The sequence below is a fragment of the Triturus cristatus genome, chromosome 1_2, assembly GCF_964204655.1.
Source record: "Triturus cristatus chromosome 1_2, aTriCri1.1, whole genome shotgun sequence".
In the NCBI taxonomy this organism is placed as follows: domain Eukaryota; kingdom Metazoa; phylum Chordata; class Amphibia; order Caudata; family Salamandridae; genus Triturus; species Triturus cristatus.
The window spans coordinates 650,819,190-651,972,622 of record NC_140580.1 but is presented as its reverse complement, the minus strand read 5'-3'; the positions used below and the strand labels follow the sequence as shown (position 1 = coordinate 651,972,622).

The 1,153,433-nt window shown below is 44.2% G+C and overlaps 3 protein-coding genes across 3 annotated transcripts; 2 read left to right on the top strand and 1 right to left on the bottom strand.

Moving 5' to 3' along the window:
- Positions 1 to 137,747: 137,747 nt before the first annotated feature.
- Positions 137,748 to 238,900, top strand: SDHB (succinate dehydrogenase complex iron sulfur subunit B). The gene is made up of 8 exons (XM_085608143.1): positions 137,748 to 137,905; positions 177,086 to 177,231; positions 178,898 to 178,983; positions 179,627 to 179,763; positions 190,152 to 190,268; positions 219,699 to 219,800; positions 226,683 to 226,805; positions 238,648 to 238,900. Exons 1-8 carry the CDS (start codon positions 137,837 to 137,839, stop codon positions 238,726 to 238,728), a joined length of 861 nt encoding a protein of 286 aa, XP_085464269.1. The 5' UTR covers positions 137,748 to 137,836; the 3' UTR covers positions 238,729 to 238,900.
- Positions 238,901 to 493,341: 254,441 nt separating this feature from the next.
- Positions 493,342 to 1,111,966, top strand: LOC146867801 (rap1 GTPase-GDP dissociation stimulator 1-like). The gene is made up of 14 exons (XM_085608132.1): positions 493,342 to 493,568; positions 640,061 to 640,165; positions 803,825 to 803,947; positions 851,569 to 851,694; positions 852,762 to 852,890; positions 986,602 to 986,727; positions 994,582 to 994,725; positions 1,016,602 to 1,016,733; positions 1,075,626 to 1,075,760; positions 1,079,642 to 1,079,767; positions 1,081,890 to 1,082,029; positions 1,096,575 to 1,096,701; positions 1,101,281 to 1,101,409; positions 1,110,083 to 1,111,966. Exons 1-14 carry the CDS (start codon positions 493,565 to 493,567, stop codon positions 1,110,232 to 1,110,234), a joined length of 1,698 nt encoding a protein of 565 aa, XP_085464258.1. The 5' UTR covers positions 493,342 to 493,564; the 3' UTR covers positions 1,110,235 to 1,111,966.
- On the bottom strand, positions 500,662 to 508,870 carry LOC146867802 (uncharacterized). Its single transcript, XM_085614190.1, has 2 exons — positions 508,704 to 508,870; positions 500,662 to 502,811 (listed from the first exon to the last, which is right to left on the bottom strand). The coding sequence occupies exon 2, from the start codon at positions 502,693 to 502,695 to the stop codon at positions 500,662 to 500,664; it is 2,034 nt and encodes a 677-aa protein (XP_085470316.1). The 5' UTR covers positions 502,696 to 502,811; positions 508,704 to 508,870.
- Positions 1,111,967 to 1,153,433: the final 41,467 nt, after the last annotated feature.

Here is a 1,153,433-nt window from a genome sequence, read left to right as displayed (position 1 = left end):
ATTTGAACCAGTAATTTTCCTGTGCTTGGTACCAGCACTTCATTTTCAACACTGGCGCTTGTGACACTCTGCAGCATGGTGGCGCAGTCGGTCTAATTTAGAGATGAGCACTAAAAACTGTTGTTTAATAATTCAATATAGATTGAAAATGACTATTACCTGCTGCATAAGCCACTCTTATAGCTTTGGGGGCCTGGAATAATCTGAATTGTCACATTTGTAGAACTGTGACTGCTTGTAGTTGTGTTGGTACAATTACTGGCAGAGCTAGTAGAGAAAATGTGTGGTGCAAGCTGCAGTGGTCAGCTGATGAGGGCCCTGGTGGACAGATCAATTGGGTGCTGGAATGACTCAAGGGGGACAGAAAACAACTAAACCAGCCCTGAACCTTGTAGGCCACACAAGTGTCATCGGCAGCTATGTGACCAGCGGGGCCTTGCTATCTCAGCGCCACTGGCCCACTATCGCAGCTGAGCTTCCTGGCTGCCCGACTCAGCTGCCCAGCGACGCCTTGTCTGAGGTGAGGTGGTGTTATCCTCCATTATCAACTGCGGGACTAGGGAGTTCCCCAGCACCCACATGGGTGACTGTACCGGTCGCAGCCGGCCTGCGATCCTCCCATAGTACACTGCACTGACAGCACTGAATTATTTTGATGGAGGCCACCTGGCCTGGGCCTGGTAAGGGACCCTAACTATTGGTCCCCTTGCCCACCCCTTAGTGAACTGCCACCCAACCCCCTTGGTGTGCTGCCTCATATGGACCCTTACACTGGGATTTGCTGACCAGAATGGGTACCGCAGCTAAGGCCATTGCATTGCTTGTGGGTACTCTGGCATTATGTGCCCTGCTGTGGCTGCCCTCCCACATTGCCTGCTGAATATTTGCAGGACAGCGGGGTATTCTGGCTTCAATTGTCAGGCCACTTTTTGCTGCTGACACCCTCCTGTCTCCTCTGCCTAGCCTGTGAAGTACAGCGCCTGCCTGCTCCCCCTACCTCAGCCCACCACCTGCCACTCTCACTTAAAAACTCCTGATCGCTATAAACTACCACTTCAGAATGGAATATCACTCTTCCACACATGCCTAATAACCTCTCACCCTCCCGTGCTTGACGTAGTATGTGGTGCAGTGACCCAAAACAGAGAAAGCTGCCATTTGAACAAACAAAGATGGCAAAGCGGCTTGATAAACTGGAACATCTCGTCAAAACAATGACCATAAAAAATGAGGACATGGAAGCCAGATTGTGCCGCAATAATTTACGCATCGTGGCCATTGTGGAATCCACGGACACTGGCAGGATGGACCTCTTTTTGGAGCACCTACTGACAGAGATTTTTGGCAAGGAACACTGAATGTTTGCATTGTCCAGCATTCCGTCCATCAAATGGGAAGGGCCCAGACGTGGGCCCGTGCTCACTACACCACTGGATTCCCGCTAGTCTGGCTGATGAAGGGTGATGCCCTGAAACCGGTCTCAGGATTTTTGTTTATGGCCCAGGGAGGACCTGACTTGGCAGTTCGGGTTGGACTGTTCCCACAAGGAACAGGGTCAAGACTGATTTGCATATGGCTGGGTCCAAACTGGGGTGGTGTGGTGAGCAAAAGAATGATGGATTAAACCCAGATCCTTGTGACTGGGGGTGAATGTTTACATTGTCCAGTATTCCGTGTATCAATTGTTTGTTTTGAATATGGCGCCCTAATTGAGAAAGGTATGCCCAGACGTGGGTCCCCTGCTCACTACACCACTGGATTCAAGCTAGCCTGGCTGAAGAAGGGTGATGCCCTGAAACCGGTCCCAGGATGCTTGTTTCCGGTCCAGAGAGGACCTGCCTTGGTAGTTTGGGCTGGACTGTTCCCATGAGGCACAGGGTCAAGACTGATTTGCATATGGCTGGGTCTAAACTGGAGTGGTGTGGTGAGCAAAAGAATTATGGATTTAATCCAGATCCTTGTGACTGGGGGTGAATGTTTACATTGTCCAGCATTCCGTCCATCAATTGTTTCATTTGCACATGAACACTTTACCTCCACCTTTGGCCCGTGTCCGAACCCTGGGGCTTTGCACGTCCTATAATTGCCCATTTATTACATTTCAGGGATTGAGACACTCTGCTCCGTCCGGCGTACAAGCATGGACAGGTGTTGTGTTCTCGGCCGCGCCGTGGGTGCGTGGGGGCCGGTAACGAAGCGGAGAGGTAGCTCCGGAAAGGGGGGTTCAAATGATGAGACGGAGCCAGTGTTGGTGGTGTTGCTGTCGTAGCCCAAGAGAGCGTACACACGCGCACTACCCACATTTATTTACGTTGCGGGTCACATGACCCTTACGCTACGTTTAGCGCCTGTGGCGTCAAAGGCGCAACATTACATTCCTCCCCAACAACATCAAAGCAAAATATGGTTGCTAAAACTTAGAGTCTGCTTTCAGCCTAGTGCCACATTCCAGACCAAAAGTTTGGACCCCAAACTAGCACCCAATAAACAAAAATAAAACAGTCTTACGTTAGATAGTCTCTCAAACGGCAGGATGGTGCAGGATTCCCCCTCAGGCGGTATTGCGACAGGCTACGGCCTTGGGATTCCCCGCTCTCGCTGTCCTGCAAGTTGGCAGGGGCCACGACGCTTTGAGGGTGGCTGACATCGCCCACCGCCGATTCATTGGCTCGGGGGTGTGGAGTTGCCATCTGGGTCTCGGGCTCTCCGGCCTCTTCGAAGGCCAACCCCATCTCCGCTCCCCTTGATCTGAACTCTTCCCCTGACCGCGTGTTGGGACAGTTCTCCCCTTGGCTAGATGACTGTCCGGGTCTCTCCGGGTAGTATTTCTTGAAGTATGACACATTCCCTGTTAATCTCTCTCTCCCTCGAGTGGCCATGACACGTGTTCCCTTGACGTGCACCACTGTCCAGGGTTCTTTTTCGAAAGTCAGGCGAAATTTTCCACTGGTGACTCGGTTTTTGAGCAATACTACGTCCCCTCTTTGGATGCTGGGCACCGTGGATCTTCACCGGAGGCTGACGTGCGCGTGTGCCTTCCGGCGCTGGGCATCTATTAGGCTGTCCTTGGGGGTCTCTGGCTGACAATTCGGGTGATGAGGGATTGAGTCGGTGATTACTCGCCCCATTAACAGATGCGCTGGGGCTATGCCTGTTGTAGTGTGTGGCGTTTGACGATAGCTCCTGAGAAACGTGAATATGGCCATCTCCAATGACTGGGCCTTGTCATGCGCAATCCTGATCACTTTGTTGAGTATCCGCATAAATCTTTTAGCCTCCCCATTTGCCTGGGGCCACCGAGGGGTGATTTTCCGATGGTGAATACCGAGGGCCTGCAGGTATGATGCAAATTCTTGACTTTGAAACAGAGACCCATTGTCCGTTCTCAGTTCCTGCATGATGCCATGGGCCGCCATGATCTTCTCGATCTTTGATATGATTTCCGTGGCGCTTAACACTGACACTATCTCAACTTCTGGATATTTGGAGTGGTCATCAATGGCTACCAGAATGTGGCGACCATCCGGCAGGCTGCCAAAGTCAAGGCTCACTCGAGACCACGGGGTTCTCGGTCGGGGTTCTACGATGATCAGAGCGGGTCGGGGGGTCTCCCCAGTTACTTGACACGCCATGCAGGCTCGGACTGTGGCCTCCACAAGGTCGTTCATCAACGGGAACCACACCTTAGTGCGCAGCCGCGACTTTGTCTTGATCATTCCCTGATGCCCAATGTGTGCGAGGTCTACCACTCTTTGTGTTAAGGATGTCGGAATCACCAACCTATGTCCCCTCAACAAACACCCTGTGTTATATTCGGTGAGCTCGTCTCTAACATGATACAAACTGTCCATCACTTGCTGCGCCGTGGCTGTTAGACTTTTCCACTCCTCTTTGGCTCTGTGCCAGCTGCTGTTCTGGATGGCTGCCTTGGCGCGCTGTAGACATTCATCTTGGGTCATTGCCTCCCGCAGGCGTTCCATGGAAATGGGTATGGGGCATGATCGAGCGGTGACGCACCTGACGTATTCTTCGGTGTCTGCTGCATCTTCCATCTCCTGCACTGTGGCCTTCCGAGGATGGCGGGACAGATAGTCTGCCGGGTTTTTGGACCCAGGCTGATACACTACTTTACAGTTATAGTTCTGGAGCTGCAGCATCCACTTTTCAATCCGTGGCGGTGGTTTAGTCGATGTTCCTGAGAAGAGGGCCACCAGCGGCTTGTGATCTGTTGCAACTACAAATGGTTTCCCATATATGTACAAGTGGAAGTGGTGGCACCCCCAGTGAATATCGATGGCTTTTTTTTCTATTTGTGAGTATCTTTGTTCAGTCTCGGTGAGGGACCTGCTGGCGAATGCCACGGGGGTCCACTCTTCCTGAGGGTTCTTCCTTTGCAGAAGGACTGCTCCTAATCCCACAGGGCCAGCATCCACTGCAACTTGTGTCAACTTCGTGGGGTCAAAGAATGCCAGGGTCGTGGCTTCTGAGAGAGCCTCCTTAATTTTTTTGAAGGCCTGGGCTTGTTCAGGGCCCCATTTCCATGTGAAGGATTCTTTGGTCAGCTCCCTCAGTGGTGACGTCAGGTTGGCCAAGTCTTGGATAAATCTCCCGCAGTAATTAACCATCCCCAGGAAGCTGCGGACTTCCGTGACGTTGGTGGGAGCAGCGGCCTCTTTAATGTCCCGAACCTTCTCTGGGTCTGGGCTGACCCCTTCCGTGGAGAAAGTGTAACCAAATAATTGTAGCTTTTGGCATAGGAACACGCACTTTTCTCGGTGAAGAGTGAGGCCTGCTTCCCGCAACCTGCGCAGCACTTGAAGAAGACGTTCATTGTGTTCTTGGATGGTTTTAGCGTGTATCATGATGTCATCGCTGACATTGAGGACACCGGGAATATCCGCAATCAGCTCCTGTATCACATTTTGGAATACCTCCGCGGCGCTGGACACTCCAAAACTCAACCTTGTGTACCTCCGGAGTCCCACATGTGTTGAAAATGTGGTGATGTTGCGGGAGGCCTCGTCCAGTACCAGTTGATGATATCCGGACCTTAGATCCAGTTTTGAAAACCAGCGGGCTCCCGCCATTTCTCCGATGAGGTCGTCTATCGTGGGAGTGATGTGACGTTCCCGCTTGATCGCGACGTTGGGGAGTCTCATGTCGACGCAGATTCTCATCGCACCTGGTTGTTTGGGCTTGCGCGCGACGACAACCGGGGATACCCACGGGGTGGGACCTGACACCTTCTCGATTATTCCTGCTGCCTCTAGCTTCTTGAGCTCCTCCTCTACCAGGGGCAGCAGGTGGAACGCTATTCACCGGTGTCTTAGGGTGACAGGCTGGACTGTTGGGTCGATGTGAAGGTGGATTTCCTTCCCCCTGAATCTCCCGATTCCTTGAAATACTTCCGCGAATTCTGCAAGGAGATGTTGGAGTGACTCTTGGTGTACTCTGAAGGCAAATGTAACGACTCCCAGGTCCTCAGCTGCTCGGCACCCCAGGAGCATCCCCTGGCCGTCTTCGGTGACGTAGACATTAGACGTGATGGACTTTGAGCCATGTATTATGGTCGTCCGGAACCGTCCCCGTATCCTCAGAGGAGCATCTTGCCCGTATGCGAATACGGTGATGGTTGAGGGGGAGAGAGCTGGTCGCGGATCCATGGTGCTGTGTAGGGTGGAGGTCATGATGTTGATAGTGGCCCCTGTATCTACTACTGCGGTGACCTCCTGGGATCCTACCCGGACGCTACATTGGGGTAGGCGTCTTGATTTTCGGGTGTCGGTGCCGATCATCTGGACTTTGTGCACCCCTCTCTCTTCCTCCTCCTCATCGTCCATGTCACTGGGTTCTGGCACCTCTTCTTTGAGAGTGTTCTCTACCTGGCGAGGCTTGCGATATTTTTTTGACCGGCACACTTTTTTGAAGTGGTTGAATCGCCCACATCCCGAGCACCTCTTGCCTTTCGCGGGGCACTCAGCCGCCGTGTGTGTTGGTCCTCACAGTATCCTCATGACTTGGCTTGTCCCGGGGAGGATGGTCCTGGTCCTTTCCTGTTCCACCTCTGTGGGGGTTTGGCTGTCACTGCGTTTACTGGTTCCGATTTTACCGGTGTCTGGAGAGCCGCCTCCATGTGCACCGCCCACGCTCTTGACAGTTCTTTGGTCCGCCCCAGGGTTAGTATTTCTGCCAGGGGCTTGCCGGATTCTTCTAGTATGCGTTCTCGCAGCTTGGCCGACGCACATCCTTGGATTATCTGTCCCCTGATTTCTTCGGTTTCGTCGCAAAATCCACAGGTGGTCGCTAGGTTCTTTAGTCACGTGTGATACGTGTCTAACGATTCCTCCGGAAGTTGGCGCGCTTGCCGGAAGATGAACCTCTAATAGTCCTGATTGGCCATCGGTTCGAAGTGTTCGTTGAGGGCATTTATAAGCGTATGGTGGCTCTTTGGGGTGGCCTCAGCTAGCCTCTTGACAATGTTGTGAATGTCTTTGCCTCCTAGGTGGATTAACATTGCTCGCTTCTGGTCCTTATGGACCTTGGTGGCCTCAAAGAAGATACGCAGGCGGTCCACCCAGTCCTTCCATTTCGCTGCTAGCGACGATGGCGACCCCTCCACTGTGAATGACTCAATAGGTGGTATTGTGGCCATTGCCCTGTCGTGTCTTGTCGCCCGGGTGTTTCCTGACCCCTATGGCCTTATTGTGCTGGGCACGAGCGTGCAGTTCCGGTGCACGTAGACTGGCCTTCTCTTGGACAATACCGCTTTTCACCCACCAACGCGGGGACTCCTGCTTTGAATAATGTCCCCTGTCCCTCTAGTTGTTGGGCCTCTCCGTGGTGCTGGGTGCTGCTGCACTGAGGAGTGTGGACCTCTCTTGGGGCGTGTGAACCTACTTTTATGCTTCAATCTCCCTCCACTATGCCACAACAGAGGTACTCACAGGCAGCTGTAGGCAGGAGGCATGTCTTTCAGAGAAACTGGAGAGCTCCACACGTGTTCCCCCTCAGCAAGGACCGAGGTGATCAGCTGCACTGCAGATAGAGAGGCCTATACCACGTGGGTGAAGGTGCGGCGCTCTGTTTCTTTCCTGCCTCAGGTAGGGCATCCATCACCACTGGCACTCCCGCGGAGGACAGCGGGTGTGCCGCGCTGCACGCCGATGGGACCCGACGAATAAACGCGCACTGGGGCACGAGCGCCGCGAGCGGAGGACAGCGCTCGTGGCCGCCACACTAGCGCACGAATCAAAGGGGCGCGCCCACCCTCGTCGTCACATTGTTGTGTTCTTGGCCGCGCCGCGGGGGACGGTAACGAAGCGGAGAGGTAGCTCCGGACAGGGCGGTGCAAATGATGAGACGGAGCCAGTGTTGGTGGTGTTAAGGGTTCCGCTGTCATAGACCAAGAGAGCGTATGCACACGCGCTACCCACATTTATTTACGTTGCGGGTCACATGACCCTTACGCTACGTTTAGCGCCTTGGCGTCACAGGCGCAACATTACAGACAGGTGCAATATAAGGGCTTCAAACTTTCCTTCTTTACAGATTTCACCTTAGTAGTCCAGGAGGCATGCCGCAAATTCACTGATGCCAAAACTGCCCTCAGACGTCTGGGAGGGAAATATGGTATATTGTATCCGGCTTGTTTGCAATTTAACATCAAATGTAAGACACAAATCTTCAACACTCCTGTGGATGCCTAGGCCTTCTGAAAATGCAATGCCAAACATCATTTGTCGAGCCATCATGGCACTCTGGAGCGCTCACCACCAGATATACATGCTACGAACAATTCTGACTTATTCCCTCCTATTTTAGTCGCTCTGATTGTGCCGATGGTCATACATATTGAAAGTAAATTGTTGACCTTAATACTGATCTCATACTGACTTTCCCTTGCTCAGATTGGAGGCCAGTTGCCGCAGCGTTGCTCACCCCGTGATGTACGCCATGTTCCTTATATCTTTTTGCTTTGAATTATGGGGATTCTCTGGGCATTTTTGGGCCTGTGTGGGTGAGGGTGGGAGGGTGTTTTTGTGTAGAGAGTGTCTGTCTTTCATTTGGATGGAAGTACTTATTATACTGGCTGCGCAATGCTCTTTATTTCACAATCACTCTGCATGAACATGTCACGTAATGTTATCGACCCACGGGTCGAAATTCCACTCTTGACTTGGAACATCAGGGCCATTAACAACCCCCGTAAGGGTAAGCAGGTGCTGCAATATCTTACACGCAATAGCATGAAGATTGCGTTTTTGACTAGACACAACTCCCCAAGGGTGTCAGGTATGTTGCGGTCACGGCAGGCGCGCAACACCCATTGGACTCAAAGGGCTTCAGCCCCCCGCGTCGTGTGTGGCAGCCCGGGATGAGACAGCTTCCCGGGCACACACACAGCCGCACCCGAGCACTTCACAGGTCTTTAAAAGACCATTTGCATGTTAATGAGGCCTTGCTGTTTTTTCACCCCTTCTAAGAGCCCCTGCAGCTCCACTCTGCCTATTGCTTAAAGTTTCAGCCCCCCCCCCGAAATTTTTTCTTAGCCCCCTGCAAAATTTGGCTCTAGTTGCGCCTCTGGGTCATGGGGCTGTTGACAGGCCATAGTGTATTTCTGCTTAACGTCTATGCAACGCAAGTTCGCTACCTGGACTTTTGCAAGGAACTGCAGTCTGTCGTGGGCAAGCGGATGCTGACCATGTCACATTGAGAGGCGACCTCCATATATGCCTAAACCGTATACTTGATTTCACAGCTGCGGCACCATGGGGCAAACCAAGATCACTCCACATCCTGCATGATATCTGTGATACCCACTCCCTCCCGGATGCATGGTGTTTTCTTCATGCACAGACTCTAAGGCACATGTTCTATTCTGCACCACACAACACCTGGTCCCTCATAGACTACTGGTTGCTATCTGTGTCAGTCCTCCCCTGGCTAGGCAATGTGAACACTCTGTCGCATACTCTTTCGGACCATGCCCCGGTTCATGTTGTACAGGACGTGCCCATTGGGGGAGGTGATGAGATAGTTTGGCGATTCCCTTGCAATACCCTCCATGAGGATGTTTTTTGGGAGGAGCTTTGTGTGGCCATTGTTGAATTCTTTGATCTCAATGTCAGATCGGTGAAAACACAGGCCTCCCTCTGGGAGGCCTTCAAGGCCCACATCCAAGGCGTAAGGATTTCTAGGCATGCTGGTATATTGCGCAAACGCATTGAGAAATGCTGACAATGCAGATGCACAGCAGTGTGATGCTCCATAGCTTCTACGCCGCGCTTTCCTGATGTACGAATTCCAAGACCTTGCTGACCCCAAAGTGACCTACAAGGGGAAATATGCCAGGGCCGGCGTTACGGCGAGGGTGAATGTCCTGGTGGCACTGTGGAGTGATTGCTCCATCCGCAGAGGGATAGTACTTATATCCCCAAACTACTGCCTGATGATGTGTTACGTACTACCGGCAACAGCGCTGTGCTCGTGGAACTCCTCCGCCATGACACATGTTTGTATACCTCCCAATATTTGGGAGACGGTAGGGATGTGGTAAACTACGTTTCGGAGATAGCCATGGTCTGGCTCTCCACCCACAGCAGCAGTTCCTTAGTGAACCAATCTCTGGAGAAGAGGTGATTAACACTATTGATTCCCTAGATGGGTCCAAAGCCACTGGACGGCCTCCTGGGAGTCTTTTACCAGACCTACAAACACCCCCTTGTGCCCCATTTATTGGCTATATATTCCTAATCACTCAACACAGGAATCCTAACCCCTACTCTCCGTGAAGCTGTGATCATACTTGTTGTAAAACCCAGTAAGAAACCACTACATTGTCAATCGTATAGACCTCTTTCACTGCTAAACTTCCACAACAAAATCCTGGCCAAAATACTTGTGACTCGGCTTTCCCTCTTGTTGGAAACCATAATTTCACCCTTGCAATTAGGATTCATCCCTCATTGTTCTGCATCTCTCAATCTGCGAGCATTGTTTTCGTGCTCAATAGAATCTCCCCATGGACTCCAGCGGCGGTGGTACTTCTAGACGAGGAAAAAGACTTCAATACCCTCAAATGGTCTTTCTTGCTAGCAACGTTTCAATTGGGCGTGCCACAGGGGTTCACCACCCTTACTATGCCCCTTTAATTGCAGCCAATGGTCTGTATACGTGCCAATCGCATGATCACAGCACCCTTTATCGTCCCATGGGGGACGAGACAGTGCTGCCCACTGTCCCCATTGTTATTTATTATGGCCATGGACCCCTTGGTTCGGCATCCATAAGAAAAACACCTCCACTGCGGCTCAGAGCTTACAACTGGCCCCTTTCATCTTTCGTTATATGCGTATGATATTTTGATATTTGTGCACCAATCTGCAGGTAACCCAGTTTACAGCATCCGTGAGATTTTAAGATTTGGTCAGTTTTCTGATCTTCAAATAAACTGGGGGAAATCTGAACTGTTCCTACTTACTGATGCCACAATGCCTGTGGCGTGTGAATACCCCTTGCAATGGCGCGAAGATATGGTCAAATACTTGGCCATCCATGCTTTCCGCAGTAAGGAACAGGTCCTTCAACTGAACTATGGCACGGCGGTTGACCGTCTCACAACACAGGTGGAGCGGTGGATCCGTGTGCTGCTTTTCCTGGCTGGCTGCACAGCTATAATTAAAATGTTGGTTCTCCCCCGCTTTCTGTACTTATTCTTAAATATTCCTATCACCCTCACTAATGCTTTTTTTGCCACGCTGAGGAGCCTGCGATTGAGGCAGGTCCGGGCGTGTCGCAAGGCACGGGTAGGATGGGATATTTTGGTTCTCCCCCATGAGCGGGTGGGTTTGGGGTACCACCTCTTCAACTCTATTATCTAGTAGCACAATGCCAGTATGCACACTATTGGTACCTTAGGGAAGCATGCCTTCCATACGACAGACCTGAGTGCGATCAAGCTGGCAGTGTCTCATTGCGTTCCCTCCTTCCCCCGGGGATTTTCTTGGACCCTACAGACATTCAAATGCTCTCTACCACATGCTGGGCATGGCACAAACTTATCCAGCTACTTGAGGGAGATCTTTTAAACTCTCTTTCACTGCCTCTTGTGGATAACCAGTGGCTACCTCCTACATTTGAGCCATCGTCAAGAATACATTAATACAGCATGCCCTACTCATGTTTGGTGATCTATTTCCAGATGGACATATTCTTTCCCATGCCGAAGACTATGCTTTGCCTCTGCGACCCCACTGTATCTTTTAGTTTTGCGCTGCGTCCACACTGCATTATGCTCACAGATTTCATTACAAGACCGGAGGCTACCATTATGCAAATACTTTTATTTGCTGCCCAACATGCAGCCCTTTAAAGAATGTAAGTACATCACAATAAATGGGACATTAACAACATAATAAGGAGACAGTGCACACTCTCATCTTCCTCTTTTGTTCGCTGCTCCTGACACAGCTAAGTACTCTTTTCATTATGTGGCATTACTTTCTTTAACTGTTTCCTAATTTGATATTCTTTGTATTACCTTATTATACAATGATCCGTATTAGTTTCGTATAAGCTCAAGACTACTGTCCTACCGTGCCTTGATTCTGTAATTGACTTTTCCTTTACAGCAGAATGGGGTTCGATCTCTTCTTCCTTCTGATCGCGCTGTGATATTCGGAAGGAGCAGGTAAGTGCTTAACTACCACAAGTTCACATCCTGCCGCTCGGCGGCATGTAATTGAGTCTTGTACCCAAACGGGCGATTTTAAGCCTTGATCCCATTTGGCGGGCCAGAAATCAGAATTTTGAGCACTGTTTATGCTGATCGTTTACTGAAAAATAAAAATAAAAAAATGGGAGAGGAATTGAGCGACGTGAGCGGTGCTTGCGTGCTTTGACTCCTGCGTCTCCTAGCAACCTGCTGGGAGACGCAGGAGCGTACCTTTATTCCCTCGTGTGTCCTGGTAACACGTCACTCCCCACCGGCTTGGCGTCAGGTTACCTAGGTTACGGCCCTTCATCTCGAGCGCGTAACGGTGCCTGGTTGGGCCGGAGCCTCTTTCCGTCCCCTAAGGCTTAATTCAGCACAAATTCAGTACAAAATAGCATGATCGCCACCTAGTGGCCACACAATATACTGTATTCTAACTTCCGATGCATTTCTTTTTAATGTAAGGAATCGTATATTCTTTAAAAAAGGTCAGTGTTCTGATTTCAAGTCTGACAACTCCACAAACTGTAAGTAGTCCTTACTAAGGGCCCTTTATTTAATAATTGTCATACATCTCAGATATCTTGATATTAGAAATGGATCCTAACGTTATCAACCCACCACAGTCCCTTAAGGAACTACTAGGTGATAACCTAAAGAGACTAATTGGGGAAGAACTCAAGTCTTCCGTCAAGGAAGCGGTTGATGCCGCTTTAACTAAAAGAAAGAGGGCGTCCCCTGTCGAGGAGATTTATTTTTCTCTCTCGGATGGAGACTCTCCCTCTACATCAGGCCCTTTAAAAAGAGCAAAGTTCCTGAAAAAAGGAAACATATGAATGTGGCACTTACCCGTGCATTTGATGTTGGTAGCCCTCGCGCTACAATAGATGTCGGTGCTCATGGCAGCACAAAGGAGAGATCCTAATATCTTGGGACAGAGAGAAGAGTGGTCCAAATCAAGGTAACCTCTACGATACAAATACATTTTATGATGATTCCTTACACTTACATCGCACATCAACAAATTATGAGGATCTAACTATGGATGAGTTTGTTTTCGATCTTCAGGATACCTTGGAGGATCTTGATGAGGATCTTAATCAACCTTCCACCTCATCCTCCATTGTTAAAGTCCCCCTTGGTGGGGAAATGTTTAATCCAACTGCTATTCGCTACCCTCTCAGTTCCGAATGGTGGCCAATGGACCACGTCGGGAAATATTTCTCTCAGAGAGTGAGAAAACCCTTAGGTAGGGATACACGCAATCTTATGCGAAACGAGTGCCCTCGCCCTTCTTCGGAGGACAAGATCTGCAACACCCCTAATTTGGATCCCAAACTGATCACCTTTCTATTTAAATGTGGGAGGGATCCCATAAAACGGATCGAAAAATGTCTGAAGCAGTGCCAGGACAAACTACTTGACGTTCTCGGCCCATTGTCCAAGATTCTCGATATGACCGAAGAGGCAAGGACCAACGATACCCCGGTCGATATTGAACTTTTAAGAGGTTGGTCACAGTGAGCAATTTGCTTTTTTGGTAACACCAATGCCAACCTCATTACCTAGCGCAGAAAGGCGGTTCTTTTAAGAATGAACCCCAAGCTTGCTGATCTTTCCGCAAGAGAGGACATGTGCGACGCAAAGGGGATATTATTTGGGGACAATCTTGTCCAATCCCTGGGCAAGTATGTGTCCACCTTTAACGCTCTCAGTGGAGCTCAGTCAAGCATACGCAAAGTTTTTGGAGGCCGTGCAGTTTTTGAAGGGGCTAACAGAAGGGGACAGCCTGTCAACCGTACCTTCTACAGGTCCCAATTTTAACCACAAGATGAAAGAGGCTCACACCGTTTTAATAGAGGCTTCCGCTCTAACTCAAACTTCTACCCCCAAAGAGGGAGGGGTTCAAGATCTCGCGGAGGCAGATCCAGATCCACCAATCAAACATACCAAGGTAAGCCAGAATCCTTCCTCTCCCTTAAAGGTGGTAGGAAGACAAATGTTTTGCACACAATTGGTCAAAAATTACTCAAGACCCCTGGGTTTTGCAAACAGTAGTGGGGTTCGAGATAGATTTTTGGAAAAAACCATTCCAGAAGAAGATTCCAAGGGAGATGACTTTAGACACGGAAAATTCAAAACTGATAGAATTGGAGATTTCCCAAATGCTAGAAAAGGGAGCCATTATAAAGATCCCTATTTCAGAGATTTCGAAAGGCTTTCTAAGTACCATCTTTCTAGTCAAAAAGAAGACAAAGGTTGGCGTCCCGTCATAAATCTAAAATATTGGAACAATTTTCTTACGTACAGACACTTCAAGATGGAGGGTATCCATCTTTTGAGGGACATTTTGCAAGCCCTTTATCAGTTCCAGTGTCGCCCCTTCGGCCTTTCCTCAGCACCTTGGTGCTTCACCAAGGTCCTGCGACCAGTGGTCTCTTACCTCAGAGAAAGGGGGGTTCGTCTAATAATTTACCTAGACGATATCCTCATTATGTCTCAAGACAGCTCTGGTAATCCAGGAACATTTACATATGACCTTAGACCTTCTTCAGAACCTGGGCTTCATCATAAATATAGACAAATTTATCATGATCCCTACTCAGGAAATAGAATTCCTCGGTTTCCAGGTAAATACCATTCTTTCCAGCCTAATCCTTCCTCAGAAAAAGGTTACCAAGATAAAAAAACATGTCTCATTTATCCTTTCAAAAGATTAAATCCATCTGAAAGATCTAGCCAGGGTTCTAGGTCTCCTATCATCCTCCATCCAAGCTATTTCACCCGGTCCCCTTCATTACAGAGGCTTACAAAGACTAAAAGCACTAGGCTTGAGGAAAGGCCTGTGGTACGAAGACTCAGTTTCCCTCTCTGAGGACGCTCGAGAGGATCTAAACTGGTGGTTAAGAAACCTTCAAGCTTGGAATCGGAAAGCTATCTTCGGAATCCTTCCGGATTTTACCCTAGAATCTGATGCAAGCCACCATGGTTGGGGTGCTCGCCTAAACAACTTAGAGATCGGTGGGAGGTGGTCCCTAGAGGAACAATCCCTTCATATAACCTCACTGGAGATGTTAGCAGCTCTGAATGCTCTTATGAGCTTCAAAGAGCTTCTAAAGAACTCCAATACCTTAATCCGCGTAGACAATTTTTCAGCTGTTTCTTATATAAATCGCCTGGGGGCGCGAGATCCAAGAATCTCTCAGATATAGCCAAACGGATCTGGTATTTTTCTAAAGATTTTTCTCAGGGCGGAGTTCATTCCGGGAATCCAGAATTTGAGGGCAGACTGGAATTCTCGTTATCTCCACGATTTCAACAATTGAAAATTTTATCCCAAGTTTTTTTTCCTGATTCAGGACTTATGGGGTCCAGTTGAAATAGACCTGTTCGCCAGCAGACTAACTCACCAAGTTCAGAATTACTTCAGCTGGAGACCAGACCCGGGTGCTTCAGGAGTAGGTGCTTTTCTCCAACCTTGGGAGCAGATCAAGGGTTACGATTTTCCCCCCTTCTCAAGGATTCAGAGATTGTTGTGGAAAGTGAGACTCGAGTCTTGTTCCATCATCATCATAACACCCTTCTGGAGATCCCAGGTTTGGTTCCCCGGGGTAATGGAGTTAGCGGTGGACCTTCCGCAGTTAATCCCATAAATCCTTAGGCCTCCTCCAGGGTCCGGACCGAGAAGAACATCCTTTGGTTCTAGAAGGGAAGATGAACCTTCTTCTCTGGAGGATCTCAGGAGTTCAGGCAGATATTCTGAGCTTTCAGGAGAGGCTAAAAGCCTTTTGGAAGATTCATTGGCACCAGGAAGAGATACACTGGTGTTTGGAGAAAGTGGTCTTGTTGGTGCCTGGAAAGGGATCTGGATCCCGTACAGGCCTCTCTACAACAAGTAGTCAACTACCTTGCCTATCTTTTTGAGTCAGGCCTTTCTTATAGAACTATCAATTGCTATAGATCAGCAATTTCTTCTGGCCATGCTTCGATTAATAACCTTGCTATTGGTAGCAACCCTTTAATTAAAAGAGTTATGAAGGGTATTAGACTAAGGAGACCTCCCAAGGCTTGTTACGAATCCCTTTGGGATGTTAACCTTATCTTTAATCTCTTCCTTTCCTGGCCTGTCAACAATTTACTCTCCCTTAAAAGGATCTCCATGAAACTGGTGACTCTTTTGTGTCTGATTTCTTTTAGAAGGGTCTCAGACATTAAAGCTTTGGATCTTTCTAATAGGTTTTATTCTTCCATAGGTTTTCACTTTGATGTCTGAAGAAGAACTAAAACAATGTCTGAATCTGTCTCCTACCCCTTTTTTCATGAGTGTGAAAAATTGCGTGTTGTGAATTGTATGAAGTGCTATGAAAGCAAAATTTCTACTTTTAGGCCTGTTGACTCTGATCAACTTCTTTTGTCTTATGTTAGACCTTTTAGACCTGTCTCTTCAGCCACCTTAGCCAGATGGGTCCGCCTGATTATGCATGAAGTTGTGTAGATCTCTCTAGATTTGAAGCTCACTCTTCTAGGGGAGCAATGGCTAGCAAAGTATTTTGGGCCGGCAGTTCCCTGCCCGAAATACTTAAAGCCGCCGATTGGTCTAATACCGATACCTTCTCAAATTTCTATTTGAGACCAATAGAGCATGCTAGCAGAGTAGCTCTACATGGCTTTAAACATGCATAATGGTAGCCTCCGGTCTTGTAATGAAATGACGATTCTCCAATTTTATGCAGAGAGAATCTTGATTTCATTAAAGACAAACAGAGGCTAACATTCTCCCACCCTCCTCTCCCTGAGAGGTTTGGGTTCAATATTGTTTAGCTTCAATATAGTGATATTATACTTCTCTGAATTTTTTTGTATTATGCTTTGTTGTAATTATCTATTCAGTTTTAGCCTGTCCCCATTTCTTTCACTATACAATGTTTTTAGATTTTTTTCTCAGATAACAATGTTAAGAGTAACTGGAATACCACGTTGTGCGCCTGTGTCATCGCAGCCCAAGAGGAAGATGGGAGTGTGCACTGTCTCCTTATTATGTTGCTAATGTTCTATTTATTGTGATGTACTTACATTCTTCAAAGGGTTGCATGCATGTTGGGCAGCAAATAAAAGTATTTGCATAATTTTAGACTCCGTTTGTCTTTAATGAAATCAAGATTCTCGCTGCATAAAATTGGAGAATCGTGATTCCCTCCTACCCACTCGCCCCCGTGGACCACACTGATAAATGACACAGACTGAAGACACCTTGTTAACAAACTCTTTTGGCCAAGCCTGGCTTTGTTGCCGGGAAGAAACAGTCGTATTCGGAAGTTATGGGAACGAAAACTACAACAACCCCTCCCTACAAAGATGAAACTTGGTATTATTGCTGTTGCCAAACACAGCTTGTTTGCTTAATACAAATCATTACAGTGGTGAACATGCTGCCATAATAAAAAACGTATATCAAGAATGGTTATTAAGATATTTACATTTGTACCATCACAGCGAGTAAAAAGATAAGATTCATCAGAAAATAATTTAAGATCTTAGAAACCTATTTTTTGTAATAATAAAAAGTATTAACTCATCTAAACAGTACGACCCTTTTTAAAAAAATGTTTTTTAAACTAATTAAAAAACAGTTAAGAACCATAATTATCCATTCTAATTTTATCATCTGCTAGAGCCATACTTGTGTTCTTTCCCATTTCCAACCTTCACATCAGGAAATGGTGTAGGTAGAGGACAAAATACTGCAATGTTTGCATGTTTCTTAGTACCAATGGTGGAACATGAAAGGATTAATTTTGAACCAATAAAACTCAGGGCCATAGTTATGGGCTTTTGCCGTAGGGCAGCGCCGCAGGACTCCCTGCTGCGCTGCCCTATGGCAAAAAGAAAGGGCAGCAATGTGCTGTATCTATATGATACGGTGCATTCCTGTCCTTTTCCCCTGCTTCCGGCATACAATGGGCTGCCATGCGCCATTGCAAGCCCCTTTGCACCATGGCGCAAGTGTGCCTGCATTGTGGGGATGATTGATTTTGTGCAGGAAGGGACCCTTCCTGCACAAAATCAATCCATTCAGGCGCTTTCCTTTTTCTATGTGTGCTGCAGAATGAAGCACACATAGAAAAATGAAAGCATGAGGAGAAATGTTTTAATTTTTCTTGGTTGCGCCTCTCTAACGCCACCCGTAGTGTGGCGTTAGGTTCTGACACATTGCCAGGTTTACGATATGTGTCATGTTCCATGGGTGTTGCGTGGGAACACCCACATCAACGCCCCTTTCACACAGTTTTCTGTGTGAAAAGGGCACATATTTATAAGGCCATGAAAAGCCACGTAGAGTGGCTTCATGTGGCCTATAAATATGCGGTGGCACAGTCAATCAATCAATCAATCAAGGCATTTATATAGCGCTCTACTCACCCGGAGGGTCTCAAGGCGCTAGGGGAGGGGGGTCCGCTACTGCTCGAACAGCCAGGTCTTGAGCTGCTTCCTGAAGGCAAGGTGGTCCTGGGTCAGGCGGAGGTGGGTCGGGAGGGAGTTCCAGGTCTTGGCGGCCAGGTAGGAGAAGGACCTTCCTCCTGTGGTGGCTCTTTGGATGCGGGGGACGGCGGCGAAGGCGTGGCTGGTCGAACGAAGCTGGCGTGTGGGAGCGTAGAAGTTGAGGCGGCTGTTGAGGTATCCTGGGCCTTGGTTGTGTAGGGCTTTGTGTGCGTGGGCGAGGAGACGGAAGGTGATTCTCTTGTTGACCGGGAGCCAGTGCAGATCTCTCAGGTGTCCGGAGATGTGGCTGCGACGGGAGATGTCCAGGATGAGTCGTGCTGAGGCGTTCTGAATCCGCTGGAGTCTCTTCTGGAGTTTGGCGGTGGTTCCGGCGTAGAGGGAGTTGCCGTAGTCCAGACGGTGCACCACCAATACGTTAAAAAAGTGGCTTTCCGGGGGCGCAAAAGTGCTTTACTATGCACCATTGTACTGTAATGCAGCATTTATATAGCGATTACTACTCTAATGTGGGGCAGTGAAGTCCTTGCCTTCATGAGCAACAAGCTTCGCCGTGTAGCGTGTGTGATAGAAAGGCTTTTGTGACTGTTTTTTTTAATCCTATGTGGGAACTGTTTCCATGTTGTACATAATGAGCCCCAAAGTGTGTGTTAAAGGACACAGCTCTTAGCAGTGCGGTGGATGACAAGGTGTGAGAACGAGATGCTCAGTTCAGGGTTTTCAGCAGCCTGGCAGCTTTGAACAGCTCCGCAGGGCCCTTTATTGCATTCGGTATGGCCATAGGCTACTTAGCAGATATGTTTAAAGAAATCTACAAGCTGCGCTTTCTGTCCTTTGATGTCACTTCCTGCTTCAGTGTTTAAGGGCAGCTCATAAAATAGAGGACAGCCTAAGTAAGAATAAATCTTGTAAGAAAGTTAAAAATAGAATTGAAAGAGTTTTGATGTCAAAAAAGCAGAAGATGAAACATAATTTCACCGGATGATCTCCCCCAATACTTAGCTTATACTGTCACCTGGTGGCACTCTGGGATAACACACTCATCTGTACCGAAATGGGAGGAAGGTACTCTCAATAGATGCCAGCAAAGCCCGGTGCTTGCTCGGATAGCGTCATGGGCAGAAAGAAATTTGGCTCCCTACCTTCAGCTGGTGAATAAAATAAGGTACCAGCGGGTCCATTTTGTGTTTACAGGTCATTTTCACACATCAAAACAGAAACTGAGCACAAACTTCCCGGCACCTCCCCTAAATGTTCTGATTTACTCCCAGCATAGCTCGATCAAGCGCTAGTGTCAAGTTGTTGGTGTGCAAATGGCAGTGCTGGTGTGTGTCGGCAGGGGGTGAAAGCGAGATGGGAGGGTGAAGAAATGGGTTAATGGGGTGTACAATGGCACCTGTAGCACGAAAAAGTATTAATAGCAGTCCAGTCTGGAACATTGGAGTCAAGGAAGAGGGACACTGCTGCCTGCAGGACTTTATTGCAGAAAGCTCAGTGCGCCGCTCTAAAATTTGGTGACCTGGACCTGGGCCCAGCTCGCTCATGCCAAAACTCTGCCCTGGATGCCAGCACAACTACAAAAGAGCAGAGGGCCTACATGCGCGAAAGGATGCAAAATCTGTGACTTCAGGGGCCCGGGTGGAGTCCTTGCCAGGATGCAAGATAGCCATGGAATTGTGTTTTTTCAGCTTCAACAGTTGTATTAGTAACCTCTGCTTTTGGATGACATAGAAAGATTTGACCTGCAAAGCTCATAAACTTGATATCAATAGTGCCACAAGTTACTTGGGCATAACACAGTGCCTAATTTTAGCCTATTGTTTCCAGTGCTGGGCACTGGCACTTAATTGTCAGCACAGCACTTATGACAGTCTGCCACATGATGGCGCTGTCTATCTAATTTAGAGGTGAACACAACAACAGTTGTTTATTACTTCAATGTACCATAAAAATGACATACCTGCTGCCCAAGCCATTCTTATAGCTTTGGGCGCCCATAATAGTCTGAATTGTCACAGGAGTGGAATGGTTAGTAGCTGTATTGGTACTGTCATTGGCAACACTTGCAGTGGCAATGGGTAGCACACGCTGCAGTTGCCATCTGATGAGGGCCCTGGCGTAACAAGCTTTACGAGAATGGAGTCTATAAAGGGCAAAGTACGTGACAAGGGACACACTTGTTTGGGACCAAAACTTCTAATACAGAGTGTGACAACTGTTGAAGGATATTTTAGTACCAGATGGTTTACACAGGATTTTAAGGGGCAGACACGCCTATGTGGCTATCAGGCAGTGCCCACTGGGTTGGACTAACAGGTCAGTATGTGGGTCATTTTTTGGCTGTTTATGGGCCTGTTTTAAGGATTGCTGGGGCGGTTTTTACTTTTGGTTTCCCTGATGTTAAAACAAAAACAGCCTGCAGCAATCTCAGATCCATGCAGTCTTCCATACCATGCAAAACGCTTATACAGTGTGCCTATATAAGTTCAAAACTGATCCAATTTGCAAACATCATCCCTTTTTTAGCTATCAAATTCACTAAGAGGACCACTTTTAATTTGGTGCTCAGGTCTATTTTCGGTCCCAGTCTGACCCTTATTTTAACCTCCTTCGAAATTCGGCTAGAAACAGATCTTACTAAATCAGTTCCCAGAGATACAGGCAATCGTGGGCCCATAGCCAAAAGTATATTTTTAGGAGGGCATGGCCCTCAGCTATGAACAAACATTAAAGCTGTGCTCTTAGGTGCTTTCTTTTGCAAATACTGGTTGTGCTACTAAATATCAACCCCCAGAATAACATAGTGCAAGAATATTAAGGACAGAATATCGAAAGGTAAGTGCTTATATGATGGTACAGATTTACTATTCCTAGCTCCACATCTACATACCCTGAAGATATATATCGCATAGGTATGTAAATATGGAGTAAGGTATAGAAACTCTATACTTGGTCACCTGTCAATATTTTGAATTTAATATTCTGTCCTAGATATTCTATGCCATCAATATTCTCGTTTCGATATTGAGAGTCCACACCATCGTACTCTGTGTGAAGGAATAAGTGGATTTTCTTAAGCAGCATATTAAAGCACAGTCAATCAAGTTTCCACAATACAAGCTTAAATCCTTTCAATTAAATGGGATTTAGAGTAGAGGGGTGTACAATTGTAAAGAAGGATGACTGACAACTTTGTGTATTTTTTAAACTGTTCAAGCTTTTTGAAATGCAAAGCTTATAAAGTTAAAAAAAACACAAAAATAAAAAAGCTGGCTTCAGCTCAGAGCCCTTCCTCCCCTCCACATCTTAACTCAAGTGATAGATGTCGAGCCTCTACACATTTATTTTGCTGGAGGATGTCCAACCTGGAACATTCTGCATCAGAAATCATCACATCTGGCAGGCCCAAAGGAATATGCCTTACCACACGTAAAGTTAGGAAACCTCATTTGCTTCGTAAAGTGTGGAGTTTCCCCAATTCCATCCAACTTCATAAGTGAAGTTTTAATTTAACTCGCAACTAATATCAAATAACTTTAAGGAGAGCTTAGAGCATATCCTTCAAGAACATTTAAGGAAATTAGTGGAGAACAGTGTGTTTTAAACATTTTTGGGGAGCAACAATGGGAAGCTCCAATAATGAATTTCACTTTAAGGTTGTGACAAAAGATGGATAATTCAATTACATTTGATCAAAAGCACCTTTCAAAACTTCATGGGTTTGAAGCAGGCTCAGAAATGGTTACAGGCAGGTTGTGCCGAATGTGCTGTACAAAAGGAGACCTTCGTTAGACATCGACCAGCAAGACAAGTAAGCATTATATGTTAGGTCATTGTGTGAAACTGGGGATAGATCCATTTGAGGTCTGTGGCCTGGCTGAGGACACTAGTTCCATCTCCAGTTAGAGGAGTCATAGATGGGCATGAAACAGCAATGCCCCTAAGGGCCTCAGTGGTGGTTTCACAGTTTGCATCTAGAATCCTGGTATGTGCTAACATCTTTTTTTGATGCTGCTTGCATAGTATTTCCCATTTGGATGCTACAGAGTCCTCTTGGTCTGGAATTATGGTCATTCTCCACTCTTACACATACAGTAGACTCCTTAAATAGAATTCTCAATGTGGCACCATCTAACTTTGCTCGGACGAGCATACACTTTTCCGAGTGGTGAATGTAGAAAGCATGGAAGCCTGCCATGTGCACTTGAAATGAAAATGTTTTACTTGCAGGGAGATTGTTTGGCATTACTACAGGTGCAGATAAAAGTCAAGCGTCCTCTCATGAAACAGTTTAGAGACTGCCACATTAAAATGAACAATAGAAACCAAAACCTCTCCTTAAAAGAACTTTTCAGCAATTAGGCAACAGCACTTCTCATCAAGAGCATAATGTAACATATAAAATGGGGTTGCCATAGTTAGGAAATTTGCAAAACACAATGTAATCAAGAAACAATGGTTAGATCTTACTAGTACTTTGAAGATCACTTTATAGGGTGACTTTTGGATCTTATTTTATGATCCCTTTTAATAAATAAAGTGCAAAATTGTGCATTGAAATCACATTGGGCCAGGTGTATTAGCAAAACATGATAAGCTATAAATACCACTTAAAATAATTAATCACCTTTTCTCCATGTATATCTAGTTCTCATTATGCTCATTGAGGCTCTTTCCTACTTTCTATATTCCCTTCCCACCCCCTAATCTCTGTGTCCACTGTCCCTCGCAACCTTTTCCACACTGCACCTTTCTGTTTGCTGCGGCATCAATCTTCCCATTCATGACACTCCTGCTCTATCTCTTGCTTCTTCTATTTACTCTCCTTTCTTTTTCTATCTTCTCTCCTTTACTAGAATCTCTTCTCTCTATCTTCGCCTCTATTTTCTCTGACCTTCTCAATATTTGTTATTCTTGCTCTAGCCACTTTCTCCATAGACCATGTATGGCAACTAAAACTTTCTCTTGGCTGTGCATGGCCGTTAACAGTGCCTGCCACCTTTCTTCGACCACTGTGCTTTTCGATGTTCGCCAGTCCAGAAGCCTACCATCCTAGGGGTCTTCTGGAACTGGAGAAGTCTCCTACAATCAAGGAATAAAGACATTAGTGTAATGTGGCCATCCTATCCCTGTAGCTTGTTGTCAATTCTTTTGTTGGGTTTTAACTGCTGTAGGGCAGACAAGGAGTCATTGACGTTCACCACACTACTTTCCCAGTACGGTGGACTTCAAGGGGTTAACCACAGTACTGGAAAAGAAAATGTTTCAGGTAAAAACATCAGAAACATATTCTTTTCCAAAATCAATCTCGGTAAGCAAGGGAAATACTCCACACGAGTCCCGAGTTTGATATTTTGTTTTGCTTTATGGCACAGCACTGTGTGTGCACTGACATTACACATCAAAACAAAAGTGAAAGCAGACCACACTAATGGAATCTGAGAGAATTCAGAAGTGTCCTACCCCACAGCATTCCTACACTTCTTCCAGTAACAGTTGTACCCTACTTGTGTGACTAGACTATCCCCTGTGAAAGGAAAGGTTCTCTAAGCCCCCTGAAGTGATGCTTGTCCATCGTTGTTGTTGAAAACCTCAACATCTTATCGATTGGTTGACTGGACTCAGTGTATCCAAAGTAGACTGTTTAGTCCGATTCGGACATGGAACATCCAGTCACATGTCACGCAGACATGTAATGACCCTGTCGGTGATGTGCGGGAAGCTCTGAACTGGCACAACTCACGCTTTCTTTGAGCCTCAGCAGTACGTCTCACCTTGGAGGTTTGGTATCCTTTGTGAATGAGGCTGCGCTAATCTGGACATTTCATTGCGAGGGTTCCGCAGGTGGCAGTGTTGATCTCGAGGGGTTTCAGGGATGCATTCAGCATGCCCTTGAACAGTATTTTTGTCTTCCATGGGAGCACTGAGTGAGTTCTACTTAGAAGAGCTGTTTGGAGATGCGCTCACCTGTCATTCTGAAAACATGCCCAGCCCATCTGGTCTGGGCTTTCGCCAGCAGTGTATGTACTGAAGGATGACTGGCTCTGGAAAGGACTTCAGTATCTGGCACTTTGTCCTGTCATCTAATTTTCAAAAGCATACACAGACAGGACATGTGGAATTAATGAGCCATTGTGCATGACTCAGGTAGACACATGTATCACAGGCATAAAGCAGATAAGGAAGCACCACTGCTCCATAGACCTTCAGCTTCGTTGGTATGCCGATCCCTTGCATTCCCAAATATTGGACGTAATCTGCAGAAGGCAGAGCTGACTTTCACAATTCTGCAGTTTACTTTAGCATCAAATGACACTGCTCTGGAAAGGGTACTGCCTATGTTTGTGAAGTGATCTACTGCTTGCAGTCTCTGTCCATCTACAGTGATGTATGATACTGTGTACAGAGCGTGGGGAGCTGGATGGCGCATGACCTCAGTCTTCTTGATGTTGATGGCGAGACCAAAGTTGCTGCATGCAGATGAAAACTTGTCCATGCTGGATTGCATTTCTGGCTCTGCACTAGCATTCAGAGCAGAATCATTGGCAAAGAGAAAGTCTCGCTGTACAGTTTCCTTCACCTTGTTGACGGCAAGCAGTCACCTTAAATTGAAGAGTTTCCCTTCAGTCCTGTACTTCAGGCATACTCCTGCAGTGCAGTGCCAGTAGGCATCAGTCAGAGTGGCAGAGAATATCATAGTGAACAGTGTGGGTGATACAACACATCGTTGCTGGATGCCGTTGCTGATTGGGAAGGCCTCAGATGTTTCACTGTCATGAAGTTGCCGTACCATTAGTATGAATCTTTCAGGACAGTCGAATTTCAGCATGATCCTCCACAGTCCCTGGTGACAGAGTCAAACACTTTTGTGAGGTCCACAGAAGTTGTGTAGAGTTCACGATTCTGCACTTGAAACTCTTCCTGATACGCAGCAAAGATCATGTCAATATTTCCACGTCCCTTCCTGGAAGCCATACTGTATTTCTGGAAGTAAACCCTGCTCCAGGTGAGTGATCAGTCAGTTCAGCGGAACTCGGGCAAGAACTTTCCCTTCTGTTGAGAGCAGAGAGATTCCACAGTGATTGTTGCATACCTCAGGATTGCCCTTCCTCTTATAGAGGTGTACAATGGACACAACTCTCAGAATTGATCCTTGCTTCCAGAAGGACTGAAACTGCTCAGCAAGTTTCCATCGCAGCACAGGACCACTGACTTTGTAAACTGCTGCTGGTATGGCATCTGACCCTAGAGCTTTGCCACTTGACAGCTGATTGATGGCTTTCATTCCCATTAAAGCACAAGAAAACACCAGGATTTTGCCCTGCAAATTGACCCATTCTGGTGATGTGAGCAGCTACAGTATATAGGCCAGGGATCGGTCCATACCTAGGGAAACCTCCCAGGCCCAAATATTTCTGAAAACAAGGCACCTAGGATAATCTAGGGTAGTGTGGCTTGTATGGATCCGAATATCTTATCGTACACAGAAGGCCCTGTAAAGGCAAAACTTTGGCTAAATCACAGATATTCCTCATATTTCTGTGAAGAAAAATTCTGAAATCTATGAGGATCCATAACAATCCTACCACCCAGAGTAACCACACTTTTTCAATAAAAATGCTCCCCAAAATGTTCACCAAGTATTATGAATTAGTACATTAATAACATAGGACCTCATAATAGCAATGTATTTGCTATGATCATAAATTAGATAAAGATAAAGCTGAATTTCAAAGGAGCTGAAAAAATGTAAAAAGCAGATTCATACTACAAAGATCTTACTTTACAAAGTAAAAATCATAAAGCTGAGATGTCTAGAGAGGTCAATAATAAATCATTCAAAAGCGTTCAGCCTCAGATGCCTTGATTATTATTCCACAATATTTGGTTCAAGGAGATGAATTCTTAGTGTGTTGACCCTGGCACAGTTCATTAGATATTAAACCATTTCTGTTGTAGCAGCCCTTTGTGACATGCCAGGCTATATTGAGTTATTTCAGATTCACACCACTGCTAGTTGCGGTATTTGCATCCCTCTGTAGCAGGCACATGAACCTCACAAACTATCTGGCTTCTTCAAACAAAGTAAAGATCTCTAGACCGAATATCATTATCTCATCAGGCTATATAACCAAGCCAGTCAGTGTAGACTAGAGCAATGTCAGTCAAATGAAAGTCATACCTGACCTTTGGATGACTCTGCCCCAGCACAAAAGGCCAATCAAAGCACTATGCCATATCGGAATCTTGAGTTTCCTTATAGGGCATAGATTGTTAATGGCTGACAGGTTTAGGTAGTGACAACCACTTATGTATCAGGAATAGGAAAAGCCATATATGTTGCTGGCTTACAGTGGCGGTTTCTCGTACCGGGCGTCGGGGCTCCGCCCCCTTTACTTTTGTCCCCATCATCACCGTCCATCTCCACAATAAAAACAGTTTGCAGTTTATGTTATTAAAAATGCAGGCTGCTGCACTCACCTAAATTCGGTCGGTAAATAGTATACATGCCATCCTTGTTTTCTGTGAATGGGGCCATAAGTAATGCACAATGCCAGCCTGAGTCACTGACGCTGAGTGACGTTGGGCAAACTATTTGCCGGGCTGAAGAGCTCACCGACCTGAGGTCTGTGAGGTCATCAGCTCGGCAAACACATAGCTCAAAGGATCAGTCTCCACCCCCTGATGACGTGGGGGTAAAGTTAGCCCCGGGCGCTTCAGGCTTAAGCCCTGTAGTGCAGGGGCTTCACGTCAATCAGGGAGTGAAGAGCATGGCTACCCCACCCATTTCCAACTCGTCACGGTGGGTTGGTCCCACCCTGTGAGGAGGAGTTGGCAAGGGGTGGGGTAGAGGCTCCAGGCAGACAGGAAGCGTAGAAATTGATTCTGTGCAGTGTATCCACATGATTCCTGAAGACACACTGCGCAGACTCGAGTTTTCTGTTTCCGGTGTTGAATTGTAGGTGCATCACACGTCTACAGCACTACACAGTGATGGACTGTCTGGCAGCCAGCAGAAGACCCCTGGACACGATGGCAGCATGAAGGGAAGGTTGCTTAGGTGCCCACTTCAGTTGTCTGGGACTCGTGGCTGCGTCACTGCTTGCAGAGTCCAGATGGTGCTCTGCAGACTTTCAACCCTGTCTCACGAGGTGAGTGATTTGTATTTTATGGCTCCATCTGACTGGCTGTAGGATGGGATTTCCCTTAGGTTATGTTCAAAGTTTCTTTATTATAGTTATACTTAGAAACAACTAAAGAATGTATTTAATCACTACATGTTTATGACTGTAAATATTGGATTTTACACGAGTGTGATATATTTATATATAAGAAATACTGAATACATATACCGACAATTCTGTTATAGTATATTCATCAGCTTGTATATCACAGAAAAGTGGTAACATTCCTTTGGTTTAGAATAAAATTAAAGTATGTTTGTGGTTTTTTGGGGCAATCAGAGTGGCGTGAGATAGAGCGTGGAGCAGGGCAGGGACAGAGGAGCAGGGAAGAGACAAAGGGGCAGTCAAAGGACAGGCAGAGCGGGGAGAGTAAGAGGGGGAAGAGCCTCGAAGGCAGAGAGTGGCAGGAGGAGGGAGAGGGGCAGTTGGGCCAGAGACAGAGCTCTGAGTGTAAGAGGGCAGAGAAGGGCAGAGACAGAGGGGCAGTCAGAGCGGCGAGAGAAAGAGTGTGGAGCAGGGCAGGGACAGAGGAGCAGGGAAGAGACAAAGGGGCAGTCAAAGGACAGGCAGAGCGGGGAGAGTAGGAGGGCAGAGAAGGGCAGAGAAAGAGAGGCAGTGAGAGAACCGCAGGCAGAGAGGGGAGAGTAAGAGGGGGGAGAGCCTCGGAGGCAGAGAGTGGCAGGAGGCGGGAGAGGGGCAGTTGGGCCAGAGACAGAGCTCTGAGTGTAAGAGGGCAGAGAAGGGCAGAGACAGAGGGGCAGTCAGAGCGGCGAGAGAAAGAGTGTGGAGCAGGGCAGGGACAGAGGAGCAGGGAAGAGACAAAGGGGCAGTCAAAGGACAGGCAGAGCGGGGAGAGTAGGAGGGCAGAGAAGGGCAGAGAAAGAGAGGCAGTGAGAGAACCGCAGGCAGAGAGGGGAGAGTAAGAGGGGGGAGAGCCTCGGAGGCAGAGAGTGGCAGGAGGCGGGAGAGGGGCAGTTGGGCCAGAGACAGAGCTCTGAGTGTAAGAGGGCAGAGAAGGGCAGAGACAGAGGGGCAGTCAGAGCGGCGAGAGAAAGAGTGTGGAGCAGGGCAGGGACAGAGGAGCAGGGAAGAGACAAAGGGGCAGTCAAAGGACAGGCAGAGCGGGGAGAGTAGGAGGGCAGAGAAGGGCAGAGAAAGAGAGGCAGTGAGAGAACCGCAGGCAGAGAGGGGAGAGTAAGAGGGGGGAGAGCCTCGGAGGCAGAGAGTGGCAGGAGGCGGGAGAGGGGCAGTTGGGCCAGAGACAGAGCTCTGAGTGTAAGAGGGCAGAGAAGGGCAGAGACAGAGGGGCAGTCAGAGCGGCGAGAGAAAGAGTGTGGAGCAGGGCAGGGACAGAGGAGCAAGGCAGAGACAGAGGGGCAGTTAGAGGACAGGCAGAGCGGGGAGAGTAGGAGGGCAGAGAAAGAGAGGCAGTTCAAGAATCGCAGTCAGAGATGGGAGAGTGAGAGGGGGGAGAGCCTGGGAGGCAGAGAGAGCAGTGGGGCAGAGACAGAGAGTGGCAGGAGGTAGGAGAGAGGCAGTTGGGCCAGAGAGAGAGCTCTGACTGTAAGAGGGCAGAGACAGAGGGGCAGTCAGAGCGGCGAGAGAGAGCACGGAGCAGGGCAGAGTCAGAGAGGGGTAGAAGGAGGCAGATGGGTAATTAGAGAGCCACTGGCAGAGCAGGGAGAGTAAGAGGGCAGAAAGCACTCAGGGTTCTTCAAATTAAAGCAGGGTGCACTTTCACTCAGGGTTCTTAAAATTAAAGCTGGGTCCACTTTTGGATTCAGGTCCAAGTATCAGTGCTGCTCAATGGCAGGTTCCGCCACAACTTTTTGACATGGATACATGTGTGCCAAACTAAGCCGATCTGCTTCTATTTATAGATTGGTGTATGAGAGCACCCAAAGTATGTCAGAGAGCGCATGTTATTTCACTTTAGTGCTGTAAAGAGGTCTGCAAACCCAGAATACCTACATAGAGTTTCACATTGTTGCAAGTGTTAGAAACCACATCAAAGGCTCCTTGCCGCCTAAGCTAGGTGGCTGGCACGCCATTTGATGCCTTTAACTTAGTAGCGTAAAATGCAGTGCAATTTGCGCAACAGATTCTGCTGACAGAAGGCGAGAGTAGAGGTGAAGTGGGAACCCTTCTCTCAGCAGACTCCTGAGGCCGAGTGAAGTCATCACTAACACAGTGAGGTAACGTTTAATAATGGGAAAGAGTAGGCAGTTTTTTTTGTTATGTTTGTGCTCCTGTTTTATGGTCTGGAAGGCTGCTTTTACTGTTTATTTCTCTGGTACTACCACAAACATTGTCTGCAGCAAGTAAAGTGCATGCAATCTCCTATACCTTGCAAAACACCTATATGAACTTGGACTTTGATGTTTCTGGGGGTACAGAGCTGACCTCGGGTGACTGTCCAATTTACAGGCAAAACTACTGATTATGCAGCAGTAATGCACTGTTGTGCTTTGTTATGATTTTTAAATATTTTTTTCAGCAGTTTTTCAACTGTTGGCTTTTATATTTTATAGAGCAACAACAGTGTACACTGATGCATGTGATCGATGTTTCGCTGTGAGAAATAGTTACAGAATGTATTTGGGAGATTATGTATTCCATCTAGTGTCCTTTTTTCAATAAAAGCCACAATGCTGAGGCAGAATAGGACTGTCGCTGTGTATGTTTTAGTAATTACAGAAGGAAGTGTGTTTTCACATTAAAGCTTTCATGGTGGGTCTTGTGCCTTACACTGCCAACTTATGTTTTTATTTTTTGTTAGATTTGTGACAAAAATACAAGTCAGGTTTAGTCCAACACTATGTCCCTAGACTGCTTACTGAGGTGCAGGTGTACTTTACTAGAAGTGTTCAGCCTCCCTCCTTACAATAATGCCATTAACAAAGAGGCAGCTCAGTTGTCGTGCACCCTATGTGTGGTCTAGATTCTTATTGCTTTTTCATTTTTTTGTCTAAATTAGCTTAAAATGCACTATTTGCCCTTTTTTTCTTTCAAAAACTTCTTAGATGAAGAACCCCCTCCCCCTGATCTTGACTTATATCAGTTGGGCTCAGTTGGTTCTAACTTTTTTACACTTTGAAAAATCACCAGCTGCCACTGCTTTACTTATTTTACGAGCTCAAACAGTTAAGGTGAATGCTTCAAAAAAAGAACATTTTGATGGCAAATGTGCTATGTATGAATGGTACTCAGCATTGTTATCTCGAAGTCTGCTATGCAGTTCTGTGATTATACTGAATAAAGAACTACCTATGTTATTAATATGACATTGACATCTCTTTATTAATGTAATAACTGTACTTTCACAATTGCTTTTTTAACCATCTTGCTTTCTCAAATTTGCTTGAAAATGCACCATTTGCCCACTCTTTTTCCACATTTTCTCGGGGGGGGACCCCCCCGAACCCTCCTTATGCTGATCGGGCGCGCTCGCTCGCCGCGGTGCGTTCCACCACACGTTTGACGCCTCACCACTTTCAAATGTCACCAGCCGCCACTGCTGGCTTAAGAACAACATGACTCAACGTCCTGTACATTTGTGCAATCTCTTCAAACAGCAAATTCTTGATTGACATTCCATATGTGAAAGATGAGAAGGTAGTTCAGCTAATGTCCATTGAATTATTGGCCTCTCACCTGTGACTGTGAACTAGTGTTAGTACCACCTTTCACATCAGCTACTGCACAGCACTGTGATGTCACTAAGGGTTCAATCATATGCCCTCTAATATTCAAAATCTAACTAACTGCTTTACCAAACCTGATTAACTCAATCAACCCCACCTGTTACAACTATCGAGAAGACACCCACATTATTTAAAAACTGGATGGTCTTGAAGACCTCTACGATTTAAAACTTAATGAATGCCTTCATGCCATAAACACATGGATGATGAATACCCATCTCAAGCTAAATACCACAAAGACAGAGATTAAGACCTGCGCACAATGACATAAATACCATCCAACCACAATATGGCCTAAGGAACAAGAGTCCCCTCCAGAAATATTAAGAGGAGTCAGAAACCCAGGGGTATCCATGGATTCAGACCTATATTTATTACCACATGTTAGTAACATCAAACAGATTGCCTTTTACACAATGAAAACACTATGTTAAATCGTCCCATACCTTGGATACCAAGAGAAACTGCAAGCCATGCTCACACTCATAATCCACAAGCTTGACTATGCCAACCGCCTATACCCCTTGGTACACCCGCACTCCTCATACACAAAATACAACTCATCCAAAATGCTGACGTAAGAATTTCTTCTATGCCTTCACCCAAGAAAACATGACTCCAGTCTTGCAATGACTGCACTGATGAAGTAAAGCAAGAAGGGCAACATTCAAGGCACTTTCCATTGTGTACAGAGCCTCCAAAGAAAAGTGCTGCTATACATAGCTAAATGCAAGCTATACCTAGCTAAATCCAAGCATTACAAACCAAACAGGTCACTACACTACAGGCTTGCACCATTTATCTGTACACGCACGGCTTTCTATGTACAAGCCACCAAGTTCTGGAACTTGCTACCAGCCAGAATTCAAAGTATCCAGAAGCATATACAATTCAGAAGACAGTTGAAAACACAGCTATTTCCAAGGCAGCTACACCACCACACATTCCCGCAGCAGAACCCGGAAAGAGAGCCACATTCTCAAGCCTACTCTTCAGCTTAGAATACTCACACTGGAAACAAGCAACCAGCAAATTACTTTTGATAGACAGGTCTTACCTATGGTCTACAAACTATCTGATTGGACAGTCTATTGCAGTAACCAGGTAAGCAGAGTATGATCATAAGACATACCATGAAGGGGCCTGCAGACTTGACAAACCTGCCAGCATACTGAAAAACCACAAACTGTGCATCAGTCTCCCACACATCATCATCCAACTCTACTAGGAAAACATGATGACTGCACCTCAGTGGTCATAACGCACAACATTGAAAACACTTACTACATAGGATCACAAAACAAAGACAATACCATTCCAAACACACGTCTCCCTATACAGCATAGCTTGCTGCACATGTACTTAAGATCTTCAGTGTCCAACATAGTGGCTGTAAGTGCTATACAAATTCTCCAATACAATACAATGCAATATTTATCATTTGGGCATCACTAAGATTTATATTGATCCTATTCCAATTTGTTTCCATCATACCTCAGAATTACAAAACAAAATGTGCTTCAGGTGTGCTTTCATAATGGCTGATACATGTTGAAATATTTGTACAGTTAATTTCAGTTATTTAAATTTTTTGTGCATTAGAAACAAATTGGCATCCTACAGTCTTTTTTTGCACTCCCTATGTAAGGGCATTGGAACTGTGAGATGCTGCAGCCTTGTTTTTTTCTGCATATTTATGAATTTGCCGCATTTGCCACATAATCCCTAATTTGCAAAAAAATCTGCAAATCTAACAAAAAAAATTGATTTCTAGCTCAAACGGATCAAACATTACTAAAACAGCTTCAACAGGTACTGGCGCACAGTGGAAGGTCCTTTGCAAAATTTGACTGGTCTCCTTTCAGTTACTTATAGCTGTATTTGGTATGGAACTGGTACTAATGAAATCCAACCTTTGCCCAGACAGTGCTAACATGTAAAAATGACAAAATAATGAAGTAATACTATCACAAAATGAGCGGCATTAAGTTACATAATTTGTGTTTTCTTGCTGCATAATTGAGTCAACCTTGAAGCATAATTCCAGTGGCCCTGCCTGTACCCCAGTAAGATTGCCACTTAGACTACTTTACAAAATCCTCTCACTTTGCATTCAGAGACAGAAAAGTATTCTCAACATTAAAAGAATATGCAGTAATTTGTCAGAAGACATAGACTGAGGCCAAGGAGCGCCAGGAAGCCGCTTGGCCACAGTGCGCTTTATCAAATTCTTTCTTCATTCATTCATTCATTCACTTAACCTCTGTCTTTGAAAGCGCAGCAAATGTAACAAGATAAAAATGGCATTTTTGTTACTCATTCACCTTCTGAGCTCCAGCATGGTTTCTTCTGATTCGAATTTATGCATTCAAATGTGAATGCAGTTTACTTAGATAAATTACTTAGATAAACAGAGTTTGTGATAATTGCTGTGCCACCTGCCTTAGTCATTGGGGGGGATTAAAAAATATTTTGGGCTGACCCGCCCTCAAATGACCCTCCCCCTCACCCCACACGCGGTTATGGCCATGGCGAAGCGTCACGTCCCTGGTTGAAAGCTTTTTTAGTGCCTAATACAATTGTGGGTCCAGTTCGTCCTGAGCAAATTTAAAAGATGTAGGGTCATGTGGCATCTTTGGTTGTATTTCTCTCCAGACCAAAAGCTGTCCTCTGGAATACCCTCCTGCTTCTCTATTTAAGCTCCACTATGGCCCGAAGATGGACATTTTCTGACTTCATATTGTTAGCTTTACACCATTTTAAGTTGTTCATAGTTTTAGGAAAACAGGCCTTCTAACATCAGGCCAAGTCATGAACCAACCCATTTGGAATTGCATATCAACTGGCATAGCTGCCAAGTTGTGCCTGATTGATTGAAGTTTCCCAGGTACATGCTTGATGTGCTGCTCCAGTTCAGGTTTTTTACCTGAATTGTGGGACTTGTAGTCCTGTTTTATAATGCAATAAACAAGACAGCAAATCCCACAACTCAAAGAAAAAACCTGGACTGGAACAGCACATCATGCATGCACCTGAGAACCTTGGAGGCTTTATATTTTAACTCAGTGTCATTGTAAGGTTTTTTTAGACCTGGGAAAGACTTAATAAGGAGCCCCTTGTTCATAGCAACTTGCAATTGTATCACACAGTTTCTGCTAATTCAAGTCCACATTATGACACAAAGTACTGAATTATATTAAACTTTCAGAAATGAGATCACACAGAAACAGCTAATATATGCTTTGCCCAGTGACCCAAAACTCCTTAGGACGACACTAGGCAGAAAAAGAAAGAGTGAGAGGAGGTGGTAGGCAGAGAGTTCCAGGGAGACACTTGAAAGGAGGGGCTCTGGGCAATGGCCCACTTTGCCCATACCTTAAAACATATCCATTATAACTCCATACTCCCTGTGCTTTCAAGGAAGACTTGCTCCGAGCACTATGGGATTCTACTTGAACAAGTTAATCACCTGCACAAATCTCACACTTGACGCTTCCAGGGGATAATACCACAGAAACAGCACAGGCCATTCAGTGGTATATTCAGAATCACAGCACCCTCAGACATCAGTGCTGTCTCAGTTATATACTAGTATACATAACCCTGTTCCTACACAATGCATTCAGAGGTAGCCACAGGCTAAGCATAGCCCTTTCAATAAAATCAAAAAAATAAAGATAAATAAATAAAATAAGGAGTTCTCAATAGTGGCTGGATGTTACGGTATTAGCATGAGGGCATACGAATATTGAGGACTTCCTAAGTGACTGAGAAGGACAATTTACATCACTGACTGTAGGGATGAAAATTCCTCTGCATGGTAAAGATGTGCACCCCTGCCTTGATTGCCCAACTGTACTGTTTGCCTGTATCCCTCATGATGATTTTATTGTCGAAGGCGAAAATGGATTATGCTTGTGTGCCATGACATAGGCCTCTCTCATGGATTGCGGTCTTGTTGGGCCAGGAGGGAAGCCCAAAGCGCTACCCTCATAGTGGTTGAAGAGTCCCTCCTTCACCAGGAGTTAAGCAGCACGAGTGCAGTGGTGGCGGTATACCGTGTAGTAATCAGTAGGAGTGAACAGGTCCTTTTACCGGTGTCCCGGGAATGAGGCTTACAGGCTCACTCACCATTTTAAAAGTTCTTCTGCTGTGTGCTTAACTCACCATTGGCCTACATCATGTAGATGCATGGTATTGCCCAGCACATGGGTAGTGGCTGTGCTAGATATAAGTGTTTATGGGAAGGGTACAATACAGGGACAGAGCAATAGAGTGTATGTATGCCTGTGAGGAATACATGTAAAAAGAACAGTGAAGTGTTGTGCAGCGCACACAATGTGAGTGTGTGTGCTGGCAGTATGTGCATTTATAAATAGCACACCCTGGTTAAATGTAGGAAAGCTTCAGTACTGAACAGGGTGCACAGACTTTGTGTGCTGAATCTATGTGTCCATGTGATCACTCCCATGAATTGTGTTGTGGGTCAAACAACCTCAGAGTCATGGCTTTGACAGACACCTTTCATGAGTAGAGAAGTGTCCACTTCAAAAGAAGCAGAACCCCAACATAAAACTTCAAAGTCTTAGACCCCAAACCATATTTGGTGTCCGGAAAATACTATAAGAAGGAGAGGTTCAGTCCCCAAAATGTTATCATTTGCCAAGCAGCCAGATGGGTTGTGTGAGAAGGGGAAGCTCAGTATGACTTCTGCCTAAGACTATGACTGGGGTCCAAGGCCTGATAGTCTTCCTGCTGGGTGAGGGGACATCACCAAGGCAACCTGCCCTGGAGCACAAGCGGCTGCCTGCTTGCCAAGACCTGTGTCTCTTGTGAGGTGGAGGAGAGCATTGGAGTAAGCAAGGTCTAGTGGAGAACCCTACCATGAGAACTCCCTGTGTGAGGTGTGAGGATTCGGCTATGCACCGATTGAGTTGTAGCTCATATGCAGAACTGTATTTGATGACCCCAATATGCCAAGAGAGGGCTGCTGTAGGCTGTACCAAATATCGAGCATTGTGCGGAGGGCACCAAGCCCACACAAACTCATTGTGGTGACTCCATATGCCAGAGGGGGCTACCGTTGAAGTAGTTGTGCGACCAGTGAGCCAGGAGTCGTTAATGCCTGAGCAGCAACCACGTATGACAGGAAGGGCCACCATGGTGTTCTCGATTGCACCTGAGGAGTCTATGTTGTGTCCGGAAGGTACCTCGGCAACCTTGTGTACCAGTAGAGACTGCCAAGACCAAATCACCCTAGACTTTAGGCCATCACCCGGGATGGGAGTGAGGCTACTACCAGCGGGTCTAGCCGCACTGAGAGATCTGCCCTGACTGACCCCCGAAGACCAGGAGCATCCCACTCTCTCGCAGGACTCCAGTCAGGAGCCAAAGGACTGAATTCCCCCTACTGGATAAAACTTGACTTACAGCGTTACTGTGAGCAAGAAGCTACTCCGTTTGTAGAGGAGCTCTGGGCGCACCACTCCGGGGAGTGAGCCTGCGCCTTCCTAGAGCGGCTGTGTGTACCATGAGCAGCCCAACTTCTTGGAGCAGGATCTCATCTTGCGAGTGCCTTTGCTAAGGTCACCCGCTGTATATGCTTCCGTACTGCAGGAGTGGGTAAGACTTGAACTAGTGCCTGTGGGCCCCTGGGGATTTGCTGCTGAAGGTACTGCGGCATCACAGACACTTTTACTCTTAACTAAAATCCTGAAGATTAAAAAAAAAACACTCTTGAGTATGGCCCAATAGTGTACTCTCTGTATGCAGCCACCAGTGAATGGGGAAAAACTCCAAATATGTTACACGAAGAAAGGTAGTACAGGGATTTGTCTGACAACTACTAGAGCCCCGACCTCAAGGAGGATTGTGTTGTTGCATTTGAATGTTGTATGTCTGTATGTGTAGAGGCAGACATAAAATACAACTTTTTCTTATCAAAGCAAGTATTTGGCTGGACTTTTATTTATTGCTCGTACTGTTTGCACTTTGCGTTATGAGTTGTTACAACTGACCTTTATCTATATCTCTCCCAAGGGTACCTTGACTGCTTGACCCACCTACTACTGAGAATTAAGGGCTGAAGGGGTACTTGGACCAGTTTAGGGATGCATAGTAGGTTGGGCCCCAGGAAATTGCGGATAAAATGCCTCAGCCACCACGGTTGAGCCCAGTATCCCCTGCGTGCCACAAGGCCCTCTAAAGGGGTTCTGATACTGACAGTCATTGCTAGAGATGTGCACAGCTGCATATTCCAAAAGTGGCTGCATGAGGGAACTTATGTCCAGTTAGTGCTTCATATACTGTTAGAAATGGGGGTCTCTACTTGGCAGAGGTAGGTACCTTTGTCCAAATAGGGACCCTTGCTTCTAGTCAGGGTAAGGGGGATACACACTCTAGGTAAACCCTGCTAATTTCCTTGGTAGCTTGGCACGAGCAGACAGGCTTATCCCAAATGCAATGTGTAAAGTATTTGTACCAACACTCACAGTAACACAGTGAAAACACCACAAATAGACTCCACACCAGTTTAGAAAAATAAAATACCTTTATCTGAACTAAACAAGACCAAAACGACAAACATCCAACATACACAGTTAAAAATATGACTTTAAAAAGGTTTCAAGAACTTGTACTATAGAAAACTATGAATGCATGACTTTTCACCAAAGTACCTGTAGATGCGTCAAAGTTCATAAGCCAAACAGCCCCGTCGGAAAACAAAGAGATGCAACACTCCTGAGACCTTGGGGAACCGATGCGACAGTCCCGCTGCACACAACGGAAGGGTTGCGTCCAATCCCGTCTGTACAGGGAGTGATGCGTCGATTCTTCCTGATGGTTCCGGACCGCGGGTGATGCGTCGAAAGAACTTTCCGCACAGGTACGATACATGGAAATTCGGGATGCGTCGTCGATCAATTACGGGGAGCGGCGCTGTGTCCGTCCTCTTCAGCCTCAATCCCTCGATGCGCCGATTCTTACAGCGGCAACAGGCACTGCAACGGTTTTTGCAGCAGCATGGCGATGCGTGGAAATTCTTCACGCACCGTGGAGTTGCATCGAGAAAACAGCCGCAAGAAGAGTAATGCTTCGATCTTAGCAGTCCTTCATGTTTCTTCTTTCTAAACAGCAGCTACAACCTCCAGAGGCCCAAACCTGGCACAGGCAGCTCTTGGCAGGCTAGAACTCACAGCAGCAGAGCTCAGGGGAGCTGGGGGGGAAGTCTTTGTGTCCCTGAGACTTCAGAACAGGAGGCCAGCTCACTTCAGGCCCTTGGAGATCAACTTCAAGCAGGGGACACAGCACACAGCAAAGTCCTTCTACTTTCCTTGGAAGAAACAGCAACTGCAGGCCAACCCCAGACACACAGCAAGGGTCGTACTTCTCCTCAGTCTCTCCAGCTCTTCTCCTTGGCAAAGGTTCCTCTTGAATTCCAGGAATGATCTAAAGTTCAGGGGGTTTAGGTCTAATACTTATACCCCAAAATGTCTTTATTCTCTTTGTGCAAAGGGCTCCGAGCACAGTTCAAAGCAGTTCTGGGAGGCACTCTGCAAGTGCACAGCAACATCCATTGCCAGTGTGAGCCTTGGCTCCAGACACAACACAGAGGGACGGAGCCAGCATTGTGGAAGGCAGGCACAGCCCTATTCAGGTACAGGTGCTACTTCTCCCACTACTCCAAATGCAGATCAGGCATATTCAGCCTAGTGCTGACTCATCCAGACTCCTGGAGCCACTGCACCTCCCCAGCCCCTGTCACTCCAAAGCCAGACAGTCAATCCACAAACAGGCAGAGGCACACAGGATAGTTGAACAAGAAAATAGCCACTTTCTAAAAGTGGTATTTTCAAACACACAATTTAAAAAACATCTTTACTAAAAGATGTGTTATTAAATCCTGAGTTCAGGGATACCAAACTCCATTTTTTAATCTTATCCCTATGGGAAGATATGCTTGTAAAATGTTACAAAGCATTCCACATTCTCTCCTATGGGGCAGGATAGTGTTTCAATGGGGAAAAACTAAATTGGCAGTATTTCACTATCAGGACATGTTACTCACACCAGTACATGTTCTACCTTTCATATACATTGCATTCTGCCCCGGGGGGTACCTTGGGCCTAACATAGGGGTGCCCTATATGTAAGAAAAGGGAAGGTTAGGGCCTGGCAAGTGGGTGCACTTGCCAAGTCGACATGGCAGTTAAAAAACTGTGCGCAGGCACCGCAGTGGCAGGCCTGAGACATCTTTCCAGGGCTACTTATGTGGGTGGCACAATCAGTGCTGCAAGCCCACTAGTAGCATTTGATTTACCAGCCCTGGCACACTCAGAGCACTTTACTAGGGACCTACTGGTAAATCAAATACGCCAATCATGGATAACCAATCACAATAACAATTTACACAGAGAGCATCAGCAGCGGTAAAGTGCCCATAGTCCTATAGCCAACAAACACAGGTCAGGAAAAAATAGGAGGAAGAAGCAAAACGTTTGGGGATAACCCTGCAAAAAGGGCCATTTTCAACATATACATACAACCCAAAATAGAAGTAGTTCTGCACATGCACACAGGAGGGTAAAAATTGCAACTTGGGTGACCACAGTGGATTTTGCAAGAAGTCAGTACACCAAGATTTCTGTACTCCCAATGGCTATCCAACATTTCAGCAACCAGAAATTTTCCCTCCCAGAGTTTTCCAGAGGTGTTACCCTTTTATGATAAAAGGAAGAACACTTTGAATGATCCTCGGTAAGGCAGCACCTAACTCTGCCTGGGGCACAAAAGAACTGGATTGTTGATGGCCTCTAAAACTTGGCAACCACCACGTGAAAGATACCGGAAGCAGCACATTTTCATGGGGCACTGTCTGGGCTTGCTCAGGTACTTCTGGCTAAGCATCTTGATAGTGTGAACTGCCTCATTGAGATCATACTACTTTCAATAGAAATGTTATGTCTGTTACCAACGGGATACTTATGTAATTGGATATGATGGTTGCTATGTTATTATTGTTTTCTGGCTACATAGCGCAGATGCCCATCACGTTGTGTAACAGAAAAAAGATTTAAAACCATAAACAGAAGGCCCAACCAAAAACCATGAGTGAAGGGAGACTCCAGAGCACAGATAAACACTGAGGAACTTTAGAGGAGCCATGTGTGCTGAGATACCTTGAACATCTACCACACTATTGTTGTACACCTCACTGTCACATAAAAATTCTGTGTCTCCTTTCAATGTCTGTCGTATAGTAGTATTTACAATACTAACTGTGATACCCCAAGCCCATCTTGCGTGCTTGCGAAAATGGCCCCATTTCCAGGATTGTGTTTTCCACCATTGATCAACAGTGGATTGTGTTTAGAATCCAATCTCATGAACTTGAAGTGCAGCATGGTTCATTTCTTTTAACTTATCTACTAAATATCCATATATGAACACTGATCTCAATGGGGTGAGGTGTCTTCTGTGCTATATTGAATCTTACAGCAAGTTGCAAATCCCTTCCCTGAGTATGCCTTAAAAGTCAAGCCACATCTACAAGGAGAGAGCCAGAGGAACTCTGGCACAGGGTAACCCTTGCATTCAGCAGTACACAGAGCCCTTGGAGAGGATAGGAAAAGCCAGTACCAACAATGATACTACTCAGTACTACCCACCTGTCACAGAACCCGGATAAATGAACCAGTAGCTCAAGCAATTAATTCATCTGCATTTACACCCACAGCAAGCTCCCAAGGTTAACTCGAGGAGTCATAACCTTCCCAGTCACTAAAAATGATATAGGTGCCTAATTCTAACTTTGGATCCAAAATATACTGAATATCAATCTCATCACAGTCTCTATATCCCCAGGCGTACAAATTCTGCTTGCTTCATCGTGGGCTTAATTAATTCATCAGTGGCGTTTTTGTGGATATTCAAACAACTATGGTTGACAATCTTATTACAGGGAAGTGTAGCAATTCATCAATATGAAAAGTATCCCATATACAGAGCTAACACCTTTTTATAAGCAGCATGAACATGCACATTCTTAGTACTGAGAGATAGTTTAGCTCCAACTCGGTCATCAGATGTTAGTGATATTTTAACATCCTCATCTTTCATGCAGTGGGAAGTCATTGCATTCACCGTCTGCATGAACTAGAGGCACGTTGGAGGGTGTCGAGTGGTCCACACGGAGAAGCCGCACCTGGAACAAAGTTTGACTCTATGGCGACGTTACCACTATTGCCCCAGGTTTGGAATGGCAATAATTACGCTCGGGTACTCTTCAAGAGTGTGTCTACCATAGGCAAGTACTGCTGTATATCCATCCCTACCATTCAGTATAAAATTAGGAGGGAGTATAAGTGTTTCTTAAGGGATCTGGATCCTGAAGAAGGCCGGTGACCCATTAGGGAGGAAGAAACAGGTTGAAACATGTTGATACTAGCGGATAGGGTGATGGAGATATGTCTCTACGATATACCCACTCTATAACACTTTATGATCTTGCCAAGGTGGCCCTGGAATAGATAAGTAGAGGCGCACCCACTTAGACAGTTTTAATATTCTTTCTTTCTGCATTCGGGATCCCATTTCATGATACATTCTGTCTCAAAAAACATATATGCGCTCCACCTCGAGCTTTGGTTTGTGCTATGGTGTAGAAGGGGCCCTATGATGAAACATGCAACTATTTTGTGGGTGAGAGCAATTTTATTAACCCTAAGGGTTTTCAGGGTATTTCTCCTCCTAGACCTTCTGTATATTATAGATTCCAAGGTCTTGACTCGGGCAACTGGTAGTTGAGAACAAAATTCCTTTTTTCTCCAATTTTTCTCTTTTTACTGTCCTTCCCGGTTTGCAAGTTCAACGAACGAGAGACATACCTGACTGTACAGTTACGGTGTAACTACAAGTTGCAGACACTAGAAAACGCACGCTGAGAGTGGCCAACATGTCCAACTTTTTAAATATAGGTCACCCTGCTCTATGAGCCTTTAGGGCCTACCTTAGGGGTGACTTCTATGTATTAAAAAAAGAAGATTAGGTCTTGCAAAACGTATATTTTAGTAATGGACTGACATGCACACTCCTTGGTTATATATAAGTTAGTAATGTACTCTCTGTATTGAGATTGAGTGGAGGCAGCAGGGTATCGCCATCTGATCCTGGGCATAAATCAGAATAAACACATTCTGCAAAATGTTTATTTTGCCAGGTCGAAATGACAGTTAAAAACTACACTTCAGGCTGCAGTGGCATGCCTGAGAAATGTTATGAAAGGTGCCTTTAGTGGGTGACACTATAAGTGCTGCAGGCCCACTAATAGCATTTAATTTACTTGCCCTGGGTTCATGTAGAACAATTTACTAGGGGCTTAGAAGTACATTACGTATGCCAATTCAGTGTAAGCCAATTTTACTATGTTTTAGGGAGAAAGCACAAGCCCTTTAGCACTAGTTAGCAGTGGTAACGTGCGTAGAGTCCTAAAGTCAACAAAAACAAATTAAAAAAAACACAAGGAAGTGAAGGCAAAACGTTTGGGGGAATACCACACAAAGGAAGTCAGGTCTAACAGCACACTTTTCTGTATCACCCACCTTAGCAAAGGTTCCCTGTTTGCTGGTAATGCAACACCTCCTGTTTCCCAGAAATGAACAGTGCTGCCTCCTGCTAATACTGTCCTCTCTTCTCACAGATAACCTCTTGAATATATTTTTTGCATTCATTTGCCTTACCCTTCTGAAATATATAATTCTCAAACTTTTCCTTCTTACTCCCTGCCCTCCCTTTCTCTGCCCCATATACTGTCCTCTTTCAAACTTCGTACACTTTTCATTTGCACACCCATTTCTTTCCATTCCCCGAAACCTGGCTCTTTCAATCGTTTCACCTCCCTCAAAATGATCACACACAACTCTTCTGGACAGTAAACTCACTATTGTACCTCATACATTCCTCTAACGCATCTTCAATTCACATTTCTTCTATTGCCACATTCTTCTCACACTCATCTCCAAAGAGCCTGTTTTCTGCCCCACACACTCATTTTGCATCCCATTTTTACTCACACTCACTCTCACACCCATACGTTTCAATTAAATAGATTACAAGCAAACATTATCGTTCCTCTTTAAAAGTCTCCCTGCCCTCGCAAACTCCACTTAATGGCCTTTCTCACACACTTAACCTGCCTTACACTGTGCCTTCTTTTGGTTAAAGGACTCTCTTTCTCACCTCTTGTTTCTCACAAGCACTTTCACTCTTTCACTTGCACCCTTTCACGGATGTAGACACTGGAGGTTGGCTGTGTTTACAATGGTCCATAGACCTAATACATATTTCGAATTATCTTTTTTTTTTAAATGATGCTGCTGAAAACAAAGCTGTGTCCCACAATTCTACAATATTGACTTAGAGGCCCTGCTGATGAGGTCTGGGGTGGCGAGCGGGAGGTAATTTAAAAAAAAGGGGAAAAAACGTACCTTATCCCTGCTGCGTCTCTCCTCTGCCAGACCTTGGGAACAAGGAAGCACCCAGGCTCCCTTGACCAATCACAATACTGCAATGCAGCTTTGTGATTGGTAAGCACCCAGGCTCCCCTGATCAATCACAATGTTGTAATGCATCGTTGTAATTGGTCTGAGCGTCATGGTTCGACCCTCTACTAGGACAGGGATCCTGGGCATGTTCTCCACGCAGGCTGTAAAACAGCCTGCGTGTAGAACAGGGAATGTGTGCATGACTGTTTGGCTGACCAGCGAGGGTTCGACAAATAGTCATGTGCACTTAGAAGTGGACAAACCACTCCTCCTCTGCCCTGGTCTTTCATTGGAACAGCCTGGCCCACCCCAGCACAGGGTCAAGACTGATTTGCATTCCGTCCATCAATTGTGTGTCTTTTGCTTTCTCGCCCTAAGTGCGCCAGGTATGCCCAGACATGGGTCCTGGGCTCACTGTGCCACTGGAATCAAGCTATCCTGGCTGAAGAGGGGTGAAACCCCGAAACCAGTCCTAGGATGCTTGTTTCCGGTCCAGGGAGGACCTGGCTTGGCAGTTCGGGCTGGACTGTTCCCATGAGGCACAGGGTCAAGACTGATTTGCATATGGCCAGGTCTAAACTGGGGTGGCATGGTGAGGAAAAGAATGATGGATTTAACCCAGATCTCTTGACTGGGGGTGAATGCTTTTATTTGTTCTGAATTCCATCCATCAATTGTGTGTCTTTTGCTGGCCCACCACAGCTTCAGGAACAAATAAAATGATTGTTCAGTTATTATCTTTTTATTTTTCCTTTGCTACACTGCTTAAAAGCAGTGGGGCAATGAACCTCTGCCTTAGCAGAGGAGCCGCACTGGTGAAAGGGGAGGAAAATGAAAGCTTGCAGGGCATTTAAAAATGACTGTGAGGTTTGCGGATTCTTTCGTGTTTCACTTGTTGATAAGTAGCCGTTACCTACCGTTAAGCCACAGTTTTTTGGAGCAGTCCTGCACTATCCTAAGTGGCCATGCTCAAGACAGACACACCCAGGTACCAACCGGTTAAAAAAAAGGTTTTGAATGTTCATATTTGAGGTGCCAGTTCCAGCCTTACCGTTGCACCTTTTCGAACCGTTGAGGGCCTCTATTGTGTAGTAGATATATACCACTAACACTCAAAGTACGGTCCTGCTCACCTTTACAAGGGCCCCCCTGGTCAACAGCAGCACTGGACAGCTATTTACTGGACTCAGTACTACACGGTAAAAGATGCTAAATAAACATGCAAGCTTTAATTTAAAGTCTAACTGATGTTGAAAAGGACGTAACTAGAGAGTTCTGCACTGCTTAACTTTAGGAAATCCTTTATTATTCAAGATATTTTGCAGCAAAAGTGCGATTGCCTTTACAGAATTCAAAAAGTGCATTTCATAAAAATGCAGAACTGTTTCACCTTACAACATTAGATTACATCAGCACATTGAGAAGTATTCTTTAAAATTGATAGTTTTCAAAAATGAATTTAAGAAAAGGTTTCCCCCCACCTTGACAACAATGCCAGTAGTGAAATAAGTGCCAAGTCAGTTATTATGTGACTCTTTGGGTGGTCTGGGTTCTTATTATACATGAATAACACTATACTTTAGTAAATAAAACCAAGGAAAAGTTTTAAACAGCACTCATTCTGCAGTTAAGTATTTCGAGGTGCTCTTATATGTGATAATGAAGAGAGCAAGGAGGAAAAGTGAAAAAAAACCAATTGTCTAGTGTAACACAATTTAGTAAAGTGAGGAAGCCGAGATAAATCCAAGGTTTTCTGATTTCTTATTGTGCAAGTCAGCCACTAGACTTATACACTTAATTTACCGGCCTACACCCACCTTTCCGTCAAACACCCCCGCGCGACAGCCACTGCTGGCATCAATGTGGCACTCGGTCACATCCCATTCCCAGAACAAACATTTTGGCCACTGGGAACATTTTTGGGAGTACCCGTGATATATACAGTAACCACATAAGTAGAGTCGATGCCCCGCCACAGGAAGGGAGTGTTGTGAAATGCGAGGGGTGTATATAACATAGTTCCATTATGGGCACAAGATCCCCACCCACACCACGGCAGAATAAGTATGCATGAATAAATACACCACACGATTTTTTGTTCGGGAGAAAGATATTGCTGCAGGTTTATTACATACAAAGAATGCAACATACGGTAGGTTATCTTACGGGCGATCCAATGGCAGGCAGCCGTACTAACCTATGCTGCCCTGCCCGCCTGATGAGCCAAGCACTGTGGAAAAAAACCCCAACCAGCACTACCCTTATCGGGGTGATCCCCTTACTGGATCACGTGACACATTGGTCCCTTATTACTCACGCCCCTTTCAGGGCGGAGCGTAGCAAGGCAAGCCCCCAGTTGTTCAGGCCCACAACCGCCCTAGGGACAAACGGGGCGCCGACGTCATTGTTCCAGGACCCTCTCCTGAGGCTCCTGTGGGTTTGGCTCTGGCACCCCTTGCAGAGGTATTTTCTGTACCCAGCCTGCTTCCAGATCGCCCTGTAACTCCTCCTGCAACGACAAAGAAATTATTACAACGTCCTGCACCATTCCCCTGCCTGTCCCATGCCGGGTACGCGGTAGGGTGGGGAACGGCGTGAAAGGGCAGCAAAGAGGGTCCAAAATGGAGGGGAGAGGCCTAAATACCCCTCCCCGACACCCGGCGCGCCGGACATGACGTGTCTGACGCGCCCTGTAAGGGGACTCCTCCTGGAGTCCCGCAGGAAAGTGGGTGGGGGAGGAGCCCAAATGAAACTAAGGGTGGCCACCCTCTGAGGTGGCCCCCTGCGGGGGCCGAGGGCAGCCGCAGGTCCCCGAGCTCTGACGGGCTCTGCTCATTAGCACAACATCCATCACGTTACATGTATTGCTGCTGGCTGCTGTGTGTTTCTGCGTGCCCTACCCCAGCAAATAACGGATTATTAACTCAGAAACAAGAAAAACAATCACAAAAATGAAACCCCAAAAGGATTTTCCTATTGCAGGGTTTCTAATTGTACTGCTAATTGGAGTGCGGCAGCTGTAAAGGCCGAACCATTTGAATAATCCTCAGATATGTTTGAATAGAGGGAACAATGACATAGAAAACAAACTTTCAATTAGAGCGGGCAGCGGCTCATGAAGCTCCACTCTTTTCGGGCCGTTGGTCTTACAGGCCCTCAAACGTCCCATAACGAAACATATGTGCGCAGCTCAATAAAATATGCGCGGCTCCAGTTCCAGTACAAAGTGAGAGGAAGACGCGCTCGGAGTTCAGAGCGCCGGGCGTCCGTGGGAACAGAATAATGGTTTCATCAATACATGTTTTGCATGGTGTTGTCTTAAGTACGTGTTTGATTCCCTTCATGGTTCCAACCCTTCAGCTGTCTCCAGTTAAGGTCAATATCTGTGAGCAGGGCTTTTAAGTTGAATGAAAAAATTGAGGGGTGGGGGGGGTCTCTCAAATGGGCGTGGCAAATGTAATTAAGGGCGTGGCTTTCAAACAGGTAAGCTAAAAATCTGTTTTTAGCATAGTGTGCCGCCGGACTTGTATTTTGCTGTTTCTGTCATTGCATCCACATATATGATACAACACGTAATATCATACCTACAAAAAGTCACTACTTTTGGCGTTGTCAATGGTTGTTAGTTGCATAAGATAAATAAGCAGCAACTATGGCTTGTATATAATATTAAACAACTTCCACTTAAAGCCCTGGTGACACTGCTACAATGTTGCTGCTCCTTTAAAGAATTTCCCCTCCCCTACAACGTTCACCTTGCATGACGTCATTCTGTTATTTCTCCACTAGTGAGAAGTGTGAGCATGTGCACATCGATGTGCCTGCTGTCACTGCAGTCCGGGGAAAAAACGGGCCGCCTGTGCCAGGGCACAAAACAGAGCCCGATAGAGACCCGTTTCGAGGACTCCTCTAAAAAACTGCCGGTGCTCAGACCCGGTGAGACCCGGCCCACTTAAAGCCCTGTATGTGAGATTATGAAGACTTAGGGGCCCCTCATCACATTCTGCGGAGGGGGAGGGGCCGTTCATGTTGCCTTACGCCATTGGATAGAGTAGACCAGTGGGTTTGTAGTATTTGGAGACTTCCTTTGATGGTTAGTATGTTGTTTACGTAGTAACCAGGCACATGTGCAGTTAGCGGGTTCAACTTGTGTATGTTTAGGCACGTCTTGGACATTCTGTTGGTGCAGTCTGAGGCTGTTGTGTGACAATCTCAGACAGTCTCTGGAAGATGCCTTGTTCAATTTTTGTTGAACAGTTTTGCACAGCTGGATGTTTAGTTTGTTGGGTTCCATTGGTTCCTTGGTATGTCTTGTGGAGCTGTGCAGGATTCAACATACTGTTGTATAGTGTATGCCTGGCTGGGCACAGTGTTACATACAGAGCTGATTCGCCCTGGGTTTGTATTGCAGCAGAAAATAAAATTTCCTAGCCAGCCTTACAGTATGTTTTCAATTCTATTAAGGACCCGGAGGCAAAGATTATGCTTAACATCCTTCTCTTTAATTAAGATGATCAGCCTTCACTTTAATGAACAGTGTATTTCAAAACTACGTTTCCCAGAAACCCTAGGGGAAACAAACAACCAAAGTTCCTCCAATGGTCTTGCTGCAAATTCTTCACAGTCCTTGGTCTCCTTTAATCTCCCTCTTCCTTCAGTGACTCCAGCACGTCAGCCATAGAATCTAGTCCTGTTTCGATAAGTCATTTCCTCAATCAATCAATCAATCAATCAATCAAGACATTTAAAGAGCGCACTACTCACCCGTAGGGTCTCAAGGCGCTGGGGGGAGGGGGGGTGCCGTTACTGCTCGAACAGCCAGGTCTTCAGCTTCTTCCTGAAGGAGAGGTGGTCTTGGGTCAGGCGCAGGTCGGTCGGGAGGGAGTTCCAGGTCTTGGCGGCCAGGTAGGAGAAGGACCTTCCTCCTGTTGTTGCTCTTCGGATGCGGGGGACGGCGGCGAGGGCGTGGTTGGCTGATCGGAGGTGGCGTTTGGGAGCGTAGAAGTTGATTCGGTTGTTGAGGTAGCTCGGGCCTTGGTCGTGTAGGGCTTTGTGTGCGTGGGTGAGGAGGCGGAAGGTGATCCTTTTGTTGACGGGGAGCCAATGCAGGTCTCTCAGATGTCCGGAGATGTGGCTGGTTCGTGGGATGTCGAGGATGAGTCTGGCTGAGGCGTTCTGGATCCGCTGGAGTCTCTTCTGGAGCTTGGCGGTGGTACCGGCGTAGAGGGCGTTGCCGTAGTCCAGTCGACTGGTGACGAGGGCCTGGGTGACGGTCTTCCTGGTCTCGGTGGGGATCCACCAGAAGATCTTCCGTAGCATGCGTAGGATGTTGAAGCACGCCGAGGATACGGCGTTGACTTGCCTGGTCATGGAGAGGGAGGAGTCCAGGATGAAGTCCAGGTTGCGCGCGTGGTCTGTTGGTTTGGGTGCGGAACCCAGGGCGGGAGGCCAGGAGTCGTCCCAGGCGGAGGGCGAGGAGCCCAGGATGAGGACCTCCGTCTTGTCTGAGTTCAGCTTCAGGCGGCTGGTCGTCATCCACTCGGCTACATCTTTCATCCCTTCGTGCAGATTGGCTCTGGCGGCGGCGGGGTCGTTGGTCAGGGAGAGGATCAGCTGGGTGTCGTCGGCGTAGGATATTATGTTGAGGTTGTGTTTGCGTGCGATGGCCGCGAGGGGGCTCATGTAGACGTTGAAGAGGGTGGGGCTCAGGGAGGATCCTTGAGGGACGCCGCAGATGACTTCGGAGGCTTTTGACTTGTACGGTGGTAGGCGGACTCTCTGTGTTCTTCCGTCGAGGAAGGAGATGATCCATTCCAGTGCCTTCTCCTGGATTCCGACGTAGCTGAGGCGCTGTACTAGGGTGCGGTGGCAGACAGTGTCGAATGCCGCGGAGAGGTCTAGGAGGATGAGGGCCGCTGTGTCTCCGTTGTCCATCAGGGCTCGGATGTCGTCGGTGGCAGCGATGAGGGCGGTCTCGGTGCTGTGGTTGGCTCGGAAGCCAGACTGTGAGGGGTCGAGGGATCCATTCGTCTCAAGGAAGGCGGCCAGCTGCTTGTTGACGGTCTTCTCGATGACTTTGGCTGGAAACGGGAGGAGCGAGATGGGGCGGTAATTCTTGAGTTCGGTGGGGTCCGCTGTGGGTTTCTTGAGTAGAGCGCTGAGTTCGGCGTGCTTCCAGCTCTCAGGGAAGGTGGCGGTGTCGAAGGAGGTGTTGATAATGTCCCGTAGGTGGGGTGCGATGACAGCGTCGGCCTTGTTGAAGACGTGGTGAGGGCAAGGGTCGGTCGGAGATCCGGAGTGGACGGTGTTCATCATGCGGATGGTGTCTTCGGTGCTGATCGGGGTCCAGGTGCGGAGGGTGGTGGTGGGGGGCGGTGGTTCGGTCGTGGTGTGCGTTGGTTGGGTGCTGAAGCTGTTGTGTATGTCTGCGATCTTGTTGTGGAAGTATGAGGCGAGGGAGTTGCAGAGGTCTTGCGATGGGGTGATGTCGTTGTTTCCTGCGCTGGGGTTGGATAGCTCTTTCACGATGTTGAAGAGTTCCTTGCAGTTGTGTGCGTGGTTGTCTAGCCTGTCCTTGAATGCGGTTTTCTTGGCGGCGCGGATCAGCTGGTGGTGCTTCCGGGTGGCCAGCTTGAAGGTGGTCATGTTGTCCGGTGTTGGTTCCCTTCTCCAGACTTTCTCGAGGGTTCGGCAGTTCTTCTTGGAGCTCTTGAGTTCGTCGGTGAACCATGGGGCTTTCTTGCTGCCGGGTCTGCTGGGCGGGGTCCTCAGTGGGGCGAGTTCGTCCGCGCAGTTGCTGATCCACTTCGTGAGGTTGTCGGCGGCCTGGCTGGGGTTCGCTGAGCTGGCAGGAGGGTGTTGGCTCAGGGAGGTGACGAGCTGGTCGGCTGTGATCTTGTTCCAGCTTCTGCGGGCAACCTGTTGCTGGCGGTGGTGGGTCGTCGTTCTTTTGAAGGTGAAGTGGACACAGCTGTGGTCCGTCCACTGAAGCTCTGTGGCGTGGCTGAAGGCGATGTCTGTGCTGGATGAGAAGACTGCGTCGAGTGTGTGTCCGGCGAGGTGGGTGGGGGTGGATACCAGCTGCTTGAGTCCAAGATTGGCGAGGTTGTCGAGCAGGGTGCTGGTGTTGCGGTCGTTGTTGTTCTCCAGGTGGAAGTTGAGGTCCCCCAGGAGGATGTAGTCAGCGGAGGGGAGGGCGTGCGGGCTGACGAAGTCGGCGATGTCCTCGCTGAATTGGGTGCGTGGTCCTGGAGGTCGGTAGATCAGGGTGCCTCTGAGGGTGGTCTTCGGGTCTGTGTGGATCTGGAAATGCAGGTGTTCGGCGGTGGTAAGGGTGTTGTCGGTGTTGGTCGTGATGCGGATGGTGTTCCTGTGGATGATGGCGATGCCTCCTCCCATCTGGTTGGCAGTGCGGTCCCTCCGGGTGATCTTGTATCCCTCTGGGATGGCGATGGCGATGTCGGGCGCTGAAGAGGCGTTCATCCAGGTCTCCGTGAGGAAGGCCACGTCAGGGGCTGTGGTGTCGAGGAGGTTCCAGAGTTCGATGGCGTGTCTGTGGACGGAGCGGGTGTTGAGCAGGATGCACTTGAGGTGGCTGCTGCTGGTGTCCGGCTTCGGCTTGGCGCTGCAGGTCTGGATGCAGGTGAACTTGCAGGCGTGGCAGCTGAAGGGTCCGTGGGTGCGTCGTGGGGTGGCTTGGTAGCATCCTGGGAGTCGACCGGTGTTGAGTGCGCTGAGGGTGGCGGCGGTGTACGTCAGGCGGGTTGGCCGGGGTCCTCGTGGGCCAGGGGTCCTGGCACTGGGCGCGGTCCAGGCGCGGACGGGCGTAGACGGGCTTGCCTTTGGCGCGCCTTCGGCGCACAATCGGCGCGCCCGCTGCGCGTGACCGCTGCGCGTTCGCACGGTCGCCATATATGGCGAAGTGCGCGGGGGGGCGGAGCAGCTGGGAGGCGGGAGCGGGGAGGGAACAGAAGGAAAAAAAGGGGCGGGGTTAGCGGCGGTGGCGGGAATCGGGGAGGGAGGACGAAGGGCAGCGAAACGGCCAACAGGAAGGAAAAGCAATACTAATGGCAGACTATTACAAAAACAAAAAGGTGAAGATTAACAATATACACAGGCAAAACAGCAAAACACAGCAGGGGCAGGACAGGCAGGCACGGACCACGCTGCTCGAAGGCAGGGGGCGTGGTCACGCGGCGGCAACGAGGCAGTCAGGCAGGGGGGCACACGCAGCAGCTGGTGGCCGTGCGGCGCGGGGGTGTCCTAGAACTAGGTCACACTCACCTGCGTCGCACGGTCGCCATATATGGCCAAGTGCGCGGGGGGGCGGAGCAGCTGGGAGGCGGGAGGGAACAGAAGGAAAAAAAGGGGCGGGGTTAGCGGCGGTGGCGGGAATCGGGGAGGGAGGACGAAGGGCAGCGAAACGGCCAACAAGAAGGAAAAGCAATACTAATGGCAGACTATTACAAAAACAAAAAGGTGAAGATTAACAATATACACAGGCAAAACAGCAAAACACAGCAGGGGCAGGACAGGCAGGCACGGACCACGCTGCTCGAAGGCAGGGGGCGTGGTCACGCGGCGGTAACGAGGCAGTCAGGCAGGGGGGCACACGCAGCCGCTGGTGGCCGTGCGGCGCGGGGGTGTCCTAGAACTAGGTCACACTCACCTGCGTCGCACGGTCGCCATATATGGCCAAGTGCGCGGGGGGGCGGAGCAGCTGGGAGGCGGGAGCGGGGAGGGAACAGAAGGAAAAAAAGGGGCGGGGTTAGTGGCGGTGGTGGGAATCGGGGAGGGAGGACGAAGGGCAGCGAAACGGCCAACAGGAAGGAAAAGCAATACTAATGGCAGACTATTACAAAAACAAAAAGGTGAAGATTAACAATATACACAGGCAAAACAGCAAAACACAGCAGGGGCAGGACAGGCAGGCACGGACCACGCTGCTCGAAGGCAGGGGGCGTGGTCACGCGGCGGCAACGAGGCAGTCAGGCAGGGGGGCACACGCAGCAGCTGGTGGCCGTGCGGCGCGGGGGTGTCCTAGAACTAGGTCACACTCACCTGCGTCGCACGGTCGCCATATATGGCCAAGTGCGCGGGGGGGCGGAGCAGCTGGGAGGCGGGAGGGAACAGAAGGAAAAAAAGGGGCGGGGTTAGCGGCGGTGGCGGGAATCGGGGAGGGAGGACGAAGGGCAGCGAAACGGCCAACAGGAAGGAAAAGCAATACTAATGGCAGACTATTACAAAAACAAAAAGGTGAAGATTAACAATATACACAGGCAAAACAGCAAAACACAGCAGGGGCAGGACAGGCAGGCACGGACCACGCTGCTCGAAGGCAGGGGGCGTGGTCACGCGGCGGCAACGAGGCAGTCAGGCAGGGGGGCACACGCAGCAGCTGGTGGCCGTGCGGCGCGGGGGTGTCCTAGAACTAGGTCACCCCCTGTGGAAATACCAACACCAATTACCATAGTAAAAAAATAACCAGCTATTAATGTTACACATTTTCTTCCCATACACATTCCAACAGTAACCTGTATATTATAACAGTGAGAAATGTAACTTTACGAAAAACAAGAGAATGTTCTACTGAGATCTTATGGGAGGGTGTCCCAGTGAATGATCCCCCGGTGGGATAATCCTCACCTCGTAGTCCTTAGTAGAATTGAAATCTTTCCGTTACGCTAGCTAGGAAATGTCAAAATCTGTCTGGACTGGAGGCAAGGATTATGGTAATTTAAATCTTACTGATCACCAAGGAAGCCATATTGGTAACTGGCTTAAAATAGAGTTGTTTGAACACAGAGTCTGATGATCAGTCCGCTGTGGACAGGCTATCTTCCAATCCGTCCCCCAGAAATGCCATCTTAAACGCCATAGCGCCTCTTTCAGAGTGAGCTCCAAAAACACTAGTAATAATGCCAGGTTCCTGCATGACCCAGCGCACCCATATACCTATGGTCGGGGAGGAAACCTTGAAAGGTTTCTTCAGCAATATAAGAAGCTGACGGTCACCCGGAGGGCGTCACTCCACCATAATTTCCCCGAATGCTTTGATACAGCACACCATACACAATTTATGATTATCCTCAAAGGAAGGATAAAACATGACCCTGGAGTTTGTCTTGGTTCTCCTATTAACGTGGAATGTGACTCCATCGGAGTGAATGTCCTACCTGTAATATCCAAAGCCCTGACGTATGAGACTCCCTTACAAGAAATTAAACATAACAGTATTGCTAGATTACCTGATAACTCCTTCCTCGACAGATGTTGATTATCCTGCCATCTGTATTAACATCCCACAGAACTGAGTACCTGGGTTCCTGGAGATTTGGCCAAATGCACATCCTTAGCAATTTTCGTACCTTGGGTGTTCACTCACCAAGACCCCTTGTAATGGGTTGTGCCCTGCTGAAATAGCTGATCTAAAGGCATTTACTGATCTGCAATCAATTACTTTATTAGCCAGCTCAGAAAGGAAGTTCCTAATATGGCACCAGCAGCATGACCAAGCAGATCAATATTGCTTTCAGGTGGAGTCTGCCCAAGCTTTGGAGAAGAAAGACTTAGCCTGTCGTAAAAGGCCTGGGACCATCCATTGAAACCGGAAATCTGCCACACCATCAGACTCAGGGATCCTTCCAGAATCAGCTTGTGGGGATTTCCCAAAGGATTTTGCTGGAAATTCCGAAACAGGGACAAACGGATTGGAAAATCCCAATAAAATTTCATCAGAACTAGATACAATACTTGAGATCTCCAAAAGGGTGTCGCTAGTACCATGTTCGCTTGCTTTAGTCTCAGTTGTGCAGATATCTGCGTTATCATCGAGAAGGGGGAAGGCATAACCCGCTCCTTGCTCCAATCCTGACGGAATGCATCTGTGGCCTCTGCCAGAGAGTCTGGGCTCCAACTGAAGTACCAGCCAATCTGATGGTCCAGGTGAGAGGAAAACAAGTCCACAGAGAATGGGCCCCAGATCTTCGCTAGGGCTTGAAACACCCACAGTTGCAGTTTTCACATTCTGGTATCTGGAAGATGTCTGAAGTGTCAGTCCGTGATTTTTTTTCAGGCTCCTGGCAGGTATTTCGCCATCAATGAGATTCAGTTGTTGAGACAAAATTCCCAAAGGTTCCTGGCCAGAACTGAGACCATTCTGGATCTGGTTCAATCAAGATGATTGAAATAGCGGACCGCTAACATTTTGTCCATCATTCCAAGAACAGATGATTGAATTTTCCATTTGGTCTAACAGCGGATGGCGAAGGACCCCGCCAGTAGCTCCAAACAGTTGATGTGTAGCTTTTGTTCTTGAGAGGATTACACTCCGCCGGTGGATACCTTGCCACAGCGAGCTCCCCTGCCCGTGCTGCTGGAGTTGGATTCAATGACTATATCCGGATTGGATCCAAATATGTCTCTCTCATTCCAGGATTCCACATGGACCAACCACCAGCTCATTTCCTCATTAGCTTCCATCGAGAGTGGAATCACTTTTGAGTAGGTTAAACCTTTTTGGAGCCTTGAGTTGCTGAAGCACTTGATAGTGTAGCAGACCAGGGAAGATGACTTGTATGGTCAACGAGAGGAGGCCCACAATCTTCGCCAACTGTCATAGTGAGATCCTCTCCTTCTTGATGGTCTTCTGTAATGTCTGCTTGATCTGGAAGGAAGACTTAGGGTAGCTACCACAGAGTCTATCACAAAGCTCAGGATGTTCAACTCCTGGGACTGCACCAGCTGTCACTTGTCCTCGTTGATTACAAACCCTAATGACTCTTGGAGCAAAATCGCCAGTTGAAGATGGTCTGACAGTTTCAATGGGCACTGGCGCAATGTCCAAAATGTCATCCAGATAGATGATGAGATGGATTTTTCTGGCACTCATTTACTCTAACGTAGGTTTGAGAACTGCGGTAATTCACCAAGGTGCTGAGGAGAGGCCGAACGGTAGCATCATGAACTCGAAGACCTGTCCCTTCCAACTGCATTGAAGGAGTCGTCAAAGTAGGGGATATATGTGGATGACCAGGTAGGCGTTATTGAGGTCCAGCTACACCAACCTGTCGCTGTGGCGAAGCAAGTCGCTAAGGAGGTGAATATCCTCTATTTTGAAGTGGTGGAACACCAGCCACTCGTTAAAAGCCTTCAGATTGATGACTGGATGCTGGACGTTGGCCACCGCCCCTCTTCTCCACCAGGAAAATATTACTGAGGAAATCCTCTAGGTGAAGAAAACTGAGACCATTGGCCCCTTTGGCGAGAACAGTGCTGACCTCCAGATCAACCAATGCTGTATCACTCTGAGAACATTGAAAAGGTGTGGGGAGTTTGTATTGGCGTGCAAAGCCATTAAACTCTATGGAAACCCTGCACCTTTTGTAGCACCCATGGGCCTGTTGTGAGTGTGCCCCAGCTGTTCAAAAATAGAACCAGTCTGCCACCTACTTTTAAGAGGGAAGAATAGGCTAAGCTCACCATGGACAGATCCTTGAGTGCCTTGAGCGATGTTTCCTTTGAACTGGCCTATGGAGCCTCTCTGATGTGGACCTCCCTTGGGGGGGAAGAAGGTTCAAAACTTTGCGGAGTCTCATGCGATTGCCAGCATCTAGAGTCTTGTCCTCTGGAAGGGGCTTGGGCAGCAAAGGGAACAGTCAAGCACCCCCTGCCACGTCTGGACCTGGTAAAAATCCAAGGAGTAAATACCCATTTCATTGATGCCTATGCTTTGTCCAAGGGAGAGAACATAGCAACAAATTTGCGTAGCTCCTTTGTAAACGTATTGTGAAAAAGAAAGCCTTCCACCACCGCTGCTGCTTCTGAGGTGGCTAAATCCCTCAGTATGGGGTCCACTTTGAGGAGAGAGCATCGTCGTGGCCGCTAGGGCACAATTAGCATTCCCTAACAAGAGATTGTGATGCACTGAGCCTAGCCAGAGTGGATGTCAGGAGAAATTAGGGATTTGGAGGACTCAATCTTCTTCGCCAAGTCCAATATTTTCGTTAAGGGCCCCATGAAGTCCAAAAGTTTATCGTGGCAAGGGCGTCAGGACCAGTCAATGCCCTTTTCGGGGTGCAAATATGTTTGCCAAAAAAAGTGGCGATTTTGGGGTCTATTTCGGAAGTAAGATCAACCTTGCCCTCCAAGGAGGGATGACAGCACTCCACTCTAAAGCGGTTGTGCACATCCTGATCCAGGGGCATTCTAAGCCGACCTGCAACATAAGACAGCACCTTATCCCCGGCAACCGACACCAAAGATCTAGGGTGGAGCAGATCTTCAGGATCCAACATATCACTAGGGGTGGCAGGCGCATTATTAGTAGAGGCCGGGGGTGGGGTGGAAATTCCCCGAGGATGGCCTCCAAGGTCTTCAGTGAACTAGGTCACCATCTGAGTCGCCTTGTGAATCGTCTGCGCCCTCCATTCTAGAAAGGTGGCCATTGGCGGATAGAGGTCGCTTGTCTCAAAATCTATCCCACACACTGAAGCGGGTGCCATTAGGGTATCCGAGGGAGTAGCCTGGTGGAACAGGAATGCTCTCTTAAGCCTAACAAAGGCATCCACATCTACCCCTTGCAAATGTTTACACTTTGCAGTTGCCTTGTAAGGCTTCGCCCCTGGCAGTCCTAGAGGTAGGTGGACCCACAGTTCAGGAAAGACTTCACTTCTAAAGAGGGTTACATTACAGCTTCCCATGAACTGCTGCAATGTCTTTTTATAGCGCTGTGTAATACACAGGTGTTAGGCTGAAAACGGGCCACGTTTTTGCACATACAGACCCTATATTGGGGCGCCAAACCAAAGGCAAATGGGGCAAGTAAGGCAGGTCTCCATGATCAGTACGTCGCTCTTCTCTGTTTGAAGATTCGAGGAGTGCACAGAACACGGAGCCTGTCAATGCTGGCAAGAGTGGTCTGCAGCCGTAAGGCCGCACTGCGTTTTACAGCCCCCCAGGTTGAAAATGGCCAAAGCGGCACCACGTAGGAGCTCTTATAACGGACAGCATTGCCACCTGAGGAGGACAAAAGATAAATTAGGGACCAGTATTCCCAACAGCCCAATCCCACTCAAGATATAGAAATCAGCGGACCCCAATTCCCAGTACTTAACTGAGGGACTGAGCAGTGACGAAAGAGGGAGATTTAAGGAGACAAAGGACTATGAAGAATTTGCAGCATGATAATTGGATGAACTTTGGTTGTTTGTTTCTCCTAGGGGTTATGTGAAACGTAGTTTTGAAATATGTTTATTAAAATGACGGCTGTTGTTAAAATAAAGCAAAGGAAGTAAAGCATACCCCACCTACGGTCCTGACATAGAACTGGATTGCATAATCAGCCCATATCTGTTGTGTGAATAGCCTCACACAACTTATTTTTTGTGTATGTTTGTTGGTGTGTTTGGCCAGTCTTAGAAACTTGATGCCATTTTTCATGACAACACTTGGACCATGACATTCTTCATGCCCTTCACCCTGGGCACTGGATGTCATTTTTAAGATAGAGGAAGAACAGGAAATTGTGGGAACCAGGTCATTCTTGAGCAGAATAGAATAGGGCCAAGAGGTAAAGAGACAGCTTCCCCAGAACCTGGTAACATGTACAAGAGTGGTAGTCACTTTTTTAAAAGAGTTGTTGTTGGTGACTGTTTTGCAGGTGTTGAGTAGTTCCACACAGGCAACCTCTTGTTCAAACAGATTCTGAGAGCTGCAGTGCATTGACTATGCTACTGCCAGTAGAAAAAACAACAAGATCCTCCCACTCCAGATTGTAATACAAAAGAAGGTGATTGGATCATGTAAATGTTTTAGGCAAAAACCGGTTCAAACCATGGAAAAAATCACTAAGGTCATCTTAAACTAGGGTGGGATTTTGCTCTGCAATTATGCAGACACCAGCGGGCCACCAAAATCTCGCTCAAGGAAACCAAATCTATCCCAGAACTACTTGTAAGGTCATACCTCATTGTATCTATTCAGGCTCCTCAGAACACCACAACGTCAAGGAGCTTTGCTGACTGGACCATCCTGATTTTACATAACTGTTTATCTAACAAAGGTGCAGGTTAGCAACTGATCTTCCTGATTAGTTAAGGTGTCGAGAGTATGTCTCATTTGAGACTGCTTGTAATCTAGTGGCCTCAACACTATATAACTGGTACACCATCTGGTCAGAGTGCAAAGTTCAAACCTGAAAAGGGTGATGAGAGAATTGCTTGCAAATAGTTTAACCAATGGCAATAGTTTGGAGTAATATTCCAACCCATACTTTTTCACCCACTGTGCTTCTCTACAAAGAGGTCTGGCTTATGCAAATTAGTGTTGACCCAGCTCTTCATGGGAACAGCGCATCGCGCGCTGCCAGGCGAGGCGCCCTCCAAAACTGAACACAAGCAACTGCATACCGGTTTCGACCTTTTGAGGCTTCCTCCTCAGGTATTCTATGGCACAATGAGCAAGGGACCCACATCTAATCACACTTCTGACCACTTGGGGTGTTACATAAAACACACAGAAGGTACTGGGATGAATACTTGCAGATAGTCAGTGGCAATTGCTCAGGTAGCATTCCAACCCCATTGCTTTTTGCCTACTGTGTCACTCTAGACGCAGGCCTGCCATTTGTAAATCAGTACTGACCCTGAAACTAATGTCCATCCCAAACTGCCAGTGCAATGCTGCCACGGTCTACTTTTTACCTTCCATTAATATGCCATGCTTGGTATTGAGAGATAATAAGCCCATATGAACTCATAAGTGCCTAATTGCAGCTATTGCACCCGGCAGGGCACCCAGATGGAGACATATTCTATTATACCAAAGAATCAATTCTCACAAACAAAACAAGTAATATATCTGTCACACCTTTGGGATTTCTCAAAATCAAATAACTCAAACGACACATAGTGATTTTTCTCCGGGCATATTCACCCTCTGGCCGGAACTGCCACTGGCGTAAAGAAAGTTGAGGGGGCCCCCCTGCAAAGTACATGGAGGGGCCCCGCTCTGGAATGAATTCGGAGCTCTCAGGCCCGACTACTGTACTGAGGGGGCCCCCTGAAGCTCTGTGGCCCCCCCGCACAGCGGGGGATGTGGGGGCCTGTGTTACGCCCCTGGTAACTGCCTGTTATTATTACACCTCTTACCCCAGTTATCCAACTCCACGGAACTAGAACAGCTCTTGTGTAGCAAAAGAAATCAACTAGTGTCAGCAAAGCTAAGTGATAGATTTAGAATTGAGGTGAATCAATGTCAAACATTATGTATACGCAAAAACAACAGTTGATGGACAGAATGCAGAACAATGTCATACATTCACCCCAGTACAGAGATCTGGGCCTACATCCATCATTTTTTTGCTCACCATGCCATTCCAGTTTGAACCCAGCTATATGCAAATAAGTCTTGACCCTGTCCCTCATGGGAACAGTCCAGCCCGAACTGCCAAGCCAGGTCCTCTATGGACTGGAAACAAGCATCCTAGGACCGGTTTCGGGGTTTCGCCCCTCTTCGGCCAGTATAGCTTGATTCCAGTGGCATGGAGAGCACAGGACCCACGTCTGGGCATACCCGTCCCACTCGGGGTGACAAATGCAAAAATAACAGTTGATGGACAGAATGCAGAACAATGTCATACATTCACCCCAGTACAGAGATCTGGGCCTAAATCCATCGTTTTATTGCTCACCATGCCATTCCAGTTTGAACCCAGGCATATGCAAATCAGTCTTGACCCTGTCCCTCATGGGAACAGTCCAGCCCGAACTGCCAAGCCAGGTCCTCTCTGGACTGGAAACAAGCATCCTAGGACCGGTTTCGGGGTTTCAACCCTCTTCAGCCAGGATAGCTTGATTCCACATTATGTCACTGATGGGTGTCAGCTTCTGGAAGATGGTTTTCCCAGGTATTCGGAGGAGGAGATTGTAAATCTACAAGACCTCAATGGTCCACCAGTGCAAAAAAAAAAAGGATTAGAAGGATATTTGGAGAATGTATATATCGAACATTGGAGAATCACCCAGAGGTGGCAACATGTGGAAGAAGCAGTAAGATTCATATGGACTCTAAAGATAACTGTTAGCATTTTTTAGTTCCCTGCTACGATTCAGAACCACACTAAGTACGATAACACAATACTATAATCAAGATATAGTCAAAGAAAAATATTTTGTCATAAATATTGATAACAAAAATATTGCCATATTGGAATTCATAATAGAAATCTAGACCCAATATTTAGGGTGCAATCTTTCTGTCTGACAATATTTTTCCTAACAATGTTCTGACAGTCAACCACATCAAACTAATTGGTTGTAAGCCACAGGGTCATTGTTATTGGGTTGGACCATGTCCAGTATGGGTGCCTCTCACGAAGACAAACAACAATCGAATGAGCAAGAGAAAAAAGATTTTGTCACTACAACCTACAGGAAGGAGATCCGGTGTTGGGAAGGGAATCGCCATCAAAGGGGAAAAAACCACGCATGTTGGGTGAGGCCTGCCTCAAAGCGTGACATGTCACAAAGAGCTGACGGGCGTAATGTAAAATGATGGGGTACCCTGCAGAATGTGAAAAGGGACTCCTGAGTCTCCCATATCTCACAGATATTTAATGGCCCCTGAAGGACTGAGCAACACCTGTGCTGAAGAGGCTGTGGGGCCTGTGTAATGTCCAGTGCTTAATTTGTAAAATATTAAGTGCAGGTGCTCAATTTTATTTAGGAGGCCCCACCCACTTCCTCTTCTGGCCTTACCCACTTCCTCTATTGGTTCCACACATAGCCACAACTAGCGCTGCTGAAAGACAGATTTAATACCCAATCTGAATTTCGGAGAGCGACTGACTACAAGAAAAAAGATCTTTTCTTCCAACAGTGACTCAAATTGCCTGAAGGAGAGCTATTGGAGAACGCTGGGCAGAGTTCTGTGTGCTGCAGAATTTTCAGGATGGGGCGCTGATCTCATCAGACAAAGGCCCACTTCCACCACTACCATTCCCCATGGTTAATACCCAACCACCTTTGACAGCTTTCTATTGGCGCAGAAGCCCTACCTTCTCACTAGGAGTAGAGATAGAAGAGAATTCCTGATATCCACTAGATGGAGCCAGAGCCCCGGCACTATATGGAAACAGTATAAATTACTTATAACAGCTACTAGGCCACTGTGGTGTATAATTAACTCCTGCCAAGTGGCCTACATCATGTTTGACCCTCAAACAGTTCTGTATTTTAGCTAATTGCTGTTTTATTTTGTGTACCAGTTACAAACATCTGGATTGAAAATTATCATTTGAAGCTTCAGAGAACCCCCTAGAACATTCTATCTATACATCCAAACACCCACACTGTGTGCAAACACCATCCGCTGTCCCTTACACATACCATATGCATTCATATTTTGAAGTATCTGTGAGTGACAAGAAACAACTGTTCATGTGACATTTCGTTTATCATTTATGACATTTTTGAATGCGCATTCTAATTACCAGGACAACAACGACTATAGTCCCCAGTGTTAAGAACAGGTTAATTTAATGACTTTTGTGGTTCACCCTATCAAAGAGTGTGGCTGTTTCTTGAGCTCCTCAACCAACAACCCAATTTCTCAAATATGCTATATTGTAGACCAGGGACCCATCTCTGCGATTAAGTAGCAAACGAACCAAACTAGCATTTCAGCTGCATTATATTAAAATTGGTCCACTGCTCTGCTACGGTTTAGGGGCCAGATGTATTAACATTGTATTTTGCGAGTCCTTAATAGCGAATTTTACCGATTCGCTAATATGGACTCGCAAAATGCAATGTATGTAGGTTTTGCAAATAAAATTGCGATTCCTACATATTCCTCAATAGCGAATCACAAATTGCTATTCGCTATTAAGGCATGCCTTCCGATTCATTCCTATGGACCTAGAGGCCCAAAGGAATTAATAGGATTGTATTCGCAATTTGCGAGTAGCAAATAGGTACTCGTAAATTGGGCATGCAATTTCAAGGGTGCAAGGAGGCCAAAAGGCCACCCTGATGCACCCCCAATAAAAGTGAGTATGCACATGTCGCGTACAAACATGCCCTAAGGGCATGTGTGTGCACCACATGGCACTTAGAAAAATGCAAAAATGTGCATTTTTCTAGGAATTTGTAAATTACCACCATAATTTGCAATTCCTTTAAGCAAGGTCACAATTTGTTCTTGCTTCCTGAATTACATTTAAGGAAACGCAAATTGCGAATCCCTATATGCATTCACAAAATAGGTAATCACAAAAAATTGCGATTCCCTATTTTGCAAATCGCAAACGTGTTTTGGAACCCCCCTTTTTTCTCGGCCCCTGCTTGACAAATCGCCCCCAAACTTTCAAAACAAGAGCTGAACTGAGTGAACTACTAGTTTTGAACATTTTGCGAAGATTCGTGAAACAACGTCAAAGATATTGGCAAATCAAAAAATGCTTTTCCTATGGATAATGGGTCCTAACTATAACTGCCTACTGGCGACCATCAGTAGGTAATATATACCCCATCCCCCGGGGCCTGGCCACACTGTTGGGGACTGCGGGGGGAGCCCCAATGTCCCGCTGGCTCGCCGCCTCCTGCGGGAGCCGGCATTGCTTTTGAGCAAGGAGAGCTGCTGACATGCAGCTCCCGCCCTGCCATAGCAAACTCTGCTTTGCTTCATTGAAGCTAGAGCAGGAAAACCTGCTCTTGCTTCAATGAAGCAAAGCAGATTGCTTTTGAGCAAGGGGAGCTGCATGTCAGCAGCTCCCCTTGCTCAAAAGCAATGCTGGCTCCCGCAGGAGGCGGGGAGCCTGCGGGACCGTGGGGACATTGTGGCTCCCCCACGGTCCCCAACAGTGAGGCCAGGCCCCGGGGGATGGGGTCCCTGGGCCAAAAGTGGCCTGGGAGGGCCGCCACGCGGCCCCTCTCCTGCGAATAAAAAGAAAAAAGAAAAAAAGAATGCAGGCCGGCCCCTGGTGGTGACTCTCCATGCTGTTCCTTATGGTCATTGTAGTTATTGGTTTATTACCACATGAATAAGCGTTTGGTTCCAGCACACTCACCGTGGGCATTTTGGACATATATTATGGATTCATCTATTGGCTGGTGGGATTTAGGGGTGTGGACAGATGTTTTTAAGCATTGCTCTGGATTTTAATCCTTAGTGAAGTTTCCAAAGATTCTTTAACTTCACCTTCGCAGATGGGCAGATTTTGTTGTGCATTGCAAGCTAATTTTTACTGTACTGAGAGATAATTGTCACGCTAATCGAACCCATCCATGATGGAAAATATGTGGAGACTTTCTGCAGGTTTAACTTTTTCCTGAGGTTTTTTTTGCACAGTGACCAATGAATGCATGATTTCCATGCACATGCATAAAAAGATATAACGTTGCAACTATTAGACAGTTGCAAAATTCTTCCTAGAACCTCGTTAGATTGCAAATAAATAAATGAAGAAAACGTTCACCCCTCTTGTGTTACTGCACTGAGTAGAAGTTTCCTGCAGAGCAGGCCTTACTAGAATGTGAATACAATGATCCTAATGCTTTGGGTTCAGAATTTGGATTCTCAAGTCTCGGAATGAAACCACTTGAGATATAGCAGATGACATGCAGAATTTGACTTCACAGCCCACAGTGCAACAATGTAGCAGAAATAGTCCAAAAACACACCTGGCTGTCATTAATGCTGGTTTTTGTTTGGGGTGTGTATAATGCATTGCCAGAGTAGGCTTTGTGCTTTTTTCAAAATTGCTACTCTACTTTCCCCCTGCATTACTTCTTTGAGACATATAAAAAGTCTGTCGATGTTTTGCAACTGGATTTATATAGCACTTACTACCTGACGAGGTGTCAAAGTACTTTCCAGCAAGTAGCGTGCTGCTCTGTAACCCAAGGTTAGTGGTTAGTCCATGGATATTGTTGGTTATTATGATTAGTAATGTGCTCTCAAGAAAAACTGCAGCCATGTAGTCCAGTTTTGTCGTTAAATGTTAATATCAAGTAGCTGTGATGATCAGTGGGGGCTATGTTTGGGTTTCACAGCAATTTTCCTTTCTCTCCCATGTCTAGGAGTCTCTCTACCCTTGGTGTTTTAAGTGAAGTGAGTAGAAAAAAAGGTGGGGGTCGCTTGCTGTTGCAATCAGAAATGTAGAAAAAGCCATAGGCATAACACTGTTCAATGAGATGCTGCAGATAGGTGATAAAACTGTACAAATGTGAGTTCATTTGGAAATCAAAGGGTGTCTTTTCAACACTCCGGCTGGCCTCACCTTTTCATTAAATTGTATTTGAGATGCACAGCAGGAGGCGCATTTTGCGAACTCCTGGAAGAAGCAACACTAGTTTATTTGACAATTGATAGCTTTGCTGGGACATGATGGGCTAAAAATAACTAACCGTTGATTTTAAAAAGGAAGGCTCAGGACAACCCAGCAAAGGTGCCAGTATGCACCTGTAGGAAAGTGCCCTCTTTTTGCATGGTTGCCCCCACTGTTGGACTACTGCTAATGTACTTTGCCAACCAGGTACCCAAAGCCTATGTCCTTTCCCTAAAACTGTTCTGTTGCAAAACCCAATAGGCAACTCTCAGGCCACATGTAAGTCCCTTGTAAAATGTACCATAGGTACCAATGGCACTGTGACCAGGGAAGACCTCTAAGGGCTGCAGAACTTATTGTGCCACCCTTAGAGGCCCTGTACCTTTACACACATTCACTGCCATTGCAGGCTGCGTATCTTTGTGCAGAACAAAGTGAAGAGTTGACATGGTGCACATCCCTGTGTGCCATGCCTACAATCCACAGCCCTGGCATAGGTAAGCCACCCGTCTAGCTGGGTGCACTATACCAGTGGTGAGGGTACAGGTGCATGAGCACTGTACCCCTACTGTGTCTAAGCCAGTTCTTGGACATTGTAAGTGCAGTATTGCCATAAAGAGTATATGGTCTAGGAGTTTGTCATTACAAACTCCACAGCACTATAATGGCTTCACTGAAAACTCGGAAGGTTGATATCAAATGTCTCAGCACATTAAACCCACAATGATGCCAGTGTAGGATTCAATGAAAAATTCACTCAGAGGGCATCTTACAAATCCCCTTGAAAAACTACTTAATTCTAGTGTCCTGGGGCAGTGGCTTCTTGCCAGCTGCAAGCACCAGACACGTTTCTGGGCCCCTGGGTCGAGAGCCTGCCGCTCTAGGGGTCCCGAAACAAAGCACATCCTGAGATGAGGTGCCAAGCCTCCTCACAGAGTATGGGCAAGGTCCACGAAGGGGAAGCTTCAAAGGCCTGCCGCCTTTGTGAGCCTACCTCAGTCATATGTTGCATCACAGTAACTGGCCCCCTCCAGTTCCGACCCCCACTTTGGGTGGCAGAATCAGCGGGAAACCCAAGTAAGGAGGAGAGGTATCCCCACCTTTGCCAACCCCACCATTCAGGTGGGGGAGGGGAGGTGAAGCACAAATCTCAGTACTCGCCATCTTGCAGGTGGGGGGACCCACCCAACCAGAGGCTTATACCCTCCTCCCACTGGAGGGTGGCATTGTAGGGAGTGTACCCACCCCAAGGAATGGAACTATTGGTCCCGACCTGTACCTACCTGTAAACGCTACTAAATGTAGTATTTAGGGGCAAGCCTGAGCCTTGTCTCCTCAGACCAGAGCCGAAAAGAAGAAGCAAGAAGAAGGAGGACCGAAAAGCCGTGCAGAGAGAAGAGGAAGACACCAACTGACTTGGCCCCAGCCCTACCGGCCTGTCCCGACCTCAGACTCCTCCAACAGAACCTCAGTGTGTCCAGCAGTCAGCAGCCCTCGAAAACCTAGTGAACCTGCCCTGACTTTGCGACTAAAACAGACGTTTTCTCTTGTGAGCACTGGACTTGCTCAAAGGTACCCGACTCTGACTTCGGCCGACGTTTTTTATTTTTTTATTTAACCATATTTTATTGGCTTTTAGGCAACATCAATATACATGCATATTCTCAGTTTCGTATCTAGCGCTTATTATACATGCCATTCTACTTACATTCTCTGGCACATTTTCTTCAGCTTCCCATTTTAAACAAAACCATCCCCCCTCCCTCCTTGAGTTGCGCTTATGTGAACATGTGAGTGTTTCTACGTGCTGTCGGGTTCTTGTGCGTCAGTCTCCCAGTTTCTGTGCGTTGTAGTGCTATACCGTCAGATTTCTTTAGGCTGAATGTCCCTCCTGCCTATTCTCCCGTTCTGGCCCTGCCAACCTCTGGGTGCTTGCCCCACTATTGTTGTCCTGCCCGTTCGCCACCAACTCGCAGCCCAGGTTTTCTCATGCTCTAGCCCTCTCCATTTTGCCTTATCCCCGGCTGGCCTTCCTGAGCAAGTCTGCCTTCTGCTCCTGCCCACTTCTGAAGCTCTTTTAACTTCCTGAGACTTTGTAAGTCTCCACCACTCCGTTCCCAGCGCCCCAAGCCCGAGAGACTCAATACCCTAAGGGGGTCCCCCCAGTGATCCTAGCCTCGATCCCAGTGACCCCTGAACCTCCATAAGTTCCTAAATCAAAGCTGCAGCCAACAACTGGAAGGTCCCCCCAACCGCAACCGAAGGCGATCCCCTGACTGACTCCGTAACCGAGCGGGCTGATGGGTGAAGAGGGGGCAAGGCAAGCTGGGAAGGTTCAGGACGTGCCGCTGAGGCCTGTTAGATGTGGCATATAAATAAAGAAGCATATGCGTACATTTGTACTTTAGTTGTGTCCTTCCCATCACTTTGATTGCATACATTTTCTCATGAAAGTACAGAGGAGGCCTACTAGACGGCATACAGAAGTAAGTGTGACATTAGTTTGTATCTGGCAACTGACAGCTTTCTAATTGGCTATTAAAAACTTGTCATATTAACCCACTAATAACTACAGAGCAGTTTTTGCATGTCTTTTAGTAGGTCATGGACCATTGAACAACCTGGAGATAAAGTAGGATGAAGTTTGGGTGAAGGGTCAAACAGGCATTTAGATTCATACGGGTGGCTTCGGGTGCATAGTTATAATGCATAATATTACACAAACTCTGGCCCCGACAACAACCATTGGTCAAGTTCAGGGACTGTGGCCTTGATAGGTGTTATTTATTGCACCTGATAAACGCAACTCCCCAGGGTTCAGTATTTATCTGGTGTGTTAAATAGCACCTAGTTGAGTTTTGGGGGAATGTGTTATAGGGACTAGTTTTGCTGCCTTCAGAGATCAATATTCTGCTGCCGGCCTCTAATTAAAGAGGATGCTGTTCTATGTAAATCACTCCAGCTCACTGTACCTACCATTGTACGAATATGTGTAACATGTGTAACTTTTTAATGTAAATTAGTGCAATGGAAATGTAATGCTGCCTTCTCATTTGAATTGACTTGGTGAAAGAAGGTCTCAGGGATGCCACTTTGTGAATGGGAATAAGGGCCAGCCTGCAGCTTCCAAATGGCGCCACATCAATGACAGTGCACCCTGGACACCACAGCTAACATGTTGGGACAGTAGCTACAACTGCTGATAGAGGTCATTTCTTTCTTTTTTTTTTTTTTTTTTTAGTTTTATATAGCGCGAACCTGACCCGAAGGTATCAGAGCGCTTTACATGAACACCAGTTATGGTACAGACGGACACATTAATTTTTTAGGTCAAGCCTAGCAGCAGCACACATGCGCTGCTTGCTCTGCGAGGCATGCTGTAGTAAAGTATGCTGTTGAAGCCTCGCCCACTCTCCTCCCATAATTTTCATTGGCTGGTGCCATTGTCCTTGGTAAATGCAGGCTTCCGATTCTTGTTAGTCCCTCCTTGTTACAGCCTTGTCGCCATTTGTTACCGCCCATAACGACTGGACCTGTTACTTGGCACGTTACACGGTCGGCTTTATCTAGGGGGTCAGCACTATTTATTTTATGGGCACTTATGGGGACAATGGCGGATGCTATTTATTTGTATTTGTATCCTGAGCGTGGGACCCGCTTTAGGGCAACTGCGCTCAATTAATTAATTAATTTATTTATATTTAACTTTCATGTTGAGTGGGGCGTCCCCTTCTGGGACACTGCGCTCTGTTTATTTATTTTTTATTTTTTTACTTTCATAGTGAGCGCGGTGCCCGCTTCAGGTACACCGTGCGCTGTTTGTTTCTGTTTTGTTTTTTACTTTAAAACTGAGCATGGTGCTGCTTCAAGGACACCGCGCTCAGTGTTAAAGCAAAAAAAAGAAAAAGAAACCGAGCGCGGTGTCCTTGAAGCAGCGCTTCAGTTGCCCGCATGCTGTGGGCGGAGCCTTAATCAATCACCTGTGCGAATGTTGCCTTGAACACGCAAGTCTTCTCATTACTCAGAGAGCTGCGCAGGGTCTACTGTTACTGGTGTTTATTGCACACAGTTGTTTATTGTGAGTGGCGGACGGTGTGAGGCTGTGAGCAAGGGGGACTCTGATTGGTTTCGATGCTGAACACGGACGGCTGACAGTGGTTTTGATGCTAAACACGGACAGCTGCCATTGGTGGGAGTGAGCAGAGTGCAGGCGCAGCGGACAAGATGGAGGACACCATGGAGCTACACAAGCTGAAGGTGCGTAAGGTTAGTGGTAGTTGTCTCTTCTTAATGTGGGAGCTACCTGTACTTGAGCATATCTGCAGGGATCCCGTGAACGGGGGCTGCCATAGGAATCTTTTTATATTTCATGCTATTAAAGGGGCTGCCGGTACTGGGTACAATGGATGAGGCTCTCTTTGGGGTGTGAGCAGCATCATTGTAATGTGATGTGAAGTGGCAGCTCAGCCAGTTCTTGTAGTTTTATGAGGCTCTATTATGTTTGTTGTTGTGGGGGCGATTGGTATGCTTGGTTAGGGTGCAGGGGAATATGCTCTTTCTCACTGTTGTAGAGCGGACAGGTTGAGTTTTTTGGGGGGTAGGGGGAAGAAGCCACGGTTGTCTGTACTCGTTGACTTGGGGGTGATATACATATATTAAGATACGCAACCTCATTTGCCTTTACTTGATGGTGTCTGCCAAGTATGGCTGCACTCGATAGCGGAAAGGTGAGAGTGTATGTGAGAACGTGGGGCTTATTCACTGTAGGTAATACTGTCAGGGTGTTCTGCCTGTTCTTGGTATTGTGAGAGGGATTTGCCTGTGTCTATCTAAGAGGGGGTTTAGTGTGCTTTTAAGGGTCTGTTGCATGTACTTTGCTGCATGAGGGGCATCCTGCTTGCTTTTTCTTGAGTGAGATCCTTCATGGGATTAGGAAGACTAATTTTCAATTGGTGTTCTGCAGGAAACCCTTTGCTTATAGGGACGCTTCGCTTGGGTGGAGAGGCAAGGAGACATTTATACGAGGAGAGGAGGCTGGGGGTTGAGGCACATAGTGCATTTCAGGGGTTTCATTCCTGTTTGACTTGGACATTTTGCAGGGTCATCCCTGAGCTTTTTGCCTTCGTCCTAGTCATTTTTCTGACAAGGTGTTAGAGGTTTTAGGACTCTGGGCACTTTAGCACTGCTGTCCAGAGTAAAGTGCGTGTGCTCTCTATGGTAAACATGGTAAGATTGGTCTCCACCTGTTTGGCATATTTAATTTACCTGTCAGTCCCTTGTAATGCGGTATCTCAGATACCCAGGGCAGGTAAACTAAATGCTCCCCTTTGGTATCGCACTGGCGGGCTTGCTTGCACCACCCACCAAAGTAGCCCTTCAAACATGTCTCAGGCCTCTGCCATTGCAGGGCCTATGCGTGCAGTTTACTGCCACTTTGATGTGGCACAGAGAGTGGGTGCCACGTCTGTGACCCCCCTTTTACTACATATTAGTCACCCCTAAGGTAGGCCCTAGCTAGCCCTATGGGCAGGGAGCATTGTAGGTAAAAGGTAGGACATGTACCTTAATTGTGTGACATGTCCTGGTAGTGACAAACAGCCATTTTGGTTTCTCACTGCTGTGATGCTGCCCTCTCATAGGAATGCATTGGGGATTCCCTGATAAGTGTTTCAGGAGCAGCGTGGTCAAGTTTGGTATGTTTGGAATAGTGGTAATAAATGCTGCATAATGGTGTGCGCAGATTTATTACCACCATTTTAGGAATTTCACTTTTAGAAGCTGGCATTATTGTGTGCTATGTGTCTTTGTGTCTGCCTGATGTGTACTACATGTCTGGCTCTGGAGTGATAGGAAATGGGGAGGTGCCGTGGGTCCAGAGGGGCTGAGTGAGTCAGCGCTAGGTTGAATAAGCGGATATGCACTTGGAGTAGTGGGAGGAGTAGCCCCTGACCCTGAATAGGTCTGTGCCTGCCTAGGACAATGCTGGTTCCGCCCCCTGTGGTGTGTCTGGGGCCAGGACCTGCAATGTCAGAGAGGACTGTTTCGCACTGTAAATAAAATGTTGATTGCCCCTCAGAACTGTTTTTTACTGGATCCCCTGTTGTATTCCGCTTCAGGTGTCCGTATATAGGTTTTCCTGAAACATGTCCTTATATAGGCAAAATTCACATTGCCCTTATATAGACATAAGATCCCAGTCCTAATTTAAGCATTAGCCATGCTGTCCAAATACAGGCATGGTCAACTACATCCGTCCACCCCAACGTCACAACGAGTTCTTAGAAACCAGGCCCTTAAGCTCTTGGGAGTTCCCCTAGCACAGGAATATTGATTTCTCCAAGAACTCATTTATTATGCATGAACCGCTATTCCTTAAGGGTTCATTCCTGATGTCTTCCTCTGCCCGACTTTAAGTCAATTCTAACATTCCAAGGCACATACCAGGTATAAATATACCTTCCCATGCCCCAGCAAGTAGGAGGAGACCTCGACTTTAGAGGAGCACGTGTCCCGGCCTGACGGCCTGATAAGAGTCATCCCTGCTTGCAGAGAATCCAGCTTCCAGTGTTCGGACTCCCTTCGCGGGGTGTTAGAGTTCGAGACACGGAAAGAGATTCCCACCTCTCTCATTCTCAAGGTATGGAGCTGACTAGAACCTAGAGGGACTCTTTTCATACCAGACTTGGCATACCAGACTATAGCATACCATACTATAGCCTACCATACTATGGAATACATAACCTACTTCTTACATTGTACTACACTTAGGTTAGGTACACTGGGGTAGAACTAGTTAGAGAAGCATCTTATGAGTTCTCGCATTTTTAGCTTATGTTATTTATGTATATGAATATATGTGTCATAGCTAAAAGTTAATTCTAGCGCAGTATTATTTCTTTCTACTGCTCATGTTGTACATAATGTATCTTGCATATTGTGTTATGGTTGTAACAGCTCATATCTCTTACATGAGAAACAAGACTGTTCAATAAATCCTTTTATTGAAACGCCCGTCTATTCTTTCTGTGTAACTCTGAAGAAACTAAGCATGCACGATTAGCTGAGTGAAATTGTTAACTGTTGTTACCATGATTCTGAGAGTGTGCCGATTCTAAAGGGAAACAAAGTTGTCATGTTTATGCGGTTGCCAGAAACTACTCCTTTCTTGTTTACAAGGAGTTTCTAGTGGCCTCTGAATTAGCTGGCACAAAGTAATTAAGTTTAATGTACTCAATAGGGGCATACTGACCTCAGTCCTATGCCAAATCTGTAGGGTATATTATTCCAATGCGGAAATAGGAACTACACTACATGGCGCCCAACGTTTGGTAAGGCACTAATTTAATGCTAGATACTGAGTAACTCGGTCGTGCTTTTCTCAGAGACCCTTACTCACATACTCCATAAGATGTCTGGAGTGGGTAGGGTTAAGTATCCACCAAAGCTGAATAGGACAAAAATCCTATATATTAGCTGTTTGGTGTGTTCAACATTGAAGGATACAGTATTCCAAAATATTGTACACTTTATCTTTGTTTCCTTGAAACTTGTCCCACATTTTTCAAAAACAATGTCCCTGAACGGGGATACTAACACCGAGAACGGTGTAGCTACGGCTGAACCAGTCGTAACAGCTTTTAATTTTACAGGTTTAAATGAAACCGATGAGGGTGTTATAAACATACCTCCAAACTTAAGGAGAGCCATTACTCTAAAACCTATAAAACACGGCCTAACACCAAGAGGTGGTAGAGCATTTTTCGTGATAGAGGCACACAAATCCTTTCAGACAGAGGTATTCTATTTGTGGATTGTATTCCCAGAATCAAATCCAGTAACAAAAGTATTTCACTTCTTTAAAGAAGATGAACCACCTGAGGAATATATTCCTTTCGAGGATATTGAAATTCCACTCACATACCAGGAGCATAATCTCTGGTTTAAAGGCGCCCTAAAACATCACAAAAACATTACCAGGCTCGGTCCACTAGGTAGACCAGGAGCAACATGGCCGATTCTAGCCGGCTACACACCTTATCCTGACATTGAAGAGATGTCAGACGAGGAATTACTTACTCAACTACAAGAGTTAATAAAAATTTACAGACAATTAGTCCAATATGTCATGCAAACTTTCACAGTCCAACCACCAATAACCATTCCAAATCAAACCTCTCAACAAGGGTATACACTAAACATTACTCAAATCGAAATAGTATTTCCAAATGCTAGCACTTATGAGAAACACAGAATCCTAACAATCTGTTTGCCAATGGAGATCACACTACAACGGGAAGACTGCCCCACTTGGGGCACAGTCTTTGCTGCCATATATACTAAAACACATGGTGTTCCCTCAATTGCAGTAATACCAGATGTCCAGAAACAAATTCAAAACAAATACGGGGCAGAGCCGGCTCTGAATTTGGGTATGAAATTACTGAAAAACTTCGACCAGGTCTCAACAACAATATTATCTAATATTAAAGGGGAGGCAGCATCAGTGGCGATCCGCCAACGCTTAAGTGAATTTGATGTTACAGAACATCAACATGAACTACCCAGAATAATAGAAAAATATTATGCAGAATTAGGCAGAGACAGTTTGGGTGGAAAACCATTGAAGACAAAACTGTCTGAAGGTCCTGAGAAGGACTCTATTAAACAAAATCCTACATCTTCTAAAAAGAAGTGGGAAACTAATAAACACAAGCATTTGCAATGCATTAGGTCTCGCATTTACGCGAGTTTGAGTTATTGACATTGCAAATAACAATGCCTATTGGCATTGTCATTTACAATGCCAATAGCTTGAACTCGTGTAACTGCGAGGCCTATTGCATTGCAAATGCTTGTTAACTCTCCGCTGAAGCAGCAGACCTCTTGTGTTTATCTCTCACACAGACATTTGATGTAAAGCTACTTTACAACAGGCTATTTCAATTTGCCCCAACGGTGCTCGTTCAGTACTTTTCAAACTTTATTATCACTGCATATCAGAGCGGACCAGACAGCATGCGATGGCAACAGACAGCAGCAAGGCACGCCGCCATTGTTTGCGCCGAGATGGTGAAAAAAACATTGTGGAGGAACTTTACGGCTCTGCTTCTCACAAGCAAATAAGAAATGATAGCGCTTCATGCCCAAGCGCTTTGTGTCCCACCTTTGTTGCTGTATACCTGTTTGGCAGGTTCACAGTGTCATCTGCGTTGTCACTCACTGGCCTTCCATGCAATTCTTCTACTAACTGTGACATTTTGTATTCTAGGCTGGCGCCCCCTCTAGGCACTTTACGGGAGCCACGAAGTGGGGCGGGGGGGGGGGGGAGGAGTGGGGGGGGGAGAGGTTCGTCTTCATGTAGTACGTACGAGCGTGCAGATGTGTGAATACTTCATTCAAAAGGTGACGGGCCTTGTAAGTGATTTGAAGTGAGTAATATGTGTGGCGTGGGCTCAAAGCGAGAAATATCATAAGCTCTGGCAATAACTATGAGCAGCGCCGAAAACAACAGCTGTTATAATTATTCAACTCAGTGGCACTGCTTTTGTCGTCCTCACGAGGTTGAAAGGCTGAGATTAGTCTGACACTGCGCTGCCGTAGGCGGTCACCTCTTGTGCGCTCTCTTTGGGGCGGAGAGATGGGCGCCTGTTGCTTGTGCTACACCAGGGGGTCCTAGTAACAACTAGTCCACACACATGTTTATTTATCTATTGCACAATTTATAAAACGCAAATGCCGTCCAGGCAGCGCTTAGAGGCCCTTGCATGTATTGTTGTAGAGAAATGAAATAGGAATAATGTTTGTACCCGCGCATTTTGATCCTTGTGTATATGTACAGATATGTACTCTGAATATAGCATAAACCGCACCGAAACCGGAAGGTTAATATAGAAAGAGCGCGCCAAAATATTTAACAGCCTGCGACGCCAGACACAGTGACACAATTGCAAGTACAACAAGCTTTGGCAACGCCGCCGCGAAAGTGAAAGTGATCGCGATCGCTACGGAGTAAAGACACATGGCGCTGCGCGCGTGCACGTTCACGTGCACTGAAGCTTTAGGCCACGGCAGCACTTCGAAAAGCCTGTATACAAAATGTCTCGGCCAGATCAGCGCAAGCGCTGGATCAGACGAGACCTAAAAATCCAAAAGAGACACGTTCTCAATCACGAGGTAGGTCTCCTCAAAAGGAGCTCTCTGAAAGGAGGTATAACCTCAGGAATAGGGGAATAGGGATACTTTAAGAAAACCTGACAGGTATCAGTATACTGATACACGTTCCTCTCGTACCTTTCAGATATCGTCACAGACATCAGAAAGAAGAGGACGGTCAGATCACAGAGAAGAACGTGTGAAGTCCAAAGACGAACAGCACGTTCAGAAAAATAAATCAAAACCTCAATTCACAAAAAAGAAGGTAGCAGGTCTGAAGATCAAACATGCTGAGGATACTGAGAACACAGCTCAAGAACGGAGAATGGGCTCAGACAATGTTGGACAGTGCAGCAGAAGTAACAATAGCTCGCCAGAACCTGAAGGAACTTCTGGAGATAGTGGACTTGAATGAGTACATCACAGTAGAGACTGTAGACACCAGGGTTAGTACTCCACAAAAATTAGATGAAATTACACTCCGAATGGAGGGAGACATACAAAGAAAAGTAAAATCACTCTTTGGGAGAAACTCTCAAGGGGTTATGATATACTTCTAGCAGAACAGGACCGGCCACCAAAATTTGTTAGGGAGGACATAATTATGCCAGCTTTCTCCAACCATATTCCAATCCACCTAAAATATATTTTTGCCAGGAAATGGGCAGTAGCCCAGGCCCCAGCAGTATACAAAGATCATGTAGGATGGGATGAGGACTCACCTCACCACAAAATACAGCTAAAAAATCAACCTCCTGCACAAAAGCAGTACCCCATAAAACAAGAAACTAAGAAACAGGTCAGGGAGATCTTAGATCAACTTGAATACCAAGGGGTGATTGAAACATGCACCTCCTCAATGAACAATCCTTTGTTTCCTGTATCCAAACCAGACAATTCAAATAGTCTAGTTTTGGATTACAGACACTTGAACAATTGTTCCAAAACATTTGCGGTGCAAAATGCACATAGTACAGCATTAATGAATAACATTGTGCGTAAAAAATATAAAACCACTTTGGACATTTCAAATGGTTTCTTTTGTCAACACATAGCACCTGAAAGCAGGTACTTAACAGCTTTCTCAATAATGGGGACTCAGAGTCAATTCTGTCGGGTTCAAAAACGCCCGGGGTTATTCTCAGCAAGGGTAACAGAGTTACTACAAATGATAACAAGGTATTGTCATATATCGATGACATCTATCTGACAGGCGATGACCTAGATATGCACTTGAACAGGGTGAATACCATTATACTGGGCTTCACCTCTGAGGGCTATAAATTCAACTTTAAAAAATCCAGAATTGCTCATCTCAATGTCTTTTTCCTAGGATATGAGCTTTCAGGTGAAGGCAAGAGCCTGGCAGCTAACTTTTTAGAAAAGTGTGCGCTGCGCCTACCTCCAAAAACGCTGCAAAACTTACAATCCATCTTGGGTTTCCTAAATTTTGGAAGAACTTACATTCTAAATTATGCAGAAAGAGTTAAACCCCTCTACAAATTAATCAAACCTGATTTTTCAACAAAACATTGGACACCAGAACATCCTGCGTTCACTTCAAGGTAACATGTTAGCAACAAATCATTTACAAACACGCGTAAATAAACGCAATTTAGTGATCCGAATAATTTCGGGTCAATGCGGATTCACCTATTTAACATTTAATGAGGGTGAAAAAGTACCAATAGCATACAAATCACATTTGTATACACAAGCAGAAATGCACTTCACTTCAACAGAAAAGATACAGACAGCAGTTCAAACCACTGTAGCAATAGAAAAAGCTCTAGCTCAGGGGAAACAAATTATTGTCATGCCTCCAGTACCAGCCTTAGAGGCGGTTATGAAAGGGAGCATTCCAAATGCAAAAGCTTTACATCTTAGATGGATACAATGGGTTAATTATCTTGCTGCAACAGATGTTGAATATCTTTTTGATCCGGATTTAAAAACACAAGCGTTCCTGCAATATGAACATGAATGTCCTCTGCCCACTGACATTCTGCCTCTCGTTCAGTACGAATGTATAATTTATACTGCTACAGAGAGTAAGCATGCTTACAGTGCAGCGTGTGTAATTGTTAAAGGTCGCATGCGCGAGGGTAACTTCCGACCAATGGTCACTAAAACTCAATCTCTAGGAGATTGTACGGCTCAGCGAGCTGAACTACAAGCATTCAAACTGGAACTTGAGAATACAGATTGCGAATTCCCCACACTTATAGTGTGCGATTCCTTTTACTGTGTCCAGTCATATAGTGAATATTTACAGAACTGGCTTCAAAACGGATTCAAAGATGCAAAAGGTGGCACAATAAAACATAAAACGCTTTGGGAACAAGTAGTTCAGTTGAGAAACAAACTACCAAAAGCTCATCAACGTGATGGCGTTCACGTTGCAGGGAATTCATTGGCTGATGAAGCCGCAAAGTGGGCTGTTCAGACAGCTTCCGTAGCTGCGATCACTCGTTCAAAAACTAAAATAGACAGTGAGATATTGTTGTCTGTTAATACTTCAAGCAAAGACAGTGGTGCAGCTTACCAAAGAAAATTCCACTCAAGTACTCTTATATAATTGATGCGAACAACGTTCCTTTGGCTCGAATCCCTGGAGTGGGGATAGGGTTATTCCAAACATGGAACGTAGATTAGGACTGATCCTAGCAGCACATGAAGGGATAGCCTCTGCCCATACAGGTGTTTCTGCAACAGTATCTTTACTAAAGCAAAGATATTGGTGGCATGGCATTAGGAAACAGACCAAAAACTATGTTTTGGAATGTGAAATATGCCAACAGATGAAAGTCTCCACAGTGAAACATCCTGCGCAGACAGCCCTGTTGATTTCAGACAAACCATTGTGCTTGTGTTTACCTGGACCACTGCGGTCCCTTGCAAAGTGACGGTAACTATAAATATATAATGGTCGCAGTAGATTCGTGCTCAAGGTTCCTATGGATGTGGCCTCAGCACTCGGCTGACGCTCAAACTGTTATAAAAGATTTGCGAGTCTTTATCGGCACATAAGCAATTGGCACACTACATTCTGACCAGGGCCCTGCGTTTAGCTCTCAGGCTTACAAAGAAGCCATGGCCAGTTTAGGCGTAACATTGCGGTACTCCTCTCCGTTTCATCCTGAGGGAAATTCTGTTGTGGAAAGGAAAAACTGGAACAAAAAGCAGTCTATAACAGCTAGAATATTAGGTTTGGGTGATGGGTGGGTCAAACATCTTTATGGGGTCCAACACTCATTAAACAATTTGCCAAGAAGTTCTCTAGGAGGGGTCACTCCATATGAGGTCCTATTTGGGACAAGAATGTGGGTTCCTGATCTCGAATGTAATGGCACAGTGGTGGAAAATAAACCCTTTGATATCAAAGATTGTTTGGCTGTTTTACAGGTTCTAAATGAACTAAGATCGAAACAAAGCAACGTGTTCCTGAAGCCAACCACCACTGGGGAAAAACCGGCAGTCCCAGCGAGGCCTGTCTGGATCCCAAAAGTTGGGGATCTAGTCAGAGAGAAGATTGCGGACAAGAAGGAATTTGGACCTTCTTACAGAAAACCAGTACCTGTCCTATCCGTCCACGGAAAAAGAACAGTACTTCTGCCGCCCCTTGCTGGAAAAAAGGAGAAAAGATTTGTGTCAATAGACCTCATCAAACCACACTACGTGGCCGATACTAAATAGTAGGCCTCGTGGACTCCGACCTAGTAGCAGACGCCCTCCTCTCACTACTATCCAAGAGGTTCAGACTGAAAGACTCATAACCATCGAGAATTCAGCAGTAAGAGATGAAGGGCTAACCAACAATGCAATGGAACTCATCCCTCTTGAAACTCATGTAACAGTTCGTCCAGATACACCTGTCTACACCAACATAACATGTGATCAACTGGTTCCAGCGAATTCAACAAATACTGATGCAATTCCAACAATTGACCGAACTGCTTCTGACTACTTCATTCACTTTGATATGTTTTCTGAGGATCCAAGTGAGCCTGAAACGACGTCAGCCCTAAAAACTTTCAAACAACAAGTACAAGACTTTTTTCAATTTCTGAAAGAGACTTATCTGGTTTCACCATGAATTGAACGACGGATTATTTCTGGAATATTTTTCTTTCTGCTTTGGCTAGCTTTGATAATGACTCTTAGCGTGCTTATGAATGGCAGATACATTCGTTTGGACACAAAGTAAAAATGTGAACTTACTTTTAAAGCCACACAAATCTTCCCGTCGTGAAGCAAGAGACTTGTCAGCAGTTAACATCACAGCCGTTCCTATACAGGATGGTATAGTTTGGGACAACACTGATTTAGACATATTCGGCCCGAAAGAACTTCTGAAGATTCCACATTTATTTAAAATTTAATTAAGTGACTTTATTACCTCCAGTAACTATTCTGATGATTGGGACTTTGGGACTGTTAATAACATGATGTCTGATCTAGAAAGGTCTGCTGCGTTCTCTAACAATGAAAATTTAGAGGGTTAATCAGACTACAAACTGCTTTTTTGTTACAACCACTATGGTCATCATTTCTTGCATAAATCTGCTACACCTAGAAATGTATTTATGTTTAACCAATGTGAACATTGTCCTACACCACCAAAGGATAGTTCAAAAATGTTTACAAATGTGTTTCCATATTTTTCAGGGTACAATACATATGATCCAGAAACATTTTTCTATAGAAATGGGAACACAACAGGACAGAAAAATATGTTAACTAATACAAAACAGATTTATTCTGCAGCCTTTATCGCCCAACTGTCTAGACAAGGGTTTGACTTTTGGGAAGACACAATCAACACAAAATCTGGGGTTCTAAAGATTGGCAAGTGCAGGGGATAGAAGCTTGGTTTAGAGCCTGTATCATCCCTCAGCAAATAATGTTTTTGAATGGCACTGTGCAACAAACGTCTTGCCTTGGATTACCCAAGATCAAAGACATGAACACACCTTCTGTACCAACACCTGCAAGTAATGGCACTACACAGGGAGCGGTCACAGTAGACACAATACTACAAAACCACAGATCAGATCCTGATTGGGAAAAATGGTTGCTCTGGCCCACAGACACAAACATCTATCAAGAAAGATTCCTGAATAGAATTCAGAGCTTTACCATACATAGGCCAGACCCACGTTATGTTCAACAACAGCACCCGGGGTAGTAACAACATACAGTGTAGGGAAATTGTGCCTCGACTGGCTACAAAGATCTACACTCAAGGATGTGAAACAACACTTATCTTTACTTAAAGAAGACGCAGACCTTAGGGATTTCTTGCTAGGACCAAGAAAACCGCGTCAAAAACGTTTCATATATGCCGGCGCTTATGCTGCTTATAATGAAATATGGAAGGTTTCACAGCAGAGGCCGCAGAAAGAATACGTGAGCTTGATCTTATTAACTTAGAGAAATCTCTCACTGTGGTCGACAATCGGTTGACAACTTTGTCATCCAGAATATATTCACTGGACAACATTGTATCCTCTGCTATTGACATAATGGAATAAGATTTAGCTATGTTACAACAAGGCCAATCTCAGTTACGTTTTATTATGTTATTAGGCTGGACGCTACAATCCTTGCATGCAGGCTATGTGCCTTGGCGTTTTATCAAGACATCTTCCCTGTTTTCAGAATACAATCTCATGGATAAACAGATCGAACTGGCACAAAGGGGAGCAAAGTATACAGTGCTGAGCATTGAAAAACTGGAAAAATTACCTTTTACGGTAGCAGAAAAAATAGCTACAGAATGGCTTATCCATGGCAAAATAACTCTGCCTGTCACTACTTTTCATTTTCAGTATTGCCTCATACAAATGCAAGCAGGCAAATATGAAAGGTTGGGTAAAGAATACATTAAGACATCCTGGGATTTACCTTACGAATACAGATGTTGGAATGGGGGTCGTGAAGCGTTTCTAAGCGGGACACACTGAAAATAAGGAATGAGAGGATCACTCATATGTCAGGACATTTCTTTACTCGGGGCTTGTAATGGTTCTGTGGCAAACTTGTCCTGCCACCTGCAAGGTACACCAGCTGCTGTGATAAATCCAGCGTTTGGCCAACTTTCTAACAGGAGTTACCTAATGTTGAATGATCAAAGTTGCTGTGGCATGTTACCAGGAATCCCATATCTGGTAACGTTTAGCTCCAGGGTTACTTGTTGTATGCAAGTATTGTTCCCCCAAATAGACACAGTCAGGGAGTCGCCTCAATGGCCTTCATTGAATGTTTCTTTTATACATTTTGATACTTTAAGCAGAATGAAAGCCATGCTTTTGCAACAGACCGTGCCTTTGACCTCGGCCAAAGAAACCTATGATCTACAAATTGCAAGGACTTCGGCTGAGATACAGGCTCTAATTCGTACAAACTGCCCTATTTCGTAGAACTGATGGGACATATCTTAAACATGTCTGAAGCGAGCGGGGTTGTACATGTATTTAAGACTATATGTTCAGGACTGTTAACACCTTTTCGGGCAGTCCTCGGAATCATTCCAAACTTCGTGCATTCGGTGTTTGGTGGTCTGCCATTAGTTCTAGCACTTTTTGCAGGAATCCTGTTTCTATTCCTACTGCTACCGCTATGGCAAGCCTCTCCACTGGCGTCACTCCCAGCAACTTGGAGAAAGCTCTCCTAGAACGGAAGTGCCGTGAGCGCATAGTGCAACGTTTGGGCATACCTCGTCTACGGGAACTTAATACAACATGGTTTCTGTCATTTAGACCAATCTGGCAAGATTGCATCTTACCTGTTCTACGCTGCCTGCTTTGTGGTGAAGAATGAGTGCTAGACATCTGTCTAACACTCCCATCAGTCATGCCAATGGATATCGATACTCTGCAGGACCCGATAACGGCCCATGCTCTGTGTTGTCCCCTGAGGCTACCAATCCTGATGACGGCCTTTATTGAGAACTCACAGATGCTTCCTGCTGCTGCTGAGGTACGAGATGGATCAACAGGCACACAGGTAACAACGGACGCGAACATTGCTGCGGCATCCCATGCTGAAGGCGATGCTTCACATCTCTGTGCAGTTAACCTTCTAAACGATGTGTTCCAACTGTCACCGACATCGGTAGACGATCTTTTGTCTACAAGAGTAGATGATTTCATGTTTTCACCAGACCCATACACTGACTTTGATTCAGCTCACGGTGTACCGGGGAAGCAATGATTTTGGCCTCCATATTTTCAAAACAGAACAAAACTTGGAACTCTTCCTAAAATTTAATTTTTTTAATTTATTTTGGAAATACATGGAAATACATGAAATTTTAAACACAAACTACTCATCCAATACCCTGAAACACTCTTTGTTGATAACTACCTCAGCCTCACGTCCCCCATTAAAACCAACTACATCTTCTATAGCAAACGACCCTCCAAATGGAAAAGCATCTTCCTACGACATCTTCCAGTCAGCAACTCAACCAAAATTCCCTATGGATTCAAATTGACCACTTTCAAATCGGGCAACATCCTCATACAAGCTACTGAATCCCACCTCACGATCTTTGAGCACCACTTTCGGTCCTTGTATCTCCATCTATTCAATACTTTGCCTAACCTTCTGACCACACAGCCACACAACGCCCTCCTGCTCCCACCCTTACCATCGGCCCCACCCTCCCCTCCCCCTGCCATCGCTTTAACCAATACCATCTTCCTAACACCGACTCCCTCACATTCCCCCCTAAATGACCCTCACTTTTCCAGACTTCCCTACTGCTTCCCCCATCCCCCTTGTCCACTTGCACTCTACTGGCCAATCCCCCCAACCCCTGAACACCACTCTTTTTAACCCCACCCGTCCTCCAGCACCACCAACCTGAATCCCTACCCTCCAACCTGAACCCCCTACTCTGCCCCTTCCGGCCCTATCTTCTCCCCCTCCCAAACTGTTATCTCACTCCCTGAACCACACACCACCCCTTAGCCCGGTTGTTGATGTCCTCAACACTCCTCTCACCCAATTAACTTCTCTCACCACATCCCTTGTGATGTTAACTCACCTATCCCCCAGCATGCCTCCCAAGATGCCCCCTGCTGATGTTCCCCACACCCCCCATGCCCTCCTAACTCCTCTAACCACATCCCCCGAAATTTCAAATAGCCTGTCCCCAATAAGGCCTCCCATCTCACCCAACAGCTGTATCCCACCCTCTACCCCTCCCACTGTCCTCTCACACCCTCCTCACCAAAGTCCTCCTTCTGTGATTAACACTGAACATTCCCAGTCCCCCTCCTCCTCCCCAACTGAGTTCCCCCTCACTTTAATCACCCAGACCCTTCGCAACTTAGAACGCAATCTTTCTGCATTGACATCTGAACTCTCTCAACTTAGAGAAGATTTCAATTCCCTAAACACCAATATCCACCGTAATAGTGCTAACCCCCCAAACTCTGGTAAAAAAAAACCACAAATTACAATTACTGGAAAAATGCTCATAGGCCTCGATGCACCTCGAAAAATCCCTCCCCGTCCAACCTCACTGAACTCTGTTACTTGTACCATCCTAGTTCAGTAATCAACAAACACCCCTCCCCTACTCTAATATCCCCGTTATCCTAGGGATAAATAGAACCCCCTCCTCACCTGTCTCCCCCAGACCCCCACCTCAACGCACCACTATCCACTCTTGCCCACCCCCAAAACTATCACCAAACCTCTCTCCTTCTCTAATATCCCCGCTATCCTAGGGATGAATAGAGCCCCCTCTTCACCCATCTCTCCCAGACCCCCACCTCAACGCACCACTATCCACCCCTGCCCACCCCTTAAAAGTATCACCAAACCTCTCGCCTACTTTAATATCCCCGCTATCCTAGGGATGAATAGAGCACCCTCTTCACCCGTCTCCCCCAGACCCCAACCTCAACGCACCACTATCCACTCCTGCCCACCCCCAAAAGTATCACCAAACCTCTCGCATGCATGCTCGGTAACTGTTGATTCGCCGTCCGACATGCGACTGAAATCGCTGAAACTATCCTTAGCAAATCCATTGACATCGCTTCCCCCACGGAAACCTGGCTTCCCTCCTGGATACTCTATCCTCAGAAAAGACAGACCCATCAAAATAGGTGGTGGTTTAGCCATAATCTTCAAAAATGAACTTCAGCTCTCCCTTGTTAACAACTCCGACTACACTACCTTAGAATACCTTGTAGCTAAACTTAAATTGCAAGGTTCCCACTCTATTCGTCTACATAATATTTACCACCCGCCTGGAGATCCTCTTCCCTTCGTTGATGAACTATCTGACCTTCTAACTCAATCCTCAATTTCCAATTCCAATAAACTCTTCCTTGGAGACCTTAACCTCCACTGGAATGATACTGATGATCCCACTACCACCCTCCTCAACAATCTTCTTGAGATTAATGACCACAAACAACTCTGCCAGTCCCCAACCCACACCAAAGGAGCTACCCTAGGCGCCATAATCACCAAGAAGGATTTGGCCTCCCTGTCCAATATCATCCCCATAGACTGTTCCGACCACCACCTCATACTGTTCACCATAGCTAACACGGGCCCCCCAACACCCACTAAAATCACTAAACCTAGGAAATGGATCAGAAATCTAAAGCTTCTCCCCCATGGAGAATTGGAATCTAAAATCCAAGCCCAGCTTCTCCTCACTCTTCTCCCCCAAAATGCAAATGAGCTCACTGAACACTTTAAAAAATCAGTCACTGATGTCCTAGTCCTAATGTCCCCGCCCAAACTAAAAAATCAAAGCAATATCCCATCCAAATCATGGTATAACACAGAGCTCAACAGTGAAAGACGCTCACTAAGATTAATGGAAAGAACATGGAGACAGCATCCTTCGCCCTCACATCTGGCATGCCTCAGACTAGCTAGATCCACATACAAAAAACATATGTTCAACGAAAAGGCTTCCTTCTTCCGTTCTCAACTTGATTGGGCCAAAAACAAACCCAAAGAATTGTTCAACATCATTCGTAACCAAACTTCCTCTGCTTCCCCAAAGCCGATTCCCTCCATTGCTAGATGTGAAGAAATTGCCCACTTCTTCTCGGAAAAAATCGCCAAAATTGACGAAATCTTCCTTTCATCCCAGATCCCAACCAACTCCCTACACTCTCTTGACATTACCTCGAACATTCATTCTACAGTTCTCACATCCCCTGATCCCACCTCTCACTTGCCCACTTCGCCACCGCCTCCTAACTACCCCCCATTATTACCTACTACCACACCTCCCCCGAACCATTCTTCACACTTTCCCACTATGGCACCTCTTGAATCCAACACCCCCAACCCCCAACTCAAAAACACTTTCTACCCTGTAACTGAACTTGAAGTTTCCAACATCATTGCTAACCTAAAACCATCATCTCATACGAATGACCCCCTCCTTCCAAACTTGTCCAAGACCTCAAGCACATCATTGCCCCATTCTGGACTAAAATCATCAACACCTCCCTGGCCACGGGGGTTGTACCTTTCTCCCTTCAACTTTGTCAAATCAACCCCATCATAAAAAATCCAAAAGCCGACCCCAATGACCTTAACAACCTCCACCTTATCTCTAACCTCCCCCTACTTTCCAAAGCCCTTGAAAAATGTGTCCTGCTCCAATTAGACAAACACATTGAAAACTTCAACCTACTAGACCCGCTACAATCAGGCTTCAGGAAAGGCTGCAGCACAAAAACTGCCATGCTAAACATTTTTGATAACATCCACCACTCCCTTGACAACGGCGAGTCCTGCATACTTATCCTCCTTGACCTCTCCGCAGCGTTTGACACAGTCAACCACCTTGCCCTACTCAATGTGCTCAGAGATTGCTTCGGCCTCAATGATACAGTCCATTACTGGTTCGTCTCCTACCTCCAGCACCGAACACAGCAAATCAAAATTCATGACTGCCTATCTAACCCCAGTCCATTCTCCTTAGGAGTCCCTCCGGGATCCATTCTCTCTTCCTCACTCTTCAACCTCTTTATGGAATCCCTCACTCTCATTCTAAAACAAGACAGAATCCAATACCACCTCTATGCTGATGATACCCAACTCTACTACAAGATCAAAACCCGCTCGGATATTATTCATCTTAATAATACCCTCTCCAAGATTCAATCCTGGTTCCAATAAACTCAACCCTAAAAAAACTGAAATCATGCTCTTCTCCCCAAAAAAGAACCCTATCCCCATCCAATCCTGGATCTCCGACCTGAACGCCCTCAACTGTTCAATCACCCTGTCCAACTGCGTAAAATATCTTGGGATCTACATTGATAAGAGCCTAACTCTCAATGTCCACACCAAGAACTCGGATAAGGGAGCCCTCTTCACTCTCCGTCACCTTAAGAAAATTAAACCCTTTATCCCAACTGACGACTTTAAATTAGTTGCTCAATCTCTGGTCCTCTCGCAAATTGATTATGGCAACGCCATCCTCTCCAGAATCCCCAAGGTCCACCTTGCTCTTCTCACATCTGTTGTAAACCTTGCAGCCTGGCACATTACCGACGGCAAACGTTTCGACCATATCTCCCCAGCCCTCAAAACTCTTAAATGGCTCCCCATCGAAGGCAGATCCTCCTGCAAAACTGCATGTATAACACACAAAGCCCTCCATCAAAATTCACTGCTGTACCTCGCCAAGAAACTCTGCAAAGCGAGCAGCGCACGACCAATGAGAAGCACCAACACCCTCCTGCTAGTCCCACTCCTGCACAAAAAGAAATTCACACAATCCCGGTCCTTCTCAGGAAATGCCCCAAAAATCTGGAATGCCATTCCCAAAGACCTACGATGTAACCCTTCCTACATCAGCTTTAAAAAAGAGCTCAAAATTCACCTCCTCAACAAATATTGGGGATCTTACCCTACGCCCTTATTTCACCCGCCCACCGTCCACTACTCTGTTCCTCCCCTACTCTCCTACTGCGCCTTGAACTGCTCCAATTATCTGCTTTTCCAATATGTGTTAGCCCAAACTGTTTCTCTTCTATTAATTCTATTGTTATTCCTGGCTGCTTACATTTTGTTTGTACAGCTTATTAGCATCATTCTCCTGTCTCACATCTTTATACAATAGTTTGATCTCCCCTATCCATGCAATATATGGTCATGTCCCCTGCCCCTCTCATTTGTCTATTTGATATGTGTTAACTCTTGCTGTTTTTCACTTCTGTTCACCTGTTTTGATAATCTATACAGTTGAATTATTGTTGTTTGCCTTTACTATCCTCATTCTCATGTAAAGCGCTCTGATACCTCCCGGTCCAGCCAGCGCTATATAAAACTTCTAAAATAAATAAAAAAACATGGCAATTCGATCTGCTTACAGTAGAACTATTCATATAGAATAGACTTCTTTGAATACTTCCAGGGACACATTGTCACCGTATTTACCACAAATTCATTTACTACCATGTTATGAAATGGCTTTGGTTTTTGAATATATGTCAACCATTTCATCATATGTATATATTTCTATTCATTCATATTGCATTTATTTCCGATATATGCTTAGAATGAAAATCTGCTTTAAAATGTACAGTACCTTTGGATTACATGTTTAGCAAAAAGTTTTTAAACAAACTTCTTTTAGTATGCGTTTACAATTTTTTTTTAACAACATCTGGTACTCAGTTTAATGTTTAGCATTTCATGTTTAGCATTTAGTATTATCGTTCATTCGAAAGTGGAGTGGGTGTTGTATTCCGCTTTAGGTGTCCGTATACAGGTTTTCCTGAAACATGTCCTTCTATAGGCACAATTCGCATTGCCCTTATATAGGCATAAGATCTCAGTCCTTATTTAGGTATTAGCCATGCTATCCAAATACAGGCATGGTCACCTACATCCGTCCACCCCAACGCCACAACGAGTTCTTAGAAACCAGACCCTTAAGCTCTTGGGAATTCCCCTAGCACAGGATTATTGATTTCTCCAAGAACTCATTTATTATGCATGAACTGCTATTCCTTAAGGGTTCATTCCTGACGTCTTCCTCTGCCTGACTTTATGTCAATGCTAACATTCCAAGGCACCTACCAGGTATAAATATACCTTCCCGTGCCCAAGCAAGTAGGAGGAGACCTCGACTTTAGAGGAGCACGTGTCCCGGCCTGAGGCACTGATAAGAGATGCTGTCATCCCTGCTCGCAAAGAATCCAACTTCCAGTGTTCTGACTTCCTTCGCGGGGTGTTAGAGTTCGAGACCTGGAAAGAGATTCCCACCTCTCTCATTCTCAAGGTATGGAGCTGACTAGAACCTAGAGGAACTCTTGGCATACCAGACTTGACATACCAGACTATAGCATACCATACTATAGCCTACCATACTATGGAATACATAACCTACTTCTTATATTGTACTACACTTACGTTAGGTACACTGGGGTAGAACTAGTTAGAGAAGCATCTTATGAGTGCTCGCATTTTTAGATTATGTTATTTATGTATATAAATAAATGTGTCATAGCAAAAAGATAATGCTAGCGCAGTATTATTTCTTTCTACTGCTCACGCTGTAAATAATATATCGCACATATTCTCTTATGATTGTAACAGCTCATATCTCTTACACGAGAAACAAGACTGTTCAATAAATCCTTTTATTTTATTTTATTGAAACGCCCGTCTATTCTTTCTGTGTAACTCTGAAGAAACTAAGCATATACGATTAGCTGAGTGAAACTGTTATCTGTTGTTTCCACGATTCTGAGAGTGTTCCAATTCTAAAGGGAAACAAAGTTTCTATTTATGCGGTGGCCAGAAACTACTCCCTTCTTGTTTACAAGGAGTTTCTAGTGGCCTCTGAGTTAGCTGCCACAAAGTAATTAAGTTTAATGTACTCTATAGGGGCATACTGACCTCAGTCCTATGCAAAATCTACAGGGTATATTATTCCAATGCGCAGAGCCTATTAGGGAAATAGGAACTACACTACACCTCCAAGCCGTGTGCCAGGGCAGAACGAAGACCTGGCTGATATAAATATTCTGGCAGTGACCCCCTGTCTGTGTGCTGCGTGCTCACTTGGAACTGGTGGCCGGCAGGCTGCTGGACCACCAGGAGGAACCGCCACTGGGGATTGACCTGCTGAGAGGGGGAACTTCAAGGACTTCCCCTCTGCTGAGGGACCCGGTGTGCTGGCCTGTCTGTGCCCAGCGCTGTGCACTGTTTGGATCCAGGTCGTGGTGAGCACTGGAAATTCACCCTGCTCTTCCCCCTGCATTTTAATTCGGGAAAAGAGTGTGCAGAGCCTACTGGTGGCTGAACCAAAAGCGCAAGTTGAGCACTCTAACTGTTATGTGGCCAAGTGCCCGGAGCAGCGTGTGACTGGGCAGCACGTGAAAGGCTGCACCATCTGCCCGACAGTTGACGGAGACCTCGCTCTGTGATTACGTGAAGAATCGGAAGCCAGGCGAGGAGCGCCTGACCTGAGGCGTGGCCGGAAGTTAGAAGCAGGGCCAAAAAAGGAAGTCAGGAGAGACTCCTGCCTGGAGGTGGACGGGGCTTCCGTACCGGAGAGAGCCGTGTGTGTGCTCATAGGAGAAGAACGGGAATGGCGGCCCAAGTCTACCCGATCCAAAGGGCCGACCGGAGAACCGCCATTTGCAGCCTCCCGCCAAGGAATAAAGGAGCCAGGCCATCTGCACAGCGGATGTCTGTGACTTCACCTGCCCAGCCCCAAAGAGTGGTGAGTGGGACTGAAGTTGAGCACTGCTGGTGCCAGTGGGTGCCTGCGCGACTTCCCTGAAATAGGAGCCCCGGGGAGGAGGGGCTCCCAAGGCACTATTGGTGTCGGTGACCATTCTCACAGCTGCACGGCCAGAGTGCGGGCAGCTGCAACGACGGGGGCATTTTTTTATTTGATGAATAGTTAGTGGTGAGATGCACCCCCGCTCCCGGTGCAACACGCACATTGTCTTCGCTGCAGAGGCAACTAGAGGAGCACTAGCGGTGCCTACGCCATTTGGTCACACAGCTGCACCGTCTGATTGCGGGCAGCTGCAACGTTGAGGGGGCATTGTTTTGCGTCTCAAGAGAAACAGGGGTGAGTAGCACCGTCGCCCCCTATTTCTGGTGCCGGCCTGTTGGGCCTGCACCCTGCTGCAGTGGCAACCTAGAGTCCTGACTTTACGGACATAGGGCATTGAGGGGAAGCCCAAGACGGGCCCCGAGAAAGGCCAGTTGGCCTGTGAGCACCTGGTGTGCTGGTAGGGCGCAAGGCCCTAAGGTGATTTATGCACCTGGGGAGTGTTACTGAGGTGCATTGCGAATATGATTTATGCATACTGTGATTCATGCCTAATGCTTATGTGATTTATGCAAAGTGTCTTTACCAGTAGTTACTGGTTGTGTTATCTTTTACTACCGGTTCTAATGGTTCTGACAGTGGCCTGATTGACCCTGTCATGTATATAATCCCCCTGTAAAGTATTACCTAGTGCCAGGTGGCGCATTGTACATTTGTGATTATGCTCTGATGTGTTTATGGATAATACAAAGGCTATTTTTGATATAACCTTGTGTGAAGTTTCTTTTGTGGTGTGCCTAGTGTGTCGCTGCATGTGTGTGTTGCGCAAACGCTTTACACATTGCCTCTGGGATAAGCATGACTGCTCGTGCCAAGCTACCAAGGGAGTGAGCAGGGGTTATTTTCAGCGTGTAACTCCCTTGCGCTGACTAGAGTGGAGGTTTCTGCCTGGCTTAGGCGCTTGCCCTAGCCAACCAGAAATCCCATTTCTAACACTTCCATAGCCCCTTTCTTCCAAATCATACCATTCTAAAGGATGTATGCAAAAGAAACAATTGATGGACGGAATGCTGGACAATGCAAACATTCACCCCCAGTCACAAGGATCTGGGTTTAATCCATCATTCTTTTGCTCAACACACCACCAAACAGTTTGGGCTGGACTGTTACCATTGGGTGCAGGGTCAAGACTGATTTGCATATGGCTGGGTCCGAACTGGAATGGCATGGTGAGCAAAAAAACGATGGATTTAGGCCCAGATCCCTGTATTGGGGTGAATGTATGACATTGTTCTGCATTCTGTCCATCAATTGTTTTTTTTGCATTTGTCACCCCGGGTGGGACGGGTAAGCCCAGACGTGGGTCCCATGCTCTCCATGCCACTGGAGTAAAGCTATCCTGGCTGATGAGGGCTGAAAGCCTGAAACCGGTCCTAGGATGCTTGTCTGCAGTCCAGGGAGGACCTGGCCTGGCGGTTCGGGCTGGACTCTTCCCATTGGGTGCAGGGTCAGAACTGATTTGCATATGGCTGGGTCCAAACTGCAATGGCATGGGGAGCAAAAAAACGATGGATTTAGGCTCAGATCTCTGTACTGGGGTGAATGTATGACATTGTTCTGCATTCTGTCCATCAATTGTTCTTTTTGTATTCTAAAAGATGTGACACAGTGGTATTTTGAGCTTATCAACCATGATTACTGTGTGACACTGTATCAGCCTTGACTGCTCGCTATAGCCACCTTCAGAGAGCCAAGTTTACAAAATTGATAACTCTGTTATTCTAATGGAATGAAATATTGTTAAGACCAGTGGTTCTGCCCAGTAACCACCTACTGCCCCATCATCTAAAGAAAAGGTCTCAATTTAAGTGTGCCTATTTCTAGTGCAATGAAAATATTTAGGTGCCTTAAAAATGGCCTCCATACAGATAGCTCATGCTAGGAACCAAGAAACTTGATATCTAATCTCTTCCTTGTCGTTTTACCTGAATGAACTTTATCAAAGTCAATATTTTAATACATACTGGATTTTCTAGTAGGGGTTAAAATAATGTTTCTTTTGGCCATCCTGGAAATTTAAAAGTGTTTTTAATTTGAAAGTAGTTACTTAAGTTGCCATCAGATCTAGTGGGCGAATGAGCAGAGTTCATTCATGCTTTTTTGCCATCCAGTCGGTCTTATATATTAATGTTAACTTCCCCCGCTGAGCAATCCTGACATGATCTATAAATTGCTTCAAAATTGTGAAGAATATTTTTTGTGATGTAGAAGGGTGATGCAAAGCTCTATAAAAACAGCCTTGTTTCTATTTTGCATTATGTTGTTACCAAATTCTTGACTGGTCCGTAAAAGGTCTCCTAAGACTTCATTCCTGTATGCGACGACTTTGGGATGAATTCAGTCATAGACGACTAATTCCTCTCTTCATAAGCTATCAGGTGTGAAGTAATTCCAGTAGCAAAGGCTACATTTTTAAAGGGCAAGGCATCGACAAGGGCATGAATCCAGCTGCTCCGAAACTCTATATTTCTCTAGGAACAAGGCTTTCATCATGGACCCAATCCTGTCCTTACAGTGTATGCAATGTTTTCAATTCTAGGGGCCCGATGTAGGTGGCTAAATACCGGTCAGTAACCCCGAAATTCAATAAATTTCAGGGTTACCGACCAGCATTTAGCCATTCCTAATGTAGATGATGATTCGGTAAATACCGAAAAGGTATTTACTGAATCTGTATTTACCGAATCGGTAAATGCAATGTAGAAAGCACATAAAAGAGTGCTTATGTGCTTTAAGAATTAGTTAATTACCACCAACTTCAAGTTGGTGGTAATTAACGAATTCCTTTAAAAATTCACTTATGAATTTTTTTTAAGTGCCATGTGGCACATCCATGCCCTTAGGGCATGAATGTGCGCCACATGTGCACACAGGCACATTTCAGCGGTGCAACAGGGTGTCCTTTGGACACCTTGGCACCCTTGAAATACCTTCCGGTATTACCGATTCGGTAATAAGTAATATTAAGGAATCGGTATTTTTTACCTATTCATTAGCTACATAAGAAATACCGATTTCTTTATACCGAATCGGTAAAATTCGGTATTAAGAATTCGGTATTTATGAATTATCTACATTTGGCCCTAGGTGTTGAATTTGGGTAAGTTTCTTTGCTGGAGAAGGCAACTTTAGGAAACTATTACAGTAGTTTTCCACCTTTGGTATTCATTGTATAGAACCATGCGTGGGCCGCTAGACTGCCCCAGTTTTTAAAGGTTGCATTTGCACATAGTTGCTTTGGAAATGGCTCTCGTGTTGCTTAATGTTTTTAGAAGCACTTTCATAAGAGAGCACAAAAGTGATGCACGGATATGCAGCAGTTTATCTGAACCATTTGTAATTACTCTACTCATTCCGTCATTTTTTTCTGCCTTATTAGTTTGGTGCAACTTCAGCTCCCTGTTGTACAGTTACCTCTGGACTCATTTCTGGGCGTTCTACCATCATTAAGGATGTCTGACCGCAAATAGGGTCTACAGTTTGAACTGGACCTCACCTTTTAGTGGTCGATTGAAGGTAATTTGCATATGGCGAGCTCTCCTGTGGTTGTTCAAACATGTCCATCCATCTCTATTTTTACTAGTTAACTGTTTCTAACTAAGGCTGGCAATTAAAAGGGACAAAGCCCTTATAGATTGTTGCCCCCCCCCTATTTTTTTTTCTTTTAACATTTTTTATCCACTTCTTAGGATGCTCATATAGCATGGTATCGCAGCATTAAAATCCATGGAGGATACCAATGTTCTAGCAATATTGTTAAAGGTAAGTAACTCTTCCTTAGTGAATCATATTGTTAAAGGTAGATAGATGGGTTTGGGGGGGGGATATAACGCCACCATTTTTGAAGTCTCAACTTGCCTCTGCCACTAATTAGCAAAGCAACAGGTCTCGGATTTACGCGCGTTTGAGCTATTGGCATTGTAAATGACAATGCTTTTTATTTATGTTTTGGTTTTTGAAACATAAATAAAACGCATTGTCATTTACAATGACAATAGCTTTAAACTTGCGTAAATGCGAGACCTATTGCATTGCAAATGCTTGTTTTTTTCTTGAGATAGCTGCAGGCATTACAGACATAACCTCTCCTTTTTTATCCTGGTATATCGACATCTAACTCTTCTATTTCAATCACAATACTCTAGAGCTGCTTACCTCACTAAATATGTCACTACAAAATGCCTAATTTCTTCCCCCTTTTTCACGGTTCTAAATATAACAATGCCACAAAAGAAAGGGATAAAGCACTACCAAACCACTCCGAAAAAGTCGCTCCCCCTCCACGTGACAGCAGCAGCACGGCATGTTGAGTACCAAATGTTCATTCGAAGAATTCGTGCATGGTCCCTTTGCCAGGTGAGGTCCACTCATAGCTATACTATCCGCAAGGTTTGAAGTAATCTGGGACAATTCAATGCTTTGTAGTCTTAGGCAAAGAATTAGATATAGATATGTGCTCACTCAACTGGGTGAAACCTATATTCTGACTTCCTTGTTTGCCACTCTTTCACTAATACCAAAGCTCCGTTTTGATATAGTTGTCCTTGCAAATTCTTTTTCCAATCTGCATAATGTTTCATTCTTTTTTTAGCACCTTTGTCCCCCTTTACAACTTCATCATGTCCTTTAGTTCATGAGTTGTATTGTTGTAATAATGCAAGACGACTTCGTGACTTATTTATTGATATTTCGGGCAAGATTGTTCTCTATATGGCTTTTTTACCAGTGGCCATCATATGTCCACTAGTCCATTTATCTCTGGCCATATTCGCGTTATTTTCCTATGTGCTACTCACATATAGTTGAAACATTTCCTAAATTCACTTTCATTGAAAGGTGATCTATTGCCTTTTTAGTACATCTTTGTCAGAAACTGGATTATTTGTAGTCGGCGGCTGCCTACTTCAAGAAATAATCACAACCCTTGTCAGGGTGAACCCTCAAAGTCAATAAATTAACCTGAGCTCAACACCCTGGTAGCTGTTGCACAGAGCAGACAGGCTTAACTTAGACCAATGTGTAAAGTATTTATGCAGTACCAAAACAGAAATAGTGTCAAAATACCAAACAATACAAAAACCCAGAACAGATTTGAAAACTAGAGTGATATGAGATTTAAAAAATAACACTGAAATTACAAAACTCCAATAAGGAGAAATGACTATATGAGTTTTTAAAGTTTTAAGTAGAAATAGCACCAACAAAAAATGTGAGGTCCAATGATAGTCCCAGGAACTATGCACAATTTCAGACTGACCAAGCTGGAGAATCCATTGGTACAAAGGGCATCTTATGATTCTGCAATATATTGCAAGTATGACGCAACACAGCTATAACTTTAGTCAAAACACTAGAACAGAAAGAGATAACATCAGATTATGTACTTAGTATGAACTGGTTTATAACATATACCGGTGTTCATTTGTCAATTAGACATTGATAACATTTTAAGACATGAGCAAAATTCAGATGTTAAATAATCTCGAGCTGATTAATTTTGATCTAAAGCTGAAACCATTGTATTTGGATGTGAACCAATGTGAATATCTGGTAGTTAGTAGTTTCCATTAGAGGAGTGGGTAAGTCTTCTACACAATCCCTTGCACATAGAAGCTGACTCAGGGTGATCTGAGTGCTGAATAAAGCACTGTTGGAATGCTAGACCGAGGTCTGAAGAAGTTCACATCCTGTGCCTGAATCTATTGCCTTTATTTGAATGCCCAAAGCTGGTTCAGGAAAATTCAGCTGCATATTTCAGGGGAGAGAATCTGGTTCACTCCGGTAAAAGGTGTGAGAAGTTGCCCTGGTATATGCTGTCCACTAGTTATAGTGGGCACCTTGTACCAGTCCAAACAACCCCTTATTGATGAGGTTAAAGACAACCTTTATTGAAAGCTATCCTAGTGGTAGCTATGGAGAGCAGCCTTCAGGCTAAGTCTTGAAGGAATGTAAAGCAGCTTTTTTTACCAGTCTTTAATCTCTTGAATGGCTAAATGAAAGACAACCACACCAGGTATATATATAAAATATATGTATTTATTTCTAAACACACCCTCCTGGTCTCTTTATGAGGCTAGAGGTCAAAACACATAAGTTACACTTCAAATAGTACAGTAAAATAGCACAAATACACGTCAGGCCCTAAGGGCGAGCCAAATCATATACTAAAATAGTGGTATAAGAACCATGACTTAACTAGACACAAGGTCTAGAGCCTATAGAATCGCTGGGACCCCAAGGAACCACCCAAGGTAGTGACACAGGGGACCCACGGGGGCCGTGTGCAGTGTGAGAACACAGCCGCGATTTCCTGTTAGCTTCTATGGGGAAAGTTGCGGTTAGATTTTTAAAGATTAGGGACACTTAGAAATGAGTCATGACCAAACCCTTTGGGACTTAGGAAGTTCTAGGGTCAACACCCACGGGAGCACCAGAGTACTCGTGTTACCTCACCCAGGGAAGCCGAGTGGATAGGTGTCAAATGGTGTTGGGTCGCGTCGTCGTTTTCAATGGAAGCTGGCAAAGAAGTGCTGCTGCCGGGACGATGAGAAGTGCCCGAAGAGATTTAAGCCTGGATCGAAGTCGAGAAGAACCTGAAAGCAGAGGGGACAGAGTCTGGGTCACTTGCCAATGACCAGGGGCACGATAGACGAATGCCCACCGATGACGGGTGTTTCAGGTGAAGAAGGTGAAGCTTGACTCTTCAGCCACGAGGACCAGGAGGCGTCGAGGACGACCAGGAGCTGGATTCGAGCTGTGTCATGAAGAATGTCGAGTGCTGCAGTGTTGGTGCCCGGATTGGACACAACAAGCCTTGGCAACAGCAACCCATGCAGAAAGGATAAAGATGCTTCGGTGCAGACCAGCAAGGTCTGAGGGACTTACCACTTGGTAGGGAGTCAGGGCACAACTGGAGCAACCAGGGAAGCCCAAGGAAAATCAAAGTTGCCATCTCAGGGACCCACCAGTCGACGGACCAGGGATCGCGAAGGAGCCTCGAGAGGAAACACAAAATGGCGTCCCACGGGTCACTCGGGGTGACTAGGCCGACAATCTTCGGTGGATTCTCTGCTCGAGGTGGGGGCTACAAGTAACCCCAAGCATGACTTCAAGAGAAGTCGAGAAGTCAATGCACTTGCAAACGTGCACGGCGACCAGGAGTTCCAGTTCCACGCTACTCACGAGGGCTGCAGGTCTCAGCTTTGCTGGGGACTCGGGTTGGCCTCTGAGATGTCTGGAAATCCTCTTCCTGGGCTGCAAATACTTCGGAGTCCGGTGGGAGCTTCGGAGATGTAGACCAGCAAAATGCTTTGTTGGTGCCTGCCAAGCAGGGGAGTCACTCCTTGACCCCAAGGGAGATTTCTTCAGTCCTCTAGTTTTTAGTAGAGCGTAGAAGTTCCAGGATTCAGCTTCAGAGTTTCGTCCAGGGATATCTAAAGTTCTGGTTACAGAGGTTCCTTACTTATACCTAAGGAAGGGGTTAGACTAACTCTGGGGACCCACCTATGGGAGGGTTTGGAAAAAGGGGTGGCTACACCCATTTTCTTTGTCCAGTTTCGCGCCACAGCAGGGGATGGAAGCCCCTGAACTGCTTTGAGCTGGACTATGCACAGGGACACCAAATGTGCCCCCAGTGCAGGACTTCAAAGCACTCAGAGAGTGCTCCCACGGAGCCCCAATACACATCATCTTGTCTAGGGAGGTGGTTACATCTCCCTGTGACAGGAAGCAGGAGGCCAGACCCGTGTCTGTGGCTGCAGCATCCATTTTGTGATGCCAGGGCTCTGTTAAGTTTCTACCGGGTATACCAATACTGCCATGTCTCTCCCTCTAGAAGGGTGGGATCATATTCTCACATCAGGAATTGATGTGGGGGTATGATTCCAAGGTGTTTGACACCAAACACGACATGTTTCTGTGCAGCCAGTCCAAATTTAGCATTAACCGTTTTAGATATAATGCACTTAAGAGTATATGGTCAGGCTGCACCACTGACAACCCCGGAGAAGAGATTCCGAAGGCTGCAGAGGGGCTCAGCCCATGCCTGGGCACCCTCTCACATATAACCAAGCACCCTGCCTTCAGGATTGATAAGGCCTGCCATAGGGGTGACTGATAGGTTTGTATGTGCAGTGATAGGTGAGGTATAGTGAACCTATACCTCAGTAAGGGGTGCATGCACCACCTTACCCAGGCTGCAGTAGCAGACCTGTGGTGTCATTTTGTAGGGCTTTCCAGGGGTGGCATAATACATGCTTCAGCCCCTGGCAGGCCTCTGGTGTACCTATGCCCTGGGTACATAGTATACCATATACTAGGGAATCACAAGGGTACCTCAGGATCCAATCTGTGGTGTACTTAAAGTACATGCAATCAATTTAGAGAGGAAGCAGCTAGGCTGGGGCCCTGAATAGCAGGGTCCCAGTCAGACTAAAGTCGAAAAACAGTGAAACACCAGCAAAAAGTGGGGGTAACCATGTGAAGCAGATCCTACTCTCCTACACAAGGAATGTTCTGGAATGACGGACTCATATAGAACATACTTATTTTCACTTACGGGGAGTTGGGGGTGGAGGGAAGGGCTTGTCAAACTGCCATATATAGAGTGCCACAATGGCCAGCATCATCAAAGTTCACCACAGTAGGTCCAAATCTCACCCAATATGACCGATGCAAGGCGAGGTATTTCCACCCTCTACATCCTCCTGAGAAATCAGGGAGCTATTTGGCTTATCCGTGTGAACGTCTGAGGCCAAAAACCAATCCACACGGTGCTTCCATGCTCTAGCCCTTTCACTCATTCCCCGCCTCTCTTCAACTCCCGAAACAACACAGCACTCTCCAGACCTGCCCATTTAACCAGTTCATCTCGCCATCCAGTCATTCAAGGACCACACGCAGATTTCCAGTGCTTTGTCAATTCTCGTTTTTCCATAATCAATGCCAAGTTGGTAAATCTAGTAGTGGTTTTCCTCTTTTTGGGGCGAGGGTATCCCCCAAGGAGGCAGACCAAGGGTGACAATGAGAGGAGGGTCTCCCTATTTAAATTGAGGCCCTAGAGGAGGGAGCAAGTACAAAGATCTAGTATGAACCTCTAAACCGGCCTGTATGATTCTCCAACAGATCTCTACAGATTCTGTATTTCCCAATCTAGCTATTTAGAGATTAAATTATTTTATATTGCCACAATATTTCTAAAGAGTCCACTAGACTACAGTTTTTTAGACAAAATATATATATTTTTTTATTTGTTTTTACTCTTTTTTCATCTTATGAAAATTTATACATGATTTAGAAAATGAAGCTTATTGATTTTTACACTCATGATTTAGAATACAGACATTTTTACAAAGAAAATAATTGTGAGAGAAGACATCCTAGACATCTACAATATAAAAAAGCATTTACTATCCATTCATACTTCATGCTTGCATTCAAACAGAAAACAGTAAGGAAAATCAGTCTAAAGATAGAAGGCTAAAACTTTGAATTGGTCAGATTTTTCCAGTTGACTGAAAATGGGAAGATGTTGGCTTTCAATATCTTCGATATTGGCAATTTTGCGGTCAACGCGCGTTTCAGTGGATGAACCACCTTCTTCAGGACCAACTGCCGGAATTAGCAAGTGGGAATGTTAAAAAGGGATGTCAGGGTGTCTGTAAAATAAGCACAAGGAATTTATAATTGACAACTGATCGGGAAACACTTATTTTCATTTATTTACAACTTTAAAGAGGGGGTTGCTATCATGCACTTTAGATGTAGAGTTTGTTGGACGAGGGAACATGCATATAGGGGTGGGGTGTGAAACTTCAGAAACGACCCAGGGGTGATTTGTGCATAACAATAACGTAGCCTATATGCAGTGAAGTGAGTACTGAGATTGAGGTCCCAGAAAATAGATTTATAAAGGTCACAGGAGAAGTGCGCAGAAAATACCTATAGATTCATCTGGTGAAGTGTAGGTATTTGGCCTCGCAAGTCTATTTTATCTTGAGGCGAGCGGTGCTTGGTATTTCTATAGTAAACAAAGCATTAAGAATCTTAGACAAAAGATCGATCTATGGCGGCATTTAAAAGGCTATAATCAGAGTGTCTGTCTAGATACCTTGGAAGGTCTGGATGTGAGCATGTGTTCTCACTCACGAGTATATATGTACAGCTTCCGGTATTTGTCAGAGAAAACGATACCTGTGTATTTCTACAAAGAGGAAAGCTTTTATGACACACTGTCTCTTGGTGATTGATTACAATAGAGCTGTGTAGTTAGAAGGTCAATCATGTACCTCGTATTTGGTTTTCTATTCCCAAATGGTTTCCACGTTTAAGCAGCAATACAGGCGCTTCTTCTATCTATTGTTCCACAAGATGAACGTTTGTTTTAAAATGGTCCGTCCTGTTACGGCATAGTGCTGTGAGAGGAGAGAAACGTAATATAGCATTTTCAGTTATGAGTCAGCACAGCGCCTGTAAGATGTAGTGACGTGCAAAGTTAGCTGCGATAGACCAAGCAGGTGTGCTAAGAGCTGATATAAATCTCTAAAGTTACATGCCCGAAATGACCCGACCAGATCTATAGGGTCCCCGTGACTGTGCTATGCGAAAATCTGTAGCCCCCTGCATTGGTCATAAGGAAACTTCTTTTGCGTGGCTGTAGCTTTCTCACTAATGAGGCAGTGGGTTAAAACAGACAAAAAGCGATCTCTATAGGTTATTGTTATCAGAAAAACTTTAAGGCGACATTATCACTAATCTCTCTGTCTCACAAAGAGAAAACCTATTGGCATCGGGAAGGTTGTGAACGACACTCAGGAAAGGTCGAGTGCTACACAACAAAGTTTAAAGAACCTCGAGTTAACACAAAAAGTGTTACGGCCTGCAATGATCTCGACAAGAGCTTCCTGCTATCATTAAGGGGCATACCTGAGTTCGCCTTGACGTCGTGGAGCATCCATCGCCAGGAGTCGACATCTTGTGTTGTGGGATTGTCGAATTTTAAGCAAAAAGTTAGTCTCGCGAGATGACGTACCTTCGCTAAAAGAGTGGCTGGTATCTGAATCGATATGTAGGCGCCATCTTGGAGTGGGGTAAACATCTTACTGATTGTAAAGAAAGTTGCGTGAGTAGGAGGCAAAAATTCGTAGCTGTGTTGTATACAGAATGAATAAAAATTACCAGCCGTTTGTATACAAAGCGAATGGAAATGACATGTAAATAAGTTAGAAATTGGCATCCGGCCTTGATTTTCTAAATGCGAGTCAGTGCATCGCAACGAGAATCTCTCGTATGTGGTCCATATGCCGTGTTGGCTATCCGTCTCATGCTTTTATTTCTAAAAGGTGTGAATTGTGAGCGTGCGACGATATTATTGCGAGTCACGCCCTTCTATGGTTGTGGATAGCGTTTTGCAAAGTCAACGCCATGTTAGAGTAGGTGGTAGTTCTTACAAATTGTCCACTAGGGAGGCCTTAAGGATGTATCAGTTGGGAGGAACAGTCATACATTCAAGATTTGGTAGGGTCACCTGACAGCTACATGTAGGTCAATAGTAACAGGCGCAGGTTTCCAATTGGTTCTCTGAAGGGAATGCCTGCAAGGTGGGTACATAGGGTGACGTTAGGTTGCTGTCAAGCAGGATAGTGAGTTCAGACAGAACAGCCTATATATGTATGTTATTATGTGGTTATCCAAATAATCTCCTCATTAAGACCTTTTCGGACAGTATCACAATGGAAAATCCAAAAGGTCTCTCTGTTTTTACGCACTTTGTGCGTGTCTTGGCCCGATTTTGGAATTACCTTTTCTAAAATGAGCCATTTGAGGTCTTGTTCTCCATGGTTATGTTCCAAATAATGTTGAACCATCGGGGCATGTTCCTTTCGGGTTCTAATGGCCGATTTGTGCTCCGAGAGCCTAGTACGGAATTCGCGGCCAGTTTCTCCTATATAGCCTAGACCGCAAGGGCAGAGGATGAGGTAGATTATGTTGCTGCTCCTGCAGTTAGTGTGACTTTTAAGTCTACCTCCTCTGGTTCCATATGCCCATGTGTCTGTGATGATGGCTGTCGGGCAGGCGTGGCAGGTGCCACATCTGTGGTTGCCTAGAATTTCTGGTAATCCATTTATAGTGCTTTGGACCAATCGGATGTTAGTTTGTTGCATTCTGCTATGTACTAGCTTGTCCTTAAGGTTGGCATTTCTCCTAAAAGCTACTAAAGGTTTTTCAAGAGCTTTACTGCTTTCATTCGTGTTAAGAATTTTCCAATTCTTATTCAGTATTTGCTGGACTTTCTGATTATAGTTAGAATGGTTGATTACACAGACAAGTCGTTCTATGGGATTTTTTTCCCGGCCCTGGAAAAGGCTGTCACGGTTATAGTATTTAGCTCGTTTAAGAGATTGTTTGATGAGGCGTTTAGGATAGCCTCTAAGTAAGAGCCTTTTCTTAAGGTCTTCTGCATGTTTGTTGTATTCATGTAGATTAGTGCAGTTGCGTCTGATTCTAAGAAATTCCCCAAAGGGGATAGAATCTTTTTGGCAGGAAGGATGAAAACTAGTGTGTTGTAAAATAGTGTTCTTTGCTGTAGGTTTGCGATATAGGCTAACCTCTAGATTTCCTGTACCGCCGTTTATCCATATGTCCAAGAATTCCACTTTTTCTGGCGAGTAGTGTGCGGTAAATTTTAGATTGTATTCACTATGGTTGAGCCAGTCAATGAATTGATTGAGGTCCTCTACAGTTCCTGTCCAAATAAAGAAAATATCGTCTATGAACCTATGCCAGGTGGCAATGTTTTCGTAAAAAGGAGCAACTTCGTTGTAGATATGTTTCAGCTCGAATTCCCCCATATACGTGTTGGCTACACTCGGTGCACAGGAAGCCCCCATGCTAGTGCCTTGTACTTGCTTATACAGTTGATCTTTGAACTCAAAGTAGTTGTGATGGAGTACTGTGTCTAAGCATTCCAAGATAAAAGCATTGGGTCTCTCACCCTGTATTCTGTTCAATAGGGTTTCCACTGCCTGTAATGCTCGGTCTTGGGGTATATTAGTATAGAGAGACTCTATATCTAATGTTACCAAAAGTTGGCTTTCTTTGTTAAATGGCATGTGTTCCACAGTTGCAATCATGTGGCCTGTGTCCTTGATGTATGACCGATATTGTTTAGTGAGGGGGCAAAGAAACGAGTCTACGTATTGTGACAACGGTTCTGTAAGCGAGTTGATAGACGAAATGATAGGACGCAAAGGGGGATCCCGTGTGTCTTTATGGGTTTTAGGAACACCATATAGTGTCGAGGTTGTCGCGTTGTTTTTATTTAAGAAAGTCAATTCTTTTTGGCAAATGTAGCCATCTCTGAAAGCTTTTGACGTGCTGGTCTCTATTCTGGTTTGCAGTTCCTTCAAGGCTGATCTACGCGCTGGTTGGTAGTGCTCTGGTATTTTGAGCATTGCTTCCACTTTTTGTGAGTAGTTGTCACTGTCAAGGATGACAATGCCACCTGCTTTATCACTCGGTTTGATTATTATGGAATTGTTGCCAGCTAGTTCCTTGAGAGCTATAGTTTCAGATTTTGTCAAATTTGGAGTTGGTTTTCGAATGAATTTGGTGACTCTCTCCAATTCTTTAATTACCGTCTTTTCAAATATTGCAACTTCAGGTCCCACCATTTCCAACGTTGGTGTGAAGTTAGATGGTGGTTTGCAACCAGACTAATTTTCTTCCTCTTCTAGTGGGGTTAGATCTGACATAAACTTCTGTAAGCGGACTTTCCTAAAGAAGGAGAATAAGTCTTTATTTAAGGTAAAAATGTCAGGGGGAGTGCTTGGGACAAAGGAGAGACCTTTGCTCAGGAGCGTGCACTCAGCATTGGTTAATTGGTGTCTTGAGAGATTGAATATAGGTATGGTTTCTTTTTCTGCATCACTACCTATTGCGACTTCCAATATTGCTGATTCCTCGTTCTCATGTATGGCTGAGGATGTACTTGCTCTGTTGGATGGTAATTGCTCCTGCCTCGTCTTTGAAATCTTGCTCGTCCCCTGCCCCTGCCTTGCTCTAAAAAAGGGTAATGGCCATACTGTTGATGATTATGCATGGATCCCCTGCGATTTCTAGGGTTGAATTCATATTCATCATTTAGGTATGCATTCTCATGTTCAGAGTCAGAGGAGTTGGTATCTGAAAAGGTAACTATTTTCTGTCTTTTATTGGGGTACATGTTCGACTGTCCTGCTTCCGATTCCTCCTGTTGGAAGAAATTACTCTGTAGATAGGGGTACATTTTTTCTTGTGAAAACCACCTAATATCCTTTTTTAGTTTTTCTGTTTTTTTCTTTATAAGGTAGTCTTCAAATTCTTGAAGTTCTTGATTCATGTTTAGAAGCTTGTTTTTACCTTCTTCTACACTGGTGTTAGTTTTAAGCTTCTCCTCTAACTCTGTGATTTCCTGGTTAAGGACTGTTATCATTTCCTTGACCGTTTCGATAATAAGTATCATCCAGTCCCTGGAGCAACGGTTCGCAATGTGCGACCATCGCTCCAGGAACTGGCGTACTTGTACAAAGAGTGCAGGGATGTTTCTGACTCTAAGCCCTGATGGTATGACCCCTGCTTTCAGGTATTCCAGCATATAGTGTGCGTGGGACTCCATTCTTTTAGCTTTCTTCTTGAGGTTGGTAAGTTTATTCCATTCACTGCTGTCTTTTGCAGTACTGCCAGTGTTTTGCATGGTGTCTGTTAATTGTCCCACTAGAGCTGCAAAATCAGCATCTGTGAAGCCAAAAGTTTTAAGACCTTCCATGGTGGAATATGGAGGGATAGAGATAATCTATATTGACCTTAGATGCTGTTGAGGTGAAATCTGGCAGAATGAGCAATAGGAGAGGGTGTTGGATGACTTATAGTTGTGAGTTTTTACAGCGGGAGCAAAGAGAGCAGGATAGTCACCAATTGTGTAGAGGTCTTAGTAGTGATTAGTTCCGACAAAGGTACATCTAAGTGTGCAAAATGATAGCAGCAAAGGGGAAGAAATCAAAATAGCAGCCTTCGGTAAAAACCGAGAGAAAGACAATGAGAGGAGGGTCTCCCTATTTAAATTGAGGCCCTAGAGGAGGGAGCAAGTACAAAGATCTAGTATGAACCTCTAAACCGGCCTGTATGATTTTCCAACAGATCTCTACAGATTCTGTATTTCCCAAAATAGCTATTTAGAGATTAAATTATTTTATATTGCCACAATATTTCTAAAGAGTCCACTAGACTACAGTTTTTTAGACAAAATATATATATTTTTTTATTTGTTTTTACTCTTTTTTCATCTTGGCAGACCAAGGGTGTACAAGGGACCGCCTTTAAAGTTATTTCATTAATACAGTCCTTTACTGTTTTGCAGAAACCGCTATTGACGGGCAGGACTATACCATATGGGACATTTCTACCCCCAACTCCCCACATCTCAGACATTTTGCAGCAGCTGCATAAAGGCTATCAGACTGATACAGCAGGCTGGCACTGGCACACAATAACAGCCAGTGCCAATATTCAGTCGCCTCCAAGCCTTGTAGTGCTAGCCCAGGGTTGTATTGCGAAGTATACGAGTCACTGTGGTTTTTTTACTGTTAGAAATTGGATATTTGGCTTTAAGAGGTGAAAACCCTTCTCAAGCAACAACCACGATCCTTGTAAAGGTGAAGCACAAAGGTCACAAAATTGCCCTGTGCTTAAACCGTTGATAGCTTAACGCAGAACAGTCAGGCTTAACTTAAAGGCAATGTGTAAAGCATGCAGCACACAAACAGCAATACAGTGAAAACACAAATAAAGAAACATCCCAAACCAATTTAGAAAAATGGAGTACATTTTTTTTAAACTTGTTTTTATTAAAGTTTTTCTTGTTTTACAGGTTACAAATACTGACGGCATAAAACTTGTCAACAGTATAACTCTGCAGCAGTGTTACATTGGTAAGCCACGTCACTTTCCGAAATTCCATAGGTCTACACAGCAATCACAGGAAGAAAAGAAGGGCAGGGGAGCCAAATACAGTGCCCTACAATCCCAAATTTGCTTTATTAACACCCAATGTGCAGCAGGTTCAACCACTTCCTCCCCCGACATCAGCCCCGCTAACACACTGCTCTCTGCCGACATACGCTCTCTATGTTCCTCACTATTCTCTGACCCACTAGGTGTATCCACACTCCTTCCAAAGAATTTCGGATCTGCATCAACTCCCTGTTTAACCGCTGACAGACTCTCTAATATTTACACCCAGAGCTCCAGTTCATGCTCCGCATTTTCATCCACTCTCACCTTTTTCAGCCTGCATTCCTCAGTCACAGCCCACTCCCTGAGGTTCGCCAGCCATCGATTAGAGTAAGTGTTTGTAAATAAAATTAAACTAGAATGACAAAAATCCAATAAGTAGAACCCGAGATATGCATTTTCGAAGTTTTAAGTAGATATAGTGCCTAAACGCACAAAAATCCATTTGCTGTGATCTGGCCATACTAGACCGGGAGAAAGTCACAATTTCAGGATGGCCACGATGGAGCATGGGCCAGATACAGGGACCAGGTTAGTCCATCTGAAAAAGTTTCTGTGAGAGGGATGAGCAGAAACAGAAGAGAGGAGGCCGTATGTGTGTAATTGTGAAGGGAGTTTATTCTAAATTATAAAGCCAACATATACAAGTAGGAGCTCTTCTCCAAATAACTAGTCAAATTATAGCCATGGGGTTCTTCTCCCAAGGAAGGGCTGTCGACAAGAATAAGATCCTTCCCGTAAGTCCCCTTCTCTTGGTTCCTTCTAGGTGTTCTGATATTTTGGAGGGGGTCCTAAGAGGCTTGCAGAGGTAGCAGAACAACAGAAAGAATAGCACAGTAAGAATGACTCTGGCCTCACTTATTCATAGCGTAATATCCATCACCACACCACCGTGGAGGTACTTGAGCCAAAAGAAAGGAGGAAAACAGTCAATTGTTGTGATTTTTGTTTAGAAGCGAGAATTTTCTGTCTCCTGTGTGCTAAACGAGGTGGGAGGCGAGGGGGAATGAAAAGAACCCGAGGGCAATGAGGAGTGAAGAAACCAAAGTCCGGGCGGAAAAGAGAAGATAATTAGTACGAAAGGAAAGATGACCGAAAAGTCAGAATGATGAACTCCTTCCATCCTCCTCCCAATCTTCCAGAAATCGTAACGAGGTTTTACCCTGGATACAGTGCCCTGATACTTTTCCCCAACCTCCCCACTAGAAACACACTCTTTAGCTGCACGTACCACCCTTTGCCGCAACTCTCGAGAGTTGCGGCAGCTCCAGCGCGTCCTCTGGGAACCACCACTTCTCGCTCCACACGTCCGGAATCTCGTTGGCTTCGGTCTCTCCGGTATGGGCGTCCTCTTTATCGGCATCTTCTTTAATTGCGTCTTCCTGAGTGGAATCCGTATTCACGGTCGCTACTTGTGTGTCTCCCCTCTCGGCGTCCTTCTTCTCCTTTACTCCTCCGCATTGGGTAGGGATTGGTTGAATCTCAGCACACCCCGCCTCCTGATTGGTCCAGTTGCTGAGCCGTTTCGCTGTCCGCGTCACAGCAGAAACGAAGCGGGGACCATCCCATCGACTCCAACCGTAAGTCGAGGTTTTGAGTAGGGGTTGACTCCTTACAGTTACCTTCTCCAGTGCGAAGAATCCAGTTCGGGGTGTTGGAGGCCGTGAGAGCATCGCAGATGGTCGTCGCTGTTGCATGAAAGGCAGGCCTAGCATCGCAGATGATCATAGCTGTAGCACAATTATCCGGCCAGATGTCACAGTCATTGCTGGAGCTTCACATTGGCGGTCAATGCAGGCTGTCGTCCCTGTATCGCGAACTGCAGATTCTGTGTTGCCGGTTGTCGCTGGCAGTTGCTATAGCACAAAGAGTCGAGTTGACTGGAGCTTGCATTGGCAGTCATCATGGTCGGCAGAGTATTGGCGCAATTGGCCCGGTTCGCGGTCACGAAGAGCCCAAAACTTCAGGAGTTCACCTTTCTTTACAGAGAGGTGCACTTTGAGCCAGGCACCTCTTGGGGATTAGGGACTCACTCTAGCAGAGGCCAGCAGGGCTCAGTAAGGTCCAACAGCAGGTTTAGGCAGCTGGGCAGATGCAGAAAAAGTCTCCTGAGCTGGTTATGTCCCTTTAGTTAACACAGGAGGCCAGCCAGTTACTCGTTGGCTTCACTGTGATGGTCCTGGGTAAAGGAGAAGGCCCAGGCTTCCTTTTCCAGGCAGCTGGGTAGTCCTTCCAGCAGCAGGGCAGTGTAGGAAGCTGGCTCCATATATACCATACCAAAATGAGGTATAGTGTGTACAGAGACCAGTGGAACCCCAAAGGTAGGCAGAGGTAAAAGTAGATGGCACCTTACTCTCTTTTTGTGGTAGTATGGGCGAGCACTAAGGCTTTATCAGAGGTTAGTGTTAAGCATCTGTTGTACACACTCAATCAGGAAATTATGTCACACACTCAAAAACTGAACTCAGACCAATTTTGTTTGTATAAAAATATTATTAAGTTATTTTATTTCTAGAACCAAGCCAAGCCTGGCACAGGTAAGTGAAATAAATGCTTTGCAAAATATTATGCAGTGTTTACAATTGATTGCAAGTACAAATGCAGTTGTTTGAAATACAGGTAAGTCGAGGATTCAACATTACTCTACGGATTACTTTTCAGTTACTTTTTAAATTACTTTTTTTACTACGTGTGATATGCCTGAGATCTGTCAGTAAAGGACCCCCTGGAAGGTGGAGGTACTTTAGTAGTACCCAAGTGATTGTGGACCATACTGCAGCCGGTACCACTTTGACTGATGCCATTACATTAAAGTATGGTATTGTTCACATTTTAGAATTATAATTTTTGCACGAAAATAGCTGAGTGACGACAAGTGGGTCCTGAAGAATGCCATGAATCAGCAGGTCACACAGGCAGAAACATGTTGACCTTATATTAATAGGGTTATACACTTCTAAAGGACGGCACAGTAGTCACAGCACCAGAGAGATTTCTTGAGAGCCTATTATATATCACTGGCCAGCAGGGCTGGGGAAAGCAGTTGCTTTTGTGTGTTTGCTATAGTGCATAAGATAAATCCAGAAAAAGAAAAGTTACATACAAAGCTAATCTTATAAAACTGCAAATATAAATATGAGGAGTGGATGGAATTGAGCAGAGGTTTGTTGTGGGCAGAAAGGAAATAGCAGCAGGGGGCAGTGCTTTGTCAATTCTCGTTTTGCCATAATCAATGCCAAGTTGGTAAATCTAGTAGTGGTATTCCTCTTTTTGGGGCGAGGGTATCCCCCAAGGAGGCAGACCAAGGGTGTACAAGGGACCGCCTTTAAAGTTATTTCATTAATACAGTCCTTTACTGTTTTGCAGAAACCGCTATTGAGGGCAGGACTATACCATATGGGACATTTCTACCCCCAACTCCCCACATCTCAGACATTTTGCAGCAGCCGCATAAAGGCTATCAGACTGATGCAGCAGGCTGGCACTGGCACACAATAACAGCCAGTGCCAATATTCAGACGCCTCCAAGCCTTGTAGTGCTAGCCCAGGGTTGTATTGTGAAGTATACGAGTCACTGTGGTTTTTTTACTGTTAGAAATTGGATATTTGGCTTTAAGAGTTGAAAACCCTTCTCAAGCAACAACCACGATCCTTGTAAAGGTGAAGCACAAAGGTCACAAAATTGCCCTGTGCTTAAACCTTTGATAGCTTAACGCAGAGCAGTCAGGCTTAACTTAAAGGCAATGTGTAAAGCATGCAGCACACAAACAGCAATACAGTGAAAACACAAATAAAGAAACATCCCAAACCAATTTAGAAAAATGGAGTACACTTTTTTTTAAACTTGTTTTTATTAAAGTTTTTCTTGTTTTACAGGTTACAAATACTGACGGCATAAAACTTGTCAACAGTATAACTCTGCAGCAGTGTTACATTGGTAAGCCACGTCACTTTCCGAAATTCCATAGGTCTACACAGAAATCACAGGAAGAAAAGAAGGGCAGGGGAGCCAAATACAGTGCCCTACAATCCAAAATTTGCTTTATTAACACCCAATGTGCAGCAGGTTCAACCACTTCCTCCCCCGACATCAGCCCCGCTAACACACTGCTCTCTGCCGACATACGCTCTCTATGTTCCTCACTATTCTCTGACCCACTAGGTGTATCCACACTCCTTCCAAAGAATTTCGGATCTGCATCAACTCCCTGTTTAACCGCTGACAGACTCTCTAATATTTACACCCAGAGCTCCAGTTCATGCTCTGCATTTTCATCCACTCTCACCTTTTTCAGCCTGCATTCCTCAGTCACAGCCCACTCCCTGAGGTTCGCCAGCCATCGATTAGAGTAAGTGTTTGTGAATAAAATTAAACTAGAATGACAAAAATCCAATAAGTAGAACCCGAGATATGCATTTTCGAAGTTTTAAGTAGATATAGTGCCTAACCGCACAAAAATCCATTTGCTGTGATCTGGCCATACTAGACCGGGAGAAAGTCACAAGTTCAGGATGGCCACGATGGAGCATGGGCCAGATACAGGGACCAGGTTAGTCCATCTGAAAAAGTTTCTGTGAGAGGAATGAGCGGAAACAGAAGAGAGGAGGCCGTATGTGTGTAATTGTGAAGGGAGTTTATTCTAAATTATAAAGCCAACATATACAAGTAGGAGCTCTTCTCCAAATAACTAGTCAAATTATAGCCATGGGGTTCTTCTCCCAAGGAAGGGCTGTCGACAAGAATAAGATCCTTCCCGTAAGTGCCCTTCTCTTGGTTCCTTCTAGGTGTTCTGATATTTTGGAGGGGGTCCTAAGAGGCTTGCAGAGGGAGCAGAACAACAGAAAGAATATCACAGTAAGAATGACTGTGGCCTCACTTATTCATAGCGTAATATCCATCACCACACCACCGTGGAGGTACTTGAGCCAAAAGAAAGGAGGAAAACGGTCAATTGTTGTGATTTTTGTTTAGAAGCGAGAATTTTCTGTCTCCTGTGTGCTAAACGAGGTGGGAGGCGAGGGGGAATGAAAAGAACCCGAGGGCAATGAGGAGTGAAGAAACCAAAGACCGGGCGGAAAAGAGAAGATAATTAGTACGAAAGGAAAGATGACCGAAAAGTCAGAATGATGAACTCCTTCCATCCTCCTCCCAATCTTCCAGAAATCGTAACGAGGTTTTACCCTGGATACAGTGCCCTGATACTTTTCCCCAACCTCCCCACTAGAAACACACTCTTTAGCTGCACGTACCACCCTTTGCCGCAACTCTCGAGAGTTGCGGCAGCTCCAGCGCGTCCTCTGGGAACCACCACTTCTCGCTCCAAACGTCCGGAATCTCGTTGGCTTCAGTCTCTCCGGTATGGGCGTCCTCTTTATCGGCATCTTCTTTCATGGCGTCTTCCTGAGTGGAATCCGTATTCACGGTCGCTACTTGTGTGTCTCCCCTCTCGGCGTCCTTCTTCTCCTTTACTCCTCCGCATTGGGTAGGGATTGGTTGAATCTCAGCACACCCCGCCTCCTGATTGGTCCAGTTGCTGAGCCATTTCGCTGTCCGCGTCACAGCAGAAACGAAGCGGGGACCATCCCACCGACTCCAACCGTAAGTCGAGGTTTTGAGTAGGGGTTGACTCCTTACAGTTACCTTCTCCAGTGCGAAGAATCCAGTTCGGGGTGTTGGAGGCCGTGAGAGCATCGCAGATGGTCGTCGCTGTTGCATGAAAGGCAGGCCTAGCATCGCAGATGATCATAGCTGTAGCACAATTATCCGGCCAGATGTCACAGTCATTGCTGGAGCTTCACATTGGCGGTCAATGCAGGCTGTCGTCCCTGTATCGCGAACTGCAGATCCTGTGTTGCCGGTTGTCGCTGGCAGTTGCTATAGCACAAAGAGTCGAGTTGACTGGAGCTTGCATTGGCAGTCATCATGGTCGGCAGAGTATTGGCGCAATTGGCCCGGTTCGCTGTCACGAAGAGCCTAAAACTTCAGGAGTTCACCTTTCTTTACAGAGAGGTGCACTTTGAGCCAGGCACCTCTTGGGGATTAGGGACTCACTCTAGCAGAGGCCAGCAGGGCTCAGTAAGGTCCAACAGCAGGTTTAGGCAGCTGGGCAGATGCAGAAAAAGTCTCCTGAGCTGGTTATGTCCCTTTAGTTAACACAGGAGGCCAGCCAGTTACTCGTTGGCTTCACTGTGATGGTCCTGGGTAAAGGAGAAGGCCCAGGCTTCCTTTTCCAGGCAGCTGGGTAATCCTTCCAGCAGCAGGGCAGTGTAGGAAGCTGGCTCCATATATACCATACCAAAATGAGGTATAGTGTGTACAGAGACCAGTGGAACCCCAAAGGTAGGCAGAGGTAAAAGTAGATGGCACCTTACTCTCTTTTTGTGGTAGTATGGGCGAGCACTAAGGCTTTATCAGAGGCTAGTGTTAAGCATCTGTTGTACACAATCAGGAAATTATGTCACACACTCAAAAACTGAACTCAGACCAATTTTGTTTGTATAAAAATATTATTAAGTTATTTTATTTCTAGAACCAAGCCAAGCCTGGCACAGGTAAGTGAAATAAATGCTTTGCAAAATATTATGCAGTGTTTACAATTGATTGCAAGTACAAATGCAGTTGTTTGAAATACAGGTAAGTCGAGGATTCAACATTACTCTACGGATTACTTTTCAGTTACTTTTTAAATTACTTTTTTTACTACGTGTGATATGCCTGAGATCTGTCAGTAAAGGACCCCTGGAAGGTGGAGGTACTTTAGTAGTACCCAAGTGATTGTGGACCGTACTGCAGCCGGTACCACTTTGACTGATGCCATTACATTAAAGTATGGTATTGTTCACATTTTAGAATTATAATTTTTGCACGAAAATAGCAGAGTGACGACAAGTGGGTCCTGAAGAATGCCATGAATCAGCAGGTCACACAGACAGAAACATGTTGACCTTACATTAATAGGGAATATCTATACCCCTATTTCTCACTTAGCTCTTTTAGCTCTAACCATTGGGGACACCGATTGAAGTTAATTTTGTCTCCCATGGGTTAGTTTTAAATCACTTTTACACTTAATTTGCACTCTGCCCCTCACTCCGACTTCCATTGGAAGACTTAAAAACACCTCACGCTCCTCTCCTGCGGGAGAATTGTAGCCCACAATGTGTACCTTGCGGTCATAGTGTGCAACAGGGAACCCAATGATGAAGCATGTCACCTTTGAGTGAGTGAGGTTCTCGTCTTTATAATGCCCCCCCTTTTCCCCTACACTTCCTCCCTACACTTACACCGCAGAACGTTATTTGTTATATATATGTCCCGATACTTTTTTGTGAGTATAGTGTCCATGGAGTGGTATCATGGATGATAATTACTCCCAAGAAAACCCCTTTAGTGTGATTGAATATATGCCTAGATATCACACTGGGACATTTCCTAAATAAAAGGTAAGTAAAATCAATTTTGCACAGTTGTAGTTGTTCACGTTTTCATACAATTCAACTCCACACCTAGAAAATTTTTCAAGGTAAAACAGTCAATGTATTCCTATGGAGAGAAATTAAGTTATCGGTTAACAGGTAAGTACTCGGTCTTTGGGATTGAGATACTGGGGTTAGAACAAGGGTTCCTCAAGGGTCAAGGATGCACTCTCAAAACACCCTCAGCTGCACTAGGGCGGCCGGGTGCAGAGGGCTGAGGCACAATGTTATCCAATTGGGGATATGGGGCCTTCGGTTGGTGGCTGTTTACGAGCAGACCACTGGGCTGTGGAGCAAAGCTCCTGGTGTTAGGCTCAGGGCAAAGGTGGATCTGGTTTAGCACACAAAGTGCACCCGCAGTGGCGCAGGGGCAGCTGGGTGCAGGGTGCTGTTTTGGCACCAGGAGCCCTGTTGTTTTCAATGGGGATATTCGTTTTTCGTTTTTAGCTGCAGGCTCGGTCCAGGAAGACTTCCGGGAGGAACCAACAGCTGGGCAGGCACGTTGGAGGGCTTGGGGACATAGGTGCACCTCGGGTTCCTTTCACCAGTGCACAGGGTGGCTGGATGCAGGGGTGTCTTTTGAGGTCGGATTTCACCTTACCGGACAAATAGGGGTAAGGGGGGTCTCCGTGCAGAGGCTGCAGGCGACGTCGGGGAGTCCTGGAGGGGTCAACCCAAGGTGGACTCAGACTCTGAAGCGCTAGTGGACTTGGTTGGGACCGGTGGGCCGCTCAAACTCGGACCGTAAGTGACAGGTGCGGTGGTGGTTCCAGGGGTCGGGCTTCTTTGTCCTCAGCAAGCTCAGAGTCTGTCTTGGGAGTTTCTTTTGAACAGAGCTGCTGTTCACAGGAGAGCCAGTCTTTGTTGAAGGCAGTCAGTCTTCCCAGGGTTCTGGAGGTCACTGGCTGCAGGACAAGGCGACTTTTGGCATATGATCTCTGGATACTGCAGGCGGGCAGGTAGGGCAAGGGCCAAGTCAGTGTTACTCTGCAGTCTCCTCTGTTGGGTCTTCTTTCGTCCTTCTTCTTCGTAGTTTGCGGGAATCTGTTTTCCTGGCTCAGAGCTGCCCCTAAATACTGTATTTAGGGGTCTCAAGGTCAGTAGCCAATGGGGTACTGACCTTAGGGTGACTACACCCTTGGTGTGCTCACCACATGTGGGGGAGTGAGCACAATCCCTAATCCTGATTGGAGAGTGCCTGCCATCTGCAAGATGGTGGGCACTAAAGAGTGGGCTTCACCTCGCCTCCCCCACCTGAGGAGTAGGGTTTGCAAGGGTGGGCACACCTTCTGGGCTGGCTAAATTTCCCCGCCTGTCTTCCCGCCAAAAAGGAGAGGAGACAGGAAGGGGGCCTGCTCCTGACAGCAGGAGAGGCTGGTTGGGGTCGCATTACAAAGGCTGCTAGGCCTTTGAATCTCCCCTGCCACAGATGGCTCTTCCTGGCCTGGGGGAGGTGTGAGCACCTCCGCCCAGGAAAAGCTTTGTTTCTGGGCTCAGGGAGCCAAGGCTCCTACCCCAGGGGTCCAGAAACAAGTCTTGTGGTGGCAATCTGGTGTGTACCAGTCAGGGAACCCACCAGAGGCTGGTCTATTTTTAGGGGGCATCTGTAAGATGCCCTCTGAGAACATTTTTTAATTAAACTCACACTGGCATCAGAGTGTTTTTAATGTGCTGAGAAGTTGGATACCAAACTTCCCAGTTTTCAGTAAAGCCATTATGGTGCTGTGGATTTCGTAATGACAAACTCCCAGCACCATATACTCTTAGTGGCAGTACTGCTCGTACAATGTCTAAGAATTGGCTTAGACACTGTAGGGGTACAGGGCTCATGCACTTGTACCCTCACCACTGGTTTAGTGCACCCAGCTAGAGGGGTGGCTGACCTATGCCAGGGCAGTGGGTTGTAGGTATGGCACACAGGGATGTGTGCCATGTCAACTCTTCACTTTGTTCTGCACCAAAACATGCAGCCTGCAATGGCAGTGTGTGTAAAGGTACAGGGCCTCTTAGAGTGGCACAATAAGTGCTGCAGCCCTTAGAGGCCTTCCCTGGCCACAGTTCCCTTGGTACCTTTTACATGGGACCGACATATGGCCAGAGAGGTGCCAATTGGGGGTACAAGGTACAGTTTTTGGGAAAGGACACAGGCCCTGGGAATCTGATTGGCAGGGACCCAGGGCACATCAAGTCAAGGTGCATCAGTAGTTTGGCAAAACGTTTTGGTGGGGGGTACTGCTACAGAAACCCAGCTTCCTACAGGCAGTCTTTCTTCTGAGTTTTCCACAGGTCCAGAAGTGATCTGATGAGTGGCTCAGAAGGTCCAATATTTATACCTGGTGCCAGCCTTTGAAGTTGGGGGCCTGGACTCCCAATACTACCCCTAAATCTTATTTTGGAAAGTTCTCCCCTTCCCTTGCCAAGTCTTCAAGTAGTCTGGGGTCAATAAAGACTGGTGTCAGATTCCTATGTATGCAATGGAAGCAGCCCTTTGAAAGGTAAGTGAGGCAGGCAACTGCGCCGCCCCACCATCCTGGCAGGATGGCGCAGCCTGCCAACACTTAGACCCCCTTGCCATGGGAGGTTGTGACATTTTACTCCTGCTATCCTGGGGTCCGACCTACTTTGGGTCCAGAGTAACTGGGCCAAGTACTACCCCTTCAACACTTCACTGTCAGCAGTAGTGTGGGTTGTGCAATCCAAGGCTCTATAGGGGGAGTCAGGTTCAAGGGAAACAAAGGCTGAAGACTCCAAATATCCACAGTGACCCCAATAATCATGTTCAGTCCGTTACTTGCTTTTGGTAAGGAAAGCAGCATTTAGTACCCATGCAAAGTATAACACAAAACACTAAACAATTAACATTAAAGTCTCTCAGGGTTAGTGCACTGGCCCTGGCATACACAGTGTTCCCACACAGGTCCTCTCGCTCCCTCCACCATGCTATCTAACGTGACCCTGGTGGTTCACTGGAGTTGACCCTACAGGTGCTGCCTGCACTTGCAATGTACAACAAAGACTGGCTTCGGCTCTGAAAGTTTACCTTACTATGGCACTAATCTACCAAGCTTGTACAAGTCTCAGAAGGGCCTGAAGGCCCTGCTCCAGTCGTACCCAACTGTGGCCCTGAGAAGTGTCAGGGAACTGTGACGTGTTGTGTCTTCCAGTGTTTCGGTGACCAGCAAGCTGCACCGTGTCTTCCTGCAGTCAGCATGCTGCAATAACAGGTCACATTTGGGTAAAGCAGGCTCTTTTCCTCTGAGGCTCCTGCCAGTAAGGTAATGAAGAAGGGGCAAAGCTGCAGGGTGACTTGTAATCTTAACCGCAAGTACCTACCGCTGGTCAAAGAGTCTTCGCCGACACAAGTGAAGTCCCCAATGGTTTAGTGGCCACCTGCTGGCATACAGGGATCACAGGCAAAGATGACCACAACAAAGTCAGTGGTACCGGGTAACAGCCCCAAAATTCCTAATGGCCCCCTCCCGGCATAAAGGGGTCATGGATGCGGGTAATGCCCCAAACAATGACAGTTGTAGCAGTGATGGCCCATAACTTCACAGCAGCCCGCAAGCGGGATACCGACTTCTGCAAGAGAGCAGCTGACTCTTTCGCAACACCGGAACTGACTTGACCAGGCGCCTCACACTCTGCTAACTGAAGACTACTTGGCAGGATGCCCGCTGGGCCTCGCTCTCTCTAGGCAAACTCCTCCTCCTCACAGTGCACAGTCATCTTGGCATGCAGGCAGAAGGCTGGTGCTCCAGGCACAGGACAAGTGTTCTTGGCTTTTTGGGTGATGTCCCCTAACCCAGTAGGGAGACTGACAGACCTTGGCCCCCAGTCCTGGTTGTACCAGCTCAAAGTCTTGGCGATCTAATTTCCCTGATGAACAGGGTGGTTGAACAACGTGTGGGACTCATGCTTCAATCTTTGTAGTCCAAATTCAGAGACATGACTTAGTGCCTGGTCCTTTGAAATTCAGGTTATGGGTGTTGATTCCTTTGATGTGGACTCCCCTCTGCCCTGTCTTTTGTCAAAGGGACACTCACCACAGCAGTAGTCTCAGTGTCTCTAATTCTGACTATCCTGCAACAGAGGCGAAGGGAGTAACCTGGTTGTCAGCCTCTACTTAAATATGCCTCACAGAGACTCAAAGGCCTAAACCTGGTCCTCAAGGTTCCCTGGGCCAACAGTACCAACTTTAACAAACCCCCCATCTCCCTGACAATGAGCCCAGGCCCCAATGAACAGTAACCCCTCCTGAAATCAAAGAGATGTTTGATGTGCACAGAGGATGCTCTGGTCTCCTTCTTCCAGTGCGTGTGGTCCCACCCCAGCCCTCAGGAATGTCAGCAAGCCACATCTCCAGTCTGGAGGCTGCAGTACTCATATTAACTAGTTTTTCCAGACCCTGGTTTTCCAAAATGCAACCCTTATGTACCATACACAGGCACACATACATCCTTGCATGCACACACACAACTGTCATGCACTGCTCGGAAATACACACATTTCCTATGTAGGCCAAGGGTGAGTTAAGCACACAGCAGCAGAACTTTAAATGAGTGGGCAGGTATTTGATATTCGAGTGGGCAGGTAGGTAGCCCTTGACAGATAAAAAGGCCTGTTCACACTACTGACCCCTACTAAACACTAAGCATGTATGATGCCACCACAGTGCTCACGTCACTTAAATCCAGGTAAGGGCAGTAGCCCGTTACCACAATGAGGGTGCTCCTCACGGTCTAATAAGACTTGCAATTCCATAAGAGAGGCCTAGGTCACAACGCGTATGCATGATCCATGTTCGCCTATGACCAAAAATCAGTATGAGGGATCCAGATATCCATACTGCAGAGTCACACAGGGCAGGGGTGCACATCAGTCACCATGCAAGGGGCTTTTTAGTCCCAAGAGTGGGTGAAAGGTCGAGGTCCAGTTTTCTGTTGAGGCTATTCTGTGAATCTCTGAGGACAGGCCTTGCTGTGCTGCACTTTTTTCCTCCAGCAACATGTGGACAGGAGCAATGGTGTTGTGGCAGCTGTGATTAGCCCTCAAGATGGCCAGGGCTTCAGAGACAGGCAGAGCCCCGTGCACCTCATCAGCAAAGATGCTGTGGGCCATTGGCCTGTGATCCAGCATGAAGCGTGCCAAAAATCTTCTTTCTCATAACATGCCAAATATTTCACTGAGACTAGGACCATAAACAACACTTACATCTCATTACTATATCAGTTATACAAGGTCCTCGGATGAATATTTGGTAGAGCTAATAGGGACCAGAACTGGAGAGAATCTGGGGAAATCTTATTATGAGGACCTGGAATATGAAATTGCCAAAAACAATACTATCTACTTCAAATATTCCTCCCGTAAATGACGAAATATATAACGTGAGACAAGAAATATGACTAAAAGAATAAGACAAAATCAATAAATATAGTTCATCAAAAACATTTATCTAATCTACTTAGAATGGACAGAAAAACAGAAATAAATGCACTTGCGGTTAATTTAAAACATCAAATAAGCATATGAAGTCCCACACATATTACAGTAAATCATATACATCAGAGACTCGCCTGCGATAAAGAGGGAGAGAGAGAAAGAGAAAGAAAATTCAAAATAATACAATTCAAATTACAAGCCTCGAACCATTCAAACCAAGTTTGCTAATTTGATTCAGTCCATCAAAGCCTGTAGCATAAAATGCCTCAGATGGAGTCTGTAACCCTTCAACCGAAAGGTAATATCTTCTAACTTTGTAGCTGATAAAGTGCAGATTTTGAGTTCATATTCAGGAAAGTTCAGTTCAGTAGTTTGGCATAAAAGAAAATTGATTGACACCTTCAGCATGCCATGCAGGGAATAAGAAATTCAGCAAGCGCCAGGCTCCTCCAAATGTTCTCTGTATACAACCATAAATATTTCTTTTAGCCAAATTGTTGAATGCTCATTGGTCCTTTCAATGGTCTGCTCATGGTGTGACCAATACATCATCTAAGAAATCCGAAAGGTTAGGTAATCCAATTTAAATATCGTCCGATTTGTTAAACTTGTAATACACTTTCACCCTTCCCAAAGAAGTTTTTCAAATAAACCTTTAGATACTTTCTGTCATAAAGTCGAGTACTCTTCCTGGGTTTGCTATCTATTGCTATAAAGTCTCTGTATACAATGTCCGATAGGAATAAACATCTTTTGCTAAAAAGCAACTTCACAAAACGTTCTCACAGAGTTCTAAATGACTGCTCAGTATAACTTTTTCTATAATCTTGAACAGGCCAGCAGAATGAATCATTTTTTAGGCCTACATGAAATTTTGCTGAATCACTGGGACGGGGTGGGGTTCACGGGTGCCTCATAGGCACTTCTCATCACACGACACTGAGAGATTGGTCAAGTTGGCAGGTATGCTTTTATTAACAGGTTTAACTGACTGGTGCCACCTGTGTTCGATGGTTGTGAGTGTAGGGACACTGTCATGTGTCCTAAGGAGACTACATGAGTACCCTCAAAGCAGAGCTCCCTCTGAATACAGTAGGACCAATGTTACCATGCCAAATGGAAGCTTGTCAATAGGCTGTGCATATATTAAGACAAGTATTTGCAATGAAACAGGTCTCACATTTGTGAGAGTTAGAGCTATTGGCGTCGTAAATGAAATTGTCTTCAACCCATGTGTTTTGGTTTGAAGTGGAGTGGATGTATATGGTGCAGAGTAATATTGTGTGTGTTGCATTGGAAGTGTTCCTTTTGGAATTGTGTGGTGTGGTTTGGGTTTGTGTAGGGGAATTATGTGGCATAGTGTGCAGTGGGATTATGTGGATAGTAATTATGGGGTAAAGAGTGTACTGGAATTATGTGGAGTGTGATTGTGGGTGATGGAGTGTAATCATGTGGATTGGTATTTTGTGTTGTGCAGTGCTATGAACTGGATTTTCATTATGAGGTGTGCTGTTGAATTTAGGGGCATGGTGTGGAAATCTGTGGTGTAGATTGGATGTATGTGGTGTGTTGTGTAATTGTGTTATTGTGTTGAATTATGTGGTTTATTGTTGAATTATGTGGTGTGGAATGGAAACGTGTAGAGTTGAGCTGCAGCACTGCCTAGAGTACTTATAATGAGTAATTACGAATTGGAACAGAAAAGCAGCTGTAGAACTGCCTAGAGGACTTAGAATGAGGAATTACCAATGGGACCAGAGAAGCAGCTACAGCACTGTTTAGAGGACTTAGAATAAAGAATTACCAATGGAACCAGAGAAGCAGCTGAATGGAACCAGAGAAGCAGCTTGCAGCACTGTCTAGAGGCTTTAGAATAAGGAATTACCAACAGGACTAGAGAAGCAGTCAGCAGCACTGTCTAGAGGACTTTGAATGAGGAATTACTGACGGGACCAGAGAAGCAGCTGCAGTACTGTTTAGAGGACTTAGAATAAGGAATTACCAATGGAACCAGAGAAGCAGCTAGCAGCACTGTCTCGAGGCTTTAGAATAAGGAATTACCACTGGGACCAGGGACGCACCTGCAGCACTGTCTAGAGGACTTTGAATGAGGAATTACTAACAGGATCAAAGCAGCAGCAGCACTGGCTAGAGGAATTAAAATGTAGGAGTAACCGACGGGGCCAGAACATCAGCTGCAGCACTGTGTAGAGGATTTAGAATAAGGAATTACCTATTGACTCAATTTAAATGCCTGCACTCTATCTGTTTTACATAGAATAGATATGAAAGATGGACTTGAGTACATGCTTGAGGAGAGAGACTAATTCGGAGCTGTACAACCCTATGATTTCCTTGGATACCAAGGAGAAGTAGGAGGGCTGAGAAGGGTGGGAGAGAGAGATGCAGGAAGTGGGAAGCAGGTGCTGCAAAGCGGCTTGTTCTTTAAGCAGCTGGCAAGCCACAAAAAAAGAAATAATGCTCTTGCCGCTAATCTGGACCTGGGTAACTGGGTTAAAGTTTCAGAGTTCTCCCCCTGTGGCAACCCCCAATCCAAAAATAGTCCAGACACATGCCGATATCTAAAATGAAAATGCCGTACGGTTTGCACAGCACAGGTAGGTGCAATAGGCCCTGCATTTGTGAGAGTAAGAGCTATTAGCATTGTAAATGTGAATGTTTTTTTACATTTTTTTGTTTTGGAAATGAGTGGATATATGTGGTGTGGAGTGGAAATTTACGGCTTGCATTGGAATTGTTAGTTGTGGAAGTGTGTGGTAGAACTGTGAGGTGTGCAGTAGATTTGTGGAGTGGAATACTGGTGCATGGTGGATGGATGGGGATGAGAGCTGCTCAGAATAAATATTCCATATTAGGATTTGTAGACACCAATTTATAGTGATGGCAAAATATGCTGACGTAAGATACCCTAACATTAAGTAAGGTATACCAATATCAAGATAGATGAGTCAAAATGTGATGATGTCAACATATGCCATCATTAATACATGTTGATTTTATTAGACAGCAACATTAGAATATGCTGTTGTTAAAGCTTGAACATGTTGTGGTGCTGGCTCACGAATGCACTACACACAACTAGATGCCTGTTTGTGTGTGCTTGCTCGTGTGTGAGTGTGTTTTGTTACACTGTTGATTTGTTATTTAAATGTATATTATCTTGCAAATCTAGTGTATTCATGTTACCTTTTTTAATATGTATTAGGTACGTATCTATATTTGCATATTATACATGACGGACAGATGTAGATGGCTGTTGTAAGGATAGTACGTGGGTGGCCCAATGCAGGATGTTCGATGTTTGGAGAACAGTGGGAGGTGGATGGACAGAGGTGTTTGTTGGATAGTTAATGAGTGGGTGGACGGGTATGTTCTGAAAGGATAGAGGGTAGGTGGATGGATGGATGAGTGGGTGGTTGGTTGGATACCAAAGACTGCAAATTGCAACATAAAGCGGGTGTGTGTGCGTGTCTCAATATATAATACATCATTGGCAAAGTGAGATCCAATTTGACAATGTTTTGTTGCTAGTTCCGACACGTCCTTGAAAACTTGTTTGCCCCAAACACCATAAGTGAATGTATTAATTCGACAATTTATTTGCTGCTTCTTTGAGCAGGCGATACCGGTCTTGGGCCTTTACCACATGTTTTGCTTCCTACCATCTAATGTCCTTCTTAGTTCAAATACTACTGGTGCATTTACACACAAGTTGCTTGTCAGCGTGTTTTTTAATGGCAAGAATCTATCTGGGATTTGAAGCTATGGAAAGTGGTTATTGTTGGCACCAGACACTGGACTTAAATGCAAGTTTTTTTTATGGCTGGGAGAATAAGGGGTTTGTAATATGGGGGGCAGTTACTGGACATAGGGGATGGGGTTACACACTTCCAAAGGACGGCACAGTAGTCACAGCACCAGAGAGATTTCTTGAGAGCCTAATATATATCACTGGCCAGCAGGGCTGGGGAAAGCAGTTGCTTTTGTGTGTTTGCTATAGTGCATAAGATAAATCCGGAAAAAGAAAAGTTACATACAAAGCTAATCTTATAAAACTGCAAATATAAATATGAGGAGTGGATGGAATTGAGCAGAGGTTTGTTGTGGGCAGAAAGGAAATAGCAGCAAGAGGCCGGGGGAAGGAGGCAGCACAGGGAAGAGTAAAAAAAACATAAGGCACCTGGGATATTGGTGGAATGTGTTTTAATGAAAAAAGACATTTCATATTATTGCCAGAACTGCTGACTTTGGAACTGGGGAACTAGGTAAAAGTTTTGGCGTTGGTTCAACACCCTGTGATTGTTAGAAAATTACAATCTCTCTGTGCCTTAAAAAAACAAGCATTTTCAATGCAATAGGTCTCGCATTTGTGAGAGTTTGAGCTATTGGCATTGTAAATGACAAGGCCTTTTATTTGTGTGTTTTGAAAGCCTGCAAGTGCGTGTAAATGTGCACTTTGTACTTATAGTCCTTGCTTACGAAATGCACAGCTGGCAGTAAAACAGGCACAGTTACTGACAGCCTTGCTTCTCGTAAGCAACTACTATAAGTATAAAGTGTGTGTTTATGCACTGATTGCGGGTTTTCAAAACACATAAATAAAAGGCATTGTCATTTACAATGCCAATAGCTCAAACTCTTGCAAATGCGAGATCTATTGGTTGTTTTGTTTCTATTTGAAATGTTTCACCAAATAAAATATGCGGGCCTTCGCTAATTTATTTGAAACTCAGAGACTGAATTGTTCTACTTATTTATGCTGAGCTTGATGAGCTCAGGTACTACAGTTCGGGAGACTGCACCATGTAAAACCGAGGTGCTGGACCCTGCAACTCAAGAGACATGGGATGTGGCTCCAAAATTACAGAAAACTGGCTCATAAAATTGCCGCTCAAAAGACCAGAGATTATTATTTAAGAGAATGTCGCTCAAGAGATTGCAACATAAGAGGCAAGAGACTATGGCTTAAAAGATGCAAGCCTGGCTCGTGAGACTACAGCTCAAGAACCCAGAGACGGTTTGTTCAAGAGACTATGGCTCAAAAGATAAGATACTGTGGTTCAAGGTACATGATTGACTGTCTCTCAAGAGACGTAAGGTTGCTGCTGGACAGACAAGAAAATTTGGCCCAATACACTGTCGCACAAAAATCAGTTGAAGAGGAGGTAGCTCGATAGACTGCATCTCACGAGACCAAAGCTTGAGGCAAGACTCCGTCTGCACCTTGGTACACTACAGAACTGCATGATGTTAAGCATCACCGCAAAGTAATAAAATGCATAAGGAGGAAATCATACTGAGCCGAGACCAAGGAAACATACAGAGCAGCTACTCAAAATTGCAATTTGGAAACATGCTTCAGTCATATAATTGCTCCTTAAAAATACCACCGCTGACCTGAATGTTTTAAGTAATGACTGTCTGATTCCTCATTGCATTTTCCCACAAAAATCCTTGACAGGGAGGTTAACAAACAGCTTTCCGGTTATTTAGAATTCAAACTTTTGCTCGATTAGGCTCAATCTGGCTTCTGTCCATTACACAGTACAGAAACTACTGTACTGTCTGTGACTGACTATCTAAGGATGATCATATTGAATCTTGCTGCTACTTTCGATACGGTATCACATTCCACTCATAATACTAGTCTCTTCAAGCTAGATATTTGTAAGCTGTGTTCTTTTCTGTCCTACAGGACTCAATCTGGCTCATTTCCACCTTTCCACCCGGCAGGACTCAATCTGTTTCATTTCCACCATTCCACTCGGCAAATGCCCCACTCTTATGTGGGGTACCACAGGGTTTGCCATTCGGCCCTTTGTTGTTCATTATTTGCATCACTCCCTGGACATCTCGTGGCTCCTTAGGTACTGAGATTATATCATATGTTGGTGCTACTGAGATCATCATTTCCTTCTCCGACTTCTCCTTTATTCAAGAAAAGTTTTGCTCCTGTATGTTCGCAATGACTACCTGAATGAAAATGAACTGCCTTAAGTTAAAGAGTGACACAACCGAAGTCCTTATCATTGAGGAGCAGTTTCTTATCTGGTTGGACTTTTGAGCTGGGACCTACTCCTGTCCCAGTAGAATCTACCAAGAATATAGGCTTTTTTAAGAACTGCAAACTGACATCTTTCAACTAAGTCAGTCAGTCTGCAAGCACCTGTTTTTCAATACTTATAATGCAGAGAAAAGTGATTCCTTCCCTTCCGCTAGATGCTTGCAAGGCGGTAGTGCAATAGCTTATCTCTTGGCTCGATCATGGTAACTGCCTATATCTGGACGTTGCTCTGTGCCTTTCCCACAACCTCCAGATTGTCCGAAATGCTGCAGCTCATATGATCTTATATCCATCCATTTATGCGTCTGTTTCCCCTCACCCTAAAGAGTTTCACTGGCTCCCTACTGAGAAATGCCCAATCCTTAAATCGCTCAGGTTAGTCCACAAAGAGTTAACAAACTTGTCCCCCTCTTTCACGGGTGCAAATTTCTTAACTATCGTCCCACCCTTACATTTCCTTCGCTCAGCTTTCCATAACCTAGTGGCCACAGCACGATTTGGAGGGGAGTGGAGAAGGGAGAGGCGAGGAGCCTGGAGTAGCCGCCAGAGGAATGTGTCTTACAGGCTGGGTCCTCGGGCTGCCAATGACAGGAGTCAGAGGGTGGAAACTGTGGGCTTGCCTGAGAGCTGGGAAGACTGAGGGAGGAACGGAGAGGCATTGGAAGGAACACGCACTGCTCGCAGCCCTAACTCACAGCACAGAGCCCTCGAGGGAAGCACACACACGCCACTGACTGTATAGGAGGACAGGGTGCCACCCCCAGACTGTGCGTAGACACAGACTTCCTGCAGCTTTCGCGCACTCTACAGAGACCTTGCGGTAGCAAACACCCCTCAGTGAGTGTACAGGGGGTGTGCATAGGGCCCTCACTGACTGCTATCTGTGAGCCAGTACTCACTGACCATGCATGGAAGTGCAGTCTGCCTGCACTCTCTTTAAAGAGCCCAGCAGATAGGACAGCAAACACCTGGCAATGAGTGCACAGCAGCGCAGTGTGTTAACAGTGCCCTCACTGTCTGTGCAAAGAAACAGACGGTCGGCGCATAGAAACAGACTATCCGCAGCCCTCACCTACTCAGTCCTCGTCTAACCCTGCCCCAACCCAAACTGAGTGCATAGCAGGGCCCACACAGTCTGTACAAAATAACAGCCCTCACTGACAGTAAAAAAAATCCAAATTGAGCGAACAGCATAGTGCACGTGCCCACCGCTGATTGCACAGATCAGTAAATGTGAGGAGTAAAATAGTATAAACTGTGGGCAGGGCCGAGGGCTGGGACACTGTGGAAGGCGAGATAAACAGGGCACATTATTAGCATGTAGGCTTGGTCCTTATACCCCCCCTTCGGCCCACGCTGTCCCTACAAAGACACACGCAGTGGATCAGCTGGTACATTCAACAGCATGCAAGAAACACCACCCCTACTACAACACAGAAGAAAGCACAACAGCGCACGTCCACCTCTGCACCCATCACATGCAGTGAATCTGTGTGGGACACTCCCATTGTTTTAGCAAGGTGGGGGGATTCACTGGCGTCACAGACATTAGTCACAAAAGACTAGATAGGGCAGCCACATTTCACTTACTTCTAAAATTCGCGGACATACGTCATACACTCAGTTAACCATCCTTAAATTACAAGAGTCATTCGAGCATTTAGAATGAACATAACTTGCTGCTTTGTGCAGAAACAGCCACCTCGGGTTAGGCGTAAAATGCACGCACTGCGAAGGATAGAAGGAAACACCTTCCAGTCCAATCGTAGGCTGAAAGCAGAGCACGTGCATTAAAACTGTGGGCCGTCACTTCACCACACGTTCATAACACAGTTCCCCGCACCCCCTCCACATTTTTACCTCACGCCTCGCATGTGTAGGCCTTCAATGTAGTCAAGGAAATCAGGGAAAGTGCTAACTTATTCAATCTGCTTTCCAAACGTTCTCTGCACTTTTGCAGGCTCTAAACGAGGCCGTGAGTCAAATGTGACAAGGGAGGAGTGTAATGAGAGGCACCTATTACACGCACTCAGTGAACAGAGGAATACAGATTGTACACAGTCAATCACGGACCCAGTAATTGAAGGATCGGTCAACAGAGCCACCAGAGCTGGCTATTGACTGCCTTTCTCGCCCTGCTTGCACCGGGTTATGTGGTCGCAGCTCTGCGGGTCTCCTGAGGGAGGAGGAAAGCTCAGGGAAAAAAATACGAACACATGTAGTAATTTCAAATGTAGTGCCTGCGGTCCCGAAAATGAAAACGGACAGCGCATGTAACTTACAAAAAACCAAAAAACAAATATAGTGCTTACCAAGTAAGTGAAGGAGGCCGTGTCCCTCTGCAAGTAAACGATCCAATCCCGGTGGGCGGGGCCAAAAGTTGACAGGGTGGCAACCCTCAGTGTAATGATTGCCTCCGGTGCAATCATTACACTGTGTTTTGCATAATCCATGACGCAAAATGACGCGCACCAATCAAAGTTACAGGTGGAGCAGCGACACGACTTCTGGAACCGTATCGATTCCAAGAAGCCCTCGCATGGTGAGAGCACCGCATGTGCGCTGCTAACGCCAGGCGTGACCTAAAAAGAACAGACTGTGTCCCTGCATAATGTAGCTGGTTGGTGCTCATGTAAAGCACTTCAATACCTTTAGGATGAGTTTGCGCTATGTAAAACTGCAAAAAAACGAATCTTTCTGATAAACCCATCAAATTGAGTTAAAACTTGTTGGACCAGAATGGAGAAGGTTCTTTTCAGGGAGACTTGTTGCACGGACAAGCAGAGAGAGACGCATGGCATAGGAGCGGAAAGGTTTATATTGGATAGAGGGTGTGAATATGTGAAAAGATGCGTGGGTGGACACTTGGACTGGAGGGTCCGGTGGAAGGATGGATTTACTCACTGATTAAATGGTAAAACCAATGACCAGATGGGCATAGGAATAGATAGGTGCGGGTGGGTGAATGATGGTTTGAGTGATAAATGAGTGAATAAGGCTCTGTGAGTGAATGGATTTTTAGATGGGCGTGTAGGTTGACAGGCAAGTGGAGCGATTAAACATTGGGGTGGATGGGTGAGTAGCTGATAGATTTATTCACAAATTAATTGGTGGACAAGTGAATGATTGGATTCATAGATTAATGAATAGGTGGCAAGTCAGATGGAGAAGTGAAAAAATAGGTGGTAGGATGAATAGAAGACACATTGATTTTTTAAAAGCAGGATGAACAGACGGACGGGTGAATGGATCGATTCATACAGGGATACGCTTGCGGATAGATGAAAACAGGTGAGCAAGTCAGAAGATTGAATGGTTGAATAGTTAGATAGAAATACATCTCGGCCAGATTCCACCTTGGAAGTTCTGTATACGTGCTTGTGCACTGGTTACATCTAAAGCACAATGCTTTAGACCTTCTCAGGTGGGAAGCGGGCATCCAAGATTTTACACTGATGAATTCTCCTAGGAAAATGAGATTGCAAAACAACTTCACCCTTAAAATGCATACATACATGATTTAAATAAAAAAAAAAAAAAAATCGCACAGTGGATTCCGATGCATGGCTCTCCCTTCCCCACAAGCGCTCAAGCGACATATGAGAAAGGGCAGAGAGGGGGGTTTGTAGCAGCCCCCTTTGTAGCGGAAACGAAGGGAGCTGTGTTTAGGCTGGAAGCTAAGGCAGCTGTCTTCATACACACTTCTCCGGGGCGGCTGAGATGCTCTCTCAGGTTCAGACCTTCCCTGGAGGTCTTCAATGTCATCGCGAATATATTTAGACACAGGTGTGTCTCGTTTGTGCTGTCTTGAGTAAAGGTATGTCACTCAGTATTTTCTCACCTCTAGGATTCTTTGAATTGCGAGCCACTTACAAACTCATATTTCGGCACTTCTACTATTGCACTTGAGAAGTGCCACAAAGGCTGAATGTTAGAATGGTCCCACGGGCCGGCAAAGGGGCTTAGCCGTAGTTAAAAAATGTGTGTTTACAAATATATGACTTTCGGAAGCATCACTAAGGTACTGCTGTATTCTTTACGTTTGTTTTGGAATTGCACTTTAAAAGCCAAATACGTTATGCCTATTCAAAATAAATTCAGAGGACTGTTTTTACTAGGGATCAGTATAATCACTGCTGCGTCCATTTTTCTCTCATACAAATTTTAATTGTTTTCTCCCTCCTCTACAAGTAACAGGTCGTCGTATGTTTGTTCTCGATTTAACAACAGATTTAACTGCTGTTCAAACAAAAGCTGGATGTTAAAAGGGTCCTATGGAGCCGCAAAAGCGCTTGGTAATAGTTAAAAAATGTGTCTTTACAAATATCTCGTTTTCGGAAGCTACAAATAAACACGTGTAGTGTTTAAATGTGAAACGTCTCACGAAGTGATGATTACCTGGGCTACAAATATCCCGTGGGAGCAGCAAAAAAAAATAGGTTACTATAAATACGTTCTTCAAGCCTAAATAACCAAACTATAAAGAAAATATTGTGTTCCTCTTGCGTGCTGCGTTTGATAGTGACCACACCGTCATCCGCTCCACTCAACACGCATGCACAGACGTCACCCATAGATTACACTGACACTTTATTGTGGGTGAAGAACTGCTGCAGGTTTATTTCATACAACATAAGTATGACGATAAGTGGGTTATCTTACAGGCGATCCAGGGCAAGCAGCCCCTTGCTGCTCCGCCCGCCTGGCGAGCCAGCACGCACGGTGGGTCGATGCCCTGCAGTGCGGCACATATTTTCAGATCATCCTTTGGATCACGTGATCTGTCACATACTCCCGCCCCTTTTGACGGGGGCGGAGCGTGTTGTGGCACACCCCCGGTTGGTCAGGCCCCCCAACCGCCCGAAGGACTAACGGGGCGCCGTCGCCGTCTTCGCAGAACCTCCTTAGGCTCCCGGACCTTGGCTCAGGCACCCTTACTGTGCCGGACAGGGGTACCCTTACAGTACCGCCTGTCGCAGAGGTACCCTTACTGTACCCTTCTGCCTCCAGATCGCCCTGTAACTCCGTCACAGCTCTGGGGAGGCTTCCGTCGCTGCCAGAGCCCCCCTTTCCCTACCATGCTGCTACTGATGCCCAGCCCTGGCGAGCGCCTCTTGCACGTCCAGCAAGAACATGTCCATCCCTACTCTGGACAGGTGTCCCCCATCTGGCTCATAGAACCCCTCCACCTTCTCTTGGATCAATGCATGTCTGATGAAGCCCATGCCCCTGCGCTCCATGACTTTTGCATGCTGACATCACGGGTGTCTAATGATGGGATGGGCACTAAAAGCTGTGAACATCAGACGGTATGGGGGCAACAGCCTCTGTCTTTGAACTCTCACCCAGCACACGGGAAACATACGCTCACTGTCCCTGGCTGCTTCAAGTCACTGCCCCTGACTGGTTAATGCCACAAACTTAGCTAGTGACAGCATATTGGCAAGTGATTCGTTGAGACAATCTCGCCTGCCTACAGCATGCTAATACACATCAATTAAACAGCAAAAAACTGCTAACTCTGCCGTATTACTTTTTTTTTTTTTTGGCCATTAATCCTTACTTTTCCTTCCTTTCACGTTGTATTATTATCCTATTGTTTACTTTCAATGACCAATCTCAGCAACATCTCCTTGGATTGGCCTCCCCACTGCCAGTAATGACCCAGCATTCTGGGGATCATCTTAACTACCAAATAATACAGGTTTTATTAAATCTTCTTGCAAGTTAAGTTACATTAACTTAGAAGGAGGAGTCTTATTCTAGCCTTGTTCTTCAATGGTTCATATGCACACCTCAGCTAGGGCCAGCATTATTGGCAATGATTCATTGAGACAATCTCGCCTTCCTACAGCCTGCTAAGACAAATAAATGAACATCGATAAAGCTGCAAACTCCGCCGTATTTACCTTTACGGCCATTGACTCCCTACTTTTGCTTACTTTCCCCTAGTATTACTATCCTATTGTTTACTTCAAATTGACCAATATCTCAGCAACATCTCCTTGTATTAGCCTTTCTACTGCCAATAATGACCAGGCCTTCTGGTGATCTATCTCAAGCTGAGGTAACTGTTATTGAAATATATCGGTTCATTCCCACATTTAATTTTACTTAAATTAAAGTCTATTCCTGGAGACGGCATGAAATTTGCACTAATATTTATGGGCATCAAATCAGTTTCAATAATAACTTGGCTCAGCACCTCCTTCCCTAATTCCGGACCTAATGCTAACCACCACATTGTTTGTGTAATATTTGTTATTTAATGTTGTTAGTTAATGTTATTGACTGATACAACTTGAACTGCACTGTCTTAGATTAATTTGGTAAACGGGTTATCCTTATCTCACCTTTAACCATAACTATTGGTCCAAAACATCGTCAAACTTGTAGACTTCAATGTATTTAATTTCAAAATAGTGGTTTTTTTTTTTTGGTTTTTTTTTTAATTGTTTATTCCCACAGTATGGCTTGCTGTCACCTTGTGAAACCGCCTGTGTGGTACCACAAGCTCTGTTTTCGAATCTCTCAGCTTATGCATCAACACATTATGTTCTGCTCCTAAAAGAATATGAAATCCAAACCAACCTTAGATAGGTTATGTTATACTAAATTTGCAGGGCACACGTACCATATTGGTTTCCTGGGGCCACTCTGACACCTGTTGGAGTGGTATGTTACTAATCTACCTGTCTAACTAGCCATGTTTTTTAGGAGTTCGCGGGAAGTCATGAGGTCTGTGCAGGACCTAATCTCTGGAGGTAGGGGGGTTCCAATATCTGGGACCTGGTGTGCTAAACCTTGTTCCACCAAAGTTTTTCCATCTAGAGGATCCCAGGGGAACACCACATGTAGTTTTAAATCCCGGGGGTCGTGACGTGGCCAAGGAGAACATTTCACGTCAACACCTTCATAACGTAGACTGGATAAAAGAGAGCAGTATTGACTTTTTTTTTTAAACAAAAGTACTTTCGAGATTTTCACCATAACCACTTGGTGTGCCATGGCTCAACTATTTTGGCAATGTCCTTTTAGAAGGAGTACAGCTCGCAGATATCATTCACCCAACACAGGGCATCTATGAGCAACACCGAGTATTTACAGCTCCTTGTGCTTACTAAAATGGACCCGCTCATTAGTTTCCAGCACACAATGCACTTTAGTGTCACCTGGGCCAGGTGCCTATCAAACCACTGTGACAGCCTCTGTCACCTTCATACAATAAATATACGAGCTTCAAAAGGGTCGCAGAAGAGGCAAGCCAGGCTAATACTCGGTAGACCATGTCACTCTGGGCTTTCCCTTGCCTCCCTGTGGAACAGGGAGAATAACCTTAAAGATGTTAAGTATGACACACAAACCCAGGCCTTCCACGTATCTCAAGACAGCTCAGGCTGCTGACTTCCTGTATAGACTAAGCTGCCACTATGACTGAGTTGCAGAAACATTACACCAGCTGTTTCCGAATCGCAAGGCTAAAGATGAAAGGCAGCAGCATCTCTTGACTTAAGCGTGGAACTCACAATAATAAATACCTTTACGATGTTATGTATGACACCCAAACCCAGGCCTCCAGCTCGTCAAAAACAGCTCAGATTGCTGACTTTTCTGTATAGACTAAGCTGCCACTATGACTGTGATTTGAGAGAAACATTACACCAGCTGTTTTCGGATAGCAATGCAGAGATGAGACAGCAGCATCTCTTGACTCAAGCGTAGAACTCACAATAATAACATTGGTAGACCAATTTCCATGTTCCACCTTTCTACAAGCTGACCATTGCATTATGGTTGAGACTGGGTTTTGGGCTGAACCTTTGACATATTTGCACTCCTGCTACCAAGATAACATATATATATACCCACCCTTATTCTGATGCACCACTTGGGACACATAACTTCGCCAGAGATTCCCCCCTAGTACCGGATAATCCTAATAAATGATGGATTTTGGGACAAAGATACCAGAGAACCTATGTAAAGGGACTTCCAGTGCGTGTGAACCCATGTCATTGCGGTTAGCAATAGTTGCTCTGTTTGAGCTAAAACACGCAACTTTATTCATTTAATCATTTAATCAGCAAAGCATGCTGGAGAGGAAGGAATATGTGGCCGGCCCAAGATCATACAAATTGAGCAACGGCATTGCATGGTTCCAGAGACATGGCAGAGTGAAGCGGCCTCACGACTTTTGTGACCGTGCAGTGCAGGTACGACTACCCCGCAAAATTTAATTTATCTGACAACACAAAGATGAAGCCCTACATGTGTACACATGGAAAGCTGATTTATTGCCGGTGACGCAGGAGTCTCATGTAGGTATTAGACTGGTTGCTGCGTTTTGCATAAAAAGGGGGGGGGGGTTGCCCAGAAAATTCTCTAAAATTATCATTATCATGACTTGGAATTGTATAACAAACCACTAGCCCTCAAACAACACTGCATAAGGACATAAGAATGTGTGTGTATATTCCTATTAAGTGCGTGCCTATGCCTGATGATGCTGGGCCGATACCGAAGGCAATTGGCACTGGTGCACCACAATGCCAACTTGCCTGTATCACAAGAAAACCTTCCCCAACTTGGACATACACACAACCGCCTCTCTAGTGTCCTGCCATATCAGCACTTACTGCCAGGCACTGTATAATTATGCTAGAGCCCCACCACATTGTCTGAATTTTCCTGACCGCCCCACAAGGAAGATTACGTTACAACTGATGTCTTCTTCTGTTTGCTGGTAGAAATGGTATTTCACAGGAGAAAAAGGCAGACCTTAGCTCAGTTTCCCAGTTTTGTACCCGCCGATGCATCGCAATACACGCCTAAAGCTAAAATACTGGAATGGGGTAAGCCTGCCCTTAATTGTAGAAATTGCTCGCACCTGCACCCAAACGTGACGAGAAGGGAACGAAATATTTTTTTTTTTTTTTTTTTTTAAAACAGAAAATTTGCAGAGGAGAAGCTGACTACCAAAGGTGAGATGCATGCTTCTCACGGCTTCGAACACACTTTCTGAATGGGGTACTAATAATGTCTGCTTGGCATTCCTGCGGCCGGTAAAGCGGTGTAACTGTTCCCCAACCGAAACCCTCCCCTTACGGGATACATTAAAATAAACAATGACTGGCTGCGACATAACTCACACTCGCAGGAAGCAGATTGTGCTGCGCAGAAGGTGGTGCCCCTGCAAGGCCGCCCGGGAGGGGGGGTTGCATTTTCACAGATTTGGAGCGCAAACCTGGGAAACCCAGGCCCTCCAAGGCCAAAGCCCGGTCTGCCCACCCACCCGCGCACCCAACTGGAGCCAGCACAATAAAACCATCAAACCACGATGACTCCCCCCACACTGCACCCGACCGGCGCGACATGCGGGACAGGAGTCGGCACCATCATATCTATAGCGCAAATTCGCCCCGAAGATATTGAAGCTCTGAGCCGGCGCACCTATTAACCGACACCTTCAGGGACGGGGGGAATAAGTGATTAACCCAAATCACAGGAGGAGGACGCGACCCCCAGGCACGAACCCTGGTTCCATACCCCAAAGTCAGCAGTTAAGTAGCAATGTTGCGTAGCATTATATGGCGCGAACACGACCAGCATATTGGAGCGCTTGTGTAGCGCCTGGTTACATTACACATTCAGGTGCGAGGGGGTCAAATGAACTGCCCAGCAGAGCAGAGGTAGGAAATTATACCGTTGGGTCTCGTGCACGCGCAGCACAAGCTCTGCCACTGCGCTCCAGCCCTGCATATGGCTGCCTGCTAGCCGGCCTCGACCGCAGCCAAGCGGGGCAGTGTGCCTGATCGGCAATCGGTGTGTGCGACGCAGCGGAGGGGGGGAAAGCACCCGGGCCTCTCCACCACACACACCCACACGCAAGCCAGGGCCAGGGCCCGGCCCCGCGACCCACACGCCCCACCAGCTGGAGTCCCGTGGAGTCGAAGCGCCACGGTGACCGCCCCGATCCCGAACAAGTGACAGAACGCAACTCCTGAGCACCGCACAAACAATCTTGCACAGGAGGACTATAGGTTTGCCCAGACTCAAGAGACAGAGCCCCCGCGTTTACCCCGCGCAAACCGACTCACCGGATGGGAACGCGCCCCCGAGGCTCAAACACTAGGTTTCCCGCCCGACGTCGGCAGGCCAAGCTGACGTGCCACATCCACGAGTGCAGCCCGGCCCCACAGCGCAGCGCCGGAGCCTGTCCGCCAGGCGCTCGTCGTGGTAGAGTTCAAACCAACCTCGCTGTCCCCAACGCAGACTTAGCTCACCGTTGACTATTAGGGCTTCAAGATATACATTGGAAGTAACAAAAGGATGCCTCTTTCGAACACAGTAACCTGCTGACCTATTTACATCATACGCTCTCTGAAATCTACTTGGCACACGTTCTTTGCAGCGGGCATATTAACCCTCTGCACTAACTACACCTCAGTCAAAAACCTCCACTATACAAATCCCTGATCTCTCTATATGCCTAAATAACAAATTGCAGGCGATTCACATAGACTTGTGACAACGTCACACGCTGCTGGCAATCGCGTTCAAAACAATTACAATTATAAGGGCGGCCCTGTATCATTTCCCACCTGCCGTATGCAAACCAATTTGTAGAGCCCCCCGAATATGTAGGACACATGCATATTCCACCTTAAGATAAGGGACGATGTCGATACGGAACACTTCTACAAGAATAGTGGACGCTCTCACTTCAACAAGAATAGTGGACGCTCTCGTTCACAAACACCACCTACGATGGAGATCGGCGTCCATCACATGAGCTTGTAACCGCCGTGCGCACTACCAGCAAGCAAAGTAGTCTGCTGGACAGCCCCAGTGCGGATCAAAAGGATAATGACGACCCAGAGACAAACTAAAGAACACAGGGCGGTACGAGGCCTACTCTTTGACTGCCACAGACCTGCCCCTCCTCTCCGATAGTCCTCCGATCGTTGCTTCCGCGCTCAAACTTGACCCCCGATCACTCCCATAACGTGCAAGGCCCAGGAGCCCTTCTGGCGCCATCTCGGTAAACTCCCGGCTCACGCGGTTAATCATAGTCATGTTTGCGTATACACCGCCGCTGCTAGCAACGGCGCCAGGGCAGCGCGGTCGATAATTCAGGTAAGGGCTTAACAATTAATCATATAAGAAACTCTGGCATGACCTAAGGAACTTTCCGAATCGAGACACCAATACGATTCACAGGTCGTAGGCGGCGCGTCGGCTGCTTGCTTAACATATGGTCAGGGTTCAGATGTGCCCTCGCAGACAAGGATCCCGCATGGGCAACCAGGGAAGCACTCACTGCCAAAACCCGACCCCTACTCCTCCTGGGGGGCTGGGGACAACTGCCACGGCGCCCGACTGTCCCCCGCACAGCCCTATACTGCCGGTGCAAGACTAAGTGGGAGGGGGGGTTAACAATCCCCTGCACTCACCGGAAAATGCTGACGCTAGGACCCGACAGCGGAAGAACCGACGCCAGACAATGGACCCATCAGACCACTAAGTAAACGGCGTCCAGGCAGAAGAGAAACGCGTGGCCAGGAGGAGCGGCGCAGGAAGCAGAGGAAGATCAGAGGGGGTGAGGCGCCTAAAAAGGGGGGCTAGCCTTGCCCACCCTAGTGGCACGCCTCCCCCAGACAATCCCATTGGGGGCCTCCCCTCCCCGAGGTGCGGCCTCACGCGAGGCGGAGCAGGGGAGGGGAGGCTCCGACGGGCGGCCACTAGAAGGCTGCCCTGCTGATGTCCCCCTCCGTGGGACGCGGGCAGCGGCATTCTGTGTCCTGCTATTTTTGTACGTTCTATTTTGTAACATTTCTCTCATGTAACGTAACTAGTTCTATTGTACAGTGCTCTGACACCTTCGGGTAAAGTCCGCGCTTTATAAAAATGCATAAATAAATAAATAAATAAAAGAAGTTTGGCAGTTCAATGCTATACCACTACTGGAGGAAGAAGACTGAAATTGGCCAGTGATCTCGGGGATGGTCAATAGTAAAAGAGGCAAGACGAATTCATGCCTTAAACCAATAAAAACACAAGAATGATCAAATGACAATGCGGCCAGCAAATAGCTAGAAAGGAGGTAAAAAAACAAAAAATAACAAGCCCACAGACTGTTTACAGTAGGTCTCGAAGAGACAGCTTGCAGCTGTCTTGCTCGACCTAAAAAAACATAACGAGCACATCAGAATACCAAGATGTTGCGAGCCAACCTCATGGGTTCTTGAAGTAATTAATCAGCAACAGGTAAATTGTCAAAAGGTACTTTATAAGTGCATAGAGTACAGGACCGGTGCCAGCTTGCTCCCAGCACATGAACTGCTCACGGCCAACTAAGAAGCCCCACAACGTTCCGGTTCCCGACAATTCTTCCACCGTTCTAAAGCTTCCCCAACCTTTCACACAACCATATCGTGATGTATCGGTGCTTTGTGTATTTCAGGGACATGGCCCCCACCCACTCAAAACACCATTTGCATAAGAAACCGCTTACTGGACGCGTTCGATAAATAAGCACAATGCCGTGATCGCTGAGAACACGCCATGTTTCCCAGGCAGTCGGTAAATGCTAGGAGCCTGTCAATTCACCGTTCCAGCTGCATCGTCTACAAATTTTCGCTTTACATAATACGAAATCTGCATTCTAGTTCTTTGATAGAAAGCTATATTCTGACTAACCCAATATGGCCGACTCACTCGCTTTCCATCCTTTAGCAGTGTAGCTCATGGTGCATGTCGGGAATATAGGCGGAGCTCTAGCAGCCAGGGTCACTCACAAGACAGAAGATGGCAGCCCTCGGTGTCTCCTTGAAACGTTCGGAATTGTTGTTGCGGACGGTATCTAGCGGACTTCAGGTGAGGAGGAGCAGGAAGAGGTGGTTTTGCAACCATCGATCTAATTACCTTGTGGCACATCTCTCTTTTCATTGTTAACAGCTATAGGCGCAGTTGTCAATACTTATGTAACTTCAAATGGGCCTCGCTCACTGGCACTTCTGGATTTTATTCCCTTGGCTGTCGGAACTTCTCCTTGGACAAGGGAAGTAACCGTACTCCTAGAGGCAGCTGGGCATGCTTTAGTGGATATGGTATGCGCTGCCACGGAAGTGCTGCGAAACTGCTACCGATGAGGCTGTCGGAGTGGAGTGGTAATGTGCGGTACTCTGACAGCCATGCACCAGCTAGTATATAGAGGTGTGCAAGCCAGATAATTGAAGAGAAGAGATTGGTTTGGCAATAAGAGGAAAACAGTAGCATATTCCGGAAAATTTGTAATGTGCACAGTCTCTCTTCCTAACTGCTCCATATTTCTCTCTCTTGCTATCTTTCTTGTCTTTTTTTCTCACACTCGCCTATGGTTCTTTCTGGCTCTGCCATCTCCGTTCGCTCCATCATTCTCCCTTCGGCCTTATCCATCTCTGTTTTATATTTTTTTCTTCCACTATCCCTCTCTTTCATGGTATGCCCTACTACCAAACATCTGATCTATTTTAACTTCTGTCTTTTTTGCTCTCGGGTTTACCAGTCCCGCTTCCAAGTCCTTTCTTTATGTCTCTCGGGTTTACGAACCCGATTATGAAACCCTCTTCCACGAAGTGTTTTCTTTTTGTCTCTCAGACTTATCAACCCGATAATCAAACCCTCTTCCATCAAGTGCTTTCTTTCTGTCTCTCAGACAGACTTATCAACCCGATAATCAAACCCTCTTCCATCAAGTGCTTTCTTTCTGTCTCTCAGACAGACTTATCAACCCGATAATCAAACCCTCTTCCATCAAGTGCTTTCTTTCTGTCTCTCAGACAGACTTATCAACCCAATAATCAAACCCTCTTCCATCAAGTGCTTTCTTTCTGTCTCTCAGACAGACTTACCCACCCGATAATCAAACCCTCTTCCATCAAGTGCTTTCTTTCTGTCTCTCAGACAGACTTACCAACCCGATTATCAAACCCTCTTCCATCAAGTGCCTTCTTTCTGTCGCTCAGATTTACCAACCCGATTATAACCCCCTCTTCCACCAAATGCTTTCGTTCTGTCTCAGACTTACCAACCCGATTATCACACCCTCTTCCACCAAGTGCTTTCGTTCTGTCTCAGACTTACCGACCCGATTATCACACCCTCTGCCACCAAGTGCTTTCTTTGTGCCTCTCCTCCTTCTGTGCACTATCACATCATTCTCTAAGACCCCTTGGTGCAGCAGAAGAGGTACTGATAAGTGTTACCGGATGTTTGCGACTTTATTGTAGAAATGCAAATACCCCCTAATACTGAGCTAATTCACATGTGGTGCACGCTGGAGAATGACATGATAATGCAGAGAAGAGCAGAATCTACAGCTTCTCAGCTTTCTTTTGACTAGAGACTCCAAGGCAACTTGGGACCGAGCCAGAGCTGGACATCTATTTCGAGTCGGGCTCAAACCACCAATGTTAGTTCGCCTTAACTAGGTGGACGCAGGGCCACTGCAAAATATCAGCAGAGACTAATTTTAATTAAATTGTCGACTTTGGGGGGGGAGGTTGGTTTTGAAGTAGTGGAAAGTGCCCTGAGTTATTTTATGAGTGATAGTGCAAGGTCCAACAAAACCCTGCGCAGTCAGTCACTGTGTAGGTGGGTGATGGAGGACTTGGAACTTGAATTTCCTTTCTTCTGCAATAATTTGAGTAGTGACGATGTGATGTTAGTGTCTTTCTGTAACCAGGTCAATGCAGAAGGAGGTTACCATGACCGTTGGACTGCTGGGCATCTGGGAGTCAAGTTAAACCAGCATTTGGAAGAAAAGCATTTTTTAAAACATGTATCAAATGCTGTGTTTGAGTGCTGTCCTTTTTGTGTTACTGTGTGTGTGTGTGTGTGTGCTTATGTGTGTGAATGTGCTTATATGTCCTGTGCAGTTCTTCCTTTAACTACTGGTTGGCTGGACTGTCTTCTTGCACTGTACATTGGTGTAAGCAGGCCATTCTCTAATATCTTCAGCCAGTGTAATGGCCTTAGATGACGGCCTGTCCTACCATGCCAGCCCAGAAGCACCTGATAAAATTAAGTGTCTCCTACCTGATCAGCCTCCCTGCCTAGCCTATTTTGAATTTCTGATCTAGCCTGTCGTGGACACACTCTCCTTCAGTCTCCATCTGACCCTCTGCTCTCAACACACCACACTCGAGTGTCTGGATTCCGTTCTCTAAATAGCTCCACCTATTGGACCACACCATACACTTCTACAGCCCTCCCAGGTCCATGCATGACTAGCCACTCTAGTCCAGGTTCTTTCTTTTCATTCTTGGACTTATAGTTTTGAAACAGGACTGTAAGTCCTAGAATGCAAAATAAAAACCTTGGCTGGACCTGCTCGTCGCAGATGGACCTTATAATAGGGTGATCGAATTTTGAAAACTAAAAAGAAAGACATTTAGGAAACATAAAAGGACTAAACTTTTAGAAAGACATTTAGGAAACATAAAAGGACTAAACTTTTAGATCGGTCAAGGAGCACAGGATAACAAATGGCTGTGCGCATCAACATAGAAGCACAAGGGACTAAATTAAATGTAACCTTTAAACCCTGCCTCCTGGGCATTAATTAAACTGCTTTTTGATAAGAGATGCTAACTCGTTTTGCCTGGAACACGCAAAAATGTTCCTTAACTCTGTTTCAGTCGCCCCTCTCTAATAAATAGGACATGGGTTACAAATGTTGAAGCTTGCCGGACAACTGGTGAAAAACAGAGACTAGTCTGGCAAACCCTGGTCACCCTTATCTTCTAAACCTGTTAGGACTACTTATTGATGCAGCCTCATGGTTTTTCTCTGATCCCTCCCATCTGAATAATATCTTCCTGTCACTGGTGCCTTCTTCCCTTCTCACCGCTAGTGTTTCTTTCCTCCCTCTGTCTGCTTTCTTTGTAGTGCCTCAAACTCATTCTACACTCCTGACCACATACCTACCCCCGAACCCTCCTTGCACCCTCTGTTTGTTCCAGTGGCACCATACCATTGCTGGCACCTACATTGGTAAAGCAGGTGCCCAATTCGCGCAACTACTGCAATCCTGTTCTATCCCCATTTTCCCGATTTGTACATTGCACCCTATTTCCTCTGTCGCCCCTGTCTCATTCCTGCATACTCATCCAGCTGATTCTCTGCCACAAGAAAGGGCTCCAGTTTCTCCCTTTAAGCTCTTGTCCAGTCACCTGCTTTCCCCCGTTGAAATCCAGATTTCCAGCAATTCTTCTAATTCCTGTACTCTCTGATTTGCTTGCATTTAAAAAAAAAAAAAAAAAAATCCCACAACCTTGGGTATTTCTGTTCATGTCCTTGGTACTACTCTTAAAATCTCACCATAGTTTCCTATGTCATCCCTGCCTCTATGCCATTGGCGTCTGCTACATAAATCCATCTCTCCATGTAGCCCCTGAATCTACCAGTGGGTTTCACCAAATGTCCCTTTGGGTCTCCAACGAGTAGCTCTGAAGCGATTGGTAGCTCGCCACTACCTTCAAACTAGTTCTCTGAGGGGAAGTCAAGCCCAGTATCAATTTCAGAGTAGGTGCCTATTAATGAAGGCAGCACTGATCATCTCAAGACCCTAAGAGTAACAGCCTGCCAAACATATCACAGTAACTCATACTAACACTCACACACACTGTGCCAGCTTATAGGACCTGCTACATGACAGTCTGTATCCAATCTCAATATAATTAAGCCACAAGGAGATTGACCATGTTGCTGTCCCTCCTTTATCAGTCACAGCATGTGTGTGAACAGTGTGCCATCAAAAAAGTATGGCAGCAGTAGCCTGAGCTGTAATCAGTGCTGACCCACCAAAGTGCGGGACTGCAGGAGTCAGAGTGAAAATGTGTCGGATGCGTGATCAGCTCAAGACCTGAGGAGAACAGGGTATGATCCAGACCAAAGAAAATTAAGACATTCATCAACATTTATGTGTGTGCCCATAATAAACACTATTGCTTCCTGAAACTATGCCTGGTGCCAACAACCGCCAAATATATATGCTAGCCCTATCAAGAGTGTTACATTTGGCATAATTGTGTCCATTCCTGGCATAATAGTGCCAATGGCATAATTATGGTCATCCTTGACTATTTTAGTATTTTTGGTCTAGTTTTGGTATGCTGGCAGCCATCATAGACCTACTCTGAGCATGACTGGCCTATATGTACCTATTCCTAGCATATTAATGGTCATGACTGATATGTGGTCTTATCCCTGATCCTTCTGGTTTCCAGCCTTGGCACAACTGTAGCCCTGGTATAATGGTGGGCATTACTGGCATAATCCAGGCATCCGTGATGCTATGGTGAGCATCCATTATGATATAATGAGGTAACCCACAATTGTCCACGGGTAACGATTGGTATAGGAAACAACGGTCCTAGACTTTTTTAAAGCTACAATTCAGTTATGAAAAACATTCATTAGTCCAAGGGCATCCGGTACATCTAGAATTAGCATTGTATCATTAATGTACCACCATTTTCTTTACAATGCAAACAAGTATATCCTCCAAAGGCACAAAATATCGCTCCAATAGTTACTGTTTATTATTTAGTTACTTTTATAACAGATCACCATATTCAATGCTCCAAATAGAGAAAGAGGTTGCTAGACAGGCAGGGGAATCCAGGATGGGGTGACTTGACTGACTCTCACCAGGTTGGATACACCACATTTTCACAGTGAAAACGGACCCTTTTTTTGCAAAGTGCCTAGCACAAGTGAGGTACCATTTTTCTCGGAAGACTTTGAGAAATACGGGCTGGGTGGAATCTTGTGGATCCACACAGATTCCAGAGCTTTCCAGCACCGAAATGTGAGGAAAATGTTTATTTTTTATTTTTTTGACAAATGTTTAGGTTTACAAGGGATTCTGGGTAACAGAACTTGGTGAGAGCCAGACAAGTCACCCCCATCCTAGATTCCCCTGGGTGTCTAGTTTTCAAAAAAGTATAGGTTTGCTAGGTTTCCCTAGGTGCCAGCAGAGCTAGGGTTCAAAATCTACAGCTAGGCACTTTGCAAAAAAAAGGGTCCATTTTCACTGTGAAAATGGAATGAGCCCACGTAGCGTTTTGAGCTGTTTCCTATCGCGGGCACTAATCTACGCACACAAGTGAGGTACCATTTTTCTCGGAAGACTTTGGGGAATGCGGGGTGCGTGGATTTTTGTGGATCCACGCAGATTCCAGAACTTTCCACCACAGAAATGTGAGGAAAATGTGTTTTTAAAAAAACCTAAGTTTTAGGTTTGCAAAGGATTCTGGCTAACGGAACCCGGTGAGAGGCACACAAGTCACCCCATCCTGGATCCCCTTTTGTGTCTAGTTTAAAAAAAAGAAATGTACAGGTTTGCTAGGTTTCCCTATCTGCCGGCTGCGCTAGGGCCCAAAATCCACAGGTAGGCACATTGCTAAAAACAAGTCTGTGCCTAGTGGGCTTTCTGCCACCCTGAGGGGGTTTGGGGGTTGCCCCGATATGCCCCCAAGGTGGGCAGAAAGACTGTGGCTATGTTTTTGGGAGTTGGGGTCATTGGCATGCCCATTCTGGGCAGCCCCCAACCCCACGCATAATAAAAAATAAAAATAAAAAGCCAGCGTAATCGCTGGCGCCTAGTGGGCTTTCTGCCCCCCCCCCGGGGGCAGATCAGGGGCCACTGTCCCATCCGCCCCTCTGGAGGTTGGGGGAAGGGCAGAAAGACTGTGGCATTTTTTTGGGGAGGTGTGGGCATTGGCATGCCCATTCTGTGCTGACCTGATCCCTGAAAATTTTTTTTTTTTAAAAACCCTGAGGCCTAGTGGGCTTTCTACCCCCCGGGGGGCAGATAAGGGGCTATTGCCCTAATATGCCTCCGGGGAGGGGCATATTAGGTTCCCCCATCCCTACATTATATATTAAAAAAAAAAAAAAAATCCCTGCTGCCTCTTGTGGGCTTTCTGCCCCCCCCCCCCCGTGGCTGATCAGGGGCTATTGCCCCCATCTTCCCATGAGGGGACCAGAAAGACTGTTGCATTTTGTTTTTTTGGGGGGGGGGGGAGCATTGGCCTGCCTATCTTGGGCCGCCCTCACCCCTACATGGGGGCAGAAAGACTGACATTTCTCCGGGGGGCGGGGGCATTGCCATGCCCTTTTTGGGGAAGCCCCCACCCCAACGTCAATAAAAAATAAATAATAATCCCTGGTTTCTAGTGGGCTTTCTCCCCCCAGCTGGGCATATTGGGGGCTGCTGCCACCCCCCCCCCCCCCCATGGGGGCGGCATAAAGACTGTTGTGCCCAAACAAATATGGGGGTGGAGCAAAGGCCCTTGCCCAATGGGCTGCTCCTTGCTTGGGGTTCGCTTTCCTGGGGTGATCCCAAGCAGGGATCCACTAGGGAAGGGTACCATTGGAAAGGGGATCTTCTCCCCTTTCCATCGATACCTGTTCCTAACTTTTTCGATGCTCGGGGGGCTGAGATAGCCCCGAAACAGAGAAACAAACTAATTTTCAGTTTCGTTCTCGTTGCAATGACGATAGCGCGCCATGCACGCGATCGTCATTACAATGAAATTCAAAAATAGGCCTGGGGAGGTTGGGGAAGCTCTTCTCTCCCCCCCCCCCCCCCCCCCCCCCCACCCACCTCACCAGGCAAAAAAAAAAAAGGGAAATCCTTCTGCCGTCTGCAGCAGAGGGATTTTCTGAGCATGTGCTTATGACGGAATGGTTCCGTCATGAGCACACTTGAACTTGTACTAATGACTGAACCATTCCGTCTTGAACATGGAAGGGGTTAAAGAGGTTTTATCATTACCGTTCCATAGGTACTAAACATAATTACCCAACCGCCTCTCAATTAGGCATTACAGCTTATTAAATGTAATAAGGAATTTGCAAGGTTAGCCTATGAGAGGGTATGCCTCTCAATAGTGAAAAGACAATTTGGGAGATTTTTTTACTACAGGGACATGTATTACTCAAAAGTACAAGTCCTACGTTTTGTTTACACCACACCCTGCCCTGTGGGCTACCTAGGGCCTACCTTAGGGGTGAGGTATATGTAATAGGCTTGGCATGGGGTGTTAAATGCCAAGCCGACGTGGCAGTGTAAACTGCACACACTGGCTCTTCAGTGGCAGGCATAAGACCTGTTTAAGAGGTACTTGAGTGGGCTGTACAAGCAGTGCTGCAGTCTCACCAGTAGCATAAGCAGTACTACAGTCCCACTAGTTAAGAGGTAAAGGTGCCAACAAGGGAATTCATTAAAAAAATTTAGTTAGTACAATAACTTTATCTTAAATCTAGTGACACTTGTTGCAATACCTTAACGTAATTTAAAAAGAAATCTAATCAGAAAATCAATCTCAACAAACGGGTGTTAAAAAGAGATAATTTTATATCCTTAAGAAAAAGGGGGTAAAGCAATAACAATCAAACCTTGACAACAGGGAACATGTATATTAAACATACAAAAATATCCTGTTTCTCAATGTATAAAAAACATCTTCTAAATGATTGTCCTATATAAAGGATTTAAGATTAAAGCCAAATCAATTAGCGAAAGTTAAAGACAGAGGAATGGTTTAAGAGTCGATGTTTTGGTCTCTGTTGTATCAAATCGGGGAGACCATCTTCAGGACAATGGTTCATGTGGAATTTCTTGACCCGCTAAAGACAATAACAAGAATTGTATTTATTTAGAAAGTTTTACATAGCGCGAACATGACCACCGAGGGTATCGGAGCGCTTTACAGATTATGCCCCATGAAGGGTACAAGCAAACAACACAGAGTCCGACATTCTCGTGAGGGTACAAGCAAACACAACAGCATCAACAAAGCGACAAATTAACAGTCTAAAATTGTCCGACATTCTCGTGAGCCAGGCAGCTGGGCCACAGTCAACGGCTATGGACCCAGCATCTAATGGAGGGATCAAGCTGAGGCAGACATTTCTTCATCAGGAGCCCTTTGACTTCTTTTTTGAAGAAGACTGTGGAAGGGTTCACCCTGACTTCAGGGGGATGGGAATTCCAGATCCTCGCAGCCATCACAGAGATGGCTCGGTTATAGGTCTTTTATTTATTTTTTTTCTTGAATTTTTGTGGTTTGAGCAAAAGGGTGTTGGTGCTTTTGGAGGCTCTAGAACCACAAGAGAGCTCCAGTTTCTGAGCGAGGTACAACGGGGTCTTGAAGTGGATGGCTTTGTGAGCTATGCATGCAATTTTTAACTGTATCCAAGCTTCATATGGAAGCCAATTCAGGTCCCGCAAGTCCGGAAAGATGTGGAGGTATTTTTTTAGTGCCAGTTAAAAGCCTAGCGGCGGAGTTGGGGGCAGCCCTAAGAGGAGCCGTCTTCACTCTAGGCAAGCCTCAAAGTGTTGCGCTACCATAGACCAGCTTTGAGAGCACTAGTGCTTGTACTGCAACCTTTAAGTCATGAGCAGGGAGAAAGGGTTTGAGTTTACTAAGAATGCTGAGTTGGAAGTTCACTTCTTAGGTGAAGGAACTGATGTGCTTTTGCATGTTCAGGCTTTTGTCTAGTATAATAACCAGAGAGGATGCCACATCTATGAGGTGAGGTCTACAGTTAAGAGCAGTCAGCTGATTCAACCATTGTTCCATGATATTTGTAAGAATACATATAACTCGTTGCCATCTAATTATGATACTCCATTAAAAGATCACCCGGTGAAGGTGAAACAAATTTTTATCTTCGTGCCATTTAAAAGTATAAACTTTATATCCAGAATTGAAGACCGATAAGACATAAAAAATGATAGTGTCTTGTATCTTTAAAGAATAAAGTACACCATTCAGTCCCAGTGTGAGAAGTTATATACGTGACTCACTAAATTGAGAGAGGAGCGCAAATCGTCTGAAGAGAAGTTTTTTTTATTTTGATGATTGAAGCCTTCATATAATGAATTACATATCATTTATCAAGAGCGTCTCTACGAAAGATAATGAAGGTACAAAAAATATCCTCTCAACGCAAGGAAGAAAAATTAACTTCCTAAACATGTAAATGATATGTAAATTATTACCAAAAATCTAAAAGGAAGACTAATCAAAGTGCAGATTTTAATAATTTTTATGGCTGCATTACACATGAAGAATATATTAAAACAAGAGACATAATGATGAATGAAATGTACATTGTCAGACAGAATAAAGAGACTGTGGAAGATTTCGTATCGTCTAATATCTGTCGGACTCCAATGTATGTTAATGTACTGGAGACAAAGATGATCCTCTGAATCATAAAATTGATTATTGTTGTCGTGGGTAACAGTTCGTGAGACAGAAAATACATAATTTCAGCCCCTAAACGCTCTGAATACAACTCGATCTAGAGAATCGTATACTACATAAGCTTTTTATACTCGCTGGGGGTGGGGGGGGGGGTGTGTGTGTGTGTGTGTGTGTATATATATATATATATATATATATATATATACTGCTGCAATAGTCCTATATTGAGGCAACAACATTACTCAAGTGTGTGTGTATATATGTATATATATATATATATATATATATATATATATCTATATATATGCCTGTAAGATCAATAATCTTTTCTTATTTATTGCTCACTAGTAGCATTTAATTTACTGACCCTGGGCATATGTAGTGCACTGCTCAAGGGACTTGCAGGTAAACTTTATGTGCCAAGTCAATCAAACCATGATTAGTGGATGGAGCACAGGCACTTTAGCACTGGTTAGCAGTGGTGAAGTGCTCAGAGTCCCAAGGCCAACAAAAATGCACAGGGCTCGAAAGATCTAAAATGTGTTACTAAACCTGCAGAGCTAGAAACCTAAAAAAATGTACTCGACCTAACTGTAATGCGCTTGACCTCTGTGATCAAATGTGACCCGTTAATACGTTGTTCATGCATTTTTATTGCTCATTCACTCTGTGAGCAATAAAGATGCCTTTAAATCTTGCTATCTTGTCACATTCGCTCTGCTTTCCAGGATAGAGGTCAAAAGTCATTTTGTCTTCCTACTCACCAGAAAGGGCGAGTAGGACCTAAAAAGAGCTCACCCCAATTATGTATGGCTCGCAAATGTCAGTGGATTTTTCGAGCCCTGATGCATCAGCAAAAATATGAGACAAGCAGGCAAAATGTTAGGGGAACACCACCCTAAGGCTGTCGGGTGTGACCTTTATCTTGACTTCTGGTCTCTCGTTTTACTATTGCACAGCCAGAGCATCCATTCTTACTGCCTATATCTTGTATGACACTAATCAGGTCTGCTTTCGATCCCGTAATGTCCTCTAGCCTTTGTTTCACAGATGCATCCAATACCCTGCTTCAATAACTGTTCTTATCTCTCTCCTGTACTGTCTCATGTGACCCAGTGTTGACTCTGCTGTGCAGTTGGCCAGTCCATTATATTGCTTTCTTCATCTGTGCTTTTCAGCCACAAACGTATGCCATGCAGCAGTTACGCTTGTCTTGTTAATGCTGATTGCGTACCACTTGCCCCAGCTTTGTACTATTTCTACTAATATATTTATGGCCATGAAAATAGGATTTTAAGGATGTGACCATTTTAAAGTGTTTTTTCTTAATTGAAATAGGTGTTTCCCTAATTTATGCTGTCTCAGCTCCAGTTGCCTTATTAAGCGTCTTTGTGTACCTGCCTAGACCAGTGCAGGTATTTACAATATTTATTTAGGACTTTGAGTTAGTGGCGAAGCTGTTTTCCAGACTTGTTGCTAGTGAACAGGAAGCAAAGGACCAGGGTGAAGGAAGGAGTGTATGGCTGTAGATTAGTGCTCTACAGTTTACTCCGGCCTTTTGATCAATTTTGTTTTACTAGTGGTCTAAATCTTCCCCATGAGGTGTGGCTCCTATTTCTCAGTGAACAAAATAGGGGTTTTCTATAGTTTGTGCCTCCAGAGGGTGGGCTCTTATTGCTCCTAGGCACACTCCGTAAAGTGGTTTAATCGTAGCCTAACTGTGCCTCCAGAGCTTGTACTCCTGTTGTGAGATAGTTACATGTTTAATAGTGCCTTCTTGGTTAGTACCGCCTATTTGTCTAGGGTGCACTCCATAACGTGATTTGCTGAGGATTTAAGAGTACCTTCATATTTCGAGCCTTCTATTGCTCCTGGGTGGAAGTTATAATGGATTTTCTGTGTTTTTACATTGTAGATATGGTATGGGTTTCCTATTGTTCCTGGGTTGACTCTGTAAAGAGGTTAATGGTGGTCTAACTGTACCTCTTGATTTCAGACTCCAATCCTGGGTGGACTCTGCATAGTGATTTACTAAGGTCTGACTGTTCCTCCATAGGTTGGGCTCCTTTCTCTCTTGGGAGGACTCGTATAGTGCCTTACTTGTGGGTCAACAATATGTCCAGACATTGGACATTAAGCATAGCCACTCAGGGAGCACTTTCTCTTGTATTTCCCCGCAGATCTTGGAAATCACTGCCCTAAAGAATTGAGATGGTCACAGCCATCCAGATCATCAACAGAGACTTGGCCTCTTTTAAAATGATTCCTATAAACAAGACTGGGTCTAGGAAGGTATATTGGTATATTCACACTAACTGTGGTTCAAATCCCTATATCTTAGGGTATTTTATTCTCCTCTCCTTTCTCACTCTGAAGTAGCCACCAACAGCTGTTCACCTTCAATTTTTAATTTTGTAAACCAGTTAACTAAAAAGGTTTTTACTTAAGGCAATCCCCACTAATGACCTTCTTGGTGTAAAAACCCCACGTCAATCACACCAAATATTTTTACAATCCTTTGAAAAAAATGTGAGATAACAAGATGACACCTCACGTGCGCAACACCAATTGAGCTTGCTGATTGGTACTCACCAGCTCTGCCCACTTTTATCATCATCGGTTGTCATCTTGCCCCAAAAAAATAATATATATACAGTGTCCACTAAGTTAAACCCAAAATGTGAAGGTAAACAGTGCAAATATCACATACCAAAATGCGACTGAAAAGTGAAGTTAAAAAATGAAAGGGATGCACTTTCTATAGGACCAACTTTATTCCTCCTTATATGTGCACCCAATTCAAAACTTAAAAGGTTGCTTACTGTGCATACCATAGTATTATGCCAACATGTTTCATCGCCAAAATACTTGTAGCGATTTCTTCAGGGCAAATACAGTCGCTTGGCACCGATAGGGGACACCTCTTAGCCTTTCAATCGGGGACCTTATTGAGCCATAGATCCATATACCAGCTCACTTGTATAGGTCACACCACGAGCTCCATTTGTGATTCCTCGCAGTTGATCCGCATTCAGCTGTAATGCAAATCACCCCAGGCCTCACGGAGCTCTTTTTCTCCACCGTGAAGAAATCGCTACAAGTATTTTGGCGATGAAACCTGTTGGCATAATACTATGGTATGCACAGTAAGCAACCTTTTAAGTTTTGAATTGGGTGCACATATAAGGAGGAATAAAGTTGGTCCTATAGAAAGTGCATCCCTTTCATTTTTTAACTTCACTTTTCAGTCGCATTTTGGTATGTGATGTTTGCACTGTTTACCTTCACATTTTGCGTTTAACTTAGTGGACACTGTGTATGTGTATATATATGTGTATATATATATGTGTGTGTATATATATATATATATATATATATATATATTCACTGAAAAAACCATAGGTTTCACACATGTTATAGTTAGCTGGACATTTTACTGATAAAAAACCAATGAAATTCCCCCGTTCTAGTTACTGTAGGCAACTATAACTCACGCGACCGCAATCCTCTGCTGATGCTAATACTGTATTTAGACACTTATTTGCCCATATCTTCTTCCATTAAATTTTAGCTATACATATATTACAAATATTTTTTTTTCATAAAGACACATATGTCATCAGCAGAGGATTACGGTCGCGTGAGTTATAGTTGCCTACAGTAACTATAACGGGGGAATTTCATTGGTTTTTTATCAGTAAAATGTCCAGCTAACTATAACATGTGTGAAACCTATGGTTTTTTCAGTGAATTAGCAAGGTTTTTTAAATGCTAAGTTACTTTACGCCATTTGTGGCGTGTGCGCCCACTTAACGCAGTTCGTTCCGTGCACGGTTTTTATCAACTTTAATAAGCCCTGTACATTTGGTGGCCTTCGGCCACCAAAAGCACAGGGGGTGAGGTCAATGTGGATAGTGTTTTTTTTATTTCGATTTTATAATTTCATGTTGCCAAAATTACGTTTTTTTTCTCTATTAATAAGCCCTGCACATTTGGTGGCCTGCGGCCACCAAAAGCACAGGGGGTGGGGTAAGTGTGGATAGTGTTTTTTTTATTTTTATTTTTTTACCGTAAGCGTACGGTAAGCTTACGGTAAGCGTACGGTAAGCGTACGGTAAGCGTACCCCGCGAAATTGCCGAAAAAAAAATAAAACCGTTTTTGCTCTTGGGGGATGTTTGGGGACTCCCTCAACATGACTATGTGGGAGGGAGTTGTCAAAACAGCCCCGTAACATGTTTTTGGCCATCATGTTTGATAAACAACACTCAGTGCGAGAGACAAAATGGCGGACGCCGCTTCCTGGTTTCGGCCGATTCGAATGTTTACTAAGATCTAAGAGCCAATCAGAATCGCGCTCGCCACCGTAAGCTTACGGTAAGCGTACCGTAAGCGTACCGTAAGCGGGCTCAGATATATATATTGATTTAAAGGCTATTTTCTCAGAATCTACTGAACAGATTTACACCAAACCTACAAAAGGCACTTCCTTGACCTAGGGACTACCTCTCTGCCAAATTTCTAGTAATTCTGTTCAGCCGTTCGGGCTGTAGCTCGTTCTAAAGGTCCTATGGAAAAATGCATGGGAAAAACGCGTTTTGGGACCCCCCTTTTATCTCAGCCCCCGCTTGACGAATCCCCCCGAGACTTTCAGGGTAGGAGCGGAGCGTAGCGCCCCACCTATTTTGAGAAATTCGCGAGGATTCGTCGACCGGCGCCAAAGTTATTCAAAATAGAATGTTGAGGTTTTCCTATGGAAACGTGGTCCTAACTATAACTACCTACTGGCGACCGCCAGTAGGTAATATATATATATATATATATATATATATATATATATATATATATATATATATATATATATATTCACTGAAAAAACCATAGGTTTCACACATGTTGTAGTTAGCTGGAAATTTTACTGATAAAAAAACCAATGAAATTCCCCCGTTATAGTTACTGTAGGCAACTATAACTCACGCGACCGTAATCCTCTGCTGATGCTAATACTGTATTTAGACACTTATTTGCCCATGTCTTCTTCCATTAAATTTTAGCTATACATATATTACAATTTTTTTTTTTTCATAAAGACACATATGTCATCAGCAGAGGATTACGGTCGCGTGAGTTATAGTTGCCTACAGTAACTATAACGGGGGAATTTCATTGGTTTTTTATCAGTAAAATTTCCAGCTAACTATAACATGTGTGAAACCTATGGTTTTTTTCAGTGAATTAGCAAGGTTTTTTAAATGCTAATTCCTAACTATAACGTGTGTGAAACCTATGGTTTTTTCAAGGAATTTGTACGGTTTTTTAAATGCTAAGTTACTTTACGCCATTCGTGGCGTGCGCGCCCACTTAACGCAGTTCGTTCCGTGCGCGCACGATGTGCTTCGCGCACCGTGCGCGCACAGTGAGCACGCGGTGCGCTTTGCGCACCGCGCGCCCACTTTACGCAGTTAGTGCCGTACACGCAAGGTGGGCACGTTACGCACCGTGCGCACATGGAGGACATATTATGCGCTTCCTTGTGATAGGTAATCTGTTAAATTTAATTTGTAAGTGATGACAATAATATGCCATGCACAGTGTTTTTTTTTTTTTTTTTTTTTTTTTTTAAATATTTTTTAGCGTAAGCGAACGGTACGCGTACGGTAAGCGTAATCGGCGAAATTTTCAAAAAATAAAAATTTACCGTTTTTGGCCTTGGGGGATCTTTGAGGACTCAACTAACATGGCTATGTGCATGGGCGCTGTCTAAACAGCCCCTTTATATGTTTTTTGCCTTTGTTTACAGCCCCTCCCTCACAGTGTGAGAGAGAAAATGGCGGCCGCCGCTTCCTGGTTTCGACCGATTCGAATGTATACTTAGATGTAACAGCCAATCAGAATCGCGCACGTCACCGTACGCGTACGGTAAGCGTACCGTAAGCGCACCGTAAGCTGGCTCAGATATATATATATATATTGATTTAAAGGCTATTTTCTCAGAATCTACTGAACAGATTTACACCAAACCAACAAAAGGCACTTCCTTGACCTGAGGACTACCTCTCTGCCAAATTTCAAGTAATTCTGTTCAGCCGTTCGGGCTGTAGCTGTGTCTAAAGGTCCTATGGAAAAATGCATGGGAAAAACGCGTTTTGGGACCCCCCTTTTATCTCAGCCCCCGCTTGACGAATCCCCCCGAGACTTTCAGGGTAGGAGCGGAGCGTAGCGCCCCACCTATTTTGAAAAATTTGCGAGGATTCGTCAACCGGCGCCAAAGTTATTCAAAATAGAATGTTGAGGATTTCCTATGGAAACGTGGTCCTAACTATAACTACCTACTGGCGACTGCCAGTAGGATATATATATATATATATATATATATATATATATATATATATATATATATATATATATATATATATATATATATATATATATATATATATATATATATATATATATATATATATATATATATATATATATATATATATATATATATATTTTTTTTTTTGGGGGGGGCAAGATGACAACCGATGATGATAAAAGTGGGCAGAGCTGGTGAGTACCAATCAGCAAGCTCAATTGGTGTTGCGCACGTGAGGTGTCCTCTTGTTCTCTCACATTTTTTTCAAAGGATTGTAAAAATATTTGGTGTGATTGACGTGGGGTTTTTACACCAAGAAGGTCATTAGTGGGGATTGCCTTAAGTAAAAACCTTTTTAGTTAACTGGTTTCAAAATTAAAAATTGAAGGTGAACAGCTGTGGTGGCTACCTCAGAGTGAGAAAGGAGAGGAGTATAAAATACCCTAAGATATAGGGATTTGAACCACAGTTAGTGTGAATATACCAATATACCTTCCTAGACCCAGTCTTGTTTATAGGAATACTGATTGAGAGGAGGGCGACTTGGGTTTATTTCCCTCTGTAGCTCCTTATTGTTTGCTTTTTTTAAATGAGACAGATTACCTCAAATGACACTGCTTTGTACACGCTACAAGTCAATCTATCCCTCGCACGTTCTCTTCATGTGATGAGCACTGACACACTGTTGTGATAAGTTTTAGCACACACTCTGGGCATCACCCATGACATAAACTCATTACTTCTGTTGAAACCACAACCAGTCCTCATCCATGCACTGGATGATTTTATTTTTCTCTACCTGGTGGCTCACTCGGAGAGTGCTTTGAAGCTGGGAGAAGAGGTTCAGAAATTGCTATAGAAATTCTGCAAAACAATATTAATTATTCCTATATTATCTTTTTAATGTATGTAATGTAACATACACAAGATTTGCCCCCATCACTCCCCATCAGCAGTGCTGCTCAGTTCCCTAGCCATCAAATTGCCTATTATGCGCTTGTGAAATGTTGTGCTGTGTACAGGTTTCTCATGGAAATGCTTTCAATATTGTTATTTAAATAAAGTATAAGGGATCACTTTGGAGAGAGGCCTATCCAGGGTAAGATGAAGTATTGACAAAGTGCACTGTTGATTAACCGTAAGTAATGGTGCCTAGTTACAATACCTTTTTGATGCAAAGAACCAAATGGCGAATATAAATTATTTGAAGGAGTTTATGAAAAGCAATTTCAAGGCACCTAGCGACTCATTGAATATTGGTGCAAAACTAACGTCCCTCTTTTGTGGTGATACACTACTGATAAACCGTTTGTGAATAACATGGATCACCAAACTCAAGAACAGCACAGCCCGTTATAGCAAATTCTGAATAATCCTATAGGATTTGTGTTTTTAAAGCTAATGGTGTTTTCAATCAGGGTGATTAGAGTGAGGGTAAAAAAACAAAAGTGAGCCAGTACTAGGCATAGGCAATATTCATGTGACAGTACTTCTGTTACGAAGGGTAATACAGCTGCTAAAGGATGAGGTCCCTGGTGACAAGCCTGCAGAACATGGTGGCTATGAATAGCTTTCACAAAAAGAATTGAAAGAGGAGCTGTTTAAAAGCCTTGTTACTGGTGAAGGAGAGAGTGTGCAGTATTCCAGCTGAGGGACTGACCTCAGGTGAAAATATACTGTCTGCCCATGGGGGGGGGCTCCAACCAACCTGCCGTAGAGCCAGTTTGGCGCAAGGGGTCTGGGTCTCAAGGTTGAGTGCTGGATTCCTTCATGGGGCTCAAATCATCCTGAAAATGGAGATTCGCTGGTAGCATTGACTGGCAACATGGGGTCCTTTCGGGACAGTGATTTCCCAAGGGGGGATTGGGGGGGGTGGAGTGTGAGAGCAGCATGCTGGTTTATATAGTTGATAGAGAGCAAGGACCAAGAACCGAAATAAAGAAGCCCAAGGACAGAAAAGGGATGAGTAGTAGGTGCCATTTTGGAATGGTTTAAAGGACCTTGACAAACCTAAAATAAAAAAAACTTAAATACACTTGCTCCCAAATACTTAGAGCAGCACAATTTAAAAAAAAAAAAAAAAAAAAGTGACGCAACTCAATGAAAACATATGTACATTGTGAAAAGAACCAAAAAGGCAAGAGCAATAAGATTTGTAGTTTCTGTATGAGGAGAGCTCATTTAAAATCATGAATGTCTTGTCTTCCTCACGATGCACACCTGTGTGTGTGTGTGTAGCTTCCAAATGAAGAATCCAGTGAAATTCCTCATTGTTTAATAGGGATTTAGTGTTGCCTCCTCTTAGAGGTGAAAATGATGCTCATCACTTTCCACCACAAGCCATTCTCCAATGCCCAAACACTCTTTTTTTTTAAATTTATTTTTTTAACAAAAAAACTTGCACCCTGGTGCGACTACTGTGCTGACGCATGCAAATCCTTATTTTTTTGTATGGTTTGCCCAATGTACAGTAGGTTACAAAGACATAGAATGGCATATATTAGATTGAGACTCGTTAGAAATACAATCAGTGGGGCCCCCTCCAGAGTACAATCAGTGGGGCCCCCTCCAGAGTAGACACTATGTGAACGATACCTATCCTAGTTATCATCTTACACTCTGTCAAGTGCAGAAATCACCTTACTGACAAAAGGTTTGTCATTTGTCCCTACAGAACACGCCAATTTATTTGTAATGCCACAGTGAACTTTTAAGACTTTTTAGAAAAATCTGTTTGCACGCTTTTTTTGGCGATAGCTTCTATTATAGTTCAGATATAACAGGCTTAAGACTGGTCTCAAAATCTTCTCCACCTACAGCAAGCCTGCCTGTGGGGATTCTCACTTTTGAAAAACTGTTACACAGAGACCCCAAGGTAATGCAAGCAAAAAAGGCCTTTTCCCATATGACCTCATTACAAGAACGTGAAGCTCTCATGTTTAAAAACTCTATTTTGACAAATATGGGATCATATGTAGGGGATTTAGGGATTGCGATTTCCTAATTAAGATTCTTTATGATTCACGATTAGGAAATCACATGTCCTTATGTACAAAGACCTAGAAGTTGGAAATAGTGATTCCTAATGGGGTCGCAATAGACCTACTTCATGAATATTAATGAGGTAGGTCTCTGTTTTCGACCCATTAGAAATTGCAGACGTCACAGGAATTGTGGCCTGCTGGGGTCAGCAGACCACCATGTCTGCAATTGCTTTTTAATAAAGCAATCTTTATTTTTTTTGTTTTGTTAAAATGCATCCCGTTTTCCTTAAAGGAAAACGGGATGTGTTTAAAAAGAAATAAATGAAGCGTTTTGTTTTCATTTTTTAAGAGCAGGCAGTAGTCCGTGGCACTACTGACTGTTCTTGATAAATATTTGCAACAACATTCGCAAAGGGGAAGGAGTCTCATGGAGACCAATTCCAATTGGCAAATGGTTACCACCACCTTTGAGGTGTCGGTAAAAGATGAATTTTTACGACAATAATTTGGTTGCAAAACATTCACACATACCGCTGCAAATAGATAGTAGGAAAGGATGCCCTAAACACGCCCCTTCCAAATACTGATTTGCAAACCCAAATTGCAATTCCATAACAGGTTCTCAAATCTCAATTCAGCTTTTTTACATTTTAAAAAACATTTTTGCGGTCGTAAACAACCCGATTCTGCGAATTGGGACGATTACGACCTCAAAAAACGTTTAGTGCATATGGCCCAATATTACTAAAGCATGATGTGGTAGCGCACTGTCATTTACAGACAGTACATTACCCATTGAAATGACCACAGACTTTCCCAGTAACATTCGGTTTTACTGATAAAAATATATAGTGTATCAATTATCAGTGAAAGTTGGGTTTCAGCAAACCTATTTATCATTTCCACATCAAGAATAGCACTCTGATTTATTTTCATTCTATTAAAATATTTTTACATCACACCATTACAAAAAAAATCATTCGTAACTACTAAAATATATATTTTGAAAATGTTTGTACAGTTCACTTATTAGCTATATAAACGTGTTAAAAAAAAAAAATCCGACACTCTAAAGCCTTTCATTTTTAACATCTTTGTACAGGGTGCCAGACAGTTCATTTTACAAAATACTGGAACTCTGCAGTCGGAGAAAGACAAATAATGTGAGGAGACGTTAACTGACTTATGACCTCTGTCTCTGAACACAGAGCAAATGTGACAAGATTACCAATGTGAAGAGATAACAACAATATTTAAAGGCATCTTTAGTACTCCTTCAGTTTCTGAGTGAACAGAACTCCTTTTCTTTATCAGCCCGCCACAACAGTTGAGTAGGCCCTAAATATAGCTTGCCCTGATAAAATCTGACTGAAGTTAGCAAGTGGGTGAGTAGATTGCTTGAGGCCTGTATTGGGCCTCAGTGCACAACATTGTCAGCCATAGACCCAGACCACAACAGGTTCCACTATCATTCATTGTATCATAGCTCAAACTGGCTCTCACACGCAGTTTCTTTAAATTTAATAATAATTTCTGTTTACAGCTAAAAGGGACTTCTGTGGGGGTCGTTTCTGCATCTGAGTTTGCAATATTGTATGTACATGGATGACCTGCAACAGAGAGTCATTCTCTGTGACTCCAATCCTTTCACATGACCATTTTCTCTCTGAAAGATGTACAGATGACATGATTTTGGAGCGTGACTCGCAGAGACTGCAATTATTTCAGTCTGGTTAAATTGAAACTGTGATGCCCTTGGATTTGCTATGCAATCCCATCAACCTCTTTCTCTGATCTGTCAGTGCTTCTTGAAAATGAGCATCTCTACACCATACTTTTATAGGAAGCCCATGGAGATGAACGCTCTCTTCACATACAACAGTCCCCATCCACGCTCACTAAGTGACTCACTTCCATATAGTCAGTTCTTTAAGATTGACGTAATTTGCAAACTCAAGTGATTTGTTCAGGAAGGTAGGGATCTTAACCAACACTTTACTTGAACGTGGTAATCCCAAACGCTTGTTTGGATGCTCTGCTAAGAGCATGATACTGCCCACGTGAGAGACTACTAACTCCTCATGCAAAACAGGACTCCAACAAACTTGTTCGAGTCACTGCTTTCCCTACAAGTTTGAGTTTAGTCTCCAAGTACTACAAAACACTGGCATATTTTTTCAGCGGGGGACCTTGTGTTTGAGCCACCAGTGTTTGCTTACAAGTGGGCAAGGAACTTCAAAGACCATCTTGTCCACGCAACCATAATCTCCCAGATCAGTTTACTCCATTACTGAGTGTTGGGGCCTCCTCCTTCATGGCAGGGCACTAAAAATGCGAACAATGTAGTGTGTGCCCTTTTTTTTTATTGAGACAAAGGAGTGTACACATCAGCATTTTACTGTAACTTTGAGATTTTTCTCAAATTCCAAAACTGCAGATCTATGTCCTTGTAACCTACTGTGCTTTGGCCAAACCACACACAAAATAAGTATTTGCATATGCAACAATAGGAGTCGCATCGGATACAATGTCTTACTAACCCTCTAGTATCACATTATTTTAGAGTTTGAATATTGCAAGGATGACTTAAGGTGGCAAGTGATTAGCACCATTTCCACTCCTGAGAGGAGGCTACATTGAATCCCTATTAAACAAGAAGGAATTGTGTTGGGTTCTTCGTTTGGACCTATTTGCACAGGTCAAAATCGCGAGCAAGATTGGACATCCTTCATTTTAAAATAAACTCTTCTCATACAGAAATTACTTGGACTCTCAAATGTTCTCGATCCTGCCTTTTTTTTTCACTATGTACATATGTTTTTATTGTATTGTCGCATTTATTATAGTAGTGTTTCGAGTATTTTGGTATAAATGTACTTATGCTGTTTTATTTTAGGTATGCCTTGTACTGGGTCACTTTTTTTTCCTATGCTCACTCTGATCACTCTTTCTCTATTATTGTTTCAGCTCTCTCATGGGCTTGTATCTCCTCCCGAGTCCTGATGATGAGCCTGCTATTTTTATTGGGATCGTAACGCTGTCAACTTTTTAAAACACAGATCGTAAATGATTGTTGAGAACTTGCTGTAAAAATCCATGCTGTTCTTGTCTGTTGATCACGATTTATCACTTGAGTGTATGTCTCACCTCAAAAGAGAGCACCAAGCACATCCATAGTCACTGCGCTGTTCTGTGTTTTTTAAATCGTTTTTCATAAACTCCTTCAAATTAATTATATTTACCATTTGGTTTTGTGCCTCAGAAGTATTGTTACTAGGGACCAGTGTGTTTTTTGCTTTAGTTATTACCCCAGGTCCCCAGTAATCATTGAGTCTCCCTTGTTGGAAATATTAATATTAAACAGTAAGTAATTGCACATTAGCCTCCCAACTCTCCTTCTCTTCCTTATTACAGTACTTGTAAAAAAAAAAAAGTGTGCATACTAAAACACTAGGGGCCTAATTACGATGTTGGTCATACTTGAGGTCCACCCAACATAGTTTCTGTACTGGAACAGACCGACCGATCTCCTGATGGCGGTTCCGACCAACCAATTAGGATGCGACCTAACACTGTTCGGTCGCACTCCTATTCTTTACAATCGGAATGCATGCTCTCATTGTAAAACAGCGAGGTTCAGTTCATCCCTGCACCCCGTGGCTGGCACCTCAAGGTGCCTGCCACGGGGTGCTGGGATCAACAGGGGGGGGAACCATAGATGACCCCTCGGGCTCCAACCGGACATTGTGCACCCATGGGGGACTTCCTATGGCCTGTCCTGTGTCGGAAAGGCAGGCACAGAAAGGCTATAGGAATCCAACATTGTAATCCCTCGGGCGGAAAGAGCCGCCCTTGGGATTACTGAAGTCATCCGAGCCCGTCGGAAGCCAATCGTAATGACTGGTAAGATTCCTTTCCGACCAACACCATCCTAATTGGTCGGTCGGAAAGGAATCCAACCAGCTGATTACGATGCGTTAGGAATGGCTCCGACCAACAGTCGGAGCCGTATCCTTTCCGACCAACACCATCCTAATTGGTCGGTCGGAAAGGAATCCAACCAGCTGATTACGATGCGTTAGGAATGGCTCCGACCAACAGTCGGAGCCGTATCCTACCCCATCGCATTCAGACCCTAAATGTGACAGTACCCCAAAAGAAAACTACAGACAAGGAATTGTATCCGGAGTGCTTCCGAAAAGTTTGTTTACCTTTGACTACCTGATCGAGTTGTCTTTCCCCCCCGCCCCTACCACGTGTACCCAATGACACAAAAGGTATATGGAGATTACCAATTTGTTTTGCAGTTGATGTCTAGTGTCATGTCCACCAAGGCTTTCACACCGGATTCTACCTTTACCCTAGTGGAGTATCCCGGCAACCTTGGAGTCTGAGCAAGCTTTGCAGATGTATAGCCATGGGGCTCTATCATCTCAAGGTCGATACCTGTGGCTTGATACTCCTCTGGGTTGCTTAGAGAGATGCATCCTAAAACGAAAAACTAAATGGAAACGCACAAGGCAGGTGGATTTCCTTTATTTAAGAGATTCCAGGTGTACATTCTGATCCATTTACCCCATTAAATGGTACATGAGCGAGTCACATTTAAAATGCCCACTATCAGCACATTAATTGCTCTAATAATCAAAAATGTATGTGTAGTCAAACCTCCAGTTATAGTATTTTCAGCCTGTCTGATCAGAAATTTTTTAATGTTTACATTTGTTGGTATTTTTTTTTTTTTTGTGTGCTCCAAGTTACAGTGCGCCAGATTTGGTTTTTTTTGCCTGAGAGCATTTGAAATTGTATGAGTATGCTCTTCAAGCATAGGCGCCAATAGAAAGCCCAAGCCCGTACGTGTCCTAATTTGAAAAAAGCTAAATGTCAAAAATCAAAGGCTCTTCTTTTCACAATGGCGTCCCACTTGTATATTTCATTAGTGTGGGGAATGAGTCCTAGCCTCTCAGTGGGGGAAAGGGGCCAGTGGACCGGTAAATATGCAAGATATTTTACCTCCAAAAACAATACTCTTCTTTTCCCTGAATGCTTGTTAAGCCACTTAAACTCAAATTGTACCGCAACTGTCAGTTACGCCTACATTCCAGAGGCCCTGCATAATGTATTTCTGGTCTTACCAGTTGTCTCGATGTGTTGTATAATAGAGGGACTGAACAGAAGTGCTATTTTAATCTCTCACCAAAAGACACCAACCCCATTTCCCTTCGGGCCTTTTTTCTATCTATTTAAGAATGCAGTTTACTACCAGCTTCTTCTGGGTTCTTTAGGGTGTGGAACACTATATATAGTCACATATGGGTTGACCTGTGCCCCTAAAGTGCTTCTATGAAAGGGCAGGGGATGGGGACCGAATAAAAAATCTCACATTTGACTAGAAAGCTCAAGATTAAGAGAAGTGTTCAAGTCCTACTAGTCAGGACCCCCCCCCCCCCCACACACACACACACTTCATTAATAAATATAGGGGCATTTGTTTTGTATTTTTTCTGCTGTAAATGAAATCTTGTATTATTTGTGTTGATACAATGCAAGTCAAAAATAATTTGTTAGAACATGTTCACAACCTAATTGCAAAAATAAGCAAGCATTGAATGAATAAAGGAATGATGGAGGTTTATAATGCGCATGGCTACTCGGAGAAGTGTTCTGGATGTTACTTGTCCGTAATTATAAGACTTCTGGAGATTGGCAGAGCCGATAGCTCAGCCTATTGGAGCCAAGACCTATTTGCTTAGACAAAACATCTACGTGTAGCGGTAAACCTGCCAGTGTTTGCTGCAGAGTGAGCGAAACTTGGCCAGAGGTGAGCCTTGAGATCCTCTGACATATATATTATCCCATTATTTGAGTGTGTGGGTGGTTGGTTGTTAAACTTAGTGGTGAGTAACTGCTGGGTAAGTGTGACACAATATATGTATTTTGTACTGCACAATAGTGTTCAGGCCTTGAAAGATCTACTCGCCCACAGCCCACATGCAATTGCGAGTAGAATTTTATCAGGTCGAGCTATTTTGAGCACCTACTAGTCCCATCTGGTGAGTAAACTCAGGCTGGAAAGGAACAGGTTTTTTGTTCATTCAGAAAGTGAATGAGCAATAAAGATGCCATTAAATCGGGGCTTTATCTTGATACATTTGCTTTCGGTTCAAGGAAAGAGGTCAAATGTCAGTTTGTCTTTGAACTAATTGCTGTTTGGAAAATAAAGTTTATTTTTCTCTTACTAGATAGAAGATTTTGTCAACTGAGCTGTCTAAAGATGTCAGTTCTTTTTCTTTAACACATAACATTTAAATAGCCTGTTAATATTACAAATATTTAAAAATATATCGGCAATTACAAAAGCACTTTTATTTGTAATTAAGACGTGTGATGCAAACAGTTTAATATAAGCAAAATAAGCCAGAACACTTCACTTGATGTGCAAGTGACACATTTGCAGAAAATATATTTCCAAACCTTGTTTGTACACAATATAGTGTTATCAGAAAAGCCGCATGTCAGTGGGAAAGTTTGTGGCCATTTCAATGTAAAATCTGCTTATTACAAATGACAGTGTGCTACCACTTCATGCTTTAGTTCTGTATTTTTTAAAACTTATAGTTTTTAAGCATCATTTGAGAAACATTCCTACCCGGCTGATAAAAATGTTGTTAATGAGCTAAGAGGCAAGTCAGGGGTCGTGTATCCTATATGTGGATAGATTTGTATTCTATATGGAAAGTTGAGTCTTTTGAATCAAACAAGTCTTTTTGTACAGCTGAACTCGCACATTTGAAGATGCTCTCATGTGATATTGAAGAAAATGGCGGCTCAATGAATTAAATCATTTGCCCATAATCACATAATTTGAAACCAGTTTATGGGTTAAGAACATTAAAAATATGTAGAGTAGATTATTTAAGTCACTGGACCTGCAGGTCTAGTAACATTTTTAAGGTTGTGAGGCCTGGTGTTGGAAACTGTATATTTGCCAGTGGCATTATAGAAGCTCTTGATGTAATAAATTGTATAGTGCTTAATGCTACTTACTAGAACAGAGTTTTCCGATTTGCATTTGGTTCTTTCGGTCAACTTTTGAAGTATATGGTTAGAAGGATATTGACTGTGGAAGGTCCTATATACGAGGCATTGGGTGTGGTTCAAAGACCTTTTACGAACATAGTGTGTCAGGAGAAGTGTGTCAGGAGAAGTGTAGTCTTGTGAACTCCAGAACCATAAATAAAATTCATAGTTCAAAGTTCTTTGAGAGCAAAGTTTTAGTCATTTGAATGCCAGGGGGGCTCTTGGAGCTTCGGCAGAATGTCTGACACAAAATTCTAAACACAAATAGTTATACCCTCCTCCAGCAAAGGAAATTTAGTCAGCAGTTCAGTTCTCAGGCATAGCAAACAGATGAGCATTCATTATTCGTGTAACAATTTGTTCCTGGCACATTCATAACATTTTATTAAAGAATACTCTCTTCAAACTGCAGTTGCAACTTTAAGTTGCATGCAAATGTCCAAATAAGAACAATATATCTTATCCCTGGGACTTCCCTTGCCATCTGGAGAAAGAAGGAACTGCAGTGAACCAGCTCCTGCCGGCTTGGTGCCTTCTAACTGGGGCACAGTGCGAGTGCCTCACTGTGCCTGCCCCGGGAAATGGGTAGATGGCACAGCAGGGTGCATTTGAACGCGTTGAGGCCAACAACCAAAATTAAAGTAAAATTAAGTAGCCCGCCATGTTCGTCCTATTTGTAGTCATTGGGTCTTAATAGGGGCTAGTGTGGATAATCAGGAGCTCGATTTGAGACCTGAGCTATCAAACTCCCTTGGTAGCACTACTGTGGACTCTTGGGGCCTTGGAGTAGCTGGCTTTGATATTAGTATACACTTGTCGGTCTGTGTTGGCCTCCTGTAATAAACTTGGAAACAGGACACAGGCAGTGGGGAGATTGAGGCCAAAAGATGCACAACTGTGTTTGGCCAAGTCCGATACTCCTATGATAGCTCTGTGCCTCTATTAAAAGTATGGTAAGTCTTGAGTTGGGGAGGCGAGTGCACATAAAGTTGTCTGTGCCCTCTGCATAAAGCCTTAATCTGAAAAAAGGAGTTTAGAAGCTGTCCTACCTGTCAGGAACATTGCCCGGGGATTGATCTTGTGGAACATGGTGCCCAGTCACTAAATTGCAAGAAGATGGACAAACCAGAAGTGGGTAGCGGTGGCACGCGCCCACACTTAACAGAATCTCAGATGAGACCACTACAATGTGTCTAAAACATGGAAGTAGTAAGTACATCAGAAGTTGAAAACCATGTCAGACTGGATTCCATTATGAAGGCCAAAGTTGAATCCAGAATAGTCTTGTAGCCCTAGACCTTACCATGATTAAAGAAGATAGTGTACCAGTGACCAGCATTGAGAACTGCAGGGCTGAACTCACTTCAGAAGTCCCTGAACTGAAAGAGAACCTGGCGTTAGAAAGGTCTGCTTTCCAGAATGCAGAGCAGAGGATGTGGAAGGCAGATCATGCTGGAGCAATCTGTCTGAGGCTCGTGGAATTTCCGGAGGCGACAGTAGGTAGGGATACAGAAGCTTTCCTGAAACATTACTTTAGAGAAACTCTGAACCCTGACTTCTTTCAGTGGAGGAAAGGCATGGAGTCCAGACCAGGCCTCCTAAACTAGGTGACCGCCCAAGACACTGATTGAAAAACGAATACATTATCAGGACAGTGATGTACTCCTACCAAGGTCATCTCAATGGGACCCATACCAATGTGGGACCCACATTAATGTGTCAATGTGCCAGCTCAATCGGAACCATCATAAGTGTTTATTTTTTCCCAGACTACATTACTGCAGTGCCTCAACTAAGTTCCTCTTTCAGTACAGTGAAAGGAAAACTGTGGCAAGTGGGAATACAGCACATGCTGTTGTTCTCCTGCCTGGGCAGAACAAAGACACAGAACAGCAGTTAGAAGACCCAGAACCAAACCCACATTGAAATGGAGTGAAGTGGAGAGGTGTGGTGCAGCGGCCTGGGCAGCTGACTTCGGAGCACAGGGTTCATGGTTTGAACCCCGGCTCCGGTGGCAGCTCAGCACCATGTGACTCTGGGCAATAGTCACTTAATTTCCACGCCGGCCCCCAGCACCTTGAGACCCGTAAGGGTGAGTAGTTCGCGATTCACAAATCCGGATTTACATTTACATTGAAATGGAGCAGACAAACGTGTAGAGCCAGAACTGGCCATGCCCCCATTTAGACAGCCACTGAACAGAAGAAGACTGCTGCAGCTGCCTTGAGAAAATAATCTGGGTCGTCCAGACATGAGTCAGACTATGAAGAGGGCAGTGGGAAAGCTTCTGCATCAGAGGGTAATACAAGAGAAACTGATGCCAACCTTCCGAAGATACCACCTAGAGTGGCGGATGACTTACTGTAACCAGTTCCTGAGGTACATTGAGCTGAGAGTCTGCATGGTCTGTTGCTGAACCACTTAGTCTGATGGCACTAGTCCTGTCCTGCCTGGCTATCCAGTGTGGGATGGTGTCCACATGCAGGATGGAATATTAGAGGTGGCTAGTTGTAGGGCATTATTGAGCGATGCGCCACCCCCCGTACATCCATCCCCCAATATGTCAGCTAGCCACTTCAATACACTTTTATGTTGATGATTGAACATGCTGACTTTGGCTTAGATCACAGCTCGGTTGATCCTGTGATGTCGGTAGCAAACTGCAACTGAAGACAGCATAATTCTAAACCTGGCCACTGGATGGGGAGCCACTGTTGGGAAATGTAATGGCTTTTACTTCCTCTGTACTTGCCAGTTCAGGGAATTTGCCTGTTGATGTTTGTGGGAAGCTGGAGGCTTGTCATGACTGTCTGGACTCCTGGCTAGACAAACCTGGTCTAGCCACGGAGGCTGTTGTTCCACTGGGGTCCTTTGATTCTAGACATGTGAGACTGTAATATTAGTTGCAGCCTTAAGGCTCATAAGACACCTGCGTAATTCTCACATGGTATATTAGAGTGATAGTTAACCCCACTAAACGGTACCAAATGCACTCCTACCAAAAACCTAGGTGAGTGGGAGGACTACAGATCCCAGGGGGCCTGCTGCCATCGCCCGCACCTGGTCACACTTTGCCTTCCTGCCGGCGCCGATAAAGCGCCTCGCCGCTCCCGCTGTCGCGGGAGCCGCTTCGCCTGCCAGAAAGTTGAGGAATTGGGAGGACTACAGATCCCAGGGGGCCTGCTGCCATCGCCCGCACCTGGTCACACTTTGCCTTCCTGCCGGCGCCGATAAAGCGCCACGCCGCCTACGCGCAGCGGACGCGCGCGGACGCTGCCGGACGAAGCCCGGACAAAGGGCGGACAGTCTGTGACAGTCCGGGACTGTCCGAGGCTGGGCTGGGCCCTACCCATTTCATCGAACCTAGGAGCCCCAGGACGTTGAAGACATCTAAGCTGGTAACTCGTCAAAGGGTTGACTGCATAGTCGAACTACCAATTAAGTTTAAAACCTATGGTTATTGACATTTGTTATCCTTTCTTGCCTTGACCATGCCTATAAGTCAAAAAGAACCAGGTTTATCGGGGTTAGGCCCTCTTGACAATTACTTGGTAAAAAAGGTCAATAAAATTAACAGTGACCGAAGGGCTTCCTTGGGGATGGATAGCCTTCAGGAGAATCCCCTAAACCCTTCAAATGCTGAGAGAGCCCCATTGGACAAAGGTATTTGTGTCACCCCTTCTCATATACAAGCCAATGCTACTGTTACGGCCACAGCTCAGGTTTATATGGTCCCTCTAGATGCGGATCTAAATTCTGCAAGTGATGTGATAGACGAGGTTACACCTGTTCCTAGACCGGTTAGAAACTGCAGAAAGCAACAAAGTAAAAAGGGGGGGGCTCCCACTAAAGGAAATAGAAGTGGCGACACTGCGGAAAAAGCTCACATCGATCCAGACGAGCCTTTAAACAACAGTTTTGGTGCAATAACCCCTTTATTCCCTGACCATTTTTCTCAATTACTTAGCTCCTTTGAGGTTTTACTTGATACAAAATTAGATCTACTCATGCAACCTCTGGTATTGAAACTTGATATGGTCGCTGATGAGGTTAAAAGGTTGGGAGGATTATTAACAAAACATTTAAACGGGGTAGACCGCAACAAAAAGAAGGGGCAGTGTGCAGCTGGGCATGATAGCCTAGTTAGAGTTGAACACCTACAGATTCCATCTCAGCCCGTTAGTAATAACGCTATGGTCACGCCAACTCCTCCCGTGATTACTTTAGCCTCAAACTTAGCTAGCCCAGTAGTAAAGGAGCCGGTCCCCGCGCAGAAAGTAGAGGTGGTAACGAAAGCTAGATTTATTAACTTACCCCCGGCATGCTCCCCTTACGTTGTGATTTTAACCAACGTCCCACCCCAGGACAGGCACGCAGTCCCCTTGCACACAGAATCGCACGACTCCCTCAAGCAAAAGACAGTCTCGTGGTTACATAGGAAGTGTGGGTTCCCTCTTGATATGGCTAATGACATTTTAAGTACTCGTAGAGTAAACTGGATCGGGCCCTCCAAAAAATCATCTATTGGAGATTGTGTCATAGCCAATTTTAGACACACACAACATGTGGCTACTGTCTTACTGAGGGCAGCATCCTTGGCACAAGATGCTAATAGTATCCAGGCGCGTCCCCTTGGTTTTTTTTACACCCACCTCCCACCTAGAGATTGTTTCCACCTGACTAGACAGAGAAACCTTATTCCAGCAACGGATTTGATGCCTTTTTTCCACCAGAGTGTAGGTGCTGTCCATCAGTTTACGGGTGGGCCAAATATACCCACATCTAATCGTTTTGAGGCACTTTCTCTGTTGGATGCGTGCGATTGACGGGAGGCTGGTTTTCATGGGGGGGGACGAGTCATCTCTGGTTCAGGCCCTTCATGAAGGAATTCAGCCTCCCGTATCACCCGCATGTATCGATGTTAGTCACCTGACTGCCGATAACTGTAAGGGGGGTTCACCTAAAAAGTTAATCAAAATGTTAACGTGGAATATTGCGGGCTTACGTGCCAAGAGAGATAATACATCCTGGTTAAGTTTCTTGAAGGATTATGACATTCTGGCACTTCAAGAGACCTGGGAATCTGAATGTAATTTTTGGTTAGATGGTTATACATCTCATTTTGTTCCAGCATCTAAATCAGTTTCTGGAAGGGCCTCAGGTGGTTTAGTGGTTCTGCTTTCGGTGAAATTAAAAGGTACCGTTAGCAGGATAACTTGTTCATGTAGTAATTTTCTTATAGTGGAATTTAAACTCTCCAATAATATAAAATTATTATTGGTAAATTGCTATAATTCCCAGCAGGAGGACTCGCCGAACGCTCACTTGTTATGGTTGGCGAATTTTTTAAATACTTATTCTTTGAAGCAAACCACTTTCTGTTATTATATTTTGTTAGGTGATTTTAATGTACACTTATGTAGTCAAAATTGTTGCTTATATGATATTGACGGACCAGATCTGACATCCCCTCAGCATTTTGAGCACTCAAGTAAGGGGGAAGCTCTGGAAAAACTTCTTACTGAAAATCAGTTGTATGATCCAGGCTTTCATGAACAAAATTCACGGGTGCCCACCTTTATTGGAAGGGATAGTAACACCATTATCGACTACATATTTCTTTCTTCTGGACTTTTAAAATATGTATGTTTTTATAATGCGATTCCTTCTATTTTTAGTGACCATAACCCTGTGGTAATTGAAATGTTAGATGGTCTTTCCCTTTTAAATACCTTAACCTCACATATGATGGACACTGAAGTTAGGGTAAAGGATCAGGGAAGAAGGCTAAACTGGTCTAAGGTAGTCCCGGAGGAATTTTTTAACTCAATCAAGTTAGAGGCGGCCCTGGACCTGGAAATCTGTGGAGACCAACATTTCACGGGGAAGGAAGTAATTTCCTCGTTTGAAGCCATATGCTTCCTAGTGTCAAAGGACCTAACTAGTAAAAGTAGACCAGCTCCTAAGAATGTAGTTTCCGGCTGGTTTGATCACAACTGCACCAAAGCTCATATTAACCTTAAAAATGCGCTTCAGGCCAGTCCGAGGAATAAAATCCTGGTGTCGCAGTTAAGAAGCGACTATAAAAAAGCATTGATGGTCCGGGAAAAAAGAAATTAAATACAATGCCTGGGCTAATCTTATGGATAAGGCAACCTTAAAAGACAGTGCGAAATTTTGGTCTATTATCAACACTCCTCTATTTTCCGACGTTAAAAATGGAGTGTTGGAAACTAATATAGCAGAGGAGGACTGGTTGAGTCATTTTAAAAACATATATGGTAGTCACTTAGATTTAGATTCCCTAAACGGGCAAGTCTCGGCTTCTACTCTAACACCAGTTAGATTTCATATAGGAGAAATCACAAAAGCAATTGAAGACTCTGCAGGAAAGAAGGCTCCTGATCAATGTCTGAACCTCCTTTTAATAATAGATAAATACACCAAGGCGGCCGGGGGCTCCATTTATCTGGGATTTATGGATTTGTCCACGGCCTTTGATCTCGTAAATAGGTCAAAGCTGTGGAAAATGCTCCTGGAGATGGGGCTTGACCCACCCCTTGTGTACTTCCTCTCAGAGCTCCATCAAGATCTGAATGCCTCGATAAGGATGACGACTGAGGGGAAGTGTACGGCCAGCTTTAAGTCTAGCAGAGGGGTACGACAGGGTTGCATTCTAGCGCCCATGTTGTTCACCCTATACATAAATTCCCTGGAGCAAACAAAACCTGCTGGCTGCTACGCAGGACATCCCGCGTATGGGAGGTACCCCGATTCCGGTCCTCCTATACGCGGATGACGCTGTCCTGCTGGCCAGGACCCCCCGGGCGCTGCAAAGATTGCTGGACTCGTTCGGGGACTTCATGCATAGCCTGGACTTGGTGGTTAATAACAGCAAATCTCATGCTATGTCGTTAGGTCATGCGAAAAATAAGGTAAAGCCTTTTTTCTGCAGGGGAGCAGAAATCTCAAGAGTGAAGATTTTCACTTACTTGGGAGTAGTCTTTGATGACAAAGGCTCTTGGTCCCCTCAGCTTTCTTTAAAGGTAAACTCCACAAGAAGCTCATCTGCGGCCGTACTTGGTTTTGCAAAAAGGTTGGGAGGAAAACCAACAGAGGCAATATTAACAATCTACAAAGCCAAAACAGTTTCCATTGTAAGGTATGGGGCGTCAATCTGGGGTTACATTAAACATGACGCGATCCAAACGGAGGAAAACAAATTTTTGCGCTCCCTCCTTGGCCTCCCACAATCAACCGCTTCTTTCTCAGTCCATTTGGAACTCGGGATAGGTTACATAGCAGATATGATTAAATTAGCCCCTCTACTGCTATGGATCAAAATATGGCTAAACCCGAATCTTACTTTAAATCATAAAATCCTAAAGGACTGTACTCTACTTGACAACATGAATAAAATTCAATGGTTGTCAAATATCGAAGTTAGCTGCCTACATTGGAAGACCAGAAATCTTTTTTTAACCCTGAAATTCTTTGTAAGGCAGATCTTGAGTGGGTAAAATCTAATTTTATGAGGCTAAGGGAGGTCGAGCGGGAAGAAGACGAACTTCGTAAACCCTCTGTGAGGGGACATGTCCTGGTATCCCAGCTCTCAGGGTTGTCTTTATATCTCACAGTGGTAACCAACCCTTTTCACAAATGGCTGTTGACTAAATTCCGGTTTAACCAAGTACACATAGTTCTTTGGGATGTAGCTGGCTGGAAAAGGCTAGAAGATGTTGCCCCTTGCAAGTGCGATGATATTTCTCCACAAGACACCACGCACTTTATGCTATTCTGCACTTTTTTCAAACATGCCAGGAAGAAGTTTATTATTCCTTTGTTAAAAAGTAGGAACTTTACACAGTACAAGCCAGCTCTATTGTTCCTAAGCATGCTTGAATGTCCATTAATTATGTTCTGTGTTGCTAGCTTTTTGGTGGCAGCTGTCAGAGAAAGGAGGGTCAGACTAAAACTAACACAGGATGTGGATCCTATCTGATATATGGAATTCGATCCTGTACCAAGAATTTACGCTGATTATGGTCTATTATGAAATTTTAATAGGAATTGTTTTTTAATTGTAGATTTGTGAATTGCAAGATTTTATATATTTAATTGTGTAGTATACTTTTATGATTTTAATTAATCGAATAAAGTGGTTTTGACTTGACTTGACCTAGGCGAGTGCATATTGAAATATTTTAAGAAATGCTTCTTGCACATCATGAGTGCATAAACTACAGGGTAGATGGTGTGAGCAGCTTTATATCACAACCTACTTAGCATATGCATGCAGTGTCCTAATTCGGATTTGCCCAGGGATGCCATATCAAATGCATGTCTGAAAGGGACCTGGGTGAACACGACTGCTACAGAACTCTGCACTACTGAGTTTGTTTCAAACACAAAAGTTTTATTAAAGCAAGATGATTATTTTGGGTTTTATTCGCATTTTGATTAGCAGAGGTGGCTTTTTATTTAACTGGTGTGTTTCACTGAAATTATTCATTTTGTTTATATTCGGGGGTTTTGGTAATATTTTATGCACCGAGAGCTGGTAATAAGAGGGGAGAAACTGTGTTAGAGTGACAACTATAATGGGGTTTTCTTGAATATTTGTTAGTTACCCCTGAAGAAGAGAGTAAATCTGGAAATGCATTGAGTTTTTATAAAGAAGAATGAAAGATGCACTGTTACACCAAAATTGCAACATCAAGGAATTATCTTTTATGGATTGTCAGAGTTGGAAACCGCATATTGCTAATAAAATCGTTGAAATGTGAGTTAAACTGGTAAAAAATGGGACAAGATAGTTAAAAGAATTGTTTAAACAATGAGGGTTTGCATCGCATCTGGTATAAAATGGGCCTACGGGCCCCTCCTTTATAGGCTGTGTAGCTCGGATTGTTGAACCAAGTGGGTCACAGTTAAACTTGAATCGTTTTCGTGTACACAGGCAGATTACGCATTGAGGTTTTCAGGCCAACATTTTCAGACTTCGAGCCCTTGTTGGAATAAAGTTTAAAGATGAAAAAATGGGTCTGATTCTCCCTTTTAGAATGGGTTTACACAGGTAGTTGTGCCATGTCGACTCTTAAGTTTTGTCTGCACTAATCTACACAGTCTGCAATGGTAGTGTGTATGTGTTTGGTGAGGAGTCGGAGTGTGGCACAATACATGCTGCAGCTCTTAGATATCCTCTCTGGTCACAAGGCCCATGGTACCACTGGAACCTTTTTCAAGGGACTTTACATGTGAGCCAAAGGAGTGCCAATTGTGGAAACAAAGAAACCGTTTTGGGAAAGAACACAGGCCATGGGAACCCGATTGAGTGATTGTGCCCTGAGTCCCTTTCTAAGTGCATCAGAAATCTGGCAAAAAGTGGGGTGTTACTGCTACAGAAACCCTCTTTCCTACAGTATGCTTTGTTAGCACATTTATTTGATCATGTTTGTATGTTTTAGGGCTTTTAAATAACATTTGCTAGCTTGTAATACCTCGGACGGCATGACGACGCTTTTTATTCCAATTTTGCTGGATTATGTTTTTATTGGCCTTTTGCTGGACCTTGCCCTTGTGCCTTAGGGTGTCTAGCGATAAAACAAACAGTGAGCATATAAAAACATTGGTGATTAACAAGTTTTGTTTATATTTGTACTGTGCACTTTTGTGGCTCTATTGAGCTGCATAAAGTTGTGACTTGAAAAATGTGGATGCCAAGAAGAAAGAAGTCCATTCTAGGGCCACTGAGGCTGAATCATAAATTGGTTGGAAATCAAGGCGGATTTCCCACACAAATTCCTTGAAACACATTAAGTGTGGAAAGAGTTTAAATACAGGGTATTCATGTTACCTGAAATTAGGCCAGAAAATCTACATGCAACAAAAGAACAATAGATCCTAGAGAAATATGAGTTAGTCATGGAGGTGTAAGCTGTTTGGGAACCTGCTGCATTACGATTTGTAGTGAAAATCCACAGGTTGATGCTACAAAGTTTGAGATAGCTAAAATTGATGTATAACACTACATACATATTGTTATGCGTTTCCTAAAAAGTGTCTTATGTATATTTGAGCCCCAACTCCATCATGCCAGCTGTATTTTTCTAATCCCTTAAATATTAGTATAACACAGATGTGCAAGAGGGCTATATCCATTACAGCGTTTCATGGTAACCTCAGATTATACAAATTAATTACGATTAGATTAATCGTTTTCAACATTCGCATGATGCACCTCGACATTTTGTACAGGGACTTGTTCTCAGTAGCCTGGGTGTGCCTTTCTGCAGACTTAATGTCTTGTGAGAGAGAAACATGAATGTTTGATTAATCTGTTCAGTGATGAGTCCTGATTTGTTTGAAGACCTGACCACTTCTATTTAAATTTGAGTTGCAGGGTTTTGAGTTTTGCCTGGCTCAATGATTGTTGTGCGTTCATTGTTCTGCTGCTTGTGTTTTTTTGCCAAGAAGTTGACTTTCATGCTTTCTTGTACACGATTAGGTGATTAGGCTATCAAATGTGTTTTGATATTATGTTTGCTGCAATTTGTGAATTGTAAGCTGTGTAGTTTTGGTGGCATGTCTTTGCCAGCTAGATGGGTGTGGGGGTGGTGTGGGTGGTAGGGTGTGTGGTTTTGTGTTGTGTTGCTTTGCGCACACACAGACCGAGGGACAAATACTCAAAGCAAAAACTATTCCATTAAATAAACTCTTTTTTTATTTTTATTTTAAATATTTATTTTTTTGTCCTCATCTCACCAGTAAACACTTGTGGGTCTTATGAAGCCGCTTAAACGATCTATGGGGGAGGAGGCCCACGGCTTACCACATATGTTTCCGTTGGTTGACCAGTCCCTTGTTTTGTATGGGTAACTGGTGTAATCATTGGACAAAGGTGTTTAGTCGTAGATTATGACCCCAGTTCATAAAGGGATGCCAAAGATTAGTAGACTCATCCCCTATTCCATCATATTCCAGATGGGCCATGGCTAAGGAAACCTTAAGCCAGTCTTCTCTGTTAGGTGGTTGATGGTCCTTCCATCTCTTACATATTTCCCTTCGTGCAAGCAGAACCAAGTATAACAATAGACCTCGTTGCTGTTGTGATGCCTTAATGCAAAATAGGCCATCGTCCCCAAAGTAAATCAGTGACATATTGACCTCGATGATAAGAGTTAAACACATCTTTAAGAGTGTCTCCGATTTTCTTTCCAGAAGGTCTTAATTTCTGGGCACTCAAAGAATATATGTAGATCATTTGCTAGGGGAAGCTTGCACCTATAGCATTTCGGAGTTGTGCTGGAGCAAATTTAGCAATTCTAGCTGGTGTGTAGTAAAGTCTATTGACAACAAAAAAGTGGTTCTTTTTTAGAGCTGCAGGTTTGATAAATTTATACAGCAGCTTCAGTGATGGCTCAAACAGTGCTTCTATTGTTGGCTCAAAGGGGGACTGCTCCCATATTTTAATCGATGAGGGTGTTTCCGGGTCTACGGCTTCAAGGGCTAAGTTGTACCACACTGATACCTCTTTTTTTAAGGCCTGGGCAGAGTGGCACAGCCTTTCTACCTCCCAGTTTCCTTTCATCCGCTCTTTCTCTGCTTCATACCACGAGGCAAGCTGTAAGTATTTAAACCTGGAGAAATCTGTTCCAATCCTGGCCCTCAACCTCCCACGGAAGGACCCCCTCAGTGTCCACCAATTCTGACCAGATTGTAATTTCAGCCCTCTTTATGGGTAAGGCCAGCCCGTCCTTTAGACAGTGAGGTGTCCCCGGGGAGTCCCAAATGGGGGCATGATATGAATAATACCCTATCCCCCATATAGTTCTTACTTTAAGCCAAAGAACTAAAGCTGCCCTTGGAACCTTCAAGCGTACTTTTTTGAAGTACTTTGTAGCGCCAAACTTATGCAGTTCTTGTCATTTCATAGAGCAGTTTCCCCCACGCCGAGTCTTCAGGCCTCATCAGTAGCGAACGGATAGCTTTAAACTGGAAGGCCACTGCGTACCAGCTTGTATCCGGGAGTGCCATTAAATAAACTTTTAAAGTGTTCTTACTGCATGATGTCCTATTGACAAGTTGTCTGGTCACGGACTTCCTATTTTGAGGATACTGTTAGTTACCGGGAGTCAAGGGAGCAATAAGGTCCCAACTGGTCCCTTAACATTTAGATGGGGACAGCCTAAACTATTGTGCCAGCTGCCACGGATGTGACCTAATGAACTCTTAAACTTTTGGGGCCTATGTATCTTAGGGTCTACCAGTCTGTGTCAAGATTTTGCTTTGGTGGTGCACACACAGATATGAACATTCACTGTGATTACTGGTGATACCAGCCCCACTAAACTTGATCACCACTTCAATTTGGATACCTCTGCAACACTGTGGGCTTTCAGTGTTTCAGACAGTTCCTAGATCAGAATGACTTCATCCCACCAGCAGAACCATACACCATGCAGAGGGTCTGAAGACAGACTAACTCTTGAGGCTCACGAATTGGTCATATAAGCAACTTATAGAGAAGGGACAGGACTTCGACATTCCTCTAAAGATATCCTGAAAAACAGGATGGCTTCCTGCTTGAGCACCTAAGTTTGGCCACTTAAAACTGTTAAAACTTGTAGTTCAGGCAAGCCCGGTGACTTGTCAACATATGTGAAATGGAGGTTCACCCCCCCCCCCTTCCCCCCCCCCCCCCCATGCAGTCTTCAATAATGCTTTTTGCTTGTGTATTTAAGTACATGGACTTGAGAAGCGATGCACTTTCTTCTTTGATACCCTGGCTAAGGTTATGTAATGTGTACATTGATGTTTGTATTACTAAAATATTAATAATGATTGAGATAATGTTGGTATTTCCGGGGCGGTAGGGGTCGGCGTACTTGCCTTCCTGTGCTTGTAAAATTGTGGTCTGTATCTTTATTTTATTAGTAGGTGAGGGAGTAGAACAGTTGGTGGTTTTTAATGACCATTTTAACTTTCCTCTGTTATACCAGGAGCGCATTGGGTCATGAGATGTATTTTGGAGGTTGAACTTTAGAATGCTCCTTGCTCATCATCCTACCTTGCTGTAGGCCTAGTCTGATTTCCTTGTTTTACAATGTGTGCTGTGTCTTTGGGATAGGGGGATTGGGGTCAGTGGGTGGGTAATGTATCTATTTGCATTTTATGTAGCGCTTAGTAGACTTAGTATGGACCGGTGATAGGACACTTAATATTATGCATGGCTTAGGAAGTATCCCACCCTATGCTGACTGGGGCACACACGTGGTAGATTACTGAACAGTAAAGGTACTTGTCAAGAACTGTTGGCTGTCAGACCCTGAAGAAAAGTCTCCTTAGCATTGTTTTGTATTCTCATAGGCTTGCCGTGGAGCACAAACTGCTGCCGCCCCTGCCCCAGACACTCTGAAAACTCAGCGCATTAAGAAGTTTGCAGTCTACAGATGGGACCCGGACAAGCCTGGTGATAAGCCTCGTATGCAGACCTTTGAGGTGGACCTAAACACGTGAGTGAAAGGCAGAAGGTGGGAATCAAAGTAGAGCGGAACAGAGGCCTCTTGTCATAAACCTGTCCACTCCATTTGTTCATAACCTTTGGTGCTACATTACGAGCTATAGATCCACTTCTCTATCATTGGCATTTGTGTTTTTGTACATTGGGCTTTGAAATATAATACTCCTGTCTGGCAACTGATCCGAGTATTTGCTATATGGTTAATATGATTGAAACTGCAGTAAAATAGCTAGTGCCATCGTTTTTTTTATATAAATAAAAGAAGGGTTTATCTGTAGCTGCTTTCCTATACCTGCAAGTTTATTTTAACCTGCAATACTAATTTATTTCCTTCTACTGAGATGTTTTCCAGTAAAGCGCAAATTATACAAAGTACTCACAATGTAGTAATAGCAGGGGGTATATAATGTAAAATAGAACCCTGGAACAATTACTGGTTCCCTGGTTCCCTAGAGCCATGAGCTACAGCATCCCCCCCCCCCCCCCCCCCCCCACCCAACACACTTTTCCAGGGCTGGAGCCCGTACACATCTGCCAATGGACCTCTAACCGAACACTCAGCATAATCTACTTTTCCAGCACAATATGCTACACACAGCTCTGCTACAGCACTTAAATCCTGACTTTCAACTCTCATCATTGATTTATATAGAATCTTTTAAAGGTTTGATGTGTCACTTTGGAGCTACAAATGGGTGAAATGCAACTGCGGGTCGTTGGGGCGAGTCAAGCTGGATTTATGGGAAGGATCTTATTCTGTACCCCTTCAATCACTTCCCAATGTGTAGGTTTTTCTAGTTTTATGATGCACAGAAAAGTGTGATTTTGCCGTTTGCTTAGTGTTTAAGGCAAACTGAAATAAACAATTGCATGCCCTGAACTCCTGTGGTTCTTTTGGTTTCTGAATTTGCACTCCTTGATTAGCTCTGAGGAAGACAAACCTATGTTCCTGACTGGTACTTACTGGTGTGCAAATCTTTGGAGTAGGCTTTGTGCATGACACACCATGCTGTAGATTTAATTGTAGATTCCACCAGGAGGTAGTGGAGAGCTTTTGTTGCTAGCTATTTCAATAATCGGACCCACACACAATTCTGGCAGAGCACCACTTTGCTGCCCTGCAACAATCCATTCTATTCCAGTACCAGCATTCATACCAAATGTTGGCAGTGCACCACAACATGCACCACTACTCTTCAAACATATCGAACTCCATGCAGCTGCAACTACACCTTCAGCATGACCGACAGATCATCTGCTATCCCAGTATTCCACAGTGTCCTGGAGCTGCGAATCATAGCTGTTGAAGCACTGGTGTACCGTAAATAAGAGCTAAATGAACACAATTGTTCCTATACAAGACAGGTGAAATTTTAGGAATACCTCACTTCTACTTCTCCGTAACAGAATATTTGAAATCATCTTAGGTGTCTGATAGTAACTTGTTTTTGTATAGTGCTTTCAGATTTTGCTGCATTGTAGCACAACCAATAGCAGGTGCTAAAATTGCCTAATTCTGTGGTACTTATGTTGTCAATAGAAGGAAAGACTTAATGACCGAGGGAATTAAAATCTAGCCTGTTTGATACATGCAGGTCCCGGCAGCAAATCTTTCTTCGGTGAACAATCTTTTCATGAAGGTCTGTTTCTCTTTGTAGATGTGGCCCAATGGTGCTTGATGCTCTGATCAAAATCAAAAATGAGATGGATCCTACCCTTACTTTCCGCAGATCCTGTAGAGAAGGTAACAGACTTCCTGTTCTATTAACTGCCACAATCTGTGAATGATCTTACGTGAACTGTACCGTTTAATTAGTTCCAGGAATACCGGCTATGTACAAGGCTGCTTTTTTGGTCTGGTTATAGACCAGCCTCAATAGAGTCATTAGGGACTTTTTTTTTCTTTTGTTTTTTTTTTTTTCTCTCCTTCTAACCACAAGTGATGTGCTTTTAGTAAGTATGTTATGATGACTGATGTTCCCCACTGACTACAATGGGGTGCTTTTATCTTGCCCTTTGTGTGTGGGAGGGGATGGCTTGGAGAAAGGGAGGGCACAAGATAGGGTATGTGGGCCTGTGCCTGAAACTAAGTCTGCCTTGAAATTCTGTGTTTTGGTAGAAACTGGAGCTCTGCGTGTGGTGTTCGGTGGCTTGTGAGTGAGCTATTGGCTTACCAAAACCTGTATGTGGACGCTGTGTGTGGCTTTTTGGGTGCATCTATAGGCACCCTTGAAAGCCTATGTATAGTGGTCACTAGACTTGAGCTTTCCCTGGGGGAATGGGCCTTAACCCCTTTTAGGACTGGCAAAAAGCTCTGTGTAATAGACTTCACTTTTGTATGTTGTATAGATTCAGTGTTATTTTCTTGTTTACTTACTCTCTTGCAGGAATCTGTGGCTCTTGTGCTATGAACATCAGTGGGGGCAATACACTTGCCTGCACAGTGAAAATTGACACTAACCTCTCTAAGGTGGCCAAGATCTACCCACTGCCACACATGTATGTCGTTAAAGACCTCGTGCCTGTAAGTAACGTTGCTGCCCAGCAAACTTTTCTTTTTCTCTCTCTCTCTCTCTGTTTGGGGATCAAATCTGGTACACTGGGAGGTGTGGTCTATTTCTTTACTGGGCCAGTACAAAGGTGTTGTTGCAGGAAAGTAATGAGCCATACTCTAAGAAAGAATAGGATGTCTTGCACGACTTTTATAGAGCGGTTTCAGAGCATACTGTGCTCGCCAGATAAGGAGAATTTCTATTACCCACTAGTCTTCCCAAATACTCCCAGCATACTCATTGGTTTTTTAGGTCGAGGACTACCGGTCTGCCGAAGGCAGAACCGGAAGTCGGAGATTTAATGTTTTCTAGAGTGGCTATTTAGCCCGCCTCTCTTTTAGCTTCTCCTCCATTGGCTGGCTTCCTAAACGGAGGCCAGCCATTGGAGGAGAGAGCCGTCCCTCCAAATAGGCTCCGTCTTTTTCAGATTCGGGGGCGTGTTCCTTGCTGGTCTTTCCACTTTTTAGCCACGCCCTTTTAGAACAGCAGGAACACGCCCCCGAATCCGAAAAAGTTTCGAAGCTTTCATCCGCCATTTTTTGAGGACTGCCTTCAGTGAGATGACGTTATTGGCCAGCGCCGCCGGTATTGTTCTGTTTTCACTCCCCGTCCCTCTTTCTCTGCCCCCTGCCTTGCCTCTCCTTCCGTTACCTCTGTCTGCCTGTATTTCCATCCCTCTCCTGTTCAGCTCCTCTCTCGTCCAGTATTCTGTGTTCCCGGCCATCCTCTTGGCGACAGCAGTAGTTCCGGTACAGGGAGTCGATCTGTTGGCAGTGCTCTGTTTTACTGTGCTGCTGACAGGCAGATCTCGTGAAAGACTCCAGTTCCCGTGTCAGAGGAGTCGATATGCAGGGGCGGATGGCGGGGGCCGGCAAGAGCCTGAAGGTGAACAGTAGTAGGGAGGGGATGTCACTAAGCCGTATGCCCAAATAAACTCTTGAAGTCTCCATCCGATACACACGCGTTCCTACTCTGCCGCCCTTTTCTTTGTGCATTTTGCCTCTTTAACCTCCACACCTTTTGTTCAAAACATCTTCCACCCCGCCTCTGACCTTTACAATCTCCTCACAGCGTTGCTCCCCTTACAACTGTTTCTGATAATCCCGTTCTGCACCTGCTTCTTCTTGCATTTATATCTTCTCTCCACCCAGCTGCCCCTTTCTGTATTGATTCCCCGCTACCCCTTACCACCGCTGTTCACTGTTTGTCTCTGTTTGCGCTCTCACCTTGGAACGTAGGTGCTCTGTAAGACTGTTGGACACCCTTCGGACAGTCCCTAGCTTTTTGGGTAAAACCCGCTGTATTGTATGTAGGATTTTCGAGCACATGCACGCAGTGTCGTTATAAATTGTATTTTTTTTTTTTTAAACATTTCATTTTTATTAAGACCTCTACTGAGATCAACAATTAGTATAATATAGTACTTAAAACATTATTTTATAACCTCTATGCAGTCAGAAAAGTTTCAAAAACGAGTTAAAAATGTACAAACATTATAGCAGGATGCACTCCGCAGCATGAGCGGTAAGCTCGGTTCTTGATTTGCCTTTCACAATTCCTTCCTGTATTGTGAGCAGCAGCAGCACACACAGCACTTTCTAGTGCATGAGCTGGAACCCACGCTCACCCTGTGCTCCGTCTCCGCTCTGGATTTTGGTGAAGTTGCAGTGTGCGCGCGCAGCGTGTTTTCTAGCTCTGTTTCCTGCTCCCTACCATTTGAGCCCAGTGCAGGATGTTACGTACAGCCTCCGTCTTGAGCTGCCTGACTCGGCCCCACACTCCTCATCTCTATCTCACTACCTCACTCTCTCTCTCAAATACATTAAGTCACTTACACTCACTCTTTCACTACCTCACTCTATCTCACTACTTCACTACATCACTCTCTGTTTCGATCTTAATACCTCACAACATCCCTCACTACCTCACGCTCTTTCACTACCTCAATCTTTCGCTATCTCACATCACTCACTGTTTCTATCTCACTACGTCAGAAAATACCTCACTCTTTTACTACCTCACTCTCTATCTACCTCACTCTCTCACTACCTCACTCTATTTCAATACCTCACTCTCTCTCTCTCTATCTCACCACTTCACTCTCTTTCTGCTAATGCAATAGGTATCACATATGCAAAAAAAAAACTAATGCCAAAAGAAATGACAATGCCATTTATTTAGGGATACAAAAATGATAAAAAAAATAATGAGCAATACCATTAGCTCTACCTATAATATTGCCGAGACCATTGCATTGTAAATGCTTGTTTCTCCATGACTTCAGGATAAACTCCACGATAATGAGGTTCAAAGTCAGAAGCCCTTGGTTTAGGAACTGTGAAGTGTCTATTGAAAAGCTGTGGCTGGTATTTTATTGTAGCTTTTATCTTGTCCTTTCCCTTATTTACTTGGCAGAAGGGGTAATGGTGCTACGTTCCGAGCAACTTGTCCATGACCCAGTTCTCTTTCCCTTTCCACATGTATAGTGGGATAGGCACACTGTTGCTAACTCTTGTTAGCTTTTTGCTGTGCCCCATATTTGTTTGTACCAACATACCTTGAACAGCAATGGCATTGGTTAAAGACTGACGAGAATGAAACCTACTTTCAAGCAAATAGAAGCTAACACTGAGCCATCATGAAAGCCAAAATGAGTTATTTTGTGAAACTTATTAAAGAGTCATCCGGTTGACAAAGGAAACCATCAGTATGTGTTGGGAATTATACAGTGCAGATGTACTGAAAAGAAAGCACCCCTACAGAGCTCAGTTATAGCACTGTAGGCCCCATTACGCTTTTAAGTCTAAAATTGCTAAAACCCTCAACTCCATCCTTCATCAATACCAAATAAGTACCTCTCTTCCTCCCATTGTGATCCTTCCATTACAATCTGTTTTTACCTCATTCAAAGTCTTGGAAACTTCTGATTCTTTGCATGTCCAGCAGGATAAAATGCACCCCCCTCCCTATCTGCTCAGCTGCATGCTTCAAATAACTCTTCCCAAGAGATGTTTCCAACCCTCCGAACATGTCCTTCTCACCCCTTTCTGAAAATGATCTTCTGATCTGAAGATACTGTTGAATTGCCAAGATATGTTCTGCCTCCCTTTTCTCAAGAAAAACTTTAAAAGTGGGAGTTTGTGGAACTAAAGCATCGTCCCCTTAATCATCTGACTGGATTCCAGCCTGTTTGGTATATCGAAACGGCCATAGCCTTCAATAGGGAAGTGCTACTTTTCTCAGTGGATGATGACAAAAGATCAGCTTGTAAACTCCTTCACCTTTCTGCCGACTGTGATACGGTTGACTGTAGAAAACTATTGCCAAGGCTGGGTGGACCCAGGCTGGTCATTCCAAGACCAGCTGTGCATTGGATCCTATCATTTCTCTCCAGCCACAGCCAAAAAATGATGATTAGGTCTTCCAAGGCATCCACAAGAGCTGCATCTTATTTACAGTTTAACATCTACTAACACCTTTAGGTGATCTTCAAGTGTAGGTTGATGGCGTATAGATCCTCTTCTTGAATATCTGTACATGGTATGCAGCCAAGGTTACCTTATGCTGGAGTATGTCTTCCACTAGATGATAACCTTTCATTTATATGAAAGGAGAGAAAACCGAGTTTCTAGTAGTTGAAGATTCTGAGCCCGATTCAGTCCTGTTTGAACCCCAAACCCCCAAAACCCCTTCTTGGACCTCCCTGAAGTAGCGTACACTTCCAACAGCAATCTCAGTTGTGCTTGCAAACAACAATCAACTCAGTAGCTAAGCTTGTGAATTAGCAGCTTCTGCGAAGAATCCTCCAGCTTCTGCAAAGCAACTACCAAATAGTCTTGACTATTATGATGACACCTACATCCGGTCTCCTGAGATCTGATCCTGATCCCCAGGCTACCAAACCTTAAGACGCGTTGAAAAATTTCTAAGCTGGGTCATTTAAAATACACCTCTGTAGCTGTTGGCCATCATTCAAAGCTAGGATAACGTTTAGTCTTATGCACTGTTCATAAAGCATACTGGGCCAAAGGCCCAAAATACTTTAATTGAAATTTACTCCACTCTATACCTCTACCAGAACCCTCCTCCTTCTGATTGAGTTCATTCCTTCCAAGAGTATGTTTCTTCTGACATAAATCTGGCATAGGCTTTCAGGTACTTTCAACCAAACTTGAGAGCTGTACTGTCCCACAAGCAGTTTACAGGAAACACTTGACAACTGATCTGTTGAGACTGTCTTTTAACTGAACTCGGCACTGAGCAGGTGTCATGTTTTGAAGAAAGGCGCTTTCAAAGAAATCCAGTTCAGAACAGAGTCCACGATTGAAGAGCAATGGATACTGTTACATACCTGTGGTATTCAAGAAAAGACTCTTCTTCAAATCTGTGTTACACTGTTAATTCGTACCTGTTGAAGGAGTGTACAACCACACCTGTAATCTGTATTCCCCAGCTAAACTGTCAGCTGCTGCCTGTCCCGCAAGTATCTTGCATACCCCACATTGAATCCCACTTGCATTCCATTCTCTTATGTTTCACACAGAAGACAAAAACTTAGAACACAGCATATCCCCCTAACCTTAAATAAGAGCAATTATTAACTAAAATAAAACAAACGCATACCTACGATCGAAGCACCATAAATAACAAACCAAATATACCCTAGATTAGACGGAATATATCATGACATAAAATAGTTAACATTATATAATGATTCAACTAGTTTCTTAACATTATGTCAGGTTGCCCTTTGTTACCATCCTTTCTTCATCCTCTTGCCTTTTCCCCATCAAAGGTATCCTGCCCATTTTCCTCTTTCACTGTTCCACCATATTTAGTCTCCTTGTCTCTCAACCATTCATACTGCCCTCTTATTTTATCCTCACGTTACATTCCAACCTTGTTGCTTCTTGCAATTCTGCTCATGTGTCGTATACGTCCATCACTTAACCTCGCTGCATTTTCAAGCACTTCTTCCAGTTTTAACGGTTAAGAAAACTTGCTTACCTCATTCTGCCTGTTTTTTTTTAAAAAAAATTATCTGTACCATCTCCCTCTTTTATCTGCTTGGCACATGACTTACTGTCGCTGTATATTTTAGATTTAGCCTTCTCATCTCTGATATTTCTTCTTACCACCTCAGGTGACCACTGAGATTGCTTGGAATTTTTTTATCCACCCATGGGTATCTTTGGTAAAGGTCTGTGCCCATTCACTCCTGGAGTGATTCAATACATTAAAATACTTTTCTTCACTTCTAACATCCAACTTTTCTTTTTGTTGCCAGCCATTTGCAAAATATCCTTAATCACTCAGTTGAATCTCTCAATGTGCATTTATGCTCCACACCATTATGTTGGAAAAATGATTCATCCTCTGATGCCTTGAACTGTGGACCATTGTCTTTAGTCACCTTCTTTGGCATCCCTTCCCTGTGGAACAACTCATCCAAAAATGCAAGTGCGCTTTTTGCATTAGCAGTCTCCCCGTACACCACTTCCTGCCACTCCAAGAAATAATCCATGGCAACTAATACATAGAAATTGTTCCCATTTTTGTTCACCACGGGGCCCATGATGTCCACACTAGTTGTTTCCCAAGCCATACCTGGACTTTCCAATGGAATTAGAGGTGATCTCAATGTGACTCTAGATTTGTCCGCACATTCACATTTCACACAGTAACTTACTGCCCGTTCCATCTCCCCATCCATCCCAGGCCTCCAGAACCTCTCTTGCAATACTTTTTACAAAGCCAAATGACCTTCCTGGTATAATTCTACAATTCTGTTCTGTATGCTTTGTGGCAGTTCCATTCTCTCTCTCCCCTTAGTAAATTACCATCCCACAGGGATAGTTTTACCATACTTCCCAGAATTTGCAACACTCTTCTTCCGCAAATTTATTTTTTCCTTCCACCCATAGATAACGTTTCTTTGTACACGTTGCAAAACAGTGTTTGCTCACTGCTTCTTTCCACTCATCCTTCTTTTCATCCTATACTGCCTAAGCCACTCAATTCCTCCCAATTACCTTTCGGTACCTCCCACAACAGCAATAGAATTCTACTAAGACAGTCTGCGAATTTGTTTTTTACACCTGGCACATACTGTATTTTCTAGTTATAGTCCATAAGTGTTATGGATAATTTGGAAGTTTTTGGTGGAGCTGTTAATAACCCTTATGTAGGCAACACATTTATTAGGGGTTTATTAATGCATCTAATCAGCACTACTTAATCCCCCACAAAATGTCTGAAGTGCTCCAGTCCCCATTACACTGCCTAAGCCTCCCTTTTCACCACTGAGTAACGTTCCTCCGCAGGGAACGCACTCCTGCTCGGGTCACATCCATGCCAAGGGTTAGCCTTCCTTGTATCTCCCTCAATAGCTCATAGTCTTCTTGTAGTCTTTCTGTCAAGTCACATTTAACCTTGCATTTTAACAACTTCCTCATTTCATATGTTTTCACAGATTTCTTTTCAAAATCCTTTTTTTTTTTTTTTTTTTTTTGCAAACTTTGTTAAATTCTATTATGCCCAAAAAGGTCCATAGTTCCTCCTTGTCTTTGGGAACCAGAGCATCTTGAATGGCACTCACTAACTCTTTCTTGTGTTTAATGCCATCCTTGCTTACTTAATCCCCCAAGTAGTTCAGTGTTTGCACTCCAAATTTGCATTTAGTAAATCCTGATGACAATCCACGCTCATGCAGCTTCGCCAACACCTTCCTTCAGCGATGGTCATGTTGATCCATATCTTTTCGCCTCCCCAAAATATAATCTAAAAAAACAATATTCCTTAATTTCCTTTAAATAGTTTGTGCAAATGTTCTTGGAAAACCGCAACCGCTGAGGCTAAGCCAAATGACATCCTCAAAGCTATAGCAACCTGAAGGTGTGTCATAAAAGCAGTCAAAATCTTACAATCACGGTGTAAACAAATTTGGTGGTATGCTCATGATATATCCACAGATGGGCCTTCTTCTGCCACATACAATTTGCCTTCCTGTTTTTAAATTAAAAGCTGACTAATCGGAACCAGCCATAGGTATAGGCTCTCCAGTGAAATTCTCAGGGGTAATATCAGTTTGTAATAGACGGGGACCTAGTACATCTTCATAGTTATTTTCCCACACACTCTTGTGCACCAAAGTATAAGGTGAACCTGAGTCTGCCACTATCCTAATCTGAACCCCACCTTCATCTCACATACTAGTTTGTTCCTACATATTTCTGTCAAATTGCATGCTACATTTGAAGAAGTTTTTCCTACCCCATACTCAACACACATTCTTTTCTTATTCTTAACTTCTCCCTCCGTAGTGTGTGCATCTAATTCAGAGCTACTATTGTCATTAACAACTTTCACACTAATTTCCCTGTATTTTTCTTTTACATGCCTCAGCAAAACTCCCTCTAGAACCACTTGAAGAGCATTTTGATTGATGCATGATCCTTTTTGCTGTATGCAAAAGGTTCTGCACTCCTGCATCTAAAACCTCTTTCAGGCAGATTTTTTTCCTCAATTTGGTTCTTTTCACAATTTGCGCCTTTTTTATATCCTTTGCTTGGTTTGCTTTTCTATCATGTTTACTCTGCACACCTTTCTTTTTCGCAGATTTACTTTTTGCCACCAGCTCAGTCGAACTTTTACCTCCTGAACCTTCCAATGTCGCCTTTGCACATCTATTGGATAGCTCTGCTTTTTTCACTATAGAAATTACTTAACCCAATGCAGAATCCCCATGTGCCCACAATCTCTTCTGTATATACTCCTTGTGGACATGCATAATTATTTGATCCCTTATGAGTTCGTCATGCAAGGGACCAAACTTGCAATTGATTGCTAAGTGTTTTAAAGCTGACATATAGTCTTCAAAGATTTTCGATTACCCATATTTCCTGTGGGGAGAAAAAATAAACTTGTCTATAGCAACACATGTGCTGACGGTGAATAGTAACTATCCAGATCCGCTAAGGCATTCCCAAAAACATCATCTTCTGGAAGTCTTGTTTTCTTTCTCCTTTTTCTAATCTATTCTAAATTCGGGTTGGGTGGAACTCGCAATGTTTCATTCAACGGAATTTCGCGGAGTTATATAAAACCTCCGGTACGATTACACAGAGTTCCGTGAGCCACAAATTTGGCATGATGCGCTGCTCACACTGATTTTTAGCACCAGGAGCTTGTTCCGTGCTGCAAAATCAGCATGACCGGCCACACGCCATGTGCCAGAGGGAGCTGCTTCTTTGCTGCCACTCGAGTAGATGTTATGCTGGAGCGGCAGCTTCCTCACTGAAAACAGTAGCGCCCTGCCGCAACCGCCTGCGTTGAGAAAGTCTTGCAGGGTGCCTTTTTAGCGCCCGGGAATTGCACTAGGGGTCGCAAGTTCTAACCTCGCCACCTTAACGTTGATGAGCTGCGTGTGTGAGGAAAAAAAACTCCGCCATGCGGTGGTTGGTGGAGTTTGCTAGGACACGGCGTTACAAGCATAACACAGAGTGGGCAGAACTCCGACTGAGCCTAATTTTTCACCCACCCCATTACAAACTTTTTTATCCTTGCGGCCCAAGAGAATGTAATAGAATTTTCTTTTTAATCTCTTGACTTAATTCCTCATTCTCGATAGTATCTGTAGAATTCAAGAAATATTCTTTCCCTTCCTGCCACTTTAATGATGGATCCACTGGTACTGCTAGAAACTGTTGTGGCAGTGTCAGATAGGTTAGAGTTTATGACGCACACATTGTGAAATCCAGGTTCTTGTAACTAACAACTTAAACCACTATGTGCAAAGTTTTAGGCGCCTTATTTAATTCTTGAAGAATCCTCGCAATAGTATTGCCGCCTGTATTAAAAACAGTAGTGTCAATTATTTAATTTCTCCCCACAGAAACCGAACACCAGAGGGCTTATGATATAATTAATTTACTGCTTTGTTCTAGCTACAAAAAAACATACCAAATGTTCCACCATAAGTAATCACTATTCAGTTTAATTAAGTGTACATACTTCGATTAGTCTCTCCACTCCTCCTGAATATTCCGGTAAGTGGATAATTTGGTTTATGCGCATGCACAACACTGTCCCCTCGGTGCCCGCTAACATAAGTATGTGACTGACAATGTATCAACGAGCAAAAAAACCTGACCGCCTCCAGGGTTTTTGCTGCGTGACCTCGCAACGTGTGACACGTTACCCTGGGATGACTTTCCTTAGTGTTGACTGGTACGCAGTGCAGTGACACTACGCCCACTCCTTTCTCCACACTCCTGTTCACGCTCCACTGCCCGTTGCAAGAATAAGTATGCATGCACCACCATGCGCAAGAGAAACTGCACAACACATACCTGTAAAAAAACAAAAAACACCCCCACCCTGGCATTGTAGTAGTTATTTCTGAGCACTTTCTCCAACCACCACGGTCCTGAAGAATTGCCGAGCGATCAGTTAGGGGCAGTAGGCAAGAAACATGTCGACCACACTCCTACATTAGTCCCTGTGGATCATTAACTATCCAGACAGGGCTCACATATTTTAATTAGGTTGGCACACCACCTGAATCAATGCAGTTCCCTGTGGCAGCGCCAGACCTATTTTAGACCACTAGCACACTCACTCCACTGTTCACTTACCCCGACGCACCTATACGGCTGTCTCCTAAAAGATCTCCGGCATGACGAGGAGCCCAGCCCAATGATGAAGCATGACACCTTGCTAGGTGTGTGAGGGCAATCCATAAGAGACCTGTTCTTTTCCCTCCCCCCCCCCCCCCCCCCCCACCCCCACAGGCGAGCTCCTGTCTGAGAGCAAAAAGTCCCCGTCTTTAATACCTTTACTTAACTCGGAGATATTTTTCGAAACCTCCCCTCCTTCCTTTTGTTATGCAGTCAAGGCTGGCAGGACATACCAGTCTGCTTTGAGGTCACTCACAGGAGCTGGACAGGCTCCAGTGTTTGCTCCAAGGCAGAGAAGAACATTCCTCTCTCACGTTTGTGAATCTAATTTCCAGTGGAAATGTGTGCAACCTGCTTGAAAAACAAAAGTGGGCAGGTATGCCATATTTTCCTAACAGTTCAAGAAGATGAATCTCTACAGCATCCTCATAAAATCATGCAGGTATAATTGAACTAAGCAATCAAAACCCAGATGATAACATCTCTTGGGAAACAATAAGACTGTGGAGCGTCAAACCTGCCACTGTAAGAGAATGGTAGGCAGTTGGTGAATTATTATAGTGGTAGGGCAGATAACAAAGCTAACAGCAATAATTATCTTAAGTGTATAATATGAAACCATACCGGCGAGCGTGTTCGTACCTTATTTGTTCAGCTGACTGCCTTTTTTTGCTTTCTGTTAGGATTTGAGTAATTTCTATGCCCAATACAAGTCAATCGAGCCTTACCTAAAGAAGAAGGACGAGTCCAAACAAGGCAAGGAGCAGTATCTGCAGTCCATTGAGGACCGGGACAAGCTGGTGAGTCTGGGAGCTTTAAGAATGGAATTTGTTAACTATGATGCTCTTCTGTAAAAAGTTTTCTTCTTGCCTTTTTTAACAGTCAGCTCTCTGAATGAGAAGCTTTCAGCAGACTTGGTATGCCTGCTATCAACCCACTAGAACTTGGGTTTCTCTGGCAGCATATTGTAGTGGCTCAGTATCTGCAAGGAAGCCATGTGCTGCACCTCCAGCTGAGAGAACGGTGCCACATAATTTCAGCTCAAGAGACTCAAATACCGAACATTGGTGAAAGATGTGGGATGACTGCTCAGTAGGAGCAGTTAACCATCACACAGAAAACCCTCGAGTGGCAGTTGATTTTTGTTTTTTGTTTTATTGATCGAAATATCTCCGAACATAACTAAATTTGTCAACCCAGAAAAAAAACAGCCTTGCCTCTTCTGTACAATCTGTGTGGTCTGTTTACAGGTTTACCCTCTTGGCATGAGAAGGAGCCAGACACAAGTTAGACACACTGTATAAAAAAGTAATCTTGAGTGCCTACTTAAATTAAAGTTCTAAGCAGGAGAAAAGATAGAATCTGAAATACAAAAGTATTTATTTATCCGCTGACAAACTCCTCCAGGTGTTTTTTTCTTTCATCAGAAAATTCAGCCTGCTTAGTGTGGCTTCTAAGGTACTTCTCCAGTTCGTTAGAGTCAACTGTGATTATTCAGTTTAAATATTTACAACAACCTATAATTCAGAACAATCATAAAGACTCGACGCTTGTACTGCAGGTCTCCCAGAACCCATAAATGCAGATTATATATCCAAGTCATGTCATGTTTGTGCAAAGAGGCAATACTTGGTGCTAGCAATATAACTAGCTGACCTCACACAGTACATGCGTGACCAGTTCGGCTGTGGTAATCAAGGAAAAGTGTGAAACGAACTAGCTGGTATAGACTACTGATAGTCCTTTTAAGCAGCCCTACTGCCTTCAGCATGCTGAAGCTAGTATTTTTTTTTATTGTGCTAACTTACAATAATGGTTAGGATTCTTTAGCCACTTGACAACACTACATTCTGTTCAAGATAATATTTTTGAGTTCAAGTCCTTCGTAGTTTTAAGCAGCCTCTATGTTTTCGATCTATAACCCTCTTAAGAAGCAGAGATAAATTCCACCAAAGCTTGGAATTTCGATGGCCTCGCTGTCTTCCTGGCACTGTTTTTTTTGGACCAACTTATCACTCATGACTGTTTCCTTGTCATGCACTTAGGCCTTTTTCAGATTAGTGACTTTGTGTTTCCAATGTTCAAAAAATTAAGTGACTGATTTTAATTTGTGAAAACTTTAATACTGTTGGAACTGGTAGAGTCTGTTTGGCTGAAGGGATGCCTCCAGCCAGACAGAACCTACCACTCCTGTCAAGGGCAGGTGATTACACTTCTATATAACCCACGCTCACCCTTGGGTAACCTGGCACTGAGCAGTCGGGTTTCTATCAGAGGGAACGTGTAAAGCAAAGGGACAGCAGCCACACACGATAAATACACAGTCGGAGAAAATACAGGATGTATGTAAAAAAAAAAGCATATTCAATCATTATAACATGAACATCATAAACGTTTGGGCATAAAATTCGTTCCGACATATTGCTAGCAGTATTAGATCCACTTGTATTGTTGTTATATCAATAGTATGCACACTGTTGGCGATACTTAATCTACCCCCCATCAGTTGAGAGCACCCTAATGCGGTGCACAATATCAAAATTATGTACATACACAAAAATAGAACACTTTTTTTTAGCAGCTTCACAGGCCAGAGCCACAGGTTAAAACCCAATGTCAAACGTATTGTGCAATTGGCATACAATCAATTTATGAGGCGGCACCGCCGGCCAGTGTCGTGATTCACAGGCTGTCCACACACGGTCACTCGTATACCCACACACTCTCCACACCGCTACGCAGTGCAACAAGTACCAGCCAATCTGTACGGAACGCTCTTACACATGCACTCAGTACCCTAATGTGGTGGCACTGGTGGCCCAAACCTCCCTCCACCCTCTGGTTCACCCCGATGGTCCAACACCCCCAGATGACAGCTAACCTACTCCACCTCTCGGTCACTGGGCCGCACGCGGCCAAAGTCACCCTTAGTCTGGGTCCTCTGAAAGCAGGTGGGAATGTCTAGCAGTTTTAATTAGGAGGTAGACTTAAACCATGGAGTATTTAGCAGCCACTCGGAAGTTCACCCACAGGTCTCAAAACCCAAAGGAGTCACACAGTCTCTTGACCCGCTTCCGAACGGTTTTGTAAACTTTCCTTCAACCCAGTCAACCTCTCTCTCGCTACTACCTGGTGCCAAGAGGTCTTCTGTAGGGGCCAGTTGTGGAGAGGACAGTTGGTTCGCCGCAAGGAGTCACAAAGGGAACAATCGATAAATGGGTAGTAATACAGTGGAGCCTCTCGATGGTATGAAGCGCCCCAATCTGTACACCACGGTCCTGGTCATGCCCAGGCGATTCGGGAACAGCACCTGATGCGCGTTGGTAGGAGTCGCACCAGGCATTTCAGATTTCAAGCACGAGGTGCAACTTCTGCACCCCTCTGGAAATCAGGCACAAAGACTGGTGAAAATTGAGATGTTGCCCCAGGCAATTCTGGTCTTAAACAGCAAAGCGATTCAATCCCGTACCTCCCTGAAGTGAGGCACAACGTCCTGTGCACATTGATACAGGTTGCACCAGACCGGTCCGTTCAGTTTCACACAGGCACAAGTTCAATACAGCCACATGAGGTAGAATGAGGCACTAATACAAGTACACCCCCATCTCAGAGGGTCGCACCCTGTTACTCGGACAACGCACGCAATGTGCCTTCAATGGGTGTGTTGCACAAGAGTAAGGCTGCACAATCGGCGAAACTGGCCACACTGGGTCCGGCAACCAGTTGCATCCACTCAACACCAACTAGACACTTAGAAGTGTCTGGTCCCCGCAGTACAGATACTCCGCACCTTTAGATACAGGCAAGATTTCTAGGTCTCTGCACTAGGCAATCCGATCTCCAGACACAAGTCTTAGTTTCAGGCTCACACTGCGCTACCAGTTGGGAATCAGTAGCGGAAGTGGGTACTTGAAAGAGCCCCGTTCTCCAGATGTCACAGGTAGTTGATGTAGGTCCCTTGCGAGAGATCTTTCATGTCCCTGAGGTCTCCGGAAAAACAGTAGGTCCGCGGTCGTGGCCTTGGATAGCACACTTCGGGGCACCTCACTTCGGTAGGTCCTCTGCCCAGGCCAGCCACTGTTCGGACAGTTATCCTCCATGTGCACAATAGAGTACTCTGGCAATGTGCACCACGCAGTCTGGGTTCTCCGGCCCCACGTCCACACAAGTTTATTCCACCCATTGCTGAAAAACGGCACTTGCAGTTATACTTTTGTGTCTTTGAAGTTCGGTGTGGTTTAGGGGTTTCTTTTTGAAGCACGTGTGTCTCACGTATACTGTAGGCCTGTCGGCCATGGGGCCGTGGAACGCAGATCTTCATATTTAGTGGCACCGTGATCTAAGAGTCAAAACCTCTATCTTCAATCTATACTATTCAGCCCTCAAATGGCAGAGGTCTGTCGCTTGGGGAATGCTCCCCTCGACCCCTGGTGTCCACTGGAACCAGGCACCACGGTCCTCGAGATTCTTGGGAGATAGGAATGTCCATATTCTATAAGTTGCATTTCTAAGCGCGTTATGCAAAAGCACCCTTTACCAATGGAAAAGGATTGGCACTGCGAGTCCACTGATTTGAAACATGAGTCTGCTCCACTGCAATCCACTATTGCAGTCTGAAGTAATGTCAACCACTTTCCCAAATTAACCCATGGGAAGAGCAGGCATCCTAGGTAGTAAAATCACGCACTGTTATTCCCTACTGCCTGGGCACACATGCACTAGTGTGCACTCCAACTTGCTATGGCAGGTGGGACACACAGTTCCCAGCACCAGGGGTGCAAGTGCGCCCACCTGAGTCTGCACACTAAACTTTGACTATTACGGGTCTGTGCACACGCATAAGCAGGTGTTGGCAAGCGGCACAGACCATCAAAGGCACCATAGGTGCGGTTGCGCACTTACAACGACCTACAATGGCAAACTGCTCATTAAAATGCACACAATAGATGCCAGTGCGTACCCACCTGTCTGCAATGACAGATCGACCTATGTTTCAGAATATTGAATCTGAGCCACTTCACAACACTGATGCGAAGGGCGCACACACTTTAACACAGCAACGACAGGCTGGGCACATGGCTTACCCAGGACCTAGCATCTTTGGTGCAAGTCAGCGCACACCACCTTACCCGGACCAGCCGGACATGGGTGGACACCCTTACGTGTGTGATTGTGCATTCCCGCCCAGTGACGGGTACCTTGCCACTAGCACCATCAATGCAAGCACGTGTACACGGGGGGCACCGGCAGACCTATCCCGGAGGCAAGAATAACGGGGATGCAGATATACGCTCACCAACCCGCGATGGCAGGCTTGGCACCCATCCAAAATGCCATAGGTGCAAGGGAGCATCCTCCATCCTGCAACGGGCAGCAGGACACGTATTCAAAACATCAGGGCCAGTTCGCACACGCAGTCCATGTTTCGAAACTGCGTGTCAGTGCCTCTTCCTAATCTGTGTAGGAAGATGCAGGCACTTCCACACTGCCGTGACAGTGAGGACGTGCTCAGGACCCGGAGAACTCACAAGAGAATCTGCAACACCCCAGGAGTATCCTGTGGGAAGAACCGCACTCCAAGGCAGGGGAAGCCCCATTTGGGAGGTTCCTCACTACCTGGGCAGGAAATATCTATATTTACCCGCCCAGCCTTCAGCGAACAGACCTTTTTAATTGTATTTTCTAAAAGATGTTGACCGATGAAGTAGATGGATAAGTTGGAATTCTGGTTAGAATTCGCATGTTAACCTTTTATTCCGACTCTGTTGCTCACATCTTCATCTACTCCGTAGCGTGGATTCCCATAGTAAGCTTATTGACAATGTATTATGCTGTAGAGTGAGTGCTTCAGGTATTCATCTCCACAAGTTACATGCTTGTAACATATCTGCACCACTCATTAAATGAATGTGTACAAATGTGTCCTCATAGTGTGCAAGTCTTTGCACACGCCTCTACCCTTTAAAATCAATTTACGTAACGTTTAGGCAGAAACAGAATATTGAAAGAATGCTGCCTTCAAAAAGGTTATGCTGGTTTAGTTGTGAGCAGGAACTGTGTCAATTGCCATACAATTCTGTTATGCACCACATTCACTGGGATAGCCTTGAAGTCTTATTTTAATAATAATCTGCATTTATAGAGCAAACGGCTACCTCCTTCAGAGGTGTCCCGGCGCTAAATGCAGATACCAAAGAGGAAAGAGGGGAGAAGCTATGTGAGGCCAAAGAGCCAGATTTTTAGTGTTTTCCTAAATGTCAGTTCAGAATCTCAGTCTAAGATGGGTAGGCTGAGAGTTCCAGAGTGATTCTGTTCTTACCGAGAAAGCTCAGCCGCCCCTCCTGGCTTTAGAGAAGCTGGGAATTCTAAGCAGTTTCAGGTGGTTGGATCTCGGAACCCTGTCATGATAGTTTTGGAGTCTTAGTTTTAGGTAATACGGGCCCCGATCTCTAGAGGCTCTGTAGGCAAAGGTGAGTGTCTTTAATCCAATCCTCCTCTTGACCGGCAGCCAGTGGAGGCTCCGCGGATTAGGAGATATATGGTAGCGGAACAGCACCTTCCTTAGGAGTCGGGCCGCAGCATTTTGAACAGTTTGCAACCAGCGAATTAAATATGCTGGTAGTCCGATATAAAGGCTATTGGAGTAGTCCAGCTGGGACATGACCAATGCATGGACTACAGTCTTCCTGCAATCCATTGGGAGGAAATGGAGGAATCTCCTTAAAGCGCTCAGTTTCCAGAAGCAGGATGAGGAGACTTGGCAGATCTGGGCTTTGCAGGAGAGGTCGGAGTCAAATTTAAACCCCAGGTTTCTAGCTGAATCTACTGGGATTGGCGGGGGGGGGGGGGGGTCTAACTCAGACGGCCACCAGAGCTCCGGTAGCAAGGGTGAAGTGATTAAAGAATAACACCTCTGTTTTCTCGGTGTTCATTTTCAAACAGCTTTCCGACATCCAGTCCGAGATGTTTGTCAAACATTGTTTGAAGTTGGCAAAGGCATCTTCAGAGTGCTCTCTGAAAGAGAACACCAGCTGAGAATCATCAGCGTAGGATCCCACTTTCACTCCTCATTGCTCGGCAACCGTTGCGAGGGGGGTAAGATAGACATTGAATAGTAATGGGCTCAAAGCCGAGCCCTGGAGAACACCACAAACAACGGGTTTCTGTGAGGACGCATGGGGGCATAGGAATATCCGCTGAGAGCGGTCCTCTAGAAAGGAGTAGAACCAGGCCAACGCGGTTCCCCCCCCCCCCCCCCCCCCCCCCCCTCCCAAGTGCTCAAGTCTCTCCCAAGAGAATTCAATGAGACACCATCTCGATTGCCACAGAGAGATCCAATAGCACCAACATTGCAGAGTTGCCCTGGTGGAACGATTCGCGCATAGTTTCTGCCACTTCCAGAAGTGCTGTGTCTGTGCTGTAGCCTGATCTGAAACCATATTGGGTGTCATGGAGACAGCAGTTAGATTCAAGGAAATTGGACAATTGTTTCGGAACTTCTTTTTCAAGAATTTTAGCAGGCGCTGGTAAACGGGAGATGGGCGTAACATTTTTGTGCTCTGCTGGGTCAGCGTCTGGTTTCTTAAGAATAGGCAGAAGACAGGCCTGTTTGCAGGCGACAGGATAGATCCCCGTGGTCAGAGATGAATTCCAATTCAACACCGTATTAAGCCATGGGGAAAGTGATTTGAAGAACTGGGCCGCTCAGGGTTCGCTTGGAGAGCCTGATTTACAGTTGTACAGTTCTGAGAGATGCCTCTGGGAGAAGTGGGCAAAACTTGGACCAGGTGGCATGAGGGTCAGAAGTGGAATTAGATATAGGAGAAAGCGTAGCCGGTGGGAAGGAGGAATAAATTAAACGTATTTTCTCCTGAAAAAAAGTCAGATAATTCCTCGCAGAGGGCGACCGAAGGGGATACAGTGCTGTCAAAAGCTTTCGGCTTCATCAAGCCTTGAACAATTTAAAAAACTTCTTAAGCGGAGTTATTGGATAATTTAATTTGGTTAGCATGGTATTCCCTAATTTTGTTGCGTTTTAGCCTGTGAATTTCTGTTTTTTTTTTAGAGTTGATCTAAAGGGGCATTTAGCTGCCAGATTATAGGTTTTCTGCCGGGCGCGTTCCAATTTCTTGCATAAAACTTTTTTCAGCGAGTAGTTCCAGGGAAAACCAAGGGGCAGAGGGTTTCTTCCTGGCAGATTTAACTTCTTTAAGAGGGGCCACTCTGTCAAGGGCGGAGGAGACCCAGGAGTTGAAACTTGAAACCTCATTGCTCGGGTCACCCGACAACTGAGAAGGAGCATTTTGTAACAGGGGTCCTAAAGATTCCGGGGATGCCCTCCTCCAGTTTCTATTTTCCTCAAATATAGGGCTGGCACTACTACCATGGGTTCTACCCACGAAACTGAAAGGAACAAGCGGATGGTCAGACCAGGGCAGAGTTAGCAGAGCCTCTACTAGCAGGTTGTCATCATTAGTAAAAAATAAGATCTAACATATGGCCTGCTATATGAGTGGGGGCACACACCTTCTGTGTCAGGTTTACACCTTCCAATGTGTCTGCCAATTGGGAGGCCATGGAACAGTTATCATTGTCCATGTGGACATTGAAGTCGCCAAGGACTGTCAAATTGGCATGCCACAATGATGGATCCGCAATAATATCGCATACCCCTAGCATATGACAAGACTGGGTATCGGGGGTGTCTATAAACCAAAATCCCTGCAATAGTTGAGGTGGGGGAGATTTTAATACAGAATGACAGCACCTAAAAAACCCCTATGTGCTCCATTATCCTGCATGAGATCTAACCATTTCTCATAATAACAAGCCTGCCACCTATCCTATGGCCAACACGGTTAGCAACAGAGATCCGAAAACCATTGGGTATGGCCTACAGTAGGTGTGGATTGGAGCTTTCTTTTAACCAAGTTTTGGTTAAAAACATCAGATCCCAGGAGTTAGACTCTAACGCAAGCCAGATAGCATCGGAGTGTTTGCGGAGAGAATGGCAACTAAACAAACCGGTCATGATGTTGGAACTAAAGGCCCCTCCAGTGTGAAATTGGGGACCTTAGAGCGCTTATGCTGACCTCCGCCCTCCCTTCCAAGCACTTCAATGGAAAGGGGCAGAAATTGCAACACATCTCCTGACCAACCCTGGACAGATCAATACAGGCTAACTCTGGACAGACTACTTTATTTAAACCAAGCAGCAGTTCTCTAGACCAGGTAGCAGGATTTCTCATTGGAGGCTTTTCTAATGGTCTTAGAGCGTGCCATGAATAAAAGGAACTTTGAAGAAAGTGCACCCATGCAATCATCCAATAAGTTTTAATCCGATAGAGAAGGGAGCTCGCCGTGACAAGATGAAGCGGAGATTGACCTTTTGTTCAGTGTCATATAATTCTCTTCTCGTTGATCATAATAATGAATAGTCCTCTTAACATTTTTGAGACCGTGAATGTTCACTACCTATAAACCTGGCTCCCATTCATGAAATAAGTATGGAAGTTTCGAGGTTATGTCCCAGCATTTCTTTCTCCTAGCAGGTGTTCTGCCACCAAACGGATCTTTGTGCGAAATTGCCCAGTACAGCTGAAGCAGGTCCCACTGAAAGGCTCTTGGTTTCCCATCTCACCCCATTTTACTGTTATTAATTGGTAAAATTCAACACCACTCTGAGAGCATAGTGTTTCAGCTGCTTGATGTGCCACTTTGTCTCCTCGTGGGCTCTGTATCGCTTCACTCTGAAGTGGCATTCTATCCTCTGAATGTACCTTTAACTACTGGTAAGGATTCAGTCTTTTCTCAATATTATTCTTGGCATTCACCTTTGTAGTGAAGCCAAGCACATGCATAATTGTGTGCTGGCTGTAATCGAATCAAACACATTTTTGCTGGGCCATCTGGCACCAGGAAAGAGACTTTAAAACCTCAATAGAGCAGCTGCTTTCAGTGCCTCTGGTGGAGAACCTGTGGGATTAGAAGCTGAATGCACACTAGCACCAAGAATATAATCAACTCAAATTGGCTAAAAGATATTCTCCAAAATTGGACCTTTTTATTGCTTTGTATGCTTCTTAAAAACATCTTATCTGTCTGGAAATCCACTGAACATTGTAAATGCAGCTAAATCTAAAATCATTTACATGAAAAGCCTGTTCACTTAACATGGGCCAGTTTGCTCTCGCTGTTCGGTAAATGGCATTAAACTCCCACACCCCGAGAAGTTTGTAATCCTTCCACAGCATTTTAGGCGAGGTAGTCTTCATTGTACCACTCTTTCTTTTGATGTAAATGCGCATTCAAAATTGTTGCGCAATCAATCTGACGTTGCTTTGATTATTGGCCATTGGTAAAGATTCCCACCAGATACTTGGCCTTCTGTCGTTATACAAGACAAACGATTGTGTAATGTGATATCCAAGGGTTGTGGTCGCTCTCAACTCTATGCTGACCACCGTATCCACCATGGCTACCCCGATGCGGTGATCCAAGAGAATATAGATGATAGAGATGGTGTATTTGCCTGTGAAATGTCAGAGAATGTCTTGGGTCGAAGCAGAACGAGCATTGCAAGCATTTAATCCATGAGTAGATGGGAGGTTCGCCATTTGCAGGACGGCGCTAGACCGATTGCTCCGAGAGGGAAACGTTAACTCTGGATTATTCCATACTGCACCCTTCTCTGCGCAAAGGTCTTGTGCTATATGATTAGGCTTGTAAGTTAAATTTAAGTCCCCTGCAATTATGATATTGGGGGAGGCTACATACAAGGATAATATTGTCTGATAAGGCAATAATTATCAATTCTGCCTGCCTGCCTGTGCTTCTCTTATAGATGTTGAGTTGCAGGATGGAAGTCCTAGTGGGTCGGTTGTGACTAGCCCCTGCAGATCGGGGGAAGAAGTCCCAACCTTGTGTTAACACTGAAGTGTTATGTTCACCCATATTAATACAACCCTGAGGGTCTCCCAGCTAATTGAAGGAATGAATACAACTTTTGTAGCCATTCCTATAAACTTTTTCCACTACCCATTGTGAGAAAGTGCCATCTTTCTTGCATGGTGTGCCCCCACTTTTTGCTAAATTGCTGAATGTACTTTTACTGAGTGTACCCTGGACTTCTGCCAACCAGGTGCCCAGGGCCTATGTTCCTTCCTTAAACCACACAAACTCCAAATTGGCAAACCCTGGCCACATGTCAGCCCCTAGTAAATGGTACCCTAGGTACCCAGGGCCTTGTGACCAGGGAAGGCCTCTGAGGGCTGCAGCACTCATTTGTGCCACCCTTACAGGTCCTGTACCCTTACACACACACACACTGCCTTTGCAGGCTGAGTGTCTGTGTGCAGGACAAAATGAAGAGTCTACATGACACACCTCTCTGTGTGCCATGCCCATCACCTACACTGCCATGGCATATATCAGCCACCCCTCTGGCTGGGTGCCTTATGCCCATGGTGCGGGCACAGGAGCAGGAGCCCTGTGCCCCTACAGTACCCAGGTCCATTGCTGGGCACTAAGTGCAGTGCTGCCATTCAAGAGTACATGGTGCTGAGAGCTCGTCCAACACGAGCTCCACAGCACCATAATGGCAACACTAAAGACTGGGAAGTTTGGTATCAAACTTCTCAGCACATTAAACCCACCCTGATGCCAGTGTGGGATTTAATGTACCAAGCACCCCAGAGGGCATCTTAGAAATGCCCCCTTACAACTAACCTACAATCCACGTCTGCTCTGAGGCTGCCCAGGCTGCCACACAGCAGACATGTTGCTGGACCCCTGGGTGGGGGAGCCCCTGCTCTCCCGGGCCTGCAACAATGCACATCCTGGATGAGGTGATACATCTCCTCCCCCAGGATGAGCAAAGGCAAGCTTCAAAGGCATGCCGCCTCTTGGAGTTTCCCCAGGCTACTGCAACCCCCCACTCTGGCGGGAAGCTTGGCCGGAAACCCCATACAAGGATAGGGGATGTGCCAGCCTGCCCACCCCACCCCTCAGGTGGGGGAGGCGAGGTGAAGCACATCTCCGGGCTCTCGCCATCTTGAAGATGGGAGGCCCTACCCTATCAGGATTAGGCTACTGCCCCCCTTCCAACAGGAGAGAGGCAGGATAGGGGGTGTACCCACCCCAGGACAAGGACCCATTGGTCCCTGGCATTCACCTACCTGTAACGCCCCTAAATCTAGTATTTAGGGGCACCCTGAACCTTCCTTCCCGAGATTCCAGATTCAAAAGACTACAAGAAGAGCAAGAACAAAGACCTGCCCTGCAGCTGCTAAAAAGGGAAGAAGACACCAACTGCTTTGGCCCCAGCCCTACCGGCCTGTCGACTCCCGAACCTGCACCAGCGCGGCATCTCTCGTGGCCAGCAACCTCACCAACCCCGGAGGACCTGGCTACCTTTTGGCTCCAAGCCCCTGGGACTCCCATGAGTAGAGGCTCTACTCAGAAACCTATTTCTAACCCCTGGCAGCAGCCCGGAACCGCGAACCCAGCACACTCTGCACCAGCCAAGCCTGGCCAGTGCCGGAGTGGACAAAGACCCTGAGGACGACCCCACGGCGACTGTGACCCCGAGTCCGGCACCCAAGGACCCCCCTCGACATTCCAGAAGAAGCCTGCAGCCTCGGAACAAGGTGCCCCCCCAACCGCGATCATCAGAGGGTAAGATTTCCCGACACCAAAAGGCACCCCTGCACGCGGCGCCCTGCGCCCAATCCTGGGGTAGCCACCTAACCTACAACTACCCAACTTACCTCTCGAAGTGGTGGTGGCACCTGAAGCATCCTCGTCCCCGAGCTTGCAGCCTTTTGCCTAACCGGAACATTCCCATTGATTTCCTTTGAGCGCCCGACGGCTCAAAAGCACCCTGCACCCAGCCGCCCGAGTGGCCCTGGCAGTGCAATCTCTACACTAGCCTACTTCCCCACTTGCCCTGAGTGAGTGACCAGGAGCCCAGCTCCCACAGCCGCGTGGCCTGCTAGTCAGCAGCCACCAAACCAGGCCCCCCTATTCCTCATAGGCTAACATTGGGCCTAACTCTCTCTGCACCCGGCCGTCCTGAAACCGCTGAGGGTGAACTGACTGTACCTACCTGACACTGGGAGACCCCTGAGTCTATGCCCAGAACTTCAACTCTGCCAGTTGAGAACTTACCCTTAAACCGCTAACTTCATTTTCCTCATAGGGTAACATTGACTGGCTTTTTCTTGGAAATTCTTCGAAGTGTGAACTTTTCAAAACTCAAAATATTCACCAAAAATCAGCCGAGTACCAAAAACAAATTTACTCACCTGCTCTTGGGTGAGCTCCCAGTGCTGGATCTTGGTGCCCAGCACTGACTCTGAAAAGTACCCACAACTATACTTACCTTCAACTCCTTTTTCTTCCATAGGAACCCATTGACTGCTTTTCTATGAAATTTCTTCTAAGTGTTGATTTCTGCAATTTCTAAATATTCCTCAATCGTATAACATCTGAAAACGTAATTACTTACCTGTTTTGGATAAATGTCCCAGTACTGAGTCTAGCCACCCAGTACTGGATTACAAAAGTAACGATAACCTACTGTACCTGTAACCTATATTTCCTTCCATAGGGAATCATTGATTGTTTGCTCTGAAATATTTTCTAAGTGCTCACTCTTGAAATAGCTAAATATTAGTTAAAAATCACTACAGTACCAAAGTCGACTTTCAACAGCTGATTCTGAGAACTGACCCAGGACTGGATCTAGGATCCAAGCCTGGAATTACAAAAGTAATCTAAAAAGTAATCTGTTGCATATAATTTGAATTTAGCATTGAGCTCAATGTATTGTGTTTAGAAGTAGAGTTGCCTACTGCAACTATTTGTAACTGTTTACTAAAGTCTATTGCATATACAAAAGTATTTTTATGAAAAATCTCCTGTCGAGAGTATATTTTAAGTTCGAGGCATGTGGGCTGCTGAATTCATATCTGTGCATAGATCGCCGCCTAGTGTTGGGTCCGGATGTTTGCACGTTGTTGTCCTGGAAGAGTCTTCGAAGTATCCTGGGATAGGTGACTCCTCCCCTGGACTACAGTGCGCATGGGCATCCTCTCCATCCTCAGATTGTTTTTTTCCGCCATTGGGTTCAGATGTGCTTATCTTGACTCAAGTTAGGAAAAACTTTTTACAGGCCAAAAGGCCTTTAGTTCGCGTCGGTACTGTTCCCGATCGGTATCGATAGTTATTTGTTAGTTTACTAACTTCAAGAACAACTTTTTCGCATCATACCCGACATCGACGATGGAATCGAGGACACCATTCAAGCGGTGTCCTGTATGCAACGCGAAATATCCCCATGTCGACGTCCATCCGGTGTGCAACAAATGCCTTTCACCGGATCACGACGAGTCCACATGTATGGCCTGTGCCCGATTCCGATCCAAGAAGACTCTCCGGAATCGACGAGCGGCGAGACTTGAAGCGCAGCAAGCAGCACCGACCAACATCTTCAGCGCCGAGGACGAAGATGTCGAAGACGTGGAGAACCTACCCTCCAGCCCCACTTCCGACCACGACTCCGGATCGGAAGACATTGAAGAACGACTCTTTCACAGAGACGAAGCCGACACCGAGGTAGGAGACTACGATGAGGCCTTAGGGGCCGAAGAGAGTAGCTCCGCTGACGAGCAAGGCCTACCCGTACAAACTGAGGATATCCCAGTGCGTCAGTCTATGGCTCCGGTCGAGGGATCGCCTTCGGGCCTTACCCAAGACCTATCCCACAGTTCTTCGGCCCCGACCTCTGGCCCGGCCTCGGACATTCAGCGGCAGCCATTAATACCCAAAACGACTGGTTTCCCTTCATCGAAACCGAAAGCCGTATTGGTTCATCAGAAACCGAAACTGAAAGTGACACTGGTCGGATCGAAGCCCACCACACCTTCGACGCCAGCCAAACCCGTCGGCACCGACCGCGCCAAACGGGACTTCGGTGCCGAGCTTGCAGCAGCTGACGTCGGCGCCGACGCACAGAAAAAGACCATCGGTACCGCCAAACCGCCTCGGCTCTAGGCACCGAAACAATCGGCTCCGGCCACAAAGGTCACCATGGCTTCTGCGTCTCACACCGCTTCGAAAGCAGCACCAAGGGCACAATCATCGACGCCGTCGACAGCTACTTCCTCGACTCGATGACCCAGTGGCGCCGAAAAAGTCCACGCCCGCCTCTACGGAACCGGTCGGCGCCAAAGAACCGTCGGCGCTCCAGGTGCGGCAAGTTGCAGCGTCCTTGCAACGCATCAAAGACAAGGCAGTCCTCCAGGACACGTCAGGCTCCGAGCCGAAAAAAGCTCAAAAGCCTTCTCCGGCGCCGGCCAACATCACTTCTGGCCTGCCACCATCTACGGCCCCAAAAATGTTCGAAATCAGAACACGTGTCACCCACACCAGGATCACACCTGCAGAACGCTCTCCTGCGGAGACGTCACCATCACACATCATCGATGCCGACACCAGCTGAATGATGCTCCACAAGAGGAGAATAACTTCCGAGCCAGCTCTGGACTCCTACCGGATCCCGCTAAAGAAAAAGTTGCCAGTGGATTCGGAACCAGTTCTTTACGAACCTCTCCATACCTCTTACCAAGATCCACTGTCCTTCTCTCCGACACACTCCGACACCGACGCTTTGGAGGACTACATGGGTGACCACGTCCCCTACCCCGGAGAGATGGACCCTGAAGGCCAACAGGACCCTGACCAGGCTTGGGATGACCCTGTAGACCCGGGTGCACCTATGGATACACAGGACACGCAGCTATATGGCGCAAAAACTTCTCCCACAGAGGACACTGCCGCATTCAACGCCCTCATTGAAAGTGCTGCGGCCAATCATGGTGTGCAACTCCACTCTGACACCATCGAGGATGATTTTCTCATGGATACTTTCGCATCCTCAGAAAGGAATATAAAAACTCTGCCCATGTTGAAAGGTGTCCTCAAACCAGCAAAGGACATTTTCAAAGAACCCACCAGGGCCAGAGTAATAAACCCCAGGATCGACAAGAAATATAGGTCGGCACCTGGGGATCCTACCTACATTAGAGGCCAGCTACCTCTGGATTCCATTGTAGTCGCGAACGCTCGCAAACGGGCGCATTCGCAGACGACAGGAGATGCTCCTCCCCCGGACAGAGTCCAAGGTGCTAGAGACCTCTGGCAAACGGGTTGCAGCACAAGCAGCTAACATATGGCGTATTGCCAATACTCAGGCGCTCCTAGCTCGCTACGATCGTGCACATTATGACACATTAGAAACATTACTCCAACATCTACCTGACCAATACAAAGAGGGAGCAGAGATCATCAGGGAGGGACAACTCCTCACGAACGCATCCATTAAGTGTGCACTGGATGCCGCAGATAAAGCTGCCAGAGCCATAAACACTAGCGTCATGTTACGACGACACGCCTGGTTACGAATCTCCGGATTCAAACCTGAGGTGCAAAATAACATCCTCAACCAGCCGGTCAACCCCGACTACTTATTCGGGCCAGAGGTTGACACCACCCTAGAAAAAATAAAAAAGGACACAGACACTGCAAAGTCCATGGGGGCTCTCCAAACGCAGACCTTTCGGAGCGGCTCCTTTCGTCGCCCCGGAAATAGAGGAGCAGGTAGAGGACAGGGGTCACAGCAAACCTACAACAAGGGAAACACACAAAGTTCCTACGATAAAAACACCCGGGGTGGATATCGTGGCTCAAGCACAAAGGGCAGAGGACGCGGATACGGCAACACCAGGTCCTCCCCCAAGAACAAACAGTGACGCCCTCTCCCTTCCTCCCGACCACATAACACCTGTCGGGGGAAGGCTACAAAGGTTCCTGTCCACGTGGAACTCCATCACCACGGACAGGTGGGTCAAAGATATTATCAAACACGGTTACTGCCTAGAATTAACCTCAACTCCACCCACAATACCTCCAAAACACCGTCCTATGTCCTCAGAGCACTTAACGCTATTACAGCAGGAAGTGCTAAGTATGCTACAAAAAGGCGCAATAGAGGTCGTACCCGTCCACGAGCAAGGTACGGGGGTGTACTCCCTGTACTTTTTAATACCGAAAAAGGACGGGTCACTCAGACCTATACTAGACGTGAGACCCCTCAACCGCTACATTCTCTCGGAGCATTTCCACATGCTCACCCTACAACAAGTCCTACCACTGCTCAAACAGGGAGACTTCCTAGCCACGCTAGACCTCAAAGATGCGTATTTCCACATACCCATTCACCCATCACACAGGAAATATCTCCGGTTCACTATTCAAGGGCAGCACTACCAATTCAAGGTTCTTCCCTTCGGCGTGACAACAGCGCCCAGAGTTTTCACAAAGTGTCTGGCTACTGTGGCCGCACATTTACGGAGGCAACACATTCATGTCTACCCCTACCTGGACGACTGGCTTGTTCAGGCAAAGTCAGCCCAGCAATGTGCCAGCCACATGTCCCGCACCATTCACCTTCTTCACAGTCTGGGGTTCTCACTAAATTACCCAAAATCCCATCTCCAACCCGCACACGTACAACAGTACCTAGGTGCCACCATAGACACTCTGGCGGCCACAGCTCAGCCGAATTTAGTGAGAATCAACAGCATGCAAATGCTGATTTCCAAGTTCAAACCCCAACACTCCCTTCCCGCGCGAGTGTTCATGCAGTTGATAGGCATGATGGCCTCCTGCATCTTCATAGTCCCACACGCGAGACTACATATGCGCCCGCTTCAGGAGTGCTTAGCACGTCAATGGAATCAGGCTCAAGGACAACTAAAAGACCTAGTGTTGGTGAGCGGTCGGGCATACAACTCTCTGCATTGGTGGAATCCACAAAACCTTTGCAAGGGCCGACCGTTCCAAGAGCCTGTTCCACAGATAATCCTGACAGCGGACGCGTCTCTCCAGGGATGGGGAGCTCATGTACTCCATTACACAGTGCAGGGACTATGGACAACACAACAAAAGAAGATGCACATCAACCTGCTAGAACTGATGGCAATCTTCCTGGCTATGAAAGCATTCAAAGTACACTTGTGCAACAAAGTAGTGTTGATCCGGACGGACAACATGACCGCCATGTACTACATACAGAAGCAGGGAGGAACACACTCTCCACAGTTGTCTCATCTGGCTCAGAGCATGTGGAAGTGGGCCATTCAGAGGAACATGTTCCTCATGGCGGAACACCTCCCCGGCAAGGACAACCAGATGGCGGATCTGCTCAGCAGACACAGCCACCAGATGCACGAGTGGGAGTTACACCCATCAGTACTCCAACCGTACTTCCAGCAGTGGGGTCATCCACAGATAGACCTATTCGCCACAAGCGAAAACGCAAAATGCCAAAGCTTTGCCGCCAGGTTCCCACATCCGCAGTCGCAGGGCAATGCGATATGGATGAACTGGTCCGGCAGATTTGCGTACGCTTTTCCCCCAGCGCCATTGATACAGCTGGTGGCTCGCAAACTCAGACAACACTCACTGACACTCGTCCTGGTTGCTCCAACGTGGGCACGCCAGCCATGGTACACCACCTTTCTCGAACTTTCCGTGGTGCCGCATCAAAGGCTGCGGATCAAACCCGTGCATTTGACGCAGAACCATGGAGAGATTCAGCACCCAGATCCGCAACAGCTGAATCTGGCTCCTGAAGTCCTAGAGTTTGGCTACCTAAACCTGCCACCTGACTGTATGGACATCATTAAGGAGGCCAGGAGACCCACTACCAGAGCTTGCTATGCAGCCAAATGGAAAAGATTTGTCATTTATTGCAATAATAATGACATTAACCCGCTAGACTCATCCATCCAAAACATAATTTGTTACCTCTTACACCTATACCGATGCAATCTGGCATACACCTCAATACGTGTCCATTTGACCGCAATATCAGCCTATCTCCAGAACAGGCAGCACCTCTCTTTATTCAGAGTGCCTGCCATCAAAGCATTCTTGGAAGGACTCAAACGAGCAATTCCTCCAAGCCACCCACCAGCTCCAATGTGGAACCTCAACTTGGTCCTCACACGCCTGATGGGTCCACCCTTCGAACCTCTACACTCATGCGAGGTTCAATTCCTCACCTGGAAAGTAGCTTTCCTAGTAGCAATCACTTCTTTGAGGAGAGTTAGTGAACTCCAGGCACTAACCGTTCAAGAGCCATTTATACAGGTTCACGCCAACAGGGTCGTACTACGTACCAACCCCAAATTCATGCCCAAGGTGATATCGCAGTTCCACATGAATCAAACTATTGAACTGCCTGTTTTCTTTCAAAACCCACAAACTGTCGCAGAAAGAGCTCTCCATACACTAGATGTGAAGAGAGCCCTCATGTACTATATCGACAGGACTAAGGTCTTTAGGAAGACTAAACAACTTTTCGTTGCCTTTGCCCCACACCACAAAGGTAACGCTATCTACAAAGCAGGTATAGCCAGATGGATCGTTAAATGTATTCAAATTTGCTATCAAAAAGCTAAACGCACATTAACGATTCCCCCACGAGCCCACTCAACACGTAAGTTAGGGGCCTCCATGGCTTTCCTGGGAAACATTCCTTTGCATGATATATGTAGAGCAGCCACCTGGTCCACTACACACACATTTACCAAACACTATTGTGTAGATGTGCAATCAAAACAGCAGGCAGCTGTAGGACAGGCTGTTCTCAAAACTCTTTTTCAGACCGCTGCAGCTGGCACTGGTAGCCGCCACTAATAGGAGGTACTGCTATGTATTCTATGCACAGATATGAATTCAGCAGCCCACATGCCTCGAACTGAATATGCTACTTACCAGTATGCATCTGTTCTTGGCATGTAGGGCTGCTGACATTCATATCGCCCTCCCTCCTCCCCGGCGCCTGTAGCAGCTGCAGCTCTCAGAATTACTGTAAGCATGGTCATCACTTTCTGTATCTACTCCATCACTGCCACAATGGCGAAAAAACAATCTGAGGATGGAGAGGATGCCCATGCGCACTGTAGTCCAGGGGAGGAGTCACCTATCCCAGGATACTTCGAAGACTTCCAGGACAACAACGTGCAAACATCCGGACCCAACACTAGGCGGCGATCTATGCACAGATATGAATGTCAGCAGCCCTACATGCCAAGAACAGATGCATACTGGTAAGTAGCATATTCATTCCAAGTGTTGGTTCTAAAATAAAACAAGCATATATATTTTTTTTTTTAATATACAAACCATTGGCCTAGAGTTCAGTTATTGAGTGTGTGGAACTATTTGCTGACTGAGTGTGTAAAACAAATGCTTTACACGTCCTCTGATACTGCCTTACTGCTCGACCAGTCTACCACTTTGCAGAGTAAGGTTATCTCTAACTTTAACCTCTGTTAAACCCTTGGGGTCTGTGGACTCTGTACACCCTGTACCTATTAAGGAACAGTATATACAGAGCCACTTTCTCACACCCATGTCTCTTGAAAGAGGCAACCCCTGTGATCGTCAATAAACTTCCCCCACTCCGTCTCCTAGTTTTTTGTTGATCCCTGCCACATTCCATCTTAACATTGATGTTGACAATTGCCGATTAACAAGCTTCCAGGGGTAGTGAAGCAGGTGGGGGAACAAAATGAGTGGGTGTAATAAAATTATGAGACTCACCTGCAGGCCTCGAGAGGTTTTGTACAAATGCGAAGGGAGGAATAGAACTATTCTGGGCCGCAGCGGGAAGGCGCTTTCAGAGTAAACTCTTGCTATCTCTGGGGCCAAAGCGCACATAGTGGTGGTACAAATATTTGACACTCCTTCTCTAGGTGCTGATACCTTGTCTGGTGTGTCTGCGCTTGTAGCCAGTGTGGGGACGCGTTAACCGGCCTGACAATATCTGTAACCTGATTGTTCTATTCTGTAAAGAAAGGACTGATTCCACTTCGTTAACAAAGGGGTGTTTGGTTGGATCCCTTTGGTTATGCCAGACCCGGAGAGGTGGGGGTGGGGGGAGTAGATCCTAGGATAAACTCTCTGCCATCAAGAGACGGTCAATCCTTCTCGTTTAGGCGTGCAAGGGGTGCAGTCCGATTGGCAGTGGAAACTTGGAACTGGGTTAGAGTAGGGTCCTTGCTCTGAGAATAATTCAAAAGCGTGTACTGGAGATGGCGATGGGAATAGCCTATGGAAACTCGCTTCATGCCACACTTCCTCTTATTGACCCTGGCTGTGTTTTGAAGGAAGAGTCTGGGCTAGTCTTAGATGCCTAACATTTATCACGCAGTCTCTTTCTCGGTTTTTCTCTAGCAGGCTCACCTGTCTTGCCCTACGAACCAATAAACTCCATGGGCGTTTGAAAAGAGGAAGTTCAGATGAATGACTAATGCATGCAGAGGAAGTGGGGGAACATGAGACAGTGCTGCATACGTTTAGGCACCCAGAGGAAGGTCCGTAACATCGCTGGATGGAGGCGGCAAGGTCACAGTCCAATTCCCATGACACGCATAGCATAGCCCACCCGAGGGGCCTGGCGGTCAAGCTGCTTCGAGCCGGGTTCTCTATAAAAGTAGCATCTCCATGCTCCTGCGACCGACCCCCCCCCCCCCCCCCCCCCCCCCCCCGTGTTGGCTGCTCCATGGCCATCCTTTGGGACGAGCAGGGAGGCCAAAGGGGAGCAGTCAGTAGCCCTTGCTTCTTTAGAATGAGCCGTTGCCACAAACTGTGCCATTGTAGCAGGCAGGTGGCCCACCAAGCCAGTGTGCGCGGCAGCTACATTGCCTTGTATTGCGCCGGTGGAGGGATGTGTCGTCCGCAGCCCGGTTGGCTTTGTACACAGTCTCCTTTAAATGGCTCGTGCCGTTCTTCAAACGGCTACACAAGCAATTTAAGCAGGGCTTTAAGTGGGCCGGGTCTCACCGGTGCTGAGCACCGGCAGTTTTTTAAAGGGAGCCTCGAAACGGGTCTCTATTGGGCTCTGTGTCCTGGCACAGGCGGTCCGTTGTTTTCCGGACTGCAGTGACAGCTGGCACATCGATGTGCGCTGCTCACTGTAGGGGGAGGGAACTCCTTGCTTCTTACCTCTCCCATGTGTCTGCTTTTTAAAGCATAAGAGGTGGGGTGGGGGGGGTGGGGGGGGGGGGGGGCTATTGAATAGCGCACACTGCAAATTGTCACTTCTCTTTTTGAAACTCAGGAGCAGCAAATTGTCATGGTGTCACTAGGGCTTTAAGTGGGAGCTTTTTCAATATTATATATCCAAGCCATAGTAGCTGCTTACTTATCTTGTGCAACTAGCAACTATTGACAAAGCCAATAGTCCTGACTTGTTGTAGGTATGATGTTACGTGTATCATATATCTAGATGCAGTGACAGACAGCAAAATACAAGTCGGACAGCACGCTATGCTAAGCACAGATTTTTAGCTTGTCTTTTAAGCCACGCCCTTAATTACATTGGCCACGCCCCTTAGAGAGACCCCACAGTTTTTTCATCCCACTTAAAGCCCTAAATTTAACAGTGACATTAAGTTTTCTCAGGAATTTTTCGCAGAACAAGTTATGTTGTGTTAGGGGGTATTTGAAAATCGCAGCTATAACTCCAGGGTGGTATCATGGCGCTGAGCGGATCGTGTGGCGGACAGGGTGTTTGGTCTGGAAAGGGGGTTCATTATCGGGCGACCAAAATACCTGCTTAAAAGCAGAGTACCGTACAGAAGCACGGGGGCTAGTAGCTTTAGATTTGAATAAAAGGGGTCGAAATTTGTTATGCTGGAGGGCCCTCTTCGGAGAAAACACTTGCTCCTGTCCCTGGTTTGGCGCAAGAATTTTGTCGGGTGGGTTTACCGCCCGCCGCGGGGGCCGAAGGTGCTTAAATAGCGCGAATGTCACACTACCCCGTAAATTGATTTACATGTCCCGCTCACACTTGCTTCTTTTGTTAATGGCTTCCGTTTTCTATATCTGACTTATGTTTTGTTTTTGTTTTTGTTTTGTTCGAGTTGCTCTTTTTGTGTCTCAAATCTGTTTGGCAGCTTGCTTTTTCATAACCACTAGGTGGAGCCATAGCACTGTAAATATATTCCATTCGTCTCTTGTGTTGCAAAATGAATTTCAGTCGAGACCATCTCCCATTCATTTAGTGCAGGCGGTTTTTAGGTCGAAGTCTATTTAACGACGTCTTGGCGACATTCGTAAAGCTTCCATGGGAATGCATTCAGCCTGTTGCTTGCCATTGGCTTTTCTGTTTGTAACTCACATTTGAATGCTTTCTTTGTGCTGGCTGTATTTGTTTTATTATGTCCAGCTTAAGTTTGTGGCTTCCCTTACACAAACCTTTTTTGCAGTATCCTTTCGATTGCTCCCTTTTTGCAAACAGGCCTTTGAATCTTCTTGTTATCTTGCCGCATTTGCTCAGTCATTCAAAGACAGAGGTCACATGACAGGCTCCGTCTTACGAGGGAGCTTGGTGCTTACCTTTTTTTCCCTCTGACTTCAAAGTGAGAGGATTTATGTGACCATCATGCTGGCTACGAAAAATAATAATGAAGTGTGGTGGTAACGCATATTTTGATACCATCCTAACAAATCAATACACTAGGTGATGACATTTCCACACGTAGTTGGTGAGCTGTATGCTTTTATCAGTAAAACTGTATGTCTGTGCAAATGTAATGGTAATTTTAATTGACTGTTTTGTCTGTAATGGCAGCGCGCTACCACACCATGCATACTCCACTTCACCCCACGCTACTCTGCTCTGCACCTTTCCTTGCCGCTGCACTCTGCCCTGCACCACTCTACCCTGCACCATTCCACTCCACTCCACTCTACTCTGAAACAATCTATTCTGCGCCGCTCCTCTATGCTACTGCAGTCTGCGCTGCACCATTCCATTTCACGCCACTCTACTCTGTACCACTCTACGCCGCTGCTCTCTATGCCACTCTACTCTGCACAATTATCTTCCACTGCAATCTATGCCAATGCGCTCTACTATACACCACTGCATTCTGACAGTCTACTCTTAAACACTGCACACACTACCACTGCACTCTATGCTACTTTAATCAATGCCACTGTACTCTGCATCACTCCTCAACGCCACTAAACTTTACCCTCTACTCCACTCTATGCCGCTTCATTCTATGCCACTCTTTTCTACGCTGCACCACTACACCCTAAGATACTGCACTCTACTCTGAAACAATCTACTCTATGTCCCTGCACTCTACACAATTGTATTCCACTCTACGCCACTGCACCCTCTGCCAATGCACTCCACACCACTTTACCCAAAATCAATGCACGCTACACCACTGCACTGTACACCTATACATTACTCTGCAACACTCTACTCTAAGCCACTGAACTCTACACCACTGTATTCTACTCTGCACTCTGCCCCACTGTGATCTCTACTCTACGTCTCCCTTCTCTATGCCACTGCACTCCATGCCACTATACTGTGCACCACTGTACTCTACGCCACCTCACTCTACCCCTTTGTACTCTACTCTGTACCACTCTACTATAGGCCAATGCACACTATTTTACTATGCACAACTGTACTCTTCGTCACTGCACTCTACACCAGTCTAGGCCACACTACTCCACCACTCCACTGTGTCAGTGCAGTCTACGCCACTACTCTATGCCACTCCACCCTGCACCACTCTACTCTACCCTGCAGCAATCTACTCTACACTACTCTACTCTAAGCCACTGCACTCTTCCCAATGTACTCTACACCGCTTTACTCAACACCAATGGACTCTATGCCAATTATACTGCACTCTATGCTACTATATTGTACTCTGCAACACTTTACGCCACTGCACTGTACGCCACTCCACACCATGTGCTCTACGTCACTGCTCTCTATACCCCACTATTCTTCTCTGCACCACTGTACTGTATTGGCACTGCTTTCTACTGCACTCTGCTCTGTAAACACTATAGTCTACGCCAATGCACTCTGACCCTCTACTCACTCCAACACTGCACTCTCCAACACTGAATTCTACACCACTGTATGCTACGCCATTCTACACCATTGCGCTTTACGTCACTGCACTCTACACCCCTCTATTCTACCCGCACCACTGTACTGTACGCCACTGCTCTCTACATCGCTCTACTCTGCATCACTCTACTCTACACTAGTGCAATCTACTCAAATGCACTATATTACACTGCACTCTAAGACACTCTACTCTGCAGGACTGCCTTCTCTGCTACTGTAAACCACTGCACTCCAGTCTGCACCACTCATTTCAATGCCACTCTAATCTGCTCCACTACACTGTACTCTACCCGCCTACGCCACTGCACGCTACGCCGTTCTACTCTACACCTTTGGACTTTATCCATTCACCACTCCAGTTTACGCTGCACCACCTCACTCTACTCTGAAACAGTTTATTCTTTGCCATTACACGCCACTGCAAACTAAGCAGCTTCACTTTACTCAAAACCTATGCACTCCATTCCAATCTACTCTGCACTACTGTACTTAAGGCCACTCTACTCCATTCTGGCGCTCTACTCCTTTAGGCACTCTACTCCACTATACAACACTCTGCTCCGCTCTGACACTACTCCACTATGCAGTACTCTACGCCACTCCATGGCTCTTAATTCCAGTCTATTCTACGACACACTGCCTCACACTGTGCCTCTCCCCGACAGTCTACTCTCAGTCTACTTCACTCTACACCACAACACTCTACGCAATACCCTCTAAGCCACACCACTTGCAGTACTCTGTGCCACTCCATTCTACAACACTCTACTCCGCTCTGACAGTCTACTCCTTTCCACACCACTCAACTCTACTCCCTCCACAACTCCATGACACTCCACTCCACTCTACACCACTCCAGGTCTCTCTATGCCACTCCATAGCATCCCACTCTACTCCACGCTACTCTCCTTTACACCGCTAACTTTTAGCCATGGTGAACAACTGCCAACCTGGTGTAAAACATATTGGCAAAGCCAATCGCTCTTGCATAGGCGTGACCTATTGGCTTTGAAAATGCTGGTTTGTTCTCGGTTTCAGTCCTGTAGAAGTGTTTATTCTTCATAGGGGTTTCCCTTCATACTTGTGTGTTTTAGGCATCTGCGATTCAGTGAATAGAGGTATAGGGATTAACAGTTTGTGAGTAACACAAAAATATTACTGCGTGTTCTCCAATGCATGTGTTTATTCTCGAATGTAAGCTTTTTTCGTACTTACCCTGTCTACCATTTGTCATTATAGTGTCGTATATTGGTTTAAACTGTATTGTTGTATTTTTGTTCAATGTGATATTTGTGTTATTGTTGTATATCCACCACCCCTGCTCATTAATCATGACAAACCGCACATATCGCAAAATGGTGAAACTTGATTGTGCAGTGCATGGAGGCAGAGAGCCAGGCATGTTATGTAGAGAAGAGGGAGAGAACGAAATACCAGATAGCACCACAGTGGGATGAGCTATTAGTAGTTTTTACAAATACCTGTGTAAACGTTGACAACCCCTGTGACTTACCGCTAAGTAGAAGGATATTCATGCACAGTTGTTGAATGTTGTAACCAGTGGCGGCTGGTGACATTTGAAAGTGGTGAGGCGTTAAATTATGACAGTTCTGCACTGAGGCGAGCGAGCCTAGCGAGCAAGCCTAAACAACCTTCGGGGGGATCGGGGGTTCTCCCCCGAGAAAATTTTTAAAAAATAGAGGATAAATGGAGCATTTTCAAGCAAATATGAGGAAGCAGGAAGGTTATTAATGCAATACACCCAGCAATGCCCCAGCCTCCTCCTTATGACCCCTATTACCCTCCCATCTCTCTCCTTTGCTTCTCTCCACCTCTCTCAAGGACCGGAAGAGCAGCAGCACTTTAATCAGGTCCTTTGGAATTATGCAACAGGAAGTACCAAATAATGCAGAAGGGTTGACTACATTTTACAGTGTAATGCAGGGTAGTATTTCATTATGTCACTTTCTGCACATGTTAACACTATGTAAGTAAGAAATGTGCCATATACATTGGCATCAAACTACGCACTTTCCCTGCTAACCGGAACGGTAAAAGGAATGAAAAAGATGCTGCGACACGCAAGTCGGACATATATCATCACATTGGTGACAAACTCACAAAGCACTTTTTTTTTTCGAGGGCACATAGTTATGAAATGCCAGAGCGGCCACTTTCACAGTGTGACCTGAAAATTACCACCAATCAGGTCAAGCTGTGCAATAAACCAGGACAGACGCAAATCGAATTACATGCTATACCATAGAGTTTCAGATCGAGGTTCATCATTCAAAATGCAAAATTCTTCTTAGTACTCAGCAACCTCAGAAAAAAGCAACACACATGAACCCTTCTTGCTTCCAGATATCAACCTTGTGGAGGATCAATGTGCTGGATCACACAATCAAGGCAAACAAAAACACATTCAATAGCAGAAAACAGTTTTCCAGGAAAAGACAGAGTCATTGTTCCAATATGGGTCACCTCTTTCTGTCAATTCTTGCTGTATTTCCAACATTCATATAACGTTTAAGTGGAGCGAGCAGTTACTTATTTCTCCGGCCTCACACTATTTTAAAGCGGCAGTGCTAAAGGAAATCAGACGTTGGTATAGAAAAGTAACTTTTCTCCTGGAGTCTACGTCATTACTAAGAAAATGTAATGCAAAGTTTCCTAATACTCTTATTTACAGAGGGACACAGTTGTGTGAAACAAAAGATTACATGGAACCAGTAGGCTATTTTACCCTGTGTCAAAACAACTAAAACGTGGGGAAAGGACAAAGTGAAAAACTGAAAATACAGAGATGTTTGCTTTTACACCAGCAGCACTGAGAGTAGGGAAACATCCTTGATCTTTGTAGATACAAAGGGGACCAATACCAATTGTGTCAAATTTTAAACTATCAACATTTCAGCATCGCGTCTCTGAGGAATCTCTATATCGTGGCTGGTGTAATGTAGTCCAGTGCCAGATTGGGTCGCCAGTGAGTAAATGCAGATTGACCCCTAAGCATTTTTCTTTAGCTGTTCTTCAGTTTGTGAACTCCTTTCAATCCCTGAAACTTTGGAGAAGTACATCGTCTGCCTTTAATTTCATGTGATTAAACATAAAATGAAATTGCAAAGTTTGCACCGAGAGTAGCAAATCTTTTTCAGAATTCCAATGGACAAATATTGCTTTAGATACTTCATCAGTGAGTGGACGTCTTCATTAACCCTTTGTGTGCATATCGCACTGCCCAATAACCTGGAGCGCTCATGTGCTTCGTTTTACAGAGATACCCACAGCGGAGATAGACCAGGTCGTGCTAGGAGGTACACTAATTGTGAAAGATGAAGGGCCAGGTCGAAATTACACATAGAAGGAAGTTGAAAGCCCCCCAGATGTAGAGTGGGCATGTAGCGTAAAAGGTTTTAATCTTGCCCCCTCCGAATAAATAATTGAATGTCATCATCTATTTGCAAATAAGAACTTTGGGACTAAGAACTTGTGCTGTACTACGAAATAACCTGCTAAATAGATTATGACCTTAAGAAATACTATAACAAAAACGAGAACTATTCAATTCCTTTGCAGCCGCGCCTCGTGTCGTGTGTGGGGGGGGGGGGGACGTTTTTTAAAATTAAATCCTACCTGTCCTGAGCAGGTCCGGGTCCACCGTCCGCGCCGCCTCGGGTCCGTTTCCGTTACTTCTGGCGCCTACTCACTGGAACAGCCCATCAGTGCTGGCATGCATTGCAAGCCCCCTCTCAGCCAATCCTGGTGCTGGAGCAGCACCAGGATTGGCTTAGAGCAGGCTTACGCTCCGCCCGCCTACCCATTGGAGACCGAGGTTTGAGCCCTTGGCTCAACCCTCGCTCTCCTAATGGGCATGCGCCAGCCTTTGTAAACACGAGTGCGCATGACTGGGCACGGTGCAAAAATCGCCCTCCGTCCCCACTCATGCGCACTTGTGTGCTGCTGGCTGCCTGTCAGTCAACATGACGCCAGACCGCCCACCCCTTCAGACTCTGAAGGGGGTGGGCGGTCCAACGTCATTCTGACTGACAGTTCTCCCTCCGTCATTCTGTCTGACAGTTCTCCCTCCCTCAGCGTCTCTGAACGTAAGTAAACTGAGTTTACTTAAATTCAGAGACGCGGCAGACGCCGAGGAAGCTGCGGGCACGGGGAGCGGGCGGGGGGGCAACGCCCCAACGCCCCCAATGGACGGCCCGCCACTGGTTGTAACACAGAATATTAGAGACTAGAAATGGTCAAGGACCAGAGCCATTGTAGCTGCATAAGTAAGAGCATGTATTGCTGCCCTGATCTCTCGCTCCAACAGTGCCCAGATAGCATTTTGTATGGATGCCAATAAGGACTTTCCATCTGCACGGTTTAATTGCTTGTTAAGCATTTGTTGTTCAGTGGATAGGCATGGGAAGGTGGAGGTAACAGTACAGTGAGGCAACTAGGCCAAGATAGACCTCGTGTGACACACACCATGCAGCAGTGGGTTTTGTTGATATATTTACATATCACAGTAAAATATCTATCATGGATATATGAAGGACATGATATGGTGTGTGATGATGCAGTAGCAAGTACCAATGAAGATGGTAAGACCTGTATTGAGTTTTCAAAAATAATATGGGCAATAAAGATTGTTGAAATAAAACCGAAAGCACACAGCTAGTAACTTAGTGGTAATTTAGATAACTTGAATAATGGATAGAAAATTTTCCCTTAAGAAAATGAAAAACGTGCTCGTAAAAATAGCTTTGTCTTGTGTGTGTTTTGTATTGCTTCTTAGTCCGTGTGCCATAATAACAAAGCACGAGGCATAGGGGGAGCGTGTTAATGTTGGCGCAACCCATGGGGCCATGCTTTCTCATCATACATCCTGGCACATATCGACTCCACTCTGACAAGCAGGGTGCACAAGGAAAAATGACCAGTCGCTCCAGCCGCCTCCTTGTTAGTGGGAAAAGTATGTTGAAGGCACAAAATGATAAAAGTACAGTGAGGAATTAATTCCAGGTCATTGCATCCGCTTCGCTGATTGCAACTCCGTGACATTGCCGCTGTCTTTCATATTTGTGTGTAAATAAAATCACTCCTCTCAGTAAGGTGTTTACGTATATAGGGTGTTATTTTGTAAATTTAGCCCACGTTTTTCTTGCTTCAAAAAAGTAAATTGGACTTCCTCTGTTTCTTCTCTGTCTAGGATGGACTGTATGAGTGCATCCTGTGTGCCTGCTGCAGCACCAGCTGCCCCAGCTACTGGTGGAATGGGGATAAATACCTGGGACCAGCCGTGCTCATGCAGGTGAGAAGCATGCTTGAATCTGTTCTCTGACTCAGACGCTCTTGTTGCATCTTTCTTCCCCAAGTTAATGCTCCCTTATGGAGTCTAGTTTAAGAGTTTGGCACCTCTGTTTAATCATTCAGGAGTCCTGCAGGGTGGTGAGTACCTATTTCATGTCCTAGAATGTTGCACAACTGAAAACTGGAATCCCTAACTAATGGAAAGGATTGTGAATAGACAAAACTGTTTGTAAGGCTGAAATGGGGATTTGAATGCTACTTGATCTGAAATAGTAATAAGCAGAAAAGCAGTTCAGTTAACAGTTATTGTTGCTGGACAGAAAGTTGGCATTAAGGGTGTTGTCAAATGTCCCCTAATCTTGTCTAACACAGGCTGGCATTCATGCTAGGTGCCTGCTTTTTGTTTTGGCACACTGTGCTCTTATCATGCATGCCAACAGTTGGTGATGCTGACATTCTGATTATTTGAGCCACTCCCAGAATTCCATTGAAGGTGATCATACATGTTTATGTTGGAGGAAGTAGCATAAAAAAGTCTTTTTTTTTTCCCCCCAATCCGCAAAATATGAAATACAGTACTCTGTGGTAGGTTGTCTTTATTAAAAGGTTCAGGAAATACATGTTCGAGGCATATGAGCTGCAGATTATACACTGTGCATAGATCGCCGTCTGGTGTTGGGCCCGGATGTTTGCAGTTTGTTTTTCTTCTTGGACAGTGTTTGGAAGTCACGAGTTCGGTGACTCCTCCTTCGGTCCGTACTGCGCATGGGCTTCGGCTCCATCCTCAGATTGTTTTTTTTCGCCATCGGGCTCGGATGTAATACTTCGTGCTCCGGGTTCGAATCTTTCCAGTTCGACCTTCGACGAAAAATCCTCGTCCATCGAGATTCTTCAGACAAAATCATCTTCTTTATCTCTCTCTTCGGCACTTCTTCGATTCCAGGCATCGGCGGCGGCCTTCGGGCCTATCTCGACTCCGGTCTCGGAGGATGGAAAGGACTCCCTTTAAGAAGTGCCCTAAATGTGGGTCTAAATTTCCCCACACCGATTTACATCAGGTGTGCAACCTCTGCCTCTCTCCCGAACACTAGGCCCGAGACTGCCCCGCCTGCAAGTCTTTTCGATCGAAAAAGACTATTCGGGATCGAAGAGCTAGACGCACCATGGCGCACTCCTCGACCTCGGCTTCACCTGACCTCTTCGGAGAAGACATCGAAGCTTCGGGACAGCAGCACACCGAACAGGAAGACGACCTAGTCAGCGCTTCCGAGGCCGACGACTCCGACGTGGAGGAGATCACACCGGCGCAGAGGGTCGGGAGTACTCTACCCCCTCCCACTCCCGCGCCTTCACCAAAAGAGACTCCGGTTACACCTTCACCTCCGGGCCTAGGCAAAACCAAACATACCGCTTCCATCACCCCACCTTCGGGCCCGGTGAAGAAGCATCATAAGTCTTCCTGCGGCTCTGGCTCGAGCCAGCCTACTAGCGGTGCCGAAAAACACCCTTCGGCACCGAAGAAAACTACACCAAGCTCCGTTCCGAAGCCATCGGTGTCGAAACCTGGCCTCTCGGTGCTGACCAAACATAAATCCCTCGGCGCCGAAACTCCCGTGCCGAAACCTGCCTCGGCACCGAACAAAAAATCGGAGGCCCCGAAAAAGCATGGCACAGATAAACCAAAGAAGCCATCGGCCCGACAACATCGGCGCCAACAGATCAATCGGTGCCGGAGGAACTATTCACGCCAGATCCTCTACAAAAGACTTTAACAAAGGATCCAAAGACTGGACATTTGACTTTGTCTTCAAAGAAAAGACATTTAGACAAACCAGCTCCTCCTCCACCGCCAAAACGGAAGGACTCTGCCACATCCCCTTTCAGAGTACCTTCCCCACCACCTCCACCTCCTCCACCCTCTCCATCTCCGCCCCCTCCACCTTCTCCACCCTTGCCTCATCGCTCTCCAACCCTGTCTCCAGACCCTGATGACCAAGGGGATCCATACAAGACCCCACCCCTCCGGGAACACCAGACCCATGGGAGGATTATCATAATCCAGATGTCCCAGATGTACCTCAGGATGATCTTTATCCATCCAGGCCATCTCCACCAGAGGACTCCTTGGGGTTCCACCACTTGTTACAACGGTCGGCACATTATCATGGGGTGGAGTTACACACTGATCCAGTTGAGGAAGACTTCCTACTTGATACCTTTTGACATCGCAGATAAATCTACTGCCATACTACCCATGCTTAACGGGGTGACCAAACATGCGGCAGAGGTTTTCAAAGACCCAGTCAGGGCTAGGGTCTTAAACCCCAGAATAGAGAAAAAATATAAGGTCGCCCCCACAGATCCTGCCTATATTAAAGGACCTGCACCCTTAGACTCATTAGTGGTATCCACAGCTAGGAAGCTGTCCAATTCTCAGTCATCGGGTGAAGCTCCACCACCCGATAAGGAGTCCAAGCTCCTAGACGCGTCAGGTAAACGCACTGCCTCGCAAGCTGACAATATGTGGCGTATCGCCAACACGCAAGCGCCGTTGGCAAGGTACGACAGAGCGCACTATGATGAGCTGGAGACTATCCTGCAACATCTCCCAGAAAAATATAAAAATAGGGCTCATGAACTAATACAAGAGGGAAAGACCATTACCAACACCTCTATTAAATGTGCACTTGACGCAGCAGACACCGCTTCCAGGGCTATAAACACCAGTGTTCTGCTTTGCCGCCACGCCTGGCTCAGAATCTCAGGTTTTAAGCCAGAGGTACAAGCATCTAAACTAAACCACCCTTTTGACCAGCAACACTTATTTGGCCCAAAAGTAGACGAAGCCCTGGAAAAAATGAAAAAAGATACAGATACGGCGAAGTCTATGGGAGCATTAGTCCCACCCTCCTAGACGCTCTTTTCGCCGCTCCTCCTTTCGAGGCACTGGCAGGGGCTACTCTGCCGATATCGCCTCCACATCCTACAAGTCCCCTCCTCAGACTACCTTCACAAAGGGCTATCAAAGAGGTGGATATAGAGGAAACAATAATACGGGCAGGGGCAAAACCAACACCGCCCACACAATGACTTTCCCCTGCTCCCCCCAGACCATTCCACTCCAGTCTGGGGCAGACTGCAAAACCTATTTCAAACCTGGGAGACCATAACATCAGACAAATGGGTGACCCAAATTATTCGGTCAGGGTACTGTCTCGAATTAACATCCACCCCCCCCAAATATTCCACCCAGGCACCGTACAATGTCGCAGGAACGCACCACATTGCTCAAACAAGAGGTAATCTCCCTCCTGCAAAAACAGGCTATAGAGCAGGTCCCCATCAATCAACAAAATTTAGGGGTCTACTCTCTGTACTTTCTGATACCAAAAAGAGACGAGACTCTACGACCCATTCTAGACCTCCGGCCTCTCAATACATACATGCATTCAGACCATTTTCACATGGTAACTCTCCAACAAGTTCTCCCACTCCTCTGCCAGAACGATCTTCTCACCACACTGGACTTGAAAGACGCATACTTTCATATTCCAATACACCCTTCTCACAAAGTACCTCAGATTTGTTGTGGACGGCCAACATTATCAGTTCAAGGTTCTCCCCTTCGGGGTCACAACCGCACCAAGAGTGTTCACCAAATGCCTAGCAGTAGTGGTGGCACACCTCAGAAGACAACGCATTCACGTCTTCCCTTACTTGGACGACTGGCTAATAAAAGCCACGTCCTACAACCAATGTGTTCAACATACAAACACTATCATCCACCTACTTCACCAGCTAGGTTTCACAGTGAACCACCAAGTCCCAGCTGATACCGTCTCACACAAAGCAATACCTCGGTGCCACTATAGACACCTCAAAAGCTATAGCCTATCCCAATCCAGCCAGAATCGCAAGCATACAAGCCTTGCGTCAAAGATTCATTCTTCGGCACTCTCTCCCAGCAAGTGTTTATGAAGCTAATAGGGATGATGGCATCTTGCATTTTCATAGTGCCTCATGCAAGACTCCACATGCGTCCACTCCAAGAGTGCCTAGCACGCCAGTGGAACCAGGCCCAGGGGCAACTGACGGATCTGGTATTGGTGGACGGTCGCACCCATCGCTCTCTGCAGTGGTGGAACACCACAAACCTTTCCAAAGGGCGACCGTTCCTGGACCCGGTTCCTCGGGTAATTCTAACAACGGACGCTTCGCTCTCCGGTTGGGGAGCGCATCTATTACACCTCACAGTGCAAGGTATATGGACGCCACAACAAAAGTTACTCCACATAAACCATCTGGAGTTATTGGCGATCTTTCTAGCCCTGAAATCATTTCAGAAACAAATCTCAGCCAAAGCAGTCCTCATTCGCACGGACAAAAAGTCTTTCTCCTGGCACAACATGTCCCAGGGATGCAAAACACCATGGCAGATCTGCTCAGCAGACAAACGCAGCAAATACACGAATGGGAACTGCATCCACAAGTTCTTCACCCATTCTTTCACAAGAGGGGGCATCCTCAGATAGACCTCTTCGCCACCCACGAAAACAAAAAATGCCCAAGCTTCGCCGCCAGATACCCACACCCATTGTCCAAAGGAAATCCGATATGGATGAACTGGTCAGGCAAATTTGCATATGCCTTTCCGCCTCTCCCGCTAATTCCATTAGTGGTAAGGAAGCTACAACAGCACTCCCTCACACTCATTCTGGTAGCTCCAACATGGGCCAGGCAGCCGTGGTACACCACACTACTACAGCTCTCAGTGGTACCACACCAAAAATTACACCTGTCCCTATGCCTCCTAACCCAGAACCATGGAGAGATCAGGCACCCGGTCCCAGCTCAACTCAACCTTGCGATCTGGCTCCTGAAATCTTAGAATTTGGATACCTTAACCTTCCCCCTGATTGCATGAACATTATCAGGGAAGCCAGACGTCCTACCACTCGAGCATGCTATGCCGCAAAGTGGAAAAGATTTGTTATTTACTGCCGTAACAATATAATCAACCCTTTAGATGTATCCATACAGCACATCATATGTTACCTGCTCCATCTACAAAAGTGTAACCTGGTATACACATCCATCCGTTTACACCCAGCAGCAATTGCTGCTTACCTGCAAAACAGACGGCATTTATCACTTTTCAGAGTGCCTGCTATTAAAGCTTTCATGGAAGGCCTTAAAAGAGTAATTCCACCCAGAGCACCACCCTCACCTGTGTGGAATCTAAACGTAGTTCTTACAAGGCTGATGGGACCGCCTTTCGAACCAATGCATAAATGTGAGCTACAGTTCCTTAATTGGAAAACAGCTTTTCTCGTAGCTATCACTTCCCTTAGAAGGGTTAGTGAAATACAAGCGTTCACTACACAAGAACCTTTTCTACAGATACATCACAATAAGGTGATACTTCGCACAAATCCAAAATTTCTGCCCAAGGTCATTTCCCCCTTCCATCTCAATCAATCGGTGGAATTACCGGTTTTTTTCTCGCAACCTCAATCTGTTGCAGAAAGGGCTCTACATACACATGATGTTAAAAGGGCTTTACTTTACTATATACAAAGAACGCAATCTTTTAGAAAGACTAAACAGCTGTTTGTCTCGTTCTCTCCACCACATAAAGGCAACCCCATCTCAAAATCGGGGATAGCTAGGTGGATTGTATAATGCATACAAATTTGCTATCACAAAGCAAAAAGAACATTATCTGTTCCACCTAAAGCCCACTCTACAAGAAAGATAGGGGCTTCTATGGCGTTTCTAGGGAACATACCCTTAGATGACATCTGCAAAGCAGCCACATGGTCAACACCGCACACCTTCACAAAACATTACTGTGTAGATGTGCACACCAAACAACAAGCTAGTGTGGGCCAGGCTGTATTAAAGACACTGTTTCAAACCACTGCAACGGATACCGGTGGTCGCCGCTAGGGTTGGGTACTGCTATATAATCTATGCACAGTGTATAATCTGCAGCTCATATGCCTCGAACGAAATATGCTACTTACCAGTATGCATCTGTTCTTGGCATGTAGAGCTGCAGATCTATACACGCCCACCCGCCTCCCCTGCTACCTGTATCCGTTCCAGTCTATCTTATTTAGATACAACACACATGGGTTTCTTTACTATTATCACTACGCTCCATCTTTTCCCTGCTGGCGAAAAACAATCTGAGGATGGAGCCGAAGCCCATGCGCAGTACGGACCGAAGGAGTATGGAGCCGAAGCCCATGCGCAGTACGGACCGAAGGAGTAGTCACCGAACTCGTGACTTCCAAACACTGTCCAAGAAGAAAACAAACTGCAAACATCCGGGCCCAACACCAGATGGCGATCTATGCACAGTGTATAGATCTGCAGCTTTACATGCCAAGAACAGATGCATACTGGTAAGTAGCATATTCCTTCCAATTACGTGTTCAAGGTGTTGGTTTAGTCCATTTTTGTTTAAGACGCACCTTCTGCTATAGAAGTGAGGGGTTTTGAACCTGTATTCTGCTTTGTTCTTTTAACAGTGGTTGAGTGCCGTATAGTGTTCGGATTTTGTTTACATTCCTGGAGAAAATTATCTGGTTAGAGATTTAATTATGTGGTGAAAAGGAAATCTGACAAAGACCAGCTCTCACACTGAATAACTTCCATAACTCACTGGAATTATGTTTTTCCACAAACAGTAAGAAATAACTTAAGGCCACAACATCATTCCCATGAAATTTTTGAAACCACGGCAGTTTGTCATAAAAGTAACATAGCTTTATGTTTCGATGTTATCAGACTATGGATATAGATATAGTTTATGTTGCGAGATCACAAGAACCAACTAGAAATAAGAGTATATTGCTATCCCCCCTTCTTTTCACAGGCATACAGATGGATGATTGACTCCAGGGATGACTTCACAGAGGAGCGCTTGGCCAAATTGCAGGATCCATTCTCCCTTTACCGCTGCCACACAATCATGAATTGCACAAAGTCTTGTCCCAAGGTACGAGTGTTCAGTGTGTCTTTTTACAAGATAGTCTCCGGGTACTAATGAGCGCAACCCAGTGTTGTAAAATGGTCTTTTAATATAGTTTAGCCATGGAATGGTCAGTCCGTGTGCTCAAGATGAGCAATCTCTGATAACTGCAAGATTGAGCTCGGCTTCTTTATTGTACCAGATTGAACACCAAAGAGTCAGGGGGCGGCATGAATAATGTATTGGACATATTCCAGGCTTTACTTCAAGTGTAAAGAAAAATGAGGGGTTGACGGAGGGACACCTAGTAATTGACAACCAAATCTATTCTCTTTCGTCTGTATTACATAAACATCCCATCATCCCCCAAATACCTATTCCATACGTTCGAAATGGCACGCATTTTGGTTTATATATCACTAGGATAGGAGCAGTATTTTTACCAATAGACATGGCAAGCGCGGAAGTAGTACCAATGGCTTGAGTAAAGCGCAATATCCTGTTGTTAGTACAAGTAGCCCAGGTACAGCCATCAACAAAATCCAGGCTCAGGTAAGAAAAGAAGCTAGCCCTGTCTAGTGAATTACCATCAATATTTAAGAGTACAGGTTTTCGTATTTTTGGACGCACATCCATGGCAAAAGTTTTCTCAAGGTTAGTCTCTAAGCCCTGGTCTCTCATGAAACTGACATGGCTAAAAATAAGCCTCTTAAGATTATTGGCCATCCTTGCCAAGAGCACAGCATCATCCGCATATAGGAGTAATGGTACAGGCTTTTTACCCACACACTGCACATCTCCCCCCAACAAATGCCAGAGTTTTTTGTAAATCATTCGTGTATAGGAGAAAGAGAATTGGGGCAAGCACGCATCCTTGGCGCACCCCCGCTGAATGCTAAAAGGTTCTGTAAATTCACCAGCACTACCATATCTAACTATTGCAATGAGGTCATAATGTAAAAGTCTTAAAAATGAAACTAGCCCCTCGTCAACACCCATACTCTCTGAAATGGTCCAGAGCTTTGCTTTTAGGTACACAGTCAACAGCGCTGGTCAGGTTTGGCTTGGAGCAAGTATTCCGCTTTTATTAGACCAGTCAAGTGGGCGGTGGCATGTAACATCATGCACATTTCCTTTTTTAAAATTTTTTTTATTAAATGGGGCTATTATAGATGTGTGCTACGACCTGGGCATGCCCAAACTACTAACAGAGTTCAAGACGGAAGTAAGAACAGGAGTCCAAAACCCTGTATCTTCCTTAAACAGATCAATAGGGACACCATCCGTTCCTGGGGCCTTCTTGCACCTGCTATCCGTAATTGCTTTAAAAACCTCTTCCCCCGCTAAACTCCAGTTTTAAACCCAGTGGGACCAGTGGCTGTAGCACATCGTCGACCCCACTGCCAATGGAATACATCGTAGCAAAATGCACCAACCAAGCCTCGTCCGGGATGTGGATTGTTACTTTATCTTGGTGTAATAGAGGCGATAAAACAGATTGCACAGCTTTCCAAAAAGGCCTTTGAGTCTTTTAGTTGGCAAACACTAACAATAGAAGCCCATTTCTCCTCCTTTTATGGACTGTTTCCTTCTCCTTACTGGTACATTTTCTGCTAGCTATAATGGCACTCTGGTTTCTAGGTGATTGCTTTAGAGCCCTATGTAGGGATACATTAGCTGTCCTACATTATCGCACCATGATTTAGCTTGGTGACCAGGCTGAATAATGGGTCTGGACAGCTTCTCCTTTATCCACAATAAAAGGTTTTCGAAATGAGTTAAAATAAGGGCCAGATTGCTAATTACCAAATTGCAACTATTCACCAAAGTCGTGTTATTAAAAAAACCCTGGGATATGATATGCTTCAAATTCACTGTTCGCCAGGCTAATTTGTGCCCTCCATCTTTCATTGTTAAAGCCTGGGGCAGTGGTAACTTGAACTTATAGTTCTCAAATGGAGTGAGTAGTTGTGCAGCAATCGGGTTATGATTGCTATAAATCTGGGTAAGGACCTCCCTATTTGGAGTGATAGAGGACATACTTCAGGAGGTAAAGTGTGCTCCCCTCCCCCCCCCCCCCCCCCCCTCTCTCCCTGTAAACGTTGGAATGTCGCAACCAATGAGGTTAGTGATCCTATTGACCAAGCCCCGTTCAGCCAGTAAAGGAAATGGAGCCCACCCCCCCAGTATCCATCACATTGCAGTCAGCTTCACGAAAATCGGGGTCAAAGATGGTAGATGAAAAAGATGGTAAATACCCTAATGTAGCGTTAAAATCACCTGTCACCAACAGATTAAGGGGCATTCTGCCCGAGCCTCTCTTTCCATCAGCATTTCAATTACTGCGAAGAGGCCCTGGAAATTACAACCGCTCTAGCTTGAGAAATTATTGTACAAATTAACCATATAGATATTGAATTTATCATTCCCAACTAAAGCAAAAAACCTGCACCCCCCCCCCCCCCCGGTCCAAAAAGGGGGGAAAGATCGAACAACCAATGTTTACTTTGAACCAGGCTGTCAGCCCCCCATAAGTTGGCAGGGTATGCTCGGACGTGAGTCCCTTGCTCACTTTGCCACTGGATTCAAATTTCAAGCAAGCCTGGCTGAAGACTGCTGAAATGCCAGAAACCGGTCCTAGGAAGCTTGTTTCCGATCCAGGGAAGGCATGGCTTGGCAGTTCGGGCTGGACTGTTCCCATGAGGCACAGGGTCAGACTGATTTGCATATGGCCATGTCTGAACTGGGGTGGCAGAGTGGGCTAAAGAACGGTGATGGATCAAACTCAGATCTGTTGACTGGGTGTGAGTGTTTGATTGGTTCTGATGCTCCGTCCATCACCACCCCCTTTTGTACCGCTTTGTTCGCCATAAGTTGGCAGGGTATGCTCAGACGTGAGTCCCTTACTCACTTTGCCACTGGGTTCAAGCAAGCCTGGCTAAAGACGGCTGAAATGCCAGAAACCGGTCCTAGGAAGCTTGCTTCTGGTCCAGGGAAGGCATGGCTTGGCAGTTCGGGCTGGACTGTTCCCATGAGGCCCAGGGTCAGACTGATTTGCATATGGCCATGTCTGAACTGGGGTGGCAGAGTGGGCTAAAGAATGGTGATGGATCAAACTCAGATCTGTTGACTGGGTGTGAGTGTTTGATTGGCTCTGATGCTCCGTCCATCACCACCCCCTTTTGTACGTACCCCTTTGGCTCTTCCTGCTGGGGACGGTACCACTGGTAAACTAAAACAGGTAAAACCATTGAATGCTAGCTCTTTCATGTCCCAGGTTTTCTGCATAAAACAATGTCATAATTCAAGATAAAAAAGTTGCCAGTCAACTATCACATTTTTTTTAAGCTAAACCTGCAATATTCCAGCTTAAGAAATTAATACAAGCCCGGTCTACACCACCCTCTATCATAGATACACTCGCTACTCTATCTTTTGGGGAATTGATCTGAACTGAGTTGGAGGTCAGTTGAACAGCTGGAATAGACTTGAGAGATACTCCGCCCTCTCAAATCAAATTTTAGTCGGTCCTGCTAAGAGACAGTTTATTTCAGTTTGTACAACACAAGTATGCTTTTGGGGCTTGGAGAGTAATTTGGCCTCTTATGTATTTACGTCCTGAATTTTAGTGGAAAGCTTGAGTGAGGCTCTAGCCTTTGACTGCGCCGGATCATGGTCACATGGATCAGCTTGGCTGCTCGTACTTTGAGAAGTGGTGCATAAGTGGCCCTTGGTTTAGAAATGCGTATTGGGTGGGAGTAGTATGGTAAAATGTGGGATGTCAGAGGTTTGTGTTAATGATGACTGTTATGCTACCAAGATTTACATATAAGATTTACATATCATTTTATTGCCATCAGCCCTGAGTTTGGGTGCTTACATGCCCTCTTTTTTAGAGTTGTATCACTGTGCTGAGTCTGCTGTCTGAACTGGATCATCATAGTTTGTGTGTGACTAATATGCTGTTTTTGTGTATATGTTTGGCATATGTTGTAGAGGTTAGTGTTTGGTGCGTGTGTAACCAGAGGTCTTTACCAATTCTTTTACATGCCATCTGTAATGATTTGTATGTGCAGTGACCTGGTTTGACACGCGTGTCAGTCGTGATGGAGAGTATCCTTCCAGTAACTTGTTAGTGTCCACAGTATTACTTTAATTTAGACTAGCTGTCGATTGGGTGGTTGTTGGTTTAGTGTGTTCTGGGTTGTCATGGAGTTGTGTAGTTTTATGAAGAGTGAGTTTGGTGAGGTCCACCTTTATAGTACCTCTAAGGTTTGTCAGATGTGTGCATGTGTTCTAATCGGTTGGTGGTTGTAGTTATTCTCATGGGTGGCACTGTTGTGAGCTCTGTGATAGTTACGTGGAATATCTAGTTTCCTTTAGATGTGTGGTCAGTGTTCTGTCTTATGGGTTCTGGTGGTTGTTTGCGCTGTTTCCCAGTGAAAGATGGAGTTATGTGCACACACCGACTTCCAAGTACAGGTTGCATAACTTGGAAGCTGTTGTGAGCAAGTTGATACTTTTAAGTTTGTTAAAAGTAGCTATCTCTTCTGCTGCATTTGTTTGGTCTGCAGAGATTGTGCTGTTTTAAACACCTGTATAACTATTTGAGTGAGATGTCTCTCAAAGCACTCTGCAGCCTTAATTTTGACAAGTTGGTTACAAGATATGAAACTGCTCTGCTTTCTATAGAAATGAGAACATTAAAAAAAAAAGACATTTTTTTTGGGACATAGAGTAGAATTAATGTTTAGGAAGCAAAGTGGCGCGGCTAAAAATTTCACAATATATGTAATGTGTATGTTTGTGGATCGAGGTGGAAAATTATGCCAGTTGTGTGAGTATAATAGAATTCGATCTGATGGAGACTTCTCGCTGCTGATTCCATACCTTAGAATGTTCCCCTGGTCTCAGACAGGATTCAGAAAGGTTTTCAAGTAGTACCTCTGCAGCAGGGAAGTGGAGTCATTCGGCTCTGTGTCGGCGGTGTCCCCACTGAAAGTGACATGTGCAGTGCCTACACACCACCCCAATGCGCTGACATCCGTTATTTTCTTTCTGCGACACTCAGGCCAGATTGGACAGAGCTACCACCAGTCATTTTTAGACCGACTTTTTTCAACTGCCTTTATTCGAGACTTTGTCTCCCAGTGTGCTTAGGATGTCACCTAATAAATAACTGTGGGAGTTGAAGGTCTCTGGTTCTTGTCACAGACAAATGTCTGTGAATTATCCCCATTTGCTTTGCCTTTGTTGCTTGAACCCGGACCACTACTCCAAGACTTGAGGACCTTCTTACCATGAACCCCACGGCACTGAGGAAGTGCTCCTTGAAGCTCCTGGTCACCCTACGCTGGCCGCCTCCATGATGTTCCAGGTCCCGATCATGAGGGAGGCCCTGTGCCCTTTTATGAAGTTGCTCCGGGTGCTAGTCATCATTCTCAGTCATCGGGTAAGTCCAACAAGAAGTCAAAGAATCCTTCAGTTTCAACACACCAGACCAAATCTTCTGACAAAAGTGTGTGAATTGCGTCACTCTAGGCCCCACTCTCAGGCTGATTCTGCCTCTGAATCTGCTCTGCACTTCCCTTTGTTTCCTGAAGCCAGAGCAACCCCCACCCAACTCTGTGAATCTTATGAGGCCGTGTACTTTGTTTTTGGGCAGGCCAACCACTCTGGAGCCCCTTTGGGCCCCATTGATTCAGCAGGTGCCCCCACTGGGTTTCTGCCTGGAAGTCTGCAGGAACCTTTCCCCGAAGCCTGTTCCAGTGTCGTTGTTCCTGACTGCACCGACTCTCCTATAATCATACCCAACTTCGATAGGGAGCAGGATCAAAGTCTCCCAACCTAGACTCCAATGCCATACAGGACTCTACCTTCCAAGTTGGGGCCAGGGCCTGCTTTTTTTGTTTTTGTTTACCAATCGGGGGAAGAGCGTGATTGGGAAGGATCGGAGTATTCTTATGGTTACACCAACCCCCTTGATGAGGCCGAAGATAAGTTGTGAGGAACTGGCAGATGCCAGTAGTCTGGATGCCTCCCAAGACACTGGCCTGATCTGTCCTCCTAGTGTGGCTACAGAGGAAGGGGCTTCCTTAGCATAAGGTTCAGGACCTCAACCTCCCTTCTCATTATCATGGCAGTCCTCTGTGTCAGTCAAGATGAATGTCTTGACAGAGGTGGTTCAACCCGGAGTACCTCTCTCAGAACCTCTCCTCCCCTTTTCACAAAGCCCTCACTGATGTCGGGCTTGGGGCCTACACCAAGCCCTGCACAGGGGTGCCTGCACACAAAACTGTTGCCAGCTGCCATTGCCCCACTACTCAGGACCTGACTTTCCTCACCCAGCACCCCACCCCATAGACCATGGTTGTCCAGCCTTCTGCTTCCAAGGGCAACCCTGGCATGTTTCATACCACTCCACTAGATAGGGAATTCAAGAGTCAGACTAGACGACTCTGGTCTCCGGGGAGTCCTAGCTCCACATACACCTATTGAAGCGGAGAGTGCACAACGGGCATTGAAATCCTTTCTTCCTTTCTTCCTTACTTCCATCAAGGAAAGGCTAGTTCAGTTGTTCAGACAACACCGCCATCATGAGGTATTGTAACAAGGTTGTGGTCTCCCCGCCCCCCCCCCCCCCCCCCTCCCCCCCTATGTCGGAAGGCCCTGGTTCTGAGGGTTTGTCTGGAACATCAGGGAATTTCCCTTGTGGCTCAACATTTGGCGGGCTCACTGAATGAGTGGACTAACTCGGCCGTTGATGCCTAGCAGATCACGAATGGTGTATCCATCTGGGGGTGGTGCAAGGTCTCTTGGGGAGAACCTCGGTTAGATGTATTTGACACCACCAAGAATGTGCAGTCAGCAGTTCTGCGTGCTGGAGTTTCCAAGGTGACTCTCGCTCAGACGCATTTCCCCTTGAGTGCCATTCTGCTGCTACCACTCCTATCCAGGGCTCTCAAGAAGATCGGGAACAACTGGGCCCAAGTCCTTCTTGTGGCTCCAGATTGGGTTTAGAGAGTATGGTATCCTGAACTCCTGAGCATGTGCATCGGTCCTCCAATCAAGCTGCCTCTTCAAGAGGATCTACTGTTGCTGCAAAAGGGCAGGGTCTTGCAACCAAACCTTCGAATGCTCTCCATTCATGCATTCACATTGAGCAGTGGCAGTTCAGTTTTTGACCTTCGTCCTGAAATCTGTGATGTGATTCTGGCTGCCAGGGGTTTTTATCAACCAAGACAGTACCTGCCTGTCGTTGGGACAAATTTGTGGCTTAGTGTGCTTCCAAAAATAGTGCTCCTCGTTCTGCATCCTTGGCTGAGATTTTGTTTGTTCTCTCATTAGTCTGGCAAGGTTTTACTGTGGGATCTGTTAAAGGGTACCTTTTGGCCATATCCACATTCTTGCTGTTTCAAGTCGCGTATTGTGACTTGGTTTCAGGTTCAGAGACTAGTTTATTTAGACATTTGACCGTAAAAACACATTTGACAGTTGAAACCTATAAAAGAACCCCCCTCCTAGCTACCCCACCCCCTAACCCATTACATTTCATCTTTCTGCTTGACAGATCGTAAAAACTGAGCAATTGCATCTGCCACATCTAAATAGCGCATCTACGACATAACTCCAGCGCTTTGTTCCTATGAAGAGCATCATATTTAAAAAAACAGAGGTCTTAAAAACTTGATTCGATTTGCAAGATAAAAGACGCAGTCCATAAGAATATGCGCAAGGGTACATTTAATTTTCAAAGGGCAGGGACAGAGACCACTATTATTCTACACCCAAGTTCTATGTGGCTGGAATTAATAGATTCGATTACATCCTGCCCTAGCCCTTAATATTTTGTTTCTCAAACCTTGGTCTGGTAACCGTGATAGATAAGGAAAGACACCATCCTGGCCAAATGTAGCAAACTAGAAACTAATGGATGATTTCTTCTTGAAATACAATAGATCGATTGATTCTGAAGCCATAATAGCGGATTCTCTCAGTGCTGGTTTGCCAGGAAAAGCGAGACAAGATGTAACTGCGCCACTATTTAAATGGAGGTTCTTAATGGCAATTCTGGTTCTAACGGCCTTTGCCCACATCCTTTCACTAGTTTGGATCTCTTCCCAACACAATTTGGAGACTTTAGCCACTTTATCATCCTCCAACAATGTGTTATAGTATCTTAGAGCCCGAGTAGAGGCTGCCATGTTCCAAGAGACCAGATTGCACTCTCTCCTTATAGCATGGACCATGGTACCTTGGGGGAGTGATAAAAGTCTTTTAAGCACTGCCCCTTCCAGTCTGTCCCATTCATAGTTTCGATCAAGAGAAAATACCTCTACCCCCGTACAGGCCTAACAGTGGTGTCTTCCCTTCATAGGCCTTAAATAATGGGATAGCCCCCCAAATCTACCATTGAATCCAGACAGATTGCCTGCAATAAGGCTTTCTGCTTTATGGCATCCCAATGCGCACCCAAATTCAGATTTCTCCTAAAAATTAAACCCAGGTGTTTATATTGATCCACTTGCTCCACCACCTGTGTACCTAAATACCAGGAAAATCTCTGCACATTTTTTCCCCGAAGAGCATAATCTTGGGCTTTTCCAGATTTATGCAGAGCGGGTTCTGCTTGCTATAAGATGCCAGGGCATTGACTTTCCTCTGCAAACCAATTGGGATATAATCCAATAATATCAAATCATCGGCATAGAGCAGACAAGCAATATGCTGGTCCCCAATTTTAGACCAAAAGGACTTAGATTGGGAATTAACGGTTGGGAGGTCAGCCAGAAAGAAACTAAAAGTAAGGGTGCTAAAACGCACCCCTGGCGCAGGCCGTTGTAGATAGATTCTTGGGGACAACCGACTTGGTTTCTAAAAAGGCTACAACATATGTTCTCTCCAAAACCCTTCGTCATGCCCCAATGGGACCGGACCCTAGTTTTGATCTTCCTGGTGTGCTTACCATTTGAGCCCTGCACAATTGCCCTCTATGCTTGTCGACCTTGAAAAACTGTCATTCTAGTGACCATTACATCAGACTGGATGGTTAGTGAACTTGTAGCACTTCCTGTGCACTCGCTTACACAACTTTTTTCCTAGACAAACTAGTTTTGAGAACACATGCCTCTTTCCTGCCAAATTTGTAATACCCTTTCGTGTAGGCCAGGCCATCACATTGCATACCTTATTTGCTCTGCACCACCCCTCCAAAGAGGAGGAGAAACTCTACCCACTAGAACCAAAAAGAGTCTGACCATTCTACATTGATTCCACCAGAGAGTTCCAGGTGGACGATCAACTTTTCATTGTGTACATCTAGGCCAAGGAAGGGAAGGCCGTGCAGAAACTGACCATCTTGTGATGGATTGTGCTCTGTATTAAAATCTGCTACGCACTAGCGAAGAAGCAACCCCTTGAGGACTTGTTGGCTCTTTCCACCAGAGTCCAGGCTGCCACCACTGTTAGCTTGCGAGTTCCTGTCCTGGACCTCTGTCAGGTTTCCACATGGACATCTTTGCACATGTTCAATTAGAAACACTGCCTGGACAGTAATCTCCGTTGTGACAGACTGTATGCCCGTTCAGTACTCAGGACTTCTTAGTCTAAATCTGTTTGCAGTATCGCCTTACTTGGGTATATATTTTAAGGTAAGGAATCTGCGGATAGAAGTCTCTATCAGATACAAGTTACTTCCCTTCGGTAATGCATTATCTATTAGGGACTTAATCTAGCCTCAGGTTCCTTACTAAACCTCTCAGCTGTGCGAACGGATTTAGCCATCTGGGGTAACTCTTATGAGGTCCTTAGTGCCTGCTCATTGCTACATCCACATCTGGCGTGGCTCCTCACTCCGGGCGAGCAAATGTCCTGAAAAGTAGTGGATGACGGTACAGGAGTGGCACCTATATAGGCACAGCGCCTCTCACTCTGGTGCGGCCGACACAGGGCTGAATGATGCCACCTACTAGCTCACAAGGGTACTGCTCAAACAGTTCCAGATCCAGTTTGATGGCTGCGGAATATTCTACGCTAAGGAATCTGTGGCTAAATAGAGTTGGTACCAGGTAAGGGGTTACCGAAGTTAATGAACTTGTTCAACGGGTTGCTGCTTCGATTTTACTTAGAAGTGTTATTTAATAGCCACTCTACTTTGCTTCTTTTATCAAACTCAATAGAATGAGAGTTTGAGTTAGCCATGCAAGGATTCAAACTTATGTCTCGCCCGTTACATGCAAAGTTTTGCAGCAGGTTCAGTACCCACTGTTATGTTAGCAGGATTTAAACCTCTGTCTTTCAGGTTAAAAGTCTGTCCTTTGCAGCAGGCATATAAACCTTTTAAACCCTGTTGCACTCACATTTCTTCAGTAAGAGGCTTTACCCACTGAGCGATATTCCCAGTGCTGCACTTTTTAAGCAAAAATGGCCATTAAGAAATCTCAGTTGCTTAATGTTCCTACTGCACTGACCTTTTCGTGGGAAACTTTCCATTTCGTATTTCTGTGGTCAATAAAATGAGTACTGCTTAATAGAGTAATATTGCTTCAATGTAAGTGTAATAGGGTGAGGATGTAGAATCAGAGTCCTTCAGTTTTAAATGTACACCATTCTTGAATCTAAAGGATTGGTTGGAGACGCTTTGTTTTGCAACCTGGTAACGTACTATGTGGTAATGGGTTGAACCCTTGAGAGGGACCCTTGCGCACACCTCACTGTTTCTCAGCAGATCTGCTTTTAGGCTGCTTGTCGTCTCCTGTATTGAGGCATTCAGGTTAGCCTCCATAGCCACCACAGACCTACACTGCAAATTGACAAGCATGGTTAAAATGTCCTACATGTGAAATGAAGTCCTAAGTGTATACGTTTAACAATAGTTATTCTTGTTTTGTTTTTTTTCTTGTTTTACACACATTTATGTTTTGAGTATGTTAAATGTTGCATTTTTATGCATTTTGAGGCTCTCATTTCTAATGCTCATGCTTTTTATTTTTACGCACTTTTTCATAATTGGGTGGGGTTCGAGTAATTTAGGACTCTTGTGTAGCTTATGGTATTATTTATGTATCTTTCCTTAGGAAATGTGATGCATTGTAATCAACCTGATATCAGCGGTTTGTCTTATGGGAGTGCATACTCTCTCTATCCACCCTGTAAGTCCATTAGCGGTGTTTTACAATCATTGATGAGATCCAAACAGTGCATCCTACGTGGTAGTATAGCACATACAAATATTTGGTATTTTATTTTATTCCTGAATTTCTATGGGGATAAAAGAATCCCTATTAGAGGATTCCAAGGAGAAATCCCAGCCAGTTGATATACTCAGCAAATCCCTAGTGGAACTTGATTTGAGAGATCTTAAATAGTACTTTACTCTGTAATAAACCACCAACTCTCACTGGACCATCCTACCCCTTGCTCTGTCACTACTGCAACCCACAGATAGCTCCACAGATTCACCCCTCTCCTCACTGCAGTACAGATGCTACCAATGCTGAGACAAGCAACCTTACCTATGCACTTAATTTGTAATCTGAAGCACCCTTACTTACAAAAGCAAGACCAACACAAAGCTCTTAACACTTCTGCTACCCTCCCCAATAATCCTTTATTGCCCTGCTAATGCAGTTTCTGGTGTTCCATGACCTCTACCTAGATCCCTTGGTGTATTTTTAAACTTGTTTTCCAAACTGACTCATACTCTTGATGTTTGTTATCTCAAGTTGGGAATCGAGCCTTGTCCCGGGCATAATTTAGATTATAGCACCTTGAGGCCATGGTAATGCAAATACCACTTGTATTACTTTAGTGTTGTATGGGTGCTTCTTGTGTTTTGCACTCACGTTATCTTATATGCTTTGCTTCAAAGGGTTTGAATCCTGGCAAGGCGATTGCTGAAATCAAGAAAATGATGGCAACGTACAAAGAGAAAGCTGCAGTCAGTGCATGATGTGACTGAAGATTTGCCGATGTGTTTCTGGGAGTGCATCCATGGAGGGGGAAGCTTGTGGCTAGTGGGGAATTGTAAGAACATTGTTATGGGCCACCCAGCACCTTTATTTGTAATCTTGCTTGTATTATAATTAATTTAAAATGAATAAACCAGTGATAATTGTACTCGATGAACTCTGACAATTTAGTACTTCAGTCCTTTTTTCCCATGTGTTGGATTTTAGTCCTTGCTGCTAATAAGCAAATGGCTTCTAATTGTAGCTCCCGCTAATTAAAAACACATCCTTACTTCTCAATCGCCAGGCACTCACCAACCCCACTATAACTGTCTGAATTGTGCACCCTGTTGCAGGTATTTAACTTTCTCTTGCAGTTATTTTAAGGGAACTGTCATTGACTTTGAAAATGCTGCAGTCAACAAACATTCAATTGATAGATGTGTAGTTATTTTTTACTTTGAACCATTGGCAGCAGCATATGAATTAACTAATTGGGCACTCTGCTTTGGACATAGATATGTATGGAATATTGTTATGAGCTCTATAATCTAGCAGCTACTATGGCTCTGATGATCATTACTGCTTTATTGAATATTTAGTTTGTGTTAATGTTGGATACTTCACTGGGACAACAAATGAAAGATGGCCTTTATACCATGGATGAATTCAAATCGTCATATAGTAATGTATTATGGGTAACCGCTCCTACTGTGATATCATCATAAAGAGGGCCAGAGGAGGATACATCTTTAGAGGCTGGGTGTACTGCGGATGGGATTGTGTGTTCTATTTTTCCCAATCCTCCATCTCAAACCCCAACCTACTTCATGTGGAAGCATAGCCATACCTAAGGTTACTATCCCAGCTGTCTTCATGCTCCAAGAAAGTTCTGGCAGATCGCTAACCCATTAAATTCCTTCGATGTCAATAGGCTGATTATGAACACTGTCCCAGTTTACTGTCCCTTGCTGATATCAATCATCAGAAGCTCCCATAGCGATGCTCTACTTCTAGAACCAGGAGTGGTAGTGTGGTGGCCTTTTAATGAGGCACAGTTTTCCTTAACCTACCCCCTAATGACACACTAATTTCCCTCAGGGCTGCTTGTTTTTCATTTGCCAGTAATGTGTGTGGTGCCTACATAGGTGCCATCCCTCCACGCTGATGCCGGTTCTGGTCTTTTTCCGCACCAGTCTGTGTGGATCCGGAGAAGAGCTACAGAGTCTTTTCTTACCTTTTGTCACCTAATTATTTTAGACTTTTTCTCTGGTGCGGCTGGGATGTCCACAAGGAAGGCTGGTTTCAAGCCCTGTGTTGCTTGTCCCTGGCAAATGTTGGTGACAGACCCACACCATGTCCGTCTTTGGTACCTTGAGCATGACTACAACACAGAGATCTGCGCCGATTGTCATGCCATGCACTTAACTGCCTTGAGCCCTCAAGCGCCTTACTGCTGCCACACCGCGACTATCTCGAACCCGGTCAAGAGGAAGGTCTTGAAATCGGTCACAGAGCTACTCCAAGCAATCATCGTTGAAGTCGTCCATGCATTCGGTTAAGTCCCACAAACAGAAGAAGTTGTCGAAGAGGTCTTTGACTTCGCTTTATACGTCCAACTCATCCGATGAGACTAGGGAGCATTGGCATTCGAGGCCAGGCTCTGTGGTTGAGCCTGTTCCAGGGCTATCTTCATCTTCCTGAGTTTCCTGGAACCGATGGTGACCCTGCCCAACTTTGTGAATTTTATGAGGCCTTGCACCTCATATTTTGGGGGCTCCTCCCTGCTGTAGCGCCTTAGGACCCTGTGGACTCTGGAGGGGACACTAATGGTCTGCCAACAGGCACCTTGGATCAGAAGTGGAGCTGGCCGTGCCATCTCGACCTTCCACGGTGATGACTCCACTGCCAACGTCCCTGATGCACTGGCACCCTCTGGCAGTGCACCCCCATACTCATCCTGACTGACACTGAGCCGAATAGGCGTCACAGGATGCTAAATCTAGTACCCATTGGTGGCAGACCACCCAGGTCGAAACCTGATCCCTGTTCCTTTGGGCTAGGATGTGGCGATAATTGGAAGGAGCCACTGGACCATGATGAATACTTTACCCCAGATTTCACAGGGGACACCGATTTACTATGTCAGTCGGAAGGGCATCCGAGAGCCTTTTGGAGTCAGACCGTCCGACCGACTCGTACTTTGATTCATTTTTCCCGGCGGACCCATTACGATGCCCACAACCCACTACTTACCAACCGACTCAGTTACTCTGAATCCGACTGGATTTTCTGACCGGGATGCTTCAGGAAACGCCGAATGGAGCCATTCTGAGCCACGTCTGAGTCTGAACCTGCCCGCCCTAGTACGATGCGTACTAAGGACGTGCCTAATTAGTTGGACCAATCAACTCGTCAGAGCAGGCTGAAGGGGAGTATTTCAGCTCCGATTCTCCTCCCAACACGACTCCTGCGACAAGACTGTGCAGCTATGCATTTCATTGCGCATTTCATCCCTCTACTGTACATCTACGATGAATATTACAACCCCAACCGACGCGGTTGTCGCAGACAGTAAGATAGACACCTACCCCTACAGAATAATGTAGCTACCCTGCGAAAGACAACAAAGTAGAAACCAGGGGTCCAACTAGAGCCAAATTTGGGGGTGGGGGAGGGCTGCTTTTACCTCCAGCAGTGTAGAGTCAAACTGGGGGGGGGGGGGGGGGCTAATGCTCACCTCAATGTAGAGCCAAATTGGGGGGGGGGGTACTATTTCAAGCATGTAAAGCCAAATTGGGAGGGGTGCTAATACTTCCAGCAATGTAGAGCCATATTGGGGTGTGGGGGGCTAATACTCCCAGCAATGTAGAGCCAAATTGGGGGGGGGGGGTGCTAATACTCCCAGAAATGTAGAGCCAAATTGGGGGCTAATACTCCCAGCAATATAGAGCCAAATTGGTGGGGGGGGGGGGGGTAATACTCCCAGCAATATAGAGGCAAATTGGGGTGGGGGCTAATACACAGCATATAGAGCCAGATTGGGGGGGGGGTCTAATACTTCCTGCAATGTAGAGCCAAATTGATGGGTGCTAATAATTCACCAATGTAGAGCCAAATAATGGGTGAGGGGGGCAAATGCTTCCAGCAATGTAGAGCCAAAATGGGGGGTGCTATTACTTCCAGCAAATTGTACTTGAATAATGTAACTGGTGCTTAGGCAAAGTGCCTCAATACCTTCGTGTGGAGTACAAGCTGCAGAAAACTGCAAAAAACAAAACCTGAGGTTACTTGTCAGGAAATGCATTCTAACATTGTGGCAGCAAAAGTAATTGGCAACTTGAAGGAATGGGCAGAGTGGAGATGCTGGTGCTCTAGATGCTGTTGAAAAACCAACAAAGCCTCATCATCTAGTAAATGGTCCTTTAAAATCCTGTGAAATACTCTGGTGATGCTGCGATATGACACGCCAGCCACAGCAGCTCAAGAACTGTCTGTGTGTGGGGAAGCTGTCTCAGCCTGGACTGACGCACACGACTGGGTGCCTGAAGCCCATTGAGCCATATGGGTGTTGCGATCTACCAGAAAGTGTTCTATACAGGCTCAGATTGGGTAGGTGGGGCATTGGTCAATGGGCCAGTGCCCCAGGGTCACCTGTGGGATGCCTTTTTGGGGCCTCTGTAAACCACCCCAAGAGAGTGACCTACTTTCCTAGTCCCCACCAGGCCACTGCAATGTGGCACCAGTATCTTGTCCACTCCCCAGTTGCGCTGTAAATTGAGGCTGGGGTCAGCCTTTGGGGGCATACTCACCCTGGTGCCATGCCTCACGTGCCCTGCCAGAAGCAATGTTGTTTCCAACACTGGCATATCACTTTTAGGTCACGGCAGGTGCAGGGAGGCAAGTTTCACTTGGCTATTCTAACTTACCCCCACCCTCTTTGATCGGCAGCAGTGTGCTTTTTGAAACCTCCTTTGCCAGGTAAATGCCCTGAGGCTACAATGAAAGGGATGATCACGGAATGTGGGCCAATTACTTTTAGAGTGCCCGAGCATCATTGTGATCTCAATAGCCTTGTAGCATGTTGTGTTTGTCAAATAAGGGAATGTCACCATCAGGTAGGTACAGTCAGACCACTAAATACAGGATTGCCCATAGCCACATATATGTATGTATCACAAAGTGAATGCATGAGTCCACCACAACACGCAATGAAACCTCGCAGGGCAACCAAACTCCAGTATACTCACAAAGTATGTCCACAGCGACATATTCACTAGCACCATGCCCGCACCTACATGCATCTGTTTCACAGGCCAAATCCTAATATCTGAAACGCATACAAAGACCTCTACATCTCACATCGTAGGAAGTCACATTGATGCAAAGTTTTGGTGCCTGCCAAGCAGGGGAGTCACTCCTTGACTCCAAGGGAGATTCTTCAGTTTTCCAAAGGTAGTTGAACGTCGAAGGTCCAGGATTCTTCTTCAGAGCATTGTCCAGGGATATCTAGTCTGCAATGGCAAGGGTTCCCTAACTTATACTACAAGGAAGGAAGGGACTAGCTCTATGACCCCTCCTATAGGAGGGTCAGGGGAGTGGGTGGCTACACCCACTTCCCTTTGTCCAGTTTCGCACCAGAGCAGGGGCAGGTAGCCCCTGAACCGGTTTGAGCTGGCATATGCACAGAGGAGCCTACTGCTCCCCCAGTGCAGGACTTCAAAGCACTCTAAGAGTGCACCCACCAAGCCCCAATACACTAAACCCTGTCTGGGAGGTGGTTACACCTCCCTGTGACAGGATGCTTATTGTTGGGCCTCCTCCACTGCGAGTTTCGGTCCGCAGCAGGAGGGCAGCCCAGTGTCTGTGACTGGTGGCATCCATTTTGTGATGCCAGGGCTCTTCGGGATTCTACCGCGTTTCCACAGTGTGTACAGGTCTATCCCTCTAGAAGGGTGGGATCATACTCCCACACCAGTTACTGATGTGGGGGTATGATTCCAAAGCGTTTGACACCAAACACGACATGTTTTGATGCACCAATCCCAGAGTTGGCATTTACCGCAAGGTTATAATGCACTTAAGAGTATATGGTTTAAACGCATCCACAAACAGCTACAGAGAATGGACTCTGAGAGCTGCAGAGGTACCCTCTCACATGGAAACCAAGCACCCTGCCCTCAGGATTGATAGGGCCTGCCATAGGGGTGACTGATAGGTTTATATGTGTGTGTAAGGTGAGATATAGGGAACCTATACCTCAGTGAGGAGTGCTAACACTACCTCACCCAGGCTGCAGTAGCAGGCCTGTGGTGTCAGATTTAGTCTGCTTCCCAGGGGTGGCATAATACATGCTTCAGCCCCTGGTAGGCCTGTGAAGTACCTATGCCCTTGGTACCATATACTAGGGGCTCATAAGGTACCACAGTATCCAATCACTAGTGCATCTAATATGCACTCCAAGATGTTTAGAGAGAACAGAGAGGCTGGGGCTCTGATTAGCAGGGTCCCAGCCAGACTATAGCCAGAAACCAGTGTAAACGTCAGAAAATAAAGTCTGGGCAACACAAGTGCAGATCCTACTCTCCTACAAGGAAGTGGCATCATTTGTCCTAATTACTTTGCCCTGCACACCATAGAAGTACATGGTTTACTCTGGATAGCTGCCAAAGAAAATACATGTATAAATCACACATGAAAGTGAAGTCAAAATCAATAGCTGAACTACCAAGCAGCAAGACAATACATCCACCCAATCAGTTGGATAACCTAGGCCTAGCTCATTTACTATCTCATACCTCACTTTTCCGTATGTACAAATTGTTGACAGAACAATACATGTCTAAAAACAGCAAATTGAATACTACAGTCCAACCTGGAAGGCCACTCCCCATGATACCAATCACACAGTCCCACATCCTGTGTCCTGATGAGTACAGCAGTGTCAGAACAGATCATCATAGGTGGACACAACCAGAATGGGATGTTGGATGTGTCCGGAATAACACCATGGGAAGGACCCAGCACAGATCCAGAGCAGGGACTCCCTTATATACAATCAATACCATGCACACAGGTCAGATAGCACGCACACCGCACTCAAATACATAGGACACCACTATCTTGGGGGCACACTATGCTTTGCCAGGCCAGGCCAGGCCAGGTTGACGCGCGCCTGGTGGACTCGTGCCTTTCACCCACCACTGTTCTCAGGCCAGCCAGCAGTGCATGGGATAGGATATCTACCTGTACAGTCAGGACAGGGTATCCTAATGTCCCACTTGGAGTCACAACACTTAAAAAATAGATAAAGTGATAGCAATTCGCACTGAGCAACCCTCAAACCTGCAGGTACACAAAGGATGGTTCATCATCCAAAACCTTGGATGAAGGAAGACTCACATTTCCAAACTAAGTCAATTTCTCACCTACAAAAAGACAGACCGGGAAATACGTTTGCTGGCATATGGTACAATTAATGTCTCTGCACGCAAGTCACAAGACATCTCCACATCAAAACCTCACTATCACCTCATGTCCTGTACACAATTTAGGAGGTATAGTAAATCATCTTTATTAATTGGGAAATCCAGATCTGGTCAGATGGGCAGAACAAACATTCAGCAAGGAAACCAGCATACCACAACAGGAGCATATGGAACTAAATCAAACAACACGATAAACCTAACAAGATATAACAGCACAGAGGGATCATGTACATTTAGAAGGTCAGTGTTACAAATGGGAGTCTCTAGTTGTCGGAGGTAGGTACCTTTGTCCAAGTAGGGACCCTTCTTTCTAGTCGGGGTAAGCAGGATACACTTCTAAAATAACCCTGCTCACCTATTGGTAGCTTGGCACGAGCAGACAGGCTTATTTCAGAGGCAGTGTGTAAAGCATTTGTGAACCAATACACTATTCAGTTTAGAAAAATAAATCTTTATCTAAACCAAACCAGACCAAAACAACAAAAATCCACAATACAGTAATAAGAATGACTTTCAATTGGTAGAAATAGTTCTGTTCAAAGCTAATTGCAGATGCGACACTTTAAAAACAAAGTACCTTGAAAGCGTCAAAATCAAAAGCAAGAACAGCCACAGGGAAGGTGATGTGATGCTTCCTTACTGAAGGGGAAGTGGTGCATTGGTTTCTTACTGTGTGGGGAGGTGATGTGTCGGTTTCTTACTGTGACCCCCACATCCTTGTAGACTTGGCCCTCCCTGTGCAATTTGTGAGGATCGGCAATGCAGTAGTTTTCGATGTGGCAGCAACGGAACTTGCGTGCTTTCTTAAGCCGCGGTCCCACGATGCATTAGTTCTTGCAGTTAACTTGGCCTTCGTAGATAGGTGCACTCGATGCGGCATGCTGCGATTTCTCAAGCCGCGAGCAGGTGCTGCGTCTGTTTCTTCTGATATGCATCCATACGGATGCGTCACGCTTCTCCTTGTTGCGTTACTTTTCCAGTTCCCAACAGCCAGAACAACCTCCATAGGCCCAGCACGCCTACAGGCACCTCATGCCAGGTTAGAACTCTCAGCAAGGGAGTTATAGGGAGCCAGGGTGAAGTCTTTTTTTCCCCTGAGACTTCAAAACAGGTGGCAAGCTCTACTTTAAGCCCTTGGAGAGCAGGGCACCGCACATAGTAAAGCCCTTGTCCTTTCCTTTGCAGAAGCAGCCACTGCAGGCCAACCCCAGACAGCACACCGCAAAGGGGAAGTACTTCTCAGTTTATCCAGATCATCTGCTTGACAAAGGTTCATCTTTATTCCCAGAAGTGATCTAAAAGTCTGGGCCCCTCTTTTTAAAATACAGAAGCTCTTTGCCCACCAAAACCAGTTCTGTCCTCTCTTGTGCAGCTTCCTAGCGGGAGGTGGAGACTGCATTATCCTTGGCAGACCAGGCCCATTCAGGTGTGAAGGAAATCTCCTCTCCCTACACTGAATGCAGCCCAGGTCTATTCAGCCCAGCCATGACTCACCCTGGAAAGGCAGGACACACCTCAACCCCCCTAAGTGTCTGTCTGAACAGAACGCACATCCTCCGCCCCTGTCACTCCAAAGCCAGGCGGTCAATACACAACCTAGCAGAGGCACACTGGATGGTTAGGCAATAAAGTACATACTTTCTATAAGTGATATTAGCAGCATTTGGTTTATAGGCCCTGGGCACACACAGTGCACTGTAATAGGGACTTAACAGTAAACCAAATACACCAATCATAGAAACACCAATCCATAACAACAATTGACAAAGGGAGCTCTTGCACTTTGGCACTGAACAGCAGTGGCAAAGTGTCCAACACATCTAGACCACTGTGCCACTGGAATCCAGCTATCCTGGCTGAAGAGGGGTGTTTCCAGTCCAGGGAGGACCTGGCTTGGCAGTTCGGGCTGGACTGTACCCATGAGGCACAGGGTCAAGACTGATTTGCATATGGCCAGGTCTAAACTGGGGTGGCATGGTGAGCAAAAGAATGATGGATTTAACCCAGATCTATTGACTGGGGGTCAGTGTTTTGATTTGTTCTGCATTCCGTCCATCAGTTGTGTGTTTTGCTGGTCTAGATGCTTTGCAAGAGACTAAGTCCAGCACACAGCAAAAACACAGGAGGCAAAGACAAAAAAACAGGGGAAACCCATGCCAATGATGCCAGGTCTAACAGTCAGCAACACACATACCTCACAGGCCACACTTGGGGCAGTGAGTCTGGGGCCTCTAAGACAATAGCAATTGACGACAGTTGACATTGTAGCTTATGTGTACTCCAAAAGACACCCCTACACGTGTACAAAGGAGGAAATGTCATGCAGACAGTCTTCCTCACAGAGCAGGTTCCTCATCTAGCGAAAACCGCAACACCTCTCATAGTGCCATTGACATGTGTCTATGACCCTCACCCTACAAAGTCCTACATCCATCCAGTGGCTCTTCATGTAACGAATTGAGCCACAGCTTAGCTAACGCAATCCTCTGTAGGCACACAACTCACTACCTGCTCTGCGCAGCAGCCTCATCCCTACACCATTAGCAAGTTGCCGCATACAAGTGTAGCAGTTTTGGGAGTGCAGTGTCCTAACAGTACATGAAAATGGCCTGGCATCTTATTAGCATTTATCCTTCATTGGATAACTTAAAATACATCATCAGGAATATCCCTCTCTCCATCCACTCCAATGCAAGGATTTTGAACCAACCCCTCACTGGTCCAAATACATCTGTAACACTGCAACACAGGTTTCCAGCATGCAGCCATATCCCGAAAATAAGTATCCTTTACAAAATAGTTGCATTACGTCATGTGCACTGATGGCAAGACACAAACCTGCATGGTTGGGCAGCTGAGGTGAGACCTGCTCTGTGCCACAAATGCCAAAATTAATGGAATGGAGTTTGGCATCCTGACATTCTGTAGATCGGTAGTGCCTAGTCTATTCTCACTCCTTGTCTGTGGAGGACTCCTAATATATATTTGTCCCATAGCTATCGAGCAGGTGACTGGATCATTCTTCATGTGTCCAAACATATCAAATATGAAAGCCAATCTCCAAATTCTACCCGTGCTGTGCAGTCTGTGGGTTAGGGGCCAATGAGCCAAATAGTGTCTGTCATTCTCCACATGTTTCCCATCTCAGCCATCAGTGTGCCAGATGCCCAGAAATGGCCCCCTGCAATATCATGATCTTCCTGCAACTGGACAAAGGTAATGTGCTCCTGGTCCCTGATTAGGTCCCCCACTGAGCTCAATCCTGTCTCTCCATGCTGTCTGTCCTTCCCAACAATTCTATGGAAATGAGCCAAGACTTGCAGAATAAGAGTAGGAGAGTATGGCATCATGTCCCTCAGTAGCCACAGGCCCACTAGCCCAAATACACACTTTCACCAGGCTGTCAGCTCCACAGGGGAGTTGTGCTTCAGGGAGCAACATTGATCCCGCAATCTCATGTGCCCTGCATTTTGAGAGCATGCTCACTTTGTACAGCTGCCTACCAAACAAACTTAACTCTGGCCATTGCAGTAGTCCTGCCACATAATGTTTTTTTTTTTTTTTTTTTAATGCACAGCCTTGACAGCCTTTGCTTTGGCAGATGCAGCCTACACAGAGCCACATGTATGCCACTATTGCAGATCAACACTTACAGCATCTTGTCAAAGTCACTGGAGGTGGCACTAGGCACAGCCACTGTATGGTGATGGCAAAAACACAAGATGCAGGTGAGCAGTATCTCAGAAAGTGAGATACAGCCGTGGCCTGTAACTGAAAGATTGAACATAAAAACCATCTATGGACGTAATTGGAATATGGCACTGCTAAGATTCACACAATTAGATACTTTGCATTACAGTTACATGTGTACTAAAAAACATCAAGGTCACACATCATACTTTGCTCATCCGCCCTCAGCTCTTGTGGAGGATAATCCACACAGAGGGGAAAAACTCAATACTTGGCCCAGTTAATGCACAAACTCGACACACCCTGTAAATCCGAGTGCGTCGCACAAATTTCTGGAATGACCCTGCAGATAGTGAATATAGGGCAACATGTTGTTTGCATCAATGGATACTACATGTACATCATCGCCCAGTGGAACTCACCATGATTAACACCCCTGAAATAGTTGCTGTGCTACCGGCTACATTATCGGGGCAAAGAGAAGTAGGGGAAAGGGGACAGCCCCAACCAGTTGCCCTGCACAATCTAAAAGAGGGTGACACTTGAATTGGGCAATTGGCTTTGCATCAAAAACACGTGTCGTTGCAGCTGCCCTGCCATGTCCACGTTTGACAGATTGGCAAACTGGTACACACAATCAACATTATTGTATACTTTTAGCAATTCTAGCACCAAGCAGGCTATGTAGAGACATTTCACACAGACCAGCTACAGCACACAAGTTTGCTTACGAATGTTTTTATTTATTTATTTGTTTTTATTGGTTTTACGAAACAATAAGTCCGGCATCATACAGCAATGTATAAGGACATATAGACATGTGATATAACATGACCTATTTACCATCAGCACAAGGTAATACTCTTTAACAATGTTAAACATCCAGAAGTGTCTTCAAATGGCAACATACAAGGATCCAATACCCTTAAAATAAATTTTTAAACAGCATGTTGATACAAGTCATTTTCAGTATCCTGGTGTGTACCAGGATGTTTGGCGAGCTGAATGGCAAATTATGAAAGCCATTCAGGATATAATATAATGAAAAACATCGTAACAGAAAACAATAACCCCACCTCCCCTCCCTCACCGCATGCTGGGCCTTTATTTGCTCACGAATGTTGAGCATTGTGGATCTCTCAGCAATCGAATCCTTTTGGACACCATGCACTAGATGCAGTTGGTGTACCAGCAGGTGAGGCGCCACTACTATACTAAGGATTAACATTTCCTGGCAAACCGGGTCAAATGAGTGTGTGACCATAGGCTCAGCTAGGTCACTGTTGTGTTTTAACAATCTACACTGCAGAAATTGCCTCATGGGTTGTGGTTGTCTCCAATCACTCAAGGTGGCCCAACAGAGATAGTCACCTGTGTTTATGTACAAGCTCATAGTCCTTGAGACTGGGTGGGAGGCTGTCCAACACATGAGTGGTCAATGTGGCAGTGTGCAGAATCACTCAGAGTATCTCTTGTACCAGTCAACGGGGTGTTGATCACTGCGCAAGCTGCCAGATCAAGTACAGGTAGATTCAATCCAGTCGGGAATCGCGAAACGTCTTTCTTGCATTAATACTAGGGGGCGCAATGTGTGGGCCACAACAATAGACTGTGAAGGATTCATGGATGGTTGCCTGACTAGTGTGCATCTGTGGCAGATGATCCATAATAAGCAACATCTGCTGGGTTGTTGTTAAGTAACAGGCGGCAGTACAGGAGTTGACCTGATGTCTCCTATTCAGTGTGCATCTCAGCTTGTCATGTGGCAAAGTAAAAGCAACGCAGTTGCTCAATCAGATGGTGGAGGTGTGTTTGAGCATCCGTCAGCATGGCTCACATCACAGCCTGCAACTGAACTGCAGTCAATTGATCACATAGTGATGCCTCTGTGTACAGCAAAGCCCTGAGGATATTGGCCCAGACAACCCGCAAGTCCTCCGATCCAGCCACTCAGTACTGATTTCAGTGCTTCCCACTCCAACAACCTAGACGTTGTTGTGTCCCAGTCTTGAGTGAAATATTTGGAGACAAAATTCTATAGGAATGAGAAAAAAATAGCATGGGCCAATAACAATGTAGGCTACAGTCCCATGTGTGGCTTGGAGACCCTGCACATGACACTCAATCTGTTTGTGTATAGGGTCTTGTTCTGAGAATACGATTCACAACAATTCAGCATCTAGCTCCTCAGGCTGTAGTGCATTTCCATTCTGAATGTCCAGATTGTGTACTACAGAGTGGTAGAAGTACTCATGAATCTCAGGACGTAGGATCCACTGACCGTGTTAGAGGGACCAGTGCGCAGCACATTGTGTTAGCTAAGCTGCCGCCACTGGAGAGGATGCCGGGAGGCACGGGGGAGCTAAACCTGTGGCTCTCTGACACAACTGACATAGCCATCCTCAAGCCAGAGTATATGGTTACACCTTGTGAGGATGAAGGATATGTGCAGAGTGAAGCTTGCTTTGTCCACATTTGGTAATGAAACACTGCACACTAATCTTTGAAAAACTCACGGAGACCCTCTACAAAGACATTACCCTCCGGCTCTGTGGCACTTTTCAATGTGGTAAATGAGACCTTGTATGGACGCACACAAGGGCTACCCTTGCCAAACCAGATTAGAGAATGAAACACTATTGACAATGCAAACACTTATGGAACTGGATGTAATGTTCCAGTGTCACGTGTTTTGTTACAGTGCAATGTTCATCAGCAGAACCAGAGATATTATCACAATGAGTGCATCTCCCCTGGTGTCCCCATTCCTCTGACAAAGTCAGAATGCCATTAGTACCCATGTGTATAGTCTACTGGGAAGTGGGGGGATGCGTTTCTGGAGTAGTCTGACTCCATGTGGCCCAACAACACACATCCTTGACTTTTCACTGGGGGGGCATAGCCTTCTAAGAAATGGACTGCCATCCAATGTTTCTGCATCATGACAGTTCAATATAAGCAATCAACACCTCCATCCTAGGGCAGTATCTAAGGAGAAGAATGATCAATCAGTGACAACATCTACCTATAGAGGGTAATTTGCCACTGATGCCCACACACACATCAGTCAAGGCAAGTGTAGCTGGAGGCAAATTGTCCTGTGAGGACAATAGGTTTGCATATGCCAGTGTACTCAAAGCGGCCATTCAAACAAACAGTCTTGAACATTCAGTGGCAGACAGCAAGCTGCAGCAAACCTACTACGTCCTCATATTTCATCTGGCAACTGTTTTTGCCCTTTCACATAATCTACACATATGTACATGTCAACATTACCTCTTGTCCTGCATAATCTCTACTTGTGCAAGTATGACCACTCTCACATCCACCTTAAAGTACATACTCCTCTCTCAGAACTATCATACATACACAAGCACATCATAATCTCCCTCTAGTGCAGCTATCTGGAAAAGCATGTCTGCCCCACAAGCTCCAGCCTTTTACTCGAACTCTTCCAACCAGAATCTCACAATCTCATACTGGCGCTGCTCTTCTTACATCCACATCTACATTCACAGCATCACTCTACATCACTATGTATACAACACCACTCGCATACATGACATGTACACAATGTACTGTACTCCTCACCTCCTCAGCAGAAGTTAAATGTAACATGTCAAATGGACAACTCTCATCACCAGTTTCACCCTCCGTAATGCCTTGGACTGCACTTTTATCACAATGTGCAGCATCACAGCCAACTCTTAAATTCACACTTAACACATCACCACATCTCTCCACAAGACACTTACATTCCTCAGTCATTAGCATCTCACCATTCACCCACCCTACTCTGCTTAAGTTCTACAGATAGTCATTATAACAACAAATGCATCCACAGGTTCAAACACGACATACCTCAAATGGACAACACCTCACATTTCACCATACAGCCCCATAAATTACACAACTGGTGTATACCCTTGACATACACTTATCCACTTTGTTAGAAATTACACTTTTAAGCTTGTCTCACTGTGGCCCTGTCACATCCACATCTCCATCCCATGCTCCATACCGCCATTGACTTCAGCACATTAACAACTAACCTTACTCAATGGCACTGCCCGGTCAGTCATCTGTCACCGTAGTGCCACAGACTTGTTGAGCCTGCTGGCATAGTGAGGCGAGGAACCACTCAAAGTCAATGTTCATAAGGCTCCTATCAGTGAGTGCACAATATGTACATTTGCCAAAACTTACATTTGCCAATTCTTACTGTTTTTAGGTATGTTTGCATTCTGCCAATTAATATTGATGCATAGCAGAGTGTGGCAGTCTTCTGGGGTTATCAAAGGTGTGGTTCTGGGACGCGGGTATTTAAACCACGCCTGTTCCAGAATCACCACTTGCTGTCAGGCTACCTTCGGAAACCTTAGTCGGTTACATCCTCCAGCACTCCTGATCCGGATGTTTCGGTCCTCACATTGAAGTCTGGATTTGAAACCTGCTTTCGTCTGAGACCCAATAGGTCTACTCAACAACCCATCAGAATAACAAGCATTGAAAATGCAATAGGTCTCGCCCTTGTTAAAGTTAAAACAATTCTGTTTGTAATTAGGTGTTTTTTTAGATTTGCTTTTATTAGTCTTTTTCAAACTTTCATGTACATAACATGCATATATGTATATAGATTGTGTGTGTGTGTGTGTGTATGTATATATATATATATATATATATATATATATATATATATATTACCTACTGGCGGTCGCCAGTAGGTAGTTATAGTTAGGACCACGTTTCCATAGGAAAACCTCAACATTCTATTTTGAATAACTTTGGCGCCGGTCGACGAATCCTCGCAAATTTCTCAAAATAGGTGGGGCGCTACGCTCCGCTCCTACCCTGAAAGTCTCGGGGGGATTCGTCAAGCGGGGGCTGAGATAAAAGGGGGGTCCCAAAACGCGTTTTTCCCATGCATTTTTCCATAGGACCTTTAGAACGAGCTACAGCCCGAACGGCTGAACAGAATTACTTGAAATTTGGCAGAGAGGTAGTCCTCAGGTCAAGGAAGTGCCTTTTGTAGGTTTGGTGTAAATCTGTTCAGTAGATTCTGAGAAAATAGCCTTTAAATCAATATATATATCTGAGCCCGCTTACGGTACGCTTACCGTACGCTTACGGTAAGCGTACGGCGGCGTGCGCGAGCGCGATTCTGATTGGCTGTTAGATCTTAGTAAACATTCGAATCGGTCGAAACCAGGAAGCGGCGGCCGCCATTTTGTGTATTTCACTCTGAAAAAAAAGAGTGAAAACAAGGAAAGGGGGCAATGAGGAGAGTTACAGACCCCCTAACATTTGTAAGGGGGTCAAAGAAGGACAGAAAAGTACAAAAAAAACATTTATTGATTTTAAAAAAAATCACGGGGTACGCGTACGGTAAGCTTACGGTAAGCGTACGGTAAAAAAAAAAAAAAAAAGATAAATGAAAAGCAGATTTAAGAGTTTAGAAATTAGGGAGCTCTAAAAAGAGCTGTTGTGTTTATGAAGTCATTTTTTTAGTGGTACCTACAAGTAAGTACCGATGCAGAGTCTAAGGTTCAAGAGGAAGACTCTGTCCCCTTCATCATTGAAGTGCACACCATCTCCTCTATAAATGTCTTGCATGTCATAACGCAAGTTGTTGTGGTAAATGGCACCCATACCATAGTCACGGAGGAAAGCAGAAACAGATTTGTTGACGTGCTTTCTTGCTTTGTCAATCTGTGGACAGAAATGATTGGACCAGTTCCATTTTTGCCTTTGGCATATGTTGGAAAACACAAAGGCAGTTTTAGGGAAAAGTGTAAACAGTTGTGCAAAGGTGTCCTTCATAAGCATTTCCAGACCTACCCCAGTCAAAGTGCCTAGGTCATTGCCACCACAGTGCACTATTATGAGGTCAGGGTGTTGGATTTGAATGAAGGATTTCACCAATGGCATCAATTGGTGCCACTTTAACCCTCTCTGACCAATCCATTTAATGTCTACATTTGGCAAAGCAAGGTCTCTCACCATATCTGTTTTCTCTGCAAACTTTTCACTCCAGAAGACATAGCTGTGCCCTACAATCCACACTGTGAACATCTTCAAAGGAGAACTGGATGCACTCAGGAGGTGTCTTTCAGTAGAATGGCAATAAGAAAAGAAAGACAGTTTGGAAATGGAGGCATACATATTTTTTTAAAACAAAAAGAACTGATTGGCTGTTTCATACCATTCTAGAATAAAAACTAGGCTGTATGTGAAAATTAATAGAAGCATGTTTTGTATTGGTACAAAAAAATGTGTAACCAAAGAACAGTACTATGGATTTGCTGTAAGGTTTGAAAAGTCAAGCACTCTTGCTCTGTGGAATTGAAACATTGTGTGTCGAACTTCTGACCTAACTGCACACAGCAGTGTTCCATGAGCTGTTGCTATGGTAGCAGGCAGAAGTCAAGTTGGGGGAAGGGTACTAGGCAGAAGTCAAGTTGGGGGCAGGGTACTTTTGGAAAAGGGTTGGTTTTCAACCAATAGAAATGTGTGAATACATGTGAAAAAAAGGGGGAAGCACTGAGATTTGAAACTTACATGTATATGTGTGGAAAAATAGAGGGAAAGTTTGCCATTATCTGGTTCTGCTGAGAGGAGAGAGGTGAACAGAACAGAGATCCTGGCTCTGATAATCTGCTGTTTGAGTGCCACATTTCTTTCACAACTAACTAATTTTAAAGGTGAGTTTACAGTTTGAGAGGGGATGTATGTGGTAACTTAAGAAATGAATAATAGAAATGGGAATTGTTTTTGTTGTAGTTACACATGGTGGTTTCATAATGTGTCAGTGTGTAAAAGTGATTTACACTTGCCCCGAAAAAAAAAAAGAGCAGTAAGTGTGCTTTCAAATTGGCAAAGAAATTTCGTTTTGGCACTAATGTGAAAACATGACTCTGTGTGCATAGAAGAATTATAGGCAGAGATTTATTGCGTCTTGCTCTGGTGATTTCACAGTTGCATTAGATGGAAAGGGGGAGCGAATTTTTGGGGGAAGAAGCAGAGGCTTAGCACACACCCATGTCCTTGCCGTGTATAGTCATGCACAGTATTTACAAGCGAGTGGGGTTTTCAGGTTTCAGTCTGTAATGCAAATACATTCAGCATCACTAAGGCTGGTTGCCCTTGGTGGAGTGTAGGCAGTCACAGAGAATGCACATGGTGGTGGTCTGAAAAAAAAACAGCTTGGACACGTGCAATTAAATAAATCAAAAATAGTGGTTTCATAATGTGTCAGTCTGTAAAAGTGATTTCAAATTGTAAAAAGAGATTTTCACTTGGCCCGAAAAAAAAAGAGCAGTAAGTGTGCTTTCAAATTGGCAAAGAAATTTCGTTTTGGCACTAATGTGAAAACATGACTCTGTGTGCATAGAAGAATTATAGGCAGAGATTTATTGCGTCTTGCTCTGGTGATTTCACAGTTGCATTAGATGGAAAGGGGGAGCGAATTTTTGGGGGAAGAAGTAGAGTCTTAGCACACACCCATGTGCTTGCCGTGTATAGTCATGCACAGTATTTAGAAGCCAGTGGGGTTTTCAGGTTTAAGTCTGTAATGCAAATACATTCAGCATCACTAAGGCTGGTTGCCCTTGGTGGAGTGTAGGCAGTCACAGAGAATGCACATGGTGGTGGTCTGAAAAAAAAACAGCTTGGACACGTGCAATTAAATAAATCAAAAATAGTGGTTTCATAATGTGTCAGTCTGTAAAAGTGATTTCAAATTGTAAAAAGAGATTTTCACTTGGCCCGAAAAAAAAAAAGAGCAGTAAGTGTGCTTTCAAATTGGCAAAGAAATTTCGTTGTGGGACTAATGTGAAAACATGACTCTGTGTGCATAGAAGAATTATAGGCAGAGATTTATTGCGTCTTGCTCTGGTGATTTCACAGTTGCATTAGATGGAAAGGGGGAGCGAATTATTGGGGGAAGAAGCAGAGGCTTAGCACACACCCATGTCCTTGCCGTGTATAGTCATGCACAGTATTTACAAGCCAGTGGGGTTTTCAGGTTTAAGTCTGTAATGCAAATACATTCAGCATCACTAAGGCTGGTTGCCCTTGCTGGAGTGTAGGCAGTCACAGAGAATGCACATGGTGTTGGTCTGAAAAAAATAATAGCTTGGACACGTGCAATTAAATAAATCAAAAATAGTGGTTTCATAATGTGTCAGTCTGTAAAAGTGATTTCAAATTGTAAAAAGAGATTTTCACTTGGCCCGAAAAAAAAAGAGCAGTAAGTGTGCTTTGAAATTGGCAAAGAAATTTCGTTTTGGCACTAATGTGAAAACATGACTCTGTGTGCATAGAAGAATTATAGGCAGAGATTTATTGCGTCTTGCTCTGGTGATTTCAGTTGCATTAGATGGAAAGGGGGAGCGAATTATTGGGGGAAGAAGCAGAGGCTTAGCACACACCCATGTCCTTGCCGTGTATAGTCATGCACAGTATTTACAAGCCAGTGGGGTTTTCAGGTTTAAGTCTGTAATGCAAATACATTCAGCATCACTAAGGCTGGTTGCCCTTGGTGGAGTGTAGGCAGTCACAGAGAATGCACATGGTGGTGGTCTGAAAAAAAAGCAGCTTGGACACGTGCAATTAAATAAATCAAAAATAGTGGTTTCATAATGTGTCAGTCTGTAAAAGTGATTTCAAATTGTAAAAAGAGATTTTCACTTGGCCCGAAAAAAAAAGAGCAGTAAGTGTGCTTTCAAATTGGCAAAGAAATTTCGTTTTGGCACTAATGTGAAAACATGACTCTGTGTGCATAGAAGAATTATAGGCAGAGATTTATTGCGTCTTGCTCTGGTGATTTCACAGTTGCATTAGATGGAAAGGGGGAGCGAATTTTTGGGGGAAGAAGCAGAGGCTTAGCACACACCCATGTCCTTGCCGTGTATAGTCATGCACAGTATTTACAAGCCAGTGGGGTTTTCAGGTTTAAGTCTGTAATGCAAATACATTCAGCATCACTAAGGCTGGTTGCCCTTGGTGGAGTGTAGGCAGTCACAGAGAATGCACATGGTGGTGGTCTGAAAAAAAAACAGCTTGGACACGTGCAATTAAATCAAAAATAGTGGTTTCATAATGTGTCAGTCTGTAAAAGTGATTTCAAATTGTAAAAAGAGATTTTCACTTGGCCCGAAAAAAAAAAGAGCAGTAAGTGTGCTTTCAAATTGGCAAAGAAATTTCGTTTTGGCACTAATGTGAAAACATGACTCTGTGTGCATAGAAGAATTATAGGCAGAGATTTATTGCGTCTTGCTCTGGTGATTTCACAGTTGCATTAGATGGAAAGGGGGAGCGAATTTTTGGGGGAAGAAGCAGAGGCTTAGCACACACCCATGTCCTTGCCGTGTATAGTCATGCACAGTATTTACAAGCCAGTGGGGTTTTCAGGTTTAAGTCTGTAATGCAAATACATTCAGCATCACTAAGGCTGGTTGCCCTTGGTGGAGTGTAGGCAGTCACAGAGAATGCACATGGTGTTGGTCTGAAAAAAAAACAGCTTGGACACGTCCAATTAAATAAATCAAAAATAGTGGTTTCATAATGTGTCAGTCTGTAAAAGTGATTTCAAATTGTAAAAAGAGATTTTCACTTGGCCCGAAAAAAAAAGAGCAGTAAGTGTGCTTTGAAATTGGCAAAGAAATTTCGTTTTGGCACTAATGTGAAAACATGACTCTGTGTGCATAGAAGAATTATAGGCAGAGATTTATTGCGTCTTGCTCTGGTGATTTCACAGTTGCATTAGATGGAAAGGGGGAGCGAATTTTTGGGGGAAGAAGCAGAGGCTTAGCACACACCCATGTCCTTGCCGTGTATAGTCATGCACAGTATTTACAAGCCAGTGGGGTTTTCAGGTTTAAGTCTGTAATGCAAATACATTCAGCATCACTAAGGCTGGTTGCCCTTGGTGGAGTGTAGCACTGTGGACATGGGCTTTTTAAAAAATCTGAAAAGTGGTTTCATAATGTGACAGTTTGTAAAAGAGATTTTTACTTGCCCAAAAAAAAGAGCAGTTTGTGTGCATTCAAATTGGCAAAGAAATTTCGTTTTGTGACTATTGTGAAAAGAAATGTAGTAATATATTTAAATACAATAACAGATTTTTTTTTTAGTTTTTTTCAGGTATTGCTGAAGAACAGTGAACAAAATTTAAGATGCCTACAAAATCTCGAGTTCAAAAAACGCTAAAAAAAAAACTATATTTGAAGACAACTGGAGGACCAAAGTTAGTAGAAGATGCTGATGTTGGGAAAAAGAAAAAATCTTCTGGTAAGCAAAAAAAACAATTCCTAAACAAAATATTTAAAACAAAGAAAAATGTACAAAATGTCTGTTCTCGGAAAAATGTAACAAAACATAGAGAACAGCAAAAAATTGAGAATTTAGTTAATGCAAATATACCTTCTGCAATTGAAAAGTTTAACATAAACAGAAAAACAGCATTTAAAGAGATACGTAGAAAAATGTTTCAGAGAAGAGTTATGTCCAATTTGATAAAGGATATAAAGAAATATAAGCAAAAGGCTAAATATTACAAGAGAAAAAAAGAAATTGAAGCCATTGCAGCAAAAGCATTAGAATTAAAAAGGAAACTATTCATATTAATTTTGAATAGGATGCGTACATTAGATAAAATGGTTAATGTACTGAAATTACAAAGCAAAAGCAAAAGAGTAGTGAACAGAACAAACTTTTGTAAAGTGTTTTTAGGAAAGTGGATGCATAGTTCAAGTAGTGAACCTTTTTTTAATGAAGAGAGCTATTTTCAAAGTAATAGTTTGCTGCATGCAGTTGACACCAGAGGTCGTTCATACGAAGTAAAAAATGGTTGCATAATGGAGAAGGAGATAATGGTTCCAAGAGATGAGGTACAAGTGATGGCAGATGAGGCAATGGGGAGACGTCCTAAAGCCCCAGTGTACACTTGGAATTGTAGTAGTATTTGCACTGTGCGTCAGGAATCTATTGACAGATTTCGAGAGTTTCTAAGAGAATATAGTAAAAAAAGTGTAAAACAAAAGATTAAGGTGCTTCAAAGTCTGGATCCATGCAGAGTGAGAGAGAATACTGGTTTGCAGGGTCATTCTCTTGCTTGTCTATCTAGAAAAGTGTGCAATAGTGTTTTCCATCATTTTAGGATGCTGGCTGTTCATCATACTGAAATGAGAAAGTTTGTGAGACGGTTGTATTTTGCCAAAAGTCCAGCAATAAAGTTAAATGAATTGAATAGGGCTCTGTTCCGAGGAACGGTATCAGATGTAGAGAAGGTTGTTGATGAAATTCAGTTTTGTTACTTTGGTCCTGAACAAAACAGTGCAGAGAAGGACACAGTAAATGAGGAAGAAGTGGAAGAGAATGTAGAACCCTCTGTAAGTAACACATTTAATGATCACATAACAAAATTTGCAATAGTCTCTAATGAAAGACCAAATTTTACTTGTATTTGTTGCCGCAGAACTCATTATAGAAAACAAACTAGGAATGTTGATCTCTACAGAAAGAGTGAAAATGAAGATAATTATAAGTGGAAGGATTTTGCCACATATATATTTCTAGAAAATTGTTTTGAATTGGGTGAAGATCAGCGTATTTGTAAATACTGTTATAACAAGTTAGAGGAAAATAGAATGCCGACCAGAGCTGTACATAATAATTTAGAATTGGATGCTATTCCTGCTGAACTTTCTGAATTAAATACATATGAGTCTATACTCATTCAATGTGTTCATCCGTTCCAGACCATAGTACGTATGGAGCCCAAAACTGGTAAATTACCTCCTTCAGATTTACTGAGAGGTTTAAAAGGTAGAGTGGTGTATTTGCCCTTGGATTTGAAAAAAAATATGGAAACTATTGATGCGGATACTTTGGAAACTGAACCATTAATTATTCTGGTTAATGGTGTACCTACAAAGAATAAGAAGATTTGGCAGGAGCTGGTAGATGTGCGGAAAGTACAAAGAGCAAATTTGTATTTGAAAAAAAATAACAAATGGTATGAATCAATTTATATAGAAGAAGAAGAAGAAGATTTACAAGGAGACACAGAAACACCAACTGGACAAATTGAAAAAGTGGACAAGTCAAAGGAAGAAGAAATTTATGAACATTTTAGCATACATCCTCTCCATTCGAAAGAAGTTATGGGAGACAATATTGATCTCTTTCAGATGAAGAAAGCAAAAGGAAATCCCGTGAGTGTATGGGAGGAGAGCTTGGAAGCTCGATGTTTTCCCCAGCTGTTTCCTAAAGGAAAAGGAGGACGATACGATGAACGTCCAGAACAGATTCCAGCTTCAGAGTATCGAACTACAAGACTATATGCTGAAGATCCCAGATTTCGACAAAGTATTCCTTATTTGTTCCATCTTTTATTTGAAAGCGACTTGTCTGCACTGTCTTATGCAGTAAATCACATTTTAAAAAGTGGAGTACATTTACAAAATGTGTCTGCTAAGGATTTTATGGAGAAAGTGCAGCACCGAGATGATCATTTGGAAACACAACTGATCAATCTGATGGCTTGTCAGCGTGGGACAAATGAATATTGGTACCGACGCCATGGTGAACTAAAATGCATGTTACGCAATTTAGGAACACCAACATGGTTCCTTACCCTAAGCTGTGCCGAGTACGCTTGGGATGATTTACTGGATTTTCTACGAGAGGCCAATTCAAACATTAAAAACATCGAATACAAGACAGCAGGAGAACTGTGCTCATTGGATCCGGTTAATGTTTGCAGATATTTCAATCATAGATTTGAGGCTATGATGTCCTTCATCTGCAATAAAAAAAATCCACCCCTTGGAGAAGTAGTGGATTTCTTTTGGAGAAAAGAGTACCAGGCAAGAGGTGCTCCTCATATTCATATGCTGCTGTGGATCAAGGATGCCCCAAAGTTTGGAACAGATACTGATGAAGCAGTGTTATCTTACATTGAAGAATATGCAACATGTGCTATACCAAAAAGCACAGAAGAGAACAAGTTAAAGGAGCAAGTTCTACGTTTCCAAAGTCATCGGTGTGGAAAATACTGTCGACGGAAATACAAGAGCAAAGAAAAATACTACACTAAATGTCGATTTGGATTTCCTAGACCTGTTCTTTCAAATGGAAGAGTCAACAGTTTTATGTCAGCTGTGAGACATACTATCACAAGAAAATCACCTAAGAATACCTACAACCTTAAAAGAAAAGAAGAATCTAAAAATATAAATGACTACAACCCAGTCATTTTATCCATGTGGAACGCTAACATGGATATACAGTATGTTGCTGACAATTCCATTGCTGTTGCTCGATATGTAACGTCTTACATTACGAAATCAGAAAAAACAGAATTGAAGGAAATGTGGGAAGAGATTTCTCACGAGAAGACTGTCAGTAAGAAGCTGTACAGTTTCAGTTTGAAGATGTTATCGCATCGAGAAATTGGATCCTACGAATGTTCAGATAGGTTATCTTCTGCAAGTCTCTACTCGAAGTCAAGAAGAATAATTTGGGCAAGTTTAGGCCTTGCAGCAATGAGAAATCGGGTACTGAAATCTGTTGGAGAAATTGAATATTTGGCTGAGAATGACCCAGAAAGTACAGATATATTGAAAACAAACATGTTGGACACATATTATCCCAAGAGAAGTCCTCATCTGGAGAACATGTGTCTCTATGAAGTGTTACAGAACTACATTTATTCACGGAAAGCTGCAGAAGACATCAACAGTGGAAAATATAAAGTTGTTGGTGAAGAAGGATGTTTGGTGAAGCAAACCAAAGGAAGTTTGATAAATCACCGGAAGCTGAGTTGCGACACTACCGACAAGAAAGAATTTTACTACTTGGCTCTTTTACAGTTGTTTAAACCATGGCGTACAGAGGATGAACTACTGGGAGAATTCCAGAGCTATGAAGATTCTTTTAATGCTTGTAAAGACAGCATACAATGCAGTACATTCTCAACTTATCTGCAAATGTTAAATGAAGAAATTGAACAGGAAACTACAATTGCAGCAGAAATAGCTAGAGACAGTTCTCAGGACAGCCAAAGTTCAGGAACATACAGTCAAGATCCCCTAGGACAACCAATCGTTGAAAATGAAGCATCAATAGCCATGAATGAAGTGGAAACGGCTATGAATCAAGGTCAAGAAGAATTTATAGACTTAGAAAATTTGGAAAGACAACTGAATCAAGAGCAGCAACAAATTTATGAAGAGATCAAAAACAAAATTGATCACGGATTTCTACATATCAAAAAAGAGTGCTCATGCACATCATTTCATCCAATCAGGATGTATGTAAGCGGACAAGCTGGCACTGGAAAAAGTTTCCTAATTAAAGTCATCAGAAGCTACCTAAAGCAAAAAACGGATTCTACTTTGTCTTGTGTGGTTACTGCTCCAACTGGGTTAGCAGCATATAACATAAAAGGAATCACCTTACATCGTTTGCTAATGTTACCAGTGGAGCATGAGAACAAAATACAATTCAACAAGCTAACTGGAGAAGCATCCTTGGAAGTTTCAAGAGTATTGAAGAAGATGCAAGTTCTCATTATTGATGAGGTGAGCATGGTATCGAACTTAATGCTTGCCTTTGTGCATTTAAGAATGCAGCAAATTTTGAAGACAAACTATGACGTGTTATTTGGTGGAAAACACGTCATAGTTTTTGGGGATCTTTTGCAACTTACTCCAGTTAAAGGACAACCAGTGTTTAATACTGTGACACATGAAGACACGAAGAAGTCATTGGGAAGCATTGGAAATACCAATATTTGGTCCTTCTTTGAGTACAAGGAACTTACAACTAATATGAGGCAAGCAAACGATGAAGAATATGGAAGTATTCTGAAAGATATCAGGATTGGAATACTCACAGAAGTTGGGAAAAAAGCATTACAGAGTCGGCTGCTACATAATTTATTTCCAAAGGAAGAAATAGTTGCAGAGAAAATATACAAGAATATTGCAGAAAACAAAAGTGTCATCTGCTTAATGCCAACTCTACGTGAATGCTCAATATTTAATGAGGAGCTTTTGAAATTGGAAAAGGAAGACATCAGGAAATTGGAAGCAGTGGACAAAATTGAGGATGGAAGAATTACTGTCACAGTAACAGGCAAACTGAAAAATAAATTGGACTCACTAGAGAAGAACATCTCCAAAACAGCAGGATTAGAAAAAAATCTATGTTTGCATGAACTGTAGAGTGTTTTTAAGGAGAAATTTGGATGTTGAGAAAGGCTTAGTGAATGGAGCAATGGGAAGAGTTGTGGGTTTTATTAATTATCAGAAAAAAGAAGGAATTGAATGTTTAAAAATAAAATTTGATCAGATAGAAGAAGTTAAAGACATTTGTCGTTGTACAGTTCGTTTTATGCTTGTGAAAGACTTATATGTACGTAGGAAGCAGTTTCCGTTTTCTCTAGCATATGCTGTAACTATTCACAAGTCTCAAGGATTGACTGTAGATTGTGCATTTGTGAACATTGGTTCAACTGTGTTCAAAGAAGGTATGGCATATGTAGCTTTGTCACGAGTCAAAACATTATCAGGTTTATTCATGATAGACTTTGATGACTCAAAAGTTAGTGCTGATACAAACTGTGTAAAGGAGTATAATAGATTAAGAAGAAGCTATGCTCCTCATTTAGGTCAGTATCCTGTGTTGGAGAAACGTGTAGTTTCTCGTAAAAGGAGAAATGAGAATATCTGTAATGAAGATATAGAGAAGAGGAAAAAAAAGAGGAGTGATGTAATTGCAAGCAAAAAGAAAAAGGAAAATGAAGAACAGGTTGTAGGATGTCATTTTGAAAATAGCTCTGGTGTCAACTGCTATGCAAATGTAGTGCTGAATGTTGCATTTTATCTGGAAAGTTTGCAAGAGCAGATAATAGTAAATCAGGGAAAAAGATTCTGTTCAGAGCTGAGTCTCCTTTTTCAAAAGCTGAGTAAAGATAAAACTCAAATAGAAAGTGCTACTGACATTAGAAAACTTTTAGATGTATGTTCAGGACGAACACAGTTTTCTCAAAATGAACAGCAAGATGCACACGAATTTTTGATGTATTTTCTTCAGGTAGTGGAAGAAGAAGGAGTTCCCATTGACATTTTTTTTGGTCTCTCTTATAAATGGGAACATAGTTGTGATAATTGTTATAATATATGTGGCTCTATTGTTGATAATGAAAGGTTTATTTATTTGACATTGCCAGAGAGTAAAACAGTCACTTTTGCAAAATTAGTTAAAGATGCTAATCATAGCATGAAATGTGGTGAGTGTAATTCTGACATGTTATCAACATTAATTTTAAGGGAATACGGACAGTATGTAATTTTAATGATGCAACGATGTAGAGCTGATGGATCAAAATTGGATACTTTAATAAAGAAGTTTACAGGACAGCAATTATCAATTTCAGGAAAAACTTTTGTAACTGTTGCAATAATTTTCCATGATGGACCTACTGTTACTTCTGGACATTACACAGTTTATCTAAAATGTGAAAAAGGCTGGACACTGTGTAATGATTCCCAATTGATTTTCAAAACACGTTTGCCTTTTGATTTAGCAAATTCCTATCTAATCTTCCTGAAACCTAAATTTTAGAGAGACTTGGCAAGATCTGGACAAAATAATTTTACCATTTTACTGGATTACCATTGCAATTTTGTAGAAAAAATATTTTTAAAATTATCATTTGGCCTAAAGGAAAGAACCAATTGTAATGTGGACTTTTTTTAATTTTTAATGCAATTTTGAAAAACCAATAATTTAGAGATAATCGGTAACTTCTGCACATTTTAAATTTTGGAATGCTATTGAACTGCCATTGGAAATTTTTTTCAAAAATGATTTAAAAAATTACTATTTGGCCATGTGGAAAAGTAAGCAATTCTATTGTGGACTAAATAAATTATTCAAAAAATTTTCGTGAACCAAAATGTTACAGAGAATCGGTGAGATCTGGACAGATTAAACTTTAGAATTTTAATGGATTTCCCTTGGAAATTTATTCCAGGAAAAAAAAAAAATACTATTTGGCCTAAAGGAAATAAAATCAGATGTATTTTGGAGTTATTTGAGATATAATTTTGTGATTATACTTCTCAAACAAACATATCAGACGGTATTTTAAAGAAAAAAGTATTGTTTTTAGATGATATTTTTTTAGAATAATATGCATTTCTGTAATGATAAGTTTAAGTGAGAAGAGATTCTGGGCTTTTTTAATACAATCTTTGTGATTGTTAATTTTTTTTTGCCCGCTGTAAAAGGATGAATGCAATTGCTTTCACAATTAATAGTGAAATGCAATATATTCTGAAAACAGCAAAAATAAGGCAAAAATATTTTTTGGTAAAAAATGTAAATATGTGTACTGTATTATAAAATGGTTTAAAAATATTAATACTTGTTTCTTTTTTTTCAGATCGATATAGAAAATTTTCGGAAACTACAACCATTTTAAAAACTATTTTTTAAAAAAACAAATGAATAAATATTTTTTTGAGTGAGTATGGTAAGTCAATAATAATAATTGTAGTCTCTCAAGGACCTTCTAATGTGATAAATGATTTTTAGTGTTTTTTTTAAAAAATAAAAAAAAAGGTACGCTTACCGTACGCGTACGGTAAAAAAAAAAAAAAAAGTTTTTAAAAACATATGTAAAAAAAAGATGAAAGATAAGGTTGGCTCTTAAAAGAACCGTTGTGTTCATGCAGGGACAGAGGAAAGAAAGATTGGGAATATTAGACGGTACGACAAGTGTGCTGATCTATTTTACTGTTCACCAGGGAAACACTGGTCTCCCTATAAGTAATTAGATCGTGACAAGTGGCGCACCGTACTTCAACCCTCGCAAACCGAGGGTTAATTTCCAGAGGGCCAGCAAAAGGAGATTCTCCCCCCACAGATGAAGGGCTCACCTGACCTGCAGAAGGAGTCTGCCCTGCAGGTGATGGTCCAGGCTGAGCTGCTGTGGATGTACTGGCTCGTCTTTCTGAAGAGTTACCTCCAAAAAGATGACCATGTGTCCTTCTGTGTACATCCTGGAGGTGTCTCTTCATGGTGTGATTCCCAAAGGAATACTTCCTGTTAGGATTACCTCTAGAAAGTACACGCTGACACAGCTTGCAAGTAACTAAGGGTGCATTCACCTTTTGCTGGCCTTCTGGAAAAGTAAAATAATCCCAAACATAAGAAGGCTTTACTTTCCTCGCTCTCTGCCTCAAGACAGTGCTGCTGGTGCTAGCCTCACTCTCAGAAGAGCTCTGCTGTTCTGCCATCGTATCCCAAAGACAAACCAGCTCCTTCTCCCAAGGGATCACAAGCAGAAATGAGGGGAATGGGTGTGGTGTAGGAGAGTTCTAGAACTGAAAGTACTTTCAACCAATCAAAAGTTGTGTTTCATGATCACATGACCTACCGTACGCTTACGGTACGCTTACGGTGCGCTTACGGCAAAAAGTACGCGTGCGCGTAAAAAAGACACGCGCTTGCGCGCATGCGCATAACAGTCACTCCCCGGCACTTCCGCGTAACGTGCGCGTGTTGCGTAAGCGCGCACGCGTCCCACGCGCAGTACGCGCGGCTACGCAAAGTACGTAACTATACGCAAGCAGCGTAGATAGATTACGGACGTTGCGTAAACCGTACGCTTACCGTGAGCTTACGGTACGCGTACTATAAAAAAAAAAAAAAAAATCTGGAAATAAATTTTACATGTTTATTTTAAAAAATGTATATAAAAAAAATATTTAAGGATTTTAAAAATGTAAGCATAGTCTTTATAAAAGATAAGAAAATTAAATTAAAAATATGTTTGAAAAAAATGAAGAATAAAAAAAAAAATAGCATTTAAAAAACCTTGCAAATTCACTGAAAAAACCATGGGTTTCACACACGTTATAGTTGGGAATTAGCATTTAAAAAACCTTGCAAATTCACTGAAAAAACCATGGGTTTCACACACGTTATAGTTAGGAATTAGCATTTAAAAAACCTTAGAAATTCACTGAAAAAACCATGGGTTTCACACACGTTATAGTTAGGAATTAGCATTTAAAAAACCTTAGAAATTCAGTGAAAAAACCATAGGTTTCACACATGTTATAGTTAGCTGGACATTTTACTCGTAAAAAACCAATGAAATTGCCCCGTTATAGTTAGTTCAGCTAACTATAACTCGCGCGCCCGCAATGCACTGCTGATGACGTCACATATTACATCACTCATGACATCGGTCAGTGACATCACTCATGACATCACTGATGACATCTCAAATGACATCACTGATGACATCACTGATGACATCATCCTTGTGATAGAGTGGCAGACCTCCTCTCACCTTAATATAAGCTTTGATACACACATTCAAAAATAGAGACTAAAAATTTCAAAACAATGGACATACCAATACCAGTTACAACAACCTCTTCAGTAATTCTAAGATCCACATACACATCCACTCATTCACCAACAGTCCTATACAGTCACTCATACATGTACTCACTCATCATATGTACTCATACATCTATACATCCTGTTACACAATGCCACTCATCCATAGAGTTACTCACACACATAGTCACTCATGCTAATAAAGAATAAAACATACATTTACTTGCATATACAGTAATACACACACCACCATACTTACTTCTACGGAAACTTACACATACTTAGTCTTTTAAACAATCACTTACAGAAACACATACTTATTCATACAGGAACTCTTTCAATCTCTCCCTCTCACATATACTCACATATATACACCAATAGTCACATATACTAGTTTAAAACATATGTAGTTACTCCTGAAGACACTATTGAGACAGTCATTCACTCACTAACACACCCATACACACACTCATCCACCCATACAGTCCTGCACACATACTGTCTTCAACACATACAAACAGTGAGTCACTCATTCACGCATCTATGCACTACGTAATACCCCCCACCGTACCATACAGACACTCAGACTGATACTCAAAAAAACAACTAATAACCTATATAGACACCCATGTAGCTACTCACCAACCCATGCAGCCACTTATACACAAAGTGAGAGATACACTTAATCAGTCAGTTACACAATCAATTTTTCAAAAACAAATCATCCATTTAGACACTTGTATACCCATTTATTCTTCCATCGACCTTGAGATATACATATATAAAACATATTTAATTTTCAGAATAACACACATTCACTGGATGATGTCATCAGTGATGTCATCAGTGATGTCATTTGAGATGTCATCAGTGATGTCATGAGTGATGTCACTGACCATGTCATGAGTGATGTAATATGTGACGTCATCAGCAGTGCATTGCGGGCGCGCGAGTTATAGTTAGCTGAACTAACTATAACGGGGGAATTTCTATGGTTTTGTACAAGTGAAAAGTCCAGCTTACTATAAGACCCCTGAAACCTATGTTTTTTTCAGTGAATTTCTGAGGTTTTTTAAATGCTAATTCCTAACTATAACGTGTGTGAAACCCATGGTTTTTTCAGTGAATTTGCAAGGTTTTTTAAATGCTATTTTTTTTTTTTATTCTTCATTTTTTTCAAACATATTTTTAATTTAATTTTCTTATCTTTTATAAAGACTATGCTTAAATTTTTAAAATCCTTAAATATTTTTTTTATATATATTTTTTAAAATAAACATGTAAAATTTATTTCCAGATTTTTTTTTTTTTTTTTTTTTTTTATAGTACGCGTACCGTAAGCTCACGGTAAGCGTACGGTTTACACAACGTCCGTAATCTATCTACGCTGCTTGCGTATAGTTTTTTTTTTTTTTTTTTTTTATTGGCATTTGTTATAATTTACAATCCAACAACAATCAAAACAGTACGGTCACATCACAATAGTATCCTATGTCCATGTTACTTTTACATATCCTATTCATAGGTCTGTCACACACATCGCCCGCCCCCCGCGTACTACTCGTTCGCGGACTCAGTTGAAACAGTTTGCAGGTACTGGGTCAGGTATACCCAGTAATCTCTGGGCGTCGAGCCCGCAGGGAGTTCCTCTTCGTAGGTTTTCAGGGTATCTCTGCAGTATGTTAAGTCCACTAGCCAGTCCTTCGGTTTCGGGCCTCTCCTCCCATTCCAGCACATCGAAACCCTTCGCTTGGCCATTAGTAGCGCAATCATACAGAATCTTCGCTTTAGGGCCCGAAAGTCAGGCAGAAGTCCCAGCAAACATGTTTTGACTTCGCAGCGCACCTCGCCACCCACCATGTCCCCCAGCATTTTAGTCACCTGTACCCAGTATTCACCCACTGCTCCGCATGACCACGCCAGATGCAGGAAATCCGCCCCTTCAGCCCCACAGCGCTCACACCTAGAGTCCCCTCGCAGCCCATATCGGTGTAATCTAGCCGGTGTGTAGTACGTCTGGTGGAGGTATTTGAAATGTAAGATGCGGAGGTTGCCGTTGGGTGTCAGCATCCCCGTCAGTGTGCAGGCCGTTGTCCACTCCTCCTCCGTTAACTGTGTGTCTAGGCAGCTGTTCCATTTTTCCATGGATACGTGTGTGTTTCCCGCAATGTCCTCTTGCATGTTTGTATATAGTGTGGAGACCAGGTGTTTTTTTGCAGGCGTGGTTATCAACCACTGCAGCGCTGTTAATGCCGGCGGCTCCAGGGGATACGTTGGATACAGCTGCTTTACAGCGTTTTGCATCCTATGATAATTAAAACGAAAAAGCGTAGACATATTGCTTATGTATGTTAACTTTTCAAGTGTTTTGAATGTCCCCTCCTCATACAGGTCTCCTATGGTGTCGATGCCTGCTTGGCGCAATAGGTCCTGTCCCACTTTTTCTTGCGTTACCGATATGGACGGATGCCATTGAAGCTTGAGCGCCGGGGCATACAGCGGTAGCCTATTGGCCAATTTGCCCATGGCTTGCCACGCTTTGTTTGTTGCGTCAACAGTGTTTATGTCTCGCGTGTGCAATGGGGGCCTATGGTGTGTAATGATCGTCTCAAGTGGGATTGGTAATGCGTCTCCCTCCTCAATCGCAGTATGGGTGAGAAATGGAATCCTGTGGTACCAGTAATGTGCGTATTGCGCCTGCGCACAAAGGTAGTAGAGATAGAGGTCCGGGACCCCAAACCCACCCCGATTGTACGGCAATGTAAGCGTCCGCATCTCCACCCTGGCTGTTTTTCCCGCCCAGACGAGTCTGTGGGCCAACGAGGTAATCCTGCGAAACACCTCCCGTGGGGGGTGTATGGGGATGTTAGCGAATAAGTAGAGTAACTTCGGCAGCACCACCATTTTTACTATGGCAATACGATCTGCTAGTGACAAAGGCAGTTGAATCCATCTCCCCACCTTCTCCTCCAACTTGTCAATCACCGTCCCGTAATTTGTCCTGATCACAACTTCCGGGTCTCTGTGAAACCACACGCCTAAATATTTTACCGGGTCCGTTTTCCACTCCAGCGGGTAATCTATGTGGTGCGGGTGGGTGGTGTCGGTCAAGGGGATAATCAGCGATTTGGCCCAGTTGATTGTGACCCCAGATTGCCGCGCAAATTTTATGTATTCCCTCAGTAGCGGGTTCAGATTGGTCTGCGGTTCTCTCACATAGAGCAGCATATCGTCTGCATATAATGATATGTGCAATGGCCTTTGCGGAAACTGCAAAGCCGAATAGTGATGTCCCTGCCTTATCCTGCATGCGAGAGGTTCCAGCGCCAATGCAAACAAGAGTGGGGATAGCGGGCATCCCTGCCTCGTCCCCCTCCGGATATCTATTGTGTCCGAAATATAGTTATTTACTTTGACCCTCGCCACAGGCGCATCATACAGCAGATGAATCCACTGGAGAAACATGAGCGGGAAGCCCATCCGTCTCAGGACCTTAGTCAGATATGTCCATTCTAACGAGTCAAAGGCCTTGGCCGCATCCAGAAAGACCGCCGCAGCCTTCGTCTCTGGTGTCAAATAATGGGAAAGCGCAAACAGTGTGCGTGTATTGTGCGCCGTGGAGCGCTCGGGAATGAATCCAGACTGGTCAGGTAGGACCAGTCTGGGCATCAGCGGGTTCAGTCGGGCAGCCAGTAGTTTGGCCAATATTTTGTTGTCTACGTTGATTAGGGACAGCGGTCTATATGAGTCGCAGAGCTCCGGGTCCTTCTGTGGCTTGGGGAGTGCCAACAACAATGCTTCGCGCAGGGTCGGCGGCAGGCGCTGTTGCTCATGGGCGTTACCGTACATTTCCACCAGCCGGGGGGCCAGTTGGTCAACAAACGCCTTATAAAATTCGCACGTGAATCCATCCGGGCCCGGAGCCTTACCATTCGGCAGCGACTTAATTATTTCCGTGACCTCTTCCACCGTGACGGGTTGGGATAGGTATTCACGCTGTGCATCCGACAGCCACGCTATCGCCACTTCGTCGAGGTACTCCCCGACTTCAGCCTCAGAGGCCGTAGGCCTGGAGGCATACAGCTCTCCGTATGCAGACCTGAATTCACCCAAGATTTCCCGCTCACCATATTTTCTCTCTCCTAAGTGTCCGCGGATCACCTGTATGTTCTGCGGTGCACGTCCCTCGCATATATTGTTCGCTAACCGCCTACCCGGTCTGCCGCCCTCCCCGTAGGCCCTCGCCATCAGTCGTTTCGTGGTATACTTAATTTCCTCGTCCGCAAGCTTTTGAAACTCGGACAGAGCCACTCGAATGTCCCCCAGCGTCCGAGCATCGTGGGTACTTTCATATGCTCGTTCCAACGCTCGGAGCTCATCCTCTTTGACTCCGATTTGCTTTTGTATATCTTTAAGGATGCCCGCATTAGTGCTGATGCATACGCCACGTATAGTGGCCTTGCATGCCTCCCATAACATTCCCGGGTCGGGCGCAGTGGATGTATTGTTGTCAAAGTAGTCCCGTATCGCCTGCTCTATGGTGTCAGCATATAGGGGGTCTAGTAGTGCCTTAGCATTGAATCTCCAGCTGAATGGGGGTGGTGTGTAGTTTGGGAGTTCCAACGCAAGGAGCACCGGGCTGTGATCGGAGAGTGTTCGAGGCATGTGGCAGACCTCCCTCGTCCACAGCGCGACTTCCCCCGATACCAGCCAGTAATCAATACGGGACCAACTACCTCTCGACGTAGTCACATGGGTGGCGGCTAGCTCAGCAGGGTGTCTAGTCCTCCAAATATCGGTGAGTGCTCTATCTGCCATTATGTCCCGGAGGACATGAAGTGCGCGTCTATGTGGTTCTGTAGTCACCCCCGATCGGTCCACGTCGTCGCAGAGCGCGAGATTAAAGTCTCCCCCCCACACCACGTGCGATGTCCGCAGGTCGCGCAGTTTGTTCCACAATGTTAGGTAGAATTGCGGATCGTCCACATTGGGCCCATACACATTTACCACCGCCAGCCGTTGCCCCCTCAATAGGCCAGTCAGAATGATATACCGCCCCACATCATCCTTCACTACTGTCTCAATTGTAAATTTGAGTCCTTTTCGGACGAGTACCATCACACCCCTCGCATATGAAGAGTAAGAGGAATAGTGCACTGATTCAGCCCATCGCCGGCCCACAGGTATTCGTCGTGACGGCGCGCAGTGGGTTTCCTGCAGTAGTGCAATATCTACTCGCTGCCTGTCCAGATATGCCAACGTGTGTCTTATTTTTTTGGGGTTACCGAGTCCCCGGACATTCCAGGTTAAGAACCGAATATGTCCCGCTCTCACACCTACAGCAGTCATTCCCCCGTGTCAGCATGTATGTCCCATGTACCCCCACCTGTATCTCGCAGTCCTATCACTGGCGTAGCGGGCAATGACTGTCTCTGTGTGTTTTGGTGTTTTCTCAGTAAACGGACCTGGATTTCAACTGTGCGCCTCATGTACCGTGACCAACCGTTCAACTCCCCAACCATTCCCCCCTTCCCCCCACCCACTTCAGCACCCCAACCATGCCAAAGACACACCCCATAACTAAGTTTAAACATTAGAACAACTGAATTCGGGGATCTCCCGTTTTTTGGGGGGACCGCCGAAGACACATCACTCCATCCAACTCAATGGATGTGGACAGGGACATCTAGTTGTACAGACCCCAAAGGGTCCCATCTCCGTGTAAGCATCTGAGTGTCTTTCCCCAGGGCCTATCGCAACTGCAGCAGTGTTCATAATATCCCAGTTACAGATTTATCGTCCTGCTGGCCAACGAGTTTTTGCCATTTTTTAGAGTGTCCCTCCTCCCGCATCTTACCTACATTTTCATGAACTAGTCCTGGGAGACAGGCATTGTCGCTGTTGCTGCTCCTCTGGCGGGGCCGCCCGCAGTCTCGGCAATATTCCCCACCTCTGCTCCGCAGTGGTCGGTCGTTGTCCCCGCCATGCAGGACCCTCCCGGCAATGATATCCCACCGCCGGTGGCCCGCAGGCAGTAGACAGGTCTGTATCACCAAACCAGGCATAGCGGCCCCGCCAGTGTCCATCTGTTCCTCCCAGACCTCAGCGTGTGTGTGCGCAGCATGTGCAGTTACTGTCCGTGCCTTGTCCGGATACAGCCTATCTGCCATTTTGCCCCTCGCAGCCCAGTCCGGCAGGGCCATAGGCACAGCCCACGATATGGAGTTGCTTAGGCGCTGTTCTGGCATTTGTTTGCGCAGTTGGTCAGTCTGCGTCCTCACGCGGTTCATTTCTCCCCTTCTCCTTTCGCTTAGCACCGATTTTTTTGAGCAAGTCTTGCGCCTCACGTGGCGAATGGCACAGCACCGCATGTCCTTCGTGCGTTATTCGAAGCCGGGCGGGATATAGCATGGCATACTCGATCCCCATCTCACGAAGTTTCTTTTTTACCGGAGCGAACTCTTTCCTTGCCTGTTGAACTGCAATGGTAAAGTCCGGGTAGAACGCCAGTGTGTTCCCTTGGTGCGTGATCTGTTGTTTCTCACGCGCTATGCGGAGGACAGCATCGCGGTCCCTGTAGTTGAGGACTCTGGCGATTATAGGCCGCGGAGGCGCTCCGGGCTTCGGCCGCGGTGCAAGAGACCTGTGGGCCCGCTCAATGAGGAACATCGGGGAAAGGTGCTCTGCGCCTACAGTTCCTTTAATGAGCTCTTCGACATACGTCTCCATCCGTCCAGTGTTGGTGGACTCCGGAACCCCCGTGATCCTCACGTTATTGCGGCGCGAGCGCGCCTCCAAATCCTCCGTCTTGTTTTTGAGCACCTCCAGCAGTCTCTCAGCCTCCGTGTACTTTTTAGCCGTGGTTTGCGACACATCCTCCAGCGCCCCTATTCGGGTCTCTGCTTCTGTCAGGCGTTCACCATGCGCATCTAGCTTCGCCGCCATGTTGTCCACTCGCAGCGTGATAGTGTCCAGTTTGCCATGGACATCCTGTAGGCTTCGTTGGATGGCCCTCAGCGTCTCCGCCATGCCCTGCGGCGTCGAGTCCTCCGCACCCGGTACTTCCTCTGGTGGCATTATAGCGCCTTTAGTCTGGCGCTTAGCGTCGAATGAAAGCTTTGACTGGGTCTTCTCAGGTTTCCCCATCGTGCTCGCTGGCGCCCTTGCACCTCAGGGGTCCGGCCGACACAGTCACCCAGGAACACTTTCTCTTCGCCGGGTGGGATTGCGGGGCAGCGTGGTATTATGGCCGCTGTACAAGCGCTCAGCTCGTTATGCCACTCTGGAATCCAGTGCAGTCCGGCAGCACCCCCACGATTTTCACGTGGCCCAGCTCTCACCAGCACAGCGTGTTTTGGCCGCGGTAGCAGTGTCGCCCCACCTTCTTATGGGTCCCGCCAGTGCCCGATCTGCACGCTGTTAGGCAGGCAATTGTTAGCGCTCTCCCTCTCCGGCTCCTCGCAGCATCTAGCCGGTTCGACTGCCGTCACCGCATCCCTGCAGCGCTCGTTTGTTGTGGCCGCGCAGCTTTACTATGGCCCAGTCCTCACCTCCAATCGTCGGGCAGTGCAACGCTCCGTCCAGGGCAGCGGCCGTCCGCAGCGCCACCGCATCCGAGAGCGAGCCCCGCGGCGCCGTCTGATCGCCGACCAATCCCTCAGGGCCGCCTCGATTTCGTAGCAGGCGCGGTCCGATGGCAATTCTGCAGTCGCATCGTCAACCAGGAGCTCCCGGCAGTGTCAGGGCCGCTACTTGCTCGATCCCGTCTTCGCCGCAGCGGGCGCCGCCATCTTGGGAGCCGTTAGTAGCTCGCGTCCCAGATCGTGTGAGTCCGAGTTTCTAGGGGTTGCAGGGCAGCTGGGCTGTTCTCATGCTCCTCTTCCGTAGCTGGCGGCTTCCGATCAATGCAGCGGCAGTTACTGGGTGCAAGCCAGCCCTGGTCATGCTTTTCTCGCCATTTTCGTCCCCCGTCCGGCGGAGCTGTCTTAAGAGGCAGCCATTCCGCTGTGCGCCCTCTAGCGCCCCCCCCTGCTTGCGTATAGTTACGTACTTTGCGTAGCCGCGCGTACTGCGCGTGGGACGCGTGCGCGCTTACACAACACGCGCACGTTACGCGGAAGTGCCGGGGAGTGACTGTTATGCGCATGCGCGCAAGCGCGTGTCTTTTTTACGCGCACGCGTACTTTTTGCCGTAAGCGCACCGTAAGCGTACCGTAAGCGTACGGTAGGTCATGTGATCATGAAACACAACTTTTGATTGGTTGAAAGTACTTTCAGTTCTAGAACTCTCCTACACCACACCCATTCCCCTCATTTCTGCTTGTGATCCCTTGGGAGAAGGAGCTGGTTTGTCTTTGGGATACGATGGCAGAACAGCAGAGCTCTTCTGAGAGTGAGGCTAGCACCAGCAGCACTGTCTTGAGGCAGAGAGCGAGGAAAGTAAAGCCTTCTTATGTTTGGGATTATTTTACTTTTCCAGAAGGCCAGCAAAAGGTGAATGCACCATTAGTTACTTGCAAGCTGTGTCAGCGTGTACTTTCTAGAGGTAATCCTAACAGGAAGTATTCCTTTGGGAATCACACCATGAAGAGACACCTCCAGGATGTACACAGAAGGACACATGGTCATCTTTTTGGAGGTAACTCTTCAGAAAGACGAGCCAGTACATCCACAGCAGCTCAGCCTGGACCATCACCTGCAGGGCAGACTCCTTCTTCTGCAGGTCAGGTGAGCCCTTCATCTGTGGGGGGAGAATCTCCTTTTGCTGGCCCTCTGGAAATTAACCCTCGGTTTGCGAGGGTTGAAGTACGGTGCGCCACTTGTCACGATCTAATTACTTATAGGGAGACCAGTGTTTCCCTGGTGAACAGTAAAATAGATCAGCACACTTGTCGTACCGTCTAATATTCCCAATCTTTCTTTCCTCTGTCCCTGCATGAACACAACGGTTCTTTTAAGAGCCAACCTTATCTTTCATCTTTTTTTTACATATGTATTTAAAAACTTTTTTTTTTTTTTTTACCGTACGCGTACGGTAAGCGTACCTTTTTTTTTATTTTTAAAAAAAAACACTAAAAATCATTTATCACATTAGAAGGTCCTTGAGAGACTACAATTATTATTATTGACTTACCATACTCACTCAAAAAAATATTTATTCATTTGTTTTTTTAAAAAATAGTTTTTAAAATGGTTGTAGTTTCCGAAAATTTTCTATATCGATCTGAAAAAAAAGAAACAAGTATTAATATTTTTAAACCATTTTATAATACAGTACACATATTTACATTTTTTACCAAAAAATATTTTTGCCTTATTTTTGCTGTTTTCAGAATATATTGCATTTCACTATAAATTGTGAAAGCAATTGCATTCATCATTTTACAGCGGGCAAAAAAAAATAACAATCTCAAAGATTGTATTAAAAAAGCCCAGAATCTCTTCTCACTTAAACTTATCATTACAGAAATGCATATTATTCTAAAAAAATATCATCTAAAAACAATACTTTTTTCTTTAAAATACCGTCTGATATGTTTGTTTCAGAAGTATAATCACAAAATTATATCTCAAATAACTCCAAAATACATCTGATTTTATTTCCTTTAGGCCAAATAGTATTTTTTTTTTTTTCCTGGAATAAATTTCCAAGGGAAAGCCATTAAAATTCTAAAGTTTAATCTGTCCAGATCTCACCAATTCTCTGTAACATTTTGGTTCCCGAAAATTTTTTGAATAATTTATTTAGTCCACAATAGAATTGCTTACTTTTCCACATGGCCAAATAGTAATTTTTTAAATCATTTTTGAAAAAATTTCCAATGGCAGTCCAATAGCATTCCAAAATTTAAAATGTGCAGAAGTTACCGATTATCTCTAAATTATTGGTTTTTCAAAATTGCATTAAAAATTAAAAAAGTCCACATTACAATTGGTTATCTTTCCTTTAGGCCAAATGATAATTTTAAAAATCTTTTTTCTACAAAATTGCAATGGTAATCCAGTGAAATGGTAAAATTATTTTGTCCAGATCTTGCCAAATCTCTCTAAAATTTAGGTTTCAGGAAGATTAGATAGGAATTTGCTAAATCAAAAGGCAAACGTTGTTTGAAAATCAATTGGGAATCATTACACAGTGTCCAGCCTTTTTCACATTTTAGATAAACTGTGTAATGTCCAGAAGTAACAGTAGGTCCATCATGGAAAATGATTGCAACAGTTACAAAAGTTTTTCCTGAAATTGATAATTGCTGTCCTGTAAACTTCTTTATTAAAGTATCCAATTTTGATCCATCAGCTCTACATCGTTGCATCATTAAAATTACATACTGTCCGTATTCCCTTAAAATTAATGTTGATAACATGTCAGAATTACACTCACCACATTTCATGCTATGATTAGCATCTTTAACTAATTTTGCAAAAGTGACTGTTTTACTCTCTGGCAATGTCAAATAAATAAACCTTTCATTATCAACAATAGAGCCACATATATTATAACAATTATCACAACTATGTTCCCATTTATAAGAGAGACCACAAAAAATGTCAATGGGAACTCCTTCTTCTTCCACTACCTGAAGAAAATACATCAAAAATTCGTGTGCATCTTGCTGTTCATTTTGAGAAAACTGTGTTCGTCCTGAACATACATCTAAAAGTTTTCTAATATCAGTAGCACTTTCTATTTGAGTTTTATCTTTACTCAGCTTTTGAAAAAGGAGACTGAGCTCTGAACAGAATCTTTTTCCCTGATTTACTATTATCTGCTCTTGCAAACTTTCCAGATAAAATGCAACATTCAGCACTACATTAGCGTAGCAGTTGACACCAGAGCTATTTTCAAAATGACATCCTACAACCTGTTCTTCATTGTCCTTTTTCTTTTTGTTTGCAATTACATCACTCCTCTTTTTTTTCCTCTTCTCTACATCCTCATTACAGATATTCTCATTTCTCCTTTTACGAGAAACTACACGTTTCTCCAACACAGGATACTGACCTAAATGAGGAGCATAGCTTCTTCTTAATCTATTATACTCCTTTACACAGTTTGTATCAGCACTAACTTTTGAGTCATCAAAGTCTATCATGAATAAACCTGATAATGTTTTGACTCGTGACAAAGCTACATATGCCATACCTTCTTTGAACACAGTTGAACCAATGTTCACAAATGCACAATCTACAGTCAATCCTTGAGACTTGTGGATAGTTACAGCATATGCTAGTGAAAACGGAAACTGCTTCCTACGTACATATAAGTCTTTCACAAGCATGAAACGAACTGAACAACGACAAATGTCTTTAACTTCCTCTATCTGATCAAATTTTATTTTTAAACATTCAATTCCATCTTTTTTCTGATAATTAATAAAACCCACAACTCTTCCCATCGCTCCATTCACTAAGCCTTTCTCAACATCCAAATTTCTCCTTAAAAACACTCTACAGTTCATGCAAACATATAGATTTTTTTCTAATCCTGCTGTTTTGGAGATGTTCTTCTCTAGTGAGTCCAATTTATTTTTCAGTTTGCCTGTTACTGTGACAGTAATTCTTCCATCCTCAATTTTGTCCACTGCTTCCAATTTCCTGATGTCTTCCTTTTCCAATTTCAAAAGCTCCTCATTAAATATTGAGCATTCACGTAGAGTTGGCATTAAACAGATGACACTTTTGTTTTCTGCAATATTCTTGTATATTTTCTCTGCAACTATTTCTTCCTTTGGAAATAAATTATGTAGCAGCCGACTCTGTAATGCTTTTTTCCCAACTTCTGTGAGTAGTCCAATCCTGATATCTTTCAGAATACTTCCATATTCTTCATCGTTTGCTTGCCTCATATTAGTTGTAAGTTCCTTGTACTCAAAGAAGGACCAAATATTTGTATTTCCAATGCTTCCCAATGACTTCTTCGTGTCTTCATGTGTCACAGTATTAAACACTGGTTGTCCTTTAACTGGAGTAAGTTGCAAAAGATCCCCAAAAACTATGACGTGTTTTCCACCAAATAACACGTCATAGTCTGTCTTCAAAATTTGCTGCATTCTTAAATGCACAAAGGCAAGCATTAAGTTTGATACCATGCTCACCTCATCAATAATGAGAACTTGCATCTTCTTCAATACTCGTGAAACTTCCAAGGATGCTTCTCCAGTTAGCTTGTTGAATTGTATTTTGTTCTCATGCTCCACTGGTAACATTAGCAAACGATGTAAGGTGATTCCTTTTATGTTATATGCTGCTAACCCAGTTGGAGCAGTAACCACACAAGACAAAGTAGAATCCGTTTTTTGCTTTAGGTAGCTTCTGATGACTTTAATTAGGAAACTTTTTCCAGTGCCAGCTTGTCCGCTTACATACATCCTGATTGGATGAAATGATGTGCATGAGCACTCTTTTTTGATATGTAGAAATCCGTGATCAATTTTGTTTTTGATCTCTTCATAAATTTGTTGCTGCTCTTGATTCAGTTGTCTTTCCAAATTTTCTAAGTCTATAAATTCTTCTTGAGCTTGATTCATAGCCGTTTCCACTTCATTCATGGCTATTGATGCTTCATTTTCAACGATTGGTTGTCCTAGGGGATCTTGACTGTGTGTTCCTGAACTTTGGCTGTCCTGAGAACTGTCTCTAGCTATTTCTGCTGCAATTGTAGTTTCCTGTTCAATTTCTTCATTTAACATTTGCAGATAAGTTGAGAATGTACTGCATTGTATGCTGTCTTTGCAAGCATTAAAAGAATCTTCATAGCTCTGGAATTCTCCCAGTAGTTCATCCTCTGTACGCCATGGTTTAAACAACTGTAAAAGAGCCAAGTAGTAAAATTCTTTCTTGTCGGTAGTGTCGCAACTCAGCTTCCGGTGATTTATCAAACTTCCTTTGGTTTGCTTCACCAAACATCCTTCTTCACCAACAACTTTATAATTTCCACTGTTGATGTCTTCTGCAGCTTTCCGTGAATAAATGTAGTTCTGTAACACTTCATAGAGACACATGTTCTCCAGATGATGACTTCTCTTGGGATAATATGTGTCCAACATGTTTGTTTTCAATATGTCTGTACTTTCTGGGTCATTCTCAGCCAAATATTCAATTTCTCCAACAGATTTCAGTACCCGATTTCTCATTGCTGCAAGGCCTAAACTTGCCCAAATTATTCTTCTTGATTTCGAGTAGAGACTTGCAGAAGATAACCTATCTGAACATTCGTAGGATCCAATTTCTCGATGCGATAACATCTTCAAACTGAAACTGTACAGCTTCTTACTGACAGTCTTCTCGTGAGAAATCTCTTCCCACATTTCCTTCAATTCTGTTTTTTCTGATTTCGTAATGTAAGACGTTACATATCGAGCAACAGCAATGGAATTGTCAGCAACATACTGTATATCCATGTTAGCGTTCCACATGGATAAAATGACTGGGTTGTAGTCATTTATATTTTTTGATTCTTCTTTTCTTTTAAGGTTGTAGGTATTCTTAGGTGATTTTCTTGTGATAGTATGTCTCACAGCTGACATAAAACTGTTGACTCTTCCATTTGTAAGAACAGGTCTAGGAAATCCAAATCGACATTTAGTGTAGTATTTTTCTTTGCTCTTGTATTTCCGTCGACAGTATTTTCCACACCGATGACTTTGGAAACGTAGAACTTGCTCCTTTAACTTGTTCTCTTCTGTGCTTTTAGGTATAGCACATGTTGCATATTCTTCAATGTAAGATAACACTGCTTCATCAGTATCAGTTCCAAACTTTGGGGCATCCTTGATCCACAGCAGCATATGAATATGAGGAGCACCTCTTGCCTGGTACTCTTTTCTCCAAAAGAAATCCACTACTTCTCCAAGAGGTGGATTTTTTTTATTGCAGATGAAGGACATCATAGCCTCAAATCTATGATTGAAATATCTGCAAACATTAACCGGATCCAATGAGCACAGTTCTCCTGCTGTCTTGTATTCGATGTTTTTAATGTTTGAATTGGCCTCTCGTAGAAAATCCAGTAAATCATCCCAAGCGTACTCGGCACAGCTTAGGGTAAGGAACCATGTTGGTGTTCCTAAATTGCGTAACATGCATTTTAGTTCACCATGGCGTCGGTACCAATATTCATTTGTCCCACGCTGACAAGCCATCAGATTGATCAGTTGTGTTTCCAAATGATCATCTCGGTGCTGCACTTTCTCCATAAAATCCTTAGCAGACACATTTTGTAAATGTACTCCACTTTTTAAAATGTGATTTACTGCATAAGACAGTGCAGACAAGTCGCTTTCAAATAAAAGATGGAACAAATAAGGAATACTTTGTCGAAATCTGGGATCTTCAGCATATAGTCTTGTAGTTCGAAACTCTGAAGCTGGAATCTGTTCTGGACGTTCATCGTATCGTCCTCCTTTTCCTTTAGGAAACAGCTGGGGAAAACATCGAGCTTCCAAGCTCTCCTCCCATACACTCACGGGATTTCCTTTTGCTTTCTTCATCTGAAAGAGATCAATATTGTCTCCCATAACTTCTTTCGAATGGAGAGGATGTATGCTAAAATGTTCATAAATTTCTTCTTCCTTTGACTTGTCCACTTTTTCAATTTGTCCAGTTGGTGTTTCTGTGTCTCCTTGTAAATCTTCTTCTTCTTCTTCTTCTTCTTCTATATAAATTGATTCATACCATTTGTTATTTTTTTTCAAATACAAATTTGCTCTTTGTACTTTCCGCACATCTACCAGCTCCTGCCAAATCTTCTTATTCTTTGTAGGTACACCATTAACCAGAATAATTAATGGTTCAGTTTCCAAAGTATCCGCATCAATAGTTTCCATATTTTTTTTCAAATCCAAGGGCAAATACACCACTCTACCTTTTAAACCTCTCAGTAAATCTGAAGGAGGTAATTTACCAGTTTTGGGCTCCATACGTACTATGGTCTGGAACGGATGAACACATTGAATGAGTATAGACTCATATGTATTTAATTCAGAAAGTTCAGCAGGAATAGCATCCAATTCTAAATTATTATGTACAGCTCTGGTCGGCATTCTATTTTCCTCTAACTTGTTGTAGCAGTATTTACAAATACGCTGATCTTCACCCAATTCAAAACAATTTTCAAGAAATATATATGTGGCAAAATCCATCCACTTATAATTATCTTCATTTTCACTCTTTCTGTAGAGATCAACATTCCTAGTTTGTTTTCTATAATGAGTTCTGCGGCAACAAATACAAGTAACATTTGGTCTTTCATTAGAGATTATTGCAAATTTTGTTATGTGATCATTAAATGTCTTACTTACACAAGGTTCTACATTCTCTTCCACTTCTGCCTCATTTACTGTGTCCTTCTCTGCACTGTTTTGTTCAGGACCAAAGTAACAAAACTGAATTTCATCAACAACCTTCTCTACATCTGATACCGTTCCTCGGAACAGAGCCCTATTCAATTCATTTAACTTTATTGCTGGACTTTTGGCAAAATACAACCGTCTCACAAACTTTCTCATTTCAGTATGATGAACAGCCAGCATCCTAAAATGATGGAAAACACTATTGCACACTTTTCTAGATAGACAAGCAAGAGAATGACCCTGCAAACCAGTATTCTCTCTCACTCTGCATGGATCCAGACTTTGAAGCACCTTAATCTTTTGTTTTACACTTTTTTTACTATATTCTCTTAGAAACTCTCGAAATCTGTCAATAGATTCCTGACGCACAGTGCAAATACTACTACAATTCCAAGTGTACACTGGGGCTTTAGGACGTCTCCCCATTGCCTCATCTGCCATCACTTGTACCTCATCTCTTGGAACCATTATCTCCTTCTCCATTATGCAACCATTTTTTACTTCGTATGAACGACCTCTGGTGTCAACTGCATGCAGCAAACTATTACTTTGAAAATAGCTCTCTTCATTAAAAAAAGGTTCACTACTTGAACTATGCATCCACTTTCCTAAAAACACTTTACAAAAGTTTGTTCTGTTCACTACTCTTTTGCTTTTGCTTTGTGATTTCAGTACATTAACCATTTTATCTAATGTACGCATCCTATTCAAAATTAATATGAATAGTTTCCTTTTTAATTCTAATGCTTTTGCTGCAATGGCTTCAATTTCTTTTTTTCTCTTGTAATATTTAGCCTTTTGCTTATATTTCTTTATATCCTTTATCAAATTGGACATAACTCTTCTCTGAAACATTTTTCTACGTATCTCTTTAAATGCTGTTTTTCTGTTTATGTTAAACTTTTCAATTGCAGAAGGTATATTTGCATTAACTAAATTCTCATTTTTTTGCTGTTCTCTATGTTTTGTTACATTTTTCCGAGAACAGACATTTTCTACATTTTTCTTTGTTTTGAATATTTTGTTTAGAAATTGTTTTTTTTTGCTTACCAGAAGATTTTTTCTTTTTCCCAACATCAGCATCTTCTACTAACTTTGGTCCTCCAGTTGTCTTCAAATATAGTTTTTTTTTTAGCGTTTTTTGAACTCGAGATTTTGTAGGCATCTTAAATTTTGTTCACTGTTCTTCAGTAATACCTGAAAAAAACTAAAAAAAAAATCCTTTATTGTATTTAAATATATTACTACATTTCTTTTCACAATAGTCACAAAACGAAATTTCTTTGCCAATTTGAATGCACACAAACTGCTCTTTTTTTTGGGCAAGTGAAAATCTCTTTTACAAACTGTCACATTATGAAACCAAGCTGTTTTTTCAGACCACCACCGTGTGTATTCTCTGTGACTGCCTACACTCCAGCAGGGGCAACCAGCCTTAGTGATGCTGAATGTATTTGCATTACAGACTTAAACCTGAAAACCCCACTGGCTTGTAAATACTGTGCATGACTATACACGGCAAGGACATGGGTGTGTGCTAAGCCTCTGCTTCTTCCCCCAAAAATTCGCTCCTCTTTTCCATCTACTGCAACTGTGAAATCACCAGAGCAAGACGCAATAAATCTCTGCCTATAATTCTTCTATGCACACAGAGTCATGTTTTCACATTAGTGCCAAAACGAAATTTCTTTGCCAATTTGAAAGCACACTTACTGCTCTTTTTTTTTCGGGCCAAGTGAAAATCTCTTTTTACAATTTGAAATCACTTTTACAGACTGACACATTCTGAAACCTTTTTTTTAAATTTATTTAAATGCACATGTCCAAGCTGTTTTTTTTTCAGACCACCACCGTGTGTATTCTCTGTGACTGCCTACACTCCAGCAGGGGCAACCAGCCTTAGTGATGCTGAATGTATTTGCATTACAGACTTAAACCTGAAAACCCCACTCGCTTCTAATTACTGTGCATGACTATACATGGCAAGCACATGGGTGTGTGCTAAGCCTCTGCTTCTTCCCCCAAAAATTCGCTCCCCCTTTCCATCTACTGCAACTGTGAAATCACCAGAGCAAGACGCAATAAATCTCTGCCTATAATTCTTCTATGCACACAGAGTCATGTTTTCACATTAGTGCCAAAACGAAATTTCTTTGCCAATTTGAAAGCACACTTACTGCTCTTTTTTTTTCGGGCCAAGTGAAAATCTCTTTTTACAATTTGAAATCACTTTTACAGACTGACACATTCTGAAACCTTTTTTTTAAATTTATTTAAATGCACATGTCCAAGCTGTTTTTTTTTCAGACCACCACCGTGTGTATTCTCTGTGACTGCCTACACTCCAGCAGGGGCAACCAGCCTTAGTGATGCTGAATGTATTTGCATTACAGACTTAAACCTGAAAACCTCACTCGCTTCTAATTACTGTGCATGACTATACATGGCAAGCACATGGGTGTGTGCTAAGCCTCTGCTTCTTCCACCAAAAATTCGCTCCCCCTTTCCATCTACTGCAACTGTGAAATCACCAGAGCAAGACGCAATAAATCTCTGCCTATAATTCTTCTATGCACACAGAGTCATGTTTTCACATTAGTGCCAAAACGAAATTTCTTTGCCAATTTTAAAGCACACTTACTGCTCTTTTTTTTCGGGCCAAGTGAAAATCTCTTTTTACAATTTGAAATCACTTTTACAGACTGACACATTCTGAAACCTTTTTTTTAAATTTATTTAAATGCACATGTCCAAGCTGTTTTTTTTTCAGACCACCACCGTGTGTATTCTCTGTGACTGCCTACACTCCAGCAGGGGCAACCAGCCTTAGTGATGCTGAATGTATTTGCATTACAGACTTAAACCTGAAAACCCCACTCGCTTCTAATTACTGTGCATGACTATACATGGCAAGCACATGGGTGTGTGCTAAGCCTCTGCTTCTTCCACCAAAAATTCGCTCCCCCTTTCCATCTACTGCAACTGTGAAATCACCAGAGCAAGACGCAATAAATCTCTGCCTATAATTCTTCTATGCACACAGAGTCATGTTTTCACATTAGTGCCAAAACGAAATTTCTTTGCCAATTTGAAAGCACACTTACTGCTCTTTTTTTTTCGGGCCAAGTGAAAATCTCTTTTTACAATTTGAAATCACTTTTACAGACTGACACATTCTGAAACCTTTTTTTTAAATTTATTTAAATGCACATGTCCAAGCTGTTTTTTTTCCAGACCACCACCGTGTGTATTCTCTGTGACTGCCTACACTCCAGCAGGGGCAACCAGCCTTAGTGATGCTGAATGTATTTGCATTACAGACTTAAACCTGAAAACCCCACTCGCTTCTAATTACTGTGCATGACTATACATGGCAAGCACATGGGTGTGTGCTAAGCCTCTGCTTCTTCCCCCAAAAATTCGCTCCCCCTTTCCATCTACTGCAACTGTGAAATCACCAGAGCAAGACGCAATAAATCTCTGCCTATAATTCTTCTATGCACACAGAGTCATGTTTTCACATTAGTGCCAAAACGAAATTTCTTTGCCAATTTGAAAGCACACTTACTGCTCTTTTTTTTTTCGGGCCAAGTTAAAATCTCTTTTTACAATTTGAAATCACTTTTACAGACTGACACATTCTGAAACCTTTTTTTTAATTTTATTTAAATGCACATTTCCAAGCTGTTTTTTTTTCAGACCACCACCATGTGTATTCTCTGTGACTGCCTACACTCCAGCAGGGGCAACCAGCCTTAGTGATGCTGAATGTATTTGCATTACAGACTTAAACCTGAAAACCCCACTAGCTTGTAAATACTGTGCATGACTATACACGGCAAAGACATGGGTGTGTGCTAAGCCTCTGCTTCTTCCCCCAAAAATTCGCTCCCCCTTTCCATCTACTGCAACTGTGAAATCACCAGAGCAAGACGCAATAAATCTCTGCCTATAATTCTTCTATGCACACAGAGTCATGTTTTCACATTAGTGCCAAAACGAAATTTCTTTGCCAATTTGAAAGCACACTTACTGCTCTTTTTTTTTTCGGGCCAAGTGAAAATCTCTTTTTACAATTTGAAATCACTTTTACAGACTGACACATTCTGAAACCTTTTTTTTAAATTTATTTAAATGCACATGTCCAAGCTGTTTTTTTTTTCAGACCACCACCGTGTGTATTCTCTGTGACTGCCTACACTCCAGCAGGGGCAACCAGCCTTAGTGATGCTGAATGTATTTGCATTACAGACTTAAACCTGAAAACCCCACTCGCTTCTAATTACTGTGCATGACTATACATGGCAAACACATGGGTGTGTGCTAAGCCTCTGCTTCTTCCCCCAAAAATTCGCTCCTCTTTTCCATCTACTGCAACTGTGAAATCACCAGAGCAAGACGCAATAAATCTCTGCCTATAATTCTTCTATGCACACAGAGTCATGTTTTCACATTAGTGCCAAAACGAAATTTCTTTGCCAATTTGAAAGCACACTTACTGCTCTTTTTTTTTCGGGCCAAGTGAAAATCACTTTTACAGACTGACACATTATGAAACCACCATGTGTAACTACAACAAAAACAATTCCCATTTCTATTATTCATTTCTTAAGTTACCACATACATCCCCTCTCAAACTGTAAACTCACCTTTAAAATTAGTTAGTTGTGAAAGAAATGTGACACTCAAACAGCAGAATATCAGAGCCAGGATCTCTGTTGTGTTCACCTCTCTCCTCTCAGCAGAACCAGATAATGGCAAACTTTCCCTCTATTTTTCCACACATATACATGTAAGTTTCAAATCTCAGTGCTTCCCCCTTTTATTCAAATGTAATGACACATTTCTATTGGTTGAAAACCAACCCTTTTCCAAAAGTACCCTGCCCCCAACTTGACTTCTGCCTAGTACCCTTCCCCCAACTTGACTTCTGCCTGCTACCATAGCAACAGCTCATGGAACACTGCTGTGTGCAGTTAGGTCAGAAGTTCGACACACAATGTTTCAATTCCACAGAGCAAGAGTGCTTGACTTTTCAAACCTAACAGCAAATCCATAGTACTGTTCTTTGGTTACACATTTTTTTGTACCAATACAAAACATGCTTGTATTAATTTTCACATACAGCCTAGTTTTTTTTCTAGAATGGTATGAAACAGCCAATCAGTTCTTTTTGTTTTGTAAAAAATATGTATGCCTCCATTTCCAAACTGTCTTTCTTTTCATATTGCCATTCTACTGAAAGACACCTCCTGAGTGCATCCAGTTCTCCTTTGAAGATGTTCACAGTGTGGATTGTAGGGCACAGCTATGTCTTCTGGAGTGAAAAGTTTGCAGAGAAAACAGATATGGTGAGAGACCTTGCTTTGCCAAATGTAGACATTAAATGGATTGGTCAGAGAGGGTTAAAGTGGCACCAATTGATGCCATTGGTGAAATCCTTCATTCAAATCCAACACCCTGACCTCATAATAGTGCACTGTGGTGGCAATGACCTAGGCACTTTGACTGGGGTAGGTCTGGAAATGCTTATGAAGGACACCTTTGCACAACTGTTTACACTTTTCCCTAAAACTGCCTTTGTGTTTTCCAACATATGCCAAAGGCAAAAATGGAACTGGTCCAATCATTTCTGTCCACAGATTGACAAAGCAAGAAAGCACGTCAACAAATCTGTTTCTGCTTTCCTCCGTGACTATGGTATGGGTGCCATTTACCACAACAACTTGCGTTACGACATGCAAGACATTTATAGAGGAGATGGTGTGCACTTCAATGATGAAGGGAACAGAGTCTTCCTCTTGAACCTTAGACTCTGCATCGGTACTTACTTGTAGGTACCACTAAAAAAATGACTCCATAAACACAACAGCTCTTTTTAGAGCTCCCTAATTTCTAAACTCTTAAATCTGCTTTTCATTTATTTATTTTTATTTTTTTTACCGTACGCTTACCGTAAGCTTACCGTACGCGTACCCCGTGATTTTTTTTAAAATCAATAAATGTTTTCTTTGTACTTTTCTGTCCTTCTTTGACCCCCTTACAATTGTTAGGGGGTCTGTAACTCTCCTCATTGCCCCCTTTCCTTGTTTTCACTCTTTTTTTTCAGAGTGAAATACACAAAATGGCGGCCGCCGCTTCCTGGTTTCGGCCGATTCGAATGTTTACTAAGAACTAAGAGCCAATCAGAATCGCGCTCGCGCACGCCACCGTACGCTTACCGTAAGCGTACGGTAAGCGTACCGTAAGCGGGCTCAGATATATATATTGATTTAAAGGCTATTTTCTCAGAATCTACTGAACAGATTTACACCAAACCTACAAAAGGCACTTCCTTGACCTAGGGACTACCTCTCTGCCAAATTTTGAGTAATTCTGTTCAGCCGTTCAGGCTGTAGCTCGTTCTAAAGGTCCTATGGAAAAATGCATGGGAAAAACGCGTTTTGGGACCCCCCTTTTATCTCAGCCCCCGCTTGACGGATCCCCCCGAGACTTTCAGGGTAGGAGCGGAGCGTAGCGCCCCACCTATTTTGAGAAATTCGCGAGGATTCGTCGACCGGCGCCAAAGTTATTCAAAATAGAATGTTGAGGTTTTCCTATGGAAACGTGGTCCTAACTATAACTACCTACTGGCGACCGCCAGTAGGTAATATATATATATATATATATATATATATATATATATATATATATATATATATATATATACACACATATATATATATATGTGTGCCTGTGTAGAGGTAGAGCGGTAGAGAGTAGTAGAGAGAGGCAGAGAAAAGTAGAGAGTAGAGGATGAGTAATAGAGAGTAGTAGAGAGTAGCAGAGAGTGAGTAGTAGTAGAGAGTGAGTAGTGGAGACTGAGTAGCAGAGAGAGTAGTAGAGAATGAGTAGTAGAGAGAGTAGTAGAGAGTAGTACAGAGTGAGTAGTAGAGAGTAGTAGAGAGTGAGTAGTAGGGAGTAGTAGAGAGTGTGTAGTAGAGAGTGAGTAGTAGAGTGAGTAGTAGAGAGAGTAGTAGAGGGTGAGAAGTAGAGGATGAGTAGTAGAGAGTGAGTAGTAGAGAGAGAGAGAGTAGTAGAGAGTGAGTGGTAGAGAGTAGTAGAGTGAGTAGTAGAGAGTAGTAGAGAGTGAGTAGTAGAGTAGTAGAGAGTGAGTGGTAGAGAGTGAGTAGTAGAGAGTAATACAGAGTGAGTAGCAGAGAGTAGTAGAGAGGGAGTAGTAGAGAGTTTGTAGCAGAGAGGGAGTAGTAGAGAGTGAGTAGTAGAGAGTAGTAGAAAGTGAGTAGTAGAAAGTAGTAGCGAGTGAGTAGTAGAGAGTGAGTAGTTTAAAAGGAACACAATTGGGAGGTTCATTTTGCCATAGAAATTATGATTAGTGAGGAAAAAAGAAAAATTAGGGCACATTTTGAGTGCCTTCTCAAATCCTCTTCTATTTCATTAAAAAATTCTGACATGCAGACTGAAACATGCACTTTCAATACCAGCAGCAGACTTCCCTGGTGAGCAGTAGCTTTACTACAGTGATCTAATGAGCAAATAGAGTGCTACCATTCAGAATTTATGGAAAATGTGTGACACATCTGAATGCCTTCTTGATGGAATCAAAGTAAACAAGCCTTGAAAATGCAATAGGTCTCGCCCTAGTTTAAGTTAAAGCAATTCTGTTTGTAATTAGGTGGCTTTTTGGCTTTGCTTGTATTAGTTTTTCAAACTTTCATGTACATGCCATGCACATGTATGCATATATGTTTGCATGAATTTATATTTATATAGATATGCAGATTATATTTATGTTTATATATGTGTGTGTGTATATATATATGTGTGCATGTACAGAGAGGTAGAGGTGTATAGGTAGAGTAGTAGAGAGAGAGGTAGAGAGTAGAGAGCGAGTAATGGAGAGTAGATTGTGAGTAGTAGAGAAAGTATCAGAGTGAGTATTAGAGAGTGAGTAGTAGAGAGTAGTAGAGAGTAGTAGAAAGTGAGTAGTAGAAAGTACTAGCGAGTGAGTAGCAGAGTGAGTAGCAGTGAGTAGTAGTAGAGAGAGAGTAGTAGAGAGTGAGTAGTAGAGAGTGGTAGAGAGAATAGTAGAGAGTGAGTAGTAGAGAGTGAGTAGTAGAGAGTAGTAGAGTAGTAGAGCGTGAGTAGTAGAGAGTAGTGGAGTAGTAGAGAGTAGTAGAGAGTGAGTATTAGAGAGTAGCAGAGAGCGAGTAGCAGAGAGCAAGTAGTAGAGTGTGTAGTAGATAGCGAGTAGTAGAGAGTAGTAGAGAGTGAGAAGTAGAGAGAGTAGTAGAGAGTGAGTAGTAGAGTGAGTAGTAGAGTAGTTGAGAGCGAGTAGTAGAGAATCAGTAGTGGAGAGTGAGCAGTAGAGAGTGAGCAGTACAGAATGAGTAGTAGAGAGTAGTACAGAGTGAGTAGTAGAGTGAGTAGTAGAGAGTGAGTAGTAGAGAGTAGTAGAGAGTGAGTAGTAGAGAGAGAGTAGTAGAGTGAGTAGTAGAGTGAGTAGTAGAGTGAGTAGTAGAGAGAGTAGTAGAGAGAGTAGTAGAGAGTGAGTAGTAGAGCAGTAGAGAGTGAGTGGTAGAGAGTAGGAGAGAGTAGTAGAGTGAGTAGTAGAAAATAGTGGAGAGTGAGTAGTAGAGCGAGTAGTAGAGTAGTAGAGAATGAGTAGTAGAGAGTAGTAGAGAGTGAGTAGTAGAGAGTAGTTGAGAGCGAGTAGTAGAGAATCAGTAGTGGAGAGTGAGCAGTAGAGAGTAGTAGAGAGTGAGTAGTACAGAGTGAGTAGTAGAGTGAGTAGTAGAGAGAGAGTAGTAGAGAGTGAGTAGTAGAATAGTAGAGAGTGAGTGGTAGAGTGTAGGAGAGAGTAGTAGAGTGAGTAGTAGAGAATAATTGAGAGTGAGTAGCAGAGTGAGTAGTAGAGTGAGTAGTAGAGAGAGAGTAGTAGAGAGAGAGTAGTAGAGAGAGTAGTAGAGAGTGAGTAGTAGAGAGTGAGTAGTAGAGAGAGAGTAGTAGAGTAGTAGAGAGTGAGTGCTAGAGAGCAGCAGAGAGTAGTAGAGTGAGTAGTAGAGAGTGAATAGTAGAGTAGTAGTAGAGTAGTAGAGCGAGAGAGTAGTAGAGAGTGTAGTAGAGTGAGTAGTAGAGAGTAGCAGCGAGTGAGTAGTAGAGAGTAGTAGAGAGTGAGTAGTAGAGTAGTAGAGAGAGTGGTAGAGAATAGTAGAAAGTAGTAGAGTGAGTAGTAGAGAGTGAGTAGTAGAGAGTGTCAGTCAGTCAAAATACTTTATTTCGATAAATATCATAAAAAGACATAGGAACAATGTAATAAAGTTTCACACAATCAACAATTCATAATTACTACAAAGGAACTGAATTAAAAATAATTAAAAAGAGGTCAGTTAGATAAAACAATCTAAAAACATCACTTGCATATTACATTTATATCACTAAATTTCATAGAGGAACCATTTCATAAGAACAATTTAAAATTCAGCCATTTATAAAACCATGTTAGTTGGATTATTGGACAATTTCTTCTTTTTAATCCTAACAGCACCCACTAGAAAACTAGCCACGTGAAACATAATCCTGGGGGTCTGCAATAACTGTAAGAACAGGAGAGCAGGGTTGACCTGCATGAACCCAGCCTCCTTTAGAATCGGGTACAAATATTTATTTCTTAGTGCCGTGTAATGATCACAGAACATCAAAAAATGCAGTGTGTTCTGGGTCGAAAAATTGTCACATTCGCACGGCAACGCATTTTCGGGAATACACCAGGTTGGAAAGTGACCAAGGGATAGATGGATCAAATTAAACCGAAAACGGGTTAAGAGAAAACGGTGAAAAGGTTGATTTACAATAGTTAAGTATAATTCTGGGCCTTCATATGAGCTCAAGATAATACTGGCCCTCACCGATGGTTTCTCAAGTTCTACTTGTTCCCTTTCTAAGCTTAACAAATCTCCCATCATACCTTTAATCAAACCAATGTCTTTAACAGTTATCGATTCCGGGGAAGAAAAGAGGTCTGGTCTCCCTAATTTGTCAAGGCACTTTTTAATGTAGACTAGCCACGCTATTTTGTTTACTCTATCAAGCTGCAGGCAGTCTTTTAGGATGATATGATTAAGGGGAATTTCTTGATTCAGCCAGGTTTTTAACCAAACCAGAACAGGGGCCACTCTAATCAGATCTGAAATATAGCCTACACCAAGTTCAGTGTGAACAATATAAGTTGAGGTAGACTGTGGTACCGAGAGACCAGATCTTAAAAATTTGTTCTCCGTGATCTGTATACTTTCCGTGGGACAGTTACTCCAAATCGCACTTCCATATGTGGCAACAGCAAGACATTTTGCTTTATACATTTTTCGCAGAGTTACTATTGGCCTTGCTCCCAGTTTTTTAATTAATCCCTGGAGTGCAGAAGATGATCTAGCAAGGGAGAGGTTTCTATTTTTTATCTGGGGGCCCCAGGTACCTCTCTCGTCAAAAGTAATCCCCAGGTATGGAAAAGTGGGTACTCTGCACAGCTCTTGCTTCCCACAAGTGAAAGTTTTTGAGAGCTTTTTTTTGTTACCCTTGCCCATTATCATAATTTGGGATTTTTTAACATTAATCTTTAGGTCCAACGAACCCATGAAGACCTCAAAAGCATCCAATAATCGTTGGAGGCCAACACCAGTACGGGAAAGCAGGACGGCATCGTCTGCGTATAGGAGAACTGGGATTCCAAATTCTCCTATACGTGGAATGTCAAGGGTTGCATCTTTTAATGTAGATTCCAGGGCATTTATATGAACGGTGAATAGGAGGGGTGCCAAAATGCACCCCTGCCTGACTCCCCTTTCTGAATTAAAGTGACTCGTGCATCGCCCCTCCGGGGTGACTCTAACCGAGGCTATTAGATCGGTATGTAAGTCTGCTAAAAGACTAACAAGGGCCCTGTCCAATCCCATATCCAGCAGTATTTTCCATAGTTTGGAGCGATTTACAAGGTCAAAGGCTGACGAGAGGTCCATGAACCCCAGGTACATGGACCCCTCCTTGGCCCTCGTACATTTTCTACTAGTAAATGCAAGTTAAGGCCTTGGTCTATTGTGCTCCTTTTTGATCTAAAGCCGTACTGAACGTCTGATAGGACCCCTTTCTCTGTTAGCCAATCGTTCAGTTTTGTTAAGATAACCCGGCCCATTATTTTCACCGATGAGTCGATCAGTGAAATAGGTCTGTAACAGGATGGGTCTTGCCTGTTACCCTTTTTAAAAACGGGTATAATTATGGATTTTTTCCTGGAGTCCGGGATTTTGGCATTTGAGAGGGCATTAAAAACATTACATAAGACTATAGACCAAAATTTTGGAGCACTTTTAAAAACGTCACCTGGTACCCCGTCTGGGCCCGGAGCTTTGTTTTTCAGGGTCAGATCTATGGCCCTTTCCACGTCTGCTGCCGAAAAAATAACAGCGTCCTCAGCAGTACAGAGATCCCCAACCTCAGCTTCTAGAGTACCATCAAAGGTGGCAGCATTACTAGTTTCTGTGTATATCTGACTAAAATGTGTGATCCAGCCCTCGTCTGAAATATTTGCCTCTAAGGGGGTGTTTGAATCGTCAGAAAAGAGAGGCTGATTTATTATTTTCCAGAATAGGTCACTATTCTTTAGACTTTCTGGTTCAAGAAGTTGGGCCAAGGCATTATCTTTCAAGTCCCTCTTTCTTTCTAAGATGTTTTTTTTGTACGCATTCCTTGCACTCCCTATATCTGCACGATTTTTAGGAGTTGCTTTCAAAACTTTTAGTAGTACTCCATGCGCTTTTGAGCATTTCTTATCAAACCATTTTTTGCCCACTAGCGACTTCTGCCTAGACTTATTCTGGAGACTACGGTTAATTTCCATGCAGATATTGTCAAATGCTACTATCACCTCTTTAGAATCTGTACTTATTGCTAGACATGTTGAGACTTCATCCTCTACTTTGGATAAGACCTCTTGAAGAAAGGTTTCCGGGACTATTTTTGTCCATTTCAGCCTACGATTCTGATCTTTTACCATAAGGTTCAAACCCCCTCTAACTTTTACTGTTTTAAAGGAAATTAATTCTGTGTTTTTCAGTACAAGTAAAACAGGATTATGATCACTAAAAACTGACACCTCTGTATAATAATTTAACACGTTATTTAGCAAAGAAGAAGACACAAAAATGTAATCTATAATAGTACCAATATCTTTTCCCTTAAACGTAGGGGACCTATTATGACCATCCCCGCATCCTGACTCATATAAGTTCCATCTTGCAAGAAAAATTTCAAGATACTCTCCACGCCTAGTATGTTCCAAATGAACAGATGAGGAAAGGGGAGGACCTTCATCATCCCGACTAATGCATGGTAGGGAGCATGGGTGTATATTAAAGTCCCCTAGTACTATTAATTCAAAAGTATTTACATTAACACTATAGACTGACAAAAATGTATCCAGTACATCCAAATTTTGACTGGTAAATTCATTTGCACAGGAGTTATAAAAATTCACAAAAAGAATCTTGGCCTTGTCTTGGGTAGAGAGTTCAACAATCAAGCAATTTTCAGAACCCGAAGAACACTGAGTTAGTGTACCTTTAATGTCCAATTTAAATAGACTTAACAGACCCCCCTTTGATCTTCCTGCCACACTACTAATAGCTGGATTGCAAAAATGACTATAGCCATCCAGGGAGAAGCTGTTCGTATGGTCCCAAGTCTCTTGTAGGGCAATGATATCAAAATTTTTTAATGTCATTACCCATTCGGCAATCCCAATTTTATTCTTTAAACCGGCAATGTTCCATGTGGCTATCTTGAGGGTCAATGCTGGTAACTGGATAGAACTCCCCAAGGCGTCAGGCAGTCAATCATTTTCCTCCAGTGATGATAGAGCAGTGTAGCGGTTATAAAGAGGTAGAGTGTTATCAAACTGCCTGTTAGCTAACTGAAAACAGTGTTGCTCCCCACTGTTTTGAGGCCGAGATCTATGCACAGGTACATTCGGAACACAACCAACCAACCCCCTACCGTGGCCATTTACATACTACCTTTGCTGATGGGACGATCGATATTGGGTATTATCCAGGTGGTTATAAAAAAAAGCCAAGGGGTCTAACACAAACCGAGTTTTCCAGGGTTGGCAAGGAGGCAGCTCTAAGGAGGACTGTTGCCACATGTTGTGGATATTTAAAATTTATAATACAATCCCCTCTTGTGTTTTTTCTACCATTGCCAATCCAACTAACTCTACGAGTAAGTAATATATCATCTGCGAAGGCACACGGAAAACCACAATTCCGATTCAGCCAGGCAAGTGTTTTATTTTTTAGGGCATCATAGGTTTCTAGCCTAGGATCAGTCAGACAGGAGTCAACCTCAGGAACATTTGTTAATACCACAGTGTATGGAACACACTCCGGTGGGAGATTGACAAAATTTAACCTCCTAGGTCTACTTCTCCCGGCAGTATCTACCCCTGCTAAATTATCCTGGCTGCTTTTTTGTGCTATTTGTGATTGTACTAATGTATGTGCTATTGCAGTTCCCGCTAGAGATATGTTCGGAGGTGGAATATTCTGTGTGATTGCGGCTAAGGGAGCCTGAGCGATAGACCCTGTGCAACTGACCCTGTTGCTATCTGAAGCGTATGCTACGGGCCCCGCTATATGATCGCCCATGGTACCAAGTGAGCCAGGTTGAGGGCTCGACAAGATAGTAAACCGGGTCATGCAGGAGTCTAGAAGACCTTCCAATCTAGTGACCCTTTGGACCACTAGTTCTAACTTTGCCACCAGAGGTCTGATTAGTACCTCTAATTTAGACTCAAGGATGGTTGCCAACAGATCAATCTGAGTTGGATGCAGGATATTTGCCTCAACGTTATTTATGGGCTCAGGAGAAACTCCACTGTTGACAGATGTTGTACCTGCCTTTTTGGTCTTTCGACCCACCGCCCTCTTGGCAGGTACCTTCCTACAAGCACGCACCACTCTCCGTACGGGAGATTGAGTTAGTTGAGTTAATGAGAGCCTTGATAATGCTGTCAGGCTCTGACTTGTGGTAGATTCAATAAAAATTTCCCGCTCTTCCGTGGATACAGCATTAATTATGTCAGCGTTATTATGGTTAGCCAGGCCACTATCGGGCAACGGTGAGGTAGGCGAACGCTGCCTTGTAGGTGACATTTCTGGGCTAACCCTGCTTAGTGATAGTCTCCTATCCTTGTTAATCTTGCTAACTACCCTAACGAGATACTTGTCCATTGTCCTTGTATCATTGCTTGCCGCTAGCTTGGAAGACCTAAGTTTGGACATAGTAGGGCCAGAAAATACTAACTACCGTGTGAAATGTACAACAATTACTTGTCTAGTTATTATAGAAAACTATGATGTTAATAGAGCCAACAAAACATAACATACATGATAGCCAATATTATATGTGGTACTTTACTATACGTCGGGGATCCGAGTTCAGCGAACCAGAGTCCGTGACCCTGCCCTGCCTCCTCCTGCCCCGGACGGCCACAGACGGCCCGCCCTCTGCCCGGGCTCCGCCCGGCGCCTCCCGCGCGCGTCCGCGAGGCGGAAGGAGCTGCCTGTTTTAAGTGCCTCCAGGCGCGGCAACCAGGAAGTGGGCGGTGCCCCGAGGCAGGCTGGGAACTGTAGTCCGCCCCACTCCGCGGCCGAGCGATGTCAGGTGCTCGACGGCGGGGGCGGCCACAGCGTTGGGGCTCCTGCAATGTGGTGAGAGTAATGGTAGCAGCGCGACCCCCTCCTTGTTCGTCTCCACTGGAAAAGATTCCCGCTCCTCTGTGGGAGCTGCCTGTTTTTAAGCGCCTCCAGGCGCGGCAACCAGGAAGTGGGCGGTGCCCCGAGGCAGGCTGGAAACTGTAGTCCGCCCCACTCCGCGGCCGAGCGATGTCAGGTGCTCAACGGCGGGGGCGACCACAGCGTTAGGGCTCCTGCAATGAGGTGAGAGTAATGGTAGCAGCGCGACCCCCTCCTTGTTCGTCTCCACTGGAAAAGATTCCCGCTCCTCTGTGGGAGCTGCCTGTTTTTAAGCGCCTCCATGCGCGGCAACCAGGAAGTGGGCGGTGCCCCGAGGCAGGCTGGGAACTGTAGTCCGCCCCACTCTGCGGCCGAGCGATTTCAGGTGCTCGACGGCGGGGGCGACCACAGCGTTAGGGCTCCTGCAATGCGGTGAGAGTAATGGTAGCAGCGCGACCCCCTCCTTGTTAGTCTCCACTGGAAAAGATTCCAGTAGAGAGTGAGTAGTACAGTAGTAGAGAGTGAGTGGTAGAGAGTAGTAGAAAGTAGTAGAGTGAGTAGTAGAGAGTAGTCAGTCAGTGTCAGTCAATGTCAGTCAGTCTGTCAGTGTCAGTCAATCAGTGTCAGTCAGTCAATCAGTGTCAGTCAGTGTCAGTCAGTCAGTGTCAGTCAGTCAGTGTCAGTCAGTCAGTGTCAGCTAGAGCAGCTCTGCAGACCTGGTTCTCTGGCTCTAAAGCAGCTCCGTTGACCCAGTTCTATGGCTCTGAAGCAGTTCTGCTGACATGGTTCTCTGGCTCTATAGAAGCTCTGCTGACCTTGTTCTCTCCCTCTAAAGCAGCTCTACTGACCTGGTTTCTCTGGCTCTGCAGCAGCTCTGCTGACCTGGTTCTCTGGCTCTTGAGCAGCTCTGTTGACCTGGTTCTTAGGCTTTAGAGCAGCTCTACTGACCTGGTTTCTCTGGCTCTAAAGCAGCTCTGCTGACCTGGTTCTATGGCTCTAAAGCAGCTCTGCTGATTTGGTTCTCTGGCTCTAGAGTAGCTCTGCTGACCTGGTTCTCTGGCTCTAGAGTAGCTCTGCTGACCTGGTTCTCTGGCTCTAAAGCAGCTCTGCTGACCTGGTTCTCTCCCTCTAAAGCAGTTCTGCTGACCTGGTTTCTCTGGCTCTACAGCAGCTCTGCTGACCTGGTTCTCTGACTCTAGAGCAGCTCTGCTGACCTAGTTCTTAGGCTCTAGAGCAGCTCTGCTGACCTGGTTCTCTGGCTCTACAGCAGCTCTGCTGACCTGATTTTCTGCACTCACGATGCATGCACCCGACTTCGCGAAAATATATTTAAAAATAATATAAGTTTCTTATAAGTACAAATATATTATTTTGATGAATATCTTACATAATCTCTTGCCTTAATATGTATATTAAAATCTGAAAGAAACACGTTAGTTAGATTCCTCACCTTAGAATATCCCCAGGCGTCAGACTGGATCCGGAAGATTTTTCGTCAGCAATACCCCTTGCGCGTCGCTAGGCGTCGTCTGCGGCTCCGCGTCCGTCGTCGGCGTCGTGCGCCAGAATCACGTCGTCGGAGTACTTAGACGCCGCCCTCGCGCGCTGACATCAGTTCTTCTTTTTTCCGCGCCAGTAAGCGCAGATCCGGGAGAGCTACCCCTTTAGTCAATTGTTGACTAACTTTTTTGACTCTTTTTGGTCAATTCTCGACTCTGGTGCCGGTAGGATGCCTGGTTTCAAGGCCTGCGACGACTGTCACCGACTGATGTCGGTGACCGATCATCACCGCCGGTGCCTGTACTGCTTGGGCCTCGACCACGACGCGGCGTCGTGCTCCGACTGTATGGCCCTGACCTCGAAAGCTAGGCGGGAGCGGTCCCGCAAGCTTCTCGAGCTTCGCCACTCGGCTCCGCGTCGCTCTCGATCCCGGTCCAGGAGGAGGTCCAAGGATCGGTTGCGGAGCCGCACTCGACATCGTCACTCGTCTGGCTCGAAGTCTTCGGGTAAGTCGAGGCACTCCAAGAAGTTACACCGCTCTTCGGACTCCCCTCGCCGGTCGCGTGACTCGGCCGAGGGTCCGGGTGGTTCCACCCCTGCGGCTCCGCAGGAGCCGCAGGCGCTGCGCAAGTCCCCATACCAGACGGTCCCTGGGACTGACGTGATGCCGGCGGACGTCAGTGCCTTCCTCTCGGCCATGAGGAGCCTTGCCCCGCCGTCGACGCCCGCTGGCGCGCCTTCGGGCCCCGCGGACTCGAGTGGGCGACCTCGCATGCCGGCAGCTCCGGCCCCGGCGCCGTTGGAGGCTCTGACCTGATGCCGCAGGTCCCCGAGGTCGACCTCGTTACGCCTCCTCCGCCGGCGCCGACACCGATACCACCCCCGACGCCGGCTCCGGTCAACGTCGATCCCCGGTTCAGCCCCTGTCCGGTCCCGACGCCGATGCGGCGCCGCCCGACGACGCATCCGACACCGCTAGAGACACATATTGTCTATCGACCGGCTCCGATCATTCCTCCTGTTTACCAGGAATCGGATGACGGGGGCGACTGGGAGGGGTCTGATGACCCTATGGGCCTTCAGAGCCACCTTGCAGAGGACTGGGCAGATGAACTGGGGGAGGCCAGTGGGTTGGATACCTCACCAGACACTGGATTCATCTCTCCTCCGACTGTGGCTTCGGAGGAGGGTGCAGCCTTTTCTGTGGTGCTGCGCAAGGCGGCCGAAGCCCTTGGGCTCGAGCTGCCTGCCGTGGCTGTGAGGACTAACATCCTCACTGAGGTGCTTCAATCTGCCGCATGCTCCACTGAGCCTCTGCTGCCATTCAATGAGGCCCTCACTGACGTTCTGCAGAGCACCTGGTCCAAGCCCTCCACAGTCCCTCCTGTGGATAAGAACGTTGCCAGGCGCCACCGCCCTGCTCCGGGCAACCCCAGTTTTCTGTCCCAACACCCCACCCCCGAGAGTCTGGTTATCCAGGCCTCTACCTCCCAATCCTCCTTCCCGTCCGCTCCTCTGGACCGGGATTCCAAGAGACTAGAACAGTTTGGTAAGAAGCTGTTCTCTTCGCTCAGTTTGGGCCTGCGGTCTTTGAACACCGCCTGTCTCTTGGACCGTTATTCCCACTCTCTGTGGGATGCGGTGGAGGACGGGCTGCCACTGTGCCCGGAGGAGGCCCGGGCGTGGCTTTCATCGGCCCTGGCCGATGGGAGAGATGCAGCGCGCCATGCAATCCGATGTGGGCTTGACACTACGGACACGCTGGGTAGGGCAATTTCTACCACGGTGGCGCTTCGACGTCACGCCTGGCTGCGGTCCACGTCCTTTTCAGGGGATGTCCAGAGCACCCTCATGGACATGTCTTTTGATGGCGCTCGCCTTTTTGGTGACAAAGCGGACAGTGCGCTGGCTCGCTTCAAGGACTCCCGGGCTACGGCCACGTCCTTGGGCCTCTCGGCCCCGCGGCCACAAACTTCCGCTTTTCGCTCTTTTCGTGGCCAAGGAAGGGGCTCCTCCTCACGTCTGCCTAGCCACCGGCCGCAGAACCAACCTGCACGCGGTCGCGGACGTGGTTTCCGCCGAGGCGGTACTGGAGGACGACGCGGTCAGTCCACATCCACCCCGGCAGCATCCGACTCAAAGCCTTCCTAGTCCGAGCTTTCATGCCCATTCCACGCCAGTGGGCGGCAGAGTTCGCCATCACCTGCTCCACTGGCGGTCCATCACATCGGACAGGTGGGTGCTGCAAATCGTCCGAAGGGGCTACTCCCTCCCCTTCGAGACGACCCCTCCAGCCATGCCACCGCAGCACCACCGTATCTCGGGGGATCATTTGAATCTTCTCCACGAGGAAGTTTCGGCCCTCTTGGCCAAGGGGGCCGTCAAGCGCGTTCCGAGCCCAGAAGTAGGTCGTGGTTGTTATTCCCACTACTTTCTGGTTCCCAAGAAGGGCAAAGGGGGCCTACGCCCTATCTTGGACCTCCGGAACGTCAATGCCTTCCTCCGGAAGGAACGGTTCAAAATGTTGACTTTGGCTCAGGTTCTACCTGCCCTAGACCCTAGAGACTGGATGGTAGCGTTGGACTTGCAGGACGCATATTTCCACATCCCCGTCCTGCCGGCCCACCGGCGTTACCTGCGGTTCACGGTGGGTCAGGAGCACTTTCAGTTCACCGTGCTCCCCTTCGGCCTTACCAGTGCCCCTCGGGTGTTCACGAAAGTGATGGCGGTGGTCGCAGCTCATCTGCGCAGATCAGGGGTTCCAGTCTTCCCCTATCTCGACGACTGGTTGTTGAAGGCGGGCTCGCCCCAGGCAGTCGTCTCCCACCTCCAGACTACGGCGGATCTCCTGCATTTGCTGGGGTTTTCCATCAACGTGCCGAAGTCACACCTGAGCCCCTCTCAGAAGCTCCTCTTCATCGGAGCGGTTCTCGATTCGGCGCAGTTCCGGGTCCATCCACCGGAGCAGTGGTTCCGGGATATACAGGCCCTGATTCCCATCTTTCGGCCTCTATCCTCGGTTTCGGTCAGGCTAGTGTTGCGGCTTCTGGGGCTGATGGCCTCCTGCATCCTACTAGTGCATCACGCCAGGCGGCGCATGCGGGCTCTGCAGTGGGACCTGAAGTTTCAGTGGGCCCAGCATCACGGCAACCTGTCCGACCATGTCTTGATCTCGGAGGGCACTGCACAGCAGTTGCAGTGGTGGCTCACGGACCGCGATTGGGTCACGGGCAATAGCCTCTCCCTACCCCTACCGGAGCTTGTCGTAGTGACGGATGCGTCCCTCCTGGGATGGGGTGGCCATATGTGAGAGGCGGAGATCAGAGGCCTCTGGTCTCCGGCGGAGTCTCGCCTCCACATCAAATTGTTGGAGCTGCGAGCGATCCGACTTGCACTGAAAGCCTTCCTTCCCTCTGTCCGGGGAAGTGTCGTGCAGGTGTTCACGGACAACACCACCGCCATGTGGTATTGCAACAAACAGGGCGGGGTGGGGTTGTGGACCCTTTGTCAGGAGGCTCTGCGCCTCTGAACATGGCTGGAACACCAGGGCGTCACCCTGGTGGTTCAACATCTGGCGGGCTCTCTGAACACCAGAGCAGACGAACTCAGCCGCCGGTGCATGATGGATCACGAATGGCGTCTGAACTCCGAGGTGGCGCAAGGTCTCTTTCAGCAGTGGGGAGAGCCTTGGTTAGATCTATTCGCCACCGACGAGAACGCGCAATGTCAGCAGTTCTGCGCGTTGGAATTTCCAAGGCGGCACTCGCTCGGCGACGCTTTTTGTCGCTAGTGGAGTTGCGGTCTGTTGTACGCCTTTCCACCTATACCACTTCTGCCCAGAGTGCTGAAGAAGATCAAGCGCGACCGGGCCCAAGTCATCTTGGTGGCTCCGGATTGGGCACGAAGGTACTGGTATCCCGAGCTACTCAGTATGTTGACCGATCCTCCGATACGTCTGCCCCTTCGGGAGGATCTTCTGTCGCAGCAGCAGGGGACGGTCCTCCACCCGAACCTGTCCAGCCTCCACCTCCATGCGTGGAGATTGAGCGGCGGCAGTTGATGCCATTTGACTTGCCTCCTGAAGTCTGATATCATTCTGGCAGCCAGGCGTCCCTCCACAAAGACGGTATACGCCTGCCGGTGGAACAAATTTGTGGCATGGTGCACAGCAAAGGCTGTGGATCCCCTCTCCGCCCCTCTTTCTGAGGTTCTCCTCTTTCTTTTTTCTTTGGCCCGGCAGGGCTCTGCCCTGGGCACCTTGAAAGGTTATCGTGCTGCTCTCTCTGCCTTCTTACGGCTTCCAGATCAGCCCTCTCTTTTCAAGTCCCCTGTGGTGTCACGCTTTCTTAAAGGCATTACTCACACGTTCCCTCCTGTCCCTTTCGTAATGCCTCAGTGGGACTTGAATCTTGTCTTGACATTCCTGATGTGCGCTCCCTTTGAGCCTCTTCACAATTGTCCTCTTCGTCTTCTAACTCTTAAGACTGCTTTCCTGGTAGCCATCACCTCGGCTAGACGGGTGAGTGAGCTCCAGGCTCTATCGTCCAAGCCTCCTTTTCTATCTGTTCATCCGGACAAGGTTGTCCTTCGGCCTCGTCCTTCCTTTCTACCGAAAGTGGTGACCCCTTTCATCTTGGGCAATCTGTCACCTTGCCCACCTTCTTTCCGCCTCCGCATCCTTCCAAGGAGGAAGAGCGGCTCCACCGTCTGGACCCAAAACGTGCGCTCTCCTTTTATTTGGACCGTACTAAACAGTTCCGGGTGGACGACCAGCTTTTCGTTGGCTACGTGGGTGCAAAGAAGGGAAAAGCTGTACACAAACGGACCATCTCCCGGTGGGTCGTTTTGTGTATAAAAATCTGTTATTCCTTGGCAAAAAAGGAACCGCCTGTTGGGCTGCGCGTCCATTCTACTCGGGCCACAGCGGCTACTACTGCTTTGGGACAGGGGGTCCCTTTGCAGGACATCTGTCAGGCGGCAACGTGGGCTTCGCTGCACACGTTTGCCAGGCATTATTGCCTAGACAGCCAAGTCCGGAGGGATGGCTTCTTTGGCCGTTCTGTCCTCCAGGACTTTCTGGTGTAATCTTGGTTCGCAGACCCACCACCGGGGTTGGTATTGCTTGGGTATCTATTCTAAGGTGAGGAATCTAACTAACGTGTTTCTTTCAGATGAACAAGTTACTTACCTTCGGTAACAATGCATCTGTAAGAAACATTAGTTAGTTAGATTCCTCACCGACTCACCCATCCTCCCCGTTCTGCGAACTGACATCTAGGGTTAGGGCTATCCCTTTCAGGGCCCCAAAAAATTTATTTTTGGGCACCAGTGTCGGTATCTTGCATGGCTCTGCGTTCTTGGCGCGGAAGGCTATTTATAAGAACTGACGTCAGCGCGCGAGGGCGGCGTCTAAGTACTCCGACGTCATTCCGGCGCACGACGACGCCGACGACGGACGCGGAGCCGCAGACGACACCTAGCGACGCGCATGGGGTATTGCTGACGAAAAATCTTCCGGATCCAGTCTGATTTCTGGGGATATTCTAAGGTGAGGAATCTAACTAACTAATGTTTCTTACAGATACATCGTTACCGAAGGTAAGTAACTTGTTCGACACATACATATCATTTTGGAACATACATATTTTTTGCGGGAGTCGCGCACCCAGCGTGCCCCAGCACGTATATGATGTCACGCGGGACCCGCAATCGCGCAAACATCTCGTACCGTAATGCGCATGTGTCGCGAATGCGCGGGAGCAGGAGTCGCAGACTGGTCGCATACCAATCGGCATATCATGTGATATTAAATTTATATGATGTAACTGAAAAACACGCAGCCGTCGCACACCATACGCGGATCCTTCATGACTTTTCTAAAATGGCGGTTAGAATGCACGCACCCACCGTGATGTGTACACTTTGAGTGCGCGACTGCGAAAAAAAATTGATTTTTTTTTAAAGAAAATGATATTAATATATTAAAATAAAAAATGAAAACAAGAAAATTAATCAATATTTCAGTTTTAATTAAATGTTTTTTTGCAATTTTCAGAAAAATATATAATGTTATTTAATGAATAAAATATTTATAAATAAACAGTTAAAAAACTGTAGAAAGTCAGTACAAAAAAATAGGTATAACTACTATCACACTTAAAAGTTAGCATTTAAAAAACCTTTGAAATTCACTGAAAAAAAACATAGGTTTCAGAGACGTTATAGTTAGAAATTAGCATTTAAAAAACCTTAGAAATTCACAGAAAAAAACATAGGTTTCAGGGGTGTTCTACTTAGCTGCCCATTTCACTCGTACAAAACCATAGAAATTCCTCCGTTATAGTTAGTTCTGCTAACTATAACTCACGCGCCCGTAATGCACTGCTGATGATGTCACATATTGCATCATTCATGACATGGTCAGTGACATCTCAAATGACATCACTGATGACATCTCAAATGACATCACTGATGACATCATCCACTTGACAATCCGATACACCACATCATACACTAGTATAACCTTTCATCACTCACTGTAAACTACAGAGTACCATATTTGAAAAAATTGACACACCAATACCAGTTACTACATACCCACTCACTGATTCCTATGTCTACACACACAACTACCCATTCAACAACAGAATCATCTATACATGCAGTCATTAATTAATAGAACACTATCAAATGCACTTATACACATATATAGACATTGACACATCAGCAGTCATCTTAGTCGGTTATGCAGTCATCCTACTCACTCATGAAAAAAATGTATCGCACTTAAATTTACTCACTTACACAATTATCCAACGACACCTCATTTATTCAAACACATAGTAACTCATCGTTAATATGTTAAAAAAGCACCATTACAATTATACACTCATTCATATATTTACTCTCACAATCACTGACTCTTACACAAACTTATTTATATACACCAACTCTCACATACAATGCCTTTTATTTTTTTACTTTGTTGAAGATGTACAACTAAAACATATATTCGCTCACCAACACACAAATAAATACACTCAGTCACCCAAACAACTGTTTCCACATGCACTCTTAAACCCATACACCTAGTCAATCAACCATTCACACATCTATGCATAGAGTTACACACACCCCATCCAACCACACACAAACTCTGTGTCCCATACAAATAATCACCCAACTAATCAATAACTAATATACACACTCATGTAGTTAGTGACCAACTGAGGCAGCATGTTATACAACAACAGAGACAGTGCTGCACACATTCACATAGTTTAGTTACTAATCCATGTATTAAGTGAGACACTTTTAATTACTCACTTAAAAAGACAGTCAGACAACTACTAAATCCTCCATCCAGACAGTTATATATCCACTCAATCTTCAATACAGATTGGTGTATATATATAATACATATTTACATTTCAAACGAAACCACATTCAGTGGATGATGTCATCAGTGATATCATCAGTGATGTCACTGACCATGTCATGAATGATGCAATATGTGACATCATCAGCAGTGCATTGCGGGCGCGTGAGTTATAGTTAGCAGAACTAACTATAACGGAGGAATTTCTATGGTTTTGTACGAGTGAAATGGGCAGCTAACTATAACACCCCTGAAACCTATGGTTTTTTCTGTGAATATATATATATATATATATATATATATATATATATATGTATATATATTATCTACTGGCGGTCGCCAGTAGATAGTTATAGTTAGGACCATGTTTCCATAGGAAATCCGCAACATTCTATTTGGAATAACTTTGGCGCCGGTCGACGAATCCTTGCGAAATTTTCAAAACTAATGGGGCGCTACGCTCCTACCCTGAAAGTCTCGGGGGGATTCGTCAAGCAGGGGCTGAGAAAAAAGGGGGGTCCAAACGCGTTTTCCCCATGCATTTTTCCATAGGACCTTTAGACACAGCTACAGCCCGAACGGCTGAACAGAATTACTTGAAATTTGGCAGAGAGGTAGTCCTCAGGTCAAGGATGTGCCTTTTGTAGGTCTGGTGTAAATCTGTTCAGTAGGTCCTGAGAAAATAGCATTTAAATCAATATATATATCTGTAAGCGCGCTCCGTGCGCTTACCGTAAGCTTACCGTACGCGTACGGTGCCGTGCGCGAGCTCAATTCTGATTGGTGGTTACATGACTGTAAACATTCGAATCGGTCGAAATCAGGAAGTGTCGGCCGCCATTTTCTGTCTCTCGCACTGAGAAACAAAGGTGGGGAACGTGAAACGGGGGCAACAAAGAGTTGCAGACCCCCTAGTGTTTGTCAGGGGGTCCAAGAAGGACCCAAAAGTACGAAAAATAAATTTAATAATTTTAAAAAAAAATCGCGGGGTACGCGTACGGTAAGCTTACCGTACGCGCACGGCAAAAAAAATAAAAAAAATAAATGAAGTAACAATCACATTTATTAAATAAATTAAAGGACCCACAAGGGGGAAAAAAACAAATGTTACTGCATAAAAAAAGGCGAGGCGCGCACGGCATGGACTGCGCAATGTGGGAGCTCGGTGCGCGAAGTGCACCGAGCGCCCACAGTGCGCGCACGGTGCGCGAAGCGCACCGTGCGCGCAGGGTGTGCGCATAGTGAAAAACCAGAAAAAAAAAAAAAAATACATAACTTAGCATTTCAAAAACCGTTCAAATTCACTGAAAAAACCATAGGTTTCACACACGTTATAGTTAGGAATTATCATTTACAAAACCTTGCAAATTCACTTAAAAAACCATAGGTTTCACACATGTTATAGTTAGCTGTACATTTCACTCGTAAAAAACCAATGAAATTCCACGTTATAGTTAGATCAGGTAACTATAACTTGCGCTACCGCAATCCACAATGTGTAATTTCAGATGTCATCATTGATGTCATGAGTGATGTCACTGACCATGTCATGAGTGATGTACTATGTGACGTCATCAGCAGTTTATTGTGGGCGCGCAAGTTAAAGTTACCTGATCTAACTATAACGTGGAATTTCATTGGTTTTTTACGAGTGAAATGTACAGCTAACTATAACATGTGTGAAACCTATGGTTTTTTAAGTGAATTTTATATATATATACACACACACACACACACACACACACACACCTATATATGCATATGTGTGCGCGTAGAGAGAGGTAGAGAGTGAGTAGTAGACAGTAGTATGTGTAGTAGAGAGTGTGTAGTAGAGAGTGTGTAATATAGAGTGAGTAGTAGAGTGAGTAGTAGAAAGTGAGTAGTCAAAAGTGAGTAGTAGTGTGTAGTAGAGTAGTGAGTGTGTAGTAGAGTGAGCAGTAGAGTGAGTAGTAGTATAGTAGTGTGTATTAGAGAGTAGTAGAGAGTGTGTAGTAGAGTGTGTAATATAGAGTGAGTAGTAGAGTAGTGAGTCTGTAGTATAGAGTAGTAGAGTGATTAGTAGAGAGTGAATAGTAGAGTGTGTAGTAGAGTGAGTAGTAGTGTGTGTAGTAGAGTGAGTAGTAGAGTGAGTAGTAGAGTGAGTAGTAGAGAGTGAGCAGTAGAGAGTAGTAGTTTGTGGTAGAGAGAGTAGTAGAGTAGTGAGTGTGTAGTAGAGAGTGTGTAGTATAGAGTGAGTAGTAGAGAAAAGTAGAGTAATAGAGTAGTGAGTGAGTATTAGAGTGAGTAGTAGAGTGTGTAGCAGAGAGTAGTAGAGTGTGTAGCAGAGAGTAGTAGAGTGTGTAGTAGTGTGTAGTATAGAGTAGTAGTGTGTAGTAGAGTGTGTGGTAGAGAGTAGTGAGTGTGTAGTAGAGAGTGTAATATAGAGTGTTCAATATAGAGTGAGTAGTAGAGAGTGAATAGTAGAGTAGTAGAGAGTGAATAGTAGAGAGAGTAGTAGAGTACTAGAGAGTGAGTAGTAGAGAGTGAATAGTAGATAGTGTAGCAGAGTGTGTAATATAGAGTGTGTAGTAGAGTAGTGAGTGTGTAGTAGAGAGTAGTGAGTGTAGTAGGGAGTATGTAGTAGTGAGTGTGTAGTAGAGTAGTAGAGAGTGAATAGTAGTAGTAGTGTAGTAGAGAGTGTGTAGTCGAGAGTAGTAGTGTGTAGTAGAGTAGTAGTGTGTAGAAGAGAAGTAGAGAGTGTCGTAGAGTGTGTAGTAGAGAGTAGGCAGTGTGTAGTAAAGAGTAGTGAGTGTGTAGTAGAGAGTGTGTAGTAGAGTAGCAGAGAGTGAGTAGTAGAGAGTGAGTAGTAGTGTAGTAGAGTGTGTAGTAGAGAGTAGTAGTGTGTAGTAGAGAGTAGTGAGTGTAGTAGGGAGTATGTAGTAGTGAGTGTGTAGTAGTGAGTGTGTAGTAGAGTGAGTAGTAGAGAGTGAATAGTAGTAGTAGAGTAGTAGAGAGTGAATAGTAGTAGTAGTGTAGTAGAGAGTGTGTAGTAGAGTGTGTAGTCGAGAGTAGTAGTGTGTAGTAGAGTATGTAGTAGTGTGTAGAAGAGAAGTAGAGAGTGTAGTAGAGTGTTTAGTAGAGAGTAGGCAGTGTGTAGTAAAGAGTAGTGAGTGTGTAGTAGAGAGTGTGTAGTAGAGTAGCAGAGAGTGAGTAGTAGAGAGTGAGTAGTAGTGTAGTAGAGTGTGTAGTAGAGAGTAGTGAGTGTGTAGTCGAGTGTGTAGTAGAGTGAGTAGTAGAGTGAGTAGAAGAGTGAGTAGTAGAGAGTGAGTAGTAGACAGTAGTAGAGTGTGAAGGAGAGTAGTAGAGTGTGAAGGAGAGTAGGAGAGTGTGTAGTACAGTAGTGAGTGTAGTAGAGAGTAGTGAGTGTGTAGTAGAGTGTAATAAAGTGAGTAGTAGAGAATAGTAGAGTGTGTAGTAATGAGTGTGTAGTATAGAGTAGTAGAGTGAGTAGTAGAGAGTGAGTAGTAGAGAGAGTGTAGTAGGGAGTAGAGAGTGAGTAGGAGAGTGAGTAGTGTAGTAGAGTGTGTACTAGAGAGTAGTAGAGATAGAGTGTGTAGTAGAGTAGTGAGTGTGTAGTGTGTGTGTGTAGTAAAGTGTGTAATATAGAGCGAGTAGTAGAGAGCTTAGTAGAGGGTAGTGAGTGTGTAGAGTGTAGTAGAGTAGTGAGTGTGTCGTAGAAAGTGTGTAGTAGAGTGTGTAGTATAGCGTAGTAGAGTGAGTAGTAGGTAGTGTAGTAGAGTGAGTAGTAGGTAGTGTAGTAGAGTGTAGTAGAGAGTAGTAGTGTGTAGTAGAGTGTGTGTGGTAGAGAGTAGTGAGTGTATAGTAGACTGTGTAGTAGAGTGTGTAGTAGAGTGTGTAGTAGAGTGTGTAGTAGAGTGTGTAGTAGAGTGTGTAGTAGAGTGTGTAGTAGAGTGTGTAGTAGAGGAGTAGTAGAGTAGAGAGTGTGTAGTAGAGAGTGTGTAGTAGAGAGTGTGTAGTAGAGTGAGTATTAGAAAATAGTAGAGTGCGTAGTAGAGAGTGGTGAGTGTGTAGTAGTGAGTAGTAGTATAGTAGAGTAGTAGTGTAGTAGAGAGTGAGCAGTAGAGTAGTAGAGAGAGTGTAGTAGAGTAGAGAGTGCAGTAGAGTAGAGAGTGCAGTAGAGAGTAGAGTGTGTAGTAGAGTGTGTAGTGGGGAGTAGAGAGAGTAGTAGAGTGTGTGTAGTAGTGTGTATAGTAGAGACTATGTAGTAGTGTGTAGTAGAGTGTGTAGTAGAGAATAGTAGAGTAGTAGTGAGTGTGTAGGAGAGAGTAGTAGAGAGTGAGTAGTAGTGTAGTAGAGTGTAGTATAGAGTAGTAGTGTCTAGTAGAGAGTGTGTGGTAGAGAGTGTAGTAGGGAGTAGAGAGAGTAGTAGAGTTTGTAGTAGAGTAGTAGAGAGTGAGTGTGTAGTAGAGAGTGTATAGTAGAGACTATGTAGTAGAGTGTGTAGTAGAGAGTGTGTCGGAGAGAGTGAGAAGTAGAGAGTGTAGTAGGGAGTAGAGATTCGGAAAGAGTGAGTAGTGTAGTAGTGTGTAGTAGAGAGTAGTAGAGAGTGAGTGTGTAGTAGAGTGTATAGTAGAGACTATGTAGTAGTGTGTAGTAGAGTGTGTAGTAGAGAATAGTAGAGTAGTAGTGAGTGTGTAGGAGAGAGTAGAGAGAGTAGTAGAGAGTGAGTAGTAGTGTAGTAGAGAGTGAGCAGTAGAGAGTAGTAGTGTGTAGTAGAGTATGTAGTAGAGAGTGTGTAGAAGAGTAGAGTGTGTAGTATAGAGTGTGTAGTAAAGAGTGAATAGAGTAGCAGAGAGTGAGTAGTAGAGTGAGTAGTAGAGTAGTAGTGTAGTAGAGTGTGTAGTAGAGTGTGTAGTATAGTGAATAGTAGAGTAGCAGAGTGAGTAGTAGAGAGTGTGTAGTAGAGTAGTAGAGTGTAGTAGAGAGTTAATAGAGTAGCAGAGAGTGAGTAGTAGAGAGTGAGTAGTAGTGTAGTAGTGTGTGTAGTAGAGTGTAGTAGAGAGTGGCAGAGTGTGTAGGAGAGTGTAGTAGAGCACTAGTGTACTAGAGTGTAGTAGAGTATGTGTGTAGTAGTGTGTGTAGTATAGAGTAGTGAGTGTGTAGTAGAGAGTGAATAGTAGAGTAGTACAGTGTGTAGTACAGTGTGTAGTAGAGAGTGAGTAGTAGAGAGTACTAGTATACTAGAGAGTGTGTAGTAGAGTGTTTAGTAGAGAGTGTATAGGAGAGTAGTAGAGTGTGTAGAGAGTAGTAGAGAAGTAGTGTGTGTTGTAGAGTGTTTAGTAGAGAGTAGTGAATGTGTAGCAGAGAGTGTGTAGTAGAGAGTGTGTAATATAGTGAGTAGTAGAGAATAGTAGAGAGTGTAGTAGAGAGTAGTGAGTGTGTAGTAGAGAGTGAGTAGTAGAGTGTGTAGTAGAGTACTAGTAGAGAGTAGTGAGTGTGTAGTGTAGAGTGTGTAGTGTAGTGTGTAGTGTAGTGTGTAGTGTAGAGTGTGTAGTGTAGAGTGTGTAGTGTAGAGTGTGTAGAGTGTGTAGTGTAGAGTGTGTAGTGTAGAGTAGTAGTGTGTGTAATCGAAAGTGTGTAGTTGAGAGTGTGTAGTCAAGAGTGCAGTAGAGAGTGTGTAGTAGAGTGTTTAGTCGAGAGAGTCTTGGAGAGTAGTAGTGTGTGTAGGAGAGTAGTAGAGAGTGTGTAGTAGAGAGTGTGTAGTAGTGTGTAGTATAGACTGTGTAGTAGTGTATAGTATAGACTGTGTAGTAGTGTGTAGTGTAGTATAGAGTGAGTAGTAGTGTAGTATAGAGTGAGTAGTGTGTGTAGTCGAGAGTGTGTAGTCGAGAGTCCTAGTGTGTAGTAGAGTGTTTAGTCGATAAAGTCTAGGAGAGTAGTAGAGAGTGTGTAGGAGAGTAGTAGAGAGTGTGTAGGAGAGTAGTAGAGAGTGTGTAGTAGAGAGTGTGTAGTAGAGAGTGTGTAGTAGAGAGTAGTAGAGTGTGTTGGAGAGTGTGTAGTAGAGTGTGTTGGAGAGTGTGTAGTAGAGCACTAGTGTAATAGAGTGAGTAGTAGAGTGCGTGTGTAGTAGAGTGGGTGTGTAATATAGCGTAGTAGAGTGAATAGTAGAGTGTGTGTAGTAGAGTGTGTGTAGTAGAGTGTGTGTAGTAGAGTGTGTGTAGTAGGGAGTGTGTGTAGTAGGGAGTGTGTGTAGTAGGGAGTGTGTGTAGTAGGGAGTGTGTGTAGTAGGGAGTGTGTGTAGTAGGGAGTGTGTGTAGTAGGGAGTGTGTGTAGTAGGGAGTGTGTGTAGTAGGGAGTGTGTGTAGTAGGGAGTGTGTGTAGTAGGGAGTGTGTGTAGTAGGGAGTGTGTGTAGTAGGGTGTGTGTGTAGTAGGGTGTGTAGTGTGTAGTAGAGAGTAGATAGTGTGTAGTAGAGTATGTAGTAGAGTGTGTGTGTAGCTGTTCCAGAAAGTGTTTCCACATATGTTTGCCACGCTGAACTGCGGGATCCATATCTAGAAGACATCATAAAGGTCGCTCCGGTTCTGTTATGGCATAGGGTCTGGACCACCGAGGAATGCGAATTTAACCGTACAACCCTGATTGATGTGATGAGGCTAGATAATAGCGGCACGGTTGGATGGTTAAGCTATGTGAAGAAATTTCTTATGGCTATAGGTCTGGCAGATTATTACAATGATCCTACTTATCTGCACGATATCCCTAGAAAAGCCCTGAAGGAAAAGTGCATGAAATACTTGGGAGAATGCAGAACCGCCAATGAAATGTTTAAAAAAAACGGTGGTGGCACACCAGCTAATAACGATTACAAGCAAAATGCAGCCATATGTTACGTTACAAATGAGTGATTACGAGAGGTATTTATTAACTCGTTTTAGATTAAACTTATTATTCAGGTCACTTAGTTTCCCTAAAATGAATAACTGGTCGAAACATTTAAATAAATGCCCATGTGATGATTTGTCTGAGCAGTCAGACATTCACATTCTCTTCTTCTGTAAACTTTATTTAATACCGAGGCGAAGATGGATTGTGCCGATATTAAAGATCATGGGAGTAAATCGTTGTCGTCCTGCCTTTTTAGCTGTTTTAAGATTAGATAACATTCTAACTGTTGTATTTATCTCTGCGTTTTTTAAAAATGTTTTTAAACTTCGGAAATCTATAACATCCTGATTTGTGATGATATTATTGTGATTACTGTGTTTTATTGGATGAATTTATTTGGTGAAACATGGTTTTATTTGTACTTTTATCGCTGTTTTGTTTTAATAACCGAATAAAGTTACAATTGATTGAGTGTGTAGTAGAGAGTGTGTAGTAGAGAGTAGTGAGTGAGTAGTAGAGTAGTAGAGTGTGTGTAGTAGAGTGTGTGTAGTGGAGAGTACTAGTGTGTAGTAGTGTGTGTAGTAGAGAGTGTATAGTAGAGAGTAGTGAATGTGTAGTAGAGAGTGTGTAGTAGAGTGTGTAGTCGAGTAGTGAGTGTGTAGTAGTGAGTAGTAGAGTGAATAGTAGAGTGGCAGAGAGTGAGTAGTAGAGAGTAGTAGTGTAGTAGAGTGTATAGTAGAGAGAGTAGTAAAGAGTGAGTAGTAGAGAGTACTAGTGTGTAGTAGTGTGTGTAGTAGTGTGCAATATAGAGTGAGTAGTAGAACGTGTGTAGTAGAGAGAAGAGAGTGTGTAGTATTGAGTAGTAGTGTAGTAGAGTGTGTAGTAGAAAGTAGAGAGTGTGTAGTGGAGAGTGTGTAGTAGAGTGTGTAGTAGAGAGTGTGTAGTAGAGAGAAGAGAATAGTGAGTGTGTAGTAGTGATTAATGTTGTTTAATATTGTTAGCGTATTAAATACAGAAACAGCTTATTGGTCATAATGCAAGATCTAAAGGCGCACTGGTGGGGGAAAGGGAGGGAATGGGTGGAGGGTATAGGAAGAAGTGGCTTGCATTATAATGTAAAGAATTGAGTTGTTATTTGCCCAACACTTCTTCTGTCATTGTTGGTTAATAGTCAATAAAAAAATGTGTGTAGTAGAGAGTGTGTGTAGTAGAGTGTGTGTGTGTAGTGGAGTGTGTGTGTAGTAGAGAGTAGAGAGTGAGTAGTAGAGTGTGTAGGAGAGTAGTAGAGTGTTTAGCAGAGTAGTAGAGAGTAGTGAGTGTGTAGTAGAGAGTAATAGAGGGTGAGTAGTAGAGTAGTAAATAGTGAGTAGTAGAGTGTGTAGTAGAGAGCGAGCAGTAATGAGTAGTAGTGTGTAGTAGAGAGTGTGTCAGAGAGTAGTGGAGTGTTTAGCAGCGTAGTAGAGAGTGTGTAGTAGAGAGTGAGTAGTGCTGCTCTGCTGCCTCAGACTCCTGCAGGGAGAGCCCAGGGTGAGTATCGGGGACCCTGGGAGGGATGGAGACCTCCAGCACTGGGGGAGCACTGACACTGCCCCAGCCCTGCTGACATGAGCCTCCTACGCCGCCTCCTCCCGCTGCTCTGCTGCCTTGGGCTCCTGCGGGGAGCGGAGCCCCGGGGGCCCCAGGGTGAGTGTCAGGAGGGCACTGGAGGATCCCCAAGGTGGAAGGGAGACCCCGGGGGAATCTGAGGGGCCCTGGTGGGGCCCGGGGTGAAGCTGCACAGATGCTACTCCACCCCTCCGACATGATCCTAAAATTAAAATGAACTTATTTTAACACAGTTTACATAATTCGGATAATTAAAGAGCATCGTTCACGAATAGTGAAAGGCAAGTATACAGTATTTCTATGATAATTCTCTTAACATATTGGTGAAATGTATTCACAATGCTGGTAGGACACGAGAATCAAGTTCAGGATGTGTGGGGTGTCAATATGCAGTTCTGTGACAAAGTCGATACCTGCCGGTTCAGATAGCCGAGACCATGACAGCTGAACAGTGAAAGCACCAACCTGATTTCCCAATACATTTTTATTCCAGCTCGCCTCGACAGGAAGAAAGGGTACGGGTAAGGTGAAACAGAAGAATCAAGCTTGACAACCCTTTTGAAGCAGGGCGGGCAGTGGAAATAAAGCCAATGAGAGTTCCTTGCCTCTCATGCCCTGTTAAATATTTCAATTAACTTAGAAAGCAGACAGACAACAACAATAGTTATTGCCAGTGTTCCGACTCAGCATCTCACAGAAAGTGTTAATAGTATCACCGTAACCCACACAATTACATTATCTATAATGGGAGACACACGTCCAGGGGTGGTCATTCGTTTGTGAGAGGTAATCGGCAATACATTTAAAATGCTTTTTTTTATTTACACTTGCACAACAAACCTAGAAATAAAAGCAACAAAAGACAGCATTAAGCATAGCATACAGTTACAAAGTCATTTTTAAAAAAAAGTGGAAAAAGCAAAAAATAAATCTACTGTCTAATGCCGCTAGTAAAAGATCCAATCCCGCAGGGTGTGGTTAAAAAGAGACAGGGTGGCAACAATCAGCGAGTGGCATGCTTTCAGTGCATTCATTGCACTGCCTTTGGCATAATTCGTGACGCCAAACGACGCGCACGGATCAAAGTTGAAGGCGGAGCTGGGACAAGGCTTCTGGAATTGTATCGATTCCAAAAAGATTCGTATGACGAGCAGCGCATGCGCTGCCTACGTCAGGCCGAGACCTAAAAATGAGGTGCACCAGGCAATTAAAAGGTGGTAAAGCGCTGTGTGCGCATAAGACAAGTATTTGGGCACTTTAGTTCTTGCAAACCATTTTATGAGGGGAACGTTTTTAAAATCATGTTTCCAGCAATGTTTGGATAGTTGCGAACAGTAGCAACAATTTACGGGAATGTATGTTTTGAGATTGTGTAAAATATGATGTGTGAGGATCGGGTGGATGTTTGTTTAATCTTTACAAGTGTTACGTTTTCAATTGGTAAACAGTGCCACCCAGTGGAAATTACACCCAATGCAAGAGTGCATATTTTGACAATTCTGTTATGGGGTATTCTGATCCTCAATGCTGGTGCATAATCCGAAACTAAACTACTCGTCGTGCGATCATTAATGTAATCCTTCGTGTGTTTCAACAGTGACATTGTTTTGATGAGGTGTTTACTGTGAGGTAACAGTAAGAGAATAGTGATCATACATGTAGTAGAGAGTGTGCAGTAGAGAGTAGTGAGTGTGTAGTAGAGAGTTGTAGTGGAGACCATGTAGTAGAGAGTGTGTAAAATAGAGTGTGTAGTAGAAAATAGTAGAGTGTGTAGTAGAGTGTGTAGTATAGAGTAGTAGAGTGAATAGTAGAGTAGTAGTGTATTAGAGTGAGTAGTAGAGAGAGTGTGTAGTAGAGAGAGTGTGTAGTAGAGAGTACTGGTGTAGTAGAGTGAGTAGTAGAGAGTGAGCAGTAGAGTAGTAGAGAGTGTGTAGTAGAGTGTAATATACAGTGAGTAGTAGAGAGTTGAGAGTGTGTAGTAGACAATAGTGAGTGTGTAGTAGAGTAGTAGTAGTAGAGTGTGTAGTAGAGAGTGAGCAGTAGAGTAGTAGAGAGTGTGTAGTAGAGTGTAATATACAGTGAGTAGTAGAGAGTCCAGAGTGTGTAGTAGACAATAGTTAGTGTGTAGTAGAGAGTGAGTAGTAGAGTAGTAGAGAGTGAGTAGTATTGTGTGTGTAGGAGAGTAGTAGAGTGTGTAGGAGAGTAGTAGAGTGTGTAGTGAGTGAGCAGTAGAGTGTGTAGTGAGTGAGCAGTAGAGAGTGAGCAGTAGAGAATGTAGTAGAGAATGTGTAGGAGAGTAGTATAGTGTGTAGTAGAGAGTGTAGTAGAGAGTGAGTAGTAGAGGAGTAGAGTGTGAAGCAGAGAGTGTGAAGCAGAGTGTGAAGCAGAGAGTGTGTAATATAGAGTGAGTAGTAGAGTGAGTAGTAGAGAGTGAGCAGTAGAGTAGTAGAGAGTGTGTAGTAGAGTGTAATATACAGTGAGTAGTAGAGAGTCGAGAGTGTGTAGTAGACAATAGTGAGTGTGTAGTAGAGTAGTAGTAGTAGAGTGTGTAGTAGAGAGTGAGCTGTAGAGTAGTAGAGAGTGTGTAGTAGAGTGTAATATACAGTGAGTAGTAGAGAGTCCAGAGTGTGTAGTAGACAATAGTTAGTGTGTAGTAGAGTGAGTAGTAGAGTAGTAGAGAGTGAGTAGTAGAGTGTGTGTAGGAGAGTAGTAGAGTGTGTAGGAGAGTAGTAGAGTGTGTAGTGAGTGAGCAGTAGAGAGTGAGCAGTAGAGAGTGAGCAGTAGAGAATGTAGTAGAGAATGTGTAGGAGAGTAGTATAGTGTGTAGTAGAGAGTGTAGTAGAGAGTGAGTAGTAGAGGAGTAGAGTGTGAAGCAGAGAGTGTGAAGCAGAGTGTGAAGCAGAGTGTGTGTAATATAGAGTGAGTAGTAGAGAATAGTAGATAGTGTGTAGTAGAGTAGTAGAGAGTGTGTAGTAGAGTGTGTGTAGTGGAGAGAAAGTAGTGGAGAGTAAGCAGTAGAGAGTAGTAGAGAGTGTAGGAGAGTAGTAGAGTATGTAGTAGAGTAGTAGAGAGTGAGTAGTAGAGTAGTAGTCGAGAGCGTGTAGTCGAGAGTGTGTAGTCGAGAGTGTGTAGTCGAGTGTGTAGTAGAGTGTGTAGTAGAGACTGAGTAGTAGAGAGTAGTAGATTGTGAGTAGTAGAAAGTTAGTAGAGAGTGTGTAGTAGAGAGTTGTGTATGTAGTAGAGAGTGTAATATTGAATAGTAGAGAGTGAATAGTAGAGTAGTAGAGTGAGTAGTAGAGAGTGGTAGTGTAGTAGAGAGTGAGTAGTAGAGAGTGTGTAGTAGAGAGTGAGCAGTAATGAGTAGTAGTGTGTAGTAGAGAGTGTGTCGGAGAAAAGTAGAGTGTCATTGTTGGCTAATTGTCAATAAAAAAAATAGAGTGTGTAGTAGCGAGTGTGTAGTAGCGAGTGTGTAGTAGCGAGTGTGTAGTAGAGAGTGTGTAGTAGAGAGTGTGTAGTAGAGAGTAGTAGAGATTAGTGAGTGTGTAGTAGAGAGTGTGTAGTAGAGAGTAGTGAGTGTGTAGTAGAGAGTAGTGAGGGTGTAGTAGAGAGTGTGTAGGAGAGAGTGTGTAGGAGAGTAGTAGAGAGTGGGTGGTCGAGAGTGTGTAGTAGAGAGTGTGTAGGAGGGTAGTAGAGTGTGTAGTAGAGACTAGTAGAGTGTGTGTAGTAGAGAGTAGTGAGTGTGTAGTAGAGAGAAGTGAGTGTGTAGTAGAGTGTGTGTAGTAGAGAGTAGTAGAGAGTGTGTAGTAGAGAGTAGTAGAGAGTGTGTAGTAGAGAGTAGTGAGTGTGTAGTAGTGAGTGTAGTATAGAGTGAGTGGTAGAGAATGGTAGTAGTGAGTGTGTAGCAGAGAGTGTGTAGTAGAGTAGTAGAGAGTGTGTAGTAGATAGTAGTAAGTGTGTAGTAGAGAGTGTGTCGTATGGAGTGAGTAGTAGAGAATAGCAGTGTAGTAGAGAGTGTGTAGTAGAGAGTAGTGAGTGTGTAGTAGTTTGTGTAGTAGAGAGTGTGTAGGAGAGTAGTAGAGTGTGTAGTAGAGTGAGTAGTCGAGAGTGTGTAGGAGGGTAGTAGAGTGTGTAGTAGAGACTGAGTAGTAGAACGTGTGTAGTAGAGTGTGTAGTAGAGTAGTGAGTGTGTAGTAGAGTAGTGAGTGTGTAGTAGAGTAGTGAGTGTGTAGTAGAGTAGTGAGTGTGTAGTAGAGTAGTGAGTGTGTAGTAGAGAGTGTGTAGTGAGTGTGTAGTAGAGAGAAGTGTGTGTAGTAGAGAATAGTAGTGTGTGTAGTAGAGAGTGTGTAGTAGAGAGTGTGTAGGAGAGTAGTAGGGTGTTTAGTAGAGCATGCGTAGTAGAGTAGTAGAGAGTGTGTAGTAGAGAGTGTAGTAGTGTGTAGTAGAGAGTTTGTAGTAGAGTGTGTAGTAGAGAGTAGTGAGTGTATAGTAGAGAGTGTAGTAGAGAGTAATAGAGTGAGTAGTAGAGTAGTAGAGAGTTAGTAGTAGAGAGTGAGTAGTAGACAGTATGTAGTAGAGTGTGTAGTAGAGAGTAGAGTGTGTAGTAGAGAGTGTGTAGTAGAGAGTGTGTAGTAGAGAGTGTGTAGTAGAGGGTGAGCAGTAATGAGTAGTAGTGTGTAGTAGAGTGTGTAGTAGAGAGTGAGCAGTAATGAGTAGTAGTGTGTAGTAGAGTGTGTAGTAGAGAGTGTGTCAGAGAGCAGTAGAGTGTTTAGCAGAGTAGTAGAGAGTGTGTAGTAGAGAGTGTGTAGTAGAGAGTGAGTAGTGCTGCTCTGCTACCTCTGACTCCTGCAGGGAGAGCCCCGGGGGTCCCAGGGTAAGTGTCAGGGACCCTGGGAGGGATGGAGACCTCCAGCACTGGGAGAGCACTGACACTGCCCCAGCCCCGCTGACATGAGCCTCCTGCGCCGCCTCCTCCTGCTGTTCTGCTGCCTTGCTCTCCTGCGGGGAGCAGAGCCCCGGGGGCCCCAGGGCGAGTGTCATGAGGGCACTGGAGGATCCCTAAGGTGGAAGGGAGACCCCTGGGGGAATCTGAGGGGCCCTGGTGGGGCCCGGGGTGAAGCTGCACAGATGCTACTCCACCCCAGCAACATGAACCTAAAATAAAAATGTACTTATTTTAACACAGTTTAAATAATTCGGATAATTAAAGAGCATCGTTCACGAATAGTGAAAGGCAAGTATACAGTATTTCTATGATAATTCACTTAACATATTGGTGAAATGCATGCACAATGCTGGTATGACACGAGAATCAAGTTCAGGATGTGCGGGGTGTCAATATGCAGATAACCGAGACCATGACAGCTGAACAGTGAAAGCACCAACCTGATTTCCCAATACATTTTTATTCCAGCTCGCCTCGCCAGGAAGAAAGGGTACGGGTAAGGTGAAACAGAAGAATCAAGCTTGCCAACCCTTTTGAAGCAGGGCGGACAGTGGAAATAAAGCCAATGACAGTTCCTTGCCTCTCATGCCCTGTTAAATATTTCAATTAACTTAGAAAGCAGACAGACAACAACAATAATTATTGCCAGTGTTCCAACTCAGCACCTCACAGAAAGTGTTAATAGTATCACCGTCACCCACACAATTACATTATCTATATTGGGAGACACACGTCCAGGGGTGGTCATTCGTTCGTAAGAGGTAATCGGCAACACATTTAAAATGCTTTTCTTTAATTTACACTTGCACAACAAACCCAGAAATAAAAGCAACAAAAGACAGCATTAAGCATAGCATACAGTTACAGTTACAAAGTCCTTTTTTAAAAAAAGTGGAAAAAGCAAAAAAATAAACCTACTGTCTAATGCCGCGGGTAAAAGATCCAATCCCGCAGGGTGTGGTTAAAAAGAGACAGGGTGGCAACAATCAGCGAGTGGCATGCCTTCAGTGCAATCATTGCACTGCCTTTGGCATAATTTGTGACGCCAAACGACGCGCACAAATCAAAGTTGAAGGGGGAGCTGGGACGAGGCTTCTGGAATTGTATCGATTCCAAAAAGATTCGTATGACGAGCAGCGCATTCGCTGTCTACGTCAGGCCGAGACCTAAAAACGAGGTGCACCAGGCAATTAAAAGGTGGTAAAGCACTGTGTGCGCATAAGACAAGTATTTGGGCACTTTAGTTCTTGCAAACCATTTTATGAGGTGAGCGTTTTTAAAATCATGTTTCCAGCAATGTTTGGATAGTTGCGAACAGTAGCAACAATTTACGGGAATGTATGTTTTGAGATTGTGTAAAATATGATGTGTGAGGATCGGGTGGATGTTTGTTTAATCTTTACAAGTGTTACGTTTTCAATTGGTAAACAGTGCCACCCAGTGGAAATTACACCCAATGCAAGAGTGCATATTTTGACAATTCTGTTATGGGGTATTCTGATCCTCAATGCTGGTGCATAATCCGAAACTAAACTACTCGTCGTGCGATCATTAATGTAATCCTTCGTGTGTTTCAACAGTGACATTGTTTTGATGAGGTGTTTACTGTGAGGTAACAGTAAGAGAATAGTGATCATACATGTAGTAGAGAGTGTGCAGTAGAGAGTAGTGAGTGTGTAGTAGAGAGTTGTAGTGGAGACCATGTAGTAGAGAGTGTGTAAAATAGAGTGTGTAGTAGAAAATAGTAGAGTGTGTAGTAGAGTGTGTAGTATAGAGTAGTAGAGTGAATAGTAGAGTAGTAGTGTATTAGAGTGAGTAGTAGAGAGAGTGTGTAGTAGAGAGAGTGTGTAGTAGAGAGTACTGGTGTAGTAGAGTGAGTAGTAGAGAGTGAGCAGTAGAGTAGTAGAGAGTGTGTAGTAGAGTGTAATATACAGTGAGTAGTAGAGAGTTGAGAGTGTGTAGTAGACAATAGTGAGTGTGTAGTAGAGTAGTAGTAGTAGAGTGTGTAGTAGAGAGTGAGCAGTAGAGTAGTAGAGAGTGTGTAGTAGAGTGTAATATACAGTGAGTAGTAGAGAGTCCAGAGTGTGTAGTAGACAATAGTTAGTGTGTAGTAGAGAGTGAGTAGTAGAGTAGTAGAGAGTGAGTAGTATTGTGTGTGTAGGAGAGTAGTAGAGTGTGTAGGAGAGTAGTAGAGTGTGTAGTGAGTGAGCAGTAGAGTGTGTAGTGAGTGAGCAGTAGAGAGTGAGCAGTAGAGAATGTAGTAGAGAATGTGTAGGAGAGTAGTATAGTGTGTAGTAGAGAGTGTAGTAGAGAGTGAGTAGTAGAGGAGTAGAGTGTGAAGCAGAGAGTGTGAAGCAGAGTGTGAAGCAGAGTGTGAAGCAGAGAGTGTGTAATATAGAGTGAGTAGTAGAGTGAGTAGTAGAGAGTGAGCAGTAGAGTAGTAGAGAGTGTGTAGTAGAGTGTAATATACAGTGAGTAGTAGAGAGTCGAGAGTGTGTAGTAGACAATAGTGAGTGTGTAGTAGAGTAGTAGTAGTAGAGTGTGTAGTAGAGAGTGAGCTGTAGAGTAGTAGAGAGTGTGTAGTAGAGTGTAATATACAGTGAGTAGTAGAGAGTCCAGAGTGTGTAGTAGACAATAGTTAGTGTGTAGTAGAGTGAGTAGTAGAGTAGTAGAGAGTGAGTAGTAGAGTGTGTGTAGGAGAGTAGTAGAGTGTGTAGGAGAGTAGTAGAGTGTGTAGTGAGTGAGCAGTAGAGAGTGAGCAGTAGAGAGTGAGCAGTAGAGAATGTAGTAGAGAATGTGTAGGAGAGTAGTATAGTGTGTAGTAGAGAGTGTAGTAGAGAGTGAGTAGTAGAGGAGTAGAGTGTGAAGCAGAGAGTGTGAAGCAGAGAGTGTGAAGCAGAGTGTGTGTAATATAGAGTGAGTAGTAGAGAATAGTAGATAGTGTGTAGTAGAGTAGTAGAGAGTGTGTAGTAGAGTGTGTGTAGTGGAGAGAAAGTAGTGGAGAGTAAGCAGTAGAGAGTAGTAGAGAGTGTAGGAGAGTAGTAGAGTATGTAGTAGAGTAGTAGAGAGTGAGTAGTAGAGTAGTAGTCGAGAGCGTGTAGTCGAGAGTGTGTAGTCGAGAGTGTGTAGTCGAGTGTGTAGTAGAGTGTGTAGTAGAGACTGAGTAGTAGAGAGTAGTAGATTGTGAGTAGTAGAAAGTTAGTAGAGAGTGTGTAGTAGAGAGTTGTGTATGTAGTAGAGAGTGTAATATTGAATAGTAGAGAGTGAATAGTAGAGTAGTAGAGTGAGTAGTAGAGAGTGGTAGTGTAGTAGAGAGTGAGTAGTAGAGAGTGTGTAGTAGAGAGTGAGCAGTAATGAGTAGTAGTGTGTAGTAGAGAGTGTGTCGGAGAAAAGTAGAGTGTCATTGTTGGCTAATTGTCAATAAAAAAAATAGAGTGTGTAGTAGCGAGTGTGTAGTAGCGAGTGTGTAGTAGCGAGTGTGTAGTAGAGAGTGTGTAGTAGAGAGTGTGTAGTAGAGAGTAGTAGAGATTAGTGAGTGTGTAGTAGAGAGTGTGTAGTAGAGAGTAGTGAGTGTGTAGTAGAGAGTAGTGAGGGTGTAGTAGAGAGTGTGTAGGAGAGAGTGTGTAGGAGAGTAGTAGAGAGTGGGTGGTCGAGAGTGTGTAGTAGAGAGTGTGTAGGAGGGTAGTAGAGTGTGTAGTAGAGACTAGTAGAGTGTGTGTAGTAGAGAGTAGTGAGTGTGTAGTAGAGAGAAGTGAGTGTGTAGTAGAGTGTGTGTAGTAGAGAGTAGTAGAGAGTGTGTAGTAGAGAGTAGTAGAGAGTGTGTAGTAGAGAGTAGTGAGTGTGTAGTAGTGAGTGTAGTATAGAGTGAGTGGTAGAGAATGGTAGTAGTGAGTGTGTAGCAGAGAGTGTGTAGTAGAGTAGTAGAGAGTGTGTAGTAGATAGTAGTAAGTGTGTAGTAGAGAGTGTGTCGTATGGAGTGAGTAGTAGAGAATAGCAGTGTAGTAGAGAGTGTGTAGTAGAGAGTAGTGAGTGTGTAGTAGTTTGTGTAGTAGAGAGTGTGTAGGAGAGTAGTAGAGTGTGTAGTAGAGTGAGTAGTCGAGAGTGTGTAGGAGGGTAGTAGAGTGTGTAGTAGAGACTGAGTAGTAGAACGTGTGTAGTAGAGTGTGTAGTAGAGTAGTGAGTGTGTAGTAGAGTAGTGAGTGTGTAGTAGAGTAGTGAGTGTGTAGTAGAGTAGTGAGTGTGTAGTAGAGTAGTGAGTGTGTAGTAGAGAGTGTGTAGTGAGTGTGTAGTAGAGAGAAGTGTGTGTAGTAGAGAATAGTAGTGTGTGTAGTAGAGAGTGTGTAGTAGAGAGTGTGTAGGAGAGTAGTAGGGTGTTTAGTAGAGCATGCGTAGTAGAGTAGTAGAGAGTGTGTAGTAGAGAGTGTAGTAGTGTGTAGTAGAGAGTTTGTAGTAGAGTGTGTAGTAGAGAGTAGTGAGTGTATAGTAGAGAGTGTAGTAGAGAGTAATAGAGTGAGTAGTAGAGTAGTAGAGAGTTAGTAGTAGAGAGTGAGTAGTAGACAGTATGTAGTAGAGTGTGTAGTAGAGAGTAGAGTGTGTAGTAGAGAGTGTGTAGTAGAGAGTGTGTAGTAGAGAGTGTGTAGTAGAGGGTGAGCAGTAATGAGTAGTAGTGTGTAGTAGAGTGTGTAGTAGAGAGTGAGCAGTAATGAGTAGTAGTGTGTAGTAGAGTGTGTAGTAGAGAGTGTGTCAGAGAGCAGTAGAGTGTTTAGCAGAGTAGTAGAGAGTGTGTAGTAGAGAGTGTGTAGTAGAGAGTGAGTAGTGCTGCTCTGCTACCTCTGACTCCTGCAGGGAGAGCCCCGGGGGTCCCAGGGTAAGTGTCAGGGACCCTGGGAGGGATGGAGACCTCCAGCACTGGGAGAGCACTGACACTGCCCCAGCCCCGCTGACATGAGCCTCCTGCGCCGCCTCCTCCTGCTGTTCTGCTGCCTTGCTCTCCTGCGGGGAGCAGAGCCCCGGGGGCCCCAGGGCGAGTGTCATGAGGGCACTGGAGGATCCCTAAGGTGGAAGGGAGACCCCTGGGGGAATCTGAGGGGCCCTGGTGGGGCCCGGGGTGAAGCTGCACAGATGCTACTCCACCCCAGCAACATGAACCTAAAATAAAAATGTACTTATTTTAACACAGTTTAAATAATTCGGATAATTAAAGAGCATCGTTCACGAATAGTGAAAGGCAAGTATACAGTATTTCTATGATAATTCACTTAACATATTGGTGAAATGCATGCACAATGCTGGTATGACACGAGAATCAAGTTCAGGATGTGCGGGGTGTCAATATGCAGATAACCGAGACCATGACAGCTGAACAGTGAAAGCACCAACCTGATTTCCCAATACATTTTTATTCCAGCTCGCCTCGCCAGGAAGAAAGGGTACGGGTAAGGTGAAACAGAAGAATCAAGCTTGCCAACCCTTTTGAAGCAGGGCGGACAGTGGAAATAAAGCCAATGACAGTTCCTTGCCTCTCATGCCCTGTTAAATATTTCAATTAACTTAGAAAGCAGACAGACAACAACAATAATTATTGCCAGTGTTCCAACTCAGCACCTCACAGAAAGTGTTAATAGTATCACCGTCACCCACACAATTACATTATCTATATTGGGAGACACACGTCCAGGGGTGGTCATTCGTTCGTAAGAGGTAATCGGCAACACATTTAAAATGCTTTTCTTTAATTTACACTTGCACAACAAACCCAGAAATAAAAGCAACAAAAGACAGCATTAAGCATAGCATACAGTTACAGTTACAAAGTCCTTTTTTAAAAAAAGTGGAAAAAGCAAAAAAATAAACCTACTGTCTAATGCCGCGGGTAAAAGATCCAATCCCGCAGGGTGTGGTTAAAAAGAGACAGGGTGGCAACAATCAGCGAGTGGCATGCCTTCAGTGCAATCATTGCACTGCCTTTGGCATAATTTGTGACGCCAAACGACGCGCACAAATCAAAGTTGAAGGGGGAGCTGGGACGAGGCTTCTGGAATTGTATCGATTCCAAAAAGATTCGTATGACGAGCAGCGCATTCGCTGTCTACGTCAGGCCGAGACCTAAAAACGAGGTGCACCAGGCAATTAAAAGGTGGTAAAGCACTGTGTGCGCATAAGACAAGTATTTGGGCACTTTAGTTCTTGCAAACCATTTTATGAGGTGAGCGTTTTTAAAATCATGTTTCCAGCAATGTTTGGATAGTTGCGAACAGTAGCAACAATTTACGGGAATGTATGTTTTGAGATTGTGTAAAATATGATGTGTGAGGATCGGGCGGATGTTTGTTTAATATTTACAAGTGTTCGGTTTTCAATTGGTAAACAGTGCCACCCAGTGGAAATTACACCCAATGCAAGAGTGCATATTTTGACAATTCTGTTGTTAATGGGGTATTATGATTATGATCCTCAATGCTGGTGCATAATCCGAGACTGAACTATTCGTGTGCGATCATTAATGTAATCCTTCAGTGTTTCAACAGTGAAATTGTTTTGATGAGGTGTTTACTGTGAGGTAACAGTAAGATAATAGTGATCATACATGTGAAGAGTAGTAGAGAGTCCGTAGTAGAGAGTGTGTAGTAGAGAGTTGTAGTGGAGACTGTGTAGTAGAGGGTGTGTAGTAGAGTGTGTAAAATAGTGAGTAGTAGAAAATAGTAGAGTGTGTAGTAGAGAGTAGTGTGTGTGTAGTAGAGTGAGTAGTAGAGAGTGAATAGTAGAGTAGTAGAGAGTGTAGTAGAGAGTAGTAGTGTATTAGAGTGAGTAGTAGAGCGTGAGTAGGAGAGAGTGAGTAGTAGAGAGTACTAGTGTAGTAGAGTGTGTAGTAGAGAGAGTATTTTAGAGTGAGTAGTCGAGAGTGTGTAGTAGAGTGTGTAGTAGAGAGTGAGCAGTAGAGTGTGTAGTAGAGTAGTAGAGAGTGAGTAGTAGAGAGTGAGTAGTAGCGAGTGTCTAGTAGAGTGTGTGTAGTAGAGTGTAATATACAGTGAGTAGTAGAGAATAGTCAAGTGTGTAGTAGAGAATAGTGAGTGTGTAGTAGAGAGTGTGTAGTAGAGTGTGTATTAGAGTGTGTAGTATAGAGTAGGAGAGAGAGTAGTAGAGAGTGAATAGTAGAGTAGTAGAGAGTGAGTAGTATAGAGTGAGTAGTAGAGAGTAGTAGCGTAGTAGAGTGTGTAGTAGAGAGTGTGTAGGAGAGTAGTAGAGTGTGTAGGAGAGTAGTAGAGTGTGTAGGAGAGTAGTAGAGTGTGTAGTGAGTGTGTAGGAGAGTAGTAGAGTGTGTAGTAGAGTGTGTAGTAGAGAGTGAGTAGTAGAGAGTGAGTAGTAGAGAGAGCAGTAGAGAGTGAGTAGTAGAGAGTTTAGTAGAGAATGTGTAGGAGAGTAGTATAGTGTGTAGTAGAGAGTGTGTAGTAGAGTAGTAGAGAGTGTGTAGTAGAGTGTGTAATTGAGAGTGAGTAGTAGAGAGTAGTAGAGAGTGTGTAGGAGAGAGTGTGTAGTAGAGAGTGAGTAGTAGAGTGTGTAGAAGAGAGTAATAGAGAGTGTAGTAGAGAGTGTGTAGTAGAGAGTGTAGTAGAGTGTGTAGTAGAGAGTGAGTAGTGGAGAGTGAGTAGTGGAGAGTGAGCAGTAGAGAGTAGTATAGCATGTAGGAGAGTAGTAGAGTATCTAGTAGAGTAGTAGAGAGTGAGTAGTAGAGTAGTAGTAGAGTGTGTAGTTGAGAGCATATAGTTGAGAGCGTATAGTTGAGAGCGTGTAGTCGAGAGTGTGTAGTTGAGAGTGTGTAGTCGAGAGTGTAGTAGAGTGTGTAGTAGAGACTGAGTAGTAGAGTAGTAGATTGTGAGTAGTAGAAAGTTAGTAGAGAGTGTGTAGTAGAGAGTAGTAGTGTAGAGTGTGTAGTAGAGAGTAGTAGAGAGTGAGTAGTGGAGAGTACTAGTGTAGTAGAGAGTGAGTAGTAGAGAGTGAGTAGTAGAGAGTGAGTAGTAGAGAGTGAGCAGTAGAGAGTAGTAGTGTGTAGTAGTATGTGCAGTAGAGAGTGTAGTAGAGAGTAGTAGAGAGCGTGTAGTAGAGAGTAGTGAGTGTGTAGTAGAGAGTGTGTAGTATTGAGTAGTAGAGAGTGAGTAGTGGAGAGTGAGTAGTAGAGAGTAGTAGTGTAGTAGAGTGTGTAGTAGTAGAGAGTAGTAGAGAATAGCAGAGTAGTAGAGAGTAGAGAGTGTGTAGTATAGAGTGAGTAGTAGAGAATAGCAGAGTAGTAGAGTGTAGTAGAGAGTAGAGAGTGTAGTAGAGAGTAGAGAGTGTGTAGTAGAGAGTGTGTAGTAGAGAGTGTGTAGTAGAGAGTGAGTAGTAGAGAGTGAGCAGTAGAGAGTAGTAGTGTGTAGTAGTTTGTGTACTAGAGTGTGTAGTAGAGTAGTATAGTGTGTAGTAGAGTAGTAGAGAGTGAGTAGTCGAGAGTGTGTAGTAGAGAGTAGTGAGTGTGTAGTAGAGAGTGTGTCGTAGAGAGTAGTGAGTGTGTAGTAGGGAGTAGTGAGTGTGTAGTAGGGAGTGTGTAGTAGAGAGTGTGTCATAGAGAGTGTGTCGTAGAGAGTAGTGAGTGTAGTAGGGAGTGTGTAGTAGGGAGTGTGTAGTAGAGAGTAGTAGAGAGTGTGTAGTAAAACGTGTGTTGTAAAAAGTGAGTAGTAGAAAATGTGTAGTAGAGAGTAGTGAGTGTGTAGTAGAGAGTGAATAGTAGAGTAGTAGAGAGTGAGTAGTTGTGTAGTAGAGTGTGGAGTTGAGAGTGAGTAGTAGAGAGTAGTGAGTTTGTAGTAGAATGTTTGTAGTAGAGAGTTTGTAGTAGAGAGTTTGTAGTAGAGAGTGTGTAGTAGAGAGTGTGTAGTATAGAGTGAGTAGTAAAGAATAGTAGAGAGTGTGTAGTAGAGAGTGAGTAGTATAGAGTAGAGAGTGTGTAGTAGAGAGTGTGTAGTTGTGTAGTAGAGAGTGTGTAGTAGAGTGTGTAGGAGATTAGTAGGGTATGTAGTAGAGTGAGTAGTAGAGAGTGAGCAGTAGAGAGTGAGCAGTAGAAAGTCATAGTGTGCAGTAGAGAGTGTGTAGTAGTGAGTGTGTAGGAGAGTAGTAGAGTGTGTAGGTGAGTAGTAGAAAGTAGAGTGTGTAGTAGAGAGTGTGTAGTAGAGAACAGTAGAGAGTGTGTAGTAGAGAGTAGTGAGTGGGTAGTAGTGAGTGTGTAGTAGAATGAGCAGTAGAGAGTGAGCAGGAGAGAGTATTAGTGGTAGTAGAGAGTGTGTAGGAGAGTAGTAGAGTGTGTAGTAGAGAGTGTGTAGTAGAGAGTAGTGAGTGTGTAGTAGAGAATAGTAGCGTAGTAGTGAGTGTGTAGTAGTGAGTGTGTAGTAGAGAGTGTGTAGTAGAGAGTGTGTAGTAGAGAGTGTGTAGTAGAGAGTGAGTAGTAGAGAGTAGTAGAGTGTGTAGTAGTAAGTGTGTAGTATAGAGTGAGTAGTAGAGAACAGTAGAGTAGTAGAGAGTGTGTAGTAGAGCATAGTGAGTGCGTAGTAGAGTGTAGTAGAGTAGTAGAGAGTGAGTAGTAGAGTGTGTAGTAGAGTAGTAGAGAGTGAGTAGTAGAGTGTGTAGTAGAGAGTGTGTAGTAGAGTGTGTAGTAGAATGTGTATTTGAGTAATAGAGAGTAGTTGAGTAGTAGAGAGTGAGTAGTAGGGTAGTAGAGAGGAGTAGTAGAGAGTGAGTAGTAGGGTAGTAGAGAGGAGTAGTAGAGTGAGTAGTAGAGTGTGTAGTAGAGAGTAGTGAGTTTGTAGTAGAATGTGTAGTAGAGAGTAGTTGAGTAGTAGAGAGTGAGTAGTAAAGCGTAGTGAGTGTGTAGTAGAGAGTGTGTAGTAGAGATTGTGTAGTATAGAGTGAGTAGTGCTGCTCTGCTGCCTCGGACTCCTGCCAGGAGAGAGGGGGCCCCAGGGTGAGTGTCAGGGACCCTGGGAGGGATGGAGACCTCCAGCACTGGGGAGCACTGACACTGTCCCAGCCCCGCTGACATGAGACTCCTGCGCTGCCTCCTCCCGCTGCTCTGCTGCCTTGGGCTCCTGCGGGAAGCGGAGCCCCGGGGGCCCCAGGGTGAGTGTCAGGAGGGCACTGGAGGATCCCTAAGGTGGGAGGGAGACACCCGGGGGAGTGTGAGGGGCGCTGGTGGGGCCCGTGGTGAAGCTGCACAGATGCTACTCCACCCCGCCGACATGACCCTAAAATAAAAATGAACTTATTTTAACACAGTTTAATTAATTCGGATAATTAAAGAGCATCGTTCACGAATAGTGAAAGGCAAGTATACAGTATTTGCATGATAATTCACTTAACATATTGGCGAAATGCATTCACAACGCTGGGAGGACATGGGAATCATGTTCAGGATGTGTGGGGGGGGGGTCAATATGCAGTTCTGCGACTAAGTCGATATCTGCCGGTTCAGATAGCCGAGACCATGACAGCTGAACAGTGAAAGCACCAACCTGATTTCCCAATACATTTTTATTCCAGCTCGCCTCGACAGGAAGAAAGGGTACGGTTAAGGTGAAACAGAAGAATCAAGCTTGACAACCCTTTTGAAGCAGGGTGGGCAGTGGAAATAAAGCCAATGAGAGTTCCCTGCCTCTCGTGCCCTATTAAATATTTCAATTAACTTAGAAAGCAGACAGACAACAACAATAGTTATTGCCAGTGTTCCGACTCAGCATCTCACAGAAAATGTTAATAGTATCACCGTAACCCACACAATTACATTATCTATAATGGGAGACACACGTCCAGGGGTGGTCATTCGTTTGTGAGAGGTAATCGGCAACAGATTTAAAATGCTTTTTTTTTTTATTTACACTTGCACAACAAACCTAGAAATAAAAGAAACAAAAGACAGCATTAAGCATAGCATAGAGTTACAGTTTCAAAGTCATTTAAAAAAAAAAAAGTGCAAGAAGCAAAAAATAAACCTACTGTCTAAAACCGGGGTAAAAGATCCAATCCCGCTGGGCGTGGTTAAAAAGAAACAGGGTGGCAACAATCAGCGAGTGGCATGCCTTCAGTGCAAACATTGCACTGCCTTAGGCATAATTTGTGACGCCAAACGACGAGCACCAATCAAAGTTGAAGGCGGAGCTGGGACGAGGCTTCTGGAATCGTATCGATTCCAAAAAGCCTCGTATGACGAGGCAGCACATGCGCTGCCTACATCAGGCCGAGACCTAAAAACGAGGTCCACCAAGCAATTAAAAGGCGGTAAAGCGCTGTGTGCGCATAAGACAAGTATTTGGGCACTTTAATTCATGCAAACCATTTTAGGAGGGGAACGTTTTTAAAATCATGTTTCCATCAATGTTTAGATAGTTGCGAACAGTAGCAATAATTTACAGGAATGCATGTTTTGAGATTGTGTAAAATATGATGTGTGAGGATCGGGCTGATGGTTTTTAGGTCTCGCCTGACCCAGCGCATGCGCTGGTCTGGCGAGACTTTTTGAGAGGGCTCCAAAAAGTGCTACCAGGCCAGCATAGCGCTACAGTGCAATTGCGCGGGCCGGCGCGCCGCACTTGACCACAATTACTTTCACTTTCGCGGCCGCAGGGCCGTTTTGATGTTTGATCGCGATCACTTTCGCTATTTAGTTATGTAACTGTTGCATGGCTAAACACTTATAAGGTCCCAAAGGCGAGACCTATTGGATATGCCAATGCTTGTTTAATCTTTACAAGTGTTAGGTTTTCAATTGGTAAACAGTGCCACCCAGTGGAAATTACACCCAATGCAAGAGTGCATATTTTGACAATTCTGTTGTTATGGGGTATTATGATCCTCAATGCTGGTGCATAATCCGAAACTAAACTACTCGTGTGCGATCATTAATGTAAGCCTTCATGTGTTTCAACAGTGAAATTGTTTTGATGAGGTGTTTACTGTGAGGTAACAGTAAGATAATAGTGATCATACATGTGAATGTTAAAAAAGACAAAACATTTCTGCTGTTTGTTCACACTATTGATAACAATAGTGGCATTGCTAACTCTTGTATTTACCCCATGTGAATCCCACGTAAACTCAGTTTAGTCAACTAACCAGTCCGAGATTCCAGCTGGACCTAGAAGACACCTTCCATACTTACATAGAGGTAGGTAAAAAGAAATTGAGAACCTCTAATGTCAATTTGTTAGGTAACGCTTTCACCTTTTTGCAGGAACCCCAACAGAAAGCACTACGGTCAGTCTAGGGAGAGAGGATTATTCCAGGTATAGCAGAAAGCATAAAAATCAATCCGCTTAGCAATCTAGTGTATATTCAGATAATTGAGGAAGGCGACTAATCTGTCCTTGTACTTTCAGGATGTGTTCAATTTCACCAGAAGGTGCCTGGTTTCCACTAGTCCAACAGAAGGTCGAGAACGTTGTGCATTAGTCCTTGTGGAGTTGACATCTTTCTGTCGCTCTCTTCCAGTCTCCTTTCCCCTGACGCGTCTCAGTGCTCATCACATCACATACACTTTATTACCCATAATACTCATTTGATGCTTAGGAGAGTTGGGAACTAGCAGCTTGAGTCATCATTGTGTCTCCGTGGGACAAACCGGTTAGTGCTTGACAGTACAGAAAGCCCACGTTTAACTTCCCACCTGGACACAATGGAGTCGCAGAACATTTCCCTGGCTGCTATGTTAGGGAATATATAGCGTGAAACTCAAGCGTTTAGAAGATTTATAAGACACCCCTCCAGACCCTTCTCTAAGGCTTCTTGGGATGTGATCTTTGGAGAAAGACCCAAGACAACTCAGGTGACCTTTGGGTTTCAGCAATATGCCTCTGGTTCTGCCCTGGTTATTCAAGTCACTACACCACCTCCTGTGCTGCTAGCTCCTCCAGAGCGTTTTGCGGGTGATCCTACCACATTTGCGATATTCCTGAACTAAGGCCAACTTCATTTTTTCTGTCGCCCTTCTTCTTTTCCAGACGAACAGTCCAAGGTGGCTTTTGTTCTCTCGTATCTGGTTAGCATGGCTGCCTCCTGGTCCATTCGTTTGGTAGAACAGGATGACCCGTTAATATATGATTATCAAGCTTTCAAGAGAGATGGAAAAAAACTGTTGGAAAAACATACGTTTATGCAGTCAGTAGATTCTGATCTGCTTGATCTACAGCAAGGAAATAAGGATCTTCTTTCCTATATAACCTCCTTTAATAGACTGGTAGCGGAGTCTGAGTGGCCGCAAGAAAGAACAGGATCCCTATTTTACCGAGGCTTAAAGGATGAGCTTATGGATCTCTTGACACAGGTAGTGAATTCACCCAACACCTGTGAGGAGTTAATTGATTGGGTTGTCAAACGAGACCATCGCCTCTCTGAACGACTAAGAGATAGGGGTCACCCTGATACAAAAGTAGTTGTGATAAGAGTTAAGAAACAAGACTCAACTAAAACCTCTGATGAGAGTGAGCCCATGCAAAAAGGAACCCTTAGAGGACCACTTTCAAAGGAAGAAAGGCAAAGAAGGCGTGATCAGAAATTGTGTCTCTACTGTGGAAAAAAGGGTCATTTCCTAAAAGATAGTTTGGCTAAACCTAATAGAAAAAATGGGGGGCAGAAATCTCTGAGCGCAGAAATGAGAGGACAGAGTGGTGGTGGGGGGACTAAAACACCCATTGACAGTGGGGACTGGTTTGAGTGACAACCATTCAGAAGTCTCCCACTTTCCAGCCCAAACAATTTCTCAAACTGAGTATAGACACCTGCATGTTTCAGCTCTGGTAGGATGGGATTCAGTTGATGACTTAGTGCCTCTCAAGTTCCTTTCGGACTCGGGAGCCACCGCAAATGTCATGAGAAGTGTGGCTCACTGGTTAGAGCAGGCAGACCCTGAAGCAGAGGTCAGACCCGGGACCAGGGTTCAATTCCCGACGCGGCAGGGTCTTGAGCTCAAATGTCCATGGACTCGATAATTCTCGCTTCGGTGCCTGACCTAATCATGGGTTCACACTCTGCAACTCTGGGCATTAAGCTTGCTTAATCTCCACAACGGCCCCCCGCGGCGGGATGCCTGGCTTTCACCTTGGGGATGCCCTGTAGGGGCTATCTCACAGGGAAAAGCCAGGACGGGTTCCCAAGGCAAGCGCGGAGATACCCCTTCGGGGGTCGATTCAGGCGCTATATAAGAAACATAATAATAATAATAATATAACTGGCACAGAGATTAGACATACCACTCCTTTCTAAAGCACATCCAGAAGTTGTTAAGACCATTGATGGGAGTGCTCTGTCTTCAGGCCCTATCATTAAAACAACTTGTGAGATGACTATGCTTCTTTCCGAAAGTCACCGTGAACAAATCTAGTTTGATCTAATTCACGCACCCCAATTTAAGGGTATCTTGGGAATCCCATGGTTGCAGAAACATAACCCTGCTGGTGACTGGGGTCACCCGAGAAATTACTTTGCAGTCTCGGTTCTGTGTACTCAATTGTTGGGACCAAGTCTTATCTAGTGGGAGCACTGTGGCTATAATTGGATCTGCAGAAAATATCAGTCATGAGTTACCGCCTATATACCAAGATTTTGCTGATGTCTTTGACAAAGGGAAAGCTACCACTTCTCCTCAGCATCGTCCATTTGATTGTAGGATTGACCTTCAGCAGGGCGCACAAATCCCATGCAGCTGGATTTATGCTTTAACCGAAAAGGAGACCAAACACCTTTGTCAGTACCTTGACGAAATGCTGGCTATAGGCTTTATACGACCATCATGGCCCCAGCTTCGTCTCCATCTCTACCCTCATTGATCAAGTCAAGAAAGCACGCATGTATACAAAACTGGATTTGCTGGATGCTTACGATCTTGTATGAGTTCGATAGGGAGACGAGCAGAAAACAGCCTTCAGAACCAAATTTGATTTGTATGAATACCTCGTCATGCCTATCAGACTCTGCAATGCACCCACAGCCTTTCAGTATTTCATCAGTGAGGCTCTGTGGGACTTTATCGATCAATGTGCTGTTGTCTATATTGATGGCATACTGATCTACTCTAACACCCACGAAGAACACGTTACCCATGGTAAGGCCATCCTACTAGTTTTACAACAGCACCGTCTCTTTACCAAACTTGAGAAATGTTGCTTCCATACCCCAGAAGTGAAGAATCTTGGTTTACATTCTGACTCCTGATGGAGTCCAAATGGAACCAAGAAAAGTTGAGGCAATAACCAAGTGGAAGGCATCCCAAATTGTGAAGCAGGAGCAAAGTTTGTTAGGCTTTGCCAACTTTTACCAACATTTTATTGACCACAATTGTCTCTCCAATCACCAGATTATTGCACAAAGGACTGAAGTTTCTATGGGGAGAAGAGTCTGATCAAGCCTTTCATCTCCTAAAAGACAGGTTTAGTAAGGCCCCAATATTACAACACCCAGACACTACACAACCATTCCTATTTGAAACTGATAGTTCCCAGGTAGCGGTGGGAGTGGTCTTGTCGCAGCGTGATACCCACATAGGCGAGTTACACCCAGGGGCTTACTTCTCACCTAAACTGACTCCAGCTGAAGTAAATTGTTCAATAGCGGATCTTGAATTGTTGGCCATCAAGAGAGCCTTCGAGCAGTGGAGATACTACCTATTGGGAAGCTTGCACACTGTAACAATCTTGACAGACCATAGAAACTTACAGTTTCTTACATCCGCACAAGCCCTGTCAGCATGACAGCTTCGCTGGTCTCAGTTCTTCTATGACTATGACTTCGTCATTCAATTTCTGCTGGGAAGAAAAATGGGAAAGCAGATGCACTGTCCCGTTTGAGCTACGCTAACAATGAACAAGTAGAAGAGCCACCCCTGATCTTTTCACCAGAGAAGGTAGCTGGGGCCACGGTCCTTAAACCAGATTTCTTAAATGAGGTTAAAAGAGAACAGGAAACCACCAATGCACCAGACACTCTTCAGCATTGCACCACTGACATCTCGTCATAAAGGTTTGATGTATGTTACACAAAAAAATGTATCTACCCACTAGAGCCTTACAAAAGAGAGCCTTGGAATGGTTTCATACTAGCAAGCTAGCTGGCCATCTTGGGGAAAAGAAAACATTTCTGGTGGCCATCCATATCCAAAGATACAAGGGGATTTGCAGCAAATTGTGTAACCTGTACTCAAGGGAAAAGTTCTCACCAAGCTCCTGCAGGTTCTTTAATGCCCTTACCAGTACTACCTGCACCCTGGCACAATGTGTCTAGGATTTTGTGGTAGAACTCCCAAAATCTGAGGCTGCCTTTACTACAGTCTTGGTGGTAGTTGACGATTTGACAAAGATGGCATATTTCTCTCTGCTAAAAGCTTTACCAACACTTCACAATTATCCACAATATTCCTCCAATCTGTGGTTCATCTCCATGGGCCCCGTCCGTTGTCATTTCTGACTGAGAAACAAAATTTGTGTACAAGTTTTGATAGTCCCTTTGTAGCACATTGGGTATGGATGTCCGCCTATCATCCAGTCACCATCCACAAACGGATGGACAGACTGAAAGGGTGAACCAATACATGGAACAGTATTTACGTTGTTATCTCTTAGATGCAGAAGTAGATTGGGCTGATTGTGGGCAGCCGAATTCGCTTTTAATGATGTTGTTCATGCATCTACAGAATATTCACCTTTCTTCTGTACTTAAGGTTACCAACCTGTATGTTGCATCCGGATATTACCTCCAATTTGTCCACACCAGCTGTACAGGATCTTCTGCAGCAATTATCAGACATCCATAAGAGAGCACAAGAGAACTTGTGACAGGCTAAACAATTATACAAGGTATATGCAGATAAAAAAATGATGTCTGGGACCACACTATGTAGGAGGACAAAAGGTATGGTTATCCACGAAACACCTCAACCTAAAAGGCTCACAAATATTCCATCCTAGATTAATCTGGACAATCACTAATGATAAAGAGGCTATGAAACTAAAGTTAACATCCTCTTTACCTATACATCCGGTTTCTCACGTTTCTCCACTAAAACCGGTGTTGGACACCATGCATTATTCAGAGAGTCCTCCTCCGGTCTTGTTGAACAATCAACCTGAGTACGAGGTAAAGGCCGTGCTGGATTCCAAGCGAATACAAAACAAACTACAATACTTGTTAGACCGGAAGTTCTACGGTCCAGAGGACCACTCATGGGAACCAACTGGGCATGTGCACGCTCCCCGGTTGGTCCACCAATTTCACCGAAAACACCCAAATAAGCCCAAGCCAGTCAAGGGAACCTTGAGAGGGGTGTACTGTTGAGCCTGCTGGCATGGTGAGGTGAGGAGCCACTCTTAAAGTCCATGTTGATAAGGTCCCCATCGGTGAGTGCACAAAGGCTCAATATGTGCATTTGCCAAAACGAACATTTGCCAATGCATACTGTTTTTAGGGATGTTTACATTATGCCAATGCTTATTGATGCATAGCAGAGTGTGGCAGTCTTGTGGAGTTATCATAGGTGAGGTTCTGAGATGAGGGTATTTAAACCATGCCCTTTCCAGAATCACCGCTTGCTGTCAGTCTACCTTCCAAAACCTGAGCTGGTTGCATCCTACAGCGCTCCTGATCCAGAGGTTCTGGTCCTCGAGTTGGAGTCCGGATTTGAAATCTGCTTTCGCCTGAGACCCAATTGGTCTACTCAGCATCCCATTGGAATAAATATGAGTTGTACCAAGCAATTAAAAGGTGGTAAAGTGCCATGTGCGCACAAGACAAGTATTTGGGCACTTTAGTTCATGCAACCCATTTTAGGAGGGGAACGTTTTAAAATCATATTTACTGCAACGTTTGGATAGCTGCGAACAGTAGCAACAATTTCCGGGATTGCATGTTTTGAGATTGTGTAAAATATGATATGTGAGCATCGTGATGATGTTTGTTTAATCTTTATGTTTTCATTTGGTAAACAGTGCCAGTGCCACCCAGTGGAAATAACGCCCAATACAAGAGTGCATATTTCACAATTCTGTTATTATGGGGTATTATGATGCTCAATGCTGGTGTTTAATCCGAGACTAAACTACTCATGTGCTATCATTAATGTAAACCTTCATGTGTTTGCACAGTGGAATTGTTTTGATGAGGTGTTTACTGTGAGGTAACAGTAAGACAATAATGATCATGCATGTGAATGTTAAAAGAGGACAAAGCAATCCTGTTGTGTGTTCACACTAGTGTTAATAATAATGGCATTGCTAACTTCTGTATTTACCCCATGTGAATCATCATCATCATCATCATCCTCATAATCTTTATTTCGGTCACTTTGGACCATAAAAGAATGCAACGATTATACAATTATAAATTACACAATAAAAAGATTGCACTTGGTTGAGTTAAAAACAATCATAAAACAATTTAGTTAAAATCATCAGGGATATTCATATAGCCATGTTAGACTTGATACAACGATTGCGGATGAACCACATTGCAGTTAAGAATTTTGCGACTGCAAATACAATTAGGGCAGATAAGTCTGTCTTTAAAATTCTATATGCTGGAAGATAATGCCTAAAACCAAAATTTTTAGGGAGAGGGACAAGCCAGTAATTCCTAGCTCTCTGGTAAGCTGGACAGAAAAATATAATGTGCAGATCAGTCTCTCGCGGGTATGGACATGCTGGGCATTGCACTGAGGGCTGGGGTTTAGTCCAGCGATCAGTGTATGCCCTAAGGGGAAGAGTACCGCATCGCCACTGCATGTATAACTTCCTTGTAATTGGAGGGCCTACATCATCAAAGACGGACTCTAGGTGGTATGAATCTTTAAATCCAAGGAAGTAGTTAGATAAGGACCCCTCACGTGTACTCTCAATTGAGGCACGTAAATTGTGCTTGTAATAAACCTTTGAGATAGATTTACGTGAGAACCTGCAACATACATTTCCTGGATCAAGCCACAAATCTGGTCTTCCTAGCATTTCAAATGTTTGCTTAATGTATTTTAACCATGGGATTTGTGCCGCTTTAGGTAGGCGCAAGATCTCTGCGAGCTCATCCCTATAGTTGGATAATTCAGGCGTGCTCCAGATTTTGCGCCATAGGGTTAGGGGTTTAAGTCCCAACTCCTCCGAAATAGGTCTTAGGCCCAGGTCTAATCTCAATGGGAGAAGTGGGGTACTAGGCGGTAATGCTGCCAATTGCCTTATAAAGTTGTTCTCCGTAATCTGCAATTTCTGAGCAGCTATATGCCCCCATATTTCACCCCCATAGGTCACTGCCCCTCTAGCCTGTATTTTATGAATTTGGAGGGGGGGACCAAATGGCTTGTTGCTCGACCTGCTTATCATCCTGCATATGCCACCCATTAACTGAACCAGTTGCAGATTTGCCTTGGTTCGGTGCGAATCCCATGTCATAGTTTGGTTGATTGTTACCCCCAAGTAATCAAACGTAGTGACCCTCTCTAATCTAGCGGACCCTAACATAGGATTTGGGCGAGTTGAAGAGGGCGGGTTAAGGATCATATACTTAGTTTTGGAAGCGTTGATTTCCAATCCGCGCTTCACACAAAAGTTCAAGAACCCATTCAGCACCCGTTGTATGCCCATGGGGGATTTAGAGAGCAGCAGGGTGTCGTCTGCAAACATGATAGCAGGCACCCTGCTACCATTTAACTTGGGGGAATCAATGTTGCTCAGCCCAATGAGATGGTTAATAACCCCGTTGACAAAGAGGCAGAACAGGGTCGGTGCAAGCACGCAACCCTGTCTGACCCCCGCGTCAACGGGGAATCTATCCGAAAGAACTCCCCCTCTACCGCACCTAACCTTAGCAAAATTCCCCTGATGTAATCTCATCATGATTAATACGATATCAGCAGGAATCCCAAAGTCCATTAGAACAGTCCATAATTTATCCCTTGACACTAGACCAAAGGCCGCTCGCAAGTCGACAAAGACCATATACAGAGTGCCACCCTCAATTAGCGTGGTCTTCCAGTATAAGAGATTCAAACGAAAAATCTGGTATGTATTTGAAACACCCTCTCTGAACCCTGCTTGATACGGGCTCATAATAGCGTATTCTTCAATCCAATTCTGGAGGCGGTTAAGTATCAGTCTGCCGAAAATCTTTTGTGGAACATCGATGAGACTGATAGGTCTATAGTTGGCTGGGAGCAGGGGCGATCCCTTTTTAAATATTGGGACAATCTCTGCGCCCAGCCAAGTATCTGGCACCTCCATACCCCCCAAAATGGAATTAAACAATGTCAATAAATAGGGTGCCCAGACGTCCGGTTCGTGTTTAAATAGATCGCCCGGTAGGCCGTCTAAACTGGGTGCCTTGCCTGATGCCAACCGTCCAATGGCCGCTCGGACCTCCATTAATGTGAATGGAGCCCCTTTCAAAGAGTCCTTGACAAGCTGGATAGGATTAGTCCGTGCTTCATCAGCTACATTATATAGGGACTGGAAGTGGTCTTGCCAAGCCTTGGCTGAGATGTTAGGCTCTATTGCAGAGGCCAACTCCTCAGACCCAGTGTTCACATAACGCTAAAATTTACGCCTATCCCCACGTGCCAGGGAGATGGTAAGTTTTTCCCATTTTTCGTGCTCCCATTCGCTTTTTGCATGACTGATCAGGCACTTATAGGCCATTCTCCTGGCCCTAATCTCCACACTCCCCTTCCCCTCCTTTATCGAGGTCAGGAGATCAGTTTTTGCCGTGCGGCATGTGGTGTTGTACCAGAGGGGACAAACAGCGTGTCCGTTAGCCCTTTTTGGGGTGGAGAAGAGGATTTCAGACACCGATTTAATGAGGTCCTCATGCAGCAGCCCCCGCAGTATATATGTGCCCTGGGTACTGGTTTGCTCCATTAATGCATGGGCCTTTTCGAGTGTGGGGATAACCCGGGCATACAGCCTGGATATCTTCTCTGGATTAGAAACTAATTTCTCCCACTTCACTCTTCGTCTGTTATTCGTGAGGCCTAATCCCACCTCAGGTGTCGCCATTTTTTCCTCCTAACCTCAAGACCAGGATGGTCATATTCCAGTTCCAGTGCGTTGTGGTCACTATCATCCCTTGGGATCACCCGAAAGTCTCTGATAAGTGACCACGAAGCCAGTGGAACTAGGATATAGTCAAGTCTGGATTCCCTACCCACTCTATTATATGTGGGTTTTGGGTGGATATCAGATTTTATCCGTCCATTACAGGCCCGGACACCATATTTCAAGGATAAGGATGTAATTTGTACAACCCGGGGTGTCCAAGCTTTTGGGCCCGGCGCTTCCAATGGGGGTACAGACCATACCGCGTCCTCATCTTGGGCTAGACCATCCAGTAAGCCAGGGACCGGCTCGAAATGGCAATTTAGGTCACCTCCTATTAAAAAAGGAATACCCTCAGGGATTTCACTTAGGACATCCGCAAGCTCCTCTATAGTACGCGACTCTTGCGTGATACTTACTGGTCCGGAGTAGACATTTACCAGTAGAAGACTATGTGAATTTGGCCATTCCAACAATACAACAAGAATGTCCTCCTTGCTCAATGGGAGAACGGCGGCGCTGCATCCCAAATCACTAGCCACCCAGGTTGCAAGACCTCCCGAAGGACGCCCCCTACCCACCCATTTTGCGTTTGTAGAAAATGTGGCAAAACCGGTACGATTGACTTCTTCTCGTGCCCAGGATTCTTGGAACAGGCATATGTCTTTGCCCTCAATAAAAGAGCTCCAGTCCGGGCAATTCAATTTATTGCCCAGGCCCGCCACATTCCAAGATACTATCTTCAAAGACGAGCTGATGGTACTCTCAGTTAGTGAGTTTGGGAGCATATCCATACTAGAGTGCATCCCCGGTGGGGTATTGGTCTCTATGCTGCCGTCTTGGGCCGCTGTCGTCTCCCTTGCAATGTGTGGAGAGCAAACAGGTCTTATATCTACCTCTCCATTGGTGTAATTCTCCTCGAGGTTGGCCTTATCCCTGGGAATAGCTAGGCATATTTTAATAGCATGAGCCCCACCATGACCTCTATCCTCCCCTCTCCCCGTCTCACTCAGTCAATCTACCATATCTAGGTTGCTGTACCTATTATAGGTAGGGAAATGATCTTAGCGCTGTAATCTGGGAGGAAGGGGGCTCCCTCTTACTCTAGCACCCCATCTACCTCCTCTTCTATGTACTAGTTCCCAGCCCTCCTCTTCCTGCCCGTGTCTTAAGGGTGGGTAGAAGAATGATAAGGGTAACGCTTGAAGGGAAGTCCCCTTGTCACAATATGGCCAGCTACATATATATGAGACAGTCATGGGGTCCCTGAAATTAAACAGGACACAGTCTCCGTAGATAGATTTCCTAGTACCACCCAGCCATGGGACTCTTCTCACCATAAGGACCTCACTCTGTATTCCTTCAGGGAGGGGCCTATTAATAGAAAGCCAATTAATTACCTTGTTTTTTAGGGCTTCAGCAGGTTCCCGAGAAGATGGCTTTAATTTGGGAATACCTGTTAAAATAACTGTGTATGGGCTTGCCTCCTGTGGCAGGTTAACTAACCTATGTTTGTTACCATTGCCCAGTTCCCCGTTTACAGGCGCATCTGACTTCTCCTGGGGGCTTACATTTACTGAGCAATTTGGAGCTAGTGGGTTAGCCTGTGGTATTTGATGTTGAATTTATATAGGCTTGGGTACAGGACCCCTTTCCTTGACTGGGGGCACTATTGTGGGGATCTTGTCACTATGGGTCGGCCCTCCGCTTACAGATTGGCTGTCTTTTTTTAGGGCGTCTGCTAAATGTGCAATTTCCTTTTCGATATTCACTAGACAAGTTTCTATCTTTGCTAATCGCACTTCCAAAGGATTAGGCATTATCCTCATAAGAGTGCGAATATCAGAGAGAGTAATATCCTCCTCCCCAGAAATTGCATTTGTACTAAGGGATATCTGCCCCGATGTATGGGAGGGTGGTGCCCTTTTTTTCGGTGGCGAATTTGGCCCTTTAGTAGCTATGCCATTTTTGTTACCCTCGCGCAAGGGGGTATTCTTTGCAATGTTGGACTTTCTCCCCCACAGTTTTGTACCCTTCTTTTCCTTTTTGGATGAATCACATGTGAACTCAGTTTAGTCAACTAAGAATTGAGCCCTGGCTGGCCTGACTGACCTGCTGCAGGGCTACACCGTGGAGGTGCTGCGCCAGCAGGCGCCGGACCTGGTGGAGTTCGCTGTACTTCAGCTTCTGGATGGCAGCTGTGGGCACAAAATTCACGCCAACTTCGAGCAGTAAAAAAAAGATAAACAAATGTGAGTTGGGTGAAGGTAAGCGGGGTTGGTAATGGTAGAATTGAGTTGTTGTGCTTTGTATTTGTTTGTTTGAGCTGACACTACACTACTAACTGTACAAATTATAAAACACTCTTCATGGGCAGCGGCAACTCTGCAGCTTGCTTCCCTTGAAAAGTACGCTTTTACTACAGTTCGCACACAATGTCAGGCAACATGAACGTCAGAGAGGCACCTCAGTAACTACAAATGTCTATTTTTGTCATTTTTTCGGGTGGCATCAGAGCCACAGGAACATGAGTCAGGTGAAAGGAGGAAGTGGATCCACAGGTAAAAGGACATTCCCTCCCAATGAGGAACACGTTATTAGGGACTGAAACAACATCAATCTTGGTCTGCTTAATAACTTCGCCCAAAGAACCAAAACCTGCTCAGCTCCCCCAGAACAGCAAAGTACATACAGGAAGGGCATAAGGGACCTTGAGGGCAGCAAAATCACAACAATATCATAGCTTTCAGAATTGCCAAAGTTTAAACGCGGGTCGCTTGACATTGAAATGTGGCTCACTTTTAATCGAAATGCTTTGGTCTTATATTTTTTGACAGTCACAAGAAAACGCTAATAGAGTTCAGGACAGGTTTGCGCTACTACAACTGGGGCAACTTAAAAGCTGAGAAATACAATCAGTTGGGAGTTCTCTGACAGTGAGTTCTGAAGGGGTGGGGGCACCCTTCGAGTGCTGGTGGTGGGCAGCTGGGGGTGTACAGTTCTAGCTACTTGCCTAGTTCTGTTCCCAGGGAGGAAATCTCTATACATTTTGTTATTTACAATTTCTAATCAATGACCAATGTATTTGTCCTTATCTCTGATATGTAGTTAATATAACCTCCGGTTTGCTAGTAAAACTGAATGATCGTGTCGCAAAATGATGCGTGTCTAAAACTGCAGTTAATTTAACCTCCAGTTTGCTAGAAAAACTGAATTACTGTGTCTCTAAATGATACATGTCTAAAAAGTGTGTCACCAACATGAAAAGTTTGGAAAGCACTGCCTTAGGACAATCAATGTCAATTTGTTAGGTAACGCTGTCACCTTATTGCAGGAACCCCAGCAGAAGGTGCTATAGTCAGTCTATGGAGAAAGGGAGCATCTAAAATGGGAAAGAGGATTATTCCAGGTATAGCAGAAAACATAGAAATCATTCAGCTTAGCAATCTATTGTATGTCCAGATAATTGAGGATGGCGACTAACCTGTCCTTGTACTTTCAGGACGTGTTCCGTTTCACCAGAAGATGCCCGGTTTCCATTAGTCCAATAGAAGGTCGAGAAAGTTGTGCAGCAGTCCTTGTGGAGTTTACATATCTCTCTTTCTCTTTCTCTCTCATGTAATCCAATCCTCTTTTCCCTGGCGCGTCTCAGTGCTCATCACGTACACTTCGTGGATAGTGCTTTGATGCTTAGGAAAGTTAGGACTAGCAGCTTGAGTCATCATTGTGTCTTCGTAGGAAAAACAGGTTAGTGCTTGACAAGACTACAGCTCTCATCTCCTGCCAGACTCCAACCTTGACTAGCTGGTTCTACCTCTAGCATATCTACCTATTCCTAACGTACCTTTCCCAGGCTTAAACCAGTATTACAAGGTCACACACACTGATTCACACCCCCACATTTCAGAACACTAGCTTTGGAACAATGAGGATACTTCACGTCTCCTATAAAAGAACTGCCTCTGAACTTAAACTCCTTCCTTACACTCTCTGAAAAACTCTAAATTGGTCCTGCACCCATTATGTCCGAGTCTCCACTCCATTTCTAAAATGGAAAAACCAGAATCTCTCCCCTCTACTCTTGTTTAAGCTACCTTAGCCCATGCAACATTAACCTTGCAAAACACATCTGCAGCTAGGCCTCACATTCCAAAATCCACCTCCTCCCCTGTGTGACAACTTAGAGCATGGGTGTGACACTGGCTCCTGGAGCATCTGCACAGCAGACGGGCCCATAACACTTCTGTGCATTCGCAGTCTACTCGGCTTCCCTCATGTAGCACAGGGCAACACAATAAACATATCAGCACTACTAGTTAGCTCTGTGTAATCTGGAACAGCATCAAGCATAGCTCAAAATCACTTAATTGTCATTCATGCACAAATGACAACATACATCATTTGCAGTTGAGCATATGATTTGTGTGTGTTTGAAACTTTAAAATCCAAGCTTGGACAGACAAAACAATTGTCAGTTAAAGATTGTGCAAAAGACATAATCACAACCATTCACAAATCTTCACAATTGGCACTCACCCTTTTTGAGCAGTGCCTAAATTACAAGTCCATCCAGGCATGGGCAGTTTGCAGTCCCATCCATAGCTCTCACAAATGATGTGACCACATGCCATAATGATGACAATGCATTGTGTACGCTGTGTGTGGAGTGACCACAAGTCAAATTTGGCATGAAAGTCAAGGCAGTTTAAAAAATATAATATTCCAGTCCTTGAATGAAAGGCGTGTTTGTGCCAAACACGTTGACATCTCAGCACATTCCTAAGTGTCCCAAGTGAGGGGTGTTTTGTATTGATTCTGCATCACATTGATGCACTATGGATGCAAACCCAAGGGAGGGGTCTGTCCACCTGTAGCTCATAACAGTGACGCACACTAAAGGCAGTGCTCTGTTGCTGGGCTCTGTAGTCATTCGTATTTGTGAGGCCCTGCGCAGCTGACCACGGGCAGGGTCAGCCTGGACTGGCACACAGCATCCACCCTTAACTAAACCACTCCACACCACTCCTGTTACCAAAAACTGAGGTTCAGACTGCTTGCATAAATTGGGCCAAGAAGGAGATGTTTACGGTGCAGTGTCATGCTGAATAGGTTATACCTTCAGCTGTGTCACATGAGGGGGCTAGAAGGGGCTTTGGATTACCAAGCACGGACAAATGTTGTTCACGCGGAATGTACTAACAGGACTTGACATAGCCTATCATTAGCAACAGGTCAATTTGATGTTCCAAACAAAAAAACTATGAAAAGAATAGAGTTTGCCTAAATGTCTGAACCATAAATGACACACAAAGTCAAGGCAGCACCCAGCATTGTCCCTGAACAAGTAGCTGAAATATCTTGGACACAACAAGCACAATCCACTCCGGACAGTCTTTTGACAACTCCTAATCCATATGTAGCTAGTCACATGTGTGTCGCCTAACTGATATTAGTATTACAGCATTTGGCACATACGGTCTGCCATCTTGACAATGTTAGGTGTGTCATATCTCATCTCTGAATCAAATGCCTGAAACAACAACATTTGGAACTTGTGCACATAAGTGAAATGCACTGTCAAGTTGCTCAGTTGGGTTGAAAAGCTAGAAACATACTCATGACACATATCCCTATGACGACACACAAACCAACCCTTGTCAAACCAGGATACACAGTAGGTTTCAGTGAATCAACATCATAAAGCTTATCACAGTACAAGAAACCAGTTGAACAAGCATTAAAACCACAAGCCTGAATTAACATGCATTTTTTCTTGGTTACAGTTAGCTTGTCACACATTCTCTCTGGCCATGGAGACACACTCAGATGCACTTATCGCACAAATACTCATAGTAAAGCTTTGCCACTATATTGCAAGTAACATCAGCCTGAGACAGACAATACATCCCCATCATGCTGCTTACCATAGTCTGGTGCATAATTTTCTGGAATATATTTAACATTGCTAGCTTCCTGGTTGCCGTGGCGCGGTCAAGGAAAAAATTTGATGCACAGCTTAGATTATGACTTTAGTGATATTTGTATTTGTCTGGATGAATTTTTAGGATGTTTTTATTATATTGTATTATTATAATGTATCTAATTATCAGTATGAATTATTGTGATGTACTTTTATGATTTTAACTAATCGATTAAAGTGGTTTTGACTGACTGACTGACATTCCTGTCTCATCTAATGTAAGGGAGTTCAGACCTCACAATGGAAATAGGATTCACACAATTGAATGGAGACATGGTATGGTATCCATTCTGTAATCCCTAGTCATCAATTTGGGAACCATTGGCTCTGATGTTACAGGTCATATTACTTTATTTTCATACATCAAGCTGGCGTAGTCATTGCATAAGTCATATCACACAGATAAAAGTGATTTTGCTTATTTCTCCTGTAACTTGGGTTCTTTCCTGTCAAGTCACACATCTAACTCTTATTGTGGAGACACCAAGGTAGTAGGCATAACTAGGGTGAGAGGCACGTGGGCCACAGTCTTGTGTGATTGATTGATTGATTGATTGATGTGGAACTTATATAGCGCAACTATCGCCCTACGGGCATCCTGGCGCTTTTGACTGAGGGACAGCATCAGAAGGTGACAGAGGGAGGGTCAGGGAAAACCTGCCTAGATTAAGCTTTAGGATATAACCAGGTCTTAAGTCCCTTGCGAAATTCAAGTAAGGAATTGCACTGTCGCAGGTTCGCAGGGAGCTTGTTCCACATGCCGGAGGCTACTGTGCTGAAGGCTCTTCCGCCTACCCTAGTGCGCTTAAATCTTGGAATCACCAGAAGACCAGCTGTAGAAGAGCGAAGTTGCCTACTTGGTAGGTAGCGAGCGAACTTATCCTGTAGAGGGGCTGGGCCCAGTCCATGTACTGCTCTAAAAGTTAGGCACAAGGACTTAAAAACGACCCTTTCCCTCACAGGGAGCCAGTGTAAGTCCCTTAGTGCTCTGGCAGACGAGGAGCAGCGTCGCCTATCAAGCACTAGTTTGGCTGCGGCTGACTGAATCCTCAGCAATCCTTGGAGGATATACTGCGGAGCCCCCAGATAAAGGGAGTTGCAGTAGTCAAGTCTGCTTAATACCGTGCTGCGTACCACTGTAGCTCGCGACTCCCTAGGGAGCAGAGGTAGAATACTCCGAAGTAGCCGCAGCAGGGCAAAGCAGACATTGGCAGTCTTGCTTGCCTGGGATACCATCTGGAGGTCGTCATCGATGATCACCCCGAGATTACGAACCTTCCTGACTGGTGTGAGATGGAAATCAGGAGGGAGGTGTTTGGGGATCCTAAATGGCGAACAGAAGACCACCTCAGTTTTACCGCTATTAAACTGAAGAGAGTTCCTTCTGAGCCAATTCGTAGTCTGGTTCATGCACTGATGGAAGCGGTCCATGGATAGTGCATCATCCCCTTCTAAAGAGAAGGCCAACTGCGTGTCGTCAGCGTAGTTCACCAAGCTGACTCCGAAAGATTTTATTAACGGGAACAGGGGCCGCAGGTAGATGTTAAAAAGGATGGGACTAATTGCGGACCCCTGCGGCACCCCGTGCGCAACTGGAGACCTGCTAGAGGAGAACGGTGCCAAGGTAACAACCTGCTGTCTGTCTTCTAGGTAGGATTGAAACCATTGCAGCGCTCTACCCTTTACACCTATCTGCCTCAGCCTCTCTAACAGGACTGGGTGGCTCACTGTATCAAATGCTGCCGACATATCGAGAAGCACCAGGATCATAGCATTCCCGTTGTCGGCACGCATTCGAAGGTGGTCCAGCATGGTGGTTAACGCTGTTTCGGTTCCGTGGCCAGGATGGAAACCGAACTGATCCCTATCTAGCAGAAAGTTCTCCTCCAGAAACTGAGACAGAGTCTTACTTACAGACTTTTCCAGTATTTTCACCCGGTAAGGCAAAAGAGAAATGGGCCTGAAGTTAGCTGGCACCAGAGGGCCAGGTTCGGCTTTTTTATCAGTGGGGTTACCACTGCTAATTTCCAGCAGCCTGGAACAGATCCAGCCATCAGGGATTGATTACAGATCATCCTTAACCATGGGAAAGTGTTACGTCCGTAAAGCTTCCATATCTTATGGGGAAGAGGATCTCGGGGAGAACCAGACGACACACTTTCAGTCAGGTTATCAAAAACTTCATGAGAGAGAGGTTGAAAGCTGTCCAGGACAGCAGTCCGTTTTAGATCTCCATCAGCCGGGCTAATTGTTTCCTCAGGACTATCCTGGATGTTGTCCTGTAAATTGTTTACAATGTTAGAGATCTTCTCCTGAAAAAAGGAGGCGATTTCGCTACACAAAGTTTGCGAGGGGGCGACTCTGTTATTCATGCAGTCCGGGTTGGAAAGGTCTCGAACGATCTTGAAGAGAGCTTTGGACCCATTGGAAGCCTGTGTAAAGGAGTTAGCATAAAAATCTGCCTTAGATCTCAGAATGAGGGTTTTATATTGCAGTTGTATTTGTCTTAGATCTTTTTTATCTTCTTCAGAGTAATTTCTTCTCCATTTCCTCTCTGCTTGTCTGCGAGAGAGTCTAAGATGATGCAGCTTCTCATTGTACCAGGGCGCTGATCTTTTCCTTGCCTTCTTTAAAGGCTTTATAGGGATAAAATGGTCTAATGCCTTAGTTATGTGTTCCGTGAAAGACCTGTAGTTATCCTCCACGGACTTATTGGAAGAGAAGAGACTGGCATCGAAAGATGTGTTTAAAGAATCAACCCTTGCCCTTGTGTCTTCTATGCACAGTGTTATGAAGAAGAATCAGAATGTTGCGCACATTGGAAACAGCTCACCAGTTTCAGATGTGAGCAATGGTCAACACACTTTCAAGTCCAACAATTGCATCTTCACAATGCCTTGGGTGGATCACTATGTCACTGGGCTGTCTGGGTGCATCATCTTTACAGACTATTATTAATGGATCTCTAATCTCTAAGCGTTCAGTCAACATTGTGTACCTGCCAATCATATCTAGACTGCAGTAGTCCTCATTTGTAGAGGCCGAGTCTGAATGTCCCTCACTTCTTTTTTCCATCGTACACACTTTGGGCCTTATGTAGGTGGCCTGGCATTTACCACTTCATAAATACCGAATCATACCGATTCGGTATTTATGAAGTGGTAAATGCTATGTAGGTATTTATGCGGTAAAAATTACTGATTCGTAGAAATTCGGTAATTACCGAATCGGTCTTTACCGATTCGGTAATGAGGCATACCTTCCCATTGATGGGAAGGTATGCCTCATTACCGATTCGGTAAATACCGATTCGGTAATGGGGGGAGCACATGCAAGGGTGGCAGGGTGTCACATTGACACCCTGTTGCACCCCTGATTCGGCCATGTGTGCACATCTGGCACACATACATGCCCTAAGGGCATGTATGTCTGCCATATTGCACACTTAAACGTGCACAAAACTGCTTTTTTACACCTATTCATCATTTACCACCAACCTTTAGTTGGTGGTAAATAACGAATCCCCACACCCACCACACACTCCCCCTACATCTCATTTCATGATTCGGTATTTACCGATTCGGTAAAATTACTGATTCGGTAAATACCGAATCATGAAATGATCCCCCTACATCTCAAAAGCCTAAATACGGGTCGGTAACGGTATATTTACCGAAAATCGGCCGTTACCGACCGGTATTAGGCTTCCTACATGAGGCCCTTTGTACAGCTTAAATGCTCTGGTATCTCATCTCAATTTGTTAACTTACTCCAAACTGATGCACATCTAACATCTCTGAATCTGACAGTTATGCATTGAAGACATGGTTTACAAAGCCATCATGTATGAATAGACCAGAGCATTTACACACATGTGATCCGTTGTGAATGTTTATCTAACGTCATACTAGACAATTGTAGGCATGTTTCCACCAGTGACAACCTGTGTTTGCCACTGAATGACATGTGTTGTTACTGTTACAAAGTCAGACACATGGAAACACTCTTTTGAATGGAGAGAATGGAATCTTACACTCAATCATGTGAAAGGCCAGCGTGACAGGTGACCTGAGTTAGCAAACCTGTAATTAGCCCATGGGATACATTTGAATACACTGAGCACCACGACTTGGACATAACATTAGCTCACTGACCAAGCAAAACTCACCAAGGCCTCAACATAGATGTCACCTGCTGCTGGGATGTATAGCATGGGCTTTTTACACTTGAGTGCTCCAATAACAACATACTTCACAGATGTTTTGTGACCACACTGAGAACCATTCAGACATTACTCAATGTGCTGAAACATGTTAAGCAATCACATCATTCTGGTGGAGGAACATGGCGGCTGCTAGCTAAACGGCTACGGCTCGGCCCCTCCTTAGGAAAGTATATGTCTTTTGGGTTCTTGCTAATGGCGTGTATTTAATACGTTTTCCCTAAAGTACCCCCTCCGTACCTTTGGGCATGCGGTCAGAGCTGTTTTTTTCCAGTTTGGGGCACCCAGGTGGTCTTCCAGGCGACGGCAGTGGAGAGAGAGGAGTCGGAGACGTGATTCATGGCTGGCGCTGGGAGGAGGTAGCCCGGACGCGTCGGAAACGCGATTCGGCTTTCTTCTGGCTCCGAGTCGTGGGAGGCAGAGTTAGCACCAGCATCAGCGCCAGTAAGACTTTAACTAGCCAGGTTTGTGTCGTTCGGATGGCAGTACAAGGACCACAGGTAGGGAGTCGACGATTTTGGAGCTACACTCCCTTAGAGGGCGTTTTTTTTGCGAGTAGCAGCGAAGGTAAGAAAAGGTGCCCCCTTCTCTTGGGGGGATTCAGAGAAGAAGTTTTAACCCCCTCTGGGCTCGACATCTATAGCTTCCATTACCAGGAAAGCACTAAGGCGAATGAAACACACCCAAGGACACAAGTCAAAGAGCAGGTTAGATGTATGGAGACAAGGGAGATTAGTAAGGTAGGCGGGCCAGCTGCAGCAGACTCTTCACTACCAAAAATATATAGATATATACTACGGGCAAGGGCAGCTCACTCTAACTTCGACATAATTAAATCCTCCTTTCCTCCACGTGTCTCCCCCCCCCCAATCTCCGAACTTAAAACTACAACAAGACAGCGTAAGCAGAGAGGGAGCTCCACGGATAATGGTACCGACCTAAAAAGTAAAGAGGTGGACGTTGGCAAAAAAAAAAGGAAGGGGTAAGGGCAAGAAGGTGTCTTCCTTAAAGGTTATAGTTACCCCTTCATTGAAATCCCATTATAAAGTCATGTCTACCTCTATTGCTCAAGTGTCCGATCCTGAAAAGAGCATGAGTCTAGTCAGTCTTCAGGAAACTCCTAGTCCCCTAAGCACCCCAATGGATGGGGTGGGTAATGAATCAAATGCACCAGATGCACTAGAGTTAATAGATACGGACCCCGATACGGATGGGGACAGGGACAGAGCTAGTGACAGGGATACTGGAGTAAACCCAGATCAAATCTTAACCATACTTCCAGCAGTGTGTATCTCAAATAGATACTCCACATTGGCGACAATTGAACCCCCGGCACTGTCTCTGAAATCTTTGAAATCTCTGGATTCCCATAAGACCCCTAAAACACAGAAGATAAAGTCATTTTAGATTCTTCAACAGGGGCAACAGGGGCTTCCTGGCTGATATATTCCTTGCAATGAAGGAGGAGATGGCCAATAGATTTACAGTATCCGAGACTAACCAAGCTGAAATGACTAGTAGATTTTTAGTCTCTGAAGCGAACCAGGCAGCTATTCAAGCATCTTGTGCAGTACTGGCCAGTAGGTTAGATGAAGTTACATTAAGAACTGAAGCAATTGAACAGGAATTGCCTAAAATCAAGGATACCATGCATATTACAACAGTTGAGTTAGCTAAACTATCGGCTCAAAATAAGGAACTCAAAGATGACCTTGAGCGCTTGGAGAATGACTCCAGGAGGAACAATTTAAGACTTTTGAATATACCTGAGGCATTGGAGGGGCAGGATTAAAAGGGGTTTGTAATACCCCTGTTAAAAGGGACAGCGTTAAAAAATGCTCCAGAAGTGGATTTAACATGTGAGATACAAAGGGTACACCGTGATCCTTTTAAAAGGAATCTTGCCAGGCAAAAACCCAGGAAGATCTTGGTTAATTTTCTAACTTACTCAGTTAAGGAGCGGATTTTATCTGCTGCCCTTCAGGAAGGCTCTATAACCTTCAATAGCTCCAGCCCCTTTTCCTTCCAAATAAGATCAGACATCTCCCACGTGACAGCAACATGACAGTGGAAGCTGGGTAAAAGGCTAGAGGAGCTGAACAGTATCGGGGCCAAGGCTCATTTGAAGTTTCCTGCACAACTCCGTGTAATGTGGAATAATCACATGCATCAGATAAGATCAAGCGAGGAGGCGGATACCCTCATAGTGAAAATTAGAGCTGAGTGGGGGGGAGGGAGGGGGGTCACTGAGGTAAAAACATGAGTTTTTTTTTTTGTAGCAATACCCCAGTTCTAATTGAAGTTTTTATCACAAGGGGGAGAGGAGGGCCAAATAGGCTTGACTAATCGAAGGGTGGGTTACTCATGGGAAGGGGAGGCACTGGGGATATGGGAAGAGGGAGGGAGAGGCACTTTGGGTGGGGAGCAGTGGATAAAAAAGAAAAAATTTAACCTCATTTTAGTAAGAAAATTTAGTCATGATGGTGTAACAATTGTACAGGTTAATGGCAGGGAATCAAGACATAAGGGTTAGAAAGACCATCTTTATCTCCTGGAATGTTAATGGGTTAAGGTGTCCTCATAAGCAAAGGCTGGTTTTAAAATATCTAGAACTTTCTTCGGCTCATGTTTGTATTTTACAGGAGACACACTTAAGTTTCATGGAAAGCAGCACTATTTTTTCCAGAGTGCCCTGGATAAAATGCTATTGTACATCGCAACAGACGATCCATAGTAGAGGTGTCGCAATTTTGATTACACACGGCACCCCCTGTTCAATAAAAAATTCACAGACAGGGAGGTGGTTGGTTGCACAATTGGCCTTGGAGAACTTAGATTTAGTCTGTGCTTCTTTTTATGGTCCAAATACAGATGACCCGACAAATATATGCAAATTGCAATCAATATTGACTTTGGAGACCCCTCCTTTCATCATCGGAGGCGATTTTAATGTTCTTTTAGATCCAAGAAAAGATAGGTCTAACTTGAGTCATTATGTTGGGGCCCCCAGGATACGTTGTTCTTTGCTAAACATGCTCCTCGATTTGGATCTGGTCGATGTATGGAGGGCAATGAAGGGAGACACACAGGGCTTCATGTTTCATAGTAAAAAACATAGCCACTCCTCCAGGATCGACTCTATATTGACAGACACATCCACCTTGGCCGGCCTAGAGAGGATCTCAGTTCTGCCAAGCCACCTCTCAGATCATGCCCCAGTGCAACTTTTATACCACAGTAAAACGCTCCCGTTGCAGTCGAGATGGACACTAAATAGGGCCATGCTTCTGGACTTATCCAGGCTGGTAAGTATTCCTCTTTAGGATTTTTTTCTTTGAACATGGGTTCAACAACTATGGTTGTTATCTGGGAAGTATATAAAGCAAACCTGAGGGGGAGGCTCCATAGCCTTATATGTACTAAAAACAGGGCCGAGGCTAAAGCGCTAACAACAATCGAGGAAAAAATACTTCAGCTAGAGACGGAGAGAAATAGATTAATCCACAGAATCCAGAGCATCTATCGCAGGCCTTGAAAGAACTAGAAAATGCAAGGCAGGAGTATAGGGGGAAACTAGATTCAAAGTGCAAGGCGCAATGGCTTACTAAAAACATGCAAAATTTTGAATATGGGGAGAAAGCAGGAGCCCTATTGGCTTGGAAAGTAAGAGTTGATCGTTCCAAGAACAATATCAACGAACTAATAATCAATAGAAATGGGGAGAAACCAAGTAGCATTAAAGACATGCAAACCTGCCTACTTTCCCTTTTCTCGGACCTTTATCAAGAAGACCTGACTCCGTCCACATGTTCCATACAATCTTGGCTGAGGACTAAATCCTTGCCTTCCTTGTCAGAGGAGAGTCGGAACAAATTAGACGCCCCCATCACTTTAGAAGAGAACTGAGCAAATGAAAAAATGTAAGAACAAAAAGGCAGCAGGTATGGATTCGCTTCCGAATGAAGTATATAAACTTCTAGCAGAAGAATTGAACCCCATACTGGCTGTCACCTTTAACTCAATCTACTGCCTTGCTGGTAAAGTTCCGGAGTCCTGGAAGGAGGCCACAATTGTACTGATTCTAAAACCAGGCAAGGACCCCTTAAAAGCCGACTCATACTGCCCAATCTCCCTGCTCAATGCAGATTATAAGATCTTTATGGGTATTCTAGCAGTGAGATTAGCGAAACTGATTCCCAATTTGGTCCATTCTGACCATACTGACCAGAAGGGCTTTGTCGCTGGAAGGCACATCCAGGAACAGACACAACTGTTAATAGGTAACATCGACTTGGCCATAGAAAGATCTGATCCATTGGCCATAGTTGCTTTGGAAGCGGCCGAGGCTTTCAATAGAGTCTGCTGGGTGTACCTTTGGGAAGTTCTGGAGGCAATGGGGTTCGGCTCTATTTTTATTCAAACCCTGAGGAATTGCTATCAGGGAGCCTCACCCCGGATTCTTTTGAATGGGTTATTGACCTCAAGTTTTAACATCCAGAGGCGGACCAGGCAGGGGTGCCCGATCTCTCCTCTCCTGTTTAACATTTATATTGAGCCATTGGCGCAAGCTAAAAGGTTAGATGAATCAATCTATCCCTTCAAGTCCCAAAATTATAGCTGTAAATTAGCCTTATAAGCTGATGACCTAATATTATACACCAATAATCGCGAGTGTGTAATTCCCTGAGTGGAGGTACTTCTGGAGGGGTTTGGGTCCCTGTCAGGCTACTCAGTTCATACATGTTAGACCTGGCACCTTGGCGTGAGTCTCCCTTTCATTTTTTGCTGTTGCCTCAAGTGTTTTTGCTGGTGTTAGTTGCTCAGGGCACTGTGCCACTGCTGTCCAGTGCCACAGTGCAAGTGCTCCCTATTGTAAATTGATGTATGAATTTGTGATTCCATGATTGGTTGGTTTGGTTTACCTGTCAGACCCTAGTACAGTGCACCAGGAGTGCCCAGGGCTTGTAAATCCAAATGCTGCTGGTGGGCTTGCAGCACTGGTTGTGCCACCCACAGAAGTAGCCTGTAAAAATGTGTCTAAGGTCTGCCATTACAGAACCTGCGTGCAGTCTGCTACTGTCATGCTGATTGGGCAAGTGCACCCACTTGCCAGTCCCTAAACCTTCCCTTTTCTTCATATCAGACACCCCTATTGTAGGCCCAAGGGCAGGGTGCATTGGATAAGGTAGGACATGCCCTGGTGTGTGTGTTCTAATAGTGAATTACAGCCATTTTTGTTTTTCACTATTGCAAGGCTACCTGTTCTCCATAGGCCAGAATGGGCAGTTTGATTATCACATTTTATAATCCTAACTGACTCAGGGAACATGGTAGAAATTCGAATTTATTATGCCTGAACTCCGAATGATAAAATACATCTTTTAGTGAAGTTGGTTTTAACATTCTGTGTTTGAAAATACCACTTTTAGAAAGTAGGTATTTTCTTGTCTAACCATTCAAACCTGCCTCTGCTAGGCTGTGTATTCCTTGTCTGGAGTTTGAGTGACAGGGCTGGGGAATTCCAGAAGACAGGGGGAGGTAGTGCAGTGGTAAATAGAGAGATCTGCATCTAGATGGGAGGGAGGAGTTGCACCTGGGACCTGAATAGGGCTGTGCCTTCTCTTCACAATGATGGCTCCACCTCCTGTGGTGGGTCTGATGTCTCTGCCCTGCACTCTGAAAGGAAAGAAGGAGTCAGGTAAACAAAGTGCTCCAGGACTGACCAGAACAGGTTTGAACAAGGCAAAGGCCCCTCTGCCTTCAGAGGACAAAGGATTTTGGGGTATAAGTATTGGGACCCTGATCCCAAGAATTCAGATCACTTTGGGAAACAAGAAGAAACCTTTGCGGAGGAGAAGAACCTAGAAGAAACTGAGGAGAGACTATCCCTGAAACTGGGGAATTGGCCTGCAGGGGTTGCCTACTGCCAAAGAGAAGAGAATGGAACTTTGTGTGTACTTTTGCTCAACTTGTGAAGGATCTCCAAGGGCTTGGAAAAGAGCTTGCCTCCTGCTGAAGTCTCAGGGACAACAGACTTCAACCACCAGCTCCCCAGAGTTCTTTAGAAGTGCCTGCTGCTGTTTTTTGGGCCTTCTGAGGGACTGGGTGAAGCAAGAAGCTGGAAGTGCGGCTCACGGAGAAGAAGCGTTTTGCCGTTGCAGCCTCTGCCGTTGCATCACTGAACAAGGGTGTCGCCGCTGTCGCTGTCGCATTGTACCTCATCATGAGAAGCGCCCCGCAACACCGAAGAAGCATGTCGCCGTCGCAGCCATCGCAGCTGACGCATTGCACCGCATCAAGAGAAGAGTCTCGCATCGAGGACGAAGCGTGTCGCAGCCGCTGCCGTCGCATCTTGGATGACGCCGCTGTTGCTGTCGCATTGCACCGCATCGAGAAAAGTACCTCGCATCCACGGAGAAGCGTGCCGCCGTCAGAACTGCTGCTGTCGCATCTCTGAACAAGGGTGTCGCCGCTGCAACTGTCTCATCGAGCGGAAGCGTCTCGCATCGCTGGAGAAGAGTGTCGCTGCCAAAGCCACTGTCGTCACATCACTGGACAAGGGTGCCGCCGCTGTAGCTGACGCATCGAGCCGAGATCTCTCGCAACATCGGAGAAGCGAGCCGCATCAGGAAGATCTTCACGTCTTTATTTCTTTGCACCAAACTTTCATCGCATCAACATCGTTGCAACACTTTTGTTGCCCTGCGTGTTGCATCTACAGGTACATTGACTTAAAGTGTCGCATTTAAGAACTAAAGAGAACTAAGCTAAATTCTACCATCTTAAAGTAACAGTATTGTGGATTTTTGTTGTTTATGGTCTTGTGGTAAATCTATATTTACCGCACAGCGGATTTATCGCTGCAGCGGGTGAGGTGTTTTGTTATTATTATTATTGCCGCCATTTCCGCGACCAGCAGGACACGCCCACCACGCTGGCCACGCCCCCTCCACCAGGCCTATATCTAGCGCTGACTACGAGCGCCGTCCAGTTCACCGTATTTCTCCTGAGGCACAGCCGGGAGCAGCGATCTTTTGCAACCTTTTTAAAAAATTGTATTTCACTGTGGTTTTAACTACTTACTCACCTATCTTGGCACATTGAATTCTCTTCTGGCAGAGACACCCCCGCACAGCGGATGTATCGCTGCAGCGGGAGAGGTGTTTTGTTATTATTATTATTGCCGCCATTTCCGCGACCAGCAGGACACGCCCACCTGCACTGGCCACGCCCCCTCCCAACCCTCTCTTCCACTTGCATAAAGTATGTGTCCCTACCGGAAGTGCACCGGGCGCGACGATGGTGCGCCGAAGGCGCGCCTAAGGCAAGCCCGTCTGCGCCCATCCGCGACCGACCAAGGGCCACCCCCCCCTGCCCCATTAAGACACTACACGTCGGCCCAACTTCACGGTCTTCAAGGCCCCTGGCCGATCAACGATTCTGTGACTTCTCATATTAACAGCGTGGGACTCACAGCCTCCATATCCTCACCCTTTCCCCCTCCCCATCCCTCCCCCCCTTGCCCCCGCCTGTCTCCTGTCCTGAGCACCCTACTGAACGCACACTTGCTTCTCTTTCCATCTATTACCTTAACACGCGTTCTGTCGTTAAGCACTATCATGAGCTCTCTGTTCTTCTAGATCTACATAAACCTGATCTCTTATTCCTCACAGAGACCTGGTTTCGTGATAGTTCTCTCCCTTCCCTATTAGCGGCTCTCCCTGCCACCTATTACGCGCTCCGAGCTGATCGATCCACGGATAAAGTGGGCGGGGGCGCCGCTTTGATCGCTCGGAAAGAACTTCTCTTCCAGCCTCTCACTTTCCCCCCTATTTGCACTTCGGATTTCCTAGTAGTCCGCTCTCTTTTCCTCAAAGTCCCCCTTACTTGTTTACTCATGTATCGCCCCCCCCAACCTTCCCCAGCCTTTCTCCCCGGGTTTCAAGAGCTGGTGGCCACCCTAGCGGTTAACAACTCTTCCATCATGGTGCTAGGCGACTTTAATTTTTGGCCCTCTGACCCAGCTGAATGAGCTATTTCCAAAGAATTTTCTGACACCCTTCGTTCCCTCAACTTTAATTCCTATGTTCACTCCCCTACTCACACTCAGGGACACACCCTCGACTAGATCTGGTCTCTTAACTGTCCTATAATGGCTCTCTCTATTTCCCCTTGTCCCTGGTCTGATCACTTTTTGATTTCTTTCTCTTCACCCCTTGACTTAACCTCTAAGCCCCCACTTCCCAAAAATATCTGGGCACGTTCTTGGGGCCGGATTGACACATCCTTAGTGGTCTCCACACTCCTCCCCCTTTGCCCAGATTTACTTGGATTACCGCTTACAACCCAAGCTGATTCTATCAACTCATGGCTCGTGTCAGGCTGCGACTCGATTGCTCCCCTCCGTCGAGTCTCTTCCAAACGGCCTAACGACTCTAACCGCTGGTTCAGTGAGGACCTTAAGGCGCTAAAACTCTCAGTCCGCCATGCCGAACGTGCCTGGAGACGCCAATACTGTCCTAACCTCAAAACCCAGTACACCTCTCTCTTGTCCCAATATAAAAAAACTATTTTATCCACCAAAACGGAATATTTCTCTTCTAAAATCCTAGCCGCTGATAATCAGGCTAAAGAAATATTCTCCATAGTCCACAATCTTGCCTACGCTGACAGAACCACTCTTAAACCCCCGCCGTCACAGTCCCTATGCGATTCCTTGAATACTTATTTCTTGGATAAAATTGAAAAAATCAAAGTCAATATTCCTCCCCCTTCTTCTTCTTTCCACAATCCCCCCAGCTCCTCTGCAAAGGCTCGTTTTGACTCACTCCCCCTCTTAACAGAAGAATCTCTTCTTTCCCTTCTACCCTTGGTTAAATCAGGTTCCCCTCTAGACCCTTGCCCTGCTCACATCCTCAGGCTCATTTTCACAACTTGTGTGCTACCTTCACTCTCCTTTCTCAACTGTTCCTTATCTCAGGGCGTTGTTCCTCCAATTCTTAAAACAGCCATTATCCTTCCCATCTTAAAAAAACCTGGCGCTGACCCCTCTGCTCCTGCCAACTTCCGACCTATTTCCTTACTTCCCTTTTTAGGGAAAGTACTGGAACGGCATGTCACCAGAGCCTTTACTTCGTTTGTGGAAGAAAACCAGGTTTTAGCCCCCCGTCAGGCCGGATTCCGGCCTGCTCACTCCACCGAGTCTGTGGCGCTATCCGTGCTTGACAACCTTAGAGAAGGTATGGATACCAACCTTCCCCAGGCCCTGGTCCTCCTCGACCTGTCCGCCGCCTTCGACACGGTGGACCACTCCATCCTACTCTCCCGTGTCGGGGCGGCCGGGGTCGGCGGAGTAGCCCTGGTCTGGCTATCCTCCTTCCTAAGGGACCGCACCCAAGCAGTGCGGCTGGGCGAGTTCTCGGTTGAGCCCTGTAAGGTTCCATGTGGGGTTCCCCAGGGTTCCTCCCTTTGCCCACTACTTTTCAATCTCTATATTGCCCCTCTTATTTTCGCCCTTCAACAAATGGAGGTCTCCGTATTTAATTATGCGGATGACCTCCAGCTCATATTCAATCTTTCTTCATCCCCTGATCCTATATCCAACTTTCAAACCACTATGATTTTCATCCGGGACTGGATGAGCCACAACCACCTGAAACTAAACCCGGATAAAACCGAACTGGTTTTGACTGGTGGTTGTGCCAGCCCCTGGTCCTCTCTCTTTTGGCCCCCTTCCTTGGGTTCCCCCCCTTCCCCCTCTCCTTCCGTTAAAGCGCTCGGTTTCAAGATCAATGATCAACTCACTTTGCACTCCCAGGTGAGTTCGGTGGTGTCCTCTTCTTTCCTTTCCCTCCGCACCATCCGCAAGGTATCCCGCTTCTTCTCTTTCCCTGCCCTAAAACTCATTGTACTGGCTATGGTCGTCTCTAAATTAGACTACGGCAACGCCTTATACTGTGGTATGCCCGCCTACAATGTTCGACGGCTTCAACTGGTGCAGAACCAGGCCACTCGACTAGTCTATAAGCTGGCCAAGTCACATCATGTTACCCCGCTCCTGAAATCCCTGCATTGGCTCCCTATTCGCGAACGCTCACTGTTCAAGATGGGTTGCATTACCTTTCAGGCTCAGTCAGGGTCCGCCCCCGCCTTTATCTCCTCTGAGATAAAGCTCTATACCCCGGCCAGAGAATTACGATCATCTTCCCAACATCTGTTGGCTGTCCCCTGGTTTCGTCAAAAAAAATGGGGAGGCTCCAAATTCTCCACCATCGCCCCCACCTTCTGGAACTCACTTCCGTTTCAACTCAGGTCCCTTACCCAATATCCTCTGTTCCGTAAAGCATTAAAAGCTTTTCTTTTTTCACAAGTCTTCCCCCAATGAGTCTCTTCCTGTCTCCTGGCCCCCTCCTGCTTATTGAGGCTTAGTGAACCACAGCGCCATGAAACCGTCAGGTGTACGTGCTCTTTAGAAGTGATTTAAACTTAAACTTAAACCTATAGAAAGAATACTTATTTTTTATATAAAACTTGTGTGGTGTCCATCTGTAGTGTTGTCACTTGATTGCTGTATGTGTTCACAAATGCTTTATACACTGCCTCTGAGATAAGCCTGTCTGCTCGTGCCAAGCTACCAAGGGGGTGAGCAGGGGTTATTTTAGGAGTGTACCCCTTTACCCTGACTAGAGGCGAGGGTCCCTATTTGTCACAAGTACCTATGTGTGCCAACAAGAGACCCCCAAGTCTAACAATACATTAAAGACCGAAGTTATGTGCTGGAATCTAGATCAAGGGGAGGGTGTAACTAGTTCGGAGTTAAGATACTTAGGCATCTACATTGTTAGAGACCTGGAAAAAATCCCCCAGATTAATTTAAACAGAACCATCAAAGAAATAGATTGCCTCTTTAGTAGATGGAGGAACATCCCCTTAACAATCTATGGGAAAGTCAATTTAGTAAAGATGGTCATTCTCCCTAAGCTTTCCTACCTTTTTATCACAATACCTTTGCCCTTTCCACCCAAGAGTATCAGCAAAGTGCAGAGTAAGATCGGGAGTTTTATCTGGGGGGATAAGGGGGTCAGGTTGTCTTGGAAAAAACTGAGACGCATGCTTAATAAAGGTGGGCTGGCTCTCCCTGATATAATTTGGTACGCAGTAGCATTCCAGTTTAAAGGCATTAGGATGTTACTTGCGAAACCAGAAGAGTCAGCCTGGGGAAGGTTGTTGGGAGAAATGGCTAGAATGGAAGGAGGAGGAGGAGGTGAGGCATTCCTATATAAGTTTGGGGCTCCTAAATACTTCAAGCGAGTATGCCTGAAGGTCCTCAGGGCAGCCTTGGAAATATGGCATAAAGTAAGAATCAGATGGGGGATAGGTTATTATTCAGACCTAGCTCCTATTTGGGATTCCCCCGTAACACCTTGTTGTCTTAGAGATAGTCTGGCGGTACCTATAAAAAGAGCGGACATAAACATCTGGTCCAACTTGTTATATTCAGAGGGGATCCACCCCTGGGAATATCTGAGGGCCAGGATTGGTACAGGGTTTACCAGATTCAAGCACCTCCAAATGATATCCTGGTTCGATACTGAAAAGGGAAAGTAAGAGGGAATTGGGATATTTAAAGTTTGTGTCAATCTGCGTTTCCAATAAGGAAAGAGATATCAGTATGGTATAATCATCTATTGGAAGCAGAAGATTTGGAGATCCCACCCCTATCTACGGCCTTGAATCAAACACCCCTTGAACCCTCTAAAGACGCCCTATTCGAGCCTTCATTGAAAGTACTATATAAATACATCAAACCCGCTAGTCTAAAAAAGAATAATTTTTTTGTTATCAATAGACTTTATTATACCCCAGCTAAGATAGCTAAGTTCACCCCAACTCCAACACCAAAATGCCCTAGATGTTTGATGCCCATGTCCAATGACCTTCACATTTTTTTTGAGTGCCCTGATTTAAAAATCTTCTGGAAGGAGATTGGTGACACCCTTCAAGATATTTTTAGTGCTAATATTAATGTTAATTTGTCACTAGTCTTCTTTGGGGATGATGGTTTATTCTGTCGGTCTGCCTCTCAGATACAATGTGGCCTACTATTATACCTGGTGTTACTCGCACGAAGAGAGATTTGTAAAAAGTGGAAAGACCCCCTACCTCCGAAGAGAGAGGACTGGCTCAAAGCCACATTTGCCATCGCTCGCCTAGACCATGAAGGGGGGAGGGGATAACCCGATAAACATCTGGCTACCCCTTATGAGATGGGGACGTAACTTAAGAATAACAGAACTGGTCCTATGATTACACCAAGTCCCCCCACAATGGGGACTGGTCGGGCGTCCTAAGCAAATGCGGTAAGCCGGAAGGCCCCCGGATCGAAACATCGGCTTCATAAGACCCGCAGAAGCTTACTGGTCAGAAGAGGACTAAAAAAAAAAAAAAGAAAAGAAAAAACAATCATATAATTCCTGAAGGTTTTCTCCATACACATGTTGTTGTAATTTGTTCAGATCACATGAGCATAGCACTATTGTCACTATCCTGAACATATCTTCCTCACATGTTCCTGATGAAAGGGGCATAACCAGGCATCTAATTAATCTTGTGCATTTGCATCTTTTAATACTGAACAATGGTTTTGGGTGTCTTACAACCTGTAAAAGGTCCAGCAGGCTAAGATACTGCAACATGCATGGCGAAATAAGTTGTGGGATAATGCACATACTCACCCCCATATCACACAATAGAAGGGTCAGAGGAAGTTTAGAGACCTGCAGGGGCCGTATCCCCAAAACATAACTCAAAAACACAAATGAAGGCCACTGGCTCTAATACAAAAGTGAAGTATGGGAGTGTCCCTTGCTTAGGACGATTCCCCTCACCCACTTGAAGGTGGCATGCTTCATCATAAGGGATCTCCTTGCATTACGAACCTAGTCATAGTGAAGGCTACAACCCCCTCTCTGAAAGGGAGGAGCTCAGGGATGTTTTAAAAGAGATGATGAGGTAGACTAAACCTCTAGATGAGCTGGGTTCGAGGGAGGGGTTGTGCAAAGAGGTGAAGTTAAGACTAGCTCTGTATTATGCTACCAAATTTAATAACAAATACATAGGCTAGGATTAAAAAGAGACAATCTTCGACAGAGGGATATTCAATCTGTCAGAAGAGTGGAGAAGTCGACATGTTTCAGCCTAATGCTCCCCTCAGGGATGCAGCGGCCTTCATCAGGACCACAAAACCTTGAATAAATACTATGACAATAACCACTTTTTTATCTTTTCAAAAAGTGGTAGATTCTATATACAAAACCAGTAGAGGGGGTGATTTGTCACCCAAATGTAAAGTATGCTTTGAAAGTACTGGTCTTCACACTCCCGAAAAAAGAAAGATAATTGTATTTCAACAACAGTACCATATACAACCCTTAATATACATATTTGTAATTATAATGTACACTGTAATCTGATTTCCATTAAACAGAATCAGAAACACCTACCCTACTTGTCGGGTGAGTGCATGACCTCGGTAAGAACAAACTCTAGGCGGCATTCAGTCCCTGAGGAGACATAAAGGTGGTGATATAGTTGACAACAACATGTAATTCAAAGAAAACATGTAATTCAAAGAAAACACAGAGTATACAGTGGATTAAAAGTGTGTAAAAAACTAACACAGGTGAGGATAGAAGTTCTGCTATCAGATTGTAGTTACAAAACAGAATGCAACATGATCTAGTAACGACAGTAAAGTGGAATTCGGCAACCCTGCCAACTGTAATACTAGACTGCAGATTCCAAGGTTAATTTTGGCCAAGGGATTCGCAAGGCATGTTTAATACCTGTCGCACTAGTTCAGTAAACAAAACCGGAGCCAGTGCCCATTTTGAACACCATCTATTACTTGTCAAATTGACAGAGTTGCAGGCAGCATCCAGCAGACTAAAAGTGGATTGTCTACCTAGCAAAACAACATGCAAAGACCTGCCCAGGCACAGAGCTAAGCCTCACCGGCCTCTGCATACCGCAAAATAAAAGCAAGGAAGAAAAGAAGTGTTGAATAGAGACAAGTCTGTCCATACCTTATGCCGGGAGAGATGTGGTCCTAATGTGGCCCCGTCTATGAACACCGTACGGTCTACAGGAATTTGCAGATATACTTCCGTGTGCGTAATGTGAACCCGTCCTCTGTCTGGTAGCGTGAAGCATGTCGCATCAAAGGAGGCAGGTCTACCCATACAAAATGAAACATGATATGGGAAATTCAGTTTTAGATAACAGAAACATGGAAATAGATCGTGTGACAGCAGTTTAGAGACAAAAGCAGAACAAGAAAACAGACTATTGGGTAAGGATGCCCAGCATAATAAGATTTTGTCTGTAATATTGTCACTTTCACTACATACTAGTTGGTACAGATGACAACCACAATCGGATCATGTGTGAAATATCAAATATTGTACCTCTCCCTGCCAAACGCATTAGCAACCATATTTATCCAACAAATACTGCAAAGATGAAATAAATCAATACGAAAGGCAAAAGGGGAAGAGTGAGAAAGGTGGCACACATGTCAATTAATTGTTGTGAGAAAATCATATAAAGTATGCCGAAAATGTATTAATCTGCAAAACAGCAATATTGCAGCTGTAAAATGTGCCCAACCCATAAGCCACAATGTTCACTATAGATGGTTTCTCACATAAACACAAGTAAACAGACTAGATAGGGTATCCCTAAAAGATCTATGGGTAATGATCCTAAAGTGACTGTAAGTCACAGTCCTATAAACAAGACAAAGAAAACCAGGGAATCTCATCATTAAGCCCCTGGCTGTCACTTTTGAGTTTGAAAACCCATTGCATGAATTTAAAAGAAAAACTGGTACATACGAGACCACGCGTCAAGTTGGCCACTGTAGGAAGGTAGGATCTGACTGCATGGTTACCCCCCACTTTTTGCCTGGTGTTTTGCTGATTCTTGACTAGTCTGACTGGGATCCTGCTAATCAGGACCCCAGTCTATCTGCTTTCTCCCTAAAATGTTATGCATGTACTTGGGTACACTCCAGATTGGATACTGGGGTAACCTTGTCAGTCCCTAGTATATGGTACGCATGTACCCAGGGCATAGGTACCCCACAGGCCTCCCATGCGCAGAAGCATGTATTATGCCACCCATGAGAGGCCATGCAAATGGAACTACAGGCCTGCCATTGCAGCCTGTGTAAGATGGTGCATTCACCACTTACTTTAGATATAGGTTTATTATATCTATAGGTCACTACACTTATCAGTCATCCCTCTAGCAGGCCTTGACAATCCTGAAGGCAGTGTGCTGGGTTTTTCATGAGAGGGTGCCCCTGCATGAGCAAAGCCCAGGTTGTCGGTGATTCAGCCAGACAGATAGGTAGAGGGGCATTATAAGCTCGCATAAAATGCGATCTCGAAAACGGCTGCAACAAAACATGTTGTGTTTAGTATCAAACACCTTGGAATCATACCTCCACACTGGTAACCAGTGTGGGAGGTATGATTCCACCCTTCTGAAGCAAGCTTCATGCGGTCACTGGTCTTTCGGGTACCAGCTTTCTCGACCCGGGCATCACAAAATAGTTGTTGCCGACCAGAGATACATTTCTGCCCTCCTGCTGCTGTGCCAAGCTCAAGCAGGGGAAGGCAGGACAATAGGGATCCTTTCACAGGGATATGAGATCACCTCCCAGATCCGATTTAGTGTATTGGGGCTGGGTGGGTGCACAACCAAAGTACCTGATAGTCTGCATCTGGGGCACGCTTGGTGTCCCTGTGCATAGTCCAGTTCAAACCAGTCCTGGGAGCCATTGGCTCCTGCTCTGGCACAAAACTGGACAAAGGACATGGGAGTATCCTCCCCACTGTCCTGACTCTCCTTTGGGAGGGTCCCCTGAATCTGTCTAACCCTCTCCCATGGGTACAAAAGGGCTTACCTGGCTGTCGGACCCTAGATTCGACGTGGACAAGATTCTGATAAAAAAAACACTGACCTTCGACCGTCTGGACACTCTGGACTTTGCTGGACTTTGACTGGGCCTGACTTACATACCATACAGGCTCCATGCAGGACCTGTGGAGCAACAAGGACAACTGAAGTATCTGCCTTGGTGGAAGGAGTCACTCCCCTGCATTCACAGGCAACATAATGCAACTGACCAGTCTGTTAATCCTGAGCTCCTGCAGACTCTGAATGCTCCAGCAACACAGGAGGTGGGTTCCTGTGTTCATTGAGGTTGAGCTGCCCTCCCACCGAGTTTGAGGCCAGTATCCCTTGTGGGGACTGCATAACCTGAACCTCTGTGCACTGCGTACATTTGCAAGTGCATATGCTTGATGGCATTTCCCAACTAAGTGCGTTGGGCTATCGATATATCCAATCTCTGCGCACATTTTGTTCAAAGGACTTTGGCCTCCTCACACTCTGTGTCCTGCAAACTGTTGTTTTGTGAAACTTCTAGAGGTCTCCTTGTGACTCCTGGGACTTTGTCCTGTGGGTCCAATTGAGGGACAACACTGATGTTCTTTGGCTCCCCTGGTTGCTACAGACCTGCCCTGCCTCTCCTTTCTGTGGTGAGTCTCCTGGTCCTTGCTGGGCCAGACCTTGACCTTCCTCGACCTTCTTCATGGGTTGCCACTGCCAAGGCTTGTTGGTGCTCCTGCCGGACACCGACCCCTCAGCACTCGACATCCTTTGTAGGACAGCTCATATCCAAGTCCTGGTCATCCTCGACATCTCCGGGTCCCTGTGGCTGCAGAGTCCAGTCTCCCTCTTCGCACCTAAAGCACCCGACATCAGTGGGCATTTCGTCTTCCGAGCCCCTGGTCACTCCTGAGTGACCCATGCTCTGTCCCCTCTGCTTTCAGGTTCCTTCCTTCAAGAATCCACCTGTGGGTTCCACCGGACACTTTTCTTTTTTCCAGCAGTTAAATTTCTTTGAAGACTCCCATTGAGAACAACAGCAGTTTCCAACGCCACTTCGACCCTATGCACCCGGCTTCCCTGGGATAGGTAACTCTGGTACTTCAGAGTCCACGGGTGGGATGGCTCTCCAACCTTCTATGTTCTAAAGGGATTCTTCGTAATCCACTGCGAAGGGTCTTTAAACACTAAAACTGCAACCGCGACTTTCCGATTGAATTGTACGTAGCACACGGTCATGTTCTCACACTGCACCCGTCCTCCGTGTGGACCCACCTTACTCACTTTGGGTGGTTCCTTGGGGCCCCAGCGATTCTACAACCTCTAGACACTGTCTTGACTCGAGTCGTGGTTCTTATACCACTATTTTAGTGTATAGTTTGGTCTCCCCCTAGAGCCCACTATGTATTAGTGCTACTTACGATTGTTTCTGTGCTACAGTATTGTGTGCTTTGTGTTTATCTGTGTGTAGCAGACACTGTGAGGTATTTAAGGTGCGTTATAATAATAAATACATATTTTTATAACTACTGTGTGGTTCTCCTTTCATTTAACCAATACAATAAGGTTGCATTCTGGTAAAACAAGCTGCTTAACATTCCTTCAAGACTATGCCTGAATTCTGCTCTCCACAGCTACCACTTGGATAGCTTTCAAAGGTTATCTTTGACCTCTTAAATCACCATAAGTGTTGTTTGGACTGTTGAAAGGTGCCCACTTTAATTAGTGGACATCATGCACCAGGCTAACTTCTCACTGCTGCCCACCAACGAACCATCTGGGAAGATCAGCCTGTGAGAGGCCATTTTCCATGTGGGAAATGTAGTGTCTGTGCCCAAACACAAAACGCAACATCTATTGATATAAGCAATTAACGGCTCTGGCTACTACAAAGCCACATGAACTGCAATTCAGAGAACTTGATCTATCTCATTGCTTGGCCTTTTGGACTGAGATACGTAGGAATGTGTAGTGTTCTCTCCCAGCGCGCCTCCTGCGTGAGGGCATTGTTCTGCTTACTGTCTCGTGCTGCCCGTTGGCACGCGAGACTCTGTTCTTACTTTGATGCTTGGAATTACTGGTGGTAAGTCTACGCCACCACCAGGAGGTGCTTGCACGCACGCTATGTCGGTCTGTGGGAATTTGCATCTACGAATAAAGCATACGTGAAACTTCATGACGACTAATAGATCATTACATTCTTCATGGCGACGAAAGATTAAGATCCATATCTCAGAGCACAAGAGCACGATTCGATGTAAGAATATTATTAGCAAATTGACCACACACTTTCACGACAATGGACATGGGCCTAATGAGCTCTCATGGACAGGCCGTAATTCGGTTGGCAGGGAGTTACAATATTTTCTATTTTAGACATGATCATGATTGTGGTTGTCATCTGTACCAACTAGTATGTAGTGAGAGTGACAATATTACGTGATCTGATTATTCTGCGCATCCATACCCGATAGTCTGTTTTCCTGTCCTGCTTTTGTCTCTAAACAGCGGTCACACGATCTATTTCCACATTTCTGTTATCTAAAACTACATTTCCCATATCATGTTTCATTTTGTATGGGTAGACCCACCTCCTTTGACGCAATACGGTTCACGCTACCAGACAGAGGGTGGGCTCACCGCACGCACACAGAAGTATATCTGCGACTTCCTATTCCGTACGGTGTTAATAGACGGGGCCACATTAGGACCGCGTCTCTCCCCGCATAAGGTATGGACAGACTTGTCTCTATTCAACACTTCTTTTCTTCCTTGCATTTGTTTTGCAGCATGTAGATGCCGGTGAGACTTAGCTTGGTGCATTTGTCGGTATTTGCATGTTGTTTCTTCAGGTCGGCTATCCACTTTTAGTCCGCCTGATGCTACCTACAACTCTGTCCATTCAACGAGTAATATATGGTATTCATAATGGGCACCAGCTCCGGTTTGTTTACTGTGCAAGTGCAACAGGTATTACATATGCCAAGCTAATCCCTTGGCCAAAAATAACTTTGGAATCTGCAGCCCTTGCCAGTATGGATTACAGTTGGCAGAGTTGCCGAATTCTGTTTCACTGTCATTACTAGATCATGTTTCATTCTGTTTTGTGATTACAATCTGATAGCAGAACTTCTATACTCACCTGTGTTCATATTTTTACACACTTTTAATCCATTGTATACGCTGTGATTTCTTTGAATTACATGTTTTCTTTGAATTACATGTTGTAGTCAACTATATCACCACCTTTATGTCTCTTCAGGGACTAAATGCCGCCTTGAGTTCGTGTTACAGAGGTCATAGGTATTCATGCACTTACCCGACAAGTAGGGTAAGTGTTTCTTATTCTGTTTACTGTAAATCAGATTACCATATACATTATAATCACAAATATGTATATCCTGGGTTGTATGTGGTACTGTTGTTGAAACATAATTGTTTTCCTTTTTTCTTTTTTAGGGAGTGTGAAGACCAGTTCTTTCAAATCATACTCTACATTTGGGTGACAAATCACCCTATCTACTGGTTTTGTATATAGAATCTCCCACTTTTTGAAAAGATATATAAGTGGTTATTGTCACTTTATTTATTCACGGTTTCCTGTGTTCCTGATGAAGACCTCTGCATCCCTGCGGGAAGCATTAATCTGAAACATATAGACTTCTACACTCTTCTGACAGATTGAATACCCCTCTGTCGAAGATCGTCTCTTTTTAATCCTAGCCTATGTATGCGTTATTAAATTGGGTAGCATAATATAGAGCTGGTCTTGACTTCACTTAACCTCTTTGCACAAACCCTCCCCCGAACCCAGCTCATCTAGAGGTTTAGTCCACCTCATCATCTCTTTCAAAACATCCCTGAGCTACTCCCTCCCAGCGAAGGGGTAGTAGCCCGCGCTATGACTAGGTTCGTAGTGTGAGATCCCCTATGATGGAGCATGCTACCTTCGGGAGGGTGAGGGGAATCGTCCAAAGAAATGGACACTCCCACACTTCACTTTGTGTTAGACCCAGTGGCCTACATACTCACCCCCTCCTTGCTGCTGGGTGGCTTTCAACTTCCCATCCAGATCAGGGAAGACCACCGCTAGGATATGAAGCATGTGGGGGTCAGTGTTCGCCACCCACCCCTCTTGCCTGGAGTTGACAGGCCCAGCTGGACTTCCATGATCTTATTGGTACAGTCACAAAGGTCCTGCCAATGTTTGCGGCAATGATGGACGCGCTGTTTGGCGACCCCCGCTGAGCGCACCTTCCAGACGATGATCCTCCACAGCTCGGCCTTCTGATGGCAGTTGACCTGTAAGGATGAAATGGTGAAAGACCCTTAGTTCACATGCAACATGTTTCTGAGTCAAAAACGTGTACATATAGGTCATTGTCAGATTGACAACAATGTCTAATTAGTAGGGAAGTGGCATTATGTGCAGTTGTCCTGTGTTAAATGATGACTCCATCCCATGATAACAGTGATAAGATGTTTACCCCAGTATACACACTTCTACAGCCATGTAACTGCCCAGAACAGTTATCTACACACTTTTAAGCTTAAAAACAACAGCTTTTATGCTTGTCTATGAGATTCCTAATGCCAGTAGTGCATAGTAATTGCACATGTCCAATGGCAATGCAGTGTGGCCATCACTCACCTGCTCCTCTGGTTTGCCATACAGTTGGCTGTACAGAGGCAGCAGGTTGTCCAGCAAGACCTGGTTTTCATCCTGGGTGAAAGCTGGGGCCCTGCCATCTGTACATGCCACAGCAGCACAGAGATGGGGAGGTGCAGGAATACTGCAGTTAGTGCAGGCAAGTGAAGTCTCTTTGGAACAGACACACTTGTATCTAAACAGCAGAGGCGGTCATTATTCCATTCGTCCAAAGTGATAGGTTCACGTCGGTCGCATTTTCCGAATCGGTCCAAATCATTACATTGTTTGTAGATGACACACCTACAGTGCAGTCAGAAAAGGTATCATTGGACCACAAGTGCCTTTGATAAATTAGCAATGGGAGGTTACTGAGTCAGTTTCCAGGCTCTGCGGATACATTGCGAAAGCCCCGTCTGTCACCATAAAAACTAACAACCATTGGCTGTGTCCGAATCAGACATGTTACGCCTACCATGTCCTTTAAATATAAACCTGTGTCTTTCACCATAACAACTAACAGCCAATGGCTGTGTCCGAATCGGTAATGTTGCGCCTACCGCATCCTTTCATTAGAAACCCGCATCTGTCACTATAACAAATAACAGCCAACGGACTGTGTCCGAATCAGTCATGTTGTGCCTCCCGCGCCCTTTCAATAGAAGCCTGTGTATGCCACCATAACAACTAACAGCCAATGGCTGTGTCCAAATTGTTCATGATGTGCCTACCGCGTCTTTTGAATATAAACCCGTGTCTGTCACCATGACAACTTAAAGCCAATGGCTGTGTCTGAATCTGACATGATGCGCCTACTGCATCCTTTGAGTAATCGGTTGGCAGGGCAGACACTTTTGTAAATGTTTTAATTTATAATAAATCCATGGCTGGATGCTGCTATTTCCTGTTGAAAAGGACATATACCTGAAACGCTCACACTTCCATGATGACCTAACCTTGTGGGGCACATGTGACACTGATTGGAAGGCTGCTAACAACTGGGGAACACGCAACTCCATATATGCCCTTAGGCTTGGTCACAGTTACGAAGCATTTTTTTTGGGAGTGTTAGTGCAGTCTTTACCTAATCACTGCATCACGGCGCAGTGTGACACAAAGTGCAATCTATGTGATGTGTTAAGTTGAAAGGTGGTGTGTTTTACAAGTCCAGGGTGATGCATATACAAATGAATGACTCGACTGTGACATTAACCAGCCACAAACGCGTATGTTTGCTATGTGTTTTAACTAGTGTATCTTTGTGTCCCATACTTTACTGGATAACCGCATTGTATGGGGCTCCTACATAGTTAATGGTTTGTGTATGTGATTGTATGTGTAATGCAAACATGACCGTGTCCACCCTGTGACAGTACTGTTCAGGATTTCCATAGTGAGACACTGTGTGTATGTGGTGTCCCACATATCAGGCATTATATGATCCTATTGTGTGTACATTTGAAACATGTGATTGTCATATCTAGGCTTATTTGGCTGTGAGTTGTGGAGAATGCCATGCTAGCTTTTCATGAACAGTGACGGACACTAGTGAAGTTTACACTACTGCACTGTATTTGCTGTGACACCTTACCTTGGAAACATGTCCAGCAAGGGTCAGTATGTTGTGACATGTATGTGAGGACTACCTCATCCATTGAAATTTGTATTTCCATTGACATCCAGTCTCAGGTGTGGTAATTTTTGTTTTGCTGTTTGTCGAAGTGCATGTTGCTTGGATCATTGTGAACTTACACCAACTGTGTTTACACTCTACACATAGGTATCGCAGACAGACTCCAGTGTACAGGCCATTCCCTGACCTACAAACAATGAAAGAATGGGACATCCTCAAGAAGTATCATTTCACGAGGAGAACAATTGAAGAGTTGTTCCAGCAGTTGTCACCTCATTTGCAGCCTGGTCACACTTATCCTACAGCACTGACCCCCAAGGTGAAGGTGATGGCAGCATTGCATTTTTTTGCCACTAACACAGTACAGAGTGGCAGCATCGGGTGGAATATCCCAGCCCATGTTCAGCAATGTCCTTCTGGATGTTTTGCAGACATTGCTCCGTTACCTGGACCACTACATACAGTGTCCAAAACCTGGAGAGTTGTCTGACATCAAGAGTGATTTATTTGCTTTTGAACAGCTACCCCATGTCATTGGCTCCATTGATGGCACCCATGTTGCGTTGATCTCACCACAGGCCAATGAACAGGAGTATCGGAACCATAAACATTACCACTCTATCAATGTACAGGTGGTGTGTTTGGCGGACATGTCCATCTTGCATGTCTGCACCCGTTTCCATGGTTTGGCACATGATGCACACATCATGCGAAACAGCGTCATCCCCCATTTGATGTCTCAACTGCAACCTGACCGTGCCTGGCTTGTTGGTAGGTGATGTTGTATGTATATGTTGCAGTGTGCGTTGATTGTGTGTCAGATAGTGATCTGTTGTCGGACAACTAAAGTACTTTGTGCGTTCACTGCAGGAGACTCTGCATACCCCAAACAGCCCTGGTTACTGACCCCACTGCGCAACCCAGTCACCCCAGCAGAAGTGCGCTTCTATGAGGCCCATGGTAGGGCCACACGAGTCGTGGAGCAGACTTTCGGACTACTGAAGCCCAGGTTTTTTGTATCTTGAGAATAAACCTCTGTTCCACATTGATGTCTTTGAATCCACATCTGACAATGATGAGCTGGTTTGCTAACAATGATTGTTGATTGTGCAGGCAAATGGTGATAGATTTGTAGACAATAGATTTCCATTGAATCTCTACCATGTACTACAGGTTGTGTGAAAACTTGGTTGTGTATATCTATCATGCTGTGCCAAGGTACACTTACTCATGAGCCCTTTGTTTACTACTTGGAAGCAATTTGTTACCAATCTTGTTGACAATTTCTTCTTTGCAATTTTGCGGGTCATTACAATATGTACATTTGTGATTCAAAGCCACAACATGAGGAAGTATTTCAGTGTGAAGTGTTTTTTTTTTTGTGCAAAAAGTTAGGGGATAATTACACACAATGGTGTTGCGCTCACAACAAAATCAAAAGAAACATGCAGATAGGAGTTGATAGTGTTTGTAGATGAACTCTTCCAAGGGAAAGCCACAGTTATTTGAGTCCAAAGTCAAACTTTGACCCTCCATCCAATGTGGGACAGCTCTTGATGACAGTAAACAAAGTGAACGCTTGGCACACAATGAAGGATATTAGGGGCACATTGTCTCTTCCTGGGGGTGATGCACTGCCATCTGACTCTCAGGGATTCTTCCTCAGATGACCCTTCCCACATTTTGCGGGGGACCCTCAGCTGCAGGCTCCTGGGGTACTGTGAACTCTCCGCCAGACTTCACATCCCTCCCTGTGGCTTGGGCAGATGTTGTCGCACCCAATGTTGTGGGCATAGAGGAAGGTGTGATCTGCAATCTGGCGGAGGCTGTTACCAATGCTCCTCTGCACCCCAGTCATATCATATATTTTCTGGTCAAATGTGTCCAGGCGTTGGTTCTGCCCAGCCCGCAGCTACTTCCCTGGCTAATCTCTCCCTGGTAAGCCTGGTAGGCGTTGATCACCCAGGAGAGGGTTTGGTGATTTTCATCAGCAGCACCAACTGCGTGATGGTGTGGATCCACACGGCCCTTCCCACCACACCTACTCACCCGAGCAGGCCCAGTTGGTGGTGGCACAGTCAACACTGAGCCTCCTTCCTCATTGACGGGATGTTATTGTCTGGCAACTCCATAGCGCTCTGTGTTGTTGCGCTGTCTGTGGTGTCCCGGGATGCTGTGTCTGTTAGGGTACGGGTCAGCTGGGTGTTGTCAGCTGAGGCCGGAGTGGTTGTAGAGGATCCTGCTGTAGCCACTGCTGGTGCTCTGTACCTACCCAAACTGATAGGTTGGTCCTCGTCGTCCGAGGATGGTTGAGAGTCGTCAACACTGGACTGGGTGCCCGGATTTGTTCCGGGGGTGTTCCCAGCTCACCGTGGGTACAGAAATGGGTACAGAAATGACACAATGATTGATGTGAATGTCCACTGCACCCCAAATCATACCCATCACATAGATGACTGAACCTAAGAATGAATTAATGAAGGTAGATTGGCCTCCTTCCTTCATGATGCTGGTCTATGTTTTTGGGGAACAATGCAATTCTGAGAAGATGGAGATTGGTGAACATGTCCAACTATGTGCATACATGGGCAGGTTGTGTTTAGTTCTCAATACATGTCCAAATACATTGACTGGTATTTGACACTCTGTGGATGACACATGTGGGTTGGTGTTGTCCACATCCCTACTTTCACTCTGACATACCTACTCTTTCGCTCCCAATGTTGGCGTTTGTCAGGCCTGTGTACAGTGGTTAGTCCATGTCTCAGCAGTCACATAGCTGTGGCTGCCTACACACTCAGTCTGCTTGTTTTACCTGAATGTTGTGATCATGGTGTGAGTGAGGTGCTTATTGTTCTCACCTCATGACACACAAGTGAATGCCTGTAAGGAGCCAAAAATGTGACTACTTAGCTTTGTGCCTACACAGATCATGCATTTTGTAAATGTACTCCATACTCAGATTAGATGACAAACTCTGCTTTCTAATGTTTTGTAACAAACTTATTTAATGAGCCAAAGTTTGAGTGCTTAGGCTAAATTTATGAAACTTACACTCCTCCTCCTGTGGTGTTCTCCACATAAGAAAAAAGAAGGCTCCACGCCCTTAGTAGGTTTCAACCTCAAGTTTATTCACATCACACATCTTTCCTCTTTACAACTTAAAAGAAACTTAACATAAAGAACTAATGACGTCTCTTAATGTAAGGCTTCCAAATATAATAGAAAATTCAGAAAACAAGCTAAGATGTATGAGCAAAATGTATCATAAAATCATCAATACAACATCTTACGCACATAATCTTTCATATATAAAGGTTGTTTACGCACTCTTTGGCTCCTTTCCCTGACAAAGCCTAACAAAGAATGTGACACTGTTTGTGGTGAATCACTGCCATTTCTAGAATACTGATTGCTATCACAACCATATTGCATAAAAGCAGAATCTGAAATGGATTTCACCACTATTACCCTGCTATCACAAATTCTCCTATCATCAGTCTTCACAGCTTTCTTTAACAATTTAACAACTCTTCTCATTTTAGTATATTTTGAAGAGGAGGGGAGAAACAAAATGATATATATATATTCACTGAAAAAACCATAGGTTTCATTGACGTTATAGTTAGTTGGACATTTCACTGGTACAAAACCAGAGAAATTTCTCCTACTCAGAAGGATCTATTCTGACCTATTTCAGGCAGGAAGATGACTCTAAACACACTTATTTTACTTCCAAAAGTTATAGTTCACAAGCAATAGTCATTTACAGTCAACGAAAAATGATTCAAAATGTCTATTGGATTGTGCCTCATGTTGAATAGCAACTTTTTAAAACCTCACATTGACCAAAATTGCCATTTTTAAAGACTTTTCCTCCTGTCAGAAGCTTCTATTTTGACATATTTCGGGAAGGAAAATGATTCTAAACACACTTATTTTACTTCCAAAAGTTATAATTCACATTCAATAGTCATTTACAGTCAATAGATAAAACTTTTTAAAAATCACCATTTCTGACCATCTGGAAAAAGTTCGACAGGTCCGGGGTCATCATTTTTTATCAGAAAATCGCTTTTTTTGGACTGTATAACAAATGATTCAAAATGTCAATTAGATCGTGCCTCATGTTGAATTACCAATTTTTAAAGCTTCACAGTGACCACAATTGCCATTTTTACAGACTTTTCATCGTACTCAGAACCTTCTATTTTGACTGATTTCAGGCAGAAAAATGATTCTAAACACACTTATTTTACTTCCAAAAGTTATAATTCACATGCAATAGTCATTTACAGTCAAAAGATAAAAAATGTAAAAGTCCCCATTACTTAACATCTGGGAAACGTTCGTTCATCGTTTTTCATCAGAAAATTAATTTTGTGGACTGTCCAACAACTGATTCAAAATGTCAATTGAATTGTGCCTCATGTTGAATAACCAATTTTTAAAGCCCCATAGTGACCACAATTTCCATTTTTACAGACTTTTCTTCTTTCTGTCAGAAGCTTCTATTTTTACCGATTTCAGGGAGGAATATGATTCTAAACACACTTACTTTAGTTCCAAAAGTTATAATTGACATGCAATAGTCATTAACAGTCAAAAGATAAAACATTAAAAAAACTCACCATTCCTGACTATCTGGAGAAAGTTCAACAGGTCCAGGGTCATCGTTTCTCATCAGAAAATTGATTTTTTGGACTGTACAACAAATGATTCAAAATGTCAATTAGATCGTGCCTCATGTTGAATTACCAATTTTTAAAGCCTCACAGTGACCAAAATTGCAATTTTTACAGACTTTTCATCGTGCTCAGAACCTTCTATTTTGACCTATTTCGGGCAGGAAAATGACTCTAAACACATTTATTTTAGTTTCAAACATTATAATTCACTTGCAATAGTCATTTACAGTCAAAAGATAAACTTTTTATATATCACCATTACTTACTAAATGGAGAAAAGTTGAACGGTTCGGGGTCATCATTTTTAATTAGAAAATTGATTTTTTTAGACTGTACAACAAATGATTAAAAATGTCAATTGGATCGTGCCCTATGTTGAATTACCAACTTTTAAAGCCTCACAGTGACCAAAATTGCCATTTTTACAGACTTTTCCTCCTTCTCAGAAGCTTCTATGTCAACCAATTTCAGACAGGAAAATGACTCTAAACACATTTATTTGAGTTCCGAATGTTATAATTCACATGCAATAGTCATTTACAGTCAAAAGATACAAATTTTATAAATCGCCATTACTTACCAACTGGAGAAAGTTCGACTGGTCCCGGGTCATCATTTTTGATCGATAATTGATTTTTGAGACTGTACAACAAATGATTCAAAACGTCAATTGGATGGTGCCTTATGTTGAATTACCAATTAATAAAGCCTCACAGTGACCAGAATTGCCATTTTTACAGACAATTCCTCCTACTCAGAAGCTTTTATTTTGACTGATTTGAGGTAGGAAAATGATTCTAAACACACTTATTTTACTTCCAAAAGTTATAATTCACATGCAATAGTCATTTACAGTATATAGATAAGACATTAAAAAAGTCACCATTCCTGACCATCTGGAGAAAGTTCAATCACTTGATTTTTTGGACTCTACAAAAAAAGATTCAACATGTCAATTGGATCATGCCTCATGTTGAATAACCAATTTTTAAAGCCTCACACTGACCACAATTATCATTTTTAAAGACTTTTCCTCCCACTCAGAACCTTCTATTTTGACCTATTTCGGTCAGGAAAATGACTCTAAATACACTTATTGTACTTTCAAAAGAAATACTTCACATGCAATGAATATTTACAGTCAAAAGTTAAAACATTAAAAAAATCACCATTCCTGTCCATCTGGAGAAAGTTTGACAGGTCCGAGGTCATCGTTTTTCATGAGAAAATGGATTTTTTGGAGTCTACAAAAATTCATTCAAAATGTCAATTAGATCGTACCTCATGTTGAATAACCACTTTTTAAAGCCTGACAGTTACCAAAATTGCCATTTTTATAGAATTTTCCTCCAACTCGGAAGCATCTATTTTGAATTATTTCGGGCAGGAAAATGACTCTAAACACACTTATTTAGTTCCAAAAGTTATAATTCACATGCAATAGTCTTTTACAGTCAAAAGGTAAAAAATATAAATATCACCATTACTTACCATCTGGAGAAAGTTCGACAGGTCTGGGGTCATCGTTTTTCATGGGAAAATTGATTTTATGGACTCTACAAAAAATGATTCAAAATGTCAATTGGATCATGCCTCATGTAGAATAACCAATTTTTCAAGCCTCACAGTGACCAAAATTGCCATTTTTACAGACGTTTCCTCCTCTCAGAAGCTTTTATTTTGACCTATGTCGGGCAGGAAAATGAATCTAAACACACTTATTTTAGTGCCAAAAGTTATAATTCATATGCAATAGTTATTTACAGTAAATAGATAAGACATTTAAAAATCACCATTCCTGAACATCTGGAGAAAGTTCGACAGGTCCTGGGTCATCGTTTTTGATCAAAAAACGTGATTTTTGGACTCTACAAAAAAGATTCAACGTGTCAATTGGATCATGTTGAATAACCAATTTTTAAAGCCTCACACTGACCAAAATTATCATTTTTAAAGACTTTTCCTCCCACTCAGAACCTTCTATTTTGACTGATTTCAGGCAGGAAAATGATGCTAAACACACTTATTTTATTTCCAAAAGTTATAATTCACATGCAATAGTCATTTACTGTAAATAGATAAAACATTAAAAAAAATCACCATTTCTGACCATGTGGAGAAAGTTCGACAGGTCCGGGGTCATGGTTTTTCATAAAAAAATTGATTTTTTGGACTCTACGAAAAATGATTCAAAATGTCTATTGGATCCTGCCTCATGTTGAATAACCAATTTTTAAAGCTTCACAGTGACCAAAATTGCCATTTTTACAGACTTTTCATCGTACTCAGAAGCATCTATTTTGACCTATTTCGGGCAGGAAAATGATTCTAAACACACTTATTTTACTTCCAAAAGTCATATTTCACATGCAATAGTCATTTAGAGTCAAAAGATAAAAAAAATTAAAAATCATCATTACTTACCATTTGGAGAAGGTTTGACAGGTCTGGGGTCATCATTTTTCATCAGAAAATTGATTTTTTGGACTCTACAAAATATGATTCAAAATGTCAAATGGATCATGCCTCATGTTATGAATAACCACTTTTTAAAGCCTCACACTGACCAAAATTGCTATTTTTAAAGACTTTTCCTCCTACCCAGAAAGTTCTATTTTGACCTTTTTCGGGCAGAAAAATGAATATAAACAAACTTATTTTAATTCCAAAAGTTATAACTCACATGCAATAGTCATTTACAGTCATAAGATAAAAAACTTTAAAAAATGACAATTTCTGACCATCTGGAGAAAGTTCGACAGGTCCAGGCTCATCATTTTTCATCAGAAAATTGATTTTTTGGACTGTAGAAAAAAAGATTCAAAATGTCAATTTGATTGTGCCTCATGTTGAATAACCACTTTTTAAAGCCTCACAGTGACCAAAATTGTCATTTTTGCAGACTACCTCCCCTCAGAAGCTTCTATTTTGACGTATTTCGGGCAGAAAAATGATTCTAAACATACTTATTTTGCTTCCTAAAGTTATAATTCAAATGCAATAGTCATTAACAGTCAAAAGATAAAAAACGTTTAAAAATTACCATTCTTGACCATCTGGAGAAAGTTCGACAGGTCCGGGCTCATCATTTTTCATCAGAAAATTAATTTTTTGGACTCAACAAAACATGATTCAAAATGTCAATTGGATTGTGCCTCATGTTGAATAACCACTTTTTAAAGCCTCACAGTGACCAAAACTGCAATTTTTACAGATTTTCCTCCTACTCAGAAGCTTCTATTTTGACCCTTTTTGGGCAGGAAAATTACTCTAAACACATTTAATTTATCTCCAAAAGTGATAATTCACATACAATAGTCATTTACAGTCAAAAGATTAAACATTATAAAATGACTATTTCTGACCATCTGGGGAAAGTTCGACCGGTCCGTGGTCATCGTTTTTCATCAGAAATTAGATTTTTTGGACTGTAGAAAAAATTATTTAAAATGTCAAATGCATTGTGCCTTAAGTTGATTAACCACTCTTTAAAGCCTCACAGTGACCAGAATTGCATTTTTTACAGACTTTTCCTCCTACTCAGAAGCTTCTATTTCGACCAATGCCAGGCAGGAAAATAACTCTATACACACTTATTTTAGTTCCAAAAGTGATAATTCACATTGCAATAGCCATTTTCTGTGAAAAGACTAAACATTAAAAAATTACCATTTCTGACAATCTGGGCAAAGTTAGACAGGTCGGGGTCATTGTTTTTCATCAGGAAATAGATTTTTTTGACTGTAGAAAGAATTTTTGAAAATGTCAATTGGATTGTGCCTCATGTTGAATAACCACTTTTAAGAGCCTCACAGTGACCAAAATTGCCATTTTTACAGACTTTTCCTCCTACTCAGAAGCGTCTTTATCGACCAATATCAGGCAGGAAAATGACTCTAAACACACTTATTTTAGGTCCAAAGATCTTTCACATGCAATAGTCATTTACAGTCAAAAGACTAAACATTAAAAAATTACCATTTCTGACCATCTGGAGAAAGTTTGACAGGTCTGGGGTCATCATTTTTCATCAGAAAATAGATTTTTTGGACTGTTGAAAAAATTATTCAAAATGTCAATTGGATTGTGCCTCATGTTGAATAACCACTTTTTAAATCCTCACAGTGACCAAAATTGCCATTTTTACAGACATTTTCTCCTACTCAGAAGCTTCTATTTCGACCAATTTTGGAAAACGAGGACCCCGGACGTTTCGAACTTTCCCCTGATGGTTAAAAACGGTCATTTTTTAATGTTTAATCTTTTGACTGTAAATGACTATTGCATGTGAATTATCACTTTTGGAACTAAAATAAGTGTGTTTAGAATCATTTTCCTGCCCGAAATTGGTCGAAATAGAAGCTTCTGAGTAGGAGGAAAAGTCTGTAAAAATGGCAATTTACAGTCAAAAGAGTAAACATTAAGACATAACCATTTTTGACCATCTGGAGAAAGTTTGACAGGTCCGGGCTCATCGTTTTTCATCAGAAAATTGATTTTTTGGACTGTAGAAAAAATGATTGAAAATGTCAATTGCTTTGTGCCTCTTGTTGAATGACCACCTTTTAATCCCCCACAGAGACCAAAATTGCCATTTTTCCAGACATTTCCTCCTACTGAGAAGCTAATATTTCAATCAATTTCGGGGAGGAAAATGACTCTAAACACACTTATTTTAGGTCCAAAAGTGATAATTCACATGCAATAGTCATTTACAGTCAAAAGACTAAACATTAAAAAATTACCATTTCTGACCATCTTGAGAAAGTTCGACAGGTCCAGGGTCATCGTTTTTAATCAGAAAATAGATTTTTTAGACTGTAGAAAAAATTATTCAAAATGTCAATTGGATTCTGCCTCATGTTCACTAACCACTTTTCAAAGCCTCACAGTGACCAACATTGCCATTTTTACAGACTTTTCCTCCTACTCAGAAGCGTCTATTTCGACCAATTTCAGGCAGGAAAATGATTCCAAACACACTTATTTTAGCTCCAAAAGTGATAATTCACATGCAATAGTCATTTACAGTCAAAAGACTAAACATTAAAAAATTACCATTTCTGACCATCTTGAGAAAGTTCGACAGGTCCGGGGTCATCGTTTTTGATCAGAAAATTGATTTTTTTGGACTGTAGAAAAAAAGATTGAAAATGTCAATTGCTTTGTGCCTCAATTTGAATGATCACTTTTTAAACCCCCACAGTGACCAAAATTGACATTTTTACAGACTTTTCCTCCTACTCAGAAGCTAATATTTCGATCAATTTCGGGGAGGAAAATGAACCTAAACACACTTATTTTAGGTCCAAAAGTGATAATTCACATGCAATAGTCATTTAAAGTCAAAAGACAGGTCATCGTTTTTAATCAGAAAATAGATTTTTTGGACTGTAGAAAAAATTATTGAAAATGACAATTGGATTGTGCCTCATGTTGAATGACCACTTTTTAAATCCTCACAGTGAGTAAAATTGCCAGTTTTTACAAACTTTTCCTCCTACTCAGAAGCTTCTATTTCGACCAATTTCAGACAGGTAAATGACTCTAAACACACTTATTTTAGCTCCAAAAGTCATAATTCACAAGCAAAAGTCATTTACATTCAAAAGATTAAACATTAAAAAATGACCATTTCTGACCATCTGGAGAAAGTTTTTGGGGTCCGGGGTCATCGTGTTTCATCAGAAAATAGATTTTTTGGACTGCAGAAGAATTAATTGAAAATGTCAATTGAATTGTGCCTCATGTTGAATGACCACTTTTTAAATCCTCGGTGACCAAAATTGCCATTTTTACAGACTTTTCCTCCTACTCAGAAGCTTCTATTTCGACCAATTTCAGACAGGTAAATGACTCTAAACACACTTATTTTAGTTCCAAAAGTGATAATTCACATGCAATAGTCATTTACAGTCAAAAGATTAAACATTAAAAAATGACCATTTCTGACCATCTGCAGAAAGTTCGACAGGTCTGGGGTCATCATTTTTCATCAGAAAATAGATTTTTTGGACTGTTGAAAAAATGATTCAAAATGTCAATTGGATTGTGCCTCATGTTGAATAACCACTTTTTAAAGCCTCACATTGACCAAAATTGCCATTTTTACAGATTTTTCCTCCTACTCAGAAGCTTCTATTTCGACCAATTTCATGTAGGAATATGTCTCTAAACACATTTATTTTAGGTCCAAAATTGATCATTCACATGCAATAGTGATTTACAGTCAAAAGATTAAACATTAAAAAATGACCATTTCTGCCCATCTGGAGAAAGTTCGACAGGTCCGGGGTCATCGTTTTTGATCAGAAAATTGATTTTTTGGGACTTTAGAAAAATGATTCAAAATGTCAATTGGATTGTGCCTCATGTTGATTAACCACTTTTTAAGGCCTCACAGTGACCAAAATTGTTATTTTTACAGACTCTTCCTCCTACTCAAAAGCTTCTATTTCGACCAATTTCAGGCATGACATTTCCTCTAAACACTCTTATTTTGGTTCCAAAAGTGATAATTCATATGCAATAGTCATTTACAGTCAAAAGATTAAACATTAAAAAAATGACCATTTCTGAACATCTGGAGAAAGTTCGACAGGTCTGGGGTCATCGTTTTTCATCAGAAAATAGATTTTTTGGACTTTAGAAAAAATGATTGAAAATGTCAATTGGATTGTGCCTCATGTTGAATAACCACTTTTTAAAGCCTCACAGTGACCAAAATTGCCATTTTTACAGACTTTTCCTCCTACTCAGAAGCTTCTATTTTGACCAATTTCGGGCAGGAAAATGTCTCTCAACACACTTATTTTAGGTCCAACAGTGATAATTCACATGCAATAGTCATTTACAGTCAAAACACAGGTCATCGTTTTTAATCAGAAAATAGATTTTTTACTCTGTAGAAAAAATGATTCAAAATGTCAATTGGATTGTACGTCATGTTGAATGAGCACTTTTTAAAGCCTCACAGTGACCAAAATTGCCAATTTTACAGACTTTTCCTCCTATTCAGAAGCCTCTATTTCGACCAATTTCAGGCAGGATAATGACTCTAAACACACTTATTTTAGTTCCAAAAGTCATAATAAACATGCAAAAGATTAAACATAAAAAAATGACCATTTCTGACCATCTGGAGAAAGTTTATGGACTGTTGAAAAATTAATTGAAAATGACAATTGGATTGTGCCTCATGTTGAATGGCCACTTTTTAAATCCTCACAGTGACCAAAATTGCCATTTTTACAGACTTTTCCTCCTACTCAGAAGCTTCTATTCCGACCAATTTCAGACAGGAAAATGACTCTAAACACACTTATTTTAGGTCCAAAAGTGATAATTCACATGCAATAGTCATTTATAGTCAAAAGATTAAGCATTAAAAAATGACCATTTCTGACCATCTGGAGAAAGTTTGACAGGTCCGGGGTCATCGTTTTTCATCAGAAAATTGATTTTTTTGACTGTAGAATTTTTTTTTTTAAATGTCAATTGGATTGTGCCTCATGTTGAATGACCACTTTTTAAATCCTCACAGTGACCAAAATTGCCATTTTTACAGACTTTTACGACAACTCAGAAGCTTCTATTTCGACCAATTTCGGGCAGGAATATGGTTCTAAACACACTTATTTTAGTTCCAAAAGTGATAATTCACATGCAATAGTCATTTACAGTCAAAAGATTAAACATTAAAAAGTAGCCACTTTTGACCATCTGGAGAAAGTTTTTGGACTGTTGAAAAATTAATAGAAAATGACAATTGGATTGTGCCTCATGATGAATGAGCCCTTTTTAAATCCTCACAGTGACCAAAATTGCCATTTTTACAGACTTTTCCTCCTACTCAGAAGCTTCTATTCCGACCAATTTCGGGCAGGAAAATGACTCTAAACACACTTATTTTAGGTCCAACAGTGATAATTCACATGCAATAGTCATTTTTAGACCTGGCATCTTTTGGCGTGGTTAGCCCTGACTTTTTGCCGCTACCTCCTGTATTTTTGATGCTATGCTGGATGTCGTTTTTACTGGTATAGATGCTTTGGGCACTTTGCCACTGCTGATCAGTGTCAAAGTGCAAGTGCTCCCTAGGGAAATTGTGATATAATTGGCTATACATGTTTGGCATATTTGTTCTACCTGCAAGGCCCTAGTAAAGTGCACTGAGAGTGCCAGGGCTGGTGATTCAAATGCTACTAGGGGCTGCAGCACTGATTATACCACCCACAAGAGTAGCGCTAAAATGATGTCTTAGGTCTGCTTGCAGTGCCTATGTGCAGTCCAGGACTTGCATGTCGACCTGGCCAGTGCAACCACTGACCAGGCCTTATCCTTCCCTTTCTGTACATGTCAGGCATCCCTATGGTGGCCCTAGGTACCCCCCTGGGCTGGGTGCAGTGTATCTGAAAGGTAGGGCATGTACTGAGGTGTATAACATGCCCTGGTAGTGAATTACAGCCATTTTCGTTTTTCACTGCTGAGAGGCTATCTTGCCCATAGGACAGAATGGGGGAGGCTGTTTACATGCCTATCTTCCCCTAAAGGCCAGATAGAAAATCCAAGTTTGGTATCTTTGTGTTCAGAATTTAATTATACATCTTTTTAGCAAGATGGTTTTTAAATTCACTGTGTGAGAATAGCACTTTTTAGAAAGTAGCTATTCTCCTGTTTAACCTTCCTGTGTGCCTGTGTGCAGATTGGCTGACTGGTGTCATGTGATGGGCTAGGTGGCTCCAGGAGTCTGGATGAGTCAGCAGCAGGGTGAATAGGGAGATCTGCTCTAAATGGGTGGGAGGAGTAGCCCCTGAGTTTCAGTAGGGCTGCCTCTGCCAGCACAATGCCGGCTCCACCCCCTGCTGGCCAGGCTGAGGACTCTGCCTCTGCCAGCACAAAGAAGGCTCCACCTCCTGCTGAGCGTCTAACGACCCTGCCCCTCACTCTGAAAGGAACCAGGTGCTCCAGGGCAGAGCACACCCAGGAACCGGTTTAAGCATGGGAATCCCCCCACTGAAACAAAGAGAGACAAAGACTTGGAGGGGTATAAGAAGAGGAACCCAGACACCTAAACTTTAGATCACTGTGGAACTAAGAAGGAACCTCTGCCAAGGAGAAAGCCGGAAGGAACTGAAGAGGAGAAGACTGCCTGCTTGCTGTTTTGCTTTGCTGCCAAGGAGAGGGGAAGGACTTTGCTGTGTCCCCTTCTTTTGATTCTGATCTCCAAGGGCCTGAGGAGAGCTGGCTCCCTGTTAAGAAGTCCCAGGAACAAAAGGACTTCACCACCAGCTCCCCTGGAACTCTGCTGAGGGAGTTCTGACCTGCCTTGGAGTGCTTGCCTAGTCTTGGGGCCTCAGGAGGTCGTTTTACTGTGTTTGGGAGCTGGAAAGCAGACGTGTGAACAAGAGTAACTGGTACCCATCGCATTATCCATTTGAGGGACGCATCATCCGGTTGCGAGTCGCAAGAGCGAGAGTGCGAGGAGAATTTCATAGCGGCGTCATCGCAGCACCCGGAGTCCCCGCATTGCCGAGTGCGTCGAGCATCGTCCTGGTGCATGAAGATTCCTGACGCTGCGAGGGTCATCACAGAACCAGTTTGCGGGCCGCACCACTGCCTGTGCGTGAAAGTATCCAGTCGCTGCGTGTGTCGACGCAGAATCCCGTACCGTGACGCATCGAGGGTTGCGGCGCCAGAAGTCAGCGCTGCGCCGCGCATCGCGCCGCATCGCAGATCGTCGCATCGTACCTGTGCGTGAAGCTTCCCCCTAAGAAACCTACGCAACGAAAGCCAAAGTCATCGCATCCTCCCCCTACAGATCGGAGCCGGTGCATCCACCTCTGCTGCGTGAAGCAGGGCTGCTGCAAAGCCTCCCCAAGGTCTCAGGAGTATCGCATCGCCTTTGCCATCTTCATTGTTATAGCTTTTGGGAACCTTAACGCAACTACAGGTACTGTTGGGCAAGAGAGTGTCGCATTTTGTGCATTGAGAGTCGCATTGTGCAGGACACTGATTTTTACATCCTGGAGTACTTTCTGCAAACTCTTGAACTATCTTTAAAGTAACCTTTTTAATTGTATGTTGGTTTTTCTGTAGTATTTGGTCTTGTGAAGTTTTTAGTAAAGATACCGTATTTTTCTAAAACCGGTGTGGGGTAAATCTGTGGTGTTTTCACTGTTACTGTGAGTGTTGGTACAAATAATTTACACTTTGCCTTTGATAGCCTAGACTGCTCAGGCCAAGCTACTTAGAGGGTGAGCAGGGGTTATCTTAACAGTGTATCCCCCTTTCCCTGACTAGAAGCAAGGGTCCCTACTTGGACAGTGGTACCTACCCTGCCAACAAGAGACCCCCAGATCTAACATTGGTGGTCAGCGGTGAGGATTTGAACTTGTATTTGTACTTGACCCACAGTAATTGGTGTACATCACTAGTTTAAGTGCAGACCACTACGCAACCACATACTGTTTTTTTAATTTCCTTGTGTCCTCCTGGAAGTATTTTTTGGGGATACTAAGACTCTGGCTAGTGTTGCACCTGTGAAGTCTTGCCAAAATGGAAGTCAACTTTTTCCACCTGTATATCTACACAGTGGAGGAGATAAAAGCTTTTTGCACAAAGAGGGGGCTGCCCGTGGAGGAAGGGTCCACAAGGGGGGACCTTGAGGCACGCCTGTATTCCTATGAGGTCAGAATTTGGGAAGCAACACTAACAGACGATTCTGAGGAGGAGGATTTCTCTGACAGTGAGGGAGAGAATAGTGAGTGGCACCTTGCTGCTGAGCGAAGGTGCAGAGAATTAGACCGGGAAATCAAGGAGGCTGAGATCCGGTGGGCCTTAGCCCAGAAAGAAGAAAAATGTGTAGCTCAAGAGGTGAGCTTGGCTGAGTTGGAGGTGGAGTCCAGCTCAGATGGTGGCAGCAAGATTGTAGTTTCTAGTGCTGAGAGAAAGGTACAAACACCCAGAGATGTTGCACCTGACTTGAAGGAGGGGGTTGACATACACCAGGGGGTTCAGGTTTATGATGTAGTTCCAGTGGGGTGCAGTGTCCCTGAAGTAGATTGGGGAACTGGCACAGGGGACCATATTCCTAGTGGTGGGAGGGACACTCTACTGACCCTATATGAGAGGTACAGGGAGAGGGGTTCCCCCATGGTAGAAACCTTGGTGTGTGAGTGTGAAGACCGCCCAGAAGAGGGTGAGTTGTGTGACAGAGACAGTCAGGTACTGTCTTGCCAATCTCACGAGAGTGGTGTGGGGTACTTGTGTGAGGCACTGGAGGGTGAGGCAAATGGTAGCTTGGTTAACAACTGTGGGGGGCTGTGTGATTCATTTGTTGGAGAGCATATTTTAAGTCCCTGTTTTCCAGAGCTATGCCAACACCCGGTGGAGAGTGAGTTATCTGGTTCCAGGGAGCTTGCGTTGGAGGCAGACCTCTGGTTGGATGCCAGAGGGTCTGAAGAGGCATTGGGGAGTGATCCCAAAAGGAGTGGCACAGATATCTTCCAGACCTGTGAGGTGGAAGAGGTTCAGTGTAGCCCAGTTAGGTCCCAGTGTAGTGGGAGGGGTGTAGGGGCTCACGTCCTGTCTCAGTGGAGAAGGGGTGAGTGTGGGACTGTGGGTCCCCAGGTGCCCGAAACCCAGTCTCAGGGCCTGGAGGGTTCCTTAAGGGAACACCAGGTTGGGGGCCTAGACCGTGCTAGTAGGCCATTTGAGGAGGATCTCCTATTGTCAGGAGAACCTGGAGCCTCTGTAAACAGAGCTCTAGTGGTTCTGGTGTCTGGCGGTACTGCTCCAGTTGGGAGGGTGCAGAAGTCCAGACTGAGGAGTGAGAGGGGGATGTGTTCCCCAGTGGGAGAACCAGTGGGTCATGGACAAGCCAGAAAGGCTGAGTCCCCTAGGAGTGACCATGGTGACACCACGTCTGTCCTGGGGGATTTTCGCGCACTGTCAGGTGGACAGGGGCCGGGAGATCTGCGCCAGGCAGACTGTCACGAGACACATGAGTCATGTGTCACCCTCGGGGAGATACTGTGTGAGTCCCCAGAAGTCCTGGCATGCCAGGCAGGTGTGCAACCGCAGGGTTTAGTCCCTGGGTTGGGAGGCCAGGTTCAGGATCTGCCTGACCTGGAGGGAAGGACATCTGTAAGCTGTGTCCTGACCGGTTTGGCTTCCAGGGGTACCACTCCAGTGGGGAGGGTGCAGCACTCTGGAAGGGCGTGCAGAGGAAGAGAGTCCTCGCCTCTGACCCCGGTGCAACCTGAGGGTTTAGACCCTAGGTTGGGAGACCAGTTGCTGGAGAGAGGTCCTGAACTGGTGGGTGAGTTGTGTTCTAAGGGTGACTCTCTGGGGAGGAGAGGGCAGGACCCCAGAAGGAGAGGTAGGGGGAGGAGAGCCCCGCCCGTGACCTCTGGTCAGCCTGAGGGTACAGACCCTGGGCTGGCGGGCCAGTGTCAGGATGCCCTAACTGACTTGGCAGGAGGGAGAGTGGAGGAAAGGTGCCAGGCACCTGGGGCTACTGCCCCCCACTTTCTGACGCCACAGAGGTTAGAGAGGCCTGACAGGCATGAGGCCTGGCTCTCATCACTGACAGTTGTCAGTGGCCCCTGTAGCTGGTTGTCCTGGTGGACAGGGTTGCCCCTGGAAGGGGGGCAGGAGTGACACCCTGGGGGTGGACTGGGCCATACCGTTGTGTTGGCCAGGTGGGTGCTGTCTACCAGTGTGGACACATCTGTGAGTGAAGTCCTGGTGCGCCGTGCAAGTGTTCAACCGCAGGGGTTGGTCCCTGGGGTGGGAAGCCAGGTGCAGGTGTTTACTGACCTGGAGGGAGGGACATCTGTAAGCAATGTCTCTACCAGTTTGTCTTTGAGGTGTACCACTCTGAGTGGGAGGGTGCAGAATTCTGGAAAGGGGTGCAGAGGGAGGGAGTCCTCAAATCTGACCCCGGTTCACCTGGAGGGTTTAGACCCTAGGTTGGAGGGCCAGGTCCGGGGTGTCCCCCCTGACCTGGAATCCCAGTTGCAGGATAGAACCCCTGAACTGGTGGGCGAATGGTGCAGGACACCTGCCACAGGTGCCCTGACTATTCTAGGAGGGGGTACCGCTCCAGGTGGGAGGGTACAGAGCCCCAAGGAAGAGGAGGACCGGGTATGGAAAAGCCTACCACAGCCTCCTGTCCAGCCACCGGATACAGGCCCGGGGCTGGTGGGTCAGTGCCAGGTTGTCAGACCCGACCTGACAGGGAAGGGAGTGGACAAAGGGTGCCAAGCACCTGGGGCTACTGCCCCCCACCTTCTGACGCCACAGGGGTTTGAGGGCCCTGAGAGGAATAAGGCCTGGGTCTCATCCCTGACCACTGTCAGTGGTCACTGCGGCTTGCTGTCTGTCTGTTGGGACACACCTGTGAGCAAGTTAAGGCTAGGTGCTGCACAGGTGGTGTTCACAGGTGAGGAGAAGGGTTCCACATGGGTTGGCTTGGTGGACCCTGAGAGTATGGATGGAGAGATCCAACCGGGTTCAGGAAGGCGTAGAACAGGAATAGTGCCCTGCTGTTGGGGCCAGTTTCCGTGTTCTATCGCCCTAAGCAGGGAATCCCATCGAGGTATCGCTTGGTCTACCCTGGCTTTAGGCTGGAAGGGGGTTGTGTTGGTAATGGCCCTTTTTGCAGGGTTATCCCCAAACTTTTTGCTTCTTCCTCCTTTATTTTTTCTGACCCGTGGTTGTTGGCAATAGGACTCTGGGCACTTTACCACTGCTGATCAGTGCTAAAGTGCATATGCTCTCTGTATACATTGTTATATTGATTGGTTATCCATGATTGGTATATTTGTTTCACCTGTTAGCCCCTAGTAAAGTGCACTGAGTGTGCCAGGGCTGGTGATTCAAATGTTACTAGTGGGCTGCAGCACTGATTGTTCCACCCACAGGAGTAGCGCTAAAATTATGTCTTAGGCCTGCTTGCAGTGCCTATGTGCAGTCCAGGACTGCCATGTCGACCTGGCCAGTGCAACAACTGACCAGGCCTTATCCTTCCCTTTCTGTACATGTCAGGCATCCCTATGGTGGCCCTAGGTACCCCCCTGGGCTGGGTGCAGTGTATCTGAAAGGTAGGGCATGTACTGAGGTGTGTAACATGCCCTGGTAGTGAATTACAGCCATTTTCGTTTTTCACTGCTGAGAGGCTTACTTGCCCATAGGACAGAATGGGGGAGGCTGTTTACATGCCTATCTTCCCCTAAAGGCCAGATAGAAAATCCAAGTTTGGTATCTTTGTGTTCAGAATTTAATTATACATCTTTTTAGCAAGATGGTTTTTAAATTCACTGTGTGAGAATAGAACTTTTTAGAAAGTAGCTATTCTCCTTTTTCACCTTCCTGTGTGCCTGTGTGCAGATTGGCTGACTGGTGTCATGTGATGGGCTAGGTGGCTCCAGGAGTCTGGATGAGTCAGCAGCAGGGTGAATAGGGAGATCTGCTCTAAATGGGTGGGAGGAGTAGCCCCTGGTTTTCAGTAGGGCTGCCTCTGCCAGCACAATGCCGGCTCCACCCTCTGCTGGACAGGCTGAGGACTCTGCCTCTGCCAGCACAAAGAAGGTTCCACCTCCTGCTGAGCGTCTAACAACCCTGCCCCTCACTCTGAAAGGAACCAGGTGCTCCAGGGCAGAGCACACCCAGGAACCGGTTTGAGCAGGGGAATCCCCCCACTGAAACAAAGAGAGTTAAAGACTTGGAGGGGTATAGGAAGAGGACCCCAGACACCTAAACTTTAGATCACTGTGGAACTAAGAAGGAACCTCTGCCAAGGAGAAAGCTGGAAGGAACTGAAGAGGAGAAGACTGCCTGCTTGCTGTTTTGCTTTGCTGCCAAGGAGAGGGGAAGGACTTTGCTGTGTCCCCTTCTTGTGATTCTGATCTCCAAGGGCCTGAGGAGATCTGGCTCCCTGTTAAGAAGTCCCAGGAACAAAAGGACTTCACCACCAGCTCCCCTGGAACTCTGCTGAGGGAGTTCTGACCTGCCTTGGAGTGCTTGCCTAGTCTTGGGGCCTCAGGAGGTCGTTTTGCTGTGTTTGGGAGCTGGAAAGCAGAAGCGTGAACAAGAGTAACTGGTACCCATCGCATCATCCATTTGAGGGACGCATCATCCGGTTGCGAGTCGAAAGAGCGAGAGTGCGAGGAGAATTTCATCGCGGCGTCATCGCAGCACCCGGAGTCCCCGCATCGCCGAGTGCGTCGAGCATCGTCCTGGTGCATGAAGATTCCTGACGCTGCGAGGGTCATCACAGAACCAGTTTGCGGGCCGCACCACTGCCTGTGCGTGAAAGTATCCAGTCGCTGCGTGTGTCGACGCAGAGTCCCGTCCCATGACGCATCGAGGGTTGCGGCGCTCAAAGTCAGCGCTGCGCTGCGCATCGAAGATCGTCGCATCGTACCTGTGCGTGAAGCTTCCCCCTAAGAAACCTACGCAATGAAAGCCAAAGTCATCGCATCCTTCCCCTACAGATCGGAGCCGGCGCATCCACCTCTTCTGCTTGAAGCAGGGCTGCTGCAAAGCCTCCCCAAGGTCTCAGGAGTATAGCATCGCCTTTGCCATCTTCATTGTTATAGCTTTTGGGAACCTTAGCGCAACTACAGGTACTGTTGGGCACGAGAGTGTCGCATTTTGTGCATTGAGAGTCGCATTGTGAAGGATACTGATTTTTACATCCGGGAGTACTTTCTACAAACTCTTGAACTATCTTTAAAGTAACCTTTTTAATTGTATGTTGGTTTTTCTGTAGTATTTGGTCTTGTGAAGTTTTTAGTAAAGATACCTTATTTTTCTAAAACTGGTGTGGAGTAAATCTGTGGTGTTTTCACTGTGTTACTGTGAGTGTTGGTACAAATACTTTACACATTGCCTTTGATAGCCTAGACTGCTCAGGCCAAGCTACCTAGAGAGTGAGAAGGGGTTATCTTAACAGTGTATCCCCCTTTCCTTGACTAGAAGCAAGGGTCACTACTTGGACAATGGTACATACCCTGCCAACTAGAGACCCCCAGATCTAACAGTCATTTACAGTCAAAAGATTAAACATTAAAAAATGACAATTTCTGACCATCTGGAGTAAGTTCGACAGGTCCGGGGTCATCGTTTTTCATCAGAAAATTGATTTTTTGGACTGCAGAAAAATTAATTGAAAATGTCAATTGGATTGTGCCTCATGTTGAATGACCACTTTTTAAATCCTCACAGTGACCAAAACTGCCATTTTTACAGACTTTTCCTCCTACTCAGAAGCTTCTATTCCGACCAATTTCAGACAGGAAAATGACTCTAAACACACTTATTTTAGGTCCAAAAGTGATAATTCATATGCAATAGTCATTTACAGTCAAAAGATTAAACATTAAAAAATGACCATTTCTGACCATCTGCAGAAAGTTCGACAGGTCTGGGGTCATCGTTTTTCATCAGAAAATAGATTTTTTGGACTTTAGAAAAAATGATTGAAAATGTCAATTGGATTGTGCCTCATGTTGAATAACCACTTTTTAAAGCCTCACAGTGACCAAAATTGCCATTTTTACAGACTTTTCCTCCTACTCAGAAGCTTCTATTTTGACCAATTTCGGGCAGGAATATGGTTCTAAACACACTTATTTTAGTTCCAAAAGTGATAATTCACATGCAATAGTGATTTACAGTCAAAAGATTAAACATTAAAAAAAGACCATTTCTGACCATCTGGAGAAAGTTCGACAGGTCCGGGGTCATTGTTTTTTATCAGAAAATTGATTTTTTTGGACTATAGAAAAATGATTCAAAATGTCAATTGGAATCTGCCTCATGTTGAATGACCACTTTTTAAAGCCTCCAGTGACCAAAATTGCCATTTTTACAGACTTTTCCTCCTATTCAGAAGCTTCTATTTCAACCAATTTCGGGCAGGAAAAAGGTTCTAAACACACTTATTTTAGTTCCAAAAGTGATAATTCACATGCAAACGTCATTTACAGTCAAAAGATTAAACATTAAAAAGTAACCACTTTTGACCATCGGAAGAAAATTCGACATCGTTTTTCATCATGAAATTGATTTTTTGGGACTTTAGAAAAAATGATTCAAAATGTCAATTGGATTGTGCCTCATGTTGATTAACCACTTTTTAAGGCCTCACAGTGACCAAAATTGTTATTTTTACAGACTCTTCCTCCTACTCAAAAGCTTCTATTTCGACCAATTTCAGGCAGGAAATTTCCTCTAAACACTCTTATTTTAGTTCCAAAAGTGATAATTCACATGCAATAGTCATTTACAGTCAAAAGATTAAACATTAAAAAAATGACCATTTCAGACCATCTGGAGAAAGTTCGACAGGTCCAGGGTCATCGTTTTTCATCGGAAAATTGATGTTTTGGACTGTAGAAAAAATGATTGAAATTGTCAATTGCTTTATTCCTCATCTTGAATGACCACTTTTTAAAGCCTGGCAGTGACCAAAATTACAATTTTTACAGACTTTTCCTCCTACTCAGAGGTTCTATTGTGAACTATTTCAGGCAGGAAAATGACTCTAAACACACTTATTTTAGTTCCAAAAGTGATAATTCACATGCAATGTTCATTTACAGTTAAAAGATTAAACATTAAAAAATGACAATTTCTGACCATCTGCAGAAAGTTCGACAGGTCCGGGGTCATCGTTTTACATCAGAAAATAGATTTTTGGGACTGTAGAAAAAATGATTCAAAATGTCAATTGGATTGTGCCTCATGTTGAGTAACCATTTTTTAAAGCCTCACAGTGACTAAAATTACAATTTTTACAGACTTTTCCTCCTACTCAGAAGCTTCTGTTCCGAACAATTTCGGGCAAAAAAATAACTCAAAACACACTTATTTTAGTTCCAAAAGTGATAATTCACATGCAATAGTCATTTACAGTCCAAAGATAAAACATTAAAAAAATGACCATTTCTGACCATCTGGAGAGAGTTCGACAGGTCCAGGGTCATCTTTTTCATCAGAAAATTGATTTTTTTGAACTGTTGAAAATTTAATTGAAAATGACAATTGGATTGTGCCTCATGATGAATGACCACTTTTTAAATTCTCACAGTGACCAAAATTGCCATTTTTACCGACTTTTCCTCTACTCAGAAGCTCCTATTCCGACCAATTTCGGGCAGGAAACTGACTCTAAATAGGCTTATTTTAGGTCCAACAGTGATAATTCACATGCAATAGTCATTTACAGTCAAAAGATTAAACATTAAAAAATGACAATTTCTGACCATCTGGAGAAAGTTCGACAGGTCATCGTTTTTCATCAGAAAATTGATTTTTTGGACTGTACAAAAAATGATTCAAAATGTCAATTGGATTGTGCCTCATGTTGATTAACCACATTTTAAAGCCTCACAGTGACCAAAATTGCAATTTTTACAGGCTTTTCCTCCTACTTACAAGCATCTATTTCGACCAATTTCAGGCAGGAAAATGAACCTAAACACACTTATTTTAGTTCCAAAAGTCATAATTCACATGCAATAGTCATTTACAGTCAAAAGACAGGTCATCATTTTTAATCAGAAAATAGATTTTTTACACTGTAGAAAAAATGATTCAAAATGTCAATTGGATTGTACCTCATGTTGAATGAGCACTTTTTAAAGCCTCACAGTGACCAAAATTGCCAGTTTTACAGACTTTTCCTCCTATTCAGAAGCTTCTATTTCGACGAATTTCGGGCAGGATAATGACTCTAAACACACTTATTTTAGTTCCAAAAGTCATAATTCACATGCAAAAGTCATTTACAGTCAAAAGATTAAACATTAAAAAATGACAATTTCCTGACCATCTGGAGAAAGTTTTTGGACTGTTGAAAATTAATTGAAAATGACAATTGGATTATGCCTCATGATGAATGACCACTTTTTAAATCCTCACAGTGACCAAAATTGCCATTTTTACAGACTTTTCCTCCTACTCAGAAGCTTCTATTACGACCAATTTCGGGCAGGAAAATGGCTCTAAACACACTTATTTTAGGTCCAACAATGATAATTTACATGTAATAGTCATTTACAATCAAAAGATTAAAACATTAGAAAATGACAATTTCTGACCATCTGGAGAAAGTTCGACAGGTCTGGGGTCATCGTTTTTCATTAGAAAATTGATTTTTTGACCTGTACAAAAAATTATTCAAAATGTCAATTGGATTGTGCCTCATGTTGATTAACCCCTTTTTGAAGCCTCACAGTGACCAAAATTGCAAATTTTTACAGGCTTTTCCTCCTACTTACAAGCATCTATTTCGACCAATTTCAGGCAGGAAAATGAACCTAAACACACTTATTTTAGTTCCAAAAGTCATAATTCACATGCAATAGTCATTTACAGTCAAAAGACAGGTCATCGTTTTTAATCAGAAAATAGATTTTTTACGCTGTAGAAAAACGATTCAAAAGGTCAATTGGATTGTACCTCATTTAGAATGAACACTTTTTAAAGCCCCACAGTGACCAAAATTGCCAATTTTACAGACTTTTCCTCCTATTCAGAAGCTTTTATTTCGACCAATTTCGGGCAGGACAATGACTCTAAACACACTTATTTTATTTCCAAAAGTCATAATTCACATGTAAACGTCATTTACAGTCAAAAGATTAAACATTAAAAAATGACCATTTCTGCCCATCTGGAGAAAGTTCGACAGGCCGGGGTCATCGTTTTTGATCAGAAAATTGATCTTTTGGCACTTTTTAGAAAAAATTATTCAAATTGTCAATTGGATTGTTCCTCATTTTGATTAACCACTTTTTAAGGCCTCACAGTGACCAAAATTGTTATTTTTACAGACTTCCTCCTACTCAAAAGCTTCTATTTCGACCAATTTCAGGCAGGAAATTTCCTCTAAACACTCTCTTTTTAGTTCCAAAAGTGATAATTCACATGCAATCGTCATTTACAGTCAAAAGATTAAACATTTAAAAAATGACCATTTCTGACCATCTGTAGAAAGTTCGACATAGTTTTTCATCAGAAATTTGATTTTTTGGACTGTAGAAAAAAAGATTGAAAATATTAATTGCTTTGTGCCTCATGTTGAATGACCACTTTTAATCCACCACAGTGAGCAAAATCACCATTTTTATAGACTTTTCCTCCTATTCATAAGCTTCTATTTCAATCAATTCCGGGCAGCAAAATGACTCCAAACACACTTATTTAAGGTCCAAAAGTGATAATTCACCTGCAATAGTCATTTACAGTCAAAAGATTAAACATTAATAAAATGACCATTTCTGACCATCTGGATAAAGTTCGACAGGTCCGGGGTCATCGTTTTTTTTCATCAGAAAATTGATTTTTTGGACTGTAGAAAAAATGATTGAATATGTCAATTGCTTTATTCCTCATCTTGAATGACCACTTTTTAAAGCCTGACAGTGACCAAAATTACAATTTTTACAGACTTTTCCTCCTACTCAGAAGCTTCTATTCTGAACAATTTCAGGCAGGAAAATGACTCTAAACACACTTATTTTAGGTCCAAAAGTAATAATTCACATGCAATGGTCATTTACAGTCAAAAGATTAAACATTCAAAAATGACAATTTCTGACCATCTGCAGAAAGTTCGACAGGTCATCGTTTTACATCTGAAAAGAGATTTTTGGAACTGTAGAAAAAATGATTCAAAATGTCAATTGGATTGTGCCTCATGTTGAGTAACCATTTTTTAAAGCCTCACAGTGACTAAAATTACAATTTTTACAGACTTTTCCTCCTACTCAGAAGCTTCTGTTCCGACCACTTTCGGGCAGAAAAATAACTCAAAACACACCTATTTTAGTTCCAAAAGTGATAATTCACATGCAATAGTCATTTACAGTCCAAAGATTAAACATTAAAAAATGACCATTTCTGACCATCTGAGAGAGTTCGACAGGTCCAGGGTCAACTTTTTCATCAAAAAATGGATTTTTTGGACTGTTGAAAAATTAATTGAAAATGACAATTGGATTGTGCCTCATGATGAATGACCACTTTTTAAATCTTCACAGTGACCAAAATTGCCATTTTTACCGACTTTTCCTCCTACTCAGAAGCTTCTATTCCAACCAATTTCGGGCAGGAAAATGACTCTAAACACACTTATTTTAGTTCCAAAAGTCATAATTCACATGCAAACGTCATTTACAGTCAAAAGATTAAACAGTAAAAAATGACCATTTCTGCCCATCTGGAGAAAGTTCGACAGGCCGGGGTCATCGTTTTTGATCAGAAAATTGATTTTTTGGCACTTTTTAGAAAAAATTATTCAAAATGTCAATTGGATTGTTCCTCATTTTGATTAACCACTTTTTAAGGCCTCACAGTGACCAAAATTGTTATTTTTACAGACTTCCTCCTACTCAAAAGCTTCTATTTCGACCAATTTCAGGCAGGAAATTTCCTCTAAACACTCTCTTTTTAGTTCCAAAAGTGATAATTCACATGCAATCGTCATTTACAGTCAAAAGATTAAACATTTAAAAAATGACCATTTCTGACCATCTGGAGAAAGTTCGACGTTGTTTTTCATCAGAAAATTGATTTTTTGGACTGTAGAAAAAAAGATTGAAAATATCAATTGCTTTGTGCCTCATGTTGAATGACCACTTTTAAACCACCACAGTGACCAAAATCGCCATTTTTACCGACTTTTCCTACTACTCAGAAACTTCTATTCCGACCAATTTCGGGCAGGAAAATGACTCTAAACACACTTATTTTAGGTCCAACAGTGATAATTCACATGCAATAGTCATTTACAGTCAAAAGATTAAACATTAAAAAATGTCAATTTCTGACCATCTGGAGAAAGTTCGACAGGTCCGGGGTCATCGTTTTTCATCAGAAAATAGATTTTTTGGACTGTAGAAAAAATGATTAAAAATGTCAATTGGATTGTGCCTCATGTTGAATGACCACTTTTTAAATCCTCACAGTGACCAAAATTGCAATTTTTATAGACTTTTCCTCCTACTCATAAGCTTCTATTTCGACCAATTTCAGACAGGAAAATGACTCTAAAGACACTTATTTTAGTTCCAAAAGTGATAATTCACATGCAATGGTCATTTACAGTCAAAAGATTAAACATTAAAAATTGACAATTTCTGACCATCTGCAGAATGTTCGACAGGTCCGGGGTCATCGTTTTACATCAGAAAATAGATTTTTTGGACTGTACAAAAAATGATTCAAAATGTCAATTGGATTGTGCCTCATGTTGATTAACCACTCTGTAAAGCCTCACAGTGACCAAAATTGCCATTTTTACAGGCTTTTCCTCCTACTTACAAGCATCTATTTCGACCAATTTCAGGCAGGAAAATAAACCTAAACACACTTATTTTAGTTCCAAAAGTCATAATTCACATGCAATAGTCATTTACAGTCAAAAGACAGGTCATCGTTTTTATTCAGAAAATAGATTTTTTACACTGTAGATAAAATTATTCAAAATGTCAATTGGATTGTACCTCATGTTGAATGTGCACTTTTTAAACCCCCACAGTGACCAAAATTGCAATTTTTACAATCTTTTCCTCCTACTCAGAAGCTTCTATTTCAACCAATTTCAGGTAGGAATATGTCTCTAAACACATTTATTTTAGGTCCAAAATTGATCATTCACATGCAATAGTGATTTACAGTCAAAAGATTAAACATTAAAAAAAGACAATTTCTGACCATCTGGAGAAAGGTTGACAGAAAATTGATTTTTTTGGACTATAGAAAAAATGATTCAAAATGTCAATTGGAATCTGCCTCATGATGAATGACCACTTTTTAAAGCTTCCAGTGACTATAATTGCCGTTTTTACAGACTTTTCCTCCTACTCAAAAGCTTCTATTTCGACCAATTTCAGGCAGGAAATTTCCTCTAAACACTCTTATTTTAGTTCCAAAAGTGATAATTCACATGCAATAGTCATGTACAGTCAAAAGATTAAACATTAAAAAAATGACCATTTCAGACCATCTGGAGAAAGTTCGACAGGTTCAGGGTCATCGTTTTTCATCGGAAAATGATTTTTTGGACTGTAGAAAAAATGATTGAAAATTTCAATTGCTTTGTGCCTCATGTTGGATGACCACTTTTAAAACCACCACAGTGACCAAAATCGCCATTTTTATAGACTTTTCCTCCTACTCAGAAGCTTCGATTCCGACCAATTTCGGGCAGGAATATGACTCTAAACACACTTATTTTAGTTCCAAAAGAGATAATTCACATGCAATAGTCATTTACAGTCAAAAGATTAAACATTAAAAAATGACCATTTCTGACCATCTGCAGAAAGTTCGACAGGTCTGGGGTCATCGTTTTTTCACCAGAAAATAGATTTTTTTGACTGTTGAAAAAATTATTCAAAATGTCAATTGGATTGTACCTCATGTTGAATAACCACTTCTTAAAGCCTCACAGTGACCAAAATTGCCATTTATACAGACTTTTCCTCCTATTCAGAAGCTTCTATTTCGACCAATTTCGGGAAGGAAAATGAACCTACACACTTATTTTAGTTCCAAAAGTCATAATTCACATGCAATAGTCATTTACAGTCAAAAGACAGGTCATCGTTTTTAATCAGAAAATAGATTTTTTACACTGTAGAAAAAATGATTCCAAATGTCCATTGGATTGTACCTCATTTAGAATGAACACTTTCTAAAGCCTCACAGTGACCAAAATTGCCAATTTTACAGACTTTTCCTCCTATTCAGAAGCTTCTATTTCGACCAATTTCGGGCAGGTTAATGACTCTAAACACACTTATTTCAGTTCCAAAAGTCATAATTCACATGCAAAAGTCATTTACAGTCAAACGATTAAACATTAAAAAATGACCATTTCTGACCATCTGGAGAAAGTTTTTGGACTGTTGAAAAATTAATTGAAAATGACAATTGGATTGTGCCTCATGATGAATGACCACTTTTTAAATCCTCACAGTGACCAAAATTGCCATTTTTACAGACTTTTCCTCCTACTCAGAAGCATCTATTCCGACCAATTTCGGGCAGGAAAATGACTCTAAACACACTTATTTTAGGTCCAACAGTGAAAATTCACATGCAATAGTCATTTACAGTCAAAAGATTAAACATTAAAAAATGACAATTTCTGGCCATCTGGAGAAAGTTCGACAGCTCCGGGTTCATCGTTTTTCATCAGAAAATTGATTTTTTGGACTGTAGAAAAAATGTTTCAAAATGTCGATTGGATTGTGCCTCATGTTGAGTAACCACTTTTTTAAAACCTCACAGTGACTAAAATTACAAATTTACAGACTTTTCCTCCTACTCAGAAGCTTCTAGTCCGACCAATTTCGGGCAGAAAAATAACTCAAAACACACCTATTTTAGTTCCAAAAGTGATAATTCACATGCAATAGTCATTTACAGTCCAAAGAGTAAACATAAAAAAAATGAACATTTCTGACCATCTGGAGAGAGTTCGACAGGTCCGGGGTCATCGTTTTTCATCAGAAAATTGATTTTTTGGACTGCAGAAAAATTAATTGAAAATGTCAATTGGATTGTGCCTCATGTTGAATGACCACTTTTTAATTCCTCACAGTGACCAAAATTGCCATTTTTACAGACTTTTCCTCCTACTCAGAAGCTTCTATTCCGACCAATTTCGGGCAGGAAAATGACTCTATTAGAATAAGGTAACCCCCTAGGAAGTTTTGTTTTAGGTCAGGGATAAGGGGGAACAAGATACTTCAAACAAAGCTAATAAGTATCCCTCTGGACCTATATTTCTTTTACTTAACATATAACTTGTTGTGGGTTCACATAAAGAAAAGACCACCAATTGTATGTTTACATTTCAACTACTGAATTTATTTTTATAAATTGTTTTTTAAATATTTTTACTTATTTATATACATTTTTCTCAGATATACATCGGATTCTTTTCTTGTTACTAAAAACAACCTATACAGAAATATTCTTAATTACTCAACTTTATCAACACAGTACATAAAGGTATAGACTATTAGTCATTCTGCAAAACGTCTCTCCAATGATTTGAGAGAAATCCCCACAGCAATCACTCCTCTACTCATACTACATGCATATCACTATCATACGACACATTCACACTACACCCCAGATAAGCACCAAAGATGTTACTGGACTAGCCAGGACTGGGCCAAATGCTCGACCCTTTGATTATGATGCAAGATACTGGGGTGTGTCACTCTGTCTGGTCGACGCACGTTTCAGTGGATCTAGCTTCTTTTCTTGCCACCTTCTTCAGGACCTGTTGTTTACGAATTTTTTATCGCGGGCAAAGATGAGGGGATTGTTATTCTGTAAATCAATTAAATAGTATTAGAACATAGTTTCACACCATATATTATTTATGTGTCCCACAGGAGAATTTACACTTCTGTCAAGATTACAAACGTGCCTGTGACTACATAGCTCTCTAAGAGTTTGAAAAAAATGGTGATTGCTCAGAGAGTAGAAAGGATAGGATAAATGAGAGAGATATATACTTCAAGTAATCTTACTTTTTCATAAGGATCTTATTTCTCTACGGGCCTATGTCCTATTGGCTAATATTCTCTGTTTTTGGGGTCTCGCTGAAATTACTCCATTCCATTACTTCTTATTCGTGAACATACAGAAGAGAACCTAGAGCTACCTGTTCTATGCTGTTATTCAGGTAATAAAGGTCTTCTTCTCAGTTGGTATTTCATATGTCACTCTTCTTATTTCCTGATATGGCCAGTGCTGCAAGGAGATTTCATATTATTGTTACACATTATACTTTTTCTGTGGATGCACTTCCTCTTCTACGTATCTGCTTCGTATCTATATTGTATGTACCTTGGTCAGTCCGGATTGCGATCCTAAGAATCAGTATCACAGATCGTCGTAAAATTATTTATTCATTTTTTCAAGCCTTTCTCACAGAGCACATGGCTAACCAGCCCTCAAATGGTCTTCCCGGTGCTGTGTAATCAGGTGAGAGGTTTAAAATAATTAGTATTTCTAGGTCTTGTTGTTACCCGTACAGCATATTTTAGTTAGTGTGTGATTACCTACATAGTCTTTTTTGTATGAAGCGAGGGGTATTAGTTCTTCCCAGTGCGACCTTGTTTCTTATTTCATCATGTAGTCGCGTTGTTCCGTAAGGGGATGGCTGGTTCCCTTCTTGTTGTGTGCTCTAGTAGGTAATAAAGATTAGAACAGTAAAAGAATAGGACGCATTATGAGGCGACTTCTTATTGTTATTCTTATAGTATTACCAAAGAATCTCACTAGAGTTCGTTTCTCACTAATGTCTGTAATCGTCGTATTTTTACTAGAAACTAACCATATAGAGTTACAAGTCCTGTGTACTCTGATTGTTACCTCCAGTTACTATTTCTCTCCCCCCAGAGAAAAACTTTTTTGTATATTAGTGGTATCACTACATGCAGACTTCCTAGTTTGTTGAGGCACTAAGACGAGAAGGATTAAATTAAGTCAAACAGCCTAAAAAAGGTTCTAGAGTGTCCATTATCTTGACGCGGTATCTTACCTATCGATGGTTTCGTATTTTCCTTCGACAACGTGGTAAACAGACTCCGGCTCCGATATAGTAGCCGTGAAACCATTCCCTCTTTATACGATACAAACTTACTAATTACGAACACCTGCGATGTTGAATCACGTGTTCCCCTGCATGCTGGTATACGTCTCGCTATGTGCGCCTATGTTGCTGTCGGTTCCATTTTGAAATGGTGGTGGTGTAATTGACCTCCATGAGGCAATTCATTTGCTAGAGCCGTTTTGTGATTAAAGTTGTTGTTTTTACTACGATTACACCGGGGGATTGTTGTCAAATTTATGTCCTATATATATTCCAATTTTTAACAAATATAAAAATATATTGATGGACATACATTGTCCGAAAGACTCCGCCGCCATTTTGGAACGGGTCGTATCCAGCTATTCAGCAGTTTACCTACTCGATATTTATCGGTCATTTTTTGGTTTTATAATTACTGATTATCGCTTTTATCACCATTTCCCCGAGGCACTGTTTGTCAAATTTATGTCCTATATCTGTTCTACTATTTAACAAACATCGAAATATATTGGTGGACATCCATAGTTCGAGATAATCCGCCGCCATTTTGGTACGGGTCATATCCAGCTATTCAGTATGTTACCTGCTGAGCATTTATCGGGCGTGTTTAGGCATACTAGTTACTACGCAGAACGTAGTCAACATTTTTAGGACAAGTACGATCTAGTTGTCCAACCTAATGTTTCCTTAGTGTGTATCAGCCATATGTGATCATATGCTTTAATGTGTATAAACAGTCTAATGCCAGGTACAGGATGGCATGTTGCCCCAAAAGAAAAAGAAAAATTGATAGAAAATTATTTTTGTGTCTGCATATTCAAGGCAAAAGCTCCACGGAATTGCACCAATGTTACTACCATATATGTTATTTTACATGGTTTCCAGAAGGGGATTTAGCAAATTGTTACTTTTACCACAAACTCATAGAAGCACTATGTGTGGTATGGTCAGAGTTAGTATAATATAAGTTAGGTTGTAATCTATCCTATCTATAGTGATTTCATACATTCTGTTATCTAATGGTTGGGGGGAGGGAAAATGGTCTGTGCAGCCCTTATCTTGTGTACCATAATATTTCTTCGTTGAGACCCGTTTTGACTGTATCTAAGGTGTAGATCCAGTAGGTCTCACGTGTTTTTCTGACTTCTTGTATATCTTTTCCTGCGATGTGTTTGACTTTTTCTAAGATCAACCATCTTAGTTCTTTCTCACTATGTTGGAAGTCAATGCAATGCTGTACCATGGGACTTAGTAATTTTTTTGTTCTGATGGCGGATCTATGCTCACTATATCGTGTTCTAAATTCCCGGCCTGTCTCGCCTACATAGCCTAAGGCACAGGGACATAGTATAAGGTATACAAGATTTTGGCTTTTGCAGTTAGTGAAATCCCGTAATTTACCTCCCTTACCTTGGTATTGCCAAAATTCAGTGACGATAGCACTGTCACATGCAACACATGTGCCACATTTGTGATTACCTAGGATATGGGGTCCTACTAAGGTTGTTTGTGAGTTTGACTGTTGTCGTCTGGGCCTAGTGTGCACAAGACTATCCCTCAGGTTCCGATTCCTGCGAAATGCAAGGATTGGTTTCTGAATGATCTCAGGTCCTTCCCCGGTATTTAAAATGTGCCAATTTTTATTCAAGACCTTTTTTATTTTAAAGTTTAAGGTCGAATGATTCACGATACACACCAACTTGTCATTCTTGGGGCGAGAGTTACCTGCTAATAGGGCATCCCGATTATAATAGCGTGCCCTTTGTATGCTGTTCTAATCAACCGTTTGGGATAACCTCGTGTGAGTAGTCTCTGTTTCAGATCTTCTCCATGTTTGTCAAAGTCTTTGATGTTTGAACAATTCCGCCTAATGCGTAAAAACTCTCCAAACGGGATAGAATCCTTTTGACAGTTTGGTTGGTAACTAGTGTGTGATAGTATGGTATTTTTGGAGGTGGGTTTTCTGAAGAAACCAACTGAAATCCTGCCTTCCTCTGCCTGTATAGTGATGTCTAGAAACTCAACTGATGTAATACTGGTATTGCTAGTGAATTTCAAATTTTTATCACTGGCATTCAGCCAGTTGATGAAAGTGTCTAGAGTTTCTTTGTCTCCACGCCAGATAAAAATAATATCATCGATGAATCTGTGCCATTGACTGACGTTCTCATAGAAAGGAGCAATTTCGTTGAAGATATGTTTTAATTCGTATTTCCCCATATATATGTTAGCCACACTAGGGGCACATGATGCCCCCATACTGGTACCTTTAGTTTGTTGATATAGGTCCCCTCTAAACTCAAAATAGTTGTTTTTAAGCACTATTTCCAAACATTCAATTATAAAATTGTTAGGTCTATCTCCTGGCGATCTTTCTAGAAGTGTTTTAACCGCTTCTATTGCCTCTTGTTGCGGTATATTTGTATATAGCGCTTCGATATCTAGGGTGACCAGGATTTCAATCAATCAATCAAACAGTCTTTATTTCGACTTCAAGTCATGAAAGACAATTTAAAAACAAAACTCATCATTATTTACAAAAACACATGTAAAAAACATTTCATCATCAAGCGTTTCCAATTTTTGGGCTATACATATAGAATTCATGGTACTAAAGCTAGGAGCAACATGATTTGTTTTACTGCATAAGTGGTATTCCTAATCGACCGATTAAAAAAATAAATATCTGCTTTTCATAAAAACAAGCTAAAAAAAATACAAAAGATTCCATCGTTATACTGGTTTACATTTAGGGCAGCTGAAGGGCTTTCAGTTTCCCAGCTCTAATTAACCACATCCATTTCAGAAATTTAGCTATGGCAATCACTATTATTTCAGAACTATCGGATTGAAATATTCTTAGTGCAGAAATCCCCGTCTTAATACCCTTCTGGATGCAAACTGCTCTTATCCATCTTAGGCGGGGGGCCTTATATACTGGGCAAATAAACAAAATATGTGCTATAGTTTCACGAAATATTTTACAGAAAGGGCACATTTGATCATTTTTGCTAGAAGCCCAATTACAGGTAACCGTGTTCAATGGAAGAGTACCTACCCTGAACTGGTGATATAATTTCCTATCTTGAGGCAATGTGATCAAATCCCAGTACTCCTCATACCCAATAGAATGTTTCAGCTCCAGAAAAACCTTGGTATTTGAAGGATCTGTATGTGACTGGAACTCCACCTGGGATATATATGACCAGTAGGCCTCTTTCAACTCCTGTTTAGTGGGAATTATTGTCCCCTGTGGATTATCCCATAGATCCCCCATTCCTAAGGACTTTAGAAGGATTTTTACCTTCCTGAACCAGGGAATTTTTTCCCCAGTATCCATATTACGCGTCTCCAAAAGTGCCAACGCATAGTGGTTCAATTCAGGGGTAACCCACAGTCTTCTCCAATAGGCAATTGGTCTAAATCTACAGATATTTTCTAGACTCTGACACCCCAGATCCATGCGAAGAGGTATTAATGGTGTAGACTGTGGGAGGCCTGTGATACAGCGAAGAAACCTATTATGTGCTTTTTGTAAGCCTGCTATATCAGACGACCCCCACAATTCAGCTCCATACAGCATGGAAGATCTTACTCTCGAGTCATAGATTTTTAATACTGGGGCTATGGGTTTGGTGGCTGATAGCTTAAATTCTCTTAGCAGTGCACCAGAAAGTTGCGCATGCTTGGAGATTAAATGGGCCACATGAGGCTTCCACTGTAACCTGGAGCCCAGTGTGATGCCCAAATAGTTAAAGCTGTCAGTCTGCTCTAGTAATTCCCCATTCATAAAAACTCTGCCCCTGATGTTCCGGTGCCTATGCAATGTCATAAATTTAGTTTTGGAGACATTAACAGAAAGGCCAAAATCATTACAGAACTTTTCAAAGCAAACTATTGCCTTCTGTAACCCTTCCTGTGTTTTGGATAATAGGAGGGTGTCATCAGCAAACATCAGAAGGGGGACGGGGATGCCATTCTGTTTAGGTGGATCGGTTGTAGAGTCTTGGTAGTATTCAATAACTTTATTTATATACAATGTGAATAATGTGGGTGCCAGCACACAACCTTGCCGGACACCCCTATCAGTTGGGAAGCTGTCAGTCACTTGGCTCTGGTTACCCCACCTGACCTGCGCATAATTATTTTCATGTAATGTAATCAAAATTGCAAGTAATTCAGGTGGGATGCCCTGATCACGGAGCACTCTCCACAGCCTGTCTCTCGGTACTAAGTCAAATGCAGCCTTTAAATCAACAAAGGCTGCATACAGTGTACCTCCCCCCAGAATCACCCATTTCCAGTATATTGTGGAAAATCTAAAAACTTGGTCCACCGTGCTGGTCAGGGGTCGAAAACCAGCCTGTAAAGTGGACATAATTCCTGATTCCTCAATCCAGGTCTGGACCCTGAGAAGGACCATTCTGGCCACAACTTTTTGAATACAGGCTATTAAGCTAATTGGCCTGTAGTTTCCCGGGTCAGCTCGGTCACCCTTCTTATAAATTGGTACGATTTCAGCTCCCCGCCATATATCTGGCACCATGGTGCCTTTAGCCAGGGTGTTCGCCAATAATTCGATGTAAGGGACCCAGACTGACCTACTATGCAAGAACAAGTCTGCAGGAATTTTGTCTAGGCCCGGGGCCCTACCTTTAGGAATTAAATTGAGGGCACATTCGACATCTTTTTTGGTGAACACTAGTGTAGTAACTGGCAGAAGGGGGCTGAGGGAAGCTAGTGTGGGTGGCGGGACATTGTTCATATTTGCAAACTGAGATTTGAAGTGCTTTACCCATTTTTCTGGTGGGACATGATTAACCGGGGCTGGTTTTTGGTTTCCCATGCCCCACCTCACAAGATGCCAGAAGTCCGTTAAATCTCTGGACTGACTGGCTGCCAATAGTTCATCCCAGTATTTAGTGTCCCAGGTTTTTTTCGCCACATTTTGTGTCTTTTTGTAGTGAATCCTTGCCGCCCTAATAACTTCCCTATCGGTGGATCGCACAGCATCAGCTAAGGATTTATAAGCGAGCCTACAATTTTTATCATACCATGATGCTTGTTTTCTATTCCCCTTACCAGGGTGCTTTTTCCTGGGAATATTAAAAAAAGTACTAAGTTTAAGAAAAAGGGTCGAATGGATGTGAATTACCCTACTGCAGCAGTCCTCAAAATCCAGCTGCCCCAGCATTTCAATTGTTGCTTCATTTACCATTTCATTCATTTTGTTAATCGATTCAGGCTTGCACAGACACTCTGCCCATCTAAGCCGCCGAGTATCATTTGTCAAGATGATATCACCTGTCAAATCAACATGTAATGGCCCCTGTCCTTTGTATAACTGCAGCTCAAGGCTTAAAGGATTATGGTCACTTTCGATACGTTCTATAACTATCATATCAAGTATGGTAGACCAAAATTCAAGGTTAACCAGTATATAGTCTATTCTACTGGTACACAATCCATTATTAAAAGTTGGGTTGCCCTGCTTATCACCTCGAGTCCTACCGTTCACTGCTCTCAATCCATACTCAAGACTAAAAGTCTTGAGTTGTAGGGCGGCCTGGGTCCACCGTTTGATAGGGGCAAGGCTAAGGCTGGGAATTTGCCAGCAGATGTCCTCTGCCTCCGTAAGCTCCAAGTCTGTTTGATCCAGGGGCTCATAGGAGCAGTTGAAATCACCACAGATTAGCAAATTAGCCCGTCCCTTCCAAATATTAGCATAGTGTCCCAGTATCGTTACAACTTCTGAAGGCTTCCCTCCTGGCTTTCCTCTGGCATATACATTAAAAATAATGAGCTCACCAAACAATGGAGATTTTAGCTTAACCGCCAGGATATCCCTTGAATTAATTTCAAGTTGTGAAATAGTAAAACCATCGTCCTGTTTTACCCAGGTAGTCAATCCCCCCTTGGGTCTCCCTCTATTTGTTTTCGTTGCAGGTATTGCAAAGTGGAGATACCCAGTTCTATGTTGGGGCTCTAAAGCCCATGTTTCTTGCATATTTACTATCATAAAATTGTCAATGAAAGTAGCCCAGTCACTGGAAATCAACTTGTTTTTTAAACCAGCCACATTCCATGAGACTAGAAACTGGCTCTCCGCATTACAAGTTGTATCATTTGGGACAGTTGCAGAAACTCCTGTGCCATTGATATTCAACTTTTCGCAAGACTCATTTCCGCTACCCTCTCCCGAGTGATCAATATAGCTTGATTTGTCTTGGAGATTGCTTGGCATGGAAGAGCCTGTAGCCCCAGCATAAATCTCATGATTATTTAGACCATAATTAAGTATATCATTTATGCGGTCTCCTTGAGTAGTTAGTTTTATGCTGCGAGCAAAATTAATTGGTACATTGATAATAACACCAGCCAGAATGAAACCTCTATCGGGTATATTTAAATCAGTGGGAGAAATCCTATCCAAGGTCTCAGCCGTACCCACTAGCTCCTCCCCGGGTGGCTGTAAGCTTCAATCACAAGCATCCAAACCACTAAAGATGTTAAACCGGTTAGAAACTTCCAGTGGGGTGAAAGGTGCCGGGTGATCCCAGCTCCTATGTACAGGGAAACCTGGCCTAGTAGGTACCATATTCCACTCAAAGTCTTCTGACATTTTGGCTGGGTTCCTGAGATTCGACATATCGGGAAGTTTAATACTAGATATTGTGTAACCCCTAGTCTGGTGGGAAAAAACAACAGATCGTGGGTAGAAATAGGTCAGAGGACGTGGAATAATGCAACTACCTGAATTGACCCCTGGCCAGTTCAAGACATGACGTACTGCATTTTGATCTCTAAAGTTTATCACAACCACATCCCCCCTAGTATCTTTAGGTCTACCCCCCAACCACTGAAGCCGGCGTACATGGATTATTTCGCCATCAATGTTACTGGCGATCGGCCTATGTAGTGCCAGCCAATGTGTTATTTTATTCTTAAGTTGGGAGAAACCTTCTCTCTTATTTACTGAGAGCTCAGGAACCCCCGTTAGAATCACGACATAGGGGACAGCCTCAGGTGGAAGATCCGGTAGGGGTCCCCTAGACTGATTCCCTCGGGTCTGCCTCAAGCCTCCCTCCTCATGTCTCTGTGACCCATCCGAACAATTACCCATATCGTTAGTGATATTGTTTACAGGGATTATAGGATGGGAAATAGTATTAACTGGCGCGTTGCACACAGGAGCATTTGACTGGTTGGTAGTACAGTTACTCGCAGTAAGATTAGAGACCGAGACTGGCCCTCTTATTAAGTTACTACCAGGGGACAGGTCAACTAATGATAGATTGATGGGAGCTATGTTTACGGCTAACCCATTGTCAATCAATGGTGGTCGGATTTTAACAACAGGATTTCCCTCAGATGAGTGGGCTTGGGCCTGATCGGGTTCCGATTGAGCTTTTAATTGTATAGAACAAGACTTCCTATCAAGGTCTGCTTCGATTTTCCCTAGTCGATTCTCAATTTTTTCCAACCTTTCTACAATTGCAAGAGTATAAGAACGCAATATCAGTTCAAAAGTGTCCACAAGGTTACTAGTAATTTTAATATTAGACCCATTATCTTTGGGACAATGTTCAGTGCTGTGTACCACCTCTATATGTGCAGAGGTCGGCGCTGGTATAGGAACAATGTCTGATCCGGCCACGTCCTTAGTAATTACAGTGGATATAACTTTAGAACTGGAGGGCGTCACCTTCTTCCCAAAAACGGTATGGCTCATCCTTTGTTTTGTAAGTTCTATCCCTTTACGTCTCCTCTTAGCAGGTGGTGGAACTTGCCTTGCTGGTTGTACAGCTTTCTTAGGTTTTTTAGACTTGTGGGAGGTAGGTGACACTATTTTCGAAGTTCCTGGAGAACTGGGTAGATCAAGTGACGAGTTAATAATAACTGTTCCAGTAGAGGGAGTACAGGGTGCTACACATTCTCTCAACAGGAAGGGTACACCTTCTGTACTTAGAGTATCGTCAACATGGGCTGGTACAGGAATAGAATCATTTGCAGGGGTAGCTGTGGAATTAAGCTCAAACAATGCCCTGGTTTTGATGATTTCAATAGAGCGTCTACGCTCAAGTCTTCGCTCTGCTAAGGAAGACTCGGTTGTTCCTGCAAATGGAGTCTTGATAAGATAATTATCCAAAGTACCATTCATTACAGTTCCCAGTCTGTCAGCCATTGCAGAAAATGGACTCGGCATACTTGTAGTCATGGTGATAACTGTATCAAATACTCAGATAGCCACAATAAAAAGTAAATACAACTTACAATGAGGTGTATTCCTAGGTCTATGCGTCTAAGCAGGGTGCTGTGCCGGGGCCGGTCTCGTCGGTCCACGGAGGGCCACAGAGGGCCCGCCCTTTGCCCGGGCTTAGCCCGGCGCCGTCCCGCGCGCGTCCCGCGAAGCGGGTCTGTCTGCAATTTATGGCGCCTCCTGGCGCTTGCACCGCGTCAGCTGGTCGCGCCGCCGCTGAGGCTGCCGGGAGTTGCAGTCCCGGGGCGGCGACGCGGAAGATGGAGCTTGGTGTGGTGCCCTCTGGACTCGTGGCGGTGGCGGCGATGGTGCCTTGGCAATGGCGTAACTCACAGGTGAGTAATAGATCTAACAGCGTCCCCCCGCTCCGCCGGTCTGTCTGCGATTTATGGCGCCTCCTGGCGCTTGCACCGCGTCAGCTGGTCGCGCCGCCGCTGAGGCTGCCGGGAGTTGCAGTCCCGGGGCGGCGACGCGGAAGATGGAGCTTGGTGTGGTGCCCTCTGGACTCGTGGCGGTGGCGGCGATGGTGCCTTGGCAATGGCGTAACTCACAGGTGAGTAATAGATCTAACAGCGTCCCCCCGCTCCGCCGGTCTGTCTGCGATTTATGGCGCCTCCTGGCGCTTGCACCGCGTCAGCTGGTCGCGCCGCCGCTGAGGCTGCCGGGAGTTGCAGTCCCGGGGCGGCGACGCGGAAGATGGAGCTTGGTGTGGTGCCCTCTGGACTCGTGGCGGTGGCGGCGATGGTGCCTTGGCAATGGCGTAACTCACAGGTGAGTAATAGATCTAACAGCGTCCCCCGGACCAGGATTTCATTCTTGGGGTCATAGGGTACATTCTCCAATTTTTTGATACTATCCCCTGTGTCTTTGATATAAGATTTGTATTGGGTGGTAAGTGGGCATAGAAACCTGTCCACATACTTAGATAGTGGTTCAGTCGAGGAATTGATTGAAGAAACTATTGGACGTAGTGGTGGGTCTTGAATATCCTTGTGTGTTTTTGGCACACCATATAATGCTGGAATTACTGCATTCATTTTATTCAAAAATAGATATTCTTTCTCGCATATGACTTCTTCCTCATAGGCCTTGCTAGTTGTGTGATCAATAGTTTCTTTCAGTTTTGTAATAGCTCCTGATTTCATGGGTTTGTAGTGTTCAACTACATTTAGCATTTGGTAGACTTTTTCCTCGTATTTCTTAGTGTCCATAAGGACTATGCCTCCTCCTTTATCACAGGGCTTTATGGTAAGCTCCGGTGTGTTTTGCAGTTCCAGGAGCGCCTTGCTCTCTCCAGCTGTCAAATTGGATTTGCTATGGTAGTTGTATTTCAATAATTTATTCATGTCATTTAGGACAGATTTCTCAAAGATAGATACTTCAGCACCCACCATTTCCAGGGTGGGTGTGAAGGTAGATTTCAATTTGCACCCTGAAAGGTTACCATCTGGCTCACCTTCTTCTCTACCCAAGAAGAACTTCTTCAGGCGAATTTTCCTGAAGAAGGCAAAGATATCTTGCATAAGTTTGAACCTATTGCAATGCGTGTTGGGTACGAAGGATAATCCTCTACTTAGGACGGCTGTTTCTTCTGGCTTTAACATATGTGTTGAAATATTGAAGATAGGTATAGTATCTGTTCTGGATTTGACCATCAGTTCCTCCAGTACTGCTGGTTTCTGGTCCTCATGTACATCTGAGGAGGTTGAGGGTCCATTGACTGGTATCCTCTCCTGTCCGATTTCGTGTAACGGAATCTGTTCCGACCCCGACCTCTCCCTAAAAAAGGTGGGGGAGCTTGATAGTATGATTGGTATTCGCCTCCTCTTCCTCTATAGGGTCGTTGGCCTTGGGGAGTGTCCTCATAGTTGTTAGGGGCATCACCTTCCGATTCCGATGAGTTTGTGTCTGAGAAAGTAACCACTTTTCTCTTGTTGTTCTGTACATATGCATGAGGGTTACTTTCATTTTGCCACTCTTGATAGTAGTTGGCTCTGAGGTATACTTATTAGCTTTGTTTGAAGGAAAATGACTCTAAACACACTTATTTTAGTTCCAAAAGTGATAATTCACATGTAATAGTCATTTACAGTCAAAAGATTAAACATTAAAAATTGACCATTTCTGACCATCTGCAGGAAGTTCGACAGGTCTGGGGTCATCGTTTTTCATCAGAAAATTGATTTTTTGGACTGTAGAAAAAATTATTCAAAATGTCAATTGGATTGTACCTCATGTTGAATAACCACTTTTTTAAAACCTCACAGTGACTAAAATTACAAATTTACAGACTTTTCCTCCTACTCAGAAGCTTCTAGTCCGACCAATTTCGGGCAGAAAAATAACTCAAAACACACCTATTTTAGTTCCAAAAGTGATAATTCACATGCAATAGTCATTTACAGTCCAAAGATTAAACATTAAAAAAATGACCATTTCTGACCATCTGGAGAGAGTTCGACAGGTCTGGCGTCATCTTTTTTCATCAGAAAATAGATTTTTTGGACTGTTGAAAAAATTATTCAAAATGTCAATTGGATTGTACCTCATGTTGAATAACCACTTTTTAAAGCCTCACAGTGACCAAAATTGCCATTTTTACAGACTTTTCCTCCTACTCAGAAGCTTCTATTCCGACCAATTTCGGGCAGGAAAATGACTCTAAACACACTTATTTTAGTTCCAAAAGTGATAATTCACATGTAACAGTCATTTACAGTCAAAAGATTAAACATTAAAAATTGACCATTTCTGACCATCTGCAGGAAGTTCGACAGGTCTGGGGTCATCTTTTTTGATCAGAAAATAGATTTTTTGGACTGTTGAAAAAATTATTCAAAATGTCAATTGGATTGTACCTCATGTTGAATAACCACTTTTTAAAGCCTCACAGTGACCAAAATTGCCATTTTTACAGACTTTTCCTCCTACTCTGAAGCTTCTATTTCGACCAATTTCGGGCAGGAATATGGTTCTAAACACACTTATTTTAGTTCCAAAAATGATAATTCACATGCAATAGTCATTTACAGTGAAAAGATTAAACATTAAAAAAAGACAATTTCTGACCATCTGGAGAAAGTTCGACAGGTCATTGTTTTTGATCAGAAAATTGATTTTTTGGGACTATAGAAAAAATGATTCAAAATGTCAATTGGAATTTGCCTCAGGTTGAATGACCACTTTTTAAAACCTCCAGTGACCAAAATTGCCATTTTTACAGACTTTTCCTCCTATTCAGAGGCTTCTATTTCAACCAATATCGGGCAGGAAAATGACTCTAAACACACTTATTTTAGTTCCAAAAGTCATAATTCACATGCAAACGTCATTTACAGTCAAAAGATTAAACATTAAAAAATGACCATTTCTGCCCATCTAGAGAAAGTTCGACAGGTCCGGGGTCATCGTTTTTGATCAGAAAATTGAGTTTTTTGGGACTTTAGAAAAAATGATTCAAAATGTCAATTGGCTTGTGCCTCATGTTGATTAACCACTTTTTAAGGCCTCACAGTGACCAAAATTGCCATTTTTACCGACTTTTCATCCTACTCAGAACCTTCTATTTTGACTGATTTTGGGCAGAAAAATGATTCTAAACATGGTTATCTTAGTTCCAAAAGTGATAATTCACATGCAATAGTCAATTGCAGTCAAAAGATTAAACATTAAAAAATCGCCATTCCTGAACATTTGGAGAATGTTTGACAGGTCCGGGGTCATCGTTTTTCATCACAAAATGTGTTTCTTGGACTGTACAACAAATGACTCAAAATGTCAACTGGATAATGCTTCATGTTGAATAATCACTTTTTAAGGCCTTATACTGACCAAAATTGCCATTTTTACTAACTTTTCTTCCTACTCTGAACCTTCAAAAAATTTATTTTCGGATGAAAAACGATGACTCCGAACCTGTCGACCTTTCCTCAGATGGTCAGTTATGGTGCTTTTTAATGTTTAATCTTTTGACTGTAAATAACTATGGCATGTAAATGATCACTTTTGGAACTAAAATAAATGTGTTTAAAGTCATTTTCCTGCCCAAAATAGGTCAAAATATAAGCTACTGAGTAGGCGGAAAAGTCTGTAAAAATGGAAATTTTGGTCACTGTGAGGCTTTAAAAGGTGGTTATTCAACATGAGACACAATCCAATCGACATTTTGAATAATTTCATGAACTGTCCAAAAGATCAATATTCTGATGAAAAACGATTATCCCGGAGCTGTCGCACTTTTCCCAGATGGTCAGTAATGGTGATTTTTTAATGTTTAATCTTTTGTCTGTAAATGACTGTTGGATGTGAATTATTAATTTTTCAACTAAAACAAGTTTGTTTAGAGTCATTTTCCTGTCCCTAAATTGGGCAAAATAGAAGTTTCTGTGTAGGAGGTAAAGTCTTTAAAAATGGCAATTTTGGTCACTGTGATGCTTTAAAAAGTGGTTATTCAACATGAGACACGATCCAAATCACATTTTAAATAATTTTTTGAATAGTCCAAAAAATCGATTTTCGCATGAAAAACGATGACCCCAGACCTGGCTGTAAATGACTAAAGCATGTGAATTATCACTTTTGGAACTAAAATAAGTGATTTTAGAGTCATTTTCCTGCCTGAAATATGTCAAAATAGAAACTTCTGAGTAACAGTAAAATTCTGTAAAAATGGCAATTTTTCTCTCTTCGAGGCAATTAAAAGGTGGTTATTTAACATGAGGTACGAACCAAATGCATTTTGAATCATTTTTTCTACAGTCCAAAAAAATCAATTTTCTGATGAAAAACGATGACTCCAAACCTGTTGACCTTTCCCCAGATGGTCAGTTATGGTGCTTTTTAATGTTTAATCTTTTGTCTGTAAATAACTTTGGCATGTGAATTATCTGAACTAAAATAAATGTGTTTAGAGTCATTTTCCTAACCGAAATCTGTCAAAATAGAAGCTTCTGAGTAGGAGGACAAGTCTGTAAAAATGTCAATTTTGGTCTCTGTGAGGAATTAAAAAGTGGTTCTTCAACATGAGCCACGATCCAAATGACATTTTGAATAATTTTTTGTACAGTCCAAAAAATTAATTTTCCAATGAAAAACGTTGACCCCGGACCTGGCAAACTTTATCCAGATGGTCAGTAATGGTGATTTTTTGTTGTTTAATCTTTTAACTGTAAATCCTATTGCATGTGAATTATCACTTTTGGAACTAAAATAAGTGATTTTAGAGTCATTTTCCTGCCTGAAATATGTCAAAATAGAAGCTTCTGAGTAGGAGGACAAGTCTGTAAAAATGTCAATTTTAGTCACTGTGAGGATTTAAAACGTGGTTCTTCAACATGAGCCACGATTCAAATGACATTTTGAATAATTTTTTGGACAGTCCAAAAAATCAATTTTCCGATGAAAAACGTTGACCCCGGACCTGGCAATCTTTATCCAGATGGTCAGTAATGGTGATTTCTTATAGTTTAATCTTTTAACTGTAAATTACTAATGCATGTGAATTATCAGTTTTGGAACTAAAATAAGTGAGTTTAGTGTCATTTTCCTGCCTGAAATATGTCAAAATAGAAACTTCTGAGCAGGAGGAAAAGTCTGTCAAAATGGCAATTTTTGTCACTGCGAGGCATTAAAAAGTGGTTACTCAACATGAGGTACAATACAAATGACATTTTTAATAATTTTTTGTACAGTCCAAAAAAATACATTTTCTGATGAAAAACGATGAATCTGTCGAACTTTCCCCCGAGGGTCGGTAATGGTGCTTTTTTAATGTTCAGCTTTTGACTGTAAATGACTAATGCATGTGAATGATCACTTTAGGAACTAAAACAAATGTGTTTAGAGTCATTTTCCTGCCCCAAATAGGTCAAAATATAAGCTACTGATTAGGCGGAAATGTCTGTAAAAATGGCAATTTTGGTCACTGTGAGGCTTTAAAAAGTGGTTATTCAACATAAGGCATAATCCAATCGACATTTTGAATAATTTTATGCCCAGACCAAAACATTAAATTTTCTGATGAAAAACGATGACCCCAGACCTGGCTAACTTTCCCCAGATGGTCAGTAATGGTGATTTTTTAATGTTTAATCATCTGACTGTAAATCACTAATGCATGTAAATTGTCATTTTTGGAACTAAAGTAAGTGATTTTGGTGTCATTTTCCTGCCTGAAATATGTCAAAGTAGAAACTTCTAAGTTGGAGTAAAATTCTATAAAAATGGCAATTTTTCTCGCTTCGAGGTAATTAAAAGGTAGTTATTTAATAAGAGGTACAAACCAAATGACATTTTGAATCATTTTTTCTACAGTCCAAAAAATCAATTTTCTGATGAAAAAGATGACTCCGAACCGGTCGACCTTTCCTCAGATGGTCAGTTATGGTGCTTTTTAATGTTTAATCTTTTGACTGTAAATAACTATGGCATGTAAATTATCACTTTTGGAACTAAAATAAATGTGTTTAGAGTCATTTTCCTGCTCAAAATAGGTCAAAATATAAGCTACTGAGTAGGCGGAAAAGTCTGTAAAAATGGCAACTTTGGTCACTGTGAGGCTTTAAAAGGTGGTTATTCAACATGAGGCACAATCCAATCGACATTTTGAATACTTTTATGTACAGTACAAAAGATCAATGTTCTGATGAAAAACCATAACCTCAAACCTGTCGAACTTTCCCCAGATGGTCAGAAATGGTGATTTTTTAATGTTAATCTTTTGACTGTAAATGACTATTGCATGTGAATTATCACTTTTGGAACTAAAATAAATGTGTTTAGAGTCATTTTCAGGTCTGAAATAGGTCAAAATAGATGCTTCTAAGTAGGGGGAAAAGTCTGTAAAATTGGCAATTTTTGTCACTGTGATGCTCTAAAAAGTGGTTATTCAACATGAGACATGATCCAAATGACATTTTGAATCATTTTGTACCGTCCCAAAAAAAAAAAAAAATTCTGATGAAAAATGATTATCCCGGTGCTGTCCCAGATGGTCAGTAATGGTGATTTTTTAATGTTTAATATTTTGACAGTAAATGACTGTTGGATGTGAATTATTAATTTTTCAACTAAAACAAGTTTGTTTAGAGTCATTTTCCTGTCCCTAAATTGGTCAAAATAGAAGCTTCTGTGTAGGAGGTAAAGTCTTTAAAAATGGCAGTTTTGGTCACTGTGATGCTTTAAAAAGTGGTTATACAACATGAGACACGATCCAAGTCACATTTTACATCATTTTTTGTACAGTACAAAAAAAATCAATTTTCTGATGAAGAACAATGACCCCAGACCTGGCGAACTTTCCCAAGATGGTCAGTAATGGTGAATTTTTTTAATGTTTAATCATCTGACTGTAAATCGCTAATGCATGAGAATTATCACTTTTGGAACTAAAATAAGTGATTTTAGAGTCATTTTGAAATATGTCGAAATAGAAACTTCTGAGTTGGAGTAAAATTCTATAAAAATGGCAATTTTTCTCGCTTCGAGGTAATTAAAAGGTAGTTATTTAATAAGAGGTACAAACCAAATGACATTTTGAATCATTTTTTCTACAGTCCAAAAAATCAATTTTCTGATGAAAAAGATGACTCCGAACCGGTCGACCTTTCCTCAGATGGTCAGTTATGGTGCTTTTTAATGTTTAATCTTTTGACTGTAAATAACTATGGCATGTAAATTATCACTTTTGGAACTAAAATAAATGTGTTTAGAGTCATTTTCCTGCTCAAAATAGGTCAAAATATAAGCTACTGAGTAGGCGGAAAAGTCTGTAAAAATGGCAACTTTGGTCACTGTGAGGCTTTAAAAGGTGGTTATTCAACATGAGGCACAATCCAATCGACATTTTGAATACTTTTATGTACAGTACAAAAGATCAATGTTCTGATGAAAAACGATAACCTCAAACCTGTCGAACTTTCCCCAGATGGTCAGAAATGGTGATTTTTTAATGTTAATCTTTTGACTGTAAATGACTATTGCATGTGAATTATCACTTTTGGAACTAAAATAAATGTGTTTAGAGTCATTTTCAGGTCTGAAATAGGTCAAAATAGATGCTTCTAAGTAGGGGGAAAAGTCTGTAAAATTGGCAATTTTTGTCACTGTGATGCTCTAAAAAGTGGTTATTCAACATGAGACATGATCCAAATGACATTTTGAATCATTTTGTACCGTCCCAAAAAAAAAAAAAATTCTGATGAAAAATGATTATCCCGGTGCTGTCCCAGATGGTCAGTAATGGTGATTTTTTAATGTTTAATATTTTGACAGTAAATGACTGTTGGATGTGAATTATTAATTTTTCAACTAAAACAAGTTTGTTTAGAGTCATTTTCCTGTCCCTAAATTGGTCAAAATAGAAGCTTCTGTGTAGGAGGTAAAGTCTTTAAAAATGGCAGTTTTGGTCACTGTGATGCTTTAAAAAGTGGTTATACAACATGAGACACGATCCAAGTCACATTTTACATCATTTTTTGTACAGTACAAAAAAATCAATTTTCTGATGAAGAACAATGACCCCAGACCTGGCGAACTTTCCCAAGATGGTCAGTAATGGTGAATTTTTTTAATGTTTAATCATCTGACTGTAAATCGCTAATGCATGAGAATTATCACTTTTGGAACTAAAATAAGTGATTTTAGAGTCATTTTGAAATATGTCGAAATAGAAACTTCTGAGTTGGAGTAAAATTCTATAAAAATGGCAATTTTTCTCACTTCGAGGCCATTAAAAGGTGGTTATTTAACATGAGGTACGAACCAAATGACATTTTGAATCATTTTTTCTACAGTCCAAAAAATCAATTTTCTGATGAAAAACGATGACTCCGAACCTGTCGACCTTTCCCCAGATGGTCAGTTATGGTGCTTTTAATGTTTAATCTTTTGACTCTAAATAACTATGGTATGTAAATTATCACTTTTGGAACTAAAATAGATGTGTTTAGAGTCATTTTGCCTGCTCGAAATAGATCAAAATAGAAGCTTCTGAGTAGGAGAAAAAGTCTGTAAAAATGGCAATTTTGGTCACTGGGATGCCTTAGAAAGAGAATATTCAACATGAGGCACGATCAAATTAATGCCATTTTTTATTATTTTTTGTACAGTCCAAAACCCATATTTTCTAATGAAAAATAATGACCCCGGACCTGTCGAACTTTACCCAGATGGTCCGTAATGGGGATTATTAATGTTTTATCCTTTGACTGTAAATGACTCTAGCATGTGAATTATCACCTTTGGCACTAAAATAAAGGTGTTTAGAGTCATTTTCCTGCACCTAAATTGGTAAAAATAGAAACTTCTGAGTAGGAGGAAAAGTCTGTTAATTTGGCAATTTTGGTCCTAATGAGGCTTTAAAAAGTGGTTATTCAACTTGAGGCACAGTCCAAATTACATTTTGAATAATTTTTTGTACAGTCCAAAAAATCCATTTTCTGATGAAAAACAGTGACCTCAGACCTGTCGATCTTTCCCCAGATGGTCATTAATAGTGATTTTTTAATGTTTAATCTTTTGACTGTAAATGACTTGGGTGTGAATTATAAATTTTTCTGCTAAAACAAGTTTGTTTAGAGACATCTTCCTGCCTGAAATTGGTCAAAATAGAAGCTGCAGAGTAGGAGGAAAAGTCTGTGAAAATGGCAATTTTGGTCACCGTGAGGCTTTAAAATGGTTATTCAACATGAGGCACGATCCAAATGACATTTTAAATCATTTTTTGTATAGTCCAAAAAATCAACTTTCTGATGACAAACAATGACCTCATACCTGTCGAACTGTCCCCAGATGGTCAGTAATGGTGATTTTTTTAATGTTTAACCTTTTGACTGTAAATTACTATTGCATGTGAATTATCACTTTTGGAACTAAAATAAGTGTGTTTAAAGTAATTTTCCTGCCTGAAATAGTTCAAAATAGATCCTTCTGAGTAGGAGGAAAAGTCTGTAAAAATGGCAAATGTTGTCACTGTGAGGCTTTAAAAGTGGTCGTTTAACATGAGGCACGATCCAAATGACATTTTGAATCTTTTTTTGTACAGTCCAAAAAATCAATTTTCTTTTTCGAAAACGATGAGCACAGACCTGTGAAACTTTCCCCCAGATGGTCAGTAATGGTGATTTTTTAGTTTTTAACCTTTTGACTGTAAATGACTGTTGGATGTGTATAATTAATTTTTCAACTAAAATAAGTTTGTTTAGAGCCATTTTCCTGCCTGAAATTGTCAAGGCTTGTCAGCTGAGAAACCTTTCCTGCCCCCAATTTCATGTCAGGCGCAAGAGGGTACTTTGTTACCCTTGGAATCGGCTTCGCCCATTTCCCTGTTAGTGTTCTTCTGGCAGTTCAATTTCCCTCTGAAATGGCAGACTAATTAGGGTTTAGGTGCTGAGGTTGGCGTTCTAGTGTTTGGGCTAGTGTTTTGGAATCTCAGGTTTCGCGCGCTCGCACCTGTTGTGCGACGCACTTCAACTGACTTTCTGAGGCAAACGGAGCGTTTCTTTTCTCGCTTGTTGCTGTTTGGTTATTTTCATAGACAGATGGCAGGGAGCAAATCCGCACCTCAGCCAGTCTTCTGTGGTGATTCAGCGCTGCCTTTTCTGAAGCCACGGAGGTCACGGAAGGTGAGAATCCAGGTTTTCCATCGGGTCCAGTTCCGTGAGTAGAGGGTTTTGGAGTTTCCCTCTCACAGGAAGTAAGTCCGTTAAAGTAGTTTGACATTTCCTGCACTGCAAGATATTTTTGGTGAAATATTGGTGCACTTTCAGCTCAGTTGCAGGTTGTAATTCTTCTAAGTACCAGACCTGCTTTCATTGCTTACTTTAAAGAATGAGTCATTCAGGCAGCAGCACTTACATTTTTGTTTGTGGCTCATGACTTATATCTTTTCTCTTGCCCTCGTTCTGACCTGTGAAGTAACAGAGAGGTCGAGAGCAGAGCAGAACAGGACATTTCTTTCCAGACAATTTTCAGCGTGTAACTTGGTTGGACATATTTTGTGAAAAGACATTATTTCTTAACAATACCTGCATGTTTATTCAATACTGAAATCAGAGAAAGACAAAGGCAGTAATCCTTACTCTGAAGAAGTCTAACAAGAAGTGGCAGAAAACATTCCTCTCCAGAAACCACTAATAGTATGTAATAATATACATATATATTTTACTTACAGCCCATTTCACCATCTGCCACCTGCAATAAAGAAAAGAGACTGTCAGGATTGTTTGCACATTGACCTATATATATTCATAAAAATTAACAGCAGCAATTAAAATTGTAAGAGAGGCGAATCACTGCAGAGGTACAGGTATGAGATGCACTTAAGAAAAATATCTATAGAGAAAGATTTAGTAGGGAAAGTTAAAATGGTATTTATACTGTCATTTGTATTTTAGGTGCTGGGAAGTATAGCTAGAAGTCCTAATAGGAAGAAGCACCGCAGTGGAGTCTCTCTTTTGTCCCATCCCCCTTTCCCCCTCTTTGCTGGAAGTGAATATAAATATTCACTTGTAGTGGAGTTTGGGATTGGAGGAATTGTCGTCTGCTCCTGTGGAAGCCCCTAGGTATTTCAGGTGCATGGTACTCGACAGATTGAAGTGCCTAACACTAACTTCCACTTGGGCAGGATGGCGGAGGGATTAGATCTCAAGGCTTTAGCAGCTGTATTATAAAGCATTCAGAAACAGCTAGTGAGACTATAGAAGATAACAAGAATCTGCGGGAGGAGGTTAGAAAATCCAGTCAGGAAGCCAGTTTTTTCAGACAGCGTTTTGATGATTTTGTTTCAGGGGCAAGTCCAATGTCCAAAGAGCATAAACCGCAAACTTTTTCCCCCTCCCCCACCACAGCTGAGTTGACCTCAAAGTCATACATGCAATTTCCCCTACTATTCCGTTAGCCGCCCCAGAGAGTTTTAATGGTGACCCCCACAAGGCCCAAGTATTTCTCACTCAATGCTCCCTACACTTTTTATGTAGACCCATAATTTTTAAAGAGGATCAGTCCAAGGTGGCCTTTTTACTGTCTTACCTGAGTGGAGATGCAGCAGCATGGTCAATGCTATTGGTGAATAGTAATGACTCCATACTTTATAATTTTGAAGAATTTAAAGCAGAGTTTCTGCGGATATTTGATCGAAGAACCATCTCCCAGACCTCAGACAATGAGCTTTTGGATCTTAAAAGAGGGAATCGCGAGTTAGTGGCATACCTCGCTCAGTTTAACAAATTGATCATAGAAACCCAATGGCCTGAAGCAAAGAGAGCAGCGATATTCTATAGAGGCCTCAAGGATGAACTCAAGGATGGACTAGCTCAGATTCCCAGGAGACCGACCGAAGTTTCAGAGGTAATCGATCTTGTACTTCAAATTGATCAACGACAAAATGAACATAAGAGTGAACGCCGTAAAGAGATTCGTCAGTTCCCTCCACGTTTTGACAGAATCAGACCAGAACCAGTTAAGCCCAGTGAGACTAGTGCTGGAGAAGAGCCAATGCAAATTGGTTGTGTGCGAGGCCCCCTTACTAAGGAAGAGAGAGAGAAGCGCCAAAGTGGAAAGCTGTGTATGTATTGTGGGAATCCGGGGCATTTTGTCAGAGTGCCCAAAGAAGCCAAAGACCAGTGCATGGGTAAAAGACCAGCCCCACCAGTATAAGGAGTTGCTCTGGTGGGAGCTTCTGATAAGACAACTCCGAACTCTCAATTGGTAGCCAACACTTTACAATCAGCAGCCCCTCATTTAATCATTTCCAGTTCGATCAAGTTTGGAACCACAGAGGTGAATGAAATCTCTGTCATGGTAGATTCCGGGGCTACTGGGAAATTTGGTGGCATCAAGTTCGCTCAGTCTTTAGGCATAAGATTTCTCAAGAAAGACAAGCTTGAATCGGTACGTGCTGTCGACTGAACTAACTTGTCTTTGAGACCTATCATTTTTGATACTGAAGAACTAATTGTGATTGGTCCAGGGCATCATCAAGGTTATTTCAGATTTTGTTTGATAGACGCTCCTCAATTTCAGTTGATTTTAGGACTTCCTTGGTTGACCGAATACAATCCATGGATTGATTGTGCCAAAAGAACTATTGAAGTGACTTCTGACTATTGAAAGGAGCATTGTTTTCAATCCAGGTTATCTGATCATCAGCCTAATCCTTCGTCTCTGTTGGTGGAAACTCCATTGGTGATTTGTGCAGTAGAAATTCCAAAAATTCCTGTGGAATATCAAGACTTGAAGGCAGTGTTCGATGAACAGGAGGCCCAGAAGTTACCTACACATCGGGAGTACGATTGCAAGATCGAGTTAGAACCTGGATCCTCATTACATTGCAGCCGAATTTATGCCCTTTCTGAAACCGAGAACAGACATCTTAAAGAATATTTAGTTCAATATTTGGCCAATGGGTTCATTCAGCCTTCGCAGTCCCCGGTTTCTCCCGCTCTCTTCTTCATTCCGAAGAAAGATGGGAATCTGAGGACTTGCATTGATTATCGCGCGTTGAATGCGGTAACCAACAAGAATCGTTATCCATTGCCACTAATTTCGGAACTTTTGGAGCAAGTGAAGGAGGCCCGTGTGTACACCAAATTGGATTTAAGGGGGGCTTATCACTTGGTTTGGATGGCTGAAGGAGAAGAATGGAAGAAAGCCATTCGTACCCGATTTGGTTTATTTGAGTACCAGGTTATGCCCTTTGGTCTATGTAATGTCCCCGCGGCCTTCCAACATTTTGTCAACGATGTCCTTCGTAAATTTTTGGATTGCTTTGCAGTGGTTTACATTGATGACATACTCATTTTTTCTGCCAGTTTGGAAGAGCATGTGAATCATGTGCGAGCAATTTTTCAGAAATTACTTGACCACCAACTTTTTGTGAAATTGGAAAAGTGTATATTTCACACCGATCGTGTGGAATTTTTGGGCTTCGTTTTGTCCCCTGAAGGTGTTTCTATGGATGAGTCCAAGGTAAAGGCTATCAAGGACTGGCCATCACCTAGTAATGTAAAAGAAATTCAAAGGTTCATCGGGTTCGCCAATTTTTATAGGCGATTTATCTTCAACTTTTCAGAAAAGGTGGCCCCCATCACTCGACTCTTAAAAAAGAAAGAGAAGTTTTTGTGGAGCCCAGAGACAGAAAAGGCATTTCAAGATCTAAAAGAACTATTCACTACTGCCCCATTTTACAACACCCAGACCCAGAGGAAGCATTCTTCGTGGAAGCCGATGCTTCGAATTTGGCAATCGGAGGAATTTTGTCTCAACGAAATAAGATCAGTGGGCAACTTCACCTAGTAGCCTATTGGTCTCGCAACTTGTCAGCCGCGGAAATTAATTACACCATTGCAGACAAAGAATTGTTTGTGGTGAAAGATGCCTTTAAAGATTGGAGACAATATTTATTAGGTCCAAAGCATGTGGTCACCGTTTTTATGGACCACCGTAATCTGCAGTTTTTGAAGTCTGCACGTTCACTCACTCCACGACAATTGAGATGGTCTCTATTTTTTGCTGATTATCAATTTGTTCTGACCTATAAACCTGGATCAGCTAATGTAAAGGCTGATGGCTAGTCACGTTTGAAATTTGGTGATCAAGAAGAAGTGACTCGAGAAAGTCACATCATTCCGGAGGAGAAAATCATTAGCACCATCTTGAATGCTGAGTTGGAGAACAAGATTAAGAGATCTTTTTCTAATGTGGAAATGTTGGCTTGGGTGAAGGAAGATGTTGGAAGAGAAATTAAAGATGGCAAACCTTACCATCATGGAAATCTTTATGTACCTGGAAAAGATTTATGTAATAAAATAGTCAAACATTGTCATGATAACCTTTTGGCGGGCCATAAGGGAGTAAAGAAAACCTTGGAACTGATCAAACGAAAATTTTGGTGGCCCGATTTGGATGCTCAGGTGAGACAGTATGTGGCATCCTGTGAACAGTGTGTTAAGGGAAAGAGCAATCGACAGGCCCGCAAGGTCTGCTCATGAATTTGCCAGTAGCTCCATATCCATGGCATACTGTTTCAATGGACTTCATTGTAGATATTCCCTCTAGTCAGGGATATTCCACCATTTGGGTCTTGGTAGATCTTTTTCCAAAATGAGTCATTTTGTCCCGCTAAAGTCACTTCCAAATTCTACACAACTGGCCTCATTATTCACACAACATATAGTGAAGTCTCATGGCATTCCTAGAGTACTGATTTCAGATCTGGGACCCAATTCATTTCCTGTTTTTGGAGGGCTTTCTTGGGAAGATTAGGAGTGGATTCTCGATTGTCTTCCAGCTTCCATCCAGAAACCGATGGATAGACTGAAAGAGTCAATCAAGAATTGGAACAATATCTACGACTTTATTTGATGGATCATGAAGGGGATTGGCCAGATTTGATTTGGGCAGCAGAATTTGCATACAATAACGCAGTTCACTTGTCCACTGGTTATTCCCCATTCTTTTTAAATGCTGGCAGGCACCCAAACACAATGGTGGCTAGGACAGAGAGTGAGGTATCCGCAGTAGAGGAGGTGGTGGGTGAATTGCAGAAGGCTTTTCTAACAGTCAAGTAAAATTTGGAAAAAGCAAAATATTCTTACAAAAGGCAGGCTGATAAGAAAAGAAGAGAGAATCCAGTTTTTGAACCAGGTGACAGGGTTTGTGTTTTTACTAAGAATATGAAATTAAAGGGGAATCGGAAATTCCAACGTAGATTTGTGGGACACTATGAGGTTGACAAGATGTTGAATCCAGTCAGTGTTAAGGTCAGGTTTCCTTCTAATTTTAGGATTCATCCAGTGTTCTATGTTTCTTTAATTAAAAGAAATCCCATAAATTTGTGGAAAGTTCAACCACCAGCTCCAATTCAGTGTCAGTCAGGAGAAGAATTTGAAGTCAAACGCATTTTGGACTCCAAGATTAAGAGAGGGAAGATTTACTATCTGGTAGATTGGAAGGGGTTCGGTCCTGAAGACAGATCTTGGGAGCCCAGCTCGCATGTTCACGCTTCCAGATTGGTTCAAGCATTCCATAGATCTCTACCCATATAAACCCAAGGAGGGGAGGGGTTTAGGTGGGGGTACTGTCAAGGTTGGCCAGCTGAGAAACCTTTCCTGCCCCAGTTTCATGTCAGGCGCAAGAGGGTACTTTGTTACCCTTAGAATCGGCTTTGCTGATTTCCCTGTTAGTGTTCTTCTGGCAGTTCAATTTCCCTCTAAAATGGCCGACTAATTAAGGATTAGGTGCTGAGGTTGGCGTTCTAGTGTTTGGGCTAGTGTTTTGAAATCTCAGGTTTCGCGCGTTCGTACATGTTGTGGGGCACACTTCAACAGACATTCTGAGGCAAACGGAACGTTTCTTTTCTCGCTCGTTGCCGTAAGGTTATTTTCGTAGACAGAAGACAGGGAGCAAGTCCGCACCTCAGCCAGTCTTCTGTGGTGATTCAGCGCTGCCTTTTCTGAAGCCACGGAGGGCACGGAAGTTGAGAATCCAGGTTTTCCATCGGGTCCAGTTCCGTGAGTAGAGGGTTTTGGAGTTTCCCCTCTCACAGGAAGTAAGTCCGCTAAAGTATTTTGACATTTCCTGCACTGCAAGATATTTTTGGTGAAAAATTGGTGCGCTTTCAGCTCAGTTGTAGGTCGTAATTCTTTTAAGTACCAGACCTGCTTTCAGCGCTTACTTTGAACAATGAGTCATTCAAGCAGCAGCGCTTCTTTTTTTGTTTATGGCTCATGACTTATATCTTTTCTCTTGCCCTCGTTCTGACCTGTGAAGTAACAGAGAGGTCGAGAGCAGAACAGGACATTTCTTTCCAGACAATGTTCAGCGTGTAACTTGGTTGGACATATTTTGTGAAAAGACATTATTTCTTAAGAATACCTGCATGTTTATTCAATGCTGAAATCAGAGAAAGACAAAGACAGTTATCCTTACTGTGAAGAAGTCTAACAAGAAGTTGCAGAAAACATTCCTCTCCAGAAACCGATAATAGTAATAGTATTTAATATATATATATATATATATATTTTACTCACAGTCCTTTGATCCCAAAAGACAAAAAGAGGTCGCACTCCTGCAGTTCTTGTCAAAGTGTAGTTAATTTATTCTTCAATCCATTTTAGATATAAATCACAGGCGTTTAACCAACGCGTTTCGGTATATTCAAATACCTCGCTCACGGTCGATTTACCAATATTTTGCTCTCTTTTTTTATACAATTCAAACAATTATTACATCACTTCCTTTTTCATAAACACTATACAAGGATTTATGGGATATGCAGTCCCGCCTAAAAAGGTGCTCAATTATTTACAAAATTAATTAAATGTATGCAAACAAAACAAACCATATGAAATCATTTTGGAATTTGATACTGTGGGTTTTCATTTATATTTTCTAATTAAATATAAATGAAAACCCACAGTATCAAATTCCAAAAGGTATCATTAATAGTGAGACAATATATAAACTGATCACAGCTTGATGCTGTTGTGAGAAAAAAAAGGGGGTAAAAGAGGCCAATTGAAAGGGTAAACGTTTAAAATGTTTTATAGGCCCATCCTAGCCATCTTTAGGCCCAACCCCCTTTTTCAAAAATGCTGATGCAATGTCGGCATGCCAGGTGCACTACCAGAGACTAATGCTTTTTTATTGCACCTTCCTTGCACCATGACTGATAAATTATCAGCTGTGTGTAAGGTCCATTCGGGTTTCCCTGGGTTTTGTTTTGTGGATGGAGATTCAGCTGGGACTGGCACAGGTTTATGAACCTTTGTTCGTGTAATGCTTTTAGGCGACATTGGATGGCCATGTGGCCCATTCTGTGGCAATAGTAACATTCTCTAAGGTCTGACTGCTGCCAACCTCCCTGACTTCTGCCATTATAGCTAGGTTGAAACCCTCTGGGGTTTTGCGGTGGAGTCCCCTTCAAGACTGATGCCATTTGTATGGTTGTGGCCAACGCGGTTTCCTTGAGGGCTGTCTTTTTTCAATTTGTGTTGGACAACTTAGCAGTGTCTCACTCGGTTTGCTCCTGTTTTCCCCATCCTTCTCTTATTCCTTTCTGTGATAGTGCAATATGTGGGACTGTATCTCTTGCCAGGGTTTGGTATCTAACCCCACTACGCTGTCCAAACTGCTCTGTATCTCGGTGGGCAGCCCCTTTTTGAGGATATTAAAAAATAATGTGACTTTCGGGCCCATATCAGTCCATAGCTGACACGTCTCTTGTCCCCATCGTTCCCTCATTCTATCCAGAAAATCAGTCATGGTCTTGCAAGGTTTCACAGTTTCTGCCACCAACCCTCCTACGGCTGGGCAGTCAGGGAACTTTCCCTCAGGGCTGTCCATACTTGGTGCCAGTATGAATTGAATGGGCCCCCATCATGCTCAGTGTTTGTCAGCGTGACTGCTGGAATGCGAGCTTTTGCGATACCCATATTAGATTGTTCTTTGATGAGGCTACTTGGTAGACTTGTGACTTCGGCTATCACTAGATATCCTACTGCGGTGTTCTCAAAACATGAGATCCATTTCCCCGTTCCATCCAGCAAGGGCAGCAATTTGGTCCTTAGCCCTTCTTTATCCATCTGAGCCCACAGCATAAAGATGGTCCCTGACGTACCCTTCTGTAGTAGCGGATACTTTTGGCTTGGGGTAGCTCCACTGGTCTCTCCCTGACATAGCATTTCTATCTCAATAAGTAATCCTGCATGTAGGGGAAGTTCCCCAACCGCCATGTCCTCTGGTTTGAAGGATCCTGCCTCCGGCCGGGGTTATCGTACTGGTCCTTTCCCTTGGTCCAGGGGGCTAGCAGGTGGCAACATCACCGTCTGAAGATTTCGCCTTTCACTTGGACTACTATCTCCCTTGGAGGTTAATTTGTCTGTCTTGTGCATTCAGGAGGAGCATCAGACATCTTTTTCACTGCTCCCCTTGTGTGCACACAAAGTTGCCATCATACTTTTCCTGAGTCTTTGTTGAGTTTGTACCTTGCTAACTTGGTCTCCTATTTCCTGGTCAGCCACTCTCTCACACGTTAATAATCTGGTGAGGCTTGGATCCCAGCTGAAAGACTCTCCTCTAGTTCTGACTAGGACTCTTCACCAAACGGTGCTCTGTACCTGCCCCGCCCTATTCAGGTGGCAGGCACGCTGCTATGCTTTCTTGCTGTGCTTCCATAGTGCAAGCTCTCTCTCTCTCGCTCCCTAGTTTGTGCCTTTCCTCTAAATTCCACCTATATTGCCTCCTTTTTACATTCTTTTTGGTCAGAACTTGCCTTCAAACTCTCTTCCTGTTGTTTCTTCAGCTACCTGGGTATATTCTGTGGCTTCGACTTCATCATCAGATCCTAGAGGACTGGGACCCTTCTCCTCACCCATGCTAGTTGTATCGCTGTCCAGAACTGCTATGAATCTCCCTGTTTCCCGCGTGTGTTCACCCAAACCAGTGGGCGGTGTATGTTTTTCATTCCGCTGGGCTGAACAAGATGGACGGGGTGTCAAACTTCAGGAAGCTTTAGCACTGGACCGGGGTGGTGCTGGGATTGTCCGTGCCTGCTGGCCACTAAGACTGTCATGCCAGGGCCTAACAGTTTGTTGCTTGGCAGGGAACCCTTTGGCTCCCTCAACTGGCGGGTTGGTGTATCCTAATGCGTGAATAGCAGGCATCAGGGAGAGCATCTCCATACCTGCATATGGCTGGGGAGGTAAAGTCGCCTTGCTTATTGTCTGTGGGATAGGATTATTGGTCTGGGCCTCTTCGAAGATGCCCCATAGTTCTAATAGTGCCGCTCTCCTGTCCTTCTTCTGTCCTACATATTTCGTCCATATGTGTGTCCTCATGTGTTCGACTATGTTAGCGTCAAAGGCTCCCTACTTTGGCCAGGGAAGTGCGTGTGCCTTAATGTGTACATGCCATTTGTGACAAAACTTGTAAGTTTTTTAACCTGCGTGGGGAACCTGGTATGCATATGTTTTAGTGGCAACTCAATTATAAGTTGGATACTTTTTTTAAGAGACAGATGCACCCTCGTTTTTCTAGTTTTAGGGAATCTAAAGTTCTACTCTAGTTGTGGGAATATATATATATATATATTCACTTAAAAAACCATAGGTTTCACACATGTTCTAGTTAGCTGGGCATTTCCCTCGTAAAAAACCAATGAAATTCCCCGTTATAGTTAGTGCAGGCAACTATAACTCACGCGACCGCAATCCGCTGCTGATGACGTCAGATATTACATCACTGTATTTAGATACTTATTTACCCATGTCTTCTTCCATTCATCTTTAGCTATACATATATTTCATTTTTTTTTTTTCAGAAAGACACATATGTCATCAGTGATGTAATATCTGACGTCATCAGCAGCGGATTGCGGTCGCGTGAGTTATAGTTGCCTGCACTAACTATAACGGGGAATTTCATTGGTTTTTTGACGAGGGAAATGCCCAGCTAACTATAACATGTGTGAAACCTATGGTTTTTTAAGTGAATTTGCAAGGTTTTTTAAATGCTAATTCCTAACTATAACGTGTGTGAAACCTATGGTTTTTTCAGTGAATTTGTACGGTTTTTTAAATGCTAAGTTATGTATTTATTAATATATTTTTTTAAACAAAACTTTTTCTCGGCGCGCGCACGGTGCGCTTCGCGCACCGTGCGCCCACTTTACGCAGTTCGTGCCGTGCGCACACCGTGCGCTTTGCACACCGTGCGCACACAGTGGCCTCGCGGTGTGCTTCGCGCACCTCGCGCCCACTTTTCGCAGTTAGTGCCGTGCATGCGCGGTGGGCACGGAGCGCTTCGCCCCCAAGGGCCAAATACATTTTTTTTTTTTTTGAAAAATCACGCAGAATTTTTTCCGTTTGGGTGGTGCGCGCAAGGTGCGCGCACTCGGCGATTTTTCGAAAAAAAACATTAAAAAAAATGTTGCCCTTTGGGGTCCTTCTGGGACCCCCTGACCACGGCTAGGGGGTCAGGAACTGTCCACCCTGCCCCCTTTTCACGTTCTCCACATTTGTTTTTCACCCCCTCAGAGTGCGAGAGACAAAATGGCGGCCGACACTTCCTGGTTTCGACCGATTCGAATGTTTACTAAGATCTAACAACCAATCAGAATTGCGCTCGCGCACGGCAAGGTGCGCGCACCCAGCGCGCACGCGGCGCGCGTACAGATATATATATTGACAGATATATATATTGATTTAAATGCTATTTTCTCTGGAAATACTGAGCAGATTTACACCAAACCTGCAAAAGGCACTTCATGGACCTTATGGCTACCTCTCAAATTTCACGTAATTCTGTTCAGGCGTTCGGGCTGTAGCTGCGACTAAAGTCCCTATGGAAAAATCCATGGGGAAAACGCGTTTTGTGACCCCCCTTTTTCTCGGCCCCCGCTTGACGAATCACCCCGAGACTTTCAGGGTAGAAGCGGAGCGGAGCGCCCCATTAGTTTTGAAAATTTCGCGAAGATTTGTCAATTGGCGCCAAAGTTATTCAAAATAGAATTTTGAGATTTCCTATGGAAACTCGGTCCTAACTAGTACTATCTACTGGCGACCGCCAGTAGATAATCTATATTACCTACTGGCGATCGCCAGTAGGTAGTTATAGTTAGGACCTATGATCCATAGGAAATCCACAACATTCTATTTGGAATAACTTTGGCGCTGGTTGACGAATCTTCGCGAAATTTTCATAACTCGGGGCCCGCTCCGGGTTGGTCCTATCCTGAAAGTCTCGGGGTGATTCATCAAGCGGGGGCCGAAAAAAACGTGTTTTCCCCATGCAATTTTCCATAGGGGCCGTTAGTCGAGCTACAGCCCGACCTGCTGAACAGAATTACACCAAATTTGGCAAAAAGGTGGCCCTTGGTTCAGAGTCGTGCCTTTTGATTAAATGGTGTAAATCCGTTCAGTAGTTCCTGAGAAAATCAAAAGTAAAATCACATATATATCTGGGCGGAGCCTAACCACACATCTCATTGTGAGATCTGATTGGCTGTCAGCACTTCATTCAAGAAGTGCTGGCAGGCATCTTGGGACCAATATACATGATAGCACCTCATTAAAAAGCATTGCAGTTAATAGAAGGTTTTAAGACTTTAGTTACATTCTAAATCATTTGTTGATGGTACCATACTCATTTTATGAATTGTGGTGTGTTCTAAGGTGATTTTACCATGTGAAAAAGCCTTCTGCTGGAATATCTTGAATCATGTTTGAGAGAAAACTATTTTCTCATGCTTTTCCCACAGAGGTTTGGAAGGTGATCTATAAGCTAAACTGAGAGCATATTTTCTGTAAATTCACATCATCTTTCTCAGCCATTTGAGAATGAAGTCTGACATTCTCAGTAAAACATGTACATCCAACAAGGGCAGAGACTGTCAGTTGATTCCTTTGTGTTCTACTGCAGGTTCCCAGAGTGTTCTAAAGAACAACTAGAGCGCTAACAGTCCTACTTGTGACAAACGTATGGCACACCTGAAGCCATCTTGGTTGGAATAAAGTGGTAATTCTTAAAACATTTAACTTAAAAAGGAACAAAATGAGGGGGTTCATTTTGCCATAGAAAGTATGATTAGTGCTGCAGAAAGAAAAATTAGGGCACATTTTGGGTGACTTCTCAAATCCTCTTCTATTTCATTAAAAAATTCTGACATGCAGACTGAAACATGCACTTTCAATACCAGCAGCAGACTTCCCTGGTGAGCAGTAGCTTTACTACAGTGATGTAATAAGCAACTAGAGTGCTAACATTCCGAATTTATGGAAAATGTGTGACACATCTGAATTTCTTCTTGATGGAATCAAAGTAAAAAACTGAAAGTATTTCCTACTGAGGAGACTGTAGTAAATGAGGAAATTAGGAAACTTCATAACAAATAAGTCTCCCAAGATAGCCACCAGAGACAAAAGAGCCCAAATGTAGCACAAATATCACCCAGATGTAGCCCAAGTATAGCCCAATGACAGAATGTCCCAGAGTGTTTTAAAGAACAACTAGAGCGCTAACAGTCTTACTTATGACAAAAGTATGGCACACCTGAAGCCATCTTGATTGGAATAAAGTGGTAACAGTTAAAACATTTAATTTGCAAAGGAACAAAATGAGGGGTTCATTTTGCCATAGAAATTATGATTAGTGCTGCAGAAAGAAAAATTAGGGCACATTTTGACTTCTCAAATCCTCTTCTATTTCATTAAATAATTTTGCCATGCAGACTGAAACCTGCACTTTGAATACCAGCAGCAGACTTCCCTGGTGAGCAGTAGCTTTACTACAGTGATCTAATGAGCAACTAGAGTGCTAACATTCAGAATTTATGGCAAATATGTGACACATCTGAATGCCTTCTTGATGGAACCAAATTAAACAAGCATTGAAAATGCAATAGGTCTCGCCCTCGTTTAAGTTAAAGCAATTCTGTTTGTAATTAGGTGGCTTTTTAGCTTTGCTTGTATTAGTGTTTTTCAAACTTTCATGTACATAACATGCATATGTATGCATATATGTATATGTATGCATGCATTTATATTTGTATTTATATAGATGTGCAGGTTATATATATATGTTTAGATATGTATGTATATCTATATATATATACACATACATATATATAAATGCATGTGCATATATATATGTGCATATGTGTGTGTGTAGAGAGAGGTAGAGAGAGGTAGAGAGGTAGAGAGGTAGAGGTGTAGAGGTAGATGTGTAGAGGTAGAGAGGTAGAGAAAGAGAGGTAGAGGTAGAGAGGTAGAGAGTAGTAGAGAGAGAGGTAGAGAGAGGTAGAGAGTAGAGAGCGAGTAATAGAGAGTAGAGAGTGAGTAGTAGAGAGTAGTAGAGAGTAGTAGAGAGAGTAGCAGAGAGTGAGTAGTAGAGAGTAGTAGAGTGAGTAGTAGAGAGTGAGTATTACAGAGTAGTAGAGAGTGAGTAGTAGAGTGAGTAGTAGAGAGTAGTAGAGAGTGAGTAGTAGAGTGAGTAGTAGAGAGAGAGTAGTAGAGAATAGTAGAGAGTGAGTAGTAGAGAGTGAGTAGTAGAGAATGAGTAGTAGAGAGTGAGTTGTAGTGAGTAGTAGAGAGTGAGTAGTAGAGAGTGAGTAGTAGAGAGTGAGTAGTAGAGAGTAGTAGAGTAGTAGAGTGTGAGTAGTAGAGAGTGAGTAGTAGAGAGTAGAAGAGAGTGAGTAGTAGAGAGTAGTAGAAAGCGAGTAGTAGAGAGCAAGTACTAGAGAGTGTGTAGTAGAGAGTGAGTAGTAGAGAGAGTAGTAGAGAGTGAGAAGTAGAGAGAGTAGTAGAGAGTAGTAGAGTAGTAGAGAGTGAGTAGTAGAGAGTAGTTGAGAGCGAGTAGTAGAGAGTGAGTAGTGGAGAGTGAGCAGAGTAGTAAAGAGTGAGTAGTAGAGAGTGAGTAGTAGAGAGTGAGTAGTAGAGAGTAGTAGAGAGAGAGTAGTAGAGAGTGAGTAGTAGAGTAGTAGAGAGTGAGTGGTAGAGTAGTAGAGAGTAGTAGGGTGAGTAGTAGAGAGCAGTAGACAGTGAGTAGTTGAGAGAGTAGTAGAGAGTGAGTAGTAGAGAGTGAGTAGTAGAGAGTAATAGAGAGTGAGTAGTAGAGAGTAGTAGAGACTGACTAGTAGAGAGTGAATAGTACAGAGTGAGTAGTTAGTAGAGAGAGAATTGTAGAGAGTGAGTAGTAGAGAGTAGTAGAGTGAATAGTAGAGGGAGAGTAGTAGAGAGTGAGTAGTAGAGTAGTAGAGAGTGAGTGGTAGAGAGTAGTAGAGAGTAGTAGAGTGATTAGTAGAGAGTAGTAAAGGGTGAGTAGAAGAGAGTAGTAGAGAGTGAGTAGTAGCGAGTGAGTAGTAGAGAGTGAGTAGTAGAGGGTTAGTAGTAGAGAGTGAATAGTAGAGAGTAGTAGAGAGTGAGTAGTAGAGAGAGAGTAGTAGAGAATAGTAGAAAGTGAGTAGTAGAGAGTGACTAGTAGAGAGTAGTAGAGAGTGAGTGAGTAGTAGAGAGTTAGTAGTAGAGAGTGAGTAGTAGAGAGTAGTAGAGTAGTAGAGAGTGAGTAGTAGAGAGTGAGTAGTAGAGTAGTAGAGAGTAGTTAGTCAGTGTCAGTCAGTGTCAGTCAGTCATAGTCAATCAGTTAGTCAGTCAGTGTCAGTCAGTCAGTGTCAGTCAGTCAGTGTTAGTCAGTCAGTGTCAGTCATTGTCAGTCAGTCAGTGTCAGTCAATCAGTGTCAGTGTCAGTTAGTGTCAGTGTCAGTCAATCAGTGTCAGTCAGTGTCAATCAGTCAGTGTCCGTCAGTCAGTGTCAGTCAGTCAGTGTCAGCTAGAGCAGCTCTGCTGACCTGGTTCTCTGGCTCTAAAGCAGCTCTGCTGACCTGGTTCTCTCCCTCTAAAGCAGCTCTGCTGACCTGGTTTCTCTGGCTCTACGGCAGCTCTGCTGACCTGGTTCTCTGGCTCTAGAGCAGCTCTGCTGACCTAGTTCTTAGGCTACAGAGCAGCTCTGCTGATCTGGTTCTCTGGCTCTACAACAGCTCTGCTAACCTAGTTCTCTGGCTCTAAAGCAGCTCTGCTGACCCGGTTCTATGGCTCTAAAGCAATTCTGCTGACATGGTTCTCTGGCTCTGGAGCAGCTGTGTTGACATAGTTCTCTCCCTCTAGAGCAGCTCTGCTGACCTGGTTCTCTCCCTCTAAAGCAGCTCTACTGACCTGGTTTCTCTGGCTCTACAGCAGCTCTGCTGACCTGGTTCTCGGCCTCTAGAGCAGCTCTGCTGACCTGGTCTCTTGTTCTAGAGCAGCTCTGCTGACCTGGGTCTCTGGTTCTAGAGCAGTTCTGCTGACCTGCTTCTTAGGCTCTAGAGCTGACCTGGTTTCTCTGTCTCTACAGCAGCTCTGCCGACCTGGTTCTCTGCACTCACGATGCACGCACCCGACTTCACGAAAATATATTTAAAAATAATATAAGTTTAATATAAGTACAAATATAATATTTTTATGAATATCTTAGATAATCTCTTGCCCTAATATGTATATTAAAGACACATACATATCATTTTGGAACATAAATTGTTTTTGCTGGAGTCGTGCACCCAACGTGTCTCAGCACATATATGACGTCACGCAGGACCCACCACCATGCAAGCATCTCGTACCGTAATGCGCATGTGTTGCTAATGCGTGGGAGCAGGAGTCACGGACTGGTCACATACCAATCGCGCACATCACGTAATATTAAATGTATATGAAGTAACTGAAAAACACGCAGCCGTCGCACACCGTATGCAGATCGTTCACGACTCTTCTAAAATGGTGGCTAGAATCCGCGCACCCACAGTGATATGTACGCTTTGAGTGCACAACTCCAAAAAAAAATTAGAATTTATTTTTTTAAAGGAAATAATATAAATATATTAAAATAAAAAATGAAAACAAAAAAATGAATCAATATTTCAGTTTGAATTTTTTTTTGTGCAATTTCCAGAAAAATATATAATGTTATTTAATGAATAAAATATTTATAAATAAACAGTTAAAAAACTGTACAAAATCAGTACAAAAAAATAGGTATAACTACTATCACACTTAAAAATTAGCATTTAAAAATCCTTTGAAATTCACAGAAAAAAACCATAGGTTTCAGAGATGTTATAGTTAGAAATTAGCATTTAAAAAAGCTTTGAAATTCACTGAAAAAAACATAGGTTTCAGAGACGTTATAGTTAGTAATTAGCATTAAATAACCTTAGAAATTCACAGAAAAAACCATAGGTTTCATGGGTGTTATAGTTAGCTGGCCATTTCACTCGTACAAAACCATAGAAATTCCTCCGTTATAGTTAGTTCTGCTAACTATAACTCGTGCGCCCACAATGCACTGCTGATGATGTCACATATTGCATCATTCATGACATGGTCAGTTACATCACAGCTAACTATAACACCTCAGAAACCTATGTTTTTTTTCTGTGAATATATATATATATATATATATATATATATATATATATATATATATATATATATATATATATATATATCAAAGCTACCAAGTACCCAACGTACGAGGAGCACTCGGGCCTCAGCTGCACACAAGGAGCCATTCATAGGTAAGCACGCCTCCACCACAACGATTCCTTTCACTGTTCAACTGCCCTGGATGCCTGACGCGTTTCGAAGTGTCCCCACTTCTCTTCAGAGACCACGATATCGGCCCAATGATAGCCTCTGAAGAGAAGTGGGGACACTTCGAAACGCGTCAGGCATCCAGGGCAGTTTGAACAGTGAAAGGAATCGTTGTGGTGGAGGCGTGCTTACCTATGAATGGCTCCTTGTGTGCAGCTGAGGCCCGAGTGCTCCTCGTACGTTGGGTACTTGGTAGCTTTGATTTTTCCGCGGTGACCCAGCCGCGGGAGGAGCACCACCCTAGAGAAGTGGGGGCCACACGGCCTTATCATTGGGCCGATATCGTGGGGCAGCAGCCTACGGATCTTGCACGAACCATGCACAGCGAGGCCCATCTGTGGGCTCGAAGAAGTTGCCAGCTGAACATTTGCGCAACGTAAGGCACTACAAGTCCCACAAGCCCATCCAGGACGTGCATCCATGCATTTAAGGGGCGGTGCCTTACGCGCTCTTCTTGAACTGCCAAAGCCTCTGAAGAGAAGTGGGGACACTTCGAAACGCGTCAGGCATCCAGGGCAGTTTGAACAGTGAAAGGAATCATTGTGGTGGAGGCGTGCTTACCTATGAATGGCTCCTTGTGTGCAGCTGAGGCCCGAGTGCTCCTCGTACGTTGGGTACTTGGTAGCTTTGATATATATACATCAACTGAAACTCAAACCAAAACATCGGGCAAAACGGATAATAAAAGCAAGCTACGAGCATGGGAAAAACTTGGTAGGAAGGAAATTAATAAGTCTTGGGAACTAATTTCTTTAAAAAAATACATGGAAGTTCGAAGGGTGCCACGAGGCTTAAGGATTCTATTAATGCCCAGTAATCAAGACTCAACAAATGAATTATTAAATGAATGGGGCGAATTTATTCTAAATGCATCACTTGGTTTAATGAATATTCTGATTAAACATCTTGAAATTAGCTTAATAAAAATTAAGGAACAATTATGCGACATGGAAAAAGAATTACAAACCTTGAAGCTCACGCCCGAGTTGGTGCAATTCAAAGAGGAACTGGAAAGCCAAATTGAAAGACACGAAGAAACAATTAGAAAACGGAAACAAACTAAATTCATCCGTGATAAAAATGATTACTCAGACGGACACATATTTACTTTTGCCAGAAAATTTGATTTTTTCAAACAATTAAAATCTTCAGATATGATGGGTGCAACAAGCAGTTTGTCCTCATTGACATCAACTGAGGCAAGCGATGTGGAATTAGAAGGACCAGCAGATCCGTCAAAATTGTCTTTTTTAGGGGATATGCGCCTCGTATTGCAACAGAGGCAATGGGAGCAAAATCGCACAATCCAACAAAGTTACAGAGGCAGGGGAAGAGGCCGAATTTGGAAACCCAGAAACCAAAGAGAAGAAGCAAGAGAAGTAAGCGAAACAACAGAAAAGATAGGGGCCCAAACAAGGAGCATGAGACAGAGAAAGAATTACTAAACATAACAATCCCTGCAGATGAATTGCAAGTAGTGAACTTATCTCAAAGACAGATGACGGACGCAGAGATTTCCCTTTTAAAACGAGGTATACATTTTTGCCCCACACAATCAACTGACATCTCACAATTAAGAATTGATTTTTATAAATACATCAGAAAAATCAAATTGGCAAAAATCTTTCATGAGAATCTGAACACGTGGAATATTAAAGAGATGGAAACGGATAAAACAGTGTCTACCCTAGCGGCAAAAGACTCCAAAAGCTACGTGACCTTATTGAACCTCAATGTGGAAAATGATGATGAGACCATCTCATTACAGGAAGCTTGTACCCAGTTAGGAGCTGGATTAAGTAAGAAGAAACAAAAATCTAAATATTATCCCCAATTGTCTCCTGGAAACAAAGTGGACCTCTTTCAGGAAGCAGTTGTACAGGACTTACACAAAATGAAGACCTCAAAATACAGAGACAATTTATCAAAATCAGAAAGAGAAGCGCTCAAATGTTTAGCGCAAGACAATCAAATTGAAATAAAAATCGCTGACAAAGGCGGCAACATAGTGATCTGGGATCGCAATGCTTATGCAATGGAAGCACACCGCCAATTAAAAGACACAGAATACTATGAGAAACTCAAGCGGAATCCAACAGCTGAAATTAAAAGGAATTTAGATCAAAAGCTTTTATCTTGGGCCAGGAAAAAACTACTGGATGAAGCTGAAGTTAAATATCTAACTGTTCAATTCCCCATAATAGCAACTATCTATTTCCTTCCTAAACTACACAAGGACTCCAAAAAACCACCGGGGAGACCAATCTTATCAACGAAGGGAACCTTGTTGGAACCTTTGGCCAATTATATTGATTTTTTCCTAGCTCCCTTCGTATGCAATCTAAACTCCTACATCAAGGATACAACAAATCTCTTAATTAACCTACAAAACACCCACTGGCAAGACAGTTACCATCTTATTACCATGGATGTCACAGCCCTTTACACGAACATTGAAAATGAAATGGGTTTAAAGGCATGTGAATTCTTTTTGAAAGAGAGAAACATTCATTACAATGATCATAATATCATGTTATTGGAAATGATTTCAATATGCTTGACGCAAAACATTTTTGTTTTTGGGGAGGAAATCTATCGCCAGAACATGGGTACGGCGATGGGTTTTTCCTTCAGCCCGAGCTATGCCTGCCTAGTAATGGGCTGGTGGGAGAAAGAAGTAGCCTGGCACCCACAAAATGATAAATATGTCAACAAAATCGTCATGTTTAATCGTTTTATAGACGATTTATTGATCATTTGGGATGGAAGCAAAGCAGAATTTGCGGAATATTTTCAAATCCTGAATTCAAGTACGGCCAAATTGAAATTTACTTTTGAGATCGACAAGGAAAGAGTAACTTTTTTAGATACTGACATCTATATAAAAAATGGCCAAATTCAAACCACTGTACACCGCAAATCTACAGCAACCAATGCGACATTAGAAGCAACCAGCTTCCATCAACCGTCACTCATTGCCAGTATACCCTACGGGGAATTTTTGAGACTTCGCAGGATATGCACTGAATACGAAGAATGGAAAAATCAAAGTCGTTTGACAGCTAAGAGATTTGAACTGAGAAAGTATGACAAAACATTGATCAAAAGATGTTGGAAACGAGCAGATGAGAAACCGAGAGAAGAATGTTTGAAACCAAAGCAAGAGACCACATTGGGCAAGGAACCAATTAGAATGATCTCGGACTTTACGAATGATGCCCAACAAATCAAAAGCATACTGAGAAAAAATTGGAAAATCTTGCAAATGGATGAAACAGTTAAAGAACTTGTGGGTAATCACCCATTGATCACGTATCGCAGAGCTCGGAACCTCAAAGATCGATTGGTTAATAGTCACTATCAACCAAAAAAGGACACCCATTGGCTAAAAACAACAGGTTTCATAAAATGTCAAAAATGTAAAGTGTGTGAGATTGCCAAACCTACCAAAGATGTCTGCCTAGCAAACGGCTCCAAATGGCAAATAAAACAGTTAATATCATGCAAAAGTGAATTTACAATCTACATTATCGAGTGCCCATGTAAAATGAAGTACGTGGGCAGCACCACTTGTGAACTAAAAAAACGAATTTTGGAACACACACGAGCAGTAACAAACAAGGATGCATCCAACGCAGTGGCAAAACACATGAACCAATCACACACGAACAATTGGAAACTCCTTAAATTTTATGGAATTGAAACCATACCACTGACCATCAGAGGTGGTAACAGAGAGAAAATCTTACGACAAAAGGAATCTCGTTTTATCATCAAATTCAGAACATTGACTCCTTATGGGCTTAACCAAAGTGAGGAATTATACAGCCACCTCTGATTTGAATGGAATGGTTTGTCGTAGATGTAAACTTTAAATTTTGAATCCTTTGGAAACTTGTATGGGGTTTTTCTCAAGCTTACAATGCTTTGAACATGAAAGGGAATCGCATTAACTGTTCAATTGATTAATGTTTACCATGTCCTGGTTTACCTTTTTGCTAACCAGGACAAATAGTTTGGGTGCCAATCTGTTAATATATTGAGAGACACAAGAATGATAGACAGAAGTATGATTGAAATAGTTGAATGTCACACCCCACTGGAGGGGTATAAACGAGGAACAAAAACGGTTAAAAATCCTGTCTTCATCACTTTCTAAAATAATTCATTGGGCACATTATAAATTGTATATTTTGTTTTATTGTTAAAAATTCATTGTGGCACTAATGGTTGACAGAATAAGACTGTATATACTTCATGTGGAATGGAGTTTTCTTTGAACATCATTGATGATTGTAATATGCTGATAATGTTAAAAGCGTATGTTAATCTGATGTTGGGAACTACAAGTCCCAGAAGGCACGCAAAGTCACATGACAGGAAATGCTCTTGTTTTTTCAAAAAACAGTTATGAAATGTGCATGCAAACCAGGCCACAGTATCGTGAGCAAGGTCTTGAGGCAAGACCGAAACGCGTCGCTTTGTTTTTGGATTTATTGCAATCTTCATATGGGCTGAAATAAAAACAGTTCTTATATTTTGCGGAGTGCGACCCTATTTTCTCTTGTTTAAGAGAGTTGGACATATATATATATATATATATATATATATATATATATATATATATATATGTCAAATCAAATCAAATATCTTTATTCGGATATTTACAAATAACCATAAAAGATGCACATCATCAAGTCAACATACTTTTGTTAAAAACCACAATCAAATATACATAATACCCTAAAATCATCAATACATAAAATCCCAAAATGCGAGATCATAAAAAGCAGGACAATTAAGTGCTAAGGTTCATTTGTCGGCAGCCTTCTTGTGCCTATTAATGATTGTCTATGGAAGAGAGGATACTTTATAATCATAATAACAAGGTAGCAGTCCTAGTAGTTAGTCCTCTCCTCTGGTATTTCTTAATCTAACTGCCAGTCGCAAAAAGTGCACAGTGCTAAATAATACAAATGGGTCAGCAGAGAGTTTGAGAAACAAGAGGGCCACTTTAGCCTGTCTAATTCCCGCGCGTTTCAAGATGTTTTTTAGAAACCGCTTTCTGGGAAGGTCGTAAAATAGACATATGAGAACAAAGTGGATGGTGTCTTGCGGAGATCATTGATCGCAGCCGCAACACCCTTTTTTGCTAATATCACTCGTGTAACCAGCTGGAACTGATAAAATGTGGTGCAGGAGGTTTAATCTGAATCTTGTTATCAGGAATCTGTCATGTCTGTTATGTATATTGGACAGAGAGAATTCCATCCCCGCACAATTTTTTGTAAGCTGGTGTTCTCTTACGGTAGATTTCCGCCCTTCCCTTTCCTCTCTAACGTTAGCTACATATAGTGAGAAGTCTGCCTTTATGGCCTCTTTGTCTCTCGTTCCTATTATGGAGGGGTCATCAAAAAGATTAGCATGGCCCAAACTAGTCAGTGTGTCCTTTACGTATTTGAGCCAGGGTATTTGCAGCCCCTTGTCCCCCTTCAGACAGTCCTCCAAAATTTGTCTGCTAAGGCTTGCCTCAGGGTTTATCCAGATTTTAATCCAACAGATGATGGGTTTGAGGCATGCCCTATCGCTAATATAGGGGATACCCAGCTCTTCGTGGACTATGAAAGAGGGGATGCTTTGAGGGACTTGCAAAAGTCTCCTCAAGAACTTATCTTCCTCAATCTGAATTTTTCTCCCATTTGTAAAACCCCACACCTCACTTCCGTACAGGGTTTTGGCGCAGCAGACAAGACTATATAAATGTACAATTTCGTTGGGTGACCAGCGACCCAGTCTGCGTGCATAATTCATAATTGACCCCTCAGCACCAAGTTGTTGGGTACATTTATGACTTACAAGGGGTTTAAAATTTAAGTCTTTGTCAAAAACCATACCCAAGTAGTTAAAATGTTTCACCTTCTCCAGTTTGTGTGTGCCTATGGTGAAAACACAATTCTTGTGTGGGGTTTTTCCTACTTCCATAATGAAAGATTTTGTGAGGTTAGGGACTAAATCGAGGTCTGCCATAAAGCTGACAAATCCCCCAATGAGGGCCTGCAGGCTCCTGCCAGTGCGCGCCAGGAGGACCGCATCATCTGCGTAAAGGAGGACGGGTATTCCTCTCTTCCCTATGCTGGGGCAATCTGCCTCCAGGGCTCCGAGCGCCTTGTCTAGCCCATTGATATAAAGCGTAAATAGGAAGGGTGCCAGGATACATCCTTGTCTCACCCCGCCCTTACACTGAAATTCCTCAGTGACGTCGCCCTCGTTTGTATACCTGACCCGTGCCGTGGTGTTTTGATGAAGCATACGCAGGGCGTGGATCAATCCAGGATCCACGCCCATGGCACTCAGGATCTCCCACAGCCTTCTTCTGTTCACACAGTCGAAGGCCGCTGAGAGATCCATGAATGCCAGGTAAACTGTCCCCTCCCTGGCCACAGTATACTTTGCCACCAGGTGGTAAAGGTTAAGGCATTGATCAGTTGTGGAGCGCCCTTTTCGGAAGCCATACTGTACGTCAGTGATAATATTGTTTTCGTCAGCCCATATCATTAGACGATTTAGAATGACTCTTCCCAAAGCTTTCGCCGTTACATCTATTAGGGATATTGGGCGATAACATTGAGGGTCATTTTTATTACCCTTCTCAAATATGGGCACAATGACGGCCGTAGACCATGATCTCGGCATGCCCACCTCCATAGCTGTGTTATAAACCCTAGTTAAAATGGGGGCCCAAAGATCTATCTGGCTTTTAAATAGATCAGGGGGTATCCCATCTGGCCCTGGCGCCTTCCTCACTACTAGGCCTTCTATGCCCAAATGAACCTCATCCACCATAATGGGTGTCCAGGCACTAATGGGGCAACCGTTTACTGGTGATAACTGTGCCTCAGGTGCCCCACGATTATACAATCTGGAAAAGTGTGCCTCCCACGCCTCTGGTAAAATATGGGAGGCCAATTGTGGTTTATCCAGGGGTTGGAAACAAGGGGCGTTTATTACCCTCCAGAAACTACTCATGTCTTTAAGCTCGGCAGCCTCTCTTAGAGAAACCCATGCTTCATTTTGTAGGGCTGTTTTCCGTGACTTGGTCGCCTTTTTGTAGCTACTCCTGCAAGCGGCTATCTCACCTTTGTCCTTAGGGACCTTGGTTAATGCCAACTTCAGGTCCCTATGGGCCTTTGAGCAGTTCTTATCGAACCACCATATATATATGTCAAAGAAATACCCTTTCAGGCATAGAGTGACGAATAAATTATGCAAAAAAGAAGCAGAGAACTCTGGGTAGTTCTCAAGTTTAGGTGGAAAGCAGCTCCTGTATGGAGCACTCTCAAAACCAGCGACACTCTAGATCTGCTCACCTCAAATGTCTGTTTTTCTATCAAAATCTTTAAGCATAGGATTAGCACAGTGCCATCCACGCCGAGATAGAAAAGGACAAAGTCTTTTGCCATTTGTACAGCAAAGTCTTTAAGCATAGGACTAGCACAGTGCTGTCCTTGCCGAGCTGTAAAATGACAAAAGCCAATTACCACTCCAGGCACAGTATTACAGCTTTGAGTTGGTAAAATACCAATCAAGCCAACCTGAAATGAGTAAAAGCAACCCCTGACACAGTGTTTTGCTCTAATTAGAGCTCTTCAGAGAGGTATAGCTTTGTCCAGACACAAGGGAGCACCCAGTATAAGTCAAAGAAATACCCTTTCAGGCATAGAGTGACGAATAAATTATGCAAAAAAGAAGCAGAGAACTCTGGGTAGTTCTCAAGTTTAGGTGGAAAGCAGCTCCTGTATGGAGCACTCTCAACACCAGCGACACTCTAGATCTGCTCACCTCAAATGTCTGTTTTTCTATCAAAATCTTTAAGCATAGGATTAGCACAGTGCCATCCACGCCGAGATAGAAAAGGACAAAGTCTTTTGCCATTTGTACAGCAAAGTCTTTAAGCATAGGACTAGCACAGTGCTGTCCTTGCCGAGCTGTAAAATGACAAAAGCCAATTACCACTCCAGGCACAGTATTACAGCTTTGAGTTGGTAAAATACCAATCAAGCCAACCTGAAATGAGTAAAAGCAACCCCTGACACAGTGTTTCGCTCTAATTAGAGCTCTTCAGAGAGGTATAGCTTTGTCCAGACACAAGGGAGCACCCAGTATAAGTCAAAGAAATACCCTTTCAGGCATAGAGTGACGAATACATTATGCAAAAAAGAAGCAGAGAACTCTGGGTAGTTCTCAAGTTTAGGTGGAAAGCAGCTCCTGTATGGAGCACTCTCAACACCAGCGACACTCTAGATCTGCTCACCTCAAATGTCTGTTTTTCTATCAAAATCTTTAAGCATAGGATTAGCACAGTGCCATCCACGCCGAGATAGAAAAGGACAAAGTCTTTTGCCATTTGTACAGCAAAGTCTTTAAGCATAGGACTAGCACAGTGCTGTCCTTGCCGAGCTGTAAAATGACAAAAGCCAATTACCACTCCAGGCACAGTATTACAGCTTTGAGTTGGTAAAATACCAATCAAGCCAACCTGAAATGAGTAAAAGCAACCCCTGACACAGTGTTTCGCTCTAATTAGAGCTCTTCAGAGAGGTATAGCTTTGTCCAGACACAAGGGAGCACCCAGTATAAGTCAAAGAAATACCCTTTCAGGCATAGAGTGACGAATAAATTATGCAAAAAAGAAGCAGAGAACTCTGGGTAGTTCTCAAGTTTAGGTGGAAAGCAGCTCCTGTATGGAGCACTCTCAACACCAGCGACACTCTAGATCTGCTCAACTCAAATGTCTGTTTTTCTATCAAAATCTTTAAGCATAGGATTAGCACAGTGCCATCCACGCCGAGATAGAAAAGGACAAAGTCTTTTGCCATTTGTACAGCAAAGTCTTTAAGCATAGGACTAGCACAGTGCTGTCCTTGCCGAGCTGTAAAATGACAAAAGCCAATTACCACTCCAGGCACAGTATTACAGCTTTGAGTTGGTAAAATACCAATCAAGCCAACCTGAAATGAATAAAAGCAACCCCTGACACAGTGTTTCGCTCTAATTAGAGCTCTTCAGAGAGGTATAGCTTTGTCCAGACACAAGGGAGCACCCAGTATAAGTCAAAGAAATACCCTTTCAGGCATAGAGTGACGAATAAATTATGCAAAAAAGAAGCAGAGAACTCTGGGTAGTTCTCAAGTTTAGGTGGAAAGCAGCTCCTGTATGGAGCACTCTCAACACCAGCGACACTCTAGATCTGCTCACCTCAAATGTCTGTTTTTCTATCAAAATCTTTAAGCATAGGATTAGCACAGTGCCATCCACACCGAGATAGAAAAGGACAAAGTCTTTTGCCATTTGTACAGCAAAGTCTTTAAGCATAGGACTAGCACAGTACTGTCCTTGCCGAGCTGTAAAATGACAAAAGCCAATTACCACTCCAGGCACAGTATTACAGCTTTGAGTTGGTAAAATACCAATCAAGCCAACCTGAAATGAGTAAAAGCAACCCCTGACACAGTGTTTCGCTCTAATTAGAGCTCTTCAGAGAGGTATAGCTTTGTCCAGACACAAGGGAGCACCCAGTATAAGTCAAAGAAATACCCTTTCAGGCATAGAGTGACGAATAAATTATGCAAAAAAGAAGCAGAGAACTCTGGGTAGTTCTCAAGTTTAGGTGGAAAGCATCTCCTGTATGGAGCACTCTCAACACCAGCGACACTCTAGATCTGCTCACCTCAAATATCTGTTTTTCTATCAAAATCTTTAAGCATAGGATTAGCACAGTGCCATCCACGCCGAGATAGAAAAGGACAAAGTCTTTTGCCATTTGTACAGCAAAGTCTTTAAGCATAGGACTAGCACAGTGCTGTCCTTGCCGAGCTGTAAAATGACAAAAGCCAATTACCACTCCAGGCACAGTATTACAGCTTTGAGTTGGTAAAATACCAATCAAGCCAACCTGAAATGAGTAAAGATTTTGATAGAAAAACAGACATTTGAGGTGAGCAGATCTAGAGTGTCGCTGGTGTTGAGAGTGCTCCATACAGGAGCTGCTTTCCACCTAAACTTGAGAACTACCCAGAGTTCTCTGCTTCTTTTTTGCATATATATATATATATATATATATATATATATATATATATATATATACATATATATATCTACATATATATATATACATATATATACACTGGACTAAGTGAGCCCAATAGTCTGTCAATATCGGCTCCGGGACAAAGAAAATTCTAATTGTTTCGAGGAGAAAAGGAATAACTTGAAGAACCCCAGGCCCATCTTGGATACCTGATCTCCCAGATCCAAATCTTTTTTTCCTAATGTCTGATTCACACCCTGTTTCACACTCAGGGGCTTAGTGAACCATCTGTGTCACGCCCATTGGTCCAAGTGAACAACACCTCTCAGTTCTTTCAGGTAACAACAGTATTTAAGAAAACGGTAGTACTGAGGAAACCCTTTTAAACTAAAAAATAAGATTGAGGTGCCAGTCCTATATCACACCCAGGGCCCATGTGTACCAGCTCTGTCATGCCCAGCAGTCCAAGAGGTGAGGCCTCAACCCTGTATCACACCAAGGGGACAAGCGTACCATCTGTGTCACAACCAGCGTGCTGACTATCGAAAAAAGTGACCTCCGTGGGAAGGCCTCGGAGCCGCCTTGTGACTCCTGTGTTCGGACACATTAAATAGGTAACATGCCAGATTTCTGTTAGTGGCAAGGCGCTCAGTTTAAATCTTTGCACTTCTTCCTAGTTTGCCATGCGCCAAATGCTGGGACTAAGGATCAGATGTGGTCTCTTACACTCTGACAGCAGCTTCAGGACGGTCCTCCCCCATGGATTCAGCAGAACTTCTAATCAATTGTGATATCTGCTCACCTTCCTTGCTGTGTAAATGTGAGTCCATTGGGGCAGGGTCCCTTTCCTACGGCTGCAGTCAGGTCGTAGGTGCCAATCTCTTCTGGCTGGCTCTTCAAAATGATGCTCAAATACAAATCTACCTTGAAAAAACAAAAGACAAGAATTGTTTGGCAAAACAGAAACTGTTGGTTTAATTAAACACTTCGGCCAGGAGCACAGTTACAGAGAGGGCTGGGGGCTGTCTCAAAGTACAATCAATCTGAACAGAGTTTAATACATTTCTTTGGGTATCATAAAGTACTTCCGGCGATCCTTTCTTAGTAAAAGAATGTAGGCCTTGTCTGTGGAGTCATAAATAAGGCCACTGATGACAACTGCAGGTGGGCCTCGACTTAGTGTGGATACAATGTGTAACAGTGGGTAACATGTCCAGATATCCGGCACGAGGGGCACGTGATCACTGCATGTACTGTGCGTGCTGTGTCCTGATTGGCTTTGTGTTCCTAACTTCATATGGTATTTGACTTTATGGGGTTTTGGAAATGCTTGTACCTCTCTGGCCATGTGTGCTTTAATGGGGTCAATTTCCCAGGACCATTATGATATAGCTGTGCTTATCTGGGGGATGGACCTGAGTTTCCTGTTTGCGCCGCTTGTCTACCTGCTACCTCCAACGCCACCTGTATCCTGTCAATCAATAACCTCATGTCTAGGTCGCAGAACCTGCCTGCCACATATTTTTGAGTCAGGGTTGTTGGAGAGTTCATGATGGGAAAATGTGATAATAGTGGGTCAATTTCATTCTTATATGTGAATGTATATTTATAAACATTGGCATCGATTCTATCAAGATTAACATTGGCATTTGAAATGTTCTATAAAGGGCGGCAGTCCACAACTAGTTGTGATGGATTGGTTGCCTTTAGTCTTAGGGGTCCATGTAATGGCATGCTCCTACGCTGTTTACTTTTTTGTATGAAAAGATGGGGGTTCAGCAAAAATCGCTTGGGCTCGGAGCATGCTGCAGTTTTTCTTAATTATTTTTCTAACCTTGTTGCTTGATGGACAGAATACAGAGACAAATGGTATGCATTTGTTCTTGCTCCTCATCTTAGGGGTGAGTATGGTTTCACTTGGACAATACATGCATGTTTCAATAAACGGGAGCCCAAACCATTGTCATGTGGAAGGATTTTAGTCTTCTCTAGATTGTCCACATAAAGAATGGCAAATTTAGGGACAAAACAAGCAGCCATTGAGATGCCTTTTTTCTAAAGATAGAAGGTGTCCTTGTACAAAAAATAGTTCTGCACAAGGGCTATTGGTAAAAGTTCCACAATGAAATCCATGGAGATTCATGTAGGTTTGGGTGACGAGTCAAGTAAGTTGTGAATGACTTCAATACCCTCAAGTTGGGAGATTTGGTGTATAGAAATTCCATATCCAATCCCACCATTACGTCTGAATCTGTATTAAAGTCCTTGTCCTCTATTTGTCAGATTAGATCCATGCTGTCTCCGACGAAAGTACTTGTGAGAAGAACGGATTCCTTGATTATGGAGACTTTCTATTGCCCCTATCTCAATGGGTGCCTTGTTTTGCTCCTAACTTTGCCATTCTTCATGTGGACAATCTAGAGAAGACTAAAATCCTTTAACATGATAATCCATTCCACAATCAGATCTCCTTTTGGAGATGCTATATTGATGACATCCTCCTCATTTGGCATGGCAAAATGGATTCTCTATTTTTATTGTTAACTGGCTCCTATGACACAACAACACCTTAAATTTACTTTTGATGCCAAAAGCAACAACTTAGCCTTTCTAGGTCTATCCTTACAAGTTCAAGAAGAAAGAATAGGTAATAATTTTCAGAGAACTTTGAGAAAGAAACACACTGTTACTATACACAAGAAATCAGCCAAGAGGTCTGCGGGATGGCCCACCTGACCAACAATTCCTCTGTATACGATGGAATTGGAAATGGAAAAAAGACTACTTCAGGGAGGCAGCCATTCTAACAGATAAACTGATATCAAGGGGCTTACCCCCAAGATGGGAAGCCAAAACAAATGCATACTCTTTATCTCTTCATTCAGTCCATCAAGCAACAAGGTCAGCAAAATTATTGAGAAAAACCAGAGCATACTTCGAGCCCAAGTGATTTTTTATGAAATCCCCCCCCCTTTCATTCAAAAGGGGAAACAACTTACCTAGTCCATGCCATTACATAGACATCCAAGACTAAAGCCAACCAATCCATCAAAGTTAGTGAGGGAATACTGCCCCTTATAGGGCATTTCAGATGCCAACACCTGTATTCTGTGCCAATAAATCTTCAATACAAAGAACTTCAGAACAGGCACAAGTACATATCCCCTTAAACAGTTGAGCAATTACCGTTCTACCAATGTCACATATGCTATCCGTTGTCCTTGTGACCTGGCCTATATCAGGCAAACAAGGCAGATGGTTAAGGCCTGCATCATCCAACACAACAGTCGAATCAGGTTAAAGGTTGAAAACGTTCATTGGTTTACCATTTCATCTCCCTTAACCACACTGAAAATGATTTCACTTGGCAGGTAATAGATCAGCCTTGCCTGCCAGTGAGTGGTGGGGATCTTATGGACCTATACTTGTGCTGCTAATGTCGTTGGATTTCATGGTGCGACTCAGTCAACAAAGGCCTCAACACCCTCGATGAGTGGAACAGTATGGTGGCTACATAAAACTTCGACTTTACATTTTTATCATATTTCCTTGTGTAGTGGGTCGATAGGGGACCCCTGTATAATATGCCTATTATTATTATTATTATTATTATTATAGTTGCTTATAGAGCGCAACTGACACCCTACGGGTAACCTGTTAGAGTGTGTGTTGGATGAACAAAGAATACTATCAGCGTAGAGTTTAGCGGGAGAACTGGGAGATAGCCCGGGGATATAACCAGGTTTTAATTCTTTTTCTGAACTGCGTCAGATTATCTATTTGTCTAATATCCAGTGGAAGTGTGTTCCAGAGTCGAGGGGCTGCTATGCAAAAAGCTCGACCTGCTGACTTAACTTTCTTAGCTCTCTGCACCCTCACAAGGTTAGATGATGAGAATAATGTCATCCTGTACTGTAATTTTACATTGTATTCTCCTTTTTTCTCAAGAAATTACTACTTTCTGGTGCTTGAAGCCATTCTCCTGTTTAATTGGTTATTAATTTTATAATTTTGTTACATCATGCACTACTGCAGACATGCACAATTTAGTTACATCAGTCATGTTACTATAATTTGTATATTTAGTTAGATTGTATGCCCTCCTATAGGGACAGGAGCCATTGTGCTTTAACTTTGCCATTCTATACCTTTGTAATACTATAATTCCAATGTATAGTACCCTCCAAGATCCTTCAACCTTCCTAGTTTTCCGGGGGCTTTTGAACCTCCTCCTACTACTAAATCCCATCAGTGTTCTAGTCTTCCCAAGCTATTCACGTAACGCGGTCCTTTTAACTGTGCTCCCTGAGACTCTTCCCTGCCAGTAGCATATGCTACCTTCACTGCTCAGCTTCCCGCCTGTAGGACAAATTCTTCTCTACAGGTTAGTGACTTCTGGACCTTTGTCATTATGTGTACTGTTCATTTGTATGCAGAAGCTTTGCACAAATATTGTTCCTTACTTTTAATCCCCAGAGCCTGCCTTATAAGTTGTGGTGAGGCCAGTTGGGCACTCTCCCTCTCGGAGGCTCTCATTTGCATATGACTTGTCAATTCCTTCAACTTACGATGTTACGCTCACCATTGGTAAGTGATTACCCCCACTGATGTCATGGATAGGAGTATGGGTGCTTTATCTACAGCATCCATTTTAGTTTTTCTCCTTTCAGAATAATTTTGGGCGTCCTGGGTGTGACCGGCTGGCTTGGAATCTTGTTCGTGAGCAGTTCCGCTCACGATTCAATTTTGGCTCGCCCTTCCCCTCCATGGAGACTAACTTCTCCCTTCCGTATGCTGACTAACCAATAATTGTCCCCTCTACTTGGCACGCCGATCAGATAGACATTGACAGTAACTGTATTATTCACCACTTAAGGGAATATTCAAGGGCACTTTGTTTCTATCCTGGCACATTCCCCAGCTATTTGTGCCTTGTCTTCACTACTTATGCTGCTGGCTTCCTGGAGATCCTTCAGGTACAGCCGTCATGGCCCACATTTTTTACATTTGTTGGTCCAGTGTTATTCTGGCCTTTTTAAAAATCTTTTCCTTTTTTCTTTAGGCAGCAATCAATTTTTCATATGTATATATTGTCCTGATGATGACCTCAAATTAATGAAGGTCGAAACGCCATCGACAAATGTCAGCAGACTTACTGATTTTGATTTATAATATGATTTTGCAAAACATAACATTGGATCGATTGTTATTGATGCATAATATCTAAAGACTAATTTACATTCACTAATTTTTCACTTATATCCATGTGTTTCACCTGCGCCGTTCACTGACCCTTCATGAGCATTATGTGTACACAATACACAGTCTTTAATAAAGTTTTGATACTGCTTTCAAGCTATTGTGAAAATAAATTCAAATGAGCAATTTCTGGTGCCATATGTTCTTTATTTCCTTATAATTTTAGTTATCCATAATGAACTAATTGTTTCAATGTTACCCTTTGAGACATTGTTGTATGATACTACTTTTAGAAACTGGGCATTTTCTTGCTGCAGCCATTTGGTGCCTGTAACATATCTTTGATCCCATGGCTGGGTGTAGTTGGCTGTTGGGCTTGATGTATTTCTCCTTGACATCCACAAACAATGGGAGCTTAGGTGTGTCTCAAGGGGCCATCTCTGGCAAGATGGGAGGGAGGAGCTGGGCACAGCCTTACTTACATCTGAATAGGCTGTAACCTGTCCCCCCACAAAGGAGTGCATACCCCCTTTTAGAGAGTCTGGAGTCAGGGCTGGAAGGGAGGTACCCTGTGCATTTCAAAGGCATGTCTTTGAAGTTAACCCCACTTCAAAGGCACCGTTGGGTATAAATACTGGATTTCAGACACCACCAAGACATTACATCTGGACCTGTGGATACTCTGCCAGGGTGAAGGCCCGGTTTACTGGTGAAGGACTGTCACTCTGCTGGATTGCTGCTTTGTGAACTCCTGCTTTGCTGTGCTGATCTGCTAGTCTGCTATCCTCCTGCCTGGGTGAGAAGGACTGAACCTGCATCACTTGACCCCAGATCCCAGAGTGCCTCCAAGGGCTAGTTTACTTACCTCCTAATCTGAAGGCACAGGGACATACCAGACTTCCAACCCCTGCACCTGGACTCTGCCATCTGTGAGTATACCCTGCCAAGTGGTGACGCCCCAGTCCTGGGCCCTTTGAAGTTTGCCTAACGTGCTTACCTGCGAAACCAATGCAACTTCTATGCTGAGCTACGCATCCTTGAGCAATAATAATAATAATAATAAAAGACATTTGTAAAGCGCATGGCTACCCGGGAGCGTCCCAGCGCTAAGAACCAACACGGGAGGGGGTGAAAAGCTAAGGAAACAGAAAAGTCTTGAGTTGCTTACGGAAGGCCTGATGATTGGGAATAGTGCGAAGGTGAGGTGGCAGGGAGTTCGAAATTTTGGCGGCATTGTAGGAAAAGAGCCACTTCTGGCCTTCTTGATTCTGGGGACCTAAGCTAGTCGCAGTTCGTCTGACCGAAGTTTCCTATTTGCTTTGTAGGGGCGGATCATGGCTGAATTAATGGGGGGACCTCTCCTTTGCATTGACTTCTGGGCTATGCACAAGGCCTTGAATCTGATACGTTACTGCACTGGGAGCCAATGTCCTCTAGGCAATTGTGGAGACTATTGATTTTATTGTCCACTTGATTGAGTGCGACCACCGTATCATCGGCATAGGTCACTATGCGGATTCCAGAGTGGGCTACAATGGCTGCCAGAGGGGCCATATATACATTGAAAAGGGTTGGACTAAGCGATGAGCCCTGGGGGACACCGCTCGTCAAAGGGATGGGTTCGGATAAGGTGTTTTCCTCAAAAACATGAAAGGTTCGACCCTCCAGAAAGGTGCGCAGCCATTGGAGTACAGTGCCTGTAACTCCTATACTCATCAGACTGTGTATTAGGATCTTATGGTTCACCGTGTCAAATGCTGCGCTTAGGTCAAGGAGAATGATGGCTGTGAAACCTCCTGAGTCAAGGATTTTTCTCCTTTCCTCCACCACTGCAAGCAGGGCCGTTTTGGTGCTCTGACGAGGTCGAAACCCTGTTTGGGAGGAGTGGAGCAGATTGTGGGTTTCGAGGAATTCTGAAAGGGTTTGATTGACGTATTTCTCTGCCACTTTACCTATTCCCGGAAGAAGAGAAATAGGGCGGTAGTTGCCCAGATCTGCTGGGTCTAGGTTAGGTTTCTTAAGTAGGGCTTTGACCATGGCACTTTTCCATTTAGTAGGGACCATTCCTGTGATTAGTGATGCATTAATCAGGTCTGTCATGTTGGGGACTATTGTATCAACTACTTGTTTCAAAATATTAAGTGGCGCTGGATCCCTTGGTGATCTGCTTTTGACAGAGGACAACAAGGTAAGAAGAGTTTCCTGGGGCAGTGGGGGAAGGTCTCTAGGATAAGTTCAGGGGGTCGAGGGTCAGGATTGGTCTGGATTTCCAATTTGTCATCCCTCAGTGGCAGGGATTCCAGAATATGTGGTACCTTAGTGGTAAAAATGTTTGCCAGTTTATTGCATCGTAGGCCGGAGGGGTCCGATGCTATACGTGGTGCGGGGGTTTTCAGTAGTTTTTTTATAATAGTAAAAGTTTCTCTGGACGAGTTAGCAGCTGATAGAATCTTGCCCTCGTAAGAGGAGGCCTGGGTCTTTTTTGTTTCTGCTTTATAAGCACTAATAAGTTCAGTGTATTCCAATTTTTTTAAGGAAAGAAATTCTTTCCTTCACTACCTTTCTTTGATCTTGCATTGCTGTTTTAATGCGCGCAGATCGGAGGAGAACCAGGGAGAATTGTGAGACCCGTCGATCTTTTTTATCCTAGTTTTTGGGAGGACGGAGTCGAGTGATTCCTCTATCCAATTAGAGAAGTCTTCATTGGCTTTAGCTGGGCAAGGATTAGGTCTGGGTTTGGTCCTTTCCAGTTCTTGGATCCACTTCTCTAAGGGAAGCTTGGCCCAGGAACGGCCTGGGTCAATGTTGATTGAATAGTGGATTTGGTGATCTGAAGAGACAAGGAAAGGGTCCTACATTAACCACAGTTCCTTGGGGCAACTTGCTGGTGTGACGAGCAGTGTGCGGCCAATTGAACTTGATATATTACGGCTCCCTTGAGCCACCGGACTGACGAGTCCTGGATCAGCACCTGCGCGCCATGAGAGGTACTCTACCTGTTTTTAATTTTTGGCAGTCCACGCGGCACCCCTTTACACTTACCTGCTCCCTGCTGACGAGAGGCAACTACCTCGAAACACGTGTCCAGGGATGGCTAATGCGACACATATTTTTCTATACACACCGTGGCATAGGCGTACTCGCCGTCGCCACTACATTAACCACAGTTCCTTGGGGCAACTTGCTGGTGTGACGAGCAGTGTGCGGCCAATTGAAAATGATATATTACGGCTCCCTTGAGCCACCGGACTGACGAGTCCTGGATCAGCACCTGCGCGCCATGAGAGGTACTCTACCTGTTTTTAATTTTTGGCAGTCCACGCGGCACCCCTTTACACTTACCTGCTCCCTGCTGACGAGAGGCAACTACCTCGAAACACGTGTCCAGGGATGGCTAATGCGACACATATTTTTATATACACACCGTGGCATAGGCGTACTCGCCGTCGCCACTACATTAACCACAGTTCCTTGGGGCAACTTGCTGGTGTGACGAGCAGTGTGCGGCCAATTGAAAATGATATATTACGGCTCCCTTGAGCCACCGGACTGACGAGTCCTGGATCAGCACCTGCGCGCCATGAGAGGTACTCTACCTGTTTTTAATTTTTGGCAGTCCACGCGGCACCCCTTTACACTTACCTGCTCCCTGCTGACGAGGGGCAACTACCTCGAAACACGTGTCCAGGGATGGCTAATGCGACACATATTTTTCTATACACACCGTGGCATAGGCGTACTCGCCGTCGCCACTACATTAACCACAGTTCCTTGGGGCAACTTGCTGGTGTGACGAGCAGTGTGCGGCCAATTGAACTTGATATATTACGGCTCCCTTGAGCCACCGGACTGACGAGTCCTGGATCAGCACCTGTGCGCCATGAGAGGTACCCTACTTGTTTTTAATTTTTGGCAGTCCACGCGGCACCCATTTACACTTACCTGCTCCCTGCTGACGAGAGGCAACTACCTAGAAACACGTGTCCAGGGATGGCTAATGCGACACATATTTTTCTATACACACCGTGGCATAGGCGTACTTGCCGTCGCCACTACATTAACCACAGTTCCTTGGGGCAACTTGCTGGTGTGACGAGCAGTGTGCGGCCAATTGAACTTGATATATTACGGCTCCCTTGAGCCACCGGACTGACGAGTCCTGGATCAGCACCTGCGCGCCATGAGAGGTACTCTACCTGTTTTTAATTTTTGGCAGTCCACGCGGCACCCCTTTACACTTACCTGCTCCCTGCTGACGAGAGGCAACTACCTCGAAACACGTGTCCAGGGATGGCTAATGCGACACATATTTTTCTATACACACCGTGGCATAGGCGTACTCGCCGTCGCCACTACATTAACCACAGTTCCTTGGTGCAACTTGCTGGTGTGACGAGCAGTGTGCGGCCAATTGAACTTGATATATTACGGCTCCCTTGAGCCACCGGACTGACGAGTCCTGGATCAGCACCTGCGCACCATGAGAGGTACTCTACCTGTTTTTAATTTTTGGCAGTCCACACGGCACCCCTTTACACTTACCTGCTCCCTGCTGACGAGAGGCAACTACCTCGAAACACGTGTCCAGGGATGGCTAATGCGACACATATTTTTCTATACACACCGTGGCATAGGCGTACTCGCCGTCGCCACTACATTAACCACAGTTCCTTGGGGCAACTTGCTGGTGTGACGAGCAGTGTGCGGCCAATTGAACTTGATATATTACGGCTCCCTTGAGCCACCGGACTGACGAGTCCTGGATCAGCACCTGGGCGCCATGAGCGGTACTCTACCTGTTTTTAATTTTTGGCAGTCCACGCGGCACCCCTTTACACTTACCTGCTCCCTGCTGACGAAAGGCAACGAACTCGAAACACGTGTCCAGGGATGGCTAATGCGACACATATTTTTCTATACACACCGTGGCATAGGCGTACTCGCCGTCGCCACTACATTAACCACAGTTCCTTGGGGCAACTTGCTGGTGTGACGAGCAGTGTGCGGCCAATTGAACTTGATATATTACGGCTCCCTTGAGCCACCGGACTGACGAGTCCTGGATCAGCACCTGCGCGCCATGAGAGGTACTCTACCTGTTTTAAATTTTTGGCAGTCCACGCGGCACCCCTTTACACTTACCTGCTCCCTGCTGACGAGAGGCAACTACCTCGAAACACGTGTCCAGGGATGGCTAATGCGACACATATTTTTCTATACACACCGTGGCATAGGCGTACTCGCCGTCGCCACTACATTAACCACAGTTCCTTGGGGCAACTTGCTGGTGTGACGAGCAGTGTGCGGCCAATTGAACTTGATATATTACGGCTCCCTTGAGCCACCGGACTGACGAGTCCTGGATCAGCACCTGCACGCCATGAGAGGTACTCTACCTGTTTTTAATTTTTGGCAGTCCACGCGGCACCCCTTTACACTTACCTGCTCCCTGCTGACGAGAGGCAACTACCTTGAAACACGTGTCCAGGGATGGCTAATGCGACACATATTTTTCTATACACACCGTGGCATAGGCGTACTTGCCGTCGCCACTACATTAACCACAGTTCCTTGGGGCAACTTGCTGGTGTGACGAGCAGTGTGCGGCCAATTGAACTTGAGACAAGGAAAGGGTGTCCAAAAAATGGTCTGACCAAGGGAGAGGGATAGGATCTGACCCTTTGAGGTCCTCTAAACTAGAGAACACCGGGTCCAGAAGGTGACCTTTCACCTGAGTGGCATGTAGGATGTTTTGGGACATTTGGAGAGCTGTAAGGTCTCTATTCAGCTTGACTGTATTAGCCGCTTGTGTGTTGTCAAAATGGAGATTAAAATCTCCAAGGAGAGTAAAATTAGCTGCTGACCTTGCCAGATTGGCCGCTGCCTCTAGTAATGACTTGTTAAAGGATCCTATTGCTCCCGGGGGACGATAGATGAGGATGCCTGTGAATGATAGGAGTGACGTAAGTTCTATGTTGAAGTGGGCATTCTCACAGTCTGCGACTGGGTTCCCAAGCAGACGGCAGGTGAATTGTTCCTTCTGGATTATAGCAATCCTGCCTCCTCTGCCTGTTGTACGATCTATCCTTTGCCTCACAAAGCCTTGAGGTAGTGTTTGTATGATATCTGGTTCGGAACTGGCATTAAGCCAGGTTTCCGTGATAAACAGCACATCTGGGTCTAAGTCTTTAAGGAGCATCCAGATCTCTGTGATATGTTTAGGGAGGGATCTGCAGTTTAATAGAAGAATTCTGAACTGCTCGTGGGATGTGGTGAGCCCTGAGCTATTAGAAAGAAATGTATGCATGCAATGTGGGCATCTTTCGGGAACGTTTTCCGGAGAGATGGAGTGGGTGCAAATGATTCTAAGGGCTCTATTAAGCTGTTTGAGCTGGGTGTTGGAGTAATGGCACTGATTAGGGGAAAAAGATTCAGGGGTGCTGGCCCCTGGGCCCGGTCGGGCGCGGACGGGCGCAGGTGGGCTTGCCTTAGCGCCTTTGGCGCGCCAGAGGCATCATCACGCACCTTTATAGTGGTAGAAAATTACGCCGGGCCCAGCAACTAGACTGCTGACCCGGCGATCAGAATGCGGAAATGGATGTGCCCCTATGAGCCCCAGAGCATTGAACACAGCTCTGCTCCCACAGTTAAATACACAGATAAAGCAATTTTAAAAATAGCGATAAAAGAACTATGTTTAAAAGTCAATTGACCTGGAGACTCACTTAGCAGAACCGATGAATCTCCGCGACTGAGCAGTGTATCTACGAGAAGAGCCAACACATTGCAGCTGCTGCGTAGATTGGATTCATTGCAAAAGACTTGCATTGCCACCACCTCCTACATCTTGGGACTGACACATCATCTCCAGACCCCCCACTGCGTGACATTTTTCCCAGCACAAGCTCCTCGCATCCCTCATCAATGGCAGCCTCAACAACGATGCTGAAACCCTGCATCGCAGCTTCACTGCTCATCAGTACCAATGCATCACCTCGGCTGCGCCTTGTATCCTCGACACCGGACTTCACATCATAAGCCCCATCGACAGGATCCTGGACATCGGTGCATCACGAACTCGCAATTCAGCTTTGTCACATCTCAGAACAGAAGCATCGTCTCTGCTGCTCAACACATCTTCTACGCGGATCCACACAACGTTCTGCAACCAGGAATTAAGATACTTTGTTCAGTGGGCCCATATGGGTATCTGTAGCCAGCCCACGCTCCATCATGATTGGCTGATGTTAGATCTGGGGGTCTCTAGTTGGCAGAGGTAGGTACCACTGTCCAAATAGGGACCCTTACTTCTAGTCAGGGTAAGGGGGACACACTCTTTAGATAACCCCTGCTCACCCCCTTGGTAGCGTGGCACGAGCAGCCAGGCTTATCAAAGGCAATGTGTAAAGTATTTGTACCAACACTCACAGTAACCCAGTGAAAACACCACAAATGGACTCCACACGGTGTAGATAAATAAAGTACTTTTATATAAACTACACAAGACCAAAACGACAAAAATCCAACATACACAGTTCAAGAATATGGTTTCAAAAAGAGTTCTTAGCTTAGCGACAAAATCATTCACCTTAGCGTCAATTTTAGCCAACAGTACCTGGTGATGCAATAAAAGTTCTTAGCGGCGCTCAGGCGTCAAAAAACAAGCAACAGCGTCAGTCCTGAGACCCTGGGGAGGCGATGCGACAACCCTGCTGCATGCAGCGGGCGTGGGCGATGAATCCGGTCTGTATGGGGAGTGAGGCGATACTTGTATGGATTCCAAGGCGTAGCTTTTCCGGTAGAAATTTACTCGCTAAGGCACGATGCGACAAAATTCAGCCCGCTAACGAGCGGGGCGACAATTTCAACAAGCGATGATCTGGGTTGGCTCTGCGATGATATTCGCAGCGATAAAATTCTGCCCGCTAACAAGCGGTGCGATGATTTTGGCTGGCTCTGCGACGATATTCGCAGAGATAAAATTCGGCACGCTAACGAGCGGTGCGATGATCTTGGTTGGCTCTGCAACGATCTCACCCAGCGGCGGCAGGCTCTGTGACGAAGTTCGCAGCGATAAAATTCTGTCCGCTAACGAGCGGAGCGGGGATCTGGGCTGGCTCTGCGACGATGTTCGCAGTGACAAAATTCGGCCCGCTAACGAGCGGGGCGACGATTTCACCAGCGATGATCCGGCTCAGTGGCAGCAGGCTCTGCGACGATGCTCGCAGCGATAAAATTCTGCCCGCTAACAAGTGGAGCGACAGAAATTTTCTCGCTAAGCCGGCTGTGCATGAAAAAGTGTAGATCCTTTGCTTCTTTCTTCGTGGTCAGCTTCCCAACAGCAGGCACAACTTCTAGAGGACCCACAATTGGATCAAGCACTCTAGGAAGGGCAGAACTCACTAAGCAGAGTTCAGGGGGAAGCTGGGGGTGAAGTCCTTTTGTTCCTTGGACTTCTTAACAGGAGGCCAGCTCTTCTCAGGCCCTTGGAGATCTCTTCAAGCAAGGGGACACAGCAACAGCAAAGTCCTTCCCCTCTCCTTGGCAGCAAAGCAACTGCAGGTCAGCCCACAAACACACAACAGGACAGCCCTTCCTCTTCAGTCTTCCAGCTTTCTCCTTGGCAGAGGTTCCTTCTTGAATCCGGGATGATCTAATTTCTTGGGATCAGGGTCCCAATATTAATACCCCCAAATCCTTTGTCCTCTGAGGGCAGAGGGGCCTTTGCCCAGTTCAAACCAGTTCTGGAGCACTCTGTTTACATGACTCCTTCTTTCCTTTCACAGTGCAGGGGTGAAACATCAGAGGCCCCATAGGAGGTGGAGCCAGCATTGTGGAGGGAAAGCACAGCCCTGGAGCACTTTGTTGCCATGATTCCTTCTCTCCTTTCACAGTGCAGGGCAGAGACATCAGACGCACCACAGGGGGTGGAGCCAGCACTGTGGGGGGAAGGCACTGTCCTATTCAGGTCCCAGGTGCAACTCCTCCCACCCATCTACATGGAGATCTCTCTATTCAGCCCTGTGCTGACTCACCCTGTCTCCGGGAATTCCCCAGCCCCCTGGAATTCCCCAGCCCCTGTCACTCAAACTCCAGACAAGAAATACACAACCTAGCAGAGGCAGGTTTGAATGGTTAGACAAGAAAATACCTACTTTCTGTTCAGTTCTGAACTGAACTGAACCTACTTTCTAAAAGTGGTATTTTCAAACACAGAATGTTAAAACCAACTTCACTAAAAGATATATTTTATCATTCTGAGTTCAGGCATACTAAACTTTAATTCTCTATCTTGCTTCTATGGGAAGATATGCAGGTAAACATTATACTCAGCATTCCCCATTATAGCCTATGGGCAAGATAGCCTTTCAATAGTGAAAAACGAAAATGGTTGTAATTCACTACCAGAGCATGTCACCTACACCAGTACATGCTCTACCTTTCACATACACTGCACCCTGCCCAGGGGGGTGCCTAGGGCCTTCCATAGGGGTGTCCAATGTGTACAGAAAGGGAAGGGTTAGGCCTGGCCAGTGTGGACACTGGTCAGGTCAGCATGGCAGTTAGCAACTGCACCCAGGCACTGCGGTGGCAGGCCTGTGACACCATTTTAGAGCTACTCCTGTGGGTGGCACAATCAGTGCTGCAGGCCCACTAGTAGCATTTGAATCACCAGCCCTGGCACTGACCTGGCACACTCAGTGCACTTTACTAGGGGCTAACACGTGAAACAAATGTACCAATCATGCATAACCAATCAATATAACAATTTATACTGAGAGCATATGCACTTTAGCACTGATCAGCAGTGGTAAAGTACCCAGAGTCCTATTGCCAACAACCACGGGTCAGAAAAAATAAAGAAGGAAGAAGAAAAAAAGTTTGGGGATAACCCTGCAAAAAGGGCCATTTGCAACACAACCCCCTTCCAGCCTAAAGCCAGGGTAGACCAAGCGATACCTCGATGGATTCCCTGCTTAGGGCGATAGAACACGGAAACTGGCCCAAACAGCAGGGCACTATTCCTGTTCTATGCCTTCCTGAACCCAGTTGGATCTTCCAATCCATACTCTCAGGGTCCACCAAGCCAACCCATGTGGAACCCTTCTCCTCACCTGTGGACACCACCTGTGCAGCACCTAGCCTTAACTTGCTCACAGGTGTGTCCCAACTTACAGACAGCAAGCCGCAGTGACCACTGACAGTGGTCAGGGATGAGACCCAGGCCTTATGCCTCTCAGGGCCCTCAAACCCCTGTGGCATCAGAGGGTGGGGGGCTATAGCCCAAGGTGCTTGGCACCCTTTGTCCACTCCCCCTCCTGTCAGGTCAGGTCTGACATCCTGGCACTGACCCACCAGCCCCGGGCCTGTACCCGGCGGCTGGATAGGAGGCTGGGGTGGGCTTTCCCATACCCGGTCCTCCTCTTCCTTGGGGATCTGTACCCTCCCACCTGGAGCGGTACCCCCTTCTAGAATAGTCAGGGCACCTGTGGCAGTGGTCCTGCACCATTCACCCACCAGTTCAGGGGTTCTATCCTGCAACTGGGATTCCAGGTCAGGGGGGACATCCCGGACCTGGCCCTCCAACCTAGGATCTAAACCCTTCAGGTGAACCGGGGTCAGAGGCGAGGACTCCCTCCCTCTGCACCCCCTTCCAGAGTTCTGCACCCTCCCGCTTGGAGTGGTACCCCTAGAAGACAACCTGGTAGGGACACTGCTTACAGATGTCCCTCCCTCCAGGTCAGGCAACACCTGAACCTGGCTTCCCAACCCAGGGACCAACCCCTGCAGTTGAACACTTGCCTGCGCACCAGAACTTCACTCACAGATGTGTCCACACTGGTAGACAGCACCCACCTGGCCAACACAACGGTGTGGCCCAGTCCACCCCCAGGGTGTGACTCCTGCCCCCCTTCCAGGGGCAACCTTGTCCACCAGGACAACCAGCCACAGGGGCCACTGACAACTGTCAGTGATGAGAGCCAGGCCTCATGCCTGTCAGGCCTCTCTAACCTCTGTGGCGTCAGAAAGTGGGGGGCAGTAGCCCCAGGTGCCTGGCACCTTTCCTCCACTCTCCCTCCTGATAAGTCAGGTAGGGCACCCTGACACTGGCCCGCCAGCCCAGGGTCTCCTCTCCCTACCTCTCCTTCTGGGGTCCCGACCTCTCCTCCCCGGAGAGTCACCCTCAGAACATAACTCGCCTACCAGTTCAAGACCTCTCTCCAGCAACTGGTCTCCCAACCTAGGGTCTAACCCCTTGGGTTGCACCGGGGTCAGAGGCGAGGACTTCCTCTCTCTGCTCCCCCTTCCAGAGGGCTGCACCCCCCAACTGGGGTGGTACCCCTGGAAGCCAAACTGGTCAGGACACTGGTTACAGATGTCCTTCCCTCCAGGTCAGGCAGATTCTGAACCTGGCCTCCCAACCCAGGGACTAAACCCTGCGGTTGCACTCCTGCCTGGCATGCCAGGACTTCTGGGGACACACACAGTATCTCCCTGAGGGTGACACATGACTCATGTGTCTCGTGACAGTCTGCCTGGTGCAGATCTCCCGGCCCCTGTCCACCTGACAGTGCGCGAAACTCCCCCAGGACATAAGTGGTGTCACCATGGTCACTCCTAGGGGACTCAGCCCTTCTGGCTGGTCCCTGACCCACTGGTTCTCTCACTGGGGAACACATCCCCCTCTCATCCCTCAGTCTGGACTTCTGCACCCTCTCAACTGGAGCGGTACCGCCAGACACCAGAACCACTGGAGCTCTGTTTACAGAGGCTCCAGGTTCTCCTGACACTAGGAGATCCTCCTCAAATGGCCTACTAGCACTGTCTAGGCCCCCAACCTGGTGTTCCCTTAAGGAACTCTCCAGGCCCTGAGACTGGGCTTCGGGCACCTTGGGACCCACAGTACCACACTCACTCCTTCTCCACTGAGATAGGACGTGAGCCCCTACACCCCTCCCACTACACTGGGACCTAACTGGGCTACACTGAACCTCTTCCACCTCACAGGTCTGGAAGATATCTGCGCCACTCCTTTTGGGATCACTCCCCAAAGCCTCTTCAGACCCTCTGGCATCCAACCAGAGGTCTGCCTCCAGAGCAAGCTCCCTGGAACCAGAGAACTCACACTCCACCGGGTGTTGGCATAGCTCTGGAAAACAGGGACTTAAAATATGCTCTCCAACAAATGAATCACACAGCCCCCCACAGTTGTTAACCAAGCTACCTTTTGCCTCACCCTTCAGTGCCTCACACAAGTACCCCACACCACTCTCCTGAGACTGGCAAGACAGTCTCTGACTGTCTCTGTCACACAACTCACACTCTTCTGGGCGGTCTTCACACTCACACACCAATGTTTCTACCATGGGGGAACCCCTCTCCCTGTACCTCTCATCTAAGGTCAGTAGAGTGTCCCTCCCACCACTAGGAATATGGTCCCCTGTGTCAGTTCCCCAATCTACTTCAGGGACACTGCACCCCACTGGAACTACGTCATAAAACTGAACCCCCTGGTGTATGTCAACCCCCTCCTTCAAGTCAGGTGCCACATCTCTGGGTGCTTGTACCTTTCTCTCAGCACTAGAAACTACAATCTTGCTGCCACTATCTGAACTGGACTCCACCTCCAACTCAGCAAAGCTCACTTCTTGAGCTACCCATTTTTCTTCTTCAGCTGAGATACTCATGGCCTCAAGCCTCTCGAGTTCCATATCAAGCTCCCTCATTCTTAATTCATGTGCCAGGGTCAATTTCAATTCTTCTAAGGCATACATCTTCTTGCTCTCCTCTGCTTTGTTCTGGGCTTCTATTTCCATCAGCTTCGTCTCAAGCCTCATGACTTCTAACTCATGATCTCTAACCCTTTGGTTTTCCTCCAACTCCTCTGGGGAAAAACTTCTAGCTGAATGGTTGCTGCCAGCCCTGGAGGCTGCTCTGGACACAGGCAGATCCTGTGACCTGAAACCACCCCCTTGTGTATCCTCATCCACCTCTGCATCACCTGTCTCCCCAGCCTCTTTGGCTTCCCACCAGGCCCTTAAGGCCTTCCGTAGCTCCTCCTTCCTGGAGCTGATCTCCATGGGACATCCAAAGACCCCGCAGAACTGCTTGAGTTGACCTACTTTGTAATCACTTAGCATTACAATATCAAACTCCAGTTCTGCGACATCACTTGCTGGTTTACCCTTCTGAGACATGATGCGTGGATGACTCAAGGATCAGATCAAAAATAGAACCAAAACAAAACACAGTATGTGGTTGCGTAGTGGTCTGCACTAAACTAGTGATGTACACCAATTACTGTGGGTCAAGTACAAATACAAGTTCAAATCGTCACCGCTGACCACCAATGTTAGATCTGGGGGTCTCTAGTTGGCAGAGGTAGGTACCACTGTCCAAATAGGGACCCTTACTTCTAGTCAGGGTAAGGGGGATACACTCTTTAGATAACCCCTGCTCACCCCCTTGGTAGCTTGGCACGAGCAGACAGGCTTATCAAAGGCAATGTGTAAAATATTTACACCAACACTCACAGTAACCCAGTGAAAACACCACAAATGGACTCCACAACAGTGTAGATAAATAAAGTACTTTTATATAAACTATACAAGACCAAAACGACAAAAATCTAACATACACAGTTCAAGAATATGGTTTCAAAAAGAGTTCTTAGCTTAGCGACAAAATCATTCACCTTAGCGTCAATTTTAGCCAAGAGTACCTGGTGATGCGATAAAGCAACAGCGTCAGTCCTGAGACCCTGGGGAGGCGATGCGACAACCCCGCTGCATGCAGCGGGCATGGGCGGCGAGTCCTGTCTGTATGGGGAGTGAGGTGATACTTGTATGCATTCCAAGGCATAGCTTTTCCGGTAGAAATTTACTCGCTAAGGCACGATGCGACAAAATTCGGCCCGCTAACGACAATTTCACCAGCGATGATCTGGGTTGGCTCTGCGACGATATTCGTAGCGATAAAATTCGGCATGCTAACGAGCGGTGCGATGATCTTGGTTGGCTCTGCGTCAATCTCACCCAGCGGCGGCAGGATCTGTGACGAAGTTCGCAGCGATAAAATTCTGTCCGCTAACGAGCGGAGCGGGGATCTGGGCTGGCTCTGTGACGATGTTCGCAGTGGCAAAATTCGGCCCGCTGACGAGCGGGGCGACGATTTCACCAGCGATGATCCGGCTCAGCGGCAGCAGGCTCTGCGACGATGCTCGCAGCGATAAAATTCTGCCCGCTAACAAGTGGAGCGACGGAAATTTTCTCGCTAAGCCGGCTGTGTGTGAAAAAGTGTAGATCCTTTGCTTCTTTCTTCTTGGACAGCTTCCCAACAGCAGGCACAACTTCCAGAGGCCCCACAATTGGATCAAGCACTCTAGGTAGGGCAGAACTCACCCAGCAGAGTTCAGGGGGAAGCTGGGGGTGAAGTCCTTTTGTTCCTGGGACTTCTTAACAGGAGGCCAGTTCTTCTCAGGCCCTAGGAGATCTCTTCAAGCAAGGGGACACAGCAACAGCAAAGTCCTTCCCCTCTCCTTGGCAGCAAAGCAACTGCAGGTCAGCCCACAAACACACAGCAGGACAGTCCTTCCTCTTCAGTCTTCCAGCTTTCTCCTTGGCAGAGGTTCCTTCTTGATTCCAGGATGAACTAATTTCTTGGGATCAGGGTCCCAATATTTATACCCCCAAATCCTTTGTCCTCTGAGAGCAGAGGGGCCTTTGCCCAGTCCAAACCAGTTCTGGAGCACTCTGTTTACATGACTCCTTCTTTCCTTTCACAGTGCAGGGCAGAAACATCAGACGCCCCACAGGAGGTGGAGCCAGCATCGTGGAGGGAAAGTAGAGCCCTGGAGCACTTTGTTGACATGATTCCTTCTCTCCTTTCACAGTGCAGGGCAGAGACATCAGACGCATCACAGCGGGTGGAGCCAGCACTGTGGGGGGCAGGCACTGTCCTATTCAGGTCCCAAGTGCAACTCCTCCCACCCATCTACATGGAGATCTCTCTATTCAGCCCTGTGCTGACTCACCCTGTCTCCGGGAATTCCCCAGCCCCCTGGAATTCCCCAGCCCCTGTCACTCAAACTCCAGACAAGAAATACACAACCTAGAAGAGGCAGGTTTGAATGGTTAGACAAGAAAATAACTACTTTCTAAAAGTGGTATTTTCAAACACAGAATGTTAAAACCAACTTCACTAAAAGATATATTTTATCATTCTGAGTTCAGGCATACTAAACTTTAATTTTCTATCTTGCTTCTAAGGGAAGATATGCAGGTAAATATTATACTCAACATTCGCCATTATAGCCTATGGGCAAATTAGCCTTTCAATAGTGAAAAACGAAAATGGCTATAATTCACTACCAGAGCATGTCACCTACACCAGTACATGCTCTACCTTTCACATACACTGCACCCTGCCCAGGGGGTGCCTAGGGCCTTCCATAGGGATGTCCAATGTGTACAGAAAGGGAAGGGTTAGGCCTGGCCAGTGTGGACACTGGTCAGGTCAGCATGGCAGTTAGCAACTGCACCCAGGCACTGCGGTGGCAGGCCTGTGACACCATTTTAGAGCTACTCCTGTGGGTGGCACAGTCAGTGCTGCAGGCCCACTATTAGCATTTGAATCACCAGCCCTGGCACACTCAGTGCACTTTACTAGGGGCTAACAGGTGAAACAAATGTACCAATCATGGATAACCAATCAATATAACAATTTATACAGAGAGCATATGCACTTTAGCACTGATCAGCAGTGGTAAAGTGCCCAGAGTCCTATTGCCAACAACCACGGATCAGAAAAAATAAAGGTGGAAGAAGCAAAAATGTTTGGGGATAACCCTGCAAAAAGGGCCATTTCCAACAGCTGAACTTGTGACTTTGTCCCGGTCTGGCATGACCAGATATTCCCCAATAGTGCTTTGTGATTCTGGTGCTATGTTTCTCTATAAACTTTAAAATTCAATATCTCCAGTTATTCTAACTGAATATTTGTCATTTTGGTCTTGTGTGTTTTTTATGACAGTCTGCACTAGTTTTCAAAATCTGGTGTGGCGTCTTTTTGTGTGCTGTTTTCAATGTTTTATTGTTGTAGGTGCTGCACAAATAATTGACACATTGCCTCTAAGCGAAGCCAACAGCTCTGTGCCAAGCTACGAGAGGCTGAGCACAGGTTAATTTAGGATTTGCCTGCCCCTTACCCTGACTAGGATTGTGGTTGCTGTTTGACCCGTACTCATAGCTCAGCCAACCAGTAACCAAAAGTTCTAACAAACACCAATGTACTATACTTATGGAGCTTGGGGTATCAACTACCAAGTGTGGTACACCTCGGGTAAAGTATTGGGTCACCCCTTCTCATAAAGAGCATTGGAATTCTAGATGTATTAATTGATTATTTTTTTCTGTGAGACCCTTTTTACCCCCTGCCATTGATGCCCCAGCCTCCTTTTAAGGCTGGGGCATCGATGTTTGGCTATATATTTTAAAAACATAATCTGAATTGCCATTTCATCATTATTAACTGTGATCGCTTTGAGAATACCATGAAGGGTCTTTCACGTCAGAAGCATTACTTTCAACAAGGGCGCCTTCTGATGACCCCACTCTGTTATGTTATGTTAGTAAAACTTATATAGCGCACGGTTACCCTAAGGTGTCCTGGCGCTTACTGCAGTCCTCCTAACTCACGGTTCCGGCCAGGAAAGTTTAAAACAGCCATGTTTTCAGCGCTTTCCTGAATGCAAGTAAATCCTTAGAATTTCTCAAACCAAAAGGGAGCTCATTCCAGGCCTAAGCTGCCCCAGCGGAAAAGCTTCTGCCTCCCCATCTGGCTCTCCTTATGGTCGGTACAACTGTTAATTTTGCTCCTGACGAGCGTAAAGATCTTCCGGGCACATACCACTGGAATTGTTGTTTGAGATTAAATGGACCTGTGTCCTGGAGAGCTCAAAAGACTAAGCAAAGAGTTTTAAAAAGGATTCTCTTTTTTACAGGGAACCAGTGAAATTTTTTGATTGAGCTCGAGATTGACGCAAATTTCGAGGTTCCAGTAAGCAGCCTAGCTGCTGAATTCTGGAGCATCTGAAGTTTTTGTAACCTGCGCTCCTGCATATTTAAATAAAGACTGTGACAATAGTCTAATCTTGACATAATCAAGGCCGTTACCACTGTGCGCTTACAATCTGCCGGTAGAAGAGGCAGAATTTTCCTCGTGGTCCTGAGAGTATAAGAAGTGGCAGAGACCACGGTATTCACTTGATCACGCATGTCAAGATGTTCATCCAATACCAAACCCAGGTTCTTAACTTTCCTGGAGGGTATTGGTAGAGTCCCCATAGACTTTGGCCACCAGCTAGGGGTCCAGAAATTGACATTATTCCCAAACAGGATTAGTTCTGTTTTACTAGCATTCAGCTTTAAACAGTTTTGCGTCATCCAGCCTCCCACTGCTCCCATAGAATCATGAAGCCTCTCACCAGATGCCTTCTCCTGCCCTGGTTGGAGGGAAACCACAATTTGAGTATCATCGGCATAGGATGTTAAGCAAAAGCCGAAAGACTCAATTAAAGGAGCCAGAGAGGATACATAAACATAAAGAGCGTAGGGCTCAGGGAAGATCCCTGGGGGACCCCACATGGAAGAGAAAAAGGCTTGGAGACAAACTCACCCAACAAGACTGTCTGGCGTCTGTTCGAGAGGAAGGATTTAAGGAGAGTCCAGGCTTTATCGTTCACTCCGCAAGCCAACAAACGGTCCATCAGTACTCCATGGTGGACCGTATCGAAGGCTGCGGAGAGATCAAGCAGGATCAGTACAGCCTTTCCTCCCTGATCCAACACTCTCCTAATCTCTTCTGTGGATTTAAGAAGGGCTGTTTTGGTACTGTGCCCTTCCCTAAACCCAAATTGGGTGGGGTCTAAGACCTTGGCTTCACATAAATAAGAGCTCAATTTAGTGTTCATGTATTTCTCAACCAGTTTGGAAGGCAAAGTGAGGCGTGAGATGGGGCGGAAACTGCTTGGGTCTTTAACGCTTAGTTTCAAATAGCATCTGTTTATAACATAGGAGGCCTTGTTTAAATATTGCTCTTTCAGCTGGAAGTTACTCCTTCCTCCAAGACCGTTCCAACTGTTTGCATTTCAGTTTTTGTGCCCTTAGCTCCTGAGAATACCAAGGGGCCGTGGGCTGTGTCCTTTTGGGAGCGATTACTTTCTTAGGGGCTTGAATGTAGCAGGCGTCCTCTACCCATGCTGGGTACGCAGAGGAAGGTTCCTCCACCTCCGGGGGCAAAGTTCCCTGCATTGAGAGTAGCAGCTCTGTTAGTTCTTTCCCTCCTACCTTATTCCAGGCTCTGATTTCCTTATTTTTTTCTAGAGGAAAAATCCCTACCCTGGCCTTCCTGGATGGTCAGCTCGAACATAATGGCTGCATAATCCGACCATGCTAAGGGGATCACATCAGGAAAGGTATGGGTAATTTGAAAAAGTCCCATCCAATGTGTGCCCTGCCAAATGAGTGGGTCCCTTCACTAGTTGTTTTAGCTCGACACTACTCATTAAATCTAAGAGGTTTGCCGTGTCTTTGTCAGCGTCTGCCTCCAGATGAAAATTAAAATCTCCCAATATCATGTGTGAGTCAAAGCTCATGCCCTCCTCCAACAACGTACCCACCCCAGATAAAAACGGGTTCCTAGGACCAGGTGGTCTATACACTAGGATACCCCTAAACATATGATGATGAGAAAGGCTGAGAGAGAAGGACAGTGCTTCATATGAGATATTAGAGATCATATCAAAGGTTGCTTTCATTGAGCTGTGATAAATTACTGCCAGTACTGTTGATTGAAGGACCCTCGCCGTTTCTTAGATGTATTCCCGCTAGAGGAATTCCTCTCGCAAGGGCCAACACTTCACTGGAATTGCTGAACTAAAATGTTGACTGTAATAAACATGGAGAAGACAACAAGTGTGGATCTGGAAGCAAAGCTTGTAACAGGCTTGGAGTAGAAGGTAAACAAGATTCTGAATACTCCATGGGAAGGCCTCACGAGGGATCCCTTAAAGTTAACACTTCATTCGCAAATTGATCACCTTGTAGAAATGTACCACCTTGATTTAGCATACTACAGAAGACTGTGGCCTCAATCTGCATTTTTACACTTGAAGAGCTTTACCAAAAAACTCCTTTATTGAATTGGCTAGGCTTAAGCTCAGGGTGGATTCTTGTGGAGTACTGCAACTGTTTGCTGAGACATTTACTTAGACCTTATTTTACCATTTTCCTTTTCCTGTGTGTTTATTCTTTCGCCCCGATTTGCATTTACCTGCCGGAAACGGTGCACCTCAGGGGCCGTTTCTCAGGTTCGGTATCCTTAGAACCGAGTGTTTGATTATAAGGAGTTCTGAGCAAGCACAATTGTGTAGTGTTGTGGTCAAAGAAGGACTCTATCAGGGTCAAATACTCAAGTTCAATTATTCTAAGTCACATGCTGTTAGACTTGGCATCTTTTGGAGTATTTCCCCTGAGTTTTTGCTTTCTGACCTCCCGGTTTTGACTCTGTTTTTGCTGGCTTAGTGTCTCTGCTCACTTTCTCACTGCTGTTCAGCATTAAAGTGCAAGTGTTCCTGTTTTAAATTGTGTTATGGATTGGTGTTTCAATGATTAGCATATTTGATTTACTTGTCAGTTCCTTGTAAAGTGCACTGAGTGTGCCAGGGCCTGTAAATCAAATGCTGCTAGTGGGCTGCAGCACTGGATTGTGCCACCCACACAAGCAGCCTGTAAATGTAACTCTGACCTGCCATTGCAGAGCCTGTGTGCAGTCTGGGACTGTCATGTCGACTTAGCAAGGGTACCCACTTGCCAGGCCCTAACCTTCCCTTTTTTTACATGTCAGTCACCCCTAAGGTAGGCTCAAGGTAACCCTGTGGGCAGGGTGCAGTGTTTGTGAAAGGTAGTACAAGCCCTGGTGTGTGTGGCGTGTCATGATAATGAATTACTGCCAATGTCGTTTTTCACTATTGCAAGGCTACCTGTTCCCATAGGACAGAATGGGAAGTTTGTTTATAACATCTTATAAACATAACTGGTCCTGGGAACTAGGTAGAAAAATAAAGTTTAGTATGCCTGAACTCAGAATCTAAACATGCATCTTTTAGTGAAGGTGATTTTTACATCCTGTGTTTGGAAATGCCACTTTTAGAAAGTAGGTATTTTCATGCTCAGCCATCCAGTAGGCCTCTGCTAGGTTTGTGGATTGACTGTCTGGGTCTTGGATGACAGGGGCTGGGGAGGAGCCGGTGCTCCAGATAGTCTAGGCGGGTCAGGAAAGGGCTGAATAGACCTGGTCTGCCTTTAGAGTAGGGGGAGGAGATTTCCTTTCACCTGAATGGGACTGGTCTGCCTCTGACAATGCCGTCTCCACCTCCTGCCAGGAAGCCACACAAGAGAGGGCAGAACTGGTTTTGGCTGGGTACAGACACTCCCTGACTGAGAGGACAAAGGATTTTGGGCTCTAAAAAGTGGGGCCCAAACCCCTGAACTTTAGAACTCTTTTGGACCACTAAGACTGCAAAGAAGAAAAGCTGGAGAAGCTGTGAGGAGGAACTACCACTTTGCTGAGTGCTTTGCTGTGTTGGCCTGCAGTGGCTGCTTCTGTCTTGGGCAGTGAAAGGACTGGACTGAACTTTCTGCAATCTATTTTTGTGAGTTTCTCCAAGGGCTTGAGGTAGAGCTTGCCCCCTGTTCAAGAAGCCTCAGGAACAGCAAAGACTTCAAGTTCTCCTGCCTTAAGCACTGGGGACTGTGTGTTTTGTGCTGCAACAGAAGAAAAACCAACCCAACGCCATCTATGCCGTCGCTGCCGACTCCGTGTCCTGAAGGCACCGGAGAGGGCACTGCTGCAACACTGCACCGCGACCCTGGTCTCACCGGCGACACCTGCTGATGCGACCTGTGGGCACCGCACTCCGCATTGCCTCACTTCATGACACCACCTTGGTATCCCCGACGATGACGCTCCATGCCGAAATCGACACCACTGCCAGCACTGTGGTTCGAGGGCACCTCTCGTAAAGTTACACGATGCACCGCCCTAATTCCACACCGCAGTCTTGACCTACCGATACCGGCGCCATTGACTCCAGTCTGTCAGCTGATGACAGCGCATTAGCAACGATGACGACACTGCTTGCACCGTGACCTGCCAGCACTGCGACGAGCACCGCATCACTTCGTACCACGACCCTTGTCTCACCGATGACGACATCTGATGCCACCACGAGACGCTGCTCGCACCGTGACCTGTGGGCATCGCACTCCGCACCGCTGCACACCGCAACGCAGCACACAATGCCTGCCGACGCCAGCACTACTGACTTCAACCTCGAGGAGTTCGATCTGCATAGCGTGTGACTTTAAGTGCCCGATGACTCCTGCACCAACCTCCGGAACCGGCACCTGCTGATGCCGTGCTTTCAGAGCTCAACGAGAGGTCGCAGACGCCCTGCATTTCTAAAGGTACTGTTTTACGGGTCTTCCTGACACCGTAGCTGGCCTGCGACACCGCCGTCAGTCAGAACTGTTTGGATTTGTTTGTTCACAATGCCGTGATAGCCCAAGAGGGAGCTATCGACTTCAATGAACTGTTTTTTAAGATTATTGTGATAACTGAAAATTTCTAAGTACTGTATTGTGGATTTGAATGGTTTTTGGGCTTGTCTTAAGTATTTCAAAATATTGGATATTTTTCTAAACTGGTTTGGTGTCCTTTTGTAGTGCTTATACTTTATTACTGTTGATTATGTGCAAATTCTATACACACATAAGATAAGCCTGACTGCTTGTCCAAGTGGGTTATTTTAGGAGTGTAACTCTCTTAGCCTGACTAGGAAGAAGGGTCCCTACTTGGACAAAGGTGCAAACCATTGCTAACTAGAGACCCCCAATTCTGACATTGGTTGTCAGCGGTCAGGATAGGACTTGTGTTTGCACATGACTTATGGTGATTGGTGTGCACTACTACCATATCGGAGACAATTACGTTCCACATACTGGTTCTTTTACTTTTTGGCCTATTTTTTTTTATCTTGCCAGTTTGAACTTGCTACTTCATCATGCCTGAATGAAGACCATCATCTGTTGCATCCCTGGAAGTTGCCTTTGAGGAGGATAGGTTAGAATCCTACAATGTGAAAGAATTGAAAGTGATTTGCAAAAACCTAAAAGTCCAAGTCAGAGGCCTCACTAGGAAGGAGGAGCTACAAAAGGCGCTGAGGGCCTGGGTAGCAGCCAAACATGCCAGTGGGCAATCTAGAGATCTCAGTGGAGGGGCGGATGAGCCTACTCCTAGGGTGGATGTGCTTTTGGCAGGGGGGGAACCCTCCAGGCCAGGCAGCAGTGGCCTGTCCTCAGAGGAGCTGGAGGACAGGTGGGAAGCAAGTAAGTTCAAATTGGAGAAACTCAGGATGGAGAATGAGAGGGAAGAGAAAATAATAGCCATGGAAGAAAGGAAGATGACCTTAGATCATGAGAGAAGTCTTAAGGAGCTGGAGCTAAGGAGAAGGCCGAGCTCAGATGGTGGCAGCAATTCATTGTTGCGGGGATTCTTCACCTACACAGACTATGCGCAGGAAAACAGGACCTTTGTGTATAGGGGTGTACCAACCTATCACCTTAATACCCCAAATCCCATAACCGACTAGCTATAGTATCTCATTCATTCTCCAACAAAATCATGAAGCTACAAATGATTAGACAACCCAAAACACAACCCTCTCGACTCTCTCAGGAATCGCGATAGCAAGACATACCCTTTCGCTCGCTCACTCGTACTTGTCCACAATAAGAATTGGCAGAGCCACTATAATAGTTCAAAATGTTTATTTTAACTATCATGCTCTACAATACAGTATACGAGTCACTACCAGCAGCAAAATGCATAAACTCAAAACAATTGTTACAATTCCATAAAGTGCAAAGCGGGAAGTCATTATATAAAGACAGTGCAAAAAGGACTATAAGGCCTAACAACCCTCCCCTTGACTGGAAGAAGTTTATTATATAAAGGAAGATCTCTGGGCTTTGTCAGCAGACCCCATACCGTAAAGCCTAGATGGAAGGTTTACATCATAGGAACATCATAGCTCTTCTCCATCGAAAGGGCTCTCTCCAAGTGTGGGTTAAAACAACATGCATCCCCGTAATATCAAAGCACGAGTCTCTAGCATTGCAGCTGTGTTTAGAATGTTATGTCTAGGTGCTACGGACTGACCAGAACATAATAACAAGGGGTATTGTTTATCGACCTTGCACAACATGTTCAGACTAAACTCCAGGAACTTAGTAGAGAACGCGAAAAGCAGACAGTTCTCATGTGAAAGGCAAAAACAGAGTCTTGCAAAATAAAGTCATGTAGTAATGTGCGCAAAAGCAGCATCATGGCATCAAAGCTTATGCTAACTTAGCAATGTCAACAATGACCCTAAGGGCCATATAACATCATCAGTGCAGGCAGATAGAATTGTGCACATCCCCAAGAATGCAGACAAGGAATTCAAGAAGGGAGATGACATAAAGAGGTGGTACCAAGGGTACGAGTCGTCCATTCACATGAATGGGGTCCCTGAAAGGAATTGGGGAAAAGGGTTAAGGCCTCTCTTTCCAGATGAAGCAAGGGATACCCTGATAGCTTTGGATAACGGGCAGAACCTCACCTACACTGACATGAAGGACGCTCTCCTCACTAGGTATGGTCTCACTCCTGAAAAGTACAGGGATCAGTTTAGGTCCAGTAAGAAGACTGATGCCAACACTTGAAATGTGTAGATTCGTTTTGCAGGTCACTGGATGGCTGGGTGAAGGGTAGTAATGTGACAGATTATCAGGGGCTCTACAATTTGATTGCATGGGAGCACTTGCCTAGTCTATGTTTTGCAAATCTGTGCCAACACTTGGTTGATAGTAAGCTAACTGACCCCAGGAAGTTTGCTATGGAGGCTGACCGCTGGGTGAGTACCCGGGTCCACAAGAAAGTGTTTGGAGGAGACTCAGCCAAAGGTGGGCATGGTCCCCAGCAGAAAAGTGGGGGGAGGGTAAAGCGCAGGAGTTCTCTAAAGGGCCCCAAACTAACACCCAGGGTAAAGGCTCCCATCCCCCAGGAGATAAGAGAGCAGTGGTCTCTTCAGGGAAGGCTGCTGAGACCGGCACCTGCAAGTGTTTTGCATGTGATCAGGTGGGTCACTTGAAGGGGGACTCCAAGTGTCCCAAGAGGGCATAGCCACCCACTGGTGGGCAGTCCAAGGTGTTGACTAGTGTAGCGCTTGTGGAGGAGGGGTGCCCACAGGAGGGTGGGGATCCCACAGAAATTACCCTTGTCTCACTAGGGGACAGTGAGATGAACCCAGGAAACCAGGTGCCACATAGCACAAATAAATACAGCACCTGGGTGACCATCAATAGGAAAAGAAGAGAGGCTCTCAGAGATATTGGAGCCAGAGTGACCTCAGTCCGGTGTCACCTGGTCTCTGAGGAGCAGGTAGTCCCAGTGGCATTCCACCAAGTAGTTGCTGTGGACAACTCAGAGTGCCAGTGTATGGTGGCACAGGTTCCCTTTGAATGGGGGGGTCTCAGGTCCCTTGAGGGTGGTTGTGAGCCCTACAATGCCTGTAGATTGTCTGCTCAGTAATGACCTGGAGCAGTCCTTATGGAAGGATGCTGAGCTCAGGTCTCACTTGGAGATGCTTGGGTTGCCAGAGTGGGCATGTGTGTCCACTCGGTCAATGGCGGCCATACAGGGTGATCAGAAGGACCTGAGCCTGAAACAGTGGCCCAGGTCACTGCCAAGAGAAAGGGCAGGGTGCGTGGGAAACCAGCCCCTGAAGTTCCCATGGACCGGGAGGAGGCTGACCATAAGGGGGACGCCCCAGTGCCTACAGGAGAGCAGGTAGCTGAACTGGGGGACATCTCTGAGCTGACCCTTTGGCAGCAAGAAGGGGGTCCCACCCGGGAAGAATTATGCAGGGAGCAGAAAGAGTGTCCTTCTCTGGATTGCAGGCTGCAGACCAGGCAGCTGGTGATCAGTCCGGATCACATTGGATCTACTGGGAGAATGGTCTCCTGTATAGTGAGCCTAAGGTTGCTGAGCCTGAGTCAGCCCGTGTGCTGGTGGTACCCTAGCGCTTCAGTACCTTCCTACTGGGTCTGGCTCATGACGTGCCTTTGGCAGGACATTTGGGGCGGGACAAGACCTTTGACAGGCTTGGCACCCACTTTTTCTAGCCCCAAATGCGAAGGCAGTCAGATGGACACTGTAGGTCTTGCCAAACTTGCCAGGCAAGCGGTAAGTGTGGGAGGAAGGTTAAAGCTCCTCTCCAACCTTTTCCAGTTGTTGGAACACCCTTTGAAAGGGTAGGGATGGACATTGTGGGGCCACTGGATGCCATGAGAGCCATGGGCAACAGGTACATCCTGGTCTTGGTGGACCATGCCACCCGGTACCCGGAGGCAATCCCTCTCAGGACAACACGGCGCCAGTGGTGGGCCAGGCGTTAATGGGGATCTTATCCCACATGGGGTTCCTCAGAGATGTGGTTTTTGACAGGGGGATCAATTTCATATCCAAGTATATGACATCCCTGTGGAAGGAGTGTGGCGTAACCTACAAGTTCACCACTCCTTATCACCCCCATGGTAATGGTCTGGTTGAGAGATTCAAACAGACCTCCTTGAAGGGCATGATTAAGGGTCTAACAGAACCCATGAGGCATAAGTGGGACGTCCTCTTGCCATGCCTTCTCTTTGCATACAGGGAGGTGCCACAGAAGTCTCTTGGGTTCAATCCCTTTGAGCTTCTGTATGTTCACCCTGTAAAAGGACCTATGAGTTTGGTGAAGGAAGGCTGGGAGGCAGCTCCCAGGAAAATTCCCCAGGATGTGTTTTGTTACATGCCGGCCTTCAGAAACCAAACTTCCCACTTCAGGAAACTTGCTCAGGTGACTCTAGAAGTAAGCCAGGAAGAAAAGAATAAGTGGTATGACCAGAATGCCACTCTGGTCGAATTTCAACCTGGGCAAAAAGTGTGGGTCATGGCCCCAGTGCAACCTTGTGGCTTACAGGACAAGTCAACTGGGCCGTTTGAGGTGGTGGAGCGCAAAAGTGATGTCACCTACCTGGTGGATTTGATGACTCCAAGGAACCCTTTGAGGGTCCTGCACATGAATCGCCTCAAGCCCCACTTCGAGAGGTCTGAAGTGAGCATGCTCTTGGCGACAGATGATGGGGTGGAAGAGGACAGTGAACCTCTCCCTGTCCTCCTGTCCACCAAGGAGCACGATGGGTCAATGGAAGGTGTGATCCTCTCCCCTACACTGACCCCAGAGCAGCAGAGTGACTGTCACCAGTTGCTGGGTCAGTTTGCCCCACTGTTCTCTCTGACCCCAGGTGTTACTCACTGGTGTACCCATGAAGTGGACACTGGTGACAGCCCTCCTGTAAAACACAAAATGTACAGGTTGACTGACCAGGACAGGACCAGCATCAAAGAGGAGGTCTCTAAGATGTTGGCGTTAGGGGTTATCGAGCCCTCCAACAGTCCTTGGGCCAGCCCAGTGGTCTTGGTCCCAAAGGCTGCTGCACCCGGTGCCACTCCAGAACTGGTGTTTTGTGTGGACTACCGTGGGCTCAATGCCGTCACCAGGACTGACGCGTTCCCCATCCCCAGAGCTGATGAGCTCATTGATTGGTTGGGAGCTGCCAAGTTCCTCAGCACGTTTGATTTAACGTCTGGGTACTGGCAGATTGCCTTAACCGATGGGGCCAAGGAGAGGTCAGCATTCTCTACCCCAGAAGGACATTACCAGTATCGGGAGATGCCCTTTGGGTTGAAGAATACCCCTGCCACCTTTCAGAGGTTGGTCAACCAGGTGTTGGCTGGACTGGAGGATTTCAGTGCTGCATACCTAGATGATATTCTAGTATTCAGTTCCAGCTGGAAAGAACACTTGCTGCACCTCAGGGAAGTGTTGAGGGCTCTACAGAGGGCAGGCCTCATGATCAAGGTCAGTAAGTGCCAGATCGGGCAGGGTTCTGTGGTGTACTTGGGACACCAGGTAGGAAGCGGCCAGGTGGCGCCCCTACAGCCCAGGATTAACACCATTCTGGCTTGGGAACCCCCCAAGACCCAGACAGAGGTGAGAGCCTTTTTAGGTCTCACCGGTTACTACAGGAGGTTTGTTAAGGGCTATGGCACCATTGTTGCCCCCTTAACAGAGCTGTCTTCCAGGAAGCAGCCCAAGAAGGTGATCTGGACTGAGACCTGCCAGAAGGCTTTTGATGCCCTGAAGGGCGCCATGTGCATGGTGCCAGTGTTCAAGGCACCCAACTTCTCCAAGGAATTTGTTGTGCAGACCAATGCTTCAGAGCATGGTGTGGGAGCGGTGCTCACACAACTGAACAAAGAGGGCCTAGACCAGCCTGTAGTCTTCCTTAGCAGGAGACTACTCCCCAGGTAACAGAGGTGGCGTGCTATAGAAAGGGAAGCTTCAGACGTCCCACAGCCCCCTCAGATGGTTGATGCAAATGAGGGGTGAAAATCCAAAACTGTTGAGGTGGTCCATCACCCTACAGGGAATGGACTTTACGGTGGAACACCGCACTGGCACAGAACACGCCAACGCAGATGGTCTGTTAATGTTCTTCCGCTTTAGTGAAGAGAACTCCCAGGAGATTTGGTAGTTCTCCCTACTTTCAGCTGGAGGGGACATGTGTTAGGCTTGGCATCTTTTGGCGTGTTTCCCTTGAGATTTTCCTTTCTGCCCTCTCAGTTTTGACTGTTTTTGCTGGCTTAGGTCTCTGCGCACTTTCTCACTGCTGTGCAACGTTATAGTGCGAGTGCTCCTGTTGTAAATTGTGTTATGGATTGGTGTTTCCATGATTGGCATATTTGATTTACTTGTCAGTCCCCAGTAAAGTGCACTGAGTGTGCCAGGGCTTGTAAATCAAATTCTGCTAGTGGACAGCAGCACTGGATTGTGCCAGCCACACAAGCAGCCTGTAAATGTAACTCTGGCCTGCCATTGCAGAGCCTGTGTGCAGTCTGGGACTGCCATGTCAACTTAGCAAGTGTACCCACTTGCCAGGCCCTAACCTTCCCTTTTCTTACATGTCAGTCACCCCGAAGGTAGGCCCAAGGTACCCCTGTGGGCAGGGTGCAGCGTATGTGAAAGGTAGGACATGCCCTGGTGTGTGAGGCATGTGAGAAAGGGACTGATTGTCCCATATAATTATCCTGAGACATCTCCACCACTTAGCCAGCATGAAACCCCTGTGTAGGCCTTTCTATTCAAAATGTAGGCCTTTGTTAAATTGACCATAGCTCTGCCATTTTACTGTATAGCAGGCTGATGGCAGGTCTGACCCAAATCATATTCAGCTCCTCTTTCTGCGAGGCCTCCTGCTCCAAACTAGTAGCCCCCACCCAACCCGAGTGCTCAGTTCACTGTATCAGAGTTCAACATCCCCCTGAAACTTTCGACATACAGTAGGCTGCATCCTGGACTGGTACATGCTTCCTGGGCTGGTTCATGCTTTTAAGGAAGTGGCAACCGCAGAGTGTCAAGTTAAAGAACAGAGGAGATTTATACATGTATATATTGAATTCCCGCACAATATCCACTTATTTTTCTGCTTGCTCTATGCAATTTACGACAAGTGATTGGCCTGAGAAGGTGACCTGATAGTGAATTAATGATATTGTCTTTTTTCACTATTGCAAGCCTACCTGTTCCCATAGGACAAAATAGGGAGTTTGTTTATAACATCTCATAAACATAACTGGCCCTGGGAACTAGGTAGAAAAATAAAGTTTAGTATACCTGAACTCAAAATCTAAAGATGCATCTTTTAGTGAAGGTGATTTTTACATTCTGTGTTTGAAAATACCACTTTAAAAAGTAGGTATTTCCTTACTCAGCCACCCAGTAGGCCTCTGCTAGGTTTGTGGATTGACTGTCTGGGTTTTGGATAACAGGGGCTGGGGAGGAGCCATGGCTTCATATAGTCTACGCGGGTCAGGAAATGGCTGAATAGACCTGGGCTGCATTTAGAGTAGGGGGGGATTTCCTTTCACCTGAATGGGCCGGGTCTGCCTCTGACAATGCTGTCTACACCTTCTGCCAGGAAGCCACACCAGAGAGGGCAGAACTGGTTCTGGCTGGGCACAGACACTCTCTGCCTGAGAGGACAAAGGATTTGGGGCTATAAAATTGTGGTCCAAACCCCTGCACTTTAGAACTCTTCTGGACCAAGAAGACTGCCAAGAAGAAGAGCTGGAGAAGCTGTGAGGAGGAACTACCATTTTGCTGAATGCTTTGCTGTGTTGGCCTGCAGTGGCTGCTTCTGTCTTGGGCAGTGAAAGGACTGGACTGAACTTTCTGCAATCTATTTTTGTGAGTTTCTCCAGGGGCTTGAGGTAGTGCTTGCCCCCTGTTCAAGAAGTCTCAGGAACAGCAAAGACTTCAAGTTCTTCTGCCCTCAGCACTGGGGACTGTGTGTTTTGTGCTGCAACAGAAGAAAAAGCAACCTGACGCCAGATACGATGCTGCTGCCGACTCCATATCCTGTAGGCACCGCAGAGGGCACCGCCACAACGCCTTACCACGACCCTGGTCTCACCGACAACGCATGCCGATGCCGCCACAGAGCCGCTGCTCACACCGTGACCTGTGGGCACCACACTCCGCATCGCCTCACTTCACGACGCCGCCTTGGTATCCCCGACGACGCCACTCCATGCCAAATTCAACATCGCTGCCTGCACTGTGGTTTGAGGGCACCGCTCATAAAGTTACACGACACACCGCCCTCATTCCGCACCGCAGCCTTGGCCTACCGACGCCAGCGCCATCCACTCCAGTTCGTCAGCCGACGACAGCGCTTCAGCAACGACTATGTTGCTGCTTGCACCGTGACCTCCCAGCACCGCGACAAGCACCACATCACTTCGCACCACGACCCTGGTCTCACTGACAACGCCATCTGATGCCGCCACCGAGCCGCTGCTCACACCGCGACCCGACGCATGCTGACGCCGTGCTTTCTGAGCTCAACGAGAGGTCGCCGGTGCCCTGCATTTCTTAAGGTACTGTTTTGCGGGTCTTCCTGATACCGTAGCTGGCCTGCGACACCACAGTCAGCCGGAACTGTTTGGATTTGTTTGTTCACCACACCATGTTAGCCACAGAGGGAGCTATCGACTTCAAGGAACTGTTTTTTAAGGTTATTTTGATAACTGAAGATTTCTAATTACTGTATTGTGGATTTGTATTGTTTTTGGTCTTGTCTTAATTATATAAAAATATTGGATATTTTTCTAAACTGGTGTGGTGTCCTTTTGTAGTGCTTACACTGTATTACTGTTGGTTATGTGCAAATGCTTTACACAATGCCTCTAAGATAAGCCTGACTGCTCGTGCCAAGCAACCAAGGGGGTGAGCAGGGGTTATTTTAGGAGTGTAAAGCCCTTATCCTGACTAGTAAGAAGGGTCCCTACTTGGACAAAGGTGCAAACCATTGCCAACTAGAGACCCCTATTTCTAACACATGCCATCCTCAAACTGGTTGATCACAATATTTTCGTAGCCACAACAAACTATCACTTAGAGAAGCTCACACTAACCACTAAGCAATGCAATTGCAATGAAAAGTTGGGAAAACTCTATAAAAAGCTAAGGACCTAGAAGAGAAATAAAATGTGTAGACTTACTTCCTCCCTCAAAAAAAGCAACACACTACAAGCCCGGCCTGAATATACCAATTTAGATACTCTTCAAAGTTTTTTCGCCCCTTTTTGGTTTGCTATAGACTGTTAAGATTAGTTGGTTCGATGTTGTATTTGCTGAACTCACTTTTATTTGTGGGTCTTTCTCCTGAGTTGTGATTTATGGACTTGCTGGCTAACCCCAGCTGTTAGCATCCTTGATGGACTGTAGGCATATTCTTCTGCCCATCTGCAGAATGTCTAGGGCTGCTATGGTCCTCTTACGCTCATCAGAGTTGTCCTTGCATCATCAGGCTCATCATCTCTGTACATTGGCTTTGCTTCACTGGTGTGGCATTGACTCTCGGATCCTTTTTATTCAGCTCACTGGATGTGGGCTACGACTGTCTACTTCGTCCAGCAGTCTGCTGTCCTTCATCTCCTCCTCCAACCCTTTGTTCGTCCCAATCCACTATTCAAATGGTAAATCTTCCTTATTTCAGTCCAGCTAGTACTCCTCTGCTGATTCCACTTGAGTTCCCAGCTTTGCAAAGGCTTCTTCTACTTTATCCAGTTCTTGGTCGGGCCACACTTCTCTCCACGCAGACGATCAGTCATCAGGCATCAGAGATTGTGGATCAGCATATGAGTTCTCAAAACTAAAACTGTCTCATGACTGTTTCACCATTCTTGTGCAGCACAGTGGAATTTCCACCACATTCACAATGTAGTGAAATGTAACGTAAAATGGGAGTAGAGAGGCAGTGCCTGGATTAAAGTTGAACTTGGTGTGTTGGCTGTGTTCTCCTGTCAGGTTAGGGACAACCAATGGGCATTCCCTAATTGTGGCGGACCTGCTACCCTGAATTAGGAGTCTGGTACAGCACAGTTTATGATGGCATTGACACCTATTAAATGTCATTCTCAATGATGGAACTAGTAGAAGCTCTGCAGGATATTAAGCTGCCTTCTGCCACTGTCATATGTGGACAGCAGAAGGCCAAAGAAGAAAGGCTTGTCTTAACTGTTTTTTTGGCTTATATATCCTTACCACCTTTCTCTAAATCAAGCCCCTTGGTCTACTTGTTGTCCCTGATTACTGTTCAAGGAGAATGAATGGTGAGAATCTGTCACAAAAAAAGGTCTTCAGCAGCATACATGATGTAGCCTGTCAAATGCGTCCTTTGAAGGCAGTGTTTGCCGTTGTCAGAGAGAGGACTTTTTTTGTTAGTGTGAATTGGACCTGTGGAAGATGTATATTCACAAAGATTGGATGTCAGGTAAGTTAAATGGAAAGTTGTCAATTGAACCTAAGAGTAGCAAAGGTCATCAGCAACAATTGATTTTGTTTGGGAGGTGTATCTGCTCTACGACCTCATTGGATTTATGCTGAGCCAGAGGTCATCTTAATTTAACCTTCAGGTTGACTCACAAGAGGTTATCACAGTATGGCCATTGGCGAGCTCACTGCATGTTGAATCCTCCCTAGTAATTGATTGCGTCCAGGAAGTGGCCCCAGTGGGTTATACCAATGTGCACCACTGCACCAATTGAAGAATAGTGCTGAAAGGAAAATACCTCTTTCTTGGGTTCCCTGTCAGTCAGGTTGGATGGCATCATAGCACTGATTCTGCAAAAAAGTGTTCTAGCACCCAAGTGTTGGCATGCGGTGCTGGTACCAGTTGAATTTCATCAGCTAGCTGTCCAACTTTATAGTTTCCCCACATCAAGTTTTGATAGTAGTTCTATCGGGTTTTCAAAGTCAGAACCAATTATGTTTCAGGCTAGGCTGGAAACAGTGCCATGATTCACTCAGTTTTAGGACTATTTGGGGAAAGATTTGGGACCATGTTGTCACAGTTCAGTCTTACCTAGCAATCTATAGTAAAGCTTTAGTGTAATAAATAATGTATTTGAAGGAAAACTTTAGCAGTTCTGCCACCCATTGGAGAGTAATGGAATGGAATTTGAAATTTTGTGATATTGATATGATGCTTTGGGTTAGCAAGATGGGATTTTGACAGTGTATGTGATCGTATTCAAGGTATAATGCCCTAGCACGGGTAGCGACCCAAGTGCTTGTCCTCCACTATCAATATATAGATAATTTAATTTTAGAAATTCTTGTGAATCTCAGAGCAAACATTGACAATTGCGGTATATGAGGTTACTTTTCCTATCCTTCAATCTAACACTAAGCATTAAGGTGGAGGCAAAACACAACTAAAGGTAGATTTACTCATTTATAGCACAACACTGCAGTAACCAAAGTTGTTGTGCTAGGAGGAGAAAGCAGGGCATCGCCGTGTCTTATTGAAATGGTGCTGCTGCTCTCTACCCTGAAGCTGGTGCTCTTCAAGCTGTCTGCTGCCATGCACACACACCTTTACACCATCACATAAAGCACTACACAACACCGGACCAACATACCTCAACAACCGGCTCAGCTTCCACACCCCCTCCCGCAACCTCAGCTCTGCCACCCTCGCCCTCGCCACAGTCCCCCACATCCGTAAAACGGCAGATCCTTCTCCTACCCCGCCGCCAAGACCTGGAACGCTCTCCCTACCATACTACAACAGACCCAGGACCTGCTGGCCTTCAGAAGACTTCTCAAGACCTGGCTCTTCGATCAGTAGCAGCCCCCTCCCAGCGCCTTGGGACCCTCACGGGTATGTAGCGCGCTTTACAAATGCAGTGATTGATTGATTGAAAGGTATATGTGTAATATCTAGCATAAGTATCATTAATACAATGCTTAGACATACTTTAAAACTTTTCCCACATTATATGTGTGATGTACAGTGCAGCACACCTGCAACATGTGTAAAGTGAGGAAAAACTCCACATTAACCCCCTCGAAAAGAGAACGTCAGGAAAGGAGAATCGCTTTCCAGTTCAAGGACAAAGCCTTAAATAGCAGGACCATACAGGTGCATGCAGGCAAACCCTAGTGCCCAGATTTATTAAGAGTTTGTGCAGGCACTCAAGTGACGTAAAATGACACAAATGTAGGCATTTTATAAGACGAGAACAGTGAACACACTCCTAGAAGTCAACATAAACAATTAGGGGCATATTTATAAGAGGGTTAGGTCATGTTTGCTCCATGCAACGTGGTACAAGCGTGACGCAAACATCTAAGTCAGATTTTTGAAGCCCCGCAGAGCCACTTTGCGTGAATTTGAGCGCCAAAACGCTGGAGCAACGCAACGCAAATCGCTGTGCTGCATTACTCTGCCCTGTGAAGGTGTTCCACGGCGGAAGTGTTAGTGTTCCCACATAACTCCCATGGTTTTGATGTATTCCCAGATTTACAAGACCTTGTGAACCCAGGAATGCATCAAAAAGACAGGCCTCCCAAGAAGAGGCCTCATGAGGAGAAATATCTTTCCTTCTCCTTGTTACCTCCTCTTTCTATGTGTGCTGCATTCTGCAGCACAGGTAGAGAGAGGACTATGCCTCTCAGGATTGTTTTTGTGCAGGAAGGTCCTCTCCACAAGCACAAGTCTACATGCAATGCAGGCACCCTTGCACCAAAGTGCAAGAGTGCCTGCGTTGGCGCTAGGCAGCCCATTGCGCTCCAGCACAGGGGGAAGAGTCAGGAATGCGCTATATGCCTTAAATATGGCAAATCCCTGCCCTACCAAGTGACACAGCGCAGCTAGGCGACTTCTTCATAAAGTTGTCCCATAACTACTAAAACCCACACAAACTAAAGCAAAATAGCGCTGCGTGAAATACTGACACCAAAGAAAATCAGTCACCTAAAATGGGCAAAAGTTTGGGTTGGCAACATTGCGTGATTAATCCACGTGTAGTGTGTGTATGTAGTAAAGCTGCCCTAAAGGCCCATCATGTTAGCAAATTGGATAGCGCATAGTCTCTGGAGTATATAGCGCTGTAACTAGAGCAGCGTTTCTGACTACACAGAAACCTCTGGGGATGGGGCCGTTTCCTTCCAGCATGCTATCGGAGCACAGGCACGCTTTCCAAGTATCGCAGCAGACTGAGATGGGTCAGTGCAGTCTTCCAGAACATTTTTCCTTTTTTCATTTGACAAAATAATCCTAACACTTCCCTTCAGCTGGGCTCAGAACGGATTACTCGTTTTAAAACTGCGCAATGCCCAGTTTACTGGTTTGAAGGGGTAAGGTCACCGAGAGAGGAGCGAGGCTCAGACTTCTGCCATGCTTACAGTTAATGCAGCGAGAGAGGCTTTTTTCCCCCTGCCGTATGAAAAGGGTCTATAAATAGGCCCGTGAAAGGAGTACAGTAGGAAATCCTCTGAATGTGTGTCAGGCCTTGAATAATGCCCCCCTGCCGAGGGCGACGGCAACGGCAGGCCGCGCGCAGAGATGACATTTCTAAAGGAGTTTTGCACGTGCACGCTGCGGTGACATCCGAGAGCCGCGAGCCCAGACTCTGCCCCGGGATTAAGCAATTACAGGGCATTAATGGCACTGGAAGCTGGGTCATCAAAGTACCAGAGGATGGAGAGCGCCTAGGGGGAGGCGGAAAGAGCGAGGAAGGGAGAGAAAGAAAGAAAAACAGGGATGAAGGGCGAGTAGAAGAGGAGAAGGGAGTGTGAAAGTGCTAAAGACTATTGGAGAGGGATTGAAGGAAGAAAGGAAGAGCACAGAGACGAGAGAGTTGAGATAAAGAAAGGCGGGCTTTTGGAAGATTACTGGTAAATACAGAGAAGGGGTGCTTGGCGAAACAGGACATTGTTCATTATAGCCTGCAATGAACGAATGCACAATGTTTTGTTTTAAAATCCAATAAACTAATTAACAAATATATAATGGGGAGGAAGACATGTAGCAAGCACATTTTAGAAAAAGACAGGGATAGGATGGCATGAAGAGAGATTCGAGGAAGGAAAAGGGCTGTATAGAGGCAGGGACAATTAGAAAGGTATGAGGACAACATCGGTGAAATCGAAGAGTTTTATGTGCAGAGAAACACAAACTGACCTGGACCTAGACAAAGAAGGGAGTACATGGAGAAGGAGTGGAAACGACAGAAATGGAAAGTAGGAGTGACAGGGAGAGCAGGGGCAGAGCAAGAGTGCCATTGGCCCTAAAGCAAGGAAGGAAAATGGGTTCCCATACCTTGGTTGGGCAGTAAATCATCAATATTTTTGGGGCAGTAGGTCCCTCAGACCCTTGGGGACCGGTCTCACTACACTTGCTGCATTATTGATAGCTAAACGATAGAAAGACAGACAAGCAGATAGATAGATAGATAGATAGATAGATAGATAGATAGATAGATAGATAGATAGATAGATAGATAGATAGATAGATAGATAGATAGATAGATAGATAGATAGATAAGCAGGTAGATAGATAGATAGATAGATAGATAGATAGATAGATAGATAGATAGATAGATAGATAGATAGATAGATAGATAGACAGACAGACAGACAGACAGACAGACAGACAGACAGACAGACAGACAGACAGACAGACAAGCAGGTAGGTAGGTAGATAGATAGATAGATAGATAGATAGATAGATAGATAGATAGATAGATAGATAGATAGATAGATAGATAGATAGATAGATAGATAGATAGATAGATAGATAGATAGATAGATAGATAGATAGATAGATAGATAGATAGATAGATAGATAGATAGATAGATAGATAGAATGGTGTAACAGGGAATGAAAAGGTGGGTTAGAGAGGAAAGTAAGAAGTAAAAGAACGGCAGGCCCAGTCAAGTAGTCACTTCAGAGACGTTAAAACGTATGGGCAAAGTGGTGCCCTCGCTATAAGGGACCCCATGGTAAGGTGACCTTTCTGTCTCCATCTCACTCCTGTCTATTTATCTCAACGTTTCTCCTTTTCTTTTTCTTACCTCCAATTCTCACTTTTTATCTCTCTAGTCTACCAAGTGCCAGTGTGAGGATTTTTGGGACCCCAGTAAAACATATTTAGGCCTTTTTTGTGTGACCTCGTGTTAGAAGGTTTAACATGTAATTCGCTATTGTGAGGCATCATGTGGGCTTAAATTAACAGAATATGGGTAAAAAAATAGTTGCCGCTAATAGAGGGGCACAAAATATTTCTTGCCGGGCCCCCAATACCCTAAAGATACCACTGGTTCATTCACTTCCCCATTCAAAGGAGCACAGGGAACGAAGCGACGCACAGATTGGGAGTCCATAAGTATATATAGAGACAGAGCGAGAGAGACGAGGGAAGAGAGAGAGTCGAGGGGGGAGGGAGGGAGAGAGAGAGAGAGAGAGAGAGAGAGAGCGAGAAAAAACGCGCACGGGAGGAAGAGAGCAAGAGAGACGGCGCGAGAAATGGAGCGAGAGATCGCTGCTGGGAGATGTGCAGATATTCCTCTGCTCACAGCTCGGTGGCTTTAAGGGACAGAGCCGCCCACGACACGCACCGCCCGCACTGCTGCCTTCCCGTTTGAAAGAGTTCTTTCCGCGCCAGTCAGAAGATGGGTGAGTACCCCCCTCCCCCCCCCAGCACACTGTACCAGCCATCGGGGGACGGTGGGGCTCTACGCACCCACCAACTTTATGAGAAGTCGGTGACGCAGTCCTTTTGGGGATCTTCTCCCTTGCTGCCCCCCCCCCCCCAAAAAAAAAGAGGTTTGGAGCTATTTTAATGAGGAAGGGCGGCAGACCGGTATCCAAAATAACACCCAGAACGCGCCGATGACAAGGGGAAGGGAACATAGAAAAGAGTGAGAGAAAGCGAAGTATTGTCTACAATTTTGCGTTTATTGTTAGTTATTGGCTTATGCATTCATTATACTCGCCATAGTGCTCTGCACATTTTAAGACACTGCCTAGAACGTTCTCTCACTTTAAGGTATGTTTATGGCTATGTACAATGCATGCATGACCATGCCCCCATACGATGTCACTACTTTCCTGTATCTTTCAAAAGAAAATTTATTTTCAGTGTTACTTTGATTTCCAATGACTGTCCCATCATTTCTATCAAGGTTCTCGTGACAGCGTGTCAGAGTTTATGACTTGATGAAAACATGTAGTGAGGAATCAATTGACAAGGAAATTAATGCGTGAGGATAGTGAAGATGCATAAACCAGATAGGGGAAGAAGATGCTGACATTTTAAGAGAAATAACTGCAAGAAATCAAATAAAGCATGCCCTCGTCGTTGGCAAAATATATACTTTAACTTCGAAAATAAGTATATTGGCAAAAAAGCCAGTTTATACTATGGGATACATTCAAAGTTCACTCCATTGATTTTTGGAGGGGAGTGAGGATGAGGTGCATGGTGCATATACTGTTTGTCAGCCTTTTCAGAAGCCTTTTGCGTATTAGTGTTGATAGTTGGTTTCTCTAATCTGAGGTCTTGGGCGGTGAGATTTGCCCTGCAGTCAAATTGAGCATTTGTACCCAAAACATGGCCCTAAGTGGGCATTAAGCTTACCGACTGCCGAAGGCTGGCAGGAACACATAGGGTTTCAACTCATTGCAGAATTACAGAAATGCATGTTTGAGTCTCAGATGGTGGGAGTGAGTGAGTGTGTGTGTGTGTGTGCGCGCGTGTGTCTGTGTGTGTGCAAGCATGCATTTATGTGAGTATGTGCATGCATGCCTATGTGTGTACAGCCTACTTGTTTTAGCTGGATGGATGGCAAAAGCTGGAGGGTGCTCACCATCTGAGATGTTTGAGAACCTTTCTAGATAGACCAGTCTGGACATATTTTGATTTTTCAAGTATCAGGAGGCAGTGTAGAGCTTTCGGTGTTGTAGTGATGTAATCTGAATAATGCAACTAGTGGATGATTCAAGCTGTCTGGCTCTGGGCCCTTTGAGTTTTAAGAGACTTTCAGTGAGTGACTCTTCAATTGGGTATTACAATAGTCCAAGTTTGGTTTCTCTCTACCAGGACCAGGGCAATCCTTGTGACACATTGGTGGAGAGGAAACTGTTGATCTGCTGTACAGTTATTAATGCAAATGTATTGAGTCTACCCAGATGTTCCCTTGAGTTTTTGGTTGCACTAAAGAGCTTAAGTAACCGCCGGAGAGCTGGTTGGGGGAGCATAGCGCTATGGGGGAAGTTGAAAGTGATTTTTGCGTAAAGCATTATGCAATTAATCCTGTTTAGCTCAGATAATCTCTTTTATATTCCAAACGTTCCCAATTCTGTATGATACATTTGTAATAACTTTATTCTGAGCCATCTAGAAATTATAGCAATAAAAAATAATGTATGTCAATGAGAGGGCCACCAGATCCACACTGAGACAGAATAGATATGAAACCCACAAATATTTAGAAATCGAGGATTTTTTCTTATCTACTCATGGTTTTGGGCAATGGCCTGAAACATAGTTTCAATTTGGGTAGTCATCCTTATGAATTGAACCCTCGTAAGAAGTACAAGGAGTTTAGCCTAGGTACTAACGTCCAAGCACATTTTGTTAATCAAATTCTGAAAATTAATACATGTTAAATGTTCAAAGTTAGCCCATATTTAGAGTCCCGAATATGATATCCTTATAGTAGGTAATATTGCTGTCAGGATTAGTAATATGATGATTGTAATCAAATGTCAATGTTCGTGTTTTCTTTTTATTTATATTATGACAGATGATGTTGAGAATGCCTTCAATTTGGCGAAAAATTCACAAAACACTGTTTCTTCTTTTCTAACACAAAACAATCACATTTACATAACATGACAATATGTTTCTGACCATGTACTTGAATGCAGTCCGGCTTTTAGTTTCTCATGCAAAAATAGTGAATATTATCATTGCTCACAAGACACTTATTGGGGATGGGTGGTTTCCTTGATGGATGCCACATTGAATGTCTATGCATGCCGTGTTCCCCTCATTTCATTCAGACCCTCTTTTTTGGATGGTTGTATAATATTTTTACTGCAATTTGAATTTTTCACCCATAGGGTCAGATAGATTCACTGATGAAAAAATCAATTGTAACCTAGCAATTCCTGCCTCAGCAATTTCAATGATGGCAGGTCACGGTGCCTGCCTCTTGTCAATTTCCTATTAATAATTTGACAAATCCTAGATGTACTATCAAAAGTTCAAGTAAAAACACAGAGCCATTTTAATTCTGTGAAACAGAAATCATAATAATTCTTGTAATCTCATGGGTAGGATGTTAACCAACTTTTTATTTTCTATATTGATTAAAGGTTTATTTCAAGTAATTTACAATGTAATGAAATCAGCTCACATTTTTTAATTATATATATTTTTTTCTTAAATAAATCTTTGGTTATAGAGGTTGATATTATATTCTTCAGTGTTCTGCTTAACGATGCTACTATTAAGCATTTTCCATCATCAGCTGTTACTTTATGGATTTTAATTTCATTAAATGTGACATATCCTTCTCAACTTTTTCCTGAAAAAATAATTCCAATTATTTCCGTTTCAGTTTCATAAACTTTCTCCAGCACCAATATAGCCATAAAAGGTACATACATATTAAAATATACAAAATAAAAGAATCACAGAATAAATTGGTTCATCATGCAGAACAACAACAAAATCAGTAAAGTGCGATCGGATTTCAGCTGTCTGTAACTAACAGCATAGCAGCAAAGGTAAAGATAACCTGGTCAGAGTTCAACAACGACTGCATTCTCCCCGAAGTTCAGGTTTGCCTCACTATCACCTCCCGTAACCACAAGCACAATTCTTTTGGCAGATTTTCAGGGCTATACAATCTGCTATACACTGAGATCGAGCCCTCCATTGATTTCCTACATCTCACCGCTGCTTTGAGAAAAGAACAGACAGCAAAACAGACATTGGGGGTACTTAAGTGCTGAAGATAGAACAGTGCATCCCTACGTTTCCTAAGACCCAGGGGTTGTAAGAGCAGCTTAAGAAATGCTCTTGTATGTACAGAGAAGCGTAAAGTGCATCAAAGTTTTCTCTGATGGCTCATCACAGAGCAGTAGCGTAGCAATGGGGGGGCAGTCTGCCCCAGGCGGCATACGTTTTGGGGGGCCGCCAGCACCCCCTGCCACTGCTCCAGAGTGGAATTTCCTATCCTCCCTTCGTCTCAAACCAGATACCATACTAACGCTTTCACTCAATACATTCATTGGTGGGGCCCATAACACCAACACTCACACATTCTCATTTGTTCTTCTCTTACAGGGAGATAGATGTTCCAAACGCTGTCGTGAAAAGAATATCTTATAATCTAATGAAATTCTATTTACATAAATATACACTAAATATCCTTAATCCAGCACATCTTGGTCCTGAATCTCAAGATATTCCTTCCACTTAGTCGATGGATCAATTTAGTTGAATTTGGAAAAGTGATTCTAATCCTTTTCATTTAGATTCAGATGATAATAAATAACCCAACACATTTGCTACTTGATCAATAATATTTTTATCTAATAGATGCAAAATTTTAGTAAGAATTTTAATCAATCCACAGAACATCATAGTTACCTAATCTGGCTATTAGTCGTCCTCTTAAGTCAATCAATTAGTCATGCAGCACGCTACAGTCCCAAAGATTGGGTCTGGACCATAAGCGTGCCCGCATTAATCAATGCCCATCAGTCTAAGAGTCCTCAGTTCATCAGGAAAATGTGCAGCAATTTAGTCTGTCAAAGATTCAGGGAAACAGCTGTCCTGCAGTGTCACTGTCCTCTCCGTCAGCATAACGTCAGGAAAAAGAAAAATCAGATTTTCTAACTCACTAGTCTACCTTCTTTTATAATGAAATTAATGATAAAATGTAGCAAAAGTCAGCTTTAGGCACTTCTGATTGGATGGTTAAGATCGTCCGTTTCGTTTTCCCAAAGTCTATGATGTCACACTGTCAGACATGATCCATCCGGTTTTGTTAGAATTGTCCATTGTTAAGGCTCTTGGCAGTAGTCCAGTCACGACCTTGTCAGGGTACAGGCTGTGTGGGTCATCTTGAGGCCACTTATTCAGGAGCCTGGAGCATGCGCACTTAGTCGGAAACCTTGTGGAATGGTAACAGTTTCGTCGAGTCCATGAGTCGGCCATTTTGTCATAGGCCAAATTGGTCAACTTAAGCAAAATAAACACAAAAAGTAATTAAAACATGGAAATAATGAATAAAATGTTTAACCCTCACTAATTCCCGTATGTGTGTGAATTTATCTAGCATATTAGCGACATTTAAAGCGTTTATACTCACCCAATGATGTCATCTGGTGCAACTTACAATTACATCACAAAAGCAACATATACCGTGTAATATTCTATTTTTCTAGTGTTAGCATGCATACGTATATTAGTTTACAGATTATTTTAGCCATGCAAATGCAAATCCCACGTGTGATTCATACATTAGTAGGGTTGATTAGATAGCAAACAAACACATTAATATTTATTATAATTAATAGATTATTCTAATTAGTATGAACATGCAGAATGGGGGGGGGTATACAAAATTTTGTTTTACCCGCTCCATCAATCCCCCCTTTGGTAATTTTATCACCACATCATTAAAATTTTGTATTCTCTTTTTCAAGGAGTAAAAGTGAATTCTTGCTTTTATTGTTACATTTCAGTCTTCTCAATTTCTTCAACTTTTGCTGTCTTATACATATCTTCTTTTATCTCCTCCAATTCTATTTCTTCAAATTCCCTCTTCTGTCTCTTATTTTGTCTCCTTAAATTTTCTCTTTTTAACTTTTTCTGAATTTTCTTCCTTTTATAAAAAGACATCCTAATCTTAATATTAATACTAAGAAAATCACACATGTTAATGGAAATAAGATTTTACCTATTAAGGTACTACCTAAATTTACTAAGAAATCTTTAATAGAAGATATTTTCTTAACAATCTTTTCCCAAACACCTTCAACCTCCAGTGGTGCAATTTCGTCATGCAAATCAGTTATATTTTTAATATAAATTTTTAAATCTTTACTTTTGTCTGGTATGTAAGTACAACAATGTTGGACTTTCAACATTCCACAGACTCCACCCTCTTTTGCCAATAAAATATCAAGGGCAAGTCGATTTTGCATTACCATGGCACGCATGGCAACCATTTCAGTATTTACCAATAAAAATCCTCCAGCGGTGCTTGTTGACAAGCGATCCACTACTGTTGACAGTTTTCTAATTTTATTTGCATTCAGAGATATTCCCACTGCTGGTATCAATGCTCCAAAGATATCACCTACAATTTCTGATCAAGATTCTCTCTTTCTACGTGCTAAATAACTACCTTAAGTATGTACACCATCTTCTCCTCTTTCCATGTGAAAGATCTTTGGGAAAACCAGGCCTACATAACATGTGCCATACCAATGGTCTGGCAAACGATAATATGCCCTGTTCCCACAGATAAAATATAATCCTGGAAAAACTGGATCATTTCCTCCTTTAAATATCCATCCACCCATGATTCGGTATGTATCATGGCACTCACTGTTACCTACAAAGTAATTGTCATATGCAGTCTTATTCCTCCTAATACACAAATTTCCTTTCTGAGGTCAATCTAAAGCCATAGTTGGACTAGCTTTTCCCTCCAAGTGTTTTTCCATATCTACATCCCAAACTGTCTTTTCTGTCTTTCCTTCAGAGACCTTCCTTTGCATTTTCAGTCTTCTTTCTTCAACCATATCTAAAAAAGTGTTTTCTTCTTTCTTTAAACTGCAAGTCAAATTATTTCTCTATATATATTCTAATGTTAATTCTTTAGTTTCTAAGAAAAATTCACCTAATACCTTTGCAGGTCTTACCCTATTTAGTTTGTTAATTGACGGCACTTGTGAAAATATGTTATCTATATCTGAAAAATAATATTGTAACTTCCCTGTTCGATAAAATAAACTAGCTATTACACTACATGTTATTCCATAAGTTACAGGAAGGTGGTGATAAGTCACTCCCTCCGAAACAGATGCGGGTAACTGCATACAGACGTAGCAGTCCCTCACGTCCATTGTCTTTACATATTCATACAGTAATTTTCGAAAATACATTGTTAGAGAAATCAGTTATTGACCTGTCCTTATGCATATAAATTTTATCTATTCTAGTGTGGTCTTTCTTTTGAATCTGCTCTATATTAGTCTTGTTTTCACTATGTTCTTCTATTGTGTCAAAGCTAACCGTAAATGTAATCATCAATGCTAATATACTCCATAGAAGCACTAGTAATCCTGTACAACAACAACACATTTTACACCATTGTTTCAAAAATATACATCTACTTTTTCTACCATCTGTGTCAGCCATTTTCATGAAATGAACAGTGACTTTTGACTTAGCCTCTTCTACTTCACAACTAGTTTGTCTAACCCAAGGCTCTAAGCACCTACTTGGTTCTACCAGTTTTTATATTTTTCCTTATTTATTGTCTTTCCATCAGCAGCATTCTTGTCTTATTCAGTTTGGCATCTCATCATTCTTCACCTTTCCTTTGTTGTCTAGATATAGGATTTCCTGAACATCCGTCTCTTCTCCAATATCGGATAAGATAACTCTCAGGATTTCCGATTCTTCGTCTTTCTCAACCACTTCTGGTATAGTCACTTCTTTACTTTCAGGCAGGGCTACTTATGTCCATTCTGGCGACGTATACTTCTGGTTAGGCTTCCTCGTTCTTTTGCTTTCTTCAATTACAACTGTTTCTTCGTCTTTTGATTTTTCTTGACTCGTTATTTCATTCACCTGTTCAGCTCTTGGTGATTTTACTTTTGTCAGTCGGTATCTCAACTTCTTTATCTTATTCGGCCAGACTTCATCTTTTGCTGATCTTTTCAATTTATTTCCTTTATCATTCTTTTCCGTCTTCCAAGCTCTCTTTCTTAAGACTCTACCTTCTGGTATTTCGTCTTCACTTTCTTCCGACTCTGTTTCAACTTGCTTTTTCCTTCCAACCTCTTTTCTTTCTTTTGCTTCTTTCGTTTTCCCTACTTCTGTCCCTCCTCGGGTTTCTTGCGCACAATCTTCCTGCTGGCTACTTGTCCCTTTCTCTAACTGGATGTTGGAATTCCCTACACCTCCTCGGGAGTCTTCCGCAAGAATCTTTCCCTCTCTCTCTGTATCTAGTACCTGTCCATCTAATTTTGTTACTTCAGGTAGAATTTCTCTCAATTTTTCATCTGGAATTTCTCTATCAACAGTTTCTTTAATTGTCTTTTCGCTGTCTTTTTCTTTTCTCGAATGTAAAGTTGCTTGTTCAGTCTCTGAGTCTGAGCTGGTATCAGAAACTTGCAATCTTCTTTTCAAGGAAACACTTCTTGGGACAACTGTTTGATCTATCTCCAATTCCCCCCTTTCAGGGTTTTCTTTTGTTCTTGTCTCTTCTTCGTCTGATTCAGTACTTGATTCTGTCTCATCAAAATATTCCTTTTCTGTGCTATCCACTGGATTTGGGATTCTCAACGTGTGACTTGCATGAATCCAGTTTTTGATTCCAGCACACTTTACAGCTGTAGTTGTAGTCAAAATCACTTGTCGTGGTTTTCCCCACCTTGGAACCAAACAGTTTCTTCTTCTGTGTACTTTGATTCTTACCCAGTCCCCTGGGCTCAGGTCATGAGCTTGCTTCTTTTCAAGGGTGGCGGCATCCGCTCCAACCTGATGAAACGCAGAATGAACTGCGTCAGCCAGGCTTGTACAGTAATCCAACACCATGTCATCAGTTATAGGCAACAGCTTGTTGACTGGTATGAAAACGTGGCGCATGGCTCTTCCCATGATAATTTCATGGGGGCTCAGCCCTGTGGTTCTGTCTGGAATTGATCTAATTGTCATGAGTACTAGAGGCAAGACATCAGGCCATTTCATACCCGTGGCTAAACACATTTTCCCTATCCTGTTTTTGATAGTACCATTCATTTGTTCCACCACACCAGAAGCTTCTGGGCGATAGGCACAATGTAGTTTTTGCTGTACACCTAATGCTTCACAAATCAGTTTTATGATCTCATTCTGAAAATGTCCTCCTCGATCTGATTCAATTGTTACTGGGAACCCAAATCTGGGAATAAATTCCCTCAAAAGCAATTTTGCCACTGTGATTCCATCATTTCTTCTCGTTGGGTAAGCTTCTACCCATCTTGAAAACAAACAGACCATAACTACAACATACCTCAACCTGTTACAAGGAGGCATTTCAATGAAGTCTACTTGCATTCTGGTAAAAGGTCCTCCTTCTCGACCTATTGTTCCTAGACTCACCACTGTCTTTCTTCCTGGGTTATATTGCTGACATATGAGACATCTCTGACATAGACTTTCTGCTACAAGTCTAAATTTTGCATTGTACCAGGTCTGTTTAAACGACCTTATCATGGCATCTCTCCCTATGTGTCCCTGTCTATGATACATCCGTGCCATGGCAGACATCATGCTATCAGGCAAAACTGGTCTTCCATCCCGATAGACCCATATATGATCCTTCTCTCTTGGTGCACATCCTGCTTTTACCCACTGTTTCATTTCCTCATCTCCTGCTTCTTCCTGCACTTGTCTCACTTCCTCCCAGGTACCCACAATGTTAGTAAACAGTAAGGAGCAAGAAGTCACTTCCTTTTCCTTTCCCCTATTGATTGAATTCTGATTTCGTGCACAGTATTGAGCCATATCGTTGGGGTATTTATTGCCCACAGCGATGTAATCGCCAGACTGATTATGTGCAGCACACTTCACAGCAGCCAATTGCTTAGGCAGCTGTATCGCCTCGAGCAATTTTCCAACCACTTCAGCATTCTTAATGGGCGTTCCACTTGATGTCAGAAATCCTCTATGTAGCCATATTTGGCCAAAGTCGTGCACAACACCAAAACCATACTGGCTGTCAGTGATCACAGTCACTCTCACACCTTTCCCAATCTTACATGCTCTAGTCAAAGCAACAAGTTCAGCTACTTGGGCTGATTTCACTCCTTTCAGATAGGATGCTTCCATTACTGCTGCAACCGTGCATACTGCATATGCTGCACTCAACATTCCATCATCTGTTCTCAAGCAAGAACCATCTACAAACATCACAAAGTCACTTTCTGGCAATGGTACATCTTTTATATCTGGACGTGGCTTGGTACAGAAATCTAGTACATCCAGAAAATCATGATCTGCTTCATCTCTGACTTCCACTTTCTCAGCATCAGGCAATAATGTTGAAGGATTCACATTCAAGCACCTCTCAAAAGCTCACATTCGTTGCACCTAATATGACTTTCTCATATTTAGTCAGCCGACTATGTGTCATGTATTGAGTGCGACTCCTTGTTAAAAGGATTGCCACATCATGAGGTACAAACACTTTCACAGGATATCCCATCACAATTCCTTCACTTTGTTCCAGGCTTCAACAGGTAGCATCTAATGCTTTCAAGCACCCAGGTAAAGCTACAGCTACTGGGTCTAGCATTGATGAAAAGTATGCAATTGGCCTTCTTAGGTTTCCATGTTTCTGAATTAATACAGAAAGTGCACATCCATTCCTTTCACTGCAATACAACTCAAACTCCTTTTCATAGTCCGGCATTCCCAATCCTGGCGCTTCACACAGACTATCTCTCAATTGTTTAAAAGCTGCCAATTCTTCTTTGCTCAAATCAATGGGATCTCTCACATCACTTTTTGTCAAACGTACCAATGGATTTGCGATTAGGAAAAATTACTTATCCATTGACGACAATATCCAACCATTCCAAGAAACATCCTTACCTCTCTTTGTGTCATAGGGGCTCTCATTCCTTTTATTATCTTGATTCTGTCTATTGTTATTTTCCTCAGACCTTTTTCGAGGTTATGGCCTAAGTAATGTACTTCTTTCTTACAAAATTGTAATTTTGATGGTGACACCTTAAGTCCTTCATCAGCCAGATGATTCAACAATGTTATAGTGTCCGTTACACAGGCCTCGCGAGTCTTCGACGCCACAAGTAGGTCGTCGATATATTGTACTAACACTGAATTCTCGGGCATCTCTAAACTTTCTAAAGATTTCTTCAGTATCTGATTAAAGATTGAAGGGCTTTCTGTATACCCCTGCGGAACTTGGCACCATGCCAAAATACGCTCACCCAAAACGAAACGCAAAAATCTGGTGGCTGTCATGGTGCAATGGAATGGAAAAGAAAGCATGGCATAAATCAATTACTGTATACCATTCTGCTTCATGGGGAATCTGATACAGAATCACAGATGGATTTGGTACAATGGGACAACATGGCACAACAATTTTGTTTATTTTTCTCAAATCCTGCACTATCCTGAACTTTCCATTTGGTTTTTTCAGTCCCATAATTGGGGAATTACATGGACTACTCATTATTTCCCTTGTTTTATCATTTTCTCAATTATAGAGGTAACTCCTTCAATTATCTCAGGAGTCAATTTATATTGTGGAATATTGGGATAAGTTATTCCCTCTTTTACTGTTATTTTTACTGGGTCTACATTTCTCATTAGTCCCACATCTTCTCTCGTGAAGTCCCAGACTCATGCCTTTACAGTTTGTTTCAATTCTTTTGGTAGGTTATCAGGGTTAAATACAGCATAGGCTTCAGTAACCTCAGTTTCTCTGTTTGCCATGGTCATCTTATACAACACATCTTCATCAGGAGTCTCAAATGCTATACCATCAGGTGTACAGAATATAGTGCAATTCATTTTGCACAATAAATCCCTTCCTAACAAATTCACAGGACTGGTATCGCACACAACAAAGCGGAAAATCTCCCTATGCTAACTTTTACAGGTTCTGTCAGATAAGTTTTAATCTGTCTGTTGGCTACACCAACTACTTGGATCGTTTCATCCGAGAGAGGAAGATTTTTAACATCAGCTGACCTAACAGTTGATCTAGTAGCACCAGTATCTACCAGGAAAGTAACATTTTCATTATTTATCTTTCCATCCACAAATGGGCCTGTCTGGTCTACTTCTAGAGCTGCGCCAAGTACGCACTCTTCTCCCTCCCTTCGGCACCATCAATAACCTTGTTCCAAATCGCTTGCATCACTTTGTAGCCAATACTGCGAAACAGCGTTAGCGCGCGGCAGCTTAGTTACCTGTTCTTCGTTGTAGAATCCTGTTTCATTATTATATTTCTGGGAGTTTTTGCTCTGTGGAAAAGGTGGTTTTGGCACCTGATTCTGTTGGATTACAACCTGCTACTGTCGCTGCGGTTGACCACTCACCTCATTCTGCACCTGTGGATTCAATGATGTATTTTCATTGTTAGTACAAGGGGGAAATTTACACTCAGATTTCCAATGCCCTATCCTACCGCAATTGTGACATGGGAATTTCTTTTTGGCTTCTATGTTAAAATTTCCCTTACCTTTCCCAGGAATGAACTTTTTGGGGCCTATATTATTCGCTTGTTCCACTAACGGGGCTTCCTGTCTCTCTGCCACTTTTACTTGTGCCCCCATTGCTTTTTCTTTTAACTTTCGTTGTTTGGCCTCAATCTCATCACTGAAATATTTTGCATGTCTCAATACTTCATCTATTTTCTTGTTTTGCCAATCTACGGTATGTTGTTTGATCATCTCACTAATTTCTGGACGTAGACCACATACAAATCTATATACAAAATGACTCAAGTCCTTTTCGCTCAAATTTTCATCACCACTAAATTGTTTAAAGTCCAAAATCAACCTCTCATAGTAGGCATGTACCGACTCCTTACTTTCCTGATGAGTTCTGTCAATCTTTACCCAATCTGTTTCTTTAGGAGGTACTTTGTTTTTCAAAAAGACAATGACCTGCTCGTATTTCTTCATTACCTCGGGGTCTGGGGCTCCTGTCTTTGGATCGCTAGGGTATTCTTGTGTGGGCCAATTTATCATAAGTTTGCATTCCGTCCATAAATCTGCTGGTACTATTATGTCAAACAGGCTGTTTAGATCAATCCATAATACTTTGGACAATTTTACAAATCTGTCTACCTGCCTATACCACTCGACGGGTTTTTCACGTAGTCGAGGGAAATCATTTGTAAATGACAAAATATCTTGTCTAGTCCATGGGACATGTACATATCCTCCTCCTGGAATTTCTCTCATTCACAGGGCATTCTGTTACTACCTTCTCCTTCTCTCTAACAGGGAAAGCTGCAAAAGTTTTGTCTAAGGCATCATCTCGTTTTCGATACCATCTGCTTCTCCATTTGTCAACATCTCCCCATTTTCTCAGCAGGATAATTATTTCCTTAATCTGACTCATTCGTCCTGTGGTATTCAAATTTTCAATGTCCTTTTCAGTGAAATCTATTCGATATGGTTTCTGCAGGACCTTTACCTTTTCAATGTCTATACCCATTTCATTTGCTACTTCTTCTAATCTTTCATGGAGACTTTTTGCTCTCCAAGTTATGCTTTTACACTGAAACAGCAACTCCTCATCCTAGTAAGTTTTTAACTTCTCTGTGGGAATAGTTCCTACTATTAACTCTTCCAATACCCTTCGTTGTTTGGCTACATCTATTGATTGAGATTCTTTGTCTTTTCTCTGCAGACTTCTCAACCATTCGCTCAGTTCCTCTGAAGATGGGCCTACTGATTTTTCTACATTAGTTTGTTCTAAGTCCCTTTGGGTTTCAAATACTGATTTCATCTTCACATTAGGTTTTTCTGCTATATTTGGGCCTAGAAAGGGGTTATTCAAGGCATTTGGCTCGATCGTAACCATTGTCTGTCTCCATTGATTCTCATTTGAGCTCTGCCTTGATTTTACAGTTTGGTTATTACTGTTATAAGGAACCATTAAACAATGTTCACTATCCTTCTGTTTGTCAAAAATAGGCATCACAGGGCCTATAGTCACCGGAACAGTAACAGCTTCTAAATCTTTGGTCAATTCTCTTATCTTTTCAGTTAATTCTAAGGTTGTTTTGCTAACTCTGCTGAATTTTCACTATTAATTTTTTCATTAGATTTTTTCTCTATTTCTCCCATCGTTTTACTTTTCCCTAATTCTTGAAGTACTTGTTCTGTCTTAATGACTCGCAAAGTTTCTCTCATTGGGGCACTTGGTTTCAACATTTCAGATTCTGGTTTATATGGAGGTAGATTTTTATAAAACATATCATCAAGAACATCATCCTCTAGTTCATTCACTCCATACCCTTTTGGTTCTAAATTATGTCTTTTTTCTGTACATTTTTTCCCTCCAACTCCTTCAACCATTCTTACAGGAAACAAACCCTCGGTCATACTCGCATTCCGCCACCTTCTCATTTTCTCATCATGAGTATCATGCCCGCATCTGCCAAACATGTATTTATACCTTCCGCCACTCCTCTGTCTTTCTCTGTCATGCATCTCATCTTCCCATTCTGTCAGTGCTTCAAACTGTGTTGGTCTAGGTCTCGGTTCTAGATTCATCATTCTTTCTCTCAAATTTCTCAAAACCGCTAAATTAAACGAACCATTCTCTGGAAATGCTAAAACTCCGTCATTCTTGGTATATTTCACCCAATTGTCTAACCAAATGCAAGTGTGATATCCATATTTCGCAACCATAAAGGATGCGGGGGTTTCGGTGCGGGAAGCAACTGTCCTTCCCTTGTCACAATCGGTTTGTCCTTTTTAAACCACTTCTTGATCTTTCCAAACCAGGACTTTTTCTCTTTTTCAGGTGGATCGTAATACATCATTTTGTCTTCCGTGTCTCGCTAGATTTTCCCTATGACTATTCTGTTGTTTTTAACCAATCATAGCGCGACTCACACTAACGCACCAATCCGGAGTGTCTACATCACCCTGCAATTCTCCACTCCTAGCGCGACTCACACTAACACACCAATCCGGAGCGTCTACGTTTCTAGCTGACTGGCCAATCCCAGCGCGGTCTTTCTGACATCAGCAGCCGCTGCTCTTACTCCGGCTTCTACTGATCCCTCCTTTACAAAAAATTTCTCGGTAAGTTCTTTTCGCTTTTTCTAACTTACAAATCTGTTAGTAACGACATAAAAACGCCGCCATTGTCCGCTTCTCTAACCAAGGATAGTTAATGACCTTTTTCACAAGAATTCCGTCTTTCCCAAGAGCAGCGCTTACCTCTGCCCTACTACGAAATCGTTACTTCCGTTGATAAAGTAGCACATCCCTCTACCTTACCCTTCTAACAAGCATTAGATAACCGTTTCTCTAGAATTAAGACACCTAGTTGGAGACCCAATGCTCCTGAGAAATAAAACCAGAGTTTCATGATTAACCCGAATGCTATTTCATTCACGCACTTTCATACGGAAAATGTAGTTCATTCATACAGAATTCTGTCTTTCCCGAGAACAGCGAACAGTCTGTCCTACTACAGAATTATGACACTCGTTAATAAAGTAGCACCTCCCTCTACTTTATCCTTTTATCAAGCTTAGGGAGCACCTATTACCTTTCCAGTGATAAGCGTTATCGGAGTGCCATCTGGACCCCTGGTACCTAAAACCAAACTTTCACAGGTGACCTTCGCTACCATACACTTCTTTCATACAGGAGATATTTTCTAATGGCAACACGCGACGATGCCACCGAATCGAACCCAGACAATGCGTCGTGCAACTTCAATCATCACACGTTTTCCCCGTGTACCTACAGGGCAACAACAATTCCGTCTTTCCCGAGAGCAGCGCTTACCTCTGCTCTACTACGGAACCGTTACAAACTTCCGACTTCCTACATCCCAGAAGTCGTGCAAACAACATAGAACTCGACGCAACTCAACATAGAGTGTTAGTACATAAACCAATACCTATCCACAATCAATAATCAATAAGCTATTTACAAGCAATAATCACCAAACCAAAACAATAAAAACCATAACTCTGCTACCAAGAAAAACTGCTCCAGTGTGGAATTTCCTATCCTCCCTTCGCCTCAAACCAGATACCATACTAATGCTTTCACTCAATACATTCATTGGTGGGACCCATAACACCAACACTCACACATTCTCATTTGTTCTGCTCTTACAGGGAGATATATGTTCCAAACGCTGGCGTGAAAAGAATATCTTATAATCTAATGAAATTCTATTTACATAAATATACACTAAACATCCTTTATCCAGCACAAGATATTCCTTCCACTTAGTCGATGGATCAATTTAGTTGAATTTGGAAAAGTGATTCTAATCCTTTTCATTTAGATTCAGATGATAATAAATAACCCAACATATTTGCTTGTTAATCAATAATATTTTTATCTAATAAATGCAAAATTTCAGTAAGAATTTTAATCAATCCACAGAACATCATAGTTACCTAATCTGGCTATTAGTCGTCCTCATAAGTCAATCAATTCGTCATGCAGCACGCTACAGTCCCAAAGATTGGGTCTGGACCATAAACGTGTCCGCATCAATCAATGCCCATCAGTCTAAGAGTCCTCAGTTCATCAGGAAAATGGCCAGCAATTTAGTCTGTCAAAGATTCAGGGAAACAGCTGTCCTGCAGTGTCACCGTCCTCTCCATCAGCATAACGTCAGGAAAAAGAAAACTCAGATTTTCTAACTCAGTAGTCTACCTTCTTTTATAATGAAATTAATGATAAAATGTAGCAAGAGTCAGCTTTAGGCACTTCTGATTGGATTGTTAAGATCGTCCGTTTCGTTTTCCCAAAGTCTATGATGTCACACTGTCAGACATGATCCATCCGTTTTTGTTAGAATTGTCCATTGTTAAGGCTCTTGGCAGTAGTCCAGTCACGACCTTGTCAGGGTACAGGCTGTGTGGGTCATCTTGAGGCCACTTGTTCAGGAGCCTTGAGCATGCGCACTTAGTCGGAAACCTCGTGGAATGGTAACTGTTTCGTCGTGTCCATGAGTCGGCCATTTTGCCATAGGCCAAATTGGTCAACTTAAGCAAAAGAAACAAAAAAAGTAATTAAAACATGGAAATAACGAATAAAATGTTTAACCCTCACTAATTCCCATATGTGTGAAATTATCTAGCATATTAGTGACATTTAAAGCGCTTATACTCACCCAATGATGTCATCTGGTGCAATTTACAATTACATCACAAAAGCAACATATACCGTGTAATATTCTATTTTTCTAGCGTTAGCATGCATACATATATTAGTTTACAAATTATTTTAGCCATGCAAATGCAAATCCCACATGTAATTCATACATTAGTAGGGTTGATTAGATAGCAAACAAACACATTAATATTTATTATAATTAATAGATTATTCTAATTAGTATGAACATGCAGAATGGGGGGTATACAAAATGTTGTTTTACCCGCTCCATCACCACCACAGGTATCGCCAGCACTCCCTGCTCTTGCAAACGGCCATAGGGTGGCCGCCCAGGGACCGCCACGGGCAGCAACTAGTCTTGCTACGCCACTCTCACAGAGGCAACCCTATACTGACCGACCGAAAGTACCACAGGCACTCGGAAAGCTCAAAAGCCGCCACAGCATGCTAGCTCTAAAGCAAAAGAGTAATGATCTTTCCCAGTGTGTAAATGCTAGGGTCAGATACAGTGTGTAATCAGCTGGTGCGTGTATCATAAGATAACGTTTGATTGATAATCTTCATCTTATCAGACTTTTTTTAAAGTGGAAGGTGCGTCAAATATGCCGGATAAACTTAATAATGCCGTAGGGCCGCCCCGCAGGCCTTCATGCTGTGCTTCCCTACGGCAAAAGGAAAGGGCAGGAAGGTGCCATATCTATCTTTCCTTTTCACCTGCACCAGTGCACAATAGGCTGCAGGGATAATTATTTGTGTGCAGGAAGGGAAACCTTCCTGCAGAAAAACAATCACAAGAGGCTTTTTCCTCTTTTTATTTGTGCTGTAGAACGCAGCACACATAGAAAAAGGAAAAAAGAGGTGAAGTAAAGATATTTCTCCTCGTTGTGCCTCCCTGGGGAGGCATATGTTTTTGGTGCTTGCCTTAGATTTACGATTTTTCATAAATCTGAGGCAGTGTCTAAAAGCCATGGATGTTGCTGGGAACGCCCCCAGCAAAACCCAGTGCACACCCCTTTAATGCAGAAAACTGTGCTAAAGGTAACGATATTTACGAGGTAGTATTAAGCCAAAAGAGTGGCTTAGGCTGCCTCGTAAATATGGAGCAGCGCAGGCTCCTGCGCCACGGAATGTCACAAAAAGTGATGTTCCAGCCCTAGTATTTTTTTTAACGTCAGCCAAGCAAGGGATAGAGATGACCTGATTTAGTTCAAGGCGGCCTAAAATAACATCCTTGTTTAAGCTAGCCTGAGTATTAACCCAGACACTAACCCAGAATAAAAGTGGGGCCAACTTAGCTCTGTCAGATATGTGCTGGAGGCTTAGCCCTGAGTGGATAATAAAGTGAGAGCTCATGAGAGGCAGATGGAGAAACCACCTGCATATACGATGTTCCTCAATCTGCAGGAGAATTACATTATAGTGTCCCCAAACCCCGGCACCACTAAATGCAGCAGAAACAGACTATTATAAATATTCAGGAAGGGAGAAACAACCCACCTACCTTCAGCATACATTATTTTGAATAGGGCTCCAACCGATCTGCTTATCTTCAGATGTGAGCAACTAACTGTGGTTGCCAAGAACCTGCAGCATCAATAACGACCTCTAAATAACTAAAGTTGCTCACGCTGTCAAGTGATTTCCCCCTCACCGTTAAGTTGGACATATTTTCCTTTCCTGGCCCGCATACCATAATATATGATTTCCCATAGGTCGTGACCAAATCCAGTTCACTTCTGAAAATACAAAACATTCCACTGGTGTATGTAATGCAGCTGATGTACGTGCCACAAGTACCGCGTCATTTGCGTAAAGCATCGCTGGTGCAAGGACCTGAGCAATCATCAGGATGTCTCTGGTGGTCTTGGTCTAAACAGGATATAAGCCTATCAATGTAAAAAAAAAATCACCAGTGACACCTCAACCCCTAAATCCAGTAGCATCAGCCTGAGTTTAGTTCTATTAACACAGTCAAATGCTGTTGACAGGTCTATGAAGGCCAGGTACAGCGGGCAAAGCTTAGCAATGGTGTACTTGACAATTATCAAATTTGAGTTTACGCACTGTTCCATTGTGCCCAGTCCCTGACAAAACCCAAATTGAAAGGGACACAGAATCCTATTGTGTTTTGCCCAAGATTTAAGTGATGCAATTAAATTATATTTTGCCATTGATTTTAGCCAAGCCAGGCTGGTAATCGTATCCTTCAAGCCAGTGATGTTCTAACTCTTAAAAGTGAAAGAGTGACTCATGCTGTTGTTCATAGGACCCTTCGTTAGAGCCCTTCACCCATGAGGTTATCATTCTAAGGTGGTATTTGAGAGAGAACTTGGATACCATCCGAAAGCAATCCACATTAGAAAGAGCATTACATCGATTTGAAAGAAGTCCCCAATGCTGAGAGGAGTTTCAGGAGCCAGTCCGACTGGTTGCAAGATTTAGTAGCAGTAGCGAGATTAGCCTAAGTGCTCCTGCTTTTTTCTGTAGGCATAGTTGCCAGATGTGGGTATCCGGACTGCTGGGGCAAGATTTAAATAGTTTTTATATATATTATCATCTTACTAGGTTGTAATTTCTTTCTTCACAAAAAACACCAAAAAAGATTCATTTGATCCATTCCATAGGTCTCTAATTAATAGACTGAGTTATTTGATCCACAGAGAAACTAATTTCCCAATAATAAAATATACTCTTACTGTTGAGAACAAGCACCCTAGAACTTCAGACATTAGCTTCTACCTATTGATCTGGGAACGAGTTCAATCTGCTGCCAACTTGATTGATTTAACAATATTTATTTCAGATCACTCTATCTTTTCATGCAGCCTATTACTTTTATCCTTTATTTAGGCCCTCATGTTACTCAGTCAGTACCATGTCAGTCTGGTAGCCTAAGCAACACCCCCTTCTCAGCCACTATTGTGGTAACCTGATAAACAGCTCCTGTCACATATCCTTTACTGATTGTCTCAAAAAGGTCACGTCAATATTTGGGCTCTAATGAGCCTGACATCACTGTCCTATTTCAGGCCTAGCTTTTTTAGCTCAAACACTCAAAAGATGTGCCTCAACTCACTTGAAGTAGGACAATACAGAAAATTAGTCTGGGTCAAACAGTAATGTCATGCCTAGACAACAAATCTTTAAATCATTGGTGACATATTGTGTATCTGGAACATAGGGGATACCTGGTTTCCGGTCCCTCTCTTTTCCCAGTCGCTTTGAGCATCAGCAATGGTGAAAACACTCAACGTTGTCATGGAGCCTCTGAGAGAAATTATGAAACTGATCTATCACCTATCAAAAAGACAAACCACAATCTACTGTTATGGGAAATTGCAACTACAAAGATGAGGCCACTCTTGGGTAACTTTGAATTACCAAAGCTGCATACTTCCATCAACCCTTTTAATTTATATATGGATTTACTTGACAAAGTAAATCAATCATTTATAGAGTGTGGCAAATCACAAATGATGGTCTCGAGGCACTGAAGCTGCTAGCTGCTGCATCTAGGTTTGATCATTCAAACATCCAGGTCGTCAGTTCTCTTCTTAATAGATGGAGCGATGATGCAGTCCTGAGGTGCAGGGAAGATCGTACCAGTCCTTGGCTGCCAGGTGCGAGAAGGAGCATCCTCCACTGTTGGCTCGACGGACCTCTGGGTTGTCTGAGATGTTGGAGGGGCGCTGATAGCAGGTGTCTGGTTGGTTGGTAGAAGGTCAGGCGTTTGTTGACATATGCTATTTCTTCGTTGTGCAGGGCCTTGTGGGTGTGAGTCAGCATCTAGAACTGGCTTCAAAGTAATTGATGGGGGTGGGCTTATTAATGTACAACAACGCACAGCTTTACATCAGTCACTTTTAAGAAAAAAAATTCCCACCTCTCAAACATGGTTTTGAGGAAATTCCTCAATAAATGTGATGGCATCACATTAGAGTAAATCCTCAGAAACCTGAAGTGTTCCTCATTGATCCTCCCCATCTACAAATTATTCCACCTTCTCATCTCCAATGGCATCTTTCATGTGATGTAAATATTGCCAAGTCACTGACACTCCTCATAGACAATAAACGTAACCAGAGCATATACAATAAAAATGTCTCTCAACTGTGAACCACCAGCGTAGGAGCCTTATAAACATGGAGTATGTCATACTGGAGGATGACTCCAAAACTGTGATCCAAGGCTTAGTGCTGTCAAGAGTGGACTCTCTTTATAACTCAAATGAAAATCTAACTGGCTGTCTTGGCTGTGGGTTGTTCCAAGATGACCACATCTCATTTGTAATGAAATCCCTGAACTGACTCCCAATTGAACGTAGATGCATATTCAGAACTTCTCACCTGGCTCATAAAGTAGTCCATCAACAAAAAAAATCTATCCTAAAACTGACAGATTGAGCATGATTTGCATTGCACAGCAAAAATAAATTATTTGCCCAGAAGCTTCTAGCTGCAAAAAAAGAATCAATTCGCCACATATTTTTTGCAGACTGAAGCAAAGATCTGGAACTGGCTCCTCATCCATATTCACAAGGCCACGTCCTACCTCACCTTAAAATAAGACCTACAGGTCCTTTTATTTAATGGGTATTTCTGTGGAAGCCATAAACCAGCCTCTCTCACGTGGCTTTCTCTCCATTACAACGTCTGCCCTTCTGCACCTAAAATGGGTACAGCTGAATTATCCTTATACACAACACCAAGCTGCTAAAATTCAATGTATCTTGTGTTTATTTGAAAAATTCCAAACCTCCTGATTTTTTGTGATTTGTGTTCCTGATTGCCTATCTCTCCTGTGAACTTTAACTTTGGCAATTCAGTTCCTACATTTCAATTTGTGGCCCTTAAAGTCAATCGATTTTTTTTGTGTGATACTTCTTTATAAAGTATATGTTTTTATAGATACAACACATAATGATTTGTAGGATTAGCAAATGCAGTAAAATGCTGTTCTTTGGAAGGTGCATAGTGCAAGTGTTTGTCTCCAGTTGTATTATTACTATTTGTCATGTCCATATGACACGTTTTTACTCTGGATCGTTATCATTAAATATTGCATCCTCATTAGTTTTTGATCAGGGTGCCAATATCAGTCCTTAAGATCTCATGCATATTGTACATACTGTTAGTTTTGTAAACTTGTAACCAGTGCTCATCAGCCCTACGTGACTTGTGAGAAGTCAGCAACAAGTGCCAATTAGCATCTTTCTTTACATCTTTAGTTTTATTGCAATATGTTTGTGTTGTCGATTTCTGTGATTGCATCATACATTTTTTAACTTGGAGCAGCTTGGTGTCAATACCTCTGTGATTATTTTTTAAGATTGCAATTTAAGACTCTTAATCTTAAATGATCAAGACTTGTTGCAATAGCTAGATGTCTGGATCTACACCCAGTATATTCGTGCAATACCTTAACACTGGGGGTGGGGCAGAAAGAAGCAATAGAGACGGAACCAGGGCCGGACTGGGAACGGAAACCAGCCTTGGAAATTATGTTGAACCTGCCCCGGGTGGATGGGGGACAGGGGGCGTGTTTGTGGGAAAAACTGCTGCTGCACTTTTGTTACGGGGGACCGTTTTTGCAACACCGCTGCAAAACCGGCCACCAGTAACAAAACTGCCCCCACAGGTTCAAAACTGGCCCCCCCACCCTTCCAGCCACCGGTAAAACGTTCGGGCCCCACAGCCAGTCCAGCCCTGGCACCTTTTGCAGCCATCAAGGCTACATCGATTCAGAAGCAGAAATGAGATATCAAATGCATTAGGAGCAAAGGCCCCTCAAAAACATAGCAGGTCTATTTAGGATGGGATTCATAGCAGCAGCTGACGAACACCATCATAGTACTTTACATTGTTTTATGTGGCTGTCCAAGGGGAGAGGTGCTGATTTGCCTCTTTTTGGCATTACCTTTAAACTAAGTACCTGAGAATGAATATTTGAGCTTTACATATGTTATAAATAGATGCTTAGGAGCTCCTTACGATGTCGATGGCAGTTGCCGCCGACTGACATCCCTGCGGTCTCGAGACCGACCGACCCCTGGTCAGCGGTTCCAACATCGCAATTATAATGCGACCGGACATGGTGCGGTCGCCAGCTCCCATTTCTCTATGGGAGCTTGTGCTGCGGTCGGAAAATGGCCGCAGAATAAGCTCTCATAGAGAAATGGGAGTTTCTGTTAATCCCTGCACTGCGTGAAAAGGCACATCACAGTCAGTCGTGGCTGTTGCCTAGAAGCAGCAGTGAAGCGTGTAGGGACGAAGGGGTGGGGGTCCAAGAGGGCAGACTAAACAGTCATTCCCACAGAAGTGTTCTACCACTCCTCCCCTGTCCTGCAGCCGTGCCAGCCCCCTCACGTACGCTGCTGCAGCAGGAGGACAAAATAAAATGATATTAACATTACGTCATTATCATTTTATTTTTAGGTCTCGCCTTGCTATCGCGTAAGCGATCGCAAGGCGAGACTATTGAAGGGGCTCCCAAAAGTGCTCCGAAAAGCGGATTGCATGGCGAGCACGCGCACAATCACGCGCATCGTGCCGCCATGCAATCTGTTTGGCATCGCACTTCAAAGGGTCCGCTCCCCCGCCTGGAATGCGCTCCCCCGCCCCCGCCAAGCGCGCGCGCCACGCTCCGCCGGGCTTGTCTTGTTTTTCCTTCTTTTTGTAATACTGCTTATTACAAGCCCGCTTCGCCTTCTAACTCTGCACCATAAATTGTTGTTTATGTACAAATGCTTTTCTCAACACCCTTGCTCATTGCACTCCCAACTCCCCTCTCTGCATGCCTTGTTTTTAATTTTCTTATGGCGTGCGTGCGCACACAACTCCCGGTGGCGGCCGCACGTCTTGCTCGCGATCACTTTCGCGTGCACCATTTGCTTGTTGTGAAAGTTCCTAGATTTCTGTAACAAATGACCCTGTTCAGAGAGTCACATTCATTTTTAACTTGAGAGGCTCTTTGAGCAGCAGAAGTTCTATCTGTTTATGCGGCCAGCATCGGCACATTAATCTCACGAAGCATTGAACTTTATTAATGGCGCCATGATAATGCCCGCATTATAACACACACGCACAAAGTCTTCATGATCCTGTGGGAATGCACGAGCCCTCAGTAATACTTATTTCAATTTTTGTTTAGTGACAACTCGCCCTAAATACATTGGAGCACTTTACATGAGCACCAGTTACGTTTCACAAGGATACATTCATTTTGGGTGGGCAGGGGGAGATTAAGTGATTTGCCCAGGATCACAGGATGTTTTTTTGCCGGTTCATGACCCGAAGCTATTGGAGCTCTTTACATGAGCATCAGGTACGTTACACACAGACAGATGTTGCGCAGGCGTTATTTCTACCCTTCCCCCAGTGCTCCCGCATTGCAATCATTGTGCTTGTGCTTATTATGTTACAAATGACCGAGGTAAGGCAAGCCCGCTTCGCCTTCTAAATCTGCACCATAAATTGTTGTTTATGTACATATGTACAAATGCTTTTCTCAACACCCTTGCTCATTGCACTCCCAACTCCCCTCTCTGCATGCCTTGTTTTTAATTTTCTTTGTGCGTGCGTGCGCACACAACTCCCGGTGGCGGCCACACGTCTTGCTCGCGATCACTTTCGCGTGCACCATTTGCTTGTTGTGAAAGTTCCTAGATTTCTGTAACAAATGACCCTGTTTGTAATACACATATTCAGAGAGTCACATTCATTTTTAACTCGAGAGGCTCTTTGAGCAGCAGAAGTTCTATCTGTTTATGCAGCCAGCATCGGCACATTAATCTCACGAAGCATTGAACTTTATTAATGGCGCCATGATAATGCCCGCATTATAACACTCACGCACAAAGTCTTCATGATCCTGTGGGAATGCACGAGCCCTCAGTAATACTTATTTCAATTTTTTTTTAGTGCCAACTCGCCCTAAATACATTGGAGCGCTTTACATGAGCACCAGTTACGTTTCACAGGGATACATTCATTTTGGGTGGGCAGGGGGAGATTAAGTGATTTGCCCAGGATCACAGAATGTTTTTTTGCCGGTTTATGACCCGAAGCTATTGGAGCTCTTTACATGAGCATCAGGTACGTTACACAAGGACAGATATTGCGCAGGCGTTATTTCTACCCTTCCCCCAGTGCTCCCGCATTGCAATCATTGTGCTTGTGCTTATTATGTTACAAAGGACCGAGGTAAGGCTGACATTCTCCTTGCATGCAAAAGATCTCGTCTGACAGCCTTTTTTCACTAATGAAGGAGCTTTGTGAAATCTCCACTAATGAAGATCCTCCGGCACAATTAAAATCACAACCAGTAGCTGTGAAGGGAAACACAAAACAAAAGGCATTACTAAACACTTTAACGTACAAGATATATGTGCACGCAAAATATGTTTTATAATATTCGCTTGTAAGCAGAGAACAGTTCGATTTATACCATGGACACTTCTCAGCCAACACCAGACACAGAAGATTACCTTTTGTTACCACGGCTGCCATCTGGACGGCGAAATGTCCAGATTTCTTAAATCGAGAGAAATTCGAAGTTTATGCAGCTGATCAAAATATGGAAACAACTGTTTGTTCCATAAGAGAAAGCATTATTTCCAGTTTGGAGTTTTGGCAGTGCCCATGCTACACAGAAGGCATTCTTTGTTGTAGTTGTTCTTTAACCGCGGCTTAGCTTGAATGTTACCCAATTAAAGAAACCACGTGTAGAGTTTAAAGGGTTGGGACGGGAGGTGCCTCATGTCTCCTGTTCCGCTGCAAAAGAACATGAATTAGGCTGCTGCTGGCACCAGCAGCAAAGGCTAGATAGTACGTCTGTTCTGTTGCCATAATGCATACTAAGCACGGTTTAGCTTTTGTGCTTCAGATTAGCCATGCCAGGCAAGTAGAACATTATACCGGCACCAGGAAGGAGAGGAGGGTTAAGTAATGGAACAATTCACACTTTGCCTGTTGAAGAACCTGGCTTTTCATGTCAGAAAGCCAGACATGAAAAGCCTGTCCGAAACCAACATCATACTCCCCATGGCAGAAACGCTGTCCATAGATTATGTTCATTCTCCAAATGGCCAATGGGCTCCTTGAGCCCGTTTGAAGCCAGTAAGTCCAACCGGCAGGCTGGTGTCAGAGGCTTACCGACCCACACCGTAATAGGGCCCTGAGAGTTGTTATGATATAGAGTTTTGAGTCTACTTTCCCATATAAGGAACTGTTGATTTCATTATCATTCAGCTTTTACAGCCCTATGTATCTAGAGTTTTTGGGAATTTTAGTCTACAAATCTGTAAAGCGGGGGTAGGTAGGCTACTCTATTTATTGTATCCTGTTTTCCTTGTGTGACTGGTCCCACTGAGTGTTATCACCTCTGTAAGATTTAAAAATTGATTTGGCGCTGAAATATTTTGTGTGGGATGATTACAATTTTAGCAATAGTTTTTCTGTGCTTTTATGCCAGTATTTTTACCACAAGTGAAAACCATTCATGTCTAATCGTTAAAATTAAATTAAATTAAATTATTGTTTGTATAGCACACTACTGACCGAGGGCGTCCAGGCGATGCCTGCTGTAGAAGAAAACGGAGGGACACAGTACATACAAGAAGCCGGCCAAAAGAGAGGCTATGGATTGAAGAGTCATGTTTTCAGGCCTTTTCTAAAAGTATGAAGGCCTGTACTTGCCTTAAAGGAGAGGGGAAGGGAGTTCCATCTTCTTGCAGTGCAAAACTTCTACCACCCCAATTAGCTCTTTTGATGGCTGGTACCAGGTACATTTTTGCTTCAGGTATTCTGAACCTATGCCATTAAGAGTTTTGAAAGCAATGCAAAGAGATTTGAAGACTATCTGCTTATGTATCGGTAGCCAGTTAAGCTGAGCCAGAGCGAGAGACCCAGAATTATATTTGGTAATTCTTAGTATCATACGTGCTGCGGCATTCTGCAGGACCTGAAACTTTTTTTAAAGTATCTGCTGTAGGTTGACATAAAGTGTGTTGCAGTAATCAGCTTTGAAAGTACAAGAGCTGTAACCACCAGTTTCTGTAGATCTTGGGTAATGAAGAGTAAAATCTTCCTCAGAATTTGAAGGGTAAAAAAAGAAGAGGAGGTTAGCGCATTGATGTTTTCTTTGAATGTCAATTTCTCATCAAAGATAATGCCAAGATTTTTAGCTTTGGAGACTCAAAGCACAACATTCCTCTAGCTTTTAAGTAGGTGAGCAGAAAGATGTATTATTGCCCAACAATAGCACTTCGGTTTTCCTGGAATTGAGCTTTGGGCAATTGTTGGACATCCAATTGCTGATCTTTTTCATACAGTCAAAGAATCCGTCAGCTGAGACTTCTGGGTTGCTGGTCACTTAGACCATTATCTGAGTGTTGTCTGCATAGCTGATAACGGAGAAACCTCACTTTTTGATTGAATGACCAGAGGATTAACATAAAGATTAAAAAGAGTAGGGCTCAAAGAGGAGCCCTGCGTGACTCCACATGGTAGCAAAAAGCAGCTAAAGGAAAAATCATTCAGAGCTACAAATTTCATCCTATTTGAGGGAAAGGAGTTCAGTAAAGCTAGAGCTGCTCAGGTGATATTGAGAGAATGAAGTCGGTCAATCATTATAATATGGATCAACGCTGTATTCGATCCTGCTTCTAGAATGTCTCTCGGTTCTTCTGAGGCCACTAATAAGGCTGACTCCATGCTGTGTTCTGCCCTAAAACTGAACTGTGAGAGATCCAGTAAGCCATTGGTCTCCAGGACTATGACCAATTCTTTGTTAAGTGCCTTCTCTATGATCTTAGCAGGAAAAGGAAGGGGAGAGATTGGCCGATAGTTGTTTGGATCCAAGGAAACAGATTAGGTTTCTTAAATAATGTAAGAATGGATGCAATTTTCTAGGACATTGGAAAATGGGCATGGTTAATCACTTGATTAAAAAAAATAATCAGCACTTCGTTGGCTAATACCTTGCAAGTCAGATACACAATCTTAGGGGGGCAAGGGTCCAGGGGAGAACCTGACTATTTTGATATGACAAGGTCCAAGACTTGATTGATCGATATCGATGAGAATGATGAGAGAAGAGCAGGAGCAGAGCCAGTATCATCATTCCTACTAAGAGATACTAATGGGCATTCTAGATCAACCTCTGGTTTGAAAAGCTCTGGAAAGCAGGAGGTCGATATACTTGTTGCAGTAAAACAATTATAAATGCCTTCAACCTAGGCCACAAAGAAGGATGCCATGGAATCACACAGAGCTAGATTGCAAACAATGTTTGATTCATTGATGTTGGATAATGTTTTTACCTTGCTGAAGAGTTTTTGTTGATTGTTTTGCCATTTTTATTTGATTTGTATATTAAGCTGATTTGTCTTCCATATCTGAGCTTTATACACACTAATTTTTAATTTCTAACGTTATTTTTCATAACTATCATACTTGAACCTCCATCTGCACTCCTGTTCCCACGTGCCTGCCTACACTCTCTCAATTTATCCGATAACGAGGGCTGTGAAGGCGAGGCTTCCTATTAATGAATACCTTTTCTGGTGGCAACTGTTTTAGTGCTGAATCTAACCATAAGTGGTAGTTAGAGGGAGCCTGATCAAGATTTGTAGAAGAGATGGGTGTAGATCCTTCCAAGGACTCAACTAAATTGACAGAATCTATTTTGTGCCAAGGGAAAGGGTTTCTTTATTTTGGCTTAGCTACGGGCTTTGAAGAAGGGGATGAAGTTACTATTTTAAACAGCACAGCATGGTGGTCTGACCATTTTAGCAACAGAGAATCTGGAAAAGATAGCAAGTAATTGTCTGAGAAAATCCCATCCAATCTATGCCCAGCCAAGTGTGTATGTCTACTAACCAGCTGTTTTAGCCTAAGATTGCTCATCAGGTCAATAAGGGTTTCAGAATCTTTGTCATGGCTGTTATCAAATGGAAATTGAAATCTCCTAAAATTGTATAATTAGCATAGTCGGCCTTAGTATCCAGCCAGTGTCTAATTGATTGGATGAAAGATGCCCTGGGGCCCAGCAGGTGAAAGATGAGGGATCCATTAAATGAGGAATTTTTGGTAAGAGCAAACTTGAAAGATAATGTTTCGCAATCAGAGATACTAATCATCATAGTAAAAGTGGCAGGCAAACTATTGCGGTAAACAATCGCCTGTCCCCTACCCTTCTTGATTATCCAGTCATGCCTTTAGATTGAGAAGTCATCTGGGATGTCCAACACTATATCCAGACCTGAGCTAGCACCGCCCAGGTTTCAGTAACAAAAGCCAGATCCAGGTTCTGGGTCTGTAGAAATTCACGGAATTCCCGCTTATTTTTGATCAGTGACCGTGATAAGCACCCCACGTAGCTGTTGTTGATGATCAGTAATTGGGTTTTAAGGGTCGCAGTAACAGAACTAACTTTGGTGTTAATAAAACCTAACGTTGCATCCTGTACACGTTTCCATGCTAGTAGGATTAAAAGGATCAAAGACCCGGCTTGAATGATTTTTACCACGGGGCAAAGCATCAACAGCTCCTCCCTGTTATAATGAAATGTATTTCTGAGAAATCAGGCATGAAACAAGCAGGGGGGCTGGTGCTGGCCATCATCTAGGTGCGGACAGGCTCAGACCGGCTTGCTTTAGGCTCGTCCGTGCCCTGCCGCCGCTTAAATGCAGTTCCCTAACTGCAGGCCAAGCATCTAGACTGCCGACCTACCAAAATGGCGGTGGTCTAATGGCCCTGCGGAAGTGAGGAAATGTAAAAAACAACAGGCTCTCCCTGCAGCAAATGGCCGAAGCCTGTGACAGACCAGAGAGTGCTGAAGCCCAAATGTGAGTAAAGGTATGTTAAAAACAGAAGAACCACGGGGCATATCAGCAACAATCGGCGACAATTATCGCTATGCGCACTTAGAGCTAGGATAATTATCGCCAGCTATCGCCGAATTTTATCGCTGAGATAGCGTGCTATTTGCAACGCTTATCTCAAAGCGATAAAATTCCTGGCGCCAGCTGGCAAATGTGCGATTATCGCTGGAAATCCAGCGATAATCGCACAACATTTGACGATAGCTTGTTGATAGGGCAGGGCATATTTAACCATGATATCCACCTTCCATTGGATATCAAGTCAAACTAAAAGCAGGCGTAAGGAAAGTAGCGATAACCAAGGTTAGCGCTACTTTTCTTATCGCTATGCTTGTTAGCGATTCCCTTGATAATTGGAGAAATGTCGGTTAGCGACATTTCGCCAGTTATTTCAGGAAGGAACGCCCACTTTGCATCTCATTAGAGATGCAAAGCTGGACGTTCAGAAAACAGGCGCTAAGGCAAGGATTCACGCGATAGCGTGACCTTGCTGATATAGCGATAAAATTATCAACGCTTTTTGGCTGAAAACGGACGCAAAAGCGGCGATAATTTTTTATCGCTGCCTTGTAGATATGCCCATACAATGGTTAAAACGTATTTCAGAAGTAATGCGCAATTAAAACATATCAAAGTATCAGTGCCAACAGAGGTGAAGTCCGCGCACTGCCGCTGCTTAAATGGTATTCCCTGACTGCGGGCCAAAAATCTAGACCACCAATTTACCAAAAAGGCGGCGGTCTAATGGCCCTTTGGAAGTGAGGAAATGTAGAAAAGAAACAGCCTCTCTCCGCAACAAACAGCTGAAGCCTGTGGTGGACCGGAGAGCACAGAAGCCCAATGTGAGTAAAGGTAAGTTAAAAACAGAAGAACCCCAATGGTTAATAAGTATTTCAAAAGTGTTACACAATTAAAACATATCAATGGTTGGGCTTGAACATACAATATGTATGAAAACAGGCACAACACAAAGGGGCTGGATGCCTGTGTCTGAGGAGAGTGTGCAAGCATTCCTGTTTTGACTTTCCAGCTTCACTTGAATTCCATGTTTTGTTGGGTAGCATGCAAGCTGAAGCTTAAAGCATCTTTGTTAAAAAAAAACCCTGCACATGTTAACATTCTCCATTGTATGATTTGGTTAATTGTTAATGCACTAGAACTATTTGCTTATGCCTTTACCTGTATCCTCTATCTGTTTACTGATCCTTCCCTGGCCCCATTAAACCAGGCATCCCCTGTCCTTTTCGAGGATACACGCTAAATGTTAGGTTTTCTCTCTTTTTCCACACATCTGATTGGCATAATTGCATTTGTATTCGTATTGAATTATGCTTACATTTACATCATTCTCCCCCCTTTTTCGTAGAATAGCTTTGAACTTCTAGCCTTATACAAGAAAAGAGAGCTGCATGTTGAATTTAAGATCTTCCTCTTTATCCAGCTGGAATTACTGAATTGTTCACAAACCGTTATTGAGTTTGGGAACCGACTGAAAGATTATTAAAAGTCCATTTAAGTTCTTACAGTGTCTTATCGAATGAGACTGTGTCGCAGTCGGAAGCGCGTCCCTTCCTGATCAATTTTTAAGGTCTGCATACATATATATTTTTTACAGACCACAAAAAAGTTGCAAAGGTTGCACATTTCTCTGCGTCCTAAGTTTATGGTGAGCTGTGGGAAAATGTCTGATCCCAGGAGAGACTCATCTGGTGGCCTATGGCAATGTGATGGGTTGTAAAGCAGCTGCTCTAAGTGTGTAAAGAGGGCATGAAAATACTTTAATTGCCACCAAGTTTGGAAGAGTGCAGAGGAAGACAATCTCCATACAGTGTTATTTTAACAATTTTGGGACTCTGAGCGAGAAACACTTAGAGGGGCCCTGTATGGAACAATTATGGATTATATTACCGGTTATTATGCCAACAACGCTAAATTATTTGTTCAGATAACTGTTGAAATACGTCTTGCTAGGAACCCTAAAAAATCTTTACGATGACACTGAGTAGAAAGAGACCGATTTTGTTAGATATAGACACAGGGTGAAAGAGATTCGATAGAGAACTAGACTATGTAAATATCAAGTGAAGAGAAAGTTCATTTTCCGGGCAGGTCCCTTGAAACATGGGGCTTTGGTGAATTGCCCATTTTGCCCGTGCCTTAAAACGTCTTTGTTTTTCATATACTAAAATATGTTTAGAAAAAAAGAAAAAAAAGTTAATGCACATTTTCCCTTTACCCAACCTGTAAATCTGCTGATTATAGCAGATCAATAGGCCAGCACACTTTATGGGTAGGTGTACCTAGGTGAGTAACAGCCCCCGCCCAGCAGCCCCCGCAGTGCGGGGGGGGGGGGGGATCCCAGTCTTTGGTACATGAGGGGGGCCTTCAACACACGTGTTTGTGTGGGTTACTTTGTTTCTCTTCCCTGTAGAATCTGCAAACCCCTCACAGAGTGTCTTTCATAGCGCACTGCTCATCTGAGAGGGAAAGAGGTAGCACTGGACTGACCACGGCCCTACGTAGGCACCCGCTGTTTCAGCAATGCAGGAATACCCCCAACCATTCAGGGCCCACCATTCCTTCAGGTAACACGAACCCCCCCCCCCCCCCCCCCCCCCCCTAGGCCAGTGAAAATCAGTGGCGTGTGAGAGACTCTGGGGCTCTCTTCACATTTTTTGGGGTCATCATTTTATGTTACACCGCTGGGTGTGCATGTGCAAATGTTCACTTTTTCTCTATTTTTGTGGGTAGCCTATGGCTGTATAGTGGAATTACAAAAAATAGCTTATGGCAATCTCAGTCTTATTTTCTGTGAATGGAACCCTAGTGGGCATATTTATCATAGGGTTGCTTCGCTTTTGGGCCACGCAATGGGTGCAAAAGTGCTGCAACCCTTAAGTGTGATTTATCAAGCCACACAAGGCCACCTTGTTTGGCCTGCATGGCTTGATAAATCTGGAGTACCGCAACGCAGTGCAAATTATTGAGTTTTGTGACTCTGACTCAGGGAGGCGTTCCATGGGAGGTAAGTGAGTGTTCCCATGAAACACCATATATTTGGGCGCATTACCAGATTTGCCATTACTGATAGACCTGGGAATGCGCCAAAATGCTTCACAATCCCAGGGGAGGCATAATGAGGAGGAATATCTTTATTTCTCCTCATTTGTTCCTCTTTCTATGGGGCACATTATCAAGCACAGCGTTAAAATTATCGTCACTTTAGCGGCAGAAAACTGCAGCTAAAGTGGCGATAATGGGCTTGATAATATGCCACAGAGAATTCCAATAGAAGCCCATGTTGACACCAGAACATGGGTTTCTTTGGGAATTCTCAAGGGCATATTAGCAGGCTCATTATCGCCACTTTAGCGGCAGTTTTCTGCCGCTAAAGCGGTGATAATTTTAATGCCGTGTCTTGATATTATGCCCCCAAGTGTGCTGGAAAGAGGAAAATGCCTCAGGAGATTGTTTTTGTGCAGGAAGGAGTTCCTTCCTGCACAAAAACAATCCTGCTTACAACACATGCACCCTTGCACCGTGGTGCAAGAGTGACTGTGTTGGCGTGTTCCTGCCCCATTCCCTGTCATGCAAGGTACTGTCTGACAATCATAAATATGTCCCCCATTGCAGAGAATATTACTGCTGTCCTCTTTGTCCACCTCCACGCTTTGATGCTTTTGGGTGAATTTCTAGTTGATTGGAAGGACCACCAAAGTATGTGCACCCTCAATTTTGTGCCATGCTAAACCATGGAGACCCAAAAAGCATTTTCCAATTCATAACTCTTTCCATTCAACCAGAAGAGGAGTGCATTGGTTAAAAGAACTGGGGGACACTTTTCCTCTTTCAAGTGGATCTAGCGTGGTGCAAGTTTAATCCCAAGCATCTAGAGGGAGAAAATAATATTGTCAAGTTCCAAAACATGACATAGAACCCACTCAACTGGTTTTCCTCTTTAGTGTTTATCTGAAAAATATAGTCCTCTCTCTTTAATTAAAAAATTAATATTAAAGCTTAGTTCTCAAACTACCTAAGCTGTTTTTAGATCTTATATCCAGTCTGAAGCAGACCATGAACGTCATCCAAACATAGATGACTCATCAAAATAAGGAACCGGCTGTCACACATCCAAGCTGTCAGATGCATTTTGACTCCTAAACAAAATATCAGGGACTCTGCAGCTGCCCAGTGAGAGCAACCAATTCAAAACATATTGAAAATCAAATGGTCTTTGCCAGGCAGGACATTCTTTAATAATTCATTCAGGTATACAACGAAACAAACACAAGAATATGCTCAGCTCTAATGCCTGGAAAACAATTCTATGAGTTAATGCATATATTTATTTTTGACCTTTGAAACAATAAAACTTGTTGAGTTTCTCTTGTGCTGGAGTTGGAAAAGGTTCAAAGCTGGAATATATGTATTACTTGGACTGGAAAGAAATACTAGCTATTAACAGGATGATAGCCACATCTAGAGCACCAGGGCCTGATTCACAAAGGTAAAGGTACACTTTATAATAAATTAACTTTTTTGTAGTATTCACAAAGTACGAGTTAATAGTAATTTTATGACCGTGGAAACTCCCCAGTCTGGGCGGAGAACTCTGTATATAAAAATATAGGACCGACGTATGTTTTTATGTACGGAGTTCTCCGCAAAGTCGTTAACTTGCTTTTAACTCATAGTTTGTGAATACCACAAAACACCTCAACTTACAAAAAAAGGGTACATTTTCCTTTGTGAATCAAGGCCATTGCTGTGGTATCATGCTGAAATCCTCTGGATGGATGCGTGTTTGTGGAATGCGTGGATGTAAGAAAGGGTATGAGGATTCTAACAATGGGCGGTTGGGAGATGGTTGAAGGAAGCATTTTCGATCTGGTGCCGCTTTGTATTGCGATACACTTTGGCATTAAAAACTGAAGCGTAATCTACTTACCACCTGGAGTATCTTTTCCACAATGGCAATAAGGATGGGATAAAGCGGCACCAGCGGTTCCAGGTAGATTTTCATAGGTGGACGTCGGAACACCCTGGCTGGATTGAGCTTCTTCCATGTGATTTCAGTTCCTTCAGGGTGGACGTTCCGCAGCTTCGTTGAAGTGGTGTACCGTGCCAGAGTCCACCTCGTGTTGGCTTAAGGCTGTGAGTATCTGCTTTTGCCAAACTCCGAGTGAGGAGTTTTGTACGCATGAAGCTGGGGCTGAGATTAGTGACGTCAGTGCTTGTCATCTTGCCTGCCATATTGGAGGTACAGGTTTCTGACTAGCACTTGGACGAGGTATGACGTCTTGTGGACGTTGCATTCGGCCATATTGGAGGTGTATCTAGTTAGTCTAGTCCTTGAGTGATGTCAACACGCTCTCTGGATGTAGCAGCCTTTTTTGACTGAGTTGAAGTTAGTGAGCAGCGCGATGGATGCTGAGTTTGTAATCCGTACTTGTCATTGTCGGTGATGGGACACCTAATGAGCTCTGCATTGTAACGTGGAGTTCTGGCCATTTCAACATCACACTGAGCATCACGCTATTGTGCTTGTTGCCTTCCACGGTGATGTGCACACCTCAAGTTAACTGTGATAGGTACTATTAATTGGTACTAATATTCCAATGTCACAGTGCGGTGATCTTCAAGAGTCCACTATTCCACTATTGTGCTTGTGCCTGCACGGTGATTGGCACATCTTAGGCAGCATTTATTCCTGAGTACTAACAGTTGGAGTGTTTTAGACCACTGTGATTTTGGCTTCTGTGTGTTTTCTTTCCAGTGATGGGCACACCTGAACATTGCCCAAATACTTTAGTTGTGATTTGACTGTGCTTATTTTTGTGTGTGCTTAGGCCGCACCTGGATTGCCACCCTGTTCTTTCCTACCGAATTTCCGTACATATACAAAAGTTCCTTGGACAGCACCAGGTCTGAGTTATTTTAAATTGTCCAAGCCAACTGGTAGTAGACCATATCAACCATCCAACCACTGCTGTTTTTTTTGCAGAATTGGGTGAACATCCCATTTTGTGGGATCTGTGGGTTGATTTTTTGAAGCGTATGTTGATGTACTAGAAGCGGTGGAGTGTTCTGAAGAAAGGAAACTGTACCTACTCAAAGCATAGGATAGGTGCAGTTGGGTTAATAGAGTTAAAAACCTGCCAGTAATTGAGAATGTTGGGGAGATAGGGGTTTATCAGTATGCCATTAAGCAGATGCAAGAAAGGTTTGGTGGGAAAATAAATGTAGTTATGGAGAGATTTAAATTTTATTCTAGGGCACAGAAGGAAGATGAAAGTATTAATCATTTTGTATCTGCTAAGAGGTTTAGCTGTGACATGTGATTTTGATCATATGACTTACGATCAGGTCCTTCGTGATCAAATTCTTATGACGACCAAATCAAAAAATATCCAAGAAAAATTATGGTCATGTGGGGAAATTTCTGCTGTGGATGTAGCTAGGAGTGTTGAAGTTTCGGATTAATGCATTCGTAAGGTAAGAAATTAGGGTGGTGTGAGTAACAAAGTGAGTGCTGCGGCAAAGGATCCGAAGGTGAGGAGTAAAAGTGGTGAGATGAAGGTGGGGGAGAGTGTAATGGGAGGTGAAACAGGTGATGCACGAGGGCTATCGTGTTTCAAATGTGGGTCAGGTAACCCTTTGGCCAATTCTGAATGGTGTCCGGCATTGAGTTAAGTTTGTAGTGTATGCAAGAAGAAAGGACATTTTAATAGAGTGAATCATATTCTAGAAGACGTTTTAGAGGATGAATTGAGTTTGAGTGGAGTGGTGCTGAGTGTGCAGGATAAGCTAGTAAATGAAATGAATAGAGTCAATAGGTTGACCACTTGTACTGTATGCATCGATGGAGTTAAGGTGGAAACTACGGTAGATTCCAGTGCATGGTACACTATCATGGTTAAAATCTTATTTGAGAAGTTGTGGCCAGGTAGGCCATTATTGGAGCAAGATGTTACTCCTGGTAGTTATTCTGGTCATAAGAAGATTTTGTGTGGGCTGGGGTAGGGTTGGTGGTAAGAGATGTCAAGGCAAGGTTTATGTAGCTAAGAAAGGAGCCACCATTTTGGGTTGACGCACATCACGGGGCTGGGAATGAAGATTGATGCCAGTCTTGAACCCCCGGTGTATGTGGTACAACAGGAATGTGAGGAAGGAGGAATGGAGGGCCCAAAGATGGAGCATGCTGATCTTGGGAGGATGTATTCTGAAGTTTTTTCTGACAAGGTGGGCAAAATGGTTGGTTTCAAACACAAGATTATTTTGCGGGATGGTATTTTACCCGTATGACAGAAACTTAGAAACGTACTAGTAAATTACTGGGACAAATTGAAAAACATACTTCAAGATTTGTGTGAGGAAGGAATAATAAAACCAAGGGAAAGATCAGAATGGGTTTCTCCTGTTGTAATTTCACTTAAGGCAAGTGGTGTTTTACATTTATGTGTGGATTTGAGGTGTCTAAAAGAAGCAATATGGGTGGACACATTTCCATTACCAAATTTGCAGGAGTTGACATCATCCACTGGTGATGCTGCTTGGTTCTCAAAAATTGATTTGCAAGCGCATACCACCAAATCGAGTTGGATGATGATTTAAAACATTACACAGCATTTAATACTCCTGAATGTATGTTACAATACTGTAGAATGCCTTTTGGATGGGCGAGTGCTTCAACGGTATTCCAAAGAGAGATGACAAACATTCTATGAGGGATTCCTGGAGCAAAGGTGTTCCAAGATGAAATTTTAATTTTTGGTTAGGACAAAAACTCTCATGGCGACTATCTTCATGCATCATTGTTGGCTCGTAGGAAGCATGGCTTGACTGTTAAGAACGATAAATGTGTGTTTGGGGAACAAGAAGTCGAATATCTAGGCCATGTAATATCCAAGGAAGGGATAAATCAGTCATGTTGATGCAATTTTGGCTGCACCAGAACCAAGTAATAAGGAACAGTTAATGTCGTTTTTAGGCCTCTCAGAATTCTATTCACGGTTCGTGGAGAACTATGCATCTAAAGTGGAGCCGTTAAGAGCGTTACTAAAAAAAATGTCCTGTGTGTGGCCGGCAGAACATGAGTTATGTTTCAAGCAGTGAAAAAGGAGATCTCTGCAGCCCCATGTTTGAGATCATTTATGAGTCAGGCTGACTGTGTGTTGTCGGTGAACACTAGTGGGTATGGTATTGGGGCTGTGTTTTCTCAAAGAATGAAGGATGAGAAGTGGATCGTGGCATATGCTTCTCGGACGTTGACACTATCAGAACTCAATCACTCCGTAATTGAGAAGGAGTTACTTGCGGCAACTTGGGCGGTGGAACGATTCTGGATGTATGTGTGGGGAAAGGTTTAAGATTTGCACAGACCATAAGCCCTGGTAAATATCTTGAGACCCGAAGGGGGGACAAATTTGACAAGGTTGGCAAGACTAGCGTCAAAATTGCAAATGTTTCACTATGAGATTGAGTACTCTTTCAGGGAAAAATAATTTGGTTGCAGATGGGTTATCACAATTGCCTAACAGTGGTGTGACGGATCTGGACTGAGTGTAAGTGAGTGTAAAATTGCTTTTATGTATGAGGACATCATGTCTGTGGAGAGCGAAAAGAATGTGGGCGATCATGCATTATCTGAAGATGTGTGGTTAAAGGAAATGGGAAAGAATCTGGTTTTGGGGGCTGTGGAGAAATACATCGTAAGTGGTTGGCCAAGGGTATCATCATTGCGAGGCAAAAGTAATGCTTTTTGGAAGATTAAAGAGGAATTGTGTGTGTTGAATGGCATAATTTTGAGAGGTGACAGGATCGTACCTCCTTTTGGTGTGCAGAACTTTATCATTGACATGGGACATAAAAGTCATGGTGGTATGTCAAGTACAAAGAGGGGAATCAAGGAGAAGTTTTGGTGGCCTGGAATTTATAATGTGGTGGACCATTGGATTAGGAATTGTAAGGCGTATAGTGCCAGTGATAAGGTAGCTAAACTCTTGAGTGTTTCCTTAACCATAGTAGAGTTACCAGAGGGGCCATGGCTAAAGTTGGCTATTGAATTATTTGGTTCGTTTTCTGCATTGTCCGCTGAGGACAATTATGCTATTGTTTTAATTGACTATTTCTCGAAATGGCCGGAAGTAATGATGGTGAGCAGTGTGACCACGGAAGTGGTAATTGAGTTTTAGGAGGATGTGTTTTCTCGAGAAGGTGTTCCGGAGGTGATAGTCTCGGATACTGGCACTCAATTGACGTCCGATAAGGTGCAAGGATTTTTTGATCGAATGGCCATCAAGCATGTGAGGTAATCATTTTATCATCCAAAGGGGAATGGCCAGGTGGAACGCTTTAATAGAGTGGTCAAGGTGACAATCCAATTGGCTTTGGTGAAAGGTCTACCTTGGAGGAAAGCATTGCAAGAGAGGTTGTTGGCGTATCGAGTGACACCTCATTCAGTGACTGGTAAAACTCCTTTTGAAGTGTTGAGGGAAAGGAAGTCTTCCATGATGTTAGTTCCTTGGTGGTTGAGAAAGAGGAATGTAAGGAATGTAAGGTGGTGTGTTGTGTAACGTAATGAAGGTATGAGGTCAAAGGTTAAGGAATTTCAGGAACACACTGCATGTGCATGAGTTGTAAGGATCATTGGCCCGTAGTTAAGGTGGGCCAATTGGTGCGTGCGAAGAGTCCTAGAGGAGTGGTAAAGGGAGCTGCTAGTTGGTCAGGTCCTTTAAGGGTGAGGAAGGTGTTGGGTAGTGCTGTGGAGTTGGAGGACAGTAGGAGATGAAATTTTGCAGCGGTTAAGTTGGTGTAATGCATAAAATGGCAAGGATGATGCAAATGAAGGGGAATGTAGTGGGTATGTTTTGGGTAAGGAAGGAGTGGTAGAGTTGAGTAGTGGAAGGAAGGATGTCAGTAATGATTGTGGGGAGAAAGATGCAACTAGGTGCAATGGTAAGGGTTGTGTTGTACATCGTGGGGGAAGATGAGGAAACCCTCGGCTTATTTTGCAGATTATAAGCCGGGGTATTTATTCATGTTTTTTTGCATGTTTGTTTAATTGGTAGTATGTTATAAGGTTAGTTTTAAGGTGTGTTTTATGGGTGAAGGTGTGTGGTATTGTGTAGAAATCCTCAGGATGGATGCATGTGTGTGGAATGTGTGGATGTAAGAAAAGATGTGAGGTAGGAGGATTCCAACAACGGGCGGTTGGGAGATGGTTGAAGGAGGCATTTGCGATTTGGTGCCACTTTGTATTGTGATACACTTTGTCATTAAAAACTGAAGAGTAATCTACTTACCGGCTGGAGTATCCTTTCCACAATTGCCTTGGGGTGTTTTTGATATGGAATTGTTAACTTTTTTACTTCTTCCAGGTTGGGCAATGAGAGAACTGAGGCAGGGGGCACAATATGAACTTTCCTATAGTGTCGTCCATGGGGAAATTGATATCAGGATTAAAATTATATTGTATTCTATTGTATTGCATATATATTATGCTTCATATCCCTGACAAGGGTCCATATTCCATTAGTGGACTGGTAGCAAGTTACATCAAGGTGGAGTGCTTGGTTGGAAGAGTGGTGAATTGCAATGTAGCCCAAGTGGGAAACATTTTGGTGTAGTGCGTGAATGACAAGACAATGTGCTTATCTGAAGACGTCATGTTCAAAACCTAGTCCCTATACCACCCCTCATCCTAATATATAGACTTTGTTTCCATATGATTGATAAACTTGTTTTAAGGGATTATTTGCAATCAATAAAATCATGGTGCAATAGCAGCGGTCAATGTCTTTGTCCTTGTTGTTTAGCCACAATCAAATATACCCTTGGACTATGCAGGGCAAACTCTGGTACCATTTATAGTAAGGTTATCGACCTGGACCCCCCACTGTTGGCCAGAAAAAATAATAAGTAGCTCAGTCTTGTTGTCATTCACTTAACAATAATTCGATTCAATTAACTGCTCCACCTCCAAGGTGTTCCTTGATGGCAAGGATGGATCTGTCTGGCTAAAGGTGTCTACAGGTATGTGTGTCCTCACCACACTAACAACAAAGTTATAGATCCTGAACATTGACAGTACCCATTTGGTATCTTCCACCATTCTTTACCAGTGACTGTCAATCAATGGCATACCCGGCCTAGATGCCACAAATAAGAGTAATGCAATTTGTGCCATAGGCTCCTGCTGGAGGCATGGCTTAAAGATTTGTTTTATTTTTGTAGGATTTTTGTATACATTGTCATTGTCAACCAATAGCCTATTACAACTAGCTCACTAAGTTGCGATCCCAGTGCAAACACCTGTTTGCGTAGCGGTTTCAATTAGAAGTGGTTCAATGTTTATTGCACCAGGTAATCACTGAGGGCAGCCATATGTATTATTATTGGAAATAGCGATTACCTAATTGTGATTCTCTGTGAATCGCAATTAGGTAATCACTATTCCTAATGCACGAAACTCTGTAAGTTTTATTTAGGGATTCCTAGTGGTTCGCAAACTGACCGACCTCATGAATATTTATGAGGTAGGTCACAATTTGCAACCCATTAGGAATCGTTAAAATCATAGGGATGATGGGCCGCTGGGGTCATCAGACCACCATGTCCGTGATTGCTTTTATATAAATCAATCTTCTTTTTTTTTAAATGCAGCCTGTTTTTCTTAAAGGAAAACGGGTTGTGTTTAAAAAAGAAGAAAAATTAAAAGTTTTCTTTTTATTTTCTAGGAGGGGCAGTGGTCTGATGGACCACTGCCTCCTCTGAAAAAACATTTTCGCTACCATGCCCAAAGGGGAAGGGTTCCTTGGCGACCCCTTCCCATTTGTAAATGGGTGACCACACACTTGCATTAGGTGGTAAAATGCGAATGTTTTGGGATCGCAGTTCGATTGCAAAACATTCTTACATACCACTGAAATTCGGTATTAGGAAGGGACACCCTAAACATGGCCCTTCCTAATAACACATCGGTGTGTATTCGCAATTCCAAATTGCGATTCAGTAACATGTTACCAACTCGCAAATTGGAATCACACATACCAAAATGCATTTTACCTGTCGCAAACGGCTGTTTGCGAGTGATAAAATACATGATACATGTGGCCCTATGAGTGATAAAGTTCAAATCTGTCAGAATTTATCAAGACCTTTTATTTACAGGTACATGCATATTTTGATTCAGTAAGCACCTAAATCGTCATGTCACTCTCTAAAAAGTTGGAATAGGAGATAATTATTGCATCCAATAAATACCGAAGACCTCGGTGTCAGATCTTATCAGATTGCAAAACAAAAATGGAGAGAAAGGGTTTTATTAATGGAAAACCATTAACAGAGGGATCACTCCCAGTCCCCTAATGATATAATATCAAACAGAATAAGGGAGTACTCCCAGAAGACACGTTTTATCAAGATACCATAGGTCAATTTAACCTTTCGTGGTATCTTCACTAATTTTTAATCATTGTCCAAGTTACCCTAGATTAAACTATTTTCAATTGGGTTAAATCTGGCCAATTTTTATTTTAAATTCACTATTCACCCCCAAAAAAACCCAGCTCCACTTTAGTCAGGGGTTGCAGCACACCCGGATGGCACTCGGCTATCTGGGTGGGACCCCGATGATGAAGCATGTCACCAACTAGGTTGGTGAGTGAGGGGTGTTCTTAAGAAAGATTATTTCTTCACCTACTCCTCGTGCCAATATCCTATAGACAGTTCTCTGTCTTCTGGGAGTACTCCCTTATTCTGTTTGATATTATATCATTAGGGGACTGGGAGTGATCCCTCTGTTAATGGTTTTCCATTAATAAAACCCTTTCTCTCCATTTTTGTTTTGCAATTAATGGCAGCGCACAGCTGTGAGAGCTTTTCAATTTTAGTGTGATAAACCCTTTAATCGAGACGATGGGGGAGAATCAAGGACTATCGTATTTCTCTGAGGAGGTAGAAGCTATATTAGGAGATCCCTCTTTATTTGCTGATGCGAGCATCGCACAAACCATCTCATAGACCACTGACTGGGAAAAATTATCAGAAATGGAAAGAGATCGTATAAGAACAATATTACATGGGACAATACTAAAAGAATATCTGAGAAACAACATGGCACCCAAAGGCCTCCCTGTTACAAACGCTCCACGTATCTTCCTCGACGATGCAACAGTCAGGAAAGATTGGGCCCAAATCGCGTGGCACTGTACACTCGATTGGATTGTACTGATTATTAAGACAGCTCTACGCCTGTCGGATGCAATAATGATTGAGATACAAATAACAGAAGGACAGATTAAGACCACAATATCTGGATATAAGAAACGACTGGATGAACTTAATAAAGAAATCAATGAGTATAGAGACCATCTAACTCAACAAAAAGTACAAAAGTTCCAGAAAGACCTTAAACATTTCTCCTACACGAAGGTATATCCCTATTCAGACCCAGACTTCATTCCTTCCACGAAAAATGAACAGGATCTGGATACTTCAAGTACCGACTCTACAGGTAGTAGCAATTCAAGTGCAGGAAGCGGTAGACAACGACAAAGGGGAAGAAACAAAACTCAGAACAATTGGCAAGGGTTTAATCCACATACGCCCTTTATCCTATCAGGTTTTCAGGGCACATTTAACCCACATCATCATCAACCTTATCCCGTCTACGGTTGGCAGCCTCCATTCCCGCAACCACTATTCCCTCCCACTACCTACAGACCGCCTTTTTTAGGCAGAGGCAGGAGGGGAAGAGCAAGGAGAAGAGGCACGAGTCAAGTGCATTGGGAGGAAGACGATCCAGTGGGGAACAACACCAGAAGCTATTCACGGTTCGTGGAGAACTATGCATCTAAAGTGGAGCCGTTAAGAGTGTTACTAAAAAAATGTCCTGTGTGTGGCCGGCAGAACATGAGATATGTTTAAAGCAGTGAAAAAGGAGATCTCTGCAGCCCCATGTTTGAGATCATTTATGAGTCAGGCTGACTGTGTGTTGTCGGTGAACACTAGTGGGTATGGTATTGGGGCTGTGTTTTCTCAAAGAATGAAGGATGAGAAGTGGATCGTGGCATATGCTTCTCGGACGTTGACACTATCAGAACTCAATCACTCCGTAATTGAGAAGGAGTTACTTGCGGCAACTTGGGCAGTGGAACGATTCTGGATGTATGTGTGGGGAAAGGTTTAAGATTTGCACAGACCATAAGCCCTGGTAAATATCTTGAGACCCGAAGGGGGGACAAATTTGACAAGGTTGGCAAGACTAGCGTCAAAATTGCAAATGTTTCACTATGAGATTGAGTACTCTTTCAGGGAAAAATAATTTGGTTGCAGATGGGTTATCACAATTGCCTAACAGTGGTGTGACGGATCTGGACTGAGTGTAAGTGAGTGTAAAATTGCTTTTATGTATGAGGACATCATGTCTGTGGAGAGCGAAAAGAATGTGGGCGATCATGCATTATCTGAAGATGTGTGGTTAAAGGAAATGGGAAAGAATCTGGTGTTGGGGGCTGTGGAGAAATACATCGTAAGTGGTTGGCCAAGGGTATCATCATTGCGAGGCAAAAGAAATGCTTTTTGGAAGATTAAGGAGGAATTGTGTGTGTTGAATGCATAATTTTGAGAGATGACAGGATCGTACCTCCTTTTGGTGTGCAGAACTTTATCATTGACATGGGACATAAAAGTCATGGTGGTATGTCAAGTACAAAGAGGGGAATCAAGGAGAAGTTTGGGTGGCCTGGAATTTATAATATGGTGGACCATTGGATTAGGAATTGTAAGGCGTGTAGTGCCAGTGATAAGGTAGCTAAACTCTTGAGTGTTTCCTTAACCATGGTAGAGTTACCAGAGGGGCCATGGCTAAAGTTGGCTATTGAATTTTTTGGTTTGTTTTCTGCATTGTCCGCTGAGGACAATTATTCTATTGTGTTAATTTTACTATTTCTCGAAATGGCCGGAAGCAATGATGGTGAGCAGTGTGGCCACGGAAGTGGTAATTGAGTTTTAGGAGGATGTGTTTTCTCGAGAAGGTGTTCCAAAGGTGATAGTCTCGGATACTGGCACTCAATTGACGTCCGATAAGGTGCAAGGATTTTTTGATCGAATGGCCATCAAGCATGTGAGGCAATCATTATATCATCCAAAGGGGAATGGCCAGGTGGAACGCTTTAATAGAGTGGTCAAGGTGACAATCCAATTGGCTTTGGTGAAAGGTCTACCTTGGAGGAAAGCATTGCAAGAGAGGTTGTTGGCGTATCGTGTGACACCTCATTCAGTGACTGGTAAAACTCCTTTTGAAGTGTTGAGGGAAAGTAAGTCTTCCATGATGTTAGTTCCTTGGTGGTTGAGGAAGAGGAATGTAAGGTGGTCTGTTGTGTAGCGTAATGAAGGTATGAGGTCAAAGGTTAAGGAATTTCAGGAACACACTGCATGTGCACAGAGTTGTAAGGATCATTGGCCCGTAGTTAAGGTGGGCCAATTGGTGCGTGCGAAGAGTCCTAGAGGAGTGGTAAAGGGAGCTGCTAGTTGGTCAGGTCCTTTAAGGGTGAGGAAGGTGTTGGGTAGTGCTGTGGAGTTGGAGGACAGTAGGAGATGAAATTTTGCAGCGGTTAAGTTGGTGTAATGCATAAACTGGCAAGGATGATGCAAATGAAGGGGAATGTAGTGGGTATGTTTTGGGTAAGGAAGGAGTGGTAGAGTTGAGTAGTGGAAGGAAGGATGTCAGTAATGATTGTGGGGAGAAAGATGCAACTAGGTGCGATGGTAAGGATTGTGTTGTACATCGTGGGGGAAGATGAGGAAACCCTCGGCTTATTTGGCAGATTATAAGACGGGGTATTTATTCATGTTTTTTTGCATGTTTGTTTAATTGGTAGTATGTTATAAGGTTAGTTTTGGGGTGTGTTTTATGGGTGAAGGTGTGTGGTATTGTGTAGAAATCCCCAGGATGGATGCATGTGTGTGGAATGTGTGGATGTAAGAAAAGATGTGAGGTAGGAGGATTCCAACAATGGGTGGTTGGGAGATGGTTGAAGGAGGCATTTGCGGTTTGGTGCCACTTTGTATTGCGATACACTTTGTCATTAAAAACTGAAGAGTAATCTACTTACCGGCTGGAGTATCCTTTCCACAATTGCCTTGGGGTGTTTTTGATATGGAATTGTTAACTTTTTTACTTCTTCCAGGTTGGGCAATGAGAGAACTGAGGCAGGGGGCACAATATGAACTTTCCTATAGTGTCGTCAATTGGGAAATTGATATCAGGATTAAAATTGTATTGTATTCTATTGTATTGCATGTATATTATGCTTCATATCCCTGACAAGGGTCCATATTGCATTAGTGGACTGGTAGCAAGTTACATCAAGGTGGAGTGCTTGGTTGGAAGAGTGGTGAATTGCAATGTAGCCCAAGTGGGAAACATTTTGGTGTAGTGTGTGAGTGACAAGACAATGTGCTTATCTGAAGACGTCATGTTCAAAATCTAGTCCCTATACCACCCCTCATCCTAATATATAGACTTTGTTTCCATATGATTGATAAACTTGTTTTAAGGGATTATTTGCAATCAATAAAATCATGGTGTCATGGTGCAATAGCAGCGGTCAATGTCTTTGTCCTTGTTGTTTAGCCACAATCAAACATACCCTTGGACTATGCAGGGCAAACTCTGGTACCATTTATAGTAAGGTTATCGACCTGGACCCTCTAGGTGTAGCACTGTTGGCCAGGAAAAATAATAAGTAGCTCAGTCTTGTTGTCATTCACTTAACAATAATTCGATTCAATTAACTGCTCCACCTCCAAGGTGTTCCTTGATGGCAAGGATGGATCTGGCTGGCTAAAGGTGTCTACAGGTATGTGTGTCCTCACCACACTAACAACAAAGTTATAGATCCTGAACATTGACAGTACCCATTTGGTATCTTCCACCATTCTTTACCAGTGACTGTCAATCAATGGCATACCCGGCCTAGATGCCACAAATAAGAGTAATGCAATTTGTGCCATAGGCTCCTGCTGGAGGCATGGCTTAAAGATTTGTTTTATTTTTGTAGGATTTTTGTATACATTGTCATTGTCAACCAATAGCCTATTACAACTAGCTCACTAAGTTGCGATCCCAGCGCAAACACCTGTTTGCGTAGCGGTTTCAATTAGAAGTGGTTCAATGTTTATTGCACCAGGTAATCGCTGAGGGCAGCCATATGTATTATTATTGGAAATAGCGATTACCTAATTGCGATTCTCTGTGAATCGCAATTAGGTAATCACTATTCCTTTTTTTTTTTTTTTTTTTTTTAAATTTTTATTGAGCAGATTCAAGAAATACAAAAAAGAAATACTAGTAGAAACTTTAGAGTGGCAGGACAAACAAATAATGAATGTTATACGGTTAAATAATGCAGTAGACATCAAAGGGAATCCAATTACATTTCTAGGAGCGAGAAAGGCCGGAAAAGAAGATAAGAAAAGAAAAGGACACGAAATTCATCTGAGACACAATAAAATATTCATAATGAACATAGCCTTCAAGTATACATATATACTTATGTTTTAACAGGAAAATCAAATTAGTCCCTCAGCGACTCATACCAATTAGTTATTGGTAACCACACTTGTTCCCCATGAGATCGAGACTTTTTACCTCTAGCTCCATAGATAGCTATTTCCAACTTGTATATTGCCAGTAGTCTATTTAGCCATCCCTGGAAAGTTGGTGCTTCGGGATCTTTCCATCTTGTTGATAAAATTATTCTATAGACCGCAGTGCCGATGTAAATAACGGGAATTTCTAGGTTGGTATGGCCGAGAGAGTCATCATAACCTAACAAAAACAAAGTGGTTGACGTTTTTATTTCATGCCCAAAAATTTCAATCCAATGCTTAGTGATGGCCATTTTAAACTGTTCCAATTTGGGGCAATCCGAAAACATATGTATAAGGTCAGCCGGACCTAGAGTACATCTGGGACACTTATCATGTTCTGCCTTACCCCAGGAAAACAATTTGGAGGGGGTGTAATATAAATTAAATGTAGTTTTATAGACTTGGGCCTTTAAGTTAGAGGCAAGTAAAACTTTGGAAGACAAATATAGAGTCATATCTATATCTACATTAGCATTGTTCAATTTATTAGCCCAGCTGGTTTCTATATCTTCAAGGTCGTCGGGGTGATTTCTGATGAAAATATCATATAGATGGCTTATTCTGGTGCGATGTTTTCCTAAAAGGTCAAGAAGTGGTATGGGTTTTAGTTCTATGTCGGATTTAATTTGTCTAAGACTTGTATAAATTTGAATAAATTTTAGATAATCTGTGGGTTGGATATGATATTTAGCATATAATTCATCAAATGTTGCTTTACCCTCACTACCCAAAAAATCCCCAATAGTTATGATGCCCAGATTCGCCCACCGCCTAGTTATATTATCATTGAAGAATTGCGGTATAACTGCACTATCCCATAGCGGTGTATATGATGTAAATTTTGAAATAGCGAGCATTTTAGTAATTCTATTCCAAATTTTCCGGGCGTCTGTAAAGGTCTTAAATTTAATTTTTTTGAAGTAGGAAGGTTCTACTTGTCTCAGAAGCAAACCTCTTGCTTTACTGCCCAGCATCAACTCGTAAATTGATGGTATATATTGATCATGATTGTTATTAAAACTGTTGTTACTGTTAGTACCTGGTATGAGTAAAACCATCATCGGTTGTAGGAAAGCGGCCCATAAATAATAAGTTAAATTTGGAATAGCTAAACCACCTCTTGAGGATGATAGTGTCATTTTTACCAGCGCTCGCCTTGTCTTCCCATAACTCCAAATAAAGGATGATATCGCACGATCTAAGGTTTTAATTGTGTCGATACTGGCAAGAAGGGGGATTGCCCTAAATAGGTATAAGATCTTTGGGAATACCACCATTTTAACGTAGTTACCTCTACCAATTATAGAAAGATGAAGATTATTTATTCTAAGTAGGTCTATTTTTATTTTTTTAATTAGGGGGTCATAATTTATTGCATTAATTTCACTTATTTTTGGTGAGATGGTCACTCCGAGATATTTTGCCGAATTAACTCGATAAAGGCTTATAAAAGGAGTATTAGCAGTAGATAGCACCATTGTTTTGTCTTGGTTCAATGAGTATCCAGAGTATAAACCGAAAGTACGAGTGATTTCTTCAATATTAGTTATAGCCTCAGTAGGGTTAGTTGTTAAAACCGCAACGTCATCGGCATAGGCAAGAACTTTGGTATCCTATAGGCCAGCTTTGATAGGTCTAATCGATGGTGAGGTTAATAATTTGAGGATAAGGGGATTAATATATAAGGCAAACAATAATGGGGAACACGGGCAACCTTGTCGTGTACCCCTTTGTATGTTAATAATTGCAGACTCACCTCCACCCGTCATTACTTTTGCCTTGGGGTCTGCATAAAGGGCCTTAATAGATTTTATAAAGACCGGGCCAAAGTTGTTAACGGCTAATATTTCCCAAAGAAACTGCCAAGAGACCCGGTCGAAAGCTTTCTCAGCATCAAGCAAGATCAGCGACATCTGGTCCCCCCTTGCTCCCACGATGTCAAAAAGGGAGATCACTCTACGCGTGTGATCTGTAGTGCTCTTACCGGGTATAAAACCGTGTTGCCAGGGAGAGACCAGACGTTCGATGATCCTGCTCAAGCGATTAGATAAGATTTTAGCATATATTTTTGAGTCTGAATTAATCAGGGATATTGGTCGATAAGAAGTTGTTAATTCGGGTGGCTTATCTTTTTTGATAAAAATGACAATATTCGTTAGTTTCCAGGATTCAGGAGATTTACCAAGCCATTGTATCCCCAAAAAAAGATCATGCATAAATGGGATAATTACATTGCCCAATATTTTGTAAAGGTCAGTAGGTATTTTGTCTGGCCCTGCCGCCTTTCCCGCTGCTAATTCGGCCAAGGCAAGTTCTACTTCAGCTAAGGTTATGTCTATTTCGAGTTCATCTTTTGTACCATCATCGAGGCAATTAGTCAAATCAGTCTCTTCCAACCAGTTCTCTAAAAAATCCTTAGTATCAACGGCTAAGCCATGATCTTCGTTTTGATACAATTTTTGATAGTAATCATAAAAGCATTTAGTGATGTCCTCTTGAGTGGTATATTCTCTTCCCTCATATTTGATATTCTGGATGGAATTACGGGATTGTGATTGCCGAGTTCTAAGGGCAAGATATCTCCCTACATTCTCACCAGTCTCATAGACCTTACTCCGATTCGATTGAAAAGTTTCGGCTGCCTTACGAGTTAATTCATCGTTAAACTCGGCTTTGAGCACTAAGATTTTATTTAGTATTTCTTCACCTGGAATCCCCAAACTCAACTGACTGGCATGTAAATACTCTAATTCCATGAGTCTATTGGTCAGTTGAATTTGTAATTTTTCATGTTCTTTTTTTCGGCTGGCAACAAAGGTAGCGGTCTCTCCCCTTAATGCTGCCTTGAAGCAGTCCCAAACATTGAACCGAGACGCACTATATTGATTAATATCAAAAAATTCTTGGGCCCATTGCCTAATATGATCGATGTATGCTTGATTGACTAGAAGTTTGCGGTCAAATGTCCATTGTGGATAGGCCCTCTTAAGATTGGGGACATCACATATTAGACAAAGTGCGTTGTGGTCTGATATTGTCTTTGGGGATTTAACGATAGAGGCATTAGAAGCAATATCGGTAGTTGTGTATATATAATCAATCCGTACATATTTCCGATGAGGATAGGAAAAATACGTATATCCAGGATCTCCACCATTCTTTAATGACCATATATCACACAGATTGTGGCTATGAATCAAATTTTGTAATGCCCTAAACACTCTTGGTTTTCGACCCAGATAAGTATGTTGGTTTTGATTATATTGTAGTGGGTCACTTGATAAATTGAAATCACCACATAATATTAAAGGGCCAGTCCATAATGCTAATTCTGAGTCTAGCTCAATAAATAAAGTAGGATCATCAATGTTAGGGCCATAAATAGAACATATGACAATTTCTATATTAAGTTGGACAATGGCCCACCTACCATGACTGTCAACTTTTTTACGTATTGGAGTGCCAAGTCCTGATCTTGCAAAAATACTGACCCCCCTAGTTTTAGAGGTTTGTGTGGTTGCAGCCAATAGGTTAAAGCCCGGGATGTTCAATTTATCAATCTCCCCGATCGGAATATGGGTTTCCTGTATACATATAATATCCCAGAAATTTTGTCTCACTAGTTGAATAAATTGATCCCTCTTCCCTTTGTCATTAAGTCCTGCCACATTCCAACATCCTAATTTTAACTTCCCGATTTTATTGTTTTATTTTTTAAACACGGCACATGAAGCGTAAATAATAGTTTAATGTCGATACATAATCTTATAGTACTCTCGGATCTGCTCATTTTGCAACATATTTTTTTCCTCCCACCCCTCCCAGCAAAACACCCACACAACCCCCCCCCTACCCACCCCAACCAACCCACCCAGACATCCCAAAAAAAGGCAACAAGACTCCGTAAGAGTCTTTTGTGATGGTTTAGCAATGTCTGACCGACACCGGAAAACAATACAACCCAAAAAAAAAAAAAAACAAAGGAGAGGAAACAAACAAGCAAGCTGAATGAAAAAAAAAAAAAAAGGAGAAAACGGAGCAAAGCCACGCGAAGATCAAGGAGAGAGGAATAGCCGGAAATTGTTTGACCCTCTCTGTACAATATAAAGTACAATTAGTCAGTAATTTAAACACTGTGAATCACCCTCGTTCTGAATTTAGCATACTAATTACAAATTTGAGAGAGGTGACCCTACAATGTTAATGATATACGGCGTTATAAAGTGGTTTAAGCATTTTATGCATTTTTACTTTAAGCTATCAAGGTACTCTTTAGCCTTGATCTCGGATGTGAAAAACTTAATTTGCCCACCATTAATTACTTTTAACTTAGCCGGGTTGTTAAGATATACCGTGACATTCTTCTCTTGAAAAGGTTTAATTAGCTGTCGTAATCTCCATCTGCGTTCGACTGTGTAATGACAAAAGTCAGGGCGCACGAAATAGGAGATGGTATCCTTGCTGCGAGGTTTATCTGGCTTAGCTTTATCGGAGATAGCTTGTCGAAGCATAAAATTTCCAAAGTAAACTAAGATTGCTCGTGGGTATTTCCCAGCTACAGTCGCAGATTTTAGAGTTAAAGGAACTCTATGTGCACGTTGTATCTCGTAGTCCCAGTCCCAGGCAGCAAGTTCAGGTAGTGTATCGCGCATCAACTGTATGATGAAGGAACGACAGTCTTCGCCCTCGACTTTCTCTGGAACACCAAGAACGCGAAGGTTATTCCTGCGAAGTCTATTTTCATAGTCCTCCAACTTCCATCTGGTATGTTTGAGTTCTGCCTCATGCGCCTCAAGCCGATCATTTACTCTGGTAGCGTCGGTTTCATTCTGAACGATCCGCGCCTCTATGTCATGCAGCCTTTCTGTGAAAGCACCCATCGTTTTTGAAAGTTTTCGGACAACCCCCTGGACCTTCTGCACAGCTACTCGCGCTTTGCGACTGTCTCTTGAGGTCTCTTCACGATGAGAAGCAATGGCTTGTAAAACTGTTTCCATGACTTGAGACAATGTCGCACCAGTCGCTCCAGAGACATCAGGTTGTGGACCAGCTTGATGAGTGTTTATGGCTTCATTTAAATTTGGTACCTGTGGCGTGGCAATGATATTTTGACTATGACTGGAGCTCAAAGCTGTTGGAGTGTAATCCCAAGTTAGTTCGTTTGTTCCTTGGCATCCAGCTTTCCCCTTTTTGAGTACTGTCCGTTTTTTATCACGTGGTTCCCTTGAAGGGTTGAAGTCTGAATCTGTACTGGAGTACGAGTCAGAATCGTTCTCGCCCTCATCCACCTCGTCCTCTGTGTCACCGGACAAGCTAAAGCCATCTGATAAAGAGTAGAAGTCGGTTATATCCTTATCTTTATCATTGTCCGCCTCAGTTGCCTCCAAATGATCAGTATAATGGTCGCTTGTCTCACCGTTGACTGTATTATCTATTTTGAGTTCTCTCCCCTGATTTGGCACAAGTCCAGCCGTCGCTTCTCTCTCAGTTATAGGCCGGACCGTAGTATAGGGTGATTGGATTAAAGGGTCTGTTGAGGCCCCCCTAACCGGCTCTGACAGCACTAACGAGCAATGGGTATCACTGCCACTGCCGACATGAGGATAGGAACTGTCTGATCCTGTAATTGGAGTGACGGCAGCTACAGTCTGTGGCTGAGCTAATGTCTCCAAAGTCTCAGAAATAGATTTAGAGATATCTCGACCATTGACAATATTAGTAATCGTAAAAGCAGAGGCAAAACCAAAAGCAGGAAGAATCGCTTGACTTACCGGGGTGTTTGCAGCGTCTGACCCCTCGGCAGCTAACTGAACGTCTTGCCCTCCGTTGGATTCTTTAATATGATCTGGTATATCTGAGTCAGGGATCTTCCTCATCTGTTTAGGGCTATTGGTATTCTCCCCATTATGAGTATCAATATCAGCAGCCACTCCGGCTGTAGTGGTGTCGGTAGCAACTACCTCCTTCAGTTCCTTTGATTGGCCCTGCCGAGTCTGCCTGTGTTGGAGTCTCTGATTGGCAGCATGCATCATTGTCAGAACAGTAGGGGGAGTAGGAGCACTTACAGAAGCAGAGGCAGAGGCAGAGGCAGACGAAGAGGCAGACGAAGAGGCAATAGACTTTTTTGGACCCCCAGCATGCTCCTCTCGGGTCGTCCCGCGTCTGTGGTTCATTTCTTGCTCGCGTAGTGCTAGACGAGTCGTTCTAGCTTTGGCGGCTGCAGAACTGAGAGCTGCGCTTTTGGGAGGCATGGTATCGGCGCCGTGCTTAACCTGCCGTTTGTACGCGGAGCCACTACCAGCTCCGCTGATGCCACAACCACCGCAACGCTCAGGGAGAGGATGAATGCCGAGGAGGAGGCGGCCGCCAATCAGCGAATGAAGGACAGCACGTCCGATGATGGAAGCCAGAAGTGACAGCGGCGTCCTCGTAATTGAGATCGTGAACTGCAGCGGTAAAGTCAGGTTTTTGGTGGGCATATCTCCTTAATCCATTGCAATGCTGTTTTCTCCTTTCAAATAACCAGCGAGAGCATACTGCATCCCTTGTTGTTATAATCCGATCCGGGTCGGTCAGGAGCTGCTACCGGCGTCTAGCTCGACGCCGCCATCTTGCCCGGTAATCACTATTCCTAATGTACATTAGGTAATCACTATTCCTAATGTACGAAACTCTGTAAGTTTTATTTAGGGATTCCTAGTGGTTCGCAAACTGACCGACCTCATGAATATTTATGAGGTAGGTCACAATTTGCAACCCATTAGGAATCGTTAAAATCATAGGGATGATGGGCCGCTGGGGTCATCAGACCACCATATCCATGATTGCTTTTATATAAATCAATCTTCTTTTTTTTTAAATGCAGCCTGTTTTTCTTAAAGGAAAACGGGTTGTGTTTAAAAAGAAGAAAAATTAAAAGTTTTCTTTTTATTTTCTAGGAGGGGCAGTGGTCTGATGGACCACTGCCTCCTCTGAAAAAACATTTTCGCTACCATGCCCAAAGGGGAAGGGTTCCTTGGCGACCCCTTCCCATTTGTAAATGGGTGACCACACACTTGCATTAGGTGGTAAAATGCGAATGTTTTGGGATCGCAGTTCGATTGCAAAACATTCTTACATACCGCTGAAATTCGGTATTAGGAAGGGACACCCTAAACATGGCCCTTCCTAATAACACATCGGTGTGTATTCGCAATTCCAAATTGCGATTCAGTAACATGTTACCAACTCGCAAATTGGAATCACACATACCAAAATGCATTTTACCTGTCGCAAACGGCTGTTTGCGAGTGAAAAAATACATGATACATGTGGCCCTATGAGTGATAAAGTTCAAATCTGTCAGAATTTATCAAGACCTTTTATTTACAGGTACATGCATATTTTGATTCAGTAAGCACCTAAATCGTCATGTCACTCTCTAAAAAGTTGGAATAGGAGATAATTATTGCATCCAATAAATACCGAAGACCTCGGTGTCAGATCTTATCAGATTGCAAAACAAAAATGGAGAGAAAGGGTTTTATTAATGGAAAACCATTAACAGAGGGATCACTCCCAGTCCCCTAATGATATAATATCAAACAGAATAAGGGAGTACTCCCAGAAGACACGTTTTATCAAGATACCATAGGTCAATTTAACCTTTCGTGGTATCTTCACTAATTTTTAATCATTGTCCAAGTTACCCTAGATTAAACTATTTTCAATTGGGTTAAATCTGGCCAATTTTTATTTTAAATTCACTATTCACCCCCAAAAAAACCCAGCTCCACTGTAGTCAGGTGTCGCAGCACACCCGGATGGCACTCTGCTATCTGGGTGGGACCCCGATGATGAAGCATGTCACCAACTAGGTTGGTGAGTGAGGGGTCTTCTTAAGAAAGATTATTTCTTCACCTACTCCTCGTGCCAATATCCTATAGACAGTTCTCTGTCTTCTGGGAGTACTCCCTTATTCTGTTTGATATTAGATCTTATCAGATGCAATAATTAGCAACCCCAGTGGGTTAATCGTAATCAGGACCGAAGTGTTGTAAATTAATGACAAACTTATAACATTTCACGTAGAAATGAGAGGTTAGAGGATAATCGGCAGCGTATGTGTGGGAGGTTGCTGTGCTCTCCGTGGCATGAGCAAGTCCATAGTAGCACTAGGGGAGAACCAAATGATTTTGGTAAGAATTATAGAGACATGATGACAGATGGAGAGCATTAGGAGTAAAATGTAAGTCAATCGAGCTACCTCATAACCAGCCTCGGTACGTGCAGGTAACAGCGTTGGGGCTGTGTAAGGGGGGATTCCAAAAGACGATGCAGAGGGAAAATTAAATAAATAATTAATTTTCCCTCTGCAACGTCCCTCGGCATCTCCCTTACACGGTCCAACCGCCCCACCGCTGTTACCTGCACTGACCGCAGCTGCTCATAACCACCTTAGAGTGAGCAGGCCAGGTCAATTAACTAACAGCCAAGTGCTTAATTTGAGCTGGTGGGTTCCAGTGCTCAGCACCGGCTCTTAATTTTTAACACTGGCTCTTATGACAGTCAGCCACATGGTGGTGCTGTTTGTCGAATTTAGAGATGAGAAAACAACAATTATTGTTTATTCATTTTATCTACATTGTAAATGACTAATATCTGCCACCTAAGCCTTCTTATAACTCTGGAGGCTGAAATAGTCTGAACTATCAAACTTTGAGGTATCTGATGGTTAGTAGTTGCTTTGATTCTGTCCTTGGAGCAATGTCAAGGGCAATGGATGGCGAAAGCTGCAGTGGCCTCCTGGCCGGGGCACTGCCACTTTTTTTTCTTCATAAATTAAGCACTGTAACAGCGGGATAGATCATGCAGTTCAAGGTGGGGGCCGAATGAACGAATGAAACCAAGGTGCATGATGTAAGGAAATTCCAGGCTTAAGTAGGTGCAAACAGGCATATCAGTTCATGTACACAACTTTTTGTGTAAAGTGCATGTTTACACCTTGGTGGGGGCAGGTCTTCATATTGAATAACGGATGTTTATTGTTACCCTGCTCAATATGTTAGCAACCGCAGAAGGATGAAATGGAGACTAGACCCACCGAGATTTGAACTTGTGACCACGCGTTAAACGTGGGCTCCAGCAGCAGATGCATTGATCCGCTGAGCAACCAGATCTTGCTAAAGCTGCAGGACACATATTTAGCCGTAGGTTTCCACATACATCGCACCAGGAGCACAGTTTTTCATATAGCTCTGATAAGCTTTAAAATGACATCAACTGCCAAATGCCTTATCCTAATGGCAAGAAAAAACACCCAGAACCCAGCACTACCTCACACACATATACACACCACCCTCCTCACCCCATGATCTAGAGCCAGAAGGAACAATTTTTCGGAGAGTTGAGGACGTGTAGTGCCCCCTTTCAAGAAAGATTTGCAATAAAGTGGACCCCCATGTAAAAATAAATCAGTACCTGAACCCCCATAAGCCCAACAACCCCAGAACCTGTGTTTTCAATCCCCTTAATTATTGAGAAAAAAACACAGAGGGTGAACACTTTACGAGATGAAACACCCTGTTTACAAGCTCCCCTGACAAAATTAGCAAGTTATTGTTGTCCAGTTAGGTCATGATCAGTATATGGAGGTGCTAGGTTGCACTGCTAACATACCTGGGGCCTGCGGAGAATTTTGAGGTTTTGGAATGTGAGAATTTTGTAGAGAAATGTTGAGGCTTTGCAATGTAACCTTACTATCTCTTCAACTCAAGGCTATTTGTGGAATCTTTAAGGATGTTGTACCAATATATAGGATGACACTTATTTCAAGAATGAAATATTATTGTTTCATCAAACGAAAATGTTTTCTGATTAATGATATATTATAAGAATAAATAATTCCAACACTCATATTTGTTCTGTACTATGGCCTATCCTTGGTAGGCAGGTCATAGAATCAAGACCTGTAGATGAGCCTGATGCATTCCAGGTCTGCTGGATGCAAACTCAAAAAAAGTGCTTCTTAACCGTTTGACCCCAATCAATCATTACTGGGATCCAGGGACTCCCCTCTGACTCATTATTGGAATCCGGGGACGCAAATTGAGTCATTACTGGAAGATGTGGACTCAGGCCTAAGTAATATCGTTGATTTTACCTGAGAAACAATACACAAAATACAGACACAAGCATTCATCAAATACACAACTGATGAAATATTAGATTTTTTTCAAACAGTTATACAAATACAATTTTAATTTTAATGGGAAGGTTGCAGCTTTTCCAAATGCAGTCACCCATCACCCATATTTTCAATCAACCAGAGGATACCAACCTGATTTGTAGCTTCTAATTTCAAATTCATTCACATTCACAGAACATATTAAAATGATCAATTTAATATTTTGCTTCTTCATATACATTTTAATATTCTATAAATATTACTGCATTTTGTAAGCAGTCATAGACATTGAGTAGGTGTTGCGGACCCCCAGAGTTCTCGTACCAAAGGTTAAGAACCACTGCTCTAAAATACTGTTTGGGGCTGCACAGAGCAGGAGTCCTTGATGGTAGGGGTGTCCCCATAAAAAGATCCATGTCTGCCAGGGACCACGATATATGGTTGTGCTACCCTCTTTCAGTTGAAAACTGTCAACAGTTCTTGTAGCAATGATGCTATAGAGCAATTTCATGTTTCCAGCAGTTGTCCAGGATTTGAGTCCCTTAACAGTTTTTGTTCTGGTGATACAGCAGAGTGGATTTGCATTTTCACTTAATGAGTTATCCAGGGACACAGGTCTGCTATCTGTACCTGGATTGTTGGCGCCCCTAAACCAACACTGCCTGATCCTGGGGCATATTTACAAGCCCCTATCACCACGGAAATGTCACTTTTTACGACGTACTTGTGGCGATAGGGGCTTCGCCTTATTTACAAGGTAGGGTTAAGCCAGTTAACGTGGCTTACCCTGCCTTGTAAATAAGGCCCCATTCCACGCTATGCTTAGCGTGAAACGGGAGGGCAATGGGCGTTGCTGTGGGAGTTCCACCACAACACCCATGGATTCTGACGCTGCCCCCTGTTTACAAGGGAGGCGTATATAGGAGGCAGCACCAGAATTAAGACCAAGGAAAACCCGGTCTTACCCTGGCGCAACGAGGAGAAATGTTTCATTTCTCCTAATTTTTGATGTTTTCATGTGTGCTGCTTTGTGCAGCATACATGAAAACAGCAGTGGAGGTGAGGCATTGTGCTTGCGGGTGAGGTGTCAGTTCCTTAAGGTGGTGCAGGGTTGTTGAAGCTTTCGCCGCTCGAGGGATGATGTGTTGCACATTGGAGGTGATGAGTCAGCTGCGGGTGCAAGACCTCGGTTCCTGAAGGTGATGTGGTGTTGAGGCGGGGTTGATGCAAAGAGCATAGAGCATTGATTCCTCAGTGTCGAAGTCGAACCACTGGGCCCAAGGTGATGCGTTGATCAGAAGTCATGCAAGCCGGGATGCATAGGAGTCGGGATGGGGCACCATGTGCGTCGGTGGCGCGGTGTTGATTCTCATGCTGGGCACACCTCAGCTACCTTTGTGTGTGAACTTACAAAGCCCAACTGTCATCCAACCCAGACATGTATTTTAGGGACAGGCAGAGGCACAGAACTGTTAAAGTAAGAAAATGCCAACTTTATAAAAGAGGCATTTTCAGACCAGCAATTCAAAAACCTACTTCACTAGATGATGTTTTTATAAATTGAATCCAGAGACACCAAACTCCAATTTTCTGTCTGCTCCCAATTACACTTGTAAACTGTGACAAAGCAGATTCAATGCTAACCTATGGGAGAGATAGGCCTTGCTGTAGTGAGAAATGAATGGAAGCAGTTTTACACTATCCAGACATGTAAAACTCAGGACTTGTCTTACTTTTTATATGCATTGCACCGTGCCCAATGGAATGCCATACATGTAGTAAAAGGGAAAGTTTGGGTCTGGCATGCAGGTGAACTTATCAGAACTGCCTATGGGGTCATCACACACCAGACTCAGGCAGCGACAGCTCGAGTCTGGTGGGTGATGACCTACCAGCCTGTTATGGTAATTCTACTTTCATGCTACTAGGACAGAGCATGAAAGACCAGTCATCACACTAAAACAAGGAGTGCATTCTATCACTTTAGTTTGGCAAGTAGGTGAACTTGCCAGGTCAACTGCACACAAAGTCTCTGCAGTGGCAGGCCTGAGGCACGTTTAAAGGGCTACTCGGTGCTGCAGGCCCACTAGTAGCATTTGATTTACAAACCCTGGGCACATGTAGTGCACTGTACTACGGACTTATCAGTAACTCAAATATGCCAATCATGGAGAAACCAAATGCCTTTATATTTTGGACACAGAGCACATACGCTTAGCATTGGACAGCAGTGGTATATTGCCCAAGGTTTTAACACCAGTCAATTCAATTCAATAAAAGCTTTATTCGGAAGCAAGGCACATCCATAAAAGCAAAATACAAATACAACAAATGCAGCAAAATTAAAATTTCTATACTGATATTGCATTGAGAAATCTGACAATCCATTCTCTTTGTAAGTAGAGACAGTTAATCACAGAGATAGCAAAACATGTCAGGTATAAAGGAATCTTAATTATGAACAGAGTTCATATACAAAGTGATTTAAAATATGATTTTAGAACGCAATTTTTGGGATTGGTTCGCAAACAGCCAACAATCATAGCGTCTAGGTATTAAGATTTAAAGATTTGTTCTGTGCCTTATACAAAATTTTAAGAACATAGCAATATTAAAACATGTTGCGGGAGTGTCCAGCATTTGTAATGCCAATAAGGCTGGGCGACATTCGCGTATTGACATTTGCTGCAGAATGGGTTTCAGCCACCGTTTTCTAGGTTCAGAAAAGTATTTACAGAAGAAAGTGACATGTAAAAGGGACTGTAAAGAAATATCGTCACAGGGACAGATGGAAAGAACCCTTGACCAGTCATTTGGTTTGGGAAAGGTGATTAGTCGGTGAAAGTTGTTGAGTCTGAATCTAGTAAGTAAGAAAACATCGTAAATTGGGAAGTTTGAGGACAGGTAGGGCTCAATTTTAAAAGAAGTTTGAATTAATAAAGAATGCTGAACAGAAGGTTTGTTGACTTCTGTTACTAACCGAAGATCGTCAAGATGTTTTAGACATTCCGCCTTAAGTGATTTACGGGAAATCCTTAACATATCATATGGAGCAGAGTAGAAGTTGGGATGACCCAAATCAGTTAAGAAATTATGAACATAGTGTAACCATGGAATTTTTTGGGAATGGTCCAGTTTTTGACAATCGGTGATGATTTCTTTAGTTAAGGACGTCTTTTCTGAGGTCCAGATGCGGTGCCACAGCAAGATTGGTTGCAGTCGGATGAGATCGGTGATAAATGGCAAACCGAGTTCTTGGTGGCAGGAGTAGGTAGATGAAGATTGAGGGACTGATAGTAAATATCTCAAAAAGGTGTTTTCTGTTTTTTGGATGGAATCTACTCGGGCATGTCCCCATATACCCGCACCGTAAGTGGCAGTGGTAATACATTTTGGGCGGTAAATTTCCAGGATTTCCTTCGGGGATCTCTCTCCGAGTCTCTGGGTAAAGGACACTAGGGCCATTGTTGCCTTTAAGAACTGATGGTTTCTAGACTCGATTGCCCTTTTCCAAGTCTCCCTATCATCTATCACCACTCCTAAGTAGGGGTAGGTTGTTGTGTGTTCAATCTTGGTGGTGGTAATAAAGATACCTAATCCCTTTGATGGTGTTTTACCAGAGGACATGATGAATGTTTTATGTGGATTAATTTTTAGGTCCAAATTGGACATGAAGTTATAATAACGGATCAGGGAGCGTTGAAGTTCTAATGGAGTACGAGCGAGGATTACCGCGTCGTCAGCATATAGTAATGCGGGAATTGGGCGGTTGTTGATCAGAGGTAGGTCCTGGCTCCCTTCCAGCATGGCTGCCTCCAAGCCGTTGGTATAGATGGTAAAAAGGAAGGGAGCCAGGACGCAGCCCTGTCTTACTCCCCGCTCTACCTTAAAAGGTGAAGAAAGTTGACCCCCTGTGCCGAACCTCACTCTAGCAGTAGCGCCAGAGTAAAGTTCTCGGATGTAATTCACTAGGGTCTCGTCCACCCCTATGTCCAACATAATGGACCATAATTTTGCGTGTGAAACGCAGTCAAACGCTGCAGAGAGGTCGACATAGGCCATGTGGAAATTACCTCCCTTTGCGTTCACGTATTTTCCTCTTAATAAAACTAAATTCAGGACCTGGTCGATGGTGCCCAAACCCTCCCTGAAGCCGTATTGGAGGTCAGAAATGATGCTGTTGTGTTCCGTCCAACATTGTAACCGGTCAAGTAAAACACGACCAACCACTTTGCCCAGGGTGTCTAGCAGCGAGATGGGTCGGTAGCAAAGCGGGATGTTGCGGTCCCCTTTTTTAAAGATTGGAACCAGAATGGACTCGGACCATGAGTCCATTGGTCCAGTCTCACCTGTGGCATTCAGTACTCTACATAAGAGGGGGGCCCACAGATCAGTGTTGGACTTATATAGATCTACGGGAACCCCGTCCGGCCCTGGGGCCTTCCCTCCCCTGCTGGCTTTAAGAGCTAAAGTGACATCGGCCAGGGTGAATTCAAGAGGAGGGGAGTTGGATGCATAAGTAAGGGCTGGGGTGTTCTGGACAAGAGAGTGTGGAGATGATGGAAGAAGATGTGTTAAACTGAACATATGGGAAAAATGGTTGATCCATTCTTGCTCAGTTATGGCAACCTCTAGGGTGCCGCGATCTTTTGGACCTGAAAGGAAAGATGAGTTAATTACCTCCCAAAATGCTGAGGAATCCTTCAGTTTGGAACTGTTTTGTAGAGCGGACCAGAGTTCTTCTTTTAATTCTAACTTACGATTCTTTAAACACTCATGGTAGAATTTTCTGCATTGGGAAACCTCGGTTTTAACTCTCGGGACTTTCTTTAGTGCCAGTTTAAGTGCTTTGTGTGCCTTAGAGCAGGTGGAATTAAACCAGCTAACTGTGAAATTCTTTTTGGGTTTAAGGGGAATGGTTAAAGCCTTATTGATCTCTGTTGTAATGATTTTAAAATTTGCTAGTACCTCGAAAGGAGAAGAGGACTCCGCCAAGCAAGTTGTAAAGGCTGCCCTGTTTCCTGAGATAAGCTCTTTTAGAATTTTTTCAGGATTGATGCGGGACCATTTTAGGGCGTATCCATTTGGTCGATTCATTGAGAGGTTGTCTTGGTGGAGTGAATTAATTGTGTGAATGGAGGAGCCAGGTAAGTCCAATGTGATGGAGATGGGGAAATGGTCGCTATAAATGCAGTCGTGGGTGGAGAAGTTAGTAATCAGGTTGACTGCACTAAAAGACAGAAATATAAAATCTATGCAAGTCAAAGCACCTCTGCCATGATATGTAGGGCTTAGCTTAACAGTTGGGATTAGTAATTCATTGGAAAAAGTAATTTGTAAGAGGGACAAAGTTTCGTTCATCAACGAGCCTTTAATAGAATGGGAAAAGTGAGTAGAAGGGGATTCATTGGAATCCATAAGGCCGCAGGTGAAGTTGTTTTTGTCACATAGTGGTAGGTTGAAATCTCCTCCCCAAATTAAGATAGGATTTTTAACTTGGGGCTGATTATAGTACTCTATGAGAAAATATCGAATTTCTTTCAACAAACCAATCAGTTGTGAGTCTTGCAGGTTATTATAGAAATTGACAATCAAAACGTGGGTGAGATTATTTAATATTATGAATAGAATCTGATAGTTTGGTTCGGATTTTAAAACGTTGATAAATTGGCCTGAAATGAGATTGGAAATATAAATCACTAAGCCTCCCTTAGCCCGGCCTGAGGATGAGGGAAGCGCCGGAGAGAAGAAAGTTTTGTAGCCATTTAAATGGGTTGGAAATAGAGCCCAAGTTTCCTGCATGCAGAGAATATCATACTGCCTTGCAAAGGCTAGCCAGCCCTCGTGGTGAATTTTAGAGTGAAGCCCTGCAATATTCCAGAAAATGGACCTGAATGAATAACGGGGAGGAGGTTTTACTGAGGTTCTTGATGGAGTAGGTTGAAGAATTTTTTGAGCAGCACAAGGAACCTCAGGGATTGGGATTGGTTTGGGATCTGTATGCAGTTTAATTTGAGGGTTAGCTTGAGTGTCTGTGGAAATTAAGGGAACAGATAGGATTGGTTGGGGGTGAATAAATGATATTAAGGGTTGGGAAGGGGATGGAGGTAATGGTTTACTCAGTGAGGAAAGCGCTGTGTCTGAGTAAAAATTTGGTTGAAACAGTTTTTCGCTGGTTACTTGTGCGAGTTTTGAAATATAGAGAGGGTTCGCGGTCGTAAGTAGTCAATCAACTTCCTCAATTTGTGACAGAGAGTTAAATCGGTTTTGTGTTAAAATTGAACCGTTCACTGGTATTAATAGGTGGGTGGGAGGACGATAGAAAAAACCAAGTGGAACAGTGGAAATTGCAGTTTGATTGGGCGAATGATCCTCCTTTTGTGCTAGGATGGAGCGAGCGAATCTGGGGGATCTGAAGTTGACAATTATACAGTCGCCCTGGATAGTTTTTTGTGAAAGACCAATCCAGTCTGCTCTACGTGCCATAATTATTTGGTTTGTGTTATGCACGTTAAAGTGTCTGTGTTTGACTAGCCAGTCCACCACTTTATTTCGCAGGGAGGGCCAGGATTCTGTCACTCCTTGGTCTAAAGTAGGAACGCCAGTCAGAACTACAATATATGGACAAGTAGCGGGTGGCAGGTTTGGACGATCTAAATGTAAATGAGGCCTTGTGATAGGGTTATTAGAGTAACCAGATGGGGAGAGTTTCTTTTGTTGAGAATGTGTCGTAGGTGAGTTCTTATCTGTTGTGCTCCTACTAGCTGATGGACAGTTTGGTTGTTGCGGGCCACCGTTATACAGTTTGTTTTTCCCGGGTTGGCAAAGTGGATCATTTAAGCAAGTAGTGTCAGTAAGAGGAGTAGAAAGATCATCCGAAAGAAAATGTTGTGAACTGGGTGTCTCTTTGCAGTCTGAGAGTTGGGTCAGCTTGATCTCAAAGGATCTAAGTGTGTCGTTCAGTTTGGCAAGGAGACTGGAGGCCATAACGTCAAGTTTATGTTCAAGAATATTTTTTAGTTCTTCTGCTAGGTGATTGACAGTAGGTTGTGGATTAGAATCAGATGAAGTTACTTTACAATTGGGCTGGGGGGTGGGAGAAGATTCCCCTTGGTCTGTTTGAGTGCCCTGAGTTAGCGTTTTGGGTTTAGTGGGGTTGCTGCGTTGTTTAATTGCCCTACACTTTTTCTGGGTAGTCCTTAGGATCGTATCTTGAGGATGTTTCAATTTCCCTCGAGTTTGTGGGCCCTTCGGAGAGGAAATTACAGGGTGGAGATGAGTATTGCTATTAACTGATAGAGTTTGAGTAGTAGGAGAGGAAGATACGGGTGGGGAAATAGAATTAGGTATTTTAGATGGAGAAGGAACTGTACTATGAGACAGGTGGCTGTGTGGGGACTGGTGGGAAGAATCGATAGATAGTCTACGTTCTATGAGGTGAATTTCTTTGCTTATAAGTGAGTCGGCCCGCAGAAGGTAAGCATCCAAAGTCCCCGCTGAGCAAATGCGTGACTCCATTGTATTTACAGAAATGATAATTCAATAGCTAAACGTTAAGGAGATAACCAGATCCACTGATAAAGGCGGTACAAGGGCCAAAAGTACTCACAAGTTTGCTGCCTATGTAGTCTGGCTGATCAGTACGTAGTATGACTATAGTCAGGAAACACCGCACGGGGGAAAAAGCAACTGACAGGGACGTGGCCCAGCCCAGCCTCTGCCAGCCCACGACGGCCTCAGACGGTCCCGCCCTTGTCCCGGGCTTCTCCCGGCGCGTCCCGCGCGCGTCCTCGCGGGAGGAGGGACCAGACGCTGCTTTGTAGCGCCTCCTGGCGCGCTGCGCTGTCGCTGGCGGGGGCGTTGCTGCTGGTCCTGGTAGTTCTGGTGCCGGTCAAGGGAAGGAGCGGCGAAGCCCGGCCGGCACTGGAGCGTTTGATGGAATGCTCCTGTGCCTCAGCGGGGCTCTTGCAGGATCGAAGTTACAATGCCCAGAGATGCGTGCGCCACAGGGAATCAGCCCCAAACGCTGCTTTGTAGCGCCTCCTGGCGCGCTGCGCTGTCGCTGGCGGGGGCGTTGCTGCGGGGCTGCTGGTCCTGGTAGTTCTGGTGCCGGTCAAGGGAAGGAGCGGCGAAGCCCGGCCGGCACTGGAGCGTTTGATGGAATGCTCCTGTGCCTCAGCGGGGCTCTTGCAGGATCGAAGTTACAATGCCCAGAGATGCGTGCGCCACAGGGAATCAGCCCCAAACGCTGCTTTGTAGCGCCTCCTGGCGCGCTGCGCTGTCGCTGGCGGGGGCGTTGCTGCGGGGCTGCTGGTCCTGGTAGTTCTGGTGCCGGTCAAGGGAAGGAGCGGCGAAGCCCGGCCGGCACTGGAGCGTTTGATGGAATGCTCCTGTGCCTCAGCGGGGCTCTTGCAGGATCGAAGTTACAATGCCCAGAGATGCGTGCGCCACAGGGAATCAGCCCCAAACGCTGCTTTGTAGCGCCTCCTGGCGCGCTGCGCTGTCGCTGGCGGGGGCGTTGCTGCGGGGCTGCTGGTCCTGGTAGTTCTGGTGCCGGTCAAGGGAAGGAGCGGCGAAGCCCGGCCGGCACTGGAGCGTTTGATGGAATGCTCCTGTGCCTCAGCGGGGCTCTTGCAGGATCGAAGTTACAATGCCCAGAGATGCGTGCGCCACACCAGTCAAAAACAGGAGGTCCGTAGCAAAAAGACAGGGAAAATCAAGCCAAAAGATACTGGGCCTAGCTTGTACAAAAACAAGAGAAGAATAAAACAGAGGAGAGGTCCCACTGGTGGTGTTCCTGCTACTACACTGTTGGATTGTTTTGTGTGCTCCTAAGAGTGTTCATTAAAATCTCACTCCCCCTCTAGTTCTCTCTCTATTTCCAAACACAAGCATGCTGATGCTGCTATAAGGTGGAATTAATGCATAACACAAATAAAATAGCAATAAATAAAACAGTGTCAAGAGTCCCAAAGGAACTTTACCTGCACGTCGTATGCAAGTCAAAGCGGAAGAGTGGGTATGTAAGGGCAGAAGGACTCCGAATATATCTGGTGTGTGGATGTGTGTGGGGATACTCAATTGGGCCCTATGCCAAATTATCTTTGTGCTGTTAAGATTAACCTTCCTTGTCTTCTGTGCCGGGCTGGTGCTAGGGCGATGTGACCAGTGCACCCGCCCCTGGCGCTGACCTTGGGCGGCGCTGTGTTTAGAAATAACTTGTAGGTTTAAAAGTACCCACTGCAGAGTTCCTTGTGTGTCCTGCAGTTTGGAGGCAGCAATGAAAATGTCAAGATAACTCTGTTGATTATTTTTCCTGCTGGAGAGAGATGAGTTTTGTCTACTAGCAGTTCTGACTCATCATAAAGTAGCGCAGAAGGTTAAGTTGCCTGCTGCAAAGAACGCGTAAAATGCACCACACATAACTGTATTTTATGTGGATAGCTCAGTGGGTTACTGCTTTTGTCACAGAGATCCATTTGTTTCTTGCAGTCCATAAGTTACAATCCGTATACATTTATAAATAAATACTGTCAGCAAAGAGCTGCACGAAAACTGCATGGTGTATGTTAGAACGTAGTGTTTGTTCCCAGTCATTCAGTATCCTAATGTTGCTGAAAAGAGTTTGTTTGGACAGAAATGCATTCTAATTAGTAAAGCCAACCACAACCACTGTGGTACATTTTAAATCCAGAGTTTTGTGCTTCCTCAGACCAAACTTTCTTAAAATGTACTGCCTACTAGTATGCATGACATGTGATTCCTACATCTTGTAATCCACATTGCCTTATGTGACATTTCATATAAAATGATTTACACACTTGTAGGATTCATTGTTTCTGACAATTGTGTGTATGTGTTGGACCTATTTCTTTCTCCAGGGTTATCCCCAAACGTTTTGCATTCCTCCACCTATTTTTCTGACATTTCTTTTTGCTTTAGGACTCTGGGCACTTTACCACTGCAAATCAGTGCTTGCTCCTTAAAACATGGCATGATGGGTTTACACCAGTTTGGCATATTTGATTTACTTGTGAGCCCCTTGTAAAGTGGTATACCATATACCCAGCTCCTGAAAATGAAATGCTACTAGTGGGCCTGCAGCACTGCTTGTGCACCTACAGAAATAGCCTTTCAAACCTGTCTCCGGGCTGCCACCGCAGGGCCTGTGTGTGCAGTTCTCTGCCACTTTGACTTGGTATTTAAAATGACTTGCCAAGCCTTAAACCCCAGTTTTATTACTCATAGGTCACCCCTAAGGTAGGCTGTAGGAAGCCCTATGAGCAGGGTGCTGAGTAATTGTAGCGTAGGACATGTACCTTCATGTGTGGTATGTCCTGGTAGTGACAAACAGCTTATTTTGTTTTTCACTGCTGTAAGGCCTACTCCTCTCATAGGAAAGCATTGGGAATTCCCTTATATACTTTTAGGTGGTAATTCCTGATCAGAAAGGAATGGTGTTGCGATGTTTGGTATGTCTATATTAGTGGTGATAAATCCTACTCACTAATGTAGTTGGATTTTACATTACTATTTTAGAAAGGCCAGTTTTAGAATGTGGGTATTTCTCCGTGCTTATGAGTCTTTGTGCTGTGCAGCCTGCCTCCAATACATGTCTGGGTTGGGTGACACTTACACAAGGTGCATACTTTCCAGACAGCCACAACACAGGAAGGACTAGGTGTGACAGGGGATACATCTGCATTTATCTACATACGAAAAGTCTTCCTGGGCTAGGAGAGGGAGAGGTGGCTCATACTTCACTTTTGTATAGGCTGTGTCCTGCCCTCACACAAAGGGCTTATTTACCCCCTATTAATCGTCTGGGGCCAGGACTAGGCTGAAAGAGATTGTTGCACACTTCTAAGGGTTCCTTTAAAGTCACCCCTTCATCAAAGAGAGTTTTAAATATAAGTACTGGGGCTCTGACCCCATGTTTTTAGACACTACATGGACTTGTAAACAGATGCTGCTGGCTCTACAAACTTCACATTGCCAGAGGACTGCTGTGCTGCCACGGGGAACCGCCATGGGGACTACTTGCTTCGTTGTGCTGACCTGCTGCTTGCTGGGCTACTGGAGGGGCTGCCCCTCTGCTAAAAGTAACTTTATGTGCTTGCCTACCTGCCTGCTCCTTGCCTTGTGCCCCAGTGTTCTCCAAGGGCATTCTGGCTTGCCCCTGTTTTTCCCAGAATTTCAGGACCAGAAAAGATGCTGTATCAGCATGTTTGCTGTGGGAATCTGTGTCCGGCAACTACAAAAAATACTTCCAACCAACCTGCGCTTCGGGCCGCCTGATTCCCAGCGTGTTTGAAGGAGTACGGCGGTGCAGGAACTTTCACCAGGACCAAGCATCCCAGGAGGTGAAACTGGCACCGCAGCACTGATGAATGACTTTGGTATAATCCCCCATGCACTGGGGAGAATTATTGAAGAGCGGCGTGGTTCCTAGGGACCAGCATGTCCCCCTCCTTGACTCGCGCAGCATATGCCGTGCGCACTGAGCTGACAGACTGCCTTCCTGTAGGGGCAGTTTGCCTGGGAACAGAAAGGCATCAGTGCTGAAAAAGTCCTGGGACCACCAGCTAAACCCGTGGGCGGGGCCAATCCTGCATGCCGGCATCAATTGCTCTGAGAGGACAAAATCATCACGTTGAGGCTCCTGTTTTGTTTTTACCACGGAGATCGCAATGGCGGCTTGGACAAACCAGAGCGGCTCCACTCGTAGTGAAGAGTTGGGCCCGAGCAGACTCGTGTCATGTAAGGAAAGCACTGTTGGGGCAGGGGAGGTACTGCCGTCCCACACTTCCTCACTGGCAGCTTGGTTGCCACAGATGCGGCCACCCCCCACTTATGAGAGCAGGAAGCGGGAGACCGGACCTCCGAGGTCCTGGTGAAGTCTCTCCGCCCTCTTTCCTGTTTGGCCTGTGCTTTTTGCAGCTTCACTGCACGTTCACATGTAGCTGCCCCTTTGTTATTTTGCATGCGGGGGACCCAGCGAGGTCTCCCCGCTGAATTCTGCGGTGCGTGTGCCCCCCATCCCCCCAACACCCCCCGGTTAGGGCATACCGTGACTGATTGTGGCATTACAGGGTGAGTCCTCGACAGAATCCCCCCGATTAGGAACTTGCCGCATTCAGTAAAACTGCTCCCATTACGCTATCACAAATAGTAGGTGCACAGGTGGTTCTGTGCCCTATACTTTATGCCTGCATGTAATTAATTTCATAGGCTCACTATAATACTGCATAAAATGTAATAGGAGCACAGGTGTGCTGTACCTATGTGTTCCCTGCATTTGGTTGTGGTTTACCCTAAACATTTTGCAATATTTGCTAGGTATTAACTGATGTATGTTGTTTTTGCCTTGCATGGTCCAGGATAATGAGTACTATCTGAGAAATGACATTGGATGCACAGTATTGATGGATCATGTCGTTTGATACCATATATATTTTTTATATAATTTTGTGTTGAGTCTCCTTGTAGAGTATTCATTGTGTCACTGTGTGAGTGTGTTGCACAAATGCTTTACACATTGCCTCTGATTAGCCTGCCAGCTCTGCTCCAAGCACAGGTTATCTCTGGTGTGTAACTGACTTGCCCTGACTAGAGTGGTCGGTTCTGCCTGGTTTAGGTGCTACCCTAGCCAACCAGAAAATGCATTTCTAACATTGGTGACCAGCAGTAAGGATAGGACTTGTGTTTGCGCGATACCACAGTAACTCATTGTCGCACTATTACACTGTACTTATACCATTACGTGCTTTCTTTTCTCCTGTTTTCTCACTTTGGTCATTTTTATTGTTTACTCTTTACTTCATATCCTTACGCCTGGGACTCTTGTTGTTACACCAGTGTCTTTGTGTCTTGCCATAATGGAGTCTACCTTTGATCTCAATGACCTGTTGTGTTACAATTTGGTGGAGTTAAAGGAATTCTGCAGGGAGAGGGGACTAACTGTGAGTGGGGAATCCACTGACTGGGACCTTCAGAGAGCCCTGTTTGATTTTAAAAATGCACACTGGAAAGCAACTTTAAAAGATGACCAGAAGGGTGGTGGTACTAGGAAAGACCCTGAAGAGCACCCAGAGATCAATAAAGCCTCTGAGTTGGAGGGTTCTCAATGGGCATCCCTAGAGGGCAGTGGCCCTAAGGAATTGGAGGAGGAGGGAAAAATGACTGGGCTGGGATGCCAGTAGAAAGAGAGGACCCCATAGATAGGGAGTCCATTGTAGGGTCTAGTGCCAGGAGCAGTGTCACCTCCCACACCCTGTCTACTGAGAAGCTCAAGGATAGACAGGCTGAGTGGGCCTCAGCTGGCCTAGCGCTTTAGCGGAGAAGAGGAGGGGGAGGCAGAGAGGGCCTTTGCCAGAGAAAACTTGCTCTTGAGGACAGGAAAATGGCCCATGAAAATAGTTTGAGGATTCTGGACTTAGAAGCACTGCAAATAGAGTTCAGTGGTGGCGGAAATGTTGTGTTCAGTGTAAAAGATATCATTTACTTACCCAGAAACTTAGTGCCTAGTTTCAAGAAGGAGGATGACATACATCAGTGGTTGCAGGAGTATGAGAGAGCTCTGGCAGTCCACAGGATCTTTGAGGAGGATTGGGGAAGTTGCCTGGGGAGTTATATTCCTGAGGAAGGGAGGGATGCCCTACTGGCCCCAGAAGGGAGTCTCTGGCAGAAGGTACACCCCCACGAAGGAGGCCCTGATAAGAAAGTATGGATTCTCCTCAAAATTATAAGTTGAGGTTCTGGGGCAGCCGTAAACTGTCTTGCCAGTCTTCGGAGGAATTTGTGGAGGATTTTTGCAAAGCACTGGATGGATGGGTGAAGGGTGGCACAGTAAACAATTTTGAAGGGCTATACAATCTGTTTGTCAGAGAGCACATGTTCCTTTGTTGTTTTCCAGGGCTATGTCAACACCTATTCAAGTTTAAGTTCTCTGACCCCAGGGAACTTGCAACGGAGGAAGACATCTGGGTGAGTGCCAGAGGGTCTGGAAAGGCATTTGGGAGTGATCCTGGAGGGAGTGGCGCAGGTTCCCCCCAGCCAAAGGCAGGGGAGGGTCACAGTAGCCCAGACAAGTCCCAGTGTAGTGAGATGGGTAGAGGATGCCAGAGTAGGAGGAGAGGTGAGGTGGGTAGATGCCCGGATGCCCAATCCCCAGTCCCAGGGCCTGAATAGAGCCCTAAGGGGACACCTGGAGGGGAGTCTAGTCTATTCTGAGAGACCATCTGCTGAGGGGTGCCATTCAGTGTCAGGAGAACTTGGGGGCGGCTGCTACAAGTGTCCCACCACTTCTGGTGTCTGGCAGTACTACTCCGCAGAGGAGAGTGCAGAAGTCCAGATGCAGGGGTAAGAGAGGGAGACTGACCCCAGTGGGAGGACCAGTGGGTCAGGGGTTGCCAGCTTTGCGATAAGAGCACCCCAGGACTGACCTTAGTGACACCACTTCTGGCCTGGGGGAACTCCATGCGCTGTCAGACAGACAGGGAGTGGGAGACCTGTGCCAAGCAGACTCTTGGGCAACACATGAAGAATGTGTTTTCCTTGGGGGAGAGTAGGGCTACTCTTCTGGAAGTTCTGGTTTGCCAGGCTCATGCTCAGCCTAAGGGCACAGATCCTGGTTTGGGGGACCAGTTGCAGGATAGAACACCTGACCTGATGGGAGAATTGTGCAGAATGGCTGCCACAAGGTCCTTGAAAGCTCTGGATTTTGGGCGTACAACTCCCAAAAGGAGGGTACAGATCCCCAGAAGGAAGGGCAGGGGGAGGAAGGACACCCCCCTGGCTCCTGTTCAGCCTAAGGATACAGACCTTGGGCTGGAGGACCAGTTTCAGGATACCACCCCTGTACTGGTGTGAGGCAGAGTGAGGAAAGGATGTGATGCACCTGGGGCTGCCGTCCCCCACCCTGAGAAACCAGAGAGGACAGAGATCCCTTGAGGTCTGGGGCCTGGCTGTAGATGCTGACAGCTGCCACTGGCCTCTGTTGGTTGCTGTCCTTGTGGACAGAGTTTTTCTTGGGTAGGAGACAGTTGTCAAACCCAAGGGATGGAATGTGCCACATCACTTTGTTGGCCATGGTGGTACTGTGAATAACTTAAAGTTAGGCAATTCACAGATGGGTTCTACAGGTGAGGAGAAGGATTCCCCGTGGGTTAGCTTAATGGGCCCTGGGAGTACAGACAGAGGGATCCAACTGGGTTAGAGAGGCGTAGAACTGGCACGTGCCCCTGGAGAACCCGGCAAGGGTCTATGTTCTATCACCATGTCAGGGAAGTCTCTCAAAGTATTGATTAGTCTACCCTGGCTTTAGGCTGAAATGGGTTGAGTTGGACCTGGCACTTTCTGCAGGGTTCTCCCCAAACCTTTTTTCTTCCTTTGCCTAATTTTCTGACCTTCTTTTTGGAGGCTTAATGACTCTGGGCACGTTACCACTGCTAATCAGTACTAAAGTGCATGTGCTCCCCTCAAAATAAGGTATAATGTGTTCTCAGTGTCAAGACAACAAAACAAACAGAAATTGATATATGTAATATACATGGCTTTTGTTCTGCACAAGACAACCTCGAGGTCTCAATGTATAAATAGGACCCACGTACAGAAGAGTTATCATACGATAACGCTGTTAGATATTCCCAGTAAAATATATGCAAAACACCTTCTGCAAACACTAGAACAATGGATCGAAATAGAAGATGTCTTTTACAAGGAGCAACTTGGGTTCATGAGGGGATATTCAACCATGGATGGCACTCTCACCTTGAAATCACTGGCAGAGGAATGTGCATTTAAAAGATATCAGCACCTCTATGTGTCATGCTTAGCAATATCCACAGTGTTTGACACTCAGACTTGATAGTATCTGGGAAAAATTGGTAAATTGGAAGATCCCACCAGGCCTATTGTAATTAATAATACAACTTCATGAAGGATCTTCAAACCAAAATTTACCACTCGAGTCAGTGCAACAGTAGGTAAAGCGTTGGATAGTGGAGGTGTAAAAATTTCTATTCCCACTTCAGTGAGTGCAACAATATGGAAAGTGTTGGATAGCGGAGGTGTAAAATTTGCTATTCCAACTCCAGTGAGTGTAACAGTAGGGAAAGTGTTGGATAGTGGAGGGGTAAAAATTACTATTCCCACTCTAATGAGTGCAACGGTAGGGAAAGTGTTGGATAGCGGAGGGATACAAATGACTATTCCTACTCCAGTCAGTGCAACAGTATGGAAACTGCCGGATTGCGGAGGGGTAGAAATTACTATTCCAACCCCCAATAATCGTAACAGTAGAGAAAGTGTTGGATAGCGGAGTGGTAAAAATTACTATTCCCACTCCAATTAGTGCAACAGTAGTGCAACTAAAAAAACGCAAAATTTTATTACAATAAAATTGATAACTACTAAAAATGTAAGAGTGTTGGATACCGGAGGGGTAAAAATTACTATTCCCACTCCAGTAAGTGCAACAGTAGTGAAAATGTTGGATAGTGGCGGGATAAAATTTACTACTGCCACTTCAATCAGTGTGGAAAGTGTTGGATTGCGGAGGGGCAACAATTAATATTCTCACTCCAGTCAGTTCAAAATTACAAACAAACAAAATATTAACAACAACAAAAATATTTAAACAAATTAAAAAAATATAAATATGTTAAAAATTTAAATACAAATATATTTAATATTATGTTTTTTTAAAAACAAAACATTATAATGTTAAATACATATGACAAATACCTACAAATATTATATTATATAAAATAAAAAATAATTTTCAAACAAATAAATATTTTTAATTAGAAATTATTTAGAAACAAACATTAATTATGACATACATTTACCATAACACCACACAATTCACAACCCACATCTAAATTTAAACAAAAATGAACTTCCATAATTAACATAATTAGTTACCAATTAAAGAAATATTATTAATTAAAACTCATAAAAATTAATAACTTCCCACTCTTTACCACTCTAATCCCCACAACCCGCAGCTAAAATTGAACTGTAAAAAAAGGAATTACACAATTAAAACTTATTTTAATTAAAAAACTAACAGTTTTCAACAACTAATTATAAAGTAAGTGAAATTATATTACTCCCCACCCTTTACCCCTATAAAAGTAAAAACACACACACACAAAATATAAACAATTACCCTATCTAAATATCAGTTAATTAATTTTAATGTTCAACTAATTATTAATTAATTAAACATAAATTACTTTCCACCATTTACCCCTATAAACCCCACAACCCAGACCTAAAATTAATTACATAATTTCCATAATTAATTTACAATCAATTAACTAATATAATTAACAACTTATTATTAATTAATAAACATAAAGTACTTCCCACACTCTACCCCATAAACCCCACAACGGCACCTAAAATTAATTCCACAATTTCCATAATTAATTTTCAATCAATTAATTAATATAAATTAACAACAAATTATTAATCAATCAAAAATACATTACTTACCACCCTTTACCCCTATAAACCCAACAATCCCCAACTAAAAAAAAATTACACACATAATTCATTATCACTTAATTAATTAATATTAATTAACGACCAATTAATAATTAATTACAAATAAATTACTTCCCACAGTTAACACTTTAGAATATCAACTAAATAAATATTAATAAATAAAAAATAATCATTATTTATTATAATTAAATTACTTCCAACCCTATTCCCCTATAAACCCACAACCTACTACGGAACTCATAAACGCAAAATGTAATTACAATAAAATTGATAACTACTAAAAATGTAACACATATATTAAAAAAACATAAACAATACTTATACAAAAAACATACATCACATACATTTGAAATAAAAACTAAAATACATAAGAATTTTAAAAAATCGATATTTTAAACAACTATATTATTGCAAACGATATTAATGGCTTCTATATTTAAAAAAATTATATTTCTTACCTTAAATTAGATATTCTTGACCACGAAATTCTTGCTGTCAATATTTCTGTGTCATGATATTTCCAACTTGATATTCTGTCTGAATACCAGTCTGAGCTCTACTACGATCTGAGTTGTTAATCCTTTGGAGCAATGCTAACCATTCCAATAACATTGGAGGGCTCGGAAATGTCCACTTTATATATTTCTCTCGTGTTGCCGACAATATAAGCACAAATAGCAGAATCTTTTCCCTATAGTTCATTTTGGTTGGTATTCCATATTCACTTATAACCCCAAATATAACCAATTCTTTGCTTACCTCTACTTCTTGATCCATCACCTATGTAAGTACCTTACTAACATCATGCCAGTATCTCTGGAGCTGAAGACACTGCCGAAACATATGGATATTGTCTGCTCTTTCTTCTCCGCATCTAGGGCAGCTCTACACCCCTTAGCTGCCCAGCTTCATTAGCCTCTTCAGCATCCAGTACGCTCTGTGTGCTGTAAACAATTTTTTTTTCTGAGAGGTGCAGATTTTATTGTATTACACAAAGCTTACATCGATACTAGCTATTGATTTTGTATATCTAGCATCAGCAGGTCCCTCCCCCAGATCTAGGGGTAGTGTGAATTCTTCCTCACCAGCAAGCGTCAACATCCAGTACCACCAGATTTTGGGATATGTGGGAACAGAAGTATAAATTAGGAGAATAAAGGAATATAAGAGAACATGATGCAGGGGACGCTGTCCGGTGATTTTGGAATTCAGCAATATCATCCTAATCAAGAGAGCCGCTCTGGTGGAACCAGGTGAGGATCTCCCATTGATCTATGGGGCCAGAATTATATAGGTCTCTTCTGAATGAAAGACTTTCCCTCTCACTCCCAGGAGAGGAGGGAGATCTCAGTTGGCACAGATGGAAAATGAGACCTATTAATCGCCTAACTTTTATTGCCCAAATGAGAACAAAAAAAACATTATTACACATCCTTACCCATTTCTCAGAGGTGGGTTGACCTAAATCAACGAGAAAAATTAAGTTGGTACTGCTGACTGCAAGAAATACTGGTTCCAGAGAAGAGGACGTTTCCAAGATATACCTTAAAATTAACTGCGCCAATAGACTATGAAAAATGAAAAATATGAACAAAAGGTCATACAGATACTTACTTCAGTGGCACACAGAAAAAAGAGCATGTTGTATAATTCTCACTTCATCTGAGTGCCACGGCAGGTCACAGTTCTCCTCTCACAGACATTGCACGACGTACACCATGAACCCACACCTTTGTTGCATGATGAGATGCTGGAGTTATCCTCAGAAAAACGGGCAAAGACACGTACAGATGAGCAGACACTAAAAGAAAAATTGGGGTGCAAGTCCTTTAATGAGTCCAGTCACAAAAGTAATGGTTTCCTATCTGCACTAATAACCCAAGAAAATGGCCCATAAAGTCACACAGTAAGCATTGTGTGAGTGCTGCACCATACCCGTTGATGCAGTGGGTACTGTGCCACGTACTGACTGTGAAACCATACAAAGATGCTCCACAGAGGCATCCTAGGTAATGTACATTAGACCAGTCTCTTACTTCCAGATGGTTAGGCAACCTTTCCATAACAGCCACTTCATGGAGCATAAGTAAACTCGATGTGGGAGGAGTGTCATTTATTTGGAGAAACTACAGTGTGGCTGGTGCCAACCCAACCAGAAGTAAACCGACTAACAAGGCACTTTACAGCTGAAAGATGTACTATCAATGACATCACTGTTGACTAGTGGAATGATCTAGGAAAGTTCCATCCATGACTGTTGTGTTCCCCTTCACCATCAGTAACAATAAAGATGTCAAATAATGGGCTTCAGAGCGCACTGGGTGGTTGATGGGCTTTGCCATGTCCTACTCTTCAAATCACCCACCATGGTCCAGCCTACTCTGCAGGGCCAACAGGCAGATGCCATCCCTTGTCTCTCCCCGAAAATATACATCAACCACGCTTAGAGAGTTGCATGGGAAACGGAACATCGCTTCCTCCACCCGCCTCTGTTTGGCTGAGGCAGGTGTCTTATGCAACAGAATTTCCTTTCCTGAGGTCCTCCCCACCCACGATTTCGACTCACCCACAAATGGCATTTCGCCCCCCACTTTTAGGACTCAATGCCCAGCGGGCCTCTTTGTTATATACTTAAATACTCGCTCTATGGTGAAACACCAACTTGAGATCCTCCAACTCTTACAGTTGGAGAGGCCTGATTTACTTCTCCTCACGGAAACCTGGCTGACGGATGAATCTACACCAGACATTCTGGCAGCTCTGCCATATAATTATTATATCTTGCAAACTAACCGCCCCTCAGGGAAAGCGGGTGGCGGGGTTGCCGCCATTATCCTCAAGGACCACCAATTCAAAACCTTGGAGATTAAGGGCATATCTTCTGTCGATAGTCTAGTTATAAAACTAGAATCCCCCAAATCGTCTTTTACTTGCGCCTTGTTTTACAGACCCCCTTGTTGTATGCCCACCTTTCCCCAGGCCCTAGGAGAAATGATCTCTCACCTGGCGATTATTCACGCTAGACTCCTTATTATAGGGGATTTCAATTATTGGCCCTCAGATGCCAGGGAGAGCGCTAGCTCTATTGAATTTACAGACCTTTTGTTGGGTATGAACTGCACTCAACACGTGCAGGCACCCACCCACACTAAGGGACATATATTAGACCAGATTTGGACAACGAACATTTCCCCCTCGTCCCTTTTGATCTACCCATGCACCTGGTCGGATCATCATTTTGTGTCCTTCACCTTACCGGAAGTTCAACTCACTAGACCTAAACCGGCCAAAAATCTTAAGTCAAGGAGCTGGAAAAATGTTAACATTGACCTTCTTTGCTCCCATCTTATTCTTACGGCCCCTTCTAACTCGGAGTCAATCCACGATCAGGCCACAAATCTTAAGTTCTGGCTTGAATCCGCAAGTGAGCACGTCGCCCCGCTTAAGTATACTAAAACCCGCAGACCACATGACGCTCAGCGGTGGTTTTCTGCAGACCTAAAAACTAAGAAACTTACTCTCAGACAAGCTGAGCGTAAGTAGAGACTTCACTATCACCCAGTAGACAAAAATCTCTACATTACCCTATTAAAGGAATATAAAAGCGCCATCCTTCAAACAAAAACAGACTACTTTTCGAAAAAGGTGCTAGACTCAGCCAATAAAGCTAAAGTCATTTTTTCTATAGTCAGTGAGCTGTCTAAACCTGACAGAATAGTGCCTAAGATCATTCCCTCTCAATCTCTCTGCGACTCACTTAATTCTTATTTCATGGAAAAGATTACGAATATTAAAGCCAGCATCCCGTTCTCCTGTACCCCTTTCATTCCCCCCAAATCTAAGGACCTGCCACCTCCGATGACCCAGCTTCCTCCTATCTCCTTGGAAACCTTCCCGGGGTTACTAAATAGAGTTAGCTCAGGGTCCCCAACAGATTGCTGTCCCCCTCACATCCTCCAGCAGATCCTTTCCAGGTGTCCTGACCATTCTCTCTCCCTCTTAAATAAATCACTCCAAGAGGGCATAGTCCCCAACCTTTTCAAGCATGCGGAAATCATCCCTATACTGAAGAAGCCAGGTGCCGACCCTTCCATCTCTGGCAACTACCGTCCCATATCGCTCCTACCATACCTTAGTAAAGTCCTTGAGGACCATGTTTCCTTACAACTAAGCTCTTTTGTGGAGCTGCATCATATTTTAGATCCTCACCAAGCTGGCTTCCGCCCCTCTCACTCTACCGAATCTGTCATTTTGACAGTGATGGATGAGCTTAGAGGGAGTGCTGACAAAGGGCTTACTCAGGCTCTGGTCCTCCTGGATCTGGCTGCGGCTTTTGACACGGTAGATCATAACATCCTTTTAGACCGTGTCAATAATGCCGGGATCCAGGGGCGGGCTCTGGATTGGATTTCCTCTTTTCTTAGCAACAGATCTCAATCAGTTCGTCTTGCCAATTTCTCGTCTAAAAAGAGGAAACTCGCCTGTGGAGTCCCTCAGGGCTCCTCCCTTTCCCCGCTTTTGTTTAATCTTTATCTACTCCCATTAATCTCCTCTCTTCGGGACAGGGAAGTCGTAACTTACAACTATGCGGACGACCTTCAGCTGATTTTTAATATTAATACCCTCCCCTCCTCATTAAACCACTTTCAGGATACTATGACATTCATCAGCGAATGGATGAATAGAAATCAGCTGAAACTTAACCCTGATAAAACAGAGTTAATTCTCACGGGTGGCCCTGCTAACCCATGGAACTCAAACTTTTGGCCTCACCACTTGGGCAGCCCCCCCTCTCCTGTTAGCTCCGCTAAGAGCCTTGGAATACTAATCAGCAACGATCTTTCAATGAAGGCCCAGATCAGCTCCGTGGTCTCAGCCGGCTTCTTCCAACTGCGCCGAATCAAAAAGATTAGTAGATTCCTATCTCAAGAAGCCTTAACCTTGGTAATTCTAGCTTTGGTCATTTCCCGACTGGACTTTTCCAACTGCCTTTACGTAGGCATCCCAGCTTATCAGCTCAGACGCCTCCAACTTGTCCAGAATCAGGCGGCCAGGTTGATCTTCCATCAGCCTAGATGGCATCGCATCCAGCCTCTCTTGAAGGAACTCCACTGGCTACCTGTGGCCAAACGAGGTCTTTTCAAATTGGGGTGCACCATTTTTAAATCTCTGTATGGAAGCTCACCAGCTTTCATCTCGTCCAAAATAATACGCTATGTTCCCAACCGGCTTCTTCGGTCCCTTCATCACAACCTGCTAGTCATCCCCACCTTCAAGCGTAAAAAAACGGGCGGCGCTCGTTTTGGAGTACTGGCACCACAGTTCTGGAACTCACTCCCGTTGGAGATAAAAACTGCCCCCACCTATGCCTTATTTAGGAAACTTTTGAAGACTCTGCTCTTCTCCCAGGCTTATGCCAACTAGCTCCTGTTTCTCTGCCGCCTCATGTTTCTCCCAGCGCCAAGGAACCGTTTTGGTGAACGTGCGCTTTATAAGAGTTTTGTAACATAACATAACATAACATAACATAACATCCCTGTCCACTCCCCTTGTGCTCTGAATTCCCCAGGAACTTGATGCCACTAGGCACCAGAGTAATCAGCCCATTGCCGCTCAGTTGTCTGAGGCTCTTTGTTCGTGGGTCTGCGGTACCCGTATATCAGTGTCCCCCTAGTTACCCTGTCCCAACAAAATAATCACTGAGGCCTTCTTCCTTCACTAAAATCATCTCTGTGGCCCTCATTCTCAAGGGTGTTTTTTCTCTTTCATCAAGAGTCTTTGTCCTTGAGAATGTATGTGTCAGGCTCACAGGCTTAAATGGATGGATGTAGAAGGACAAAGAGCTAGACAGACATTTCGACAGATAATCATCAGGCAGGTATGGAATTGTCCGGGGATAGCTCATTGGAGCAAATCATAGCTTTGCCCTTGGCAAGCAATTCAGGATAGATCTTCTGTCTGCAACAGTTGAGAGACTGCTCTGCTGTCTGCAAAGAGCAAGATATCAGCCCGCCAAGAAAGGGGTTAACCTGCTAAATGTGATTGATAGCTCTGCTATTTGTCTGCAATGAAGGATCGATGTGCAGACTGTGCCAAATGAGCCATAGTTATGCTGTATCTGACAAGAGACAGATGACTTATTTCTGTGTGTACTGAGCAAAATATCAGCTAGAAGGGCAAGTAAAAGATCTGTCAGCAGTGATGAAGGGCTCTGCAGTCTCTAGCAAATGAGGGAATAGATATGCTGTGAGAGGCAAAAGATAGCTATGCTGAATCTAATGAGTGAAGTATCTGTCCGCGGCTTATTCTGCCAAATTTGATGGATAACTCTGCTCTCTGTGATGAGAGTTGGTGTGTTGATGTTTCAAGTGAGGGGTACCTTTGCTGTATGTGACAAGTGAGAGATGGCGCTTCTGTATGCATCAACTAGGGAAAATGTTGGCTGATTAAGGGATAGTTCTGCTGTTGATGGCAAGTGGACCAGTGGCACATTGCTCCTGTCTCTGGATGGGTGACTGCTCATTCCCTTTGCTTGTGCTGGTGTGTTCTCAGCACTATACCCAAGAAGACAGCAAGAATGGGTGGACCTTGCTGCCTCCTTTGACTAATAAATATATTTAACTGCAGACAAAGGCTTTGCTAATTGATAGATTTATATGTCATGCCCAGAGTTTCTTAGTGGGTTGAAAGAACAGGGAGTTATGGGAGAGTCATTTCTTCCAATTATTAAGGGGTTTGGGCTTGTGAGATTGGTGGTGGCAGGCACCTGTTTCTGAGACGTAGGCCTTTTTTCGGACTCCTGCCCACTTTGCCCTTGATGGGGCTAGTCACACCTGGAGAAAGATTCAACACAGAAAGACAGTTGTGGGAATGGTCCAGTTTGGGGATTGATACTATAGAAGAGGACTGCTACACCAAGAGGACCTTTAGCCCCCTAGTTGCCATGGTTAAAGAAGACCGCTTACCTCAGGCATAGTTTTTGTCATATGCTGCGCTGATGTGGTCCCTACAGCAGCTATGGGGACTAAGTTCAGCAGAACCGCAAATGCACAGTTTTTGTAGACTTTGCTGACTTTTGGTAACAGACACATACTGGTTTCATGGCTGTATAACGTGCTTCTGTCAATAACATTTGAGTATCAGCCAACATTGCGAGCTAAATGAGAGGAAGTGCTGGGCACAGCATTCAGGAGGAAGGAACACTGCAGGCCCTAAAGCATGTTCATAGGTTCTCCAGGAACACTTGCTATCAATACACAAAGTTCAATAACCGCCTGTTAGAAATGGGGTCTCTAGTTGGCAGTGGTTTGCACCCTGTCCAAGTAGGGACCCTCCCTCTAGTCAGGATAAGGGAGTCACACAGCTAAGATAATCCCTGCTCACCCCCTTGGTAGCTTGGCATGAGAAGTCAGGCCTATCTCAGAGGCAATGTGTAAAGTATTTATACACACACTCAGTAACACAGTGAAAACACTACAAAAGGAGTTCCATGCCAGTTTAGAACCATAGCCAATATTAATCTGAATAAAATAAGACCACAACGACAAAAATCCAACATACACAAGTCAAACGATCACTTTTAAATGATTAAGTTAAGTCCATAGAAATCAATGGATGCATTTGTTTTAGCACAAAGTAGCATAGATGCATCAAAAATAAAAGAAGTTGCAAAGCGTGGGGGAAGTGAGGCACCGGAAAGCAAAGTGATTCATTGGTTCCTTACTACACAGGGGAGATGATGCGTCAGTTCCTTACTGGAAGGGGAGGTGATGCATCGGTTCCTTACTGGTAGTGGAGGTGATGAGTCCGTTTCCGGTAACATGGCCCTCGGTTCCTTACTGCGGCACGGACATCGATGACACAGTGCTCGGGACTCATGCTGACTGATTCTTCTGATGCGACAGTGAGCTGGGGCATGTGGTAAAAGCTGTGGTCAATGGTTCCAGTGGGAACCAAGCTTCGGGGCAGGGAATAGCGAGACATCGATCTTTTGCAGACGATGAGTCGAGAAAACAGGCGCTGGGAGTTGATCCATTGATTTTGTCCTTAAGATCATCAGGTTACACATCCAAGGGCCAAGGAACTGGATTTACACCACTTGCAAATTCAGCAAAAGAGCCCAGGCACTGGCAGGTGAAGTCTTTGATGGCCCTGAGACTTCTTAACAGAGGCAAACACATACAAGCCCTGGGAGAAACTTGGAAGGAGGATGAAGAAAGCAAAGTCCAGTCCTTTCACTCCCAGGACATAAGCAGCAAGCAGCAAGCTAGCACAACAAAACAACAGGCAGAGTGGCAGTCCTTCCTACAGCATTCAGCTTTTCTTTCTGGCAGAATGTCCTCAGTCCAGAAGTAGTCTGATTTTAGGGTGTCAGAGGTCCAATACTTATACCCCCTCTGCCTTTCAAGGAGCCAAACTTCAAAGGAAAGTCTTTGTAGTGCAGAAGACTCTGCCTTTCCCTGACCTGGCTCCAGACACACTACAAGGGGTGGAGACAGCTTTGTGTCAGGACAGGCACAGCCCTATTCAGGAGTCAGTGACAACAACTTCCACCACTCTAGCTCAGGAAGGTCCATTTGCCCGGTGATGGCCCATCAGGATATGCATGGCACTCCTCAGCTAACATTGTGTGACTGTCTAGAGTGAATGCCAACCTGTCAGCCAACCCAGATGTTTGCATTCGACAAACAGGCAGAGGCACAGAATGGTTAAGCAAGAAATTACCCACTTTCTAAAAGTGGAATTTTCAAACACGCAATTTAAAAAACAAATTTACCAAAAGCTGTATTTTTGAATTGTGAGTTCAGAGACCCCAAACTCCAAATCTCCATATGCTCCCAATGAGAAATTACACTTAAAAGATATTTTGAGGCAATCCCGATGTTACCATATCGAAAAGATAGTCCTTGTAATAATGAAAAACTAAATGAGCAGTATTTCACTATTAGGACATGTAAAACACACCAGTACAAGTCCTGCCTTTCAAATTTACAGCACACTGCTCATGAGGCTGCCTAGTGTAGGAGAGTAGGGTCTGCAATCCTATGATCACCCAGATTTTTTTGCTTTTGCTTCATTGGTTTACGACTTTCCCTGGCTGTGGGCCTGCCAATCCGACCCACAGCCTAGCTGTTCTCTCTCGAAATTAACACACATGTACATTAGGTGCATCCACTAATTGGAACTGGGCCGCCGTATCAGTCCCTGTATCAGCATACCACAGGTATCCAGGGCATCGGTGTACCCAGGGCCTACCAGGGGCTGCAGCATGTATTATGCCACCCCTGGATGGCCGCCCAAATCTGACACAACTGGCTGCACGACAGCTGGGGCAAGGTGGTGTAATCACCCGTTGCTGTAGGTGTAGTATTCTTATACCTAACCCTAAAATGGACACATGGATTCCTATCAGTCACTCCTATGGCAGGCCTTATCAATCCTGAAGGCAGAGTGCTGGGAATCATGTGGGATGGTGCTCTGGCGCGAGCTGAGCCCATCGACGGCTTGCGGAACCAAGTCCTAATAGCCGTTCCATGGTGACGCGTGCCAACTACCTTAAAATGCATTATAATCCTCGCGGTTATTTGCTAACTTTGGCATCGCATCACCCACACATGTCGAGTAAGGTGTCATACGATTTGGAATACGAACCCCTCGCCAATTCTGGCGACGGGGTTAGCATTCCCCCCCTTTTAGAGGGGCACGACATGGAAGTAACCTTGAACCCCGGTTAAAGTTGACTCAAGCCTCAGCATCACAAAATGGATGCTGCCACCAGACACAAGTCTGACCTCCTGCTGCTGGGAGACCTTCCAGCGAGGGGAGCTTGGACAAAGGGTTTCCTGTCGAGGGCGGTGTTAGCACCATCCCAGACAGGGTTTGTGTATCCCAGGTAGGCAGGGCTGAAAGGAAGGTGATTGCAAGTGGCACCCCCGGTGCTCACTGTGCATAGCCCGGCTCAAACCAGTTTCGGGGGCAACCCTGCCCCTGAGCTGGGGCGAAGCCGGACAAAGGATAGGGGTGTAACCACCCCCCTCCTGGCCCCACCCATAGGTAGGACCTAGTCACGGGCCAGCCCCTTTTCCTAGAATAAAGGTAGGAGCGAGTCCCCTTCCCAAATTGGATAATTCTGAATCTTGAACTACTTTCAACGAAAGGAACTCTTGACTTTTTCCGAAGACTCTCCCTTGTGGCTAAGGAGTAGCCACCCTGCACCAGCAGGCACCACCTAAGCGCTTGCGGTTTGCTGTACGTCTCTCCCATGGATCAAGACTGCCCAGCTCGACGAGACCCGGGTTCCCTGCCATCTCTGACCTCTACCTACATCGTCAGCCCAGCTGAGATTCGTAGGTGTGACGAGACCTGCGGGACCGGCCATCTTCAGAACCTGCACAACGCTTATCTAGCATGCCCACCGAGGGACCCTCGAGTGAGTGTACCTAGGGTTTGAGAAGCCCTAACCCTGAGCAGCTCCAGCACCGAAGTCTGCCTCCCCAGCATCCACGAGATCTGCGTGGGGGCCCTTCCGCTCCTTGCTGTTCACCGCGTTGTCTGGCCACTCGCCGACCGGCTTGTGGCCCTCTTCACAACGCACCACGACAGTTTTTCATCACTGGTCTGGTTGCTCCAGACTGGCTCCTGCTCCCCTTCAACAGAGGAGTACCTCGGACCCTCCTGGTCCACTCCAGACGCCATCTTGACTCCACCGCGTGGGCTTGCCACTGCCAAGACCTGCTGCCCCACTCCTGGGCCCAGCATCATCGACGGCAGACGCCTTCGTGGGACAGCTCGCCCTCCATCCTGGTCGCCGCCGCGCCTCCTGGTCCGAGGAACAGCCGAGTCCGACGTCATCCACTCACCTGGTCGAGGTGACTTCATCCGGTACCATCCTGGTGCCCACACGATCGCTGGCTAGCGGTTGAGAACTGAGTCCCCTCTGCTTTCAGGTTTCCTTCATCACCGATCCAGGCTTGGATCTCGCTGAACATCGACACTGGTCGCCTGCCAGCAACTTCTTCTTTCAGGCTCCTGAGACTACAACGAGGACTCCCGACATCTTGCTGAACCCCACGCAGCCGCAGCCTCTGGGCTAGGTAACTCGAGCATCTCGGTGCTCCATCGTAGGTTCACTCTACAAGCTCCTTGTTCGTTTAGTCCCACTGATCGGATCTCTCCGGAATCAGTAACTTTAGACTCTAACCATTCGCATTCCACTGTCAGTGTAGATGGTTTCTCGTGCCCCTCGGGCATCTGTGTAAATTGTGCAACTTGAAGTATTTTCATAAGAGTTTTGTAGTTTGCTTAGCTCCCTGACTCATAAAGAGCCAGGGTAGTCTTGTTATAAATAAATATCCTTTATTTTCATAACAACTTGTGTGGTGTCCTTTCACGTGGTGTTCAAGGGGTAAATGTGGTGGTAAAACAGCTGGCTTAACACGCCCTCTAGAGTTTAGCCTAAAGACTGCTCTTGTCCATGCTACTAGGATAGCTGGTCTATAAGGTTGACTTACAACCAATCATCAATAAGGGTCGTTTGGAATGATACACAGTGATCACTAGAATAGTGAGCACTACATATCAGGCCAACTTCTCACACCAAGGACCCACCTTAGGGGTGACCTTCATTTAGTAAAAGGGAAGGTTTGGGCCTGGTAAGTGGGTGCATTTGCCAGGTCGAAAAGGCAGTTTAAAACTGCACACACAGGCACTGCATTGGCAGGTCTGAGACATGTTTGCAGGGCTACTCATGTGGGTGTCACAATCAGTGCTGCAGGCCCGCTAGTAGCATTTGATTTTCTGGCCCTGGGCATCTGGTGCACTTTACTAGGGACTTACGAAAAAATCAAATATGCCAATCATGGATAAACCAATCACCCATACAATTTAGACAGACAGCATATGCACTTTAACACTGGTTAGCAGTGGTAAAGTGCCCAGAGTCCTAAAGTCAACAAAAACAGGTCAGAAAAAATAGGAGGATGAAGGCAAAACGTTTGGGGATAACCCTGCAAAAAGGGCCAGGTCCAATACCTTCACACAAATTGTCTTACCCCACATAGATTAAAGGGCATGATGTAGGTAGACAACATGTGTTTCCCTCGATTCACGGTACTTGATGCTGAATTTATACATATAGGTTGGAGCCCCCCTCCTTTTAACGCAGTTCTGGACAAGGGTTATAGGGACATGGAGTGTACAAAAGAAAAGAGAGCATTACAAACAACGAAAGTATGCCTTCAAGGGCAATACTGGCACAAGAGGGAAAATAAAGTGGGTAGTACATTTTTGGGCTTGGTACTAGACATTGCATGCAGAGCTATTGCATAACACTGAAGATCCCTAGAGGGCTACTGTACAGCAGATGGGACGCAGCAATAGAAAAGTGGTCCCCAGCAGAGGGTGAGCTTCCATGCGAGTGGAGAAGCAGAAGGGTGTCTGTAAAACATTCATAGCAGACCTATTCCATAAGTGAACACATCCTTTATGAACGTGGAGGAATGAGCAGTATTGCATGAGACATAGAGGCTTGAGATGGTGGGCCTAATATCATGATACTGCTCTTCTAAAGTTGTGAATAGAATGTTACAACTGAGCTTTGACCATTTTATTAATACTGTAGGATACTGGGAGTCCTGGACCTGGGGAGACAGGAAAAATGTGTGGATGGATTTTGACTGACCCAGAAATTGTGTAATACTGGGCAGTGTATGACATAGTTCGATTAGAGTGTTGATATTAGATAAAATGTGAGCGACTTAGATAATAGAATTAATACAATACACAGTTACTTACAAACCTCTTTTGACTCAAGAGTATTCGTATTAAGTATATATGAAGATACTTTGCCTGTATGTAATGCACTTGAAAGTTAATGCTCATGAGAAAAATCTAATGAAACCTAGTTTTTTTTTTTAAAGTGATCGACCCTGGCACACATAAATACAAGAGCAGAAGGGCATTGGCTGCCAGAAGTGTAGCTGCTTACACTTTAGACTGCTGGTGTCACATGATCTGACAGATAATTCCTCCTCCCCTTCTTTAGCCACGCATTTTGCATTGAGGGTGTGCTAGGCCCCACTGCCACATCTTTTGTCTTATGACAGTGTCTTTTGATAGAAGTGGCATAGGTAGCCCCCTGCTGGAGACTCAGGACCATATTTAAAGTTTGGCATCAGGATCCTATGTCACAAACCTGGTGAATGTCCTGTCTAAGGTATTTCAAATGCATGATAGACTGTAGCACTTCAAAGACAGCGAACAGGATATCTGTCACACTTTGATGGTGTATCCTGTCCTTCAAACTCTAAAGAAGGCCCTCCGTCTCACCTGTGAGTCTGTTTCTTTTCCACCTTGCATCTCCAGGTGAGTGGTGCTTTGAGGGCTCTTCAAGTGTGGATCTGCAACCTGCAGCATTTAGAGGGTTATTATATACCATGCCATCATGGCCTGGATACGAATCTTTCAATTTATGGGCAATCATTCATTGATTTTGCCTGGGTTCTGTCCTAGTTCGGGACCCTTGGAGGTTATAGCTAGCCTAGCTGGACATGTCGTATCTCAAATTTTAATTATGGCAGAAGAAAATTATTTCACTGCTAGCGCTGTGCGATTGTTGTTCAACAAAATTGTGGAAAAGACCCAGTAAAAAATATTTACGGTTTAGCACCCCCTATAGAGAATTATAACTTAAACATAAAATTGCATTTATTTGGCCGCAACAAGATTGCATTGCTGCAAGGAACAGACTGGCCTAATGATCAGTTTTTGGCTCAATTAAAGACTTTGGACCCAGTTCCTTGCATGTTGTGACAGAATAGTTTGCCTTATTATAATGATCAAAATGTACCTTAAGAGCTGCATCATTTCACACTCAGTCTCTCATGTAGACAAATGTTGGCCGTTTACAGGCATGTCTACTAAACTCATGTTCTCAGCATAAGGGGGGTCGTGACAAAGATGTTTAAGACAACCATGTCCATATCTAGTTGCTATTATCTGCACGATTAACTCAGTGCTTCAGTTGAGCCAGTGGTTGCAGGTGATGCCCACCAGCGCTCATTTTTTGGTACCATCACTTATTTTACCTCATTAGACTTTGACCCAGAGCAAGAGAGGTGGAACACACATGGGGAATTGAAGAAGAAAGAGAAAAACAGAAAAACCGTGACAAAGGGAAAAAGCAGGAGGCTGTAAGAAAGAGAGAGAGAGGGGCAGGCAGTGTCTGCTGGTGGATTAAAGAGGCTTGAGGTGAAATCAAGACTACGCAGCCTACTAGTATTCGGCACCCTGACCTTTGCTAGCACCAGCCGCAGTCTTCTGGAAGAAACATTGGTTCTATTCTTTTAGAAAGAACTGGATGTACTCTATCCAACACCTTAGTCAAACTCTAATAACACTGAGTTAGATTCACAAAAGTAGTCTCAAAGGTACTTCCTTAAAAACACACATTTTTTTAAGGTTATTTCTAAATTTTGGGAGTTCTAAAAAAAAATGCAGGTGTGCTTTGGAGAAGTGAAGACGCTTGGACCTCTCCTCGAGTTCTCACATGTCTAAACGAAACAATTGTACATTAACACATTGGTAAGTTAAGTACAACACACATAGCCATTGGCACTAGCTATTTTTATATTTTTTTATTTCTCCACAGAGAAACCCTACCTCTACAGAGACAGTGCCTGAATAGAGACTTCCTCCACCCCTTGGAGATTTTGTGAATAGCCACAAACTAACTATTTTATTGGTGTTCACATATTTAACCAGTCCGCCCCACTGTAGGACGCTCACTAACAACCTCAAACAGCAGGTTATACAACTGAATGTCAACATGAAGAATATCAGGGTACACCAATATCAAGGCCAGAATTTCGAGAGACAAAATTTCAAAAGTTAAGTGCAGATCGGGAAGTCTAGATTTTCTATTCCTAACTGCACATCTACATACATTGAAGTGCATGTACCGTGTAGGTACATATATGCAGAGTTAGCTATACAAAATCTAGACTTACCTACCTGTTGAACATTTTTTGGAATCTTTTGTCCTCGATATTTAGTACCATCGATATTCTGACTTCGGTGTTTAATATGCATTTGCTGCAAGCAGATTTGTGCAGGTGTAAAATGGCACCAGGCTGGTGTCGTCTTATGTGTGAGTGAAAGCATTTGCCTAGGTAAATAAACCAGTGTTTAAACTCCGGCCAATTGTCAAGATGTATTTGGAGTGAATACTGTGATCATGTATAGCACATTCATAAACAATCTAAAGATTTGTCCTTCTTTTAATGTAGGCATCGTGAGGTGAACGAAGCATACCGTAAACTACTGATGAAAACAATACACCATTATTTTTTTCGAATCCTGACAAAGATGCTATCAGCACCAGGAGGGATATGTTATTGACGATGGGGTCTTTAGTTTGGGCTCTACCAGTCTAGTAATTGCAATCTCTGCATGGTGTCCCACAGTGAGCTGAGATGAGGAACCTTGCACTTATAGCACCCCTCTGTTGAACTTTATTAATTAAAGTTGGACTTTGTTAATTTAATTCCTGCCTCACCTTTTTGCTTTTCTACATGGGATACCTTGCCAGATTGATAAAGGGTCCAAACTGCCTATCATACTATAATATGAGGGATCTGAATGAGTTCTACAAGGAGTGGGGCCGGCCACGAAGAAGGGTAAACTAGTTTTGCCATTTTAAGGGTTTAAGTGACAAAAGCACCAAGAAGCAGAAAGCGCTAACTGTGGGTATTTGGTTTCTCTAGACTGGGACAAAGTCACAAGTTCAGACCGACTGAAGTGGAGTGCGGGCAGATATAGGGGCCAAGTTGTCACACTGAAAAAGGTACCTTCTCAAAGTCCTGTAAGCAGAGTTCAAAACTTCAGGATTTAACAGGAGGAGCATAACATATGCCAGCCAAGGGTCCAGGACCTGAGAGGCACCTCTTGGCGATCAGGAACTACTCCAGCATGGGCCAGCAGGGCTCAAGCAGGTCCAGGTGCAGGTCCAGACAGGGTCAGTTGCATCAGTCAAGCTGAACAGTTCCAGGGAGCTCACTGGAGCGTATTGTGTCCCTGTAGCTCAGAACAGAAAGTCAGCAAACTGACCCTTGGAGTTACTCTGGTTCCAGTAGATAGTACGCTCGCCTTTAAGCAGCACGGCACACCTCAAGCAGCAGGGCAGTCCTCTGGTAGAAGCAGGGCAGCCCTCTTAGAAACAAGTTAGGTATCCAGGAGCAGCTGCAGTCCTTCTGTAGTCTTCCGCAGGTCCAGGAGTGTACTGAAGAGTGAGTCCACTATTTATACCTAGAGCCAGCTTTGAAGTGGAAGAATCTTCTGGAGTTCCCCCCTCCCCTCCCCCGTCCCCCACACAAATGGTTCTGGAATTTCCTGCCTCCCTGCCCAGGTCCCAAGATGTCTGGGGGTGACAAAAGCCTGGTGTCAAGTTATTGACACCAGGCTTTCTTTTGAGTGTCCTGAAGCAGCTCATTTGAAATGTAGGTCGGGCAGGGAACATCTGCGCCCATTTCATTCTGGCAGGATGGCCCCCTCCCAGCTACACCGAGTTCTTATTGTTCACTGTCTGGGTCCAATCACATTCCTGATGGGGAGCAATTAACAGGCCCAAGCATACTAGAATTTTCAAAATTAGAATCTAAAGTCTGACGTTACCATTAAAGAGGATTTTAAATTGCAATTCATTTGAGTCAAAGCAAGACATTTCTACCTGCCCCAATCAAATGTTAGCATATATTAAGGGGCCGATTACGATCCGGTAAAAAAATTCCCCGTACGACTCGTATCCGGTCTTTTTACCGTACGAATCGTACAAGTGCCGTACAAACTGCCAATTACGATTCGAATCGCATTGGGAATTATTCCCACACGTCCTCGGGTCAGAAAATGTGTCCGACACGTCCACGGACGATTTATCGTACAAATGTGAAAAGTGAAGTCCGACCGCGGAATTACGATCCATCCCGTGCGTCCGATGTTACAACCGTATGGAAAAAACACCGTCCGCACCGAACTCAACCGAACACGGGGGCTGGGGGGGGTCGGCGCGTACATACGGGGGCTGGGGGGGGTATGGCGCGTACCGGGCCACCTACTCTGGTCGTTTCGCGGCGTACTTCGCTTTTCCGGCACTTTTTGGGTGCCGTGAAAATATTGCCGTCCGGACTGCTGTCGGTTCGAATCGTACTTCCTGGGTCGTGAAACGCTGCCTGAAAGCGTCCCGACGTCACGTCGCAGCATTCCCGGATCACATTCGTATGTATATTTTCGTCGGTCGGTGTTTTTTACGATTCGTACGGAAATGGTGTTTCCGTGCGAATCGTAATTCCATGTTTGTAAAGTTTTACGACCGGGTACGAGTCGGACGGAGAAAACGCTCCGACCGACGGTTCGTACCCGGTTTTTACCGGATCGTAATCGGCACCTAAATGTAATAAGATAATCTAATGTTATCCTATGGGAGAGGTTGACCTCACAGTAGTGAAAGATACATTTAGGATGTTTTCACTACCAGGGCATGCAAACCTTAAAAGTGCATGTCCAATGTTTTAAATACAATGCACTTTGCCCTATGGGCTATTGAGGGTGACCCTAGGGGTGACAAATGTATTAAACAGGGAGGATGAGGCCATGAAAAATGTTTAGTTTGCCAAGTGATATTAGCAGTTAAAAACTGCTCACAGGCTGCCATGACAGCCCTGAGATATGTTTGAAAGGGCTACTTAAATGGCTGGCACAATCAGTGCTGCAGGCCTAGTAGTAGCATTTAATTTACAGGGCTTGGGTACATGTAGTATCCCGGTGATAGGAACTTGTCAGTAAATTAAATGTGATAATTGGATGCAAGCTAATTTTACCTTGTATTAGGGTGTGAGCGCAAGTATTTTAGCACTGTTAGCAGTGGCAAAGTGAGCAGAGTCCTATGGCCAACAAAAATGAATTCCGCAAAACAGAAGGGAAGTCCAACACATAGGTAGTTCCCAGATTACTATTGACTGCATTCAGGGGAATTAATTACCACCGCTATAGGAGGAGCTGGGAGGGGCGGCCACCAAGGCGCTCTGAAAGCTCTGGTTTCTGTGGTTACTTCTCCCACAGGGAGAGTACAGAGGCCCAGATGGAGGGCAGGAGGTGAAAACAGTCCACAGTGGGAAGATGGGTGGATCAGTGGTAGCTAGCTCTGAGGACAGAGCACGCAAAGACTGAGCCACTTCAGGCTACTTCTGACCAGGAGGTGCTCCCTGTACTGACACAGAGACAGAGTGCTGGAGACCTGTGCCAGACAGACCCCTGCATGACACAGATTGAGTGTATCACTATTGGGAAGTTCATGTAAACTTAAGGAAGTTGGCATTTTCTTGTTCTAACCATTTGGTGTCTGCAGCCTGTGTCCTGGGTCACATGACTAGGTGTACTTGGTAGTTGGCCTTAATGTATTCCTCACAGACAGTGTCACAAAGAGGGACTAGATTTTGGCAGGATGGGCCATCCGGACAGGATGGGTGAGGCGGAGCTATCACCTACCATACCTACATTTCAAAGGAGCTTTCTCAACACAATCACAAAGGACTTCACACCAGCGTTTTTTCACCCCCAACCATCCTGGGACTAGTGCAGGGAGGAAGGGAATTACATAACCATCTATGTGAAACAAGACCTGCCCATTTAAATTGCTAATTTCCTGGCATATTAACTTTTGTTAAAAACAAATGTTCTAGAGTGACTTAGGAAGCTATGAAAGAATTAGTTTCATTTTTTGGGAAAGTAAGTACTTTGTGCCTGATTTACTATTATTCCATTCACAAAAAGTGGTAGAATCACATGGGATCACTTAATGACCTGCCAGGATTTTCATTAAGCAGGTTACAATTAGTGATCTCCTGTGATTGACTGCAATTGCAGGGAGGGTCGCTTGCAATGGGCAGGAGACTACCATCCTTAAGACTACATTTCAAAACAAAACCCTTCTTTTATGTAAAAGCAGCTAACCAATCAACTCTGCTTTTAACCCTTTCAATGCGCATGACGGAACCGCTCCGTCATGGCCCCGCCCGCGCACCGAACCTACAGCATAGCGCGGAAATCCGCGCCGCGCTGAAGGGGTTAAAAAAAAAAAGTTTCTGTTTTGGATAAATTCCAGCTATTCAGAATATGGTCACCTCGACCACTGGGCTACTCCCTTCTAAGCTGCTGATGGGATTCCCAAAGGGGAAGCGGACCTAAAGGGACCCCTTTCCTTTTGAGATTCCGGAAGGGGAAGCGATCCTACAGGGACCCCTTTCCCTTTGCGAAACAGTTACTACCCAAACTCAGAGGTCAGTTACTCATATATGGTTTGCGATCACAAAAGCAGGTGTAAATCACTGATACATTAATACTCGAACCAGAACTAGGAGGGGTCACCTCTTTCACAACCTGTCCTATTTGTGATTTGGAAAGGATCTCAAAAGTCCTTGTACAAGTGCAAAATAATTTTCCCGCTCGTAAAAGGACTTTTGTGAATCACAGAGTTGGTGATGGCTGAAGGGTTTTGTACATCTGCCCCTTGATATCCAGATTTTCTGCTATTAAGACTACCGGAGAAATTGAGTTCAAAGTACCCTCTAAGCTGCTTTGAAAGCTCTAGCATTCAGAAAGGCTTCCAATGCACAGAATGTTTGAATCTGCTTTTCTGTTTTACTGCTTGCAACTGATAGTGCTTCGGGGGCTCCATGTGTGTCTGCGTATTTCCTGACCACTGAGGCTCTTCTGCTTGAATAATCAAAGCTCCTAGCAAGAGATGTCAGCCAAATGAAATTAGTGTTTCCTCGCTTGTGGACTGTAATTAGGTTTTCTTCCAGCAACAGCTATTTCAAACCAAATTTAGGGAGCTGAAATGGTAAGGCCATCCCTTGATTTACAGCCACCTCTAATGCAAGACGAAAACACCAGCGTCACCTACCATGTGCTCTGCTGTGCTCTCTCCACGGCTGCAGGCAATCTAAAACCTCGAGACCGTTTTCTGTCATTAACCCAACAGCTGCAAGAAATGTGATTCATGGGTGCATTCGACTGTTATATTCTACCATCTGTGAATATGCTCCTAGCGTCTCCTCCGTTGGAGCAGAGGAGCATCGCCCCACTTAAAATCCCCCCAAACCCCCAGAGATTAAAAACAAAATGCTAATTTATTACCATTTTATTTTTAATCCCCCATCCCGAACAGAGCGTCAGGACGGGGCCTGGGCCGCTGATGAGTGACAGCAGCAGGGAAGAGGGTGGACTGTCTGTCTATGCACTGTTTAACCCGTTGCATGCTCATGACGAGGCCAGCTCGTCATGAGGCACAGTGGAGCTGTGCTCATGACGAGCTGAGCTCGTCATAACCGTCTCGCCACTCCCATGCGTAATTGATGCCCCGCCTGTGCGGGAGAATCAATTAGTGGGCGGAGTCGTGAAGAGCCCAGCTCGTCATGAGCACAGCTCCACTGTGCAGCATGATGAGCTGGGCTCGTCATGAGCATAGCACTGCCGCCGCCCCCGCGCCGCGGGGGAATTACCCCCGCAGCAAAGGGGTTAAAGTGTGCATGTCTTTTTGGCCGGCCGTCTTGTGACGGACAGCCACACATGCGCACTTTAAACATCTCTAACCTAGCAGTCTTGGGACAGCTGGGTTGGAGCAAGCGCAGGCCTCCAGAGCACTGTGGAGTGCTGAGTGAGGCCTCTCCCTCCAATCAGGGTGCTGCTCTCGTACCGCAAGAGAGCAGTGCCAGGATTGGTCAAGGGAGTTGCTGCATCCAGTTCCTGTGGAAAGAAGAGGACCAAAGGGAGCAGAGGACGTTGGATTCGGTAGGTTTCATTTATTTATTTTTTATTTTATTTTGCACGCGCTCGCTCTCCTTTCCCATAGATGCCAGCCGCTACTGTCCCTATGGGGATTTTATGTGGGTGGGTGGCTGGAGGTCATGGTCCAGTAATTGCGCCATCCCTCAACTTGTTCCAGAATGCTGGCCACATTGCAAGTCATTACTATGCCAGTGTTATGGACGTCATGCAATGTACGCCCCTGCCTCATCTGGTCTTCCCACGCAGCCTAACTACAGGAGATGCCAGTAACCCTGTGTTTCAGGTTGCAGACTAGCAAGATGAAACCCACCACCGGCCATTGGTACAGCTTAAGAGCCGACTGTGTTACAGTTTGCCCCAACCTAGAGAAGCAGATGGTACCAATCTGTCACTTCTTGGCACAAATTAATATTTTCAACAGCAGTGGTTACTAGCATCATCCTGGTCTGGAGGGTTCACATCAGGTTAAGGAGGAGGCTTGCCAGCTAGCAAAATATATGGTTAGGGCACAGGGAGAGAATCCCAACATCTTCTGAGCTTTAAAACAGGTACAGCCTTTAGTTTTCTGTGATCTTCCTGTTGTTATGTTATTCCTTAAATAATTTACGTGTTTATTGCAACTCCATATGTAGACATTTCAATAATTAAGCAAAATTCAAATCAGTTATGGCTTTAAAATGTTCCTTATAAATCTGTCTTCAGTGCAGAGAATTGAGTTGCTTAAGTTCCGTATGAGGATGGAGCATAAGTCTTTGTTCTGGTCCTTGTTGAATGACCGGGGTTAAGTGGGTCTCAACAGTTCGCCCTGTCTCATCACAATGTAAACTGATAAAACATCAGAGCCAAGGCATCCTAAATCAAGGGTAACATTTGCATATTGACACTGCTATTGCTGCTGAACAGTTATTGTTATAATTGCCTCAGTTCAGGCTTCTAAGTGCTTTTCCTGTATGTTGCCATACACTGGAGGCCTTATATATATATATATATATATATATATATATATATATATATATATATATATATATATATATATATATATATATATATATATATATTCCAAAACCCAGGTTTCACCCTGTTGCGCTCTGCATGGAAACGCCAACACAGTTGAGCATAAGAACCTCCTTTAATGTGGGCAGCAGACACAGCACGTAATCCCTTCCACAAGTGAAATGCCAAACATGTTTCGGGCGCCAAGCCCTTGTTCACTGGCTGCAATCAAACTCTGTCCCGGCAGCTGTGAGGACTGTCATCTCACTGTCCCCGCCCAAATGGGACTTCTTTAAGCCAATAGCCTTCTGGGGTAAGTAGTCCTTCAATAACCATAGTGGAAGCCTGCAGAGACTTTGTCATGCAAATTAAAAAACCAAGTGGGTCCTGTAGCAGGAAAAACATCACATACTCTGCTGACTTTCTTACCCCCACAAAAATAGGCACGTCCAACTCCTTTGCGTGCCGATGACTGAGTGCACGCAGGTCCGCTTTTATTTGCTGAACAGATTTACACCAAACCTACAAAAGGCACTTCCTTGACCTGAGGACTACCTCTCTGCCAAATTTCTAGTAATTCTGTTCAGCCGTTCGGGCTGTAGCCCTGTCTAAAGGTCCTATGGAAAAATGCATGGGAAAAACGCGTTTTGGGACCCCCCTTTTATCTCAGCCCCCGCTTGACGAATCCCCCCGAGACTTTCAGGGTAGGAGCGGAGCGTAGCGCCCCACCTATTTTGAAAAATTCACGAGGATTCGTCAATCGGCGCCAAAGTTATTACAAATAGAATGTTGCGGATTTCCTATGGAAACGTGGTCCTAACTATAAGTACCTACTGGCGACCGCCAGTAGGTAATATATATATATATATACACATATATATATATATATATATATATATATATATATATATATATATTACCTACTGGCGATAGCCAGTAGGTAGTTATAGTTAGGACCACGTTTCCATAGGAAAACCTCAACATTCTATTTTGAATAACTTTGGCGCCGGTCGACGAATCCTCGCGAATTTCTCAAAATAGGTGGGGCGCTACGCTCCGCTCCTACCCTGAAAGTCTCGGGGGGATTCGTCAAGCGGGGGCTGAGATAAAAGGGGGGTCCCAAAACGCGTTTTTCCCATGCATTTTTCCATAGGACCTTTAGAACGAGCTACAGCCCGAATGGCTGAACAGAATTACTCAAAATTTGGCAGAGAGGTAGTCCCTAGGTCAAGGAAGTGCCTTTTGTAGGTTTGGTGTAAATCTGTTCAGTAGATTCTGAGAAAATAGCCTTTAAATCAATATATATATCTGAGCCAGCTTACGGTACGCTTACCGTACGCTTACGGTAAGCGTACGGTGGCGTGCGCGAGCGCGATTCTGATTGGCTCTTAGATCTTAGTAAACATTCGAATCGGCCGAAACCAGGAAGCGGCGGCCGCCATTTTGTCTCTCGCACTGAGAGAGATTTTTAAAATCGGAAGCCCAAAAACATGTAAAGGGGCTGTTTTGACAACTCCCTCCCACATAGTCATGTTGAGGGAGTCCCCAAACATCCCCCAAGTGCAAAAACGGTTTTATTTTTTTTTCGGCAATTTCGCGGGGTACGCTTACCGTACGCTTACGGTAAGCGTACGGTAAAAAAATAAAAATAAAAAAAACACTATCCACACTTACCCCACCCCCTGTGCTTTTGGTGGCCGAAGGCCACCAAATGTGCTGGGCTTATTACAATGGAAAAAAACACTATCCACACTTACCCCACCCCCTGTGCTTTTGGTGGCCGTAGGCCACCAAATGTACAGGGCTTATTATAAGGGAAAAAAACTTAGCATTTAAAAAACCGTACTAATTCACTGAAAAAACCATAGGTTTCACACACGTTATAGTTAGGAATTAGCATTTAAAAAACCTTGCAAATTCACTGAAAAAACCATAGGTTTCACACATGTTATAGTTAGTGGAAATTTTACTGATAAAAAACCAATGAAATTGCCCCGTTATAGTTAGCGCAGGCAACTATAACTCACGCGACCGCAATCCTCTGCTGATGACATATGTGTCTTTATGAAAAAAAAATATTTGTAATATATGTATAGCTAAAAATGTATGGAAGAAGGCATGGGCAAATAAGTGTCTAAATACAGTATTAGCATCAGCAGAGGATTGCGGTCGCGTGAGTTATAGTTGCCTGCGCTAACTATAACGGGGCAATTTCATTGGTTTTTTATCAGTAAAATTTCCACTAACTATAACATGTGTGAAACCTATGGTTTTTTCAGTGAATATATATATATATATATGATCAAACAAAAGTGCCCTTAGCATCTGGAAGGCACTCAACAGGTCTCTGCCCTCCGGGTTTGAAATCATCATGCCTTCCCGCCTCCGCTTAATCCATTACTGTGCCCGACACATTTCGGGGTCAACACACCCCTTCCTCATGGGCCTGCAAACATGGCACTCGAAAACAGCATTACTTTCAATTCAGACTTTTTATTGGTTAACAAGCCTCCAAAGTGGGCGTGTGCTGAGTGCACCGTCTCACTATCATTAGCTGGGACTTGTAGTCCGTAATGCATCATCATTATAATCCTTGTAGTAAGGTCAAGTGTCCCGTTTAAATTTGGCTGTATACCTTTCAATACCTTAAGTAGGCAGCAGTGCGGTCGGGCATGTCCATTAATGAAGAGTCCTGTGCTACAATAAGTTCCTATGCGTTAGGAGCTCGAGCCTCGCTCAGCTGGTAAATTCATCCTTTTGCCAGCAAGCGATGGTGCCTCCCACACGGCCGGGCCGCCGTGCAAAATGTGATCAAACAAAAGTGCCCTTAGCATCTGGAAGGCACTCGACAGGTCACTGCCCTCCGGGTTTGAAATCATCATGCCTTCCCGCCTCCGCTTAATCCATTACTGTGCCCGACGCGTTTCAGGGTCAAGACACCCCTTCCTCATGGGCCTGCAAACATGGCACTCGAAAACAGCATTACTTTCAATTCAGACTTTTTATTGGTTAACAAGCCTCCAAAGTGGGCGTGTGCTGAGTGCACCGTCTCACCATCATTAGCTGGGACTTGTAGTCTGTAATGCATCATCATTATAATCCTTGTAGTAAGGTCAAGTGTCCCGTTTAAATTTACCTTTCAATACCTTAAGTAGGCAGCGGTGCCCCACAATTCTGGTATTAGCAGTCGTTCGGATACCATTGCCTCAACAGGTGGCCAGACTGTAGGAGCTTTGACAGGAGGAGGAGCCATTCAAGAATATGTCTCTTTACAAAGGCCAATGCTTGTCTTCAAAGCTATTTATGAGACATTGCAGGTTACCTTTCCAGCACCTTGTGACTATTTATAATATCATGCAACAATAAACTAAAATGGGAACCTTTTTAATCTACAGAATTTCCAGCACAAACGTTCCTTGCTGCTCCCTTTTAAATAAAGAAATAAAATCATGATGAGTAACACAAAAGAGGTAGCAATTGGTGGGCATTTAAACCTCATTATCTCAACCTCCCTTCCTCTCTCTCACTTTCTTGTTCGCATCACCCCTCTGCAATGCTCTTGTTTTTATTATTCTGTTCCTTGGCAGAGCCTGAGGTCACATTGTCTAGAAAGAATAGAGGATGAAACACCATACAGCAGTGCTTGTTTTTCAATAAGGTAGCAAGAATGCCAGTGAATGAGGTGGGTTTCATTGTGAGTATGGATATATGGCAATTATAAGTCAGTGAAAGATGCGGATGGGTGCTATGTCTTTGCAAGAGGCCGATTGGATGGGAGACACATTTTGTGGGACCATATTTGCCCCCAAATCAGATCAGGCGTCGTTCTGGCACTCCCAGTCTGGCATACTGGCACGCTGGAGCACACTCCACTGGCTAACAGGAAGGGATTTTCACACGGTTCTTGACACATTAGACAGATCTTTACCCTCGCTCCCGCACATGGCAGCTACATTTAATGCCCAGAGACTGGCTGCAACACTGGCATTTAACTGATTTCTGGTGAGCGCAAAACCCCGGGACAAGGGTATACTCCTTTTACTCCCCACCACACGATCTCCATGTCCACATCGATCGCTTTGTAGGGTCGATTGATTTGCTCCCTGCATGCAACACATAGATTACATGGGGTGGACACACTTGGATCAGAATTCCCAGCTTCCCCAGGTGAAGTGGCCAGATGCTGCCGTGTAGCACTTGTCTGGCGTATCCAGCCAATGGTACTTGAGGACCCACCCTTCCACGCATCACCGAACACTGCTATACACACCTTTTTCAAAACCAACACAGATTCAAGCACTGACAAGGGGACAGAATGGGAAGCACTCAAAGTTATGATTCGAACAGACACTCCTCCGACTTGATATTGCTGCAGCGAAGGATTCGGATGGCGCAAGGCATCTGGATGATGCGAGATGTGACCATGCAGAGTTATTGGAAAGCTTGTGCTGCCTAAACTACGCCACTCATTCTGCTTGCACCCATGCTGCGGAGGATTGAGCAGGATGCCTACAGGCATGGCTGATCAGACAGGAGCAGACACGGTGACGGCTTCTCTAGCTGCATTGGGAGCTGGGTCATCTGTTGTATACTTAACAGGAGATCCATCGTGAGTTTGTCATCCATTACAGAGCACTGTATGGCTCAAAAATCAGCATGGACCCAATCACTCTGGATGGTTTCCTCTCCCTTCTTTCTCAGCCGACTGTTATGCCACTGCAGCAGGCAGAATTGGAGGAACCAGTTGCGCTTTGCGAGGTCCAAGAGGCCATCAAAGTGCTGGCCATGGGGAAGATACCCGGCCCAGAAGGCTACCAGCAGAGTATTATAAAGCAAATGCTTCTAGCTCCTCGACTGCTGGCCCTATATGAGGCATCATTGGAGGCATTGCTACTCCCGGAGTCACTGCGGGAGTGCCTACTTGTCCCATTAACCAAATGAGTTTTTAGGCTCCTACCATCCATAAGCACTCCTAAATACTGACTATAAAATTCTGGCTAAAAGTCTGGCGGAGTGCTTGGCCCCCGGTACCCACATTGTGTGAATGCCGACCAAAATGGATTTGTGCCATCTCGCAGCACATCGCTCAACTTACGCCGCTTCTTTCATCTGGCCATATACTCAACGAAAAGCTGGCCACACTTGTGGTGCATGATGCTCGACTTGGAGAAGGCGTTTGACACATTGGAGTGGGAAAACTTATTTGCTGACTTGTCTCGATACGGCCTGGGTGATTATTTTCTTCTCCTGATCAGACTTCTGCATGCCTTCGGGACCGGTGACCATTGGTCGAGGCACTAGGCAAGGAAGTCCACTATCCCCATTTCTGTTCTCCCTGGCAATAGAACCATTGGCAGCCGCCCTCCTCATAGGTGGAGCAGATTGGGGGATACCATTGGGGGATGGGAAACACTTGGTTTCTCTGTACGCAGATGATCTCCTTCTCTATGTTAAAGACATAAAGGAGCCCTGCGATGACGTTGTGAAAACACTTCGCATCACTCTCCGGTCTGCGTGTAAACTGTTCGAAATCGCGACTGTATCCATTCGACCCTATTGTCCCAGATCCAGTAGTGGTTATTAATGGTGAGAGCGTACGGTGGCAACCCGCTGTCTTTTGCTACTTGGGGGTCAGGATCTATCATCAACCTGAAGACCTGATGGAGGGTAACCTCTTGCGTGCGATAACTGCCATCAAGTCATAGATGATCTTCTGGCTGAGCCTACCTCTAATAGTTATGAGCCGGATAGCACTACTTAAGAGAGTGGTACTGCCCCGAATCTCTTAATCTTTCACTAATCTACCACTCTATATCTGATTCCCCCATCTTCTTCTCTTTCAAACGCACTATGAGGGAATTCATCTGGCATGGTACATGTTGTCTAGTCATGCTGTCCAAGTTATATTTGCCGGTTGGCGGGGGGGCACGATGAGCCACATATGGAACACTAGTACCTGCCAGTGCAGCTGCAGTGGCTGCCCAAATGGGTCAGCGGGCAATATCTAGGAGACAAGGCCACACATCTGCAAACATTAACACACTCATCCATCTTGCAGTAATTTTATCCTGGGAGAAAGGGTGTAGTGCCTGATTAGCTGATGCTGGTGGTGGCTTACAGATGCTTCAAGTGTACCCTATACCTTACCAGCACCACTATCTCATACGCACACACGTTGCCCCTACTGGGCACACATAGAGGACGAGGAATCACCAGGATGGAACTTTCCACCTGGGGGAGATGGGACTGCAGACACTGGGTGACCTCTATCACGACGGACAATTAACGCCCTTTGATGGATTGGTGACTGAGGATGACACAAGGGCAGTTCCTGCTCCATACCTCTCGGATGCTGTGGGGAGATGGGACACAGAAGCCCACAACACACATCACTATTCAATATACTCACATGATGGGCACAGGGAGGCATCTCATAAGGTGGTTTGCTGACTCCTTGCGAACGCACGCAGCATAGAATCTGATGTCCATCAGGCGTCACTGGGAGGCTGATCTTCATTGTCCAAGTACTGACAGAGAATGGGCAAACATCTTTGAAGGGCCCGTTTTTAAACCCAGAAATGCCAGATTGTACCTCATACATTACTACATAGTACATAGAGCAGACCTTACGTCGAACAAGACAAATAACACTTTCAGCGAGCTGATGCTCTCTGTCCTAGGTGAAATCTGGTGAATACAGACCTAATCCATATGTTGTGGAGCTGCACTGCTCTCACTGCCTACTGACTCGCAGTTATTACTCACCTGACGGATTGCACTGAATGTGCAGTGGCAAACACTTGGGAGGTGTGCCTCTTGGGCCTCTATCGCAAATCCAAAAAACACAAGGTGACATCTCGGTTCATAGACCTAGGGTTGCTTTCTGCTAAGCGCTTGTTCACTAGACGTTGGAGGCACCCGGAGCCCCGGTCGATGGAAGCATGGTTTTGCCCACTCACAAATTGTGTGCAGGCAGAAATCATAGTTTTGCATCGTGAGGACGCTTGAGGACTATTCAAAATCCTGAGAGCAAGCGCGTGGAACACAATACTCCAGGAGCCCAACAGACACACTCACAAGAAAAAACAGCTAGTCTAATGACTTACCCACTGACCCTAGTCCCCTTAACATGCGCACAGGTAGAATAATTGAGCAGGGTACTGACGGTGTAGTGGGTGGATGACAGAGACCATAAATACCCAGGACTTTTGTTAGGCAAGTTCACATACTTAACAAACCACTCCCCCCTGCTTCTTATCCCTCCTCCCTCCCTACCTACCTACACGAACTTATCCGCCCCTATTATGTCATGTACAAATGCGAAGATCGTCAGCATGGGCAGCAGTAATCAGTCTCCACCTGCGCTCAGACCTTAGACATCAGAAAGGATGCCAGCACCTCAACTATTCAGAACACACTGAAGCTACAACTATACATTGCCTGTTGGCTATGTTGAGTTTGCAACGGTTCCGTCTTTAACAATGCCTCTAAAGATTGTACATGCATATTTATTACTTTATGTTAACCTATAAAATGAATAAATACATTTTACCAAAAAATAAAATGTATATCAGTTAATTACAGCTACAATTTCAAGTGCCATCTGTATTTTTTTTTGTTTAATAATGTGCATTGGGCCAATAAAAATTCATCAAGTTATCCTTGCCATATATGTAATGCAATGGAAGGAACTGATTATTGCAATAGTAAATTGTGCATAAAAATGTTGTTGAAAGAGAAAATATTTACATTGAGAGGTAGAAGAGAAGGCTTTATCAAAGCTTGATAAGGTTTTCTTTTAGTACTGTAAGGCCATGGGGAGCAGGGCAGCTTAAGCTTTCGGCTTTTCTCTGTCCCCGTTTCAATAAAGGTCAATGTGTAATTCAGTATTGTTGGCCATCATAAGGGCTTGAATTAGCTGAACATTGTTAATAAATGTAAAGTTTTTCGGAACAGGGACTCCCAGAATATGCCTTGCCCAGGGACCGATATCCATTCACTTCACCTTTATTTTGCATTTAAGTAAATGCATGAAAAGTACATAAAATCAAAAGGTAAGACAAAGTCAGTAAAATCAATCAGTATGACAACCATGCGAAATTAATAAATATAATATAATTCAATAGTGGATTAATAAAAGCTGCTGTGCAAATACATTTGGGTGAGTCGGCTAGGCTCTAAAACGTACCGACCGCTGTACAAGCTCAAACAGTAAGCGTTACAGGCCCTTTTAATTGTATCCCTTATGGTGTAATGTTCAGCTTTCTGATCTTTAGGACTGCTAATAACAAAGACGCGGTAACAAAACTAACCCTGGGCGTAGTTCGCGAAGTAGCACTACGCAAAGCTACGCAAAGTGCACTTCGCACTACGCGAGCTATGCGTAGCACTTCGCGAACTGCGTAGTACCCTGTTCGCACTGTGCAAGATGTCGTTTTCAATGATTGCACAGTGCGTACAAGCAACCGGCACTATGCAGTCATTGAAAACGGCATCTTGCACAGTGCGAGCTGTAGTTTTCTGCCGCTCAAGTAGATTTTTACTCGAGCGGCAGCTTTCTCAATGCGGACTGGTAGTTTCTCATCGCGAGCGGTCGCGAGCATACGCGATCACTCGCAATGAGAAACCTGACCTCCTCGCGTTGAGAATCTCGCCGGAAGGTTTATTTTCCACGCTCGCCAACTTGATGTTGCTGATCGCGAACGAGGAAAAAGTCTCGCCGGGATGTCATTTTGCTTGCTCTCGGTCGCCAACTTGACGTTGAGGACCGCGAGCAAGCAAAACATTACTGCTGCACTACGCAACACTACGCTACGCGTGCTCGCACTGTGCTACGTGCAATTCACGTAGTGCGATGTAGCGCAAACTTTGCAAACTACGCGAGCGTAGCATAGTGCTTTGCCCAGGCTTAAACAAAACACACATTTGGGGTTTTCAGAGATTGAAGAGTTTCAAGGGCCTGGTTATGCGAGCATAAGCGGAGTTTTTTCAACAAAGGTGTGATAAATCTTTTCCTCTCTGCTTTATAAAATAAGTAAAAGAAGAGAAGGTGAGAGATAGTTTGGGTCGACAGGTTGTCACAGGGGCAAAAAGACAGCTGATTTACCACGTACGCTTGTGCTGGGAACCCGGCCATAAGGGGTAGATATTTTAATCTAAATCTCACCAATATGAATCTACGGGGCATATCATCAACGAACGGCGATGAATAACGCAAAGCGCGCTTAGCGCTTTGTTATTCATCGCCGTCTATCTCTGGAATTTATCGCCCTGGTAGCGCGTTATCAACAACGCATTGCTCCAGGGCGATAAAAATTCCAGAGATAGCGGGGAAATCGTCGTTTTGCAGGGAACATCGCTGGTTTTCCAGCGATTTTCCCTGCAAAAGGGCGATAACCTTGCTGATACAACCCTGTGGTCGTAGCAGCATAATCCACCCCCTATGTTAGGGATGGATAAGGGGCAGAGGAGTTGGCCTAACGGCTAGGGCGCTCGACCTCCGACCTGGGGAACTGGGTTCGAGTCTCGGTAATGTCGCTGAACATCCTGTGATTCTGGGCAAATCACTTAATCTCCCCGTGCCTAACAAAAAATGAATGTGTGTCCTCATGTAACGTAACTGGTGCTATGTAAAGCGCTCTGATACCCGATTGGATTCGGGTCAAGCTTGCGCTATATAAAACTCTGCAAAAAAAAAGTAGGATTTTAGCAGACGTTAGATTTTAGAGAAAACAGCGGTTTTCTCCAAAAACTAACGTCTGCTAAAATGCTAGGGCATCCTTGTAAATATGGCGATGTGCACATCAGCAATATTTGCAAGGCTGTACTGCCCAGTGACGCCCACTTTGCATCTCATTAGAGATGCAAAGGGAGGTGTCGGGAAAAAGGGTGCTAACATGCGATTATGCATGTTAGCACACTCTTGTAAATAGGGCGACACTTTTATCACCGCTTTTTTGGCTTTTAAAGCCAAAAAAGCGGAGATAAAGCCCTTGTATGTCTTTTGTAAGTAACAAATGAGAGATAGGATTGGTGGCCAATTACCACAGTTGGTAAGGCACGGTAGGTGGTAACTGAAATGTTAGTCTTTTTTGCCACCTTTCTTGAGTGTATTTGGCAATAAGAATCTCTTTTAGTCTGGATTTAGAAAACGATAAACATTTAAGCGATGTATTGAACAAAAACTCAAGGTCTAGCTCGCGTATGCAAGCCATTTTATAGAGGAAGCTCGATCCAAGGATAAAATGTCCTTAATCACAATTTGATTTAGGAGTACCGTTTCCCTTTTCCAAATTGAGAGCCATGCTAAGAGCGGGGCCATTTTTAAGGAGTCAGATATAAAAAGGAAGTCGAGCTCTTCATGGACTAGAATGTTTGGGTATGTACTGGGCACAGATAATAATCTCTTTAAAAATGTGTCCTCTGTAACTTGTATGGTATCAACATAAGCAATTCCCCAAATAGCTGCACCCTAGGTCACTATGGATATTGTTTTTGCTGAGTAAACGTCTAGCGTTTCTTTGATTGGTTTATTCCCTAGTTCAGTTGCAAACTTCCAAAGGCCGGTGATACTTTTGTTCATCTGGTTCGCTCTGTTTCTGACCATTATGGCCCAGTTTAATTGTTCATCAAAGACGATGCCAGGTACATAAAATTGTCCACCCTGTCCAGATTTCTGCAGTTTGAATGAAGACGCATTCATTTTTTCTTCTTATCCCTGCCCACTACCATTACATAGGACTTGGTTTTATTGACAAATCGGCCTAACTCTGCCATATAGGTGGAATATATCACAATAAGAAGTTGTAGGGCGTTTGGTGTTCTGGTCTGTAGGACCACGTCGTCAGCATAAAGCATGATGATTAATGAGAGGGATCCTACCACTGGGACGTCTTTAGATTTTCCACTCATAACCTCGGAGAGATTGTTAGTACATAAGGAAAAAAGAAAAAAAGAATCAAAGACTTTTTATTCATACAAATATTGTATTTTATTACATTAAATAATATTTTTATTTCATTTCTAAATATGATTGTATTTTCTGTTATAACTCTAAATTTCATCAAATATCTAAAAAATGTTTTAATTTTGAAAATAGGCAACAATTCTAAATGCATAAAAAAATACCCCATTTATTTTTTCAAATACAACTTCTATTTAAATTTGTATTGAAATTTCAAATCTGAGACCCCAATTATTACTTAAAATTAATCTACAGTATTAACATCCTAAAAGCAAATTAATTTATATTATTTGCAACCCCTAAAATGTATGTAAATTCATCTTCCAAAATGTAATAGGTAGCACAGCAAATATTTGAAAAAAGTAAGAAAAACTTTTTTTTAAATGCGCATAAATCAGATAATTACATATTAAATTAAAGCAAAGTTAATTATTACTTAACATATAATTAACGGACAACATCACCTACCAAATCTCCCAATAAAATAAAATAAAATTTAAAAAATATGTATTATAAAAATTTATTGAAACTACTTTGATAACATTTAAATTGAATATTATTTTAAAATAGAAATACAATATAAAATAGTAATGTACAGAATTAACATACTTCCCAACAAATCACCCAATAAACCCAACAATCACAAAAATAGATGTAAAAATACATAAAATTAAAATATGGTAAATGAATAAGTCCATAGCAAAATTCATAAAACAATGGTTTATCCAACAATATTTTGTATACCATATCTTATATATTGATACTATTGACAAAGAAAATAATGACATACTTACTCTTGATATTCTGTCCCACATATGTTGGCACTGATGATATTTTAACTTCGATATTATGCACAAATTATAGTTTGGGGTTGATATCAAGATAGCACTTCCTATCAATGTCTTTGATGATGTTAACTACATCACCGAAAACTTAACCATTTCTCCCATTTTGTTCGACCTGCAGATCTCACTGTGTACGTGAAGATCCAAATGCAAAGAGCACCGTTCTTGTAATTGTTCTCCAACCATTTACTAATGCTCACAACTCTCACACCCTTTACTCACATGGTAACCATCTTGATCCTCTGCTCATCTGCAACGAACAATTCTGCACCATCTTAGCCTTTACCCCTTCATCCTTAGATCATGCACTTATCTGTCTTACTCTTAAAGCGTCTCCAATACAGTACTCATGTGCTGATAGCTGCCCGAATACCAAATGCAGAATCAGCCACAATGCTCTCCTATTGTATTTTAATACAGTCCACCTCGTTCTCTCACACCTGCAGAACTCTAATTTCTTCAATACCTTCAATCACACTTTTGGCAGGTGGCATAGAGTCCTTTTTGCACTTTCACCCTTCTGCTCCCAACGCCCAACCCTGGAATCTTCCATTCTATCTAAATGCTATGTTACATTAGCAGCTTCACAAATGTGTACATTTTCTTCAGAGGATTTTGAAGAACATAAAACACCCCAAATGCCCTAAATATACCCCTAGACCTCTCAATCTATTTCCACGAGCTCATTGGATCGCTCTGACCTTGTCTTAAAGTACTGTTCAGGTATTACCCTTGCCTCCTCATTCTGCCTTTACTCCCTCCAATCTCACTTTCATTGACTTTGCTAATTTATTTCATGCTCAAATTCACAAGAATAAAACCACTATCTCAGCATTACTAACTTTCTCTTCATCGTCATTTCATCCCTTCTTCTACATACACAACCTCACTATCCCTCACCTCCTTTGTCGTAAATAAAATATTACGCGTTCGGAATTTCTATATATCAATATGATCATGCATGAAGCAAGAGGCTGAGTCCGTGGTATCAGGTTCAAAAGGGCTTTATTCAAATAACTCGAGTTATAGGGAGAATAGTTCCATCACCACTAGGGATCAGGAAGGGTCTAATTCTCAGAGTATTCTCAATATTCTCAAACTTTATTCACAGAGTACAGTATATATACGTTGTAATAATATACGTAAGCAGGAGTGCTTCAGGCGGAGCAAGAGTGAATGAGATAAGAGCATGTGGGTGTGTAAGTAGGCGTGAAGGTGGGCGTCCACTTGATGATAATAGGTAAGTGTCATAGGTGGGTGGATGCCTGGAGGGGGTTGCGTGATCAGCTGGAACTTTACAGGAACTTTGCCTTACTTGTGCTCAACTCGAGCATGACGTGTAACTGACGTGTGAAAGGGTTGCTATGCAACCAGGGAGTCTGGAGTCTGGAAGTGAGGCCTTCAGTGTCAGGGCGACCAGCACATCTTGTATCATCTGATATCTAAAGTCTGGAGCAGGGACTGATTTGTGACATAGGTTTCCCATCACCAAGAGCCAATGTGGCATCTATTTCTTCATTTACTGCTAAAGTCTTACATGGGGGCTATGGGCTTTTCACTGACGTGAGCTTTGTAATCACATGAAAAGAGACAGAAAGGCTAGGCTTTCTCCTTTGCAGATGGGTCGTGTTTATTCCTCCTTCCCCAGGCAGGAATGTGGTTTCGGTAGGAGTAAGCAGATAACCGTGCTCAATACTGTCTCGGTGCCTCGGTCAGGGCCCCTTTGGCTGAGGCCCAAGTGTGCAAGGCCAAGGATACGCAGCTGCAGCTTTCAGAGCGTTCTGAGGCCTGAAACCTCTTTTCGGCTCTGGCTGAGCCACAATAATGGAAATGCGGGAAAACATGATGCAAAAACGTGTAGGCCTCAGAGCAGATTTGTCGTTTCTCTCATGGGAGACTGGATGATGACAGGCCACGTTATAGCATAAGCATCATGATAGACAGGCCATGGAGGGGAAATACATAGGTTACATGTATGTGCACATGAGTGACGGGGAACACACAGGGACACATAGGCCTCATGATATTTTAATTTCCTCATTCCCTCCTTGTCCCCTAGTGGACCCTCATGTCACATCTATTCTCATGAGACAGTCAATCTGTTCTTGCAGCATTATTTTACCATTTTCAATGCTTTGTAAATGGGGATGTGGAACACATGGAGTAGCACACAGGCCGCAAATGGCCGGGCCACACTGCAGACATAGGCAACAACTGAATATCATCAGTAGTATTAGTCCACAGACGGTCAACACTTTCCATCCCCATGCTGATATTACTCCCCAGAGCCAACTGGACCAAGTCCACGTGCCTGGATCTTGGTGTATGCTTTGGGCAATCTTGTGGAGTCTTGTTATTGCTTTGTATACAGACGGTGCGTTATTAGGAATGAAAACGCAACAGCTGGAACCGATGACCCTACAGGCCCCGCCCCTATCCGCCAGGATGACGTCAAGAACAAGACGATTCTGAAGAACGACCATTCTCATAGCAGACTGTTCCTGGGTCAAGTTCCCCAGGGCTGATGCAGTCTCATTAGCAACTGTTTCTAGAATCCTTGTTAGCCTGCGGATAAGTTTACTATTCTGGACGGGACCTATGAAGAAAAAGAATCCTTTGTTGAAATCTGTATATTGTTCCCAAGCTGTTTCAGTCTGGTCAATGCCAGAGGCATCGAGCCCTCGTCTGTGTCTGATAAGTGCTAGTTGGAGATTTTGATGATAGTTCGATGGGGCCAAGAAAACTGGTGGTAGAAGAAATGATATATAGCACGTCCCACCCCAGTCTAAGGGCAGTTGCACATAGGCTGTCTGGCCACAAATAAAATAGGTGTGTCGTGATGCTCTGAAATAAGACTTTCCTTTGTCTTTAAACACTAGTATAGTATTACACTCGCTGTGCCCCAAATGTACAGAGCCTTCTTTTCTGACACACAAGTTCCCTTTTACTGGTAGGACTGTAATTTGAGGATGGACCTAAATTGTGTATGGGCTTGACATTCAACACTATAAAGTCGAGGGTCGCATTTCCTTGCAGATACTCTTCATTTTCTAGATCTGTACCTTCCCTTTGGGGAAGACCTTCTTCATCTGGGAAACATGCTTTATTCATGACTTTATTCAAGTTACCCCATACCCAGTCACCTCTACACTCCTTGTCTTGACATTCTTTGGCATCACCGTTGATGGATGTCATTAAGGCAAACCATGCTCCGCAAGAACCATTATGGGAGAATGGAAAAGGGAAAAGAGGCAACACTCCCTTCACCTTCTGATACGGGGGAAGTCGGCCACAGACCCAGCAGTCTGTAGCATTGCTAGTCTGATGTGAATGGTGCAGCATCTGAATAAAGGTATTGTTGCGTAAGGCAAGTCAATATGATAGCTCATGGGATGGCAGATCACTAAATGTGTGCAATATAGTATCATTAGTGGAAGAGTGTAAGAGTGAGGCAATAGGAGGAAAAATAGCATGTAGTATTAAGCTGATACATATCATCGTGATGCACAGAAGAAATAGAAAAATCAAAGTCACTATACATCTACCACGTAATATTTTACAGTATTTGCTTTTCATCTTGCTCCTTTTCTCATCAGTAGTGTCCAAGATCTTATGCAAGCCAGAATACATGTTCAACCGCTTCACCACCTAGTGGACTTAATTGATCAAACGGGTTCTGACTTTTTAGATCTAAGTTTAGCTTTGTACTCCTGCTGGGGAGTCTCCTCTAGTAAAGGGGGCTCAAAGTCTGAAAAGTTTGTGTCCTTTTTAAACTAATCGTTATTTCCAAAGTAGCGTTTACAATGATGAAGATGAACCCATCCTTTCCGTCCTTCGACTTTAACAGCGGTCCTCGTGGTCAATAATACCAACTTGGGCGTCTTCCACCTCGGCTCAAGAGGGCTCGTTCTATCAAAGTTCCGTATTAATACGTAATCCCCAGGAGCGAGGGAATGTTCCTTGACCTGGGTGTTGTCAGGGAAGGCGGCAGCAACCTGCGAACGACAAGAGAGTAGTGCAGACATCAAGGAAGCCAGGTAATCTGTCAGCATGTTACTGTCAACATCAGTGATCTTTTTAGGCATTGGAGTGCCCCACATATTCGGTGGTCTACCAAAGACCACTTCATAGGGAGATAAGCCTGTTCTAGAATGGGCTACCATTCGCATGTAAAAGAGGGCAACCGGCAGGGCTACCATCCAATCTATACCTTTGTCTGCGCAAATCTTTGCTAGTTTTATCTTTAAGGTCTGGTTGTGTCTTTCTACAAGGCCTGCTGCCTCAGGATGTCGTACACAATGGAACTTCCAGGTATACCCTAACAGAAGGGACACCTGTTTCATGAGTTCAGAGGAGAAAGGCTGACCGTTGTCGGAATATACGACACGCGGTAATCCATAACGTGGGAAAAACTCTCGCACCAATTGTCTGGCGGTAGTTACAGCAGTATAATCAGGGACTGGGTAGGCCTCTGTCCATCTTGATAGTGAACATACTACTACCAGGACATATTTGTAACCTCTACATCTGTCCATTTGGATATAATCCATTTGGAGGACTTCAAAAGGATGGTCAGGTGGATGGAATCCACCTTGTTCCATTGGAATGCCTTTACCTGGATTGAATTGGCAACAGATCATACATGTTCTGACCTTTTGTTTCGCTGCTGCACGCAGGTGCTTGTTGTACCATATATTCTGTAAGCTGTCTAGCATTGCTTTCTCTCCTAGGTGTGCAGGACTATGTGCGGTATTTATGATCACTTGTACCATCGAATCAGGAAGAAACCATGTTTCTTTGCCCTTAGTCATCCAACCCTGATCAGTCAGTACCCCTCCTTGTTCCGACCATTTCTTTAATTCGTCTAGAGTAGCATGTGTCTGTATGTCTTGTACATCCTTGGAAGGATCCCTGACTGTCATGGCTTTGGTTATTGATGGTATCTGTGATTTTGTCATGTCTAGTGGGGTCTGAGCTGTCTGTTTAGCTGTTCGGTCTGCCAGATCATTGCCTTGAGAAATGGTATCTGTGGCTTTAGTATGTGCTTTGCATTTCAGGATAGCTATGGCTGTAGGTAAATGTATAGCTTCCAGAAGGGCTTGAATAAGGGGGCCATGCTGTATCTTGGCCCCGTGAGAGGTCAAGAAACCTCTTTCCCTCCATAGTACTCCGAAGTCATGGACTACCCCATATGCGTATTGTGAGTCGGTGTAAATGTTTACTCTCAGGTGCTTAGCTCTTATGCACGCTTGTGTCAGAGCGATGAGCTCTGCTGCTTGTGCTGACAGTATGTCTATTCTTTTAGTCTCTATGATTTCAGTAGCAGTGGTCACTGCATATGCTGCCACTAATTCTCCCGCCCCCGTCCTCATACATGAGCCGTCAACATAGAGTGTTAGGTCAGGGTCTGGGAGTGCAACATCTGTCAAGTCTTGTCTTGGTTTAGTCACGGTATGTATTACTTCAACACAGTCATGTGGGGAAACGTTTTCTGTACTGGAGGGCAAAAGAGTAGCAGGATTCAGTATGTTGCATCGTCTGATCTCTATGTGTGGTTGAAATAACGTCAGCTCATAATCTGTCAGTCTCGCTACCGTCAGGTGTTGGGTTTGTGTTCGGTTCAAAAGAACCTCTACTGCGTGTGGTACTTGTACTGTCAGGGGGTGGCCCAGCACTATCGAGTCACTTTGTCTTATGGCTAAGGCAGTTGCTGCAACAGATTTTAGGCACGCAGGCAAAGCCTGTGCTACTGGGTCCAATGTACTAGAAAAATAAGCACAGGGCTTGTGTTTTCCTGCATGATCTTGTGTGAGGACAGATAGTGCTGTTCCATCCCGCTCTGTCACAAAAAGCAGAAAAGATTTGTTGTAATCAGGGATCGCTAAAACTGGTGCTTGACATAAAGCTCTTTTTAATTCTTCAAATGCCACAGTATGTTCTTGTGTCCAAGGGAGGACTTTAGTAGAAGCTACCTCCTGTGTCGTCAACTGTATTAGGGGCTTGGCTATGTAAGCATACTGGGGAATCCACTGCCTGCAATATGAAGTGAGGCCAATGAATGCACGTACCTCCTTTTGTGTCTTGGGCCGTGAAAGGCCAGAAATCAATTGAATACGTTCTGGTGTCAGTCGCCTACCCTCCTTGGATAGCAAGTGCCCAAGGTACGCCACTTGCTGTTCACAGAATTGTAACTTCGAAGGGGACACTTTGTGCCCCTTGTCAGCTGGGAAGTGTAAAACAGTGAGTGATGCATTTTCACAGTCAGTTTCTGATCGCGCAGTGATGAGAATGTCATCCACATACTGTATCAGTGATGTAGTGGTAGGCATATGAATACCGTCTAGTTGTCTTTTGAGTGCCTGACTGTAGATGCTAGGACTTTCCGTGAAGCCCTGTGGTGCTCTTGTGAATCTGAAGCTACGGCCTTTTAAACTGAAACCGAAAAGATATTGGCTGTCCGGATGTATTGGGATACTGAAAAAGGCGTTCTTCAGATCGATAACTGTAAAGAACGTAGCTTTCGCATCAATGGCAGTCAATAATGAAGAAATGTCCGGGACCACAGGGTACTGTGGCACCACACATTTGTTTAATTCTCGCAGGTCCACAACTAATCTATAGACAGGTGATGTATTGGGATCAGTTCTTTTAAGAATAGGAAGAACAGGTGAATTGCATATGTTTGAATCTGTCTCTATCACCACCCCTTGTGCGATGAGTTCATCGATTATTTTCAGCAGCCCTACTTCAGCTTCAGGTGGAATTTTGTATTGTCTAATCCGTGGCAGCACCACTCCTTCCTTGAGGGTGACCTGGTATGGTGTAATGTTCATGAAACCTACGTCAGTCGGGCCTTGTGCCCATAGGTGCTGTGGTACATTTTGAAGCCTGATGTCAATGTCTTTCATTACAAAATGGCCCTTGAAGTCACGTAAATACAGTCGCACTCCTTCTGGCGAGCAACAGATAATTGCCCCCAGTTCCTTTAACGTTTTTATGCCAAGTAAGTTTTCTGGACATGATTTAGTAAGCAGTAAGTCTGTTGTATGTATTAGTGGACCAACTCCTAAAGAAACTGGTTCTGAAACCTCATTGATAATAGGCTTTCCTGAAAAACCCAGGGATATACTCTTTGAGCCCGAGAGGGGTCCCCCTGGAACCTCGGAATGACTGATGGTAGTTCTACTCGCCCCAGTGTCAATCAAAAACTTTTTATGTTGTCCTAGTAAACGTGCATGCACATAGGGACCCGCTTGGTCCACAGGAACCGGAATAAGGGGCAAGTCGAATTCCCTCTCTGGGCTGCTTCATGAATATGCTTGGTATTCTGGATAGTCAGTCTGAGCGTGCTCATACATTTGTGTTGTGGCGTGGGCTGGTGCAGGTGCATGGACAGGCGGCGGCGGCGGTGGAAACGTATCTGATGTCTGATGTGTGTTAGTTTCTTTGGGAGGATAAGGACGTGGCTTTGTTTTACCTATAGCTATATTGTGTTTCAGGACTGCACATTCATTTACGAAGTGGCCTGGCTTTTTGCAATAATTACAGGTCCCATTACTTTGTTTCGTGCTATTCTTGTTCGTGTTTGTGTTTGCCGGTGTCGATTGGGCCACCAGCATCTTCATCTTTGTGTCTTTCATGCTTCTCTTTTCCTGGTCGTGTTCTTCTCTAATTCTGTTCTGGTGGTATGTAACATCTGTAACATTTGGGAAGGGCTGTTTGCTTGCCAAGTACTCTCAACCTTCAGTACCCTATACTTCACCTCTGGTAGGGAATTTTCTACTAGTTTGCTCACGAAAAGATGGGGATATGAATCACTACCGGGCTTAAGACCACTATTGATAGTGAAACACTTCTCAAACCTAGAGTAAAAATCGCTAGTGTCCTCGTCTGGTTTCTGTTTACAGGCTGAAATAGCATCCCAGTCTTCTTTCTTGGTAATTAATAATCTGGGCAAAACTTGTACAAGGAGTTCAGGTAGGTCTTTAGCTCGGGGACCCAGACCAACCCCCGGGCCTCTTCCCTCTTCCTCTCTTTCCAACAGATCCCAGCTGAGCCTTTTCTCTCCCACCTCCCAGTCTTGTCCTTTCAGCTTCTCGTAAATACCAGCAGGCAATAGTACTTTTAATAACTTTAGAATGTCAGCATATGTATATTCTCCTAAGCGAAGAATGTCTTTTAGTTCTCGGTGAAAACCCCCCGGGTCTTTATCATGGGATGGTAACATTTTTTTCATTTCTAGTATCTCTAATTTTGACGAGGGGGTGTAGACATACACCCGTTGTAGTTCATTGTTTGCATCCTTTACAGGATGAACCTCTCGTAGGGGGTTCAGCTTGTCGTATGTCTGTCCCTTAACCTGTGGTGGAGCGGGAAGCAGGGACCTAGTCACGTATACTATATACTTGTGTCGCTGATCCAAGATGACATTAATCAGTTCAGTACCCATGTTCATCCATCTGTCTAGTATTATGTCGTCCAGCAACTTATACAATAGACCAGGACCAGAATATTGACTCTCATATAACGTGATCAAATGTTGGACCATGTAAACACCAGCTATGCGCTGTTCGTTTGGTGGGAGCTCAAGAACGTTTGTGCTACGATATCATTATGATATATATCATATTGGGATATCCACAGGGTGGCTGACCGTGCTAATTCATTTTCGGTCGGGGTGAGGGGCTGATCGTTACCTAACCATTTATTCACCGCTTTTTCGGTGATTTGGAACAAACTTTCAAGGGAATATCTTTCTTTTATGGCAGTTCCCTGTTTACGGTGATTGAGGCCCTTGGGCCTTTCGAATCGCCGGGCATGGCCCACATAATGTATTCTGTCTTTGTCCCCTGCTTCGTCATCAGATGATAACTCCGCCTTTTCGTTCGGGCCTCCTTCGTGTGACGCTATTATTGCCTTTCGGATTTTGGTCAACATGTTGTCTGTCTGGCCTGATTTATCATGCTGACCGGCATCTATGCGACCACTCCAACCAATATAACAACGGTCTACGTCCCCGTCGCCTTCGTCTTTTTCCCTGATCAGACAATTAATTAGGAAGCGAAGGATATAGTTCTTAATAATTACCTTTCTATTTTGTACAGCTTCTGATATGCACTCAGAACCTTCCCCTGTTCTTATGAATGTGTACATTTTCTTTAGATGTTTATCCATATCTGGTAATTTTTCCAAATCTGCGACTGCTCGTCTAAGCCGTAGTGAAAACACGAGCATTCTGCCCTTTCCTGGATCTGGGTCATATATACATTCGGAGATGTCTACTTTTACTGTCGGCCCCCCTCCTGAGGTTGCCCCGGATCCTCCCTCCCCGCTGTCCTCGAGCTCCTGAAGCTGTTCTTGCGTTGGGGGTGCCGGGAAAAATCCGTCCACGTATGCTGGTGGGGATTCCTCTAGGTAGGTGTTAATGAACGTTTCGGATGCTGTTTGTTTTATTTTTTGAGGTACTTGCGGTGGCACTCTAACTGGTCTTTCTACTGGGGCCACTTTTGCTAGTTCCTCTGAAAGGACGGGGTAAATACCAGCAACGACAGTATTTCTTTCTCTTTCAGCCTGCTCTCTTTTTACCCGCTCCCCTTCCTCCTGTAATTTCTTTTCTTTGGCTTTTTCAGACTCCTGTCTACTTCTCTCTGCTTTGTGGAACTCTTTCTCTGTTCTTCTATGTGACTCCTTGCGCCATAACTCAATGGCGTCCTTCTGAGCAGGTCTAGATTTTCTCTTCCATATCTCTTCCTCTACCTTCATAATGCATTCCGCATCCCACGTTCCCGTAATGGGCCATTTATACTTTGTCTCTAAATCCTTCGTGTAATCCACCCATAGTTCTAAAAACAACACGGCATCTAAACCATGCTTACAGTACATAAAATGTCCAGGTGTGTCTCTAGGCGGAATGTTAACTGGTTCCTCTAGTACACCTTTTCTGGTACATATCTTACGCAGTTTTGAAAATAACGGCATGTTGGAATGTAACCGAAAACAAAAATCACAATGAACAAAAACCCAAAAATCACAATGAAACAAACTTACACAAAAACCTGACACATTCAAACCTAACTGAACCTTACTAAGACAATAACATTCATACAGTTATATCGGTGCACCTGAAAACTTGGACTTTAATTCTTGAAAACATTAATTCTTGAATGCATGCTCTTGAACATACCGGTCTCACAAGTGAGACACGTCTTTACCGTGTTCATTAAATGAACCCGTCATTATTGCAACCCCCATGAGAAACTCACCGGGAAGCAGAACTTGAACTTGAACTTGAAGGCCTCGGACACTTGACGCTGCGCAGGGAATGGCGTATCTTAGGTGGATCTCTAGAAACCTCGGACACAGCTCTCTCGCAGGGTGGGCTCTGGGTCGGGATGATCCGCAATCCTCACCGCCTCGTATGGATGCCTGGTCGCAGTCCGTCTCCTTCGTTGGCCTGAGGGAGTTGGCGGGAAAACCCGCGGCGTGTACACTCGAAGTCCGTCACGGCTGTGGAAGGGGCAAAACTGGACCTTCATCTCCGGCGCATGGGGAAGGAGATGTGTCCCTGTTCGGGCGCCATTAATGTCGTAAATAAAATATTACGCGTTCGGAATTTCTATATATCAATATGATCATGCATGAAGCAAGAGGCTGAGTCCGTGGTATCAGGTTCAAAAGGGCTTTATTCAAATAACTTGAGTTATAGGGAGAATAGTTCCATCACCACTAGGGATCAGGAAGGGTCTAATTCTCAGAGTATTCTCAATATTCTCAAACTTTATTCACAGAGTACAGTATATATACGTTGTAATAATATACGTAAGCAGGAGTGCTTCAGGCGGAGCAAGAGAGAATGAGATAAGAGCATGTGGGTGTGTAAGTAGGCGTGAAGGTGGGCGTCCACTTGATGATAATAGGTAAGTGTCATAGGTGGGTGGATGCCTGGAGGGGGTTGCGTGATCAGCTGGAACTTTACAGGAACTTTGCCTTACTTGTGCTCAACTCGAGCATGACGTGTAACTGACGTGTGAAAGGGTTGCTATGCAACCAGGGAGTCTGGAGTCTGGAAGTGAGGCCTTCAGTGTCAGGGCGACCAGCACATCTTGTATCATCTGATATCTAAAGTCTGGAGCAGGGACTGATTTGTGACATAGGTTGCCCATCACCAAGAGCCAATGTGGCATCTATTTCTTCATTTACTGCTAAAGTCTTACATGGGGGCTATGGGCTTTTCACTGACGTGAGCTTTGTAATCACATGAAAAGAGACAGAAAGGCTAGGATTTCTCCTTTGCAGATGGGTCGTGTTTATTCCTCCTTCCCCAGGCAGGAATGTGGTTTCGGTAGGAGTAAGCAGATAACCGTGCTCAATACTGTCTCGGTGCCTCGGTCAGGGCCCCTTTGGCTGAGGCCCAAGTGTGCAAGGCCAAGGATACGCAGCTGCAGCTTTCAGAGCGTTCTGAGGCCTGAAACCTCTTTTCGGCTCTGGCTGAGCCACAATAATGGAAATGCGGGAAAACATGATGCAAAAACGTGTAGGCCTCAGAGCAGATTTGTCGTTTCTCTCATGGGAGACTGGATGATGACAGGCCTCGTTATAGCATAAGCATCATGGTAGACAGGCCATGGAGGGGAAATACATAGGTACATGTATGTGCACATGAGTGACGGGGAACACACGGGGACACATAGGCCTCATGATATTTTAATTTCCTCACCTTCTCTAAGACATCTCCGCAGGAGCTGACTCCCATCCTCAAAATTGTGAATCGCTCCTGTACCTCTTCTGATCCTTTCTGCCTTTGCATCATTAGGCCTTCTGCACTTTCATCCTGTGTCCCCCCCCTCACTCATTCTTTTACATCTCCATTACTGCATACATGTATCAATTGTTGTAGGTCTGACCTCTCTTTTAACACTGCTAAGTTCATCAAACTTTTCTAGTTATAAGTAGACTTAACTCTTGCACCAACGGAACAGTAGGACTTCCGCAGTGTTCGACCGCAGATAACATTAATAAAATATGTTTCTTCTCCACAACATCCCATCTCAGTTTCCAGTAGACAGGCCATGATGCATGGACTATCACCCTATCTAGCTGAAATTGTATCCAGACACGCACCTTCAGCATTTTGCTTATCTCCTAATATCTAACTTCTCACAGTACCTAACTCTCCGGTGTATCTAATATTCTTTCATTCTGTTTAATTGGACCTCATCAATTGCATGCATTTCCTCTGGACCTGGGGTAGAATCTCACTGGCCTGCACTGAAGACCCTTTATCCTTGAGTGTGAGTTTATTCAAGTTGCTTTAACATCTGCTCGAAGTGCAGCCTTATTTATGTATGCATATTTGTAACTATACCAACATCATATAACACAGGTGTATTGTAATGAATATGAATTACTTAACCCTGCCCCACTTTTTTGCAATTTGTCATATCCATGGATTATGGCTCTCGACCTCAATCTCTCAAAGAGATTTTTGTACCACACCTAGTATACATATATAAGAGCATTTCTGATTAAAAAGCTCAAGTCTGCTCCGATTCTAAAAAAAAACATAAATAAATAAACGTCACACTCCGCCTTTACAATCCATTGGTCATTATGCCTGTGCCTGGCCAGGCTGCATTTGCAACGTGCATTGACAGGGCATCTGAACAGAAAGGGTGTAAATAAGGCCTGAGCACTGTGCCAGAGACCTATGGCATACCTGCCTCTGTGACCTCATGGGTCAAGGGCACTCTACCATATCTGCTAGGGTTACAAGGCCTCCCAGAAAGAGTGGAGATGCATGTGGAAATGGGTTGAACTGTGATCGACGAAGGAGGTGTCAATGCAAGTTCCCTTCCAGCGAGGTTGAAAAAGTACTGCATGACAATGTCAGGGATCTGGCATATGAAGGACAGCGAAAGAGAAATGGTTACCTTTTCTCTAGAGTCCAGTGAAGTACAGGCTTCAGGTTAAGGCCTGTGAGGGGAGTCAATAGTTGATGCCTACATCACCATAGACATAAAGACACCATTTGGTCTGGCTCACCAGTGGTGCGGTGACTAACTTGCCTTTAAATAGGAGTGTTTCCTGCTTGCTTTCAAGTGTTGCACCCTGGCTTCGTGTGCATGTAGAAAATATTGAGGATGTATGGTCACTGTAAATTAATGAAGTGAGACACATAAATTGCATTTACATACAATATTGAAGTTAAGAAAAGACTTCAAAGTATTTAGAGTGCTCCACTCTCCCAAAGCATGGGATGCAGGAGTTTGTGCTGGTGACTCTGGGGCCAAACTACCTGTGGAGGCTCCTCCTCTATGGCGGAGGAGCGTTGCCCACCCCCGCAATCCTCAAAAGTATAAAAGTAAAATGATAATAAAACAAGCCTATTAGCGGCTTTTTTTCCAACTTGTATGTGCTGCGTCCTGGGGCGGGGCCATCGCGGGCAGTTAGGAGAGGGAGAGGTGTGCAGCACTGCTCTCAGTGCGCACGTGGGTTTTGCCGGCCTTCTTTTTATTGCCTACAACAACCCTCTCACCAGGAGGCAGGGGGTGGAGATGGTTGAGCTAATTTAGAGTGATTAACACTCCTGGAATGCAGGATGTGCGGGACACGCCCTATCTGTGCCTTGGCAAAACGCGTGCCCATCTGCGCCCATCCGTTTCTCGCCAAGGCTGAGTTGGGAGCCCCCCCCCCACGCCTTTGTCCCCCCCCCTCCTCCCCGGCCCATCTTCTTAATTTTTTTACAGAGGAAACTGGGCACGCTCAAGTTACCCAGACGTCATGCTACCAAAGTAAGGACCCCTACAACGATTGAGGAGTTTTTGAATTGTGCAGTAGAGCTAATCAGAATGAATTAAAAATGACTGAAAGGAGTTTGTCTTTATCCTGTGAAGCACCCACTCCCTCTCAAGCATTGTCTCCTGCTCCTTCTCTGTAGAACACAATCGCAGTGGAAGCCCAAGTTCATTACATGCCTTGCAATTCAAACGCAACATTGGTGCCCGATAGTCCTTACTCACCTGCTAGGTCACAGATGTCCATTGTGTGTACAGCTGCCAAGTGCTCGAGGAAACAAATGAAAGCGCGTGGTAGAAAGTCTCTTGGTTCTTTTCAAGAGTCCAAGGAGGCTGCTTCGCCATCTCCACTTTTAGATGTAAATATTGTTGCTGATCTCTTGTATGACAAACTTGGATTTTAATTGGATACTAGTCTTAAACCCCTGTTTGATCGAGTGGAGACCAAAGATATACTGCTTGCAAAACTAGTGGACAAGGCTATGGTTAGGACGTTTGGCGCCTGACTAAGTGGGCCTACCGCCGGCTCAACCTGTGCCTGCAGTTACCTCCCTAGTATCTCACTGGCTCTGGTCAGCAGGCGGAGTTTGTGCTCTAACTGCCCCAATAGGGAGACTTTGGGCACCCTAGGTGGGAAACAGGCCTTCAGCAGGGAGCCAGACAACAAGTTGGGGTCCTTTTTTTGATGTAGCCCCAGTTGTTCATCTTCTGCCAGCCATGTGTCTCTATTTTATTGTCTTAACCAATGTACCTCCTTTAGCCCCGCGATCAACTGAAAAATAAAGTTTGTCATTGGCCAACGCAAAATGTCAAGTGTAACAGATTTAAATATAGTGTTATTCTAATGGTATGGAGATCAACATGGGTCTGCCTGTTGCTTAAGGAATTTGAAAGTGACTGCGTCATTGTTAACCTTAGGAGGCCAATCTGTCTGGTGGCTTACTAGTTGCAGCTGAATCTGGCATACCCTCATTCTCGACCACCGACCTGTTACCTTTGGGCTATTTTTATTTTTATGACATCTGAATTTGGCTCCAAAGGATATCTGTTTTCCCCTACTATGAGCCCTCAAAGGGGTCCATCAGCCCCTGAGGAGGATGTAGCCCTTATATCACATCCAATCCATTTGCCTCACTCGCTGGCTACCTTGCCAATGAACGACTGTTAATTCCTAAGACTCTTGAATTTGTGTGCTCTGTTCAATGAGGCGAGCACGGCAATGATCATATGTCTACTGGAATCCCTCTGTTATCAAGAACTCATAAACTCAAATTAGTCAGTTGGAACGTTGTGGGGGGGGGGGTTCAAAGCAAAGTATAGAGGCCTGGATAAAGTATATTCACCCATTTGTTGAGGTGTTAGTACAAGAGACTTTGTCACAAAAACAGATTTTGTTTGATGGCTGTATATGTTTTCGCAGAACTTGCACTCCATGTTGCAGTTGCGAGAGATCGAGGGCAGGTAGGCGACTTGGTTCAAAGCTACACTAAATTCTTCTATTTCCCCTAATTCTGTGTCCAGTAATGTGATTCAAACAAACGTCAGTGGTCTGATAGATTTAGCCTAATGTTGATCAATTTTTACAATTATGATTTTGCACTAGAGATCTTTTGAATTTAAATTGGTTATATTAATGTATTAATGAATTGAACACTAAACAGCTTATCGCAGGTCAATCTTTTAATGTACTGATTGGGGGAGAGTTTAATGTTAAATTGAGGACCCTAGCTTGTTACCTGTACCTACCCCTTTCAGCTTGAGGGATTCATGGGATAAGACCTCAACCATGGATGCTAGAGGCAAACAATTGTACAGTTTTCTATTGGCACACAATTTGTGCAGGGTCACAGACAGTGTACCCTTATACCCCCAGAGTACCCACTTTTGTTGGGAGAGGGGTTGCATGACAAGTGATTACATCTTTGCCTCCAGGGAGTTGGTTAATACTGATAGTGGGGGTATATCTTACATTGTAAATTTTTAGGGAGCATAATCCCCTTGAGACTATTCTGACCACTCCTGCAGGGCATAAGCATTTTGAGGTAGGGGCGCCTAAGGGGGTTTTCTAAAAAAAAAAAAAAAAAGGTCCTAGAAGAGCATGGAAAAATGCTTAACTTGAGAAGGGTTTGTCAGATTAATTAAAGGCAACCCACGGCTCTTGGATTTGTGTCTTTTTATAAACGCTGAGCCATCTGAAGTATTTGGGGTGTATGTTACCATGAGTCATGTAAGGAAGCTTCTAACAAAAACTCTCAGACAGACAGTTGTTATTTCTCCAGGGTGGTTTGATTCTGTTTGCAGACTTGCTAACAGCAAGCTTCGAATCGCACTAAAGTGTGTCTCTCAGGTTAAAGAGATGACTATGCGCAGGGAAGAATGTAAAAGAGAACTCAGGCAGCAGAAACTGACTTGCAGACAGAGGTCTGGGATGAGTTAGTGGGCTCTTGTAAGTGTGAAAGATGCATATGCGTTCTGGAAAGCAATTAATTCCAATAAGTTCTCTAGCGCTCTGTGCAGGAGTTGCCCCAGAACATCAGCCCAGAAGAGTGGGTTGCTCACTTTGAAAGGTTCTTTCTTGCACCCCATGATGATAATTGTGGTTGTCAGGAACCTTTGCCTTTATACCCCCTTGATATCTCTTTTGAACTGCATGAGGTGGTGGCTGCACTCAGTAATGATCCCTGTAATAAGGCACAGGGTCTTGATGCAGTTCCGTTAGATCATGGGTACTCACAGACATTTTCCCGGGGGCCTCACAGTTTGGTCTTTTTCGTGACTGAGGGCTGCACTGATGCCAGCATGCGAGGGGGTTGTAAAGCGGGTGTAGGAGCCGTGAAGCTTCTATATCTACTTGCTGAACTCAATTGCGCAATGTGAAACCAGAAAACCTGGGATGAATCCCGGCTTCTCCACTTGACCAAATTGTGTGACCCTGGGCAATTGTTTTATTTCAATTTCCCTTATTTTTGTTCATTATCACATATAAGAGGACCTCAAAATACAGGGCATCAGGATGCGTGCTATGTCCTTTACTTGAATGTAATCACTACTGGCATTGTTGTCAGGGTGTGGGGGGGAGAGCATGAACGTTTCTAAATTCATGTTTGAAAACTATCACCTTAAAAAATTACTTCTGAATGCACTGCTATAATTTGATTTACTACGGTGAAATGGTTCTACAGGTCAATGTTATACACTTTTTTTTAAAAAGACTATTTCATTTTTACATGTTTGCTGTCTTTAAAAATGAAGGTGTTACTAAAGTTAAGGGCCTAGATACTTCCTTTTGTATAACTGCAATTAACCTTTAAATAAGTGCTTGCTGTATATTTAACATTTTTTTTAATGTTGGTGTTGAGTGGCGTTCACAGCAGCCCAGTGTTGCTGCTGTTCTGGGGGCCGCCTGTAAAGGTCAGGAGGGCCGCATGCGGCCCCTGGGCCGTACTTTGAGTATCACTGAGTCAGATCTATATAAAGAGAATGTCGGCTTTGGGCACCTTTGTTGACTAACGTTATAAATGCGGCATGTAAATTAGTCAGGTTGATCTGCAATAATAGTCTCTTTCTTCAAATAATATCTGTCCTGGATTCAACTGTGGAAATTGTAGGCAGGATTGTGTTTGGGAGGTTCCTACAGTGAACCTCTGAGCGCAGTACTATCTCAGGGATTCCATACGCATTTAGGGTGGGTTTGGTGACCATTGAACAGTGATTGAATCTATATTTACTTATTTATAAATACTCTGTAGCTAAAAGCTGTCCTTTTTATAAGGCCTTCATAGACCTTACTTGTGCATTTAATAGCGTCAATTGGTCCAAGTTGTGTGTGATTTTGAGCGAAAATGTTATTGACTCTGGGTTGGTGAGTTTCTACTGCATGCCCTACACTTTGAATTATCTTCTGGGTGTTTTGGAACCTAAGGAGAATGTACAGATCCTTTTGGATGAGCTCAAAGGGTGAGGCAAGGATGTGCCCTAGCACCAATTTTGTTTTTATTGTATACAAATGAACTTGAGGCTGCCTTCCTGGAGAATGAGTAGGATATGCCCTTGATTAATAAAAGACCTTCACTTGTCCTTTTATATGCAGTTGATGCAGCTACCATGACTAGAACCCATAACGGCTGAAATTATTTACTTGGGTCCTTTATCCATTTAATAGAGTGGTTAAATATGGAGACAAACTTTACGAAATCATTCACTATGGCTTGTGGTCCAAAAACCTTGAAGTCCCACTGCTTTCTTATTAAGGGCGAACAATTAGAGAAGACCCTATCTTTTCCTTATCAGGGTGTAACATTAGACACTAATTGCACTTGGGGTCCCTGTCAGCTTGCTAGGAAAGAGCATTTTGCCTGTAATCAAGGTACTTTACTTTCCCTGGCAACTAACTTAGGGAAAAAGCCAATCATCCTAATTTCAGAAAATTGTAAAAGCGAGTGCCTACCCATGGTAACGTTTCGGGTCAGAATTTGTGGGCTCATTACAAACTGAAGAAAATCGTGCCTGCCAACGTAGTTTGGGTCTACCACCGAGCTCTCCTGGTTATGATATGCACGAAGAATGGGGATAGGCTGTATAGAGGATAGTATTAAACTTGCGCCTCTTCAACTGTGGATCTCCAATGGCGCAACAAATTTGCTGTATTGGACAAGTATATCATAAATGATTTCTCTCTTGTGACTTTGGTCATACTATCCCCTACTTTCAGTACATTTAAACTACTGCTGAGAGTTTGTGCACACTGTCTCTTTTTCCCGCTCCATATAGTTTACTGCCAGAGATGAGACTTGGGCTATTCATAATTTTATGAATGTCAGACGAGGCGAGGGGGTGGAGGAACATTTAGAAACATCTGTTGAGAATTATATTTCGGTGCAGACGACCTTAGGTCCTGAGCCCTATCTTGAGTTTGTTAGCCACACTTGGGAGGGGTGCTCCCGACAAGGTTCAGAATGGGCTCAATTTTATGGCAGCTATGTTTAGTACGGAATCTATTTGCCTTTGCCCCTATGGTGAACTATCTCAACAATCTTTTAATGTGGTCTTACTGTGTTACTTAATTGTTCCAACTCACTGTTGTGATTATATTTTTATGGAATATATATAATGTATATATAATGTACTATATATGTTTAAACCTGCTCTTATTTGACTGTTTTTAAATAGCTGAATAAAGAAAGAATTGAATTGACTGCAAAGTAGTGTGTTGAACATCTTATGACTACATTTTAGTCACATTGGGGCTTGTTTATGAGAGCCCTGAGTTGCTTTAGCACCACATAAAGTGGTACATGTGTGATGCAGGGCTCTCAAAGATTTATGAAGCCACACAAAGCCATCCTGCGTGGCTTTGAGGGACCTCATAAATCATTAGTAAGGCGAGGCAGCACAATCACTGCATCACCTTACTCTGCACCCAGGAGGTGTTCCATGGGTATTGCAGTGGGTTTTCACATGCAACACCAGCACAGGCAGAAAGCACAGGCACAGGCAGAAAGGACATGAATGCACCATGTTGCTTAAATACAGTGCATCCCAGCCCTTTCACTTTGGCGTAGGGCAGCGCAGCATCAAAATGCCATAAATTAGGCCTATTGTGTGGAACAGTACTGAAGCTTCAATTGTGGAAAATGTGTAAATGGCAAGAAAGAACATGCTCACAACTGAGATTTAAATAAATGTGAAGTACAGTACTCCTAAATTCTTGCCTCTAAAAGAGAAGGCATGGTGTTCTTCGTTTTGCTTCAAAGGTAGATTAAATTTTTTTCTGAGCTGGCTCCCTGTTGGTGACACTGGTGACCTCTAGGGGCAATACATTTTTTGCTGTGTAGCTGAGTTTGTTAGAGATTTGGGAGCATTTGGGCATTTCTTGCATATGTAATACAAGACGTAAAACCTGATAGCGGAAATAATGCTTCGGTTTTCCTTCATAAGTGAGCATTTTATTTCGAGTAAAAGTAAGACAACACCTGTTAAACTGCTATGGTAAGCGCTGGCACTTTTTGACCTGTGCCTTTACCACTGGCATACTGTTAGCGGTAATAGGGCAGGGCCTTTCATACCTTGAAAATAATACATTACATTTTCTATGACACACGCAGTTTTACAGCTAAATTCACCATCAAAATAAAATAAGCACAAATGTTAATATGGTAGTTAATTGCGAATCCGCACATGGTTACCATTTTACAGCACTCTAAAAGATTGCCAATGGGCCATTTTGAAGGTAAATGGCATCATGTGTCAAGACCTTTAGCGTGCCTCCTATATTACAAGATACAGTCATTCTAAGGTTTTAATAGTATCAAGTTAAATGAAAACAGGGCCCTACATCAGAGTTTGTTCAACCTTGCAGGTATCACACAAAGTAAAATTAATGTGGGTTGGTTTGTATTGACCCAACGAAGGGGCTTATTTACAATCCCAGGGCGCTTCCAGAATGTCACGTTTTATGACATTCTGGCGGCACACTGGGCTTACACATATCAACAAGGCCACGTAAAGCCACCCTGCATGGCTTTTCATTGCCTCGTAGATATGGTGTGAGGCAACGCAGCGCAAGTCACTGAGTTGCATCACACTGCGATGGGAAGGTATGCCATGGGCATTATGGTGGGTGGTCCCAAGTAACACCTATGACATTTGACACATTCCCAGATTTACAACATGCTGTAAACCCGGGAATGCATTAAAAGCCTACCACTCACTAGAGGTGGCGTAAGATTGTTTTTATGTGGGAAGGTTTCCACTCCCCCACAAACACAACCTGATTTCCACTCAGACATCCTTGCACCATGGTGCAAGGGTACCTGCGTTGGCGCATGGCAGCCATTGTGCGCCAGAGCTGTGAAAGAGGACAGGAATACGCCATATCTCATAGATACATTGCATTCCTGCCCTTTTCTTTTGATGTAGGTCAGTGCAGCAGGAAGGGTTGCGGCCATGCCCTACGCCAAAATATTGCAAATGAGGGCCTAAAAGTTTGTTCCCATTTTACTTTGTGATTAAGAGACAATACACCTCATTTGCACTGCCCTGATACTCATATATTTGCACATATTTAATTTGGAAAGCAATAACATGTTTTTATTGATATCTACTTGAAAATCCATAGCCTACTGTATTCTTATCATTTCATACTCTCATGTACCCTGCGAAGTGTTTCACTAGTTGAATGTTAGAGTAGGCCCTCACTATGCAGTTAAAAGTTGGACAAGTAAATAGATCCCCATGTTTGCATAATTGCAAGCATTTTGTCGTAGAAACTGCCTGAACTGTGACGTTTTGACCTTTAACACATGGTAAATGCTGCAAGAAAATAAAAGACCTCTTCATTGCTTATTGCCCATCCGACCATCTCAGTGATATATAGAGGAGCTGCAGCACTCTTGGCACCCAAAGTTCCAGTGCCATTGGTCGCTTTCTATTCTAAAAAGAACTCAGAGCTTTGCTGCCCAAGGTAGAAAATCCTCTCCTTTATTTGGTCATTCAGCTTTTATATGTTGTTTCTTTTCAGCAGTTTGATATTTATGAAATTAAGCAGTTTTGACTGAAATTCACTTTTGGGATATTAAAATAATTACTGGGCCTTGGCCGTGGCCACTGCCCTGCTCTGTTGATGGTTTAGTTTACACAGAGGCAATGAAGCCACGCACTCTTTCCCCACCCTCAGCTCCCATATTTCTGCTGTTCATTCATTGAACAGTGATATGTCCTTGCTCATCGAGGCCATGGAACTCCTCCACTGTCTTTCTTGCTAGTCATATAATACATTAGAATCTTCTGTTTGTTGTGTAGTCCAATCATTTATTGATGTCCTATAGCCCGCTGCCAAGGACTATACCAGTGGTTAAAGAGCCTGAAACCGAATTATAGGTCAGAGCTGCATACAAGGATCTATAACAATGGAGAACGCCTTTAACAACCTGTAGAGCCTGAGGCAGAAGGGTTAGAAAGCTATTACAATGTTCCAAACAAAGAGGATAGTGCCAGAGCAATGAGCCGAATATCCAAATTTCTATGTGATGAACCTTTTTAGATGCCTGAGAAATAAAGGAGTTAACATTATCCAAAAGTTCAATTTACATTGTAGCCCATTTGGCTACACAGTGAATGAGGATCTGAAAGTCCATAAATGGGATTAAATGTAAGTTTGTTACAAATTCAAAGCTAAACTGATGTATATATTTCTCAGGAATATGTTGTAAAAATACAGAATCACTACTGATCGTCCAAATCATCTGACAAAGTTTAACCTTAATAGCATAAAGCAATCGAGGAATTCAGTAATAGCAGTGCATAAAATGAGGAACAAAATCTGATGATCAGTATATGATTTCCGAACCTCTTGCCTACACATAAGTAAATCTAAATGACCTAACTAAGCCTGAGCTAAGTAGCATTAGTTGAAGAAACCCTAACTAGATCCGATATCCCCCACTTTCCTCTCCTGCTCCCACCTTTTCCACATCTCTCTTTCTTGTCTCTCATCTTTTTTCTCTACTCCCCCTTCTATTCCTAATCTCTCCCCTTACTCCCCCTCCCACCGATCATGTGGATGCAAGTATGGATTCCGTGTTTGCTTTTCCTCCATTCATTTCTTTTTAGCATGTTAAATTTGTCTGCCCCCTCCTCATCCTGCTGACTATTCTGTGTACAGGTGTGGACCTGTGTATACTCCTTGATATTGTCCTTCCTTGTCCTTCAAGGGCCCCTGCTTCATGGGAACACCACATGCTATGAACCTAGCGCACTGTTTAAAGGGAATCTGCCTAATGCTAAGGTGTAACCGCCAATTAAAACTTCACAGAACATTTGAGAATCCCACAATTTCCACCTTCTCACAGTAGAACTTGGCAACCACATCTGATAAGCCCATCTCCTGGCCTGAACATCAGAACGTCCTTTAATTCCTCCTATCTTTAGATATAACATGAATCAGAGCCCTCCCTTTGTTTGTTTGAACCTCTCGTTCTTGCCAAAAGTTCTTCCCCCAAGCCTCATTATCTCTCATTCACAATGTGCCTTTCACTAACTATAAGATCATAGGAATGCACCTGCAAATAAGAAAAAAACAATGTGAAAGAGCAGACTTTCAGATTGAAGGTTAAACATTAGAGTCCAAAGCCCTCATTTACAAGCCCATTGCGCCCCCAGTCCGTCACTTTTATTTGACGCATTTGCAGCGCAACGGGCCCACATTTACAAGGCCACCTAAAGCCACCCTGTGTGACTTTTCATGGCCTTGCATTAAAAAAGGGGCGTTCCCATGCAACATTCATGGAACCTGACACATTCCCAGATTTACAACGTTTTGTATACCTCGGAATGCGTCAGAATCCTATGCCTCACCAGGGGAGGCGTAGGAGTGGCGCAATGAGGAGAAATACTTTTATTTCTCCTCATTTATTCCTCTTTCTATGAATGCACCATTCTGCAGCACACATAGAAAGAGGAAAATGCCATAAATTATTGTTTTTGTGCAGGACGGTATCTCTTCCTACACAAAACAATCATCCCCACAACTTTTATAAATTTTAGGCTGTCCCTGCTTTGGGTATCCACACAAGTGAGGTATCATTTTTATCAGGAGGGAGACCAAGGGGAACACTGGGTGGTGGGAAATTTGTGCTGGCATGGGGATCCAACAACTTTTCCACACAGAAATGAGAGTAAAGTGTGACTTTTTAGCTAAATTTGAGGTTTGCAGTGGATTCTGGGTAATAAAACACTGGAAGATCCACGCATGCCACACCGCCAGCCAAGCGCATCCATGCACACCACCAGCCAAGCAACATCCACACACATCACCAGCCATGCGATAGTCCATGCACATCGCCAGCCAAGCGATAGTCCATACACACCGCCAGACATGTGTCATCCCAGCAGACCATTAGCCAAGCGACATTCCACGCACACTGCCAGCAAATGCAGATTCACACACAGCCAGCCAAATGCCAGTATACACAGGCCACCAGCTGATCTCCAGTTCATAGACACACACAGAAACTTTTGATAGTGTCTAGTGGTTTTCTGTCCCCCTTGGTCCAATCTGAAGAAGGATAGTGCTGCATCAGAAAGCATATTATAATCTGAGATGCTATGTATCTCTAACTAAGTTGAGTGAATAATCATTCATACGGAAAGAAAAGAGAGGACGGTAGAGGAGAAGAAAGATCATATGCTAGCAATGCCAGGAAGAGGATGGTGATGATGCCAAGGTTTGTCTTGTTAGCGCGATGCAGTCTATAAGGTTGTCATTTATTATATCTGGCTTAACAACATTGATAGTGAATTGCCTGATGGTGTAACAAAAGGCAGTTTTATCAAAATTTGTTAAAGATGCATAACAAGTGTATTACGTCGTGGTATCCACTGGTGTTCCATTTTTCCTAAAGGTAGACATATGTTTAAGAAAACTATCAAATTCTGAGCTGCCCAATGCCAATTGAATTTGAAAGAAGGAATTAGGGTAACCATTACGAATTGTTTTTAAAACAAGAAGAATCCCTGCTTTTCCCTCTTATGCCAGGCAGTGCTTTTTTATTTAGATACAGTTTCTCATTGTTCCAGCGTGATATGAATATCACCTTAGACATTTTTAGCTGTAATTTTGTTTCAATTGCTTAAATTATTTATATGGGTCTCTAAATATGGTAGATTTAGATTTTAATGTATTGACAGATTATTTTATTATGGATAGAGGGTTGCAAAGTGAGGCTCACTCCTCCTAAGCAACTGGTTCTTCAGGTTTCTGTTCATGAAGGAAATGTGGCAAGAGCCAGTGTGCTGCCTGACATCCTTTGAATGCACGTTAATATTTTCTAAGAGTCTGGCCTTTTTACACGCCCCTTAGATTTTTGTTGTTAAAGGTTGGCCCTGGAAAGCCAAGAATTTCCTTTTATTGCATTGAAAAAAGGATATTATGTTTTCAATGCTGTGGAAGATCAGCTCCGACATGTGTCAAGAAAACATTTGTATGCAAAGTTGATTATGGGGGCAACGATCATTTTGATTACATCAGTTCTCCCCACTAGGACAAAATTTGGAGAATCAAGACTAAATCAAATCATAGATATTTTAAATAGTTTTAATAGGTGTTAATACAGAAATTCTCAAATGCGAGTTTTGTACCACAGTACCAGTGCCATAGATGTTTAAAGAAATTAATTCAGATCATGTTAGTTGTGCATTAACCAGTAGCTCAAACAATTAAATATTCCTCAATAGACTGCAACATTTCCGACATAGGATGGTCTACCTTGGCTAAGTAGAGAATGATGTCATCTTGATGTCATCTTCATAAGAAGCTTCCCTAAATTCTTTGGAGCCAAACATAACTCCCTTAATGTCCTTATTGGATCTGAGATTGCTAAGGAGGGATCCTAATGCTAGAACAAACAAGATTGGGAATAGAGGGCAAGTTACATACTGTTGTAATCTGTACAGGATGACACTTGTAGCCATGTTGTAGGTTTCAAAGCCTTCTTTATTAGTTCCAGTTCCAGATCACTTCAGACAAGGTTCAGCCACGTACCAGCTTCATCATTAGCCTATCTTAGGCCCTTGTTACAGCCTCTATGTGAGCCCATGTAACAGCCCATATCACGGCCCCACCAGGAGCAGCCTGCCTAGCTGCTCAGCCCATCTCCAACTGTCATCACTCACCCACACAGGCACCCAGGCATTCCATTCATCACAGTCACACCAACATTCCGTAACCATCTCTCACTCTGGCTGAGCAGCTAGGAAGACCTAGGCTGATTACAATTAAGTAAAACTCAGGATATAACATTATCCCTTTCCTTTTAAAATGAAAACAAAGTTTACATTACTACAGCAAAGAACTATACACAAAATAAACCGTAATGTCCATAACTCAAGGATGCAACCAAAAGTAAAACATCACTAAAGCAAGAACAAAGCAAATTAAAGAGAAGATAGGAAAAAACGACATATCATAATATAACATGCATCAACATTACCCATCCTCCCTCATGAAGAGTATTATACCAATTTACAACGCACCTAACACTGCGTACTTTGGGGAAGACTTAACACTGTCTAACTAGCAGTGACCCCCTCCTTCTTTCCCCTGAACATACTAAATACACGTAGTGAAAGATGAACACATACTAAATACACGTAGTGAAAGATAAACACACCACGACAAACACCCGAGGCCATAAACAGACATCAAGGGTGAACCGACACTACAAATACACGTGTACCACAATATGGACCACATAGAGGGTACACACAGTGAGGCGCAGGGCGACTTACACACGACCACAACTGAAGCGCAAGGCGACTTACACAGGACAACACGTGATGCACAAGGCGACTTACACACACAACAACATCTGAAGCGCAGGGTGACTTACACAGGACAACATGTGACGCGCAGGGCGACTTACACACATACAACATCTGAAGCGCAGGGCGACTTACACAGAACAACACGTGAAGCGCAGGACGACTTACACACAACACAAAGAAGTGGGAAACCACCCACAAAGACCATAACCACCCTCACATAAGAGACACTGTGGCATACACAAACAATGTACCCTTGTACATACATCTGGAATAAAACCCACTGGTATAAAGATGATAATCCATATACCTAACCCCATGTAGAGGACACTAACTGGGACACTAACTGGGACTAAAACCCAACCTCACCCCTATTCCTAAGGAATAAACTGTGATGACCACCCACCATGAGACTAAGGTGTCCCATCTAACAACATCATGAAACAACTGTGACATCACGACATAAAATTACTGTAAATGTTACATTTAGTGTAGCCCTTGCACATAAAGTGAAGCTTGTTAAACAGAAAATGTAAAGAATTCGTCACTTTAAATACAACAGACAGTAAAGCCATCATCAAGATGTTGTAAATGTAGACCTTCACTGAGCATGAGTGCTTAAAGAAGTATACAGTAAACATATCTCCCGCGTTATTTTCCCCTTGGCTCATCATACAGCATGAGCCATACCGGACACCCCACCTGCTGGATTCTGGAACACCATCCAAAAGGTTAACAGTAGAATGTACCTTTACTTCGCTGGAGAAAACTTATGCCCCACCGTCTTGAAAAAGAGAACTCTGTCGCAACATGCATAGAGGAGGGATGTCTCTTTACAACTCCAAAAGAATCCCTCTTAGACGAATCTTCTACTTACTCGTGACAAAGGAACGGTGTCCACTGCACAATCCATCACCCTCTAAACAGCCTTGAAAACCCTATAATCACGTAGTCTCCAGCCTCCATCCATCCATGTTGAACTTTATTGCGACAAGAAAATAAACAAAAAAACGTGGTTGGCAAAAAGCAAAGCTACCTTCGTGACATCAGCGCTTCTATGAGAGACAAAACTGCATCCCCCAAACACAAGATGGCGACACGTTTTATTACGTGAATGCCGAGTGGCTTAAGGTGCGTTCATGCACCAAAATGAATCAACATCGCCGAAGCCGAGGCCGCCCTGCACATCAGAGTGCAGATGACGCAGGACACATCGCAGGAGAGGCTGCATGCGCCGAACCAACCGAAAGAAGGTAGGCGCGCGAGTTGCTTGACTCGTGCCAGATTTTTAAACTTGAACTACAGTCCAACGGTCAATTTCAAAGTCAAAGTCTTGTACTATTTTCCTTCTGTTTACACGCAGATTAAATACGAGGCAGTTAACATACCATGTAGACAAGTCTCCAAACTCTCCTCAGAAAAGCTCATTATGTGCAAGTAGTACGAGTAAAATAGTTCTGTCCTTTTCTCCCTCACAAATTAGCACCTCAGTTCATGTGTCAAAGAGCAAACCTTACGCTGCGCTTGAGAATTACACAGGTACATTTGTGTTAGAGATGTAGCTTGCATTCACTCCTTGTAAATTTTACTTCCAGATAGAGAAAACGTTCAGAAGGCAGCATATGCAGATGTTTGGAAAATGTTGCTTTGTAAAATAACTTCCAGGCAATATTTCCACCTTGTTCACTGACGCTGCTTGTACTTTCTAAGTGCCATTAAAGTACCAATCTTAGCAGAACCACACCGCTCCTGTGTAGCACCTGTGAATTTACTTCACTGAGTTGGACCACAACTCACACCTTGAACAACCACCGGATTCATCCATACGGCAGATTTAAAAGGAAGTGGTAGGGTGACAAGCAGTCATTTCACACTCTAACATACAGACCATACCTTTGGTCAAGTCCATGGAGTAAGATCAGGCAGGACACAGGTTGGGGCCGTCCGATGACTGGACACTGGTGGGGCCAGCTTGCCTTTTACTCCATACTGTTACAAGTACATTTCTTCTTTTTTACTTTGTCGTTGCGCTGGTTCTCACAGTTTCTTTGTAGTTGCGCTGGTTCTCACAGTTTCTTTGTGGTTCCTTGGTTTCTGTTCAGTCCTTAAGTACGCTTGGGTCCAGGCCCGCTCGTCGCCAAAATATGTTGTAATCTGTACAGGATGACACTTGTAGCCATGTTGTAGGTTTCAAAGCCTTCTTTATTAGTTCCAGTTCCAGATCACTTCAGACAAGGTTCAGCCACGTACCAGCTTCATCATTAGCCTATCTTAGGCCCTTGTTACAGCCTCTATGTCAGCCCATGTAACAGCCCATATCACGGCCCCACCAGGAGCAGCCTGCCTAGCTGCTCAGCCCATCTCCAACTGTCATCACTCACCCACACAGGCACCCAGGCATTCCATTCATCACAGTCACACCAACATTCCGTAACCATCTCTCACTCTGGCTGAGCAGCTAGGAAGACCTAGGCTGATTACAATTAAGTAAAACTCAGGATATAACACATACCTTCTGGGGTTTGACAGTATTAAGCTCTTTTACTCAGTTTTGGAAATATAAAGCTCTTTTACCCTTTTACTTCGGGAGAATCTTTGAGATCTCTAAAGGGCGATTTTTTCTGGAATTTTTGTAGAACTGTAGATTTTTTAAAAATACTTTCTTTAACAATATATTTTATTTGGGTTCAGCATGAGCAGATAGATCAAGCTCTTACAAGAAGACATTGTCTAAGCGGTTTCTATATCTTCTATGAAAGCAGTATTGTCATTGGTATGAATTTTCTCATAGAATGATGTCATCACTTTCACAACATTAGAATCCTTTGTTTAAATATTACCAGAAAAGGTATGTCACCCTTTAATATTCAGTTTACTCTGCTTGTGTTTCAGGTAGCTTACAGGCAGTCTCCCTGCTGTTTGGAAGTTGCATAAGGTTTAAGCTTTGGTGGTATTAATCCCATTTACTCACCAGTATGTTATAAGAGTGATTCAGATTGTGCATAGCATTCATATAAGGTTCAGATTATTCGTTATGCTCTGCTATCTCTGCTATCTTCCCCTTTTATAAGCAGTCCACTTACTTAAATCATTTTTTTCAATAGTTGGTTATCTCTGAAGAATTGGCTGTCAGATTGCTTTTTATTCTTGTGTTTATTCTGTCCCCAGCCAGATTAAGACACCAGATATTAAACTTCGAATTCAGGGATTGGATCTGTAACAAGAGCTGGACATATCCATAGTCCAATGTGCATAAATTATGAATTACAGGGTGATCAACTGCATGTACATAGACATTGTAATCAGAATGCAATTAATCCTTGAATAGAAATGATACTGAAAGCAAAAGAAAGTATGGTCTCCACCAGTAGGGCTGTGGATGCACCAAATGACACACAGATTTAGATTGCTGCTAAAAGAGTGAACAGATTTAAGTGCTCTGAGCTGGATGTACCTTTTGGCAGCTAGTCTATCCAGAGTTAGGGCAATAGGGTAATTAAAGTCACCTCCATCTAGTTGCATATAGTCCACAGGAATTAGTGCTAATTTACCTAGCAATAATCTTCACAATTGCAGGTCACCGTTAGTTGTACTTTATACATTCACAATTCTCATATCAGCATTACTTTTATTAAGATGTGCTAGGAGCCACCTTCTACCAGGACCAGAGTCCTTTAAGGTTTTTCTAAAATAAGCCTTATGTGCTAGACATTCCTTTTATTGGTGGCATCTCATGCTAAAAAATCATACACTCAGGGGTCGATTACGATGCGGCCCAGAAACGCTCCGACCGATGGTCAGAGGCTTTCAGGGCTGCATCTCGGTTTACTTTCTGACCGCCGCATTACAATGCTTCTATTCTCCAGGGTTGGGACAAAACTAAGAAGATGAAGCAAAGCCCACATAGCTCATGAAGAATAAGCAAAAAAAAGTAGAGTGATAATATAACCAACTAGTGGTAAGCACTGGGCGGGATCTAAGTCCACTGTAAGATAACAATATGTTTCGCAGTAGACAGCAGATGTCCGGTCTTAGGCGAGACCTAAATAGGCTATCACCCACACTTTCCTTGGCTGGGTCAAGACAACAGGGGGGACATATACATAAAAGCTGGCCTAAGAAGACCAGGTTGCACAGCAATAAATACACTAAACATAACACAAAAGGAAGAGAGGCAGCAGATATATAAACAGTCAAATGACCAAAAGAGTATTCTTGAATCTTCAATCATGTACACAATTCTTCTTTATTAAATTCAGTCCATTATATGTGCAGCTAACATATTTCTCCCTAAACAGGGCTTCATCAGGGCATGGGTAACACCACCAGGCGATTCCTAGGATTGTGTAAGGTAGTGTCCTAATTAAGTCTGACCTATGCATACTTGGGCAATAGCATGAGGAACGGTTGCTCTCGTGGGAAGTGTAAGGTGGAAGGTTTGTCATGGTGGACCTGCACCATACACCCAGGTTGAAGTGGAAACCTTCAGGGATCCCAATGCTACCAACAACATGACAGCAGAAGAGGCAGAGGAGCACTGCAAAAGACAGGAGCGCTACCACCACATCCATCATGTCACAAAGGCGTACAATTAGATGAGGACCCTGTATGAACAAGGAAAGGCAGACGGAACTTGGAATGCATGCAGGCGGGAACAACAGGGACATTCGAAGGCCAACCCACAACAGGAGGGTGCCCAACAGCTGATGGTAGTACCCCAGGCTATTCCAGGACCATCATCTGCCCATGTGGTGCAAGCAGCACAGGCCATGGACACAACCCCTGCTGTAGGCTCCTTATTTGAGGCACATGCCCTAAAAGACCTCCAGGAGCTCAAAATTTGGATGGCAGCCATTAAGGTTGAGCTGGCAAGCCTGCGTGCCATCATGCTCACTTTACAAGAGGCAATGAAGCGTATCAGTGTACAGATCTGACTCTCCCTCAGGCTTTTTACTTTCCTCATTTGTTTATTAGTGATAGGTATTTAAGGATAGTGTAGATTAGTGTGTGTTCAATATTTTCTTAGGTGTGTTGTTTTAGATGGGTATGTTTTTTTTATTGGTTGTTGGTGTTTATATTAAGTGTGTGTTACAAAAAATAAATACCAAATAAGGTATTGTCCGGACTAGAGGACGCAAACCTGAGAGTGTAGTCTTCCTTAAATTAATCAGTCATGATGAACTTCCTTCAAATGTATCCAGCTAATTTAGTAGTAAGTGTGACATGTCCAAAAGCGTAGTCCATTGGAGACATCCCGTGGATACTTAAATAGATGTCATGAACTCCCTCTAGTCTGAGAGACGTAATTTTATTTTGAAATCTAAGCCGTGTGCGGCTCTCATCTCCTCACACCGAAAAACAAGCTTAACAAACTGAAAGGCCGTCAAGAGACTACTATTTCAATACTGTCCCAGTCTTGCCTGTGTGTCAATGAGTCATTAATGCCCTGCCCCACCCACCTCGCTCTAGAGTGAGGGGTCATAAAAGCTAAATGTATGGATTAGGTTACTGCTACCCTGTGAACTTAAAACCCACTTCTACATCCAAGAAGGGAGGTGTGTATTGCATACCCTCCTCGCCTGCCAAAGGTGCTAAATGTTTTCTCCCCTCCCCAGATTGACAGATTATGGGAACATTCCAACATACCAGCATTGTCTAAGGGCAGTGAGTTTAAAATGCAAGCTGTGATCTGTACGGTCACAAAAATGAGGATGAAAGTGAGCCACAAGAGCTCTTATCTGTGTCAGTTCCCTGTTTGCAAATGAGAAAAGGACAGACAGACAGCTATGACCTGTCACAGTTCTCTGCCTCTTGCGCATAAGTGCTATTAAAATGAATATGCAGTTGCAAATCACCTAAAAAGCCAGCTACACACACTGGCCAAACCCACACATCCAATATTATATGGCCACAGAACACCATCACAGCCCCACACAGCTGCTATCATATGTTCACACATCCACCATCAGACGACCATGCCTCCATTTTTTATGCCCAAAACCATCACCAAACTTTCAGAGACCCATTTCCATGCACCCTCTTGCTCACTATCTGTTGGCCAGAAACCTTCCATCAAAGGCCCACACTACAATCCTACTGCAGCACATCCACAATCATACATGCTAATATACCCACTATAAGATGTACAGTCACCATCAAGGACCAACACACACACACACACCATTATAAATCCAGAAATCCGCATTAAATGCCCACATATCTGCCATCCTACCACTACACACCCACCATTATACGGTCACCACAGTTTTAAATACTCACACAGGCACTGTTACATGACATGCTCCTCCTTTAAATGCTCACATATCCATCAAACACTATAATATACACCCACTGCCACCATCTTATGCCCATGCACATGCCGCCTGGCACTCACGATAACACACACACCCATAATCACAAGAAATACGTACAGTATATGACATCATCATATCCCCCCTCTATCATATGCCACCCCACGAACAGAAGCTCATACACCCAGCATCACACATCTACACTCACAATCTTTAATCCAAATACCCACCATCATATGCCGCTACCAACTGTTCACATACCCATCATGCAGCAACCCCGTCAACATATCCTAACACACCTACACTCAATTGCTCACACATTCACCATCAGCTACATACACATTCACCATCCGATGCCCACAGACCTACTAAAATCTTCGTTGTTCCCACACCCACCATCATAAGCTAATGCACCCACCTCATACACAGCAACCATCAAACACCTACATACCAATCATCATATGCTCCCACACCCACTATTAAATGTTCACAGATCATCAATCAGAAACCCACCGCGATGCACCAATCAAACCAGCAATATATTCTCACACAACCGCCATCAATTGCCCACATATACACACACACATAGTAAGGTGCACACACACCCACCATCAAAAGCAACACTTAAATCATACACTCCTGCCATAAGCCCACACACACCTATTACAAGCAATATTCCATTAAACATGCACAAACACCATCATATACCTACACAGCCACCAAAATACACCCACATACCCATCATCATTTGGCCACACATCACAATAAAATGCCAACATAGCCATCATCATATACAGAAACACACCCAACATCATACACCCTGAAACCCACCATTGTGTACCAATACACACACCATTTTACACTGAAACATCCACATCATATCAGAACACTCAAACCATGAGACACCCACATTCCCAATAATAGACACCCACACTCCACCATCATACACCCACACTGCCACTATCATAAACCCACACGCCCACTAACATATGCCAACACACCACCTCCTACTATGAAATGCTTGTATGAAGTATGAGAGACCCACATACACATAATCATATGGCCACTATCATAAAGAATGACACACTTACCATCAGATTACCAATGCCATCATCATGTGCTTATACCAATCATTAAATGTGCATGCCCACATCCATCATCATACGTCCCCACAATCTCCAAGGTACATGAGCAGACCCACCATCAGATGCAATACACCTTCTATCACACACCTACACATTCCAAATCCAACAAACAAACCAACCATAACATGGCACACCCCTACCATTTGAACCCCACACACCCCAAATCATACATTAATACAGCCACCATTATAATCCCACAAATTCATTGTCTTCTTATACCCACATGTTCAATAGTGTGCACCCACAGAGCAAAGACCGTCTGCCCCCAAGCCCACTCTCACTTGCACACATCAGATGGCATCCGCACACCATTGCAAACCAATACACCACCCATCCTATGCTACATACCCACAATCAAATATCCACACACCAACCGTCAAACACCCATTGCCACACACCCAATGTCAGTTTTTTTTTTTTTACTTTTCAGAAACCTCACTTTGTGATTTGATTTTGAAAAGCAAAATAAAATGTCAAGCAGGTCAAAAACCATGGTGCCCACTCAACATTCAGCTATTGCCTACAATGTATGCGCTGCAGTGGGAGATGCACTGCAAGTACAATAATCCCTGTGATTAACTTTCCTCTCAATGGACCACAGTGGTGGCTAGTGTAATTTGAAAGTGGTGGGGTATACAAATCGTTCTTGACTTGTATGGAGTGTGATTGGATATAAGCTTGTGATGGCTAGCCAGTGGCTTGGCGAGGGTGCCATAGACCCTAGGTCAATCAAGGAAAACGCCCCCCCACCCCCACCACCTGTTTGATTGTATAAAAATAAAAACACTCACAGTTGGGGTTCAGAATGTCCCTCACACACTTGGAGCCAGTGTCACTGCACCTGCTATACTATTCACAACTATGCCCTTGTGCTCCTGATTGCAACGTGCCCAGGCAGAGTCCTCGACCTGGACTACCACACCAGCTCAAAAGAACTGTAGATATTGCTGGTGTTTCCATTACAAGCAGGGCCACTGAAATTATGCAGCAGAGGAGGACCACATTATGTAGCACGAAAAGGCAAATTATGTGACATAATGGTGCACATTTTGTGAAAGTGTTAACTCATTATTTTGTCATTTGTAAAGGTTAACACTGTTTGGGCAGACATTTACCTCATTAGTACCAGTTTGACATCCAAAATATAGCAATAAAGTATTCAATTAGGGAACTCTCATGCCCTTTTCAGTTTACATAAATACCTTGAATTATCATTTTGGGGCTGAAGAAAATTAAAGAATTAAAATAAATAACTAGATCAAATGTCATCAGCAATTAATAACAACCAGCAGTGCATAAATACTTCTTTCACCATTTATATAGAGAAGCCATTCTCAGTTGAAGAAATAATGTATACACCACCTTTGACAGCATTTGCAAGTACGTTTACAACTATATACACATGTGGCATTTTAATTAGTGTCAGATCTTACCAAAGAAAATATCATTGGTAGGCAGATCGGCTATAAATAAAAAGTAACATTAACTCACTGTGACTTTGAATTACTATAATCTGATGAAAGGAGGTATCAGTGCCAATTTAGTTACTGTAGGTTAACCTCAGCATAGCTGCTTAGTATTCAGTATGTTTATGTTTGACATTTCCTCTGGGCATGTGTGCAACATTTCACTGCCATACGTGGACCACTTAGAGTAACACTGTATCATGAATAGAAAAAAAGTGCTTAAGCAGTGGCAGCCGGCACAGGTAAGAGCGGTGGGTGGTGGGGTGGGACGGGATTGGGGGGTGGTCGGCAGACGACGGAATAAGTAAAAATAAATAAAAAACTTAAAACCACTTACTTTGCTCTCGCGGCATCGCTGAGTCAGCAATTCAGCGAGCGCAAGGTAAGTGTTTTTAAAAAAAAATTCATTTAATTATACTTATGCTGTTGTCTGTCGACTTCCCCACACCACCGCACCACCTCACCACCTCACCACCCACCACTTCTACCTGTGCCGGCCGCCTCTGTGCTTAAGTCCAAACAATAAGATCAGTTTCAGAAATGACCCTTTTTACGAAATGTAACAAGCTCCTGACATTAGAAAGATATTGCACCTATGCTGGTAGGTGGTTTTACTCAGACTACCAACATTCTAGTTTGTACCCTAGATTGGGCCCAGCATGAAAAGGTAAACAATGCGTACAGCAGTAACAGGGATGGTCGCCCCAGTATTGAAGAGGTGTCACAGTGATTAAACATGCCATAAAAAGGACTCAATGGGCCCCATTCATATGTGATACCTGCACCGAGGATTTATTTCTAAAATAATAAGTGCCTGACGATTAAATAACCGCGTTGCGGAATACCAAGGCTGGTAGTCTTGATTCCATCCGATGTCTCTTTCATCCACCACCATTTGTCAAATAATAATTTATTATTTCATAATTAAATTATTTCATAATTTGTCTCCTTGCCCCATTATCTCACTCTTGCAGGCTTTTGTTAATCCTTGCTTTCTCCCCTCTATCAATATATTTCCGTCTTTCTTTTCCACATTTTCCATTTTGTGTGTTTCTCTCTCTTGCTTTGGGTCAAAGTCTCATGAGGAAATATAAGTGCCACTCCCCAAAAATTAGTGACGGTGGACCCCACCTACAACCACCTTCTCAGATTAAGCACTGCAGACAACTTACACAATTTTTTAGCCAGGAGCATGCACTTGCATTCTGGGACTTGTATTCCACTTTTTAAACATCCCTTAGTGGTTCAAAAAGTAATGCATGCACTTACTAGAGTGTTGCAAAGAGTGAACCCCATTGCGCAGCGATGCACCCACAACAATACACGGAGGGCATCCCTCAGTCCAGCATTGATTAGAGCAGATTTACAGGATGGAAAAGTGATACTCACTGCAGAATATTATTGCGTGTAATGCCCTCAAGTCTCTCCTGTCCCACTCAGTGCATTAAATGGGCTGATACTCACCGGTACTGAGTACTGGCACTTCGCAGTTTTATCGTCCTGAGTACCGGAATTTATTTTCGGGCAAGGAGAGTACCGGTACTCCATGAAGCAGCAGGGCTCAGGCCTTGAAGTATGGGGTACGTGCAACAGATGGTGCGTGTTGAGGTTCTGCTCTGGCTGGCAACAGCCTGTGTATTTCTGCGCTGGGGTGCTCCTGCAGTGTTAGGTTCTCATCAGGCGAGCAAGCCCATTGGGATCAAAGGGCTTCAGACACCCCCTCCCCCCCCCCCCCCCCCCCCCCCGTCGTGTGGCAGCCCAGGATGAGACTGCTTCCCGGGCGGGCGCGCACACAGGGCCGCAACCGAGTACTTCACAGGTCTTTAAAAGATCAATTGCTTTTTAATGAGGCTTTGTTGTTTCTCACCCTTTCTTTGAGCCCTGCATCTCTGCTGCCTATTACTGAAAGAATTAGCACCCCCTGAAATTTGACTCTAGTTGCGGCTCTGGTTCTCATTGGCATCGCAACAAGAATGAGGATATGGTCCGAGGTGCCGAGAGTTTAACTGAAGAACCAGGGTCGATTTCGATGTCCGCTCATCATCCTGTGGTTCTGGACAACTACCTCAACCAGAGGTCTTAAAAAAGTAAGCTTTAATGCAGATGTTCTGATTGTATGTAAATCGCTTAAATGCCCAAGGCCCAAATTCGCGCAATATCAAACTGCCAAAAATTAGTCTCTGCAGGTATTACATAGAAGCTGATGCTTGCCATGTCTCTTATGTAAGGAGGCAGTTTGATTTTGCACGAATTTGGCCCATGGGCATTTAAGCGCTTTACATGACAATCAGAGCATGCTTTAAAGCTTACTTATGTGGCTATTATTAAATTAGTGGCCCCAGACACGCCCCCAGACACGCCCCTAGACACGCCCCTAAATACCTACACAGTTTAATTAGTGAGTACCGGCACTTCTAATTTCCCATTTAAAGCACTGGTCCCACTGCACACACTGGATATCAATAAACTGCAACAGAGCCTGCAATTTATTTGTCACATTGGGTGCTGACCTGTTCAGGCCCCAAGGGGGCGTTTGGGCCCGGTGTCAAATAGAAAGGACTGTAAACACATTTCTGTTGATGCAAATCTCTGGAGATGGAGAGCTAATGCTCCAGTTGAGAGTGCCAGCTGGGAACTTTGTTAACTTTAAAAGATTGTAGACTGACTTGGCCCGTTTTCAACAGAGAGTTATTTTCAAAATATTTGTTCATAATTTGCAGGTCCAACAAAAAGGTCGTTTAGACATATTTCGTCATGATCCAAAAAAGAAAGAATGTGGAACTCACTTAAGTGGTAGAACTAAGGGGCACATTATCAAGGACGGCGTTAAAAATTATCACCGGTTTAGTGGCAGAAAACTGCCGCTACAGCGGCGATAACGGGCTTGATAATATGCCCTTGAGAATTCCAATAGAAGTCCATGTTCTGGTGTGAACATGGGCTTCTATTGCAATTCTCCAGGGCATATTATCAAGCTCGTTATAGCCGCTTTAGCGGCAGTTTTCTGCCGCTAAACCGGCGATAATTTTAACGCCGTCCTTGATAATATGCCCCCATAGTGTTTTTGATATGCCTTGAACTCATTTTATTTATTCTTTTTATTGTGCTCCCACAGAGTCTCTGGGTCGCCACTTTGAGTGTCTGAAGCTATCCGAGTCGGAACCCGAGGAGCAGGTCCTGGAAAGCTTGAATATGGTCCTTCTGGCGCTTGATGAAGACAGTATGTATTTCGCTGGACCTTTCTTGCCCTTTTCGTAATACAATGCAAGTAAACGTGCCTCACTAATAGCTAATCCTAAATTAGCAGCTTAGGGCCAATGCAGGCGCCCTCGCACCAGAGTGCAAGGGTGTTTGCGTGCAGGAAAGGATTGGTTATGTGTAGAAAGGTGTCCCTTCCTGCACATAAACAATTCTAAAATGCCATCCTGTCACTTTCATGCGTGCTGCTTCATGCAGCACAAATGAAAGTGACAAAATTGCATTTAAAAAAAAGTTTATTTATGTACAGGAAGGGGCACCTTCCTGTACATAAACAAACAATGGCATTTTGCACAAGGCAGCACACATGGGAAAAGCAAAAACGAGGAGAAATAATGCATTTCTTCTCGTTTCGTAATCTTAAGACCAGTTTTTACCAGGTCTTCATTTTGGCGCTGCCTCCTATGTACCCCAACCTTGTACATAGTTGGCAGCATCAAAATTAATGGGTGTTACGATGGAACGCCCACTGCAACACCCACTGCCCACCCCTTTCATGCTAACCATAACGTGAACGGGGGGCCTTATGTACAAGGCAACTAAGTGGCTTAACGTTGCCTTGTACATGAGGGGCAGCCCCTTTCGCCACCACAATGTCACTATAGGTGACGTTGTGCTGGCGATAGGGGCTTGTACATATGCCACGTAATTTTACAGTCCACTGACAATGTGAACCAGAAGTAACATTTCTCAGTGGAGAAGTGCGGAGATTGCAGAGAAATGTGTGGGGCCTGTGGGTTACAGATTATATTAAAGCTGAGGCAGATGCCTCCTTGTCTCCGCTGTCAACAAATGAGTGGGTAAGGTGTGCAGGTTGTTTCCAGCCATCAGATATCTCAGTGCTGTGTAAGTGGCCCCATATCTGTGTGCATTTGGCATGCTCACCCTCTGATGGTAGTAGCCATGGTTACCTGATCAGGGTCAAGATGCTGTACGCACATGGTGGAGGGAGGCCGGTCCTCTTAATCATTAGACTGTAGTGAGTCATGAAATTGTGTCACTCTTTTGTGAAAATAGTTTTTTTTTAAAAACTATTTTTATTGGATTTTCATAGAAAAACGGAGAGACCACATATGTTAAATCATGGCTGATCGATATGTGTGACAAAATAAAAGGCAAGCAACATACAATTACATGCGATTGTCATAACATATGATATCCTCAATATTCTGTAGTGCGTCAAGGCATTTTGTTGCCCCAGAATTGGTGCCTACTACCTGTCTCAGATGTGGTCGAAGTCGTGAAGGGAAGAGTGAACGGTGGATAAAAAGGTGGGTGGGGGATCAGGACTAATCTGAATGTTTTAGTATTGGCAGAGTGAGTGGCACTGAGGACCGGTGAGAGGTTGGCAAGTGTCGGGAGGAGTGTGATCGCATGGGGGCATAAGAGAAGAATGGTGTTATATAGCGTGCCATGATAGGCCCTTCTCAGGGCAGAGGGGTTCCAGTCTGATATGCAGTGTGAACAAATGGTTTGGATGAGAGGCAATACAAAAGCGAGTATAATCAGATTGTATAATAATATATCCACAAAAAATATTCCACAAATTAGTGTATTTTTTCTCCTGTTCTTTTAATTTTCTGTTCCATTTCGTTTGAAGACAGCCAACGCGTTTCGCCCAAACATGGGCTTCTTCAGGGCAGTAATATCATACAATATGAGTGTGTTTTAGAATATGCAAAAAACAAACACAGAACATTTCAACAAAGAGAAATTTTTTCTTAAATCATGACAAAGGAAAATACAATAGAGTGATAATACAAACAATGACAAAAAAAATTTTGTTAAGCAAAAAATTATTAAAAAGATACCTATTGTGAGGAAAACAATAAGTCCTATAGAACCAAAAATCTAATGAACTAATCATTAACACCCGTGAGAGAAAAATAGTGCATAAAGTACCACACCAAGATTGATAAAAACATGAACGGCACAAACTGATGAGAGAAAGGCAATGAGAAAAACACCCTATGACCCAAAACCGGTACGACAAAAAATATGGGACCCTCTTAAAAATTACTTAAGGCCAGGGAAAAGAAGGGGAAATGAAAACGATCCTATATTGAAAACTCCCTCACGACCTTTATTTCTTATAGTACAAATTAATTGTGATCAGGGAAAAGAAGGCCTAAAAGCAGTGATACAGTACACAAAAAATGGTAATTTTTACTTTTTTATTTTATATTATTTCATCGATTTATTCCTTTTTTTAAACTTTTCTTGAAAATACAGATTCAATGCATTTCTTTTTCGTTATCAAAAATTATTCTGTTCTGCATTTCCTTTTTTTTAAAATATATTTAACAGTCACTGACTATCTTCATTACAGTGATAATGCATCATCTCGATTAACATCAAACAGTACTCCCTAGAACACACTAAGATAAATCACAAAAACAACTATATGTCATTCCACAATCTCATCTGCATAGATCCCAAATCATTCTACATTCATACACACACACACAAGGAATTCATAAAGAAGAAAAAGGATTTGTCATATAATAAACATTGGAGAAAAAGGACACACAATGATCTCCTATAGCTAACAGGACAACTGCAAGCGCAGGATGATAATGTCAAAAATGGTCGACGCGTTTCGATGGCATGGGCGCCACCTTCATCAGGACCACGGATAGATTCAACAATGACAAAATCCAGGGAATACTTGTTTGTAGAATAAGGATGAGGTTAAAGGCACCATCCCGTACTCAATTCTAGTAATTTCGAACGTCTCTGTAGTTAGAAATGGGTTTTCCTGCCCGTCCTCATAGATCGACAATTTGTATTGAGCTCTCAATATCGGTTTGATATTAGGTATCCAAGTAACTACTGGGAAACCACAGGTCAATATGGTATCCCCTTCCTTGTGCAACTTTTATTAAGATGAACAGTCAGTCAGCTTCAAAACAGGGTTTCAGCGAAGAATTATATTGCCGTGAATACAAGCACCATTCCTCAGAACGTTCTCCGACTAAACGACCATCCGGACGGGCCAGCACGTACAAAACGTTTTGTACGTGCTGGCCCGTCCAGATGGTCTTTTAGTCGGAGAACGTTCTAAGTCAAAGAAACTCTAAGGAGACGACGGTGAGGAATGGTGCTTGTATTCACGGCAATATAATTCTTCGCTGAAACCCTGTTTTGAAGCTGACTCACTGTTCATCTTAATAAAAGTTGCACAAGGAAGGGGATACCATATTGACCTGTGGTTTCCCAGTAGTTACTTGGATACATAATATCAAACCGATATTTAGAGCTCAATACAAATTGTCGGTATTAGCCGCATTAAAAATAATTAAAATCCGTGTTTGTAAGAAAGCGTCCTGGGGCCAGCACGATCAGCAAAGGGATAACGGGGCTCCTGAGGACATTTAAAAAGCCTCAGCCAATCAGGCACATGTTGCGAAAACTAGACCGTCCCACAGGAAGTGAGTTCATTTACTCACTTCTGGGTTCAAAAAAATGATATGAAAATAGAGAGAAAAATAACGACTAGAATGTAGAAGGTGAGCTTCACAAAATACACTTCCGCGTTCGAGCCGTGACAATAAAGATATAGAATACCAATCAAAACAAAAAAAAAAGGAAAAGAAGAGCATGAGGGCTAAATACCCGATCCTTAAAATAGCAAGGTACCATAAGTATTTTTAACAACCTTACAAAGCATAAAAATCACGCGCTAAATCGCCTAAGAAAACGAGTTAGTTAACTCATTATCGAGGGCATTATAGTATAGCGAGCTAAAAAAAGTAACACCTCGACACATGTCATATGGAAAGGATCCGTTTTTACCAGGCTCCAAAACTATGGAGGGTACTCCTCTTATGGAAAATAGTAAATTGCTATACCATTTTGAACCCAATATGTCAATGTACGTTGCTTTTTTTCCACCTTTCACATCTAGGCTTTATCTGGAGCTCCGTTGAATCCAGGTGCAAAGATTGTTCCATCACCAAAGAGCTAGATTTATTTGAAGGTTCTTGTTTCCTGCATTCCGAAGGCAAAACATCTTTCTCCACTCCTCTACTCTAGACTTTGTAGATCCTTCTTGAGAAATCCACTTAAAATTGTGGACGTTTTGTCTCCTTACAGCACAAATGTCCATTGTACCAATCTTCATCTCACCTAAAAACTCCTAACTTTATCATCTCCTGCTTTTTTCTCCACTGTCCAGTGATCTCTGGCAATTTTACCTCATTGCTTGACACATCTAAAATATAATTTCAAGTTTTAAGCACCTTTTACCCATATTTTACTACATCTTCTGCCTACCCTATTCCCTCTTACTATGTATGACTTCCTTTCTTAATCCGAGTATTCTGTTCACTGTCATAGCTCCTACTCTGGATGTGTTCATGTTGCAGTTTCTATTTTGATTACGTCACAGACATTATTTACATCGTTTTCTGCACTAAGTTGACTTGCATTGTACTCCTTTTCAAACTATCAGTGTCATGTTTTTACGATTCGTTATAACCATTACTTGACTACTCCTATTTATTCGTCCTGCTAAATGTTTGACGTCAATGTACAAAAAATTTAAATTTGCGAATTTAGGCTTCACGCTTGCAATACACTATATGCCCTTGCCTTGCTACATACACAACAACCTGTGGGGTACCCTGTGTTCCTCAGAACCTGGGTTAATTACAATATATAGAACGAAGGGTGGTGATGCTGGATATATTTTCAAAACGTAAGAATTTACAGGGAGTCTATAATGTACGATCCTTCCACAGGCCCAACAGAGTTTTCGTACAGTAAAGAAGTACGTGTGAATAAATATATACAGCATGGATCATTCAGTTTTGATTATTTGGTCTGTCCACTCAAAGATAACTTTGAGTGGATAGACTGAATAATCAAAAATTATCAATATTGGATATATTTACTCACACGCACTGATTTATTGCTTAAGCACCTTATGCATGGTACACGGATCACCATGTTGAGTTATGTTGCTTCTTTAGTGGAATCGACTAATGTAAGACAATATATCTCATGAAAAATTAAGCAGCTTTTATACTGATTATGTGTAGATGTAAAAGCCTCTTGAAAAATGTGTTGGGCTGGTGAAATGATCGTACATTACATTACGTACACCCTGTAAATTCTTACATTTTGAAAATGTATCCGACAGAACCATGTTCTTGTCTTCCGACAGACAATGCTCTGATACTCTTGTAGATGCCATTGGACCATATACTTCTCCCGTCAAAGGATTAGAGACTCCTAAAACGCGATTTTGATCTCTGTGCTTTTGATGCAATCTAGTATACTTTCTGAAATTGAGAGCTAAGCCTCATTGTGTTCCCAAATTAAATTTTCAGTATCTTTCTTGTTTCTTCCTCATCCCCTCGCCCATGGTGTAACCGCCCCTTTCTCTTCTCTCTCTTATACAGTAATGAATCTTGTAACAACCCCCTTTAATTTTTTGTAACTGCTGACTGTTTTCATGATGTCAATGTGCAAATGTTGGGTGGCTCTCCACTAGTGAAGAATGTGCTATATGATAAAATCCATTATTAAATAGATAAATTCAAACTTGGAACCTCAAGTTGTGCTAAAGAAACTTGAGGGGGCACCCCTGCAAAGTACATGGAGCCCCCCCATCATGCTCCGAAACCTGTCAGGAGCTCTCAGGCCAGGGACCCACCACTAGTGCACAGTGCAGGAGGAGGCCCTCTGGACCTCAGGGGCCACTGCACCGCTGGGGATGTGGGGGATATTGTTGCACCACTGGTCAATTCACTCAGGGCCACCTTTTATCACCTGATATCAGCCCTCTTCACACAATTGCCTACGGAAGAGTATTCAGGGAAGTTCTGGACAATTAAAACCAGTCAATTAAAACAGCGAGCACCAAACCAATGCAAATAAGTCAAAGCGATGAAGATTTAGGTTATAAAACTTGGAATAACCATTAAATAAAGTATTTGTTGGAATAGGAGCATTTTGTATTCCGTTTTTAAAGATAGGACAACAGATGGGTGTAGCTAAAGCTGGTGGGAGAAGTTCCAGATCCTGTTGCATTGCCGGAGAGGGACTGCTTCATACTCTGCTCTTGTATGAACAAGGGGTGGGGTCAAGGAGGATGGATTCTGCAGTACTCAACCCCTGTTGAGGTCAGAGATTTTCTAAGCGAGTAAGTCGCTGGCGGTAATGCTCCAAAGCCCTGCCCCCTTTTCCATGATCCCTGTCCTTTTCCAAGATCCCGCTCCCAGGTCTCTTTTTATGCTCCCACCGTACACAATGAAAATAATTACCAGACTGGAAGATCATTAAATATACAAATGACAAATGCAACTCGGGCACCTCAAGCCATGCATGCCCAGAGGTCCAGAATTATAAATATCTTTCTGCATTTGGGTTTAAAGAGCTCCTTGGCAAGCACATTTCAGTGCCTTGGTGAACATTGTGATGGGACCTCACTGTAAACCTTTGTACATTTTGGAAGATGAATGTAAACTTCTCAAACAAGGTACAAGTCTCAGTATCCGATTACAAGTCTCAGTATCCGATTACAAGTCTCAGTGTCCAATTAGCTGTGTTCTGCATACGTTCTGCCCACTGGGGTTTAATTGGTCAAACGTGTTAAGACTAAGGACCTTATTTAAAGGTGGTGGTTGGAATACTCCTTTAAAACACGGTGGATATCCCAGTCACCATATGAGAGCTATAGGCTAAAATGCACTTGCAATGCAGAGATGTGTGAGGCCCTCTGCACGTTTTCTGAGCTCCCTTTCCTGGGCAAAGCCCACCATCATTAGAAAGTACCTGACAAGCCCCTGCATGAGTATTAGGAGTTTCTGTAGGGAACGTAAATGCTTACAATTCCGTCCTTGTGGTAAGGTTGAAAATCAAAACTATCGATTACTTCTAACCCGGTACTTATTTATTTTATTTTTTAAAAGAGAGCCGGTGCCCAAAGCACTGCTCAGAAGCCTGGCCGGCGCTATTAAATGTCAGCGTGCTGAATGCCAAGGCTGCGTAGTTCTGAATCCACTTCAGGCCTCTCAAAACCACAGCCAAACACTGCCTACACTTTCATCTCACTCTTGGAGGTTTCTGCTTTCTCTTTTGGCGACAGTTTTTCCGTCTTTCTCTGCAGCCTCCTTATATCCCGCTTGTGTTTTTCTCTCCTGTCTTGGTCTGGGGAAATGTCTGATAAGAAAAAAAAAATCCCAATCTGCAAAAATGAGTGCAGGTCACCCTCACCGCCTACCACCGGCTCAAATTGAGCACTGCCCTAACCTAATATCTAGATTTGTGCAGTGTGTCGATGTTTTCAAGAAGGGTATTTTGAGCACATGTGCAAATAGCCTTTTGAAAATGTGCTATTGCGCAAATTAAGGGTGGGCAAAATTGTATAATTATTTTCACCTGAATTTACACAAAATTTCATGAAAATGTCACAAAATTAAGTGTTTGAAGCAAAATGTGATTTAACAGTGTCTCATCACTTTTTATGTGAGACACATGCCTGATTAGGTAAACCAATTATTCAAATGGCATAATGTGAAATTTTGAGAAATTTCAAGAATTTTGCATAAGAATTTCAAGAATCGTGCCATCGTAATTAAAATTTTGCCCAGGGCTAGAATAAATTGTTTTTTCCAGTTATACTCGCATAGGTTGAAAAATTCACTTTTTGTGAGAAGGGCTGGCTGTTTAATCATTCTAATAACACACTTCATAACATTTCAGCTCATTATTCAAAGCAATCTCTGCCAAACAGGCTGACACAAATAAGTGTTCTGTCCCAATGTACCTGGGAAGATGACAAACGCATATCTATTTGTCACAAAAGACTTGGCAAATTAGGCCTCAAGAGGCTGTCCTTCAGAACTCTTCAATACATACAGATCAGATGAGAGATACAACTGACTCATGTGGTTTGTCTGATGCAAACAGCCTTTAATGGACCATGTGGGCTCTTGTTATCACTGATTGAGGTTTCTTAAGTAGAAAGATGACACCTACTTTAAAGTGGCCCACCACTACACCTTTGTGGCACATAGACTCCCTAGCAATGCAATATGATAACGGTGTGTCACAGGCAATTGAGCAGTACTAGATAAATCCGAGAAAAACATATCCCTTCCACATGAGACCCAATGCAACACATTCAAGATTGAATATTTACAATTTTCATAATATTAATTCAAATTTTGCTTCGTAGCAAGTAGTCCTCGCGCCCTTTTTTCACCCTGCACCGTTATCGAGAAATAGAAAGGCATAACCGTACATGTATTGATTTTTGACAGTTCAGGTCTCTGAAACTATCCTGATCGATGCCCAATAAGATCTACTGTTTACAAAGGTTTCGAAACGTTATTATTACATATGCATTCTTGTGTTATAGCCACATTTCAAGAATCACTTTTACACCCACTAAAGATACATTGGAGTGGAGAGTGAAGATTCTTTTTTGTGTTTCAGTTGATCTAATCCATTTGGGTGATGTACAGCCAACACGTTTCAACCCCTATTGGCGCATAAGCCTGGGTCTTTTTCAAGACAGGAATAAGTACGTGGCAGTGCGTACATTAGCACAGGTTCATAGCAATATTTTTGTCAAATATTTAATTATTTTTTTATTTTACCTCACTTAAAACACCAGCACACAAAGTGAGGTCCACACTGCAATACGCAAAAGGTGATGATGAGTGTTCTACATAGCCCTTTTCCGAAGATCATCCTCAGATTTTTGCCTTATTTTGCTGAACCTGTTTTTGTTCGATTTAGGACTTTGTGCACTTTAGCACTGCTAACCAGCGCTAAAGTGCTTTTAGTTTCCTAGTAATTGGAACTATATGTACCACTGCCCTCTAAATTAAATGCTACTACTGGGAAGCAGCACTCCTTGTCTCACACACTATAGTAGCCTTTCAAAACATGCCTCAGGCCTGCCACTGCAGCCTGTAGTGCAGTTTTAAACCGCAATTTCGACCTGGCAAAGCAAACCTTTTGCCAAAAGCCTAAACCTTCCTTTTTAATATTATAGGTCACCACTGAGGTAGGCTCTAAAGACTCATAGGACAGGATGCATTGTTTTTAAAAAGTAGAACATGTGTACTTATATTTTGCATGTCTTGGCAGTGAAAACTCCTAAAGTGGATTTTCACTGTGGTAAAGCTTATTTTCCTCATTGACTAACACTGGGTTACCATATTACATTTATTAAGTGTTAAAGTTAGATTGGGAACCCATAGAGACATGCTGTTTTTACTCAAATGAATTGTAACTTATAACCCTATTTAAAAGTGAAGTCATATTTTAAGTTACAATTCTGGGAAAGCCACTTTTAGAAAGTTGACATTTTCTTATACCAGCCATTTGTGCCTTCTGCCAGTTACCTGAGTCAAATGACTTTAAATGGCTCTGCTGTTGAGGTTTACATATTGCTTCTAAACAGTGACGGAAAGGGGGCTTAGATTGGACAGGATGAGTCATCCTGCCACAGTGATTGTAGAGGGACTGGACCCAGCTTCATTTCCTGCACACACAAATAAATCTGACACCAGGCATACAGTGTCTTTTGTCACCCCAGACAGTTTGGAGCCTTGGCAGGGGAATGAGAAGAATATTCCAGAACCAGATGTGGGGGGAGGACAGGAAGTCCATTCACACAAAGGCTGGCACAAGGTATAAATATTTGGCCTCCAGAGCCACTCATCAGAACATTCCTGGAACTGTGGAAGCTACAGAAGAAAGACTAGCCTGCTGCAAGATGACTGCCCTACTTCTTGGAGGGCTGCCTTGATGTCTGAGAAAGAAGTATGGACCTGCATGCCTTCATCCCAGAATAACTCGAGTGACTCCAAGGTCATGTAGCTGACCTCCTGTCTGAGCTACCGCGGCCCAACAAGCTTGAAAGGGTTCTCTGCAACTTCCTAGCTGACCACCTGCAACTGGACCTGCCGGGACCTGCAATTGGACCTGCTAGAGCCCTACTGACCTCTGCTGGAGTAAGTCCATGATCTCCAAGAGGTGCCTCCCTAGGTCTTGGTCTGTTGGCTGGCATTAGAGTGTACTCCTCCACAAGAAAAGGTGAAAATCCTGAAGCTTGGGCTCCTCACAACGGCGTATAGACCCGTTCACAAGACTCTGCCACCCGCGATGACCGCTAATGCAAATCTCCGGTGAGCCCTGTCCTTCACGTCAACAGCGGCATGCATTGATGACCAGCAAAGTGAGACTCACACTTTGCGCTACAGCAATGACAGCTGCCGACAACCTTTGTAAAGCTACACCAATGACCATCTGCGACACCTGACTGGCTCTTTGTGCTACAGTGATAACCATCTGCAACACCTGACCTGCTCCTCATGCTACAGTGACAATCATCTGTGACTCTGAGCCTACTTCTCGCAGCCTCCTCCATCGCAAGTGGAACTCTTCAGACTAGACTTACAAGGTAAATTTTCAGGGGGACTAACCTGGTCCCTGTATTCGACCCACATTTCATTGCGGTCGTCCTGAACTTGTGGCTTCCCCTCCATCTATCGTGACCAGATGACCACGAGTGGCACTTTGTGCCTTTAGGATTTATTTTCACTGGAAACTTTAAAATTGAGTTTCTCCATTTCTACTGATTGGATTTTTGTCATTAGGGTATTGTTTTATTTATTAAAATGTACTCTATTTTTCTAAAGTGGTTTGGGATTCTTCTTGTGTTCTGTTTTCACTTTATTACTGTTTGTATGCTGCATAAATATTTTACATATTGCCTCTAAGCTAAGCCTGACTGCCTTGTGCGAAGCTACCAGACGGTCAAGCACAGTTGAATTAAGTGACTTTTCTAGTTCACCCTGACAATCATTGTGACTGTTGCCTGAGTGGGGCTTCCACCACCTTCAACTAATAGCCCAATTGCTTACAGTGGAAATCACAGCTACATATTAGCGATTCAATACTGTGGTGGTATGTATATTTGATATTTAATATGTATTAATTTATAAAGCGCCTGAATCACCCCACCAGGGGTATCTCCGCACAATAGAGTTGCTACCGCCAATCACAGAAAAGGACTAAATTAGGACAGTGAGGTTTTTAAAGGTCTGCTGAACTGTAAATTATCTGGGCATTGTCGCAAGTGGATGGGAAATTGGTTTCAATAAGAAGGGGCTAGGTGGGAGAAAGCTTTACCACCTAGGCAAGATTTTTTATAGCGTGGAGTAAGAAGTAAAGATTTGGTCCCTGATCAAAGGGACCTAGGTGGCAGGTTTTTGGTAAATTTGTCTGCTAGGTAGCTGGGACCTTGGCCATTTAAAGATTAGTTGACCATACTGCTGATCTTAAATCTGATCCGCTTCCGCACCGGAAGCCAATGCAGTTGATGCAGAAGAGGGAGGGAGGCCGTTCGGGGGGGACATTGGAGACCAAACGAGCCCCTGTGTTCTGGACTACTTGCAATCAATTTAAGGAGGCTTCTTTAGCTGAAATAAGAAGAGCATTGCAATAGTCCCGGCAGCTTAGCACCAGTGCCTGGATAAGAGTTTTTCGAGTGGTTAAAGGTAAGAAGGGAAATACTCTTCGAAGAAGACTTAACACATGGAAGCAAGCGCCAACAGTATATGTGGCTTGCTCCTTCATTGTCAATTTCTAATACAGGCAGACTCCCAGATTGGTAACCACCAGTTTGGGAGTCGGAGCGGTGCCCAATTCCTCTGGCCACCATCTTGGGGGCCACCTCGCCAGTGCATCTCCAAACAACATGCTCTCAGTTTTCCCGGCGTGAAGTTGGAGGAAGTTATCCCTCATCCAGCCAGTGATGGCCGTCATGCCCTCCGAAAAAGTAGACTGGGCAATGGGATTGTTTTTATCAAAGGAAAATAGGAGCTGAGTATCGTCAGCATAAGATATTGGGACAAATCCTACATTTCTCAGTAATTCCGCTAAGGGAGGAACATGTATGTTAAATAAGGTGGAGCTGAGACAGGAGCCCTGAGGTGCTCCCTTAGTCAGTCTTGTAGTCTTAGAGCGAAAAAAAGGCCTAGGTTAATAGTCTGACTTCTATCAGACAGAAATCTCAACATCCAGTGTAGAGTGTTCCCTTGGAGGCCAATTTCCTCAAGTCTCCTGAGCAGAATCTGATGGGAAATCGTGTCGAAGGCTGCCGATAAACCAAGCTGCACAAGAAGCACTGCTTGTCCGTTGTCCAGGTACATTCTGATGTTGTCGGTGGTCACAACCAATGCTGACTCCGTGCTGTGTTTGGGTCGAAAGCCCAGCAGAGATGGATCAAGGCAGTAAGAAGCTTCAACCAAGTCAGACAGCTGTTTGTTTATATGTTTTTCTAATATCTTGCTCAGGAGAGGTAGCAATGAAATGGGGCGATAGTTTGATAAATCCTCCATGGAGGCCTTAAGGTTTTTACGGATGGGAATTATTTGCACCGCCTTCCATTCATGGGGGAGATTACCCTTTTTCATAGAGCAGTTGAGGATTGAACAAATGGGAGCAGCAAGTTGTTTGGAGAGCAGTGAGGCGGTCTTAGCAGGAATAATGTCTAGCAGGGAGCCTGATTTTACTATATTTAGCAGCGACTCTACATCCTCTGGCTTAAGTGCAAAAAAGTTATCCAGTGTCTGTACATTAGATGTGGCCGTTGGGTAGTCTGCCATAGTGTCTATCTGGGTGCTAAGGTGATTTTATTGTAGATCGGTTACATTTTCTGAGTGAGATGAATTGCTACCTGTTCTCAGGACACCCCTGCGCCGCGCGGCCACCAGCTGTGTGTGTGCCCCTCGCCCCTCGCTGCTGCTCGCTGCTGCTCGCAGCCTCGTTGTGCCGTCTGCCTTGCCGCCCTAGCTGCCTGCCTCGCTGTCCCTTGCCCCTGCAGTTCTGCCATATTTTTGTTATAATTTGCTGTATTGTTGTATTCTGACTGCCTTATTGTATCAACGTGGTTGTTTTCCCCCTGTGCCTTGCCCGCCCCGCTCCCCGCTTCCCGCCGCCGTTCACGCGGCCACGCCCCCTTTTGTTCTGTGTCCTCCCCGCTCCCGCCTCCCAGCTGCTCCTCCCTCCCACTTGTCTTTAAATGGCGACCGCGCGGCGCAGGTGAGTGTGACCTGTTCTCAGGACACCCCCGCGCCGCATGGCCACCAGCTGTGTTTGTGCCCCTCGCCCCTCGCTGCTGCTCGCCGCTGCTCGCAGCCTCGTTGTGCCGTCTGCCTTGCCGCCCTAGCTGCCTGCCTTGCTGTCCCTTGCCCCTGCAGTTCCGCCGTATTTTTGTTATAATTTGCTGTATTGTTGTATTCTGACTGCCTTATTGTATCAACGTGGTTGTTTTCCCTCTGTGCCTTGCCCGCCCCGCTCCCTGCTTCCCGCTGCCGTTCACGCGGCCATGCCCCCTTTTGTTCTGTGTCCTCCCCGCTCCCGCCTCCCAGCTGCTCCTCCCTCCCACTTGTCATTAAATGGCGACCGCGCGGCGCAGGTGAGTGTGACCTGTTCTCAGGACACCCCCGCGCCGCACGGCCACCAGCTGTGTGTGTGCCCCTCGCTGCTGCTCGCCGCTGCTCGCAGCCTCGTTGTGCCGTCTGCCTTGCCGCCCTAGCTGCCTGCCTTGCTGTCCCTTGCCCCTGCAGTTCCGCCGTATTTTTGTTATAATTTGCTGTATTGTTGTATTCTGACTGCCTTATTGTATCAACGTGGTTGTTTTCCCCCTGTGCCTTGCCCGCCCCGCTCCCTGCTTCCCGCTGCCGTTCATGCGGCCATGCCCCCTTTTGTTCTGTGTCCTCCCCGCTCCCGCCTCCCAGCTGCTCCTCCCTCCCACTTGTCCTTAAATGGCGACCGCGCGGCGCAGGTGAGTGTGACCTGTTCTCAGGACACCCCTGCGCCGCACGGCCACCAGCTGTGTGTGTGCCCCTCGCTGCTGCTCGCCGCTGCTCGCAGCCTCGTTGTGACGTCTGCCTTGCCGCCCTAGCTGCCTGCCTTGCTGTCCCTTGCCCCTGCAGTTCCGCCGTATTTTTGTTATAATTTGCTGTATTGTTGTATTCTGACTGCCTTATTGTATCAACGTGGTTGTTTTCCCCCTGTGCCTTGCCCGCCCCGCTCCCCCGCTTCCCGCCGCCGTTCACGCGGCCACGCCCCCTTTTGTTCTGTGTCCTCCCCGCTCCCGCCTCCCAGCTGCTCCTCCCTCCCACTTAGCCTTAAATGGCGGACGCGCAGCGGTCACGCTCAGCGGGCGCGCCAATTGTGCGCCGAAGGCGCGCCAAAGGCAAGCCCGTCTGCGCCCGTCCGCGCCTGGACCTCGCCCAGTGCCAGGACCCCTGGCCCCCACCGATGCAAGACGACCCGACAGACCTACGACGCCGCTGCCCTCAACGCACTCAATGCCGGCCGGAACCCCACCTGCTGCCGGGCCGCCCCGAAACGCATTCACGGACCCTTCACCTGCAGAACCTGCAAGTTCACCTGAGCTGCCCCGTCGCAATCGGACACTGACGACCTGCACCTGGGCCAGCCCTGATGTCGCGGGTTGTCCTGAGACAGCTGTGCAGTGCTTGGAGGGGGACGTGGCCTACTGGTGGCGTGGCCTCGTGTGGAGCCGGGGAGCCGCCTGGTTCCCTGGCCGTGATGGAGCGTCGCTGCGGCAGCGGCGGAGTTGGCGAGCCGCGCTCCCGTGATAGCTGAGCCTCAGCCGGACTCTGCGAGGTGGGGATACTTTCACCAGGGTTGGCTGCCCCCTGGCATCAAGGTCTCTTGCAGGGGAGCAATGTAGCTCGCAGCCGTATCGGGACGCGGTGGTGAGGTGTTTTGGGGAGTGCGCGGCACTGCCGGCTGACCGCCATCTTGGTGCTTTATTTCCAGACAGTGGTGGTCCGGCACGATCCCAGAGGTGAAGGGGGCCCTCTGCAATTACCGGAGCCTCTCCTGTCTTGGCGGCCGGCTGGGGTACGTGAGTACTGTCACGCTGTTTGGGCGTGTGGCCTGGCGGCGGGCCGCACCCTCCATCTATCCCGGGTCCCTGGCTTCTCTCCCCTCCCCCTCTTTGTGTGAGTTTGTTGGGGGTTCGGCGGTCTTGTCGGACCACAGGAGGGGAACGCATAGTTGAGATGCATTGTGGGGGACCCGTGAGGCCTACAGGAGAGGGGAGATCTTGAGAAGCGGCCCACCAGCATGCCAGTAGGGCTGGGACTTATTGCTGTACCTTCTCCCTCTCCCCTCCATCTATCGAGCTCCATCGACCGGCGGTCGGCCGGGCTGTGCAGAGGGCCCCGCTGGTGAAGGGTGACCTCCTGGCATTGAGGATGTCTGCGAGGGGTGCCATGTCGCTCGGCGGTCGTATCGGGCTGCAGTGTTGAGGTGCTGTGGGGTGTGCATGGCGCGGTCAGCTGGCCGCCATCCCGGGGTGTCACTGCCGTGCAGCAGTGGTCCGGCCGGATCCTGGGGGTGAGGGAGACCCCCTATAGCAGTTGGGGCCTTCCCTGTCCCCGCGGTCGGCAGGGGCACGCACGTATTGTTGCGCCACCTGGGTGTGCGGCCTAGCACAGTTCCGTGCCCCCATACCCATCTCTGGGCTCCGGCCTCCCCCCCCATTCTTTGTGTGCACCTATTAGGGGTGCGGCGGTCTTGCTGGGTCACAGGGAGGGAGCACACAACAGGGGTGCATCGAGGGTGTCCTGTGAGGCCTGCAGGAGAGGGGAGAGACTGAGGGATGGCCCACTTGCATCTCAGTGGGGCTGGGACCAATTGCGGGGCCTTCTCCCTCTCCCTCACCATCCACCGTGTGCCAACGATCGGCGGCCGGCCGGGTCGCATGGAGGGCCCCCCGCTGGGAGCGGGTTGCGCTTATTGATGACGTGCCAGTTTGGGCTCTGCCAGTGGTCCCCTCCTGCATTATCTCGCTGCCGGGCGCTGGGCGGGTTGGGTGCCTCGCTCCCCTCCACTTTCACGCTGAGAGCCCATATCGGCGGTCTATCGGGCCGCATGGACTGTTGTTTGTTATCCTGGTTGCGGCTTCAGTCTGTTCTGCTGTTTGAGATACAGTTGGGTCCCTGCTGCCGCCAGGTGTGAGACCCTGGCCTCCTTCTGGATAGTGGTGTGCCCATATATTGCGGGTGAGACCACTGGGGCCGAGGTATTACACATTGCCTTCTTCTGCTTGACTGGGATATACTCGCCCGCCTGAAATGCGGTGCATTGAACGTTTGTGACCCCTCATCCGGGGTCGACGGCGGTGAGTGGGCCATCATGACAATAGACAAACCAAGTAGCGGCTCGACCAAGCAGAGCACGATCGACAAATTTATGGGTCAGGAGATGCCGGCAGCGGTGCCTGGGGGGTCACAGAGCGCTGTGCCTGACAATGCAGCCCTCATGGCCGCTATTACCCAATCCAGGTACGCCCTGGAGGCCAAGATTGGGGCGGTCGGCCCTGATGTAATGCTGCTACGTCAGGACTTGCGGAACGCAGTTGTCTGCATTACGGAGACAGAGACGAGGATCTCGGGAGTGGAGGATGTGGTCGCCATGCTGCAGCAAAGGTTATCGTCTATTGAGACTACGCAATGGGGCCTGGCATCGAGGGTGGAGGATGCTGAAGGGAGAGCGCAGTGCAACAACCTGCGCTCGTTGGCTTCCCGGAGGGCTGCGAGATTGGAAACATGGAGTGGTTCCTTACAGAATGGCTTGAGGGCTGGCTCCCTCCTGGGGAGTTATCGAAATGTTTTGTGGTGGAAGGTTCACATAGGGCCTTGATGCAGAAGCCCCCACCGGGTGCCCGCCCGAGGCCTGTTATTGTCAAGCATCTCAATTACCATGATCGGGACGCTATCCTGAAACAGGCCCGGGCCAAGAAGCCGTTGCTATTTGACAATTCGCACATTTTGATCTTCCCGGATTACATGAAATAGGTCGCAGCAACGGCGGCAGTCTTTCCTGGCTGCTAAGGCCCGCTTCCGGGGCCTCAATCTCCCCTACGCCTTGCTTTATCCAGCTAGGCTGCGTGTAGTAAATCGGTCCCACACCCACTTCTTTGATACAGCGGAGGAAGTGTTCCTATGGACTGACAAGATGGTGCGGCTGTGTCCTCATTCGCCACCCGGGAGGGAGTCTGATTCCTCCTCAAGGGGGACTGTCCGGAATCAACCCAAGCCGAGGGGGGAGAGGTGGCAGGCGTTCCAAGTCAAGACATCGTTCCCAGTCGGGTGGTGCCTAGGCATGGGAGGGGTCGACTTCCCAACAACATGTTTCGGCAGACTAATTACAGGATGACCATGTAATTTCTTCGACCCAAACTGTCTGCATTGACCGGAGAAGCACATACAAAGGCCAGTCTCTCCGTGGGGCTCTGCATACGGAGAGAGGATCAGCTGACAATGGGCTGTGAACTGGACATCCATTGGCGGGTGAGGGGTGGGACCCTCTTGTTGGGGTCAGCCTGCTCTGCCTGCCGCAACAGGTACTTCACCGTTCTTGAGGTACAGGGTGGGGGGGAGGACTGTTGGGTTGTGTTTGGGGGGGTTTTGTTGTGTAGCTGCACTGTCTAATAGCGTTCCGGAGTCTGTCAGGATGTACGAACATTTGTTGATACTGCCATTGAACCACATGGGGCCTGCAGAGGGTAGGAATTTCGGATAGTATACTGAAGGCCTCTGGGCTCCTCTGGGTCCTCAGCTGGAGTGTTAGATGGGCACTCAACAAGATCAAACGAGGGGCTATTCTGAAGCTGGCCAAGCTGGCCCACGCTGACGTGTTGATGTTGCAGGAGACACACCTCATGGGGATTAAGGAGTTGTGTTTCCAGCGCTTCGGATTTGTTCATGTCTTTCACTCAGGGTTCGTGAGGTGGGCCCTGGGGATCGCTATTCTAATACATCGTAGAGTTGCATACACACATGTCAAGACGTTGGGGGACATGCAGGGCAGATACCTGTTTGTGCAGGGCATGGTGGGTGGCAATACCTTAGTTTTAGGGAGCGTCTATGCCTCCCCGCCTCTGTCTTGTGGGCTAGCACAGAAAATGATGACCCTGTGGGCGGATATACCCGAAGCCGAGTAGTTGTTGGTGGTGACTGGAACGATGTGATGGATATGGAGGTCAGGGGGTCAACTGGAGGTCCGACACCCTACTAAACTTTATTCCCTAGTGACGAGTCTTGAGTAGGTTGACCCCTGGTGCAGGTTGCATGGTACAACACAGGGCTACACCTGTCTCTCGGCAGTTCATGATTCCTTCTCCCGCTTTGATTATTTATTTGTCCCATGGTCATTTGACAGCAGGGTGGTGGTGGCTGATATTCTCCCACGGCTCACTCACCAGTGGCCCTCACTATACAGGCCAGAAGGGCCCCTGGGCCTTTCCAGTGGCACCTCTCAGCCTGGAATCTCCAGAAGGAGGGCTATAGGGAACAATTGGAGGATGCCATTGATCAGTACTTAGCGATTAACGTGGGCTCGGTTCGGGGAGCTGCGACTCTGTGGGAAGTAATGAAGCCCACTATCCGTGGGGTGGACATCTCTTTTTGTGTAGCGTCCTGTAAATTGCGTAGAGAGGCTCTTGTACAGGCGGAGGCTACTATCCTCGGGCTGGAGGCGCGTAGTGGGGAGGAGGGAGGCAGACAGTTTCGCCGCCAGTTACTACTGGCACAGCAGGAATACTCTCATATTCTTCTAGGTGAGGCTCGTCAGGCGTGGTTGGCTACCCGTAGCAGGATCTATCAATGGGGCGATAAATCTGGTAAGCTGTTGCATAGAGTATGTCAGGGGACACTTCGCCCACAGGCTCTTCCAGGTGTTGTGGGGCAGGATGGGTCACCCTTTTCTGATGCGTCGACTATTGCTGGTAGCTTCGCTGACTATTACGCTACATTGTACGCCCCCACAGAATGCCTATCATCGGTCCTTTTCTAGATGACCTCCCGCCTAAGACGCTTTCTGATGAAGCGTGGGAAGGGTTGGAGTGCCCACTCACAGAGGAAGAACTGGGGGCGGCCTTGGGGGATCTGAATCCTGGCAAGGCTCCCGGCCCGAATGGTTTTCCGTGCAAATTCTTCAAAAAATACTTTCTGCAGTTGGGGCCCCACTTTCGCGGGGTGGTGGAGGAGGCCAGGGACTGGGGGAGACTGCCCAGTGATTGGAGATACACGGAGGTAGTAATTTTTTACAAGCCCGGCAGACCACCTGAGCACCACGCCTCATATTGCGCTATTTCCCTTCACAACGCCGAGGCCAAGATATTGGCCAAGGCTTTGGGGAATCGCTTCCGACCCCACATAGCTTTGCTCGTACATCCAGATCAGGCCGGGTTTATGCCCCACCGGGCGACCCACCACAATATTTGACGAGCGCATGTTGCAGTGGCGACTGTCCAGGGATTGGGGGAACGAGCAGCGCTACTGCTGGCGGATATGGACAGGGCATTTGACTCTTTGACCTGGGTGCACCTATTTGTACTCCAACGAAGGCTGAACCTTAGACCCCGATTCATGTCTTATTTAACTCTGTTATATACAGACTTAACGGCGTCGGTGCGAGTTGCGACCTCTGTCTCCTCTACATTCTCTATTGGGCAGGGTACCGTGCATGGGTGTCCGTTATCCCCCTATTTATTTGCTTTAGCAATGGAGCCCCTGGCCGCTTGGGTGTGGATGGACTCTCCGTTGTCCGGATTTGAATGGGCACGCGGATTGTCAGATCGCATCGCACTGTACGCCGATGATGTGCTGTTCTTCCTTACCAACTTGGATTGGACGGGCCCCTGGCTGCTGTACATAATGCAGATCTTTGGGGAAACCTCAGGCCTATGTATGAACCCTCGGAAATCCACCTTGTGGGTCTTGGGAGGCGGGGGTGTGCTCAGCTCCTGGGCGTCGTCAGTACAGGTGGTTCATGGGGGATTGAAATATTTGGGGGTGTTTCTGTCTGACTCACCCACCACAGCTTGGGAGCGTAACCTGGCACCCGTATGGGAGCGCGTGCGTCAGGATATCAAGACCTGGTCTCACATGCCCCTGTCTATTTATGGCCGGTCAGCCATTTTTAAGATGATGTCGCTCCCGCGCCTACTGTATCAACTGCAGAATCATCCCTATCCGATTCCCCCACAGTGGTTCTATCAGGTGAACGCTGCTTTGGGCCAGTTCCTCTGGGATGGTGGGGCGGCTAGGGAGGTGATACGGACTTGTTTCCAGTCTACGTACTGCGGGGGACTGGTAACTTCAGATATCTGGTCTTATTATATGGCATCGCACCTGCTCGTCTTAAAAGGGTGGTGGTATGGGGACAGGACAAACCCTGCCTATGCCGTTGAGCGACGGTGCATGGGTGATCACACTTTGCACACAATTCTTTACTCTGCCCCGTTGAGACGCTCCTTACTGTCTGCCACGCGGATTGTCTTTCAGATCTGGAGGCAGGCGCTACGGAAGATGGGTTGGTTAAACAGACTGACTCGGGAGACCCCACTTTGGCATTATGGCCGCTTTTCACATCTGGCGGCTCTACCTGGGTTCCGCGACTGGGACAATATTGGGATCTCCAAATTGTGCGACGTCATGCGGGGTCCTGTTTTAAAATCCTTCCAGGTTATCCAGAAAGACTTTCAGATGCCGAAAACCCAATTTTTTAAGTATTTACAGTTCAGGCATGCTATCTCCCCCAGCCTGGAGGGTTTGGAATTGCTGCCGGAATTCAGCCCGGTGGAAGCCAAGGTATTTATGGGGGACCTCCTTGACCATAAGATCTCCAAAATCTACCAGTTCCTAGTTACACACTGTTCCCCTTTGCTGCAGCGCTTAAGGGGGGCCTGGGAGGGTGATGTGGGTCAGATGGAAGAGGAAGATTGGACAGAGGCTCTGGCATCTCCACGAGGGGCAGCAATCGTGATAATCCTACGGCTCATTCAATTCAAGTACCTCCATCGAGTCTATTATACCAGGGTCAGGCTCTGGAGGGCGGGTTTAGTCGCCTCCCCGGTGTGTCTCCGATGCAACCATGAGGATGGGACTCTGTTGCATACTGTCTGGCATTGCACTGCATTAGCAAGATTCTGGACGGGGTGCTGGCCTGTCTCTCTGAAATACTGGGGTGGGAGCTCCCCAACTCACCGAAGCTAGTTCTCCTGCATGTGATGGAAGGGATTGGGGGCAATATCTACAAGCGTCATCTTATGCTCCTGAGCTTTACTTTGGCAAAGAGGGACATAGCTAAGGCCTGGAAGGCAGCAGTTGCTCCCTCGGACTCTGCATGGAAAAACGGCTTAGACTTTTGTATGGGCCTGGAGATCCCAGTATTTGAGGTCAGGGGGTGTCCCCTGAAGCACTACAAGATCTGGAGGTGCTGGGCTGACTACCGGGGCCTGGAGCTTGAGCCGCCACGGGGGGACCAGAGCCGAGACCCAGTGTGTCCTCCATATCTCCTGCTGTTAGTTTCTCCTGCTCTGTTTTTATTTGTGATCTGTCTGCAGCTCCTTGGCAGGACACTTCTTTCATGGATGATGGTGTCTTATATTGTACAATGGCAGTCTGGGTCAGTGATATGTTGCTCTGGAATAGATGACAGTGCATTGGGTGTGGGGAGGTTGTTGTTCTGAGGGTTTGATTTTATTTGTATTGCCTTTCATTTTCTCCTGAAATTTCATGAAAAATTGTCAAATTTAATTTCTGTATCTCACATGCGGCAGTTGTCTCTGGGGCACAGAGATCTGCGTCATATGTGATGTTTTGACAAATAATATCTGTTTTAAAAAAAACCATTTTAATATCTGGTAGAGAGTTCTAGGGGCAATCCCTGCCTGTTCAAGTTGCAGCGCTATGTGGGATTTACGAGTGGTTTTTATGTTTTTATGATATTGAGCTAAGACCAATTTATATCTTCATTTATCCTGTATATCATGTGAGAGGTGCCAGTGACGTTCCAGTTTTTTGCAGTGACTGTAAATTAAATACTGTTTGTGGGTCTGCCGCACCGATTGTGCCACCCACACAAGTAGCCCTTTAAACATGTCTTAGGCCTGCCACTGATGCGCCTGTGTGTGCAATTTAGTGCCACTTCGACTTAGCATTTAAAACCTTTTGCCAAACCATAAACGTGCATTTTATGACACATAGCTCACCCCTAAGGTAGGCCCTAGGTAGCCCATAAGGCAGGTTGCTGTGTAAGTAAATCGTACGACTTGTACTTTTAGGTTTTGCATGTCCTGGTAGTGAAAAACACCCAAATTCGTTTTCACTGCTGTGAGGCCTACTCCTCTCATGGGTTACCATTAGGATTTCCTTAATACACTTTTAGGCTGTAATTCCCGATTAGACAGGAGCAGCTGTATCATGTTTTATAGCTTTGGAATGGTAGTGATAAATCATCTTTACTGGTAAAGTTGGATTTAACGTTATGATTGTAGAAATGCCACTTTTAGAAAGTGGATATTTCTCTGCTCTTGCACTCTGTGTGCCTTCAGACTGTCTCCAATAAACATCTGGGGTGGATGACAGCTACACTTTGTGCATCCATCTACATCTTTGGAATGGTAATAATAAATCCTCTTTACTGGTAAAGGTGGATTTAACAATACTATTGTAGAAATGCCACTTTTAAAAAGTGAACATTTCTCTGCTCTTACAGATCTATGTGCCTGCAGCCTGTCTCCAATAAACGTCTGGGGTGGTTGACAGGTACACTTTTGGGCATTCCCTCTAGACAGCCACAAACACAGGAAGCTTAGGTGTATTTGAGTACTCATCTGCATTCTGATGGCTCTTTCTGGGCAGGAAGGGAGAGAGGGTCTGACACTTACACCTGAATAGGCAGAGACCTGTCCCTACACAAAGGGCTGATTACCCCCTACAGCTAGTCTGGAGCCTGGACTGGTAAGAAAGGGCTTTTGTGCACTTCAAATACCCTTCTTTGAAGTCACCCCCTACTTCAAAGGCACATCTGGGCATAAGTACTGGGTCTCAAACCCCACCAAATAAGACACTTCTAGACCTGTAACTGAACTCTGTCAGAAGAACTCCTGTGCTGCATCAAGAACAGACACTCTGATGGACTGCTGATATGGAAGACCTGCTTTTCTGCTGTGCTGCCCTGTTGCCTGCTGCTCTCTGACCTGGCTGAGGGAGGGCTGGATTCGGCCTCACAAATAATGTGATCTCCAAGGGCTTGTTGGCTTGCCTTCTGTTGCTTGAGACTCAGGGCTATCAAAATCTCTACATCTGCTCCTGTGCCTGGTTCACTTGAAGTGGACCCAGATACTTGCACCAGAGAAATCAACGCATCTTCACTCTGCAAGTAGCAGAACCGGCGCATCGACCCAGTTGTGGGAGTAGAATCGTTGCATCGCTCTCTGAACCAACGCATTGCTTTAAGAACCCTGACGCATCGGAATCGCACATAGTGGCGGCAGCAGTGAGGAGACCAACACATCCCCTTGACCGCATGGATAAACCCTGCTCATCGCACTTCAGAAGCAATGCATCTCAGCTCAGTGCTACAGCTTTGGAACCAACGCATCGCCACTACTGCATGAAGAAAATCGATGCATCACCTCAACTGTGGGCTCGACATTGAATCAAAGCTCGTCTGCACCCCGCATCTCACGGTTGTGATCAAGATCAAGGTACTCAGGTGTTCGGGCCTGCGTACCTCTTGTCCCCGCCCAGCGCTCCATCGTGGTCAGCTTGAACTGTTGACTTTGTCCTGGTCCAGAGTGACCAGCTAACCCCCATTGGCGATTATTGCTTCCAAGCACTAGAACTCTTTTAATACTTTTAAAATTCCTAACTCAACTTCTGTTTATTGAATTTTTGTCATTTTGCTCTTGATTTATTTATAAACATTTTGTCTATTTTTCCAAACCAGTGTGGTGTCTTTTTGTGGGGTTTTCATTGTGTTATTGTGTGTTGTGTTTCACAAATACTTTACACATTGCCTCTCTAGATAAACCTAATTGCTCTGTGCCAAGCTGCCAGGGGTGAGCACAGGTTATCTTTTACTGTGTACCCTGACTAGAAGTGTGAATCCTGCTTGGACAGGGTACATATCTCTGCCAACCAGAAACACAATTTATAACAGATATATTGATGGTAATGCAGATCCTGTTTCAATATCAGCTTCCTTCAATTCAATTTGCAATGTGGTTTAAAGGTCTCTTACCATTTCCAGCAAATGCAAACATGTGCAATTTAGAAATGGTTTGACATGTCATACACGATGGCTCATTCTCTTGTTGCACCCCCAAAAAAAAAAACACCCTGAGACAAGGTTGAGGTTGTGCCTGTGGAAATGCTTACTATAAATCACTGATGGCAAGAAAAACTGTTTCAAGGGAGAAAACTTAAAGTAAATTCCAAGATACTAATGCTCTAATGGATTGGGGTGATTTCTTGAAGGCAATAAGCTTTCCTTTTTTTGCTAACAATTTGTATCCTACTTAAACAGTGTCTATTCGGGCAGATGATTGGGTTACCCATTTTAGTCAAATGTATTCTGAACAAAACACTTGGAGAGACACTGATCTAAACCTTGCATGGCATTGTGTCCCTCCTACTGTTTTTCTGTTGAGGAGGCTGCAAAGGCAATTATGACCAGTCCTAATGGGAAAGCACCAGCGTTTGATAGGGTGCTTATGGATTTTTATAAAAATAACATTGATTTGTCGGCACCAGTTATTAATAACATTCTAAATACAGCAACATCCGCCACCTTCCCTCTTGTTGGTCAAAGTTAATTATTGTCCATGTTTTTAAACACTATGATTACGGAGAATCTTGATGTTTTAGTCCAATTTCCCTGCTTGATTGTATTGCAAAACTTGCAGATAGAATTCTTATTGACGGGCTGGTGAATTGGGCCAATGATACTCACATTATTTCAGACCTGCAATATGGTTTTAAAGCTGCGATTGGCACAATTGAACAATGCTTTTATTTACATGTATTGACTTGTAAATACATGGTTATTAAAGCGGGTCAATCCACATGGCCCATATGGACCTAGGTTCTGCCTTTGACTGTATTAACAGAACTAACATTTGGTCCATCATGCATTCCTTTGGGGTTGACATGGTTATTGTGAGTTTTCTGAAACAATTGTGTCTTAATATCTCAGCCATGGGGTGGGTGGTGAATGTACCATTCCTTCAGTCCACGTAGAGGAGTGCAGCGGGGCTGTGTTCTAGCCCCATTTCTTTTTAGGCTCTATATTATCCAGCCCAAACATATCTTAAGTGCTGAAGGACAGGATATGCCACTAGTGGGTTGTAGCCCAATCTGCACATTACTGTATCAGATGAAGTAGTGCTAATAGTCCAAACTGCTAATGATCTCCAGAAATTGTTGTAGATCTTTGTTTCTTTTATAGACCATCTTGAGCTCAGAATCAATTGCATACAGGGCCCTCCCCCTTAGTTTTCTCACCGCCACCCTATTTATAGCAGGCTCACCACCATGAAAAGGAGGGCAGTGAGGAAACTCATAATATACTGCTGCACCACCAGCATAGTGTGGCCTCTGACCATTGCACTACAGGACCAAGGATAAGTGGTTCCACCACCATAATCGTAATACAGCGAATATTACGATTTTATGACTACCACTGTAGTATTTAAGGGGATAATTAACTACTCAAGCTATTGGTAAGGTTTTAAGTCGTATTAAAAACTGTTTCTACCATTGACCCATACCTTAGCTTGGTAGAGAACACTAGCTTTTACTGATGAGATTCAGGTTGTATGCTGTGCACTTTCTGTTTAATTTGTTGAGGGTATGGATTACAACTGACCAATCCACCCTTTGTCCCTGGGATAACGTTTTGGTACAGTCCATTACGCACTTTACTTTACTTTGTAAAGTGAATGCTGACATTCGTAAGCGTTACCTGATTCCTTACCGTAAGACTTTGAATTTTTCACAAAATATTCTTGCGAATTAATACTGATGAAGTTACCTGTTCTGTTATGTTTTCTCAATGTGTTATCAAAGTTAAGAAGTTTAATGTTTTAATTACCACTATTGTTAGCTTCTTATCAACTGTAACAGGCATATTACCATAACTTTGAATGTGTAAATGTTTTTAACTGTATTTCTTGCTTCTTTGGTACATCTCTATGTTTTTTTATTGACTTAATAAAGATGATTGCAATTGATTGATGTCACACTGTTGCAGCTCTCACTGAAACATCAGTTTTAGAACTTAGATTTACTAATATGATCAGGGCTGTGATGGGGCACTGGCGTTCTAAAGGGGGTACATTTTTCTGTAACCAATTTTTCAGTACTCCTAACCACGCCTCCAGCACACCCTTTAACACACCGATAAAGTAGTAGAATTGGTTAGTTGTGTTGTACTTGTATTACGCTGTGAAAACAATTCTAATAAAAAGCTTAATTTAAATCTGATCTGAATCAGTACATCACACAAGGTATTGCACCTGACTGGACCAGTTCTATTGCTTTCTATTTGTCACTATTAAGGTAATTACTATTATTAAACACTTGAGATTATATATGAGCGAGTCTTTTGTTTATTGGCCACATTCTGTAAATCGGGTCACTCTTGCTAAGTGGTCACTGTTGACACCACTTCGGCCTGCCTGCTACCAGAGGCAGTTCTAATGTCTGCCAAATTCGTAATAGGAGGAACATTTGTACTCTCTGGAAGATAATAATATAAAGCTATCATATATCATCTGAAGGCTGATTACATCCAAATATTCTGTTCTGTTGAACACTACAGACAATAAAATGTTCCCATTGGGAAAGGGATATTTTTTTGAAGTGTTAAAAGATTTTGTAAAAAGAGCTAGGAAAAGAAGTCAGAAATGACCACAACATTTATTTTTGGAAAATATTAACATAGTATTGTCAGTGGAATAATACTAATGAAGTCATCTAAATAAAAAGGATTTGACTGAGTGACATGTGCATATAAAACATGACAAATCCACCTAAAATAATTAGGCTGGCAGAAACCAAGTCAGTGACATTAGGTTAGGCAAACAATACAAATTATAACAAAAGGCTCCCTGAATAAGGAAAAGTTCAACACGGCTTGAACCACCCGCAATACTCTGTTTTGAATATTTCACTGAATGAATTAAATGGATTTGCATGGCAGCACACTATAGAAAAGTTCAGCCTGAACTCAAATGGGACATCAGTTCTAACACCATGCATCATCCTGGCTGCCTGTGGCTGATAGCCCAGAAAGTGCCACAAAGGCATTTGTCTATTTGACCTGTGACTAGAGATAACCCCAATTTCAATGGTTGGCATTTGTTAGCAACATTGTGCATTACCGAGCACTTTATGGTTTCAGTGATCCAACACAAATGCCACGCTTAAAAATGTATTGTGGCAAAAGAAAACTACAGGAGAAAAGAATCCACATTCATCCAGTCTGCCCAGTGACCAAAAAAGACTACCTATTATTTGACTGTTTTCAAAACCACAGGACTGATATCTGTGGCTTTACTGGTCATCAATGTGTTATCTGCAAAAGGTATATGTTATTGACATAGCCTCCTCTCTAAATCTTCCACGACAGGGCATTTATTCTCACGTAACATTTATCAGTTCAGATGTGACAAAAAGAGCATAAGGAGCCATATATAAAGTGGCTTCCATATCAGGCAGAAAGAGGCCAAGATGGAGCCATTAGAACCATACAAACCAGTTGATCTTCCTTTCTATATTTTGAATAGATGCAATGCCCACTTGCTCTTTGGAATTTAAATTTTCGAAGTTTGTATTGTCAACTTTGGTAGCCACCCTCCCCGTAAATCTGAATATACTTGCATAGGAAGTGTTGGCTCTATATCAATTGAAGCAAGAGGTTTGTATGATAGATGTAACAAAGAACAACACTGTGTGTGTAGGTATATACTGTGAATATGATTGCTGTTCTCTTTGGGAGAGATAGAGGGTAGGTGACGTCACCAGCCGTAGATGTTTGAAGGCTAACTTATCCATGAAGTTAACAGGTGGACCAAAGGACAAATGATTTGCGCTGAAGGTGAAGTGGTTGTAGGTGGTAGGAGGACAGCCCAGGAGGTGAGGTCGCCTGCAAAGGAGAAAGGATGGTTTTAAGGGAATAAATAGGATTATATCCAGGAAAACCGCCATCTCTAGTTTAAATACATTGACGCAAAAGTGATTAGTCATTGTTGTCCAGCTGTGAATGTGTAGGAGACACTCTGAAACTGTCTCATAACTCCCAGCTCAGTCATAAATAGGCATGGGACTGGATACCGCAGAGGCACACTACATACGCCTACTGTGTTTGTGCTGTAGAATTTGAGAAGAGGAGGTGTAGATATTTCAGAGGTTTGATGATGAGATAGATTTGTGGGCTTCTCTGCATCGGATATTTGTGTTTGGGGATCAAAAGGATCCCTGATTCGCTTGGTGAGTGCAGTCATGGCGGCAGACCAGCGTAACTGTGCAAGGGTCTCCGGAAAGAGAAATACACTTTAAGAGTTCAGCGAATGACCCCAAGACTCTGAGTCTGAGCGGGTTAATTTGCTCTTGCAGGCAGTGCTTTCCACGAACCCTCACATACTCTCAGCTCACTCTACATTTCCAAGTTTAGAATTAACAACATATTGAATGAATTTCCATAATTATAAATCAGATTTGCTGATAACAGAGAGCTGAAGAAGCAAGCTGACAATGAAGGACTGGCGGAAGGGACTTGGGCAGTGTAGTGTTGGCGCAACGGACCAAACCATTGCCCGAGGGTCCGTGTGTGTGTGTCAGGGTCACACCCCCCCTCCAGCGTAGCCGTAGTTGGGTCAGCCCGACGTCCCCACAGACGGCACGCATGTACATGAATAAAGAGCCCAGGGCGCTGGGCGTGGCAGGCATTCCACTGACCACTAGCATAACACACGTGTGCCCCTGCGTCTTATTCCTAGGCCTTAGGCACAACTTTACACTGGCGACGAGGTGGTCTCGCCACCCCATCGCGCGATCTCGAACCCACGCTCTTGCCCAAGGAGCGGTTCGCACCACCTGCAGCTGGCCTGGCCCCCGCGCTACCTCTGGCCCCTGGACGCCCTGCGAGGTCCCCCTGCTGGCCTCACCTGGTTGGCTGTGCTCCCGGTGGCTTCCCCGGGCCCCGACGACTGCCTCCTCCCTCTCCGGCAGCCTGCCTCTCCTGCGGAGCCTGCGAGCGCGGAACGCTGGGACCCGCCTGCCAAGTCTCATGCATCTCGCGTGCAACACGCGGCCCGGGCCTGCCATTTCTCACGCATCTCGCGTGAGGCCCGTTTTTGCTGTCGGGAAGGTCCCTGGTCGACCCTGCCTACTCCCCAGCGGCCCCTGGCCCTCAGCACGGCCTACCAGCCCACGGACGACGCCAGGAAGGTTGGTGTGCCTCCCCGAAGAGAGCTGGTGACGTCCCCTGCAGCCATCCTCGGCGACCATGGCCAACGTGCCTCCCCTGGAGCCCTTCGAAGTCACCGGCACCCCGCCGTCTCAAGCCGCACGGTGGAAGAAGTGGGTGGAACGCCTGGAGAACTACTTCGTGGCGGCGGACATCGCGGTTGTGCGGAGGCGTGCCATGCTGCTACACCTTGGAGGTGAGGCGATCCATGACATTTCAAAAGACGTGGTAGAAGGTGGGCCACCCATGACGTACGCCACGCTGCGCGACGCTATCACGGCGTACTTTGAGCCGTTCGCAAGCGCTGACTATGAACGCTTCCTGCTCCGCCAGGCCCGCCAGCTCCCAGAAGAGTCGGTGGACGTCTTCTATGCCAGGTTGAAAAAGCTAGCCAGCACGTGCACTCTCCCTGATGCAGACGACGAGATCCGTGCACAGTTCATCCAAGGCTGCGCATCGTCCAAACTCCGCGAAAGGGTGTTGGAGGCGGACAACATGCCCATGCGCGACATCCTTACGCTAGGGCGCTCAAAGGAACTGTCCAAGGCCAGAGCCGCGCACATGGAGCCCAAGCCGGCGGTCGCAATCAAAACGGAGCCGGTGTGCGCCCTCCAAATGGCGGTGGCCGACACTCGCACGAAGCAACCCCAGCGGAGAAACCCGAGGCCAGTCCAGCCGTCCCCCGGCCGAGCCTGTGTGTGGTGCGGAGGAGTGACACCGCACCGAGGAGCATGCCCGGCCCAAGGCAAAATCTGCAGCGTGTGTGGCAAAGCCAACCATTTTGCGAGTGTGTGCCTGTCATCGTCGAGAAAGAAGCAAGGAGGCCCGCCTGGGAGGGTAAGACAGCTGGTACCACTACCCAGCACCTCCACCAGCAGCGACATGGACGACGACGACGAGGAGGCTGTAGCCTCGGTGCATGTCGTGCGGATGCTCAACACCCTGGCAGCGACGCCTTGGACAGGACCCATGTGCACAATCACTGTACAGGACCAGGCCGTGGCCGCTCTGATCGACACCGGTGCGTCAATCAACCTGATGGCTGCCAGCGTATACCGGACGCTGAGGAGCGCACCGCCACTCCATCCAACGAGGGTGCAAGTGTACGCCTACGGCACCCACCGGCCCCTACGCCTGTGTGGGGCCTTCAGGACGGATCTGTCCCACGACACCACTCGGCTGCAAACCAAAGTATACGTGTCGCAGGAAGGTACGGGATTCCTGCTTGGGTGCCGCACAGCCCAAGACCTGGGCCTGATCCACTTTGCACTCACTGTCCAAACCCGCAACTTGGACCACCTGGTGCAGGAACACTGGGCCCTGTTTGAAGGGATCGGGTGTCTCAAAGGACCTGCCATACACCTCCACATCGACAGGACAGTCGCCCCGGTGGCCCTCCGGCACCGACGCATTGCGTTTCACCTACGGCCCAAGGTGGAAGCAGAGCTACGGACACTCGAGCAGGCAGGAATCATCGAAAGAGTGAGTGGACCCACCCCATGGGTGTCACCCATCGTAGTAGCCAAGAAGCCGAAACAGCCGGATGCAGTGCGGATCTGCGTTGACATGCGCATCCCCAACCTGCCCATCAGGCGCGAGCGCCACCTGACGCCGACCATAGACGACATAGTCGGAGAGCTATCGGGCTCAAAGTGGTTCTCCAAAATGGACCTGAGATCGGGATACCACCAGATCCCCTTGCACCTGGACTCCCGCCCCATTACCACCTTCTCCACGCACGCAGGCCTCTGGCGCTACACCCGGCTCAACTTTGGGATATCGAGCGCAGCGGAGGTGTTCCAGAACATTATCCAGAACGTCCTGCAAGGGCTGGACGGCGTATTAAACGTCAGTGACGACATTCTAGTCCACGCCCCAACCCTGGACGAACATATCCGACGCCTCCGAGCAGTGTTTTCCCGGCTTCAGGAGCGAGGCCTCACTCTCCACAGGGACAAATGCGATTTTCTGCGTAAAGACATTAGCTTCTTCGGATACCGATTCTCCGACCAAGGAATAGGCCCGGATCCGGATAAAGTCAAGGACATCCACGCGGCCCCCGCGCCTACCTCCGTGACGGCTGTCCGCAGTTTTCTTGGGATGGTCACCTACTGCGGGAGGTTCATCAGAGACCTGTCCGACCTCACTGGGCCCCTCCGCGACCTCACCAAAGCCTCCGCCACCTGGGAGTGGGGCCCGGCACAGTAAGAGTCGTTCCAGAAAACCAAGGAGGCGCTCTCAGCCGACACCACCTTGGCGTATTTCGATCCTCGGCTCGAGTCACAACTCCTAGTGGACACCAGCCTGACAGGCCTAGGGGCCGTGCTAGCCCAGCAGCAGAGGTGTGGAGAGTGGGCCCCCGTCGCGTACGCAAGCAGAACCCTCACGCCAACGGAGCAGCGGTACTCGCAGATCGAGAAGGAGACCATCGCCATCCTGTGGGGGTGCCGCCATTTCCACATTTACCTGTATGGACACCCGTTCGTGGTGCTCACAGATCACAAACCCCTGGTCCCGCTGTTCCAAGGCTCCTCGTCACGCCCTCCCCCACGGATAGAGAAATGGGTACTCCAGCTTCAAGAATTCCAATTCACAGTGGAGTATCGACCAGGCGCCCGAAACCCAGCCGATTTCCTGTCCAGGCATGCCCGCCCAGCTACGGACGTGGAAGCCACGGAGGCTGCAGCCACAGAGGAGTATGTCCGGATGATTGTGGAAAGGTCCCGACCCCTGCCGATGTCACTGGAGGAAGTAGCGCTAGCTACCAAAGAGGACGACTGTCTTCAGATGGCTATCCGAGCGGTCGCGTCAGGAAACTGGAAGCCACTCCAAAGTCCGTCGTCTTTTCGCACGCCAGAGGCTCAAGCATCACTGAAGGCGCTCCACCTCGTCAGGAACGAACTGTCGGTGTCCCCTGAAGGCTGTCTCCTGAGAGGCCCCCGCCTAGTGCTGCCTAGCAGCCTCACCCATCAAGCCGCCCTCCTGGCGCACGCCGCCCACCAAGGCATCGTCAAGTCAAAAAACCGCCTCAGGTGCAAGCTCTGGTTCCCGGGACTTGACAAGATGATAGAGGACACGGTCCAGCGGTGCCCGGTGTGTTTGGCGACCAGCCTACCCGACCCCCCAGCACCCGTAATCACTGAAGAGGGCCCTACCTCACCCTGGGTACGAGCCAGTGCCGACTTCGGCAGCTTACCTGGAGGACGATACATGCTCGTAGTGGTAGACGACTACTCGCGGTACCCAGAGGTAGAGATCCTTCCCTCAACAGCCGCGACGGAGGTGATCCCCAAGCTGGAGAAGATCATGGCCACCCATGGGCTCATAGGTGAGCTGCGCACGGACAATGGTCCACCGTTCAACGGCGCTGAGTTGGCCGAGTACCTTCAGTCCCACCGCATCAAACACCGACGCATAACCCCGAGGTGGCCGCAAGCAAACGGAGAGGTTGAGAGACTGATGAGGACTCTAAACAAAACTATTCAGATCGCCCTAGCAGATGGCCTAAACGTGGAGCTAGCTCTCTACCAATTCCTGCCCGAGTACAGGCTGATGCCTCACTGCACCACCGGGGTCCCTCCGAGCCGCCTGTGTCTGGGCCGTGCAATCCGGGACACCATCCCACACCACACCGTGTGGGAGTCGTTGCCAAACCCACCCAACCGCTCCACGGAAAACCGAACAAAGACTAACCAGGAAGCCTCCCGGAAGAGGAGAGCAGCTGACAGTACAATCCAAGTCGGCGACCGGGTGCTAGTAAAGGACCGCCACCCCGGGGGAAAGTTCCGCCTGCCCTTCGAGCTAGCCCCGTGGACTTTCACCAACGTCAAGGGGACCCTGATCACGGCAATCAGGGGCGGTGAAGAAGTCACTAGAAATGTATCGTTCTTCAAGAGGGTCCCGCATGAAGTGGAGGAAGACTTTCCGGAGATAGAAGACTACTACCCAACGCCTTCTCCCGGCCCTCGGAATCCCGCGGGAGCTGATGAGCCACGCGTGGCGGAGAGTGCAGGAACGGATTCTTCCACGCGCACCGGGAGAGAAGAGGTGCCACATGGAATGCAAAGCCGCCCGGACACGGTGGAGGCGGACAGTTCAGAGGACATGTTTCTCACCCCACCGGACGGGCGCAGCCAGAGCAAGTACCATCTACGCCCGTGCCCGCGACCATCCCAGAGGTATCGAGACTTTGTGGCCCGCTGTCAACCACTAGAGTGATGGGAGGCTGCACCTCCACCAAAGCCGAGTAAGACTGTTCCATTGTATTCCCTCATGAGACTCTTAGAGACTGTTAAAACTGTTGGGTCGCGCTAGGCGGCATGTTTGTTTGTTTTTCATTTCTGGGTAAAGGAGGAATGTAGTGTTGGCGCAACGGACCAAACCATTGCCCGAGGGTCCGTGTGTGTGTGTCAGGGTCACACCCCCCCTCCAGCGTAGCCGTAGTTGGGTCAGCCCGACGTCCCCACGGACGGCACGCATGTACATGAATAAAGAGCGCTGGGCGTGGCAGGCATTCCACTGACCACTAGCATAACACACGTGTGCCCTTGCGTCTTATTCCTAGGCCTTAGGCACAACTTTACAGGCAGCAAGGTAATAATAGAGGGTGAGCTAGAGGGGCAGGCACAGCAAGCTGAAAGGGGAGGGCAGGCAGGAGATGTGGGGTCACTAAGCTGACAATGGATGGCAGGCAGGAGGGGCTGGGTCACTAAGCTGACGATGGAGGGCAGGCAGGAGAGGCTGGGTCACTAAGTTGACAATGCAGGACAGGCAGGAGAGGCTGGGTCACTAAGCTGACAATGGAGGGCAGGCAGGAGAGGCTGGGTCACTAAGCTGACAATGGAGGGCAGGCAGGAGGGGCTGGGTCACTAAGCTGACGATGGAGGGCAGGCAGGAGAGGCTGGGTCACTAAGTTGACAATGCAGGACAGGCAGGAGAGGCTGGGTCACTAAGCTGACAATGGAGGGCAGGCAGGAGAGGCTGGGTCACTAAGCTGACAATGGAGGGCAGGCAGGAGAGGCTGGGTCACTAAGCCGACAATGGAGGGCAGACAGGAGAGGCTGGGTCACTAAGCTAACAATGGAGGGCAGGCAGGAGAGGCTGGGTCACTAAGTTGACGATGGAGGACAGGCAGGAGAGGCTGGGTCACTAAGCTGACGATGGAGGGCAGGCAGGAGAGGCTGGGTCACTAAGCTGACGATGGAGGGCAGGCAGGAGAGGCTGGGTCACAAAGCTGACGATGGAGGGCAGGCAGGAGAGGCTGGGTCACTAAGCTGACACTGGAGGGCAGAAGGAAAAGCTGGGTCACTAAGCTGACACTGGAGGGCAGAAGGAGAAGCTGTGTCACTAAGCTGACAATGGAGGGCAGGCAGGAGAGTCTGGGTCACTAAGCTGACAATGGAGGGCAGGCAGGAGAGGCTGGGTCACTAAGCTGACAATGGAGGGCAGGCAGGAGAGGCTGGGTCACTAAGCTGACAATGGAGGGCAGGCAGGAGAGTCTAGAGGCTGGGTCACTAAGCTGACAATGGAGGGCAGACAGGAGAGGCTGGGTCACTAAGCTGACAATGGAGGGCAGGCAGGAGAGGCTGGGTCACTAAGCTGACAATGGAGGGCCAGGAGAACGAGCTGGGGAAGCCAGCTGACAATGGAGGGTGGGGGGTTGGGGCTGGAACAGCACAGGTGACCTATGATGGGTGGGAAGGGGAACGTGGAAGCACACAGACTTTGAAAGGTGAGTGGGAGGGGGTGGAGAAACACAAGGACAAAGGAGGGTAGACTTGAGAGGCTGGGGAAACAGACACGCACATTGATAGTAAGCAAGTGGGGCTGGGGGACCAAATGGGCAAAGGAGGGTCAGCGGGCAGCGCTGTGGGAGCAAATGCACACTGGGTGGTGGAGAAGCAAGAACTGCAAGTGAAGGTGGACAAGATTGGAGCAAGAATGGCAGGTGAGCGAGAAAGGGGAACACAGAGTGGAGAGAAGTACATGAGGAAGAGGAGAAAAACACACACAGTCTCGTAGAGTGCTTAAACTAAAAGAAATCAGTGGCTGAATAAAGAACTGTTGAAAGACGCAAGTAATGTGCTCAAGCTGCATGGGAAAGACAAAAACAAGCATTTACAATGCAATGGTCTCGGCAATATTATAGGTAGAGCTATTGGTATTGCTCATTATTTTTTTATCATTTTTGTATCCCTAAATAAATGGCATTGTCATTTCTATTGGCATTATTATTTTTTTTTGCATATGTGATACCTATTGCATTAGCAGAAAGAGAGTGAGGTAGTGAGATAGAGAGAGTGAGGTATTGAAATAGAGAGTGAGGTAGTGAGAGAGAGTGAGGTAGATAGAGAGTGAGGTAGTGAGATAGAGAGAGTGAAAGAGTGAGGTAGTGAGGGAGATGGAAGTTGTGAGGTAGTGATATATAAGCATAGAGTGATGTTGTGATGTAGTGAGATAGAGAGAGAGGTAGTGAAAGAGAGAGTGAAAGTGAGTTAGTGAGATAGAAAGAGTGAGGTAGTGAGATAGAGAGTGATTGAGGTAGTGAGTGAGTGAGAGTGAAGTTGTGAGGTTGTGAGCTTCTAATTCTGAACTCTGCATCTTATTAATTTTCGGTCAATGCATATACGCTGTTCTCTTAAACCTACTCTGCACATTTCTTTGAAACCTCGCTGGCTCAGGAAAGAGCCCCGTACCAGCCCAGGCCTTATAATCTTGAAATACCCTGAATGTACGGGTGCATTATAGCGGAAAAGTCGGCTGTCAGCCGGGGGTGATGACCTGACCCAGTGGGGGCGGCCGCCACTATCCCTGAAAGCAGTCGGGAGCGCTATTGACTGCAACTCGGATCCTGAAACCGGGGCCTAGAGAGGGGTAGCAAGAGCTGCAAAATGACCGTGGGCTGAACAACCATTGATGGCAGCCAATGCCCACTAGAAGATCGTACAAGCGGCAGAGCACTGCCTGAAGAGATCCGGAGGCTGCTCCGAGGACGAAGGAGGTGGCGGCCGCTGCGCGGTGACCCATTGGTGAGCGGACTGATGTAAAAGGAGATGGTCCGACTGGTAGACGGACTTGTGGGGTGAGCAGTACTACGGCTGCAACGTGCAACGAGACCCAGGAGCTGACGAAGTAGCAGATGCTGGCAAGAGGTGAGCCTGGCAGTTACACCGGAGTCCCCGGGGGCACAAAATCGGTCCACGTGAGACAGTGATGCAGCAGATAGAGCGAGAGATCCCCATGGGAGCTGTGTGCTTAACCTGGGTTCAAATAACAGAGGATCTCAGCTACACCTAGCAGGCATCCGAGGGGCAGTGGAAGATATACAGGCCCCAGAAGACCTGCATGACCACCGGAATGATTTTGGCCGAAAACGGTGATGGGCTAGGGTGGTGCTGTGCGACGCAGAAACGAAGCGGGTGGGATAGCCCTGCTCCCTCAGCCTGGACGTAGAAGCAGCAAAATTGGTCACACAGAGATGGATCAAAGCCCAACAGTAGTGTAAGAATAGAGGCAGTGGGGCCTCTAGGAAGGGGAACATCAACCAGATATAAAAAACGCTGAAACATACACAAATGAAACTAGTCCCACGGCACTGCCTAAATACGACTGCTCAGTCCTCTGGGGTGCATCTGTTGCGAGAAACGACATATAGGAGTGAAAGTCTAGCTTGAGCTAATGAGTCTCGGATATCAATAATGCATAGGAGTAGGACCTAGATCCTCTGAGACACGATTGGAGAGTCATTCACTCCGTGCTGGTTACGGACTGCATCCGGACAATATAAACAGTTTTAAGTAACCATAGCAGATATCAGGGAGCCAAGAGCAGGGGGAGAGGACGCCATGAACACCGCCGCCTTTCTCCGAGGCGAAGAAGAAATGCCTCGGAGAAACGCAGCGGCGGTTTCAGATTCGGGGGCGTGTTTCTTTTTCTCTCCTCTTGCCATTGGCAGGAGGAGAGAAAAACACGCCTAAAAAGGGCGTTGCTAAAAAGTGGAAAGAACAGCAAGAAACACGCCCCCGAATCTGAAAAAGACGGATCCTATTTGGAGGGACGGCTCTCTCCTCCAATGGCTGGCCTCCGTTTAGGAAGCCAGCCAATGGAGGAGAGGCAAAAAGAGAGGCGGGCTAAGGAGCCACTCTCAGAAACATTAAATCTCCGACTTCCGGTTCTGCCTTCGGCAGACCGGACGGTCCTCGACCTAACAACAACATGAAGGAAAGCCTATGGAAGCTGACCAATAGAAAGCGAGCAAATGAGAATGACTTTGAAGCCAACAAATGCTAAACAGTTAGTGGGCTCTAAGCTCACTGTAAGCTAACAACATGTCTTGCAACAGAAGTTGCTGTTATACCCGAGACCTAAAAAGAAGGGGCTGAAACCTTCTGCACTGTTGATTTTCCAAAGACCTATTTGAAGAGCAGAAGTCCCTGACAGTGCTAAGAAACAAAGGAGACAAACTACTTCAACTTTGAATTAGGCTTAGCTCAGGGAAGTCAGCAGTAGGTATAGAAAACATATTAGCACAGCAAAGGCCAGTCACATCGGATCTTTGTAAAACACCTCCAACATGTCTAAAGTACCATATGCTGCTTTTATTGTCAAACATCCTGAATCAAAATCTGAATATTTTGTGCAGTTCTGTGATGAGAAAGTAATATCTATTGAATGCTCCTCACCCTCATCTTCCGGCCCACAGGATGATCCCAAACTGGACTGCAAAGTTCCGTTAACGTGGGCCCACTTTAGTGAAATATCCAAGAATGATTTTCTCAGCACCTCTGTCAAGGTGAAACTTTTGAACCACTTCACTGATGCTGTTCCTGGGACCACTTGGGGTCATCTTAACAAATATCCAGTATCACCAAATCTCTGATGGTACCCATGTTTATCTCAAGCACTCTTCCCCAAAATATATTACCCTGCTGTCAAAAACCTTGGAAACTGTTAAAAGGTGATATGACTAGTCAGCACTTGAAACTCAACCCCTTTTAAATTGAGCTGCTTCTCGTATCTCCCAAGAAGACCAAATTGCCTTTTCAATCATGGATTGATTCCTGTCAGATTCTGGACTGTAAACCCTCCATTGTGGGCAATGCTAAATTGTTAGGATCCATTTCTTACTAAGAGACTTCAGTTTCAACACCAACTCAGTACTATGGTCAGGGATGCATGTTATCAACTTAGGTTGCTCCGGGGTATCAGGGGGTTTACACTGAAAGAAGATCCTTTAGACAGAAGAACAAACCCTTGACTTATCTAGAACAGATAACAACTCAATCCTCACTGACTTGCCAAGACTCTGTTTCGCAACACCTGGGGCAGTGTTCCATGCTGCAGCTTGCTTTGGTTCTGGATGCAAAAACATTGACCAGATTATTCCTGTACTTCTAAGGTTCCAGTGGTGTCTTGTCGAATCTAGACCGCAGTTTAAAGTGGTTTGTATCACATACACATCCCTGCAAATTTAAACTCCCATTTATTTGACTGGAAAAAATTGCATTTTTGGTGACCAATGGCTATTGCGCAGTGCTGATTTTCGTCTTCTGAAGCCTCTGGGGAATATTATCAAGACCGGCGTTGAAATTAAAGCGGCGGTAATGGGCTTGATAATATGCCCTTGAGAATTCCAATAGAAGCCCATGTTCTGGTGTGAACCTGGGCTTCTATTGGAATTATCAAGGGCATATCATCAAGCCCATTATCACTGCTTTAGCGGCAGTTTCCTGCCGCTAAAGCGGCGATAAATTTAACTCCGTTCTTGATAATATGCCGCTCAGTTTTTTTTTTTTTTTTAAAGTGGTCATTGCCACAATCACTCTGTGACAGCGCAAGACTTTGGAATGCACTCCCACCAGCTCTACACTCCACTCACTTTCTTGTGACTTTCAAAAAGGAGTTGAAAATCCTCCTGTTTTAAAAGTATTTCGACTATGGTCACAAAATAATGTTTCCAATATTCCCATGTTATCTTCCTTTCTTCCCTCATGTTTTTGCACTGTATGTTTTGAATTTTATGTCTAATTTGCTTTTCTTGCTCTCATCTTTCGACACGCCATTCTTTTGCTCTAGTAACCCTTTGAGTCTTCCTCACTTTGCTTCCTCTTCTTTCCTCGCTCTTGATTTAGAGGTGCTCCGCTATATTTACCCTACAATTCATGGTCAGTTGTGCAATGTTCTCCATGATTTTGATATTTTTTGTCACTGACTTCACTTCGCTCAGATAAACTTGTTCTCTGTTTAAACTTTGATGAGTTGTCCTTTTGTATTTGGTACGTTATTCTCTGTAACCCAGCTGTTTTGTTGTAAAGTGAGAGCCATGTGCACGCTATATACAAAAAAAACATGTAAATAAATAAATAAAGATCCCAGAAGTTGCAGTAGCCTGTGGAGGAAGATATTAAGGAGAAAATATAGATAAAACCACAGGAAAAGACAGTAACATAATTATCTTCTAATATTAGCCAACTCTCTTACCCAAACTACATGAACTAAAAGCTAACAGATCCATCCACTGAAAAGCCCAGCTGAATGGTCGGAGCTGATTCCAAAAATGCTCCTCTGTAACAAAAAAAGACAAATTCTAATGGAAGTTGTCAGTTCTGCGTTTCTCGGAGGAAAGCAGCCGGGTTCAGCTGCGTCTGTTGCTGCAACATCCTGGGGCACTTCCTTTATGATAACAATAAAACGACTAGACCTAAATTAATTTTGGAACTCCAGCTCCCTTCACTGAACTGATAGCGTGACTTTTTATGCATTTTATTAACCCAAGCAAGTCAACAGCTCCTAACAAAAAACAACACGCTGCACGCTGCCTGAAAGGGACGTGTTTTTTTTTTTTTTTTAAATTAAATGAATGTACTGTTGTTCGACCCTTAGATTTCCAAGAAGTTCAAAGGTGAATTGTTAAGAAAAAATGTTTTTCAAAAATGTAATCGAGGCACAGTGCAACACATTGTTTGCTTCGGATTTCCCATTTTAGGGGCATATTATCAAGAAACGGCGTTAAAATTATCGCCGCTTTAGCGGCAGAAAACTGCCGCTAAAGCGCCGATAACGGGCTTGATAATATGCCCTTGAGAATTCCCATAGAAGCCCATGTTCTGGTGTCAACATGGGCTTCTATTGGAATAATCTGCGGCATATTATCAAGCCCATTGTCGCCGCTTTAGCGGCAGTTTTCTGCCGCTAAAGCGGCAATAATTTTAACGCCGTTCTTGATAATATGCCCCTTAATTCGTAGCAGCCAACCGATGGGCTGTGCGCCAATAACGGTTTTGAGCTACGTATGTTTTGAGAAGCGGACACTAAAGGAAACAGGTATGCCTTTGATGGGGGCCAATAGCGTTGCATTGTTGCCATGGACCTCAGTGCAAGTAAGGAATACTGGTGCCCAGATGCCATCTGGGTAGTAAAGTGCACCAATAATCAGAGTTCAGTGGGTTCCTCCGGCCTCCGGGCCCAGGTGCCACTGCAGCTGCTGCATCAGGCATTGCTTCGCCCCTGAGAGGGACATAAGGCATGATCTGGAAGGATGCTTCCAGTAAGTTGGGAATGAGAGGTAGACAATTGATTTCTGCTGCCTCCTAGCGCTGGTGCACTGTGTGCTGCCCATGTCAATGCAGGCACCTTTTCACCACAGGGCAAGGGTGCCTGCATTACAGGCAGGATTGTTTTTGGGAAAGAAGGAACACCTTTCTGCACAAAAAATCCATAACGCCGTTTTCCTCTTTCTATATGTGCTGCAGAACACAAGAAAAGAGGAAAAATAAAGATATTTCTTCTCATTACGCTTCACTAGGGAAGGTGTAGCATTTTGACAGATTCCGAGGTTTAGAATTCTTTGCAAATATAGGAATGAGTCAAAATCCATGGGTGGATGCATTGAAACGCCCATGCTACACCCATGGAAACATTCCCAGCGCAAGGTAAAGCAAGGCTGCGCTATGAACTGCCTTGCGTTACTTTGTATTTACTAAACCAAGCAATGTGGCTTTGCATGGCTTAATAAATAACAACTATTATTTTGCACCAGGGCTGTGCCACAAAGTGACGCAAAATCTTAAATCCGCCCTAGTTGTCTTTGAAAACTGGTGGATGAACACCATGACTGTTTTCGAATTGTAATATTCCTTTGAATGGAAGTCTGTGAGCCAATGCCTTGGCTCAAGATAGTGGCTCATGGCTCTGATTTGGAAATAACAATGTCTGGACTGAGCAGTTGGAAACACAGAATGTTTTTATAGAGTGTATGGAAATACCTCTTTTTGCATGTTCAACCACACTTTTTGGACTGATGCTGATGGTTTTTACGCTTCTGAGAGTGCACTGCGGCCTGCTAACCACACCTACGTTCCAGTGTTCTTACCCTTGACAAAGTGTATGTCGTATTGGCTACCCTCAATTGGCTAGGACAGTCTTGCCTATAAGTCCCTAGTATATGGTATTCAGGGTACCTAGGGCATGTAAGGCAGAGTGACCACCCAGGGCTGCAGCACTGTTTGTGCAACCCTGAGTGTGTCAAAGGTATAGAAGGGCTCTCAGCCTTCCACTGCAGACTGAAAGGGCAGTGTTAGACTGCTAGCTTGACTTTGTCATTAAAATCAATTTCAAAGCCACTACTTCCCGTAACAATATATGTAAGTAAGTGATAATGTACTGCCTACATATCTGCAGTTTGCCGTGGATCCCGCCTGTTCACAATCTTTGAAACTGTACACCTATTGTGACTTTAGTGAAAAAGACAAATAAAGGTTATAAATAAAACAATATATGTAAGTCACCCCTAAGGAAGGCCTATAAAGCCCTGTGGAAGGGAGCTGCATATTTTCAAGTAGGACATATATTTATATATAACTTAGCAGCAATACCTCCAAATTGTTGTTTTGCTGGGAAAACGTTTGTAGTCACATTAGTTAACACAGGGTTACCTGCTGGCATCCTAGCATGCCCAACTACTGAATGGGACTACCTAAATGATACTGCAAGGTATCAAATTAATTGTGGCATTAAACCCGACCTGATGCCCAGATCGGATTTATTGTCACTTTTGAAGTTAAACAACTTTTAGAAAGTTGCCACTCTTTGTACCAGTGGTCCAGTGGCCTCACATGGGCTGGGACCCACAGATAGCTTTCTGTTCATCTGGGGAGTGGTGTTTACAACTCCCAGGAAAGGATCAAAACACTGGCTGCCACTAGAAGAGGTCTCACCTCCCCTTTTGCAGGAAGCCACTCCGGGTGTTAGCCCAAAAGTAGACTTCAAAGGGGAAGCTGCCTTCGATGGGCAAATGGTGATACACACCCAAGCGGCTCCCCATTGTTTAGGTAGACAAGCTGGTGACAGGGACAGAGAGGGACGATCTGTGCCCATGCCGGTTTCCCTGCGGGGGTATAGCCCCCAGGTAGCCATACCTCTAGAGTGGGCTACTACTGAACTCCTTACATCTAAGGCAGAGTTTTGACACCTCGAGAGTGGCCAGATTGGTGCACTCTTGAATTGCCAGATGCCACACATCGCGGGAAAGTTCTCACCCAAAGGGAGGGGACCTGGTAGCCCATTGGTTAGCGACCACGTGGTCCCCTCAGGACACTTTTATGGGATAAAATGGCCATCCCTCGGCACCCTGTACTCTTAGATGAAGCTGGATTTTAGAAGCGGACTGAAGAAGGACCGTCCTGCTGCCCTTTGATTTGCACAAAGAGAGGCTGCACCATCTGCTGCACTGCACCTGCTGCACCATAGTGTAGCAAAATTTGGACTGTGCCTGTGAATCCTAGCTCTGGAAAAATTGATCTCCATCACCAGACCAAAGCAGTGACTCAAAGGATCAGTCTGCTGATTACCTGGAGCCAGCTCAAGAGACACGAGTTGAAGTAGCCCAGACCGGCAAGTTGCTAGCCACCAGAGAACAAAACGCTTCTATCTGCCATAGGGAACATCAAGAGACTAAGCTTTGATTGCCAAAAGTTGCACCGAGTCCGTAGACCCAGAGATGTCCCCCCACTAAAGGATTTTGCTTCAACCATGGAGACAAGAAGACCAGGTGCTGCTGACCTTCAACCCCCAGAAAGAGAACTTCATGGGACCTTGTCCTCTCTGACCAAAGTTGCTCCACATCACCCATTGACCGAGGACCAACCACAAAGACCCATTGATTGCATCACAACCGAAGCATCTTTAAGCAACTTTTCATCCTGCATCCCCAGCATCATGACCACTTCATTATAGTCTATAGTTGTTGTGCTGTAAAGGCTGCAACTGGACTGAAAAACACTCTAGTGGTCAGGTAACTGTCCAAATCTACCCGACTGGCCCCCTAGATGTCCATCCTGTCACATTTGGATGCCCAAGCCGGGCTGGAGTAGTTGTACTAACTTTCCTAATCTTTTGAAAAGATTACAAACTTTTTTTTGACCAATGCCTGTTTTTTGCGGTTGGAATTAAAAGTGATAAAATATTTTTTTAATCATATCTACGAAATCCTGCGGTCGATTTTGCTCACCATGCACTTTTAAAATTCATAAAATACACTCTATTTTTTATAAATTGGTGTCTTGTGTGTTTCGTGTAGTGTGGCTTTCTTATTTTGTTGTTTGGTACTGTCAAATGCTTTACACTAAGATCCTTTGTTCGTGCCTTGCTGCTCGAAAGCCATAGTTACCCAGGGTTGAGCTTAAGGTTGTTCAAACGAGCCTGACTGGACCCAATAAAGGTTTTGCAGATGTATTCCATGATTAGGCCCCTCAGCCATATCATATAATACGCCCAGATCCTCATAAAGTGGAAAATCTGTAAGGGAATTAATTACTAATTTATTACTTGAGCAGTCATGTGGCGCAAAGCATTGCTGTGATTTACTAACCATTTTAAAATATCTCTGGTGAAGCACAAAATTGAAATTACTCACACGAGCGCCTGCACAACTCTTAGTAACTCTAGGCCAATGTACGGACATCAGATCATGAGAGGGTGTACCCTCATTCCCATGTGGCTTGGTGCCATGCAAATTAGGAAATCTCTTTGCTTTTTTTCACACTTTCATTTCAAAATACTTTATTCGGCTTTAAAGTAAAACCATAAAAGTTGCACAACTCTATGTAGCAATTAAAACATACAATTCATAACAGTAAAAGAGAGGGAGATAGCCCCTTAAGAAAAATATATACATCTAATACAATGAATAATAGAGAGGAAGACACTAGCGACCAATGGCCAGAAATTCATCTTCATAGGTGGTGATAAGAGGTGCCTACCAGCGTTAAGGGTTTACTAACTCTCCATACAAATCCTAGATCTTAGTGAGGATTTCAGAAAACCTAATATAAAAGTTAAACATTCTGGTTTCAGCAATTGTAAATAAAAAAGAGCCGGGCGGACCTGGATAAGGTTCAGCTTCTTTAAAAAATATCTGCGAGGTACTTCATAAAATTTACAAAAAAACATAAAGTGTAGCAAATTCTGAGGAGACACTCCGTCGCAGCCACAGGATGCTAACACCTGGCCTCTGCAGCTCCCTTTTGGGACAGCAAGTAGCAGATGGAAATAGTCCAATCAGAACCTGATCAATAAAAAACGCTCATGGGTCTTCAATTGCCACAAAAGATATGGCTCTATGGATGGGGTTGTTTTAAGCATCACATATTTACGGACGCTAGATTTTCCAATTTCTAGATCATCTCTACCAAGCTTTTTTAGGGTAGTAAAAGTTTGCTTTACAAATCCCACATCCTTCAAGGTAATAGAATCAGGCTTTAAAAAAAGGTCCGGCCGCCCCAGCTCTTCAAAACAGCCCTTAATGTATTTTAACCATGGAATGCGTAGCATGTGATCGAGGCTCATATTTTCTCTAAAGATCTGGTGGTTAAGAGCTAAATCTTTGTTTAGCCAACAATTAAGCCAAAACAACAAAGGGCGCATGGCCAAAGTATCACATATAAATGGCAACCCCAGTTCTTCATGTACCACCAAATTTGATGTTCCACTGGGCACTCCTAGGAGACGTTTTAAAAAGATGTTCTCCGCCACCTGCAAAGCATCAGTTGCTGCGTAGCCCCAGATTTCGCTCCCATAGCTGGCTATAGCAACACTTTTGGCCTGATATATTTTCACCATTGCCGCAATTGGGCGCTTACCCATCCTCGCGGCAAAGTTGAAGATAGCAGTATTCGCCCTTATGTCCTTCCCCTTTTTCTTCTGAATAAGGGCCCCCCAATTTAGGCGGTCATCTACTAAAACACCCAGGTAAGAGAAAGTCGAGGTCATTGGTACTTTCTCATTACCCACTTTGAAAGGGTACTGTTTCTTCGGTAGAATCCCGACCTGCATAATATAAGATTTAGAATTGTTAATTGCCAGGTCACGCGCATCCATAAAGCTCCGGAAAGTGTCAAGCAGGGTCTGAAGTCCCCTTGCTGTCCTAGCAATGAGGGCCGCGTCGTCCGCATATAGCAGGACGGGCAAACCTCGTCGCCCCACATATGGGAAATCGACCCCTGTTTTTACCAAACTACTATCCAAGTCATTGATGTATAAATTAAATAAAAAAGGGGCCAGGATACATCCCTGCCGAACCCTCCTCTCAATTTTAAAATTCCTAGATACACAGAGATCCACGGCGTATCTGATATTAGTCTTGGTGTCCCTATGCAGATCCTCCAGCAAGTCAACCAAGTTGTCCTCCACCCCCATGGCACTCATGGATTGCCACAGTTTCCCCCGATTGACACAGTCAAAAGCAGAGGAAAGATCCATGAAGGCCATGTAGATCGTACCTTGGCGTGCAATTGTATACTTCCCCAGGATCATATATAAGTTGAGGCATTGGGCCAAGGTGGAACGCCCTGGGCGAAACCCATATTGTATATCAGAGATGATCTTATTCTCTACCGCCCAGGAGGATAATCTTTCCAATAACACCCCACCCACAACCTTGACAACGGAATCAAGAAGGGAGATCGGTCGGTCTATAACACGAGGTGCTATTACGATCACCGTTCTTGAAGACCGGCACAATGGTTGAAGTTCTCCAGGGATCCCGGCAGCTGACCCAGGCTGCCGCGTTAAACAGAGCCATCAATACCGGAGCCCAAAACAGTGGGTTTGATTTAAAAAGGTCTGGAGGGATGCCATACGGACCTGGGGCCTTATGGCATGTCAGCCCTGAAATACCCTTCTCCACCTTTTTCTGCTCAAACATTACTGGGGCGTTAGTGTTAACCCCGACTTGGTGTTGTAGTTGATCCGTGGGACATTTGAAAATAGATTTAAAATGAGACACCCATTCATCCTCAGTTGTATTAGTCCATCTCCATCCCTAGCCTTCTCAAACAAAGGTCGGTAAATAATCCCCCAGAACCTTGAGCTGTTCCCTAAGTTACTTGGCTCCAATACGTCTCTCCACATTTCCACCTTCCATTCACCCTTATGGGTGGCCAAGGCCCGTTAATACTCAAGACGGCGGGTGCAAATCAAAGATTGATTTCTCGGGTTAGCTTTTAAAGCTCCCTTTAATTGTCTCGCAGCCTTAGAACATAATGGGTCAAACCATTTAGGGTCAGATAGCACTGTCCTATGTGAGGGAGCACTTAAGAGTGCCCCTATCTTGGTGATAATGACATCGAAAGCCTTGAGAACACCCCCCAGGTAGGAGCCAGGTGACACACAGGAAGCTAATTCGGTTGCACATGACACTTGTACCTCGCCAAAAAAGGAGTCCGGAGATATCTGCGACCATTTTAGGCGGCGCCTTCCATCCGTGGATCTCAACATGCCTGGTGCTATCACCATGACTTGTATTGACAGCAAACTATCTCCCAAGTGCACACAAATAGGATTGTGGTCGCTAAAAACACTATCCACGATTGTGAACCCACGCATATTGAACTGAAGACCAGTTGAAATCAGGATGTGATCTATAAAGGAGCCATCACTTCGCCCTTTAAAAGAACGGACGGACTGTAAGCTAAGGGGGGGCAGAAAGAGACATTGATGATAGCAAGTCAAATTCGTTGAGCAAATTATTATTAACAGAATGCTCAAAGTGGAGTCCCCGCATCCTGGCACATCCCAGCTCTACCATACATGTGGTTTTGGGATTTCCACAGGGGTGAATATTAAAATCCCCCACCACCATAAGTTTATGTGCAACAAAACCACAGGACTGCCTTACGAGGCAGCCCAGCTGGGCAATCTTGCACTCCCCCTGTGCACTTGTTGCGTTATAAAAATTAATGATGCTCATGCTATCATATCCTCTCCTTAGGGCGATAACTTGAAAGTCCTTATTAGCAATTGGAAGTTGCTGGATCCTGCAGGTAACAGCCAACTATATAAAAATTACCAAACCACCCCTAGCTCTGCCACAAGCTGACGGGGACGCAGGGACAAAGAAAGCTTTATATCCCTCCAAAAATAGGTTACAGTTCACCAGCCAAGTCTCCTGTAGGCAAATCACAGAGAATTGTCTGATGAACTGCATCCATAAGGGGTCCCGAAATTTGCCCGCCAATCCTGCAATATTCCATGACAAGACATTATATGTGTCTACACTAGAGACCATCCCTTGATGTGCAGCGAATGAAGGCACCCACTGCTGGGGGCTAATCTCCCCGGACGACTCCATAGCGTGGGGCACAACACTATGTGTAGAAAGGCTGGAAGACCCCTGTTGATGGGATACGTCTCCAACGGGCTCTAATTTCTGGGGCAGTCAATCGCACTCATCCAACCTTGATAAAATTGAGAATCTATTGGATAGCTCTAGCCAAGGAGCAGGCTGATACTCAACCGTTTGGGACAAAACCCCTTGGGATTGAGGATAGCTACCACCTGTGGCCTCAAGAGGTCTTCAAAACCACCTATCGCAAGAAATGCTTGTGTTTGAGCGCCTTATGTAGTCAGCCTTATAGAAGAAACCCAGAGGGAGAACCTGAATACCAGAATCACGGTATATAGGATCAAGATAGGCATCCCGTAAAATTCTGTCCACAGGGAAGGATCTGTTGAAATTCACAATAATGCAATCATCCCCTCCAGGTTTCCTCGAACTCCCTATCCAACCCACACGATGCACCATGATAATGTTACGTTCCACCATTGGACCCACAGAGGTGTTGTTCAACAGCCAGTGAGTAACCTTATTTTTAAGTTGAGTAAAATCCTCATTGGACCCTGGTGAAAGTGGTGAGACGTTCCCCAAGATTATTACGAGGGGCGTGGATTAAGGAGGGAGGTTGGTGACCGCTAAGTTCTGAGGGGCATTTGTTGGGTGACCCTGCATCTCATCCGTGTTAGATCTGGGGGTCTCTAATTGGCAGGGTAGGTACCACTGTCCAAGTAGGGACCCTTGCTTCTAGTCAGGGAAAGGGGGATACACTGTTAAGATAACCCCTGCTCACCCTTTAGGTAGCTTGGCCTGAGCGGTCTAGGCTATCAAAGGCAATGTGTAAAGTATTTGTACCAACACTCACAGTAACACAGTGAAAACACCACAGATTTACTCCACACCAGTTTTAGAAAAATAATGTATCTTTACTAAAAACGTCACAAGACCAAATACTACAGAAAAACCAACATACAATTAAAAAGGTTACTTTAAAGATAGTTCAAGAGTTTGTAGAAAGTACTCCAGGATGTAAAAATCAGTGTCTTGCACAATGCGACTCTCAATGCACAAAATGCGACACTCTCGTGCCCAACGGTACCTGTAGTTGCGATAAGGTTCCCAAAAGCTATAACAAGGAAGATGGCAAAGGCGATGCGATACTCCTGAGACCTTGGGGAGGCTTTGCAGCAGCTCTGCTTCACGTAGCAGAGGTGGATGCGCCGGCACCGATCTATAGGGGGAGGATGCGATGACTTTGGCTTTTGTTGCGTAGGTTTCTTAGAGGGAAGCTTCACGCACAGGTACGATGCGACGATCTTCGATGTGGCGCGATGCGCGTCGCAGCGCTGACTTCTGGCGCCGCAACCCTCGATGCGTCACGGGACGGGACTCTGCGTCGACACACGCAGTGACTGGATACTTTCACGCACCGGCAGTGGTGCGGCCCGCAAACTGGTTCTGCGACGACCCTAGCAGCGTCAGGAATCTTCATGCACCGGGACGATGCTCGACGCACTAGGCGATGCGGGGACTCCGGGTGCTGCGATGACGTCGCAATGAAATTCTCCTCGGACTCTCGCTCTTGCGACTCGCAACCGGATGATGCATTGGGTACCAGTTACTCTTTTTCACGCTTCTGCTTCCCAGCTCCCAAACACAGCAAAACGACCTCCTGAGGCCCCAAGACTAGGCAAGCACTCCAAGGCAGGTCAGAACTCCCTCAGCAGAGTTCCAGGGGAGCTGGTGGTGAAGTCCTTTTGTTCCTGGGACTTCTTAACAGGGAGCCAGCTCTTCTCAGGCCCTTGGAGATCAGAATCAAAAGAAGGGGACACAGCAAAGTCCTTCCCCTCTCCTTGGCAGCAAAGCAAAACAGCAAGCAGGCAGTCTTCTCCTCTTCAGTTCTTTTCAGCTTTCTCCTTGGCAGAGGTTCCTTCCTAGTTCCAAAGTGATCTAAAGTTTAGGTGTCTGGGGTCCTCTTCTTATACCCCTCCAAGTCTTTGTCTCTCTTAGTTTCAGTGGGGGGATTCCCCTGCTCAAACCGGTTCCTGGGTGTGCTCTGCCCTGGAGCACCTGGTTCCTTTCAGAGTGAGGGGCAGGGTCGTTAGACGCTCAGCCGGAGGTGGAGCCTTCTTTGTGCTGGCAGAGGCAGAGTCCTCAGCCTGGCTAGCAGGGAGTGGAGCCAGCATTGTGCTGGCAGAGGCAGCCCTACTCAAACCCAGGGGCTACTCCTCCCACCCATCTAGAGCAGATCTCCCTATTCACCCTGCTGCTGACTCATCCCGACTCCTGGAGCCACCTAGCCCATCACATGACACCAGTCAGCCAATCTGCACACAGGCACACAGGAAAGTTAAACAGGAGAATAGCTACTTTCTAAAAAGTGCTATTCTCACACAGTGAATTTAAAAACCATCTTGCTAAAAAGATGTATAATTAAATTCTGAACACAAAGATACCAAACTTAGATTTTCTATCTTGCCTTTAGGGGAAGATAGGCATGTAAACAGCCTCCCCCATTCTGTCTTATGGGCAAGATTGCCTCTCAGCAGTGAAAAACGAAAATGGCTGTAATTCACTACCAGGGGATGTTACACACCTCAGTACATGCCCTACCTTTCAGATACACTGCACCCAGCCCAGGGGGGTACCTAGGGCCACCATAGGGATGCCTGACATGTACAGAAAGGGAAGCATAAGTCCTGGTCAGTGGTTGCACTGGCCAGGTCGACATGGTAGTCCTGGACTGCACATAGGCACTGCAAGCAGGCCTAAGACATAATTTTAGCGCTACTCCTGTGGGAGGCACAATCAGTGCTGAAGGCCCATAAGTAGCATTTGAACCACCAGCCCTGACACATTCAGTGCACTTTACTAGGGGCTGACAGGTGAAACAAATATACCAATCATGGATAACCAATCAATATAACAATTTATACAGAGAGCATATGCACTTTAGCACTGATCAGCAGTGGTAAAGTGCCCAGAGTCTTATTGCCAACAACCACAGGTCAGAAAAAATAAAGGAGGAAGAAGCAAAAAGTTTGGGGATAACGCTGCAAAAAGGGCCATTTCCAACAATCCGATAATGTTCCTGATCTTTGGGAAGCCAAACCCTGTGGATGAATAGATCGTGCCCCAGTGGATACCTGCCTTTCTCTTGCATCCTCAGCCAACCCCCCTAAATCTTTGGAAGCCATATTTTTACAGTTAGACTGAGCTCCACTGGGAACCCGAGGTTCTGGAGCTAACCCAGGCATGGGTACGGTACCTGGAGCTAAATTATCCCTACTCGAGTCCAATGTCACAGGTTGGGTAAATTGGATGGGTTGTGCAGAGCTATTTTGTTCTGCTAAGATTTTCTCTATTGAGTTTAACCAATCGAAGATGGGGCTCAATTTAGCATCCAGCATACAACTCATAATTTGATTTAAAGGCTTCCATCATAGTCGGGTGGACTGTATTTATGACTGGCGATACAGGTACCATATTTTTGGAAACTAACTTGGTGGGTACATTAGGTTTAGTTTTTTTTTGCTTGACTCCCTATTGACTTAGATTTTCTTTTTATGCTCCCACATGACCTTTGAACCACCCTTGGATGTTGTGAGGGACCAAAGTTGCTGGGCGCTTCTGAGGATTTATATTTATTAATACCACCATTCCGTGTCATAAGGGTAGAAACACCACTCTCCTTGTTCTCAATAATAACAACGGGAGATAGGGGTCTGTGTGGCACCTCACGAGAAGTTCCTTGCAAAAGAGATGAAACTTCATTGGCCTGTGAATCGGTACCCAACACAGGGGATAAGATAAGATGCTTCAGTGACAACTTCCCTTGAAGGGTTAATAGGACCAGCCAGGAGAGAGAATAGGCCGTTAGAAGGAGATCTAGAGAGACGCCTATTCACTAATTCAATCTCCTTGTCTATAACCGATGCAGCTCTCGATAGGAAAGCATCCATGGTTGTGACAGTAGCCCTGGTTACAGTTTTTGTCCCTTCTTGACTCACTTGAGTCTTACGCCTCCCCATGACACAATGACAAAATAAACCCCCAAGTCTTACGTAAAGATAACAGCACAGCACAGCACCTAGTGCCCTGGTTAGGGTGAAAGAGACAATGTTACCACAGCAGACCGTAACGAACCCCTGCCGTGTAACAGCAAAAGTGTCAAAAGGTCCTGTTTAAGTGATACTTCACCCGCAAAATGGTGCTACACCCATACACTTCTACGAACGGTCCAACTAGAGGAAGACAAGGTCCCAATCCGGATTTTCAATGTTGCCCCGCAGCTGCAGGAAAAACCAAGAGGGGGGGCCCAGCCCGGCCTCTTTCGGCCCCTGACGGGCTCAGACGGGCGCACCTTCGGTCCGGGCTTCGTTCGTGCTTCTTCCCGCGTGTGTCCCATGTCGCGGGTGGAGAGACAGCGCTTTAAGTGCGATGGCCACGCCTCCCCCTCACTTGCAGCAGCTGGAGATTGCCTAGTGCACCCTGGGGGCTGGAGTTCCCACCCCAGGTGTTGTGGCAAAGAAGCCTGAAATGGCAGCAGGTCAACGGGGCCGGACCGGGCAGCACAGCGTGCTTGGGCAGCCCACCTCCTATTGTAAATGACCAAGGATTACTCCGTCCGTCCGCAATGGCAGTGGCAGCAAGTAAAAGACTCCTCTTTTTGCACACACCATACTATAGATGTGGTCGCTGAGGCAAACAGCCCCTTAGGAAGTGCCCTCACAGTGTACCGTAAAAGGTGGCACACTGTCTAGTGCGTCTCCTGAAAGAAGCCATTTAATGGTAGGAAAGGGGGGTCGGATGTAACCCCCCAAACATATCCCTACAGGCAGGTGCAGTCACTCTCTACACTCGCCTGCCGGGGGATCTGTCCCCCTCTCTGCCGCCTGCTCTATGAAACATAGAGCAACTTTGAAGCTGCCACTCTGTATTTCACCGAATGAGCTGCCTCAGTGGCAGCGCAAGTGAGTAGCTGCCCTGGGCGCAGCGTATTTGCTGTAATAGGGCGCATTGTTCCGGTTTGTGCCTGGTGCACCAGTTGCAAACAGGGAAAGGTTGCCTGTTCCATGATATGGCCCCAGAGATGTTCTCAAATAGAAGGTACAAAACCATGAATGTTATGGAAGTGGTAAAACACTAGGAGGCAGATTTACAAAGGACTAGAGTTATCCTTGTATGACATAAATCATCGCAAGACAATGCAAGTCCGTAAAATGGGATTTACAAAGCCAAGTGAAGGCTATTTGTCCAACCCTGCCCGACTTTGTAAAAAAATGTAACGCCACACAACAGCTTTACTGAGTTGCATTACATTTAATTGACGCTAGTAGCACTCAGTGTGCCAGCATTCAGAGAGCAGAAGTGTGCCTTATCTTAGCAGATTCCATGCTTTCTCCCTTTCACGCAACAGTACGCAGAAAGCTGCCTTGCTGCGTTGCTTTGCGTAAAAATATGGGTACGTCTGTCCTAAGGTTTGTTTTTGAAAGGAAGGTGGCATGCCAGACATGAATGGAGAGTTGTATGTTCTAGACTGAGGAGTAGGAAACCAAGAATGTTTTGGAAGAGGTTAGACATGAGATTTGATATGGGAGTTAGGAAACTAGGCTTGTTTTAGAAGAGGTCATACTTAAGGTTTGATTTGGCATAGAAGGTAGGGCACCAGATATGATTTATAGTGGGTGTTTTAACAGCTTATATCCTTTGGAATGGACATTAGAATATTAGATAAGATTTTGGAACTGAAGCTGTTATGCTGCAGGAGTGATTAAAGAATATGTATTTATGTATGTATGTATATTGCACGTCTATTGCGCAACCCTAGCCAAAAGGCAGTGGAGCACTGTACATGGTCAAAGACGAGCACAAAGTCAATGAGTAATAGAAGACCTCGTTGGGTTGTGGATGGTTAATACTTTGTGATGTAGTGTTCTTTAAAGAGGTGTGCCTGTTTTCACCCTCGGGCACTGTAGTATTACAGAGGGGTCCACAGACACTTGATCACCCTCTTCTGTAATACAGATGGCGCTGGTGTATATAGAGCACCAGCGCAATCTTGAAATGAAGTTCCCACATTTGCATGGGGTGTGGCACCATACAAATGAGTGGATCAGTGTGCCTCTGTGCCCACACCCTATTATGGGCACAGCACAGGAGCAATCAGGCCATTAGGGGGCACAGTGACAGTGCTCCACAAAATAATTGAAGCACTGACAATGCATCCCTTGAGGGCAGCCCTCTGAAGCGGGGAAAAGGGTCCCATGGACCCCCTCAGACAACCTTCGACAGGCGAAAGCAGTCACCTGCCTGCAGTGGGATCGCTTATCCCTCTTTGCAGCGCAGGCAGCTGCTGCCTGCATTGTAGCACATGCAGCAGCGGATTGAAACAGCTGCTCTGTATTTCACCAATGCTTTGCCCTTGGGTCATGCACGAGTCTGTGGCTTCCATGGGCCATATTCATGATAATAGAGCGCTCTACCCTGGTCTGCGCCCGTGCACATTTGAAAGGTTCACCATGACACAAACGTGCCCGGTATGCCCTATGTATAACATTAGCTCAGATGGCCTTGTAACTGGGAGGATTGACCCCAGGTAAGGTCTGGAATAGAAGGTAGGACCAATCACATCGTAGAATGGAAGGTAGGAAACGAGGATTAAGCTACAATGGTCAGACATGAGGTGTTATGGTATGAAAGTAGAACACCAGAAGCCATATTATGCATAGTGCCCCAGGGCATACCGGGAGTGTGCTCCCACTTTGTGCACCCCCCCAAAGACCTCCCTGTATGCGAGTGCAGTCACTCACTGCATCCACGTGAGGGGTTCTCTGTCCCCTCTTTAAAGTGCAAGTGGCTACAGCCTGCACTGTGATACACGGAGCAGAATGTCAGCAGCTGCTTTGTCTTTCCCAGAATGTTTTGGCCCCAGGGCAGACACGAGTTCGCAACTGCCCTGTGGCCAGTGCATTCATGATAATAGAGTGCACTATACCAGTCTGCATCAGGCACACCTTTTGAAAGGTGCGCAATGGCACAAACTAGCACAGTGAGCCCTATGTATAATTTTGGACAGTTATAATATGGAATGGGAGCTAGGACACTAGGTACTATTTTGGAATTAAAGTAGGGGCTTTGAGTGTCTGTTTAGAGAAAATGGCTCAAGACTCTGGCTTGGATATGAGCTCATCATTATCATCATGCCAATTCTCCCAAGGCTCATCAAACCTCTGTGGGGCCCTGATTCAGCCTAAGGCCAATGTATATTTTTGAAATATGGGTGTCTGTAGCCCTTCTGCACACTCTATATGGGGTGCCATAATTTTGTGCTATGCTATTGAATGCATACTTGCTTGTGGAAAGATATTGCCACAGCTAAGGCGCACTGCGCCCACTGGTGGCAGCTTGGTGAGCCGTCAAATAGCCTAATCACTTCTTTAAATGAAGCAGCTTGAATGCCAAGCCATTAGCGTCTAGAAACTCAGATAACAACCTTTACCACGTAGTCATTACCACAAAATGCCTTTACCACGAAAGTCTTTACCATGCCTATACCTTTACCGTGCATGCCTATACAATGAAAATGTAGAAATATATCAGATAAGTGAAACCTGTTTTTAAATATATATATATATATATATATATATATATATATATATATATATATATATTATCTACTGGAGGTCGCCAGTAGATAGTTATAGTTAGGACCGTGTTTCCATAGGAAATCCGCAACATTCTATTTTGAATAACTTTTGCGCCGGTTGACGAATCCTCGCGAATTTTTCAAAATAGGTGGAGCGCTCTGCTCCGCTCCTACCCTGAAAGTCTCGGGGTGATTAGTCAACCAGGGGCCAAGAAAAAAGGGGGGTCCCAAAACACGTTTTCCCCATGCATTTTTCCATACGGACCTTTAGTCCAAGGTACAGCCCGAACTGCTGAACAGAATTACTTGAAATTTGGCAGAGAGGTAGTCCTCAGGTCAGGGATGTGCCTTTTGCAGGTCTGGTGTCAATCTGTTCAGTAGTGCCTGAGAAAATCAAAAGTAAAATCATATATATATGTGGGCGGAGCCTAACCACACATCTCATCCTGAGATCTGATTGGCTGTCAGCACTTCATCCAAGAAGTGTTGGCAGCCATCTTGGGACCAATATACATGATAGCACCTCATTAAAAAGCATTGCAGTTAATAGAAGTTTTTAAGACTTTAGTTACATTATAAATCATTTGTTGATGGTACCATACTCATTTTAGGAATTGTGGTATGTTCTAAGGTGATTTCACCATGTGAGAAAGCCTTCTGCTGGGATATCATGATTGAGAGAAAAATATTTTCTCATGCTTTTCCCACAGAGGTTTGGAAGGTGATCTATAAGCTAAACTGAGAGCTTATTTTCTGTAAATTCACATTATCTTTCTCAGTCATGTGAGAATGAAGTCTGACATTCTCAGTAAAACATGTACATCCAACAAGGGCAGAGACTGTCAGTTGATTCCTTTGTGTTCTACTGCAGCTTCCCAGAGTGTTCCAAAGAACAACTAGAGCGCTAACAGTCCTACTTATGATAAACGTATGGCACACATGAAGCCATCTTGCTTGGATTAAAGTGGTAACTCTTAAAACATTTAATTTAAAAAGGAACAAAATGAGGGGGTTCATTTTTCCATAAAAAGTATGATTAGTGCTGCAGAAAGAAAAATTAGGGCACATTTTGAGTGACTTCTCAAATCCTCTTCTATTTCATTAAAAAATTCTGACATGCAGACTGAAACATGCACTTTCAATACCAGCAGCAGTTTTCCCTGGTGAGCAGTAGCTTTACTACAGTGATCTAATGAGCAAAAAGAGTGCTAACATTCTGAATTTATGGCAAATGTGTGACACATCTGAATGCCTTTGGAATCAAAGTAAAAAACTGAAAGTATTTCCTACTGAGGAGACTGCAGTAAATGAGGAAATTAGGAAACTTCATAACAAATAAGTCTGCCAAGATGGCCACCAGAGACAAAAGAGCCCAAATGTAGCCCAAATATCACCCAGATGTAGCCCAAGTATAGCCCAATGACAGAATGTCCCAGAGTGTTCTTAAAAACAACTAGAGCGCTTACTGTCTTCATTATGACAAAAGTATGGCACACCTGAAGCCATCTTGATTGGAATAAACTGGTAACACTTAAAGCATTTAATTTAAAAAGGAACACAATGAGGGGGTTCATTTTGCCATAGAAATTATGATTAATGCTGAAGAAAGAAAATGAGGGCACATTTTGAGTGACTTCTCAAATCCTCTTCTATTTCATTAAAAAATTCTGACATGCAGACTGAAACATGCACTTTTAATACCAGGAGCAGACTTCCATGGTGAACAGTAGTTTTACTACAGTGATCTAATGAGCAACTAGAGTGCTAACGTTCAGAATTTATGGCAAATGTGTGACATATCTGAATACCTTCATGATGGAATCAAAGTAAAAAACTGAAAGCATTTCCTACTGAGGAGACTGCAGTACATGCGGAAATTAGGAAACTTCATAACAAATAAATCTCCCAAGATGGCCACCGGAGACAAAAGAGCCCAAATGTAGCCCAAAATCACCCAGATGTAGCCCAAATATAGCCCAATGACAGAAGTGTGCAAAACACTTATTATTTTGTGTTTTTGCAGTGTTATATAGTGCAGACTTGTCAGGTATTGGAGTGCTTTACATGAGCATTGGTTACATCACACAAGAACAAATTCATTTTGGTTGTAGACACGGGGAGACTAAGTGATTTGACCAGAATCACAGAATGTCGAGCTGAAGCAGAAACTCCAACCTGGTTCCCCAGTTGCAAAGTCTGCAGTTCTGGAAGTAACACCACATCCTCTCCCCTAAGTGCAACATTTAATCAAGTGGTCAACTGGATAAAAAAACATAAAGGTAACAAATAATTTAAAAGTGCTTTCTCGCTATTTGAAAACTCAGAAAATATGTCCTTATTTTAGTCTTTTAGAGCACTAACCATAATTTTGAAGCCAATAAGACCCTCTCATATATGTAATTTCTAAAGGAAATGCTCTAGGTATTACAGTTTTGATTACATCAAGATGACGTCAGGCGTTCCACACTTTTGTAATAAATATAGAATGTTAGCAATCTAGTTGTTCATTAGGATACTGTTGAGAGGCAGAGGCCAGGGGCACGGACTCTGAAAATTGAAGGCAGGTAGGAGGGTGCAAAGGCAACAATTTAACCACACTGAGCAGGCAGGAAGGGCCGTGGCAGCACAACAGACTATGGAGGGCAGTAGAAAGGGGGGCAGGGGCAACAAACCAACAATACAGGACTTGCAAGAGAGGCTGTGGCAATGTAATAGACCATTGTGGGCAGAAGGAAGAGGCAATGGTAGTACAACCATACATGCCAACAGACCCGATTCAGCCAGGAAACGTCCAATGTTTTTAAGCTCAAATGGGCTTTATTTTATCTGTCTCCTGTCTACAATCTCCTCTTTTTCAATGTAACTCAAAGGGGAAAATCAATACCCCAGTTTTTTTTCTAAATCTCCCTCTTACCAAGTTCAAAATGTTCGCAAGTATGGTACATTGGATCATGGAAGGAAATGGGGTAGGGACATGGACTTGGATAACAGAGGACAGGAGGGACATGGAGAGGTGCACCAAACTGACCCTGCTGGGCAGGCATCAGGGTTTGCAGCAGCACAATACTCCACAGGGCATGCGGGACGGGAGTGCAGCACAACAATCCATAGAAAGCAAGAGGGAGGGGACAGGACCATGCACATGGACAACAGAGAACAGAGGGGCAAGAGGCAGGACCATAATGGACAGACAGGAGAGAAAGCTGCAGCATAACAGACCATAAAGGGCAGGAGGGATGGATCAGGGGCATTACAATGGAACAGACAAGCCAGGAGGGAGGGAGTAGGGGTCTGCACATGTAAACAGAGGGCTGGGGGCAAGGGGGCAGGGCAGGAGCAGCAAGATAGCAATGGAGGTCAGGCAGGAGGGGCACTAGAAGCAAGACACACCATGAAGAGCAACAGTGAGACTGTGATGGCATACACACAGACCATGGAGGGAAGGTGGGAGGGGTTCCGGGGCAGCTACATGACCACACAGGGAAGGTGGGAGGGGCCATGGCAGCACAGAAGACCATGCATGGCAAGTGGGAGGGTTAGTGGTAGCACAATGGCTATGATGGGCAAGAAGGAGGGTGCAGGGGCATGCACAAAGGACGATGGAGGATAGAAGGGAGGGTCAGGACCTGTGCACAGACAAGTAAGTTCAGGGGAAGGGGCCTCACAACAGACCGCACGGGGCAGGCAGGAGGAGCAGTTGCAGCACAACAGACCAGGGAGGGCAGAAGGGTGTGGCAGTACAATGGATCATGTAGGACAGGAGGAAGAGGATAGGAGCATGGCATGTGGACAGGCAGGGTGGAGGTGGCAGGGACAGGTTACAGTCATCTGACAATGCTAGGCAGGTGGGAGGGGAGTGGCAGCTCAACAGAACACTCAGAGTAGATAGGAGTGGCAGGTCCGTGGAACATGGTGGGCAAAAAGGATGGAGCAGGGGCATACACAAAGACATCGGAGGGCAGGGGGAAGGAGAATAGGGGCAGCAAGCTAAGCACAGAGTTTAAGCAGGAGGTCAATGATGGGGCATAGAATTGGGCAATGGAGGGCAGGAGGAGTGGACTGGTACATCATACTAAACTGAGGGCAGTGGCAGCACATCAGACCATGCATGGCAGGAGGGAGGAGGCTAGTCCATGGATTCACACAACAGAGGATAGGGAGGAGGGGGATGGGGCAGCAAGCTAACTGTTCAGAGAAGGCGGGTATTAGGAACTTTATTGTTTTTAAAACGTGTGTCTGTGCGAACTACTTAAAATATGAACAAGTATGCAGCATAATCTCACTTTTATTCAGGAAGAAGAGGATGTTTGTGACTGTGACTCCGGGCTCACTTGGCAGAAACACCCCCTGACCCTCCACCCCCTATTGCAAAATGTAATGCCCGTGAAAAGGGTAGGTGAACACAGTGTTATATAGAACATAGTCCTGAGAGCACGATTGAAAATGAAAACTAGATATAGTGTATGGTATAAATTATGCACCAAAAAGTGTGATATAAGATGAACCGGGCGTGAAATATAATATGCAATACATTGTGCGCAATGACAGATTCATTGGAGAGCGCGAGATAACACAGGCACTAGCGCGTGCTATGCGATATGCGCCTTGGAGTGTAATATGCACAGGGCAGTGTTGTGTAACCTAGCTAGTCTCTAAAGTTGTAATATAAAATATGTGCTGGGGAGTGTAACATTGCATATGCACTGTGACAAAGATATGGATCCCAGATTGTAATATGTATGGCATAGCACTGTGCGTTATAACATAGGCATCGAGGAAGGCACGTTAGATGGGGCAATATAACCCGTGCGAAGACAAGTGTGGCATGACATATTCACGGGGTGGTGTTACAGTGCACATGGGCTAGAGAGTGTCATAGCATATGCACTAGCTAGTGGAATACCACACAGAGGTGTGTGGCACTCAGCAGGCAATGGTGGGTGTAACACAGCATTGGGCTCTGCCAGGAGCGCGCTGTGACTCTCAAGTGATGTTCGTCCCCTTTCCAGAGAGTAAAATAAAAAGTATTACACATCCGGCAGTGGATGTGTGTTTTATTAACCGTGAGGGGGGTTTTCTTGCATAGTTTTGGTCGAATTTTTGTCGAATCCCCTTTGAATGGCTTGGTGTGCATGTGTATTAAATGTGCCCGTCAATAGCTACCCATGTTTGTATAAATAAACGACAAGGTTGTCTACTGGGATTAGGCACGGTAGGGCATCAGACATGTCAGAGCTTCACTAGTGGTGTAAATACATTCCAAGTGGATTCATTGTATGCATAGTCGCCTTTTAATGAATATCACGCAAATCGTCATGGTGATAGGTACGTACGGTTTGTCCAGCATGTCCTAGGTGTGTCTATAAATATATATATTTTTTAAAAATAATAAAAAACAGTGGCCGGCCCTGGGGATTGGGGTCAAAAAAATATAATTAGGAGACAGGCCCTGGGGGATGGGGTCATCAGGGCCAATAAATTAGAATAAGAAGGGGAACCACACAGCCCCCCTTCTTAAAAAATTAAAATAAATAAAAGACTGGCATCGTGCCGGAGGCCACGCCCCCTCCTTGCAGCACTCTGCAAACGCGCCCCCTGGCGAGTTGTAAGTTGGGAAATTAATTCCTCTTCAATACTGAGTGTCCCTGAGGGCCAACTAGCCCAACAGGCATCTCCAGTATGCACCAGGGAGCTGCGCTGCAGACAGGTGTTCTGAGGCCAAGCCCCTTTTTACACCTCTCTGCAACGCAGCTCTGTGGTGCTTACTGGAGGTACCTAGTGGTCTAGTTTGACCCTAGGGACCCTTAGGATTCAAGGGGACTTAATCTCTCAACTTAGAACAGCCACAGGGCGCGTTTACACAGTGGTGAAGGGAGGGGACGGGGCCTGAGGTGACGTGTGCAAACACGCACTATGACACGTTTTAAATTGGGGATATAATTTTCCTTCAATACTGAGGGCCCCTGGGGGCTAACTAGCTCACCAAGTGCTTCCAGTAAGAGCCACTGAGCTGCATTGCAGAGAGGTGGTCCAGGCCGTGCCACTTTTTACACCTCTCTGCAACGCAGCTCTGTGGCACTTACTGGAGGTACCTAGTGGGCTAGTTGGACCCTAGGGACCCTCAGGATTCAAATGAACTTAATCTCCCAACTAAAAACGGACACAGGGCGTGTTTACACAGTGGTGAAGGGAGGGGACGGGGCCTGAGTTAACGTGTGCAAAAACGCCCTGTGGCCTGTTTTAAGAGGTAGTTGTAATACCCCTGCCCTATTATATACTAGGGGCTTACAGAGGAGGTCATGCTAATCACAGGGGGACCCCAACGCATAATGTTCCCTAGTGTATGTAGGTGTTTTCACTGTATTCTAAGTGTCTTTTAACATAGCACTGGCTCTAGGACTGGTTAGTCAGACTCAGTTACCACCAGTATCCGTCTGAAAAAGTTGAGGGTACAGGATGATTTTGCAACAAGGCTTCTTTCTGCTCTTCTTTTTGTTCTTTCTGCACGTTATCCTTCTTCCTGCACTTTTCTTCGTCTTTGAGGACTTCTGTTGCTTCTTGCTGCACTTCTTTTTTTTCTTTCTGTGCATTTTTTCTTCTTTCTTCACATGTCCTATCTCTGTAGGCATAGTTAGAAATTAGCATTTAAAAAACCTTTGAAATTCACAGAAAAAACCATAGGTTTCAGGCACGTTATAGTTAGGAATTAGCATTTAAAAAACCTCAGAAATTCACTGAAAAAAACATAGGTTTCAGGGGTGTTATAGTTAGCTGGACTTTTCACTTGTACAAAACCATTGAAATTCCCCCGTTATGGTTAGTTCAGCTAACTATAACTTGCGCGCCCGCAATGCACTGCTGATGATGTCACATATTACATCACTCATGACATGGTCAGTGACATCACTCATGACATCACTGATGACATCTCAAATGACATCACTGATGACATCACTGACGACATCATCCTTGTGATAGAGTGGCAGACCTCCTCTCACCCTAATATAACCTTTGATACACACATTCAAAAATAGAGACTAAACTTTTCAAAACAATGGACATACCAATACCAGTTACAACAACCTCTTCAGTAATTCTAAGATCCACATACACATCCACTCATTCACGACCAGTCCTATACAGTCACTCATACATGTATTCACTCATCATATGTACTCATACACCTATACATCCTGTTACACAATGCCACTCATCCATAGAGTTACTCACACACATAGTCACTCATGCTAATAAAGAATCAAATATACATTTATTTGTATGTACAGTTATACACACACCACCACACTTAATTCTACGGAAACTTACACATACTTAGTCTTTTAAACAATCACTTATAGAAACACATACTTATTCATACAGGAACTCTTTCAATCTCTCACTCACATATACTCACTTATATACACCAATAGTCACATATACTAGTTTAAAACATGTAGTTACTCATAAAGACACTATTGAGACAGTCATTCACTCACTAACACACCCATACACACACTCATCCACCCATACAGTCCTGCACACATGCTGTCTTCAACACATACAAAGAGTGAGTCACTCATTCATGCACCTATGCACTACGTAATACCCCCCACCGAACCTTGCAGACACTCAGACTGATACTCAAAAAAACAACTAATAACCTATATAGACACCCATGTAGCTACTCACCAACCCATGCAGCCACTTATACACAAAGTGAGAGACTGATACAGATATTTACATATTTAAACATTACTCACTAAGCCATGTATTCACTATGATACACTTAATCAGTCAGTTACACAATCAATTTTTCAAAAACAAATCATCCATTTAGACACTTATATACCCATTTATTCTTCCATCGACCTTGAGATATACATATCTAAAACATATTTAATTTGCAGAAAAACACACATTCACTGGATGATGTCATCAGTGATGTCATTTGAGATGTCATCAGTGATGTCATGAGTGATGTCACTGACCATGTCATGAGTGATGTAATATGTGACGTCATCAGCAGTGCATGCGGGCGCGCGAGTTATAGTTAGCTGAACTAACTATAACGGGGGAATTTCAATGGTTTTGTACAAGTGAAAAGTCCAGCTAACTATAACACCCCTGAAACCTATGGTTTTTTCAGTGAATTTCTGAGGTTTTTTAAATGCTAATTCCTAACTATAACGTGCCTGAAACCTATGTTTTTTTCTGTGAATATATATATATATATATATATATATATGTGTGTATATATATATATATATATATATATTACCTACTGGCGGTCGCCAGTAGGTAGTTATAGTTAGGACCACGTTTCCATAGGAAATCCGCAACATTCTATTTTGAATAACTTTGGCGCCGGTCGACGAATCCTCGCGAATTTTTCAAAATAGGTGGGCGCTACGCTCCGCTCCTACCCTGAAAGTCTCGGGGGGATTCGTCAAGCGGGGGCTGAGATAAAAGGGGGGTCCCAAAACGCGTTTTTCCCATGCATTTTTCCATAGGACCTTTAGACACAGCTACAGCCCGAACGGCTGAACAGAATTACTAGAAATTTGGCAGAGAGGTAGTCCTCAGGTCAAGGAAGTGCCTTTTGTAGGTTTGGTGTAAATCTGTTCAGTAGATTCTGAGAAAATAGCCTTTAAATCAATATATATATCTGAGCCAGCTTACGGTGCGCTTACGGTACGCTTACCGTACGCGTACGGTGGCGTGCGCGAGCGCGATTCTGATTGGCTCTTAGATCTTAGTAAACATTCGAATCGGCCGAAACCAGGAAGCGGCAGCCGCCATTTTCTCTCTCGCACTGAGAGTGTGGAATAAAATACAAAGCACAAAAACATGTAAAGGGGCTGTTTGGACAGCTCCAAAACACCTAGCCTTATTGTGGGAGTCCCCAATGATCCCCCAAGGCCAAAAACCGAATTTTTATTTTTTCGCTAATTTCGCCGATTACGCTTACCGTACGCGTACGGTAAAAAAATATTTTAAAAAAAAAATTATCCACACTCTCCCCACCCCGTGTGCAAATGGTGCCCGAAGAGCACCATTTGTGCATGGCTTATAAGAGGTGTGAAAAATTTAAATATTACCTTTCAAAACGAAGTGCATCATATGTCCTCCATGTGCGCACGGTGCGCGAAGCGCGTCGTGCGTACATGGCCCATCTAGCGGAACGTGTGCCCACCGTGCATGCACGGCACTAACTGCGTAAAGTGGGCGCGCGGTGCGCGAAGCGCACCGTGCGCGCACGGAACGAACTGCGTTAAGGGGGCGCGCACGCCACGAATGGCGTAAAGTAACTTAGCATTTAAAAAAACGTACAAATTCACTGAAAAAACCATAGGTTTCACACACGTTATAGTTAGGAATTAGCATTTAAAAAACCTTGCAAATTCACTGAAAAAACCATAGGTTTCACACATGTTATAGTTAGCGGAAATTTTACTGATAAAAAACCAATGAAATTCCCCCGTTATAGTTAGTGCAGGCAACTATAACTCACGCGACCGCAATCTTCTGCTGATGACATATGTGTCTTTATGAAAAAAAAATATTTGTAATATATGTATAGCTAAAAATTTATGGAAGAAGACATGGGCAAATAAGTGTCTAAATACAGTATTAGCATCAGCAGAGGATTGCGGTCGCGTGAGTTATAGTTGCCTGCACTAACTATAACGGGGGAATTTCATTGGTTTTTTATCAGTAACATTTCCGCTAACTATAACATGTGTGAAACCTATGTTTTTTTCAGTGAATATATATGTATATATATATATATGTATATATATATATATATATATATATATATATATATATAATGTATTTATTAGGAATTAAGATAAGATCACTTTGTGGGTTTAGGGGTACGTAAGGGTATTTGGTGGCAAGGGAAATATTAGGGGTATGGGGTGGGTAAGGGTATTGGTAAAGGTGTTTTTAGGGTTTTCAAGCCCTGCTTCTATCCAGACTAGATTACGGGAATGCTACCCTCACAGGCTCTGCAAAATCTCACCTAGCTCCCATGCGAACCACTCTAAACGCAGCAGCAAGGATGGTCACTGGAGCTAAAAGGCACGATCATATCTCCCCCTTCCTGAAAGAGCTCAAATAGCTCCCTATTGAAGCTCTATGCCAGTTCAAAACTGCCTGTCTCACCCAAAAAGTCCTTCACACTGGTAAACCAGTCTACCTGGCAGCCAAGCTCACCAAGGCAGGTGAGGCAAGAAACCTGAGGAGCACCAACAACCTACTTCTCATTCCTCCAAAGAGGCCCAAACAAAAAGCCCTGGCCTGCTCCTTTTCGGGCAATGCCCCCAAAATCATCTGGAACTCCCTTCCAGCAGATCTCAGAACTAACCCCTCCTTCGTGACCTTAAAAAAAAACCTAAAGGATCTTCTCTTCGCTCGGCACCTTTAACCTTTCGGCTCTACACACCGTTAGCCACCATCTCCATTTTGATATGCCATTTGATATGTGTCTGTTTTCTTATTTCCTGTGAACTTGTTGTAAAGTGCTCTGATACCCTTGGGTCCTGCCAGCACTATATAAAACTCTCTAAATAAAAAAAGAAATAAATAAATAAAGGGTTTAGGTATGGTTAAGCGTATTGGGTAGTAATGGTGTTTTTAGTGTTTAGGGTGGGTAGGGGTATTGGGTGGTAAGGGTATTATTAGAGTTTAGGGTGGATAGTAGGGGTATTGGGTCGTAAGTGTGTTTTATAGGATTTAGGGGTAGGTAAGGGTATTGGGTGGAAGGGTATTTTTAGAATTTAGGGTGGGTAGGGAATTGGATGGTAATGGTGTTTTTAGGATTATGGGGTGGGTAAGGGTAATGGGTGGTAAGGGTATTTATAGGGTTTAGGCGTGGGTAAGGGTATTGGGTGATAAGGGTGTTCCTAGGGTTATGGGGTGGGTAATGGTATTGGGTGGTAAGAGTATTTTTAGAGTTTAGGGGTGGGAAAAGGTATTGGATGGAAAGGATATTTTTAGGGTTTAAGCTGGGTGGGGTATTGGGTGGTAAGGGTGTTCTCAGGTTTTAGAAGTGGGTAATGGTATTGGTGCTGATCTTGGCCCCAGGGACCCCATCCCCAGGGCCCACCATAATTCAATGAGGGAGGGGGGCCATGCATCTCCCACCACTGGGATGATTTTTGCCCTGGGGACCCCCTACCCCAGGGCCTGCCATAATTTAATAGGGGAGGGAGACCACACATCCCCCTCCCTGGCCTGATTTCAGCCCCAGGGACCCCATACCCCGGGTCCTGGCCACATATGAATGGGGAGAGGGGACATGCAGTCCCCTTTCCCACCCCCATTCAAATGTGGCCTGGCCACTCACACACCCACTCACAGGCCCTCTTACCCACTCACATACACACACAGACACTCCCACACCCACTCACAGACCCACTCAGACACTCACACACCCATTCACAGACCCATTCAGAGATTCATGCACCCACTCACGGACCCATTCAGAGACTCATGCACCGAATCACAGACCCCGTATACACTCACACACCCACTTAGATACTCATGCATCCACTCAAAGACCCACTCAAACTCACGCACCCATTCACAGACCCACTCATGCACTCACTCACAGATCCACTGAGAAACTCATGCACTCACTCACAGACCCACTCAGACATTCATGCACCCACTCAGACACTCACCTATCCACTCACTCACCCAGTGACACACTTATGCAGCCTCTCCCAGGCCCACTTAGACACTCACACACCCACTGAGACACTCACTCATGCACTCGCTCACACACCCACTAAGACACTCATGCACTCACTCACAGGCTCACTCTCAAAGGTTACAGATTATAGTTAGGAAATAGAATCTAAAAAAATTTTGAAATTCACTAAAAAAAACAAAGGTTACAGGGACGTTATAGTTAGGAAATAGGATTTAAAAAACCTTAGAAATTCACAGACAAAACTAACGGTTACAGGGACTTTATAGTTAGGCCCAGATTTCACTTGTACAAAACCACAGAAATTCAGCGGTTAGAGTTACCTGAGTTAACTATAACTTATGCTCCTGCAATGCACACCTTATGACCTCATATATTACATCACTCATGACATGGTCAGTGACATCATTGATGATATCTCATATGACATCACTGATGATATCATCCACAGAACCACTCACGCACCCACTCACACCCGCATAGAACCTCTCATAAAACACCCACTTGCACACAAACCCTCATATAACCTTTCACAGACCCATACCAGTACTTTCACAACTAATATCCCATCAATAGAATCACTCACACATCCTCTCACTCACGTAGCCACTCACACAATGACTAACTCACCTATACAGTCTTTCATGCACCCACTCGCTGACCAATACAGCCACTCACACATACAGTCATGCAGTACATACAGACACTTACACACCCACTTAATCACCCATACAGAAACTCACACAGTCCCTCACTCACCAATACAGCTACTGACCCACACACTTATTTAACCATATAGCCACTGAAACACCCACTCACTTACCAATACAGCTACTGACAGTCACTCACACACCCACAGAACCACTTGCATACCCATTCACACATCCATACAACTAGTCACACATCCACTCACTCACCTGTACAGTCATTCTCCAATGCAGCCACTCACACCAACTCACTTACCAATACACACACTCAAACAGCTACTCATTCCCCCATATAGCCACTCACACACCCACTCCCTCACCCATACAATAACTCCCAAAGCCACTCACTCACCTATACATCTACTCACACACCTATGCAGCCACTCACACAGCCACTAACTCACCCATAGTGCTACTCAAATTCCCACTAACATATCCATACAGCCACGCACACACTCATACAGGCACCCAGACATCCACTCACACACTGAAACAGACAGTCAGACAGCCACTCAGATGAAATATGATAGAAATAGTATGACTAATTACTAGTACAGAAAGAATTGTAATTTAACGTATGCTGTAGCTAATTATACATCTTGAAGTATCAGAAACGTTTACAAAACACTTTCACTCACTGGATGATGTCATTAGTGTGTCCTAAGTCATGTCATTTGAGATGTCATCAGTGATGTCACTGACCATGTCATGAGTGATGTATTATGTGAGGCCATAAGCAGTGCGTTGTAGGGGAGTAAGTTATATTTAGCTCAGGTAACTATAACTGATGAATTTCACTGGTTTTGTATGAGTGAAATCAGACCCTAACTAAAACATCCCTGTAAACTTTTTTTTTCCAGTGAATATATATTTATATTTTTTTAAAGGGTTTTCACTAACCTAATATATACTTACACTTTCATTGTAAAGGTATGCATGGTAAAGACGTATCATGAAGGCAATGCGTGGTAAAGGCATTGTGTGGGAATGACTGTGTGGTAATTGCATGGGTGGTTCCGTTAGGCATCCGAAACCCCTTGAGTATTGCCTGCGGTCAAAACGATCACATTCCCTTTTGAATTAAAGACCTGTAAAAGTCTTCAGAAACATACTTTTCTATTCAATCCCCAACTGCAGATGGCTACGTGTCCACATTCTGAGATCCTCTTTTGCCACATACCTGTCACATACTTTTCAATAGCTTAGGCACAGGTCGAAAAAAGTAGAACAATGCCACATTTCCAGAATGACAGCACTCAATAAATGAAAAACTCACACCCAAATTTACTTTGATTTTTAATCAGGTTTGCGCCGCCCTGAAGTAAAATCATTTTTGCCACTTACTAAGCCATGCCAAATCACTTTGCGTTGGGTAGGGGTTACATGAGTGGAGCATGGGCATTCCCATACATCCACCCATGCATTTTTATGCAAATCCAGATTTACAAAGAATTGTAAACCTGGGTTTGCAGTAAAATGGTGCACTTACCCGACAGAGGTATGAAAGGAGAGCTATCTTTATTTATCTTCTTAACTGCTTCTTTCCATGTGTGCTGCATTCTGCTGCACACATACAAAGAGAAATATGCCTCTAAGGATTTTTTTGTTGCAGGAAGATGTCCCTTCTTGCACAAAAACAATTTGGCCATAACGCAGGCACCCTTGCACAATGGTGCAAGGGTGCATGCATTGTTGCTAGGCAGCACACACTGCACCAGATCAAGGAGAGAGCAGGAGAGGCTCCATATCTTTGTAAATATGGAGTTTTTTTGCGCTCTCCCAACGCAGCACAGCAAGTTCCATTGCTGCACTGCATTGTGTGAAACAATGATATGCCCCCAAATTACTTTTTTGAAAGTGCATTTGTGCATGTCTGTGTGGGTATTTTGGCAGTAGGCTTTTTCATTTCTACTTTAAATAATCTCACTTGCACAGAGCAATGAGCAACAGAGTTTCTTGTCTGTAGTCACTTTAAAAAGAGCTTTGACACCTTTTCAGGGGTAGTAAGCGCTATATAAATACCAATTACAATTATAACCTTGAATATTTTACAGTCCTTCAATTGCCAAATATGATTAGATATGCTATTTTCTGTTTCAACACGGTAGATAGGGCGTTCATGATTCACATTCTCAATAGTCTGATAGTTTTAGCTTACCTAGTCTCAGACAAAGGTAATGTTACGTTATTTGCTTGTTCGGAAGGGCATAAATTACCTATATGTATATCTAGGCGTTAGAATTAGAATATACCCTGAGTTATTTGCGCTTCGTAAGGTAGCGCAGTATTGCATCATCTAACGTCAACACGAAATAATCGCCTTAAGTGTTGCAAATTCAATTTCTTTGCCTTCTCTTTTCCCATTAAGAGCGGGAGTAGACATGTGTTAAACATGATTTACTAAAGTAATATCTGAGTGTCCTCAGATCAATGGTTTTTGATTAGTTTAACCAATACCAGGAACCCACCCTGTAGGCTCCCAGGAGGTGGAAGGGCGCAAGAGTACACAGCTGTTCCTCAAAGCTATCATGATTAGCTTTGTTAAACCATATTGGCCCAATGTCTTCACTTATCATTTTCCACTGTGGTTCCTTTTTGGTCTTGGTTCTACAGAAGCGGTAAATAATCAGCCGCTTTTTTTTTTGTAAGCCTTAGAGGCAAAGTCCTTGGTGGATCGCTTGAACTTTGATGTTTGTAAAAATGAAAAAAATGTCCCAGCTGCCACAGCGTTCCTTCCATTGGAATCTACATTACCCATTACCTGTGTGATACACAACTGTATTCCTTGACATAGGGAAACTAGCTAAAGGCAGAGGGTGATGCTTGTGGGATAGCAACACAAGTGTTTGTGCAGTTGAGCATGGACTGGAGCATCTGAGAAGAGCTCTTGAAGTGAATGCTGGCCTTCACCAAGAGAAAATGTGGAAATGGTGCTGACAAATGATTAGACTGCAGTGCATGCAGTTCAACTCTGCAGGCATCAGTCTAGAAACTAGCAAGAGGACGTACAAAACTTTAACAGTTTTAGGTAGATGCAGTTTTAATGGTTTTAATGGTTGTAGCCTTCATGACAACTAGGTAGCAAAAGAGATACAAAGTAGTAAACTTACCGGTGCAATGCTACTGATAGACAAAACAAGTCACCCACCTCCAGCAGCAAGGAAGTGTCTTGAGGCCTACATACGGGCTCCAAGACATGTCATGGAAGCTGCAACATGTTACTGTCTTCGCCTACGGAGCTAAACCATCTAGCATCAAGCTTGACCTTACCTGAGCAGCCGTGTAAAGAATATCCGACTGTCTGTGAGCCTGCCCTAAAGAGGAGATAGGGAGCACCGGGAACCTTAGCTCATCAGAGGGTATGAAGGCACAGTCTGGCAGGAAGCTCTTTTGGTATACCCAGTGACGTAACATAGGCCCACGCAGACCCACGGCGGGGGCCCCCACTTTCCAGAAGGCTCCAGGGGGCCCCCTCAGCACAGTACTCGGCCCAGAGAGCTCCTTAATGGGTCTAGAGAGGGCCCCTCCGGGTACCTTGCAGGGGGTCCCCTCAAGTTTCCTTACGCCAGTCGGTATACTGGAGGCTTACCATCTGTTCCTTAGAGAACATTTCATAATCAGGAGATCGTATGTTTGAACAGGGGCAGGGCTGATTCAGCTTTCCAGAGATTCCAATCAGCATGCGCATTAGAACTAAGACCTGGTAGTAACAATATCCCCGGAATCGGTAATGCCTGGTGCGGAATGAACTTCCGGGAATACAGGCCTCCTTGTCATAGGCCCTGTCCCATGTGATGTATTTTATATAACTGATACATCAAATCAGGAAGCCTAAGGCGCATTGGCCATAGACGCGTTTGCTGTGAAGATTCATTAAATATTATGTTAATTGCATGAGATGTTACATTTGAAATCAGGAGTCATGAGCCTCATGCGTTTACGAACTGTCTCGTGCCTATACATGATCTTGTGCAAAAGCTTTTTTTGCAGTTTTATATAGCCTACATTCAACCCAAAGGTATTTGGAGTCTTTACATGAGCACCAGTTACATTTACAAAAGGGCATATTCATTTTTCAGACTCAGGAGATTAAGTGATTGCCTATAATCACAAGATGTTGAGCCAACACCAAGAGTCGAACCTTTTTTCAAAGTTGCAAACCCTAATATGCTGGCCGATATGCCTTGTTCTGTTTGGGTATATAACCAGAGGTCGAAGAGAGTGGGATCGGAGGGGCACGCTATGCACCATACTTAGGGGCATATTAGCAAGGGCTGGTGATATAATTATCGCCGCTTTAGCGTCCGTTTTCGGGCGATAAGCGGCGATAATTATATCGCAATATCATCAAGGACGCTAGCGCGTGTTTCTTTGATGTAGAGCCCGTTTTTTCACATCCTCGCCTCGCATCGCTAATGAGATGCAAAGAAGGCGTGGCTGTGAAAACAACACATGAAAATATCGCGAAGGCAGCTTCACGATATTAACAAGGAGGTGCAGCCATAAAAAAAAATTGCACTACCTCGACCTTTAACGTCTGTTAAATTCCAGACTAAGGCATACTAATAATAGTAGGTGGATTATGCTGATATGACCACAGGGTCGTATCAGCAATGTTATCGCTGTTTTCCATGGAACATCGCTGTAAAACCAGCGATGTTCCATGGTAAACACCGCTATCGCTGAAATATTATCGCCATAGCTCTATGTATTGTTAATATAGCGTTATCATGGTGATAATTTGCAGCGAAAGCCGGCGATAATATTTCTACCGCTATGTGGGGCCAGCGATAATCATCGCTGGCCCTTGTTAATATGTTCTTTTTAGCTGTGCCTTTGACCCTGCCCCTCAAGCTTGCTGCCCCTGACACCATTGGACTCAGGTTCACAGTTCCCGTACGTCTTTTAATGCACTTCCACCACTGTAGTAGTAGTAGTAATAACTCTACCTAATTAATGCACTGATCCGGAAACACATATCATCAGCGTTGCGCAGATATATAATTATTCGTGTTCTTTTAAAATAGGGAATGTGGGGTTGAAGAACTGGTGCTTTCTTTCCCAGTGCTTCAGACGGGAGGGTTGCCTCGGCAGGTCGCTAGCTGTCATCTTTGATGGACGCAATGTTTTGACAGTAGTCCAAACTCGGTGCGTCCCAACGCACACGTCATAGATTGCAAAGACCGACCTTATAACGTATAACGCGGAGAAAGACGCCGCGTTGACAGGCAGCGCGCGGCTCTCCCAGGCTGGTGCACTCCGGCAGTTGGCAGAGCTTCAGATTTAATTTGACATTGGCAGATCGTGTCACAGCGAGCTCGAAACGTGACATTCTGTGAAGCAGAGCGGCCTTTAAAGTCGTAAAAAGGCACGTTCCTTCCGGGAAGATCCTAGCAGCAGCAGAGCGAGCAGCACTGAGAGCCATCTGGAGTGGGCTCGGGGAAAAAAATCAAAAGAACGGGGGCACGGGCATCTGACGCAACAAAGAATGCCAGGAGCGCAGAGGAATACTTCTGCACCAGTGCCCTGAGCCACCGATGGACCGGAATGAAGCATTATGAAGAGGGGTGTGTGTGTGTGTCTCCGAAACGGCAAAGATGGCATCACGGCTTACAAAAGGAGGAGCGGTACTTAAGTGATAGCTGGTGGTATTTTTGAAGAAGCTGTGCAGTTTACAACTAACTCTGGGCTCATGTCATTCTGTTATTTAAGCCCCTCCAAGCCATTACAAACAGGAGACAGCTACATATAAATCAGAATTGTTTCAATCCCGAAAAGAAAAACCCCAGCGTCGACTTCTCGGTGATATTGTATTCTAAGTAACTTTATATAGAACTAACTACCCCTGAGGAGACAGTGAAGCGCTTTACAGCGAGTGCCACGCTAATCTAGAACACAAGGTTAGAGGTTAATCCAATGGTTATCTGTTATTGAGGGTCAATTTGGAAAGGTTTCTCAAGCAACGTCTTGTGGGCCTTGAAGTGTGGTACAGCACCTATGGCTCAGCGAGTACCCAATCCACATTCTGGCCAAACCTGTAACCAGAGAGTTGTAAAGAGAAACTTAAACAAGCATTGGCATAGCCAATAGGTCTCGCCTTTGGGACCTTATAAGTGTTTAGCCATGCAACAGTTGCATAACTAAACACTTATGAGGTCGCAAAAGCGAGACCTATTGGCTTTGCCAAGCGGCCGTGCGGCCGCGAAAGTGAAACTGATCGCGATGCGATCAAACATCAAAGCGGCCATGAAAGTGAAAGTAATCGCGGTAAAAGCAGCGCGCGCGCCCGCGCACATGCACTGTAGCTCTAGGCTGGCCTGGTAGCACTTTTTGGCGCCCTCTCAATAAGTCTCGCCAGACCAGCGCATGCGCTGGGTCAGGCGAGACCTAAAAACCACTGCATATGGGGAATACGGGGCTAAATGTCAATAGAAATTTGGGACGTGCACAAACCACTGGTGTAACACGTAAGTTGAATTGCTGTCGTGTGCCACAGAGGTATCACTCTCTGAACCCAAGGAGTGTGAATGATCAAGAAATACTCATGCGCTGGCTGCCAACAGACAACGTCCCTCTGGGCGCTCCGTTAAATCTTCGCAAAAGCGAATTTGGGGTTGTGGTAAAGGTTGAATCAATAAAGATTGATACTGTTCGTTGGTTTCAAGGTTTATTAACAAAAACTTTATGGGTAATCCATCCATTGTATGTTAGAAACATCCAAAAGTGATTATCTCGCTGTTTTGAGCTTGATCCCCGCTCTTAAGCGTGAGCCCGTTGGGATCACGCTTAAGAGCGGGGATCAAGCTCAAAACAGGGAGATAATCACTTTTGGATGTTTCTAACGTACAACGGATGGATTACCCATAAAGTTTTTGTTAATAAACCTTGAAACCAACGAACAGTATCAATCTTTATTGAGTCAACCTTTACCACAACCCCAAATTCGCTTTTTTGAATACTGGGCTAAGCCATCTGAGTGGTCAAAATGAAAAAATACCTGATATCGAGTCAGTGGGGCAGGGCCAGAGGAATGGCTAGAAAGAGTAAACTATCCTCGCTTTAGGTATTATACTGGCCTTTTACTAACTGGTAAAAGCTTTATTAATAAAAAGGACTCAATATATAGTTAACAGCTGGGTGCACATGTTTATGTGATGTAGTAAAAAGTTATTACCCCGTGTTAGAAATTGGGGTCTCTAGTTGGCAATGGTTTGCACCTTTGTCCAAATAGGGGCCCTTCCTTCTAGTCAGGATTAGGGAGATACACTTCTAAAACAACCCCTGCTCACCCCCTTGGTAGCTTGGCATGAGCAGTCAGGCTTATTTTAGAGGCAATGTGTAAAGCATTTGTACATAATGAACAGTAATACAGTGAAAAGACTACAAAAGGACACCACACCAGTTTTGGATAAATAACCAATATTTATCTTTGTAAACAAGACCAAAATGATAGAAGGCCAACATACAGTAATCGAAAATAGGTACTTTGCAAGTATGATTAAAAAATGCAGTTCCTTGAAGCCATTAGCTCCGTTGGGGGCTACGGCGCTGCCGAAAGCAACAGAATCCAACAAATCCGGCCTACCGCGTTGGTGCAGACCGGCGTTAGTGTCAGAAGACTCATAAACAGAAACTTTGGTTCCGGCCGACCGAGTCAGTGCGGGCCGGTCGTGGCAACCATCACGGTTGCAAAGAGGAGCGTAGCGGTGCCCTCAAGTTGCGGTGCAGGCAGCGGCCCGGTGACGGCATCAGTGAGACCAGGCCTGCGGTGCAGAGTGAGGCGGTGCTGGTGGCAGTGCTGACAGGTCACGGTTCAAGCGACAGTGCCGGTTGATGGGAGCTGGTGTCGGTCAGCCCGGACTGCGCTGTGGGACGGGGCGGTGCATCGTGTAACTTACGAGCTGTGCCCCCAAACCACAGTGCGGTCACAGGTGTCACGGTCAGCGACATCGTTGGTGAGACCTGGGCGGCAGAGTGCAGCAAGGCGGAGCCCACAGGTCACGATGCAAGCAGCGGCTCGGTGGCAGCGGCAGTCGTCGGTGAGACCAAAGTTGTGGTGCGAAGTGCGGTTGTACTCTCGGCAGCGCCTTCAGGACACGGAGCCCGCAGCAGTGTCAGAGGAAGTGTGTAAAGCAATTGCACATAACAAACAGTAATACCGTGAAAACACTACAAAAGGACACCACACCAGTTTTAGAAAGATAGCCAGCATTTATCTGTGTAAAACAAGATCAAAACGATAAGAATCCAACGTACAGTTACTCAAAATACTCATAACGGAAAAATAGACTTTAAAAAGAGTTCCTTGAAGTCAATAGCTCCATCCAGGGCTATCACGGCATTGCAGGCCAGCTACGGTGTCGGGAAGACCCGCAAACTGTACCTTTAGAAATGTTGGGCATCGGGGACCTCGCGGTGAGCTCCGAAGAGCTGGTGTCGGCAGGCTATGATTCTGGAGGTCAGTGCAGGAGTCGTTGGGCCCTTGAAGTCACACGAGTTGCAATTCAAACTCCGTGTGGTTGAAGATGGGAGCGTTGGCATCGGCGAGCGTCAGGCTGTGGTGCGAAGGGCAGCGGTGCAGTGCGTTCAGGTCACAGTGCAGGCAGCGGCTCAGTGACGGTGTCCAGCAGCATTGGTGAGACCATGGCTGTGTTGCAAAATGGGGCATTGCTCGTTGCGGTGTTGGCAGTCCATGGTGAAGCTAGCAACGTCATTGTTGTTGCAGCGTTGTAGTCAGCTGACAAACTAGAGTTGATGGCACCAGCGTCAGTGTGCCAAAGCTGCTGTCGGGGACAGGGCAGTGTGTTGTGTAACTTACAAGAGGTGCCCCCAAACCCTGATGCAAGCAGCGTCATCGTTGTAGACATGGAGCTGCATAGTTGGGGATACCAAGGTGGCGGTGTGAAGCGAGGCCGTGCAAAGTGCGGTGCCCACAGGTCACGGTGCAGGCAGCGGCTCAGTGGCGGCATCGGCATCGGACGGCATTGTTGGTGAGACCAGGGTTGCAGTGCGAGATGTGGCGGTGCCCCCGTCGGTGCCTTCAAATCACAGAGTCGGCAGCAGTGTCGTTGATGGCGTAGGGTTGCTTTTTCTTCTATTGCAGCATATAACACACAGTTCCGAGTGCTGGTCGCAGATGAACCTGAAGTTTCTGTTGTTCCTGACACTTCTTGAACAGGGGACAAGCTCAACCTCAAGCCCTTGGAGAAACTCAGTTAAATAAGAGTCAGAAAGTCCAGTCAAGTCCTTTCACTGCCCAAGACAGAAGCAGACACTGCAGGCAAACACATCAAAGTGGTAGTCTCTCCTCACAGCTTCTCCAGCTGGGTTCTTAATCCAAAAGAGTTCTACCACATTTCCCTTTGGAGTGGGCACAGAGTTCCACTGACATACATAAACCAGTTCTGCCTGGCTCAGGCCAGGTTCACTCCAGGAGGGTGAGAAAGTTTTGTGGAAGGCAGCCACAGTCCATTCAGGTGCAAGTGACAACTCCTCCCACTACTCTAAATGGACACAGGGTCAAGACGGATTTGCATATGGCTGGGTTCAAATTGGAATGGCATGGGGAGCCGAAAAACAATGGACTTAAGCCCAGATCTCTGTACTGGGGTGAATGCTAATCATTGTTCAACATTCTGTCCATTAATTGTTATTTTTTCACTTTCTAAAACTGGCGTTTTCAAACACACACAAAAATCATCTTCACTAAAATATGTCTTTTTAAATTCAAGGGTTCAGGAAGCCTAAACTCCATTTCTCTATCCTGTCCCAAAGGAAAGTTATGCTTGTAAGTTGTTACACAGCAACTCCCATGTTAGCCTATGGGACAGATAGCCTTTCAATAGTTAGAATGAAATTGGCAGTATTTCACTATCAGGACATGTCACACACACCAGTACATGTCCTACCTTTCACATACACTGCATCCACCTATGGGGTTACCGTGGGCCTACCTGAGGGGTGTCTTACATGTAAGACAAGGGAAGGTTTGGGACTGGCATGTGGGTGCACTTGCCAGGTTGACATGGAGGTGAAAACTGCACGCAGACACTGCAGTGGCAGGTCTGAGACACCTTTGAAAGGCTACTTGTGTGGGTGGCACAACCAGTGCTACAGGCCCACTATTAGCATTTGATTTACAGTTCCTGGTCACACACAGTGAATTGTAGTAAGGATTTACTAGTAAATCAAATATCCCAATCATGTAAAACCAATCATGACACAATTTACAGTAGGAGCACTTGCTCTTCAATACTGCACAGCAGTGAGAAAGTGTGCAGAGACACAAAACCAGCAACAACAAAGTCCAGCACACCCTTAAAACCAGGTCAGACATCAAAAAGACAGGGGAAACACACCAAAAGATGCCAGGTATAACACATGTCCCCCCCAGCTGAAACTAGGGAGAACTACTCACTCTCTTCACTAAGGCAGAAGAACCTGGATAGACCATAAGTGTTGGCATGTTCTGTGCCAGGGCGGTGTTCCACCGTAAAGTCTATTCCCTGTAGGAAGATGGACCACCTTAACAGTTTTGGGATCTCACCCCTCATTTGCATTAACCATCTGAGGGGCCTGTGGTCTGTCTGAAATCGGAAGTGAGTCCCAAACAGGTAGGGTCTTAGCTTCTACAGCGCCCAGATCACATCTAAAGTTACTCGCTCTATGGCACTCCACCTTTGTACCCTGGGGAGTAGACTCCTGCTAAGGAAGACTAAAGGCTGGTCGAGGCCCTCTTCCTTCAGTTGTGAGAGCGCGGCTCCCACACCATGCTCTGAAGTGTCAGTCTGCATGACAAATTCATTGGAGAAGAAGGGTGCCTTGAGCACGGGCACATGGCTGCCTTCATGGCATCAATAGCGATCTGACAGGCATCAGTCCAGATCACTTCCCTTGGCTGCTTCATAGAAGTCAGCTCAGTCAAGGGGGCAAAAATGGTGCCATAGCCCTTGACAAATGTCCTATAGTAACTGGTGAGACATAAGAAGGCCCTCACCACTGTCTGGGTCTTGGGGAGCTCCCAAGCCAGAATGGTGTCAATCTTAGGCTGTAGACGGGCCACCTGGCCACTTCCTAATTGGTGCCCTAAGTACACCAGTGGCACTTACTGTCCCTGATCATGAGGCCTGCCTTCTGCAGAGCCTTCAACGCTTCCAAGAGATGGTGCAAGTGATCTTCCCAGCTGTAACTCAACACTGCAATGTCATCCAAATAGGCAGGACTGAAATACTCCACTCCAGCCAACCCCTGGTTGACCAACCTCTGAAAGGTGGCAGGGGCATTTTTCAACCCAAAGGGCATTACCTGGAATTGGTAGTGCCACTCTGGTGTTAAGAATGCAGACTTCTCCTTGGCCCCTTCAGTCAAGGCAATCTGGCAGTACCCAGATGTTAGATCAAACGTACTGAGGAACTTGGCAGCTCCCATCTATGAGCTCATCAGCTCTGGGAATAGGGTGCGCGTTAGGCCTGGTGACGACATTGAGCCAATGGTAGTCCACGCAGAATCGAAGTTCCTGAGTGTCGCTGGGTGCTGCAGCCTTTGGGCACAAGGCCACTGGGCTGGCCCAAGGAGTGTTGGAGGGCTTTATCACCCCTAACACCAACATATTAGAAACCTCTTCTTTGATGCAGGCTCTGATCCTGTTAGTGAACCTGTAAATACAGTGGCAGGTCTGAAACACCTTTGAAAGGCTACTTGTGTGGGTAGCACAACCAGTGCTGCAAGCCCACTAGTAGCATTTGATTTACAGGCCCTGGGCGCACACAGTGCATTGTTCTAGGGACTTACTAGTAAATCAAATATCTCAATCATGGAAAATCAATTATGACACAATTTACAGTAGCAACACTTGCACTTCAACACTGAATAGCAGTGAGAAAGTGCACCAAGACACAAATCCAGCAACAACAAAGTCCAGCATGCCCTCAAAACCAGGAGGTCAGAAAGCAAAAAGAATGGGGAAACAAGCCAAAAGATGACAGGTCTAACACACAGTCGTAAGTGTCAGGCTTCATTTGCTCCTTGGTTTTCTTAATCTCTGGCCAAGGATAGACTGGAAAGGGAATATAGATCCCACTATCTCCCAGATGACAGAGCCAGTTACAAATTAGCCATTAAAAGCTATCATAAATCGATTAAGGGAGCTCAAAAACGTAAATTTACTACCAGAGCAGAATTGCCAAAAAATGCGGCACAGGAGATTTTTCAGATTGCTAAGGGCTTTCTCCATCCTAAAGTCTGTTCCACTGCAGTTCAGCCCTCTCAAGATTTATGTGATAGTCTAGATAGTCTAATGGATTTCTTTAAACAGAAGATCAAAGCAATTCAAGCAGGGTGTACCAACAACAAGCCAAGCCCAGGTGTGTTACTGGGATCTCTAGTCGTTAAACCCTGAGTTCTAAAATTTAATTTGCTGAGTTCATGCAGATTACGTTGCAGCAATCAGAATGTGCTATAAACTCTGCAAGTCCGGCTCACCCATGGATCCATGTCCTTCATCAATGCTGATGAAAGCCATTGACATCATAAATGCTATTTTGAATTCTATTTTAAACTTAACATCAACACAGGCCTTATTGCCAAACAGATGGAAGTTGGCAGTAATTCAACCCCTTTTAAAAAGCCTACAGTGACACTCAAGATCCCAACCAATTACAGATGCATTTCCCTGTTGGAAAAGTTAGTCAATTCTCACTTAGGTAATTACTTGGACCTAAGCTCCTTCATTCTCTTGAATCTGGATTCAGACCATGGCACTCTTCTGAGTCAGATCTTCTCAAAGTCTCAAAGTCCGTAAAGATCACTCTACTAGTGGCAATAATGCAGTCTTAATTCTCCTGGATCTGTCAGTAGTCTTCAACACTGTGTCACATGATATATTACTACAGCACCTTGCCAATATCAGAATCCATGGCTGTGTTTGGCCATGGTTTCAATCTTTTCTAGCTGATATGACATGGGCAGTTATGATTTGTCACTTTGTTCAAGGGGGAAGGTGATTATTTATGGGGTTGCTCTTCGCTCTTCTCTTAACCCTATTTTGTTCACTGTACACATGTCTCTGCTGGTATCTCTTATTGAATCATTTGGAATTACCACTACTTCACATGAAGATAGCACCCAATTGATCTTGTCCCTCGATAAGATTTCCTTTGGTTTTGAATTACATTTTAAGAATTGTTTTACGAAATTCGTGAGTTTGATTTAAGCGTAATTACCTTAGGTGCACTACGAAGAAAGCAGAAATATTTCTGTTTGGGAAAAACAACTTGTTTTCCTCCTGGGACTGGTGGCAGGATGGACCTGCCTGCCCGTCCTTTCTATGACTTTATCAAGGAATCTAGGGGTAAAGTTTGCCAGGAATCTTTTCTTCAGTCAGCAAGCTATGCCAGTGTTTGGAACCTGCTTCTTTCATGAAATCTCTAAAAAAAAAACACATTGCGTTTCTCCCTCTTGTGGCTAGGAAGACGGTAGTGCATGCCTTAATTACCACTAGGACTGACTATTGTAACAGTCTCTATTTGGGTATCTCCAAATATTTAATCAACAATTTGCAGGTTGTGCAAAACACTATTGTATGACTGGTGCTTAAACTCCCTCATAGGAGTTCCCCATTGTAGTAGATGAGCGTTCTCCACTCAATCAATAAATCAGGATTTCTAAAGCGTGGCTAATTACTCGATAGGGTATCCAAGCGCTTGCAGGCCCCGGAGGCTTATTTAAACAGCCAGGTTTTAAGGGCCATTAGGAATTTCGGAAGTGAGGTGATAGTCCAGAGGTGCGTGTGGAGGCTGTTCCAGGTACAGAGCTTTGTGTGCGTAGGTAAGCGGCTTTAATTGGCATCTATTCTGTATGGGGAGCCACCGGAGTTTCCTGACGTGGGGCGTGATGTGGGTCTGTCAGGGAAGGATGAGGCTGGCTACAGTGTTTTGTATGGTCTGTAGAAGGTTTGTGGCAATTCCTACATAGAGGGCATTGCCGTAGTCCAGTTGGATAGTGATGAGGTCTTTTGTCATGGTGCATCTCGTGTGTAGGACTAGCCACTTGAAGATCTTATGTAGCATGCATAGAGAGGAAGCAGGTGGAGGAGATGTCGTTGATCTGTGATTTCATGGTGAGGTTGTTGTCAATGATGATTCCTATGTTTCTGGCATGGTTGGGGGGAGTAGGTGCAGGTCCTAGGTCTGATTGCAACCAGTAGTCATTCCATCTTTTGCTGCTGTTGCCAAAGATCACTACTTCTGTCCTGTTTGTGTTCAGCTGCAGGCAGTTGTTCTTCATCCAGTCAGCAATGTTTGTCATGCATCTTTGGAAGTTGGTTCTGGTGGTGGTGGGGTCATCAGTGAGTGAGAAATTATGCGTAGGAAATTATGTCAAGACCGTGGGATATGACAATTTTGGCTAGCGTGGTCATATATGCATCGAAGAGCATGGGGAGTGAGCCCTGGGGGACACCACAGGTGATCTCCTTGGGTTTGGAGGGGAAAGGTGGGTGGTGGATCTCTGGTTTCTTCCTGTGAGGAAGGAGGTGATCCATCTGAACGCGTCCCCTTGGATGCTGTTGGGGTGCAGTCTTTTGATCAGTGTGTGGTGGGATACAGTGTTGAAGTCTGCCACGAGGTCAAGGAGGATCAAAGCTGCTGTTTCTCCTCAGTTGAGGAAGGTTTGGATATCATCTGTGGCTGCAATCAGGGCGCTTTCTGTGTTGTGATTGCTGCGGAAGCTGGATTGGGTGGCGGCGGGTAGCTGGTCCTGCCCGAGGTGTCATGAGTTTCTTTTTTATGATCTTTTCCAGTACCTTTGATAGGAACGCAGCAGGGAGATTGGCTGCTAGTTTTTGAGTTTGCTGGGGTTGGCAGAGGGTTTTTTGAGTAGTGGTCTGACTTTGGCATGTTTCCAGGTGTAGGGAAATGTTCTGGTGATAGAGGGGTTGCGTAGGGTGGTGAGTCCCTAGCCGATCCTTTAGTTTTCTAGGTTGAAGACGTGGTGCGGGCATGGGTCTGTGGAAGCTCCCAAGTGGATAGATTTCTTGGTGGGGGTGGTGTCTTGGAAGGAGAGGATGTTCCAGGTGGTCAGTGTGTGGTTTGTGTTGGTAACTGTGGTAGCGTATCGGTCGAGGAAGTCCGAAGGTGTGGGTTGGGGTTCATAAGTTCTGTATATGGTTGTGATCTTGTCGTGAAAGAAGTGGGTGAGGTTGTCGCACAGCTTCGATGTGTGTGGCAATGGCTGTCTTTTTGTTGCCCCTAGTAGGCGGTGAGTGGTAGAGGTAGGTCTTGAAAGCAGTCCTGTCAGAGGTGTCCTTGCTGGTGTGCCATCTCCTCTCTATTTATTTGCTGTCTAATTTTACTGTTCTGGGTTCTTGGCTTGCCTTTTTGGAGCATTGTCCCTGGATGGTGCTCTTCATGGGAACGATGCTGTCTGCACAATTGGTGATCCAGGCGTTGATGTTTTTCACTCCCTGTTCGAGGCTGGTGGAGGAAGCAGGGTTGGAGGTGTTGAGGGCATTCACCTAGCTGGTCTCTAAGATTTTACTCCACCTCTGGTGGGGGGGCATCGGTCATCTTGGGGGTGGTGGTGTGGGAGCTGGAGATACTGAATTGGACGGTGGAGTGACCGGTCCATGTGAGTTCTCTCATGGCTGTATTTGATGAGGTTGCCGGAGGTGAAAATTGGGTCTAGCATATGTCTTGCGGTGTGTCTAGGGTCATGGATAATCTGGGTCAATCTGAGGCTGCTCATACCGTCGAGGAGGTGTGCGGTGTTTTTGTCATTTCGGTCGGCGATGTGGAAATTTAGGTCACCGAGGAAGATGTAGTTCTCGGAGTCTAAAGCTAGGGGATCAATGAAGTCTGCAATGGTGGTGCAGAACCTAGAGCGTGGGCCCGGGAGTCGGTATGTGGAGGTGCCTCTTATGGATGTCTTGCCATCTATGAAGTTGAGATGCTCAATTGGGGTGGTGGTATTGTCGGTGGTGGCTGTACACTGTATGAGTGGAAGTTCCTTCTCTGTTTTTAGGAGCAGAGCATGGAATCAGCTCCCTCTTTCCCTGACACAAGTGGGAAATGAGGCGATTTTTAGAAAGCCTCTTAAGATCTGGTATTTTTTTTACTGTAGGCATTTCCTTCTGTTCTATAAGATTCTTTTACTTTTTAGAGTAGTAAATGTTGGATGGTACATGCGCTTTTGGACTAACCCCAGAATTCCCGTTGAGATAACACTGCACTTAACAAATATGAATTTCATTTTCAGTTAATTAAATGGAAGGCTTTCAAAAGGGCTATTTTGACAGGCCGGGCTACAAGCGTAAACTGCAGCAGTTAAGCTACAATGGTAAGTCTGAAGCCATGTTTTCCTTTGTCACAATAATGGACGGCACAATAAGTGTTGCAGTCCACATGTGATAATTAACTTTGTATGTCATTGGTAAATTTGTACACCATATGTGATGGCATTATAGGAAAGTCAAATGTGCCAATCAGCCAATTTCTATTTGTTTCAGAAGTCACTGCACATACATTGGGCACTGGCCAGCAGTGCTACAATGTGCAGAGTTTACAAATTAGCAACAAAATTCAGCAAAAAATGGAGGTGGCCATTTAAAAAATAGATATTTTCTCAAAGGTATTATGCCATATGCTGTTCCGTCCTCCTTCACTTTTGTTGCTCCATAATTCGTGTTCAGAATTTTCCTGATAATTACAGTTCAATGTTTTGCCTGTAATGTATTGAGCTACACTGTTTCATAACCAGGCCCTTTCTCATGTCATACATTGCTAGGAATTTCACAAAGGGGTCAGGGGTCTGGTGGAGGCCTCCCATATTTGAGGGTTCCATACTCTGTGCCTAATATGGGTATATTGCATTTGATCATCTACAAGACTGTCTTGCATTCCGAGAAGGATTTCGCCTTTCCCCTTCCAAAGCCTTAATCTTTAATTATCACACATTCCTCTTACTTCCAATTGTCACACCTGCCACTGTCTACACCCGGTGTGAGAGCTGGGTCACAGTAGATTGGTGTTTATGAGACCAATGAAGTCGTCAGACCACTTGTGATTCCCACCATATCCCTTATCAGTTGGGGAGTTTTAGTAATCACTGAGATATATAGTTTTTGCAATCTTACTTTCATTTTTAGTCATAGCATATCCCAAAGGGAAGAGCTCACTAATGCCCTCTCCAAAAATGTCCAACGCTTTCCTGAATCCTTAAACAAGCATTCCCCTATTATTCATAGCTGTGTTGCCTTGTAGTAGTGGAGCATATTCGGGCACACTAGACCTTCTCTGTGTAGTGCGGCCGTCAGAAACCTTCTGTTGAGCCTCACTGAATCTCCAGCCTATATGAATATGATTACTTGGTTTAGGAAGTCTTTAGGCTCTGTTAATGGGCCCATCATTGGTAATTTTTTAAATAGATATACTACTCAAGGGAGGATGCTTATTTTCGCAGTGTTGATCCTTCGCAGCCGAGAGATAAACTAACCTCTCCATTTTGCCATGGTTGACAGAACCTGGGCTTTAAGATGGAGCCAATTGGTAATATTTATTCTTAGGTATTTTATAGATGATTTCACCCACTTCATCAAGCTTCAGGCTTTGAGTTGATCCTCTCCTTCTTTCAGGATTGAAATATTAAGAATTTCTGACTTACCGTTATTAATTTTGAATCCCTAAACGTTCTTAAAGTCCTCAGGACATTTTGTAATTGTAGTTAAAAAGGCCTTAGGTTTTATTATGTGGGGAGCACAGGCTAATTTTATGCTGTCAGCTCCAAAAAACAATTTGTTAATAAATACGTTCGATCTTCTTAGAGCTGTGGAAATGTGCTTTTCAATGAGCACACCGGTGCAGGGGTCACCCTTCTCTGTCCACGGGTCCTTAGACCAACAAAATAGAGATTGGCACTGAAGCTGGAATTCAAATAACAAGTTTATTAATCACTCATGAGTGGGACTACGCCCACACAGCACTCTCAAGTGCTGCCTGAGGTAGTACATTGAAGTCACAGAACACAGGCTTATATAAAGCTTTTTCTGCACTGGTAAGCATGTGGATACAAATAGAAGGTACAGGCCTATACAGGAAAAGTTACCGACAAACATGGGCAGATGGGAAAACACTTACTCAGCAAAGTGGGAGGGGGAGCAGGAGTGCTTATGGCAGCACTAAGAGATTGACAGTTGAGTCTAAGACCAGGTGTTCTGGCAGCTACAAACTCTTCAGCATGCATATTGCTTTTAGCTGAGTCAGGAAGTCAACTAAAATAGACAGCACATGCAGGGAAAAAGACGAGCAGCAGAGGATGGGAGAATTATAAAGCCAACATAATGGATACCATAACCAAGATGGTTTCAGCTTATGCTAACAGTAATTATTTCAGATTTCCACAGAGCTGCTTAATGTTAAGGAGAAAAGGATAGGTGACAAGAGGCAGCTTTGTCTAGCCCCCCATGTGAATTGAAATTTGTCTGAGGTAATTCCAATTCACAATGATTCTGGACTGGGTATTATTGTACAAAATAGATTGATTGTATCATATTTGGACCTAGTCCTATCTTTCCCAAAACTGCTTTAAGCAATTCCATACTCACCCTGTCAGACAGGTTTTAGCATCCAAAGACATCAGGATAGCTGATTAATCTTTCCTTATTTTCATTGTGTATGATTGAGTATGGAATATTGTGCTACCATAATATCTTAGTCAAAATATCGAGGGCAAAATCTCGACAGGTTAGTATGTACAGATTTTCTATACCCAATGCCACATATATGAGCCTTGAATAAATATATATACAATCTTATGGATTTTTTAAATAAAGATTTACTTTTTCACGAAGAAACTGATCAAGCTTCATTATTGAAAAATACGTATCTGGGAGTGTTCATGAAATATATATATATATGTATATATTACCTTCTGGCGGTCGCCAGTAGGTAGTTATAGTTAGGACCTATTATCCATAGGAAATCCGCAAAATTCTATTAAGAATAACGTTGGCACCGGTTGATGAATCTTCGCGAAATTTTCAAAACTGGTGGGGCGCTCCGGTCCGCTCCTATCTTGAAAGGCTCAGGGTGATTCGTCAAGCGGGGGCCGAGAAAAAAGGTGGGTCCTAAAAGGTTTTCCCCATGCAATTTTCCATAGGAACCGTTAATCGCAGCTTCAGCCCGAACTGCTGAACGGAATTACACCAAATTTGGCAAAAAGGTAGCCCTTGGTTCAGAGCCGTGCCTTTTGGTTAAATGGTGTAAATCCGTTCGTAGTTCCTGAGAAAATCAAAAGTAAAATATCTATGGAAAAGATATATCTATGGGTGCAGTGGATCCGCGCACCCTGCCGAGCACGAGCTGTATGCCAATTGGCTGTCAACACTCCAAACCAGGAAGTGTTGGCAGCCATCTGGGCCTCGGTAGAGCCGAAAACAGAAGGAAAACCGCTCAGAACGCAAAAAGGGGGCAGGGTAGAAACACCTTGACCCCCTAGGCCTGCTCAGGGGGTCCCATAAGGACCCACAAGGAACAAACATTTTTTTTTAAATTGGCAAAATCCGCACTGGGTGCGCGGATCCTGCCGATGGAAAAAAAAAACGAGTGTTGTAAAAAGGGACGTGGCCTGTGAACACCTCTGTGCAACACAGCTCCCTGGCGCATACTGGAGGTACCTGGTGGGCTAGTTGGCCCCCAGGAGACCTCAGGATTGAAGAGAAATGAATACCCCAACTTAAAACACGCCACAGGGCGTGTTTGCAGACATGTCACCTCAGACCCCGCCCCCTTCCTTCACCATTGTGCAAACGCGCCCTGTGGTGCATTTTAAGTTGAGGAATTAATTCCTCTTCAATCTTGAGGGTCCCTGGGGGCCAACTAGCCCACCAGGGAGCTGCGTTGCAGAGAGGTGTTTAGAGGCCACGCCCCTTTTTACACCTCTCTGCAATGCAGCTCTGTGGCGCTTACTGGAGGTACCTAGTGGGCTAGTTGGACCCTAGGGACCCTCAGGATTCAATGGGACTTATTCTCCCAACTTAAAACGGACACAGGGCGCGCTTACACAGGGGCGAAGGGAGGGGACGGGGCCTGAGGTGACGTGTGCAAACTCGCCCCGTGGCGCGTTTTAAGTTGGGAGATTAAGTCCCCTTGAATCCTGAGGGCCCCTGGGGGCTAACTAGCCCACCAGGAGCTTCCAGTAAGAGCCACTGCGCTGCGTTGCAGAGAGGTGGCCCAGGCCATGCCCCTTTTTACACCTCTCTGCAACGCAGCTCTGTGGCGCTTACTGGAGGTACCTAGTGGGCTACTTGGACCCGAGGGACCCTCAGAATTCAAGGGGACTTAATCTCCCAAATTAAAATGGACACAGGGCGCATTTACACAGTGGTGAAGGGAGAGGATGGGGTAGGAAAGCGGCTCTATATATAGTGGACCAAAGTAACATCAGCCGAACTACGAATTCCGATTTACTCACCTGTTATCAGGAGAGACCTCAGTGCTGCATCTTTGAGCCCAGTACTGATCCTGAAAAGTAATTCTAACCGTACTTACCAGTAACTTGTGTTTCCTTCCATAGGAATCCATTGTCTGGTTTTCACCAGAAAAGTTTCTAAGTGTTGATTTTCACAAACTACAAATATTCCTTAAAAATCGCCTGTATGACTTAAAAGAATTCTTTCAACTGTTTACAGGAAATGCATCAGTGCTGGATCCAGGATCCACCACTGAGTAAGAAAAAGTAACGATAACACTACTTACCTGCTAAGTGAATTTCCTCCCATAGGATAACATTGGTGATTCTATGTGAAAAAGTTTCTAAGTGTCAACTTTTAAAATACATCAATATTCCTTAAAAATCACTAGTGTAACCAAAACGCTTTTACTCAACTGTTTACAGGAGATGTCCCAGGACTGAATCTAGGCTCCAGTCCTGTGGTTAGAAAAGTAATCCATAAAGTAACTAATTGCATTTAACTAGAAATTCCCATTGAGCTCAATGCTGCATAGTGTTTGAAATTGTGTTGCCCATTGCAACAACTGTAACTACTGTACTTAAAAGTCTATTGCCTATTTGCAATGTATTTAAACTAAAGTAATTCATTCTGAGAAAGTATGTTTTGTAATGTAATGTATAATGTAATTATAATGTAATTTAAACAATAACATATCTAAAAATAAATAGTTTAAAAAAATGTAGTAAATCAGTATCAAAAAATAAATATAACAATTAATACATTTAAAAATTGTCATTTACAAAACCTTTGAAATTCACTGAAAAAACATTAGGTTTCAGACATGTTATAGTTAGGAGTTAGCTTTTAAAAAACCTCTGAAATTCACTGAAAAAACCATAGGTTTCAGACATGTTATAGTTAGGGATTAGCATTTAAAAAACCTTAGAAATTCATTGAAAAAGCCATAGGTTTCAGGGCTGTTATAGTTAGCTGGACATTTCACTCGTACAAATCCATTGAAATTCCTCCGTTATAGTTAGTTCTGCTAACTTTAACTCACGCTCCTGCAATCCACTGCTGATGATGTCACATATTACATCATTCATGACATGGTCAGTGACATCACTACTCTCTACTACTCACTCTCTACTACCCAATCTCTACTACTCTCTACTACTCACTCTCTACTACTCACTCTCTACTACTCACTCTCTACTACTCTACTATTCACTCTCTACTACTCACTCTCTACTACTCTCTACTACTCCCTCTACTACTCTCTACTACTCTCTACCACTCACTCTCTACTACTCTACTACTCACTCTCTACTACTCCCCCTCTACTACTCACTCTCTACTACTCTACTACTCACTCTACTTCTCACTCTCTACTACTCTCTACTACTCACTCTCTACTCTCTATTACTCGCTCTCTACTCTCTACCTCTCTACCTCTCTCTCTACTACTCTCTACCTCTCTACCTCTACCTCTCTACCTCTACACCTCTACCTATACACCTCTACCTCTCTACCTCTCTGTACATGCACACATATGCACATATATATGCATATATATGCATATGCATTTATACATATGTATGTGTATATATATATATATATATATATATATATACATATATAAACATATAATCTGCATAGCTATATAAATATAAATTCATGCAAACATATACATATACATATATGCATACATATGCATGGTATGTATATATATGAAATCTCTACTACTCACTCTCTACTACTCACTCTCTACTACTCACTACCTACTACTCTACTATTCACTCTCTACTACTCACTCTCTACTACTACTCCCTCTACTACTCTCTACTACTCTCTACCACTCACTCTCTACTACTCTACTACTCACTCTCTACTACTCTCCCTCTACTACTCACTCTCTACTACTCTACTACTCACTCTACTACTCACTCTCTACTACTCTCTACTACTCACTCTCTTCTACTCATTCTCTACTACTCTCTACTACTCGCTCTACTACTCTCTACAACTCTCTACTACTCTACTACTCACTCTCTACCACTCTCTACTACTCTCTCTCTACTACTCACTCTCTACTACTCACTCTACTACTCTCTACTACTCACTCTCTACTATTCACTCTCCACTAGTCACTCTCTACTACTCACACTCTACTACTCGCTCTCTACTACTCTCTACTACTCACTCTCCACTACTCACTCTCTACTACTCGTTCTCTACTACTCTCTACTACTCTCTACTATTGACTCTCCACTACTCTCTCTCTACTACTCTCTCTCTACTTCTCACTCTCTACTACTCACTCTCTACTACTCTCTACTACTCACTCTCTACTACACACTCTACTACTTGCTCTCTACTACTTGTTCTCTACTACTCTCTAGTACTCACTCTACTACTCACTCTCTACTACTCACTCTACTACTCACTCTCTTCTACTCTCTACTACTCATTTTCTACTACTCCACTACTCTCTACTACTCACTCTCTACTACTTACTCTCTACTACTCTACTACTCTCTGTGATATTTGTGCTACATTTGGGCTCTTTTGACTCTGGGGGCCATCTTGGGAGACTTATTTGTTATGAAGTTTCCTAATTTCCTCATTTACTACAGTCTCCTCAGTAGGAAATACTTTCAGTTTTTTACTTTGATTCCATCAAGAAGGCATACAGATGTGTCACACATTTGCCATCAATTCAGAATGTTAGCACTCTAGTTGCTTATTAGATCACTGTAGTGAAGCTACTCCTCACCAGGGAAGTCTGCTGCTGGTATTGAAAGTGCATGTTTCAGTCTGCATGTCAGAATTTTTTAATGAAATAGAAGAGGATTTGAGAAGTCACTCAAAATGTGCCCTAATTTTTCTTTGTTCAGCACTAATCATAATTTCTATGGCAAAATGAACCCTCTCATTTCGTTCCTTTTTAAATTAAATGTTTTAAGAGTTACCACTTTATTCCAATCAAGATGGCTTCATGTGTGTCATACGTTTGTCATAAGTAGGACTGTTAGCGCTCTAGTTGTTCTTTGGAACACTCTGGGAAGCTGCAGTAGATCACAAAGGAATCAACTGACAGTCTCTGCCTTTGTTGGATGTACATGTTTTACTGAGAATGTCAGACTTCATTCTCACATGACTGAGAAAGATAATGTGAATTTACAGAAAATATGCTCTCAGTTTAGCTTATAGATCACCTTCCAAACCTCTGTGGGAAAAGCATGAGAAAATAGTTTTCTCTCAAACATGAGTCATGATATCCCAGCAGAAGGCTTTTTCACATGGTAAAATCACCTTAGAACATACCACAATTCCTAAAGTGAGTATGGTACCATCAACAAATGATTTATAATGTAACTAAAGTCTTAAAAACTTCTATTAACTGCAATGCTTTTTAATCAAGTGCTATCATGTATATTGGACCCAAGATGGCTGCCAACACTTCTTGGATGAAGTGCTGACAGCCAATCAGATCTCACGATGAGATGTGTGGTTAGGCTCCGCCCAGATATATATGTGATTTTACTTTTGATTTTCTCAGGAACTACTGAATGGATTTACACCATTTAAGCAAAAGGCACGACTCTGAACCAAGGTCTACCTTTCTGCCAAATTTGGTGTAATTCCGTTCAGCAGTTCGGGCTGTAGCTATGGAAAATTGCATGGGGAAAACATGTTTTGGGACTCCCCTTTTTTCTCGGATCCCGCTTGACGAATCACCCCGAGACATTCAGAATAGGAGCGGACCGGAGAGGGCCACGAGTTTTGAAAATTTCGCAAAGATTCGTCCACCGGCGCCAAAGTTATTCTAAATAGAATGTTGCGGATTTCCTTTTTTTATTTTTTTATTTTATTTATTTTTGTGCCACAGTAAAACAAATATGAAACAAAATATATTGCACTTTTTGCAATTCATGAACTCATATGATCACTAAAAACCCCCCCGAATGCTAAGTCCAATCTTACGTTTCTTAGTCCCTTTAACAGAGTATAGGCTTCACTCTAACTGAAATAAGTTATACATTTTTGCCCGCCAGCATTCAAATAGAGGAGGTTCAGGTTGCAGCCGAGCGACCGTCATAGCGATAAAAATAAAATGTCGATGTTTATACAAGGGAGTCCCCTTGTCAAGTCCTGAACCAATTCCCAAAAGCATCATGGTGGGAGTAATAAACAGAGTAGTCTCCATTAACATAGACAAAAATTTCTCGATCCCCGTAATATAACTTGATAGTTTGACACAACTAAAAAAAACATGCAAACTATCCGCTGTATCTGCCCACACCGAAAACATTTGCCATCATACCCTCCCCCCCATTTGGACATATGTGCAGGTGTATAATACTAGTTAAAGGCAGTTTTGAAGAATTGCACTTTTAAATTCGCAGAGAGTAACACTTCCTTAGATCTCATAATGGCAACCTCTATACATACATTATCTACCCCCAGTATCGTAGACCATTTAGTATTATATTTTCCTAAATCATCTGCTCTGTAAGATAACAATATCCTATATAACACACCAATCTTCTCCTGACGCCTAACAGCCTCAACTACTATATTAGATACAGCTGTTACATTTTTCCGATTTATAAAATCTCTAATTTGAAGAAATTTGAAAAATTGAGATTTTGACAAGTTATATTGTCTAGCTAATTCTTCATAAGACATAAGGGGTCCACCAGAAACAAAAAAATCCCCTAATTGAGAGATACCTTTCTTCCTCAAGGTAAGTGCTACACTGTCCCAGAAAATTGGGGGAAGAATTTTTACAGCATCCATAGGGGTATATTGAGATCATTTCTCTCTTAAGCATAATTTGCAAATTCTCTTCCATACTTTAAAAGCAGAAGCCAAGACTTTAAACCTAGTTCGGTTAAAATAGCTGCCATCAATTTGTTTAAACAAACATTGTCGTGCCTCCGACCCTAATAACATCTGAAAAATCGAAGGGGCCTCTGCCCTATTCACAATATCCTCCCCCGTCAATAGAATACACATCTTTAACAAAAAACATACATAAAAATATAAGACAAAATCAGGAATGGCTAAACCACCTTGTTCAACTGGTAGCGTCATGAATCTGGTAGCACGTCTAGGTTTTCCGGGGGCCCATAGAAATTTCGCGCATAAAGATTGTAAATGTTGAAGTTGGGCCCCTGTCACTTCCAATGGTATTGACCTAAACAAATATAAAACCTTCAGTAAAACATTCATTTTGATGATGTTGTATCTACCTATTAAAGTAAGTTGTAGACAAGCCCATTTATCTAATGATTCCTTAATATTACGTAATAGCGCAGTCCAATTAGCATCAACAACTTCCAGCATCGATGATCTTATCCTAATACCCAGATATGTGACTTATTTTAACACTCTGTCATCATTAAGTACAAGATTATCAGTACATAATATTTGAGTTTTTGTGACATTCAGTAAATAACCAGATACCTGACCAAAAAACACAGCTAACTGCTCAATCTCTTGGAGAGCGGACTATGGGTCAACCGAAGTCACTGCGATATCATCAGCGTAAGCAAACACTGAGTATGGAATATTTTGTACTACAAAGGGCTTGATCAACAGGCTATTACCTAAGTGCTCAATAAATGGATTAATGTATAAGGCAAAAAGCAATGGTGAACAAGGACACCCTTGCCTTGTGCCTCTAGTAATAACAACAGGATCCGAGAATAGGCCCATTGAAGCGATCTTAGCTATCGGTGAAGTGTACAGTACCTGCAGGGCAGTCATAAACTTCTTACCAAAACCCATTCGACACATCAATTCCCACAAGTACTCCCACTCCACACGATCAAATGCCTTCTCCGCATCCAATGAAATTAACCCCAGATCCCGTTTCTCTGTCTGAGTAACATCAAACAATGTCAATACCTTATTTACATGAGTGACAGTCCCTTGTGATGGTATAAAGCCATGCTGATTCTGTGAAATTAATGAATTGATAATCTTAGAAAGACGGGAAGCTAAAATCTTTGAATACATTTTACCATCAGAATTTAATAAAGAAATCAGACGATACGACCCCACCAGTTCTGGGTCCTTGCCCTTTTTACTGAAAACCACTATGTTGGCTTCTGCCCAAGATTTAGGGGCATGTCCATCCTGAGCGGCCCTGATTGTGGTCAGCAAATCATTTTTTAATAAAACAAAAAAATGTTTATAAATCTCCACCGGTAACTTGTCAGATCCGGCAGCCTTCCCTGAAGCTAAACTGTTAACTGCAAATTCTAGTTCTCCCATCGTAATTGGACATTCTAACTGCGCCGCCTCAGCAGAGTCTAAATGTGAGATAGCCCCATCCAAAAACCTACCGGAATCAATGCCCTTCTCTACCTGTTTCGTATAAAGCTCCATATAAAACTGATGAAAAACAGCTAGGATCCCTGCAGGTTCTTGGCAAGCTATACCCGCTTTGTCCTTTACTACCTTAATACAGCGCGCAGATTCTTTCATATGCAATTTTAATGCTAAGCACCTACCGACTGCTTCACCATACTCATAATTTTTTTTTTTATACACCAAATATTTTCTGGCATTCTCTATATTCCAAATTCCCTGAATTTTTGCCCAGGATCTAGCAACAGCATCTTCTAACTCCGATATATTACTGCCTTGCAAAGTTATACCCTGAGTTAATTTACCCTCCGCATCTCTCAAGGCAGAGTATAACATTTGCATCTCTGATTTCCTCTTTCTTTGCTGATTAACTCTAAAGCTTAATACCTCCCCTCTAAAACATGCTTTAAACGTATCCCACACAATTGCACTATGAGCGGAGTATCTATTGTTCTGAAAAAATTCATTAATCCACGAGACATATTTTCTTTAAAATCATCATTTAAACATAATTTCTGATCAAATGAAAATAATTTGGGAGGTGCATAACAACCAGCAGCAGCAATTTCTAATACAATTGGTGAATGATCCGAGGATATCCTCGGATAAATTTTAATCGAAGCCCCTACCAAAGAAACACTGGGTGCAAAAAAATGTATCCAGTCGTACCATCTTTTTATGGGGAGAAGAATAGAATGTATAACCTCGGTCTAACGGATGTAATTTACCCCACACATCCACAATACCATGATCATTTACCAAATTATATAGGGTCTTAAATACCCGTGGTTTGAGTCCTTTATACCCTCGGGCATCCAGCAGCTCCTGATTAGTTAGATTAATATTGATATCCCCGCAAATTAGCAACGGAGTCCCCCAGGTTGCTAGCTCTATATTTAGCTCCCCCAAAATAGTTGCTTCATCTAGATTTGACCCATAAATGGTACAAACTGTATATTTACTATCCCCTAATTTACATTCGGCTATAGCCCATCTGCCGAACTTATCTGCCAAGCTTCGTCCTGTGGCTTGTACATTAGATTTGGCCAAGATCGCCACCCCACGTATCATTGACGCTTGCTGCGAAGACACAACCAACGAATAACCAAGTGTTTCTAGAATTGCCCGTTGAGCCCAGGGTATATGTGTCTCCTGGAGACAAACCAAATCAGGCTGAATAGTTCGCAGTTCTGCAGCTACTCTATTCCTTTTATTCCAATTATTAAGGCCAGAGACATTTAATGAACACATCTTTATCCCCTCAAAGACCATAAAAGCAGCCAAAAACAAAAAAAGTACTTACTAGTGTATACCATGACCCCCATGGTAGCAGACATACATTCCTTTATGACATTTAAGATAACAATACCTTGTTCTATATTCTCTCTATTGGTAACTGTGGACATTTTACCCTTTTTACCCCACAAAAGTGACCCCACCCTCCCCACCCGATGAACCCCAAAAACTCTCACCCCCCTACCCCTCAACCCCCCCTGTAACAAGGCTTTAGGACCAATGGTCCTGTAGATGCAGGCTCCCGAAAGCCCCCTGCCATTACTCGCGAATCTTAGCTCTTAAAAAAAATAAAGAAACAACCCTAAATCGTATGTAAGAGAAATAGGAGTGAAACCTCTCTAGTCGCTATCTACCAGTAAACTACAGAGCAGAGAAAAACACCTTCCTATATTGAGTTCAAAAATTCTAGTGAAAAACACGAGTATGATCCTTACTGATCACTTTTAACTTTGCAGGATTTAGTAAGTACGCTTGGGCCCCTTTAGCCTGAAATTGTGCAATCAATTCCCGTAGCTGCCATCGAAGCTCTACTGCAGACCGGCAAACATCCGGTCGTACAAAAAACTCAAAATCTACTCCCGCTCTCTTTTTATCGGGTCGTGCCAAGTGAGATACCTCCTCTCGTGCTAAAAAACTATTAAATGCAATTAAGATAGCTCTTGGTCTATCATTTACATGGCCAGCTCTAGGACGAATGGTAATAGCAAAGCGATGGGCACGTTCGATCTCTCTGTCCCAGTCCCACTTAGTCAACTCAGGGAACGCTGTTTTAAATAGTTCAACTATAAATCGACGTGGGTCCTGCCCTTCCTTCCCTTCCGGAAGCACTCTCAGATTGTTCCTACGTGCCCGATTTTCAATCTCAGTCAGCTTCCATTGCGTATCATCTTTCTCCGATTGAAAAGAGGTAGTCAGTTTCTTTTGTGGAGCCAGTTCGTCCTCTAAATTGGAAATTCGAGCTTCTGCCTCATTAAATCTTGCGACAAAATCAGCATGAGATTTCATCATTCGTCGAACTGAGTTCTGCAATTTCCGACATATATTTTGAGGTCTCTGACTTTCTTCTCCTGTTTCAACATGATGAGACATGATCGATTGGTAAATTAGTGTAAGAGAAATATCTTCTCCAGGATTAGATGCATTTTGTACATTATCAACCAATGGGGATCCCCCCTTACTGACTTCCAATTTCTTCCGAACAGTAAGGGGGCTACCCTCCATAAGATCACCAGATTCCTCCAAAAACAAGCTACTATGATCACTACCATCATCAGCACTCATCTGGGTAGTATACTGATTTACCAAGTCCTCACAAGAAGATGTTGAATGATCTGATAAGGAATAAAAGTCCCCCGACTCCACATCAGGTGCCAGCGCTTGGGCCACAGTTTTTAAACAAGTTAGAGTACTCAGATGTAGGCCAGCCATTACTACCTCCAGGTCTTTATGTATAGAGCTTCCGAAAATCTCATTATTACCATTGCCATTACTATCTTCCAAATTAACCTCACAAACTAGCGGGGGATCTACTAAAGTCCTTGGCTGTAAATCCATAGCAAAATTCTGCGACTCTGCCCCAGTTTCTACAACAGCAGTCACATCCATTAGCCTAACTTTATCCAGTATATCTACTCTGTCCTCAAGAATAGTTTGATCAGCAAAATTCTGATCTGCAGTGTCATAACTTGCGGATTTCCTATGGATAATAGGTCCTAACTATAACTACCTGCTGGCTACCGCCAGTAAGTAATATGTATATATACACGTATATATATATATATATTTATTTTTTTCACTGAAAAAAACATAGGTTTCAGGGACATTATAGTTAGAAATTAGCATTTAAAAAACCTTGGAAATTCACTGAAAAAACCATAGGTTTCAGGGACATTATAGTTAGAAATTAGCATTTAAAAAACCTTAGAAATTCACTGAAAAAACCATAGGTTTTAGGGAAACCTATAGTTAGTTGGACATTTCACTCGTACAAAACCATAGAAATTCCCCCGTTATAGTAAGTTCAGCTAACTATAACTCACGCCCCCGCAATGCACTGCTGATGACGTCACATATTACATCACTCATGACATGGTCAGTGACATCACTGATGACATCTCAAATGACATCACTGATGACATCATCCAGTGACTGTGTGTTTCTGTAAAGTTTAAATATGTTTAATATATATAGGGAAAGGCGTACTGAAGAATGAGTGGGTGTATAAGTGTCTTAATGGTTGATTTAGTTGGTGCGTGACTGACTCTATAAGTGAATGATTAAGCGTATCTTACTGAATGCATGGGTTAGTGACTAAACTGTGTGAATGTCTTTATCCGTCTGACTGTTGGTGTGTAAGCGGCTGCATGGGTTTGTGAATAGCTACATGAGTGTCTATATGAGTAATTGATTGGTTGTCTGACTATCTGTATCAGTGCCTGAGTGTTTGTGTGGGTGGGGTTTGTGTGGCTCTGTGCATAGATGTGTGAGTGGGTGATTCACTGGGTGCATGGTTTCAAGAGTGCATCTGTGATGGACTGTATGGGTGGGTGAGTCTGTGTATGGGTTTGTTAGTGAGTGAATGTATATCTCAGTAGTACATGTGTGAGTAACAACATATGTGAAAGGCAGTATATATTTGTGTTAGAGTATATAAATGGCTATACGTGAGAGTGTGTGATTATGAGAGTAGCTGTATGGATGAGTTTGTGCTTGTATCAGTGATTGTATAAGAGCGTAAGAATGTTCTAGTATTTGTATGAGTAAGTCATCTGGTGTGTGTATAATTGTATAGGTAAGTAAATGGGAGTATGATTAATTATTTGCATGACTGACTAGGTGTCTGAGTACCTCTATGAATGAGTGGCGGTGTGTGAGTGTCTATATAGATGTATGAGTGCATATGATAGTCCTGTACTGAGTGACCATAAGTATGAGTGATTGCAAGTGTGAGTGAGTGGATGTGTGTGTAGGCCTAAGAATCAGTGAGTGGGTATGTAGATATTGGTGTTGGAGTGTCATTGGTTTTGAGAATGGCTGTCTGTAATTTAGAGTGGGTGTATCAAAGGTTATATTAGGGTGTGAGAAGATGCATCAATTTATCACATGGATGATGTAATCAGTGATGTCATCAGGGATGTCATTAAGGATGTCATCAGTGATGTCTCTGACCATGTCATGAGTGATGTAATATGTGACATCATCAGCAGTGCATTGCGGGGGCACGAGTTATAGTAAGCTGAACTAACTATAATGGAAGAATTTCTATGGTTTTGTGCGAGTGAAATGTCCAACTAACTATAACTTTCACTAAAACCTATGGTTTTTTCAGTGAATTTCTAAGGTTTTTTAAATGCTAATTTCTAACTATAACGTGCCTGAAACCTATGGTTTTTTCAGTGAATTTTTAAGGTTTTTTAAATGCTAATTTCTAACTATAACGTGCCTGAAACCTATGGTTTTTTCAGTGAATTTCAAAGGTTTTTTAAATGCTAATTTCTAACTATAACATGCCTGAAACCGATGGTTTTTTCAGTGAATTTCAAAGGTTTTTTAAATGCTAGTTTCTAACTATGCCTACAGAGGTAGGACATATGATGAAAGAAGAAACAACGCACAGAAAGAAAAAAAAGAAATGTAGAAAGAAGCAACAGGAGTCCACAAAGACGAAGAAAATTGCAGGAAGAAGTAAGACGTGCAGAAAGAACCAACAGAGGAGCAGAAAGAGGCCTTGTTGCAAAATCATCCTGTCCCCACAACTTTTTCAAAGGGGTACTGGTGGTAACTGACTCTGACTAACACCTACATACACTAGGGAACACTATCCGTTGGGGTACCCCTGTGATTAGCATGACCTCCTCTGTAAGACCCTTGTATATAATAAGGCAGGGGGATTAAAACTACCTCTTAAAATGCGCCACGGAGCGCATTTGCACACTGGAGGAGGGGGGGCCTGAGGTGACATGTGTGCAAACACGCCCTGTGGCCGTTTTGAGTTGGGGGATAAAGTCCCCTTGAATCCTGAGGGTCCCTGGGGTCCAACTAGCCCACCAGGTACCTCCAGTAAGCGCCACAAAGCTGCGTTGCAGAGCGGTGTAAAAAGGGGCATGACCTGGATCACCTCTCTGCAACGCAGCGCAGGGGCGCTTACTGGAAGCACCTGGTGGGCTAGTTGTCCCCAGGGGTCCTCAGGATTGAAGGGGAATTAATTCCCCAACATAAAACGCGCCACAGGGTGTGCTTGCACACATCACCTCAGGCCCTGTCCCCTCCCTTCACCACTGTGTAAACACGCCCTGTGGCCAATTTAATTTGGGAGATTAAGTCCCCTTGAATCCTAAGGGTCCCTGGGTCCAACTAGCCCACTAGGTACGTCTAGTAAGCGCCACAGAGCTGCGTTGCACAGAGTTGTAAAAAGGGGCATGGTCTGGTCCACCTCTCTGCAATGCAGCCCTGTGGCGCTTACTGGAGATACCTAGTGGCCTAGTTGGCCCCCGGGGCCCTCAGGATTAAAGGGGACTTCATTTCCCAACTTAAAACGTGCCACAAGACATGTTTCCACACGTCGCCTCTGGCCCCGCCCCCTCCCTTTACCACTGTGCAAATGCACCCTGTGGCACGTTTTAAGTTGGGGGATTAAATCCCCTTGAATCCTGAGAATCCCTGTGCCACAGAGCTGCGTTGCAGAGACGTGTAAAAAGGGGCGTGGCCTGGACCACCTCTCTGCATCGCAGGCCTGTGGCGCTTACTGGAGGTACCTGGTGGGCTAGTTGGCCCCCAGGGGCACTCAGGATTCAAGGGAAATTAATTCCTCAACTTAAAAAGCCACTTTTTGAGCCAAGCAGTACCTTTTTGCCAAATTTGGTGTAATTCCGTTCAACAGTTTTTGCTATAACCGTGTCTAAACTTTCCTATGGGAACTTGATTTTTTGACCTCTATTTTTTGATATTCTCAGGAACTACTGAACGGATTTACACCATTTAAAAAAAAGGTCTCTTTCTGAACCAAGGGCTACCTTTTTGCAAAATTTGACATGTCATCTCAGGCCCGCCCCCTCCCTTCACCACTGTGCAAACGTGCCCCGTGGCGCGTTTTAAGTTGGGAGATTAAGTCCCCTTGAATCCTGAGGGTCCCTTGGATCCAACTATCCCACGAGGTACCTCCAGAAAGCGCCACTGCGCTGCGTTGCAGAGAGGTGGCCCAGGCCATGCCCCTTTTTACACTACTCTGCAATGCAGCTCTGTGGCGCTTGCTGGAGGTACCTGGTGGGCTAGTTGGACCCCAGGGACCCTCAGGATTCAAGGGGACTTAATCCCCCAACTTAAAATGTACCATGGGGCGCGTCTGCACAGTGGTGAAGGGAGGGGCGGGGCCTGAGGTGACATGTGTGTAAACACGCCCTGTATTGCGTTTTAAGTTGGGAAATTAATTCCTCTTCAATCCTGAGGTTCCCTGCGGGCCAACAACCCCACCGGGTTCCTCCAGTAAGCGCAACTGCGCTGCGTTGCAGAGAGGTGGGCTAGGCCACGCCCCTTTTTACACCTCTCTGCTGCTCAGCTCTGTGGCGCTTACTGAGGTACCTGGTTCGCTAGTTGGACCCCAGGATTCAAGGGTACTTAATCTCCCAACATAAAACGGCCACAGGGCATGTTTGTACACATTTCACCTCAGGCCCCCCTCCCTTCACCACTATGCAAACGCGCCGCGTACCGCATTTTAAGAGGTAGTTTTAACCCCCCCGCCCTATCATGTACTAGGGTCTTACAGAGGAGGTCATGCTAATCACAGGGGTACCACAACACATAGTGTTCCCTAGTGTATGTAGGTGTTTTCACTGTATTCTAAGTGTCTTTTAGAATAACACTGCTCTAGGCCTGGTTAGTCAGAGTCAGTTACCACCTGTACCTGTCTGAAAAAGTTGTGGGCACAGGATGATTTTGCAACAAGGCCTATTTCTGCTCCTCTGTTGGTTCTTTCTGCACATGTCTTGCTTCTTCCTGCACTTTTCTTCGTCTTTGTGGACTTCTGTTGCTTCTTTCTGCATTTCTTTTGCTTCTTTCTGTGAGTTTTTTCTTCTTTCTTCACATGTCCTACCTCTGTAGGTATAGTTAGAAACTAGCATTTAAAAAACCTTTCAAATTCACTGAAAAAACCATAGGTTTCAGGCATGTTATAGTTAGAAATTAGCATTTAAAAAACCTTAGAAATAACTACATACCCACTCACTGATTCTTAGGTCTACACACACATCCACTCACTCACCCGTACAGTCACTCATACTTATGGTCACTCAGTACAGGACTATCATATACACTCATATACCTCTATAGACACTCACACACCGCCACTCATCCATAGAGGTACTCACACACCTAGACAGTCATGCAAATGATTAATCACACTCCCGTTTACTGACCTATACAGTTATACACACACCAGCTCACTTACTCATACAAATACTAGCACATTCTTATGCTCTTATACAATCACTGATACAAGCACACACTCATCCATATAGCTACTCTCATAATCACACACTCTCACTTATAGCCATTTATATACTCTAACACACATATATACTGCCTTTAACATATGTAGTTACTCACACATGTACTACTGAGATATACATTCACTCACTAACACACCCATACACACACTCACCCAACCATGCAGTCCATCACAGATGCACTCTTGAAACCATGCACCCAGTGAATCACCCACTCACACATCTATGCACAGAGTCCCACACATCCCACCCACACAAACACTCAGGCACCCATACAGATACTCAGACAACCAATCAATAACTCATATAGACACTCATGTAGTTATTCACAAACCCATGCAGCCGCTTAGACACCAACAAACAGATGGATACAGAGATTCACACAGTTTAGTCACTAACCCATGCATTCAGTAAGATATGTTTAATCACTCACTTATAGTCAGTCACGCACCTAGTAAATCATCCATTCAGACATTTATACACCCACTCATTCTTCAATATGCCTTTCCCTATATATATTAAACATATTTAAACTTTATAAAAACACACAGTCACTGGATGATGTCATCATTGATGTCATCAGTGATGTCATTTGAGATGTCATGAGTGATGTCATCAGTGATGTCACTGACCATGTCATGAGTGATGTAATATGTGACGTCATCAGCAGTGCATTGGGGGGGGCGAGTTATAGTTAGCTGAAGTAACTTTAACAGGTGAATTTCACAGGTTTTGTACGAATGAAATGTCCAACTAACTATAACGCCCCTGAAACCTATGGTTTTTTCAGTGAATTTCTAAGGTTTTTTAAATGCTAATTTCTAACTATAACGTGCCTGAAACCTATGTTTTTTTCAGTGAATATATATATATTTATATATACCACTGTGTAGGTATAGTTAGGACCTAGTTACCATCAGAAGAGGATTTATGGTTTGCTAATAACTTTGGTGGTGTTGGACAAATCTACACAAAACGTTCCCAAAAAATTCATCCATTTCAGCTCCTTCCGTGAAAGTTTGGAGTGACCCATCAAGCGCGGGCCGAGAACAATAGGGCGGTCCCAAAACACAATTTCTCCATGTAATTTCCATAGGGATCTCTGAATATAGCTACAGCCCCAACAGCTCAACAGAATTACACCACATTTGGTAGAAAGGTAACTTTTTACCCAGAAAGCGTGATTTTTGTGATTTGGTGTAATTTCATTCACTAATTTTAGAAAAATTAAGGTTCAAAATGCATGTTTATCTGAAGATCTGGCTGAAATTCAAAAATGTAAAGCTTCTGATTGGCTGTGGGGCTTTTTCATAGCGAGCGCTTTGATTCTCTGGCCGCAACATGAATAGAAATGTTGCGGCAGCCATTACAAGACTCGAGGCTGTGGTCCCCTGTCTTGAAAAATGGGTCTATCAGATAAAAAAATATTACTGTGATCCTGTGATCCACTGCAGGATTGAGTTACAAAAAATGGCACCCACTTCCATATTATTTAAATACCCTCGGGCTGGGCCGGAGCGGGGAGTCGGTGCACATTTCATTATTTAGTTGGGATGGGGACATGAGGCCCTACTCCCCGTGCTAACTTATGGCCCTGGGGGATTGCAAACTTGTATCCTGGTGACCCCTATCCCCCGGGACACAAAAACAGTAATGGCCAGTGCATTGCCCGCTCCCTCTGCCCATGTCTGGGGCTGGGAGGATCACTCTGGCCACACAGCAATACAGGCAAGGCAGATAGGGGAATAATGTTTTGCTCCTGCCGGCAGATGCTGAAAGAAAGGTATTCCTGCCCAGAGTGAGCATATTCACGATGCCAGCTCCCACGCTTCCCCAGATCACAGGAGCTGATTGCAGGGAGCGGTGGAACCAATATGGCCGCATGGGACTTGGGACTTCCCCCGCAGCTTCTTCAATGAAAAAACAACTAGAGTGTATTGGGTAGGACCGGAGCACTCCCGAGAAAACTAATAATAAATATTCAGCCGGGACCCACTCATTTATTATTCACAGCGCCCGGGAAAGAGCACCCCATAATGCCCTTTGTGGGCTAATTGTTCCAATACATTTTATGCTCTGTGGTGCCCCAATTGTGGCAGGTGCACCATCAATATATTAATACAGTTATTACAGTGGGTTGAGGGTTTGTATGTAGAGCAGCAGCACCCCAGAAATAGTTAACATAAAATAGCCCCATGTTTCCTGGGGTCAATAAAATATAACCCCACAAAAGCTTTAAGACATTTTCAAGGATTTCAGAGCTAGAGCTTTTGCTCCTCACATCAGGGATGCAGTGACTCCTTGTGGTTGTTCTTATGTTTGCATTATGTCGAAGGATGTGGCCCTTAGGGGCCACGTGGGTTACTTACAACCACCTGCTATGCTTTCCCAAGAATGAAGAGTCGGGCAGACAGTAGAGAATACAAACAGTTAGTTTATTAGCAATACTCTGCAGAGGAGTCCATCATGACCTGCACCCTAAGATGTCTGCTGAGGGACTGGCCCCCCAACAGTCTACAGTGGCCAACCATTCCTCTCATGAAGCCCCCAACCACACCCACAATGGAATACTACTGGCCTGGGCCGAACATGAACAAAGAGGCACAGTAGGATGAGCTAACACCTGCCATCTGGGTACACGTTATAAAGGCCTCAAGGCCACCGCACTGGGTCTCAGCATCTCCTAACGTGGGAGCAGAAACTACACATTCAGATAAGTATGCCAGCGCAGAATGGCCTATTCATTAGCAAGTCAGAAAACAGCCTTGAGCAGAGAAAATAATAAAGAAATGCAGTATTCTGCTGAGGCAAGCAACATGAGCAATGAGGCCTAACTCAGGTCCAGTCTAAGCAGTCTAATAGGGATTACAAAATGCAAAATGGAGTCACACTTGCTAACTGAAACCTACACATACGGGGATAATTCAGTGGGTTGCATAACATGAACACAAACGGCGTCTATTTAGCCACGCACTGCTAACCTAATATAGCATGAGACGAATGTTTGCAGGGATGGGAATGTCAAGCCTAACAGAACCTCCATTTAGCAGAAGTGGCTAAATCCTTTATTTGGCTATCCGGTAGGGTCTTTACAATTCTAAGGGGGGGCAAATGCATATATACTCGTGTGACAATCATGTAACACTGGAAAGAAAGCAACACACTTAATATGAAGATACAACTAATACTCAAATATTCCCTCATCTATGAGCATTAGATCCTGGATACCCTGAATCATCATAGTAGAGACTTTATTATCACGTCCTGAGAGCCTAGGATTGGGGTGAGCTTGCTCACACAATAAGTGCAACATGCTGGAAGGCAATTAATACATAAGCAACATGTAAGGATGACACCTGCAATAGCTATTAGAACCATTAATATCTTCCAACCCCATGATGTCAATAGACCCCAGAGCCACCCTGAGCGTGACCATGAACTACTATCCTGGTGGATTTCTGAAGCAAGTCTGTGTAATTTCTGTATTGCAGAGTATACAGTAGGGGCGCTATCAGGAATGTATACAGAGCAACTACTGCCTATGACGTGACAGGCTCCACCCCTATCAGCCAGAATGACGTCTAAAACCATCCTATTTTGAAGAGCAACGAGCCTCGTAGCCTGAAGCTCGACTGCAATATTAGTTAAAATACCTGCAGTAGTATTATTGACTCCCTCAACTACTCTGGCCAAGCGCTGAATATTACGGCTATTGAACATGGGACCACAGAATGGCAGAATTCCTTTCATTATATCAGTGAATTGCTGTAAAGAGGTATCTGTCTGATCAATATCATCTGCATTGACTACTCTCTTAAATCGGGGAGCTAGGGCACTCCTCCGCTGTATGCGGTGAGTCTTGTGGTAGTTGGGATGGGCTATATAGACTGGGGGATGGAGGTAGAAAAGGTAGCACCTCCCAGACCATCCCTCAGGGAGCCACACATAACCACGAGCACCACAAACAAAATAAACATTAGGTGGTGGGATCAAGGGCGGACTTTTAGGCATTCTCTGGAAGTGGTGTTGCATCTACTGTCCCCCTCCGCTATGTCTCCCGTGCCTTGAACACAAAAAGGAGCCAGTACATCCACCACTGCCAGGGGTATGGACTTATCTTCAGTGACATTGCGTGCTTGGAAGGATTGGTAATATTCTGATACAGTGAATTGCGAAAACCTATCCCAAGCCATCTGTCCTGTTTGCCTTTCTACCTTGATCTGCGGCCCTGAGGCAAGAATTAAAAAACACTCGATCAAACCACACATCTCCAGGGGAAACAGCAGGTGGGGACCTATGATGGGAATACACATTCATTGTCAAAGAACCGAAACGGTACTTCTTTTGTCCAAAGAGTCAACTTGAGAAAATGAGCGGATCCAACTAAGTAAGGTGAACCATCCCTCACAACTATGAACATAGGATAAGGGCATAGGCAGCAGGTTCTCACTTCGATGCCTGACAGAAGGTAACAGCCCACACGCCTAACATTTCGTTGTATTGTAAACAGCATGCGTTTGGTGCAACGTTTGAATAAAAACATTATCCTTATAAGACTTCCAGTGTTCCTCTTTGTGAGGCGCTAAGGTACCAAAAATATGCTAGAAGCTAGAAGAAGAACAGCACACCAAATACAACCAGTTGGGAAAGCAATATTATTACAATGAACACTATCCTACTCTTAGTGGACCAAGAGAACCAAACAGGCCCATCTGAAGTTGGACGCAGAGCTGCAAAGGGCTGCTCCTCATCCAGGATAGGACAACCAAAGGGATACATTTAGAAAACTTCAAGGGCAACTTATATGTATCACAAGGGAAAATAAATATTCACGGACTAGAGCCCCTATTGCAACAATAGTACCAGGGGGAAAATGTCACCCAGTGTCCTTTTAGAGCCTCACTGGCAGGCTCCTATTGTTCATCAACAACGATGCTATGAAGCACTCCCACGAAGGAGCTGTGCGATCGCAGCCCTTGCTGAAAAAAAACAAATCCTCTTTTTTCAGGATAGGGTACCCTCCCTCCTGGGCAAGTACCCTCAACTAACCTGTCCAGTGTCCAGGGCAGTGCACCAGTGTTGTCCACTCCACTCTAATACAGGCACCTTAGGCACAGCACCTGCGCCCTAAGCTCAAGTCCTTCCCTTACTCCTAGATTGTTCAACGTGTGCAACTGTCCTTCTTTCGGGGACTCAAGTTATATTTAGTGACTCCGACCACTGTTTCATCAACAAAAAAGGGCAGAAACTCGGAATCAGGTGGGCATCGTGACTCAGGGTCGGGTGTATTGGAAACAGAGTGATCCGAGGCAGCCCTTATCTCTGGGGGAATCACCTCAAACAAGGCAGCATCACTCTCTTCGTCCATCAGCGCCCACCTCAATCGGGTGTCAGAGAAGGGAACGAAGCGTGGCACCCTCTCACATTCCTGCTCAGTGATGCTGTCTTTGACCCAGCTGTCATACTTTAGCGGGAGAGGCACCCACTTCACATGAGATGCTTGGATCCAGTGATTTCTGCCATCTACCTTTACAGCCGTACGAGTGACGAGAAGAACGATGACAGGCCCCTTCCACCTTGGCTCCAAACAGCTTTTTCGATAAACTTTTTAATTAGTACGTAATCTCCGGGCTGTATTCAGTGCCTGGGCCCCTCTGGTACTGGCTGCAAGGCATGTACCTGCTGGTGAAGAGAACAGAGATCTTTAGACAACTCATACAAATAGTCTACAAGCAGGGGGTACTCTTTCTCGGAAAAGCGCTTGGGTCTTGGGACACCCCAGACATTAGCAGGGCATCCAAAGACCACATTTTACGGGGACAACCCTGTTCTAGAGTGCGCTGTCGCTCTGGTAGATAACAAGGCCAAGGGTAATGCATCTGGCCATCGCAATCCTGTGGTTTCTTGAATCTTTGCTAGTTTCAGCTTGAAAGTAGAATTGTACTTCTCAATCAGGCCTGCTGACTGGGGGTGGTTCGCTGCATGAAACTTCTGCGTAATATGCAAGCCGTTGCACACCAATTCACAGAGTTTTGAATTGAAGTGACTTCCGTTGTCACTCCAAATCACGCGTGGCAATCCATAGCACAGTAAGAACTCTTTTAAAAGTGCCTTCGCCATCGTCATAGCTGTATTCTCTTTAGAGGGGAAAGCCTCAATCCATTTACTGAATGCGCAAATCACTACCAGCACATACTTCAAGTTATTCACTCGTTCCATTTCGATGAAATCTATCTGGAGAACCTCGAAAGGGAAGGAAGGCGGTGCAAAGTTACCAGTTGGTGTAGGAGTACCTTTTCTAGGATTATGCTTCAAACAACTGATACAATGCTTCACTAGGTGTGTGGCTACCTTGGCGATATTATCATTCTGCCATTCTGAGTCTAGTAGCTTGCATATTCCTTTGCACTGACATGCGCTGGGCCATGGTAACAACAGGGAGCATGTAGGAATTAGGCAGTAACCATCACTGTTTCCCAGACAAGTCAGTCCAACACCCATCCTCATCCAAATGACCTGTTCTCTCCTCCCACATTGCCAATTCATCTAGAGTTGCCTCAGCCTGAATTTCCCTGACATTTTCCAATGTGTCCTTGAACATTCCATTGTCTGGGACCCACCTAGCGGGACCTGCCACAAACATCTTTTTCATCTTTGATCGAGCTGTCTCCTTAGATGTCTGGTCCGCAAACGCATTTCCCCTCCCAACATCATCTGTGATGGCTTTATGAGCGCTACATTTTACTGTTGCTAACTTATCAGGAAGTGACAATGCAGACAGCAATCTGTGTATCAAAGGGTCGTTCTGTATTCGCAGTCCGTGCGAAGTTAAGCACCCTCTCTCCACCCAGAGGCAGCCAAAATTATGGGCCACCCCAAAGGCGTACTGGCTGTCTGTGTAGATATTAACGGCCAGTCCCTCACTCAACTCACAAGCCCTGAGAAGGGCAACCAACTCTGCAGCTTTGGCCGATTGGTGTGGGATACGGGATGCCTCAACTACAGTGCATAACGTTGTGATTACATAGGCTGCAGTGGTGGTGCCATCTGGTAGCTTTCAACAAGAGCCATTGACATATCGTTCCCCTTGAGGGTCAGATAAGGGAACATCAGTCAGGTCTACCAGTCCTTTCGTTTCATCCTCAGTCTGAAATTAACAATCATGGATATCATTGTCCTTTTCTTCCAAAAGGAGGGGTAGTAACATGGCTGGGTTCAGAGTGGCACATCGTTTGATGGTAAAGTGCGTAGCAAACAAAGTCAGCTCATATCCAGTAAGACGTGCACTAGTAAGGTGCTGTGTCTTTGTCTTGTTCAAAAGCGTATCCACAGCATGAGGCACCATTACTATGAGATCAGTATCGAGGACGAGCCCTGCCGATTGTCTGATAGAAACTGACACTGCCGCTGCAGCTCTCAGACAGCTCGGGAGAGCTCTAGCGGCGTTATCGAGCATGGCAGAGAAGTAGGCGCAGGGTCACTGCTTACCACCAAAACCCTGTGTTACAACAGAAAGCGCGCAACCATCCGTCTCATGCACATAGAGCACAAAAGGCTTCTGGTAATCAGGAGTACCAAGCACAGGAGCAGAGCAAAGCGCAACCTATAATTGCTCAAAAGCTTGCTGGCATGCAGATGTCCAAGGCAGGGGTTCACGCACATCTTTGGTGGTCATGTAAAGAAGGGGTTTTGTTAGTGGGGAGTAGTTAGGGATCCAATGCCGACAATACGAAGTTATCCCACTGAACATGTGTACCTCGCGTTGGGTCTTAGGAACAGGCATATTAGTAATAGCAGCTATGCGTTCAGGTGTTAGTCTGCGACCCTCCTTCGACAGTAGGTGACCTAAGTAGGTGACCTCCTGTCGAGAATATTGAAATCTTAAAAGTGACACCTTGTGTCCATATTGAAACAAATGCAACAATTATTTAACTGTGGCTTCTTTGCAACCATCCTCAGTGTCCGAAGCCACAAGGAGGTCGTCAACATACTGCAAAAGCACATTATCAGGGGGAAGCTGTAAGGAATCCAATTGAGCTTTCAAAGCTTGGCTATAAATACTAGGGCTTTCTGTATAGCCTTGTGGAGCACGACAGAATCTAAAGCTCCAACCGGCTATTGCAAATCAAAACAGATATCTGCTATCTGTATGGATGGGTATGCTGAAGAAAGCATTCTTTAAGTCAATGCCAGAAAAGAATTTTGCAGTTGGGGGAATCATTGTCAAGATTGTGGTAATGTCTGGGACCACAGGGTACTGGGGAACCACAATCCTATTTAACCACGATCATATTTACCTCTCTGAGGACGATCACGAAGAGGCAAACGTCAGGGTGGGCATCGGAAGAGCCCAAGGGTGTCTTTTTAAGAATAGGAAGAATAGGGCTATTACACACATTCGCCACTGTCTCCTCAACCACACCAGACGTAATCAAATCCTGAATTATTTGTTATAAGGCCTTTTCTCCTGTCTGAGAGCTCTTGTACTGGGAATGTGTGGCAATTTGGCATTGTCCTTTATGTGAATGGAGACCAGTGGGATCTAAAGCAACCCCACATCCGTGTTCCCTATAGCCCACAATGTGGGCTGCGCATCTTTGAACTCTGTAGGGAGGGGAGCATCTTTTGCGAAGCATTGTTTTGCCCGAGCCACCTGTGGACCAATAGTCATGTATGCACCATCAGGAGAACAAAATATTGTTGCATGTAATCTTTATAGCAAATCCAGTCCCAACAAATTCTCCGCACAATTGGACATCAATAAAAATGGTGAATCAGCTGTGAAGGGACCAATAGTCAAGGTAAAAGGTTTAGAAATGGGGCTAACAACCGGCACACCTGAGAAAACCACAAAACATGATTTTGGCCAGACAGAGCCGCCCCCGGGACCAGTGAACGGGAAACAGAGCTATTCATAGCCCCTGTATCAACTAGAAATTTTTCTGTGGTGCCCTGTAAATCAGCAGTGACGTAGGGTCCGCGCTGATCTATAGGCACCGAACTGGTCCCTCGCCCTGTCCCTGACTGTCCTAGCTGTGAGACAACCCAGTCACCTCGTCCATGTCATAGTCATTGTCGTAGTACTGTCGGCTCCGGGGGTCATCAAAATACTTCCCGGTCTGGCTATTGTACGATGTATCCTCTGACTGCATCCCCACTCTGCCTCCTCCTCCTCTTCCACATCCTCTAACCCCTCAACCTCTCGGGCCTATCCTTTCTGCAACAACTCCGGACACTCATTCCACCAATTTTCCCTCCTTCTTATAACACGCACATTGGTAAAGCCCAAGGGGCGCACTTGAAGCACCACCCCTATTGGACCTGGGTAACCGCTGAGCTGAACCCAAACCTCTGCCTCTTCCCCTCACAACCTGCTGCATCAACACCCTGGTCTTTAAATCCTTTGACTTTTTCTCCATCTTCTCTTAGTCCTCATTCTCTCTATGCTCTTAGTACTGAGCCATACTCAAAATCACGGACGGGGATGATGTTGTCCAGGTACTTTCCGAAGCCTGCAACCTGGTTGCAATCTCGGGAAGCAAATTAGTGACAAATCTTTTAACAAACAAACAAGCACTACCCTCCTGTGACAGGTCCTGACCACTAAAATCTAGAAACACCCCTTCAAATCTACTAAAGAAATCCGACACACTTTCATCCTTCTTCTGACGACACGCAGTCAACTTATCCCAATCCACTCTTTTAGGCGGGATAAGGGAGTACATGTAAGTGATAATACGCCCCGGTAAAGCTAGGAGCTCTGCTTTTGGCTTATCGCCGGGCTTACACTCCTTATTCCATGCCTTTATTTCATCCCATGTGCCACCTAACTCCAATGCTTGATCCTGCGTACATACCTACCTCCATATGTCCAACGGTACCAGCAGACCAAAGAACAATTCAATATCAGCTAAAGTCATCACTGTAGAGGAGGCCGCCTCTATCAATTCCTTACAATATGCAGTGGGATTTTTCCGGGGGTCTGGCAGCTGACTCGTCAGGGATAGGACCTCACTCCTCTTCCAAGGAGTATAGAGCCACTGCTCCTGAAACCGAACATCAACCCGTGGTCTAATTACCGTGTTTGTGGAGTCAAGCAATTCTGGAATTTCAAGATGGTAAATGGGATGGACCTCCCTCATAGGGTGCTGGGCCCCTATTGTCGGACCCTTTTGGAGCAGTCTGCCACGGTACCCCACCAGTGTCGATACATTGGCAAAAACCTCATTAGGAGCAATACCTGGAGCATATACCCAGTCCCGTATGTCGTAGATGATCTGCAGTGCAACACCCTGAAAACACTGTTCCCACAGTCCTATTAGCGTGGCCAACATGTACTTAAGAGCATGTTGCTGTACAAAGGGCTCATAATCTTTCATCACACTCCACACATCTTCCACACTCTACATTGGGTTTCGAGCCCACTGAGCTGCTTGATTTGCAACCATTCGCTTTTCTTCATCACCCACAGCAGAACGCACCAACACTTTCTCCATGCGGTCTCGCGCTGCTGCCCAATTCGCTTCATGCATCCCACGCACAAGCGTCTCAGCATTTGACAGTATTTGGGGGGGGGTCACACCCAAGGGGGAAAGAGCGGATGCAGAGACAGGCACAGACATTTAGGGACACAGGGTTGTAGGGGTGAATGGGGGCGTAGCCGTTGAAACTAAACTAATAGACAGGACAGGAGAGCTAACGGCTCCCGCCCCTGTGGCTGGCGTGGGTTGAGGAGAAGCGAGTGGGGCTGGGACTGAAGCAGTAGTGCCAGAAACAGAAGCACTAGAAACAGCAACACTAGGGGCCGAAGACTGGATGTCAGGACTGTTGGGTATATCCGTTCAGGGGCATAAGGAGGTGGGGGGTGAGAATCCAATAGCTCTTCTACAAAATCATCACCTTCCTCTCTAGTGACATTACATTTATCAGTCTGTAATCAGAACTTTTTATCTGCACATTCTATACCTTTCTTTACCCTTTCCCTCTCATAGGCCACTGCTTTCTGTGTTACAGTTTGCATCTGTCTCCTTCAGTCCTCTTTTTCTGCTCTCATACAGTGCTCTTCTGCTTCTTTGTGCCACACTCTTACAGAAGCAAACATCAACTGCCTGCTCTTTTTAGTGAACAATTCATCCTGCAACAAATTCAATTTCTGTTCATCAAACGAGCCAGTAAGCGGCCACTGTAACTCAGCATTGTCCCTCGTATATTTATGCCTCAATGTGCTGAACATAATAGGGCCAATACGGTGTTTGACGTATACGTCAAAATTTGGAGAACCCTCCGGAGGCGCAAGCTGACTCTCTTCCAATCGAGCATCAGTAAAACAACATCGACATCAAAAAACATCCGAACTTACTTAAACAAGGCATCTTAATATAAGACACATACGCTGTCCCCAACGGACAAATATACCATCAACAAAAATAGATAAATAAAATAAACGAGAGTATAATTGTCCAAGAACCAAAACAAAACGGTCCGCAAACCGCCCACTGCAGTCCGGAGACTGTACCAAGTTCAAAAAGAACGGCTCTAGCCCCAGACCTTTTGCGAGGAAAAAGAAACCAAATTACCAGTTGGTCTGGCAGACTGTTCGCAAACACTCTGAATCTTTCAAAAAGGGTCCACAAACCCACCAAGTTCAAACCAAAACAGACCAAGACACAGCCTGTTGGCTTGTGCCATTCAAGCAAGGCAGTCTAGAAACTGCTATGATGTAGTCAAAAGACCGTACCAGGACATAGCCCGCAGGCTCGTGTCGTTCAAGAATGGAGCAATTTTTTCAAGAATCAAACCACTCACCTGGTGCACTCAGGTCGAGTCAAATTATTCTCCACTGTCAACTCTTCGGACCAAACGGTCAACTCCAAGGTTTCGCCTTCTCATGACCCCAGCCGGTGACCACCAGATGAGGAGTCGCCCGATCAGACAGGCGGGGCAGCTGCGAGAACTAAACTCGGTCGTTGTGGGATACCCCGATCAGTGCACCCCAGACCCTGCAAATCACCCTATATGGGCACCAACTGAAGGACGTGGCCCTTAGGGGCCACGCGGGTTACTTACAACCACCTGCTATGCCTTCCCAAGAATGAAGAGTCAGTCAGACAGTAGAGAATACAAACAGTTAGTTTATTAGCAATACTCTGCAGAGGAGTCCATCATGACCTGCACCCTAAAATGTCTGCTGAGGGACTGGCCCCCCAACAGTCTACACTGGATAATAATTCCTCTTGTGAAGCCCCTACCACACCCACAATAGAAAACTGCCGTCCTGGGCTGAACATGAACAAAGAGGCACAGTAGGATGAGCTAATACTTGCCAGCTGGGTACACGTTATCAAGGCCTCAAGGCCACAGCACTGGGTCTCAGCATCTCCTAACGTGGGAGCAGCAACTACATATTCAGATAAGTATGCCAGGGCAGAATGGCCTATTCATTAGCAAGGTAGAAAAAAGCCTTGAGCAGCAAAGAAAATAATAACGAAATGCAGTATTCTGCTGAGGCAAGCAACATGAGCAATGAGGACTAACTTGGGCCCAATCTAAGCAGCCTAATAGGGATTACGAAATGCAAAATGGAGTCACACTTGCTAACTGAAAACTTGCACATTATGGGGAAAACTCAGTGGGTTGCATAACGTGAACACAAATGGCGTCTATTTAGCCATGCACTGCTAACCTGATACAGCATGAGACGAGTGCGTTACAGGGATGGAAATTACAAACCTAACAATGTGGCAAGGCCAAGGTGTGTGCGATGCCAAAACACGTTGGTTTGTATTTGTTTGGTGTCCTCCTGGATTCAACAATTTTGCAATACTTATTACTGCCTGAGAACTTGACCGCACTAGGGTGTGCACCAGTAGGTAGTTATAGTTAGGACCTAGTTTCCATAGGAAAGCATTTTTTTACTTGCTGATATATTTGAGGTCATTTGAAGAATCTTCACAAAATTTTCCCCAAAAAGTGCCCCAGTGATTCTTGTTGGGCATTGAAAGTTTTGGAGTGATCCGTCAAGCGAGGGTTGAGAAAAAGCAGTGGGGGTCAAAGAACATGTGTTTCCCATGTTAATTCCCTTAGCTTATTCAGACTCGCCTACAGCCCAAACTGCTGGACGGAATTACACCAAATTTGGCAGAAAGGTAGCTGTTCTCCAGAAAGCAACCTTTTTTAGGTCTCGCCTTGCTATCGCGTAAGCGATCGCAAAGCGAGACTATAGAATACGGGTTTCAAAAGTGCTCCCAAAAAGCGGATTGCATGGCTAGCACGCGCACAATCACGCGCATCGTGCCGCTATGCAATCCGCCTTTTGGGAGCACTTCAAAGGGTCCGCTCCCCCGCCCCCAAGCACGCACGCGCGCCACGCTCCGCCTGGCTTTTCATAAAACCGGTTAAAAACCGGTGAGGATGTTGCCGTCATCGAGTACCTCGCATAAACCCACCTGCCAGTAGTTATTTGGATCGGATAGCAGTGACTGCAAGAGAACGATAATTGGAGCACTACATTTGAGAGTCGACCTATGGCAGAGGACGCAGTGCGCAATTACATCACAACCACGTCATATAGGAGACTCCCGCCTCCCGCAGACCGCAGTCATTTCCGCGCATCTACTTCACGAGGTGTACACCAGTATAGTGTCGTGATACTGTGGTTGTACACCTATCCACTTTGCGTTTTAGGTGCAGTGACTACTGCACCTGGGCTAGTTAAGCTCACCTGCTTGTTGTTTATTTCGTATAGCCGCGCATGGAGGTGAGGCGTAACCGTTGCGGATCACCGAGGGGTGGGTGGTGTGTGTGGTACGTGTGTGGTGCAGGGTGCTTTGTGATGTGTCCATTTCTAAAGTTTGGTTGTCTGTTAGCTGCATATTTTGCAGATCTTTGACCGTGGTTTATACACTGGCTAGCTACTATACACCATTTTTATATGCAAAGATTTTTCCGAAAATATTGATTTGAATTATATTTCAAAGCGTTAACCTGCACAGCGATCAAGTGATCCCTGCAAATACTGTTTTTCTGTCTGCATTTTAGCCAATCGCGCACTGCCTTGTTTTTACCGCAGACCGTACACGCATACGTAACTTTTGCCATGACGTGTACTGCACATGGACGGGAACAAAAGGCATCCCGGCCAATGCTTGTTTTTTTAGCTATAACTGAATCGCTTGGACAGGAACTAAAGTGAAATGTGAGCCGGAGCCTGAGGGGCGGAGCTGTGTCGGTGCCTGTCACGCAGAATCGGCACTTTCTGCACAACCCTGCTTGTCCTGGACATGCATGTTTCCCTTCCCCCTCCCCGCACACTTTGTTTTTGCCTTTCGCTTACCTGTTCCCCTTTTCTCACCGCCTCTGCCACTCTTCTCCCTGCCCGTGCATCTTTGCCCCTTCCACACTCTGTTTTCACACTTCCTGTCCCCTTCCCCCTATCTGTCCTCGGCCTCTTCCCGGTTTCACCTCTTTCTGCCTGTGTCTCCTTTAAATACATATCTTTGCCCTGAACAGTGCCTCTCTCCACAGTCTCCCAATGTTTGAACTCGTCTCCTTCTTTCATAGCGCCTACAATCTAGCTCCCTCTGCCCTTCACGCTGTCTGTGCCCCTCCTGTTTCTGGCTGCCTGTCTCCTCCTCTCCCCTTGCTCTGTGTCTGCTCTCTGCCTGTGCCTCCCCGCCTCCCCACGGCTTGACCTCCTCCGTGGATCGTCGTCTTCCATATCTGCCTTTGCCCCTCCTGTTTCTCACCGCATGATCTCTGTCCGTGGCCCTCCTCTTCCTCAAAGCCTGCAATCCTTCTTTCGCGTCCCTCTACACTCTGTGTTCTTTAACAGTTTGCTCTAGTTGGCATCTTTCCCAGAATGCTTTGGAAAACAAGCATTTGCAATGCAATAGGTCTCGCAGTTATACGAGTTTGAGCTATTGGCATTATAAATGACAGTGCCTTTTATTTATGTTTTAAAAAAAACCAAACTTAAATAAAAAGCATTGTCATTTACAATGCCAATAGCTCAAACTCCTATAAATGCGAGACCTATTGCATTGCAAATGCTTGTTCTAAATTGGCGTAAGTCCATTCAGTCGTTTTGGAAATATTAAAGAAAATCCAAATTTTTATATATAGGGATGCGGATCCTCCGAGGATCCGAAAGTTCTTGTGCTCAAATCTGATTGGCTGCCAATACTTGAAACCAGGAAGTGGTGGCTGCCATTTTGGGACTCAGCTTAAATCCCACAAAAAACGTTTAAAAAAAAGAGAAGGGGCAGGGTAGGAATGCCCTCATCCCCTAGGCCTCATGGGGTGCCTAGAGATACTCTTCCAGGGCAAAAAATAATTACAAAATAATTTGTAAAAAAAGAAGCGTGTGCTCACACACTGCTGCAGTCTTTAACCCCCCGGTGGGCCAGGTCCTGGGGGATGAGGAAGTATGAAAAGGAGAGGGGCGCTCAGGGCCCCCCTCCTCTGGCTTATAACATTCCCGGGGATCACCACCTCCCTGGGGCACGGTTTTTAATTTATGCAGGGGTTACCTTCACAACAAACCCCTGTACCCTGCAGACTGCCACCTCCCCAGAGCAAATGTGAAATAAATGTAGGGGGCCCTTGCAGCCCCCCTTTGCCTCGGGACTGCTACCTCCACCGGGCATCAAAGAATACGCATGTGTGAGGGCCTGCTGGGCCTGTCCGCATCCTGGGAACCTCCCCATGGCTAAACATGACATTAATGTAGGGGCCACGTGACCCTCCACAGCCCTGGGGACCGCCACCTCCCCTAGGCTTGAATAAATGAATGTAGGGCGTCTGTCATGGACCTCCAGCCCTGGGGACTGCCACCAAAGTTTTACAATGGAGGGGGGTTGTGGGCCTCCCTCATGGAGCCATATATGGCCCTGGGGACAGCCACCCCTCAGGGCTAGCTCCTGCTATGTCCTGGGGTGCCCACCCGGGACATTGCTGTTTTCTGTGGTTTGGTTGGATTGTCAACTGCTCCTACCAAGCCACAGCAACCACTCCACTTTTATCAGCATGAGCTATGAAAATTATCACCCTTGCTGAAAGCGAAGCATTCATACAAAATCAGTGAAATTCAGCAGTTATAGTTAGCTGAGCTAACTATAACTCCCGCTTCCGCAATGCACTGCTTATGACCTCACATATTACATCACTCATGTCATGGTCAGTGACATCACTGATGACATCATCCACAAAATCACTAATGCACCCACTCACACCCCTATTGAACCTTTCATACACCTACTCCCACTCCCACACAACCATTCACAAACCCATTCACAGACCCATACCAGTACTTACACATATACTCACTGATTCATAGATCTACACACACATCCACTTACTCAACCATACAGCCACTCATACACCTACTCATTCACTAATACAGCTACTGGCATATCCACTCATACACCCACATGGCCACTCACACCCTGAGTTGTGAATCGGTAGTGGGGAAGGGAGCAGGGTATGAAAAAATAAGATCACTTACCGGCTGGCCTGCCATCTCCGTCCTCTTTTCCTGGCTATTCTGCTAACAGGAAGTAGGAAGCAGAATAAAGCCAATCACAACACTACAATACAGCATTGGGATTGGTCTGAGTGCCATGACTTGGCGCTCAGACAGGGAATGAGGGCCTGAGCATGTTCTCCATCCATGCTGTAATACAGCCTGGGTGGAGAACATGCACAGTGTGCATGCCTGTTTGGCTGGCCCAAGACGGCCAGCCAAGCAGTCATGGGCACTTAGAGAGTGCCACTACTCCTCACCCCTGCACTGCCTAGCCTAGCCCCACCCCGAAAAACTGCCTCAGCACGGAAAAATAAAATGATAATACCATTGCGTTATCATTTTATTTTTCCTTTTTTGCAGTGCTGAAAGGCAGTGGGGTGACGCTCCTTTGTACCAGGATGGCAAGATGTTCAAGGCTGAGAACGGCAGCCTCAGTCCGATGCACTGGGAATTCAGAGCTATGTTGCATATACACTTGAGGAGTACTCTGATTTGTTCTTGGTGGTGTGAGCAGAGATAACATGTGTTTGAATCTTCTGTTATTTTTATACCGGTATTCCCATAGTTTGAGTAAGGAGAGATTCCCTTTTAAACTTGAGAGGTACAGACCTCTGCGTTTACCTTATACTTGCAAGTGGATATGCTAAATACGTATTTCTTTTTCTTTGGACTTTTACTGAAGTCTGATCATGTTGATACCTTCTTCTTAAGTGCTCTCGAATTAGAAACCCTTAATAGATAATCCTACACTTGACCATGGTACAGTAGAGAAGGACAATTTCTTTATGGAATATTTGTTCACTTTTATTTGTTGTCTTATAATTGTGGCTGTCACAGTTCAGTATCTCATTCTGTTTCGCCTCAACGAACTGAGATATTTTATTTTGCCTATCCTACTAATGTACTTATTGAATTTGCATTTGGCTTGCATATTTACTGGGTTGATTGGTAATCAAAATAAAACTCTAATTGCATTTAGTGATTCCTGGTCCTTACTGTGAAGTCACATTGACCTCACAAGTTAAATGAGATTGTTGATCTTTTCTTCCTTTCAATGTTTTATGTCAGCTATAAAAGATTCAATTGGCCATTGAGAAAGTCATTGACGACTTGACTAAGAGATTACGCTGCAAATGCTCAGGGCGCTCCAGCAGGAGCAAAGTGATCGAAGAACTGAGACTGGTCAAAGCTAAAATCCCAGGCCCAGGGGATGCTGGGCATCACAAAACATCATCCGCATTCCCTCATTGTGGTGGGTAATTGAGTGCATCCACAGCATACTTGTTACTGTCAAAGTGGCATTTGACATCAGAAATAGGGCAAAACACTCAGGCAAAGTCCTAACATGCCCTTTACATTCAGCAAGAGAGCACGGATCAGAGGGCTAAAATAGACAGGTGACTCTTTCCTGAATAGTATCATGCTTCTGGCAGCCGAAACAGCTGTCACTTGTGGCGGTTGCCCAACCGATATTTCCAGTGCAGCAGACAACGCAGCGGAAAGCAGTTTTCTAGTTTGCCTCACCCTGAACCTCTCCATCCAGAAATGGCCAGCCTTTCTGCAGTAACAGTCAGTAACTAAATGCAAGCCACACTTGTTCTCTTACATTGCTTTCCACAGGAGAGCGTGACACCGTTCTGCGACCACAGTGCTGCTCAACTCAAATGTTTCCCTCCTGAAGCAAAAAGTGTCTCCAAGAAGAACCACTATTTGCAAGAAAACACCCTTGTAGCATAAAATCTCCCAAAGGCTAGGGTGTAAAAACACAAGCAAGGAAACATAGAAGAAGACCAAGATAGCAGAGGAGTCACATACTCAGACTGCGCTGCAGAGCAGGGCATGAAAGGTGCAGAAGAAGGATTCCTAAAAGAATTGGTAAAAATCAAGGGCATGAAGCATGGACAAAAATCAGTAGCTTCGAGTGGTAAAGTTCATGTTAACAAAGACTTACTGGATCATTTGCAAGGCATCGTACTGTGGGCTAGAGCTCTTTATATAGGAGGAAACAGGAAATGGTAGACAGCAGTGTAAATGCATAACTGATAGGGATGATAGCTACACAAGTGAACGCGGATGTGACCATCTTGGAAAGCGTGGAACAAAACAACTCATTTCCTGATTTGATATCATGAATTAGAACAGAGAAAGGCTGAATCCAACCTCTGTGTAAGGTTTTCATGTCTGGGGCTAGTGATCTTCATCAGCCTCCAACTGAGCCCTAGGAAAGGGAAAACGGCCACAAGGTGCTGCTAAAGCTCCCTGGCAGATGAAGCAGCATGTTCGTGAACCAACACTCTGCTCTGGAGTGCCATTCAAATCACAGGAACAGCTTCCAGTGCCTAATTTGTAAAACAATAAGTGCCTACATTTTTGGTCAGATGCCCACACTGGTGCTAAGAATATCGGAATTGCCAATACCACAGCTTTTGTAGTCTTGATTCCACCTCAAGACATTTTCATACGCCACCAGACACCCTCTGGCCCTGTATCTCACTCTTGCAGGTTCTTTTTGTAATTGTAATTCACATTTGTAGAGCGCATTATCACCGTCAGGTCGCGAAGCGCTGTAAGAGAGAGCTCTACCCTAGCACGTGGGGAGATGTGATAGATTAGGTTGTGCCCCAGGCTGCCGCAAAAAGGACTGTTTTTAACTTCTTCCTGAAAGGGAGAAGGGCATGTTCCTTGCGCAAATTCTCCGGCAGCTTGTTCCAGATTAGAGGAATGGAGGTTGAAAAGGCTCTTCCTCCTTTAGAGGTCAAGCTAAAGCGGGGGCAGGCCAGCAAGCTGGCCTCTGAGGACCGTAGCACCCTGCTTGGAGTATAGTTGGCTAAGCGATCTTTAATGTAAGTTGGGGCTTGGCCATATATGGCTTTATGCTCGTTGCAAAGGCTCTTAAACTTGGTTCTCTGCCTAACCAGGAGCCAGTGCAGCCGACGCAGGAGGGTGGCGTGGGCCCGCCTAGGCAGACTAAAGATTAATCTGGCAGCATCATTCATGATGAAGTCTGGCCGGCAAATTTTCTGGGAGGCCGATGTACAGGGAGTTCCCGTAGTCTAGTCGTGACACTATCATGGCTGATACAGCCATTCTGAGTGTGGCGAATGTGAGAAGGGGGGCAAGTTTCCGTAGCTGTCTTAGCAGGCCGACACATGTTCCTACTACTGCCGACACCTGCTGAGTCATGGAGAGCTTGATATCGATTTTGATGCCCAAGATTTTTACGGCCAGGGCCGGTTCAGAATTTGGGCCCAGCTCTTGTGGCCAAAAGAGGTCGCTCCAGGGGTTGGAGTCTGTGGTGATGGCCAATACCTCGGTCTTATCAGGATTAATTTTGAGGGAATTGGCCGTCATCCAGTTAACAATACATTTTAGAATGTTTTGCATTCTTGTGTGGGCAGCCGGGAAGTTGTCTATCTGGATGATAATTTGAGTGTTGTCAGCATAGTTATAGCTCTGACACTCCATGAGGTTCATTGTAGCTATCAGGGGCTGGAGGTAGGCGTTGAATAGGAGGGGTGACAACGCTGAGCCCTGTGGTACCCCGCACAAGAGTTTGCCGGAATCAGACACCTGGTCAGCCAGCTGTACTCTCTGGGATTGGTCGTTGACGAAAGATGTGAGTCAATTAATGGCCGTGCCCTGGATGCCTAGCTTCGAGATCCGCGACAAAAGTTGGTCGTGTTTGACCGTGTCAAATGCAGCGGATAGGTCTAGCAAAACCAGGGCACATGGCTTTTTCTTATCTGCCCTGAGCCTGAGTTCATCTAGCACTGCCAGCATTACCATTTCCGTGCTGTGATGAGCCCTAAACCCTGCCTGATTGGTTTGCAGTAGGTGGTTTGCTTCTATGTGGTGTGACAAGGATTTCAGCACGTGCTGTTCCAGCACTTTCGCCAGGAATGGGGGTTGGAAATTGGCCTAAAGTTTTTTAGGTTCTTCACGTCTGCCCCTGATTTTTTTAGAAGTGGGATGACACGAGCTTCCTTAAAATTGGTGGGGACGTGGCATGATTCTAAAGATTGATTTAGTAGCGAGAGGACCTCGCTTTCTATCCCTGGTAGTGCCAACTTAAAGATCCTCGGTGGGCTGGGGTCCGCAGGTGACCCCGACTTAACCCGCCCCATTAAGGGAGACAGGGAGTTGAGGGTGAGCATGGGGAAGATGGTGAGTGGTTTGTCATATGTGGGGGGCAAGGGTTCTGACGCTAAGGGACAAAGGACAGTAGGGGTAAGATGAATCTCCGTCAGTAGGTCTTTCACTTTCTTTGAGAAGAAGGACTGGAACTTGTTGCAATCCTCCAAACAGAAGGGGGGGCCTCTGTTCCTGAGCTTGTCTCAGCTCTTTTAGAATCCGAAAGGTCTCTTTCTGTGTATTGTCAGCAGCCAAAATCCTAGTTTCACAGAATTCGGCTTTCCTTGTTAAAATTGCTTTTTTATAGACTGCAAACATAGAATGATATTCTAGCCGGGCATCTGGGTCATAAGCTTTACGCCAGGCTCTCTCGCACTGGCGAAGGGGTTTTTCATGTTTCTTAAAACTTCGTTGAACCAGGGGGCCCCTTTACCTTTGTCCCTTACTCTTTCCCTGCGCATTGGGGCTAGCATGTCACTGGCGTTCTTCAGCCTTGTAGACAGTGTGGCACTTTCTACATCAAGGTTTCCCTGTGTTGGACTTGGGTTGGCTGATTTATGTAGGGTGTTAACCAGGTCGTCAGCTCTAATTTTATTCCAACCCTGCAAAACTTTCCACTCCGGGGGGGGGGGGGGGCGCTGACCAGGCGCAGGGACTGATATCTATTGGGCTGGTAATGGGATGTCCAGACCAAATCGAGTATGTGGCCCTTCTCATGAGTAGGAACATTCACTAATTGTCTGAGTTCCAAAGAGATCAGCGCCTCATCCAACTGTTGGGCCTGGCTGTCTTTGGGAATCTAATCCCAGTGGAAGTTAAAATCCCCCGTCACCAGGATACATTGATACCGTGAGCGGATATCGTTGACTAATTCTGTAAAGAGCTCAACAAACTTGGGTGGCGTTCGCAGGGGGACGGTACACTATCAGAATGACTAGACAGGTAGTCTGGGAGCAGATCTTAGACCCCAACACATCTGCCCACTCAATGCTTTCTGCACATAGAGTGCTTCCGTGCTTTCTTCCTTTGTCTCTCTTTTATAGTTAGTCTTCCTCCCTCTTGCTCTGGATGAAAGTCTGATGAGGGAAAATAGGTGCCGGTTCCCAAAAAATGAGTGCAGGTGGACGCCACTTGCAACCACCGGATCAAATTAAGCCCTCATGCACACTTTTCCTGAGCAGGACAAGACATCCCGCTGTGGACTTGAGCCTCAGGAGAATGCACACTGCTGGCATCCTGAAAACGCGCACTACCACGTTGGCCTCTGCAGATGGAAGCAACCGGCTCCCTGGAGACACACAGGATTCGGAGGGACAGAGTGCACCCATTATTTTTCAAACAATAGCCTTATGAAACATAGGGCCAAATTTACAAAGTAGCAAATATGCACCCTTACGCTTAAATCTACAGGTAAGTGCAGGTTTGCTACTTTTTGGTAATCACCAATATTCCCAATGGATTACCTGGATGGCAGGACGAGGTGCAGGTTTCCAGGCATACTACTCTAAATGTCAGGTGGCTCTTTCCACCAGGTCCCATGTGTGGCATTCTCTATAGAAATCTCAATTTCATTTTCTTCCCTGCCAGAATTTTTTTCCTCATAGTGAAAGTCCACCAAATGTGGAAGAGATCCTTTCATCTTCCAATCCTGGAAAAGGGATTGCACCAGACCTTGCCTGGTGTAAATCTCTGTCCATTTCCAGGGTGGGAAAGATTCGGATCAAAGTTTGTGAATGCCAACAACCATTCAAGTTTGTGGGCGCATCATAATTTCCAAGGCAAACCATGCCTTTGGAATGCTCATTTGCCACCCCTGGTGTGGGAGCTACAAGTGCGGATTTCTACTCATGAAACCATTTACACCAACTAAAAAGCCCTTTGTGAATTTCAGGTGCAAAAAAGATAAATTCAGTCAATAAGTTATGTTGAAGACCAAATTAACTTTTGTGAATTGAGCACATAGGCATTTGTGCATGTGTGATGGGCTCTGTGACATGGTGTGCGAAGTCATGAGCCGCGCATTGAGAGCAATCGTGATTGGGTATCACACATTATTTCGTGATGAAAGTTAACAGGTAATTTTTTTTTAAGTGTTGTTTTACTGAAACTCTACCTGTCTTTATCAAAATGGCACAGTTAATTGAACACTCCTCTGTGGTTTATATAGTGATCTGCAGGTGAACAATTTTGAATCACAGCAAGGCTGATTCAGTCATCCATCCTTCCCACGCAGAGAAAAAGTAGTATTAAGTGCTACAGAAAAAAACGATTTTTATTAATACATACAGATCCTAACACATACGAATCCTATACACCTAGATCATATTATCACTGAGGTCATTTTTAGTTAGGAATACGTTTTGTTTGTGTTCGCCTATGTGCACGCATTCTTCCCTTTTGTGTATTTGCCTTAATTGTATCGACCCTACATTTATTTTTGACTCCCATTCATGCTTTAGTATATAGTATTTTTACTCTCCATCTGGAACCAGATATTTTTTTCTGAGGTCCAAATACAATGTACACCTATTATAGGCAACGCGGCTTGTTATTAAGAGAGGCTGGTGTTCAAACATTTTCCCCGTCAGCCTGTGCGGCCAGTGACACATTCAGTGTACCGTGTGGGACAATCTAGGCTAACTCACTCCTAGAGTTGAAGGACCCCATATGAAAAAGCACCAACATTCAAATCGACATTTTTTTAGATTACACGCCAAAGGCCTTTCTGACGGTGCTAATTATGCGCTGCTAATTGCAGATTCATGTATGTTTTGTTCGAGGTGACAGCCGGTTATTTTACCTGTCAGTACATAGAGGACAGAAGTGTGAGCTTTTTAAAATCCCAAGCATCAGAGATTCGTCCTGTTGCCATGGCAATACAACCTCACTCCTAAAGGGGGCTTCGCCGTTTCCCAGCCCAGCCTGATCATTTCTGACAGCGCTTTAAATAAAACTGCAAATCATACTCTGTAAACGTGATACCCGAAGCGAGTTTTTTTTTTCTCCACTTCCCTCCACTCAGGATTTGCTGCCTTCGATTTGTGAGAGGCAAGTACAATAGATGTCATGAATTTATGTTATGTTCAGAGCAGGGGCGTAGCTGGCATCGGTGCTGCAGGTACAGTGGCACCGGGACCCATTGATCCCTGATATGTGCTGTATTTTACCACCACCAACAGCTCTCAAATGGGTCATATTCCTTGTTTCCACCAAGGCCTATGGCATCCTGGCTACTCTATTGATTCAGAGGCATTTGTATAGCGTACATTATGCAGTTGATATTACCTCAAAGCGCAACCAGAAGTCCGACTAACTGTCCCACACGGTTTTCCAGTTTTCGGCGCAAACTAGGGTCCGATTCTGCTTGTTCGAAAATTAACTTTCTTTAACCACACTGATCCCAAATTAAAATATTCTAGACACAAATATAACACAATACTAGTGAATCGGTATTTATAAATGTGGTTTCATTAACTTATCCACAGTTGGTATATTTAATTTACCGGCAAGTCCCTAGTAGAGTGCATTACCTGTGCCCAGGGAATGTACAATAAATGCTACTAGTGGGTCTACAGCACTGATTGCGCCACCATATAAGTCACCCCTAAGGTAGGCCCTAGGTAGCCCATAGGGCAGGGTTTTGTGTAACCAAAACGTAGGACATGTACATTTAAGTTTTGCATGTCCTGGAAGTGAAAAAACACTGAAAAAAGTATTTCACTCCTGTGAGGCATACTCCCTCATAGGTTAACATTGAGAATTCCTTGTTGCACTTTTAAGCTGTAATTCCTGATTTAGAAGGAGTAGTTCTGTCCCGTTTTATTCCATTGGAATGGTAATGATAAATCCTCTTTGCTGCAAAGTTGGATTTACCATTGCTATTTTAGAAATGCCAATTTTAGAAAGATATAGAATACAGATTACCCTAGCTGTAATTACTCAAAGAACACTTTATTTTCTCGGTCAAGTAAATGAATTTTCTTGACCTGTGTTTTTATTCACAACTTATTTTGTGATCTTCTATGCAATTTTTTACACTTAAACATATCTGTTAAACCACATTCAGATAATCAAAAAGACACATTTTTACATTATACAGCACTGTACAAAACTCTGACATTTCTTATGCCATAGTGACAAATATTGACACATACTCATATGACCACTCTGATAATGAACAAAATTAAGAGGTTGTAGTTTCTATGATTATTTATTCAAACCCTCTTGCTACTAGTGTCCTTTGGCGGTTCTAAGCCAGTTCCGTTACAGTAGACTTAATCAATTCTTAATTATTTTTTAAATGTCTACTGTACAACTTAAATCCAATGAAGACACTCCCAAAGTTTGTTCGTCAACGTGTTTTAAACCTCTTATTCCTTTTGGGTATTCTTCAGGACCCTGACTGGTTCTAATTTGAGTTCTTTTTAAATTAGAGCACATTCAATGTGCTTTTGCAAGCCATCATCCAACACACAGAAGAGTGCGTTTGCAAAGATTCCTCTTTCAATTCAAACAGCTTCCTTCTGTCCTCCTTTTGGGTTCTCATTTTCTTTTGGAATTACATCTGGGCTTGGCGTCTCTCCGGTTTCTTCTCAAATCAGTCTCCCGTGTTTACTCTTAGAATGACTCTGTGTGCCTGCAGTCTGTTTCCAATACGCGTCATAGGTGGGTGACAGCTGGACTTTGTGTATTCCATCTAGACAGCCACACACAAAGGAAGGGTAGGTGTGACTGATTGCCCATCTGTATCCGCGTCATAGGTGGGTGACAGCTGGACTTTGTGTATTCCCTCTAGACAGCCACACACAAAGGAAGGGTAGGTGTGACTGATTGCCCATCTGTATCATGTTGGCTCTTCCTGGGCAGGATGAGAGGGAGGAGCTGACACTTACACCTGAATAGGCAGTGTCCTGTCCCCACAGAAAGGACTGAATACTCTGCTGTAGTGAGTCCGGAGCCAGGACTGGGAAGGGAGGACCCATGTGCACTTCAAAGCCCCTCTTTGAAGTCTCCTCCACTTCAAATGCACACATGGGTATAAGTACAGGGTCTCTGACCCCACCAAATCAGATACTTCTGGACCTGTAAAGAAACTCTGCCTGGAAGAAGGACTGTTCTGTGCTACAAGGACTACCACTCTGCTGGACTGCTGCTCTGGAAGAATAGCTTTTCTTCTGTGCTACCATGCTGCCTGCTAACCTCTGCCCCTGCTTAGGAAGAACTGGACTCTTGCCTGAACCCAGAGTGATCTCCAAGGGCATGCTGGCTTGCCTCCTGTTTTGAGACTCAGGGATATCAAAGTCTCACCTCCTGCGTCTGGTCCATTGGAAGTGGATCCAGGTGCTTGCTCCAGTGGAACCGATGCAGCCTCTACTGCATGAGGCAGAATTGGTGTGTCATCGCTGTAGAGGGAACAGAACTGGCACATCACACTTGAAACCAGCACATCGCCCCCAGAACCGACCCATCGGAGCCACCTGATCGTCCCCGCTGTAGTGTGAGAAGATTGACGCATCCCCTCGACTGCATGGAGAAACCCAGGGGCATATTATCAAGCACGGTGTTAAAATTATCACTGCTTTAGCGACAAAAAACTGCCGCTAAAGCGGCGATAATGGGCTTGATAATATGCCCTTGTGAATTCCCATAGAAGACCATGTTAACACCAGACCATGGGCTTCTATGGGAATTCACAAGGGCATATTATCAAGCCCATTATCGCCGCTTTAGCAGCAGTTTTCTGCCGCTAAAGCGGCAATAATATTAACACCGTGCTTGATAATATGCCCCCAGTGCATTGGCTTTGGAACCAACACATCTCGACTTTGGCGATTCATCTTCGGATCCAGCACATTGCCATTGTTGCATGGAGAAAATCTATGCATTCTTTCAACTGCATGGATCAACACCAACGCATTGCTCGGCTGCACCCCGCATCTCCCTGTTGCAACCAGGATCAAGGTACTTTGTTCCACTGGCCTTGCATGGCTCCTGTATCTAGCCTGCACTCCATCACGGTCGGCCTGAACTTTTGACTTTTCCCCAGTCCAGCGCGACCAGATAACCCCCATATGTGCTTAGTGCTATGTTTACATTTAATTCTTAAACATTCATTTCTCAACTGCTACTTATTGTTGTTTTTGTCTTTTTGGTCTTGTTTTATTTATAAAAATCATAATCTATTTTTCTAAACTGGTGTGGAGTCTTTTTGAGGCATTTTCACGGTGTTACTGTTTAAACTGTTGCACAAATACTTTACACATTGCCTCTTAAGTTAAGCTTGACTGTTCTGTGCCAAGCTTCCAGAGGGTGAGCACAAATTAATTTAGGGTGTGTATCTGACTTAACCTGACTATTGCGCTCAGGTTGAGTCAGATGTAATTGTGGTCCCTACTTAGTGCATACCTCAGCCATCTAGAAACCGAATTTCTAACAATGTGTTTTACGGCTGTCTCCGTAGAGTGCTTCTCTTCACTTCACCACACTGCTCTCTCTCTTACCCTTGAGCTTCTACCCACTCCCAGTTCCAAATGCTCTGTATCTCACCATTGGATTTCCCCCCTCAACCTCCATGTTGCTCTCCCTCACATTTCTTACTCTCCCCAGCGCCTTTCTTGTTGCTTCCCCCACCCATGCCCTCCATGTTGCTTCTGGACCCCAGTGTTAGTTCAGCTTCGACCAACCCAGCAGGCTGCTTCCGTGCTCCCTTGCCCTTGTTGCTTCCCCAACCCACTTCCCAAAAAAAGCGCTTTGATGTGATAGGCTTCTTTTTTTGGTCTTGCTTAGAAAGCGCATGAGCTGGCCAGTCGCGGCTCCTCAAGGGAGTGCTGCGGACGGTGGGGCGGGGGAAGGGCAGGGTGGGGGGTAGTAAACTCCGGCATATGGCCGACCAGAGTTAAGTACATAAATAAATAAATAAAACGAATGACATTGCGCACGCTGCAACGCAAATGGCGTTACAGCGAGCGCAATGTAATTCATTTTATTTATTTATTTATGTACTTAACTCTGGTCGGCCATATGCCGGAGTTTACTACCCCCCACCCTGCCCCTCCCCCGTCCCACCCCACCGCCCCGCAGCACTCCTTCGAGGAGCCGCGACTGGCGCTGGCATTTCGAGACATTTTGTTTACATACGGTGGCTTAGAACCCACCCATTGCTTACCATTTGTTTGCTTCACTGTCACTCTCATTTGCTTGGTTGTTGTTGGTCAGGTGCCATAGGTTTCCGTCCTCTTTGTTTGACCCTCGCCTGGAGCATGGACGCATTGCTTGTGCCCTTCCACTGCCCATTTTTTAGGTGCTATTTTTATCGTTCAGATAAAGCACTCTAACAGAGTGCAGCTGTTTCAACTTACCCTTGTGTCCTTCTCCCCGTCCATGTTCCTCTCCTGTTCGTCTGCCCGCCCTCCCTCCTTTAGTTGTATGTGTTGCCCTCATCCACCCTCTATCTCCGTTGTCCCAACCACACCCTCCCTCCCTCAGTTGTTAATTTTGCCCCCGCCACCGACATAACAAGAAAAGTGCTATGACACTGACTGAGTCATAGCACTTTTTTCCTTCTACATCCTCCATTGTCCGGCTTGCCCTCCTCCCCGCCTCCGTGTTCTCTCACCTCCTCCCTCTCTACCATAGCAATAAAAATGAGTACATGAGTGCCCAAGACAAGGGGTACAGGCAGCAACTTGCTGTCAGCCGGAGACGGGCCTGAGAACCATATGCCTCTGCTCTCCGCTCTTTTTTGGCCAAGTCACGTTAGTGATGGACCGCGGTTAAACTGTTCACTGCCAGGAGTCTTCATTATTACCTTTAAGCATGCTATGCTTGGATAGTATACCTTTTTTACGTTCAGTTGTTCTGTCTTCTGTCTGTTATCTTCCCTAGCGCAAAAGGCTTTCATTCTCTCTGTTCCCGTTTCTGTTCATTGAACTAACTCATCAAATTACAAGCACATTTAATTTAATCGGGGAACTTAGTTAGTGAAACTTGTCATTGTGGCACTTATATTATGTGTTGTTGGCCAGTTAGATTACAGAAGTCTGTGCGTTCAAACACTGGGTAATATTTTTCTGAGAGTACAAATGCATGTTTGAAACATTTATAAAGAGTTAGTGCAAACAGCTGCTCTCTGGACCTTCACTATGAATGAAATGATTGTCTTGATAACTACATGTTATCAAGATAATCTATATTGTGATACATTATATCTATATGGGAGAGGGTATGGCTTTACGGCTAGGGTGGCCGACTTTGAAGCTGGGGGAGCAGGTTTGAGTCTGGCGGGACGCTCAAACATCCTGTGAATCTGGGTAAATCACTAGGGGGCATATTATCAAGGACCTTATCTCCGCTTTTTTAGCTTTAAATGCCAAAAAAGCGGACATAATGTTTTCGCCCTATCAACAAGAGGGTGATAACATACATTAGCGCATGTTAGCACCCTTTTACCCAACGCCTTCCTTTGCATCTCTAATGAGATGCAAAGTGGGCGTCACTGGGCAGAACAACCTTGTAAATATCGCTGATGTGCACATCGCAATATTTGCAAGGAGGCCCAGGCATTTTTGCAGACGTTAGTTTTTGGCCAAAACCGCGGTTTTCGCCAAAACCAACATCTGCAAAAATGCTGACTTACCTATACCTTATATTGGAGGTGGATTATGCTGATACGACCACAGGGTCGTATCAGCAAGGTTATCGCCGTTTTCCATGGAACATCGCTGGTTTTCCAGCGATGTTCCATGGAAAACAACGCTATCGCAGGAATAATTATCGCCATTGCGCTATGCGTTGTTAATACAGCACTAGCATGGCGATTATTATCTGCGATAGCCGGCGATAACAATTCAACGCACAGAACGGCCAGCGATAATTAGATGATAATATGCCCCTTAATCTCCCCGTGCCCAAAAAATCAATGTGTCCATCTGTAATGCAACTGGTGCTCATGTAAAGTGCTTGGTTACCTTAGGGCAGCGGCGTAGCAAGGGGGGAGCTTGGGGCAGTGGCCTCCCCCCGCTCTTATATGTGGCTGTGCAAGGCGGCCGTCGCGGGTCTTGCCATCTCCCCCCCCCCCCCGCTCTTTATGCGGCTGCCAAGCGGCACAACAGCTAGCTACGCTACTGCATTAGGGTCGAATTCATGCTATATAAAACATCAACAACAAAATATGTGGCTTGAATAACAAGTGGCCCAGATCACTATCCGTGTCCTGCTACAGAAATATTTGTAGGGATATTTGATCCTATCTTGTTTAAAGTACCCCGATAATTATACAATGTTTGTCGGTCTAGCCGTCTAAATATCTATTCACCTGCCTATTTATATTTCTGTCACATACATATTTATCTGCCTCTCTGCCTTTAAATGTGTGTGTTTAGCTATCCATGGTAATCATTATTACTGTTCTAGACGTTGTTGCTCTTATTAATATTGTTATTTTTATCATTATTAATATTATTGTCCATCCCTCCATTCTTTGTCTCTCTCTCTCAGCCCTTGCATATTGGCTGGCGCAATACTCTACATTGAACCAGTAGCCACTAGAGCAGAATGCAGTTCATCTATCACAGTGTAATAATCGCATTTTTAAAGTTCCCAATATTCCTGCTCAACATCAGACGAGGAACACATGCATTAAATGGGGGTGTCCAGAAAGGGTTACTTGTAAACTTATTCCAGTAGCTGCTAATGCAGCAGGGCACACCAGTTTACTTTATTTCTGAGCACTGAGTTAAGAATCTGAATAAACAAGATCACACAGAATGACACTGTGAAGCTGGGATGTGAAAGTGGTCACATTAGACCGTAATACAATATACACATATAATTTTGTCCAGTCTTGTAACATACCATCCTCCACTAGAAAAGTAAAAATGTTGAGCCTTTTGTCCAAGACCAGTTCATGTTTGATGAAGGTCACTGGGGTCACAGATTAGGCAGCTCCACTCATGCAGGTGTCAGAGATCACTGACCAACTGCACATAATAAGGACATAAAAACAGCCTGAGGTTATTTCACTTACAAACATGTTTGTGTTTTGACAATGTTTTAACAAGTAAGTATGTTTTGTACTGAACGCAAAACTGGACCTGCATTGTCTTGTTAAGAAAGAGGTGGGCAAGCCAACAGTTCAACAAGGAGAGCCAAGCTAGAGCCGAGACATGAAGGGTCTCGCTTGGATCTTAGAGCCCGTGCACAAACAAACATTGTTTACCATGTAAATCATACATCAAACATGACGCAAAATACGATACACTTTTTTCGAGTTTTGAAGGGAGTTTATTTCTTTAACTTGTGAAAGCTTTGACATTAATCCATCACATTATAGCACTGTTCTGAGAAGCACTTATTAAAAGTGCTAGTATTGAAGCATGAACCATTAGTGAACTGAGAGGCAAGACAATTGTCATGTATGTTGCTCAGATTATTATAGAGTGACATTATAATCTATCACATTTAACACAATAGGTTTGTGTACACCTGGTATTCTGAACTCACAAATAGGAAAGTGCTCTCATACATGATAATGAAGAAATAAAAGTGTTTTGGTGAAATAAAAAATATGCCTAGGATATAGAAATGGGTGATTATGTGCTTTGCTCAGAATTACAGGGTGTTGGGCTGATGCCAATATTCGAACCTGGTCTTCCAGTTCTAATGTTGACAGCCATGGCTGTAACGCCACATCCTGTGTAGAGGGAAGATGGCTGTGTAGAGTAAGACACATGAAAGCTCGCTCGCTCTGGGCTCGAGGTTCCAATGGGACCTCGAGCTGAGCCATAGCTAGGATTAAGGCTCGAGGCCGACTCGAACTTTCAGTGGCTGTCCCGCCTCTAGAAGCAGATGACCCATGCATATAGGTATATAACTTAATAGTGATAAAAAAAATATATTTTTTCTGCCACTGTGGAATGGGGCCCTCTGAACTTCATGTACACAGCACTGACAGCTACTCTATCTTTGGAGCACACTAAACTATAATGCAAGTTCTACAAATAACATTCTGTGTTACTTCTGTTTTTAGAAACAAGCATTCGTGTATCGACTATGAAAACTGTTATACACTCAGAAATGCATTAGTGAAATGTAACTGTAAACAAGCCACTCTTCTCACTGAGATTTTCAATTAGAACATGATAAACAAGCACTGGCAAAGCCAGTAGCAATCACCTACATGAGCTTTGTCAATGTTCTTTTAGCCATGTTGTACAGAAGCACAGCGGTAGCCACTCTGTAGTGATAGTTAGTATTCCCAGAAATTAGAATTTCTCAGATTTTTGCTAATTAATAATTGTAAACTTTTGACGAATCTCCCTGAAACTTTGCGGACCTACGGCTTTTTCTATATGGCTATACAATGCAAAGTTTTGCTTTGATTTGATAACTTGCGCACATCCATAAAGACTCTTGTCAACTTGCTATCATGACTACATTAACTATAACACACGTCTTTCACATGCACTACTTATACCTTATCGTATCACATCACTTTTAGCATGTTAAATCAAAGCATTCAAAGAACACTTATGACAAATGGAATGATGTCATGTATTTGAAAACTGTGCATGGTAGATTGGCTAGTTGACAAGAGTCTGTATGGAAGCGCGCGAGTTATAGTAATTTTACATATATATATATATATATATATATATATATATAATGCAAGTCCAGTTTGTATTTTCTTTATTTGCTGTGTTTGTAGGTTTGGCAAAGTTTCAGGCCCCACAGCCCCTCACTCCATTTTCGAGGTGGTGCAGTCCTCCACTGCAGGGCTGCCGTGTGATTTATGTTTTCCAAAGTTCCCAAAGTGTTGGGGACACACTCGACTGCAAATAAAACCTTCTGGTTCTTTATTCGGGAAACAAACCAGCATTAGCATGCCAGTCATTTCATTTGCCTGTCACGTTTCGAAGCACAAGCCTCTTACTCATAGGATTTGAATGGAAACTCTACAGAAGCACTAATTATACCTTCGTCTGCATGCTGCTGATTGGCGCTGGCCCCCAGTGGACCTCTCAGGAAAATACAAACCGGACTTGCATCCTGGGACCCATTGAGGGTGACAAAGAATTTTAAAGACTTGGAAATAAAACGGTACCCTTTGGAGGGTAAGAAGTTGCCTAAAGTATACTACAAGTCCTAGCATGCATCAAATAATCGAACTCACCTGAGAGGTCCACTGGGGGCCAGTGCCAATCAGCTGCTTGCAAACAGAGGTATAATTAGTGCTTCTGTGGAGTTTCCATTCAAAGCCTATGAGTAAGAGGCTTGTGCTTCGAAACGCGTCAGGCGAATGAAATGACTGGAATGCTAATGCCGGCACTTTGGAAAACATAAATCACACGGTCGCCCTGCTGTGGAGGATGGCACCACCTCGAAAATGTAGTGGGGGCTGTGGGGCCTGGAACTTTGCTGAACCTACAAACAGCACAGCAAATAAAGAAAATACAAACCCCTGTCTGATATATATATATATACATATTATCTACTGGCGGTCGCCAGTAGATAGTTATAGTTAGGACCGTGTTTCCATAGGAAATCTGAAAATTCTATTTTGAATAACTTTGGCGCCGGTTGACGAATCCTCGCGAATTTTTCAAAATAGGTGGAGCGCTCTGCTCCGCTCCTACCCTGAAAGTCTCAGGGTGATTAGTCAACCAGGGGCCAAGAAAAAAGGGGGTCCCAAAACACGTTTTCCCCATGCATTTTTCCATACGGACCTTTAGTCCAAGGTACAGCCCGAACTGCTGAACAGAATTACTTGAAATTTGGCAGAGAGGTAGTCCTCAGGTCAGGGATGTGCCTTTTGAATATCTGGAGTCAATCTGTTCAGTATTTCCTGAGAAAATTTCAGTTAAAAGTACATATATATCTATAAGCGCGCACGGTGCGCGCACGGTGACGTGCGCGAGGGCAATTCTGATTGGTTGTTAGATGTCAGTAAACATTCTAATCGGTCGAAATCAGGAAGTGTCGGCCGCCATTTTGTCTCTCGCAGTCTGAGGCAGTGAAAAACAAAGGTGTAGAACGTGAAAAGGGGGCACGGTGGACAGTTCCTGACCCCCTAGCCTTTGTCAGGGGGTCACAGAAGGACCCCCAAGGGTGAAAAAAACATTTATTTTTTTGACAAAAAAGCGCGAGGTGCGCGCACCGTGCACGCACGGCACGCACAACGTATCGTGGGCACTCAATGCGCGAAGCGCAACGAGAGCCCACAGAGCACGCACGGTGCGCGCACGGTGAAAAACCTGAAAAAAAAATATTAATAAATACATAACTTAGCATTTAAAAAACTGTACAAATTCACTTAAAAAACCATAGGTTTCACACACGTTATAGTTAGGAATTAGCATTTAAAAAACCTTGCAAATTCACTTAAAAAACATAGGTTTCACACATGTTATAGTTAGCTGGACATTTCCCTCGTAAAAAAACAATGAAATTCCCCTGTTATAGTTAGTGCAGGCAACTATAACTCACGCGACCGCAGTCCTCTGCTGATGACGTCAGATATTACATCACTGTATTTAGACACCTATTTACCCATGTCTTCTTCCATTAATCTTTAGCTATACATATATTACAAATATTTATTTTTCAGAAAGACACATATGTAATCAGTGATGTAATATCTGACGTCATCAGCAGAGGATTGCGGTCGCGTGAGTTATAGTTGCCTGCACTAACTATAACGGGGGAATTTCATTGGTTTTTTACGAGGGAAATGTCCAGCTAACTATAACATGTGTGAAACCTATGGTTTTTTAAGTGAATATATATATATATATATATATATATATATATATATATATATATATATATATATATATATATATATCGCTACCAGTCTCTCTTCTGAGAAGAAAAGAGTGTGACACAGCTCCGGGGGTTCAAAAGTAGGCTTTAATGTTGTAAAAGCGCTGGCAATACAAGGGTCCCTGAAACGCTAGGCAGACGCGTTTCAGCCATTGATCGGCTTTCCTCAGTGCATATTTCAGTGTCCTCGATGTTCCAGGGAGTCTGTTTCTGTGTTGGTTAAAAGTGATCACATCCCATCACGTGATCACTAGCTCCTCCTATGCCTCACAGCTGCAAGGCACCTCGCACTATTCCTGCTGCTGCACTGCATTCTGGGCGTTGGAGTCCACCTTTAGAGCCCAATGCAGTGACGGGACTTCTAATACATCACGTGATGCCTCCAAACAGTGTTGGCCGGTGCTCCCTCGCCGCTGCAGCCGTTCAGCAGGTAAAGTCCTTCGTTTGTCCCCCTTAGTCAGGCAAAATAAATTCTGCCTCCTCTCTCCCCAATGCAACAAATTCCACCACGTGGGGCACTGGGGGGGCGACGCGTAGCAGTTTTATGCGCAAACCAGAGTTTGCAGGTAAAACGCGTTGCTCCAAACCGAGAGGGCGGTCACAAGCCAGCACCTGCAAGCTGGCAAAACATCGCTACCAGTCTCTCTTCTGAGAAGAAAAGAGTGTGACACAGCTCCGGGGGTTCAAAAGTAGGCTTTAATGTTGTAAAAGCGCTGGCAATACAAGGGTCCCTGAAACGCTAGGCAGACGCGTTTCAGCCATTGATCGGCTTTCCTCAGTGCATATTTCAGTGTCCTCGATGTTCCAGGGAGTCTGTTTCTGTGTTGGTTAAAAGTGATCACATCCCATCACGTGATCACTAGCTCCTCCTATGCCTCACAGCTGCAAGGCACCTCGCACTATTCCTGCTGCTGCACTGCATTCTGGGCGTTGGAGTCCACCTTTAGAGCCCAATGCAGTGACGGGACTTCTAATACATCACGTGATGCCTCCAAACAGTGTTGGCCGGTGCTCCCTCGCCGCTGCAGCCGTTCAGCAGGTAAAGTCCTTCGTTTGTCCCCCTTAGTCAGGCAAAATAAATTCTGCCTCCTCTCTCCCCAATGCAACAAATTCCACCACGTGGGGCACTGGGGGGGCGACGCGTAGCAGTTTTATGCGCAAACCAGAGTTTGCAGGTAAAACGCGTTGCTCCAAACCGAGAGGGCGGTCACAAGCCAGCACCTGCAAGCTGGCAAAACATCGCTACCAGTCTCTCTTCTGAGAAGAAAAGAGTGTGACACAGCTCCGGGGGTTCAAAAGTAGGCTTTAATGTTGTAAAAGCGCTGGCAATACAAGGGTCCCTGAAACGCTAGGCAGACGCGTTTCAGCCATTGATCGGCTTTCCTCAGTGCATATTTCAGTGTCCTCGATGTTCCAGGGAGTCTGTTTCTGTGTTGGTTAAAAGTGATCACATCCCATCACGTGATCACTAGCTCCTCCTATGCCTCACAGCTGCAAGGCACCTCGCACTATTCCTGCTGCTGCACTGCATTCTGGGCGTTGGAGTCCACCTTTAGAGCCCAATGCAGTGACGGGACTTCTAATACATCACGTGATGCCTCCAAACAGTGTTGGCCGGTGCTCCCTCGCCGCTGCAGCCGTTCAGCAGGTAAAGTCCTTCGTTTGTCCCCCTTAGTCAGGCAAAATAAATTCTGCCTCCTCTCTCCCCAATGCAACAAATTCCACCACGTGGGGCACTGGGGGGGCGACGCGTAGCAGTTTTATGCGCAAACCAGAGTTTGCAGGTAAAACGCGTTGCTCCAAACCGAGAGGGCGGTCACAAGCCAGCACCTGCAAGCTGGCAAAACATCGCTACCAGTCTCTCTTCTGAGAAGAAAAGAGTGTGACACAGCTCCGGGGGTTCAAAAGTAGGCTTTAATGTTGTAAAAGCGCTGGCAATACAAGGGTCCCTGAAACGCTAGGCAGACGCGTTTCAGCCATTGATCGGCTTTCCTCAGTGCATATTTCAGTGTCCTCGATGTTCCAGGGAGTCTGTTTCTGTGTTGGTTAAAAGTGATCACATCCCATCACGTGATCACTAGCTCCTCCTATGCCTCACAGCTGCAAGGCACCTCGCACTATTCCTGCTGCTGCACTGCATTCTGGGCGTTGGAGTCCACCTTTAGAGCCCAATGCAGTGACGGGACTTCTAATACATCACGTGATGCCTCCAAACAGTGTTGGCCGGTGCTCCCTCGCCGCTGCAGCCGTTCAGCAGGTAAAGTCCTTCGTTTGTCCCCCTTAGTCAGGCAAAATAAATTCTGCCTCCTCTCTCCCCAATGCAACAAATTCCACCACGTGGGGCACTGGGGGGGCGACGCGTAGCAGTTTTATGCGCAAACCAGAGTTTGCAGGTAAAACGCGTTGCTCCAAACCGAGAGGGCGGTCACAAGCCAGCACCTGCAAGCTGGCAAAACATCGCTACCAGTCTCTCTTCTGAGAAGAAAAGAGTGTGACACAGCTCCGGGGGTTCAAAAGTAGGCTTTAATGTTGTAAAAGCGCTGGCAATACAAGGGTCCCTGAAACGCTAGGCAGACGCGTTTCAGCCATTGATCGGCTTTCCTCAGTGCATATTTCAGTGTCCTCGATGTTCCAGGGAGTCTGTTTCTGTGTTGGTTAAAAGTGATCACATCCCATCACGTGATCACTAGCTCCTCCTATGCCTCACAGCTGCAAGGCACCTCGCACTATTCCTGCTGCTGCACTGCATTCTGGGCGTTGGAGTCCACCTTTAGAGCCCAATGCAGTGACGGGACTTCTAATACATCACGTGATGCCTCCAAACAGTGTTGGCCGGTGCTCCCTCGCCGCTGCAGCCGTTCAGCAGGTAAAGTCCTTCGTTTGTCCCCCTTAGTCAGGCAAAATAAATTCTGCCTCCTCTCTCCCCAATGCAACAAATTCCACCACGTGGGGCACTGGGGGGGCGACGCGTAGCAGTTTTATGCGCAAACCAGAGTTTGCAGGTAAAACGCGTTGCTCCAAACCGAGAGGGCGGTCACAAGCCAGCACCTGCAAGCTGGCAAAACATCGCTACCAGTCTCTCTTCTGAGAAGAAAAGAGTGTGACACAGCTCCGGGGGTTCAAAAGTAGGCTTTAATGTTGTAAAAGCGCTGGCAATACAAGGGTCCCTGAAACGCTAGGCAGACGCGTTTCAGCCATTGATCGGCTTTCCTCAGTGCATATTTCAGTGTCCTCGATGTTCCAGGGAGTCTGTTTCTGTGTTGGTTAAAAGTGATCACATCCCATCACGTGATCACTAGCTCCTCCTATGCCTCACAGCTGCAAGGCACCTCGCACTATTCCTGCTGCTGCACTGCATTCTGGGCGTTGGAGTCCACCTTTAGAGCCCAATGCAGTGACGGGACTTCTAATACATCACGTGATGCCTCCAAACAGTGTTGGCCGGTGCTCCCTCGCCGCTGCAGCCGTTCAGCAGGTAAAGTCCTTCGTTTGTCCCCCTTAGTCAGGCAAAATAAATTCTGCCTCCTCTCTCCCCAATGCAACAAATTCCACCACGTGGGGCACTGGGGGGGCGACGCGTAGCAGTTTTATGCGCAAACCAGAGTTTGCAGGTAAAACGCGTTGCTCCAAACCGAGAGGGCGGTCACAAGCCAGCACCTGCAAGCTGGCAAAACATCGCTACCAGTCTCTCTTCTGAGAAGAAAAGAGTGTGACACAGCTCCGGGGGTTCAAAAGTAGGCTTTAATCTTGTAAAAGCGCTGGCAATACAAGGGTCCCTGAAACGCTAGGCAGACGCGTTTCAGCCATTGATCGGCTTTCCTCAGTGCATATTTCAGTGTCCTCGATGTTCCAGGGAGTCTGTTTCTGTGTTGGTTAAAAGTGATCACATCCCATCACGTGATCACTAGCTCCTCCTATGCCTCACAGCTGCAAGGCACCTCGCACTATTCCTGCTGCTGCACTGCATTCTGGGCGTTGGAGTCCACCTTTAGAGCCCAATGCAGTGACGGGACTTCTAATACATCACGTGATGCCTCCAAACAGTGTTGGCCGGTGCTCCCTCGCCGCTGCAGCCGTTCAGCAGGTAAAGTCCTTCGTTTGTCCCCCTTAGTCAGGCAAAATAAATTCTGCCTCCTCTCTCCCCAATGCAACAAATTCCACCACGTGGGGCACTGGGGGGGCGACGCGTAGCAGTTTTATGCGCAAACCAGAGTTTGCAGGTAAAACGCGTTGCTCCAAACCGAGAGGGCGGTCACAAGCCAGCACCTGCAAGCTGGCAAAACATCGCTACCAGTCTCTCTTCTGAGAAGAAAAGAGTGTGACACAGCTCCGGGGGTTCAAAAGTAGGCTTTAATGTTGTAAAAGCGCTGGCAATACAAGGGTCCCTGAAACGCTAGGCAGACGCGTTTCAGCCATTGATCGGCTTTCCTCAGTGCATATTTCAGTGTCCTCGATGTTCCAGGGAGTCTGTTTCTGTGTTGGTTAAAAGTGATCACATCCCATCACGTGATCACTAGCTCCTCCTATGCCTCACAGCTGCAAGGCACCTCGCACTATTCCTGCTGCTGCACTGCATTCTGGGCGTTGGAGTCCACCTTTAGAGCCCAATGCAGTGACGGGACTTCTAATACATCACGTGATGCCTCCAAACAGTGTTGGCCGGTGCTCCCTCGCCGCTGCAGCTGTTCAGCAGGTAAAGTCCTTCGTTTGTCCCCCTTAGTCAGGCAAAATAAATTCTGCCTCCTCTCTCCCCAATGCAACAAATTCCACCACGTGGGGCACTGGGGGGGCGACGCGTTATAGTTAGGAATTAGCATTTAAAAAACCTTGCAAATTCACTTAAAAAACATAGGTTTCACACATGTTATAGTTAGCTGGACATTTCCCTCGTAAAAAAACAATGAAATTCCCCTGTTATAGTTAGTGCAGGCAACTATAACTCACGCGACCGCAGTCCTCTGCTGATGACGTCAGATATTACATCACTGTATTTAGACACCTATTTACCCATGTCTTCTTCCATTAATCTTTAGCTATACATATATTACAAATATTTATTTTTCAGAAAGACACATATGTAATCAGTGATGTAATATCTGACGTCATCAGCAGAGGATTGCGGTCGCGTGAGTTATAGTTGCCTGCACTAACTATAACGGGGGAATTTCATTGGTTTTTTACGAGGGAAATGTCCAGCTAACTATAACATGTGTGAAACCTATGGTTTTTTAAGTGAATATATATATATATATATATATATATATATATATATATATATATATATATATATATATATATATATATATATATGAACAAGGCAGCATTCCAGACGAATTTACTTTCATATATATATATATATATCCAAAAGAAAATGCCCGCAATTGAGGTGCCACACACAAGCATGTTGAGAAACCTTCTTTTATTGGTAAATTGCAGGGAAAACCGGCTTTGTCTCCACAGCGAAAAGTTCACCAAACATGTTTCGGGCTGTCTCGCCCTTGATCCCTGGCATCCAAAAGAGATTCAGCTGCATCAGTTTTACGCCGCACTCGCAGCGATTAAATACTGTTCCGCCCAGTGCACGCACCATTACTGCATTGTGGTTTTTGTAGTTTGATGCATAAAAGTCTCACCATCATTTAAAACTATAGTAGTTAGTATGTAGAAAACAAAACTGGGTCCCTGCACGTGTATCTCATGAACACGGTTCACGCTTTTCCTTGGGCGCTATAATTCAATGCGTCCTGGAGCTGCTCTTCCGCAGAGGGGCGCCTCGCGACCCAGGCAGGGCCGCTACAATATCCAAAAGAAAATGCCCGCAATTGAGGTGCAACACACAAGCATGTTGAGAAACCTTCTTTTATTGGTAAGTTGCAGGGAAAACTGGCTTTGTCTCCACAGCGAAAAGTTCACCAAACATGTTTCGGGCTGTCTCGCCCTTGATCTCTGGCATCCAAAAGAGATTCAGCTGCATCAGTCTTACGCGCTGCTGCAAAGTACAAAAGTACAGCACTCCCGGGAAACTGATCACCCAGATTTTTATTGGTTTTAGCACTACACAAAAAGAAGCGTTTCCGCGACTGCCTTTGTCAATTTCACAAATATATATTAAAAAGATTGTGTATAGTGTCAGTTTGATTTAAGCGGTGGTAAGTGTATTTATTAAACTTCATATACTAATATTATTTGAATAGCTGAACACAAAGAACTGATGTCTGATATTAAATGGAAGCGAGAATTATGTAACCCTACAATTTCTTAACTGTGCAATTTGTAGTCCTTGACCTCACTTATACAAACTGTGTAATCCATAGCTGTCACTTTACTTCTCTATGTATCATTTACCTTGACCATCCAGTTTGATAGCACATTGAAGTAATTCAATATAGAATCGTCACTATAAAACCCCCACTTATATATGGCTAACATAAAATAATCGTATATATGTCTTATGTACATATATAGTGTTAACATAAAATCATCTTGCTTCACATTTAGTAACAATATGAGCTATATCAATAGAGAACGTGTCAAACTAACACATTTTGGGTACATTGGCAAAATTGTCAGGTCATGGGAGTGTTCGTGAATTTTTCAAGTAAAAAAAAAATACTTTCTATAAATGTCACTCAATTCAGTGATGTAATCATGTTTACCTATTTGAAACTCAGAAGTAAAAATATGTTTTTGTCATGTAAAAATCTGTATCATATATTTTTGTCATTTAAAAATCTGTCCCATATGTTTTTTATTACATCTTTTCATGTCTCGACTTGTGCTTTAGCTCTTACAGCCAACCCAGACCCGTGGCTTGGTTCTCCCCAAGACTGTCTGTGTTTTCCTCAGGTTTTAGCCCAATATAGAGTAACACTTTTTTGCATAGGCACAAAATGGGAAAAACCCATTGATACATAAGGGCCTTAAGGGGCATATTTATCAAAGTTACAATTTGCGATTACCAAATATCGATTATTAAGGAATCGCTATTTGGTCATCGCAAATGTCTATGCATGTAGGAATCGCTAACAAATTTGCGATACCTTAACATTAGCTAACAGCGATTCGGAAATTGTGAATCACTATTAGCTAATGTAACTCCATTCATTCCTATGGGCCTACAAGCCCATACCAAATTGGTAATCGCAAATAGCAAATGCAATTCCAAGGGTGACTGAGGGCTTAAGGCCCTGCTGAAGCACCCCACAAAAAAAGGTAAGTGTGCACATGTAAAGCCCACACATACCCTAAGGGCATGTGTGTGCTACATGGCACTTTGAAAAATGCATTTTTGTGCATCTTTTAGAGCATGCACATATTACCATCAACTTGAAGTAGATGGTAATTAGCGTTTCCTAAATGCACAGTTTGCATTTAGGAAAGCCTACGTGGAATCGGCATTGGGGAATCGCAAATTGCGATTTCCTAAATGCATTCACAATTTAGGTAACTGCAAAGAATTGACATTACCATAATTGCGAATGACAAAACCTACATGCATAGGAAAACGCCCGTTTGCGAATGGAAAAAGGCTTGATGCATGTGCCCCTTAGTGTCTTTTCTGCCCTTGCGAATCGAACAAAAATACTAATGAAAAGCAGTAAATAAAGGCTTGTGTACCAGCCTTCCCCATGCACCTCATCCACTACGTAACATCCCAATTTAAAATGTACTCTTTCTTTTGGTGAACCTACTTACAAGAGTTTTAAAAGACACTTGAGATGCTAGACATCCAGATAACCCCGGACTAGCTCATAAGGGTTCACTTGTATTTGTGGTTAATGAGATGTGTGGGGTTGTATAAAGCTAATGCTTATGTGTATCACATTAATCAGTGTAAACAAATTATGCTGACATATTTAAAGGTAGTGATTGCTTGTGAGGGAATATGTTCTAATTGTTCTGTCTGTTAGGAAATATTTGTATGGTTTCCTCCATCAGCTCGGATGATTTTGTACATAAATCTTCTGTTAGGATAAATCCATTTGGTTGGATAAGGTTGATGGTGTTAAACGACGTCTTTGTGCTGAGGCTACAGACCACACTGGTGCCATCCAGAGGCACGTCAAGTATTCCTTAACCGAATTATTGGCATTGAGCCACGGTGAAACCCTGCTCTCAGAGCATTTTGCAGATATATACAAGTAACTAACACATAAAAGAGCAAAACAGTTGATAAATAAATTAAGGATTACATTTAGATCACAAAAATAAAGCAAAATGCCTTAGCTGTTATTGCAAGTTTTCAAAAAGAATATTGTGGTGTTCTGTCATATATGTAGATCTTCTTGAATTTGAGGTTCCCAGAATTTCCTTTCTAGTTTTTGATTCCTCAGGGCTCTTCGGATGTCAGAAGAACTCTCTCACTCCGCTCCTCTAGCCTTTGTTCAAACAAGCCTGGACAGGTGGTACTGTTGCCTCCCCCCCCCCCCCCCCCCTTCCCCGCCACCCCAGTGAGGAATTCGCGCAGGACAGCCTACTTCATTAAGTCCCTTGTTTTCCATAGGTGTTATTACTCTGTGGTGCTCGAGCCCTCCCAGGAGACTCTGAATTAGAGGAAGGTTCAAAGTTTATTTATAGTATGTATTTATTTTTATTTATTTTATGGAGTTTTTATGCTAGGTACTAACCTCCCCCAGCCCCCACATGATGTCAGAGCGTTTAGTGTTTTTGGAAAACAAAGGAGAACAAAAAAGTACCAGATGCAACATAATTGTTTTTAGCCATGTCACCCAACCAACAGGCAGACTCAACCACTTCTTACAAAAACAACTTACTAAGTCCCCTTTCAAATCGATTCTCGTCATTCTATTCCTACTCTAAACTCAGCTGAACACACAAGAAATCAAGAGCACACACCTATCACAAATAATGCACAAAGAAAAAGAGTTTGAATCTACTATTAATCTCTAATCTTAGTTTACTCGCCTTAAAGCGCTATATAAATACAATTTACAATTACATTCTCCTCCTATGGGGTCGAAATAGCTTACAAAGAAAAAATAATCTTAGGGAAAGGTCCCCTGTATGGCTATGTAGAATGTGTGCCCCCACCTAAAATTTACCATAGCAAGAAGTAGCCACCTCAGCACACACCATGAGTGTGCATATGGACTGGATACACTTTTTCTACAAGAATTGAGACCTACAGCTGGGCTCAGTGGTCAGAGAAGAACACCAGGTGCACTTTCCCTTTGATGAACATGACCACTGTCAGATCAACATGATGTGGTGGGCTGACAGCAAGGGGCGTAGCTTCAGGGGGATGCTTGTAGCGTGACACCCCTCAAATAAATACAATATTGGCCTGCTTGTTGAGTCTGGGGGGCTTGAGTCAGGTCGGCTATGTCTGTATGAGTTTTTCTAGTCATCCTGATTTAACAAATAGGTTTACACTTTTTCTTTTTTTGTTGGTTCACTTGTTCTTTTTTGGATCAGGAACGTAAATACATAAAGTGACTGGTTTAAAAAAATAAATAGCAAATCTGCCTCCATAGAAGTACTCCTTGATTGGATGTAAATTTACTACTTTTTAGAATTCACACACATTGGCAATAGTAGGCTAAGGAAACTTGCTACATTCTCAGGATCCCAGGCATTCCACTGGCAATCAAACACCTAGAAGGTAATAGGAAAGTTGTTTGCAAATTGAAAATAATCCACCCACTAGCAATCCCCTGGGTTAGCATTCCAAATCATTATTTTTTGCACACTGTGCCATTATAGATAGACAGCTTGATTAGAGCTTTTATAGACAGAGTAAAGGCAGACAGGGTGGCAGAGGACTTTACATCCACCACCCTGCCTTTACTCCGCCCGCTAACATTACAGATTTTGACCAGCCCGTGGATATCTTTATACATTGGCGGGATCCACCATCATGATGGCTGACTGTCAAATGTTTCCAAAGATTTTATTTTTCAAAAGCAAACTCACAAAGCAGAAAAACTAATGACCCCCACACCAAGCGTTTTCTTCCATGTGTGGAGATATTATTTTTTTTACTGTCCCTCACTGCTAAGATATAACTGGCAGTGAGGGTCAGTAAATAAAAAGAAAGCCATCCAACTGTCTACTCTAAATAGGGTGGATGGTTAACTGCAAAATAACCTACTCTGTTGGAGTACGTTTCATACTGATAGAGTAAAACTTTACTCGTTCAGCCTAAAACTTGCTATCCACCCGACTCAAAGCAGGCAGACAGACCTTGACCTTGGAGGACAGGATACTCCTTTGCTGTTGCAATGGAGTACCTGTCCACCAAAATCAGCTACAGAAGCCCACCTAAAGCAAATCGACACCGACCATGCATCTCATGGGAACAATACATCCCAAACTTGGTCATCTCACCCAGTCACCCTGCGGCCCACAGCTTTTTAAGTTTGGGAAATTTAAGATTTATACCCTCTGAATCTCACTGACTGAGCAACGCCTCCGATGACAGTGGCGTCAGCAATGTGATTTTAGAAGCAGGGCTGGCCTTTACCTTTTGCACGCAAGTGAGACTAGCCTACCAAACTCTTCTGTGTTTTATAAGCGGTCTGCCAGGCCCCTGCAACTAAGGGATATATTTACAAGGGTATAGAGCCACCAGAACGTCACTTTTAGCGATGTTCTGATGGTGCTATGCTCTTCTCTGCGATTACAAAGCGTCACTAATCCACTTTTTTGTGATTTAAAGCCGCCTTGTAAATATGGCCCCATTACATTCATAACTTTGCTTGAAAGGGGCATGCAATGGGTGTTGCTGTGGGCATTCCACTGCAACACCCATTGCTTTTTGACGCTGCCCCAGAATTGCAAGTGCAGGCACTACAATGGCTCAACGAGTAGAAATACTTTCATTTCTCCTTGTTTTCAATGTTTCTATGTGTGCTGCATTTTGCTACTTCTATATGTGCTGCAGAATTTAGCACACATAGAAGTTAAATAGCTGAACACAAGGCACTGACCTCTCATATTAAGAAGTAAAAAATCGCAATTATTGACTATTTATGTGAAGGAAGGGACACCTTCCTGCACATAAACATTAATTCCCTGCAATGCAGGCACTCTTGCGCTCTGGTGCAAGGGTTCCTGCGTTGATGCTAGGCAGCTAATTTTAGTGCCAGCGCTAGGGAAAAACAGAGCTTGCACCATATTATTGTAAATACGGAGCATCCCTGCATTTTAGAAATGTTGGAGTGCAGAGCTGCCAAATTTGGCACAGCTCCGCGCTCCAACATTTCCTTGTAAATATGACCCTAAGTCCTTTACCCACCCATGTGGGACATAAATGTCACATGTGTGTGCCTTAACTGACTGTGTAGAGCATGCATGTGGAGAGCGCCTTACAAACAACAGCCACGCTGGGATCCTCTGTATCTTTGCTATATTCTGGGGGTACACAAGATGGAGAGTAGGAGAGTAGGAGAGAGAGCCCAGGCAATAGATTTGCATTTCAGAGGTTTACCCAGGGATCCTTTGTAGTGGGTCATACTGATGAGTGTTAATGAAAAGAGACAAATGGTCTCTTTGAAGTTAAGGAGTTTCTCCCTGCCTTTTCCAGGCCATTATTCTCCCGAAGTGCTCCCCCCAACTCCAACAGGTTAACAAGTAGTTAGGTGGGACTGCCTCCTTTGCCTTTGTGTTGTTTTGTGTTTCGGCATCCTTGAGCCTCCTAGCTCTCCCCCAGCGTCCTGTTCACACTTTGTGGCACACTGTGGCAGGAGCAGACTAATTGGAATAAGTGGAAGGGCAGAACTGCCCAGAACTGGCCTCTGACTATTGGGACATATAACGACTGTCCGCCACTTTAGTATAAAGATGGGGCAGAAATGTTCAGCCAGTTTGGGTACCTACTGCTGAGTTACCTTGCAAAGTTCAGTACCAGAAAACTGGGGGATATTTACAAACCTGCAAGAGAAGTTTACCAACTGCTCAGGAGAGACAGTGGAAGTGCCCTTGAATGAGGAAGACACTGCCTAGAGGAGAGTAATGGCTAAGGAGCATAGGCAGAATTAACTGAGATCCCGGCTGCATCTTGGTAGAACCTGCACTACTCATTCGGATGGGTGTGATGTGTGATTCTTAAGTATCCCTGTAAGGTATTTTGCTTTGAAGTTACTATGTCTAGTGTTCCTTCCTGAAGTTTGCTCCCAGTCCTTGGAGGTGATCCCGGTCGGTAAAGATAAACCTAGAAGTGTGTGATGCTGATCATCATCTTGAATTGACTTGTGTTCAGGAGTCACTGTACCGTGAAGATGACAACATACAACAAAGATAAGCTCTGCAGTTTGTCCAAACTACTACTTTTGTTTTGCATGAGGGGCTTGTTTATGGGGTTGAGAAAGATGATATGAAGTTATGGGCCACTGGATGACAAGCAATGCAATTTGAACACAGCCAGTCCGTCACTGGTGCTGGCACTGCCTACTCTTGCTTGTCAAGGCCTGCCCAGGTACTGCATACAACAAGATGTCAGTCAGGTTCAAGTGACAAGCTAAACAATTCCACATGGTGGGCCATGCAGACAGCATGCCACCTGGCTCAGTAAGCCTGACAACCACAGAGGAATGTGATGGCTCAGCATACAGTTCATCAGGCACAGTGACTAAAAGGTACGGTACAGCTCAGGACATACAAACTGAAGGGGGGGCTTTAATTATTTAACTCATCAGTAATGATCTTGATAAACTCCTGAGGTCACAAGAAGGGGTTCACCATTTCCAGGGATAAGGAGGGGTGTGGGAAATGGGAAAGCGCCCAAAGAACAGATCATTCCCCAGGAGAGGGGCATGAACAGAACATTACACAATCCCCACAAGAGCTCGGTTTGAGAGGGCTCAGTAGGGGGAGTGTTCTCAATTGGTCCCAATGTTGTGAGTGTGCCTTTTGGAATCTTATCTGCAGTATTGTGTTGTGTGTGTATGATGAGGTAAAGTATATCTACTTTTTAGTGAAAATACGGGCTGGACATTGATGATTTCATTGTTGTTAGATGGTTAATTTAGTCTCTAACCCAAACCCCTTCCAGAGAAAGCTTTGGACTGCTTTACTCCACTGAGGGCCAAGAGCTAAAAGGGTTTACTTGGTGCTCAGCTTTAGGTTCCACAGTAAGGTGCAGTCTCAGGTCATCAGTGGTTAAAGGCTCTGAAGTCATAATCTGAGCACAGTAACAACTATCTACCCTGGGACAATTGGTCAAGTGGCAGTCCCTATTGGAATGGCTGACATAGACTGTACATCAAGGTGTGCTTCCCAGGCGTTTCCTTAGGAACATATAAGGTAAAAAGTCAATTCAGTCTACACTATTTTGGCTTTATGTCTGTATTTGAAATGGTGAAGAGAAGACATGTGACCCAGACAAATGTCACGTTAGGTGTGACATCCATGTAATTATTCAAATGACTTGATGTTTCATAGTTCTTAGAAACATAAGGTCAGACAACATTTGTTTCAAATAGCAGGAATAACAATGATTCTGCACAAATGAGGAAATATGGCTACTTATGTTGTCTTCTCTTAATAACTCTCAGCCCTCACTCTACCTCTTTTTCTCACTACCTCACCTCTAAATGTATATTGCTCGCTTCCTCACCTCTCCATCTCACCTCTCTCAAACTGTTCTCTCTACCTCACCTCTCTCACTACCTGTTCTTTCTGCTCTACTTATCTTTCTATACAGCTACCTCTTTTTCTCTATCATTCACTCCTATCTCATCTCTTTCTGCACATCCTTCTCTGTTTTAACTTACAGTCTGCAATTTCTCTATTTTAACTCACCCTTTCTACCACACCTGTCTCTCTCTCTCTCTCTTCCTCAAATCTTTCTCTACCTCAACCTATTTCACTCCATTTCATTTCTGTCTCTCTATTTAGCCTGTTTAACCTCACCTAATATCTCTTTCTATTACTCACACCTTTCACTACTCCTTTCATCCGACCTGTCTTTCTATACCTCTTTTAATTTTGTTATTTTCACTACCTCACCATCAATTGTATTGTTCCTCTCACCACTTTGCTACCTATTTAACTTTACTGCTCTCTGATTCTGCCTCCCTCTAAACTCATCTCTATATCTACTTTACTTCTAGCTCAACTTCACCATTTAGTGTAATCTACCCCCTCTTCTACAGTTTCGTCCCCCTCTCTGCAGCTTTCTCTCTCATTACCTCACTATAATACTTTATCCATCTCTTTACTTCACTTTCAGTACCTCTCTCTTCTTTTTTCTACTTCCCTATTTCTTTCTTTCTGACTACCTCAATTGTTTGTCTTCACTTTACATCTCCACACCTAACCCATCTCATATCTCTAGTGCTACCTACCTTTGACCTCTACCTCACCTCAATTGTTATGCCGTTCTCTTTATCTCACTTACTTTCTCCTGTCTACCGACACTCCCACTGCTCTTACTCAATTCATAGGTCATTTTATAGCCTTGGATGTATGCACACAGCAAGAAGAGATGATGGACAAGGAAGAGGAAAAAACCTGATTGGGAGATTATCAGTTTTTTTTCCAATTGAATGGTGAAAATCCAATAAAACTGAATTTTACAAAATTCAGTTTTATTGTTTCCTTTTCTGTGGATTCTGTGGAACATTAATAAATAAATAAAAAAATAAAAAAATGAATGGTGAAAATCCTCGGGCTCTGTGCTTTGAATTCAATAATTGTAACAAGATAGTCAGTTGCGAAGAGGGATTTAATTGTGATTACAACTATCTGGCAATTAAAGCTGCATTTGCAACACTATGTCCGTACGTTTTACTTTAATACTATAACTAGTCCACCCAAGAGTTCCTTATTGGAAGCACAATAATCCCCGGCAAAGATTAAACATGGCCGTGGTTTGATGGACAAAAATAAGGGTGTAGGCTAGGATGACTAGGCTTCGGGCCAAGTGGTACATGAAATATGAACGGCTTCTGGCCCCTTGACAATTGGAGGTCTTTAATGTAGTCCAAAATTTGGGCCATCTAGAAAATAAGTAATTTTAGTGGTGATAACGAAATCTGATTGTGACTGTTTACATAAGATCTCACTTAGACCACACTTTATGCTAATCCTAGATTATTCACTAGACTCACTACCCACATCCATTCTGACCACAGAATGATTATCCCAGAAGGAGTACGTTCACAGACTTGAGAAGACTGCTGAAAGTGATTACAGTTTTTCCTGAAACTCACTGGGTCTCATCTATCTAGGCATAAAAGCATTTGATACCCTCAGATGGCATTAATTATACTAGCCGCGTCTATTCATAGTACAAGGGGCCGAAAACTAGAGTTAGAACAGCAGAGTTCTTCTTGCATCTGTGGCCAGCCTTTTCTTCAGGAATGCCCACTCTCATGGCTTTTCTTTGCCCTGGCAATAGAACCCCTGGCATGTCGGACTCATCAAGGGACTGTTAGCAGAGATTACTCTGTGGCAGGTATACTACATAGTATCTCATTGTATGGCGATGATGTCTTATCATATCTTAAGGATTCCAATGTTGATATGGCTCCGGACAGCTCTGTCAATGGTAAATGAGCTTTGTATTTTTAGGGGGCCTGAAGGTCAGTTGGGGGAGATCCTGCCTTTATCCCCTAATCTACAGTATTAGGTGGAATATTATCAACTAGAGGTAATCTACTGAAATGGCCATGGTACATTTTAATATTTGAAATTTGAATATACCGTTATAAGAATATCATATTCTCCTGGCTGGACGCTTGCTTTGAGAATCTTAATGGCGTTCTGATGTATGCTTTAATTGTTGTTTATAGGTGAAGTGGCTCTCTAAAAATGTATTATGTTATCGCGTCTAGTACATTGCTTTCTGAATATACTGAAAAGTATTCCACAAGCACTTTTTAGAGAGATGTGTACATTGCTGTCTGAATTACTATGGGATAAACCTAGATGTTGAGAAGCTTTGAGAAAGGTGCAGCCGCCATTGACTGAAGGAGGGTTGGGGGACCCTGATTTTGAGGTATAGTACTTTGCAGCTCAACTTCAGTAGGCAACCAAGTGAATGCTGATAAAGAGCACTGAAGAGGCCTGTTTTTCGCCAAACAAATTTCGGGCTCTGTCATCGGCAACGGCTATTCGGGAGGATCTACGAAAACGGCCACTAACAGTGTTGATAACCATGGTACAACACTGATGGATATGTTGTCTAAACCGAGGAGGCATATGGAAGACTTGTGCACCAGAAGCTCCTCTGTGGTTTCTCCCCAACTTCTGTCACATATGTAGCAGAAGGTGGATGAGGGTCAACTTGATGCAAGTGGATCTATACAGAGGTAAATTCAAGCACACTTATAAGGAGATTAGAAAAGATTTTGGGTTTTAACCAGGCCATTTCTTAGCATATGGTGATGTAGTAAAGGTTAATGAAACATGGAATCAGAATATGAATCAATACGAAAATGCTTATGATGCACGTACTGGATCATAAAACAGTTGCAACTCTTTACTAAGCACCTCTCAAATCTCGTAAACAGGACCTTGCCTATATAAGCTTTAAATTGGAGATAATACTCAAACAGATGATTCAAACCAATTTAATTCAATTTTCACTTGATCTGGGCCTACCTGATCCTTCTGCACTACCGGAAAGATGTGACAGAAATAATCACAAAATGGGAAGACAAGACCATAGACTGTTATTTGAGAGAATGCTTATTAGTTTTGAAGTCTAGACCCAAAAAATGTAAGTTAACTGATTTTGTATTGTTACTCACAAAACGTTGCATATTTATGACTAGGCCTGGGCAAAATTTTAATATCAACGACACAATTTGTACATTTCTAAAAATGTTGCGTTAAGTGGCTTCACATAACTTTTTGAAGAGATAACACAACAGGCATGAAAAGGTCTTGCAACATTCCAGAATCGTTGCACAAATGTCTCGCTGAGAGGCATTTTTAGTTCGAACCAGTCTCCTGCCGTTAACTTGCAATATTTTTTTTTACACACAGTGTGCTCGCTTAAGAAAAGTTACATGAGATACCATCAAGCTACATTTTACTCTGAAAGCATAATTTTGTGTACCCATAGCTATGACGCAGAGGTTACCAATAGCACCCAACAGGAAAGCCTGGTTGATGGAAGCACTTAAGTGGGCTGAAGTTGAAGATACGATAGTGAAGCAGTCGGCTGCTCACTTCAGATGTCCAGAGGTATTGTTAGTTCCAATGTGTGAAACTCAATACTATTTGATCTATACTACATTGGAGCCCAACTGAAGGCCATTTTGAATATTATTTACAGATAGGTATAACATGTATTGTTACAGTGGCATGCAAGCACGCTGTTAAGTATATGAAAATTAGAAAGATGATGTAGAGATGAAATGATTAGCTTATTTACTGAAATGACAAAGTTTTTCTACAATTGACATATACACAAATGGACACTCCTAGAAGATCCACACTGTAGAGTACTCATGCCTGGAAATGAATGAAAGGTGTGCACATGTGGAGTGGACAGCCCTCCATGAAAGTTGTATGTTATAGTTGGTTGATATACATCTCTTGTCCATAATGCAGTAGAGAATATCTATTGTGTATTTAGACTATACACGAGAAATGTACTATTGCCAGCACTTATTATATTGATAAATACGAATCTTCCAAGAATCAATAAAAATTAATATTTTTTAAAACACAATATTCGACTAAACATATATGATGTCACCCTTACCATTTCTTTCCTACAAGTATAGGAGCAGGCTCTTAGACATAGATTTCCACATACAAATATTCTTATTGCAAGAAAAACAAACTAGATTGAAAGTCAAAAAGAAAGGGCTTTTTCAATGATTGTTCATGCTTTCTTTTAGTAGTATTTGGCTGGGTGATGCCAGGCAGCTTGAACCTTCAGCTCTTTTTGGGTGCCCGCATTTCTGAAAGTTAAAAGTGAATTATATTGATTGGCATCGCAAGGGCTTGAATTAGCTGAAAATGGGTAATCCATTCAAAGTTGTTCCAAACCTGGGTGTTGTAACTAGCATTACAGAAATTCCCTGTTCTGTTTCTCCTTTATTTCTTATGTCTTGGAATAAGCCTAGTCTGGATGCTCAATTAGAACATCATGGAGAGAATAGAACACACTAGTGGTGAATGCTGTGTTGAAGTAAATATGGTTGGATACCTTTTAAGAGTTGGAGGCACATTATAATTGATGAATAAACTTCATGCTTACCTTATCAGAGCTGTGTAATCCTTACCCTGGGGCCACAAAATATGGCTTACTTGGGGCCTCAAAACCCTTTGAGATGGCACGGACATTAGGGTCACATTCTTGCAAGGGATTACATCATTTGTGATTGGTCTTCTATCTTTGTTTGGGAAGAGGAGTTCAATTTTGGACTAATTTAAGCTAAGGTGCCTACTTTTCAACAAGTTGTAAATTTTGAGGAAGCAGTTAAACAAAAATTTAGTGTCTACGTTTTGAGTGAATTGAATCTGTAGTTGGGAGATATCCATTTATTTGTTCGAAGTTTAAGCCCAGCTGTTTAATTAATTCAGCTGTAGTCTAACAGTAGATATTGAACATCAAGGGTGCCAATATTGTTCCCTGAGGTACTCTACATTCTTGTAGGGATTAGCTTGCGCAGCACTAATGTATTTCCACATACTATACCCTGTTTCAGTGATAAGCATCCACACCATGAGATGCATTCTTTCTTTCAAGACCTGTATGCGAGTCTGATGGTTGACCATGTTAAAGCTGATGACAGGCCAAACAATATTAGAAGACAGTTTGTTTTAATTTAACATGAATCCACTAATGTCAGCACAACAATGTGCATGCTATGACCTGAACACAAGCGGTAGAGATGCTCTCCGAACAGGTCACTGGATTGGAGAAACGTTTTCAACTGACTAGTACACAACTTTCATGTAGGTTGGCTACAAAATTAGGCAAGAGAGAGATTTTATTTGTGCGCCAGTTTGCCTCGTAAGTCAGAATAGCAGGTCTAAAAACACTGTCCTACAAAAATATCGTAGCAAGACTATTGACTATTACATTATCATGAATTTAAGAGTTCACAGGCAACTATAAATGTATTGTTCTCCACTTCCATTTTGAAGATGTATATATCGTCAAAGTATATATAGCTATAAATTTCTCTATCTATCTATCTATCTATCTATCTATCTATCTATCTATCTATCTATCTATCTATCTATCTATCTATCTATCTATCTATCTATCTATCTATCTATCTATCTATCTATCTATCTATCTATCTATCTATCTATCTATCTATCTATCTATCTATCTATCTATCTATCTATCTATAATCTACTGGCGGTCGCCAGTAGATAGTTTTAGTTAGGACCGTGTTTCCATAGGAAATCCGCAACATTCTATTTGGAATAACTTTGGCGCGGGTTGACGAATCCTCGAGAAATTTTCAAAATAGGTGGGGCGCTCCGCTCCGCTCCTACCCTGAAAGTCTCAGGGTGATTCGTCAAGCGGGGGCTGAGAAAAAAGGGGGGTCCCAAAACGCGTTTTCCCCATGCATTTTTCCATAGGGACCTTTAGTCCACGGTACAGCCCGAACAGCTGAACAGAATTACTTGAAATTTGGCAGAGAGGTAGTCCTCAGGTCAGGGAAGTGCCTTTTGCAGGTCTGGTGTCAATCTGTTCAGTAGTTCCTGAGAAAATCAAAAGTAAAATCATATATATATATGGGCGGAGCCTAACCACACATCTCATCCTGAGATCTGATTGGCTGTCAGCACTTCATCCAAGAAGTGTTGGCAGCCATCTTGGGACCAATATACATGATAGCACCTCATTAAAAAGCATTGCAGTTAATAGAAGGTTTTAAGACTTTAGTTACATTATAAATCATTTGTTGATGGTACCATACTAATTTTAGGAATTGTGGTATGTTCTAAGGTGATTTCACCATGTGAAAAAGCCTTCTGCTGGGATATCATGATTGAGAGAAAAATATTTTCTGATGCTTTTCCCACAGAGGTTTGGAAGGTGATCTATAAGCTAAACTGAGAGCTTATTTTCTGTAAATTCACATTATCTTTCTCAGTCATGTGAGAATGAAGTCTGACATTCTCAGTAAAACATGTACATCCAACAAGGGCAGAGACTGTCAGTTGATTCCTTTGTGTTCTACTGCAGCTTCCCAGAGTGTTCCAAAGAACAACTAGAGCACTAACAGTCCTTCTGATGATAAACGTATGGCACACCTGAAGCCATCTTGCTTGGATTAAAGTGGTAACTCTTAAAACATTTAATTTAAAAAGGAACAAAATGAGGGGGTTCATTTTTCCATAAAAAGTATGATTAGTGCTGCAGAAAGAAAAATGAGGGCACATTTTGAGTGACTTCTCAAATCCTCTTCTATTTCATTAAAAAATTCTAACATGCAGACTGAAACATGCACTTTCAATACCAGCAGCAGTTTTCCCTGGTGAGCAGTAGCTTTACTACAGTGATTTAATGAGCAAAAAGAGTGCTAACATTCTGAATTTATGGCAAATGTGTGACACATCTGAATGCCTTCTTGATGGAATCAAAGTAAAAAACTGAAAGTATTTCCTTCTGAGGAGACTGCAGTAAATGAGGAAATTAGGAAACTTCATAACAAATAAGTCTCCCAAGATGGCCACCAGAGACAAAAGAGCCCAAATGTAGCCCAAATATCACCCAGATGTAGCCCAAGTATAGCCCAATGACAGAATGTCCCAGAGTGTTCTTAAAAACAACTAGAGCGCTTACTGTCTTCATTATGACAAAAGTATGGCACACCTGAAGCCATCTTGATTGGAATAAACTGGTAACACTTAAAACATTTAATTTAAAAAGGAACACAATGAGGGGGTTCATTTTGCCATAGAATGTATGATTAATGCTGAAGAAAGAAAATGAGGGCACATTTTGAGTGGCTTCTCAAATCCTCTTCTATTTCATTAAAAAATTCTGACATGCAGACTGAAACATGCACTTTTAATACCAGGAGCAGACTTCCATGGTGAACAGTAGTTTTACTACAGTGATCTAATGAGCAACTAGAGTGCTAACATTCAGAATTTATGGCAAATGTGTGACATATCTGAATACCTTCATGATGGAATCAAAGTAAAAAACTGAAAGCATTTCCTACTGAGGAGACTGCAGTACATGAGGAAATTAGGAAACTTCATAACAAATAAATCTCCCAAGATGGCCACCGGAGACAAAAGAGCCCAAATGTAGCCCAAAATCACCCAGATGTAGCCCAAATATAGCCCAATGACAGAAGTGTGCAAAACACTTATTATTTTGTGTTTTTGCAGTGTTATATAGTGCAGACTTGTCAGGTATTGGAGTGCTTTACATGAGCATTGGTTACATCACACAAGAACAAATTCATTTTGGTTGTAGACATGGGGAGACTAAGTGATTTGACCAGAATCACAGAATGTCGAGCTGAAGCAAAAACTCCAACCTGGTTCCCCAGTTGCAAAGTCTGCAGTTCTGGAAGTAACACCACATCCGCTCCCCTAAGTGCAACATTTAATCAAGTGGTCAACTGGATTAAAAAACATAAAGGTAACAAATAATTTAAAAGTGCTTTATCGCTATTTGAAAACTTAGAAAATATGTCCTTATAGCACTAACCCTAATTTTGATGCCAATAAGACCCTCTCATATATGTAATTTCTAAAGGAAATGCTCTAGGTATTACAGTTTTGATTACATCAAGATGACGTCAGGCGTTCCACACTTTTGTAATAAATATAGAATGTTAGCAATCTAGTTGTTCATTAGGATACTGTTGAGAGGCAGAGGCCAGGGGAACGGACTCTGAAAATTGAAGGCAGGTAGGAGGGTGCAAAGGCAACAATTTAACCACACTGAGCCTACAGGAAGGGCCGTGGCAGCACAACAGACTATGGAGGGCAGTGGAAAGGGGGGCAGGGGCAACAAACCAACAATACAGGACTTGCAAGAGAGGCTGTGGCAATGTAATAGACCATTGTGGGCAGAAGGAAGAGGCAATGGTAGTACAACCATACATGCCAACAGACCCGATTCAGCCAGGAAACGTCCAATGTTTTTAAGCTCAAATGGGCTTTATTTGATCTGTCTCCTGTCTACAATCTCCTCTTTTTCAATGTAACTCAAAGGGGAAAATCAATACCCCAGTTTTTTTTTCAAAATCTCCCTCTTACCAAGTTCAAAATGTTCGCAAGTATGGTACATTGGATCATGGAAGGAAATGGGGTAGGGACATGGACTTGGATAACAGAGGACAGGAGGGACATGGAGAGGTGCACCAAACTGACCCTGCAGGGCAGGCATCAGGGTTTGCAGCAGCACAATACACCACACAGGGCATGCGGGACGTGAGTGCAGCACAACAATCCATAGAAAGCAAGAGGGAGAGGACAGGACCATGCACATGGACAACAGGGAACAGCGGGGCAAGAGGCAATGGTAGCTAGCTGACCATAATGGACAGACAGGAGAGAAAGCTGCAGCATAACAGACCATAAAGGGCAGGAGGGACGGATCAGGGGCATTACAATGGAACAGACAAGCCAGGAGGGAGGGAGTAGGGGTCTGCACATGTAAACAGAGGGCTGGGGGCAAGGGGGCAGGGCAGGAGCAGCAAGATAGCCATGGAGGTCAGGCAGGATGGGCACTAGAAGCAAGACACACCATGAAGAGCAGCAGTGAAACTGTGATGGCATACACACAGACCATGGAGGGAAGGTGGGAGGGGTTCAGGGGCAGCTAACTGACCACACAGGGAAGGTGGGAGGGGCCATGGCAGCACAGAAGGCCATGCATGGCAAGCGGGAGGGTTAGTGGCAGCACGATGGCTATGATGGGCAAGAAGGAGGGTGCAGGGGCATGCACAAAGGACGATGGAGGATAGAAGGGAGGGTCAGGACCTGTGCACAGACAAGAAAGTTCAGGGGAAGGGGCCTCACAACAGACCGCATGGGGCAGGCAGGAGGAGCAGTTGCAGCACAACAGACCAGGGAGGGCAGAAGGGTGTGGCAGTACAATGGACCATGTAGGACAGGAGGAAGAGGATAGGGGCATGGCATGTGGACAGGCAGGGTGGAGGTGGCAGGGACAGGTTACAGTCATCTGACAATGCTAGGCAGGTGGGAGGGGAGTGGCAGCTCAACAGAACACTCAGATTAGATAGGAGTGGCAGGTCCATGGAACATGGTGGGCAAAAAGGATGGAGCAGGGGCATGCACAAAGACATCGGAGGGCAGGGGGAAGGAGAATTGGGGCAGCAAGCTAAGCACAGAGTTTAAGCAGGAGGTCAATGATGGGGCATAGAATTGGGCAATGGAGGGCAGGAGGAGTGGACTGGTACATCATACTAAATTGAGGGCAGTGGCAGCACATCAGACCATGCATGGCAGGAGGGAGGAGGCTAGTCCATGGATTCACACAACAGAGGATAGGGAGGAGGGGGATGGGGCAGCAAGCTAACTGTTCAGAGAAGGCGGGTATTAGGAACTTTATTGTTTTTAAAACGTGTGTCTGTGCGAACTACTTACAATATGAACAAGTATGCAGCATAATCTCACTTTTATTCAGGAAGAAGAGGACGTTTGTGACTGTGACTCCGGGCTCACTTGGCAGAAACACCCCCTGACCCTCCACCCCCTATCGCAAAATGTAATGCCCGTGAAAAGGGTAGGTGAACACAGTGTTATATAGAACATAGTCCTGAGAGCACGATTGAAAATGAAAACTAGATATAATGTATGGTATAACCTATGCACCAAAAAGTGTGATATAAGATGAACCGGGCGTGAAATATAATATGCAATACATTGTGCGCAATGACAGATTCATTGGAGAGCGCGAGATAGCACAGGCACTAGCGCGTGCTATGCGATATGCGCCTTGGAGTGTAATATGCACAGGGCATTGTTGTGTAACCTAACTAGTCTCTAAAGTTGTAATATAAAATATGTGCTGGGGAGTGTAACGTTGCATATGCACTGTGACAAAGATATGGATCCCAGATTGTAATATGTATGGCATAGCACTGTGCGTTATAACATAGGCATCGAGGAAGGCACGTTAGATGGGGCAATATAACCCGTGCGAAGACAAGTGTGGCATGACATATTCACGGGGTGGTGTTACAGTGCACATGGCCTAGAGAGTGTCATAGCATATGCACTAGCTAGTGGAATACAACACAGAGGTGTGTGGCACTCAGCAGGCAAGCAATGGTGGGTGTAACACAGCATTGGGCTCTGCCAGGAGCGCGCTGTGACTCTCAAGTGATGTTCGTCCCCTTTCCAGAGAGTAAAATAAAAAGTATTACACATCCGGCAGTGGATGTGTGTTTTATTAACCGTGAGGGGGGTTTCTTGCATAGTTTTGGTCGAATTTTTGTCGAATCCCCTTTGAATGGCTTGGTGTGCATGTGTATTAAATGTGCCCGTCAATAGCTACCCATGTTTGTATAAATAAACGACAAGGGTGTCTACCGGGATTAGGCACGGTAGGGCATCAGACATGTCAGAGCTTCACTAGTGGTGTAAATACATTCCACGTGGATTCATTGTATGCATAGTCGCCTTTTAATGAATATCACGCAAATCGTCATGGTGATAGGTACGTACGGTTTGTCCAGCATGTCCTAGGTGTGTCTATAAATATATATTTTTTAAAAATAATAAAAAACAGTGGCCGGCCCTGGGGATTGGGGTCAAAAAAATATAATTAGGAGACAGGCCCTGGGGGATGGGGTCATCAGGGCCAATAAATTAGAATAAGAAGGGGAACCACACAGCCCCCTTCTTAAAAAATTAAAATAAATAAAAGACTGGCATCGTGCCGGAGGCCACGCTCCCTCCTTGCAGCACTCTGCAAACGCGCCCCCTGGCGAGTTGTAAGTTGGGGAATTAATTCCTCTTCAATACTGAAGGTCCCTGAGGGCCAACTAGCCCAACAGGCATCTCCAGTATGCGCCAGGGAGCTGCGCTGCAGACAGGTGTTCTGAGGCCAAGCCCTTTTGTACACCTCTCTGCAACGCAGCTCTGTGGCGCTTACTGGAGGTACCTAGTGGTCTAGTTTGACCCTAGGGACCCATAGGATTCAAGGGGACTTAATCTCTCAACTTAGAACAGCCACAGGGCGCGTTTACACAGTGGTGAAGGGAGGGGACGGGGCCTGAGGTGACATGTGCAAACACGCACTATGGCACGTTTTGAGATGTCATGAGTGATGTCATGAGTGATGTCACTGACCATGTCATGAGTGATGTAATATGTGACGTCATCAGCAGTGCATTGCGGGCGCGCGAGTTATAGTTAGCTGAACTAACTATAACGGGGGAATTTCAATGGTTTTGTACAAGTGAAAAGTCCAGCTAACTATAACACCCCTGAAACCTATGTTTTTTTCAGTGAATTTCTGAGGTTTTTTAAATGCTAATTCCTAACTATAACGTGCCTGAAACCTATGGTTTTTTCTGTGAATTATATATATATATATATATATATATATATATATATATATATATATATATATATATATATATATATATATATATGAGACGATACAAAGAAGAGAAAACGAACTCTCAGAGGTCAGTCGTTTTTTAATTAACAATCGCTACGCGTTTCGACACAACTCGTGTCTTGCTCACACGATTTTTTGCATGGTTCCCGAACGTACATATAGTCATACGTAAACACAAAAGAAGTACTAACATATTGCTCACTCTAAGCTGTGCGTATGGCTGCCATTTCTGAACGGGTTATAAATTCATGCAATTGAATGAGTACGTACATGTTCCCTTAACAAGGAGTCAGCAATTGGACTGTACAACAAGATAATACTCAGCATTACTGAACTGTAAATCATAGTAATGAAAAATCATAGTAACGAAAAATTGGGTGACTGGTCCGAGGTTACTATACAATGAACTGCTGGTGCAGACTTGAAATCATTGCTACAAACTTTATTAGTACTTCTTTTGTGTTTACGTATGACTATATGTACGTTCGGGAACCATGCAAAAAATCGTGTGAGCAAGACACGAGTTGTGTCAAAACGCGTAGCGATTGTTAATTAAAAAACGACTGACCTCTGAGAGTGCGTTTTCTCTTCTTTGTATCGTCATTTGGATTATCCGGCATTGGGTTCGCCGGACAGCGCACCACCTGACTAGGGCTTGGATCCCGGAAGGACCCGACTGGTATTGATTGATATATATATATATATATATATATATATATATATATATATATATATATATATATACGCACAAACTCATATACATATATATATGTGAAGTTAAATATATTGATATCTAGTTATTTATGGCTATTATAGTTACTATGATGATATTATCCTTTAGAATACCTCTTTACATTCAGTTATTTCATGGTGGTTTGTTGGGAAGAAGATGGCGGGGTGATATCTATAATGAACCCGGAAAATGAATTTAGTTTAGTATGCAACATGTATGTGTCATAATTACATATGTCATGGTAAAGCATGGATGCAAATACTTAAAAGTCACTATCTTTACAGAGCAACGATGTGCCACCCTTCTGACAGACAATGGCATTCTTCCGGCTTTGGCAAGGCTCCTGAAGGGGGACGCAAGGAGGGCTCAGAAGGCAGCTCAAGTACTGGCAGAGCTGGCCAAGAATGGTAAACTGGAATATTGTACTTGAATGTTTTCCATTTTATGTATTGCATGCTCAGTGAGACAAATTCCTTCAACTAAATTCAGTTTACATCATTGCTTAAATGAGCTTGTACTGTCCGGTACAGAGTACCGGCACTTTTTTATCTTGAGAGAGAGAGTACCGGCACTTATCAAGAAAAATGCTTTACTTTTAATTGGAGGGTACAGGCACTTCTCAGAAACAAGCACTTCTGTTTTTCCATTTCAAGCACCGGCTTACATGCTGCCCTAAAGGCTCTACCAAAGATATCAGACTACTGCTTCATGCACCTGCCATTTTATCAGAGGTTATAGTTTGTACTGACCCCAAAAAAACACCCTGGGATTCCCAGGGGGTAAAAAACCAACCTCACAGATAAAGGAAATGGTTCTAATTTAGAGTGGCTGAAAAATATGACAAGTATGCAGTAATGAGATGGTTGTGTATTTATTATAATCTACTGATTTGCAATATAGTGTTGTTATCACAATTGAAAAGTGCTTGTATTGCATTCCCAATCGGGTCATTCTGTATCACAGCAGAGAAATAACAAGCCTCATTACGACCAGCAAAAAGCTAATTGTAACTCCGCAAAAATAAATATTATGCAATTTATACCTCATTCAAGTGTACAACACTCTAAGTCCAACACAGCACATCTTGACTGTGCTAAAGCGGCTATCCAGTGAAAGGTGTGCCAATACCCAGTAAGTCGTCATCAAACAAAAGGCCATTCCGTAATCCTACTTTTTTGTGATTGTTGATGATGTAATATCAGTTATAAGACAAACTTTTTTGTTTTCACTGAATGACCCCTTCAATATGATTAACATTCCGTGTATTACTGCAGATTCAGCACACCGCTCTAAGTGATGTCCTGTGGGTTATGTTAAGTTTGTTGTACTGAGCCACAAGCCGGTAGGCCTGCGAGGCCCAGATGACAGTGTGACCTGCAATTCTCAGGTTTGAATTTTACAAAGGACTCCGCAGTCTTTCATCCATCTGGGGTAAAGTACCATGGAATAGGATAACAAAGCTTACCATTTACGTTGCTGTTAAATAGTCTTAGTAAGTGCACTATTCTTGCATGACTAGATCAGAAGTGCCACACCAAATTTGAAAATAGGGTGAACTTCCTGAGTTGCAGAAGTTCTTTTTGAGAGCCAGTAGTCAGATGTGGAGCAGATGCCGATTAGACCGTTGCCAAAGGATATTTTACCTTGCCAGAAAGTTTGGTCAATTACTCAGTGCTGGTAAAAGGTACCTTCAAAATAAAGGAATGATCATGAAAACTGACCTGCAGGGTGGTTGAAGCTCTCTTCACAGCCTGGCATCTCTTTGGCCTTTCATTGATTTTATCGCATCAACACCAGTTTTTCCGAGGTATTAACCAAGTGCTATTCATCCTAAATTCACTACTGGCCCACCTATACTTGTAATCGTTCTTTTCCTGTGAGTTCTATTTTGATATGTGTTTCTGTCTGTATTCCTATTTGACACTTGTTCTGCAACTGTTACCTTCCTTTCCCCACAATTGTAAAGCACTCTGATATCCCTCGAGATCATGTTTGCGCTATATAAAACTTTATAAAAATAAATTGACATCTGGTGTGCCCCTAATAACATACGCTCTGAGTCTGCTTACTCCATTCTATTATTCAAAAGATATGGTAATCTTAAATATTAGGAGAACCTATGTTACGCCTTTATTAACTGCTAAGGTACATATATAAGTAGATTTTGCAGAAGTGGAGGAAAATTCATGTGCAAATGGTTGACGGGAATCAATAGCTCGTTGGGATGGCAACGCTTGCACACAAAACTAGTGATGATCACTGGACTCCATTAATAGTTTGGAGTATACCTCAAATGCCTAAACGGATATAGGAGGGTCCAAACAAGTGTATTGAGTTCTATTTCATTCTAACTTTAGCAATATTGTTGTAACTTCATGTCAACAAAAAGAGGGACTAATGGGTAAGTTTAACGAGGTCCAGTGTACATACCCTAACGACTAATAATACAAAAAGAGTACAAAGTTCCTCTGGTCAGAGAAGGAAAGGTAATAGTATCAGCGGGATTGTCGTGTGTCACGGAAGGGGGAAACCCTTTTGTTGGAACTAGGGCTCTCACACACCCAGCAAGCTAGGTGTCATGCTTCATCATTTGAGCCTGCCCCTCGTCAGGTCGGCGCTGAAATTCCTGACGGGCTCCCAATAATGGGGCTCTTTGGCGGGGATCTTCTGTTCCTGCCGAAGGGTGCTGTGGGGGTAAGGGGCCCTAGAATGTGTAGATGTGGTGAAAGGATAAAATAGGTGCTGTTTGTCCACGAAAAAATGTATTTAATAAAGTGGTAAACAGCCTAGTTAAAAGAAAAGTGAGGTGGGTATAGCTACTAGTGATTATGACGCTAGTTGTGTATGCCCTACACTCAGGAAGATCAACATGTTTCTTGCCTATACAGCCAGCAATTGGTCACGGCAATTCATCAGGATCAAAAAACATAAACTATCTACAACGAAGGTATGTGGATCCTACATACCAAAGAGGTGCTCAGAAGTAACCTAGGGAAAGATGGGAAACAGAGAAAACACATGACAGTATACCACATGATAAATTACACACACACAACAAAAATGAGCTGTGATCATCAAGAGACTCCTGGGGAAATGCTCCCAGGAGGGTAATGAAAGGTCACTAATGACGAGACAGAACCAAAGACAGGACTAAGGGCGGAGACAAGAGGGGGAGGTGCAAAACTCACCTCATGTACTTGCAAGACAATCTTGCAGCAGTCTCCGGCGGGTAAAAAGGACTCCAACGTGGCTCCTGGGGTAAAAACCGGGAAGGGGAATGTTAAAACCTGCAAAGATCAAAACCCGTGTATGGCGCGATCGTCCCAACAATCCAAGGGGGTGAGTGAAGTGCAGGAAGGTAAAGGCAGCCTTACATTTCATAATGTACTCCCATGGGCGGTATGGTGTGCAGCCATGGTGGCCCTCATACTCAGGGGCTCAGGCATGTCACCGCACAAATGTTTAGAGGGGTGAATATCCATAATGTCATGGAAAAACTCGTAGACATAGTGGGAACCGCCGTAGCCCCTGGTAGCGGATGGGTCAGTGCAGGACGGTGTCGCCCATGGTGTCATTGAAGTCAAAGAGGCGTCAACCACCCCCTCCGTGTAGAAAGACTCACCTTGCGGATGTCGGAGAGGCGGAAAGCCCGATACACTCACCTGCGTCGTACGACGCTCGTACTGGAAGACCTACCCCTGCCGCCGGACCTGGGATGGGTACCGGAGAGTGTGAGTCTGAGCCAGATAAGCATCCCGGGAGACGCAAATGGCGTCACGTGACCCCGGGTGTCTCAACCCCATTGGTGGAGAAATGACCTGAAGTGCGGCCATGTTGGAACGGGTAGCGTATTTGACTATCTGTATCCGGTATGCACCCGTGACCGCAGGAAATGGTTCCCCATAGGTTGAGGTTAGTAAGGAACGGGTTGCCATAGCGATGCAGGGTAATGAAGTGCAAAGTGTACAGGAAGTGGTGGACAAGACTACGCCCCAAGGAATTGGAATAGCGAGGGCAGTCGCGGGGGCCATGATGCAGTGTCAAGATAACATGGAATCTCAGGGTATGTTGCCCGTAAATTGGAGTGTAAAATCAAAGCGGTAACAATCCGCAAGGGAAAAACAGACAAACAACAAGGAAAGAGAGGGTGGCAGGTAAAGATAAAATAAAATACAGTTGTTATATCTATGCAGTACAGATGGAAAGTAATACCAGAGAGATCTATATGGCATCTGGTCTACTAATAGTGGATGCAACAATTTCCTCAATGTCAAGAAAGAGTGGTCGTAGGTAAGGATACCAAGTCCTAACAGAGAAATCGTGTGGGATGTACAAAACACATAGTGTATTAGAGGGGGCTCAAGCCCTACCCAGGAGCATATTTAACCAATGAGTGTGGACCATGGGATGTCATCATTCAAACCAGTCAAATGTGAAGACAACCTAAGGACCCATCTTTGTTCTAGTTTGAACAATGCATTTTGAGAGATCTGAGGATGTGCTTCTAAGACCACCCAGCTGATAGAGTCTGTCTGGTGTTGCATTGTTTTGAAATGAGTGTAGAGTTTGGTGGTCACTTTCTGACATCATATGTTGCTCTTGTGTTCCATTATCCTGGTCTTGACCATACGGGTAGTCATGCCTATGTATACCAACTCGCAGGGACATCTGATCATGTATATGCAGTTCTTTGTGTTGCAGTTAGTATGTCTGTTCAATATCCAGTGGAAATCATTCTTAAAAGTGATGTCCTTGCAGGTGCTGGTCAATTTACACACTACACAGGAGCCACAGGGGAAATGACCCTTGACTGGTGGTAACTCCCACATTGTCCTTTGTGAGCCAATGGTACTCAATCTAGGTCTAGTGTGAACCAATAGGTCTTTGATGTTTTGTGTGCGTCTGTAGGCAAATCTAGGTTTGGGTATGTTGAGATTACCCGTGTCTAGAATCCCCCAGTTGTTCAAGATGATCTTTCTAATCCTACTTGAATCAGATGTGAAGGACGTGACACAGGTCAAGATGTCAGTTTCAGGTTTGGTGTGTGTTTCTAATAATGTCTCACATGGGTTATTCTTAGCCCTTTTCATAGAGTTGTGTACACACCTAGAGGGGTAGCCCCTGGCCATCAGGTTGGTTGATAGTATTTTAGCTTCTGTGTTGTAGTCCGATACCCTAGTGCAATTACGTCTAATGCGTAGGAATTGCCCGAAAGGCAAGTTATCCCTCAGTGTTTTGGGATGGTGGCTGTCGTAACGCAGTAGACTATTGCGGTCAGTGGGTTTCTTGTACAGTGTGGTCGTGAGGGTACCATTGAGTAGAGTGATATTCAGGTCCAGGAACGGTACCGAGTGCTCTGATATAGTGTGAGAGAATCTGAGGAACTCGTTCTGCTCATTGATCCATTGTATGAAATTCACACAATCAGTGTGTGTACCGTGCCAAAAGACGAGTATATCGTCTATAAATCGTTTCCAAAGGGAGATGTTGTCATGGAAAGGATTTGATGTACTTAAGATCACATTTTTCTCAAAGTCAGCCATATAAAGACACGCTACACTGGGAGCAAAGGTACTACCCATAGATGTGCCTTGGCTCTGATGGTACAGTTGTCTATTGAATTCAAAAAAATTCTCAGTTAGAGCCAAGGTAGCACAATCAATAATAAATGTGACTGGTGTAGGTGATGACCAGTCCAGTGCCCGTAGTGTTGACTCAATGACTGCCAAAGTAGCCCTCTGGGGGATGTTAGTGTAGAGGGCCTCCACGTCCAAGGTCACAAAATAGTCAATAACACCAGTGTCTGGAAAGTCATCAATTATTTTGAGGACGTCAGTGGTGTCTTTAATGAAAGAGGGTGTGTCTCGTACCAAAGGTTGCAAAAAATGATCGCAGAATTTGGACAATGGTTCGAGGAGCGAACCAATGCCGGACACAATCGGTCGTCCTGGGACCGGGGTCGTGCCCTTGTGGATCTTTGGAAGGGTATAGAAAAAGGGGGTCCTCGGTTCCCGAGTTACCAGAAACTCTGCCTCTTTATGGGTAATCCAACCATTGGCTTCAGCTTCATAAACCATGGTGGAAATGGTAGTCTTAAGACGGGGGGTCGGGTCAGACGTTATGGGAGTATAATATCTCTCATTTGTAAGTTGGCGTCTGCATTCAATCTCATAATCCGTGGTGGACTGGATCACGTTTGCCCCGCCCTTGTCTGCCTGTTTGATGGTGATAGAGGTATCCTCAGAGAGGTTTCTCAAGAACAGGGTTTCGTATTTAGTCAGATTATGGAAAGGTGCCTCCCTATGGGGTGAGTCCAGTTCTTTAAAAACCGCTTTTTCAAAAGTGAGCATCTCCACAGGAACCATGTTATTATGTGGAGTGAATGTGGAAGGGTTTCTCAATCCAGAATCACTCCCCTCATTGTGAGAGCACTCGGTACCGTTCCTGGACCTGAATATCACTCTACTCAATGGTACCCTCATGACCACACTGTACAAGAAACCCACTGACCGCAATAGTCTACTGCGTTACGACAGCCACCATCCCAAAACACTGAGGGATAACTTGCCTTTCGGGCAATTCCTACGCATTAGACGTAATTGCACTTGGGTATCGGACTACAACACAGAAGCTAAAATACTATCAACCAACCTGATGGCCACTATGGTGCAAGGGTGCCTGCGTTGGCGCTAGGCAGCTAAATTAGCGTCAGCGCAGAGGGAAACACAAAGCTGCACCGTATTCTTGTAAATACAATGCAGCCCTGAGTTTCAGAAGTGGCTGAGCACGGCATTAAGCCAAGAGGGCTAACGCCACGCACCGCCATTTCCTTGCAAATATGCCCAAACGCGTTATTGACTAAATTTTAGATAAAGCTCTGCTGCAAAAAATAATGTCTTCTTGAAACAGACACAAAGTAGGCTCAGTGTTTCTATTTCTCCTTACATTTCAAACATTGCATGCAGCACGCATTCAATCTGTGAACTGTTTTACAAATGTCTAGGCATAGCAACCTAGCAGCACCTTTCAGTACAAAACCTTTGGTAGAAATCACACACACACACCTTTGCACTATGGTGCAAAAGTGTTCACATGGTGCTAGGCTGCATGTTTGTGTGCCCGCGCAGGGGAAGAAAGCAGCAGGTCATCTTTAGTAAACATTGCTCTGCGCTGCTCTCTCCCCTCGACAACACTGCAACGTTGGTTGTTGCTCTGCATTGTACTATTTTATTGTAAATCTACCCCAAGTTTTATGTCCACAGGATAATCTTAAACAAACTACTACATATTGAATGGCATGGTAATAAATCTTTTATTCGTATTTCCAAATTAAAATACCATAATGTTTAAAAATGTATACAAATTTCTGAGAAAATATAAAAAACTCATTCTGTGTTTAATTATAAATGCAATACTTAACATTATATACTTATTAAATAGTAAAATTATTTCACCCTAAAATGTACTGTGTTTCTGTGTAAGCATGAGATGGAATAAAATTCATTTCATCATAAGATGTGAAAAAAAAATCAAAACACCTACTATTTTGAAATTAATGGCTCTCTACGCATGTGTTTGCTACATTGTCTTGTGTTGCAGTAATCATGTTATTACATCTGTGTTCAGTTGTTTTCGATACCATTTATTCCACAGCAGATGGATCAGAAAGACCAGTCCCTGCCTTATTTTAAGGATTACAATTGATTATGTAAATGAATTGCATTCTGATTGTTTGAGTGCAAAGTTATCTTTTACGAAAATCTGACATGGATCCAATCGGCTGAACATTGATTAAACCATCCAGGGTCTATAGAAAGCAGATATCCCAAAAATGAATGCTAAACAAGTTTCCATTCTACTCTTAGCCTACTGATACATGGAATAATATACCCACGGCTTTATATCCCAAAGATAATGCAAGTCTCCAAGAAGCTGAATGACCATGCAGAGGCACAATTCCGAAGGCTTGTAACTCCAAGGTGACTTGCAATATCCTTTTAAAAACAAAATTGCGGTAATGTTACCATATGTAATGTGGGCCACCCACTCTAAGTGGAATGGCCTATCTTTCGGTCTTGTGTACGTTCTATGTTAGGGAAAAGTGCACCGTGTGTGTTTCCCCAGATGTGGTGCGCGTACTGTTCTTTTTAGGGCTCGGCTATATCCCTTCTCTTCTTCTGTTTCCACCTACTCTGTAGAATAGCTTATTTACCTCCCTTTTGACTGAACGACTTCCATTATTCTATAGCTCCACATCAGGGAGCACCATTTTTACGTTTTTGTTTCAGCACTTCAAGAGTGAGCATGTGCTTTCTTACTCTATCTCTCTATCCTGTGTGCTGCTTCTCCTTTATGCCCCTGCCCCCTCTGGTTTGTTCCCCCAAGCTCATCATTGCTTCCACCACCCTTCCATGTCCTGCTCGGCTTTCTTTTCTTGCCTTTTCTTATTATTCAAACCCCCTCACCTGGTCCCTCACTTACTACTCCACCCCTTTTCAATCGATCAATCAATCAGTGGATTTGTAAAGGGCGGCTAATCACTCAGGTGGGTGAACAGACGCTGTGGAAGAGGCAGCTGCCAAGAGATCAGTTGAACAGCAAGTTCTTGAATGCATTGCTGAATTCCAGAAGAGAGGTAGAGGTTCAGATGTGCAGAGGGAGGATCTTCCAGGATTTCGCCGTGAGATAGAAGAAGGAGTATCCTCTACTGTTGCTCCGGTGTTAGATCTGGGGGTCTCTAGTTGGCAGGGTAGGTACCACTGTCCAAGTAGGGACCCTTGCTTCTAGTCAGGGAAAGGGGGATACACTCTTAAGATAACCCCTGCTCACCCTCTAGGTAGCTTGGCCTGAGCAGTCTGGGCTATCAAAGGCAATGTGTAAAGTATTTGTACCAACACTCACAGTAACACAGTGAAAACACCACAGATTTACTCCACACCAGTTTTAGAAAAATAAGGTATCTTTACTAAAAACTTCACAAGACCAAATTCTACAGAAAAACCAACATACAATAAAAAAGGTTACTTTAAAGATAGTTCAAGAGTTTGCAGAAAGTACTCCAGGATGTAAAAGTCAGTGTCCTGCACAATGCGACTCTCAATGCACAAAATGCGACACTCTCGTGCCCAACAGTACCTGTAGTTGGGATAAGGTTCCCAAATGCTATAACAAGGAAGATGGCAAAGGCGATGCGATACTCCTGAGCTCTTGGGGAGGCTTTGCATCAGCCCTGCTTCATGCAGCAGAGGTGGATGCACCAGCTCCGATCTGTAGGGGGAGGATGCGATGACTTTGGCTTTCGTTGCGTAGGTTTCTTAGGGGGAAGCTTCACACACAGGTACGATGCGACAATCTTCGATGCGGCGCGATGCGCGGCGCAGCGCTGACTTCTGGCTCTGCAACCCTCGGTGCGTCGCGGTGCGCGGCGTTGACTTCTGGTGCCGCACCCCTCGATGCGTCACGGGACGGGACTCTGCGTCGACACACGCAGCGACTGGATACTTTCACGCACTGGCAGTGGTGCGGCCCGCAAACTGGTTCTGCGACGACCCTCGCAGCGTCAGGAATCTTCACGCATCGGGACAATGCTCGACGCACTCGGCGATGCGGGGACTCCGGGTGCTGCGATGACGCCGCAATGAAATTCTTCTCGCACTCTCGTTCTTGCGACTCGCAATTGGATAATGCGTTGGGTACCAGTTACTCTTTTTCACGCTTCTGCTTCCCAGCTCCCAAACACAGCAAAACGACCTCCTGAGGCCCCAAGACTAGGCAAGCACTCCAAGGCAGGTCAGAACTCCCTCAGCAGAGTTCCAGGGGAGCTGGTGGTGAAGTCCTTTTGTTCCTGTGACTTATTAACAGGGAGCCAGCTCTTCACACGCCCTTGGAGATCAGAATCAAAAGAAGGGGACACAGAAAAGTCCTTCCCCTCTCCTTGGCAGCAAAGCAAAACAGCAAGCAGGCAGTCTTCTCCTCTTCAGTTCTTTTCAGCTTTCTCCTTGGCAGAGGTTCTTTCTTAGTTCCAAAGTGATCTAAAGTTTAGGTGTCTGGGGTCCTCTTCTTATACCCCTCCAAGTCTTTGTCTCTCTTTGTTTGAGTGGGGGGATTCCCCTGCTCAAACCGGTTCCTGGATGTGCTCTGCCCTGGAGCACCTGGTTCCTTTCAGAGTGAGGGGCAGGGTCGTTAGACGCTCAGCAGGAGGTGGAGCCCTCTTTATGCTGGCAGAGGCAGAGTCCTCAGCCTGGCCAGCAGGGGGTGTGGCCAGCATTGTGCTGGCAGAGGCAGCCCTACTCAAACCCAGGGGCTACTCCTCCCACCCATCTAAAGCAGATCTCCCTATTCACCCTGCTGCTCATCCAGACTCCTGGAGCCACCTAGCCCATCACATGACACAAGTCAGCCAATCTGCACACAGGAAGGTTAAACAGGAGAATAGCTACTTTCTAAAAAGTGCTATTCTCACACAGTGAATTTAAAAACCATCTTGCTAGAAAGATGTATAATTAAGTTCTGAACACAAACATACCAAACTTGGATTTTCTATCTTGCCTTTAGGGGAAGATAGGCATGTAAACAGCCTCCCCCATTCTGTCCTATGGGCAAGATAGCCTCTCAGCAGTGAAAAACGAAAATGGCTGTAATTCACTACCAGGGCATGTTACACACCACAGTATATGCCCTACCTTTCAGATACACTGCACCCAGCCCAGGGGGGTACCTAGGGCCACCATAGGGATGCCTGACATGTACAGAAAGGGAAGGATAAGGCCTGGTCAGTGGTTGCACTGGCCAGGTCGACATGGCAGTCCTGGACTGCACATAGGCACTGCAAGCAGGCCTAAGACATCATTTTAGGGCTACTCCTGTGGGTGGCACAATCAGTGCTGCAGCCCACTAGTAGCATTTGAATCACCAGCTCTGGCACACTCAGTGCACTTTACTAGGGGCTGACAGGTGAAACAAAGATACCAATCATGGATAACCAATCAATATAACAATTTATACAGAGAGCATATGCACTTTAGCACTGATCAGCAGTGGTAAAGTGCCCAGAGTCCTATTGCCAACAACCACGGGTCAGAAAAAATAAAGGAGGAAGAAGCAAAAAGTTTGGGGATAACCCTGCAAAAAGGGCCATTTCCAACACAACCCCCTTCCAGCCTAAAGCCAGGGTAGACCAAGCGATACCACGATGAGATTCCCTGCTTAGGGCGATAGAACACAGAAACTGCCCCAAACAGCAGGGCACTATTCCTGTTCTACGCCTCCCTGAACCTGGTTGGATCTCTCCATCCATACTCTCAGGGTCCACCAAGCCAACCCATGTGGAACCCTTCTCTTCACCTGTGGACACCACCTGTGCAGCACCTAGCCTTAACTTGCTCACAGGTGTGTCCCAACAGACAGACAGCAAGCCCCAGTGACAGTGGTCAGGGATGAGACCCAGGCCTTATGCCTCCCAGGGCCCTCAAACCTATGTGGCATCAGAGGGTGGGGGGCAGTAGCCCCAGGTGCTCGGCACCCTTTGTCCACTTCCTTTCCTGTCAGGTCGGGTCTGACAACCTGGCACTGACCCACCAGCCCCGGGCCTGTATCCAGTGGCTGGACAGGAGGCTGGGGTGGGCTGTTCCATACCCGGTCCTCCTCTTCCTTGGGGCTCTGTACCCTCCCACCTGGAGCGGTACCCCCTTCTAGAATAGTCAGGGCACCTGTGGCAGGTGTCCTGCACCATTCGCCCACCAGTTCAGGGGTTCTATCCTGCAACTGGGATTCCAGGTCAGGGGGGACAACCCGAACCTGGCCCTCCAACCTAGGGTCTAAACCCTCCAGGTGAACCGGGGTCAGAGGCAAGGACTCCCTCCCTCTGCACCCCCCTTCAGAAGTCTGCACCCTCCCACTCGGAGTGATACACCTCAAAGACAAACTGGTAGAGACACTGCTTACAGATGTCCCTCTCTCCAGGTCAGGCAACACCTGCACCTGGTTTCCCAACCCAGGGACCAACCCCTGTGGTTGAACACTTGTCTGGTGCACCAGGACTTCCATCACAGATGTGTCCATACTGGTAGACAGTACCCACATGGCCAACACAACGGTGTGGCCCAGTCCACCCCCAGGATGTGACTCCTGCCCCCTTCCAGGGGCAACCCTGTCCACCAGGACAACCAGCCACAGGGGCCACTGACAACTGTCATTGATGAGAGCCAGGCCTCATGCCTGTCAGGCCTCTCTAACCTCTGTGGCATCAGAAAGTGGGGGGCAGTAGCCCCAGGTGCCTGGCACCTTTCCTCCACTCTCCCTCCGCCCAAGTCAGTCAGGGCATCCTGACACTGGCCCGCCAGCACAGGGTCTGCACCCTCCGGCTGACCAGAGGTCACGGGCGAGGCTCTCCTCCCCCTACCTCTCCTTCTGGAGTCCTGCCCTCTTCTCCCCGGAGAGTCACTCTCAGAACACAACTCACCCACCAGTTCAGGACCTCTCTCCAGCAACTGGTCTCCCAACCTAGGGTCTAAACCCTCAGGTTGCACCAGGGTCAGAGGCGAGGACTCTCTCCCTCTGCACCCCCTTCCAGAGTGCTGCACCCTCCCCACTGGAGTCGTACCCCTGGAAGCCAAACCGGTCAGGACACAGCTTACAGATGTCCTTCCCTCCAGGTCAGGCAGATCCTGAACCTGGCCTCCCAACCCAGGGACTAAACCCTGTGGTTGCACACCTGCCTGGCATGCCAGGACTTCTGGGGACTCACACAGTATCTCCCCGAGGGTGACACATAACTCATGTGTCTCGTGACAGTCTGCCTGGCGCAGATCTCCCGGCCCCTGTCCACCTGAAAGTGCGCGAAGATCCCCCAGGACAGAAGTGGTGTCACCATGGTCACTCAGTCTGGACTTCTGCACCCTCCCAACTGGAGCGGTACCACCAGACACCAGAACCACTGGAGCTCTGTTTACAGAGGCTCCAGGTTCTCCTGACACTAGGAGATCCTCCTCAAATGGCCTACTAGCACTGTCTAGGCCCCCAACCTGGTGTTCCCTTAAGGAACCAACCAGGCCCTGAGACTGGGTCTCGGGCACCTTGGGACCCACAGTCCCACACTCACCCCTTCTCCACTGAGACAGGACGTGAGCCCCTACACTCCTCCCACTACACTGGGACCTAACTGGGCTACACTGAACCTCTTCCACCTCACAGGTCTGGAAGATATCTGTGCCACTCCTTTTGGGATCACTCCCCAATGCCTCTCCAGACCTTCTGGCATCCAACCAAAGGTCTGCCTCCAACGCAAGCTCTCTGGAACCAGAGAACTCACACTCCACCAGCAGTGGCGGTGCGTCCATTGGGGGCGTTGGGGCGTTGCCCCCCTGCCCGCGCCCTGCGCCCGCAGCTTCCTCGGCGTCCCTGAACTTAAGTAAACTCTCAGTTTACTTAAGTTCAGAGACGCTGAGGGAGAACTGTCAGTCAGTATGACGTTGGACCGCCCACCCCCTTCAGAGTCTGAAGGGGGTGGGCGGTCTGGCGTCATGTTGACTGACAGGCATTGTCCGGGGCAACAGGCAGCAGCACACAAGTGCGCATGAGTGGGCACGGAGGGCGATTTTTGCACCGTGCCCAGTCATGCGCACTAGTGTTTCCAAAGGCTGGCGCATGCCCATTAGGAGAGCGAGGGTTGAGCCAAGGCTCAAACCTCGGTCTCCTAATGGGTAGGCGGGTGGAGCGTAAGCCTGCTCTAAGCCAATCCTGGTGCTGCTCCAGCACCAGGATTGGCTGAGAGGGGTCTTGCCAGCAGTGATGGGCTGCCTGTTCCGGTGAGTGTAGGCGCCAGAAGCGTCGGACCCGAGGCGTCGCGGACCCGGACCTGCTCAGGTAGGATTTGAATTTTATTTAAAAAACCCCACCCCCGCGCGACACCCCCCCCCCCCACGACACGAGCCGCGACTGATTGGGGGTGGATATCATCTGCTGAGTACTTTGTAAGGAAGGTGGGATTAACAGCCGTATTCTCTCGCCACGGAGGACGGTGGGTTGGTATGGCTCGTTCCAATACCCAGCAAACTACAAGGATAGATTGCATGTTTTGCTCTTTATATTTTATGTCTTGGGGAGGAAGAACTGGCATGGGTCATTCAATACCCAGTGGAAGATGATTTGGTAAGGATTGCTCTAGGTGCCAGGACTAAGGTGGGTCTAGCATGCATCATTTAACACTTGGAGGATGTTGCTGTGGGTTACTTTCATTGCCAGAAAAATCTGAGATCGCCATGCCTTGGTGTTGAGCCCCAGCGGAGTGCGGAGTTAGCCAGCAATACTTCTGGCACCCAGGGCTAGGAGCACAACCCACTTGTGGTGGCATTGGGCAAGGTGAATTTGGCGTATTTTTCTCCTGGGTTTCACACACCTTAGTGCCTAGAGGAAAGTGAGGTTGGCACCACTTGCTCTTGGTGTCTGAGGAAGAATTAGCACAGCAGGCCATGCTGTTTGTGCCCAGGGGACGACTGAGTGGCACACCTTACTTGCAGTTAGCTCTCACTGGAACGAGGAGTTAGCCCAAAATGCTCTTGTTGCCAGGAGTCAGCTGCAGTTGTGCTTGGTGCCAGGAGGAAGTTGGACTTCCGGGGCGTTACACCACTGTTGTATGTGTGCAGGTTTCGCGTCCTTCTTTCTTTCTGTGTTTTAGAGTGTGCTGGTTTCAGAGGCCTTAAATCTACTTGTTCTGTCTCAGGGCCACTAGAATTATGCGGCAGGAAAGGACCCAATTATGTGACAGGGTTTATCTGCCGCGATGAAAGGCAAACGTGGCATAAAGCGGCATTTATTTGTGTGGTGGTATTACAGCGTAATGTTGTCAATTTTGCATGTGAACACTGCCTGGGAAAAGGTTTCACCTCATTCGTACCAGATTAGAATCCAAGTAAAGTAATAAGGAATTGAAAGATGACCAGTGAACCTTTGCATAGGGCCTTTCACTGGGCGGCAGCACAAGTTACTGCGAGGTTTGTAACGTTTCATCCGTTTGAGCTATAAACTGGTAAGATCAGCAACTTATTCAGCAGATGATGCATAATGTGGCAAATGCGGCAAATCCATAAAACACTGCATACACAGAATCTCATAATGTCCAGCTTGTAGCCAGGAGCGCTGGAGTTATGTGGCAGGGAACGACCAAATTATGCAGCATGGTTGACTAAAAGTGTAAAAAACAAGTAAACAATGTGGCGCTTTTTTTGATAGTAACCTCATTATTTATCCATTTTACCCATCAACAGTATCTGGGCAGAGATATGACCACATTGCATCCAGTCCAACACCAAAATACAGCAATAAGCAAGAGAAAGTTGGCCAGTCAGCCTCTGGCAAAGACCTTCCATTGTGTGGCAGACAAATGCTAGTAGCATTATTTTCCATTTGAGATCAAATTTTTTTTTATAACATCAGCAGATGACTGATTATTTGGCAAATCCATAAGTATGCAGCAAACATTGTGGTCGTAACATCGCATATTTCCAGTGGCCTTGATTATAAGTGTGGGTAGATTTCAGAGACCTGGTTTCTTTCTGTTTTTTCGGGGGCGGTGTAGGCTTCAACCGCCGTGTTTTCGTGTTTTGACACGTGCAAGGTTCAAAAGATCCCCTTGTCTTTCAGTACCCTGCAAGTTTTAGAGGCTTTATGTGTTTTCGTTTTTTTGTGCCGGTTTATATAGCGCGAACTCGACCGGAAGGTATTGAAGCGCTTTACTTTAGCACCAGTTACCTTACACAAGGACACACTCATGATTGGTAGGACGGGGAGATAAAAGTGATTTGCCCAGAATCCCAGGATGTTGAGCCGAGGCTTGAAGCTGGTTCCCCAGCTCCGAAGTCGGCAGCTCAGGCTGAAAAGCCACATCCTCTGAGTCCTAATTTGGTCTCTTTGTTGTATGTAAGTGCAGGCTTCAGGGGCTTTGTTTTTCTAAGTGTGTTTCAATTTCCTTATGTGTTGATATATTGTTGATGAGCATAGCTCTACATTCAATGTGTGCTGGCTAATAAACTACAAGACATCATGGCCAGATGTACTAAATGTGTGGCGGTCGCTAACTGTCTAGTTTGTAAAATCAGAGGTTTTGCAACTACTAATAAGTTATTTGCTATGTGCTAAACCCATTTTTGGAGTCACTAAAGTTGTATGAATACTATGTTCCTGTAAATAAATTGCGCTGCTGTAAAATAAAAAGTTTCCAATATTAAAAAGCAGTCAAAGGGACGATGTTCTACTGGCCCTTGCAGGCGACCATCCCTTTGACTAGCGACTAGTGAGTCCAGTGCTTTGAACCCTCATTACGGTTGTTTCTGAGCACTCCCGATGTTGGCAGGTGTGGGAGCTGAGGCACCAAAAGATCTGCTCTAGATTACAAAGTGTGATAAAGTGGTTAAGCCAGGGGCAGAACCCTGAGTCCTACATCAACAGCCAGTGCCACAAAACCATTAAACCAGTGGCCACGGCAATTATGTGATTCTGCATTGGAATACAATTGGCATATAATCTACCTGCCTCCTCTCATTCTCCCGAGGTACTTGCAAAAGGCAGAACTCTTATATAAATAGAAGGAACATAATGAACACACCCCCCACTTTGGGGTATCAGTGTTATAGCCAGGGCCACAGGATTTATTCGATGCTGCTGCGTTTTAGGCATGATTATGGATTTGATACCTTAGCTATATAATCCATCATCTACAGCCTAAATTGAAGATTTTAACAAAAACCATCAGAAAAAGGATCAAATGTTACTAAAAATGCAGTAATATGTTGCTGCACAGTGGATGGCCCTTCACATAGTGTTAACATGTGCAGAAAATGACATAATAATGAAATACTACCCTGCATTACACTGTAAAATGTAGTCAACCCTACTGCATAATTTGGTACTTCCTGTTGCATAATTCCAAAGGACCTGATTAAAGTGCTGCTGCTCTTCAGGTCCTTGAGAGAGGTGGAGAGAAGCAAAGGAGAGAGATGGGAGGGTAATAGGGGTCATAAGGAGGAGGCTGGGGCATTGCTGGGTGTATTGCATTAATAACCTTCCTGCTTCCTCATATTTGCTTGAAAATGCTCCATTTATCCTCTATTTTTTCAAAATTTTCTCGGGGGAGAACCCACGAACCCCCCAAAGGTAGTTTAAGCTCGCTCGCTACGCTCGCTCGCCTCAGTGCAGAACTGTCAGAATTTAACACCTCACCACTTTCAAATGTCACCAGCCGCTACTGTCCACCGGGTGTTGGCATAGCTCTGGAAAACAGGGACTGAAAATATGCTCTCCAACAAATGAATCACACAGCCCCCCATAGTTGTTAACCAAGCTACCTTTTGCCTCACCCTCCAGTGCCTCACACCAGTACCCCACACCACTCTCCTGAGATTGGCAAGACAGTATCTTACTGCCTCTGTCACACAACTCACACTCTTCTGGGCGGTCTTCACACTCACATACCAAGGTTTCTACCATGGGGGAACCCCTCTCCCTGTACCTCTCATCTAGGGTCAGTAGAGTGTCCCTCCCACCACTAGGTCCCCTGTGTCAGTTCCCCAAGCTACTTCAGGGACACTGCACCCCACTGGAACTACATCATAAACCTGAACCCCCTGGTGTATGTCAACCCCCTCCTTCAAGTCAGGTGCCACATCTCTGGGTGTTTGTACCTTTCTCTCAGCACTAGAAACTACAATCTTGCTGCCACCATCTGAGCAGGACTCCACCTCCAACTCAGCAAAGCTCACTTCTTGAGCTACCCATTTTTCTTCTTCAGCTGAGACACTCATGGCCTCAAGCCTCTCGAGCCCCAAATCAAGCTCCCTCATCCTCCACTCATGAGCCAAAAGCAATTTTCTTTCCTCCAACGCCTTTTCTACTTCCAATTGCTTCATTTTCATTTTCATTATTTCTAATTCATGGTTTCTCACCCTTTGATTCTCCTCCAACTCCTCTGGGGTGAGACCCCTACTGGAATGGGAGCTGCCAGCCCTTGAGACTGGTCCGACCACGGGTAGATCTTGGGGAACAAAACCATTCTCTTCATCTGCATCAACTTCCTCTTGGGCCTCCCACCAGGCCTTCAAGACTCTGTAGCACATCCTTTCTAGATCCGATTTTCACAGGGCAACCAAGGTCTTTGCAGAATTGCTTGAGATCTTCAACTCTGTATGAATACAGATCCTCAATGGAAAACTCCAATTCTGCCCTCTCACTTGTTGCCACCTGAGACATGATGCTCTTGAAGAGTTACTCAAAAATAGAATAAAAAAAATACAGTATGTGGTTGTATAATGGTCTGCACTTAAACTAGTGATGTACACCAATTACTGTGGGTCAAGTACAAATACAAGTTCAATCCTCACCGCTGACCACCAATGTTAGATCTGGGGGTCTGTAGTTGGCAGGGTGGGTACCACTGTCCAAGTAGGGACCCTTGCTTCTAGTCAGGGAAAGGGGGATACACTGTTAAGATAACCCCTGCTCACCCTCTAGGTAGCTTGGCCTGAGCAGTCTAGGCTATCAAAGGCAATGTGTAAAGTATATTTACCAACACTCACAGTAACACAGTGAAAACACCACAGATTTACTCCGCACCAGTTTTAGAAAAATAAGGTATCTTTACTAAAAACTTCACAAGACCAAATTATACAGAAAAACCAACATACAATTAAAAAGGTTACTTTAAAGATAGTTCAAGAGTTTGCAGAAAGTACTCCAGGATGTAAAAGTCAGTGTCCTGCACAATGCGACTCACAATGCACAAAATGCGACACTCTCGTGCCCAACAGTACCTGTAGTTGCGATAAGGTTTCCAAAAGCTATAACAAGGAAGATGGCAAAGGCGATGCGATACTCCTGAGATCTTGGGGAGGCTTTGCAGCAGCCCTGCTTCACGCATCAGAGGTGGATGCGCCGGCTCCGATCTGTAGGGGGAGGATGCGATGACTTTGGCTTTCGTTGCGTAGGTTTCTTAGGGGGAAGCTCCATGCACAGGTACGATGCGACGATCTTCGATGCAGCGCGATGCGCGGCGCAGCGCTGACTTCTGGCGCTGCAACCCTCGATGCGTCGCGGTGCTTGGCGCGGCGTTGACTTCTGGCGCCGCACCCTCGATGCGTCACGGGACGGGACTCTGCGTCGACACACTCAGCGACTGGATACTTTCACGCCCCGGCAGTGGTGCGGCCCGCAAACTGGTTCTGCGACGACCCTCGCAGCGTCAGGAATCTTCACGCATCGGGACGATGCTCGACGCACTCGGCGATGCGGGGACTCCTGGTGCTGCGATGACGCCGCGATTAAATTCTCCTCGCACTCTCGTTCTTGTGACTCGCAATCGGATGATGCATTGGGTACCAGTTACTCTTTTTCACGCTTCTGCTTCCCAGCTCCCAAACACAGCAAAACGACCTCCTGAGGCCCCAAGACTAGGCAAGCACTCCAAGGCAGGTCAGAACTCCCTCAGCAGAGTTCCAGGGGAGCTGGTGGTGAAGTCCTTTTGTTCCTGGAACTTCTTAACAGGGAGCCAGCTCTCATCAGGCCCTTGGAGATCAGAATCAAAAGAAGGGGACACAGCAAAGTCCTTCCCCTCTCCTTGGCAGCAAAGCAAAACAGCAAGCAGGCAGTCTTCTCCTCTTCAGTTCTTTTCAGCTTTCTCCTTGGCAGAGGTTCCTTCTTAGTTCCAAAGTGATCTAAAGTTTAGGTGTCTGGGGTCCTCTTCTTATACCCCTCCAAGTCTTTGTCTCTCTTTGTTTCAGTGGGGGGATTCCCCTGCTCAAACCGGTTCCTGGGTGTGCTCTGCCCTGGAGCACCTGGTTCCTTTTAGAGTGAGGGGCAGGGTCGTTAGACGCTCAGCAGGAGGTGGGGCCAGCATTGTGCTGGCAGAGGCAGCCCTACTCAAACCCAGGGGCTACTCCCACCCATCTAAAGCAGATCTCCCTATTCACCCTGCTGCTGACTCATCCAGACTCCTGGAGCCACCTAGCCCATCACATGACACCAGTCAGCCAATCTGCACACAGGCACACAGGAAGGTTAAACAGGAGAATAGCTACTTTCTAAAAAGTGCTATTCTCACACAGTGAATTTAAAAACCATCTTGCTAAAAAGATGTATAATTAAATTCTGAACACAAACATACCAAACTTGGATTTTCAATCTTGCCTTTAGAGGAAGATATGCACGTAAACAGCCTCCCCCATTCTGTCCTATGGGCAAGATAGCCTCTCAGCAGTGAAAAACGAAAATGGCTGTAATTCAATACCAGGGCATGTTACACACCACAGTACATGCCCTACCTTTCAGATACACTGCACCCAGCCCAGGGGGGTACCTAGGGCCACCATAGGGATGCCTGACATGTACAGAAAGGGAAGGATAAGGCCTGGTCAGTAGTTGCACTGGCCAGGTCGACATGGCAGTCCTGGACTGCACATAGGCACTGCATTCAGGCCTAAGACATCATTTTAGCTCTACTCCAGTGGGTGGCACAATCAGTGCTGCAGCCCACTAGTAGCATTTGAATCACCAGACCTGGCTCACTCAGTGCACTTTACTAGGGGCTGACAGGTGAAACAAAGATACCAATCATGGATAACCAATCAATATAACAATTTATACAGAGAGCATGTGCACTTTAGCACTGATCAGCAGTGGTAAAGTGCCCAGAGTCCTATTGCCAACAACCACGGGTCAGAAAAAATAAAGGAGGAAGAAGCAAAAAGTTTGGGGATAACCCTGCAAAAAGGGCCATTTCCAACATCAAAAAGGGTGGGCGAAGGACAGGGATGCAGATCGCAGGTGTCTGGAGGGCTCATGGAAGTTCATGCAGCAGTTGATGTAGGCTGGACCTTGGTTGTGCAAGGCCTTGTAGGTGTGGATCAACATATTGAATTGTATCTCCTCTGTATGGGGAGCCAGTGGACTTTCCTGAGGCGAGGGGTGATGTGGGTCCTTTTGGGCAGGTTGAGGATGAGTCTGGCTGCGGAGTTTCGATTGGTCTGAAGTCCCTTCAGGAGGTGAGACGGGATTCCGGTATAGAGTGCGTTGCCGTAGTCCAGACGGCTGGTGATTTGGGCCTTTGTGACGGTGCGGCTGGTGTTGACGGGGAGCCACTTCTTGCATTTTCTCCTGCCGCTCTGCAACATTTACTTTCCTTCCTCCCATATGGTCCTTCACTACTTCCCTGCTTCTCCCTCTTGTTTTTTTTTCTATAGTTTTTTTTTTGGGGGGGGGGAGCCTGGCAACTACAATTTTCTATCAGGCTGTTCTTTTCTGAATAGTCTGTCTTTTAATTTACTGCTCCATTGTGGGTGTCTGCCATCTTGAAGTGGTAATTTAAAAAGTAAAAGTGGCCACCACAGCATCAGGAGACACACATGCACATGCCTGGTGATACAGGTGCCTATGCATGTCATTATGCTCGAGCTGATGTATAATCATCACATGCATGTGTATTCATCACCGTGTTGAAGCTTCCTTTTTTCTGCCGATGCTTAAAAATATCAGCAATAACAATTTTGCTTCTTTTTCCCGAAGTTGACCAGCATCAGTAAAAGGCACTGGCAATGGCAAAAGACGACAAGGCTTAATGGCTTTTGAGATATATTGTGAAGCTGTGGGCGGTGACTCATATCAGTGAGAGGCTGTGGTTCCATTCCAGTCACAGCCTCTTTTGCCACAAGAGGTAGCCGGGCTGGTGCCGGCATGTGTGACTTGACGCGCTGCAAGGAGAAAGAGAATCCGTACAGAGATCCTTGCTCCCGTGGCACACAAAGCCACAAACCTATTACTCTGTCTTCCAGAGTGTTTGAAACAGTCTTCCTATTTGGAACAGCTATGTAGATGCAAGAACTTTCTAAAGGGAGATTCTCTAGGAGCATTCTCCAGGGGCAACTATTACAATGCAAGAGAGGATTTTGATCCGTGCCGTCCATTTATACCTCTCTCAACATTTTCTCCTCCTCAATAATTAGTAGATCGAAGAAGTGCATACAGTGCTTGTTCATCATCTTTGGCCAGTTATTGAGCGGACATTAGATGGTTGTGTCACACGTAATAGTTCTCCGATCTACCACCACCATGTGTTTGAATGTTTGCTTTCGCGTTGGTTTACCAGAGTTTATCCTTTTCTTCATTGATTTTGATCGAGGGTTTCTCTCAGGTTTTTTGGTTCAATAGCTCTTTATGGGTTTGATAACAAACTAGATTCTAGAAATTGTGTGGCATATGCTGCCTACATATCCAAACTTCTAATTTCCCCTGATAAATATATATATGGTATCATGCAAATGTAAACCATTGTCCGATTAGATGGTTGAGAGTATGGAGTAATGGGTCTTGACATCTTTTGACAACTGCAGATTATATTTGCAAATAGAAAATATGAATACAGTGTATCTTAATACTAAGGGATTTGACAGTCAAGAAGCAACGACACCATGTGTATCCCAGAAACCTGCGTGCTGATATAGGCATTCTCCAACAAAGTTATATCACAGATCAAACAACAACTCAAAAACCATCTCAGTTTTTCAGGGGATTGGTGTCCCTTGTTTATATAACAAGATGGGGAATTTGCATTTAGAGGCTCCCATACAGCTTTGGAAGATTTGTTGAATTCTAGTGGTTTATGATGATCTCAGCATCTCCATTCATGTTAGACACACTTTAATGTCTTCTTTAACCTTTCCATAGATAGTGGCTCTGCTTACAAGCCTATTCCCAGCTCTTCACCTAGAAACCATGGGAGCTATAAATAATGATGAAATGTTAATAGTAATATCTGTGACATGTCTGGGATGTGGGATCTTGGTAAAGGCTGTAGTAGTAATAATAGTTAGTATTTTCAGTGGCATGGTTGGGATTGGAACCTTAAAAATGCTGTAATATTAATTGTAATTGTAACTTCAGTGGCATGTCTTGGATTGGGACCTTAAAAAGGGTGTAATAATAATAGTATTTTCAGTGGCAAGTTTAGGACTGGGACCCTAAGAAAGCTGTAAATGTTTGGAACCTTAAAAGTGTGTAATAGTAATAATATTTTCAGTCGTATTCCTTTAAAAAGCTGGAGTGTGCGGTATACAATGCCAGGGGCTGCCCCAAAAAACACCACAAGGTATGGAAGAGGTGGGCAGAATATAAGGGAATAGAATTGGCACCGGTTCACCAAAACCCCCAATTTCTGGAGGATGAAATTCGGGCTTTTCCCGGCCCAAAATAATCTGTACCGCACAACTTTATTGATGATTATGGATGCTGTAACTGAGATGTGTTAACTATGCTAACTACACTGTTCTTGTGGGAAGGAAAAGGGAGGGGTTGGGGAGAAATCGGTAGAACTGTTTTATTTTTTATTTTCATGGGCCCCACAGGCCATGCTGTACTATATACATATATTGCAATACAATGTGTTTACAAATAAAAGTGCAGACTACAAGCTGATGTCAGAAGGTGAATAATGTAGGAATATCAAACAGAAACAAAAGGCCTGCACCTGCAGAGCATCAACAAACAATTTTGCTGAATAATTGGGTAATCTTTATTCTACAACGTCACAAGTGCAGTCAGGACGACTAGATTCATTCTGATTTTTAGTTACTTCTTATGTCCTACCCCATTTATTTCCAAAACATCTTCTCATCCCTACAGAGGCAAACTGAACCCCTTCATTTATAGGAGTATGGTAATCCTTGCATCTGAAAGATTTCTTCCATAAAACATATCACAATATTGCCATAAGCACTGCTTGTGAAATACACCTTTGACCACTGAGTAATGATAAGTTAATTTATGTACAAACTACTCAAGTGCCAGGAAAGTCTGTTATACCAATGAAATCCATCTCTTGCTGTTCACCTGCCGATGTTGCTGTCCTGCCCATGTGACATATAGGGTGCACATCCTGGACCTACAAATCTGTCTGAAGCTCTGCTGGAGTTGTGGTGTGATCCGGGACAGTCCCTTATACCAAGGGCTTGCTACTCGGCTATTGACACATCTCCCCAACCTTGTGGCCTGCTGGAGTTGTGGCCTTCTACTACATGTATAACTGGTGCTATGTTGGAAGAGAGTGTTCTGCCAGAAAGACCCATTACAAGCAGCAGAACTTTCATTTGCATCAGTTCACTGAAGCTTGTCTCCCACCCCTCTGATCTCTTGAATGTGAGACCTGGTGCTACATCTGTAACTATAGTTGCACTGGGGCAGTGGTTGGCCTCCTGGTGGGTCTGTTAGACTTGAAAGACACCTCCTTTACCACCTGTTTATTGAAGACCCCCCCCATCTGGACCCGGTGTTGCATCCGTGGCAGGTTTAACATGGGTACAGCCTTGGCTAAGAGTGGGCCAGTCTGTGGCTTGCCAAAGGCTAGAAGAGACTGATTGAGAGCAAGCTTTCTGCGGTTCAAATTGGCAGTTTTGCTTTTTGCTCTTTGGTCAAACTGCATGCAAGTTACTGTTATGCTAATTACAAAATGTATAGGGCCTCATTTACAACAAACTTACGTGGTGCTGCAAGCCATTTTGCTGCACCGAGCTGCGTCATTTTAAAAGCACAAAGATGCATCGTATTTACAACTATACAATGCATCCTAGTGCTTTCCCCTGCGCTAGCCCACAATTAGCTGCCATGCGCAAATGCAGGTATCCTTAAGGGTGCTTGCGTTGTGGGGATGATTGTTGTTGTGCAGGAAGGGACACCTTCCTGCACAAAAACAATCATTGATGACGTGTTCCTCTTTCTATGCATGCTGAATAATGCAGCATGCAAAAAAGAGGGGAAAAAATTAGGAGAAATAAAAGTATTTCTCCTCGTTGCAACTCCTTATGAGTCCCCTGGGGAGGCAAAGCATTCTAATGCATTCCCTGGTTTACAAAAAGTTGTAAATCTAGGAATGGAGCAGGATTCAGGAGTGTTTTGTGGGAGCCCCCCCCCCCCCAGGGCAACACCCATGGCATGCCCCTTTCACGCATAGTCATGCCAGAAAAGGGGTCGTATTTACAAGGCCATCAAAAACCACGCAGGGTGGCTTTGTGACGCCTTGTAAATATGAGCCAGCACACTGCGTCGCTGGTGCATCAAAAAAAGTGAGGCAGCGGTGGCACAAGTGGCTTGTATATAATACCCATAATTTTTGTAACCATCATAAAGAGGCTAGTGATAAGAAAAGGGTGTGGTTGGGCTCTCCGTAAGCCAGCCGAGGACCGAGCCAAAATATCTGAACATTATTGGGTTTGATTCATTCCGTATTTTAATCAACTTCTTCACAGTTTCATCAATACAATTGTAACGCGCAGTCTTCTCTTTCCTTTGAAACTACTTTAAAAAAGAAATGGAGTCTCCAGTAATCACAAAGGGCCGCATTTACCACAAAATGAGGTGGCACTGCGCTGCAAGCCATTTTGCTGCTTCGAGCTGCATCATTTTAAAAGCCCTGGAATGCATCGTATTTACAACAATACAACGCACAATTGGCTGCCATGCGCTAATGTAGGCACCCTTGCACCATGGTGCAAGGGTGCCTGCATTGCAGGGATGATTGTTGTTGTGCAGGAAGGGACAGTTTCCTGCACAAAAACAATAATTGATGGTGTTTTCCTCTTTCTATGCCTGCTTCAGAATCCAGCATGCATAGAAAGAGGAAACAAACAAGGAGAAATAAAAGTATTTCTCCTCAGTGTGCCTCCTTATGCCTCTACGGGAAGGCGTGGGATTCTGTTACATTCCCAGGTTTACAAAACGTTGTCAATCTGGTAATTCTGCAGAATCCATGCTGTGGATGTTCCCATGCAACACCCACGACACGCCCCTTTCAAGAAAAGTGATGCTTGAAAAGGGGTCGTATTTACTAAGCCGTGAAAAGCTACGTACGGCCAGCACACTATGCCATCTGTGCATCAAAAAAAGAGATGCACCGGTGGCGCAAGGGGCTTGTAAATAAACCCCAAAATATGTTGTGATCTGGCCCCAGAACTGTTAGCATGAACGTTGACAAGAGGATGGAGCAGGGCATTGCAAACGTGAATTCAGTACCTATTAAATAGGGCCAAGGATGAGAAATTTCAGGACATGATTGAGAGGCTGCCCTACCCTGTGTCAAAGTGGGTACATTCACTCAATAGAAGGTTTTGGCTATAAGACATAAATGGTTTTCATTTGCATTCCCCTTGTTGTACAAGAAACGTGGGCTAGGGAAAACTTTCATCTAAAAGGGTTGACAGTCTTTAGGGTGGTTGAAAATAAATGCCAAAAATTTGGGTCTCAAAATCTGTCCACTGTTTGTTGACATATGTAACCTCTAAAAACATGAAACTCATGCAGATCTGATTTGCTGTGGTGAGAAGACTCACAGTGGGTATTTACATTTTTTATAACACAGGAATCAGTTAGCAGGGTACTTCTAACATAACCTGGTGATTTTGTTGAGAAATAATGATTGTTCACTGGCTTCATACCTTCTGGCCACTCAATGTTGGTAGGGTGGGATTTCTATGCTGAAATAATCAGCAAACATATGCAAGACTCTGATCAGGAAGATGAGGATTGTACATAGGGTTCCCTAAAATAATCCTAACAACTTAGTCTAATAAAACGGGGATCTGACCTTTAGAAATCATAAACTCTTCTGTGTTTTCTGTTATAAACAGAAGGACAGAGTCTAACATCCTTGCATGCTGCACTTTGAGATCAGGACACAGGAAAACGACTGTAGCTTTGAGAAACTAGTGTCATCAAGAATACCTTATGGTTGGTGCACTTGAAGGCAGCCAAAAGTAATCAAGCAAGTATAAGGAGGTAATCAATTACGCAATGAAAAGACATATAATGCATAATTTAAGGTGTGAAGGGGTGCCATCTTAAAAGCGACACGGTTATAGGATTGAGAGGATATTTAGAAATTGGTGGAGACTTTTTCTGCTCGTACATGTAAACCTTTTGAATTGCTCTATTTGCTCTAAGGACAGTGTAATGTTTCTCCAGAAGCTGCATGCCACTCACAAAATAGAACCTATGACCACTGACGCGAAAGGTGAACACGCTGCTCCTCCAGGCGCTATACCACTTTCCACCTTAGCCTGAAGACGTGAGCAAGCTGGATAAAATCCCTAGACCACTAGGTGTGAACAGATTGATTTTTTGCCCACCCAACGCTCTAGGACTATGCCCTTATTTAACTCATAGAAGTTGTGATTCCTACTGGCCAGACAGACCCTAACACCTGAGAAATACGCAGTTTGTATACTAGCCAACAAGAAGGGTATTAAAAATGACACTGAGAACCATACACCACTTGACTGCCGGGCAGGACTGGGATATCGTTTCTACTGTTCTTCTCAATTGCATCCACGACTGGTTGAAACTGGGGCTAGTAACCAAAGCCAATACAAGAGAAGATGCTGGCGCCCCCACTTTTGACTCTATTGTTAAATGATATCAAGAAACTCCTTTGGGCATTGCATTTAGATTATCCTAAATTTCCACTCTCCCGTATAGATTGCTCATTTCAGATGACGCAGTAGCGCCATCCTTGACTGAAATACCTAGGCGCGGAATGCCTACGGCGGCGGTGATGACTTCTTGTTCCTGTTCTGGTCAAGTGCATAGTGAAATGAAAATAATGACCAATATTACTCTTCAACTTTTCGAAATCCTTATTCCAAATTGGTCGTATTGGGTTAGAAAAGGGAGACTGGTTTGATTATTGTGGAATTAGATTTGGGCCTTGTTTGAGGTGGAGCCCTCAGATGGCGACAACGTATGTATCCGGAAATTAAAGTACACACTAGTTTTGTGATCATCCCTCCTTTGCACAACAAAGGCAGCTCCTAGAAATTTGGGCCTCGAAGCCATGCTGTGCTGTCGGTTAAGGGAGTTAGCGTGCAGTGTCACCTCGAGTGCTAGAGGGGGTGATTACAGGAGCAAAAAGTCAAGAAGTGCTATTAGCTAAAGACATGCTTTTAAATAGTCTGAGAAAAACAGCCAGGCCCACACTCCGCTGCATTAATTCCAAACACACAATTAAGTCAAATGCGACTGCGCTTTGACTGTATCGAACATTGCGCTTTCATGCAGAAAAAGCTTAAGCTGTACCTTAGTGGGTATTTTGTGGATCCAGAGTGCACGCCTCCTTGCTACGGATCCATTGTAACTCGGGGACAGATTTATCAATATTTCACGCAACACAGCAAGACACCTTGCTGCGCGAAAGGTAGAGGGCAGGAATGCGCCATATTAACATCAAATGGTCCATTTCTGCCCACTCCTTGGGCTGGCGCTCTTTTGACTGATTAGCGCCATTGCAGGCACTCTTGCATCATGGTGCATGGGTGGCTGCGTTGCTGGTATGATTGCTTTTGAGCAGTAAGAGAAATTTTCCTCAACAAAAACAGTCCTCTGAGGATTTGTCCTTTTTCTGTGTGTTGCATAATGCAGCACACATTGAAAGAGGAAAAAACGATGAGAAATAAATATATTTCTCCTCGTTACGCCTCTTCTGGGGGGACGTAGCATTTTGACGCATTCCCAGGTGTACCATTCATGGTACATCTATAAATGCACTAAGATCCATGGGTGGAACACCCGCGCTCCACCAATGAAATGTCTCCCTTGGGCAAAGTAACACAAGGAAGCAACTTGCACTGCCTTATGTTACTCCAGATTTACCAAGTACTGCAGGGCCTCGCATGGCTTTGTAAATATTACTTTAGTGTGGCGTTGCCCTTGCGTCACCTTGTGTAACGTAATGGCATTGCAGCACTTTAATAAATCTGGCCTGCAGTTTTTCCTTTCTTCTAGATCTGCTATGTGGTTGAATTGACCGAGGCCCAGTGCCCTTTGTGAGCAGCACTTTGAAGAAAACAGCTTTACCAAGATAACAAAATAACATGTAATATAAAACATATATACTGGGTAACACATTTACTATGGTCCTATTTTGCCATCTTGGGGTTCTAGTGACATTTACAAACCACTTGTGCTTTGGCATTCTCGCTTATGATGCCACCAGAACCCTCAGTTGCAATATTGGACCATATTGCACTGTTACATATTATGTATCCTAAATGTTCTCTTGAAAACAACCACAGTTAAAAACTGAATTATGGTTATGGCTCAAACATGCACACCCACTGAATTCACAAGCACACACACATTTCACTCAATAACTTGCATCTCCTGCCATGTTTAATTCATGTTTGATAACCTTTTTTCAAGTAATAGTGACAAATTAGTATTTCTTTCCATAGCGATCGATGTGGATTATGGTCTGCATTGTGTGCATTCCAATATACAGCTGGTGAATTTGAGGGGTTTTGCAAGTTTTAACTGTGTTTTTTTAGATAATTTCTATATTTTAATAAAACATTTTATTTCTAACTCCTACTGTGCAAGGCGTTTCGCGATGCACAGAGGGGATTGGTTGCTGCACTTGCCCTGATGCCAACCCCTGCATTCAACCCGGTGGGGTTAGGCAACACCAGTGTCCAACAGGCCGCATGAATCCAAACTCCACCATGCGCCAGCCTTTGGCCATGTGTAGCTTTGGGTGGCCATATGGCTAGTCTATAGTCATAGTCATTAATCAAAGAAAGGGGAGAATGAACCACAAAAAGTCTCTATACCAAAGTCTCAGGAATGTTATCTCGGTGACCCTCAACCACACATTCACAGTACGCTGCGTATATTATCTCCACTTAGTGTGGTTTGGTGGGTAGTGTCACAGTACGTCTGGCACTTGAGTACCCTGTTCTCAAAGTGACACCACAGCCTCCACCCGGAGGGACACTATCTGGATGTCGACAGTGGTGAACGTTTAAACTTATCCCCTATCCTGTAGGTAAATCTTTATTGAGGGAAGAAAATCAGGATAGGAAGAAGACTAAAAACAGATCAGTGTTCTGTGTGGATAGGTCACTGATCCACAACACTTAGTGGTCGGGTCCACTTGTTTCGTCAGGGAACTGTCCATGTGGGTCTGTGGGAAAACGTCAGAGTCAGAACAAGCGATTCTGCCGGAGTAGCCGCAAATGGCTTTCACCTAACTGACAGATACCCTGAAGGAAGATGTCCAACTTGTGAAACAAGGAACAGATACAATCGGTCTGACTCCCCGAAAACGAAGGTGGTGAGTACGAATATCCACCTCTAGAATACCTGTGGAGAGCCAAAAATTGCTCCCTCATATCCATTTTGGTCCTGACGAAAGCCTCTAGACCCTGCATGAGGCTGAAACATGTTGACCAGATCACATTAGACCCTTACCAGTGCATTAAACTAATAATCAAGTTTATTCACATGCACGACCACCATTTTTTAATTTCCCTCTGTCATGTATCTCAAGAATAAAGGACACGGGATTTGACATTAGGAATTTTAAACATCACAGTTCACTGAGCACGAGCACACCCTCGTTCTGATATTTCTGACAACTACTGCACAACCAGTTGGTCTTCCTCCATGGGGAGGTTAGCATTTGGACAAAAAAAGCCCAATGATCATGCTATTACGATACACGACGGCGGAGAATCAAGATATACCGCCTAACGCCAGTGTACGTATATGAGGGTTTTTTAAGGATGACCAACCACGTAAACTAAAAGACCCTGGTGCACAGGACAAGTGGTCCATTCCCCCTACCCTGATATTGTTGTACTAACCTTTGGAAGCTGAGTGGACCACTGCTTCTTCCCCCCCCCCCCCCATTGATACACTACGGTCTGTGGCCTTCATCAAGAGTATGGAAGATCTAAAACTTCAAAGCATCCCACAGATAGTGCAGGTAAGTGTATTGACTCATCCGTCTTCATCAAAGAGCACACTCTGCTCACAACGGAACTCTGTTATAGGTACAGTCTTTGGCCCATAACTGGAAGGAAATCGAGAAAATTAATGGCAACAATACAATTTTTGTAGTGTAATTTTCTTTTATATTTAGGCTGTTTCCCAAATCACCCAGTGAGACACTAATAAAGCAGTAACTAATACCATCACTAATAGGGACATAAAGGTACCAAATAGCATGTGTAAGTAGAAAGATAAAAGTAGGAAGTAAACCATTTAACTTAGGAAGAAAGACACTAACGTGACGCCCCCATTCTTGAAAACACCCTTTTGAAATAAGTGTGTGGTAATAGCTATGTTACTCGGAATGATAAGCACCTTAAATAATCCATGTTGTTGGTGAAAAAACAACAGTGAAAATTGAAGGCATGGAACACATAAGAAACTCTTTGTTAAAATAGGAGTAATCAACACGGGATGGAGGATTTAGGACGAATATGTTTTAGTCTAAGGGTAAGGTTGAGGGTATAAAAATCAGTACATCTAAGACTCAATAGTACAAAGCCTACCACTAACTTGGCTTAAACCCGTCCTGCACAGAGCTGCTGCGTCTCTCTCTCATCCCGAGTCTTAGAGCGGTCTGAGGAGAGGGTGATTTTATACTCTTCCAGGTGGCCTTAATTTGAGAGGTGAAAGGTGAGGAGGACACAATAATCCTTAATTGACTCTGAGCTCGTGGCTAAGGAAAACGGCATGCGGCAGTGCTTAATTTGAGCCGGTGCTTTCTGATGTTCAGCACCGGCACTTAATTGGTTTCCGGTGCTCGGCACAGTCACCTAATTGTCAACACCATACTTACAACAGTCTACCACATGGTGGCGCTGCTCATCAAATTTAGAGATGAGCAGAACAACGGTTGTTGAAGAATACAATATACATTAAAATAGTCCTAAAACCTGCCTCTCCAGCCACTCCTTTAGCTTTGGGGACCTGGAATAATCTGAGCTGCTGCATTTACATGCGAGAGAGATGGTTAGTAGTTGTTTTGGCAGCTATGACAAGGGTGATGGGTGGTGCAAGATGCAGTGGCCTCCTGGTCAGAGCCCTGGCACTTAATATTTTACAAATTAGGCACTGGGCATGCCGTGTATGTTAATGTCGTAAATCAGCCCATAAAGACGTGGAGGGCTCATGTTGTTAAAATGTGGCGTTGGAATAGTGCTTTGTTGTTGGTTATACTTCTAAATGTATTCCACCTATTGCTGTCATAAATAGGATGTTTCAAAGTATTTTAAGCGCGACGACTAGCCGCAGAAGCGTTTGTACATTCATTGTGATTCACCAGAAATCAGCGATGTTGATGGTATACCTATTGCACGTCTCCCATGGGACAGTTGGCAGTGAAATGAAATGGGAGCGAGGCAGCGGAATGGACGGGACTTTAAAAATATTAATGTTTAGTCGCATCACTCTGTGATAAACAGGGGCGTAGCTAGCAGGGTCGGATTGGTAACGCAGGCACTCTGGAAATAGCCGAAGGGCCGGTAGCCGAGTTCCAGCTGTGGGTCGTTTTTTGGGCAGCCTGGGGGCTGTCTGTGCTGTTAGGATGCCACCAGCGGCCCAGTGGGTGCCTGAGTGGCCTTTCTAGAGGCAGATGGGCAGAGGTATCACTTCCTTTCTCCCGCTGGACGGCCCATTAATGTATGCTGATTGAGGGGGGACAGGGGGCTTGAGCAGAAGTGATCTCACTTGTATTCATGTGTGGCTCAGCAGTGCGAACTAATCTGTGCATTATTTTTTATCTAAGTGAAGTTAAAAAAACATGCCCCCCACCCCCTTTCTTAAAACTTCGCTGAAGCAGTGTTTTACGGAAAGGCAATAAGCAAATGTAGGCCACTTGTTTTCGTGTGCCTGGGCTGATTTTTTATCCCAATCCAACCCTAGTAGCTAGCCACTTGGGGGATGGGGGGGGGGGGGGGGGTGGCCTGCTGGCGATTTTCCAGCACTTGCCGCCCCGCGGCAAACATATGGAGGCGGGGGCAAAACTTGTGTGGGCGAACCGCCCACCCTTGCTGCGCCACTAATGATAAAGAATGTACAGCTATCTTTTGTCAATAGGTATTTTACACCAGGTACCGTCTTGTGTGTATGGTCACGCAAGGAAATATGCTCGTGACCGAGGTTTTTTCCCAAAAATAATCTCCATTTTGTAGGGGTTGGAGCTGTTAAGAATGTACTACTGTGAGCTGTGTGTTGCAGGTATTGGTCTTAGTACCAGCCTGTGTGGAGGCCCAGAGCCAAACCCACTATAGGCACCCAACCCCTACTCTGTAAAACCTTCGGCCATGTTCAGCGGACTTTGGTCATGGGACCTGGTCTGTCTGCGTGTTACAGGTGTCCAATCCCAGCTGCACACAACTCCCGCTGCGCAGTCTTTAGCTCTCTCAATCTGTACCATTTTTTCTCAGTCTCTCTCTCTCCTTTATCTACCTTTCTATCTCAAAACTCTGTCTTTTTTAACCCTCTGTGAGAGTTACAAGCTGTTTGCACAATTAGAAGACAAATCTGCTATTAAAAATGGCTGCTATTACAATATTGTTTTGAGTTGCAAATCATTCTCCTTTTTTGTTCCTGGTCTGCTACTTGAGTTTCCAATGCCTCGAGGTTTCCCCAGTCACTACCCTAGTGTCGGAAACTTGCTGTAGTGTCTCCGCTTTCCTATGGAAATTTGTTTCCACAATCAATTTGCAAATTTCAAGTTGGCAAAAAAAAAATCTTTTGACATCTTCACCAGCCAATCACATTTATCTAAAAAAAAAAAGTTTGATAGACAGCATTCCCGAATCACTGAAGAGGTGAATTTGAATGGCAGAGATATTAAAAAAAATGTTAACTCTTTCAAGACCAGCTGGCACTTTTGTGAAAAGGTTATTTCTCAAAAATTTCTGAACGGATTTTCACCAAACAGCAAAAGCAAGCTTTTGAGTTAAGTTCTACTTTACGGCCAAGTTTGGTGTAAATCGATTCACCAAATGTCGATGGAAGCTTGAGCGAAAGCTCCTATGAGATGCAAAAAATGGAAAACACAGCTTTTTTCATCCCTCTGTTAACCTTCTTCACCTGCACGTCAGAGCACAACATTTTGGATAGTGGACCTTTGCTAACTATACTGTTGGAGTGCCAAATTTCATGTTGATCCATCCACAAGAGAAAAGGCAAATGGATGAATGCCCTTTCAATGGAAAGTGTGTTTGAGCCATAACTACACAGTGGTGACTAATATATATTTAAATGTGTAAATAAATGTGGCACAATAATATAGCCTTATAGCCCGCCATAGCGGGCTATACCGGCTGTTAAAGGCCCGCTGCAGCGTTAAAGGCCCGAGCCGAAGGCGAGGGACTTTAACAAAGCAGAGGGACTTTAAAAGCCGGTATAACCCTGCTACGAAGGGCTATAAGGCTATTAGAACATTCTGCCACTAGAGGGCAGAATGTTCTAACAAAACAAACCCTTCAGGGCGCGCAAGGGTATTGAAATCCCCTCAGGCTCCCTGAAGTCTTTGTTCACAGCCAGAGCTGTGAACAAAGACACATTGGAATGTTGGTGCTCTGGGCTTATACCAGCCATTATAAGCACGGAGCGCTCCATTGTTTTAAATGTTCTAATACATCTTATTTAGAGCAACCCTACTGATAAATACACATTCATGCATGTATGACTATGGTATAAAACAAAAGGCCGCATGAGTGGGCAGGATGAGCACATCCTGACTCCCAGGCCTCACTGTCGGACCCTTAGGTACTTAATCATTAAGTTTGTAGTTAAACATTTTTTTGACATGGAATCCTTGAACTTCAAAAGGTGCAAACTCTTCCGTTTTCACCTTCAGCTGTGCCGTTATAGATGTCTTGATGGGATGCTGGCTCCCCTGATGAGACCTGACCTAACCAAATATGGAAAAAACGTTTTGAGACCACAGAGCCAGTTGTTTGTAATCTAATTAATGCGTTTATCCTCTGGCATTGTCCCAATTGAATTTAAGGAGGTAGCCGTTTCCCCTTTCTTCAAAAAGATGACCATTTTACTAGAAAGCCGTCACACTTCTAACGTATCTCCAACTTCTCCCCATTAAAAGGTAACTTGAAAATGTTGTGACCCATCAATTTCAGTCCTTCCTGGAGATTAACAATGCTCTTCATTATGCTAAGATGTCTTTCAGCAAGACGGTGGAAGTATTCCCTTAATGTGCTACATTTTGCACAACCATGCTGCATTGTGCAAAATATAAAGTGTAATACCAGATTTCCAAATGTTGGACTTGGCACTTTTTGCAGGGTCCTCCCTGAACTTTTTTGCCTTCCTCCTAGTCTGTTGGTGGTTCTAGGACTCTGGGCACTTAAGCACTGCTGTCCAGCGTAAAGTGCATGTGCTCTCTGTGGTAAACATGATAGGATTGGTCTGCACCTGTTTGGCATATCTAATTAACCTGTCAGTCCCTTATAAAGTGGTATCTCAGATACCCGGGCCGGTAAATTAAATGCTACTGGTGGGCTTGCAGCGCTGATTGCGCCACCCATTAAAGTAGCTTTTCAAACCTCAGTGCCTGTGCGCGCAGTGTTACTGCCTCTGTGACGTGGCACCTAAAGTGTGTGCCATGTCTGTGACCCCCTTTTACTGCATGTCAGTCACCCCTAGGGTAGGCCCTAGCTAGCCCTAAGGGCAGGGTGCATTGTAGGTAAAAGGTAGGACATGTACCTTAAGTGTGTGACATGTCCTGGTAGTGACAAACAGCCATTTTGGTTTTCTCACTTTTGTGAGGCTGTCCTCTCATAGGAATGCATTGGGGATTCCCTTATAAGTGTTTCAGTGGTAATTCCTGATATGAGAGGAGCAGCATGTTCAAGTTTGGTATGTTTAGAATAGTAATAAAAAATCCTGTGCAAAGGTGTGCGCAGATTTATTATCACTATTTTTAGAAATGCTACTTTCAGAAGTTGGCATTTCTGTGTGCTATGTGTCTGCCTGCCTGATGTGTATTGCATGTCTGGCTCTGGAGTGACAGGGGCTGTTGAGGTATGTGTGACTCCAGCGAGGGCAGGGTGAGTCAGCGCTAGGCTGAATGGGAGATCTGCATTTGGAGTAGTGGGAGGAGTAGTCCCTTGACCCTGAATATGTCTGTGCCTGCCTAGGTGAATGCTGGCTCCGCCCCCCTATGGTGGGTCTAAGGGCCAAGCCCCCTTCTGACAAAGGAGGGTGTGAGCACTGTACACAGAGTGCTCCAACACACCCAGAACCATTTGAGACTGGTTCCCCCATGCCTTGTGCCAGGTCTGAACAAAGAAGAAATGTTTATATATACTGGGGCTGTGACCCCATGAGATGTGATTCCCTGTGACTTGGGGGGAGGGGGGACTTGCTGCTGCTGGGCCCCAGGAGGAACCACCACGAGGTAATGCCTCCCTGCTGGAGGGCCCTGTGTGCTGGCCTGCCTGGGCCCAGCTTTTACCCAGGAACTGTTGGGGCACATCCCCTCGTGAGCGCTGCACCTTTATTTTTGTTGGTGGCTCCAGGCCCGGAAGAGTGCTTGTGGCACTGCAGCGCGAGGCTGCAACGTGACTGGAGGGAATCCTGCCATGGGGATTCCCCCGTACTTCCATAGCAAAGCGGGAGCCCACCCTGCATTGACACCAGCGAAGCGGGAGCCTACCCCGCATTGTGGGTACTTTGGCAAAAGAGCGGGTGCCCACCCCGCACTGCCGCTGCTTAGGGGAGCAGGAGCCCACCCCGCTTTGGTGTGTATCTTGAAGGCGTGAGACTACCCCGCATCTCGTATCTCTCAGGAGGGCCGCCGCACCACGAGCGATGACCCGGAAGCCAGGCAAGCTGCCTAGTTGTGGGCGGGACCTAGCTGCCGGCCGGCCGACTTGGCCGAGTCAGCCGGACGTTCGGAAGAGCCCTGCTGACACCGTGGAGGAGACGTCACTTCGTCGGCCGGCGAGACCCGACCGGAGCTGTCCCATGGTCTGCATGGAGATGGAGCCTTTTGAAGAAGACCCTGGTGAGTGGGGTCTGTGACGGGCACTTCGGGTGATGAATACAGGCCCCAGCTAGGCCCGCAAGGCACAAGGGTTCGCTCTCCTGTAACGGAATCTATAAGGAAGTTGGCACGGAAACTGCAAAGTACAAAAACAGCATTTATTAACCCTTAAGGGTGGTCCTACAATCCACACAACACCCTTCAGTATTGCATGGAGTAGCACAAAGAACTTGCGTACACAGTCCCCTTTTATACACAACAGAGGGGCTCATAAGTGGGTGGATACAACATGAGGCCGAAGAACATTACCATTTATGGTCATTCTCGATACTGAATCAATACATGGGCGGAGCCATCACACTCCTTGAGCCCGCGAAACACATGGTCAAGCAAGGCTAATTATAACAGATGTGGTCAAGTCTGGGCATGCGCCAGATGGACAAGAGAGAGCTATTTATAGACTGTTACTAGGCAGATTACAAGAGCAACTAACACAAAGGTCGGACTCTCCTCGTGGCGAACACGTGGCACATGATAATACAAAATGGATTCCAAACTTCGGTCAACATAACAGAGAAAACATGTCTAAAGGGAAAGCATTAATGTCTTCAGCAAATGCTTAATCACATTGCTGTTTTAATTTACAACAGACGACCCTTTCAGCATTTACTGAAGACATCCGGTTTCCAAAAATCATCATATATGTCAATTATCATCATTCCTTTAACCTCTTTAGCTAGACGCTTCTGATGAGCAACATCGGCAATAGCTTTCTTATCCGGGATGCAGAATGAAATGCATACGGAACAGAACAATGGTCCACATTGAACACACATACAGAAAAAGAACAGAATTGCTATAATAATACAGAGACCAGTTAAGACCTTCCATCCCCAGGCAGTAACCAATGCCCAAAACCATCCAGAAAAGGACCAAGTGCCGTTTTCTGTGTGGATTTCAGCTGCTATTTTATGCAGCTTGTTAATGGCGTTATAAACGGATGGCGTATGATCAGGGATGAACACACAGCAACTACTTCCAATAATTTTACAGGCTCCACCTCGATCAGCTAGCATTACATCTAATACCATACGATTCTGCAATGCAACAATCCTAGTTATTTGTAACTCTTCCGTAAGATTCCCAAGAGCAGCAGCAGTCTGATTTGTCACAGCTTCTACCACTCTTGTTAATCTTCGAATCTTCCTACTATTCAAAGCGGCTCCAACAAAGAAAAACAGTCCTAAGTTAAAATCAATATACTGCTGCAAGCTGGTATCAGTCTGATCCACTTCATCAATCGATAAAGTACGTTTATATCTATTTACAGTCACATTATTCAACAATTTCAAATCCTTATGGTAAGATGCTGGTGCTAGGAATACAGGGGGTAATAGGAAGGATACATAACATACCCCAGACCACCCAGCCGGCAAACGGTAATAACCTTTATTTCCGCACACAAAATAGGTATTATGGGACGCTAGGAAGGTACTGTTATTCAATCCATCAATGTTCAAGACAGTTAGGCAATCACTGACACCGACAGGGATAAAACCCACACTCTGGACACACAGGTCCGCTTGAGCCTGTGCCACTTGGATCACGAATTTGTCCTTCCCCACAGTGTCTCTGGTGTTCGTGAAGATATATGGAATGGATTCATTGTCTGGTCGGTACTCTTCCCATTCCCAAATTGTCCCATTCGCTTGCGGATATCCATTCTTGTCTTGATGGCATTCTTTATTAAGTCTAAAAAGCAATCGTCCCACTGTCGGTTTCCGAGTGGCAAACAGTAAGGTGTACCATGCTCTACAAGAGCCATTATGAGAGAAAGGAAGTGGTATGAATGGCGTACCTCCTTTCTTCTGATGGGCCGGCATCATCCCACATATCCAACAGTTCGTAGCGTTCGTAGCAACGTGGGTATGATGCAGCATCTGAATGAAAGTGTTATTCAAATAAGACTGCCGATGCTTCAACTCTTGATACGGCAATGTATAGAAGTAGTGCTCCGCAGGCACCGGAGTCGTCAACACAAGTGTTTTCCGAGCAGGAGTTACCTCCTCTACAAACCATGTTGTTATTCCAACAATAGCTACTGTTAGCATGAACCCCAACGCACAAAGGATTTTCTTCTTCTCCATGTCAAAGGAAACAATACCCTGATATCTTCCTGAAACTAAAAAGTCTGTCTGAACTCTTCCCCTTGGGCAGCGGTTGATTTCTTCACCAGCGGGCCAAGACGGGTGTCACTACACTAATGCAGGGCTGATCCCCCCCCTTGCCTCATCGGCTCTCCGTTTCACTAACCCAAGGGCCGTTCTGACAGTATGTCCCGGTACTGGAAACCTCACTTCCTCGGTCGAAGATGATATCGCCTTCCTCCAGAAGTCGCGTGGTCCGGAAAGAGCTCCTCAGTGTCACCCGGCTCCGCAGCACGGCCTGTCTCTGCTGCCAGGATTTCTCGTTGATCGGTCAGCACGGCAGACTCCACCAATCCGGGCGGTACCTTTCGACAGTGCAAGGAATGGATCCAATTCTTCCTGTTCGAGACTCGCACAGCCGTCCTCGTTGCAAGGAGGACTTGCTCAGGGCCCACCCATCGCGGCTCCAAACTGTTCGTTCTGTCGAAGACTTTCACCATCACATGGTCACCAGGCCGGAGACCATGTCCTTCACCGGTAGACCGATCAGGGAGCGCCTCTCGGACCTGTTGATGAATAGAAACCAAGTTATCCGTTAACTGTGCCAGATAATCGCTCATCATTACACAAGGTACATCATACACAGCCTTAGGCCTTGGTGGACCCCAAATGTTCATTGGTCGTCCAAATACTATTTCATACGGCGTAAGGCCGGTTCGAGAGTGTGGCACTGATCTAATTGACAATAACGCCAGTGGCAGGGCGTCTGGCCAAATCAGAGACGTTGAAGCTTGGATTTTGGCTATCTTAAGCTTCAGTGTACCATTATACTTCTCGACTAGTCCTGCAGACTGAGGGTGGAACACGGCGTGGAACTTCTGGGTGATGCCCAGGCCCTTCAAGACGTACTTTATAACATCCGCTACAAAGTGAGGCCCATTATCACTCCACAGAAGTCTACAGACGCCGTATCGAGGGAAAAACTCTTTTAGCAGTAGCTTCGCCGTGGTCATTGCAGTGTTGTCTTTCGTAGGGTACGCCTCAACCCATTTACTGAAGGCGCAAACCACTACTAGAACATACTTCAAATTGTTACAGCGCTCAAGCTGGATATAGTCCATCTGCAAAACCTCAAAGGGTGCAGTGGGCGTCGCAAATCCTCCTGCTGGAGTTCGAGTACCCTTTCCTGGGTTGTACCTCAGGCAGATCATACAGGTCTGCACCACCCTCTTCCCTGTGCTAGCAATCTCTGGATGCTCCCAAACTTGGGTAAGCAATTTCACAATTGCGGAAGCTCCAACATGTGCTAGCCCATGTGCCATCTGAACCATAGGTTGTACGAAAGCCGTGGGTAACTTCCATCTATCCATCTGCTTATTTCTCCAACAACCCTCATCATCCAACTCTCCCTCGCTAGCCCATTGCTCCCGCTCTTTATCGGAAGCGGTCCGTTGTATTTCGCGCACTTCCTCCTTCGCATCACGCCATCTTTCCACCTGTGACTTTACTACATACATGGCAGTAGTACCGGGCTGCATCGCAGTCTCCCGTGCTACTCGATCCGCTAGCGCATTCCCTTCTCCAACTTTATCAACCACTTTCCTATGGGCGCTACACTTAACAATGGCAATTTTCTTTGGGTATGTCAATGCGGTTAAAAGATTGTGAACTAACTCTCCATGCATTATCTGCACCCCATGTGACGTTAGAAACCCTCTCTCCTTCCAGAGTAGGCCGAAGTCGTGCGCTACTCCGAAGGCATAGCGGCTATCTGTGTAAACATTCACACATAATCCTGTACTGAGCTCACATGCTCGTGTTAATGCTATCAGTTCCGCTGCTTGAGCTGATTTCTGTGGTATGCGTGCTGTCTCCACTATCGTTTGTAACGTGGTAATTGCATACGCTGCTGAAGTCGTACCATCTGGTAGCTTCAGGCATGATCCGTCCACCCACAGTTCTCCATCTACATCTGAAAAGGGCGTATCCTGGAGATCAATACGACCCTTTGTTTGTTCCTCAGTCACAAGAATACAATCATGCGCTTTCCGCGCCTCAGGCTGAGTTTCGGGGTATGGCAACAATGTTGCCGGGTTTAACGTTACGCACCTTTTCAACGTAATATGAGGAGCCAAAAGCGTCAACTCATATCCCGTCAAACGGGCACTGGTCAAATGCTGCGTCTTTGTTTGATTAAGCAGGGCATCAACAGCATGGGGGACTAATACCAACAGCTTATGAGATAACACAATTCCCTCGCTTTGGCGTATTGACACAGCTGTCGCCGCAACCGAGCGAAAACACCCTGGTAATGCTCGGGCGACAGGATCAAGTACAGCCGAAAAATATGCACAAGGGCGCTGCTTGTCGCCGTGCATCTGCACTAAAACTGACAATGCACATCCATCTTTCTCATGCACATACAACGAAAAGGGTTTTGCATAATCAGGGGTCCCTAACACTGGTGCTGAACAAAGGGCCTGTCGCAGTTGTTGAAAAGCAGCATCACACTCATCTGACCAAGGGATTGGGATAGGCGTATCCTTTGTCAAAAGGGCTAACAATGGCTTAGCTATGTGTGAAAACCCCAATACCCACTGTCTACAAAAAGAAACGAGGCCCAAAAATGCACGGACATCCTTCTGTGTGGATGGTCTCGGTGTATCCAAAATTACTTGGATACGATCCGGTGTGAGTGCACGTCCCTCCTTAGACAAAAGGTGACCCAAATAAGTCACCTTTGGTCTACAGAATTGCAATTTCTTCCGAGATACCTTATGATTGTGGGATGCTAAAAAGGAAAGTAAGGATAGCGTGCTTTTTTCACACCATTCCAGGGTGTCAGCCGCCAACAAGATGTCATCGACATATTGAATGAGGGCGACCCCCTCGAGTAAAACAAAGGAATCCAACTGTCGTTTCAAAGCCTGACTGTAAATACTAGGGCTTTCTGTGTAGCCCTGGGGAATTCTACAAAAACGATAAGATCTATTGTTTAATGTGAACCCAAAAAGAAATCGGCTATCGGGGTGAATGGGAATAGAAAAGAAGGCATTTTTCAAATCAATCACTGAGAACATGGTCGCCGTAGGCGGGACCAAGGTAAGCAACGTCGTGATATCGGAAACCACCGGGTACTGAGGTATCACGATCTTGTTTACCTCCCTCAAATCTATTATGAACCGATAGACCTTTGCATCCGTGTCCTTTTTCAGAATAGGGAGAATCGGACTGTTACAGATATTATAGGGAACTTCTTCCACTACTCCCACTGCGATCAAATCTTGCACAATCTGTATGAGAGCCTCCTCGCCCTCCTGGGAAATACGATACTGCGGGAGGCGCGGTAACACCGCCCCCTCCTGGACACTAATGTGGACCGGAGGAATCACCATTTGTCCCACATCTGTGTCCGAAGTCGCCCATAAAGCTCGAGGGAGGGTGGCCAACAACGCATCCTCCGATATCGTACACATCCGCCCTGACCGGGGGTAGTTGTCATTTAAGATCACCCTCACACCCTCAGGGGAGCAGCGGATCGTAGCCCTAAAGTGCTTTAACATATCAAGGCCCATAATGTTATCCGGTGTATACGGAGCAAGCAGAAACGGACAGGGCGCAGAAAAAGAATCAACCTTAAATGTTAGGGGCTGTGAAAGAGGGCTTCGGGAGAGTGTACCGTCAAACCCTACCGATGTAACCACTGAGCCGGATGGGGGAGCCCCCGGAACCAAGTACCTAGACAATGCACTACGTGTCGCTCCTGTATCCACTAGGAACTGATCAGTAGAACCTAAAACCTCAGCCGATACATAAGGACCCGTCTGATCGACCGGCACCTCAACTGATTCAGACCCCCATCCAACGCATTCCTATGCATGCTGAGAATCATGATATCCTGATCGATCAATCTCCGATACATGATACTGATGCTGGCGATCGAAAACATTTGAGCTATCTCGGTGCTGCCCAGCGGTATCGAAACGAACGTGATCGTTAGAATTCCCTCTAAAGTTCGAGGAACCCCCTCTACCTCTCGGGCCACCCGGAGTATGCCCCTGACGCGAAGCACGCAACACTGGGCAATCCCTGGCCCAATGGCCCAATTGCTTACAATACGCACACTGGTTCCTATTCAAATCAGATCGGCCCGAAGGGGGACCATAAGATCCTCCCCTTCCTCTATTATTACCCCGTCGGGCGGGCCATATACTTGTGCCAACATTACCTTAGTCTTAAGATCTTTCGATTTCTTTTCCTCCTGGCCCTTCGCCTCGTGCTCCTGACGCTCATAATACTGAGCGATAGTCAGAAGGGCCGTCGGCGTCGCGGAGGACCAGGAACTCTCGCTCGCTTTTAAACGGGCCGCAACTGCCGGTAGCAGATTAGCCACATATTTGTCCGCGAAAAGATGGCGGCCCGTGTCGTCAGTTTCCTCAAAGCGCGTGAAGAAATCTGCAACTGACTCGTCAACTTTCTGTTTACATGCAGCTAACATATTCCAGTCAATCTTTTTAGGGGGAATAATTGTTTTCAACTTAGCCACAATAGCAGCAGGGAGATCTAAAATATTCTGGGGTGGTTTCTGTGCGGGCTTCCTCTCCCTGTCTTCATCCTCAAGCTCAGACCACCGGGCCTTGAAGGCAACCACATCATCTACCTTTCGGACAGACCGCCACGTGTCCGGTGGTAGAATAAGACCAAAGAACAGGTCTATATCCGCTAAGGTCATAATGCAAGAATTCAAGGCCCCCTCGACTTCTTCATAGAAGGCCGCTGGATTCTTGCGGGGGTCAGGCAATGCATTCTTTAACGCCATAACATCGGCCCTATGCCATGGAGTATAAACCCAATTATACACAAAATATCCCCTAGCATCGGCGGAGTTAATGTCCGAGCTAGTCCCCGCTCCTTTAGGAGGAACATACAAAGGCGCCGCCTCTCGCATTGGTTTAGCATGCACTACGTCATCCTTATCTGACTGGGAGGGGGATGAGTGGCCCCCTGCTGCAAACGAATCCGATTGCTTCTCCTCCTCCGTTTGTTGGCGTGTTTTCTCTCTAAGGGCCAGCACCTCGTCCCGCAAAGCGAACAACCGCCGAGCCGCCTCAGGAGCCTTAGGGGGAGAAAAAACACCATTACGTAATGCTCCGGCATCCGAAGACACTTCGTCAGGCTCAAGAACACTAGAATATTTTCGGAAAGCAGTAATTACTTCATCCGCGAAATGAGACAGAAAATACACCCTCTCTCTATCTTGCCATGACCCCCAAGTATGGAACAACTCCTCCTTAGACATCTTGCCCTTAAGTGCACGGAGGGAAAGTTTCCGAAGCTCAGCCATATGCTCGGCCGATAACATGGACCGTGTGTCTACCTTACCCGAAGCCGGGCCAGAATCTTGCGGCCGCGGAGCAGATGCGCCAACATAAGGGGGCGGAGAGCGATCTAGCAAATAAAAATCATCATCAGGATTATTAAGGACAGGATAAAGTGGCTGGCGAACAACATATTGACCCGAAACTTGTAGCCTACGCTCTTTCTCTTGTCTGTCCGCCTGCTCTTTGTCCTCCCGACGCTTCGCTTCCTGTGCTCGCACATGATCATTCTTCCGTTGGTCTTTATCATACAGCGCTTTCTCACGCTTCTCTCGCTCACGCACTTCCTTCACCCATAATCGCACACACTCAAACATATCCTGACGAGCACGTCGCTTACACATACACTGTTCCACATACTCAATCTTACGTATATCAAACGATCCATACAAAGGCCATCGCAACTCAGGATCCTTCTTCGTGTATTTCCTCCATACTGTGCTGTACATTATGGAAGAAAGACCATGCTTTACATACATATCCCTATTAGGCGTCCCCTCTGGGGGAGCTGGAGCAGATTCCTCGAGGTTCAACCGGTTTCCAAAACAGCAGCACCACTTACGGAGTGCGCTGAAAGCAGGCATGCTCAGAAATAATGCAAAATATGCAATATTATAAAAAATGGCACTTAATCGTTGCGCCGTTCAAAGTTACACAGCTCTGGAGAAATCTCTCCACATTACCTGCCTATATGTGTTGCAACGCATATATTTTCACAAAGACAAATACAAAATATGACTAGTCATCATCAATCAAACTCAAATAGCCAACCCAGGCTTCAAAAACTCGGAGCAAGTACCGTACAACGGTTCTTACCAATCAAGAGTCCAGATTCCAACTGCCAAGCTCCACAATCGCCCAAACGGCTCTCACGGCAGGACCGACAGAAGAGGTCTCAGTCGATGACCGGCGCCACCCAGACGGTCAGCTCGGAAGGGAAGGAAGAAAAACCTCGGGATGTCAGGGCTAAGACGCCGCTGGCAGTGATCACGTCCCCGGCCAAACTCCTCACCTTCGTCGCGACCAGTCCTTCGAGCATCCGAGTCGCCGATGAGCCCCACGTGACGGGCGCCAATTGATGAATACAGGCCCCAGCTAGGCCCGCAAGGCACAAGGGTTCGCTCTCCTGTAACGGAATCTATAAGGAAGTTGGCACGGAAACTGCAAAGTACAAAAACAGCATTTATTAACCCTTAAGGGTGGTCCTACAATCCACACAACACCCTTCAGTATTGCATGGAGTAGCACAAAGAACTTGCATACACAGTCCCCTTTTATACACAACAGAGGGGCTCATAAGTGGGTGGATACAACATGAGGCCGAAGAACATTACCATTTATGGTCATTCTCGATACTGAATCAATACATGGGCGGAGCCATCACACTCCTTGAGCCCGCGAAACACATGGTCAAGCAAGGCTAATTATAACAGATGTGGTCAAGTCTGGGCATGCGCCAGATGGACAAGAGAGAGCTATTTATAGACTGTTACTAGGCAGATTACAAGAGCAACTAACACAAAGGTCGGACTCTCCTCGTGGCGAACACGTGGCACATGATAATACAAAATGGATTCCAAACTTCGGTCAACATAACAGAGAAAACATGTCTAAAGGGAAAGCATTAATGTCTTCAGCAAATGCTTAATCACATTGCTGTTTTAATTTACAACACGGGTGCCAGACCGGCGAGGCTGCACAACGAGGAGAGCTCCAGTGAGTGGGGCCGTCCTCGCGCATGGTGGGGCCGAGAAGAGGCACCGGAACAGTCCCAAAGGAGGGGGCTCACGGGGCTTAGTGTATGGAAGTCCCGAAGGGGGGCTTCAAAGGCACAGTGGTGCCAGTGCTGATAGGATTCCATCCCAGCTGCACCGCGAGAGCACGGGCAGCTGCACCGGGTGGGCATTTTTTTTGTTCTTAAGTCCCGGAGTGGGACCGGAGCGGCACGGTGGTGCCAGAGCTGATTGGCTCCCACAGCTGCACCGCGAGAGAGAGCGGGCAGCTGCTAAAAGGGGGCATCCCTTGCTTCATTATGAGGAAGGGGTGAGTTGCACCCCACGCCCCCAGCGCATTGTGTTGTGTTTTCGCTGCATTGGCAGCCAGAGGGCTACTTGAGAGGCCATACATTTACGCCAAGACATTTTGGACAGAGGGCATTTGGGCCTCCTAGAAAGGCCAGTTGGCCTGGGGTCATTTCCATGGTTGGTACCTGTGTGTACTGTTAGGGTACAAGGCCCTAAGGGATTGCATAATGTGTTTATGCCTAATGTGTGTATGCCTATGGTTAGGCCTAAGGTGTTTTATGCCATGTGTTGATGCAGACAAAATGCGTTTATGTTGCAGGTGATAATGCTAAGTACAGTATTTTACCAGTAGTCACTGGTTGTGTTTTATCTGTGTTACTAGTGCTTTCTAAAGGTTCTGACAGTGGCCCGATTGGCCCTGTCCTGTATATAATCCCCTGTGAATATTGCCCAGTGCCAGTTGGCACAGTGCATATGTGTGATTATGATTCTAATGTGTTTTGGATAATGCAAAGGCTATTTTTTATATAACCTTGTGTGGAGTTTCTTTTGTAGTGTGCTTAGTGTGTTGCTGCTATGTGTGTGTGTTGCGCAAACGCTTTACACTTTGCCTCTGGGATAAGCCTGACTGCTCGTGCCAAGCTACCAAGGGGGTGAGCAGGGGTTATCTTCAGCGCGTAACTTCCTTGCCCTGGCTAGAGTGGTGGTTTCTGCCTAGTTTAGGAGCTTGCCCTAGCCAACCAGAAATCCCAATTCTAACACCAAACAAATTACTTGTTCAGTAAAATGTCAATAAATGCATGGGCATTTAAAAGGAACAGTAAATGAGGACCCGACACAGATTCGAAAATCTGCTTATTCGTAATTTGGAAATATTTCTCTGACTCAAATTAAAGACATAAGCTCTCCCGGCCACTCAGGATCATGTAGGTCTGTACGACTATACCAGTGCTTCAGATATGCTGCCATGTCGTAGGCTCCACGTTTTGAGTCACCAGGGATACAGAGGCAGCAAAACCAACTTTGGTGACCCACATCAGAATGGCGAAAGGCAAAGTCTTGACTAACTTCATGGGGTGGACGCTGATATACAGAGTGAGCCTAGACACAGAAGGCGAGGCCCTAACCACTGCCATGGGTGATACCCTTAGCCGAGACAATAGAAAGTATTCAAGACTTTGAAAGACTTTTCATTACAGGTGTATACAAGGAGGTTTAAGTAGCAGAAGCAAACCTAGAACTTCTGAGATACAATTATTGGATGCTGATCAATCCATGGTTAAAAGAAATGGAAGACTCTATGCTTTAAGACTGAATGTTTGAATTCTTGAGACCCTCAGTACAAATTAAGTGATGATAAATCATGAAACAGTAATGCAAGGAAATGCCTCTTTTTGCATGATCACTCCCAAAGTTTTGGACTGTTGGTAATTTTTTTAAAACTCTTAGAGGCATATTTACAAGCCCCTATTGCCATCACAATGTCACTTTCAGTGACGTTGTGATGGTGATAGGGGCCTCGCCTTATTTACAAGGTACAATTCGACTACCCAATTGCTGAATGTTATGGTATTAGTGTATGTTGCATACATTCTCATCCCGCTTTCTTTGTCCTGGTGATTGATCTTTCCTTTTCTCTCCCTCTTTTTGCAGAAGAAATGCGCAAGCCTTGTATTGATGCAGGTCTGATTCTGGAACTGGTTTCCATCTTACAGAGCTCAGACCAAGAGCTTCTTCTCCATGCTGGCAGGGCAATCGGTCGTCTCTGTTACGAAAACTGTAAGTATCTAGACTGTACTTCACGGCGAGTCTTCTAGTGCAATCTTGCCTTTTTACTCTCTGCTTAATGCCAGCATTCGGACTACGGAAAGTAAACAGTATATTTCCCATCCTCGTTGACTGCCTCTGAGGTGAAGTCAATTGGTGATTGACTGGGTTCTAGTATAGTCCATGTGCTTATGCTGTGGAAACCAGTACACTGTAAAGTGGGCAGTATCCTCCCATTTCATTATACTGAGTGTTTTCAATGGTCAATATTCAGCCATGAAATAAGATGTGAGGATGGTGCTGAAAAACAATACCACATTACTCCACCCAAAACATAATGTATGTTGTGTATGGAATAGAAGCCAAACATAGCTAGTTTCTCCACACTGTACATCTGATTTGACCCCTCCATCTATTGTAGGTGTTATCTGTGGTAGCAGAGAATAGCATTTGGGTTCCACATCCTTTTAACCTTCCTCCACTCTGCTGAATCGGCCATCCAAGGTGAGACAGAGTCTTACTTCTCACTGCCCATCAAGCAGCTGCTAGATTGTGGTGGGCATAATCTGCTAATGACTCTGGCCACACTACTTGAATAGGGTGCTCTATACACTGAGCCATATTACTCATGTCGCTCAACACACTGAGGCTTTTTCCAGTGATTAGCTAGTGTTTATCAGGAGACATGATAGGAAGGTAACAAGACTGCTCTTATAGCTATGCTCAAGATAATGTCGATCATTTACACAACTAACCAAATCACCCTTTACCCTTAAATAATACATGTTTTTGTCATTTTACTTAATTGTACTCCTTTTATCAAGCTTGGAAGGGCAAATAAGTGAATTGACAGTTCTTTTATTCAAAAATATTGCTTTAGATGATCCACAAATCTGTATTGCATGAACTGAAACTTTTGGTTTATCATATCTGTGAGGTACGATTCCCATTGAAGATCCAGCTGAGAGAATCTTGGGTCTGTAATTGTTACCTCTGCTTTGCTCAACACCTGTCAGTATTCCCTGCCTCTTTGGTAGGTGTCTCCATTATGGACCATGTTTTCCCTGCTTTACTTTTAGGTGAACTTCAGGAGCAGCTAGTAGAGGCGGGAGCAGTTGCTTCCCTTGTCCGGACATTTGCAGACTTTCCAGAAAATGACATCCTGGTGAGCGTGGGGTTGGTAGCCCTGTCCAATCTTGCAGACCTAGGTGAGTAGGGCCTCTCTGCTGCATTTCTAACTTTTACTATGATGTGATAAAAAGGCAAAGGCAAATTTCCAACTAATGAGGTAGAGAGTTTATAGATCATGTGCCTAGAACTTTGGGCCACTGTTCTCAGACCTACAGATTTCATGAGTAGGTTAAGGTTAACATTACGTTATAGTTAGGTGCGACAAAAAAAGAACTGTTTTTGTTACAAAAATCTTAGAATTTCACAGAGTGACGTAATAGTTAGGTGAATATCTCAGTGACAACATTAACATTTTGACCTAAAGAAACTGCAGAAATTCACCAGTTATAGTGAACAGAACTAACTATAACTTGCACCCCCTTCATGCTCTGCTTATGAGCTCACATATTACATTACTCATGACATGTTCTATGACATAATTTATGGCATTTTAAATGACATCTTTGAAGGCATCACTGATGACATCATCCAAGCTTCTGTTCTACACATTGCTCCATAAATGGTTATGGCTTGAGAGCTATGAAAGTAAGTGCACAATAGCTCAGAATAATATGAAGCATTATTACTGCTTTCATATATAAAACCCCATAGGTAAAACTAGCTTGTGTTATATGCAACATTGACCCTATACCATACACTTCCCGGGTAGCCGAGTTCATGTTGAGTATCAACCACAGGTAAAAGGATAACCTGTACTGCACATGGTGTTCAATCTGTATACAACTGTTCATGGAAAACCAGGTTCCTCCGGATACTCAAGCCTAGTTACAGATATGGACACACACTTTACCTGTATCAAACCCCTCATAGTAATTGAACCTTCATTGAGAAATGAAGTGGATATGAGTAGAAAAGTGGGTCCTGTAAACAGTGTTTATTCCATGGAGAGAGTTTACCTTCTACCATACTCTTTGCAGACAGTCAAACTCTCATGAGAAAAACACCACAGAGTATTAAAAAGTATCTACTCAGAACAGTTTCCACCCTATGCAAAACTTGTCCAAACAGAGGCTATTCACTCAAAATAACCATGGTCTGATGGTGCTAAAGATCATGCTGCCTTCAGCCTTCATACTGTGATGAAAACTTTACAGATAGCCATCGTTCTGAAGCAAAACAAGGACATGTACATAAGTTAGGACCAGGTGCACAAAATCTTCTATGTTATGTAGAAATTGTCATGCCCTAAGGTAGCTATAACTCGCGCCCCACGATGAACAGTTTTCTCATCAATAATTTAATTGCAAACATTGCAGTGATATTATCAATAACGTCATGAAACATGTCATGAGCGATGTAATAAGTGGGGTAATTAGCATTGCTTGGTGAGGGCGTGAGTTATAGTTACCTTAGGGCACAAGTGATACTTACCAGAGGTAAGTATGACGGTTGTGTGATGGAACAACGCATGCCTCAACAGCGCAAGCCTGAACCATGTGGTCTCAACTACAACCTCGTCTTTACCAGGCAAGCCTATACCACGCAATTTCATGATAAAGACATGATTGGTAAAGAGACATGAGTGGTAAAGATCACACCCATGCCCCGCCCTGTGTCCTGAAATCTGGCCCTCCTGCAGTGTATTCTACGTGCCCCAGCCCTATAAACTACCCAACCCCCTTATACTGAGCCTTAAAACCTGACCCCATAGCCCCAAAAACGACTCCAACCCCAGCACCTCTGCCCTGGGCCCTGAAAACTCCCCTCGCCCACCTGCCCTGATCCCGAAAAACTGCCCCTTAGGCCTGAAAACTGACCCCTTTCCTACCCTGAGCCCTAAAACTCAGCCACCTAAAAACTACTCTGACCCTATCACCCTCCCTGAGCCCTAAAACCAGCCCCCACCACCTAAAACCTACCTCACCTACCACCAGCCCAACTTACACAGCCACGTCCAGGTCCGTCCTTCCTGCCACTTGCCTTCCAGTTCCGCTCCCATCTGCTTAAACAGCTAGAACGCTGACTGCCTTAACCACGCATATGCATGGTTAAGGCAAGCATTGTTCAGCTTGCGTGGAAAAGGCACGGGTGCTTAATGCCGCATTGTTAAGGCTGTTACCCAAGTATGACTGATAAATTTTAGTGCTTTTGCGCATATAAAACGTTAAGATGTCAGTGAGATTCTCACTTAACTATAATGTTACTTTAAACTTGAGATATTTCAGTACATTTCTCAGGTTTTTAAACATAAAGCAATATTTTGTTACCCTGTGTAAAGCTAAACCCCCGGAGGCAGCCAAACCCATGACGTGCACGTCCTTTGGTCGTGTGCGGCATGGGATTGGTGGGAAGGAGTCCAACCTCCTGTAGGCAGCGAAGCACAAGTTAAGCACGGCCGTGTGAGGCAGGGAGTTGGCCAAAGAGCCTGGCCTGCAGCCAGGCCCTGTGCCCAACCCCCCAGGCAGCTTTGACTCTGTGCGGCAAGGGGTTGACAGCAGGGTATGGCATGTGGGCATGCCCAGAGTCCAACCCATTAGTTCATCTCCCCTTCCAAAGCCACCTTGGGCCCCAGGGACCACTTTCCACAAGGTCTTCTTCCTTTAAAAAGAGTAGGGAGCATGTGGCCCATTTCACTGAGCCACTTTGGGGACCCCCTTCCCTGGGGCCTTTAAAGGGGGTGTAGAATCCCCCACAAGCCTTATTGGACCCTGGGATACCCATCCCTCAGGACGACAAGCAATACAAATTGAGGGAGTTGTGGCCCCCTCCCTGAGCCTTATTAGGCAACGGGGATCCCATCACATGGGACCAACTGCAATAGTTAAGGGGATGGGGACCATGCGCTCCCCCTCCCAAAGCCTTACTAGTTCACAGAGATCCCATTCCCTAGGGCACATTGCTATTATAAAGGAGAGGGGGGTGCACAGCCCCACTCCCTAAGCCGATTGTAGCCCCACTGCCTCTCTTAATTATAGATGAGTGCCCCAGTGCCCATCCGGGGGACCCACCAAGCAGCATGTTAGGTGTCCACGGGGGAGCCTCAGGGCCCCTGCGGACCCAGCTGGCTCCCTACATGGTGCAGGAGCTGACATTGCTCCTGCCCAGCGGGAGCAGTAACTTGTGCTTGCTCCCATTGGCCGGGAGCACAATTAAATTTCCTGTCGGCTCGGAGCAGACTTGTCCTCCCTTCCTGTACTGCTAAAGGCAGGGAAGGCATGTTTGATCCTGCCTGGTAGGGGATATTAAAATGCTTTCCTGCTTGCAATGGTGCAGTCAGGGAAACTACTGTGTCCTGGGATGGGCTTCCCAAGGCACAGAAACTGAGCTAGTGCAGGGAATGGGGTTCCGTGGCCTTTAGATGTTCTAGGGAGGAGGGTTGTGCAACCACCTCACTTATAAAATATGTTCGGCCCTGGGGGATGGGAGCCAAACATAACAAACACAAGGAGATGATGGACGGAGCGCTGAAACATTTCAGACAGTCACTCCCAGTCACAGATCTGGGTTGAATCCATCATCGTTCTTTAGCTCTCTTCACCAGCCCAGTTTAGACCCAGCCATATGCAAATCAGTCTTGACCCTGTTCCTCATGGGAACAGTCCAGCCTGAACTGCCAAGCCAGGTCTTCCATGGACCGGAAACAAGCCTCCTGGGATCAGTTTCGGTGTAACACCCGTCATCAGCCAGGCTAGCTTGAATCCAGTAGCAAAGTGAGCAAGGGACCCACATCTGGGCATAGCCTGCCAATTTAGGGTGAACAAAGCAAACACAAGGAGATGGACGGAGCTCTGACATCTTTCAGACTCTCACCCTCAGTCACAAATCTGGGTTGAATCCATCATTATTCTTTAGCTCACTTCACCACCCCAGTTCAGACCCAGCCATATGCACATCAGTCTTGACCCTGTGCCTCATGGGAACAGTCCAGCCTGAACTGCCAAGCCAGGTCTTCCCTGGACCAGAAACACGCATCCTGGGAACAGTTTCAGGGAAATACCCCTCATCAGCCAGGCTAGCTTCAGTGACAAAGTGAGCAAGGGACCCATGTCGGGGCATACCCTGCCAACTTAGGGTGAACAAAGCAAACACAAGGAGATGATAGATGGAGCACTGAAACTTTTCAGACACTCACCTCCTGTCACGGATCTGGGTTGAATCCATCATCGTTCTTTAGCTCAGTTCGCCACCCCAGTTCAGGCCCAGCCATATGCCAATCAGTCTTGACCCTGTGGCTCATGGGAACAGTCCAGCCTGAACTGCCAAGCCAAGTCTTCCCTGGACCAGAAACAAGCATCCTGGGACTCGTTTGGGGTAACACCCCTGATCAGCCAGGCTATCGTGAATCTAGTGGCAAAGTGAGCAAGGGACCCACATCTGGGCATACCCTCCCAACTTTGGGCAAACAAAGCAAACACAAGGAGAAGATGGACGGAGCGCTGAAACTTTTCAGACACTCATCCCCAGTCGCAGATCTGCGTTTGAATCCATCATCATTCTTTAGCTCACCCCAGCTAAGACCCAGCATATGCAAGTCAGTCTTGACCCCGTGCCTCATGGGAACAGTCCAGCCTGGCAAAGGTTCCTCTTGAGTCCAGAAGTGATCTAAAGTTCTGGGGTTTTAGGTCTAATACTTATACCCCAAAATGTCTATGTTCTCTTTGTTCAAGGGTCTCTGAGCCCAGCCCAAACCAGTTCTGTCCTTACTAATTCAGTATGACCACAGCATTGTGCAAGGGAGACAGGCCCTGTTCAAGTGCAAGGAACTCTCCTCCCACTACTCTATATTCAGACAAGCCCCATTCAGCTCAACTCTGAGTCATCCAGGAAGGGCCAGGCACACCTCAAACCCCCCAGTGGCTGTCTACAGTGACTGCACATTCCCAGCCCCTGTCACTCCAAAACCAGACAGTCAATACACAAACAGGCAGAGGCACACAGAATGGTTAAACAAGAAAATGCCTACCGCTGAACTAATGCTTGCATCCACGGACTTTATGCCTGGATTGTGGATAATTATTTCGGAAACGGAAAAAGAAATTCGATACATTCATAACAAGCCACAGCGATTTTGACATTTGGGCTTGAATTGTTAAATATCACCATTCAAGATTCTATATTGCAACAGTGAAACGTCCCTGTATTTTCTCATTTGCCAGCCCTCCAAACAAGCCACAGGTCTTGGGCATTGATCTTTTTGCTCCCCTTGGAGGGGAAGTCCTTCTTCCTCCTTTCTTTTGTGACTGTGTCTCACCGATTCTTTCCTGACATTAGCAGATCATTTTGGCAGCCCACACTACGCGGGACACCTTCCTACACTTGGGGCTATCCGCTTGTCCTGAAGAAGACCCGCCGCGAACACATCAGTTATGCTTTGCTATGGTCGAAACATCGACATCTAACCTTGGTCCAGTCTGGGATGTCTCTGGTTCCGACTGTTGAGCAATTTGGCCTTTTACCAGATTGATCTCTATAACCATTGTTCTGACCATTCTTAAAATTGTATATATTTGTACTTAGGCTCACAATTGTATATACACACTCCGTCACTTGCACCGAGCACTCTTGTCACTTTGAAACACTTGTCACTTTCGTATTTTGTTTTATTTGGACAGCCTGAATATATGAATATTGTAAATTCAAAACAATAATAATAATTCTCTTGCAATTATTTTTGAGTCTCTATTTCTCCTTGCGGTTCTGTGGCTTGTCTTTATTTTGTTTTGTTGCGCACATTGATTTGTTTTATTCACCTTGTTATTGGATTCTTTAAGTAAGAATAAGTTTCCATGTACTTTTAAGAATTGTTCTTTCCAACAAAGCAATTGTTGCTCCCCGATAGAGCCATTGTAGTTTATTATATATTTTCCCAGGCTCTGAGGGACACTGGGTTACCCCATTGTTTTACTTTCTAAAAGTGGCATTTTCAAACACACAATTTAAAAACCATCTTTACTAAAATATGTTATTAAATTCAGAGTTCATAGAGTGTAAACTTTAGTTCTCTATCTTTCGCCAATGGGAAATTATACTTGTAAGATGTTACAAAGCATTTCCCATTCTATCCTATGGGGCAAGAAAGTCTTTCAATAGTGAAAACTAAATTGGCTGTATTTCACTATCAGGACATGTAACCCACACAAGTACATGACATACCTTTCACATACACTGCACCCTGCCCGGGGTGGTACCTTGGGCTACCATAGGGGTGCATTACATGTAAGAGAAGGGAAGGTTATGGCCTGGCAAGTGGGTGCACTTGCCAAGTCGACATGGCAGTTAACAACTACGCACAGACACTCTGGCAGGTCTGAGATACCTTTTCAGGGCTACTCATGTGGTGATCAGTGCTACAGGCCCACTAGCAACATTTGATTTACTGGCCCTGGCATACTTCAGTGCACTTTACTAGGGATTTACCAGAAAATTAAATATGGCAATCAGGGAGAACCAATTGTAACAATTTACACAGGGAGCACTTGCACTTTGATACTGATCAGCAGTGGTAAAGTGCTCAAAGCATCTAAGCCAGCAAAAACAAAATCCAGCACAGCATCAAAAATACAGGAGGTAGAGGCAAAAAGTCAGGGGAAACCACGCCAAAGATGCCAAGTCTAACACCACCCTACTCCAGTCTGCCTCAATCCAATCTGCCCACTGCAATTCACACCACTCCAATCCAAAATAATCTTCCCCATTCCAATCCAAAACATGCCCCACTCTAATCCTCTGCACACCAATCTGCCCCACTCCAATACAAAACAATCTGCCCTACTATAATCCAAAACAATCTGCCCCAATCTAAAACTATCTGCCTCACCCCAATCTGTTCCACTCCATTCCAAAACAATCTGCCCACTCCAATTAAAAAATTCTGCCCCACTCCAATCTGCCTCACTCCAATCTAAAACAGTCTGCCCACTCCAATCAAAAACAATCTGCACTCCAATCTACCCCACTCCAATCTGCCCCACTCCAATCCAATCCACCTCCCCAATCCACCCACCCTATCCCAATTCAACCCACTCCAATACACCAAAACCCACCCCACTCTAAACCATTCCACCCCACACCAATTACGATCCACCCCAATCCAGACCAATGCAATCTACCCAACTCCAATCCTATCCACCTCACCCCAATCCAAACTACCCACTTCCCCCCCAATCCACCCCACTCCAATCCAAAACAATCTGCCCCACTTCACCCCACCCCACTTCAATCTGTCCCACCTCAATTTAAAACAATCTGCCCCACTCCAATCCAAAACAATCTGCCCACTCTAATCTGCCCCATTCCAATCTAGAACAATCTGCCCCACTCCATTCCTGTCCACTCCAATCTGCCCTACTCTAATCCACCCCACTCCAATTCACCCCACTCCAATCCAGTTTACTTTACCCAACTCCACCCACTTATCCCAATTCACCCCACTCCAATCCACCACAATCCACCCCACACCGATCCAATCCACGCCAAACCAACCCAATACAATCTACCCAACTCCAATCCTATCCACCTCTCCCCAATCCAGTACACCCCAATCCACTCCATCCCAACCAATTCACAATAATCCACCCAAACCCAATCCAAAATGATCTGCCCCACTCCAATCTGTGCCACACCAATCTACCCCACTCCAGTCCAAAACAATCTGGCACAATCAAATCCAAAGCAATTTGCCCTGCTCCAATTCAAAACAATATGCCCACTCCAATCCAATTTCCCCCACTACAATCCCAAACAATCTGCCCCACTTCAATCCAAAACAATCTGCCCCACTCCAATCAACCCAACTCCAATCCAAAACAATCTGCCCCGCTTCAATCCAAATCAATCTGCCCCACTTCAATCTGCCCCATTGCAATCAAAGATAATCTGCCCACTCCAATCCGCACCACTTCAATCCACCCCACTCAAATCCAATCCACATCACCCCAGTTCAATCCAACTCACCTCAACCCAATCCAAACCTCCCCAATCCAATCCAATCCACCTCAGTCCAGCCAAATCCAATCTGCCCCACTCCAATCCACCCACCCCACCCAACCCCACTCCACTCCACTTCTATCCACCCCATCCCACCCCAATCCAATCCACCTCAATCCAATCCCCTCAAATCCAATCCACCCCACCCCAATCCAATTTACCCACCCCAATCCAATCCACCCCACTGCAATCCAATCTACTCCACTCCAATCCACCCTACGCCAAACCAATCCACCCCACTCCAATTCACCCTACCCCATTCTACCCCACTCCATTTCACCCCAGTCCAGTAACCCCACTCCAGTCCACCCCACTCCAATCTAATCCACCCCATCCCACTCCAATCCACCCCACTCAAGTCCACCCCACGCTATGCCAATCCAGTCCACCCGACCCCATTTCATTCCACCCCACTCCAATATAATCCACCCCATCCAGTACACCCCACGCTAATCAACCCCACTCCACTGCAGTGCAATGCACCCCACCCCACTCTACTCCAATCCACCCCACTCTACCCCAACCAAATCCACCCCACCTTAGTTCAGTCCCCCATTCAATCCAATCCATCCAGTCTACCACACTCCAATCCAGCAGACTCCAATCCAATCCACCCCACTCCAGTCCAATCGATCCCATTCCAATCCACCCCACTCCAATTCAATCCACCCAACTCCAATCCAAACCATCCCCTCCAGTCCAGTCAAATCCACACCCTCCACTCCACTCTAATTCACCCCACACCAATCCACCCCACCCCAATCCAATCTACCCCACCACAAACCAATATATTCCATCCCACTCCAATCCACCCTAATCCACTACACCTCACCCCATTTCCATCCACCTCACTCCAATCCACTCCATCCCACTAAATCCAGTCCACCCACTCCAATCCACCGCACTTCACCCAATCCAACCCAGTCTACCCCAGTCCAATCCACCCCAATCTACTCAATTCCAATCCACCCTACTACCTGAATCCCCTCCAACACACTTCACCCTATTCCACACAACTCCACTGCACGCCACTCCACAACACTACACTCTACGACACTTTCTGCTACTGAACCACTAAACTTTACTACCCTCTACTAAACTGTACGACACTCTACTCCCCTATTCCACTTGACGAACCTCTACTCCAACAAAACCAGTCTATGACACTCTACTCCACCCACTCCACTTTAGGACACTCCATGCCACTAACATTTATCCATGCTGAACAGCAGCCACACTGGTGTACAACATAGCAATACCACATTGCCAAAGCCAATAGCTTTTGTATAGGTGAGACCTATTGGCTTTGCCAGTGCCTGTTTAATTTTGTTGCGGGTTTGCAAACCCCACTGCCAGGCCTAGGGGGTCAGGGTTTTTCTACCGTGCCTCCTTATGTCTTTCTTTTTCATGTTGTTTTTAGGACTCAAGGCTGAGCCCCAAAACCTAAAATGGCTGTCGCCACATAGTTGTTGATGTGATGACAGCCAGTCAGATCTCTCCGAGAGATCTGTTATGTCTGCGTATCCTCCGCAATGTAACATATAGAAAGTTTTTGACCATTAATTGCTCAAAAACTATTGAATGGATTTACACCAAATCAGAAAAAGAACTCTTTCTGGACCAAGATCAATCTTTCTTCCAGATTTGGTGTAAATCCATTCAGCGGTTTGGGATGTAGCTGTGTTTTTGGGGGGTAAATTTTGTGACATTTCACCAAATAGCGCCAAAGTCATTAGGAAAGCGAAAACTGCTTTTCCTATGGAAATGTGGTCCTAACCACAACTCTACAATTACCCAGTGATAACCACCACTGGGTAAAATATATATATATATATATATATATATATATATATATATATATATATATATATATATATATATATATATATATATATTACCTACTGGCGGTCGCCAGTAGGTAGTTATAGTTAGGACCACGTTTCCATAGGAAATCCGCAACATTCTATTTTGAATAACTTTGGCGCCGGTCGACGAATCCTCGCGAATTTTTCAAAATAGGTGGGGCGCTACGCTGCGCTCCTACCCTGAAAGTCTCGGGGGGATTCGTCAAGCGGGGGCTGAGATAAAAGGGGGGTCCCAAAACGCGTTTTTCCCATGCACTTTTCCATAGGACCTTTAGACACAGCTACAGCCCGAACGGCTGAACAGAATTACTTGAAATTTGGCAGAGAGGTAGCCATAAGGTCAAGGAAGTGCCTTTTGCAGGTCTGGTGTAAATCTGTTCAGTATTTCCTGAGAAAATAGCATTTAAAACCATATATATATGTGGGCGGAGCCTAACCACACATCTCATCCTGAGATCTGATTGGCTGTCAGCACTTCATCCAAGAAGTGTTGGCAGCCATCTTGGGACCAATATACATGATAGCACCTCATTAAAAAGCATTGCAGTTAATAGAAGGTTTTAAGACTTTAGTTACATTATAAATCATTTGTTGATGGTACCATACTCATTTTAGGAATTGTGGTATGTTCTAAGGTGATTTCACCATGTGAAAAAGCCTTCTGCTGGGATATCATGATTGAGAGAAAAATATTTTCTCATGCTTTTACCACAGAGGTTTGGAAGGTGATCTATAAACTAAACTGAGAGCTTATTTTCTGTAAATTCACATTATCTTTCTCAGTCATGTGAGAATGAAGTCTGACATTCTCAGTAAAACATGTACATCCAACAAGGGCAGAGACTGTCAGTTGATTCCTTTGTGTTCTACTGCAGCTTCCCAGAGTGTTCCAAAGAACTACTAGAGCGCTAACAGTTCTACCTATGATAAACGTATGGCACACCTGAAGCCATCTTGCTTGGAATAAAGTGGTAACTCTTAAAACATTTAATTTCAAAAGGAACAAAATGAGGGGGTTCATTTTTCCATAAAAAGTATGATTAGTGCTGCAGAAAGAAAAATTAGGGCACATTTTGAGTGACTTCTCAAATCCTCTTCTATTTCATTAAAAAATTCTGACATGCAGACTGAAACATGCACTTTCAATACCAGCAGCAGTTTTCCCTGGTGAGCAGTAGCTTTACTACAGTGATCTAATGAGCAAAAAGAGTGCTAACATTCTGAATTTATGGCAAATGTGTGACACATCTGAATGCCTTCTTGATGGAATCAAAGTAAAAAACTGAAAGTATTTCCTACTGAGGAGACTGCAGTAAATGAGGAAATTAGGAAACTTCATAACAAATAAGTCTCCCAAGATGGCCACCAGAGACAAAAGAGCCCAAATGTAGCCCAAATATCACCCAGATGTAGCCCAAGTATAGCCCAATGACAGAATGTCCCAGAATGTTCTTAAAAACAACTAGAGCGCTTACTGTCTTCATTATGACAAAAGTATGGCACACCTGAAGCCATCTTGATTGGAATAAACTGGTAACACTTAAAACATTTAATTTAAAAAGGAACACAATGAGGGGGTTCATTTTGCCATAGAAATTATCATTAATGCTGAAGAAAGAAAATGAGGGCACATTTTGAGTGACTTCTCAAATCCTCTTCTATTTCATTAAAAAATTCTGACATGCAGACTGAAACATGCACTTTTAATACCAGGAGCAGACTTTCATGGTGAACAGTAGTTTTACTACAGTGATATAATGAGCAACTAGAGTGCTAACATTCAGAATTTATGGCAAATGTGTGACATATCTGAATACCTTCATGATGGAATCAACGTAAAAAACTGAAAGCATTTCCTACTGAGGAGACTGCAGTACATGAGGAAATTAGGAAACTTCATAACAAATAAATCTCCCAAGATGGCCACCGGAGACAAAAGAGCCCAAATGTAGCCCAAAATCACCCAGATGTAGCCCAAATATAGCCCAATGACAGAAGTGTGCAAAACACTTATTATTTAGTGTTTTTGCAGTGTTATATAGTGCAGACTTGTCAGGTATTGGAGTGCTTTACATGAGCATTGGTTACATCACACAAGCACAAATTCATTTTGGTTGTAGACATGGGGAGACTAAGTGATTTGACCAGAATCACAGAATGTCGAGCTGAAGCAGAAACTTCAACCTGGTTCCCCAGTTGCAAAGTCTGCAGTTCTGGAAGTAACACCACATCCTCTCCCCTAAGTGCAACATTTAATCAAGTGGTCAACTGGATAAAAAAAACATAAAGATAACAAATAATTTAAAAGTGCTTTGTCGCTATTTGAAAACTCAGACAAAATGTCCTTATTTTAGTCTTTTAGAGCACTAACCATAATTTTGATGCCAAGAAGACCCTCTCATATATGTAATTTCTAAAGGAAATGCTCTAGGTATTACAGTTTTGATTACATCAAGATGATGTCAGGCGTTCCACACTTTTGTAATAAATATAGAATGTTAGCAATCTAGTTGTTCATTGGGATACTGTTGAGAGGCAAAGGCCAGGGGCACGGACTCTGAAAATTGAAGGCAGGTAGGAGAGTGCAAAGGCAACAATTTAACCACACTGAGCAGGCAGGAAGGGCCGTGGAAGCACAACAGACTATGGAGGGCAGTGGAAAGGGGGGCAGGGGCAACAAACCAACAATACAGGACTTGCAAGAGAGGCTGTTGGAGGGAAGATCTGTTACGGGTCAAGGAAGCTAGAGGCGGTCCCCAGAGCCCCGGGAGCCACCACAGAACTGAGCAGGAGAGTGAGTCAGGGACAAAAGGGGCACCTTAATTTGAGCCGGGGTGCCTAGGAACGCTTGCTCCAAAAATGAAGAAAACAGACATATGAGACATGGAATTGGTGGCAGAATACAATGGCAGTTTAATGAGAAGATACAACTTCAAAGAAACCGCAGAATAGAGACATAAAGTACAAAATACAGAATCCAGATAATCATACAGCTGTCATGATATTCTCTGTATCTTAATTAATGTACTGACAGAGAGAGAGAGAAAACACATCTATAAATGCATCATGAGAAACAAGTTACACCAAGGAAAATGTTACCTAGGAACACTCACGTTTACTCTTAGAGCAAGCATTCCTGCAATTACAATACAAAATCTTTTAAATGCAAAAGTAAAGAGAACAATGGTTAAACATAACATGACATTTCATATAGGTAAAATAGAATAAGATACTTCAAGCAAAGCAGAGCAAGACATTTTAAGCAAAGGAAGACAAGAGCTCCCAGCTCTTGGGGAAAACCTGCACAGCCTGTTAACCTACATACAGACGGCGAGGTAGTCCGTCGATATCTGTGGGTGCTCCCTTTTTATATCATTTTGTGGGCTCCTTTGCACGCTACATCTACCTACGTATGCTACCCAAAAGCTTCGTCTGCAGATTTTACCAGACATTTCGTCATTTACCCACTTAATGCTGACAATGGACTGGGTGAAAAGGTCAGTCTCTCAGGCCAATCGCTTATCGTAAGTTCCATAGAGCAAGCAGAAAATAATGGGTATTGTACGGGAATTCAATATATTCATGTACAAAATCTCCTCAGTTCTCCTAACTGAACGCTCTGCGGTTGCCACTTCCTAAAAGCGGGAAACCTGCCCAGGAAGCAAGTACCAGTCCAGGATGCAGCCTACTGTATGTCGACAGCTTCAGTGGGATGTTGAACTTTGATACCGAGCACGGAGCACTCGGGTAGGGTGGGGGCTACTAGTTTGGAGCAGAAGGCCTCGCAGACCTGCCTTCAGACTGCTATACACTAAAATTGCAGAGCTATGGTCAATTTAACAAAGAGGCCTACATATTGAACAGAAGGGCCTACACAGGGGTTTTATGCTGGCTGAGTGGTAAGGATGTCTCAGGATAATTATATAGCAACACAGGACCCGCTGGTCAATTTAATACGGCCTACAAATGCGGCTGGCAGGGCAAGGACAAGGGTCTCATACTTCAGGTGTGGACAGAACGGGCCAGGGGCCCCCTGTGATACAAAATCTACCCTCCTTCAAGGCTGTGGCAATGTAATAGACCATTGTGGGCAGAAGGAAGAGGCAATGGTAGTACAACCATACATGCCAACAGACCCGATTCAGCCAGGAAACGTCCAATGTTTTTAAGCTCAAATGGGCTTTATTTGATCTGTCTCCTGTCTACAATATCCTCTTTTTCAATGTAACTCAAAGGGGAAAATCAATACCCCAGTTTTTTTTCAAAATCTCCCTCTTACCAAGTTCAAAATGTTCGCAAGTATGGTACATTGGATCATGGAAGGAAATGGGATAGGGACATGGACTTGGATAACAGAGGACAAGAGGGGCATGGAGAGGTGCACCAAACTGACCCTGCAGGGCAGGCATCAGGGTTTGCAGCAGCACAATACACCACACAGGGCATGCAGGACGGGAGTGCAGCACAACAATCCATAGAAAGCAAGAGGGAGGGGACAGGACCATGCACATGGACAACAGAGAACAGAGGGGCAAGAGGCAATGGTAGCTAGCTGACCATAATGGACAGACAGGAGAGAAAGCTGCAGCATTACAGACCATAAAGGGCAGTAGGGATGGATCAGGGGCATTACAATGGCACAGACAAGCCAGGAGGGAGGGAGTAGGGGTCTTCACATGTAAACAGAGGGCTGGGGGCAAGGGGGCAGGGCAGGAGCAGCAAGATAGCCATGGAGGTCAGGCAGGATGGGCACTAGAAGCAAGACACACCATGAAGAGCAACAGTGAGACTGTGATGGCATACACACAGACCATGGAGGGAAGGTGGGAGGGGGTCAGGGGCAGCTAACTGACCACACAGGGAAGGTGGGAGGGGCCATGGCAGCACAGAAGACCAATAGCTATGATGGGCAAGAAGGAGGGTGCAGGGGCATGCACAAAGGACGATGGAGGATAGAAGGGAGGGTCAGGACCTGTGCACAGACAAGAAAGTTCAGGGGAAGGGACCTCACAACAGACCACACGGGGCACGCAGGAGGAGCAGTTGCAGCACAACAGACCAGGGAGGGCAGAAGGGTGTGGCAGTACAATGGACCATGTAGGACAGGAGGAAGAGGATAGGGGCATGGCATGTGGACAGGCAGGGTGGAGGTGGCAGGGACAGGTTACAGTCATCTGACAATGCTAGGCAGGTGGGAGGGGAGTGGCAGCTCAACAGAACACTCAGAGTAGATAGGAGTGGCAGGTCCATGGGACATGGTGGGCAAAAAGGATGGAGCAGGGGCATGCACAAAGACATCGGAGGGCAGGGGGAAGGAGAATAGGGGCAGCAAGCTAAGCACAGAGTTTAAGCAGGAGGTCAATGATGGGGCATAGAATTGGGCAATGGAGGGCAGGAGGAGTGGACTGGTACATCATACTAAATTGAGGGCAGTGGCAGCAGCACATCAGACCATGCATGGCAGGAGGGAGGAGGCTATTCCATGGATTCACACAACAGAGGATAGGGAGGAGGGGGATGGGGCAGCAAGCTAACTGTTCAGAGAAGGCGGGTATTAGGAACTTTATTGTTTTTAAAACATTGAGTCTGTGCGAACTACTTAAAATATGAACAAGTATGCAGCATAATCTCACTTTTATTCAGGAAGAAGAGGACGTTTGTGACTGTGACTCCGGGCTCACTTGGCAGAAACACCCCCTGACCCTCCAGCCCCTATCGCAAAATGTAATGCCCGTGAAAAGGGTAGGTGAACACAGTGTTATATAGAACATAGTCCTGAGAGCACGATTGAAAATGAAAACTAGATATAGTGTATGGTATAAACTATGCACCAAAAAGTGTGATATAAGATGAACCGGGCGTGAAATATAATATGCAATACATTGTGCGCAATGACAGATTCATTGGAGAGCGCGAGATAGCACAGGCACTAGCGCGTGCTATGCGATATGCGCCTTGGAGTGTAATATGCACAGGGCAGTGTTGTGTAACCTAACTAGTCTCTAAAGTTGTAATATAAAATATGTGCTGGGGAGTGTAACGTTGCATATGCACTGTGACACAGATATGGATCGCAGATTGTAATATGTATGGCATAGCACTGTGCGTTATAACATAGGCATCGAGGAAGGCACGTTAGATGGGGCAATATAACCCGTGCGAAGACAAGTGTGGCATGACATATTCACGGGGTGGTGTTACAGTGCACATGGGCTAGAGAGTGTCATAGCATATGTACTAGCTAGTGGAATACAACACAGAGGTGTGTGGCACTCGGCAGGCAATGGTGGGTGTAACACAGCATTGGGCTCTGTCAGGAGCGCGCTGTGACTCTCAAGTGATGTTCATCCCCTTTCCAGAGAGTAAAATAAAAAGTATTACACATCCGGCAGTGGATGTGTGTTTTATTAACCGTGAGGGGGGTTTCTTGCATAGTTTTGGTCGAATTTTTGTCGAATCCCCTTTGAATGGCTTGGTGTGCATGTGTAATAAATGTGCCCGTCAATAGCTACCCATGTTTGTATAAATAAACGACAAGGGTGTCTACCGGGATTAGGCACGGTAGGGCATCAGACATGTCAGAGCTTCACTAGTAGTGTAAATACATTCCACGTGGATTCATTGCATGCATAGTCGCCTTTTAATGAATATCCCGCAAATCGTCATGGTGATAGGTACGTACGGTTTGTCCAGCATGTCCTAGGTGTGTCTATTAATAAATATTTTTTTAAAATAATAAAAAACAGTGGCCGGCCCTAGGGATTGGGGTCAAAAAAATATAATTAGGAGACAGGCCCTGGGGGATGGGGTCATCAGGGCCAATAAATTAGAATAAGAAGGGGAACCACACAGCCCCCCTTCTTAAAAAATTAAAATAAATAAAAGACTGGCATCGTGCCGGAGGCCATGCCCCCTCCGTGCAGCACTCTGCAAACGCGCCCCCAACAGGCATCTCCAGTATGCGCCAGGGAGCTGCGCTGCAGACAGGTGTTCTGAGGCCAAGCCCCTTTTTACACCTCTCTGCAACGCAGCTCTGTGGCGCTTACTGGAGGTACCTAGTGGTCTAGTTTGACCCTAGGGACCCTTAGGATTCAAGGGGACTTAATCTCTCAACTTAGAACAGCCACAGGGCGCGTTTACACAGTGGTGAAGGGAGGGGACGGGGCCTGAGGTGACGTGTGCAAACACGCACTATGGCACGTTTTAAATTGGGGATATAATTTCCCTTCAATACTGAGGGCCCCTGGGGGCTAACTAGCCCACCAAGTGCTTCCAGTAAGCGCCACTGAGCTGCATTGCAAGGAGGAGGTCCAGGCCGTGCCACTTTTTACACCTCTCTGCAACACAGCTCTGTGGCATTTACTGGAGGTACCTAGTGGGCTAGTTGGACCCTAGGGACCCTCAGGATTCAAATGAACTTAATCTCCCAACTAAAAATGGACACAGGGCGTGTTTACACAGTGGTGAAGGGAGGGGACGGGGCCTGAGTTAACGTGTGCAAAAACGCCCTGTGGCCTGTTTTAAGAGGTAGTTTTAATCCCCATGCCCTATTATGTACTAGGGGCTTACAGAGGAGGTCATGCTAATCACAGGGGGACCCCAACGCATAATGTTCCCTAGTGTATGTAGGTGTTTTCACTGTATTCTAAGTGTCTTTTAACATAGCACTGGCTAGTCAGACTCAGTTACCACCAGTATCCGTCTGAAAAAGTTGAGGGTACAGGATGATTTTGCAACAAGGCTTCTTTCTGCTCTTCTTTTTGTTCTTTCTGCACGTTATCCTTCTTCCTGCACTTATCTTCGTATTTGAGGACTTCTGTTGCTTCTTTCTGCACTTCTTTTGTTTCTTTCTGTGCATTTTTTCTTCTTTCTTCACATGTCCTATCTCTGTAGGCATAGTTAGAAATTAGCATTTAAAAAACCTTGCAAATTCACTGAAAAAACCATGGGTTTCACACACGTTATAGTTAGGAATTAGCATTTAAAAAACCTTAGAAATTCAATGAAAAAACCAAAGGTTTCACACATGTTATAGTTAGCTGGACATTTCACTCGTAAAAAACCATTGAAATTCCCCCGTTATAGTTAGTTCAGCTAACTATAACTCGCGCGCCCGCAATGCACTGCTGATGACGTCACATATTACATCACTCATGACATGGTCAGTGACATCACTCATGACATCACTGATGACATCTCAAATGACATCACTGATGACATCACTGATGACATCATCCTTGTGATAGAGTGGCAGACCTCCTCTCACCCTAATATAACCTTTGATACACACATTCAAAAATAGAGACTAACATTTTCAAAACAATGGACATACCAATACCAGTTACAACAACCTCTTCAGTAATTCTAAGATCCACATACACATCCACTCATTCACCAACAGTCCTATACAGTCACTCATACATGTACTCACTCATCATATGTACTCATGCACCTATACATCCTGTTACACAATGCCACTCATCCATAGAGTTACTCACACACATAGTCACTCATGCTAATAAAGAATCAAACATACATTTACTTGCATATACAGTTATACACACACCACCACACTTACTTCTACGGAAACTTACACATACTTAGTCTTTTAAACAATCACTTATAGAAACACATACTTATTCATACAGGAACTCTTTCAATCTCTCACTCTCACATATACTCACATATATACACCAATAGTCACATATACTAGTTTAAAACATATGTAGTTACTCATAAAGACACTATTGAGACAGTCATTCACTCACTAACACACCCATACACACACACAGTCCTGCACACATGCTGTGTTCAACACATACAAACAGTGAGTCACTCATTCATGCACCTATGCACTACGTAATACCCCCCACCGAACCATGCAGACACTCAGGCTGATACTCAAAAAACCAACTAATAACCTATATAGACACCCATGTAGCTACTCACCAACCCATGCAGCCACTTATACACAAAGTGAGAGACTGATACAGATATTTTCATATTTAAACATTACTCACTAAGCCATGTATTCACTATGATACACTTAATCAGTCAGTTACACAATCAATTTTTCAAAAACAAATCATCCATTTAGACACTTATATACCCATTTATTCTTCCATCGACCTTGAGATATACATATATAAAACATATTTAATTTTCAGAAAAACACACATTCACTGGATGATGTCATCAGTGATGTCATCAGTGATGTCATTTGAGATGTCATCAGTGATGTCATGAGTGATGTCACTGACCATGTCATGAGTGATGTAATATGTGACGTCATCAGCAGTGCATTGCGGGCGCGCGAGTTATAGTTAGCTGAACTAACTATAACGGGGGAATTTCAATGGTTTTTTACGAGTGAAATGTCCAGCTAACTATAACATGTGTGAAACCTTTGGTTTTTTCATTGAATTTCTAAGGTTTTTTAAATGCTAATTCCTAACTATAACGTGTGTGAAACCCATGGTTTTTTCAGTGAATATATATATATATATATATATATATATTAACTACTGGCAGTCGCCAGTAGGTAGTTATAGTTAGGACCTATTTTCCATAGGAAATCCGCAACATTCTATTGCCAATAAGTCTGGCGCCGGTTGACGAATCTTCGCAAAACTTTCCAAACTTTTGGCCAGCTCCGGTCCGCTCCTATCCTGAAAGTTTCGGGGTGATTCGTCAAGCGGGGGCTGAGAAAAAAGGGGGTCCCAAAACGCATTTTCCTATGCAATTTCCCATAGGACCTGTTGACGCAGCTACAGCCCAAACTGCTGTACGCAATTACACCAAATTTGGCAAAGAGGTAGTCCTCAGTTCAGACTCGTGCCTTTTGCATAAATGGTGTAAATATGTTCAGTAGTTCCTGAGAAAATTAGACTAAAAAAGATAGATATATCTATGGCCTCAGAAGATCCGTGCACCCTACGCGAGTGTCTGCCTGATAAGGATACGGATAAGGATGCGAGCTGAATCTCATCCAGGAGGAATTTGCAGTAGACTGTCCACTGCCACGGAATGTGGGGCATTATCTTGTGTTTGGAAGTCCTCAACACTGAATGGGGAACCACGTTGGACTGCAAGTACCAGCATGCAGTTCTCCTGGAGTCCAGCGATATAAAACCAACACCTGACTGCAGTGGGAGGAGTCGAGAGACTACTTATCAGGAGTGATCGTTGAACCTACAGGTGAACCCATCAGCCTGTGAAATCGGCACTGATGACGGCCATGGTTGGCCAGAAACGCGTCTGCCACAGCGTTCCACAGACTGTTTCAAGTGACTAGCTGGGAGCTCATTAAATCCTTTTACCATACCCGGAGCATGTGTCCTGCTTGCTAGGTAGTTATAGTTAGGACCTATTTTCCATAGGAAATCCGCAACATTCTATTGCCAATAAGTCTGGCGCCGGTTGACGAATCTTCGCAAAACTTTCCAAACTTTTGGCCAGCTCCGGTCCGCTCCTATCCTGAAAGTTTTGGGGTGATTCGTCAAGCGGGGGCTGAGAAAAAAAGGGGTCCCAAAACGCATTTTCCTATGCAATTTCCCATAGGACCTGTTGACGCAGCTACAGCCCAAACTGCTGTACGCAATTACACCAAATTTGGCAAAGAGGTAGTCCTCAGTTCAGACTCGTGCCTTTTGCATAAATGGTGTAAATATGTTCAGTAGTTCCTGAGAAAATTAGACTAAAAAAGATAGATATATCTATGGCCTCAGAAGATCCGTGCACCCTATGCACACCCTAAGCGGACCCTCCCCGAACCGAGCGCGCACCTTCCCGATCACGCGCTGAATGCTAATTGGCTGTGAAGTGTCTGTCTACATTCGAAACCAGGAACTGTTGGGAGCCATTTTGTGCCTCGGTAGAAGCGAGGCTGAAGAAGTAAGGGGAATAAGTGTTTAAAACATATAAAGGGGGCAGGGTAGAAATACTCGGACCCTCTAGTGTTGCTTAGGGGTCCCAGAAGGTCCCCCTGGGACCCCCTTTTTTAAAACAAAAAAAAATAGGCGAAATGCGCGCAGGGTGCGTGGATCCGGACGGAAAAAAAAAACCCGAAGCGCGGGCTTCCACGCTTCATTAATAATTAGCCCCCGGGTGGGCCAAATCCCGGGGGTAAAATGTTTCGAAATTTATCAAGGGAGGGGGGCTGTTTGGCCCCCCTCCTGGAGCCTTCGAGGGCCCTGGGGACCGCCACTCTCCAGGGCTGGCTCCTACAGTGTCCTGGGGTGCCCACCCCCAGGACACTTTTGTTTGCTATGAGAGGGCGGCAGTCTCTCGCCCTCCCATAGCAAACTTTGTTAAGATTTTGAAAGAGAGAGCAGGGAAACCTGCTCTCTCTTTCAAAATCCAAACGATATTGCTTTTCCACACAGGGAGCTGCATGTCAGCAGCTCCCCATGTGGAAAAGCAATGCCGGCTCCCGAAGGACGCGGGGAGCCAGCTGGGACCGTGGGGGCGTTGGGGCTCCCCCCACGGTCTCCAATGTTTTTTTATAAGCCCCGTGGGATGGGGTCCCCGGGGATAATAAAAATTAGTGATAGGGGCTATTTTTTTGTTTTACAGTAAAATTAGGAGTCGCGCATCCTAACGCGTTGGGTGCACGGTTCCTCTCGCGTTGGGTGCGCGGTTCCTCACGCGTTGGGTGCGCGGATCCAAGGAAAAAAAACTGACATTTTTGGGAGATGAACATCAAGCTTAAGTGTTTTGTTCTTGAGTGGCTCTAAAAAGAGCTGTTGTGTTCATTGAGAGTTTTTGGTACTTATAAGTAAGTACCTATACAGAGTCTACAGTTGTTGAGGAAGACTCTGTTTCCTTCATCAGTAAAGTGTACTCCATCTCTCCTATACATCTCTTGCATATGAAAGCGCAGATTGTTATTGTAAATGGACCCTATTCTATAGTCTCGGAGAAAAGCAGAAACAGATTTATTCACATGTTTCCTAGCTTTCTCAAATTGTGGACAAAAATGATTGGACCAGTTCTATTTCTGCCTTTGGCATATGTTGGAATACACAAAGGCAGTTTTGGGAAAAAGTTAAATCAGTTCTGCAAAGGTGTCCTTCATAAGCATTTCCAGACCTACCCCAGTCAAAGTGCTTAGGTCATTGCCACCACAGTGCACTATTATGAGGTCAGGGTGTTGGATATGCATAAAGGATTTTAGCAATGGCATCAATTGGTGCCACTTTAACCCTCTCTGTCCAATCCATTTAATGTCTACATTTGGCAAACCTAGGTCTTTGTGAATGCCTTTGTTTTCTGCATACCTTTGGCTCCAGAAAACATAGCTGTGTCCCACAATCCACACTCTAAGCATCTTGAAGGGAGGTCTGGATGCACTCAGATGGTCTCTGTAAATGAAATGGCAGTTTGAAAAGTAAGATTTTTCTAAAATGGTGGCTAAGATGCAGTTTTGAAAAAAGACAAGACATCATTGGTTGTTTGACAACCTTCTACACTGAAAGGTAGGGTGCATGATTCTGTTTTTTAAACGCATGATTCTTATTGTTAACAAAAAGTGATTGAAAGGAACATTATATATGATAAGCTGATTTGTTGAAAAGTCAAGCACACTTGCTGTTTTGATTAGCAACATTGTGTGCTGAACTTGTGACCTGTGTGCTCAGTGCAGTGTTCCATGACCTGTTTCTATGGTAACAGGTAGAAGGCAGATTGGGGGTAGGTTTGAGATGTATGTCATTTGGAAAGGGTTGAAATGTTTAACCAATAGAATTTATGTGGGAAGGAATGTGATTTGATGTTTACATGTATATGTGTGGAAAATTAGAGAGGGAAACTTTGCCATTCTTTGGTTTTGCTGACAGGTGCACAGTGCAGAGATTCTGTATAAGAAAATCTGGTGTGTGACTGATATACTTCTTAATCTACAAAACAACTTGAAAGGTAAGTTATTTAATTGTGAGGGGATGTATGTGCTGTATTTTGATTTTAATCAGACTAATGTATTTTTCCTGGTAAAGTGCAGGGAGTACTTTTTTTTGTCTACAATTTTCTTGACAGTGTGTGTGCATGTAGAAATCATTCTGTGATAAGCATTTGTGTTTTTCATGTGTTTGCAGAAAGATAACTGTGCTGTTTTTATATTTTGGTACAATTAGAAATCAGTCATTGTATATAAATTTGCAAAATGAGTCATGTTTCAACACTAAAATGTAGTATTTGTAGATTAAGAAATGTGTTTTGGTATAGTGTTGTTTGTCTAGAATGACACAGTGAGTCTGTGTGCATTTAGAAATCATTTTGAGAGAAACATTTTGGTACTAATCTGTAGTAGAAGATTTTCTGCAATGTGCGCAGTCACCTTAGATCTTGTAGACTAGTAAATATATTTTGTACAAGAGATAGTTGGCTGTCTATAATCACACTGTGAGTCTGTGTGTATTTGGGTAAGCATTGTGAGAGAAGCATTTCGTAATATCATGTATTTGCTTGCAGATAATTGTTTTAAAACCTGTCATGTTGTCAAGTTTTAGTAGCATTAGAAGCCAGTCTTTGCTTATGCATTGATAAAATGAGTCAGGCTTTGACACTAAAGTGCAGTACTGAAATATGTAGATTGTGTGCAGTACCTTTACCCCTTCCAGAGTAGTCAATGAGTTTTGGTAAAGTCCTAGGGATAGTGTTGCTTGTCTAGAATCACACTGTGAGTTTGTGTGCATTTCGGTAACCATTGTGAGAGAAGCATTTGGTAACATCATGTATTTGCTGACAGATAACTGTTTTAAAACCTGTCTTGTTGTCAAGTTTTAGTAGCATTAGAAGCCAGTCTTTGCTTGTGCATTGATAACATGAGTCAGGCTTTGACACTAAAGTGTAGTACTTAAATAAGTAGATTGTGTGCAGTCCCCTTATCCCTGAGTTTTGGTAAACTCCTAGTGATAGTGTTGCTTGTCTAGAATCACACTGTGAGTGTGTGTGCATTTGGGAACCAGTGTGAGAGAAGCATTTGGTAACATCATGTATTTGCTGACAGATAACTGTTTTAAAATCTGCCATGTTGTCAAGTTTTAGTAGCATTAGAAGGCAGTCTTTGCTTATGCATTGACAAAATGAGTTAGGCTTTGACACTAAAGTGCAGTACTTAAATATGTAGATTGTGTGCAGTCCCCTTACCCCTTCCATAGTAGTGAATGAGTTTTGGTAAACTCCTAGTGATAGTGTTGCTTGTCTAGAATCACACTGTGAGTCTGTGTGCATTTGGGAACCAATGTGAGAGAAGCATTTGGTAACATCATGTATTTTCTGACAGATAACTGTTGTAAAACCTCTCATTTTGACAAGTTTTAGTAGCATTAGAAGCCAGTCTTTGTTTATGGATTGATAAAATGAGTCAGGTTTCACACTAAAGTGCAGTACTTTAATATGTAGATTGTGTACAGTACCGTTACCCGTTCCAGACTAGTGAATGAGTTTTGGTAAACTCCTAGGATAGTGTTGCTTGTCTACATTCAGACTGTGAGTCTGTGTTCCTTTCGGGTAAGGATTGTGAGAGAAGCATTTGGTAACATCGTGTATTTGTTGACAGATAACTGTTTTAAAACCTGTCATGTTGTCAAGTTTTAGTAGCATTAGAAGCCAGTCTTTGGTTGTGCATTCATTTAAATGAGTCAGGCTTTGACTGTAAAGTGCAGTACTTAAATATGTAGATTGTGTGCAGTCCTCTTACCCCTTCCAGACTAATGAATGAGTTTTGGTAAACTCCTATGATAGTGTTGCTTGTCTATAATCACACTGTGAGTCTGTGTTCCTTCCGGGTAAGGATTGGGAGAGAAGCATTTGGTAACATCGTGCATTTGCTGACAGATAACTGTTTTAAAACCTGTCATGTTATGAAGTTTTAGTAGCATTAGAAGACAGTCTTTGCTAATAATAATAATCCACATTTGTAAAGCGCGAACAATCACCCGTAAGGGTCTCTAGGCGTTGAGGGTCGTCGGGAAGATTAAGCAAGCTATTGCCCAGAGTCACATGGTGCTGGACTAATCTGCCTCTGGTGCTGGGGATCGAACCGTGATCCCCAGATTCCGGAGGCAGTCGCTCTGGCCGCGGCGCCACGATGAGTTAGGGTTTGACACTAAAGTGCAGTACTGAAATATGTAGATTGTGTGCAGTACCGTTACCCCTTGCACAGTGGTGAATGAGTTTTGGTAAACTCCTAGGGATAGTGTTGCTTGCCTAAAATCACACTGTGAGTCTGTGTGCATTTGGGAACCACTGTGAGAGAAGCATTTGGTAACATCATGTATTTGCTGACAGATAACTGTTTTAAAACCTGTCATGTTGTCAAGTTTTAGTAGCATTAGAAGCCAGTCATTGCTTATGCATTGATAAAATGAGTCAGGCATTGACAGTAAAGTGCAGTATTGAAATATGTAGGTTGTGTGCAGTACCGTTACCCCTTCCACAGTAGTGAATGAGTTTTGGTAAACTCCTAGGGATAGTGTTGCTCGTCTAGAATCCCACTGTGAGTATGTGTGCATTTGGGAACCACTGTGAGAGAAGCATTTAGGTACTTCATATGTTTGAATACGCATAACTGCTTTAAAACTTTTCTGTTCTCAAGTTTTGTTAGAATTAGAAGGCAGTTATTGCTTATGTTTTCACCCAGGAACTGTCCTTGCAATACTGTAAACATTTAGTTAATATTCAATTAGTAACAGAGTGAGGCAGGCCTTAGCACATGCATTGATTCAAATGCTTATCCACTATGCATGCAGTCCTCTAACCATCTACACAGTTCTCTTTCACACCTTTAATTCCACAGTCAGTATCCATACACTTCAAGCAAACACACTGTCACTCCCCATGTACTCCTCTAGTGACCCATTCAGCAGCATATACTAAACCATTCACTTTGCCAAAACCCAAACACTTATAAATTCACTGAGGCACTCTCTTTGCAGTACTCTTATCATTCAGTCAGTATCCAAGTACTCATGCAGCGAGCCAGGCCTTAGCACATGGACTGCTTCAAACGCCTATGCACTATGCATGCAGGCCTCTAACCACCTACACACTTGTCTTTCACACCTTCAATTCCCCAGTCAGTATTCATACACTTCCAGCAAACACCCTGTCACTCCCCTTGCACTCCTCTAGAGACCCATTCAGCACCATGAACTAATATATTCACTGCGCCAAAACCCAAACACTTATAAATTCACCCAGGCACTCTCCTTGCAGTACTCTAATCATTCAGTCAGTACCTAAGTACTAATGGAGTGAGGCAGGCCTTAGCACATGGATTGGTTCAAATGTGTTTCCAGTATGCATGGAGGCCTGTAACTACCAACACAATTGCCTTTCAGACCTTCAATTTCTCTGTCAGTATCTATAAACTCCAATAAACACTCTGTCACTTTAATTGCACACCTCCACTGACTCATTTGACAGTAAGTACTAAACTATTCACTGCACTAGAATCGAAAATCTTAAAGAGATTCACAGAGTCACTCTTTTTTGTAGTACTCTAATGATTCAGACAGTAGTCAGGTAGTTTTGCAGTGATCCAAGTGTTACTCTATGGATTGTTTCAAACGTCTATCCATTATGGATGTAGGTCTCTAGCCACCTACATACTTGTCTTTCACACCTTCAATATCCCAGACAGTATTCGTACAGTTCCCGCAAATACTCTGTCACTCTCCTTATACTTCTCCAGTGATGCATTCAGCACCATGTACTAATCCATTCACTGCACCGAAAGGCAACCACTTATACATTCACCCAGGCTGTCTCCTTGCAGTACTTTAATCATTCAGTCAGTACCCAAGTACTCATGCAGTGAGCCAGGCCTTAGCACATGAATTGCTTCAAACGCCTATCCAGTATGCATGCAGTCCTCTAACCACCTACACACTTGTCTTTCACACCTTCAATTCCCCACTCAGTATACATACACTGCAGCAAACACCCTATCACTCCTCTTGTACTCCTCCAGTGACCCATTCAGCACAATGTATCTAATCCATTCACTGCGCCAAAAGTCAATGATTTATAAATTCACCCAGGCTCTCTCCTTGCAGTAGTCTAATCATTCAGTCAGTACCCAAGTACTCATGCAGTGAGCCAGGCCTTAGCACATGAATTGCTTCAAATGCCTATCTACTATGCATGCAGTCCTGTAACCACATACACACTTGTATTTCACACCTTCAATTCCCTAGTCAGTATTCATACACTTCTAGCAAACACCCTGTCACTCCCCTTGCAGTCCTCTAGTGACCTATTCAGCACCATGGACTAATCCATTCACTGTGCCAAAACCCGAACACTTATAAATTCACCCAGGCACTCTCCTTGCAGTACTCTAATCATTTAATCAGTATCCAAGTAGTATTGGAGTGAGACAGGCCTTAACATATGTATGGATTGAAACATGTGTCCACTATGCATGTAGGTCTCTAATCACCTACACACTTGTCTTTCACACCGTCAATATCCATGTCAGTATTCATACACTTCTAGGAAACACCCTGTCACTCACCCAGTGTGTCTCCTTATAGTATTGTAATCATTCAGTCAGTTAGCATGTACTCTTTTAGGGCCATATGTACGTAGCCTAATACCGGTCGGTAACGGCCGATTTTCGGTAATTATACCATTACCGACCGGTATTTAGGCTTTTGCAATGTAGGGGGCACATTACAGGATTCGGTATTTACCGAATCAGTAAAATTACCGATTCGGTAATTTTACCGATTCGGTAAATACCGAATCCTGTAATGATATGTAGGGGGAGTGTGTGGGTGTTGTGGGGATTCGTTATTTACCACCAACTAAAAGTTGGTGGTAAATGACGAATATGTGAAAAAAAGCATTTTTGTGCACGTTTAAGTGTGCAATGTGGCAGACATACATGCCCTTAGGGCATGTATGTGTGCCACATGTGCACACATGCAGGAATCAGGGGTGCAACAGGGTGTCACTGTGACACCCTGCCACCCTTGATTGTGCTCCCCCTATTACCGAATCGGTATTTACCGATTCGGTAATGGTAACTGGCTTCAAGGGATGCATTATTACCGAATCGGTAAATACCGGTTCTAAAATACCAAATTTTACCGATTCGGTAATAATTACCGAATTATTATCTACATAACATTTACCACTTCATAAATACCGAATCGGTAAAATTCGGTATTTATGAAGTGGTAAATGTTGGCCTACCTACATAAGGCCCCTAGTGAGGTAGGCTTTAGGGCATGAACTGCTTCAAAGTAGTATGCACTGTGCATGTAGTGTTTTAACCATCGTCACACTTGTGCTTCAGGGCTATAGTTTCTTAGTCAGTTTTTATATAAAATGTGTTTCTACAGTAATAGAATAGTATCAATTTGAAAGTAATTAATATACTTTTATTTGTGATTCTTTTTTACAGATACTGTTTTTCAACGTTAAAATAGAGAAATCATGCCAGAAATAAAAAGAAAAAGAAAAGAACAGAGACATGAGAATTACTTGAAGAAACATGAACCACAAGTATTAAATGTACAAGATAATGTGGCTAAAAAGAAAAGATCTTCTGGTAAGATCACAAAGCAATTTATTAAAAATGTTTGTAGGAGCAAACAGAATGTACAGAATGCTGAAACCACTGAGAATGTTACAACTAGAAAAAAAATTCAAAATAAGAGGAAAAGCAAAAAAACAAATGTTCAGTCAAATGAGACAAAGTATGCTAAAAGAAGGCAAAATCAGTATAAGGAATTAAGCAAAAAAATATTTTACAAGAGAGTAGTTCATAATTTGCTGAAAGATGTGAAGAAAGATAAAAAGAGAGCTCTATTTTATAAAAAGAAGGAGCATATTGAAAACATTGTTGAACAGCCTTTTGAAGTAAAAAGGAAACTATTCATTTTAGTATTAAATAGAATTCGATCACTAGATAAACCAATCAGTTTAATGAAGGCCAAAAGTAGGAGGAAAAGAGTAATTAATAGAAAAAACAATTGTGATTTTTTGGGGGAGAATGGAAACACAGTTCCAGTTCAAATACTTTCTTCAATGAAGAGAGTTATTTACAGAGCAAAAAATTACTGTTTGCAGTTGACATCAGTGGTAGAGGTTATGAATTTAGAGATGGTTGTCCAATTGAGAAAGAGGAAATGGTTGAAAGAAATGCAGAAGAAGTGATAGCTGATTAAGTTCTAGGGAGACGTCCTAAACACCCTGTGTATACATGGGATTGCAGTAGTATTTGTAGTGTATGACAGGAATCTATTGATAAATTATGTAGTTTTTTACGAGCATATAGTAAAAAAAGTGTTAAACAAAAGATTAAGGTGTTGCAAGGACTAGACCCTTGCAGAGTGAGAAAAAATACTGGTTTGCAAGGTCATTCTCTGGCTTGTCTTTCTAGGAAAGTTTGTGAAAGTGTTTTTTACCATTTCAGGATGCTGGCAGTACATCATACTCTAATGCGGAAGTTAGTGAGAAGATTGTATTATGCGAAAAGTCCAGCACTAAAGTTAAATGAGTTGAACAGTGCTCTTTTGCGTGGCTCAGTATCAGATGTGAAGAAGGTTTGTGATGATATTGAGTTTTGTTACTTTGGTCCTCAGCAAGAGAGTGCAGAAACTGACACATTAGTAGAACAAAATGTTGAAGACACTGTAGAACCCGTGATTACAAAACGTTTTGAGGATGAAATCTCAAAGTTTAAGGTAATTTCAGGTGAAAGACCAAATGTTTCTTGTATTCGGCGAACTCACTATAAAAATTAGATTAGGGGTGTCAATCTGTATTTAAAAAGTGAAATAGAAGATAATGATAGGTGGATGGAATTTGCAACTTATTTGTTGGTAGAGAATTGTTTTGATTTAGGATCTGAGCAGCTTATTTGCAAATATTGCTATAACAAATTAGATGAGAATAAAATGCCTGCTAGAGCTGTTCATAATAATCTAGAGTTGGTTGCTATTCTTCCAGAGCTGATAGATTTAAATACCTATGAGTCTATTCTCATTAAATGTGTTCACTCATTTCAGGCTATTGTTCGTATGGAGCCTAAAACAGGTAAATTACCTCCATCAGAGTTGCAAAGAGGATTGAAAGGAAGAGTTGTGTATTTACTGTTAGATTTAAGGAAAAATATTGAAACTATTGGTGTCGACCATGCAGAAAATGAGCCACTAGTCATTCTAGTTAATGGTGTTCCTACTAAGAATAAGAAAATCTGGCAAGAGTTAGTGGATGTTAGAAAAGTGCAAAAGGCATCATTGTATCTGTTAAAAAATAATGAGTACTATAGAAATGTGTTTGTAGGAGAAGAAGAAATAGATTTAGCAGAAGATACTGAAACATTAAGTGGACAAATTGAAAAAGTGGACATGTCCAGATGTGAAGAAATCTATGAACATTACAGTGTACATCCACTTCATTCCAAAGAGGTGATGAGGAATACGATTGAGTTGTTCCAAATGAAAAAAGCAACAGGAAGTCCCATGAGTGTATGGGAAGAGAGTTTGGAAGCTCGTTGTTTCCCGCAGTTGTTTCCAACAGGAAAAGGTGGACGATATGATGAACGTCCTGTGCAGTGTCCTGCATCTGAATATCGGACAACAAGATTATATGCAGAAGATCCAAGATTTTGACAATGCATCCCTTATATGTTTCATCTTCTGTTTGAAAGTGACTTGTCTGGACTTTCATATGCAGTAAATCACATTTTAAAAACTGGAGTGCATCTGCAAAATGTAACAGCAAAGGATTTTATGGATAAAGTGCATCAGAGAGATGATCATTTAGAATCTCAGTTGATTAATCTGATGGCATGTCAGCGTGGGACTAATGAATATTGGTACCGTCGTCATGGAGAACTGAAATGTATGCTACGTAACTTGGGAACTCTTACATGATTTGTTACACTAAGCTGTGCTGAGTATGCTTGGGATGATTTACTTGAATTTTTTCGAGAAGCAAATTCCAATATAAAAAATATTGAATACAAGACACCTGGAGAATTGTGCTCATTGGATCCTGTTAATGTATGCAGATATTTCAATCATAGATTTGAACCTATGATGTCTTTCATCTGCAATAAAAAAGAATCCTCCTCTTGGAGAAGTTGTCGATTTCTTTTGGAGAAAGGAGTATCAAGCAAGAGGTGCTCCTCATATACATATGTTGTTATGGATCAAGGACGCCCCCAAACTTGGAACAGATTCAGATGAAACTGTTTTGTCTGTCATTGAAGATTATGCCACATGTGCTGTACCCAATAGCAAAGAACATAAAAACTTAAAATAACAAGTCTTGCGATTCCAAAGCCATCGATGTGGAAAATACTGTCGACGAAAGTACAAGTCATAGGATTAATTCTATACCAAATGTCGTTTTGGATTTCCACGTCCTGTATTATCCAAAGGAAGAGTGAACAGTTGTATGTCAGCTATGCGACATACCATCACAAGAAAGTCTCCAAAAAATACCTACAACTTAAAAAGAAGTGAAGAATCAAAATACATAAATAACTACAATCCAGTTATTTTATCAATGTGGAATGCTAACATGGATATTCAGTATGTTGCGGACAATTCCATTGCTGTTGCACGATATGTAACGTCCTACATTACTAAATCAGAAAAGACGGAATTTAAAGAAATGTGGGAAGAGATTTCTCATGAGAAGACTCTAAATAAAAAATTATACAGTTTCAGTTTGAAGATGTTATTGCATCGTGAAATTGGAGCATATGAATGTTCAAATCGGTTATCATCTGCAAGTCTATATTCCAAAAGTAGAAGAATCATTTGGGTGAGTCTAGGTCTTGCAGGAATGCGAAATCGGGTACTGAAATCTGTTCAAGAAATTGAATATTTAGCAGAAAAAGATCCAGAAAGTACAGATATTTTGAAAACGAATATGTTGGACACATATTACCCAAACAGAAGTCATCATCTTGTGAAAATGTGTCTCTATGAAGTGCTGCAAAACTACACTTTTAAATGGAATACTACAGAAAACATTAATGATGGAAAATATGCAGTGATTGGTTCTGAAGGATGTCTTGTGAAGCAAAGGAAAGGAAATTTAATTAATCACAGGAAACTGAGTTGCGACACTGCTGATAAAAGGGAATTTTACTATTTAGCCCTTTTGCAAATGTTCAAACCATGGCGTTCAGAACTGGAATTACTTGGAGATTTTCAGAGCTATGAAGATTCATTTAATGCTTGTAAAGATAGCATACAATGCAGTGCTTTTGCAAATTATGTGAAAATGTTGAATGATGGAATTGATCAAGAAGCTACAATTTCAGCTGAGATTGCTAGAGACAGTTCTCAAGACAGTCAAAGTTCTGCTGCACTGAGTCAAGATCCACTTGGACAACCAATTGTTGGAAATGAAGCAGCAACTGCCATGAATGAGGTGGAAACAGCAATGTATCAAGCTCAAGAAGATGTAATACAGTTAGGAAACTTGGAAGAACAACTAAATGTTGAACAGAAACAAATATATCAACAAGTGAAAGAGCAGATTGCCCATGGATTACTTCATGAAAGAAAGGGTGCTCATGTACATCATTTCAACCTATACGAATGTATGTGAGTGGTCAAGCTGGAACAGGAAAAAGGTTCTTAATTAAAGTAATTACAAGTTATCTACAAAAAACAACTGAGTCGCATTTGTCTTGTATTGTCACTGCTCCAACTGGGTTGGCAGCACATAACATTAAAGGAATAACTTTACATCGTTTACGAATGCTACCAGTAGAGCATGAGAACAAATTGGAATACCACAAGCTATCTGGAGAAGCTTGTTGTGAAGTTTCAAGATTCTTGAAGAAAATGAAACTTCTCATTATTGATGAGGTGAGCATGGTCTCAAACTTGATGCTTGCCTTTGTGCATTTAAGAATGCAGCAAATTCTTAAAACAGAGTATGACGTGTTATTTGGAGGAAAACACGTCATAGTTTATGGAGATCTATTGCAACTGACTCCGGTAAAAGGACAACCGGTATTTAAACGACTTGCACATGAAGATACCAGAAAGTCTCTTGGTAGTGTTGGTAATGTGAACATTTGGACTAATTTTGAATACAAAGAACTGACAACAAATATGCGCCAGGCAAATGATGCTGAATATGGAAGTATTCTTCAAGATATAAGAATTGGAATTCTTACAAAACATGGCAAACAAGCTTTGGAAAGTCGATTACTTTGCAATGTGTACATGAAAATTGCTGATAATAAATCAGTGATCTGTTTAATGCCAACACTGCGCGAGTGATCCATATTCAACGAAGAACTATTGAAACCGGAAAATGAAGACATTATAAAAATGCAAGCCATCGATAAAATAGAGCACTCCCCTTGCAGTCCTCTAGTGACCTATTCAGCACCATGGACTAATCCATTCACTGTGCCAAAACCCGAACACTTATAAATTCACCCAGGCACTCTCCTTGCAGTACTCTAATCATTTAATCAGTATCCAAGTAGTATTAGAGTGAGACAGGCCTTAACATATGTATGGATTGAAACATGTGTCCACTATGCATGTAGGTCTCTAATCACCTACATACATGTCTTTCACACCGTCAATATCCATGTCAGTATTCATACACTTCTAGGAAACACCCTGTCACTCACCCAGTGTGTCTCCTTATAGTATTGTAATCATTCAGTCAGTTAGCATGTACTATGTTTGTAGGAGCAAACAGAATGTACAGAATGCTGAAACCACTGAAAATGTTACAACTAGAAAACAAATTCAAAATAAGAGGAAAAGCAAAAAAACAAATGTTCAGTCAAATGAGACAAAGTATGCTAAAAGAAGGCAAAATCAGTATAAGGAATTAAGCAAAAAAATACTTTACAAGAGAGTAGTTCATAATTTGCTGAAAGATGTGAAGAAATATAAAAAGAGAGCTCTATTTTATAAAAAGAAGGAGCATATTGAAAACATTGTTGAACAGGCTTTTGAAGTAAAAAGGAAACTATTCATTTAGTATTAAATAGAATTCGATCACTAGATAAACCAATCAATTTAATGAAGGCCAAAAGTAGGAGGAAAAGAGTAATTAATAGAAAAAACAATTGTGATTTTTTGGGGGAGAATGGAAACACAGTTCCAGTTCAGAGCCTTTCTTCAATGAAGAGAGTTATTTACAGAGCAAAAAATTACTGTTTGCAGTTGACATCAGTGGTAGAGGTTATGAAGTTAGAGATGGTTGTCCAATTGAGAATGAGGAAATGGTTGAAAGAAATGCAGAAGAAGTGATAGCTGATGAAGTTCTAGGGAGACGTCCTAAACAGCCTGTGTATACATGGGATTGCAGTAGTATTTGTAGTGTATGACAGGAATCGATTGATAAATTATGTAGTTTTTTACAAGCATATAGTAAAAAAAGTGTTAAACAAAAGATTAAGGTGTTGCAAGGACTAGACCCTTGCAGAGTGAGAAAAAATACTGGTTTGCAAGATCATTCTCTGGCTTGTCTTTCTAGGAAAGTTTGTGAAAGTGTTTTTCACCATTTCAGGATGCTGGCAGTACATCATACTCTAATGCGGAAGTTAGTGAGAAGATTGTATTATGCGAAAAGTCCAGCACTAAAGTTAAATGAGTTGAACAGTGCTCTTTTGCGTGGCTCAGTATCAGATGTGAAGAAGGTTTGTGATGATATTGAGTTTTGTTACTTTGGTCCTCAGCAAGAGAGTGCAGAAACTGACACATTAGTCGAACAAAATGTTGAACACAATGTAGAACCCGTGATTACAAAACGTTTTGAGGATGAAATCTCAAAGTTTAAGGTAATTTCAGGTGAAAGACCAAATGTTTCTTGTATTCGGCGAACTCACTATAAAAATTAGATTAGGGGTGTCAATCTGTATTTAAAAAGTGAAATAGAAGATAATGATAAGTGGATGGAATTTGCAACTTATTTGTTGGTAGAGAATTGTTTTGATTTAGGATCTGAGCAGCTTATTTGCAAATATTGCTATAACAAATTAGATGAGAATAAAATGCCTGCTAGAGCTGTTCATAATAATCTAGAGTTGGTTGCTATTCTTCCAGAGCTGATAGATTTAAATACGTATGAGTCTATTCTCATTCAATGTGTTCACCCGTTTCAGGCTATTGTTCGTATGGAGCCTAAAACAGGTAAATTACCTCCATCAGAGTTGCAAAGAGGATTGAAAGGAAGAGTTGTGTATTTACCGTTAGATTTAAGGAAAAATATTGAAACTATTGGTGTAGACCATGCAGAAAATGAGCCACTAGTCATTCTAGTTAATGGTGTTCCTACTAAGAATAAGAAAATCTGGCAAGAGTTAGTGGATGTTAGCAAAGTGCAAAAGGCATCATTGTATCTGTTAAAAAATAATGAGTACTATAGAAATGTGTTTGTAGGAGAAGAAGAAATAGATTTAGCAGAAGATACTGAAACATTAAGTGGACAAATTGAAAAAGTGGACATGTCCAGATGTGAAGAAATCTATGAACATTACAGTGTACATCCACTTCATTCCAAAGAGGTGATGAGGAATACGATTGAGTTGTTCCAAATGAAAAAAGCAACAGGAAGTCCCATGAGTGTATGGGAAGAGAGTTTGGAAGCTCGTTGTTTCCCGCAGTTGTTTCCAACAGGAAAAGGTGGACGATATGATGAACGTCCTGTGCAGAGTCCTGCATCTGAATATCGGACAACAAGATTATATGCAGAAGATCCAAGATTTTGACAATGTATCCCTTATATGTTTCATCTTCTGTTTGAAAGTGACTTGTCTGGACGTTCATATGCAGTAAATCACATTTTAAAAACTGGAGTGCATCTGCAAAATGTAACTGCAAAGGATTTTATGGATAAAGTGCATCAGAGAGATGATCATTTAGAATCTCAGTTGATTAATCTGATGGCATGTCAGCGTGGGACTAATGAATATTGGTACCGTCGTCATGGAGAACTGAAATGTATGCTACGTAACTTAGGAACTCTTACATGATTTGTTACACTAAGCTGTGCTGAGTATGCTTGGGATGATTTACTTGAATTTTTTCGAGAAGCAAATTCCAATATAAAAAATATTGAATACAAGACACCTGGAGAATTGTGCTCATTGGATCCTGTTAATGTATGCAGATATTTAAATCATAGATTTGAAGCAATGATGTCTTTCATCTGCAATAAAAAAGAATCCTCCTCTTGGAGAAGTTGTCGATTTCTTTTGGAGAAAGGAGTATCAAGCAAGAGGTGCTCCTCATATACATATGTTGTTATGGATCAAGGACGCCCACAAATTTGGAACAGATTCAGATGAAACTGTTTTGTCTTTCATTGAAGATTATGCCACATGTGCTGTACCCAATAGCAAAGAACATAAAAACTTAAAACAACAAGTCTTACGATTCCAAAGCCATCGATGTGGAAAATACTGTCGACGAAAGTACAAGTCATAGGATTAATTCTATACCAAATGTCGTTTTGGATTTCCACATCCTGTATTATCCAAAGGAAGAGTGAACAGTTGTATGTCAGCTATGCGACATACCATCACAAGAAAGTCTCCGAAAAATACCTACAACTTAAAAAGAAGTGAAGAATCAAAATACATAAATAACTGCAATCCAGTTATTTTATCCATGTGGAATGCTAACATGGATATTCAGTATGTTGCGGACAATTCCATCGCTGTTGCACGATACGTAACGTCCTACATTACTAAGTCAGAAAAGACGAAATTGAAAGAAATGTTGGAAGAGATTTCTCACGAGAAGACTCTAAATAAAAAATTATACAGTTTCAGTTTGAAGATGTTATCGCATCGTGAAATTGGAGCATATGAATGTTCAGATCGGTTATCATCTGCAAGTCTATATTCCAAAAGTAGAAGAATCATTTGGGTGAGTCTAGGTCTTGCAGGAATGCGAAATCTGGTATTGAAATCTGTTCAAGAAATTGAATATTTAGCAGAAAAAGATCCAGAAAGTACAGATATTTTGAAAACGAATATGTTGGACACATATTACCCAAACAGAAGTCATCATCTTGAGAACATGTGTCTCTATGAAGTGCTGCAAAACTACACTTTTAAATGGAATACTACAGAGAACATTAGTGATGGAAAATATGCAGTGATTGGTTCTGAAGGATGTCTTGTGTCAATAGGTGGGGTCACTCACTGCTAGGCAGATGTGAGTGAACTTTGCGAGAGGAGCCTGTACTCACCTGCGGTCCCGCTGACTTCCCGCTGACTTCTCTGTTGGTGCTCTTGCCGCTCCTGGGTCCCTGACGCTGCGGGTCTCCCCCGACGCCGCTTCCTGGCATCGCGGTTGAGACGGGGGGAGACTACAGCTCCCAGGCTGCATAGCGGCCAACTTCCTGCCGCATTCGCGCCCGGAGGCGCTTAAAACGCTGAAGCTCCCTCGGAGGAGCGGGTGAACTTTGCGAGAGGAGCCTGTACTCACCTGCGGTCCCGCTGACTTCCCGCTGACTTCTCTGTTGGTGCTCTTGCCGCTCCTGGGTCCCTGATGCTGCGGGTCTCCCCCGACGCCGCTTCCTGGCATCGCGGTTGAGACGGGGGGAGACTACAGCTCCCAGGCTGCATAGCGGCCAACTTCCTGCCGCATTCGCGCCCGGAGGCGCTTAAAACGCTGAAGCTCCCTCCGCGTCGCGGGACGCGCGCGGGCTAAGCCCGGGCAAAGGGCGGGCCCTCTGTGGCCCTCAGTGACCGAGGTAGGCCGGGCCGGGCCCGGTCCCTTACTTCTTATATTTACTGTACTTTGTTACTCTGTGAGTGTTTGTTTGCAATCGTGCCCAATAGAGTAGTAGGGTTATGTGATGCAAACACTGTGATAGTTATACTGCACCCTTCCTGCTGCGCCAGTGACTGAATCAACTCCAGATTTTATTTATTTTACATTGTTACATCTCTTACCAATTACTGTGGAAAATGTCTAAAACTTTACGCTCAGGAAGAGTAGTGGGAGAAAATCCTGCCCAGACTCCAACTACCTTCCATATAAAAGACAAGGATGCAACCATCCCACCTTTAAAAAGACAATGTTTGTTATCTGAACTTTGGATGCCATCTGGTATAAAAAAGCCAAAATGCGCAACTCCACACAATCTTGATACTAAAGCCTTGGAAGTCTATGCTCCAACTACCTCTGTGCCTCGATCTTTCCAGGTCCAGCAGGGGGCCCCCCAAATTATGGCAGAAGGGTCTCCCGTGCGGGACCTTACAGATGGGAAGTTGATAAAGATAAGTGACCCAGTGCACATACCATCGACCCCTCAGTTCTCAATGAATGACAGGCAGGGGGATGACCTGTCTGCACTATCCATTGATTTGGAACTTTGGGGACGTTACGTAAGCCCTGCCAAAGTGGAATCCCTGGAGCAATTTAAAGGTCAGGGGGGAGCCACCCCATCAGGGTTAATGCTGTATAGTAGCACCCCGTTGCTAAATAGCCATGAGATTTCTGACTTGTTAAACTCTTCCAAGAGCCCTGACCTCAACCTCCTGGATAACATACGTACTGCAGAAGCACGAGAAAAGCCGATCTCCGAGTCTATGATCGCGCTGGAACAACTCCTTGCCTCAATCTTGCTGCTTCTGGGGAAGTTTGTTGGCAGCTCGGACTGCATCCTTGATTCAGTTACCCAGATTTTAAAGGTATTGCTGCAGAAAGTGCCGGATGCGAGTAAGGTCGTTCCCCTTAAGTCTGAACAAGCTGCATCTGAGAGGAAACTTAAAGACATTAGAAGCGAACCAAATAAGAAAAATGAAGAGTTTTCTATGGTCCCTCATAAGGAGTTGACCTATACTGCAGCCTCTAACTGTATCAAGAATTTAGTCCTGGAGATAGAGGAGGAGGATGAAGTTTTGCCAGGATCCAAACCGGTTCAGGAACTATTCCCAATCTTTGTCTCGGATGGTGGAAAAGACCTCCTGGTCGATAAGTTGGAGGTCAACAAAGAAAAGAGAACATATGGTAAACAAAAAAGTATCAAAGCCAGCAAGAGGAAACCCACACGAAAGTATAGAAAGAAGAAGCAACGGAGGATCATTTTCCAAAAAAGCCCAGAGACAAGGGAGATTGAAATAAGGAAGGGGGAATCCTTCTCTACTGCTTTAAAAATGGACATTGGTGTGAATTTATCCTCTTCAGCTTTGGTGGAGGAGGAATTTGAACAAAGCAGCCTGCCTCCCCTGGAGGATTTACCACTTATTGGGGGCTCTCTCCCTGGCTCTCCTTCTCGGAGTGCTTGTGAAGGTCCAACTTCTAACTTATCTGGGTTTTTAAACCCTTTGGCCCCCCCCTTTGTGGTAACTATTGACTCTGTAATGACTTGCCCTCCGGCCCGGCCTGCAAGTATGGCTAAGGCTCCTGTGGATGTGCGTGTATTAGATTTCGTCCTATTATTTGATACTGACCTCTTATTGAATAGAGCCTGGCTCCTTAAATGTTTTAGTGAAATTGAATGTCTCCATCACATCCAGTCTAGAGACATTGAATTGGTAACCTTGTTGGGTAGTAGTCGGGTTCTGAGTACTCGGGTGAAATTTTACTCTCCCATTATAACAAATCTGATACTAGAACAGGCCGAAAACTTTCAACGCTTAGGTATTGATATACTACCTATATCTACCCCAGGCAAGCCAAATCTTTTCGATAAGCAGGGGTTGAGGGGTGGTGAACAAAACGGGGTAACCTCTCCTCCTCTGAGAGACCTGAAAATTTGGGTATCCAGGGGAAAACGTATAGTATCGCACGTGAAGCCTCTTCCACTAATTGAGAATTCTATACACAATGATGATAATAATCGGTGGAATTGGCTACATAGTGCACTCTCAACAAAAAATAAGGATAACCCCAAATTGTTCCACCATCTTTAACCCAGCCTTAAATATAATTTCCTGGAATGCGGCCGGATTCCATAGCAGCCCGGAGAAAATGACTTTTTTATCTACTCTGGAGGCGGATATACTATGCATTCAGGAAACATGGTGCACAGATAGGTTAACGCCTTTAAAAGATTTTTACGTTCTGGAAGTTCCGGCTGCGTCCTCAAAGAAAGGGCATGCTAGGGGGGGGCTTGCCTGTTTACTATCAAATAAGTTTCAATGGAGATTTTCACATTATATTGATCCCAGTGGACTCTTCCACACAATAACTTTAGAAATTTGTTCTATGACAATATAAAATATTCCATGGTAATTTTTAACGTGTATATTCCGCCTGAGGAATGTTTTAATGAGAATTTGCAGCGGGTTCTCCTGTACATGGATAAGATAAAAAATTCGCCTCCTTTTCCTGTAACTTTGCTTATCGGTGACTTGAATTGTAAAGTTTCAAACGCAAGTCTAAACCTTTTCAGGGATAAAGCTAAGGAGGAAGCATATGGCATCCCCCAGACGCTCTTCCCTGAAAATTTAAAGACAAATAAAAGGGGGAAGATTTTGTTAAAAGAATTAGTGATCGGGGATGGCATTATCTTAAATGGTAGATTTCCATCCGACGCCCCCGCAAGCCATACCCATAAATCCCCCTTTGGGTCATCAATTTTGGATTATGCTATCGCCAGCTATAGTCTTTTCCCCCAGATTCTTGACTTAGAGATTATACCCACGACCCTGAGCGACCATAGTATACTGTCATTATTAATTGCATTAAACTCTATGAATACGGCGTCCTGGTCGCTAAAGGGCAGGGAGGCTACCTTCCAATCGTCATCTGGAAGATGCTTCTGGAATAACGCTGCCATTAATGGGGTCCAGGAGTTACTGACCGATACCCTTAGGGAATTAGAAGAGTGGAACGGAAATGAAATAATTTGTTTTGAGGAACTCATGGCAAAAATTTTATTGAATGCTAATAAAACTGTTCCCCCTAAGAAAAAAGGAGAGGTAGTTCCTCTAACTCTCCATAAGCTGAATAGGGAATTAAACAAACTTATCCGGGCACAGTACCTTGAAAGGATATTGGAACGTGGGAAAGATATTGCTAGGTTAAAAAGAAAGAGAAGCAGACTTAAGCGAAAAATTAAAAGGGACAGGGAGGATGAAGTATGGATCAAATTAAGGGAATCTGCTGCTCAAGGCAACAGTAAAGATTTTTGGGCAATAATCGGGAAAGGATGTGGTACGCGTCACTCTCCTACTCCCGTAGCTATATCAGAAGATCTATGGTCCTCTCACATCCGAGAATTGTATGCAGGAATTGGGACCATGGGTGTGGATAATTTCATGCATGTCGCACCTGAGGCCTCAGTCTTTTCTCCCTCTGAGAAGGACATCGAGTTGGCTATAAAAAACATGAGATCCTCTGGGGCTATGGGACCGGATGAGCTCCCGATGACGGTCCTAAAACAAGACCCTTCAACCTGGAGTAAAATCTTGTATCCCCTGTTTAGGGCATGCCATTTTTCTAAATGTGTCCCTGCATCGTGGAGGGGAAGCATTCTGGTCCCTATCTTCAAAAAGGGAGCAAGGGACAACCCCAGTAACTATCGCATGATTGCGCTCCTCGACTCCATCGGAAAGGTCTTTGCGAAATGTCTCCTGAGATCTCTCTCCGATTGGGTCGAGGAGCGCAACATTTTGCCGCTGGAACAGACTGGCTTCCGTAGGGAACATGGCACTCTGGATAACCTTACAGCCCTTCAGGTTATTACTGATAAATATGTCCAGGTTAGAGGGGGTGTTGTATATGCCGCTTTCATAGACTTCTCCACAGCGTTCGATAAAGTGGATCGGGGTACGCTGTGGAGAAAATTGATGGGGATGGGTGTCCCTCCTCCCCTACTGGACTTGGTACGGGCTCTACACACTGAGACCTGGTGTAGGGTCTTAATGGGGGGTGAAAGGGGGTTGTCGGCTAAAATACCATCTCAGAATGGCCTTAAACAGGGCTGCTTATTGGCGCCCCTGTTGTTCTCCCTATATACAACTGACCTCCCTGCAGCTGTGTCCCGTAGTGAGGGGATCGCACCGTTGATAGGAGGGGTGCCAATAGCCTGTCTGATGTATGCCGATGATGTTTTATTGCTCGATTTAACTCCTGCGGGTCTGGCCAACAGGCTTCAGGCTCTTCAGGACTTTGCTGGCGAGCATTATATGAAGATCAATATTAATAAAAGTAAAGTGATGTGTATTGCGGGTAGGAAGAAATGTCGCTCTACAAATTTCGGTTGGGCCATCGGAGGGCTTAGATTGGAGGTCGTAACTTGTTATACGTTTTTAGGGAAAATATTCTCATCCAACATGAGCGAGAATTCTCATATAGAGCATTGCTCCTGCAAAGCTCTTGCCCAAGGTAATGGGTTAAAGTCCCTATACCTGGCAACGGGGAAAAGACATTTCTCTAGTCTTCTAGAAGTATTTAGAGCTAAAATCCCCGCAACCATCTTGTACGGTATAGAAATAATTGAGATAAAATATTGGGACTTTTGCAATAAGACCGAGGGAAAACTCCTAAGATCCCTCTCGAATTTTAATAATGCTTGTTCACTGGCTGCGTGTAGGCTGGATTTCGGACTCAGAAGTGCCTGGGTTCAGGGGCTGTGCGCCTTAATAAGGTGGGTCGCCAACTTAGCCAGAGCGAGAGAAGGAACCCTGCGAGTCCTACTCAAAAATGAACTTTTGGGCAATTTTAAGGAGTTCTCTAAACTTGTTAACAATTTTAGAAGGGCTGTGAATATCCTTAGATTGGATGAAAGCGCTCTTTTCTCCTACTCTCCCACGCAGTTAAAGCAGGTCCTTAGGGAGGCCTCGTGGGAGTATTGTTTTCAATCCGACATAAAAACAGTTGGAGATAAAAGGAATGTGGAGCTGCTGGTCTCCTCCTATAGGTTGAAACAGCCCCAACCGTATGCCCAGTGGAATCTCCCACATGGGATTCGTAGGTTTTGGTTTTTATTACGTTATGACTTAATCCCTCTTAATGTGTTGTTGTCTAAATGGTACGGCACTTCACCGTTGTGCAACCTATGTAAATTAAATAATCAGGACTGTATACATGTACTTTTGATTTGTCCTATGTTACGAAGCTTGCGCAAGAGATGGCTTAAAGTAATTTGTCTTCGCCTTAGCATTGTCACTTTACAAGATTTTCTTCATGCACTTTATTGCCCACCAAATGAAATGTTTTGTGCCTATGTTTTTAACTTTTTTAAAGGATTTTTAGATATTTATTAAATTCTCTGGAAGATTGTGCCGGCCTGGCCATGTGGGATTGCTGGTTTGCAGTGTACCTATTACGATTTGAATACTATGTTTTATGATTTTTGTATTGTTGATGACTGTGTTGTTTTGTTTGTACATGCTTATGTGGCCCTCTTTGAGAGCCAAAACATAATAAATAAATTTGAAATTTGAAATTTGTGAAACAAAGGAAAGAAAATTTAATTAATCACAGGAAACTGAGTTGCGACACTGCTGATAAAAGGGAATTTTACTATTTAGCCCTTTTGCAAATGTTCAAACCATGGCGTTCAGAACTTGAATTACTTGGTGATTTTCAGAGCTATGAAGATTCATTTAATGCTTGTAAAGATAGCATACAATGCAGTGCTTTTGCAAATTATGTGAAAATGTTGAATCATGAAATTGATCAAGAAGCTACAATTGCAGCTGAGATTGCTAGAGACAGTTCTCAAGACAGTCAAAGTTCTGCTGCACAGAGTCAAGATCCACTTGGACAACCAATTGTTGGAAATGAAGCAGCAACTGCCATGAATGAGGTGGAAACAGCAATGTATCAAGCTCAAGAAGATGTAATACAGTTAGGAAACTTGGAAGAACAACTAAATGTTGAACAGAAACAAATATATCAACAAGTGAAAGAGCAGATTGCCCATGGATTACTTCATGAAAGAAAGGGTGCTCATGTACATCATTTCAACCTATACGAATGTATGTGAGTGGTCAAGCTGGAACAGGAAAAAGGTTCTTAATTAAAGTAATTACAAGTTATCTACAAAAAACAACTGAGTCGCATTTGTCTTGTATTGTCACTGCTCCAACTGGGTTGGCAGCACATAACATTAAAGGAATTACTTTACATCGTTTACGAATGCTACCAGTAGAGCATGAGAACAAATTGGAATACCACAAGCTATTTGGAGAAGCTTGTTGTGAAGTTTCAAGAGTCTTGAAGTAAATGAAACTTCTCATTATTGATGAGGTGAGCATGGTCTCAAACTTGATGCTTGCCTTTGTGCATTTAAGAATGCAGCAAATTCTTAAAACAGAGTATGACGTGTTATTTGGAGGAAAACACGTCATAGTTTATGGAGATCTATTGCAACTGACTCTGGTAAAAGGACAACCGTTATTTAAAACACTTGCACATTCAGATACCAGAAAGTCTCTTGGTAGCGTTGGTAATGTGAACATTTGGACTAATTTTGAATACAAAGAACTGACAACAAATATGCGACAGGCAAATGATGCTGAATATGGAAGTATTCTTCAAGATATAAGAATTGGAATTCTTACAAAACATGGCAAACAAGCTTTGGAAAGTCGATTACTTTGCAATGTGTACATGAAAATTGCTGATAATAAATCAGTGATCTGTTTAATGCCAACACTGCGCGAGTGATCCATATTCAACGAAGAACTATTGAAACCGGAAAATGAAGAAATTATAAAAATGCAAGCCATCGATAAAATAGAGCATGAAGGAATCACTATTATTTTGACGGGAAAGTTGAAAACAAAACTGGATTCTTTAGAAAAAGAAAAATATCTAAAACAGCTGGTTTAGAAAAGACACTGTATGCGTGTGTAAACTGTTGGGTAATTTTAAGGCGTAATTTGGATGTAGAAAAAGGGTTAGTTAATGGCGCAATGGGTAAAGTGGTAGATTCTGTTAATTATCAGAAAAAAGAAGGAATTGAATTTTTAAAAATTAAATTTGATCAGATTGAAGATGTTAAAGAAATTGGTCGTTGTTCAGTTCGTTTTTTGCTTGTTAAAGATTTATATGTCCGTAGGAAACAATTTCCATTTTCTCTGGCATATGCAGTGACTATTCATAAATCTCAAGGATTAAGTGTAGACAGTGCATTGGTGAACATTGGATCTACTGTATTTAAAGAGGGTATGGCATATGATGCGTTGTCGCGAGTCAGAACATTATCTGGTTTGTTTTTCATTGATTTTGATGAGACAAAGGTTACTGCAGATGAAAACTGTGTAAAAGAGTATACTAGGTTAAGAAGGGTTTATGCTCCAAATTTAGGTCAATATCCTGTATTTGAAAAGCGTGTGATTGGTCAAAAAAGAAGGATTGAGAATATCTGTTCTGAAGGTATTGAGAAGGGAATAGAACAAAATAATGTTGTGATTGCAAGTAAAAAGAAATTGGACATTGTTGAAGAGGTTGTTGGTTATCAGTTTGAAAATAGGTCCGGTGTCAACTGCTATGCTAATGTAGTGGTCAATGTTGTTTTTCATCTTGAAGGTTTGCAAGAACAAATTATGCAGAATCGGCAACAAAGATTTTGTTCTCTGTTGCATTCTGTTTTTGAAAAATTGACAACAGATACAAGTAAAAGACAATCTGTTTCAGATGTTCGTAATCTTTTGGATGTGTGTTCTGGTTCTACACAATTTACACAAAATATCCTACAAGAGGCTCAGGAATTTTTAATGTATATGCTTACCATTTTTAAAAATGAAGGTGTAGAAATAGAAAATATTTTTGGCCTTTCTTACAAATGGGAACATCATTGTGAAAATTGCATGTATACATGTTCCACTAATGTAGACACTGAAAGATTTCTGGGCCCGATTCACAGAACTAGCTTAAGACAAAATCCTAAACTTACTACCATTTTGGTATTCACAGAAGGCACTTACTCATTTTGGTATTCACAGAAGGCACTTACTCATTTCGGTATTCACAGAAGTTAGTAGTCCTAACTTTAGGACTCCTAAATGCCTTCTGTGAATACCGAAAGTCTTAAAGTTAGGATTTTCTCAGTTTAGGAGTAGTAAAGTTAGGACTCCTAACTTTAGGACTCCAAAATGCCTCCTGTGAATACTGAAAGTCTTAAAGTTAGGATTTTTCTCAGTTTAGGTGTAGTAAAGTGAGTAGTCCTAACTTTAGGACTCATAAATGCCTTCTGTGAATACCGAAAGTCTTAAAGTTAGGATTTTTCTCAGTTTAGGAGTAGTAAAGTTAGGACTCCTAACATTACTACTCCTAAACTGAGAAAAATCCTAACTTTAAGACTTTCGGTATTCACAGAAGGCATTTAGGAGTCCTAAAGTTAGGACTCCTAACTTCTGTGAAAACCGAAATGAGTAAGTGCCTTCTGTGAATACCAAAATGAGTAAGTGCCTTCTGTGAATACCAAAATGGTAGTAAGTTTAGGATTTTGTCTTAAGTTAGTTCCTTGAATTGGGCCCTCTGTATTTAACATTACCAGACTGTAAACCAGTTTCTTTTAATAAATTAGTTAAAGGTGCAAATCAAAACATGGAGTGTAGCCAATGTAAATCAGAAATGTTATCCACATTATTTTCAACAAAATATGGACAATACATAATTTTAATGATGCAACGTTGTACAGCTGATGGAAGGAAATTGGATACTTTAATAAAGCAGTTTGTAGCAACACAAGTATCAATATCAGGAAGGACTTTTGTCGCAATTGCAATAATTTTCCATGATGGTCCTTCCACCACATCTGGACATTACACTGCCTATTTAAAATGTGACAAAGGCTGGACACTTTGTAAAGATTCCCAGTTGGTTTTCAAACAACATTTGCCTAGGGAATTACCAAATTCCTACCTAATATTTTTAAAGTCAAAGTTTTAGGAAGATAATTCACTCTCTGAGAAATGTATTATTATCATTTAATAGGACTACCATTGGACAATTTACATATAAAGGAGGGCAAAAATACCGTTTGGCCTCAAGGAACGGTATATGTTTGAATTATGGACTTTTTTGTGCTCATTGACTCAGTGAATATTTTTAAGCAACAACATTTACAGTTTTTATAAGTTAAACTTATAAAATGTTGTTAGCCATAAGCATTTTATATATGTGTGATTTGTATCTTGTGGTATTTTACTGAGAATAGCATGTTGGGTTTTTTTAAACAATCTTTTTGATTGTTTTTTTTTTTGCCCGCTGTTTAGTGATGAGTACGATTGAAATCACTATTTCTAGTGAAATTCAATATATTCTGAGAACAGCAAAAAAACAAACAATTATTATTAAAATTATGCTGTGTTGTAAAAAATGTATTATTACATGTTATAACTACTTTTTCTTTTCTTTACAGATCCTAATTCTAAAATAAGCAGTCTACATCAATTTTTATTGTAAAAAAAAAATCTGAAAAAAATTTATACCATTTTCAATTTCTATTACTGTGAAGGTAAGTTTAAGTAAATATAAATATGCAGAATGGGCAGATCTGCAAGAACCTACAAAGATTGAACAACTTTTTAAAAACACTTTGTTTATACCGATGTAGTTTTGAAATCTCTCTGTTATCGGATATTATGTGACCTGCAAAAAAACAGATTTGAGTGGTTCATAATATTTCCCATTGTACCTATCGAAGGACCGCAATCATTTCAATCATTCTTGTTTGAGCATCTTTGCAGACAAAACTCAGTGCTTACCTTCTATCATTCGGAAGCAATTTTAAAACAAAAATATGTCACTTTTTGTAACATAGTTATTGCGCAAGACACTCTTTCATATTTACAAAGAGAGGAAAAGGCGCTCTGTGTACGTTTTCTAAACCATGTAAATACAACCTCATCATACACACCACTTTGCGTTGAAAGGTTGTTCTATAAGTGTTCTTGTGCATGATTGCACTGAATACTCATAGAACAAGACACATCTCCAGATTTATCAAAAATCATAAATCTCGATATGTGTGTGAATGCTGCACCATTCTCTAATTGGTGTACGAAAGCACAACAAGGAGAATTGTTTTTTTTCTCCTCCTTTTTAAATCTTCAATGCATGCTAAAATGTTCAGCATACATTGAAAGAGAAAAGTGTGTTTATTGATTGTTTTTGTGCATGAAGGTGTGTCTTTCGGCACAAAAACAAACAGCACATGAGACAGATATCCTTCCACTATGGTGCAAGGGTGCCTGTGACACCACATGGCTGCAATTTAACCACTTCCGTGCTCAGGACGGCTCCCGGCCGTCATGAGTCACGGTAGTCGTGTGCTCATGATGGCCGGGAGCTGTCCGACCGTTGCCGCTCCGCCCACGCGCAGCTAATTCCCCGCCTGTGCGGGTGAATTAATCAGTGGGCGGAGTTCAGACAGCTCCCGGCCGTCATGAGCACACGCCCACCGTGATTCATGACGGCCGGGAGCCGTCCTGAGTACCTGAGTGCCACGCCCAGCCCCGCCCCCCTCGCACCGTGGCAGAATTTGCCACGCGTGGAAGGGGTTAAGCAGCCGAGCAGAGAGAAGCATAGATGTACAACATATTTATGTACATATGTTGCATCCCTGTGCTTCAGAAGTACTACAGCACACTGCAGTTAAAGAGGTTACTGTGTGATGCTGCAGCACTTCCTCATAGTTCTGCACTATTACATTCACCATACGCTATTAATGCATTCATTCAGTCAATTATGTTCTACACATACATTCATCTAAACTTTCACACACCAACAAACAAGTATATTGCTCTTTTTTTAAACCAGGAAAGTTAGTTCTTAGAAGAACTTTTTTTTTTCTTCTGTTTTCTTTTATATTTTTTGGGGGGTTTTTTGAACAATTTTTAAATTTTTGGGGATTGTCTTTTTTAAAAAAAAAGGAAAAAATAGAACTCGAGGAACAAAACAATGAACTTCAGGGGAAAAAAAATAAAAAACTAGCAATGGTGACTTTCTTGCTTGCGGCAGATCAGATCGATAGACAGCTCCCCTTAGCATCAAGTTGCATTGCATTTTGTGCAGAGCACTTTCAAAAATTGGAATTGCGGACGGATGTCCAAACTTTGTGCAGAAGGAGGCACTCTTGAAGTGCTTGGCTTTGATGAATCCGTAGGAGCAGGAGCGACCCTCATCCTTCGGCATTCCTCCCGAGCAAGATTTACTGGATGAAGGGTCCTCAGATGCTTCATCATGCTCGCCGTTCCGAATGAATATTTCTTCTTTGGATCCCCACGAGACAGCACTCTCTGGCAGATCTTGCAAGTGACCAAGGTGGCATTGGTCTTTGTTTGCGCCTCTGGATATGTGAAAAATTTCGACACCACAGATGAAAAACGTGGTGGCTCTTCCAAAAATTCATCCTCAGATGAATGAGGAGATACAGGAGATGCCTACTGCCCTGAAGCCATTGTTTTGTTAGACAAAAAGTTAGAGCTAAGTGTAAACTTAGTCCAAAAAAGCTTCTTCTCTGCAAAGAGATGCTCCTCCAAAGAAGGTCAAAGAAGAATGATTGAAATGGGTGGGGTCTTTCAATAGTTAGAACAGGAAGTGTAGTGAACCAATCAAATCTCTTTTTTTTCAGGTCACATGGGATCCGCGCACCGTGCGCTTATGCAGCACGCACCCAGCACGCATCCGCGAAAATGAATTAAAAAAGAATATAGGATTAAATGTAAAAATATATTACTTTTATGAGTAGTTTAGAGTATGTGTTCACATAAAATACATCTATATATGTTTTTTTAAATGTTAAATATTTCGCGGGATTCGCGCACCCACCGCGTCTTGCACGCACATAACGCATCGCGGAAGCGCACAAGCCTCGCGTAACGTGCATCATACGTATAGGCTTGGAGTCGTGTACCGGTCGCATTGTAATCGCGCACCAAACACATACCCAATGCTTACCGTACGTGGATGCTTACGCGTACGGGTCATGAAGGGTGCGCTTGGGGTGCGCGGATCCCTAAAAAATGGAAAAAATCAAATAAAAAATAACGTTTTGAAAATATAGTTTAAAAAATATTTTAAAAAAATATAAAAATATATTTTAAAACATTAACATTTTTTTTTTAAACCCAATAATTTTTCAAAGAATTAATAGAAAAAATACGTAAATAAAAAGGTGATAAAAATAAATTTAAAAAAAACATAAATAAGACTGAAATAGAAATTTTTTGAAATCCAATGAAAATCATTAAACATCATAGCTTTAGTGATAAATTAAAGATAGGAATTAGCATTTATAAAACCTTTGAAATTCACAGAAAAAACCATAGGTTTCATGCATTTTATAGTTAGAAATTGGCATTTAAAAACCTTAGAAATTCACTTGAAAAACCATAGGTTTCAGGGGCTGGACATTTCCCTCGTACAAAACCCTAGAAATTCCCCCGTTGTAGTTAGTTCAGCTAACTATAACTACCGCCCCCGCAATGCACTGCTGATGACGTCACATATTACATCACTCATGACATGGTCAGTGACATCACTGATGACATCACTGATGACATCTCAAATGACATCACTGATGACATCACTGATGATGTCATCCATGTGATAAATTAGTGCATCTTCTCACAGCCTAATATAACCTTTGATATACCAAAATTTCAGACGGCCATTCTCAAAACCATAGATACTCCAATACCAATAACTACATACCCACTCATTGACTCTTAGGTCTACACACACCTCCACTCACTCACCTGTACAGTCACACATAATTACACTCACTCAGTACAGGACTATCATATGCAATTATACACCTATATAGACACTCAGACACCGCCAATCATCCATAGACGTACTCACACACCTAGTCAGTCATGCAAATAATTAATCAAACTCCAATTTACTCACCTATACAGTTATACACACACAAGTTCACTTACTCATAAAAATACTACCACATTCTGACGCTCTTATACAATTACTGATACAAACACACACTCATCCATACAGCCACTCTCGCAATCACACACTCTCACATATAGCCAGTAATATACTCGTACACACATATACACTGCCTTTCACATATGTAGTTACTGACACATGTACCACTGAGATATACATTCATTCACTAACACAACCATACACACACTCACCCACCCATACAGTCCATCACATATGCCCTCTTAAAACCATGCACCATAGAATCACCCACTCACACATCTATCATACACACCCTACCCACACAAACACTCAGGCACCCATACAGACACTCAGACAACCAATCAATAACCCATATAGACACTCATATAGCTATTCACAAAGCCATGCAACCACTTATACACCAACAGATAGACAGATACACACATTCACACAGTTTAGTCGCTAGTCTTCAGTAAGATACGTTTAATGACTCACTTATATAGTCAGTCACGCACCTACTAAATCATCCATTCACATACTTATACACCCACTCATTCTTCCATAGCCCTTTACCTATATATATTAAACATATTTAAATTTTACAGAAACACAGACTCACTGGATGACGTCATCAGTGATGTCATCAGTGATGTCATTTGAGATGTCATCAGTAATGTCATCAGTGATATCACTGACCATGTCATGAGTGATGTAATATGTGACGTCATCAGCAGACACAAAAATTGGATGACCTCAATATAGACACAGACAAACATTCTAAATCTGGAATGAAGCCACAGTCCAAATTCTGTCCCACTCGGAGTCCAGGAAACAGAATTGATCAATTCCATGATTTGGTCATAAATGAGTTGGAAAAAATGGAAAACACCACATCATTAACCAAAAAAGAAAACCTAACAAAAAAAGAACGCCTGGCATTACAAGATTTGATGAAAAATGAAAAATAACTATTAAACCAGCGGACAAAGGAGGAAATGTAGTGGTTTTAAATACATCAGATTACATTGAAGAAGCAACTGGGAGAAGAACAAAACTATACTCAACTATCATCAAATCCCATCAATGATCTAACATTAGATCTAGAAAGAAGAATTCAAACATGGAAAATCAATGGACTTCTAAATGACGATGAAGCTCGATTTTTACTCAATGAAAGTCCTGTAATGCCTACGATATACTTTCTTCCAAAAGTCCACAAAACACTCATCAATCCACCAGGCAGACCAATAGTGTCAAGCTGCCAATCCCTATATCAAAATATCTCTATCTATGTGGATAAATATTAGGCACCAATAGTAATGAACCTCAGTTCATACATTAAAGACACTGGGGATTTTTTAAGAACATTGTCAAATACGGGATGGCAGAAAGGCTTTCAGTTAGTTACTATTGATGTGGTGTCCCTATATACATCCATTGACCATGAAATCGGACTGAAAGCAGTTGAATACTTCTTACGACAGAGAAACATCCAGGAAATTAAACATACGGAAATACTACTAGAAATGGTGGAACTATGCCTGAAAAACAATATCTTCCTCTTTAACCACAAAATTTACAATCAAAAACGTGGTACTGCTATTGGAATTTCTTTCCCACCGAGTTACGCCAATTTGACTATGGGATGGTGGGAAAAATTTGTGGCATGGCAAGAAGAAAATGAAGAACATACAGCCAAAATAGAACTGTGGCTAAGGTATATTGACGAACTTTTTTTGATTTGGAACGGAAGTACAAATGATTTAAAAAAATACTTCGACATCCTCAATACAAATCAAGTGGGACTAAAGTTCACTTATAACATCAGTTCCAAAGCAATCCAATATCTTGATGTGCAGATATACATGGAAAATGGGCAGATACAAACTAAAGTACATCGCAAACCTACAGCCACCAATAGCATTCTCCATGGTAAAAGCTTCCATCCTACTAGTCTAATAAGAAGTATTCCTTACGGAGAATTTATAAGAATGAGAAGAAACTGCTCAACAGATGACATGGCGGAAAAAAGCTTTGAAGAGAGTAAAGAATGATTCTTGGAAAGAGGATACAAATATAGGGACGTACAACAAGGTCTAACGCGAGCCAAAACAGTCTCTCGAGAAGAAACTCTCATCAACAAGAGCAAAAAACAAACAGAAGATACTACTAGACTGATCATAACATACAGCAAGGAGAGTACTAAAAGATTCGCAAAATTCTCCAAAAATATTGGAATGTCCTAGAAAAAGACCCAGACATTGGAAAATCACTGGGAGAAAAACCCAACATAACTGTTCGCTGTTTCCCGAAAAGACAAACTAGTCAATAGCCACTTTATACCTAAAAAAACAACAACGTGGTTAACAGCCAAACAAAAAGGATTCAAACATTGTGGAAAATGTAAGGCTTGTAAAATTGGGAAATCAATATCTAACATCAAAGACTTTAGAGGAAAAACGTTCAACATCATTGAAAACATAACATGCGATACAACTTATGTTGTATATATGATTGAATGCACATGTGGAATGCGCTATATCGGAAGTACCATCTGTCCGTTGAAAAAACGAATATTAGAACATCTGAGAGCCATCCATAATAAAGACATGACATATGCAATCTCCAAACATATCCATATGCAACATAAAACTAGTTGGGAGGACATTCGCTACTTTGGAATCGCAACTGTACCTACACATGAAAGAGGTGGCAATCGTACCATGAAATTGAGAAGATTGGAATCGCGCCTCATTATTCGTTTTAAAACAAAGACCCCATTTGGTTTAAATGGGGATGAAGAATTACATGTACATCTGTAGACTGTAGAGCACGCAATGGATACTAAATCCGATATGTGAAATGAACATTATCCCCTGAACCTTGTAATCTTTAACAGGATTAAACATAGGTACTATACCTTTAATATCATCGGTCATCTGACGATCAGATGAATAAAGGGGAGAATGTTTTGTCTCCAAGTGGGAATATGATGTAAATCATACTGTCATATAACATTTAATCATGTTATCATATATTAACAGGGCTATCTACGAAATGTACTCTAAAACAACTCTTGTATAAAACTGGGATTCGACTACGTACTACTAATACCAGAATGCTTTGCACTGGTGGTAATGAAACAGACACTAATTAAGGGGAAACTAAAAACGGACTCACTATACCGTGAAAAAGAACATCTCTTGTTCGAAACGTTGGTGGGTGGTGAATGGTGGCGGGAATTGTGCTTAAAATAAATTACGCTTCCACGATCGTTTTCTGGAGTGCGGTGCATCTTTTGTTTGGAAAATTAATTACGAGGGATTGTCTGACCTCGACACCGGCGCCCGCTAGATATGAGTGCACCAGCTACAGACTGATTTCTTCGATATATATATATATATATATTATCTACTGGCGGTCGCCAGTAGATATCCCCTGAAAATAGGGGTACCCCAATTTTGATGTAGGGAGAGCAATAGGGGACAAAGCCAATACCAAACACAAAAGTTTTGCTCTACCTGTCTAAATAATGATAGATCGAATGGATCTTACTGATATATAACCCAACGAGTCGCTGGCGGCTATACCATTTGAACGAGAGCACACAAAGAAGTTTGATTAAAGATTATACTTTTTATTTGATGATTCATTGGTACAATTACAAAAAACAGATACTACAAATATAACTGCAGTTGATTTTTGAAAGGATATATGCAAGTAGATAGTTATAGTTAGGACCGAGTTCCCATAGGAAATCTGAAAATTCTATTTTGAATAACTTTGGCGCCGGTTGACTTATCTTCGTGAAATTTTCAAAACTAATGGGGCGCTCCACTCAGCTCCTACCCTGAAAGTCTCGGGGTGATCCGTCAAGCGGGGGCTGAGAAAAAAGGGGGGTCCCAAAACACGTTTTCCCTATGCATTTTCCCTTAGGACCTTTAGTCGAAGGTACAGCCCGAAGTGCTGAACGGAATTACACCAAATTTGGCAAAGAGGTAGTCCTCAGTTCAGACTCGTGCCTTTTGCTTAAATGGTGTAAATCCGTTCAGTAGTTCCTGAGAAAATCAAAAGTAAAATCACATATATATCTGGGCGGAGCCTAACCACACATCTCATTGTGAGATCTGATTGGCTGTCAGCACTTCATCCAAGAAGTGTTGGCAGCCATCTTGGGACCAATATACATGATAGCACCTCATTAAAAAGCATTGCAGTTAATAGAAGGTTTTAAGTCTTTAGTTACATTATAAATCATTTGTTGATGGTACCATACTCATTTTAGGAATTGTGGTGTGTTCTAAGGTGATTTTACCATGTGAAAAAGCCTTCTGCTGTGATATCATGAATCATGTTTGAGAGAAAACTATTTTCTCATGCTTTTCCCACAGAGGTTTGGAAGGTGATCTATAAGCTAAACTGAGAGCATATTTTCTGTAAATTCACATTATCTTTCTCAGTCATGTGAGAATGAAGTCTGACATTCTCAGTAAAACATGTACATCCAACAAGGGCAGAGACTGTCAGTTGATTCCTTTGTGTTCTACTGCAGTTTCCCAGAGTGTTCTAAAAAACAACTAGAGCGCTAACAGTCCTACTTATGACAAAGGTATGACACACCTGAAGCCATCTTGGTTGGAATAAAGTGGTAACTCTTAAAACATTTCATTTAAAAAGGAACAAAATGAGGGGGTTAATTTTGCCATAGAAAGTATGATCAGTGCTGCAGAAAGAAAAATTAGGGCACATTTTGAGTGACTTCTCAAGTCCGCTTCTATTTCATTAAGAAATTCTGACATGCAGACTGAAACATGCACTTTCAATACCAGCAGCAGACTTCCCTGGTGAGCAGTAGCTTTACTACAGTGATCTAATAAGCAACTAGAGTGCTAACATTCTGAATTTATGGCAAATGTGTGACACATCTGAATGCCTTCTTGATGGAATCAAAGTAAAAAACTGAACGTATTTCCTACTGAGGAGACTGTAGTAAATGAGGAAATTAGGAAACATCATAACAAATAAGTCTCCCAAAATGGCCACCAGAGACAAAAGAGCCCAAATGTAGCCCAAATATCACCCAGATGTAGCCCAAGTATAGCCCAATGCCAGAATGTCCCAGAGTGTTCTAACGAACAACTAGAGCGCTAACAGTCTTACTTATGACAAAAGTATGGCACACCTGAAGCCATCTTGATTGGAATAAAGTGGTAACACTTAAAACATTTAATTTACAAAGGAACAAAATGAGGGGGTTCATTTTGCCATAGAAATTATGATTAGTGCTGCAGAAAGAAAAATTAGGGCACATTTTGACTTCTCAAATCCTCTTCTATTTCATAAAAAAATTCTGACATGCAGACTGAAACATGCACTTTGAATACCAGCCGCAGACTTCCCTGGTGAGCAGTAGCTTTACTTCAGTGATCTAATGAGCAACTAGAGTGCTAACATTCAGAATTTATGGCAAATGTGTGACACATCTGAATGCCTTCTTGATGGAACCAAAGTAAAAAACTGAAAGTATTTCCTACTGAGGAGACAGCAGTAAATGAGGAAATTAGGAAACTTCATAACAAATAAATCTCCCAAGATGGCCACCAGAGACAATAGAACCCAAATGTAGCCCAAATATCACCCAGATATAGCCCAAGTATAGCCCAATGAGAGAATGTCCCAGAGTGTTCTAACGAACAACTAGAGCGCTAACAGTCTTACTTATGACAAAAGTATGGCACACCTGAAGCCATCTTGATTGGAATAAAGTGGTAACACTTAAAACATTTAATTTACAAAGGAACAAAATGAGGGGGTTCATTTTGCCATAGAAATTATGATTAGTGCTGCAGAAAGAAAAATTAGGGCACATTTTGACTTCTCAAATCCTCTTCTATTTCATAAAAAAATTCTGACATGCAGACTGAAACATGCACTTTGAATACCAGCAGCAGACTTTCCTGGTGAGCAGTAGTTTTACTACAGTGATCTAATGAGCAACTAGAGTGCTAACATTCAGAATTTATGGCAAATGTGTGACACATCTGAATGCCTTCTTGATGGAACCAAAATAAAAAACTGAAAGTATTCCCACTAAGAAGACAGCAGTAAATGAGGAAATGAGGAAACTTCATAACAAATAAATCTCCCAAGATGGCCACCAGAGACAAAAGAGCCCAAATGTAGCCCAAATATCACCCAGATGTAGCCCAAGTATAGCCCAATGACAGAAGTGTGCAAAACACTTATTTTTGTGTATTTGCAGTTTTATATAGTGCAGACTAGTCAGGTATTGGAGTGCTTTACATGAGCATTGGTTACATCACACAAGATCAAATTCATTTTGGTTGTAGCCATGGGGAGATTAAGTGATTTGACCAGAATCACAGAATGTTGAGCTGAAGCAGAAACTCCAACCTGGTTCCCCAGTTCCAAAGTCTGCAGCTCTGGAAGTAACACCGCACCCTCTCCCCTTGGATGCAACATTTAATCAAGTGGTCAACTGGATAAAAAAACTAAGATTACAAATAATTTAAAAGTTCTTTGTCGCTATTTGAAAACTCAGAAAATTTGTCCTCATTTTAGTTTTTTAGAGCACTAACCATAATTTTGATGCAAATAAGACCCTCTCATATATGTAATTTCTAAAGGAAATGCTCTAGGCATTACAGTTTTGATTATATCAAGATGACGTCAGGCATTCCACACTTTTGTAATAAATATAGAATGTTAGCAATCTAGTTGTTCATTGGGATACTGTTGAGAGGCAGAGGCCAGGGACACGGACTCTGAAAATTGAAGGCAGGTAGGAGAGTGCAGATGCAACAATTTGACCACACTGGGCAGGCAGGAAGGGCAGTGGCAGCACAACAGACTATGGAGGGCAGTGGAAATGGGGGCAGGGGCAACAAATCAACAATACAGGACTGGCAAGAGAGGCTGTGGCAATATAATAGTCCATTGTGGGCAGAAGGAAGAGGCAGTGGTAGTACAACCATACATGCCAACAGACCCGTTTCAGCCAGGAAACGTCCAATGTTTTTAAGCTCAAATGGGCTTTATTTGATCTGTCTCCTGTCTACAATCTCCTCTTTTTCAATGTAACTCAAAGGGGAAAATCAATACCCCATTTTTTTTTTCAATCTCTCCCTCTTACCATGTTCAAAATGTTCGCAAGTATGGTACATTGGATCATGGTAGGCAGGAGGAATTGGGGTAGGGACATGGACTGGGATAACAGAGGACAGGAGGGACATGGAGAGGTGCACCAAACTGACTCTACAGGGCAGGCATCAGGGCTTGCAGCAGCACAATACACCACACAGCGCATGTGGGACGGGAGTGCAGCACAACAATCCATAGAAAGCAATAGGGAGGGGACAGGACCATGCACATGGACAACATAGAACAGAGGGGAAAGAGGCAATGGTAGCTAGCTGACCATAATGGACAGACAGGGGAGAAAGCTGCAGCATAACAGACCATAAAGGGCAGGAGGGACGGATCAGGGGCATTACAATGGAACAGACAAGCCAGGAGGGAGGGAATAGGGGTCTGCACATGGAAACAGAGGGCTGGGGGCAAAGGGGCATGGCAGGAGCAGCAAGATGACCATGGAGGTCAGGCAGGATGGGCACTAGAAACAAGACACACCATGGAGAGCAACAATGAGACTATGATGGCATACACACAGACCATGGAGGGAAGGTGGGAGGGGGTCAGGGGCAGCTAGCTGACCACACAGGGAAGGTGGGAGGGGCCATGGTAGCACAGAAGACCATGCATGGCAAGCGGGAGGGTTAGTAGCAGCACAATGGCTATGATGGGCAAGAAGGAGGGTGCAGGGGCATGCACAAAGGACCATGGAGGATAGAAGGGAGGGTCATGACCTGGGCACAGACAAGAGAGTTCAGGGGAAGGGGCCTCAAAACAGACCGCGCGGGGCAGGCAGGAGGAGCAGTTGCAGCACAACAGACCAGGGAGGGCAGAAGGGTGTGGCAGTAAAATGGACCATGGAGGACAGGAGGAAGGGGATAGTGGCATGGCATGTGGACAGGCAGGGTGGAGGTGTCAGGGACAGGTTACAGTCATCTGACAATGATAGGCAGGTGGGAGGGGAGTGGCAGCTCAACAAAACACTCAGAGTAGATAGGAGTGGCAGGTCCATGGAACATGGTGGGCAAAAAGGATGGAGCAGGGGCATGCACAAAGACATCGAAGGGCAGGGGGAAGGAGAATAGGGGCAGCAATCTAAGCACACAGGCTAAGCAGGAGGTCAATTATGGGCCATAGAATTGGGCAATAGAGGGCAGGAGGAGTGGACTGGTACATCATGCTAAATGGAGGGCAGTGGCAGCACATCAAACCATGCATGGCAGGAGGGAGGAGGCTTGTCCATGAATTCAGACAACAGAGGATAGGGAGGAGGTGGATGGGGCAGCAAGCTAACTGTTCAAAGAAGGTGGGTATTAGGAACTTTATTGTTTTTAAAATGTGGGTCTGTGCGAACTACTTCAAATATGAACAAGTATGCAGCATAATCTCACTTTTATTCAGGAAGAAGAGGACGTTTGTGACTGTGGCTCCGGGCTCACTTGGCAGAAACACCCCCTGACCCTCCACCCCCCATCGTAAAATGTAATGCCCGTGAAAAGGGTAGGTGGATGCAGTGTTATATAGAACATAGTCCTGAGAGCACGATTGAAAATGAAAATTAGATATGGTATATGGTATAAACTATGCACCAAAAAGTGTGATATAAGATGAACCGGGGCGTGAAATATAATATGCAATACATTGTGCGCAATGACAGATTCATTGGAGAGCGCGAGCTAGCACAGGTACTAGCGCGTGCTATGCGATATGCGCCTTGGAGTGTAATATGCACAGGGCAGTGTTGTGTAACCTAACTAGTCTCTAAAGTTGTAATATAAAATATGTGCTGGGGAGTGTAACGTTGCATATGCACTGTGACAAAGATATGGATCCCAGATTGTAATATGTATGGCATAGCGCTGTGCATTATAACATAGGCATCGAGGAAGGCACGTTAGATGGGGCAATATAACCCGTGCGAAGGAAAGTGTGGCATGACATATTCACGGGGTGGTGTTACAGTGCACATGGGCTAGAGAGTGTCATAGCATATGCACTAGCTGGTGGAATACAACACAGAGGAGTGAGGCACTCGGCGGGCACTGGTGGGTGTAACACAGCATTGGGCTCACCCAGGAGCACACTGTGACTCTCAAGTGAGGTTTGTCTCCTTTCCAGAGAGTAAAATAAAAAGTATTACACATCCGGCAGTGGATGTGTGTTTTATTAACCGTGAGGGGGGTTTCATGCATAGTTTGGTCGAATTTTTGTTGAGTCCCCTTTGAATGGCTTGGTGTACGTGTATATTAAATGTGCCCGTCAATAGCTACCCATGTTTGTATAAATAAACGACAAGGGTGTCTACTTGGAGAGTACCCACCGGCGGGGGCGCCGGGATTAGGCACGGTAGGGCGTCAGACACATCAGAGCTTCACTAGCGGTGTAAATACATTCCATGTGGATTCATTCTATGCATAGTCGCCTTTTAATGAATATCACGCAAATCATCATGGTGATAGGTACATATGGTTTGTCCAGCATGTCCTAGGGGTTTCTCTAAATATATATTTTTTTTAAATAATAAAAAACAAAGGCCGGCCCCGGGGGATGGGGTCCCCGGGGCCATAAGTGGCCTGAGGAGCGGGGCAACGCAGCCCCCTCCTAAAGAATTAAAAAACAAAAAAAGGCCATGACCCGAGGGTTGGGATCCCCGGGGCCGATTAAGGCCTTGGGAGGGTCAAATTTATCTTTTTTCGACAAAAAAATTAGGGTGCAGGCCCTGGGGGATGGGGACCCCAGGGCCAGTAAATTAGAAAAAGAAGGGGGGCCACACAGCCCTCCTTCTTAAAAAAATAAAATAAATAAAAGACCGGCATCGCGCCGGAGGCCATGCCCCCTCCTTTCAGCACTCTGCAAACGCGCCCCCTGGCCAGTTGTAAGTTGGGGAATTAATTCCCCTTTCAATACTGAGGGTCCCTGAGGGCCAACTAGCCCAACAGGTATCTCCAGTATGCGCCAGGGAGCTGCGTTGCAGACAGGTGTTCTGAGGCCACACCCCTTTTTACACCTCTATGCAACGCAGCTCTGTGGTGCTTACTGGAGGTACCTCGTGGGATAGTTTGACCCTAGGGACCTTTAGGATTCAAGGGGACTTAATCTCTCAACTTAAAACGGCCACAGGGTGCATTTACACAGTGGTGAAGGGAGGGGACTGGGCCTGAGGTGACGTGTGCAAACACGCCCTGTGGCGCGTTTTAAGTTGGGGAAAGAATTCCCTTTCAATCCTGAGGGACCCTGGGGGCCGACTAGCCCACCAGGTGCTCCCAGTAAGCGCCACTGCTCTGCGGTGCAGAGAGGTGGTGCAGGCCGTGCCCCTTTTTACACCTCTGCAATGGCGCTTACTGGACGTACCTAGTGGGCTATTTTGCTCCTAGGGATCCTCAGAATTCAAGGGGACTTAATCTCCCAACTTAAAAAACGGCCACAGGGCGTGTTTACACAGTGGGGAAGGGAGGGGATGGGGCCTGAGGTGACGTGTGCAAACACGCCCTATGGCGCGTTTTAAGTTGGGGAAATAATTCCCCTTCAATCCTGAGGGCCCCTGGGGGCTAACTAGCCCACCAGGTGCTTCCAGTAAGCGCCACTGAGCTGTGTTGCAGAGAGGTGGTCCAGGCCGTGCCACTTTTTACACCTCTCTGCAATGCAGCTCTGTGGCGCTTACTGGAGGTACCTAGTGGGCTAGTTGGACCCTAGGGACCCTCAGGATTCAAGGGGACCTAATCTCCCAACTTAAAATGGCCACAGGGCGTGTTTACACAGTGAGGAAGTGAGGGGACGGGGCCTGAGGTGACGTGTGCAAACACGTCCTGTGGCGCGTTTTGAGAGGTAGTTTTAATCCCCTGCCCTATTATATACTAGGGGCTTACAGAGGAGGTCATGCTGATCACAGGGGGACCCCAACGCATAGTGTTCCATAGTGTATGTAGGCGTTTTCACTGTATTCCGAGTGTCTTTTAACATAGCACTGGCTCTAGGACTGGTTAGTCAGACTCAGTTACCACCAGTATCCGTCTGAAAAAGTTGTGGGTACAGGATGATTTTGCAACAAGGCTTCTTTCTGCTCTTCTGTTTGTTCTTTCTGCACGTTATCCTTCTTCCTGCACTTTTCTTCATCTTTGAGGACTTCTGTTGCTTCTTTCTGCATTTCTTTTTTTTCTTTCTGTGCGTTTTTTCTTCTTTCTTCACATGTCCTATCTCTGTAGGCATAATTAGAAATTAGCATTTAAAAAAATCTTTGAAATTCACTGAAAAACACATAGGTTTCAGGTACGTTATAGTTAGGAATTAGCATTGAAAAAACCTTAGAAATTCACTGAAAAAACCATAGGTTTCAGGGGCGTTATAGTTAGCTGGACTTTTCACTCGTACAAAACCATTGAAATTCCCCCGTTATAGTTAGTTCAGCTAACTATAACTCGCGCGCCCGCAATGCACTGCTGATGACGTCACATATTACATCACTCATGACATGGTCAGTGACATCACTCATGACATCACTGATGACATCTCAAATGACATCATTGATGACATCATCCTTGTGATAGTGTGGCAGACCTCCTCTCCCCCTACTATAACCTTTGATACACACATTCAAAAATAGAAACTAAAAGTTTCAAAACAATGGACATACCAATATCAGTTACAACAACCTATTCAGTAATTCAAAGATCCACATACACATCCGCTCATTCACCACCAGTCCTATACAGTCACTCATACATGTACTCACTCATCATATGTACTCCTACACCTATACATCCTGTTACACAACACCACTCATCCATAGAGTTACTCACACACATAGTCACTCATGCTAATAAAGAATCAAACATCCATTTACTTGCATATACAGTTATACACACACCACCACACTTACTTCTACAGAAACTTACACATAATTAATCTTTTAAACAATCACTTATAGAAACACATACTTATTCATACAGGAACTCTTTCAATCTCTCACTCTCACATATACTCACTTATATACACCAATAGTCACATATACTAGTTTAAAACATATGTAGTTACTCATAAAGACACTATTGAGACAGTCATTCACTCACTAACACACCCATGCACACACTCATCCAACCATACAGTCTTCAACACATACCAACAGTGAGTCACTGATTCATGCACCTATGCACTACGTAATACCCCCCACCGAACCATACAGACACTCAGACACTCATACTGATACTCAAAAAAACAACTAATAACCTATATAGACACTCATGTAGCTACTCACCAACCCATGAAGCCACTTATACACAAAGTGAGAGACTGATACAGATATTTACATATTTAAACATTACTCACTAAGCCATGTATTCACTAAGATACACTTAATCAGTCAGTTATACAATCAATTTTTCAAAAACAAATCATCCATTTAGACACTTATATACCCATTTATTCTTCCATCGACCTTGAGATATGCATATATAAAACATATGTAATTTTCATAAAAACACACATTCACTGGATGATGTCATCAGTGATGTCATTAGTGATGTCATTTGAGATGTCATCAGTGATGTCATGAGTGATGTCACTGACCATGTCATGAGTGATGTAATATGTGACGTCAACAGCAGTGCATTGCGGGCGCGCGAGTTATAGTTAGTTGAACTAACTATAACGGGGGAATTTCAATGGTTTTGTACGAGTGAAAAGTCCAGCTAACTATAACGCCTCTGAAACCTATGGTTGTTTCAGTGAATTTCTAAGGTTTTTTAAATGCTAATTCCTAACTATAACGTACCTAAAACCTATGGTTTTTTCAGTGAATATATATATATATATATATACTATGTTTATGACACAGGAATTTGCACTATGCACTTTAATATAACAACAGACATATGGGTTCTTGAAATTTTAGATGGTTGGTAAATGTATTCCCAAACAGTAATTGGGCACTTGCCCTTTATTACCGATATGCATTTAGCATTTAGACATTGTTTTATACGAGACATAACCTATATTTGTCAAGTTTTATTATATAAAAATGATTACCCCGTTGGGAAAAGTTTTTATGATGGATATGGTATTTGCATATAGGTTTTTCGTGTACTACCAACATGAACCAGGGAGTCTGTTGTTTAGCCCTATGAATGAATTGGGCGGAGATTATTCCAAGTGCAACTGTATTTAAATCACGATTGGTCTCGACATGTCATGCGATCAAGATCGGGGAAACCCGGTCGAAACGCGTCATGTTGCTGAAGGGGAAATAAAAAAGCACTGAAGAAACCTTACTGCGTGGTGATCCATTCCAGCTTGTTTGCTGAAAAAACATCTTGCTGTCATTACTGTGAGCTTGAGATATATATATAGTTTATATTATAAAATATATACTATGTATATATATTTAGTACCACTCATTAGTAGTACACTAAGTATACTAATCTAACTTTTGTAGTACCTTAGTATGTATGTTTAACATTCATAAACGTTTACAAAACACTCATAATCAATTGATGATGTCATCAGTGATTTCACTGACCATGTCTGTGTGACGTAATATGTGAGGTCATAAGCAGTTCTTTGCAGGGGCGTAAATTATAGTCAGCTCAGGTAATTATAACTGCTGTATTCTATGGTCTTTTATGAATGAAATGTGAGACTAACTATAACGTCCCTGTAACCTTTGGTTTTTACAGTGTATTTCACTGGTTTTTAAGAAGCAGTGAGGGGTCAGTCCACAGGGCCTGGTCTGCAGCCAGGCCCTGTGGCCAACCCCCATATGTTTGCAACCCTAAGCTATAATGGAAAAACAAGCCGTAACAACTTATAAAAGTTGGGGAAAAGTGGTGAAAACTATGAGAAAGCAATGATAAGGCAGAGAAAAATGAGAGGAATAGCAAGGTAAAAGCACTGGAAATGAAGGAGAGGGTACACAAAATACCGAGGAAAAAGGAAGGAGAAAGCAGTAATAACAAGGGTAAACCAAGGACTGGTCATATACAAAACAAAGACAAAAACAGTCTGAAAGAGGTGAAAGTAAGGCAAAGGCATTCAAGTAATATGTGAAAAAGGAGAGAGTTGTATGAAGGAGGAAAAAGCAAGATGAAGGCACAAATAAAACAATGAGGATAAAGTATAAAGCAGTGAAATAAATAGCAAAAACAGCAAGGTGAAGCAGTAAAAACACAGTAAAGGAAGGAGTAGTTAGTGACACGTGGTGGTAAAAGTAAGAGAAAGTAGTGACCATACATTTTTATCATTTTATTAGTTTTTTCCCAACATGTTAGGTACCGTGGTCCTTCTGCCAAGCCGCAAACTTAGAATTGTTCTTCTCTATGGTTTTTGTTCTGATCAAGTGATCAGAATGTAGCCAAGAATCCGTGTCCCCAGGTTCGCCGAAGTTTTGAAAAATTATTTTAACTATATAGGGCACTCTCTTTTGAATTAAAGCACAAGGTTGAACATATTTGGAACCCGATAAACAATACTGCATATTTCTCCTTTAAACAAATCATTGACTTTACGATTTTCGCAAATCCACGTATCTGTGGGGGCAAGATCAGTGAAGCCGCCGATATCAAGCACAACATTTTTCTTTCTATTGGTTGCGTTTTAACCACCCCCTATTTTTTAATAAGACCACTCCCAAAAATAGTTATTTCCAGACTTACTCTTGTTAGAGAACCATTGCTGTTCCTGAGTTCCTGGCTCCAGGAGAATTGACAATGGCAGAAGGAAGTGCTCTAGTTAGTTCTGGAGATCCACAACTTATACCTGATGAAGAAGAGTAACAGCTATCTAGCACCAGAAAGGAGACTGAAGTCTGGCAGCTCTTCACAATCCTTTCAAGGGAGAAAAAGGGTTGTGCCAGATTTGTGCAATGTAACTTGTGTGGCAAACAATTTTTATATGGCACTGCCAATAAATACAGTCACAGGACTTCAACCACGTGGAAACACTTGAGGACCATCCACAAGCATGCATACCTACGGATGGTGAGGGGGAGAGAGACAACACCAGGGAATGCCGCAGGTGTCTCAAGTTCAGCACAAACTCGAACTGAAATTAGTGTACCAGATAAGTTGGAAGGGATGGTTGACACACAGTGCCAACTGTCACAAATTTGTGGCACTTAAAATTCTTAATGTTTCTGATTTTTTTGGGTGCTATTAAAAAGCATTGTTGTTTATTTTATTTTTGTGCTTACATTTTGTTGTTGCTGTTACAGGACACTGTTTTTCCTGAGCAATGCAAGCTTGTGGTATCAAGTATATTGTTTTGCTTTTTAGTATTTTTGTTAGTTTTCCAATAAAAAACAACAAAATAAAAAAAACTTTTTACAAAACTCTACAAATATAGCTTCCTCTTGGAACCACCATTTAATCAATGAAAGAGCTGTCTCTGTCTCTTTATTATTTTAGTGTATGCTTCTCTCTATGTTATTAGGTGTGTAACTGTATACTTTAGAATGTCATAGCAAGTGGATATATGTTTCATTGTGTGCTTGGCTGTATAAGTGTATGCTGTATTTGTGTGGGTATATCAGTGTGTGTGTCAGTGTGTGTCTAGGTGTGTCATTATATGCATGAGTGTGTGCCTGGGTATGTAACTGTATGAATCAGTGTGTACCTGAGTGCGTCAGTGTATGTATCAGAGTATGCCTGGGTGTCTGTGTATGGACCAGAGTGTGCCTGGGTATATCAGTGTCTGTATCAGTGTGTTTTGTGTGAATAAGTGCATGAATAAGTGTGCCAATGTATGCATATGTGTGTTGCTGGGTGTCTCAGTGTATTGGTGAGTGTGCGTCTCGGTAGGCCAATCTATACATAAGTGTGTACCAGGGTGTTTCAGTAACTGTACAACTGTGTATGTGGGTGTCTCAGGGGTGTGTCAATGTATGTATGAATGTTCAAATCAGACATAAGCTAAGATGCACCACAAATTCATAAACAGTGTCACTTTGTTTGTATTCAAATTAATTTCAGAGGACAAGGTAATCCTTAATTTCAGTTTCTTTATTCCAAATTCATTGGACAATGCAAAGCGATACAGCCGACGCGTTTCGTCCTAACACAGGACTTCTTCAGGGCAAGAATAGGCAGGTAAGTTGCTTCAAACTTGATTAGTTTGAGACTGTCCAATATAGGCTGAGAATCTTCTGTCCAGGATTGTTTATATATGAACCATATGTTTAATCTACATATGGAAAAAGGAGGTTCAGAAACACATTCGTTGTAATGTCACTTTCGGGGATTGTTTCTCCTTGTCTGTATCTACTGGGTTAGACTGAAGAGCCGTGGTCCACTCACAAATACGGAGGGAGCCCTTGAACCGATCATAATCTGTTAGTCATGAAAGGCGGGTCACAGGAAAGTCCACTGCAACAGGAAGCGGTCCCTCGATCAGGAATCCTGATCGAGGGACCGCTTCCTGTTGCAGTGGACTTTCCTGTGACCCGCCTTTCCCTCCGTATTTGTGAGTGGACCACGGCTCTTCAGTCTAACCCAGTAGATACAGACAAGGAGAAACAATCCCCGAAAGTGACATTACAACGAATGTGTTTCTGAACCTCCTTTTTCCATATGTAGATTAAACATATGGTTCATATATAAACAATCCTGGACAGAAGATTCTCAGCCTATATTGGACAGTCTCAAACTAATCAAGTTTGAAGCAACTTACCTGCCTATTCTTGCCCTGAAGAAGTCCTGTGTTAGGACGAAACGCGTCGGCTGTATCGCTTTGCATTGTCCAATGAATTTGGAATAAAGAAACTGAAATTAAGGATTACCTTGTCCTCTGAAATTAATTTGAATACAAACAAAGTGACACTGTTTATGAATTTGTGGTGCATCTTAGCTTATGTCTGATTTGTCTAATCTTGTTCCCTAGGGAACTAGCATTGTTACAATGGGTGCTATTCAGAATGCACACATCCCCTTGACCTATGTGTAATAGCATATTTCTGTGGGAAAGATACTAAAGGGTGATATTAATTCTAGGTGCTGGTAAAATAGAAGGTTCCATTGTTAGTCCATTTTATAGTATGTATGAATGTTGTCTGGGTAAATAAGTGCATAAATGAGTGTGTGTGAGGGTGTCTCAATGTCTGTATCACTGTATTGCTGGATGTCTCAGCGTATGTATCAGAGTGGGATTTGGTGTGTCAGTGTATGTATCTGTGTGTCTGAAGGTATGAGTGATTGCCTGAATCTGTGAGTGAATGCATCAATGTATTTCCTTGGCTGTGTCAGTATATGTATGGGTGTGTCTTGGGGTGTCTACGTGTATGTGTCTGTGAGCATGTGAGTGTATCAATGAATGCATCAGAGTGAGCTTGGGTGTGTTAGTGTGTATATATAAGCGAGTCCCTAAGTGTCTGAGTGCATGTATGACTAAGTGTTTCTGAGTGTGTCAGTGAATGCATCAGTGTGTGCTTTCCGGTGTCAGTGTATGTACGAGTGTGTCCTGAGGTGTTTGAATGTAAGTATAAGTGAGTGTCTGAGTGAGTCACTGAATGCTTCAGTTTATTTGCTTGCTGTCAGTACATGTATGAGTGTGTCCTGGGGTGTCTTAGTGTATCTATGAGTGAGTTAGTGAAAGAATCATTGTGTGCTTGCTTGTGTCAGTATATGTATGAGAGAATGCCAGGGTGTCTGAGTGTATGTATAAGTGGGTGTGTCAGTGACTCAGTGAATACATCAGTGTGTGTGTGTGTCAGTGTATGTATAAATTAGTTCTGGGGTGTCTGAGTGTATGTGTGACTGAGTGTCTGAGTGTGTCAATGAATACATCAGTGTGTGCTTGGGTGTATCACTGTACGTATGAGTGTGTCTCGGGGTGTCTGAGTGTATGTATGAGTGAATATCTGATCTGAGTGAGTCAGGGAATGCATCAGTGTATTTCCATACTGTGTCAGTACATGTATGAGTGTGTGCCTGGGTGTCTGAGTGTATGTATGAGTGAGTGTCTGAGTGTGTCAGTGAATACATCAGTGTATTTGCTTGACTGTGTCAGTATATGTTTAGGTGTATTCTGGGGTGCCTGAGTGTGTCAGTAAATGCATCAGTGTGTGCTTGGATGTGTTAGTGTATATTTGTGAGTCCCTGGGTGTCTGAGTGTATGTGTGAGTGAGTGTCTGAGTGTGTCAGTGAATACATCAGTGTATTTGCTTGACTGTGTCAGTATATGTTTAGGTGTATTCTGGGGTGCCTGAGTGTGTCAATTAATGCATCAGTGTGTGCGTGGGTGTGTCTGTGTATGTATGAGTGTCTCCTGGGCTGTCTTAGTGTGTGTATGAATGAGTGTCTGAGTAAGTCAGTGAATGCATCAGTATGGGTTTTGGTGTGTCAGTGTTTATCAGTGTGTCCTGGAGTGTCTGAGTGTGGGTATGACTGAGTGGCTGAGTATGTCAACAATGTATCAATGTGTGCTTGGGTGTGTCAGTTTATGTGTGAGTATGTATCAATGTGTCTGAGTGTATGGATGAGTGAGTACCTGAGTTTGTCAGTGAATGCATCAGTGCATTTACTTGACTGTGTCAGTATATGTATGGGTGTGTCCTGGGATGCCTGAGTGTATGTATGAGTGTGTCAATGAATGCATCAGTGTGTGCTTGGGTGTGTTAGTGTGTATATATAAGTGAGTCCCTGGATGTCTGAGTGTATGTGTGAAAGAGTGTCTGATTGTGTCAGTGAAAGCATCAGTGTGTGCTTTGGTGTGTCACTGTATGTATCAGTGTGTCCCGGGGTGTCTGGGTGTATGTATGTCTGAGTGAGACAGTGAATGAATCATTGCATTTCTATGCTGTGTCAGCACATGCATGAGTTTGTCCTGGGGTGTATTAGTGTACGTATGAGTGAGTGAGTGTCTGAGTGAGTCAGTGAATGAATCAGTGTGTGCTTTGGTGTGTCACTGTATGTATGAGTGTATCCTGGGCATTTAACTGCATGAATAGGTGTGTACGTGGCTGTGTCAGTGTATGGATCAGTGTGTGAATGAATATGTCAAAGTATGAATACTGTTCTTGGGTGTCTCACTGTGTGCATTAGTGTGTGTCTGGCTATATTATTATCTGTATAAGTGTGTGCTTTAGTTTTGCAGTGTATCCAGCAGAGTCTGTCAATATGTCTTATTGGATGTATTATATAGACTAAAGAAGTAATTAGTCACCTACATAAATGTAAAAAAGGGTTCCATTGATCGCTGTAAAAAGAGAGAAAAGAACAATAGAATTCCTTGTTACATATTTCAAACTTCCACAGTAAAGTTTCTTCAATTCAAATATTTCTGTTAAATAATAAAGCATCATACAGCTGTAACACTGTAAACAACTTATACATTTGATATAAACATTATATTTTAAATTTTTTCTGTTCTCAGCAATCTTACTTGTACACCATAAATGATGTACTGTATAAATATTCATCCTTGTACAGAGGGGGAAAAACAATCATGTTGATTGTACAAAAGAAAACAGAACTGCACAGTATGGCACTATAAATAAGTGACACTGCATTAACTGTTATGATATTGCAAGTAGTCCATTACTCGAAATAGATGTAAAGCACATTGGAATTTTTGAGTCTGTTTTGAAGACCTCAACCCTGATTTTATTGATTTTATTTATTTTTGGTATTTATAAAGCACTTGGCTAACCGAGGGCTTCCCAGCGCTGCCGACAGGGGCTGTAGGAAGGTGGAGCATCAAGGGAACAAGCAGGTTTTATGTTTTTTCCTGAAACCGCATTTATATTTTACCAATCTCAGTTTCGAGGTCATAGAATTCCTGAGTTGTGGGCCCAGGTGTGGGAAGGATCTTCCAGCCCATGTTGATCTCTTTATCTTTGGTGTATTCCTCAGGAAATCGAATGAGAACCTGAGGGACCTGTTTGGGACATATGGGGAGATGAAAGATCTTATCATGGACGGACCTCTCTGTTGCATGGCTTTGTGGGCAAGGCAGAGGGCTTTGATCTGAAGCCTGGATTGAATAGGTAGCCAATGCAGTTTTTTCACATAGGATCTCACTGATTTGTGTCTGGGGATTTTCAGGAGCATTCTGACTGCAGTGTTTTGGACCACCTGCAGCCTGTCGGTCACAGAACCCAGAAACAGGGAATTGCTGTAGTCCAGTCACAATACCACCAGGGCCTGGACCACCATCTTCCGAGCCTTTTCTGGGATGAGGTCCATGATCTTACGGATCATCTGTAATAGTTTCTAATTGAGAAATAAGTTTTAATTGTGTTTTATTATTTTATAGTTTAATTTAGGTGTGTGTTGTGCATATTATTGTGTTTCCACGGAGAAATTCTGGTCTAGCCAATTCCCCATGTTTTTTATGGATGGCTTAGGAACGGGGGGAGGGCCCCAACCACCAGGCCAACGGATCGCGGCCCGTGGACCCGGGCCATTGCCCAGGAACATCAGCTCTGTTTTGTCACCGTTCAATTTTAGGCTACAGTTAGCCATCCATTTCCCAACTTTTTCCATGCATCGTACCAGCTGCATATGGTTTAAATTCATCTCTTCTGACACTGAGATCACAAGCTGAGTGTCATCCGCATTGGAAACAATTGACAGGCCAAACACCTGTACAATGTGTGCTAGGGGACTCAGATATAGGTTGAACAGGGTTGGGCTGAGCACCGAACCCTGAGGTCCTCCTTAGGGAGCCGTGAAAATATCTGATAGGATGGCCAATTCTATACACTGGAATGATCTGTCCCTGAGTAAAGAGGCAAGCCATTTATTGGCTTTATCCTTAAACCCTGTCTCTTTGAGCCTATGAATTAACATCTTATGGTCCACGGGATCAAAAACCGCACTTAGATCCAAAAGTAGAATTGTGGCAGCTCTCTCCTGGTAGAGTATAATTTTCAATTTCTCAGTAATCACTAGAAGGGCTGACTCTGTGCTATGTTCTGGACGAAACCCCATTTGAGTCTGGTGCTAGATGTTATTCTCCTCCAGGAACTGAGAGATGATGCTGTTGACATGTTTCTCAGCGGCTTTACCCAGAATGGGGAGTAGTTATGTGGGACAGAAGTCTCCCAGTACCATAGGATCAAGCCGCAGTTTCTTGAGCAGAGGCTTCACTGTGGCATGCTTCCAATCTTGGGGCACCATCCCCGTGTTTAGGGATAGCGAGATAAGGTCAGTCATTTTGAAGAGGATTGGAACACCACCCTAAAGTAAGATGCGCGGGGGCAGTATCGAGTGGACACCCTGACTTAATGTTGCTCAGGAGGAGACCCGTGCGTTCTTTGCTCAACGCTGGGAGAGTTCCAAATGACGGGGGAGGTGGTAGTCCAGACTTTTCTGGGCTGGGGAATAGGTCCTTCCTACCCAAGCTGTCCTGTCCCACTTCAGGGTTGACCATGGGACAATTATGTAGCGAGTTAGATATGTTTTCCTCTTTGTTTTTAAAGAAAGTGTCTAGCTCGTTACATCTCTCTTTTGAGGGGTGATGTGTGTCTGAGCCTTGTTCAATGGTGGTGAGTGATTTCACAATTTTGAATAATTCTTTAGGGGAATTGGAGAACTTATTAATCGTCTTCTCGCAGAATTCTGCCTGAGCAATCTTAATGTCATTATGATATTGTTTGATGGCTTTTTTATATAATGTCTTAAGGTCTGGGGCATAGGTTTTCCTCCAGCTCCTTTCGAGTTTCTTGCAGTGCTTTTTCTGAGAGGTTAGCTGGGTGTTGAACCAGACGGATCTTTTGGGGTTCTGCTGTGCTGTCAGTCTGGGTTTGCGAAAACACTTGTCTACTGAGCTGTTAATCCAGTCTGACCACTGTTTGTGTGCCTCCTAGAGGTCTTAGTCTCTAGATTATTGGTCCAACTTTCAGGTGCCAGTCTGGGCCATTTCCATCATGGATTAATGTTACCCTCTGATGTCATTTGTATGAGTGGTTTAGCATACAGAAAAGGAACGTAGAATTAGTCAGACCAGGGGATTTGAATTGGGGTAAGTACCTGTAGTCTGGGGTCATTTGAAAAGATAGGGTCGAGAATATGTCCTTTTTCATGTGTGGCAGAGACCACAAGCTGAGGAGGTTGCAGGGCCTCTAGGTCTGATAGAAGTCTGTAGGAGGACGAATTATTGATATCGTCAACATGGATGTTAAAATCCCCCAACACTGTGAATGTGCTTTTCCCTACAATGAGGCTGGAAAGGAGATCAGGGAGGGACTCTAGAAATGACGTGCATGGCCCTGGGGGCCTATAAACAAGAGATTTGTGGGCGAGCGTAATTCTGAATTGAATGGTGTCACAGTTCGTTAGTTTCAGGGGAGTGATGGAGCATCTGAACTGTGCTTTAAAGATGATGGGTACCCCTCCTCCTGTTTTTCTCACCCGGTCCAGTCTGCATATGCCATAACCAGGGGGGAGGTTAAGATAATATCTGGCGTAGAGCTTTCTTTGAGCCATGTCTCTGTGATAAACAGAACATCAAGAGATTCAACCTCTAGGAGCAGCCCTATTTCGATTTTTTGCCCTGGGAGTGATCTGCAGTTAATGAGGCCCATTTTCCAGTGTGCAATGTTGCCGTGTATGTCCTGTGTCCTTGCAGTATTGTGCAGACTCGTTTCTAAAGATTAGTTACAATTTTGGCAACGCACTCTACTTCCTAGAGGATTATCTACATCGAGGGAGTGCATGAATAGTGGAGACATGTCAATTCTAAGCTGCTCTAGTTCAGCCGAGGTGTACCTTATTTGACATGACAGATCTGAGTGGAGTTGAGCAGGGCTCCTGGCCCCTGGTCCCGGTTGGGCGCGGACAGGCTCAGACAGGCTTGCCTTTGGTGGGCCAACAGCATGCGTCCGCTGAGCACACACGCAGCTGCCGCCATAAGTAGGCGAGCCAATTGCAGCTAGACCGCTGACCCTGCCACTCCAAGACCATGAGGAGGAGCGATCCTCTCTATGGTCAGGTGGAGTGGAGCGCCCTCTCTATGGTGAGAGTGTGTTAAAAGAGCCCGTGGTGAATTGGGCAACAATCTTAGGTTAAAAGTCTGTGCTCAATTGGAGCAGGTTATAAAATAACTTCAGGCTGGTAGGGACGGTAACAAAGTTAAAAGAGCTGTTCACATCAAATTCAATTCACTTCAATACAATTCACTATAGAATCAGTGCAGTTTTTAAGAACAATTAAAATACATTCAGAGCAGTGCAGTAAAAGAGCGCCATAATACCTCTACAGCGAGTGCTGACACTGGAGTGCCCCCCTCAGCCATGCGTCCATGCAGCTGTCGCCAGAAGTAGGCGAGCCACTTGCAGCTAGACCGCTAAACTGCTGACCCTGCCACTCCAAGACCGTGAGGAGGAGCGATCCTCTCTATGGTCAGGTGGAGTGGAGCGTCCTCTCTATGGTGAGTCCAAATAAGTCATCAATATTTACATCTTCTTGTTCCAAAACTCCAAGGATGACCATAATAAATTCCTATGCATCTTGTTGAGTTTTGAGAGTAAGTACTACAGATTCACTCTATATGTCTACAAGATCTCAAATGCTTGAAGCAGAATGTACTACAGTCCTATCACTACCTAAACGTTCCAACAAATGACACAGTTGAGAGAAGAATCTGTTGTCTGCTTTAAGTTGAATTGCATTTATAAAATGTGGTAAATAGATGAGTATATTGAGAGCAACATTAGCATAGGAGTTGACACTATTACTATTTTCCAACTAGAAATCTACAATATCTCTCTCATTAGTTTTTTCATGTTAACACCTTCTTCCTTGTCTCTTTTTCATCTTTTGAGTAACATCCATTGATTGTTTTGTAAACTTCCGCTTAGGACAGATTATCTGCTTCTCATAAATAGGATGATGTCCTAAGTGAGGAGCATATACACTTCTTAACCAATTGTACTCTCGGACACAACTTGCATGGGCACTAACTTTTTTTTAATCAAAATCAACCAAAAACAAATCCGACAATGTTCTAACTTGGGACAATGGCTTGAATACAGTACTTCCAATATTAATAAAACCTGCATCTACACTTAACCTCTCTGATATATGCATAGTTACAGCATACGCTAGGGAAAGTGGGAACTGCTGTTGTTGGACATATAAGCATTTTACAAGGAAAAAACATAAAATACATTGGCCAGTCAGTTTCACGCCGTCAATTTGATCAACTTTTATGGCTGAGTATTCAACCTCATCCATATTTGGAAAATTAATGAAATCAATTGCTTTACCTATTGCACCATTTGCTAATCCTTCTCAAACATTTAAATTACGCCACAAAATGATTTGACAGTTTTTGCACACTTGTAAACTCATTTTAAGTCCTGCAGTCCTTGATACAGACTTCTCCAAAGAATTTAAGTTAGCTTGTAGTTTTCTATTGGTGTTCCATTTTATCAGTAGCTGTGAGTTCCATAATTTATTTTTTCTCCAGTTTCAGTCATGGTTCATTAAAATTGGAGCGCTCTTGATGGGTAGGCATTACTATAGATTTGCCTTCTTCAATGAAATTGAAAATTAGCTCTGGATAAATGTTGTTAAAAAGTTAACCTTCTAAAGTACGTTTCCCCTCATTTGTCAGAACTCTCACTCGAATGTCCTTCAAAATATTTCTGTATTCCATGTCGGATGCTTGAGGCATATTCCTCAGTAGTTCCTTGTGTTCAAAGTTTAGCCAAATGTTTACATTTCCAATAGTCCCTCATGGATTACAAGTTTTATCATGAAGAAGTGTTTTGAAAACAGGTTGTCCATTCACAGGTGTTAGTTGCAGTAGGTAACCAGACACAATTAAATTATTTCCTCCAAAACAGCACCTCGTACTCTTTTCTTTAAATCTGTTTCATTCTCCAGTGAACAAAGGCAAGCATTAACTTTGAGACCATGCATTCCCCATCGATGATTAAAAGCTTCAGTTTCTTCAATACTCTAGACACCTCATGACAAGCATCCCCAGATAACTTCTGGTATGCCAGTTTACTGTCATTTTCAACAGGTAGCTTGGTAGTCAATGAGAGTATTTCCTTTAATATTTTGTGCAGCTAATCCAGTTGGTGCTGTTACTACACATAATACATTTTATTCTGCTGTCTTCTGTAGGTAAGCAGTAAGAACTTTAATTAATAAACTTTTTTGGTGTGAGCTTGACCACTGATGTATAGTTGTATTGGCTTAAACAAAGAGAATTCACATTCTTTCTTGTCGTGCAGAACTCCATGCTCTATTTTATCATTTACTTCGATATAAATTTCTTTCTGTTTGTCGCTTAGTTGTGCTGTTAAATGTTAAAAATCAACACTTTCATCTCTCTTGCTTAATGTATTGCAGTCTCCACCTCATTCATTTTGAATAACTGGTTGTCCAAGGGGATCTTGAATCAGTGGTCCTGAACTTTGGCTACTTTGTGAACTCTCCTTAGCTATCTCGTCAGCAATGGTTTCGTCCTGTTCAATCTCATCTTTCAACATTTGCAAGTGGTTTAGGAACACTGAATGCTGTCTTTTATAGCATTGAAAGAATCTTCATGCCAGTCATAGTCTCCAAGTAGTTCTGATTCAGCACGTCAAGGTTTGAAGAGTTGTAGAAGTGCCTAATAGAAAAACTCTCTTCTGTCTGGCCTTCGACAACTCCCTTTTCTATGGTTAATTAGATTTCCTTTTGTGTGTTTCACAAAACAACCATCACATCCAACCACTGCATATTTTCCTTCTTCTATGTTTTCGGTTGCATTGCTTTTGTATCTGTAGTGCTGAAGTACTTCAGAAAGGCACGTGTTTTCCACATGTGGACTTCTTCTTGGATAGTACGTATCCAATATATTTGATTTCACAATGTCTGTAGTTTGCGGGTGGAACTCTGCTAGGTACTGAGTTTCCGGGAAAGACTTCAAGATTCTGTTTCTTGTACTTGTAAGGCCTAAACTTACCCAAACAATTCCCCTTGACTTCGAGAACAAACTGGGTGAGCTCAACCAGTCACAGCACTCATAGGAGCCCATTTCATATAGGAAAGCAGTTTGAACCTGTAGCTGTTCAATTTCTTGGTTACAGTCTTTTCTGCAGAAATCTCCTCACACTTCTCCTTCATCTCTGGCTTTTCTAATCTTGTAATATATTAAGTAACATACCAAGTAACAGTAACGGAGGCATCTGAAACAAATTGTAGAACCATATTTGCATTCCACATCTTCATAGTCACAGGGCTGTAGTCATTAGCATACTTGGGAGCTTCTGTTCTTCTCAAATTGCATGTGTTTTTCTGTACTTTCCGTGTCAGTGTATGTCTGACTGCAGAAAAAAAGCTCTTCACTCTTCCTTGGGAATTGACAGGTCGTGGGACTCCAAATCAACATATCATGTAAAATTTTCCTTTGCATCTGTATTTTCGACAACAGTACTTCCCACATCTATGAGTTTGAAAGTGTAGAACTTGTTGTCTCAAGCCCCTTTCACCTCTATCTTTTGGGATGGTGCATGTCACATACTGTTCTATTAAAGACAAGACAGACTCATTAATCTCTGTTCCAAATGTTGGTGCATATTTTATCCATAACAGCATGTGAATATGAGAAGCACATCCTGCTTGGTACTCCTTTTGCCAAAATAAATTTCTTACTTCCCCAAGAGGAGGATTTCTTTTTTTGCAAATGAAAGACAACATAGTTTTAAATCTTTGAATAAAATATCTACAAACATTAGCAGGATCCAAGGAGCAAAGTTCTCCTGTTGTCTTCACATTGGTGTCCTTTAATGTTCGAGTTTGCTTCTCTCAAAAATTCAAGCAGGTCATCCCAAGTGTACTCCGCACAACTGAGTGTCAGAAACCAAGTAGGTGCACATAGGTTTCTTAACATACATTTGAGTTCTCCAGGATGCTGATACCAATATAAATTGATACCACGTTGGCACGCAATCAAGTTAATCAAGTTGTACTCCAAGTTTTCATCCCTTTCATTAACTTTTTCCCAAAAATCCTTTGCAGAAAGATTTTGAAGATTGACTCGTGTCTTTACTATGTGGCTTATAGCGTATAAAAATCCAGACAAGTCACTCTCAAAGAGATGATGGAAAATGTATGGAATGCACTGACGAAATCTTGGATCCTCTGACTATAATTGTGTTGACCAGTATTCAGATGCTGGTATCTGTACAGGGCAGTCATCATACCGGCCACCTCCTCCAGTGGGAAACAGTTAGGGAAAACAGAGAGCCTCTAAGGTTTTTTCCCAAACACTCATGGGAGATCCTTTTTCTTCTTTAATTTGAAAGAGATCAATAGCATAACCTATGATTTCTTTAGAATGCAGAGGATGGATGCTATAGTGTTCATAAATTTCTTCCGCTCTCAATCATTCCACCTTTTCAATTTGACCACTTTATAGTAATGTTTCTTCCTCCATATGTATTATATATTTAACAACATCAGCATATTTATAATAAATGTTATATACTACCAGGTATAATGTTACTTCTTTTACTTTAGTAACCTCCACTTTGTTTTGCTCTTAGGAGCGACACCATTTACTAGAATAATAGGTGACTCATCAAAGTCTCTCTATACCCCTGTAGTTTCAATATTCTATTTGAAATCTAATAGCAAGTACACAACTCTGCCTTTAAGACCTTTCTGTAGCTCTATTTGAGGTAATCTCCTAGTTTTTTGTTCCATTTGAACTATAGCTTAAAAGGATGTATGTATTGTATAATAATTGATTTGTAAACTTTTAAATCTCGAAGTTCTTATGGAATTGAAACTAATTCTAACTTGTTCTGTACTGCTCTAGCTGGCATTTTATTATCCTCTAACTCATCATAGCAGTTCTTACATATAATTTGCCATATGCTCAAATCAAACCATTCTTCTACAAATAAATATACAGCAAACTCTTGCCACTTGCAGTTCGGGCTGGATTGTTCCCATGAGGCACAGGGTCAAGACTGATTTGCATATGGCTGGGTTCAAACTGGAATGACATTGTGAGCAAAAAAACGAAGGATTTAGGCCCAGATCTCTGCACTGGGGTGAATGTATGACATTGTTCTGCATTCTGTCCATCAACTGTTGTTGTTGTATTTGTCACCCAGAGTGGGACAGGTATGCTCAGACGTTAGTCCCGTGCTCTCCATGCCACTGGAATCAAGCTATCCTGGCTGAAGAGGGGTGAAACCCCGAAACCGGTCCTAGGATGCTTGTTTCCAGTCCAGGGAGGACCTGGCTTGGCAGTTCGGGCTGGACTGTTCCCATGAGGCACAGGGTCAAGACTGATTTGCATATGGCTGGGTTCAAACTGGAATGGCATGGTGAGCAAAAAAACGATGGATTTAGGCCCAGATCTCTGTACTGGAGTGAATGTATGACATTGTTCTGCACTCTGTCCATCAACTGTTGTTTTTGTATTTGTTACCCCGAGTGGGACGGGTATGCTCAGACGTGAGTCCCGTGCTCTCCATGCCACTGGAATCAAGCTGTCCTGGCTGAAGAGGGGTGAACCCCGAAACCGGTCCTAGGATGCTTGTTTCCAGTCCAGGGAGGACCTGGCTTGGCAGTTCGGGCTGGACTGTTCCCATGAGGCACAGGGTCAAGACTGATTTGCATATGGCTGGGTTCAAACTGGAATGGCATGGTGAGCAAAAAAACAATGGATTTAGGCCCAGATCTCTGTACTGGGGTGAATGTATGACATTGTTCTGCATTCTGTCCACCAACTGTTGTTTTTGTATTTGTCATTCCTTCTCAATCAAATATTTTTTCATGCTACAGCTTAGTTCACATACCTGTTAAATGTGATTGTTGGTCTCTATTTTTGTTTCTCACTATCAATTTGAATATCTTCTTTCAGAAAGTACATAAAAACCAAGCACAATAATGGAACAACATTCCCATACAAAGGAACCAATAATGGCAGCCTTTTCATCTTTGCTTTCAAGGTTACAGAGGCTGTTAACAAGTAAAAACACTTTTTTCATATATTACTAATAATGCAAATCTTCAGAATGGTTAGAATTGTTAACCCTTTTTTCAATCCTCTAAAGAAAGCCCAATTTAGTAGGTATTTCAGGAAGGTCCGCAGATCCACTGCAGCGCTCAGTGCAAACCCAACTCCCTCCCCCCCACTCGCCTCCCCCATGTAATCTGGGAGCGAATCAGCAGACCCAAGCAGCAAACTGAATTATTTTAATTAAACTGTTCCTAAACACCATCACTTACACACCAAGTGGTATTAATGCCTAAATTTAAAGTTAAACACTCCAAATTTACCAATACTTCTATTTACACTCTCCCTTCACATTTACATTCCTGTTTTTTTCTTCCCTTCCCCCATATTCTGATACCTTTGTTAACATGGTGACCAATATTGTAACATTCTCTGCTAGCAGTAGGTCACAAGTTACAACAGTTTCTAGAGGAGCTTGCTAAATGCAGCAGGTGTGGTTGACTGTACGCAGTTATAAGCATATACCAAACATCATTACTTCTTTGTAAAATCTGAGCAGCCAATCACACATGTACTTACTTTAACTTTAAATCACAACCAAGTTTTAATAACTAGCATTTTTACACCATCTAATTAAATGTGATACTTTTCTTTTTTCTTGCTAGGGTCTTTTTTAACTACCTTCATTTAGAAAACTACCTCATTCAGCTACAGCCTTCTTATGTGTGCTACTGCTCCTTGTTTTGACAATGGTTAGAGTGGGGATTGTGAGCCTTAGCTTGTGTTTTGGGATACAGAGTATGCTATAAAAAATGGCATTGACAGGGACTTAGGTTTGCCTAATGTGGAAAAAGCCTGGGTAGACAAGAGAGAGATAAAGTGGCATCAATTGCCTCCATTGGTTGAAAGAATTATGGATTGCCAACATCCAGACCTCATGATTGTACACTGTGGTGCAAATGACCTGGGCACACTGGCTGGGCTAGGAATGGAAATCCTAATGAAGAACACCGTCGGTCAGTTAATTAAATGTGTCCCTCATACTGCCTTAGTGTTCTCCAACATAAACCAGAGGCAGAAATGGAAGTGGCCATCTGAATTTTGTCCACAGACAGACAAAGCCAGGAAACATGTTAATAAAACTGCATTCTCAGAGACCATAACATGGGCTCTATCTACAATAATAACCTGAGCTTTGCACATGGTTGGAACTTATAGACCTGATAGAGTGCATTTCTCAGAGAAAGGCAACAGGGTGGTCCTGAACAACTTGAAAGACTGCATCCTGTTTTATGTGTAGTGATGCAATACACACAATAAACACAAAGGCTCTTATCAGAGCCACCCTATTTCCTAAACACTTGTTCAGTTTCTTTGGCAAATCCTTTTTAATACAGTTTTCATGACACCGAAAATCTGTCACAGATCTGCAAACCAAAAGCATACATTCAATACAAAACAATACATTTAGGATTCTAGGTGTAACTGTCTGTATTGATAAGTGAGTGTGTGGGTGAGTCTCTGTATGGGTATGCAAGAGGGTGTAAGATGTCTGTATGTATATGTGAATGGGTGTGAGAGTGTCTGTATGGGTATGTGAGTGGCTGTGAGAATGTTCATGTGGGTTTGTGAGTAGGTGTGAGACTACCTATGTAGGTATGTAAGTGGCTGTGACATTGTCTTTATAGGTGTAAGTGTGGGTGTAACAATGCCTGCATGGATATGAGAGTGTGTGTGCGTATCTGTATGGGTATATAAGTGGGTGTGAGAGTGTATGTTTGGGTATATGAGTGGGTGTAAGAATGTATGGGTTTTTGAGTAGGTGTGAGAGTATCTGTATAGGTATGTAAGTGGGTATGGGAGAGGCTGTATGGGTATGTGAGAGTGCCTGTATCAACGTAAGTGTAGATGTAACAGTGTCTGTATGGCTATGTGAGTGCGTAGGTGAGTGTCTGTATGGGTTTGTGAATAGGTGTGACAGTGTCTGTATGGGTAAGTTAATGTGTGGAAGAATATCTGTCCAGGTATGTAAGTGGGTGTGAGAGTGACTATATAGGTATGAGAGTGGGTGTGAGAGTGTATGGGTTTGTGCATGGATATGAGAGTGCCTGTATAGGTTTGTGATTAGGTGTGATAGTGTCTGTATGAGTATGTGAATGGGTGTAAGAGTATATGTATGGGTGTAAGTCTGGGTATGATAGTATCTCTATGCATATGTGAATAGGTGTGGGAGTGTCTGTATAGGTGTAAGTGTGGATGTGAGAGTGTCTGTATGGGTATGTGAGTGGGTGTGAGAGTGTCCATATGGGTTTGTGAGTAGGTGTGAGAGTGTGTGTATGGGTTTGTGAATGGGTGTGAGAGTATATATATGGGCATGTGAGTGGGTGTGGGAGTGTCAATATAGGTTTGTGAGTATGTGCGACAGTGTCTGTATGAGTATGTCAATTGGTGAAAGTGTTTCTGTATAGGTGTAACTGTGGGTATGAGAGTGCCTGTATAGGTATGTGAGTGGCTGTGACATTGTCTATATAGGTATACGTGTGGGTGTAACAATGTCTGCATAGATATGTGATTGTGTATGTGGATGTCTGTATAGGTATGTAGGTGGGTATGAGTGTGTTGTTATGGGTGTATGTGTGGCTGTAAAAGTATCTGTATGGGTAAGTTAGTGTGTGGGTGAATGTCTGTATGGGTATGTAAGTGGGTATTAGACAGACTGTATGGGTATGTGAGACGGTTGAGAGGGCCTGTACAGGTGTAAGTATGGGTATAGCAGTGCCTGTATGGATATGTGAGTATGTAAGTCAGTGTCTATATGGGCATAAAAGTGGGTGTGTCTGTATGGGTGTAAATGTGGGTGTAACAGTGTCTGTATGGGTTTGTTAGTAGGTATAACAGTGTCTGTATGTGTAAGTTAGTGTGTGCGTGAACGTCTATATGGTTATGTAAGTGGGTGTAAGTGTCTATGTGTCTGTGAGAGTGTCTGTATGGGTTTGTGAGTGGGTATGAGAGTGTCTGTATGAGTAAGTTTGTGTGTGTCTGAATGTCTCTATGGGTATGTGCCTGGGTGTAAGAGTGTCTGTATGGGTTTGTGAGTAGGTATGAGAGTATCTGTATGGGTATTAAGTGGGTGTTAGAGTGTCTGTATGGGTATATGAGTGGATGTGAGAGTTCTTGTATAGGTGTAAGTATGAGTGCAACAGTGTCTGTATAGATATATGAGTGTGTAGGTGAGTGTCTGTATGGGTATGTAAGTGGGTGTGAGAGTGTCTTATGGATATGTAAGTGGATGTGAGAGCATCTGTATGGATATGTGAGTGGGTGTGAGAGTGTCTGTATAGGTGTAAGTGTGAGTGTAACATTGTCTGTATGGGTAAGTTAGTATATGGGTAAATGTCTGTTTAGGTATGTAAGTGCATATGAGAGTGTATGTTTTTTTGAGTCGTGCAAGATCCACAGGTCCATTGCAGATTTACACGGGCCGGCCGTGCTGAGCCCAGCAATGGGTCCGCGGATCTATTGAGTGGCAAAAAAACAAGTTTTGGGGTATTTTCAACCTCAGTACACATGCTTGCCCCTCATTTTTAACATACACAAAGGGTCAGGAAAGCTCTCACCTGACCCTTCACTTAATATTCAATCATCTTCTCAGCCCCAGAAACCGTTTCTCAAGATATAAAATAATGGCTGTGACTTTTCTGTGAAGGTGCGTTCAGCCAATCAGGGCCTTGCTTTGGTGCGTGGATTCGCGGATTCACCGCAAGTAGATCCGCAGAGGATCCGCGTCCCTAGATATACAAATTTCTTTTTCAGTTAATATCTCTAAAACTACTGAATGGATTTGCACCAAATCACAAAAAGCACACTTTCTGGACCAAAAGTTAGCTTTCTGCAAAATTTGGTGTCATTGCATTCAGCGGTTCGGCCTGCAGCCGTGTTCAAAATCCCTATGTTAATAAACATGGGGATATGAGTTTTGGAACCCTGCCCCTTTTTCTCAGCCCCTGATTGACGTATCACCTTGAAACTTTCAACACAGGAGCTGAAGTGAGTGATAGGTTAGTTTTTAACCTTTCCCAAGTATTCACCAAACGGCGCCAAAATTATTGGCAAAACAATAAACGCTTTCCACATGGAAACATGGTCCTATCTATAACTACCTAATGTCGACTGCTAGTAGGTAATACATATATATCTATATATATATATATATATATATATATATATATATATATATATATATATATATATATATTATTTTATTTTTTTTGATTTTTTTATCACTAATACCAGTTAATTACTCACTTAAGCTCGAGACTATTGTTGCATATGGTCAGTTATACCACAAACATGCTAACAACAATGATAGCAATGTGCCGTTATTTTTTAAATCAATGCAATGAGTTGTTTTCTAAATGTCACCAGGTGTTTTGTTTTGTTCTGTTAAAAATATAGCACTACAAATCCCAGAATTCCATGGGAGTTTTTCAAACCCTGTACAACAGGAAACTTGTTAAAATTGTGACAGGAAGTAATCACACCTACCGTGACCAAGGCCGTCAAGGCTGAAACGCGTTGGTGGTGACAGACTGGGCTCTGTCGATTAAATAAATCTTTTCAAGGTTCCAGAGTGCGAGTGTCTCTTGGTTTAAAAATTAACTTTGGCCTTTGGCTTGGCCCAACACCCGCACCCGCTGCTGAGCGATCCGGACTAAGCCTCATTGCAACAAAAAAAAAATATATAGATATATAGATATATATACATATATATATATATTCACTAAAAAAACCATAGGTTTCACACATGTTATAGTTAGCTGTACATTTTACTGATAAAAAACCAATGAAATTCCCCCGTTATAGTTACTGTAGGCAACTATAACTCACGCGACCGTAATCCTCTGCTGATGCTAATACTGTATTTAGACACTTATTTGCCCATGTCTTCTTCCATTAAATTTTAGCTATACATATATTACAAATATTTTTTTTTCATAAAGACACATATGTCATCAGCAGAGCATTACGGTCGCGTGAGTTATAGTTGCCTACAGTAACTATAACGGGGTAATTTCATTGGTTTTTTATCAGTAAAATGTACAGCTAACTATAACATGTGTGAAACCTATGGTTTTTTCAGTGAATTTGCAAGGTTTTTTAAATGCTAATTCCTAACTATAACGTGTGTGAAACCTATGGCGTGGCGTGCGCGCCCAGTTAACGCAGTTCGTTCCGTGCGCGCACGGTGCGCTTCGCGCACCGCGCGCCCACTTTACGCAGTTAGTGCCATGCACGCACGGTGGTCACGCGGTGCGCGCAGCGCACCGCGTGCCCACATTATGCGGGATGGGCCATGTACGCACGATGCGCTTCGCGCACCGTGCGCACATGGGGGACATATTATGCGCATCGTTGTGAAATGTTTTGTTTATTATTTTCGTTTAGTTGTTAAGCCATGCACAAATGGTGCCATTCGGGCACCATTTGAACATGGGGTGGGGAGAGTGTGGATAATTTTTTTTTTGTAAACAAATTTTTACCGTACGCGTACGGTAAGCGTAATCGGCGATTTTTCGAAAAAAATAAAATAATTTTTTGGGCCTTGGGGGTTGTTTGGGGGCCCGTATATCACTGCTGGGTGATTATTATCTCAATATACTGCCCCTTTACACATTTTTGGGCTTCATTTATGCTGCCCCACTCAGAGTGCGAGAGAGAAAATGGCGGCCGCCGCTTCCTGGTTTCGGCCGATTCGAATGTTTACTAAGATCTAAGAGCCAATCAGAATCGCGCTCGCGCACGTCACCGTACGCGTACGGTAAGCGCACCGTAAGCGCACCGTAAGCTGGCTCAGATATATATATTGATTTAAAGGCTATTTTCTCAGAATCTACTGAACAGATTTACACCAAACCTACAAAAGGCACTTCCTTGACCTGAGGACTACCTCTCTGCCAAATTTCAAGTAATTCTGTTCAGCCGTTCGGGCTGTAGCTGTGTCTAAAGGTCCTATAGAAAAATGCATGGGAAAAACGCGTTTTGGGACCCCCCTTTTATCTCAGCCCCCGCTTGACGAATCCCCCTGAGACTTTCAGGGTAGGAGCGGAGCGTAGCGCCCCACCTATTTTGAAAAATTCGCGAGGATTCGTCGACCGGCGCAAAAGTTATTCAAAATAGAATGTTGCGGATTTCCTATGGAAACGTGGTCCTAACTATAACTACCTACTGGCGACCGCCAGTAGGTAATATACATATATATATATATATATATGTTTGACAAACTTCCTCACAAAACAGGAGAGTCGACGCCGTGTCGTATGCGCAAAATGTCCTTTATTTCAGTCAGCATAGGGAGTGAAACCACAATCATTTTATAGATGTGTGTGAAAGTCTTCTTCCATGTTGAGGCCTTCGGGGATCTTAGTATTGAGCCTAATGATGTAATTAGACTCTAACCTTCTCAGTTTCTTAACTCGATCTCCCCCTCTCTCGTTCACTGGGACTGCATCGATTACATAGTACTCAAATCCTTTAATGCTTCTGTTATACCTCTACTTTTGTGGGAGGCCTTTCGCTGGAGGTGAACAAAATTAAGGGGTTTTTCTCCTGTAAATCAGACTTTGCTGTTTATGTCCTTCGCTGTCCATGTAACCTGCAATACGTGGGTAGTACAATACTCCCGGTGCATAAGCGAATCCTGCAGCACCTGAGAGCCATTAAAAATGGGGATAAAACCTACCCCGTGGCTAGACATTTTGATCAGTTCCATAACAGTAGCATTAAAGGATTTGAGTACTATGTAATCGATGCAGTCCCAGTGAACGAGAGAGGGGGAGATCGAGTTAAGAAACTGAGATGGTTAGAGTCTAATTACATCATTAGGCTCAATACTAAGATCCCCGAAGGCCTTAACATGGAAGAAGACTTTCACACACATCTATAAAATGATTGTGGTTTCACTCCCTATGCCTAAAATAGAAAGATTTTTAGAATGTTTTAATTGTATTTCTTTAAAGTTTTGATTTATGATTTATACACGTGCACATTTTACAGACTTGTTTATTCCAACAGAGAGCATGTGTGATGGACATGTTTGGGGGCTTAGAATTTTGCTAATAGCCCACTTGGGCTGAATTGTGTGAGATTTGGGTGTTTCAGTACTATTATCGTAATCAATACAGGGTACTGTGCTTTGCGATTGGGATCGAGTTAGCCCACTGGGGCATACCATGCATTTTTGACTCATTTCCACCCAAACTTATGTGACGGTCTTCCCTCTTCAGAGTGCAAACTTGTATTATACTTTAATTTTGTTAACAATTTTATTTTCGAATTGTTAATGACTGTGCAGAGGAGGGCAGACTGATGGTATTAATGTGAAGTGAATTTTGCAATTTTGGTATTAGCCGCCGGGGAGTCCGTGATTTAGTTTGGACTACAAGTCTGTTGTCACTTTTTATTGTTTAGTAGTTTAACACGTATTACGTTTACACGAAACGCTTATAATGGCGGCAAAACTTTATGGACATTGTTAGTGAACAAGCTTGCAGGACAAACGAAACGCGTCTAACGTTTTAGCTGACTGAAATAAAGGACATTTTGCGCATACGACACGGCGCCGACTCTCCTGTTTTGTGAGGAAGTTTGTCAAATATTATCGGACCGTGCTTGGGAGGTCCGTCCGTCGACGCGCCCTCCGGTTTGGAGGTGGTGGGCATACCGAAGCAAACGGAGGTGAAATATATATATATATATATATATATATATATATATATATATATATATATATCTCCACAGAAATCGACCTTGTTTACCGGAGTCGTGGCCCATAGACAGGTGGTGCGTCGTGCCGGGCAGGTCCCCCGGAAATTATAATCCACACTTTTCGATCCTCAAGGAAGACGCACTCTCAAAATTAAACCTGATAGATTTATTCAGCAATCGTGACGCGTTTCGACAGACTCGCTGTCTTGTTCACACAGTGCATGTTAAAGTGACGAGGTATTACATAGACAATAACATCAATGACGGACTAAGTTTGGTAAAGAAACAGGGGTGGCCGTTTCTTAATGGCACAAAACCTTTTTATATATCAGCCTTTATAGTGGCTTAAACCTTGAGTTAGTGGTTTTGACGCAAATGATATTAACATAAATGCTCCCCAGAATTATATTGCTGATATTGTATCACAACAATCAAACTCATAGTGATAAACATATATATACCCTAATAGTGGGTTTTGACAATGCCTACTTGCTGTTTGTACACACATAAAGCCAATGAAACATACATATTTTTCTAAAGACGTTTTGTTGTTTCTTAATATTAATCTACACCATAGTGGCGTTCATTAGCAGTCCGTTGTAATAATGTTTAGACCTCTGTTAATAAAAAGAGAAAGTGTCCAAAGTGAAAAAAGATGATAAGAAAAGAAAAGAAAACTTAGCTGTAGTGGACCCACAGAACGGAGAAGAAAAGGGTAGGGAGGCCGTAACGGATGAGACAGTCCGTAATCGGTGCGACCCTTCCTTTCCTCCTGTGCAAAGAGGAAAGATAAAAAGAAGTGATTTTAAAATGACTTAGAGCTCGCTATTGATAATACAGTGCATTCTATTACTTTAAAAATTCAAACTTTTAACATGGTACAGACATGGACAAAAAGTAGTTCAAATATCTATTATTCACTACGTAGGTGTGTACTTAATTCTTCGTCAAGATTATGGCCTTTGCGATATTTGGTTTCAAGCTCAATTATCCATTTTGATTCACGCTTTCGAATTTGTAATACTCTGTTACCCCCTCTGGGGCCTGAGTGTACTTGCTCAATCACAAAGTAACCCAGAAGAGAGCTATTAGACAGATGGAACATTTCAAAATGTCTGGCAATGGGATAGTGAGTATCCCTTTTGTTAATTGCACGCATGTGCTCAAGCACTCTTTTTTTGGCCATAAATGTGGTTCTGCCTACATACCACATTTTGCATGGACAAGTCAATACGTACACGCAATACGGAGTGCTGCAAGTTAGGAACTGAGAAATGTTTTTAGGTAATGTTTGCCCTGGAATGTTAAAGTGTTTGGTCATGTAACTGTTGCGGCACGCCTTGCAGTGTCCGCATGGGTAGAAACCTTTAAGATTATGTTCATTGTTAGGATATTTAGGAGTTATATGATTGTGAAAAATAATTTCTCTCAAACTTCTACCTTTTCTGTATGTAATTCTGGGTCTATGGTGAAAAGTTTTGCCGATAATGGGATCGCTTGTGAGTATATCCCATTTGTCAGCAAGTATTTTTTGTATCTGTGTCGAATTACCATTGAACGTGAGGATAACTCTACTTTCCTCTTGTTTGTTGGTAATACTGGTTTCTGTTTTATCACTCAACATTTGTTTACGATCAATCTGGTTCACTCTATTTAGAGCTTTTTGGAGGAACCATGAAGGGTATCCTCTCTCTTTAAATCTCTTGACCATGGTGTCTTTTTCAAGTTCAAATGCAGCTGAGGTACTACAATTTCTCCTCGCTCTCAACAGCTCGCCATATGGAATGCTCCACTTAAGTGTATCAGGGTGACTGCTGAGAGCGTGGAGAAGAGTGTTCCCTGCTGTTGTTTTTCTTAACAAGCTAGTCTGTAAATCTCTACCATGTGGTGTTATTAGTAGGTCAAGGAATTCTATTTTACTTTTGCTCATGCTACTGGTAAGACAAATATTGTAATGATTGTTGTATATATATATATATATATTCACTTAAAAAACCATAGGTTTCACACATGTTATAGTTAGCTGGACATTTCACTCGTGAAAAACCATTGAAATTCCCCCGTTATAGTTAGTGCAGGCAACTATAACTCACCCGACCGCAATCCTCTGCTGATGACGTCAGATATTACATCACTGTATTTAGACACTTATTTACCCATGTCTTCTTCCATTAATTTTTAGATATACATATATTACAAATATTTTTTTTTCAGAAAGACACATATGTCATCAGTGATGTAATATCTGACGTCATCAGCAGAGGATTGCGGTCGCGTGAGTTATAGTTGCCTGCACTAACTATAACGGGGGAATTTCAATGGTTTTTCACGAGTGAAATGTCCAGCTAACTATAACATGTGTGAAACCTATGGTTTTTTAAGTGAATTTGTAAGGTTTTTTAAATGCTAATTCCTAACTATAACGTGTGTGAAACCTATGGTTTTTTCAGTGAATTTGTACGTTTTTTTAAATGCTAAGTTATGTATTTTTTTTTTTTTTAAGGTTTTTCACCGTGCGCGACCGACAGTTGATGATATATATATATATATATTCACAGAAAAAACCATAGGTTTCAGGCACGTTATAGTTAGGAATTAGCATTTAAAAAACCTCAGAAATTCACTGAAAAAACCATAGGTTTCAGGGGTGTTATAGTTAGCTGGACTTTTCACTTGTACAAAACCATTGAAATTCCCCCGTTATAGTTAGTTCAGCTAACTATAACTCGCGCGCCCGCAATGCACTGCTGATGACGTCACATATTACATCACTCATGACATGGTCAGTGACATCACTCATGACATCACTGATGACATCTCAAATGACATCACTGATGACATCACTGATGACATCATCCAGTGAATGTGTGTTTTTCTGAAAATTAAATATGTTTTATATATGTATATCTCAAGGTCGATGGAAGAATAAATGGGTATATAAGTGTCTAAATGGATGATTTGTTTTTGAAAAATTGATTGTGTAACTGACTGATTAAGTGTATCATAGTGAATACATGGCTTAGTGAGTAATGTTTAAATATGTAAATATCTGTATCAGTCTCTCACTTTGTGTATAAGTGGCTGCATGGGTTGGTGAGTAGCTACATGGGTGTCTATATAGGTTATTAGTTGGTTTTTTGAGTATCAGTCTGAGTGTCTGCATGGTTCGGTGGGGGGTATTACGTAGTGCATAGGTGCATGAATGAGTGACTCACTGTTTGTATGGGTTGAACACAGCATGTGTGCAGGACTGTATGGGTGGATGAGTGTGTGTATGGGTGTGTTAGTGAGTGAATGACTGTCTCAATAGTGTCTTTATGAGTAACTACATATGTTTTAAACTAGTATATGTGACTATTGGTGTATATATGTGAGTATATGTGAGAGTGAGAGATTGAAAGAGTTCCTCTATGAATAAGTATGTGTTTCTATAAGTGATTGTTTAAAAGACTAAGTATGTGTAAGTTTCCATAGAAGTAAGTATGGTGGTGTGTGTATAACTGTATATGCAAGTAAATGTATGTTTGATTCTTTATTAGCATGAGTGACTATGTGTGTGAGTAACTCTATGGATGAGTGGCATTGTGTAACAGGATGTATAGGTGTATGAGTACATATGATGAGTGAGTACATGTATGAGTGACTCTATAGGACTGTTGGTGAATGAGTGGATGTGTATGTGGATCTTAGAATTACTGAAGAGGTTGTTGTAACTGGTATTGGTATGTCCATTGTTTTGAAAATTTTAGTCTCTATTTTTGAATGTGTGTATCAAAGGTTATATTAGGGTGAGAGGAGGTCTGCCACTCTATCACAAGGATGATGTCATCAGTGATGTCATCAGTGATGTCATTTGAGATGTCATCAGTGATGTCATGAGTGATGTCACTGACCATGTCATGAGTGATGTAATATGTGACGTCATCAGCAGTGCATTGCGGGCGCGCGAGTTATAGTTAGCTGAACTAACTATAACGGGGGAATTTCAATGGTTTTGTACAAGTGAAAAGTCCAGCTAACTATAACACCCCTGAAACCTATGGTTTTTTCAGTGAATTTCTGAGGTTTTTTAAATGCTAATTCCTAACTATAACGTGCCTGAAACCTATGGTTTTTTCTGTGAATTTCAAAGGTTTTTTAAATGCTAATTTCTAACTATGCCTACAGAGATAGGACATGTGAAGAAAGAAGAAAAAATGCACAGAAAGAAACAAAAGAAGTGCAGAAAGAAGCAACAGAAGTCCTCAAATACGAAGATAAGTGCAGGAAGAAGGATAACGTGCAGAAAGAACAAAAAGAAGAGCAGAAAGAAGCCTTGTTGCAAAATCATCCTGTACCCTCAACTTTTTCAGACGGATACTGGTGGTAACTGAGTCTGACTAACCAGTCCTAGAGCCAGTGCTATGTTAAAAGACACTTAGAATACAGTGAAAACACCTACATACACTAGGGAACATTATGCGTTGGGGTCCCCCTGTGATTAGCATGACCTCCTCTGTAAGCCCCTAGTATATAATAGGGCATGGGGATTAAAACTACCTCTTAAAACTAGCCCACCAAGTGCTTCCAGTAAGTGCCACAGAGCTGCGTTGCAGAGAGGTGTAAAAAGTGGCACGGCCAGGACCACCTCTCTGCAATGCAGCTCAGTGGCGCTTACTGGAAGCACTTGGTGGGCTAGTTAGCCCCCAGGGGCCCTCAGTATTGAAGGGAAATTATATCCCCAATTTAAAACGTGCCATAGTGCGTGTTTGCACACGTCACCTCAGGCCCCGTCCCCTCCCTTCACCACTGTGTAAACGCGCCCTGTGGCTGTTCTAAGTTGAGAGATTAAGTCCCCTTGAATCCTAAGGGTCCCTAGGGTCAAACTAGACCACTAGGTACCTCCAGTAAGCGCCACAGAGCTGCGTTGCAGAGAGGTGTAAAAAGGGGCTTGGCCTCAGAACACCTGGCTGCAGCGCAGCTCCCTGGCGCATACTGGAGATGCCTGTTGAGGGCGCGTTTGCAGAGTGCTGCACGGAGGGGGCATGGCCTCCGGCACGATGCCAGTCTTTTATTTATTTTAGTTTTTGAAGAAGGGGGGCTGTTTGGTTCCCCTTCTTATTCTAATTTATTGGCCCTGATGACCCCATCCCCCAGGGCCAGTCTCCTAATTATATTTTTTTGACCCCAATCCCCAGGGCCGGCCACTGTTTTTTATTATTTTTAAAAAATATATATTTATAGACACACCTAGGACATGCTGGACAAACCGTACGTACCTATCACCATGACAATTTGCGTGATATTCATTAAAAGGCGACTATGCATGCAATGAATCCACGTGGAATGTATTTACACCACTAGTGAAGCTCTGACATGTCTGATGCCCTACCGTGCCTAATCTTGGCAGACACCCTTGTCGTTTATTTATACAAACATGGGTAGCTATTGACGGGCACATTTAATACACATGCACACCAAGCCATTCAAAGGGGATTCGACAAAAATTCGACCAAAACTATGCAAGAAACCCCCCTCACGGTTAATAAAACACACATCCACTGCCGGATGTGTAATACTTTTTATTTTACTCTCTGGAAAGGGGACGAACATCACTTGAGAGTCACAGCGTGCTCCTGACAGAGCCCAATGCTGTGTTACACCCACCATTGCCTGCCGAGTGCCACACACCTCTGTGTTGTATTCCACTAGCTAGTGCATATGCTATGACACTCTCTAGCCCATGTGCACTGTAACACCACCCCGTGAATATGTCATGCCACACTTGTCTTCGCACGGGTTATATTGCCCCATCTAACGTGCCTTTCTCGATGCCTATGTTATAACGCACAGTGCTATGCCATACATATTACAATCTGGGATCCATATCTTTGTCACAGTGCATATGCAACGTTACACTCCCCAGCACATATTTTATATTACAACTTTAGAGACTAGTTAGGTTACACAACACTGCCCTGTGCATATTACACTCCAAGGCGCATATCGTATAGCACGCGCTAGTGCCTGTGCTATCTCGCGCTCTCCAATGAATCTGTCATTGCGCACAATGTATTGCATATTATATTTCACGCCCGGTTCATCTTATATCACACTTTTTGGTGCATAGTTTATACCATACACTATATCTAGTTTTCATTTTCAATCGTGCTCTCAGGACTATGTTCTATATAACACTGTGTTCACCTACCCTTTTCACGGGCATTACATTTTGCGATAGGGGGTGGAGGGTCAGGGGATGTTTCTGCCAAGTGAGCCCGGAGTCACAGTCACAAACGTCCTCTTCTTCCTGAATAAAAGTGAGATTATGCTGCATACTTGTTCATATTTTAAGTAGTTCGCACAGACACAATGTTTTAAAAACAATAAAGTTCCTAATACCCGCCTTCTCTGAACAGTTAGCTTTCTTCCCCATCCCCTTCCTCCCTATCCTCTGTTGTGTGAATCCATGGACTAGCCTCCTCCCTCCTGCCATGCATGGTCTGATGTGCTGCCACTGCCCTCAATTTAGTATGATGTACCAGTCCACTCCTCCTGCCCTCCATTGCCCAATACTATGCCCCATCATTGACCTCCTGCTTAAACTCTGTGCTTAGCTTGCTGCCCCTATTCTCCTTCCCCCTGCCCTCCGATGTCTTTGTGCATGCCCCTGCTCCATCCTTTTTGCCCACCATGTCCCATGGACCTGCCACTCCTATCTACTCTGAGTGTTCTGTTGAGCTGCCACTCCCCTCCCACCTGCCTAGCATTGTCAGATGACTGTAACCTGTCCCTGCCACCTCCACCCTGCCTGTCCACATGCCATGCCCCTATCCTCTTCCTCCTGTCCTACATGGTCCATTGTACTGCCACACCCTTCTGCCCTCCCTGGTCTGTTGTGCTGCAACTGCTCCTCCTGCCTGCCCCGTGTGGTCTGTTGTGAGGTCCCTTCCCCTGAACTTTCTTGTCTGTGCACAGGTCCTGACCCTCCCTTCTATCCTCCATCGTCCTTTGTGCATGACCCTCCACCCTCCTTCTTGCCCATCATAGCCATTGTGCTGCCACTAACCCTCCCACTTGCCATGCATGGTCTTCTGTGCTGCCATGGCCCCTCCCACCTTCCCTGTGTGGTCAGTTAGCTGCCCCTGACCCCCTCCCACCTTCCCTCCATGGTCTGTGTGTATGCCATCACAGTCTCACTGTTGCTCTTCATGGTGTGTCTTGCTTCTAGTGCCCATCCTGCCTGACCTCCATGGCTATCTTGCTGCTCCTGCCCTGCCCCCTTGCCCCCAGCCCTACTCCCTCCCTCCTGGCTTGTCTGTTCCATTGTAATGCCCCTGATCCGTCCCTCCTGCCCTTTATGGTCTGTTATGCTGCAGCTTTCTCTCCTGTCTGTCCATTATGGTCAGCTAGCTACCATTGCCTCTTGCCCCTCTGTTCTCTGTTGTCCATGTGCATGGTCCTGTCCCCTCCCTCTTGCTTTCTATGGATTGTTGTGCTGCACTCCCGTCCTGCATGCCCTGTGTGGTGTATTGTGCTGCTGCAAACCCTGATGCCTGCCCTGCAGGGTCAGTTTGGTGCACCTCTCCATGTCCCTCCTGTCCTCTGTTATCCAAGTCCATGTCCCTATTCCATTTCCTTCCATGATCCAATGTACCATACTTGTGAACATTTTGAACTTGGTAAGAGGGAGATTTTGAAAAAAAACTGGGGTATTGATTTTCCCCTTAGAGTTACATTGAAAAAGAGGATATTGTAGACAGGAGACAGATCAAATAAAGCCCATTTGAGCTTAAAAACATTGGACGTTTCCTGACTGAATCGGGTCTGTTGGCATGTATGGTTGTACTACCATTGCCTCTTCCTTCTGCCCACAATGGTCTATTACATTGCCACAGCCTTGAAGGAGGGTAGATTTTGTATCACAGGGGGCCCCTGGCCCGTTCTGTCCACACCTGAAGTATGAGACCCTTGTCCTTGCCCTGCCAGCTGCATTTGTAGGTCGTATTAAATTGACCAGCGGGTCCTGTGTTGCTATATAATTATCCTGAGACATCCTTACCACTCAGCCAGCATAAAACCCCTGTGTAGGCCCTTCTGTTCAATATGTAGGCCTCTTTGTTAAATTGACCATAGCTCTGCAATTTTAGTGTATAGCAGTCTGAAGGCAGGTCTGCGAGGCCTTCTGATCCAAACTAGTAGCCCCCACCCTACCCGAGTGCTCCGTGCTCGGTATCAAAGTTCAACATCCCCCTGAAGCTGTCGACATACAGTAGGCTGCATCCTGGACTGGTACTTGCTTCCTGGGCAGGTTTCCCGCTTTTAAGGAAGTGGCAACCGCAGAGCGTCAAGTTAGGAGAACTGAGGAGATTTTATACATGAATATATTGAATTCCCGTACAATACCCATTATTTTCTTCTTGCTCTATGGAACTTACGATAAGCGATTGGCCTGAGAGACTGACCTTTTCACCCAGTCCATTGTCAGCATTAAGTGGGTAAATGACGAAATGTCTGGTAAAATCTGCAGACGAAGCTTTTGGGTAGCATACGTAGGTAGATGTAGCGTGCAAAGGAGCCCACAAAATGATATAAAAAGGGAGCACCCACAGATATCGACGGTCTACCTCGCCGTCTGTATGTAGGTTAACAGGCAGTGCAGGTTTTCCCCAAGAGCTGGGAGCTCTTGTCTTCCTTTGCTTAAAATGTCTTGCTCTGCTTTGCTTGAAGTATCTTATTCTATTTTACCTATATAAAATGTCATGTTATGTTTAACCATTGTTCTCTTTACTTTTGCATTTAAAAGATTTTGTATTGTAATTGCAGGAATGCTTGCTCTAAGAGTAAACGTGAGTGTTCCTAGGTAACATTTTCCTTGGTGTAACTTGTTTCTCATGATGCATTTATAGATGTGTTTTCTCTCTCTCTCTGTCAGTGCATTAATTGAGATACAGAGAATATTATGACAGCTGTATGATTATCTGGATTCTGTATTTTGTACTTTATGTCTCTATTCTGCGGTTTCTTTGAAGTTGCATCTTCTCATTAAACTGCCATTGTATTCTGCCTCCAATTCCATGTCTCATATGTCTGTTTTCTTCATTTTTGGAGCAAGCGTTCCTAGGCACCCCGGCTCAAATTAAGGTGCCCCTTTTGTCCCTGACTCACTCTCCTGCTCAGTTCTGTGGTGGCTCCCGGGGATCTGGGGACCGCCCCTAGCTTCCTTGACCCGTAATAGATCTTCCCTCCAACAGCCTCTCTTGCAAGTCCTGTATTGTTGGTTTGTTGCCCCTGCCCCCCTTTCCACTGCCCTCCATAGTCTGTTGTGCTTCCACGGCCCTTCCTGCCTGCTCAGTGTGGTTAAATTGTTGCCTTTGCACCCTCCTACCTGCCTTCAATTTTCAGAGTCCGTGCCCCTGGCCTCTGCCTCTCAACAGTATCCTAATGAACAACTAGATTGCTAACATTCTATATTTATTACAAAAGTGTGGAACGCCTGACATCATCTTGATGTAATCAAAACTGTAATACCTAGAGCATTTCCTTTAGAAATTACATATATGAGAGGGTCTTATTGGCATCAAAATTATGGTTAGTGCTCTAAAAGACTAAAATAAGGACATATTTTCTGAGTTTTCAAATAGCGACAAAGCACTTTTAAATTATTTGTTATCTTTATGTTTTTTTATCCAGTTGACCACTTGATTAAATGTTGCACTTAGGGGAGAGGATGTGGTGTTACTTCCAGAACTGCAGACTTTGCAACTGGGGAACCAGGTTGAAGTTTCTGCTTCAGCTCGACATTCTGTGATTCTGGTCAAATCACTTAGTCTCCCCATGTCTACAACCAAAATGAATTTGTTCTTGTGTGATGTAACCAATGCTCATGTAAAGCACTCCAATACCTGACAAGTCTGCACTATATAACACTGCAAAAACACAAAATAATAAGTGTTTTGCACACTTCTGTCATTGGGCTATATTTGGGCTACATCTGGGTGATTTTGGGCTACATTTGGGCTCTTTTGTCTCCGGTGGCCATCTTGAGAGATTTATTTGTTATGAAGTTTCCTAATTTCCTCATGTACTGCAGTCTCCTCAGTAGGAAATGCTTTCAGTTTTTTACTTTGATTCCATCATGAAGGTATTCAGATATGTCACACATTTGCCATAAATTCTGAATGTTAGCACTCTAGTTGCTCATTAGATCACTGTAGTAAAACTACTGCACCATGGAAGTCTGCTCCTGGTATTAAAAGTGCATGTTTCAGTCTGCATGTCAGAATTTTTTAATGAAATAGAAGAGGATTTGAGAAGTCACTAAAAATGTGCCCTCATTTTCTTTCTTCAGCATTAATCATAATTTCTATGGCAAAATGAACCTCCTCATTGTGTTCCTTTTTAAATTAAATGTTTTAAGTGTTACCAGTTTATTCCAATCAAGATGGCTTCAGGTGCGCCATACTTTTGCCATAATGAAGACAGTAAGCGCTCTAGTTGTTTTTAAGAACATTCTGGGACATTCTGTCATTGGGCTATACTTGGGCTACATCTGGGTGATATTTGGGCTACATTTGGGCTCTTTTGTCTCTGGTGGCCATCTTGGGAGACTTATTTGTTATGAAGTTTCCTAATTTCCTCATTTACTGCAGTCTCCTCAGTAGGAAATACTTTCAGTTTTTTACTTTGATTCCATCAAGAAGGCATTCAGACGTGTCACACATTTGCCATAAATTCAGAATGTTAGCACTCTTTTTGCTCATTAGATCACTGTAGTAAAGCTACTGCTCACCAGGGAAAACTGCTGCTGGTATTGAAAGTGCATGTTTCAGTCTGCATGTCAGAATTTTTTAATGAAATAGAAGAGGATTTGAGAAGTCACTCAAAATGTGCCCTAATTTTTCTTTCTGCAGCACTAATCATACTTTTTATGGAAAAATGAACCCCCTCATTTTGTTCCTTTTTAAATTAAATGTTTTAAGAGTTACCACTTTAATCCAAGCAAGATGGCTTCAGGTGTGCCATACGTTTATCATAAGTAGGACTGTTAGCGCTCTAGTAGTTCTTTGGAACACTCTGGGAAGCTGCAGTAGAACACAAAGGAATCAACTGACAGTCTCTGCCCTTGTTGGATGTACATGTTTTACTGAGAATGTCAGACTTCATTCTCACATGACTGAGAAAGATAATGTGAATTTACAGAAAATAAGCTCTCAGTTTAGCCTATAGATCACCTTCCAAACCTCTGTGGTAAAAGCATGAGAAAATATTTTTCTCTCAATCATGATATCCCAGCAGAAGGCTTTTTCACATGGTGAAATCACCTTAGAACATACCACAATTCCTAAAATGAGTATGGTACCATCAACAAATGATTTATAATGTAACTAAAGTCTTAAAACCTTCTATTAACTGCAATGCTTTTTAATGAGGTGCTATCATGTATATTGGTCCCAAGATGGCTGCCAACACTTCTTGGATGAAGTGCTGACAGCCAATCAGATCTCAGGATGAGATGTGTGGTTAGGCTCCGCCCACATATATATATGCTTTTAAATGCTATTTTCTCAGGAAATACTGAACAGATTTACACCAGACCTGCAAAAGGCACTTCCTTGACCTTATGGCTACCTCTCTGCCAAATTTCAAGTAATTCTGTTCAGCCGTTCGGGCTGTAGCTGTGTCTAAAGGTCCTATGGAAAAATGCATGGGGAAAACGCGTTTTGGGACCCCCCTTTTTTCTCGGCCCCTGCTTGACGAATCCCCCCGAGACTTTCAGGGTAGGAGCGGAGCATAGCGCCCCACCTATTTTGAAAATTTCGCGAGGATTCGTCGACCGGCGCCAAAGTTATTCCAAATAGAATGTTGCGGATTTCCTATGGAAACAGGGTCCTAACTATAACTACCTACTGGCGACCGCCAGTAGGTAATATATATATATATATATATATATATATATATATATATATATATATATATATATATATATATATAATCTACTGGCGGTCGCCAGTAGATAGTTATATTTAGGACCGTGTTTCCATAGGAAATCCGCAACATTCTATTTGGAATAACTTTGGCGCCGGGTGACGAATCCTCGCGAAATTTTCAAAATAGGTGGGGCGCTCCGCTCCTACCCTGAAAGTCTCGGGGGGATTCGTCAAGCGTGGGATGAGAAAAAAGGGGGGTCCCAAAACGTGTTTTCCCCATGCAATTTTCCGTAGGGACCTTTAGTCCAAGGTCCAGCCCGAACGGCTGAACAGAATTACTTGAAATTTGGCAAAGAGGTAGTCCTCAGGTCAGGCATGTGCCTTTTGCATATATGGTGTCAATCTGTTCAGTAGTTCCTGAGAAAATCAAAAGTAAAATCACATACATATCTGGGCGGAGCCTAACCACACATCTCATCGTGAGATCTGATTGGCTGTCAGTACTTCATCCAAGAAGTGTTGGCAGCCATCTTGGGACCAATATACATGATAGCACCTCATTAAAAAGCATTGCAGTTAATAGAAGGTTTTAAGACTTTAGTTACATTATAAATCATTTGTTGATGGTACCATACTCATTTTAGGAATTGTGGTGTGTTCTAAGGTGATTTTACCATGTGAAAAAGCCTTCTGCTGTGATATCACGAACCATGTTTGAGAGAAAACTATTTTCTCATACTTTTCCCACAGAGGCAGGGGTGGGGGAATCATATCGCCCTACGCCCGAACCATGTTGTTTATATTGACGGGCAAGAAGATTTATTGTCTATTTATGTCCGAAGGACATGTAGACATTAATCACGTTTTAATCACGTTAAAACAACAGGCTGTGGGCACTCTGGGGCTCACAGCCAATCCGAAGCTTGCAGAGAGCCTTTGGCGGCATCTGATTGGCTAGCAGCCCATGACTGGGCTCTAGCCAGTGATTGGCTGGGGGAGTGAAACGTCACTCAGCCTCTGCAAGCAGTAGTCCGTGGCCGCCACGAGGCTTGCAATAAGCATTCAGGTAAAATAAGCAGTTTTGCCCGCTTGAATTGTGTGATATTGTGACGGAAGTGCTGCGGTTTTCTTTTATTTATATTTTTAGCAACCGTGCGTGGGTAGATTAGTACAAAAGCCTAGGCCTGGCCCGCCTCAGATGAGGACGTCAAAAAAGCGTATCGCAAGCAGGCGCGCTGCGCTACCACCGCTTCATGGGGGAAACACCCATTACAACGAATTCAGATTCACGCGCTGCCATCGCAACACGGGTTTAACATCGCGGGTCCGGAGCCTTCATACCACAGATGGAAACAGATCTGCAGATTAATGCTTTCAAAAGAGACATCCGTTGGTGACTTTCAATTTATAACTTAAAGTCCTAATATAGAATAGTGAACTATTAACTTTCAGCCCAGAACTGCATAAACACACCGACAAATATACATTACAAAATTGATTAATGTTGCAAAGAGGGTACATTTGGCGAAAAAAACGATTCTTATTATTAAAGGAAGCTCCCAACTTTGCTGTTTCTTTTTCGACTCTGCGTTTGTGCTTCTCCACACCAAGCACCCTTAAACTACTCCCTACCAGTATGGGTGACATGTGACTCCTACACTTTCACTCCTTTGGCTTATGGGCAAAAAAACATTGTCGCACACGGCGCAGCCAGCACTAAAAGCTTTCGAAGCACTTGCTGCAGCGTTTCTTTCCGCCGGCAATTACCAGGCCTCAGAGAAATGTGTAGAAAACTCGTGTGATGAATTACCATCCTGGAAAGAGATCCGTGTTTTGTATAGTTGAGGTTGTGACCTCTGAAGTTAGTGCAGAGGGTTAATATGCCTGCTGCAAAGAACATGTACGAAGTCGATTACAAAGTGCATAGGATGGAAACAGATCTGCAGATTAATGCTTTTAAAAGAGACATCCGTTGGTGACTTGCAATTTATAACTTAAAGTCCTAATATAGAATAGTGAGCTATTAACTTTCAGCCCAGAACTGCGTAAACACACTGACAAATATACATTACAAAATTGATTAATGTTGCAAAGAGGGTACATTTGGCGAAAAAACGATTCTTATTATTAAAGGAAGCTCCCAACTTTGCTGTTTCTTTTTCGACTCTGTGTTTGTGCTTCTCCACACCAAGCACTCTTAAACTACTGCCTACCAGTATGGGTGACATGTGACTCCTACACTTTCACTCCTTTGGCTTATGGGCAAAAAAACATTGTCGCACACGGCGCAGCCAGCACTAAAAGCTTTCTATCCGCCGGCAATTACCAGGCCTCACAGAAATGTGTAGGAAACTTGTGTGATGAATTACCATCCTGGAAAGAGATCCGTGTTTTGTATAGTTGAGGTTGTGATAAAGCCTACCTAAAATTATGTACTCTACAATTAGTAGAGTCCTATACTAGAAAAAAACACTTGTTTTTCTAGAGTCCCCTCACTCACCTAGGGTTTCCCCAGGGTGACATGCTTCATCATAGGGGTCCTCCCAGGCATCTACTGTCTGGGGCGTGCTACAACTTGGCGGAATACGCAGGAGCACTTTTTTTATTTTATACTATGTGTAGTGATGTGCTGTGTGGAGTGAAAAGTGAATTAAATCAATAAAAATTACCTGGATAGTGAGCCCTAATTTTATTCTGCTCCTATCCGGTAAATGTATATTAAAATGGGGCTAGTAATAGAGAACAGTAACCATTATGTGAAGCTCTCCCTATTTACTTGGTCGACATGTTTCGTGGTTACCCCAACCACTTCATCAGGACCACACAAGGACCAGCCCTGTGTGTACCACTCCGTGTCTTTACAACCAATCAGATAAATTTATACTTTTTGCAACCGATTTGGTTTGCTAAATACATACGATTCCCATGTTACAAGGATTTCTTGAGTCGATTACAGAGTGCATAGGATGGGAACAGATCTGCAGATTAATGCTTTCAAAAGAGACATCCGTTGGTGACTTGCAATTTATAACTTAAAGTCCTAATATAGAATAGTGAGCTATTAACTTTCAGCCCATAACTGCGTAAACACACCGACAAATATACATTACACAATTGATTAATGTTGCAAAGAGGGTACATTTGGCGAAAAAACGATTCTTATTATTAAAGGAAGCTCCCAACTTTGCTGTTTCTTTTTCGATACAACTTACCGATTCGCAAGGAACGTAGGGCTCACGTCTGGCCAGCTGCAAAAGTGAGGGGGAAATGGCAGGAGGCACGCTGGCTGACACCTTTTATATCCCACCCATACGTTTTTACAAGGGTGACGGTAAATTAGTACATTACGTATGGTTTGAAATGTACCTATTTTGTGGGAATAAATACACAGCCAAGGGTGACGGTAAATTAGTACATTACGTATGGTTTGAAATGTACCTATTTTGTGGGAATAAATACACAGCCAAAAAAAATGGAAAAAAAGGGGAATAGAAATAAAAGAATTGCCGTCAGGGTTAAGGGGAGGGGGCGCAGGGGGGCAGGACGCGATAATATCGCTTGACAAGTTTTCCTTTAGCATTATTATTGCACAGCATTCAATGGTTTACTGATTTTAATAAAGCAAAAATATATTAATGTTTCTCTGTCAGCCGGAGCCCTTAGGTTTGATGTGGAACGGGGGTAGGTGGGACAAGTGGATTTTACAGGACATGTAGATCTCAGTGGCATTTTGTCCCTTGGACAACTAGATTATTTGGAAAATTCCACACCCCTGCAGAGGTTTGGAAGGTGATCTATAAGCTAAACTGAGAGCATATTTTCTGTAAATTCACATTATCTTTCTCAGTCATGTAAGAATGAAGTCTGACATTCTCAGTAAAACATGTGCATCCAACAAGGGCAGAGACTGTCAGTTGATTCCTTTGTGTTCTACTGCAGCTTCCCAGAGTGCTCTAAAGAACAACTAGAGCGCTAACAGTCTTACTTATGACAAAAGTATGGCACACCTGAAGCCATCTTGATTGGAATAAAGTGGTAACACTTAAAACATTTAATTTACAAGGAACAAAATGAGGGGGTTCATTTTGCCATATAAATTATGATTAGTGCTGCAGAAAGAAAAACTAGGGCACATTTTGTCTTCTGAAATCCTCTTTTATTTCATAAAAACATTCTGACATGCAGACTGAAACATGCACTTTGAATGCCAGCAGCAGACTTGCCTGGTGAGCAGTAGCTTTACTACAGTGATCTAATGAGCAACTAGAGTGCTAACATTCAGAATTTATGGAAAATGTGTGACACATCTGAATGCCTTCTTGATGGAATCAAAGTAAAAAACTGAAAGTATTTCCTACTGAGGAGACTGCAGTAAATGAGGAAATTAGGAAACTTCATAACAAATAAATCTCCCAAGATGGTCACCAGAGTCAAAAGAGCCAAATATAGCCCAAATATCACTCAGATGTAGCCCAAGTATAGCCCAATGACAGAATGTCCCAGAGTGTTCTTAAGAACAACTAGAGCGCTTACTGTCTTACTTATGACAAACGTATGGCACACCTGAAGCCATCTTGATTGGAATAAACTGGTAACACTTAACACATTTAATTTAAAAAGGAACACAATGAGGGGGTTCATTTTGCCATAGAAATTATGATTAGTGCCTTCTCAAATCCTCTTCTATTTCATTAAAAAATTCTGATATGCAGACTGAAACATGCACTTCTAATACTAGCAGCAGACTTCCGTGGTGAGCAGTAGCTTTACTACAGTGAAACCTTTTATTTAGGACTCACCTTCCAATCGAAGTTGTGCAAATGTCTTTAGCTGGCTCCACCAAATAAAGGTTCTGACCCGAAGTAGTGGTTTTCTGTTGCATCTGGTTTTATCCTGTTTCTTGCCTTGCCACGGACTACTGTTTGCCGCCTGGTTTACGGGATAGCGCTGCTCTCCCCAAGTGCTTCTTTGCCGCCGGAGCCCTTAGCCCACCTCCCGCCGACTCGCTGGAACCACCACCTTGCTGGCGAGGTTGCCGAGTGGAGTGAGGGCGGAGGACTTCATCTCCCAGCTGCCCCTGCGGCTACACGCATCATTCTGCAGCGCCAGGAGGCGCTTAAAAACGTTGTAAGCCCCACCTCGCGGGACGCGAGCAGGACGCCGGGCTAAGCCCGGGCAAAGGGCGGGCCCTCTTAGGCCCTCAGAGGCCGAGTGAGGCCGGGCAGGGCCCTTTCATTTTCATTCTGTTTTCATCTGTATTCCTTGATATTATTGTTTGTCATGGCCCAGAGTCCCGACAAAGTCATCCTTGAAAAGCCGGGGGGGTTGATAAATGGCTCTCTTGATAAATACTTTACAAGGATCCTCCCGGACGAAGACAGGGAAAACATACTGGCAGAGCACAGGGCAGAGCGTCGACGCTCAGTTGAAGGTTTGAAATACAGGGCTCCCATAGATCTCACGCTCCACGCCCTTTCCCATGATGTAGGTAGCCCTAGTGGTAAAGAAGACTTTCTTTCTCAGGAGAGTGTCCCACTTTTGCTGCGAGATTGTACTCCCATACCTTGTGTTCCTATTGACCAGGACATAAGTGACACTCCTCTTCCCAGTCCTATCAGTACAGCTGTCGACCTGACCAACCAGACCCTTATCCGTGGCAAACCGGCTAGGAAGAAGCCGAAGAAATCAGTGACGGTTAAGATCCATGGTCCACCACCAAGTAAAAGAAGACGAAAGGAGGGGGGGGGTCTGGTTAAACCCAAGATCAGTCATTTCGACTTTGGTAAGCACACAAAGCCTGTGGCTAGAACTGTTCCGGCGACAGTGGCCGTACCAGCAATTTTGCCAAATTTGGCACTCCCCCCATCATCTGCACACCTTGAAACAGATGCTAACATCACTGAGTTATCCCCTATCCTTGTTGAATCGCTGCTGAAGGCAGCACCCTCGACTGCTTCACAAGATAATATGGGACATCTAATTCGGTCTTTCATTCTGCCCATTATTGAGAGTTTAAAGAGGGTGGAGAAAAGACTTGCGGACATAGAGTCCGTTATAAGCAGCAAGGTTGATTCGGTCAGGGCTCAGGTGAGTGTGGCTGTGCCACTCACTCCCATGGCCACACTACCTATCAATAATGCCCCTAAAGGCACATCCCAATCTACCAAAGCTACATTACAGCCTTCTAGTCAGGCAGATTCTAACCAACAAAGGTTACTGCCCCATAAGCATGTAAATAAACCGGCTGGTAATCCTGCTAGTGAAGTCTCGAGGGGAAGGGCAAAGGCACCCACAGGGAACACGCGGGAAGAGTGGGGAAGCAATAGACACACCAGGGCTTTAGCGAATAAAGGGCCACAAGTAGAACTACCCCCAAAAGCTGTGCCCTTTGTGGTTGTTCTGACGGGGGTGCCCACATTGGCAGACAACAAGAGGGAAGGGTTCGCCCAGTTGAAAAATAAAATCATGCACTGGCTCAGTATATACAGACCAATCATAAAGAACATCAATGGTGAGATAGTGCACGTTAGGCGACTCCCTTGGCTGGGTGGCAGATGCAAAGATATCGAGGGAGACCTAGTTGTAGTTAATTTCAGAGATCCTCGCGCGGTTGACTATATACTAAATTGGCCTACGGGAAATGGTAATAACTGCATCATCCCCCGTGCCTTGACATATTTTTATCCTAGATCCCTGGTGTTCCCCCTAACCCATACAAGTGGACAGGCTCCCACTCATACAAACCTCTTAATATCATACAACACTAGGCAACCGGCACATGGTCAATACACAGCACCTGCTGTTGATCCCTTTGGGTGGAACATCGTACCTCCTAGATTTAACAGAAATACCAACAGGAGAATGGATCATTTGAGACCCTCTACACCCCTGGAGACAGTGAACAGGTTTGATGTGTTCACTGGTATGGATGATTGCGACTGAAGATTACAGTCTACGCTGGGTATGTGGGGCCGATTATGCGCCGCTAGCCCAGTGGGCAGTGATTATGAGGTCCTTATGGAGGCCATCAGCCCCGATAATGGGAAAGTGGCTCCTATAGCAGCCAATAGTTCTGATAATAGTGCGACCACAACCACCACACATTTATTGTTTTTGGGGTGCAATGGTGACAGTAGTTTATCCCCAAAATCAATAGGCCCATTAGAAGTTACCATCGAGCCTATCCCATGTGTGCAGGGTTTGAAAAAGGGGGTTATCCCTGACTTGTCCGCCACAGGTTATAAGGTTATCCATTTGGTATCTTGGAATGTGGCTGGGTTGCAGAATGGAATGCGTTTATCGAGAAGTTCGATGTATGCATGTTCCAAGAAACCTGGAGTTTGCTCCCAGTACACAATTCCGGTTATGCAACCTTTTTCTTGCCCGCACTAAGTTGTGGGAAGGGCAGACCAGCAGGAGGCCTACATGTCTGGGTAAAAATTGAACTGAATTGGGATGTTACCACCCACGAATCAGCGAGTAGGGATATCCAACACCTTTCATTCGCAGGGCAAAACAAGGGCAGTAGGATAGATTTATTTAATATCTATTCTAGAGGAACCCCGGGGGATTCAACCTCATGTACATTAGTGACCTTAGAACAGGCACTAGCCAACTGCCCCCCAACCTCTAAAATTATCGTGGGAGGGGACTTTAACTGTACATTTGAACCCCTCAGTGGGGATGATCCCTTGGGTATACAGGAGGAGGATTCTAGATGGTCCATTCCAGCCCTGTCATTAGCCCCAATCAGAAAATGGTCAGCAAAGGCAATACAGATCAATGCCCTTACCGTGGAATTCACCTTAAGAGCGCTAAATGGCAGGACACCCTCTGACCGTGCTGGAGCGATGACCTTTAATAGGCTTAATGGCCCGTCTAGAATTGATTATATCTTATTGGATGTCACATTGTGGTGTGATCTAATAGATATGGAGGTGGTACCTTCGCAGGATAGCGACCACAACCCCTTATGTATGAAGCTAAGGTGGGGTAAACTAAAAGGATGTGTGAATAATGTCCCTTTGAGGTCAACCAACGTCTCTTATAATGGGAATCGTAGGCTGAAATGGGATAAGGTTCAATCCCAGGAGGGTAATCTTGCGAGGATCAGGGCGCACGTAGCAGATCTGACTGTAGAGCTGGCGGATCTTGAACTGGGAAAAGGTAGTGCCGTCCTTCGCCTTGGCTTATAAAAAGTAATAGAGGAAGTAGGACAATACTTTTTAATCCAGGGTAAAAGTGGTAGAGTGAATAATAAACTGCCCAAAGCCAGTAACCCTTGGTACTCGGGCCAGTGTAAGGTAAAAAGGAAGGAGCTAACAGTTGCCCTGCTTAAAAGGAATCCCTCACTAGTTAGAGCGGCTAGGAAGGATTATGCGAGGGTAATGGTGTTGGCCAAACGAGAGTGGGAGGAACAACACTGGCAGGATCTCAAATCTGCAGCTAACACGAAGAATGCAACGCTGTTCTGGGAACTGATTAACAAGGCTAGGCAGCGAAGCATGCCACCAATAGCTAACCACATAACAAATCAACAGTGGTATTCCCACTTCTCTGCACTGTACGGCGGGATAGATGCGACACGTTCATCTCCTTCTGATCCAGATAGTAGGGCCCTTTCTCCACTGATGTTTGAGGAGCCATTTCTGGCCTCTGAGATAGCACTGGCCATTAGACACCTGACCCCGAGGAAGGCTGCTGGCCCTGATGGGATACCGGGGGACCTCCTTTTGGAAGAACCTGTAGCCTGGGCTAAACTTGTTGCCCTAATAATGAATTTGATTTCCAAGGGACACCCTGTGCCAGACTCGTGGAAGGGAGCAGAGGTGGTAACTGTGTATAAAAAGGGTGCCAGAGATGACCCTGCCAATTACAGACCGATCAGTCTGATCGACGTGATCCAGAAGGTGGTTGGCAGGGTCATTATCTCGAGGGTGGGTGTCTGGATGGAAGAGGAGCATGTCCTTTCTCTTTTCCAAGCAGGGTTTCGACAAAAGGTGGGCACGATGGACCAGGTCTTCCGCTTCTTTGCGATCTATTGGAAGTCTGTGACCATCAATAAAGGTAGCCTCTACCTGGCTTTCATAGATCTCAAGACGGCGTTCGACCTGGTCCCCCGTGCAAGGCTGTGGGATATCTTAGAGAAGATGGGCTTCCCAGGGCCACTTTTGGGTTTTATTGTGAAGCTCCACGAGGGGAATTATGCGAGGATTAGATGGGGCACCCATGGACAACTGACAGAGAGGGTGCCCGTGAGGAGTGGAGTCCGCCAGGGATGTGTTATGGCGCCGACCCTGTTCTCCCTCTTTGTGAATGGAGTGGTGGACCACCTGAGAGAGGAATCGGCAGACGCGCCATCCCTGGCAGGGGAAAAAACACCTACCCTACTCTTCGCGGACGACACCATTTTGTTCTCTAAAACCCCCGCAGGCCTCCAAAAGCTCTTGCACCGTTTTAGTGCGTTTTGTACAGATAGAGGCCTTACCATCAACACCTCTAAAACAAAGCTTATGGCCCTATCACCCTCCAAGAGATTGGGGAACAATCTCTCGCTTAATGGTGCACCCCTGGAGTTGGTAGATTCCTTTGACTATTTGGGTGTTAGGGTAAATAGCCGGATGAGTTGGAAAGATTACTTGGCCAAAATGTTATTAAACCATAAAAGAGTCTCAGGGGTGGTCTTGAGAGAACAGCGGGAGTCGACGAGTAAACCTGTGGCACCGACTCTCGCAATTTATGAGGGCCAAGTATTACCGGCTGCCCTATACGGATCCGAGTTGTGGGGGTTTGAGAATACATCGGAGTTAATTACATCTGAAAACAAGTTTATGAGAGATCTGGTAGCCCTTCCAGTTTCCACCCCGCTAATCCCACTACGGTTAGATTTGGGTAGGCGCCCCCTTAAAGACTTAGTGCGCCTGCGCCCACTACTTTTTTGGGTTCGATTGAGAAGGACCCGGGAGCTTCATAACTATGCAGCAGCTCTAGATGAACTTATTCTGCTTAATACAGGTAATAAGATCAAGTGGTTGTGCAATCTGTGGCAGATGGTTGTGCAATTGGGATTGAGTGAATCATGGACGAGCCAAACACCGCCCCCCAAGTATTGGGACTGGGTCCAGGAGGAGGCCACATGTAGAGGTGTAGGGGATCCTCTCACTGAGCGGTTCCTGGAGTTTAAATGGACAAGGAAACTTGAACCTTTCCTTGACTTCATAGGGAAACCCCTGGATAGATCACTCTACCTAAAAGTTAGGCTCGGGACTCTTCCGGTGAACGACTTCACCTCCAGGTGGAACAACCTGGGTGGTCCAATGAAAGCTTGCCCTGGTTGTGCAGCCCCTAACGAGTCTGTGGCGCATTTCCTCTTTGCCTGTCCAGCATATAGGGTTGCCAGGAAGATATGGTTAAAGCCATTATGCAAGGGGCTGGGTCTCAGATATCACAAAATGGCCCTGCGGGTTCTTTGCACCGACACGACCTCTACTGCTATGGTGTGTGGAGTAGCTAAATACCTGGGTAGTGCATGGCAGACACGCATGAGGAGGGCCAAGTCCCTCCCCCACTCCACCTAATTGTTAGAGGGTTTCCTGGTAGGATGTTCCCATGGTTCCTGGTATCTGTTTTTATGTATATTTTATCAAATTTGAATTTGTGTAGTATGTGATGTTGTATGTATTTAAGGATTGGCGGGTTCTTGTTTTTATCCTTTTTGTACTGTATAAATTGCATACTTTTATGATGAAATTTTTTTATCGAATAAAGTATATCTTATCTATCTTATCTTATCTACAGTGATCTAATGAGAAACTAGAGTGTTAATGTTAGACCTGTCTGCTTCTGGGAAGACTCTAACCACCATGATTTATTTTTTGTTGTCCCCCTTAGCCTCCCAGGGTTTCTATTTTTATTTTTACATGTGTCCATCAGGAGTTTTCAATGCTGTCAGGGGGCTAGGTGCTCCTTGGCGATGACGCCATTTTTCCCTCATAACCTGTGAGGCCTAGTCAGGCCCCTTGAAAATCTAGGGACATCCAGAAACCTAAAATGGTGGCCACCAACTGCCATAACGGACACTACTGGAAAACAGGCCATAGGCTAACATAGGGAATTTTCGAGAAGCAACCAGTGACTTCTGCAGGTCCCAGGCCACCCTATAAAAGGCCAGTGACCAGCAGCCATGGTGTGCATTTCTTGGAATGACCAGTGTGGAGAGAGGCGACTGGAGGAGGAGGATTGTGCACTAGTTGTGACAAGATCGACCTGCGGGGCCGGCTGTCGCTTTACTGGGAAGTGCCCCCACCTTGGCTGACCAAACCCCACTGTTTCAGCAATCATCTTCAAGTTATCAGAGACTCTGCGACGAGTCTGTTAAGGACTGACATCCCTGAAGTGTGGCTACCAGGGATCTGTTCGACCCATCCTGAAGGTCGTGGGTATAGAGTACAATTGAGACCCAGCCCAAGCTAACTGACCCTAGATTCAGGGGGTAACAGACAAAGATACGCGTGACTGCAGCGCCCCAGTTCAACACCCTCCCCTGTGGGTGAAAGCGGCAGAACCAGCTGTCGTCCCTACCTGGAAGCGACGCTGCCGCCGAGAGCATTTCCTGACGTGAGGGCATCGGAAGAGGGAGAGCCCAGCTGTCTTGCCTCGTCATTTGAAGAGCTCCGTTGAGGCGCCGGAAGAGGCGGGAAGCGAAGCAGAGCCCAGCTGATCGCCTGCGAGGTGGTGAGGAACGCCGTCGCATCGGACGAGGTGCGCAGAGCCGGAACCGGCAAGAAGGACCCAGCGCGTCGAAAGAGGCGGGCGCTAGGCGGAGTCAGGAGAGGCCGGTCGCGTCATCGGAGGTGCGTCAAGGCAAAGCTCCAGCCAGCGGTAACATCGAAGAGGCAGAAGCGCCGCATCGGTCACCTCTGTGAAGCGCCTCGGTCTGAGGTAGGCTTCTCTGACACGCCCCGACATCTGCGGGAAGACTTCCCTGGCACCGCGTGACCCGGGCAACACCAGCTGCATTGACCAGAGCCTAAAAGTAAGCCGGGTAGAGAGGGAGCGGGAGGCGGAAGCATCGGGTGTCTAAAGACATCAAAGCGGGGGATTTCAAAACAAGGCAATTGACTTGAAAGCCGCCAGAACTACATACGAGGAACTGAGTTACAGAACTGCCCAGACCACTTAAAATCTATCTCCTAACTAGATAAGAGGGGGAGAGCGGTGTGCAGGGAAAATTACAAGGCTCACTAGTAAAAACCCTTATAGCCTGTTATTAATTGAGGAAGTAGAACCTCCACCAGTAAGGTGCAGCCTGTGAATTGACCAGGGGGGAACCTTGTTGATTCTGCTTTGTCTTCTTTTAGCCACATGGCTGGGGGTTTATGCTGAGAAGATCCACCCCTGTGGTAGAGGTCTGTTGAGTTGAGAAGAAGGCTAAGAGCTGAGGGGTAATGTACCTGCTTAAGAGTGGTTAAATAACATATTGAAACTGTAGAGTGCAATCTCCTATCTGTAACCTCATAGTGGAGTAGTGTATTGTACCATAGACAGCCACTTATCACAAATGTAATGTACCTTTGAATCTCATATATTGACCGGGAAAAGTATTGAATGTGATTTGAAATCTATGAGAACTGTATAAATTAATTATACACGGCTTTTATTCTAAACAAGAACAAGAAAGTATATTATTTTTATAAAAGGTAACGGTATTTTTCCAAACAGAGGTGTTGTGTCTTTATTTTAGTGGTTCATCACTGTGTTACTGTGGGTAAGACTTGTAAGTACTTAGCCAACGCCTTGAGCTGTAGACCACTACTGTGCCAGGCTACCATATGTGGGCTTGGGTAATCTAGGTCCAACATAATTGGTGTTTCAGCGGTGGGATAGCGGATTTGTACTTACACTTACTTATTAGTAACGCAGTGCCAACCACGAGACCCCACCTGGAGTTTTCTCCCTGCGGCCCTCCTAATTTACATTTTTGGTTTTTCTAAATTGACTTCTGGCGGTGGGTGGAGGTTGACCTCAGGTCACTCTGTGGATTTCTCCTGTGTAGCATTTTATACTTCGAATAAAAATGGAGATAAATGTGGAAGAGCTAGACAATTATACTGTGCCTCAATTGAAGGAATGGTGTCAGCAGCAGGGGGTGTTTTTCAAGAAAGGCGCCAGGAAAGTTGAGCTGCTGACCAGTATTCGGGCATGGGTAGAGGCTCATTCCGGGGAGGAGGTAGATCCTGAAGAGAGTGACAAGGACACTGTCCTGGAGACCACAACACTGTACCAGGCGGGAGGGGAGAACCTTGTAACAGGTCCTAGAACACCTTCTAGAGTGGGCAGTAGTGTGTCAGAGAGGGGCCTGACCGACGCCGAGTTAGAAGACAGGAGGGAGGAGAGGAGGGTGAGAATAGAACTAGCCAGGATGGACATGGTGAGGGAGGAAAAGAGGTTGGAGCATGAGCGGACCATCAAAGAGATGGATTTGCAAGCCCTGACTTTACGTACCCCCAAACCAGAGAATGGTGGCAGCGATAACCAAACCAACACCAGAGAACCTAGACCGTACCTACCAAAAGACATTATGGCTTGTTATGTACCCAGTGACGACATTGCTAAATGGCTAGCCGCCTACGAGGTTTCGCTGAGGGCCCATGGGATTCTGGAAGTCCACTGGGGAGGTGGGTTATACAAATACATGCCCCCCACTGGCAGGGATACTTTGTTGGCCCTTGACCAGAGTGAACAGACCTACTATCCGGCTATGAAATCAGCGCTGCTCAAGAAGTTTGGGTTGACCCCTGAGAAATATAGACAAAAGTTCCGGGGCAGCTACAAGCTGGGCACACAAAACTGGGTAGATTTCTTGGACTACTCCAGGAAGGCCCTGGAGGGTTGGGTAAGAGGCAGCGAAGTAGGGGACTATGAGGGACTATATGACCTCATACTCAAGGAACACCTACTCGAGAAGTGTCTTCCCGAACTAAGACAGCATTTGGTGGACAGCAAGCTGACCAGCCCCAGGAAGCTTGCTGAGGAGGCGGACATCTCGGTTAGTACCCGGGTGTCGACTAAGGGGACTGGAGGGAATTCCCAGAAGCAAGGACAGGGCGCCCCCCAGAAGAAAGAGGGAGGGGAAACTAAGAGGGAGTTCTCAAAAGGGCCACAAAATACTTCGCAAGGAAGGGGCAGAGGATTCATCCCCAAGAGTAACCCCCCTCGCAACCCTACCCCTGGCCAAAGCCAGCAGCCAAGGGTTGTTCATTGCTTTGAGTGTGGTGGTGTGGGACACTATAAAGGAGATGTGAGATGCCCAAAAAGACCACCCCCTCCCACTGGAGGAAAAGCCCCGGGAATCACTAGTGTAGTGCTCGGGGAGGAGATGCCTTTGGTTAATGGAGGAGAGCGGGCGGGTGTCACTTTAGTGTCCCTGGGAGATAAGGAGATGGTTCCCAAGACCCAGCTGCCCTCTAATACCATTAAGTATGAGCAGTGGGTCACCATCAATGGCCGTAGAGGGGAGGCTCTGAGAGACACAGGAGCCAGCATGACTATGGTAAGGAGTCAGCTGGTGTCTCCAGAGCAGGTCATCCCAGATGTACTCCATCCCGCCGTAATGGCTGACGGCAGATTGGGCCACTACCCTGTGGCTGAGATTCCCTTTGAGTGGGGAGGGGTTGCAGGTCCACTTCGAGTTGCCGTAAGCCCTGCCGTGCCTGTTGACTGCCTGTTGGGGAATGATATGGAGCACAATGCTTGGAGGAGGGTGGAGTACCAGACTCACTCTGCGATGCTGGGACCCCCCGACTGGACTTGTGTCAGCACAAGGTCAGCGACTGCCCGAAGGGGAAGTTTGCTTACGCTGGAGCCTGGAACAATGGCCCAGCCAGCTGCCAGAGAGGAGAAGGACGGGAGGCCGGAGGACCCTGCCTCGACATCTCCACCTCGTGAGACAGACGGGCCACCTGCGGAGGTGGATCTGGAGTCCACAGGGGAGAATGTTGCTTCCCTGGAAAACCTACCCATCCCTACTGAATGGCGTGTGGAGGGAGGTCCTTCCAGGGAAGAGTTCTGCAAAGCTCAGAAAGAGTGTCCTACTCTCGAGGGGCTGCGGCAACAAGCCAAAGCCCAGGCAGCAGGAAACATTGCAGGGAGCTACCAGATTTACTGGGAGGATGGACTCCTCTACAGTGAGCCCAAGGCACCTGGACATGGATCATCCAGGGCCTTGGTGGTCCCTCAATGCTTTAGGGCCTTTCTTTTGGAACTGGCTCATGAGATACCATTGGCAGGACACCTAGGACAGGACAAGACCTTTGCCCGGCTTGTCCCCCACTTCTACTGGCCTCGAATGAAAGTGGCGTCTGATACATATTGTCGGACGTGTGTGTCCTGCCAAGCTAGTGGGAAAACAGGAGTGAAGCTTAAAGCTCCCCTGGAACCACTACCTGTCGTTAGCACCCCCTTTGAGAGGGTGGGCATCGACATTGTAGGGCCATTGGATCCACCAACTTCAGCTGGTCACCGGTTCATACTGGTGTTGGTGGATCATGCCACACGGTACCCAGAGGCAATACCTCTGAGGACCATCACTGCACCTGCAGTGGCAAGGGCCCTGATGGGGATCTTCACCCGAGTGGGTTTCCCCAAGGAGGTTGTGTCCGACAGGGGGACTAACTTCCTTTCAGCATACATGCGGGCTATGTGGAAGGAGTGCGGCGTTACCTATCGGTTCACCACTCCTTATCATCCACAAACCAATGGTCTTGTGGAAAGGTTTAACAAAACCTTGAAAGGTATGATACGGAGTCTACCTGAGAGCCTGCGGAGGAAATGGGACGTCCTCCTACCCTGTCTCTTGTTTTCCTACAGGGAGGTGCCACAGAAGGGAGTGGGCTTCAGCCCCTTCGAACTTTTGTACGGGCACCCTGTACGGGGACCTCTCAGCCTGGTGAAAGACGGATGGGAACAGACTCCCAGGAAGCTTCCCCAGGACGTGGTGAGTTACATGCTGGCCTTCCGGAGCCAAATGGCTAAGTTGTGGAAGCAAGCTTCAGACAACTTGGAGGCCAGCCAAGCAGTTATGAAAGAGTGGTATGACCACAACGCTCACCCAGTGGAACTGGAGCCTGGACAGAAAGTGTGGGTGATGGAACCTGGAGAGCTAAACGCCCTCCAGGACCGTTGGACAGGCCCCTTTGAGGTTTTGGAGAAAAAGGGGAAGTCCACCTATTTGGTGGATCTTAAGACCCCGAGGCAGCCCCACAGGGTGCTGCATGCCAATCGCCTCAAGCCACATCATGAGAGGCCCGAGGTTGTCTTAATGATGGTAACCGATGGAGCAGAGGAAGAAGAAAGTGAACCTCTCCCTGATCTTCTCTCGTCCCAAGAAAAGGATGGGTCGGTGGAGGGAGTTATTCTCTCGCCATCCCTAACTCCTGAACAGCGGAGTGATTGCCGCCAGATCCTGGAGCAATTTTCTTCTCTGTTCTCCCTTGTCCCGGGTAGGACCCACCTGTGTACCCATGACGTGGACACAGGAGACAGCCCACCTGTGAAGTCTAAAATCTACCGGCTGTCGGACAAGGTAAAGGCCAGCATCAAGAGTGAAGTCGCCAAGATGCTGGAGCTGGGAGTGATTGAACCTTCTGGAAGCCCTTGGTCTAGCCCGGTGGTTTTGGTACCAAAAGCTGCCCCACCAGGCACCACACCTGAATTGAGATTCTGTGTGGACTACCGAGGCTTGAACTCAGTGACCAAAACTGATGCACATCCTATCCCACGGGCGGATGAGCTGATTGACCGGCTGGGAGCTGCTCAATACTTAAGTACCTTTGACCTAACTTCAGGGTACTGGCAGATTTCCCTTACCGAGGAGGCGAAGGAAAGGTCAGCCTTCTCTACACCTGAGGGACACTACCAATTTCGGGTGATGCCCTTTGGGCTCAAGAATGCCCCTGCCACTTTTCAGCGGTTGGTGAACAGGGTCCTTTCTGGAATGGAAGCTTTTTCTGCTGCATACCTGGACGACATTGCTGTCTTCAGTAGCAGCTGGGAGGACCATTTGCAGCATCTGCAAGCTGTTCTGCATGCCCTGCAACAGGCTGGATTGACAATCAAGGCCAGCAAGTGTCAGATCGGACAGGGGTCGGTGGTGTACTTAGGTCACTTGGTGGGCAGAGGGACGGTGCAGCCCCTCCAGGCAAAGATTGAGGCTATCATCGCCTGGGAGCCCCCCAAGACTCAAACAGAGGTCCGAGCCTTCCTGGGCCTCACTGGATACTACCGTCGCTTCGTGAAGGGGTATGGCACTATCGTGGCCCCCCTCACGGAGCTTACTTCCCAGAAGCAACCCCGACGGGTAGTCTGGACGGAGGCTTGCCAGCGAGCCTTCATGACCTTGAAACAAGCATTGTGTTCCGCTCCCATTCTCAAGGCCCCTGATTTTGCTAGAGAATTCATTGTCCAAACAGATGCGTCAGAACATGGCATTGGGGCAGTGTTATCGCAGCTAAATGATGAGGGCCTGGATCAACCCGTGGTCTTCCTGTCCAGGAGACTACTCCCCAGGGAAAGGAGGTGGAGTACAATTGAGCGAGAAGCCTTTGCGGTGGTTTGGGCTCTGAAGAAGCTGCGACCATACCTGTTTGGTTCGCACTTCCTAGTTCAGACTGACCATCGCCCCCTTCGTTGGCTGATGCAAATGAAGGGGGAGAATCCAAAGTTGCTAAGGTGGTCCATCTCCCTACAGGGAATGGACTTCAGGGTGGAACACCGACCTGGGGCGGACCATGCCAACGCAGACGGTCTATCCAGGTATTTCCGCCTTAGTGATGAGGACTCCCAAGGGGTTGGGTAGTTCTCCCCACTTTCAGCTGGGGGGGACGCGTGTTAGACCTGTCTGCTTCTGGGAAGACTCTAACCACCATGATTTATTTTTTGTTGTCCCCCTTAGCCTCCCAGGGTTTCTATTTTTATTTTTACATGTGTCCATCAGGAGTTTTCAATGCTGTCAGGGGGCTAGGTGCTCCTTGGCGATGACGCCATTTTTCCCTCATAACCTGTGAGGCCTAGTCAGGCCCCTTGAAAATCTAGGGACATCCAGAAACCTAAAATGGTGGCCACCAACTGCCATAACGGACACTACTGGAAAACAGGCCATAGGCTAACATAGGGAATTTTCGAGAAGCAACCAGTGACTTCTGCAGGTCCCAGGCCACCCTATAAAAGGCCAGTGACCAGCAGCCATGGTGTGCATTTCTTGGAATGACCAGTGTGGAGAGAGGCGACTGGAGGAGGAGGATTGTGCACTAGTTGTGACAAGATCGACCTGCGGGGCCGGCTGTTGCTTTACTGGGAAGTGCCCCCACCTTGGCTGACCAAACCCCACTGTTTCAGCAATCATCTTCAAGTTATCAGAGACTCTGCGACGAGTCTGTTAAGGACTGACATCCCTGAAGTGTGGCTACCAGGGATCTGTTCGACCCATCCTGAAGGTCGTGGGTATAGAGTACAATTGAGACCCAGCCCAAGCTAACTGACCCTAGATTCAGGGGGTAACAGACAAAGATACGCGTGACTGCAGCGCCCCAGTTCAACACCCTCCCCTGTGGGTGAAAGCGGCAGAACCAGCTGTCGTCCCTACCTGGAAGCGACGCTGCCGCCGAGAGCATTTCCTGACGTGAGGGCATCGGAAGAGGGAGAGCCCAGCTGTCTTGCCTCGTCATTTGAAGAGCTCCGTTGAGGCGCCGGAAGAGGCGGGAAGCGAAGCAGAGCCCAGCTGATCGCCTGCGAGGTGGTGAGGAACGCCGTCGCATCGGACGAGGTGCGCAGAGCCGGAACCGGCAAGAAGGACCCAGCGCGTCGAAAGAGGCGGGCGCTAGGCGGAGTCAGGAGAGGCCGGTCGCGTCATCGGAGGTGCGTCAAGGCAAAGCTCCAGCCAGCGGTAACATCGAAGAGGCAGAAGCGCCGCATCGGTCACCTCTGTGAAGCGCCTCGGTCTGAGGTAGGCTTCTCTGACACGCCTCGACATCTGCGGGAAGACTTCCCTGGCACCGCGTGACCCGGGCAACACCAGCTGCATTGACCAGAGCCTAAAAGTAAGCCGGGTAGAGAGGGAGCGGGAGGCGGAAGCATCGGGTGTCTAAAGACATCAAAGCGGGGGATTTCAAAACAAGGCAATTGACTTGAAAGCCGCCAGAACTACATACGAGGAACTGAGTTACAGAACTGCCCAGACCACTTAAAATCTATCTCCTAACTAGATAAGAGGGGGAGAGCGGTGTGCAGGGAAAATTACAAGGCTCACTAGTAAAAACCCTTATAGCCTGTTATTAATTGAGGAAGTAGAACCTCCACCAGTAAGGTGCAGCCTGTGAATTGACCAGGGGGGAACCTTGTTGATTCTGCTTTGTCTTCTTTTAGCCACATGGCTGGGGGTTTATGCTGAGAAGATCCACCCCTGTGGTAGAGGTCTGTTGAGTTGAGAAGAAGGCTAAGAGCTGAGGGGTAATGTACCTGCTTAAGAGTGGTTAAATAACATATTGAAACTGTAGAGTGCAATCTCCTATCTGTAACCTCATAGTGGAGTAGTGTATTGTACCATAGACAGCCACTTATCACAAATGTAATGTACCTTTGAATCTCATATATTGACCGGGAAAAGTATTGAATGTGATTTGAAATCTATGAGAACTGTATAAATTAATTATACACGGCTTTTATTCTAAACAAGAACAAGAAAGTATATTATTTTTATAAAAGGTAACGGTATTTTTCCAAACAGAGGTGTTGTGTCTTTATTTTAGTGGTTCATCACTGTGTTACTGTGGGTAAGACTTGTAAGTACTTAGCCAACGCCTTGAGCTGTAGACCACTACTGTGCCAGGCTACCATATGTGGGCTTGGGTAATCTAGGTCCAACAGTTAACATTCAGAATTTATGGCAAATGTGTGACATATCTGAATACCTTCTTGATGGAATCAAAGTAAAAAACTGAAAGCATTTCCTACTGAGGAGACTGCAGTAAATGAGGAAATTAGGAAACTTCATAACAAATAAATCTCGTAAAATGGCCACCAGAGACAGAAGAGCCCAAATGTAGCCCAAATATCACCCAGATGTAGCCCAAATGTAGCCCAATGACAGAAGTGTGCAAAACACTTATTTTTTGTGTATTTGCAGTTTTATATAGTGCAGACTTGTCAGGTATTGGAGTGCTTTACATGAACATTGGTTACATCACACAAGATCAAATTCATTTTGGTTGTAGCCATGGGGAGATTAAGTGATTTGACCAGAATCACAGAATGTTGAGCTGAAGCAGAAACTCCAACCTGGTTCCCCAGTTCCAAAGTCTGCAGCTCTGGAAGTAACACCGCACCCTCTCCCCTTGGATGCAACATTTAATCAAGTGGTCAACTGGATAAAAAAACTAAGATTACAAATAATTTAAAAGTTCTTTGTCGCTATTTGAAAACTCAGAAAATATGTCCTCATTTTAGTTTTTTAGAGCACTAACCATAATTTTGATGCAAATAAGACCCTCTCATATATGTAATTTCTAAAGGAAATGCTCTAGGCATTACAGTTTTGATTATATCAAGATGACGTCAGGCATTCGACACTTTTGTAATAAATATAGAATGTTAGCAATCTAGTTGTTCATTGGGATACTGTTGAGAGGCAGAGGCCAGGGGCACGGACTCTGAAAATTGAAGGCAGGTAGGAGAGTGCAGAGGCAATAATTTGACCACACTAGGCAGGCAGGAAGGGCAGTGGCAGCACAACAGACTATGGAGGGCAGTGGAAAGGGAAGCAGGGGCAACAAACCAACAATACAGGACTGGCAAGAGAGGCTGTGGCAATATAATAGACCATTGTGGGCAGAAGGAAGAGGCAGTGGTCATACAACCATATATGCCAACAGACCCGTTTCAGCCTGGAAACGTCCAATGTTTTTAAGCTCAAATGGGCTTTACTTGATCTGTTTCCTGTCTACAATCTTCTCTTTTTCAATGTAACTCAAAGGGGAAAATCAATACCCCAGTTTTATTTCAAAATCTCCCTCTTACCAAGTTCAAAATGTTCGCAAGTATAGTACATTGGATCATGGTAGGCAGGAGGAATTGGGGTAGGGACATGGACTCGGATAACAGAGGACAGGAGGGACATTGAGAGGTGCACCAAACTGACCCTACAGGGCAGGCATCAGGAATTGCAGCAGCACAATACACCACCCAGGGCATGCGCGACGGGAGTACAGCACAACAATCCATAGAAAGCAATAGAGAGGGGACAGGACCATGCACATGGACAACAGACAACAGAGGGGAAAGAGGCAATGGTAGCTAGCTGACCATAATGGACAGACAGGAGAGAAAGCTGCAGCATAACAGACCATAAAAGGCAGGAGGGATGGATCAGGGGCATTACAATGGAACCGACAAGCCAGGAGGGAGGGAATAGAGGTCTGCACATGGAAACAGAGGGCTGGGGGCAAGGGGGCAGGGCAGGAGCAGCAAGATGACCATGGAGGTCAGGCAGGATGGTCACTAGAAACAAGACACACCATGGAGAGCAACAGTGAGACTATGATGGCATACACACAGACCATGGAGGGAAGGTGGGAGGGGGTCATGAGCAGCTAGCTGACCACACAGGGAAGAGGGGAGGGGCCATGGCAGCACAGAAGACCATGCATGGCAAGCGGGAGGGTTAGTGGCAGCACAATAGGATGAGTGGACTGGTACATCATGCTAAATGCAGGGCAGTGGCAGCACATCAGACCATGCATGGCAGGAGGGAGGAGGCTAGTCATGGATTCAGACAACAGAGGATAGGGAGGAGGTGGATGGGGCAGCAAGCTAACTGTTCATAGAAGGTGGGTATTAGGAACTTTATTGTTTTTAAAATGTGTGTCTGTGCGAACTACTTAAAATATGAACCAGTATGCAGCATAATCTCACTTTTATTCAGGAAGAAGAGGACGTTTGGGACTGTGACTCCGGGTTTACTTGGCAGAAACATCCCCTGACCCTCCACCCCCCATCGCAAAATGTAATGCCCGTGAGAAGGGTAGGTGGACGCAGTGTTATATAGAACATAGTCCTGAGAGCACGATTGAAAATGAAAACTAGATATAGTATATGGTATAAACTATGCACCAAAAAGTGTGATATAAGATGAACCGGGGCGTGAAATATAATATGCAATACAGTGTGCGCAATGACAGATTCATTGGAGAGCGCGAGATAGCACAGGCACTAGCGCTTGCTATGTGATATGCGCCTTGGAGTGTAATATGCACAGGGCAGTGTTATGTAACCTAAGTAGTCTCTAAAGTTGGAATATAAAATATGTGCTGGGTAGTGTAACATTGCATATGCACTGTGACAAAGATATGGATCCCAGATTGTAATATGTATGGCATAGCGCTGTGCTTTATAACATAGGCATCGAGGAAGGCACGTTAGATGGGGCAATATAACCCATGCGAAGGCAAGTGTGGCAAGACATATTCACGGGGTGGTGTTACAGTGCACATGGGCTAGAGAGTGTCATAGCAGACGCACTAGCTGGTGGAATACAACACAGAGGTGTGTGGCACTCGGCGGGAACTGGTGGGTGTAACACAGCATTGGGCTCAGCCAGGAGCACGCTGTGACTCTCAAGTGAGGTTTGTCTCCTTTCCAGAGAGTAAAATAAAAAGTATTACACATCCGGCGGTGGATGTGTGTTTTATTAACCGTGAGGGGGTTTCTTGCATAGTTTGGTCGAATTTTTGTCGAATCCCCTTTGAATGGCTTGGTGTGCATGTGTATTAAATGTGCCCGTCAATAGCTACCCATGTTTGTATAAATAAACGACAAGGGTGTCTACTTGGAGAGTACCCACCAGCGGGGGCACCGGGATTAGGCACGGTAGGGTGTCAGACATGTCAGAGCTTCACTAGCGGTGTGAATACATTCTACGTGGATTCATTGTATGCATAGTCGCCTTTTAATGAATATCACGCAAATCGTCATGGTGATAGGTACATACGGTTTGTCCAGCATGACCTAGGTGTTTCTATAAATATATATATATATATTTTTTTTTTTTAAATAAAAAACAAAGGCCGGCCCCGGGGGATGGGGTCCCCGGGGCCATAAGTGGCCTGAGGAGGGGGGCAACACAGCCCCCCTCCTAAAGAATAACAAATTAAACAAAGGCCATGACCTGGGGGATGGGGTCCACGGGGCCGATTAAGGCCTTGAGAGGGCCAAATTAATTTTTTTCAACAAAAAAAATTAGGGTGCAGGCCCTGGGGGATGGGGTCCCCAGGACTAATAAATTAGAAAAAGAAAGGGGGCCACACAGCCCTCCTTCTTAAAAATAAATAAATAAAAGACCGGCATCGCGCCGGGGGCCACGCCCCCTCCTTGCAGCACTCTGCAAACGCACCCCCTGGCCAGTTGTAAGTTGAGGAATTAATTCTCCTTCAATACTGAGGGTCCCTGAGGGCCAACTAGCCCAACAGGTATCTCCAGTATGCGCCAGGGAGCTGCGTTGCAGACAGGTGTTCTGAGGCCATGCCCCTTTTTACACCTCCATGCAACGCAGCTCTGTGGCGCTTACTGGAGGTACCTAGTGGGCTAGTTTGACCCTAGGGACCCTTAGGATTCAAGGGGACTTAGTCTCTCAACTCAGAACGCCCACAGGCCCTGTGGCGCGTTTCTAAGTTGGGGAAATAATTCCCTTTCAATCCTGAGGGACCCTGGGGTCCAACTAGCCCACCAGGTGCTTCCAGTAAGCACCACTGCTCTGCGTTGCAGAGAGGTGGTGCAGGCTGTGCCACTTTTTACACCTCTCTGCAACGCAGCTCTGTGGCGCTTACTGGAGGTACCTAGTGGTCTAGTTGGACCCTAGGGACCCTCAGGATTCAAGGGGACTTAATCTCCCAACTTAAAACGGCTACAGGGCGTGTTTACACAGTGGGGAAGGGAGGGGACGGGGTATGAGGTGACGTGTTCAAACACGCCCTGTGGTGCGTTTTAAGAGGCAGTTTTAATCCCCTGCCCTATTATATACTAGGGGCTTACAGAGGAGGTCATGCTAATCACAGGGGGACCCCAACACATAGTGTGCCCTAGTGTATGTAGGTGTTTTCACTGTATTCTGAGTGTCTTTTAACATAGCACTGGCTCTAGGACTGGTTAGTCAGACTCAGTTACCACCAGTGTCCGTCTGAAAAAGTTGAGGGTACAGGATGATTTTGCAACAAGGCTTGTTTGTGCTCTTCTGTTTGTTCTGTCTGCACGTTATACTTCTTCCTGCACTTTTCTTCGTCTTTGAGGACTTCTGTTACTTCTTTCTGCATTTTTTTTTTCTTTCTGTGCATTTTTCCTTCTTTCTTCACATGTCCTACCTCTGTAGCCATAGCTAGAAATTAGCATTTAAAAAACCTTTGAAATTCACTGAAAAAAACATAGGTTTCAGGCACGTTATAGCTAGGAATTAGCATTTAAAAAACCTTGGAAATTCACTGAAAAAACCATAGGTTTCAGGGGCGTTATAGTTAGCTGGACTTTTCACTCGTACAAAACCATAGAAATTCCCCCGTTATAGTTAGTTCAGCTTACTATAACTCGCGCGCCCGCAATGCACTGCTGATGACGTCACATATTACATCACTCATGACATGGTCAGCGACATCACTCATGACATCACTGATGACATCACTGATGACATCATCCTTGTGATAGAGTGGCAGACCTCCTCTCCCCCTAATATAACCTTTGATACACACATTCAAAAATAGAAATTAAAATTTTCAAAACAATGGACATACCAATACCAGTTACAACAACCTATTCAGTAATTGTAAGATCCACATCCACATCCACTCATTCACCAACAGTCCTATACAGTCACTCATACATGTACTCACTCATCACATGTACTCATACACCTATACATCCTGTTACACAACGCCACTCATCCATAAAGTTACTCACACACATAGTCACTCATGCTAATAAAGAATCAAACATCCGTTTACCTGCATATACAGTTATACGCACACCACCACACTTACTTCTACAGAAACTTACACATACTTAGTCTTTTTAACAATCACTTATAGAAACACATACTTATTCATACAGGAACTCTTTCAATCTCTCACTCTCACATATACTCACTTATATACACCAATAGTCACATATACTAGTTTAAAACATATGTAGTTACTCATAGAGACACTATTGAGACAGTCATTCACTCACTAACACACCCATGCACACACTCATCCACCCATACAGTCCTGCACACATGCTGTCTTCAACACATACAAACAGTGAGTCACTCATTCATGCACCTATGCACTACGTAATACCCCCCACCGAACCATACAGACATCAGACACGTATACTGATACTCAAAAAACCAACTAATAACCTATATAGACACTCATGTAGCTACTCACCAACCCATGCAGCCACTTATACACAAAGTGAGAGACTGATACAGATATTTACATATTTAAACATTACTCACTAAGCCATGTATTCACTAAGATACACTTAATCAGTCAGTTATACAATCAATTTTTCAAAAACAAATCATCCATTTAGACACTTATATACCCATTTATTCTTCCATCGACCTTGAGATATACATATATAAAACATATGTAATTTTCAGAAAAACACACATTCACTGGATGATGTCATCAATGATGTCATCAGTGATGTCATTTGAGATGTCATCAGTGATGTCATGAGTGATGTCACTGACCATGTCATGAGTGATGTAATATGTGACGTCATCAGCAGTGCATTGCGGGCGCACGATTTATAGTTAGCTGAACTAACTATAACGGGGGAATTTCTATGGTTTTGTACGAGTGAAAAGTCCAGCTAACTATAACGCCCCTGAAACCTATGGTTTTTTCAGTGAATATATATATATATAAAACCAAAGGATATAGTATAATGTTATGTATAGGAAAATATGTTAGACATTTTGAGCCATAAAACCACATAAATTCATCAGTTATAGTTAGCAAAGCTATCTATAACTTGCACCCCCACCTTGCACTGCTTGTGCCCACACATATAACATCTCTCATAACATGTTCTATGACATAATTTATGACATAGCAGATGACATCTCAAATTACATCATTGATGACATCATTAGTCAATACTTCGGGGCTCTGGAGATGGGGTTACCTGGGGCTGAATGCAGCTCGGGAAGAGGTGCCGCACACCCTCATCCCCACATTAATAAATTGGACCCCGGGGATTGGATCCCTGGCTGAATAAGGCTCGAGGCGTGGGGGGCATGCACCTATTCCCATATAAATATATTGGGCCCAGGGGATGGAGTCCCCGGTAGCAAATATGGTTTGGGGAGGGGCTTGCATGACCCCACCCTAATTTAATTGAATTGGACACCGGGGATGGGATCTCCGGAACCCAAAACTACTTGAGGAGTGGGCCACGTGCCACCCTTAATTAAACAATGCAGCCCCCGGCCACCATTTTGGTTTTTTTGCCACAATCCAGCAGGAGTTCTGTGGAATCGTAACTAAAATTGCTGGTTGTTTTTTAATTTTGGCTCAAGGGCAGTACCTCTGGGATCCCCCGCCCACAGGGCCTAATGGGTCGAGTATCCCTACCCTGCCCCCTTATATAATTTTTGTAAATCAAGTTTATGAACAGGGAACTAAGTCCCCAGGTCCTGTAAAGGCTGCCAGCAACATTTTTCTCATGCAGCTGACAATTAGAGCACCCACACATACAAATATAGTCAAACCTTAATTTATCAAAAACTACTGACTGGATTTACACCAAAACACAAAAAGCACAATCTGCAGACAAAGATCTAGCTTCCTGCCAAGTTTGTGGTAGCGCTTCTTAAAGAAGTCTATGGAGAATGTATGGGGATTTTTCTTGGCCCCAGCTTGACGGATGACCTTGAAACTTTTTATGCACAAACTTGGCAAAGAAGAACACTTTTTTGGGAAACCTTTGTGGAGATTCGTCAAATTGTGCCAAAGTTATTAGCAACACAAAAAACACATTTCACAGGTAAACGCTGATCTAACTATGATATATATCATGTATCTAGTGGTTTGTTTGGGGCTTCGATGCAGCTAAAGAAATGAAGTAGTATGAACCTTAATGCTACTTACAGGGTATGACCACTTAACTGCTTTAATACATTTAAATGGAATGCAGTTTTGTATTACTTCTCTCTTTCCTCTATTCTTATTTTTATTTTCCATTCTACTTTCTATTATTAAGATAGTTATTTTAATATGAATATGTGGTTTAATAGTACTAGTACTTCTTCATAAAGAGTTAACCATATTTTGCTTATTGTCAAGAAAAATATATTTCATACTTTCAAATGTTTCAACAAAAGCATTAAAACACAAATGAAAACCATTCAGAGGCAAGCTCTGGATCTGCATCATCATTCCACGCACCTCAGAACACTCAACCTGTGACACTTTTATAGCACATAGCAAATACAACAAGATAATGGATGAAGTGCTGAAACTTTTCAAACACTCACCCCCAGTCAAGTGATCTGGGTTAAATCCTTCGTTCTTTTGCTCACCATGCCACCCCAGTTTGGACCCAGCCAAATGCAAATCAGTCTTGACCCTGCTCCTCATGGTAACAGTCCAGCTCAAAATGCCGGACCAGGTCCTCCCTGGACCAGAAACAGGTATCCTGGGACCGGTTTCGGGGTATCACCCCTCATCAGCCAGGCTAGCTTGAATCCAGTGGTACAGCGGGCAAGGGACCCACGTCTGGGCGTACCCCTGGCCACTTAGGATGAACAAAGCAAACACAACAAGATGGTGGGCGGAGTGCTGAAACTTTTCAAGCACTCACCCTCAGTTAAGAGATCTGGGTAAAATCCATAGTTCTTTTGCTCACCATGCCACCCCAGTTTGGACCCAGCCATATGCAAATCAGTCTTGACCCTGCTCCTCATGAGCCCAAAATGCCAGGCCAGGTCCTCCTGGACGAGAGACAGGCATCCTGGGACCATTTTCGTGGGTGTCACCCCTCATCAAAGAAGAAAAGCAAAACCAGCTGCCTACACAGGAGTGATGTATATAAGCCCGAGATAGGGTCAAGGTTACAAACAAACAACAGGCTAGAGACAGACCCAAAAAGACAGCGAGACAGATAAGGGAAAGTGATAAACACAGGATTTTATTTGAATAAATAAAGGTCAGGATAATGATCTTTATACACAACATAAACTAAGAAACATAGATTCCACAAATGCAATATATATAAAGGTCCCACACATACAGCAATCATACACACAGTCATTCATACAACATACTCAAAAGTTCAACAAGGGGCATATATACACAAAGACACAATTATTTACAATTGACTTGAAAATATTTCGCATCAAAAGAATATACAATTTAACCCAACAGGGGTTGAGGGAAACTCGTGTACTCCCAAGGTTTTACATATGGGCGAAGTCTTCAGGTAGGCACATATGAGTAAACGCCAACGCACGTTTCGGTGTTCGCCCAGTACAGGGCTACACCTTCATCAGGGCTACAACGATGACAAACGTGTGGGACACAACGGGACCTAAGGGGTGATCAACAAATTCATAAAAACAAAATCGCTTAAACAGACATCCACATTAGGTACATGATTGACAACAGTTAAGTTTCGCCAAAGATAAAGACACATACTAACACTAAAAGTGAGCAGTCTATAATCTGGGTCAGGATATAAATGGTAATAAGGAACTGTCTAATAAAGTCATTCAATTAAATTCAACAAACAACGAAATGCACCCAAACATAGTTGCTTCTCCTAGAGATGAGAAAGAGAGAGGGTGCTCAAAGAAAGAGGAGAAAATGGTGTACCAAGAACGGTTAAATGTTCAAAGATAGATGACCAACCACCAGTGTCAGATAATGAAGACTATCAAAAAGATGAAAAAGTGCATACAGATGCCAAAAGGAAAGACAGAAGATTAATGACTGAGATTCCAAAGCCAAAAAAGGTTTATGAACCAGAGATGATGGCAAAGAGATATATATAAACATATCAAGCGATAACTACTAAATGACAATACCTTAAGTTCCAATATGGGTTAAGGGAAGCTTCCTCTTACTAAGGTTCGAAGACACTAATACGTGTCAAGCAACTTGTTGAGTGGGTTCTATAAACACAGAAAAGTAATAACAAACTTAAATAGAAGAAAAATAGCAGAAATGTCCCAAGGCAAAATCGCTGAGATAGTGCAGAGCTATGCAGCTTACCCGAGATCAAATCGCCTTCAAGTGGCGTAGGGTGGCCAAAACGAGGTCCAAAGAGAATCAATTATATCAAGGTGAGTGATTTCAACAACTTGGGATGGACCGTTCCAGGACTACAGGACGGGAGGATAAACACGTTCCTGCAATGGAGCGAATATTCACGAGGCGATAAACTAAACAAAAATCGTGCCAGTACACTAAAAAGAGTTATAAGTAAAGGCCCTACTCAAGGATTCTATCAATCTTCCGTAAGGACGGAAAGGGAGGGAAAGACAGGATAAACGATTCTTAGTTTAGGCAGTCTAAATAGATTATATATGCATATATGATGCTATTGACCAAAAGCAAAAAAGACACATGTTTCAGAATTTCATGCATTGTCGGAGGTAAGGGGGAGAGGGGTCCGATAAATGATATTCTCTAGGGGAATATAAGGGAGAGGGAACAGCAAGTTTACCTTAAAGCCAGCGTCGCTGAAATATAAAGGGTAGGGAGAATCCTCCTCACCGGTGCACATCAGTTCTCTATGAGGATGTGTTTCAATGATCCGAGTTTGGTAGCGGGTCCGCACCCGAAGGATATAGTGGCGTCTGGGGGTCAAAAAGGGAGAGAAACTAACTTAAAGGCATAGAGGAGAATTTAAACGATACGAACGTGGCGGGATGGCTACAGAGTGGCAGGTAGGGCCAGGACTAATACAAATGGAATGTGAATCAAAGATGAGCTAAAGGCTAAATAGGAAAAAGGAAAGTACGTAAATACAGACGGGGTTAAATATTTAAATAAGGAAAACTGGATTCCTCACGGCGGCTAAGTATCAGCACTTAATCAAAATGAGTGGCGAAGGTACACAAAGGCATCCATGTATCAAATGACATTCTTACCGAAAGTATCGGCGGCGCTCAGGCAGATATTATCCAAGTATTCGGTCCAGGAAAGGATATAGCTTGGAAAGCACAAGAGTGCGTCCATCGATGGCCAGGGTTTAAATACTGGCAAATACGAGGACGCGTAGTCTCGCGTTGGGATCCAAGGAGCAAGATAGTTTTTAGAAATAGAAAAGGGATAGAGGCTAAATCGGAGATGGAGAGTTGAAAATAAGGGGGCCATATTGGAACTGGAAGGCACTGTACTGTGGCCATCGAAAAGGTGGAGGCAAGAGATTCAATAAGTTCTTAGGATGAAAGAAAAAACCAGTTGAGTATTTATGTTAGAAGGCTAAACAACCAACTGAAGGGACCAAGGATCAGAAAGTAGTATATATGATACATGCATCAGAGTGATCGCATGTGATGGCATAGTGCCAGCAAACGTATTAGAGCTGGATAAAACTAAGATAAAGCCATCGAAGGATGGAAGCATGGGATTCAGAGGGTTTTAGGGGGGGGAAAATAGGAACCAGTTCAGCATAGATATTAAATGCTAAAGGGCTATATGGAGGGACCAAGGACCGGACAGCAGTATGAATAACATAAGCATGGGAATGGTCTCATGTGATAGCATTTTCCCAGGGGCAGATTTCATTCTATCCTTGGGTAACTACATTCAGAAAGTATATCCAAAAGACCTCCCTTTTTCTTCTCATGATGGTGGGGTCCTTTCCTGTGGGGGTGTATATCTTTTCCACAATGATCCATTTGAGATCTTGTTCTGAATGGCCGTGCTCAATCCAATGAGAGACCAAGGGAGCACTGGATTTCCTAATGTGAATGTTGGACTTATGTTCGCCTATCCTAAGTCTGCATTCCCTGCCGGCTTCGCCGATATAGGTCAGATCACATGGGCAAAAAATCGCATAAATGATGTTCGAGGTGCGGCAATTTGTCAGATTGGTCAAATTGATGGTGCGTTTGTTAATGGTAATGTTTTGTCTTATCAACGCATTAGGACATGCTTGACAGGAGCCGCATCGATGATTGCCTGTGATAGGGTGGAGACCAGTGATGGAGGTTTGGCGAAGGTATGGGGGAGGCTCAGGTGTTTTGCCTTGAACTAAAAAGTTCCTGAGGTTTTTGTTCCTTCTAAGAGGGGTTTGTCCAATGGGCTATGGTCATCTATGTTTAGAAGATACCAGAGAGAGTTGATGGTTTGCCGTATTTTGTGATTGATGTTAGAATGTTTGATTACGCATACTAGACGATCCGTAGATTTTTCTTCCTTTTGTTGAAACATTGCATCACGGTTATAATACCTGGCTCTCTTGAAGGAATTTTTCACTAATTTAGGGGGATAGCCCCTATTCAGGAGTTTAGTTTTCAGGATGTCAGCCTGGGATAGGAAGTCTCTAATTTCAGTACATTTTCTCCGAAGACGGAGAAATTGGCTGAAGGGAATCCCTTCACCCCTCATCAGCCAGGCTAGCTTGAATCCAGTGGGAGAGTGAGCAAGGGATCCATGTCAGGCATACCCTTGGTTAACTCCATCGTTGTTTTGCTCACTATGCCGCCACTCTGATAACACAGGCTCCATTCAAAGGATCACAGAAACACATAGCATATGACAACAAACAGCTACATATCCTTCCATAATAAAAAAAACTGCCTTGAGGGAAGATATTAAAGGTATGCTTAGAGGTCCAGTTTCAGGAACATAGGGGCCAATGTTCTGATATAGCAAAGAAAGGTAGTACCTTCTTTCCTTTGCTCGACATTTTTGGCTTGTGTGTTTCTCTATATTGAAGGGCCAAGCAAGAATTTCTCCACGGGCCAGAGGTATGTGGCAGATCTCGCCAGTTATTCCATGCCTGTCCGGCTAATGAAGTTTGGTTTATTACTGTTGACTGGTACAGTACAGGGAGATGGACATGAGATAAATAGATTCTGCCTTATGTGAGTGTAAGAGCGTCAAGCAGTAAGGTAGTTACTATGGAGACTATTTGAACTACAATTGCCTGCTTGGCTGTTATGTGCTATGATATTGGTATTAATGAAGGGCAGGAGGGTTATATATGACTCGACATTACTAAAGAATACCCAGGCTACATACAGGTCAAGCCATTCATATCCTGGACATACTGTCTAGACTGCTTTTTTTTTACACAATTAAATGTTCTGTAGAATCACAAGCACTGGAAAATCCTCATCTAAGTACTTTGCATCCTGTGGTATTGCACCCCTTATTGAGCCCATATTATTGGCCAGTGCTAAATTTGTACAAAAAATAAGTGCATGGGCTGAAAGTTTTTTCTTAGGAGCCCGGAACCTGCCCTGATGAATGGTGAGGCTACTGAAAATCACAGATGCCTAATTTTGATTCCACTTTTGGTCTCTTCTTCTGTCTCTTTTTTTGTAAGTTCATTATCTTCCCTGCTTTCTTTCTTTGTCACTGTCTTCCTATTTTTCTCTTCCTCTTTCTTTCTGCCTTTTGTATCTTTTTCTTTCTTGGTCCGAGTCAAGTCTGAGATGAAAAATAAGTTTTGGTTCCCAAAAACGAGTGCTTGTGCCACCACCAGCAATCACCCACACAAGTTAAGCAGTGTTCTTTCATCATCATTAGACTGTCCATGGGATCCACTACTCTGCTTCACCGCACCTAAAACCACTTTGAAACAGTCAGAAAATCCACTGCAGCTTCCCTTTATTCTGCTTTTAAAATTGAACAGCCTTATTGTATGTCCAGGGGACAAGGGGATCTGGGCCATTTGAGGGTTTGGAGAGTAACATACCTTTTATATGCCACACAAGTAATGAGTTTCATCTCTACGGCAACCAGGATGGAGCATAAGGCCACAGCATTGCATAATTATATATCAATGCACATACTGATACAGAATTAAGAGTGATTACATATGATGATAGATTTGTTAGGAAACATACTATCATTCCTAGGAGTTGTATATTGTGCCTTTAATGGTATTTACCATCACATGTGGATTTTGGTTCAGGAAGCACCAAGATCCATAGCTTAATCCCCAAAAGCCTGGAATAGGTTAAATTCATTGCTCCTCATAAATTCACAACCCCGGTTTATCAGGTGCAATAAATAGCACCTAGCCCTCTGGATCAGTGGTTCTTAAACTGTGGTCCGGAGACCACTGGCTGTCATTGAAGCCTACTCAGGGGGTCCATGACTGTCTAGAAAATTAAATATTATTAACAAATTAATAAAGTGTGCATAAATAATGAAGCAAAATGCAGAGCTGAACATTTTAGAGCTTTCTGTGAATATGAAGGAGTTTGAAATTGGAGGATAAAAATACATTATTGTCCTCCTATTGATTCATTGTACCAGGGCAATTGCATCACACGGAATATAGTATGGATGATGAGTGAAACTCAATTGTTTTTAAAATACCTCCAACCTTCCCATTAAAATTGAAATTTCGATTGTTTTACATTTGTTTGTGAATTAAATCAAATGTTTCATAACTTGTATATTTGCTTGATGAATCATTGTTTTTCTATGTTTTTGTGGTTCAAATTATAGAAAATGCTTACATCAAGGTACCCCACTTCCAGTTGTTACTCAGTGAGGGTCTGTGCTTAAATTGAGCCGGTGGCTTCAGGCGCTGGCACGAGCAATTAATTTTTAACACTGCATCTATGACAGTCTGCCACATAGTGGCGCTATATATTTTATTTGGAGATAAGCACAAGAACATTTATTTATAATTTCAATATACATTAAACATGACTAATACCCGTCATCCTAGCTATTCTAATAGCTTTGAGGCCTGGAAGTGTGATAGTTAGTGTTGTGTTTTAATTGCCATTGGCAGCTCTGGCAGGGGCTATGAGAGGTGTGAGCTGAAGTGGCCTCCTAACAAAGGCCCTGGCACTTCTTTTTTAACAAATTAAGCACTGGTGGAGGTCCTCAGATTCCAATCATGATTCAGTGGGGGTCCTCAGGTTCCAGTTATAATTAAGTGGGGGTCCACAAAAGTCAAATGTTTAAGAACCACTACTCTGGATTTACCATGTTCAGGACCCAAAGTATCTGAAGAATCGAATTGCAGATTACATACATCTCTTTTTGTCTGTTTTCCCAATCAATCATGTACCAAAAACTGATGACAACATTATGTATTATACTTTACTCACCTCTAATTAGGCAAGGGTATGTTGTTTTGCTCTGTGCCATTCCCAATTAGGATAACGTTAAATTCATAGCCATTGCTTTCACCGAGCAGAGACAGCGAAGGAGGCTCTAAGCAGAACCAAGGTGTGTGAGCAGCTGGTGAAGCAGCTGAAGAGAGCGGGGAGCCACAAGCGGCTGGAAATCATCATTGAGGTGCTTCAGGTGTTGGCAGAGAATGGTAAAGTGTCTTAAGTGTTTTATGTCTGTTTGGTGTGCATGTGTGGGTGAGAAGGCCCTGGTTCACAAGCATTATGAAGGTCTAGTGCTTAGATATTGTGATAATTCAATGTAAATTGGTCCTCTTCATGAGGTTTTTTTTCACCTTTACACAGGTTCAATTCCTGATTTTTGAGTATTGAAATAGTACACCAGCAATAGCTCTGGCTATGAGGGCCAGCTTCAGCGCTTGTGGCAGACAGTGCAATAATCATTTTTGGCACCCCCAATGACCTTCTTCTCCATGAATTCACTTACTACCTCCCTCCAGCAGTGCCCCTCATCTGTCAACAGCCCATGTCTCACATACATTTAATTTGCTTTATAGCGCTACCCATACCAGTGAGGGGTGTCAGAGTGCTTCAGATAATGCACTTGCTTTATACAGAGACAATTATTCATGTGTGTGTAATAAATCAGTCTATAGGAAATGTTACATAAAACTATGAGGATTACAAGTTGTAGGAATCACGCCATTCATGCCATGTTTGGCCAGGAGAACCACAAACTCAGGATTTAAAACACACCACAGTGGTAGGGGTTGGTCTTACTTATAAGTATGTGTTTCAACTCAAACTACCCCTTTTCATCAAAATTAGGATAAGAAAGACTGGGGAAAAACACATAACCTAAACCATGCAGTTTTCATGCAGCTCTTTGATGACAGTTATCATGTCACTGAACTATGTTAGTGTTGTACCTTATGAACTTCAAGTACCAAAAGGATCTCTGTGACAAAAGAAGTAACCCACTAAGCTATTCACATAAAATACAGTTCTATTTTCTGCATGGTACACGTTATTTGAGGCAGGCATATTAACTTCCTGCGCTACTTTATGATGAGTCAAAACTAGCACTAGAAAAAAACTCCGATCTCTGTCTAGCAGGAACATTAATCACTAGAGTTATGTGGACATATTTTAATTGTTGTTTGAAACCTTTAAGATGAGCAAGACTGGTAGGTGACAGCTGTGCCCCAACATCAAGTCAGAGATGGCCCATACTGACAACACCTATTACCCCTTTGTCTCACTTTCTACGAGTACTACACTATGACCAACTACCAGTTACACCCAGTCATGTGACTCAGGATACAGGCTGCAGGCACCAACTGGTTGGGACAAGAAAGTGCCAACTTTCTAAAAGTGGCATTTTCAGTATTGTGACTAAAAATCGGACTTTACCATTAAAGAGGATTTAAAATTAATTTTATTTAGATATCAAACTAGATAGTCCTACCTACTCCCAATTGAAAGTTATCATGTATTAAATGTAATAAGGTAACCCAATGTTATCCTATGAGAGAGGTAAGCCTTACAGTACTAAAAAACAAATGTAAACGTTTTTTACCAGGACATGTAATAGTTAAAGGTACATATTCACCTTTCAAAACACACTACACCCTACCCTATGGGTTATTAAGGGCCTACCCTGGAGGTGACATATGTATTTAAAAGGAAGTTTTAGGCCTGAAAGAAGGTTTATTTTGCCAGGTTGAAATGGCAGATTACAACAACACATACAGGCTGCAATGGCAAGCCTGAAACATGTTAAAAAGGGCTACTTAAGTGGGTGGCACAATCAATGCTGCAGGCCCACTGTTAGCATTTCACTTACAGGCATTGGGTACAGGTAGTACCACTTTACTAGGGACTTACAAGTAAACAAATGTGCCAACTGAGTGCAAGCTATAGTTACCATGTTTTAGGGAGAGGGCACAAGTACTTTAGACTTGGTAGACTTGGTTAGCAGTGGTAAAGTACACACAGTCTTAAGGCCATTAAAAATAAAATCATCAAAAAAGGAGGATTGAAGGTAAAACGTTGTGGGAAAACCAAATCAAGATTGTCAGGTCTAACATGTGCCCCCCCCCCCCCCCCCAGTTGAAAGCAAAGAAAACTACCCACCCTCATGGGAGTTCTCATGATTAAGGCAGAAGAATCTGGAGAGACTCTCAATATTGGCATCGTCAGCTCCAGAGTGATGCTCCGCCGTTACATCCATTCCTTGTAGGGAGATAGACCATCTCAACAGTTTTGGATTCTAATTCTCACTTCTCAACTGCATTAACCATGTGACAGTTCTGTGGTCTGTCTAAACCCTGAAGTGAGCCCCAAGCAGGTATGGTCTTAACTTCTTCAGAGCCCAGATCTGTTCCCTGGGAAGAAACCTCCAGCTGATGAAGGCTACTGATTGATCTAGGCTCTCTCTCTTCATTTAGCAGTGACAGCATCACCCGATACCATGCTCTGAGGCATCTGTCTGCACGATGAACTCCTGGGAGACCTGGACATAAGCATGGGTGCCTTACACATGATCTTTTTTATGGGTGTCAAAAGCGTTTTGGAAAGCCTCTGTCCAGATCACCTGTTTGGGCTTTTTCTTAGAAGTCATCTCTGTCAAGGGAGCAGCAATGGTGCCACATCGATTGACATATCTCCTGTAGTACCCGGTTAAGCCCAGGAAGGCTTTCACCTCTGTTTCAGTCTCGCGGGGATCCTAAGCCAAAAAGCTTTGAATCTTGGCCTAGAGGGGCTGTACCTTGACCCCTCCACCTGGAAATCCAGGTAGACCACAGACCTCTGCCCTATCTGGCACTTACTAGCCTTGGTAGCCAGACATGTCCTTTGCAGAGCCTAAATCACTTCCCTGAGATGGCACAGGTGGTCCCCACAGCTGGATCTGAAGACCACAACGCCATCTATGTAGGCAGCTCTGAAGTTCTCCAACCCTGCCAGGACCTGATTGACCAACCTCCGCAGGGCGGTAGGGGCATTCTTCAACCCGAAGAGCATCACCCGAAACTTGAAGTAGGTCTCTGGGATAGAGAACTCAGACCTCTCTTTGACTTCCTTAGTCAAGGTGATCTGCCATTAACCAGACATCAGCTCAATGAGCTCATTAGCTTGGGGTTGGGGTGAGCATCAGACTTAGTAATTACTTTGAGCCCCCGGTAAGCCACGCAGAAAAGGAGTTCGGAGGTGGTACCGGGGGGGGGCAACCTTGGAAACCAGCACCCCTTACCTGGACCAAGAGCTGCTTGAGAGCTCAATTAACCCCAGTTCTAGCATTTTGGACTTCTACCTTTATGCTGGTTCTCATCTTATGAGATAGCTTCCCCAGTCTTATAGCATGGGTAATCATGTAGTGAGCCCTGGGGTTAGGGAGGAGAGAGGTGAACTGCCCCAACACTTGGCGACAGTCCGTCTGTATCTCTAGGGTGAGGGTAGGGGAGAGGTTGACACCCTCCACTGACCCATCCTGCTCCTTTGTAGAAAGGATGTCACTGGAAGGTTCACTCTCCTCCTCTACTCCATCATGCATGACCTGGACCATGATAACCATGGACACCTCAAATTGGGGTTTGAGGCAATTGACATGCAGGACCCACAAGGGGCTCCTGGGGGTCTTGAGGTCCATCGGGTAGAGGACCTCCCCCTTGTGCTCTTCCACCTCGTAGGCCCAAACCATTGGTGTTACAGGGCCAGGGGCTCTATCACCCGGGCTGAAACTCGACCAGAGTGGCCTTCTTGTTACCAGAGCTTCATAATCTCCTGGCTGGCTTCCAGATTCTCCTTCATCTTCTTCCAGAAGCGCTTCATTGGGGTGTGGAGGGCCAGCAGAGGGGCATTCTGAGGAGCTTTCTTTAGAGTTTGCTCTCAATCCTCCTTAACCAAGATGAGAGGCGTTCTGACAGGATGACCATGCAGAAGTTTAAAGGGGCTGAATGCCCCCTTTTACTGTACTACCCTGTAAGCAAACAAGCCAAGGCTAAAGGACATCCAGCTTCTGCCTCAAAGGCTCATGATCATCCCTCTAAGGGTCTTGTTACACCGTTCAATAAGCCCATTAGTCTTGGAATGATAGGGTGTGCAGAACCTGTAGGTTACCCCACACTTGTCCACATGAACTTTGTGTATGCTGGTGAAGATCCCCATCAGCGTCCTGGCCACTGCAGAGGCAGTCATTGTCCTCAGAGGTATAGCCTCTGGGTACAGTGTGTCAAGGTCCACTAAGACCAGGATGAACCTGTTGCCTAGGGCTGTCTTGGGGCCCAGAGGCTCAACAATGTTAATGCCCACATTTTCAAAGGGGGTGCCAACAACTGGAAGGGGAATCAGGGGAGCCTTATGTTTCCCTTTGGACTTCCCAATGGCCTGACAGGTGGGACATAAGCTGCAGAAGACATCTGATGTCGCCTTCATCCGGGGCCGGTAAAAGTGGATGACAAGTCTGCCAAACGTCTTGCAGGCTCTAGATGACCTGCTCTGGCCAGTTCCAGTGGGAAGGTCCTGTAGTACTGGCGGACTACCACCAAACCGGTTGCACCAGGCTCAGGAACCTTAAGGTCGCTGTACAGCAGATCATTCTCTGAGTAAATCAGTTGATCACCAGAGGTGTCGCCAGCTGCCTGAGGCTTGGGCTGCCACCGTAGGCCCTCCAGACTAAAGCACACCATCTGCGTTCTGCAGAACTCCTCTCTGGTGGGACCCCCTTCCTTCTGCCAACCGACCAGTTCAGGTAGGTTTCCCAAGGTGGCAATGTCTTCCCCTGATAATGTCCTCCCATGAAGGTTTTTGGGGCATTGCCGTCAGGCTCAGTCTCCTCCAATATTGGGATTCTTTCTTGAGTGGCTTTCCCACACCCCTTGCCCTTCCTCTTTTTGGCAAGTACCTGGGTAATTTATCCAGGCTCCAGGTTCTCCTGATTATCATTTTGGGCTGTCATAGAATGTGTGGTCAGGCACACCCACTCAAGCAACCCTAACATCTCCAGGTGGAACCAGAGCTGCACCTCTTACCAGATGGTGTCCTCCATGTCACTACCGAGCAGACAATCCACAGGCATGGATGGGCTCAAAGCTACCCTTAAGGAACCTGTTCAAGGGAGTCAGAGTCACTGGGTAATGGCTCTCATGGTTGTCAGCTACTATAACCTGATGCAATATATTTGGAACTACCAGCTCTGAGGACACTAAATGACACATGACTGTTGTCATGCTGGCTCCTGTTTCTTCCAGAGCCTCCTCCGGATAACCATTGATGGTGACCCACTGCCTGTTCTTCTTAGTGTTGTTCGGCATCTGGATCCTTAGCACCATCTTTTCATCACCCTGTGACATTAGGGTATCCGCTGCAATTCCCCCTATACTAACTGGGGTAGTCTCCTCCTCAAGCACACCACTCGCCAGCCCCGGTGTCTGCCCCCAGTGGGGGTCTGTGCCTCCTAGGGAGACTTGGCATCACCCTTGATGCGCCCCACCTGATGGCACTCATAAAACTTGGGGGTGAACTTCCCTAAGGACTTATGATCAGGGAGCGTATTCTTCCCCTCAGGTGGGTAATGGGAATCCTGCCCTGTGGAATTGTTTGGGGTACTTTAGAGAATTCCTTGTTTTTATTTTTGTCTCCCTCCTTCTTCTTCTGGTGGGGACACTGTCCATCCTTTTGGTGATCCACCCCAGATACCTTCTTTGACACTCTGGTACTGACCCAGAGTTCTGCCTCCTTTGTAAGCTCTGTGGGGTCAGTGAGCTTGCTGTCAACAAGGTGTGAATACAGCTCCACAAAACATGTAATGAGCCTGTGCTCTCTGAAAACAAGATTTTACAACTCAGTAAAATAATTTCACTTTACTCCCCCACACCCAGCCACTCAGTGCCTTACTAGAATAATCAAGGAAATCCACCCAAGACTAGTTGGACAGTTTCTGATTGACTGTCACTAAACCTCATGTGATACTTCTCTGGAGTGAGTCCAAACCTGATGGCAACAATGGCTTTCATGGAGGCATACTTTATTTATCCTCCTATCTCTAGTGTGAGCAGAATGTCTCTCCCTGTAGTAAGCACATGCTTCCAGAGACATGCCCCCCAATACTTCCCTGAAACCCTGTGCATCCTTAGGGCTACTTCATAAGCTGAGAACCATTTATCGATATCATCCTCCACTACAAAGCTAGGCACCAGGGGGCATATTATCGACAAACTGTGATAAATATCGCAGAGTGCGCTCAGCGCGTTGTTTTGCTATCGCTAAATTTACTCGCCGAGATAGCGCGTTATTATCAACGCTTATCTCAGAGGCAATGCAAAATCCAGTGATAACGGCGAGAACCAGCAATAGCGCGAGAAAACAAGCGCTATTTCCACTGCGCTATTGCAAAGCTTGCTAATAGGCAAGTGCGGACTCAGCCTGACATTCCACCTCCCATTGACAAGATGGGTAAGTCAGGTTTTAAACAGGCGTTAGTAACCAGCGATAATCACTGTTAGCGTGACATTTGTTATCGCTACGCGGGTCCGGGGCCGGATTGATAATAGAGGGAAGTTGTTTTAGCGGCAGAATTCATGTCATTTTAGTGAGGAACGTCCACTTTGCATGTCATTAGCGATAAATATCGCTGACATGCAAAGTGGAGAAAAGACGGCTGCTACCTCAAGGAAACACGAGTTAGCGTGTCCTTGATAATAGAGCGATATTTAAATCGCCGATTTTCGGCCGAAAACAGATGCTAAAGCGGCGAAATTGAGCTTGATAATATACCCCAGGTCTTTAGAAATGTGTACCTTTTTATTTCCATTGGTCTCTGCGGTATCGCTACCACCATTACTGCTGGACTCTGCCTCCCTGGCTCTGATGTCCAGCTCTCTGAGACTTGCTGGGACATTCTCCTTTCTTCAGTGGGCAGTTTCTCCCTTGCCCGGACTCTCCCAGCCTTCTTTTGTTTGACCTCCATGGCTATTTTCTTTTCCTTGATATTGAGTTTGACCATCTGCAACCTAAAGTCTTTTTCAGCCTTCCTGTCCGCCAGCTCCTCCGAACGCACTGCTTTCTGCTCTGAAAGGGAGTTCTAATTCAGCACACAAGTTTTCCCCTGTCCTGTGTTCTGCACTCCAGAACCTGCCTCCTGGTCCTCCGCTTGCTCCTCCACATCATCCTCCTACTCCTGGTCCATGTCCATTGCTGCTGCCAGTGACTGATGAACTTACCCCCAGGCCTTCAGAGCCTTCTTGAGCTCCAACACCCTGTTGTTTCTATTGGCTGGAAGTTCCCTCTCCTTGCAGGACTCTTTGAGCTCAACCACAATGTAGTTATCCAGGTTGGCAAGCTCAAACTTCATCCTTTCAGGTGTAACCATAGACACTGTTCACTGAGCTGGCTGTTTGGCAACAGTAGGCTCGGCACTTTAAATCATTTTTGGGAAGTTGACCTTATTTTTCATCATCAGACTGATTCAGAGAAAGAAAGAGAAAGACTGGAAGAAACAAGGAGGAAAAGAAAGATAGAAGAATTTGGAGAAAGGGAGAAATCAGAGATAAAAAAAGAACCTGGAGAGTGAGCTAGAGATATAGGGTGTGTAGGGTGGTGTGTGAAAAAGGCATGAGATAGAATCAAGATTAGGCAACCTTGGTATGCACCAACCCTGGCATTGGGCAGTGTTGGCGTTGGGCTCCTAAGAAATTATTTGTGAGTGCTTATCATAAGTGAGAGAAGGGGAGGCTAAAGCTCTCCGCACAGGCTAGTGACTGGGTCCCACAGATTACATAACCATATTGTGTCTCTTTCTACTTCACTCCCTTAAAATACTATCAATATGGTAATGTAATCTTAAACCCTGAATTGACTAATAGTCCTGTTGTAGATATATTCCCATAGAAATCTTCTTCAACTGTTAATCTTTAGACTTCTATCAGGCAATTTGGAAAATGAATAGCAAGATTCTTCTATGGAAATCTCCATCTATAATGTTTAATGTTTAGGTGATTCCCATTGGCTGTAATTACATAGCTTGTAAATATTTTGGAACTCTCTAGATGCACTAAAGCTTCAGCTAGTTGAAGAAGGAGTGCAGGAGAACCTCTGTGAGATCCTAACACGACTGCAGGACAGCACGCAGACACGTGATATGTGCAGCATGAAGGCCTCTTCTGATCTTATGGTATCACTGCTTCTCGGAGGTAAGGACCCAGGGCTGTTACGGTCATGAGACATGTAAATTATTATGGCTTTGTTCAACGCTTTGTGGCATTATCTTTCCTTGTGCCTTCATTTTTTGTACTCCCTGAAGCCTCTACACACCACCCTGTTCCTCAAGACCAGGACTTCATGGGTATGAAGTGGCAAATTTACAAGCCCCTTGCGCCACTGGTGCTTCACTTTTTCGGACTTGCTGATATTAACAAGGGCATGTAAAGACACCATGCGTGGCTTTTCGTGGCCTTGTAAATACGACCCCTTATCACACATCACTTTGCGTGAAAGGGGCGTGCCGTGGGTGTTGCTGGGGGTGTTCCCATGCAACACCCTTTGATTCGGCCGCATTTCTAGATTTACGAAAAATTGTAAACCTGGAAATGCATCAGAATGCTACGTCTCCCCAGGGGACGCATAGGGAGGCGCAACGAGGAGAAATGTTTTCATTTCTCCTCGTTTTTTCCTCTTTCTATGTGTGCTGTATTATACAGCACACAAAGAAAGAGGAAAATACCTATTGTGGTTGTTTTTGTACAGGAAGGTGCCCCTTGCTGCACAAAAACAACTATCCTCTCAACACAGGCACCGTTGCACCATGGTGCAAGGGTGCCTACATCGGCACATGGTAGCCAATTGTGCGCCAGCGCAGGGCGAGCGCAGAGGGATCCGTCATATCGTTGTAGATATGACGCATCCCTTTGCTTCCAAAGTAACGCAGTGCGGCGCAGCTAAGCAGCTTGCGGCACCACGCTGCGTTACTTTGTTGTAGATAACGCCCATAATTTCTGAAGCGAAGCTCTGAAACACGCATAGTAGTATTCCAGAACCGAGGGTCTACACCTTAGTTCCACTTTGAGAGCTTTGTTTCTGGTTCTTCGTGAAAGAGAATAGGGGAAATCGATGCATAAACCTGTGAAGGAGAGAAGGCAGATTCGTTTTTGTGTAGTGGGTGCTGATAAATCAGAACCAGAGCGTTGTTCTCTGATAGAGGTTAGGAAAGCATGGAAGACCTATTGTCCTAAATGTGGGATTTTTGCAAGTCACAGTTGGCAGCAGGTCGGATCTCTTTGGTATAGATGAATGTTCTGGGTGTGTTGAGCCCTGAGACCGGGATCACTCTCCTGGAGAACGCCCCAGATAAGGACATAAGTGGTGGCTAGGTTAGATGAGTCTTAGAAGTGAGAGGTCCACACAGAGCTGTCAAACATGCAGGGCAGTAGTGTCTACTTGCATCAGACCTACAGTGTTTGAAGGCCCAGACTCCTGTCACAAACTGTATTTACCTAACAAAAAGCAGGTCTGACCTGTCCCTTTGTTATGCGGCTAACACTGCAATACCACTAGAAGACATAGAAGACACCAAAAATGGTGTTTTCCCTTTCCCCCACGTATGGTATCTTAATTACGAGTCGCTCCTTGGACCTGAAACTAAATAGGGGCTGTCAAAAACTATGGACCCTGCCTCCACAAAAACAACCTGGGTCATAATAGTGCAGTCAAAATACCAGCAACAATGTCTAATGCACAGTGTCAACAACCACCGCGTCATTGAGGCAATTCGATGCGGGATTAGGAATCGTAATTTTATACTTTCCTATGTAGGCTAAATGCTTCCCTGATGATTTAGCGGTAGTCGATATTTGAGTGTGATATTTGTACAGGTCAATAGTATCAATCTAAATATGCTGACATACAATCATTTCTGAAGTCTCTTAATGCATTCTGCTGCTGAGCCATAGGGGGGACAGAGAGCACAGATCGCTAGGCAGGAAGGAGCTGTAGTTCCTGGCACACAGTCTGGCCTCTGGTTAGTGAGAGCAGATGGTTATGTGAGCACCAGACTGGAAAGTGAGCATTAATGGTCTATTACGGTTCACGTAATAAGTTGTTTTTGGCTCATAATCCAAATAAGAGCAGTAGTTGGCTGGGGTCATTACAGTTTGATGAAGGAATTTATGTGTAGTTTGAATTTAGTGAGTGTAGGTTGAGTTGTGAAGTGCACATGTTACTTCAGTAAAAGGTGTCCTAAAGCAACTCATTTTTTTGGAGCATGAATCTCTATGCATAAAGAGAATATACAGTTATTCAGTATTTCAGCACCTTACTCATATGCTTGTGGTGTTGCTGTTTTGAGAAGGCAGGGTGCCCCAGTCCCTCCACTTCATACATTACCAGACTTGGATGAGCGCTACATTTAGCATGCGCTTATACATACACTACCCGCGACAAATTTATGCAGCCTGATTAACTTACCGGGACATTGAGGAGTTGCTGCCACACGTCTTTTGCCGCTGGTCTTCAGCCGCCACTGCCACTGGAGTCATTGGGGTGAAGCGCTGGTCTCGCTGGCCTGAGACTACAATTCCCATCGCTACTATTATTATTATTATTATTTAAACTTATAACGCGCATCAGCTACCCGCAGTGGGTTTCCTGGCGCAAGGGATAGACTCAAGGAGAAAACAAACCTCTCAAACAGCACCGTGAATCAACTAAGGCGGCATGAAGATTATTGGAAAAGTAAAGTTTTCAGTTTTTTCTAAAAATGAGAAAATTGGTTTCAGTTTTCAGAGTGGTGGGTAACGCGTTCCAATATTTCGGACCTAGATGGGAAAAGGCCCGTCCCCCCATCCTTACAAGCTTGAATCGAGGGACAACAAAGTCGCAATTGGCAGAGGATCTAAGTGTGCGACTAGGCTTGTAGAGTTGGACCAGACTTTGCAAGTATTTTGGGGCCGAGCCCTGCTTGATTTTAAAAAGATAGCATATGGATTTTCTGGAGCCATCGCAGGATGACAAAGCATATGGCGGCCGCCTTTGTGGCCTGCTGTCTCATGGAGAGTTTGTCGTCTCTAAGAAAAACGAGGTTGCGGACCACAGAAGATGGCTGAGGAAGGGGTCCCATCTCACTAGGCCAATGTTGAGGGCCCCATAGATCTTTATGCTTCCCTAAGATAAGAATTTCGGTTTTGTCACCGTTTAGTTTGAGGAGATGCCTTTGCATCCACTCAGCTATACGTGACAGTCCAATTTTCAGAGCCGATATATCGTTGCTCTCGCTGCTGGAAAGGGAGAAAACAATTTGGGTGTCATCGGCGTATGAAAAAATAGTCAGCCCCGCGTCCTCCGCAATGGAGGCCAGGGGTCTCACATAGATGTTAAACAACAAAGGGCTGAGTATGGACCCCTGAGGAATGCCATATGCCGATGGACAAGTGGAAGATGTGGCTTTCGCGGAAAAGACTTGGAAAGTGCGCTCACTTAAAAAGGAGGTAATCCAGGCCAAAGCCGGACCGTCCACTCCCAGGGATCGAAGAGAGTTCAAAAGAATGGAATGGGACACGGTATCGAACGCCGCGCTCAAATCCAAAAGGATGAGCGCAGATGTTTCCCCGCGGTCGATACTGTGTCTTAAACTCTCCGTCATCAGAGAAGGACGGTCTCTGTGGAGTAGTGAGCACGAAAGCCAGACTGGGATGGGTGTAAAAATCCCGAAGATTCCACTAGATGGTATAGTTGAGTGTTAACGTGCCTTTCCAGCACTTTGGAAAGTACAGGCAGCAAGGATATCGGTCTGAAATTGGTGAGATTGGACACATCGGCTCCAGCTTTTTTTAGGAGAGGAACGACCATTGCGTGCTTCCAATCCTGTAGCACATGGGACTCAAGTAATGAGGCATTTAGGAGTCTCATAAGAACCCGTCGAGGTTCAAGATCCAGCAATTTAAGGATTTTGGCAGGTACAGGATCACAAGGTGAGCCAGATCTTATACTGCTTAAGCAGGTGAAGAACGAGGTGTCATCAAACAATTGCCAGTGCGTTACCTTCACCGTAGGAGGAGGCTGTTCGGTCCCTGCGACCTGTCCCGAATGAAGTTCCTTTGCGTTCAAGGGAGTGCTCATAAAGTCGTATATGCGCTCAACCTTGGAAATGAAAAATTTTGCAATAGAGTTACACTGGGCCTCCTCTAAAACTGGAGGTGTCAGGATAGTGTCCGCTCCTGTCAATTTTTTGACAACGGAGAAAAGAGTGCGAGGACAGTTCTGAGCTTGTGTTACTGTATCCACAGTATAGGCAGCTCTCGCGATTTTACATTTTGAGTGGTATTCCTTTAGAGCCTCTTTATAAACAGTCTTCCGTGAGACTGAGTAAGAGTGCCTCCATTTCCGTTCTAGGGCCTTGCATTTGGTACGCAAGGCCTTCAGGTCGGTGGAAAACCATGGTGCCGGAAGGCGGTGTGACCTGGAATGTTTCGAAGAGAGCGGGAGAAGGGTAATTACAGCATTAGTAAGCCAGTGGGAAACAGCGGTGTTCAACTCCGCGACTGAAGCCTCGCATTCCTCAGGACGGGTATTCAAGAGGTGCTGGTTCAACTTATTAATATCAAGTTTACCCCAACAATGAGTTGGTGCACCCTTGTCGAGGCCACTATTTTCCTGGTTCTTGGTATAGAGTAAGGAGAAGTGGACTGCGAAATGATCGGACCACTCAAAAGGGCGAGCACTCTGAGAGCAATCAAAAGAGAGATTCGAGAGAATGGGGTCCAATTGGTGTCCAGCAGAGTGAGTGGGGCCAACATTGAGCAGGGAAAAGTTGAGAGCCTCCAGATCAGATAAAAAGTGTTTGCTGGTGGTACACTGTGGGTCTTCAAGATGCAAGTTGAGATCGCCAAGAATGGTAAAATTGGCTGCCCTGAGGAGTAGGGGAGCTATAGTATCAGCTAGTGAAGATACCCAAGGAAGAGCATTGCCAGGAGGGCGGTAGATCAGGAGGCCCGATAAAGTGAATTGGGGATTGATGACTAATTTAAAAAGTGCGGTCTCACTTCCAGACATGGGAAGGGCTTCAAACTTACATGTGTAGGTAGACTTAAAAATTATGGCAATCCCCCCCCCTTTTCCGGAGTTTCTGTCCAGTCTCACCATTACATAGTTGTTAGGGACAGCAACGGCGGTGTCAGGACCGGAGCAATCCTGAAGCCAAGTTTCAGTAAGAAACAACGCGTCGGGCTGCTCTTCGACAATGAAGTCGTAGATGTGATGTTTGTGTTTCGGGAGGGATCGGCAATTAATACTCCAAAATCGGAGTGTAAAGCTGTTAAGATGTGTATGCAATCTCCTCCGTCTACCACGAGTGTGAGAACGATATATTGCTTTACAATTGGACATTCTGCCAGTAAGAAAACTACAGCCAGCACATTCAAAATTATGAGTCGGGAGAGAGCAGACAGTACAGTTTGTATGCGGAGTGGGACGTAGAGATTCTAAAACTTCACCTGAATAGAAGAAACTACCACAGGAGCTAGTAGTAAGAGTCATGGCCCCTGGGCCCGGTCTGGCACGGACGGGCACAGACGGGCTGAACTCAGGCGTAACTCCGGCGGAAGTTCGGCGATCGACTGCGAGTATCCGCTGCGCGTTAGCGTGACCCCTTTAAGTAGAGGTCTAGCGTCCTTGTGAAATCTAGACCGTCAAGCAAAGTGGTGCCGTCAGGCGTCCTACTCACCCAAGATGGCCGCCGAGTTTTGACTACCAGGACAAGGGCCCGCCAAATGCGGTGCTTGTACAATTATTGTGCAGGTGAGGGGCGTCAATTAAAAACAAGGGTAAACAACTCAAATTAAATAAAATAGCTAAACAGGTTGTTTTAAAAGCGCGAATTGCGCGTGAAAGCGGCGTTCAAATGGCAGTAATAATCGCAGCACGCTCTGAGCGATCTCCGTAGGTGCAGATAGTGGTATGGTCTGTTAAATGGCCGAGCGCCTAGTTTATCCCCCTTAAATAGAGGTCTAGCGTCCTTGTGACGTCTAGACCGTCAAGCAAAGTGGCGCCGTCAGGCGTCCTACTCACCCAAGATGGCCGCCGAGTTTTGACTACCAGGACAAGGGCCCACCAAATGCGGTGCTTGTACAATTATTGTGCAGGTGAGGGGTGTCAATTAAAAACAAGGGTAAACAACTCAAATTAAATAAAATAGCTAAACAAGTTGATTTAAAAGCGTGAATATCGCGTGAAAGCGGCGTTCAAATGGCAGTAATAATCGCAGCACGCTTTGAGCGATCTCCGAAGGTGCAGATAGTGGTATGGTCTGTTAAATGGCCGAGTGCCTAGTTTATCCCCCTTAAGTGGAGGTCTAGCGTCCTTGTGACGTCTAGACCGTCAAGCAAAGTGGCGCCGTCAGGCGTCCTACTCACCCAAGATGGCCGCCGAGTTTTGACTACCAGGACAAGGGCCCGCCAAATGCGGTGCTTGTACAATTATTGTGCAGGTGAGGGGCGTCAATTAAAAACAAGGGTAAACAACTCAAATTAAATAAAATAGCTAAACAGGTTGTTTTAAAAGCGCGAATTGCGCATGAAAGCGGCGTTCAAATGGCAGTAATAATCGCAGCATGCTCTGAGCGATCTCCGTAGGTGCAGATAGTGGTATAGTCTAGCAGCGCACACGCCCTCACGCCAGCACCCAGTGCCGGGAGGCGCATAAAAGCGGCCCAGGGCTCCCGTAGCACGGGAGCCTGATTAAGTTACCGGGACATTGAGGAGTTGCTGCCACACGTCTTTTGCCGCTGGTCTTCAGCTGCCACCGCCACTGGAGTCATTGGGGTAAAGCGCTGGTCTCGCTGGCCTGAGACTACAATTCCCAGTGCTACTAGCAGCGCGCATGCCGTCACGCCAGCACCCAGTGCCTGGAGGCGCACAAAAGTGGCACAGGGCTTCCGGAGCGCAGGCCGAGCCCGGGCGTAGCCCGGGCCAAGGGCGGGCCTGTCTGCACCCGTCAGAGCCCGGAGGTGGCCGGGCAGGGCTACATTATTGACCGGGCAGACTGGAGAATCTACGACTGGGACTATAGAACGATAAGGTACTGTTGAAAACTCGCCCCGCCTTATAGGGGGTATCTGTATTGATCTACGGGACTTCATTATGAGTAAAAAATTAACATCTGGGCAGGGAGTCGTGGGGACTCTGGACGCCTTCCTGAAAAGGACTGAAACTGTATTAGTACACAAAATGTAACTCACTGAAAGGAGGCTATCCTTAGATCCCCAATGTCCACCGATGCGAAAATCCCTACCCCTCACTCCGCCTCCATTGAGTGAGGTGGAGATTGAGGATATTGTGGATATTTCTCCCACCCCAAACGGTCTGGTTGCTACGGGTCCGGGGTCAGCAGCTCTGATACCATCGGCAATTAGTGGGAGTATCCCTGGGCCTACAGTTACAACCAGGGGCCAAAAGGCTAAGAATGCACAGAGTCATATCTTAGCGCCTCCAGCTAAGAAAAGGAAAGGGCGGGGCAACCAAAAAATAAATAAATCCATACGGAAACATACAGGACAGAAACCCTTCCAGTCTCTCACTGAGCACACACAAGGCAAAACATCGGCCATGAATGAGGGGGCTACTGTAGGACCTACAAATAATTAATCGAATGAGGATTCTTTTCGTAAAATGGAATTAATGTTATTTCGTCTTCTCAATCCCATAATTCCAAACCTTACCCATACTGAAGCCAGGCTAGCCAGTCTGGAAACAATTCTTTTAACTCCCTCGCTATCATTACTCGTAAATCCGGGGAGGATTGAAGAGGTTAACACAGTTAGGTATCAACCAGGGTGTAGTGGCTCCGATAAGGGTCTACTTGAGAAAGGTCCATCAAACTCCATTCCAGGTGCCTCCGTTAGGCTGAAGATAGGCCCTAGTAATAAGGAGAGCCGAAGCGTAGTGCCCTTGACTTCTACTTCTAGTGGAGGCGCTTCACAAGGCCATGCTGTCCCCTCACAGGGACCACCCAGTAATAATTTAAGTAGCAACACAAGTAAGGAAAATCCCTTATAATCTGGGAATTATCCGCCCGCACATTCGTTAAGAAGAAAGTCCCTCGCTCGTGATGCCACACTGAACCCAGTTACAAATTTACATCTACCTCCAGAAGCAACGCCCTACACTGTGGTATTGGCAAACATTCCTACACTGCCAGCTAGTAATAGTGAGCATTGGTCTACTCTACGGAATACATCTCTCCATATAAATCTTTTATACTCAGAATATAAGATAGCACGCAGAATTGGTTGGGTGAGTCAATCTAGGAAGCAACTTATAGGGGATTGGATTGTTATATCATTTAGGTCCTCGGATTTTGTTCATTTAATCCTGGAAAGGGCTGGTAATGGGCCAGTTAGATCAGATGAGCCAGCCATATTACCCCTGGGGCACTTTTACCCTCCCCTTTCTCATGCCCTATCGACCATCTCATGGCATGTCTCTAGGGAGAAGGTGCCCACCTATGGTAACCATATAATATACACCGTCCCAACCAGTAACCGTTTTCCGCACATTGGACGTCATTGATTTACAACCACATGAGAGGAAGTATAATAGCTTTACTGGTGGGCAAGTAAGGCAGCTGGGAGACAGGGTGAGAACCTATAAAAATAGGCCTTATACTCCAGCAGAAACGCACATTTTTACATTCCCTGGACAATTTAAAGTGGCTGAACCCCATGATAATGTGTCTTCTTTTGGGGCACCGACCCTTCCCCTGGGTCCCTTAACCATGCACACTGCTGGGGATGAGGGTTTTCCAAATGGCTCTCCACCTTGGGATCAAAGATCACTGCCATCTTCACCTAATTCACAGCCTAAAGCAGGCCATATGGGAAGTAATGTTGCTGGAAATTCACCTGATTTGGGGGTAGCTAGCTCCTCTACTGGTAATAAGAACTCCGGGTGTAGCCTTGTATCTTGGAATATAGCTGGTCTACGCTCCAAGATTAGCAATTGGTTTGAATATGTACTAAAACAGGAAATTATCAGTTTACAAGAAACATGGTTGAAGGATCCCATTCATTTGAATGGTTATAGAAGATTTAACACCCAAGCGATACGGGCTCTCATGGTAGAGCCAAAGGTGGGCTTTGTATATATGTAACTAATAAGCTACATTTTGTTAAAACCGTGTCTCAGCTTGTGTCCCCCTATTAGCAACGTTTAACCCTGCACTCAACTGCCTCAAATTCAATAATATTGGTCAATTTTTATAATAATATTCCACCCGATAGTGCCCCTAACGCGGTTAACACACTTTCTAAAGAGTTAAAAACCATGTGTAATGTAAAGGGCTCTGGAAATATGCTTATTGTATGTGGAGACTTTAATTGTGCCTTGTGTCCCTTTGAGGATGATAGGAAAAGCGGCTTTAATGAGTTAGAAGGTATACATAATACTCACATCTGTCACCAGGGTACAGGGTAACTTTCTAACGAACAGGTGTTTAATCTAGATCTAGGCTTTGCTAATGATCTATGTATAAGACCTGTTCCGATGTCGCAGACTTTTAATGGTGGGGGCTATTGCTCCACAATAGATTATATCTTATTATCAAATAGCTTTGCCCCTAGATTACTCACTTTTAAAGTTGATCACTTTCCTCTATGTTTTACACTGACCCTTGTTGAGAGCGGTCAGGGGAGAAATAAACAGGTGACAGATGAGGCTCTGGCAAATTTAAAACTTGCCAAAGTCAATGGCTATGCACTCCATTGGAATATGATGATCCTGAGGTAGTAAATAAAACCATAATCACGAGGTGTAGCTCGGATATTGACACCTGCCTAAACGAATCAGCATCCCCGGAGAGTATACTGTCCTCATTTCAAAATGTGGCAGCTATGGTTGGGGAAGTAATGTTCAAACGAGGGGGCAAAAAGCCCGCGACCCAGCGGTGGTTTGACTTAAACTGCTCTCGCGCACATTCTCACCTGAAACAGAAACTGCACAATGCTCCAAGGAACATTACCAATATTAGACAGGCCAGAACGAACTATAGATTGGCTCTTCAAGAAAGGAAGAATGCCCTTAGAAAAGAGGCATGGGAGAAGCTTTCAGAAGCTGCACACTCAAAAGATAGCGTTGCCTTTTGGAAAGTGGTTAAAACACTGTTTTTGACCTCGGCAGGGGGCCCAACGATTGAAGAAGCTTTCTCTGCGGGTCAATGAATCGAACATTATTCTAAAATATACAATGGGACAAGTACTAGTAATGGCCAAAGTAGCGAAAATCCAGGACCGACTGATCAGTTATCAAACCTAGATTTTAGAATTGATTAAGTGAATAGGGTTCTCTCCGCAAGTGCAGGCGGGAAGGCCTCTGGGCCAGATGAGATTCCTGTGGACTTGTACAAGTCCAATGTCATCCTGTGGGTACCAATAATTACACAAATAATTAATGCTAGTTGTAAGGCTGCTTTTCCATCAACTTGGGTGAAATCCACTATCGTTACCATATTTAACAAGCATTGGCATAGCCAATAGGTCTTGCCTTTGGGACCTTATAATTGTTTACCCATGCAACAGTTGATGTTGTTGCACCAAGAATATTGTGCTGCATAACTAAATACTCATAAGGTCCCAAAAGCGAGACCTATTGGCTATGCCAATGCTTGTTCTTCAAAGGTGCCCTAGCTCCTCAATATTTTGTAGGACTTCCTCTGGTTCTGTGGACCCCCGCCCCAACAAATCACAAGCCACAACATACACCTAACAACACTTCTAGCTCTCCGTTCTTTTCAGCTTACCAGTTACAAGCACACTGACGATACCCAGATCATCTCAACATCCAGAAAAACCCTCACGCCTTGGCAAGGCGGCCTGGGCGAACGCCTCATGGTGGCAGACAACAGGAAACGACAGAACTGCCTCAAAATAAATCTTCCAAAACAGAGATCCTCACTTGTGGGCCATGGACCTCAGAGGTTTAACCTTTGAGGTATCTTGTGCTATAGAAAACTGCAAAATATTCAGATTTGAACACCAAGGCATAGTTGGGTTGAATTTTATTTTAGATTTACCCTGCTTTCACAAAGCAACCATAAATCTGCCTGAACCTCTTAACCTCCACAAGCAGGGTGCAAGACCAAGGTGGACCGGACAGGATACAAACACAGGGTCTACATGCCGAATATCAGGGGAGTATGTAGTACCTTATATAAGTGCACAAAGTACATTTCCATGCAAAATGTTCTCATATATTGTAAGGGCAAAAACAAGTTGGATTGTAGAACAGAAATATTTTTGTATTCTTCTTTATAGCTTAGAAGTATTTGTAGCATTGTTATGGCTCTGCCTACGCAGGTTTCACCCATCCACCATGTTACACCGAGCGCTTTCAAGGCAAGTCAATGACATCTTCTGCAATTAACTTTATAAAAGGTCCTGTTGTTTTATGTAATGTGTTGATATAGCGATGCCCGGTTTGTAAAACTACATTATCCGATTGTAGAGTCAAGAGGGAAAGTGATCATGCAGTCACCACAAGCAAATGTGCTCGATTGGTGCCTGTAAGAGCAATGTCGGAGGAACGTAGTATTCTGACTAAGACAGCCAGGCAATCTTTCTCACGAGTCAGGGTCTAGATGATGCATGTCCTCAGAGCACATTCAGCAACCCACTAAGCTGTCCTGTGTGCGAGCTCTGAACGTGGCTAAGTGCCAATGGGCAGAGGTACAGCAGCACTGCCTATCTCTAAATCCAAGGTCCAGCTCCCGCTCTTAGAACATCCTGCTCCAAAGTGGGAACTGAGAACCCGCCTGTGGCGCCGCAATGCGAGGGACCGTTCCCTCTTCAGGAATGAATATCTCTCACAGTTCCAAAACTACAGCAAACGCTGTGCTTCAAAACCAGGAGGGAAGAAAAGCAGACTACTAAAGAAGATTCATCATGGTCACCTGTGCACCAGACACCTTTTCTAAGAGACCACACCACAGAACAGAGCAACAGCTGTGGGAACAGATTTTCCACTGGGAGATGCGGACCTTTCAGTCAGCAGCTTCAATACTCCACTCAAAAGCTCATGATCACGTCAAGCGGAAGGCAGGTTCACTATGACTGCTGTGGCATCTCTCCATGATGCTCAACAATGAGACAATCCTCAGCTCGCTTCATCCGCGCCAGTGTATTGTACTGGACATGCTCCGGAAGTAAAGTAACTTGGCGTGGATAACAGGAACTTACCTCAGTGTTATGGCAAGCTATAGTAAGGGGTCAGGATTGGAATCTGTGCCTTGGTGGAAGGGAACAGTAGTACACCCATGGCAACAGTATCTACCAGGCAGTCACTGCAGGAAATATGCCCTTCATTTGGCACTTACTCCGATGACAGTCTTCACTTTACTTTTTATAGTAACTGAAGTTGCCATAATTCCAAAGGCATTCTGATTACACTAGCGTAATGAAAAATGATCCCTTACCTACCCTTGCACAATTCCAGCATTTCACGTTCCACAAAATTACCCCACGCAACTTCAAGCCCGTTCTGGTAAAACGTTAATCATGGAGCAAGCACAGAATCCACAAGAAGGAACACGAGAGTGGCTGATGTTCGTGGTACTTGTGTTTTTTGTGCTTTGTTTTAATGCACAATGCGTCGTTTCCAAACTGGACTCGAGGACACATTTTACACACAAAAAAGTACCAATTATAGCAAACTCTTATTACGTGCATCTTTTACCAAACTTATGCATTTTTATACAAAAGGATATTACGCAATATTCTGCACAACCCTAACTCAGAAGATACAGAAGAGATGTCAGGGAAAGACCGCTAAAACCATGAAGGGTAAAATTTGCATCCGATCAGAGTCCTACACAGAGTACTGGACAGACATGTAGATGTTGGACAAACACGAATGTCCTCATCTCAAAAGAGGAATTTGTTTGCTCTAAGCTTCCAAAAGCATTGGGAAGCTGTTGGCCATCGAGGCAAAAGTGCCAAATAAAAGAGGACATCTTGGCCACAAAGCAGCCTCAAACGTCTTGAAGGGGGGAGGGCATTTGAGAAAAAGTAAAAGGTGGCTACGAGTGTGGAAAGAAGCACACCAGAAGGGTTGATGCAGATTACGTTTCATAAAGTCCATTTATGAGGTGGATAGGTGATTGCCGCTTCAGCTTGTATGGGTTTGGATTGGTGTGGAAGGTGAAAAGGGTGGCTGGGGAGCACGACTCATGGGGTGAAGGCCATAGCATTCCCTCCGACTAGTCACCTGAAAGCCACCATCAGGAGCCAGCTACTCCCACTGGGAGCTCAGAGCCGTGCAAGGAGACACAGAGAAGTACTGGCAGAAGTAGAGTGGAGGAATGTCTAGTAGAAGATGGCCAATTGTTTACTTTCAATAGACATTGTGCTCTTTCTGCAGGCAATGTTATCCTCAATGAGGAGGCCTGGCGGAAGTATGACTGATAAGGCCAGGCATGGATTCCATGGTCACTGTGCCACAGAATTCCAAATAGAACTCAGTGATGATCCGGAGTAGGCCCAAACCGATCTGAGGATGCTTGAGTTACTGTTCAGAGCATAGCTGGCCTGATCGATGAGGCTGGACTTGCCCAACTCGAGCAGAGCAGAGGCCGATTTGCATATGGCTCGTCTCTGAAGTGGAATAGCGAGCAAAAAATGACTGACTGGAATACAGCCTGGGTGACTGGAGCGGCGGAGACTTTTTAAGCAGTCAGTCCACTACCTTTGTGATACAGAAAAGTGGTGAAATTGAGAAACGTAGAAAGTGCGGCACTGTTTGACAACGAACCAACAAACAGCATAAAGTCGACCCCAAAGGTGGGAGCAAATTCACTGCGTATACTGCTTGCAATATTGAACGAGCACAGAGAAAATACAAACCTTCACCCACCTAACACAAGGTGTGATGTACTGATATATTGCAGAACTAGTCCCAGGCAGGTGGGCTCCTCCTGGGAGCGGGTCAAAAACTCTCTCAAAGGTCAATAATGACGAGAACAAAAATACGGGCCTGGAAGATTGACAATTTGAGGTCGTGGTATTGTGGCCATACAACAGAGGTCTGGGGATAGTGAGGGGCCTACCGGGCAACCCTGGCGAAAAGAGAAAAAAATACTTGTGCAGCTGCCCCTGCTACAGAAGGGGGAGGCAAAGGGCACTACAGACACTCACTCCCGCGACAGGAGACTGCTCTTTAGGAGTCTAATCGGGCGGGAAGAGGCACCACACAGCTTCCTCCGTCAAAGAGGGGCCCACTAGAGCCCGATGCCGAAGGCAGAGTAGGAAGGAGTGGAAGAGGGTGATCCCGCACAATGTGGAAAATATGAACACGTGGCTGCTTTTGCCACATAAGAGCACGCTGGTGCTGCCAGGGATGAGATTGCGAAGTATGGAAACGAGCCTACAATTCCTACATTGCTCCCGTCACCGCAGTCCAGGCTCAAGGAAGCATGTGTACAGGAAAGGGGGAGGGGAAAAGGTACCATGGTCCGCACTGACCCAACTTGAACCCGCAGCCACACAAAACGACAGCGAGGAAGGCCAACTCTAGACGAACATTGCTACAGTGATCAAAGGCCCCTCGCACAACAACCTGACACTGAAACACACCAAGAAGTTTGTTAATCAAGACAGTTAACTATAGAGTTCACTCAAGGGCAAAAAGGTTCAGGATGGCAAACATCACGAGAAGCACTGCTGTCAAATCCAATAGAACCAATCACCAAAATGCACGTCGGGCAGCTGGGGTCACCTCTGGTCGTGGCACGAAGCCTAAGAGCCAAGCTCACACTTTGGTAACAGATCACGTATTGCCTGACTGGCCTCAGTAGAGTTAACCAGGCTTATAGGCTTATAACACAGACATAGGAAGAACTATCGAGCTGGGGAACAGAAGCGCCTGGTCGCACTGCTTGTGAAGGAGCGGACTTTACCACTACACACTTTCCACAGGTGATAAAAAGTCACGGCGCAGGATGCAACCTCAGAAAAGGGAGATCACAGAGTGACAATCACTCACCAGAGGGCCGCTCTTAGACCTACCTCTCTATATTTGACTTCAGGAAGAGTAAAGATTGGAAAAAGAACTGTAAAAAGAACAATCATTGGCCATGCGCGCGCCTCGCGCTCAAAGTTAAACCAGCACAAGCGCGCGCCTCGCGCGTCAGGAGGGGAGAGAGGAGGGGGCCTGCGTGATTCCCTTGCGTGAGCGAGCGACAAGTCGCGATAATTGATACCATATTGCGCTGCCGCTCACTCCCGCAAGGGAATTGCCAGACGTGCACGCGTTGCCATTGCAAGCAATGCAAAGCGTGCACGTTTCTGCCCCCAAAGCTGTGCCAATGACTAAAGGTCTCTCCTATGCAACGCATGCGCGCTGCATAGGCGAGACCTAAAAAGGGGGACCGCCAGGACCCATCTTGCTACAGGCCCATTTCTTTATTAGACTCCATGGTCAAGGTTGTGGGACACATTATTTTAGAATGCCTACAGCTTTGGGCTGAGGAAAATCAAATTTTTATCAGAACTTCAATATAGAAGGTTTAGGGACTGTGGAGCAGAGCTTAAACCTAGCGATTTTTATGGGAAAGTACACTAGGGCTAAAAAGGGTAACCGTATTTAGCCTTTGTAGATCTCTCTGCAGCTTTTGACTGCGTAAGGCATTCAAAGCTCTGGGAGATCCTGTTATCACTGGGGGTCGATAGAAACATCATTCATTTTATCTGTCTCATTTATAATGGAGCTAAATCACGTGTGCGATTTGGATTAGGAGGAGAGCGTACTGCCTCCTTCCCGATTGGAAGGGGGGTCAGGCAGGGCTGTGTCCTAGCCCCCGTTCTTTTCAACCTTTATATAAATGGGCTAGGACAGGCACTCCTTAAAGATGTCGATAACTTCCCGCAAATAGGTAATCGCCCCATTCCAGCATTGTTATAAGCGGATGATGCCGTGATTATGTCTCGTACCCAGATCGGCTTGCAAAAGACCCTAAATAATTTCTTTAACTTTATGAAGGATTTGGATCTTAGAATCAATATTTCAAAAACATTCATAATGAGATGTGGTCATGGGATTCAAAGGTGTAGGGATATTTTTGTGGAGGGAAACCGGATCACTGCCACTAAGAGATTTTCTTATTTAGGTATCTTATTTAGCCATAATGATAACTGGGCCCAGGCAGTTGCAGCTAAAAAGCTGGCACTAATTAGAACTACGTCTGCATTAGCCAGCTTTGCAAAATAACTGGGACGTAAACCACCACTAGAACTTTTAAAAATATATAAAGCATAATGTGTAACAACTGTTACTTATGGGGCAGGGATTTGGGGTTTTGTGAACACTAATTCAATTAGTTGAAAATAATTTTTTTAAATACATTTTATCAGTTTCTTCTAGTACCTCCACTTATGTTTCTCATGCTTAACTTAATCTCTCACACATATCCGACCTCATCAAAGTAGAGCCTATCCTCCTGTGGCACAGGCTTTGGTCGCGTGATGAGACCATCCTCAATAGAGAGTTATTACAGGATAGTCTTAGACTGGATGGTGCACAAAGGATACCTTGGGTTAAGTTTATTCAAGTTTTTACAAAAGATATGGGCAAACCGGGATACTTCACCAATCCCAGCACTATCACTATGGTTCCGAGGAAAAACCTTAGAAAAGAGGCCCTCTTATACCTGGAGTCCCAAAGACTATCAAGGGAAATAGTTAAGCCCAGAAAGATGCAGCACCAGATGGTTCTAACAACTTTTAGCTTGCAGCCATATTTAGTCTTTGTACCGGGTATTTATGAAAGGTTTTTATTAATATGATTCAGACTGGGGACAATACATAGGCTTGTCTCTTTTCCTACCTTGAATGATTGGGCAAGTGAATTACAACCCTGTCCCTGTGACAACTCGTCGCCCCAATCATCTATACACATTGTTTTATTTTATAAATTATATCGGGAGGCAAGAAAGGTCTGGATCTTACCTATTTTACGGAAATGGGAGCTGAGACAATGCCGTCCTGCTTTTATGAAGCTCCAGCTTCTGGACAATGAACATGTCGCTTGAAGGTTATCCATGTTTTTTAGAATAATCCTCAACCAGAGAAAGAATATTGTTATTTAGAATTATGAATATCGCTTTTTCCACATGCACTATTAACTAATTTTTATTAATTTCTTTTAAGAATGTGAGATGTATTTTAAATTGCTTAATTCATGTCTTTTATCTGTGCTTTTTATGATTGCTGTTCCACAATCAAAATAAAGCTTTGTTCTGATTCTGATTTTCATACACTACCCACGACAAATGTATGCACCTTTGGGCCAAACACAGACTGTGCATCTTTTTTGGTGATTTGTGGCATAGGAGGTGGAGCCTTAGTATGGGATCTATTGCTTGGGGTGAGGACTTCTATGTGATACTTGACCCCACCGCAGATAGATCTAGTGACAGCAGGAGACCGCATTTTCAAGCCACAAGGCATGTGAGAAATCCTCAAGCGAATGAGGGAACTTGTGCGTGGGGCATCCACAACTAGTGGTCCAGACTGGACTGCTCGCTGCTGTCAGATAACCTAAGTGCATGGACGATCCAAGTCAACTACCTCCCCAGAACCCTCTCAGATCCATGGACGTCATTAAGGGTTCACAGTTGCGACCCTTGGCTTTCCCCTTATGACCCCTGGCACTGCCTTTGCGACCCCGGGACTCAGAGATCGTAAAATTAGTGTGTGTCAGGAACACAGTGGCAGATTATCCTTATGGATGTTGGTTCAGGATTTTTTCTTTATTTCCTCTCAATTTTGTATTACACTAATAGTAAACAATGTTTCATAATTCATTATTAGTTAAATAAACATGGAGTACAACTAGCTGGAATATGAGCTTCCCTGGCTGCTGGGGTAAATACAAAGAAATGCTTTTAAATATATGTTGTATGCGTGCTTGCTGGTGAGTGTGTGTTTACATGAGAGAGAGTGTATGTAAATGTGTGTGTTTTTGTAAGCATGTGTGTGTGAGTGAAAATGAACATCAAAGGTCAAATGATGTCACTTCCGCTCCCCCTGGCCTTTTGGTGAATTGACGTTCATGCTCAGATCATGCCCCAGTGTTGGAGATGAACATGCCAGGACAGATGCATAGAGCCTTCACTTGGAGGCTCATACCCACTCGGATGCTTCAAGACTCCTTATTCATGGAGGAGATTCACACAGGGTCAGAGCAAGGCTTTGCCCCGACCATCCATCAGTTGATAGCCCGGAGACAATAAGGGAGATGTATAAAGAGGCCATTATGGGAGCTTGTATCACTAAAAAAGCTGGAGTCTTAATGACATCTGTAACCAGCTGGACAGATTGTGTAAAAACGAAAGGAGCTGTAGATATTTACCAGTGTCGCTGGTGGGGCCCTGGTGAAGGTCCTGGCTAAACTTCTGGAGGAGGAGGAAACTACCCAAAGTGAAGGGAAGCAAGATCTAGGGTATTAAGCGAGGGAGATAGTCCGAGTCAGACATTGGTGGTGCTGCTTTGACAATACAGGGCCAGCTCTGTCGTCACTGAGATTGAGACAGAGTGTGTTATGTTATGTTAAACAGGGATTTATAGAGCGCACAGCTACTCGACAGAGTGTCCCGGCGCTATGACAGTAAAGACAAAGTCAGAGACTGTGCAACCAGACAATTGAACTGAGAGGTAGCAGATTAGATTAGCTGTTGAAACATCCAGGTTTTTAACTGCTTCCTAAACTCCAGAAGGGAGGTAGTCTGTCTCAGGGGAGAGGCAGAGTATTCCAAGCGCGAGCTACTTGCACCTGGAAAGACTATCCTCCACAGCGTGTTCTACAGAACCTTGGCGCCGAGATCAAATGTTGATGGGCTGATCTAAGCGATCTAAGCGGGATGTAATAGAGAATTCTTTTACGCAAGTAATGAGCCCCTATCCCGAGCAAAGCGTGCAAGTGTGGACATTGGACCAGAGTAGCAAAGGCATAATAGCCAAATTCAATAACCACTACACAGACATATACACTTCCAGGGCTAGCCCGGACTCGACTGAAGTAGATCCCTACTTTGATGTCATAGCACGGTGGCATGGTTAGAGATGAGTCTCAGGCAATATTTAGGCAGACCCCTTACAGAGGAAGAAACAGTCGCAGTTATCCTGTTTACCAAAAGGTAAGGCCTCATCCAGACAGGCTGCCGGCCCAGTTTTATAAGAAAAACACAAAAAAAGGTGTGCCTAGATTGCTAGCTGTATATGAAGAGGCCCATCAAAAAAGGAGTCTGCCCACATCCCTCCATGAAGTCACGATGATAACGCTTCCTAAGCCAGTTAAACCCCTGGGCAAGTTGGACTCACAAAGGGGCATATTATCAAGCATGGTGTTAAAATTATCGCCGCTTTAGCGGCAGAAAACTGCAGCTAAAGTGGCGATAATGGGCTTGATAATATGCCCGTGAGAATTCCAATACAAGCCCATGTTGACACCAGAACATGGGCTTCTATTGGAATTCTCCAAGGCATATTATCAAGCCCATTATTGCCGCTTTAGCGGCATTTTTCTGCCGCTAAAGCGGCGATAATTTTAACGCCGTTTCTTGATAATATGCCCCAAAGGCCTTTGTCCTTAATTAATTCAGATACACGAAATGCTGGCAAACCTATTGCAGTCCATGATTCCCAGTCTGGTCAGGCCGGATCAGTCTGGGTTTATTCCAGGCAGAACAACAGCGCATAATCGGATGTATGATGATACAACGCGTACCATCACAACGCGGTATGTTACATCGCGGTTTTGACAACGCAAGTCGTTACATCGACTTGCGTTGGAGGGCACTGGATTTAGGAATAGTGTGAATTACTATTCCAACTCCAGTCTACGTACAGTAGGGAAGGTGTTGGAATAGTAATTCACACTATTCCTTAGTCTAGAGCGCCCTCCAGTGCAAGTCGGTGTAACGACTTTCGTTGTAAAAACCACGATGTAACCATACCGCGTTGTAATGGTTGCGTGGTAAAGGATGTTTCCCGCGCATAATCTCCAAACGCTGTTTGCACTGCTTCATAAAATTAGTCCAGAATGTGAAGTAGCGGGCACAGGGCACGGCTGTGTCGGACATGATAGGCGTGCAGCCAGGGCTTACCCCACTCCTAGCTCTGTTGGGCAATGTCAAGGATGTCCCTTTCCCCCACAAGAAACTGACCTCACTGCTTCTGGTGCTCGTCAAGCGAAGGGTGGCTATGAGATGGGGACTGGGACCAGCGCAAAAGAAGTTGATTTGGTGTAAGGACACAGCATACTGCAATGAACAATTGGCTACATACTGACACCTGATGCCCCCAAACTTGACACCCAGGTTTATATAGGCCCCAGTGTCCCAGTATCTTTTACAGCAGGCTCAACTGGCAGATCGGGAACGTCAGGCACCAGGGCAGAAGATGGCATGGATTGATGACCTGTTTACGAATAATCTGGGTGGCCTGTTGGCTTGGAGGCACGCACAAAGGGCAAGAAACTAAAGGGCATTATTTTCACCACAATGGCGACGCGTGGTGTTAAGCAAACATTGCTAATGCAACACTCCGCCATTCTGCAAATGCAGGCATGTGCCGTATTCAAAAGAATATAGCACACCCTTGCATTTCCACTAGCGCTGGTGATAAAGATAGCTGCCTAGCATCAGCGTTGGGGGAATTGAAGTTTTTGTGCAGGAAGGTGTCCCTTCCTGCACATAACCAATTCAGAATGCCAATTTATAACACCTATGGGTGCTGCATTGTGCAGCAGACATAGAAGTTGCAAATCATCATTTTTTTAAATGACTGTTTATGTGCAGGACGAGACACCTTCCTGCGCACAAACAATCATTCATGGCGATTTGCTGTTTAAGTAAGGAGTGAAAGCAGAGATGTAAGAGGGATAGAGTTGTCTTTTGAGATAATTTCTATATTCCAGGTGGTTGGGTAAGAGGTTAAGCTGAATGTTGTACATGGTTGATAGAATGTGGGTTTCATTCTGCCTTACATACATCTTAGTACATTGGGCCAATGTACTAAGATGAATGACTGAGCAGTGTTTTTTTGCATACTAATTTATCTGTTACCCCAACTTAATTTTGCACTTTGGCTAATGTCAGTGACTTTTCAAAATGCCCATTCACAGGACGTTATAAGAACTCTTGATTTTTTTTTAATGTGTGTTTGCAAATTAAATAAAATGTGTCATCATTTGTTTGAATGTTTTTTTTCTATATTTCTGTGTATTGTTTTGCGGTTCAAATCATCGACATGCTTAGGCTGGGGCTATCGGCAAGAAGTCATGACTCAGTGGGGAGGGGTCCCCAAATTCCAATAATGATTCGGGGGTCCCTGGGTTCCAGTAATGATTAATTGGGGGTCCCCAGTAGTCAAAGGTTTGAGAACCACTGGTTCACGTGGGGGCCGTGGCACTTTAATTAGTGACTCTTACTCCTAACCTGTAGAGAAGATATATCGCAGTACTGAGGAGCTACATGGCTCAGTCATGCAGTTAACAAAATAACAGCAGAACAAGAATGTTATGTCCCATTGCTGACATGCTGAAAGCAGTATATATTAACTTAACTAAGTAATAACAGAAAATTGCTATGTCTCATTGCCTAGAGCATGTGTGTTGTAGATATGTTGTTAAAACATAATAATATATCTTATTATTGTTATGCCCCATTTTTAAGAGGCTGCATTGAGGTGACCTGCTCAAAAAAGTAATAATATAATATAACAATGTTTTATCCCAGTGTGGATAGGTTGCATGCGGTAGTTATGTGCTTTAAGAAATAATAAAATAACATACGATTGTTATGTCGCATTGCTGGCGATCTGCTGGCAGTAGATATGCACTAACCAATGTAACAATATAACATAAGATTGCTCTGTATTTTTGCTGAGAGGCTGCATGCAGTGAATGTGTGCTCAGCAAAGTAATAATATAACTTAAGATTGTTGTGTCCCTTTGATGAGAGGCCGCATGCAGTAGTCATGCACTAAAGAAAATATTACCATTACATACAGTTTGTCCTCTATTCCCTTTTTACTCCAGATGATTCCATGCAGAAATTGTTTGACAATGGCTGTGGTACAGTCTACAAGAATGTCCCTGCCTGGTTGTCTTCCAGGCACACCGTACTGCAGATGACAGGAGCTCTGGCCATTGCAAATTTTGCAAGAAATGGTGAGTTGGCCTATCAAAGGGAACGAAGGAGTGTGTCTCTGTTTTGCTTACTTGTGTTGCAAATCTGAGTTTCTGTATCGTTATTCTTTCTCATTCACACACCGACAAAAACACATCTTACATAAATTCAACAAACAATGCTTCTGCAAGTCCCCCGTCTTGTCTCTATAAAACCTGGCCTAAGGAATTTGCACTGGCTCCCAATCAAGGAATGAATTGCCTTTAAAAGCTTATGTATTGCCCATCGCGCCTTCTGGAAGACCGGCGCCACTATTAACCATTCACTGATCTCCCCTTATCTTCCAACCAGACATCTCAGGTCAACATCTCTGTTCTTGACTAGAGTCCCAAAAATTAAGAGATCCAGAGCGGGCAGACGACTATTTTCCTATAACTCCTCCAAACTTTGGAACTCCCTCCCTCTCCATCTGCGCTCAGAATCCAACCATCTCTCCTTCCGAAAAGGGTTAAAAACGCTGCTGTTTACCACCACTGACTAGGTCCCTCACCCATTCATGCATACTCAGTTTCGCTAGCGCTGGGACGCCTTAGGGTAGCCATTGCGCTTTATAAAAATTCTTTTCATTTCATTCATTCATTTCAAAGGGGCGTATTTACAATCAAGTGGTGTAGCGCGGGTTAACTCCAAAAGTGCTAATGCCGCTCTCCGTTACTTTAGAAAAAGTAGGGAAGCGCCGTATTTACAATATTATGGCTCACCCTTTTGCAACCCCCCACCCTGCCCCTCCTCCGCCTCACGTCACCGCCCCGATAACACGCCCTATATGGGCCGTGGCTGCTCACCCCTGCGTTTCTCCCTGCACTGGCGCTAAAATCAGCTGGCTAGCGCCAACTCAGGCACCCTTGCCAGCACACACAGACACACCTCACATAAATGTAGTACGCGTGCTTTCCTTGGCATGATTTAGAATTTGGTGGGTGTGGAACATCCAGCAAAAACAGAGGATGTCCCTTTCTCACATTGTAGAGTGCAGGGACGTCAGTGCACTCTAAATAGCGAGGACACAAAAGCTGTTCTTTTTGGTGGCTGTCCCACATCTGACACATTCTAAATCCATCCTCAGTCTAACTGAGCTGGAGATAGCTGCACCTGTTAATATGGCATTTGGGTGTCATAGTGGGTTCATCAAAAATCCTATATTGGCACAAAGATATTATTGGTTTTTATTTTTACATTCTGTGATTCCATCTTATCACAAGATGGGCCTGAACTGATTTCAAGTCATTGGCAAACGCTTTGATGGCACTGTTCCCTCGATGTTTTTTTCAACCTTAAAAGATCACATAGCTCACATCTGGGTGTGGCTTTAGCTATCATCTTACATCAAAGGGATATTTTTTTTTTTAACTTTCATACAGAATTTTGAAATTTACTTTTAATACTATGTAAGCATTATACCTATTTTTCAAGTAAATGTGCTGCTGTGTAACTGATTTTTCTCTATGCATATGATAAAACTGTACTACTATCGGGACTTTGTGAGAGAGATTGGAGTTTGGTTTTAGCAATAAAAGCCACACCCTCGAAATTTCCACTGATAGCGTTTGACTGATCAAACCAGGCCAAATTGATCAGAGGTAAACCTACAAGAACAGTCTGATACATGTTGAAATCTGAGAGGTAAGCACCGATTCTGAATTGAATTCGCCATTTCCCATGCAAACTTGGAATAAGAGGTACTTACTACACCTGGGAAATACTGCACCGTAGGGTAGCAATGCTTACAGGATGCGGAAAATTCCTCTTCTATTACTGGGGCACTTGTAATCAAGGCCTCAGTAAATTTTAATTCCTGTTGTTTACAAAAAGCTCCCCTTTTCACTCCACTCTAGAAATGATAAGGTTTGGCTGTGTTTGACACTGTCTTCGGTCAATATGTTGTTCAAAATTGTGATTAATAATTTATGGTCTAGTTACTGAAGCTGCAGGTGGAGTATCATCTTCAGGATTTTGGGGGCCCCGGGCAAGACATATTTTGAGGCCCCTGTATGGAACAAACTTTATTTTGTTTTTTACCTACTTACTGCTAATTTAAGCCTGCATGATTCCAGAAAGTACTAAATTATATGTTGAACTTTATTAGGGTCACAAAAAGCAGTTGAAATATGTATAGCCGGGACCTCACAAATCCTTAAGGGGACAATGGGTCGAGAGACAAATGTAGGCAGGAAGGGAGAGATGTTTTGTTAGAGAAATAGACTAGATGACTGCTGACAATGGAGTTTTGTCTGGATAGTGGCAGATGTCTAATAGAGAGAAGGTTCACTTTCATTATCATTCTTTGCAAGCCGTAGACAGACGAGGACGTCTCTCGCTGTATTTCCCAATCCTTGGTGATCGCTACGGCGGCGCCCAACTCCTTCATTCGACTGGCTGGAGTCACAAAGTTAAAATAATCGCCATAGAATAGACGACCCTTGAAATGAATGGATGGTGTCGGCCGACACCTCCATAAGTATAACACAAGGAAGCCAATCACTACACTTCTTTGCTACCAGGCTGTCAGATCCCCTCCTGTCCTGATGAAGATCTGCTATAGATGCCTACGAATCTGCACTACATCTTAGGGTCAGAACGTCGACGTTCTTAGTCCAACTTGTCCACGCAATTCCACAACTAGAATAAGGAAATATTATATCCTGCTGTGGTTTATGTATCTAATGTGGGACATTTGTGTAAAATTCCGTCCTTTTGTGTAAATATGTGATATATATGTTACTTCTTGTACAGCACCTTGTCACTTAACACAATAAGTCACTAATTGCTTCACAGTCCACGTGCCTTACTGTTTTTGGACAGCCATATAGTTTGATTGATTAATCTAAAGAGTAAAAAGGAATTCATCCTCTGAACCTTTGCTTTTTCTTCTTATTTCTTGTTAATGGTGTGTGCTTGTGTGTTCCCTTCATTCAATGATTAATGTAATATCTGTGAAATGTATTAAGTGTAGTAGAAACACAGGTTACGTGACTCCCGACAGAACCATTGTTTTTGTTTTACAATCATACCCAGGTTCTGAGGGCTACTGGGTTACCCCATTATCTTTAATGACAAAGTTTGGGGGCAGCAGCTTCCCACGCTCTTACCTGTCGCCATAGGGCGGCAATCACAAGCATCCCCCCACCCGCTCCTCAATGCGACTGTAGCAGAGCGGCATGTGGAGAAACCTCCAGCACCCGCTCTTCAATGCAGCAACGCAGGGCAGCCGCCGCAGGGACCGCCACGGGTGGCCAAAGGGCTAGCTATGCCACTGGGGCGATGCAATGCATTTTATCTTTCAAGGCCTATGAATACTCAGAAAAAAACCTTAGTAAATAACAATCTATATCACAAACTGCTACGAACCCTTATAATTTGTACACAAAGTGAGTAAATGCTTCAATTTTTTATAGAAGCACTTAAATTAAGTTTTAGTCCTGAAAAATATTTTCTTTATATTCACATGTTCATTTATTTTCTAAAATGGTGGTGCCCATTTACTGAATGAAACCAATCTTTCTGTCTTGATGAAGACCGCAGAAATGTCTACTAATGGTGAAACACTGACAGTTATTGTAATATAATGACCTCTCGCATGTGATCAGCACACTTACACTTGGATAGTTTAGCCAGACAAGTATCCCCAAAGTGTCAACCATTAAGGCATTTTTTTTATTTGTGCTTGTCATTCCTGCAATATTATTGCTAGTAACCTCGTAGCCTACGTTAGTTCCGTGCCGTCCGTTTTTCCCTTGCGATATTACACCACTTTAATGAATTTTGTTACTGTTGTGCTACAATACGATTAACAAAGGAGTTTAATCAGTATCTGTCTTATTTAGAGTTAGAGGTGAAGGGTTCGATGTATGTATCAGGGTAGACCTGAACATGAAAAATACTAAAATGTCCCCCACATGGAGGGACAAAACTCCCTGCGTCTCATAGAGGCTGTGTTTTTGCTTTCTCAAAGACATTCCCTAGATGTATGGGTTTGTCTTTGAAAGAAAAACAATTGTTGATCCATCACGGCTGCCTGTCTATGTTTCTTTGCCAAACGTTCTCCTGACATGATGGTGGACATATTGTCAATATAAATTCCCAGAAGAACATCCAGGGGACTCTAGACTGCAAGGCCTGGTCACCACTGGGCAGCAGAGCCACCCAAGTACAATTGTGGCTGGTCAATAAATAAACAATTGTTGATCTTTCCACCAGCTTATCCTGAGTTTATTTAATTGACTTTGTTAGCTATTTGGAGCACATATGTTGTTTTATCTGATCTCCAAGCTCCTGAATGAGGAAAACACTTTTGAGGGAACTTTGGGGCATATTATCAAACAAACGGCATTAAACATATCGCCGCTTTAGCGGCAGAAAACTGCAGCTAAAGCGGCAATAATGGGCTTGATAATATGCCGCAGAGAATTCCAATAGAAGCCCATGTTCTGGTGTGAACATGGGCTTCTATTGGAATTCTCTGCGGCATATTATCAAGCCCATTATCGCCGCTTTAGCGGCAGTTTTCCTCCGCTAAAGCGGAGATAATTTTAATGCCGTGCTTGATAATATGCCCCCAAGTGTTTTAGGAACGATTCCCCATAGTACAGCTTACATAGCAAAGCTACAGACATCCAAAGACAGCTTTGGCGCTAGGCAAGTTTGAAACAAAACAGTGGCTGTTTGTTTGTGTGGGCTTTGGGGCCCCACCACCCCTATATCCTGACTCCATATGTTTTTATAATAAGTTCAATACTATGAAAAATACAATGCTTGTAAGACTGTGAGGCAGTGTGTCTGGCTGTCACCCTTTGACCCCCGTCTTAGGGAATGTCAGGCAGCAGCCAGGATATGATCTCAGGTTAGTCTGCAACAGCACATGCACCAGTTACTGATGGGCTTCCCAGCTGGTGTCGTCAGAGTCAAGAGACTTGCAAGCCCATTGTGCCGCCTGTGCGTCACTTTTTTGACGCACTGACAGCGCAATGGGCTTGCCCATATTTACAAGGCCACGTAAAGTCACCCTGCTTCACTTTTCATGGCCTTGTAAGTATGGGCCCCTTTCACGCATTAATCTGCATGAAAAGGCCGCTCCCTGGGTGTTGCTGTGGGTGTTCCCATGCAACATCCATGGAACTTGACACATTCCGAGATTTATAACATTTTGTAAAACTGGAATGCTTCAGGATCCTATGCCTCCCCAGGGGAGGCATAGGAATGGTGCAACGTGGAGAAATTCTTTTATTTCTCCTTGTTTTTTACTTTTTCTATGAGTGCTGCCTTTGCAGCACGCATGGAAAGAGGAAAATGCCATTAATTATTGTTTTTGTGTAGGTAGGTGTCCCTTCCTGCACAAAAACAATCATCCCCACAGAGTAGGCACCTTTGCAAAATGACACAAGGGTGCCGGTGATGGTGCATGGCAGCCAATTGTGCGCCAGCGGAGAGGAAAGCACGGGATGCATCGTATTGTTGTTAATACGACGCATCCCAGTGCTTTGAAAATGACGGAGTAGCTAAATGGCTTGCAGTGCTGCACTGCGTCATTTTCTTGTAGATGGGGCCCCTGCTGCTGCGTGCGGTTTTGTTACAAGGGGACGATTTTGCAGCACTGCTGGAAAACCGTCCCCCAGTAACAAAAACAGTCCTCACCGGTCCAAAACCGACTGCCACCCTTCTCGCTACTGCCAGCCCGGCACTGATTGGAGACTTCCAGAAGTGCTGCAGTTGGCAGACAACTCGCCTCTGAAAAATCAAAGAGGGTAGGTAGAAGCTGGCAATGGGGAAATACTTTAGTAGTATGGTAGCGCAGAGTTACACTTTCGTTATTAGAAACGTGAAAAAATACCGATTTTAGACATCTGTGAGAAAACTGCTCTGTATATCTGTTTAGGTCCAGCTGCAGTGAATGGAGCATTTCCACACAATACCTGGTGCCAATTGCTCCTTTAAAATAACATTTTAACGAACTGCTGTCAAAAATGTTTCTAATGAATGAAGCTGTTTGTGTGCTTACTCTATAATAAGGTGTAAAATGCAAGAACAAACACCATGTGGCACAAACAAATTACACAAAAACCAAAATGTGATGTATCATGCTAGATTTATTAACGAAGAAAGAACATGCTCGCCATTAATGTCTGTCTATACATTGTGTCCAGTTCATGTTGAGAGGGACCTTAGCTACTTGTTAAGTATAAAACAGCAGGGTGACAAATGTAGCCAACTACTAAGATGGATTAGTCGCAGGAGCAGCGTGAGCCTGAATTAAATAGTGGTCAGAGTCTAGCTTAAGGAAGTGATGCTGTCTCCTCGGGTGTCCATCATCATGTGGGTCTAGATTGTCTATTGACATTACTAGTGCAAATCCTCTCCTCACTCTGCGATGATCAACCTTGTGCATTGACTAATAAAGAATAAAAAACACACTTTCACATCTCATCAGGTAATACCCGAATACACATTTATAAAGGTGTCCCAAGGTACTATGTTAACTGATAAGGACATCCAAGTCAGTCACCAGGCTCTTGCTGAGACTTAGAACACGTCACTATTCATACAAATCTCCATCGTCAGCAGTCATCTGGTTCCCCATAAGGTGATGCCTGTACAGACAGAGTTCTTCGGCTTGACTGGTGAGTGACATAAGTCAAACAAGGCTTCCTGCAAATAGAAACAGCTCAAGTTTCCCAAAAGGTGATGAGTAGAATGTTCCACTTTTACCATTGCACAGATATTCTTGGTGTTGATGAGAGGAGCACAGGTCAGGAAGTCAGAGGACACAACTTAAGATCTGTACATATACATTTTTCTCATCAATGGCAGTGTCTTGTTTTTCGATTATCTTCCACAATCCGTCTTCTGTGGCTCCTCGAGCACAAATTGTAGCACCTTTGAAGGTGATTATATTCTCTCTCTCTATGTTATACCCCTCTTTTTCCTTTCACTTCCTTTTCACTCTTTCCTCAACAAATCCCAAACCTCCCGTGTCTGACACTTTCTTTGTCATACAGCACACATATTCTGTTACTTCCCAAAGCACATGGATCATGCAGAACATTACACAACAACATCATTTTGTGTGGGTGGAAAGTATGTGACATATCTCTGCAATTCCATTGTGTTAGTAGAACTTTTAAGATGCATAAAAACCACACAGCAGGGTTAAAGTTTCAGAATTCCCCATATTACCTCGCCACTCCCCCTCCTACTTCAGAATTTAGTGGCAGAGGGGAGTGCTGGGAACATAGGTTGAACAATCTTTACTTCCCCATTTCACTTTTCGGCTCTTGAAACAACTGCGTACTGACCATCTCCCCTATAACAACCTATTTAACTGCAAGTACATTGTTTTCTGGGGAAGGATGTGGGGGCATATCATCAAGGACCGGCGATAATTATCGCTAAGCGCACTTAGCGCTAGGATAATTATCGCTGATTAACGTGGAATTTTATTGCTGAGATAGCGTGCTATTAGCAACGCTTATCTCAAAAGCGATAAAATTCCAAGTGCTAACTGTCAAATGTGAGATTTTTGCTGGAAATCCAGCGATGATGTCACAACATTTGGCGATAGCTTGCTGATAGGGCAAGGCATACTTAGCCATGATATCCACCTTACATGGATATCATGGCTAAGTCAGTCTTGAAGCAGGCGTAAGTAAAGTAGCGATAACAGAGCTTATCGCTACTTTGCTTGTCGCTCTGTAGGTTAGCGTGCCCATTGATAATTGGAGAAATGTCGCTTAGCGACATTTCTCCAGTTATGTCAGGGCAGGAACGCCCACTTTGCATCTCATTAGAGATGCAAAGCTGGGTGTTCAGAATACAGGTGCTAATGAAAGTTTTCACGCGATAGCGTGACCTTGCTGATTAGGGGATAAAATTATCGCCGCTTTTCGTCCGAAAACGGACGCTTAAACGGCGATAATTTTTTATCGCCTCGTTGATGATATGCCCCTAAGCTCCCTTAAAGGAGGCATCGCTGGATTCCTGCAGCTTCAAAGCAACAATGACTAGTGACTTAAAACCCCAAATATTTTAGGGTCATCACCAGTACCATTAACCGCATTGTTGTTTCGTATACAGACTCCACGGAGGACAACAGTATTGACTCCTGACATCTAGCTAAGGGATGATGGCGCAGACATCCACATGCTAGAAACTTTGAGATGTGTTGAACTCCAGTGCAGGACTGTCTATTGTCCCACTCTGGCCTTTCCCCAGTAGGCTGCAGGCTGATGGGCTGTTTTTGTTGCAGAATTAGCTGCATTAAACCCAACCGTGCCCCAATGGCTCCCTTCCAGTCACAGCTTCCCGCATCGTGGGACTGGCTTGAACATTGTTGCCAGGGCTGATTTGGTTTCCTTACCAGCCCTGCTGAAGTCCCCCAACATTATGGCTTCTCTATAAATGTCTGCCGCATCTTGAGGAATGTAGGAAAACCCCTGATTACAGGCTCAGACGTTCAGGATTCACGGATCAAGGATCACATGGGACGTGCCGTCTCTCTTACTGAGGTCCTGTAAAACACGAAAATAGAACATGAAGGCAACCAAAACTATTAAACGATGTATCTGGGTTGGTTGAGCTGTTACATTTTTACAATTTGTTTGCCAGATTGAGCTGTAGGACTTCCTTTAGATGGAAAAACAGTCTGAGGCATACTGAGGTCGTGGGAACCAAGTTCTAGCTAATATATGACCAAAGTATGGACTTGCAGGGACGGAGAACCTTCAACACAATGCAATTTGTGACAAACCTTTCTCTTTTAAGGATGCAGCATTTACTAAGTTTTTTAAAATGTATATTTTTTTATAATGGACATACAGTCAGGATAAAATTATACAAAATTTACATAACTGAACTCAGCGGCGGCTTCTCTCAAGGGGATGTGGTTGGGTGGCAGCCCGTGGGAAATACAAAAATAAAAACAAAAATTAAAACATCAAACATCACTTACCTGATCTGACGCTGCCTCCGCCGCTTTGCTTTACTCCCGAACATCAACTGGGGAACACAGTGCAGACTCCTAGATGACAATCCCAACACTGCTCTCATGCATAGACTACTATTACGCAGCATAAGAGAAGCACTGGGATTGATCTGAGCGGCCTAGTTTGTCACTCAGACAGGGCCTAGCAGCCTGTGTGTTCTCCACCCGGCTGAGCAACAATGCCCAATTTAACTTGGGCGGACTAAGATGGCCGGCCAAACCGACATGCGCACTTAGCAGAGCCCACCACTCCTCCTCCCTGAAGCTCAGGATGGCTCAGCCCCAGCTCTATGACTTGGCTGGCTCAGTGAGAAATAAAATGATGATAAAATAATATTATCAATGTATTTTTCACTGTTGCCTCTGCTGGGTAGCTGCAGTGGGGCAGCACTCCTTCGCCATGTCGAAGGAGCCGCCCCTGACTGAACTACATTCCTCACTATAAAAAAGAGTTTACCTAGCCATAACATTTAAAAGATGAATAAAAACTGGCTATTTATACAAATATTGTGGAATGACCCTCTTGAATACAATTCACAGCATTGTTTCACTGTGTCTCATAAGAAATAAACTTAATTAGCAAGAAGAAAATATGATAATTATACTCACTTATCAAATGCTTTCCTATTTATTATGCTGTTCTAGTGTTATTATAGTTATTATTATTGTCATTATTATTATTTGTAGTAATAATGTTATTATTGTTATCATCGTGATATCAGGGCAGCAAAAAACAATAAAAACACATTTTCATATGCTCTTTATGCATCTCTGTCCCTGGGAACTCGCGAACTTTGTGCAACTTTTTGCCATTAACATTTTTTATCAGTTTAAAATTTGAATGGAAAAAAGTTGCACAAAGTTTGAGAGTTCCCAGAGACAGAGATGCATAAAGAGCATATGAAAATTTCCACATTTGATATAGAAATTTGGATTTCACGAATCTTGAGAGCTTGCCAATCGCAGCACTCACAAATCCCCTACATTGCTTACATACAGCAGTTAGGAGGAGCCATTTGAGCCTCTCCTCTTGACACACCTGCAGAACGACCACAGCTGAAGCATTATTTCTCAAACTGGTGCTTGGAGCGGGCTCACGGCGCAGAGGTGCTCTGCAAAAATGTATCCGACACCGTTCTTAGGGAAATGAAACTCTTGACACACCCAGGATTCCACTGTTTCTCCATGACCCAAAACACATCTACTTTATGGCGAGTCCAAACTGCCAATAGACAAAACTCTGATATCTCTCTCTAGTAAGAACATGTGTTACGAGAGTTATCTTGACATCTTTATTGCTACCTGAAAGCTGGAGTACAAGAAACTCTGCAGCAGGTGGTTTTAAATTGTAATTTATTACTAAACACAGCGCCCTCCCTCAGGTCAGTGCCCCTCCTCTAGGTCAGCACCCAGTGCGGCCGCACCAGTGGGACCGCCCTAAAGCCGGCCCTGTGATCTACCATTTTGCTTAGGTGTGAGGCGGTATAGTGCATACCTTCCACCTGGAAAAATCAACCAGTTCTATGTGACTGCTACTGCGAAATGTCCGAGATGTGGAGAGTTGGGGATATAATTGTTCCACATGATTTGGTCCTGCTGTGTTTATCTGGGTTCTGGGAAGTGGTTGAGATGTGTAAATGACATAACTTTATGGGTGATCACTTGTACGCCCTTAACATCCCTTCTTGGTGGATATCCTTGCCATAAAAAGAGGAAAATCACTACCAGATTTACTGATTTGGCATTCATTCTGGCTAAACGTGAATTGGCAATGCACTGAAAGTCTACGTGTGGCCCTCAAATAACTAGATGGAGAAAATAACTGGTTAAATGGGTGGGACTGGAGGGTGCTGTGTTGTTTCGGGAATTGAAGAAAGGTTGGAGAAAGATTGAAAATGCACGAACATGGGACCACCTTGTGGACTGTTTGTTGACCCCGGATGCTGATATAATCACACCGAATACTCCCTGATATTTCCGGAGCATTTAGAGGCAGTAATAACTGACCTTGCATGAGTTCAAGGATGGGACTTTGAACTACTGAACTTTGAGATACTGGCTATTAGGGAGTTCTATATTTGGCAGCTTGACAGGGGATAACTATAGGTAGGGGTGTTAGTTATTATTCACTTTTAGTTGAAAGCAGGAATGATTTAAAGGGTTGTTGCAATATGTGTTACACTCTGATTGTATTTGTTTGTAAATACGTTCTTTCAAAACCATATATTACTTGAATTTACGTACTTGACAATTTTAAAACAAAATGTTTAAATTATTATTCATTACCTACTGTATGTATTATTTGAAAGCTAAATTCAAAACTATTATTTATTATTTATTTATTATATATATTTGCTTGACAACCTTTTACTGTGCACTTGGAACTTCTGTTTTATTTTTAATATTGAAAATAATAACATTATTTCAAAATAGATAAGAGTTGTGCTTTTAACAGTCACTGTAAAAAGCTCAGGCCGGTCTCTGCCTCCAGCTTCCTGGTTTATTGAAATGTTAAAACTTGAGAAGAAACAATGTAAGGTCCTGGAAAAGCTATGGAGAAAGTCCTATACAGAGGACACCAAATTTAACTATAGAGAAGCATTAAAAAAATATAATCGCTTTTTACTGTAATACAATTTGGAGCTCTCAAAATTGCTCTAGAACACAAGAAATTCCTGGTCTTAAATTGGCAAAACGAGGAGAAATGCATTATTTCTCCTCGTTTTTTGTTTTTTTCCATGTGTGCTGCCTTGTGCAGCACACATGGAAACAGCAAAATGTCATGGTTTGTTTATGTACAGGAAGGTGTCCCTTCCTGTACATAAACAAACCTTGTTTGAAAATGCCATTTTGTAACTTTCATGTGTGCTGCATGAAGCAGCACACATGAAAGTTACAAAATGGCATTTTAGGATTGTTTATGTGCAGGAAGGGACACCTTCCTACACATAAACAATCCTCCCCTGCACGCAGACACCCTTGCACTCTGGTGCAAGGGTGCCTACGTTGGCGCTAAGTTGTTAAACTTAGCGCCGTTGCAGGAGGAAACGCAAGGCTGCACCACATTCTTGTAAATATGGTGCAGCCTTGCGTTTCCGAAGTGGCAGAGCATGTCGTTAAGCCCAGGAGGGCTTAACGACATGCTCCGCCACTTCATTGTACATATCCCCCTGTGTCTCACTCTATTCTAATAGAAAGACTGATGGCACTTGGTCTTAATGGCTTGACTTTGGAGTGGTTCCGATCTTTTCTTAAAGATCGGTCTTTTCAGGTTTTCTCTTCCACTGCCAGGTCCAAGTCACAAACACTTTCTTCTGAAGTCCCGCAGGGCTCAGTGTTAAGCCTGATGTCATTTGACATCTACATCTGCCCTTTGGCAGATGTGATAGAAAGCAGTGAGCTGTCCCTTGTTTCCTCACTGATGACACTCAGATCATCTTCACTTTGTCATCATCATCATGGGTCTTCTGACCTCAGTTTGGGCTTGAGTCATATCTCCTCTTGGATATGTAGCAACTTACTCAAGCTCAATGGAGATAAAACTGAGGTAATGACTCTGGGCAAGAACCCCACTCTCTGGGGCCCACGACATTGGCCTGCTTCCTTAGGTGCTTTACCCACGCCATCTGCTAAGGTTAGGAACCTAGGTTCCTGGTGGATGATTCATTATCCATGAAGCCGCAAGTGACTAAGGTGACGTCCACCTGTTTTGCAGTGCTTAAGTGGTTTAAAAAGATTTTTTGGTTGATCCCCATCTCTGCACAAAGGATGGTGATCCAAGCTCTCATTATCTCCAGACTTGATTACGTTAATGTGCTCTATTTAGGAGCCGACAAAACTACTATCCGTCGATTGCTGGTTGTGCAGAAATCTGCTGCCAGACTTCTTTATCAGTTGCCCAAATTTGCATCAGTCTCGAATCTTTTTCATAAGCTGCACTGGCTTACAATCTCAAATTGCAGCAAATTTAAAGCACTATACTATATGTTCAAGAAGAAACCTGGAGTCGGACTTAACTACATTATGAATCTGGTACTCCCTTACCATATTTCTTGATCTCTGAGATCTTCGCAATAGGTCTTGTTTACAGCACCCGGGTTCCGTCTGTCCAGCATAAAAGGATGCTATTTTGCATATTGAGGCTCCAAACTTTGGAACTCACTTCCAGACTCTCCGAAGAACTGCACATCTTTTCCTACTTTTCGCAAGGGTCATAAAGACCTGTGGGGGCATATTAACAACAATCTGCGATAATTATCGCAAACCGCGTGTAGCACGTTGTTTGTTATCGCCGCATATCACTGGATTTTCTCGCCGTGTTAGCAGAGTATTATCAATGCGTTGCTCAGAGGTGATGTAAAGCCAGCGATTGCAGTACCAACAACCAATAGAGTGCAAACTCCTGCGATAATAAAATGCTTGCTGATACGCCATTGTGAACTTAGCCTATCAATCCACCTCCCATTGAAGAGATGGTTAAGTCAACTTTTAATCTGGTGTTAATTTCCTGCGATAACCGCGGTTAGCGGGACTTTTCTCATCGCTTCGCGGGTCCGGGGCCACGTTGATAATGCAGCGAAGTTGTGTTTGCAACATTTTTAATGAAGTTATTGTAAGGAACGCATACTTTGCTTTTGATTAGCGATATATATCGCTGGCATGGGATGCGTTACAAAACCGGCTGCTATCGCAGGATTACATGCGCTAGCGAGGCCTGGATGATAGTGCGATAAACAATCGCTGCTTTACCGCCGAAAAGTGCAGCTAAAGTGGCGAAAACTCGCTTGATATTATGCCCCTGTCTCTTTTAATCTGCCCACTTTTCTCTCTGCATCCTCCCCTCCTGCCATGCGCCCGGAATCCCCGTGGGGTAGCTGTGCACATTACAAATCTTTATTAGTAATAATAATAATAATAATATAATGCAGATTTGAATTGAGATTCAGACTTAGAATGGAGCAGAGAAGGACATTTTAGAGTGCTCTCTCAACTGAGAGAACTCACTTTCCTTTGTCTTTCTCTTAGCAGTGACTCCATGGTAGTTTGTCCTCTGATATATAAGATAATAATTAATTTCCAATTGCATATTAATTGAAGCTTATGCATATTGATCATTAAATTATAATAATCCGATTTTTGCCTTCTTTAAACCTTTAACCTTTACTAAACCTTTATGGTTTGAAAACCTAATCATTCTCTGCCTTTTTGTGGAGCTTAATGTGTTTCACATTTATTGAATGCATTGTTTTGTTGACCAAACTCAGTTGTGAAATTCAATTCATACGATAGTGCTGTATCGTCTATTCAATTCGTAAAAGAAAAGCGTTAACACTGGCCAGAGTAGCACTTTTCCTCTTTGTGCTTTCCATCATCTGCAGTCATTACATTCCAATTGGGAAAAAAATGACTTTATGGTGAACATAAGGTATGCACATTTGACTCACATTGCAAAAAACAAAAAGTGTTTCACATCAACAGATCATCTGAGCTGCAATAATTCCACACTACCAGGGCATCTGTGCAGTGAGTATCCTTTAAAATAAATACCTTTATTTAAGGGCTGGATCATTCCCTAGGACACCCACATCCCTGTGCAACCACATCTCTGTGCACCCACTCTGGCAGGACATTGTATCACTCTCAGTCCTTGCTCTGAAGCTTTAGCAGAACAAGCTGATATATTAGAAAGTATCACTAAGTATATTCTTGCTTTAAGTTAGGGTTCCAAGTTTAGCAAGTGGTTTGTAAACGAGACAAACTCAACTCACTCGATAACGACTAGGATAAGGAAAAGGTATGATGTGCTATTGGTAAATTAACGTCTGCCTCATTACATACCAGAAGATCTATCTCTGCATTTCAGGCTTAAAGAAGCTGAACATCTTTATGCCACTTGTTGGGATACTCATGTTTATGTAGAACATGACGAAAGACAAGATTTACTATGATTTTGCGTTTGTGTTGCATCAGTTTTGTGGTACAGCCCTGACACAAAATATTTTTTGACATCTACTAAGCCACACAAAGTCGATTTGTGTAGTTTAGTGCATAGCGGTGCCTTGTGTTACTTTGTGTCAAATACGCGTTACATGGATGGAGCATGGGCATACCTGTGCATCCACCCATGTATTTTGATGAAAACACAGATTTACAACTCTTGTAATCGTGGGTTTGGCCAAAATGGTGCATCTTCCAAATAGAGGCATAACAAAGAAAAACATCTTTATTTCTCCTTGTTCCTTCCTCTTTCCATTTACGTTGCATTCTGAAGCATACATAGAAAGAGGAATATGCCTCTAAGTAGTGCTTTTGTGCAGGTAGGTGCCCCTTCCTGAACAAAATCAATCCTGCCCATAACTCAGGCACACTTGTATAATGGTGCAGGAGTGTCTGCATTGACTCTAGGAAGCACACAATGCGCCAGCACAAAGAGAGGGCAGAAATGCTACATATGTTTGTAAATATGGAGCATTGCTGCTCTCTCCCGTTCATGCAGCGCAGCAAGTTTCCTAGCTGTTCCACATTTCATGAAATAATAAGCCCTAAAGCGCTTCTGATCATTGAACATATGCTTTTGTAATTAATGGTATCTGCTAACATTCAAAAACACTACAAAGTGGCAAACCGGGTGACACTGCTGAAAAAAACCTCTTCAGGTACAGTTCATTGTTGATCTGGTTTTTAAAGATCCCAGTGTCTTCCACCTGCAGCTCTCAAACAGCAAAATACTTAAGCCCTGTTTGTGAGTGCCTCCTTGATGGTGCTTGCACCTGATATTAAATCATGTGTTGCACTTAAAGTGTGTTTCATGCAGGAATGTATGTAAATTCAGTTTTCTCCATGCAGTACCTAGAGGAAACTTTATAGGCAAAACTTCAGGGCAGATTTTATAACATTTGACGCAGCGCAATGCAGCAACACAACTTGCTGTTCTGTGCTGAGTCAAATGGAGAGGGCAGGGATGGGCTGTATTTACTAAGATATGGTGCATTCCTGCTCTCGTGGTTATTAATGCAAGCACCCTTGCACCGCGGTGCCTGCATTGCAGGCAGGATTGTTTTTGTGCAGGAAGGGACACAGTTAGAAATGGGAGTCTCTTGTTGGCAGAGGTAGGTACCTTTGTCCAAATAGGGACCCATGCTTCTAGTCAAGGTAAGGGACATACAAACTTAAGATAACCCTTGCTCACCTCCTGGGTAGCTTGGCACGAGCAGACAGACTTATCCCAAAGGCAACGTGTAAAGTATTTGTACTAAAAAATCACAGTAATAAAGTGATAACACCACAAATGGACAACACAACAGTTTAGAAAAATAAAGTATCTTTTTCTAAACTCAACAAGACGAGAATGACAAAAATCCAACATACATGTAATAAGAATATGACTTTAAAAAGGTTTCAAGCAACTGGGTACATAGAAAACTATGGATGTGTGATTTCTCACAAAGAACTTGTAGATGCATCAAAATTCACGAGGCCAAACAGCTGCAGAGATGGGAAACAAAGAGATGTGTCTGTTCCTGAGACAATGGGGAGGCGATACGACAGTTCTGCTGCATGCAGGAGAGGTGATGTGTCAAATCCCGTCTGTAGGGGTAAGTGATGCGTCGACTCCAAGACGATTCTGGTCCGTGGGTGATGCATCTGGAAAACTTTCCACACTGGTGCGATGCATGGAAATCCGGGTTTCAGCCACGATTGATGCGTCGAACGGCGCTGCGTCAGTTTCTTCAGAAGCAATCCCTTGATGCGTTGGTTATTGCAGCGGCGACAGGTGCTGCGTCGGTTTCGGCAGCAGCGATGCGTGGATATTCTTCTCGCACAGCAGTTCAGCATCAGAAAAACAGCCGCAAGAAGAGCAATGCGTCAATTTCTGGTTTCTTCCAGCTCCAAACAGCAAGCACAAACTCCAGAGGCCCAGAAATGGAACAGGCACCTCCTGGCAGGTCAGAACTCTCAGCAGCAGAGTTCAGGGAAGCTGAGGGTGAAGTCTTTGTGTCCTTGAGACTTCAGAATAGGAGGCCAGCACACACAGGCCCTTGGAGGTCTTCTTCAAGCAGGATCAAAATAAAGTTGCAGTTTTAGTCCCTTCCTTGGCAGAAACAGCAACTGCAGGCCAACACCACATAGCACTCAGCAAAGGGGCAATACTCCTCCTCACAGCTCTTCAGCTCTTCTCCTTGGCAAAGGTTCCTCTTGAGTCCAGAAGTAAAGTAATCTTAGGTTCTGGGGTTGTAATATGTATACCCCAAAATGTCTTTGTTCTCTTTGTGCAAGGGTCCGGAGCCCAGTCCAAACCAGTTCTGTCCTCACTGGTGCAGTATGAGCACAGAGGGTGGAGACAGCATTGTGCAAGGGAAACAGGCCCTATTCAGGTGCAAGAAAATCTCCTACCACTACTCTAAATACAGCCAAGCCCTATTCTACTCAGCTCTGAGTCATCCAGGAAGGGCCAAACACACCTCAACCCCCCCCCCCAGTGGCTGTCTACAGTGAATGCACATCCCCAGCCCCTGTCACTCAAAAACCAGACAGTCAATATACAAACAGGCAGAGGCACACAGAATGGTTAATAAGAAAAATGCCTACTTTCTAAAAGTGCCATTTTCAAACACACAATTTAAAAATCATCTTTACTAAAAGATGTGTTATTAAATTCTGAGTTCAGAGAGCCTAAACTTTATTTCTCTATCTTGTCCCAATGGGAAGTTATACTTGTAAGAGGTTACAAAGCATTTCCCATTCTATCCTATGGGGCAGATTACCTTTCAATAGTGAAAACGAAATTGGCAGTATTTCACTATCAGGACATGTCACACGCACCAATACATGTCCTACCTTTCACCTACACTGCACCCTACCCAAGGGGTTAACTTGGGCCTACCGTAGGAGTGCCTTACATTTAAGAAAAGGAAAGGTTAGGGCCTGGCAAGTGGATGCACTTGCCAGGTCACCATGGCAGTTTAAAGCTGTGCGCAGACAAAGCAGTGGCAGGTCTGAGATACCTTTTCAAGGCTACTCATGTGGGTGGTACAATCAGTGCTGCAGGCCCACTAGTAGCATTTCATTTACTATGCCCTGGCACACTCAGTACACTTTACTAGGGACTTACCAGTAAATAAAATATGCCAATTATGGATAACCCATCATGTTTGCAATTTACACAGAGAGCATGTACACTTTAGCGGTGATTAGCAGTGGTAAGGTGTCCAGAGTCCTAAAATCAACAACAGGTCAGGAAAAAATAGGGGCTAGAAGCAAAATGTTCGCGGATAACACTGCAAAAACGGCCAAGTCCAACAGACACCTTCCTGCACAAAGGCAATCCTATGAGGCTTTTTCATCTTTCTACATGTGCTGCATTCTGCAGCAAAGGCAGAGCAGCACACGTAGAAAGAGGGAAAAAAACAAGGTGTATAAACATATTTCTCCTTGTTTCACCTCCTCTAAAGGCGTAGCATGTTGATGCATTCCAAGGTTTACCATAGATAGTAAATCTGGGAATGAGCCCAAAACCACGGGTGGATGTGTGGAACACTCACGCACATTTCGACAGACAACAACGAGGGAAAATAAATTATTTATTTAATGTTCCCTCTGGGTTGTCTTTCGAATCCCCCCCCCCCCCCCTCAACCAGGCCCAACCGCATTTATCTGCACAGGCCGCGGCTGCCTTTAGCTATGTGCTGGCTGGGTATGGTCCTGAATGAACCATGTCTTTAACACTTTTTGACTTTAAAATAGGGTGGTTGCAAAGGTTTGCTGCCTCTATTCAACTTCTTGCAGAGTGGGACAGGCAGAAGGGGCACAAGGGAGGGACAGACAGGCAGAAAGAGTGGCAGTACGGCACAGAGTGCTCAGTATTGTATCTTAGAATTTCGAACGAAAGCAGATCAAGTGTGATATATGGCCTGGTAGGTGATGCAGAAAGCCTTGTAAGGAGGAGCACTTGGCTGCTTAGCAGCTGGAGAGCAGGAGGGCATGGGTGATGGGGTCCAATGGTCTCGGCTGCTGTAAGGTTCTGGCTGCTGCACTTTGGAGGCTTAGGAGTATAAAGTCTGATGCTTTGAGGTGGAGTCTGTTTTCATGGTCCAGTCAATGCAGAACTATTGCTATGGGAGTCTGTTCTGTGGAAAGCCTAGGTGAGGGAAGATGTAGCAGTAAGTTTACAGCGTGCAGAAGACACTTCTTTTCACTTAGTTCACTCGAGGGTGAATCCATGATAACTCCCAGATATCCCACTTTAGTAGATATCACCAGGAAAGGGCAGAGTTCCAGACGTCAGAAGGTTGTAGGCTGGCATTTTTTCTTTTTTAGTATTTAAGAATCTCACTGTCAGTAGATCCCCATTGATCGATGGCTCGGAGGCAGTGTTCTAGTCCTAAAAAATGTGGGTTGGTGGTCTCAGAGCAGTGTCCACAAATTGGTGCCTGTATTCGGACCTTTGGTGCTCTGCCTTAATTATATGGTTATACTAGCCATATGATTACTGTCCGGCATAAGACAGGTGTATCATGTGTAGCCAATGATGCAACCCTGGCACCCAATTGATGAACTCTAGTTAATATATGGGTGGTAACTAAAGTAAACTTTTAGCTCCTTTATTCACTTTTTTGGTCATTGTGTCGTCATTGGGTATACAGTCATGTGACTTAACTTCTTGTGCCATCAGAGTATTAGGTCATGTGATGTCACTTCTTGTGATGCTGCAGAGACAGGGCCAAAGAGCCCATGATCTCACTTCCGTTACCCCAGGAATTTTGGTGAATCGACGTCTATAAATACTGTGTGCATATTGTATTTCCGAGGGTGGTTTTCGCCCCTGAGCTTTGCATGGCACTTACAATATTTAGATTTATTAGACAGCTTTAAAATAGGTGCCTATTGCTGCAAACACAGAGGTGATGGAATGAATGTGTGAATTGTTCTCAGCCACAGGTGATTACTCAGGCTTGTCGGCCATTTTTAGGTCTCGTCTGAGCCAGTGCATGCGCTGCCCTGCGAGACATTTAGTAAGGGGCTTCTCAAAGTGCTACCGGAGGCTTTTGGTGGCCTAAAGCTTGGGTTCACGAGCGTGTGCACACGCGCAGGCGACATCTGTCTTTCCTAAGACACGGGTCATTAAGTGCATCGCGATCAATTTCACTTTTGCGGCCCTGCGCAGCGCAGAGGCGCCATCTGGCTTTCCTCTCGCTCTTCCTGTGTGCGCGTGCACCACTCGTGTGTTTTTTTATTTATTTTATTTTGGCGCGCGCGTGCGTGCACACATCACCCGGTCACGGCTGCACGTTTTCTTTTTACTCGCGGCCAATGCTTATTTCATCTTCTGCTGGTGCTCCCGGTCGCGGCCGCACGTTTTCTTTTTGCTCGCGGCCAATGCTTGTTTTCATTTTGGAAGAAAAGCGTCATTTAGGGAAACTTCCGTACCTGACACTTAAAGCAATAGCAACATGAAGATTAAGTGAAAGCTGCTCACAAGATCAGCTCTTTTGCAAACAACCCCCAATCCCTTAACGTATCTGATAGGTGATATCTGCCAGAGCTCAACAATTGGCCAGAACGTGTTACTTAACCTTCTTGGTGTCCAGTGGCTGTGCCTCACATCTACACACCCTTTAAGGAAGGATTTTTGGAGCACCAGACATAATCACAGTTTGGTGTTTAAGCGCTTGTTACTAATGGTGAGGCACTAAAGAGGTTTGTGGATAGGTAACATCATTAGCATGCTACTCACGGGGCTACATATATCATTAGAGACTTTGTTGTGCACACAGAGATACAACATGCAATCTATTCCATACAGTTGTCCCAAACTGTCGCACGGTGTCTCATGCGATGTGTCCGGAAGGAGCTCTACAATCTGTCACACAGAGGCGATGACGCTGCTTCTGCGGGCATCTGAACTGGTCATGGAGAGCTTACAATGTGTCCACCAACTAACAAGGTGAGGGATTCCACGTGAATTAATGGCCAAAGCTGCTGACGATCGAACTGGGGGAACACGCTCGAGTCCCGGCACCAGCACAGCATCCTGTGATTCTGGTCAAATCACTTAAGCACTTTAATTGCCTCGAGACACGTTTGCGTGATATAAAACTGCACATTCAGTGATACCCACACCTCAGGCTATTTTCAATGACGTAGGAAGCCGGTCTAGACAATCTTAACGGAAGTAACCAAGGGCTCAACAACTCAATACTACCTTGTGTTACAGTATGTGTTACAACGTGAGTTCACACTAGCTTGCTATCTTGTACTTCCTGCATTTTATATATTTTTTCAATTTCTTACATCACCAGTTTTCATCTAGAACATTCTTTAATGTTTCTCATTTGGGCACATGGAGCAGGAAGTGTGACAAGCTGCAGTTTCCTCTACTTGCTGATGAGAGCTTTGTGGATAGGTAACATCATTAGCATGCTACTCACGAGGCTACATATATCATTAGAGACTTTGTCGTGCACACAGAGATACGGATGGTTGTCAAGCTGGCACAAGCTTTGTAAGCCATCTGCCATGCAATCTATTCCATACAGTTATCCCAAACTGTTGCGTGGTGTCTCATGCGATGTGTCCGGAAGGAGCTCTACAGTCTGTCACGCAGGGGCGATGACGCTGCTTCTGCGGGCATCTGAACTGGTCATGGAGATCTTACAATGTGTCCACCAACTAACAAGGTGAGGGAATCCACGTGAATTAATGGCCAAAGCTGCTGACGTTCGAACTGGGGGAATACACTCGAGTCCCGGCGCCAGCACAGAATCCTATGATTCTGGGCAAATCACTTAATAACTTCTTATATATAAAAGAAATCATTTTGACCTTGTGCAATGCAATCTGATTCTCAAGTAAAGCACTTTAATTGCCTCGAGACAAATTTGCGGGATATACAACTGCACATTCAGTGATACCCACACCTCAGGCTATTTTCAATGACGCAGGAAGTCGGGCTAGACAATCTTAACAGAAGTAACCAAGGGCTCAACAACTCCATATTACCTTATGTTACAGTATGTGTTACAACGTGAGTTCACGCTAGCTTGCTATCTAGGACTTCCTGCATTTTATATATTTTTTCAATTTCTTACATCACCAGGTTTCATCTAGAACATTCTTTAATGTTTCTCATTTGGACACATGGAGCAGGAAGTGTGACATGCTGCTGTTTCCTCTGCTTGCTGATGAGAGCTTTGTGGATAGGTAACATCATTAGCATGCTACTCACGGGGCTACATATACCATTAGAGACTTTGTCGTGCACACAGAGATACGGACGGTTGTCAAGCTCGCTCAAGCTGTGTAAGCCATCTGCCATGCAATCTATTCCATACAGTTGTCCCAAACTGTCGCGCGGTGTCTCATGCGATGTGTCCGGAAGGAGCTCTACAATCTGTCACACAGAGGCGATGACGCTGCTTCTGCGGGCATCTGAACTGGTCATGGAGAGCTTACAATGTGTCCACCAACTAACAAGGTGAGGGAATCCACGTGAATTAATGGCCAAAGCTGCTGACGTTCGAACTGGGGGAACACGCTCAAGTCCCAGCGCCAGCACTGCATCCTGTGATTCTGGTCAAACCACTTAAGCACTTTAATTGCCTCGAGACAAGTTTGCGTGATATAAAACTGCACATTCAGTGATACCCACACCTCAGGCTATTTTCAATGACTTAGGAAGCCGGTCTAGACAATCTTAACGGAAGTAACCAAGGGCTCAACAACTCAAGACTACCTTATGTTACAGTATGTGTTACAACGTGAGTTCACACTAGCTTGCTATCTAGGACTGCCTGCATTTTATATATTTTTTCAATTTCTTACATCACCAGTTTTCATCTAGAACATTCTTTAATGATTCTCATTTGGGCACATGGAGCAGGAAGTGTGAAAAGCTGCAGTTTCCTCTGCTTGCTGATGAGAGCTTTGTGGATTGGTAACATCATTAGCATGCTACTCACGGGGCTGCAGATATCATTAGAGACTTTGTCGTGCACACAGAGATACGGACGGTTGTCAAGCTGGCACAAGCTTTGTAAGCCATCTGCCGTGCAATCTATTCCATACAGTTGTCCCAAACTGTCGCGCGGTGTCTCATGCGATGTGTCCGGAAGGAGCTCTACAGTCTGTCACGCAGGGGCGATGACGCTGCTTCTGCGGGCATCTGAACTGGTCATGGAGAGCTTACAATGTGTCCACCAACTAACAAGGTGAGGGAATCCACGTGAATTAATGGCCAAAGCTGCTGACGTTCGAACTGGGGGAACACGCTTGAGTCCCTGCGCCAGCACAGCATCCTGTGATTGTGGGTAAATCACTTAATAACTTCTTGTTTATAAAAGTAATCATTTTGACCTTGTGCAATGCAATCTGATTCTCAAGTAAAGCACTTTAATTGCCTCGAGACAAGCTTGAGTGATATAAAACTGCACATTCAGTGATACCCACACCTCAAGCTATTTTCAATGACGTAGGAAGCCGGGCTAGACAAGCTTAACGGAAGTAACCAAGGGCTCAACAACTCAATACTACCTTGTGTTACAGTATGTGTTACAACGTGAGTTCACACTAGTTTGCTATCTAGGACTTCCTACATTTTATATATTTTTTCAATTTCTTACATCACCAGTTTTCATTTAGAACATTCTTGAATGTTTCTAATTTGGGCACATGGAGCAGGAAGTATGACATGCTGCAGTTTCCTCTGCTTGCTGATGACAGCTTTGTGGATAGGTAACATCATTAGCATGCTACTCACGGGGCTACATATACCATTAGAGACTTTGTTGTGCACACAGAGATGCGGACGGTTGTCGAGCTGGCACAAGCTTTGTAAGCCATCTGCCATGCAATCTATTCCATACAGTTGTCCCAAACTGTTGCGCAGTGTCTCATGCGATGTGTCCGGAAGGAGCTCTACAGTCTGTCACGCAGGGGCGATGACGCTGCTTCTGCGGCCATCTGAATTGGTCATGGAGAGCTTACAATGTGTCCACCAACTAACAAGGTGAGGGAATCCACGTGAATTAATGGCCAAAGCTGCTGACGTTCGAACTGGGGGAATACACTCGAGTCCCGGCGCCAGCACAGCATCCTGTGATTCTGGGTAAATCACTTAATAACTTCTTGTTTATAAAAGAAATCATTTTGACCTTGTGCAATGCAATCTGATTCTCAAGTAAAGCACTTTAATTGCCTCGAGACAAATTTGCGTGATATAAAACTGCACATTGAGTGATACCCACACCTCAGGCTATTTTCAATGACGTAGGAAGCCGGGCTAGACAAGCTTAACGGAAGTAACCAAGGGCTCAACAACTCAATACTACCTTATGTTACAGTATGTGTTACAACGTGAGTTCACGCTAGCTTGCTATCTAGGACTTCCTGCATTTTATATATTTTTTCAATTTCTTGCATCACCAGTTTTCATCTAGAACATTCTTTAATGTTTCTCAGTTGGGCACATGGAGCAGGAAGTGTGACATACTGCTGTTTCCTCTGCTTGCTGATGAGAGCTTTGTGGATAGGTAACATCATTAGCATGCTACTCACGGGGCTAGATATATCATTAGAGACTTTGTTGTGCACAAAGAGATATGGACAGTTGTCAAGCTTGCTCAAGCTGTGTAAGCCATCTGCCATGCAATCTATTCCATACAGTTGTCCCAAACTGTCGCGCGGTGTCTCATGCGATGTGTATTGTATTGTATTGTATTGTATCGCGTATTTATATAGCGCAAAACTGTCACCCGAAGGGTATCCTGGCGCTTTGACATTTTACCAATAACACGCGATAATACAGTAACCAGAAATTTAAACTAACCTAGGAAAAAGATACGTTTTTAGTCCTCTCCTAAAGGAGGAAAGATCCCCCATACTTCTCAGCAACAGGGGTAGAGAATTCCAACATTTGGCTGCTGCAAATCTAAAGGACCGTCCGCCCATCCGGGCCCTCAAAACCTTCGGAACCACCACTAGGTATACTGACAGTGATCGAAGAGAGCGTGTGGGCACATACCACGCAAATATTTCCTGCAGCGGGACAGGCCCTTACCCGTGAAGCCCTTTAAACACCAAACACAGTGCTTTAAAAACAATCCGCTGCGAGACAGGCAACCAGTGAAGGTCCACCAGCGCCGTGGTGGAAGAGTCAGAGCAGCGCCGAGAGAGGGCCAGCTTAGCAGCCATATTCTGCACTCGTTGCAGTTTACCCACCAAATTAGTGGGTGCTCCTAGCAGCAGTGCGTTGCAATAATCCAACCTACTCAGTATGCTGCCACGCACCACCTCTGGCCGAGCATGGACCGGTAGCAACGGAAGGATTTTCCATAACATGCGAAGCAGCGCCATGCAAGTGGCCACAGTCTTATTTACAAAAACATCTAATTGAAGATTGGGCCCGAACATCACTCCCAAGTTCCGAGCGGAAACTGCTGCCAAAGGAGCATCCTGGAAGGAAGTAGGCCAAAAATCAAGTGGCAATGGCCGAGGGACACGGTCCATCGAGCAATGCAATACCTCTGTTTTGGAGCTATTAAATTGCAAGGAGTTTTGCCTCAACCAATCTGCGGTTGCTGCCATGCACTGATGTGTCTGGAAAGAGCTCCTCAATCTGTCACGCAGGGGCGATGACGCTCCTTCTGCGGGCATCTGAAACTGGTCATGGAGTGCTTACAATGTGTCCACCAACTAACAAGGTGAGGGAATCCACGTGAATTAATGGCCAAAGCTGCTGACGTTCGAACTGGGGGAACACGCTTGATTCCCTGCGCCAGCACAGCATCCTGTGATTCTGGGCAAATCACTTAATAACTTTAATTGCCTTGAGACAAGTTTGCGTGATATAAAACTGCACATTCAGTGATACCCACACCTCAGGCTATTTTCAATGATGTAGGAAACTGGGCTAGACAATCTTAACGCAAGGAACCAAGGACTCAACAACTCAATACTACCTTATGTTATAGTATGTGTTACAACGTGAGTTCACGCTAGCTTGCTATCTAGGACTGCCTGCATTTTATATATTTTTTTAATTTCTTACATCACCAGTTTTCATGTAGAACATTCTTTAATGATTCTCATTTGGGCACATGGAGCAGGAAGTGTGAAAAGCTGCAGTTTCCTCTGCTTGCTGATGAGAGCTTTGTGGATAGGTAACATCATTAGCATGCTACTCACGGGGCTGCATATATCATTAGAGACTTTGTCATGCACACAGAGATACGGATGGTTGTCAAGCTGGCACAAGCTGTGTAAGCCATTTGCCATGCAATCTATTCCATACAGTTGTCCCAAGCTGTCGCGCGGTGTCTCATGCGATGTGTCCGGAAGGAGCTCTACAATCTGTCACGCAGGGGCGATGACGCTGCTTCTGCGGGCATCTGAACTGGTCATGGAGAGCTTACAATGTGTCCACCAACTAACAAGGTGAGGGAATCCACGTGAATTAATGGCCAAAGCTGCTGACGTTCGAACTGGGGGAACACGCTCGAGTCCCAGCGCCAGCACAGCATCCTGTGATTCTGGGCAAATCACTTAATAACTTCTTGTTTATAAAAGAAATCCTTTTGACCTTGTGCAATGCAATCTGATTCTCAAGTAAAGCACTTTAATTGCCTCGAGGCAAGTTCCCGTGATATAAAACTTCACATTCAGTGATACCCACACCTTAGGCTATTTTCAATGACGTAGGAAGCCGGGCTAGACAATCTTAACGGAAGTAACCAAGGGCTCAACAACTCAAGACTACCTTATGTTACAGTATGTGTTACAACGTGAGTTCACGCTAGCTTGCTATCTAGGACTTCCTGCATTTTATATATTTTTTCAATTTCTTACATCACCAGTTTTCATCTAGAACATTCTTTAATGTTTCTCAGTTGGGTACATGGAGCAGGAATTATGACATGCTGCAGTTTCCTCTGCTTGCTGACGAGGGTGTCATTTCCTGTCATTCATTGGTGTGCTCTTCCCGCCACACCTAGGGAGTTCGAAATGAACCTTGGCCCAATTTACTGCGGAGTGAAGCACTTCCAACTCTTTTATGTTTGTCTAATATCCCCAACTGTACTTCGCACATATGTTCTCAGTCACTTTTCTTTGTTCAAAAGTTACATTTATTTTTGTCATGATTATCAGTGGGTGATCCAGGCCTGAGAACTCTCTTGAAGGGAGAAGAAATCAAGTCCAAAGCATCACAACTCGGTGGGGAACAGAGAGTCACAACGCAACACGATCAAGCCATTATTGTCGCAACAAGGGCCTCTGCAGAGCTCTGTGGACCCACAAACAAAACCCTCTAAATTTAGTCGCGGAGGTCAAACGTAAGAGATTATCCCTTAAGGAAACAGTCTGGGAACATAAGGTGGCAAGAACCAACAGAAATGAAAAACCATATACCAGCTGCAGAAAGACCCAGACCTTATGCGCTTCTGGGAGCACGTGAACAAATTAAAAAGCTGCAACAAATCAAGGAAGTATGGCATCCCAGAAGCTGCTTGGATCCGACATGTAACAGAGTTATACCTGGCCACCCGGTCATTCATCAGTCAGTCCGGGGTCATGGTTGTTAAGCAAATCTACTCCGCTGATGTTCCTACTGGGGAGCCAGCCAGCCAGCCTAGGAATAGAGACAGCTCAGAGCATGATCTATCCTTACAACCACATGAGACCCGTCATTCAGTAGCCAAACATACACATTACAGGAAGGCTGAAAGCATCATTCGCACATGAGAAAGGATGGGGCTCCCAATCCCAGTGGAATACCAGCGTCCTTGTTTTTACATTTTTTATTTTTCTTTATTGGCATTTTGAGATATCATAGACATAATGCAATTCAAGGATTGCAAGGGCATAACATTACCTCTTGTCAAAATTACATTTCTTATAACCAAAAGAAAAACAAGCATTGGAATAGCCAATAGGTCTTGCTTTTGGGACCTTATAAGTGTTTACCCATGCAACAGTTGATGTTGTTGCACCAAGGATATTGTGCTGCATAACTAAATACTTATAAGGTCCCAAAAGCGAGACCTATTGGCTATGCCAATGCTTGTTTTTTGTGGTCACTATGCCACCTAGAGAGAGACCTGCCGTGTGCAAAACAGCCGTTGTCCTGCGGCAATCCAAGCTGCCAGGCTGGAACCCCTCCAGATAGGGACACAAACAGGACTGGGGTTGCTTTGTGTTCCTGTTGGGAAGTGGTCTGGCTTGGGAGGTGTGGCTGCACTAGTCCTATTGGACCAGTACTATGGCTGGACTTTGTCTAGAACGGCAAGTGGGCGAAGAACAATGGACTGGAATGCGGCCTGAGCAATCGCCAGTGTATGAGATTATTTCAAACACTCCTTCCATTACCTTGATGTTTATTGCATTGCTAACATGGGAGCAAATAACATCTGCAACCATTTAAGCCTTGGTCCCACTAGACCTTTGCTCCAAACTGCTCTTGTGTTGCTGTTTTTCATGGACAGTTGTTACTGTCATGCAGCGGTTGGTAAATTCCAATGTAAATTGTCTGCAAGAATTAATAAAGTGGGCTAAAAAGGCACAAAAAGCTGTTTGCTTACGTTACTCCTGATTTTTTACCATTTTGGTCATATTCCGAATCAAATGACACACAGATAGGTGTATTGCACTCGTAAATTAAGCTATTTGCATACGTAAATTGAACTGCAAAATGCTTCGGGAATCAGCCTCTATAACGTTATCTTTAATTTGCAAAACATCGGAGCTTGCATCAATTCCTGCAAACTTTTTTACCTCAAAAATTTTCAAAGGTTTTCAGAATGACTGAAAAATATTTGCACCACATGTCAAATAAGGTCTGATTCTAATATTAGATTGCCGTCGGATTTAGGATTAAAAGCTCAGAGTCTTCTAAAACCTGGATGAGTTGTGCAGAGGATTACACGCTTTTATGGCGAGTGATGTCACACGTAAAGGGGGTATGGGAAAGTCAGAGGCAGAGGAGACGAGAGCAGCAGACTGGAGAAAGTGTGCACAGTGAATAGATAGATGGGTCAGGAAGAAGCTGAAAAGATTTTAGCAAGCGAGGCCCTATAAAATAAAACAGGGCTCATAGTTGGTCGTGTAAACTGGACTCAGCCAGTGACCTTTGGAATAGCCACCCCAAATCCCAATAAGAGAGTGTGAAAAAAACCCTCCCCCCCCCACACTTCCTCAAGTTTGTTTCAGCGGCTCGCCCCCAAGAATATGTTAAAAACCTTAGGGAAGCAAGTGCCGGATTTTACAGAGCACTTTTCAAATAGACTTGTTAAAATGACACTGGTTTTACACGTACCTCTGAATGGGCGCTCCTGAAAAATGCTGAAGGGGTGGGGGGGGGGGGGCTAAAAACCTTGTCTGCCGCACCGCAGCATGGCTCTCCAGCCACCGCATGCCTCTCTTCCGTCTGCTGGAAGCACCCAGGCTTCCGGACTCTATCAGCCAATCACAACGCTGCAGGAGCAGGTTCGTGATTGGTCGTGATTGGTCAGAGTGTCCTGTTTGGATACTCAGGCAGTGCTTGGGGAGGCTGGGCATGTTCTCCACGGGGCTGTGTAATAAAACCTAATGGGGAACATGCCAAATGTGCATGATGGTTTGGCTGGCCCTAGAGGGCCGGCCAAACTGTCATGTGCACTTAGAGGTGTGCAAACCACTCCTCTGCTGCTCTGGTGTCATGGAGACAGCCCCGCCAGACTTCTACATAGAAAAAGAAAATGATAGTAACGTCATGCTATTATCATTTTCTTTTTCGCCCTGCTGAAATAGCAGTGGGGCGAGGCTTCTCCGCCTTAGCAGAGGAGCCGCCACTATTTAACTAGCGGGAATAGTCCACCACAGGGGTATCTGGATTCTGACTGACCCTCCTTCATCCCTACTGATGAATATACAGACACCTTGGTGACTCCACCTCAGCCCTAGGTATGTGACTGTGTTCTGTCCTATCTATTTTGGCTATTGCAGGATTGGGCTGGTTGTAGGGCATGCTGGTACTGCCAGGTGAGCCATCTTGAAAGGGCCAGTATGTAGAACATTTTTTGTTGGTCAGGTTTGGGACCACAGGACCAAAAAACATCCCACATACTGACTCTCTCAAGCTGCCTCATTTGGCAGTGCCAGAGTTCCTGATAGGTCAGTCCAAGACTGCTTTTCAGACCAGGAACTGCCATAACTGTTTTAGCCTCAGTCCTACTGGCCCTTCATATGTGAGCCTGGCATGTGAATCACTCTTTCCCCATGACTCTCCAGATGTAAATGCAGCACATGACTAAAACTACCTCTCCATCACAGTTTTTCCAGAGGCGAGCCCAACATGTAACTGACAGCCCCAAGCCCTACTGTCCTTTCAGGGTCACTGACCACTCAGGCAGGTGGTGACAAGTAGAGATGGATAGTAACAGTCTTCAACAGCAGAAATTGTCAAAGATCAGGGCGTAGTGTCTGGCCGCCAATGGATATGGCCACCTCTGTGTGAAGCTCCCCTAACCCGTGGATACTTTTGGCCACCTGACTGCTTTTCTCCACCCGCCCCTAAAATCCCAAATGGGGGCTATCAACCATGAGGGGGGTAGCATAACTTGTGATCCAACATGGTGGGTGGTACGGACCTGTGAGCCTGATGAGTGCCACGCCTTGCTGAGGCCTAGAAAGCCAACCACAGCCATCACCTCAAGTGTGCGCTGCCACCCGAGGAGTCCCGTGGCCTACTGACCGTGCCCTTTAAAAGTCGGAGGTTCTGGGGCGGGTAGCAACACATCTCCCTGCCGCAAGGCCCCTGCCTCCCCTTGTGGCGAGGGGCGACTACCAAGGCAGCACAGACTATGCCACCTGGACTCGCCATCTATGTCACTAGAGTCTGGGAATGGTTAGGAGTTGGAACTCTTGCAGCTCATTCCATAATGTGACTGTTCAGCAGACCATACCTAATTTAGAGAAAGATTAAGTGGTTCTGGAACCTTGACAGGAGTGGAGCACCCAGTAGCTGCTTGAATAAAGCCTCCTAAATATTCAGACTAATATCTTGCTCCACAAAGATGCAGACTAGCTAGAAAGTTCCCAGTTGAAGGTTGGATCCAGTGGTTCACTGAAGTATTGGTAGAATGTGTTTCCCACCACAGGTTCCTGGAGGTGGCCGACAAAGGATAATGCAATAGAATTCTCATCTCCCACCCAGCTCCAATAAATCAAAGTCTCTCTCAAAGGGATCTGGAACTTGTTCAAAAAAGTGGTGGTTGTGTTTCAACCACATGACAAAGAAGGGCAGAGAGTTCTACTTAATTTTGTATCTAATGTATTACAAAAAAAGTGATGGGTGGAATGCTTGAAATAATCTCATCCATGGGTAATTACTCTGGCTATATCCCAGTCTATCATTATTTTGTACACCATGCCACCTCATTTTGGACTCAGCCACTGGAAAATCAGCCCGATCCTGCTCCAGTAAGAACTGTCTGGCCCGAACATCCAGGCCAGGACCTCCCTGAACCAGAACACAAGCAACCCTAGACCGATTTGGCCCTGATTGGGGCTCTTCAACTGAGTGCAGCTTGGTTCCAGTGGCACAGTGATTACGGGACCCATGACTTGGCACACACCGGAAAGAAGGTGAATTTGACTGAAAAGCCCCAACTAGTGTGAAACAGGTCTTGAGTTGCTTGTGTTCTGCTTCAGAGAGGACCTGGCTTGGTAGATCAAGCTAGACTGTTCCGGTTGGAGATTAAAGGATCAAGACAGATTTGTAAATGGCTGGGTATAATCTGAGGTGGCATTGTTGGCTTCCTCATCACAGATCTTACCCCTTTCTCAACGTGTCTACCAGGTTTTCCTGTGTTATACTGCTTGAAAGAATGTGAAATGGAATCACTGGGAAAGGAGAGAGGCTATGCATGCCCTACCAAATCAGGGACGATTCTTGGTTTGGTAAATGGGTTGTGAACATCTAGGTTCTGAAACGTGATAGATTCACCTTGTAAAAAGGAATTAAATTACGAAGAGATGACCGTGTATAGAACATTTTTAGAAAGTAATCTAGAAAATGACCGAGGTGAGACTAAAAATTCCTAAAACTCCTGTCTGTTGTTACAAAAGGGAGAGTATTACCTCAGTCCTACTATGGATGCCTAACTATAGACATTTATGTGGAACTCAATTACATTTTACTGAACACTAGTTGCAAATGTCCTGCCAGTTTTGTGAGCCATTTCACAAGATCTTGATTTCGAAAGTTTAGCTACTTCAGTTTGATGGAAGAGCTATGACCTATAGACAGTGTTGCAGGGTGACTTGAAAACAAAAAATGAAGAAAAGACAGACTCCTCTTTGGCAGTGTGAAGACAGCTCTTTAGTGTTGTGACAGGGATATCAACCCTCCTCACACAGGTAGGCAGCTGGTCTCAATTTGCTGTTTCAAAACTAGACAATACTTTATCAATACTTTATTACAAATCAGCAAATAATAATTGACTTGATGGTTACAGATTTAAGGTGAAAAAACACTAAAATGGCTATGAACCTATAACCCCAAACTCTGACCTAATCCTCTACACATTCTATATTGCAGTTCTAACAATGCTTAACAAACTGGCCATTCTTCATTCTTGAATGCATTTATATTTGTGGTAAATACAGTGTTAGTGACTTGTGTGCTTTATCATTATGCACCTAAGACCTAGGTGGGTTCTTGACTAATGGAATTTTCCTGCTCCTATTGTCTAATCAAGTTTCAGTCTATTTAGAAATACAAAATACGTGCCGGTGAGCCAGTGTGCTAAAGCCATAAATTACTTCAAGCCTGCTAAACACAAGTTGGTCTTTAACGGCAACCCTTTCAAGTGTTTTATTCTATTATGTCCTCAAGTGAACTCTTCATCTCTCTCTCTTCAGCACGAGATTTTGGCCTAAACTTCTCTTTCACCACGTACAACTGTATAACACTTTCTGCTTGTAGCGCTCTCTGATGTGTTGCTTTATACTTCAAAGAGCTTTTCATTCTAAACACCCAAATCATGTCAATTAGAAAGATATTACCAGTTATGGGATGTAATGAAGTGCTTAATTCATACATCTTGCTGTGGCTCAGGATCTATTGGAACATTCTTTAAATTCATTATCATCGTGTGCGTCTGCTGGCAGGGTAATATCACTCCACTGCTTGAAGGTAACTTATGGGGATGCGATCTGTGACGCATGGCCATACCTCATGAAAACTGATAAAGCATGTGCTTTTTCACTCCCTGCTCATGCACGGATATCATGTCTGCTTGGTCCATCTGACATTTCGTCTCACTTTGAATCAGTTTCTGACCTGAAAATGTGTAATAAAATTAAAAGTTGTTCCAAATTAGGGCCCCTAAAATATTTATTGCCCCGTGCCCCCAAAATCCTTAAGATGATACTGTTGTCAAGTTGTCTGGCTGTTACTTTCCTGTCCATTCACTTCCTCTAACTCTCTTCGTCTCTCTCTATCTTGCTTTATCTTCATCTTGTTATATCAGGGCATGTAAATGGAAAGTTTGAGTTAATCTAGCAAAGAGGCAGCTCTCACAACTTTGACATGTTAAATGCTAATGCTCTCCATGTACCATGGCGCTTTCTATGATTTATCTATGGTCCAAACAAGTGCTTTGATAGAGCGTCCCCAAAAATGTTTCTCTATGCACATATTAAAACCAATGACTTTTACATTATCTTTGTGTGTTAGGCTGGTAAGGCCTTTGCCCTATGATGTAAGATGTTATAGATTTTGATTAGTCTGATTCGTGTAACTATGAAGCAACATATTTTAATATCTTTACTTTATTTTATTTTATTGACTTTATTGCGGCGCATAGAACCATAAAAGTACATTAAAACCAGAAGTTTTTAAAACATAAATGATTCTAAAAATCAAATTAATTCCAATAACATGGTGAATTTAAAACATGGATACATTTTCAAAACATAGTTCATTCCAATAAAGTTATTACTATTTATAACTATTTCCATCCAGCGTGGTTACAGCCGATACGATACTGCCAATAAAAAATACAAATGTAAATAGTAAAACACTGACACAGCAGTACAAACTGATCAATTTTTAAGACCCTCAGCAATAATAGTAATTAAGGCAGTTACACGATGTAAAGACAATCACAAAAACCTTTTCCGTAAGCACCAAATCGAAAATAAATCTCTAGTGACAGCAAAAACAATAGGTTGTTGTGTGTCTGTTTTCAAAATGTTAAGTGCTTCAAAACAGTGCTATGTTTATGGGTTCCTGCAAAGTGTGACTAGCAATTGGGACCCGGGTTTCTTATAAACTGGTCAGAAAAAAAGAGCATGAGCCTCTGTTTCCTCAGCTATACCACAGGATGGACATTTCTGCTCAAGGGCATGGCCCTCAATTCTCCAGTGATTAGTGACTGTACCCATAGGAAGAGATCTATGCCTAAACTGGATATAAAGCCTCCTTGCTAGTGCTAGTTGAACTTCATACAGAAAACCTTCCAATCTATAGATATCCTTTTGGCCTAAGGGTCTTAAAGTCCAAGATCCCAAAGAGGAGTTCATTATAAGGGATGACAGCTTGTGCACCTTGTAGCATTTGGCAAGTTCCGCTTTGGACACGGTTAAGCAGGCCTCAGCAAGATTATTCCACAGGCTTGCTTTACCCATGTTTTTTAGGGTTTCCCTGATATGACAAAACCATGGCAATCTCCCCACCCCAGTAACCCTAAGATCTGCTCTAAAGCCAATCTATAAGACATCAATTTGGGAGTGACCCAAATTCTTCCCAAAAAGAGAAGGTGCCTGAGGACTTTTCCCTCCGAGATAGACCTAACACCTAGATCTAATATAAGGGGGTTCAGTGGAGTACTAGAGGGGAGATTCAACAGTTGCCTAATTAAGCTATTCTCTGTCAGCGTGATGTCACTTACAGGCTTGTTGCCCCAAACCTCAGTCCCATTCACGGTAGCACCCAAGGCTTGCAATTTATAAATCTCGATTGTGGGACTGATAGGCTTAAAGAAGGACCCCCTTTACACCCTGTAGAGCCCACCTGTGTGTGGCGCCATTTTTAAGCCTTTGCTTGGTAATATGGAACGACTAGTGTCCATGTGTTTGCTAAGCATTACCCCTAGATAGTAAAAGGTTGAATCCCTCGCTAATTGAATCCCATTCAAACTGGGGTTTAGAAGTGTAGAGTGCAATGGATTTAAAACCATTAATTTAGTTTTGCTGATGTTAATTTCTGGACCCCCTCGACTTGCAGAAAATGTTGAATTTATCAGGTGCCCTTTAGATACCTGTTGGGGTCTTTGAAAGGAGTAGGGTATCATCAGCAAACATCAACACAGGCACCTTGACAAAGGCCAACCCAGAGGCGTCATTATTTATGGTGTTCAGTAAATCAATAAGGCCATTATTATACAAAGTAAATAATGCTGGTGTCAACACACAACCTTGTCTAGCTCCCTTTTTAACAACAAAGCGTTCAGAAAGTTCCCTCAATTTACCACAGCAAACCTGCGCAAAGTTCTTCTCATGGAGCCTTTGAATAATGTGGCACAAGTAGGATTAAACCCCCATGTTGTCCAGAACGCGCCAAAATAAATCCCTAGAGACCAAGTCAAAGCCTGATTTTAAGTCTTCAAGAATCAAATATAGGCTGCCACCCTCAAAGACAACTATTTTCCAGTATGAGAGTTGAAGTCTAAAGACTTGGGGCCAGATGTATCAAAGGGTTTTACTCATTCTGTGTCTATGGGAAAATGTGTTCGTACATATGGCCCTTGGTCTATTGTAGAAGGGTGTTGCTGAAAACCTGCTTGAAAGGTGCTAAGAACCTTATTACCCTCCATCCAAACCTGAAGCCTTTCTAGTATCACTCTAGAAAACACTTTTTGCATCATGTCTATCAAGCTGATAAGTCTGTAATTAACAGGCAACAATGGAGAACCCTTTTTGAAGATGGGGATGATTTCCGCCTCCGCCCATGAATGAGGAATGGGCATCCCCTCCATAATAGCATTAAAGACAATCCAAACATATGGGCCCCTGACATTGGGTTTTTAGAAGTAAAGATCCTCTGATATTGTGTCAATACCAGGTGCCTTCCAAAGGGCATTTTTTTTTATGGCCCTATGCACATCCTCAAAGATTATTGCTGGATATTCCTTCAGATCATGAGAGGAGGGCTCACTTCTAGGCCAATCCTTAGCAGGCTGGCTCCTTCCAGAATTTGTGGACAATGGGCTCCCCAGGTTTGGCGCTAGAAGGCGACATGTCCTCTTCCTCCCTCAGGTCGTTGCTGGCACCCTGAGGCAAGGTGATGACTGGAACTTAGAGTCCTCCAAGAAAAAGCAGTGACCCAGTTGGCAGCACTGTTTTAGTATCGCACATTGTATCGTAAACCGGCATCTCATTTTCCATTGCTTAAGCTTTGTAGATGCTTTTCACTTACCGCTCAACACTTACATTGCCTGTTGCTCTGTCTTCATTTTTTCTGTGTTTTGGATAATACATCCTAACACTGTGCATGCTATTTGTTCCACATTTGAGACTCAACTCATTGTCTTTTTGGATTTCACTACTGGGTTTATTCAGTTGTCCTGAATGTTGTGTATATTTACTGAATCCTCAATTACAGATTGTTTTGCTTCAAGTGGGGTATCTTTGTTTTTGAAGGTACATCACCTCTCTTGATGATGTCCTGGTATTCTTCTCCTAAGGGTTTGTTCTTGAGTTTTCTATGTTTTTTATGTTAGAGCTTGTAGGCATTCTGAGTTAAATCAGAAATTCACTTTTTTTCTGTATGTCTGTTGACATTGACCTCTGGTGGCTGATTTGCCTGCCACTATTTTTAGTATTTCTATTATATTTGTAACAGTTTGGTTTATCACACCAGAGATGTAATAAAAGAAATGCTTCCATTAGCTTGTCTCCTTACCTGTTATTTTGTACCCTTTAATGTTTTTAAGATTTGTGTTCATTTGTAACTTTATGGTACTGCTCCGGCCCATTTTAGTACCTGGCAATTATCTACTAGAACCCACTCTGGTCGGATGGAACTTTTTACTTGCCCAATAGCGTGGAGGGAATAAACACAATTAACAGAAAATGCAGTCTGCAATTTATCATAATCAAGGACTCGAGACTTAATCTCTTTGCTCTCTGGCTTTTATTATCAGCATAAAGATTTGAAGATACAAAGTCCTCAATACGAGGCACAACAAGTACATAGGCACTAACACAAATGCTACTCTACGAAGAATCCGCATACGGCTAAAAATAACTAAAAGCACAATCTCTAAAAGCATGAGGTAGAAAACTACCAAGCCAATGTCGATATTAGGGACACGGGACCATATCATCTCTGTCCCTACTCTGTACTAGATGACATCCCTACTTAGCAATCCCTTGAGACCCTCAATCGAGTAAAAGGTGTCAGAGTGAAACTTCCTAAGAAGTCTTCACTTCGAGAGCTTGTTCTAAGTTGCCCCCTCTAGCTCTTCGCCTCTGCTCTGGGCTGCTCTGATCTGCCTCCACCCTCGGGGCGCTTTCCCTAATACAGAACCCCAAGTCTCAGAACACGCCCTTTGCACCTCCTCTTCTGCGGGGTCGTCTTTCAGTAATTTTCCACAGAGCGCTGTCCAGTTCCATCGTCCATCGCTTGGCCTTGAGTCCCAGACGCCATCCGCACTAGGAGTTACGATTGGCACATTCCAATGCACTCCCATGTCTGGCTTTTACTACATAAGTCAATTCGTGAACAAAGAGCTTCTCTACTAACGAGCAACTGTCCTTGCACCTGGGGTGAGATCATGCAAGGCAGACATACTTCGCATCTTTTAACTTTGCAATTTACTACAGCCTAAAACCTCTACTGGAATAAATCCCTTTTGGCCTATTGCCCTTGGCTAACATAAGAAAATACCAGGCCTTTCGCCTCAACGATATATGCGAATTCTGGCCACTACTTCGGTTACACAAGCATGTCTAAATCACAGTATTGACATTTACGTCTTTCTTTCATGTGTGGTCAAACTAAACAGTCTACAGACACGAATTCTAAACTACACGTTTTTAACATCACATTGTATTCAAATAAACTAACTCTATGCATTTCTCTAATACATTCACAATATGCTTATACATAGCTAACACTTCTATTAAAATCGATATAAGTTATACAATTCTTAATACATTGCACACAAAATACCTGAGTACGCATTTGATTATATGCGGGTGCCAACTAACAGTGAATATAACGCACCCCTACGATTTTCAAACTTTTAAGCGCTACATCAGTTCCCCCCTTTGATGACATCTGTCATCACACCATTACAATCTTCTTCTTTAGAACTGATTTAAACCGTGCTAGTCATGACTCTGCCATGTCGAACTCCCTCCATTCTCTTAAGACTCTCGTATTGCTGCTCCTGAAACTTCGCCATTCTTTTCTCGTTTGCTCTAAGAGCTCTTTCAACTTTGCCTCCTTGATACCACTTCCACGCTTTCACGCATCCCCACAAACAAATCACACAAACCACAGCAATGATAATTGGCTTCAACACTGATCCAAGAAATCCTCTTCCCAAATTCGCAAACCACGTTCCCACTCTTCCAAATCCTTGTCCAATCTTTTCCCACACATTCTCCTCCGTTAAGTCCATAATCTCCTTGTGAATAGTTGTGATGTTATCTATGTACTTCCCTATCTCCTTCGTGTTGTCTGGAATATATGTGCAGCATTCTTGAACCTTCAATAATTTGCAGACTCCGCCTTCCTTGGCTAATAACACGTCTAACGCAAGGCGATTCTGCATAACCATATTCCGTATCGACAACATCTCTCCAGCCACCAACAACAAAGACCTCGCCGTATTCATAGACAGCTCATCAACCACAGTCGCCAACCTCCTGATCTTCACGTCATTCAACACCACACCCATACTAGGTATCATTGCTCCATATATATCTCCAATCACTGCACCTGTATTCACAGCTCTGCGTCTTCTAGAATGTTGTCTCGTCTCTAGCAACTCCAAGTCCTCTGTATGATAAATCTTCGGGAATATGATAGCCAAATAGCATATGCCATACCAATTTGCAGGTAGTCTGACATAAGCATTCTTCCCACATTCATAATATACTGTCGGAATTACTTGTACCGGACCTTGCATAAAGTCCTTAACAGAAGCCTCCAGAGTGAAGGTCTGAGAACAGGTGCTATGTCCTACTGCGACCTTCTCCGTAGCGGATTGAGGCCGTCCAATACACAAATTCCCCTTCTGTACTTCATCTAACGCTATTGGTCCATAGCTTCCCTTAGACTTGTGAGCTTTCTCCTCCTCAGTCCAATCTACTGGACTATCTCCGGTGTCTCGTGTCTGGGTCAATTTTCTATACCTGTCTTCTACTTGATCAATGAATTTCTTCTCCGTCTCAGATAACGCACATGTCAGGTTATACCTGTGAGCATGCGCAGTATCCAACTTCACAGTCGGTCTAAAATACTTCAGGAGTCTATCCTCTTTCTTATAAGAGTCATATTTATTCAAATGCTTGATGGCTGGAACTTCAGGAAGTACCGTGTCAAAATTTGAAAAGAAATACTCGAACTGCCTCCTGTCGTAAAATAAACTAAGCAATAAACTACAAGAAATCCCATATGTCAACGGGAGATGATGATACTTGATACCTTCATCCACTGAAGCAGGCAACTGCATACACACATAACAATCTTTCACATCCATCGCATCAACATATTCATACAACAACTTTGCATAAGCATTAAGCTTAAAATCACCCTTCGACAAATCCATGTGGAGTCTGCGATCCTCACTTAACTTTGAGGTTCCCTGTTCCCTGATACTGACACCTCTCTGCTCTGGGGTAATAGGTGTGGGTGCTCCCTGAACCTTCCCCTCCTGCCTGTGAGCCACCATGTACGAACTTATCACTACTGCAAATATAGTGACTATCACAACCCCTATCAATGTGCCTATTATCAATTTAGCCCTACGATGTGTGTTTGCAGGATCTGCCATCTTCGGAATATACTCAATGTCCAATACAGTCTCTGAAATGGTAAGTCTCTTTCTCATTAATGTCTCTTTCGTGAACTTAGGCAAACTCTCCCTAACTTTTCTTCGTTCTATAACGGAAAAATCCCTAATTTTGTTCTTCTTCCGCTCGGATCTAGGTTATCTTCTTCCCTGCTTGCAACCCTCTCAAATCAGTCCAACATAACTGCTGGTCCCAACAGTTCCTGGACCCCCTGCAATATCTCGAGCTTAAGGATGATCAGTTCTTGTGGATCGGGCACAGCTGTGAACGTCGGGAACTCTAAATTGTCCAAGATCATACCTCGAATGACACTCAGGAATGGTGGACTCGGAATGTGAATAGTCAGAATTCCTTCGATTTCCAATCCCGGAACCTTCAGCAACACTTCCACTCTCTGGAGCGGGACACTGTTGACCAATGTCATCGACCTCAATCTCCCTCTCAATCCTCCCACTAACTTCAGACTGACTCCGTGAACTCTCTGTTTCGAACGAAACCAACCCTTCCACTCGGGTCTCGGGTTGAATTGTTACCCTTCTAGTTTCCCCTCTCTCACCCCACCTATCATCTGCTTCATCTGGATTATAAGGAGGTGGTCTCTCGTCTAACAATCTTTGCAATACTCCATCATCAGAGTCACTCTCTTCATCCTGTGCCTTCACATGCCTTATCCCCGTCGCGTCTATCAATAAGGGATACAGTTTCTCTTCCTCAATTGTCTGCACTCTCCATCTTTTCTCCGCTGCGTCCCACCTGGCATCCTGAAATGCCCTGATCGACTTTCTCATCCTTTCCTGGCTTCTTCCCTTTTCCTTATCATGCGCTGCTCTAATCCACGCATGTAATGCTTCGAACTGTGCTGGTCTTGGCAAGGGTCTTAAGGACCCCATCACCGACTTCAGCTGGTACAGCACCGCTAGTCTAAATGAGCCATACCTCGGGAAAGCTAGTTCCCCTTCACCTTGTGTGATCTTGTGCCAATTCTCAATCCAAACTATAGTATGTAACCCCACATTCTTTGCCATGTAATGTGCTGGGGTATCCTCGGGAGGGGCTTCTTCTCCCTCACGAACAACCACATGCTTATTGCCTCTACACAATTCTCGCAAAACCCTAAGACACTTCATGATGAGCGAATTCGATCTCACGCTCTGTTTACTTCTTGTTCTTAAATCCTCCAATAACAGCGCGACTCACACCAACCGGCCTATCACAGCGCGACACTCTCTGACGTCACCTTCCTCCGTTCGCAGCAGTTCCCTTCTCCAAACACGTTTCACGCCTACTCTCATCCCATTCGTACACTGAAATAACCGATTAAGTTACTTCTCTGGCTGTCCGTCCACAGCCTCTGACTGTTCGTCCACAGTCTCTCGACCTTGTTGACCTCGATTGGCGCCCGTCTGCCCCCGTCCGGCCAGACAAATCGCCACTGATAGGTTACTGACACTCCGATCCGCACACAACAACCCACGACCAGCGTTAAGTTGCCATACACACACACGTTCGCTCCCCCTATCTCGGTCCAGGTGATCGATGGTACCTCACGATCTCCTTTGGGTGGTCAACAAAATCTATCTCAGGTGTCTTCTACACCACAACTCCCGGGCTGCGCGCGCTCACAGCCTGATCTCACAATCACACAACATACACATCAACTCCGCAAGACATCACACAACAAATCAACACCGCAATCTACAACATCTCATTATGTTCATACTCACTCCTGGAACTGCTGCTTTCTGCCGCACTGCTACTCGCCGTCGATGCTCGTCTGCTGCCGTCTGCTGCTCGCCATCTGATGATTCACCATCACTTATCGTCTCTGGGCCTCAAGGATCACTTATCCTAATCTAATCTAATCGTCCCTCGCTATCGGAAGTAACCATCCTCTGCTACCAACTGCTCCGGCCCATTTTAGTACCTGGCAATTATCTACTAGAACCCACTCTGGTCGGATGGAACTTTTTACTTGCCCAATAGCGTGGAGGGAATAAACACAATTAACAGAAAATGCAGTCTGCAATTTATCATAATCAAGGACTCGAGACTTAATCTCTTGGCTCTCTGGCTTTTATTATCAGCATAAAGATTTGAAGATACAAAGTCCTCAATACGAGGCACAACAAGTACATAGGCACTAACACAAATGCTACTCTACGAAGAATCCGCATACGGCTAAATATAACTAAAAGCACAATCTCTAAAAGCATGAGGTAGAAAACTACCAAGCCAATGTCGATATTAGGGACACGGGACCATACCATCTCTGTCCCTACTCTGTACTAGATGACATCCCTACTTAGCAATCCCTTGAGACCCTCAATCGAGTAAAAGGTGTCAGAGTGAAACTTCCTAAGAAGTCTTCACTTCGAGAGCTTGTTCTAAGTTGCCCCCTCTAGCTCTTCGCCTCTGCTCTGGGCTGCTCTGATCTGCCTCCACCCTCGGGGCGCTTTCCCTAATACAGAACCCCAAGTCTCAGAACACGCCCTTTGCACCTCCTCTTCTGCGGGGTCGTCTTTCAGTAATTTTCCACAGAGCGCTGTCCAGTTCCATCGTCCATCGCTTGGCCTTGAGTCCCAGACGCCATCCGCACTAGGAGTTACGATTGGCACATTCCAATGCACTCCCGTGTCTGGCTTTTACTACATAAGTCAATTCGTGAACAAAGAGCTTCTCTACTAACGAGCAACTGTCCTTGCACCTGGGGTGAGATCATGCAAGGCAGACATACTTCGCATCTTTTAACTTTGCAATTTACTACAGCCTAAAACCTCTACTGGAATAAATCCCTTTTGGCCTATTGCCCTTGGCTAACATAAGAAAATACCAGGCCTTTCGCCTCAACGATATATGCGAATTCTGGCCACTACTTCGGTTACACAAGCATGTCTAAATCACAGTATTGACATTTACGTCTTTCTTTCATGTGTGGTCAAACTAAACAGTCTACAGACACGAATTCTAAACTACACGTTTTTAACATCACATTGTATTCAAATAAACTAACTCTATGCATTTCTCTAATACATTCACAATATGCTTATACATAGCTAACACTTCTATTAAAATCGATATAAGTTATACAATTCTTAATACATTGCACACAAAATACCTGAGTACGCATTTGATTATATGCGGGTGCCAACTAACAGTGAATATAACGCACCCCTACGATTTTCAAACTTTTAAGCGCTACATCAGTACTGTATGTAAATCATTTGGTTATTTAGTGCCTATTTTAGGCATAAGTAGGATGGTCAAAAGTCCAAGATCTAAAACATTTCTGCCACACAAGGGTAGAGTGGCTCACCCAGTTTCCCAGTTCCACACCTCAGTGGAAAGAGCTTTCTCCCATGAACCGGCTCATTACTTGGTTCAGGGAAAATTTCTCTTTTACAACCCTCTCACCTCCACCACCCCCCTCCGCCCCGCCACAACGATCCGTGCCGGCCACCACTGGCCAGCACTTGGGAAGAGAGCAGAAGCCCAATATCTTAGTAGATATGATACTGTTCTCTTCTCTGCCTTTTTCACAATGAAGTGCAGTAACTTCGGATGTTGAGCTGCGTTAAATGAAACAATTAAATAATCAGCTACAGTTTTGCATAGTGACGTAGTAAATGTACATTGCTACAATGTATCCCTTCTTGTTTTGGTCTTTAGAAAAGACAAGCACAATGTTTTGCAGATTTTGTAGTAGTTGCCCTAGTTCCGTACTTTTCTGCAGGAGTTCTGCTCACTGGTGGTTGCTCCTCTCCCTCTGTTGGAAATGAACTCTATTTCTCTGGTTGCTCACGCACATAGGGCCGCACATATTAGAAGCTTCCTAAAGAGAGCTTTTGATTTCATAAAGTGGACTATCTCCTCATCGTAAAATGGGGCATAAATACATGTATTCCACTGGGGCGGCTCCTCCATTGGAGCGGAGGAGCGTCGCCCCACTTAAGTGCCCCCCAAAGTACAAGAGATGAAGAATAAAATGACAGTTTATTAACATTTTATTTTTTATCGTCCCATCCTGAACCGAGTGTCAGGACAGGGCGGACCTTCTGAGTGACAGCAGGGAGGAGCGGTGGGCCGAGGACTGCCTTTGCACTGTTTAAAGCGCGCATGTCTCTTTGGCCAGCCAGGCAGACATATGCCCACTTTAAACTTCTCAACCCAGCTGTCTTAAGACAGCTAGGTTGAGAGAAAGTGCAGGCATCCAGTGCCCTCGGGAGCGCCAGCAGAGGTTGCTTCCACCAATCAGGGCACTGCTAACATGTTGGTTAAGAGCCCGTGAGCAGGCCAGGATTGGTCGCAGGAGTTTGCTGGGGCCTGCACTGCAGTCCAAGCGGAAGAGGTCGGAGTGAGGAGGACGTCGTCGGACACATTCTGGTAAGTGTTTTCTTTTTTTTTGTCCCGCTCCGCTCCCCCTGGTAGGTGCCAGCCGCCACTGGTATTGCACGTTTATTGAAGAGACTTTTTTAGGGAAAAGCAGGAATTGCCTAAAATGGAGCCCGCTCACATGACATATCTAGAATGCTGGGTATAAAAGAGGCAGTATTCGACCAGAAGAATCTTCCAGTCTATAAATGCCCCACTCCCTCTGCTGTGAATGGGAATGCATTCCATGGATGGAGTCTGACAAGACTCCTAAAAGTACAATTTCCCCTAACATCCGAGGACTGGAGCTAGAATACTAAACTGTTCTGTTTCTTGAACACTAAATACCACAGCTTTACTTTTTATCTTTTTTTGTACTTAACAAGTTTATTGGCATTTATTGACATCACAAGACAATTGACATCACAAGACATAAGGAATCAATCGCATCAATCCGTGCAGAGAAGTGTGTGAGAGATGAACCAAGCACCATCTCACAGCTCCCAGAGCACACCAAAGATGCCCGGTGTATGTACAATCAGGGAACGATCTAGTGACGAAATTTTCTTACGGCCCATACCGCCCATTAAGAGCTTGGCTTCAAGTAGGTTAAAATCGGGGTGAATATTTCAATCTCCAGTGCTTGATTTGTAAAACAAAATAAGTTCCAGGGCCCTTCTCAGGAGGCCACTGCAATTTGCACAACCCATTGACCCTGCCAGTATTGCCAATGACATACCTACATAACTACTAACCATCATATGACTAAAAGTCTGACAATTCAAACTGTTCAAGACCCCCAATGCTATAAGAATGGCTTGGGTGGCAGGTACTAGTTGTTTTTAATGTATAATGAATGAATAAACAACTGTTATTCTGCTCACCTTTACATTACACAAACAGCGCCACCGTGTGGTTGCTGTCATAAGAGCTGGTATTGACAATTAACTGCTAGAGCCGAGCAGCGGAAACCACCAGTTCAAATTAGGCAATATCAATCTCTCAAGTAGTGGTGTACTATCTAAAGAATTCCTGGGGACTGAAGAATGAGCTCAACTGGCTACCAGACATAACGTCCGTCACCCAACTTAGCAATTAAAATTGTGTCCCATCCATGGAAGCCCTGGGGGACAGTAGTTTCATGGAGCATAGTTCCCACCCACAATGGGGTTTTTTAGTCATGCTTTCGTTGCATCCTAAGTCTCTAAGGGACTGATTACAAGTTTGACAGTGCGGGAGCAGGACTTCCACGCTGCCGCCCGCTCCCGCACTGCCAAACCTGTGTGCGCACTGCCCTCCAGATTATTGCTTTTCTAGTCACTGGCAGCCGGTTCCTTGGCATTCCCACGGCAGTGCCCATGAAATAGGCACTGCAATGGGAACGTCAAAGGCACTGCCTGCATGGCATGGACTGGTGAAGTCCATGCCGTGCAGATACTGGGGTGCATGCACACAGGGGGAGACTACATATGCCCTCCTGTATGCACCCCATGGCCCAGAGGGCCCCCTTTGTTTCCTCACTGCCACGGTTTTCATATATATGAAATATTAAATATTAAATATATTAAATAATAAATTGAACTAAAAAACACACATACATAATAATTTATATATATATTTACTTTAAAACAATTAATAAACTATTAATTTCAATTTATTTTATCATTTAAAAATTATAGAAACATTTACAAATATATATATATATATATATATATATATATAAACAAAACATAAATTCGAATTTAAAAAAACAGTCTATTATAAATGGAAACATTGAACTATTTAAAAAACTTTACACTTAAATTTCCCACTACAGTTAGTGCAACAGTAGGGAAAGTGTTGGATAGCAAAGGGGTAAAAATTGCTATTCAGACTCCAGTGAGTGCAACAATAGGGACAGTGATGGATAGCGGAGGAGGAAAAATTACTATTCCCACTCCAGTGAGTGTACCAGTAGGGAAAGTGTTGGATAGCAGAGGGGTAAAAATTACTATTCCCACTTTAGTGAGTGCAACAGTAGGGAAAGTGTTGGACAGCGGAGGGATAACATTTACTATTCCCACTCCAGTCAGTGCAACAGTAGGGAAAGTGTTGAATAGTGGAGGGGTATAAATTACTATTCCCACTTCAGTGAGTACAACAATAGGGAACTGTTGGATAGGGGACAGGTAAAAGTTACTATTCCCACTCCGATAAGTGTGACAGTAGGGAAAGTGTTGGATAGCAGAGGGTTAAAAATTAGTATTCCCACTCTAGTGAGTGCAACAGTAGGGAAAGTAATGGATTGTGGAGGGGTAACAATTAATATTCCCACTCTATTCAGTTCAGAATTAAAAACAAACAAAATGTTAACAACATTTTTTTTAAAACAAAAGAAATAAAAATATACATAAATATGTTCAAAATTAAAATACAGATATATTAAAAAAAATAAAACATATAATGTTAAATACATATGACAAATACCTACAAATATTACATTTTTATTTTGAAGATATTTAGAAAGAAAAAACATTAATTATTACATATTTCTTTTATTTCATATGCTATAACACCACACAATTCACAACCCACATCTAAATAAAAAAAAAAGTACTTCCACAATTCACATAATAATTACCAATTAAAGAAATATTATTAATTAAAAAACAAATTAAAACTCATAAAAATTAATTAACTTCCCACACTTTACCTCTATAATCCCCCAACCCACAGCTAAAATTAGACTGCAAATAAAATAATTATCCAATTAAAACTTAATAGTATTTAACAACTAATTATAAAGTAAGTAAAATTAATTTACTCCCCATCCTTTACCCCTATAAAAGTATAACGAACACACAAAAAAATAAACAATTACTCTAATTAAATATCAATTAATTAATATTAATGATTAACTAATTATTAATTGAACATACATTACTTCCCACCCTTTGCTCCAATAAACCCCATAACCCACACCTAAAATTAATAATACAATTACCATAATTAATTACTAATTAATGAATATTAACAACCAAATAACAATTAATTAATAATACCTTTCTTCCCACAATTAACACTATAAAATCTCAAGTAAATAATTATTAATAAATAAAAAATTATAATGTATTTATCATATTAAATTACTTCCCACCCTATTCTCCTATAAACCCACAGAACTAAAAAGTGCAAAATGTAATTAACGTAAAATTGATAACTACTAAAAATGTAACCATTATATTAAAAAAGATAAACAATTCTTCCACAAAAAAAATACATCATACTCATTTAAAATATATACTAAAATACATAACACTAATTAAAAAATCGATATTTTAAACAGCTATATTTTTGCAAACGATATTAATGACTTGAAAAGGAGGACGACACTTCAATCTGGTAAGACTCCTTTATTCACGTCCAGTAGCGCAGACCTCCCGGCAGCAACTGTCATCCCAGTCCGTTCCGCGTTCCCTGCACGGAACCTACATTCCAGGTTCCGTGCAAGGAACCCGATCAGAACACCCAACACACCACCCTCCCTTCACAAAAAACAATTCTCCTCATTACACGGAAACAATCACAACCTCATGAAACTGCATTAAACACAAAATACAGGAAATCAAAATCTGACATAGTCCTGTAATTTGACGGGGGATGCCCTGACTCTGGCAGGGAGAAATCTAGACTTCAAGAGACCTTGTTGAGAAGCAAGATTGTTCCCAGATGCACAATCCCTAGACGTATTGATCCTAGGAGCTAGAATTGTACTATCAGTGTTGACCCCAAATTTGTCTTTCACAAACTCTACCTTTGGCTTAGGCACAATCGATACAGCAGACTTATTCCACACCTTACCATTTTCCAAAACCACTACATGATCCATCACCTTACTAACCTTGACAGGAGGAGAAAACCGGGAAAAACCCTTACGCACAAACACTGGTTTCTTAATTCTTACCCAGTCTCCTTGACACACTGAAGACCGTTTGAGACAAACAGACCCGTATCTGGCTTGGGTAGCAGCTCTGACATCAACCACCCTCCCTAATCTTTGTGGATCCACCACCTTCCTTGACATCCAATCTTTATTAAGTTTGGAACCTGCGACTCTACCTCTCAACAAGGAAAAGGGAGACATTCCAGTACTGTAGTGTGGGGTGGTTCTAATTGCCCATAGCATGTCCGAAATCACTAACTTCCAATCAAGACCATTTATGAAGGACAACTGTAACTGCTCTTTGATAACCCGCTAAAAACGCTCAACCAACCCATTACTACGTGGGTGGTAAAGAGAGGTGAGTACATGTTTAATGCCGTGTTTTTTCAGAAAATCTTGCATTTCAGCAGACACCAACTGGGTACCGTTGTCAGTTACCAATTCCTCCGGAAACCCCTCACGAAGGAAAATCTCTGTAAGAAATTTGATAATAATGCTAGAATTGATACCGTCCACAAACCTTATCTCTGGCCATTTGGACATGTAATCAATAAGAACTAACACATACTTTGGAGAACTACCTAAGCCACCGAATGGACCAGCCACATCAAAGGCTAATTTGTACCAAGGTGATTCTTTGACAGGAATAGGACTGACAGGAGACGGACAGGTACCCTGAGTTTTATCACTCAATACACATGCACCACAATCTCTAACACAATGTTCGATGGACTTGTCAACACCCGGCCACCAAAAATCCTCCCTCACTCTCCGCTTCATTGCCCGAATACCTAAATGGCATTCATGAGCTAAGTCCAGAACTTTGTTCCGTAATGATAGAGGAACAACTAGTAACCCACCCCTGCGCAAAATTCCATCAATCAGAGACAACTCATCACTAACTCTCAAATAAGGAATTAATTCCGAAGGAATGGCAGTACTGTTGGGCCAACCCTGCGTTATGAAATCTATCACCATACAGAGCTCTGCGTCCTCAGACATGGCCAATTTCCAATCGACCTCAGATAGAGCTGCACCCGTGTTAGCTATGGCGCTGACCGCACACACCATTTCTAAATGATCGTTTATAGGTTCAACCACATTTTCAGAAAGAGGCAATCTGGACAAACAATCAGCCACGCAATTCTTTACACCAGCAACATATTCTAGATGATAATTGAATTCGTTGAGTCTGTACTGCCATTTAGCAATACGAGGCGTTGCTCTACCCCCGCCTTTGGTGGTAAAAAGATCCACCAAAGGTTTGTGGTCAGTCCTAAGAACAAAATCATTGCCCCACAAGAAATTTCGAAAATATTGCACACCCCACCATAGCGCCAAAGCTTCCTTCTCAATGGTGGAATAGGTCTCTTTGGCACCACGGAGTGTCCTAGAAGCAAAGGCAATAATTTCTTCTCTATTGTCTAATCTTTTCTGCATCAAAACAGCCCCAAGTCCCACATTACTGGCATCGGTGGCGACAATGCATTGATCGTTGATGTTGAAAAGTTTAAGTGGCTGTGCTTGTACAATTGCTTCTTTCAACACATTGAAGTCAGATGCACATTGGTCAGACCATACATACTTCACGTTTTTCTTAAGAAGATTACGCAGACATACAGTTCTATCGGAAAAGTTAGCAACAAATTTTGCGTAATATTCGACTAGCCCCAGAAAGGAACGTAGTTGATCCCTGTTTTTGGGTTTGGGTGCCTTCTGAATGGCATCTAGTAGTTTCATCTTAGGTTCAACGCCTCTAACCGAAATGTGGTGACCAAGATAATCTACCCCTTCTTGAAGAAACTTGCATTTGTCTTTCCTTAATGTTAACCCACTAGACCTAATAATTTCTAGAACGTGCTTGACTTTAGCATTGTGCTCCTGTATAGTCTTTCCGTGAACAAGAATGTCATCTTGAAAGAACACAACTCCCGCAGTGTTCTTGAACAGATTACCCATGAGGCGTTGGAACACTGCGGAAGCTGATGCCAGACCAAACGGCATACGCAAATAGCGAAATGCACCATCAGGAGTTACGAAAGACGTGAGATGTCTCGAGTCTTTGCACAGTTCAATTTGATGGTATGCAGAAGATATGTCTAGAGAAGAAAAATACTTGGCACCTTCTAAAGTTGACAACATCTCATTTATGTTCGGTAAAGGTTGACAATCCACCCATATGCAAGCATTCAAATCGCGCAAGTCCACACACATCCTAAGGGACTTATCAGCTTTGCGTGCTAAAACAATAGGTGACAACCACTCAGACCCTTCTAAGGGTTCAATCACCCCTGTAGCACATAACCGTTCCAACTCTTGTCTCAACTCACCACGCATGCTAAGCGGTACCTTGCGCACTTTGTGCGTTACTGCCTTAGCACCTTCTTTAAGAATAATACGGTGCTGAAATCCTTTAAGTTTGCCTAACTTCCCATTAAAAACTTCAGGGTAGTTTTTGATCCAATCATTCTCAACATGCACATCAGTCGTAATCGTGCGCACAGGAGTAACGTCAAAATCAGGGAGACTGGCATAGTATTGTTTAGCTTCCCGTTTGGATAAAACCATGTCAGCATGATTGGGATCGAGGATGATTCCCGACTCACCTTGTTCATGCCATCCTAGTAAATTGGCACCTTCTTCCACAATGAATATTGTACCTAAAATGCCATCCCCCTTGAAATTTAAGTTCCCCTTGAATTTGTCCAACACTTCCACGCGTTTGCCACCATATGCAAAAATCTTTATGCAGGAGTGAGCTACAGGGATGTCACCCAAACTTTTAAAATCCTTGACATTAATAAGGGTAAAAGGGGAACCAGAATCGGCAAGAAATTCAATGCCCTTCCCATTCACACTTATGATGCACACAGGGTTTTTCCTTCTTTGACCCTCTCCAATAGAAGCTATTTCCACCACCCCTCTTCTATAGATGACGAAGATAGCATTAGTAATTCATAGTTTCCATCATCTTCACAGTCCTCTTCTATGGCCCTTACAGTATGAGGAGGTACCTTGTGAGGTAGAGTTGCTTTGCACATGCGTGCTAAATGTCCCTTCTTTCCACATTTGAAACAAGTCTGATTTATAGCATAACAAAACTTGAAATTTCCCAGATGAGAGGCACTGCCACAACGATAACATAGAGGATGTTGACCTTCAGCTTTCGTATTCGGGCCATTAGATACCGATGGTGCGCGGGAAACGTTGGTGTTGATGCCCTTCGTTGGTTTGGTAGAAGCTTTCGTAGTGACTAGTTTGACTTCAGACAGAGATGTGGTATTGGAAGTGACAGTAGAAGTGTTTAACTCCTTCATACAGAGTTGAGAATGTTCAACACTCTTCGCTAAAATGAGAGCAGTCTCTAAATCAGGATCATCAGAGGATAGCAATTTTTGTTGAATTTTCTTATCACATGTACATTCAATCAACTGATCACGAATTATTTCATTGCGAAATTCCCTATAGTTGCACTTGACGGCCAAAATTCTGAGAGCAGCAACAAAGTCATCAATGGATTCACCAGGCATCTGCGCACGCTGCAAAAATGTATGCCGCTCAAGAACTACATTGCGCTTGGGATTAAATCTTTTATCAAGAGTTTTTATTAATGAGGCATAGTCATCAACAACTAGAGAATCGCCATCATCACCTGCACTGGTACACATCCAAACTGATTCCAGAGGTAAAGTTTTCAAGATCGTCCTGGCCTCAGCACCTATATTGTACATCAATAAAGCTTTTTTCTTTTTAGAAGAAAAAGTATCACCATCAATTGCCTCTAAATATGCTTCAAAAGTGTCTTTCCATGGTTGCCATAGCATAGGAGGAGGACCAGGTGACTGTAAGAATGGAGGTGGAGCCACAACGTTATCCATTGGTTACTTTGCGTGGGTGAGTTGCTGCCACTTTAAAATAACCACTGTTTAAAATGACCACTGTAACAGGTGTCACTTCACAATACCCCAATTCACTTAATTATATCTTGTAGCTGCGCTTAAAAATGCAGAAAAACCATTCTAAATATCACTGTTGTTGCATCTCAAACACGGTCTTGGTGTGATCTTCAATTGAGGCATGCGCGTTGAAACAGGCAAAGGTTGCTAGGGCAACGGTAAACAATAGCAACGGAGATGTCCTCGCAGAGACGCTCGCGCTGACGCTGCGCTCGCGTTGGCGCCGCGCGTCGATACACGCGTCGAAGAAAACAAGCTAAATCCCAGAAGGGAAACAAAAATCTCACCATACGAGGATCGCTGGAGAGAACGGGCAACAGGAGGAGCTCCAAATCCCTCGACAGTCAAATACGGTGAAGCTCACTCCGCCCACATCACCAAGAGGAGCGCTTGAAGCGAAGAATCACCGAAGTCAAGGACATCGCTGGAAGCAGGAAATCAGCGAAGCCACGGAACACGCAGGAAGGGAGGCTGACCACTGGACCAGCCCGTCGCCAGTGAAAAGGAGGACGACACTTCAATCTGGTAAGACTCCTTTATTCACGTCCAGTAGCGCAGACCTCCCGGCAGCAACTGTCATCCCAGTCCGTTCCGCGTTCCCTGCACGGAACCTACATTCCAGGTTCCGTGCAAGGAACCCGATCAGAACACCCAACATGACTTCTATATTTTTCAAATGATATTTCTTACCTTAAAATCTATATATTTGACAACAATATTCTTGCTGTTGATATTTCTGCGTCACAATATTTCTAACTCGATATTTGTGTAAGTCGACATTTCTAACTCTATATTTTGTCTGTGTAAGTCGACATTTCTAACTCGATATTTTTTCTGTTGCCTAGCCATGCTATCAGGTAGTATGCCTGGACATCTTCAGCCCCTACGCCACTGTCAAACGGTGATGTACTATACTTTACCATTGCTATTCATGCTGCTTTACTGTTCCAGACAAATATTTCTGATCAGCGACAGGATGCCATTTTAAAGATGGCGGCTTTATCCATGATTGACCAGGTGAGGCATGACCAAAAGGGTAGGTCTCTATTTAATTTTGCCATTGAGAATGATATATTCCCACACTTAACCTCCACACGTGCAAAAGGCAATCTCAGATATTTAAACCCCTCGGTGGATATCTGCAGCCCCAATGTCCACAGCAGATCTGTAGGATACACCACCAACTTGGCAGGGTTCATCCAAACCAGGAAAACAAAGATGATCAACAAAATTTGGAGGACTCTAGAACTCGACTTCTGCAGCTCACGGAGAAGCCCCAGCAAGTCATCTGCATAAAGCGATCCTCTATCAGAGACCCATCATTCAAAGCCCTTCACCAGAACACAGCTTTCTAATATTTCTATTCCTCTCATCATTAAACATAGATTGCAGAAATTTTTCTCTCTGTTAGTATAAAATGCAGGACAAAGACATAAATAATGGTCAGGTTTTTCCTCAGCACCTTTCCATAGTCTACACAATGTATCTTGTCTACTGGAATGCTTCATATTTTTGCAACAAGAATCTGTCCTGAGGGGTGGAATAGGTCAGAAAACTTTACCATGTAACTAAATTAAATATAATCAAACTTGAATGTATTTCCTACTGTGGACTGGATGCTTCTAATTACTTTGTGGAAACTTGGTGTTGGACGAATTTATGTTCACCTCTTTAAAACCTATGTGGCATACTAGACTTCTTAATGGGGGGAGTAGTTGGCAAGTTAAACCCCTTCCTACAAGAAAAGGTAACAGATTTAAAGCAATTCAAGACACACTTGACCTACTCATTCCTAGATACAGAACCTTAAATGAACTATTGGTGATGCAAACAAGCTCCTTGATACCTTCAGACTTTGGTATGGACAACGAAATACTCCACTTTACAACTTTTAAATGTCAGAGATATTGGTTAAACTTAAATTCTTGCGTTAGTCTATATCTATACCTTTAGTTGCAGCTTGGCTGAGCGTTTAAAACTGCATATTTTACTGAAGAACACCCAATTTATAGCTTCCATGAAGCAAGCAAAAATATAGACCGTAAAAACCTGAAGATACCAATATATCTCACACCTTTATGCCTCAATAAGTATTACTGATTTCGTGATTGGTGAACATATTTGAGAGCTAGCTGACAGGCATATAAATCATCTCTTATGCAAACATTGTCAAAGTCTATAGGCCGGGCTTGCAATTCATATTTCTATTTCTATTAAATGTTAGAGCTGCAGTAAAGTTGGGGAAACATAAAAGTACTTTTAATTATTTTAATAATGTACATAATATATTGGAGTATACATAAAAATAGAGAAATATTCTTTTGGGAATAAATGGTTCCCTGTATTTCAGCACTCCGGTCTAATTATCATTTTGGGGCATATTTACAAGGGCTTTATCTCCGCTTTTTTGGATTTTAAAGCCAAAAAAGCGGAGATAAAACTATCGCCCTATTAACAAGAGGGTGCTAACATGCATTAGACCATGTTAGCACCCTTTTACCCAACGCCTCCCTTTGCATCTCTAATGAGATGCAAAGTGGGCGTCACTGGGCAGGACAACCTTGTAAATATCGCTGATGTTCACATCGCGATATTTACAAGGCTGCTCCAGCATTTTAGCACAAGTTAGTTTTTGGAGAAAACCGCTGTTTTCTCCAAAAACTAACGTCTACTAAAAAGCAGACTTACCTATCCCTAACATTGGGGTGGATTATGCTGATACGACCCTGTGGAGTACAAACAACAGTGATCCTCAAATAATTAGGATAATGATTAGATAAATATAGTTCAGAATCGATACTATATTCTGGAAGTCCAGCCGGACAACCGATTTAATTTTGCAATAAAAAAAATTTTTATGCACACATATAGGAACAAAGTACTTGTGGGACACAGTCCTGTATCCGATTAGGACAATAACATTACAAAACAAACAAAGGCATTTCAGGCAAGACAAAAGGAGCTTTTTACATTATCCAATGTTGTAAGCTTTTTTCAAAACAGCTAATGCACTTTTTTAACACAATGGACTAACGTGCATGCTATTTTAGAAGGGGTCGACGACGTTTCGTTCCTGTCAGAGGAGTACCAGGATCATCATCAGGACATTAATGTGTACATGCCTGATTGTAAACGAAATTGCCTGTGGGGAAACAACCAGGGGTGATATAGAGAGGGGAAAAAATTGAGGAAAAAATGAAAGAGAAGATTTAGGGCGGTCCACTCATGGCCTGTTGAACAAGATTAAATCGCGCAGAGGATGCAGGTGTAGTACTGAGAATGCATGCGGGTGTGTAGGCATGCGTTGGATACAAGAGTCAAGTACTAACGGATAAGTGGCAGGCGCAAATAAGCCGTATAAGTGATGAGTAACAAGAGAGATAACGGTGGCTTGCTAACTAATGAAGAATAGGAGCGGAAAGGGACCGCGTGATGTGAGGACATGCGTCTGCAGTTGTCGTGTACTAAAAGGGGACGAGGTGCGTGTTGAGGAACTATGAACGGAGGCAACCAGGCTAGGTGGAAGGGCAGCATCAGGCGGTGGAGGAGGAACCCTTACACGGTGTTAGTGATGACGCTGTGAAGCAACCAGTCACGGAGTGGAAGGATAACGAGCGGAGTGTTTGAGGGGTGGATGTGAAGAGCACGTAACTACAGTGAGCAATGGTCTCACCTGGAATCGAGAGAATACTCGAGCCGTCAAGTGACGAGGGCAACAACGGTAATCAGGTGCAGTGAAGGTTCACTGGGGAGGAAGAGGTACCGTATTAGGAGAGTGGATGGTGAGTGTAATGGTGAACATCGGCGGAAGGATAAATAATTACCTAGTGTGAGCTAGAAGGCGAATGCACGATCCGGCCGGAGCCAAGGGCAACAATGTTCGCCAGGTGAAGTCAAGGTACACTAAAACGGAGAAATTGGCGCGTTAAGTGAGTAGTGAGGTGTGGTGAACAGAGCAGGCTAAGGGGAGCAATATTTACCTAGATAGAAGGATGGGTTATCCAAAAGTAAATGGTCCAAACGATGCTTCGAGTTGTAGAGGCGGCGTGACAATGCACTAGGGGAAAAGGCACAGTATGAGCACGGTGCTGGTGCGTGAACGCGGAACAAGAAAAGAAAAGGTAGTGAATTGCGCTTACCGGGATCCAGCCAGGTCCTTAGGTTACGGTGAGCCGAGTGACGGAGTGAGGCGCATTGAGCGTGAATAAATACTGAGGAGGTGTTCACATCACGATATTTACAAGGCAGCCCACATGATTTTAGCAGACATTAGATTTTGGCAAAAACTGCCGTTTTCGCCAAAATCTAACGTCTGCTAAAATCCTGACTTAGCAATCCCTAACATAGGGGGTGGATTATGCTGATACAACCCTGTGGGTCGTATCAGCAAGGTTATCGCCGTTTTGCAGGGAACATCGCTGGAAAACCAGCGATGTTCCCTGCAAAATGGCGATTTCCCTGCTATCTCTGGAATTTTTATCGCCCTGGAGTAACGCGTTGTTAATAACGCGTTACCAGGGCGAGAAATTCCAGAGATAGACGGCGATAAATAACAAAGCGCTAAGCGCGCTTTGCGTTTATTTATCGCCGTCATTGTAGATATGCCCCTTTGTTCTCTTATGTGCCTCCCTGCTATTTGACATTGTACAGTCTCCCTCACCCAGCTCCATCTAAACACTTACCTCACAGTGGTTAGCCAAAGTTGCAACACTTAACAAAAAACACAGATGTTTTTAGGTTACTTATGTGGCTAAACAACTAAAGAGCCACCAGCATGTGTTTAAATTGCCGCTCTCAGCATTGCTGACCCAGTAGGATTGGAGGGAAATGGCAAAATGTAATGTAATGGAAGGTGGATTTGTAGAGCACTGCTTGTCACCTGTGAGAGTATCCGGGCACTACTGGCCATGTCGCTAGACACGGATAATAAGTTATTTACCCAATTCACTGGTTCTTGCTCTCTCAATCTTGGAAGCAAACATATATGCACAAACACTCAGTGATTCAAATACTTGCCTTTCAGGTGATGCACAGCTATTTGCTAAGAAGCTATTAGTCAAATAAGTCATCCTACCTTACACTCTACATTTGTTATGTTCTACTTTTCTATACTATTATATTCAATTCTATTCAATTATTTGTTACATTTACACAATCCATATAGTGCTATGCATTGCTGAGTTAAGACTATCCTACATGCTATTCTGTCCTATGATATATTATGCTTTAGTGTGCTGAGTTATGTTGTGTCTTGCTGTGTTATTTTAGGTTGTGCTATTTTCCGTCATGCTTTGCACAACTGTATTTTGTGTTATGTTGTGTTATGGTTTGCTATGCTATGTTGTTACAGAATGCTATTATGCTGTGTCATACTATGCTATGTGGTATTGTGTGTCATGTTGTGCTGTGTTATGTTAGGATGACTTGTGTTATGTTGTGTCTGCTAAGTAAATACATCAAAGAACAATGAGTGGCTTTGGTTTAAGAGTTTTCAAAATTTATAAGCTACACATCATATCACATCTTCAGTCTAACAGAAGGAGATTTTGATGCCACTCTAATAAAAGAATTGCTTGATATTCCCTCCCAAAAAATGAAATACCATGGACTTGATGGACAGCCCATTCAAGTAGTGGAAAAGCATGAACCACATGAAAGCCAGTGGCTGAAGGGGACTGTTCAAAACACGTAGGGCCTTATATATGAGGGCCTTACGCCACAGTTGTGTGACTTTTTGTGACGCTGCAGCGGCATACAAAAGGAGCCACACTGCGCCATATTTACAAAGTGACACATCTAGACAGATGTGTCACTTTGTAAACCCATGTGCTATATAATACCTGCGACAGGTATAATGTATGCAGTGTGGGCGTTTCTGTGCAGAAAAGGCTCGTACAAGTGTCGCAATAAAATCTTTGAGATTTCACTGTGACACTTCTACGGCCTCACTGCGTCAAATCCTTACACCTGCTTGAAGCAGGCGTAAGTGGTGATGCATGCCTTTTCACATGGGGATTGTTTATTTTGGTTTCCTTTTTATGTATTATATTTCTGAATGTACATTGTATTTAATTTATTCCGCTTGATTGGAGTGCCTCTAACCATCTGTATAGTCTTAGACAAAGATGACAGATATATTGGGTAGTCAGAGATTTATTGGTAGGCCCCAGGCTCAAGAAGGAACTAGTCAGTCACAAATCAGGTGGGTCCTCAAGTGACTGCACTGGCACTTGTACCTTTCAAAGACACCACCCTACTGTGAATTCTCACACTTTTACTACCCTATATCTTTCTAGCGCTGTTGCAGGTGCGTACCTTTCATTGATACAGCAGGTGGGTGGGGCCAAGTCCCAGTGGCATCATAGGCCCACTGTCCCCCAAATGCTACCTAACCAGGTGTGCGGTAGCATTTTCCTTGCTTTGATCAGGGTTTATGTCACTGCATTGATGGACAGTGTTTGATGTTGGTTATTATCTTTCTTGACCCTGGCACTCAACGCACAGCGCTGGAGGAAACTTTCCCTCAAGACTGTGAAGGCATGGGTTGATAGGACCGAGTGTCCTCCATTCTGATTTTCTGATCCCTTTCTGCAGACAGCAACTGCGGCCGGATGGTGGAGCTTGGTGTGGTGAATCAGCTCCTGGACTTGCTGGAGCAGCACGTGGAAAACGGAGACGTCTCGGTACAGCATGCTGCGCTGAGTGCACTGCGGAACCTCGCCATCCCAGGTACGTGCACCCCGAATCAATGAACGTTAAGCAAAGGCTAGAGGGTGGTTCTTAGTGCACAAAATAACAGTACGGCATGCTGCGCTGAGTGCTCTGCGGTACCGAGCTGTACCAGGACATGCACCCTTGACCAATGAACGTCAAGCAAATGCTAGAGGGCAGTTCTTAAGGCACTTGTGCTATGTATTCCTTTCAATGGACTTGCCTCCAGCTTCACAGCTTGTTTGGCCTTTCCGACTGATGGCAGCAAGAGGCCTCTTAAACAGTTGTGGCCAGCATAGTTCAAAGGTAGGGGGACAAGTGCGGGGGGATCATAATAATAAAACCAAAAAAAAGTACCTGGAGTCCAGGTCCCGCATCTTCTCAGCTCCTGCTCTCCTGCCTCCAACAGGAACAGGAAGCAGGCAGCCAGGCTCACTCCCCTAAGCCAATCACAATGCTGCAATGCAGCGTTGTGATTGGTCTGAGCGCCGTGACATGGCGCTCAGCCAGGGGCTGGAAAGGTGGGCATGTTCTCCATGCATGCTGTAATGAAGCCTACATGGAGAAGGGGAAAGTGTGCATGACTGGTTTTTGCGAACCGAGAGGGCCGACCAAACAGTCACTGCGCACTCAGGAGTGGGCAAACCACTCCTCCCCTGCACTGCTCCGTATGCAAAGCAGCCCCGCCTGCCAGCAAAGGAAGGAAACATAAAATGGTACTAACTAAAAGTTATTACCTTTCTATGTTTTTGCTTCTCGCACTGCCAGAAAGCAATGGAGCGACGCTCCTCTGCCATAGCGGAGGAGCCGAGACTGCTCTTAAGTGTGTGTAAGAGAACTCCAACTATGCCTCGGTTTTCTTTCTGCTCCAAACTTGGTCACTTCACAATGCCACTCATTTGTTAGGTCTGGCGTTGGACAAGACTTTCTAATTTTAGTAATATTCACAATGGAGCTTTCAGCATGCCCTCTTCATTTATTGGTCTGTTGTTGTGTCATTCACATTTTAATTGCGCCCACTGCAGCATGAAGCATGGGGCATTGGATTGAACCTCTCCCACTAGCTGACTTCACTGTGAGTGACAGCAGTCTTCTTTTTCAGAAGGGACACATCTGTACAGCAGTACCCTTCAGTGTCAGGGACTACAGTGGTAATGGGTGCTTTTTGAAACCAGAAATATTGGTTTGCTAGTAAACAATGTATTTTTTATGTTGATCCAGGAGGTCCCATAGCAATAAAGTTTTACAGAAACTGTGGCACAAGGAAACAGGCACTGAGAAACCAAGAAGCTCCAACCAATGCCAGACCTGCTCACTTTTCAAACATTTGTTCATGTTGTGGCTATGCCGGTGGTGTTGTAGGTCCTCTGAAGTTGAGCCAACAGGGCCCATGTTGCACAATATGGGCATTTCATTGTTTGCACCGGGCACACCTTTAAAAGGGTGCACCCGGCAAACTCGTGCTAGCACATTCAGGTGAAAAACGGAAAGGCTGCTTTACAGCCGTTTCGTGTTTTCACAGTGCATGCAGCAACCCGCCTACATTTTTGAAGGGGATGTCTGGGGGGGTCCATGGGACCCTCTTACCTTTCCCCCCACCAGAGGGCTGCCATCAGGGGCCACACAGACAGTGTGCCCCCGTTTAGGAGGCGTACTGCTTTGCCTCTTTGCACGCGTCTGTGATACAGCACAGATGCAAAGGGATTCCTTCATTTGCATGGGGCACGCCCCCATGCAAATGTGGGAACTCCCCCTGCAGAAATCGTTGGCGCTTTATGTTCGTCAGCATTATTGGTATTACAGAAGGGGCCGCACAAGTGTCTAAAGCCCCTTCTGTAATACCAAAGTGCCCCAGGGTCCGCAGAGTGGGCACAAACACCCATTGCGCCCCCGGGGCACTTTCTGTAATACGAACCCAGGTGCCTTGATTGACACAACCGCGATGGTTGCACAAGCTGGTTTTATTAAACTTTCACTCAAAACACTTTGGAGTACAACCTTTGAAGTATGGCGCCCGTGTGCAAAATGAGCTCTCAGAGGTCACAAGCTCTGACTTTTAATTCATCTATCCGGGCCTTCGTAGTGATTGTGTTCAAGACAGAACATCTAAAAGGTCGTAGAGGGAGCTTCCCCCAATGCCCCACACCGTTTTTGATTTGTTTTTCTTTTATGTTTGTGTTTTCTGCATATTAATTTTTAAAGTAATTTTCTTTATGTTTCTGTATATTTTAAGAGTTTTGACAATATAGGAGTGTTCGTTAGGCTACCGAATCTCGAGTGCAAATACCTTCACGAGAAATATATTTTTTTGGTTTCTGTTTGAGTCTTTTACCTGAATACGGTTTAATATTAATTTTCTTCTCGTTTCTGTATTTTCTAAACGTGTTTACCAGGCTACAGTATCTTTTGCTCCTTCTGTTTGACATTTGTTCCCTAGCACTGAATTTGGAGCAAATTTAATACACAAAGTTCTTCCCATTAAGCTTTAGAATAGTTTTGGGCGAAACATTCTGCAAAACTTAAAAAGTGCAAAAAAAGTCTCCTGAAATAACGTGTGTATGGAATGGATTCAGCTCGGTTGTTCCGTAGCTGTTCCATCTCTCGAAATTCTGCATAATTTCGGCATTCCGTTGTTTTGGGGCTTTTTGTTTAACATTTTATTATTTCATATTTGTTCGTGAGCTTCACAAACCTCAACAAAATGACAAAAAGTTCACAAAATTTCAAATTCCGGTCATTTCTTTTGGGATCTGTTTTGTGGATGATAAATTCCCCAAACCGCAGTTTTGCTCAAGGTTATTTTACAAGCTATGTGAATTTTGGGTCTTGTCAAACATATACAGAACTGTACAACAGGAGCATATTTACTAACATTTCACACAACGCAGCGCAGCAAGCGAAGTTTCTTATTTTCAAAGGAGCAGCCCAGTTCTGCTCTCTCCTAGCACTGGTGTACCTGTGAACTCCTTGCTCCAACATACGCACCCTTGCATCATGACACAAGGGTGTCTGCAGGGTAGTTTTGTGCAGGAAGCAATACCTTCCTGCACAAAAACTACCCTTCAGGCTATTTCCATTTTGGATGGGTGCTGCAGAATGCAGCATACATCCAAAGAGGAAAAACACGGAAGAAATGAAGATATATCTCCTTAGTACACCAGCTTCAGACACGCGCTCCATTTTAACGCAAACCCATGTTTATGTCTTTTTACATATGGGTTTGTGTGAAAATACATGGATAGATACACAGGCACACCCATGCACCACCCATTTAAAGCCTACCTAAGCAAGGTAACGCAAGGCAGCAGTATGCGCTGCATTTTTTTTTTTTTTTACAAAGCCTCATAAAGCCATGCAAATCAGGATTTGTGTGGCTTTGTAAAAACCAAAATAGATTTTGTATCTGGATGTATCAAAAAAGGATGCAAACCCAACACAAAATTTTGGTAAATCTGGGCCCTCATTTTTTCCTGATAGATGGTACAGGGTTGAGAGCCTTAACTTCACCAGGCTTGATTAGCTTGCCTACCAGCTATCCAGCGACGAAAAAAAAAAAAAAACGAATTTCGATGCGCGCAGCATCGCCAAATACGATGCAGCGCGCGTAACAAAATTAGTTTTCTTTATTTTTGTCGTAACTTACCTGCAATCAGCGGTATGCCGCATTTTGCAACCCCCCACCCTGCCCCTCCTCTGCCCCACGTCACCACCCCGGTAACACGCCCTATACGGGCCGTCGCTGCAGCTATCGCGGCCTCTCAGAGGCCCAGGACCGTAAGGCAATACCTGAATGGCCCTATGGGTAAATCTTCCTTTGTCTCCATCTTTTCTCTGTGTGCTCAACATGCCTTTGGTTAGTTCTCCCTGTGTAAAAGGTGTCTCTATCTTCCCTGCTGCAGTCATGAACAAGGTGAGGATGCTGGAGCAGGGTGTGGCAGACCGGATCCAGATGCTGCTCAGGTCTGAGATGCCTCCAGTGCAGTTTAAACTCCTGGGAACCTTACGCATGTTGACAGATGGCCAAGGTAGGTATGATTAGCCAGAACGGGCCGGATGAAAGTTTGACACTTTGAATGATAATCAAAGATTTCTAAATCTGATCCGACTGAATATCTGAACAATTCTAACTTGCGAAAGAAGTAAAAAGAAAGGCTTTTGTGGATAAGCTTTCTTATTTCTTACTGGGTTTCCCCAATTTTAGTCCCATCTTGACCACTTGTCAAAATGGTTCTATGATGTGATATCACTTGTAATACATGATTGTACTTTACATGAATGTTTTTTTCATCGAAATTGCAAAAATGCATATTTATTTGGGTTAGCAGGTGAGAAAGTAGGTTTGTTTTTACTCTCTCACTTTTTGGGGCCTGATGACGAACAGCCCATACTTGCTTTATTTCAAGTTTGTTTAAATTCGATTTTTTTCAGGTGATTAGCTATTTTTCTTTGCCTTGGTATCTCCCTCTTTCCTTTTGCATTTTAAACAAAAGTCTCTAGCCCTCCTAGCACTTCAGTCAAACCAGTAGTCTGCATTTTGATTTCCGAACTAAAGTTACCAAAAGTAAAATTAATTTTAAGGAAAAAAACTCATAAAAAATATTTAAGGGCTTATTTCAAAACGTCTATTAAATATTACAGATTAATTCTAAGAAACATAAGGCCAAATGTTAGAACAGGGAGGTTGTAAATAGAGCGTGCAAATTGCTCACCCGTTTTTGAGTCCCGTTTTGGCATGGAGTGTGCAGTCAATGCCTTGCAGGAACTGGGGTGCATGCACACAGGGGGCACAGGATCTGGGGACACGGCCCTGCTTCAATGATTCATTCAGAAGATGAAGGGCGGAGCGGGATTTGCAGTGAACACTTCCTTGAGGATGTGTGGTGGACAGCTGTCAGTGGGGGAACCCGATTTAACCCTGCCTAAGAGTTCAAGGAAGGCTTCACTGCTAATTAGTGGGAATTGATGTAGAGAGTGAGGGTTCCTCGAGGCCATAGGTGAGGCCTCATAAGCAGGACTTACAACAATGCTGTATTTGATCTTAGCTGATTGTGACAACGATTAATTGTAGTGTAGGCTTTGGATTATGAATTAGCCCTAAACCAGAGATCATTTTACTTGAATGATTTAAGAAGGCTAATAACAGAGACAAATTAAATTAAGAATCATGATTAAAGCCATTGTGGCTATTTATTTGTGAAGAAGGTAGAAAAACCTAACCCCACCATTATGCTTAAGTACAGTGCCGGACATTTTACATTTCCAAAGTCAAATTTCAGACATGTCCTTTGTAGGTGGTTTGCATGGTAGAGCTCCACAGTAACGTATTCGGGTTTGGCATCTAGTTTAAATCAAACCTTGTTCTGAATACAGCAACCAGGTTTGACATTCTCTTGATGCTATGGCTTATGTGCTTCTTTCTATCAGAAACATTAACGAGATTGGTTTAACAAAATTTGGGGATTTAACTTAACTGAAGTGACAGAAAACTGGACTTTTTTTGTGCTCTCTTTGTAATCACTACACTACGCTACCACAGTTGTACAAGACCATTTCAGCATGTCAATTTCTACGTGGCTAGAGTTTGTAAAAATGATATGTATGTATTGATAGACTACAGACTAACTGTCACAGGCTCTGCCCTCTTGCTGCCACTGACCTCCTCCTCTTGAAAAAATGTGGGTTTCTCCTATTGAAATCAATTGAGTGCATATGGATTATGGCCATGGACTTTGAAAGGATGACTCACTCACCCTGAAGTAAAGAGGAGCCTCACAAAATATACAAGCTAAAAGAGATGACAATGGCGGGATATGGCATTAAGGTTCAGCAGGAAGGCTTTTGTGGACCAGATTATATTTTGTATTGGTAATGTGTTAACTACTGATGTAATGCAATGGTGTTCATTTTTTTGACACTGGAAGAGTCAAATTCAGTCCCTTTGAGTTTCAGAACAGTGATATGCAGGCTAAAGATAAATCTTTGCAGTAAATACTCATCCAACTATGTTATTTGACTGAAGCAGCTCTACCTATTATCACAGAAAGCTTAACTGCCTCCTAGATACTACACATATGGATTCAACCTGGTTACACATCATCAAAGAAAAGTGTGTAATATTTTCTTTAAATATCTGTTTGTACCAAAAAGCTGATGCAGCGAGGATACTGGGACAGGACCGCATTCTCCTGAGTAGGCTTGTGCAGTGGTGTGCAGCCAAGGATCACGCAGGTGTGCGGGGAGAAGCAAATCGTCTACTGGCATCCCTCTTACGCCACAGTAAATCCCAGGTGAGAGACAAGTGCTTTCTAGAAATATTTACACCGCTCCAACAATGCCTGTAGGCACAATGCTCACAATCATTTTGGAGAATATTCAGGTCATTCAAATTTGTAATTTGAGGACACCCAGGGCTTAAAAGGTACCTCATATACAGCTTGTGACTGTCTCCATTACATAAGCTCTAGATAGGTGGTCACATTTTCAATACTTTATTCACAAATTTTAATAAATGTGAGTGTCATGAGCGGAGTAAAAAAGGCAGATGTTGACTTAAATTTGTATTCTGCTTATGAATATTATCAATAAATATTTTACCAAAGTACTTCACCCACAAATATGAATGAAAATCAGCTATTTTGAGGGATATAACTAATTGATTTGCAAAAAAAAGTGAGAAAAAGTGACTCATCGTTCATAAATGTAAATCTTATGAAACTCACACCATCTCTTACTATGGCACAGTTTACAATTCAATCTATTTTGTCCCAGTGACCAAATTTAAATCTAGAAGTAGCAAAGCTAATAGGTCTGGCCTTGGCAAGCTGGTGTTATGAGTACTTTGTTTTTCATTTCTTTACTGCAAGCATATAATACCACAAAAATAAAAAGAGGAGAAAAAAGGAAAACCATGTACTTCAATAAAATATTAAATACTAAAATATAAAAAACATTGCATATAATTTCTTTACAACAGTATGAGTGCTTCCTAGTTGGAACCCTTTTTAGTTTTAGTGGACATCACAGAAGAAGGATGAGTTTCTTACCTGTAACTTCAGTTCTCTCGTAGGGGAATCTCCATTGAAGTCATAAGCATTTGAATAGTTCTGCCCACGTGCGGGAATCCCAGAGCACTTCATCATTGAATATCTTCTTTAGTGTAGACGTTCGCCTTTCTTCAGGAAAGCCTGCAGAAACACTTAAACAAGAACATTATGTGCAGCCTAGAAAACAGGCTACAGTGGAGAAATACTGCGGCTTGTACTTGCAAAAGGTTTAAAATACAACTGAATTTGTAAAATTTCATAAAACAACTTCAATGTCTTTCACAAACCCTTTTTTTTTAAAGGAAGGAGTTGAAGGATAGCAGGACAGTATAGGCACATAGGCTGCCATTATGTGTGTTTTAAACAGTGTCTGCACCTTTAAAGAATCAGAGACCACCAGCATCACATCATGCCTAGCAGGTGGCAGTTGCCTTAGGTCTATTTGAAGGAATGAATTAGGGATAGCAGAAACAAGAAATATCCTCTGTTATATCCACTGGGGAGGCAGATGGGTCGCTTATGACTTCAATGGAGATTACCCTACGAGAGAACTGGAGTTACAGGTAAGAAATACATTCGTCTGTCATAGTGGATCTCCATTGATAGTCACAAGCGTTCGAATGTAATATCAAGACCATCCCCACCAAGAGCGGTGGAAAACAAAAGAATGACAATGGGCTTGAAATAAGCAAATACATTTCTGAGGGAGGCTTGTCCTACTTGAGCGTCTGCTCGAGCATCCCAATCCAAACAGTAATGCTTGGTGAATGTGTGAACAGACCTCCGTTTAGCCACTTTGCAGATCTCCGCTATAGTGATGTTTTTCATCAAAGTGGCAGTAGCTGCTTTACCTCTAGTAGAAAGTTGGCTTTAGGTCTGGCTGATAAGGTCTTGTTGTCTTTTTGATAGCACAAGAGAATGCAAGACACTATCATCATGAGATGGATTGTTTGGAAGAGGCTAAACCTGTACAGGGGGTAATGTATAAAATAAATTTGTCCGATTTATACATGTCACAAGTCTTGCCAAGAGAAAACTTCAAGACCCACCTCACATTCAGGAAATGAAGAGTTCCTTTACCTGGAGTTGAAGGGTGCTGAAAGAAAGTTGGCAATGAAATAGTCTGATTGACACAATAGTCTGAAACTACCTTGGGGAGGAATTATATCTTCCTGGCAAGTAGTGGGCTCTACGTTCTTGGAGGAACGCCAAATGAAAAATCTATTCCATTTGAATGTATATACTGAACAGGTTGACAACCATTTAGCCTCCTTGAGAACTTCCATGCAGTATTCTGGCAATTTCAAGTGTCCATATTGCACTAGCTCAGGAGCTATGCTGATAAATTCAAAGACAAGAGATTGGGGTGAACCATCTGGCCTCCGAACTTTGTTAGCAGGTCTGGTCGGCATGTCAGCTTGAGATGTGGACGCTGTGACCGATGAAAGAGGTCTGTGAACCACCATTGATGTGGCCACTCTGGGGCTATCAGGATGAGTCTGGCCCTCGAGTGGGGTAGCTTGAGGAGGACTGCTGGGATCAGAAGGATTGGTGGAAAGGCGTAAAAACATTTGCCTAACCAGTCAATCCATAACGCATTTCCCAGAGTCCTTGGTTGGAAGTACCGCAAAGTAAAGTGTTGGCATATTTTTTTCTGCAGCGGGGAATAAGTTGATGTATGGAGAGTACCACAGCAGGAAGATGTCTTCACAATGTCATCGTGAAGGACCCATTCATAATTTTCCTTCAGAACCCTGCTGAGGGCATCTGCCTGCACATTTTCACACATGCAAGCTGAGTTGCCGTGATCCGCAGGTACATGGCTACTAGCTAATTTCAAATTGCTTGGGCTTCATGGGATAAAGGTCTGGACCGTGGCCCCCCGTTTGTTGAGGTAATACATGATGGTCGTATTGTCTCTCTGAACAAGCAGGGACTGGGTCTTGCATGACAGGTGAAATGCTTTCAGTGCAAGGTGAACTTCCCAGAGCTTGAGGAGATTGATGTGGTAAGTCATCTCCTTCGGAAACCATGTGCCTTGAATTCAGAGATGATCCATGTGGGCTCCCCCCCACAGTAACCATGCATCCATCAGTATGGTTTGAGAGGGAGTCTGTTGGTGGAAAGGCATCCCGTGAAGGAGATTGGTCGAAGAGCACCACCATGTCAGAGATTGCTTTACATGAGGGGGGAGAATGATCTCGTCTTCCCAGTTGCCTGCTGCTTGGTTCCACTAGTCCTTGAGATATTCCTGCAGAATACGCATGTGGAGGTGTGCATTCGGGGTGAGGAGGATACATGAGGCCCTGAAGCCAAGAAGGGATGACACTGACCTTACTGTGGGATAAGAGGCTTTTATTAGAGAGTGACATTTGCAACAGATCGATAAAAGTCTCTCATCCGAAGGACACACTTTTGCCTGCCATGCGTCGATGGTGGACCCTACGTATTACGGAGTCTAAACCGGGGTGGAAACTGACTTGTGGTTGACGTGAAGACCCAACCATTAAAGGACATCACATGTCCAGTTGAAATGTTGTTGTGTCTCCTGTGAAGTTGACGCCTTGATTAAACAATCGTCTAGATAGGGATTGACAAAGATTCAGTGCCTCATGAGATGAGCAGCGAATACTGCCATGCACTTCAAGATGGTTTTTGGAGCTGACTTGAGGCAGAATGGAAGGCCCTGGTATTGATAATGGTTCTGCCCCACTACAAGCTTCAAGAACTTGCAATGTTTCTTGGCGAAAGGCACATGAAAATACACGTCTTGAAGGTCTATGGAACAGAGCCAATCACCCGGTGTAGTTGGGGATAGATCTGAGGTAATACTAGCATCTACAACTTTTTTTGCCAAATCCATTTGTTGGCTACTTTTAATTCTGGATGAGTCTGAATGCATCCTTTTTTCTTCACCAGAAAGCATCTGTAGTAGATGCCTGTACCCCATTGTTTGTGGGGGACGAGCTCCACCGCACGCTTCTGTAGCAAGATGTTGACTTCTTCCCGAAGCATATGCAGATGATAGCTGGATGGTTTTGGTTGTATGATCGGAGGAGGACTGGTGAATCCGAAGAATAGGCATTTTGAACAATATTCAGAACCCAGGTGTCTTTTGTGATTTTTTACCACTCTGCCAGAAAGTGTGTAATGCTTCCCCCTACCGGAGTGGGTAACGGAAGAGGGGGCAAAGGAAGATTCAGGGTTTGGCATCAGTGTGGGTTTAGCCCCTTGTGCAGCTATTGGGAAGAGCGCCCTCTAAATTATCGACTCTGCTGTTGCTGAAATGGCTGCTGTTGTTGTGGCTGTTGATGACGCAACTCCAGCAATGCATTTTGTGGCCTATTCCTACGAAACTGCGTCACTCCTTACACCTGCTTCAAGCAGGCGTAAGGTTTTGACGCAGTGGCGTCCTAAAAGTGACGCAGTGAAAACTTGTAGATTTCACTGCGTCACTTTTACGAGGCTTTCCTGCGTAGGAATGCCCCCCTGCATACATTATACCTGATGCAGGTATAATGTGACGCAGGGCTTTACAACGTGACGCATCTCCCTAGATGCGTCACGTTGTAAATAGGGCGCATTGTTTGCGCCGCCGTTGAGTCAAAAAAAGTGACGCAATGGCAACGAAAAGAGGCGCAAGGGGCTTGTAAATCTGCCCCTCAGTTTTGCAACCCCTCTCTTCAGGACCTCCTTGAACGTGGTAATGTCATCTACCGGAGAGAGGCGAGTTGGTAAAGAATCGGATAGTGTCAGTGAAAATTGTCCAGTTGATATAGAAGAGGACGTTGTGTGCCTTGATCAATATCTGGAGGATGTACGTGTCCTGGATTGTAATGTACGGCTACGATGGCGAGAGCACCTAGAGGATGTATGCCTTGAATGACGCCTATGTTGGCGTGACCGATGGCATGTTGTAAGGCGTGATCTAGGCCTTGGCAGTGCTACAGGAGGCATAGGTGCTGGCAGAGTAGGCACCGGAGGTGGAGGTGGAGGAGGCGGAGGCGGAGGAGTTGGTGGTGGTGGTGGTGGTGGTGGAAGAGGTGGAGGAGGAGGTGGAGCTGGAGGAGATGGACAATCTGGAAGTACTATTGGGGAAGCAGGAGAGTAAGCCCTCAAGTACTCTGAATCAAGTGACAAATAGATTTGCATCTTTTTCTAGTCTTTTCTTCTGTCCTCGATGTTGACCATCTCTTCTGTGGTGATCTCCTTCGACGCCTCTACTTCAACCGCTCCTCAGGGTTGATGGAGAACCTCACCTCAATGTCGATATGCTCCTCGACATCAATCTTGCAGAGCACGTCGGCTGCACATGAGGTCTACCTTGCCTCAACATTGAACTGCATCTCTTCCTCGACAGTGATCCAGAACTGGATGGCGAGCAAGTCGGAGCCGTACCTGGTCTCAACATCAAGTCCCTCAACGTCTTCCAGGAAGCATGACATTTTCTGGATGGCACGCTCTCTTTGGACCTTCCACATCCCTCAGAGGCAGATGTAAGAGCCCTGGTAGAGGACTGATCCTCTTCTTGCTCTGAGGTCTCATCTTGAGACTGGACTTGCTGCATGCGCTGTTCTGCCGTGCCCTGAAGGCAAATTATCTATCTCTCCCTCAGGTTTTAATGAGAAAACTTCTTCCATTGTTGGCACTGATCAGGAATCTGCGTAGATGGAAAGCAGAGTATGCAGACATTGTGAGGATCGGATTTGGCCTTCTTCCTCCCACAGAGAGGTTGTGGTCTTTTACTCCTGCTGTCCTGGGCCTGACCTATTATGGATCCTGAACAACTGAGCCGAGTACTACTCGATCACTAGACTCTCAGTGGTAGCGCGGGTCGAACGATCTAAGGCTTTTCATGGGGAGATGGGTGCAAGTAATGCAAAGGCTCAATACTCAAAATACCCAAGATGATCCTAATAATTTGACTGTCCAGTTCAGTACTTACCTTTGGTAAGAAATGTAGTATTTATTACACACACAAAACACAGCACACTAAATAAGACACACTAAAAATCTTTCACACTAGCTCTAATCTAGGTAGTGTCATTCCCGGGGCCACTCCTTTCCTCCTCCACACTAACCAATACGTCCCTGGCAGTTGGATGGAAGCAACGCCACAGGTGCTGCACGCACTAGTGATGCGCAAAATGTCCAGCTTTAGCCTTGAGTGTTGAGCTCACCATGGCTTGCGCAAGTCTAATAGGGCCTGCGGGTCCTGTTCCAGTTCTACCTTACAGCGGCCTGAGAAAGTGTTTGGTGCCGGCTTGCATCTTCCCACACTCCTAAAATGAACAAGGTGCAACAAGGCTTTCTGTTGTTGGCGAGATTGCACACCAAGGTGACAATTTCTGGGCGCAGCGACTTCTCCTTTGCAATTCTTGCCAGTAAGTTGGTGAGGCAGCACCGCTGTTGCAGGGCAGCTTTTGACCTTGAGCCGTAGTCCTTCTACGAGTTGTGGCGACTCCTCTGGCACAGGCGATGGTCACAACGGTCCTGGTGGGCTCCTCCTGGCATAAAGGAGTCACAGGCACAAGCAACATCCCCAACAAGGTCAGTTGTACTAGGCAACAGCCACAACAGTCCTAGTGGCTGCCCTTTTGGCATACCGCTGTCAAGGATAAAGACAATGGACCCAACGTTGTGAGACATACTGTGTGATGGCCCCAACAGTCCAAGTGGCCCCCTCCAGTCCAACAGAACTCACAGACACGGATTAAGGCCCCAACAATACTAGTTGTTCCTGTCAATGTCCTGCAACTTCACAGTAGCCCTGACAAGAGTCCTGAATGGACCACTCACCTCACCCTCTGCTCACCGGGATGCACTCTGACCACATCCTTACAGAAGTGAAAAAGAAGCAGCTTTAACAACCTAGTCCTCCCCAGATATAGTAGTTCAAATACTGGCAAATCAAAGGATCTTTAATTCATGGGCTAAATATCGAACACCCCGCTACCCTGGACCATTTCTACCTATAAAAACAAGAGGGAACACAGTATTAAGAGGAGCAGCAGGAGCTGGTATGAATCCGAGATCTTTTGAAAATCTAACAATTGTGAAGCTGTCAAACACGTCCCATCAGGGCCAGTTCCAGCAAGTGTATTTTGACTCCTCGTCTTGCAACAACCAGGCTAGGCCCAGGCTTTCCAACGGTCTAGTCATCAACTGTTCCTGACAAGAAGACCACAAGCTCTGAAACTAAGTCGGACAAGCATAAACATCTGCTCTTGGAACACACATGGCGGTACAAAAGGGGGTGGTGATGGACGGGCGGAGATAGGTTGGCGGGGTATGCTCAGACCAGGTCCAGGGAAGGCATGGCTTGGCAGTTCGGACTGGACTGTTCCCATGAGGCACAGGGTCAGACTGATTTGCATATGGTCATGTCTGAACTGGGGTGGCAGAGTGGGCTAAAGAACGGTGATGGATCAAACCCAGATCTGTTGACTGGGTGTGAGTGTTTGATTGGTTCTGATGCTCCGTCCATCACCACCCCCTTTTGTACCGCTTTGTTCGCCATAAGTTGGCAGGGTATGCTCAGACGTGAGTCCCTTGCTCACTTTGCCACTGGATTCAAGCAAGCCTGGCTGAAGACGGCTGAAATGCCAGAAACCGGTCCTAGGAAGCTTGTTTCCGGTCCAGGGAAGGCATGGCTTGGCAGTTCGGACTGGACTGTTCCCATGAGGCACAGGGTCAGACTGATTTGCATATGGTCATGTCTGAACTGGGGTGGCAGAGTGGGCTAAAGAACGGTGATGGATCAAACCCAGATCTGTTGACTGGGTGTGAGTGTTTGATTGGTTCTGATGCTCCGTCCATCACCACCCCCTTTTGTACCGCTTTGTTCGCCATAAGTTGGCAGGGTATGCTCAGACGTGAGTCCCTTGCTCACTTTGCCACTGGATTCAAGCAAGCCTGGCTGAAGACGGCTGAAATGCCAGAAACCGGTCCTAGGAAGCTTGTTTCCGGTCCAGGGAAGGCATGGCTTGGCAGTTCGGACTGGACTGTTCCCATGAGGCACAGGGTCAGACTGATTTGCATATGGTCATGTCTGAACTGGGGTGGCAGAGTGGGCTAAAGAACGGTGATGGATCAAACCCAGATCTGTTGACTGGGTGTGAGTGTTTGATTGGTTCTGATGCTCCGTCCATCACCACCCCCTTTTGTACCGCTTTGTTCGCCATAAGTTGGCAGGGTATGCTCAGACGTGAGTCCCTTGCTCACTTTGCCACTGGATTCAAGCAAGCCTGGCTGAAGACGGCTGAAATGCCAGAAACCGGTCCTAGGAAGCTTGTTTCCGGTCCAGGGAAGGCATGGCTTGGCAGTTCGGACTGGACTGTTCCCATGAGGCACAGGGTCAGACTGATTTGCATATGGTCATGTCTGAACTGGGGTGGCAGAGTGGGCTAAAGAACGGTGATGGATCAAACCCAGATCTGTTGACTGGGTGTGAGTGTTTGATTGGTTCTGATGCTCCGTCCATCACCACCCCCTTTTGTACCGCTTTGTTCGCCATAAGTTGGCAGGGTATGCTCAGACGTGAGTCCCTTGCTCACTTTGCCACTGGATTCAAGCAAGCCTGGCTGAAGACGGCTGAAATGCCAGAAACCGGTCCTAGGAAGCTTGTTTCCGGTCCAGGGAAGGCATGGCTTGGCAGTTCGGACTGGACTGTTCCCATGAGGCACAGGGTCAGACTGATTTGCATATGGTCATGTCTGAACTGGGGTGGCAGAGTGGGCTAAAGAACGGTGATGGATCAAACCCAGATCTTTTGACTGGGTGTGAGTGTTTGATTGCTTCTGATGCTCCGTCCATCACCACCCCCTTTTGTACCGCTTTGTTCGCCATAAGTTGGCAGGGTATGCTCAGACGTGAGTCCCTTGCTCACTTTGCCACTGGATTCAAGCAAGCCTGGCTGAAGACGGCTGAAATGCCAGAAACCGGTCCTAGGAAGCTTGTTTCCGGTCCAGGGAAGGCATGGCTTGGCAGTTCGGACTGGACTGTTCCCATGAGGCACAGGGTCAGACTGATTTGCATATGGTCATGTCTGAACTGGGGCGGCAGAGTGGGCTAAAGAACGGTGATGGATCAAACCCAGATCTGTTGACTGGGTGTGAGTGTTTGATTGGTTCTGATGCTCCGTCCATCACCACCCCCTTTTGTGCCGCTTGGAACACACATGGGCTGGAGAACCTACTGCAAGAAGATGATGCAAGATCATTTCTCCAGAACTGTGATATGATATTGTCTCAGGAAACTTGGTGTTTAGAACCAACACAAATCATAGGCTACGTAGAGTATCATGTTCCAGCGATAAAGTCATTTAAATTCAGATACCCCAAAGGTCCACCAAAATTTAACTGGGTCACAGAACGAATGGTCCTCGGAGTAAATTGGATGCAAGCAATTAAGCAGGAGCCCAAGAAGCCAACCCCCACTCACACAGCAGTGCTGATTATAAAATATATATTCACCCCAGCAAAGCAAAAAAAAAGGGAAAACATGGATACGCTGCTCAAAATATCAACAACTCTACAGAAGCAATACAAGCATGCAACTGTAATCATCTCTGGAGACTTTAATACAGATCTAGGCAATGCAGTTCAAAAAGGGGTTCTCCCCACAGCGGAATCAATTTCAGAAAGTGGCTGGACAAACTTGGGCTTTGACACCTGAATGGCAATACAAAAGAGGACTCACCTGCTTCAGTTACTTTCTAGACGGTAGACAAAAGTTCAACAATTGGTTATAGGTTAATTCGCGAAGCAGCTCTGCCTCGGGTGTGTCACTTTCAAATACTACCCTGCACAGCGAGTAACCATTTCCCTCAATCCACCCTGAATTGTGCAAGTTCTATCAGCTGTGTCCAACAAACAATGTCTGTGAACATGGGAAAATCTTCATTCAATCGTACAATCAACACTTCAACTCGGATCTTGTCTTATACAACAGACAAAAATGCCCTGGTAGAAAGACGACTCACCTGGACAGTGATAAAGTCATATAGTAACCTTGGACCTCAGGAGTATTTGTCAGCTCACTTCTCTTATCTTCTCAAGCACTGGTTATTTCGTTCTGATACCATGGAGACTAAAGACCTTATCCCAGCCTGGAAATATCAGTCGCAAAATCAAGCCTGTCGACTTTGCGGGTACAAGGCAGAATTACTAGCACATGTTTTATGTTTATGTCCGGTGCCCTTGGAACAAATGGAAAAAAACCTAAACCAGTTCTTAGAAACCTGAAAAGTCGCTCTTGCAGACAAGCGGTAATTACTTGGCTAAGTGGCACTTCTATTCCCCTATCTTGCAAGGGGGTAAAGTTTTTACAGCCGCTTTTTAAAGAATTGTCTAAAAAGAACGAGCAGTGTTTGGTGTAAGACAGAGAAGTACTCTCCAACTACAATATTTTACGGTCAAGCTCCCTAAAAACTGACAAGTTGGCGACCCATAAGATCATGTTTCACACAAAAATCCAAATTTTAATTTATATATATATTTTTTTGTTTGTTGCTGCTATTGTGCAATTGAAGCAATAAGGAGGGCTACATCTGAAACTATTGAACTGTCCAAGGTAATCGTACTCTAGTCATGAACTAGGTCAGATTCTTACCCCACAGATGATCCAAGTATTCAGGTTGCACAAGGCACCAGCACTATAACTTGCGAATTGACTAAGGACCTGTATTATTGTTCTGTTAGCAGGATGAATTGAATCAGTAAGGTCTGACAATGGTTAGACCATACGTCCACGCAAGGCACTTTTAAATAGATCTAGCATAGGCACCAAATAGATTTTAACAAACGATTTGCACACTTGCTTACTCATGTAATAGCTTTTTATTCATTATAGTATTTTAATTGCAGGCTATTTTGCACAATTTTGGAACACAGTTTCCAATGTCAAAAATCTAAAAGGTTCTGAGAGTTGTTAAAGCAGCCTTTACTTTCTGAATGTATTTGCAATGGTTGTATTGGTATGCAATGTTTTCAATTAACTATGCAAATGAAATAAACTTGAACTTGAAACTTGAACGACTCACCAGGATCCCTGCTGAGCCTTGCTCCCTCCAGTCTCTTTCCTCCCACTCACACGGCACACTGGACTTGACAGACAGGCAGAAGACTCATGGCCCAGTCACAGAGGAAGTGTTCCTGGCTTTCTGGGTGATAGCCTCTCCACCTGATGGAAGACTAGCAGACCAAGGTCCCTAGACCAGGTTTTAGCAGCTATAAGCTGTATGAGCTTCTCTTTATGCCGAGGCACAGCACAGTTGATCCCTGCTGAAGAACAGTGCTGTTGAGCAACTTGTGGGACTCAAGCTCCCACCTTTATTGTCCAAATCCAAACTCGGATGTGATTTAGCATCTGGTCCTTTGAAATGTGGGTTGTGGGTGGCAGATCCTTTGAAGTGATCTCTCCTCTGCACTGCCCTTTGTCAAAGGAACAGTTTGCCTCAACTGCAGTGGCTCAAATTCTCAAAACAGGCCAAGGGATTAACCAGGGGTCACACTTGGCTGTCAGCCGCCATTGAAATGTGCCTCAGAAAGGTTCAAAGTCCCAGGCCTTCCCCTCTATCAAGATCCCCTGGTCCTACAGAGCCAGCCTTATCAGACCCACCATCTCCCAGGCAATTAGCTCTGGCCCAGTGATTAAAAACTCTTCCTGGTATTAAAGACACGTTTGATGTGCACAAAGGATACCCTGATCCACCCCCTCCTGTGTGTGTTCCCTCAGGAATGTCAACAATCCACATCTCTCTAGGGATTGCAGTCCTCACTTCCACTAACCTTTCCAGGCCTTGGGCTTCCGAAATTGAATCCCCAGGCCTCCATTATATGTACCAGGCACACATTCATCCCATCACATACACACATTTGTCACAAATTCACTATGTAGGCCAAGGGTGAGTTAAATACACAGCCATGAAACTTTACAGGAGTTGTCCAGTAAGCACCAATCCTGTGACACAGATAAAAAGGCCTATTCACACCACTGATTACTACTAAACACAAAATGGGTTTACTACCACCATTGCACTCATGTCACTCAACTCCTGGCAAGAGCTGTAGCCCTCCACCACTATGAAAGTTGTGCTTGGTGTGCTCCTCCCTGTCTAACAAGACCGCATTACCATGAGACAGACCCTGGGCCGTGTTTACTCAGTGATAACCAGGATCCAGAGACCCTTTCAGCTGGGGCACTTAGGGCAGGGGAGCACTTCCATCACCATGCAGGGGACTTTTCCATCCCAGCACTTGCAATAAATGGCAAAGTGCATATTGGTTTATATTATTTTAACTGAACGGATTCCAATTCTTTTCTGCATATCTTTTCCTTTAGAAAGAGTTTCATAACAAGTACAGAACTGGGAAGGGAAGCTGGTGGTCACAAATTTTACTCATTATTATAACTGTTAGACCTGGCACCATTGGCTTGGGTCTCCCTTCCATTTTTAGCTTTTGACTCCTGTGTTTTTGCTATGTTTTTGCTGGTCTAGATGCTTTGGGCACTTTGCCAGTGCTGTTCAGTGCCGAAGTGCAAGTGCTCCCTGTGTAAATTGTTGTTATGGATTAGTGACTCCATGATTGGTTATTTGATTTACTTGTCAGACCCTAGTACAGTGCACCATGTGTGCCCAGGGCCTGTACATCAAATGCTGCTGGTGGGCTTGCAGCACTGATTGGGCTACCCACAGAAGCAGCCTGTAAAATGTGACTCAGGCCTGCCATTGCAGAGCCTGTGTGCAGTCTGGGACTGCCATGTCGACTTGGCAAGTGCACACACTTGCCAGTCCCTAAACCTTCCCTTTTCTACATGTTAGTCACCCCTGTTAGGCCAAGGTACCCCTGTGGGCATGGTGCATTGTATGTGAAAGGTAGGACATGCCCTGATGTGTGTGGCATGTCCTGATAGTGAAATACTGCCAATTTTGTTTTTCACTATTGCAGGGCTATCTGTTCCCATAGGCCAGAATGGGCAGTTAGTTTATAACATCTTATAAACATAACGGGCCCTAGGAACAAGATAGGAAAATAAAGGTTAGTATGCATGAACTCAGAATGTTAAAGTGCATCTTTTAGTGAGGGTGATTTTTACATTCTGTGTTTGAAAATGCCACTTTTAATAAGTGGGTATTTTCTTGCCTAACCATCCAGTATGCCTCTGCTAGGTTTGTGTATTGCATGTCTGGCTTGTGAGTGACCGGAGTTGGGGAGCGGGCTGCGGCTCCAGCAGTCTGATGAGTCAGGACTGAGCTGAATGGGACCTGGGTTGAAATTAGAGTAGGGGAGGAGGCTTCCTTCACCTGAATGGACCTGGTCTGCCTTCAACAATGCTGTCTCCACCTCCTGCCAGGAAGCTGCACCAGTGAGGACAGAACTGGTTTTGGCTGGGTACAGACACTCTCTGCCTTCAGAGAACAAAGGATTTATGTGTATAAAAAGGGGGACCCAGACCCCCGAATTTTAGATCACTTCTGGGAATCAAGAGGAACCTTTGCCAAGGAGAAGAGCTGGATAAGCTGAGGAGGAATACTGCCCCTGTGCTTTTTGCTGTCTGTGTTTGGCCTGCAGTGGCTGCTTGCTGCCAAGGAAAGGAGAAGAAGGACTTTGCTGTTTTCTTTGTCACCTGCTTGAAGAAAAGATTTCCAAGGTCTTGAAACTGAGGTTGCCTCCTGTTCTGAAGTCTCAGGGACACAAAGACTTCACCACCAGCTCCCCTGAATTTCCTTGCTGGGAATTCTAACCTGCAAAGAGGTGCCTGCTGCTGTTTAGGACCTCTAGAGACTGTTTGTCGCTGGGAGCTGGAAGATCGATGCAACGAGAAGAAGCATGTCGCATCTGCACCGATTCCTGGTGCATCATCGAGTCACGGGGAAGAAGCGTGCTGCATCCGCACTTGGTTCCGACACCTCACCGAGCAACCAGGAAGAAGCGCGCCGCATCCACACTGGGTCCCGACGCATCGCCGAGAAGATCGTCGCAGCACCTACCGTGCGGCTGCAAGCGTACACGCATCATACCGGATCGTCACATCACATCAAGCCGCCATTTTGTCGCATCACACCCGATCGTCGCATCACATCGAGGCCCCATCTTGTCGCATCGCAACTGGAATGCAGCAAGAAACCGACGCATCCCCTCCTCTCCGGTAAGGAACAGACGCATCACCTCCCCTGCGCTGCAGTAAGGAACCGTCGCATCACCTCCCCCGAAGCCAGGAACGGATTCATCACCTTCCCTGCAACCCTTTTGTTTGTTTTGCATGACGCATCTAGGGTACTTTGTTGGAAAAGTGTTGCATTTACAACTTGCAATGAACTGAACTATTTCTACCATCTAAAAGTCTTATTTTTAATACTGTATTGTGGATTTTTGTTGTTTGGTCTTGTTTAGATAAAGATTACTTATTTTTCTAAACTGGTGTGGTGTCCATTTGTAGGGTTTTCACTGTGTTACTGTATGTGGTCACAAATGCTTTACACACTGCCTCTGAGATAAGCCTGTCTGCTCATGCTAAGCTACCAAGGGGGTGAATAGGGGTTATTTTAGGAGTGTATCCCCCTTACCCTGACTAGAATCAAGGGCACCTATTTGGACAAAGGTACCTGCCTCTGCCAACTAGAGACCCCCATTTCTAACAATAACTATTATTCTAAATGCATTTGATCTAACCGTAGGAAGTTAATTCAGCCGATGTACGTTTTTGTAAACACAACTGGCATCTCTTCGAATCATTCATTCAGCTCTCTTTTCATGTATGTGATGTTGTGTTTTGGTGTCCACAGGAAGTGGTGAAGGCTGTGCAGGAAGCACAAGGAGTCAAACATCTGGTCTCCATGACAACAAGCGCACACGTCATTATGCAGAACGAAGCCCTCATAGCTCTGGCCATTGCATCAGCTATCAGTCTAGGTAAAATGTGGCTACTTTGATAATTGACTACTTAGTGTTGAGATGTTTCTAATTGCCAATCTGTTTCTGGTGCCTGATCTTTCTTATGCATGGAAGGCCCAAAGTAATCCACGCTTTTATCTAGCATATGCCTCTTGCAGTTTATTAATTAATGCTAATAAATATGTTGCAAACTCACATTTTGACAAAAATACAACTTAACTCCCAGTGGATGGAGGCTCTGACACAAAGAGTCATCTGCTATTGTGACCGGCTGTCCCATGGGCACATATCTCTAAGCTGTAGACACCAGCACCCAGAGGAACATTATCTGGGATAGATATCAATTAATACTGTCAGAAATCAAACACACCTTAGATATTTATAAAAATATTCATATTTACTTACAAAATCCAAAATAATTCCAGGTCTACAAAATGCTCAATTAATTTCTAATATAGAGGCACATGCATCAAGCTAGGCAATTGCGATTCCTTAATAGCGATTATTAAGGAATCACTATTAAGGAATCGCAATTGCCTAAGCATTTAAGTTTCGTGTGCTTAAAAATCAGGCAATGGTCGGTGAGGATGATGGGCCAGCAAAGGAACTTTCCAGTATTACCCTCAAAAGAGTGCAAATGATTAGTAAAGGCGCAGCACACCCTAACCGTAGAGGGGTTCCTGACCCTCAGGAACCCACATGCAGGGGGGGGCTCCTCCATGTGGGCGGAGGAGCATCACCCCACTGCTTTCTTGCAGTGCGAGAAGTAGAAACAAAAAATGGTATAAATACCATTTTATGTTTCTGCTTCTTGTACTGCAAGAAAGCAGAAGCAGGGTTTGGTTGTTTCGGGTCTGGGAAGAGTGTCTAGCCCAATGTTGTGAGCGGTGACTGATGGTTGGCCCCAGAGCCGACCAAACCAGTCACGCACACTCTCCTGTTTTCTCCATGTAGGCTAGATGCAGCCTGCATGAAGAAAACGGCCTCCCCATAGATGCCTGTGCATGCGGCGTCCCAGCCAATCACAATGCTGCTATTGCAGAGTTGTGATTGGCTTAGAGCAGGAGAGGGTGGCTGCCTGCTTCTGCTTCTTGTGAGCACAGAGAGGAGATGTAACGTGGTACCAGAGGGGAAGGTATGTTTTAATTTCATTTTTTGAAGTTGTATTAACCCTTGCATCCCCTCGTGACCCCCCCGCCACGAGTCATGCCGGCCGCGACTGCCCATATGGGAAATCATAGTATGGTCTATTGTAGCAGTGATGTAATGAGAGCTGCTAGTTGACTAAAGCCCAGATTTATTCCGAGGTACTTCAAGATAACCTCTCATCCTCCCCCTTTCTACCAGTGGGTACGATCAGAGCCTTCTTTGAGACTTCCGGTTTCTCTTTGGGAGTTCAGTAAGCTTTGAAATCAAGGGCAAGCCAAACCAAGCTGGCCTGAACTTTAACATAAAATCTTCAACAATCATAAGCCAGAGGTAAGTAACGTGACCCAGAGAAATTGACACTTCAAGGCCTTAGCGGTGAGTCCTGCCTTTCTGATTCTTCTAACTTTCACAGGTACCCTCCCAAGGCAGAGGATTAGATGCTCTTCAGCGTCAGGACACCTTGAGCATCAGTGTGCTTTAAAAGCTTAAATAACATACCATGATGGGGTTCACTGCCACTGCCTGGTTCATAGATGAAAGTTTGCAGGGGCATTCCTCAAGTCAGTTGATGCAAGTGTGTTCTCAATAGTCACAGTGATCTGGCAAAGCTGACTTGCCCTATGATCACCACCCGGGTTTTACCTGCCAAAATAAGCCATTCCATTATTGCTGGAAACGTATTTAAATGTATGTATATAGCCCCTTGATCAATTAATTGGCAATACTCTCATTGATTTGATTTATTTGCCAATAATCGTTCAAATGCCATTCGAAATACCTGTTTATAGCAATAAGGCTAACCCATGTGTCTAACAGTTGCTGCAGCATGCACTGATGTCTGCCAGACCAGTGCACAAGACAGGTATAGGTGAAATATAAGGGTCTGGATCCTCTTGACGTAATTAGGACTCATCTTCTCACAACATTACAGTTTCCTCTGACTTCTAAACAGTCACATCCCTGTGTGTAAATTTGAGACAGAAATACCTCTTCTGGTGCATGGAGATCTTATATCTGTAGCATGGTAACCATTTACTTTCCTTCCAAGGAACTTCCCTCCCTCTGAGATCTGGGCCCTGCATTGACTTGGATGCAGCATTTAGTACTGATGCAAAAAGAACAATGGATGGAAAGAATGCAAAACAATGTCCTACATTCACCCCAGTACAGAGATCTGGGCCTAAATCCATTGTGTTTTTGATCCCAATGCCATTCCAATTTCAACCCAGCCATATGCAAATCAGTCTTGACCATGCACCCAATAGGAACAGTCCAGCCCGAACTGCCAGGCCAGGTCCTCGCTGGACTGGAAACAAGCATCTCAGGACCAGTTTCAGGGTTTCACCCCTCATCAGCCAGGATAGGGGTGAATCCTAGGATTCTTGTTTCCAGTCCAGGGAGGACCTGGCTTGGCAGTTCGGGCTGGACTGTTCCCATGAGGCACAGGGTCAAGACTGATTTGCATATGGCCAGGTCTAAACTGGGGTGGCATGGTGAGCAAAAGAATTATGGATTTGACCCAGATCGCTTGACTGCGGGTGAATGTTTTGATTTGTTCTGCATTCCGTCCATCAATTGTGTGTCTTTTGCTTTTGGTACTGAGGCAAGCTGAGATTTTATGACATTGTTAGACAAGTATTGGCAAAGGCAATGGGTATCGCATACACGAGGTATTGACTTTGTCAATGTTTTAACCATGTACAGCAGTATGACACTTGGGATGCTGAAGAGGAATTTACCTTGCTCACTACATAAACAGACTTTCCTCAATTTCTGCCCGCTGTAGCAGCTGCATCTACCCCTGTGTGTCCATCACACTGTAGCCAGGATGTATACAGCACTGATGATGACTCCTGGACCTAGACCTAGCGGTGGATGAAGAGGATCCCTACAGCCCGCTTTCTGGGACTTCTCAACCTCGTGAAATGTTGCAGCACCCTGTTTATTGCAGTCAGTCTTCTTTTCCAGGAGAAATGTGGATGATGATTGTACATGGCTATGCTCATCCCTCTCCACAGAGCACCTCCTATCCCTAGAGTGGACCGATGATCCACTAGTGAGGTTGTGCTCCTGCTACAGAGTACAAAAGTCAAGGAACATATTTCTATTACATCCTGTGGTGCCTGGAACTTAATTGTTGATGCCAGTCTTTGAGACTAGATGCCTACTTATGGGGGGCAACCTCTCACTGCTGCGGATCTTGGCACTTCGGAAGAAAACATTTTCCCGTGTTTGAATCCATTAATAAACATGCTAGAGCTCAAGCTACTTGTGGCATCTATAAAACTATAGGGAAGGGAGTTTTCCTTCCTGTGCAACAGTCGCTTTCCTCTCCTCTTCTGTTCAGCTCTGCTATGTGTTAAACAGCAGTCTGGGACATGAAAAATCAGTGGCAAATGACCTGCCCCAAGGTAATCTACAAAATATAAAACAGGTCCCCAATGGAATTAGTTTTTGCAATACATGCTTTGGCAACCACTCATCAGTAGGTGTCTCATTAAGGGATAAAAATAAGCAATTGCCTTGAAATTATGAAGTGAAATAATGTATTTTTACGTTAATCTTATCAGAAAAATTACAACATAGTAGATAAAAAAAATATACAAAGTTGATAAAAACTACCAAGGTTTTTATTGTAGTCTCAATGGAAGTCACATTTGCGATATATAGAGATTCATTGTGATCTCTGTGTAGTAAGTCCGTAGTTGACAGAGCAGCAATAGAGGTATGGAAACTAGGGGATATATTAGCAAGAGGCAGCGATAATTATCGCTGGGCGCATATAGCGTGCAAAATCCTAACGCTGGATTCTATCGCCCGGTCAGCGCAATATTTACAACACGCATTGCCGAGGCGATAGAAATCCCAGCAAAAGCGGCGATAGGCATAAAATATCGCAGGAATACCAGCAATATAACAAACAGTTAGAGAAAACCTTGTAAATAGGGAGAGGTGGATCTAGCATTATGATCCACCTCCCATGCAACATATTGCTAAGTCGTGAAATTATCAGGCGTAAGGAACCGGCGAAATACCCGGTTAGCGCTACTTTTAATGTCGCTAGACGTGTTAGCGATTAACTAGTTAATAGAGAGTAGCCCTGTTAGCGATTATTCCCGCTGAGTTTCAGTCAGGAACGCCTACCAAGCATCTCATTAGTGATGCGAGGCGAAAATGGACACAAAGGCATGGATTCACACGTTAGCGTGTCCATGCTGATAGGGCGTTAGAATTATCGATGCTTTTTCGTCCCAAAACGGACGCTAAAGCGGCGATAATTCTAACGCTGTGCCTTGTAGATATGCCCCTAGGTGCTTACAACCCCACCAAATGATGCTGGCTGTCCAGAGAAGACAGGGTATGGACGCAGTCAAACAAAACGGATTGCCCCAAGGGTATAGTCTTTGTTCAACAGCATAACTAATTCAACTATTTTATTTGCTCCAAGATGTTGTAGAAGAGTCGTTCATGGATGCAGGGCTGATTCCAATCCTACAGAAGGTCCTTGATGACGACAGCATGGGTCCCGAGGTGAAATACAACTGTATAGGACTACTTTGCAGCCTTCTGAATTCAGGTAATTATCCTAAACCTTAAATGCACAATCATGATCAGTTTTGCATTGGCCCTTCCCATATGGTTTATCATTGTCCTTGTGATGAAGCTGACAATTTGAGGGCGGATAAGTGTTGCCAGGACCGATTCAACAGCTGATTGACTACTTATGCATAACAAACATGGCTTGCCTGCTCTAAGACTGCATGTTGAATACTTTACTTATCCATATGGGGTTTATGTGAGTGGCTAAAATGAAGAGCCAGAAGGGCAGTCTGTAAAATCTCTGTCAAACCAGTAAAATCCTGTAAAAACCAAGGTTGAAAACCAACTATCCAGCACAATCAAAATCACTGGAAAATCCAAAAAGGAGGCCTGAAATAGTCATTGCACCACGTAAGATGATTCTCCTTATAATCCTGGTCTTTGTGGAAGCCTGGAGGAAAATATTCCTCTAGAAGGCAGCAAAACCAGACCCTCAAGGTTAGAGTTCCCCAGGCGAACGAGCACCATGGGGCATATTTACAAGGGCTTTATCTCCACTTTTTTGGCTTTAAAAGCCAAAGAAGCGGAGATCAAAATATCGCCCTATCAACAACAGGGTGCTAACATGCAAAATCGCATGTTAGCACCCTTTTTCACTACGCTTCCCTTTGCATCTCTAATGAGATGCAAAGTGGGCGTTCCAGAGCAAAATAATAGGAGAAATGTCGCTAAGCGACATTTCTCCTATTATCAAGCTTCACGCTAACCCTGTTAGAGACAAAAAAAGCAGCGCTAACCACGGTTAACGCTGCTTTTTTACATCTGCCAATTTTCAGACTTAGCCATGTAATCCAATGGGAGGTGGATTACATGGCTAAGTCCACCATGGGCTATCAACAAGGATATCCCTATCTTTGTAGTTTTATCGCTGCATTACCAGCGGTAACCTCCCAACATGCCGCTATCACTGGATTTTTTATCGCCTAGGCGGTTAGCGTTGTTAATAACGCGATAACCAGGCGATATTATCCAGCGATAGCGGGCGTTAAAAAAATTAACACTAAGTGCCCTTAGCGTTAATTTTCCCCGTTCCTTGTTAATATGCCCCCATGTGCTCTGTGAAAAGCGAGGAACAGATGAAGTGGGATAGTGAAGTGGACTAAGCAATCAGAGTTGATGTGTGCAGTACCAGGGATCAGGCCTGCAATCCTTGTGTGGTATTCAAGCTGAAAGCAGCAAAGCCAAAGACTGGGCAAATGTTTAGGGAGGAGAAGGTTGTTCCAGAAGAAAGAAAAGTGTCCTTCTTGTGAAGGTATACCAGGTTAACTAGACTCTTTGGGCCTCAGTTATGGGTTTTTTGCTGTAGGGCAGCACACCAGGCCTTGCTGCTGCCCTGCCCTACGGCAAAAGAAAAGGGCAGGAATGCGCCATATCCATTAGATACGGCGCATTACTGTCCTTTTAACCTGCACCGGCGTACAATGGGCTGTTGCACAACAACGCAGACACCTTTGCACCATGGTGTACGGGTGCCTGAGTTGCGGGGATGATTATTTTTGTGCAGGAAGGGAAACCTTCCTGCACAAAAACAATCACAAGAGACTTTTTCCTCTTTCTATGTTTGCTGCAGAATGCAGCACACATAGAAAGAGGATAAACAAGGAGAAATAAAGAAATTAGTCCTTGTTGTGCCTCCCTTGTGCCTCCCCTGGGGAGGTGTACGTTTTTGGCGCTGCCTCAGACGGACGATTTTTCGTAAATCCGGGGCAGTGTCAAAAAGCCATGGATGTTGCTGGGAACGCCACCAGCAACACCCATGGAACGCCTCTTTCGCTCAATTTTCTGCGTGAGAGGGACACATATTTATAAGGCCATGAAAAGCCATGAAACATGGCTTTACATGGCCTTATAAATATGCCAGTGGCACATTGAGCACCCGGAACGTAAAAAAAAGTGACGTTCCGGCCGCGCAATAGTACCGGTAGAGCCTAATAAATTAGGCCCTTCCATTGCAAGACTAGTGTGTGCTCACTCTCTGCAATCTTGTCCATATTTTAATCCACAGCACTATTATATTTCAATAGCCACTAATGATAAGTGGGAGTGGTATAGTGCAAAAGTAGAATTCCATGCTATTAACTTAACACAGACTAACCAACGTTTACTTTGTCACAAACTGACTGTACAGTAGATAAAAACCCAGCTAACGCTTTAAAGGCATTTTCATTGTGATTCACTACATTGATTTATCTTTGTTTTTAATTACATATATTTGCTCTACATTATTGTACGTGAAACCACAGCATGTACCAAACCATATATACAGATGCGGAGAAAATGATATTTTATTTATGTCCATTGTTGACAGAATGAAGTGGCCTCATGGGCCACTCGAGACTTCTCTTGTGATGTGAGTCAAGGCCCTGCTTCGCAGTAGGCAATATTAATGAACAATAGATTACGTGCTGCACATCTGCATATATATATATATATATATATATATATATATATATATATATATATATATATATATATATATATATATATATATATATATATATATATTACCTGTAGATATAGGTAAAGATGTAGGTATAGATAATGGCTAACACTGACACCTAACTTCATAGGAAATAAAAATATTAAGTCTTAATCAATTTGCACCGCCTTGATCAATTTACACCAAACCTGGTAGAAGTGACACCCAAGTGTGCTGTCTTTGAGTATGTCAAATTTGGGGCACATTGGTGAAATGAATAAAATGTTATGGGGGGGTTCCAAAACTTTCTAATATGAAACTTGCTCATAGAAAAGACTTTCCAACCATCACCACCAGTGGTGACTGGTACAGGACAGGGCTGACTGGGGATGAAAAAGAAAAAACTAACACCCTCTGCACGCCACCATCTCTCCTCCGCCGTCTCTCCTCTCGGAAGCAGGAAGCACAGAGGCTCCCCCCAGCTAATCACAAGGTTGTTGTCACCAGCAGGACAGCAGCATCGTAATTGGTCTGAGCACCGTGGTTCGGTGCTCAGACAGGGACTGCGAACCTGTGCATGACTGTTCCCCCAGCCCAAGACAGGCAGCCAAACCGTCATGCGCACTTAAGTGCGCATATTACCTCCTCCCCCTGCTGGCTGTGATAACAGCCTAGGCCCGCCTCACCCCAAAACTGGATTCAACACGGAAAAATAAAATGATAAAAGCAACATGTTATCATTTTATGTTTTATTTTTTTTCACTGCTGAAAAGCGATGGAACCGCTGCTGATAACCACTAATCGAAAGTCCAAGAAATGTTTATGTCACAAAGGCCTTTCTATCATTCACCCCCCTCACCTTTCTGGGACGAGGGTATAACAAATGTACCCTGGCCTTTCTAGGCTGGGTAGCAATAAACTAAAAACACTATCAGCTTGCCAAGCAGCAAGAGCAAAAGTATTGACCACCATCTTTTGAGGTACAGCCCCCTCCAAGGCCTTGCCAATGGGCCATGGTGGGGTAGGCCAACACTCCCCCACTTTGCAAAACAGTTTAGAAGTGGAAATATGTCACTTGGGTACCTCAAACTCGACCTTGTTATCCTAACGCCCACCCCTCCATTCACCAGGTTCATTGAGAATAAACAGCCTCACCTTACCCACAGGCAGGGAGTGAAATGACAAAGTATGGGTGCTGATTTCTACATCCCCTCACCCCCATTGTGTTGTTCTAAATTTTTTGTTGTCTCAAATGTGGATGCGCATGAGTTTTAACATGGGTTTTCACTTGGCTAATTTTGGCTCATTAACCAAACTTTAATTGCACAGTATTGTTTCCATCCTTTGGTGTTTTTTTGGGGATATGGTGAATTTCCCAGATATATAAAGAAAAATGTGAATGTCTAATGCACATTCACCAGTTGTGTATATTTTGTGGTTGACGCGACATCCAATTAAAAAATTGGTTAATCCATGGCAAACAATGAATTTAAAAAAATAGGCATGTACCCCTTAGGTGCAGGCACCATAGACACATATTCTACGATCCCAAGCTCCTGAAAAGGAGGCATAATAATCCCGATCTACAAGAAGGGAGAGAGATCAATACTGGTTAATTACAGGCCCATTAGTTGAAAAGGACAATATTCAGAAAGTGTTTAGCTCACAAATATTAACCAGACTATGGGACTGGATAAAACAATCTAAGGTGCTATCCCACCTACAGGCAGGGTTTAGACAAAACATCAACACTGTGGATTAAATTATACTGTTCCAAACTATCAAGTGAACGACTGTTGATATTGACAAGGGGATTTTATACGCTGCGTTCGTGGATCTCCAATCCTCGTTTGATCTTGTCCAGAAGCGCAAATTATGGGAGGTCTTGTTTAGAATTGGGCTGCCAACAGGATTATTGACGTTAATCCAGGAGCTCAAAAAACACCGGTCGGTTAAGGGGTCTGAGGGAGGTTTACAGACCAGCGTGGACAAATCCCCTATTCACTAAATATATATCAACACTATATCCACGGGTCTACTAGAGCAAAACTGAGAACTAATGACAACTTGGAACGACCAGGAAGAAGGTCCGGGGTAACGACGGACAGAGCGTTGCCTCACGCCATGAGTCGTCACCAGGAGAGTAGGATTACATCCCCGACTGTTTGCGGGTGATCATTCTGTACCCCTGCAGTTCCGCCTATCTTTGGATAAGCAGGTATATCTGTAGGTTGTATCGTTCCTCACATCTTTTGTGTTTTATGACTTTTTGCACTTTATCCACTTTTCTGCAGTAGTATTACCATATGGTCCTGATGAAAGCCATGATCATATTGTCAGATCACAGTTGGCTGAAACATGTAGACCACGTTTGTCATTACCGTGCTCGGAGATTCGCCGAGAACACGTTCTTTTTTGGTTTTTATGCTTTGACACCTTTAGATACTTAATAAACATATTTTTCTATAGGTAGTCAATTTTAACTCAATGTTCATATACACTGCACCTTGTTTCACCACACTGCAGGCAGCTTTATTGATCTTTAGGAGATCTAATCCTCTGTTTTCATATTCAAAACATCCGCGAGCTCCTCATTTTTACAATAGCAAAGGAGTTGTAGTTCCTTAACTGCACCAGGTGCGGTTAAAAGGAGGTCCCAAATGATGAAGCATGCCACCTCGGTGGGTGATGGGACTTTGTCCTCTTTAAGAGGACTCCCTTTTTGAAAGCGTTAATCCAGGAGCTACAGACAGAAAATGTAACAAGAGTAAGGTGGGGACGCTCAGGGGAATTGACAGACGAAATCAGAATACGGAGAGTAGTGCATCAGGGGTGTGTTTTGGCCCCTATGCTCTTTCTCTTCTATAGCAACTCTTGCATACCCTATCTCTTTGATTGTGACAATGAGTATCCAAAGATCAAGGACTCAAAAACACATTGTCTACTTTTTGCTAATGACACTTTGCTGTTACCGAAGAGCCCCCAAGGTTTATCTATTTTGCTAGAAATGTTTCTCTTTTCTGCAAAGTTTACGGCTTGGAGATTAAGAACTGCAAAAGGCGAGGTGTTAGAGAGGGTCCATAAGTTTGACAATTTGGGAGTTAGATTAGAGGAGTTGCCTATATGGGCAGCTCAGCTGCGGAAGAGCACCATGAAATTAAAAGCAAAGAGCTGGGTACGCTACAAGGTTCGCAAATAAGGTATCTACTTTTTACATCTCCTGTGCCATCGAAATATACAAGATCCAAGTCTGTGGGGCCACCCTACATGAAGTGGCCCTTTGGGGACACTGCAACTTGGACAACTTAGAGAAAGCAGAGAATACATTTCTTAAGTCATTATTATAAATTCTTCCAAGTGCCCCAACTTTGCCAGATGGCCTGGATTTAAATCTCCGATACGTCTTGGATATAGCTGCATCGACGTCCATCCAATATTGGATAAGACTGTGGTCTACCAAGGATTTCGAGCCCTATAGGAAATGGATCTGGGATCTACTGAAAGGTCGCCATGCCGAAAAGATTCCCTTGTTTGCCCATATAAAAAGTTAGCTATTTAAGCTAGGCTATGGAGAATTTTGGCTATATCCTTCGGAGCTTACACACAAGGCACATGAAAAGTTCGAACTGGCCTACTGGAACTTCGCCCTGGAAGAGAACATTTTAAGGGTTGTCTCAGGAAGTTTAAAATATTCCTTTTTATCATTCAACTGTTCATTTGAATTTGATTCCTATCTAGACATGATGTCCAAACCCTTTGCACATTCACTTAATGTCAAACTCAGATTGGGGTTTTTACCATTAGCAGCCTTTACTTGCTCATGGAATATTAAGATAGACACAGCAAATTCTGCCCACTGGGATGCAAGGCAGTAGAGACCATTGAACATATTCTATTTTTCTGTAGGGCCTATAAAAGGCAACGTTCACGCGGGATTAAACCTCTTTGCAAATTACTTGTCTTCGGGGATCACCATTTATCCTTGCTGGGTATGCACAACAAACACCAGCAGCCCTGTTGTTTTTCCCAATTTTGAATTTTTTTATCGGCGATATGGCATCTTAGAGCAAAAGCCTTTGCTCAGTGATAAAGATTGTTGCCCTGCGATGTGTTTATGGGTTTTCTCACAATGAAGATTAGTTTGTTTATCTGTTTTAAAATCTTTTTAAGCCTTTTTAAAGTAGAATTTGTCTTAGTAACAGCTTTGCAATTGGATTGCATGTATTGAGTTTTTTTAATGAATGTATGTTTGATGCCTTTTATGGGCTTATTTGAGCCGAAATAAAGGAACTATATGATGATGACATGATGACACTTACTTCTCCTCTCTCCCTATTTCAGCAAGAACATTGGTGGGAGGGTAAGTTAGAAAAATAAAGCAGCGCAGCAGGAGAGCCAATACGTTAGCATGCATAAGTAGGTGGTTCTTGGCTGATGCTGATCTCTTCTTTGCCTTTCAAAAAATCCTTTCGAGATGTAACAAAAAAAGACATCACTACCCCCATCCCTGAGATTGTCCAGGACCAGGAGGATAAGGAAAGTGGAGGCACCCCATCACCTGTCCATGAAGAGTTTCTATCAGATCATACCTCTGGACAAATTTCTGACTGAAGACAAAAATAGGAAACTAACAAGTTCTAGGAGCATAATGAGGCCTTCTTTATTGAATTACCGAGATACTCAAGGGTTTTGGAAGTTGTGTTCATCTAAAAAAGTGGAGGGTGTGTTGGATTCTGTGTGTTTATGTGGAACATGTAGAACTGTTCTTGTATTTGTTCATGAGGTTGTACTTCCTGATGAGTTTTACCACTGCACATAGAAGGTTTCTCTCTGGCCATACTATAGGTTTTGCCTTACAACCAACTACATGTTGATAAAGCAAACTGCTGTAAGGCAATGTGATAATGGGATGTTGAGGTTGAAGGAATGGATGGGTGTAAAGGAATATTTTTTTGCCATTTAAGAAGGATTTACATTGCCTGCTAGTGGTGTTTTTCAATAGTCATCAGTAGTTTTACTGTTCGGCTGGCACTGATTGGGATCTCTGTGAGCAATGTTTAATGTAGGAGTACAGGGTCTCCATATTGTATACATAAGGTGATCCAGTCCAACGTCTGTCTATCTCAAGGGTTTACCTCCCTCCTAGCAGTAGCTGCAGGTTGAAAAGAATGACGGCCACCCACAGATGGACGGGTAGGTTCCGGACGTTGATGGGGCGAGCAACTATACTCTTCCTCATAACCTAAGTGAGCGCCGACATGGCTCACCGTTCTGAAACTGGGGGTTGGGTTTAGGAACCTGTACTACACATTCCTTCCATCGCGAAGACGCATCTATACCGGACTAGGGGTATTACAGGTATACAGGGCTTTCTCTTCCCTGATTCCTGATCACTTTCCCTTGTTTACACTCCTCACGGTCCAGACGAAGCGCCCTCGGATCCCTTATGGACCTACATGAAACGCAAAACATGTTGACCAATTTTCTTCTTTAACACACACTTACACGCATTCTGAGAGCAGCGGGAAGACATTTATCCCCCCTCCACATTTTTTCCCCAGAGGAGCTCCAGTATCTGACCCATTTTAACCTTACCATTGGGACCCCAAATAAAATTAGGTTTTAGGTACCGTCTGGTAATTTTAACTCACTCACTTACTCACCACCCTAGGCCCACATACTCACATGCACAACTGAGGCGTCTCCTTAAAAGATCTCCAATAAAGAGACCTCTCGCTGGGCCCGTGGAGGACAGCAGCGTCACCTCCACGAGGAGCAACACCTGATGACGAAGCATGACACTCGCAAGGGTGTGTGAGGGCACTATATCTAAAAAGGAGGGATTCCCCAATCACTCTATGACTCTAGACAACCCAACTTTATTGAGATTGACCACTCTCATACTTCCTCTCCAACCAGAATAGGTTGTGACTCTCTTTGACCTTAGGAACAGCTACCCCTTAGTGAATACTATTGAAAAAAATGAATCACAGACTCTAAATGAGGCAGGTGAATTGGGAGGTAGGCACAAACCCCATTCCCACCCTCCGCTAATTAAACCATTTACAGTAAAACATTTAATTTTGGGAATGCAACATAAATTGAAGAGAAAATGTTAATATTTGTTCACCTGACCAACTTGTTGACCAACCTACTGAGGAACAATTTGAGCTTTGCTGCTGAGAGGTTTTGGATCTGCTCGACTAAAGTTCTCTCTTTCATTTCCCACAGAGGAGCTGAGGCGGCAAGTGGATGAATCCAACATGAGGGAAACCCTGGAGAGACTCTGTAGGCACAGCAATGCCAACGTGGTCAAGCAGGCAGTGACAGCCATAGAAATACTCAGCGATGAGAACCAGCACCGCAGTCACTTTTTTGGATAACTAGCTCAAATCTGAATCCTTTTTTTATATACTTGCAGTCTTTCAAATGAAAAATCTGAAACTGTCCACAAAGTAACCACAGAACTTTTTTCTGTGCAAAGTAGAACACACCTTCACCCTTGTTAAAAAATGTTTTAGTGTATCATTCATAAAAGTCAGAAAATTTGCTAATTTCCATTAGGTTTTCAGTGGGATTTTTTTCATGTCGAGGATTTTTCCTTCACACTAATGATGAGCCAAAGGTCAAGAAAATTAACAACAAAACAGCCAGCAGACCTTGAAACATTTTTCACAATGAATGAGGTGGTTGATCTAGGAGAGGAGTCAAACTTTGCTTTCTTTCTTTCTGAAAGGTCATGGAGAGGCGGGGACACAGCGAGTGGGCTGGACTTAGAGCCAGTCATGGATTGAGTAGTCTCTCTTACCCTTCCCAGAGTAGACAGAGATTTAAAATGCTGCCACCTGTGTTTCAGGTAGGAAAGCAACTATAAGAGATTTTATACAGGTGTAGACCCACCAAAACTGGGCTAAACATCTACTCTATGTAGGGATTTCCAGCTCATCTTCTTTCACTGTGTGATATTGGCTGTTCACCTGTGGCAAAGGAGTCAATATCACGGGACACACGGTGGTGCAGTGTAAGATGGGCCGGTCCACCAACAATCTTCTTTTATAATAAATACTCAACCTTCACCTTTCTTTCTTGAAGGATATCTGTGCATCAGTTACAGAGTGTTCCCAAACTTTGAACACTGTAGGAGGTGTCAGGAAGGGTGTTGCATCTGTCAACTGGAGGACAGGGGCCAATGATTGTGGGGCTCATTTATGAGGCCCTATTGGCACTTTTGCGCTCCCGGAATGTCACTTTCTTTTACATTTCCGTGACCGCAATGTGCCACAGCATATTTTTAAGGCCACGTACAGCCACTTAACATGGCTTTTCATGGCCTTATAAATATGTGCCCCTTCACGCAGAAAACTGCGTGAAAGAGGCGTTCCATGGGTGTTGCTGTGGGTGTTCCCACGCAACACCCATGGAACCTGACACATTCCCAGATTTACAAGACATATAACGAAAAATGTGAATGTCTAATGCACATTTGGGATGCCGTAGGGCAGCGCAGCAGGGAAGCCACGGGCGCTGTAGCACAGTGGGTGGTGGTGAATTTTGCTTTCTTGTCAAATATGTGATATCTATGAACACTAGGCAGAGAAGTGTAACCCACTGGCAAGCAACCTAAATAAAAACAGTGTTGTTTTATATCTGTTTGTGCAACAAATGGATTTGCAAGGTGATGCAAAACCTGTTGTCTAGCAATAATTCACAAAACCGCGTCACACTGACCTAATTTCATGAACTCTATCTCTTGTCAACCTGTGATTGGAAAAATATGTATTTTTATGCTGATCAGTCAAAGCTATTACAGGCTATGTACCAAAAAAACTAATCATAGAGGTCTTATTACTCCCTAACAAAAATGTCCTTGTCACCCTCAACACCTGAAATACCAGTTTATTACCCATGATCCCCATATCTTAGTTACCTAATTCGTCTGGAAGGCATGCTGTTTTTTACCACATAGCGAACACCTTGTGGGTGTATCTGCCCAACTGATGCAAAATTATTCAACCCTAAATCTCCCCTCTGATGTTTTTTTTGTGAGCATACGAATCATTGTAGTCATCAAGGTGCATGTCATAATATTTTTCAATAAAAACTCTCCTAATTTTCAAACAAACTGCTTCCGTCTTATATGCCTTGTCCTTGGACTTGTGTGGAGTGTGTGTTGGGATGGCCGCCAGTGGACAGCAGTCGCTACACTTTAAGCAGACCTGCGCACTGACATGCACAGGATGCCGCATGTTGGTGGATCAAATGAACAATTTGATGTAAACGATGTTAAACAGTTTTCTTGGCATTACCAGTTTCATCATCTAACATAGTACTAAGGGTTTTACAACTTCTTCTAGTCTCCGTAGCTCCAGCAGAGTTAAGCTGTGAACAGAAAACAACAGTTTCATGATTCTACACATAGCACTAAAAAGTGGGCTCAAGGGTAGCGCCCACTCAATGCAATGCAGCCATTCCTTCAATAGTAAAGGGTATTGTCCATTAAAATGAGATAGCACCTTTGCCCATACACCTACACCATATTGCAGACTCTGGGCACAAAATCTTTAAAGGAACATGCTAACTGGTGGACAGGGTGCTCTCCCTTTGGGTAATGTTTCGTAGAAGACATAGAGTGTCTTAGAGACTCCCAAGTGTTGTGTCGGCGCAGGTAAGAAGACCAGACACGAGTAGCAGTACAACCTTTCTTTATTCTCCCTTTTCATGTAGTGCCCGTGCATCACTCGGAGCTCCTCCTTCCGCTTCTGCTTCCCTCCCTCCTACCCCCAGCGTCCCATCCTGCCTGTTCCTAGCGTCGCGCGCCGGAGCCAGGTATGACAATATTACCTCTCCCCCTTCTTAAAGTCCAATGTTCACTCAGTTATAGTTCTTCGATAAGTCGGGTGGGTGTCCGAGTGATTCCCTGCGGCCTGCGCGAAATATGCAGTTCTCTTGACTCTCTTGGGCTTGGTACTGTCCGGAACCTTTCATGGGTCTCAGTTTCTTGACTCCAGTCGTCTGTGTCGTGACTTGACTTCTGCGTTGGTATAGGCTGCTTGGTTGCACTTCTTGAAGTGTGACACATTTCGTGTGATTCTCTTGTTCTCGGATGCGGCTGTAACCATGGTTCCTTTCTGACTTGTCACTCGTGGGGGCTGGTCACGGTATCGACTGTCCGTTTTTGCCTTCTGTTCTTGTCTGGCCAGCACCCTGTCCCCTTCTTGGATGTCGGATGTTCTAGCGTTGCAGCGTTCATCCACATATTCTTTCATCTTCGCTTTGTTGGCCTTATCAACTTCCGCCAACGTCATGTGGTCACGGGGTTGAGAGTTAGAGCTCACAACGGTGTCTGCGACAGGTATTCTGGTGTGCGATGTTCTTCCCAACTTCAGAGTGGCAGGGCAGTTGTTGGTGGTGCTATGTGGTGTGGTTTGGTATGCTCTCAGCACATCATTGAGTGCAAGTTGGGTGTCTCGACAGTCCATTTCAGTTTGTTGTATGGTTTTCTTTATTGTAGCCATCCCATTGGCTTGAGGCCACAATGGAGTGATTTTCCAATGTTTGAAATTGAGGTGTCTAGCAAATTCAGTGAAGTCGTGTCCATTGAATGGCGGGCCACTGTCTGTTTTTACTACCGTGGGGATTCACCATGCAGCAAATGCTTCGTCCAGGACCGGTATGATGGTGGTCGCTCTTGTTGACGATATTTGTTGCGCGATAGGGAATCTGAAATACTCATCCATGATGACGATGATATATTTCCTGGACTTCAACGTCCCGAAGAAGTCAATGGCCACCTGTTGCCATACGCTGTCTGGAAGTTCAGACATCTCGAGCGGGGGGCGCGGATTCCTCTCGCCCTAACAGTTGGCATTGAAGGCAGTCTTGAAGCGTGGTTTTTACCATGTGATCAAGAGATGGGAACCAGATGCGCTCCCGTAGCCCTTTCTTTGTTACCACTACATCTCTGTGTGCCTCATGTGCCAAGTTGGCAACTTCTTGTCATACTGCTGTGGGATAACGATTTGTCTGTCTTTTAGAAGTACTCCGTTGTCACTGATTGGGAGGTCATCTTTGATATGCCGGAAGGACACTAGTTCCTGCCTGTTAACGCTTTGGTTAGTTGGCATTTCCTCCAGGTGTCTCCATGAATTCGTGTGAATGAGGTACATGATGTTTTGAAGTGTGGTGTCTTTTGCAGTGGCTTCTGTGATTGCTTCCTACGGGACGACTGGTGATCTCGCCTGATCGATGACGAAGTGGATAAATTCTTCCGCCAGCGAGTGCCTTGTTCGCGTTGAGGCCCTGAGATGTCTCGATATATAATCCACTGTGTTCTCCGCTTTTCCTGGCTTGTAGATGATCGTATAAGTGTATTCTTGGAGGCGAATGCCCAAGCGCTCAATGCTTGGTGGCATCTTCACTCGGGGATTTCCGAATATGGTTATGAGAGCTTGGTGGTCAGTGATCAGTGTGAAGTGCTTCCTATAGACGAAGATGTGGAAATGCTCGCATGCCCATACAACTGCAAGGCTCTCCTTCTCCACCTGGAGTATGCTTTCTCGGTATCCATGAGACTGCGGCTGGCGTATGCTACAATGTGTCACTGGTCCGCTTCGTCCTTGTACTGGGCTAAAAAGAGTCCCAGTGGGCTCACGTCAAGTGTGATTTCTGTTTTCTTGCGAGGGTTGAAGTGTGCCAGGTTGATGGCGGAACTTACTGCAGCCTTGATTTTGTTGAACGCTTGTTCACATTTGGCTGACCAGCAGAAAGGTTGTCCTTGTTTTGTGAGTTCCCAGAAGGGGTAGCTAATGGTGGCGTAGTCTTTGATATATCGGGTGCAGTAGATGGCCATGCCCAGGAAGGATCGTATGTCACTGACATCTCGGGGGCAGGAAGTGTCAGCCAATGCCATCACTTTTTCGGGGTCCGGTCGCATTTCCTCACTGGAGAAGATGTGGCCATAGAATTTTAGTGTTGATTTGTGGAATTCACACTTGCCCCGATTGAGTGTAAGGTTGGCATTCAGAAGAGCATGGCACACTCGATCTAACGCTTTGTCGTGTTCCTTAAGGGTGTCACCGAACACCAGGATGTCGTTGCTGTAATTGAATGAGTTGGAAATATGATGGATAACTCGCCTTACTGCCTCTTGGAATATTTCTGCAGCTGAGGAAATTCGGAAATTGAGGCGTTTGTACCTGAAGAGTCCTTGGTGTGTTGAGAAGGTGGTGATGTAGCGTGATTTCTCATGAAGCTCAAGCTGGTGATATCCTTTGTTTAGATTCAATTTTGAAAAGACTTTTGCCCCATTGAGGCGAGTGATCATGTCACTGATGTGGGGTCCTGGGTGTCTTTCGCATTTTATGGCTGTATTTGGGGCCCTCATGTCCACGCACAGACGCACCTTGTTCACTGATCCTCGCTTAGGTACTATTACTACTGGGGATACCCACAGTGTGGGTCCAGTCGATATTTCGATAATGTCGGCCCTCAGTAAGTCTTGTAGCTTCTCATCCACTACACGTTGGAGGTGAAAATGCACTTTCCGGTGATGCTGAGCTATCGGTGTTACTTGTTCGTTTATGTGTAGTCGGACTTTGAAGTGTGCTAGTTTGCTGAGTCTGGTGAATAGCTTCGGGAATTTAATGATAATGTATGGTGTGTCATCTACTTTGTATAGGATCGCCACTAATTTTAGGTGTTCAGCTGTGGGCAGGACTGTTCTGTGTTCGTATGTTAGAGACGTGCAAAATTGTCTTAAACACGGTAGGACCTCTTTGGACATCCATGTGAAGACGCGTACAGCAGCTTTCTGTAAGTGGGGTTTTGAGTTCATTTTCTTGCATTCTGTTGCGCATATGTAGTTGCGCGACGCTCCAGTGTCTAGGACGAATTTTGCTGGGGAGTTTCCCATTTGAATGTGTAGCCTCGGTTATTTCCTTAGACTGTCGGGGTCCCCTACCATGCATACGTATTCGTCGCTGTCTTGAGATATGGAAGTGAGGGCCGAGGATTCCCTCGACAACGAGCGACATGACCAGTGTGTGTGGTGCGACCGTATACTGGATCTTGATGAGCTGGTCGACCTGTCTCGCCTCTCACGTACTGCTCTCACGTGTTGTCGAGGTCCAGGAGTGCGTTTTGTTGGTGCAGATTCTCTGCGGGACACTTGGCACACCAGTTCGAAGTGATTTCCTTTCCCACAGCGGTGGCACTGTTGTCCCATGCAGGACATGGGCCCGTGTGAGGGTACTCTTGACCGCAGCGGTAGCAGTGTAGTTGTTGCTTCTTGTTGCCACTGCTCTTGTTCCCGCTGCGGGTTTGGTTCGCAGGTTTCGGGGGCTTTTTGTATTCTAGCTGGCGCCGTTAGTCTGCTTGGGAATGGAGTCGGAAGGCTTGGCCTTGTTTCTCTGTTTTTCCAGCCTCCATCCTTTTTGCATGTTCTTCAGCTTGTTCATTTATTTGCGTCAGCTCTTCAATGTCATCAAGTGAGTAGTGTTTCTTTAGCAAACGACGACGTAATGACTCTGACTGGCACCCCTCTATAATTCATAAGCAATTCTGTATTGAAGTTGTCAAATTCGCACTAACAAGCTAGCCATTTGAGACGTGTGATGAAGTCACCCATCGGCTTGTCCTTTTCCTGTGACGCCAAGTTGAAGGTGTATCGTTCGTAATCCAGGTTTTGTTTGTGGAGGAATTTCCTGTTTAGTGCTTCTCTCACATCTTGATATGAGGTGGCAGTGGCAGGCGGCAGTTCTTTGATGACTTGTCCGAAGTCTTTGCCGATCAAGTTGCGCAGGGCGATGAGTTGCTGGTTAGGGTCGGTAACTCGAGACCCCTTCATGAAGTCTTCAAAGTCTTCTAGCCAGCTTTGCCATCTTGGGCCCATGCCGCTGCCGGTCGTGAGAGCCAGAGATTCTGGGGGGCGTAGGAAGGACACGCCTAGCATTGCTGGACCTGGCTGTGCATTTTGTGATGAGTTTGGTTAATCATTCTGCAAGGTGTCCGGGTACACCGACAAGCTGCTGTGTAGACGTAGCTTGTTGCCTCCCTCTGAGGGTCAGCAGTTACTCTGGGGCGTGCGACCGGAGGTGCAAGGGTGTAGAGTGCCTTCACGGTGTCAGGATCCGTGGGTGATCAGGTTGCACACATTTTCTTCTCCTTTGCCTGGTTTCAAAATGGCCGCCATGGTATTTACAGGGTTTGTGGCTGTGTGGCCTGACTTCAAAATGGCCGTTGATGAGGATACGTGCACAAGGCTGTTGAGCAGAGCAAGCAGTAAGATTGTAGGCAGGCAATGAACAGGGGCTTACCCTGGGCACAATGAGGCAGCGGTGTTAGGCAGTATCAGGCTTTGGGCTGATTGACGGTCGTCGCGAGTGCATTTTCGTGTGCAGCCAGGAATTTACGTGCTTGGGAGCACGTTCAGGAGGAAAATCAACTAGCACGCTGCTGAATCACCACTGCAGCATGAGCGATATGCCTGCATGTCCGGACTGGGGTCAGCGGGTTCAGGATCTCACCCTAGTCACCAGTTGTCGTATCGCCACAGGTAATAAGACCAGACACAAGTAGCAGTACAACCTTTCTTTATTCTCCCTTTTCATGTAGTGCCCGCACCTCGCACGACACTCCCACTTCTGCTTCCCTCTCTCTCCCTCCTCCCCCAGCGTCCCATCCTGCCTGGTCCTAGCGCCACGCGCCAGAGCCCGGTATGACAATATTACACCAAGCGACCCCACGAAGAGCTCCCATCGTAAGGCCGCAGTCACAGAATACCAGACTATACCCTTCAGGAGAGGGTTCCAGACTTCCCTTCAAATGGAGAATGGGGTACCAAGCAGAGACAGGAACCATGTTTTTACTATCTCTGCAGGAGGACCTTGCACCCAGACCCCTGTCGGATGAAGGGCCCAGAAGGCTCTTACAATGCATTATTGCAACCCCCTTGAACAGGGCAACATCAATGCTTGGGGTGGCACTAGCCTACAAGAAGAGCAGTGACTGAACCACCACTCTGTGTTTCCAGTTTGCACTTCACACCAGACATTTTTTTGGTAATCGGCACACTTTTCTGCTTTGAAACAGTCTTACCCACAGAGGAGGGGCTTGGATGCAAGCCAGGGCCAAGGGCCAATCCAGTAGTAGGGACCCTTGAAGGAAGGTAAAAGGTTTGGGATATTTTTTCCACTGATGGAAGACCACAGAGAAAATCCAGTGCTTAGCTTAGTGACCTCGATTATTATTACTATGACACACGTATTCACCACAGCGTTTACCTAGAGTGAGGTGATGAGCAGAACCATTTCCCTAAAAATTTAAACTTTTATTCTCTCTTCTCGAATGTGTATACATACCTATTCCAGAACAGCCAAATAACAAAACGTGTCAGGTGAAATGCTTACAAAAGCCTCAGCCACTGACGCTCTCTGCGGCCGCATTTCAGATCATCATGGTGTTTTTGTTATTGCGCCACTTCAGACGTCGAGTGGCCACATGGCAGTCCGTCTTGGTGGCACTCCAACAGGAAGAGCCCAGGCTGAACCATCAGTTAATGTCTGCTCTGACCAGGAACACATGCAACCCCGGGCAGATTTCAGCCTCACTGGGCCTCATCAGGAAGGTGCACCTTTGACTCTACACTACACTGAGCATGGGACCCATGTCTGGCATACACATTGCTCTCAGAGTGCCACATTGAATCAACGTCCTTGATTTATGTAGTCTTCCTACTCTTGCACCCTGTTTTCCTCGCTTTCTTCCACCTTAAGTAACAAATGCCTTAAGAGACTGTTGCCCATAGCTCAGTTTTAGGGAAGAACATTTCCATTGTTATAGTTCCTTCCATGGGCCCTTTCTCTTGTTTCCTCCTGGTCACCCGTCTGTCGTATCTAGCATATGCCTTAGCATAATGTGTTATACACGTAACAAACACAGGATAACATGTCTCTCGGTCTATGTGAAAGAGTCAATCAATCATGGAATTGAGGGTCTCAAGGCGCTGGGGGTGAGGGGGGGCGGGTGCAGCTCTGGGTCACCCGAAGAGCCAGGTCTCGAGGCTCTTCCTGAATGTGAGCAGAGTGGGGGAGCATCTAAAGTAAAGAGTGACTCCACATTGAGTGGGCTATTTATACAATTGTCTGTAAATCTAGGTGACTGGACACCTGGAGATCTATTGGTCTGTTAGTGCATGGATATCTGTATTTATGTTGCTCTGTGTGTGTATCTATATATATATATATATATATATATATATATAAAGTTTTCTGCTCCGATAAGCAAAACACGCACTCAGAAAGGTACAGCTCGTGGGCGTTTATTCACAAGGTAACGCTACGCGTTTCAGCACAAAAGTGCCTTGATCACACGTTAACCTCAAACCAATCAAGAACATCTTATGTACAAACACCAGTACTCGTCAAATGTAATCAACATAGTGGAAGGACACTGACATGAAAAATAATGAGTCGGCCATATTTGACTAGTTCCTTTCCATTAAATCCCTATTGCATCATAGAGATTTGAAATTCAAAACAGTGAGTCCGCTTAATTCAAGTAAGAAACCTGGACTCCATCTCATATGAATATTACGAGAATAACGTAAATATGCGCATATTTAGTAGTATCACATATATACAACAGAAACAACATTGTACTCGGTCTAGTGCCCGAAAGGAGTCAATTTCTTAAAATCAAAAGAGTGATCAGGCCAAATTTCAAGTAACTAGAGTGTCCAGCTTCCAGTAAGGTGATCCCAATGGGTTCGACTAGGGATGTTCCAACAAGGTAATTAGAGTGCATCTAGATCCAAGGATCAAGAAAAAATCCAAAAAGGGGGGGAGGGGGGGGGGTTAAAGTAACAAAAGTGACAATGTGTATCTTGGCTTTATCGTGGTGAGGTGATAGTCTTCTATTCAGTTCAGACATGTGAAGATCAGTGCAGTGCTCAGGTTTTCTAAGGAGTGACGTGCCCCCGGCTGACTCCTAGAAAGAGGTAACAAGAACAATGATTAAAATGGATTAAAAACATTATCATCAATTAGTATTTGCAAGAACAATCAGAATACAATCAAACCTCAGGACACAATGAATTATCATGGACACATTTAGACGGTAACTACGAAAGTTACTCCGTATGCAGATGGGTTGCAAGTTCCTCGTCCAAATTATGTCCCCCATTAAATTTGGTCTCCAATTCTAATATCCATTTAGATTCTCTAGTTCTAAGGGCAAGTTCTCGATTCCCACCACGCCTACCAACATTGACCTGTTCAATCACATAGTATCTCAAAAGATCACTGTTTGATTGGTGTGCGGTTTGGAAGTGTCTGGCAATGGGATATTTGGGGTCTTTGTTATAGATGGCCCTCAAATGTTCCTGGACTCTCTTTTTAGCCATGCACGACGTACTGCCCACATACTTTTTGTGACAAGGACATTCCAAAATGTAGATTACATAGGTGGAACTACAAGTAAGAAATTGTTTGATTTGTTTTTTTGTATTGGTCCCTGGTATTGCAAACTCTTTAACCATCACACTAGACCGGCAGGCCCTACAATGTCCACAAGGATAGAATCCACTGAGTCCTTGGATATGTTGGCCCCTTTTATCAGTGATGTCACTTTTCACCAACATGTCCCTAAGGTTACGACCTCTTCTGTATGTTATGAGTGGTCTATTGGTCAATTTTGGGCCTAAGATGGAATCTGATTTTAGAATTTTCCAATTATCAGCCACTATTTTTTGTACTTGTTTGGACTTTTGGTTGTAGGTAGTTATTATTCTAGGTGGTTGTGACGAGACAATGGGTTTGGGTATAGGGTTCAGGGTCTCTGATCTCTGGATGATCGATGCTTTGGAAAGGGCTTTAGTCAGTACCCACTCGGGATATCCCCTGTCCCGAAACCGTTGGAGTATGTTGCTACTCTCGTGTATGTAATCCGCCTCTTTGGTGCAATTTCTTTTAGCTCTTAAGAGCTCCCCATAAGGGATGCTCCATTTGAGTGATTCAGGATGGGAGCTCAGGGCATGAAGAAGGCTGTTGCCTGCGGTGTCCTTTCTATGGAGTTTGGAAATAAGTCTACCCTCTTGGATCGTGATACTAGTGTCTAAGAAATCCACCTGATGTTTACTAATGTTATATGTCAGATGTATATTGTAGCTATTTTGATTGAGCTTTGCAATGAAGGTAACAGCCTCTTCCTTTGTGCCCCGCCAGATGACAAAAAGGTCGTCAATGTATCTGGACCAAAAATGTACCTTAGTAAAATGCTCCTTGAGATCTTCGTTGGTCCTAATTTCTTCTTCCCACTTCCCCAAAAATAAATTCGCGAAGTTGGGAGAAAACGCCGAACCCATGGCAGCGCCACGGATTTGCTTGAAAAAGGTACCGTCAAACATAAATATATTGTTACGTAGACAGAGTTTCATCATCTCTATAAGCATAACTGTATGGTTTCTGAATCCTATTTCACGGTTTTGTAAGAAATAGTAGCAAGCCTCCATACCCTGGGTGTGGTCAATGACAGTATAGAGGGCACTGACATCCATTGTGATAAGTATGGAGCCTTCAGTCAATGTGATGGTATCAATTTTTTTGAGAAAGTCAGTTGTGTCCTTGATGAAGGAAGGGAGTTGGAAGACATATTCTTTCAGGAAGTGATCTACGTACACTGACAGATTTTCGTTGACACTTCCTATGGAGGATATGATGGGTCTGCCTGGGGGTTCTAAGAGGTTTTTATGAACTTTAGGCAGTAAATAGAAAATTGTGAGTTTAGGAAAATCGCGTTTGAGGAAGCAGAATTCATGCCAAGAGAGGAGCCCTTCAATTTGCCAATCGTGAAGTCTATTCCATGTTTCCTCTATGCTATTATTGTATTCATTGGAGTTGGATTTGGTGTAGAAGACATCACCTTCAAGTTGTCTGAGGGCTTCTTTGACATAGAGATCCCTGCCCCAAAGAACAATATTGCCTCCCTTATCGGAGGGTCTGAGTATAACAGAGTTATCGTCAGCCAGAGACAGGATGTCTCTGGCTGACGATAACTCTGTTATACTCAGACCCTTCGATAAGGGAGGCAATATTGTTCTTTGGGGCAGGGATCTCTATGTCAAAGAAGCCCTCAGACAACTTGAAGGTGATGTCTTCTACACCAAATCCAACTCCAATGAATACAATAATAGCATAGAGGAAACATGGAATAGACTTCACGATTGGCAAATTGAAGGGCTCCTCTCTTGGCATGAATTCTGCTTCCTCAAACGCGATTTTCCTAAACTCCCAATTTTCTATTTACTGCCTAAAGTTCATAAAAACCTCTTAGAACCCCCAGGCAGACCCATCATATCCTCCATAGGAAGTGTCAACGAAAATCTGTCAGTGTACGTAGATCACTTCCTGAAAGAATATGTCTTCCAACTCCCTTCCTTCATCAAGGACACAACTGACTTTCTCAAAAAAATTGATACCATCACATTGACTGAAGGCTCCATACTTATCACAATGGATGTCAGTGCCCTCTATACTGTCATTGACCACACCCAGGGTATGGAGGCTTGCTACTATTTCTTACAAAACCGTGAAATAGGATTCAGAAACCATACTGTTATGCTTATAGAGATGATGAAACTCTGTCTACGTAACAATATATTTATGTTTGACGGTACCTTTTTCAAGCAAATCCATGGCGCTGCCATAGGTTCGGCGTTTTCTCCCAACTTCGCGAATTTATTTTTGGGGAAGTGGGAAGAAGAAATTAGGACCAACGAAGATCTCAAGGAGCATTTTACTAAGGTACATTTTTGGTCCAGATACATTGACGACCTTTTTGTCATCTGGCGGGGCACAAAGGAAGAGGCTGTTACCTTCATTGCAAAGCTCAATCAAAATAGCTACAATATACATCTGACATATAACATTAGTAAACATCAGGTGGATTTCTTAGACACTAGTATCACGATCCAAGAGGGTAGACTTATTTCCAAACTCCATAGAAAGGACACTGCAGGCAACAGCCTTCTTCATGCCCTGAGCTCCCATCCTGAATCACTCAAATGGAGCATCCCTTATGGGGAGCTCTTAAGAGCTAAAAGAAATTGCACCAAAGAGGCGGATTACATACACGAGAGTAGCAACATACTCCAACGGTTTCGGGACAGGGGATATCCCGAGTGGGTACTGACTAAAGCCCTTTCCAAAGCATCGATCATCCAGAGATCAGAGACCCTGAACCCTATACCCAAACCCATTGTCTCGTCACAACCACCTAGAATAATAACTACCTACAACCAAAAGTCCAAACAAGTACAAAAAATAGTGGCTGATAATTGGAAAATTCTAAAATCAGATTCCATCTTAGGCCCAAAATTGACCAATAGACCACTCATAACATACAGAAGAGGTCGTAACCTTAGGGACATGTTGGTGAAAAGTGACATCACTGATAAAAGGGGCCAACATATCCAAGGACTCAGTGGATTCTATCCTTGTGGACATTGCAGGGCCTGCCGGTCTAGTGTGATGGTTAAAGAGTTTGCAATACCAGGGACCAATACAAAAAAACAAATCAAACAATTTCTTACTTGTAGTTCCACCTATGTAATCTACATTTTGGAATGTCCTTGTCACAAAAAGCATGTCGTGCATGGCTAAAAAGAGAGTCCAGGAACATTTGAGGGCCATCTATAACAAAGACCCCAAATATCCCATTGCCAGACACTTCCAAACCGCACACCAATCAAACAGTGATCTTTTGAGATACAATGTGATTGAACAGGTCAATGTTGGTAGGCGTGGTGGGAATCGAGAACTTGCCCTTAGAACTAGAGAATCTAAATGGATATTAGAATTGGAGACCAAATTTCCTGGGGGACATAATTTGGACGAGGAACTTGCAACCCATCTGCATACGGAGTAACTTTCGTAGTTACCGTCTAAATGTGTCCATGATAATTCATTGTGTCCTGAGGTTTGATTGTATTCTGATTGTTCTTGCAAATACTAATTGATGATAATGTTTTTAATCCATTTTAATCATTGTTCTTGTTACCTCTTTCTAGGAGTCAGCCGGGGGCACGTCACTCCTTAGAAAACCTGAGCACTGCACTGATCTTCACATGTCTGAACTGAATAGAAGACTATCACCTCACCACGATAAAGCTAAGATACACATTGTCACTTTTGTTACTTTAACCCGCCCCCCCCCCCCCCCCTTTTTGGATTTTTTCTTGATCCTTGGATCTAGATGCACTCTAATTACCTTGTTGGAACATCCCTAGTCGAACCCATTGGGATCACCTTACTGGAAGCTGGACACTCTAGTTACTTGAAATTTGGCCTGATCACTCTTTTGATTTTAAGAAATTGACTCCTTTCGGGCACTAGACCGAGTACAATGTTGTTTCTGTTGTATATATGTGATACTACTAAATATGCGCATATTTACGTTATTCTCGTAATATTCATATGAAATGGAGTCCAGGTTTCTTACTTGAATTAAGCGGACTCACTGTTTTGAATTTCAAATCTCTATGATGCAATAGGGATTTAATGGAAAGGAACTAGTCAAATATGGCCGACTCATTATTTTTCATGTCAGTGTCCTTCCACTATGTTGATTACATTTGACGAGTACTGGTGTTTGTACATAAGATGTTCTTGATTGGTTTGAGGTTAACGTGTGATCAAGGCACTTTTGTGCTGAAACGCGTAGCGTTACCTTGTGAATAAACGCCCACGAGCTGTACCTTTCTGAGTGCGTGTTTTGCTTATTGGAGCAGAAAACTTTATTGATTCTTAACTCGGCGGTGGGATTGGCCGAGTGCAACACGCCACCTGACTATGGGAGATGGATCCCGGAAACGAATCCTTTTGTGAAATGATGGAATATATATATATATATATATATATATATATATATATATATATATTATCTACTGGCGGTCGCCAGTAGATAGTTATAGTTAGGACCCTGTTTCCATAGGAAATCCGCAACATTCTATTTGGAATAACTTTGGCGCCGGTCGATGAATCCTCGCGAAATTTTCAAAATAGGTGGGGCGCTACGCTCCGCTCCTACCCTGAAAGTCTCGGGGGGATTCGTCAAGCGGGGGCTGAGAAAAAAGGGGGGTCCCAAAACGCGTTTTTCCCATGCATTTTTCCATAGGACCTTTAGACACAGCTACAGCCCGAACGGCTGAACAGAGTTAGTTGAAATTTGGCAGAGAGGTAGTCCTCAGGTCAAGGAAGTGCCTTTTGTAGGTCTGGTGTAAATCTGTTCAGTAGTTCCTGAGAAAATAGCATTTAAATCAATATATATATGTGGGCGGAGCCTAACCACACATCTCATCCTGAGATCTGATTGGCTGTCAGCACTTCATCCAAGAAGTGTTGGCAGCCATCTTGGGACCAATATACATGATAGCACCTCATTAAAAAGCATTGCAGTTAATAGAAGGTTTTAAGACTTTAGTTACATTATAAATCATTTGTTGATGGTACCATACTCATTTTAGGAATTGTGGTATGTTCTAAGGTGATTTCACCATGTGAAAAAGCCTTCTGCTGGGATATCATGATTGAGAGAAAAATATTTTCTCATGCTTTTACCACAGAGGTTTGGAAGGTGATCTGTAAGCTAAACTGAGAGCTTATTTTCTGTAAATTCACATTATCTTTCTCAGTCATGTGAGAATGAAGTCTGACATTCTCAGTAAAACATGTACATCCAACAAGGGCAGAGACTGTCAGTTGATTCCTTTGTGTTCTACTGCAGCTTTCCAGAGTGTTCCAAAGAACTACTAGAGCGCTAACCGTCCTACTTATGATAAATGTATGGCACATCTGAAGCCATCTTGCTTGGATTAAAGTGGTAACTCTTAAAACATTTAATTTAAAAAGGAACAAAATGAGGGGGTTCATTTTTCCATAAAAAGTATGATTAGTGCTGCAGAAAGAAAAATTAGGGCACATTTTGAGTGACTTCTCAAATCCTCTTCTATTTCATTAAAAAATTCTGACATGCAGACTGAAACATGCACTTTCAATACCAGCAGCAGTTTCCCCTGGTGAGCAGTAGCTTTACTACAGTGATCTAATGAGCAAAAAGAGTGCTAACATTCTGATTTTATGGCAAATGTGTGACACATTTGAATGCCTTCTTGATGGAATCAAAGTAAAAAACGGAAAGTATTTCCTACTGAGGAGACTGCAGTAAATGAGGAAATTAGGAAACTTCATAACAAATAAGTCTCCCAAGATGGCCACCAGAGACAAAAGAGCCCAAATGTAGCCCAAATATCACCCAGATGTAGCCCAAGTATAGCCCAATGACAGAATGTCCAAGAATGTTCTTAAAAACAACTAGAGCACTTACTGTCTTCATTATGACAAAAGTATGGCACACCTGAAGCCATCTTGATTGGAATAAACTGGTAACACTTAAAACATTTAATTTAAAAAGGAACACAATGAGGGGGTTCATTTTGCCATAGAAATTATGATTAATGCTGAAGAAAGAAAATGAGGGCACATTTTGAGTGACTTCTCAAATCCTCTTCTATTTCATTAAAAAATTCTGACATGCAGACTGAAACATGCACTTTTAATACCAGGAGCAGACTTCCATGGTGAACAGTAGTTTTACTACAGTGATCTAATGAGCAACTAGAGTGCTAACATTCAGAATTTATGGCAAATGTGTGACATATCTGAATACCTTCATGATGGAATCAAAGTAAAAAACTGAAAGCATTTCCGACTGAGGAGACTGCAGTACATGAGGAAATTAGGAAACTTCATAACAAATAAATCTCCCAAGATGGCCACCGGAGACAAAAGAGCCCAAATGTAGCCCAAAATCACCCAGATATAGCCCAAATATAGCCCAATGACAGAAGTGTGCAAAACACTTATTATTTTGTGTTTTTGCAGTGTTATATAGTGCAGACTTGTCAGGTATTGGAGTGCTTTACATGAGCATTGGTTACATCACACAAGAACAAATTCATTTTGGTTGTAGACATGGGGAGACTAAGTGATTTGACCAGAATCACAGAATGTCGAGCTGAAGCAGAAACTTCAACCTGGTTCCCCAGTTGCAAAGTCTGCAGTTCTGGAAGTAACACCACATCCTCTCCCCTAAGTGCAACATTTAATCAAGTTGTCAACTAGATAAAAAAACATAAAGATAACAAATAATTTAAAAGTGCTTTGTCGCTATTTGAAAACTCAGAAAATATGTCCTTATTTTAGTCTTTTAGAGCACTAACCATAATTTTGAAGCCAATAAGACCCTCTCATATATGTAATTTCTAAAGGAATGCTCTAGGTATTACAGTTTTGATTACATTAAGATGATGTCAGGCTTTCCACACTTTTGTAATAAATATAGAATGTTAGCAATCTAGTTGTTCATTAGGATACTGTTGAGAGGCAGAGGCCAGGGGCACGGACTCTGAAAATTGAAGGCAGGTAGGAGGGTGCAAAGGCAACAATTTAACCACACTGAGCAGGCAGGAAGGGCCGTGGAAGCACAACAGACTATGGAGGGCAGTGGAAAGGGGGGCAGGGGCAACTAACCAACAATACAGGACTTGCAAGAGAGGCTGTTGGAGGGAAGATCTATTACGGGTCAAGGAAGCTACGGGCGGTCCCCAGAGCCCCGGGAGCCACCACAGAACTGAGCAGGAGAGTGAGTCAGGGACAAAAGGGGCACCTTAATTTGAGCCGGGGTGCCTAGGAACGCTTGCTCCAAAAAGGAAGAAAACAGACATATAAGACATGGAATTGGAGGCAGAATACAATGGCAGTTTAATGAGAAGATGCAACTTCAAAGAAACCGCAGAATAGAGACATAAAGTACAAAATACAGAATCCAGATAATCATACAGCTGTCATGATATTCTCTGTATCTCAATTAATGGACTGACAGAGAGAGAGAGAAAACACATCTATAAATGCATCATGAGAAACAAGTTACACCAAGGAAAATGTTACCTAGGGACACTCACATTTACTCTTAGAGCAAGCATTCCTGCAATTACAATACAACATCTTTTAAATGCAAAAGTAAAGAGAACAATGGTTAAACATAACATGACATTTCATATAGGTAAAATAGAATAAGATACTTCAAGCAAAGCAGAGCAAGACATTTTAAGCAAAGGAAGACAAGAGCTCCCAGTTCTTGGGGAAAACCTGCACAGCCTGTTAACCTACATACAGACGGCGAGGTTGTCCGTCGATATCTGTGGGTGCTCCCTTTTTATATCATTTTGTGGGCTCCTTTGCACGCTACATCTACCTACGTATGCTACCCAAAAGCTTCGTCTGCAGATTTTACCAGACATTTCGTCATTTACCCACTTAATGCTGACAATGGACTGGGTGAAAAGGTCAGTCTCTCAGGCCAATCGCTTATCGTAAGTTCCATAGAGCAAGCAGAAAATAATGGGTATTGTACAGGAATTCAATATATTCATGTATAAAATCTCCTCAGTTCTCCTAACTTGACGCTCTGCGGTTGCCACTTCCTTAAAAGCGGGAAACCTGCCCAGGAAGCAAGTACCAGTCCAGGATGCAGCCTACTGTATGTCGACAGCTTCAGGGGGATGTTGAACTTTGATACCGAGCACGGAGCACTCGGGTAGGGTGGGGGCTACTAGTTTGGAGCAGAAGGCCTCGCAGACCTGCCTTCAGACTGCTATACACTAAAATTGCAGAGCTATGGTCAATTTAACAAAGAGGCCTACATATTGAACAGAAGGGCCTACACAGGGGTTTTATGCTGGCTGAGTGGTAAGGATGTCTCAGGATAATTATAAAGCAACACAGGACCCGCTGGTCAATTTAATACGGCCTACAAATGCGGCTGGCAGGGCAAGGACAAGGGTCTCATACTTCAGGTGTGGACAGAACGGGCCAGGGGCCCCCTGTGATACAAAATCTACCCTCCTTCAAGGCTGTGGCAATGTAATAGACCATTGTGGGCAGAAGGAAGAGGCAATGGTAGTACAACCATACATGCCAACAGACCCGATACAGCCAGGAAACGTCCAATGTTTTTAAGCTCAAATGGGCTTTATTTGATCTGTCTCCTGTCTACAATGTCCTCTTTTTCAATGTAACTCAAAGGGGAAAATCAATACCCCAGTTTTTTTTCAAAATCACCCTCTTACCAAGTTCAAAATGTTCGCAAGTATGGTACATTGGATCATGGAAGGAAATGGGATAGGGACATGGACTTGGATAACAGAGGACAGGAGAGACATGGAGAGGTGCACCACACTGACCCTGCAGGGCAGGCATCAGGGTTTGCAGCAGCACAATACACCACACAGGGCATGCAGGACGGGAGTGCAGCACAACAATCCATAGAAAGCAAGAGGGAGGGGACAGGACCATGCACATGGACAACAGAGAACAGAGGGGCAAGAGGCAATGGTAGCTAGCTGACCATAATGGACAGACAGGAGAGAAGGCTGCAGCATAACAGACCATAAAGGGCAGGAGGGACGGATCAGGGGCATTACAATGGAACAGACAAGCCAGGAGGGAGGGAGTAGGGGTCTGCACATGTAAACAGAGGGCTGGGGGCAAGGGGGCAGGGCAGGAGCAGCAAGATAGCCATGGAGGTGAGGCAGGATGGGCACTAGAAGCAAGACACAACATGAAGAGCAACAGTGAGACTGTGATGGCATACACACAGACCATGGAGGGAAGGTGGTAGGGGGTCAGGGGCAGCTAACTGACCACACAGGGAAGGTGGGAGGGGCCATGGCAGCACAGAAGACCATGCATGGCAAGTGGGAGGGTTAGTGGCAGCACTATGGCTATGATGGGCAAGAAGGAGGGTGCAGGGGCATGCACAAAGGACGATGGAGGATAGAAGGGAGGGTCAGGACCTGTGCACAGACAAGAAAGTTCAGGGGAAGGGGCCTCACAACAGACCACACGGGGCAGGCAGGAGGAGCAGTTGCAGCACAACAGACCAGGGAGGGCAGAAGGGTGTGGCAGTACAATGGACCATGTAGGACAGGAGGAAGAGGATAGAGGCATGGCATGTGGACAGGCAGGGTGGAGGTGGCAGGGACAGGTTACAGTCATCTGACAATGCTAGGCAGGTGGGAGGGGAGTGGCAGCTCAACAGAACACTCAGAGTAGATAGGAGTGGCAGGTCCATGGGACATGGTGGGCAAAAAGGATGGAGCAGGGGCATGCACAAAGACATCGGAGGGCAGGGGGCAGGAGAATAGGGGCAGCAAGCTAAGCACAGAGTTTAAGCAGGAGGTCAATGATGGGGCATAGAATTGGGCAATGGAGGGCAGGAGGAGTGGACTGGTACATCATACTAAATTGAGGGCAGTGGCAGCACATCAGACCATGCATGGCAGGAGGGAGGAGGCTAGTCCATGGATTCACACAAGAGAGGATAGGGAGGAGGGGGATGGGGCAGCAAGCTAACTGTTCAGAGAAGGCGGGTATTAGAAACTTTATTGTTTTTAAAACATTTTGTCTGTGCAAACTACTTAAAATATGAACAAGTATGCAGCATAATCTCACTTTTATTCAGGAAGAAGAAGACGTTAGTGACTGTGACTCCGGGCTCACTTGGCAAAAACACCCCCTGACCCTCCACCCCCTATCGCAAAATGTAATGCCCGTGAAAAGGGTAGGTGAACACAGTGTTATATAGAACATAGTCCTGAGAGCACGATTGAAAATGAAAACTAGATATAGTGTATGGTATAAACTATGCACCAAAAAGTGTGATATAAGATGAACCAGGCGTGAAATATAATATGCAATACATTGTGCGCAATGACAGATTCATTGGAGAGCGTGAGATAGCACAGGCACTAGCGCGTGCTATGCAATATGCGCCTTGGAGTGTAATATGCACAGGGCAGTGTTGTGTAACCTAACTAGTCTCTAAAGTTGTAATATAAAATATGTGCTGGGGAGTGTAACGTTGCATATGCACTGTGACAAAGATATGGATCCCAAATTGTAATATGTATGGCATAGCACTGTGCGTTATAACATAGGCATCGAGGAAGGCACGTTAGATGGGGCAATATAACCCGTGCGAAGACAAGTGTGGCATGACATTTTCACGGGGTGGTGTTACAGTGCACATGGGCTAGAGAGTGTCATAGCATATGCACTAGCTAGTGGAATACAATACAGAGGTGTGTGGCACTCGGCAGGCAATGGTGGGTGTAACACAGCATTGGGCTCTCTCAGGAGCGCGCTGTGACTCGCAAGTGATGTTCGTCCCCTTTCCAGAGAGTAAAATAAAAAGTATTACACATCCGGCAGTGGATGTGTGTTTTATTAACTGTGAGGGGGGTTTCTTGCATAGTTTTGGTCGAATTTTTGTCGAATCCCCTTTGAATGGCCTGGTGTGCATGTGTATTAAATGTGCCCGTCAATAGCTACCCATGTTTGTATAAATAAACGACAAGGGTGTCTACCGGGATTAGGCACGGTAGAGCATCAGACATGTCAGAGCTTCACTAGTGGTGTAAATACATTCCACGTGGATTAATTGCATGCATAGTCGCCTTTTAATGAATATCACGCAAATCGTCATGGTGATAGGTACGTACGGTTTGTCCAGCATGTCCTAGGTGTGTCTATAAATATATATTTTTTAAAAATAATAAAAAACAGTGGCCGGCCCTGGGGATTGGGGTCAAAAAAATATAATTAGGAGACAGGCCCTGGGGGATGGGGTCATCAGGGCCAATAAATTAGAATAAGAAGGGGAACCACACAGCCCCCCTTCTTAAAAAAATAAAATAAATAAAAGACTGGCATCGTGCCGGAGGCCATGCCCCCTCCATGCAGCACTCTGCAAACGCGCCCCCAACAGGCATCTCCAGTATGCGCCAGGGAGCTGCGCTGCAGACAGGTGTTCTGAGGCCAAGCCCCTTTTTACACCTCTCTGCAACGCAGCTCTGTGGCGCTTACTGGAGGTACCTAGTGGTCTAGTGTGACCCTAGGGACCCTTAGGATTACAGGGGACTTAATCTCTCAACTTAGAACAGCCACAGGGCGCGTTTACACAGTGGTGAAGGGAGGGGACGGGGCCTGAGGTGACGTGTGCAAACACGCACCATGGCACGTTTTAAATTGGGGATATAATTTCCCTTCAATACTGAGGGCCCCTGGGGGCTAACTAGCCCACCAAGTGCTTCCAGTAAGCGCCACTGAGCTGCATTGCAGAGAGGTGGTCCAGGCCGTGCCACTTTTTACACCTCTCTGCAACGCAGCTCTGTGGCACTTACTGGAGGTACCTAGTGGGCTAGTTGGACCCTAGGGACCCTCAGGATTCAAATGAACTTAATCTCCCAACTAAAAACGGACACAGGGCGTGTTTACACAATGGTGAAAGGAGGGGACGGGGCCTGAGTTAACGTGTGCAAAAACGCCCTGTGGCCTGTTTTAAGAGGTAGTTTTAATCCCCATGCCCTATTATATACTAGGGGCTTATAGAGGAGGTAAGGCTAATCACAGGGGGACCCCAACGCATAATGTTCCCTAGTGTATGTAGGTGTTTTCACTGTATTCTAAGTGTCTTTTAACATAGCACTGGCTCTAGGACTGGTTAGTCAGACTCAGTTACCACCAGTATCCGTCTGAAAAAGTTGAGGGTACAGGATGATTTTGCAACAAAGCTTCTTTCTGCTCTTCTTTTTGTTCTTTCTGCACGTTATCCTTCTTCCTGCACTTATCTTCGTATTTGAGGACTTCTGTTGCTTCTTTCTGCACTTCTTTTGTTTCTTTCTGTGCATTTTTTCTTCTTTCTTCACATGTCCTATCTCTGTAGGCATAGTTAGAAATTAGCATTTAAAAAACCTTTGAAATTAACAGAAAAAACCATAGGTTTCAGGCACGTTATAGTTAGGAATTAGCATTTAAAAAACCTCAGAAATTCACTGAAAAAACCATAGGTTTCAGGGGTGTTATAGTTAGCTGGACTTTTCACTTGTACAAAACCATTGAAATTCCCCCGTTATAGTTAGTTCAGCTAACTATAACTCGCGCGCCCGCAATGCACTGCTGATGACGTCACATATTACATCACTCATGACATGGTCAGTGACATCACTCATGACATCACTGATGACATCTCAAATGACATCACTGATGACATCACTGATGACATCATCCTTGTGATAGAGTGGCAGACCTCCTCTCACCCTAATATAACCTTTGATACACACATTCAAAAATAGAGACTAAAAATTTCAAAACAATGGACATACCAATACCAGTTACAACAACCTCTTCAGTAATTCTAAGATCCACATACACATCCACTCATTCACCAACAGTCCAATACAGTCACTCATACATGTACTCACTCATCATATGTACTCATACACCTATACATCCTGTTACACAATGCCACTCATCCATAGAGTTACTCACACACATAGTCACTCATGCTAATAAAGAATCAAACATACATTTACTTGCATATACAGTTATACACACACCACCACACTTACTTCTACGGAAACTTACACATACTTAGTCTTTTAAACAATCACTTATAGAAACACATACTTATTCATACAGGAACTCTTTCAATCTCTCACTCTCACATATACTCACATATATACACCAATAGTCACATATACTAGTTTCAAACATATGTAGTTACTCATAAAGACACTATTGAGACAGTCATTCACTCACTAACACACCCATACACACACTCATCCACCCATACAGTCCTGCACACATACTGTGTTCAACACATACAAACAGTGAGTCACTCATTCATGCACCTATGCACTACGTAATACCCCCACCGAACCATGCAGACACTCAGACTGATACTCAAAAAACCAACTAATAACCTATATAGACACCCATGTAGCTACTCACCAACCCATGCAGCCACTTATACACAAAGTGAGAGACTGATACAGATATTTATATATTTAAACATTACTCACTAAGCCATGTATTCACTATGATACACTTAATCAGTCAGTTACACAATTAATTTTTCAAAAACAAATCATCCATTTAGACACTTATATACCCATTTATTCTTCCATCGACCTTGAGATATACATATATAAAACATATTTAATTTTCAGAATAACACACATTCACTGGATGATGTCATCAGTGATGTCATCAGTGATGTCATTTGAGATGTCATCAGTGATGTCATGAGTGATGTCACTGACCATGTCATGAGTGATGTAATATGTGACGTCATCAGCAGTGCATTGCGGGCGCGCGAGTTATAGTTAGCTGAACTAACTATAACGGGGGAATTTCAATGGTTTTGTACAAGTGAAAAGTCCAGCTAACTATAACACCCCTGAAACCTATGGTTTTTTCAGTGAATATATATATATATATATATATATATATATATATATATATATATATATATATATATATATATATATACATATTTGCTTGCATGGGTCAACTATGTTAATGCGCGCATGTGGCTGTTGTGTGTCTCTGTCCATACACAATATTAATTTCAAACTTATTGGCTTTTTCAGTGGTTGCTTTCAATAGATGGGGAATGCTCCAGCTGGTAAAATTCTATTTTGGTAGCTGGGGCGAGGGGGGCTGAAAGTCTGTGCGCTGGTCCTTGCATGCTTGCGTGCAGTGTCAGGCACCAACTCTCTCTCTCTGGGTGGGACAAAGAAAGGCGACCTATAAATTACGGGCCTCATTTATGAAAACTGTCACATCGATGCGTAAAAACAGCGATGCAACAGTTTTCACTGTGCCCTCCTTGCGACACGATGGATGCACTGTATTAAATGCACAGCGCTCCATGTCGCAAGGAGTTACAGAAATGTCAGTATTCCTGAAGTATCGGTAGGCGCAGTAATGACACATTGCTGGAGTGTGTCACATATGTGATGTAACTCCAGCAATGGTTCCTTTCACAGGGGGCAAGCCTTACGCGAAAGGGCCTGCGTCAGTCTTATGCCTTCTGTGAGGCAGGCGGAAGATTTTGACGCAGTGGCGCAGTGAAATCTCATTGATTTCACTGAGCCACTTCTACAAGGCTTTTTACATGGGAAAGCCCACCCAGGGCCCACGCAGGGCTTTACAAAATGACGCATCTGCTCAGATGCGTCACTTTGTAAATCGAGTGCAACATGGCATATTTTAATACGCTGCCGGTGTGTCACAAAAAGTGACGCAACCGCTGCGTAAATGTGTTGCAAGGACTCATAAATAAGGCCCTCCATTTTTCAAACATGGCTTTTAGGAACCGGATGTAGGTTGCCTACTGTTTGACTGTGAGCCCCACTCTAGCTTTCTAACCTTGACAAAGGGTACTGACATCTTCTAACAATAATAACTTTGTTACACAACACATAAGGAGCAACAGCGTCCTCGGACTACAGGGCATCAGAGTCAATGTGTGTGTGGTTTGTTTTCTAGAACGTCACTGTGCTCTACAAGCAGTTTGCAAGAGCTCACATATACTTGGGATGTCTGGCTGAGCCAATGTGCTTGGAGGGAAAGAGGTGGTGGCTCTGACTGGGTCCTTGGAATGGTCATGGTCACACACCGGTCAGCCTCACAGCTTGTGCTGGAGGTGGAGCAAAGGTGGGAAGAGTTCAGACGTGGCGGAACTTGCAACTCACTCTGGTTCCGTGAGGCGTGAAGTGGCAACACCCATGAAGGGGGGACAGGAGCTTGTTAACAAGTGGCACAAGCATCACAATCGAGTGGCAGCTGGCTGGAAAAGCTTTGGAAGGGTTTCTTTCAGCAAGTTCATGCAGGTTCTAAGCCCATAAAGCATTGCACCTCCTTTCTTAAGATGAATAATCGTGCCGGAACGGCCCGGCCGGGACTAGCACTGAGCGGAGACAGCCTTGCACGTTTCCAGTCTCTTGTCCAATCCACTCATCTGTACTGGCATATAGTAGGCTGACCAACTGGCATGGGTGCAAATTCAGGACAGAAATTCAGGACAGAAGGTCAAAATTCAGGACAAAACTTCGGGACAAAAGATACGTTTTACAGACACATCAGTGCTATTGTGAGATGTAAAGTGGCTCGCATAGGATGAAGCTAATTGGGATGTGTTTGACTAGAGTGCAGTCCTCTGAGTGGCCAGCTTTATGTGTATTCCATTTCTGTTCAGCTGGTGATGATTTGCATAGGGGCTGGTACAATACTGAGTAATGGATAATACCCATAGCAGACAGGCTTGTGTGAGCATAAGAGCATTAACCAACCTGCACGAGCTATAATTGGCCGCAGACTGCTGAGTGTTATGGTATTATTGTAGGCCAGAACAGTTAAATAGGAGTTGAGATTACTATATAATGTCATGGCTAGCCATATATCAGCCCTACTTATTTTACCTGTATATTGGAAATAGTATACTGCTTGGGCTGTTTCATTTCTGTGATCTGTAAACTGCAGATTGTCATTGATGCACAGAAGAGTGCTTCAGACTAGAAACTGTATACATTGTTAAGGCATAATTGTAGGGCAGAAGGAGGTACTGTCCTTTACATACAGAACATTTTCTATTAAATGGAAGCAAAATGTCAACATGCAGTTTTACTGGTAAAACTACATAGCGCACAAATACTAATGTGTGGCAATGTGGTTTCAGCAAATATGTATCGTTTGAACATCACCAAGTAAAGTGTCTTGATTGTTTTCATCCAATCAAAACTCTGTTTCCAGTACACTTCTGAATTACAAACAAGTGTTCCATTTTTGGTTTCCTTACTGCTGATATGTTTTGAAACACTTGCACAGTTCATTTGCAGATATTTAAAGGTTGTGTGTTACAAACAAACTGACGGCTTACAGCCTTTGTTTTCGCACCCCCAAGAAAATTTGGGAAAACATGGTGCATTCTACAACACATTTATCATCAATTGTTTTAGTTTCTAAAGCATAGTAAATGATGACTTTACTGTGCACCAGGATACTACCATCTTTGATAAGGCTCTTCAATGATTTCCTCACTTTCACCAACAGTGCCTCTCTCTCACATGCATTTCATTTGTTTTATAGTTCCTCTTACACCAGTGTAGGGTGCCAGAGCACTTTACATCACACATATACAGAGACAATGAATCATATGTGTGTAAATCAGCGTATAGAAAGTGTTACATAAGGCCACGGGGACTTCAAGGTGTAGGATGCATGTCACCCATTCTGGTAGGCATTTTGTAAGAGTGCTTGGTCTGAAGAAGCTCAAACTCAGGATTCAGAACATAACACTGTAGTTAGCGTTGACTTTAACAATAAGAATTTATTACTACCCAAACAAACCTTTTTTAGCAATATCAGGATAATGAAAAACTGGGAAGAAAACATAACTTTATATACAAACTGTACCATGCAGCTTGCATGCAACTCTTTGATGGCAGTTCATAACTCACTGGGCTAGATTACATATGTAACTTATGAACTGCACAGTAACAAAAGAATCTCAGTGACAAAAGCAGTTACCTACTGAGCTCTGCACATAAAATACTGTTCTTTGATATGCATGGTACACATTCTTTGCAGCAGGCATATTAACCCTCTGTGATACCTTAGAAGATTCAAAACCGCCACTTAACAAAACTTCCATCTCTTTCCAGGAGGTACATTAGTCACCAGAATTATCATGACACTTTTATTGTTGCCTGAAAACTGCTGAATATGCAGGGACCTTTGTAGTGCCAGCTCCCAGTAACAAAACCCCCTCCAGCTTCCCAGGGAAACACCCGATCCTGGGTACGGGCAATCCGGCCTTGCTACCACCCTCCAATTGTGCCCCTCATCTTCACATAGACCCTATCTGATGTGTATTGAATTTATTTTATAGTGCTACTCATCTGAAGTATGTACGGCAGGGTGTTCGAGTGTGTTACATCACACACGTATTATATAGAGTCAATGTATAGGAAATGTCACTTAAGACAATAAGGGCTACAAGGTCGAAGGGTCAGATGTCATTCATACTAGTAGGAAGTGGCATAGCGTCGGCGGGGCCACAGGGGCGGTTGCCCCGGGCGCAACATTCTTAGGGGTGCAAAAAAATGTTTTTAAATGATCTGTGTTGGAAAGGACTTGAGTCACGTCGGTGCTGTTGTCTGCAAGTGCATGTGCTGTTGTCTGCAAGTGCAGGTTATGTTGTCTTGCCCGGCTTGCCCCGCAGAAGGGCTGCACGGAGCCCTGCCCTCAGGCATCTCTAATGGCCTTGGGGCAGGTGGGGGGCTGCTCGTGCTGCTTCCTGGTGGTATGGGAGCAACATCACCTTGCAGAACATCTCTTGTAGTACCATGGTGCCGTTCAAGGAATTAGTTTCTGCTTTTTGGCAGGCAGAAGAAGCATTTCAAGCCCGTGTTCCTTGCTTGCTACCTGACATCATGTGTCGGTTTGGGATTGCGGATTGTGTCAACCGGGGGTGTGGCATCCATTCATTCTTTCAGCCATCATTCAGTTTTTCACCATTCATTCTGTCCTTCCATCTGTGTGCCCATCCATATCCAAACCTATTCAGCCATTTCCAAACCTATCAATCATCTATCCTTCCAGCTACCATTTCAGTCATCCATCCCTCCATCTCCCCTTTCACTCATCCATCCACACTTCCATCCATCCATCCAGTCCAGTCATCCATCCATTTACCCTTTCACCCATCCAGCCATCCTTTCATTTACTCATCCATCCATCCATTCATCCAGTCACTTATCTGTCCATTTGTCTATTCATTCACCATTTCACTCATCCATCCATCCTTTCTCTCAGCTCTTCACCCTCGCTCTCACTCATCTATGCATTCTTTCACTCATCCATCCTTACATCCTTATTTTCACTCATTCATACACCCATTCACCAACCCATCCTGTCAATCATCCATCCATAATTTCACTCATCCATTCATCCTCGCTTTCTCTCTCATCCCCATTTCACTTAGCCATCACTTCACCCACCCACCCATCCACTCATGAATCCAACCATTGACCCTATCACTCATCCATCCTTTCACTCATCCATCCATCTACCTTTTCACTCATCCATCCATTTTTTTGCCCATCTACCCTCCCTTTCACCCACTCATCCATCTGTACATCCACACTTTCACTCATCCGTCCATCCATTCACCCTTCCACTTATCAATTCATCCATCATTTTACTCATCCATTCATCCATTCACTCGCCCCTCATCTACACTTTCCCTCATCCATCCAGCCTTTTACGCATTCAGCCACACTTTTACCCATACATCAGCCATTTCTCCCATACATCCACCATTCCACCCATACATCTATTTACCCCTTCTCTCATCCATCCTTCCAATCACTCATCCATCCATCCTTTCTCCCATTATCCATGCACATTCACCCTTTCACTAATCCATTCATCCTTTCACTAATACATCATGCCACTCACCCATTCCTTCACTTACTTACTCACCTACCTTTTAAACATTAATTATGAGCTGAGCCTTTCTTTGTCTGCTGAGTTGCAGACCGAAGAGGCCCATCAAAAACTTCACTCTTGCTGTTGTTTCTAAAGCAAGTGGTGGGGCGGGGGAGGGTTCACTATGCCCTTGCACATAGCCAATCTGAAAACGTGGAAGTCATTCATGATGCACATTGCCAGGATGTGAGGCGACTGTGACATGGTGTTGTTTCAAGGGCTTTAAGTGGGTTGGAAAAACTTGGGGGTCTCTCCAAATGGCCAGTCCGATGTAATTAAGTGCATGGCTTTAAACACATAAGGTAAAAATCTACGCTTAGCATAGTGTGCTGCCCGACTGGTATTCTGCTACCTCTGTTATTGCATCCAGATATATAATGCATTACAGCTACAACAAGCCAGGACTACTGGCTTTGTCAATGCTTTTTTGCTGCATAAAATAAAAAAGCAGCAACTATGGCTTCATTGAATATAATATTGAAAATGCTTCATTTCCAAAATGGTGAGACTGTGAAAGAACTCTAACCCCCTTTCTTTTTAACTTCTTTCGCTGGCTTTTCAATGAACTGGATTCTGTACATTGCTTCCATCTGGTGAGGTGCAACATTTTTTTTGATGTACTGTTTAAACAGAGTACCCTGCCCTAGACCAAGGCAGGAGGAGGCCACCACATGCTTTAACAGCCCAGATCGGCCCATTGTCATTCTGTATGTGATGATAAGGAGCCATCCCAGACTGTGGGAGGCCAGGGTGGTGCTGCTCATGCGCTCCGAGGAGGAGTGGGAGGCGGCCCCATCAGGGTACTGAGGCTGAACCGTGCTGCGCCCTGCAATGCCTAAAAGGGATCATCACGGACAACGGACGTGAGATCCAAATCATGGACGGTCCGTGAAATTTACGGACGGCTGGTCACCCTAGCATACAGAGCTGGAATGGGTAAAAAGAGGAATGTGAATGCCAGGCTCCCAGGCCCCTCTTACAAACAGAAACATGGATAGTTGAGGGTCAGGTTACTAGCAAATCATATTGAAAAACGCTCTTGCAATTTTGGAGGGAGCCATTGCTACCGGATGTTTTCTTGCTAGAGCTCACACCAATGGAAATCAGTATCCCATAAGATGCACAGGAAAAGGCTGACCTGCTAGACCAGTTTGATCCCGGGTAAGCAAAAAACAAAGACATCTCCTTGCAACATTGAGATGGATTTAAGCTCAGAACCAAATGCACACACCAGCCAGCTAACAACGGGTGGTTGAGGGACGGCAGAGGGATGCTCGTTGGATACATTTGCCCGGAGGGGCGGCTCTTTAAAGCACGATCGCGCAGTTTGCTAGCGCTTTTTAGCCTTACCTAGTGTTTTTATTTAGTGTGCTCTTTTTCTTTGCTGTTTGATAGGACTCCCCCCTTACCTGCACATAATACTGGAGAATCACCGCTCTTTTAGCGGGTCCGGGCTCCCTGGTAGTTTGGAACAGCAGCGCTCCGATTTTGGGCGCCATTTTGGGTTGGGCAGTGGCGCTCTGGTAGCGCCATCTTTAGCGTCCTTCTGGGACAGGGAGGACCTCACCTGGAGGACCTATTTAAGGCGGCTCTTGTGTGTGCTCGCCCTCGTTGGATACATTTGCCCGGAGGGGCGGCTCTTTAAAGCACGCTCACGCAGTTTGCTAGCGCTTTTTAGCCTTACCTAGTGTTTTTATTTAGTGTGCTCTTTTTCTTTGCTGTTTGATAGGACTCCCCCCTTACCTGCACATAATACTGGAGAATCACCGCTCTTTTAGCGGGTCCGGGCTCCCTGGTAGTTTGGAACAGCAGCGCTCCGATTTTGGGCGCCATTTTGGGTTGGGCAGTGGCGCTCTGGTAGCGCCATCTTTAGCGTCCTTCTGGGACAGGGAGGACCTCACCTGGAGGACCTATTTAAACCGTCCCTTCTAGCGCAGCGGAATCACGCAGCGGGGTTGCCTTCGCTTTTGCCTGAGTCTTGCCAGAGTCCTGCCCGTCAGCGTTCCGGAGGCGGCGGAGCGGCGAGAGTGCCTGGCTGGAAGTCTGTTTTGTGGGTAATATGGTTTGTTATACTGCTAGGGAACTACGTGCGTTGCAAAGCTCCTCTTGTGCTTGCCGCTCCGTGTTCCCGGGCCGTTACAGAGGTAAACGGTTGTGTCCTGCCTGTGGCTGGTCGCCAGGTTATGCCCCGGCCGCTTCTTTACGGAGAGATGAGGCCTGTGTTAAACATCTCTGCTTAATGCTGAACACGAGATCGGTAGGGAAGCACGCCTTGGAGATCTTTGATCTCCTTGTTAGAGAGAATCCTCTTTGTCTCCTGCTGACAGAAACTTGGTTGGGGGAGACGTCCAATCCGGACATTATGGCGGCATTTCCTCCTGATTATACAATCTTTCGTCAGGATAGAGTGAAAGGCAGGGGAGGAGGGGTGGCGGTAGTAGTGAAAAAGTCAGCTACCTGTTCTATCGCTTCTCTGGACACCATTGCAGGAGCCGAATCCCTTGCCTTTACTATCAGATTAACCCCTCATCAAGCTCTGAAAGGGCTGCTGGTATATAGATCTCCTGGACCAGTGAGCTCTTTTTTTGATGATCTTCAGGGGGCTATATCTGGTATGGCATTAAGTACGGAGCACTGTCTTCTGGCAGGAGATTTTAATTTTCATATGGACGATGGCGATGATCCGGATGTAAAAAAACTGCTCGACATTACGGCTCCTCTCGGTCTTGTCCCACTTTTGGTTGGTTCCACACACGACAAGGGACATACTTTAGATCAGGTTTTCTCCTCAGTTCCTCTTGTTGATGTTGAGCTCCTTCCGGTGCTCTGGACCGACCATAGGTTGGCCAGATTCGGTGTATTGGGTGGCGAAAAATCATTCAGTAGCGCCCCCAGACAGCATGGCACTGTTCAAAGGGCTCTGCACAGAGTCACACCTGAGCTGCTGGCTCAGGCTGCTATGGACCATCCTTGCCCTCTTTCAGGGGATTTAGAGCAGGATGTGGAGTCCTTGCAGGGATGGCTGTTGGAGAGGCTGAACGATCTGGCCCCCGCAATGGCCCCTCGGGATAGGGCTAAGAGGGTTTCAGCCCCATGGTTCACAAAGGCATTGAGTGCTACTCGTGCCCAGTGTAAGGTGGCCGAGTGGGCATGGCGCCTTCGCTATGACCCGGAAGCTAGATTGGCTTATAGGACAATGATTAAATCCTATCATCAGGATATTCTCCGGGAGAAAAAGGAGTATCTGGCCAGGAGGATTGAGACTGCCTCCAACTCCTGTAAAGAGATCTTTACTGTGGTGAGGGAGTTTACGGTGCCCAGATCCAACGTGGCCCACAGTGTTCCATCGGAGCGCTGGGTCTGTGATCTGGCCAAATTTTTCACGGATAAGATCAAATCTATCCAGGACTCTTTCCCAGTGAGGTCTGTGGAGGTGTTTTCCAGTCCGATGGCCGGATTGTCCCCCCCGTCCGCGCAGGGTGCGGTTCTTGCTGAGTTTCCTCCTGTCTCGGCCGATGTTTCTTTTGCTCTTCTGGCCAACCTTAAATCGGGCTCACCATTGGATTCTTGTCCTGCCAAATTTTTGGCCAAGATGGCGGCCATGGTTAACCCACTAGTCAACCCTTTGGTGAATCTATCCCTGAGGGAGGGGAGGGTTCCGGTGCCTGAGTTGGACTCTGAGGTTTTGGCCAATTATAGGCCGATTTCCCTTCTGCCGGCCTTGGCTAAGATTACAGAGAAGCATGTACATGGCGTTCTCTCTAGCTTTCTTGAATCCAATGATTTGTTCCATCCATCGCAGTCCGGTTTCCGTCCTAATCTAAGCACGGAGACGGCACTTCTGGAAGTGTCGGAGATCATCAGGGAGACACTGGATTCTGGAGGAAGGGCCATGCTCGTCATGCTGGATTTGTCGGCGGCCTTTGACACCGTCCCCCATGAGGTGCTCCTCTCCAGACTTTATGACATCGGTCTGAGGGGGACGGTGTTCAATTGGTTTACATCTTTTCTCGAGGGCCGCCGACAAACGGTCTGGGCCTCTCCGAGCTCCGCCGAGATGCCGCCATTGGGAGTCGGTGTTCCACAGGGTTCTGTGTTGAGCCCGACTCTGTTTAACATCTTTATGACACCTTTGGCGGCACTGGTGGAGTCCTCTGGGGCCCGGATCGTATCCTACGCTGATGACACTCAACTGCTCTTCACGTGTGGGAAAGATCAGGCTTTCGATGGAGAGAACATCCGGGGTTGCTTGGAGATGGTCTTTGGCTGGTTCCAGCGGAACAGCCTTAAGGCAAACTCCAGTAAATCGGAGGTGTTGTTTTTCGGCTGCTCTCTGGACCCTGACTGGCAGGCTTGGTGGCCATTAGGTATGGATTCCCCTGTCCAGGCATCGCTCGTGGCTAAGAATCTGGGAGTGAAGGTTGACAATAATTTGTCACTGAGCTCACATATTTCTGGCCTGGTGGGTACCTGCTTCGGCATTCTTAAGATGCTCCGGAAGTTCCTGCCTTTACTCACAGAAGAGCATAGAAAGATCACTGTGCAAGCCTTGATAGGCTCCAGATTGGACTACGCGAACGTCCTTTATGTAGGTCTTCCGGAATATCTGGTTCAGCGGCTGCAGGTTGTGCAGAACTCCGCGGCCCGGGCCATCTTTGGCCTTCATAGGCGAGCGAGAGCTTCGGGTCTGGTGCGATCGCTTCATTGGTTACCTATCCGGAAGCCGATTATGTTTAAAGCACTGACCCTGGCGCATAAAGCGCTTTTTGGCGCCGGAGCAAAGTATCTACAGCGGAGACTGTCTTTCTACCCCCCAGTTAGATCTCTGCGGTCGGAATCTTTGTTTCTCGCGGTGGTTCCTCGGGTGAGGAAGGCCCGCACTGGGGGTCGCTCTTTTAGTCTGAGGGCCCCTTAGTTGTGGAACTCTTTGCCTTTGGACCTACGGTCCTCCTCTTCTCTCCTTTTGTTTAGGAAGAGCCTCAAGACGTGGCTTTTTAACCTTTAGGGTCCCTCTGTCTTTTTCTTTTGTCTGTTTTATGTTTTCTGTTTTACTGAGCTGCCTCGATAAAGCGCCGGGACACTCCACGGAGTAGCCGTGCGCTATAGAAATAACAGTTTAACATAACATAACATAACATAACATGTGTGGGAAGGGGAGACAGCTATCTTTATGTACTGCGGCTATTCCTTTAGAGCAGTCTACAAACCTGGGGCTAAGTGTGTACAAAGAGGTCCCCCATATACTCCAATCCTCCTCAAGGGCTCTAATCTGTCAGGTAGGGTATGCCTGCAGCTGTGGGATCATGTCACTGTGTTTATCTGTCCCCAGGGCCGGCTCTAGGGCGTTGCGATCGGTGCCACCGCACTGGGCGCTGACTTGGGGTGGGGGCGCCATGTTCATCGTTTTAAAAGCACAATGGTGTTACATTTGAATTCTGAAATTGTGCTTTTCCATACTAAGGGCTCTTAAACGATACTACCTACCTGTAGGGATGAAATGTGACTCCAACTCCTTGTAGGCCTCTGTCTTATGTAACATTTCCTCTACACTGATTTACACAGCGATGATAGATTGTCTGTGCAATGCGTGTGTGATGTAAAGTGTCCTGACATCTTAAACTGGTATGAGTGGCGCTATAAAACTAAATGAATCTAAGAGAGAGTGGGTATGGAGACTTGAGGGGAACTGTCAAATGGTGGTAGTGAGGGAATCCGTGGCGGAGGTGGTCATGGGGGGGGGGGGCGGAGACGCCAACAAACATTGTCGCACAGGGCGCCACCAGTGCTAAAGCCGGCCCTGTATGTCCCTGGAGGGATCTGGTGGATTACTCCTGGAGTGAGGTTCTAACTGTGCAGGACAAACTATCAAGAGCCAAATGCAACATGGCGGATAGTTCTGATAAGGTTCTAAGTGGGAAGGGACAAAGACTCGGAGTGGTGACTGGATAGAGGTGTGTGCGTAGATTAGAAGGGAGCGTATACAGGGTTAGACGGGATTCTACGCCAATGAAAACAGCATGATGTCATCTTTAGGTACTGGCTGCTTTAAATATAATTCTGAGAACAAGACCAGAAAGCAGAAATAAAAATGTACATCTCCTCAATAGTCTTGCCATCCAAGAAAGCAGACCAACACACAACAGTAAGCAATTTTTAGTCGCCTTCTCTTCGTATCTTAACCACTTTATGAACCAATTAGGATCCAGGGATCAGAAACCTAGTAGTGTAGGTGAGAAGCAGCATGAAGACCCAACAGCATCGATCAACAACCGGGAGGGAATCTTTCAATAGCAATAACAGTACTGGTAGATCAGAGGTTTTTTTCCCCAGTATCTATTTTGTATCTAGTATACCCGGTATCAAGTTTGTTCCATAATGAACTATCGATTTTGATCATTTTGATTGTCAGAAGGTGGGGTTATTGCAATTAGGTCACAAAATACCCCTAAGTGAATCCCTGCATATCCATTGGCAGCAACAGTGCAAGCAGCAGGAAATACCCAAGGGAATTGTGTGCTTAAGTTCAAGCAGTATCAAATACCATTAAAGTAAAGAACACGAAAATCCAAAACTAATATATAAGCATCAAAAAAGTTATATAAAGCAAAAAAAACAACTGCATAAATTACTGAAATCAGATATGGGGAGCTGGAGGGATGTATTTATATTTTTTAAGGCATAAAATGGCAATCAACCACAAACCTACAAGTGAAAGCCGTTGTTCATGAGTGGGACCAAGACGTGTTTTGTGTCAGTATGCATTGGCGCAGGAATCAGGTACACCTAGTGGGTCACACCAATACGTTTTAGCATTTGGGCTTTGTTACTTTTCTGGTTCTCCGGATCTTCCAGTGGGGCAAGGCACAATGCTGAATCAAGTATAGTCCCTCAAAGTTGGATACATTCTCACATTCTTCGTTTCTACAAACTAGGCTTTTCTATTATGCTCAGACCTTATATTTAGGCAGGCCTATTACACCCGCAGCCCTTCGTTACATTCCCATTAGAAGAACCACCAAGGGCACTTAGAATTTTTTTGACTTAATCTAGATTTCCATAAACTTTAATGGACTTCAGTGGTAACCCGTTACAATGAATGTCACTACCTTCTGTCAATGAAACATTCTCAGTTTTAATTTACAGCAGCTCTGATTGTCATTAGGTCGAGCCTAGAGCAGCGCATGCGCTGCTTGCGCGACTTTTAGTAAGGGGGTTTTCAAAGTTCTACCCACAAGCTTTTGCTGGCCTAAAGCTTGCTTGCACGCTCACATGCACGTGCGCAGGTGCCATCTGCCGTTCTTATCTTTTTCTCCGCATCGCTGGCCATTACTTTTACTTTCGCGGCCGCATCTGCCTTTCTTATCTCTGCTTGTTTTAAAAGGTTAGCTTTAATTTAAGGAATTGCAAACGCTTGTCCTGAAAGATCACGAGGTCTGCGCTTCGCTCCCCTCCCCCAGCCACTCAGCCCGAGACACGTCTCCCCCAGAGATCACACGCGGGTCTCAGAGGCCCGTCTACTCTGTGATTTACAATAAACACCACTCTCTTTCATCTGTGGCTTGGAGGCGTTGTTAAGGAGACTGTGTCGTGTTAAGCGGCCTCGCTAAACAATGTTTACCCAAACGGCTTTGCTGACAACCCCGCCCTTTAAGTGGATTCCGCCCAATCCTAGCACGTGAGGGTTTTTTTGTTACACGTTACAATTGTGTTTCTATTTACTGATAAAACTCAGTCAGTCCACACGGCAACTAATGTCTGTTTCAGGCAGGCTCCCCCGGCAGTGAATCAGAAACAGCCTCATCCTTTTATATCGACAGTCATGATAAAGTAAAAATAGGAAGTCCGACAAATTAAGTAGGCCTGCCACAGCCGACCCGAGTCTGGCTCTTTAATCTTGCAGCCACGAGACAAGCCGAGCCATCAACGTCTTTAATATATACACCGTGGAACAAACGTCAACTACATTTTTTTTTTAAAAAGGCCACTTAGTGTCTCTAAGCGATCACAAACCGAGATTCCTTAAAGATGCTGCTGCGTGGACAGGGCGACTTTCTCCTTGTTTGTGCTTTGTGGTGTGGTGGGTGCTAGTTGTACGTTCGGGGAGGTTGTCTGCTTGTCCTGGGTTGCTAGCTATCTTTTCAGTCTCTTTAGGGTAAAGGCTATGACATCTCTCACCTGTGATCATCATCATCCTATCCAGTATCCACTCCCTGCCTTCCTCCTATCCGGCTTCCGACAAACCAAGGGTCGAAGATAAAAGGACCACCTCCGAATTAATATTAGCACTTTTCTTAGAATTCGCCTGCCATACTTTTCAAACTGCACGCTGGGAGAGCGTCTGACTTGTCTGTAACATAGCTGGCAAGTTAACCACCTGCTGTTGCTATCTGCCTACAGCCTTAGATTACCGGTTCAAATCCCAGAAGCAGGGTACACTCAGCCATTCATGTTTTGTCGACATAGAAATTCAGTCATTTAACCGTTCTACGCTGACATCTGCGGTTATCTACAGGTGCTAAGTTCGAATCGCGCAAGACCGTCTCATCCATCTTCATTAGGTCGGGCAATTGGGCACCCTAAATCAGGGAAATGCAAACTAATACCTGGTGTGTGTGTACAGTGCTTAGAAAAGGCAGAAGTGGTCTATTAAAAGCTATATTGAGAGAAATTGTTTGCAGTTGATAACATGGGTGTAAGTAACTGAGATGATTAATACGGATGTGGTACTCGTTAGGAAGTATGCCCCGATGCGGAGTTTTACTCTGTATAGCTCTGTTTCCTATATTCCGTTTTACATTTTCTACATTCACCTAGCCCAAACCTGTATCTTGCGAGCTTGCCAGCCTGCGCATTCTTTTGTTCTAACCGCATACACTGTAGATTGGACGGATGCTTGCACCCCATGATGGTGTGCAATTTTAGACCCAATGTAGGCAAATATGGGCTTTGAGTTTACAGAGATGAACAATATTGCTTTTGTAAATCACTTGCTGTGTTACTTTCCAAAATCAAGCAAAGGAATAATTTACCAGCTACAGGCCTGTTTTTGGTGTCTGGCGATTTTACTGCATCTTATTGTGGGTCGTGGGGTGTTTCCTTCTTTGAAATTGTGCCTTACGGAGTAGTGCTTTGGTTTATGGTCTGAGAGACCTGCGGTGAAAATGCATTAATAGATTCTCAGCTCCCTTGGAACCACTTCTGGTGCCTTGCTACTCCTAACGCCACCGTGCAGGTTCATTTGCTGGTGCACGGGTGTGGCCTTAAATACAAAAATCGTCTCTGTTAGTATAAGTAGTTGGATACCACTCTAATGAAAAAACTAAAAGGGGGTTTCATTTAAAAGCTGCGTGAGTGTAAAAAAATGCATTTAAAATACGACTCGAGATTCCCTATTCATGGTCGTTGAATGGAGCAGTGAGTTTTGATGTTGTCTTCCTTGTCATCATGGCCTATGCTTTCCTGTAAACTGTTGTCTGCTTCTTATTAGCGCGACTTTGGTAATGGTGCGGTAAACCTCAGCTTCCGCGGATAAATGGCGGGAAAGAGGGGGCAGCCTGGGAGCGCAGTTTCCTCTAGGAGGAGGGCCGGCCCTGGAGGTGCTGACAGCCATCTCTGCACTCCTCCTTTACCAGATCCGCTTTTCATCAAGTTTTTTGTTTACTGCTGAGGTATATGCATCTCGGAAGCCCGCTTTTTAAATATTTCCAGTTTGGCAGGAACATAAAGCGCGGTGGTGTATATCTCCTGCACACAGGACACCCCAGCTCTTCACAGGAGGCATTGATATTAAAACTACAATCGCCAAGCAGGCCTCAGAAGCCGGCGGAGGCATTGTAGTTAAAATGCCGACACCGGAGGGGAGAGAGATGAAGGGGGAAAGGGGGTAGAAGACACAAAAAGGGTTTTCTCATGTGGGGTTCTTTTTTTAACGTTTCAGCTGCTATCTTCCTATTGGCTCCTCGAAGCATTCCTGCAACCCTCCAAAGCAATGCTCCTGACAGCCTGGCTGGCCCCTGAGAGCCAAAAAAGAAGTCGATCCATCAACAGATTTGTTCTACAGATGTAATGTACAAATGAGAGAAGGCTCTTTAAAATATATTTTTGCATTTAGTGATATTTGATAAAATACTCACTTTATAAACATGAACTTAAGTTTTAATAACCCTTATCCATGCCCTGGCGTAATTGCGATGTACAAGTGTTGTAGACAAACAGTAACACAATTCATTTTGTAGCGCACAGTGTCTAGAAGGCCAATATTGTTAATGAAGCAACCTTGTTTGATAATAAATATGGAAGTCAGGTTTTTGCAATGCTCAGATTTTCAAATGAATTACTTAAAGATGCTTCCACATTTGTCAGCCAATGAAAATGAGGTACAACGATATGAAGTGATTTTCCTCGGATCACACCATTTGGTGAAGTGGGGAAGCCATGATTTGAACCCATTTTTCCCATGACACACAGTCTGCATTTTAATTATTGGACATAGCACCTTTTCTCTTCAGTTTAACACTAATGCACAATGTTTTCTAAATAAGTACACTGTGTCAAATTGATGTGACACTGTGCAGAAAATTCTTCTAGGAAAAGTACGGTTTCATGTAAAAAGAGTAAAGCATCAAAGACATTGAAAATTTGTATCATACCAGGCAATCTAGGAAATTAAATGAATTAAAAGGTATCTGTGCTGTTCTCTTTTGTTCAAAGGAAGCTATTTTTTATGTTGAAATATCTGGCTTCGCTGGAGCTAGCAGACAAAAGTATTTCCAATGAATCCCAGAACAAACAAGCATTTGCATAGCCAATAGGTCTTTTGGGACCTTATAAGTATTTAGTAATGCAGCACAAATTCCTTGGTGCAACAACATCAACTGTTGCATGGCTAAACACTTATAAGGTCTTAAAGCCGAGACCTATTGGCTATGCCAATGCTTGTTTTTTTCTTGTTGCCAATGTCTTTGGTGGCATTTCATGGCATTGACACTCGTAACTTTTCCGAAATCCACGCCAATTTATGGATTTGCGGAGTGAACTTTTCATACTTCTTGACCCTCAAGTGAGGGAGGTCATGTTATGTAGTCAGCCGGTCGAAGTGAGGTTTAAATATTTGTTTTCAATGAGGATATGTTTTAAAAAAAATCTTAGCGCATTTCGTTATCTATCCACTAGGTGGCACGGTAACGCAAACAATGTGAATTTATACGCTGCGATGCTGCAAAACATCCCGAGACAGTTTAAATTATTCTCTTATTTAAAGTGACCTTATTTGCTTCAGTCGGTGTCTCAGGTCTCCGGCCTAGAACTGAAAATTGCAAACAGCCAGATAATATCGGATTGTACAATATCCAATCGCATTAAATCTACCCCATTTGATCACTTTTTTTCAATTCCACCTTTCTTTTTTAACTTTATTTTATTACTTTCGGATTTTCCCAGTGTGTATTTCCATTGTGTGTGTTTTTTAAAACTTTTTTTGTATTTTATTTTTGCTTTTCTTTCCTGACCTGTCCTGTTTCCCTTCCCATCCCAGTCCGACTTCTGAATCCTGCTAGCTGAAGCAGGCAGTGCTACCCGCACCCCCTTTGGCGATTTCAACAGGTCGGGGTGCACCCCACCCTCTTTTTGGCAAGGCAAAGGTGAACACACCCATCTGTTGGATGAAGCGCCACAATCCCCACATGTTGGCAGCAGGCCTGCGATGGGTTATGCCCTAAGGGAGTCTGGGATGTTCTGGGGGCGGATGCTACGCGTATGCACCACACATGGAATCCTGCGCACCCAGCAGCAGTTGACGCAACTGGGCGGACTTCCAGGACCGGTAACAGGGCTTGCTCAATCTGCTCGGCGTCGAGGTTATGGGGGGCTCGGTGACCAATATTTTTGTTTTCTAAAAATACTAATATTATTACTTTTTCAAGCAGCATGATCACAGGTATGTTAAGTTTCCGTGACTTTATATATAGATACATACATGTATGTAAATATATTATGTATATTATTTTTGTGTATTTATAAAAGTAAATCTATTTTATATTTAATAAGTGTGCATTTTCAATATTCCCCACAATGTGAATATATATTTCATATATAATATGAATATGTACATTTATTATAAAATGTAAATTAAATGTGTATATTTAAGTAATTAGATAAGGTTGTAAGCATACTGCTTCACATCCCAGGACTCAATTTACCCTAATGCATCATGGGAAATGCAGTACTTGATAACACTTACTTCAGTAGTAGTATTTCATTTTTCACCCTTGTCGATGCAGCCTGTGCTGTGTAATTCTAGAAACGAGTTTCAGGAATAAACCCTTCATTAGTAGAGAGCAACAAGTCATTTTGAGGGTGCTGGAAATGCTTTCCAAAGTTTTCTCGGGTCTCTGTACCACTCATTGGGCGCAGGTGTATCAACACAAGCTCGTCAGCTCTGTAGCTCAGGGGAGCCTTTTAAAACAGAAGGGTGGGAGCACACTGCCTCACATCCCACCAATCAATTTGTGCCAATGCATCATGGTAAATGCAGTGCATGATAACACTTACTTCAGAAGTAGTCCTTAATTTTTCACCCTTGTCAGTGCAGCCTGTGCTGTGTACCTCTGGACACGCGTTTCTTGATTCATTCATTCATCAGTAGAGAGCAACAATCCTTTTTTTGGGGTGCTGGCATTTTTTAGTAAGCTTTCCCTTGCCCCTCTTTTACCTGTCTTGTGTAGGGCTATTAAGAGAACAGCTTTTTGGTAATGTACAGATGATCACAAGCCCAAGTATCCACCAAACACATTGATTGAGAAGGCTTTCCTGATCAAATAATCAAAAAGCACAGGGACCGAGATAGAGTGGCCATGGACCTCTAATGTTGTCTACATGCTGTCATGTAATATGTGACATCATCAGCAGTGGATTGCGGGCACGCGAGTTATAGTTAGCAGAACTAACTATAACAAAGGAATTTCAATGGTTTTGTACGAGTGAAATGTCCAGCTAACTATAACAGCCCTGAAACCTATGGTTTTTTCAGTGAATTTCTAAGGTTTTTTAAATGCTAATTCCAAACTATAACATGTCTGAAACCTATGTTTTTTTCAGTGAATTTCGAATGTTTTTTAAATGTTAATTTTTAAATGTAATAATAGTTATATGTATTTTTTTGATACTGATTTTCTACAGTTTTTTAACTGTTTATTTTTACATATTTTATTTTTTAAATTACATTATATATTTTTAATATGAATGGGCAAAAATGTTTTTTACAATATTGAAACAGAATTTATTTTTATATATATTTTTATTTTAATATATTTATATTATTTTCGTAATTTCTTTTTCAGTTGGAATTACCAATGTTATCCCATGGAAGGAAATTCAATCTGCAGGTAAAGTATGTTCACGTTACTTTTGTAATCCAGTGCTGGACTCCTAGGTTCAGCACTGGGACCTCTATCTAAAACAGGCACGTAATTATGTTTTTATCGTTGGCACGATTTTTAGAGAATATTTTAGTTTAAAAAATCAACACTTAGAAACTTTTTCAGCAAAAACCGGGCAATGATATCCTATAGATGGAAATTCAAGTTACTGGTACGTACGGTTAGAATTACTTTTCAGGATCAGTACTGGGCTCAAAGATGCAGCACTGAGGTCTCTCCTGATAACAGGTGAGTAAATTGGAATTCGTAGTTCGGCTGATTTTAGAGGAATATTTGTAAGTTTCAAAAATCGACCCTTGAAGAATTTCCAAGCGAAACCAGTCAATGTCAGCCTATGGAAGGAAATTCAAGTTACTGGTAAGTATGGTTAGAATTACTTTTCAGGATCAGTACTGGGCTCAAAGATGCAGCACTGAGGTCTCTCCTGATAAACAAGTGAGTAAATCGGAATTCGTAGTTCGGCTGATTTTAGAGGAATATTTGTAAGTTCCAACACTCCACACTTAGAAGAATTTCCAAGTGAAACCAGTCAATGTTAGCCTATGGAAGGAAATTCAAGTTACTGGTAAGTACAGTTAGAATTACTTTTCAGGATCAGTACTGGGCTCAAAGATGCAGCACTGAGGTCTCTCCTGATAACAGGTGAGTAAATCGGACTTCGTAGTTCGGCTGATTTTAGGGGAATATTTGTAAGTTTCA

Excerpts from the sequence above, each read along its gene's own strand:
- SDHB (XM_085608143.1), top strand. The coding sequence starts at position 137,837 with ATGGCAGCCCTCGGTGTCTCCTTGAAACGTTCGGAATTGTTGTTGCGG. Across the intron at positions 137,906-177,085 it reads CGGTATCTAGCGGACTTCAG|GCTTGCCGTGGAGCACAAAC; the intron begins GTGAGGAGGAGC and ends GTATTCTCATAG. Across the intron at positions 179,764-190,151 it reads TCGTTAAAGACCTCGTGCCT|GATTTGAGTAATTTCTATGC; the intron begins GTAAGTAACGTT and ends GCTTTCTGTTAG.
- LOC146867801 (XM_085608132.1), top strand. Across the intron at positions 852,891-986,601 it reads GTCCAATCTTGCAGACCTAG|AGACAGCGAAGGAGGCTCTA; the intron begins GTGAGTAGGGCC and ends TTCACCGAGCAG. Across the intron at positions 1,082,030-1,096,574 it reads TACGCCACAGTAAATCCCAG|GAAGTGGTGAAGGCTGTGCA; the intron begins GTGAGAGACAAG and ends TGGTGTCCACAG.
- LOC146867802 (XM_085614190.1), bottom strand. The coding sequence starts at position 502,695 with ATGGCTCAATACTGTGCACGAAATCAGAATTCAATCAATAGGGGAAAG.